This window comes from Ambystoma mexicanum, chromosome 2p, assembly GCF_040938575.1.
Source record: "Ambystoma mexicanum isolate Mex_15411 chromosome 2p, UKY_AmexF1_1, whole genome shotgun sequence".
Taxonomy (NCBI): Eukaryota; Metazoa; Chordata; class Amphibia; order Caudata; family Ambystomatidae; genus Ambystoma; species Ambystoma mexicanum.
Window position 1 is genome coordinate 98,891,211 of NC_090923.1, and position 1,153,433 is coordinate 100,044,643.

General features: G+C 46.7%; 1 protein-coding gene and 2 non-coding genes across 5 annotated transcripts; 2 read left to right on the forward strand and 1 right to left on the reverse strand.

Moving 5' to 3' along the window:
• Window positions 1-86,214: 86,214 nt before the first annotated feature.
• On the reverse strand, window positions 86,215-86,287 carry TRNAF-GAA (transfer RNA phenylalanine (anticodon GAA)). Its single transcript has one exon. It is a non-coding gene; the product is annotated as a tRNA-Phe (tRNA).
• Window positions 86,288-87,183: 896 nt separating this feature from the next.
• TRNAN-GUU (transfer RNA asparagine (anticodon GUU)) lies at window positions 87,184-87,257 on the forward strand. The gene has a single exon. It is a non-coding gene; the product is annotated as a tRNA-Asn (tRNA).
• A 149,856-nt stretch (window positions 87,258-237,113) lies between these two features.
• Window positions 237,114-888,449, forward strand: NCKIPSD (NCK interacting protein with SH3 domain). Of its 3 annotated transcripts, none has more exons than XM_069643331.1 (13): window positions 237,114-237,385; window positions 404,904-405,016; window positions 440,224-440,422; window positions 470,386-470,476; window positions 483,760-484,364; window positions 570,314-570,484; window positions 617,580-617,666; window positions 680,572-680,710; window positions 831,123-831,203; window positions 854,172-854,300; window positions 876,724-876,816; window positions 887,115-887,287; window positions 887,577-888,449. In XM_069643331.1, exons 1-13 carry the CDS (start codon window positions 237,215-237,217, stop codon window positions 887,778-887,780), a joined length of 2,256 nt encoding a protein of 751 aa, XP_069499432.1. In that variant the 5' UTR covers window positions 237,114-237,214; the 3' UTR covers window positions 887,781-888,449. The 3 variants fall into 3 exon arrangements, with proteins under 3 accessions (XP_069499432.1, XP_069499433.1, XP_069499435.1); XM_069643332.1 differs by having other exon boundaries at window positions 404,910-405,016; window positions 887,577-887,924; XM_069643334.1 differs by lacking the exon at window positions 831,123-831,203 and having other exon boundaries at window positions 887,577-887,924.
• The last annotated feature ends 264,984 nt before the right edge of the window (window positions 888,450-1,153,433 follow it).

Consider the following 1,153,433-nt stretch of genomic DNA (forward strand, 5'->3'; position numbering starts at 1 on the left):
CTGAATGTACAGTATGCCTTCCATCTTCCACCAGTAAAGGAAGTCTGGGATATTCAAAGAGGGGAGCAAGAACCCTGCCCTAAACTTCTCTCAGGGAACATAGGGAGAAAAGAACTCAGAGGACCTCCAGCTGCTCGAGAACTGGCACCCAGCCATCACAAAGCATGCCCTGCTACACTCTGCAGCAGTCTTCCTTGATAGGAAGTGCCAGAAGGCCTCTGAAACAAAATAGAAGGACAGGACTGTTGCCTGCAATACACTCCACAGCTGTGAGCCATCTGCCTTAAAGGACGACACAAGCCCATTGAAGAAGCTGGGAAAAGTGCCTCAATGAGCATTTACCAACGTCCGCCTTAAAGGACATTTTCGAGCCAGCCGAGCTCTTCAATCCGCAACTGACGCCAACACTGACTGTTGTCAAGCCGCCGTCGCTTAAAGCCATCCAAGACGTCAGGACCAGTGCTTCAGAACTGCCACTCAGCACTGAGACAATGATTCCTGACCCTGAGCCGCCGTGTAGGCCAGCCTGCAGTCATTCAACCAGCTTTGCTCACTGAACCGTCACACCACCTAATACCCGCAGCTGACTTTACCCTGTCGAGCAACAAGAACAACTACAGCACAAGGTACGTCGTGGTTCTGTTCCCCTGTTCCTTCCTAGAGACATTTTAAGACCCATTGCTTCCTTTGTGCTAAAACCAAGAAACCATAACAAACGCTTGTTGTTCTTAACCATACCGACTACCCTCCTGTCAGTATCCAGAGTGCATCCCTTGGCCTTCTTTGAGACTGTCCTCTGCATTCCTTTACAGGGTGGGTTGTATCTTGTAGTGTTGCTACACTGTTGTGATAAATAAAGTAGATTTTTTTAATACAACCTTTACTGGACACCCATTTCATCATTGGGTAATTATTGTATTTTCACTGTGTTGCAACAAACCAACGATCCACAACCTTTGAGAGATAAGCCTGCCGTTCTGTCCACGTTACCAAAATTGGACAAGGAAGTTTATAATGTGCTTGTTATTGCAACCTGTTTGGATCCATTCTGGTGTACTAGAGGTGCTAAAGAGGCTGATTTAGAAACTGATATTCACCCCTGGACCACTGGTGCCTCGGAAGTTGATTTACCACATATATCGCCAGCGTCGTTCATGTCCTCTCAACACTCCAGCTTTAGAAACATTTTCAGATTTGGTTGCGACATGTCCCAAGGGTACTGAGACCTGTGGGGGCACTAATGAGAGAATACACAGGGCATTTATAATACGTTTATAATGTATTTATTTATTTAAAAAAAACACAGGGAAAGCAATGCATTTGTGGCACAAAAACACGTACAGAATTTACTGCTGATAACAGAATGAAGGACGTGGGTCCTTTACAATAGGGTGAGAGGATGTGACTTGTAGACCAGATCTTGCAGGGGAAGGTGGAAACATAAACCAGGGACGAGGACAGGACAGAATGGCATAGAGACGGGCTGGAGGAGGAAGTGCTGAATTAAGGATGGAGGTGTCATAGAAAAGTGCTGTATAGTTGCCCATAAAGGGTAGAGAGAGAGGTGAAAAGCACAGTTGGGAAGACCATAGTGGAGACTGGCACAGTAGTCAGATCTAGAGATGACTAAGGAGGAGATTCGCTGTTTAGCAGTATTGAAAGGAAGGAGATGACCAATCTTTCTGATATTCATGAGGTTGAGTCTGGCTACAGTGTTAGATTGGGAGATGAAGAGCAAGACGTTGTGTGATGGGTTGAAGATGACGCCAAGGTTACAAGCGGAAGCAGAGTAAGGAAGGTAAACAGGAGAGAAGAGGAGGAGAGGAAGAGATGGCCTGTTTAGTTGTGAAGTAGAGAGCTTCAGTCTTAGTGGAGTTGAGCATGAGCAAGTCAGGTGCCATCCAATATTGGATGGCAGAGAGGCAGTTAGACATTTTTGACAACAGCTCATCGGATACGAAGTGAAAGGAAATGATCCGAGTGTCATCAGCCAAGAGTTGGTAGGAGAAGCCATTAGAGGAGATCTGGGTGCCAAGAGGTGAAGTATAGAGAATGGAGAGCTGTGGACCAAGGATTGACCCTTGGGGAACAGCAACAGTAAGAGGGTGAGTGGGGAGGCAAGGATGTTCCTGTACACCTGAAAGTGTCTAGGGGCAAGGTATGAAGTAAATCTAGCAAGGAATTTACCTCTGATGCCAAGGAGAGATAATGTAGCAAATGGTCGGCAGTATCGAAGGCAGCAGAGAGGTTGAGAAGAATAAGACTAGATGAAAGGTTTGCATGACGTGCAGAAGAGAAGATGCTGCTGACATTGAGGAGAGCTGTCTCAGTAGAATGCCAGGTCAGAAGCCATATTGAAGGGGGTCCCTGAGGTTGTGAGTATCAAGGAAATCAGTGAGTCGATTGAATACTACTCGCTCTCTGATTTTGGAATAGTGTGGTAGAAGGGAGGCAGGGTGGAAGTTGGCAGGACAGTTAGGATTTAGTCCAGCCTTTCCTCACTTATCCCCCAATGGTATATCAGGGCTTGGAGATTATGTGAGCTAAAGATGACAAAAGCGTTCAAACTAACGCTGTAGCAGTAAAAACGCATGCATTAGATACGAAACAAACATGCACTCCACATGAAGAACACGTACAATAGGTAATACATGCATTTAGACATGAAAAATACTATCATAGCATCCATAAGACATGAAGAACATTAACATGACAAATATATAAGGTAAATGCAACATGGACAACACGCAAATATAGCTCACTTACATGGAAACAAGAGTGTAATTGAGCAGCCATCTTCTTAAAGGTGGAAGCCAGAGCATGTTTTGGAACTAGCAACGGCCTCAAGGCTTCCTTGAAAAGCTCAAAAGGCTCAATACACAAAAACGCATATCTGTGCAGAGCTCAGACAGTAGCTGGCAACAAGTGCCAAGGTTAGAAGAAATAAGGGAGGGTGGCGACAGCGGAACGAAGGGACAAGATAACGGTTCCTAAAATGCAAGCAGCAAGCAGCATACTCCTTGATAAATTAAGGTTTCAGAAATACACAAACAGCCTGAGATAGCCAGGTGCAGTAAAACAGCAAGCCAAAAGACTCCATAAAGAATAACCCAAAAGGGTCCTCAGCGCAAGAGAACACACGACACATACGTTAATATTAGCTAAAAACGTAATAAATAGAAGTCATACATGGTTGCTTCACACGTGACAGATACACAGAGAACACTGACCATTCATTAGAAGCGAACATAGATATGGAACCTACGATACTACCGGAAATCACACAGAGACATGAATAGCCGCACAAGACCAAGTACAAATGGCCTTGAATGAGGAATGGTAACTTTTGATTGGAAGAAGAGCAGTCCATGGGCCTCTCTCCCCCGACTCTAAGTATGTTTCATATCTTGATGACCTGTCAAGTGCGCAAGGCGGGTTAGTAAGGAGCCAACCTATCCAAATCCTTGGTGTCACACCGCCCAAGAAACAGTATGCCAACCAACTACTTGTAGAGATGATGTATTTTCACCTTTATCAATGTAGGGGTGGTTCCAGGTGGAGCCATCAGATACACATAACCCAATGAAATGTTTAATCTCCATGGCCTGTATATGTGGCCAAATCCACAAACCTATGCACAGTTCCCATACGTTTTGTGAACTGCTATCATGTTATGACATCATTAATGATGTGTTTTTAATACTTAAGCAATTGCTTTTGATTAACATGTTGAGAGCAGCGAGAAATGCTGTCCTGGCTTTGACTTGATATGAATAAAGCAGGGTTTTGCCGTGCACTTTGTCTACTCAGTCAGTGAGTCTTGTTTGAACTGCGTTTGATACCTCTGGGCCTATCTGGGATTGTAGGGCCTTCTCGACAGTGGTGTAGGTCAGAGTGGTAGTTTGGAGGAGGGAAATTTGCACTTAGTAATAGTTGTAGTAGATGGAGAGAGTGAGGAAGGAGCAGGATTGGACAGGCTGGCCAATCCTGCTGCAGTTTCTACCTCTCCTGTCCCCTCCAAGGCCCTCTGCATTGGCCTGGCTTCTCATTTCAACTCTAAATCCCAGGACATCCTGTCCACCCTCTCGTACTCTCCTCCTCCTCCCTCTATTCTCTCCTCTGGCCCCCCTGTGGCTACTTCTCCCCCCTCTTTCTCTTCCTTTCCTCTTTTCTCCCTTGATGAGGTTTCTAGACAAGTCGATCTATGAAAGTCTTGTCAAAACAGGTTCTCCCCTGTTCTTCCAAAACCATCAAGGACCACATTGACACCCTCGCTCATGCCCTGGCTGACATCTGCAACCACTCCTTCACCACTGGAGCCTTCCCTTCCGCACTGAAGCACTGTCTTGTGCACCCTCTTCTCAAGAAAACCTCAGCCGACCCCTCCTGCCCAGCTAAATATCGCCCACGATCTCCATCACTCTTTCCCTGGGCAAACTCCTGGAAAAGATGGCCATCTCCCAGCTTAATCTTCACACTGAATCTGTTGGTTGTCTCCATGACCATCAGTCTGGCTTCAGAGAAAGAGTGTGCGATGTAGAAGCAAAGCGACATTGAGTCTGAGAAATAGAGGCGCGTTGGGGTAGATGCTGTGACAGAATCACATGTGTGTACGCAAGCGTGATGGCAATGTTCGCCATCGTGCATGCGCAATAATAAAGGGGCGGCCCGTAGCGTTCAGAGCACCTCAGGAACCCGGAACAAGAAGACCTGTGTCTGCCTCTTTCCTAAGGTACAGTAGGGCTGGGCCTAGTAGTCAAAGTGTACGAAAAGAAGTAGGGGAACTATGTTACCTCCTGGCCTGCACCCACTCCCTACAAACCCCATCATCACGGCCCCTCCCACTCAATACACACCACCAAACACTTGCACCTGCTGTTTAAGGGAACGTTCAGTGCAGTGCACTGAAAGTGCAAGTTTCAACTTCTTCCTACACATTTGTTTTAAAACTAAACCATTCCAGAACGGTTTCTTTTTAAAATAAAAGTATAGGAGCTGTAAAAGGTAATTTAAAAAAGTAGAGGAGCACCGCTCCCGACCGCTCCCGCTCACTTCGACCACTGGCTGGGCCTGCTCACGGGGTACCCGGGGGCATAACAACAAATAAGAGATTGTGAGTTTTGAGATATTTTTCTCTTCTTCCTTTTTTGTTCCAACGTCCCTAGTACAGGGAAATTTGGTATTACTCTCATCCTTGCCACACCTGCTAAGGAAGAGGGACGCCCTACGCAGGGCCTGGAGGGACACAGCTTCACCAAGTCCATCTGAGGCCTCAGGAAGTCAGCGTCTCGGCAGACTTGCAGCCTCCACGAGTGTGAGAGGTGCTTCTGCGGTCTGCAGCCATGAGCAACTCTGCAGATGGCACCCAAGGGGCGGATGCACCGCCTCCAGTCAGGATGATGCCCAGACACCAAGGCACACTGGCCCCCATGCCAGAATTTGATATCTCGGGCCCTCCATCGAAATTAGGCCCGAAGTGGCTGTTATGGGTCAAGAAGATGGAAATGTATTTCAGAGCCACAGGGGAGACGGAAGATGATGCCAAGGTGGCGACACTGCTGTATGCTGCAGGTTCTGAAGTACACTGCATCTTTGAGTCGCTGAACACAACGGCTGTCTCATACCAGGTCAAGAAAGATGCCCTCAAGGAACATTTCCTACCCCTTGCCAACCAAGACTTCGATCGTTTCGTGATGTGCAGCGAGAAGCAACATGAGGACGAGTCGCTAGACCATTTCTGTGGGAGACTACGTCACCTGGCCAGCACGTGCCAATGGGACAATGAGGACGGGATGGTCTGAAACCAAGTCATCAAAGGCTGTAGCTCAGGGAAGCTACGGCGACAGGTACTGCGGGAGCCAGAGCTCACACTGACGCAAATCCTCAACATTGGCAGGTCCTATGAATTGGCCGACAGCCGTGCCACCAGGATGGACGCTGCAGTCACGCCGGTGAAGGGAGAAGAGGCCTAGTCCATTGGACAGGCAGCAAATACCGGCCCGCCACTCCCGAGGTGGTGCCAGAAGAAGAATGACACACCACAGCCATGCCCAAAGTGTGTTTATGACCTTCCATACTCCCGTGAATGCCCCGCAAATGGGAGGGTGTGTGGATGATATGGGATGGCAGGCCATTTCGCCAGAACGTACCGGGGTGCAAATCCAGTCGCAATCCTGAGAGGCCCAAGTAGAACTAGCAATGTGGGGCCGTGCAAGCCGAGAAATGTGGCCGTGGTGGAACAGAAGTTCCAGGAGCTGGAAATTGCGGAGGAAGAGGATGAAGAGGTGTTCTTCATATCTTCATATCCAACATTGACTCAAAAACCAAGAAGAGAAGGCAGCCCACGTGCATGGTGGACATTTGTGAGACTCCGACTCCAGTGTAAATCGACACAGGTGCGTCAGTATGTGTGATGGCGACAAGACATTATGAGTCACTGCCAGGAGCACCAGCGCTAGTGGAATTGAAAGCAAAGATCTACTCGTTTGTAGGTGACCATCCACTTCCAATCTAAGGGGTGTTCGTAGTGCCAGTCACTCATGCCAATAAAACTATCAGGGCAAAATTCTTTGTGACTGATGTCTGCCCACACTCGCTCATGAGTTGCGCCGCGTCCGAGGCGCTAGACATTTGCGCTCTCGGTGTACAAAGCGGACCTCAAAGACATTACCAACAAATTTGCAGACATTTTTCAGGGAGTCGGGAAGCTAAAAGGAGTGCCAGTAAAATTGCACATAGATGAGTTGGTGCGCCCAACGGCACTGAAGCACAGACGCATGTCCTTCCATATACGAGCGCAAGTGGAGTAAGAACAACAAAATCTAGTGGACTCGGAAATTATTGAAAAGGTTGACGGCCCTACCCCGTGGGTGTCCCCCATCAGTGTGGCGGCCAAGCCCAAGCAGCCGGGAGCCGTATGCAATTGCAGGGACATGAGGCTAACCAACCTCGCCATCAAAAGAGAATGCCACCTTACGCCAATGCTGGATGATGTGGTAGGTGAGCTACAGGGTGCCAAGGTTTTTTGAAAGCTCGATTTGCGCTCCGGTTATCACCAACTTAAACGGCACCAGGACTCCAGGTATATAACCACATTCACAACCCACAACGGCCTGTACCAGTATAAACCTTTGAGCTTTGGGATATCCTCGGCCGCCAAGGTGTTCCAAAACGTCATCAGGGGGGGGCCTTGCTGGCCTAGAGGGCGTAATCAAACTAAGTGACGACATCTTGGTGTACGGAACACATGGTCTGGCTGGAAAAGGCATTGGATAGAATCTATTGTGGGAGGTTCATCCAAAATCTGGTCTCCCTCTCTGAACCTCTCCGGGCCCTCACGAAGAAGGATACTGCCTGGACCTGGTCAACTGTCGCACAGCTGCCCTTATGGAAGACTAGGCTATGGCTTTCTTTGACACAGAGAAAAAGTCAGAGCTGGTCGTGGATGCCAGGCCAGTGGGGCTTGGAGCCGTGCTGCTCCAACCTGATCTGCACGGACAAATGAAACCCATCGCATATGCCAGCAAGGCACTAACAGACACTGAACAAAGATACTCCCAAATCTAGAGAGAAGTGCTGGCCATACTGTGGGGCTGTAGGCATTTTTGCATTTACATTTTGGGCAAACCCATATATGTCATCACCGACCACAAGCCACTGATCCCCATTCTAACGGGGTTGTCCTCCAAACCGCCACCGAGGATAGAGAGGTGGATGCTCGCCCTCATGGAGTATGGTGTAAAGCTGCAATACAGACCGGGCACACACAACCCGGCGGACTACCTATCCCGCCATCCCAGTTGCAGCGGCTCCCAGGTATCGAAGTCAGAGGGGGGCTGTGAGGAGTACATCCGCCAAGTGTTAGATGTGGCCATGCCAATAGCCCTGACACCGGGTGAACTGGCCGAGGCCTCGCAGGCTGATGAATGCTTCCAACTGGTCCAGAATGCGGTTGACAGCGGGGACTGGTAATCAGCTCTCTCAGATATGTCCCGTAGGAATAAAGACCCTCAGCGCGATCTACAGTTACTGTGGTGCACCCAACATGAGCTGTCAAGGTCAAACGAAGGCCTGCTACTTCGTGGGAGGCAAATTGTCATACCGAGGAAGCTAGTTGAGAGAGTGCTTGAACTAGCCCACAGTGGCCATCAAGGCACCGCAAAGGCCAAGGCAAGACTGAGAACCAAGGTATGGTTCCCGGAACTCCAAGGAAGAGTCGATGAATACATTTTCCAATGCATCTGGTGCCAAGTGGCCGCACCCGTGAATAAAGAGCCGGGCATTGAATCAATGGAACGGAGCGGTAGCCCATGGAGCACGGTGCATGCTGACTTTGGATCCATGGGGAGGGGCATGTACTTTTTAGTACTAATCGACCAGTGATCATGCTATCCAGAGGTGGAGATAGTTGAATCAACATCAATTGACCGGACCATACAAACGATGGAAACGATATTCGCTACCCATGGACTTCCTCAGGTCATATGTTCGGACAACGGACCGCCTTTTCACGGCAGGCAGTTCGAGGTATTCATGAGCGACTGTGGTATCACGCACAGGAAAGTGACTCCAGCCTGGCCAAGAGCAAATGGGGAGGTGAAGTGATTCATGCATACCCTCAATAAGATATTTCAAATCTCCCAGAGCCAACTGGGGGAACTGAAGAGAAACCTATATCAGTTCCTTCGAGAGTATCGATCAACGCCCCATCAGCCTACAGGGGTGGCCCCAGCGGAGGCCCTGTTCAAAAGATGGGGGCTGATACCTGAGACCGAGGGCCGACGACCAGGTGTCATTAATGATCAAAAGACACTGGAAGACCGGCGGGCGCACAATGAGCGAGAGAACGCCAGGCAGCGTTTGAAACCCTCAGACATTGAAGTGGTGGATACTGTCCTAGTGAGGAACCACCACACAGAGGGCAAGCTATCCTTTAACTATGAGCCTACCCCCATGGGGGTAACCCATGTCAACGGGTCCATGGTGATGGCGTCAGACCAACAGGGAACCGTTACAAGAAATTCATGATTTTTCAAGAAGATTGACACCCTAGATCCATGGCAAGAGCCTGCACTCGGTGTTCCTTCGGCTCGAGCGCGCCGAGGGGGCCGATGCTCGAGGAGGACTCGGGAGACCCTGAACCAGGGGGAAGTAGCTCTGACAAGGAACGTGGGGAAGAGCGATACCCCCGCCGTGAGGACTGGAGGTGTCCGGACAGGTTCAAGGACTACATTTTGGACCCAAGTTAAGGAAAACCAGAAGTGGACGGTAATTGCCCACGTTGGGCTGTGATTCAGTTTGGTGTACTATATACCTGTTGTCTATGTCACGTTGACAGCAAGTTAATGGAAAATTGCGTATGTTGTTTTGTAATAGAAAAGGAGCAGGGATGTGACAGAGTCACGTGCGTGTGCACGAGCGTGACGGCAATGTTCGCCATTACGCATGTGCAATAATAAAGGGGTGGCCTGTATCGTTCAGAGCACCCCAGGAACCTGTAAAGAGCAGACCTGTGTCTGCGTCTTTCCTAAGGTACGGGAGGGCTGGGCCTGCTCAGGGGGGAGACCCGGGGGCATAACAACTACCTAACAGATGCAAGTAGGAGAAGAGTTACGGAAGTTAGGGTTGGAGTATGTTTTTTGAATAAAGAGAGTAGTGGAACGATCAGAGGGGTGGTGTCGATTAGAAGAGATGATATGGATGGGAGGAGGGTTGAGAGGTTAGGAGCGGAGGAGAGTGAAGAGGGAAGCAGAAGGGAAAGGAAGCAGTAGCATGAGAAGTGCATGGCGAGGGTGCCGCTGAGAAGAAGCAATTAAGGGAATTTACAGACAAAAAGCAGGACACAGTAAAGCGCTGGGAGATAAAAGACGGGACACACGAAGGGGGCATGGGCAGCAGTGTGGAACAGGAGTGTCGGAATGTATTGGCAGATGTTTTGTGTCCCCACTTTGGGGAACTTTTATAGTGCTGGAAGGTCTCATTTGATTGGTGGATGCTAAAATTACGGGAATACTAGATAATCAGAAGGATTTAACGTCGTTGGCGCTCAGGTTCCCTCTCCCAAATACACACTCAGAAACACTCAAGTTTTCAGGCCCCTGCTCTATGGCGCACGCTTGGTTTTCTTACCCCTCTTTAGAATCCAGACCACAAGCAACACTCACAAGAAACATCTCGCCTTCCCCTGCCGTTCATAACAAACCATTATAACACCCCACATTTCTCCTTGGCCGCCACATTCTCACTGGCCGCCACCCCTTGCTCCACCGCACGCCGCACGCGCACTCTCCCCCGTACAGAACCGTATTTCCAGCCGAGGGATTCCAAGGAACAATGGCGTGTTGTTCTATTTCTTGCTACAGTGTCACTGAGGTGATGCATAATTTCTTGGCGTTGTGCGCTCCCTGCTGATCATATAACGTAGAGGCAGATTTCCCTTCGTAAGTGTTGTAAACATATTTAAAAAATAATGTATTGCTGTTTGTATTTCCATTTTGCCTCCTTTGAAAATAACTAGCAGTGTTGACATATGTACTACACTGTTAATCATTTTTAAAAAGAAATGTTTTTTTTTATTAACTGAAAAACATAACACGCAATTAATTGGCCAGTGGAAAAACCTTTGTATGCACTTTCCTCAAGCAAATAGAAAGCCAGTACGGAAGAAAAGTGTCCCCTTGTATTACAGGCAAAGCAAGGCCATAGTGCAGCACACATAGAAAGGGGTAAGGACAGGTAGCCAGATGACAACATTGCATAAGGAGCGCCTTACTCCTCTCTTGGGCTTTGCTTTCATCTTTAATTCCGTCCATTTCATTCAATTGAAGCGACCCAACACTACAACTCCCCGGAGGCAATTGATGGAGAAGTGAAGGCCCATTACTGAGACCCGCCGTAGTCATCTGACAACCCTAACAGAGGGATGCCGGTTCCTGGATAGGGGGCCATAATACCGGGGGGGGGGGGGGAGGGTGGAGGTGAAGAGGAAGGGTGGAAGAACACAGGTGAAGGCTCATCTCCTAAATTGCATATAGAAAGAAAGCAAAGGTGAAGCACCAGATGAGGTGTGAGAGAGACTACTAAATAGCAGAAGCAGAGCTGAAGGAACGCACCCCGCAGGGAGCAGTGAGAGGCCTCTATCGGGTCCTGCCAAGTTTAGATGTATTCCTGGCAGCTGTGTGAGATTGGCACAGAGCAGAGCTGAAGGAATGTCATTTCATCCTGCTGTAAGAGGTCAGTACCAGGTTGGACCGAGCAAAGCTAAACTGCCAGCCGCCATGAGAAAGGTGCAGAGTGCAGTTGAAAGATCTTCCACTGCAGCGTGCCATGCAGATCAGTGCAGTGACAGAAGAGAGAAGTTGAACAGCTTTCAGAAAATAACTGTAACCTGGTCAAACAAAGAGAAGAAAACTAGTCCCAACTCTGAAAGCCGGTTACCATGAATTTCACCGCAGCCTCCCATGACAGATCAGTGCAGGGCAGAAGCAAACATGGGTGAAACTAGAGTAGAGCAGCTGAAAGAACGTCCACCGCAGCCTACCACGAGAGTTCAGTGCAGGGCAGAGGCAAATCTGGGTGACACTAAAGTAGAGCAGAGCTGAAAGATCTTCCACCACAGCCTGCCATGGCAGATCAGGGCAGAGGCAGGTCTGGGTGACACTAGAGTAGAGCAGAGCTGAAAGAATATCCACCGCAGCCTGCCATGGCAGATCAGTGCAGGGCTGAAGCAAACATGAGTGAAACTAGAGTAGAGCAGAGCTGAAAGAACGTCCACCGCAGACTGCCATAACAGATCAGGGCAGAGGCAGGTCTGGGTGACACTAGAGTAGAGCAGAGCTGAAAGAATATCCATCGCAGTCTGTCATGACAGATCAGTGCAGGGCAGAAGCAAATATGGGTGAAACTAGAGCAGAGCACAGTTGAAAGAACGCCCACATTCCCCTGCCATGGTCTGCTGGATAAAAGGACAAAGGTGCCATGGAACCGCCATCTCTTTTGCTAGTTCCTGCCGCTGGTGGCAGCGATTAACATACCAGGCTACTTCAAACAAGTTCTACATGGGACCTGGCTGCAGAGGTTATCAAAAGAGACAGGAATGCAAAAATATTTCAGATGTAACTGTGTCAACCTGAAGCCAGCTCCCACCCTCAGTATCAATGACAGTGAACTGCCATGTCTGGTCCTGTTGTTTACAGTAGGCCACCCGCTAGGGGACCCCATTCATAAGGTGAGGAAATGTAGTTTTCAGGAGCCCGAGAGTCTAGTCTCACTGCAGCTTCAACAGAGACCTGCCGCTTTAACAGGGACCACACAGTGAGGACCATTAACGGGAGAGACTCTTTGAGCACAACAGGCAGGAGGATGGGTGGAACTTATTCACACAAGGGAATGAGCTCTTTCTGTTGAGAGAAGGGTTCTGCCATTTTAGTTTTGGGGCACACAATATTCCTGTTTTCACCACTTTACCTTTCCTGTTGAAAAGCACTCTGGTTATGACCTCACGCATAAAGGGGATTGTTGGTAAGGACCCCAGGATTGGTCCATTAAGGTAGTCTTAGCCACACCAATTACAGTGCTCCACTTGGCTTTAAAAGTGGCCAAGCCCCTCTTTTGGCAGATCATCTGAAGACTTCACAAGAAGAAAGAAGAACTCAACCTTGGACCCTGGCTGAATGTACAGTATGCCTTCCATCTTCCACGAGTAAAGGAAGTCTGGGATATTCAAAGAGGGGAGCAAGATCCCTGCCCTAAACTTCTCTCAGGGAACATAGGGAGAAAAGAACGCAGAGGCCCTTCCGCTGCTCGAGAACTGGCACCCAGCCATCACACAGCCTGCCCTGCTACGCTCTGCAGCAGTCTTCCTTGATAGGAAGTGCCAGAAGGCCTCTGAAACAAAATAGAAGGACAGGACTGTTGCCTGAAATACACTCCACAGCTGTGAGCCATCTGCCTTAAAGGACGACACAAGCCCATTGAAGAAGCTGGGAAAAGTGCCTCAATGAGCATTTACCAACATCCGCCTTAAAGGACATTTTCGAGCCAGCCGAGTTCTTCAATCCGCAACTGACGCCAACACTGACTGTTGTCAAGCCGCCGTCGCTTAAAGCCATCCAAGACGTCAGGACCAGTGCTTCAGAACTGCCACTCAGCACTGAGACAATGATTCCTGACCCTGAGCCGCCGTGTAGGCCAGCCTGCAGCCATTCAACCAGCTTTGCTCACTGAACCGTCATACCACCGAATACCCGCAGCCGACTTTACCCTGTCGAGCAACAAGAACAACTACAGCACAAGGTACGTCGTGGTTCTGTTCCCCTGTTCCTTCCTAGAGACATTTTAAGACCCATTGATTGCTTCCTTTGTGCTAAAACCAAGAAACCATAACAAACGCTTGTGGTTCTTAACCATACCGACTACCCTCCTGTCAGTATCCAGAGTGCATCCCTTGGCCTTCTTTGAGACTGTCCTCTGCATTCCTTTTCAGGGTGGGTTGTATCTTGTAGTGTTGCTACACTGTTGTGATAAATAAAGTAGATTTTTTTAATACAACCTTTACTGGACACCCATTTCATCATTGGGTAATTATTGTATTTTCACTGTGTTGCAACAAACCAACGATCCACAACCTTTAAGAGATAAACCTGCCGTTCTGTCCACGTAACCAAAATTGGACAAGGAAGTTTATAATGTGCTTGTTATTGCAACCTGTTTGGATCCATTCTGGTGTACTAGAGGTGCTAAAGAGGCTGATTTAGAAACTGATATTCACCCCTGGACCACTGGTGCCTCGGAAGTTGATTTACCACATATATCGCCAGCGTCTTTCATGTCCTCTCAACACTCCAGCTTTAGAAACATTTTCAGATTTGGTTGCGGCATGTCCCAAGGGTACTGAGTCCTGTGGGGGCACTAATGAGAGTACACACAGGGCATTTATAATGCGTTTGTAATGTATTTATTTATTTAAAAAAACACAGGGAAAGCAATGCATTTGTGGCACAAAAACACGTACAGAATTTACTACTGATAACAGAATGAAGGATGTGGGTCCTTTACAATAGGGTGAGAGGATGTGACTTGTAGACCAGATCTTGCAGGGGAAGGTGGAAACATAAACCAGGGACGAGGACAGGACAGAATGGCATAGGGATGGGCTGGAGGAGGAAGTGCTGAATTAAGGATGGAGGTGTCATAGAAATGTGCTGTATAGTTGCCCATAAAGGGTAGAGAGAGAGGTGAAAAGCACAGTTGGGAAGGCCATAGAGGAGACTGCTACAGTAGTCAGATCTAGAGATGACTAAGGAGGAGATTCGCTGTTTAGCAGTATTGAAAGGAAGGAGATGACCAATCTTTCTGATATTGACGACGTTGAGTCTAGCTGCAGTGTTAGATTTGGAGATGAAGAGCAAAACGTTGTGTGATGGGTTGCAAATAACGCCAAGGTTACAAGCAGAGTAAGGAATCAGGAGAAAGGAGGAGGAGAGGAAGAGATGGACTGTTTAGTTGGGAAGTAGAGAGCTTCATTCTTAGTGGAGTTGAGCATGAGCAAGTCAGGCACCATCCAATATTGGATGGCAGAGAGACTGTTAGACATTTTTGACAACAGCTCATCGGATACGAAGTGAAAGGAGATGATCCGAGTGTCATCAGCCAAGAGTTGATGGGAGAAGCCATTAGAGGAGATCTGGGTGCCAAGAGGTGAAGTATAGAGAGTGGGGAGCTGTGGACCAAGGATTGACCCTTGGGGAACAGCAACAGTAAGAGGGTGAGTGGGGAGGAAAGGCTGTTCCTGTACACCTAAAAGTGTCTAGGGGCAAGGTATGAAGTAAATCTAGCAAGGGACTTACCTCTGATGCCAAGGAGAGATAATGAAGAGAATGGTTGACAGTGTCGAAGGCAGCAGAGAGGTTTAGAAGAATAAGAATAGAGGAAAGGTTTGCATGACGTGCAGAAGAGATGAAGTAGCTGACATTCAGGACAGCTTTCTCTATAGAATGCAGAGGTTGAAGGCCAGATTGAAGAGGGTCCCAGAGCTTTTGACTATCAAGGAACTCAGTGAGTTGATTGAATACTACTCACTCTAGGATTTTGGAATAGTGTGGTAGAAGGGAGGCAGGGTGGAAGTTGCCTGGACAGTTAGGATTTAGACCAGGTTTCCAAAGGAGAGGGATGATAGTAGCTGTCTTCTGGATGAGGGAAAAGAGGCATTGTCAAGAGAAGAGTTGAAAAGGGAAGTAAAATGTGCAGCAACACTGAAACACTAGTGTACGAGCGCGATCTAAATACAATATCATTTCATTTAATTTCTCTGGGAGCTCACAATGTACAGAGACAGTGGATAAGTGGGGGCATAGGAAGGGTAAGCTTTGAGGAATAGAGCAAGAATCTCATCAGGGTTGGTGGGTGCAAAGGAAAGTATAATAGCAGGTGATGAGGGTAGGAGTGGTGGTGAAAAGTGAGCAGGCGGAGGGGCTATAAGGTAATTAGTGAGGGTATTGTGAATGTCAGACATTTTAGACACAAACTAGAGAGCAAGGTTATTTGCAGAAAGAGTCGAGGAGGTGGAGGTGAGTTCAGGAGACGAGAGAATTGAGCTGAAAGATTTTTTATGGATGCTCCTAGGTTGGGAAGATTGAGATGAAATGGGAGAGTTATAAGTCAGGTTTGGCTGAGTCAAGAGTAGAGAAATCGTAGTTGAAGATCTGAGGAGTGTCTTGATGTTTGCCAAGTACAAAGCTTTCTCCACATTGTTGTTTTCACTGTGTGATTTGTAATCCAGGGAAATGGAGGGAGGACTTAGGAGTGAGTGTAGTAAGAGGATAGTGGGCGGGTATTGGGGCATGGAGACCAGTGTTAATGTTACTGAAGACTTCTTCAGTGGCTGGAAAGATGTGTTCAGCCTAGGAGAAGAGAGTTGTGTTGGGAGGCAGATAAATACGTGATCCATAGCTTCTGCCCCTCCCCCGCACCAATACCAAAAGTTGAGAGACGTCACTCTCAGAGACAGCCTTTCCTCCCTTATCCCCCAATGGTACATCAGGGCTTGGGGATTATGTGAGCTAAAGATGACAAAAGCGTTCAAACTAACGCTGTAACAGTAAAAAATGCACGCATTAAATACGAAACAAACATGCACTCCAAATGAAGGACACGTACAATAGGTAATACATGCATTTAGACATGAAAAATACGATCACAGCATCCATAAGACATGAAGAACATTAGCATGAAAAATATATAAGGTAAATGCAACATGAATGAAACGCGAATATAGCTCACTAACATGGAAACAAGAGTGTAATTGAGCAGCCATCTTCTTAAAGATGAACGCCACAGCATGTTTTGGAACTAGCAGTGGCCTCAAGGCTTCCTTGAAAAGCTCAAAAGGCTCAATACACAAAAACGCATATCTGTGCAGAGCTCAGACAGTAGCTGGCAACAAGTGCCAAGGTTAGAAGAAATAAGGGAGGGTGGCGACAGCGGAACGAAGGGACAAGATAACGGTTCCTAAAATGCAAGCAGCAAGCAGCATACTCCTTGATAAATTAAGGTTTCAGAAATACACAAACAGCCTGAGATAGCCAGGTGCAGTAAAACAGCAAGCCAAAAGACTCCATAAAGAATAACCCAAAAGGGTCCTCAGCGCAAGAGAACACACGACACATACGTTAATATTAGCTAAAAACGTAATAAATAGACGTCATACACAGTCTTTTCGCATTTGACCGATACATAGAGAATACTGGCCATTCATTAGAAGCGAACGTAGATATAGAACCTACGATACTACCGGAAATCACACATAGACATGAATAGCCGCACAAGACCAAGTACAAATGGCCTTGAATGAGGAATGGTAACTTTTGATTGGAAGAAGAGCAGTCCATGGGCCTCTCTCCCCCCACTCTAAGTATGTTTCACATCTTGATGACCTGTCAAGTGCGCAAGGCGGGTTAGTAAGGAGCCAACCTATCCAAATCCTTGGTGTCACACCGCCCAAGAAACAGTATGCCAACCAACTACTTGTAGAGATGATGTATTTTCACCTTTATCAATGTAGGGGTGGTTCCAGGTGGAGCCATCAGATACTTGTAACCTAATGAAATGTTTAGTCTCCATGGCATCTATATGTGGCCAAATGGTTTATAGTATTTTCAACGAGAAAAATGCATTGAAAAAGAAATCCATCGAAGTAAAAGCACTGAATACAAATGCATCGAAAAGCTTTCTTTTACATTTAAAAGTACATATCCATCGAATATAGGAATGGACAATTTTGGATGGATATGTACTTTTAAATGTAAAAGATAGCATTTTGATGCATTTATTTTTCACGTTAAAACGTTACAAGGAGCTGTCCAGTGCTGAAATCTTTAAAGTATTTCGGCACTGGCCAGCTTCATGTAAAGTTTCAGTGTTTATTATTTTTTTGGGGGAGATTCCCCCCCATTCCACAAGGGCATGCCACCAACCCTAACTCTAACCTAACCCTAAGCCTCACCGTAATCGAAATCCAACTAAATGTATTCAATGAAAGTGCATTTAGTTGGAAATGGCTTTCAATGAATATAATTCGTTGGATATTAATTTGATGAATCTAATTTCGATGGACACTCTGGATACCTGGCCAAATACACAAACCTATCCCCAGGTTTTGTGAACTGCTATCATGTTATGACATCATTAATTATGTGTTTTTATTATTTAAGAAATAGTTTTTGATTAACTTGTTGAGAGCAGCAAGATATGCTGTCCTGGCTTTGACTTGATATGAATAAAGCGGGGTTTTGCCGTGCACTTTGTCGACTCAGTCAGTGAGTCTTGTTTGAACTGAGTTTGATACCTCTGGGCCTATCTGGGATTTTAGGGCCTTCTCAACAGTGGTGTAGGTCAGAGAAGTAGTTTGGAGGAGGGAAACCTGCATTTAGTAATAGTTGTAGTAGATGGAGAGAGTGAGGAAGAAGCAGGAGTGGAGATTGAGGCAAAGACGATAGAGTGATCAGAGGGAAGAGGAGCAGTGGAGATATTAGAGGTGGAGAGTTGAGATTAGATGAAAATAAGGTGTAGGCAGTTTCCATTTCAATGTGTGGGCAGAGAGTGGACAGAAGAGAGTGGTTAAGTAGAAGAGAGTTAAAATCATTGGATTGAACAGCAGAGAGAGAGAAGGGAGATTAAAGTCACCAATGTGAATGAGGTGGTGATCGGGAGGGAGAGAGTCAATTAGTTTGGGAGATGTGGTCGAAGAATTGACCTACTGAACCAGGTGGGCAGTAGATATATGATATGATATATTTTATTTTTATCACGCTCGTACACAAGTGTTTCAGAGCGCGAAATAGAGATAGACCGAGATACTATGTATGCCATAGGGGGCACTGATTGTGGAGATCCTGTATTCGAATGAGGGAGAATTAGTGGGAGATAGTGGAGTAGGAGAGATAGGAAGTTGGGAAGATGAAAACAGTTCTACCCCACCACCCCTGAAGGTGGGTGGGGGAGAGTGAGGGAAGGTGTAGGCACGGTCATGAAAGGCAGCAAGGGCTGCAGAGGGAGAGATCCAGGTGTCCGTATGTATAATGAGGTCAGGAGAAGGAGAATTGAAGCAGTGGTGGGAAAAAGAAGGTTTTACTGCAGACTGTGCACATTTCAAAGAGCAATAGAAAGAGAGTGCGAACTAGCAGCAGAGCGACATTCAGTCTGAGAAATAGAGGCGGTTGGGAGTAGATGCAAGAAGTGGTGTAATGGAAGTTAGTCTTGGAGTAGGTTTTTTGAATAAAGAGAGTAGTGGAACGATCAGAGGGGTGGTGTCGATTAGAAGAGATGATATGGATGGGAGGAGGGTTGAGATGTTAGGAGCGGAGGAGAGTGAAGAGGGAAGCAGAAGGGAAAGGAAGCGGTAGAATGAGAAGTGCATGGCGAGGGTGCCGCTGAGACGAAGCAATTAATGGAACTTACAGACAAAAAGCAGGACACAGTAAAGCGCTGCGAGACAAAACAGGGGGGAGAAGAAAGGGGGTATGGGCAGCAGGGGGAACAGGCATGTCGGAATGTCCTGCATGGCGGGTGTTTTGTGTCCCCACTTTGGGAAACTTTTATAGTGCAGAAAGTCTCATTTGATTGGTGGATGCTAAAATTATGGGAATACTAGAAAATGTGAAATATCTAGCTTCTTTGGCGCTCAGGTTCCCTCTCCCAAATAAACACTCAGAAACACTCTCAATTTTTCAGGCCCCTGCTCCATGGCGCACGCTTGGTTTTCTTACCCCTCTTTAGAATCCAGACCCCAACCAACACTCGCAAAAACGTATCGCCTCCACTTGCAGTTCATAACAAACCACTATACCGCCCCACATTTGTCGTTCCCTGACACCCGCTCACTGACCGCCACCAAAATCTCCCCCCCCCCCCCTCGACCTCTTGCTCCACCGCACGCCCACTCCCTCCAGTAAAGAACCGTATTTCCAGCCGTGGGATTTCAAGGAACAATGGCGTTTTTGTTCTATTTCTTGCTGCAGTGTCACTACGATCGTCCGTCATTTCTTGGTGTTTTGCGCCCCCTGCTGATCATATGATGTATAGGCAAATTTCTCCTCCGTGTTGTAAACATATTTCAGAAATAATGTATTGCTGTCTCTCTGTATTTTCATTTTCCCTCCTTTGAAAATAATTAGCAGTGTTGACATATGTACTACACTTTTAGCCATTTAAAAAGAAACATGTTTTTTTTATTAATTGAAAAACATAACACGCAATTAATTGGCCAATGGAAAAACCTTTGTATGCACTTTTCCCAAGGAAATAGAATGCCAGGAGGGAAGAAAAGTGCCCCCTTGCATTACAGGCAAAGCAAGGCCATAGTGCAGCACACATAGAAAGGGGTAAGGTAGCCAGATGACAACATTGCATAAGGAGCGCCTTACTCCTCTCTTGGGCTTTGATTTTATCTTTAATTCCGTCCATTTCAACTGAAGCGACCCAATACTACAACTCCCAGTAGGCAATTGATGGAGAAGTGAAGGCCCATTACTGAGACATGTTGTCCCGCTTGACATGGAGTCATCTGACAACCCTAGCAGAGAGATGCCGGTTCCTGGATAGGGGGTCATAATACGGGGGGGGGGGGTGGAGGTGAAGAGGAAGGGTGGAAGAACACAGGTGAAGGCTCATCTCCTAAGTTGCATATAGAAAGAAAGCAAAGGTGAAGCACCAGATGAGGTGTGAGAGAGACTACTACAGAGCACAAGCAGAGCTGAAGGAACGTGAGAGGCCTCTATCGGGTCCTGCCAGTGTAGATGTATTCCTGGCAGCTGTGTGAGATTGGCACAGAGCAGAGCTGAAGGAATGTCATTTCATCCTGCTGTAAGAGGTCAGCACCAGGTTGGACCGAGCAAAGCTAAACTGCCAGCCGCCATGAGAAAGGTGCAGAGTGCAGCTGAAAGAACGTCCACCGCAGACTCCCATGACAGATCAGTGCAGGACAGAAGCAAGTCTGGGTGACACTAGAGCAGAGCAGAGCTGAAAGAACGTCCACCGCAGCCTGCCATGACAGATCAGTGCAGGGCAGAAGCAAACATGGGTGACACTAGAGCAGAGCAGAGCTGAAAGAACGTCCACCGCAGCCTGCCATGACAGATCAGTGCAGGACAGAAGCAAGTCTGGGTGACACTAGAGCAGAGCAGAGCTGAAAGAACGTCCACCGCAGCCTGCCATGACAGATCAGTGCAGGGCAGAAGCAAACATGGAGCAGAGCAGAGCAGAGCTGAAAGATCGTTCACCTCGGCCTGTCATGACACATCAGTGCAGTGACAGAAGAGAGAAGTTGAACAGCTTTCAGAAAACAACTGTAGCCTGGTCAAACAAAGAGAAGAAAACTAGTCCCAACTCTGAAAACCGGTTACCATGAATTTTCAGTTCTATCAAAAAATACTGTCATAAACATGCCTCAAAATGTACTCTTGCTATAAGCCATTGGCAAGTGATAATTGGCTTGTAGCGAGTAAGAAACATTGTACTGTGTCAATGTGGAGAACTGAGTGGGCGGGGGGGGGGCGAGTTTTATGGCTGGCAGGTAGCTTGCAACTTAACATTTGTATCCACAGTCATAAATATCGCATTTTTCAAAAGAGTGGTGAGAGGGATACACAGAAAACCCTACCTTTAACATTACCTATGATTAAGGTATAATTTCAGGATTTTATATGGATTTTGCTGGATCCCTTGAAAGATAAAGGAGTGGTTTTCAACCAGGACCGTCATTTCACCAAAATGCCAGGGGTAGCGGAAGTGACATCACATGAACCGTGACCTCTGATGACACCACAGGAAGTCATGTCACTGGACCACACCCCCAAGTGACATCACGGGAAATGGCACACGATCTTTCACCCTTGACAAAATAGGACGGGGCATCACATAGCATTGTTCCTCAGTACACTAAGAAAAATATGCTTTTAATATCACTGTAATATGATGTATAAGTCATAAAAGAATGGATCAGCATTTGTACGTTAATATCAGTGTGTATAGGACCATATTACCAAATTACTTTGAATGTAATCAGAGGTCCAACACAACAGCCTGACTATTGTACATCACTCGAGCTAAACTGTAAACAGACAGAGCATTTAGAAGAGACCTAAAACCCAAAGCGCAGACATCCAGTGCCTGATAAGTGTCTCGCCACAGACTGCAAACAGCAACTGACCAACACAAGTCCAACCAGAAAAACGATGGTATGGAGGGTTGCCTAGAGCTGTGCCAGTGGTTATGAAGGATTTGAAACCTTCCAGCCATCACCTTTCTGTTTTACCTATTTGGTAAGTAACCCACAGTTTTATTTTGTTAGATGGGTGATAGAGGGGAAGGATGTGTTACAGGTCACAGTAATTGCAGGTTTTTATTTTTTATTTTAAAATGTAGACAAAGGCAGTAGCTCCATGACATCACCCCTAGAAAAGGCCAATTTTATTATTTTGTGTGGTCCATAATACCTTGCTTAATGCCAGCCTTCTCCAGTTTCTAAGCACTTGAACAGGAACTGAACCCATGTTGCACTGCATCCTCTTGTTTCAAAGCAAGTGTGTTGCCCCTGAACTTGTCTTCCAAAAATATATTTGTTTTCATTGAGGAAGCAGCAGATGGTTTACTTCTAAGGCGGAGGGCAACTTCATGTGCATTCATTATCTCACCTTGCGTCTATCTACAGTGTGCCTGTGATGTAGGTCTAGCAGATCTGGGTCAGGTCACACTGTGCCCGGGCAGGTTTAGTGGAAGACGCCACTGGGGCACACCCCTCTCTTCACAGTCGCTCACTGGATGTGCAAAGCAGACAACGAGAAACATTGAGAATTGTGTTCATACTGTCTTGTCACTGAGTACTGCAGGCTGCTCTTACCCATTCCCAGCTAAATAGAACATTCGTGCTGCTACAATACTGGGTATGAACTGCTCAGACAGCCCCGCCTCTGAACCCAACTATTCAGGCATGCTTGACTAATGGACTGCCAACCAGTTAGAGATGGCGGCTTCATGGATTTTCCTGCATCCCTGTTATTTCTCCAGCTAATGAGATCTAGATTCCAGGTGAAAAAAAGGTGTGGCACATTTAGCTACATTTACAACTGCCTTTTTCAGGTGCAACACAGATATCTACTCTTGGGACTGCCTCATTGTCCAGTGGCCCAGCGGTTGCAAGGACAGGTCTAGGGGTAGCAGAGAGGGAGCCAGGGGTAGCAGCTGCTAGTGTTAGTGATCCTGGTGAACTGGATATCCCAGCCCCTTTGATGAGTAGCAATTACCCTGGAGATGCATGGGGATTCAGATTTTATTCATACATCAATAACCAAAACGACTCGGGTAGTGTAATGTAAATTATCTAAAACAGGGAGTACAACAAACATCAGCACTCGCTCGATCCTCTTAACAAATCTTTTAAAAAACTGAGGTTATATTAAGAACATTTGTCATCAGTGATGTTTTGATCTGCGTCATTACCAACGTCATCCTCCGTGGTAAACTACAAAAACCTATTGAAGGAAGTGGTGGGCTCTAAGTGAATATAAAGTATACATTCCACGTCAGTATGAGGCAGGGAATGAACGTTATAGGGTACTTAACATTGGGTGGGGCAACTAAGCCATCCCCTCAAAATGGTTAATTACGTGGTCCTCTACAATTGGTTGGCTTCTAACCCCTGTCAGTACTTTTCCACCTACGTCTAGCAGCTTGCAGGCTGAACCTTGAGGTGCTGATGAGCTCATCTTAACACTAGCTTCCCATGCTTCCCATAAATTAGCAAATCAATCCATCATCACCTCAATGGTCTAGTGTCAATTAGGGCTTTGAAGCCTGGCCTTGAGTTTGTACTGTGCTCTGAGAAATTTAAGGAGTGTGGGCACACTCTGCCCTCGTGTGTAAGTGTGACCACCTCATTCGTCCAACTTAATTCTTCCACGTGACTGGAGACCATGGATTCGAGCCATTTGGTGCAATTAAAATACTATTTTCTAATAGTCCTCTGGCGTTCTTTGTTTTGATCAGGAGTTTATGTTCTTTCACATGATTTGTATCCAATGTCAGTTCACTCCAGTTTGATAAGACCTTGGCTTCTTGGCTTGTCCAAATCCTTCTGCTGAGATTCATTTTGTAATTCAATTCTGCTTTTTTAACTGCGACATACTGAAATGAGGCCTTCTTGCTAATATCCAGCACTGCTATAATGCGTAGTGGAAACATCCAGCTTTTACTCGTCCATATGCATATATATATATATATATTGGCGCTTGTCACAATCTATTCACTATAAAGCTAGCCTCATGATTACTTTGTCTGCTTGAGTTTCTCTTGCATCTGTACACGTTTAAACTAACTTAATATCTTCATCTGTTTCTATGGCATAAGCTTCTTCACCTTGATCCCAAGATGTCACTTATCCTTGGTACTTTCTAAATGCCTTATAGAATATCTGCATTCTCCGGACTCTGCATCTCTTCTGTAAATGTCAGCTTGATTCTGTGTGAGGTCACAATTCGTCTTTGCCATTTATCTGCTCTGCTTCTTCAGGAATCTTATTCAAATGGCCATCATGTTTTCTTGTATGCAGGTACAGTTTTCTCAATGGGTACCTTGCCTCCCAGATCTTCTTAGGTATTGGTACTTTCACTGGTACTGCACAGAGTCCATACTCTGCTCTTTGTCTGTTCAACTGCTCTGTATCGCTCATACTCTGGTTTCCAACAGACAGGTAATATGGGTGTGGCGGTTGGAGTAGGGGTACTTGGCTCCTCCTCTACACTCCCCCCTCTGGGCGATTCATCAACCGCTCTCTCCTCATCCTTCCCATCCATGCATCCTCTTCTGAAAAAGAACTTCTTAGGGACCCATATCTTTATGACTGCCTTCAGGCATCCTGCTGATTTGACATGCTCACCTTTGTTCCATGTCATAAAACTACATTGTCCACTTGGACTGCAATAGATCCATCTTCCCACATATTTCTTATGGTTCTTTGGATAGAGGAACTTCGTTCCCTCAGGTGCATGGATACTGGCCTTCACAAAGTCTCTGATTTCTTCATCTGTTAGGTCTCTAGCCTTCCATCCTGATTCGACATCGATCATGATCTTCATCCCTATGGCTTTCTTTGTGTCTTCTTACACTGCAAGATTATTATCTTGATCACACAGAATCCAAACAATATCATCACTATCAGGTCTCCAAGAAACCTGAACAGGTCTGCCATCCATTGTGGAACCCAAGAGAAGAGTGATCCAAACCAGCAATGTCTTCTACTTCGTCTATCATCTGGGCATGTAGCTTCGTCAGCATATCTATGGCCTCTGTCAAGGTTCCATTCTCGTCATCATGAGAAGGTATAAATCTGCAACATGATTCTCCAATTCTTGCACAAACACCTCCATCCATAGCTGTGATCATGTCCAAAACGTATCTGTTCTGGAGAGTCATCAATCTTATGGCTCTCATCTCTTCTCTGATTGCATTGAATCCATGTTTTGTAGTTTTAATTGTCTGCTGCAATTCTCACCTGTTTATCTGTAACCACTTGATGTTTGCGCCAACCTGGATTCTCGGCATTAAAATCAACGTGAACACTGAAGAAGTCTGTCTGAACAGTCTGTGCTCATACGGGATAGAGTCTCTCTCTTCATCCTCTTTATCAGCTCCACAGATCTCTTCTTCCTCAGGTGAGCATCTGCTTTTGGAAAACTGTCCAGATTCAGATCACTCTTTGGAATCACTAATGCTGTAACATGGACATTCACCAGTGTGCAGATTCCTCCCCAGTCTTTAGGTAACTTCATATATGCCTTGGATCCACAAGCCCAATAATGATCCATAATTACTGCTATTCCATGTACCATTACTGTAACGTCAAAGATTCAACCACAGTTCTGATTCTCTCCAACTTTTCTTGTGCCATTATTTCTGAAACACAGCTTTGAACTTTCCAATGGCACTATCTGCAAGGGTCCTCCTCTGTCTTTGACCCAAGTTAGTAGTTTAGCAAGTCTTGGCCATACTGGCTTGTAGCCATTCTGCACTATGTCAATGGCAGGTTTGTAACAACCAATGACGATCCAGGCTCTGCAGATCACCGCTCTTTCTTCCCATCCGTCTGGTGATAGCACTGATCCCCAGATCTGCATCTGTCCTCTGTTCTTCCATCTTCAAATGTCTTCTGCAGATTTTCCTGGACTTTCCAGTTTTTTGTTTACCTCCCATCTGATTCCAGCTCCTTTCACTCCAGGCTTCTCATATCTGATCACATGATTATTAGTATGGGCTCTGTTTCTAGTCTTTGTATCCTTGATATAGTCATCTTCATCTGGATCTGTCCATTCAGTTGTCCATTTCAGGTAGGCATCTTGACCCATTAACTGGCCTCTGGTTTTGCAAAGTGCTACGTGCAAAAGACAATATGCTGTCTGCACATCTATTTCAATAGCAATGAAGATGTTAGACTTCCCCATGCTGTATGGCAAGGGTGCACATATGAAGCATTTCTCCTTTGAAGTCCTTCTTCCAACTTCTTTCATGTGTTGATACCATATGTTATTTCCCAAGTGAGCTGTGCTGTCAAGGTAATTATTTAATTCATAATTATCTTCCTGGGTGCTTCTTTTAGACCTCATTCATTTCATGGGTGCTTCTATGATCCTATCATGAAGTGTACCAGCATAGCCTCTTCCAGCTGGCCTAATTACAGGAGCATCTATTAGTGCTCTCTGTGTAGGAGAAGTTTCAGCATGTTTCATCCTCTCAACATACCATTTAGGCAGGAAAATGTCTCATAAAATCTCCTTGTGTGACTGTCTTTTGGGAATTATCGTTGGGTCATTTAATACAGGACCAGGTGCATTTGCATGTATTACTTGTATGGGCTCACCATCTAACAACCTCTTGTCCTGTCTGTCTTGACAAGCCTGTCTTTTCCGTCCAAAAAGAGTTTCTAGGACACTTTTTCTATGTGAAGGATTACTAATGGCTCTTATCTCAGGCTCAGGCAATTTGTCATCTTTCTTTGGGACAGGAATGACTACATAGCATCTGGGCTGCCTAGTAGTTGTCACGTTTACATTTTCCTTCTGCTCAGGAACATGCACAGGAGTCTTAGCTCCATTTGCACCAATGTAGTAAGATGTGTGTACTGTCAGTAAAAGCAGTATGATTATGAACACAATGCAAGCATAAATAACACAGAGGTATGTTACTTTACAACATCTACTTCGTGGACATTGTGGACGTCTCTCTGCATCCGGCATTATTATATCACTGTTGATGCTACCCATCTTTATTGCCTAAGGAAGGAAAAATTCAAACTTTAATGCTGCAACATTATGTACTGCTTCTGAAATCTGCTATCTCGACTTCAGCACTTTGTCCTAGCTGATCGAGGATAAGGCTTTCAACAATCTCCTTGCATCAGACTTTTATCAGATAAAACACAAGCATCTCTTCAGCAATAAAGAAAACCACTTCACCAACTGTTCTCTAGACATTCATCTCCCAAATGTCTCCTTTTATAATGTTCTCATCTACTTCAACTGTCTAGATAAGTTCAATGACATATATCAGCTCCCAGTCTATGCCTCGAATCTGCTTCAGCCCAGACGACATGATGAATTTCTTTCAACATGAAACAAGAGTCTTTCTTTATCAGCAACCTCTCGATCTGTCCTTCGAAGGAAAGTTTCACACCGACCTCAGAGTTCGCTTGGAATATATGCTCACTTGAATTATAATACCTTCCAAGATCACATTCAAGTGTGCAGGGTTTCTCGGATCCCTCAGAAAGGTGAGCAAATCCATACGTCTTCCAACAAGATGCGGATACTCTTCAATTAGACAAAAGAACACCACACTGACTAGTCTATGAGCGGCATCAATTGATAGGGGCATTTGTGCTCTCCTCACTGTACTCGGGTAACTGCAAAATTTGTTCAGTGATAGCTATAAGCAACCTTCTTATAACTGGGCCATTCTTAGGATCTTGCAAGAAAGCTGGAATGCGAGTAGTTCTCCCCACAATCAAAGGAAATCGATGCAATACAAACTCAAAATAAGCAAGAACGAGCCGAGAAAGGTCATCATTGGGAAACACCATAGGCAAATCCAAACAGGAACTCAGTGTGAAATGAATCAGGGTACTGCACCCTCTTCCAATTGTTGTAACCACGATCAGAATCTGGCATACTTCTCTTCTTATCAAGGCTTAAGCATCCCTCAGTCCAAGGTTTTTAACAAGCTTCTCCATGGCTTAAGAACAATGATTTTTTCCTCAACCCTGTAATGACTGCACAGAGTATTCGAAACAAGCCACAGTCCAATGAACTCTTTCACTTTAATTGACAGCTTCTGCGTCCTTCTTCCTCGTCATAGATCTCATCTGCACATGCTGTGGTTCTTCCCCGATGCTTGTAATTGCTTCCAGTAGGGTTGCGGGCAAAGGGGTTTCTCCTGCAAAGATGTTGACATCGCCTAAGAAAGTCCAAGCACGCCTGCCTTGTACTTTGACAGCAGACGGTGTGACGTTTTCCACAATGAACGGACTGTTAAAGCAGGGTTCGTCCCACTTCTTACTTGTGTGGTTGCGGATTAGGACCGCATCTCCAGGGAAAAGTTGGGGAAGACAAAGTTCTTTAGATTTACTTGAAGCATCTCCTTCTGTGTTCTGTACTGCCCTACACCCTTGTCGCTGCAGGTGGCCTGAAATGACAGAGATATTTGAAGTCATACAATTCAAATAGTAATGCTATTCCATTCCTAGCAAATCTGCAGTTGGCTGTGCATCACTTCTAACTCTGGATGGAGGCATTAGGGTGGTTCTCATTCATCTCCTGTCACTTGTGGGGGGTGAGATGGTTGTCAGAACCCGGTTGGTCCCTTAAAGCATATAATGCCAGTCATATGCAATGCAACCACCCTTTCTTCAAGGTAAGCTTCAATTTGGCTATTCTTTCTTTTAGCAAACCGTTGAGCATCTCACATATCCCATTTCCATGTGGATGATAAGCCAAAGAAAACGTGTGCTTTATACCAAGCAACAAGCTGATCTGTTCAAATGTTTGATTCACAAAATGTGGGCCATTGTCTGACCTCATTACATCACATACTCCCCATCTAGGAAATACTTCCTGCACTAAGAATGTTGCTGCACATGTGGAATCTGGGTGTCTACAGAGACCTGTTTCAATCCACCTTGAAAAGGGGCACACCACTACAATCAGGTATCTATATCCATTACATATTTGTATCATGTCGACATAGTCGATATGCAAATGCTGAAAAGGGCCATTGGGTCTCAGAATAACTCCCCTAACTGTGCGCAGTGTATGCCCAGCCGTACATTTTTGACATATAACAGAATTTACTACATAAAATGCAACATGCTCTAATAGAGTTGGTACAAACCAATCTTCAGCAATAGTTGCAGCGAGATTCTCACTCGTTGTGTGGGCAGGGTGGTGTAGCTATTCCAGCGCCATTCTTGATAAGGCTACAGACATCACCGGTTTACCAGTGCTGTCTTGTCGCCACAATGCTTCAGAGGGGTTTAAAGAACACCCTCTTCGCGTCCACAAATTCTTTTCCTCTTGAGGCGCATCCCCCTGGATCTCTACCAACTGCATTTTTGACAGATTATTATAACTTTCAGATACAGTCATCATAACAACTATTTTTTCATTCACATTAAAAGTCTCAACATTCATCATCTCTTTTTCTGATTTGCTACACGGTTGGCCTCGACATCTGCTGCATGATTTCCACGTGAGATAAAATCTGCCATTTTCGTGTGAGCTGCGCACTTGACGACTGCAATGCTTACTGGGAGTTGTAGTTCCTTAATACGCCTGTCCAATAAGGCGGCGTACTGCACTGGCGTGCCATCCGCTCGGATGTAGCCCATCCCTTTCCATTGTGCTAACCCTGCGTGCACCGTTGATGTCACATAGGCGGAGTCACTTTACACTGTTACTTCTGGTCTGCGTGATCCTCGAGTGCGAGTATCAACGCCAATAATTCTGCAGCCTGTGCTGAATAATGAGACAGCAATCGAGTACTTTTAAGCACTCAAAATTCCCCACTAGCCGTGTGTTTGATCACAGCGGCACCTGTATACCTCTGTCCATCATTTCATCGATCTTTGAAGAACCGTCAATGAAAACAATCTCTCCTCCTGCTAATGCCTTCTCTTTTATTCTAGGGATTTCATCGTAGAACTCTTCATAGTTTGCGCAGTCGTGTACAGACTCTTCTTCTGTCATTGGCGCTGCTACAAACATGGCAGGATTCACTATTTTACATCAGACTATTTTAATCGCTGGATTTGATATAACTACCTCATAGGCAGAAGCCCTTTGAGAAGTCAACGTGCCTTTTGGTTTCTCTAAAATGGCAAATGGTGCTTGCTCAACAAATATTTATTATGCTCAACTGATCTCCGCATAGGGGGAGGGTGTTGGGGCATGGTTAGGGGCGTTCCTGGCATTGGCTACCCTGGATCCGGTTCTACCCCCAGCTGCTGTAGGGTGGACTGTTCTGGTCACTGGCAAAGCCCTTGGGACACGGTGAGAGGCAGTCAAAATGCGGCGGTTGGATTGCGATCCCCCTCGAACTCCTCTTGCCAGAATGAGAGAAGCATGTGTTTCCCCATAAACTCTCACCTGTTGTTTAATAAAGATGAGCTCTCCGTCCTGCTTCTCTTCAGCAGGGGCGCTGTAGATCGACCTAGTTGCTTCACTGGTCCGTATACATGATGGCCCAGATCGGCTGCGACCAATCCCCTTTTTGAGGTAAGTGTTCGTAATAATGATTATTGTTCGTAAGTTGTTGCAATATCTTTTCCAACGGTTCTGTCTCGTAATTCTAATAATGTCTTTCTTTTTCTCAATAGATGTGAAGATGGCCCTGCAGAGTCGCTGTGTTGGGAACGAGCATGCACGGTGCCAGAAGGGTGAAGGAGCTGCCCCACTGGCGGGTAAGTTGGGTTTTTAGGTAAAAACCAAGGTTTAGGTATTGCACAGCCCAGTGTTAAGTGTTCATGCAGTTTCTAACCTTGTGCGTCCTTTTCTCTTTCAGGGATAATCAGGCGTCGACTGGTGGAGAGCGGCGGTCCGTAAACCTGTCAGCGGCTGTTAGATGGAAGATCCCTGAAGATCCTAGACAAGAAGAAGACACCTGCATAGGCGCGCTCGGACAGGTGAGGACAAGACGAGCTGCAGGCGATGGATTTGCAGGAACAGGTAAGGAGAGCACTGCATTGAGAGCGATGGTATGGCTTGATTCAGATGAGATTCATGCGGTGCTGTGAGCGATGGAATGGCTGAATTCAGGTAAGGTGCGCACAGCATTGGGAGCTATGTTATGGCTGAATTCAGATAAGATGCGCGCTGTGCTGTGAGCGATGGTATTGCTGGATTCAGGTAAGATGCGCGCGTTACAGATGAAGTCCAGGCCCAGCGTGCAGAGCTGGAAGCAGGTAAGAGCTGCAGTCGGCAGTGAGCGTTACGCTGCCCAGGGCAGATTAACGCAAAGCCTCTTCATGCGGGTGGGGCTGGCTTAAATAGCCTGGCTCCTGCCACTCCCCTTTAGCCCCGCCTTGTGGCCCCACCTCACCACTCCCATAGTCTCCTGCACATGCTTGTCAATGTCTTCTAATGGCCGTGCCCGGCCTGAGTGCACGTGCCTTGGAATCAAAGTGTGCAGAGCACACTTTCTTATGAGCCTGGCACCAAAGGCGCCAGGACAGGGCCCATTTGGACCCTTTAGAGGATGAACGTGTTGGCCCTAGATTGGTGGCCATGACACTACTCCCAGTGGAGTAACTTTGCTGAAAAAGTTGGGGGGACATGACATCTGAAGAAAAACTGCCCCAGCCAAATGAATGGGGCCAAAATGGTGTGCCATGAAAGTTGGGGGGGGACAAACAGCCCCGTGCCCCCCTAAAATTACGCCCATGAGCACTCCCCCTCAAGGCCCCTCTCACGGGTGTTCCTCCTCCTGGCCCTGGCTTGGTGGGATTGTCTCGATGGAATTGCTTGACTAGTCGTGGCGCATGGACAAACTCGACAGGTTCCCATATACGATCCTCAGGTCCATAACCTTGCCAATCAATCAAGTAGTATAGCTTTGATCGCAATATTTTGGAATCCAGAATGTTTTTGACTTCATACTCGAGTTTACCTTCTATGATTTCTGGCTCAGGTGGTGTTGAAATCCGAGTGTCAGGTTTCATTGGTTTTAGAAGGGATACGTGGAACACCGGATGGATTCGCATGTTGACTGGTAATTCCAATTTCATGGCAACCAGGTTAATGATGGCTTTGATGGGGTAAGGTCCTAGGTATCTTGGACGGAAGGCCCAAGGACCCTTCAATGAATGTTTTTGGACACCAACCAAACTTTATCTCCGACTTGATACTTTGGGCCTCTTTTCTAGGCCTATCCGCAAACCTCTTTTGTTGTTCCTTGACTTGGTTCAAGTTTTCGCTAGCTTCTTTAAGGGACTGAGAGATGGTTTTATGTAAAGAGGTGACTGCTGGCATTTCTAATTCGTCAAGCGGATCGAAGGAGGATGTTCTAGGATGTCGGCCGTTCATCGTGTAGAATGGTGTCTGTCTGGTACTGGTATGGATAGAATTATTGTAAGCAAATTCAGTTAACCAGAGAATGTTTTTCCAAGACCCTTCCATCTGCTGCAACATACATCTCAGGTATTGCTCGTGAGTCTGGTTGGTTCTTTCCGTTTGACCATCGGTTTGGGGGTGATGACTCCTGGATAACCGCATGTCGATTTGAGCTATCTTACAACATCTTTTTCAGAAAGCTAAGACGAATTGCGTTCTGCGGTCAGAAACTAGTACAGATGGAAAACAATGCAGTTTGACAATTTGCTCTAAGAATACTGTGGCTAGAGACTAGCAGCAGTGGGAAGTCCTTTTACTGGAATACAATTTCCCATTTTAGAAAATAGGTCCACTACGACCAAGATTCTGTTAAACCCCTCGCAGGGTGGTAGATCGGTTATGAAGTCCATAGACAGTGTGTGCCACGGTGCCGGTGGTACTGATAATGGACGCAACAGCCCTGCATGACGTGACTTCTGAGATTTGAGTTGGGCACAAACACCGCAAGTTGAAACAAAATGGGTAACATCCTTTCTCCAGGTGGTCCACCAATACTTCTTTTGGATTTTGGCTTGAGTCTTAACAATTCCAGGATGTTCTTCCACTAACGACTAATTGGATATTATTTTGTTTTGTATTTCCTTGTCTTGGATATATAGTCTTCCTTGAAAATAAGTTAAGTTGTCTTTGATGGAATACTGATCTCCCTTACGCAACCAATCTTGTTGGGCTGATTGATCCATTTGGAATTGAAGATCGGTCTTCAGGACTTCCCAGCCGGCTGTTACTGCAATCTGATGTTGAATCCGTTCTTCAGGAATAATAGCCACTGGTTCAGATGGACTGAAGGCATATTTGTCTTCCCAGATGCAAGATAAGGCGTCTGCTTTACCATTACGACTCCAGGTCTGTAAGTTATGACGAAATCGTATTCAGCGAAGAAAAGAGCCCAGCGAAGCTGACGCGATGATTGAGCCTTAGCTGTTTTGTCACACTCACCTGTGTCTCTGCAGGAGCGATGGACGAGCCTCTCTTGACCTCGAGTCTTCACTTCCCCTGTTTCACCCAGAGGATTACCTGTCAAATACAAGGTGTACACTCAGACTTGAATTCACCTGATTCCCCTGGGCCCTTCCCCTCTCTTTACTGTGTGCTCTGATGTCCCCCTATTGATGGGCCCTGAAGACCCTCACGTATGGAAACAAGGCACAATCACCATACACGAAATGATACGACAGACACGAGATTCAATTCCCAGAATCTAGGGTTTATTGCAAAGCAAATAGTCTCTGTCGGCCGACTGGATCTCACGTCTTGCATGTGTGTCACCCAGACCTCGTGAGACGCAAGAGAGAGAGCATTCTACAACAGTGACATATATACAAAAAGACCATCATACTATCAGCTTGTGGCACATCAGAACCGCACATAATGTATCTTCCTGAGCAAGGGTTCGGTGATTGACAATTATGACGAGTATGACACCTTCTAAGACATTTATTTAGCAACAGTTGCAATCTGCGAAGGCGCAGACACTATTCTTTGTTACAGAGAACATAATGCTCTTGTTCAGTGAGCGAACTGTGTTCGTAGGAGAGACACATTGCAGGACATGCTATCTTCTAGTTTCTATTCGTGAGCTAGAGGTCAGCTTGATCTAAAGGGGCCCAGCAAGGGGGGCCGTGAAAGAGAGTATAATTCATGTCTTTAACTGTCTATTTCTACAGTTTCTGCAGTTTCAGCGAGACCAGCTGGCACCTGGCTTGGTGATTAAATGCATCTCTGCTCGCCTTCAAGGACTCGTGAGGGAGGAAAACAATGTATTTCTGTGTGGGCTGGTCTCTCATATGTAACTTGTGGCCTCGCTCTTTGCTGGAGCAGAACAAAATTAAATTCATTTTTTGCAAAGCGTTTGAACAGAAAAGCAAGGGGAAGCAAAATGGTGGATTCTGTTGGTACAAAATGGACGCTCTATGGTTATGCAGACGATTCTGTACTGGCGATGCTGGGCATATGATGCAGTTGGTGTTCGGCCAACAAAATATACCGTCTATGCTATGGTAGGGTATTTTCTAGACTAACAAACCCTCCTCTTGGCTGTAAACCAAAACGCATCAACCATTCATCGCATATTTCTCTGACCATGTATCTAATTCTGAACTATGCATACTACTGTAATCGTCATCATCAATATCAATGGACATAAACTCTTTCATAGTTTGCGTTTCGTTATTTGTATTCGTATCCACTTGGAGAGTTCTTTTCTCTGTTATCATGTGTATACATTCATCACTTATTTCAGAGAAAATAATTGGCAGGCAGTGTATGCAACAACAACATGTCAGGACGATTCCGAGTATCATTGCTAAAATTGCAACAAGTTTCCATCCCCATGAGCGTAGTAACTCCCAAAACCAGGAACTTACATTCAATTCCCAACCACCTGTCGGGGGATGAAGGTCAGTACTCAGAATGTGTAACTTCTTTATTGCCTCAAAAATCATAGGGGAGGAGTCACTTACAAATACGCAGCACGCTGACCCCACGATTTTACAAACACCTCACAATCAGCCAAAACTATATCAAGAGCCGTTCTATTCTGAAGTGTCATTAATCTAATTACCTTCTCTTCTAGGGTCATATTATACAATATATCAGTCGTTCCATTTATCATTTTTTCTAAAATTCTTGACAATCTTCTTATATTATATGAGTTTATTGCTTGGGTCCAATATGGTATAAATGATTTTGCTATATCTCCCGCAATAAATCCCGCTTCATCATCTCGTCGGGGCCTGGATCTAGATAATTTCGATATCTCAGATGTTCGGGAAAGGAATACCCCGGGGAAAAGCATCCCTAAGTAACATGTTCCACCCCAATTTCTAGGTAACCAGGGATAGGCTTTTTCTCCACATATAAAATAAACAGGGTCGCCTACATATATTGGTTCTTCTTCTTTTTCAAGTACCGCAATATTCATGCATCTATCGAATGTCCCAACAGAATAGGAACCTTTTTTCCGTAAGTAAAATGGAACAGTGCAAGGATTGTAATTTATTGTATACGAGGGGGGCACTACATCTTTGTTTCCTACTGGGTTCATGTTAAACGTGATTACAGATGACTTATAAGGCACAAATAGTGTGTCTACTGGTGCTACTACTGGTTTTAATACTCTTGCCCTGTTAAAAATGGAACAGCCTACAGGTTCCAGTGCCACTTTTTAAAATTAATTCATGTTCGTCCTATCTAATTGACCTGTGCCACTCTTATTCCATTTCCCATAGAAGAGTGCACTTAGTGATGCATAGCATGCTTTATTAAGGGGTAATGGCTGTACATACCAACCTATTCCTTTTCCACCATGCTGGGGTAAATGGGTGCAGACACAGCAGTTAATCTTGTTCAAGATTGAGTGACTCATATTCATAATTAATGAAGGGAGAGTATAAGAGAGTGCATGGACTGGGCTGTCTGTGACAGATGCTTTTGTGGCAGGCCAAAGAGAACTCAATGCGTGCACGCTCTCCAAATACCATAATACTGGGATAATGGTACATAGAATACCCAGAAGTGTCATAATCATTAACATTACTTTCTTACAGCAATTCTTTCTAGATCTCTTTATAGTCTCTATATCTATTACATCATCAGCGCTGGTGCAGGAGGGGGCAGAAGCAAGTATGGGCATCGTGCGTGATTCTTCTTCTCCAACAATGTTCGTCGTGAATATTTCTCACTCGCTCGTTGAAACACCAAAATGTTCGAAGACATTAACAAAGTGTTTTAGACCAGTTCCCGGCAGCCTGGATTGCTAAACGTGTGGCAAGATTATCGTGCTTTTCTGCACATTGCTCAAAGAACTCCAGAGCAAACATCAATTACCTTTGTACCATCTGCGCCCCGCTCGTTCGCACGGGTTGATCAACAAATGGATTTTTATTTTGAAGGATAACACTGAGAAGCCGCGTTCCAGAGCTCCCAGATTGGTACAGCCCCCATGCTCCACTTCCCTGGGCCTCCGATTCCCAATTCATCCGTGATGGGAATAGATGCAACAACAAAACGCGAAGATCAGATCAATAATCGATTTTGAGAACGTAGGTTGTACCTTATCGCTCCAGGTACTGTGTGATCAATGAACAGTGCAGATGCACGTTCAGATGCAGGTGTCCTGGTCCATACCCCCACATATCAGGTGCAGACCAACCTGCCCAGGACTTCGACTTCCATGGGGCCTTTAAGGCTCCAAAGGCTCTCTCAGGGGCCTCCTGGACTTGGTCCTGCGCCATTGGCACCAGGCTCATGCTGCCATCACCAACATGGCAAGTTTCAAACTAAGTGAAGCACGTGTGGACCAATCTGAGGCAAGCTGAAGGGACTACTTGCTAGGAAACTAGTTGCTTGGGTGTGGTTGCTGGGACTGCTTTGCCTGGGGACTACTTTCTGAAGGCTATATAAACCACGCCTTTAGTACAGAACATGCTTTGCGTTATTCTGAACTCCTGCAGCGTAACGCTCACCGTGTCTGTTACCTTCAGGCCAGTCTACTACAACGCCAGTCTAGTTTCTTCTCGAGCAACCTGCAAAGGAAGGAAAAGACATCAGGTTAGCCGCGCTGGTCAAGGATTCCACATCGCTATCCAGCGCATCGTTCATACCTACCTGAGAACAGCTCTTTCTGGCGAACCAACGAACCTCCATCTCTCAACCGCTCCCATCTTTCGACCGCCACTCCGGAGTCGTCGCACCTGTCGGATGCAAAAAGAAACATCAGGTTAGCGCATATTGGGGAAAAGCCACTTTGAACAGTCAACTCATTGCAGCGTCATACTCACCTGAAGGCCGCTCCTACTAGCGGTCCCGCTAGTCGTCACCACACGATCCGAGGTACAGCACCTGCAACACAAGAGCAGCAGGTCAGTCGCACAGAAGGGCAATAGCGCATATAAAGACTTATCACAGAACGCTGGTGTGAACTTACCTTTTCTTGGAAAAAAACTGCGCTCTACGTACTTTCGCATCAAAGGGAAACCAACAAGGGAAAGACAACGAAGTGAAACTTGGGCAATTTGAAATCTTTGGCGAACCATATAGATGGTAAAGACTTACCCATTGAATCAACGTTGTCTGAGACTCGACAGGATCAGTGAAGTAACTGGATCCAAGAACTCTACGCACCCTTGCATACTGTTGCAGGACGGAGAGCCTGCCATTCTTAAAACAAAGGTGAGACATAGCAGAGGGGGTTTCAGAAGACCACAGGAGGCGGGTGTGGGCCTTCCACCTAACAGTTGGGTAACGTTTCATTTAACCATTTAGGCACACCTTCGTGACGGCACGGATACAGAGGAGACACGTGAAACCATTTAACATCAGATCTGCCAGTCCCGTTCGGTGGCCCTGTGGTGAGCATAACAGCAGGCTCAGTGGCAGCCTGTGATGCAGCAAGTAATGATGCAGGCTTTATGTCAGCCTGTGGCGATGCAGATTCAGCTGGGCAAAGTTGGGGCGCATTTAGCTCTTTCTCCCTTTTAGCAATCTTCTCAGGCTTTCTCTCAAGCTCAGGCTCAGGCTCAGGCAGAATTTGTGGCAGAGAACTGGCAAGGGTGTCTTTTGAGTCAGAGGCAGCTGTTTCTTTCTGGTCGTCGGTGTCAGACAGTTCTTTCAATGGTGATGGAATTCTTTTTGTGTGGGTGGCGTGGATCCACGCCTTACGACCACCCACACGGACTGCAGTCTGTGTTGCCAGGAGTATCTGTAAGGGCCCTGCCACCTCGGTGCAAGTGATGATTTCCTTTCGAAATTTTTCACCAGGATCCACTTGCCTGGCTGCAGACAATGGCCCGGGCCTGTATAATCGACAGGAAGAGCCTCCTGCACCTGCTGATGAATCAAACGGAGCTTCTGCGTTAAAATGTCACAGTATGTATTCAGCACAGGGTATTCCACTTCACTCAGACGCCTGGGCTGCGGTGCACACCAAACATTAGCAGGTCTCCCCATGAAAATTTCATTAGGGTTGAGTCCAGTGCTTGCTTGCACAGACGTGCGCATGCGCAACAAAGCTAAAGGCAATGCATCTGGCCATTTTAATTTATTCCCTGAACAGATCATACTTATTTTATTCTTTGAAATGCCGTTTTGACGCTCAACACGACTGGCACTCATCGGGTGCCTTGCGGAAAGGAATCGTTTATCAATCTGAAGGCCTGCATAAATCTGTAATATCACGGCGGCTATAAAATGAGGCCCGTTGTCTGACCATATGACCCGTGGCAGGCCAAATCTGGAGAAATACTCTTTTAGCATCACTTTTGCTGTGCTTATTGCTGTGCAGTCTTTGAGCGGGTATGCTTCCACCCATTTACTGAATGCGCAGACCACCAACAAGATGTATTTAAGATTCTGACATCTTTCCATTTCTATGAAATCAAAATGGATTACTTCAAAAGGCATAGAGGGAGGGCCAAAACTACCTATTGGCGTGGCTGTTTGTTTCCCAATATTATGTTGTAGACAGGTCTTACAATTCTGAACTAGTCTCTCAGCATTTTTCTAATGTGTGGGTTCTGCCATACTGTAGCCAGATGCTGAATCATTTTTTTCGCACATATGTGTGTGGGGCTGTGGGTCATGGTGACCATTGCAGTTACGTAGGAGTTGGGCAGCATCCATTTTCTACTCTCTTTGTCCACCCAGCAACCTTCTACGTCTAATTCTGCGGAACCCTCAGCCCACCCTTTTATTTCATCTGACTGTACTATCAACATTTTTGTGTGCAAATCAGTGGCAGTTTGTTTCGCAATTTTGCCTGCAAATGCGTATCCTTTTCCGACGTTAAATGTTATTTTCTTATGCGCCTCGCTTTTCATTATTGCTAGTCGCTTTGGACACGTGAGTGCAGACAACAATCGCGCTATCAAAGGGTCATGTTGAATTTTAGTTCCATGGGATGTTAGAAAACCTCTCTCAGCCCAGAGTCAGCCAAAATTGTGCACCACCCCAAATGCATACTGTCTGTCAGTATATATGTTTACATTCCGATTTTCAGAAATTTCACATGCTCTTGTCAATGCTATTATCTCTGCGGCCTGCGCTGAATTGTATGGAATTCTTTTGCTCTCTACAATACTCTTTAGTGACATGATGGCTTAGGCAGCAGTTGACGTGCCATCAGGTAATTTAAAACAGGAACCATAACAAAACAGTTCTCCGTCTGGCTCTTTCTTTGGGGTGTCTGTTAGATCAATTCTCCGTTTCGTTTCTTGTTCAGTAACCATTAAACAATCATGGAGTGGTCATTCATTCTAACCCGTTCCTTCATTGGGAGGGGACATTAACTATGCAGGATTCAAAGCGCAACATCTCTGAATTTGAATATGTGGTGCAAACAGGACAATTTCATATCTAGTCAATCTAGCTGATGTGAGATGTTGCGTCTACTGTGTGGGGCACCATCAAAGTTAAGGCGTGACCCAAAACCATTCCCTCGGTTTGTTTTACTGACGCGGCAGCCGCAGCGACAGCTTGTACACAACCGAGCAAAGCGCATGCTCCAGGGTCCAGCGCGAAAGAAGAATAACCGCATGGTCTATTTCTTCCGCCTTGTTCCTGGGTCAATACAGCCAGCGCGCAACCGTCATTCTCATGAGCAAACAATTTAAAATCCTTTTCATAATTTGGTGTGCCCAGAACTGGAGCTGAGCACAGAGCAGCTTTGAGCAGATTAAATGCATTCTGACATTTTGTCACTCCATGGTAAAGGCAAGGCAACATCCTTTTTTGTCAATGCCACCATTGGTTTCACAATCATGGCGAAAATAGCTATCCACTGCCTGCAGTACGAAGGCATGCCTATTATGGCTCTGACCCCCTTCGGTGTCTTTGGAATAGCCATACCGGAGATGCTCTCTATCCTTTCTTGTGTCAGTCTTCTTCCCTCTTTTGAAAGTAGGTAGCCCAAATAGGCCAGCTCCTTTCGACAATACTGGAATATTTTCAATGAAGCTTTATGTCCATGCACTGCTAAATGTGTTAATGACATGGCTGTACCCTCTTTGTAAATGTCTTCTGAGTCTGCAGAAATTAACAGGTCATTGATTTACTGCAGTAGTACACAACCCGCTGGTAGTTCTAACATGTCTAGTTGTTCTTTCAATGCTCTGCTATAAATACTTGGGCTCTCAGTGTAACCTTGTTGAAATTGTGTGAATGTGAAAGAACGTCCTCCTATCATGAAGGCAAGTAGACATCTGCTATCTGAATGTACTGGTATGCTAAAAAATGCATTCTTAAGATCTACAAAACTAAAATGTGTTGCAGAGGCTGGAATTATTGTCAAAATGGTGGTGACGTCTGGGACCAACGGGAATTGGGGATCAACTACTTTATTCAACGCACATAAATTAATTATGAAACGATACGGTATCTCATTACCTCCTTTCTTATAAACTGGAAGAATCGGACTATTGCAGGTGCTACCAGTAATCTCTTAAATCGCGTTTATTTTAACCAAATCTGAAACAATGCATTTCAATGCTTTCTCAGCTTCCACTGAAATTCTATACTGGGGGATACGTGGCAATGTTACTCCCTCCTTCAAAACAACTTTCACCAGCTCTATTTTCAAAAAACCAACATCGTTATCATTCATCGCCCATATGCAAGTCGGTACCTTACTTAACTCTGTTGGCAGGGGTTTGGACAAGAATTGGGACACTGGCATTTTCTGTGGTGAGATTGTCAAAAACACTCCATCAGGAGGACAATGAATAACCGCACTTAGTTTTTTCAACAAATTTAAACCCAATAGATTCTCGCCGCAATTTTGTGTCAAAAAGAATGGGCAAGACTCAGTGAATGGACCTAGTGTTATAGGTACAGACTGTGACACCGGAGTAATTACTGGGGTGCCTGCAAACCCTACTGAAACATTCTTTTGCCCTGACAGTGGTATCTCTGGAACCAAGGTATGGTCTATTGAGCACTTCTGTGCACCTGTGTCCACTATAAACGTTTATTCCCAACTTTCATTTCTACGTAGGGTCCTTTCTGATCAACGGCAATAGACACTGGTTCCAACCCCTGTCTTGGGCTGTCCTAGCGGAACAATACATCATCTGATGTAAAGTCACCAGAATAGTATGTATTTGATTGAGTATCAAAAACATTTTCATCTCCTGCACCATTCTGCAGATTTTGATTCTGGTTGTTATTTCCTTGGTTATTCTGATTTTGTGGCATACCAGTGTTTCTATTTTGCCCCTGTGTTCCCGAGCGACCTCTGTTCTGTCTTCTCGAAGCAGTCCCATTTCTATTCTGCAAATGCGGGCAACTGTGCTCGCCAATGTTCCTCTTCTTTACAATACGCACATTGATTTAGTCCAAGTGGACCTCCATGCATGTTGGAATAATTCCCTCTTCCTTGTGCATTTCCTCTTCCCCTATTATTATTCGCTACCTGCTGTAGTAACACTCTTGTTTTTAGATTCACCCTATCCCTCACCTCTTTCTCTTTTTCTGTATTTACTCTGTTTTCATAGTATTGGGCCATGTGTAATACCTCACACTGTGATTTTGCTTTCCACGCACTTTCAGATGTCATTATCAAATTTTGGATTTTCGGTAACAACCTTCTCACATATCTGTCAACAAATAGTCTTTTCCTAGGTTCAGTGCTTAAGTCTTGACCGCTAAAATCTGCAAACACCTCTTCAAATCTATTAAAATAGTCAGTTGCCAACTCATATTTGCCTTTCACGCATGCAGTTAGTGTGTCCCATACAATTCTTCTTTCGGGTACTATAACCTTTAATTTCTGTACTATTCGTGCCGGTAATGCTAACATATTTGACGATGGTTTTTCACTTGCTGATCTTTCTGTATTTTCTTTGATTACATTTTCCAAAGTCTCACCCAAGCTTTCATGATCATCTACATTCCTAATTTGCTTCCATATATCTGCTGGGAGAATTACAGGGAATAATAGGTCAATATCGCTCATATTAAAAATGGACGATTTCAAATAGGATTCAATTTCTTTATAGAATCCCACCGAATTCTTTCTTATATCAGGGATTGTTTGTTTTATATTATTCACCTCTTGTCTAGAAAAAGGGACATGTACATATTGTGCTGTGTGATGTGCTTCTGTTACTTGTGCTGGAGCTCCATGAACACCAGGGATTTCTGTTTTCGGTACAAAAGTGGGAGGGTCTTCTCTCATCAGAAATATCGCACTGGCCCTCTCTCCTTTCTCTCTTTTATTAAGCACTATAGCTAGATCAAGAGCTAGAGCAGTCTTTCCAGTTTCGATAAACACGCTCTCTTATATACTGTCATTAATTCAGGGGGACAGCAGTCATTTCTCTCAACATATTTATCTTCAAATATTCAATCATTACTTGCAATACTTTCATTAGAATCTCTATCATATACAGTTCAAATGTATCATACACCTCCATTATAGGAATACTAGCATCCATAATCCATCTAAGCACTTCTCGCGTACATATTTTAATTTCTTCACTAACAGGTTTTGATGGCGGGTAAAATCGCCACTGTACTTATGTTGCAGACCCTTGTCTCCCTCTTTTTACCTCTTTGTACCGAAACCCAGGAGCAGAAAACATCTCTGAATATAATTCATCAAGTTCATCTTTAAACTCAAATAGCCTGTCCAGGTGCTCTTTCATTTCTGAATCACTTTCCCTCAATCGTGAAAAGGCATTCAAATCCTGCAACTTCTGGGCGGCACCATACCAGTTAATTGCTTCGCCCTTTCCATAAGATACTCTCCCATGCATTCCAACAATACCTGTTTTTTGCTGAGCTTCTTATAATCATACATTGAACCCAGCGTCGATCCCTCATCATTGCCTTCGATGTACATTTTTGCCTACTCTATCAGTTCTTTCTTCCTCTCCCTACTAACCGTACTACGGGTTATTCTAGTGCTCCCTCTCTGGGCAGGCCCCGCCTCTCCAGCGCTGCCTTCTCTGATAGCATCTGATTCAAGTTCAGTTGGTGGAGGGGGAAATGGGATCACGTGTTCAGGATGGGCTGGCGCAGATGGAACAACTGGAAGGAGGGTGGCAACCTGGGCTCCGGCTGAGCAATGGGCACTGATGCAATTGTGTCAATTTTACTTTTAGTGTGTTCTTGCCTTTTTTCATTTAAAATCTTATTGATTAGTTCATCTGATGCATGCAATTCTTGTTGAGGATATATTTTTTCTATGTGTAATTGAAGACAGGAGTCTGCCCTTCTGATATCCTCATCCCATTGTTTTTCTTCCTGTTCTAGCGTTCTGTCTGCATTAGATTTGTGCCTACGCGCATGTTTCTGTCTACTTCTTAAACGGAGGTTAACTTCCTTCCTCCAGTCTCTAATGACATCAAATGTCGCAGGGCATGCTTTCTTGCACAGCAATCCTGATTCCAAATGCTCTTTTCGCGGCATCTCAAAACTACCATCCTTCGGCCATTGCAAATGTTCTACGTGTCTGGTTTGCCTATGCCAAATTTCACAAAACATTATTGCCCCTATTCCATACTTCTCATACATCTCAAACGCTGGCGTTCCTACGGGTGGCGCAGCCTGGCCAGTTTCCAAAGATTGTCTACTGCAGTGGAAAAATACCACTAGACAGGAAGACAATTTCCCAGGCATGTTTGATCTTATTCGTACTGTCGGGGGGAAATTCTGCCGGGGTCGGCCGGGCCGTCCGCAGACCTCCAGGCAGGGAGGCCCCAACTCCTCCCGTGTATATCCCAGATGAGATAGAGTATGAGACACACACAAGGAGCAAGGTGACTCTGCTATTTATTAGACAAAACGGCAGGGATGGGTCAAGGAGCGTACGCGTCCGTCCTGACACACACACAATCGTGGGGCTCGCAGGCCCTTTTTACTGTATTATGACGCGCTACTAGCGTCACTTCAGAAAGTTAACAAAAAACCTATCGCCACTCTTAATTGGTTGCTCGAGTGGTAGGGTTAGTATAGCACATATATAGAGAACAATGTTAGTGGACAAAGGGTAGTCAGGTGATATATCTGGGTCGTCCCTACAATTAGATACATGAGAATTGTTACATGAAGACTCCTGAGGATTGGTTAATATTACTGTCGTCAGTGATAAGAGCCCCATGTTCTGATTGGTGCGCCCGTGAGCCTCCCAACCTGGGACCACCGCCGTTCCCAGCTCTCGGTGTACCTGCAATTTGCAACAATGTTTCATTATGGGTACGTGCAGACAATGTGAGGGTTTATTCATAGCTGGAAGGCTGACCGCTCCCACTGTCGCAGATGTCCATTGCCTTTCAAGTGTATCTGCCTGTGTCTCGTAGCGAGGGATCCAGACGCCTCTTTTCTCCTGGGTTTGGCACCTCGTCAGGTTCGGCTTGGTCACGTGGGGAAGGACCGTGTTTGAGGCAGGATTCTGCACAATTAATATTGCTTTTCCACTGTGTGTCTGGTTTAATTTGCAGGTGTGACCTTAACGTTGGTGCGCGGAGTGCGAGGTTGCAACATCGTGCCTTTGATGCTTTGCTCTTGGAATGTGGGTTTGCAACATTGCGACCTTGGCTGGTTGTTCCACCCGGCTCTTTCTGCAGGATCAGCAACTTGACTCTTGCTTTGTTAATGTCCACGGGAGCTCTTGTTTGAGGCCTACTTGGGCCTGGTGCATAAGTGGTCCGTTTGGTGCATAGGTGCTTTAGGTTATAGTAGCATATAGTTCCATGACCAGTATCGTGTCTTCATTACACTTCTCATGGTGGTAACTGGTTTCAAGAGAAGCGTGAGCAAGCTTTGTAGATGAGTTCATGATGCGTCTTGCGTTTCTGCATTCTGAAAGCCTATGTAAAAATAATAAAGATGCACGTCCGTGAATATGCCTGTCGCCTACGTCATAGCACTGAGTATATTCTTCATGTAGATCGGTGTGGGAATGTCCAGTGTGTATATTTGTACAGATGTGCTTCCCGTTGTCTAGGTCGTCATGGCATCTCTAACGACGTGTAGATTTTAGTCTAGTTGGTCCGTGCCGCAGGTGTCGGCATGGCCAGTGCGGGCTGCTGGACAGGCAGATGGACACATCCGTATGTTCCTGTACCAGGGTATCTGGTCGTCTGGTAACTGGACAAACTCTTCTCGTGGCGGGTGTCTGGGTTGTGACACTTTAGGCCAAGCGCGAGAGGTGAAGGACGGGAGCCTGGTCTTCCATTCTCCCACTTCAGTCCCCCCTCTGGTCGACTTGTCGACCACAAACATATCCTTCTCGTTATCTCCTCTTACTCGCCATATCTTAGTTATTCCTCCTAGATGTCCATAATGGTTCACATGATCTTCGAATGACCAATACATATATTCACAGGTTCCTCCAGGAGTACAGCAGACCCATTTTCCTATGTAGCTCCTGGGGTTTCTTGGGTTCTCGATCTTCACTGATGGTGGGTCTAGATGGTTGGTGATGATTTGGGTGCGCAACTTCTCCCTCTCCTGTATTATCACACCTGTATGTTGGCCGTCATCTGCTGGCATCAAGGGGTGCATTCCCACCATTTCGAGCAACTCGTCAGTGGTACGTGCCTTCCGGGCCTTCCAAAATCTAATTATGATCAGCGTAGCTCCAGCCAAAATAGTACACCCCACTATTATTTTTAGTCCATCTGACAGCCAGGATGGCATCCATGACCATAATAGTGAGAACCAGCTCTTATCCTTGTTTACACCGTTGCTTTCATCCATCATTTTGGAGTGCATCTGGGCCAATTGTGAAACTGCTTCTGTCAGTGTACCATTGTCAGCATCGTTGGCAGGTATGAACGTGCAGCATGATTGTCCTATCTTTGCACAAACTCCTCCTTCCATTGCTGTGAGAAGGTCTAATACATATCTGTTCTGGAGTGCTACCATCCTTATAGCTCGCAGCTCCTCTTTTATTGCGTTGAACCCATTTACTGTAGAATTGATGGTCATCATTAGTTCCCATCTAGTTATTTGGAGCCATTTTGCGTTTGCGTAAGCCTGCAGTCCCGGATGTATTATTGAGGAGAAGAACATTGCTGCTCTGCTGAATAGTCTGTGTTCTGGCGGTATTGAGGTTAGTGCCGTTTCCGACCTTCCCCATAGGTAATTTCCTGTCAGTGGCTCTCCTTGTCTTTTTCTTCTATTTAGGACAGTATCATTGCTGTTGGTCCTGTTCCCTTGCTCCTCCTGAAGTGGCGCAGATCTCTTTTTTCTCTTGTCCCCTTCATCCATTTTGGGAAAGTTCGCCACATTGACATGCTTCTTAGGTACCACTAGTGATGGTACATTGACGTGCACCATTGTGCACACACCATTCCACAGGGGAGGCAGTGTATGGTATGCCTTTTCTCCACAGGCCCAATAATGGTCCATTATTACTGCTGTTCCTGCTCCCCCCTCAGGTAACTCCATCACACTTGCACAATTGGTGTTATATCCTACGTCCACCTCTCCTTTATGCTGGTAGCATACCTTGGGCGCAATCAACGGTAGTATTGTTATTGGGTCTTCATCTGTTTCTACCCACGTGAGCAATGGTACATACTTGATCCACGTCGTCCAACATCGGTGATTGTGTGCCTCGATAGTTGAGATAGTTTCTTTTGTTACCATGTTGCTGCCAATCACTCCTATCTCCCAGCTGTTGTCCAGATACACCTTTCCTGTTATCGTCACCAGCGGCCTCTCCCAGCATCCTTGTTTACCCGGAACTTCAGTGGCGTACCAATCACATGGTAGATACTGCAGTGTTACTTTCTTTGTTTCTCCTTTTGCGGGGCCACTTGTTATGTATCTGAATGCTTCAGCATGTAAACTGCTCTTGTGGTAACTCAAATAGGTCTTGAGGAAGTTGTTTTCATATGGGTATGAGTCTCGTGTTTTCCATGTCATGTGCACTACTGTCCCTTGAAATCTTCCTTTCAATTGGAACAGTGCCAAGTATATTATGCACTGTGCTGTCTTTTCATCTATTTCTGTGGCAACAAATGTTCGTGAAGCACTCATGGCGTATGGTATTAATGAGCAAACGTAGCAGCTGTCCTCAGTTGTCTGCTTACCAATGCGGGTCATGAGTTGGTACCACATGTTGTTTGTGACGTGTGCTGAATCTTGTATATAATTATCAATACCTTTATTGTCTGAGTATGTGTTGCGTTTAACTCTATCTTGCTTGGGTGCAATGTTACTACTATCACCTGACGTAACACCTGTTGCAGCAGGGGACGGGGGTATATTAGGTTTGGGTGCAGCAATAAAATCAATAGCATAGCTGTACTGCCATACAGAGTCAGCCAAGAACCCGGTGATCATCAAAATCCCTATTACTTTTATTACATATGCTAATCTCACCGGCATTTTTGCTCTTACCTTGCTGCAGTCCTGGCAGCGTATTCTTGCGACGTTAAAGTTGCCCGCCTAAAAATTCTCAAAAATGCTTGTTATTAAATGTTAGTTTTTTGTTTCCTTTAAGCTCTCCCTATCAAATAGTCATTCAGTGCCCAGGCGAAGAGCTGTTCCCACGCTACTCTAAGTGATCTGTCTCTTAGGACCGGCAAGTATTGGCGGAGGTGGGGCATGGAATATTCTATGGCCAAGAGGAATGCTGTGTAGTAGACACGTACCCTTCTCTTTTATAGGTATGTTGGCCTTTTTATTTCGTATACAAATTGGTGTGACAATTCTTCTGGGTAGTCATCGTCTGGGAGTACCATCTACGCCTGGGCAGTGAACTTGTTAGTTAGATATTTTCTTAACAATACAATAATATGCAGTTCCTGTATGTGCGAGAGAAAAAAGAGAACATTCACGTGTTTACATGTGTATTTGTGCAAGCAATGTCTTTCAGTTCAGTTATAACTATACTTGGGGGTCAATGGGCGGGGGGTTTGGGCTCAGATGGCGGAAGTATTTTTACTCTTTGAGCGTGTGACCATGGGGTGGGCAGTATGGGGATCACCCCTTTCTTCGTCAGTTATTGTCTCCGGGGAAGCTGGATAGTGACATGGTAAGGGAACAATTGGGTCGTTGTCTGTGGTAGAACTTCCTTCCGCTGTCAGGGATGTTGTTGCTGTTCTTCCAATGGACCTGTGTTTGGCGCTGGGGCGGGTCTGCAGTTTGTAGATCTTTACATCATGTAGGTGATTCCAGGCACGCTTGTCCTTCAGTTTTACTGCTCTTGTTGATACGTCCTCTACCAGATGGGGGCCAGTGAACCTCCTATCGTTCCACTTCCTATTGAAATTGCGGAGTAGCACGTGGTCACCTTTGGCAAGTTTGCACAAGTTCTCCTTTTCCAATTCTGTACTGGCGCCTTCTTCTTGATTGCTGGTAGACCCGCCCCGTGTGCGCTCGAGCTGTTGAGACACAAACACAACACTAGTAATCAAAGAAGACACATATTGATACATTTCATCACCTAACACACTTGCTGAACTTTCGTGGTCAGTGAATGCCCTTGACGTTGGCGTTAGGGGAAGGCGCATTTGACGTCCAGTAACCACCTCATGAGGGGTGAGGTGGTGGTCGGACCCTGGCCTATTCCTTAATTCAAATAGGGCTAATGGAAGGCAATACAACCAGCTTTTCTTTGTTGTTTGTTATATTTTTGCAATTGCCTCCTTCAATAGGCCATTCAGGCGTTCACATACACCATTAGCCTGTGGGTGGTATGCACATGCAAATTTGTGTTTTATGCTCAGCAGGGATGTGATATGCTGGAACATTTCGTTTGCGAAATGCGGGCCATTGTCTGACCTTAAGACCTTGCACACTCCCCACCTGGGGAAGACCTCCCTTACTAGGAATTTGGCTGCTCTAAATGCATCTGGGTGTGAACAGGGCCCTGCTTCAATCCACCTAGAGAATGGGCATACTACTACAATCATATACCTATTACCTTGACATATGTTGATCATATCAACATAGTCAATATGGAGATGCCGAAACGGTCCCTCTGGCCAGGGTATGGTACCTCTTATCACCTTTAGGGTATGACCGGCCGTAAACTGTTGACATGTGAGACAATTGCTGATAAAATTCGACACATGAGAATTTAACTCGGGACAGAACCAATCTTCTCTAATTCGTGCTGCAATTATTTCCTTGCCTGTATGGGCTGGGTGATGTAATTGGCTCAGGGCAGTGTTTAAAAGTGCCAATGGTATTACAACTTTTCCAGTGCCACCCTGGCGCCATAGTGCGTCGGTTGGTGACATTGTACATCCTCTTTTTACCCATATTTCTTTTTCGGCCATTGGTGCAGCCGCTTGTAGCTCCATAATCTGTGTGGCTGGGAGATGGGTGTACCCTTCTCTTATCAACATCTCCCTAGCCATTCCCCTCCCTCTCCCTCTCTGTGAGTCTGTGGGGTTCCATATCTCCCCAAAGTATGCAGCATATTTCGCATGTGCATCTGCTGCTGCATTCCCTTTTGAAACGTGGTCTTCACCATTGGTGTGTGCGGTGCATTTTACTAGGGCTAGTTCTTGGGGGTCGTTTATTACTTCAATTAGTTCAGCCAATAAGAGGGCATGTTGTACTGGAGTGCCATCAGCTCTCCTAAACCCTCTTCTTCTCCATTTTGATAGCCCTGAGTGGACAGTGGATGTAACAGATGCACTGTCGGAATATATGGTTACTCGTTTGTCAAAACTTTCCTTTAATGCCAATATTAGTGCAACCAGTTCCGCGGCTTGAGCAGAGTAATGCTGTGGTAATTGTACACATTTCATAGCCACACACACCGGCGCCTCCATCATTTTTACCACTGCTGCCCCAGTCCTCCGTATCCCATCTCCTTGATCAATAGTTGATGACCCATCAATAAACAAAAGCTCACCTCCCTCTAGTGCGTTTTCTTCAACTTTTCTAGTACATGAGTACATTTCAGTTATTTGGGTGCAGTCATGGGCGTAATCTCCCTCCTCAATTACTTCTGCTAGGAACCTTGCAGGATTAACCGTGCTACATCTAACAATCGCTAGTTCAGCTCTAGACAAAATGATCTCATAACCTGATGCCCTCTGTGTTGTTAGTGTGGACTTGGGTTTATTCAGTATTGCAAATAGTGCATGTTCCACAAACAGTGTAGTTGGACACCCCATGGTTATTGCTGATGCTTTTTCCACTGCAAAAGCAGCTGCAGCGAGACCTTGTTCGCAAGGGAAGTGACCTAACATCACAGGGTCTAAGTGGCCGCTGTAAAATGCTACTGGTTTATAGCCCATGCTAGTTTTTTGGGCCAATACTGCTTTCATCACTGCTGAGTCGCAATGTGAAAATATGAAAAATCGTCGCTCATAGTCTGGGGATGCCAGTACTGGAGCAGTTGATATCGCGTCTTTCAATTCGTCAAAGGCCTCCCTCATTTCCATAGTCCACCCCAACTTTTTCTCCCCTTTGTTAGCTTCTTTTAACGCCTCAAGTAGGGGTCCTATGTATGAGCTGTATTCAAATACCCATGCTCTACAGTAGTTGCACAGCCCCAGAAATTGCTGCAGTTCTCTCACAGTCTGTGGCATTGGAGTGTTTGAAATGGCCTGTGCTCTTTGTGGTGCAATCCTTCTTCCATGTTGGGATATCAGTTGGCCAATGTAAAGTACCTGTTCCTGACAGTATTGTATCTTTTCCATGTCTACCATGTAACCTTTTTCAGCCAATATCGTCAACATTTTTAACGAGTCCTCTCTGCATTTACTTTCGTTTGTACTGCAAATTATTATGTCATCCACATACTGTAACACTGTGCTTTCCACTTCAACGTTACCCAAATCCATCTGTATTACTCTATTGAAAATTGAGGGTGATTCACAATACCCCTGTGGTAGTCTGGTATGTTTCCACTTTGTATTTCGGTAAGTGAAGCTTGTCAAATCTTGTGAGTCTGGGTGTAATGGTATTGAGAAAAAAGCATTTTTAAGGTCAATCACTGTAAATCGTGATGCTTCTGCTGGAATGCCACATAATATCGTGGCCGGGTTTGCTGTTACTGGATACTCTGCTTCTACTATGTTGTTCAAGGGCCTGAGGTCCTGTATGAAGTGCCAAGACCCCCCTTTAGCCTTGCGCACTGGGTACACAGCCGTGTTACATGGTGACTCTGAGGGGACCAATATGCCATTGTTTATAAGGGCCGTTATGGTTTCATATATGCCCTCATCTGCCTCTTTTGACAGTGGGTACTGTTTCACTCTTGGTAGTATGGCACCTTTTTTTAATTTTATCCTTACACCCCCTATACTTTTTATGCATCCCACGTCATAAGGGCTAATAGTCCATAATGATTTGGGCACCCTTGACATATCCTCCTTAAAGAATGGGACTGGGGTGCATGCTGGTGCCTCAAGTGCCATTGCAATTTTCTGTGCTACTTGTTTGTGAGCCACTCTTAGCCATATTTCTACACTCATCATGAACACCATTTCACCTTCCTCCTTTTCTTCTGAGAACAGCTCCTCATCTGACACCTGGGTCAGCCTACATCCTTCTGCTAGTGCTATCACTGCCCTCCATGCTCTCCCTTCTTTATCTTGGGCGTGCACAGCAATATAATCAGCTGTTGCAATAATGCTCTCAATGTCCATTACAAACACCTTTCCTTCTGGTTCATTAACAGGTGTTTCTGGTCGGAACAGATAGGCTGCCGGCCTTCTCCATATTTTCCCTTCTATCCCTGGCATCCATGCAAATGCCATGTCTGTTCCATACTGGAATAGCTCGCCATCTACTGGCTCCGCCCTAATCGCTGTCTGTCCACAGTATGCTTGCATAATTTGTCGTGCTGCGAGCATGTTAATCCCTGGAGTAGAGCAAATTATGCCATCCTCTGTAAAGGAGATCGTCATATTCAACCTGTTCATTATGTCCCTCCCCAGTATATTTACTGGTGAGGCACTATAATACAAAAGTGGAACCGACAGATCATAATCTCCAATAGATAAGGGAACGTTATCAGTAAAGGGAACCAACCCTTTAGCCCCAGAAAATCCTTGGGTGTTCATGGCTTCGCCTGACATTTTAAATTTACCTTCCCTTATGCAAGACCGGGTTGCCCCGGTGTCAACAAGGAATTATAATTTTTTGTCACCTATCGTTACCTCTATGCGTGGCTCCTCCGCACTATTAGGTGTTACTGACAGGATGGGACACACCAAGGCCGTCTGTGGGCTGTCCTATTGGGGGTACAATGATTGGCCATTCCCTGTGTAAGGGTTGTGTCCCAACACCGTCACCCTACCCAATTGCGTTTGTTGTGTTTGGGGTTGTTGTGTTAGCGCTACTTGTTGTTGTGGCTGTTGTTGTGTTATTTGTTGTTGTGGTAGTGAATATGTTTGTGGCTGTTGTTGTGTTAATTGTTGTTGTGGGTCACTTCCTTGTTGTAACGTCTGCTGTTGTTGTATGCCCTGCTGTTCTTGTGAGGTCCTAGGTTGTGCCTGTTCATTCCATGCTGGTGTACCTGGCCTGACCCTACACGTACGTGACATGTGTCCTAATAATCTGCAACTCCAACACACGGGTGGTTCCCTGCTTTGCCATGGGAAGCTCCCTGTGTTATCCTGGTATACTGGTTGCCCTGTGGGGTAGGAATTTCTAAGTCCTCCCACCTGCTGTTGGGTATTATATCCGTATCCTCTCCCTCTCATTAATCCTCCTCTCCCTCTGTTATAACTATAATACCCAGCTCCTTGCATTGGGTACCCTCCTCCCATGTTTGGTGCGTGTAATTGCAGTGGCGGGACTTGTTGTGTTATAGTCTGTGGAGGTGCTATTTGAGCGGGATCTTGTGCCGCCACTACTTGTATGGGGCTTTGGGCCATTGGTGTGGGTGTAGTTATTAGTGCCCCTTCCATTGTATATTTAGTAAGTTTTTTCTGTACTAGTTTAGCCTCTTCTGTTTTCCTGTCTTCTTCCTTTTGTTTCATTTTTCCTTGCCATGTCCTGCAGTGATGTACTATAGTCAGTTGTATTTCTGGCCATGGTTTTGCTTCCATTCCCACTACTTTCTTTAGTTGTTTCTGAACTCCTTCTGGGAGCCCTTGTACTAGTATATGATAAAGTATGGCTGGTGTTTTGTCCCATTGTTCTCTAGTTTCCATGCGCCACTTCTCTTGGATATCCTGGATATAATCAACAGGATCCTCATTCTCACGCATCTTACGGGAAGTAATTGCTCCTATGTCTGATGTGTCTGGGTACTGTACTCTCAGTGCCTGCCATAGCGCATGTCTGCAGTTGGCAAATGGTGCCCCATCATGCGATGTGTTTGTTATTGTTACCCCATGGAATCCCGCTCTCTTCCAAATGTCATCCGCTCTATCCCCTAATATTGATATTAACAGGCCCTTCACGTCTCCTACTGCTAGTTTCTGTCCTGCGGTGTGTTTTTCCATTTCATATATCCACTTACCCACACCTCCACTTAGTGATGGGAGCCTACATTTTATATTTTCTTTATCCGTATGCTTCCAAGGGACGTACTGTGGTCTAACCCCTCCTCTCTCCAACAATGGCATTAAGTTGTGTCTTGTGTCACCCTTTATGTTCCATAATATCGAGTCCTCACACCCCTCCTCTTCTTCCTGTTCCTTTACCTCTTCAATTTCGTCCTTATTACCCCTGCTCCTAACTCCTTCTCCATCCTTTCCTCTCTTTTCGTCATTTCCTGTGTTTAATGTGGGCGTGTTTATTTGTCTGTCTTGCCTGCGACTAGGGAGGTCTCTAAGCCGACATGCATAGGGTGTCAGTTCGCTCATGAATGGCGCAAGCTTTATTTTGTGCAGCGAGCGTGCAGTGGTAGAGCATGTAGGGTGTGATGGGGGAGGGCGTGATGGAGATGGGGATGGTGTGGTTTCATGGGTTTGTCTTTCCACTAGTCCTTTCACTCCCTCCTCACTTCTCTCCAGTTCCTCCCTTCTACTGATCCATGGCGAGTCTATGTTTGTTCGAGTGAGGTATAGCTTATCTAAGCTTTCCCTTTCACTCTTCCTTCCTTCCCTCTCTACTCCCTCTTCCTCCTCACTACAAAAATCATTCATAAATGGTACCCCCCACTCTGCCTTTTTCCCTTTTATTGTTACGGTTTCTAAATCTATTAGGTCTATTTCTCCTTTTCCTTTGTTACCTACTGCTCCCCCTAGTGCTGACATTGTTGCTACTTCTCTACTTCTATATACATCCCCCCATTTTTCACTCTCCCTACTCCTCCCTTCTCTTTCCCCTTCACTTCTCTCCTCCATCTCCCTACTATTTTCCTCCCTTTTCCTTTTCAATTCCTCCATCACTTCGTTGCTCATCTGTTCCAGTATCCTTTCATCCTCTTTCTTCCTTTCCCATTTCACTCTTTCTCTTTCTACTATACTTTCTATTACTTTCCCCTCTTCATATTTCTTAGCTGTCTCTGATAGTACCCTCCTCTTCCATATTTCCATTTCCTTTTCCTTTTCTTCTTCTTCCTTCTTCTTCTCTCTCATCACTACTCTTGATACCCTGTCTGCTGCTGCCTTTACCCTTTCAGCTTCTCTCCTTTGCTCCTCATTTCGTTCCCTTAATTTTTCCAATTCGTTCTTACCTTCTTTCCTTTTCCTCACTCTCTCTCTTTCCTCCCTCTCAAGCTGTTTGATCAATTCATTCTGCTCATCCCTTAGCTTTGCTAATCTTTCCTCCAAACTCTCTTCCCTTTGCCGTAGTAGCTCCTCTCCCCTCATTTCACTCTCTCTTGCACTATCCTCGTCTGTTCTCTTTACTACCTCCCTCTCTTCTCCAGTTAGTGAATCTCGTAATTTTAATAATATTTGTGCAGCTACCCACTCATCATTTCCTATCTCTACAGTCTGTTCTTCTCCAATCCTCCCCTCCCCCACTGGTATCTTCCTATGAGCCACATATGGTGGAGGGCTGTATGCCGGGTTCGAGTATCCTTCAGCCGCCCTTAACTGTCCTTCTATTTCTCCTAATTCTCTTAAAGGGTACAACCCTCCTCCCTCTGTTTTCACTCCCGGTGTTATTGATATCTCGTTGCTTTGTTCCTTTTTTATGTCCTCTGATTTATCAATCTTTTCTCCTCCCTCTCCTCCGTTCCCAGTATTCTTTGTGCCCTTCTTTCTTAATCTCCTTTTCTTCCGGTGTTTCCCCCATAGTGAACATTCCATTTGGTCCTGGTTGGGACCCCTGGAACATCCTCCATAAGTTAAACACCTCCACATGGTTTGCCAACTTCTTCCCCTTGTATGTATTGTGCAGATGGTTTAGCAGTGAATGTTGGGCATATGGATCGAAACTACCATTAGGCGGCCATGGTGTTAACATTTTCTGATCCGTCCCCTGGGTCCACTCTATGCTGTACTTAATTAATTTCTCCCTATGTGGTGGCAGTGTGGTGCATATGTGTTGTAGTGGGGTAGTGAGGGTGTTCCCCCATCCTCCCGACCCTGTCCCGTGTGACATAGTGGCGCTCCACTTGTTACCCTTCCCTTCACTAGCAGTTTACAATATACAACCTTATATTGTTTACCTGGCCCCGCAAGTGTGGGGACTTACGACAATCCTTTGACAGATTATGCAATAAAAATTATTTAAAAAAATAAAATATATATATATGTGTATGATTTTATTTTGTATATTCCTTCCCTTACGGCCCCCTGCGGCCGAAGCGCACGCAGCCCCCTGCGGCTGCGTACCCTTTGCGACGCTCTTATACAGTCGTCCTGTTTCCCCGTCTCCTCCCCCTTTTACACTTGCCGTGGCCGGCGTTCTCCGTGCGCAGCCACGCCTCTCTCCCCTTCTCCTTTTCCCGATCCACTCGTTTATCGTTTATCTCCGTGTCCGCTCCCTTATCATATTTCTCTTCCCCACTACTCTCAAAACCAAAGTTCCTATTAAAGCCCTACTGGTGACGTCACCGATCTCTTCGAGCTACTGGTACATTCTTCATATGTTCTTTAAGTTCAAAATACACTTGTGACCTACCCCCGCTAACCCTACAGCTGTCTTCCTGTCACTCCTGGAACAAGGTAATCAAATCAATAATATAATCGGACTGCGCACGCTGCGTCGCCTCGCGTGTGATACGCCCCTCAACAGGAGGGCTAAACCAGCCAATTATCATCCGTATTGGGCAACTAGGCAACTAGCTACCGCCTACAGGGAAACGTCATCTACCTATCGAGTTTCTTGCTCGAACAATAGGGATCCTCGTCTACTCATTGATCAATAAATGCCAAATCGTAGGAAACCACACACACCCACCCTTACACGTAGTCGCGACTTAGGCCAATCAGTGTCTTACGAGCGGCCGCACGTGATGTTTTCGTGCTCCGCCCCCCTCTTCCGCGTGACGTAGCCAACTGCTCTCGCACTCGTTTCGCTACCATTCATTCCATTGGCAACACTAAATTGTTAGACCTTCGCCGTGCATCTGTACAACACCTCCCTCCTCCCTTATTTACTTCCTCCCCCTCCCTCACAATTTCACATTGCTTGTTGTGCGTGTCATGCTCACCAAGTTCTCTCGATGCAGGGCCGCTCGACTGCGTGCACCCCCTCCAAGCGGCTCGCCACCTCCCCTCGTCTGGACCACGTCTGGACACTCGCCAACCGTGGGCGGGATACTTCTCAACCGGCTCCCGAGGGCCAATATCCGGATTGCGCTGTCCGGTCTTCTCGCAGCTCCGCAATGGTCCTGTAGTCCTCAGAAGGGGGCAACGGCAGAGGGGGCCGCGCCGCCGGGCCTCCTCGCAACGGGAGTGCCTGGAAAAAGTAAAAAATAAAAAGTCGATCTTAAACAGATCTCAGCAGTGCCTCCAACTTGTCGGGGGGAAATTCTGCCGGGGTCGGCCGGGCCGTCCGCAGACCTCCAGGCAGGGAGGCCCCAACTCCTCCCGTGTACATCCCAGATGAGATAGAGTATGAGACACACACAAGGAGCAAGGTGACTCTGCTGTTTATTAGACAAAACGGCAGGGATGGGTCAAGGAGCGTACGCGTCCGTCCTGACACACACACAATCGTGGGGCTCGCAGGCCCTTTTTACTGTATTATGACGCGCTACTAGCGTCACTTCAGAAAGTTAACAAAAAACCTATCGCCACTCTTAATTGGTTGCTCGAGTGGTAGGGTTAGTATAGCACACATATAGAGAACAATGTTAGTGGACAAAGGGTAGTCAGGTGATATATCTGGGTCGTCCCTACAATTAGATACATGAGAATTGTTACATGAAGACTCCTGAGGATTGGTTAATATTACTGTCGTCAGTGATAAGAGCCCCATGTTCTGATTGGTGCGCCCGTGAGCCTCCCAACCTGGGACCACCGCCGTTCCCAGCTCTCGGTGTACCTGCAATTTGCAACAATGTGAGGGTTTATTCATAGCTGGAAGGCTGACCGCTCCCACTGTCGCAGATGTCCATTGCCTTTCAAGTGTATCTGCCTGTGTCTCGTAGCGAGGGATCCAGACGCCTCTTTTCTCCTGGGTTTGGCACCTCGTCAGGTTCGGCTTGGTCACGTGGGGAAGGACCGTGTTTGAGGCAGAATTCTGCACAATTAATATTGCTTTTCCACTGTGTGTCTGGTTTAATTTGCAGGTGTGACCTTAACGTTGGTGCGCGGAGTGCGAGGTTGCAACATCGTGCCTTTGATGCTTTGCTCTTGGAATGTGGGTTTGCAACATTGCGACCTTGGCTGGTTGTTCCACCCGGCTCTTTCTGCAGGATCAGCAACTTGACTCTTGCTTTGTTAATGTCCACGGGAGCTCTTGTTTGAGGCCTACTTGGGCCTGGTGCATAAGTGGTCCGTTTGGTGCATAGGTGCTTTAGGTTATAGTAGCATATAGTTCCATGACCAGTATCGTGTCTTCATTACACTTCTCATGGTGGTAACTGGTTTCAAGAGAAGCGTGAGCAAGCTTTGTAGATGAGTTCATGATGCGTCTTGCGTTTCTGCATTCTGAAAGCCTATGTAAAAATAATAAAGATGCACGTCCGTGAATATGCCTGTCGCCTACGTCATAGCACTGAGTATATTCTTCATGTAGATCGGTGTGGGAATGTCCAGTGTGTATATTTGTACAGATGTGCTTCCCGTTGTCTAGGTCGTCATGGCATCTCTAACGACGTGTAGATTTTAGTCTAGTTGGTCCGTGCCGCAGGTGTCGGCATGGCCAGTGCGGGCTGCTGGACAGGCAGATGGACACATCCGTATGTTCCTGTACCAGGGTATCTGGTCGTCTGGTAACTGGACAAACTCTTCTCGTGGCGGGTGTCTGGGTCGTGACCCTTTAGGCCAAGCGCGAGAGGTGAAGGACGGGAGCCTGGTCTTCCATTCTCCCACTTCAGTACCTTACCCTGGGTGTTTGATCTTGCAAGAGCAACTCTTAACCAATATCAGGGCTGTTTAAGAATCGGGGCACGACTCACCTGATCAATCAGTTCGCCTCTCAAGACGCAATTCGTCCGTATACAGACGCAACCAAGGATTGTCGTGACTGCGTATCTGGCTCAATCTGCCTCGTTTCAGGACCCTCGTCTTCTTGCTCTCTCGACGGCCTCGATTCATTTTTTCAGCCTTCTTCAAATTTCAACGTACACGATGGAGCAAATGGGGGAGGGTCCCTATTCGGGCGCCATTTTTTGACGGGCCCTGAAGACCCTCACGTATGGAAACAAGGCACAATCACCATACACGAACTGATACGCCAGACACGAGGTTCAATTCCCAAAATCTAGGGTTTATTGCAAAGCAAATAGTCTCAGTCGGCGGACTGGATCTCACGTCTCCCATGTGTGTCACCCAGACCTCGTGAGACGCAAGAGAGAGAGCATTCTACAACAGTGACATATATACAAAAAGACCATCATACTATCAGCTTGTGACACATCAAAACCGCCCATAATGTATCTTCCTGAGAAAGGGTTCGGTGATTGACAATTATGACGAGTATGACACCTTCTAAGACATTTATTTAGCAACAGTTGCAATCTGCGAAGGCGCAGACACTATTCTTTGTTTCAGAGAACATAATGCTTTTGTTCAGTGAGCGAACTGTGTTAGTAGGAGAGACACATTCCAGGACATGCTATCTTCTAGTTTCTATTTGTGAGCTAGAGGTCAGCTTGATCTAAAGGGGCCCAACAAGGGGGGCTGTGAAAGAGAGTATATTTCATGTCTTTAACTGTCTATTTCAACAGTTTCTGCAGTTTCAGCGAGACCAGCTGGCACCTAGTTTGGTGATTAAATGCCTCTCTGCTTGCCTTTAAGGACTCGTAAGGGAGGAAAACAATGTATTTCTGTCTGGGCTGGTCTCTCATATGAAACTTGTGGCCTAGCTCTGTGCTGGAGCAGAACGAAATTAAATTCATTTTTTGCAAAGCGCTTGAACAGAAAAGCAAGAGGAAGCAAAATGGTGGATTCTGTTGGTACAAAATAGACTCTCTATGGTTATGCAGACGATTCTGTACTGGCGATGCTGGGCATATGATGCGGTTAGTTTTCGGCCAACATAATATACCGTCTATGCTACAGTAGGGTATTTTCTAGACTAACACTATGGGCTTACCTTTATCTTTAGTAGGGTGTGCACTCATTTCTGCATTCGCAGGGGCGCGATTCACTCATGTGATTGGTGCCAATGTCTTTAGGCTGAGTTCAGATGCCAAACATTGTTTTATTCCTTCACAGCGAGGCCGGGTGTTCAAGGCGCCAGTTTCTTCACTGGCTAGAAAGTCCTTCCCACAAGTGAACGTTGCGCTCAGAATGTGGAGTGTCCAAAATTGTCCTTATTGTCTTTGTTTGCCAGTATTTTTGTGGGTGAGTAGCGCTGCGTGTAGAAGCTAGCTGCTGGTAGGTTTGCGCAGCGCCTTCAATTCGAGGGAGCCTGGTAATGTCTCTACCTTTCCCTTACAGGAGAAATTATGTGGCATTAGCACCTCGAGTCTACGGGAGCCTTGGTGGTTGAGTAAGTATACACGGAGGCTTTTGGTAAGTATGCACCGCAAGCCCAGTGAAATAAGTGTCTGCGTTATGGGGGCGAGCACAACGAATAATGTCTCTTCTTTCTTTTGCAGGGGTTTGTGCGCTCGTACAACTGACCTGGATTGCAGCATCACGGGAAGGTTCAGTGAGTATGCACATCATTACTGATGTGCGCGTGTATTAACGCAGTTCTTCTTTGTTCTTACAGGTGCCGGTGTAGCAGTCCCCTCTTGACTGGAGATAGCTGCGGCGTGGAGTAAGAACAGAGGTTCTTCCAGAGCAGGTAAGCTGAAGCAGAATGATCCGGAGCGGGTAAGCAGAAGTAGGATGATCCGGAGCAGGTAAGCAGAAGCAGGGGGATCCGGAGCAGTTAAGCAGAGGCTGGCTGATCCAGAGCATGGCAAGTGTGTTGCTGATACAGCTCGCAGTAAGCAACACAAAGCACTGGAAGAATCATGAGTATGGTTTATATAGCTAGCCACACCCAAACACTAGAGAGCTCATGAAGCATTATGCACTTCCTGTTTGGCAACAGGAAGTGGTAACCAGGAAGTTACTACAAACACTAGGAAGGAATTAAAGGAGGGATTTGCTATGGGTTCTTTGTGTGCCTATACCAGGCCTGCCAAGCCTCCACCCAGCTTGCCCCAACTACCTGCCCGATACCCATGACACGTTTTCAAATATTGCAGATTACTGTGATCTGTGATAACCGTGATTGTGTGTCTGGCTCCTAGAAGATAGTGTCTCCAGGTTTTGAGGGCTCCTTTAATTGCTAGCAATGGCTTGTCAGTGATTGCATAATTTTTTTCCGGTGCAGAAAATTAACGGAACTAAAATGCTATGCGATGTAATTGTCCCGTCTCAGGATCCCTTTGTGATAGTACTGCCCCCATGGCTATACTGGAGACGTCAGTCTCAACCACATAAGGCAACTCAGGTCGAGGGTGTCTAAGGACAGGTGCTGAGGTGAAGGCCTGTTTTAATTCTTGGAAGGCGTTATCTGCTTCTGAGGACCAGAAGAATTGTTTATTCTTTTTTAGGAGAGAAGTGATAGGATGGACGATCTGTGAGAAGTTGGGGATAAACCGTCTGTAGAGGTTAACAAACCCGAGCACACTTTGTACTCCTTTGGTAGTGGGCGGGGTAGCCCACTGAAGAATGGCATTTACTTTGCATGTGTCCATATGACTTCCTTGTGGAGTATGCATGAAGCCCAAAAACTCAACTTCTGTAACATGGAAAAAGCATTTTTCTAATTTGGCAAACAGCCGATGCTGACGCAGTTTTTCTAGAACTGCCCTTACATGGCCTTAATGATCTTCCTTGGATGCTGAGTAAATCAGAATATCGTCAATGTAAGTTAGGACGCAGACGTCTAATAGTTCATGAAGTACATCGTTCATGAATAACTGAAATGCCGCTGGTGCATTGCATAGTCCAAATGGCCATCACCTGATATTCGAAAAGCCCATACTTAGTTCAGAAGGCTGTCTTCCACTCGTCGCCCTTTTTAACTCTCATGAGGAGATAGACTACCCGTAGGTCTAGTTTCATGTAGATGCGTGCATTCTTCACCTGATCAAGTAATTCGGGGATGAGTGGCAGAGGGTATCTGTTCTTAACAGTGATTTGGTTTAATGCCCTATAATCTATGCATGTTCTGAGGTCCCCCTCCTTCTTGGGCACGAGGAAGAGAGCTGAAGAGGCTGGAGACTGAGACAGGCAGATGAAACCGTTAGCTAGATACTGATCTAGATAAGTCTGTAGATGTTGGTTCTCTTGCTCAGTTAAAGCGTAGATTCGACTGCAAGGTATTTGTGCTCCAGGGACCAGGTTGATCTGGCAGTTGTAAGGCCTGTGTGGTGGTAGAGTATTCGTCTGTTCCTTTTGGAACACGTCCTGATAGTCCAAGTACTCAGGGGGCAAGGCACCAGAGAGTCCCAGGATGGGTTTAGCCTTGACTTTTGGATTCTTTGTGTTGTACTTTGGAGGAAAGGTCAGCACTTGTGTTAGCCAGTCAATCCTGGGCTTATGTGTTTCTAGCCACAGCATTCCTAGGATCATCTGGAACTGGGGTGCCCCTATAAGATCGAAAGAAATGTCTTCTCAATGACCGTCCTGGCACATCAGCTGAACTTTGTCGGTAAGTTGTGTTACTAGGCCAGATGACAACTGGGAGCCATCCACTGCGGTGATGTTTAACGATATTAGTTTCTGCTGAAGAGTAAGGCCTATTCGTACTGCCAGATTCTGATCGATGTAGTTACCCACAGATTCACTGTCAATATATGCTTCCAAAGCATGTACCTTTGATGGTTGCAGGTGGTGGACTACAAGTACCGGAATGACCAGGTGTGAGGCCTGAACAACTTTCTTCATTTCGCTCGACAAGGGCTTGCCGGGCGCTGGAGTTTTCCGAGATCTCATCCTTTTCATCGTTGCTATTATCCGTTGCACCTACTTCTTTCTTGGATGGTTTTATTGGGCAATCCCGAAGAAAATGTCCTGCCTTGCCACAATATAAACAAAGTTGCTGTTGTCTCCTTTTTTCTCTTTCGGCTTTGGATATAGGGGCCCTCAACCCCCAATCTGCATGGGTTCCGTTGGCTCATGAGTCTTCATGTGGTTGTCCCTTGGTCGCATATAAACCGACCTCCCTTCAGTTCTAGTGCGGTCCTTTTTCCGTTCTTGTAACCTATGGTCCAGTTGCCCCCTCACAGTAATGTACTCCGCACACCACTCAGGAGCGTTGACCACTTGGGCGAGTACATCCTTCAACTGCCCACGCAAACCTTGGTAGAATAGTTTGTGCGACGAGGCGGTTAAAGGTGGCAATGTACGTCAGCAGATCTTGACTTCCCTGCCTAAGGGACAATAGTTTGTTATCCAGGGCCTATCCTTGGGTATGTCTAGCAAACAATTTTTCCAATTCCCGTTGGAATTCCCCGCAATTGTGAAGTACAGGGTCATCCTGATTTACTAGTGGTATGGACCAATCCACTGCGGAGCCTCCCAAATACGACAGTACAAAGGCAACTCTGGCACTATCATTAGCGAATGCCCCAGGGCGACACAAAAAGTGAAGACGACACTGGTTCATAAATATTGCATATTTGTTGAGATCACCGGTGAATTGTTTGGGTGGGGCCAAAGGTACTGCACCCGGAAATACCATTTGAACTGGCGGTGATGGCTGTGGCAAGGGGGTTGGTGTGATTCCAGGTAACGGAACTTGCCCTGCGTGACTTTGAAGCACCTGCCATGCCAGATCGTCAGTTCGTTCTCGAGCAACAATAAGATCCCTCCTTAAGACATTAGTCTCTTGTCTGGAGGCATGCACTTCAGCCCGTAGTTACCCCAGTTAAAGGGCCAACTGGTCAGTCTCTGAGGTTTCCATAACGCTAAGGCAGAGGTTCGGAGAGGCTTCGCGTTCTGTTACGCTCACCTGATCTCCGCCGGGGCGTTGGGGCATGGTTGGGGCCCTCCCTGGAGTTGTCTCCCCTGGATCCGGTTCTACCCCCAGCTGCTATAGGGTGGACTGCTCTTGTCGCTGGCAAAGCCCTTGGGAGAAGGTGAGAGGCAGTGAAAATGCGGCGGTTGGATTGCGATCCTCCTCAAACTCCTCTTGCCAGAATGAGAGAAGCATGCATTTCCCCAAAAACTCTCACCTGTTGTTTAGTAAAGATGAGCTCTTTGTCCTGCTTCTCTTCAGCAGGGGCGCTGTAGATAGACCTAGTTGCTTCACTGGTCCGTATATGTGATGGCCCAGACCGGCTGCGACCAATCCCCTTTTTGAGGTAAGTGTTCGTAATAATGATTATGGTTCGTAAGTTTTTGCAATGTCTTTTCCAACAGTTCTGGCTCGTAATTCTAATAATGTCTTTCCTTTTCCCAATAGATGTGAAAATGGCCCCGCAGATTTGCGGTGTTGGGAACGAGCCTGCACGGTGGCAGAATGGTGAAGGAGCGGCCCCACTGGCGGGAAAGTTGGGTTTTTAGGTAAAAACGCAAGGCTTAGGTATTGCGTGGCCAAGCGTAAAGTGTTTATGCAGTTTCTAACCTTATACATTCCTTTTCTCTTGCAGGGATAATCGGGCATCGACTGGTGGAGAGCGGCGGTCTGAAAACCTGTCAGTGGCTGGTAGATGGAAGATCCCTGAAGATCCTGGACTAGAAGAAGACTCCCGCGTAGGTGCGCTCAGACAGGTGAGGACGAGATGAGCTGCAGGTGATGGATTTGCAGGAACACGTAAGGTGCGGGCTGCGTTGAGAGCGATGGTATGGCTGGATTCAGATGAGATGCGCGCAGTGCTGTGAGCAATGGTATGGCTGGATTCAGGTAAGGTGCACGCCGCGTTGGGGTTGATGGTATGGCTGGATTCAGATAAGATGCGCGTTGTGCTGTGAGCGATGGTATGGCTGGATTCAGGAACGGTGTGCGCAGCGCTGTGAGCGATGATATGGCTGGATTCAGGTAAGATGTGCACATTACAGATGAAGTCCAGGCCCAGCGTGCAGAGCTGGAAGCAGGAAAGAGCTGCAGTCGCCGGTGGGCGTTATGCGGCCCAGGGCAGATTAACGCAAAGCCTCTTCATGCGGGTGGGACTGGCTTAAATAGCCTGGCTCCAGTCACTCCCCTTTAGCCCCACCTTGTGGCCCCACCTCACCACTCCAATAGTCTCCTGCAAGTGCCTGCCAATGTCTTCTAATGGCCACGCCCGGCCTGAGTGCACATGACTTGGAATCAAAGTGTGCAGAGCACACTTTCTTATAAGCCTGGCACCAAAGGCCCATATGGCCCCGTTAGAGGATGAAAGTGTTTGCCCTGGGTTGGGGGCCATGACAATAATGTCATGGAACATCCCATCACTATGCTTGCAGCCTTCTCTATGGCGAATGTGGCGGCAGTTTAAGACTGTTCACACGGAAAATGACCTCTCATTACTGGGTCTAAGATTCCACTGTAATATGCAAGGGGCTTGTACCCCAACGTGGTTCTCTGTGTAAGGACTGTTGTCATAAAAGTGCCATCTGTATGCGAGAACAAAAAGAATGTGTCAGCATAATTGGGAATCCCTAAAACTGGAGCTGTACAAATAGCTTTTTTCAATTCGTCAAACCCTTCTTCCATTTCCTGAGTCCACATGATTTTTTCCTGCGTTGCCTGTGCTTTCTTTAGAGCCTGCAATAAAGGCCTTATATATGAGCTGTAGACCAAGACCCATGCCCTGATATAATTACATAATCCCAAAAACCTCTGCATATGTTTTATCGTGTGGGGCTTTAGAGTTTTCAAAATAGCCTCCGCTCATTCAGGGGTAACCTTCTTTCCTTCATGTGAAATCAATTGGCCTATGTACAGCACTTCTTGTTGATAATATTGTAACTTTTCTTTGTCAACTTTATATCCTTTGTCAGCGAGTGTAATCATCGGCTGAACAGAATCGCGTCTGCACTCTTCCTCTGAGGTGCTGCATACTAAAATGTCATCTACATATTTTAACACAACACTTTCTAAATCAATATTGCTTAAGTCTATCTGAAGGACTCTATTGAAAATCGATGGGTACTCACAATACCCTTGTGGTAATCTTGTGCTTATTAACTTAGTCTGTCTGAATGTGAATGACGTCAGATCCTATGAGTCTTTTTGCAATGGGATTGAGAAAAACAAATTTTTTAAGTCAATGACTGTGAAATATTGTGCTCCAACAGGTATATTAGATAGGATTGTAGCCGGGTTAGAAACTAGAGGGAACTCGGCCTCCACAATCTGGTTTATCGGCCTAATATCTTGAATTAGTCTCCAAGAACCCCCTTAGATTTTTTGATAGGGTAAACTGCAGTATTACATGGTGACTCTGACGTCACTAAAATGCCCTGATCCATCATGGCAGAAATCGCCTTAAAAATACCTTGGTGTGCCTCTCGAGGCATGGGATACTGTCGTGCTCGAGGTAAAATTGCTCCTGGTTTCAATTTAATCTTCACTTCTCCAACCCCCTTCAGTAGGCCTACGTCATAGGGGCCGGTAGTCCATAATGAAGCTGGCACTCTCGCCATGTCTTCATCACAATACTCAGGACGCTTTTGTGCTATCATCTTCTGAGGAACTTCTCTTTTAATTGCTCTCACCCAGTAAATGATGTCTAAATGATGTCTATGTTATATATAACTTTGTCATCAGATAGATGATCTCCAAACAGATCTTCATCAGTGACGTCAGTCTGTAACCCTCCCCGATGGCAATTACTACGCACCATTGTCTACCTTCATCATCATTTCCATCAAGCAAAGTCATTTCTCCTCGCACTATGGTTAGCTTGTCCCTCCTCTTCAAGCATAGGTATTCTTGGTCTGAACAAAAATTCATCGGGTGTTCTCATTGCTTTGCTTACTAGGCCTGCTAGCCATGACAACAGAATATGTACTCCATAATGAAAAACCTCTGGTTCTAACGGTATTGCTCTCGCAGCTATTTGTCCTGCAAAAGCCATAATAATTTCACACACATTTAAATAATGCATTCCTGGTGTTGAACACACTATGCCTTCATCAGTAAATGCAATTGTCATATTCAACTTTGTCATTAAATCTCATCCCAATATATTAACAGTTTTTTGCCTTGCATATATCAGTGGCACTTTCATGTCACATTCTCCTATAGAGACTGGTAATTCTTCAGTGAAAGGAACTCTACTTGTAGCTCCTGTGAACCCCTGTGTATTCATGGCATTGCCAGACATTGCACATTTTCCCTCTCGTATACATGAGCGTGTTGCACCAATGTCTACTAAAAATGAAAAACTTTTGCCTCCTATACTGACGTCCACCCTCGGTTCCTCAGAGGATTCGGCATCACGGATAGTATTGAAAACATCAGGTCTCCCAGTGAGCTGTCCTATGGTGGGTACAGTCTCATTCCATTACTCGTAAAAGGATTCCCTCCATTGACAGTGACACCCCCTACTCTAGGAGTTATTAACTGTCCTGTGCTTGTGTTTTGCTGAAGTTGCATAGGTGACTGCTGCAACTGCCCGTGTGGTGGATTAATTGCTACCTACTGTGTCTGCAAGCCTTGCTGTACTCTCAGTGCTTGCTGCTGCATTGTTTGATTCTGAGCAAATCTATCTCCATTTTGCTGCGAATATGCAGGTGGATTTGACACCCCCCTCTTGAAAATTGACCATCTTGCACTATCCCTTGACTTCTACAGTGTCTTGTCATTTTGCATATTTTGATTACCATCCTGCATATTCTGAAACCCACCTTGGTGATTCTGAAATCTTCCCTGGTTATTCTGCCAATTCCCTTGATTACCTTGCCAACCTTGTCCTTGAAATGCTCTTCCCGAGGGAGTAAATCCACTATTAATTTGATTGAACTGCCTTTGATTATTCACCTGCGGCATGTTCACTGTTTGCTGTGAATTTGATCCATCTACACTAGGCATATTTGGACAATTCTTTCTGCACTAACTTAGATACTTCGCCTTTTCTCGCATCGTCTTTTATGTGATTCTTTTCCTGCAGAAATATGCAGTAATGCGCAATGGTCAGCTGAATCTCCGACCACGCTTTGGCTTCCATACCCACTAACTTCTTCAGCTGCTTTTGTACTCGCTCAGGTAGCCTTTGGCATAATATATGATAGAATACTGGTATCAATTTCCCCCAAGTTTCGCGTGTTTCCAAAGCCCACGCCTCCTGAAAATTTGGAATGTAAACAATCAGGTCATCTCCGTCCTGCATCATTTTTTCATCATTATAGCACCCATATCAGACGTGTCTGAATTCCGAGATATGTTGGGCTCTGGGGATATTCAATGCTGCCCGGATGGTGTTGTTTTGTAGAACTTCCATCTTTTTTGTGTTCCATTGATTAGTCCCTAGACATAGCTCACTGCAGTAGTCTAGATTAGATAGAACTAGTGCCCTGGCTATAGACGTGCAATTGGTTGTGCTTAAGAAAGATCTGACTGCAGTGATTAATTTGCCTTCGAGGAGGTTATTGCGTTGATTTGTCTAGATAAGGTTAGGGCAGAATCAATATAGATGCCAAGGATTTTCACGTCCTTAGAGACCCTAATAGAGTTACCATCTATAATGAAGGAGTCAAACTGGGCATCTAATCTGTTGAGTCTGAATTGAGGTCCTAGAAGGAGTAGCTCTGTCTCATCGTCGTTAATTAAGACAGAGCCTGTGTTTCGCCATCCAGGCCTGTATAACAAGGTAGATGTCATTAAGTGCTTTGGAGTCTACATTATGGTCTCCGGTGATAGGAATAAGTATTTGGGTGTCATCTGCATAATTATTGTAGGTGACACCCAAATGGTCGAGGTCATCGAAGATAGGCTTCGTGAACACATTGTCTAGGTTCGGAGACATGCACGAACCATGGGGACTCCACACGTGACTGGTGCAGGCTCGACAGAGGCTGAGGGAGAAAAGACCCTCATTGATCTGTTGTCTAGGAATGACTGGATCCAGGTAGAAGCTTTGTCTGAGAAGTGTGCTGCAGAGGTTAAATGGTTACATAGGACTTTGTGGTTTATCAAGTCGAATGCAGCAGACAAGTCTAGAAGTAAAGGAAGGGCGCGTTTGCATTGTCTTTTAGTTCTTTTATTTGTGTTTTGAGGTCAATCAAGGCCATCTCCGTACTGTGTCTTGGTGTAAAGCCTGATTGCCCGAGGCCGAGGAGGTTGTTTGTTTCTAAATGCTCCTGAATCTGCAGGTGGGCTGCTCTATCCAGGATTTTCAATAGAAAGGGGACCGTGGTGATTGGTCTGTAATTGGTGGGGATATTAGGATCTAGGGACGGTTTCTTGAGTAACGGGAGGACCCAGGCATCTTTTGGGTTGTTAGGGACTGTACTTGTATTGAATGAGGCATTGATTATGGAGGTAATAAAATTAGCCATTTCCTTATCTGCCTCCTTGATGATGGGGGCCGGGCAGATGTCTCCCTGGAATCTTGATGGTTTAAATTTAGAAATGATGTCTTCTACATCTTTGGTAGAAAGTGGAGAGAAGTTGAAAAACTTGCGGATATTCAGAGGTGGAGCTAGAAGGGTCGGTTGTGGTGTGGCAATGGAGAGACTTGTTTTTTTGTAGTCTATTTGGACTTGAAGCATAGTTATTTTATCTAGAAGCGCTTTCTGAATGTTGGAACACCAAGTGATGTCTTTGGTGCAGGTGTCAGGAGGGGCGGTCAGGGATTCTAGTTCTCTGAGTATATTGAAGATTTCTTTGGTACTCGATTGGCTTGGATGACACAGTTGTTGCAAGTGTCCTCTTTTGTCTGTAGGATCTCCTCTTTGTAGTTGAGGGATGCTATAAAAAAAGTTGTCCTTGTTAGATGCTATAGGGAGGCTCTTCCAGAGGGCCTCTGCATTTCTTTTTGTCTTACATAGGGCTCTGATGGGTGGCGTAAACCAAGAGTTTAGATGAACGTGAGGTTTGGCCTTACGCAGTTTTAGCGGAGCAATCGTATTAATGGCCTTGGGAAGGGTCTGGTTGTAGAGGTCCACTAACACAGTGGGGTCTGTGTGCATCTTGGTGGTGGCGCTGATGATGAGTAGTATCAGCGGAAGCAGTTTCTCCATTGTTATGTCCTGATTGTTCCTCATGCATATCAGTGGGTAGAGGTTCTGATTGGCGCGCTGGTTATCATTCTTTATAGTGAATGAGATCAGGTGATGATTTGGCCAGGCGCAAGGCGTGTTGGATAGGATGTTAATGGTACAATTGAGGTCAGCCAGCCAATCTAGAGTCCTACCTTTGTTGTGGATAGGTTCAGAGATACGATGAAGAAAACCAAGTTCTGTTATCATATTAGCGATGTCCAGAGCCTTCGTGTCATTTGTGTCTTGATAACCAAGGTTAAGGTCACCCAATAGGATCATTTGTGATCCTAGCTTGGTGTTAGCGGTGAGGAGGATAGTAATATCTTCTTCAAAGGTGGTGATAGACCCAGGGGACCTGTATATTAAGTGAATGGTGATTGTTTGGGAGGCTGAGATGGGTAGCTTGACGGACAATAATTCTGGTGAAGGTATGGGTTGGCTCTGTATGAGTCTCAGGCCTAAGGAAGTTTTAGAGATGAAGGCGACACCCCCACCTTTGGTTCAGTTAGAGTCTCTATCAAGTCTGATGATGGAGTAATCATTTGGGATGGCAAGAGAGAGCGAGGGCCCTGCTGCAGCATGGAGCCAGGTCTCTGTAATTGCTCGGAAGTCAAGGTCTTGTGCCGTTATGTAGTCATCGATATCTAAGGCATGGGCTGGTAATGATCTGGCGTGGCTCAGTGCACCCTTGATGGCCTTGTCACAACTACATTTAATGTTTGTATATGTGGTATTTTCCCTGGGCGAGGTGCCCTTATTTGCTATGTTCTTGGGGAGGTCTGCTGACTTAGTTTTAGTGGTATGGTCTTTGGTCATGGTGATGGTTTTGGATTTAAATGCTGAGTGGTCTGGCAGGAATCTAGAGCCTAGTCTATCATTTCTGTATTTGAAAGAACAGGGTTGATTAGGTGTAGGTCTTGTGGCAAATTGTTTGATCCTTAGGGCCGGTGTGTTTAGCTAGGTGAAGGCAGGAGGGTAAGAAAGTTGAGGGGGACACTATCCGATGAGGGGAGCCTTCTAGTCATGGCTAGAGAGATGCTGAGGATTCTGGACGCATTGTTTGAATTACTGATACGCCATGATGTGTGATTGCTAGTATCATTAGTGGCCATAGTGGGCTGTAACATACTACTGAGCAATATTGTTATGCAGCAGATTGGGATGTACAAGTGCATGGTTTGGTGCCTGTGGTCGTAAACTAGGGTCAATAGAGAGGTTTGGTCGCTAGGGCAACTTTGCATATATTGGCATTTCAGGAAGGCGTCAGCTGTTTTAAAATGGGGCAGTATTGCAGTCTAACTAAGCATAGAAAATCAAACGTGGCATTTCCGGAAGGCTACTGCTGTTTTAAAATGACACCGTATTGCGGTTTAGCTCAACATAGAGAATCTAGCGTGCTCCTGCATTAATGCTGTGGCTGAATAATAATACAGTTTTAAGCAAATTTACAATTCCAAGAGGCTGCTGCTGTTTAAACTAAATGTTATAGCAATCTAGCTAACCATAGGAGTAATCAGAGTACTCGTACATGAGTACCATGACTGGATTACAGAGGCAGGCTACAGTGTCCAGTGGGTATGCGTTTGGAAGAGTTGTGATATATGTCAGGTAAGCCAAGCAGTAGAAGGTATATCAGAGTCAATGCACAGTACGCTCTCGGCGAGTAGAAAGGTATAAACAATGGCGTGTAGTTTGTTCTGTCGCACATGAGAGCAAGGACCCTCTGTAGCAGGAGGCTGGGGGAGTAGGATCAAATTGAAGCAGCTCCTATAATGGCATGGAGAACGGCGTACAAGTATAAATATACATATTGTATGTGATTGGAGCTAGAATTTGGATGTGAAGAACTTTGGCGATACCTCTTAAAGAGTAGAGGGTACACTGATGAATGGACCTTAAGCTTTGGATATGCTGACTGTCCCAGTAGGGAGTATTGTAAAGTATTGGGGTTAGGTGCACGGAGGCAGGCAGGCATACAGCATTTGCTTAGCCCTGTGATGATGTGTCTCGCAGTGATAAAGTGGGTCGTGAAACGAGCAGAGTGGAGCGTCCCGGGCTCTGTTTTGGCCCGGACAGGCACAGACAGGGATGGTCTTCTGCTTGTGGGCCTTAGGCGTGGGGGGGGCGGCTTCCGCCTACCAGTGACCCTCACAGCCTATAGGCCAAACAGAGAGCAGTTGCTAGGCAACCAAATAAACAAATAGCGCTCGAGGCAGGCGCGGCCATCTTAGGGGAAAAAGTCATGGAGCAGCAGCTCCATATGAGATGTGATGGTAGACCAGGTAGCCTGGCAAGGTGGGATCATGGTTTCTTTCAGCAGTGACTCTCCTGATGTGAGAAGGGTGGTATGAGCGTTGATTTGATCAGCAGATGGTTGTGAGTCAAGCTTGTAGGAAGGATGCAAAGTCTAGCTGCTCTTGCTGTAGACGCCATCGGGAGGAGTGAGAGCGGCTCCTGCAGCTCCAACGGTGTTCTTAGCCAGCCTTGGCTGATGCACTATGGCACAGACAGGAAAGGCCTTCTGCTTGTGGGCCTTAGGTGTGTGGGGGCGGCTACCGCCTACCGGTGACCCTCACAGCCTATAGGCCAAACGGAGAGTGGTTGCTAGGCAACCAAATAAACAAATAGCACTCGATGCAGAGGCAGCCATTTTAGGGGGAATATCACAGAGCAGCAGCTCCACGTGAGGCGTGATGGTGGACCAGGTAGCCTGGCAAGGTGGGATAATGCGTGACAGAGTCAAGAAACTATGTAACAAAATCCCTGATGTACTGCAAATCACCATGGGAGTTACATAAATAAAGCAATACATCCTCAGTGTATAGAAGACGGTCACCCTATGTTTCAGCATTATGGGCAGTGCAATATTCATGAGCGACAATGGACACCCGTACCATGTGCCAAGCCGATTGTCATGGTGGACATCATAATTCGAGTGGAGCATTCTCAAGGCACTGGATTAGCCCCAGTAATTCTTCCCCATATCTATATTATTGTAGCGCTACAAAGAGCTAGCCCCAACCAACCAAATCAAATGCTTTCTCAGTGTCCCAGAAACCTGTCACCACATTTAACCTGGTAATCAGTTTAAATAGCCTGTAATATGCATAACATTTGCCACCAGAGATGCAGCGTGTGTACTGCCATATATCCCATCCCGATCACTGAGGTGCTTTTGAACCTTGAAAGTCTGCTCCGAATGGACATTCGCACACCAGCCTCCTCAGGAATTCTAACTACTTTAATATAGACTACTAGCAAAATGTGCCCGTACTTCACAGGGGTTCTGTAGACCTACATGATAACACTCTCATCAATTGTTGTCAATCACGCAGCAGACATGGAGAATTGGCATGCTGCAGCATAATGGGACCATCTGTGTGCTCTCCCCACCTGTTGCCTCACCCTGGAACAGTGCAGTATGTTGCGGTACATAGCGGTGCAGATGCCTCGGAAACTGTGCATCCTATGGCCTTGAAACATGTTTTTGAGGTCCAGGGCCTTACATTACATAGCATTTATAATGCGCACTATAGACCCGCAGGCATGAAGTCGCGGACAGGTTATACATATAAACAAGAAGGACAACCAGATAGAGGAGTATCTGAGACAGATATGCAAAGACCCTAGATTAGATCTATACTGACTAAGGAAAGATAGAAATTAATCCTTCTCAGGTAAATAAGAGCGTTTTCAAATCTTTCTTACAGGCCTGTAGCGAATTATGACTGTGCATATAATCTGGCAGTTGATTCCAGAGGAAGGGTGCTTTCAGACAGAAAGCTCCATTCTCGGCTTTAGATGTTTTAGATCTTGGTTGCACTAGATAGTTTTGCATGCCAGATCTTAATGCTCTTGTGTTAACCTTGTCCTTGTTGTAGCTCTGCAGATATGGTGGCATCAGTTGTAGTTTGTATTTGAAGGTTTATGACCAGGACCCTAAATGTAATCCTCGATTCTATGGGTAACCAGTGAAGACAGCGCCTGGCCTCTGATACATGATCTTGCCTAGAGAGGACAAGGACAACTCTCACTGCCCAATTCTGTACCACCTGGAGCCTATGCAAGTTTAGCTTACTAACGCCCAGCAAAAGGCTACAACAATAATCAATGTTTGCTCCTATTATTGCCGAGCAATGGTTTCAGCACTTTCCCAGGAAATCAAGGGTCTCAGATGTGATAGTAGTTTAATATAATAAACTGCTGATGAGACAACCGAGGTGACATGTGCCCTCATATTTAGTGTCTAATTGGGTGTCACTCCCAAGATTTTTGTTTTGGGTAGAGGGGATATAATGTCATCGCCTAATTTAAATGATCTATAACATTGATTGAATTTGCGCAGAGCATATGGACTACCCACAATCATAAACTCGGTCCTACTCCAGTTGAGGGCTAGAAAATTGTCCAAAATCCACTTCTCAATTAGAGTGAAGATTCTATTAACTTCCAACTCATCCTGCTCATGGACGCCGGTTAGAGGGACTACTCACTGGGTATCATCTGCATAGTTTGAAAACACAATCTCCTCCTCTTCTAACATAAAGAAGAAGGGAGCCATAAAAAGGGTATATAGACACAGCGATGTGCTGGCCCCCTGCGGAACACCATAGAGTACTGGGACTAGGGTCTGATTGCCCCTTGGCCTTTCGGCCTGTGGCCGGGCCTAAATTGTCCCTGCGGAGTGGGGGCCGGTTTCTGGCCATGCCTGGCCAGTTTGGAAAAATAAATTTGGAGAAAAAAATAAAAGCCTTCTTAGGTTGATAAATAAGTACCAACACAGGTTGGGTGATATTCTATGCATATTGGTTCTATAAAAAAAGCCTAAGCGTAGGTTCTATACAATAACATATTATCGTTTGGCCTTGGACGTCTGCTTGGATTCACAGTAATTTAGTGTACTTAGGAACAATGCTATTTGATGACACATCCTGTTTTGTCAAGGGGTGAAAGGTCATGTTTCATAGCTTCCCAGGATGTCACTTTGGGGTGGGGTCAAATGACATCACTTCTGGTGATGTCATCAGAGGTCAACGGTCATGAGGGGTGGGCCACTTTTTTTGGGTGACCGGGCCTATTTCTTCTCCCAGTCCGACCCTGACTGGGACTGGTGTTGCTTCTGAACAGAGTCTACTGTTTGTATGCTCAAGGAACGAGGCGATCCAGGAGGCCACAGTGTCTGAGAAATTGACCACCTCCCTCAGTCTGGAGCTCAGAATGGTGTGCTCTATTAAATTGAATGCAGCCGATTGGTCTAATGAAATGACAAGAGATAGTACACTCTTTTCCATCGGAGCTAGGAGTTTAGATTTCAGCTCCAAAAGTGATGTTTCTGTGCCAAATTGTTTTCTAAAACCCGACTGATAGGAGTGAAGACTGGGATGTAGGTCCAGGTGCTCAGCAATTTGACTATAAGCAACCCAGTCCAATATTTTGAATAAAAACTGAGCATTTGATATGGGATGATAATTAAGAGTGTTATTTCTAATCAACCCTGGTTTCTTAAGGGTGGGAGTAACCATGGTTTGTTTTACCTCATCCAGCACCTTATCCTCCTTGAAGGAAGCATTTATTCAAATAAAGACTGCCTTGAGAAGGCGAGGGGTACAGGTTTTGATTATCATGGATGAACATGCATCTCCCCTACAATGAGAGGATTTCATCTGTTCGATGATTTTGGTCAGTTAGTCCAATCTCAGTTATTGGGTGAAAATTAAAGAGAGGGACAGTTGGGTCATGAGAATGGACTTTAGTTGGTTCCTTAACAGAGGATATTGGTGACGTCTTATTTTTCCAAGCATGGCCGTCCGAAAGTAATGCATCTTATTTTGGGGTCCGTCTTGAATAAGTTGACACCAGTGTTGGTCGTTTTTTACTAAGAGTTGTCTCGTGTTCTTTTAGTATCTTAAATATTTCCTTAGTATCTGACTTGGCGTTACTGCTGCAATTATTATGGAAGTTTCTTTTAGCTTCGAGAATGGCGTTTTGTAGTCTCTTGCTATGTTCTCATAGGTTTATAGGCGGTCAGGTGTGGATTCGTGTTTCCATGCATAAAATGCTTTAATAAACGCCATTTTTTGTTTTCTAAGTTCTTCTGAAAACCAGGCCTTAGTTTTATTATCCTCTTTATTTAACTTTTTTTTGCCTCAACGGTGCAAGCTTCTCTGATATACTAGATAAATTATTAATTAGTACAGCAGCCATGGCCTGTGACATTTCAGTTGAAAAGTTCAAGGAATTGTTAAGCAGAGGTTCAATGTTTGAAGCCTTAATGCGGTTTAGGTTCTGCGACGTGTAACCATGTTGTTTATTCTTTGTTTTCACTAGGAATGGCACTGTTAATAAAAAGTGCACAAAAAAATGATCAGACCAGGGACAAATACTAGCACTAACCTCGCTACAGGTAGTGTTAAGTACCGCCAACCAGTCGAGAGTATGACCCAAATCATGGGTAGGATTTAGCATGTGCTGTGCAAAGCCAAGATTGCCCAAGGACTGTTGAAGTTCCTTAGCAGACAGGTCAGTGTCAATGACTAGCCATTAAATGAAGTCGCCCAAGATTATTAAATGGGATGCCGGTTTTAACTGGGGTAATAAATGACTACTGAACGCCTCAGCTAAGTTTACCTTAATGGTGGTGGACGATATACTATAAGGACGTTAATGGTGGACTCTGTATACATACCTATTTTTATATGAATTGAGTCAATACCATCGAGAATGAGTCCTGGTGTTTCCCATACTGAGAGAGCTTCCTTCAGAATGAAGGCGACACCCTCTCCTCTTCCTTGCGGTCCGTCCCTACGGATCATAGTGTATCCAGTAGGTATTGCTAAATTGAGCGCAGGGGCAGTGGCACTTGAACCCCAGGTCTCTGTCAGGCACAGAGATCAAGGTTATTAGCCTCAATGTAGTTGGCAATGTCTGTTGCAAATTTGACCAGCGATCGGGTGTTTAGAAGCATGCAGCCCAGCTCTGAAACGGGATTAATCACCTGTGTGTGTGTGGTAAAGTAGGTAAAGTCGTTTTTTTCCCAATCATGAGATTCTAGAGGACCTGGGGTGGAGAAAACATGTTCGGTGTCAATTAGACTGTAATTGGTTAAAATGAGGGTGTTCAGTGAAGGAGCACCAAGAGTGGGAGTAGTGCTTGTTACGGAAGGCGCATTATTGGTCCCTATATTCTTGGTTATCACACATGACTCAGGTGATAACTTGTGCGGTTGTATTGGAAGGGGACAACCAGACAGAGTACCTGGCGAAGTATGGCATGACTCATTATGTAGAAGAGAGTCACCTACCTGCGCATATCTGTCGAACGTAGTATGGATTTAGTTCTCTCAGCATTAATTGCACTAAGTTTTGTTACTGTTGTTGAGATGGTTAAAATGAGTTTTGCCCAGTCCTTCTATGATCACATTGATATTTTGTGCGTTGCGGTGCAAATATCTCGGATATAGTGAGTCCTAGGTTCAATGCCTTGAAGTTCTGTTTCCAGAGTTCCGATACTTGAAATGAGCTCTGTCTGGTCCTTTCTTCGACCACCTTGATGTTTCACCCCTTCCAGGCAACCATCTCATGTGTGCAAGGCCTGAAATCCAGGGAACGGGGCGGGGTGACCACATCTAATGACATCTGGAGGGTCCTAACATGTAACTGTGCAACATTTGGTTCAGATTGGCGGAACGGTTTGGAATTGTATGAGGGAAAAAAACTCATCTGTACAGAAGTGGCTGCTGATTTATTTGAATACAGGGTTGTTAATATTTCCTCCGAATTTGCATGAGCCGCCAAGCTCATTGTGGGGCACAGACCAACCTAGATGGTGCTGGGGGCGTACTTCCCCTAAACCAAAAGTGATTTAAACAATGGTTAGAAAGTCATTCCATATACAGTCTGTAGGATAATGCATGAAAAAAATCCAATAGATGCCTGGTCACCAACAGTACATAACAGCATATTGCAACATGTGTTCATGATGCCTGTGCCAAGGATCTAAGCCAACATTGCCACTGTAAAGTACCCACAACATATGCCAGTAATGACACTGTGAAATACCATTCATCATGTCTGTGCCCACAATATATTCCCTTGCTGCCACAGTAAAGCACTTGTCAATTAAGCTGTGCCCATAATGTATGCCAGCATTGCTGCACCAGATTGCATTGTATCACAAAAGTTAAGGATGCATGCACCCATATTACATATACCAGCATTGACACTTTAAAACACTTTGATGATGACGGTACCCAAAATGTACACCAATATTGCCACTGTAAGAAGACATAATTATGCTGGCTGTATCCAATATATGCTAGCATTGCAACTGTAAGAAAACCTTTTTTCTTGCTGCCCAAAATATATACCAGTCTAGCTTTCGTAAAATACTGTCATGTTTTTTTGTCCCAAAATATGGCAGTATTACTATATTTTGAAACATTGTCATACTGGCTGTGCTAACAATTTTTGTGTACTACCACTATATATGGACACATGCATGCTGCTTTTGCCTGGTTTGCCCACGTAAACCAGAAATGCCCTGACATTTGTTTTCAATGAATTACAACAGGCCCTCCTGCCAAACACATAGCAAGTGAAGGGGCCTGCTGTACACCATGAACTCCTCACATACAAACTTAACTTGTGCACACTCATTCACACTCCCGCATCTGACACAAACACATGATGCTCCTCTCACTCACTCATGGGTGACCTTATTTACCTCCAGCCAAGAGCTGGAAGTCAGTTAGTGTTGTGTGATGTCTAATGACACAAGTTCCGTGTATTGATTTTGTGGATTATTCATGTTGGGTAGAAATTGTGTTTGATGGTGCTTTTATGTATTTTTAATAACATATTGGGATAAAACAAATTGATGAATATATAGCGAGATGTATGTGTGCACCCTGAGTTAGTTTGCAGATCAATGTGCGAATGCAAAACAATAATTCATCAACAAATTGAAATAATATCCTAGTCAATAAACTGATGCATGATTTTATTACCCACGGTGTGAGCACCATATACCGTTGGTAATAATAAGCAGCGCTCAGATGCTTGAGGGTTCATAGCGTTATATATAAATTAGAATTATTATTAATGAGTGGTTCTTTCAGTGCTTGACAAATGCTTTTGTAGTATGTTTTCAAGACGGTCATGACAAGGATTAAATCCCATTGTATGTTACACTCATGCTGAAATGTTCACTGCAGATACTACCATGTACATGACAGAAATCATCCGCTACAATGACCCAATGCTCAAAAAGCCATAGAGTACTGTTTTTAAGGAATCTAATGTCAACAGATTATCTGAGGATTTGAAATGCTTTCGAGAAGTGGACTTGGCATGGTGTCTGTGCCAAGCTGAATGTGTAGCACATTCTACTACTTTGAGTGTTGATGGCACAGAACCTGCAAGCAGGACAGATGATGATGCAATGGTTACAGCCTCCCAAAATGTATGTCGGAGAACAGGTTCTTATATTGAGTGTGTTCCGAGTTGGACTGTTTTCAATGTAACATTGCAAGATGTGCTGAAGCAACTAACTTGCACATGCAGTCTACCGATCATACCAAAACATATTTCAGGAACAGATTCAAAATGTGTTGTGACATGAGATATGTGTCTGAGCCTCCTGTGCAGAATCTAATAATGTCTCAACAGTGTCTTTGTGATAGGTGTATCTTATGGCCCAGCGTACTGGGCATAAGGATGTCATTAGTTTGTGCTATTGGCTCTTTCATTGATGGATCCGGATTTCCCAAATTGTGGAATATCTGGTGGTATACAGACTATTCACCTAAATCATTTAATTGAGAGATTTTTAATTGAGAGCTTTTTCACCGAAAAATGGCAATTGAAAAATGTTGTAATCGAAAAAATCTTTCACATAATTTTCTTTAACCTAAAATATATGTATGTATGTTTGGGTGGGGTAATGGGTTAAATTTTGAAAACAGGGATTTGGGGGGGTCCCCCCAATAAAAAAAAGAAAAACAAATGATGGAGAAATGATGTCATTAGCTTGAAAAGATTAAGGAGCTTGACAACATTTTAGGTCAGTATTACCCAACATTGAAAATGTTTCGGATTATATGGTAATGATGGAATCTTTGTTGCAAGTAATTAGGTTTGTTAGATTTGGTGACTGGAATACACACATTTCATCAGTGGAAGCTGTCATCTAGCATGTCTTTGAATCAAACTTTCGTAATTACTCTGGAATGATGGAATACGATCTTGCAGAAATTGTGTTTTGATTGATTCAGATCATGGAAAATGGGAAGAGTTTGAAAAAGAAAACTGAGTTTTGGAAAAACGAATACTTCATTCTGTGTCCTTGGAACCGATGAAGATCTTGAACACCAAAACAGAGTTTTGAAGGTTACAGAAGATTTAGTTGGTCTGACATAAAGCCCTATAGCACTGGCACATTATTTTGTTACTGTTCCAGTACTTAACCACATATTGAACAGACATTGAGATATCAGGGAATGCATCATCACACAACACAAACATCATTACAACTGTAGAAAATAAGTAAACAGAGATGTTACTGAAATAAACAAATTGCATATACAACATAAACAGATTAGAAATCCCCTTAATTAAGATGCACCTGACCATGTCAACATTGTAGCCAAGACAGTTTTATTTACAGTATTACAAACGGTGTAAATTAGCACCATGACTGTATGGGATCCTATCAAGAAAAACAAACTAAATCTTTCTTCAAGTGCCAAGAAGAAAATAAAAATATAATTGGCTGGTAATGGTACAGAGTTAAGAGCAGACTGATCACTATTTGGCCGACTAGTTCCTATAACTTTATCAAAGTGGGAAGTAGATTGATGTAAGCCTTTACCACCACCACAAAGCAGCAGCTCAAACCACGAACACACAACTCCAACAGTAGCAATCACCAATAATTAAAATTAAAAGATATTATCTGCTGCATTTGTTGATGACATAGTACAGAACCAGTCTTTGAATAAATCTAAAGTATTCAAGCATGCAAGAATCTGACTGAAGCATTCACCAAACAATTCAAAAGAAGCACTGTGTGAAGGCATCACTATGCAGACACAGACAACAGATTCAAGTTTGGTCAATAAACATGTATTAGCTAAACAGGCAGGGTGGGGAAAGGCCTAACTTACTCTATGCTAAGGTGGGATTTCCCTACCTAAAGGAAACTAGGGATAGTCTGTGTCAGGAAGTCCAAAGCAAATGCCTGTCTGTGTCCAAAACATGTGCTTGCCCACACGTCTAACTGTATGCAATGTGTAGGGATGTCATCATCAAAACAACTAGTGTTCAAATAAATGTTCAGAGCTTCTTCTAGCTCTTGGCTTGTAAACAGGTTTCCCTTCCCCAAGTTCAAAATAGTTCACAACGCACAGAGGATCCCTTCCCCAAGAGTTCAAGTGCTTCTGCTTTCCAAAAAAACAGCACAATTCCTTGCAACACTTCCCAGCTCTACCTTTCACCAATTCATCTGGACAGTTCAGTTCTTTGACTTCAGATCACACAAGAGCTTTTTAGTATTCAAACACAAGCTTCTTTGAGGGTGCTTTCAGTGGCTTTTTCATAGAGGGGTGCACTCGACTTAGGCTCATCTGTCGGACCACATGGACCACCCATTACAGCTCACACAATGGACACACCATGCTTGCTTCCTTTTCCACCAACACGTTGCCACTACTTCAGCTTGACAGTGGTGCTTGATTTATTCACTTATCATATCCTCCTGATGTTGTGTCATGGCTTGGGTTGCCACCATGAACTTGTTGCACTCTCTGATATTCTCCTGGATCTTGCCAATGCGTGTTTGCTCATATCATACAGTTCCTTAAATTCTCTTGGCTCTTGCCAATACTTGTTCACCAATGCTTCTCATTTCTCTTGCCAACACTTGTTCACCAATGCTTCTCGTGGCTCTTGCCAACACTTCTTTTCTCATATCATACAGTTCCTTAATTTCTCTTGGCTCTTACCAATACTTGTTCACCAATGCTTCTTGTGGCTCTTGCCAAAACTTGTTTTCTCATATCATTCAATTCCTTAAATTCTCTTGACTCTTGCCAGTACTTCTCTTGACTCTTGCCAGTACTTGTTCACCAATGTTTATCGTGGTTCTTGCCAATACTTGTTTTCTCATATCATACAGTTCCTTAAATTCTCTTGGCTCTTGCCAATGAGTGTTCATCAATACTTAATTTCTTAAATCACACGATTCTATGTATCAGAAAGTTTCACAAACTTGTTTTCACCCAGAACAGTATTTCAAAAGTGCTTATCCTCATTTTCATCTGGATGGATATTCCAAAAAATACTTGCCTTCATTCAAATTGGTATGCCTTACTAGTTTTCTGTGCTCACCTGCCAACCCGGTGACCCCCTTTCTCGTGCAGTGCCACGCTCAGTGTCCCAGTGCCTCTATGTAGCTTTGATTACCCAGCCATGCTTCTCCTGCAGCTCAGGCCTCATACAAACGTTTCTACTGGTCGCACCGGTTCCCTTTCCGTGGTCTGCCACCAGCCTCCAGCGTCCTTCAGCTTTGCTTCCTGCTGCATAATATCGGCATCCTCCAAAGGTTCTTGAGCGCTCCTCTTGCCACTCCACCTTCCCAAAGAGGTCTGCTCTTGCCCAGCAGTCCATCGACCTGCTTCCACAGCTGACTCCATTTTCACAGTACCTCTTGTTTTTAAAGGTCTCGCCAGGACTAGATTGCTCACTGTTGAAACAGGAGTCCTGCATTACTCTTGCTGGCCTCTTCCTTGTCCCCGTATACAACAGATCTCTGTATGTGTGTGTAAGTTAATAAAGTGTGGATGTATTTCTCTAGTTGATATCTTCCTCGTCCCAGTACCATACTGGTATTTCTTCGGAAATGTTTTAGGGAAAAGATAGGGAAAGGATTGACAATAGCCTATAAAGGCTTGAGAGACAGTAGGCTTTTTGTGAAAGGGAAATGTGGGATACCATGTCTCACCCAAGCGTGCCTCATCCCTACACCCCAAGTCTTCTCCACCCAGGTGATCCTCACTTGCATATCCAACCCCAAGGCCTTTCCCTGGCCACCCGAGAGGTGGATACAGCGTAAAAGAAGTAAGGATGCCCTCAGGTTCCTCACAACTGGGAGTATTAAGTAATACTCTTAGTATTTGACACATGCAAAGAAAACTCAATCAAGAGTATGATGATGCAAATGTGGCCTGGACCATGGAGGGCATCAAGAACACACCAACGAGTGTAGAAAATTCAAGGGTTTTTATTAATGTTTCTGGAAAGGGGTCCATCCCTCTCTTTCTTTCTCATCTTTCGTGGGCTTTTTCCTCCTAGGACATACATTCCTGAACACCAAGGTTGGCACTAGAGATTGGTAACATCTAGTATCTAAAATCTGACTTGCTGGTTGTGTTGGTCTAAAGGCAGACACATTCTCTATCGCTTCTCCCTTTGGGAATTCCTAGGTGTATCATACACTGGGGTCACACAAAGGTCACAGTGATTTGTATGAATATGTTAAGTGCCTTCCAATTACCCATGCTGCACTAGCCCTTTCCTTTCATACCCGTGTATTCCCCACCCTGAACATCTAACTGCTTCTTTTACCTTCCTCCTACTGTCTTCCCTGCTAATCCTTCCAACATCTCTTCTCTCTCTGCCACAAACTCCCTCTTCTGTCCCTCTGATGTTCCTCTCTTTATACACTCCTTACCTCCACCCTCATATCTTATTCTCTGCTACTCTCTCTCTTCTACATTCTCCTCTGACTAAACTAATCTTTGACTACTCTCCACTACACTCCCCTCCCTCTACTCCTCACTACTCTCTCCTCCCTTTATTCTCCACTACTCTCTCCTCCCATTACTCTCTGCTACACTCCACCTCCCACTAACTACTCTCTACTAAACTCTACTCCCACTACTCTCTACTACCCTTTCCTCCCACTACTCCTCACTACTCTCTCCTCGCTTGACTCTCCACTACTCTGTCCTCCCACTACTCTCTGCTAATCTCCCGCAAACGAGTCTCATTCTCCAATCCTTCCACTCCGCTACCACATAACGCCACTCTACTCTCCTCCTATTACACTATACTGCAGCCATACTTTCTCCCACAGCCACCTTCCTTTCACTTTCACAGCTGCCCTTCTCAACCAGTCTCAATCATAACCTCCTACGATCTCCCTCAGTTTCACTCACTCCTCTTACATGCACTCTCTCTCCAAAGTACAGCTTTCTCTCCAAAACCACACCTCTTGACGATTTGCCTCCAAGCTCCGCTACACCATCCTTACTCCCCCTTGTCTCTTTTTCCTGCTTCTCCTCCCTTGTGCTCACTCAAACAATGCAGGCTGCACTGGTTGCACTGCCCCCTTTCAAACTTCCCCTGCCCCTTCCATTAGCTCCCCCTGTCAGCTAGTTGCCTGGGCAAACTGTATGGCTTCTGTGAGACAGGTACGGGATGAAGAGAGACACAGACTTGAGGATAACAGTAATGAGGTTCCGGGGTTGATGTAATACCTAAATGGCCCTAACTCTAAAGGGATTGTTCCCTCAACTGTTGTTGCTAAAGGCCGTCAATTTCTGAGAGTCCAAAACCAAAATCTGTATGTGTCTAAACCTATGCTTGCCCTCACTCTTTGACAAAATGTGATAGGAAGTCATCTTAAAGAGAAATAGTGGTTAAACAAAAGGAAATGTAAACCGTTATAGGTCAAAAGTTTGAATGAAAAGGATCGAATGACAAAAGGGTCGAATCAAAAGGACCAAAAACAAAAGAGTCGATTTTTTATTTATTTATTTTTTTACACTTTTTTGGGGGGGTCCACACCCAAGCCCCCTTTTTTGTGCTAAAAACAACTTTTTTTTAAACCACAGCTGGCTTTGGGTAGTCTTACCAATAGGGGGTAGTTCTGCCAGTTCAAAATAGTTCAACTCAAAAAGGTTGCCCTTCAAATTTATCACATACGGCTCTTGCAGTAAGTCAATGGAGTTTACAATGTCTATGGGTCTCTTGGTGTTCCCTTCCACAAGTTTTGACCTTTCCAGGTCCAAACAAAAAGACACAGTTCCTGTTAGGCCCCTCAGGGTTCCCTTCCCCAAATCTAGGCATCTTTTCACAAAGTCCAACAATGTCTTTAATGGGCCTCTTAGAGTTCCCTTCCCCAAGCCTATGGTTCTTTACGAAGTTCAACAAGAAACAAAATATAACACCATTATTTTTAGGCTTCTCAGGGTTCCCTTCCCCTGTCTGTTTCCTTATCATGCCTCTTGCACACTTCTTTCTCTCTTCTGTGTTCTGGTTTCCTCCTTTCGAGTTGTTTGCACCCTTTTCTGGCTTATATATCTCTTTAAATATCTTTGCTCTGGACTTTGCTTTATTTACGCACCACTAGCGTAGTTTCCACTTCTGTATTACTTTCTATCCTTTCATACTTTCCCTCTCATGCATTCCATCCGTGTCACTTTACGAAATCTTCTCTTTCTCCCTTTCCGCACCAGCCAACCGCACGATGCCGAGTTTCTCTCTCTCACTTGTTTGAAACTCACGGGGTAGTGTAGTTCAGGCGAGCGGTCTTTCTTGGATGCTTTGGGTCAAGGTCAGGGTCTCACCACCTGCCCCTTAGACACCTTTGGGACCAGTGCACGGCCCAAGGGAATGAGCACTTCGCTGAACACTGCCATCAGGATACAGGCTGCCTCGCTCCGGCTCCCTGGAGACACGGCTCCATAGCCACGCATCAACCCCTCAGGAACAACGGGCCAGCGTCTCGGCATGCCGTTCTCCGGATTCTCCAGGCTCCACTTCCTGCAGCTCGTCTGGTCGAGTCAGCATCCCCAGCTTACTCTCAGGCCTGTGCAGAACCACACCTTTTATAGCCCTCAGTGGAGTCAGGTGTGAATGAGAAAAGAACTAAGCCATGTTTGCCTGTTCCAGCAATACCACTTAATTGAAGACAGCTGACAAGAATTTGATGGACAACAGCGTCAAAAGCAGTCAACAGCTCCAAAAAGACCAATGCTCTGACACATAAGGCAAAGTTTTGTCGACTGCAACCACAAGGACCATTACAGCATTATGTCTAGGGCGAAAACCCACCAGAGATGGATGAAGGAGAGAATTGACTTCTACAAATTGGTGAAGATGGGAGGTAACAAATGACTCGTGCATTTTACCAGTGGTGGAGTATAGCTTATTTTAAAGCAGCAGGTACAAAACTGGAATGAAACATTGATGGATGAAATGTTGCTTGATATATGAATTGAAATCAGTGTACATAAACAAATTGTGTAAGATATTTTTTGAAAGAAAATGTGTTTGTTATTATACTTTAATGTATGCCTCTTTACCGCGATAAGCCTCATAACGTAGAAAAGGTGTCCGAAATGCATTAATAAATTCTAAGTAAATATCTTAAAAAATAATTGCCGAAACCCGGGATCGAACCAGGGACCTTTAGATCTTCAGTCTAACGCTCTCCCAACTGAGCTATTTCGGCTGCCTGCTCTCACGCACTCTATTCCAATACTTGTAAATTGTTGACGAGTCAGAACTAGTTGATTCAAATTTTGGAGTGTGTTATTATTAGAAATAACTCTTCCCTGTTTCCGCACAGTATTTATAAGAAAAACATGCTCGATGCTCGTTTCGAAATGACTAGTGCTCCTGAATTCTATCTCCAATGCACATTCTAGACGGGCTTACAATTGCACAATCTCCTGCAGGCGCTGAAAAGTAAAAATGAAAGAAGGACAACACTGATAAGACGAAACCCTGCATTAAAGCGCATAAACGCAGACGCCATCTTAAACCCATATCATTGGCAGATTCAGTGAACCGCAATCATATCCCATTGAAGACCCAATATAAATATCTCTCCTTCCGTGCCGTTCCCAGTCCGGATTAGAAAATATCCTCTCTGCAATTGCCGCGTTAACCGAAGAAGGCAAGGTAGTAGCTTGGCCCCAGCCTAAGCGCCGTCCCACCGTGCGCGCTCAGCGATAGATGTGAAGGACACGCGGCGGCCATCTTTAAAGTGCCACAATGAGCCTCTCGCCGCTACAAGTGTGTTATGCGTGTCGTTGAGAAGAAAGAATACATTTAATCCTTCATTGTTTTTATATTTAGATACCATTCCGAATATAAATATACGAATTTATTCATTCGTTTTTGTTGTAGTAATGTAGGTTTGATTTCGTGCGTAACATTAACAGTTCAGGAGATCGTTTTTACATCGTTGTTTGTTTTTACATCGTTCCGGGGTTTTTATAATGCTGTTCATTGGCGTCGTGAGATAAAACCGAACCATTGATCTTTGTAGACAAGTCCCCCATATGTGGAGCTCGTGTTCTTGATGCTTCTGAAATAGTACAGTTAGCGCTCATGAATCTGTCTGTCTCTGTGGCGCAATCGGTTAGCGCGTTCGGCTGTTAACCGAAAGGTTGGTGGTTCAAGCCCACCCAGGGACGAAGATACATTTTTATTTTCAGAACATCAACATCTTCCTATATAGGGTACAATTGTTCAAACATAATACCCTTAAAAGCCTCTTTTTATCTCACGTTCTTTAATTTAAAGAGAATGTTTTGTTATTATGTTTTAATGAGTACAGTTCACCTTTCAATGAAAAAATAAAAATAAGGTGAGAAATAACCACGTTTATCTCTCCATAATAGGGACAGTTTCCATTTGTGCATGTAACAATCATTTTCCTGTGCTCTCTGGGAATATATACGCTGTGGATAACGTTGACATATTCGACTACCGACCCGGTTGTGATGGTGTGGCCATCACAACCCCACCTGCAGGCACACACGCACGCACACAGTACTCACACCAAGAGACACGCCGGAGACGTGTTGCTGCTCTGGTCTCTGGCGCGAACTGCCGGCCGGGACCGTCTTTATTAAATGCATGCATGCGCGAGCCTCGTTATGGGCTGCGCATTCGCAGAACCGCGTATTACTACGCAACATCCCTCCTTTTTCCCCAATGAACATTGCTCAACAGTATAACTTAACAACGTATTCTTCAAACATAACTGTTCCAGCACGACATAGATGACTAGGCAGGGTCCATAATAAAGTCTTGGAACCTCTGCGGCGGCTTACGCCCCGCCTGGCTCGGGTACCTGCGTGCCTCGGCCTGAGGCACCTCTTGTGTCCCTTGAGTCTCGGCCAGTCCATCGGGTCTCGGTGGCGGTTCATCGCTCGGCTCAGGTGCCGGAGGGTCGACTTCGTCCGTTTCGGCAGATCCCACGCGCTTGAAAAACAAGACATTCCTGGTGACAGTTCCACGTGCGTTGGCCGCTGTGATCATCGAGCCCTTCACATGCGTCACCCCCAGGGGCTGGGTTTCGTAGGTTAACGATAACTTTCCTTCTGCTCTTCTGTTTCGCGCCAATACGGTATCCCCCACCGCAATTGGCCTCTCCGAGAGCTTCCTCCTGATCATCTCCTTTTCATTCCGCACCGCCCTCTCCGTTCGCACGTGATCCTTTTCAATCTCCCCCGGCTGGCGGCCTTCCATTTCGGGCAGGAGCCCTCTTGGTACACCCTTAAAGAGTGCTTCGGCAGGGACGAAACCCGGTTGACTGATGGGGGGTCGAGCGATACTCTCGAAGGAAGTCCACTAAGTTGCGTCGGTGGTCTGCGCCTCCATCTGCTGATATGCGGAACACTTTGTTTAGCGTTCGCATGAAGCGCTCTACCTCCCCATTTGCCCTCGGCCAGAGCGGTGTGACTTTCCTATGGCGTATTCCCCTCTCCTCACAGTACTGAGCAAAACGTTGCCCCCGAAATGGTGCCCCATTGTCTGAGCATATCTCCACCGGAAATCCAGGCGTGGCGAACATTTTCTCCAGCGCCATGATGGTGTGGTCACTCGCCGTCGACTCCACCAGTTCAACCTCCGGATAGCGGGACCATTGGTCTGTCACCACTAGAAAGTAGAGCCCTCGGCCGGTGGATCCAAAGTCGGCATGGACCGTCCCCCATGGCTGGTCACTTCTCTCCATGGTTTGGATCGGCGGGGCCCTCTCCACCGGGTGGGCTGCTTGGCAGGGGATGCACCTTCTCACAAACTCCTCCACTCTACTTTCCAGGTCGGGGAACCAGACCTTGAGTCTCAGTCTTGCTTTCATCTTGGCCATCCCTTGGTGCCCATTGTGTGCGAGCTGCAGAACCTTGTCAACCAGTGTTCTTGGGATGACAATCTGGTGACCCCTTAGCAGGAGGCCATCCTCGGCTACCGAGAGCTCATGGCGCGCTTTCCAGAGGACCTGCAGGTCTTTCTGAGCCCCTGCGTTCCTCCGGGAGTTGTCCTGGAGGACCTCTCGCCATTCTCCATTTGCCATAGCAAGCTTGATCCTTGTGAATGTCTCGTCCATGTTGGAGTCTTCGGCGATCTCCTGGCGGGATAGGGCAACGGGCAGCGCCGATTCGACTGCGAGATGTATCGCTTCAACACCCTCAGCCACTTCCACTGTTTTTTTTGGCGTCCCCGCACCTGGATGGCCGAAGGTAGTCTGCCGGGTTGTCAGGGCCTGGTCGATACAGCAGTTTGACCCCGTACTCCATTAACGACAACATTCATCTCTCTATTCTAGGCGGTGGTTTGGATGATGTTCCGGACAAGATCGGGATGAGAGGCTTGTGGTCGGTTACCACCACGACCGGTTTTCCCAAAATATATATCCGGAAGTGCTTGCACCCCCATAGGATGGTCAGAGCTTCCTGCTCTATCTGAGAGTACCGCCTCTCCGTCTCTGTTAGCACTTTGCTGGCATATGCGATGGGCCTCATGGTTCCTTGATTGTCGGCCTGCATGAGGACAGCCCCCAGTCCTACGGGGCTGGCATCGACTACAATTTCGGACGCCCGATCCGGATTGAAGTATGCCATCGTTTCTTGTTCCGATAAGGCATTTCTGATGTTGTCGAAAGCCCTCTGTTCTTTCTCCCCCCAGTTCCAGGCGATGTCGTTTCTGGTTAGCGCTCTCAGGGGTTCCGACAGGGAGGCTAGATCACGGATGAAGCGACCATAATACGTCACCATACCCAGGAAGCTTCTGATTTCAGATGGTGAGGTTGGCCGGGTAGCTTCCCGGATATCCTTCACTTTTTCGGGATCTGGTGATATGCCCCCCGCGTGGAAGACGAACCCGAAAAATTCCAGCCTGTCTCTCAGGAACTCACACTTCTCTTTGTGCAGTGTCGACCCTAGGTCGCGCAGCCTCACCAGTGTGTTTTCCAGGCGCTTTAGGTGTTCAGCCTCGGAACGGGAAAAGACCAGAATGTCATCCGACATGTTTCTCACTCCCTTGAGTCCGGACAGGGCTCCCCTGATGGTATTCTGGAAGACCTCTGCTGTGGAAGAGATACCAAAACTGAGTCTTTTATATTGGTATAACCCATCATGAGTCGTAAACGTCGTGATGTATCTTGACTCGGGGTGGAGCTCTAACTGATGGTACCCGGACCTCAAATCCAGTTTTGAGAACACTTTCGCCCCTTGAAGCTCCCCAATGATGTCGTCCAGGGTGGGTGTTATGTGGCGCTCTCTTTTGATCGCTAGGTTGGGAAGCCTCATGTCCACGCAGATGCGCACTGCACCCGGTTGTTTGGGCTTTGGGGCTACCACAATCGGGGAGACCCATGGGGTGGGGCCCTCTACCTTCTCAATGATGTCCTTGTCTATCAGGGATTGCAGCTCGCGTTCCACCTGTGTCCTCAGATGGAAAGGGACGCGGCAGTGATTGAGAGCCGTTGGTATCACCGACCCATCAATGTGGAGGCGTATTGGGTCAGCCTTTAGTTTCCCTATCCCTCGGAATATCGTTTCAAAACGACTCAACAGATTTTCCAAGTCAGTGTGATAGACTGCAAATGAGAAGTGTACAATGTCCAATGCCTCAGCCGCAGCACAACTCAGAAGGGAATGCGGGTTCACAGCTGTGACAATGAATCTTGCCATTATTTTATTTTGTCCGTGAGTGACTGGGGCCACGAATACTTCTTGGATGGGAAGCGGTGTGTGTCCTCCGAAAGCGTATATCCGTGCTGTGGACTCTGCTAGGCCTGGTGGACCAGGGAGTGCGTTATAGTGTTCCGTTGCCAGCACACAGACGGACGCCCCAGTGTCTATCAAGACCGGTGTGGGTGTTTCCCCAATGTTAACTGTGCACTTGGGTTGTCGTCTCCTGCCTGGGCCTTCAGCTATGCTCGAGATGAAGAAGATTTCGTCTTCCTCCTCCTCCTCCTCGGCGATGTTCAGGTCCTGTACGCCTTGTTCAATGGATGACACACTCCTCACTCTCCGAGTGCCGCCTCTGGCAACCCTTTCGGGCCCCCTCGACACGACGACAGGTGCTGATGCCCTGCACACCCTTGCATAATGTCCTCGGGTGTTACACCGGCCACAGGTTCTCGATTTGGCTGGACAGTCACCCATATGTGGCATGTCGTACCCACAATATTGGCACGAGGGAGCGTTGCTATGCCCCCCAGGCTATCAACTCCTCTTGACGTCCACCTTGACTTTCCTGGGTTAGTGCGGCCAATTGCAAAAGCCTCACCTTCGTTCCTCCCATGCGTGGCTGCATCCATTTTCGCACCCCTCGCGTCAGCCAGCTCATAGGCCTTTCCTGTGTCCAGAATCTGTTGTAGGGTCAAACCCGGTTCAATATCTGCCTCCTCAGTTTACCAGAGCTGCAGCCCTGTAACAACTGGTTCCGAACCATCTCCTCTTCATTTCCCCATCTACAGGAGCTTACTAGAACCCTGAGTCGTGCACAAAATTGATCCAATGACTCTTCCTCTCGTTGTCTTTCTGCACTCATGACAAACCTATCAAAGTCTACATTCGCCATTGGCAGAAAATGATCTCGGAGCGCCTGCTTCACTGCAGCATACGTCGCAACCGGAATGTTCAGAGAGTCATATATCTTTTGCACCTCGGCCCCTGCTGAGTACACAATGATTGCAATTCATTCTTCGTCCTCCGTGATCCCCGAGGCTGTGAAGAACATCTCCAACCTCTTCACCCACAGAAGCCGTTTAGGCCCCAACTTGGAAGGTGGGCCCGTGGTATCAAATTCGGGCATGGGGGCTAGTGTGCTGTTCACCCTGCGAGGGATGGGGGCAGGAGCGCCATCCTGTTCTTCTTCCTCCCCCATTTCCCTGCGTGGTACTCACAGAAATACGTTGAACTGGTTTGAAGACAGGGCCCCGGATCACCCTTGGCGCAATATCTTCTCCAGTGCCAATCTTTTCTTCTTTTTCCTGTTATATTGACAGAATGCCACAACCTTGCGGCTGCACAGGCTGTGGAGGGTCCAAAAATTGACTATTTTCGGTGCAAATTGCAGGTGGCGCACGAGCACCCTCACGGGCCGCAACCACTGCGTTCTGCGCTCAATCCAAGATGGCCGCCGGCCACACGTGTGAGCCTGTGCCGATACGGAGCAGTGTTCTCCTCTCTGGATGCTGCCGGAGCGGAGGACTGCTCCCATCCCATCCTCGTCGCCAGTGTGATGGTGTGGGGCGATGGCAGGCCCCACCTGCAGGCACACACTCACACACACAGTACTCGCACCAAGAGACACGCCGGAGACGTGTTGCTGCTCTGGTCTCCGGCGCGAACTGCCGGCCGGGACCGTCTTTATTAAATGCGCGCATGCGCGGGCCTCGTTATGGGCCGCGCATGCGCAGAACCGCGTATTACTACGCAACATCGGTTACTTACTGGTAATTTTCATTACTCCCAGTCTTACTCTTGCTTGTCAGGTCCTACTTCCATCTCAAGAATACATTCCATCTTTTTACCATTAGTTACATATGCCTACCCCAACCCTCCCCTGAGAGTAGAAAACCTACCTAACGCAGCAAGAAGGGATTTTCACACCGCATCAGGATGGACGAGTAGGGTGTAAGTACTGTGATGAGGCAATGTAGGTGTTGTGGGTGTCCTGCCATTGACATCCGCAGGCACGCACAGTGCTAGTCACATCAGCACACGACAGGCCCAGTGCCTGTGGGCGTTGGGGCCTGCCTGGACATCCGGCAGGCCCCGTGGTGCTATAGTACTCCAGCACCATCGGGTGTGGGGGCACCGCTAGCCATGCCCCTGACAGTGCAGACCTCTGCCACCGTGCTGGTATGAGGGTCCCACAGCATAAGGGCATGCAGGCCTGTGCCTCCACATGTAGGCCTGCAGCCTACATGAAATGAGGCATGGACTCAGGAGCTCCTCTTCTGGAGTCTGCAGCCGTTCTGTTGGGCGTTTCTGCAGAAACTCCTTTTATTAGCTTAGGCCATGACACAGTTATGGCCCGTGTTAAAAGGGCAATACACACGGGGAAAGATACATTCCCTTAAAGGGGCAACACTAGTAGGAGGGTCACCCACCACACTCCTCCTTTTTCATAACAAACAAACAACTATTCCTAAACCTAGACAATCCCCTTCCCCCATCATAGACAACATTACTTGCGCTACTTCCGAACCATAGGAGCAACGACAACTAGAATATGCCACGGCTAAACACACAAAGCTCACATGTCCGTGGACATACTATACATACTAACACCCTATACACATACCTCGCGGATGACATTCGCGATTGGTGAACCGCGATTGTGAAATGTTGGCAGTCCGACCACATGTTTCAAAACCCTCCATTAACCTGGGGTGTGGAAACTACAACCTCTGAATGACGCTGTTGTTAGCTGCTGCCACCATACAGCCCACACCTCCAAACAGCGAGATCACCGCTTCACCTGGCTGTTCTTTACCGAGATCACTTTAAACATATAATTAACATGCAGGCTCACAGCATCAAGACATGTATTTGAGGAGTCCCCGTTGAGCAATTGCAGGACTGCTGGAGACCAGTTCACCTTCCACCAATGTCTGTTCAGGATGTCTATCTCTGCGGGTCCAGGTCTGTCGGTGTTACAGTTCACAAAAACCAGCAAAGCCGCACCTGGGGATACCAGGGGCCACTTCAGCTTAGACCCTTGATGTTATGGTATGCAGCAAGATGCTGACAGCAGGGCCTCTTGGTGATGGCACATGATGTTGACAGGGCGTGGGGTGACAGCATGTTACTCCCCCCTTCTCTTTTGTCACACTCTCACAGGCAGGAGTGCCACTAGTGCAGTGGCATGAGGACACACAAGAACTCTTGCGGTGCTGCAACCCTCACTTGCTCGTTGCACTTCTTGCTGATGGCGGGTGCCAGGGCTGCATGACGTTGGTTGGCCAGACCCAGGTGATGGGGTGTCTGGGCAATTCCTTTTCCTCCCTCAGGCAGGAGCCACTGCTGTTGATGGAGCAGCAGCAATGACAAGTCCTTCTTCAAGGTCGGACAGTTGATTTGGTGACATCCGAGCTCGGGGCTGCCAGGAATAGCACCCAGGGCGACATCTGCCTTGACCATGGATGGAGGCCCGGTTGGGTGACACTCATGGCCAGGTGTTTGGGCCATTTACTGTTCCAGCTTCCCCCTTTTCCTGGGACACCTGCTCGGTGCTCATGCTTGTGGAGGTGGGGTGGCAAACATCACTTCCCATGGATGGTGCATACACACCTCGACATTCCATAACTTATTGTCCCAGGAGCTCAGATCACAGAAGCTCCCCAATTCACTGCACAGCGCCCAGGATCTTCAATCTGCGGCGGGACAGTCTTCGCCTTTCGTCCTGCTCCAGCATGGCTCACCTTACTTTGCACTACTGAAACAGCAACACTCCTTCACTTGGCATGGCATTGTATGCATCTTCTTCCCGCGTTGTTTTCCACTTCGGAGTTGCTGCTTGGTTTTCTGGGGCTGATTAACGTCCACAATTGCGGAGACAGGATGGCAAGTATCACTTTTGCTGGATGGATGCTTGCCCGCATGAGGAAGGATGCACGGATTAGGTTGACCGGGCACTAGCCATCTACCTTTATCTGTTCCACTTTGTATCGTTAGTTATCATGACGAATAGAAGACATCAGGCCATCCTCAGCGCTGTTCATCCCTTCTTCCTTCCTTGAGGCTCACGTAGCAGGGCACACGCTCCTTCCTGTTGAGGCTTTGGTGCTATTCATGCTGCACATGGAGAGCTGCGCAGCACCACCTATCAGCCCTGGTCTAACTCTCTCTCGTGGCCTCTGAGACTCGTCTCCTCCCATAACTGACACTGCTACCGATTATACCTTAGAGGTGCCATCTTCAACCTTTCCATCAAGGGAGTCACGCGCATGCCTCATGAGGAACGCCGTTTGGAATGGTACTGACCACTCTCTGGACTTCACTAAGGGAGGCCTCAATGTAGGGCATTGGGATGTGGTCCTCCCATGAGGGACAGCATTGGGGTCATAAAACTTCCTCTGTCATTCGGCATTCCTTTGCTTGCATGTCTGGATGCCTACTGGTACTTGCAGTGTGTTGGATGCAAACCGTGTGGGAGGCACAATTACTGGAGAGTGCAGAGAGGAGCTTCATTTCAGGGCAGGCCAGATCTTCACTGCACTGTCCATCGTATCCCCATCCGTGCAGCGGGCCACAGCTATCACAGGCCCTGACACAGGGGCACTTCTGTTGTGATGTCGGGTGGCCCGATTGTCAGTGGTGCCCCCATACACCTTTGACTCAATTACGTCGATGCACAACGCCTCCTCCCACCTTGAAGCTCTGAACGCAGAGCAAATTGCATCACTGCCAACTCAGTCCAGGATCATGGGGCACAACGGCTTGAGAGGGACGTACAGGGCCTCTCCGACCTCAGCCCGTCTGAAACAGCTGCTGGCATCCACACCACTGGGCGCTCCGGGCTCAGCTGGTGCGCAGCGGGCTTCCTTCTTCACAGCTCCGGGCTGGACCAGCGCAGCACCACCGTCATCTGGCCACGTGAACATGGCCTTTGCTTGTAGATTGTGTTCCCGTGTTCTGTATGAGAGTCCCCTGCAGTCAGTCGGCTTCTCTCGTTGCCCTTGCAGGCTCACAGGATTCCTGTCCGGCAGCAATGTGTTCATGTTTGAAGCAGATGCTCAATAAGGGCCTACGACTTCAGGGTGCACACCATACGACGCTGAGAATTGGGCAGATGAATTGTGTTGCGGGCACTGTGTGGAGGCACGGAGAAAGGCCCGCCCTCTAGTGCGGTACAAGCACTGCATCGTGTGGGAGCGCAGGACAGGCAGTACATCTTCCCTCTTCAGCAGGCTTCTATTCTCACCGCCGTTGGGCCCCGGGATCTCCTGGCACATTGGGGCCTCTCTTTCAGGGCAGCGGACGCCGCATCATTGATTTGCTGCGGGGAACACACTCCTCTCTTGTGTGGGCAGACTGCGCTACTTCTTAGCATGGACGGATGTTCATATGGGCAGCCCGCACTTCTCCTTAGCATGGCCGGCTGTTCATGTGTGCAGCCTGCACTTCTTCTCTTTTCGATAGCTCCGATCCCGTAGCTTCCTTTCACTTTCCTTGCTCCCGACTGGAGCACTTCACCAGTTTCACCGCCGGCGGCCCTGTCCTGGAGCACCTGGGGTCGCTGGTACAGCAGAGTGCTGGCTGCACCTTTGCCGGAAGCGGGCACCCTCCGTTCTTCACTTTACTGCCTGGGACATCCCTCCCACCCCCGACACGCTTCAGCGTAGAAAGCAGCAGGCACTCGCCTCTGCATCGAAGTCGCGGCTGCGGCTGCTTAATTCTTTGTGATATGGGAGCGCAATCGGGCCCTCCCCTTGCCCTCCTTCATGGCGGCGGTGAAGGGCAGGTGGATGTTTGGTGTTCGTGGGAAAGTGTCGGTGAAGGTGGATGCGGGACGTCTGGAATGGAGGAGGGGGGGGGTGAAGCTGAATCGGTTGAGGATAGGGCATGTGGGGCTGAATGACTGTCTGTTTCGAGTGGAGAAGCGTGAGTCGAGGGACTGTGCGGTATGTGGGGTGCCTGAGACTGTGGGACATTTTTTGCTTAGGTGTGAGAGACATGTTGAAGAGAGAGAATTGATGAGGTTTCGGTTGACTGCGTTAGGTGTGGCTGAGCTGAGTGGGAGGACTTTGCTGGGAGGTGACGGGGTGAGAGGCAGGAGGAGGAGCAGTGTGATGTTGGATTTTGTGAGGCAGACGGGGCGGTGGGAGGAGTTGTGAGTTTGTGATCTAAGTATTGATTGGTGGGTCTGGTGCACATCATCCTTTAGGATGGGGAAGCGCCTGCGTGGGTCCGCTCATGCCTCCGATGAAAGAAAGAAAGAAAGAAAGAAAGAAAGAAAGAAAGAAAGAAAGAAAGAAAGAAAGAAAGAAAGAAAGAAAGAAAGAAAGAAAGAAAGAAAGGGCTCTCTTCGCAGGGGGGGCACTCTCCTTCTTCATTTCAGGCGGCAGGTGCCGCTGTCCAGGCACGAACGACCGAACCAGCACTGCTGCCACAGTTGGTGAAGGCGCTCTCCTTCTTTTCTCACTCCGAACTGGAGCATTTGGTCCTCACTGGGGAGCTCCCACCGCCGGCCGCACAAGCACTCCCTTCAGAGGGGCACGGCCGGGGACCATCGCTGGCAGGGCTAAGTCCTTCTCCAGGACACCCTAGGAGGGCAGCAGACCTCTCTCCCCCCCTGGGAGGTCCCGGTCGTCTTGTGGCTGTGGCCGCTCCAATTACTCTCCCCTCATGGCTGAGGACACCGCAGGGGTGTGCATCTCGAGGGGTGCCACCATGCTCTGATCCTAGCCACATGAACACCCTCATGGATGCGGGCAGGGGCAATGCGGCAATGAGCTGCCACTCCTCCTCCTCCCCCCGCCTCCTTCCCTCTTGTGAAAGAACAGAGAGAACTAAGCCGAAGGGACAGGAGGGGAAGGACACATGCAAGGGTCCTCCTCGTCGCCAATGTTGTGGGTGTCCTGCCATTGACATCTAGCAGGCACCCATAGTGCTAGTCACATCGGCACACGACAGGCCCAGTACCTGTGTGGGTTGGGGCCTGCCCTGGACATCCTGCCGGCCCCATGGTGCTATAAGACTCCAGCACCATCGGGGGTTGGGGCACCGCCAGCCATTCCCCTGACCGTGCGGGACTCTACCACCGTGCTGGCACGAGGGTCCCACGGCATCAGGGCATGCAGGCATGTGCCTCCACGTGTAGGCCTGCAGCCTACATGACATGAGACATGGACTCAGGAGCTCCTCTTCTGGAGTCTGCAGCCGTTCTGTTGGGTGTGTCTGCAGAATCTCCTTTTATTAGCTTGGACCATGACACTCATGGCCCGTGTTAAAAGGGCAATACACAAGGGAGGGATAATTCCCTTAAAGGGGCAACACTCATGGGAGGGTCACACACCACAGTTGGACTAGGAGCAATGAAGATTGCCAGTAAATAACCGGGTCATCACCTCCATGTCCCTCTTCCTCGTCCTAGTACTTACCTGCGAGGCATACCAAAGACTGCTGTGTAAAAATGATCCATAAATTCAACAGAGACCAACCAGAGAGCAATTCCAACACATTATCACCAATTTATTTCCAAACATGACCATGTGTACCTGCACTCAACACTGCCTCCCCGAATGAGGAAGGTACTTGCACGTGCAAATTGAGACGATAGTGTCTGGTGAACATATTCGGGTCAGCCCAGGTCGCCAATTGTTAGGAAGTGTGATAATAACACTTATTCATACTATACGAGTAATTTATATAGTATCTGGTTTATTTGGAGAAGCCCCCATGGAGGCCAACCTTCATCTGTTCAGGCAACTTCGTGTATGGTTCCAACAACATTCTGGAACCATACACGAACATGCCGTCATGGTTACAGAACTAATTAACATCATAGTTTCAGCACGGTGTACTGATGACCATGGTAATAAACATCACAACATCTTCCCTTCTATATTAAACTGAACAAACTAAGTTTAAATTTTAAAATGTTACCACTGACATTTCCTAACTATATATATATCATGTTGACCTAATGCCAATTTAAGAAAAGGATACACTTATAAAGTATTGTATATCTTTTGATGCTCTTGCTTCTTTGTGTTGCTGTAGTTCTAAGTCACAATTTTTTTTTTAATAATATACATAGTCATCATTATAATTCCACGCTCTTTTCCTAACTCTTGAAGATGACTGAACATTCTCTATATTTTTTTTTGTATTTCCTTTTTCTGTCACTTTCTCCTGAGCATATGCTTTGTTCATATATCCCAAGTCATTTAACTTGTCTTTAAACATTTCTCCCTTTGCCAACTTTTCTTCATTAAGTTTTACAACTTCCTCCTCCTTTGCCAAAATAACATCATTACATGACCACCTCTTCCCATCCTCTAGAATTACTGATTTTCCAGAACACTCCATTATTTTCTGAGGATAACGAAATTTCGACTCTCCTTTCATCACTCTTTTGGGTTCTCTTACTCTAACCCAATCTCCTTTTTCAAACTTGCTTTCTTGAACACGTTTCTGTCTGTCGTAATAATTTTTGTATTCTTCTTGTTTTCTTTTTACTCTGTTAACTATTTCTTCCAAATTTATTTCTTTGTTTTTTTTTTTGTTATCCACGCAGGTCTGAATCTGTTTGTAGCTATTCTCCCTCTCATCAAAGTAAAAGGTTCTTCTTCCGTCACTGAATGAGGGGTAACTTTATACGTGTTAAGTGCCTCCTTTAGTGTTTCCTTCCATGGTATGTTGTTGACAATAGCTAATTGAATGATACCTTTTATGAAACGATTCATCCTCTCCACCAATCCGTTCCCCATGGTATGGTATAAAGCTGTTGTATTATGTTTGATGGCCCTTTCTTTAAGAAATTTCTGGATTTCTTGTGACATAAATTGAGCTCCATTGTCAGATATTATTTCTAGAGGCTCCCCTTCTCTGTTAAAAATTTCCTCTAAAAATTTAGTAACTTTCCTCGCTGATATTGATTCTTCAACAACTCCACATTCTACCCATTTAGACGTATAGTCAACCAGTACAATGAAATAGACCTTTTGCGGTCCTAAAGTTTCATATGGTCCTGCTATATCAATAGCCAGTTTTGTCCACACGGTACTTGGAACTTCCACAGGTTGTAATGGTGTGATGTGCGTTGTTTTGCTCTTATCACTTACTGCACATGCTGAGCAATCCCTAACCATAGCTTCCAATTCATCCCACATGTTGGGCCACCAATAAGCTTCTCTTACTCTTCTTTTTGTTAAGTTTCTTCCTACATGGCCCTCATGCGCTAATTTCATAATTTTCTCTCTCATTTTAACTGGAGGTATTATTCGCTCTCCTCGATAAACGCATGTATTATCACATGATAATTCGTCTTTTATCTTTTCCCACGATTTGATATTCTCCTCAGTATCTGTCCATCCATTTTCAATAGCTTTTCTTAGCGATTTTTGTTCAAGATCTTGTTCTCTCGCCTCAATCCAATCTTCTTTTGAAAACCCTGGTTGTATATGTGCTATTATACACTCCATGTTTTGATCATCTGTAAGCTCTCCTTTGTCATCACATTCAATCGTGTCACAGTTACATGGTAGACGAGAAAAGCAATCAGCCACTACATTGGTCTTCCCAGGGGTGTATTTTATATTGATATTGTATTGCATGATAATTAACGTCCACCTCCTTATGCGTGGAGAAGTCATGTGGGGATTCTTTGAATTTAAAACATGTACAAGTGGCTTGTGATCAGTTCTGATTTCAACTGGTATGCCCCAAATGAGACTTTTGAAATGTTCTAGAATCCATTTAACTCCCAAAGCCTACTTCTCAATAGTCGAATAATTCTTCTCAGCTCCTCTCAATGTCCTGGATGCAAAGGCAATGGGAACTACCTCACCATCTTGAATCTGCTCTAATACACCCCCTAAGCCCATGTTGCTTGCATCTACTGATATTCTGGTCTTGGCGCTTGAGTCAAACATTTTTAGTGCAGGTGCTCTGTTTATTAATGACTTCATTGTTTCAAACTCCTTCTTGCATCTTTCAGACCAATGAAATTTCATACCTTTGCACATCAGATTTCTCAATTGTTTTGTTCTATCAGCGTAGTGATCCACAAACTTTGAATAGTACTCTGTTAATCCTAGAAAACTTCGGAGTTGGTCTTTATTTAACGGATCAGGAATCTTGAGGATGGTGTCAACCAATGACTCTTTGGGTTTTATACCATCCGCATTTATGTGATGACCTAAATAAGTTACTTCGTTTTTCTTTATTTTGCATTTTTCAATTTTGAGTGTCATTCCTTTCTGTTGTATAACTTGTAGCACCCCTAGCAATTTAGCATCATGTTCTTTTTCAGACATTGCGGATATCAGGATATCATCCTGAAAATAATGAACCCCTTGAAGACCATCAAACAAATGATGCATTAATCTCTGAAATACTGCAGCCGCAGAAGCCAATCCGAACGGCATCCTTTTGTATCTGAATGCCCCCAATGGTGTTATAAATGATGTTAAATGTCTGGATTCTTCATCTAACACTACCTGGTGATATGCTGACGATAAGTCGAGTGTCGTGAAAAATTTTGCTGGCTTCATCGTGGTCAACATCTCTCCTATATTAGGTAGTGGATGGCGGTCTACCCAGATGTTGGCATTCTGATCTCTCAGGTCAACACACATTCTTATTGATCCGTCTGGTTTTTTAACAATAACTATAGGGGATAACCATTCAGAGCTTTCGATGGGTTCAATGATGTCCTGCATGCTCAATTTATCTAATTCTCTTTTCAATGCTTCTCTAGTGCCAATAGGTATGTTTCTTACTTTATGTACCACAGGATTAGCTCCTCTTTTAAGTATGATCCGATGCTTGAAACCTTTAAGAATTCCAATGTTATCATTGAAGACTTTAGGAAAACTCTTGGCTAAATTCTCCGATGTACTACAGCTGTCTCCATTTATGCACAGAATAGGCACACTCTCGCCTGGATGTATCTGTATCTTCAATGATGCTTGTTCCCACCATCCAACTATTGAAAATCCATTTTCAGCAACATACAATCTGCAGTATGTCTTCCTTCCTTCAAAATTTAAATGTACCCAAACGTACCCAACTATATTAATGGGAGTCTTACCATATCCGGTCGCTTTAATCTTGGTCAATCTCAATTCTTCCATTTTTCTTTTTAGTACATTCACATATGTGTCCACATCCACCATAGTATATGGAGAACCTGTGTCCACCATGACTTGCAGCGCTATCCCATCTATTTCCATTGGCACCCACGGGCCCACACCACACTCATTTGGTGTGAATGCAAGTATCTGTACTTCCTCTTCAAATCTGTCTGTGATGGCTAATAGACTACTGGGACCACCAATTTCCTCTAAAGCTTTTATGCTTGTCATGGCAGCACTCCTTCCTCTACCATATCGATTATTATTTCTCGCATGACGGGCATTAAATCTGCCTCTGCCTCTATTGTTGCGACATACTTTGCCAAAATGACCTATTAGTCCACACTTATAACATTCAGCTGATACAGCAGGACAGTCTTTCTCTGTATTTATGTGTCTAAATCCCCCACATTTGAAACATTTGTTGTTCATTCTGTATGCACTGTCTCTTCCCTGTCTAGATCCAGCATCATTATCAGACCTTACTATTCTTTTGACAATGGCAATCAAATCCTCTTCACTACCATATTGTCCATCGATTGTTTCTCTAACTGACTTTATTTCTGCATTCTCCATCTTGTTCTGAACCTCCTTCATGCATTTCTCGCCAAGTTCTATGGACCTAGCTATTTCAATTGCTTGTTCCAATGTAGGGTTTTTTTGCCTGCCACAAACGCTGTTGTATGCGAGGATCTGCCACATGTAGAACCAGTTGATCTCTCAAGTATTCCTCCGCCACTCCTGTGAAGATACATGTAGCCAACAGACCTCTCAACGCAGCTATGTAAGCATCAATGCTTTCACCCTTATTTTGTTTCCTTGAAAAGAATCTATAACGTTCCAACACAATGTTAGTTTTATTTCCAAAATGTTTGTTTAGTTTAGTTATTGCCACATCATATTTTCTGGCTCCACTTGAGGCTTCACCACCCATAACTACATCTGTGTGATCCAATTCTGGTAAGTTCCTGAAGATGAGTGCCTCTGCACCTATACAGTTAAGCAACGTGGCCTCTTTTAAATCATCATTAAACTTGGCACCTCCTATCGCCCTTAAGTATACTTGAAAGTTGTCTTGCCACTGTTCCCAAGAACACACTGGATCTCCAGGCAGTGCCAAAAATTTCATTGGAGCTGCTATGTTCTGCATCATTCCTTGACACACAACGCTTTGTATACTCGTGTGACTGTCACTGGATGATCCTCTTTTCTTTTTTTTTTCTTTTTTTTTTTATTTCAAGTTGTCTTGCAACTATATCAACTTTCACTCCTTGATATTCAGTGCCATCATGCCAACTTTTATTTCAGTGTTTATGTCTTTGATGCAGTTACATGTAACTCCGGCAATCCCAACGTTCCCAACGTTTGATTTAAACGTGCTTTATATTTATCTCAATTCAATTAGCTGTTGTACTTCGCCGTATCCACTTGGGGCGCATTCACATTACTTAGTATGAACAGCTGGGTGCTGACATTCTCTAACAATACGCACGCACGCACGCAGGCCAGCGTATACTTTATCACTTTCATCCTTGTCATGATACGCACATTGGCGGCCTTTCGCGCAGCCTATGCCGGTGTGCTGAAAATATCGTATCCCTTAAGATGGCGGCACGCACACCACGTACGTAGGTGCTTTCCTCTAGCGTTTTCTTATGTCGGCCTCGCGCAGCGTTCAAATGATGCCAATCTAACGTAAGCACAATATCTTCTTTGTATTTTTTTTTTTTTTTTTTTTTTTTCCGCGATTAGCGCCGCTACTTTCGCCCATTTGCCTTCAATCAAATATAATTTTCCGTGGGTTCTGCTGCCTCACCACTTTTCGATGTAGCTGGTCGAGTCAGCACTCGTTATGCACTGCTTCTGGGGGCTTCCTCCCTGTGGAATCCTCGTCGCCAATTGTTAGGAAGTGTGATAATAACACTTATTCATACTATACGAGTAATTTATATAGTATCTGGTTTATTTGGAGAAGCCCCCATGGAGGCCAACCTTCATCTGTTCAGGCAACTTCGTGTATGGTTCCATCAACATTCTGGAACCATACACGAACATGCCGTCATGGTTACAGAACTAATTAACATCATAGTTTCAGCACGGTGTACTGATGACCATGGTAATAAACATCACAACACCTCCCTGCAGAAGAGAGGAAGAATCGGCACTCCCCGTCCCTCAGCCCAAGATGCTGCCATGCCTCTAGTATAGCATATCTTGAACAGAAGCCGGTAAATAAACCTATGCCCCAGAGTAGGCTAAGGCAATTGCCTGCCCAATCCATCTGCCAATCATAGTTGCCTTTATACCAGCTTTGGACCCCTAAATGTTATGAACGGACTGCCAAAAGGAAGACGTTCTACTCAGGTAAACCAAAACAGACTTTTTAACATCCAATTTGTGCTAACGGTCCTGCTCTAGAGAGGTGGGACTCGAAAAGAAGGACAGAAGCACACTATTCTGCACCTGATATGATAATGATATGATATGGCATTTATAACGCGCCTATACACAAGTGTTTCAAGGCGCGACGAGGCAAGGGAGGGGGAACAAAGGGATTACAGACAACGATCCTACTAGGCCAGGTATCATTCAGATCGAACTTAGATGGAACTTAGATATGACTTTAGGAATGAACCCCATATCACACCTGAGAACCAGGGAATCTGAGAGAACACACAAGAATGTGGAGATACACAACAATACTTCAATTTCCCCCAGCTTTCTAGCAGAGGTTATCATCCTAGGAACATTGTTTCCCATTGTGATGTCCCGCTCCCGGGTCACAGTAGCAGGACACAGTTACCAGGATCACCAGTTTGAAGCAGCCAACTGTGAGCACGCAGTTGGACGGACCATGGGGGGAACTGTGCAGAGGCTGGCTCACCAGGCTGCACGGTTGTGCTGGGGGCACCCATCAGATCTCAGCCTCGGCACTGTGGGCACACAGGCCGGGGCTGACACACAGGCCGTGATCACATGGCAGAACATGCACACAAGAATTACACAAAGACAGGAGTTGCTGCTAACTGGTTTTCCACTGCCGTGCCTCACGTGCCTGCAGTGGCCCCTTTTATTAACATCCATGACGAGGACATGACTCGTTTCAGGCCATGACCAAACACGCCTTCAGTTAAAGGGGCAACACTTTACACCCAAGTGAGAAACTTGATGTCGATCGACTCAACCAGTTCAAATGAAGAGTCCTGTAAAGTTTGCAAAACTAGAGGAAGCTCCCAAGGACGAACCCCAAACACACCATGAGCTTGGATAGGAAACCTTTCAACAGCCGCGATACCAACGGCTCACAGCCAAAACAGAGAACCCATGAAAGCCCAGATTGCCACCTACTGGGCCCTAAGGGATGACACTGCCAGAACCATGTCCCAGCCATCTTGTAGAAACTACAAAATCATGGGCTCATAGCAGTCCACTACCCGCACAGATTTCCTAGTGCACCACTGTGCAAAGTTTTTTCAATGTGCCTCATAGACCATCCGAGTCGGGCACAGGGATGAGGGCATCAACCATCCGGAGCAACTGCCAGGGCGAGTGGGAGAGGATACCTCTAGGAGCACTTTGGCCACATAAGCACTAGCAGAATTATCTCCGACTCTGAGTCCTGAATCTTCAGTAGTACCTTGGGAAGAAGCAGAATCAGAGAAAATGCAAAAGGCCAGTCCAGTGTTAAGGCATCCACTCCCCAAGCCTTTCGGAATTAGAATTGCCTGCCCATGCAGAGAAACTGGAGATATTTCTGATGAGACCACTGAATGGGCACATGAAAGTATGCGTCCCGGAGACCTAGATTCGCCAAACTAGATCCGCCAAAAAGTCCAACTCCTCGATCAACAGAATTATCATCTGAAGACTCTTGAAATACAGGGTCTTGAGGTCCATGACCAGTCTCCATTTGCCATTTGGTTTGGGAACCACAAATAGGACCGAGTAGAAACCCAGAGCCCTCTGCTTCCTGGGAAACTTCACCCCTTTCTTCTCCAATTCCAGGACTCTCTGCGCCATGGCAAGAGCGTACTCTGCCCTCCTGGGAAAAGGAGTCACCAATGCTCACGAGCACGACAGATGCGAGACAACCTCGAATTGATACCCTCACCGATCAATCCTGTTCACCAAAATGTCAGAAGACACCGCCCTCCAAGCATGCCAGAACCAGCTGCACCAGTCCCCAACACACTTTGTGTCAGGACTTCTGTGATGATGCCGAAAGAAAGGATTTGGCAATGACGGAGGTGCAAGAGACGGTAACACAACACAGCAGCTCCCATGGTCACAACTGAAGCACGGAGACCATCACATGTCATATCCGTCAGGAGCTCCACCTCCAACTAAATAGACTGCAGCAGAGGAGCACAATCTGCCACCTCCTCCATGAGCTGTGCCAAATTACAAAACCCCCCAATGCACTCAGCCGTGTCAGAGGCGTATGTCGCAGCCTGAAAGGCCATGTGTGCCCGAGTGCAAGACCTCTTCAACACTGAATCGGCCTTTAGGACCACAGGATCCCAGGTGGCCACCTACTCAGTTGCCATAAAAGAGCAACCCACCAGGCTCAACAGAATAATGAAGGCAAGTCCCTTTTACGCACACTCCAGAGTGAGTACAACCCTCTTGGGAAATAAGCCACGAGGTAGCGTTGCAACAAAAACAAGGTTTAATATTACAGAATACAAATACAATACAATGTTACATTCATACTAACACGCTAAACCTACTACTCCATCACTGTGGCATGCATCTGGGTGGCTCAGTGGTTTGATTCCAGGGGGAAGGGAGGATGAAATACAGTCACGCTGATCCACACATTCTGGGCTTCATTGATATTGCACCTCTCACACTCAATGTCGCCACCCTGGGTTTGATCTATAATTTATCCCTCCCTGTACCTTGTGTTACAATGGATGTGTTTTATGATGGGGGGTGAGACAGTCGTGCATGTTTAGATCTTTTATGGTTACTTGATTTGTGCTAGGACAGGGGGGTCACTTGCTTATCATGGAATGTAGGTTTGTGGGGGTCGAGTCAGTGGTGTGGGGCTGGCTTTGGTCTGGCTGGGTGGAGGTTAGAGGCCTGCTGGCAACTTAGTGGAGATGGATGGGCACCGCACGGAGCCTGGTGCTGTCTCACGCTCTTGCAAGGTGCATTCCTCTGAACGATACTAAATGTTTGCAACAGTGAAGGGACATGGGGGGGAAGTGGACTTCCGTGAGTGCTAGCTGCACGGATTCATTCTGCCTTAACAAGGTTGGGCCTAGTGAAATCTTTCCATGGAGCTCAGCTGGTGCAGCACGGTTATGCAAGCCAGTGCTTTCATCATAAATACAAAATGGCGTTTCTTTCTATGGGTCTCCAAATGCCATGCATCTACTGTTTACACTATATTGTTTTTCGCACCGAGTTTCAGAGTGCAGTTTTCTCCCCCCTTACACACTACACTTTTTCATAGAGCATCCGCCTCACCTGAAAGCGTTTAGTGGGGTGGGATATACTAATTTCTACCCCAACATTCCCCCCATTTGTTACTTCTACAGTAACACATTCTCCTCCCCCATATTAACACTCATTGGCCCGCCTTACTGCTTCCTCCCATGTCGGTGTACCTTTTATTGGCATCCAGGCTCTGCACACATGTCTTAAACTTTCCTCTGCTTGCATGTATTGTTCAGGTGTACAGGTCATGTAAATGCATCCCCCACCCCCAGCCAAATCAACCCCCACTTCTTGGTAATTTTGAGGGTCAGGAGGAGGAACAATGGTTGTGTGGTATAGGGTGTCAACTACTTCTCCAACAGGGATCGGGACCATGTGGTGAACGGGGTGGTCAGTCTGTATTTCTACTTCCTTCATATTACGAGGTACTTTAGTATTACCAATACTAACCATCATCATTGTGCTATTAGTTACTTACTTTGGCACAACACCGGAAACCCAGTTGGCACGTGCAGAAAATCACCAAGATGAACAGGAGGATGGGTACCAACATTTTCACTATTGTTCTAAGCCATGATGGAACCCAGCTAAAGGCCATAGTAATCCAATCTTTTTCTTGAACCCCAGTTTCTTTCTACATCATCACCCCTAGTTCATGTACTGCTGCACTGACGTGTGACAATGTCCAATTTTCAGTGTCTTCAGAAGGTACGAATGTTCAACATGAACTCCCGATCTTTGTGAAGACACCCCCTTCCATGGCTGTCAGGAGATCCAGTATGTAGCGGTTCTGCATTGTCATTAGTCTTAGGGCCCTCAGTTCCACTTTTATGACATTGAATCCCTGTTCGGTGTCATTAGCCAACTGGATCAGCTCCCATCTTACGATCTGTAGCCATTTTGCATTGGCTTGTGTCTGGATGCTATGCACTAGGGATGCAAAATAAGTCTAATGCTGAATTATAGAGCTTGTATTCATCGGGTATTTGTGGAAGCAGTTCATATGAGTCTTTAAATAGGCAATTTGAGGATCTTCTTTGCAGATGGTCATAAGACTCTTTCTCTGGGAGGATGCCCAAGTCTTTTGGTGGCATCATGTGCTGTGCTTCGATTGTCAGGGGCACTGTGGGCGCTTCACCAAGCAGGAGCCCCCCTTTCAGGTGTTCTTCTGGTACCACTAACAGGGCAGAGTGCACTATTGCTAGCAAACGGTAGCCCCTCCAAGAAGGCGGAGGTGCAAGTACACTTGCTGGCCGCAGACCCAGTAATAGTCCATCAGTGCTTCAGTACCTTTTCTGAGGTCTGGGATCAGGATAGTTCTGTTACACCTTTGGTTTGATCCGACAGAGACAATTCCTTCGCTGTAAAAACATAGTTTGTACTTCTTTTCTTGATGTATTTGTACTGGTTTCTCAATGGCTGCAATCCAAGTTAATTTGGTGATGTGTTCCATCCATCTTACTGCACAAGCTTGCTCCACGAGTGCTATAATTAATTTCGGATAACCCTAAAGGTCCTTCAGCTTTGCACGGGGGGGGTTGTTTCTTGCCACTTATTGTTGATATATCTTGCCCCTTCGATCACCAGATGTGGTTCTTTCAAACAATTGAACTGGTTTTACATTTTCGGGGGTCAGGATGGATGAGTTCTAGGTGGATGTTGCGTGCTTGGAAAGTGCCTTTGTTCTTACATAGCGCAAGATGAATTAGCCATTGGGTCTCTATGGGTCCTTCTTGCGGTACTCAGTCCTTGGGTGCCCTAGAGGCATGCAGTATTAAGGAACAGGCGTAGCAACTCCCTTTAGTGGTTCATCTTCCCATTGCACTCATGTCTGAGTACCAACTGTTCGAGTGTTCTGGGTGACAAATATGTTCTACTGCATCTAGGCTTAGACCATGCTATGCATTATATTCATGTTGGCGCGCTTGTCTTTTTGCTCTGTTATTACGTAGCGCATATCTTTTTACTACTTTACTTTTACTGTTTCTGCTGTTCGTTACATTTCCATTACTATTTCCATTACACAAGGAGTTTGTTACATTTGGCAGCATTATTTGGAACATTTTGCTTGTACATATAGTTGTATGGGAGCTGCTACTATTTACAGGGATCACATTATGTACTGGCTCTGCTTTCGTTATATTGCTTGGTTCTGAGATACTGAATGGTGCACTTTCATCCATTCTTTCATTCGGGCGAGGGCTCAGGCTTGATCTAAGTGCTATTATAGTGGAGGACACAGGGCTCAGGGTGGGATCAGTTACATTGCAGAGTACAGGGGTAAATTCAGCGACATTGGACGGTAATTCAGTTGCATTTGAACGAAATTCAGTGATATTGTAATGTTCCTCTAGTGCACTTGGCAGGATACTGATGTTCCAGGTCCCCATGGTCCGCTCCCCCCTTCGTTTAGATGGCCAGCCCAGATAAAAAGACATTCCTCAATAAATCCCTAATAAAAACATCATTATTGCAAATAAAATGGCCATAACATGGAGGCCACACTCATAACTGTACATTCTGATACTACTAATACTACTTCTATCTACATTTGAAGAATATCTCAGTGTCGTCCTCTCCATCGTTATCATACCGGTGGTTTTTGGAAAAAATGGGAAAAGGAGGGAAATCGAGGCAGGAATGGGACGAGGGAGGAAAACGAGGGAGGTTGAGAGAGAGAGAGAGAGAGAGAGAGAGAGATGTTTAATTCCTGTAGCTGCTGCTCTAGCAGCAATGCATGTATTGTTTACTTTGTCACATGCACTTAATATGATCAGCAAGAAGCTACACAAACTGAGGTAGTTGTATTGTTTTGATTCTGGACACTTAGTGTCGAGTCAGGTGGCACACTGTGAACGTCTGAGAAGTGTACCCAATATCTGAGCCCCTTCACCTTTACTGCGAGGGGAGGGGGGAACCTGACCTCTCAGTGCCCATGAACATGAGGTTGTTCCATTTTTGCACAAAGCTTCTGAAATAGACAAGTTGATCCGGTGACAGTGGTTGCACGGCAGTGTTGTCAGTTTGTGGTGCTGTTGATGTTTGTGTGTTTTCTGTGTTTGGTGGAGCCATTTGTTTTGTAATACATTTTATCACTTGGGACAGGTATTGCTTAAATTCTTCCACCAGGATTGCTGCTGCTCTATGGGCATCTGATGCTCTCCTTACCGGCAAAAGAAGTGTCTGCATGGATCTGCCAGTCACTATTTCGTGGGGTGACAGGTAGTGGTCATTACTGGGTTGGGTGCGCAGATGATACAGTGCCAGGGACAAGCAATACACCCAGTTCTTTTTTAGGGTGTTGCATAATTTGGAGAGCCTGCTCTTAAGGAGGCCGGTGATCCTTTCTACCACCCCATTCGCTTGTGGGTGGTAAATCAAACACATACAATGTTTGATTCCTAACAGGACAGTTATTTCCTTGAAGAGTTCATTGAAAAAATGGGACCGTTATCTGATGTCAAGACGTCACACACTTCCCAGTGGGGGAGACCTCTCTAACGAGAAATTATGCAGCACACTTGGCATCTGGGTGGGCACATGGGCCAACCTCAACCCATCTAGAGAACAGACACACCACTACATTCAGATATCGTGCCCCATTGCATCATTCCGCATGTCTGCATAGTCAATGTGCAGTTCACAGAATGGGCCGACAGGCCGGGGCAGAGTTCCTTGCAATGTTCTGAGGGTCATAACTGTACTAAATACTTGGCACGTGGTACATTGGACAACCATTGTTGAGTGGTGTTGCTGTAGACTGGGGATAAACCAATCTTCTTGAATGTCTGCTGCAATGTGTTGTTTAGAGCTATTGGAAGGGTAATGCAACTGCTCAAAAGCTGTGTATAATAACTCTACTGGCATCACTACCTTTCCTGTACTTTCCTGTCCCCAGAAGAGGTCACTGGGTGATTGCTCACACCCACACTTGAACCATAGATACTGTTCTTCTGGGGGTGCTCTACGCTGTAGCTCAATTATCTGTGCAATAGGGAGAGCTGCGTATGCCTCTGTATCTGTTCTGGCGCCTATCGTGGTTACAACATACTCAGCTGATGTGGGCCGAGGGAGGTATGCTGCAGCTTTTGCTGCCGCCTCAGCAGCTGCATTTCCCAGTGAGATGTCATCTGTATTTGGTGTATGTGCTGCACTTTTAACGACCAACACCACAGAGGGTTCTGCGAGGGGGAAATCATTGTATTTCAGCAGGACGGCATGCTGTACTGGTGAGCCATCTTCTCTCCTGAACCCACTCTTTCTCCAGCGTGACAGACCTGCGTATAGCATGGTGGTTACATAGGCAGAGTCTGATTACATGGTAAAATAGCACCCCTTAGATGCCCGCAGTGCTTCTATTGGTGCTACCAGTTCAGCTGCTTGTGCTGAATAATGTGTGGGCAGTCTCCTCATTACAAGTGTTTCATATTCTCCCTCCTCTAGGCGTATCAATGCTGCCCCAACATGTCTTTCGCCTGTCTCTTGATCAATTGATGCTGACCCATGAACCAAGAGGATTTCTCTCTCTTCTAGGGGGCTGTCTTTCGCTTTGGGGGTATCATCATCTTCGCCTTCATAAGATGCACAGTCATGCTGTTGCAAATCTTCGGCGGTGCATGGATGTTTGAGGAACATGGCTGGGTTCACTGTCTTGCATCTTAGAACATGGATGTGGGGGCTTGACAATATTTTCTCATAAACTGATGCTCTGTGTGTGGTGAGTGTGGACTTTGAGTGACCCAAAATCGCGAATAGTGATTTTCCACATCCAATGTTACTGAGCACCCCACCCCATTTCAATTGCAAAGGCTGAGGCTGCAAGAGCCTGTTCGCACTCAAACTGCCCCTACATCACTGAGTCGAGGGTCCCACTGTAATAAGTCAGTGTTTTATGGCCCATTGTGCTCTTCTGGTTAAGCACTGCTGTCATAAGTGTACCATTTGAGTGCGAAATAAAGTAAAACTCCTGTGTGTAATCTGGGGTGGCATGGACGGGTGCTGTCGAAATCACATCTTTTAAGTCGTTGAAACTTGTTATCATCTCTGGCACCCACTCTATTCTGTTGTTCTCTTTTTGTGCATTATTCAGGCCCTATAGGAGCGGCCTTGTGTATGCTGCATAATTTAGAAATCCACGCCCTGCAATAAATGCATAATCCCAAGAATCTTTGCATGTCTTTTACTGTGAGTGGTTTGGGAGTGGCACGTACTGCTGCTGCCCTATTAGGGATGATTATTTTTCCGTCTTTAGAGCCGAGTTGCCCCATGTAGAGAACCTCCAGTTGGCAGTGCTGGAGTTTTGCTTTGTCCATTTTGTACCTTTACTTGCTAACAACTGTAGTAATGCGATAGAGTCCCTTTGACAGCCTTGCTCGATGTCGTTGCAGGCTAGTAGGTCTACATATTGAATTATCATGCTAGATACTTGGATATTCCCTAAGTCTTCGTGTAATATCATGTTAAAAATGCTAGGGCCAGGAGTTCCAAGATGGCTGCCACGTCCTGAAGATGTGTGTGAGGTGCTCTACGTCTCTTCCTTTCCAAAATGAGGTGTGGCCCTATCCCCCCATGCTTGCTGGGCACTGATTTGCAGTGGGTTTGACCCCCCCCTAATGTGACTATACGGCCGGGCTAATTTCTATACTGCTGTGCGGTAAAGCGGGTATCGGCGTGGATCAATGGTGGATCAGCTGAGGCGTGGTGCATCATGACCGGAGGAGGGTGCATGCAGGCAAGTCCGGACCCCTTGGGACTATCGGAATTTGCAGCGCATATAGGTATGGCTAAGGGGAACTGTGGAAGTTGTTATCTCTTGAAGGGCATGAATAAACTCCCATCTACTGCGCAGAGCAGTCTCGTAGAAAAAGCATTGCATCGCGCCTTTCCCCCGCCGGCAGCATAGCAGCTGCTGCCTATTCACCCCGCTTAAGTGACACAGTGCAGGTGGTGTGGGAAGTGCTCTGGACAACATCTCTAAACCTCACTGCAGTCAACATTAGTCAACATTAGAATAAAAAGGAGGGAGCTAATAACAACTCCAACTTGCCTCTCTGCAGCAACCATAAGAACAAAAAGAAGGGACAGAGGCCAATAACAGAGCAACAACAAGGGGGAAAAGTATGTTGTTGCACCGCTGGCAACAAAAAGACACCTATAATACTTGAACTTGGGGACAACCATTAACATTATATGGGCCAGTACTTATTCTTATCTATCAGCGGCACATCCCCGTTTCATTAAAAGCCATAAATTGATTACCTATAGAGGCTCTCCGGCACATAAGATAGCATCGGTCTACAACGCAGACTCACTTGTTTGTGATTCTGGGGGTGACTTTGTGGACCCCCAACTTGCTTCTATATCTAATCCTCCTCTTTTTCAGAACTATGCAACGGCACTCCCCATAGGCGCGTGCAATCTCTTAGCGATAGACTCATCTTATTCTGAGGGGAAAAAAGAAACAAACCCAAAAGGGGTCCACCAGCAGTGCACCAAAAACCCAAATCAAACAGAATCCGCTCAAAAAGCTTTGGCAGACACTGCACTGTGCAACTGACTCATCAGCTGAAGGAGGGTCCCCTCCCCTTAACTAAGAGGTCTGCTCCCCCGAGTCAACAATGGCAGCATCCAAAGAAGACTTTGCCACAAGCTTTCAGCAGTTCCAAGACAAGTCGTCAGCTTCATTTCAATCTCAGTTCACATCATTCACTACGGAAATCAGGCAGACTCTATCAGATTGTGGCAAGGACATAGCTACCCTAGGCGAGCGGACAGATTACAATGAATGACCAATCCAGGAGTTGATCCAGGAATGTAGACATGCTGACATCGCACTAGAGGGGCTTACTAGGGTGACACATAACCTGGAACTGCACTGCAAAGACTTAGAGAATAGGTCTAGATGTTCCAATACCTGGATAGAAAATCTACCAGAATTGGTTTTGAACTTGGGATTGAAAGACCCTGTGCTCCCCATCTTTGCAGACTTGATCTCAGTCGAAGGATCTTCTACAATTATGTTGGATCGCCTACACAGAGCTGGTCCAAAAATGAATGATCCGGGAGCTCGCCCACGTGATATCCTGGAATCTTCATATGCACAGAAGGAGCAGATCTTAAGACAGGCCCAGGAGCAATCTTCAATTACCTATAATGGGACAGAGATTTAACTTTACCAAGATCTCTCTCAGACCACTCTTCAGAAAAGGCGCAGAATGCACTCTGTGGTTAAAGCGTTACAAACATGTGGGATCAGATATAAATGGACCTTTCCCTTTGGACTGCTTTTTCCGCCTGACGGTGGACAACATTGGATTACCACTCGGGAGGCAGGCATGGCTTTGTTACAAATTGAAGAAGAGAACCCGGGCGGCCCATCCACGTCTGTGGTCAACCGTCAGATTCAACAATTCAAGCCCTGGGAATGGTTGTCTTCTTTGCGTCGAGGGACGAAACAAAAAGCTTATCTACAAGAGGACTGGAAGGTTCGCCTCAGGGGACCAACTCCAAAATCATCAGAGTAACGTCCTTTAATATGATAGCTAGCTCAGACAGTAGCAAACATTGTACAATCATTACAACTAGGAGTAAGAGATGGAGCATAACATCTTGGATCTTATCTGTTCAAGTAACAGATGAGGTGCTAGGTTACCCCGCACATGGCCCTGGAAATACAGTTGACTCACGGCTGGGGTCCATTGCCCCGAAATTCATGAGGAACTCTGGTTCACACCAGGGGATTTCTTTTGGGGATTATAGTGGGAAAGTTGGGGTTAGGGGTTATTATGGGTAAGATCCTTCCCTGTAATGTAAATGAATATCAAGTTTCGATTGGCATTAACAGCAATGTGTTAATCTTCTGCAGCTCTTTACCACATCTCATATGCAATGTATAATTCAAGTGCTTGTCAGGGAATGTTAGGGGCCTACATACACCCCAAAAATGTAGGAAGTTGGAGTCTTTCTTGAGGCGGCACCAACCGGATTTGGTGGCGCTTCAAGAAACCCATATATCTAAAACAGACAGGAACAAACTCCGCGTTCGGTACTATCCTACCATAATTCAAGCATTTTCTACTAACAAAAATGTGGGTGTTTTAATCGCAGTCAAGTAAGGCTCTGGTTTCCAGGTACTCCACACACAGAAACACAAGGAGGGTAGATATGTATTCACCATTCTCATGACATCCACCATCAAAATTACGGTAGAGACTATATATGTTCCTAACTCTGGCTGGGATGGCTTTATAAAACAGGTGCTAGGCATTTATGGAAGGTGAATTGGTAATTATGAGGGTCTTTAAATTAACCTGGGACCCCGCTCGGGACAGAAGCAGGCTAACACAGTACGCCTCACTCACTCCTTCATGTAGATTACTAGATATATTCGAAAATCTATTGTTAGTGGATATTCGACTTTTGCTAAAGGGGCAGAAAAAGGGCTACTCCTTTTACTTACATGTTCACAGATCCTTTTCCTGAATTGATTATATCTGGGCCTCTGCCTCATCGTTGGGACACATAATACATATTACGACTCACCCAATCACCTTTTCCGACCAGGTACTAATCACAGTAATACTGGATGCTTAGGGATGCATTTAAGGTCACCATGAGGGGAATTATAATAGCAGCCAAGGCCAAAAGACGTAAACAACAAATGGCCCTCGAAACTAGAGTTAGAGTTATCAGAAATTATGGAACAAATGGTAACAAATAGAGGCCTGGGATTGCAGAAGGCATTCAGCGCTGCGGCTGGCAAATTAAATCTTCACCTCACAAAGAAAGCTGAAAATACTCTTTTATTCCTTAAACAAAGGTATTATATAAGAGCCAATAAAATCAACCGCCTCCTGGCAGCTAAACTTCATCCAAAAATAGCCTAACGGATCATCCAAAAAATAAAATTGCCATCTGGGAAGATGACTTCTGAAACAACCAGTATCTTAACACAATTCCAAGTATTCTACTCTAACTCTACGCCAGACACCTCCAGACAAACTAATTATTTAAAATGAATAGACCTCCCTAAACCTTCACATACAGAAAGTCACATTTTTGAAAATAAGTCACCTGGCCCTGATGGATTTCCAGCCAGGTTTTATAAAGCGTAAAGCAGCATTTTATCTCCCGAACTTACAAGGTTGTTTATTTTCTTTTTATATATAGGGCAAATATCGTCCTTCATGAAAGAAGCTAAAAAAGTGTAATTTCCGAAACCAGGCAAAGACCCAACAAATTGTGGATCTTATCACCCCATTGCACTTATCAATCTGGACGCAAACATTTTTACTAAAGTACTGGCCAGCCGTATAGTAGCTATCTTACCATCATTGATACACAATGACCAGGAAGGCTTTATTAAATCTAGGCAAACATACGACAATGTACGCAGAGTATGTCATATACTGGTGAAGGTAGAGAAACAGATCCCTGCAGTTCTCCTTTTCATAGATGCTGAAAAAGCATTTAACCGCGTGGAGTAGTCTTTTCTTTTTTTAACACTCGAGAAAATGGAATTTGGTCCTAATTACGTAAAATGGGTTAGTTTAGTTTAGTTTAGTTTAGTTTATTATTTATAATGCGCAGTTATACCCAGGGGTATCAGGGCGCAGCATGTACAAGAATATGCGAAACTTGGTTACAAGGTGTAAAAGTACGAGTTGGCGTAGGGCGAATGTACAGAATAGCAGAGAAAGCAAGCAATATATACAATATATACAAGCAATATATACAATATATACACAATAGAGGTGGCATGCATACTAGTACGGATCACATGAGGAAAAACCTTGGCATTTAAATGTCTGGGAGGTCCTTCAGTTTCAGCCAAGAGATGACCTTAGAGCGGAAATTTAGGTAGGGCATGTCTGCTCTAAGGTTAGGGGGCAAAGAGTTCCAGAGTTTGGCTGCTTAGAGGAAACTATCAAAACCCCTCTGCGAGACTAGTAATACATGGTCATTTATCTCCTCCTATTACTTTACCCCCTTTCTCCAATGTTATGCATGCTCCACCTGGAACTGTTGCTAGCCAGAATTCGACAATTGGAGAGTATTTAAGGTGTTAAGTTTGGCAGAACTCAACATAAAATGTTGGCTTACGCCGATGATATGCTGCTTATTGCCACAGATCTGTCAAAAACGATGCCCGAATCTATAAAAGAATTTATGGAATTTGGCACAGTTGCTGGGTTGAAAATTAACGTGCAGAAGTCAGAGATTCTGAATTTGTCTTTACCACCCAGGGATGCTGCTTTATTGCAGTCACAGACATGGCTCGGATGGGCACAAGAGCATATTTCTTTGTTGGGGGTTAAGATCACGTCACCCCTGGCAGTGTTATATGCAGCAAGGTACCCCCTCTCTGTTAAGGGATATAGAATTGCAACTAAAAAAGTGGGATCCGCTCACTATATCATGGTTGGGCCTTATACATTTGGCGAAAATGGTAACTCTCCCTAGGGTACTTTATTTATTATAAACACTGCCCATTAAAGTTCTGTTATCTTTTTTTCACAAAATACATAAGGCCATTTCAACATTTGTGTGGCAACCAAGTCCCCCCGAATCGCACTCCCTACTTTGATGTTACCCTCGGATAAGGATGGAGTGGGGCGTCCAAACCTTTTGATATATTTTCGTGCGGCGCAATTTAGAGTCATAAAAGAATGGTCCCTGAATTTGGCTGAAAAAAGTTGGGCACAAATGGAATTGGCCTTGGGTGGCCCCCGATTAAATGAGGTTCTATGGTTGCCAAGAGTGGATCACCCAACGAACATACACTTGAGTGAAATTCTGCACATGGTAGAAAATACTTGGGATGAGGTCATCAAAAAACATGCAATAACAACTTATCCTTTACCGCTTACCCCTCTCTTCTTTAACCCACAGTTTACCCCTAGGTTGGAACAGAATGCATTTAGGGAATGGAAGAAGGCTGGTTGTGTGAAGCTTTGAGATATGTTTGAAGGTGACATGGTGAAACCATTCCAGGGCCTGCAATGTTTCTCAAATCCCTTTCTCTGCTTCTCTGGACAGCGGGTATTGTTTTACCTGTGGAAGTACCGCCCCTGGTTTACGTGTGATTTTTACAGGAATCACCTCTTTCAACATCCCTACATCGTGTGGGGTTGTTGTCCATAAATGTGTGGGGATATATTGCAAATCAGCCTGGCTGAATGGGGGTGGGGTAGCAACTGCCATTAAGGGGCTCCGCCCCTTCCTGTATTGCACCCTAATTTCACAGGGTATACAAATCTCAAGGATAATTTCCCTATCATTATTGTCAACCTCGAAAAGTTCCTCATTGGACAATTCTCTTAGGGGCACATTGGAATCAATACATAATACAGTGCACCATTGGAACACGCGGGGGTCAGTACCCAGCACTGCAATCCTTTTTGCAGACACTAATAGGCCCTCCAAATCTAATGAAAGGATGGTGCCAGCAACTAGCTCGGGAAGTACTACCGGTCAAAAAATGAAGTCAGTGGGTACTCTTCACTCCTTTCTGGTAATCTGGGGAACAGTTTGTGCAAGTACTTTGATGCCGTAGACAAACATGTCAGGATTGACAGGGATACCTCTCACTGCCGCATCAGTCGCCACTGCATGTATCATCAGCATTGCCCTTAGAGAAAACAAGGCAGGTGTGGCGTAGACAATACCATTGCCTGTAAATTAAATCGTCATGTTCAATTTGCTAAGCAGATCTCTGCTGAGTAAGTTGACAGGAGAACTCTCAGAGTAGGGGGTGAGCTCGTACAACCTTCCCTCCCACTTTGATGTCTATATCTTTGGTGTAAGGAACCGTTAGAACAGCCATAGAGAATCCCTGTGTGTCGAGAGTCTTTCCTAATAGCGAGAAGTCACCTTCGCTGATGCACAATGTCTCTGGTCCTGAGTCCACTACAAAGATGTATTGTTTGTTCCCTATCTCTGTCCTCACCAACGGTTCCTCTTCTGGATTTAGGGTCATTGACAGGACTAGACAAGCAAGTGCCTTCTGTGGGCTGTCCTAGTCAGGATAGGTATCCGTTCCATGGAATAAATAAAAGTTTCCCCCTGCTACTGTAGCGCCTTGAAATATGGGGCCACCGCACCATTAGGTGCAGTGCTGAAAGTGTGTCTGTTCTCTGCTGGCTGTTGGTTAGGGCGGGGCTTTTATGGTTGCCATGCTTGTTATTGGCGTGGTGGATGAAAGGGGCCAGGGATTTGTGGGGGTAACTGCATGTAGGCCTGATGAATTTCTTATGGTATCAACATCATTCAGGGAGTGGGCCCTTGGGGGCTACCTGGATGGGGACAATCCTACCGTTGCTGATTGTAATTGTAATTCCCACCCTGTCTGCTGTGACACTCCCTTGAAAAATGGCCCCACCTCCCGCATGTCCAGCACTGCCCAGGCCCCCCACCTCTGGGTCCTGGACCTCCGTATCGCCCTCCTCTAGGCCCTCTCAAACCACCTCGTTCTCATTCGTGTCCTCCTTGCCACTGGGGTCCCAAAAATTGCTGGTTCTCTCCTCACTGCACCTGTCCTCCTTCAGCCCAAACTGCTGCTATTCTTGCCTGGGTCAGGTTAGAGACGCACCCCTCCTCACCTGTCTGCTCTGGGGGCGGCCCTGATGATACTGCAGACACCTTCACCAGTTTATTTTGAACTAGTTTTGCTTCCTCTGCCTGACGCCTTTGTATAGTTTCCTTTTCTCACTCTTTAGTGGAATATGATATTTTGAATCTCAGACCACCCCTTTGCTTCTACCCCAGCTATCTTGTCAAGTGCCTTCTGCACCTCCTTGGGTAGCTCTCTTTTCACTTTAAAATAAAATAGTGATGTTGATTGGTCAAAGGCACTGCCCGTTTCCACCCTCCACAGCTCTTGAACCCTAGGAATGTACTTTGCAGCCTCTTCCTCATCTCCCATTGTGCACTGCATTATTGATTGTAAGTCTGGGGTGTCTAGGAAAGTGGGTCACAGCGCCTTCCATACTCGCGTCCTAATCTTATTGAGTGATGCCCCATCATTGGCATCGTTACTTAATGTTACTCCCGGGTAACAGCTTTGATCCACACTGTGTCTGCTTGGTCTCCGACTGCTGCTACCAACAAACACCTGATGTCCCCTATTGCTATGGGTACCCCTGCTCTGTTTTTTTTTCCAAATGCATAGATCCATTTCCCTGCCCCCGCTGTGAACTGCAGGAGTGCCTTGAGGTTATTTTGTGTCCATGTGTGCCCAGGGTACAGAGTGCAATCTCCCTGCACCCTTGTGTATCAGGGGCATTTGCAGTTTCATCTTTCCTTTCCCACCCTTAGTTGCACTTCCCTTTTTCCGTGCTAACGCTATTCTGCCAAACCTCTCCCTTAATCTTCAGTCCCACAAACTCTCTAATTTCAGTGTGGCCAGGGGTGCTTTTTCAGCCACTCTCTCTCCTTCTTCTTCCATGTCATCTAAATCACTCCAATATTCCTCGTACCCTCTTCGGGACCCTACAGTCTCACAGCCCAAGATATCTGTTTCCCTGTCCCGCTCTACATGGACAGTTCTTATAGGCGCACTGTCTATTCTAAACAGGAAGTCACCTAACTCCCACTCATCCCCGGGTGGCTATTGGTGTGCCTCTGCGGTGCAAGGCTGGTGTTTCTCCCACCCTGATCATTTCACATACTGCTCATAACCAGGCCAATTCAGTGCGTGTTAGCACCAGCGCAACTTCTAGGTCTCGCGCGCACATCCCAGTGTGGTCAACAACCTCCGGAGGTGAGACATATGGTGGGGGTGGGGCTGTGCTGGGTGTAGCCACCATGGTGCCCGCTGACACAAATGTCAGGTTAGTATACCCTTCTGCTGGGCGCTTAGCTAGTAGGTATATCCCCTTTTTAGTCTCCCCTTTCTTCTCACCCTCCAATGTGCCATCTCCTTATTATTGGCCGGTGTCGCCCCTTCCCCCTTTGAATCCTCTGTTTCTTCAAACATTTTCCAGAGGTTTAATACTTCCCTCCTATTTTGTAATGGTCTCCCCTCATACTTTGCTGTCAGGAAGGTAGACATATGTTCCATTGCACATTTGTGAAAGAATCCTTGCACTGGCCAGGAATGGGATATCCTTTCCCGTTTAGTCTCAGTCACCCATTGGTTTTGGTACCTTTTAATTTTCTCCCAAAATAAGGTCAAGGCCTTACATATATGGCCAAAAGGCATGTCTGTCCCCATAGTTGTGTCTGGTGTGTGTGTTGCATTGAGGCTATGCCTATTCTATTGCGTTCAACACTTTAATCGCAAATACTGTTCTGTGTCATCTTTTAGTACATGTCAGTACTGTCAATGAACTCACAGAAAAATCATTGGTTCACTTTTTCCCCACCGACCATTCCCCAATAGAGCTTCTTCGCACACTCACTACACACTCTCCTGTTGCACTCACACACACATACAGGACTCCAGATAAGGCGAGTACTACGCCTTTTTACACATGAAAATCTTGTAAATACGCCAGCTTTATCATTTTCCTGGGTACATTTACACACAGGTTTAAAGCAGAAGGCAGTCCAACGGTCAGGTTACTTGACAGAAATCAGAACGTTCTTGTGATTTTTATCTACATGGATGGAATTGCAAGCCACATCTGAAGCAGAATGTATTTCTCTGAAGCCTTTCAAAAAAATAAACTGCACACTGATAAAAGGAATGGTTTCTTTCCATTGAGCTTCAGAAGCACAGTGTATGTTTTCCTAGAATTTTAGGATTGTATAATTAATAAGATAGAAAACTAAGTTGCAATTGTTAAAAAAAAGAAATTTCAAGTTTTGCTTTTTTCCAGTGAAAGCAAACCAGTATTGCACAATTGTATTTTTCAGAGTTCAGGTGCTGTGTGCATAACCATGCAGAGGCAGATCATTTTTAAACTTCTAATTTAAGTTACAGTCTAATTATAAAAACAGTGTGTAAAATGATGACTATGCGCAGTCTAGTTTACATCCATTCAACCTTGCAGTCAATGGGGTACATTACTATAAATGGTCAGTGGCAGCAGAGTCTTTGCTCAAGGGTGAGTAATTGACATTACAATGATCACAGGTGTTCTAGCCTCTCCAATCTTCAAGACTACAAATAAAACACCCAAAACCTGACTCTCAAGAAAGTGCAAGCGCTGTCCAAAATCAAACAAATGAAAGCTACACTGGTAATTGAAATAGAAACTCAGCAAAACCTGTCCCTCTGATAATCCAGATAGGTATTTAACTTTATGTAGTGCTTCATAAATGGTTTGTCATACATCTAGGTACTGTGATTATTATACCTCAGTCGATACTCAGTTAACCAACCTCTGAAGGATGTTAGCCAATAAAATAGCTCAGCCGGTTGAGCACTCGTTGCTGCAATATCTGCGTGATCAACTCAGCCTTTCATCCTTTCGAGGTCGATAAAGGAGTACAGACTTTGGTTTGGTGGTAACTGTGATAAATATGTTATATGTACAGTGCTTTGCCAAAAGAGCTATTTAAATAACCATTTGACCACTAGATTAGATATAGAATTTAGCATGGAGTCCTTGCCTCTCTACACTGTTGTATCATAACATTGGCATACCATTAGGCAGTAATAGCTCCAGGAAATTAGGACTTTCATTAAACATCAAAAGACAATTCTGCTATCGAATCTCAAAAACACACAATACAGATTCATGTTTGCTTTACTATATAATTGGCTAGGTTTTTGTGATTTCAACATTTAAATGTATACAGGAGAGATCAAATGGCCAGAAATAATGAAAGGTGTATTCTGTCACAATGCAGAAAGCTGCCGCATAGTAATGATTTCCATACAGTTTTTTCACACGTCGGCTGGATGTCGCATACATTTTACTCTCTTGGGAAGGAGAAAAGTCATTTTTACTCTCTTAAAATCACATTTACTGTCAAAGTTTGAAAATAGACAATAAAATACTCCCACCTCAAAATCTTATCTGGATCACTGCACACATACCAAACACGCCCCTCCTGGGGCTACTTCTTACACTTTAAAGTACACCAACAAAACAAACAAAAAAAAAAGCTAAAACAATAATCACTACTTTTCCCGAGCTCTCTAATTATTCGGAGCTCCTATGTTTTCTCCTTATTTTTCTCCTGCACTAGTTGAGACAGTGCATGTGGTGCCACCTTCCCCCCTCACTGGGGGGGGGGGGGGGGTTTGTGGGGGGTTCCTGTATTCCTTTTTCCTTATCCTTAATAACCTTAAAAAAGTGAGTAAAAATGTGCCAGACAAAATAAACACAATCCGCACATCCGAACACACACTCAATTGTATTCACCGCGTGTTCACCCTATTGATACTGCTCCACATACCCAACCCTACTTTATTATCCCTTGCATGCTATACTCACGTGTTCACGTTCTCCTGAAAGCCTCATTTCACAGGGATCCACAACAGACCTACACCTCTCTTTGGGGCCTTACCCCGCTCCAACGAACAAGCGGGATTCTGCAAAGACGGCACCCACAAGGACACTCAGGGTACGTGTTTTGGAACTGGTCACAGTAGGTGGGCACAGCCCTTTTGGAGTGGCCGCCTGGATACCTCCACAGGCATGGGGGCAATAGAATCACAACGCAGGGGTCACCAAATGAAGGCAAGTTCCTTTTACGCACACTCCAGGGAGAATGCAACCCTCTAGGGAAATAAGCCAGGAGGTAGCTTTGCAAGGATAACAAGGGTTAATTGCATTGCCGCTCTCTGCCCCAACTTTCAGTGCTATGCGGATGACACTCAGCTCATTTTCAGGCTCCCTTCCACCATCTCTTCGGCTTCTCTCATCTCTGACTGTCTGCCCGTTATCCAGGAGTGGTGTGCCGCCAATGATCTCTGCCTTAATGGCAGTAAGACTGGGATTCTCCTCATCGGCACATCTGCTACCTACTTTCCTGTCGTTCTCTGGCCGGCCTCTCTTGGCCCTCTTCCTTCTCCCACCTGTGAGGCTAAAAAACTTGGGGTCATCTTCGACTCTACTCTCTCCTTCTCGCCTCACATCTCTGACATCTCTAAGAAGTCACACTACAAGCTGCACCTCCTCAGAGGTATTCTTCCTTTCCTCTCCTTCCCCCAGAAGCTCACTGTCTCCAGAACTCTGGTTCTCTCTAGGCTGGACTACTGCAACAGCCTGTTTCTAAATCTGCCTGCTTCTACTCTTTGCCCTCTGCAACTCATCCAGAACTGGACTTGTCCTTGGCCTGAAGCCCAGAGATCGTATCTCTCCAGGACTGAAATCTCTCCACTGGCTCCCAGTGGCTCCAAGGACTAAGTTCAAAACCCTGTGGATTGTCCACAAGGCCTTCTGGGACCTGGGGCCTCAATACCTCCAACTCTCTCTTCCTAAATATCTTCCTTCTCGAGCTCTTCGCTCATCTGCCTCCAACTCCAAATCCCTCAGGGTTCAGTCACTTCTCCAAGCAACAAGTTGGTGGTAGATCTCTTTCTTCGGCTGGGCCCTCCCTCTGGAACAGCCTCCCTGCTTCCCTGAAACTTGAGAACTATCTCTGGTTCCGGAAGCACCTCAAGACCTTCCTCTTTGCTTCTGCTTTCTCTCCTCCTCTCCCCTGCTGAATTCCTGACTGAAACTGCACTGGAAACCTGGATAACCTCTGATCTCGGGCCCAGGTCCCCTCCCCCACCAGCTGCACACCTGCACTGCCTCCCTGGCAACACCGGCACTTGGAGGCTGTTTCTGTATCCCTACAGTCCCCACCAGCTCTTGACGCTTGATGTCTGCACTTACCCCTGCACCTGCCACAAGCTGGCCACACTTTTAACTATTGTTTTTATTTATTTTAATTATCTTTTACTGTTGATTCCATGTATTGCACAGCAAACCTCCTCCACCGCACTTTCCCTTTCCCCCCTCCCCTGCACTTGCGCTATCACAATGTCTCCTGGCCTAGTAAGATCATTGTGTCTGTCTTCCCTCTGTTCCCCCACCCCTCCCTCGTCGCGCTTTGAAACACTTGTGTATAGGTGCGTTATAAATGCCATATATCAGATCATTACAGAATACAAATATCAGCAAAGGACTCTGCTGCATGAGAACGTTCTGTTTAGCCTGAGAACAAGCAGAAGCTTAAAAAGCTGTGTGGTGTCATCATATACAGTAAATATTGGTTCCTCTGTTTGGCAAGTCCATATACATGAGCCTGCTCCATAGTGGATGCCAGGCTACTATTGGTTAGTTTCTTCGCTGTCTCTCAGGCTCCATGTGGGTCAGCTGGGCTCATTCTGTTGTCTGGTGAAGTTTTGGTTGCTCGTAAAATACAATGTTACATTCATGCTAACACGCTAAACCTACTACTCCATCATTGTGGCATGCACCTGGGCGGCTCAGGGGTTGGTGCCATGGGGAAGGGAGGAAGAAATACAGTAACGCTGACCCACACATTCTACCCTTAGTTGATACCACACCTCTCGCACTCAAGGTCGCCACCCTGGGCTTGATCTATAATTTATCCCTCCCTGTACCTTGTGTTACAAAGGAGGTGTTTTATGCTGGGGGTGAGACAGTCGCACATGGTTAAATCTTTTATGGTCACTTGATTTGTGCTAGGACAGGGGGGTCACCCGCTTATCATGAAATGTAGGAGTGTGGGGGTCAAGTCACGGGTTTAGGGCTGGCTTTGGGCTGGCTGGGTGGGGGTTAGTGGCTTTCTAGCAGCTTAGTGGAGATGGATCAGCACTGCGCAGAGCCTGATGCTGTCTCACACTCTTGCAAAGTGAATTCCTCTGAACGATACTAAATGTTTGCAACAGTAAAGGGACATGGGGGGGAGTGGACTTCCGTAAGAACTGACGGCGCAGATTCATTCTGCCTTAATGAGGTTGGGGCTAGTGAAATCTTTCCATGGAGCTCAGCTGGTGCAGTGTGGTTATGCAAGCCTGCGCTTTCATCAAAAATACAAAATGGCGTTTCTTTCTATGGGTCTCCTAATGCCATGCATTTACTGTTTGCGCTATATTGTTTTTTGCACTGAGTTTCAGAGTTTTATCCCCTCTTATACACTACACTATCTCATAGGGGATTCGCCCTACCTGAAAGCGCATGGGGGGGAGGGATATACTAATTTCCATCCCAACATTAGCCCTGAAGCACCTGCAGAAGCGCATCCCCGCCCCCTCCTATTTAAGGGATAAAGCTAGGCCATGCAGTGGGAAACCACCACCTTTTCTGGTTTCCACCAGTCTCTAAGGATTTCCTTCCGAATATTGGGAAGCAACGGCATCAGGGGCGTTGCTAGGGGGGGGCTAAGGGGGCTATAGCCCCTGATCTTTTGGTTGTAGTCCCGGATAGAATCTCTGGAGCTAGAGCCAAAAGACTAGCTAGCCCCCAGTCCCAACAGTTCCGACATCAGCTTAGCCCCGGGTCTTTTCCAGACCTAGCAACTCCCCTGAACGGCATTACCACCTGTTAGGAAAGATTCCCCTTAGGTGCAATTTTCCCTCCATTTGTGAACCCCCCAAGCTTTTTGCTTTTGTTTGCTTACCTAACGTGACATTTTCCAGTGGAGCACAGCCTTTAGCTGCACTCTTCTGGGCTGGCCTTTGCTCATTTGTTATGGGGAAACTGACACATCCTTCAGGCTGACAGTACTGGGAAACACTGTTTCCCTTAGTCTTCGACTATGTTGCCATTTCTTGGTAACTTTTGATCTATGGGCCAAGTACCTTACAGAACCGCGGATAGGGGTCCTTTTGTTTTATGGTCCTAGCCATCCTCTAAGGATTTTTGGGTGTTTGTACAAGTGTGCATAGGATGAACTGGATGCAGCAGTATACTTTTAAAGTATATTTACTTTGTTTTTATGGACCATACCACGTTTACCGCGTTAGGCCCAAGATTGCAGTCAGTGTTGAAAATGGCCACACCACAACGTTATTTGTTCTGGCCTTTGGCCATTTTGTCCCTTTGCCTTCCCGCAGGTTGTGAGACCCGGGTATTCCTTATTTGGGCATGCATCCTCCTGTGAAAACCGCATCTTTCGCGGGCTCCTGCATGTCACGTGTGCTAGTGTCCAGGAAGAGGGTTGGGACTGTCTGTCCCAATCCACACTATTGGTGCCAGTATGTCTGCTAGTCATGAAGGACTGGAACTACCGTGGGCCACGATTGGCCCACGCCTGGAATGCATGCAAGAGAGCAGGCCTTTCATTGGCTATCTAAGATTTGAGCATGATCCGAATCTTGGATAAGAGAAGGGGCTCTGCATCCATTCCAGGTCGATCTACTGAGGTTCACACCAAACCTCATAAGGAGCCAAGCATCCTTAACAAGAAAGCAGACTCAAGGAACTGCCAGTGACGTGCTAGGAAGGTTTGGCACCCTGACCCCGTCCTGTCAGACCCCTGTTTCTTCATCGAACAAAGAAGGCCTGCAAGGGCTCTTCACCCTTTGGAGTAGTGAGAACAAATACTCTCGGCTTCTCCTACTTACCTTCGCAAAGAGCCTCAGAGTGTTTCACAGGAATGCTGCAGTCCTAAGTTGAGACTTGAGACTTTGGGAATGGCCATCTTGTGGTCCTGGGCCCTCTCCCGCCAAATCTCGTTGTCCTAGCTACCCGGGTCGCAATATATGAATTTATGAGGATGCACCACTCCACAAGCATTTGCGGCCCCTGTGTCACCCCACTGTGGTGACCATCAATGAAAGTGCCTGAAGTTCGTACCTACCGTTTCTGGAGACGTGCTGCTCCGAACTATCCTTCTTCCTTCGAGGCATGAGAAAAGGCTACTGTCCCGACACAGACGATCTTCCCGTCCCACAGCCGCTGAGAGCTGGAGCATCCTGAAACTGCAGGGCTAACAACTACAGGCGAAGTGGGCTATACTGCCAAAGTTTGGGCAGGACAGTGTCGAGGGTTGGTGAGTACTTTCCTAACTTACCGGTGGCCCCCTGGCAAATCCATCCCTTTTTACATACGAGTGTCCCTCAAAAGATACTCGCCTTGGCTGGGATAGCCTGTGCTCCCCTGCTATTCCAGAACTCCAAAAGGAGCTCTATCCGCAAGGGTAGACCCTCTTCTATGAATAGGAACTTATCTTCATCACCTCAAGCCCCTTCCTGAGCAGCTACAGCCCCCTGAAGAGAACCCGCTTCCCGCTTTACGCACAAACGTGAGTTGTTAACACACAACAGTACATTGAGCGCTAGGCTCCACACTTCGTAGTGCTGGACTACATAAATTAGGGATTGTTGATGAAGGACTGCCTAAACTGATATATGTGCCAGACTAACCCCTTTCTGTTACAGGTTGTGGTTATTCACTCCCCTATCATCAGCCTTAGTCTAATTGCATTATTGTTTATATGTTACATAGTCAAGAAGCGTGTGTGGTAATAGTTTTGTTGATAACTGTGGTATAATCGTGTTTTGTTATAAAGGCCTATAATACATGTATTTCTGATATACATCTGTCTAAGGGTAATTTGTGGAGTTTTGCTGTGTGTGCTCATTGTTGCCTTCCGTTCACTCTCACACCTCCTTAGACTTATTCTTGACCGCCTGCCAAGCTACCGTAGATTGGTCTGGTCTGTCCAGAAGGTTCCACTAAACTAGGAGGGCCTCCTAAACCTCTGCCCACCAGGTCAGAGTTTAGAAATCCATTTTAACACCACCATCATTATATGTTTAAAATGGCGTGGAGGAGGCCGGCATCCAGATGCCACACTAGCCATGGGAGCTGACTGCTGAAACCCCATGTAGTCCGTGTCCTGCACCAACGCCGCAGCCATTGCCTCCTTCTCCAAATACTTCCCCTTAAGACTCTCAGCATCGCCAGGTACCACCTCAAAAGAAGGAGTGGAGGACTCTCCATCCAAAGAAGCAGAAGATAGCACCAGAGCCCTGGACTGCGTGAACTTCTTCCTCACACCAGCCTTCCTTCCGGCAAATGCGGACTAACTGTCGATCTGACTTCGACATCACAGAAACCAGATTAAGTTTGGAGAAAGCATGCCGGACAGTGCCCATAGAGGAAGACAGGGATCTCACTGTGTCGCCCACAGTGTCGACATGCTTCAATTTACACAGCCGTTTGCCTGGAGCCATGACAGCTAGGGACACAACAGGACAGGGGACTCACAGAAGGACTGCAGTCAAACACCAGCAAGACCCCTGGAAGTTAGCAGCAGAAACCCAATGGAACTGCAGCAGGGCAACCTCTGGACATCAGGAGTAGAGGGCCTGCACAGTCAAGCAGGACATGTTAAAATGAATTGTTTTTACTTCTGAGGTGCAGCTTTTTGGGTGCAATAATTGGACACCCAGGTAATAGTTTTAAGCTTAACCCGTAAGGTTAAGAGCCTCTCAAATGTAAGACTACAGAACTACTGGGTCACATACCTATCCTGGAAATCAAATAATCACTAACTACATGAGTAGGATAACCCAATTCATCATTCTATGCTTAGAAATCAATGTATTCAATATCAATCTTCATTTTCATTTATGAGCCCATGCATGATTGTGTTCAGCTCCTAAATTATATCTGTATTCACCTATTTATGAACAAAGCAAACAATTGAAGTACAAACAATACACAAAATTACATTCAGTACATATACTCAAATTTCACAATTACAATTTCTCTGGTTTAACAAAAACGATACAAAATAACATGGAATGAAAAACAATGATAAAAACCAATACTTCTTCACCAATATCTCATTTGTAAGAAGGAAATGTCACAATGTAATCCTTAACAACATATGACACTGTACACATTACTCGGATTATCCTCCAACATGTTTCTGTCTCTGTGCTAAAACTTCTGACATTCTTCATGGAGCAAACATTCTTTGCAATCATGACATTTTTCTCTGAAAGAAAACTTTCTTTTTATAATGCATATTTGTTTAAACCTTCAGGTGTATGTGGCATGGTGTTCTCCATCTCGGGACACTTCTGTGGGAACATGCAGATCCCCAACGTGTGTTGATGAATCTTCAGTATTTTTCTTCAGGTACCCCTTCCTCATGAGTACTTGCTTGTGTTCAATATTTGTAAGGCCTTGGTCTGGGGCGCTTTAAAGATTGTCATCAGATTCTTTACCTGTAGTTGCTCAGGAGCTTTTGCTTTGCCGAAAGGGGAGGATCACACTCCAGACCTGCTCCAGACCCGCTCAACAACGTCGCTCTGGCGCCTAAGCTGCCGAACAAGGTGGTTGCCACTCTGGTTCCTAAGTCCCTGAGTAGCAACCACCTTCGTTCACTTTTGAATTTTAAATGTTTGCTTTATTTATTGGACATTTGTATGACGCCTATACAGCAGACAGTGTTTTGAGTTGCACAAAACAAAAGGGGAGGGGGAACAGGGAGGATAAAAAACAAAAAAAGTCCTACTAGGCCTTGTGACATTCGGATCATGCAAGTGCAGTAAATGAAGTGCAGGGGGTGGTGGAAGGAGTCCTCAGGGCTCAGGCAGGATAAGTGCTAGGGGAAACCATGGAGGGCAAGTGAAGAGATGCGGTCCCTGGACTTGAGGCCAAGGATACGTCTCGCTGTCCTGTTCTGGATTAGTTGAAGAGGGCGGAGGGAGGAAAGAGGTAGACTGAGGAAGAGTCTGTTGCAGTAGTCCAGCCTGGAGAGAACCAGTATTCTGGAGAGAACCAGCACTCTGGAGACATTGAGTTTATGGGGGAATGTGAGGAAAGGGAGAATGACTCTGAGGAGGAAGAGCTGACAGTGGGCCTTCTTGGCAAGGCCCGCGATATGAGATGAGAAGGAGAGAGAGGAGTCGAAGATGACTCACAGGTTTTTTGCCTCACAAGAGGGTGGGGGAGGGGCCCCAATGAGGGTGGCCAGTGATTAGGGGAGAAGGAAGGGGCAGGAGTTCAAATGAGAAGGATCTCGGTCTTATTTGCGTTAAGACAGATATCATTAACAGAACACCATGTTTGAATAGCAGTCAGACAATCGGGAATGAGAGAGGAAGGAGAGGAGCTAGAGGAGGGCATCTTAAAGCAAAGCTGTGTGTCATCCACATAAACACCGGACATGAGGAGAGAAGGTGGAGATCAAGTTAGCGGGAGGGGCCAAGTACATGTTGAAAAGCCACCTGACAAAGATAGAGCCCTGAGCGACACCGCAAGTAGAGAGTGAGGTAGAGGAGAGAAAAGGGCCAAGTTGAACCTGGCAGGGCTGATCCGAAAAAAAAGAGGTCAACCAAGCCATTGCACGGTCCATGATGTCCAGAGTATCGCAGAGACGATTTAAGAGGGTGGGATGATTGACGGTGTCGAAAACAGAGGACAGATCAAGAAGGATGAGAACAGAAGAAGAGCATGACTCGAGATTAGAGAGCAAGTCGTCACAGGTGTTCAGGAGAGCAGTTTCCATGCCTCTGGCTGCTCTGGAGGGATTTGCACAAGGGAGTGCTTGAGAGGTTGTGGGAAGGAGCCAGTGGCAAAAGAGTGATTGCAGAACTCAGCCAAAGAGGAAGCGAGGCAGTAATATTGTCCATGATAGTTCTGGAGATGGAGGGAAGCATCTGTTTGGAGGAGACTTTCATAGAGCAAACAGTCTTGGTTACCTCATCCGGTGCTATGGGTGAGAAGGAGGAGAGAAGGAGGGGTGGAGATAGAGGGGAGATAAACCGCATTCCCAAATGGGAGTGTTTCAGAAGCGAGTAAAATATGTTTAACTGTAAAACATAAATGTTTTTGTTATAAATCTTTATTTTCACCTAGTTATTCATGCTCATTAAAGGGTATATTGTTACCTCTTCAGATCAGGCAGTAATAGTAGTAGAGTCTCTTCCCGTAGCACTGTATACTACTGGTCTAAGCATGTCCATGGAATTGTGTGGGTCAAAGCAGGAGGGCAGGCAGCTGCATGTGGTTCATTTGTTTGTTGGGAGTATTTTTACTCCCTATTTGTGGACAGTGATATTTGCCTACTTTTAGGGTATAAAAGCGCCTGATACACCCCACTGCACAGCTGGGTATGCATTAGGTTCTTGAGGAAGTAAGGCTATGGTGGTTGTCTCGTTGATGGATGGCATTATCCCCGGTGTCGGTGGGGTATTGCAGAACTCTGCCAGTGGTTCAGCCAGGCTCGCAATCTTTTCCTTGATCAGAGTTGATGGGCATGGATCACTTTGTTCAGCTTCTTTGCTACTTCAACCAGTTCCTCTAACATGATTTTGTTAAATTCTGGAAAGTCTGCACGATGGTTCGTGTCATCATTCAAAAAAATGTTTTACCATTTCTTTTTTTTTGATGATATATTGTATTTGACTAATTTTATTTTGAAAGGCAGTTACCAAGATGTTGGCTGTCTCCCCTGATGGCAGTGGCGGCTGGTGAATTTATTGAATTGAGGGGCGTAAACATTTTACTATTAAACTTTGCAAGAGCCGCAACCAGCCAAAGGAGGTTCAGTGGAAGTGGGGTTTTTTCCACCACCCCCGTCCCCGCCCCTCAGAACCTTGTTTGAATAATAGATTGAAATGGTGCATTTTACAGCACACTGTAAAAAAGTTACACAGTTTGGAATTATTTTTTAGTAGCCAGGTCACCAACAGTGCACAAGAGCATTTTTCAATGCCTGTTTCACGATAACTTTACACACAACGTATGCCAGTATTCTGCCAGTGTTAAAACTGATTTTCATGACGGCTGTGCTCAAACATGTCTGGCCAGCATGGACATGTTTGGGCATAGCATGAACATGTATTTTTACACTGGCAGAACACATGCTAGCATCCCCATGTAAGATGTGACCCATCACTGGATGTCATCACTTCTCCTCTAGTGGGAGTCCCTTCCCATGAGGCCAGGGAGGTGAGGCTGCCATCCGATAGTTCCCCTGGGGGTGGTACACAGTGGGAGGTTCTCATGAGGAGAGACTCCCCCTCCTGTGACAGGGACGAACATCTAGGGAAAACATAGTATGACCTCCTCCCAATCACCCCTCCTAACCCTACACATGTTGCACACACCAATACCATACCCAGTCGCCTCATGTACATATGTAGGGCCAGTACCATGTGAGGTACTGAGACGAAGAAGCTGATAGTACTGAGAATCTGGATGACGAGGAGGTGCAGTGCCATGAAGAATGCAGCAAGAACTAAGAGTGAGCATTCTAGTGGTTACCAAACAACTATACAATTAATGACTGAGCGTTGCCACTCAGTTAGCTGGGTACTCTCAATATGCCCTGGAATCCAGTTTCAATCGTTTTTCTTAAATCATAGTCCAATATTATTCAAAGCTAGATTCATTATAGCTAATTAGTGATTCACAAATCAAATTCATAAAAATGCCCAAAAGTCATTTTAATATTCTTTTCTAGAGAGGCGGTAACAATCCAACAATGTGTCCATGGAATGCCAATGCATTTTGCAATCTATTCCATCATCAGGGCTGGACACTATCTTGCCTCAAACCATATAAGCAAAGTTACAAAACGTGTATACATACCAAAATGGCAGTGGTGCAGATGCAACAGTAGAGCCAAAATAAAAAGAAACAAAAAATAAATACATATATGTTTTACGCTCGGCTACGCTCGGTAACTAGGGCCCCGGGGGCATTACCTGGGGTGGCATTGGCCCCCCGTCTCGGGACTTATTGCTACATTAGTGGGACTGAGAGATTCGAAAAACATAGTGCACAGCCATTACCTGGGCAGTTCCTGCAAATATTCACACACGAGGGAGTAAAGATTAAATCAATGTAAATACTATCATTAGTGGCTGTGGAAAGAATGTCCAGCAGAGAGTTCTGACCTGTGCATCCATGTCCAAGTTACCCCAACATAGCTGCCAGGACATGTATCAAAGTAGCCAAGGCCTGCGTGGTGACCCTGGCTTAAGTTACAATGATTCCAGTGCATGCTGGCGATGACGTCATTCATTGGCGTCCCGGGATGTCCCGGTAGAGACACTGGGCCTCATTACGACCTTGGCGGAGGTCCATGGCGCTATTGGCACCATGGACCATGGCGCTAAATTGCCAACTCCGCCATGGGGGTTGGCGGACTTACCGCCCCATTCCGACCTTGGCGGGGCGGTAAGTCCCCAATCCCCATTTACCCTTCCCCATTCCCATTTTTGCCCCATAGGGCATAATGGGAGTGGGGAAGGCGTTAATTACGCCACCGTAAATTACGGTGGCGTAATTAACATCAAGGTCCCTTAGCGCCATGGATTTTTACACCTGCTAAAAGCAGGTGTTAGATCCGCCATGGCGCTAAGGGATCTCGTACTCAGGCGGTAAGGGTCGGCGATGTTTACGCTGGCGTAAACCCCTTACCGCCTGGGTCGTAATGAGGCCCACTGTCATATGTATAGTGACGGTAAGTAAATGTGGTAATGTCCTTACATATAATACTCGCACGCATGCTAGAAGCTGATGTACAAAGTATTGTCTGGTGCTGGATCACAAGGCTTAAAAAAACGCAGCTACATCCAGTGAGCAAAAAATCCAATGGACAGGTACAGTACTGCTGGGCCTGAACAGCCCCGATCGGTCAGTGCAGATAAGTGTAATAGAAAACTTCATAGCCATTAAATAGGAAACCAAAATGCACGTGAATATAAAGGCAGATACTGCTCCTTGTGGCCCAAAATTGGGAATTCTCCAATGGCAGGCCTGATCATTTCAGGCAGGCTGCTGCCCCATTAGTATACGATGGAAAACATGACGTAGACATACATGTAAATTAAGATGTGCAAACAGGAATTGTTGCATATGCCCCCATATTGGGGATTAAAAGATGTGCATATATATATATATATATATATATATTACACGGTTATGGTTAAGTTGCTGTTTCCATAGGAAGAGCACTCTTTGGGCGGCTTATAACTCCGCTCCCCCTGGACGAATGCTCACCAAACTTTGCAAAAAAGTATATGGGCAACTCTAAATATTTATGCAAAGTTTGGTGAGGATTCGTCCAGGGGTGAAAAGCTATAGGGGGGGTCCCAAAACGTCTTTTTTTCCCATAGACTGAATGGGGGAAAAACTTTGCGCATGGCTACAGGCCAAACCCCTGGATGGATTTTCACCAAATTTGCGGCAGGGGCTTGGCCCCGAAAGCGGGCTTTTGTAAATTTGGTGACAATACGTGCAGTACTTTTCTTTAAAACGACCAAAAAGGAGGTTTAAAAAAATGAGTGATATCTATGTCCGCTCCGCGGTCACACTTCCCTGTTCGCTCAGCGGACAAGATACCGATTGGCTAAGGGGCTGCCGTCATGGACGCGGACACGTGACGTGTCTGCCGATTGGCTGCAGTGAGACGTGTTCTGCATCAGATTGTTTGGATGCGCCCGACATCTTAGATCCGCCGACAGCGCAGCGGCGACCAACGGGAACATGCTATTTCATAAACTATTTTGCTGTGTCATAATGCTTGGGGAGGTTCACAGACTAAGAGATGGGTGAAAAACTGTATTTGTTTAGGCGGTAGGTGTTAATGATGTATTGTCTATGCCCGCAATGTTCGAAATGTTTGCACCTGCAGAAAATGAGGAGTTTAATAAGGGTCGTATTTCACACAGTGCTGTGGAAAGGCACCTTGAAACTGTTCTAAGGACACGCGTGATGTTAGCGAACATTGAAATTGATTATATATCGTTATTACATTATTTTTTCCTATGGGTGTGCTGTTTATTAGTACACCGCCTTGGGTATAACATGCTTCGGTGGTTGTGGCAAGGGCCTAGAGTCTTGGGTGCATGGCTGTAGGCCGTAGGCCGACGGCCATACTTCCAAGACTGTAGGCCCTGGCCACAACCACCGCAGCATGTCACACCCATGGCTACACTTGTAGTATTGTTAATGGGTTAGATGGTTGTGGAGAGTGTGCGGCCATGCACCCAACAAAAAAGTTATAACCTCTTAACCTATCAGCCAACATGGGTTTTACATACTATGGTGGTTGTGGGCAAGATAGATATTGGATGTATGGCTGCAGGCTGTATGCCTTACACCCAAGTATGTACACTCTACCCAAAACCACTGCAGCATAATATATTCATACATGACACCCATACAATCGACTATGTATGTGGTTGGTGTGGGCAGGCTGTAGACTCTTGGGTGCATGACTGTAGGCTGTAGGCCATAGGCCATACTTCCAAAGCTTTAGGCCCTGCGCACAACCACTGCAGCATGTCACAGCAATGGGTACACCTGTAGTATTCGCTATCGCTCATATGGTTGTGGGGAGTGTGTAGAGTCTTGGCTGCATGGCCGTAGGCGATGCGCCCAAGAGCAAAGTTTTAAACACTGGAGCTATAAACCACTTCATACCCACACATTGAAATATGTATGGAAATACACCTAAGACTTTAGGCCCTGGCCACAACACTGCAGCATATCACAGCTATAGATACACCCGTAGTATTGACCATCAGTCAGGTGGCTGTGGGGAGGGCCTGCAGTCATGGGTGCATGGCCAAAGACCATGCACATTCATAAGTAGTGTTGTTAAAAGCACAATGGGTATGCTAAGGTGTGGTAGTTGTGGCCCAGATGTACAGTCTTCGGTGCATGGCCAAAGGGCATGCAGCCAAGAACAAAGTTATAAGCACTGCAGATGTAAGCCACTATGGATTTTATATGCTGCATACCCATACATTGAGAAATCTATGGATTTACAGCCAAGTCTGTAACCTGTGGGCACAACTACTGCAGCATATCACAGGTATAGGTACACTCGTACTATGAAACATTACTCAGGTGGTTGTGGGGAGGGCGTATCGTTTTGGGAGCATGGCCTAAGGCCCTGCTCTCTAAACCAACTTTATACGTACTGAAAGTATATGCCACAATGGTTGCGATATGCTTTGGTGGTTCTGGGCACCACCCAGAGGCTTGGGTGCATGGCCAAAGGGCATGCACCCAACACTGAAGTCATAAGCAGTGAGGTTATAAGTGAACATGGCCGTGGTGTGGTGCGGTGGTTGTGTGCATGTTGTAGTGTCTTGGCTGCATGGCTGCAGACCATGCACCGAAAACTAAACTTAGAAGTAGTGAAAATCGAAGCAGCATGGCTTTAATATGGAGTGATGGTTGTGGGTAGGAACTATAGTCTTACTTGCTTGGCTGTAGGGTGTAGGTGGTAGGTTGTTCATCAAAGATGCTAGGCCTGCCTGCAGGCACTGCACCATATTACTGCCATAGAATAGCCATGTACATTCGCATATGTAAGAAATGACTGTCATTATACTTACTCTTTAATTTGTTCAGAATCCATACATGTGTTACATGATTGCAGTACTTGTGGAAAGTAGCCTTTTTTAATTTCTGTGATAAAAGAAAAAAGCATGTTAGTGTTTGCATTTTATAAAGATTTTTTACAAAGTATAATAGACAGTTCAGTTTTTTTTTACCCTCATATTTAGTTCACAAACCAGTGTCCTTGCATTATGCTCAGTTTCTGTGTTTGTTTTTCTAATCCTTGGGTCTGGGAAAAAAAAAATCCACGTCGGATAAAAAAAAACTTAATTTGCTACAAACTATTTGTTTATTTTCTTTGAGTGTTTCCTTGTTCTTTATGCTTAATGTTATGTTTGTTGCCTTGTTGCTGATTTTTAACAACAGCTAGATACCTGTTGGCGTATTCTAACTGTGCATTTAATTTTACGGTTCTGTGGTATTCATTTATCTGTGTCCTTGTTATACAGTCTTGGGCAGTTAGATACCTGATGGCGTATTCTAACTGTTTGTAGTTGTTCACTTCGTTTTTTGGTAATGTAAAAGTACTCATTAGTTATTAAACTTTGGCTTCAAGAAGATTAAATACGCATTTGTAAAATTAGCTGGTAATCTCTGCTTTAGTGTAATGGTGCTATCATTACATTCCACCCATCCACATTTCTTTTTAATGTATGCAGTGTAGTGACCTGCATTGGTTGTGGCTCCTGCATGGTAGATTATACCTACTGTTGTAAAGTTTTCTTTCCAAGTGACACTTGACCGTGTGTGAATCCAGTCAGCTTGCATATGTTTTGGGTACCATCTGCTTTATAGCGTAGCAGCATAAGTATTCTGTACTTACTATGTGTTTTGTATTAGTAAGGTGGAGCGATTGTCTGAATTACACATAGTACATAATCTGCCATGGTTTGCATTCTGTACAAGATGCTGTAATGGAATGGAATCACAATTAGGTATGGATACATACACAAATCGGTCATTTGGGATTTGTTCCTGTATCACATTGCTACAGAGAGTGCATGTATGTTTCCACATGTATGAAATCTGGAAGATTTCATTTATAGATATGCTTTTGTTTTCCAGTACTTGTAGTAAGCACATTAGAAATTCTTGTGGATCTTCTTGTGAGTTCATAGTGAATTTCACTATTCCAGCACAGTAGTCCAATTCTTGTCTTATTCCGTGAACACTGTACGTGTTGTCAGGATTGTTTGTTGCGTTTCTATGAAGGACTAAAATTTGTAAACACAATTGGTCTGTACTGTGTAAGTAAATGTTCTTAACAATTGGTGGCAATTGCAATAGAATATTTATTGCTACATTTGCATAGCAACTTACACCAGTTTCATTTGCAAATTTGAATGGACCAGCTAGTTCTGTATCTGAGTGCTTTTTTCGGAGTTTGTCTTCCTTCTTTGAAGAAGTACCTGGTTTACTTTCCCTAATAGGTTCTTCTTTGCTTGTGGTACTTGAGGAACCTTTACCTTCCTTTGTTTTCTTTGAAGGATTTGCTTTGAGATTCTATTGCATTTCTGTTTCAATTAGTTTTCTTTTACCACGTTTTACTTTTTCTGGAACAGGATATTGTTTGAGATGGGGGCTGTACAGTAAACATAGTCTATTGTATTCTAAAATGCAAGGAATATCAGTGCTCACTTTACTTGCATCAAAGTTGATTAGAAATAGACCGCCAAGTGTCCGTAAGCATGATAGTGCTACGTAGCTCATGCCTTCTTTAAAGACTGTGTTTCCTATATCTATCAATGCTTTGTCTAGGGTAAGACCTTGGGATTTATGAATAGTGACTACTATTGCAAGAGTTAGAGAAAATTGTTCTCTATGTACATACATGTCTTTGAATAGCAGGAATCGAGCAGTTGAGCGCCCTATTCTTTTCACTTCTGAAAGTTTGTCAAAGCGAATATTGACAAACTGAATGTTGATGTCACGTGGGTATTATTGAAAGTCAACAACTGTAGCCAGTGCTCCATTCACTAGCCCTTGCTCTATGTCAAGGTTACGTTTAAGCATTACTCTACAATTTAAGGATTATTGTAATATTTTTTCCATCCCAGCTGTGTTGGAGATTGAATTTTCTAAGCTATTTAGTCTTGGTGTGGCTTGCTCACACATGGGTAGTATCATGCCATGTACGTCTAGTTTGTCTGTGGCACAAATTTCCATTATTGGTTGCATTTCTTTATTTAACATTGTTTCATTGAATTTGAAACAACTTGAAAGAGTTGGCAGTAAGGCCATACAAATGACATTTCTGTGGGCTAATTGTTCCATATCATCAGTAGCACATGCATTATCGCCATAAAGTGCATGAATGTGCCGGTTTCTCAATATTGCTTGTGCTTCTTGAGATAGAACACCAACTCTAATATTTTTTAAGATGTTGGCATAAGTGAGATCTGCAATTGCTGCATGTTTTCTGTTAATTCTCTGTATTGGAAATGTTGCCAAAGGTTGACATTTCCTATGCTGCCAACTGTTTTGCGGCAGAGTTTGTGTCCTAAGGTTTTAAAAATAGGTTCCCCTTTCACTGGTGTCAATTGTAGAAGATCTCCGAAAACGATAATGTGTTTCCCTGCAAAGAGTTCTTCGTTATTACTTTTAAGTACTTCTTGCAATCTGAGATGAATCAAAGCCAACATTAGGTTGGAGACCATGCTCAGTTCATCGATTAGTAGCATTTTCATATGCTTTAATACTCTGTGTAGTTCCATGGCAGCTTCTGCAGAAAGTTTGTAATAGTCTAATTTGTTTTGGTGTTCTACTGGAAGAAGTAATAATCGGTGTAAAGTGACACCGTCTATGTTGTAGGCAGCTATAAGTGTGGGGGCAGTTACAACAGCTGACAATTTGTTGTTTATCAATTGCTTAAGGAACGTGCTGATGATTTTGATTAAGAATGTTTTTCCTGACCCAGCTTCACCACTGATGTACAGTAGTATTGGTTTGTAATTTTGGCAGGTACATTCTTTATTTTCGTGCTGCACACCATGTACTATTTGTTTTGTTACGTCTTCTAAAATGGTGCGCTGATCTTTGTTAAGTTTTGCTTGTTGTACAGTTAAGTCTTCTATATTTTCTTGATAGTGACACATGGTGTTTTCCACTTCTGTCATAGCTAATTCTGCCTCATTTGTTATTAGTGGCTGTCCTAGTGGTTCTTGGCTTCCTGTTACAGAAGGTTGACTACTGTCAGAAGAGTCCTTATCTAGCTGAGCCTGAAGTTCTTCTTCGTGTTGCTGTTCATTGTGTGTTATATCGTGCCTTAGTGTGTTTGCAATTGAGTCTACCTAGTCTGGTCATGTGCTCAGTGATGTCATGCAAGCATCAATTGGAATGTTGATGTATGAGTGTGAGAATGATGTGGTGAGTGTTCTGTAACTGGTCAGTTGGTCCCTCCCTCCCTGGGTGTTGGGTGCCGGTTATCTATTGTCTTATACTTGATGTCTTGTCCTGAAATATGTAATTTAAGAACTGGAAGTAAACTTACTTATAAGCAACTTAAAGCAGCCTGGAGTGTGCTTTTATATTACAATGGCGGCCAGGATCTCTGGAAGAGGAACCCTGATGAAAGGAAAGCTGGAAAGGAAGGTGACTGCAGAGACCTGCTGCGGGGGGTGCAGGAACCAACAAGACCAAGGAAAGAAGAAGACATCACCGCCCCCAAGTAAGCATACCCATTACCCAGGGTGGACAAGGGAGGATGTAGGAGCCCCACTGAAGAAAGCCCTGCAACAGACTGTATCAGCTCAGCAGCCCATGGCTAATTGGGAGTGCTGAGCTAAAGGGGGCGAGAGGGGGGGCTCACAAGGTGCTTAAGGATCTGGAAGAGGTCCCACTGAGAAGGGTCCCCGGAACATTTTGATGGATTTGCAGCCCATTGCCTTGGGAGTGCTGGATCCTGGGCCATAAGAAGTGGAAGGAAATTCCCTGTGGTGAGGGACACCTGCCCACAGTCCGAGGGAGTACTGGGACTGAGCGGTTGTTGCAACTGAAAACAACCCTTGTGCTGGAGCCTGATAGCTGGAGTTAAATGGGCCTAGGATGAACTAATTCACCTCCAAATATTAAGGGAGACGGGTCACCACGGCGAGGGAAGCCGTGCGTTATATGAAGCTCTAGTTATGAGTATTTCGACCGGAGCGCTTCTGAAGGGACTGTGCTCGCACATGGGCGGGCCAAAATTGTTTGTTGGGTTAAAGTCGCTGTGCCGTAACGAAGGTACCTGCAAAACGACCGTTGGAACATTGACCTGTGCAGGAGTACATTCTTCCCCTGGCACATCTTGAGACTAATGACGTATGTCTTGCTGCTGGGGGAGATGGCGAAGCAGTGGAACGTTGCTGTTCCAAGTGTTCCTACCACAGAGTTGCGACGCGCAAGGGAAGGAGCCATGGGAGAGTGTGAACTTTAAAGCAAAGGACCCTGCAAAGTGCACGTAACGTGATGCCGTTATGTGATAAGCGAGGAAGGACTTTGTTGTGGAGTCGGGAAGACAACCGGGAAGTACGTGGCAACGCAGATGCGACGCGAGGAGCAGAGCCATCTGATGCCGTATTCATTGAGAAGGATAATACGTGGAACAAGACGGTAACAAGTGTTTTGGAGGCAGTGAAGGAGCCCCGTGGAACTTGTCCTGGAATGTATTGGCCCACGGAACGCACTCACGCTGTATCAACTATTACAGTAGTGAGTGCGGAATGGTTGCTCCGCCTGTTAGGGGCGTTGCATAGCGGCCCACGATGATTACAGGTTTCGTAGGCATTTCTATTTTTAAAAAGAAGGAGAAATGCTGTTGTGGCAAGTTTAAATTTTGCATAATGGTGCTATGAGGAAAGCAAGTTTAAATGTGCATTATGTTGCTATGAGGAAAATTAATGCTGCACACTCATAAGTTTAAGCATAGTTTCTGTAAGGAATGCACTTTTTGGCGGTATGGGCGAGTAGAGATGCAATGGAATGGAATGTGTTAGGAAATTGATATACTTATGCATTTGCAGGTTAATGGACTTTTTAGACATTATATCGAAATGTGCATAATTAAATACAATGTGATATGTTGTGAAGCCTACTGGGGTGTGAATGAGCTAGCATAACCTATTGAGGATTTTTAGGTTGAAAGTACTGTTTTATAGACTTTTGGACTTTTATGCATTTAGAATAATGCAGGACATAAACAAGCGTAAGCACTATGTAGGAAAGGCTTTGCATTTAGGATTAATGCAAGACATGGACAAACAAAAATACTATGTAGGAAATGTTTTGCATTTAGGATTAATGCAAGACATGGACAAGCAAAAGAACTATGTAGGAAATGTTTGTCGTCTGTAAAGCCTAGAGAAATGTTATTTGTGGTACATGCACTGTACATAAGGTTAACTGTGAATCTGAAACCGGATGGATGTGATATAATGAGTATCTTGTTTTGAGTGATGTGATCTTAGTTCATATTCAAATGACTTTGGGTGCATTATTCTGATTGGTAGGTTAGGAGGTAGTATTTTTATTACCGTCTAGGTGTATTGAAATGGAGGTTGCACTTTTTTTAAATTGACTGTATTGTGGTGGCGCCTCATTTAGATGTCAATTAGTTGGTAATGGACACTTACGTGAAGATGATTAAGTGTTGCTGGGTGGTAGGATCCATAGTAGCTTTGGATTGTGGTATTTTGTATACGGAGGTAGCGCCTTTGTATAAGTTAAGCATGGTGAGTTAGTTCCCCTTTTGGTTATGGGGACACATGAGGTAAATCCTGGGGGTAGCGCCCTTCCAGGTGTAGGAGTGAGTGGTAAGCGGAGAAGTGCACTAAGGTTAGTGGGAGTTGTGGTCTGGTGATTTTAGGAACAGTAGTAGTGCACTGTTTGAAGAAGTTGACTCTTATCTATAATGGACAGGAGGTTTTGTTGGATGACGATGTGGTAGTGGCTCTCTTAGTAATAGCTGTTGTACCGGTTGGGGACGCCCTCTGGTAACCATATTGGCTAAAGGGAAATAGGATGTCCCAGATTAAGAGTTGTCTTATGAGTTGTTTTCTTTGTGTGTTATATGTCAATCCTGGCCACGGTACTTTGAGGTCAGGATCATGGGACTTGTAGTACTGCCATTGAGATGAGCGTTTAGGCCAACCCCATGTTTTGTTGGTGGTCTTGGAGATGGCTGGCCAGCATCTTCAAGTGTTGCAGGATCTGTATACCTTGGTGTGCTTGAGTGGGCTCCATGGCCTAGTCCTTTGATGATCTGTGTATGTTCGTTATGTAGGCATAGTTGGCGATATTTCAACAGTAGTTAGCGGTTGTATGAGTTTTCCTACATGGTATGGTGATTTTGTTGTCTTCTTGGATGTCTAGTATTGCGCCGGGATGACAAGCTGTGTTCCAGGGTGGCAGCCTGGAGGCTCGTCTGTGGCGGGGGCGGGAAGAAGGATATATGTTATTTTGGTGGGCATTTGGTTTGTAGGGTAGTTTTAGCCTTGTGTACGGGCTGGCTGTGTCTAGAGTGAGAGTCTAGAGTCTATCTGTGGCAGGGATAGACTGAAGGTGATTTGTGTTAGTACTGAGAGTGACCTGAATGTGTAGGTGAAGTTTGGAATTGCAAAGCTGTGGGAGTACTCGTGAAGTTGTATTGTGGATGGTGATGTGACTTGCCTGTATGTAAAGTGCTTATTGTTTGTGTATTTGTTTCAGTAAGGAGGGAGATGTGTTATATCGTGCCTTAGTGTGTTTGCAATTGAGTCTGCCTAGTCTGGTCATGTGCTCAGTGATGTCATGCAAGCATCAATTGGAATGTTGATGTATGAGTGTGAGAATGATGTGGTGAGTGTTCTGTAACTGGTCAGTTGGTCCCTCCCTCCCTGGGTGATGGGTGCCGGTGATCTATTGTCTTATACTTGATGTCTTGTCCTGAAATATGTAACTTAAGAACTGGAAGTAAACTTACTTATAAGCAACTTAAAGCAGCCTGGAGTGTGCTTTTATATTACATTGTGCAACATTGTTTTGTACTGCGTAAAGTTCACATCAGTGATATCACTTTCATTTGCTTTGAAAGCATCTTCATAGCAGTCATAGTTATCTAGTATCTCTTCCTCTTTTCTCCATGGTTTAAAAAGTTGAAGCAGAGACATTTAATATAGTTCTTTCTGTTGAGGAGTTTTTAATGACAATTTAACATGATATATTAAGCTTCGTTTGGTAAGTTTCACTAAGCTGCCTTCACAATCTGTGACTCTATGTCTGCCTTTATTTTCATCGGGTTTTATATTATTTTTGTATGCAACGTTTTGAGCTATTTGGTATAGACACATGGTTTCCAAAGTCCTACTCCTGTTCGGATAGTATGTGTCCAGTAAATAGTTTTTTAAAATGTCTTCGCTGTTGGGACCATTTCTGGCAATTGTTTCTATGTCCACATATGATTTCAGAACTCTTTTTCTACATTTAGCAGGACCAAGAATTAACCATACTATGTTGTCTGACTTTCCATACAAAGCAGTACCGGTTAAACGATCTGCCGCTTCATAGGCGCCACATGCTCTATGAGAGAGCATTTTTATGCCTAGACTGTACAATTTCTGAGATAGTGTTTTGTCTGATGATAGGTCATCCCAGAGGTCTTGAAGCTCTGTTTTTTCTGCTTTTGTTAAGTAGGCTGTAACATATTGTGCAGTGGAATTGTCTGCAATGTACTGCACATCTATGTTTGCATTCCATAAGAGGGCAATGATTGCATTGTAATCATTGATGTATTTTGATTCTTCTCTTCTTTTTATTTAATACGTGTTCATAGGTGATTTACGTTTAACACTATGTCGAACTGAAGACATGAAGTTGTTCACTTCACCTGGTTCTGTAACTGGTCTAGGGAAACCAAAGCAGCATTTGGTGTAGAATTTCCCTTTGTTTTTGTATTTGCGATGACAATATTTGCCACATTTGTGTCTTTGAAATTGTAATATCTGCCCAAGCAGGTCACTATGTGTCCATTGTGAAGGGATTTCACAAGTGATATATTTTTGGATGAACTGCAAAACAGTGGCATCAGTGTCGTGACCAAAGTTAGGTGCACCTTTGATCCATAACAGCATGTGAATATGTGGTGCTCCTCTCGCTTGGTATTCTTTTCTCCAAAAGAAGCGTTGCACTTCTCTGAGGGGAGGAACAGTTTTATTGCAAATAAAGTGTAGCATAGCAATGAAACGATGATGGAAATATCTTGACATATTAACTGGATCTAGAGAGCAAAGTTCTCCAGGTGTTAATAAATGTATGTCGGTTTTGTTGTTGTTTGATATGCGTAGGAACTCATGTAAATCTTCCCATGCATATTCTGCACAACTTAGTGTAACAAACCAAGTTGGTGGACAAAGGTTTCTGATCATACAATGTACGTCTCTGTGCCGTCGGAACCAGTATTCTTTTGTACCACGCATGTTTGCAAACAAATTTGTTATATTTGATTGTAAAACCTCAACTTTTTCTTGTACTTTTTGTATTAATTGCGTAGCTGACATATTTTGAAAGTGGGTTCCAGTTTCCAAAATGTGTGCCACTCCGTAACATAGGGTTGCTAGTTCACTTTCAAAGAGTAGGTGGAATATGTATTCTACATTTTGTCTAAACCTGGGATCTTGTGAATACATTCGTAATGAGCGATATTCTGATGCTGTAATTTGAGTGGGTCTATCATCGTATCTTCCACCTTTGCCAGTAGGAAATAGCAGTGGAAAAGCATGTGCTTCTATACATTTTTCCCATATGCTGATTGGTGAACCTTTGGTTTGTCGCATTTGGTAAGTTTCTAGTGCATCATCTATGCTTTCATTGGAATGCAATGGATGAATTGTGTACTGGTCCAAAAGAGTGGATACTACAGCAGGATCCAGAAGTTCGAATTGTCCAGTTTCTGTTGCCTCTTCAATTAATTCAGTTGTTTCCCTTAAGCTTTCTTCAATATTTATTTCCTTGTAGTATTCGTTATTGTCTTTTAGATATTGCAAGGCTTCTCTAACTTTAAGTCCACCAGTTGTTGCCAATTTTTTTTGTCTTTTGTTGGTACACCATTAACCAAGACAATTAAAGAATGCTCTATTGAACGTTCCACTCCTAGAGTGTGTACTTTTTCTAATAGATCTAATGGCAAATAAACTACTTTGCCACAAATGCCTTTCACCAATTCAGAGGGAGGTACTTTTGCTGTTTTTGGATGAAGGCGTATAATTGATTGAAATGGGTTAACTGTTTGAATTATGATGCTCTCATACAAATTGAGTTGTTGCAGGGTTTTTGGTGGTGGGAACAATTCCAAATTATTTGTGATAGCATGTGAAGGAGTTTGGTTGCAACATATTAGTGGTTCATTTATTTGATATTTGTTTCGGCTAAAAGGTAGAGAGCTAATTCAAGAGCTAATTCAAACCATCTTCATTGTCTTCTATTTTGAATGCTACGTCTATATTTTTGTGTTCCTTTCGTAAAACGTTTTGCGGCAACACACACACACATGGTTTGGTATTTCAGCTGATGCACTTTTACATTTTAGTATTTATTTTTTGTATGTGTGTAATTGAAGGTTGCTATGTGCAGAATTGTTGGTACTCTGTTCTACAACTATTGCATTTTGTAAGTGGGTTTCACTTCCCAAATATTTTCTCTGAATACGGTCCATGTCTTCTTGTAGATATTTGGGTGTACCATGCACAAGAGTGTTATTTAAATTGGCTAATTCTGAAGCTGGACTTTTAGCATAGTACATTTTATACACTAGATTTCTTACATTTGCATGATGTATTGCTATCCTTTTGATATCATGGAAGGTGCTTTTGCAAATAGGTCCAGAAATGCAGGCTAATGAATGTCCTTGTAGTCCTGTGTATTTGCGCACTGGACAGATATCTATATTTTGCAGCACTTTAATTTTAAATTTGTCTTTACCTTTCACATACTGATTGAGGAACTGATGTAAAGGTTTGAATAATTTGTTAGGAATGGCACACATTGATGTGCACGGCCATTTGTACGCTGGACGGTCTGGTTCAGTTGAAGCGAGAGGTAATTCTGAGTTTTCAGAGGATACTTTTGTAAGCAGTGTTTCTTGTTCCATGATGCTATGGTTGATTTTTTCATACCCTCGTCCACTGCTATGGATGGCAATTGTGTTTGTTTGATTTTGCTTGTATGCTTCTTCATTAAAATATGGTTCTGTGGTTTTTGTGTGACTCCATTCACCTCCACAAATATGTAAGAAGTTATTTTTGTTCACATTCCGTTTATTGATAGGTTTCCTTTGTAGTTTGGTACTTAGTTTTGTTAGTGGTTTCATCCTATTTAATACTAATAAAAACTGCTTCCTTTTCAGAAGGATTGCACTGTCTGCAAGAGCTTGTAAGATTAATTTTCTACGGTAGGTTTTAAGGGTTGAAGATGATTTTGGTCCTCTTCTTATCAGATTCGGAAGGACTCTATGGCGAAACATTTTGGCTAAAATACTTTTTTTTACTATAGGTTCTTGTCACTATATCAGGATTAATAGTAGCATTGTTAGGAGTACTGGTAGCCGATTTTTTGTGAAGAGTTTTGTCTTTCGTGCCACATTTTGTTGGAGGAGATACATTTTTGGTAGTTGAAGCTTCCTTTGTTTTGCTAAATGACTGTGCTAGCTGTATTGTTCCAACGTTCTCTACAATCTCTGTTACAGATGGATAGTTAGATTGGACACTTTTATTTTTATTGGCTCTACTTCTGCGTTCCTTTCTACGGACTTGCTTGCATTCTTTGGGGTCTGTAGAAAAAAAGAAGGCATGGTTTGGTGTGTTGTACAATGTATGTGTGCTGTGTGCATGCGTGCATGAGTTTGATGGGGAAGCTCTTTGTGGTGGTGTGTGAATGTGCATTGGTCTCTCACAATGATTTGAGGAGGATATTTTTTGCTTTGTATACTACTAAAATGTGCTTCAGATGAGAATACAAAGATGCCTAGTGGTGAGGAGACGCGTTAATAGTAAACGTAATGGCATTAAATTGAAACAGCTATTTCTTTTCTAGTTCTAACATTTTAAGGCGTTTGTATGTTATTTGGGTTCCAAACAGATTGGGATTTGTGAGCCATTCTGCCTGTTAATCTGTGTTTAATAAATAGGAATTTGTTGGTAAAATGGTTCAGAAATCACTATTTGCTTTGGTGCGCAAATTAAATCCATAACACACACACTCTGTTTCAGGAATAGTTAGAATATAAAGGTTGTCCTGTACTTACCTTTTTTTTGCAAATTGACCAGGGTTCTTCAGTTATGTCGTTTGCAATGTAGATGCTGTTGATTTTCAGGACAGTAGTCTTCACTGCGAATGTAAAAAGAAGAAGTTAGTAACTTTGTGTGTTTAAAGCAGTGATGTTACTGTACATGTTCATTTTTCATCTGTCATCGGAGTATTCTCCTTTGATATTTAACACAATGCATGTGTGCATTTCACTTCACTATGTGCTGCCTTTGTATGTTACTTGCAGTATGTTGTTAATGTACAATCGGACATCTTGCACTTAAAGATGGAGCGTTGGTATGTATTGGCTATGCAGATTTAGTGGCATTAATTTGTTTAAATTAAATCACCTGGGTTGTACATGTCCTCTGATTAAAATATGCATGCCTGTACTTTATACGCATGCATGTGCGCATCGATGGAGCTGTACGTAGAAATCTGCGACACTTGTAAAGTACTTTTCGAAGTAGGTGCGTTGCAATGATATGCGACTTGTACTTAGAGTGATCAATAGTACATTTAAGTGCAAAATTTTGATGATGGAGTAAGATGTACGGATGTTCAATCTGATTGGTAGATGGTTGTGTGACTGCTTAGCTGTGTCCAATGAGGGAATGGATTCGTGAGTGATGTGGAAAGGGTAGAAGGACTAGTTAAGAGTTACGCGCTGAACGTACACAACGCTTGTGCGCCGGTAGGGCGTGTCACATACGGGTTTCTACAGCAAATCTAGCATGGAAAGAGAACAGTAGCCATCAGCCAATCAGATGTTCCCATTGCTCTTTTGTGTCGAAAGCCGTGTGCGTATACTGAAGATGGCAGATGTGCAGAGGGTGAAGGTTTTGGTCGTTGGAGATATTTTTGTGCATGGTTTACAACACTATGCCGAAAGTAGGAATGTAGCGCACCATTTCGATGTGAGAGGAGTAGAGGTGGTGTGGAGCGCTGAGACTGATCGCAATGTTGCAGCAATTCTACGAGTTTGCACTGAGATGCGTGTGATGACCACTCCTCATGTGGTGATTTTGCACTACGGTGCTTGTCATTTGGGCTACGTGAGTGCACATACTTTGTTGGACGATTTGGAGCAGTTGGTGCAAGCAGTCATGAACATATTTCCTACTGCGAAATTCATTTTTTCTGGGTTACTCCCTAGAGGAAAATGGGACAACAGTTCTGTTTTCTGTCCTGATCAAGGAATTGGGAGGTGTATCATCAATGGCGGCATGCATGCTTTTCTGTTACGCGCTGATATGTTTTTCTGCAGCCATGAGAACATTGTTCCCAGTAATGCAGCTTATTTTGAAGCAGATGGTGTTGCGTTATCTTCTTTGGGAAATGCCATGTTCTTTTGGAATGTGAGGTTTACTTTGGAGAAGGTTCTGTAATGGTTGTACGAGTATCTTAAGAAGAAAAACTATTTAAAAAAAAATACAAAATAACAGATGTCTGTAAGGCATCTGCCCAAAAAATACAAAAAAAGGCTCTTTTCAGAGCCCACCTTAAAGGGGAAAAGGGGAATAATATTTAAATGTACAGTCCTCACGCTCTGATCCTGTACGTGTCCACGAACATGACAGTAGTTTGCAGGCGGCACCGATTATGGGGTGGAGACGCATGCAAATGAGAATGTGCAAAGCTAGGGATTGGTCACTAAAGTTCAGGGGGTGCGTTTTGTACAGAGACATTTAGTGAGAATGTTTTCCCTGACAGGAGACCTGACAGCCATAGCTCTGTGTCCTCGAAAACAGATTATCTGGATTTTGGTAGACTCATGGATACATTGGTTGAAGGTGCATGCTGAAAGTTGTGGTCTATGTGCAGGTCTTGGATTTCCTAATGTAGAAGTGCACTGGCATGGCGTGCGTGGAATGAGGTGGCTGGACTTGGTACCTCTCTGTGCAACTTTACAGACAGAGCGTCATCCGGACATACTTATTATTCATTGCGGAGGAAACAGTTTAGGCCATGTGTCTGGAATTTCTTTGCAATTTGCAATGAAGGAAGGACTTGCGAAGGTCATGGACATGTTTCCGAATTGCCAAATTGTTTTTTCCCGTATTGCACAAAGACAGATATGGTTGCGTTCCTGTGCATTTGGTCCACAGATGGAGAAAGCAAGGCACAATGTGAATAAGGCTGTTTGTGCCTTTCTAAGAGATGTTGGCATGTCCTCATTCCACAATGAAAACATTTTGTTTTGTAGTTCTTTACTTTTTCGTAGAGATGGAGTCCATCTCACATATGCTGGCAATCAGATTTTTCTTTGCAATGTACAAAATGCTTTGCGATTCTTTTTGACATCATAGTCACCTATTTCACAATCTGTTTTTTCTAACCTACATTTTTTGAGGGATACACACCGCCACCGAAAGGCTCTTTTCAGAGCCACCACTTACTCCCAGCAAAAAGTCAATTGGTTTTGTTATGCTTACCCTGTGTGTACTACGACTGACTGCAGACTTTTTAAAAAATGCGTGGGGGTCTACAACGGTCACTTGATAGTTCTATTCTTTAACTGGGAAAGGCGGCTCTGAAAAGAGCCTTTTTATTAATTTTTGTAATTTTCCAGTTTACTACTTTTGACGACACAAGACACTAGGAAAGGAAGGCAAAGGAAGGGAAGGAAGGGACACCAACCATGGGGATAAGAAGGGGCAGGTGGAGAAAGATATAGGGTGGCCTTTACTTAGGTAGGGAGCAGTTTTTCGGGTGCTGCGTGACCGTAGCCTCAAAAGCACTTTGCAGACTCTCCCCCCTGCAGAGTACTGCGTCACAATACACACACAATATTGTGACCCTCGAAAGGTAAGGGTCAACAGCATTACGAATGGCCTGTGAGGCAGCTGGAGGGATGCGCTCCCCCACAGGAGTGTCTCTTGTGGTGAGAGGATTGGACACGGAGGATGCTGTGGAGGAATTCAATCTACTACGTTCTTCGCATGGCACCACCTTGCGAATGTCTGCACTGTAGAACGAAGTTAGGTGGCGCTTCATGGTTGTCGTACCAAAGCTGTACGCACCAGGTCTCCCGTGACTGAGCATCAACTGGCACCGGTTACACTTGACAAAGTTCGCACATGCTTTCGGTACGTTCCCTAAAACGGAAAACAACCGCCACACCCACGACTCTCGCCGAGTGTTAGTAGTGTGGAGTTCCTCCACCTCATTCTCTTCTTCCTCTTCTTCCTCTATCTCTACATCCTCACCCGTATATCCCTCTGCAGACCCTTTGGGAGGTGGTGGCAGTGGAGGGTTTGGGGGTTGTGCTGAGGCTAATGAAGCAACAGTAACCATGAATGCCATAAGGATTAGTTACCTAATGGTCGCTACAGCAGTAAAGGCAGCACACTTCTAACAGCTATAGCTAGAAGCACTATGAAGATGAGCTGGGGGCGTGGCCATTTATAGTGGTGGAGGGGTGCGCCTTGTGACCATATTGATCACTCAAAAGTGCTGCAAAAATTCTAAACGACGTGTTCTCAGGTAAATCTACTGCATGTGACATGTTAAATAGTGATTTTCTACTGTCAAATATTTTCTTATGTATGTATAACTTCTTTTGCAATGTCGCGGAAGCACACAAACTGCAGAAATTAGTCCACACGTTCATCGTGGGTGCGGTTACATGATGACGTCCTGAACACATCCGCGCAGGAAATGCCTACCCGCTGGACAGCAAATGCAGAGTAACAAACGTGCGCATGCGCGCCAGTGTTCTACGGACAGTGTTTGGGTCCTGAAACTAATTAAAAGTGCGCCACAAGTGAGACGGACAGTTAGGAACAGGCGCGATGTTCGCAGTACTTATGGGTGTACTACGAATGTGCGTACATGATCTGGTGACTGTACGGACAGGTCCAGGGTCCTTAGGACACCTCCATTTTGTTTGACTACGAACAGCAGCCACCGCGCCGGTTCTACGGACGGTTCCATTTTGGCTGCGGACGATACAGACGGTTATAGTATGCTTAGGATACTACCACTTTGCTCTTTTATAGACATTCCCGCCTCCTGCTGTGTTCTAGGAACATGTTTTATCTCGTTTGTGAGTGGTAAGGAGAGGTACAAAGTCTTTAGGACGTCCCATTCTGTTCATTTACACATAACTTGCACAGATGGTGAGTTCTAAGATCAGTTTCATCTTGTGTGGCATTGGTACGGTTAGCTGTATTGGTGTTAGAACATCCATATTCTATTGCTTACGGCTAGTTCGAGCAGGTGCGCTGTTCGTGAACATTTGTTTTTTTTTTTTAAAAAAAGAATCCTCAAACAGTTCAACTACAGTACACATACAAACACGTTCTAAAAACACAAATACACTTCAATCAACAGAAATACCGGGGGAAGCAGAAACTGACACAAATATAGGGGAATTAGGGTTCAACACGGGCTGGTTGTCAGGAGATGATTTGTGAGGGGAAGAAGGAATGGATGTTTCATCACACAGTCTATTTTCTACTTGAAGATTTGGGGATGGTTCAGTGGGAAATGGAGAAGGGGGGCAGGTACAGGTGGGACAGTGATAACGTATTTTCCCTCTCACAAATTCCTCCACAAATTGTCTTAAACTATTAAAATTCTCATTCAGTGTGTCCATTTTCCGTTCTATTCTTTTCAGGCTGTCTTCCGCTGTGTCGTTTGTTGGCCTTTCTTCTTTTTTTTCCTTGTCTGTTAAAAAAAAATATATATATGTTAAATGACCATACAATACTCACCATTAATTTGCATATTCAGAGCACTGTGTACCATTATTATCGCTATCTTCAGACATTTCCCCATGTGGGAAACTCTCCTCGAGCCACTCCAAAGTACTGCACATTTCTGTGTCAAAATGAACAAAACGAAATTCTTTTTTCTGTCCCTCATAGCAAAGAAAGTACACACACATATAAGAAGTTCACTTACTATTTTCTTGTAATTTGTGTTGGTTGTAGTGCGTGCGTCTACTGTTGGTCCTGGCTGCAGAGTTTCTGTGAGGTAATTACGTTGGAGGCATAATTTATTTTGTGGTATAATCCATTTCATTCCACATGGTCATTAAATGCATGTTTTTTGTTTCAGACGTTTAGGTTTCTCTATTTATTTACTAGTATTTATAATGTCTTTGTGTGTCCTTTTTCTAAGTTGCGCATGTTTTGTGTAAGACATTAGTACAATTTCAGATACCCCCTGGCTGTTTGGGTACTGTTCGTCTCGTCCGCACCTGTCTCTAGACAGGCGCTCAATCCGTGCCTTTCAAATCTGAAGAGCAAGGGGGTTCTGTATGTTCATTGTTACACGTTTATAAAGCAGATTATACAATATATCTCCCATGATCACATGATGATAGTGTATATTGAGCAAAAAAACGTTATTAACGCGATGTTATGATTAGGTTCCCCTTCAAAAAACCTGTGAAATAAAACAAAAAAAACTTTCCTTTAACAAAACTTTATAAACGTCACATTATGGCTCCAAGTAAAACTGTAAAACCCCTGAAATTCACCAGTTATGGTAGCCTATGCAACCATAACAGCCTGCACCACTGTGCACTGCTAACACTAACACCCAGGACATCAAAGATGACATCACAAATGTCATTGATGACATCACTGATGACATCACATGTGCATTTTCTTTTCAGACAAGGGGTTGTGAATGTAATTCTGGCCAAAAAGTATCAGGGATTATCGGGACATGTGTAATAAACTACATACTTCATCATGCAATGTATGTTCTAAAAAAAATCCATTGCAGTGTTCTTTGTAGTACAGGAACCTACTCATACAGAAATGTAGGTATTGGCTGCAGCATACACCACAGAGGTGCTATATTTGTACTTTCCGAAGTTGTATAATAAAATGGTGAATGCTTCTGTATCACACTTTTCTGGTCTGACAAACATGTACTAAGTTGCTAATAATGCATCACTTACTACATATTTCTAGTAATACATACAAAACATAAATACACTACAATGCATACAAATATGGGTCTTATATATGGAGAGTAAAGTAAGCATACAAGAGGCAGTATCATTAGCAACTGTGTATAATCTACATGATTGTATTCACGCACAAAAATGATTGCTGTGTATCAGGCCTGCTTCTTCCTCTATATATGTACATCATAAGATGCGATTAAATTCTAAGGAAAGTAGTGTAAGAATATGTGAGAATAGCAATATCTATAAATGTAATACCTTTTGAAAGTTAAGTTTCTGACTGTCAGTAAATAAACCCACCTGGCCTAGATATGGCAGTGAACAAAAATGAAGGAGCTACACATGTGATGTCATCAGTGATGTCATCAATGACATTTGTGATGTCATCTTTGATGTCCTGGGTGTTAGTGTTAGCAGTGCACAGTGGTGCGGACTGTTATGGATGTCTAGGCTACCATAACTGCCGAATTTCAGGTTTTTTTCGGTTTTACTTGGAACCACAATGTGACATTTATAAAGTTTTGTTAAGGGAATTTCACAGGTTTTTAGTAGCGCAATTTAACGATAACGTCCCTTAACAAGGTTTTTTGTGTGAATATATATATATATATATATATATGCAAAATCATGTGGACAAAGTAGCTAATACCTTAGGTGAGGATGACAATCATAACAAGCAATGTCAATTTGGTTCGAGGGAGAGAATAGTATAGGGACCATCGAGCCTACTGTACCTAGTGGGGGTGAATCCAATGTTAGGTGTTAGGATACAGCCATCATTTGTTTCACACTAAAGAATATACATATGTAAACCAGATGCACAAATCTTGGCAATGTTCATTACACAAACCACATACAGTTGATCTCTTTGTTTATTCCGCTAGAGTCCGTGGCATCCAGGCGCTCAAATCAATGGGTTTCCCTTTGGTCCATTCTTCTTGTCATATTCCACCTTACAACTGATTCCACAATTTGAAACTGGATCTGTGAAATGTGGTGCTTCTTTTATGTGCAATGTCTTGCTACTGCTGAATTAAAGTTCTTATTTCTAATGCATGACCGATGCTCATTCCACCTTAAATTAGCCGGACTTCGGGATTGTCCAACATAATAAACCCCACATGGGCATTTTATTGAATAGATAATATTGGCAGTATCGCATGTGGCAAAGTTGTTAATCATTTTCTTTTCATCTGATCGTGGGTGATTAATTGTGTTACCCTTAGTCACAAACCCACAGTTACTGCAGTGCATTCATAGGAAGGTACCCATGGGCATAGTAGCAGGTTTCTTATGGTCAGGTTTAGTCTTTTTATCTTAAAAATTTTGTTTACATCTTTTGCAAAACAATTGCTGCTGCACTTGCATGTTCTGAATTCTCACAAGGCGTAGTAAGTTCGTCCCTTCTACCTTTTCCCACCTCTACTCTTACTGGATTGTGTTTTTTAATGTTCTTCCCACCCTTGTTCCCTCTCTGCACTGTGAGTGCTTTGAAACAGTATTTTCTTATTGTATATGTGCCTAACAGGCAAACAATAAATAAATAAACGAATACAAATAGTAAATACCTGCAATAATACAATACATGATTTAATATACACCCTTGAACTAATACACCAATAAATTTGATCAGTTCCAAATAATTCATTTTGTAGAACAATAAATACAACCTAATGCAATCTTCCTCAAGAATATATCCACCTACAGATCCTTCATAAAATACAAAATGATAACATGACACAAAATCCCAAATAGGACACACAAAACAATGTGTATATACCTTCTTAGGAACCTAATATTTTACATTTGTATTTCATCTTTGATGAATTACTTCAGGATTTTAGGTACCCTGTATGTTTTTTATATGACCCCGTTAACATCTACCCTTGTCCTTGTGTGTTGTCTTCTGATTTCAATCATAAAGTATATTCCCTCATGTTTTGACGTATTTTTCAGGTTGATATTTCATGATATTGTTTAGTCTTTCTTGTACAATTTTGGTTTTAACATGTACAGTAATAGGGTGAACTTTTTATTCTGATCACCATAATGAAAATATTCTTGCACAGTATGTTTGTTGGAATCCTTATACGGTTTCACTCTTTTTTTTACTCTGTCTCGCCCTTAACCTCCCCCCCTTTTTTGCTTTGAAGAGGGTTATGTTACATCTTTAGAGATGCAGATACTTACTTAGCAAGGGTTACTTAGATATGATGCCTCTTGTTTAGGTCTATTATAACCTACGTTTTTTATTGGGACTATCAAGCACATGTGTACCAACTTTTAGCAGTAGAAGGTTTATGAGAAAGGAAATTTGCCTTTAATATCGGGGCATTTTAGGGTTTAAGCACTTTGCACTTTATTGTGGATTAATTAGTTGACTATCCTTCAGCCGTCCATGGATGCACGGTTTTTGTGCCATTTATTTTTTCATAATGAGCAGGGTTATTTTTAAATATTTGACACTTTATGTCATCTTATATATTAGATGATTTTTTAATTGATCTTTGCTTACCTTGGGTATGGTCTTAAGCTTTGAAATATCAGTATATTTAGATATATATGAGTGCATCCATGGACGTAGAGCACTGTGCACATTATAATTGCTGTCGAATTTTCAACTCTTATCCCTTTTATTATTCTCCCTCTTGTTTCCCTTATCCTGGCTGCTATGCACTTTTGCACCTTGTTGGCTGCTAATGCACTATGCACTTTATACTGCCCATATACTGCTACATTTGCCTGAAATGTCCCATTTTTACCCTTGTGCATGTATGATGTAACTTATATGTTTAGGCATTTAGAGACTATAGAATTTATTGGGGCATGCCTATTTGTCAAACAATAAATTATATTTCTGAAACTAACACTGTGGGACTGTGTTGAGGGGATGGCAATATAACTGCGTGTGTGCTAATGTCTAGCGCTATTTTTTATTCTTATTTCCATCTTTATTTTTCTGGCTGGCATTTTCAGACTGGGCTTCTTTTTTATCCATATTAATGTTTATATTGTTTAGAGGCAAGACCCAGTCTGTTTTGCCCCCGTAGAATGTTTACACTGTGGGAGTACCTTATATTTTTTATATTAGGTTCCTTTTATACAGCGGTGACTTCACCAACTGGTTACCTCCCATGGTTATGATTTCCTTTCCTTTTTTCTCACGCCTTATATGCCGTCTCTTCCACAGTCCCTACTCTGTGGACTTTCGTGACACTTGGGGCAGCATTTTTGATTTGAAGATGTTACTCAATATCCAGATTACTATGATGTGTACTCCATTTTGTTGTACATTAATAAATGCGTTGCCTTTGGTACACTACAACATGGCCGCCTTGTGTACAATACATTGTATTGACTTGTGCAATGTGACGCTCTATGCATTGTTACCATAGAGTTTGAATTACGTTTTAAGGAGTCCCTTGTCTGTGTTTTCACTACCTACGTGAACAAGCGGTCGGAGTACCGCGAAACGCGTTATGTTATTTCAGGTTCCTCTTTCCTATACACTTTTGATGAATAAAGAACATTTGGTGCTGCCTGATTTTGCCGTCAAGCCTTTCATTTTGCTGAAGATTGGATTCTCTTTATTCAGCTGCTCTCGGGAGTGCAACCCGCTGGTTTTGCCCTGTTCAGGGTCTCAATTTTCGTTTGAAAAAAAAAAAAAAAATATATATATATATATATATATAAACTAACCCTAACATCATCCACGCTCTCACCTTTCAATTATCAATTATAGAATGAGTAACTAGCACGTTCCTTTATTCAGAAATCCTCTCTGCAGTTTAAGCCACACGGAATGTAATCGAGCTTTCATTCACCATACAAACAATTAAAGGACGACCAGATTTCCAAACAATCATTTTCTTAATTTCTTTTTTTGAAACAAAACCTTCACAAAGCCCGATAGTACCTGTACTTCACACACCCATTTCTCCACCTGTGGTGTTTTCCTTGTTTTCCACAACTTTAGAATTTGTTTTGCCCTCACTACTATCACTTTGTCAATCCATTGACTATATTGTCTCGCAATTCTACACCTTCTTCTAGTAGACAATAAAAGGATTGGCAAAGGCATCCTAGGAAAGATCACTGACAGTACTGTGTCCACTCTATCCAATAAATTCCCCCAAAATTCCTTGGACCTATCACAATCCCATAGCATATGTAGCAGAGTGCCCCCTCCTTACCACATCCCCAACAAACATCACTGTCAATCAATCACAACCCATGCATATGCACTGGAGTCCAGTATAAGCGTCCCATAATTTTGTGATGCATGAGCCGCAAGTTCAGATCCATTTTACTTCTAAAACCTGCTGATTTATCTGCTCTCATTCCCCATCCAAAATCTAACCCCTTAAATCAGCCTCCCATGCCCCCTTTAATTTCACTCATGCTTCAATAACGGTGGGCTCTACAGGCATTACATTTATATATGTGGACATCGTATTTGGCAAATATTTCACACCTTGCCGGTTCATAACATGCCCAATCTCTGTAGTAATAGGTTTTCAAGTTCCCTAAATCTGCCTCTCTCTCTGTTACTTAGCCGTATTTATGTTGCAATTCCTCAAAAGTTATCATTTGCCCATCCTGCATTACATCCCCTATTTCTAGGATTTTTTTTAAAGATCCAGCTTTGCCAGATTAATGTCCTATTTGCAACTTGAAAACCAGGATTGTGCCAAAGAAAGGCTTTGTAATGTAAATACAAGCTCCCATTAAAGTTAGACAACCACAAGACAAGTATTTCTCTAGATACATTAGTGGTGGGTAACTTCTCAACTATATTCAGCATTTTCTCCATTGAGTAAATATTATTTAGTTTAAATGGACAAAATCTATTTCTTTCTATTGACAACCAAATCGGTTCATACAGTGCTTCAAGTAGCACATAATGAGCTGCTTTTTTAACACAAATCCTTTGTAATATTTGTCCAGATGCGGGTAACCAAAACCCCCTTTCTGTACGTAGAAAGAATAAATGTAGGAATTTTCAGCTACTTCTTCTCACCCCACAAAAAATCCTGAAAAACGTGATCAATCATCCTTAGCAATTTTTTTTGAAAATCTCAGAGGCAATGACTGTATGACATAAAGAACATTTGGTAAGAGAGTCATCTTAATCACGTTGATGTTAGCCCAGATACTCAATGTTAGACGCTCCCATTTTCTCACATCTCTTTTTAATGTTTCCATTAACTTATTCAAGTTAAACTCTACAATCTTCTTCAAACCTTTGATCAAATAAATACCTAAATATTTTACATGAGAAGTGGCCATTTACAGTTCCAATCTGCAAAATCCCCTCTTTTACAAGTGACGGAGAGAGGAAACACCTCTGTCTTATCCCAATTTACTTTGTGGACCGAAAGCCTACCCACCTTTTCAAAAGAATTTTTCAGCAGCATACTACCTTCTTCCGGATTCAAGAGACTTACCACCATATCATCTGCATAGGAGAGAATTTTGATATCTTTTGCAGCAAATCCCAGACCTCTAATTCCTTGCTCACTCCGTATATATGCTGCTAATGGGTCTAGTGCAATATTAAATAGAAACAGTGACATAGGGTAGCCCTGTCTCATGCTGCGCCCAAGGATGAAACCATCAGATAAAATATTAGTTACCCATATCTTAGCCCCTGCCGTATTGTGTAAGCATTGGATTGCCTTAAGAAAATTAACCCCAAAACCCATCTTTTGCATAGTGAACTTCAAAAACTCCAATTGACTCTATCAAATGCTTTTTATGCATTCATAAATACCAACACAGTGTCCAAGAGTTCCTCTTGTCGAAGGCTCATCAAAGCAATGATAGTCCTGATGCTATCATATCCAAACCTGCCCCTCATAAATCCAACTTCAGATGCATTAATGATTTCCCTAATACACTTATCCAACCTATTTGCCAATATTTTGGTAAATATTTTAATATCTACATTAAGTAGTGAAATAGGTCTGTAATTCCCACATTTCCTATGATCCCTGCCCTGTTTCGGAATCAAGGTGATCGAGGCCTTGTCTTCCTCCTGTATTAAGATGTTGAACAACTCACCTTGGATCGAAGCCAATATTGTTCCAAATGTGTCATGATGCCTACCCCAGGGTACCCAGACCAAGTCCAGCAACCCTGGAAGCAGGCATCAAGTTATTTTAAGCAAGCCCAACAACCCCTGTTAGGGGCTATTTGGGTGCAGTCTTGGCGCCTATGGCGCCAGGCTCATATGGAGAGTCAGTCCTGGCGCCATAGGCGCCAGGCTCATAGATTAAAACTTACCTGATGCAGACCATAATCCTTGTATTGATTGGTGAGAGAAGAGAATAACCTTCCCGGATTGTGCACAAACCTGTTACCCAAAGAAAAATCTGAACGCAGGCCTGGCCACAGTAACCACAGCAGTCGTTCAACTACCTCCAGAATATCAAGAATTCCAGGATGTCTTCCAAAAAGAACAGGCAAACACCTTAACACCTCACAGATCGTACGATTGTCAAATTGATCTCATACCCGGTGCACAACCCTCTTGTAGCAGGATCTACGCCCTTACGGAACCTGAGAACCTTCACATACGACAATACTTAGACCAGTACCTTGCTAATGGCTTCATTCGCCCATCCAAGTCCCCTGCATCTTCAGCTTTGTTCTTCGTGCCCAAAAAGGAAGGTGACCTCAGAACGTGCATAGACTACCGCGCATTGAACCAGATAACTGTTAAGAACCGATACCCATTGCCTCTGATCCCTGAACTACTAGACCAAGTGAAGGACACTTGCATATACACTAAATTAGATCTCCGGGGGGGCATACCATCTGGTAAAAGAGGGCGACGAATGGAAGACTGCTTTTCGCACTAAGTATGGGTTATTCGAATACTAGGTGATGCCTTCCAATACTTTATGAACGATGTCCTCATTGATGTTTGTGTTCTCGTATATATCGATGATATTCTAGTATACTCCTCTTCAGAATCTGACCATGTGAAGCACGTCCGAGCAGTCCTTGAGAAATTGCGCCAGCACAAACTATATGCAAAACTGGAAAAATGCGTTTTTCATGCCACAGAAGTTGAATTCCTTGGGTTTATCCTGACCCCAAGAGGAGTCCGAATGGACTCAGGAAAGGTGGATGCAATCCTTAAGTGGCCATCACCAAGTTCAGTTAAAGGAGTACAAAGCATGCTCGGCTTTGCCAATTTCTACCGCAGATTCATCCCGGACTTTTCACATGTTGTACATCCCATCACAGCACTCTTGCAAAAAAATAAACGCTTTATGTGGTCTGAAGAATCTGAAAATGCCTTCCAAGAGCTGAAAGCGAAATTCACGTCTGCACCTGTATTAAAGCACCCGCGCCCTGAACTTCCATACATAGTGGAAACTGATGCATCCAGTCTAGTCATGGGAGCTGTCCTGTCTCAAAAGGACCCTGAAACTGGCCAGCTTCACCCAGTAGCATTTTGGTCCAGAAAGTTCTCGGCACCCGAGTTAAACTATGCGGTTACCGACAAGGAGTTATTAGCCATTAAATCCGCCTTCAAGGCTTGGCGGCACTATCTTCTCTGTGCCAGGCATACCATTACTGTGATCATCGATCACCGGAACTTACAGTATTTAAAGAAAGCCAAGGCCCAATCGTCACGCCAACTCCGATGGGCATTGTTCTTTGCCGAGTTCGATTTTGTGATAACCTATCGACCAGGTTGTAAGAATGGTAAAGCAGACGCCTTATCCCGAATAGGGATGGGAGAGGCAGAAGTGAATCCAGAACCAGTACCTATAATTTCCGAACAAAGGATTCTTGGCAAGACTACTCTACAGACATTAGAGGACATTCAAGTAAAGATCCAACAACTCTTTGATCCTACAGCCCTGCAGGACTGGGTAAAGAAAGGCCTGGACTACTCTGTCACCAATGACCTGCCTTATTACCCAGGCGGCTATTTCTGCCACATAAGGAACTACAACAGCTAGTCTTTTCCCGTTATCATGATACCCTAATGGAGGGGCACCCAGGTATTGCAGAAACTGAAGCTAAGATTAAGAGACAATTCTGGTGGCCCACCTGGCGAAAGGATATTAAATCATTTGTGATGTCTTGTGGCATTTGCGCCCAAAACAAAAGTCAAAAGAAAAAACCAGCTGGACTTTTACAACTTTTAGACATTCTGCCTACACCATGGCACACCTTATCGTTAGACTTTATTACTGATCTACCCCCATGCAATGGATTTAACACCATTCTAGTTATTGTGGATCTTTTTTCCAAGATGGCCCACTTTATTCCTTTAAAGGGATTACCTTCAGCTTCAATGCTGGTCAAGGAGTTCCTCGAAAACATTGTTCGCATACACGGATTTCCGTCCGTATTGGTCTCTGACCGGGGGAGTCAATTCATTTCACATTTTTGGAAAAAATGTTGTCAATTGGCGCAAATCGATGTGAGGTTATCGACCAGTCACCACCCCCAAACCGATGGTCAAACGGAGAGGACCAACCAGACTCTTGAACAATACCTGCGTTGTATGTTACATCAGACTGAGAGTAATTGGAAAGACATTCTTTGGATCGCCGAATATGCATACAATAATTCAGTACATTCTGGAACTGGACAAAGCCCCTTTTATACCTTATATGGGCACCATCCTCGAACCTCAGACCTTGACTCACCCCAACACTTAGAAATGCCCGCAGTGGACCATCTGCACGCTACGATTACACAAGCCTTTAAGGAAGCAACTGCACATTTAAAAAAGGCGATAGAAAAATACAAGAAAGATGCTGATCGGCATAGAAGTGATACTCCACAATACCAGATAGGGGACCAAGTATGGTTAGCCACAAAACATATACATCTAAAGGGAACACAGCCCTTTAATCCCAGATATTTGGGACCTTATTCTATTAAGGCCATTATCAACCCGGTGGCTGTCAAGTTGGACTTACCTCCTAATATGCGAATTCACCCCGTCTTTCATGCGTCACTTTTGAAGCCAGTGCAACCAGGGACAAGACTAACCAAGCCACCAGACCCCTTCCTTGTAGACGGGGAACCCGAATTTGAAGTTAAAAACATCCTGGACTCCAAGCTGATAAAGTCAAAACTTTTTTATTTAATCGACTGGAAAGGTTACGGACCACAAGAAATGTCATGGGAACCTAGTGACCACGTTCATGCACCCCGATTGGTGAATAAATTCCACCGAAATTTCCCAGACAAACCGAAACCACAGGGAAGAACGACTTTAGGAGGGGCCTTGGGGGGGGAGTGCTGTCATGATGCCTACCCCCGGGGACCCAGACCAAGTCCAGCAACCCTGGAAGCAGGCATCAAGTTATTTTAAGCAAGCCCAACAACCACTGTTAGGGGCTATTTGGGTGCAGTCCTGGCGCCTATGGTGCCAGGCTCATATGGAGAGTCAGTCCTGGTGCCAGGCTCATAGATTAAAACTTACCTGATGCAGACCATGCTGCAAACTCACCTGATGCAGACCATGCTGCAAGAGCTCCAATCCAAAAGAGGCTTGGAAGGGACTACTTTACCTAGGGACTATTTTTTACTCGGGTGGGGCTGGGGAGGAATACTTACCTGGGACTACTTTGGAGGCTATTTAAACCACGCCCGAAGAGCAGCACACGCTTCGCGTTATTCTGCATCCAGCAGCGTAACGCTCACCGTGCCTGCAAGTCTGCATCCAGTCTTCTGCCACGCCCGCCTCGAGTCTGGAGCTCCTAGAAAAAGGGAGAAAGAAGGAGAAAAGGTTAGAACAAGAGCAATATCTTTGATCTTTACATGAATTCCCGATCCATCGCGCCTTCGAGCTGGAAGAAAGAACTTATTTTACGCGCGTCGCCTCGCCTGCTGCAGCGCCGCGCTGAACTCACCGGCCTTCGCAGCATCTTCACATTCCACCGCATCCTTCTGCATGTTCCCGCCGCACTCTGGCACCTAAGGGGAAGACAAGAACAGCAAGGTGAGCCAAGGGAATACACAGAGGCAATATTAGTTACCCCCCATAGACTTACCTGATTTTACCACCGGGGGTACTATTCCTCTTCACGGGTCGGCGCAGCTTCCACAGCATCCTCGCCAAACCCCGGGCCCTAAAGGGAAACAAAAGGACAGCAAGGTGAAACAAAGGGACAAACAAGGGAAAACCTCCTCACCACAATAGACTTACCTGATTTTACAGCCGGAGGCATTATTCCCCGAGACTTCATACTTTCTCTCAGCGCCTGAATAAGGGAGAAAGCAACAGGTTACATATTGACATTATTTTATTGAACTGTGTTGGATAATACAAATCCTTACCTGAATATTACCGGTTGCCACGAGGAACTCTTCGCTAGGGTCAAGCTGCAACCTGCAAGGAATCGGACAAGAGTTAAAGTCAGGCATTTGAACTCTTACGAACTACATACTTACGGCGTCTTGCCGGGAATCTCAGAGTCAATATTGTTCTGGAACTCACCAATTCCTTCGAACCAGTGGAGCAACTGGTTATCTACGCACCCCTGCGCTCAATGCAGGATGGAGAGCTCATCTTTCCAAACCATCAGGTGAGACTATAAGAGGGTACATCAAAGGTGATCAGTGGGGAGAACAGCGGGAGTGGGCGGGGGTTAACGCTCAACTCCATGGGTGGTTAATTCCCTTCCTCCATTTGCAGAAGAATATTCCTACGGGCCAAGCAAACGGAGCTAGGTGGGCCAGTCCAGTCCGTCATCTCGGCACTACGCGTCACATTGGTGGAGACCGCAGCTGTCCAGTTCAGATCGACGCCCCTGTGGGAGCCAAGTGAGCATAACAAAATGCTTTGTAAAACTCTACAGTCAAGCCATCCAACCCTGGAGATTTCCCAATGTTAAGCTGCTCAATTGCCAACAAGACCTCTTCAACCCCTATTTAAGCATCCAATGCAGCACCATCTTCCAGACAAAATACCGTAATTTAAACAGATTAAATTAATTCCTCTAAATCAGACCTCAGTGGAAATATATCCTCTGAATATAAAGATGCATAAAAAGACTGAAAGCACCTACATACATCCACACTCTTCACCACTAAGCATCCATTTTCATCCTCTATTTCATGGATGTATCACTTTTCAGTCATTCCTTTTAATCTTCTGGCTAACAGTTTGCCACTTTTGTCTGCGCATTTCCAATACTTTTGTCTCATATAAATAAAGGGCTCTCTCTGCCATAAAATCTGTCTTATTAGCTAATATTTAATGTACTCGATTTACCTTCAGGCGGTCTGTGGCTTTCCCAGACCGTGCATATCTCTGCTGTAGATTAGTTAATTCCGCCTCAAGTGATTTCAATTCATCTAGTCGCTTTTTCCTTATATTGGAAGTCCTATTGATCAATTCCCCTCTCACTGTTGCTATAAAACTATGCCACACCATCATTGCATTTGCATAACCCTCATTTTCTTTTTAAAAAAACCTAAATAAACGTTTGCACACCTGTCATCACATCAATATCTTCTAAAATCTCCGCTTTCATGCGCCACCTCACAAATGGAGATCACTCCTCACCCAGATTCAGACAGACATCCATCAATGTGTAATCAGAAATCTCATGCTCCATGATTTCTGTACCTAAAGCTCTGTCAATCAATCTGTCGGATATTAATGTGTAGTCATTCCTAGAATACGAATCATGCAACGGTGAATAAAATGTGTATTCTTTTACAGACAAATGCATCACCCTCCATATATCCACAGGTAAAATCTCTGAAGAAAAGTATTACATTCCTTACACACTCCAAAATTTGTGAACCTGCATTCGCTTATACAATCCATTTTGTGATCTATAACGCAGTTGAAATCTCCTCCCAAAATTATAGTTTGTCCATGGATATCAGGCAAGAACTGAGTGATTACCTCAAAAAAACTCCTTCCCGGCAGACAAGGACCATATACACAGTCTAATGTAAGATTTCTTCCATAATACAGTATGTCTACAAAGATCATCCTACCATCACTATCCATTGTGACTCTATCAATCTTAAAAAGCATGCCTTTTCTTAACAGAATACTGACCACTCTTGATCTTGTTGAAAAACAATTTGACGCTTCACAGGGATATCTTGAACTAGTCAGATACTTTCTGTCCTCATCAGTCAGATGTGTTTCTTACAAAAAAGACCAGATCTGCCTTTGCCCTCCAAATACTAGACATCAATTTTCTCCTTTTCCACAGGCAATTCATACCTTTGACATTCCAAGTTAGAACTCTCAGTTCACTCATTCACACAGATGTCCCAATCCAATAGTCGATAAATCCATAATCATATATCCCTATTATCCGATAGAAGCAAATATACCTAACATATTCTCCTTGGACTACAGGATATATCTGACTGCTGACGATTCCCAAATCATAATTCTGACTCACTGGTTTCACCAAATTCATCATGTAGCGCATTCCATAAACAAAAAACCATAAAACTACCAGACGAAAATTATAATACGCACACAAAATAAAACAGGAATAACACAGAGATATATCATCAACACAGCAGTCTGTTACAATCCACGCTGTATATGTAGAATAAACGCCCCAATATCCTTCTCGGTCTGAGCCATAACCCCACAGTTGCCCGTGCCCCTCCCTAACATATCACAATCAAATGATTTCCCCTATCAACAATAACTACTAATTAATAAACTTACTTCCATGACTAGCCGTCCTCCTCTGTTACGGCTAAGCCCATCTGTACAATTGTTTAGGCTAGTTACAAATACTACTTGAATTTGTATGAGTAACATATCTGTAAGCCTTTTGAAGCCGTAAAATACGAATCAACTATAATTATAACCATACTGTTTTGATACATTTGCTCTTAAATCTATTAAACTCCCCCTCCCAACCCCTATTCCATCTAACTAATGAAGAGTATGTCTTGTACACACCTCAACAGGTGGACTGTAATCCCCCCTCCGCTACACCTTGTGTACATTATGTGGATGAGGGCCTTGGTCCAAAAGCTTGAAATACGCACCCACATCCCCCTGTCCTTCCCCTCAAGGAGTAGTGTCGGACCTAGACCCCAGTTCAGTATTGTTTAGCAAGTATCCACCCCTCCCCCAACTTCCCCTCCTTACACAAATAACATCAGTTCCTCAAAGAAATCATTAATATCACATGTGCTCAAAACATTGCTCACAAAACGTGGAAGAAAACTTCGAGATAATGAAAGCATGAAGATTATATAATTATAGTAAACTAGAAATGCATCTCACTATCACTAGGCCTGTCCACGTATATACAATTGAGCCCAACCTACTAAATAGTTCCACATTGCCACAAGATTGATCCAGACCATATCCAGGCTGTATCATATATTCCTTTGATGTTTAAAATAAAGTAAGTTTTTGTATCATGTAATAATACCAGGGGGATCGGGTATAACGTTGTTCATGGCCCGGTCCAACATCAATCAGTGTTCAGAGCGTTCATTGTTATTGTGTGGGATATAAACTGTGACTGTTGCTAGAGCATTAAGATGGGGATCCTTCACCTCTCCCTGTACCCAAGTACAGAACTCTGAATGGAATGGACGTTGCAGTCAACATTTAAGTGTCTCCAAATGTTTCCTGTGTTAGCTCGGAGAGAAGCGCAGAGTATAGTGCAAGTATACATGCTTTGCTTACCAATGGATCAGCCCTGATCTGCAGACAATGCAGTTATTCAGTGCAGTGAGAAGTGGAAATCCTGCATCATCTGACTTGAGTCCTCTGCTTCAATGCTTTCTAGTCAAGCAAAAGCTTTTTCAAAGTAGATCTCCCACCATCATAATACATGGGCGGCCATTGCCAGCAAGCAAGCATTAACATGAATGAACATTCTGCCATGTTCTCAATGTTCGCCGCATTGCACAGTCTCCGTGCAGAGTTAACAGAACCAACTGAAACTTCAAAAAAACTTCACTATTCGCTCTGACTCCGCAGTTACAGTTCTGCCCATTTCTCATGTCTTACCGCCATGAACCGGTGATCCGTACAGTCTTGGCTGTGAGGAAGACATGGTATCAACAGTAGGACAGACACAAGTGACCACAGTTCAAGGGTGTTTATTGAACTTCAGCAAGGACATGATAAACGCCTATCTAATCCTAAATCAACAGATGGGAGCAAGCTATGACCATCAAATAATAATAACGCAGTCCTAGTGGTGTCTTGTCAAAATAAAAGGGCCTATACTAAAAGAAAAACTATTGACAATCCTTACCTCTAAATACAAATAGTGTGGGGGTAGTATTTATGAAACAGAAAGAAGTGTACACAAAACTGATATGTCAGGATGTTCAGGCCATTGGTCTTCCTTCCCCCATGTTTTCAGCATGGGACAAGTAGTTCACTCGAGCGTAGCACAATCTCTGGCTTCTTGAGCATGAGGATACAGTTGAATCACTAGCAAAAGGTTTGTGGGGATGAGTTAGAGCACTAGGCCAAATAAAGGTGTAGGCTGGCCAGGTTTTTAATATTATTCTTTCCCACTGTTGGATATTATAATGAGAGAGTGGGAGTGTGTCTAATAAGACTATGGCTTTAAAAAAAAAGTCTTGTTGGCCAGTTGGGATGTGATGCTGAGAGAGCAAAACCGCTTTAAGAGTGGATACATGGTCAGAGTCAAGGAGTTCAATGATTTTATTTTCCCCTTCTGGTGGTACAACAATTATTAGCATGGATTCTCAATTTTTATCAATTGAGTCATATCCCACTGCTGTCACCACATATAAGGAAGGCATGGTATCAACAGTAAGACAGACACAAGTGACAACAGTCCAAGGATGTTTATTGAACTTCAACAAGGGTATGATAAATGCCTATCTAATCCTAAATCTACAGATGGGAGCCAGCTACGATCATCAAATAATAATAACGCAGTCTTAGTGGTGTTTTGTCAAAATAAAAGTGCCTCTACTAAAAACAATATTGGCAATCCTTACCTCTAAATATATGTGGGTGTAGTGTTTATGAAAAAGAAAGACGTGTTCACAAAAATGATTGTTAAGATGGATTTCTGAACTCGGACCTGGAGGGGCAGAGGTTTAGAAGGCCAGCCTAGTTTCCTGGAACAGGGTAACCTCTGGATAAGCCAGACCAATCAGGGTAGCGATGGCGGCGGTCAAGACTAAGTCTCAAGAGGGGTGAGGGTGATGGAACGACCTCAATGAGCACACAAAGCAAGGACACTTACAAATGACTCCCGACAGGTGTTATATTAAAAATATAGACACTTTTATTACAAGGCTTTTGTAACTTCGACCATTCAAAGAATCACAATGATAGTAAAGTAAACCAACACATCACAATCAATACAATATATATACAAGACCAAGGGGTCTGAGGATTTAGGAGCACGCAATATGTAGACCACCTAGATGGGGAGGAAAACAGGCAGTTCAAGTAATCATTAGGCCCAGTTCGACATATGAAATACACCTAACTAGGAGGAAGTCTGAGTCTTACGAAGAGAGGAGCCTTATGCTCAAAAGTACCTGCTCGCGCCAGTGCCAATGGACAAAAGAGGGCCTCTTCAAGGATATCAGGCAGTTCAGGAAGGTGAATGAAGCAATGCAGAACAAGTCCCCACTACTCAAGCAAGGCCTCCACTTGTGGGCAGAGGCAGGGTGAGAGTGCGGGATAGAGTCGCTATTTCGCAACAGCGCTAGAAATGAAACGGGCTCCTTCGCGAGGGGCCACCAGTTGGGGTATGGACTACTCACTGGTCCCCGACGCAGGCAGACCCAGACTTCTCCAGTTCAGTTCACGTTGCTGGCAGGTTCAGCTGCAATGATCAGGAGGTCTCGACACTGTGTAGATTCTGTGTAGCAGGATGCAGGGTTGAGGGTGTCCCAAATGCAGTGGACGTGCACAGGTTGTTACCGCAGCAGGGCAACACGGCAACTGCGTTTACTCTGGTCCAGGCGCACTCGTCTCACTTCAGACCTGGGAATGCCAAGTGTACGAAATTCGGTGTGAGGGTGCCGTGGACGCAGAGCAAGCATTAGACCAAGTTTTGAGGGCTTCCCCGAAACGGCGGCGGTAACAGAGCAAAGCATCCTGTGTAAGCTGGTCAGCCCACTGGTTGGCCCAGGGACACTTCCGAAGAGGCTTACTTGCAGGGTTTGATGAAGGTGCCGGGAATAGTTGATCCCACTATTCCAATGGGTCGAAGCGCCTTCGCAGACCTTCTAGGACGATCAGATGCAGAGGGGTCTCGCAGGACGACAGCAGTTCAAGGTGCCAAACCTTCAGCGGGTCACCAGCGGTTCCTCGACTCAGCTTCTTGTTGCAGGATACTTGGCTCCTTATCCCTTGTTCGGTGTGAACTCAGGAGATCGACATGGTAGTGGTGTTTTCAGCCTCCTCCTATCCAAAGTTCCCTTTGCGCCAAAACAGAGAGGACCCAATGGGAGATATGCTCACAAAAACTCACATCATACGTGGACCTATCACGGACCACGGTGGTCCCAGGCATTCAGGACACTCCAGACTCTCTGGCACCCAGGATGTGTATTGGGAACAGACATCCCAGCCCACATCCTGGAGGCACACACAAGGCATGCAGAAGCCCGCGAAAGCTTTGGGGTTTCGCGGGGAAGTGCATGACCAAATAAGGACTGCCCCGGGTCAGCTCGACCTGGGGGAAGTGAAGGGGCAAGACGGTCAGCGGACAGGACAAACCTCGTGGTATGGCCATTTTGGAGCCAGGCCACTTACTCGTGCCAAACGCGGTAAGGGCAGATAACATGGCAAAAAAGGGTTCAAAACACAAAAGAAATAATAGCTGCCACCAGTCCTGTCCGTGACACATTTGCACAGTTCATAATAAGTCCAGCGAGAGTGGCTAGGGCCTTTGGAATGACTAGAGACCCAAGAGCGCGGTAAAGTAAGTTACAGTGCACTCTTGTTTCATGTTGCACAAAAGCTGCAACATGAGGAAAGGACTAAGGGAAACAAAGTCTCCCAGTACTGACTGTCTTAAGGGCATGTCAATTTCCCCATAAGAATTGAGCGAAAGCCCAGAGGAGTGCGGCGGAAGGCTGCTCTTCTCTGGCAAAGTCTAGATCAGGGTGTAAAACAGCAGCAAAATGTTTGGGGGTTGCCACATGGAGGGAAAATTACATACAATTATGAAATCTTTCCTAACAATGATAGGTCAGGATGTTCAGGCCATTGGCCTTCCTTCTCCATGTTTTCAGCATGGGACAAGGCGGTTCACTCGAGCGTAGCACAATCTCTGGCTTCTTGAGCATGAGGACACAGTTAAATCACAAGCAACAGCGCCTTCTGTGTCCAAGTCTCTTTGCCTATCAAAGTCTCTTCATGCAGAGGGCGTGATACGACAAAAGAAAGAAAAGGTTATTTTCCTCTCACAAGTACTCACTTCAGGTGATTCACTATTCACCCCGGATCGCCCTCAGCCGGGCTCAGATCCCTTTAATACAAGGATTGTCACTTTGCATCCCCCTCTTCTGGGCTCAGATCCTCTTTCACACTCTTCATAGAATATTCTTTCTCGGGTGACTCACGGTTCCCACTGGATCCCCCTCAGCCAGGTCAGATCCCCTTCTTAATACAATTAGTCCCCCTCAGCCGGATTGGACCAATTTCATTTAGCATCAACTATAAACTTATATTTGTGTCGCTTGTCACATACATTTCACACACTGTTCTCTTCAGTTTTCTCTATTCAATGTTGCCACTTGCAACCTTAGCTTTAACACAGACCGGTCTGGTATCAGTCTCCCCAATTCACCAGCTGTGCTGACTTTACTGGTGCTGCTTTGTTGTAGGAGCCAAGGACAGTACCACAGTGGCAAACGATCCTCCGATCCTTGGCTATCAACGCGAAAGAGCTGCCGGTACCTCCGACACACACAATACAGGTTTCTTCAGCTTTGATTCTGAGTCTTTTGTTTCTTATTCTCGAAGGCTCATGAGAGTAACAGTCTTTCCCTGAAAGGGTCAAGGGCACTTCCCTCCTTGCAACCCTCTTCGGCCTTGCCGTCTTTTTCCTTGTATCAAACTGCATCTTAGAACTGCAGCCTCCTCGTGTGCTTTGCCTTACTCAGAGTTTGCCTTTGTGCTCCGCTTTTTATCCATGTGGGGAAGTATGATGGAAGTCAGGTGTGTGTAAGGATCAGTAATTGTCTGACCCTGCCTGACCATTGTATTGGAACATGTCTGGCATACGCCTCGGGTGTTAGTCCATTTTCTCTCACAGTGAGCTGTCTGTGAGAAAGGGTTCATGTTGGAAAAAGGGGTGGGGGCTTTGAGTTCCTAAGTATCTTACCTGATAGGATGGGGAAAAGGTGTTACAGGGAAGGGGATACTGTGTCTCACTGCCCAATGTCCCACTTCTACTCCCCAAAGACCCCTCATCTAGGTGATCCTCCCACACTGGTCCACCCCCAGGAACTGGATTCAAAAGCTATGGCCGTGTCCTGGCCACCTGGATGACAGATCCCCGGGGACTACTGGTGAGACACCTTCAGGTTTCTCACAGAGCATATTGCTATCTTCGTTGCCGTCCAATCTTCGTACACCTCAGATGACCCGCAGTCGCAGATGCTTCTTCCTGTTATTATAGTCCTTATGCTCACAACGTTGCGCCATGTCATTACTGGGTCCTTTCCTCAAATCATCTTGTCTTGGCCCGCGCTTTTTATTTTTCAAGTGAAACCCTGAACGTTTTTAATGACTGAAAATGCTGGTTCAATTGGATTTAACTCCTAAATAATGGGGGAGGGGTAAACGAATTTGCACACAACTAATATATAACTACTCACAGATCCTAAAACAAGTTATAATCCCTTCTTGAAGGTAGAATTTAAGGCAAAAGTCGGTCAAAGTGTGTAAGCACAGTTTTTATCTTTTCTTCTTTCCAGTTGTTGTGCACCTCAGTGATGCTGTTGATTCCTCCATTGGTTCATGACTTAAGTCTGCACCACGATGTTCAACAAAAGAGTGTATCTGACTATTCAGAACAACTCTAAAAATTGCAGGATACACCATATAGTACTTAATGTTCTTGCTCCTTCTTTCACCTTGGCCATATTGAATGCTCTTCTTTGCTCCAGCACATCTCTATTCAAATCTCCAAAGATCATTATTTTATGGCCTCCCCAAGCAAGATCACCCAGCTCACAAGCTTTCTTTAAAATCATCTCTCTCACAGAGAATCTCAAAAACCTCACAATGAAGTGCCTCGGTCTCTGTCCAATTACTGGCTTTGGTCCCAAGGATCTACAGGCTCTCTCCATCTCTAATGATTATTTGGGATCCAGATTGAGCAATTTAGGCAGGGCTTTCTCCAGAAAATCCATAGGACAGTCCCTTTCAATGTTTTCTGGAAACTCTGCAATACGAATATTATTCCTCATTGAAAGGTTTTCTTGTTCAGAACATTTAAGAGTTAGCTTCTCATTATTAATTTGCAGGTCTCTTATTTGCTCAGTAGCCATTCTCCTTTTTTCATCATCCATTGAGTTTAAATCAATTACTCTCCACTAAGGTACCTTTGGTAGACAGTTCAATACATTTCTCTTCTGAAGAAAACAGCTTTGCTTTGATCTCTGCAATGTCAGCAGTCACCTTAGTTAAAGGTTTCAGTAGTTTGTCTTCTCGCCTATCACCCTCTGTAATATCTTCCACTCCACCTTTCTGTCTCTTTGCCAGTTGGGATGTTTCAGCCATTGTGAGTGTAGGAGATGAGTATAGGGCACAGGAGCTCAGCTTTCAAGCTGCCTTCTCTGGAGCAGCTGGTTCTAGAATCTGCAGTCAGGTTTAGTCTTCACCATTTGATCTCTTAAATTGGTGCTTCTCTGGAATGGAGTGTTCTACCCTTGAGTCGCAGGTAAGAGTCCTCCAATAGTTCTTGATCACTGACTTAATGTGATTGCTCTGAACGGAAAATGTGTATACATACACCAAAGGTGGAGTTTTTTTTGTTTTTATGCGACTCCGCCAATAGATCCTTTTGTCGTATGCTAGCTAGTTTTTCCATTGCAGCATTGATTTACTCTGGTTTGTAACCTTGGGCAACACATGTATCACCCATTTTAACATTCCTTGGTATATTCTTCTGGGTCACTAACAATACGCCTAACTCGTAACATCTGACTAAATGGAAGATTCCAAATTAAATTTGGCAGGTGAAAACTTCACCTGTGAATCACAGCTGAATTTACATTTATGTTTACGTCATGTTTTCCACCATATACTAATAGAGCAGCAGTCTGCCTGAAATGATCAGGCCTGGCATTGGAGAATTCCCAATTTGGTGCCACAAGGAGCAGAATCTGCCTTCATATTCATGTGCATTTTGGTTTCGTATTTAATGGCTATGAAGTTTTCTATTACACTTATCTGCACTGACCGATGGGGACGGTTCAGGCCGAGCAGTACCTGTCGATTGGATTTTTTGATCAGTGGATGTAGCTGCATTTTGAATCCTTGTGATCCAGCCCCAGACAATACTTTGTACATCAGCTTCTAGCATGCGTGTGAGTATTATATGTAAGGACATTGCCACATTTACTTACCGTCACTATTCATATGACAGTGTCTCTACCCGGGGTTCCTGTTTACACAGGAGCGCGGGATGCCAATGACGTCATTGCGTGCATGCACTGGAATCATTGGGCCTTTATTAGCACCATGGTTGCCACCGGTATTTTACTGATTCCGCCCTAGTGAATGGCGGAATTACTGCCCCATTCCAAGGTTGGCGGGGCGGTAATTCCCCATTCGCCATTGGCCCTTCCCCATTCCCATTTTTGACCCCATAGGGCTCAATGGAAATGGGGAAGGCGGTAGTTACGGTACCGCAAATTGCGGTACTGTAATTACCTCCAAGGTCCCTTTGCGGGTCCAATCCTTAACAGCTGGTAAAACCAGCCGCTAAGGTAGGGACCCGGAAAGGGACCTCTTAATTAGGCGGTAGGAGGTTAACGGCGCCGCCACCTTTTATGGCGCCGTTAACCCCTTGCCGCCTGGGTCCTAATGAGGCCCATTATAACTTAAGCCAGGGTCACCATGTGGGCCTTGGCTACTTTGATACATGTCCTGGCAGCTACGTTGGGGTGACTTGGACATGGATGCACAGGTCAGAACTCTCTGCTGGACGTTCTCTCCATAGCCACTAATGATAGTATTCTTTCAATTTTCCATTGATATAATCTTTATTCCCTCGTGTGTGAATATTTGCAGGAACTGCCCAGGTAATGGCTGTGCACTAGGTTGTTAGTATCTCTCAGTCACCCTAATGGCCTAGATGTAATCACACAGCGTTACTGTTACCATGCTCCCCTGACAGATGCACACATAGGCTGCATATTACAGGTCATGTGTTGTGAGCGCCAGACAGCATATGTTATTAGATCTGCTGTGTTGTTTGATACACTGTTGAACATTGGAGACATGGTTTTTTCAATATATGCGTTTATTTCTGTTTCTTTTTATTTTGGCTCTACTGTTGCATCTGAAGCACTGCCATTTTGGTATGTATACACGTTTTCTAACTTTGCTTATATGGTTTGAGGCAAGATAGTGTCCAGCCCTGATGATGGAATAGATTCCGAAATGCATTGGCATACCATGGACACATTGTTGGATTGTTACCACCTCTCTAGAAAAGAATATTAAAATGACTTTTGGGCATTTTTATGAATTTGATTTGTGAATCACTAATTACCTGTAATGAATCAAGCATTGAATACAATTGAACTATGATTCAAGAGAAACGATTGCAACTGGATTCCAGGGCATATTGAGAGTACCCAGCTAGCTGAGTGGCAACGCTCAGTCATTAATTGTATATATTTATCCTTGTGCCATAGGATTCTTTTTGGGATGCTCCTTCAAATGTATCTGAACTTCAGAAAGATAGTTTCCTTGTGCTTAGCCATCAGGATGACTACTAATTGGTGATGCCCACCTTATTGCATTTTTGTATTCACCAAACAACTAGTGACATGAAAACCAAAGAAGGACTGCAGAATGTGTTGAGCCAGTCCTGGGGCAGCAAGTAAAGAAGCTGTCAGACATTGGAGATTTGTAAGAGTGCGAGCCTGAGAACCACAGAGACACGAGCAAGAAGCTGGAGACTTTCCAGGGAGGTCCATGACCAGTGAGCCCAGGCCTACTGTGGCGACGCAGTGGCAGAACCTACAAGGGGAGCCGGATTGTGCAGTCTTAAAGAAAGCAGAGCGCCAGCATCTGTGGAGCCGCTGAAGCGAAGCAGACGGTTGCAAACAGGGTGCACGAGTACAGCCTCAATCCTGGGAAGAGCCACCGCCGTGCATGAAGGTCCCAGAAGGCAACAGGAAGCATGAGTTGGTTGGCAGGGATAGTGGGACACCTCTGAACCCTCCTCCACAATCACTCTTTAGGTCACCAGGTTGACGGACGTCAGACATTTTTAAAGTGCAGCTTCTCAACGGGTCGTATCATTTTTGAGTATTCGGGACTGTAGAGTCTTCTATAAGGAAGAAGAGGCTTTGCCTATGATCCTGAATGTTGGGGTGCCGCAGGGATGATGTATCTCACCCTGCCTTTACAACATCTTTATGGTGCCCTTCTTTCTTTTTTCTTTCTTCTTTCTCTAACTTCTAGAGCAAAGTGTGGTTACATTTATGAATTACGCTGATGGCACAATGTGTTATTCCAATTAATGGTATACATGATGCTGATGAAGAGCAGTTGAATCAAATGTACTCCCTTATTGAGGGTTGGTTGGTGCAACATGCTGTTGCTCTTACTAGTCGTTGGCACACTAACCTGATAAGGAAATTTGGGCCAGCATATGAGAGTTTTCTAATTCAGGATATGAGAATAATTGCCCAAAAGAAGGTTAAGACACTGTGCATCTTTCATGAACAATATCTAAATATGAAGGCACATGTGGGTAGCCTGGTGTCTTCCTCGGCTTATCATCTTAAACTTCTGGCCCATCTTCACCCGTTTATTTCTCAGGCAAATATTGAGAGCATTGCAGGGCCATTGTGGGGGCCAAAATAGATTATTGCAGTAGCATACTGTATGGCATCAACAAAGCGGAGATTGCAGGTAATACAGAATAGTGCAGTGCGCTTGGTGCTGGGAATTTCCTGGAGAGACCACGTCTCTGAGGCTAGACGTGGCTTGCACTGGCTCCCAGTGGAGGCGAGGTTGCTGTTTGGCCTACTGGTAATTGTACAGAAATGTCGACAGGGTAAGATGCCTGTTTATTTCCAAGTTCTCCTCAAGGAAAAAAGTTATGCAAGAACTCTGAGATCCAGTAATACAGACTAGTTGATAATCCCTAGATGTAGAACGATCAAAGCTACAAAGGGTGCGTTCCAGAATGCAGCCCCTAGAGCATGGAATAGTCTGCCCCTGGAACTCAGGAGTATAAGGTCCACCGAGATGGGAAAAAGAAACTCAAAACGCATTTATTTTCTTAATTGCCTGATTTTATCCCTCTTGGCGTGTGCTTTTTCTAGGATCCTGATTTGTTCTTTGTCTATCTAGTTGTTGCGCCCTCAAGCATATGAGTACATGGATTGCACAATATAAATGTATAAAGTAAAGTAAAGTAGGCCTAAGGCACCGGGGGGCTAGAAAAAGGCTCCACTGTTTCAGGTACCCGAAGCTTCAAGAAATAAGCATCAGAGGGAATCTCCCTCGTCACAGTGGGAGTGAGAAATCCATTATCCACCAGAGAGGGGTCTGGGACATAAAGGTTCAAGAAATAAGCATCAGAGGCAATCTCCCTCGTCAAAATGGGAGTGAGAACCCCATTATCTACCAGAGAGGGGTTTGGGACACGAAGCTTCAAGGAATAAGCATCAGAGGCAATCTCCCTCGTCACAGTGGGAGTGAGAAATCCATTATCCACCAGAGAGGGGTCTGGGACACGAAGCTTCAAGGAATAAGCATCAGAGGCAATCTCCCTCGTCAAAATGGGAGTGAGAAACCCATTATCTACCAGAGAGGGGTCTGGGACACGAAGCTTCAAGGAATAAGCATCAGAGGGAATCTCCCTCGTCACAGTGGGAGTGAGAAATCCATTATCCACCAGAGAGGGGTCTGGGACACGAAGCTTCAAGGAATAAGCATCAGAGGCAATCTCCCTCGTCAAAATGGGAGTGAGAAACCCATTATCTACCAGAGAGGGGTCTGGGACACGAAGCTTCAAGGAATAAGCATCAGAGGGAATCTCCCTCGTCACAGTGGGAGTGAGAAATCCATTATCCACCAAAGAGGGGTCTGGGACATAAAGGTTCAAGAAATAAGCATCAGAGGCAATCTCCCTCGTCAAAATGGGAGTGAGAACCCCATTATCTACCAGAGAGGGGTTTGGGACACGAAGCTTCAAGGAATAAGCATCAGAGGCAATCTCCCTCGTCACAGTGGGAGTGAGAAATCCATTATCCACCAGAGAGGGGTCTGGGACACGAAGCTTCAAGGAATAAGCATCAGAGGCAATCTCCCTCGTCAAAATGGGAGTGAGAAACCCATTATCTACCAGAGAGGGGTCTGGGACACGAAGCTTCAAGGAATAAGCATCAGAGGGAATCTCCCTCGTCACAGTGGGAGTGAGAAATCCATTATCCACCAGAGAGGGGTCTGGGACACGAAGCTTCAAGGAATAAGCATCAGAGGCAATCTCCCTCGTCAAAATGGGAGTGAGAAACCCATTATCTACCAGAGAGGGGTCTGGGACACGAAGCTTCAAGGAATAAGCATCAGAGGGAATCTCCCTCGTCACAGTGGGAGTGAGAAATCCATTATCCACCAGAGAGGGGTCTGGGACACGAAGCTTCAAGGAATAAGCATCAGAGGCAATCTCCCTCGTCAAAATGGGAGTGAGAAACCCATTATCTACCAGAGAGGGGTTTGGGACACGAAGCTTCAAGAAATAAGCATCAGAGGGAATCTCCCACAGCACAGTGGGAGTGAGAACCCCATTAGCCTCCAGAGAGGGGTCTGGGACACGAAGCTTCAAGAAATAAGCATCAGAGGGAATCTCCCACAGCACAGTGGGAGTGAGAACCCCATTAGCCTCCAGAGAGGGGTCTGGGAACCCCATCAAAATAAACAAATGAGAAAGACCCTCTTCTTCGTGGCAGTACTTGGCAGGAGAGTAACCCAAGTCTGTCCAAGCTGAGAGATGGGGAAGCCTGGGTCTGCAATCTTCAAGTGAAAGAACGACCAGGGGAAGGGAATCATTCCACCTGGTGTTGTTGGACTGTGAAACTAAATACAAGAGAAGCAGGGGGAAGGGAGACATTCGCCGTTGGTTTTGTGAACTTTGCTAAAGCAAGTCGAGGAAAGGCCAAGGAAAGGGAGGCATTCCTCCTGGCGTCGTTAGACCCTGAAACCAAAATACCAGTCATTATCCTGGTGACCAAGACCAGGAGAAGGGAGTCATTCCCCTGGTGGTGCTGAACTCTTTGAAGATACCAGGAGAATGCAGTCATTCTCTTGGTTACCATATTGTAAAGACTTTATGATACCGACTGTTAGAAGACAGGACGTGTATCTGCCAAGGAGAAGTGTTTGAACATTTGCCCTTTTGTGTTGAAGGACAGTTTTGAGCCAGGGAAGGGAACTGAAGGAAGTACGGCAACACAGAGATTTGGGGTAAGTCTCTTTATTTAGGAGCCCGCCGGAGCCCCTCCACAGCCAGGCTCACCAAAAACCCATTTCAAAACTCAACCGCCTCCTGTGGTCACGCGGCTCTCGTTCCATGCTGTGACCAGAGAGTGCGCGTGACCGCAGCGAGGCTAACATTCGAGTCTCTACACATCTTCCCCCTTAGGGAAAACAACCAAAACAAAATATACGATGAAGAAATAAGTGAAGAGAAAAACATAACCAATTGTAGCAGAAGCAGAACATAAGAAATACTTGCTAGCATAGAACAGAGTCAATTGCTAAAATACCTGTAATGATATATTACACGCAATTTGTATTTGTGTATCAAGTTTCATAATCTTTCAACCACACAGGCTTTGATCTAGACCTATGCGAACCTTCTTCATTGGTTCTCACGCCTCCTGTGGTCACGCGGCTCTCGTCCCATGCTGTGACCCGAGAGTGCGCGTGACCGCAGTGAGGCTAACATTCGAGTCTCTACAGGAACCATTCCCCTAAGAAGAAGACAACACCCGAAAATGAACTTCGACCCCCAGTCCAGAAGAAGGGAGTTATTATTCTGGACCAAAAAGGCCTGCTTTATCTTTAGTTTAGCATTAAGTGTAAGGGACAGAAGTAGGTTTTTTGACACAGGCAGGTGGGCTATTGATTTACACAGACATTCTGACAAAACCCCTAGTATTTTAGTTGAGGCAGGGAAACCCTCAAAGGAGTATATGCTATCCTTGTTACACTGTCTACACTATGGAACCTACCCAAATGCCAGATTTCAGGTTTGTAGCATGTTGGGAAGTATGCTGAACATTTCGAACAGACACACACACACACATATCCAAGCATTGCAGACCACTTCAAAAAATGAAATATTATAAAAATGTATATTTTATACTTCTTCCATTGTCTACACCATGGAACCTACCTTCAGGTTTGTAGCATGTTGGGCAATAAGCGGAACATTTTGTACAGATACACACACACACAATGTCCCACAGATAGATAGATAGATTGATAGATTGATTCATCCATTGGCTCTTTCCTATTCTTGATTGTGAGGAGCCTTTGTATTGGTTCATGGCCCTGCTGTTGTGGGCCTGAAGCTTCCTGAGGCTGTTGTGACTCCAAATGGAAGTGCCAAGCCTTCCTCTCGGCTGTGCTGCACTCTCCTGCAGCTCTTGGTCAGCTCCAGCAGGGCTGCTGACTGCAATTCTCTAAATGATGTGGCTGTTACTGATAGTATGAACCTTGTGCAAGTCCTTGGGGATATCACCAGCACTTGTTCTTTCCATATAGCCCTGATAATCATGACCCTCCTCGGAAAGCTGGCAAACCCCTGTAAGAGTCCCCCTGTGCACAGAAGACCCTGCAATGAGTACAGCTCCGCCCTCAAGCTATGAGGGTCGGTGTTGTAAGTCTCCGGTGTTACCCGGAGTGCCCGTGAACCCACTCCCGCCCACAGACTCAGGCAGACGCTGATGTGTGCGGTTCGGGCTCCCCTGTCGCTCTGCGGCGTCCAGAAATGCCTCTTTTATTTATAGGGCACGCTGCGGAGTGCAATGTCACTCCACCGCGTGCATGTGCCCTTAAAGGGGCAGGATCACACTCCTCCTTTTTCATAACAACAACAAATGAACAAAGGATTACTAACTACCAGACATATAAGCACACTGCACACAAATGTTCCCAGAGAACCCCTTTAATGACAGCCACCCAGGTACCCCTCACCACTGTCTGTCCCTGGGTGTTAATACCAGTTCAGGACTCCAGAACACAGTCAGTGAGACGGGTTGGTTTCCCTCGCCCAGTCCTCTGGGGGTACCTCCTGCCGGCCCCCTGGATCGGAACGCGCTCACCTGAACACTCTCGACCCGGAGAGCTTGGCAAAAGAGCCGGGCCACCACCCTCATCAGGTACCTCCGTCATGTCCTTGCTCTGCGCCATCTATGCCCTAGACTCGCCCAGCCTCTTGAAGAAACTGGCATTGCGAGTGATGAACGCAGTACCATCAGATGCAGTCAACATCGACCCCTTCACAGCCACCACGTCCATGGGCCCCGGCTCATACGTTAATGACAACTTTCCATGTGGATGCCGGTTCCTTACCAACACCTCATCGCCAGGAGCCAACTGCTGAGGCCTGAGTCCCCTCTGAATGTTCTCCTGCTCTGTTTGTTCCTTCCTTTCCCTTTCCACCTGCTCATTGTCTATAACAGCGGGCTCTCCCCCACCCGTTTCTGGCAAAAGACCCCTTGGACACTGCTGGAACATTGCCTCTGCTGGGGCCACCCCTATAGAGGTATGTGGGGTGGCTCGGTATTCCGGCAGAAACATGTATAGTGCCCTCTGCAAACACTGACCTTGTCCCTGGGCAATGCAGAAAACCTTGTTGAGAGTCCTCATAATCCGTTCTGCCTCACCGTTCGCCCTGGGCCACAGCGGTGTAACCTTCCGGTGGTGCACTCCATACTCCTCCATCAAACCAGCAAAACTTTCGCCTTGAAATGGTGCTCTGCTGTCTGAGCACAGCACCTTGGGCACTCCATGAGTGGCAAAGATTTTCTCGACAGCAACCACCACATTCTCAAATGCCACCGATTCAACAAACTCCACTTCTGGGCACCGGGACCACTCATCCACGATAACCAGGAAGTGCGTGTCCCGGGTCGTAGAGCCAAAATCTGCATGGACCACCTCCCACCGTCTTGTTCCCCACAGCATTGTCGCTATGGTGGGCTCTTTCTGCGCTGGTGATGACACCTCGTACCACAAACATGCTGCCACAAATTCCTTCAACCGCCTCTCCAGATCCGGATACCACACCTTCTGGCACTGGCGGGCTTTCATTTTGGCCGTGCCCTGGTGCCCCTGGTGGGTTAACTCGATGATCTACTGTGTCTTTCCTTGGGGATCACTATCTGGTCCCCTCTGAGTAGTAACCCAGTCTCGGAGAATGTCACCCTCCACAGTTGTTCCAGCGTGACATTGGCTTCTTGAGTTCTCAGGGCCAGAGTGTCCATTATAGCCCTCCACGAACACTGCTGAATAGCAGTCTTGAGAATGAGGAAACATTCATCCTCCACCGAGGCCTGCTCCAATTCGCTCCCACTGGCACCGATTTGGGAGTGACTGCCTCCACCATGAGCCGAACATGCTCGTCTGCTTCTTCTGCACAGCTGTTATGTGGGCCCTCGTCCTCACCCCTCGGGTGTCTGGAGAGGTAATCAGCCGCGCTGTTGCTGCCAGGTTGGTATAGCAGTGGCACCCCATACTCCAGCAAAGCCAGCATCCATCGTTCAATCCTTGCTGGTGGTTTTGTGGATGACCCTGCCAGGATGGGCAACAGGGGCTTCTGGTCCGTGACCACTGCCACCGGCCTCCCCAGGACATACAGCCTGAAGTGTCGACAGAACCATCAGGACCGCCAAAGCCTCTCGCTCAATCTGCAAATATCTTTGTTCTGTATCCAACAAGGCTTTGCTGACATATGCCACTGAACGGACTTCCAGATTAGCGTCCACCTGGGTGCGCACTGCGCCCAGACCAAAAAGGGCTGGCATCCACCATGATCTCTGATTGAAGAGCCGGGTGAAAGAAAGCCATGGTGTCTTCCGCTGTCAGAGCCCCCTTGGTGTCCTCAAATGCAGCCTGCTCTAATGGCTGCCAGGTGGCGTCCTTCTTGGTGAGGTCTGCAATGGCTAAGACCGGGACGCAAGGTTCTTGATTAACATGCCACAATACGTGACCATTCCCAGAAAACTCTGCACCTCTGAGACGTTTTCCGGCGGTTGAGCTTCCATGATGTCCTTCAACTTTCATGGGTCAGGTGAAATGCGCCCTTCTTTAAAGACTAATCCAAAGATTTCAATTGTGGTTTTAAGGAATTCGCATTTGTCCCGGTGCAAGGTTAAGCCCAATGACTGGAGCCGCTCAAAAGTCTTTGCTAGTTTGTTCAAATGCTCAGTCTCTGACTTGGCGAACACCAAAATGTCATCACTAATATTGATTACACCTTCCAGATCAGCGAGGGCCCCACGGATGATGTTTTGGAACACGACAGCTGCGGATGACACCACCAAGCTCAGTCTCTTGTAGCGGTACAAGCCACGATGGGTGGTGAACGTGATAATGTATCTTGACTCAGGGTGCAGCACTACCTGATGGTACCCAGCCCACAAGTCTGGCTTCGAAAAGAAGCGGGCGCCCTGCAACTCAGTGATTATGTCATCAATGGTGGGCGTCAGGTGTCGTTCCCTCTTGATTGCTTTACTTGGGAGCCGCATGCACACACATATTCTGACGTAGTCAAGCTGCTTTGGCTTTCTCACAATGACAATCTGAGAGACCCACGCAGTCGGGCCCTCCACCTTTTCAATGATGTCTAGCTTCACCAAATTGTCCAGCTCCTGGTAAATCAGGTCTTGCAGATGGAATGGTACCCGCCGATGTTTCAGGGCAACCGGTTGGATTGACTCGTCTATATGCAGTCTCACTGGATCACCAGTCATGCGCCCGATCCTTTCGAAACAGGTGGGAGTATTTCTCTAGCAGCATCTGAATGTCCTCCACATACACTGAGTAGGCAAAACTGACGATCCCAGTGCTTCCGCAGCCGCACAGCTCAGCAGTGTCTTACTGCTAACTGTGGTGACATAGAAGCGTGCTCTAATTGCTGAACCACCATGCTTCACATCAGCCACGAAGGCTCTGTCCAGAGGGATTGGCTGTGCCCCTCCAAAAGTGAATTTGCGTGCTTTCGGCATTGTTAGCCTAAGCGGACACTCCATGGCGTCATAGTGCTCCCGCACCATCACGTTCACTGAGGCGCCTGTATCCAACAGCACCGGAACCAAGGACTCATTCACTTGCACTTGGCATCTTGGTTGCCGCCTGGGCTTGGGCCGTAGGACACCCACACTGGATACGAAAAATACATTCTCCTCCTCTTCTTCTTCCGCATCATCCAGCGCGGCACCTACCTCCCCTTGATCCACCTGGGCAACATTGGGCAGGCGTTGCTGGCGAAAGAATCCCGGTCTGACAGGACCCCTCGGGACCACGAGCGGGAGTGGGGCCCTACACATGCGGGCATATTGGTCTGCAATGCCTCAGCGGCCGCATGACTTCCCCACCGCTGGACATTCTGCTGGGTGTGAAAGATCGTATCCACACTTCGTGCAAGAGTCCACTGACCTGGTGCCTCTCTCCCGTTGGTTCCCACTTGGACGCGGCGGCCCTGTGCCAGCCAGGCCACGACCCACTGCACAGATGTCCTCTGCCTTTCCGGGGTGCACCGTTTCCTCCATACGGGATGCCCTCACCTCTGACACCTCCTGACACCGCCCAAGCTCCAAGATGCAAGGCAGAGTGGTGCCAGGTTCCCTCAGTACCTGCCTGCAGAGTTTTCCTGATGCACATCCCTGTATAAGCTGGTTCTGTATCATGGTGTCAGGATTTTCCCAGGCACACGGCACAGCTAGCCGGCGCAACCTTCCATAGAATGTGTCCAACGTCTCGTCATCCTTCTAGCGAGACGAACTCATGACGAAGCGTTCATAATCGGCATTGGCAAGTGGCAGGAAATAGTCATGTAGAGCATCCTTAGCTGCATCATAGGAGTTATTCAGAGGTTGGAGAGACAGAAAAACCTCATGCACAGCCGGCCCAGCAGAGTATAGCAGAGTTGCCAATTTGCTATCATCATTGGTCTCCATGGTGGCCCTAAAGTACATCTCCAGCCTATCAATCCACATCTTCCACCTGGGCCCCCGGCTGGACGGGGCACCAGGGATATCAAACTCGGGCATTGGTTGTAAAGTGCCAGGTGGTCTCATTCCAGGCAGTTGCTGTTGTACTGGAGGCTGAGGGATCGGCGCAGGGGGCTGCAGAGTTACAGCTTGGTCGGGATGCATGGTGGCGAGCGCACAGGCGCCCCACCCAACTTAGATGGGGCCGCAACTCACCACACCCTTCTTTGCAATGTAGATCCTCACTCCCCTTCTTGATGACACCAGGCCTCAGCACACACCACTCCAACAGTTGGCTGTAGCAGATTGGAGCCCCCAAAACGGCCAAAAACAAAGAAAATCTGGGGCCCTTAGGAAGGTACTACAGTCCCAACTGCATAGGATGGTCAGATGTCACAGACAAAACATTAGGGCAGTCAGTGGCTCCATAAATTGAGCTGGGTGGGCCCAGGGAAACAGACAAAGGAACAGCAGGCCTCCCCTAGCTCCTCACCTCAAACTCGATGAAATCTTAAGAAAAGGAACTTCACAGAGCACTTCATGTGCAATATCAGCTGTTCGCTGATGGAGTGTCCAAAAACTGTGCCTGGATGTCACACAGGCGCTCTAAAATAGAGCCGAGAGCAACCTAAGCCCTTCACACAAAATGGCTGCCAAAGCGTGTGGTCTGTCCCCTCTCCGCAGCATTCAGGACGGTGAAAATCAACTCCAGAGAGAGAGAAAAAATCACTGCCTTCACCGCCGTGCCCGAGTGACTAATCCGATCTCTGTCGCCACTGTTGTAAGTCTCCAGTGTTACCTGGAGTGCCGTGAGCCCCCTCCCGCCCACAGACTCAGGCTGACGCTCATGTGTGCGGTTCGGCCTCCCCGGTCGCTCTGCGGCGGCTGGGAATGCCCCTTTTATTTATAGGGCACGCGGCAGAGTGCAATGTCACTCTGCCGCATGCGTTTGCCCTTCAAGGGGCAGCATCACAGTCGGCATTAGTGAGGTTATTAAAGTCAGTTTCTCATTCTCTGGCCGCATGTATTGTATGAGTGGCCGACGGGGTTGGGGAAAACTGCATGGCACCATAGTCTGGGTTTTACTAGGTCTTCAGTTCCTAAACTAGGTCTCACAGATGGGGCTGGAAGCAGGTACTCGGATAGGGTCTCTGCAGAGCCCACCCTGTTCGGCCTCCAGGTAATTCATGGCTCTTGTTATAATGCTCTGGCAGGCATAGAAATCTTTATGGGAGGGGCAAAAGAGGTGCATGATCTGGGCTGCCACCTTGAGCCCCCCCTCCACATGGCTGCCTCATTCAAACAAATAAGAGGCATTTTACACAGAACATTAATAACACATGTTATGTTATGTTATTTGGCATTTATATAGCGCTCTATATATCATTGGTATGACCTCAAAGCGCTAGTGGGTTGAACACTCTCGGGGAGCGTAGTCCAGATCAGTCGAGAGAGTAGGGTATCATAGGGTGCTTGGGTGCACTCAATATGTGAGCAGCTGATGTGATTGCCTGATGGTAGCTGCATCCTAACATTAGGTGTGGTGGTATTGAGAGATCAGTTAAATGTGTGCAGTCTGGTGATTGGTCTCCGAGACTGCTTTCTGGAGGCATTAGGCCTGTGTATGTCATGGCATTCTATAGTGTGTTGCTGCGGTGTGCATCTTCTGCTTAGCTGTTGTTTACAAGCGTGTTTTGATTTGATCAATGATCCTCTAATGCATTCTGGGGTCATTGTAGTGCACACAGTTTATGCCTCCACTATAGCGCAAGTCGTGTTGGGGCTTCACCTTTCTGTGGGCAAATGTCTTGTTGCATGTTCTTTCTCTCCCTTGTCTACATGTGTTGGGTGCTGACCACCTGGTCTAGGAGCTACCATGTACTAGAAGGGTGGGTTGGGTATTTAGGTCACTGTGCTTATATGTGCAGGCCCATAGGGGTTTAATCTGGTCTTTTAGGTTGTCTTGTTCCCTTGTTCTCACCACCCCTCTCTTATTGTATCTTTGGTGCCTATCTGAGATAGTGGGTCCACATAAAAGTATTGGTGTGAGGAGCCTCCTCTAAGACATTTGCTATTTTTATAATATGCTGTGTGTTCTTTAATGTTGTGTATTATGTGGTTATTACCTATTTGACTTGATAGAGAGATATATGTGTCACATATTAAACGCATACATGGTTTAGTATATTGGTGTGTTGTATTTTCTAGTGTGTGGGCTAATTGTACCTTTGTGTCAGCCTGCTACCCCTACCTCAGAGTAAAGCCTTGTCGCCCTGTCAATGTTACTTACCTTTATGAGAGGTTTGGCTTCCCTTTCTTGCCCGGTGTTAGCCTCTTCCCCCTCCCCCAGCCACCGTTAAGGTCAGTGGTTGTAAATCCCTCAACGGCGCGTGGTACAAAAACTGCCTAAATATCAGCCTATGAAGATATAGGATGCTCTGAGTACACAATTTCACTGTTCAGTTGAACATTTCCCAGGAATGTACTTCAGACACTGCTTTTGTGTCTAGTACGAAATAGGTGTCTTCCTTATTAATTATTATATCATTACATTAATTATACAGACTGTTTTGCTTTTATGCAAACATTCATTTAAGGAATATGTGCCAGATGTTATTAGCTCAGACACAAGAAAATATGCCATCACACGTTTCAGCCAACCAGACTTTCTCAAGGCTAGACATATTTGGCCCTTTGCAAACAGAACTATGGTAATATGGTTATAAAACATGCAAAATCTAAACAAATGAATGTCAAACCAAATACCATGCACATTGTGCACCCATGGTATTTGACCAAATTGGCCAATTGTAAATAGAGATTTTTGGTATGGGGGTCTCAAACTGGCCTACGCCAGCCTGAGGGGGGCAATCACCTAAGAATTATGGTGTAAGCTAGTCGTAGAGAGGCTAATGTGTAAGTTAATGTAAGCGTTCTTATATAGCGCCTGTCTGCAATAATTCTGGACTGTGTATGGCTCTGTAACAGAAAGGGTGGGAGGATGTTAGTGGGATAGAGGGCAGGCAGATGCAGAAAGCGTGTGGCGTTGATGAATGCAGTTCGGAAGTACCTATTACCTATGTGTCGAGATGAAGAGAGAGAGAGAGAGTGTGTGTGTCTGTGTGTGTTGAGGGCAGGGTGTGTTTGTGTATACCTGGCGTCATCTGTTAGGGGGAGAGATAAAATCAAGGGGTCTTTCATCTCTGCTTCAGAAAGCCCTACATGTATGTTTCCTTTTGCTCTGCTGGAATTGAAAATATGTATACTGACAGCCAACTTACTGTGAGAGAGAGCCGTCAGAATGATGGGGGCTGGGCTAGGGTTGGAATCATGGCAGACACGTATTAGGCTTGTAAGAAAATGTAAAAACACATAGCCCTAAAATTTCTTCATTTTATAGAGGTGGATTGAAACATGCACAAATCATATAATAAATCTGCCAAACAATATATAAGGGTGTATAGTAACATGTTAAAAAAAGAGTATGGTGGTAGTTTTAGTTTTCCCATCCTAGATAAAACCCTATAATTAGAAGCAGGTAATGGGCACCTAATAAATTCACCTCTGAGTCTTGCAACAGTACAATCAATACTTAAAATCACAAAGAAAATGCATGATGCCATCAACTCCTTGTAGTCACTGTTTCACACAGCAGGCCGTGTTTACAGCTGCCTGTTTGTAATCACTATCATTTGTACCCATTAAGAAAGATGTTGGAAGAGATGAGTGTTACTTAAAAAATTCAGAATTTGACAAAGTGGTAAAAACATCCAGTATTTTTTAGCATGCACCTAAAGTCCACTGATAGGCATGAGAAACATCAATAAATTTGACATGGGAATAACATACCCCCACTCCCTTTAACAATAATTGGCAGGCATCTTTAGCTGATAGCTCGGGGGCTTGACCTAACTTGTGAGGGATTTGTATAGTACCCCTTTGAAGGTAACTCAGGTATCTTCAAGTGCACCCCACCCCCCTCAAATATCAGCCAACTATTGAAGGAGCTTGAATTATTTTCTGAATTCTAAGGGAGTTGTTTTCTTAATGTTTGGACAGTGATATCAACCCCAAACCACTTGCGGTCCTTCATACCCCTCCCCCCCCAACCAACCCCAATGCTGGTCCTCAGAAGGCAAACCAACATACTCACGTGTTAGTGCCCATACATCAACATATGTGCTTTGAGATTCTTATGAAAATGAAAGTCCTCGGCTAATGATTTTGAACACTACCTTTACCCCACAAAATGTACGTCCCATTTAAAAGGCCCACGCTGGACTCCTACCTTTGTGAGATTTGCACCCACAGATTCATCCCACAGCCACAACCCAACTAGTAGCAACTCAGGCACACTGATTCATGCTGGAACTAGCTGCTGGCATCTGGGAGCTTGACCCATAGGATGAGGGCATGTCAAGAGTTCTGCCGCCTCGATTGGCATTGTGCCGGTCGGTGCGTTGAGCGTAAGCATATCGATCTAGGCAGATCTTTCCCGGTCAAATGTGACACCAATACAACAGGGGCTGAAAACGGTCTGCAAGAGGTCCCCCACTGTGGTGTGATCTATACTGTGAAAGCGCAGGTCCCTGGATTACCCTACCATGGAGGCGTGGTTTACAGGGGTGACCAACACCTATGCTATGGAAAGAGTGTTCTCCTGGCAGAATGACTGGGAAAGGAACTTTCAGGGGGTCAGTTCCAGGTTTGGTGATAAGCTGGAGTATTGGTCTCATTGGATCCCGGACAGACGGTGCTTAAGTGATAACTAACGACGGAAGTGAAAATGTATGGATTGAATCTTTCTTTCTGTAAATAATCCTCTGTACTAGCCCTACCTGTTGACACATTCTTCCTTGCAAGCATTGAGTGTAAAATGTGGATGTGTCACATGCTTTGCTGTTTGTTTCAATAATGCAACAAAATAGTAACACACATTCTGAGATGTACTGATGTGTTTATAAACTCGACTCCTTTGTCCTGCTACAGGGCATGTAGACCTTCCCCACGCCCAAATGCTGCTTCCCGCTGTTTTCAGACTGTAGGGTGTTAAAGGCATTGCTTGGGGGGTTGCATAGGGGTACCGTGGGACCCTTGCTCACTGTTCTTAGCGAGGCACAGCTCCACCTCACTGACGAGGCCTAACCAGGCCGAAACACGTGTCTGGGGATGCTTTTAGTACTCTTGTTCAGAAGAGAATTGCTAGGCATTTCGGTGCTGGACTGCCCTTGAGCAGGGCAAAGACTGATATGTAGTGTACATTTCTCTTCTGTGAAAGGGATGGTGAGCTAAAGACTCTGGTTGAGACTCTAACCGAGGATATAGGCCGGTAGAGAGACACTCCCAGGACCCTCCTTGTTTGTGCATATTAAGTAGCTTTGGGTTTTCACCCTAAGTTACTAGGGTAATCCAGATGTGAAACATTTGCTCACTATTCTTAGAGAGGCATAGCTCCACCTCACTGATGTGGTCCAAACAGGCTGAAACACCTTTCTGGGGTTTCTGTTTGTACTCTTGTTCAGAAGAGAATTGCCAAGCATTTCGGTGCTGGACTGCCCTTGGCAAGACAAAGACTGATATGTTGTGGATATCAAAGAGATAGTAAGCTAAAGAATCTGGTTGAGACCCTCCCGGGATATAGGCCGGCAGAATGGCACTCCCAGGACCCCCCTTGTTTTGTGAGGGGGCTAATCACCAAGTCTTTTTGTTGTCACCCTGGATAGAAGCTCAGGGGCTACAACGAAAGGGCTAGCTAGCCCAGAGTACCGACAGTCCCGACTTTAGCGTAGCCCCAGATCTTTTCCAGACCTAGCAAAACCCCTGCGAAGGCATGTGTATTTTACACTTACATATCAAGTACATGATTTACTGTGAATACACAATTGTCATAGCAATAACATTTTTCTTTCCTATATAGTTTGCTAATGTAAAATATTTAAAAAGTATGAATATCGCAGCATATTTTTGGGCCCCGTTACTCTTGCCCCAACCCGAGCAAGTGATCCTTGCTAATCACTTGAAGAGAGAGGGCTACTGCGCGGGGTGCATTTCCAGGTCAACCATAGCTGGTGCAAATAAAACACCTATTATGTGTAGGTGGAGTTGCCTATAGAAATACTGTGTATAGTGGACAGCATGCAGTGGCATGAAGGGTCAATATGATGTAGAGTCACGCGGACACTTCTTTTATTCCCCATAGGACACCGTTTGGCACATGTGGTATTATGGCTTTTAGTAATAGTGCTTGGGTGATACCGCATGTGGTGATGCTTTTGTATGGAGAACATTTCCACCACCTGAAAGAAGGTGGTTGGAAAGAGTTTCCATTATGAAACTCACAGTGTGGCAAAGTATAAAAACACACGCCATTCAGTGATACACCATGTTTTACCAGTACCGCCAATTTCGCCAAACTTGTAATCAGGCCCTATGGGTTTACAACTGAAAGGTTGGTAAAATCTTAGCAGGCATGCAGTATTTCAGAAATAACACACATGTTAAGTTATGTTGATTTATAGCGCGCTCTGCTACCACCCAAGGGCAGCCTCCAGGCGCTCACTTGGCTCTGCAAGTGAGGAGATGATAGGATAAGTTCAGAACCAGGAGGAACTGGCGTCTGTGAGCGCTGTCTTACGTGCAGGTTGGTTGTGCGGCCCTGTGTGTTGGAACCGCAAGGGTCGGATTCAGTGCCTCGGATGTGTGCTAGTGTTGGGTGTGGGGGTCGAATGAGGTATTGGGCGGGGTTGCAGTCCTGCACACTGGTTAGTTGTATCCATAAGGGGGGTTCAGAGTTGCGGACGACTGTGAGGTGTTTGATTGAATTGTGTTGCTGTGCTTTTGTGTACTGTTGGTGGATTTCTGGACTATTTCCATGGGTGCGTTCCCTCTGAGGTTATTTCCAGAGTCTCAGAGAGTTGGTTGAGTGCGAGAATGATAAGAATATTACCAAATGCAGTGGTCTGGAATTAGCACCATTCCCTGCTTTGGAAACTTCAGCCATGTGCAGATTACTTACGGGTAATCTTCGTTACTTCTAAGCATACTCTCGTCCACGTCCTTAATTTAGGAAGCACCTACCTCTGATGCAGGAATGTACCATCCCAAGCTTCTTCATTAGCCAAGCCCCTCTTTCCTCAGGAGGTGTAATACCTCCATCTACCCATCATCCCTCAGTTACTAATCAAGTGGGATCGCCTGACCCTTCTAATTTGATAAGAGAGAAATGAGAGCCGTTAGTACTGTGATAAGGAAGAGTGGGACTAGGAGTAATAAAGATTACCGGTACGTAATCCACTCATTACCTTCACATCCCTCTTCCTCGTCCCACTACTTGACTTATCCAAGCTAATGGGAAGGGGGCTATGACAAACCACACTGAGACTCTATGTCTGCTGCACCCGCAATACTGATTTCATTATTCCATATTGCATTCTAGAATGCGCCCCATTGTGAATGCCTGCCTGGTGCACCCCAATCCAAAAGTAGGTGGTCCTATGATCTTCAGCATTCAGGTCGTATTGTCTGATGAAGTTGATGGAGTTTGACCACGTGGCCAGATCTCTACCAAAGGCACACCTTCTACAATCGCCCACGAGGCTGCACTGCCACCAGTGGATCTACCCTTAATGGACCCTATGGGCCACCGTCCCGCCACACCGTATGCCATAAGAACGAGAGTGCGTATCCATTTGCTGTTTGCCCCCACCAAGCCTTTTCTACCAGCACTCCTAGATCCCAAGGTCAAAACACAATGTCAATAGGAGTTTTGAAAACACCCTGGAGGCTGCCTTCAGGCCCAAACGGCATACCCTGAAGTGAACGTGTTCCCCTTCCTCCATGGACCTGAGGGGCTGCTGCTGTCCTCCTGGTGGGAACATGGCAGTATTTAACCTGTAGATCCGCTGACAGCAGCCAGACCCCTTTCAGAGCCTCTGGGATGATTTTCTGGAGGGTCTCTATTGTGAGCTGCTTACACATGGTGATTCCGTGCTTTCAGTCCATCTCTAGCTTGGACTTTCTGGTGGGCTTCGGTTCCAGAAAGCCTATAGACCTCTCTCCCCCTTTCTGCCTTTGGGACTTTCACTACTGCCTTCTTCGGGAGCTCTGCCATCCTCTTCACTCTGTCTTTTGGAACAGGATTTTTTTTACTGTGCCTGACTCTAGTCGAGGGGTCAGAAACTCATAGCTGTCAACTGACCCGTGGCTCGCGGGTTTGACCCGCAATAAAGCACAAAACCCGCGAGGCTGCAGAGATGTTGGGGAAACCCACGAGCAGGGCAGGCAGAGAAACAAGGTCATCACGTTGGTAAAGATATGGGGGGTCATTATGACCCTACCGGTCCGGAAACAACGGTACTAGGAATCTTGCCAGTACCGTTGTTTCCGGACCGGCATATTACAAGGTCTGCTCGCGGGTGCCTTTGAGCCCGTCAGGTCTGACCTGGCGGGCGGACCAGCACCCGCGAGCAGACCTTCGACGGATGCACCGGCACCATTCATGAATGGTGCCGGTGCATCCGGTCTCCCCATTCCCATTAAGTCCAATGCGACTCAAATGGGAATGGGGAGTAATAATTACCAGCACCCGGCAATGGGGATTTACCGGGTCTGCCGGGTGCTGGTAAATTCATGACTGCGGCTACCGCTTAACTCATAAAGCCCATCATATGCAATGGCTTTACTGAGGTCTGCTTCTGCTGAACAATCACAGAGGTTTGACCGCCGGTGACCTCTTAAAGTTTGCGTAGCACAGAATTTTTAAAAAAGTATAGCTTTGAGGTCTCATCTCCAAAGAAACAAGTGATTTAGATGCCTCGGGGGAAGCAAATACACTTATATGGTTTATATTTCGGGTTTTTTTCATTTATAACGCGCACATAACAGATAAACAGTACAGAGGATCAGATGTAAGAATCATTGATGTGAGCCATAATCTAAATACAAAAGGTGAGGCAGCCTAGAGTGAAAAGGGAGAAAACACCTACGGGTCTATTTAAACAGAAAGGTCTTCAATGCCCCCCGAAATTGAAGCAATGATTTAAGAGACCTTATTCCCAATGGAAGTGAGTTCCATAGTTTCAGACCGAAAACAGCAAAACTTCTGTCTCCCCTTGAGATATGCACAGAACAGGGGATGACCAGAAGATGCCGATCACTGGATCGTAGGCATCTTGGAGCTTGATACGGTTGATTCAGATCTCTTAGATATGCTGGAGCAAGACCATTGATGCCCTTAAAGATGAGACAGGCCACCTTGAATCTGATCCGGTCTTCTACTGCCAGCCAGTGTAAAGCACGCCGCAATGGCGAGACATGTGCAGTTCTGCCTAGGTCAAAGATAGTTCTGACTGCTGCATTCTGAGCTTTTTGAAGTCGTTACATTTGTTTAAGCGGGATGCCGAGCAGCTGGCTGTTACAGTAGTCCAAGTGTGTATTGGCTAAAGCGCCTATCATCACAGTATGATCCTTCCTGGGGATGTACGGTAACACCCGTCGAAGGTTCTTCAAAACATAGTGCACCGCCTGAACCATTACTCCAACTTGGCCTTCGCTGCCCAGATCACGCTGCCAAATGCAGCCTAAGTTCTTGACCTTAGAGACAAATTTCAAATTCGTCCCCAGCAATGTTGGAGTGGGTAGTTTCTTGGCCGCTAATAGAAGATGTTTAGGTTCAAATAAAATCAACTCTGTTTTAGCTGCATTCAATTGGAATTGATTATTGGACAGCCAACTACTCACCTCATCTATATGCACTATTAAACACTGTTAAAAACGGATAAATAAAATGCAAACTGTGTTTCTAATTCTAATACAATCGTCCTTACTGTGGTGGGTTCATGGTGCCTTTTGTTCTTTCAGTGAGGTGGGAGGAGCTAAGCGCATTATGCAAATTTTGGAGTAGGGGCCATAGGAGTGGCAAAACACCAAAGTGACCCTCAAGCCCACTGCGAAAAGTTGGCTGTCATCTATGCAAACTCTGATACCCCACAGCTACAGGGTTCTGAGCCCATGTGTCTGAGGCCAACACTTGCCACTCCTTGGAAAAATACCTCAGCTAGCCACCTTTAGTTTTCAGGACTTCTAACTCTCTGGAGGAGACCAGACTTCCACACATTCTGAGGGTAAACTTATGGGGAGACCAAGTATTCAAACCCCTAATCCTGCGGTATTTGTCACAACATGGGGTAAATAGCTCAAACACACAATGATATGATAGGTTATTTATAACGCGCTTAATACCCTGAGGTTTCTAAATGCGGGCGCGCGGGAATAGCGTGCATGTATATTTTTTATTTGGTTGGCTGAAAATATCAACCTTTCAAATACACATTTCCATTTTTACAATTAAAACAATGTTGACAACAACATAAAAGCAAAAGAGGAACACATATATATATATATGGGCCATCAAAGTTAAAAGCCCCAACATTAGCCCTTCTATAAGAGTTGGAATTTTGAACACAAAAGGGCCACTGAAGGGGAACTTGCCCCATGACCCTGTTGCTTTAATTGGTGCCCACTGAGCAGCCCTTATCTAACAAACCAGTTGTAAATCACAGCTCCAAGGAACACCCTGGAAGTCAAAGGCAGGCTGGCGCACGCCATAAAACCACAGAGGCGCTTCTGTGGGTAAAGCACCACGTGAGAGGTCAAATCCTGACAACCGGAAACAGTTTTTGAAATATGGGCAGTCCGGACTAAATCCGGGTGGATGGCTACTCTAGCTACGAAGCATCACATGAACTCGCATCCTCATCCGCCACTATCGGCAGATAAAATGACTAGCTGTGAACTTCCATCCATGCACGGACCACAGGGCCATTTCTCACAGAAACCTGATGTAATGGAGAAAAGTGTCCACACGATGGCAGTACTGTCGCACATATCCGAAGCAGGACCTCCATATTATTAGATTCGGCTATTAGGTGTTGGTTGCTTGCTACACCTATTAGCCGGAAATATTGCATTAGTGTACAGATAATAATAATAATTGTTCATTTATAAAGCGCTTAATACCAGGAGTGGCTTCTAAGCGCAGGATCAGGATCCAAACCTGTGTTGTGCTGCAGTCTTGCTTCTAAAACAAATGTGTTGCCCCTGAGCTATCCGTCCTCCCCTGAATGGCCATAGGGATTAGATAGGGAGAAATGGCATATGAGGAGGGACACATAGCATGTAGGTGTTGTTTGGTTATTTGCCCACCCATTGACTGGTAATGGCCATGCAAATCCCTATGGCTATTCCCATCCAATTCCTAACACCCCACCACCCCCCCACCCAAAACATTGCCTTATGGGAACTCTTGGAGCGCGCTTTAATCAAGCTTTGCACTAAAAGTGCCTGCCAGAGTTTTTTTCAAATCAGTCTTCTGAGAGTTAATGACTTAATTGGAGTTGTAAAGCCGCTACTAGTGTAATAAAAATGTCTTAACCAGGTCTGCCTTTAGCGACACGATTTTTGAGCACTATGTGTGTCCTTCACTGAGGCCCTGTTAAAAACTGCATTGGCAAAGCCAACAGCATTGGCTTGTGTATATGTATCAGACATTTTCCAGGCACTGCTGGAAACCGAAGATTGTTGGAAACTGATTAACCAGATCCACTCCAATATTTGATAACATGTTCTTAAATTGCTGCAAAATTATGAAATTCGTTTCAAAATTCTTTCATGTTGTCATCTTAATACCCTTTTTACATATAGATTAAACCTTTTGTGTAGGCATTTTTGTATTTTTGTATGTATATGTGCGTATGAGAATGTATATTGATGAATGATTGAATTGCTCACTGCAGAAATGAGTTTGGTTATCCGCAATGTTTTTAAAATGCTGTTCTTTCTGCAACTTAAATGTGTTTTAGAGTGTTGATTTATACATGACTGACTCATTTTTGTAAATTTCGTATCAAATGAAATAAATAATTTTGATGCTTAATATTTGAATACAGTCCTCTGGGTGCTTTTTCAGTTTCCACTGCTATTGTATGCCCAGGTACTCCAACCATTTTGCATGTGCTACCATCAATTTCCAGTTAATACCACTATGGCAGGGCCTGGTAAGTTACTTTCCCATTCCTACACAAAAGCCCAAACTGTTGGCATTACCATACTATTTCAATAGGTACTGTATTGGCATGACAAATTAGACAAATATTGGCAAAGTAAACAAAGGTTAAACATGCATGTTAACGTCTCTTCAGTAGCAATCATTTTGGTTTTCCACTTTTATCTAAGCATCCATATTGCTTTATACACTTTAGACCTCATTACGATTTTGGTGGTAAATCGGCAGTACATCATTTCCTGTTACCTTGGTGATGTAAAGCCCCATTTTTGGAGTCCACAGGACTCCATGGGATTCTTGGTAGATTTGCAATAAGTGGTAATACTGCGTGGTAAATTCACTGATTTTTGGAGGTAAATTGGCAGATTGGCTTTCAAGCCTAGAATTCAGTGGCGTAGTAAAAGCGGCAGTAATTTCGGAATTATTGTCACTTTTTACCACAGCCCTGAATGCGTAATAAGGCAATATGTCTTCTATGATGGCATGTGGGACCATGTCTCATCAGTACGGAGATCCCTCCACTGGTTGATGGTGGAGGATAGAATTAAATTTAAAGAGGCATACTTAGTCTGTAAATGTTTGAGACGGCTTGCACCTGATTATCTTGCTGAAAAGTTTGAGCAATACCATCCCAGTAGGAAGCTCCGTTCGGAAGATACATTTCTGACTTGTGCTCCACGATCTAAATGTGTCGCCAGAGGAGATAGAAGATTCAGAGTTTTTGGACCTAAAATTTGGAACCAACTCCCACTGGAGATCAGAAACTGTGAGACATTGGTCATTTTTAGGAAAAGGTTGAAAACGTTTCTATTTAAATAAATTGAACCCCTGCTCTTCTTCGTGTGCTCATTGTTAGTAGTCACCTGTGCCCGAATACGGTTTTCTCTGTCTGGTGCGCGTAATAAATTCCTCAAAATCAAAATCAAATGGCTAAACACAGTTTGGTGTTCTCTCTTCTCATTCTGGTCCCTTAATTCTGGTTAGGTTATACTCACCATGGCTTACGTACACCTTGAAAAGAAGGTGATGGTGTTTACTTCACAATAATATGAAATATTTACCTTCTGCAGTCACTTTTCTGACAAAAAGGAGAGGTTGTTTGACATTAGTCAAGCTTAGTGCAACTCATCTGTTTTGTGAATCCACAGACGTCGACCTTGGATCCATCGTTTAACCTTGGACTCCACAGCACAAATCTGTTGGAACTCACATGCTGTCCACTGCCACGTCTGAGATGTCCAGATACCCCTGGCCAACTAACAACACAACTTTGCATTCTGGGATTTGTAGTCAATGCTGGAAAGAAATGACCCTGCAAACTCACATCCTGTGTGGGATTATTGGCCAAAGCGGATCGGGGCGAGGTTATAGGGGTCCTGGCAGGCAAGTGCTAAAATACCTCTCTATTTTAAAGAGAGGACTTGAAATGAGCACAAATCATATTTTAAGAAACTGTCAATTTAAATATGTTATGTAATAGCAGTGATAACTAAACCAACACAACACTACTATTAAACATAAATACAGTTACCAATGGCCAAAAGGAATAGTACACAGTAAGGGTCCACAACCTATAAAGAAAGGGAGCATACCATGTAATATCATTTGGCTATAACATGTTGGGCAAAGAGTATGACTGTATCTTTATCTTCCTGATACAGACAAAAAGGCTACAATTCAGAATGCAAAAGCAAAAGAAGTGAAGCTTAATAAAATAGCTTCTTTGTTTTACAACAATACTATCAAGACTGAAAGAAACACAGTAAATGAAAATGCATGATACAGCCCCCTGTGTGTAGTCATTGTTTCACAGCGTGCAGCTTTATGCACTGCTCGCATTTCCACTCATCCTCCATTTGCCCTTCTTAAAAGACACGACAAAGGCTATAGCCACTCCCCTTTAGGTACTCCCCGTTTTGTCTTCGGTCATCTCAGATTAATCACACTTTTATGTGCTTACATGCAAAACATGAGCTGAAACATTACTCTCTGAGGGCTGGGCACATATGATCTCTGTGGCTGTAAGTGGCGTTTCGGGCACAGGATTTTGTTTCCTGGATCAAGGGAACCGGACCTACCTTGGTCCTACATATTTTACAGCAAAGATAAACCCCCAAGAAACACACCACTCAAAATGGTGCTCTCCAGGACTGGACAAGTGTGATGTTTTGGGCTGTGATCCCATGAACTAAATGAAAAAGGAAAGAGTTTTGGCTGGGTGGTGCATTTTTGCGGGGAGGGTGACATTGAAGGCTTAGGACTTGGTGGTAGCGTGGTGTAGCCAGAATGTCATCAAATTGAGGGTCTGCACCGTGTACACATGGGCCTAGGGCAGCGCCTTGAATACATTGAGGGCGCTACATACCTTCAATTGTAGTATTTACTTTTTCTTGCTCCCATGACCAGGCCGAAGTTTGAACTCTAATAGCCCATTACCACTGCATTGTTTATAAGAGATGCGAAATTTTACACCAACTAAATGGCAATGATGCGATCAACTATGTAAGGATGAAAGGCCGAAAGATCGATACAGAATTTCAATATACGCATGTACACTTTCAGAAAGATCTATGGAGTTTTACATATGTGTGAACATGAGCATATGCTAGGAACCCGATCAATTGCCTTCCACACCCAACATTTACGCAGTGTTCTTTCACTGCAATAGCCCTATTTGTTTTTACAGTGAACTATTGGATTCTGAGGGCGTTTCCACCACCAGCGCGTTGAGACTATAATAATGGTAAACGGTGCTATATAAATGACAACTACAATACAATACAATTAGTAGCTAAGTTTGCCCTATAGAAATCCTTTAAATGTATACAGACTGCACACACCAGGAATCTGTCTGCAAAATAACTGCGGTGTGTAAAGGTTGTACAGTTAGTAATCTGACAAACCCAAGCTCACGTTTCTCATACACCTGTGAAACAATACAAATCTTCACACTGCTTTTATGCATATGTGTGCGGAAACACATCACTCAAATCCAGTTATTCAAGTCCTGGCATTGTTAGCACATGTCATTCGGAATTCCTGCATACTTTATTAACATAGAACTACAAGTGCCAGAATGCAATATGATCTGAGCCGAAAAGCTGATACTGGTTGATGCACCAGGCATGGCACAGCTGCCCCATGAGTTGTAAGGTTACATGTGTGCAGTCATTTTGTGACACAGGCATGCAGCTTGTTTTAGAAATTCCACAAGCTTAACATGTTTGCACACAAAACAAGTATCTATGCACCACCATTAGCCATCAGGAGGAACTCTGAACACACATGAGCCATGACCAGAAGGACAGGTGAGCCATGGAGCAAAAAAAGGTGGTCCTTACCCCTCATGCCACCCCCTGTATAGAGCTCTCCCATTCTCCTCGTAATGATATAGGACACCTCTCACAGCATATAAACTACAAACTCTCCTGCGAGTCAATTTGACCTCATTAACTTGTATTTCCCAGTACTTAATTCTGAAATGGCATTACCTCCACGTCCACTCTTCATCGTCCCAGTACTTACCTCTTGAGGCCCCTGCTGCTGACACAGGACCTTCTTCTATTTCTTTTATTTCCTATAACTCCTCCCCTTAACCCACGGCATCCAGTTTCATTGTTCCTGCCTCTGGCATGTTGGACTGTTCCTGGCGCGGGGCTCTGGCGAGCTACATTTGTGGACCCCTGGTGGGGATGTATGGCGCAGCCTTGGTTTCCTCCAGGTGTGCCATGCTCCCGGGCCCCCTGCGGGCTTGGGCCCCGTTTGAGCTGGAAGCCTCTCCAGGTTTTTTGCCTGGCCCAAAGCCGGCTTGGAGGCATCGATGCCCGGGTCCTACAGGGCCCGGGGCTGCAGTAAGAAGATGGGGGCGTCTTGGACCCAAGTATACCCGGGAGGGGGGGGGCTGAGTGGGGAATATTTGCACACCTTTTCCATTCTGGTAGGCCCTGCGGGACTCAGCGTTCCATTTTGTGGAGGCATTATGGCTGTTTAGTGACCCTTACGGGGGCTCCTCCTCCAGAGGGGAGGGGAGGTTTTTGTGATCATGTTTCTTTGTGTCTTGTGGGGAACGTTGAATGTAACAGCCCGTTCCCATGGGGGTGGATTGTTTGTTTCCCCTGTTGGTGGGTTTTCTCCTGGCCTAAAGTTGATGTTTATGAAGGGATTCCGATAGCTCAACAGGTGGCACATGGGTTCCCCAGCTACAACATGCAGGGTTCAGGCCACCTCTCAAGCATGTGAAAGTAAAATGGCTGATTGAGGTGTAAGTAAATATTTTAAACTCAGCTGGTGGCGTGCCTGTTTGTTGTTACTACACACCTTGGGTGAGTGCTCTGCTGCACTAGGGCACCTTGCCATGTCCTTTTCCCTTTCATATGAAGAAGTGACCTCCGTAACGCTGCAGGACCCAGTGGCCTACAGGTGGTATTTGTGCCTTCCGAGGGTGGGTTGGTCCCTCCTCCGGGGGAGGTGGGAGTTTATTGTTGTTGTGTGCTCAGATAGGCCTGTAGTTGAATAACAGCAGAGCAGTGACGGCCCATTGCCGGGGGAATTGGGTGATTGTTTTCTCTGGAGTTTAATGGGCGTACATGTGTTGCTGGCATTTCCGTTTTTGATGTGTTTTGTGCTGCTTGCGCTATGGGACAACGAATTGCTCAGCTCAGGCTCCTTGCCCTTTTTCTTCGTTCTCATCTTCCTCTTCTCATGAGATTCGCAAGAGGTGGAAGAAAATGTCGGCTATATGTTCCTTGTCTGGGAAGGACATGGAAACGAAAGGGGGTGCAATGGTCAAAGTGAGTGGGGACGGTCGGGCGCTGCTGTTCCGCTACTTTGTTTTTCGCAGTTCACAGCTCCTCTACTTTTTGCAACCATTGTTCACCATTCCGGACCTGTTTTTGTGAAATTAGAGCACACTTCTCCTTTTCCCGTCGGATATCTGTTGCAGCTACCCTGATCTCTGTTTTCAACTCGATTTGCTGTCTACCGGCATGGCTACAGCCCTGGAATGCTGTGTTGCACGTTTCTCCCTTCCTTCCTACTGTGTCCCTCTCCTGGGTCACAGTTCCACTCCTTTTTTGGTAATTTACTATCTATGATGTCCTCGCTAGTCTGGGGGGTCGCTCCTCTGGGACCCGGTGGACCGTAGGGTGGATTGCAGCCTGAAGTCGGTTCATACTGGTGCACTTCTGGCCCTCTGGGTGAATATCTATGGCTCCTACACTGCAGAGGATGTGCTCAGTGGTTCAGGAGGTTGAAGGTGGCCATTGACGGTTGCTCTGACTGTGCCCCGCTGCTGGCTGACATGCTGCAGCAGGTTGCCCTTCTGTCCGATGTAGTTTTCGATGGAGTGCGTGGCTCGGCCTTGGTACAGGTGTGTCGGCCCGCAGGCAAGTGCATCTGCGGGATTGAAAAACGGAGGGGTCTCGGTGGGTGGCTGCCCTTTAGCTTCCTTTTGACGGTTCCAAACTTTTTTGTGATTTGCTTTGTTTTGGTGTTTTTCCGATATGGGCCCAGTGGTACTCGGATTCTTGGGTTCAAGACACTGGGGGTTATTACGAGGTAGGGGGTAACCATGCCGCTATTAGCGGCATGGCTACCCCCTTACCGGGTACCGGGGCCGGGTTCCTTGAATGAGGAATTAGTGGGCCATTCCGACCTTGTAGGGCCCGGTAATTCCCTATTCAAGGACCCAGACCCTGAACATCCCCATTCCCATTCAAGCCCCCATAGGGCTCAATGGGAATGGGGAGGGTGCTAACAACGGGCCCGTCAATAACGTGCCTGTTGTTAGCACCCTGGTCTGCTCGCGGGACCCGCTAAGGGCGCCTGGTAAAACCAGGCATCCTTAGCGGGTTCCACTAGCAGACTCGTTATGGGGCGGTAGGGGGTTGACGGCTCTAGCACCTTTAACGGTGCTGTTAACCCCTTACCGCCTCACTCGTAATGACCCCCACTGTCCGGAGGGGTTCTCAGGTGAACCTCCTCTCTCCCCCTGCCCTGGTTTGCATGGTTCGCACTGCTGATCCTCGCTCGCTGCCCAAGTAGTTGGCGATTGCAACGGCTCTGACTGAGTTACTTTTGAAGGCAATTTTTCATGCCTGTTCCTTTTCCGCAGCGGGGTCAGGGATTTTTACTTGCAGGTGTTTCTGGTCCCCGAACCTTCGGGTGTTTTTTCCCCTAATCTTGGACCTCGAGGCTCTGTACTGCTTCGTCCGGAAGGAACGCTTCAAGATGGGTGCTTTGCAGGTCATTCTCCCAATGTTGTGCACATGGGTCTGGTTGTTTTCCCTGGTTCTCTGGGTTGCATGTTACCATGTGTCTCTCCGCCCCTGCCAGATGTAGTTCTTCTGTTTTACAGTGGGATCTCGGCGTTCAGGTCTGAGTGCTCTCGTTTGGGTTGCGCTCGGCCCCCAGGGTGTTCCCCGGGCTGGTGGCTCCCCTGGTGGTGCATCTTAGCCTGATGGGCCTTCAGTTCCCTACATGGACGCCTGTTTGGTCTGGGTGGGCCTGCGGTGGTCGATCCTGATTCCTCGCCCGCTGATTTACCCGGCATTGCGGGACTGGGGGTTTTCTGGTGTACTGGTGTTTGTCTCTTGTGGAGCCTTCTTGGGATCTGGTTTTTGTCAGGGCTCAGATTTGCTCATGGATGGGATGGTTTTGGGGGGCGTGGCCTGCACGCATGGAGTGAAGTCAGCAACCTGCCGTGCTCCTGCCCATGATCCTACAACGGCCGATATAACGGCGTCTGAACTGAGAGAGCTGGGATATAAATCAACGTGATCGCAGAAGAACCCTTTTGCCGCACTCAACCGTGTTGCTGGAAGAAATCGGCACCAGCAACGTAGTGAACGGAGCATCGGAAAAGGCACACCGGTGGCACCCAAGATGGCGGCTTCCAGTGTGGAGGCTGACGGAGTGCCGCGACAGTGAGATGGACTAGAGTGCCGGCGAACTTACTGGATGAGACTGCTGTCTCGGGCCCCTCTGCGAGCAGCCGAAGTGAAGCACGACTAACACCGGCACAAGCGTTGTGGCCTCGGTGCATACACGGCCAACTGAGCGCGAGGGGAGACCCCAGTTGGCGGACGAGCACAGGAGGAAGCGGGGAATCCCAGCGGTGCACTGAAGCAGGGACGGAGCGGACCGCTCGGTGCCCGCTCCTGCTGCGCTGCAGGCAGGAGCGCCGGCACCTGTTAAGAGGATTGCCGTGTCATCTGGTCGGGAGACTGCGAGTGCTGACAACGGATAACTCCTCGCAGCACGATCCCATCGGGTGGAGGCGAGAGGTGAACCCGATTGTAGGAAACAACTAAGGCACATTGGGAATAGTCCCATATACAACGCATCTGGTTGTCTTAACCGGAAGAAGGAACCTTTACACCACAAAGCACCCACAATACGGAGGATTGACAGGACACAATTCTATGCCTGAGACTTGGGGGGTTAAGTGATACGCCACGTGAACCTCTGAACTAGGCGGCTGGGGCCGGACGCGCACCACCATCCAGAAACCAGCTACAGTCTGTTACATGGTGAGTGACTGCTCCTTATTAACCCGAATACCGCCCCTCAGTGCCGACCATCAGAGATCTTACCAGGGCAAGAAACACCACTAGCCAGGCAGGACTGCCAGAGGCGTCTAATGGTTGGGGAGAACGGAATAATCAAATGTTTGCCCAAAGGTAGAGCTCCCACCCCGCCTACCGGAATCATAGTGTGGCACACAGGTACATACGCCCGAAGACTGGAGGCCAAAGACTGCTCATAAAGCCCGGTGGGGTAGATACTGGATCCGCACTAGACTCTAACCTGTAACCATATACCACCCGAACAAGGGCCACCCGCAGCAGACCTCCAGAACTCTGGTTACAAAGCTAAAGCTTATAGCGCAGAGTATAAGTCTGGATCCCCCAAACCGGGCCATCACGCCTCCAAAGAACAGATCAAAAAACTGCGACGATGGATGCCTTCACCACGACCTTGCCAAGGCAGCAACCAATGCAGGAAGTCACTCCCCCGACTGAGACACCAACCCTGGTGGTGGACCCCCGAGACACTCAAATCCTGCAGGCTATTGCGGCCCTACAAACTTCTATGGAAGATAAGATAGGAGAAATTAGGTCAGACATGCAGCTAATGAGGCAAGACGCCCGCAACCTGATGGAAAGGGTGACCAAAACTGAAGCCTCCCTGCAAGAAACCGGTGAGGACACACGTGAACTGAAGGCAAAAGTCCAAGAACTGGAATCAACAGTGGCTAGGCTGGAATCTCGCTCCGAGGACGCGGAAGGACGTGCCCGCCGCAATAATGTTCGAATTCTTGGGATTCCGGAGGACATGGAGGGCCTGAACCCCACTGAGTTCATTGAAACGCTGCTACTTCAGGAAATTGGAGCAGGCAAACTCACCCAAGGGTTCTCTGTGGAACGTGCCCACAGGTCTCTCCAGAAAAGGCTGCCACCTGGTTCATACCCAGGCCCAATAATAGCTAAAATTTTAAACTTCCGAGATAGAGAGGTAATATTGCGGTTCTCAAGAGAAGGCGGACAGATCAAAAGGAACGATTCTCTAATAGTCATATACCCTGATTACACCCCCGCGGTGCAACGAGCGCGGAACTCCTTCATACCAATAAAAGCTAAACTACGGAAACTCAATCTGAAGTATATGTTGCTATACCTAGCCAGACTTCAAATACTGTACAAAGGGAAGGCAATCTTCCTTGAAACTCCAGTGGCTGCAAATATGTGGCTTGAGCACAACAACCTTGCCGATGACACGGAAGAATTCAAGAAAGGAAACAAGCGATAAAGGAACGACTGAAACTGCTCGAGAAAAAGATCACGATACTATGCAATCACGACATTGTCTGCGGAGCCCGAATCAACGCTGTAACGAACAGAAGTCTTAATTGGGCAGGAGCACGAGGGCCCAAGTGCAGGAACGTCAGCGACCCGCCCCACCCAATACAGTGTTGGCCGAATGCCTACACACCACCCGTACCGAAAGGCCTGGAGAGGCCCCGGAGGCTCAGGAGCCCCCGAGCGTTGTGAGTTTGAAACAACTGCTGGGGGCAGTTACTTGTTGTTCCCTTTGGTTAATACATCCTTCGAGATGAAAGTTGAGAAAGTTGGTAAGTCTCCGAACGTTAATATGAGGATAGGGGATGGGAGGGCTGAAATAGCAGACTTGATGGGTTTGAACCTACAGCTAAGGGGACTTTGTGAGGACTCAGCCAAGTTAACAGATGGCCCTTATGAGAGGTGGATTGACCTCAGACCCCCTGTGAAACCACCATGGCTGGTCAATTCAGGATAATGACATGGAATGTGCGCGGCTTGGGCACCTATCTCCGCAGAAATAGAATTAGATCCTACCTGCATAGAAACAAAGTGGATATAGCTCTGCTACAGGAGACACACTGCACTGCCGAATCAGAGGCGAAGCTTAGGGAACACTGGGTGGGACAGGGCTTTGGGGCCTCCTACTCCAGTTTTGCAAGAGGGGTTTACACCTGGATCAACCCCCACGTACCGTTCCGACTCACCAAGATGGAAAAAGACCCAGAAGGCAGTTATGTGGTAATATGGGGGACCTTTGAGCAGATGGAAATATGTATTGTGAACTCGTACTTCCCCAATCACAATATCCCAACGCACTTGAGAGAGCTGAGTACCAAAATGCTACAATATAGGAATGGCTTCTTTATATGGGGGGGTGATTTCAATTGTGTCCACAACCCAGCAAGGGATAGGTCCTGGCCTCCAACAAAGGGGCCCTCCACTCCCACCACGTCCCTGAAAGCTATGACTGATGGACTAGATCTGGCAGATGTCTGGCGGGAACTACACCCAGCGGAAAGAGGTTATTCGTCCTTCTCGTCTCCACATGCCCTTCATACTAGGTTAGATTATTTCTTTGTGGGTAGAGAGCACTTACCTCAGATAGGGGATGCGCAATATCTGGGAAGAACCATTTCAGACCATTCTCCACTCTTAATAGAATGGAATCATATTGGCCCAAAACCTCCCATCCCCATGTGGAGAATGCCGGTGGAAGCCCTGAAAGACCCGGCATTTAAAGAGGAGCTGCATGAGTCCATAGACAATTTCATATCAGAAAATACTGGGAGCGTAGAACACGTCAGTACTCTATGGGATGCCCTAAAAGTAGTAACGCGAGGAGAAGTCATTGCTAAGGCGGGTGGCATCAGGAAACTATTGCGCAGCGAATTAGGCAGGAAGGAACAGGAAATTGTGAAACTGGAAGCTGCCCACATAGACACCCCGAAGAGGGAAGAAGAACTTAGTACACTTAGAGAGAATTGCGCTGAAGCATGGAGCAGATTAGCTAGATTTGACTTTGTCACTAGAACAAACAGAGCACACGCAGAAGCAGACAAACCTGGCCGGTTATTAGCTTGGCTCTGTAAGAAAGAACACCCCAGATACATAACCACCACATTGCGGGATGAATTTGACGAAACTCATAACACTCAACAGGGTGTTAATGATACTTTTACGAGTTTCTACATGCAATTTTACTCTCACAAAGACCGAGTCCCCCAAGACCAAATACTAGAGACTCTCGATGAGATTGGCCTGCCCAAACTAACTCCCACACAATCTGAAACCTTAGACATGGACATCACACCCGAGGACATAACTGAGGCAATTAGATCCCTGGCGACATGTAAAGCCCCGGGCAGCGATGGGCTGCCTCCGGAATTTTACAAGGCATATGAATCCTCCTTAACACGACTATTACACGAAGTCTTCTTGGAATCTTATGAAAGGGGGACCCTACCTGATAGCATGAGGGAAACTCTGGTTGTCCCAATGCTCAAGCTTAATAAACCCGCAGATAGGTGCGACTCTTACCGCCCCCTTGCTATGCTTAATTATGATGTTAAGATACTCACAACAATCCTAGCTAAGAGGCTATCCAGAGTAATTGGAGACATAATACATACGGACCAGAACGGCTTCGTGCCTGGTCGTAACACGACCATGAATCTGCGCAGGCTCCAGCACATAATAGCTCAAACCGACACAAGCAAGGAATGTTATGCACTACTGTCCTTAGACGCCATTAAGGCATTCGATTCTATTTTTTTTTTTTTTTAAACGTATTTTATTGACTTTGGTGGAAAAAAAACGTGCAATACAACGAGAAATCAAACGGTGGTTCAAACAAAGGAGGGGACGGTGCAAGGGGGACAGGGGAGGGAACAAACAAATCAACAACAGTCTTCATGTTACAGCGAACTTACAGTGGATGGATGGGTTAGGGCCTGCGACCCAGAGTTTCAGGATGCAGGGGGGGTCGCATATGAGGGCTGTCCCTCCAGTGCTGGCATCAGGGGATAGTGTCAGTGTGATGCTGCGAGATTTCAGGGGGGTTTGTAGTCGGCGCTGAAGCGTATGTCTCTGAGGAGGGCCTTCCATGATTCCAGGGTGCCGCATTCGGCTTCGCCGCTTGACGCAATTCCTTCTTGCCAGGCCCTGGTTTCTGCTACTGTCCATCTCTCGAGTTCTTTGAGCCATCGTTCATGCCTTGGGCCCGACGGCGTCTTCCAGGCCATTGCAATTGTTCTCTTAGCCAGGATGCATGAGATGTCCATTAGTCTGACAGCATGCTTGGACTTGCTAGGTCTGGGGTAATTCCCCAGGAGGCACTCGCCGGGGGTCCATTTGTACCTCGTCATTCCGGCGTCCATGCAAGTCTGTTTGGCTTTGGACCATAGTGTCATCGCCTTAGTGCAAGTCCAGAACATGTGGATCATGTCCGCTTTATCGTTCCCACACCATGGGCATGCAGGGGAGGATGTCTTATTGAAGGAGGCGACCCTATGAGGGGTCATATATGTCCTGTACAGGACGTTCAGTTGAATCTGACCGAATCTGGTATTCCTGGACACTTTTTTGGGAAATATTAGCGCTCTCTCCCATTCTTTATCCGTGATCGGGGTCCCAAAGTCCGCTTCCCATTTCGCTCTCAGATCTTTGCCTTTAGGGTTAGGTTTGTCGCATAGTCTGCTGTAGAGCCTGGAGACTGGTCTCCAGCCATCCGAGAGGTCATGCATTTCTTGAAGTAGAGGGTCAGGGGAGGGTTCCTCCGGCCAGCCGGTCCACTGTTTCTTGGCAATCTGTTTAAGGCGGTGGTACCAGAGGAACTGGCCCGGGGGTATTCCTTCGGCGGCCTTAAGAGATTCAAAGTCCCTGAATTCCCCTTCCTCGTACATGTCGCCCCATGTGTATATGCCGGCTTCTTCCCACCTCCTTGCCGTGGAGAGGTCTGCATCCGTTCGGCAGGTGTCTGCTAAGATGGGGGTATCCGGAGAATATGGGTGTTGTACTCTCCTGATGTAGCAGGACCTGGCCCATATCTTCCTTCCCAGATCAATCAGTTGTGAGGTGACCAGGGATTGCCGTGTAGGATGCCACAGGGTCTCCTTGGGGATCACATTGTTCGAGGATTGCCTCAGTAGTTCCGTCTCAGCCGAAGATTCGTCTGAGAGCCATTTCGTTATGTGACTCAGCTGGGCGGCCAGGTAGTATAACTGGAGATCCGGCAGCTTTATTCCTCCCTCTTTATGTGGCAGGGAGAGAACAGATAGTGACAGTTTGTGCCTGTGGGGGCCCCAAAGGAAGTCCCTGATGATAGCCTCCAGCTTCTTGAAGAAGGGCGGTCGAACGTAATGGCAAATGTTCACGAAGAAATATAGGAATCGGGGGAGTACGATCATCTTGACTATCGCTGCCCTGCCCACCATGGCCAATGGGAGCTTGGACCAGAATTTTATAGAGCGTCGAAGACTCATGATGGCGACCTCAGTGTTGTGTTTGTGCGTGAGTAGCGGGTTATGGTTTACGTTGATCCCCAGATAACAGAACTCGACCAGTTGCCAACCTATTCCTATCACTGGAAGTTTGCTTTCTGGAATGTTGCGTAGGCCCGCCAGGGGAAAGGCAGAGGACTTTCTTCTGCTGAATCGGATCCCCGAGTACTTCGCGTAATTATCTAGTACCTCCAGTGCTGTCGGTGCGTTGACCTGGGGAGTGCTTAGGTAAAGGAGGACGTCGTCTGCGTATAGAGATATTATGTGGTGTACAGTGCCCACCTTGATACCAGCGTCGAAAAGCTGCTGCCTGAAGTACAATGCAATCGGTTCCAGGCCCAGTATGTACAGCATGGGCGATAGCGGACACCCCTGTCTCGTTCCCCTTTGTATTTCCCAGGCTGCTGATACCGTTCTTCCCGTTTTCACTCTCGCCATTGGGGAATTGTAGAGGACCTCGATCCACCTGATGAAGCCCCCTCCGAAGCCAAATCTTCTCAGGACCTCCCTGATCCATTCCCAGTATATGGAGTCGAAGGCCTTGATAGCATCGAGTGACAACACCGCCAGGTCTTCGTCCCTCTCGTATGTTTCAGCCATTACATGCTGTAGCCTCCTGAGGTTAGCAGTGGTGTTGCGCCCAGGCACAAATCCGTTCTGGTCTTCATGGACGATGGATCCCACCACTCTGGCCAGCTTGCGAGCCAATATGGATGTGAGGATCTTGGCATCGTAGTTTAGCATGGCCAGAGGGCGGTAGGACTCACAATCGGTGGGCGATTTGTGCGGCTTGAGCATAGGGACGATTATGGTTTCTTTCATGGTGTTGGGGAGAATCCCATTCGTGTATGCCTCCTGGTAGACCTTGTGGAGAACTGGGGTGAGGATGGACTCATACGCCTTGTAAAACTCAGGTGGGAGGCCGTCGCTGCCAGGGGCTTTGTTGTTAGAGAGGGACCTGATCGCCCCTTGTACGTCCTCAAGAGTAATCTCCATCTCCAGTTCCTCTCTCTGCTCGAGTGAGATGCGGGGAAGTTCTATCTCCTCAAGTGTGTCTATAATGTCTTCAGTAGGAATTTGCGTCTTGTGAGCATACAGTTCGGTGTAAAATTTGGCAAAGGCTTCATTGATCCCCAGCTGGGTCGTGTGGGATGTCCCATCGGCGTCCCGTATCTCCACTGGGAGGTGTTTGGGGTGTTCCCGCTTGCAGAGCCAGGCCAGTAATCTCCCTGGTTTATCCGATTCTTTGTGGGATCGGGTGGTGTGTGTGGTGAAATCAAATTTCTCTAGTCTTTCCCATGCTTGTTGACATTCTGCGCGGGCTTCCGTCAATTTGTTCTCGGCCTCTGTGGAGTTGTCGTGAGCAGACTCTAGCCGGGAGATCTCAGCTTCTCGTGCTTCAAGCGTTCTCTGCAATTGCCTGCGAGTACCACCGGCTCTCGATATAATTTCACCTCTGGTCACCACCTTCATAGCTTCCCATAATGTGCCCCAAGAGGATACCGACCCCATGTTGATTTCCAGGTAATCTTCCAATTTTTCGGCAAGGTCTTCCCTGAACTCGAGATCTTCAAGTGCTGCAGTCGGCATCCTCCACATGGGGATCGGGGGTCTGGGGCCCCTCAACTGCCATAGCATGGTCAGTGGGGAGTGGTTGGAGATCGTTCGCCCCAGGTACTCTGTAGCTGCAGCATGTCGGGCGAGCTCCTTGTTGATGAACAGGTAGTCAATTCTTGTATGGACTCCGTGAGGGGCTGAGTAGTGGGAGTAAATCCTGTCAGCCGGATGATGTTCCCTCCAGATGTCCACTAGATTGAGCTGCTCCAGAGTTTCCCTCAGGGCACGGGAAGCAAGGTTGGTCGGGTGTGGGGGGGCAGCGATCTGTCCGCGGTTGCGTCAGCAACACAATTGAAGTCCCCTCCCCATATGAAGGTGCGGTCCCGGTGCCGAATCAGCTTTGCAATCATTGTGGCGAGGTACGCCGGTATTCCGTGGTGTGGGAAGTAGGAGTTGACCAAGCAGACTGGGGTCTGTTCCATTGTGCCCCAAATCACTACGTATCTCCCTTCTTTATCTTGTTCCCTCCCCTCCATCTGGAAGGGCACATCCGGGCTTATCCATATTAGCACCCCTCTGGCATATTTGGAATAGGGGGACCCTCTCACAGTCCCAGCCCATCGGTCTGCAATCTTGGACATGGCCTCCGTCGTGAGGTGAGTCTCTTGAAGGAGTGCAATCGATACTTTCTTCCTCTTGAGATAGGATTGTATACGATTGCGTCTGAGGTATGAGCCCATACCCCTCACATTCCATGTCATCACAGTGAACTGTGCCGCCATCGGGTCTGAGTTTCGGATTTAATGCGGGACTCGGTCTCCGGAGTCCGGCTCTGCTTTAGTCCTCCGTAGGTGGGCTGCGGGGGGAACGACACTAAGTTCCAGTCGTCGGGGTCACGTCCCGGACCCATCTCGGTCTTTGTTGGCGAAAGAAGCATGAAGACTGTACAACTAATAAAACTAATAACAGAACTCAAACTGGTGCGCCCAGCGACTACAACATTGTCGTGGTGCTCAGGCGCTCTCGAGCCGTCGGAGCCCATCCGGGAGTCGGGCGCGAGCTGGGTCAGGCGGGTGCCTAGACCGGGTGAATTCTACGCTGGGGGTGGGGCGAGGGCCTGGTGGCGGAGCCGAGCGAGGCCGTTTCCGAGTGAAAAACTGAAGTTGGATTACCTTCTGTGTTCCAGCGTCATGTACAATGATTCTTACTGTTACTTGGGGGTCGCTTGTGGGATCAGGGGGGGTTAGACCTCATTCCGTGAGTTGTCCTTGCCATCCGCCAGGTTATTATCCTCTAGCCACATGTTGGCTGCCTCTGGATTATCAAGGAATACCAGCCGCTCTTTGTAGACGACCCTGAGGCGTGATGGATATAGCAATCTGTATTTTAGGTTCAGTTGTCGGAGCCTAGCTTTTATCGGGACAAATGAATTCTGCTCTCTCTGAACCTTCTGCGTGTAGTCCGGATAGATAGAGATTTTGGAGTCCCCTCTTTCGATGGGGCCCCCCTCCCTGGATCGCCGTGAGATAGTTTCTCTATCCTGAAAGTTCAGTATCTTAGCGATTATAGGTCTGGGGTGCGATCCAGGGGGAGGGTGCCTCTGGAGGGATCTGTGGGCCCTCTCGACTGAGAATCCCTGGGTCAGTTTGCCGGCCCCTATTTCTTGCAGCAGAAGGGTTTCAACGAAGGATGTGGTATTTGCCCCCTCGTTCCCCTCCGGGACACCCAGGATCCTGATGTTGCTCCGTCTGGCCCGACCCTCGGCCTCCTCCGCCTTTTGCTCCAGGAAGGCAACTTTCCTCTTCAGGAGGGCAACTTCTGAATTCATGGCTGTGGTGGCTGTGGATGTTTCCTCCGTCGACTGTTCGACGGTCGCAACCCTCTCCGCTAAGTTGCGAGCGTCTTGGCGGATCAGTTGAATTTCAACTTTGAATTCGTCGATCTTAGAGTCAATGTGCGTTTTTAATGAGGCTATGGCATCAAGTATCTGCGAGTGGTTATCGGCGGCCACCCCCTCGCTCGTCCGGGCGGCTTCAGAGGAGCCGGCCCCGGCCAGAGCGGGGGTCTTCACCTTAGCGGAAACAAAGGAGTCCATGATGGCGGCTCTGGACTTATTCTTGGCGGCCATCTTGAGGTGATGGTTGCGGATGTCCTAGGCCTCAAGGGATAGATCGCTTGCGGAGTTGCTAGTGGGGCCCTCTGCTTAGCCGAATTTCGGGCCGTGAGCTGTGTTTTGCCCCCGTGTCTGGTTGTGCGGCCCGCAGAGGCGAGTTTCAGAAGAGTAAGGGTGGGCGGGAAGCCGCGCGCCTTTTCTTGTGGGGCTGGATTGGTAGAGTGACCCGAGCCGGGCCAGTCCTCTGTCAGACGGGCGGCACCGGGGGGAGTCGTTTTACTTTCTCGTGCTTCCGCGTCTCCCCATCAGGCCTGGAAGTCCGTTGGGGGAGGAATACCCCTCGTAGGCTCCGCTATGCAATGCGAGGCGCCATCTTGGATCCGACTAGAGCGGGAGGGGGAAGAGCCGTTTTGGGGCCGCAGCTGCCTCCGGGGGTCCAACTCGGCGTGCCGAATAGTTATTCAGATGCAGAACCGCTTCCCCCAACCGCACATCCCTCTGCAAGGGCTGGGGCCGCACGTGAGCCGGAGAAAAAGGATCAGGAAACGGCGTCTCGGCCGGAGCTCGGCAGATCAGCTACCGCTCGCCATCGGCGCCAAGCCACGCCCCCAGGCATTCGATTCTATATATTGGGAGTGGCTGGTGGCAGTTTTGGAGGGATTCGGCTTTGGCCAGGGGTTCATTAGGTGGATTAAAATCCTTTATAATAAACCAAGAGCACGGCTAAAATCTGGGAGATATGTGTCGGAGGCCTGGGACATTTGTAGGGGAACTAGGCAAGGCTGCCCTCTCTCACCCATGCTTTATATCTTAGGTCTGGAGCCCATAGCTATTTTGCTTATATATGTCAACAACCCTCTTCTTAATGTGCCAACAATGCTGGAAGTTCTTGACAATTATGCGAAGGTCTCGGGCATACAATTCAGCAAAACCAAGTCCTGCTTGTTTCCGCTAGCGGGACTAAAAGGTAGGTCTGCTGAAGAACTCCCTTCGGTGGGCATGAATTGGCAAACTACTTCATTCCGTTACCTCGGGATCCAGATAATGCACACCCCAGAGCTAATGCATGAACGTAACACGAGGGCGGCACTTCCGGCACTGCGTAAATCCATGTGATTCTGGGCTAAGCTACCTCTATCTATGATGGGCAGGGCCTCTATAGTTAAAATGATTCTTCTTCCTAGATTCTTATATGGGTTCCAAAATGTGCACTTCTACATCACTAAACCCTTCTTTCTATTACTCGATACAATAATCCGGGAATTTTTATGGGGAAGTGGTAGACACCGGGTTGCCCTATCCACATTGGTTCTACCATACAAACAAGGTGGAATTCAACTACCGAATTTAGAGAAATATTACCTCGCTGCTCAGCTGGGCTTTGTAACCAAATGGTTAGCAGATGAGACCACGTCTGAAACTCCCCTGCTACAGGCCATGATCTCTCCGGTAAGACAGAACTGATTTGGGCCCCCCAAAGCCTGCTACGCAATGCACCCTTTCTGGTGACCCTGGGTAGGAAAATATGGCATAGAACCAACTCGGTTATGCAACTAAAGCAGCCATACTCCCCGGAAATGCCATTAATCTCGGGGCAGGATAAGGCTGATACCGATCTGCATAATGTCAGACTCTGGGAAAGGAAAGGGGTATACACTTGGGGTGATCTATATGCTGAGGGAACCTTCCGGGAATTCCCCATGTTACAAGCGGAAGATGGTATTCCCTCTGGCCAATACCTTTGGTACCAGAAGATTCGAAAAATAGCACAAACAAAATGGGTAACCTGGCCAGAGGAACCGGACATGGACCCCTTCATAACAATACTATATAATCTCGGAGAAGGCGGGAGGGCGGTGTCCCAAATATACAGTCACCTAATCGACACTCCTAACCCCCGAAGTGCAGTACTTAGGTCTAAATTCGAAACGGACATGGGACGGGAGGTGTCAGATAAAGAATGGGATAGAGCACTGGCGTTCCCTAGGGAGGTCTCTAGAAACCACGGATTTCGACTGATCCAGATAAATGTATTATACCGCACCTACCTAACCCCAAGCAAATTGGCTATATTCAACAATTCTACGCAACCGAACTGCACCTGGTGCGGGACTGATAATGCAGACCTGATCTACATGCTATGGCACTGCACCAAGACTCAGACCCTCTGGTCAAAAATAAAGCAAATGTGCGAAGAGGCGGGTTATACCAGGTATGAATGGACTCCGCATGAATGCCTTTTGGGTACCTACCCCAGTCTAGCTAAATTCAAGCACTCAGTTAAACTGATGGACTTAGTGTGCATATTGGCAAAAAGAACTATGGCCATGTCATGGAAAAAGCCCACAGGTCCGATCTTCACGGTATGGCATAAAGAACTTGAGAAATGGGAGAACGCCGAGACAAGGGCCTGGGAGGATAGTGTAGCCAGATCTTCCGAAGACTCGAGTATGGCACTAGCTGCATGGAAAGACACCATGGCAAAACTGTTCCACTCTCCAGACGACAAACCCCCTTGAACAACTCGCTGGGACGAATCTCTGGTCCACGCAGCCAACTAAGTTACCTGGAACTAGACCATCACGGCCCAAGATGGCTCCTGAATTGGTTTTGCCCTCCCCCCCCACAACCCAAACATCCACCCTGTCGGTGACGAGTAGAACACTGTTCAAGACGACTCAGGAGACAGTTAATGTTAATTTGTTGTTTGTAGTTACTGTTTAATATGTTGCTGTACGACTATGAAGAAAATGCTCATTTGATACTGACGGATGCACCCGCTGGTGGTGTTGTTTTTGTAACCCTAACTAAATGCCAATAAACAAATTTCAAAATAAATGGATGGGATGGTTTTATCTGTCCTGGGGAGGGTCCAGCGCCTGCTGTCTGTTCTGGGCAGGGTTCTCTGGAGGCGGTGTGTCACGACTCACCTGTTGATCAGGCTTCAGGGGCCCACGGCGTCTTCCATCTTTCTGGTTCCGTGGGCTCGTCTTAATCTGCTTCCTCCAGCGTCTTTACATTACATTATATTTATATAGCGCACTATGGGCCCGTAGGCATGAAGGCGCTAACAGTAGGACAAGACATACAACAGCTAAGGCCACCTGTAAAAAAAAAACATACTTTTCTAAAGCCCGATTTCAATCCAACTCTACCCCAGCAGCAGTTATAAACAGAACAATATTATTATTGGTTATAATATTGGTTATTGGTTCGCGCTCTGAAACACTTGTGTACGAACGCGATATAAATAAAATATAATTTCATTTCATTTCAATAATCAATGCCAACGGTTATCTATACCCAGCAAATAGCACGTGTGATTGTGAGCTCCCCAGTGTGTCATTAACTCATTAACTCATCCACCGTAGGTTTCTTTTCGCAATTTCTTTTTTTTTGGTGTTCCAAAGTCTCAAGGACATAATTTGGTGGGTCGCAACTGTGACCTCTGGTAACCCCTGTGCAATCCCTGGCACTGCCCCTGCGATCCCTGGTGAAGAGCTTGAATTTAAAAAAGAAAAAGATTCTTTTTGAAGTCACTTTGACTTCACAAAGAAATGATTTCCGTTTCAGTTTTCCTTGACGGAAATCATTTCTTTTTTAAGTCAGTCAGAGTGATTTCAAAAAGAAATTATTTCATTTTGAAATCCGACCCCCACTCCCTCAGGACATGGATGGCAGGGATGTAATTTCACCAAAATGCCAGCGGTAGGTGAAATGACATCACATGACCATTGACCCCTGATGACATCACAGGAAGTGATGTCATTTGACCCGCCCTGAAGTGACATCATAGGAAGTGGTGACACACGACCTTTCGCCACTTGACAACACAGGAAGTGGTATCATCTGCTTTCAAATGACACTTTGCACAACACTTCTGCAATAAGAACGCAGATACTTTTCATGAAAAAATGTCAATTATATCTGCACACATAATGACTATCCTCTTGTATGCACCCTCTAGACTACCTCTCTTTACCCACCTACTTGCCAACGAGACATGAGTGGCTAGCAGGGACTTGGCCACTCCTTAATATCCTCATATTGGCTATATTGCACACATTCACACTAGTACCTCCTCCTATTACCCATACCTTGGACTTCAGTCCCCCCACAGGGCATTCAAAGTACAGCACATTATGACCATAAATTAACAATGCTGAAAGGTGCTATACAAATTACACATTACATTACATTATAGAGCATTGTCCCATGTGCAACTATCCGCAACTCCTACAACTGGGCAGGGTTTTGTAGGGAACCACGAGTTTGATGAAATTCCAGGCTGCACCCAACCCATGAGGGCCCACAGAACTACTCCAGTGCTGAGGAGCAAGGTGGGGATGCACACTGATGCAGTAAGCACCGACCGGTTTTGAGCTTATAAATCATTATTTTTTTAAACTTTATTTAACTTGCTTGACTTTACAACAAGGACAGACGAGCAACATTCAGCAGCATATCTTTCAGCAGTGTCACCACGCAGGGTCGGGTACAGATATCATGCACAGTTTACACCACCGGGTATGAGGCAAGGGTCGGGCAACATTTGAATCCTCAGTATCACAGTTCGGAAGGTGAGGGGGAATTAGCACCGTTGTCATTGTCATTAGTCAGTGAGTACAGGTAGGACGTAGAGGAGGCCAAATGTTTATCGGTCTCCTGGCCGACGGCTGTAGAGCAGACCAGCGTTCTTCCATGTCCGAGGCCCAGCTAACAGAGTGTAGCCATTGATTCACAGTGGGGGTTGTCGGGCACAGCCAGAGTACCAGTACACAGGGAAGACTGGCCAGCTTCCTATGGCAACGACGAAGGTGCAGGAAATCATGAAATAAACAAGCCATAGGGCTTGGTTCAACAATACAGTCTACCATCTGTGACACAGCCTCACAAACTCCCATCCAGGAGACATAAACCTTAGGACAGGCCCAGAGCATGTGAATGTATCCTGCATTATCAGTGTTACATATGGGGCACTCAGAGGATCTCTCCCTCGACATGCGGTGAAATCTAACGTGGGTATCTATGTAAGACTTATTGGATTAAGCGGAACCTTGAGATGAAGGATACCTCATGAGTGCGGGCACAGATGGATTCCCAAGTTTTGTCCGTTATGTCGATCACCAGTCCCCTGCTCCAAGCCTCACAGAACCTGTAGGAGCCCAGATAGTTTGGACACCCCTCCGCAAGAGGTGGTAGCATCCATAACCGCAGTCAGGAGTGGATCATCAGGAGGGAGCAAGGGAAATTCCAGCCAGTTGCTCTTGAGCCTCCGATAGAAGGCCAGCATAGTGCAGCCATCTGGAGGTGTGTGCTCTCAAGGATTTGGGCAGATCAGTCCACTCAATGAAGGAACCCGATGCAAAGACATCTCGAAGGAGGCTGAATCCCGCCGTGGACCAGCGACGTGCAGTTGTTTTGTCAAACGGGGGGGGGGGGCGGCAGACAGTTCCAGAGGGGGAAGCCGATCTGTTTCCATAGTCTGCCCCAAGCAGTCATAGTGACCCCAGTAGGTTCAGTAGCTTTCAGTTGTTCGTTCATAGGGGGGAGGACCAGGGAGCGGACGTTGCAGTGCTCTTTCACTCGGCGCTCCGGTTTTACATGTGGGTGAGAGCTGAGAGGGTCAAACCAAAATGTGGCAAAGTGAGCCTGAGCAGCTATCCAGTACCTCTCAATTTTTGGGGCTGTCATCCCTCCTTGGTTATATGGCCTCGCCAGAGTCCCCCATTTCAACCGAACCGCACCGGAGTGCCATATGAAACTGTTAATCACCAAAGTGAGATGTTTGAAGAACGCAGCCCCGGCCAGAGCCGGACATTCAGGTATATGTATAAAAGTTGTGGAAGCACCACCATCTTGAGGAGTGCAACTCAGCCAGCCACCATAATCAGTAATTTGGTCCAGCAACTCAGTTTCCGTTGAAGTGAGGAGAGATAGCCCCGATAGATGCGGTCATACAGCGAGGTCTGATTGTGTGTAACACCCATGCACAGGTATTTAATCTCTAGGGGAGACCAAACAAACTCTAGAAGATTTTGTGGTGCCCTAGTAGCATCTGTCAACAGGAAAAGTTCGGACTTTGAGCAATTAACCTTAAGTCCGGATAGTCTGCCGAAGAGGAGGACATCCTGCAGGATTGGAGCCAGGTTCTCAACAGGGGCACGGACGTAGAGCAGAGCATCATCAGCATAAAGAGAAATGATCCCTGGTGCACAAGCAAGTCTCATGCCTCTGTGGCAGTGCCTCTGGCGAATCATGTCAGCCAGGGGCTCAATAGCCACTGCAAATATCAAAGGTTAAAAGGGGCAGCCTTGTCTAGTACCCCGTGCGATATCAAATTGGGCGGACCAGACCCTGGCCACCGGGAAGCGTATAACAGCTGTACCCACAACCGGAACCGGAGTCCAAAGTTGCATTTCTCCAGAACGGCCCATAGAAACTGCCACAAGACCAAGTCAAAGGCCTTCTGCATATCCAATGTAGCGGCCACTGCGTGAGTCTCTGGGTCTATCCTACCAAGGATGTTAAATAGGGGATGCAGGTTTAACGCCCTAGAGCATCACGGTATGAACCCAGCCTGATCCGGGTGAATGATAAAGGTCATCTACGTGGCCAGTCGGAGGGCCAGCACTTTGGCAAAGATCTTGATATCACTATTTATTAGTGAAAGGGGCCGATAAGAGGCACATTGAGTAGCTGGTTTATTGGGCTTCAACAGCACAGAGATGACTGCTTTGCGTAGCGAGGAGGACATTTCCCAAACGCACATGCCTCTTCCCATATGGCAGACAGATGTGACGTTAGGCGCCCCTTGTAGCATTTATAAAAATCTGTAGTGAGCCTGTCGGATCCGGGGGCCCTCCCCGCTAAGAGGGAGTCAATGGCGCTCCAAATTTCTTCAGTTGGCAAGGGGCAGGCCAGCGCTTCCCTGGCTTCGCTCGATAGTACTGAGAGTAGAAGCTCATCCGGAAACGTTTCCCCATCAGATGGGTGGCACGAGTCGTAATTTGCATACAATGATTCGTAGAAGGGGCAAAACTCCTCGTTGACCTCCTGAGCAGTGTGGACCAAAGTTCCATCCGCCATCTCGATCAAGGGAATATGACGAGTGCCGCTTTTCTTGGCATACCAGTCTGGCCAGTAGTCTGCTGGATCGTTCACCCTCCCCATACTGTCTGGCCGATTGAGAATCATCGAGGAACTTGCACTCCTGATCTGCATAGCCCCTGAAGGCGTCCGGGTCGGATCTTATCTTGCCTAGTGTGGAGTTGGATGGGAATGAAGCGTTTTGTGCTTTAAGTCGGGCAATTAGGCTCTCACTTTCGTGGATGGATCTAAAGATCGCTCTAAGGATCCCTGCCGCCTTAAATATGCCGACACCACAGACATAAGCTTTAAAGGCCTCCTATAGAGTGGCTTGAGAGTCCACCGTTCCAGCATTGATTTCAAAGAGTTCATCGATACTCGATCCGAGCTCGGACTCGAAGACAGGGTCAAGTAGTGCACTCAGATTAAGCTTCCATGAACACGCCGGGCCACCTCCCTCACCCCAGAGCAGCGAGATCATGACTGGAGAAGGGTGTCATACAGAAGCCAGCTGTCAATCCGTGAGTGGGAATCGTGCACAGTAGAGTAGAAGGAAAACTCTTGTGATAGGGGGGGTAGCAGTCTTCATGCGTCGACCACTCCCAGTGAGGCCTGTATCTCGAGAATGATCCTAGCTGCCTTTGATAATTGTCGCGGCCTGATGCCAGACCTGTGTAGGTTGATATCCACTATGGTGTTAAAGTCCCCACCCCAGAGTATAGGAACAAGGGGGAATTGGGACAGCAGTGAGGCGATTTGGGAGTAAAATTCTGGGTCAGCGACATTTGGGCTGTATATGTTCAGAAGAACCATCCCACTGTTCATTAAGATGCTATGTAATGGGACGTATCAACCTAAAGGGTCTATGTGTCACTTTATGGGTGAAACTGAGGGATCTGTGCACTAGAGTCATCACCCCCCAGCTCTGCCTAGAGTAGGCAGTATAGTAACGATGTGATCCCCATGACTTAGCAAACCTGTCACAGCCTCCTGCCAAAGCACGTGGCTCTTGGAGAAACAGAATCCGGGCTTTATGCCTTTGAACATAAATCTATAATTTACGCACCTTGACAGGATTGCCCAACCCCCTAATATTCCAGCTCACGATCACAAGGCACTCATTTGCCATTCAGTCAGTAGATAAATGCAAGTTGTGATCTGATCAAGACCAGAAAAGGGCGAAACTTGGAGTAAACCAGCCGGAGATGACATTTGCTTCGTCCCCCCAATCGCAAGCCAAGCAGTTTTGTAGACTTTAGTCCCATCCCTCCCTCCCTTACCCTCACCCCCCTCCCAATCAGAGGAGTAAATCCCCAACTGTCCTTCAACCAATGACAATAACAATGGCAGCACTGCATGGGGGCTGGGCAACAACCAAGGCCACCTCCGGCACCAATGCGAGATGTAAGAAGCATAATATAGGATACATATCGAAATATCAATCCAACATTATAGGTATTATTCGTATAACTTGAGAGGGTCCCACATTAACTTGCGGGCCAAAGCCCCCTTAGAAAGGATATCAGGGGGGGTGCCCTTATGGCGCAATGAGCTTGTGGTATTCACCCAGGAAAAAGCTCGTCAAGGAATCTGGAGGCCTCTTCCAGGATAGTGTAAAAGTAGACCTTCTCAGCATGCTCGACTCTCAGTTTAGCTGGATATGGCATGGAGTACTTGGCCCCCAACTCCCAAAGGCTCCTCTTAGCAGCCAAGAAGGTTTTACGTTCCTGCTGGATGGCTTCGAAGAAATCAGGATATAGGTGGATCCTGGCAGAGCCCAGCCGCAGCTCACCCATAGTATGGAAGCGCGCAATAGCGCATCTCTATCACAGTAGTTTAGCACTCTGGCTATGATGGGCTGAAGTGGGGCTCCAGGTATAGGCTTCGCGGCTAGGGAACAGTGGACACGCTCAATCGCAAATTGTGGCAAACGCTTGGGGCCGTCTAGTAAAGATAGAAGGATGCGATCCACATAGTCCTCCATGGGCCCATCGGTGTTATCCTCAGGCACTCTGATTAACCGCAGGTTATTGTGCCTTGACCTGGATTCCAAATCCTTGTTCTTCTTGCTGATGGCCTGGACCTGTCTGGACAGCTAAGTCACCTCAGACCTGAGCGCCGCGATATTATCCTCCATTGAGCTCACCCTGGACTCACCTCAGTAACTTGAGTGTCGGTCTTCTCCATCCGGGCTTTAATTAAGCTAATTGTTCCACTCATATCATCCAACTTTGTATGTAGCATTGTGAATCCCTCCTGCATATACTCCATCATCTTCTGAAGTTTGATAGGTTCGCCTGACGTCAAGGGGGAGCATCGGGATCAGGATGAGCCTCAGTGGGCTTTGGTGTTGACTTGGCAAACATGTTTATGGAGCTCTGTTTCTTGCTTGCCCCTTTAGGCATGGCCAGAGATGACACAAGTGGGAAGGTAAGTGGAACGGATGGTTCAACCTCGCAGAGTGTGAAGCAAAGCCAGCAAGCCAGTTGGGCAGCACTGTTCGACGCACGCAAGGATCGGTTTGCACAAGTTGAAAGGAGGGTGCCGTGGACAGGGTATGGTTGCAGGATGCCCTCCTCAAAATATGGTTCCATAGTGTCGCCTCCCCTGGGTCTCATAGGTCCAGACAGTTAAGGGTAGGTACCGGGCTCAGTGAAACACTGTGGGGTCCAGTACAGGGCAACTGCAGGCACCCCAAGACCGTGGGCCGACTGGGGCCTGAGTATGGGAGTGATCAGAGACCCCACACCTGGGGGGTAGGAGACAAAGGTGCACAATTCACAGACTGCAGGCCAAGTACAGGTGTAGGTACATATCTCCCCTCATGTAATAGGATGATGCAAAACCATATTGGACCCACTGCCAGGGGCCTCGGGTGGGGAATCCACTAGGAGGGAGGGGGCCAGAACACCCCAGCGTGCAGGGCGCAGACACCAACGACCCAGGCAGTGCAGCAAGGCAGGAGCTGTGAAAGTGGGGGAAGCCAGCACTGGATCAGCCATCCGACACTGAGCAGATGTCAATGAGTAAGCAAGTCTAAGCCTCACCTTCAGACCCAGGGCCGCCGATGATTCTCATCCAGCGCAAGGTCAGGGAGCGCCGAAGATCCAGGTGGGCCAAGGGGGCTGGGCCAGCACCTGGATAGAGGCCACAGTCCCAGCAGCCCAAAACACTGCCATACACTTGGATTTGCATGTCAGGAGCCGGCCTCGAGGAGGAGTCACTGTAGTATCAGGCTAGTCCGTGGGAAGCGCCTGCAGTGCGGAAGGGCAAGTCTCCTAAAGGCAGAGCAGAGCAGCCGGAATCACTGGCCAATGGCCCCGGCTGCATGCCGCCCAACCCGCAGCTCCGGGGGCACAGGCACCAGCCAGACAGCGCCGGCCGGCCATCAGAGTAAAATAGGCACTGCAGAAATCCCGGACGCGCAGCGGTCGAGTAGGAAGCTGCAGCCCAGCTGCAATCTAATGGGCAGGCAGAGCCCCGTCAGCACCCGCAGCGCGGCCTAAGCTGTGGCCAAAGCGTTGAGGACCCAGTGCACCGAAGTACCTCAGCGGCAGGGGGACCAATGGGCTTTCGGTTTTCTCTCCTGGACCAGCCGGGATATAGAAGCATTCAGGTAGTGGGGTCAGGGTCCGGCACGGCCCAGAGGGCATGCGCCTGAGAAGGCAGTCATGCGGGCCAGTTCTCTGACGCGGCCTGGGAGAGGTGATCTACCGAGGTCAAAGTCGTTCGACGCGTGAAGCGGGCCAGGCCGATGGGGAGAGCCGCCCCGGCACAGCAAGGAGGCCCCTCGGGACGTCAAATCGAGATATGAGGGTGACGATACTTAGTCTCTCTGCCGCTCTGCTTTAATGTTCTGTAGTTTCAGAAATGGGGCAATTCACACAGTGCGAAGCCGACGGCTAGCAGAAGAAGAAACTCACATGGCCATCTTGGTTCGTGCGCAACAGCACCCCCTGCTTATGAATCTTTTTAAAAGGATGAGGGTTCTGTGACTGCTTCCCTCTGTTGAGATGCTGCAGTGAGGTCCAGGATGGTTTGGGACCATTTCTGTCTCCTCTTAAAAGCCTCCCTGGCAGACATTTGCCCTTGCACTTGCTTAGGGACAATGGCAAGGGATATGCCCTCTTTTGAGTGGGGACACAGCACGATTCAAATGAGGGAACTCAGTGAAGAACCCTGCAGATCCCTCAATAAAACCCTGCCTAAAGTCTCATCCGAGGTGGCCAGGGGAGGGCAGATGCTTCCTGCTCCAACCCTGGGGGTGGTGTACTGAAGTAGGAACACCTGGCTGGAGACAAGGCCCAGGGAAGTGGGGAGATTCCGTGGGGTGAGACACAGTACTTTTCCTCTAAATGTACCACTAAGCCAGAAGAGGTTACAGCATATGTTATCTCTCAACCTCCTGTTGTATTTAAGGTGTAAGTACCTAAGGTTGTGACATCTGAACCTATCATACTAAAATAAATAAATATTTTGGTCCCTAAAATCAAATGTCTTCCTCAATACCAAGGAAAAGATACAAGAAATAGCGAAAGTGTTGCCTTCTCTACACCATCTTCATCTAATAAAGTTGAAACCTCCAGCCCCATTGTTACAATTACTATGGGAATTAAATCTACTCTTACAAATACACAAGAAGTAGAAAAAACAAACTTAAAAAAAGTAAATTACATGTCCCATAATCCCATAGGGACTGAGACGAAGAAGAAGCTGAAGAAACATGTAGAAGTGGAGCACAGGCAATGTGGCCTAACAGCCTTTGCAAAGGTCAGGCGATTGACATAAACGGCCTGCGCCTGAAACTAATTGCCGACCTATGAGGCATAAAAGGCTGAAGCAGGAGAGGGAAGAAGGAAGGAGCTGGAGCAGGAGCTGTAAGGCTGGCAGTGGTAGCAGAAGCAGAAGAGCACCAGGCTGGCAGTTCATGAGGAAGTGTGATCACTAAAAGGACAGTGGGATGTCCCAATAATGGGAACATTGCCATATGCATCAGGAGGTAACACCTGCAGCTTGTGAGGACATGCTGGAACATTGAATTCACTAAAGAGGCAAGCAATGCGATCGTGTACGTTAAGACACACACAAGGCTTTAGCAGGGACATGCGATTGCAAAGCAATAATGGTACAAATAGTATATGTGTAATGCGGTAACATGTGCGGATTGCCTGGATCAAGAGGTAACCACAGAAATCGTGCCAGGCACATCAGCTATGAGGCAGTGGCAGCGTGATGCGAATGTATAACATGCAGAACAAATATCAACGTAATCTATGTATAATAAAGAGAGATTTGATAGACATAAGGTCGGTAAAATGGATTTCTTTCAGCATACTGCAACAACCACTAATGAAATGGATTAGAAGTGTAACCAATTAAGTACAAGAATTATTGGAAGCTAACGTGGGACGCAGAAACAAATGTATGTATATTGATTTAGGTGGGATTTTCCCAGTGACATGAAGCAAGCAATAAGAGATCTACCAAACAGGGTGGTAAAAGTTGACTCTAAAATTCAAATTAACAATTACACATGGAAATGCATAATAATAACTAACTATGGAATGGTGACTTGAAATAAGATTCATTAATCACAGAAATGAATATATGCTATTTTACATTTATAAAATGCTATATTTGATTTCTTTACCCTTGAACTCCTCCCTGACACCAAACCTTGATTTCTGTCACTTTTATTATTTTCAGTTTTGCTAAATGGTGACCATAGCGAGATATGTAATATTGCCAAGCTTTGAAAAAGGCACATTGCCGAAACATGTGTTATCCGAAGGGCAACATAAAATGGTGGTGGACACTGATGTGTGTAAAAAACAAAAAATAAACACAGTGAGCCTATAAAATAGTTAGCGCTACATTTAAGAGGTTTAACCCTAACTAGGAAAAAAAAAGTGCCTTGCCTAGTTGTAGAGGTCGAGGTGTCTTGTCTTTAAAATACCTAACCATCCTGAAGTATAAGTTGAAGCAGAAATACCAGAACTGTGGTTGTGTATAACACTTTCAGTGGATGATGCATTGAAGTTGGTTGAAGTGGTGACATACTTTGGAACCAAGGAGTCTGTTCCCACAGTGATAGTAGTAGAAGGGTGATTTTCAAGAGGAAAGCAACAACCCAAGAAGAAGCATCCTGACAATTATGCCAAATACACTGCAGAGGTCATAAACATTGGTAAAGTTGCAGAAGGAGAAGTTGTTCATCTATTCTTTGAACTGTGGCAAAACAATCTTGGAAGGAGGATATCCAGGATTACCATTGGTGCTATTTTCTTGGCTGGAATTGGAAGGGGATCTGAAAGCTGACAAACTGTTACCAGTGGATTTTTGTTTAATGAACCTTTGCTTTGTTTGGAACTTACAAGAACTGGTTCAAGACGTTACTTTTCCTTTTACATTTGGAGAAGGTGACTTTGCACAATCCAGGGACGGGAGTTACCCAGGACAGGTGAAGGTCATCCAGAATACTGGTTATTTGCTGTTCAGTCTTTTATGTTGTTTATATTTCTCTTTGAATGTTTTGTTGTTTAGTGTGAGGGCCAGTTTGTGCATGTTAGGAGTTATTCCCTTAGCCTTTAGACTAGGTACGGGATTCCCTGATAGAGTGGGCTTAGCAAGGATTTATTTGAAACCGTTTCCCTTAAATAAATTGTTTAATTGTGAGAAAGACACAAGCAGTTGTCCGCCTCGCATTACTGACCCCTCACAACTCCCACATCTGGATGCTGATTTCAGTTTTGCAGAAGGGGAGTTTGATCCACTTCTGTAATGGCAAAGGGCAGCCTGTGCAAGACAGACTGCACTGTGTGCCAATTGCAAAGAAGCGACAGCTTTATCAATGTGAGCCCGGTAGTGTTCTGACTCTTCACAGAGTGGATAAAAACAACTAACCACTTGATTCTTCTGATTCATTCTGGGGTCAAAGCATGTAGCGACTGGATGTCTGACCAGCACATCTGATTTCCCATGCGCCCATTAGATGGAACCTCTGCACGGCCCTCAGGATGTTCTTCAGCCTCACCAACACATCATGCAATGCTCCTCCTACACGAGGAAGATGCCATCACACACTTTGCGGTTTTGCACTGCTCGCCAGCTTACCGTTAGAAGCGTACATGATATGTGTGTGGTTCCAAGCTCTTGCTGCAGTGCACAATGTAAAGGCAAGGAACATGACATTAGAACAAAGCATTGTTCTCAGTGTCCATCGATCTTACTTCTCTTTATCTTCTTAGGCATATCTATTATGGCCCACATCATAGACTGGCCTAATCTACTTTCTTCCTTAATTTCAGTGTCCAAAGAAAGGTGGTGTCTAGACATCTTGCCTTGGTGAGGAAAAATGGAATAAGATATTTATGGCACATGCTTTGTGACAGATTAAGAGACCCCCATTGACAAGGCCACATTATTTTTCTGCACGCCACCTCAGAGCCCCAAGCGCAGGACAGGGCGTTGATATGAAAGCTGCAGACTGAACACACCAGATGAACAGAAGCGAAGGTTGTCAACACTGCAGTTGCGTTATACTGAGTCATCTCCCAGACATCCGTCAGGATCTGAGTCATCTTCAAGCAGTGAGAGGAAAAGAGGGTATTATGCCATCGGTAACAGAAAAGCGACAGAATTCAGCCCGACATTGCTCCTATAGCTACAAGGCAGCATCCAAGAGTTTCTCATCGACACTGGTGCCACTGTAAATGTCCTGAGAAAAACATCCCATGCTAACCTAAAGCACACCACTAGATTGCAACCCTCATATATCGACATTAATGCATTCAGAGCACACAAGTCACTTCCTTGCAAAGGAATGTTCGAGTGCGCCTGTTCCTACAAGGACAAGGACGAGAAAGTAAGAATTTATGTAATAAAAGGTGACGGCCCCGGAGAAAGCATACTGAGTTTTAAATTGGCAATCAAGATGGGTCTAGTACACATCATGTACCAAATAATGTCGGCATATACCTCAAATCCCAAAGACATGTGTGTTCAAATGTTCCCATCACTTTTCCAAGGTCTGGGTAAGCTAAAAGTAAAACAAATAAAACTCTGCATTGACGGGCATGTAAAGCCGACAGCTCAGGACTATAGAGGGATTCCTTTGAACATTCAAGTACAGGTGGAACAAGAATTGAAATCCTTCCTTGATCAGGACATTATAGAACATGCGAACGGCCCGACACTATGGGTTTCCTCCATTGTGCCAGTGCGCAAAAGAGAACACAGTGAAAAGATAAGATTATGCATGAACATGAGAATGCCAAATCAAGCGATAGAAAGAGAAAGGCACCTCTCACCCCGCATGACCGATATGATGCACCAGCTGCATGGAGCCAAGGGGCCTCCATACCGCGTTCCAGGTCCAGGTCCCGCGAAAGGGGACTTACTGGGCCATTCCGACCTTGTAGGGCCCGGTAAATCCCAGGACCCGGACCCGGTACTTCCCCATTCCCATTTCAGCCCCCATAGGGCTCAATGGGAATGGGGAGGTGCTAACAACTGGCCCGTTGACAACGGGCCCGTTGTTAGCACCCTCTACTGCTAGTGGGTCCCGCTAAGGACGTCTGGTCAGACCAGACATCCTTAGCGGGTCCCGCTGCAGAACTCAGAATAGGGCAGCCCGTGATGAACAGTGCCGGTCCCGTACCGGCACCGTTCATTACGGGACTGCCAGGGTCATAATGAGGCCCAAGGTGTTTTCAGAAATAGACCTCAACAAAGCCTATGATCAGCTGGACTTGCACCCAGACAGCAGGTATATCACCACATTCACAATGCACGTAGGACTGTTCAGGTACAAGCATTTAAGCTTTGGTGTGTCATCAGCCGCTGACTTTTTTCAAAATGAGATTCGCCAGGTCATCAAGCACATTCCCCAGTGCTTAAACTACACCGAAGACATTTAGATTTTTGGCACCACACCCACGCCTGCGCCCATGATGACACCCTACACAAGGTCTGCATGGCACTACAGCAAGCAAATTTGACCCTAAATCTTAACAGGTGTGAGTTTAGCAAGTCTACATTAAATTTCTTTGGGCATATCTTCTAATGTGATGGCCTACAGCCGGAACCGGCAAAGAAAACAGGTGCTGGTCGATACACCACTCCATCTTCCATCTCAACAGTGCGGTTCTTTTTTTGGGATGGCCAGCTACTTTACGAGGTACATCAGAGACTTTGCATCTGTCAGCATGCAGTTATGCCTCCTCATGGCAAAGGGACAGGAGTTCTTCTAGTACAAGGGATGCGAGGCTGCATTCCAGGTGGTCAAGTCTCGTAACTCTTCGGCTGCCTGCATGTTATACTATGACCAAGAACTGGAGACAGAAGTTACGGTTGACGCTAGTCCCATAGGTCTAGGGGCCATATATGCACAATACAAAAGTGGTTCAAGCTCTCCAAAGCGCATTGTCTTCTACGCTAGCAGGAGTCTCTCCTGCCTGGTGTGGGCCTGTGAACACTATCATCTCTTCTTATATGGAAAGCCCTTTACTATTGTGATGGACCATCAGGCCCTCACCAGCATCTACGGCAAGCCCAACGCCAAGATGCCCCTGCAAATCCCTTGGTGGGGCCTCCATCTACAGAAATACTCTTTCAACATTGTTCACAAGCCCAGTAAGGAGAACAATCCAGCTGATTTCTTATCCGGTTTCCGTTATGGCTAAAGTGGAGGCACAGACGTCTAAGGTAGACCAGTTAGTCAACTATTTAGTGAACAACGCGCTACCCACGGTGCTCACCTTTCAAGAAATCGCACAAGAAACAGAAAATAATGTAGTGCTATTAGCAGTAAAGTAGAAGATTCTCACAGGATGCTGGTGCACCACAGTGAGGGGAGAGGAAGAGTTGGATAAAGATCAGCAAAAGGTGATCCATACCTTTGCACTCATGAAGGATGAGTTGTCCATGTCATTGCAGGGTTTAATCTTGAAAGAAAACGAGATTGTTATTCCACTCTCCCTGCAAGACCACCTAATAGACCTTGAACATGCGGGTCACTGAGGCCTTGTGTCCACCAAGCGACACATGAGAACTAAGGTATGGTTTCCCAGGATGGACTCCAAAATAAAGGCAGCGCTGGAAGACTGCCTGGTGTGCAAGGCTGTGGTGCCGCGCATATTTCCTCAACCACTGAAAATTACACCCATGCTACTAAACGTGTGGGATGAGGTAGCAGTAGACCTGTTTGGGCCTTTAGCCAATGGGAAATATGTGTTGGTGGCCATGGACGAAATGCTCCGCTACCATGTAGTCCACATGGTATCATCCACGAGTATGCACATCAACATCCCTGCTCTTGACAAAACAGACTACGTTATCCCCACCGTGGTAAAGACTGACAACAGGCCTCCGTTCAGTGGACAGGAATTTACCATGTTCACCGAACAGTTGGGATTTCAACACAGAAAAATTACATCAGTATGGTCCCAGGCCGATGGAACTGTAGAACGATTCATGGCCAACATTAAACAAACCATACAAGTCTGCACCATCATCAACGGGTCTTTCATACAAGCCACCTGTGTGTTATTAAGAGACTACCGGAACACCCCAGATAGTTCCACAGGGGTATGACCCATGCAACTCACGTTCAATCGCAAGATTCACACATGTTTGCCTCAGCTGCCAGGCATGGATCCTGAAAATGAAATTACACCACAGGCCTGTGACACAAAAAGTCAGCAAGTGGAAAATGAAAAGTTATGCGAACACGAGACGAGGAGCAAGGAAACATGATATGATATGATATGATGATATGATATGGCATTTATAATGCGCCTATACACAAGTGTTTCAAGGCGCGATGAGGTAAGGGGGGGAACAGAGAGAAGACGAGATAACGATCCTACTAGGCCAGGTGTCATTCAGATAGTGCAAGTGCATGGGAAGGGGGAAAGGGTAAGTGCGGGGGAGGGGACAGTGCAGTAAATGGGATAAAGAGAATAAATAAACAATAAGTAAAAGTATGGCCAGCTGGTGGTAAGTGCAGACATCAGGAGTCAGGTGCTGGTATGTTGACTGTAGGGATTCAGAAAACAGTCCCCAAGTGTGGGGGTTTCCGGGAAGGCAATGCAGGTTTGTGACTGGCAAGGGAGGGGACCTGGGCCCGAGATCAGAGGATGGCCAGGTAACCAGTGCAGTTTCAGTTTCAGCAGGAAAATCAGCAGGGAAGAGGAGGAGAGAAAGCAAAAGCAAAGAGAAAGGTTTTGAGGTGCTTCCGGAACCAGGAATGATTCTCCTCAAATTTCGGGGAGGCACATAGGCTGTTCTAGAGGGAGGCCCCAGCCGAAGAAAGAGATCTCCCACCAACTCGTTGCTTGGAGAAGTGACTGTCCCTGAGGGAGTTGGAGGCGGATGAGCAGAGAGCACGAGAAGGAAGATATTTAGGAAGAGAGAGTTGAAGGTATTGAGCCCCGAGGCCCAAGGACCCAGAAGGCCTTGTGGACAATGCAGAGGGTTTTGAACTTAATCCTCGCAGCCACTGGGAACCAGTGCAGGGATTTCAGTCCTGGAGAGATACGATCCCTGGGCTTGAGGCCAAGGACAAGTCTTGCAGTCCTGTTTTGTCCTGCAGAGGGCAGAGAATAGAAGCAGGCAGATTTAGAAAGAGGTTGTTACAATAGTCCAGCCTAGAGAGAACCAGATCTCTAGAGACAGTGAGCCTCTGGGAGATGGAGAGGAAAGGAAGAATACCTCTGAGGAGGTGCAGCTGGTAGTGTGACCTCTTAGAGACGTCAGAGATATGAGGAGAGAAGGAGAGCGTGGAGTCGAAGATGACCCCAAGGTTTTTAGCCTCACAGGTGGGAGCAGGAAGAGGGCCAAGAGAGGCTGGCCAGAGAGTGACAGGAAAGGAGGGAGCGGTGTGCTAATGAGGAGAACCTCAGTCTTACTGGCATTAAGGCAGAGTTCATTGGTGGCACACCACTCCTGGATGGCGGACAGAGAGTCAGAGATGAGAGAGGGAGAAGAGGTGGCTGAAGGTAGCCTGAAAATTAGCTGAGTGTCGTCCGCATAGCACTGGAAGTTGGGGCAGAGCACAGCAATGCGGTGGGCAAGGAGTGTCAGGTATTGGTTGAACAGCCAGGGAGAGAGGTTAGACCCCTCGGGGACACCATATGTAGAGATAGAGATAGAGGAGAGGAAGGACCCAAGTTGAACTTGGGAGGGTCGATCAGAGAGGAAAGAGGTCTAGCCACGCCAGGGCCTGACCGGTGATACCCAGGTAATCATGGAGATGGCTGAGTAGGATGGCATGGTTGACCGTGTCAAAGGCAAAAGAGAGATCAAGTAAGATGAGGACACAGGGGGTGTTGGAATCAAGGTTGGAGAGCAGGTCCTCACGGATGTTCAGGAGCGCAGTTTCCGTGCTTCTGGCAGCTCTGAAGCCAGACTGATGACCATGGAGACAACCAACAGATTCAGTGTGAAGATTGAGCTGGGAGATGGTCAGTTTTCCAGGAGTTGCCCAGGAAAGGAGTGATGCAGATTGGGCAATAGTTAGCCAGGCAGGACGGGTTGTGCGAGGGTTTCTTAAGAAGAGGGTGCACAAGGGAGTGCTTCAGAGGGGATGGGAAGACACCAGTGGCAAAGGAGTGGTTGCAGAAGTCAGCCAGAGCAGGAGCCAGGGAGTCAATGCAGTCCTTGACGGTTTTGGAGGAACAGGGATGAACCTGTTTTGACGAGACTTTCATAGATTGTACTTGTCTAGAAACCTCATCTGGGGAGAAAAGGGGAAAGTCAGAGAAGGAGGGAGGAGAGATGGCCGAAGAAGGGCCAGAGGAAGAGCAGGGAGTAGTGGGAGGAAGGGTCGAGGAGGGGAATAGAGGATGTCCTGAGTTTTAGATATGAAATAAGAAGCCAGTGCCGTGCAGAGGGCCTGGGAAGTTACAGGAGAGGTAGAGAATGCAGCATGATTGGCCAGTTCCTTGCAGATTTTAAAGAGTTCAGCCGAGTTGTTAGATGCCGCAGAGACGCAGGCTTGGATGTGAGCTCTCTTCTTGGTGAGGACAGAGAGCCGGTAATGCCTTTAGAGCAGGCGGCAGGCCAGTTTGTCAGAGGATGTACCAGAAGCACACCATTTCCTCTCAGCCACCCTGCACTTGCATTTGTGGGAGACAAAGTCGGAGTCGTACCAGGAGTTTCACCTGGCTTTGGGCTTCAGGTGGATCCTCATGACAGGGGCAAGAACATCAAGAGTATCAGATATAGCAGAGTGGAGCATTGAAGAGCTTTGTCAGGGTGTGAGTCAGCCAAAGGAAGAGGGGGGGTGAGAAAGTGGCGGCGAAAGCCTCAACTGACACACGCTTCATTGGTCGGATGACCGAGAAGGTGGGTGGCAGTGCTGGAGTTGGCTTGGCCTGAGGGGTAGAGAGGGTGAGCTGAGAGGAACGGAGAAAGTGATCACTTCAGGAGAGAGGATTGGTGGGAGGGATGGAATGGGGAAGGTCTGAGGTGATCAGAACATCCAAGTGTGCCCTGCAGAGTGAGTCGGGTCAGAGGGGAGAATAGAGAGTGAGAGAGAGTTGCAGAGGTCGCAAAAGAGTCCAGAGGAAGCATCCAGATGGATGTTGAAGTCTCCAAGAAGGAGGAGTTGAGTGGTCGAGACTAGAAGGGAAGAGGAGAGGTCCGCCCATTCAGAGAAGAAGGAGATCTGACCAGGTGGCCGATAGATAGTAGCCAGAGTAAGGGAATGGCTAAGAGAGAGAGAGAGCCTGCAGATGAGGATTTCGAAAGAGGAGAAGGCCTGCCTAGGAATGACAGAGGCAGGAATCCACTCAGGAAAGATCAGGGCTACACCCCCTCCATGGAGATGCATTGCTGGTCTGACAGAGTCAGACGCAGGAAGACATGCCCGCATTTCATCCCAGACCGCTGCGAGTGACAGATGTCAATGCGTCAATGGTCTCAGCGGAGAATGAGATTCACTCCATCACCCGGAATTCATTGTTTTTTTGAAAGGTTGGCCAGTTCTGCACCAACGGGATGTCAGCAGAAGAAGACTTCAGCGACAGCGAACTATCTGATAGTTGCTCTGACTACAAGAAATGGAATGATTAATGCATGTTGTAGTTTATTTAGGGGGGAGATTTAATGTTGTAGTTGTCAGGGGTTCCCGACACCCTTTTTCATGTTTAATTATTGTTGGGCAGGGAGCATGTCATCAGTGTTTCCTGCCAGGGAGTTCAGTTAGACAGCACGTGTGCAATAAATAAGACGTACTTTATACGGCGCCTGCTGCCTTTTTATTACAGTGCCTAGAGGCTGTAAATTCCAGAGGCGGCTGCCTCTGATACATAATAGTAATCCTAAATTTAAAACGAAAAAGGAAAAACTACAAATCCCAGGAATTCGAAGAAAAAAATTGGAGCGAGTCGCTTCCTCGCGCAAGGCTAGTCAACTTCAGAGCTCTGGGAGAGATGAAAAATTAAACGACTGAAGAGGAAAAAAATGCAAAAAAAGGAGATTTGCACATTTATTTTACCTACGATTTCTAAGAATAGAACACAATTCGATTGGGAAAGGGCTATCACATCAATTTGAAGGATCAGAAACTGTCAAAACCCCACTATTTTCCCACGTCATTGTCCTAAACTGTGTATAATCTTCTTGTGCGGAACTTGGTAATGTGCCAGATGTCAACTGACAGCTTCTCGCGTGCTTCTATCTGGTGACAGAAGCACGAGGCGAGAGGAATTCCCGCACTCGCTGTGTTTACGTTCTGACTCGCACGCCTCGACCAACGCCCCCCTCCCGTGACAAATGGCGCGGCCATTGCTTTTTAAAGCGGATGCTTTTTGTGTATCGCAACAATTCACTACACATAGTAAAATAAATTAAAGACGACATTCTTTTTAAGACACTAAGCGCAAATTCGTTTTAGCATGCTTTTTAATATGCGGATTTTCTTAATATGATTTATTTGTAAAAAAAATTGCATGTGCACCACACATGTTGGGAGTGACATTTTATAAATTTTATGAAGCCGCAACGATCATCTTGATTTTGTTCGTGTTTGCAGAGTGCGTTGGATCTATAAGTGGGAGGCCGTAGCTGCTCTCTTTCGGTTTACACCTTTGCAGGTTAGTCCTTTTTTGATGTTGATGATTAGAGAGCCGTATTTCAGATTCAATCCCTGAGGTGGGCGTGGTTTCAACGGAGGCGCGTCACCGTGAGCTCCTGCCATAGGCGCTTGATTTATTTCTCTACGCCTGACATGGCTGCCGCATGGACGCACACCCGCGCGCGGTCTAGTTATTATCTTCTGCTTGCGGGGAAAGCCCAGGAGCGGCGCACGCGCACTGAGATACCCAAGCTGTCAATCAGTGCCTGTGTCAGGCTGTACCCCCTTGCACACGCACCCTGCCGGTGTCCCGTCCGTGCCCCGCCATGTACCGAGCCCTACATGACTTCCGCTCTGCGGAGTCCGGCTCCATGCGCTTTAGCGCCGGTGAAACCTTCCTGATCTTGGAAAGGACTAACGTGCACTGGTGGCTGGCGAGCCGCTGTGCAAGCGGGGAGAGTGGGTACGTGCCCGCGGGCTACTTGGAGAGAGTGCAGGTGAGAGCGCGCGGGGGTGGGGCGAGAGCCTGAGTCCAAGCGGGGGCGTGCACGGGGAGGGCCGCCGAGCCCATTGGTATACGTTGCGGCAGTATACACCACTTTCTGTACTGAAGTATCCAATGGGAGCACAGGGGATGGGACACCTGCAAAGAACGGCGTGACAGGTGCATGCAAGTGGAGATAATGAGTGCTCGGGGGCGGGGCAGCTCGGGTGTGTGCATGCTCACCTCTTTCCTCGGTGGGCCAAAGTATGTGCTTTGGAGACTGAACATCTGGGAGCCATAGTGTGTGCATGCAAGTATACACATAGTGCGTGCATGCAAGTATACACATAGTGCGTGCATATAATTATACACAGGGTTCCCAAGGGTGTTGTACGTGGATGCATGCATTTACCATTCACAGGGAGCCCGAGTGGGTGCATTGAGTCTTACACACCCCTATCAGCAAGATGCCCAGGTGTGTGTCAGTAAAAGGGGCATATTGATATTATGCAGGAAGCCCAGTGCTGTGTTTAGTAAAGGAGGGATCCTTAAAGCTTAATAAATTGTGGCCATGTGCGTGCCAGGGATAAAGAGACCTCAAGGTTCGAAGCTCATTACTGCAAACGTTGCAAGGAGTAAACCAACATGTATTTTAAAAATCTGAACACAAAATAAATATTCCCAGGAATTGATTCGTGAAAAGGGTTTTTGTTAAAACTAACGCAATATAAAAAATATATATCCCCAAGAGACGAAGGCACCTCATTTGTTTCAAATAAATTGAATAAATGTAAGGGTACGTAAATGGAACAAACGACACCGCTGTTTTGGTAATGGCGCTGGATTTGTTTGTTTTTTGTGTCTAGCGCTCCCATGCGCCTATCCTTGGTGCTATATAACTAAATAAATAGAAACTCCACGTCAGTGTGATTGCTGCAGAGCAAACAAAAGCAATCCCTGCTCTTATTCCCAGAATTTCATTGGTCGCTCGTAACTTAAGTCTAAATCTTAAAAACATTTTTTTCAAGTAATCATTAGGAAATCGAAGGAATACTGAGGTATACTCCCAATTTTTTTTCCTTCTGAATATAAGGACAATTTGTTCCCATTTCTATAGTAAAACTGATTTCTGCTGTTCTTCTCAGTTAACTCAACAACTATTCTATACTGCTAATCTACTTTTACTAACCTTCCTACATTTTTACCCTCAGCAGCTTTCCTTGATCCTATTACATCCACTATACTGGATGGCTCTCGAATCGCATGGTGCATGCATGGCCTTTAGCATGCATTCCTCAGTGCAAGCACAAGGATCCAAGGAGTGTGTGTGAATTGAAATGGAACATAACAATCACCACACTCGTTTTCAGGTTTCTTTCCATGGTCTGTACATCTAGCCATACATTTGATTCCACTGTGGAGAAATCTATGTGAAGAAAGTATGCACCGAATGAAAAGGTCCCAGTTTAAAAACAAACATGTGAGCTGCAGCTTGTGCACAGCATCTGAAAAACAGGTGTGAGGAAAAGTGCGACATTAGCAGTCAATCTACAAGAGTATATGTCTGAAGTAATTGATAAATACCTACCAGTAAGTATGCAGTGACTCTTATTAAAATGGGGAAAAAAACAGTCCAATCTCAGATGAAAAGCACAGCACTTAAAATGAAAGAAAGATGAAATTGGGCCTTCATTTTCTGCTAGTGTTCACTTTTGTTTCCTTTACAGGATTGCAAAAACTACAAATATAAAGTCTGACTTTGATAAGTAAATTCAATGTCAAACTAATCTTTTGAAATAATTGCCACTTGGAGAATAGAATCACTTTTCAAGGCTGCATTGGAGAAATAGCAGCTTTTGGCAATAGAAAGCAAAGTGACATTTTTCCAGACTTCCCCCAGCAAGGCATAGGGTTTGCTTTCACAGGAAAGAAATGGAACTCAAGGCTTTGGGAGCTTAACCATAAAACGTTGACTTTGCTTGGATCCTGGTTCATAGAGACCTGCCTAGATAATAAAAACAAAAAACATTTTACAACTAGCATCTGTCTCTGAGCTTGGGTTTTATCCTTAAATATACATTGAATTTGCTCAGAATAATGGTTGTCGCTCATCTAATCTGATCTCACAATCAGTCGGGCTTCTCCTGAAAAAAGGAATTTGACCCTTTTGAGACTTGAGGTCTGCCTCACAAGGGCATCCAAGTCTTGGAATCGCCTAAAGAGACAGGACTGACGCCAATAAAACATCCATGCTAACTGAACTATAAAGAACACTTAACAAGGGCCAAAGGTTCAGAGGTCATAAAAGCCCAAGTCTTGCACTTACAGGATGGAACACCAGAGGTTCTGTTGCTGGGCAGATTAATTGAAGTTGACATATAATATTGCTAAATAAGAAAATAAATGCATAATTTAAATTACATTGGATTCATTTTTCTGTTAACCTTTACTCAAAATGTAATTTTTTTAATGTTCATTTTGAAAGGCCCTATTAGATGGTCCTAAATGGCACCTGTTAGTGATTTATATATTTTGGCGTCCGCGCTGGAGACCACGTTATTTTGAGTTGGGGGAAAAACAATTTGTTTATAAAAGTATCAGAGTGAAAAAGACAGACATTTGTAGCACATGCATCCCATGTTGTGATTAGGTCAGACTAGCATCTGCTTTTTCTGTGTTCGGGCAAACTGATATGATTAGCAACATAATTGCATGTGTGAAATATGCGCTTTCAGAAAGTTACTGTTTTTAATATCAAAATCTCCAATATTCCATGACTTCAAATAGGGGGGGGCACTGTCTTTACAAGTTACTCTCATGAGACTGCCCCTTTCATTAATATCCCTGATGACTACGGAGGGGTTGGGTCTGTTATGTCACTTTTGGAACACTGTTCAATCACATACATTGACTAATTAGATTAGATAAAGGATAACGCACCGCGGTGGTATCTGCTCTATACAAGTGCAAACCCATAGATTCTGAGATGGGACACTCGCTCACTGACTGATGGAGAGAAAAGAGAATTGGTGATAGGAAGGACATGGAATAGATTGCTTTCCTTTTTGGACTATTAGCAGAGCACTGTAAGTGGGGCCTACGTGGAATTAAAAACCCAGGCCTTCTTTAATGGAAGAGGCAGCAGTTGGGTGCTAGTACAGAAAGAGGGCGTCCCGGCTGTGGAGGGAGGCTGGCCCCATCTTGCCGACTGATGCCCACATGTTCCTCAAGGTGGAAAATAATTGAACCAGCCCTTAAGAGGGTGCCCACCTGTCTTTGAGGCAGCCATAGGAAATTCAGGTGCAAGTATAATATAAAGAAGAAATAATCCTGAGAGGAGAGGCACTGTAAAAGGGGGGCGGGTAGATTACACCCTGTCCTTTCATTTGTCAGTACTGTGGTGCAGGGGTATATAAATTGACTGCATTCTAGGGAATAAGTAAATTGTGCTTCTGAATGATAGATTTGATGACATAGTCCCTATGGTGTACATGCTGGGAAATACCTTGACTCCTTTTGTGTGCAATGTACAAACACAGAAGAGCAAAGGACATCTCACTTTGTGCATACCTAGAAAAATAAAGTAATGGAACTAATTCCTGCCTACATCACCAAGCGGAGATCTGTTAGTAGGGCTGAGCCATTCAAGTAAAGGGGGAGCGGAGATCTGTTAGTAGGGCTGGGCCATTCAAGTAAAGGGGGGGTTATTACCAATCTACTATTTTCCTGCTTGCAAGCTGCCCATTGAAAATAAGAAATTTACATTTTTACACATTAATGCAATATAAACATCACCAAATGGAGTTTGGCAAATATATGCTTTCCCTTCCCTTTTGTAAACGATTCACATGCGGGAATATTAAGTAGCATGGCATTTCAAGTGTGTTTTCTAGAATGCTGTTTGAAAGTGACATGTGTACTGAGGAAGGGGAGCGGTATCTATTTTCAATAAAAAGGGGAAGAGGAGAGATTTAGATAGTCTGAGACATTTTGATTTATTTTGGTTTTAATAAATTAAAGCTTTATTCAATTTGTGGTGCACGTGTCTCAGGGTAAACAAGATGTGCGTGTGGTGATGTGTGCATTTACAAACATCTATTCAAGTGAATGTATTATAGAAAAGAGATGCGACCAGTATATTGATCATTTGTATTGTATTACCATTTGACATTGGTTCATTTATTTCTATATTCTTAATAAATAGACCTTTTGTGCAACCCAGAGTGTTTCTTGGCCCGGAAGTGGAGTAAAGCTGTTGGGGAATCAATGTTATTAAATTGGGGGAAGGATCCCAGGTTCATAAAAGTAATTTTATTCAATAAATACAAATTGTGCGTGCCTGGTTTGGGGGAGCTGGAAAATGTCCACGTATTAGATGTCACCCGACTAAAAAATCCTACAACACCTCCCACCCTACTCCAAAATCTGGTAAATGTATTGCCTGTTAGTCTCCTCTATGCCCTCTACACTCCCAAGCACCCCTTCACCTGCCCTTCCTTTTCATTTATTGCACCCAGAAATCAAAACCATTACTAGTCTACAAATTCATATTGACTAAATAAAAATCAAAACAAATCTCAGAGGTAGGCAAAACCCATGCAATCGTGTGATGTTTTTCCAGAGGGTAAATGAGGAATGATACTGTAAACATGCACACACCTATAGATCTTGCAAGCACTGTCCTCTGTTACTAATAAATACACATGCATGGGGTGTGTCATACCTGTGCCTGCACACAAAGCACGCAGCCCAGGTGTATGCAGCCAAAGGGGGTTTCCCCATCACACTATGTATGTAGAAGGGATCAAGATGTGTGCTTTGAAAGGGGCCATACTGAAAACAAACACACACAAGTCCAGATGTGTGCATCTTGGCCTTGCACATCTCTAAAGGGAGGGAGCCCCGGTGTATGCATTGAAAGGTGTACATATCTGATCATGATGTGTGTGAATTCCTTTTATGTGTAAATTCTTTGACTGTAACACATTAAAGTATAAAAGAAAGGTGTACACACCCCTCACCACCTTCACATTCAGAGTTTGTGTGTGCTCAGAATTTAACATATACTTTACTGCACAAAGAGAGATTCCAGGCGTGTGCATCAGGAGGATGAGAAGGGGGGGCACTTGAGCCCAAATGTGTGCAGGTAATGCAGGGATATACGAGGAGTCCAGGTGTATCAAGGGGCAAGGGCACGCGCAACCCTGTACACAGGCATTGTATGTGTGTCCTGGAAAGGGGCAGCAGTAGATCATTGCACACTGGAAGCATACACATCAATATGCCCACAAGCCCCCTGGGTGTGCGCAGGCAAAGAGGGTAAGATTCGGTGAACAGGAGCTAAAAGCAGCTCCTAGGTATTAGGGGTTGACCAGTATGCAGGAGCTACGACTTGAGAGGATTGTGCACACAAATTACACGAGAAGCAAATGTTTCATCCTTTTTTATTTTTAATGAATGTTGTGTGCTGATCCTTTATACACACTGCAAAACATGCAGTGGTATTGTCAAGTAGGTATGTTTCTGCAGCACCAGTTGGCCTGGTGAGTCAAGAGTAGTTACTAGTAACTTATCAGTGTCATGCCATGTATTATCATAATCTAGAAAGTTGTCACTCTAAAGTCCCGAAGTTACCTCATTGACAAACTCGTCATCCCCGGAGGACAATGATTCACCAGAAGCAAAGACGTGCAAACTTGAACTCTGCCGGTGCAAGACTCTGGAACCTCATCCGACTCTCCCTCTTGCTTCTACAGTCCAGGAAGGAGCTCAAAACCCTCCTCTTGAAGGAATGTCTCCTCCCTAACACCTAGGTCCATACATGGTCCCCACCCCCACCCCCTACCTCAGATCGAGTGATCTGATACTCTTTTTACCTGCCTAGTTAGTTGTAGATTAATTGCTGACAATTGTCCTCCTGCCACTGTTGTTAGATCCCCACTTTCTTGTTTCTCTGCTCCCTAACCTTTTTCTTCCACCATAATTGTGAAGTGCTTTGTTGCTTTGCGAGGCTAGGTCGGCTCTCAATAAATACCCTAATAATACCAGCAGGGGCTGAATGGCTATAGCCATGAATTCCAGTTGTGTGCAGGGGAAGGGTCCTATTCATCAGTAGAAGATGGGACTGTCCTACTGGTATACCCAACACTACAGTGACCTCACTTGCGTGTGTGGCAGTATATACGTCCATATGTAGAGTTTCAAGTGTGTGCGGGGGAAGTGGCTATACTGTCTCTCTCATTCTGCGTATGTATGGTGGAATGGGGGCATGCACAGGGAGACTAGGTGTATGCTGGGGAAGTGGCTATATGCATCAATGCGTGGAGCGCACCTGTGTGCAGTGGAATGGAACATATGCATCACTGGACGCAGAACTAGATGCATGCAGGAGAAGGGTATCCTGCTTCTCATTATGGTCATAGCACTGGCGTGTGCAGGGAGTTACGCTGTTTCATTACAGGGATAGTCCCACACTACGGTGATGACCCCTCCTACCAAGTGAGGATACAATATAACAGCTCAACAAAAAGAGGGGACACATACATAATCAATGAGCCAGCGCTCAGATTCCGTGAGGGTTCGTAGCGCTATATAAATGCCAAATTAATGACACAGCATGCTACCCTCAGATATCCAGGGACTATTTGCAACCACTAAGCAAATGTGGGCTGCATATAATAGATAACATATATCCAGTTTTCATAAAATATCATATTTTAATTTGCGTATTCATGGCACAAGTATAAAAACACATTAAATACATAACATATCAATCTACAATGATAGAAATGATTATTCCACCTCACAGAATCAAGTAGGAAAATACTTGAAACAACAAAGTAGCAACTCAATTTCTCTTGCTTCCTACTGTGTCAACATTGCCCATTGTGCAGGGAGTTAAACATCAATTTGCATATGCTTGGAGCCAGAGGAGTCAACAGTGGGGGGGTGGGGCTGAGGGGGCTATAGCCCCGTGTCTTTTGGTTGTAGCCTTGTTTAGAATCTCAGGGGCTACAGGGGCTCAGGGGCTACAACTAAAAGATAAGCTAGCCCCAACTCCTGACCCCTGGATCTTTTCCAGACTTAGCTACAACCCTGTTGGGAGCTCGTGTGTACACTGACAGAGGCATACATAAACACATGTCTGTGCCAGGGAAGGAGCATAAACCTCTATGCGCGGAATCCAGCTGTGTGTAGGGTGATGGTCATAAAAATGTACCCATTATCAAGACTTTTGGAGCAGGTGCCTACCTGCAGTTAGTACATGAGGGATGGTCGGGCCATTAACAGGATCAGTTCCAGCATGAACAGCAGCTTACGTTAACCCCAAGATCTAATTTGCTTGTCACGTTATTGCAACTGTGCTTAGTAATTGGGAAGAAAGTTTCTCTGCTACTCGATAATATATGCATTTATAATTCACAGTGCTAGTATCCTAAATACTTGGTTTCTATGAACAGAGGAAAGTGAGATGAGGATGTATTTCTGAGGAGACTTCTAGAGAATGGACTGCAGAGAGCTACTCTGTTTATAATGTTCAACAGAAAAGAGCAGATGTTTTGCAAAGAGATCTACTGTTCAGTCTTTGCAGATGGAGTAATCTGCAGAGAGTCTGGAAGGTCTGCTAGTATGCGTTTGTGTGCTTTCGGCTATCGATATATAAAAACGCTTTGGTATGTTTCCCTACTTGGCTGATGCAATTTATCAGTGTTGTGTTGCACTCTGTTGTCCAAATGGCAAAGTGCACTTACTTCAACAACAGCTACCAGTTCAACAAACAGAATTGGCATGGTTCTGTGCAGGCACCTTCACCTTCCACTATCGCAATACTCCTTTCCACCCCTGCTTCTCTTCACACAGAGCACAGCGGTTACAGTGGCAATAAACAGTTAATTGCTGGCTCACTGTTTCAGTCTCTAAAGAGCGAAACGCGGTTGGACGAATGCCTCTTCACGAGGTAAAACTGAAAGTAGTTGCAGTTATTCTGCTACTACCAAATCTTATGCCAGCACGAGGAACAGGGTTGACAAGTGCGTGCCTACAAAGACACATGGAGGCCTGTTTAATCGGTGGAACTTAAATGCTGTTCTTATACCGCGCATACCTCTCATTCCATCTGATACGTTTAGCTTTTTCAATGACCATTAATAAGTTACAGGGACCTAAGCTCCCTTCCTGGAAGTGATCAGTGGTAATTCCGATATTTAAGACTGGGGACAGGAGTGACCCTATGGATTACCGACCGATATTTAACTTTAAGATGTGGTAGAACGGCTAGTGTTGTTTAAGTCGTGTAGGTGTTCACGGCCTCTCTACTGGCCTGCTATCTATAAGAGGGTTTGTAAGCGATTGATTGGAGTGTGTTCGATGTTCACTGCCCACTAAGGTCCTGGCAGTGCTGTGCTAGCTGAACAGTGTTTACACTTTTGCAAAGCCTTATTATATGTTGCAGGTTCTGACATGTTTCGTGACAGAATACATTGCTGGCTTGCTGGGTGGTACACGTGACATCACTGGTGAGGGGTTGGAGGAGCTGGGGGGGGGAGTCTCCTGATTCTCAGTGAGTACCGTTCCAAATGGAAGGGTCTGCAGAGATGGGAGTGCTGAGTGAGCCTGGAGCCAGGATATCTCCCTGTTTCTCTCCATCTAGACTGCATGGTTGCTGCATAGGCCGTGTGATGAGTGATGCTGGGCCATGACATCCCCTGCCTGTTCCAGTGCTGGATGGTCGTGCCATCCATGTTTCTATAATGTTGCATGGAATCAATTGGAAGGCTTTACTTGTACTCGGAAACCTTGTGCCAAATGGTCTCCCCTCCATGCACTGGAGTAGCACAGCGAGCTTGTATCTGCGAACCAGCAAGGCAGTCCTTAATGTGGTCCTTGGTGATCTAGTATAGCGCCCTCCTGCCGTTTGCCTTCCCCTTGCTGTAGGTGGCAAACCATGCATTATGAGGGTGGTGAGTTTGAGGGGCGAAATACATGGGGGGGGGGGGCGGGACATTGTGAGTGGTTAGTCCTTCATTTATGTTGTTGGCCATCCCGGTTTTTCTTCTTGAAAATCTGGTCACCCTAGTTCCTGCAATATTACTTATAAACTATACGCACATCGCATGCTTGCCCCCCCAGCCCCCCGAGGAATTTTGCGGCAAGGTCATGGTAGTGGATGGAACAGGGTGCTTTTGTGTACTTTAATGTCTCTTAATTCCTGTTCAATTGATGTTGGTTTTTCTTGTAGTTAGTTCGGGGCAGTGGCAGATTAAAGGCAAAGGGCTCCGTGGGCAAAAATGAAGAGGGCCTCCGGTTGACGGGTCATAGAGGCGGAGCCTAGAGTGGGCAGAGGTGCACACTGATGAACTTTAGGGACAAATGCTAAATTTCAGTTTTGTTTTTTGCAGGTTTGACTCTAGCTAGAGAGAGCTGCGACTCCTTGCCAGGTTTTTTATGTTGATGGTGGTAATATTGAATGATGAAGCCTGAAGCTAATGTTGGCAATTATAGGGTTCAAGGCAATGGGCAGGGACATTACAGGAGGTGATACCGCCGGATAATTCCTGCAGCATGCAGAACAATTTTGTCCATGTCCCCAGTGTTCTTTCTCCACACCCTTGAAATGCCATTAAACGTTACAGACTGAAAAGGAATTCACCAATTTTAATCTCAAAACATACCAGGGGTTACATTTTTTTGGGTGCTGCTTGTGGCACTTGAAAGACCCCTGAACTCCAACCCATCACCTCCATACCTCGTCCAGATCCACAGAACCCTGCTGCAGGGAAGTGAATGGAAATTGAGAGGGAATAAGGGCAGCATAGAGAGGGAGAAGTAGAGCGAGTAACACGAACACTGATGGGACAGCAGAGTGGAGAATGATCGAGAGTAGAAGCGTGAGGGAAGGCAGGAGGTAAGGTGATTGAAGGCAGCCAGGTGAGGGTACAAGGGTGAATGGGTACATAGAATGAACGAGGGCAGGAGAATGGGGCAATAGTTAATGAGGCTCCAAGATTGAGGGGTAATACAGGGTAAAAAGAGTTAGAGAGAGTGGAAATTGAGAAAAGGGGGTTCAGGAGTGTAAGGAGAAAGGAATTATGGAGGTCTAAAGAGTCGAGGGGAAATGAAGAGTGAGGGCAGGAGAAATGGAGAGAAGGTGGTAAGTGAATGAGGCATAGGGAGTGGAGGAGCAGCAATGCAAAGGCAATGTTGTGTGACGTGGCTAAACGAGGGACGGAAAATGGAGTGAAGGAAGGCATGTGAGTATGCGAATAGCAGCAAAATGAGGAAGAGAGCAGGATCTTTATAACAGAGGACCTTTGGGAGAAACAGAGAAATGAAAAAGGGGAGAGGAGGATTAAGGGACTGAGGCAAGAACAGGGGACGACCTAGTGTTCAAAAAGAGCAGGAAAAGTGGGATAGGAAATTGCTAGTAAGGAAATAAGAGCGGGCAATAAGTGCACAGGGGAAAAACGAAGCAGGAGTAAAAGGGGAGCATATTTCTGATGCGAGGTGGGCAGGTGCATGCCATAGCTTCCCACAGTCGCACCTGCAATAGATAATGAACAGGGAAACCATTACAATGAAGCCACTTGCATGAGGTTGCATTGTAATGGGCCAAAAAGATCTACATGGATGACGCAAATCCCCTTTGTGCGAGTTCTCCGTGGTCACTTTACATCAAGTTGGCAGCTGAACAAGCCCAGATGAAATCCAAGGTTGGGCAACGTGTCTCTTTTTGTTTTTTGGAAACCCAAACCTTAAATAATATTTGTGACCTGTCCATTGGAAGATATGCGGTCAAGAGGTGAGGGGTAGTCAGAAGCACAGTGCAACGTGTGACGAGGTGTTGCAGCACTGTAACAGTACAAGTGACTAGTAATTAAGGCTCCAATTACAACCTTACACTTGCACAAGGACATGAATGGACAAATCCTCTACATAGAATGTTGACAATGGTCGTAAAAAGTAGAGGAATGGTAAACGGATCCATGTAAAAGTAGTGGAACGCTGCTCCCGACCGTTCTAACTCACTTAGACCACTGAAGGACAGTCTGGCTTCATGCTGGTACCAACACGTGCTGCTAGTGGTACCATGAGCACGAACGGTCTTTCCTCGTCTTAGTGGGTCACATGCTTGATGTGACAGTAGGTAAGAAGGTAGAGTGTGAGCACAATCTGGGTTTCTGGATTTTGCAGTGCTAAATGAGTTAGTAGAGCGGAATGGTAGAGTATAACGTACCCCTTGATTTTATGGCTGCATTTAGAGCAGCACAATTCTTAAGTCGGCTGCACGGGGAGTGAGGCATGCTCGCCTTGCAGGCGTTGCAATCACCAGGTCAGCTGCACAGAAGGGGACATTGGGGGGTGAAGCAGACTCACCTTGCACACAATGCAATCACCATGTCCGCTTCACAGAAGCAGGGCGGGCAAGCAAGCAACCTGTGCTACTTCACACACACTGCCCATCCCTTCTAAAACACACAGGGTCTGGGGATTGCGCCGTGGGACCCTCGTGGATGGAACGTATTCATTGTATATACTACGGAGTTACTTAAACAGCCAAATGATGCACATTGCCTATTTGGGTTCTGTCTGATTACTGACCTAGCCCCTACTTGGACCACGTTAGAGACTTGGATCATTGCCATTCCGTTGCCCCCCTTCACCTCTTGTGCCCAGTATAGAGTAAATAACAAGGTCCAGAAAATAGTGAATGCCAACTGCCTGACTTCCCTCAGGCACAAAGAACGCAATCCAGTCCTCACCCTCTTTATTCTCTCCATCGAGCGACATTGAAACTCCAGGTCATTCGTCCTGGTCTACTTACTGTTTACACTCATGCCATCCAATGGGCAAATGGGTCAGTTCCTGTGAGGAATTAGACCATCAGCACTGTGGGTGCGCGCTCACCTGTTTCTTTTTTTAATTTTTTTTTATTGTGTATGAAATTGAATGATGGTAGATCAGCCTCCGGAAAATGTGTGGGGCTAATCCACGTGTTTTTCTCAAACGGCAAATTCCATGCTCTATTGGATCCAACACACTCCTTGCCACATGGATAAGATTATTAGTATATACAAAAGAAGGTGTAGACACCGTTGCCTGTATCTACAGGGCTAACAAGACAAAAAACATGTATTACCAAATATACTTCTTAGTACATATATTTATTTAATTGTGACACTCATAAAATGATCACGTTACATAAAATTCATAGTCAAACGCACAATATATAAAACATATAAAAGACTGTACTTGACAAAACACATGAAAATCCCATACTGTGGGTTGATTTTGGTGATTTTTACTTGACTCCGTGTAAAACTCCACACTAGAGTAATTTCTCTTTTCTCCAAATCCTATTAGTATGTTTTCAAATGTTTTTCCAATGCTCACTGCACGACATATACACACAGACCTGTGTACACTGGCTGGACAAAACCTACAGGTGCAGTCCCCCTGTCCTATTTAGTTGGGATATGACAGTCGGGATTAGGCCTTGTCTCTCAGAAGGGGAGGGAAAATACTTCCTCTTGCTGTGGCCCGCCTATTTAACTATCAAAGGCTGAATAGATCTGCCATTTCCTTTTGTGTAAGCACTGCAGAATGGTGGCATCAATTAACATAATTAGCATACTAATGGAGTATACTTCAAGCATGCCCACATGCGGCGTAGCTGTAGAGGTGAACAAAGGAGACTGGGAAACCCAAACAACTTTTGATATGTTCTGTGTCAACCTGAAGCCAGCTCCCGCCTCTCAGTGTCGAGTGAAGGCAAGTCCCTGAACACTCTCTCCAGAGATAATACAGCTCACTTGCGAAGAAAGGCCACCTTGTAAGGATAACAAGTTTTAATATCACATGCAGACGAGAGCAACAGCAAAGAACTCTGCTGCTAAGACCGTTCTGCCAAAGAGCTACAAGCAGAAACCTTTAAAAGGTATACAGCATCATAATGACGCAACAACATACAGTAAATGCCTGTGCTTTGGAAGCACCCTATGCATGTTCCATCTTTACCCATAAGGGATGCTGGTCTATTGGTCCCAGTCCTTCTGTCATCAGGTGGGTGCCGCAGGGCTCATCGTCTCATGTCGAAGGTCAGAAAACAAATTATTTGTACTCTTATCATACAGATATTTTATCACTCCTACTGTGCACTTGGCATGCTTTAAGATGGACTCAAAGGAGGTTCTGAGACACTCAAACCTTAACGCACACATTTCACCCACTCCCCTCCATGCCATCTGGCTCCAAGTTCTCCACCATTGTTTTGAACTATAATTTATCCCTTCCAGCACCGCACAATACAAATCACACAATTGTTGCTTCAACGATGCACCCTGTCCGAACATCTTAGGACTTGTTTCTTTGGGGTTGGTGGTCCAAGGGCACCTGGTGCCATGGAATTCGGAGTTCTTAGGTTTTAGTTGGTTATATGGTCTAGAACTCCTGGTCGCCTGGGGATGAGCTGTGTCATGCTTTGGCCAATGTGAGATAACGTCCACACCAGGTGCCGGTCTGTGATCATGGCCTTGTGGGGCGCATTCCTCTTGAACATCTTTGCAACACTATTCGGACAATGAATAGGCGGTTGTGGTGGTTGGGGATTTCGCAGTGAGGTCCTGTTAAACCTTGAGGTGTCCCTTCTCACCGTTCGCCCTCTGCCTGGCCCATCATAGTACTTTGCATGCGTCTTGTCTTACTCTAAAGTTCCTAGAGGGCTAGCACAGGGCTGCCCCCTTCCCAACACAAGGGTAGTGACCTGTCACATCTGGAACTATGTATTTACAGAATCCATCCCTGAAGGGAGGCCCCATTCAGAAGGTAGTAGTATGTAGTTTGGCGGTGGCCAAAAGTCTGGTCTCGGCACAGCTTCAAGGGAGACCTGCCGCTTTAATCGGGAACCACATAGAGCTCAATTAACCAGAGAGACCCTTTGATCCACAACAGACAGGAAGATGGGTGGATCTTGGTGTTACATGTTTTCACCCTTGTACCTTTTCTTTTGCAAAGCACTCTGGTTACGACCTCACACATACAGGAGATTGTTGGTGGGAACCCAGGATTGGTCCATTAAGGTAGGCTTGGCCTACGCAGATCATTGTGGACCATTTCGCTTTAAAAGAGGGCTAAGCCCCTCTTTTGGGCAGATCATCAGAAGGCTTTGCAAGGAGTAACGAGAAGAACTTGTTTGGACCCTGGCTGAAGTCTGCCTGACAGCTTCTGCCAGTGAAGGAAGGCCGGGATTTCCAAAGAGGGAAGCACGATCCCTCCCCTAAACATCTCCCAGGGAACAGATGGAGATACTGAATCCAGGGGATCCTCCAGCAGCTCCAGAACTGGTACTCGGCCAACACATAGCCTGCCCTGCAAGGCTCTGCAAGCATGTTTCCTAGGTGGGAAGTGCCAGAGAGTGTCTGAACCAAACCAAGGACAAGGCTGTGTCTGCAACGTTCTCCTCAGCTTTGGGCCGTCCACCTTATGGACGACACAATCCAAGTGAAGAAGCTAGGAGGAGTGCATCAACCAGTGTCCTCCTTAAAGGACATTGTCGAGCCCCTCGATCTGCAACCGACTGCACCGCTGATTGAGACGATGCCTGACTCCGAGCCGCCATGTAGGCCAGCCTGCAGCCGTCCGCCCAGCCTCGCTCGCCGAACGGCCTGATCCCGCAGCTATCTCCCATCTTAAACTCTGTGCAGCGGCTGCAAGTGCCCTGAAACAACTTGACCCTGTTGAGCACGAAGAACTTGTACACGCACATGGTAGATTGTGGTTCTGTCCCCCTGATTCTCTGAAGGCCCCTAGTGACATTTTACCACCCATTGCTCCACTTGTGTTTAAACCAAGTATCCTTGAACTATTGAGATTAAAATTACTTTACCAACCACCCTCCTGTCAGTACCCGGAGTGCATCCCTTTTCCTTCTTCAAACTGTCTGTCCTCTGCATTCCTTTACATTCCTGCATTGCTTTACAGGGTGGGTTTTATTTTGTAGTGTGCCAGAGCTGTCTTTTTTTGTGATTTAAAGTAGATATTTTTATACAACCTTGACTGGACAGTGTCTTTTATCATTGGGTAATAATTGTATTTTTGCTGTGTTGCGACTAACCAACGATCCTTAACGTTTCAGAGATATTCCTGCCGTTCCGTCCACATTGCCAAAATTGGACAAGGAGGTTTATAATTTGCTTGTTTTTCCAATGTGTTCGGATCCCTTCTGGTGTACTACAGGTGTGGGGCTGATTAATGGTTTGGCAACAGATATTCATCCCTGGACCACTGGTGCCCCGGAAGTTGGTTTGTCACTTTTCCTCCAGTGGATGCTGTTGGGTACACCTCCATCGTTGGTATCGGATTCTGATATCCGAATCCTGAAATGCTTTATATCCGATTCTGATATGTCCTTCCATGATAGAATGAGTTTTGCCTTCCGATCGACTTGATACAAATGGATATTATATGATTGGTTATTTATAACGTGCTAAATACCCAGAAGCTTGTAAGGGCGGACCCGGGGATCGAACCTGTGTTGCTTCGTGTTTCTTGCTTCCAAGTTGAGCACGTTGCCCCTAAGCTATCCTCCCGAGACAGATCTCATCATGTCATCAGTCGACGATAAACTATGGATTCCGCTCATTCCCAGTCCTTGGTGCACTTTGGCTACTCATTTTAGTGTAGTAGTACTAAAGTTCTTTATTTGGTTTTGCCTGGATGTGTGCAAAGTGCGAGCAAGGCTCTGTGACAGTGGAGCAATAACAGCCTAGAGGAGCCTTATATCGTTCAAGACAGATTATTAAAATGAAGTCGGGGGATAGTAAGTCTGGGTATCCATTTCAGTCCGTGTTATTCAGTGGAGCCCACTGTCGAATGATTCCATCCTCGCTGAGGGCTTCACGGCACTTGAAAATGCAAATGACCTAGTATTAAAAAGAAAAGTGAAGATAGAAAAGACACCCAGGATTTAATGCCTAAATATGAGTGGCAAGAATGAATAAACAAGCAACATGAGTTGTTCAACACATAGCTAATACCGGTCCACAGGACACAGCAGGTGGGCCTGCACCCTGAAGCCTTCAAGGACATCTAGGCCCAATCTGCTGACCTGTTGGCAGTGCTCCCCACTGGTGAATATAGGTGAGGCGTGAAAGATCAAATCTTTCCATGGGCCAGTCTATGTATAGGAAGGAGGGCAGGGAGGGAGGTTGCGGGGAGAAAACGGAGTAGAATCCATCGCTTGGGTCAATGCCAGAAGTCCTTCCAGTGGCCAGTAAATTGAAGTGATCCAATAAAGGGCTTCCTAGCTGGGCATTACCCATGGGGGCCAATATAAGGAACAAAGGTTCATGGAGTGGGCGATACAGGAGACCCACCGAGTGGCCACTTAGGGGGGGGGGTGGGGTCTAGTTTTCTATACAAATGTGGATCCAGTGCAGTAGGACGCTATGGCGAGGCCAAGAGGCGAGTGACGAGAGCAGAACAACATGCTAGGTAAATCCAACCCCACCCAAGTTTCCTTCAGCACAAACTCCCATTCTCCAGATGGCACCACATAAGTGCAGACGGGTAACATTGCCTCTTCTGACCCAAACGTCCCAACAAACTATCGCCCAGTTTCTCTTCATTCCCCCATTATTCAAAATTCCTGGAGTATAATGACCTTGGGCAGCCACTTCAATCTTGCCTCCTTAGTAAATACTCCACCGAGACACCACTCGTGCATATCTTCAACTTTCTTTCTAATGTTCATCACTCCAAACTCTCTACTGTACTCGTCCTTTAGGACCTTTCTGTCGCTTCAACAGTCCTCGCCCCAGACTCTCCGGGACCTTTTGGTTTTGCAAATCTTCTCTTGTCTGAATCACCCCCTTCCTGGAAAATCAATCCTTTAAAATATCTTGGAAGTCGGAAACCTCTGACTCCACCCTTCTCACCTGTCTGCGTCTCCTAAGAATCTGTTCCTGGACCGCTATGCTTCACCATCTTTCACTCTGCCCTAGGAAGACTTCTCTCATCCTTTTGGCTTTCACTATCGCCCTTTTGTTTACTCCTTTCCCTCCTTCAGCCCAGCCATCTTGGAAGAGATCCAGAACTGTCTCACTGCAATTCATTACTGGATGGCTCTACTCTGCCCCATGCTGAACTCCTTGGAAAGTATCCCCTTTCTCCCTGCTTCCAATGACATCCCTTCTCTTCCCTCTCCCCGCTTCTATCCCTTCCCGCCTGAAGTATTTGCTCACTCACTCAAGGCTCGGAATCTTGAGGTCTCTTTGCTATTCACCTTCTACTGCAACAATTCATAACTACCACTGTGTCTGCTGTTCGTATTAACCTCCTCAACATTCAGAAAATGTGTCCTGTTCTTACTAACCACAAAAACGAATCTCCACTCAGAACACTGGACTACTGCTCAAGCCTTCTCTTGGCCTTCCTCTCTACTCCTTCCTCCCTCCAGGCAAAGTCCTTAACTTTGCTTCCCGGACTCTCTACAACCTACCCAGCCCCCCCACCCACTTCTAACCTACCAACAGCATGCTGGTTATTCTCCATGCACATCCGCTCTTTTTTTTCCAAGTTCCTTCTCCTAGCCTACAAAGCTATCAGTGGTCTTTCAACTTAGTACCTCTCTGATTGTATCGGTTCCTCACCATCTCGTTCCATCCGAACATCCACTGCGCTCAACCTTACCAACCCATACCCTTAATATGCCTGATTTCACTACTGCTCTTTCTCCTTACTTGGCCAGCTCCACTGCCAATAACCGCCCAAGTGGCAGAGCAAGGGACGGGGGGGGGGCAAGGGAGGTGGCTGCCGCCGCACAATTATCCGGCACCAAAAGCTGCCTACGCTACTGCAGTTCAACTGTATATCCCTTCAACGCTTGCCTTAAACTTCTTACTTGATGGCGCGCCCCCATTCTCCCTACCTGAGCTCGCTATTGTCTTCAATGAAGATTAATAATGGTATGTTGTATATTTAATTAGTACTCCTTTTTAGTTGGAAGCACCTGTTTCCTTAAGTTAATGTTACGTTTTATAAGCCAAATAATTTCTTGTTTTTTTGTTGTTTTCTCCCTGGTAAATGTCCCACATTGATTTTCAACAAAGGTGTGGTCATGGTTGACAACCTTCTCCACTTAACTCATGTTCTGCGATACAGAGCACCTCTGTTGACAAAACATCGTTCAGTAGTAGAATATATTTCGTACACCCTCATAAACGGGGTCACTACTTGTTCTCTTCTTCATGCTATTGTACAGGCACCCTTCATGTGAACGCTTCCCCCATCTGTAAATGTGTGAGTAAGTCATTTTTTGTTTCGAAATTGACATACCTGCTCTTGAAATAAATACAAACAGTTGGGTGGTGTATTGTCTCCTCTGTGAGTCTGAACCATTCTTTGATGCACAACTGATGTGTACTTGAATGCCCTCCAAGTCCATTGTGCACAGTGCCCTGTTTCACTCCTTATGGATCTCTGTTCCTTTCATCCGGTATCGTTTTTGAAGGCACACCCCTGTACGCTCACACCAGAAAAAGCATAGCCCGGTAGGGCTAGGGGGGAAAAAAGGTCCATGACACTCTTGCAAGGATAAAAATTAATTTCTACAAAAATAGGAATGCATCAGCTAAGAACTGCTGCAGGGTGTTCTGAGGTCCGTTGGCACGTGCAATACATTATAAGCACAAAGAGTTACTAGTGACATCAACGTATATAGCACAATTCTACAACATGGATTGGCGGAGGCCTATAGATGTAGGGCCTGCGCCATATGGGATGCCAGGCCATTGGTCCATCTTCATCTGTCCATTTTTGTTCACGTTGGTGCTGCTGGGCTAGTTATCCGCAGTGAGCTGACATAACAATTAGCTACTCTGACACACAATGTTGTTCTTCCGATTGTAACAATGCACCTGGCAGATGGTGTGACCTCGGTTCTCCCCTGAGCACATTTCACTTGCTTCCAGACAGATCAGCAACCCCCAAGGACCTCCACCTTAGTTTTAGGCTATAATTTTGATAACCCCCCTGCACCTCGCTGCACAAATCGCGTGACCCACTTCTGAAGGCGCGATAGCCTTGCCTTCTGATTTTAGTGATCGATCGGTGTAAATGTTTTGTGGTCTGGTTTTGGACGGCACCATGGCATGCGGGGGGGTCCTGGGATGAACGCATATTTCTCATGTGGGGATTGTTCTGGGCAGGAGGGCCTTGCTATCTGCTCTGTGCGATGGTACTGCCAAGAGGCACTCGGCTCCCTTCTCATGACCTTGCTGGGTGTATTTCCTAGGCACGAGGGCCTGCAACTTTCTGAACAATGGAGGAGGGTTGGACCTGGCCAGGGTGGGGGTGGTGGTCGCGCTCGTGCCAGGGGCCTAATACTAAGGCACAGAATACGATTTGCCGCGCTTGGGCCTAACTTCTAAGATGGCGTTCACACCCTTGTCTATAATATAGTTTATAATGCATGCACTAAGGTGATCGTGCACCCCCCCCTCTGTGCACCACCCTGCTCCCTGGGTGTGCTCAATTAGCGACTAGTTCTTGTTTGGTATCGCCTAGGGGGGGTGGGAAGAACATCTCCATTGTCAAGGTCTCTGTAGCTTCCAGCATGCAAGATTTCATATTTTCAATGTTTTTATGAAGTCCTATTGCAACTGTGAGTTCAGCGTGGTATTTGTGGCAAACGTTTCCCCTTACACTGGAAAAAACACGGAGGAGAAAATCACAACTGCGAGTTTCATGGCATTCAAACTTACTAAAGTGTTTTCCTCTCGACTATCCTGCTCCCCTTGGTCTGCTGACTGATTGCCTTACCATTGACCGGCTCATCTTTGTGTTTTAAGAGTTGCTGTACCTGTGCTTTCTGTTTTTGGTGTCATCCTCTGGGATGGCTGGCCGGCCCGTAGACTCGGTCGCTGGATCTTCTGCTCTGGTTCTCTGTGGTCTCCCCCGAGTGAGACCGCTCAGCTTAGTCCCACCGGCTCCACTCCAGACGTCCCTGGCCACTTTCCCTGGTGGCTATTTGCGTGCTGAGGGGCTACGCTCTCTTTTTGGTCAGGCGGGTCAGATTATTTGCTTACCCGTGCTGCTCCTCAGAGGTCAAGTCTTGGACTTGTGGCTTCAACTCTTTGGCTACACTGGTAGGCCAAAGCCAAAGTTCTCTGGTATCTGCTGATGACGTTCAGGGTGGGGAGGGGTGAATGGTGGAGAGGGGTGCTCTAAGGGTGCTTGGCTTGAAGATGTTTAAAAATGGGCCAGCGTGCAGGATTTTTGGCTGTTGTGTGGTTAGGCAAGATGACATTATGACCGCTCCACACCCTCTGTAAGGTACGTTTACTTCTTGTGGGTGCCATCTGACACGTCTGTGTAGCTGCTAACCTAGTATTTAATTGAATTTGAACTAGTCCTGTCAGGAATCCGCTAAAACCGAATGGTGCGTTTCTGGAGGGGAAATGGGAAGGCGGGGTCAGGGGGCGTCATCCATACGCTCTATCTGTCCATGATTGCCTTCTGATGTTTAGAACGGTTTCTTTCGTGTGTTTTGGGAGTCTGAAATGCGAACTGGCAGTGCTGCATGACACCCGCGTGACCTCATAGTAGGGACCAGATAACTGCTTTTCTGCCTCTAATCTGACTGCTTCCTCAACAGACCTCTTAGCGTTGCTGCAGGGAGACCCGTGTACTGGGGTGTGCAGTAATTCAAAGTGTTGACCAGCAGATTTAATGGAATGCCAAGAAATGCAAGTTGGTGGCCGGTGCTCGTTGCTTTGTGGTCCATTGTATGCAGTGTATGGAAACGTTTCACACCATGACACAGCTTCTGAAGCTGAGGTCTATTTGAAAATGTTTCCTGGCCCGGTTTGGAGTCAAACCTTTAAGGTTCCGCATGCATGCTGCAGACTTTGGGTGGGGGGGGGAGCCAGAAGAGGACTCCACCGGGCCCATAGGCTAGGTGGATTCTGGAAGAGATGGGTTCTAGGGAACGCTAGAACATCTATTGTTGCTGTTATCCCACTATATATACATATATTAACACCTTTTTACCAGACCACAATTGAATAGTGTGGATGACTTGTGTAAGGACATTTTAGAAGGGAATCCCGCCTCTATGTCCTGGTAACTGTTGGATGTATAGAAAATCTTAAATACGATACAATTGTTAGGCTTTTAAGAATGTATTGGGGCGGGACTTTATAATGAATGTAGATGTTATGTATTATGTGCGTGTTTTTATGCATTTTGCATTCTGTTTTATGGGAGGTCTTCGTTTGGATTTGGGATCGACATTGTGTTGTAATGTTGTGCATAATGATATTGTAATCTGTTTCAAGGTTTTCATGTTAAACCGTGGACATACATTTAAAAAGAATATATTCTATGCATGTGTGGACATCGGATATCTACACAGAATTGAAGCCTACTTTGTGAGCCCAGCCTAACGAGTGCCTCAATGGTGCAAGGCGATGTCTAGGCTGGAGTGCGTGCATCCATGAATTCTGCCCAACCTGCTTTGAGACCATAGGGCAGATGGGGTGGGCTGGAGATGGCCCTGCAAATGCCACTGGTGGCCGCCAGCGGGCTAGCTAGCCGAGCAGCCTGCATAAGTATCTGCCTTCAGCCTTTGCAGGGGTTGGCTTGTTTTGGCTTTGGGACAGCGGTCAACTGCAGCAATAGCCTTGCTGGGTCGTCTAGAGTGGGTACTCGAGGGTTCCAAATGGCTGGGGGCTTATTGGCTCCAGCTTCTAGCCCAGAGGAGGTTGCTTAGCTTCCCAAGGGCAGCTACAGGCGCTACATTTGGCTCTTCGGGCCAACGGGTGTCATTCAAACATTCCAATGTGACATGAACTTGATGTTTTGGGGGATTTGTTTAAAGGAGCATTAGAAAAATCTAAAGCCTGATGGATTGTGAATGATGGGCACAAAATAAAAGTTTGAATTTGCGGTGGAAGTAAGATTTGTGTTCTAGCTGCTGGTTCACGGTGGCACCTGCTAACTGGGTGACGCTGGATACCCAGGAATTTGTTTCAGCGCCTACTCATCAAATCTTAATTCTGACCCCCTGGACTCTTTTTCAGGTGCTTCTACGCACCTGGGTGGGCTCGGGCCCAAGCAGAAGATGGTTGAAAACCCGGATATTTGCATCAGGGTGTCTGAAAAAGGTTAGAGACCGAGAGGAACAGAGTACCATTCTACTCTTGGGTAACAGTCAAAAAGGTGACGTGTCCCCCCTTTCCCCCACAGACTGTCCATTGATGCTTTTTCACATCACCAGGGTAGTGAAGGGAACCAGCAAGGTCTTTATGAATACACTGGTGAATGTAAAAGCAGTATCTAGAATGGCCCCATGGATGTTGGACCTCCACCCATTCTCTGGCACCGTCCTGGTGTCCTGGGCAGCACTAGCCGATTTAGCCTGCCTCCTGTCTGCCCAGTACCTTCCTCTGCAATGATGATGGCTTTTGCGTACCTCGATCTTAGTGGGACTCCAGATAACTCCATTACATTTACCACTTATACCGCTGTTCTCTCCACAAAAAACGGCCCAGAATACCTTCAACAGAAACTCAACTGCTACCAACCCAACAGAGACAAGCGCTCATGCACTGCACTCCTCCCTGTGATACGTCCCTCCCTTCAAATCGAATAGAATAGGAGGATCTGCCTTCTGTGTCCAGGCCCCCACTATCTGGTACACACTTCCTCTTAGCATCCGACACATAGAACGTCACATAGCCTTCTGGAGGGCTCTCAAGACATGGATATTCCCTCCCAGCACCCTGGAAAAACCTTGCCCTCTTCTGGTCAGTCAACCACTTTTCTGGTAGGCCGGGAGCAGCAAGAAACTTCAATGTAATCACTGAACGACTGTGAGAATAATAGAATAGTCTCCAGCAGACCACAGGAGAAAATCCATGCCACATCTACGAAACCAAGAGGCCAGCAGGAACATGGGATACGTATCTCACCCCATGCTGAAGGCAAGGCCATCCACCCGTGCACACCTGCGACCGTACACCATTTTCAATGTTACACTGGGAAACCTTTGCCATTAGAACGCAGCTATCCCCCACGACAAGAATTCAGTCTAGCTAGACACACGAGTTCTACAACTCTCGCATACGCGCCTGTTTGACCTCTAAGCACCTATCCACTTGCCAGCACGATATGGGTAGGTATTAGGAATCTGGCCACCCTTACCCGACTTTGCATTGGTTAACGCATGCATTCTAAACTCCTCTGGTCAATTTTCCCACACCTTGGACGACAGTCCAGCGAGGGCGTCCACCTACAGCGTTTTGATGCCACACCAATTGGATAAAGGCGCTGTACAAATCAGAAGTCACATTACTTATCCTGAAAAAAGTGCTGCGCAAAATCAAACATTTGACCAAAGCAGGAGGTGGGTGGTTTGGGAGAGGGGAAGTTCTTCACACCAGTGTGTACAGGATCCACCCACTCATTTTGCGCACAATAGTGTGCCAGTGCAGACATGACCATGAGTTTTTTTTCCATGCCCAAAAAGAAGCGTGAAGCGGTTTTTTAGTAGGTAGAGCTTGCATTCTGTGTTACAAACTGTTGACCTACTATAGAGCGCCAAGAAGTCCTAACGATGACCACTGTGCATTCTACAGAACAACATTCCTGTATTCCCTTGCATGTCCCAGTTGGCTAAACCTCCTTGGCCGCGCTATCTGATTCGTGATTGGACGGTTTCTTGGGTTTGCACGTTTGTTGGTTGAGGAAGCGAGATCGTTTAGTTAAAAAGTGAATGTGACTAAGGACACACGGCACGTTTTTTGTGTGTGTGTGCTTTTTACCCACCCGTTTGCTGCCCATAACTATGCTACTCCCTATAACCATTCCTACCCATCACACCCCATCCCGCTCCGGCTCCTACATCACTCTCCTTTGGCTAGCTTTATACTTTTAAGGGGATGCCCATGTTATTTCTAAGCAGCCTTTTGAAAGGTAATGGTTTGATAGCAGTAAACGAGTTCCCTTTTTATAATGACAATTTCTTAACCATGTGTCTTGCACTTGATTCATGAGCGATGTGTCCTTACTTCTGCCTTAACGACCAGAATTGACAGAGTTTACAGTTTTGGTTCTTGTAAAGGCTGTTGCATCTGCTGGGCACTGGCATAACATGCCCAGATAATAAACCTAATTTCCCACCGGTCCATCTCATGGCATGGTAGTAATAATAATAACTTTGATAGTTTATCCAAACTGCTTTATATAGAACATATGTACATGCATTATTACCCAATTGAAATTGTACTCCCTTTATCGAACTTGGGAAAATGAAGGCCGAGTCTACCCTTGCTGGGATTTGAACCTGCAACCCAAAGATCACAGCAACAAGCACTTAAACGCTGAGCTATCTTACCGGCCGAAGTAGCATCCTATATGGCAACACTGTCAGTTCCACTGAGGAGAAGCTAGCCCAGTCCCGGTTCTAACATGTTTTGTTGTTTGATTCATATTGTAATGCTTCAACATTTTTATCGTTCATGTTTTATGTTGTTCCATGTACAGCGCTTTGGCGTAAGGCACTTTATAAATCAATAAAATACAAACTTTGCATTCTAGGACTTGTGGTCCTGGATTTATAATTGGGAACTCTTGCACTACAAGTCCCAGAATGCAAAGTTAAAACCAGGACTGGACTAGCATCTCCTGAATGGAATGGATAATGTTGGCATGTATGTACCCATTATGGCTGTGCCTGGAAACTGCCTATTGAATTCCTACACAAAAGTCGAAATTCCTGGTTTTACCAACGCTTGTTGTCTATATTTCTTGTGCCACGCACAGACAGCCCCCATATGACTTTTATTGGCTGGTACAGAAGGAAGCGAGGGGCCCCTGGAAGTCTGTGAAACCCAATACGGTGGCAGGGGCTGCATGCCAGGCCTCCTGTGGTTATTTCCATCACTGACCCCAGCAGCTACGGTCTGTTCTATTGCTAGAATCTCACCGAGGCCACAGCTGCAGCCGGTATAGGCTGATTGCCCTAGGGCAGTCACTCTTGTTTACCACAGCATTTACCATGTCTGCCAAATAACCCCTGTGTTGCTAAGCGCACTGTATAAGTATGGGCCTACAAGGCCCAGCATGCAAAGTGTGGTTGGTTTAAAAAACGGCACTGGGTTCTGGTGCGTTTAATGGAATAGGGCCCCTCACTGACCCTCATGTACAGCACTTGTTAATGGCATGTCGAGAAGACATCGTGGTGGTGCGCCACAAGACTTCACTTGCATGATTAGTCCAGCTGGATCCAAGCCGCATGTCTGTCATTCACTTAAACAAGTACATGTTTGTTTTACTTGGTGAGTTACCGCGTCCCCTGGAGTATGCTTCGGCAGCTTTGAATGTGCAGATGACGGGTAGAAGCGCCCCCCCCCCACCCCATGCACATTCAGAGCTGCAGTAGCCCAGCCTGCATCCCCAATGGGTCATGCAAGAGTGGGGAAGCAAAACACCCCTGACCTTGCATGGCCAATTGGACATGTGTGCTGGGGTACGAACTCTCAAAGCGAAAGTTGACATCTCCAGGCGGTCCGTGTAACCGCAGTGTTTCAGCTAAACTGGCTGCTTGATGTCTCTGTACTCAGAAACGGTGGGCGGGGGGGGAGGGGTGCAGCTGGACAGATCGGCTCTCCTTTTGTTTCCAAGTAAACAGTCATCACGCAGCATTAAGCACCTTGGCTTCATGCTGCCGGGTGACTTTACTCAAAAAAAGGAGCAGAGCCCCCCTCCTGTTTATGAATACAGGACATCAGCAGCAGGCAGACCTTTCATTCAAGGAGCCTCTGGTTAAAGCTTTGCACCACAGGCTCCTTAAATGAAAGGGCTGTCTGCTGCTTGGAGCTCGGGGTCGCTGGTGTCACACTTTTCGTGCGCCCAGACCCTTCTTTTGTTTAAAAGGCAGACTAGGCACATCAAAGGTAATCGTGTTTGTGCATCCCAGCATTCCTCGTTTTCTCCAGCATTGGATCTTTCATGAATTCACATGCTTAGAATATTCCCCGTCGTCAGGCTGGGAATCCTCGGTATATTTTATAAAGACGTTTTCCATAGGAAAAAGTTCGACACTTTCGTGTCCTATCTACATCGTTTTGGGCCGCTTATGCCTGCGTCAATAGGGCGTAGTGGTATAAATACCAGTCCCTGTGGCTCCCTCAGATTTCAACCATCTACCAAAGTAGTGGGATTACCTTGAGTATCCGCTATTTTTACAAGGTTGTGTGCATTTCTTCTTCATCTTCTTTCGAAAATGTCTGGAAAGTCATTATTTTGTCCTTGTGCTACATGTGTTTTAAAGGAGATGGACATATGGACTGTATTTACTGTCTTCACCCTCATCATTCGGCGGACACGTGTGAAATCTGTAAAGGCTTCTCACAGAAGACCCTGAAGGATCGAAATGGACGCTTGGTAACGTGGCTCAATGACGGAGCGGTTGCGTACCCACCATCGGCGGTAGGCTCTACTCGTAGCTTGGCCTCGAAATCAAAGTCTCGGTCCCCCCTCCAGTCGCTCTGTATCAGCAGAGCCGCTGGCGAAAAAGCAACGTTTGTCGGAAAAACGTCCCTCGGAACAAGACTCTGCGAGGGACTCTTCACCAAAGAAGGCTTCATCTTCTTCCTCCTTATCAAAAAAGAAGAGAAAAAACTGTTGAAAACCTCCTCAGGAGACCGCCATAGGTCTGAGTCGTCGACGCACAAGTAGAGTTCAAAAAAGGCGGGAATGCCTCAAGGATCTGCGCCACCGCTAACTTCGTCGACGGCAGCCCGGTCGTCGATGCCTTCTTTACCATCGGCACCAGCTCTTCCCATGATCACTTCGTCGAGTCAAACGGTGGCTGTGGAGAAAATGTCATTGACGGTGGCCCCTTTGGTGGGTTGGCAGCCAGAGGTTTTCGATCCGGTCCTGCCTGAGGCCTTGTTACAACAACAAGAAGCAGCCTTCTCCATCTCATCGGTTGAGGATGACCGTGGCCAGGTAGTGCATCCATCAGATCTGGGATTGCAGGCGGTCAATTCGTTGACTATCTCGAGTGAACATAGTATCCCAGTCACCACTCCTTTGCTTGAATCCCCAAGCGGTATGGTCTTTGAAGATGTTATCCACATTGCAGAAGTTGTTGGGGTAGTTTGGACGCACAGTTGCCTCAAGTTAGTGTCCCGGCAATAGTACATGCTATGCAGGCCGGCGGCGAACCAGGTCCAGCTCCTCGATCAACGGCCAGAGTACCTACAACTTTTCCAGTCGGCGAAGATCGTCCTCGCTCACACCCAGAGGAAGGAGAACTACCAGAGTCTGAGTCAGAATGTGAAGGGTCTCTTTCAGATGTATCATCATCCCCCTCAAGGGACACGACATGGGAGTCGGAGGCTGAGATGGAAGCTCCAAAAAGCCCGGCGCAACCATCACCGCCGGATGACATCGGATCCTTCCATGCAATGATGGGGAAAAGCATGTACAGAGTTTGGCCTGGCGCCGGAGGAAGAAAAGGACTGTTTCTTATTTGATCACATGGGCAAGAGAAGAAAGTCGGTGTCTGCGATTTCCCCCTTTTAGACCATGTCTGGCAGGAGGGGTTGAGAACCATGCGTCATCCATTCTCAGAACCGGCGATTAAAGGACGACTAGAAAAGAAATTCAAGGCTCGGGAGTCAACTCCAAAGTGTTTGTCGTCTCAACCTTCACCGGAATCGGTCGTATCTGCAGCTGCGGCCAGGAAGGCAAAGTCGCAGCACAAATGCACGACCCTCCCTGGACAACGAGGCTAGGAGGCAGGATGCTTTTGGCAAAAAAGTGTTGTCGATTGGTGCGACAACAGTAAAAGCGGCCAACTCTCTAGCTATTATGGCTAGGTATGATAGAGAAATGTGGCATCGTCTGGCCCCTATCTTGGACCATCTACCGGAGGAACACAGGAAGTCGGCTATGCTGCTGGTACATGAGGGGGAAGAGTCTTCCAATCACTCGATTAACATCGCTGTCGATCTGGCAGAATCGGGCTTTAAACAAATCAATAACGGAATGGTTTTAAGGAGGCAAGCCTGGCTTAAGTGCACAACCTTTAGACCAGAAGTGCAATACAAGGTGCTGGATATGCCGTGCGAAGGGGAGCAATTGTTTGGAGAGAAAGTAGATGAGGCCTTAAAGGACATGAAAGAAGACTGATACTGCTCGCTCTCTTGGAGCCCTCCAAAGTGGCAGAAATTTTCGTTCCTTTCGTCCCTTCAGAGGAGCATCGGGTAACTCCCGGTTTGGATCGTCTAGAGACCGAGGTTTCAGCAGGCAATCCTACTCTTCTCAAGGCTACAGACAAGCAGTCCAAACAACTCGTAGAGTCAGAGATCATCAGGCCTCAAGAAGAAGTCCACGAAGGACCAGCAGTCGAAGACCCAGCAATGACAAGCTTCAGGACGTCCTGGGAGGCAGAGTGTCGCGTCGACGAGAGGGAGTTTATAACATAAGACCAATGGGTTTCGAGACAACACATCTGGGCCACACTCTACAATTCAAGGACATGCCACCGCCCATTCACCTGTGTTTTCGGCACAGCCCCATCTTCAAGTACTACTACAAGAAGTGGCGCTTATGCTACCGAAGGGGGACTATAGAACTGGTCCCGGTGGCGGAAAGAGGGCAGGGAGTGTACTCCTGTTACTTCGTTGTCAAACCCAACGGCAGGTGGCGACCCATTCTAGATCTGTAAGCTCTCAACAAGACGCTAAAGAATCTGAACTTCAAGATGCTTACACTTCAGGAGGTTATCCGATCTATACAACCAGGGGATTATTTGGCGTCACTAGACCTTCAAGACGCATACTTTCATATACTGATGCATTGACGACACAAAAATGTCTGCAGTTCTTCATCGGACGAACCCACTATCAATTCATGGTCCTCCCATTCGGTCTAAAGTCCTCTCCCAGGACGTTCACAAAATGTTTGGCTCCCGTAGCAGTTTGGCTAAGAAAAGGTCATCATGTTTACCCTTATGTGGACGATTGGTTGGAAAGGGGATTGTCTCCGGTGAGGGCACAGGAAAGTTTGAAGGCCACCATGTACCTTCCGCAGCATTTGGGCTTTGCGATAAACTTCAAAAAGTCCACCTTAACTCCCTCAAGGACATTGGTCTTTCTGGGTGCAGAGTTCCAGATAAATTCCGGATTGGTGAAACCATCCGTGGAAAGAATACTCAAACTAAGGCACAAGGCAATGGAGTGGAAAGTCAACACCAGGGTGTCAGTAAGAAAGTACATGTCCCTGCTGGGGGACATGGCATCATGTATCCCCTTAATAAACAATTGTTGTCTCTTCATGAAACCGATAGAAGAATTCTTGGCGGATCGATGGTCCCAAAGTCGAGGACTATGGTCAGACAAATTGACCATCAACAGCAAGCTCGTGCAAGCACTTCAGTGGTGGAGAATCTCCATGAATCTAACAGAAGGAATGTCCCTACAGGAACCAGAGTTCCAGATGACGGTGGTGACGGTTGCTTCTCTGACTGGATGGGGAGCTCATCTGGATTCCCTGCAAGTTCAAGCCCGGTGGTCATCGGAGGAGTCCACCCTTCACATCAACGTGCTGGAGTCGAGAGCGGTGCGTTGGGCCCTGAAATCCTAAAGGGTTCAGTTGTACGGATACTGACGGACAATACAACAACAATGTTTTACCTGAGAAAACAGGGAGGTACTCGCTCCAGAACTCTGTCGACCAAAGCCCAAGAGATATGGCATTGGGCTCTCGAACAGAAGATGCATATATTGGCATTCCACTTGCTAGGAGTAAAAAATGTACAGGCGGACTCTCTCAGCAGAGCGATGAATCGACTACACGAATGGGAATTGAACGACCAACAGCTAGAGCATGTCTTCAGAGATTGGGGACGTCCTGCCCTGGATCTCTTTGCGACGAGGGAGAACAAGTGCTCACAATACGCAAGCAGGTGGCCACAACACGACTCACTGGGGGAAGCGTTCTTCCTGGGGATGGACAAGTTTCTGTATGCGTTCCCTCCGTTTCCACTCATACGGCGGACTCTGCAATGGAGTCACAGATATCCATGTTGTGTGATCCTGGTGGCCCCGTACTGGGCGAGACAAGCATGGTTCTCCGATCTACTTCTGCTATCGGTAGCGGAACCAGTGAGGTTCCAGAAGATCCCGAACCTTCTATCTCAAGACAAAGGAGCAATTTGGCATCACGACCCGGACGGCCACAGCCTGATGGCCTGGCTCCTGACTTCTCCGGGTTTGGGGCGTTGACAATTCCAGCGGACTGTCGTCACATTTTACAAGCTGCAAGAGCTCCGTCCACGAACGCTTCGTAGGCGTATAAGTGGAGGAGATTCTGCATGTGGTGCAGGGATCAGCCAGGTTAACAACCGCTAAACCTCACGCCAGAGCAGCTTCTGCCATACTTGCTACTCTTAGCTCAAAAGAGTTTTTATCTTTTTCATCGATAAAAGTTCATCTGGCAGCCATTTCGAGATTCACTCGGAAAAGACATTCAATACCATTATTTAGTGACCGGTTAATTAAGCGTTTCCTGAAAGGTTTATGCCGAACTTTACTCCACTGAAAAAAGTTTCCTCCGAACTGAAGTCTTAACCTGGTGTTGGCAGCGCTAACGAAGGCCCCTTTCGAGCCTATGTCATCGTCGTCATTAAAATTCTTATCGTGGAAATTGGCCTTTCTGGAGGCTATTACTTCGGCACAACGAATTTCGGAACTACAAGCGTTAGTTAGTGGTGTTAGCAACTAATCCTCATTTCATACCTAAGGTTCCAACCATGTTCCACAAGCATTCTATGGTACTACCTACATTCTTCCCAACGCCTTCATCTGTCGCGGAGAAAACGTTCCATACATTAGATGTGAAAAGAGCTCTGAAATTTTACCTCCATCGCACTCAAAATCTTAGACACAAGACAACAATTTGTGGCTTATGGCCCTTCGGCAAAAGGAAAAGCGATCTCAAAACAAGGACTGGCCTGCTGGGTATCATCTACGATTGCTTTTTGTCATTCAAAAGCTGGAAAACCGCTGGAAAGGCGTCTAAGAGCCCATTCGACGAGATCCATTCGTCGTCGGCGGCATTGTGGTCCGGAATTCCGCTGGGAGATGTCATGCGGCATCCTGGTCGGTACCAGATACTTTTACCAGACATTATTGCCTCGAGCAACAACATGCAGAGGTTATACAGATGGGACGAGCAGTCCTGCGACACTTGTTTCAATAGGTTAAGCCCTGTAAAGGGGTATATCCTTCTACAAATGTACCTTTTTATTATGTTTGTTTTATGGGTAATGTACTATAACTTGAAGTTCAGCCATGGCAAAGCGCATGTGTGGATATGATATTGGTTTACATGCACACCTCCAACAATGGGGGGGGGGTACTGCTATGCAATCTATTCTAAGCATGTGAATCCATGAAAGAACCAATGCTGTAGAAGGGAATAGTTTCTTACCTGTATCTCCATTTTTCCAGCATTGGTATCTTTCATGGATTCACCTGCACACGCTGGCCTCCCCTGGCATGCAAACCATATATACCCCATACTACTTTGGGGGTTGAAATCTGAGGGAGCCGCGGGGGTGGGGCTATTTATACCACTGTCCTGTTGGCGCAGGTGTAAGCGGCCCAAAACGACGTAGATGGGACAGGAAAGTGTCGAAATTTTTCCTATGGAAAACGTCTTTATAAATATGCCAAGGATTCCCAGCCTGGCGACGGGGAATTCCCAGCCTGACGACGGGGAATATTCTAAGCATGTGAATCCATGAAAGATACCAATGCTGGAGAAATGGAGTTACAGGTTAGAAACTATTCCCTTACCCTCCTCCATCGATTTCTAATCCCACTCAAAGCACTGGTGTTTAGTGTTTACACCGGGATAGTTGGCAGCGCATTGCTCCATCGCCTATTATGGAAGAACTGCCCTTGTTTAACACAACGTGTGAATCTAAAACAGCATTGAGCAACTAAGCCTATGCAGGGGGGTAGGGGAATGTCCAGTCGGGGATGTTTGGGCTTTTATGGACCCTCCATATGTTTTTTGACGTTTATAGTCTTGTGTCCCAACCACCTGACGTTAGAGCTAGTTTTGGCCTTCCTCTCCTTGAAGCTGCATCACATAAATGAGTTGCATAAGTAAATGCACTGCAGGTTATTAGTTTGCCTATCCTAGTTGAGTCATTCTCGGAGCATTGACACTGCCCCCTTCACCCCTTGTGGAGATTACAATGGCGTCTCTGCACAGCACCTCATTCATGGCCTGTTCTTGGTTAGTGTAATCATGTTACACTAGTTATATTGCAATATACACTAGGCTTGACTGCTACTGTAATAATCGGTCCTACAGCTGCGCGCTGACTTTAAAATGCGCCTTTTTAAGTAGCAAAGGCTGTTCCGTCCCACACCTGGCGCGGATCGGGATTGGAAGGGACCTGGCTCTGCATTACCCACGTGCGCAGGCTTCTCTCGCTTCACTTTTGTATGGATGTTGAGGCCACTGTTGCCATCACTACCGCTTTTCTATCCGCCGGCTGTGTTTCCACATATTTTCACTATCTGTACGCTCTAACCCAGGGGTTTAAGTGAGGTAAGAAATTGAGGGTGGGTCCTTATTTGGGAGCGTGGCTTGCAGGATGGGCGTGGCCTAAAGGCAAATATATAAATGCATTTATATATTTGTATGCGTACCTTTACGATGGTTTGTGTACTATGCAAGCCATCCTTTATGAGCATAGAACAAGGCATAAATTAGTTTTCAAAAATTGATTAGCAGAGTTTGCTAGTTAAATGTTTTTTAATTAGCAAACCACCCCATTTGATTAGCAATTTTGTACTAATATTGCTAATGTCACAAGACGTTATTTATACCCAAGACATGAAATGAGCAACAATACAGCAGTTATGCGTACCGCTGAAATAAGACATTATTGAGAGGAGTCAGGCTTTGCCAATTCTTTAAATTTCAGCTAGACCTGCATGTCGGGGTAGCTTAGTTTCGAAAAATGCATTTGACCCAGGGGAACGGAGGACAACAAATATAAAATGCGATTTTCTGTCAAAAGGTGCATGTTACTACAGGCCCACTTTGTGTTTGGAACACTGCTGCCCCCCAGAGGCCAGCCATGCACAGTGAATCTTTTATTTAATATTTACTGCAAAGTAAATGTTAAATAAAAGTTTCAAACTTCTCTTGTAAATGCTACTCGCCCTTCATAAAATCTACACGACAATGCTAGTGGGCGAAAAGACTGCGAGCCATAGATGAGTCTGTAAAATGTTAAGTTAGTTGCATGAATGGACACAAATAAATAGATATGAAAAAAAAAGGCCCTGAAAACAGGCCAGTTGTCTCCCACAGGTGGTGATTATATAATAATAATCATAAGCCTAAAGCAAAGCGAGCTCTGGAGGCCAGCTACAGTGTTTGGCATTACAGTAGATCTCTAGATGTTCAGACTGGATGGAACTACTGGCCACTACTTTGCATAAGCATCTAGTTCGCTTTGTGTTCTCATTATGTAAGCGGCAAGAAAGGGATTGAGCAGAGTAGGATTGCGTAGCAGGCAGAGAACTGGGCAAACTAGGTGGAATATTTTAGTTTGTGGTCATCTCGGTTTCATGGTACCTGGTGTAAATCAACAGGGTGATAATATAGAATGTCCAGGAGTATGGGTTTGCTCATGGGTTGAGCACCAGTTTTGAGATGTATGCAACCTGCAGGCTACAGAACGAGGTTTGTCATCAAAAGCATTTGATAATGTCATCATGTGCATTTTCAAAAGTGTTCACTCGTCAATATGATGCATCTTTCCAACAAAATTAAATATGGTTGACACTATGACATTTAGATACACCCTAAGCATTACTGTAAAGCATGGAGAAGATGCAGTGTTTTACAGTATCAATACTGTAATTATGCATACTTTAATTATGCATTATGTAACAACTTACATTTTAGGAATGGATTTGCATGACTATCTTTTAAGAAAAGTATAAAGTTGACGCATACATCTTTTTGCCAGACAGGATATAGGAAGCTTACTAAAAGTATCATCCCGATTACTTCTGGATTTAAATTATTTGAAAAATAAATTCCTGCCTAGCACTCCCACACATGCCTTTGGCACTCAAGAGTGGAGGAGACGATTACTGCTGCACTTTCTCTCCATTAGCACTTGAAGTGAGCAGAGAAAAGAGGGCGAAGAGAGCACCAATGGTAAGAGAGGAATGCAGGGCGAGCTGTACTTCGAAGAGGGCAACTTAAATGGCTAACTTTGCTACACAAGTGTCCATTTGATTAGCAAACCTACAGAATTGCTTATGCAACTCAGCTTATTTTATGCCTTGTAGAAATATGTTCCATATTTAGAAGGTTAGACTAACCCTATATTTCAAAGCCCCCCCCCCCCCCCTTTTTCACTGGACCTCTCTGCCACCACGGTCTGAAGTCCAGTTTACTCTTTGCCTTCAGAGCGTATTGGATACTCCATTCACCTTGAAACACGTCTCATGTCTTCTGATGTGCTGAAAAATGGGCGTAACATGTCTGTGATTGAGTGTTTGTGAGAGATGTCATTATTTAGCTCACTAGGTTTAGAGGATGACACTATTCAACGCTTGCAGTCATTCATAATAAAGGGCTCTCTGTATGAGTTTGCATGATACAGTTTCGGCTAGAATCTTTGAATAAAGTCTGTTGTGGTTATCTGGTTAAATCTGTCACCAAGCATGTCCCCCCCCCCTCCTCCCTCCCCCCCCCCCCCCCCTCGGCCTGACATAACATTTTGCCTGGCTTGTGCCAGCTGTGTTTGTGCAGTACATTGCTCTTTTCCTACTAAACCTTCGCGCTACAAGTCGCCGTGAGTCCGCTTTATTAGAGCCTAGCCCCCTGAGCCACCCTCTTCTTACAGCCCCCATGCAGCGTCCCTACATTGACCACTTATGATATTCCTCTACCACATAGCCCCCCACCCAGGGGCGTAGCAGAACCTACATTTTGTGCGCAAGGGGCCGGGGTGGGGCGGTGGCTAACTGGTGATGGGAGGGACCACAAAGTGGGTGGGGGAAACTTGGAACCTCTGCCCCCTCCATTCTACCTCGAGGGTTGTCTGGCGTGGGACCCAAGTATCCAATGGGAGAGGCCGTGCCTTACACGCAAGCAAGCAAGCAAGCTCACTCAATTACACATTCGCTCACTCAATTACACATCCGCTCACTCAATTACACATCCGCTCACTCAATTACACATCCCGTTCAGCATACACTCATTCACACAGGCATTACATGCATACATACATTGAGATAACCTTTAACACTGCTAGTTTCAGAAAAGGCTTCCCATCACCTCTCTGCCTAACAAAAAGCAAGCGTGCGCATCAGCCTTTCCCTTTTAGATGCAAAAGAACTTATCATGTTCGTACACATCCGTGGGGAGGGGGCTGATGTCTGTGGGCATTTGGTTTTTGAGTGAAGCCTTTCTTGAAACAAGCAGCATTCAAGTTTTGCTGCGTTTGCGCAAATACATTTTTGTGTTCGAACACAGTAACACTTTAAAGCCACTGGTTTCAGGAAAGGCTTCTCTCTAACAAAACGCAATGTACAGAAGCCCCGTCCCTTAGCTCACATTTCTGGGGGCTGAAGCCCGTTTAACTCAATGGCGTTACACTCCTCCCCCGGCCTAGCCCGTCTCCCTCCCCTCAGTTGATTGGGGGGGGGGTGCTACAGGGGAGAGGCCTATCACCCACCCACCACTCCCTCAGCCGATGGGTGCCTCTTCCAAACCCTCGCTTTCCTCACCTTCCTTCCCGCGCTCCTCTGACCTCACCCAATGGGTGCCTTTCCCAGCCCCCGCCTGGTCTGTGCCCCAGGCTATGGTCCTCCGCGCTCACTTTTTGGAGGGCCCGTGCCCATCCTGTGTAAGTGGGGAGAGAGGAGGGGAGGACGTGCAGCATGTGTCTTTTAGTACCAAAATGCTTAGGAAAGCATGTTTAGCACGTGCCTTGCTCATCGGGCTGTGACGTGCACATTAAGGTGTGAACAATGCTTGCATAATGAGCTCCAAGGACATTGTGTATTTAGGTGACATTGGTATGAATTGTGAAAGGTTTATTTGTATTTCAACTTTAACACATGGAATAAAAACACACTCTTTCCTTCGGATGATACTTTGGATCTTGCCTTCGTAATTATGAAATTTCCGCTTGGTTCCCCTCCCAATTAAAGAGGAGTGCATTTCGCCGCCGTTTGTGTAATTGCCATAGTTCACATTAACTTGAAAAGTAATCGACAGTGACACTTGCAGCACAAGCCTGTCTGGAATGGATGTGAGTAATTGACCTAAAACAACATCACACCTACACTTGTAACAACAAGCGATTTACCACTCGGGTAATTAGAGAAACGGCAATTAGACGCATATATCAAGTGACACATTAAGTCCAGTAATCAAATGCATTCTAATTCTCCGAGTTGCTGTATGCGAAAATAAATGCATTAATAAGCGACATCCATAGCTCTCCTCCCGCTTCAGTAGCCGCGTCAATACGAACCTCGTGATCGGTGCCGAGAGATGGAGCGAAATGTGATCACTTTTCCTGGGAAACTTATTACAAATATGAATTTGTTTGGAATGCAATTGGATAGCCTAGCTCCTGCAAGAATAATCGCAGCGCTAGAAATCTGGCAATAAAGCGTAATAATTGACACTCGAAAGATCCGGAACAGCATGTCCCAACGAGTCTTGCAATGATTGTCCATCTCTGAAATCGCTGTGAAGGGTGAGTGAGGAGTGACTGGGGTAGAGGTGTGGGGGGGACGGGAGTACACATTGCATTGCATTGTATTTTTTTTTCTCCCACTTTGTTGCTTTAATTGAACATACAAAGAACAGAACAGCAACACAATCTCAATATCGTAACATTACATCCAGATTGTAAAAATCATAACGCTACCAAGAATTATACAGTACTATACTTAAATCCATGAAAACAGAAAAACTAATGGCAATCTAGCAATCACAAAGCACTATTTTACAACCAGTTCATAGATCCTTGACACATAGCAAACAAGACAGGACAACAGTGATATGTACAACAGACAACTCCATTTTCGTTTTTATTGTCAGAAAAGCTGTCATTTTACAGGAACCACCCACGTCCTGGTTTCCAAGAGTGGCCATTGAAAGGTGTGCAGGTGATAAGACACCGGAGATAAGATCACCGCCTTGACGCTTAGTCCACGTTGTGGCAAAGTGGTGTAACCTTGCATCCTAAAGCAAAGGATGATTGTGACATAATAATGCGCAGGCCCAACTGAGTGGAAGGATGTTCATGCATTCTGCTTGCAATGCAAGCGCTGCACTGATAACTTGATGGCATAAAGCAGTGCTAGTACTACTTTTTTATACTGAGCCCCGCCCCCCCCCTTGAGTATAGATGTTGTTTCTGCCCCCGTCCACAAGCTATAACTGCTTATATTTCCTATTAAAATAAGTCACCGTAAACCTTTTTTTGAAGAGCCTGACACCCCCCCACTAGACATCCTCTGGGCCCCACAGTTTGAAGATCACTGGCGGTGAGCACGCAGGCATATGGGCCTTTATCGATGATTGGATTGTCCGGATGGTATCACCATAACAGTTAAGGATTTAATTGCCTAATGGGAGCTGGTAGCCTGTCCAAGTGTACAGTTTCCGCTGCAGTTAGGCAGCAGTTTGCTGCTCATCGGCACGGTAACAACGTTACGCTGCCAGCGTAGGAGAGACTGGCAGCAGCTACTCTTGCAACTTAATGTCAAAGTCATCGTCTGAGCAGTGCAGCGCTGTAATTTCATCATGGGGGCTCTTGTAATGACGTTAGCTGGGGCGGCTGCCTGCTTGCCTGTCTCGAACCACACAGGAGCCAGGATTCGGAGATTAGCAGTTAAGCACTTCTAATAAAATCCATATTTTAAATAGCTACTGTCATGGGGATCACCTTTTAGTCAGCTGGCCTTGCTGTGTGTAGCACAAGATGTTGCGCACTATAAGCTTTGTTTCTTGGTGGGTTGGAGTTGTCTGAATGGGGCTATAGGCTCGATATCCAAGTGCTGTTCGTCAAGCCGCAGCACGGCGTAGTTCTGAACAAGGTGGCAAGAATTTAGGTTTTTGCTCATTTTTGCAAATTTGCTTAGAATTGTGTAGCCGTGTGGTGGAGCACAGGTTTCGGGCTTGGTCTTCAAGGCTTTATTTATTTTTTTATCCAGCCCACTTCTCTCTTATTAGGCTGCTAGTAATTTAAGAGTATTTTCCATCCGGTGTCTTCTCTGTAACATTTTTATTATTAACCATGTAAATATAAATGCCAGGATTTTAAAAATGATCTGTAAAGTTGGCACATGAGGCTGATGGTTGAATCAAGACCGCATTCTTGAAATCTATTTTCTTGTCCCCCTTATGTAGCCAGTTTTTTTTTTATATAATAGGGTGAGAGCCCTCTTTTTTTATTTAGGGGGAACTATGTCATGAGGGAATATAATAGTTTAGCGATGCGAGGACACAGGCTACCCCACCGGTCTATCACTTGCTGGTAGTAGATACAACACATATTTAGCAGATCTTTACATATGGTCTGTATACACTAGAGCACCCAAATTGCATGTAACACATTAACAATTTTTATTTTCCATGTGATATTTGTGTGTTTTTTGTAATTTAGCCTCACAGGGCTAATATAATTTTTTTTTCATGTCCATAGTTGTCGGCAATATACAATGCTTTCAGGCATGTTCAAAAACCTCATACAATGGTTATTTGCATTACGTTTTTCAGTGTGGGTTAGTACAAATGGTGACTTAGAATGCGGTCGTGGTGACCCAACATCTGTCTAGTTGACACTAAAATGGTGTTTCTGGCACGTAGTAAGTAGCTGATGTTCTAGTGCCATCTTCAGGACTGTTGAAGTGGATTGAGTAATGTCATTCATGTACCCCAGGAGTGGAACGTCTAAAGGTAAGAAGGTTAAAATTAGAATGTGGGTGTCTCTCTACAGGAACGGGAGTACCCGAGAAGTGTGCTGTAAGAATTCCTACCTGAGCCATTGCTTTCCAGTGTCACAGGTGCGCGGAAGATCGATCGTATTCTTCACTAAGGAGCCATCTGTGCGCCTTGTGTAGTTGGGTCCTATAAGGACAGGGTCTGGTCTTCAGCTAATTTGCTGTAGAGAAAGAGTACAATTAACTCGTGGCGATGTGATCGGCTTCTTTACACATCGGTTCGTGTTATTTATTCATGTACCGCCAGTTTGGTGGTGGTGGTGCAAGTTGACTATACCTCTAATGGCTTTTTCCCAAAAACCGCCTTTGCTGGCAGTAGTGGTGCAAAATTGCCTGGGAACATATTAAGTCCGTGTATGTGCTTGGTGGCTACTTCAATCTATCAGTGTCTATGGTTAAACACTGTGGTGTGCTGCTATCGTATTTCATAGATGCTAGACAGCCTGGTACAAGAAAAGCGATACATGTGGTGCCTGCTCGCCGTCTCTAATATGTACACGGGGTGGAGGGCACTCTAATGCGGCGCTGGAGGCTTACCTTCGTGCATTCGCTACTGCTGCTGTCCGTGTCTGAGGAAGCGGCTGCAGTGACGCCTACTTGTAAAGAGTCTGTTTGTATCTACGCGACCGTAGAACGCGTGCGCCTCCACACGCGAGTAGTGTTACTCGATATACACACAGGCCCGAGGTCATAGTGACTATAGCTCCGCTCTCCTGATGTGTGAAGATGCGTGGAGCATATCTATGCCTTTCAGAATGAGAGGACCTGGTGTGGCTTAATGCGATGTGAGGCACCAGTGTGTCCATCACTGGTCGGATGGATAATTTGGTGTTCACAGCAAGGGCTCAATTACTGTGCATGCGTGACTGGCAGGTTGCAATGCTTGAGCCATTGTTATCATTATCATTCCTACATTATTGATTATGGGCACATCTTTTGACACTTTTCGTCCTTACTGCAGAAGAGACACTCTTCAGTTATTATAGCAGAGTACCACATTGCTTTCCATTGCTTTCATTGCTACATCATAGATTACAGGCACATCTTTCTAAGATATTTAACACCTATTACAGGACATCACCAGTTTCAGTTCTTAATGCAGACTAGTGCATTTTTCAGATACCGTTTGTGTGTTGCTTGAGGGTATTATTTCAGGAAAACAGATTCCACTCAATGGACCCATTTAAACCGTTTTTTACTGTATCTAAACGGTGTATCAATTTTTGCTCTAGTTTTCTCAATTCTAAATCCCCATCTCCCCCCTCTTGCCTTGGCATTGACGGTTTGCTTGACACACCATTTCAGTTCTGCATGCTTGTGTTTCTTTTGGACAAAGTGAGCCACCATTGGTTTGTCCTCTACTGTGTTTTTGAGGCAGGATCTCTGCTTGCAGATCCTTGGTCTAACTTCGCGCTTGCTTTTTTTTATATATATATATATATATATATATATATATATATATATATATATATATATATATATATAGTTGCACGGGCATTTGATCATGTAGATGCTCCACTTGGTCAAGCAATTTGAGAATGTTCTGTACTTCCAGATGGTGCCATTGAGGGATACATCTTTCTGATCTTGTGTGAGGTGGCACACTGAGCACTTTCCACAGCGATAATGTCCCACTACGGGCGAGAGATACCAAAGTGTAGATTGGAGTACTGTTTTGGTTTCTCTTTCGGGTAAGTGTGTACCAGATGGTCTTTAAAATGTCTGCTTCTTTTGAACGCGAAACGTGGCTTCTCTGGTGTAAACGAGTCTGTTTGTAACAAATGCCAGTTCGTCAGGATGGTTTTTCTGAGTACATTGCTGACAGGTGAGAAAGTGGTGGGGCAAGTCATCAGTCAATCTTCTACTCTTGCTCTTTTGGTCGGTCAAGAGCTCTGTTTGTGTTTCTCTCCGCTTTACGCGCTTTTCTGATGATTGCCGATGGGTAACCTCTGCTTTTTAGGCAGTTTTCTAGGTCTTTCCTGTGCCGATCGTACTCCAGTATGCTGGTGCAATTCCTTCTTATTCTTAGGAACTGCCCGAACGGTAGATTTTCCTTCAAAGTTTGTGGGTGAGAGCTAGAGAATTTCAATAATGTGTTCTTATCCATGGGTTTGCGATATAAAGTTGTTGTGATCGTCCCATCAACTGTTTTGAGGATGTTGAGGTCCAGGAATTCCAGGTTGCTGGAGTCGTAGTGCATCGTGCAATTGATGCAACTGTACACGTTGTTGAGCCATAAGTGGAATTATTGCAGTTCAGTGATGCGGCCTCTCCAGATGGTGAAAATGTCGTCGCTGTATCTCACCCATCCTACTAGGTTGTTCTTGTATTGGTTGTTGTCGTTGTCTATGAACTGTTCTTCCAGGTTATCCATGTAAGATTTGCGATATCTGGTGCCAATGTTGATCCCATACTGGTGCCTCTGATTTGCTGATAGAATTGTCCCTGGTGTATAAAGTAGGTCTCTGTTAAGGCCAGGCGGATGCATTCTTGGATAAATGAGGTTGGTGTGGATACATCTGCCAGTTTGTCCAAATATTCTTTCAGTACATGGATCCATGGGGTTTGCGGTATACTTGTGTACAGCGCTTCAACATCAAACGTGACAAGTATGTCCTGTTGCGTTGTGTGGAGGTTGTTCAGATGGTGAATCATGGCTGTTGTGTCCTGAATGAAGGATTTCATTTTTCTGACGCATGGCCGGAGGAAGACCTCTGTATATATGGACAATAGCTCCAGGATTGACCCTATGGCGGAAACTATTGGTCTGCCTGGTGGTTTTAGTGTATTTTTGTGGATTTTGCGGATGCAGTAAAAATCTGGTATGACTGGATGGTCTTTGGTGAGGAAAGCTTTTTCATCCTCGTCGATCCATCCTTATTTATTGGCGTAAAGCATGAGGCTTTTGATTTCTTCTGCAAGACGCTGTGTGGGGTTGGTGTCAAGTTATTTTGTAGAAACGTGTGTCACTTAGTTGTTTTAGGGTTTCTTCTTCATATAGCTCTTTGGCCCACAGGATTATACCACCCCTCCCTTGTCGGCGGGTTTTACTAGGACAAGATCGTTACTTTCAAGGTTCTTCAAGGCTTGCCTTTCTGTCTTTGTTAAATTGTCTCTATAGTGGTGTTTGGTTTTGAAGATGTTGTCCACTTCTCTCAGTATTCTATTCTCAAAGGCTAGGATCTCTGGGCATACCATAGATGTCTTCTCAGTAACATTTTTATCATTAACCATGTAAATAAAAATCCCAGGATTTCAGCAACTTTAGTTGGCACATGAGGCTGATGGTTGAATCAAGACCGCATTCTTGAAATCTATTTTCTTGTGCCCCTTATGTAGCAAGAACATCTGCCCTCACAATTGTGCCATTACTTCGTACTGCTTATATCCTGTTTTTAAGTGCGTTGATGAATGTTGTTTAGTTTCGTTGGATAAAATTGGTTATTTTAAGGATACCCTTTTTAGAAAGTGGACCCAGCCGGATTCTCGTCCTAAAGCACTTGACACACGGATGATGGCGCCTTCTTTTGACTAACCTCACTGGCAAAGCGTAGAGCATGTCGGCCAACGTGGGACAGCACTGCCTTTTGCCAGAAAATGCCAACTGCCCACTTCCCAAATTTGACACTTAGTGAAACTTTTTTGAGAAGGAAGAATTGTGGATGCATAGATTCATTCAACATGCATCTTCATTTATGCACAGAATCACTGCTTTTGATACCTAATGCTAAATATGCTATAGTGTATCGGAAGTGGCCCTTGTGACTGTTCCCTGGTTACTGAACCCTAAGGTGCGGCTTGACAAGTAGCTGACGTTCTGAGAATGCAGAGAGGTTCTTTCCTCTGATTTGTCATCTGGGAGTGTATAGAGAGACCAGGACTGAAAGCAGCTGGGAGAAGTTTTACAGGATTGCTGTGAACCGACTATAACCCAGTCGCAGTCTATGCACTTGTCTATGCTGTTGCGAAGTCTGTGCAGGACAGGGAATAGTACTAACAGAATGGCAGCTGTAAGGTAAAAACATAGGTTGTTGCGTTGGGAATAAGCCCTTTGGTTGCTCGGCATATTATACTGCCCCCCGACATAATGTGCTGGCCCGACCACTTTAAATGGCCAAACAAGCTCTCTGACTTGGCGTTCTGCTTCAAATGAAGCCCCAATTAAAGAATTCCCCCAAAATGGTGGTGATGATGGATCGAGGGCAATGGTCCAGCTTGACAGCATAACGGATCCAAAATCTGATGTGGTAAGTCTGAACTTGGCACACACGGGGGAATACGGTTCCATTGCACTCAAGCCTTTCCATTGGTGTCGTTCCCATCTAACCAGGAGAGATTCCTCCCTGCCCTCCCCCAATCCGGCTGCGAGCCTCACAGGATTTTCAAGATGCTGCGGAGGGCCCCATGAGAAATGGGGCCTTCGAGGATCTTGTCTATGAAGAAGATGCAGCCTTTGTAGAGGTAGTCTTTAAGCGCCCAGATCCTCCTGAGTATGCCATATTGTGGCCCCCTGAGTCCAGTGAACCCCAGCTCAGTGGTCTTCTTTTCACCAGCTCATACCTTGGTACGGCAACACTCTGCTTTTGCTGTGAGGTTAGCGCAAGTCGTTGCCGAGCTGAATACCACACAAGCAAATTATCGAAGGCTTAGTGACTGCCAATACTAACTGCTCCACACCCAAGGCCAGTGAATTCCCAGACGGGGAGGATACACTTCTTCAAGCTGGCTATACTAGGGAATAAACAAGTTAGTGGCCTACTACGGGGCACTATGGAGATGATTGATTCTACTGACACAGGCGTCTCCAAGGTTTCCAAAACAATTCAATCCCAAGTTCCTCCGAATTTAAATCTGGCCAAAGATTCATTTTTATCTTCCTCCCTTGACTCCCAAGTGAGTTAAACCCCCAGGAGAAATGGTACAGCAAATCTTCAGCAACCTGCGCCTTCGTGGGGAATGTACCACATTTTACCTCAAAATCTGGTGATGGCAGCTCTGAATGTGGCAATAAAACCCTTTGTAAAACTGTATGAGACTCTGAATTAATCAATAAAGGATTAAGCTACAAGGTTAGCGATCATCATACCAAACGCATGTTTTTGGAAGCTTTCTCAGGATCAGTACAGTCAAGGTTGAATAAGGAAGCAGAGCTATCCGCTCAATGGCAAGCCAGACATTTTGACCTAGCAAGAGGAGAAGTGGTGGAGAAAACCACCCTTGTGACCTTCATCCTGGAAATATTGAAATGGTGAAGACAATGGAAAGGCTTTAATGATCCAAAAGTGGCAGGAGCCAGTGATCGAGGGGTTCAACTAGTGTTGCCACCATGGCATTGCCTTCAACGGAAATTAGGGTGCCGCTCCTGTGAGGTCTTCCTGGCTCACTGTGATTTTGGTTCATGGCAAGTGATGGCAGACATTTGGGAGGCCTATGTATACAACCAAATAAAACCGGGACCCATTCAAGACTAGCCTTTAATGGTTTGGCCGGACTCAACAGAGTGAGTTATTGAACTTGAAAATAGGGTGGTAGTACCTATGAAACCAGTAAACTACTGTCTTTGGTAATCCAACTATAGGTGCCAAAATCGGTTGGGAAGCAACAAAGAAAAAATCTAAGAACCAGCTTCCACCCCAAAAAAAATAAAGTTCTAACGGTTCCAGAGAATTTTGAGGAAGCTTACGTTCCCGAGACTCCAACGTTCGGGTAGACACTGCTTTGATGGCCCCAAGATAGCATCCATGCCTCAGGTTACATCTCAAGGTGACACAGATATATGCCATGAAATGGATCGGAATACTCTCCTACTGATGAACCTATCCACTTATTCGGATGAAATGATTGAGGATATTGATGATGGGTCTGATTTAACCTTTGAGTTGGACCATAAGCTCTGTCCCAGTGCTAAAATTGGATCTAACGTAAGTGACTCCTGAGATCCTGCTGCTCTTCACCCTGGGTCAAATGTAACTGAGGGGAGTAGGGGTCCAACTTCCAGATGCTTGAACAAAAGAGATAATCACAGATGGAGAAAAAAGAACGAGGTACCACTTCTCCCTCTACCTCCTTAAGCCAGAGTGGAGAGGGTAATAGGAAGCTACCATCGAGTTTGAACATTCCAGTACCATTTCAAGTCTTGATTGAGAGGCTAATTTCGGAGAGAGATGGCCTAATCATGAATAGGAACATTTTTCTAAAATTGCTATATTCACCTAAACTCAGATTAATTTCCCCAGAGGATACCAAGATGGAGGCATTCTTAAACAGAACTCGCCTATGAACATAAGGTTCTTTATCAATAACATGTCATGCATGGGTGGGATGCAGAATAATAATCAGACAGACTCAGGAAGTTGGTGAAACTCTAATCCGACTGTTTGATTATCAATTGTCTAAAACGGGGCATTACAACGGACATCAACGGACGTTCAAGCTCTCAACGAAAATCACATAAAAATACACATAAGTACTGAATATTCGTCATAAGTGATGTCATACTGCGTGGCAAATAAGAGAAACCTACAGGGTGTTGTGGTTGGGTGAAGGGGAACAGGAGAATACTTTCTATATAGGAACGGGTCGTGATTGGGTCTCTACAGTCGGGTGGACAACTTATTCCCACCCCTAGTGCAAGTCTTCTACAACACTTAAGTACACAGAATACTATTGGCTCTTAAACTATAAGGCCCTTTGTTATACAGCCTTTCATAACTGGTTGACATGCACATGCCATGTCTGGAACATTCGGCTGCTTAAATGCATGTAAGCTCCTACCCAGATGCCGGGAGGTGGTCATGACTTTTGCTTCCCACCCAAATAGCCACCAATCTCTAATCGTCCATGCCTTCTGCTAGGCAGACTGTCTTTGAACTTGGCCTTGCAGGAGATTCTCTTCTCTTGGGAATGAAAGGGAGTACAGGCGAACGCTTATCGCAGTTCTGGTCTGCATGCCCAACTCCTATTTCCATCCTTGGCTCACGTGACAGCAGACTGTATTTCGGCCTGTTTTTCAGCATTTAATTGTCTTGAATGAATACATTTGGCACTCATTGTGTTCTTTCTTTGCACCTTAACACAAGATGATTCAACGTCTCGCGGTTCCTGTTCTTCATGGATAGATAACTAGTTCCTGGCTGCTTCATCTTGGACATCAGGCCAAACAGCTTCACCCTTCAAGTCCCCAATCTCCAGCTAATTCTTTGCTGCGACACACATAGCTCTCGATCCTTCTTTCTCCGTGGATTTGAACTTACTAAAATTGTGGCACCGATATCCAGACACTATACAATGGAGGCTTCGCCTGCTGTGTCTTCGCTATGTATAGCTAGCTTCTAAGATTGCTTGATCTACTTGTGTTGCTGCATCTGTACAGTTATTGAACGGCTTGCATTTTTTGCAGTGCTCTTTACACGTGCAATCTTCATTTCTGCGTAAGGATGTTCACTAGATTCCTTTTTTCGTCATCCATTTCTATAAGGTCCATACATCCTCTTCTTCAGCCACTCTTCTTAGTGCGTCATCCTCACTTCTTGTAACGTCATCAGCTTTGCTTTCTTTTGTCTTCGTATTCCTTCAGAAATCTCCTCCAAGTGATTGTTTTTTCTATCTACGGGTGTACATCAGGTATGGCTTTCTTAATGGGTATATTTTCTCGAACACTCTTCGCGGTATGGTCACAACTACTGGTGTCAAACATGGTGCAGTTTCAGTTTTCCAACATTAGGCAGTAAGGGGGCGGGACTTCCTGCAGAGGCATTCGGCTGCTCCTCTACACCTAGACTGGGTGATTGTACATCTACACTCGATATTGGTGAACAATGCCCTATTGGAAGCATCTTCAGACTTTCTACCTCTGGGTTTCGAATTATCTGATAGTACCGATTTCAAGTCACCAGGAATCCGGGAGGCATGTCAGTGAATAACTATAATAAATGAGGGGGGGCCCAAGAATTTACCTCTTCACGATCAAAGTGCGATTCTCAAATACCCTGTGTTTAAAAGTTACCTTTCATCGAGCCACAGGTATAAACAGAATGGTGACGATGAGCCAGGGAAATAGCAGGCCCATAGAGCCTTCTGCTGACTGGTTGTGGTTGGCGGGCTCATTGGCGCAGGCCCAGGGCACATAACTCCCGGAGCTAGAGAAAGACCCCCCCCCACCCCCCCCCCATGTCTGGCCTCATGGAATACTAGAGGCTTTCTGCACCTTTTTGACGAGGATGGTCCAATTATGAAATATAATGCATGCAAGAAACTTGGCTGTCATCCAAGCCCATTTGTGAGGGATTTGAAGTTTGTCTAAATCTGACCTAGACAAGACCTTCAGCCGCCTTATTGACGCTAGTGAAACTGGTGCAAAACCTTAAGATCTTGGCAACAAGGAATCCAAATCCCTTTGTTCAGTTAGTGTTATTACACTGGGAGAGGGTTTCTGACAAAACTTCACGGTTATTGGTCCTGCTGAACCTATATTGGAATCCTGCTGCGATTGGGGACAATGAATTTGTGGAAACGGTCAGGCAACTGATCGAGTGTTGGGTAGAGATGATGAACCTCCATATAGTGATCTGTGTGATCTTCATATAAGGTGTATGGACAAAATGGGGATAAGCCTTCCTAAGTCTTCTCTATCTAAAAAAGCGTGCTTTGGGTGTCGATTTAAAAGAGCGTGACATTTCTATGGTAAACGGTGGCCTGAGAGGTCATATCGTGGCCAGTATTGCATGGTCGTTTGGTTCCCAAAAAGCTCACCTGGATTATTACTTTGTATCTGGTGGTCTTCTCAAATATCTAGAGTCTTCATTAATCCAATGCCGGATAGCGACCACGGTCTCCTATCTCTTGTGCTTTAAGGCTGGGAGGGAGAATGTGATGTTCTCAGGGGAGCCGAAATGCACATAAACCAGGGTGAGAATCCACTTTGAATACTCCCTAGTGTCATGAACTTCAGATCACGCCCCTTTTTGGACCTCCTGGTCCTTGTCTCAACAGGGCTTACATTCCGTACTACTTCCAACATGGCCACCCAGAGGTGAAGCCCTTGCTTGCTCCATGCACTGAACGCGGCGTGATCTATTTATAGACCACGCCTTCCGTGGCTCCGCGCGTCTCAATGCTATTGCAGAGTAGCCTCAGACGTGTGTTCGTAGCTCGCGGTATTGTTTCCTTTGTCCCAGTGCTATTACCCGCTCCTGACCCTTTCACCCTTCCTGATTCTGAGCATTACTAGCCTTTCCCAGACTCCGGATTCCTGAACACCACGCTTCCGGAACTAAACGCAACCTGGAACCAGACGAGCCTCGAACGCTGTTCATGACCAGGAGCGTTCGCAAGAAGGCAGCGATCGAAGACACCGGACCCAGGTGAGAAGGGGGGGAACTCCTTGACAGTTTGAGACGCCACCCGATCGAACCTAAAAATGAGATGGAAGTCGCCGTGCAGGACTTAATGCGACGCATGCAAGAATTATCAACCGAGGTTCAAAATCTTAAGGTGGAAAATGCTGTGCTCAAACAATTGGTCTTATCCTGGAATTCTGCTACAAAGGAGGGTGTCCTGTTGGGCGGTATTGTTGACAAGTATGATGGTTCGGCAAAAACACTTCGCAAATTCCTGGATTCATGCCTGGTCCACTTTACCTTTAAGCCCTATTATTTCTCGACTCCTAGGGCTAAGGTGGGTTTCATCATATCCCACCTTTCCGGCAACGCCTTAACTTGGGCAACACCCCTTGTTAACTCCAGCGATGCCCTCCTAGACGACTATGATGGGTTCATACAGGCCCTTAAAGGCATGCTTGACCGTCCAGAGCAGGTCTATACTGCCCAAGAACACTTGCTGTACTTTCAAGAGGGCTCCCAAGATATGCTCCCTTGTGTGACCAGATTTAAACAATTGGCTAAGGAAGCAGACTGGTCCTCAGAGGCTAGTTTTACCCTGTTCAGGAGAGGCCTGAACGATGAGATCAAGGATGAACTGGCCAGGGTGGCCAGACCAAATTCATTCCAAGCACTAATGGACCTGGCCTTGCAAATAGACTTTTGCATCCAAGAAAGGAAGGCTGAAAGGAAGAAATCCAAGGGAAACCCACCCAAGACGTCCTTTGAGAGCACAGCCAGAACAGACGCAAACCCAAGTCTAGCCCCAGAACCTGAACCCATGCAAATTGGAGCCTTTCGTGGACCCATATCACCTCAAGAAAGATTGAGAAGGATCCATACGGGTTTGTGTATGTATTGTGCTTCAGACAAACATTGGGTCAGGGAATGTCCTTTGGCACCTCCTCGGCGTTCGGGAAACGCCAGCTCCCGATCTTAAATGGAGCAGAGATTCGGGAGAGATGTTTGCTCCACATCAATTCCATCCTTGAACTCTCCTGGACAAAACAGTTTGATGCTGCTGGCCTTCCTGTCACCCTCCAAAGACGAGACCTATCCAGTTATGGCCTTGGTGGACTGCAGAGCTATGGGAATTTTCATTGATCAAGACTGGGTTGTTAGTCATCCGTATGAGACACGAAACCCCATGCAGCCGGTGGAAGGAATTGACGGAAGACACCTCTCTTCAGGACCCATAAGCCTGCAGACTAAAGAGATCCAACTTTCCATAAACCATCATCAAGAGCGGATTACATTCAACATCATTAAGTCAGCCCATTACCCCATGGTTTTGGGAATGCCCTGGTTACAAAAGCACAATCCGTATATCAATTGGACAGCAGGATCATTATTCCTGGGCTCAGTTCTGTATGTCCCACTGTCTATCCCTGGACCCCTCCTCGATAACTTCTAAAGAACCACCAAGAGACCAAGAAACGCCACTCATGGTTTCCAATAACATACAAGTTTCAGAAGCCTATCAGGGATATGCTGATGTATTTTCTATTGCCATAGTCCAAGCCTTACCCCCTCACAGGCCTGAAGACTGTGCCATAGATACGGATTCCTCGGTAATTCCCTTCGGTAGAATGTTCATTGTTTCCGAACCTGAGAAAAAGGCCCTTCTGGAATACCTAGACACTAATCTTGAAAACGGCACCGTAAGTCCCTCAATCTCCAGCGGGTGCTTCGTTGTTCTGAGTTCCCAAGAAGGATACCAAGGAACTCAGACCTTGCCTCGACTATCGAGGCTTAAATCAATGCACCCTCAAAGATCGGTACCCACTGCCCCTGATCTCAGATATCCCGGAAGCTGTGAGAGGAGCCGTGCATCTCAGGGGTGCCTACCATTTGGTCCGTATCCGGGAAGGAGACGAGTGGAAGACCGCCTTTAGAACACCCTTTGGCCACTACGAGTACCTGGTCATAACCCTTTGGACTAGCCAATACCCCAGCAGTATTCCAACGTTTTATGGATAGGGTGTTCTCTGATATGTTGTTTCTCTTCGTCATTGTCTATCTGGACGACATATTGATTTTTTTTCCAAGGATCCTCTGAAGCATGAAGGACATGTTAAGGCAGTTCTTCAAAGACTCCGGGAACATCACCTCTTAGCCAAGCCTGAAAAATGTTAGTGCACAGAGGTAACGTGAAACAATCTGGGATTTATCCTTACTCCAGAGGGGATTGGCATGGACCCTTCAAAAGTAAAGGCCATTCTCGCCTGGCCTACTCCCACATCCGTGAAACAAATCCAATCCTTCCTAGGACTAGCCAATTTCTACCGAAAGTTCATAGACGCCTTTTCCGAGATTGTACAACCTATAGTGGCTCTGCTAAAGAAGGATACCCCATTTGTCTGGTCAACATTACAAGAAACTGCATTGCAGCGTTTGAAGACCGAGAAGCTCCCATTTTGGCTCAATCCGATTCAAGTCGACCCTTTTTAGTGGAAACGGATGTCTCTAATTACGCTATAGGAGCAGTGTTGAAGCAGAAAATGGAGGATGATTTGGAACACCCCGTTGCTTATTTTATTTATTTTTATTTAATATTTATATTGCGCCGGTAGCTCGCGAGCCTCGGGGCACAGAAACAAGGACACGAGAACGGACGGAACAGATAGTGATTAGACAGAGCAGACGGGACATTCACATAGAATTAAGCTAACTGAGGTATATGCCGTGATAGCCGTTTATTTGAAGATATGGGTTTTTTACCTGTTTACGAAAACGCAAGTAGTTGGTTTCCAGTCTAAGGTGGTCTGGTAGGTTGTTCCAAAGGTTGGCTGCAAGGGTTGGAAAGGCTCTACCTAAGCCACTTTTGAGTTTGTGAGGTGACGTAGCAATTTTAACAAGTTGGGATGATCTCAGTGTTCTATTAGGAACGTATGGTTTGATCCTAGTTTTTAAGTAGGTTGGTGCCTTTCCGTAGATGCATCTGTGAACGATGGTTAAGGTTTTGGAATGCACCCTATCTTCGATTTTCAGCCAATGAAGCTCCCTTCTGGAGTTGCTGATTATGTTCTGTTTTAGTTTTGAGCTTGACAATTCTTACCGCGTTGTTCTGTACAATTTGGTAGCTTTGTAGGCATTGCTTGGAGGCACCCAGGATTAGAGCGTTGCCATAGTCCAGGCACGATAAGATGGTGGCTCTTGCTATGGTCGCACAATTTTCCTCGGATATGAAAGGTCTGATGGCTTTTATTAGACGGAGGTGGTAGGCACAGTTTTTTTTGATGAACTGTACTTGGGCGTCCGCATCCAACGATGCTTCTAACAGCATACCTAGGGTTTTAACCTTGCTTAGAACCAGAATGGGGGTATCTTTAATGTGGAATGATGTGTAGGATGAGGGTAGCTTAGCACGAGCAGAGGATGAGCCGAAAATCATGAGTTCTGTTTTTTTTCCGTTTAGGCACATCCAATTGGAGTCCATCCATTGCTCCACGTGGTTGTATATCGTGGTAAGTTGCTCGCTATCTTTCTGATAATTGCCACTTAGTTCGAATACAAGCTGCGTGTCGTCAGCATAGTTAGTGAAATAGGTGTTTATGTGGTCTAGAACAAGGCATAGGTACTTTATGTAAAGATTGAACAGTATCTTTCAAGAACCTTAACTCCGAGTGAAACACACTACTCTGTCCTGGAAAAGGAACTCTTAGCTATTTGCCAAGCCTTCACTGAATGGCGACACCTACTTCTGGGAGCCAGACATCCTGTCCAAGTCCGTACTGATAATCGAAACCTTCAGATTCTACAGTCACTGGAGTGCCGGAACAGTCGTCGGGCACGTTGGGCCTACTTTTTTGCCCAGTATCAGTTCCACATTACTCATGTTCTTGGATCACAGAACCTGATCGCTGACGCCTTGTCTCGCCGTCCTGACTACATGACCACTGAAGATAAGGCATTTCCTAAAATGTTTTCTCCCACGATCTTCGTAGCCCAAGCAGTTGATCTCCTGGAAAAAGTCTGATCGCAAACCCAATCCTCGGAAATATGGAAGGACATTTCAACAAGAAATCACTGGAAATTAAGAGCCAAGGAAGGCTACTTATTCAAGGACAATGCACTACTCATTCCTACACGGAAGTTGCAGCAAAAAATAATAAACTTTTGTCATGACACACTCCATTCCAGGCACTGAGGTATCGTTAACACCCGCCGTCTTATACAGAGACAGTTCTGGTGGCCTAAAATGAAGTCTGACGTACAGCAATACATCCAGGCTTGTATAACCTGTGCCCAAAATAAACATGATCACAAAAGACCGGGGGGTCTTCTTCTGCAGCCCACTCTACCCTCTAAACCATGGGAAATTATCGCTACAGCCTTCATAGTGGAGTTACCACCTTCCCGAGAATATACTACCATCATGGTCACCATAGATTTGTTTACCCATATGGCCCATTTTATGCCACTGATGAAACTACCCTCCTCTTCAGAGCTAGCTGGAATATTTCTGGAACACATATTCCGACTACATGGGCTTCCTTCCAAGATCAGATCTGACCAGGGTCCCCAATACATTTCAAAATTCTGGAAACACCTGTCGGGTACTAGGAATCCAACGTGCCCTCTCTTCATGATATCACCCCAAACCAACGGAGCCACAGAACGTGCAAATCAGACCCTGGAACAATATCTCTGATGTTTTGCCACCAAGGTCCAGGATGACTGGTCTCTCCTGATACCCATTGCGGAATCGCTTACAACAACTCCGAACACTCAGCGCTACCGAACAGCCCTTTTTATTGTAGTCAGGGGGTTCCATCCATCGGTTTTACCCTCGGTTCTTCCTTACCCTACACCAGTACCTACTGTTGACTCCTGGATCAAAACCCTTATCAACATTCACCGGGAGGCTAAAGAACACTTGGAGAAAGCCAGATTACAGACCAAGAGGTATGCGGATTCCAAGAGAAGACCAGGTCCTTCCTATACGGTCGGTGACCGAGTGTGGTTGTCATCAAAACTACTCCTCTCCCCCCCCACCCCCCCCGACACTTGCGACCAAACAAGCTGGCTCCCCGCTACTATGGTCCATTTCCCATCAAGGAGATTATCAATCCCGTCTCATATCGAATCAAGCTACCTGACTCCTGGAAAAGAATTCATCCAGTTTTTCACACATCCCTATTGAAGCCCTACATCCAATCCTCTCGAAAATCCAGTAGACCTCCTCCTCTACTGGTTGACAACCAACTGGAATATGAGGTGTCCCGGATTTGTGACTCGGGTATAAGCAGGGGCATCTTCAATACCTAGTGGAGTGGAACGGATATCCTCCTAGCGAAAGGACCTGGGAACCTGTTTCAAATATCAAGGCTCCTCGGTTGCTCAGAAGATTTCACCTAATACACCCGGGCAAACCTGGAGGAAAAGGCCTTTGGAGGAGGCATGCTGTCATGAACTTCAGATCACGCCCTCTTTGGACCTCCTAGTCCTTGTCGCAACGGGGCTTACATTCCGTACTACTTCCAACATGGCCGTCCAGAGCTGAAGCCCTTGCTCGCTCCCTGCACTGAACGCAGCGTGACCTATTTATAGACCACGCCTTCCGCGGCTCCGCGCGTCTCAATGCTAGTGCAGAGTAGCCTTAGACGTGTGTTCGTAGCTCGTGGTATTGTTTCCTTTGTCCCAATGCTATTACCCGCTCCTGACCCTTTCCCCCTTCCTGATTCCGAGCATTACTAGCCTTTCCCAGACTCCTGGATTCCTGGACTCCACGCTCCCGGAACTAAACGCAACCTGGAACCAGACGAGACTCGAGCAGCGCTGTTCAAGACCAGGAGCGTTCGCAAGAAGGCAGCGATCGAAGACACCGGCAAACTCCGGACCCAGGTGAAAAGGGGGGGGGGACTCCTTGACACCTAGAGAGGTCCACATGATTACTGTAAGTGATTTCAATCCGGCACACACCCAAGTCGATGCCTAGCGTGTAATGCACAACTGAAATCCTTATTTATTTTTGTCTAAAAGATCTTTATTCTAAACAATATACCACTCATATCACACCCCTCTCCTGGGTACCCCCCCCCCCACGCCTACTGGTCACACTGAACAGGAATTGGGCTGGTTTGCAAAGTTAAAATATTTATTTATGTATTTACAATTTAATCACACTGTTTATATGGGTACACAATCAACAATGGGGTGATGTAACAGTGAATAATCTCTTTAATACACAAGGAGTAATAATGAGCAAAACAATTCAACAGAGAAATAATACTTTTTTTGTGTGCAGATCAGATAGCACTGTGGTTAAAGGTTCCCCCGACACACCCCTCAACCCCCCAATAGGCAATGTAAAGAGATAGGAGGGGAGAGCAAGTATTTTGGAATGGCAGAATTAAAACAAAATAACAATCCCGCTTCCCCCAGCAAACACAAGAGAAAACAGAATTGACTGTCAAGCTGTATGAATGGCTTTTAAAGTCATTTTGAGAATGGATTGGGCAAAAACACTAATATGGTCAAAATTGCTGAAATTGCTATCAATTCTTACGGGAGCCGCTTTGGATAGTTGCACACAAACACAAGCAGTGATTTAGTACCAAGAAACCATTTGAAATCTTAAAGTTCAAGACTGGAGCAATCAAAAGCTGTTTAACATGTGTCAGAATTTCCCAAAAACGAAATTCCCGTCAAACTTTTCACTGCGCGATAATCACGATAACAAACTGTTTTTGGTATGCGGTTTTAGATGCGATTTAAAGCTGTGGATGTTAAATTTAGTTTCTAGCACAAAAACTGAGGAAGTTATGGACGTTTATGTGGAGGTCCCTTTTTCGAGATGGGCGCAAGAATGGAAAACGGGAGTGCGCTTTTAAAATGACAAATGGGATTTCTAACACTAGAGGATGACTATGAACAAAACGAATACCCCACAAGAACACAGCCACTTGATTAGAAAGACTTCCTGCCCGAGACTCGCCTTCTTCAGATGCAAAAAGATCAGCGCAAAGATAGTTTTAGCAATACTAATACAGGAGGAAGATAGTTGGGATAGGGTAGAGGGTTTAGACAATTCAAAATACTCCTAACAATACAAGTTCTGAATACAAGATGGGATGGGTTTAAGATGGGGATCAACTAGCCAAGGTACATATGCGAGTGACACAGTTCCATCTATAGATACTCACTAGATGTTTTTAAATGGAACCATCAGGATTCTGATCTGTCAAAATTCTGCTCAGGGAATTGGATCTGATTCTAAGGTATATAGCTTGGCACATCGGATTGGTTCAGCCCTTTTTGGTTCTGATGATGATTATTTCAGCAGGAAAGCAGTACAGCGCAGCCCAGCTGTATTTTGATGCTTCACCTTGGGTTTATGGAGTTCTGGTTCTGGAATTTGAGGACTAGCTGAAAATGGTTCAGTTATGCAATGGGTTTCTGGAGTCTGTGGCAAGGAAGATGGAGAGTTCTGCAACAGGGTGCTCCACCAGCGTCAGGATAGTGGGTGAATCTGTCTGTCCTTTTGAGTGGTGAGCTGTCTTTATTTATGCTATGATAAAGGGGTGTGTGGGCTGGTTTATCCTAAGCTCACCCCTTTGATAGCCGATTGGGTCAGAGTCTCCTCTGTGCCTTGATTGGAGGAGAGAAACAGTGTGTCACTTTATGGTGTGATTTTATGTGGCTGAGGATCTGTCACGATGCCTGTCCCAGACATCCGGAACAGGTCCATCTGTCCAGGGAACAGGCACCCAAGAAGACACAGGAATTCCCAAAACCCCGCCTAGGGGCTATATGGGTTCAGTCCTGGCGCCGTAGGCACCAGGCTCATATTGCCAACTTTAAACTATGCAGGTCATCCGGCAAAGAACTCATGTACAGGCCATGAAAGGATTACTTTCCTTTAGGAACTATTTTGCTGCTTGGGTGTGGTACTGGAACTTCTTACCTGGGAACTACTTTTTGAAGCCATTTAAACCACGCCCGAAGAGCAGCACATGCTTTGCGTTATTCTGCATCTTAGCAGCGTAACGCTCACTGTGTCTGCAGTCCAGCATCCAGTCTACAGCCACACCCGTCTTGTGTCCGGAGCTGATCCTAGAGAAAAGGAAAGAAGAAGAGAAGGTTAGAACAAGGAGATTTCCATGTGGTCGTCATCTTTTCCTGGAGCCGCACCTGTGGATAAAGAGAAAAAGACATTAAAATAAACTGCGTCGCATTACCAGCTGCAGCGCCACGCAATACTCGCCTGTCTTTGGAGCATCTCCACGACCCGGCGCAACACCCGTTGAATCGCCATCCGAAAAACATCATCATCTGAAAAGACAAGAACAAACAAAAGGTGAGCGGGGTTCTGCCAAAGACATTCTTTTACTTACCACAAGATACTTACTCAGAATTTTACCTCTCAAGGCAGCGCTGGTCACAATCCTACGTTGGATACTTTCGGCAAGGCGCCGCACCTGCAAAGAAGATAGAGAACTATTGGTTAATTACATTTGGAACAATATTACTTGCTAGACAGTGCTTGGTACAAACTGCTACCTTCATCTATAGAGGCAAACTCACTCCTTAGATCACACTGCAAGGGAAAAGGTATGAAAGGAGCAAGAGTGAATTAACAGACATTTGAACTCTAAAAGAACTATACATTCGGTTTACACACTTCTTACCTTGGAGTCATTGTTGTCTGGAACTCTGCCAAATACCTTCGGATCAGTGAAGTAACTGAACTTCTACGCGCCCCTGCACTCCACGCAGGATGGAGATTTCATCCTTCCAAACAATAAGGTAAGACTTTATGAAGGGGAATACTGGAAGTTTTCAGAGAAAATAGTGTTAGTGTAACCTCTCTACCACGGGTGGCTAAACCCCTTTACTGCTTTTAGGAAAATATTCTTGCGGGCCAGGCAGACTAAACTGAGTGGGCAAGTGCAGTTGATCATCACTTCGCTACAAGTCACACTGGTGGAGACCTCATCAGTCCAGCTTCATTCGACACCCCTGTGGAAACCAGGTGAGCATAACCGGATCCACCGCTAGCCGCTTGAACACAAAATCTACTTTTGGCACCATACATATTTACACATGTGCAACCTCTATAAGAATCACATATCCAGATTACATATTTTATATAGCAGCTATCCCTCCAAACCCCGTAGCCGTGGGATCTTGGCTCAGCTTTTCACAGAATTTTGCCCATTTCATCCAGAACACAATGTCCAATTTATGAGCAAATTTCTACAAGTGTGCGTTTACCCTGGGCATAAGTGTATAAAGTTTCATACTTCTAGCAGCAATACATTTTGTGTAAAATCACATTTTCTGCCGTTTCTCTCCAGATCATGTCAGAGTTCTGGCACCTTTTCACCCGTGCATCCAGAAATTACATTAACAATGCTGTTAGTTTCATATTTTTCACAATTTTACATGGTAAGTTATCAGTCATTTAAAAAATGTGTCCTTTGTCCTTGTTAAGCAACAAATGGTTGTTTAGCTCCACCCCTTTGATCTCTCCCTAGGACCCAGGAGCCATCCCCCTTTGTTTTCTCCTGGCAGAGGCAATTTATGACTATCTTCGCACTTCGCATTTCCTTAGGAGCAGCTGTTCATTGTTCCTCATGCCTCTGTAGCCAGGTTCTTTCCAAACCCTATATTTACCGCTTAGGTGTGATTTCCTGCTGGAGAGGAAAAGGCCTATGTGAGGAAACCTGTTCTTCCATTTTGGTTGCTTTAGCCAGGCTTAAATTTAAATGTTAATTCTGTTGCATGTTTCCTTAGTTTAAAACAAACTTGTTATTTCAAAATAGCAGCTAGAATTATCATTCTAGGTTTTAAACCATGGGATTAAACAATTACGACATAGGTTACTCTCAGTAACCGGCCTCTTAGATTGCAAACATTTGATTTCAGTTTATATACATGTTTAAAGTTTAATCAGGCAAGCTTCCTAACAGCTGTCATCCCTGCAGCCCTCTGCTGCACAGAGATTTTGACATCCACAGACAAAACACTTTTGCTATGGAAATCCCTTTATGCTTTCAGCTTTTCAGGACCTTGCAAGTTTCAGAATGCTTTCTTAAACTAAGGGAATTGTAGCACCCAGCAAAAATTCTGGATGTTTGAGGGTGTTTTGTACCGGCATTCTGCAGTTTCAGCAACAAAGAAAAAGGGATTTAAAGCAAGCTTCTGTGTTTTCCATAGTAAAACGCTGCTTTTTCCTTCTGTACTCCATTTTCACTTGTGGGGCCCAGTGACACTTTCCACGAATGAGATCTCCGCCACTGACAACCTGTGTGGCAGATTGGGCAGCCATCTTTTTGGGCGTTGCAAAGCGAGATTTCCAGAGGTTTTGACACGCACAAGGGTTTTGCAGCCATTTTGATGTTTCTAACACCACCATAACACAGTGATGGAGCATAGCATGGCAAAAAGTGGGTTAAAACATCCCACATTATGGCTCAGTACAAAAATGATATGGAATCTAGTAATTTAGGGTAGACTATTATTGTGTCTTGTTAAGCTTCCAAATGAAATCTAGTACAGATGGCAAACAAGATTTTAACAGATTGCATTACCCAAACAAAGAAGTGAGAATGGCTAAGAAAACACTAAGAGCCGATCTTCGTAGGATAGAACATTTCCAGTTTGGTGAAAATGTTGCTTTAAAAAGGAAACGCAAGCAGCAAAATTTCCTTCTAGCGCCAAAAGCACAATGCTTCCAAGCGAATGTGGAAATGATGATGAGATTAAGATCTAATAAGAATATACGTGATCTTTGGGTGTTTAACAACAATGCAACGTTCCTGGCCACTGTTATCCCAACAGTTTCAGAGAAGGCATGGATAAGGTTCTTTACGGACCTCTTTGCTGCCACAGACAGAATGGTCCTCTGCACTCCAACTAGAGCAGGCTCACCTTGGTCCTTTGAGTTTGACCGTGAAGATTTAGTGGTTTTAATCAAGAAGCTAAATTCCTCCAGAGCTGCAGGCCTGGGTGGGCTGAACAATATCCTACTGAAACAAAACCCGGAGAATTGGGCTGATTTCTGCTGGGTGCTGTTTAATCAAATCTTACAGGCCAGAGAGATCCCTCCCTCTTGGAGGGCTTCACTGATCATCCCTATTTTTAAGAAGGGCAATCGAGACAACCCTAAATATTATATTATAGGCCCATGGCCCTTCTTGACACCCTTGGGAAGATCTTTGAGTCCATTTTGTTGAGACATCTAAAAAAGTGGGCAACTGACTCTGGGCAATTCGATAAAAGGCACGCCGGATTTGTCCCAGGTCTAGGCAGCAGTCTCAAATTATTTCTTTTGAACAGCTTGAAACTGAGGGAAACTAAGACCAAACCAAGTGTATCTAGCATGTATTAAGCTCGACAAGCCTTCAACAGCATTAGTAGAGAGAGGTTATGGGAGAATTGTCGAATTGGCGGTGCCCGCGGGACTTGGTGAAAGCAATTAAGGCCCTCTATTTGTCCACCACAGTCCAAATAAGGATGTCTCTTAAGGGTACACTTACGAAAGCAATTCAAATATTCAGGGGGTCTGAAACAGAGTTGTCCCTTGGCCCCAGAGCTATTCAATCTGGTGTAAATTCGCCCCCCACCAACCCCCAGAATTAAATAATCAAGTGATTCCCTGGGTGTTGTACACAGATGACGTGGTCCTTATTGACCAAACACTGATAGGGCTACAAAGAAGACTGAAGTACCTAGAATTATACCTAAAGGCAAACAAATTAAATAAACCTGGGAACAATTATGGTACTACCGAGTGCCTATAGGAATAATAAACCCACATTTACCTGGGTGGTGCATTCGGAAAGATTGCTTGTGTGGAATCCATTGTATATCTGGGAGTCCCATTCAACGGTTGTGTGAGTGTGAATCCTTGGGGGGGGGGGGGTCTAAGGTTGAAAACTGTAAGGCTGGCTACCCAAACAAGAAGGATCCATAAAGGATTCGGGACATTGACTTTGGTACCCATAATAACACTGCATGGACTTAAAAGTAGTTCCGATTCTTATATATGTATCAGAATCAGTCCCTCACATTCCCCAAGGATTCTGGTACAAGCTAGAGGGCTTTTTTTGGAGGAGGGTGCTGGATCTTCCGGTTCAATCTTTGCACTCCATAATTAGATGGAGCTCCCTGCGCCTGTATCAAATGTATAGAGGAGAATGTTCTCATCCCATTTTAAATGATAAGAATGAGGGGAGAACATAGGCCTGAATGGCTTCTGGAACCCTGGAAGGGAACCTGTACGGAGTGGCTCTAGACTCGCAATCAAACGGAAGACTTCCTCGTTGCCAATCCCGATAAGGGTCCACTCCACATAAAGCGAATGGACTGGATAGATACTCCAGCACAAAGAAAATCTTACAGACTTACCGCCAAATCTGGAGCATGAGAGGAGATTGTTAAATCAACTGCCCAACTATCTGGTAATATTTGAGTCTCAAATATAAGGCAAATACAGAATAAAGATCCCCACCTGCAGATTTTGTAAGAGGCATGACCTGGTGGAAATCTCTCAGCACCTATTGACAGAGTGTAGTGGTCTGGACATCTGGTGAAGGAAATATGAGCGATGTGGCTAAGCGCACTGCAGGAATGGTGCGATATGTTCATAATAGCAGGAAACTATTCGATTATATTGGTCGCAATGAGATTCACGGAGGAGATTTTAGTTCTTGCGAGTGTAAAATGAAATTGTGGATGTCTAGTTTTGTAAAAGGAGAGGTAATGGGACATTTTATAAATATTGGTTTGTTAAATTGATTTGATGATGGAATGTAATGGATAGATTTTATGAAGGGTTTGAAAAAAATCAACCATATTAATAAAATAACTGTGCTGCTTTTCCAGTCCCTCGCAAGTTGCAATAGTACCATGAATCCCAAATGGCCATAATCTGTAAAATGCCCCTACAATGGAACAGAAACCCTCTCTTAACATTAGCAGGATGTGTCCTGAAGCAGTGGAGAAAGGCGGACTTGCACCGTACGTTACTTGCCAAATCAGAGCAAGACTTCTAGTATTATCGATGACTGATGCCTGCTTGTCCTGATATCTGAAGAATTAAAGACTGGCACCTGGGCTCTGCTGTGCCGCTCTTCTAGCCAACCACCATACTTCATACAATGCTCCTAATGATCAATGCTGGGCCCCTCCCTTCCCCAATTCCCCCTCAATTATTTATGGCTTTAAAAAAAGAAAATCCTTCTTACCGCTTTTCCAAAATCTTCTGCGGTCTTCTCTTAATCAGCAACTTCTAGCCCCTCATGCTCAACAAAGACAGGAGTGGGGGCAGAACTGATGTGCCTAATTCCAGATGAAAAAGATGTACTCTTGCTCCCCCTGCCACCTTCCACCCTCGGGCAAGCCATTGCAGCAAGCTTCAAAGCCAACTGGATTAATGGTATGAATGTAAAAATTGGACAAAAGGACTCTGAAGTCGTATCGGAAATGGACAAAGCAAGACTACGTTTATTTACGGTTTGCAACCATTATAAACTGATGGCATCCTATCGACCCACTGCCCAAACTAATAATCCAACCCGCCTTCAGTTTGCCTTCCCTTGTATCCCCTCACGGTCTTACATCCTTACATTGGTCGTACATCCGTTAATGTATCCCAGCACCCCTTTTTAGCACAATAGAACATATTGTAACAATGTTAGTCCGTCTTCTATGTCTGTCTATCCTCCTTTGACTGTGTGCCTAGTCACTTCAGGTCAGTCGTTCTATTCCGACGATATCCGGTTTCGCCTTACTGAAGTGTGGGGTGGGGGACTGATTCCCCCTGACGCACATCCAGTTGAGAATAGTGCTCCAATGTCCAAGCAGATTTGGTCAGTACAATCCAAGATGCAGGTACAGGGGACCCTCACCCAGTGCCCCGGAGAGGTTCCAAAAGTGTTTGCCCCAACAGTCCTTTAGCGCATGCCCGTTTTAGTAGAAGCTCTGGGGTGCAAGAATTACCAACAGCTTGTCTGTGGGGGTATCCCAATCCTATCCTATCCAATCCAAATAAAAAGGAAAAAAAATAAATGTCTTGGGCACGAACGCAATTGTAATACTGTAGGTATAGAATACGGGTCCCGGACTTCCCCCTTATGGTTTATGTACCCATTATGATCATAGCATTTATGGAAACATTTTACAGTACAAATCGGATTCTCCTATCCCTCGGGGTCCATCAGAGTTCAGTGGTCCGAACCTCCCACCATTTCCTCTTCCTCCTGCAGGGTTTCTTCCCTTTTAATAACCTGGAGCACAAAACCCAGTGCACTCTTGTGTTGGCTAAAATACCAAATCCCTCATCTACAAGTCTTGCCGCCCTTTCACTCTTACCATCCGGGCATTCCATTGGCTTGTACTTGGCCACCTTCCCCCACCGACCAATGCGTCCACAGAAGGCCCCCACATAACTCTGCAATGCAAGGGGGCGGCGCCTGGCCCTGAGAGGGTTGCTTTGCTCCGCGCAATGCAATGTCCCCAGCATCCCGAATGCCAGCGGAAACGCCAGTGGTAGACGGCGCTTCTGGGTATAGGGATGTCGACCCTGGAACGCCCTCATTGCTGACTTTATCTGAGATAAATTGCACAGCCCACGGAAAGACAAAGTCTAGAACCACCTTCTGGTGTTCCTGCCACCAAGTGTTCTTCCTCTCTGGGCCTCTTGTCGGGAGCCCCAGTGGTATCTGGTTTCAGCTGTTACCTACTGCGCCCCACGTGGTCTGACGTTCCGCCTGCTCAGTCGTGGCTGTAGCTGAGAAATGCATCACTTAAACCTCCCGTTTGATGCAGCATGAAGCCCCCAAAGCCTTGGAGGCGCTGCCCACGCTTCTGCACGAGGAGATGTTTCAGTGCCTCTTGGCGGCTTCAGTCTCCATATCCGCATTTTGTGTCTGATCGCAATAGGGTAAATGGGTCCATTGCAGTAGTTAACAGCCACGTTGACATCCGACTTTCCCTGCCAGTGAGTAAAGGTTTTCTTGGCACTAGTTGCACGGAGCAATGGGGGGCCATCGTGAAATCGATAGCCGTGCGGTCAGCGGGATTTATGCACGCTTTAATACTCTGGCTAATTGCTCTGCCCCTAATCAATTGTAAGTGAAATGTAGAATGTCGGAGAAAACCTGATTGCGGATGAGGGGACATAGGCTTGTTTTTGAAGACCTGGCAGTTTTCTATGTGGCAAATGCCGCGCCTCGTTGCTCAGGGAAGTTAGCAACTTGACGCCCCTCACTATTGCTGATTAAAGCTTTTATTTATTTATTTTTGTTCCATGTGTTAAAATCATGGCCGTGGAAAAAAAATATTGCAGCAAAAAGGCTGTAGTTTTGCCGCCGCAATCCATGTAAAGGTCCACCCCCAGACCCATTATATCATTTAAGGGCAGCGGGGGACAACCCTGCTCCCCTTAAATGGTGTAATGGGGTACATCTTTTCCAGGTCAAACCACAGGCACGTTTGTACAGGCAACCTTTTTGTTGCGATTTTGATTGCATATGTTTGCGCTGCATACAAAAGTCACCGCTGCAGACGACATTTTACCAGTGGGGGGAAAAACTGCTCCAATCAAATTAACTTGTGTAGTGCTCAACATTTACTAGTACTCGCATTTGTACTTTTTTTTTTTTTCAAATGTTGGCAAAATCTCTGTGAGCCGAATACATGGTCCTTTAAGTAATAGTCTCCAAAGAAATAAACTTACTGGAAGGTATAGGTGAACAAAGAACATGTTGCACTGAAGCGCCATGGAGCGGGTCATCGCAGCGCCGCAGAGTAGGGCACCAGAGTTTCACGGATCAAGGCGCTGTAGGGTCACGCTGGCTTCTTAATACTTTTTAAGTTTCTGAAGGACAATTGCTAACTCTGATGATGGATAACTTCAGAATACGCATATTATGAATATTATTGATCGATACAAAGGAAACCCTCTAATAAAACCTACAGGGGCGTGTTACTTCAAATGTGGCAACACTAGTAGCAATGTCCTAACCTGCATCGCTACAAATAAGCCTATTCTGTATGATTGGAATCTGTATTCGTTATAACTGAAGGGCAACCCTATTCTGGCAGGGACTGTGGGTAAGCAAATGGTAGCATAACAAAAGGTGTCCTGCCCTATGGTCTTTCAACATTCATTATCTTGCATGGTTATTGATTATACCATCATCCTGGTATTTTAATCTCCGTAACCTTCCTAGATGATCATGGAATGTGAACATGTATGACGAAATACACAACAATTTCAGATCTGTGAAGGGCCCGTTTGACTAAATTTCTTTTTTTCTTGTTCCCATTACATGGTTGTTTAGCATTTCAATAAATGGTGCTTCCGAGTGTTTTCTCATACACAGTACAATTAGTGAAAATCACATTTAAACCTGAACATCTAATTATAGACAAATAGTGTACTTTCATTAAATATATCTGCGAAAAAAGCAATGACTTGACTTTGAAAATCTAAGCAAGTTCTGATACAGGTAGTCATTCAAAACTTCTCATTTTTTGTCAAGAGCATGTCTCGACCAATCCTTGGTCGACGACTCTACGAATAGTATGGAGTGTGGTAGAATGGTGTAGAGTTGTAAATGGTCCTAGACTTTTCGGCTGGTGGTGTGGGTGCCTTCGACTGGACCTTGGATTGGGTGGCTCTGTGGTGAAAGGGGACATCACCTGCAGGCACTAGTAACTGGTGTGCTGCTATCTTATAATATATATATATATATATATATATATATATATATATATATATATATATATATATATATATATATATATATATATTCAAAAAAGACAGTTCTCTGTTACCAGGGATCGTGGTTCTAGAAAGATAAAAAATGGGGGAGGAGAACGTGTATGTTCTCGAGTTGCCAATGACCGTATCATTCACCATGTGTCTTGGGCTGGGCTCTGTTCGGGGGCTGGGGTCTGGTATGGGTACCTTGCTGTAGGGCTGTTTCTTTAATCCACTTCTATTCCTTTGCCGTAGTGTATAGGGCTGGGATCTGTGAGGGACAGTGATATATTCGACTACTGTCATAAATTCTGATAGAATGTGGTCAGTGCAGCGTGTCTATTGGTTGTAAAGGGCTTTACCTGCTGAGTGGTAGAGCAGCGTTGACCATGTGTGTGCCGTTGGTGTTGGGGAACTGACACTGCGTCTAGTCGCCAGGAGGTGTCCCGTGTTATCTGTGGGTACAAACGAATCTGGTTAGTCTGAGGCATGGTTTTGGTGTGCTGGATTGAGGTGGACAGGACTTTGGGGCAGCTTACTTCTATCTGGTGTTGAAGCCTAGTTAGTCGGCGTCATTCTGTATGTCCACTGCTCGTTCAGGAGACTCCGTGTAGCCACGGGGAGTGGGTTTGCGGTGGCAGGCGCATTAGTTCATTAGGGAGCGTGAATAGCGCATGCACATGGGGTTGAAGTGTCCATGGGCTGTGTAACCTTCTCTGGCGAGAGCGCTATCGTTGTCAAGGAAATCCAGCAAGGCTATAGGACTGCTGAATTGGCATATGGCGATCCGTGTGGCAGCTGTACGGCTATGTCCAGTAGTGGAGCGTTTTGGGGCTCAATGGCATGAGGGTGGTACATGTTGCAGGGGGCTATGGGGGATGACTGGATTCATTAAGAACTACAGGGTGGCCCCGTGTAGTGGGCCATGTGTCGGGATTGGCCAAATGTGCAGACGTATGTGGTCGCGCAATTAGCGCCCTAAAAACCTTGGTAAGAGATCATTGAGTCCGGTGGTGGTGGTTTTCATTTTATGGATCCACCATGCTGCCTTACATGTTAGATCATTGCAGGTGGTGGTGCTGTTTCTGACCAGGTCCACTATCCACCATTGCATGCCATCTGGGCTGTGTTGTAGTTCCATGTAATGTGAGACCATCGGGGCAGAATGAGTTTTACATCTAATCCTGGATTGGTGCTCCCCGATTCTTTTGTTCACGTCTCTAGTGGTTTGCCCTACGTATCTCAAACCGCATGAGCATTCTAGAACATATATTGCATTTTTGCTTTTGCAATTTGAAAAGGTTTCAGTGCAGGGGGTAGGGTGGGCACCGTGGTATACACACACTTAATCTAGACGACTGCACCCAGCTTCGAGCATGAACTACTATTTACAAACCTTGCTGAACCTGGAGACTAGGGTCCCTGACCGATGCACGCGGGCAGTCGTCCTGTTGCTGTGACCTTGGGGTGGTGGCTTTTGCGTTTTCACACCATCAAGCTGCAGCCCTCCTTACTTGTGTTTTACTCACTTGCTTGCCTCGTGGGGCTCTGACCCCTTCCCCAGGGCCCTGATGCCTTCCATGGTCTAGCGTTATCTTTGAACTGTGTGCACGAAGTCTATTGGTGGTGGTAGTGCCACAGTTACATTGTCTTCCATACCTGCCTAACCTCCGGATTTTATCCGGAGACTCGGGAATTTGAGCCATTTCTCTGGGTCTCCGGGAAATACCCTGGAATCTCAGGAATTTTGGTGGGGGGACAGCTTTCACTGATTGGTTTTTTTTTTTTTTTTGTTTTGTTATGCTTGCAGGACTTCGCAGCCATGGACTCCCTGCCTGAGTGTGGCTTTGTCTCTGCAGCAATGACTGTAACGTAGCGCCGACACCTTCAGTGGGGTGGCACGGTGGCCCCCATGCTGCTCCCAATAACCCCCCCAGCTCTCATTCCACATTCCGACTCTCACTCGTTCCCAACTACCCTCCTCCCAAAGTAACCCAACCCCCGTCCACCCAAAGGATAGGCAGAGACCAGTAGGATGAGTGGGAGAAAAAATTGCCACAGCAAACTTTATTACACATAAAGTCAGGAGTTAGCTTACAGGTGTTCCGTTCACGCTCAGGATTTTCTACTCTGAGAGCAAGCAACTTTCCCCCCCCGCCCCCTCGTGTCCTTGGGGGACCCGACGCGGGCGCCCAGTCCCTTCCTCAGCAGTCCCTCTCTACCCTTTGGCCATTTCTTTCTTTTGCAATTTTTCTTTTCAATTTCTTTCCCCAACGCTATTTGAGTGCAATTCTTTGTTTCGTGCTTTACCTTCTTCCATTGTTCATTTCCGCTTAGGTTCCTTCTAAAGGATGTGTTCCGGCCTCCTTTCCCCTTCTTGATCCCTTTTCCCTGGGTTCCCTCTTCCCCATTTTCCCGGGTTGGCTTATTAATCCTAGTTCTTTCTCTCCCCAAACGGGTCTTCCTCCAGCCCATCCTGCCAGGGAGCCCCTTTCCCCCTTTCAGCGAAGACCCCGATCAGCCCTGACTCTCCCCGCCGCCTTCGTTGTCCCATCCCCTCCGGCCCCCATTGCGCCCTCCTGATCTAGAGAGCCCCATCCATCACGCGCATACCTATCCCCCAGAGCCCCAACGTCCTTCTCATCCCCCTCCTCTTCCCCTGCCTCACCCCAGGCCCCTAGCCCCCGCACTCCCAGGCCCCCCCCTGGTTTCTTTTGATCTCCTTAAGCTGCCAATCCCAAAGGGCCCCCTTCTCTTGAGCCCCACCTATCATCCCCCAATCTCCCAGGGGCCCCCCTTCCCCTCAGTTACCAACGTACTTGCCGGAGCCCCGTTTACAGTGCCAACTTTTCAATTCACCCCCCCTTGCTGACTTCATTGTTGCTTTGCCATTTTCAATTTCCAAAGATGCACTTCCCATTTCCCCCACCCACTTTTGGAGTTGGAAAGGTCTTCCAAACCCCCCTAACCCTCCCCATTAATGTGGGCCACCCCTGAGTCTAATACTCCTGGGCGCCGTTCTTAATAAACTGATGGCTGTGCAGTTCCCCTTGTGGTATCCGCCAGTACTTTCTAACGGGAACACCAGGTAACATCCGCTGGGCTTGTCTGCAAGAGACCGGTCGCTGCGACCGGTGTCACCGCCACGACTCACAGCGGGCCACCGGCCGCAGTGAGTTCCCCCTCATGCACCTGGTCGCCTTAGTACCCTAGTCCCCAGTTGTCCTAGCCACCCGCTCCTTCTCCACACCATTCATTCCAACCGTAACAGACGCGCTGGCCCTCCGGCAATAACCGGTGGCGTGATGATGCCGAATGAGGTCTTCCCTTGACCGTTCCGTTCCCTTAACGGGGGCCCCCCCCCCAGCCATGGTTAGGGAGGGAGCGTTTCGGACCCTTTAAAGGCCTTCTATCGTTGACCAAGCCCAATCGGAGCCGACTCTTGCCCCCCCCCCCCCCCCCCCGAATGGCCTCCGCCGGCAACTCATATGCAGCCCATTCCTTCCAGGGCATCTTTGAAGTTGTACACCATCACCCTTACCCCCACTTCTGATAAGTGGACTTTGTCATTGGCAAAACAACCCAGAGTTTTCAAACTGATCAAGGCGTGCTTGACCCAACCGAAGCCCCTGCTGATCAGGAATTTTCCTAGTTTCATATTCAATTTCCGCCTGGATTCCTCGATGCCCCCCTGGGAATATGCCCCCCTCCAAGTCTGCCTGGGTATGATCTCCGACCATGCCAATGTCGTGGAAACTGTTTCCAATTTGGGTGAGGCCGGCCCTCATCCCCGCCAGCAGCCCTCTTCACTCCCTGTCCACTAGGTCATTACCCCCCAAGTGTATCACTATTATGTCCGGGCGTCCGTGACGTCGTCTGCAACCATCCAGCACCCACACATCATCCCATCTCATCCCTCCTTTGTATGCCCAGTATACTTGGGTCCGCGCAAAACCCATATGCGTGTCTTGATATTCCTTCTCCGCGCCCCTTGCTGCTCGGGCCACGAATGAGTGGCCGATAACCCACACCGACCTGCGATCTGTGGAGAGATAATGTTCCGGGTTGGTAAATGTCGCGTCCCCATGTCGCCCCTGGCTCCCAAGGCTTCCCCCCCTACCCCCCACGATGCGACCCCACCTATAAACCTTCCGGCCTTATGTAAAGTTTCTACTTGTCGGATTGCCACCTCCCAATCCTCTTTATGCTCTCTTCCCCCAGTCCCTCCTGAAATGCTGTTGTCGCTGCCCCTATTCGAAAAGAGTGAGGCGTGTAGTGCCCGCTGATACCCCTGATGCCGGCGAGAGCCAAAGCCATTACCTTCCTAAATTGAAATTGCGTGAGGGGGGAGCCGTCCTCGTGTATGAACAAGTATCCCTGGCCCCCATTCCTGGCCCCCAAGAATGCCCCCATGGTCATGACCGGGCAGTAATCCACCACCCCCAAACACCCCAGCACCAGGCTCCTTCCGGTGCCCCGCTGGTCGGTTTTAGAACTCCTTATCATCACCCTCAGTGCTCCCTCTGATATGCTTATGTCACCCCTACGTAGAGCCCTGAATTCCCGATCGTGCTTGGAGCGGGTGATCAATTCACTGGGGCGTAAGGCTCCAAAGAAGGCCAAAGTGAAGCAAGCTTTGAAAAGAGCGCACTCATATGGGGAGAAACATACGAAATTGACTCGAGTGAGCATCTGTTTCAACAGTTCGAAATGGATAGGACGTCTATCATCCCTGCTCGGGGGTTCCCCCCTGTCCCAACCCCTCAAGGCTGCTCTTACTAAGAAGCCCTTGGTAGGGTCACTGCCGCCTGCTAGCTGGCTGTGGAAGGCGATGGCGCATAAGTGCCCTGCGACCCAAGATTTGGACTTGCGGTTTTCCCTGGCCCATAGTAAGAACTGTTGCACCTTGACTTCCCCGAGATCATTGTTCCAGTCCCCCGTGACTTTTTAGAAAGGTCTTCCAATCCCTGCTGTACCTCTCCCTTGACCCTCCCGAAAGTGCCCTGTCCGCTAGTGCCCTCATACCCCTTTCCAAACGGGCGCGCGGGTGATGACGTCACCCCACCCCTCCACCCCCTCACCCGGGTGGAGTGATGCCTGGCGCACACCCCCCCCTCGCACCCCCCCTGACCCCTCGACGCCACCGTGCCTTGTGAGGCAATCGTCACTAAGGGTGGGCCCCCGCCGAGGGGCCCTCCTTCGTAGGGCGCGGGAGCCCGTCGCTTCCAGCACATTGGCAAAAAGAATGCAGGTGAAGCAAAATGACGCACGTTTATTTAGCTTCACCTTTCATTCTTTTTTTGCTGACTTTCAATGGAAACGTGCGTTTCTTTTGCTTTCGTTCTTTTTGCTCAGGTTACGGTGGACTCGGCCCCATTGAACCACAGCCATCAGGTTTGCAGGATGGACAACTCGCCACTGCACTACATAACCTAATGAAATACAACTACGGTGAAATGTCCAATTTCCGTACTGCGAAATTCAGGGAAAATCTTTGTAGTGGTTCTTGGAGTTTACATGTGCACATTTTAACGTGTTGATTTTATGGAAGGCGAATGCCTTTTGTCCTATGCAATTTAGGTGGCTGTGAAAAGTCAATTTAATGAAATATGCATATTTTAATTGGAAGTGCACATTTCTGACGTCGCATCACATTACAACAGAGTTTACCTTTTTAACATGTGTGTTGTGACTGTGGGCGGGGCATAAATCTCAGGAATTTTGATTTTCAAATGTAGGCAGGTATGTTGTCTTCCTGCATGAAGGTTGGTTATTGGGGCTTAAAGTGTGCCAGGGCTTGCCAGTGTGGAGCCCCAGCAAGCTTTTGAAGATTGTGTTCGAGACAGGGCCTTGCCGGGGCCCCTGAAATCCCCTGCTCACCCCAGCCCACCAGGCTGGTAGAACGCCAGGCTTTTTTTGTAAAGTCTGAAGCTCTTGCGTGTGCAGAGAGCTTCAGGCTTTAGTAAAAAAAAAAAAAAAAAAAAAAAAAGCCTTGTGTTGCCGGCCTCCCTGCATCTCCAATGAAAGGGGTGTCTGGCGTGGGGGGGGGGGGGGGGGAGGGAATCGGCGACACAATCAAAAGGCATGGCTTTTTTTTTGTTGTTGTAAAGCCTGAAGCCATAGCGAGCAAGCGAGAACTTCGGGCTTTTCAGAAAAAAGCCTAGCTAGGGTGGTCCTCGTGCCCTGTCCAGCCCATCCAATCTTCCTGTCCTGCCCGGGGCATCGTATGCAGGGAAAGCTGAGGCGTAACCAGAGTTGCCTGAAATGTTGCCAGGATTATCGATAACGAAATAATCATACGTTATGCACACTGTGTCACACGGCATTGCCGTGGCAATCTATCAATGTGTAAGTTGATCAATACGTGGTCGATCTCTTAATGACGCGGTCATGTTTATGGGATACATCACTGCCTCTGTTAGATGACTCCCCTCCTCCCCACCGCTCCCCATCTTCCCTACGCCCACGTGATCTAATGCACACACTGAATTTTATTTTACTGTAGTATTATTCTAAGTAGCGTTGGGCACCATTGTTTCTGGCCATGTCTCGCTTCAATCTTCAATGCATGCGTTCGAAACTGCTTCGCATTTTTATTTATAGTTACTAAGCTTTAAAAAAAATATATATATAATTTGCGCTTAATACTGCCCCCTTCTCAGTGCTTGCAGTTTTGCCACCCATGGGAACTGAGGCATGTCAAAATTGGGTTCTTGCCCAGGATCACACAATGTGCTTTCCGAGATAAATCCTCAAGCTTCCTGGGCGGCACAGACAGTTGCCCAGAGTCCCTGGAGCACATCTCCTGCGCCTTCTCTGGTAGCTGCGGACCAGGCGCAGAGGTATCATTTCCTCCCACTCTGGCGTGGAATATTGCTTCAGACTAGGGTTTTCCCACTTTGGGTGACCATTCGCCTTCCCTGCGCCTTCTTGTAAAGTTGCGGAAAGTCTGGCGCTACCAGAACCCTTCCTCTGTTCCATTTGCCTTTTTAGAAGACAAACCGGGTATTTATAGAGCTAAAGCAAAAAAATAGTGGGGGGTGGGAGGGGACCTAGTGGACGGTGTCGCATTTTAATTAGGTCGGAGAAATATGAACATAATTTATAGAGGTGTTATTTATTTATTTTTTTTATTTTTATTTTGCATCCAGCTCATTTTGTAAAGGTAGAGGTATGCGAGTATTATTATTGCAGGGGAAATCTGAAGGACACTAAAGTTGAAAACGTTCAGCGCAACAAAATCCCTTGAAAGTCAGGGGACAAAAACACTCCTGAAATGTGAAGCTCACTGTAATGATGGAGGGATGACCTGCCCTTTGACCTCACTAGAACAGTGGATTACATCTGAAAGTGGGAGATGCAATATTTTAACATAAAAATAAAAGCACTGCTGCACTCTGCAAAACCTTGTTAGGCAACTTCTCATTGGGCAGTACGGCGGAGGACTTTAGAAAAATATTCGAGTAATTTGGCGGGTTCATGTCATGCCATGGCATTGCCCGTTGCTATGCCAACCAGATATTCTCAGATCAGAACCCCCTTACCTATCTCTTCTGTAACAACCTTTTGCCAATTTTGTGGCGCAAGTGCCACGAAAATTTGCCAACACACCAAAATCGGTAGAGGGAATAGAAATGTGTTGTCTTAAGTGCACAGCTCTTCATACTTCAAATTTGCGCCACTTTGAGGCGTCCGATGATGCGCTCGAACTTTGCCGTGGTACCTTTTGTAGGAAAGCCAGGTTTACCAGGGTGTGAACTCAATATTTGCAAAGTAGGAACATCACCATTCACGATATGTCGAAAGGAAGTCTACGCGATTGCATGCAAATGTCAAAAATTCCCCTCCATACCCTTTCAAAGCAGAGATGAACTTAATAGAGGACGTTGAGTAGTTAAGTATAGAAGTTTGAGTAGAGCAGCAGTCTAGAGAAGGACTAGCATAGATGAGGGAACACTTTTCTGAATGCATGTGTTTTTCCTATCGCTACCAGCTGCCTGTTCCAACCAGGAGAAGGTAAGCGCCCACCATGTTAAATCGTGTTGCAACCTTTAATGGTTAATCTGAGTTGTTTGGGGGAGGGATGCCATAAGCTAGCCACCCAGGGGAGTGGAATGCAGAACCCTTGCCCTCAACCGGTTCACCAGTAAGTGAATTGAGTATAGGCAAATTGCAGAACTTGGCTAGTAGCAATGGCCACTCTGTCCATCTGCATGAGAGAAAACCATAGTGTTTGCAGTGATGCAGCCAAACTGGGAGGTGCACGGTGGGCCTTTGCCAGCATCAAGTACTCCGAAGGATGGATTGGTACGTTGGCTGCACAATTATATGCCAGTTTCCCAATATAACAAGTCCTATTTGCTTTGCCCATGTAGTAAATAACGAAATTGAATGAAAATATGGCTGTGCTGGCTACGCCAATATGGGCCAGTGTCCACACCTAACACCATATTGTGCCCTTTCTCAGCCTTTTTGTCGTACTCTCGTTCCCCACCCCAAAGCACATGCGTGTGAATTTGCAATGAGCAGGGAGCTCCTGCTTGTAGCCTAAAAGAGTGGTTAGCCTAGTTGGACACCAACAGCTACCAGGAGCTACTTTTGGCTCCCTAGGCCAACTGAAACCAAATGAACACACCTACATGAATTTAACTCTGTGCGTTTGGCAAAATCTGTAAATAAACATTGTTCACAATGTATGACCTTTAAAGCCTGAGTGGTCATAAATAATAGCCTAAATGATACGGTTGCATCTTATGTGGAAGTTGGATTTGCAGAAAGCTATGAACTAGCTCCTGGTTCCCCAGTGGTCGCTCCTGGTCACTTGTTAATGCTGGATACCAAGGAGCTGCTTTTAACTCCCGCTTACATAATCTAAATTTCGATACCTGCATATGTGCCATAGACCACACATAATTGTACTTCCATTTGCTTTGCCCATATTGTCAGTAATGTCATTATCAGAAAACATGTACATTCCTGGCTGCAACAATATGTGCCAGTATCTCCCACTTAAATACTCCTCTCATGTAGCCGGCAATGCATTGTATGAAAACGTGCTCATGCTAGCTACAGTAATATGCCTTGCACCATCCACCACCACGGAATCATGTGTGCCAGAACCCCCAGGTAACTTCACCCGTATGTTTGCTCTGCCTAGATGGCCAATGTAAGAAACCATGTCCATAATTGCTATGCAAACATGGGACAGTGCCCCCATGCAACACTCATTGTTAATTTGTGGCGACAGTCTAAGGTTAAGGAGAACATTTGCGTACCCCCACACTGTAAGGCACAAGTATATAGTACATTTGTTATCTAACCGGTTCATAGTACTGAGCACAGTGTGGGGTTATGCAATTTCTCTCGTTTATTTGGCCCACCTATCTGGTAATGCCTCTGTCAGAAACTATGACACTGCTGACTTGACTGCACCAATATATGTATACAGTTTCAGCCTTGCCCTAGGCCCCACTCTGCACCGCCACCCTAAAGAGGCTCTATCTCTCATGGCCCTCCAAGTCAGGTGAATTTAATTAAGTGTTGCCTGGCCATCAGTCAGTCACCAAGTCTGTCATATCAGGTGTGTGAAGCCGCTGGGGGTATTTTTTTGTTTTTTTCTTGTTTGCGTCTTGATAAGTGATTTTTTTTAAAAAGGGCTAGCTATAACGTCTTGCAGTAATCAAAATGACACCTTAAACATGTTTTTATTTCTTTTTTAACTCCAATTTGTGAACCAATGCCCCTGGCACCCGCACATTCGCATTATAGTTTGCCCCACTGTTTGGAACCTGTGTGGTACATTCGGCCTTCCAGCGAAACTAGTGGAAATGCCAGGGGACTTCCCTGGTGCAGTGGGTCCTCCCGGGGGACCACAGGGAAACACCAACTGCTTCCTCCTACCTCTGGAGTGTAGACTGGGGGAGTGGCACACATTGACGCGGACATAGTACTCCCTCGCCCGCCTTCCACAATTAGAAACACTATCCTGTTCTCCCAGTACAGTGGCTACCCAAAAAGAAAGTGTGGTGAGCAGTGAGGCTTTCTGCAAAACTGCTACATGCCAACCACCCCTCCACTTTTTTTATTTTTTATTTTGTTTGTTTTAATTTACTTAAGTTACATATTCCTTACCTTTATTAGGGTTAGCTCATACTTTTCAAAAACGAAACTTTGCAAGACCAAGATGTCAATGTTTCCTTTTGAAAAGCAGTGCCTCGGGACCGGTGGTGCCTGGTGTCCTGCTCTCTGCTTAATGGAACAAAACAAAAAACTAATGGGCGGATTGCCACCAAATGAACAAAAGATTCTATTCTTTTGCTTTCTGCCGGTTTCAAAACAAATTTGAGAAACAGACCAATGGCTTCGGGTTTTGAAGTGAGGAAATATTGCATATTTTCTCTAAGGGAAAACTACTGTAAAAAAAAAACCCTGCCCACCGTCTATTTAATGCTTTATGCACCCTTTCAACTGTGGATGAATTTGCTAGAAATATTCCCAATTTTATGATTCTTGGCCAAGAATATTCTGATTTGTAAAAAGTCAAACTTTTTTAGCTTTTTAATTTTTGAGACAGTCAATGGATCAAAATGTTCCCAAGTTGTCGCCCCTTGTTGTCCCCCTATCTTAATAAATGTATATTAAATGGTGTCTGACTCCCCATAGGAATAGCACTTTCTTGGTTGCTTAGAACTTTGGTGATGTCTGACAAACTGCAGAAAACATTACGCCTAAAAAATGGATATTATTAATTGTACTAGGAAAATACGTTTTCTGAGGTACCAAGAAGGGGGCTGGCACGAACATATATAGCATGTGAATCTAAGCAGATACAAGTATCAGAAATACGATTACAGTAAGTAACGTATCCCATGGGACAGAGCTCCAGTCTGTTTATGTGGGCAAAATGTCAGTTTTATTGCGTGTGCATCAAAATGTTTTCTTTGCTGACTCCCAGAGGCTATTTTTGCTGACATTTACAGTTAACCAATACAGGCAGATTTTCACCAACTTGTGCAAGAATTTGGTTTCTGTTACCATTTGCGAACTTTGCTTGGTATGCTGAAAATCAACTTGGCATAAAAAAAATGCCCTGTATGTTTTTTTTAAAAATAAAAATATGACCACAATAGAGTTGGAGATATTTTGTTACGTGGGCCAATCTGCGAACTCCCATCTCACGATGGCGGTATAGATGATATTCACGTTTTCCAGCTCACAATGACGGTACAGATGGTATTTGTGTTTTTGAAACATCTGTTATCTTGTTCCGCAGGCTTTTGCCATGTCTCTGCAGAATCCGCAATGAAAAAAGATGGAATGGCTGCTCTCTGGCACATAGCGGCACATTTATCGGAATTAAGGTACCCGTAGAGGGCTAGATTCGACCTCTCTTCAATGAAAAGAACTGTGTAAAATTGCAATCTGATCTGGAGACTGCAGTTTCGGTTCACAGGACTCATTGCGGATCTGTGGACCAAGCACTTCGATTTGCTGTCAATACTGGCGCTGTCTAGTATGCACACTGCGGTCTCCTGGGTGCCCAGGACATGACCAACGACCATACCTATTGAGCACATTGGCAGGGATTGAAATTAAGATTGGATAAACTGGAGCTAAAAGCAGCTCATGGGTATCCAGTGACCAGGAGCTACCACTGGGGAACGAGGAGATGGGATACGGCAAGCTGCAAATATAACTTCCACATAAGAACCTTCCTTCTCAAGCTCTTCGCACCTCCAACTCCCTTTGGGTCAGTCACTTCTCCAAGCAGCTAGTTGGTGGTAGATCTTTCTTCGGCTGGGACCTCCCTCTGGAACAGCCTCCCCTTTTTGAAACTTGAGGAAAACCATCTCCAGTTCCGAAAGCACCTCACGAACAGAGGGTATCCAGGTGACCAGTGCAGTATCGGACAGGAAATCAGCAGGGGAGAGGAAGATAGAAGGCATGAGATGTGATATCCAACTCCTCCCCATTCCAATCCTGAGACCCTTCCTATAGCATGAGATGTGATATCTCAATGCTTCTAATACCAAACCTGAGAAACTTCCTATAACATGAGATGTGATATCCAACTCCTTCCCATTCCAAACCCGAGACCCTTCCTATAGCATGAGATGTGATAGCCAACTCCTTCCCATTCCAATCCTGAGACCCTTCCTATAGCATGAGATGTGATATCTAACTCCTTCCCATTCCGCCTTCTGCCTCTGTTTTCGGGCCCAGGACCTGGCCCGCCCAGTTGCACACCCGCACTGCCTCCCGGCAACCCTTGCACTTGGGTCTGTATCTCTAACCCTACAGTCCCCCCTTACCGGCGATTTTGGACACCTGCTATCTGCACTTACCCTTGCACCTGCCACCTGCTGGCCGCACTTCTTGTTATTGTTTTGATCCCATGGACAGCACTGCCCCTCCCCTTTCCCCTCTACCCCGCCCCTTCACTTGCCCTATCTTCCTTTCACTTGGCCTAGTAAGATCGTTGTTTCTGTTCCCCCTTCCTTGCCTCGTCACGCCTTGAAACACTTGTGTATTGGCTCGTTACAAATGCCATATCATATGATGCAAACATACCATTGTGCTCATTATTTATGACCCCATCTGCTTTAATTGTCATATAGATTGCTCCTAATGTGTATTTTATATTGTCACAAATGCACAGTGTACAATTCACATAGGGGTGTTCGTTAGGCATTAGTTTGCTGGGGAGCCAAAAGTAGCTGTTGGTGTCAATCGAACCAGGATCTTCTAAGCTACATGTAGGAGCTAAATAGCTACCAGCTCCCCTCAATTTCGCATCAAACTTTGCATTGAGGCTCTTTGAGGTGCCTAGGTCATGACTTAAGTTGGATGAAATGAGGGTCAGATTGTGTTCAGACCATTTTAAGATGGCTGCCGTTCACTGCATACTCTGGGACTTTTTTGCAGAAGGCCATTTTCCTTGCTGGAGCTGAAGTGTTATGCTTGGCCAGGGATTGAAGTCGAGACGGGTGAGTACAGGTATTTGGGGCTGACCAAACTGGTAGTTTTGACTAATAGCGGCACCTGAAGCAGCTCATGGAATCCCAAAATGCCATCTGGATCCATGGCCACGCCAGAGAATGATGCTAACTGGCTTGCAAGATTCTAATGTTTTAATGTGCCAATTGCTGTTCTTGGAGGTTGTTGTCATCAGTTTAAAAGGTGCTAGATTTAACCTCCTTTCTTTTCTCTGTGTGCCCCTTGTTCATACGAATTTATTGTAGTTGGCATTATCAAATAATGTCGATGCCCACTTGTGAAGTGTTACTTGCTTGGAGTCTAAAATCTCCGCTAGTTTCTAGTTCTCCTTGCATTTTTTTTTATATCAACTGAGGGGTTTGTACCTTGTTAGAAATGTAAGTTGATATGACGATTCCATAATTTAGTATTTATTCCGCCAATGAACGTTGGCGCAGTTTTTTTTTTCTTGAATGCTATAGTTTTTTTTTCTTCAAACGGGTATGCGAACATTCCCTACTGACAATTTCACACTGGGCTTTAAATGCATCGAATACATCTTATTTGAACTGTCCTTATGAGTTATACTCTGTGTCCATATTTGTTCGTTTTTTTTTTATTGGTTTTTTTTCTTCCATCAATCTGTCTCAGTCGATTTTAAGGAGAAAAAAAAAACAATTTTGTTGTAATGACTTTTGTACTCTGTGGTGGAGGGTAATATCATTCTATAGTAACTGAGATTGTGTATTGAGCAGCAGCGCTGTCAATCTGTGTAGAACAGAAGGATCAATTCTCCCCGGTAACGGGGGGATGGCAATAGGAGAAACTGGGGGTGAGGAGTTCTTAGAGTTGCGGGGATAGAGGCTTCAACAGATCACCAATGGTCAGTAAGGTATCATTCGTACTATCATCTTCTTTTCAATTTGGTAAGAACAGTGTAGAAATAAACTACTCGATTACATCCACATTTGTTTGTGCAAAGCTAGACCTGCTGAAGCATGCAATTGTTTAGTAGCCCCACTCCCTCCCCCCATTATTTCTTACATTGCTTGTTGTGATTCCAAACTTAAACAAAAAGTCAAAATATAAAATTGTTGGTGAATATATTAATACTGGGAAAACGCAAACGTTCTTTTGTTTGTCTGTTTTTTGATGATTGACTGATTTGTGTGATGGAGTCACAACTGGGCTGATCATAGAGGCAGACATGGAAAATTTGGGTGCTAGGAGAAGCCACCCGCTACATGAAGCAACCCCTGGTAGTGGCAAGTGGGGCTCACTTGGTCCGCTCCTTGCGTGAGCCACTGCTGCTCCCATAATCACCCTATCAGGAAGTCCTTGCGTTACGGCCCATCATCAGATGTATTCCATGGGCAAGTGGGGAGCAGGAACGGGAAAAGCACAGGGACAGAGACTGTGCATATTGGCCTACTGCTGTCCCAGTATCCGGTCTGCAATCCTCCTGACGGAGCGGGACACCTGGTCATACGCAACGTAGGTGAGGAAGCCCTGTAGAGGGGAGTAAACTGGAGCCTGCCAAAAAGTGGACATTTGTGACAATGGGAGAGCAAACTGGACATAGATTCCTTGCTGTACGCCTAACTGTGTTGGCTAGTACAGTTGCCAGTGAGGTAGGGGGACTAGAACACGAGACCGTCCAAGGTGGTGGCTGACCATAGAGACCTACTCCCAGTGAACCGGCAGACCGTCATGAGACCAGGCCCTGCCACTCGGCTTCTTGCCCCATCACCAGGTTTCATGCATTCAAGGGACCTATTGAGGACTCCAGGCCAGTTCCAGGCGCAGACAGCATTGAGGGAGCTGCTGATCACGTGTTTGCATTTCTGTATTTATTTGTAGAACAGGGATGTGAATTTCGAACATAAGTGACTTGCAATAACACGTTTAAAGATGGCGGAGGCATTCCACGAAGGGTGCCAGTATGATGGCACAAAAATTAGATCGAGTGATGGGCCACTTTACGAGGGTGTACAATAAAAGTGTGACCTATACAAGGGACGATACAAACAAGACAAAAATATATACATAAGAAATTGGGTGACTTACAAAGGTAACATTAACCTAATGGGGGCATGTTCAAACTAAAGAGGAGTTCTATTTAAATATACAAAATGACATTATTAAGCAGCATTGGGTGCAGTGGTGTGGTCATGTAGGGAGGATGGGGGAGAGGGCAGTGGGGTGGGTGGGAGCTCCCTCTTAAGATATTAAGTGAAGTTTAAGCCGAGCTTTGAAGAGATCCACAGTTGGACCGGCTTTGATTGTTCTGGGCAGTGGGCTAGAGTGGAAGGGTGCAAGAAGGTAGAAAGATCAGGGAGGGCCTTGGACGGTGAGGGTGAAGTGCACATGTGGATCGCGGGAACGAGATGGCGAGTAAACTGAGATAGAATCAGACGGGTACCGAGGAGCAAGACCATTGGTTAGTGCAGTCGGAGAATGAACTTGAAAAGGGTGGTTGTGCATGGAGGCCAACCAAACCAGCAATGGTGCTAGTGGGTAGAAGTGGGGGGAGGATCTGGGTAGGTTGTAGAGTGTGGATAGTAAAGGTGAGGACTTTGTCTAGAGTAGATGGGAAGGCGAAAAGTGGGCTTGAGCAGTATTCATTTTCCGGAGCACCGTAGTGGAGGTTAGACTTTTTGTAGCGTAGTTGGTAAGAAAAGGACGAATTTTGGGAATTATTTGGTTTTGATTTTTGAATTTATAGAGCGCAAATCCGGGAGGAACCAAGCAAGAACTGCATCTAGGCACAGACGTAAAATTCAAGCTAGCAGGAATGGAGATTAGTAAGGAGTCCACTGAGGAAACTCACTGAAATAAACAAGTTCACACCTTTTTTTTCAGAAATAAAGGCAGGCGATCTTTCGGAGTTGGATAGGCAAATTGCAAGCACAGCAGCCACCGATTGAAAAACGTCTCCCTCCTCTCCGCACAAAATGGGAGAAAAAGGAATGGTTAACAGATTTTGACCAGTCGATCAAAAAGAGCGGGGACTGTGGGGAGACATTTTGGACGCCAGATAGATGGGGACAGCGGCATGAATACACTTGAAAATCTAACGGAGGCTCTTAAAAAGAATCTTCTGCTGGACAGGCAGCTAGTGAAGTCCTGCAGGGCAGCTGGGAGCTATTTAGCGCCTCCTTCTAGCCTAGCAGAGCCTGGTTAGCTTAAAACCAACAGCTACCAGGAGCCATTTTTTGCTCCCAAAGCCAATTGTTGTTTTACAAACCTCCATATGTGACATTAACTCTGAGTATTTGAGAATGCTTATAAAGAAGAAGAATTTGGGTACATCTAGTACACATTTTAAACATATCCTACAAAATGAACAAAACTTTAATGTGTGCATCTCATGTGGTTGTTAGATTTGTGGTACAGTGGGTGTTCGCTCCTAGTTCCCCCAGCAGTAACTCCTGCCTACTGACTGATGCCAGACACTCGGGAGCTGGTTTGGTATTTGCATACTTGATCGAAAAATATTTGACCTTTTTGATTTGACAGAATTTGTTTGATCGTTTTTTCAGTCAAATTAAATATATGGGGAGGGGTCAGGGAATAGGTCAAGGTGGGGGAAGCGGGAGGAAGAGTTGCGGCGGGTCTCTTCCCGCATTTTCAATCAGAATAGCAACCAAAAAAATGGGTAAAATTGACAAGGTCAAATATTTTCGACCAAGTAGACCTAAACCGCTGGTTTTAGCTCCTGCTTGTTGAATCTTTGTATGTGCCACGACCGTTTACACCATGAGCTTTTTATCCATTTGGTCCAAGATCTCATTAGTCTTCATGTCCGCTTTGACATAGCTGCACTATTTCCAAATAATCCAAATCGAGATCCTGCTGGTAGCAACGCTGATGACCATGCACCTAAAGCTTGGTAGCCATGAAGTCTGAAGCACGGGATTTAGACTAACATAAGTCATTAAGTATACACCAGAGAATCCTTGGGCAGTTTCAGTTACAGCGCCATACACATACCCGCGTACAGGTTGATTGGAGTACAGCTCTAAGAGATGTCTGCAGATTTGAGTCTGTAAGTCATTAATCTGTTTCGTCGTTCATCTGCGAACAGACTATCCCCTGCAAGTGTCCCCACTCCTATGCGTCAGCATTAAATTGTTTACATTTGTGTATAGGTTTGTCATCGCATCGTGTTCCATATACACGCACATTTCTATGACTTGATCAAAGCAGTGATAACCATTATACATTTAATACATCATGCAGTCCTAGCCTAGGGCTTCAAAGTCACGCACCTAAGTGGGTAGGGAAACTTGCCGCCCGGCAGGGAGTGTACCATAATTAGGCTTTGACACTGTCCACGGCAGAAGCCAAGAGGCATGTCAATGGGTGCCCACCAGAAGTGTAGAGCAGTTAGGGCCTGAGTGGGCAAAGCCCACCCAAATTCTGTGAAGGCCCACCCAGCAGCCCTGTGTGGGCATTTACAGATGTTGATGACACTGCGGTGGGCCCAACTACATTAGCTTCAGGCCCCACTTGTTAGACAGTGCAGGCTACGCCTCTGCCCGCACAACCGTTTCACTGTGGAACAGGTCCGTTTCTAATTCTGCTAACGGACGTGTTGCAGATCTATATAAACTTTTCTGACTTTAGATTCTCCTAGAACAATGCACCAGTCAAGGTGGTTGCATTCTGCTGGAACAATGCACCAGTGGAGGTGGTGGCATTCTGCTGGAACAATGCACCAGTCAAGCTGGTTGCATTCTGCTGGAACAATGCACCAGTCGAGGTGGTTGCATTCTCCTGGAACAATGCACCAGTCGAGGTGGTTGCATTCTCCTGGAACAATGCACCAGTCGAGGTGGTTGCATTCTCCTGGAACAATGCACCAGTCGAGGTGGTTGCATTCTCCTGGGACAATGCACCAGTCGAGGTGGTTGCATTCTGCTGGAACAGTGCACCAGGGGAGGTGGTTGCATTCTGCTGGAACAGTGCACCAGTGAAGGTGGTTGCATTCTGCTGGAACAGTGCACCAGTGGAGGTGGTTGCATTCTCCTGGAACAGTGCACCAGTCGAGGTGGTTGCATTCTCCTGGAACAGTGCACCAGTCGAGGTGGTTGCATTCTCCTGGAACAGTGCACCAGTCGAGGTGGTTGCATTCCCCTGGAACAGTGCACCAGTGGAGGTGGTTGCATTCTCCTGGAACAATGCACCAGTCGAGGTGGTTGCATTCTCCTGGAACAATGCACCAGTGGAATTGGTTGCATTCTCCTGGAACATCCCACCAGTCGAGGTGGTTGCATTCTCTGAGAACCGTGCACCAGGGGGGGTGGTTGCATTCTCTGAGAACCGTGCACCAGTCGAGGTGGTTGCACACACTTTCGATTTGTATTGGGCCTTGTACTTTTAAAAAATGGCCCCTATGTTATGTTGTATTACACTTTAAATTCTGTTTACCCCCACAACGGAGGTGTGGCTGGAGGGTTTATTTTTTTCACTATTGGTAGAAGCACAATGATGACTGGTGGTGCGGCGAAGGGCTTGATTTCGAAGTTACAGTGGAGTGCGAGTGGGCACAGGTCTTCCCATCCAGGCAATGCACCCTCAAGATGAGGCAGCTGGGAGATTACTGACGTGCAGAACAGGATTGGGGTGTTGGTCGTCCTCCTTATGCTTCTTTCACATTCACTTCCTCCAGTTCTCTCTCATCTTGAAAGTACTCCTCCTGACCACTGACCTATCCCAATCTCTCCAGATCTTCCCGCTGTTATCCTTATCTCCTGAGATGTTGACTTTGAACTTTTCCTCCGTTTTCACTGCCATTTCCAAATGAGCCATACAGTGTGGGAGATCAGCACATGTGTGCCTTATGTGGTGGGTGGGGCGGGGGGGGGGTGCAAAACGTTATAATAAAACCTAAGCCTGAACTGTTTAGAATATTCCTTGTCCCACCTAGTACTGTTCAGTGATCCCAAAATGACCACTGCGATTACCACTCCTCTCCAGCGATTCCTTTTCAGGACCTCCTCTGGTCCGCCTCTCGACACCCCCCCCGCCCCCCCTCTTATCTGGTGTTTCTGAATATGGACTGTGCGATTTGTTTACTTCAGAGAGGCAGTCCGCTCCCTTCATCCACCTTGACCCCTCACCCAATAGTTAACAAAGGTAACGCACTATAGGCATATTGCTTCCTGTTTTTATGGGTTCCCTGTGGCCTCCTTATGCCGGACCTTATGCAGGTCAAATAGCACAGCGAGGAGCGCGCTCGCTTTGACATCTGTGCAGAGCCTGCTGACGCAGGTTCGAATCCCGGCAGGGCCAAACTCAGCCTTTGATCCTTCCGAGGTCGACACACACCGTGGGTAATAATAAGCAGCGCTCAGATACCTGAAGGTTCGTAGCACTATATAAATGCTAAATTATTAAAATTATCTCCAGCGCACTGACGATCCGGGCAGCTTTAAAAAAAAAAAAGTTGTTTGCGGCAGGGTTAGAAATTGGAGGGGTACATGGCTGGTGGGGACAAGATGGTAGTGTTGTTGCCACCTTAAAACATCGGTTACATGTATATATATCTAAAGATTATATAGAGAATGATTATATATTGAAACTTTTAGAACCAAACATTTTAGTGAATGCACCTTTTTCCCTTTTTTGGGGGGGTTCCACCGCAATCCCCCATTTCCGACCCATAAAAACCCACCCAACCGTTTCCCAAACATTTTTAATCCTTTACCCGACCCCTAAATGCATTCACTAAACATTGTTTAGATCTAAAAGAGTCGATATGTTCTTCAATGTGCCATTTTCGATGTAAACACCGCATACCAACGCCTCTTCAGTGCATCGCCGTCACTGCCGTAACCTTGGCTTCTGATGCCAGAGTGCCCGCCGTGATGTTCCGATTGGACAGGGCGAGAGGTGGGAACAAGGCCAGTTAACTTCAGTGATCCAGGCTGTTTCTTGAGGCGTGTGAAGCGAGGAGCTACCCAGGCCGCCCTTTGAGGGCACAAGATGCGCTGTTCCCAGCGCTCTGGGTGGAAAAGCTGTGCTCCACCTTGTGCCTGAAATTTAAAAAAGCATAACACGGGCACAGCGAGACACCGGGTGGCACTGGCACTTACAATCTGGTCTACCATATCTTTTTAGCACCTCGTTGTTATTAGCAGAACCTTTAAAACAAGTGGAAATTTGTGGTTGATGACTACAGATGGAACAGCCAGTGGGAAATGGGCAGTTGGGAGTGACTATTGTTTGTTGCAGGTACTGTAAGAAGTGGAATGATTGAGTGATTTGGGAATGTGGACTGCGCAATGAGCGATATGCTGTGTGAAATGATTACGCATACAGGGGGGGGGGGGCTGAGAGCTTTTTAGATCCTGCTTCTAGGCTAGAAGAGCCTGGTTAGCTTGAACCCAACAGCTGCTAGGAGCTACCTTTTGGCTCCCCCCAGCACAAGTGATGCTGACCAAACGCACACCAATGTGAATGTAACTACGCACTTGGGGAAATATTTAAATAAACCTTAGGATACAGAAAGCATAAGGTCCATGAATAATGGACAGAATTATATATTTGCGTGTTATTTGGAAGTTAGATTTGTGGAACACCATATACTAGTTCCTTGTAGCCCAGTGGTAGCTCCTGGTGGCTGGTTAATGCTGTATACCCAGGAGCTGCTTATCCAACCTTCATTCGATCCCTGCGTATAGGACACCTTATCATGCATGTTTTTCAGTGTCCTGAAATGTTCAAGGTACAGTTGTGAAAACTGGAGGTTATTTAAGGCTTTCATTTCTTTGCATTTTGGTAAATATAGTCTACCATTCAGCATGGGGGAAAGTGGGAAACTAAGTATGATTGCTGCTTTCCCATGTTTCTTTAAAGTTTTATATTGTCAGGTTGGTTTATTACATGTTTTGTAGTTTCCAACTCATCTCTATGAAAGGGAGTATTATTTTAGCGCCTGAAATCCAAATCGCAACATATATTTGCGATAACTCGATCTGATCAGATAGGCTGTTGCCTAAATTGTACACTGAAGGGTTGGGCACTACAATTTTGTTACCTATTGTTAATCTCCTTTACCACTTACAAGACCAATAAGGTCAGACCTTCATGTATATCAGAACATTAGAATCCTCTATATAGATCTTCTCCTTAAGTCACTGGGAATTCTACTCGGTCGCAGCTTAAGAATTGTCACATTTGAGTCGAGTTCATTGCGTCTCCTTCCACTGCTCCCTCCCCCTCCACCCCTTATCACTTTGCTTTTGTTCTTTTATACGTATCAATGTATAAACCTCCAAGTTTTGGCACCGACACATCTATTGGCGGGCTTGGTAAATTCTGTGCATCCCCCAAACAAAGCTAGGCTGTAGAAAGCCTCCACATCAATTGGGCCCCCTTGAGCACCTCTCAAGTCCATCACTCAACCGTACACCCACCATATCTAGCAGCACTATCATCTGGTCTCGCTGCTGCCATCACAGTTGGGTCTTGCTATTAAACGGAGCTTGACATTCCTTGAAATTTCCCCTCAACGAATCGCAGTTAAGAAACCATGCATCCCAGCAACCGCAACCACGATCTCTCCTGCTCCCGATGGATTTCACCCCTTTAAGTTGTTATCTACTGACTAATCCCCTTGTCCTATCACCTTCCCCTTCTGCTCACACCCCCCTCAGGCTCCTCCGCCACACCTCCCAACCTCAGTCTTTCTGATTCAGTCCATGGTCTGGCAGGGCCACCATTCCCAGCCTTTCCGATGAGGTCAGGCACCGTACGGCTACAGTGTTGATGGGCTCGGGATAAATATTGGAAAATCTAAGAAGGCTCAAATCCCTGTTCATTCACTTCACCAAAGTGTTGTGATATTTGCCAAAATTGGTAGCCCCTGGAAGTAATTCAGTTGGCACTGTACATAATTACAGTGTTTTCCTAGACTATAGTACTGGTTCATATATCCCATGTGCATCTGGTTTGGGGGGCAGGGTGGCCAAGCCAATCAAGAAGCTCGGAAGGAGGGCTGTCCCTTACGGTAGTGCCCATGTACCATGTGCCATGTACTAACACCTAGGAGGAGTTTGCCTCTCTGCTTTCACCCACACACCTCCATGGTTCTGTTTGGACCAGTAGTACACGTAGTGGCACTGGAACAAACTTCTCTTATTACTGCCTGATACAAAGTGGTCAAAATTGATCTTTTTTTAATGTGCATGAATAACTAGATTCAAAGGCTGCCTCGTCCCTCACCGGCGCCAGTTCATTTACTGTTCTGGCACTTCCACGGCAATGGCAGCCATGGAAAGGCAGAAGGGACTGCATGTAGTTACTACTCTCTCCATCCATGGTATCCATTTTGTTTTGTCTTTTCTTGGAGAAAGAACTGTGCTGTTTTTACCACTAAACAAAACAGTATTAGCACCCTGGAAAACATGCTGAGGGCCAAATCGCTATATACCCCTCCGTGGGCGGCCATTGCCAGTCAGGTAATGGGACGGGGGCCTACGTTGAGGCCACTGCTGTGCTCGGGCCTGTAACTCTGATCCAGAGCCATTACTTGCACGGCCATGGCCTTCGATGTCTGGCTATATTAGGCTTAAGTGACCCTTCATATATTGCACAGAAGTTTGTCTCATGGCTTCCTTTTTTCAACTTCTTGCAATGTCGTTTCCCATTGTGACCTTGTGTATCAAACTTTGACTTTTTTTTTTTTCTTTTTTTTCTGTGACCTCCTTTCCCAAGATGTCAGGACCTATGGGAACCAGGGCACTCCTATGTCTGGTTGTACAAGGACTCAAAAATCCTAAAACCAGCAATGGAGAAAAATCTAACTGGTTAGAGCCCTATATATATTGGAGCCCTGAAATTCTTTTTTAATTAGTGCTGTGCATTAACCCGGTGAAGTTGGTAAATGTTAGTTGCCCTCATCAAACGAATTCCTTTAAAACCAAAAAAAAGATGTCTGCTCACGTAAAATCAAATAGTTTGCTGATTAGTTTTGGCTACACGGTGGTGCTGCAACCACTAAGCCTGAACTGTGAATTAATGCATTAGAGTACAGCTGGGGAGAGATGGCAAATGAGGAGGGACACACAGCCTGGTGTTTTTGCCATTTACCCACCCATTGACCGGCCATGGCCATGCTAATCCCTATGTCGATTCCCACCCACTTCCTGCCCAGCACACACCCTCCTGGGATCTCTGTTTGAGCCAACTTTATCAAGCCTTCAAATCAAACTTTGCACTCAAGTACCTGCCAGACATTTTTCAGAGAGCTCATTGTTTAAGTGGTGCTGCAAATGTGCTAATAAAAAGTGCTATTGGGAAGTGTCTTAACCATGTCTGCCTTCAGCCACTTGATTTATCAGCACTATGCGTATCCCTCACTGACGTCCTGCTAAAAACGAGCATTAGCAAAGCCTACCGTTTCGGCTTGTGTATAGGGAGCAGGCACTGCTATAATCTGCCCGGGAACTGCACCATTTTCAAGCTGCGACCACCACATGTCCTGTAACCAAGAAACCTTACTGTTGGGCCGCATTCGTTGTAACCCTGAATCAAACCTACTTACATTCTCCTGTAATAGCGCCTCGATGCCTGTGGGCTGTAGTGTGCTCTACAAATCCAAAATAAAGGAATGGCTAGTTGGTACCGTTATGGCAAATTCCTTTCCCATATCTACACAAAAGCCCAAACGGTTGGCATTGCTAGTGCTTGTTTGTTTTCGACGCTGCTATTTCGCGAAGAGGCCAGAGACTGCATGGGGGAGAAAGGTTTATCTGTAGAGGGGTGGTTGGGAATGTGGAAGATGGAACAAGGGGCCAAAAGAGGGAATAAGATGAGGAAGGTGTGAACTTGGCATTGGGGTCTTAAGCCGGTGACGCGGCTGACTTCTCTTTCTTTGACATTTCAGGGGTGGATGGTCAGAGGAGTGTCATCGGGGCACCCAATGTTCCAAACCTATGGCTTGCTTTCAGAATACATGGACCTTCAGTCCAATTGAAGCCAAAACAACCAAAATGCATTCATTTTGCTAAATGACTAGGTGGAAATGTTAAGTTGTCTGGCAACAATGCACTGCATTCTGGGACAATGGGAGAAGGAGGGATTACTTGTGCCAGTTTGGCGTCGGTCTGTTTTTACAATGGTTTATGTTGCCTCATGTGAGACTTATGTAACCCCCTGGCCCGTATTGGCCTGTTTGGGTGGGGGGGGGGTACATGCATGGGGAAGTATATACATAAATATTTCAATAAAGACCGGACACATTAGGAGTTTATTTAAAGCCTTATTAAATGTGTATGTGTTTTACATAGACTGACGTACCTGACTGTACCATGTTCCCCAGCATGGGGGACACATGGAATCTTGAGGAGGCTAAAGGACAATGGGCAGGCCTGTCCTGCCAAGAGACAGAGACATGGTTTTGACTAAAAATAAAAAACGTTGGAAGGGGTCTGTTGAAAGGAGGGAGTGGATGAAGATGAAAACGCCGCTTTCATGTTGCGGGGCGGACCCTGAGCTAGAGCGTTGCCTGGAAGGCAGTGGCCCGCCCGGTGGCCAAACTGGGCGGGCCAGAAGAAGAGAAGGTCCCGGGCTTCGTTTGCATTGCGGCCCAGGTAAAATAACAATCCGGGCCGGTTGTTCGCTGCGACCCGAACTGAAGTGTGGCCTGGTAGCTACAGGCCGCCCGGTGGTCAATGCGGGTGGGCCAGAAGAAAAGGTCCTGGCGCCACGTGTGTGGTGTGGCCCGGGTCAAGAGCATGGCCAGGTGGGTCAGGCAGTGAAGAAATGCAAATACCTGACGGCGCCAGCACCGCCGTGGAGCCTGGGGAAGCGCTGGAGGGCTTTTTGAAGCCCTAGGGCCTGTTATTCAGCATGGACACCGCCATGGAGGAAAGTAATGCAATAAAGGGAAGGGCTCCTTAAGCCCTGAAAGCAACCTCCCTGCCGTCGCCCCCACAGGAGGAAAGGGCTCATCAAGCTCCATCAGTTTATAAGCACCACCATGGCGGAAAAAAAAGGGCTTGCCAAGCCCTCTACACTGAAAGCACCACCACCGAGGAAATGGGTGCTCCAACAGCCCTATGTGGATACAGGGCTCTTAAAGCCCAGTGAAGACAAGTGCTCCGTGGCAGAGCGCGGGGACTGGAGAGTAATTTGGGAAGCGCCGCCGCGTAGGTGCTGCAACTAATCGGTACTGTGCACTATTGAGATGTTTATTGTGACTGACCAGATCGAGGGCTGAAAGCCAGGGCAATCTGCGGCCGTTTATGAAAAAGGGGAGTACATGAAATGTTTGTAAGGAGCTCATGGAAGGGTTGGCATGGGAGTGTGAAGCTCAGGGTATGTTCAATTAGGAACTTGGCTAAAGTTCATATGATGGAGGGCTGTGTTCCATGGTATCTTCTCCCTTGTCTTTAATACAGCGAGTGAATGGGAAACATGAAAGGGGCGCGCTCTCATGGGAAATGGCAGCGGAGAAGTGATTCGGTTTTTAAAGTCGAAGGACACCAAAACTCCCCTCCGGTGCACTGCGCCTTATTTTGACTTTATTTGTAATGCGCTTCCATAAAGCTGGAGGCGTGAGGGCGCAGACAGGACGTACAAAACAGAAAGCCAAGCAAGTGCTAAACTAAGCAAGACATCAGTGTAACGGCAGAACGACTGGGAAGGCGGCCATTTACCGGAACAGAAAGGTCTTGAGCTCTCATTTAAACGGAGGCAAGGATGAATGACCTCTCAATATTGAGGGAAGGGCGTTCCATAAACAGGGGGGAGGTTGCAGCACTAAAAAAAGGCTCCTAACTGGACTCTTATTCGGTAAGAAGAGGTAATTTTGATTACTGGATCTCGGACTTCTGTGGTTAGGATTATCCCTAATGTGATCTTGAAGGTAAGATGGCATAGTCCCCTGCCTGCACTTAAAATGGATGACTAATGACTTAAAGGTGATATGTGCTTCCTCTGGGAGCCAATGTAATGAGCGTCTGGCCTCAGCAACGTGGGCACGATAAGCCAGCCCCGTAACGACTCTTGACTGCGCCATTCTGAGCCACTTGCAGCCTATTAATGATAGCTTTACTAGCTCCTGCAAGAAGACTACAACAGTAGTCTAGTTTGGCCCCTGTTGCACGCGCAATAGCTTCCCCATTAGCTTGTCAGATGTACAGTCGAGGAGTTTTATGTAGTAGATCACTATTGAAACCGTGCACTCCACATATGCTTTCATATTCAGCGCCTGGTCAATGACCCCAAGAATTTTGACCTTGTGTAGGGGAGAGATACTCGCATCTCCTAGGTGGAAAAGCTTCTAGGCCGGATCCATTTTAGCCAGTGTCGATGGAGAACCTACGATCACAAGCTCCATTTTTCCTCTAAGTGATAAGTTATTCTGCATCGTCCAGATTTAAGATCGGGAACTCAGTATATGATACTAATTTATATAGCGCCTATACACATTGTGTTTCAAAGCGCTTCAAGGCAAGGGAGGGAACAAGGAAAAATACAATGACATTCTTACAGGCCATGAACAACAAGAATGTGAAATTAACTATCGTACTCGGTCTGGTGACATTTCATACAGTGCAAAAGCTAGACACAGATAGGAAGGAGATGTGAAAGGGCAGGCGATTTACCGTACTAGGCCTGACGACATTCCTCGTAGAGCCAGAATATCCAAGAGGTGAGGGAGGGAGGGAGGGTGGAGGAGAAAGAAGGGAGAGGAACAAAATGGACAACATTTCGGATAGTGGGGGGGGGCAGAGAACAATTATGGGGGGTGGATGGGGTCCATCTCGTGGATTAAAATCTTTTATTCACAGGTTGCTTAGCAGTTTACCAGAGAAGCTGGTCCGTCCCTGGCTTGGAGTATTTCTTTAATACTGGAGAAACAGGGGTTACATTTAGTTGGAAAAACCTGAGGGTAACAGATTAGGTTCTAGCGCGAGTAGCAGATTAGTTTGTTTCGGCGATTTACTGGGAAAGGGGGGAATATGCACAGGTAGAAAAAAGCATTGACAGAAGCACCTTTTTGGGCTTCTAGTTGGGGTGCATTTGGTGCAGTAGGGTTTCTAAACGAGGGTCGACCCGTGGGTGTGTTTCCAGTCTCTGTTGCGAATTGTGAAACCTTTCAGTAAATACTGTTTGTAAAGCGGCAGGGAAGAGAGCCGAGTAGGAATTCTTAAAGTTAGGAAAGATTATTCCAAATTCCACGAGCTTGGACTGGAAAGGTTTTTTCCTCTCGAGCGCTAAGAAGGTGCAGTTCAGCAAATTGAGATTTCTAGAAGGCATTTAAGGAGAGACACTGGCGGTCCAGTGGTAAACGGGCGCCTGGGGCGGCCATGCGGGCCACCTTTATATGCGATCTTTGCTTGGAAAGGAATGGATGTAATTTCTATAAATTGGTGGCGTGAGAAAGGGGGCGAAAACCACCTATTTTAACTTTTTTTTTTTTTTTAAGTCCCTGCAATAATACCTGTAAACGAGCATTGTGAGGTTTTGCGTGGCCCACGAGCAGAGGGTTACTACCGTGTGTCCTAAATGGAAGTCTGAAAAGAGACGATGGCTTTTTTTTCTGAATAAGTGAATATAGTAGCTCGTGGAACTAATTCGGCTAACATGTTGGTAGTGTGAAGACAGATATTCCATTATTTCTAGAAGGGCGACGGGGGTCGAAAAGATTTAAAAATCGTGATGATTGTGTAGGAAACCTCCTGTCCTGTCCTGTCCTGGGTGCTGATCCCCGTTAGTTCTGTTTGCGCGAAACCAGTTTTGGCCCAACTGACAATTGTGTTCTTATGGTATTTTTTTAAACATTCTGTTTGTTCCTCACCCAACCAAGGTCCTATACTTTTGTGTCAGAAAGCAGGTTGTGCAGTGGTTTAACACGGGGCGCAAGTCGAGGATACACGCGGGTGAACAGCGTCCCCCTTTTTTCAGAGGGCTCCTTGATATGCTAATTTCCGGTGACGTCACATTCAGTTGATATGTTAATGATTCCACACCCACTTTTATTTTTAGGACTTGAAGCTTGGTTCAACGTAAAGCTTAAATAAGTGTTGGGACAGGAATCCCCGGCGGAATGATGCCTTAAAACCGAGAACACGTTTATATTTTTAATGACTGGAAAGGGAGGTTATTGGGTCTTTTTATCCAGTTGAGAGAAATAGGATTTTAAGGATCTCATGGAGCAGCATTAAATGCTTTTGCAGCAGCACAATCTACGAGTGGGACCCTTATTTAAGTAATTGACATATACAGGAAAATGAGTTTTTTTTTTTTTTTTTTTTTTTATTCTTTTTTTCCTTTTGCTAGAGCCAGCGCTGCACACAAATTCAGAGGTCCTTGGAGCACCTTTTACATTTTCAAAAGATGGGAGGTGACGGACCAGAGGCAGCGGGAAGATTAAGAGGCTGGGTTACGCGTGGGGAAACTGGTATATTTTTAGACTTTGTTTTTGTTTTTTGGGAAGCGTGACTCCAACAAGCTTGGCTCTTAACGAGGCTGATCCAGGTGGCGACTCCTCTGAATACCCTCTTCCTTTGAAAGCACTCTCTAGTAATAGTGAGTTGATCAATAAAGATAGTGTTGCTTCTCCTTGGAGTAAAAGCGGTTATAGCCAGAAACCGCTGAAATATATAGAAAGTATAGAAACTCCTGTAGACTGCCCCAATTAGGTTTGTTTTGTGATTTTGATTTTATTTAACACACCTTGCCCTCTGGTGTTGACACGTGTTTCAGCTTCCTTCAGCCTTTTTCGAATCGGGGCATATTCATTATTCCAGTCTTGCTGTTCTTAGTATTGAGTTATTTCATGGGTTAGATCCCATTGTTCCGTATCCTGAACATTAATGACACGCGTAGGTTTGTTACGGCTTCGAGGAAGTGGTGATGGAGGCTGCGCTGCGGATATATGGGGGGGTAGGGTGTACCATGCTCTACATACCCACTGGATGAATGCTTGCTTTTGTGGGTCGTCTGGCATTTGTGTGACTGATTTGTTTGTTGTGAAGGTAGGATTGGCTTTTGATGTAGAGGGATTTGTATACAATGTAGAGTACTTTGAAGGCAATTCTCTAGGGTATGTGGAGCTGGGCATGAGCCGGGGTGATGTGTGAATGCAGGGGTTGAGGGGGCGGGCAAGGGTTCTGTTGAGGAGTCCAGTGAGGAGACCATTGCCACATTCCAGCCTGTCATCAAGGATTGTTGTCTTCACTTGTGTGGGAGGTGTCATTGTAGAGTGCATGTTTTGGTGACATCAGATATGTTAGCAGTGTCCCGTGATTCTAGTGAGGTATGGCGGGTTAGTGATGGCACAGTTGTTTTCAGAGTGTGGTGGTCGAGGGATGGTTTTTTTGAGGGGGAGATTTGGCTCATTTTGAGGGCAGGTGATTGTGACATGCGCGAGATGGCACTTTATGATGTTGAGCCAGGGTGATTTGGGGTGGACAGGTATCACCCAGGAAGTGTGCTGGTTTATTTTTGCTGCGAGGGTGTTGGTTTCCCTATGGGAAGGGTGGAGTGTCTCACATGGGACTGAAGGTTTTTGGGTGGGAGTAGACCTGCAGACGAACCTTGTCTGATTGTGTGTGTTTTTAAGTAACCTTGTCTGATTGTGTGTGTTTTTAAGGAACCTTGTCTGAACGTGTGCGTTTTTAGCGTTGAAGTAGTCCATGAGATAGATGGGGTGGAGGGAGGGTTGTAGAAGGTCTGGGTGGTGGTTTGGTGACTGACTTGATGATGGTTTGTGTGTGCAATTGGTGGACAATTTGAGCTCTTGGGGGGGGGGGGTGTTCAGCTTTGCTTTTTCTTCTTTGTGTTCCTTTTTTTCGAATTACAGATTCATAAAAACATTTTGTTTCTATATTTCAATGATGTGGCAATGTTTGGACAGGATTTGCACTACAGTAGTGCATTCTAGACTTTCCCCCTGGGCACTGCATTGTCTAGAAACTGACCCGTCAGACCTGGACTCTCAACACCCCTTGCGTCCTCATCCTGCTTGATCTCTCTTCTGCCTTTCACAGTCAACCATGCCATCCTGCTCAACTGTCTGTGATAACCTGGGTATCACTGGTTAGGCTCTGGCGTGGCTGACTTCTTTCCTCTCTGACCGTCCCAGGTCCAACTTGGGTCCTTCCTCTCCGCTATCCTTTTCTCTACCTTTGGTGTCTCCCATGAGTCTAATCTCTCCCTCTCCCTCTCTGTCCATCTCCCTCTCCGTCCATCTCCCTCTCCCTCTCCCTCCCTGTCCATCTCCCTCTCCAATACCTGGAAGGCCTTCCGTGGCCTCAATACCTTCAACTCTCTTCCTAAATATCTTCCTCGAGCTCTTTACTCATCCGCCTCCAACTCCCTTAGGGTCAGCCGATTCTCCAACCAATGAGTTGGTGGTAGATCCCTTTCTTCGGCTGGTGCCTCACTCTGGAACAGCCTCCCTGCCTCTCTGAAACTTGAGGAGAACCATCTCTGGTTCCAGAAGCACCTCAGAACCCTTCTTTGCTTCTGCCTTTTCTCCTTTCTTCCTCTGCTGACCTCCTTGCTGTTACATGAACTGCACTGGCTACCTGGACACCCTCTGATCTAGTGCCCAGTTCTCCTCCCCCGCCTGCGTCCCACACCTGCACTGCCTGCCTGGCAAACCCATCACTTGGGACTGTTTCTGTATCCCTACAGTCCCCTTACCAGCCCTTGACACCTGATGTCTGCATTTACCCATGCACTTGCCACCTGCTGGCCGTTACTTACTAATTGTTTTATCCATTCCCATGTACTGCACTGTCCCTGCACCTTTTCCACGCATTTGCATGATCTGAATGACACCTGGCCTAGTAGGATCGTTGTCTGTCCTCCCTTTGTTCCCCTCCCTTGCCTCGTTGTGCCTTGAAACACTTGTGTGTAGACGCGTTATAAATGCCATATATATATCATATCATTTCTAGCTTCCATGTGGATGCAGGAATCCAAACTGTCTTTTTATCGCTGACCTGAGGGGATGATCTGTATAAAATACAACCTTTTTGGTTCTTGCGCTCGCTCTCTTTCACTGTTGCTCTCTACGCTGCCTTCGCCCGTCTTTGTAGCAGACTCATTGTAGGTGTTGACTAGGGCAGCAGAGACTGCAATGAATCAGCCTTACAGTGCAGAGGTATTTAGAATGCGCAAGATGTGAGGAGGGGAGGGATTGGGCCAGAACAAGATAGAGGTGCCCTCTGGACAGTCTTTCCAGACCGCCGTTCCATGGAAGCCTGAGGTTCCCCGGGCTAGAGAGCCTGGCAGTCCACAATAGCTGCTCCTGAGCTGGGGGCAGGGCAGTTTCTAATCCATTTGGTGCCCAGGGCGAACCACTTAATTGCGCCCCCCCCTCCCTCGGCACATGCTTGGCACACTCCCAAACTACACCCTCTGGTTAAGTAACTCCTACCCAACGTCAATAAATCACTGTTCTACAAATGAAACAGGTTTTATTACATTGTGATTGAACTTTGCAGTAATTCATAAGACAAAGCAGAGTACACAAACCGTACATACTAGTCTGTTAAGGGCACGCTCTTTGACTTTGCTGCTGTGAAAGCATTTATTGCTGCTGCTTAATCAATGTGTTCAACAAGTTCACTCTCAATTGAAAGTATTGCAAGGGCTGGTAGCCTTTCTTCGGTTATTGTCGAATGCAAGTGGTCCTTGTGGAATGCAAGTGGTCCTTGTGGAATGCTAGTAAGTCTTTATCGGTTTCAATTTAGCGAAGCTCCTCTCGCCACTGTAATTGGAATGGTTAGTAAGAGCCCCATGGCACCCCCCACATTTTGGAAACGACCGATGTGTTTTTGTACGATGAATGTGCTGCACACTGTTTTGCCCAATGTGGGCCAGCTTGATGAGTTACTTCTCTATGCGGATAATAGTTTCGACCAGTGTTGCTGAGTAAATATTCTTTAAAATGCACAATTAGCATCCCATTTTATTAAAAAGCCACCCCCCCCCCGTTGGGTACTACTCAAACAGGGTCCGAAAAGCAATGATTTGCCACTTACAACTAAAGGACACATTTTCATTGGTGTCTGACTTCATTTTATGGCCAAGTCCGACCCTGCTCAGTACATATATGCACAGGATGATCGTCACATGTACACGGGAGAGAACCATACCAGGCATCTGTGCACCTAAACCAGCAACAGCAATCTTAGTCTGCCCTGCGATCTGAGCTCACTCGGAGGACTGTGCAAGAATCATTAAGACGAGCAATGACTCTAGCTAATGGCGAAAGAGCAGATGATCTGTGGGGAAATCCTGGTTTAAACCAAGGGATTGTCCTGCAACCTCATTCTTAAAACCTGCTGATTTCTGTTCGCCATAAGCAACGTTTTCTTTCACTTGAACCACACCCGGCACAGCTCTGCTCCCCTCTGCCCTCTGAAAGCAGTTGGGTGGCTTCATCGTGTGGGATAGTCTCAATCTTAAAAGGGGTATTTATTTACTTATGCAATGTTTGTCGATACATGTATCTGACAAACATTGCATAAGTAAATAATCCGGGTCCATTTATCTGACAAATATTGGTAAAAATAGATAAACAGGGTCGTGTCTAAGGACTGTAACTTCCTCTGGTGACCCCTTGCACGGGGTCACCACAGAAAGTGCTTTTCCTGCAGAAGTGCCAGCCACAGCCACTCCTCCCTATCTTCATTATGGCAGCAGGCAAATGTCCTGTCGAGGTGGCAGCCGTGGTCATAGCTGTGGCAGGACTGGGGACCTCGGCTGAGCTCTACTTTATGGAGACAGGCCCACTTAAAGCACTGACCCCAACTTTCCTCAGAACCCTTCCGTTATCCCTCCAACCCGCAGACACACACACACCTGCAGAGAGGCAAAGCTGCCTACAGTGCACGCCCACTACCCACACCCCAGTGCACCTCCCCGCCCATCAGAATGCAGTCACGAAAGCATTCAGTGACTAATGGCCCATCATTATCAGTTTCGTGTGCTCCATTCTGATGGGGGGGGGCTGGTCTTAGCTGCAGGGGCATCTGAACAGTTTTTATTGTTGTGCTTATGAGGAAACGAGTGCAATAATAAGCAACCAATTACGCGGACAAAACCCGCGACTAGCGACCTGAAAAAGAAATGCGCGACTTTGGTAAAAAAATGAGCCCAAAGTTTCTTATTATAAGCGGACATGGCAACACTGCTGACCAGCACCCGTCTATGCCCCCAGGGCGTGGTGTGAAATATGCGAGTATGGTGCCCCGGGGCATGCACATAACGTGAGCACATCAGCGGCAGCGCCAGCACCTGCTGCCTCTACTTGAGCGAGCTCGCACATCCCAAGGCAATGGTGCCCGCCCAAGGTCAATGCACCCCAGGGCAATTCGAGCCCACACCAGGGTGCGCAATTGTGCCCCGGGGGCGATAGCGCCCCAGGCAGTTGCCTGCTTCACCCGGCCCAAGAAACGGGCCTGGCTGGGGGGGGGGGGGTCTCTCTGTTACCGATACAAAGTCCAGCGGGGGGTGGGGGTTTCCAGATAAGCAGTGGGATCTTGGTTATCTAGGAGATCACCGAACAGCCCAAGCGTCAGACCAGGTACTGGTCAAAGGAGAATCTGGCTTGTGTTTTTATGGCATTTTTTAATTGGGCCCCAATTATTCAAAATACTCGCTCTAATTTGCAAGATTTACTCCGAAGGGTGTCCTGCTTGAATCACTATCGGATAAACAGTGCTGTGGTCGGTACTCTGCATAAAAACATCAAGCTTTTTGGGAACAAATTGCTATGACACGGTCCCTCATGCAGGCTCCCACCTCCCCCTCCCTCCCTTGCACTTGATTCAATGCCTAAGGAGTTGAGGTGCTGCTCCAACTGAGCTGAGGCTCTGACTTTAGGCCCTGCTCACATCACTGTACTACCCCCTGCCACCCGCATGAAGGAGGGGGTCCAAGAGTACATTTAGCATATTTCAAGCACTGCATGAGGGTGTGCGTACAATGAAGTGTGGCTGCAAAACGTTTAAGGACGAGTACAGAGATTATGTAGAGCCTCTGGTTCTGGGTATTGGTACAGGCTAGCAGCAGACTGAGCCCTCTGTTTTCATTACCCTAATAAATGTTGGGGTTCTTGATGGTGCAAGTTTTACCAGCAATAACCCTCCTAAGGTTTTACACTGGTTGATGCATTCAATTTGCCTTCTGCAACAAAAAAAACTATCCTGTGCTGTTGCAAGTGCAAATACAGGGAGGGACAATGCTCTTTTGATCACAAAAACCCACAATAGTTAAGAGATCAGATTTGACGGGAAGCAGTGAGCTTCTTGCAATGGGTTCAGTTTGAGGAACTTTATCACTAGGTTGTGGAGGGGAGTATATGGAACGGTCGGCGAGGACCATGCGTAAGTGGACATACAGAGTAGGGACCACCAACACTGGGCATTTGTAAGTGCGGGTAGTGGAACTACACTCTGGGAACTCATAGACACTCTCTTCCCTAAAACGTTGTCTGTCGTTATAAGTTGCACACATGTTTATCATGCTCCAGTAGTGTCGCAGCGGCAGTCGATCCACTGGGTATGAAATGTGCTGATGTGGCTGTGGCTGTGAGCGTGTTCAAAGCGAAGGAACCTTTGCTTTGATTGCCATTGATTTCTGGCTTTGCCTTCATCCGTTTCCCGTACAGACTCTATGTCACATGTCAAATACACGGAGCTGTTACCTGAAAGGTTGTGGGTTGGAGCCCACCCCTCAATGGCATATGGGTGCATGTACATTTGCCAAACTATACAAACGTTTATTTGGTTTATAATTGTTAATTTGTAAATTAGCGAGATGGGACACTTTCATTCCCTCCAGGCAGAGACGTGAAAGCTGCGAGTATGGTGACCCGGGGCACGCACGTATACGTGTGATTTAAACAGTTGCAGCTGGGATTCTGCCAGTGGTTGTCCCCTTCTTTCCCCAAAACCAAGAGACTCTGGGAAAGGGCTTCGCGGGGCCCAATTCGGAGACTGTTATGTCTGGGTTTACCTTTGTTTGATTGGTATACATGCCTGAGTCCCTGACAGAATGTTGGTGTGGAATGTTATGAATGCCGTGTGCCTGTGTGTTCTACATTTATCAGTTGGGGCCTGAAACTTAAAGGATAAGGGGGCCGGTGGATGTCTCTCCCTGTTATATACTTGACTTAATTACTCCATTTGTACTTACCTTATGTGTCAATTTAGTAAAGAAGTTAACCTAAGCTGAACGACTCCCTGTACTCATTGAACCCAAGCATTAGACTTAACTGTCCTAACAGAACCATTACGTTTAGTCCCCCAAACATGGGGTAAAAGTGTACAAAAAGAGTGGAACTATGGTCCCTCTCTCAAAGCCTGCTTCCCACTGGCTCCATCCCTGCTCTCTACTCCAATTCAACCGCATCCGTCCCCCACTACACACTGTGTTTTACCTAAATGGAAGACAACGCAGTGAAAGAAAATGCATTTAAATGACCACCATTAGTTTCAAGTCCTTTTTCCACCCAGGGCATGCAGCTTTATGCACCCTCCCCTCGCCCTCGGGGACGACATTTCACCAAAATGCCCAGGGCCACGACCCTTGGCCTGTGATGACATCACAAAACGGGATGTCATTTGACCCCACCCCAAAGTGACATCATGAAAAGCAATGGAACACAGCCTTTTACCGCTTGACAAAACAGCGAGTGGCATCACATAGCATTGTTCCCAAGTACGCTACGAAAAATATGGTTACAATATCACTGTAATGTGATATACATTTCATAGAAGAATGGATCATCATATGTATCGTTAATATCAGTGTGGATAGGCCCATATTACCAAATTACTGTGAATGTAAGCAGACGTCCATGATCAAATGAGAATGATGTGTTATATAGCATTTACGCTTAAGCGCTTTATATATGTTAGGGAGAATTCTCATAAATGTGCCAATTCCCTCTACTTTAGAGCCCTCCAGCTCTTTTGCTAAACTTTGGGACTTTGAACTTTTAATTTCACTGTGTTTTCTGTGTTTGTTTATTTTGGTTATGGAGTCTAGACAACTCCATAGGCATCATCTTTTCATGTGTCACACAGCACCCACAGTGCAGTGACACAGGGAAACCTTTTCAGGCTTTCCCAAGGTTTAAATACCTTCTCTGGGATAAACTACTGTTCCCAGAGTAAGTAAAGTGAAATTGACTTTACTAGTATTTTCAAATTCCTAGACCAGCACACCTGATCTTACAATAGTGCTGGAGGGGGTTACCTAGTGTGCCGGAGGGGGTTACCTAGTGTGCCCTATGTCTAGAAACTCATGTAGCAGTCAAATACTAGCCCTTTCTCTCGAAATGGCTGGTGGCAGTGGTTTTACAACAAACTAACATGATTTGTCCCGACTGCGAACATCAGTAGCGTTTAATCGCGGGAGCCATGTTTTTCAAGATGGCGTCTGAGCCCCCTTTGTTTAAACGGGTCCTGGTCTTTTTTCGCCATTTCTTTTTGGAAAGATCCTTCTAGAGTTTGTATCTGCGTGCCAAACCAGGTTTGGTCCTTTTTGTTTCATTGTCTTTGGTGGGCTTCAGGACTGAAGACTGCCTCTGGAGTCCGAGTGTCTGGGGTGCGCAGGAAGTGAGGGAGGTGCCCGAAATTCCCGGTGCTTAGTCTCCTAGGTGACCCAAATGCACTCTGGCGTGATTGGCTGGCTGACTGTTTGGCAAGGACAGCCACCATGCTGGGTGAGTGGCAGCTTGGCTGGAACGAATGGGAGGAAACTGGATAAAAGGTGAGTCTCTTGGCTTGGAAGACCGAGTCGACCACTGGAACGGAAGAACCGAAGACCAGCTTGAAGAGGACTGCTGCAGCAACTCCTGGACCGTTGGTTTGCTCGGTGAAGCCCTGCTCGGGTCCGAATCGCAAAGTTGATCTCGTCAGACAAGCCCTACTCCTTTGAGTTGGTGGGATCAATCAACTTGACCGTAAGCCACCTGGATACCATTCTCGGAGCTGGTTGTATTTTCCTCAGAGTGCTGCAGGAAACCAAATAACCAGGGAGAGGGACACCAGGTTGTGTGCTTGACTACAGCTACCAGAATTGAAGATTTGCCAAGACTGCTAGCTTTTTGACCAGTCCCTGTGCAGTGCAGGAGTCCCCCCCACGTCCTCCCTCTTGTCCCCACGACTGATGCTCAGGAACAGCGAGACCTGCAGGAACTACCAGGAACAGAAGTCTTCAGCTGCATCTTTTTCTTCATTGTAAGGTGCTGTGAAAACCCGACCGAGACAACTTGCCTCTCACTGCGAAAGTGCTTGGAACTTTGGCAACTTGCAGGCCTAGTCAGCTTGTGACCCAACATATGAATCTTTATTTTACAAACTACTCCTGAGAACTTTGGCAAAGACTTTTCCGTTTAACTTCCAGAACTGCTTTATTTGATACAAGACTTTACCCCATTGAATTTGGCCTAACCTATTGCATTGAATTGACTCTGAAACTATTTGCACTGTCTAAGAGTAACTGTAATCTTCTCTTTATTAACCTATCCCTTAGTTTAAATGCCTCAGAACTGTACAGTGTAAAGTACTGAAGAATATGTATGTGTGATATAGATTGCCTCCTTCTAGTGAATGTTTTATAACTCACTGTGAAACAAATTAATAAGTGGTTTACCAAGAAACCTTGAGTATACGTTTATTTGAATATATGTGATAGTAGACCTCTGTGTAACCTCATTACAGCTCAGATTCCCTCTTGAGATGGGCCTGGCTGCTCAGTTCCGCTACCAAAAACTGTGTAGTACAGACTTATACCAAAGGTTGGTTTTGCTTACACCTGTAGTCATAGTTGTGTTTAGTGGCCCCAACGGGTACTGCATACAAACTCTGCCTAACAATAAAGAACAAATATACATACAATATCACCCAATCTGTGTTGGTACCCATTTATCAACCTCAGAAGGATGAAAGGCTGAGTTGGCCTTGCCGGTATTTGAACCTGCAACCTGCAGATCACGCACACATTGCAGCAGCGAGCACTCCATCCACTAAGCTATCTTACCAGCTATAGCTATCTTATTGGCTATAGTAAAATAAGCAATTGCATGTCTGAATGTTCTCAGTCGGAAAGCAAATTACAATCTGTAGTGAATACCAATAGACTGGTAACTGAGATTTAACAGCAGGCCAGTTCATCTGCAGGTCTGGTGCAAAGTTGGCCACATGTCAAGCCTGCGTGGATCTACTTTTCTGGCTTTAGATGTTGGCAAAATACATAAAATTAAGAGGGTTCATAACGGTCTATTAAAGAATTTTTAGAAGAGCGCACAGAAAGCAGCGCACTCGCACAGTTACCCGTACTCTGGACAATCGTTAGCTCCTACATGCAAACAAACATCCTGAACATCATGCCAGGGAGATAGGAAAGATGGACACATTACAACAAAGCATATTAATAGTGGCACAATGAAATCGAGGGCGACTTTATGTGCTATGGTCCAACATTTCTACACTGTACACAAGCTTTTAGGCACACGTATGCCGTCAAGTGACTGAGGACACCGAGATGGAATGTCTTAACGTTAGAGACAATGGCCGAAAAAAAAACATGCTATAACAGCAACTTGCGAAAAGCAAAATACATCGTCTGGAATGGATGCTTATTCTACTTTAAATGTTTAGTTCCAAACTTTTTTGAAGTTTTTGTCTGCGTTGTGAATTTGAGGTATTTAAGAACAGACTAAATCAGTGACTCACCCCTGAAGTGTGCCTGAAACAAACCTTTAATGAGTCTAGCAATTATTGTATAGAATTCCAGAAAGACAAATTGTTACTTCTCTTTTTTTATTATTTATTTATTTATTTATTTATTTTTGGGGGTCACTACTCAAATTGTTACTTGTGGAACTTCCATTGTTTTTTTTCTTCAGAGGCCTGAACTAGAAAGCCAAACGCTCCAGAAACCAAGTGCCACATGGCGTGGGGGAGTAGCATGGGAGACCACGGGGTTGCATGTGGCTCACCCAAATGATGTTCCTACCCCCCCCTTCTGATCACCCACCGTCCGTAACTAGGTACATGCACAGGACACACCCCCTAGTACCAGTACAGACAGATGTGCATGAAGCAATTTATGCTTCATTGCAGAAGGCAAACGCAGATCACTGCCGAGCGGAGCTTTGTAGTGGCTCAGGAATCGCTGTTATGTCCCAAGCAGTCTATTTAAATAAAAATCGCTATAGAGCATGTGAGATAGCTCAGTAAGATGTGGCACTGGAGCGTAACAGAAGTGCCCTGGTATGAAAAGTAGTGCGATGTCGTACCTTTTAGTTTCCACCAGGGGTGCTGGTAGGTCTGGAAAAGATCCAAGGCTATGCTTATGTTGGGCACAGTCGGGAACCCGAGGCTAGCAGGCCTTTTGGTTGTAGCCACCAAGCTTCTATCAGGGCTACAACCAAAAGACCTGGGGCTATAGCACCTGCCACCCCTAGAAACGCCTGTTGTTTCCACCCACTTCCACCTCTGTCCCTAACTTCTGACTAAAGCAAGAGACCTGCCAACATAAACCTGGTCCTTTGTGACAGGAAAGTAATGGAACATAATGGTTTTGCTGTGTTGGTGGTCGTCTTGCATTGACGTTGGTCATCGATTCGGACCCCACTCCCACACACGTGCCTGTGAATTAGACATATGTGATGTGTTCCAGTAATGTGGATTCATCGACGTTTTTTCAAACCGCATGTTGGGTAACCCTACAGAAATGTTCATTGTCCTATTTCTGTGTTCAGATGGAACAGACCATTTTTATTATTTTATATCCGCATCGAGCAGCAGGCCAATCGGCTTGCAAGAAATGTTGGCTGCAACTACCATTTAAGATCATTGTTCTAAGCTGCTGGCCGGCCACTTCCACCGATCAGGAGTAAGTCCAGGGTACATGCAGGGATACTGCGTTCCCCCCCCCCACTGTTTTTCTTCCATGAGGGACATGTACACCGCCATAATCAGCACATCTAGCGAGTGGCTATACAGAAGGAGCATATAAATATACATAGGGGTGCATTCAGGAGGGAGCCGGCCGAATTCAGATGATCACAGGTACAATGTGCATTGTCATGCAAGTCGGTCCTTGGAGCGTAGCCATATGAGGACGTTTTGTCTGAAGTTGTAATAAGATTGATCTTTTCTGAGGCCAAGTGTGAGTGAGTTCCAGTACTGGGCTGCCTTAACGGGAAAGCTGCTTCCACCTGATATTTTTTTTTTTTTTGGGTCTAAATCTAGGTATTTAAAAGACAGTAGGAGTTGGCAGTTCTAGTAGGACGAGTTGATGTTCTTATTTCCATAAGATAAGGTGGGGCTGCATTATTAAGGTACTTGAAAGTTAGTGAAGCTGTTTTGAGTGAGATTCGATCTATGATTTTTTAGCCAGTGGTGTTATTTTCTCATATTAGATATGTTCTCTAGTGGGAAGGTTCAGGGCCGTTCTCGGGGCATTATTTTGTAATATCTGGATTTTATCCATAATGTATTTTTAGCTCCTAAATCCAGGGCATTGCAGTAATCTAATCTGGAAAGTGTAAGGGCATTAGCGAGGATAATGCAGCTGGCTTGAGTTAAAAAAGCTCTGCATACTGAGTTTGCAGGTGTAGGCCGTTGAGGATGCTAGCAAGTTTACCTGTTTCTTCACTGTTAAGGTAGAGTCTTTACTTCTTTAGCTACTGTAATTGTATTGCCATCAATGTTAAATGCGGAGTAGCTAGGATTTTTTTTTTTTAGGTTAGCGGCAGATTCTCCTCATTCAGACAGAGGCCATGGGTTGCCATCCATGACTGAATGATGAGATATATTTTGTTTACCAAGGCCATATCCGAGACAGAATTGCCCGAAAGGGGAATGAGGATCATAGTGTCATCTGCATAGTTGGTGTAGGTGACACCCAAATAAGGGCATGGTAAAGATATTATACATAGTTGGCGAGACGCAAGAGCCTTGGGGCACACCGCATGCTGTTTTTAATGGGATCCGCTGATGCTGATGTGGAGAAAACTCTCCTAGTTCTATTGTCTAGAAATGACTGGGCCCAGGCTGTAGCCACTCTTGAGAAGTGGGCTGCCGATGCCAAGTGTTCGCACAGGACTGCGTGGTCCACCAGGTCAAAGGCCGCCGACCAGTCAAGGAGGAGCAGCATGGCAGTATTCCCATTGTCATTAAGCTGGTCAGTTTGTGCTTAAGATCTATTAAGGCTGTCTCTGTGCCATGTTGTGGTCTAAAACCAGATTGACGTGGGCCTAGGAGATGATTAGTTTCAAGATGGTGCTTGATTTGTAAATAAGCCACTTTCAGGGTAATTCATAGAATTTCGCAGAAAAGTGTCGCAATCGGCTGGCGCAGAGTGTCCGCGTGCGATTGACTGCGCCAGGCACGTGCGATAAAACCGATTTCCGCGCACTGCGTATTCATGGATTACATGCTCCCAAACCAGCCGTGGCGCAGAGTATCGCAGGGACCCTGCAGCAGCGCCAGTAACGCCCCCAAGAACGCCCTCTCGCAAGGAAAAGCCAGCAAAATCGCTAAATCATCGCAAAGGGCTGCGTTAACTCTGGACCAGTTTACAGGGCAGCCAAACAAGGAACGCAAAGCGGGTAACGTGCATATCAGGGGTACACGTGAAGTCATACACGCGATTAGCCAGGGTACGTGTATTACATGGGTACGCGGGAAGTTTAACACGCAATTGGCCAGGGTACGTGTATTACAGGGGTACGCGGGAAGTTTAACACGCGATTGGCCAGGGTACGTGTATTACAGGGGTACGCGGGAAGTTTAACACGCGATTGGCCAGGGTACGTGTATTACATGGGTACGCGGGAAGTTTAACACGCGATTGGCCAGGGTACGTGTATTACATGGGTACGCGGGAAGTTTAACACGCGATTGGCCAGGGTACGTGTATTACAGGGGTACGCGGGAAGTTTAACACGCGATTGGCCAGGGTACGTGTATTACAGGGGTACGCGGGAAGTTTAACACGCGATTGGCCAGGGTACGTGTATTACAGGGGTACGCGGGAAGTTCAACACGCGATTAGCCAGGGTAAGTGTATTACAGGGGTACGCGTGAAGTCATACACGCGATTAGCCAGGCTACGTGTATTACATGGGTACGCGGGAAGTTTAACACGCGATTGGCCAGGGTACGTGTATTACAGGGGTACGCGGGAAGTTATACACGCGATTAGCCAGGGTACGTGTATTACAGGGGTGCGTGGGAATCATCACACGCGATTAGGCTGGGTGGGTCCTCACAGGTGTTCCCTGTACACCCTCCACGGCCCCTGCAGGCAGTCTACAAAACAGGGGACTACCCTGCACACCTGCTCATGTCCCCCTGCACCCCCACCCCCCCAGCAGTGCAGGGGCAGCCTCCACCAGGCCCCCACTCATGTCTCCCACCACCCCCACCCTCCCGCCACCAGGGGCAGCCTCCACCAGGCCCCCACCCATGTCTCCCACCACCCCCCGCCACCAGGGGCACTCTCCACCAAGCCCCCACCCATGTCTCCCACCACCCCCACCAGTGCAGGGGCACCCTCCACCAGGCCCCCACCCATGTCTCCCAACACCCCCACCCACCAGCACTGTGGGGCACGTGGCCAGCAGGCAGTCAGGCAGCAGCAGATGGCAGGTGGGAGCGTGCTCAGGGCTCTGGGGGGCAGTAATTTCGCCTCCTGGCCAGGAGCGTGGTCTCTCGTGTGTGAACGCGTGGACAGCCTGATAGGTAGTGAAATCCCACACGTCAGCAAAGGCCCTTAGCGCGTAAACCCGTCAACAGCATATGCGCGCCTCTAGTCACCTGCACGTGCAGGAAATTGTTGCGTGACACGTCCCAGTGTCAAAGCGTGTGATTGGTGAAAATGGATGTACACGTAGAAGTGACAAAGCGTGTGATTGGTGAAAATGGATCTACACGCAGGAGTGACAAAGCGTGTGATTGGTGAACGTACACGCCGCGTAAGTGACGCTGTACGTGTGGGCCTGTATATAAGGTACATGTAGAACACCATTTCCTTGTACGTGCTTTTCGTGGAGAGCGAGTGGGTGAAATCTGTACTTCTTGTCGTTTCACACGCGATTTACTTCACGGCGTTTCCAGTTCGTATTCCCTGTTACCCCTGACAGCTTTTTCTCTTTTTTCTCTTTTACTGGTTTACCTGGGCCTGTTCCCTCAAACAGTGTCCCCTTCTACTGTTGTCCTGTCTTCTCAGACAGCGTACACATCTTCTTTTGGCGGGGGTTTAGCCAGCCAAACGCGCTCATTCTTCACGCTCTTTTACCTGGCAGACGGTGAGTCACGCACGTATCCAACTTCTGTGCTTGCCCCGTGTGTTGCCTACCCCTTCAGAGGTCATTCTAGGCTGCGTGTGACACGCATACGTTCATTCTTGTGTTACTGGGTGCCACAGCGTAGTGCAGGTTTTTCTTTCTGCACACGTGGTCTAGGAGGGGTTGCGTGCACGTCATCTCCCTTTTTTGGGCCTCCTGTGCGTTGCGTGACCCGTCATCTTTCCCCAGGGGTTACAATCAGCCGTGCTAGAGCACTAGGGTACAATTACCATCTGGTACCCAACCCCTTTGACCCCCAATTGCCCAGGACAATTGTCTACAGCCACTCCCATACGCACATTAATATCAGTGCCATGGCTGGGAGGCGAGGATTCCGTAAGGGTGGCAAAGGTGGAAGAGCCACAAGTGGTGGCCGTGGTGGATCCGGTAGGGGACGTGGTCGTAACTTGCAGGGTGAGCCTGTCCCCCCATGTGTGGAGGACCAGTCAAGGGCACCCATCATCCCCCCCCCTCCCCCCCTCCCGTTGAGGCTGAAGTGGCTGACACCATCCATGCTCAGCCCTTGTTGGACCAGCCCATTGTGGCACCAGACCTGGCTGACTCCATGGCTGACTTCCAGGTCAGCAGGGCTACGACACGTGCGCTGGTGCACGTTGATGCCATCATGCCACGTGGATCTGGGGCAGCAAGGTCATCTACTGCACCAAGGAGGCAGGGCGGAGTGGCTGCAGGGGCAGCTGCGGCTCCATCCACCCCAGCCCTCACACACCCAGCCAGGACAGTGTCGGTCCTAGTCCATGCTGCTGAGATTCCCCCTGACACCATCACACTCGAGCCAATGCCTGCACCAACTCCCATGCTGAGTGTGCAATCCCACACTCCTGATACAGAGTCCACCAGGGCTCCTGCCCCTAGTGTCCAGAGCGGCGCAGGACACTCAGGATCACCACCACCTTCCAAGCGGAAGAGGAAGAGTGCTCGTCCGGCACAGGCTGATGCCCCAGACACGGCTACACAGTCCGGCCCGTCCAGGAAGCCCAGCTTCACGGATGACGAACTGAATGCACTTGTCGAGTATGTGTCCGGACATGACAACGAGATGGTCATTGTTGCAGGATCCAAGACCACACCTGCACAACGCCAGGCACACTGGCAGACCGTTGCGGACATCGTAAGTGCCCTTGGAATCGTGAGGCGCACAGCCAATGATTGCTATAAGCGCTGGAATGACCTAAAGCGCAGGGCAAAGAGTAAGCTGGCCTCAAGTCATGCCGCAACTCTAGTGACTGGAGGTGGGTCTCCAGTAGTAGACATGGAACTCACTCCACATGAGTCAGTCGCTGGGACCTACGTCACGGAGGAACAGATCCAAGGCGTGGGAGATCTGGCTGATTACGAGGCATTGTCCGGTGAGTGCACATGCATGTGTGTGTCATACATGTGCATGGTGTGTGTGTGAGGGCTTCTGTTTGGGTGCCAGGAGAGAGTGTGTGCGCCTCAGTCGTATGGGTCAGCCATGTGCTTCATGCAATACTTCCTGCGCAGCTGCATTTGGCCATAGCAGTATCCCTTCTGCCAACAGTAGACATCTAGCACAACTGCACGCCAGTTGCCCTTGAAGTGTCACCTTGACACAACAGATTTGCTTATTTTTCACTGTTCAGTCAGTCAGTTTGTTTGCATTCCACCACTTTCACTAGGCATGTCGCTGTCCACTAGTCACATGTCTGACATGGGTATGGTAAAGGGGAGTGACTTTGTTACCTGGATATCATTTGTACACACATGTCCCTGTGCAATTTGACCATTACAGACTGGCAGCTCCAGGTGAAAAATCTGACCTGTTAGAATCAGAAAAGCTATTACATGCGGGAACTGGACTGAATGAATAGGTGCTGCTCTCCTCTCCATCTTCACTCAATAGCAATGGTACATGCCATCTGTGTGATGGCATGTGTGTTTCACCTGCCAATCACAGGCCAATGTGTGATGCCACTGCCAGGCAGCATGCAGAAAATGTGTTCTTCTTCCATCTTGGTGTCATCAGTGTGTGCCGTTTGCCTGCACTTCATACGCAGTGAGGGTGCATGCATGGGAGGGTTTTAGTCATGTGGGACATGTCAATCAAGTACTGGTTCTCTTGCTTCTCAGCCCTCAATGTGTGCCATGGTGCTAATGCCTGTTTCCATTACTTTGTTTTCATGTCTTTGCAGGGGAAGACGCACCTGATACTGCTGGGGTTGTGGAGATGGTGCAGACCCAGGAGGTGTCCCAGGGCCGACCAACCACCAGTGAGGGATGTGGTGTGGTGGTGGGGGAGAACCCACAAGTGCTGCAGGTCGTGCTCTCAAGGGGTGTCTCTGGCTGCACCTCCCCCGAGCTGTACTCAGGTGTTGATTCGGATGAGACCTACGTGCCGTCGCTGGTGAGTGTTCCAGGGAGGGATTCTGTTCTGTCTCACCCACCTGCACCAGGGTCAGTACCCTCCATGGGGATGTCAGTGTTGGCAGCTACGCCTTTGGTGGTTACGGATGCAGGGTCACACTCCGCGACATCTGATCCTGTTCCTGGGCCAGCAGATCAGAGGGGGAATGCAGTCCTGCAGCCTCAGGCAGTGCCGGCACAGCAAGGCGCAGTTCGCCTTGCCCCAGACAGGTGTGGTGCCCGCCGACGTGGTGGCCGTACGCCACCTGGCAATACCGCATGGGAGCAATCCATTTACGGTATGGCTACCCAACAGGCTGCATCATCCGAGATGATGGCTCAGGCCATGGATAGGGTGGCCACTTCCATTGTCCCCCCAGAAAGGCTGATGGAGCGACTAGAGCAGGCAACTGACTCCATCTGCCAGTCACACAGGGAGGACATGTTGGGGTCCAACAGGGACAGGCGGGCGGCACTGGCGACTCTGCAGGAGGCCATCTCCATTGAGTCCCAGGGCCACAGGGAAGCCCTGAGGCAGGAGCTCCTACACCTCAGGACGACTCTTGTTGAGCTTGAGGCTTCAACACACCAAAGGACAGAACAGCAGCTGGAGCGTCTCACCCGTACGCTCTCAGCTGAGATGCAGGCAACGAGGGCGGAGGTCCGGGCATCCCGTGAGTTGTTGCATGGGGACCTCCGCACACTCATCCTCCAGAACCAGACCTACCACACCCGCATGCTTGCAGCCATGGAGGAGCAGACTAGGGCCTTGCGTGGGCTTCCTCCCATAGTGCAACCACCTCCGGATGCAGCTGCACAGGGTGATAATAGCGACAGCAGTGACACTCCCACAATAGGGTAGCCGTGTGGGCCATGAGCCCATGGAGGTGTTTTATTTTCCCAGGATCCACGCAGGTGGGTTCTGGTGTGCATCCTGTCCTCGGACCTCCTGGGTGGCCTCCCCAACCCCCCCGGGCCCATCAATGGCCATTTTTGATTTTTTCTTATTTTTATTTTTATTTTGATTTCTTTTATTCCCAATTTTTTTGGGAGGATCTGTTGGCTCCGATCTGTTGGCTCCGATCTGTTGGCTCCGATCTGTTGGCTTCCGTGGTTCCTGTGGGCATACGCTGCATTGTGGCTGGGCTACATGCAGGCTTGTAATGTATTTGGTTCAGATGCTTGGGTTTGAGTCACACACACCCCTCCTGCTTCCCGTTTCCATGGGCTTGCAAAGGGTGTGCCCAAGTGACAGTGAATTACACAGTGACGTTGGACTCCCATGACCTGTGTGGCCAGTCTGTAGTCAATACTGTGTATACATTCCTAGTGCATATTGCTGTTGTGTTGTACACTGCATGTTGCATTGATGTGTAACTCTTCTTCTGTGTCTACCTCCCAATTTGCAGGTCCCTTCCTCAAGTCCACACAAGGACCTCTAGTCTGGCGATGGGGACCATGTTGGCAGCAGTGCACCTACAACTCTACATGGCGCCAACACTGCACAGTTGGTAGTGGTGGGAGTGCAGGCATTTCCAGGTGGTGAGACTACTAATATGTTACATTTTTGATGTCATGTTAATGGTACTACGTGCTCAAGTATGTTGTTGGTCCGGCATTGCTGTGAGCATTTCAGGTGTTGCAGGTTTCTAATAGTGCCACTGTACATAGTGAGAGTGATGTCATGTTGTGGGGATTACTTTGTTTACCTGCAATTAGCATGACATGGCACGGTGTGTCGTGTGGCAGTGCTGGGGTTGGGTTGGCTGACATGGCACTGTCCTCTTGTTGCATTTTGCAAGTGGGTATTCATTTTAGCTGCTTCAATGTGTAACTTCACAAAACTGCATTGGTGGTGTCTGTGTGGGTAGGGATGCACACATTGTGACACTTCCAGGTGAACAATCTCAGGCTGACATGGAATTCCCGGTTCATTCTCCACACATTCAGGATCAGTGTCAGGTTGAGTCATCATTGATTGTCAGATGGAATGTGCCAGGGCAGTGTGCACTCCACAGGGGTGTGATTTCTATGTGAAGTAATTAGCCACTAGCTGTGTACGGGCTGCCTCCCCCCGTGCCCTTTCCCCTCCCATGCGCAGCGGCTGTGCATGTGGTTGGGGATGTGGGGCCACCACCATGTCCACGGCCAGGCCCCGGCGTGTTGCAACGTTGTGCAGGACACATGCTGCCACTATGATCCTGCACACTACTGGGGGAGCGTATAACAGCTGCCCGCCAGACCGGTCAAGGGAGCGAAAGCGTGACTTCAGCACTCCGAATGTGCGCTCCACTATGCCCCTGGTTGTAATGTGGGCTGTGTTAAATCTTACCTGGGGTGGCGTGGTGGGGTTCCGAATTGGCGTCATCATGTGGGGGCTGAGAGGGTAGGCACTGTCCCCTGTGGAGGTGGGGATTGGTATCATTGGTGAGGTTGTGACTTTGCTCAGTATCCAACATGCATGCATGTGCAGTGGCATACATACTCACCAAGCAGCCATGTATCGCCATGCCGCCCAGCTTCTAGGTCCCGGCTTAGGGTGGACATTCGGTAAATGAAGCTGTCGTGGGTGGAGCCGGGATAGTTGGCATATACTGAGGTGATGATTCCCTTGGCATTACATGCTACCTGCACGTTGATGGAATGCCAGTGCTTGCGGTTCCTATAGATGTGCTCAGATGCCCTGGGGGGACGTAGAGCCACATGGGTGCAGTCGATGGCACCTGGCACTTTGGGGAATCGTGCCACTGCGTAAAAATCCAGGGCGGCAGCATGCCTTTCTGCAGGTGTTCTGGGCAGGTATATGTGCCTGCGGACTGATGGGCGTGCAGTCATGATGTTCAAGACCTGGTGTAGGCAGCGTGACTGGGTGGCCTGTGACACCCCACCCACTATGGCACTTGTCCGCTTAAATGATCCAGTGGCTAAGAAGTGCAGTACATTGAGGACCTTCTCCAGGGGGCTGAGTGCTTGGGAGCACAGGGTGGGTGATGTGAGGTCATCCTCCCACTCAGTCACCAGGTCCAGTATGATGTGTGGTGGAAACCTGTACCTCCCATACACCTGGTCATCAGGCATCCCGAAAAGGCTGGTTCTGGGTGTGAATATTCTGGCCCTGACTATCCTCCTCCTCCTCCTTTGGTAGCCCACTGCCACTGCTGCTAGGAACGGTATGTTCATCCTGGCGTCTGAGCTTGTTATTGTTAAAGTCCGCAATTTATGCTTAGCGCATGTTCTAGGCGAGCGTGTGACCCGCGCAGCCCTGGAATCCAGTTCCCAGTCCAATAGCGTGTGGAAATTCACACGCACCACGGGATACAGCGTGTGACCCGCGCAGCCCTGGAATCCAGTTCCCAGTCCAATAGCGTGTGGAAATTCACACGCACCACGGGATACAGCGTGTGACCCGCGCAGCCCTGGAATCCAGTTCCCAGTCCAATAGCGTGTGGAAATTCACACGCACCACGGGATACAGCGTGTGACCCGCGCAGCCCTGGAATCCTGTTCCCAGTCCAATAGCGTGTGGAAATTCACACGCACCACGGGATACAGGTTCGCAGACGTACTTGCGTGTGTAAGTGGCCGCGCACCCATTAAATACACGTACATAGGCCAATCGCGTGTACGCGCACTTTTGTCCAATTACACGCGATGACACTCTGACGTGCAGTATCTCCACGTGTGCCCCGTCATCACGTCCTGAGTGGGGAACACCCGTGCGGGTCACGTCACAGACGCGCTTACGCGCTGAGGGACTCTGGTCCAATAGAATCGCGTATGCGTGCTGACGCGCTTACGCGCTAAGGGCCTTTCCTCGGATTTCACGCTGACGTGCAGGATTTTCACGTGCCAAATCACTCCGTATCAAGCTGGCCACGCGAAAACACACGGAAGCCCACGCTCCTGCCCAGAAGGCCGAGTTACTGCCCCCCAGTGCCCCGAGCAGCCTCCCACGTGCCATCTGCTGCTGCCTGCCTGCCTGCCGCCACCGTGCCCTGCCATTTGGTGCCTGCACATCAGCCATCTGCAGGGGTCCAGTTGCTGTGTCCACCCCTGCTGGAACTGAAGACTCCCGACTGGTATTACATCGCTCCACAGCCCAGCCCCAGGACCCAGTTGCCCACCCACACCTGCCTCTGGGGTTGCCATGTCGGGCACTTCCACATCTGGCACCAGTGGCAACCCCAGGCCAGAGGGGCAGAGGGGCACCAGCTTCACTGTCACCGAAGTTGGTGTCCTGGTGGAGCATGTCCTGGGGCAGTATGATGCCCTCTTTGGATCGTCCCGCGCCAGCAAGGAAGGACGGCAGAGGATCTGGGCCGACTGTGTGGTTGCCATCAACGCGGAGGGGGTGGCAACCCGCGACGTCCTGAAGATCAAGAAGCGCTGGGAGGACTTGAGGTCCAGGACCCTTGTGAAGGCCCGGCGCCTCGTGGAGGGGGGCCGGGGCCGCATGAGTACCATCCAGATGAGGGTCCTGGAACGCGTACGCCCAGCGCTCCACGCCCAGATCCTTGAGAGGGAGGCCCGTCTGGAGTTGAGCGGTAAGTGTCCATGCATTACTGTGTGAGACAGGGCATGTTGCGGTGTGCTGGTTCTATGATACTTGCCTGTATGTGTGCCATAGCCCATGTATGCATGTATGTGTGCAGGGACATCATGGTAATGCATGTGCGACCAGTGATGTGTGATGCACATGGTTGTTGCATGTGTTGAAATGCCGCATGGGGAGCCCTAATCAGATTATGAACATGAGAGCATGCCAGTTCTGTACCTGAACATGGGTGGGGGTGAGGGATGGGTGCTGATGCCAGGTACATATATGGTAGCCATGTCTGTGTGCCTGACCTGCGTGTCTGTGACTTGTGCATGCCATGGATGCATGACACATGTGTGTGACAATGCAGAGATTCAGTAAAGCAGCAAAATTACCCTTGTATCCGCTGTGTTTGGTCTGTTTGGGGCCAGATGGATGTGACTGAGGTGATGTGTGTGCATGTGATGGGCATGAGCCATGATGCATGTGAATTACATATCATTGAATGTTTCAAGAGTCCATTGGACATGCATGGAAATGTCCATGGCATGCACCATGCCTGTTACTGTGTGTGTTTTGCCTGGACTGGCCCATGTGTTGTGGAGGGACATGATGGAAGTGTACTTTGACAGTGGTGCTCATCTGCTATTGCTTCCTGTCTAGGGGACCATTGTACAGTGCCCTGATGCTTGTGTTCTTTGTCTCCCTCTACGCAGCGGCTAGTGAAGAAGAGGGCGGAGACGGCGCTGTGGAGCAAGGCGGCGGGGATGCCCCCACGGCTGCAGCGGAAGGGGTGGGTGAGCCCCCACAGGGGCCTGCTACGGTGGGAGACGGTGAGGAGCCATCCAGGTTGGTGGTTTGCACAGAGGAGGAGGAGGCCGCCACTGGGGCACACATGGGGCCTGGTGGGGGCATCCCTGCTGGTGCAAGTGGTGCAGTCCAGGGCCAGGGGCAGGAGGCAGCACAGGTCACCGTGGAGGGGCCTGTGCATGTCGCTGTCCCTGACCCTGTGAGTGCACCACCATGCACCAGCAGGGATGCCCCGTCCCAGGCCTGTCCGCAGGTAGAGGGGATGTCCATGTCACCTGACTCCCCTCCACCTGCGGACGTGGGAACCCCTGGCCGTGCGGAGAAGGTCCTGATTGGGGTCGCGTTGCGCACGGCTGCGATTCGTGATGCCGTGCGTGCTTCCCGGGAGGAGCACGCACGTCATCACGAAGTGCACCGTGCCGACGTGGCCCAATTGGGATCGGCCATGTTCGGGGGTTTCCTGCATGTGTTGGCCAATGTGGCGGCCCTCTCCTCCTCTGTGCAGGCTATCCACCAGTCGTTCTCCTTGCCGTCTTCCAGCCCAGATGCCACCAGGGCCCCCTGTGGACCTGCCCCGACCAATGCAGCCAGCTCGGTGGGGATCCCATCCCTGCCACAGTCGGGAGTCAGAGATCCAGCAGGGGTGGACACCAGAGCAACTGGACCCCAGCAGATGGCGGATGTGACGGCATCATCGGGCAGGGCACGTGCACGACGGCGTCGGTGGTTTCCATCAGCCTGGATGCCGTCGTGCTGGCACAGGCAGTTGCGTCGGAGGCAGCAGCAGGCTCAACGTGGGAGGCATCATGGCTCGGGGCCATCAACATCAGGGGTGCAGGCATCGGCCGGAGGGCAGGAGAACCCTGGAATGGGAGTGGCTTCCGTGTGGGAGAGGTTGTGCCAGCGGATAGGTGCGGAGCGGCAGCGGGCAGAGGAGGAATGGCTCACGATGGTCAGGGCGGAGGACTCCATGCGGAGGGCGCTGAGGCGGGCTGAGTGCCTCGAGGGTCTTCGCAGGGAGTTTGAGCTTGACACTGCGTTATCCCTGCGGGACCTCGGGGCCAGGGAACATGCCCGCCTCCAAGCCATTGAGCAGGAGTTCGAGGATGCCCTGGCCCATGACAACAACCAGTGAGCCATCCAAATAGCCCGCTGCCTTTGTATATAGTTGTATAGTTAGGGTTAGGTTTCCTTTGTTTTTTTGAATTTTTTTTGGGTTGCGATTGGACAATGCACCACTTTTTTGTATATAGTTCCCTTTTTAGTTAGTAGTCAGTTAGGTTTAATTTGGTAGGGCTCATGGATCCAGGATTATCTTCTTGATTGGCTTATTTTATTATTTCATAATTTTTTCATGGACATTCATCTTGTTTTGTTTGATTTGCTTTGTGTTTTTTCTTATTTGTTGTTCAATACATATTATTTTTTTAATCTTCAATGTGTCGTATCATCTCATTGCTTTCAGGCATGTCATGTTGGGTGTTTTGTCATTCACTTGCAGCCATTGTGTGTGACAGACATGTGTTAAATTGCATTATTTACATTGGGGGTGTAACATGTAATTGCCTTTGATATGTGGGTGGGTGTGATAGTTGGTTGGGCCTTTTGGCAGGGGAGGATGGGCATTACGGACAAGATTGGGGAATGTTGGGACCCAGGTGCAGGGGGGCATGGATTGGACATGGGTGGGGGCCTGCTGGCAGGTGCCCCACAGTGCTGGGGGGTGGGGGTGGTGGGAGACATGAGTGGGGCCCTGGTGGAGGGTGACCCTGGTGGCTGGGGTTTGGGGGTGGTGGGTGACATGAGTTGGACATGGGTGGGGGCCTGCTGGCAGGTGCCCCACAGTGCTGGGGGGTGGGGGTGGTGGGAGACATGAGTGGGGCCCTGGTGGAGGGTGACCCTGGTGGCTGGGGTTTGGGGGTGGTGGGAGACATGAGTTGGACATGGGTGGGGGCCTGCTGGCAGGTGCCCCACAGTGCTGGGGGGTGGGGGTGGTGGGAGACATGAGTGGGGCCCTGGTGGAGGGTGACCCTGGTGGCTGGGGTTTGGGGGTGGTGGGAGACATGAGTTGGACATGGGTGGGGGCCTGCTGGCAGGTGCCCCACAGTGCTGGGGGGTGGGGGTGGTGGGAGACATGAGTGGGGCCCTGGTGGAGGGTGACCCTGGTGGCTGGGGTTTGGGGGTGGTGGGAGACATGAGTTGGACATGGGTGGGGGCCTGCTGGCAGGTGCCCCACAGTGCTGGGGGGTGGGGGTGGTGGGAGACATGAGTGGGGCCCTGGTGGAGGGTGACCCTGGTGGCTGGGGTTTGGGGGTGGTGGGAGACATGAGTTGGACATGGATGGGGGCCTGCTGGCAGGTGCCCCACAGTGCTGGGGGGTGGGGGTGGTGGGAGACATGAGTGGGGCCCTGGTGGAGGGTGACCCTGGTGGCTGGGGTTTGGGGGTGGTGGGTGACATGAGTTGGACATGGGTGGGGGCCTGCTGGCAGGTGCCCCACAGTGCTGGGGGGTGGGGGTGGTGGGAGACATGAGTGGGGCCCTGGTGGAGGGTGACCCTGGTGGCTGGGGTTTGGGGGTGGTGGGAGACATGAGTTGGACATGGGTGGGGTCCTGCTGGCAGGTGCCCCACAGTGCTGGGGGGTGGGGGTGCAAGGGGACATGTGTTGGTGTTCATTAGTTCAAGGAGACATGTGCCTTTGCTGGGGGGCATGCCCATGTTGGGTGGGCTGCCTGCGGGACATGACCAGGGATGCAGGGTAGTCCCCTGTGGTGTGGGCTGCCTGCAGGGGCCGTGGAGGGTGTACAGGGTACACCTGGGAGGAGCCACACTGTCAAATCACATGTGGAACTTCCCGCGCACCCCTGAAATACACGCGCCCAGGCTATTCGCGTGTGGGACTTCCCGCGCACCCCTGAAATACACGCGCCCAGGCTATTCGCGTGTGGGACTTCCCGCGCACCCCTGAAATACACGCGCCCAGGCTATTCGCGTGTGGAACTTCCCGCGCACCCCTGAAATACACGCGGCCAGGCTATTCGCGTGTGGAACTTCCCGCGCACCCCTCAAATTCACGCGCCCAGGCTATTCGCGTGTGGAACTTCCCGCGCACCCCTGAAATACACGCGCCCAGGCTATTCGCGTGTGGAACTTCCCGCGAACCCCTGTAATACACGTAGCCCGCTCCCCCAGGCCCGATCGCGTGAGGAACTTCCCGCGCACCCCTCAAATTCACGCGCCCAGGCTATTCGCGTGTGGAACTTCCCGCGCACCCCTGAAATACACGCGGCCAGGCTATTCGCGTGTGGAACTTCCCGCGCACCCCTGAAATACACGCGCCCAGGCTATTCGCGTGTGGGACTTCCCGCGCACCCCTGAAATACACGCGCCCAGGCTATTCGCGTGTGGAACTTCCCGCGCACCCCTGAAATACACGCGGCCAGGCTATTCGCGTGTGGAACTTCCCGCGCACCCCTCAAATTCACGCGCCCAGGCTATTCGCGTGTGGAACTTCCCGCGCACCCCTGAAATACACGCGCCCAGGCTATTCGCGTGTGGAACTTCCCGCGAACCCCTGTAATACACGTAGCCCGCTCCCCCAGGCCCGATCGCGTGAGGAACTTCCCGCGCACCCCTCAAATTCACGCGCCCAGGCTATTCGCGTGTGGAACTTCCCGCGCACCCCTGAAATACACGCGGCCAGGCTATTCGCGTGTGGAACTTCCCGCGCACCCCTGAAATACACGCGCCCAGGCTATTCGCGTGAGGAACTTCACGGGAAGCCCTGTAATACACGTAGCCCGCTCCCCCAGGCCCGATCGCGTGAGGAACTTCACGCGAACCCCTGTTATACACGTAGCCCGCTCCCCCAGGCCCTATCGCGTGAGGAACTTCCCGCGCACCCCTCAAATTCACGCGCCCAGGCTATTCGCGTGTGAAACTTCACGCGAACCCCTGAAATATACGTAGCACGCTCCCCCAGGCCCGATCGCGTGTGGAACTTCACGCGAACCCCTGTAATACACGAAGGCCGCTCCCCCAGGCCCGATCGCGTGAGGAACTTCACGCGAACCCCTGTAATACACGTAGCCCGCTCCCCCAGGCCCGATCGCGTGAATAACTTCACGCGAACCCCTGTGATGCACGTACCCTGCAAATCGCGTGTGACACTTCCCGCGCACCCCGGTATACATGCACACGTATTTTTTGTCAGCGGGTGTCCGTGTTTGTGGGTACCCCTTTGCACGTCATTTTTCCTGGAGGGCCACAGTATGGGACATTCATCATGGCAGTATATAGGTGCTATTTGTTGGCGCACCTTTTGGCGCACATTTCTTACAGCCGCAGAGACGCTACCGCCTCCTTTCTTGTGGCGGTCGTGTTTGTGCCTGTGCGCTGGTTTGAGCGTGCGCTTTTTTCCCCTATTCTATTCCATGAATACGTGTTGTAGGCGAGCGTGTGGGCGTTCCGCGCACTTGTGCCCTGTACTTCCCCCGTGACGCCCACGTTTTGGCAAGTTGTTCCCCATTCCGAGTGTTACGCCCGTGTTCCGCCTACTTTTATTGCGTGCGCCGCGCTATGTGCGATTTTCGCTGTGGCCTGTGCGATTTTCGCTGTGACCTGGCGCACGCTGTTAGATGGCCTGTGCGCTAACGTGCGCCGCGCACTTTTTATCGCACATCCGCTGGTTTTCTCGCGCACGGACTTCCATGAATCGACGTGCGCTGCTTTTCGTGCGATTTTCGCACGTTCACTGCGATTTTCGCTATTCCACTGCGATTCGCACGTTTTTGCCCACTTGCGCCGCGCTAATTATTCCATGAATCGGCCTCTTTGTGTATTATCTTGAGGAGGAAGTGTACCGTAGTGATAGGCCTGTAGTTAGTAGGGATAGAGGGGTCAAGAGTTTTTCTTGAGGAGAGGCAGAACCCATGACTCTTTTAGGTTACTTGGTACAGTGTTAGTGGAGAAGGAGGCATTGATTAGTTTGGTGATAAAGGGGTCTAAGTCCCTTGCAAGGTCTTTAATTAGTTGGCTGGGCAACTGTCTCCCTTGCAGTTTGACGGCTTTAGGGATGCAATAGTTGTTTCCATTTCCTGGACGGATACTTTGGTAAATTTGAAGGGAGCAGGGCATGGGATGTTTACAGTGGAGCTAATGGGTAGTGTCTTACTAGAGGGTAGGGTAGCTTTTTTTTCTTGTCAATTGTAAGTTGGAGAGTTATTTTTTTAGCAAGTGCATTCTGAATACTAGTACACCATTGTTTGTCTTTAGGGGTGTTGTCTGGGAGAGGTAATGTGGTTGTTAGGCCAGACACTTACCCACAGAGCCACAGGAAAGTGGGATCCGAGGGCATGTTTTATGCCCCTCATTTGAATTTTTCTTTGCAATGAATACTTCGATCTAGATTATTGGGTTTAAGAGGCGTGAACCTTATATACTTTACCAGTCATGTTCTATTAAACCCTCTCTAAAGTGGCGTTGAATAATTTTTTGAAAGGTCATTTCTCCTTTGCACTTTCTTCTATTAGGAAAGGCCAATTGCAGTTACATTTGCATATTTCACTTGAAGATATGTTCGCTTGCTGTGATGTCACTTCCCATTGTAGTTTAATGAGTCACCCCACTTTTTTATTTTTAAGGTTTAGTGCGCATTCACCGGCTCTCTTCTGTTCAGCCATGCCCCAGATCCCGCTCTCCGTTCCCTTAGTCTGGCCATGCTGCCCCCTCTTTAGCTTTGAGGATGTGAGCCCAAACTCTCCCTCTTGGCCCTAATCATGTCACCTCCGCTCCTCGGAATGCGGCCGCCCACCACACTAGCCACGAAAATGAGGGGCTACGCTCAGAGACCAGCACTGGTGCATAGACGCGTTATTGTTATTGTTATTTTGCATTTATATAGCGCCTTATATACCATTGGTATGGTCTGAAGGCGCTGGTAGGTTGAACGCCCTTGGGAACCGAAGTTCATATCAGTAGAGAGAGTAGAGAGAGTCAAAAAGGTGCGTGTGAGCACCGGGTATGTGTACAGCTCGTGCAGTATCAATGTAATAGCTGCTTTCTAGCGGTAGGTGTGGTGGTTGAGAGGTCAGGAGTATGTGTTCGTTCTGGCAGGATTAATCCAGATCGGATGTGGCTGCGTTAGGCCTGAGGAGAACGCCTCGCTGGGGGGTGTGTAGCCAGCAGTGATTATTTAGAATGATGTGGAGAGAGCGGCGAATGTTGATATGAGAACAGTTATACCGAATGGTGTCATAGTATCTCTGTGTTCTAGTTGAGTGGTGATGTAAGGAGAGAGTAAGCGTGTTGGTGAGATATGATGGGTTTCATGCCCTTTCAGAGACTTCTACTTCACAGGGAGGTTATTGGGGACACTTCTAAATTCAACTTCATAGAGAGGCTATTGGGCACATTTCTAAAATCAACTTTCAGGGAGAGGCTATTGGGCACATTTCTAAATTTAACTTTCACAGAGAGGCTATTGAGCACAATTCTAAATGCAACATTTCACAGCTATTGGGTACACTTCTAAATGCAACTTTCTAAATGTACTTCTAAATTCAACTTTTCACAGAGATGCTATTGGGCACACTTCTATATTCTACTTTTCACAGAGAGGTTATTGGGCACACTTCTAAATTCAACTTTCCACAGAGAAGCTAATTGGGTACACTTCTAAATGCAACTTTCTAAATGTACTTCTAAATTCAACTTTTCACAGAGAAGCTATTGGCTACACTTCTAAATGCAACTTTCTAAATGTACTTCTAAATTCTACTTTTCACAGAGAGGCTCTTGGGCACACTTCTAAATTCAACTTTCCACAGAGAGGCTATTGGGCACACTTCTAAATTCAACTTTCTAAATGTACTTCTAAATTCGACTTTTCACAGAGATGCTATTGGGCACACTTCTATATTCTACTTTTCACAGAGAGGCTATTGGGCACACTTCTATATTCTACTTTTCACAGAGAGGCTATTGGGCACACTTCTAAATTCAACTTTTCACAGAGAGGCTATTGGGCACACTTCAAATTCTACTTTTCACATAGAGGCTATTGGGCACACTTCTAAATTCGACTTTTCACAGAGATGCTGTTGGGCACACTTCTATATTCTACTTTTCACAGAGAGGCTATTGGGCACCCTTCTAAATTCAACTTTCCACAGAGAAGCTATTGGGTACACTTCTAAATGCAACTTTCTAAATGTACTTCTAAATTCAACTTTTCACAGAGAGGCTATTGGGCACCCTTCTAAATTCAACTTTCCACAGAGAAGCTATTGGGTACACTTCTATATTCTACTTTTCACAGAGAGGCTATTGGGCACACTTCTAAATTCAACTTTTCACAGAGAGGTTATTGGGCACACTTCTAAATTCAACTTTTCACAGAGATGCTATTGGGCACCCTTCTAAATTCAACTTTCCACAGAGAAGCTATTGGGTACACTTCTATATTCTACTTTTCACAGAGAGGCTATTGGGCACACTTCTAAATTCAACTTTTCACAGAGAGGCTATTGGGCACACTTCTAAATTCAACTGTTCACAGAGATGCTATTGGGCACACTTCTATATTCTACTTTTCACAGAGAGGCTATTGTGCACACTTCTAAATTCAACTTTTCACAGAGAGGCTATTGGGCACACTTCTAAATTCAACTTTCCACAGAGAAGCTATTGGGTACACTTCTAAATGCAGCTTTCTAAATGTACTTCTAAATTCAACTTTTCACAGAGATGCTATTGGGCACACTTCTAAATTCAACTTTTCACAGAGAGGCTATTGGGCACACTTCTAAATTCAACTTTTCACAGAGATGCTATTGGGCACACTTCTATATTCTACTTTTCACAGAGAGGCTATTGGGCACACTTCTAAATTCAACTTTTCACAGAGAGGCTATTGGGCACACTTCTAAATGCAACATTTCACAGCTATTGGGTACACATCTAAATGCAACTTTCTAAATGTATATCTAAATTCTATTTTTCACAGAGAGGCTATTAGAGATGTCATCTAAGTGCGGCATATGCTTACAATCACCTTACTGCCTAGAAGTGGCGCAGTCTAATCAGTGTGGTTCTCTAGGGCAATGGTGCTGGTTAACATTAGACTGCAGGCTATTGAAAGGTAAGTGAGAGTGGCAGGAGCTTTCTGGAGTAGAGTAATTGCTCTACCCCCCACCCAAGCCAGCACTTACAGTTTTGTCGGTGTCTGGTGGCTTCCTTGGCTTCACCTGCTGACACTTCCTGGAGCCGCCCTTGGCCTTGGGGCCCTTAGCCGCTGGGGCTGCCGGGCAGAGGGCTGCCCTGGGAGGACCAGTGATGAAGGGCTCACGGCCCAATCAGAGCGGCGGTGGGCGGGTTGGGAGGCGGGAGGGGAGCGGGAAGCAGGAAGAGGGTGCGGGGTGGGAGAGGGACGCTCGGAGGGCCTGGGGGCCCAGTTGGCGCCCGGAAATCGGCAGCATGCCCGGATGGGCCTCCTTACCTCGCGTCGGCTGCCTGCAATGAATGCAGGGGCCGGTGCGAGGAGGGTTGCTAGACCCTTACAGCTGGGCTCACGGCCCAATCAGAGCGGCGGTGGGCGGGTTGGGAGGCGGGAGGGGAGCGGGAAGCAGGAAGAGGGTGCGGGGTGGGAGAGGGACGCTCGGAGGGCCTGGGGGCCCAGTTGGCGCCCGGAAATCGGCGGCATGCCCGGATGGGCCTCCTTACCTCGCGTCGGCTGCCTGCAATGAATGCAGGGGCTGGTGCGAGGAGGGTTGCTAGACCCTTACAGCTGGGCTCACGGCCCAATCAGAGCGGCGGTGGGCGGGTTGGGAGGCGGGAGGGGAGCGGGAAGCAGGAAGAGGGTGCGGGGTGGGAGAGGGACGCTCGGAGGGCCTGGGGGCCCAGTTGGCGCCCGGAAATCGGCGGCATGCCCGGATGGGCCTCCTTACCTCGCGTCGGCTGCCTGCAATGAATGCAGGGGCCGGTGCGAGGAGGGTTGCTAGACCCTTACAGCTGGGCTCACGGCCCAATCAGAGCGGCGGTGGGCGGGTTGGGAGGCGGGAGGGGAGCGGGAAGCAGGAAGAGGGTGCGGGGTGGGAGAGGGACGCTCGGAGGGCCTGGGGGCCCAGTTGGCGCCCGGAAATCGGCGGCATGCCCGGATGGGCCTCCTTACCTCGCGTCGGCTGCCTGCAATGAATGCAGGGGCCGGTGCGAGGAGGGTTGCTAGACCCTTACAGCTGGGCTCACGGCCCAATCAGAGCGGCGGTGGGCGGGTTGGGAGGCGGGAGGGGAGCGGGAAGCAGGAAGAGGGTGCGGGGTGGGAGAGGGACGCTCGGAGGGCCTGGGGGCCCAGTTGGCGCCCGGAAATCGGCGGCATGCCCGGATGGGCCTCCTTACCTCGCGTCGGCTGCCTGCAATGAATGCAGGGGCCGGTGCGAGGAGGGTTGCTAGATCCTTACAGCTGGGCTCACGGCCCAATCAGAGCGGCGGTGGGCGGGTTGGGAGGCGGGAGGGGAGCGGGAAGAGGGTGCGGGGTGGGAGAGGGACGCTCGGAGGGCCTGGGGGCCCAGTTGGCGCCCGGAAATCGGCGGCATGCCCGGATGGGCCTCCTTACCTCGCGTCGGCTGCCTGCAATGAATGCAGGGGCCGGTGCGAGGAGGGTTGCTAGACCCTTACAGCTGGGCTCACGGCCCAATCAGAGCGGCGGTGGGCGGGTTGGGAGGCGGGAGGGGAGCGGGAAGCAGGAAGAGGGTGCGGGGTGGGAGAGGGACGCTCGGAGGGCCTGGGGGCCCAGTTGGCGCCCGGAAATCGGCGGCATGCCCGGATGGGCCTCCTTACCTCGCGTCGGCTGCCTGCAATGAATGTCATATATCATATATCGGTATTCCGTCTCTGTGGCTGCCATTTTATGCTTTGCAATGACTGCAGTGTAGCCTGCGTTATGTGGCAGTGGTGGAAATGGAAAAAATGTGGTGGGGGATCCCACAAGACCCGGGTGGGGGAGGATTTGGGGAAGAGGGGGCGTGGTCAAGAGGGGGCGGGGTTGGTAGTGGCCAGCCGATCAGATAAATACTTTAAAAAAAAAAAAGCAAAAAAAGCACCCACAAAGGCAACATTGCCTTTTACCACAGGGCTTTAAGTGGGGGCGGGGCCTGCCGGGGCTCAGCCCCGGCAGGCTCCGAAATTTCAATTTGAGGCGGGGCCCTGTGGGGCCCACTGATCTCCCCTGCCAGCCCCCGGTACACGAAAAGGATTTTTTTCTGAAGCCTCAAGCTCTCGCTCGTGTGCGAAAGCTTCAGGCTCCAGAAAAAAATGCCTTTCAGCCATAATGGTGGCACCGCATCTGCGAGGCATCCCTTTAAGCAGGAGATGCCCGTGGGGCGGTGCCACCATTGTGGAGAGAAACGTGAGGCCGCTGGAAGCTGAGGCCGTTTTCCTGAAGACTGAAACTCTGCGAGTTTCAGTCTTCAGGAAAACGGCCTCAGCTTCCAGCGGCCTCACCCTTTCAGCCTTAATGGTGACGCTGCCCCTCCCCAGCTGCCGAGGGGAAGCGTCACCATTAAGGCTGAATAGGCGAGGCGCTGTCCCTTGCCAGGCAAGCCTATAGAAAGTAAATGCAGAGATCAGCACCCTCTCCCCCATGGGAGAGGGTGTTGATCAATACAAAAGGATGCCTGGAAGGGGTGCCAGTTGCCCATTGAGCCGGGGCTCTTCAGGGGGGCGTGGCCTAACGGGCCCAGCAGGACGCATGCAGTTAGGCCAGGCCCCCTTGTTGAGCCCTGGCTCATTTTGTTGTGCCAAAAAAAGAAAAAAAAAAAAGAAAAAGCGTCCGCGAGGGCAGCATTGCCTTTTATGCGGCTCTGGTACTGATGTGTAAAGCACAATGCTCGCTACATGTACAACTGATTCCTTTCAGTTGTACATGTAGTGAGCATTGTGCATTACACATCAGTGTAATGCCGCGGTAAACGGCAATGCTGCCGTCGCGGACGCTTTTTTTTTTTTCTTTCTTTTTTCCAGTGCGGTTCATGGGCTTGGGCGCTGACTCTGGCCGGATCCCGAGATCCGGCTACACATCTGGTGCCGGATCTCGAATCCGCCGAGAGCCGGCCCAATGACCAGCACTGCTTAGCACCCTACGTGTTTGCCCCGTGTGTTAATATCAACAATCACCCGTTTTATTGGGTATTTGCGGCACAGGGGACAGTGGACAACGGACAACCCCGCCATTACCATCTATTACAGCCCTTGTAAAGTGCGATTGCTGCTTAATTAAATCCCAGAATCCAATATTCAGCCACGCCCATTACCCATCCATTAAGGGGCCGGAATTGGATGGCAGCCGTTGTTGGTTAGTGTCTACTGAGTCTAAAATCTGTGCTTTGCTTTTGTTTGGCTGGACTGCTGCTGACGTTGATGTGGTCATCACTGAACGGGCTCCATGACCATATGTTCCCTGTGATTTTCAGTCGTGCTTTGCTAATTATTTCGAAGGTGTTCCAACAACATCTCAGTGGAGACCTTCCTATTGGTGCTACACGTGATGAAATAAGCCATGGAGTGGCCCTAACGAGGCCAAAGCCAAGGTTTGGCAGTGTCCCTTTAGAATAACTAGCGAAGCCCGGCCAGCCCACCTAATTCCTTATCTTGGCCAAATTCACACACCAATTCTAAGCATGTCTCATGCTCTGCACTGCAGTCGCCGAGGGCGTTCCCACCACAAGCGCGTTGAGACCACACTAATGGGAAAAGGTGCTATATAAATGACGCCTACTAATAAAAACATTTTTTTTTTAAAGGACTTGTCCTCTAACTAACGGGTCCCGTTGAGTTTTCAGAAACTGTACAAAGGATTCATGTCTTGGAAAAAGATGTGCCTAATGTGATTCACCGGCAGTAAAAAATATCTATTAAAATGAAATGTTCAAATAAATACGACATAAAAGTAGGTCAATGCAGGTTTTATGGGTGTTTATAAGTGCCTGCTTCAGGGATATGCTTTCAGACCTCCCGGGTCCCCATGCCATGCATGAGTAAGACACCCAATCCTGCTTTCCCCTTTGGATTCTGCTACCGTTTTTTTGTTTCGTTTGAAATGCATGAAAACTGGGTGGGGGGGGTTTACAGTGTTTATGCTGCAAAGATCTGTGGATAACTTGCAGGCACAGACAACCCCCCCACCACCACCAAAACTGGACTCTGAGCCCTCTCTCACTGTTTCAGCTATAGCACCCCTCCTTCAAACTATTCACCAATTGACTGCCCTCAAAATAAAATAAATGTATTTTCTTGTGGAGGAACGTGTTTCATAACAAAATTAAGCGTTTAATTCTAGTAGCACTCTGCAGTGATTGGTTGGGTGTGTCACGTCGGTTTTTGTGTGTGTTTTAAATGCCTACTGTGGCTGATTGAACCCTTCTTTATACTGCTGTCCTGCTGGTTCAGTCTGCCCCTCCAGCCCTTCCATTGACTGTAGCGCTCACCTGACTCTAGGCACCCGTCTTTGCCTGTCGTTTCCTCAGCTACTGGGTTACACAGGTGAGCGGCTTTAAAAAAAAAAAAAAAACCTGCATGTCCCCTGCCCCTTTCCAGCATGGTTTAGGAGGCCGTCTCTGGTGTGCTAGGAGCCAGGGTGCCAGTAACCCCCTCTTCACTTGGGGTTGTGACTCTCATTTTTGTTTGGCAGGGAAATTCCTACTCTATTTCCTGGCTGTTTTTGATTGGTTCTCCTGGCTGGATTTTCTCAGTTGTTCAGTGTTCCCAGGTGCACTATGCAAGTCCCGGTTCAGAAATGGAAAAGAACACTGGACAGAAAATGTACATCGTGTTATGAAGAGCGTTACTCATGGTTAGGTTTGTGGCATTTCCGGGAGGGCGAAGGCGTTTCTTTTTTACCCACTATTAGTGCAGGTGTTTCTTTTTAACGTTTCTGCCCAACCTTCTGCTGGGCCGGGAGGGTAGCTCATGGGCAGCACATTTGACTTTGAAGCCAGAAAACGCAGAGCAATACCGATTTGACTCCCGGTGCAGCGCTTACAGACGGGTCTCCAGTATTAAGTGTGTTATTAAAAAAAGTATGTACTAATTTTTATGGTCCTCTAAACTTTCCGATTCTTCCTCTCCGTTTCTTTGGACCTGGAGTTGAGCTGCAAAGGCATAGAATTGTAGTTGGTTCTCCTGATAGTGGTTTGCTTCCTTAATTACAACCTGGAGTTGGGACATGCTGGGTTTGATATGATGACGGTTTATTTATAACGCGCTTAGTACCCAGTGTTGCTTCCAATGCGAGCACATTGCCGCTGAGCTATCCTCCCCTTCCGGTTACTAATGGACCACTGGCTTCCCTGGGAATGCATGGAGTTCTAGCGATGAGGACTACCAGTTTGACTCTGATCTTGTGTGCTGGTGCATCTGATGGTGACTGCACGCCTGGCATTGAATTGCTTTGCTAGTATGCGTCACTTACTGATCTATTCATATCTCGGCTTTCTCTGGGAGTGTTGGTACTGTAAGCCTAAAGTCTAAACCCTTTTCTGGCCCTTTTCTATCTCTATACATTTACTTTGTAGTGGTCATTTGAATACGCCTTACTCTTAGCAGCTGGATGGACGGCAATGCTGCGTTCGCTGTTTCTGTGGTAACCTGGGTACTAATCATGACTGAGTAAATGTAATGGTTCACCCTGCTAACCCACCGCCCCCCCCCCTCTTCCCCCCCCCAAACCCATGCACTGGATGATTCTCATGTGGGCCTAAAGTACTTATTTTTAACCTGAAAGATCTGTTAGGTACTGAATAATTTATGCTTGAATACTGTAACAGTTGCTTGATTTATTTGGGCACCTATGTGGACCGACTGACCTTGGCCAGCAGCCCTCCATCCCCTCTGAAGTTGGACTTGACTGATCTGCCTCGCTACTTACCTTTTAGGGCAGTTTGTCGTCTTTTTTGGTTGGGCCTGATGTGCCATCTGGGTAGGAAGGGGGGCGGGGGGGGGGGGGAGTTATACAACCTTCGCCAGAGGCCTGTATTAAAAACGTCCCTTGTACCCGTCCATTGACCACCGTGGCCATGATGGTCCCCATGGCCTTCGCCACCCATTACATGCCCCTGACCATGCAAGCCCCCCCCCCCTTGCATCAGTATGAGCTAGGTCTGTGTTTTTATGGGGATGCCAGTGTTCTTTTAAAACACCCTTCTAACCGGTGATGATTTAATTGCAACTGTAAGCCAGCTCCTGATGTAATAACAATGTCTTAACCAAGTGTGCATTGAGCCGTGTGATTTATGAGCAATATGTTTCTCCTTGGATCTTTTCCGTGAACTAAATTCCTAATTAAAAACAAGTATTGGCAAAGCCAACAGTTTTGTCGCTTGTATAGCCATTAGGTATTTGAAAAGCACTGCCATAATATGTGCAAGTACTGTGAAAACAGATAGTTTCATGAATAGTTTGTTATGGAGGAGGGGCTGGAGGTATTTGTTTGCAGGAGGACCTTTTATAAAAATGAATATAAACAGCCTCTCTCACCGCCCCAGCCAGTGATGTTATTTTGCCATGGGCCCTGGTATTCTTAATATTAGATGGACTTTTTCATATTTTCCATTGGCAATGCTGGTAACTACAGACTCGTTGATGCGCACGAATGACTACAGCTCTCTGACATGCCCGGCGTAAGGGACAGGGTCGGCAACCAGTGCACAGTGATAACTGGTTTGTCCCAGATGGGACAACAAGTTGTTTATAGCCACTGGAGCCCATGGCGGGGGTGGAGGTCCAACGCTCCTCAGCTGAGGCAGTGAGGCTGGAAAACACAATGGCGGGCGGAGAGTGGCTCTCCTTGTCTGCTTGACTGGAGGGTCTCCCCTCGCGCCATGTCCGGTAGTGGACCCTAATGAAGGATTAAACCGTTTATGAATGAGGGCCTTGTTTGGGTGGTCAGAATGAATGAGGCCTAGCTGCAAGGTACAGAGTTTCCCTTGGCGGGTGACCTACAAAGGTAAGGGGCTGGAGGGTGGGTCAGTTCAGTTAGGTGGGGTGCTGTTAGATACTGATTTTCCTTAATCTCCGGCAGTACTAACACCAGTTAACATGTGTTGTCATTTTTTGGCCATTATGGCAGTGCCTGGAAAATAACTGCCGTGCTTGCAACAAAATCCCAAACTGTTGTCTTTGCCGATGCTAGATGTTGTTGTTGCTAGAAATGCCAGGTGCCGCTCCTGGCCCGTGCCAGGCACTGGCTCGGCCCCCCGCAGCGCCGACCCTCTAATCCTGGTGACACGGGGCCTTGTTTACACGGCCTCCTGGCAGCTTCCTGAGCAGCCTGGGCGCTGGGGCTGTCGCTGCTTCTGAAATACAAGGTCACGAGGGGGAACGCAAAGTGAAGGCAGCGGGAAATAACCTCTTCACCCCCCTACCCCCCCCCCCTCCCGAGTTAAGATGTCCTCGACCCTGTAATAAAGACGACTTGCGTTAAAACAAGAAATGGGGGGGGGGGTTGTCGAAGGAAAGGAGACTGCGAGAAATCAATACAGCAATAATGGGAAGGGACAGGAGGCAAAGGGGACTTCAAGGCCTGCCAAGAGGCGAGCAGCCCAGAAGATGGAATTCATAATCCAGGCAGCACATCAGTGCCCCCCCCCCCCATCCCCGCCCACCAACCACCCTGTGGCATGAGAGCTGCCGGGCAGCGCCACTTCCAGCCCGCAGCCCAGGGGGGCACCTTTCGCCTCTTATTTTTCGCCATAATTATGGAGCTCTGATGTCCCTTTCTTTGCAGGCCGCGAGAGATGATTGCGGATTAAAGTTGGGAATTGTATCAGTGGACGGTGCGCTTGTCTTTCTAGGAGGCCTGGCGGAGCACGTGACGTGATGTGAGGGGGTGGGGGGGGGCGAGTTACAGCTGTAAAGCCCAGAACGTCAGCTTGGAGGGCCTGCATTTCTGAATCCAGGAATGGAGGGGGTGGGGGGTGTGTATGTTCTCTGAGAAAAAAAAGTGCAGTTAAATTGACCTTATTTAATGCAACAAAACCGTTGAAATTCAGCGGATGTGGGAAAGTCATGACCAGTTTAGCTCGGCACACCCCCGTTGATGCCCTCCACAATGCCATTTTGTATGTACGTTTTCATTTTATTCCCAGAATTCGCAGTTCGGGAAGGACCTTGACAAACGTTTTGAAAGTTTCTTCCAAAGCCATCCAGCGAGTCAAAAGTTCTTGGCAATAGAATTTTGGGGGAAAATGGCTACTCTTTCAAATCCTGTCTGCTTCTCTGCAGCAATGCACCATGGGAGATATAACTATAATTTTGGGAGGTGGGAACTCCCCCTTCAAATATTTTTAAAAAATGCTTGACGCAGGAACCCCAGACTCCTCCAATTCCCCAACTCTGCCTGGTGTCCTTGTTCTCCCCTCCCCACCTCTAGCCTGATGCGATTTCATCCTTTTTCGTCCTGCTAATAAGCTTTTTTTCTACTTTCCATTTTTGTATTACCCTGATAGTTACTGTGGTAATCGCACGCATCGATTTAAAACGACAAAGTTTCCAGTTCTCTCCCGGAAATTGAGTCAACGCTTCTTGCCCAAGTTGTTTCGTACCTGGTCCAATTCCGTCAAGCAGTTTTGGATGTGCTCTTGAGGAATGAGGACTAGGCGGAAACAGCGTTTAACAAAAAAAAAATGGTTTTACTTTCTTAATTACTTTTTTAATATTTTTTTAATCGATATTTCCCTCAATTTCCTGTCTGGCTGACCCGTGAGTACAATTTCGTTAGCAAAATTACAGCCAAATCCATCATACGAGGCAAAGGTTATGAGCTATTCTTTTTTGTTAGCTACGGAACTCGATACGTAACCATAGTGCATAGAATTCTCTGATGCACACTTCCCAGCACTGTAGCCCCCTGCTAGGATACCACCACCAGCCCACGGTGGTAAACTCTTCTCCACCGCACTGTGAATGCAGCTGTGCTCAGAAGCGCTACCGTCGGAAAATCGCTCTGCATCCATTTCTAAAATGGCTCGATCACCCGGTGATGGGGGTCGCGTTTTCTCCCTGAACCAGACACTGCACAATGGCCCATGGTACAAATCATTAAGGGTACTTGTTTGTCTTTGTGTAGTGCTCGCAACGCCGCCTCACAACACCGGTAAGCGTTTTAATGGTCCATTATTTTCTAACTGCTGAAGGATGATAAACTGAGTAGCTCCTTCCAGGACTAACACCTATGACCTACAGTGGGGGTACGTGACGCGGCAGGAAACTCCTAACCTTGTGTGCCATCTGTCCTGCCAGCTTATAGATCGATGGGAGGACGGTGCTGCAGAAACTGTCCCAGTGGGTACTTTAGTTGGGCTAACAATGCATGATTGTTTTGTCTCTGCTGAGGCAGCCCCAGGCATCTTTGGCGGGGGGGGGGGGGGGGGGGGGAGGAGGTCCGTGCAGTGATTAGTGGTAGGCCAGCCATCACATGCAGGGAGGAAGTCATAAACTAACAGTTGCTACAAGTCAGCTGGGCGAATGCCTGATCGGTTTAATGGCCAGTCCACATCAGCTGACGGCCCACCACAATGCTGAAGTGAGTTTTGGCTATTAGGTGGTGCTGTATGCTTAAACTATTAGCATTATTTCCAGACACTCTTCTGGAAGGTAATGGCTTCAATGCAGCTGTAACACCGCTCATGGTGCAACTAAAATGTCTTAACTGTGCTTCCAGCCAACTGATTCATAACCAATATGTGAACTCTTGCATATGTTCATTGTACAGAATTCCTGGTTAAAACGAGCATGGTCAAAGAGAAGGGTGTTGGCTCTTCTGCCATCTTAAGCCCATGGGCGAACACCATTTGTGTTCCATTATGGCAGTGGCTAGAAAATGCCTGTCCCATGCCTACACAAAAGCCAAAACTGTTGGCTTTGACAGTTCTTGTTGTATTGGCCGGCCTCTCATAGTTGCTCTTGTCAGAGAAGAAGAGAATTCATTGCTTGCCGTGTGCCGGTCCATCTCGCGTATATATGCCGCGAGCTGTGGGCAGTTCAGTCTTGCTTCACTTCTGGTTGTTCATGCCTTGCCAGAACTTTAAAAATGTAATTCGTAAATCGGGGAGTGAACTGCTTTCTTTAAGCCGGTAACACAACTCTCCTCAAAACTGCGTTCGAATCCCAGAAGGGCTCAGGCTCACTCAGCCGTTAGGCAATAAATTGGGGGGGGGAGAGGAGGGGTGCAATCGCAGCTGGCATTCGCTATTGGAAAATGTGTGTTCTTTCCATTGTTTCTGTAGACTGGCAGACGCTTTAGCTTTAAAGATGATGGGGGTACTGCATGGTGAACAAGCTTTCCTTCAAGGTTTCCAAAAAAACTCCAACCCTGTCTGCATCCTCTGAACCTGCAAGGAGCCCAAGAAGCCTTGGGGTGCTCCTCTGTAATTGCATACTCATGAACGTTTGGGCAAATGCAACGCCAAGGCCACAATTCAAAAATCCAAGTTTGGATACCTTTTTATTGGACTAGCTAAACATAATATGGATAGATCATGAAATGCCCTGTGTTATGAATCTGGTGGGGTCTTCACTGATTTCCCAGTGGTGACCTCCTCCCGTGTTGCCAGGGGACGCAGCCTCTAACCGATCCTGACCCTGGGGGCGGCTCTGTGAGGGAGGATCACCTGGGAGGGGACGGCCTTCGGGAAATGTCAAAGCTTTATCTCACGATACACTGTATGCCTCATTGTCCTTTGGAAATAACCCTTCCATATCTAATACCCTCATGGCCTACTGCCATACATTGACTCATCCTCCTGGGAAGAATAGGGAAAACTCTTTCCCCAGATCTGTAGGCCATCCAGCCAACAAGGGTCTGCCTAATGAGCTCACCTTCTCCAGTTCCACTTTTCAATCGTCCAGGACTGATTTTTTTTTCTTTTTTTTTTTCTCTTCATTTGAAACCATTATACATGCGTATCCAAACCAAACCAATCATCAAAAATGGACTTCCTTTCCCAGAATTACTGAAAGACTGAGACGAGGAAGAGGGAAGGGGGAAGTAAGATGTCAAAGTCCAGCAAGCCAACTCCACGGTCTAGTCATTGTAAGTTGCTTCAGCGGACCGGGAAATGCAGAGCAGCTGAGAACCATGAGAGGCATTCTCCTGATGCGAGCAGAGTGAATGGAGAGCCGTTCAAACGCTACAGAAGCGTCCAAGAGAGCAGCAGCGAGGAAGTGGTCTAGCGCCAAGCCGAAGGAATCCATCTGAGTGCTCAGAGGTCTGTGCGGTTGGGCAGGCCGTTGCAGGAAGCCAGAGCGGATGAGACACCAGCATCCTAGATGGAAGAATACCACTAAACCACCATCGCAGAGGAGCACTCCGATTGGTGCAGACGCCATCCAGAGGGTATCGGGAAGCCAAAGGAGAACTGCAACCAGTGAGAACATTGATAATTCGGACACCGGGAGAGGCCACAGAAACCCTGAGAGACATGAGATGCCAATTAGACCACGGGTCCATGAGACAAGGGTTGGGACACTGGACAGATATCTCTGGGTGTAAGAGAGGCAGAAAGGAAAGCAAGAAGGAACCATATATCAAAAGGGAACTATATGAGAGATTGTGTATGAACTATATGAATTGTAACTGATATGAGAATGATGGAGAAATTGTAGATAAAAAGCATTGCAATAAGGGAAGAAATGTACCCCTTTCTTTTGAAGCTACATAACAGAAGTCCTGGCAAGAAAGTATACCGGGCAATTTCAAGTGTGTGAACAAGAAGCTGTGGCAGGGGGTGGAGGGGGTATACCAGGCTATTGTAAGTGTGTGAAAACCATAAATCCTGGCAGGAGAGTATACCAGGTAATTAAAAGGATTGTATTGGTTAGATAGGAGCAACATCATATGTTAGAACGATAAATCAGGTGTCCTGAAAGAAACCAATATTATATAGCCAGCCAGTTTTGTGTGCAAGTGCTGTTGTTGGCCAACAGGCCCAAAGAACTGTTTACAACCTCAAGGACTAAAGAAGAATCCAGGGGAGGGAACCACCTTCTGGATCAAGGGCCGTTCTCCTTGGACATTTTGTTGGAACCATTTATTCTTTGTTAGTTAAAGACTTTCCCTCTTCACCTTAGAATTCAGTTTATAGTGCGAGGGTCAGAATATTTCATAGACATAGAAGACCTGTATCTTTAGTCTGTCTTCTACAAATGGTATGTTATGCTATATAGACTGTTTGTAGAGGGTAACTTGTCACAGCCTCCACTTTCCTCCATAATAAAATTCTTCCTTTTGATCTACTGTGTGCCCTCTTATCGACCTCTGTTGTGCAAGGAGGCCGCTGGATCTCAGTTGCAGGCCCACAACTCCAGAATGGCCATTCAGTATCGCGTGGGCCATTCTGGATCACCGCCACTTTTGGCTGCTATATCTCTGCTGTGCTGCTAAGATACGGTGCTATTGATGAAGGTGTTCGGATGCTTGATGTCACGTGTTTCTTAAAGAATGCATGTCAGATAGCACATCAGGCGAAGCGGTTGCCCCAGATATCTGTGCGCAGCCTGATGTGGCAAGTTCAACTCGGCCCTGCGTCCTTCTGAGGCCCATAAATTGAGTACCACTCTTTGGGATAATGTCTTCTGTTATTTCAGTGCTCTGAGACCTTTCGGTGTGTAGCGCTACATAAGAAATTCTAATGAATGCCTCCATAAACCGTAACGTGTGCATCTTTGGTTTCATGCAAATCTTTGTGCAGAAAAGGGATATTTTAACTAGAGCACAATCCTTGACGCTTTGGTCCCTAACACACAGTCCTTGTGTTTTGTGCTCGTTTAATCTTGTATGCTTGGCAAATAACTGGCCAGTATCCATGCTTCTGCCAATAGGAGTGTGGAGGCTTAGCTGTGCGCCACGCTCTCTGATTTCCCACAAGCCCTCTGGTTAAGAATGAGTCTTTTTCCTGCTCCTGGCCACTGCAGATGTTTGGATGCGACTGGGGTTGAGGGGGTCCCACAAAGGATGCTTGTCCCCAGCCAGCCGTCCAGGGATGGCAAGCGAATCCGCTTCCTCTTCCTTCCTGCTTCGCCGGCCCCCTCTCGCCCCCCGCCTCCCAGATAGTTGATGCAAGCTACTGACCCCGCCAGAGCGGAAACGTCCATGGCTTGTCCGTGCCAGTGGAGAGATCCCCAGAGCAGTCACCTGGTGCAGCTGATACCTCCCCCCCCCCCCCCCCCCCCCCTTGCCGGTCAGACGATTGAGACGCAGTCATAAAATATTCAATATCAATTTTCCCTTTAGATGAAGACCGTAATTTTATTTCGTCCATCTCCTTTATTTTAGGTGTGCATCTTCTGGATGCATTTAATAACATAACATAAATTCCCAAAATGTATGTGCGGATTACATTTTCCTTCTTTGAGGAAGGGTGGTACTCTCCCGCCGCCCTCTCACCCTCTAAACACCCCTACCACTCCGTAACCACCCCTACCTTCATGAGCGAGTGTATTTATTTATTTTTGCATTGCCCCCAACCCGCTGTTTTTTTTGGGTCAAAGTTATCCAGAAAGATGTTATCGTGAGGTGCTGACATTTTTTTTTCTTTTCCTTTTCCAGAAGATATTTTCATAAGATCCTGTAGCGGCTCTGCAGTTCTCCCCCACACTCCCATCTCGGACCCCCACAGCGGCTGCGCCGCCCCATTTGACCCCTTTGCTTGGTCTCAGGAGGTTGGCTTTTAGCCTCCAGCTGCTGTTCGGGGATGCTAGCCGGTCCGATAGCACAGCGAGTAGAGCGCTCGCCTTGACATCCGTGCAAAGCCTGCTGACACACCGTGGGTAATAATAAGCAGCGCTCATATACCCGAGGCTTCGTAGCGCTATATAAATGCTAAATTATTATGTGATGGGCTTGGGGCCCACCGTTTGGTGAAGGATGACTTAATAGAATGTTGATTGACATAACACAATAGACATAACACAATAATAACCCCGCGACCGTTGAAACGACGAGGACGTGTTTACTAGAAGCACGCCTGTTTAATTTAGGTACCCCCTTTTCACCTTATATGCAAATGGAGCCTGGCTCGATAGCGTCAGAATGAGGAAGAGCGAAGCAGACTTTAGCCCAGGGGCCATACACCTCAGGCTTCTGCCTTGTCCTTCTGGGGAACATTGCCACTTTAGAATAGGTGTGCAGTTTACAAGACGGTTGTGGTCATGACAGAGCGCTAGTGCAGGAGACTCGATGTGGACCCATCTTGACCCAGCTTGACCGAATCTGTGCTAGGTTGTCGGCAGCGCTGGTCATTGGGCCGGCACCCGCCAGATCTGAAGTCGGGATCCAGCCAGAGTCAGCCACCCCAAACCCCTGCTCTGCGCTGGGGAGAGGGGCGGGGGGGGGGCGGAAAAGCGCCTGCAAGCTAACTCTAACTTCCTCTGGTGACCTCATGCATATCTGACAAACATTGCATACATAAATACCCATATTAAAACGATCACACACATGCAGCCACCCAACTGCTTTCAGAGGGGAGCGCAGGAGATGTGCCGGGTGGGGTTCAAGTGAAAGAAAATGTTGCTTCTGGCGAACAGAAATCACCCTGTTTTAATAGTACCCAAGGGGAAGTTGTTTTTATTCAAATGGAATGCAAATTGTGCATTTTAAAGAATATTTACTCGGCATCACTGGTCGAAACTATTAACAGCATAGTGAAGTAACTCATCGCCAATACCATGGTTTAAAGTGGAATTGATATAGTTTGGAAAAGAAGCAGCATGAAAGAAACTGCGCCATTTTAAACTATTGTTTTGGACATTTCCTTTGATCAGAGGTCAACTGCCAGCTCCGCCTCCTTAACCTCACCTCCAAACTCTGCCCCCACCCCTGCTCTTGTGTTATTTTCCATTTCCACCACTGGTTGTCGGTGTGTGCTAATGGCAGAAGTGTTGAGGCACATCTGGGGTTTTAGTGTGATAATTTGTGAGCAGCCAGACTGAATGTGTCACAGTCCAAGCTGCCTTCTAGCCCGTGGATTGAGAAGCGCGCCTGCGGCGGAAATGCACAGTGGTGTAGTGTTTCTACATCCCTTAAACTCGGGTGGAGTTTACGATCTGTTAAATATATTGGTTTGCAAGTAGATGGGTGTCCATCTTTCATCTTCCGACCGTTTCTGCCTTTTCACGTTCCTTAGCTGATTGTAAACTCAATGCATCATGCTCGAGTAACAAGAGAAACTCCCATTTGCTGATGGCTCAGAGGCAACGCGCTCGCCTTGGAAGCAAGACCAGGAGCAACACAGGTTCGATCTCTGGCCTTGGAAGCAAGACCAGGAGCAACACAGGTTCGATCTCTGGGTCCGCGCTTAGAAAGCTTTGGGCTTCTTATTAAGCGTATTAAATAATCATATATCAATATTCTGATAGAAGTACTGGCCCCTCTAAAGTTGCCATCCGCTGCTTGCACTGTCGCGATGCAGGATTTATCCTGTTGTGATCTGTATCCAAATACCTCCCTCTCTTCCATGGTTATCCTAATGGCGCTACCGATCACCTGTGGCTGAACACATTGCCTATGCCAGGGTTGTTTTTTACGGTGGGCGGCCTGGGCAGTTGTCCAGGGCGCTTGTATTCGAAGGGCGCAGGATCAGCTAGAGTTTGGAGAATGACTTGCAAGCTTTGTTCCTGTTTGGACATTAAATGAAACGTGGGGAAACCCGATAAAGAGGTGCAGTGGCAAAAGGGCTGTCGGCTATGTTTTTATCATGTCTTATCAGCAGAGCATTTGAAACAGAACGCTGTTAGTGTTTGGACTGGGGCGGACTGAGCAGTCAGTGGGTACTTAATTAACTATTGTTATTGGGATGTCCCTTACAGAGCGCAACGGTTGCAGGATTGAAAATTGTACCCGAAACACTGGCCATGTGCTGAGAACCGGGTGGGACTGGGCCATCAAATTGTCTCGAGCACCAATGGAAAAGTGTCCCGCAGTTACAAATGGCTATTCGTTCCTTTTGTGGCTGTACCAAAGAAGTAGTTTTTTGATAAAAATGTGATTCAAATTGTGCATTTTAAAGAATATTTATTCAGGAACACTGGTCAAAACTATTAGCCACCGTTGAGTAAATCATCAAACTGGCCCACATTGGGCAAGACAGTGGGCCACCTTGATCAAAAAGAAACGGGCGCGCACCGAGAGTTTGCATTTTTGGTTCGGCCATGGGCCTATTACCCTATAGCCCAGTCCGAGCCTGGCTGTGAAACAATGTTTAAAAGCAGATGACTTTTCACATGAATTTTTTATTTTTCCACTGTATCTTCGTTTTAAAACCCCGCAGAAGTGCAGGGATGTCATTTGGGGGTCGCCAGAGGTCGAAAGTGCGACCTCTGAGGTCTCCCTTGCAACCTCTTAAAAAAAAAAAATTTTTTCTTTTATTTTTGTGGCAATGCAATGCAAGCTCCTGGGCTGTGGCCAGCACCATGTGGTTCTTTACTTCTGGAGTGGCTGGCTTTCTTGTTCAGGCCCCTTAAAAAAAGAAGAAAAATCAGAGCAGGAGTGCCACAAGTCTAACACTTTCAGCACTGACCCTAAATAAGAAAGAATAGGAATACCAAATGATGTGTCTTTCTGGAATTCTATACAATAATTGCTAGACTCATTAAAGGTTTATTTCAAGCACACTTGAGAGGGTGAGTCACTGATTTAGTCTGCTCTTAAACGCCTCAACTCAGCCTTTCATCCTTTTGAGGTCAATAAATTAGTACCAACACAGGTTGGGTGATATTGGGTGTATATTTTTTCTATATAATCTGCTTAAGCATAAGTGCTATATAATAACACATCATTATCATTTGGTCATGGACGTCTGCTTGCATTCACACTAATTTGGCAATATGGGCCTATACACACTGATCTTAACGATACATATGGCGATCCATTCTTGTATGAAATGTACATCACATTATAGTGATATCATAACCATATTTTTCGTAGTGTACAATGCTATGTGATTCCACTTCCTGTTTTGTCAACGGGTGAAGGGTCGTGTTCATCGCTTCCGGCGATATCACTTTGGGGTGGGGTCAAATGACATCACTTTCTGTGATGTCATCAGGGATCAAGGGTCGTGGGATGTCATTTCTGCTTCCCCTGGCATTTTGGTGAAATGACGTCCCTGCCGAAGTGTTTTTGTCTTTTGCATTGCATGCTGGTACTTGTAGTCTTCTGTTTCGGATGGGGAAAAAAAAGCTACGGTCACTTTTTTTTTTTTCTTAGCTAGACTTTTTGGCAGGTTGGTATATTATGTGAATTCGGTGCATTTGAAGTACTCTATACATTTGAATACTGTTTTATCCCTTGGAAGCGAAACATTAACAAACATCAGTATCAAATACAGATCGGAAGAGATGTGGTTAAGCTGCTAAATTGCAGACTGGGCGCATATTCTGGCTTTACCAAAGTATGGACCCGGGGCCAATCCTTTACTCTCACTGTGCCTGATCTGCCAAAATGGAGAGACCCTAGAAATGATTCAATTTGCAGTGTCTTTATTGAAAAATACTCCCTATTGGAAGAGACCTGCCTGGGCGGAAGACCCTTCAAATTCCAGGTATTGCTCGTGGGTAGTCAACATTTTTCTTTGATGCAACCTATTCATCAGACAAAGATATTGTTTTTTTATGAACGTGTGAGTCATCCTGACGGTCTCGGCTACGGTTAGAACTGCTGATGCTGAATTAGTTGGATCAATACATTAAAACCTATAATCATTAATGATGCAAGCGACGTGATTGACCCTAGTTCTACTTTCAATCGCAAGCAAAATGCTTTACTGTTGGCTGCGTCTACAATGACCGCTTTGCAGGAGAAAAATATAGGCCAGTGTGCTTTAGACAATGATGACCGTAAATGGATTTGTTTTTTGTGTGTATTTAAAATTCTTGTCTACTTTTATTTTTATGCAAGCGATGTAGCTCAGCGGGTTTAGCGCATACTGCTGCGATCTGTGTGGGGTGTTTGAGTAGCAGACTGGAATCCCGGCGATGCCAACTCCGCTTTCTGTCATTCCGAGCTCGATGAATGAATACCAATTTCGGTTGGGTGATAATTGTATATGAATGTTTGTACAGCGCTTTGTCAAGTGCTATATATCCTGAATTTTTATAGCGCTCACACAGCTCGCGGGCATCGAGGCGCTGTTAGAGGAATGTATTTTTTAGTTGCGTAATTGTTTTTTTGGTTTTTTTTGTTGTTTTATTTGCGTATTTATAACGCTTAAATACCCAGAGGCCTCTAAGTGCAAACCCGGGAATCGAACCTGTGTTGCTTGTGTCGTCTTGCTTCCAAGGCAAACACGTTGCCGCTGAGCTATCCTCCAAAGATAATATAAATACAAAGTTGTCTTTTTCAACTGTATTTGGCAAAGCTCACAGGAGGTGAGCAAGCAAAGGCTTGCTCGGGGTACCTGGGATCCTTCCTTTAAGGCCCACCCCCTCAGCACAGAATGGTTCAAGCTCCCTGTCAACATTCTGTGATAACCTGAAGTGGAAAATAGTCACAAGAGGAGTCTACTTAACATCACTCCAAACTTTGGGGGGGTAGGAGCGAGCAAGGAGCAGGGGTACGGACGTGAAGAGGAGTACAAGGCCGGCAGCTACTAGTGCCAGAAAGACCACCATGCCTCCCAAACTGTAAGCGAGGCAACTGGGCACCCAATCCAGGGCCTCTGCCCACTACCTCTCCTGATCAATAACCCACCCCACTTGGCTCGTCCCCCTGCGGTGTCTGTGGGGAAGCCTTTGTCTGGAAGGCCTTCAGCCATGAATGCTTTCCTGATCTCCAAAGTGTCCGTTTGGTGTTTGAGTCCCTTCTCAAATCAAGACTAGAGGGTAGTGTTCAGAGACCCACAAACTGGATGAGTGGGGGGTCGGGGCATTGGGATTTAGCTCTCCTACTTTCCGAAGTGTCTGGGGTAAGAGGGTATACCCCTCGCGCCACCCTCTTTTCCTGAGTGGAATTGCAAGGGACCCCTAGGGTTTTCTAGAAGTGCTGTCTGCAGGGTTCTAAATTATGGGGAGTTATTTAGCTCTTGGTTCTAGCCTAGAAGATACTGGTTAGCTGTACACCAACAGCTACAGGACTATCTATAAGTAAACCGAAGGACACATCTATACGGAATTTAAAGTGTAAGGAAATATAAATAATAAGCTTGTATCTAATGTGGAAGTTAGATTTGCAGAAAGCAATGTACTAGCTTCTCGCTACCCAGTGGTAGCTCCTGGTCACTGGTTAATGCTGGATACCCAAGGGCTGCGTTTAGCGCCTGCTCATCTAATCTCAATTTCGGTCCCCGTGTCTGCCGCAGATGCCCAGGTAAACCAGCAGAGATACTGAAGCCTTACCAATGCCCAGTTCTGAGAGAACATGGTGCATGATGAGGGTGTGGAGGTGGGGTAAAAGGTTGCAGATGGACCTGTCCACCATTGACCTTTAGCTTGTATTCACTTTTAGCAAGGTGAGAAGCCCTCTCCAGTCAGCCGGAAGCTGGCCATGTCTTGCGTGAACCCATAGGTCCATTCCTCGAAAATGATGGGCTGCGGTTACAGATTCCACAATATGGAACTCCACCAACTCTGCAGAAATGTGTGTAGACGTGAGATGTGTCTGCAGCTTTCCCCTCGACATCTTGGGAATGTAGTGTTTTGTGCTTTTGTTTCCCCCCCTCCCGTGGTGTGGTTATGATGGGTCTGTGTGTCTAGTTGCCTTTGTAGCTATTTATACTAGTTTTTTTTAATGATTTTAAAGAACTGCTAACGTTTCGTTATTAGACACCACTCATTAACAGATCCTCCACCAACCCCACAAACATTCAGGTCTTTGAAGGAAAGATGTGCCTGGGGTCGCTTAGCAGTGATTGCAGTCTGATCGTCATCTTTTTGTGACGTCAGTGCTGTGTATCCAATTGGCTGATCTATCTGGAGTGAATGGAATAGCCACGAATTAGAAATCAGCAAATGATTGGATGTAGGGGGAAGTGGCCCTTTAACACTATCCTCGGCATGAAGAAACCTTGTTTACTATGTCCTTTGGAATGGATAATGGTAGTCACGTGCCCACCCCCCAGAAGGACTGACCGCAAAACCTGTGCCCCGATAGAAGGAAGAGAAAAGCAAGTAGGATCCTGGAAATGAGAAGGGAGAAAGGCGGTTTGCATCTCATTTCCGGGTTTGAAATGGCTGGGAGCTATTTGGCTCGTGTTTCTAGCAAAGAGGAGCCTGGTTTGCTTAAAACCAACAGCTACCAGGAGCTTTTTTTTGGCTCTCCCGACCAACTGGTGCCATGCTAACCAACCAATGTGAAATTAACTTTGAGTGTTTGGGAATGTGTATAAAGAAGTATTGCAACACAAGCATAATGGCTTATACATAATGGGAAAAGCTTGCATTTTAGATTTGTGGCACGCCATTTACTCACTACTGGTTCCCCAGAGGCAGCTGTCCGGCTTCTTCTTGCTGATGGATTGTACACATCAGCAGTGATTATTGGATACCGAGACTTGAGCCTCATAACTCCGTCTTCTCGGGGTGAGTATGTAGTCGCGGGTTAGGATTCTTCTTGGTCTGTGTGGGCTTGTCACAGTAGTGCTGGTGTCACAGGGTCTTCTTGGGGTGAGTGTGTAGTTGCAGGTTAGGATTCTTCTTGGTCTGTGTGGGCTTGTCACAGTAGTGCTGGTGTCACAGGGTCTTCTTGGGCTGAGTGTGTAGTCGCGGGTTAGGATTCTTCATGGTCTGTGTGGGCTTGTCACAGTAGTGCTGGTGTCACAGGGTCTTCTCGGGCTGAGTGTGTAGTCGCGGGTTAGGATTCTTCATGGTCTGTGTGGGCTTGTCACAGTAGTGCTGGTGTCACGGGGTCTTCTCGGGCTGAGTGTGTAGTTGCGGGTTAGGATTCTTCTTGGTCTGTGTGGGCTTGTCACAGTAGGGCTGGTTTCACGGGGTCTTCTCGGGTTGAGGGTATAGTCATGGGCTAGGATTCTTCTTGGTCTGTGCGGGCTTGTCACAGTAGGGCTGGTTTCACGGGGTCTTCTCGGCTGAGTGTGTAGTCTCGGGTTAGGATTCTCCTTGGTCTGTGTGGGCTTGTCACAGTAGGGCTGGTTTCACGGGGTCTTCTCGGGTTGAGGGTATAGTCATGGGTTAGGATTCTTCTTGGTCTGTGCGGGCTTGTCACAGTAGGGCTGGTTTCACGGGGTCTTCTCGGGTTGAGGGTATAGTCATGGGTTAGGATTCTTCTTGGTCTGTGTGGGCTTGTCACAGTAGGGCTGGTTTCACAGGGTCTTCTCGGGTTGAGGGTATAGTCATGGGCTAGGATTCTTCTTGGTCTGTGCGGGCTTGTCACAGTAGGGCTGGTTTCACGGGGTCTTCTCGGGTTGAGGGTATAGTCATGGGTTAGGATTCTTCTTGGTCTGTGCGGGCTTGTCACAGTAGGGCTGGTTTCACGGGGTCTTCTCGGGTTGAGGGTATAGTCATGGGCTAGGATTCTTCTTGGTCTGTGCGGGCTGTCACAGTAGGGCTGGTTTCACGGGGTCTTCTCGGGTTGAGGGTATAGTCATGGGTTAGGATTCTTCTTGGTCTGTGCGGGCTTGTCACAGTAGGGCTGGTTTCACAGGGTCTTCTCGGGTTGAGGGTATAGTCATGGGCTAGGATTCTTCTTGGTCTGTGCGGGCTTGTCACAGTAGGGCTGGTTTCACGGGGTCTTCTCGGGTTGAGGGTATAGTCATGGGTTAGGATTCTTCTTGGTCTGTGCGGGCTTGTCACAGTAGGGCTGGTTTCACATGGTCTTCTCGGGTTGAGGGTATAGTCATGGGCTAGGATTCTTCTTGGTCTGTGCGGGCTTGTCACAGTAGGGCTGGTTTCACGGGGTCTTCTCGGGTTGAGGGTATAGTCATGGGCTAGGATTCTTGGTCTGTGCGGGCTTGTCACAGTAGGGCTGGTTTCACAGGGTCTTCGCCGTGAGCCCAGAGGCAGGTCCTGCCTACCGGGTGATGTTTGACACCCAGGAGCTGGGTTCAGCTCCTGCTCATCAAATCGAACCCTGCATTGGAGGAACTGCCTCAGTACTGCTAACGTGTGATAATATAGCTTCATGTAATTTAGAGGGGGCCTAAATGTCATGGGCTAGTGAACCTTCGCCAGGCTGATGGCCGAAGTCAGGATGACCAGTCCCGAGGGCTCTGCATGTTGACACCGAGTGCTAATAGCAATCTAAGTTTTGGAGTGGTTCTTCGCCAGTAAAACAGTTTAATAGTGAGTTAAATAATGCGACCAAACGTCTGTGAATTACATTGTTTATTTGGTCTAATCCAAGTAACCAGGTTGTTTGTGTGCTAAGCATTTTCATTGTGAACTTTGCAGGCAGCGCTGTTGATGAGATCGTGCGTTGGGCGTGATGTTAGTGATGAAAGGTTGCGGACAGGAAACGTGGAAAAGAGGTTTCATCTGAACTTTCACTTTGGGGCGTTGAATTGGACGCTGCTGGATAAGCTGAAGGTTCATTGGAAGTAAACGCGGCCTCCCAGAGAGGAAGTGCCCTATTTATCCAGCAGGAGAGCGGAAGTCATGACCTGCGTGGCTTCCTGTAGCGTTGCCTGGGGATTTTCGTGTGTTTCCGCCAGGGTGCAACATGGCTGTATAGAAGGGTGGAAAGATATTGAGTTTTTTTGGTACTTGTGGAGCTGATTAATTTTCTGTGTCTGAGCAATGCTTTGCTGGTGTGCTGCTTGAGGCCAAATGCTTGGGATGCCGTCGCTAGCAGTAGTTTTGGACTGCATTCCGAATAGTCAGCGAGGTCATGACCCCTGCTGCATCTTCTAATTTTAATTAAGGCTGCTGGTTTTATGGCATTTATTTTTTGCAACATTTCTGCCTGTATTTATCCACATTTATATTTGCTCTGCTAAAAAGACAAGTTGCCTGTTTATTTATAACGCGCACCAGACCCAAGGGTATTAGGGCGCAGAAAGCATAAAGAGGATTGTTCAGCTTAAGTTACATTGCTGTGCAGTACATTACAATACATTAATAAACAGTGCTAGAAATTATCACACAAATGTACATTGTAATTGAACATAATGCAGGAAGCATCAGACAACAGTTATGTACAGAAGTAGTGAACAGTAGTGTGAACATAGTGTGGTGAGGCGTCTGATGCCATATTGCTTAATCCAGTGGATTAGGTTGGATCTGAAACGTAGGTAGGGCATGTCTTCCCTTAGAGGGTGGGAGTGAATTCCAGTTTTGAGCAGCTTTGACCGGGAAGCTACTGTCGCCCGTCTTCATGGTTTGAATCTAGGCACTCGAAGTAGGTTGGCAGTGGCTGTTCGAGAAGGGCGGTTAGTGGATTGTCTCAAGAATCTAGTAGTGAGGTAATGTGGGGCGGCCAGGTGTAAGCATTTATGAGTCTGGGAGGCTGATTTAAGGAAGATTTTATCTTTGATGTAAAGCCAGTTGTTGGATCTTCTGAAGTCAGGGCTTCTTAGGAATGTTGAGAGCTGCTCTCAGAGAATTATTTTGTAGGATCTGGATCTTATTAGTGATGTATTTATTGCTCCCTACGTAAAGGGCATTACAATAATCCAATTTGGATGATACTAGAGCTCTTGCTAGAGTGATGCAGTTATTGGGTGTAAGGTATGGCGTGGCTGCTCTAATTAGCTTCCAAGTGTAAGCGGTAGCCGAGGCCATGGAATTTACTTTTTTGAAGGTCAGGGTAGAATCTAGGTAGAAACCAAGAGTTTTAAGTTCCTTGAACTACTGTAATGTTGTTGTTGTCTATAATGAAATTAGAATAGAGATGGCCTAATTTGTTGAGATTCGCCGTGGTGCCGACAATGAGGAGTTCAGTTTTGTCATCATTCAGGCATAGGGGCCATGGGATGCCATCCATGCCTGGAAGATGAGGTACACTCTATTTACGAAGGCCAAATCCTTGTTATAATCTCCAGTCAACGGGATGAGGATCTGTGTATCATCTGCATGGTTGGTGTAGGTGATACCCAGGCTATCTAGATCATCAAAAAGGGGCTTTGTAAAGATGTTGTACAAAGTGGGCGAAACGCATGAGCCCTGGGGCACACCGCATGTAATGGGTATAGGGTCCGCAGCTGCTGAGGGTGCGAAGACCCGCATGGTTCTATTATCTAGCAAGGATTGAATCCATCCTATGGCTTCTTGTGAGAAGTGGGTGGCAGAGGCCAGGTGGTGGCAGAGAGTCTTGTGATCAACCAAATCAAACGCCGCTGAGAGGTCGAGCAACAGTAGTAGTGCTGTATTACCATTGTCTCTCGGGGTGTCTCTTTGTGCTTTAAGGTCGTTCAGTGCTGTTTCCGTTCCGTGTTGAGGTCTAAAACCTGACTGACGTACTCCTAGGAGGTGGTTACATTCCAAATATTGTTGGATTTGGAGGTACGCTACCTTATCTAGGATTTTAAGCAGGAACGGTACTGTAGTAATGGGGCGATAGTGGAAATGGACGCGTCAAGAGTTTGTTTTTTTAGGAGTGGGAGGACCCACGACTGTTTCAAATTGTTGGCAATGGTGCCGTTAGAGAATGAGGTATTTATAAGCTTAGTTATGAATGGGGTCCCGGGCGGCATCCTTTATTATTTGTGCTGGGCAGGGGTCACCTTGGCAGTTGGACGGTTTGAGAGTAAGGATCACTTTTTCAAATTCTAAAATGGATACTTCCTTGAAGTTGAAGATGGGTGTTTGCCGTTCAGAAGGGGCAGGAGGTAGGGTGTTCGGGGGCAAAGCTGCAGTGATATTAAGATTAGAGGCGACGAGGAGGGATTTTTTTGTTAGTATTTTTCGCCTGAAGGGTCGTTATTTTATTAGCTAGGGCGCTCAGAATGAGTTTCTGTCCTTGAGGCAGGTGTCGGGGGCTTGGATAGGTGTTTCTATTTCTTTGAGAATTATGAACAGTTCTTTTGTATTGGAATTAGCTTGGGTGATACACAAATTGTACGATTCTTGTTTAGCAAGGATTATTTCTTTTTTGTACAGGGAAGCTAGTTTTGTGAGGATGTTTTTATTAGTATCGGACAGATCAAGTCTCCATATTTGTTCGCATTTACATTTCTCTATTTTGATAGCTTTTAGGTGGGGAGAAGACCATGTATTGACATGTTTTTTCTGTTTGCACTTTCTGATTTTCAAGGGTGCTATGGTGTCTAGAGCAGATGGCATTACTTTATTGCACTCTTCAACCAAGGTAAGGGGTCTGTGTAGGCAGGAAGAGAGTTCAAGGTGGGGAGGATCAGAGGAATGAGTTTGTTGGCTTATGTTCTTCTTATTCCTAGTGGGAATGGCAGGGGCTATGCTGACGGCATGAAGGGGAGCTGTGACTTCAAGGGAGAAGATCAGGTGGTGGTCGGACCAGGGCAATGGTGTTATGGCAGTAAAGGAGGTTTGGCAGTTGTGCTCCGCTATCCAGTCAAGGGTTCTGCCTTTAGTATGTGTAACGCCTGTTACCTTTTGGGTAAATCCTAATCCCTCGATGGAATCGTTGATCTGTATGGCATTAGGATCTGAAGGGTCTTTGTAGCCAAGATTAAAGTCTCCTAAGAGAAGGCTTGATGAGGAATTTTTGTGGTTATCCGATAGGATATTAGTGAGACCTTCTTCGAAGGAACCTAGTGGGCCTGGAGGTCTGTAGATTAGGTGGCTAGATATGGTTTGGGTATTTGAGATGGTTAGTTTGGCACTCAGGCATTCACATGAATCTACATTTAGTGGAAAAGCAAGTCTAAATGCTAGGCTAGTTTTGGCAATTAAGGCTAGGCCACCGCCTCGGGAGGTAGTGCAGTCTATTCTTAGGAGGGCATAGTCCTCTGGAATGGCTAACCTAATCGCGGGGCCGGCTGCTGAATGAAGCCAAGATTCTGTGATGGCGAGGAAGTCCATTTTTTCAGTTGAGATTAAATCGGCTATTTCTGTGGCATGTGCCACCATAGACCGGGCATTTATTAAGGCTCCTCTTATACCGGACAATGTGGTCTGAGTAGGTAGTGGCAAGGTATTATGGTGGTGTCTTGGGTGGGGTGGTGGGGTCTCGAGTGAGTTGGCTATTGAGCTGGACTGGGTGCTGAGTATTGGTAGTTTTATGCGAGGAAGTTTAAGTATTAGGCTGGGGGCCTCTTCGGTTTCTAGAAGAGTTATTAGAGAGGGGGGTGTAGGGATTTGGCTGAGGGTTCGTAAATTTTGGGGAGTCTAGCACGAAGTTTGAGGTTTCTTTGGGAGAGATTACATGGTCCGGTGAGCAGGTCATTAAGGTTGGTAGGATTGTTGGGGGAGAGGGGGTGTCACAGACGCTGAAAAGGGCAGAGTGTGAGGCATATTAAAGTCTATTGTACTATGCAGGTGTAGGATAGTCCTCAGTAGGACAGTGTAAGTAGCTGGCATATACATAATTTATGTGAGGGGAGGCTAGCTGATGGTAAGAGTACCATATAGAGCAGTTAAGGGAATTCAGCAGGAGTGAGCTGGGCAAGAGGTAACTGAAATCAGAATAGGTGCTGGTGATACAATTTAGGGTAAGCATATGATTGGTGACAGTACATCACAGGAGCTATAAGGCTAAGTAAAAATAGGCAAATCTGGCACAATGGTCACAAGAGTCACAGACTAAGAATAGGTCACAGGAGTAGCAGGCTGAGCGTAATATGGGCAATTCTGGCAAAATAGACACAAATCACAGGCTAAGCATGATATGGGCAATGCCGGCTAAATGGACACAATTCACAGGCTGAGCATGATGTGGGCAATGCCGGCTAAATGGACACAAAATTCACAAGCTGAGCATGTGGGCAATGCTAGTAAAGTAGACAGAGGAGTCACAGGCTGAGCATGATATGGGCAGAGCTGGCAAAATGGACACAATTCACAGGCTGAGCATGTGGGCAATTCTGGTGGTCGTAGAGATCGCAGGCAAGTCTTAATTTAAGTATATTAACTACAGTGTGGGCATAGGCGACTAAGATGAGCGCGGGCGCAGCTGACTGGGATCGATAATGCAGGCACGTGTCTCTAGAACATGCATCAGTCAGCTGGGTGAGATCAACAGGGGTGCTATGCAAACAGGATAGATACAACAAGGAGCTAGGTGGTAGTGGACAAGTGGTAGTGCAGATATTGCAGGCAAGTCAGAAAGTGACCGACACATTAAGGCTAGGCTAATCTACAAAGAAGTGCATTACTGTGAGGCTTTTGACTAGGACTTCGATCCCGAGGCGGGTACACGTGAAACAAATTACACATATGGTTAAGTGGCGTTACTGATCGCAATCTGCATGGTAAAAATTTGAACAGATAAAGTCTTGGTCATGACAAACAGTTGAGCGCAGAGTTGTTCTTACCAGATAGCTGGATACTGGAGCCAACAATCAGGAACCAAATGGATGCAGTGCAAAATGTGCAGAGTTCCTGGCCCTGGCCTCTGTCAACTTGGACAGGCACCAGCCCTTGTGGGTGGGTGGGTGGGCCGGCTTGTTGACTGTCGGCAAGGGATTGGCTATAAGCAGAAGCAGGGGAACCACAGGTTTGGCAGAGCAAGTCAGAGTCCACAGCGCTAGTATACTGAAAAATTAGGAAACCACCAAGGCTGCAGGTGACTGAGGAGTGTGGGAGCACTGCCAAATGACACCCACAGTTCAGGAACTAATAACACACAGATAGTTCTCAGTCTCACTGCGCTGAACAGTGCAATAATGATAGGTGTTCCAAGTGATTCGAAGAGGGGGAGGTGAGTAAGTCCAATGAATTTATTGTTGAAATAGCCTGACGCGTGTTTCGAGTCATCAACAACTCTTCATCTGAGGCTACACATAATACACAACATAATGATGAAGAAAATTATACAACACATGATAAACAAATTAAATGAGAATCATCCATTTTGTTAATCCAAAGCAAAAATTAAAAGGACATAAAACCACCAGAGCAACCACAAGTGTAGGTAGATCAAAATGAAACAGTAGTTCCAACATATGTCATAATGTAAAATTAAGGACAACCAAACAAAAATATCAGAAAATGAATATTGGCACAGTACCGTGTTTGGAGAAGGTTCAAATGAATGGAAAATCCATAGGTTTCGGGATGCGTTTGAAATACACGGGGGAAAAAAGAACACAAACAAAGGTGCAGGGAGTTGGTTGTCATGCATCTGTTAATACCTAAAACTCGAGAGAAATCGTCTCTCCCTCAAAAAATTAGGTTTATTACCAGATACAATTCAGATAGTCATAAGATCCACAGAATTTTGGGGAAACATTGGCACCTGCTCCACTTAGATTCTGACATTGCCAACTGGCTTGATCCCTCCGTCAATATCACATCTGGCAAAGGGAAATCGCTTAAAAACAAACTCTGCCCCTCATTTATGTATCCACCCACTCCTAAATCTACGTGGTTAGACTCTGCATGTGCTGCGGGTTTTCACAAATGTGGATTCTGCAGCATGTGCAAGTATACCTTGGAAACTTCACAGGTCTCCTTTGGGGATAGAGGAGACCACATCATTAATTCATTTCTCAACAGCAATTTAAAGTTTGTGGTTTATTGTATAATTTGTACATGCTGATTGCAATATATAGGCAGCACCATCCGGCCTCTTAAGACTCGCATTAGGGAACATCTTGCTACAATTGGTAGCCAGGAATCAAAATACCCACTGGCCAATCATTGGCAAAAACTGCACCAATTAGATAGGAAGGATGACATTTGATTTATGGGTCTTTGCAAAGTGTCATTGTCGCCCAGATGGGGCAATCTCACGTTGAAATTACGCCAGTTAGAAGCGAGACTCATTTGTAAATATCGTACTGTGTTTAGAGGTCTTAATTCAGACCATGAATTTGCAACCTTCTTGTGAAGACCAACTGTTGATCTTCTTTATACCTAATTCAGGTATCGTGTTTCCCCACTTTCTTTTGTGGACATGTGTGTTTCATTCTAAATCAAGTGTTCATTCACAATTTTGTGTGGTCTAGTGTTCTATTTACAACAGTTGTTTTCAAGTTCCTTTATCTCACATGACTCTATAGCAGCGCATTCACAGATGGCAAATGCATATTTTAACCAATTTTACCCTTATTTGGGTTCCCACAAGTTAGTTTTCATGGCTAGCAGTCGCAATCTATAGCGCCTCAACTACTTTCTTTCTTTGGAATCATTTTTCCTTATGTATTCAGTTCAACAGCATCTGGTGCACGTGTCGCAATATCTTTCATCCATATCAAGCTTTGCTTGCGTAATTTGGTTTTGCTTGCCCTTGGGGGCTGCATTGTTGGTAATTATAACAGCCTCCGTTCAGTAATATAACTTACATAATGTTCGGGGATCCTTTCCCCCCGCCCCCATTAACTCTATAAAGTCATATTAGACTCACTATTGCCCTTTCGCGGCATCACGCAACTCCTATTACTACTTGGGGACAATTCTCTTAGTGTTATTCATAATAACTTCACTATTCCAACATGGTGGTATTGTTTTCCCGACCCACGCGACCATATTCTAAATACCCAGTGTATTTAAACAAGTCCTGTTTCTATGTCCATGGCCCGGGCCGATTTTCTTATTCTGTTTAACAGAATTAATTGTACGGGTAAGACGTTTTTTCACGGCACCTTGGCCGCTATGATACTTTCAATTGGTGCATCCGCACGTCCCAATTTAGTTTTGACTAAGTCTTTTCAGCATTTCGCCCACGTTTAATCGCGTGCGCACCTAATGCTTTTGTCCTTTTGGTTTTTCTCTGGTCTTTGGTTAGTTTTAATACCACTATTACAGGTGGCATGACACTTTACTTTTGCTAGCAGTGATGCTGAGTTAATTATTGTCCCTAACAGAGTTCTGCAATCGCGAAGCTGTGAGGTATGAACTTTCTTTATCGCAACTCCCTTCCTTCTCACCTCCATAATTCTATTTCAACAGACTATTCACAAACCTCCTTATATATTTTTTTTTCTTCTTTCTTTCTAGAGTGCGCAACTGGCATTGTCCACGGTATACTCAATGTTTAGGCCCGTCCTTGAAACCCTCGGGTATCTTTTATTCAAGCATCATTTTTCAATTCTGGGTTTCTTGGCTCTTTTTTTGCCTCTTTGACTGTGCTGCTATAGTCATTTCGTGGATGCATGACAACTAGCTCCCTGCATCTTTGTTTGTCGTCTTTTTTTCCCGTGTACTTCACATGCATCCCGAAACCTATGGATTTTCCATTCAATTGAACCTTCTCTAAACATGGCACTGTGCCAATATTCATTTTCTATTATTTTTGTCTGGTTGTCCTTAATTTTACGTTATGACATATGTTGGAACTACTGTTTCTTTTTGATCTACCTACACTTGTGGTTTCCCTGGTGGTTTTATGTCCTTTTAATTTTTGTTCTTAATTAACACAATGGATGATTCTCATTTAATTTGTTTATCATATGTTGTATAATTTGTTCATCATTATGTTGTGTATTATGTGTAGCCTCGGATGAAGAGTCGTTGATGACTCGAAACACGCGTCAGGCTATTTCAACAATAAATTCATTGGACTTACTCACCTCCCCCTCTTCGAATCACTTGGAACACCTATCATTATTGCACTGTTCAGCGCAGTGAGACTGAGAACTGTCTGTGTATTAAGAAGAAGCAGGCAGCCAATCTCGTGCCGAGGCAGGTCCAATGTGTAGATTAGGGTCGGGTTTGCCCAAGAGAAGTGTGGGCAGCCATCTTGAAGCAGCAGCACCTCGTGGGCTTAATGGAGGCTGATGTGATTATCAGCTAATATTAGCGAAGTTATCAAAATGAGCAGGCTGCTCCAGCCTGCAGGTGGGACACTGGCTAATGGTGAATATTACCAGCTGATCCGCCGGTGAAAAGCGTAGTGGGATGTACAGGGTGCAAATATGATGCGGATTGAGCTCTGGGTCCTACCTTGCATCTAGATGGATCCCAGGCCGTCCGTAGGAAGGGGAACTGCCCCAGCAGTTGAGGAAGCTCCGGCTCCTCCAGTGGATTCGACGTAGAGGCAAGTAGTGCTTTTCCGCATTTATTTAAAAAAAAAAAAAAAAGAATGTAGTGCTTCGATGCCTGACATCGGAAGTTTGTAGAGCTGGGTTCTTGCACATCACGTCAAGATCAATTTACAACCTAAAAACAAACTGCTCTTTAAAGGGCCACATAGATACTGTTCATGTGACTCTTAACACTTTTTCAAAGTGAAAGAAATTACTTTTTGTAGTCTCTCCATTGCGTTACTTTGAACAATCATTGGTTTGCAAGGTATAATTGACAAGCTGACCAAGACGCATGTATTCTGCTTTTTTCCGCTTATTACAAATAAATACGGACAGGAAACCGAATGATTTCCATCCTTATTTGTGTAAAAAAATAAAAACGAAACTGGAAAACGGAGCCTTATGTCTAAAGTAGGAGGCATTATCCTAGTTCTTAAATAATTATACAAGAGCGCCCTTCTCTAGAATTAAGGTGTGCAGTGGCGACTATGGGGTGCTTACCCCACTTACCAGCACATTTGAGGTCTTAGGATGGGGGTGCAGTATATGGGAGATCCCATGGTCTTCCCTGCAACACTGCGGGTGTGGGCAGGGGCTACCACATGGACCGTACAGCTGCTACTAGCCCTTGAATAGATCGAAGTGTGGCCACTGGCTTGGAAGCCGATTGACCTTTAAATAGGGACCTGCAATCGTTAGTGCCTGCCCATCTCAAAGCTTACAGAAACAGACCCCCATGACAGCAAGCCTCTGCATGTCTAATGTAATTCGCATATGTAAGAATAGGGAATCCAAGATGGCAGGCGGGCCTTTTAGAAGCCCGGTTCACGTTGAGGAAATTGGCACGGTTAGACCGGAGAAGTCTGATTGGGGTAGGCCAGAGCTGCACAACCTGTTCCGGAACATAACAGAACAGGTATATCTGCAAGACCTTGTTACAAGCCCGAGCTTGGGTGAGGAGGGATTCCTCTGGAAAAATCTACATGGGGAAGAAGGGTCATTTGGGGGAGCTGGTGGGGCTAGGGGGAGCTGGTGGGGCTTGGTGGAGCTGGAAATACAAGGGATAGCGATGCTGTATGAGAAATTGGGGTGGCAAGAGAAGTACGCTTGACAGTATCCAGGTGGTGGAGAAGAGAAGTGATTTTGGAGAATAAGGGGGGGAAGATCAAAGAAGGTGGAATCCATACGTGGAAGTAAGGAGGAAATGTAAGCAGGCAGGAGAGACCGCTGGAAGAAAAGAGGGGAAAGCAATTTTACTGCTACTGACCCCCCAATATCAACTGAGCTCATGATCCTAGGCCATGACTGCTCATGTAAAGGCATAGTCATGCTTATTCCCTGTTAATAAAGAATGCATATCAATGCAGGATTATTGCGAATGTGCACATTTGCCAGAAATCTTAATCTGGAATTGGCTTGGTTGTGGCCGATTTAGAAAAATTGACTAATTCATGTGGCCCGATAGGTGAGCAACAGTTTCGTACTCGCATGTCCAGCTGTCTCTCATTTTGAGAGCAGGAGACCAAATCGAAGCTCTTTAGAAGGAAAGTGCAGCTTGAGCCTTGTGGGCCCGTTACCACTGGTCTCCCAATTAACCCAAGTCCAAGTATTTTCCCCCCAAGGGTGTTTCCAATTTGGAGAAGAGCATTCGGGCTGAGTGACTGCATCTACCCGGTCTGCAGATCTCGGAAATGTAGCCAGGTTGGTGGGAAACCATCAAATGTGCTGCAGTCGCATGGGCAAAAACCCACTCAAAGGTGGTGGTCTCTTGTAGATCCTAACAGTGAGTGGCCGAGTAACAAATGCACCAGGGAATGGAGGCCTTGGTAGCTACTGTGCCATATACCTTTCCCAACCTACCACGCGGGATGGCTCGAACAGCGTGTCTCAGATTGTGGCACTCTTTTTCCTTGGTAGTGCCTCTGGCATCAGAGCCATGCCTTGAGTGCCATCCACAAAGCGCTAACTCTCATTGGCTCTGGGCTTGAAGCTTAGCTTTTTTTTTTTTTTTGGTGAACTAGGTGTAGAATGTTCCGGTGATGAACTGGTGGCCGCCGTCGCAAACGTAGCGAGGATTATGGTATCCAGAGAACCTACAATGGCTGGGGATGTAATACTCTGGGGAGAGGCCCTTTTCGTCCTTTTTATGCGCACATACTTCCTTATTTCAGGATAAGGTGGGACCCGAAAGTGCAGCTTTCTGAGATTTGCCAAAATGCACTGTATTAAATTGAAACACTAAAGTAAAATTGGCACATGTACATCACATTCAAGAAACGTAAACGTGTTTTCATCCTTTTCCTATTGGAAAAGAATGACTGTTCTGGAAAAATAGCCGAATATTTGGTGACCCATAAAGATCCATTCTTGCTAATTTTTACCTTTTTGCTCCAGGTACACACATTTGTCTGATCGTGTAGATCCAGACACTGTGGCAGACCTGTTTCGCACACCTGTCCATCATCCACATTCCCCTGGTCCTTGGCTCCAGAAGATGAAGTCCCACGGTGCTGCTGAAATTGCCCCTCTGGTGTTTGGTACACCGACAGGCCCTGGATTGGAAACTGCTTTGCTGATGATGGCTTTTTTTTTTAAGCAGTTGCTGTTGGTTAGTCTGGCTCGTGCTGTGGTGCACACCCTTAGACCACTGTTTCTTCTTCAGAAGTAATCCGCGTCCTAGACTTTCCATGCCCGCGTGATCCTTCTTGACATCGCCTTCGCTGCAGAGGCAGTTTGCAGACCCCAGGACCTGTTTGTCAATTTCTTTTTAGAAGGATGACTGGGAAAGGGAGGAGCTTAGTATGTGGGCTGGCAACTGACACTGGTTTGGGAATGGCTCCTAGGAGGGCTTTCAATCATTGCAGTGTGATCGGTGTAGTGAATCCAATTTTTGGGTCTGCGCCCAGGGGTGAAACGAGGGACATGTCACAGGGTATCCTCATGCTGCTTTACAAGCAGGAGGGGCAGATACAATACTCGAGTCAATTTATGACCACTAATGTTACTCGTTTGATCCGAGGACTACTACCCAGCATATTTGAGTCCAGTCTAAGATGCTTGTGGAGAGACTGGCTGCAATAACCTACTTGGGTTGCAGGAAGCGCTCTTGCTACAGCATATGGGATGGCCAGAGGCCGCCTAGCCCCGCACCTCTAGCCGGCCAGGGTAGGATGCATCTACATGGGAAATTGATCGGCCATTGATCCGCCTGTAATGAGCTGCTGGATTCCAGGTACCCAGAGGGCAATTTGTGCCGGGCTGCCACACGTGGGTGCCTCTTGCGACCTGCGTTCCTGGGTGGGGAAGTCGAGAATGGCAACGTGGCTTGTCCTTAATTGATTTTTTTAGGGGTGCTCATGCGCCTTGTTCTCAGCTTGCCCGCAGTGCCAGCATCTGAGCTGAAATTCACGTGACACCTCGCATTGTGTGGGTGTTTTTGCAAATGGTCTTGCTTTTATTGTTTCAGCGCAGCGCAAATCTAGTATGCTGGGCCCTTACAGTTCTGTGATTCTTTATTTTTGTTGAAACAACTCAGATATTACTGCAAAAAGAGAAGGTTTTGGCACACTAACATAAGGCACCCTTTGTAACACTGATATGCGCCTCGAGGTGTTTAAGGTGAAGTTGTGTGTTTGTAGAGTTGGTGGTGGGAAAAGGTGAGCAGCTGCGAGTGCTTATTTGCGTTGCATCGATTGTGCTTTCAAAATCCAGCAGGCTTAAAGCGCCATGCACAAAAGCGCCATGCATAGGCCGACGCGCATTGCGTCTAGCCTCAGCCCCAAAACGTGGGGTGGGGGGGGGGGGGGTGGGAGGGGCGGCGACTGCATCCAGAGTGTGAAAAAGTGCTGCAAGTGGGAATGGGTGGCGGGGGGTGGTATCTGTCATGGGATCAGGGAGTGTTGGTGGGTCTGGCAAAGATCCGGGGCTACGCTACAGTTGGCACTATCGGGATTAGTTAGCGGTTTGGTTTTAACCACTGTGCTTCTATCCGGGGCTACAACCAAAATACCCGGGACTGTAGCCCCGCCAGCAACCAGTCTCCCCCTCAAATAATGATGGAAAATGGCGCCACATCAATTAAGTTTAAGAAATCCTGATAACAAGGATAGCCTTCTATTATAACCCTTTTATACCATAGATGGGTATTGGTGTAAATATCCCATGGCTAGTTGTTGTTTTACTAAAAACCTTTAAAAATGGTGAACATGATTCTCTTCTGCTCATTTATTGTGCATTTGTAAGGTGCTTATACATCAAGGAAATTGTGTTTCAAAGCGCCCACAGGGCTACAGGCAGGGGACATGGGAAAGAAAAGCAAATCTAACAATGAAAGATGGAGGCGGACCTACTAGGCCTTGTGAGCATTCAGAACATGCAAGTGCAGAGAGCCAGAAGGTATGAGGGAGTGGGGGTAAGTGCTGGGTGTACCACAAGGGAATTGATAGGGAGTAAGCGGATGCCAAGTGACTAGGTGAGAGTGGTCAGCTGCCAATAAATAAGTGCAGGCCTGTGATGGGATAGGCCAGTGGGTGCCAAGGCAAGTGCAGGGAGCGGGCAGAGGCTGAAGGCAATTGGGTGTGGGAGGCCAGGTCCCAGGAAGACACAAGGGCCCTGGTCACCAATCTCTGCAACTGTGGGGTGTAGCAGAGGAAAGAGGAAGTGAAAATAAAGGTCTTGAGGAGCTTCTGGAAATTGAGGAGATCCGGCTCAAGACGAAGAGTAAGGGTGGAGGCTGTTCCATAGGAGGGAGCCTGTCGAGGAAATTTCTCCAGCATTGGATCTTTCATGGATTCACATGCTGTGTATATTCAGTCGTCAGGCTTTAGTGTCCTATCAACGTCATTTTTGGGTGCTTTAGCCACCACCAATTGGACGTGGGGTATAAATGGCCCGCCCCGTGGCTTCCCTTCAGATTTCCACCATCTCCAAAGTGTTAGGATCACCTCGTGCTCGTTCTGATTCTACATGTGTTGGTGCGTTGTTGTTCTTTCTTTGCTATGTCTTCAGGAAAAGGTTTGTTCCGGCCCTGCGCGACTTGCAGGCTGAAGGTGTATGAGGGGGACGGGCACATGGACTGCCTATATTGCCTTTACTCTCATCACTTCGTCGATTCCTGCGAAATCTGGAAAGGGTTCTCTCAGAAAACGCTTCAGGACCGCAATCGGCGGTTGGTGTGTTGGTTGAATGAGAGCACCTACCCCTCCTCTGAGGTGGGGTCGGTTCGTAGCCTGATTTCTGAGAGACCTGGTCAAGCAGTTCCTTGTCGGTCGGTGTCTGCTGAACCACCAGCTAAGAAGTCTCAGCCTGTCTCTGGCAGGTGTTTACCCGAAGAGGCGCGACCACTCTGCTCCGTACCAAAGGGGCGCTGTTGTCATCAAAGCATGGTCATTCAGACAAGTCCCATGGGTCTGGTGGAAGGCCTGAGAAGTCTGCTTCACTGGTGAAAGACCAGAAGGACTCTTCGAAGCGTTCCTCTTCAGGAGACCATCGTAGGACATCCTCTAATAGAGAATCGTCTAAGCACCGGTCCAGTGGGACCAAGCAGAAGGGATCGCCTGAAAAATCTGCACCGCAGGTGGTGGTTCCAGCTACGTCATCGTCGACGGGATTCCTGTCGTCTATGGTTTTACTGCCAACTATGATGCCTGCCTCCACGATTGTGTCTTCTGCGGTTGACAAAGGCCCGAGTCTCCCGTCAACGACAGACAGCTTGTTGCTGACAGGGGCGTGGCAGCCTTCTGCTTTTGACGCTCTTTTACCTGACATTCTCCTACAACATGAGGCAGTGTCATCGGAGGTGGAGGACGAACGGGAGCCGGTGGTGGGGCTGTTGGGCCTCGGCTTACAGTATGTTGGTCCTTCGACATCGAGGGGGACTGGCCCACCCAGTTACCCGCTGCTGAACCCGCAGGCCATGTTGTCGCGCGAGGTACTGTCTACGCGACCGTCCTTGTTGGGTCAATTGGATTCCAGATTGCCTCCTCTGAATGTGGGGCCTATCATCAACGCTGCAAGTGTTCCTCCGCGTTCTACGTCTGCATCTGAGTTGCCGGCACCTCTGCCGATCAACAAAGAACATCCTCGTTCCCATCCTGAAGAGGGTGAGCTGCTGGACTCTGATTCGGACTGTGTGTCTAGGGACACCATGTCTAATGGCTGTCGTCGCCGTTGAGAGATCCTGCATGGGATTCGGATGTGGAGGTGGAAACGCCTCGTAGTCCAGCACAACCATCTCCGCCTGATGATGTTGGGGCGTTCCACGGCATGATTGAGAAGGCTTCCGTCGAATTCGGTTTGACTCCAGAGGAACGCAAAGAGTGTTTCCTGTTTGACCACATGGGCAAGAGAAGAAAAGCGGTGTTCGCCATTCCTCTCCTAGACCATGTGTGGCAGGAGGGCACACGCACGATGCGCCATCCCTTCTCAGAACCAGCAGTCAAAGGGAGGCTGGAGAAGAAGTTTAAGGCCCCAGACTCTACACCAAAGTGCTTGGTTTTGCAGCCCACCCCTGAGTCGGTGGTGTCGCGGCAGCTAGCCGAAAAGCCAGAACCCAGCACAAACGTGTTACCCCTCCCGATAGTGACGCCAGAAGGCAAGATGCCTTCAGGAAGAAGGTTTTGACTGTGGGAGCGACGACGGTGAAGGCAGCCAATTCGTTGGCGGTCATGGCTCGCTACGATCTCGAGATGTGGCATCGGCTGAACCCTCTGTAGGAACATCTACCTGAGGAACACTATAGGGCTGCTATGCTATTGGTACGCGAAGGTGAGGAGGCATCAAGTCACAGTATTAACATCGCCGTGGATTTGGCAGAATCTGGTTTCAAACAGATTAACAATGGTGTGGTACTACTTCGACAAGCCTGGCTTCAGTGCACAGACTTTCGCCCAGAAGTACATTATAAAGTTCTGGACACGCCCTGTGAGGGGAGCAGTTGTTTGGGGGAAAAACTGATAAGGCCCTCAAGGGTATGAAGGAGGAGTCTGACATGGCAAAATCGTTAGGGGCTTTGCAGAGTGGACGCTCATTTCGCCCTTTTCGTCCCTTCCGTGGAGCGTCGGGGAAAGGCCAGATTTGCTTCCTCCAGAGACCGGAGTTAAGGTCCGTCTACATACTCTTCACAGGGGGTATAGGCGGTCGACGCAAAAGAGCCCAGACTTTCAGGCCTCCAGGAGGAGAGCACAGGCCTCTTCCTCAAAATGTAGACAAACTAAGCGACAGCAATGATTGTCTTCGGGGAAATCTGCTGGGGGGCAGAGTGGCACTACACGTGGACGAATGGAGCAAGATTACATCAGACCACTGGATGTTCGACACGGTACGGTTGAGCCATTCTCTGGAGTTCAAGTGTTCACTGGTTCCCATTCCTCCAGTGTATGCCGTGCAACCTCCTCTTCACATCTTACAGTAGGATGTTGTACTTATGCTACAGAAAGGGGCTATAGAATTGGTTCCAGTGGCCGGGAAAGGCCAGGGGGTTTACTCCCGTTACTTTGTGGTGAAGAAACCCAACGGCAAGTGGCGGCCCATTCTGGACCTTTGGGCGTTGAACAAGACTCTGCAAAGCCTGAAGTTCAAGATGCTCACACTTCAGGAAGTCATTCGGTCGGTGCAGCCGGGCGAGTTTCTGGCCTCGTTGGATTTACAGGACGCATATTTCCACATCCCCATGCGTTGACGACACTGCAAGTTCCTGCGTTTTGTAGTAGGTCAAGATCATTACCTGTTTCGAGTGCTTCCTTTCGGTTTAAAGTCGTTACCCAGAACTTTTACGAAATGTTTGACGCCGGTGGCGGCGTGGCTCCGACGGGAAGGTCATCACGTCTACCCTTACCTGGACGACTGGCTGGTGCGGTGCTCGTCGCCAGGAGAGGCGTGGGCAAGTCTCGACACTACCTTGCAGCTGTTGCAACGGCGAGGCTTCGCCGTCAACTTTGAGAAGTCCTTTCTGTCTCCCTCCAAGGACTTAGTATTTCTGGGTGTAGAATTTCAGACTCAACTGGGCCTGGTGAGGCCCTCAGTCGAGAGAGTTTGGAAACTCCGGCAGAAAGCGGCAGAGTGGAAAATCAGTACAAGAGTGTTGGTCAGGACATACATGTCGCTGCTGGGGGCTATGGCGTCCTGCATTCCGTTGGTGAAAAACGGTCGTCTCTTCATGAGACCGGTGCGGGAGTTCCTTGCCAATCGGTGGGCTCTGAGTCGCGGATTGACAAGGTGGTAATCAACAACGACCTGGTGGAAGCTCTTCGATGGTGGCAGTGCTCGGACAATCTGGTTCGGGGCATGCTGTTGCTGGAACCGGAGTTTCAGGTTACAATTGTGACAGATGCCTCTCAAACAGGGTGGGGGGCGCATCTCGAGGGCTCGCAGGTCCAGAGCCTGTGATCTTGGGTGGAGTCGCGGTTTCACATCAATATGCTACAACTGAGAGCGGTACATTGGGCCCTGAAATCGTTTCAGCCGCACATACGCGGCTTAGTGGTGAGGGTCTTGACGGACAATACCACCATGATGTTTTACCTCCGGTAACAGGGGGGCACGCATGCCAGAGTGCTCTCGAAAGAAGCTCAAGAACCTTGGCATTGGGCCCTGTCGCACGACATCGGCATTGTAGCATTTCACCTGCCGGGAGTGATGACTGTGCAGGTGGACTCGCTCAGCAGGGAGGTAAGCCATCTTCACGAATGGCAACTGAAGGAGCAACGGGTGTCCATAATCTTCCGGAAATGGGGTCATCCTTCGGTGGATCTCTTCGCAATGCGGGAGAACAAGAAGTGCAAGTAGTTTGCCAGCAGATGGGCTCTATAGGGGATGCATTCTCGTTCCTGTGGACGGCCTGGTTCGCTTATGCATTTCCTGTTTCCACTCTTTCGACGGACCCTCCAGTGGATTCGGAGATACCAGTACCGTGTGATTATGGTGGCCCCGTGCTGGGCTAGGCAGCCGCTGTTCTACTTCATCTGTCCGTGGTGGAGCCGGTTCGGTTGCAAGTGACGCCAGATCTTCTGTCTCAGGACAAGGGCGCTGTCTGGCACCATGATGCAGGGTCGTTCAACCTGATCGCTTGGCTCCTGATTTCTCCGATTTGTGGCCTGCTGAACATTTCTGGTGACTGTCGACGCATTTTGGAGGCGGCGAGAGCTCCGTCCACGAATGTCTCCTATGCGTGTAAATGGAAAGGTTTGTGTGTGGTGTAAGGGCCAGCCTGCAGTGGACCCTTTCAACATTTCACCAGAGCAAGTTCTACCCTACTTATTGCATTTGGCAAACAAGGGTTTGGCGTTCTCCTCCATAAAGGTACGCTTGGCAGCATTTTCTAGATTCACTCGGAAGCGGCATGCTATGCCTCTGTTTAGTGATCGTCTCATCAAGCATTTTCTGAAGGGGTTGTTATGAACTTTTCCTCCAATCAAGAAGTTTCCTCCAGGGTGGAGCCTCAATGTGGTTCTGTCAGGTCTGATGAGGCCTCCGTTTGAACCTCTGTCGTCGACGCCCTTGCAGTTTTTGTCTTGGAAAGTGGCGTTTCTGGTGGCCATTACTTCGGCTAGGAGGATATCTGAGTTACAATCTTTGGTTGGGTATCCTCCATACTTGCGGTTCTTCAAGGATAAGATGGGGTTGGCCACTAACCCGCAATTTATTCCAAAAGTGCCAACCACTTTTCATGAACTTTCTTTGATTGTGTTACCATTGTTCTTTGCTTCCGCTTCCACGTATGCTGGATGTGAAAAGAGCATTAACATTTTATCTGAGTCGTACTCAGGAGTTCAGACTTTCTAAACACTTGTTTGCCAGTCCCTTGACGGACGGTCCAAGCCACAATCTCCAAGCAGGGACTGTCTAATTGGGTGTCATCTGCTATGTCATTCTGCCACACTAAGGCTGAAAAGCCTTTGGGGAGAAGTCCTAAGGCACACTCGATGAGAGCTACCGCTTCGTCGGCGGCATTATGGTCAGGGATTCCGCAGGTGGACATTTGCCAGACGGCCTCCTGGTCGGTGCTACATACCTTTTTAACGACATTACTGTCTGGGACAGCAGCATGGTGAGTATGTACAGCTGGGACATGCAGTCCTGCAACACCTGTTTCAGTAAGGAAAGCCCCGCAGCTTCGGGGTGTTTATTTGAATGTTGTCACTGCTGGATTTCTTGTCTCATGTATGTGATTCTATGCTGTTTTGGTTTGCATTTGCACCCCTCCATGCATGATTGATACTGCTATGTAATCTATTCACAGGATGTGAATCCATGAAAGATCTAATGCTGGAGAAGGGAGTAGTACTTACCTCAAACTCCATTTCTCCAGCGTTGGTATCTTTCATGGATTCACATGCGCCCGCCAGCCGCCCCTGTATGCAAACCTGGTTCGGGTTGCCTCTGCTTTGGAGGTTAAAATCTGAAGGGAAGCCGCGGGGGCGGGGCTATTTATACCCTATGTCCTATTGGTGGTGGCTAAAGCACCCAAAAAAGACGTTGATGGGACACTAAAGAGTCAAGTTTTCCATAGGAAAACACGATTTTTAAAAATGACCGAGGTTCCCAGCCTAACGGCGGGGAATATTCACAGCATGTGAATTCATGAAAGATACCACCGCTGGAGAAATGGAGTTACAGGTAAGAAACTACTCCCTTCTTCTGAATTGCTTGCTGAGATTACCGCTGCAGTAATTGATACTTGCCAAACTGGCTTCATCCCCTCTGAATTTAAGACCGCCACAGTGATCCCTCTACCTAAGCAACCTTCACTTGATCCTTTGTCTTCAAACTATAGTCCCATTTCACTTCTTTGTTTCTTATAAAACATCTTGAGTCACTGGTCTCTCCTATGCTTTCATCCTTTATGGAGTCTACAGTGCTTTTCTATCCTGCCCAATCTGGATTTAGGCCAGGCCGTGGGACCGAGAGTTTCCTGGACTCGGTTATGGACGATCTGGCCAGGTTGGTTGTTGCAGGAGGGTAGGTGCCCTGATTCTTTAAGATCTTTCAGCAGCATTTGACACAGTTGATCACCCCATTCTGTTCAATCGCCTGGCCCAAGTCGGAATTTCGGGCCAGGTTCATGCCTGCTTAACCTCCTTCATGGCCAACCGAACTCAGATTCTTTCGCTTCCCCTGTAGCCTATAGAGAACCAGAGCTTCTAGGGGAAGTAAGGAAAGGAAGAATTCCTTTGAGGAGGTGGACTGTGAGGGAGTAAGGAAAGAGGAGTCGAAGATGACTCCAAGGTTTCTGGCTTTAGATGAAGGAGAAGGGGGGGGGGGGGAATGCCCATTTGAGATGGCCAAAGTGAGGCGAAGAAAGATGGAGCAGGAATCCCATTAGGAATGACCTCAGTCTTCCTGGCCTTGATGCTGAGATCGTTCGAAGTACATCAGGACTGGATAGGCATTCGGGAATGATGGCGGAAGTAAGGCGAGGATCGGAGGGAAGTTTGAAGAGTTGTGTGTCATCTGGATAACACTGGACGTTGGGGGAGAAGGTGGAAATGAGGTGTGCAAGCCGAGCGATATCGGTGTTAAAGAGCCAGGAAGAGAGCTTGCAGCCATGGGGTACGCTGCAAGTGGAGGTGGGTGGGGGGAGGAGAAGGAGCCCAGAATAATATGGGACGGACGGTCATTGAGAAAGGCGGTTAGCCAGTCCATTGCCTGCCCTGAGATACCTAGGGTATCATGGAGCAGTTTAATGAGGATGGAGCGGTTGACGTATCAAATGCAGAGGAGATTTCAAGTAGAATGAGAATGGCTAGAAAGTTGAAGTCTAGAGATGCAAGCAGTTCCTCTTGGCTGCTCAGAAGAGCAGGTTCGGTGCCCCTGGTGCTCGGAAATCTGATTGATGGTCGTGTAGGCAACCAACAAGTTAAGTGCGTTTGGTCAGTTTGGGGGGAAGACGAGCTTCTCCAAGAGTTTCCAAACTAAATGGGTGATGGCTATAGGGCGGTAGTTGGCTGGACAAGACTGGTCTGCAGAAGGTTTTTCCAGGAGGGTGGTGCACAAGGGAGTGCTTGAGGGAGGAGGGGAAAGATCCAGTAGCAAAAGAGTGGTTGCAAAAATCAACAAGTGCAGGGGCAAGAGAGCCAATATTGTCCTTGATGGTTCTGGAGGATTGTAACCAAAAAACTGCAAATGTGCAGATCACACCAGTATTCTTGATTTCAAGTGGAGGGACCTAGTCTACATTTATTGAGTTTTTATCTGTGATGGTAAAGATCTGCATTTTCTTCATGCTGTGCATTAGAAGTAATGACTTGCGGATGACCGGCCTGTTTTTATTTGTCAGGTACAGGAGCAAGATGAGGTCCTTCTGTCCATCGACCGAGCTATTGAGGCCATCCACAATGCATCGATGAAAAATGGAGGGAAATACAACCTTGATCAGAGGGACGTCTTACAGTAAGTTCACAGGAGACCTACCTACCTACCTACCTACCTACCTACCTACTTACTAACGGACAGAGGAGACCTATGCCATGGCTGCTTGGGCAGATCAAGACTTCAGAAAGGAGACATTCTAAGATAATTGTGTTATCAAGCTTAATATCCATGCCAGATACCACCGCTTTTAGTGCCGTTATAAGATGGACTGGAGGCAATGCACATCTATCCAAGTCAAGCGCTGAGCTATCTAAGCAGATTGTAGGAGACCTCGTAACCAGTGTTCTGCTTTCTAAAGTCTATAATGAGTTTCCCAGATAATGTTCCGAATGGCTGTAAAACTGACTGTGATGCTGGAAATGCATTGGAGGGACAGGGCCTCCACGTCCCTGTCCTTGTCCTGTAGTCCTTTTTCATTTGTGTTCTGTATTGTTTTCTGCCCAGGAGTCCATGTGGGACTCCTGGCAGTGCAGCCCTTCCTGTTTTTGTTGTACTGAACCATGGGATACCCTTATGGCACCCATGGGTGGGGGTACAACCCCGTGCCCCTAGTGTATGTTTATGGGCTCCTGTGTGTGGCCCACAGAGCAGGGTATGGGCTGGTGGCAGCTCCATGGTGAATTTGACAGGTGCTCTGAGTATCCTCCATTTTGGGATACCCTGGCCGTGCCATTGGAATCTGATGATTCCTGATAGGAAACAAGATGGTCCCTGTGGCCTCTTGCTTTCTATTGCCTGTTACTTTGTTTTCCCAAAGTCCTGGGCAGCCCTAACTCTGTCCCTTATACCCCACAGCCAGTCAGGGGGAAGTTCCATATATGGTGTTGTGAAGTCCATGCCAGACTGGCTGGAGCCTTCCCAGTGACTGTATGTTGTGGGTACACCCTGTGGGTGGGACCTGGGTGAATGGAGTGTGTGACCAATATGCACCTCTTGTTGTGGATGTCTGGTTTCTGGTGTTTGACACAATGACTGAGACAGCCCTGCCCTAAACTGGTATGAATGCAGTGTGTAGTGTTACATGGCTGGGTACTTGTCCCAATACACATTCATTGTTGCGAGTGTCTGAATGCACTGTATGCCTGATTGGCTGACTGACAGCATGAATGCCCTTCCGTATGATTGGCTCCCGAGAGTGACCCAGCAGTGTGGATGAGAGACAGAATAGTATATTTGGAGACCTCTCACCACTGGAAATTGTTCAGAAGCTGAAGCGAAACTGGAGTGAACACTGAAGCTTAACCTTGAAGCCCTGCTGGAAGAGAAGTCTTGCTGCTGCTCTACTTCACCAATCTGAAAGCTACTGTGTAGCGAAGGACTGACCCAGAGAGGACCTGGTTAGGCGCCCTCTTCCCGAGCTACCATCGTGCACTGCTAATCTTTGCCAGTGGTCCCTGGTAGACAGACCTATGACAGGTTGCAGACCGGAGACTGGGACCACAGCGGAATCACGAGAAGCGCCCAGACACCGTCGATGACCGCTTTTCGCCGACCGGAGCCGCCGTGCTCCCTTTGCCTATGTAACCTTTGATCCAAGGACGCTCTCGCCTGCACCGTTGACTGCTTTGTCCCACCGGAGAAAGTCGAGGCCCCCGGTGGGTTTCCCGGCACCTAAAGACCACAGACGCTGACGACTCGATGCCCTTGCTGGGCCACAGTTCTTCACAATCTCTTTGCGGTCCTGAACTATCATCACGAGGTGCCCCACATGCCCCTTCCCTGTAGGACGCCAATGCTCCGTCATCGACGAGCACCGCTAGGAACAAAGCTGCCACCTCACCGTCGTCCAACCCTTTTTCCTCGTGGGATCTCAATGCTCCGTGGCTCCTGCCTTAAAGGGAGCTGCTCAAGAAGGATCCGCCGACGACAAACTCTGCTATTCCAGGTACATTGGGGTTGTAGAACTATTGTAGAAGGAAATAAGACTTCTAGAACAATATATGGACTGGGCCTGTGATATATCTTTACTTTACAGGTTGCCCAGGTGGGGGGTTTGTGGGTGGGGATCTCTACACAGAACTGTGTTTAATGGTAGAGGCAAGTATTCTGCCAAATGTTCTAATCAATTGCTTTCCTCCTATGCCTATGTTGGGGAGAATTCTCTGTAAGGCTAATTTCACAAACCCAGTGAGTCCCCCAGCAGCTTTGCTGGATTTTTGGGGTTTATTTTTTTCTCTCCTGCTAAGAGCGAGATTCTTTTGCTCCCACTCTTAGGCATGATTTGAGGTGTTCCTTTAACTTTCCATGTGTTTTATGGGCTATGGGGTCTTTTACTCCATAGGGTCTCATGTGTTTTTTTTTTTATGTGGGTTACACAGCAACCTCCGTGCCGTAACCCAGGGGTGTCGTAGCGACCCCCCCCAACATAGACTCCATACCCTGGGACTGACTATTGTCTCTCAGGGCATGTAAAGTCACCATTGGCTAGTCCCCAATTATGAACGGAAACCAGTACAAAACATCATATTGTGGACGTACTGGTCGGGGCAATTCGATTGCCCCGGTGTCTGTTGTTCGAGGGGGCACGTCTCCGTCCCCCCTGATCGAGTTTTGGCTGGTGGCAGTGGATACTACTTTCTATATTCGACCGCAAATATATCTCTATGGGATTTTCCCATTGTTCGAGGCTACCAACTTTAATTATTTAATTCTTATAGCCTCAAACATACCGCCGGTTTATTTATTTAATATTAATTCACCGGTTGGTATTTTTTTGCCAGAACTCGATTCTAAAATGGCGTTTGTTCTCTTCTGTGACTCCAACCCAAGTCGAGCCCTTTGTTCCACCTTTTGGCGGGCTTCTCCACAGAAGCCTCCAAAAGTGAGCCACTCTGTCTGGGTTACACAGGGGTGTCAGAGGGGGTTTAGGCACCCTGGACTGAGTTACCTTGGCAACTCAAGTCGCACTCTTGTGTGATTGGCCCAAGTGGTGAGCCGGCTGGCTCACCACTTAGCATGTTTGATTGACAGCTAGGCTGAGTGAATGGGGGTGTGCTGCATAAAAGCAGGGCTTTGGGGACTGGAACTTCGGAAGTCGCCACAGGACCTAAGAATCCGAGGAGGGAGAAGCTGAGCCGACCTTCAACGGCGACACCACCGGTGGAGCCCTGCTGAACCGTCTCACCACTTTTCCCGACGACAGAGGAGATCTCCAGTCCGGAGAGTCTTCTTTCTTGACTGGTGGGGATAACCAGTTTTACCTTCTTTTCACCTTACTGGAGCATCTCGTGGCCGCCTTGCCCGTGCCAAATACCCCGGCAACCGGAATACCACGGTTGACCACTACCGCGAAGAGAAGGGTGGTGCCTTTTAACCTGAGAACTCCGCTGCTGGTTTCTTCCCTGGCAGTGCAACGACCTTCATCTTTCCTCCTCGGCGAGACCTCTTCGTCCTCTGGACGAAACACCGCCTTGCACCTGCTGCCAGGAACAACTGCCCCCGCTGGAGCTTCCTTCACACTTAAGGTACTGTGGCCCGCCTGGCTTCCCTTGCGACAGATCGTTCGGGGTGACAGTAAAGCCTCGACTTTCTAACCTGGGCTGGCCTGGGGCATCCTAGCTAATGTTTCCTGACTTAAATTTCTTCCTTTTTGTGCGAACTATCTACAAAGACTCTTTGGGCATAACCCCCTGGTGAACCTGGACCCCTTCTGCTGCTCTCTCCAAGAGTGGGCCTTGCAATTGACTTCCTTGCTCCCCAGTAGAACTATTCTGCCTTACTGTGGTTCTTTGAAAAAGTATTGAAACTTGTGTGCTTCTTTTACTCTGCCTTTTTCGCTCCCTTTCTTTACAACTTATTAGTGTCATTTTATGTTAAGCGCTCACCTCTGTCTGAAAATAAGTGGTGTTTCTCACTAAGACTTGTCTAATAAGTGAATAGGGTTGTATATATATGATAGTGACTGTGTGTTGAATTTACTTACCTCGTTTTTGCTAGTGTAAACCACAAGTGTGTTTTTAAATGAATAATTATATACTTTTACACCAAAGCTCTGATCAGTGTTTGTTTGTGCTACTGTGTCTCTGTACCTATTGTGTATACTCTGCATACTGCCTGACTCTTCTTGAGGGAAGTCTGACTGCTCAGCCACAGCTACCAAGTGAATCTGTGTGGTACAGACTACTATCAAGTGGGTTTACTGCCAAACACCTGTAGTCTTAAATCTCTTGCAGTGGTCCCTAAGGGAACTGCACAGGTTTCTACCTAACAGTCTATTGTTGGTTGCCTTTATTAAGTGATCTGTGTGACATTTAACCAGAGTATAGTTGATGCACTTTAATGAGACCTGATAATAACTGTAGTACCACTTTAGAAATGTATATTTCGAGGGGATTGGGTCCTCTGACATATTCCATATCTATGACAGTAATCACCACAGCTGTGCTGCTTTGGAAAATCTTTCTGCATCGATGACGTCGCTACGCCGTCCTCGAGGGCCCCCGTCGAGCCAACGTCACCGGATGTTATAAGTAGGACGCACGACGCCCGTAGCCTCAGTTCTGTTTTTTCCGAGAACGTGCTCGCTTCGGAGATCTCGGCGCTCCTCGATTCTACTGAATCCTGTTCTTCCCACCTCCGAGGAAGTCGTCGACACCATCGGTACCCAGGCTGTCGAGACACGCTCGGGGCTCCGCCCTCCAGGCCTGTGTCGACGCCGTTGAAGTTGTCGGCGCCACGCTCCATGCCGATTCCATCGACGCCTTTCGAGGCGGCTTTGTCGAGAATGCCTTGTGGTACAGGGGGAACCCCCCCAGAAAGGCTCTGGCTAAGGCAAAACATGTCTTTGTTCCTTTTTCAGTTCCCTCTTTCCAGCCTCTGGATTATATTTCTGAGGTGGATGAGGGGTCTGAGGAAGGTGAGGTTCCTGCAGGGGTTCCTGATGACATTGTTTCTGGTCATAGTCAACTTGAGGACGTGCCTCAGTCGCTGAACGACGCCAGTGGTCCAGGACACCTCTCCGGAGGTGGAGTTTGGTAGGCCGGAGCCTGGCATGCATGCATGCCGAATCCTCATACCGGCGCCTCATGTCGAGGGTCACGGATTACCTGGAGTGGTCTCTCCACCCCCCACCTCCCCTCCCTGCCCCCCTCTGGGGATTTTCAGCAGGATGACCAGACTGATATCCTGGACCAAGGTCCTCCAACTGACCCGGTGCTGCCATTCCGTAGTGCCTTGTAGAGAAGGGTGGCTGCGGCTTGGACTTCTCCGGAGAGTCTCCCGGCTGTGAGCAAGTCCTTGCCGAAGAAATATCGCCCAGCCGATGGCGACCCCTGCTACTTGACCACGCACCCTACTCCGGAGAGTTTGGTGGTGCAGGCGGCTACGGCCCCAGCAAAGCAGATATCGTACCCTACCATCCCTCCTGATAGAGACGACAAATGTTTTGACGGCTGGGTGCAGAAGGGATTTTCTTCTGGGGGTATGGCGCTTCAGGCGGACAGCTCAGTTTGTGCCTTGTCTCGTTTCACACACACTCTGTGGAACTGTATTTCCTTAGCGGCTGATCCTATTCCCGAAGGGGAGGAACAGGATGGTTTCCTTGTTATTGTGCAGGATGGCAAGGATGACGGGTGTTAATCCGTTCAGTCGGGTCTGGACATGGTTGATTGCGTCAGCCGGTCCATGGCGGCGAGCACTGTAATACGCAGGTTTGCATGGTTGCGGAAGTCGGGTTTTGCTCCTGATGTGCAAGCCCGGCTCCTCAACATGCCCTTTGATGGTGAATATCTTTTTGTCAGCAAGGCTGACGAGTCTTAAGAGGTTGCAGACCTCCAAAGCTGCAGCCAAGTCGTTGGGCGCTGCAGTTCGCCAACCTCCGCCTTTTCGTCCTAGGGGACAGCAATGGAGGGGAGGTTCCTTTCGGTATTACTCGTCCTTTAGTAAATCGAGAGGAGCTGCAAGTCAAAGGGGCAACCATAGAGTGCCAGAGGTGGAAAACGGGGTACTCGAGGTGCCAAGGCCACGCAAGCTGTTTCCTCTCTGCCCTCAGGGACTGCCGCAGCCGCTTCAGCTCAGTCATGAGGCCCATGCTTCTCCTGTTGGGGGAAGGCTGGCACAGCATCTTGTAGAATGGCGTGCCGTTACTTCAGATGTGTGGGTTCTGGAGATCATTGCCCACGGCTACTGTCTTCCTTTCCGGCAGAGGCCTCACAACAATCCACCAGGGAATCTCTCTTTGAAGAGTCTGGATCCGCTCCTTGCGCAGGAAATTCAATCCCTGCTGGAGAAAGGCACCATAGAACTGGTGCCTGTAGCGGAGAGAAACAAGGGATGGTATTCCCCTTATTTTTTGATTCCGAAGAAAGACTGGGGACTGAGACCCATCATGGACTTGCGTGGGTTGAACAAGCTCCTCAGGAAGGACAAGTTCAAGGTGGCTACTCTTTCTCAAGTCCTCTAGGCCCTTCAACCTCAGGACAGGTTGGTATCTCTCAACCTCAAGGACACTTATTTTCATGTGCCGATCCATCCCAAGCACAAGCAGTACCTGAGGTTTGCGGTTGGCGACTCTCACTTTCACTTTCGGGTCCTGCTGTTCGGATTGACCTCCGCCCCAAGGGTTTTCACCAAGCTCATGGTGGTGGTGGCAGCGTATCTCAGGAAAGGTAGATTCACATCTACCCCTACCTGGATGATTGGTTGATCAGGGCGCACTCTCCCGAGCAGGTCCTGAATCATCTGTCTGTCACCTGCCACTCCCTTCACAAGCTGGGCTTCTCCCTCAACTTAAAGAAGTCCCACTTGACGCCAACACAGCGGCTCCAGTACATCGGAGCAGAGCTCGACACGTCCCTGGGGCAGTGTTTCCTCCCCAGGTGAGGGCTCAACACATTCCGCAGATGGTGCACAAGTTTCAGCATGCCCAGAGTCTCCCAGCGTTAGAGTTCTTGAGGTTGCTCGGCCTCATGGCATCCTGGATTCTTCTGGTGCCAGAGGCCAGGTTGCTGATGAGATCTTTGCAATGGGCTCTCAAGCTCCAGTGGTCACAGTCCTCCAGCAGGATGTCGGACTCCGTTCAGGTGCTGCCCTCGGTCGCCCTGGACCTTCTGTGGTGGGCCGTCAAAGGCAATCTGATATGGGGGGGGGGGCTCTGTTTTGGCTACGCTGGCCGGAGGTGACGATCGTGACGGACGCATTCCTCACGGGATGGGGAGCTCATGCCAACGAGCTGACAGTCAGTGGTCGTTGGTCTCCGTCAGAGGCCAGACTCCATATCGATCTGTTGGAGCTGAGGGCCGTCAGGCTAGCCCTGAAGCACTACCTCAACAAAAAGGGGGGGGGCAGGGTCACTTCCTCTGTGCAGGGAGGCGATGCAGCTCTGGTTCTGGGCCATCCAGCAGGACATTTCGATCTCGGCAGTTCATCTGGCTAGAGACGAAAACGAGACGGCGGAGGCTCTGAGCAGGCAGAGCGTGATCTCTCACAAGTGGGAGTTGGTTCAACAGATTCTCCTGGAAATCTTCACCCTTTGGCGCACCCCTCAAGTGGATCTCTTCACCTCCAGTGTCAACCGTAAGTGCGAAAAGGTTCTGCTTGCGTGAATTTCCTCCAAGAGGAGCTTAGGAGACGCGTTTGTAGTGGATTGGTCCTTCCCACTGCTGTACGCGTTTCCTCCAGTCCCTGTCATCCCGCAAGTGCTGTGGAGGCTACGGAGGTTCGGTTCCCAGATGATCCTCGTTGCTCCGGCATGGTCCCGGAGGACGTGGTACCCGGACCTTCTCGACTTGTCCATCTGCCCTCCATGTCGTCTTCCCTACCGAGACGATCTGCTCTCACGGGAGCGGGGGTCGGGTTCTCCATCCATACGTCAGATCCCTCAACCTTCATGCTTGGCTTCTGAAAGGTTGAGGTATAAGGATTGGGACCTCCCTGAAGACGTGATGGAGGTGTTGCTTTCGGCCAGACAGCCAGCAACAAAGTCCTTGTACCGTTGCCGTTGGAGAAAGTTCTGCGACTGGTGCAGGGTTCAGAATGTGGTTCCTTTTCCATGTGACATTTCTGTGGTTGTCTTTTTTGCTTTCTTTAGCCCAAAGGGGCTTGCAAGTGGGTACCGTTAAAGGTTACCTGGCGGCGCTGTCCATATTTAAGCGTTCGTCTGAGGAGTGTTCTTATTTTAAGATTCCTTTAATTTTTCCGTTTCTGAAAGGGCTCCCTAATGTGTTCCCTCCATCACCTTTCCAGGTGCCCAGTTGGGATTTGAACCTTGTTCTCAAGTTTCTAATGGGTGCTGCATTTGAGCCTTTACCTTCTTGTCCTTTGAGACTGTTAACCCTTGCAGAGTGAGTTACAGGCACTTTCAGTTAAGCCACCCTTCACTGTGTTCGTAAGGACAGGGTTGTCCTTCGAGTTCGTCCTTCCTTTCTTCCGAAGATGGTGTCAGAATTTCATTTAAGCCAGAAGGTTATTCTTCCGGCATTTTATCCTCCTCCACATCCTGGTAAGTAAGAGGAGAGGCTCCATAGGCTGGATCCTAGGAGAGCTTTAAGTTTCTACATTTCACGCATGTCCCGGGTCGGAGTGGACGATCAGCTCTTTATTGGTTACGCTGGAAGGCATTTGGGACAAGCTGTGACTAAGCAGACCTTGTCTAGATGGATTATCTTGGCAATTTCTGACCCCCTGGCGGGTAAAGACCCTCCGCTAGGCTTACAGGCCCATTCGACTAGGGGTATGGCTGCCTCGACTGCTCTGCAGAGGGGTGTTCCTATTCGTAACATCTGTGAAGCAGCCACTTTGGCTTGGGTTCATACTTTTGTATGTCACTACTCCCTAGATTCTTCCCATGTGCAGGATCTGGCCTTTGGCAAGACGGTCCTTTACTCTGCAATTTGATTGGACATTCTAAATTTGTATATTCTAAATTCTTTTCCCACCTCCTTACTTTGGTACTGCTTTGGGAGTCTGTCATAGATTACGTCAGAGGACACAATCCCCTCGAAGAACAAGTTACTCTCTTACCTGGTAACGTTCTTTCGATGGGATGGTCCAACGACGTATTCCATATCGCTCCCTCCCTGCTTACCCTGCTACAGAGTTTCTTATGCGATTGCAGCCTAAGTTTCCGCAAGGCTTTCTGTGGTCATACTAGCAGTAGATTGGTGCCACACGTTCTGGGGAAAAAACTACAACTGAGGCTACAGGCGTCGTGCGTCCTAGTTATAACATCCGGTGATGTCGGCTTGACAGGGGCCCTCGAGGACGCCGTATCGACGTCGTCGACGACGCAGGACACAGACACCAAAAGATTTTCTGAAGCAGCACAGCTGTGGTGATTACTGTCATAGATATGGAATACGTCGTCGGACCATCAGATCGAAAGAACGTTACCAGGTAAGAGAGTAACTTGTTCATTTGCCATTGTAGATTCACTGAGCACAAAGTGAGTTATTGTGATAGTGTACATAACCTTGAACATTAATTATGTAAAGACTGTGATTTAACGAATAGTGTGTGGATATTCCTTTGTGGGGGCTTGGGGACTACACTGTACTTAAGAACCAACCTGCATCACCTCCTGAGAAGCTAGGCCTTGATTGCTCGACTACGTTACCAATAATGAGAATCTTGGCTGGGGTCCTCTGTGCCTCTCCTCTGCCATATAGAGAGCAGAAGTCCAGAACCCCCTTCCCCCTCCAGTCCTTTACAGTAAGTGACTCTGGCCATGGTCCCATGCAGAAAGCAAGGGCATCTAACAGACAAGTTCCCCGTACACACAATAGAGCCCGCTGTTAAGGGCTCTACCGTTATTAAAGCTTGCACATGGGGTAATCTGGGCAGCTTCACTTGAGGCTTCTTGTGACACAGCGTGTCCATGTCTCCTAGACCAGAGCCTACTGTGTTTACATCACAAGGAGAAGCATGCAATGCAGTCTTTGAGAGGTTGCAGCCTCCATTCCAAAATCGCTGATTGGTTATGGAGCTGGAAACCATGCGAAGAGCAAAGGAACATGGAATGTAGGTTTCCACCGGTGGCTTGAGACTGCTTTCTACACTTTCTGATTATCTAAAGAGAAAAAAACAGATCAATTCATGTTCAGTGCTGATGGATTAATCTTCGCTGAACCCCAATTACTGGATCCACGAACCTTGTACTGCCTTGCGCTGCGAATACAGGGCTGTCGAAAGCGTGGTCCGTGTTCCATGTCCAGAGAATGCCACGCAGAGGAGTGAAGTGGAGCGCAGTGCAGCTAGGAGGTAAAGGGAGCATGGGTGGGGTGGGGGGGTGGATTTGGTTTTGGGGGCATGTGGCTGACTCCGGCAGGGGGCATGGGTGAATGTCCCCCCTCCACCCTGCCCACCATGAAGTGCAAAGATTAGAGGGGGCATTAGTGGAGGTGGGTGTTGTGGGAGCCGAAACTCCCCATTAGACAACCAAGCAGTGGGTCCATGAGGCAAGAGGTTTTATTGAAAGGGGACTTAGCAGGAGGGACTGCAGGAAATATGTTCCTTGGGTGGGACTCGGTGGGAGGGGTTCTGAAAGTGGAGGGTTTGGGGGGGGACAAAAGTCAGAGCAGCCAAAAACAGAAGAGTATCTAATGTAACTTACTTCTATTTGAGGGTTGCAGGGGGTTGACTTTACAGCCATAAGCAGCTTTCTACCTTTGGATCCATAGAGCAACTTTTCAACCTGACCTGCACAGAATACAAAGATGTATTACAATATGTTGTCTACTGATTCTGTATTTTGTCTGTGTGGCAGTCTGATAATACTTGCATTTTCCTGCTAGAAAGCGAGAATGGTTGCTAATTAGCCATCTAGAGACAGTATTTTCCTGCTAGAAAGCGAGAATGGTTGCTAATTAGCCATCTAGAGACAGTATTTACTTGCTAGAAAGCGAGGATGGTTGATAATTAGCCATCTAGAGACAGTATTTGCTTGCTAGAAAGCGAGAATGGTTGCTAATTAGCCATCTAGAGACAGTATTTGCTTGCTAGAAAATGAGGCTGGGTGCGAATTGGTCATCTAGAGACAGTTCAGATCTGCATATTTCTCCAAGTAAACTCCTCTCCGCTCATTGTGCCCACTTGCATCCAGCTAAAGATTCTTTCTTCGTTCCCTTTCTCCCTGTTCTTTTAGTTTTTTTTTTATCCCCGTCACCCCCCATATCTTTCTACGTAGTTACCTCTTTCTTGTTTATTGGCTCATTTTCTTTGCTCGTCCCTCTTTATTGCATATTAGAATATCTTTCTTCCTGGTCCTTCCTTCCCTTTTTCTTTGTGTCTTTCTCCTTCTCTTCTTTCTGCTTCTTTCATCCTTCATTTCTTCCTAGAACATGGCTCCCTTCCTTCGCAGCTTGTCCCTTTCCTTTCATACTTTTTCACTGCTTGCTTCCTGTCTTTCTCCCTTTCTCCTTTTTTGTATACCTATGCACCCCCAAATCAGTTTTTTTTCTTTGTTTAATTTCAGATAAGTTTAGGTCCATGCATCGCCTTTTTTTAAAAAATCAAATTGTTCGTCTACAAGGTCAGTTGCTGACAAGGTCGTCTTGCACTGTATTTTGAGCCAAACATAATTTTCATTGTGACAAAATGACTACTGCTCTGAAGACATACAGGGATGATTAGTGACTAAAGTGCCTACTCGGCTCTACACTACCACTAAAGCAGCTGTGAGTAAAGGGGAGGTCCAGGCACAAGTGGAATAGTATCCCTTCTTCACCTGACGGCAGAGTAGGCCGAGGGCAGGCTGTACTCTTCAGAAGGGTTGGGAGTGATCACAGAAGCATCCCAAACAGCAATAGTACTGTGAACCACAATAAAAAATGCCCAACCAAGGTTCTTTAAAAATGCAAAACTGTAATGATACTAAAAATACACACAACGAATACACTCCAATAACCTTGGAAGACTTTAGAATAAAGGAGCAATCTAGGGTTTGAAGACTGGGCAGACTGACAAGAATTTCAGTAGCAAATGTTCAATGAAGATGCCCTTTGAAAGGTAGAGAGCCAGGACCTAAGTCAGTAGGGCTCCTTGGGCAGGCCAGGGGGTACCAAATCACTTCAAATACTTTAGTCTTTGTTCTCGGTACTCAACTGATCGTTCTTTCTGAGGCAGTGATTTGGTATTTCGTTACCGAGTTAGTGCACTGGGTCCAACATGTGTTGACGTCCAAGAAGCAATGTCTCATAACATGAAGCAGCTTGGGGACAGGCATGTGATGGTGTATCTCACAAGCAGTTTGAGGCAGTAACCAGGGATGTTCCTTGACTGCTTGGTTTCTGGGAGTTCCAGTTTCGGTCTCCAGTGGCAATGGAAGTCCTTTTATCTGCTCCCCCCACCCCCCCACTCCTCCCAGGAAGCTCTGCAGAGGACATTAGCAGGGCTTCTGTCACCTCAAGTAGTGGGGTCCAGGGTACCAGAACCTCACTTGCAGTTGTCCTTGTCCACACATGTGCCCTTGGGATGGGAAAGGCGCTTTCCTCCTGGATGGGGCCTTCTGTCTCCACCTCTATGGAAGAGGACTTTGAATTGGACTGTATTCCCCCAACTGCGTCCTAGGGACATCATTCTTGTCTTGAAGACCAAAGATGAATCCCTGACTGGAGGTCCACACCCTTCACCATATAGGCAAAATGCTACAGTGGCTTGATCCACAGCAAGCCTCTTCGGGGTCTAATCTTGGCTGCTCTAACAAGAGCCCTTTGTCTGCTGATGTTATACCCAGAGTCCCTTGTCTGCAGCAAGTGGGGAGGTGGCAGAAAGGTTGGCAAACGCAAGATACCGAAACCACTCTTGAACTACACCCCCTTTCTCTCTGTTGTAAGGAAAGGCTTGGTATCTTCAATGAAGACGCACAAATGAGACAAAGCTCAAGGGTGTTTACAAGGCATAAATTAGTTTTCAAAAATTGATTAGCAGAGTTTGCTAATTAAATGTTTCTTGATTAGCAAACAAACCCATTTGATTAGCAATGTTGTACTAATGTTTTTAATGCCACCAGAAGATAATTGTACCCAAGTTATAAAATGAGCAACAATACAACTGTTTGTATACCGCTGAAGTAAGACATTACTGAGAAGTCAGGCCTTGCAAAATCTTTCTCTGAAATGGTGCATGTCACTGCAAACCCACTTTGGTTTGGCACACTGCTGCCACCCAGAGGCCAGCCACGCACAGTGAAACTTGTATTTGACATTTACTGCAAGTAAAGTTTAAATAAGTTTCCAACTGCCCCTGCAAATGGTACTGGCCCTTCTTAAAATCTACTCGACTATGTGAGTGGGCGAAAATACTTTGCGTGCCCTAGATGAGTGTCTGTGAAAAGGTTAACTGAATGAACGTACACATAAATAGATATGATAAAAAGGCTCTTAAAACAGTTTGGCCAGCTCTCTACTGCAGGCGCGAATATATAATGCAATCATAATCATGGAGCAAAGTGAGCTCTGCAGGCCAACTAAAGTGTACAGTTTTGCAGTAGGTCTGTAGATGTACAGACTGGATGAAACTATTGATCGCTACTTTAAGTAAACATCAAGTTGGCTTTGTGTATCCATTGTGTAAAAGACTAAGAGTGGATGGCATAGCAGTCAGTGAACTGGGAAAACTAGGCAGAATATTGTAGTTTGCTGCCATCTCACTTTCAGGTTATCCGATATAAACCAACATGGTAAGATAGGATGTCGTGGAGTATGGGATCAGGTCATTGGTGGAGACAAATTGCAAGCTGTATGTAAGCAGCAGGCCACAGTACTAAGTTTGCCATCAAAGCATTTGCGTCATTTACATTTTCAAAGATGGCCACTCGTCAATATGATGCATCTTCCCCAACAAAATGAAATCTAGTCGACACAGATTTAGATACACTTCACTGTAAAGCATGGAGACAATGTAGTGTTTTACAGTAGCAATACCGTAATTATGCATTATGTAACGTATCACATTTTTAGGAAAGGCATTGAAAGCCTTTTTAAAAAAAAATAACTAGCACATGCTGGTCTTTGGCAGACAGGATACAGTTAGTTTAATAACAGTATTATCCCCATTATTTCTGTTTGCAATTATGTGATCAATAAAATGTGTAGCACTCCCACACAGCCCTTTTTTGCAACACGAGTGACCGGGATGATTTCTGCTGCACTCTCTCACTCCATTAGCCCCTTTGAACTTGCATTCAACAGAGAAAAGTGAGTGGAGACAGCTCTGAAGGCAAGAGAGGAATGTAGGGTGAGCTGTGCTTTCATTGAACAGGGTAACTTAAATAGCTAACTTTGCTACACAAGTGATAATTTAATTAGCAAAACTACAGAAATGCATAGCAACTTGCTCAGCAACACTGCTTATTTTATGCCCTGGTTGATTACATTTTAAAGGGTTGGTTAAATGCCTATCTAAACCTATATCGAAGGATGGGAGCTAGCTACAACCATCAAATAACTCAGTCCTTGTCAAATGTGTCAAAATAAAAGGGTCTATGCTAATAAACCTATTGCCAATCCTTACTTCTAAATAGCAAATGATGTGGGACCGTAGTGTATGCAAAAAAGGAAAAGTATTCAAGAAACAATGTCAGGACAGTTGAGCAATTGGCCTCCCTTCAGCACACTTTCAGCATAGGACAAGACGGCACACTCAAGTCTTGTGCACACGGTGGCTTCCTCGGCGCGAGGGCACAGTTCAATGGTTCAGCTGGTCACGCACCACTCTGTCAAAGTCCTTAAGAAACAAAAAAAGGATTCTCAAAAAGAAATGTCTCGTCTAAGGGATAAGTTCCTCCAACGTATTACAGGTAATCACCTTAGCTGTGCTGCTTCGGAAAATGTTCTGCGTCGATATGCTGTCCTCCAGGGCCTCCGTCGAGCTGACGTCACCAGATGTTATAAGTAGGACGCACGACACCCGTAGCCTCAGTTTCGTTTTTTCCACGAACGTGGTCGCTTCGGAGATCTTGGCATACCTCGGTTCTTCTGTTACTTCTATCGGTTCTTTGAACTTTGTGTTTTGTGAAAAAGATATCATGTCTTCGTCGTCTTCTATCCCGCGGTCGGGATTCAAGAAGTGTCGGGACTGTGGTTCCAAGGTGTCACTTACGGATCTGCACGACGTCTGTCTCTGGTGCCTCAGCGAGGACCATGCCACCAATGACTGTGACGCTTGCCAATCGTTAACGTCGAAGGCCTTGCGGGAGCAGAAGAAGCAGCTGACTGTAGGTAGGGTTTCCAAACCCCGAAAGTCGAAATCCACTGGGCTTTCGACCCACGATTCAAGGGGTGACTCTCCGAGATGTCGGCGTAAGTCTAGGGGGGGTCTCGGTCCCGGAGTGGGTCCCGCCATTCCTCTGCCTCTTTGAGGAACTCGCGGAAGCGCTGTCACCGGTCGCCTTTGCCATCCTCGTCCGAGAACTCCGCCAGACGGCGGGTTGCTTGTCCGAAGAAGCCTTCTTCTCCCGCGGAATGGGATGCATTTCGTACGGAGATTATGGCGTTTTTCCAATCGCAGGGCTCCGTTCTGTCCGCGCCTTCGAAAGAAGCCGGTAGGGAATGTGCTAGGACCACCGTTCGCACACCTTCGGGCTCGGGCGGTCGCTGCGATCAGGTCCCGATCGCTCTAGCCATGCCCGCTGTGCTCCAGGTCCCGGTCCTCGACGCCCTCGAGACCGGCGGAACCTGTGAGGTCTTCTAAGAAGACATCAACGCCATCTGCGCCATTTCGTTGAAGGATTCTCTCGAGGCTCTGCCTCTGAGGAAGTCGCCGGCGCCGAGGCCATTGAAGGACATCAGCGCCACGCTCTACGTCGATTCCGTCAAAGCCCTCAATGCCTTTTGTGGAGGCTTTGCCGGAGGTACCCTGTGCATCGGTGGAAACTCCAAGGAAGTCAGTGAGGCCTGTATTTGAACTTTTTTCTGTGCCTTCATCCAGGGATTTATTGCAGCCTCTGGAATACATCTCTGGGGTGGATGAAGGATCTGATGAAGGTTTGGTTCCTGACTAACTCTTGTCTAGTCATAGCCAGTTGGAAGACCTGTGTCAGTCTTTGCACGATGCCAGTGGTCTGGACACCTCTCCGGAGGTTGAATTTGGTAGGCCTGGCATGCACGTCGAGTCTTCATACCGGCGTCTCATGTCGAGGGTGACAGAGTACTTGGGGTGGTCTGTGCCACCAGTGGATTTTCTGCAGGATGTCCCGACAGATATCCTTGACCAAGGTCCACCCACTGACCAGGTGCTGCTATTTCATATGGCTTTACAAAGAAGGGTGGCAGCGGCTTGGACTGCTCCAGAGTCTCCCGGCAGTGAGCAAGTCGTTGCCGAAAAAATACCAACCAACCAGTAGCGACCCCTGCTACTTGACGATGCACCCCACTCCGGAGAGTTTGGTGGTGCAGGCGGCTATGGCCCCGGCAAAGCAGGCGTCGTACCCTACCATCCCTCCTGATGGGGACGATAAACGTTTTGATGGCTGGGCGAAGAAAGTGTTTTCTTCAGGGGGTATGGCTTTACAGGCAGCCAACTCTGTGTGTGCCTTCTCATATTTCACTCACACTCTGTGGAATTGTCTTTGGCGGCTGAACATATTCCCAAAGGGGAGGAACGGGATGGATTTCTTGGCCTCGTTCGGGATGGCAAGGATGCCATGTGTGAATCCGTTCAGTCGGGTCTGGACATGACAGACTGTGTCAGCCGGTCCATGGCGGCGAGCACCGTGATGCGCAAATTTGCATGGTTGCAGAAGTCGGGGTTTTCTCCTGACGTACAAGCCCGGCTTCTCAACATGGCCTTTGATGGTGTAAAACTTTTGGCATCAAGGCTGACGAGAGCCTTGAGAGATTGTAGACCTCCAAAGCTGCAGCAAAGTCGTTGAGCGCTGCAGTCCGCCAACCTCTGCCTTTTTCTTCCTAGGGGACAGCAATGGAGGGGAGGTTCCTTTCGATACTACTCGTCTTTTGCTAGATCGAGGAGAGCGGCCAGTCAAAGGGGCCAACGTAGGAGTACCAGAGGTGGAAAACCAGGTACTCGAGGTGCCAAAGCCTCTCGGGCAGCTGCCGCTTTGCCCTCAGGCACTGCCGCATCAGCTCAGTCATGAGGCCATGTCCCATGGTTCGCTGGTTGGGGGAAGGCTGGCGCAGCATCTTGTAGAATGGCGTGCCATTACTTCAGATGTGTGGGATCTGGAGATCATAGCCCATGGCTACTGTCGTCTTTTCCGGCAGAGGCCTCACAACAATCCACCAGGGAATCTCTTTGAAGAGTCCGGATCCGCTCCTTGCGCAGGAAATCTAATCCCTGCTGGAGAAAGGCTCCATAGAACTGGTGCCTGTAGCAGAGAGGAACAAGGGATGGTATTCCCCAAATATTTTGATCCCGTAAAAAGATTAGGTATTGAGACCCATCATGGACTTGCGTGGTTTGAACAAGCTCCTCAGGAAGGACAAGTTCAAGATGGTTACTCTCTCAAGTCCCTTCAACTTCAGGACTGGTTGGTGTCTATCAACCTCGAGGACGCTTACTTTCATGTGCCGATTCATCCCTGGCACAAGAAGTACCTTAGGTTCACGGTTGGCGACTCACACTTTCAGTTTCGGGTCCTGCTGTTCAGATTGACCTCCGCCCTGAGGGTCTTCACCACGCACATGGTGGTGGTGGCAGCGTATCTCAGGAAAGGGGATTCACCTCTACCCCTACCTGGACGATTGTTTGATTAGGGCGCGCTCTCACGAGCAAGTCCTGGATCATCTATCAGTCACCTGCCACTCCCTTCACAAGCTGGGCTTCTCCCTCAACTTAAAGAAGTCCCACTTGACACCTACCCAGCAGCTCCAGTACATCGGAGCAGTGCTCGACACATCCCTGGGGCTGTGTTTTCGTCCCCAGGTGAGGGCTCATCACATTCTGCAGATGGTGAACAAGTTTCAACATGCCCAGAGTCTCCCGGTTTTCGAGTTCTTGAGATTGCTCGGCCTCATGGCATCCTGCATTCTCCTGGTACCAGAGGCCAGGCTGCGGATGAGATCTCTGCAGTGGGCTCTCAAGATACAGTGGTCAGTCCTCCGGCAGGGTGTCGGATCCAGCTCAGGTACTGCCCACGGTCGTCCAGGATCTTCTGTGGTGGGCCGTCGAAGGCAATCTGAAGAAGGGGGCTCCATTTTGGCTACCCTGGCCGGAGGTGACTGGTGACGGGCGCTTCCCTCACAGGATGGGGAGCTCATGCCGACGACTTGACCGCCAGCGGTCGTTGGTCTCCCTCGGAGTCTAAACTCCACATCAACCTGTTAGAGCGGAGGGCCATCTGCCGTCCGTGGGGGGGGGGGGGTAGAGTGTCCTGATCATGAAGGACAACACAGTGGCCATGCATTACCTCAACAAAAAAAGGGGGAGGATTGGGGACACTCCCCTTGTACAGAGAGTCAATGCAGTTCTGGTTCTGGGCAATCCAATAGGGAATGTCGCTCCTGGCAGTTAATCTGGCTGGGGAGTACAATGTGGCGACAGACACTCTGAACAGGCAGAGCGCGATCTCTCACGAGGGGGAGTTGGCTCAGGAAGTCCTTCTGGAGATCTTCGTCCTTTGGGGAACCCCACAGGTGGATCTCTTCGCCACCAGTGCCAACCTGAAGTTAGAGAAATTCTGCTCAAGGGAATTTCCTCCGATATGAGCCTTAAGAGACGCGTTCGTAGTGGATTGGTCATTCCCATTTCTGTACGCGTATCCTCCAGTCCCCATCATTCCTCAAATGTTAAGGAGGTTACTACGTTTGGTTCCCACATGATCCTCATTGCTCTGGATTGGGCCAGCAGAGCGTGGTATTCGAACACACCGTCCTCCCTACCGAGAGGATCGACTCTCAGGAGAGGGCGCAAGAGCGAGGGGTGGGTGCAGGCGGGAGGGAGGAGGGCACAGGGTGAGGGCGCAGGGTGAAGTCGCTTTCTCCATACAGACGGGGCACCCAATCTTCATGATTGGTATTTGAAAGGTGAGGTACAAGGGTTGGGACCTCCCGGATGACGTGATGAGGTGTTGCTTTCGGCCAGGAGGTCAGCAATGAAATCTTTGTACCGTTGAGATTTACGACCAGTGCAGAGGACAAAATGTTGGTCCTTTTCAGTGTTCCATTCCAGTGGTTTTGTCTTTCTTGCTTTCTTTGGCCCACAGGGGCCTTCAAGTGGGTACCATTGAAGGGTTACCTGGCAGCGCTGTCTATCTTCAAGCGCTCGTCTGAAGAATGTTCTTACTTTAAGATTCCTTTGAATTCCCAATTTCTTAAAGGACTCACTAATGTGTTCCCACCATCCCCTTTCGAGGTGCTGGTTTGGGATCTGAATTTGGTTTTGAAAGTTTTCATGGGTGCTCCGTTTGAGCCTTCGCACGCCTGTCCTTTTGAGATTACTGTCCTTCAAGACTGTGTTCTTGGTTGTGGTCACTTCCGCACGCAGAGAGTGAATTGCAGGCACTTTCATCTAAGCCGCCCCTTCCTGTGTTCCACAAGGATAGGGTTGTATTGAGGGTACATCTTTCCTTTCTACCTAAGGTTGTATGTGAATTTTATTTGAGCCAGAAAGTGGTTATTCCTTCTTTCTATTCTCCTCCTCATCCTGGTAAGGAAGAGGAGCGACTCCATAGGTTGGACCCTAGGAGAGCTATGAGCTTTTATATTTCTGGGATGTCCAGAGTCCGAGTGGACAATCAACTCTTTGTGCGGTATGCTAGTGACAGATTGGGCTGTTAGAAAACAGACCTTGTCCAGGTGGATTATCCTCACAATTACAGAAGGTTACCTTTTGGCGGGCAAGGACCCCTCACCCCCTGAGGGGTTGCGAGCTCATTCCACTAGGGGCGTGGCTACTTCCACAGCCCTGCAGCGGGGTGTTCCTATTAGGAATATTTGTGATGGAGCCACATGGGATTCTATCCACACCTTTGTTAAATTTTACTCCCTGGATATAATCCATGGTCAAGATATGGCCTTTTGTAAGGCGGTTCTTTATTCTGCCATCTGATTAGGTACTCTAAATTATTTTCCCTTCTCCATTTTTCTGGTACTGCTTCGGGATTCTGTCAAAGATGTGGAATACGTTGGAGGACACAATCCATTCGAAGAAAAAATTACTTACCAACTGGTAATGTTCTTTCGATTGGATGTTCCTCCAACGTATTTCACATCGCCCTCCCAGCCTGCCCGTCTGGAGAATTTCCTATGCGATTGCCCCTTACGTTTACGCAAGTCTATGTGCAGTCAAGCAGGCATCGGATATGTGCATGTCGCACGTTATGAAGGATAAAACAAACTGAGGCTACGGGCGCCGTGCGTCCTATTTATAACATCCAGTGACGTCACCCTCGACGGAGGCCTTCGAGGGACATCGACCCGACGCAAGACTGCCTCTGCCGAACACGTTTCCGAAGTACACCGCTGTGGACATTGCATGTCAAAGATGTGGAATACGTTGGACGAACATCCAATCGAAAGAACATTACCAGTTGGTAAGTAAGTTGTTCATCACAAGGACTCCAGTAATCCGGCACCCTTGTGTGAATGCGCCATTGTCATTTCAGGCCTTTGGCGCACCTGTTCTCAGTGGGTCTACTGGGGAAGGGCTCTTATTCTCTGGAGGATGTTGGGGTTCATCCAGGCCAAACCGTTAATACTCGCCCAGCCTGCTCATGATGGAGTCACCTTACCAAGCCAACAATATGACATCCATTGCTGTGTGGCTGTGTAATCTCAGTAGCCACCTTGTCATAACTAGGCATGGCTTACAATTTGATTTTAATAACTTCCACAAGGCTGCTGTGGTACGCATTTGTATTGTGTACAAGTAGTGCAAATTGTTAATTTGCCACCTCTTCCTATTGGTATTTGTGACCTTTGAAACTGCCCTATTCTCACTGCTGGGCAAATATGGGAGAGATCTGTAGACCTCCACAGCAAGTTACATGGTAGCATTATGGCTTTTGGCATGGGACATTGTGAAATAGTGGTCTGATTAGCAGATTCAAGAATCAGGGTGGTGTTTAGGAAACCTCTGCTTAGAGGCCATTTTGTGCCATGAGTGGATTTCCAAAAATAGTTGTATGCTCGAGCAGATGTTTTAATGTATTGGCTGTTCACGGAGAAGAGTAAAGTTATATACCCCATAGGAGGCAGGGTGGAAGAGTCATCAGCCGGCAGCTCTACTCTTTCCAGTGAATGTGCCACTTCCATGCACATGGCCTGGATTCTTATTCCGTCACTCTTGCAATTTTAGTCTTATCCACCTAGTTGTAAGTAGTAAAGTACTGACCCATCGTTTTAGTGGTTGCAGTCTTGCCAGGTATTCTGGCCATATCAATTTCCTTAACAATAACTCCATGCTTGATTTTTCTTTTTTTTTTTTTTTTTTTTTTTTTTTTTTTTGCAGTCTTCTCATTCGGACTGCCTTGATCTTCCGCTGCCTCTGCAATCTGATGTGCCCGGCCCTTTTTCTTTGTCTCTTTAGCCTTCTTGCTTTGTCTTCAATTAAATTTACAATGATGTACTTGTCTCTTCAACTTCTTTCCTTTTTCTCTTAACCAATCGTAACGCCGTCGCTATGAATGATTGGATTCCACTTCCCCCTCCCCCCATTATCCTGGGGGTGCTATGAAATGGCTTTGCCCATGGTTCACCTAGTCTACAATCCCTGTAAATTACTAAATGAATTGAGGGCAAGATAAGTATATCGAAACTTTTGGAGACAATTGCATGACCAGTGGTTGGTTTTTGGGGACCCTCTAGCTTGTCTGTCACGAGTGTACGTTTTTCTTTGGTTAACTTTTTGTTTTTTGCATAGACATCTGAAACCTTGATGTGATCTGCAATTTATTACCCTAAATATCCCTTCTTTTAACATTCTGCATGGTAACGGGACTGGCAAAATCAAATTAGAATTTTGTCTTTTCCTTCCATTTACAGCAATTGTAGGTCCTTATATTTTAGAATGTCCTGTTGAAGAAAAATCTGGGATGATGGCTCTGTGAGCGAAGTGGTTGCTACAGAGAGGTGTGTGGAAACCTCTGACCTGGATTCGCAACCAGGTGAAAGCAAGCGTCCCCAAAAGGCATTACCTTCCCCACAATGAGAGGCAGTAAAGGACACACCCCAGGAGGGAATGAGTCTACGACCAAGTGCAGGTGAATGTAAAAGGTTTATCTAGTCCAATAGGGCATGCAAAGGACTCTGCAAGCACCGAGAGCGCTCTGTCTGACAATAGCAAAGACAGTCTTATTTATTACAAAACCAAGTCACGAGTCCTACACACTATAGGGGGCACATAGTCTTGGGGATTGGGTGGCGTCGACTAACTATAGGCGCAGCAGTGATGAGCAGCTCCAGGAATTGGTGGACATCAGCGTGGTGCCAACATGGGGCAGAGGGGTCAGCTGGGCTCGTTGGGGTTGGGCTGCCAGGCCAGGCGCGGTCAGTGTCGTTGATAGATGGTTGCCCTAACATTCTGCCCTTGTGGCCACACTCACAACACTCCTCTGTTTAGACAATTCCAGTTGTCCTGTAAATCCTGCAATATGTTACTCTAAGGAATAATAGGATACTGGAGAAACACATGCAATGTAAAGCTTTACCAATACATCTGGGCACTGTTACTTCTGACCTGTTGACCGGGTGTCATAAACCTGGGTGTCTGGTCTAAGGGCATGAGGTGGGCTGCCCTGTCATTCTGGTCTTGTTGGATGTAGTGAAGAATTGCTTTATGATATGTTAGTACAGGGTTGAATATCTGCTCTCCAAGGCCCATTAACTTGGGGTGAGCTGGAGTACTACTGGATCAGTGAAGGTGCACCTTTGTCCCCTTGAGGCGGTGGGGTTTAGGACCAGGTTGTAAATACTTCATTTGGCCGACCATGGCGGCCTCGGATATGGGGGAGGTGAATACTTGAAGCGGGTCCAACGGAATGAGGGGAGGTGAGGCTGTGCTGCCCGTGCACCAGCTAGTCCTGGTGGACCTTGGCGGGAGAAGGAGGAGATGGCCTTGTGTGTGTGAGCAATTCTCTGTGCCTGGGCTGCACACTATGCAGAATGAGGAGACGGTTAATAAAGTTAGTAATATTAGAGTGGTAACACATTTCTAATGTCTATACATTCATGTACTATTTCATATACAACTATGAAAGTTTTGGCAGTGTTTCATTCATCACTGAACATCGGATGACTATATTTTAGCAATTGCACACGGTAGCAGTTGGATAACACATGAGGTAGCATTAGGTTTGGTGGTGTACTCCGGAGCATAGAAGCAGTATGTTCAGAGGTGATGGTACATTTAAATTCTTGTTCATACATTTAAACGTGTCCCACTGTACTACACACACAAATTCTCGGTAATGCTTTTACCGCCTTCCATTGTACTTAGCAGCATTCGTTAGTCAGCACTAGGTGGGCTGTATCAAGCTCTTTCATTGAGTCTTCTAGGGACATGGTATCTTACACGGGCTGAGGACATTTTTACTTTACCAATACTTATGAACTTTTATCCCTTCCCCAACACGGGTGTTTATAATTAATATAGCAACTCTATGAATCGTTAAGCATGGGTGTGTGGTTGACACTTCATTTGGGGAACATCGACAGGGGGGGTCATACGAGGAGGGTATTATATATTTATATATTTTACATGTTAGGGGTTAGATGTGGGGTCGAGGCCTGTTCTATTGGGGTGTTTTTTTTGTTTTCCAGACTTGAACCAGGAGTCGGGTCACTTCGGGGGCAATGATGTACTGCGGAAGGTAAATGATACAGTGTTTGTTCTGATACTTGTTTGTATCTGGTTGCTCGTGAGAACGGACCTTCAGCGGAACTACCATGGAGTGGAGGCGCTGTGGGAGGGCATGGCTCCCTGTGCACAGTGAGTGGGGGGCCAAGCTTCAGTATTCGCAGGCAGTCTGTCTCGTTGGGGTTTAGGTCACTACTATCTTAAAATGGAGTCTTGACACTCCCTAAATGGAGTGCATGGTCTGTTACAGTGCAACTCGATTGGCCCTGTGTCGATCAGCAGCCACCCCATCACCTGTGCACCGGTAACGGGTGGGGGGACCCTGACGAGCCACGAACCTCACGTAGGTGGGGCATGTTGGGGAGGGGGGTCTCATGGGCCTATCCTCCCATACACAGGCCTGGCCAACTCGGCTTTTCATTTTTCTGAGGTCTATATTGAGCACTAACCTCTTTTCCTGTATCTAACAGAGGTGGAGAACCGACATCCATGACCTATGCTGCTGTGCCTTTGAGAAGTGCATGGCTTTTTTAGGCAGTCAATCCAGTATTGATCTCTTTCTCCCCCACCCCTCCATGATCCTTGATGCTGAGTCAAATGATCGTTGTACAGGGGAAGAAGCTATTCAGATCAGCTGGCAGGAGTCTGTGTCCTGCTTTACATTCACGGCCCCAGGACTTTCTGAAACCATGCGCTTCAGGCGGACAAAGACCAGGGGCGTACCGCACATAGCATGCAAGCCTCCCACGCACCTTCCCATCGATGGAGAACCCCCGGGCTTGCTGTCTTGCTCTGGATTCCAGACTCTGGAGCAGCCTTGTTGCATAGGGTAACAAGAGCCTTGTGGTTTTCTAAAAGCGGTTGAGTGGATGTCGGACGCACAGTGAGGGGGGGGGTGACCTGGCAAATACGCTGCGCCCACTTCAGCTGGCGCTACACTAAGTACATCTGATAGGATATGAAGGTGCAGATGGGAGGCTAATCTAACTTGAGCCCATCTTACAAGCCACACTCTGGCTCTCTTAGTGCTGTCCAGCCAACAGCGTTTTTATTCTTTTTGAAAAACTTTAACTAAGTTACATGGACCTTCCAGGTAGCTTCTAATACCCATAGAAATAGGAAAAGGAGTCCTTTTCCACTACCTAATGAGGGCCTCAAACGCCAACATTCTACCATCAGGGACTCACCAATACATCTAGGGACTCCACTAGTTCCAAGACAATGGTTTTTTTAAATGACTTATCTTTGCATTAATTTCAGATCCTTCTAATTGGGAAATAAAGTCCCCTCTCTAGGCAATTGTAACCAAGAGTGGCTCACAGTTAGACTCCTGTCCGGTACCAGTTAAAAGATCATCTGGATGCATTACGCTACTCGTCTGACTGCAGGAACTACGCCAGCTAAATAAGAAGCAAAGTTCAAACGTGGGAGAGTGACCTTTGACCCAGGCACCTCTACAAAGTTTTGACCAACCTCTTTTCACCAGGTAGTGGCCTAAGTGATTGAATGTGCTATGGTCAATAAGTTGCGTACCTTGGTTTAGCCTATTTGTGGGACCCAGTTGGCTCTAGATGATATATGTTTGGTGGTTGTTGGTGGAAAAGCAGCAGTCATCAAACTGTTGGATATATTGACTTCCCTCGAGCCAATCTGACACCAGACTCTCCATTCGATAAGTTTGTTGGAGGCCGGGAGATGTGATATGGCTCCCTTGGTTTTACTCTTTCTCAGACGGGTCCTAGGAAGTTATGATCTTGTTCTTGGTTTCAATTCTTGTTTCACTGCACACAAATCTCAATTTACAAGCGTATAGGTTGTACTGCAACTCACATGATGCTCGGTTTCCCATCAAAGCATCGAGGATTTAGCCACCAAGTTCCACCACTGCTTATTTGCAGTCACTCGATGGATGAGATCCAACTGGCTCAAGTGAAACCTTGGATAAAACAAAAGGTATTGGTTGATGGAGGCCCCCTCAATGACGATTCCCTCTCGCCTCTTTCAGTGGTCTCTGTCACCATTCCTGTGCTATCTATCGGTCAGGAACTCGGGAGTTCTCATCACTATTGATCTCTCCATGGCCCCCTCCCTCCAAAATCGGTTCAGTGGTCAGGAGCTGATTTCATCATATTTTTATTAAACATTCTGCCTTTCATGCAGTGCGTATTCTGTGGCCATGGCCCCTATTGCTTCCTATTTAGGTTAGTGAATCTATTCTCTGTCGGCAGTCCCATATACTTGATCAGACCTGGAGACATTGTGCCGAATGCTGCTGCTTGTCTCTTATCTGATTTATAAATATGCTTTACCACACTCTCCCCTTAGGTTCCTTCACTGGCTCCTAATTGCGTACCAGAACTAGTGCACGTCGCTTTGTTTGGCCCTGCCCCTCCTTTTCAGCAAGCTAAGTCATTACCTTACTTACCCATCCGGTCTCTGCATTCAAGCTTAGCACTTTCTGATGTACACTTAAAACTAATGTGTTTACACTTGCATTCCCTTAATCTGGTTGGTCCCAGGTTGAAATTCTGTAGTTTAGAAGGAATTGTTATGTTACAATGATTTATAGGGCCCATGGACACAACGGCTTCATGGTATCCAGCAGAAATAGCATAACATTTGTCTGATCATCTTCTTCCTTCTAGCCCACGGCCTACAGTCCAGTGAGACCTTCATTTTGTTTGTGCTCTTTTTGGTCACTTGCAATTTTACTGCATGGCATCATATGGCATGAACCTTAATCGCTTATCTTTGGAAAGGGTGTTTGTATGGGCCCATAAATGAACTTTGACTTTCCTAGCCTTTCACCATCTTTCTTTGTGCAGCTGTAGTGCTGCATATGCACCCCTCATTCATTCCCAATGTGTTGATTGAATTCGCAAGCACAACTTGTCATCTACACTTGGCCCTTCCCCTTCCCCCGGTAGCAGTGGTGAAAGATCTAGGTGTAAATATCTGGGCATCCCGATCGATGAAAGATCAGGTTGTGACTGCTTGCCAAACTGGACATTTCAAGCTTTGGGTTCTTCGTAAGATTCTTCCCTACATCCCAGCACAGTTTCAGGCTCCAGTGGTATCCTGTCGAGTTTTGAGTGGTACTAATTATTGCAACTCTTTGTATCTAGCGCAACCTGTATATCTAATCAGTCACCTTCAGCTGCTACAAAATATGGCAGCTAGGTTGGTGTTGCATCCCCCATGTCTTCTCCAGCTACACTGGCTTCCTATTGACAATCGTATCTTATTTCAATCTATATGCTTTGTCCATAGAGCCTTCTATAAAGTGGGAGCCGAATATATCCAGGATAAAGTTTGCCCCTATATTCCCTCTGAAGTCCCCCGCTCTGTCATACCTCACTATATGGTTCCCTTGTGTGAAGCGCTCTTTTGTAGGAGACAGGCTTTCTCGGTGGCTGCAGCAAAGGCCTGGAACTCCCTCCCGTTCCTGCTGCGGGCTACTGAAAGACTGACTGCTGAAGACTCATTTGGTTTAGGTTCCATTTCCTCTCTGTCTGCTCTGGTTAGTGCCTGATGGTCTAGCGCCAAGATGACACCGGGCGAATGCTGCGCTCTAGAAGTATACGTAGCATAACACAGATATCAAAATTTCAAAAACACTGTCCGGAACTTTCCAATCCTTCATCTTTCTCCAGAGAATATCTCAACTTACTGTATCGAAGGCTGAAGAGAGGTCAATATATGCTATATACAGGCTACCTTTCCTGGCCATCCTAATCTTAATTAAATGGGGATCTTCTCTCATTATTTCTTGAGTACCCAAGCCCTGTCAAAATCCAGATTGGTTTATGTCCAATCTATTCGTATAGTCAGACCACATGTTAAATTCCCCTCACATTTATAGAAAACTTTGCTATTAACCTCAAGAAGGGCTATTGGGCGATAGCCGCCTTCTTGAATATTGGAATTTAAGACATTTTCCAAGATTCAGGTATGGTTTTCGTATTAAATATATTTTGGAACAAGGTTAAAAGAAAGCGAGACCATGGATCAATATCTCCCTTAAGTACGTAATTCGATAAGCTGTCTGGGCCCGATCCTGTAGGGTTTGGCCTTTATGATCAAATATTCAATGTCATCAATATCTATCTTTGTCCCATGTTTTCCCATTTGATTGGCAAGGAAAACTCCCTCCCTCATTCGACACACCATACAGATCATATAAATATTTTTCACTGACGTGATCGGAATGGGTTTTGCCCACAATCCTCATTCATAAGCTTCGAAAAAAGTTTCGTCATTGGGACATTTAGCATTATTTCCCCGTCTGCTTGGTAGCCCCTAGCTTTGTAGCCCTTCAGCCAATTTTTATAGGCCTGCTTTGAGGCCTTCATTCTGTGCCAAATCCCTGGTTTATTTTTAAGAGCTCCAAGTTGACGTCTTGAATCCTTTGTTTTTCCTCACCGACTCTATTATCAAAACTGTTTTCTCATACTCCTTCCTGGAAAGCCCTGGGTTTGTTGCATTAAGGAAAAGGATCACTTGCAGCGCGGGTGGATTGGTGAAAACTTTATTAGTAGAAAGCAGTGACCGCACGAACCCAACAGCAACACAAACTTAAAAATGCCAGAGCTACAAAGATCAGAAAGGCATATACACCGGGGATATACTATAACAAAGAGAATTACAAAACTAGTGGAACTACTATCCCAAGAGGGGAGGGCAAACCCAGGTACATTATTTATAAAAGAACTACAGTACTTTGTCCAGAAAGTGACAAGAGCTTACTGACAAGAACGATAGAACACAGACATTGCCATAAGCGACAAACCAGAAGGAAGAGTTGTATTCCTAGTATAATTTAAGTTGGTCAATTATTGGTAGAGTCTGAGTTAGTTTTGGGCGAAGGCCATCTACATTTCGGAATACTGACGACTGACTAGTACCTTATTTATATAAGCAGGTAAACCCGTATAGCAATAAGGGAAACATAGGCCTTATTCTTATTATTTGAATAAAACACACTCGATGTCCTAGTGTCCGCCTGCTTCTTTTGACCCACCACATCACTTAGTTATAGTGTTTCTAAAGAGGGAGGAAAAGTGGGGGCGGAGAATATATCTGCTTCTTCTCTGTGTAGGGGCTTCGTAAATTCTTGCAAGATAGAGATTGAACCGAGCTACTATCGTAGGTCTCCAGATCAAACGATGCCCTGCATTATTTATCAGCATTTCTCTTGTTAACATTTTCCCCTTTATGTGTAGATTCACAGCAAAGGAACTGCCCAATAGGAGGTGATCGCTTTGATTAGTTGCATCTATTTTAAACCCTCAGCAAATGCCCAACATTGACTGTGCGACAAACATGAAGTCAAGTATAGAGGGCACATAAACTTTTTTCCATGTATACTCAGCATTTTCCAATTCAAATTCTAAATTTAGATGGTGATGATCCCAGTCGTGGATAAGATTTGCACCGGTTTGACCAGTGAATATGCAGTTTGTTAGTGTGGAAGTGGGGGGGGATTCATGAATTTGCGGCCATCGCCATTGAGGTACCCTAAATTAATTACGTTCTCGAAATTATCCCTACAACAGCTCTGCAGTAGTCAACCATGTCATTTTTGTACGAGGCCTGTGGGTTCCAATACGCATTTATAATAGAGTGCCTGACCCCCTTTAAACATTTATTTGAGGTTATCCGCAAATCAACTGTTAGAATTCTAGGATGTTATTTTTACATCCTGCCCCAATGTCATTCTTAATGGCTCTAATGGGACCCCTGCAGGGCCCCGCCTTAGCCCCTGCGAGGCGGGTTGTGTATATGCAGTGTATCCCTCTATTGGGGGAGCCTCCTTCACCCAAACCTCCTACAGATGACTATGAAATATTTTTTTTAAATGGTGTCCAACCCCAAAAAGGTGATTGTCTACAGCAGTTCTACAAGGCAATATGATTGTACTGATCCTATGCTTCATATCTAATTCAACCCCCAATGGTCTTGTCGGGTCCTATAAAAGCTGGTTATAATAATACCACCCATGACCAATCTAGAATTAATCTGCAGGAAAACAATATCAGTCCTTCTCGAGTCTATACATTCGATCTGTGCTAAATCACAAAAATATACATTTCTAAGACTCGGAATGTTCTGAAAAAGGTCCAATACATTCCCCTGTTAAGTGCAATGTTGTGATTATCCTGTAGGATGAATTCCAAGTCCAATGTACCTGTCACCCCTTCGTAGGTCCCGACTTTGTGAAACTCTCACTTGCTCAAATATCTTGATGTTGAAACAATTATGGTCTCCGTTGTCCTGGAGCTGTCTTGCTGAATTATGAGTCTCTAGGACCTTATGGCCAAACCTTTCGTTCATGACCTTGGCAGGGTTGTTGCATAGAAATATGGATAATGGAAGTTTCATCCTCCTGAATTGAGAGGTTTTCCAGTTCTTGCACAGAGACAAGAGTATCAGCCCTTGAAGAAAGGGTAATAGTCCCCGCTATTGATGTGTGTATATTTCAATCCTTCTTTCTGTTGTCAGTTTTTAACCTTCCCTTCTTTTTTTTTTATTTTTGTTTCTTTTGGTGGAATGTTCCAAAATGTCATTTAAAAAAAGTCATCCAGATGTGTCTGCGACAAAACAAAATCTAAGAATATTAAAAATATCAAGTCTAATGAAAAAAAGTAGATCAAGAACATTTCTGACAAATCTCAGAAAACAAATGAGCCCAGAACCTACTGACACTCGTCTGGATGGCGGAGGCTTCATCCTCCTGAATTGAGGATTTCCAGCTTTTACAGAAGGACCCGAGTACCACCCTTTTGAAGAAAGGGAGGTATATTCCCCTCCATTGATTTGTTTGTGTATATCCGTATCGGTAGGTTCTGGCCTCCTTATTTGTTTTCTGAGATTAGTCAAACATTTAGTTGACCATCTATTTTTTACTTGATATTTTTAATGTTCTTACATTTTATTTTGTTTTTACCATCCAGGTTAATCTTGAGAGTTGAGGATTCGAGATCGTGACCACTTTTTTTTTTTCCCCCCCCCCGCAGAATGGAGTCGCCATTGTTCGCAGTGCTTATTCTACCACTGAGTGTTTATTGAATTGATGTGTTCCGGGAACCATCTGTTGGCAGGCATTCATCAGCCTCCTGGTAATCTGTATGGGCCAATGGATTGCCACAGCTACTAAGATTACCTTTAAAGCTGGGCTGTGATAATGAAGATGATACATGAGAGCGGAAGCTCCAGCCACCAAACCCCCCAAAAAAAGCCCTTTCTTTCAGTGCAGAATGCTTCTTTTCACCTTCCTGCAGCCGTTGCACGCCTAGATGGCGCCCCCAGGTTTGCGAGGGAATCCACACTCCACCTTTTCTCTTCTGCTAAACATATTATCACGAAGCCCCTGCAGGGTTTCCACATCTGTCTAAAGGAGAGGTTCTGGTGCTGCTTTATTTGTATTTATTTGAAGAATCGGGTTGTCATCTTCGATCAGAATGACTTAAAATAGCAAATGTACATTTGATGGAAGCATCTGCAGCACCTTGAGACCTGCTGAGCTGTGTCTGGAGGGTTGGGGGGGGGGGGTGGAAGAGAGAGAAAGAGAGATCCTATGTTGGCCTGTGGCTGTGTGCCCTATGTGAGAGAAGTTTGAGGCTTGTCGGAGTAGACCTCTGGGGAAAAACACTCCGGGATACTCACCCACTGCCTGGAAAACGCTGTGCATTTCCCACCCAATGATCAAAAGTCCCAACAGGCGGAATCCCTCTGTCGGGTCTACTTTCATTTAACCTTTTAATGGTTCAAAGTAATGTTTGGATTTTCGCTGCTATCAGCAATGGGTGGGTGGGATGGCTGTAGCTAACTCGCACCTGGTAGCACAACCCTTGCCCAGAAAGGAGTGATTTTGCACTATACTGGTATATGCCGGACACACCCAGCAATATTTTTTTATTTGAAATCATGACTTTTGCTAATTGATCCATAGTTTCAGAATTTAGTGCCACGTTGTGTAACCCAAAACCGTAACATACCAGTGAGCCAGACTCAACCCCAGCTATACCTCCTTTCCTGTCACTCTCTTGGCCCTCTTCCTGCTCCCACCTGTGAGGCTAAAAACCTTGGGGTCATCTTCGACTCCACACGTTCCTTCTGTCCTCACATCTGTGACATCTCTAGGAAGTCGCACTACCAGCTGCACCTCCTCAGAGGTATTCTTCTCTTCCTCTCCTTCCCCCGGAAGTTCACTGTCTCCAGAGCTCTGGTTCTCTCTAGGCTGGACTACTGCAACACCCTCTTTCTAAATCTGCCTGTCTCTACTCTCCACCCCTCTGCAACTACTCCAAAAAAGGACTACAAGACTTGTCCTTGGCCTCAATCCCAGGGATCGTATCTCTCCAGGACTGAAATCTCTGCACTGGCTCCCAGTGGCAGGGAGGATTTTGTTCAAAACCCTCTGCATTTTCCACAAGGCCTTCTGGGGCATGGGACCTCAATATCTTCAACTCTCTCTTCCTAAGTATCTTCCTTCTCAAGCTCTTCGCTCATCCGCCTCCAACTCCCTCAAGGTTAGTCGCTTCTCCAAGCAGCGAGTTGGTGGTAGATCTTTCTTCTGCTGGGGCCTCCCTCTGGAACAGCCTCCCTGCCTCTCTGAAACTTGAGGAGAACCACCTCCAAAAGCACCTCAAGACCTTCCTCTTTGCTTCTGCTTTCTCTCCTCCTCTCCACCGCTGATCTCCTGGCTGAATCTGAAATTGCACTGGTTACCTGGCCACCCTCTGATCTCGGGCCCAGTTCCCCTCCCCACGAGTTGCACACCTGCACTGCCCCCTGGCATCCCTTGCACTCGGGGACTGTTTCTGTATACCTACAGCCCTTACTAGCAGTTGACACCTGATGTCTGCACTTACCCTTGTACTGCACTTTTTTGTTGTCTTATTTAATTACTGTTATCCTATGTACTTCACTGCCCCCTCCCCATATCCCCTGCTCTTTTCCCCTTCCCCTCCCCTGCACTTGCGCGATCTCAATATCACCTGGTCTAGTAGGACCGTTCTGTCTTCCCTCTCTTTCCCCTCCCTTGCCTCATCGCGCCTTGAAACACTTAGGCGTGTTATGAATGCCATATCATACCTGACTTTATGGAGTTCCAGCTCCTTTTCTTTCAATGCAGTTGTTTCCTTCACAAGTCGACTAGTAGTGTTGACAAGGTGGCAGCATACAATGATACAATTTATCCAATTCTGTGCCTTGCCCTTATATGTTATATCCATTGAATGTTGCTGATCCGTTTCCTGTCCTAGAACAAGTGAAAACCGCACGCAGGTGAGGGGTCAATCATCGGCCACTTATTTTTGACGGTCTCTTCCAAGGCAGGAGGTCTGTTATTTCGGCTGTTCGCTGGGGTACCACGGGTAATTGGTACCCGCCGGTGGAAATTGATGGAGAAATGCCACTCAGTTCTTTTGTGCAAGCATACGAGTAGAGTTTTCGAGGCCTCATTTGGTAAGCATTGTTTCCTAATCGCACCGACTGAAGGCCTGCATTTGAGGTTTGGCCAAAATAGACTGATGTGCTCTTGGATCAACCCATTGAAGTCTTGCCTACTCGTCCAACCGTTGTCTTCTGCTAGGATTTAGTAGAACAAGGCTTGTGAGTGTTGTAAATAGATGCTTGCTTTTGCAATGACATAATTAAAAGCTACATCACATTTCATTTGGAGGTGGGGTGATGTAGGCCGATTAGCTTCTTAGAAACATATTTGTTCAATGACAAATTATTTTTGTAGCACTTTACGTTCCCCAACTTTTAAGTTTCTTTTATCAACCTACTTTTATTTGTGCTTGCATCATATTACTAAAGAATGTAGCCCTATATTCTATATTCGTTCTGCCCTGTTTCCTGTATACATATGCTGCTTCCAGCGTTTTCTAATGTTTATCGCAAATGGTCATCCCAACCAAAGTTGTTTGATAATGTCAATAGTAATGTGTTGGAGCTTTTCTCACTTAACAGAAACCTTCTTCACTGACCTTGGTTTTGAAGCCTGGGCTAGTAGAAGTGTTCTGAGAGAAACTTTTTTTTGAGTATTACCAAGTCTTTTTCATGCCAAGTTAGCAACACGTTTCTGAAATACTCCACTCACCGGCTTTTGCAACTCTTGACATTTTTGGCAACTAATGCCAACTAAGTTGCTCCTTGGTCTTCTAATGTTCATATCCTCCTTTCAGTTTGGCTTTTGTGGTTGTGACATGTGGGGGGGATATGAGCAGAGGTTCCTAGCGCTTCGTTTGGCAACTAGCTCATGAACTTGCACCCATTCTACTACGCTGTTGGTTTGAGGTCCCCAAGACAGGCCAAGCTGTACATTTTCCAGTAGAATAACCCTCTTTACACGACATTACCTTCACAAGTGACTGCAGTTATCCGTGTATAATCATGTAACCATGCATTTGTTTCATTGTATGACCGCACATCAATTTGATTGATAATACTGCGCTTAATACTTGTGAGATGATACTTTTTTCAAGCGCTCTTTATTTTGGCAGATTATGAAACCTGGACCCATGTATATAAAGTGATTTGCCCTGAATTGCCCATTCTGTTCAAGTGATGATGCTCGAATTAGATGATGTCTTAATTATGGTGTCTGGAAGATTTCCTTGCCTGTGTGTAGTTTTATGGGGTGGATAATAGTTTTTGTTCCCCCCGCCGCCCAACCTTTGTGGCACATCATTTTGTCCCCCCGTTTGGCAAGGGCCCCTTTCCTTTTGATGTCCTGTCCCCCCACCCCGACATTTTCAGCAAAGTTACTCCACTAGTTCCTTAAGTGTTAAACTGACTGTTGCGTGCGAGTCTCCTAGGAAACCTTGCGGATGCTGAATTTCCAAGGGATAGTAGTGCTAACTGAGGCGATAATAGTGTCTGCCAAGAGTTGTACCATGAATACCAGGATAGCCTATGGGCAACGTGCTGGCCTTAGAAGCAAGACTACACAGAGCAACACAGGTTCGATCACCGGGTCTACGCTTAGAAACCTCTGGGTATTAAGCGTGTTATAAATAACCAATTACAATTACCTTTCTATCAACCCATGGTAAGTGACTGAGCGAAACGAGGCCATTACTGAATGACGGGGGCCGTTACGGTACAGCCTGCCTTAGAGCCAAAAGCTATGATCTCTGAGCCGAACAATGATCTGGTGCTAATGGCAGTAAGTGAAGGAAAACTGGTGCTCCGCTAGGTGAATATATGTGAAGCACATGACGCCGGGAGGCTGGGAGAGAGGCATTGAGGAGAAGCTGCAAAATGTCCAGGCGGGGTGGGAGGAAAGCTTGTTAAGGGGCCAAGAGGAGAAGGGATAGTGGGAAAGCTGTGTGTACTGGAAAAAAGATGGCTCAGAGGTCTCCAGCAATGAAGGAATGCAGGGTTGTGCCGGCAAATAATGCCCACGTTCAAAGCATCCTGATTGGCTGCTGCAGGTTGGACATTCTCTACATGGTTTGGATTAACCTTCGCTGATTAATCGTTTCTACGTTTTTAAAATATTATTTTTTTTTTTTATTGTTCTCGATTAGGAAGCTCATCCACCACCGAAAGGAGATCTTGTCTCGGAAGAACCCCTCACCATCAAGTCAGAGGCGCAGTATCACTCCATCCGCAAGTGACCATCATTTGGATTCCCCACGTCAAGCCAATGGCATGTGCCGCACTGGCTATGAACGAAATAATAGCCTGCCAACATCAGAGCTCCAGAATGAGGATGGACCTTATCAGGTATTACCCAGCTGCGCCATTTCATGACTGTAGTAAAATTCCCTGCAACATCCTGGAGCATTTCTTTGGCTAGCGTATAGAACAACCCCCCCACACCCCATAGTTTGGAGGTGTGGGGGGGTCTTGGGGGCTTCATTGGTTCAAATCTTCCACATGCCACAAAGACAAATGCACTTCTCCACTAAGCCTTTTATTATCATTAATATTATGCTATTTATTGAGCAAGGACCTAGCTACGAGGAGCAGCAAACTGCTTTATAGAAGTATACAGCAGTACATATGCATAACCGAGCGCTTTACAGAGTTATACAGCATTATAGATGCATAACTGAGAACTTTTCAGCAGTAACAGAACAGATATACAGCGGGGGGTAGGATACAGAAGGGCACAGATGAGGGGTACAGCTGTACAAAGAGAAGCGGACTGCTTCTAGCGAGTCAGGTGGCGCAGGCGCAATGTGATAGCCTAGGTGTTGAGGAGTAGAGACTCCTTCAAGAGGTGGCTCTTGAGTTATATTCTGAATTTTTTGGTCTGTGGGGGGTTGTCTGATGCTGACAGGGTGGAGGTTCCATAGTCCTGGGGAGTAGGCAGAGAAGGTTTTTTTTTTCTGGTCCTTTCCTTTTTGTACCGGCAGATTTGAAGTCTGCACGTGTCCTGGCTTCTGGTGGTGCACTCTTCGCCGGAGATGCTGAATTTCTCCACGAGGTAACTGGGTGACTTTAACTACCTTGTAGATGATGCAGCAAGATTTTAAGGTGAGTGCAGTGGGAGCCAGTGAAGGTTGATGAGGGCCGGGGTGCTGTGGTCGAATCTGCGTAGGTCTTTGATGAGGTGTGTGGCCGCATGTAGTGCCCTTCTCAGGGGCGCAAGGGGGGGGGCGATGGGAGGCCTTCACAAACATAAACTTCATGTGCCTCATTGTAAATGTTTTTCTTTGCTTTCCAGACTGATCTGGTTTGATAGAGTAGGATTGTGTTTTCTCTTGTAGTTGAGGTTTTTGTTCGTGGCTCTTGTGCAAGTACTTCGCCGCTGCTACTTGTCAACTGTCTTTTAAAAGGCCACACTACTGCCGCCTTTCAGTCAGGCTTCAAGATCGGAGTGGTTCATCCATGTTCCTTCACTGAAGCATACTGTTATGTAGTCCGATACTTGCCATGTTTATATTTTCTCTTATATTTGCCTGCACCATGACTGTTCCCTATGTAACGGTTTATTGAGAAGCCACCCTCAACACGGGGAGTTCTTTCCCATCCCCATTTATGTGGCTGGACAACAAACTGTTTAACAGATTCATTTTTTAGCCCTATCTCAGACACATATCATGCCCCTTGGATCCCTCACCCCTGAGCTAACAATGAGCCGAGAACCAGCCCACTGTAACGGAAATATATTGGTATTTATTTAAATTAAAAGTAATAGAAATTAACACGAAAAAGGTCAAAACACCACTTTAGCCATGCCACAACACAATCAACTTCTCTCAGCATAAACTAATAAGAAAAGTGAGTTAAAAAGAACACCACCACAATTCTTCCCTTTCTGTAAATTTCACTTCACAAAATAATTACTGATCAATAAAGAAGGCACTTGTGTAATAACGCGATTTTCATTTTCCTGCAGGCTTAAAAGGCTAGCAGTAGGATTTCAAGATTGGTTCAAATGCATATGGCATGCTTTTGCCCACACTATTGGATTAAAATAAACACAGGTGATTTAGCGGTTTGTTTTTCAGACCTCACTTGCTTTGCTCTTTGTTAGGAAGTCGGACAGAAAAATTTGAATAATTTGGGGAATTTTGGATTTCAGACCTTCCTTACTGAAAGGCCTATGTTGGGGAAGCTGGATAAAAAGGTTGGATTGACACCCCTCTTGCTTAAAGAAGTCTGGTCAGCTGGACAACAAGGATTACACAAATTATAGGTTATAGTTTTCAGCGCACACTGGGAAGTGAGCTTTGTTAATTTAGAATTTTAACAAAATCCACCCATAGTGTTCTGCCAAATGGGGAATTAATTAAATTAATGCTTTTGTTTACTTAGGCTAAGGATCTACAGTTTTGCCCCCCTCCCCCACCACCTATAAAGGGAAAGGATTCAAGGCAAGCGGACTCCCCCCACCTTTTGGTTTCCCAGGCCTCAGTTCTACTTGCATAGCAAGCCTCTGTTTAAGGTTAAGGAAAGTCAGCGGCATCTCAGGACACTCGGGAAAGATAGGCCAGGGGTCTGGTCACTCCACTCTCAAATATGGCCTTCTGTTCTTCACCAACAGTTATTAATATGTAAGTTATTCAGCATATCCCTAATTTCAATTTCCACCCGCTCATCAACTCTCACATTTGGAACATGTTCAGATCAGCCAGAAACCTAGTTTATCTGCCGTTACAGTGCCCAGTGTCACATGAAGATGAATTTTTTGTATCCCCAAAATCGCCTGGAATTTACATAATAAATGGTACATAGATGAAATCCCGTCGACAGCGACGCCCTTCCAGGCACCCAACACAGGGGTACCTGCCGCCTCCAGCCCTGTTTTCGGGCTGCGAGAATCCACCGAGGGGAGCACTCAGCGACCGCCTCCCGCTCCTCCACTTTCACCTTTGGACAAGCCCCGCCCCTCACCGAGTGAGTCGTCGCTGTCCGTCTTCCGACAGGCTGCGAGGAAACCGACGGGGAAGGTGCCGGGCGTGGAGGAGCCGCTGCAGGACAAGTCTGGCCACCCGCGAAGGTCCCGCTCCTCTTCAGGTAAATCGAGCTTCCTTGTCGCCATGTTTGGGCGAGCTGGCTGTGTTGTAGATCCAAGAACAGGCCGCTCGTCCACTCGATCACAAGTTAGCGGCATATACAAAGTAGGAGAAGTTGTTGTACGGCCACTGCGGGCCATGGATAGTGCCTGTCCCTTAATTTTGTTGGCGGTCTTGCGGGCAAACTCACTGTTTGCCGGGACCGCTGCTTTTTTGTGCAGCGGCTCCCCCGCCCACCTAGAATCACAGTCGGGGCGTTGTCCGCCATTGTATTCGAAGAGTCCGATTTATCGATGCCAGAGAGCTGTTCTTTCTTTCTGCTCGTGAGTGCGAGCTCCTCTGGAGGCCCTCATCTTGGACCACGGTGCTAAACAAAGTAGCGTCCTCGGTGTTCATGGCTGCCATACACTGCCTGAGACTGCTACCCTGCCGCTGCTCTGCGGTGGAATTGAGCTTTTGACTGGCCAGAGCTGGTCAGAGGAAAACACTTAAGACAGACTATGGTCTGTTACTGGACCAAAGAGTAGCTGTAGTCACTGCCTGAGACTGCTACTCTGCCGCTACTCCGTTTTTCCTTTTTCTAAAACCGTTTTTATTTGCACACGCACACGCATGCGCATGCCGTTTTTGTTTTCAATGTTTAAAAATCCTCTTCATGTTACTGGGATATTTTATTCCTCCTTCTTTTGTAAGTTAAAATGCTGTTTATCCATTGGTAATGACGGGTAGGTCCCTTTCCACATGGCTCTTTAATTTTAATTGAAAAACAAATGCCAGGCCGTTTTTGTTTCAGTGTTTAAAATCTTGCTATTCATGTGAAAGGGACTTCTGTTTGTGGCCTTTAAATTCACCCCACACCTTGGGTATTTCTATAAGATTCGGGAAAAAAATCTTAGTTGACAAGCAGTTGCCACTGGTTTTCAACCCCAGAAATACATTAGTAAGAAGGAATGTTTTTTTTCACTTGACCTCCCACTTCTTCCCCAACCTTATCAAGTCTATTGAAGTGCTTCAGATGAGGGTTATGCTCTCTGAACTGGTTGGCAACCCAGCAGCCTAGAATCTGGTGACTTGTATAACTCCACAGGCAAGCCTGCTTAGGAGGATAGACACTGTTCACTCTTTGGTCCCTACCTATCCCCTTCAGAACGGCGGAATCGTTTATCTTTCAAAGGATTCCAGGGTGCTCTGATGACTCCGGTTGTAGTGTTAAAGATTCTACCTTGGCCTCTGCTAGTCTACCATTTCTGGCTGCTTCATTTGAGGGTGCCAAAGGAGTCTCCTTCCCTGGATCTTTCTACCAAGGCCTCTTTCATTTTGCTTAACTACCACATTCCCCCAAACTATATACCACCCAATGTGGTCTGTGTTATCAGCCTTTCTTTGAAATGGCAAGGAGGCCAGGCTCCACACAAGTGTGCAAGGTCCCGGATATGGCACAAAGTCGGCCCGGGTTAGATGTGCTCTTTGCTTTCAATAATAAAAGCCCTAGTCATCGCCTCCATCATTGATGGTGGACTAGTTGTTTTGGATTTTATCTATCTTCGTGCGCGCGCGTGTGTGTGTGCGTGTGCGTGTGCGCGCTTTTTCTTTGGCCTTTGAAGCGTTCATACAAAAACAGTGTCTGCAGTTGGAGGCATGACTGCTATTATGGCCTGGGCCCCTGCTTCAGAGTGAATATGTCATTTTCTTGCATTTGTCCTCATATCCGCACTTGCTTCGTTAGCCACGTTTGTGGGTGCGACATCATGGTATTCCTTAACACCAAGAAGGCTTCTCGACTGCACTGCTTAAGTTATTGCCTGGTTTTCTGCCATGATTTCTTCAGTGACGGCAGTGTCTCAAGTCTCCTAAGTTTTACATTACAAAAACAGCAGACTGTACTTTATCACAAACTCCTCAGCTTGCCTGCTGATGTCTTAACTCTCCACTATAACTCACTTGCATACCAGTAATTATTTTTAACAGATCTGACAAATTGTACAACAGAAGATAGCGTGGTGAAAATCTGTAGAGCAAATGGTGAAGAAATGGTATCAATTATTAACTCTCGCCTGCATAGATCTGCACTCGGCCTGCTCCAGGTGGCTCTCTACCACCTACATTACTCCCATGAGGAATCCTGAACTTGAGTTGGGCAAGAGGGCGGCTTGAGGCTTTTTCTAATGTATGGTGGTACGCTTCTCAATTACCATAGCAATACAGTAACGGGATTAAGCTCTTTGGGTTGTTTGGGGAAAACAATAGTATGTATAGAAATGCAGGATTTGTATTAACTCAAAGCCCCAAAATGTTTAAGGGTGAAACTTGGAGAAAGTAAGTAAAAAATGGTTGTTGGCGTTGCCTAATGCAAGTAAATTGAAGCAACAATGTGAGTCAGTAGATTCCTGTGCAAGTCTGTGGGGGGCTGTAAAAGCAATTAATTTTATTCTAGGTTTCCTTGTGAGTTTACCGGCTTGGCAGAGTTGCGAGGTGACTTGGCCAACCAGAAGCTTAGGGTTTGGCTTGGTGGACAAATTTGCCTTGGGACATTGAAATCTTCCTGAAGTTAGCATCATTTTAGATGCAGATGATTGCACGTGTCATTCAAGCGGTCAACAGACATGGAGTGCCCAACAGAAGTATGTTGTGAAGACGACTGGCTACAGTAAAAACCCACAGAGTGTGAAAATGGTCTCTGGAAGATGAAGCAGGGCACTCTGCCACCAAATCTACAGGATAGTCTGTCCAGTTGGTGGAATGGTTGTTAAAACCTGGAGCTTACGATGAGTTAATGGGTGCTAGTTGCGGTCCGCATCTGTTGGTGCCACAGCCATCCGAGAAGAGAACAAGCTCTTTTGTTTACTACATACTTTGTTTAAATTCTGTTATTGTGACCAAATTTGAGTGCAAAAATAGCAGGACACCTTTTGGAGTGCTGCTGATGTGGTCTTGTTCTGTTCCTTGCCTTGAGTCAATGGCTCTCCACTACAGGGTACAGTCCTGCTGACCTCCACAAAGGGACAACACCCTCCAGTGCCTTCTCCTTGAGGAGACCGAGCAGTTCTGCTAAAAGGGCTTTAAGGTGCGTTTACGCCATGGTGAGCCAGACTCTGGTCTCCCCTGAGGCCTAGAAGGTGCCTCACAATCTCTTCATTATTTTCAGTAGGCTGCCACTCACAACTTCAGCCCAGTACGGGCACTGTAAATTGGTGGCAGGGAAGCAGTTGGTTTCTAAAGGCCTTTTGTGGGTATCAGTCCAAGTGTTTCACAAGTTGAACTACTCGAGTACCGTTTTGATTATAGAGTTGAACTTTTATGATTGTGATGTCTAGCTCTCACACTAGCAGAAAGTGTGTGTGCTGTAGTGGCCGTCCACCTAGTACGAAGCCAGTGTGCATTAGCAGCTCTGGAATTATTTGAGAAGGGTCTCTACAAATCTAAAATACCAAAATGGGAATGGGGGCTTTATCTGTAAAAAATAAAAAAAATAAAAAAAGACCCCCATTGTCACTGTGCTCTATTTGCAGAATGAAAGGCCCACGACAGAAGTGTTGTATCTCAACTGGTGGGACCGTGCCAGCATGTCTGATCACCAAAAACGCAACCTTGTCTCTTTTGAGAGAACCAGTGCTTCTTGTCAGGCTTTTGCAAGACTGCCCAAATGCACAATACACACTAAGGGTTAACTTAGTAATCTTACTGCAAGGTTGACCCAGTTTGGTACTCTTTGATTCACTAATGCTATATGGAGCAGGTTAATTGGGCATATAAGGATCATGTAGCCTGTAAGCATCAGTGTGTGCTGTTGGTCAACAGTATCAGACCAAACCCATTAATGAAAAAGGTATTGTGCATGATCCTTTTAGATTGCATCTTTGCCAGTCCACTAGAAATGTTACAAAGGAACGAAAAAAGATTGATCACTGGCGTGCTTACATTGTTCATCTGAGGCGATCTCCTAAATTGTCTTGGAGGAAACGCAGGGTCACACTGTATCGCTGCTTATTTAGCGGTTTGTAACCTTTGCCTATGCAGATGTTTTAGACAACATCTGACCTAGCAAATGCTGGCTCAAAAAAGGGAGATCACCAGGAGCAAGGAAAGATAGTGGTTCACATAAAGGGAGGTTTTAATTCAACATAACGTAAGAAACATATTTACATGAGTAGGCAAGTGCGCGACAATGTTAGCGTATTGCTACTTGATTCAGCAATACATGAAATAACAGTCACTTGGTTTTACTAATCAACAAAAATGCATACCTCAGTGATTTCTACTATGCACACCTATGCATACCTAACGTGCCACCTGAGGCACTTGCCTAATCATCGAATTCTTTGTGCTTACTCGCCTCTTCTCTGACCTTATCTACTTCCCTTTCCCTTTTATTTCTACTTTCATCTGCCCTTCGAACTTCATCATTCTTTCATGTATCCTTTGCTTTTCTTCTAACCTTTGCTGTTTTTGTCTGTCTTGTTCATAGGCTTCTCTCGGTTTGCGATCGAGCTGCTTTTCTTGCTCTTCACGATATAGTTCTTGCCTCAGCCTATCTTTCCTTTTTATCCTTCGTCCCTTAACTCCTTTCTTCTTCTCTGTGCCTCATCTGACCTCTCTTTAGGTCTCACATCATCACTTCCTTTCCCATCGAGTTTCAATAAGATTTGTCCTCCATTTGTCTTTTGCGAATGCTATCTCATCAGTTCTGACTTTACTTCCTTTCCACTTCTTTTCCCTCTCTCCTTGTCGAGAGATGCACTTGTCTGTGCCTGATCCCTTCCTTCATTATCGCATCATTGCGTCTCCCCTTGCTCCTCGGGACAAGGGATGTGGGATTCTTGTCCTTATCCTTCCCTTGATTTTTGTCACTACTGTATGTAGGTGACTCATAAGCAGGGTTGCTGTACCCTGTGGCTGCTTTAAGCTTCCTTAACGGGTAGAGTCCCTCAGGCTTACTTCCCTCGGTTCCTGTTTCAGGCGGGGCAGGTGTCGCGGTAGGCGTCTCACCCCCCTCCAGTGCATATATTTAGTATCCAAGCTGCTGGAGGCTCTTCCTCCTTTCCTTGTTCTTATATTTTTCACAATTTGAGAACAGCACAGCATTTTCAACTTCTTGCTTGTATATGTGGCATGCAAGTAAGTTGCCACGTGTTGTAAAGACCCATTTTGTGGCCACGGCATAAACATCTTGGGCAGTACCTTTAACCCATTCGGTGCTATGTTTCTTAAGCTTGGGTGCGTGTTTCGGCAGTTGCTCGCATAAGTGTGCTAACGGAGTAATGTCTTCCATGCTTAAATCTGTTTTTAACGATATCTTTATGCAATTTCAACACTCCCATCACTGAGCGAGCCCCAAATACTGCAAGCTCCAATCCAATCTTTTCCCGCCAGAACTTTTGTATCACCAATTTACTTCAAGAACAGTAATTCATGTGCGATTCTCTCTTAACTATAGAATCGCGTAAAACTCTACTTGATGTCAAACAAGGAGACAAAATTCCTTACATGTGACATACAACAGACACTTGACAGACTAGACGGACACCAGCTGGACACAAATATCTCTGCCTTCTAATTTTTACCCCGACATTGGGTTTAAACGAACCCCTTTGACAACGTCTTTAAACGTGGTCATAGCCTAGTCGTTCCCTATTATGCGGGACTCTGAGTTCACATTTCTTCTCACCGCTATATTAAAGCGCAGGAACAAGGCATATCCTCTCTGTCTTCAGGTGTCCGTCCTGGAATCCTCTGTTTTTCTCGGGTGTCTACCCCGGTATCCTCTGTTTTTCTCGGGTGTCCGACCCGGGTTCCTTCCACTTCTCGGGTGTCTGACCTGGTATCCTTTCACTTGAACCACTCCTGTCCTTCACGATTCTCATTTCATTCTGCTTGTTTCGTTTGCCATATTTCCCTGCGTTATGGCTGCCTTTCATTTCCTAGAGGTCATCTGTCTCTATCTCTTATTTGCAAATGTTCATATAAATTCGTGGCCTTCGCCTGAATGTCTAAACTTTTTCATTATTTCTTCACCAGGTCATACAGCTGTCTATATTTTACCATGCCGCCACAATAATAAAATCTTTTAATTTTCACCCAAACAATCTCATTGGCCTTCTGTCGCTTTCATGCCTCAAAATTGTGCTTGTTTCTAATGGGACCCGTCTTACATAAAACATGCTTTCCTTGGTAACCAAAACACTATCATCATGCTTTCACGCTTTGTGATTCAAACCTTTCTTCATCCATCGAAATCCTGTGACACCTGAATCACAACTGATCGTCTCAAAACAAAAAGGGTTTTTCCTATTTAATAAAAAATGTTCTCCACTCTGGCCATCAAGGCCTCAAAAATTGTAAAATACCACCCCTGGTATGACACCATTCAAACTGTCCTACCACTCACGGTGGGGCTCCTGGAAAAAGGCTTTTAGGAGCACCCCAAAAAAAAAACCTTCACTACATTTGTGCTATCTTCGAAATTCCCCCAAAGCAGGTCCCAGATGACCCAGTAACCCCCTTCAATTTCAGGGGGCATTCTAAGTCAAAATAATAGAAAACATGAATGGCAATGGACCATTCAGCTACAGGGCGATGCTGCTCCTGCCCGCATGTTACTTAAAAACCCCCATGTAAAATCACTGCTACTCCTCTCATGACGTTCGTCAATACCTCATTTAATTCCAACACTATTTCTGTAGCTGTGAAACAACCCTTGTGAGCGTTGCCTCCACTCGCCCTGGTTTGTTCATGACATGCCAGATTACATGCTACAATCTGTTTTGTTGCACTTATAATTTGAGTGCTATTGCTTCCTTTTCACTACCACATCTACTAATGCCACAGGCCCTTTCCTTTCCCCGCAATACTTACAAAACCTGCTCATTCATTTCCCGTGTCATTACCAGTGTTAAATTGTATTACTACACTGCCATCCTTGCAGGCATTTTACAAAAATCTTCACAGGCTCTACAAGTGTGGAGTGATGTTGTGTGCAACTCTATGTATTCTTCAAAGGAATATACGTTACTCACGCCATGCGAGCTGCTCACTGGCTACCCGTGGAGGAAAGGTTAATTTTAAAACCACAAATGTATGTCTCACACAGCACCATTATATCTAACTGATCCTGTTACTAGGGTCACTTCAGCCTGACCCAGACAAAGTCACCATGTCACTCACCTACAAGTCCCATTAGCCAAAAGAGCTAATGCCAGAGGGCTAAGCTTCCCTGTCTTGTCCCCAAACCATGGAATGCATTCTCTAGCGAACTTAGTGCAGAACCATCCCTCCTAATTTTTTCATAAAACCCCTCAACCCTGCTTTGGTAACCTTCCCCTAGCGATGTCTATACTCCTCCCCCTGTTGCTAAATTAACCTCTATGCTGTGTTTTACTCAATCTCTACTCTATCCAGTGTGAGCGGAGCATGCAGCTCATTCATTGTAAATACAATATATATTTATCTGTCCTATAACTACAGGCAAAGCCTTCCCATGCAACCCGTTGTGTATGTAATTTTATTGTAATCTGCAAGCCCCTTCTTTGAAATAGCACCACGATGTCTAAGGGCTTCTGTGTGCTCCTTGAATTCTAATACACAAATAATTAAAGGGTTTTTTCACGCATTCAACCCTTTCCTTTCTACTAAGAATCGCTCATTCCTTGCCAGACTACAGTAGGCACCAGAGACGCTTTTATGGGAGGGCAAAAGGGGCTCCTGCCCAGGACCCCCACAAGGCTAACTGATCTAAAGTAAGATTCCATTTTTCACCAGGCTTAAATGGCGCACGCCAGGAGATTTTATTGCATGCTGCTGAGGCTCTAAACCCATTGCCTGTCTGTTGACAAGTACATTCTGCCTTGATCAATTAATCATGTAATGCTTTTGTTTTCACTGTGGAATACATAGTTTGGGTTGCATGATCTCTGTAACATTACTTCCTTCCCGTAGGAATATTGCTGATCACGTGCAATAGCCAAAGTTGAAATCCATATATATCCACGATGGTCCAGAAGTTAGCTCAGTGTGTTAAGCACTCATTGCAGCAATATGTGTTCATATTGAAAGATCAGAAGGGCACATTCCAGTTAGGCTGGCTGAACCGTCCCTCTGTCTGCAGTTTATAAACATACCTGCATATTTACTTGGTTTTGCAGCACGAGGGGTGCAATTAACAGCCCTGTTCCTGCACCAGATAGGGGTTGAAATATGCAAATTCATGACTGTGCAGCCAAAGTGTTCATGCTTGTATCCTGGCTTTTCCAGCAGACGATACAGTGATCCTGGTCAAATCATATAGGATCCCTTGCATTACTGTGCTGTCTTCTGTGAGGTTTGCCTACTTGCATGCTGGTGGCATCGTTTAGCTCATTGCTTGGTATTTCTTCTTGTGTAGGCCATTTGAGTGGCAAAAGCCATTGTTTTGGAACTATTTAAAGCACGAAAGAAGTACATAGATTAAATCTGTTACTTCACATCGAATGGTATGCTGGTACTTCCCTTGATGATGGAGAGAATGAAGCTAGAATCATTCCCGCTTTGTGTAACACCCGTCTGTAATATTTTGGTTTTAAAATTGTCAGGTTTGGAAATGGGATTTGCGTACTTTGCAAGTCAGTTTTATAAAATTTAGATTGTTTTAGTATATGTTAAGAGCTGGAAGAGAAAGTGTTCAAATGCAGGAATTGCAATATTGGCACAAATCCCAGGTTCACCCCTTAAACACTGTGTGATCTTGGGCATCTCATTTAATCTTGTATTGCCTAACATCTCAGAATTGCCAGTCTCTAAACCTTTCAAAACAGTCAGCCATTCAGGGTGATTTTACTTTTCAGGGTCCTTCATTAATACGACAGGCTGCATACCTTCCCGGATGCTATTTGATAAAAATTATCTTGTTTCTATACTAGAAGAGAAGTAACCTCTTCGTAGATTGCTAATGTTGGCTTTCAAATGCTACTTATTTATCATTCTGATTAGAGCAGTAATGGAGAGGGTAGGGGACTCAAAGGGCGTAAACATGCTTATCTTGAATGCTGCAATGCATCATAAGTATGCATCACGGAGAATAAGGCCTCTAGGCAATACTGAATATTCCCATACAGATGCCTCTCATAAGACAGGAGAGAGCGCACAGGCTATCGGTAAACTAATGCATCTCTTTGTTCAACTCATTGGCAGCACGCAAAGAGATGCCTTTCTGTCCACACCCTTTAATCCTTATCAGATAGACTCTAATTCTTCTCTTATCCAATACATTCCTGCACTAGCACCATTTCATCTTCTGCACTTGCACCAACAGATGCCACGGGGCTAATGTGCCCCTACACGTTTAAATGACTACCACTGAAAGGTGTCTATTAAATTCACACCACAGCTGAACTATTTTTCTAAACTCAAGTGCCAGTTAACTTTTTTAGGCACATCTGGACAATCTCTGGGGCTGTCCTACCATGAAAACACATTAATTTTCCTGTTTAAAATAGTACTTTGAAACAATGCTCAGAATGCTTCTCTGCCTTTCACACCTTGTTTCCACATGAAATAAAGCCTGTCTTTTACAGTACTCGTTTGGGTGCGATAAATACAACCTTGCAAGGCGCGATCATTTGTTTTTCTTTCAACTTGGTGCGATCGTTAAGCTTGGCAGAGCTTATTTTACAGAACTGCCAACACACATTCCATTCTTCATAAATCACTGCATTAATTCTCGTGGGCCATAATGCAACCATGTTTCCTTTCTCTTGTCATCCCACTTCCCATTAGTTTGGCTCTGTTTTTTGCTTAAAAACCCATTCAAAAGGACACTTCGCACAGTGCATTCCTGGCCAGAAGCCCTCTCATTTGAGCTCTCGCCTTGCTTAAAAAAAAAAAAAAGAAAAACACAATTGCTATTCGTGTGCCAGTCTGCCCACTTCAATTTGCTCATAGTAACATTGTTTTAAATCTCAGATGGTTCTTAACTATGCACTAACAGTTTTCTCTAATTTTATATTCAACAATGTTTGTACCATTGCATCAAAACTGTAGTCTAAGCACATCACTCTTCTCTCCTTGTCTCGTGTTCCCAAAACATAATTTATTTTTCCCAATCTACAAAACAACCGTGCCTATACTTTTAAAATTCATTTTCTAAAGATGCGTTCAGTTTCAAACACACACAGACTGAAATTCCGCAATACTGCCCTTCTTATCTCCCCTCATCCAATCCTTTTTTACACAGGCACCGTTCTCATTTATCACTGTAAACCCAAAGCGACTTTCTGTTCTTTCAACTCTGCACAGTTTCAGTGCCCACACACAATGAACAGCCCCTTTAAATCACTTATAACTTTGTCATTTGAATGCGAAAAACTATCGTTCTTAGCACGATTCATCAGTTATCTTGTCTACTACGAGGAAATCACAAATTTAACTCCATAGCTGCTGGTTTGAGTTTTTGTGATGGCTTACAGTGCAACAGCTTTTTACTTATCTCAGAATTGTTTGACCCTTTTGAGATGAAATCACCACAAATGTGTGCCTTAAATCATAGCATCTGATCATCTACCTTAATGTCAATTTTTGGCAATTTCAAAACCTTGGCTGGATGCAAATTCTTTTTTTTTTCTTTTTTGATTTAGCTTGAAAATATCATTTTTATATTAGTTCCAATGTTTTTACAGTGCACACACAGTTATGCCATAAAATGAACCACATGAACAGCCATAACATGCAACAATTGGACACATAACATGACATGTGACAAAGTCAGACAAGACTCTGGCCGGCTGCATGCATGTCTGCCCCTCATGAATATTTTACTCTTGTTATTGATTTTTAAATGCTGTTAATGTATTGGTTTATTCCCAAGTCTTCCTCCCCGTGTCCCTGTCTCTATCGGCTAGGGCAGTTGCAGTCTGCCCCATCTTATTTTCTATCTCCTTTACTCCAATTTTATCTTGGGTAGAACAGTATGGATCACCTTAGTCTTGATCGTCCTGTCCTGGCTTTTTTAAGATGCTTAAATCCTAGCAATTTTTCTGTTTCTTCACTCACCTTTCCCACTGTTCGTCTCCCGACCCTCGTGATCACTGCCGCCTTCAGGTTTTTGTCTGGTCAGCTGCCCTTAGGAATGAGAAGGGATACGTTTATAAAACGGGTCCCTTCAGGCCCCGAATGCAGTCTCAATTACACTACCATTGTCTACGGGGAGCTTCAGTCTGCTCAGCCAAAATGGTGAAGGACTCGTGATATTGCCAAAGACTTAGAGTTACTTTGTGTCGACGGCCAATGGGTCTTATTTTAATCAACAATTGATGGTCACAACCATCCTCTGCTACCATGTGTAATCGAGGTCTGAGTGACCTCCGACGGGCCCATGGGATCAGAGCTCGCCATAGAGTACCTTAAGACAAGATAGCTGCACCTTGAGGTGGATGGGGTGCTGGATTCACATACTCCAACACCAATAAATAAGGACAACTCAATGATTCAGCAAAGAGACTGTAAAGGTCATCAAGTTTTATTTCATGAAATGCTGACACAGAGCACAAACCACATCGTGGTCAAGTACAAAGACTCCACCACCCCAAGCTCAAAACGGAACTCCCTTTTTTTAATTCTCATAGCGAGCATCCTGCCCCCACTATCCCTACACAAGTCTAGGCAAACTTATCGTTAAGCATTTGCTCACCGGGCAATCCTTTTTTAAATTGAACTAAACCTTCAAAAATTAAATACATTCTGGCACACATCCTTATTTTTCCCCGATGCTCTGCCCTGAACATGGCTACTGCAGCTGGAACTTTTCGATATGGTTCCAGACACGGCCCAATTAATGTCTGGTTTCTGCCCATTTGTCAAATTTCTGAAGGCGCGGCATCCTTGAATGTTTCAATTTAGAATTACCTAATTCTACACACTCTGGATCATTACTTCATTTCACTTATTTTAGCAACATTTTTAGTTGCATGCATTTCCAGTAAAAGGCATTTGTCAGAGCTCTTATCTGTCTGTGTACAGAAAACCTTAATGTGCGTTCTGTACCTTGTCTACTTACTTAACCATGATAAAGACATTTTCGACCTTATAAACATGACACTTGTTAGAATATTAATATCGCATACCATTATGAACCGTTTTCACATAATTTACTATACTACATCAGTCTATACAGATTTTTCTGCTTAGCTTTAAGTGGGGGTGGGAGCTGCCCCCTACTGCATTCAGTTGTTGGCATCTTATCTACATTTTAGCTCCTCCATTACAGAGGATCGGGTATGAGCTCTGTGCAAAGTGGGCATTGATTTGCAAATATCACTGTCTATTGGTAACTACTGCTGTCCAGACTTGCAGGGATTGACCGCCTAACATTGTGCAAATGAAATCTCCCTGGTAAGGTGCGCGAGGAAACTGCCCAGAGGAGAGAACAGCGAGACTGCATGCTTTAAATGTGTGACCACACCAGCGATGCAAAAGCGGCCGGGATTGGGACTGCCTGGGAGGTGCACCGCGCCCAAGCGATCAGAGCCTGAGACGCCTTGCAGTGAAGGAGGCAGAGAGAACATCTGAGGAGGTGTGCAGGGCATCGGGCACACTGCGTTAGCAGCTGAAGGAATCGTATTGGTGGGGCCTTGGTGATGGGCATGCCGGAGCAGAAGCAAACTTGGCGTAGTGGCAGCAGAGCTGAGAGGAAAGCCAGGAGTTGGGGGCTCACCCCGGGAAGGCAATCTGTGGCCGCCATCTAAGATTGAACTCTAGTTGCAGGAACAGATATTGGGCCCATTGGTGCGGTCTACCACGCCTGCCAGCTACAATATATGCAGGCACATTGGAGACCCCCCTGCAAGGAGAGTGCCTGAAAGTGACCTGGGAGGCCGCTGACTCAACAGGCATCGGGAGGGGTGACCCAGTTGTGCCACTTTTTTTGATAAACAGTGTGTGTGCACTTACTGGGTGAAAAAGCAGCAGGTAGTCAGAGAAAGGTGCATCAGCAGGTGATAAGGAGTAGGAAAGTAGAAGGCGCGTGGAACTCCTGATATAATGATGAAAGGCTCAGCCGCCAAGAAGGGCGGCACAATGGATTGATTCACTAAACCCACCGTAAGAGTCTCCTGCAGTCATATGTGACCTCCAACATGGCGGATCCTACGGTGGACCCTCAGATAGCACCCCCAGTCGATCTACACCAGATGATGGAAACTATGCAACAGAGATTTGCCGCAGTGAACAACGAGCTTGTTAGCATCACGGTCAATGTATCCACAATCCTGGCACAACTAAAGAAAGAGACGCAGCGTATAATAGATGCTGAACAACGCATAACCAGCACAGAAAACACTGTAACATCATTTCAGGCAGAGGTCTCAAGTCTGACCCACGACATGCGACAAGTCAAAGCGAAGTGCAAAGACCTAGAATCAAGGTCCCGCAGAAACAATGTCTGAATCATTGAGGTGCCTGAGGAATGCACCCCGGGGCAATGTAGAGATTGCGGTGGAGAACCTGCTGCGGGAATTGCTGGATAATCCTGGTTGATCCCCACACTTTACGGTTGAAAGAACTCACCGGGCATTGTCTACTATCCTCAACCGATAATTGCTTGCATCGTGAATTACCGGGATAGAGACTTGATACTTCGAGCAGCGCGTGAGAAGAAAGAATTAAGACTTGGCTCCAACACAGTGCATATATACCCGGATTATACAGTGGCAGTGCAACAAGAACAGAAGACTTTCATGGGAGTGCAGAAGTTGCTGAGGGAGCGCAACATGGTTTATGCTATGTTGTTTCCGGCCAGACTCAGAATTCATTATATAATAAGTCCTATTTTTTTTTTTACGGTGCCTGACGAAACTGTTGCATTTGTTGAGGCGCAGATCCCATTACCATACTATGGGCAGGGGACACTACATGAGGGAATGATCTGGAGCTAGCTGAGGGCAGTAGATTCTGTTAAGGTGTGTTGATAGTATCCATGGTTTTGGATTGCCGGGATATAATTATATATATATATCCTTGCGCTTGGTTCTCCAGGTCTGCAACGACAACCCCACTTTGCAAGGTTACAGTTGCCCCACCATGCAAGTGCGTTGCTATTGTTTGTGGTTGTTATTGGGGTGCAGGGGGATCTACATGGCCAAAGTTCCGGGACGGGGGTAGTGGTTTCGAGGTTGGAAATGGGAGCTGTAAAATGCACTTGGTGATTGATTGGTTGGACATAGACGGACGGCTTACCTGGTCCACAGCATACAATGAGCTGAGACGTCAAATGGCACAAGCGGAAAGGGCGGGTCAAGTGATTAAGTTGCTTAGCTGGAATGTCCGAGGGCTGGGGTGTCCTGTGAAAACATGCACAATTATGGCCTATGCCAATAGGCTGCAGGTGAATCGGTTCTTTTTACAAAATACTTGCATGTTGGATCCACGGGCGAAACAGCTGGCTCCGGGGTTGGGAGCTAGCACATTTTAATACCAACTATTCATCCCGTGCCGGGGGGGGGGTCTATGATACTAATACATCGATCCATTGCATTTGTATGTATACATTCTATATTGGATGTGAATGGCCAATCTGTGGCAGTGCATGGCATATTGAGTTGGCAGGAGGTATTATTGCTTAATTTATATGGCCCTAATATTGACGACACAGATTTCTACACTGATCTCTTTTGGCTGTGTGCACAATATCCGCTGGCCTCAATATGTGGTGGGGATTTTAACACCACACTTAATCTTGAATGAGACGGCACATCCACTTCATCCAGGGATCTCTCGAACGCAGCTCAAGCCATGTTGCTACTTGGGGTAATTAAATGTATGGCGTGCATTGAATGGCACCCACAGAGTATACGTACTACTCTTGGTGCACGATATACATTCGCGTAGAGATATATGGTTGCTTACAGGTTGTGGGCTGCTCCATCCTTCCGTGTACTTACTCAGACCATTCCCCCATTTTGTTGAATCTGCAATTGCTAGAGGGCAACAAAACATTCCCGAACTGGAGGTTTAAACCTGCTGCAATGGAGGATCTTGCCTACAGAGTGAATTTACGAGAGCATGTGGCAATGTACTTCGATAAAAACATGGGCTCTGTGCCTTCCTACGCAACTATTTGGCAAGCTTTTAAGACCTTTATAAGGGGATAGCTATTGCAATCGAATGTGTGGTCCTGAAGAGTATAAGGAGGGAATTGGAGCGCCACGAGTCGCCTTGCAAACCTTACAACAAAGATATGCTCAAGCTCCCTTGCGTCACAAGACCTACAAAGAGGCATGAAAAGGGAACTAGACACAGCACACGTTTGAGCTTTCCCAGCACAAGACTACAGTTCTCAGGTATCGGGGCCTTTGGTGGTTAAGTCTTTTCGACAAAGTCTCTTGCCTCCGAGGACCTGAAGGGTTCCAAAAATAATAAACAAATTTCCTTTTCTGCTTGTACTTTGGGTGATGCCGTTTCACCCCTGGATCCCCCTCTTCCAGGCTCAGACCCTTCTCGAATGTTAGCTCCCCTCAGTCGGGTTCAGTTCAGATTTTCAAATCCATTCCACTTATGGCAGTCACAAATCTTAATGTCTTTTTAAACAGTTCGCTGTGGACATCCCTCTATCGGGGGTCACCTTTGTCAACACACGGTTCATTGGGACTCTTTCCATCGGCATCCCTCGGTCGGGTTCACTCCTGCCAACTTCACATTTCCTTCTACCTTCTCATGATGCTGGATTCACTTCCCTTGGGTTTTCATGTGTTTGCCGGTCAAAGTCTTTCAACTGTACAGGTGATTTTCCTAGACCCCTGTATGACCACTTTGACCTTTTCCTTGTGGCTCTCCTAAGGCCTTCTGGTATCGGTAGTTTCAACAAACGTGGGATCAACCAGATTCTCTTGAATGAGCACCCACGTGGTGCCGGATGCTTCTGCAGCTGGTGTTCCCTTAATGTTAACAATTCTTTGAACTTCCCTTATTTTGCCATTTGCAGCTTTCATTCATCACAGTTGGGTTTCTTATCGGTTCTCCCCTCGATTCACCGGCTGTGATGAACCGCTTGGCTTTCCTCATCTCTGGAGTCAATGACTGTACCACAGTAGCAAGTGTCTGTCCCCGGCTTGGTCATCAGCAGAGGTGGGCTCTGTGTACCGTTTACATCTGCTGCAACACACGGCAGCGATTGTTCGCGGTCTTACGTTTCCTTACACAGAGGTTTCACGGATCTGGATCGTAAAGGGCAAGGTCATTTCTCTCGTCACCCCATCTGTTGCCACCTTTCTCCCCCTCTTGAACTGCCGTACTTGCATAGCTCTCATCGTATAGTCTGCCTTGCTCGTAGTGTGCTCACGTGATCCACCTTTTATCCCTGTGGGGAAGGGAAAGGGCTGTCTGGTGTGTGCGATTCTGGTCAATTGCCCGACTTTGCCTGACCTTTGTGTTGGGACATGTCGGGTCCCACCTTGTCCCATACTCAAAACGTGGGGAAGGGAGACCCCCGGCTACCGCATCCTGACATACCATTTGTGAACAATTCTTTCTTTCCTATCAATCCTATCCCACACCATTTTGTATTTAGTTGTAAGGACTGGCAATACGTTTTTCTTAGTATAGGCCCTTTTTATTTGACAAGACGCTTCTTGGACTGCCTTATTATTTGATGGTCATAGCTTGCTCCCACCTTAGATTTAGGTTTAGATTAGGCATTTTTCCAACCCGCATATACAGTTTAATAAACACCCTTGAACTGTGAGCACTTGTGTCTGTCTTTACTGTTGCCACCGTGAGTTACTTACAGGAAGCAGATGGGTCGGGTAAGGTGTTAGCCTGTCTAATTGGCCTTTAGAAAGGGACTATGCATATCCCATGTGTTACGAGACAAGATGGGTCGACAGCACATACGGACGTAGATATCAGTAAGGGCTTTTTTGAATTTTATTTGGCACGCTACACACTTAAGTGCAAGGCCACTATTCCTGAAATTGAAGAGTATTGGAAGGGGATCCTGACGCCCCTGCTGTCTGACGAAGCTAAATCTGCCTGAGAGATACCGATTAGTGTCGCTGAAATAATCAGTTATTAAAAGTCTCCCGAATGGGAAGGCTCCTGGGTCAGATGGTTATAGAACTGAATTTTATAAAGAGTTTGGAGATGTGCTGGCACCCCACCTGCTCCGGATGTGGAAGGAGACGCTCTCAATAGGCATGTTACCCGACACAATACATGAGGCCATAATTATTCTCCTTCTTAAACCAGATGAAGCGGCTACTGAATGCAAATCACATAGACCGCTTTCCTTAATAAAAAGGGTGTATACATTTTTGCAAAAGTGCTGTCTACCAGGCTAGCTCCCTTGATGCCATTTATGGTCCATGAGGAACAAGCAGGATTCATACCTGGACGGTCAACCGGGTTTAACATACAACGCTTTTATGATATACTGGCGCAGGCCCCACGAGATAGTAGTGCAATGGCAGTGTCCTTAAATATGCAAAAGCCCTTTGATATGGTCTCTTGGCCATTTCTGTTCAGGATCCTGACTAATTATGGGCTTGGACTCATGTCGTGGGTGATGCTATTGTACTCTCAAACACATGCGTGTGTGTGCACTAATGGTATGATGGCCTATACATTGTATCTGGGAGTGGCACGAGACAGGGATGTCCCATTTCATCCCTACTGTTTGCGTTAATTATTGAACCTTTAGCCGATATGATTCATAGCACGTTTCGTAAGGCAGGGATGCAACTGAGGGGGGAAGCGGAGATCATCTCTTTATATGTAGATGACATTTTTTTGATGTATGTGAGTGACCCAGTGAGGCACTTGCGACAAATACTAGAAATCGTGATTGACTTTAGCAGATACTCGGGTCTTCAGCTCAACAGCACAATTCCCTTTAACTGAAGCTACAGGCAGACTAGAAGACATGCAGGGATTACAGTGGGCCGCTGAAGACTTCAGGTACCTGGGGATAAGAAACAGACACACACCCCTCCCCCACCACCACCCCTCCCTTGAATTTTGGAGCATACATGGTGAAATTGAGGACTAAGCAGATGTAAACTGCCATTGTCCATTTTGGGCCGCCTAGCACTGATTAAGATGACGATGAGGCTGAGTAGGTGATTCGTGTGGTTGGGTGTTTGCCCATATCACTTGCCCAGGTCTATTGCTGGAACACCTATGGGAAGCCTTCTCAGAAGTCCCTGAATGCTCGACCTCAAAGTGAATACTTACTTAAGATCTCCTATGAAACCTTGACTTTCCTGCCACTGAAACCTATCTCAACCTGCCTACAGCTGGCACCTAGACCGCTAGGGTCCCTCTTAAGGACTGAATTAGTATGGTAACAGTATCTCTGTGAAAGAAGTTTACAAAGTGTCCTTAAGTTATACTTACCTTTTGAGTTGCAGTGTGCCCTCTAAAAATGTATATAAGTTGTTTTACTTACTTTGAATGGTGCACCCCTGTGATAATGCTGTCCAAAAGGAAAACACAATCTCTAACAATACCAGGCAGTACAGCTGTGGGAAGGGTTGAACATTAGAAAGCAGTAATTGCTTGGGTGATGGACAGTATAAACCTCCAATGAAATGCAGCCCTGAATGTGTAGGGACCTTTTTTCTAACCGAATACTGTATCTGGTTGTTGCTAGGAGACGGGGGAAGATGACTCAGAAAACATCTGTTATGAATGGGCGTATTGATGGTTGAGCACGGAGAAGAAGAGTTTTATTAGCTGTTGACGAAAAGATAGTTGCGCCCTCTCGTCTGTTAATATAGTTGAACTTGTACATTAGCTATTGTACATGTGAGTGAACCCGGCGAGGCTTCCCCGTGTGAGCAACGGCGCAGGCAAGCGTTGTTACTACAGACGGCGGCGTGTCTTGCCCGCAACACCGTACGAAGTAGGAGTTGTCAGCTGGGAACCAGCTGGGCTTCCGTGGGGCCAATCGGAGTTTACGTAATGACTCCGAAGAGGAAGTTGCAGCAAAGACAACGGAAGAGCGGCCTTCATGGAGCCAATCACGTGAGTCCAACGAAGGAGACCCGATGAGTGAACTACCGAGGCGCCGCCTCTCTGTAGGAACTGTTCAATATAAACAGTGATGGAAGCGTGTTACCGAAGCCAGAGGAATCACAAACCGAAGCTGTGAATACTTTGCCTACAGCACATAGACTGATTAGTGATGCTAATGGGAAGCAGAGGATATTTATAAAGGAACCTCGAATCAAGGAAAAGAGCGTGGAAAAATGTCTTCCCAATGTAACTTGTTTCAGAGCTATGAACAAACTTATCCTTAAAGACATAGACACAAGATATTCTCTGGTTTATATAGTGGTAGTGTCATACTACAGTAAAGAGCACCTACCCCAGAAAGAAAGTCTAAAGACATTGTGAGGCTAAAACTTCATAAAGACAATACCCAGATAAAAGGATATTCCAAGAGAAAAGACTGTGTTAAGAAGTAAGAAGGGAGAACCTAATAGAAGAAAACCATAAGACTTACCCATAGACTTACCATCCTTGAAGGTTCTTCTAATCGGACTGAAAAAATCGACAGCAACCCGTATCCTTTGATCCTAAAAAAAAAAAAAAAACAACAAAAGAGGAGTTTTAAGTTAATAGTTATGTTGTTGTTGAGAATTTGCCACTGTTTCAGCGTATTTCTCTTATCCCCACCATATAAGCAGTGACACACTCACTTCTGAAAAGTAATGTATTGGTACAGTTTTGTCATTGCCTAACTGAATGAGTGTAAACTTTACCAAAAGGTTTTACCTACCTTGAATAACATTGTATGCGTTTTAAAGTGTACCATATGGTGTTACTTTCCCTGATTTGCATTATACAGAACTAAAACAGTCTAGAAGTTAATACCTGTCTTGTGAGTTGCTTGAAGCCCCTCTTAAAAAGTATATGGTTACTTATCTTTTATAGCTGCTGCTCATCTATACTTGTAACACTGGGTGTGCCTCCCCTGAGTCTGCTTGGAGCATTTCCAAAATAGTCATAAGGTCCATTACTTACCTTGAAATAACGTGGGTCTTAAAGTGTAATTGGATTTTACTTTCCTTGAAATGCTGAGTGCATTCAGAAATAGTTATTGCATGTTAATACTTGTCATTGAGTAGCGTAAGGCTCCTCCAGAAAGTATATGGGTTGTTTTACTAACTTTAAACTGGTTTCTAAAAAGTATTGTGGCAAAGAGTATACTTGTAACAGGGTTGGTTTCTTAACTGAGTGTCTGTGCATGACTGAGAGGGTCTACTACCCTTAAATTACTGACTGTATTCTAAAAGTATATCTAACCTGGTTTTACTCCCCAAGAATAGCTGATTGCATTCTGAATGTGTTATAGGTTTGACTCACCTTGAACAGGAGGTTAGAGAGAGACTGGCTCAAAACCCCCTCGCTTTCTAATCAAACCTCTTCACTTACCACGCACTTTACAACTCTTCTCTTGCAGCGACCAAATCCTCCTACTACTCTAACCGTCTCCAGTCTCAAGCCTCCCAACCTCGTTGGATTTTTCAAACTCTCTCGTCTTCTCTCTCCTCCTACTCCTGATCCCTCTTCCAATTCCACAGTTTCTCCTTCGGACTTTGCCAACTTCTCCTCCAAAATCCTCACCCTCCGGCAAAAAATTAACTCCCTCTCTGACTCCCCCCCTCTCCTCCTCCTCCCTCTTCCGTTATGTCCATCTTCTCACCTGTTTCCCCTTCTGAAGTCTCCTCCCTTCTATCCAAAGCCCTCCCCACATCCGCCCCTCTGACTCTCTCCCCTCCATTCTTATCCCCAAGATCTACCCTCTTCTTATCCCTTACATCACCACTTTCTTTAACTCCTGCCTATCCTCATCAATGTTTCCCTCTGCCTTCAAACATGCAACGATTATTCCTATTCTAAAGAAACCCTCTGCCGATCCACTTCTCACTGCTAACTACAGACCTATCTCTCTTCTACCTTTCCTTTCTAAACTTCTTGAGCGCCTTGCCTACTCTCAACTCTCATCCTTTGTCACTACTTCCTCTCTCCTTCCTCCCTTCCAATCTGGCTTCCGTCCCAAACATTCCACTGAAACTGCTCTCACCTCTATCCTTAACTCCCTCCTCTCTGCTCGACATGCCAAGCAATCCTCTATCCTTATTCTCCTTTATCTCTCCGCAGCTTTTGACACTGTCGATCATCCACTCCTCCTCCATGCTCTTTCCTCCTTCGGGTCTAAAGGCCCTGTTCTAAAATGGCTATCCTCTTACCTCTCCTCCCGTTCCTTCGCAGTTTCATGGGGAGGCCAGACCTCTCCTTCATTCCCTCTTACTTACGGTGTTCCTCAAGGCTCTGTACTTGGTCTTTTCCTCTTCTCTCTTTACACCTCCCTCATTGCCCCTATTATCTCCTCGTTTGGCATATCCCACCATTTCTATGCTGACGATACTCAACTTTTTCTCTCTCCTCCTTCTCAACTGACCTTCACCTTAAGCTCTCCTCTTGCCTCACTGCTATCAAGAACTGGATGTCCTCCCGCTTTCTCTCTCAACACCGATAAAACCAAAGTCCTTTTCTTCCCCTCTAATTCTCTTCCCCCTCCATCCCCTCCCCCTTTCATTCACTTTCCTCCCTCCAATCTTCCTATCTCTCCCCAAACTCGTAACTTAAGCGTTCTCTTTGACTCCTCCCTCACCTTCTCACATCACATTTCACGCACCTGCCGATACCACCTCTACAATGTTCGCAAAATCCGTCCCTCCCTCACTTTCCACGCCTCCAAACTCCTAATCTCCTCTCTCGTCTTTTCCCGCCTCTTCTACTGCTCTTCTTTACTCTTTGGTCTTCCTGCATCTCAACTTGCCCCACTTAAATCCATTTACCACTCTGCTGTTCGTACCCTTTGTCTCCTTACCTCCCGTGACTCCATCTCTTCCTCGCTCTCTTACCTTGGCTGGGTACCTTTCCACTCACAGCATAAATTCTACTTTCTCTGCCTTGTCTTCAAATCCCTACATGGTCTTGCTCCTCCTTATCTCTCCTCCCTTCTCTCCTTCTACTCCCCCTCCCTTCCTTCTGCTGACCATTTCTTTCTCACTGTACCTCCGTCCCCCTGTGCTTCCTCCCGTTTCTGCTCCTTCCAACTCCTTGCGCCTCTGCGCTGGAACTCTCACCCTCTCGCAATCTGCTCTACCACAACCTTCTCCTCATTTCGCACTTCCCTTAAATCCCTCCTCCTCCCTTCTCCTCCTTGAAAACTCCCCCTCTGCCCTCTCTTCTTCCCCTCCCCGATTCCTCTCACCTCTCCTGCTCTCCCTCACTTCCATTTTCCCTCGTCCAATCCCCCCCTAGTTAATTGCTAGTTAAATCCTAGTTAACACCTAGTCCCACTACCCACCTTCCCCTTTAGTTAATTGCTCTTTCCACTGTTTTATTGAATGCTTCATGATGTAATTTTTGCTCCCACTGTTTTTGGTGGTTGTTATCTTGTATTTTGTTGTTCCAATGTACAGCGCCTTGGTGTAAAGCGCTCTATAAATCAATCAATCAAACTGCTGATTTCTATTAAAAAGGTCATGCTTTGGGTTCTATCCCTTAAGTATTGAGCTGGTTTTTATAATTGTTTATGTGGTCTATTATAGTACTTTTTCCCCCAATATTTATCAGGGCCTACTTGTATTTAAATAAAGTATTTATTTTTACAATACATAGTGTTTCCGGGTTTCTTTGGCACGATGTCCATTCATAGACATACATTTTTCTGATGGGATTTTTGCTGATTTTTATTTTCTTTGAAAAAACACATTAATACATAGGGGCTTTCGGGAAGGGTATAAAAGGGTTGAGGGAAGGTCCGGAATAGTTAGATTAATAGAGGGAGGGATGTGGGGGAATACCACCCCCAAAAGAACACACATTTGTGTTTTTTTAAAATTATTTCAGCAAAAAAACCATCAAACATGCATGTTGATAAACGAACATAGAACCATTTCTTTGGACCATATGTATGCTACAATTTCTTTGTACCAAACATCAGCCCTCTCGCCCTCTAAGACAAGCCTGGCTCCTCTGTCTGTGCTATAAAATGTTCTTGGGTGGTACCACCTTATACTACGAGTGGATTTATGTATTTCCTCAGATGTATGGTTTTATGAAGCCCTTAGTTGGACTTTAGAAAAACTGTCCTAACAACCACCCCCTAAGAGCCAATCCAGGGAAAGGAGAACAAGGGGAACGTGGGGGTCCCCAGATTACAACACGCCGTATTTGAAGTCTCTGCCCTAGAGGGAACTACCTCCCAGCAATGCCACGTTGCAGCAGACCACTGTCCTCCAGGCCCAAAACACTGTGGATATTCTTAGAATTACATGCTTTGCATAGGCAGACATCTAGTGGGTGGTGCAGAGTATTTCATTAAAAAAAATAATTGACAGGGCATTTATAATACTACCCCTAGCGTGACGTACACTGTACCACATGGTCCTGCACGCATCAAGGTCCTCGGATTGTTTTTTCCACCATTCAAGTTGGTTGCATTTCGCAGAGTGCTTAGCTGATAGCTAGTGTGATTATTAATATTGACATATATTATTTTATTTAAGTGCTACCGCAACTGACCCGCCTCACTAACACTCGACAGTTTTCGGTGATCGACTACACGTCCATAGACTACTTGCGGATCCAACTCCTAGTGGGCCCCCGTGGCCTACATAGGGCTTCGGCCTTCATTGGGCCTTCGCCCTCACAGTGGGGAGAGTGTGAGGTAGACATAATTCTCATACATTTAAAGAAGAAATATTCATTTTCAGCCCTTTTACACCCATTACCAAGCTGCCTTTATTAATAGTCCTAGAAAATACTCCCTTTAAATTCTGCCCTAAGTGCCGTGGAAGGACACACATTCTGTGCGCAATCATTGTCTTCCACGAGACCATTCTGAGAAACGGTGTGTAGCTTGTAAGCTTTTCCACCCAAAAACTCTAAAGGATTGGCATTATAGCAGCAGTGAATTACTGTGAATTGCTAGATAACGGGGGGCTGGTTAGCAGCTGGAATGCGAACGTGACATTGTAAGGCAGAGGTACCATATAAGATGTGCTGGGTTTCCATCTTTTCCTCATGCCTCAATATACAGGATTTTGGAATCATTGTCACGCAGAAACCCTAGAACTGGTAGCAGGAGGCATTATAGAATTCGGAACTAGACCAGCGCTGGGATCAATTGTTCCTTAAAACTCTCACATCAATTCTGTCCAATGAGATATGGAAGTGTTAGCCTCTTTACTCTGTCGCCCACTACCTCAGGCCAGTGTTTGTGTAGAAAGGGGGCGAGGGGAGTTGGGATGTTGGAGGATCCTATAAAATAGGCTGGGGCATGGGTACGGGAAAGGAGGGGACAACCATGTCTCCCCATCAGTTGCCTCATCCCCCCCCCCTGACTCCCGAAGAACCCTCGTCCAGGTGATCTTACCACACTCGTCCACCATGTGTGGATCCAAGGGCGATGGCCGTGCCGTGGTCACCTGAGGGAGAGCTCCCTGGGGACTAGAAAGTGAGACACCCTTTTGGTTTCTCACACATCTTATACCTTTTCCTTACCTTCCCGTACTCTCATACACACTTCACTCTCCCTCATGTCAGAAACATAACTCTCTCCTCAATGTATGAAGGGCCGTGGGTACATTGCATGTCACACTAGGGATAGTACTACAGACATGCCCTGTAAACGTCCCTTTTAGAAATTCAAAAAACAAGTTTTACAATACTCAGCACCACTAGATGTCGGCCTATGCAAAGCATGTGAATCTAAGCAGAAACCAGCATCAGAATGATTATTACAGGCATGTAATATTTGTCATATATATCAAACACACAACATTGGGATATTAACACATGTTCCAGTTTTCAGAGTTCTCCCCCTTGAATCCCACTCCTTTTTAGATTTCCAGATTTTTCCCTGTTTTCAAATTTGACTATTTGGGAATTGGGGTTGATTTACCTTACCAGATGCATCTTCTGATTTCTTTGGGAGAACTATCGGGGGGGCCCATTCACCTTCAATGCAGGTGGCTTATTTGGAAATCAATCCCTCAAGCACTGACTTGTTGCCCTTCTATAAACTGCTCTGGATCTCTACTCTCCATGTAAAAGTCTGCCTTATGGGTTGAATGAGTCTTTCTGCTCCCCAATCTCCAGTTTGTTTCCCGTCTTAGTATTCTTCAACCAATATTCCATCACTCTCCCTCTGTTGTATTGCTATGCCATCATCTTTCCCTCTAATTCTCTGGGTTGTCAGGTGTGATTTTTCTGCGACCTGTCTAAAAAAATAAAATAAAAATAGAAAATGTAAAAAATAAAAGTGGGAGGGCTGCTGCTCTCTTTTTAAAAACATGGTACATTTTGTTTTTTCCTATATCTGTTCATTACCATGTAGCAGAATAATGAAACATATATTTTCAGGTTCTTCACGCCGGGGCAAACATTTTGAGATATTTATGAATCTTGTTCAATACAATTTGACAATTTTACTAATGTTCACAATTTTCAGCCAATTTGAAACATGACTACACACCTTTATTTTACATAATCTGATGGGTACTTTTCTTATCTTATTTTCTAAACTGTCCACATTTCAGGTCAATCAGATGCTGCATGGCAATGCACCGGTTTTATTTTGTGATTGCACAGTTTATTGTGAGTGTTCCTTTCTTGTGAATTGTTTATTTCTGATTTGCAATTGTTATCCACTGGATGGCAGAGACGATAGATAGCCTAAATATTAACTTTCCATGCTACCACTTTCCAAAGCTGAATTTTCTTTAGCTATGCATGTTCTCAATGACCTTTCACCTTGACTAATCCAAGGCAGATGTCGGGGGCTGGTCATCTGAATGTCATTCACCTTCATTAGACCCCACCTGGCCAAAGCATCATTGGGACCTGATTTATGTGAAATGCCTACTTTGAATTCAAGGCGTCTCTCCATTAGTGAGTGCCTGAAATATATTCAAAGAGCTCATCTTCTTTATACACCTGCATGGCATACAGTGGAAGAGCATTTTGGGGTGAGATAATACCATCTGGTTGACCATTAAATATAATCTTCTAAATGGGCTCAAACTGTACTGTTGACCTTGGTGCTCTTCATGTACCCAATTCTGAATTAGTGGGGTAGGCCATGCTTAGAAATGTAAAGAGACAACGTTTTTCCCGTTCTGTTTCTCAGCAGTTTTGAATTGCACTGTTAATCACCAGATTCAGGCATGTCATTTAAAATTTCTAATGTAAGAACTCAGAATGCATTGCACTTTAACATTGATTCCAATCTTTTTTTAATCATTATGCTACTTTAGGTAAATCACATTTTTCAGTTCTAGAAAATGCATATTGTTATTTCTGTCATGCAATTGTAATTTTCGATTTTCTGCCATGGATCTGTTAGGCTGTGGAAATCGCACATTGATGAAGGAAAATATGTAATATTATTTTTAGGACATGATAATCAGCAAAATACAGTCTGACCAGTGTCCTTTAGATTGTGTAAGCAAGCAAGAGGCAGAAGTCTCTAAATGCCAAGTCTGTGCATATAATTTCCCTTGCTCTGCCAAGAGGGCCCTTCACATTTTGATTAGCCTAAACATGTTCTACAACTCTCCCACTGCCTTGCTGCTGCACGGTTAATAGATGTGTCATTTCATGCTGCCTTGCTGTGGGCTTTGCACTGCTGTTCTCACACATTTATTGATTTGTTTATCCTCTCATTCACTTATCCATCTGTACAAGCTTATTCAGTAATCTATTAATCTATATCACGCATGTATTTGTTCTTTTTATATTTCCCCACAACGTACAACAGTCGAAACCTTTGGCTCTGTCACTGCCAGTTAGTTTTTCAATGAGGCTATTTGTAGCTAGTATGATAGTGTTCCTGGGTGGTTTTCAGAGTGTACGACTGAGTTTTTGGCACCCCAAGCCCCAGCATCTACTACAAGTAATGCCAATTTGTAAATGATCAGCACGTGACTAAGATGAAAGTAATATTACGAAGAAACTCGAGCGGTGGCAGGTGTATGCTTTGCAAAGTGTTTTCATTATGGCAGTCAATCTGTGCAAATTATTGAATATCGAATTTAAAAAAGGGTATGGGGGAGAAGGGGTCTGTGTGGGTAATGTATGTATTGCAGCTCTGTGAGAGTCAAATGTCCTGCGCAGTACTGTTGGCTTTTTCTTCAATAAAAAAAGTAGAACTCATTTTCATATCGGTTTTCTTTTTTTTTTTAGATTCCACCACAGCCACGACGTGCTGCCCCGGTTACGCCACCGCCGCCTGAGAAGCAATACAAGAACACACAGAAGAATGCTGCTCTGAAAGGTGAAGGCAATTAATTTTGTCATTTGTTCTTTGTTCGCCTTTGTTTCTACACAAGCCAGTGGTATTGATGAGAAGGAACAGGGTGCTCGAAGAATATTGGTCTGGTGAAGGAGCCATGTTTTTTCTGACAGATCGGACACTGGTTCCTAGGATACCATGTACAAATTGCAGAACACATTCAATTTGATTAGCACCACAAAATCTTTACTGACCTCTGAGCCAATCAGAATGCTTGGAATGCAGTTAGTAATTGATGCCAGAACTTTAACATGTGTCCTGCACAACGTTGTAACCCGTCGGGGCGTGTCGGTGGACATGGTGGTGCCCCCGCAGCCCCAACCACATGCACGGCCGGAAAAATTATCTCCTGATTTTGACCTCTCCCACAGTCGTTATTAAGGTTATTGGAGTGCAATCGATGGAGCATATTAACTCCACTGGCAGATTGCACTGCAATATCCCTATTGTGTAATTATCAGGCATCTAGTCTACTCTATTTAGTTGCTTTTTTGTTCATCTCTAGGTATACAAAGCATGTGTACTTGGAGGATGGTGAGCTCTGCATCTAATTGAACGCTGAGTTAAGGCAGGAGCGGAATCTGGTGACCTGGGCCATTCTAGATAAAGAATCTATTTTGGGTATTGTGTTTTAGGGTTGCTCTTAATTGTCCAGTTGTAATGTGCTCTAGGCACTTTCATTCGGCCCTGTTTCCAAACCAATTGTTCTGTGTCTTCTGCATATATCCAAAACTCCAGTTGGTACTGTTTTAATAGTTTACACAGTGGGCTGTGTCCAATCATATTGACGTTTTTTGAGTAATTATCAGTTGCTGGAATCATCTATTCCCTTGCGCTTATTCTTACTGGGATATCTCCTTTGACGCTTTGCCTCCCGTGCGTCCCTCTACTTTTTGTGTTCACACAATAAGTCAATGACTTATTAATGCAGTGGGATTTTTTTATTGGTCTAATTTGCAGTACATTCGGTAGGAATTTGTCATAGGCAGGTTATTTGCAAATGGGAACATATTCCAGATCAGTAAGCTTTAACCAGTTAAACTCACTGACTAGAACCATGATGACCTCAACAGGATTTCCTCACCCACTATCTAATACTCAATGCCAAGGTTTCCTTTGTTTCTTGATACTTGCATTTAGGATTTCGCCTGGAAATAGCAGTCGTTGATCCTTTTGAGAGATTCTGGAAAAGGTTTTATACAATCTTCCTCGGAGGAAACAGTATTACAAAAACTGATTTTTCCAATCTGATGATTGGCCAAAATACACACTATGTGAATTGGACATATGGAAGGGTAGATCTTTGTCGTAGACAAGTTATCCGACAGAAGTCACGGTTGTTTAGGTCTGCTCTCCATTGCTTGGATCCCATCGAAAACACCCTCTATGGACGCATGCACATGCTGCCAGGGTCTCAAAGAGCCTCAGAAATCAGGAGTATGGCCTCTAATTAAGAGGGCAACACATCTATTACTGATCTACACAATTAAATTCCACAGCCCCCTTCTAGGTTGATTGTTCTGACCCATTGGCAATTATGGTCCCATTCCCATGAGTCAGCAAAGCATCATTTACAACAGGCCACTCTCCTAGACCCTTGATTACAGGGCTGACCTCTCCTCTTGTATAAGGTTTATTTCTTCTTCTGTCTCCTTTGTATCAAGACAACAGGACTCACCGTAGACTTGCCTCATATCCCTTGAGTTCATCATTAGAGCAGACCTCTCTCATAGGCCTTGACCGCTCCTGCCAGAGCCTGGGAGCTCTTATCTTTGCCAAGATCACAAATAGAAAAACAAAGGCTTGGACCTTCCAAGCTCCTCCCCCCCCCCCCTCACCGCCCAGATTTAGTTGTGATGGTGGTTCTGCTGCATTTGACGTAGTTACCTTCTTAGTCAGAAGACTATTCAATTATTTTCGTTGGCAGCATGTCCACTGGCCCGTTCATATGTTTGAACATGCTACTGGGATAAGCTTTTACCTTGAATTTGGTATGTATCCTTACAGGTGGCTCTTACTGAGGCATGCTGGTACTTGAAGTTTAAGGTCCTTCCTTTGGATGATGGCCCACTTGATGCAGCCAGTGTACCACCATGCCTCTCGTTGGGCGAGGCCTATGGGATCCTGTCTCATCCTCCCTCAGGAAGGCATATCAGGGAGCGATGGGTATAGTCCTGTCCCTAGCCGTCTGCTACCCCCATAGGTAATGGTGTATCTGGTGAACTCACTGACTAGAGTCGCATGATTGCTAACTTTGCTTGTACCCCCAAATAGCTGGTGGTCTCATCTCATGCCAACAATCCCGACTTAATCAAAACCACAGTATTCCCCACCAAACGTATAGCTGTTAGATAATGTCATTCCGGCCAAAGCAATAGTTATCCATCATTGTAATGTACCGTCGTTCATGTAATGTTTAGACTTCATACACTGTCCCAAAAGCTACAGTGCTTAGACGTTATGACCATGGCAGTTAGGTGCTATGACAAGCTCATTTATACCTAGAACAATCTAGGCCAAAATTAGAACTTTATACAATTATGAGAATACAACCTCAACAGTTTGCCTCAAAGCGTATTTTGCTTTTCCAATGCAGGGTTTCTCCTCCCTAACTGGCTACACGTGCACTCCCCACTTAACCTGAGACAGCGTGATCGGTTATCCCTTCCACCTTGTTGGGCCATTGCTGGCTAGTTGCCTGCCCACTCCCCCACCCCCCTCACCAGGTGTTGGCTCCCCCTCCCTTGTATGTCTGCTTCATTTAGCACTTACCTTCCCCTATAATGATAATGTTGTATGCTTTGGTACTTATTCTACAGTTCTCATAATATGGTCTGTTTTCTTCTTGTATACAATTTGTAGTACAGACCCCTCACAAACCCTTCTCCCCTCCCATGAGAGAATGCTCTAATGCCCAGAATGCACATTGTTATGCAACTGCCCCAGAATGGTACCTTTTGTTACCGACTCGGGGACCTGGAAGTAGTTCTGTTATTTCACTCTTTGATCAGAGTGCTATTGTTCTCAGAACCACTTTCCCTACAATTCACAAACTATCCATGGCATGTCCCCCAGCTCTTCGCCACTTGGCTTGGTTGAAGTTCTGCACAGTTCCACTGCATGGTCTCACTGTGACTTCTGTCCAGCTTTGCTTGGCTCAGCTCTGCACTGGTCCCTCACAGAAGCTTGTGGCTAACCTGCGTTCAGCTTTGCCTCTGCCTCCTTGCCGGGTGCAGGCCGCCTTAAATGCCCTTTTATGGTTGTTCCACTGCCATCTTTCTCATATTTTGGTAAAGATTGCCCTCAGGCTTTCATTTAATCGGAAAGTGATCTGCCCTTTACCTATGAACAATTTTCTACGAAAAAGCGAACTGTCTTGGATATGATTGTCCATCTTCTTGTCATTTCCTAGTTATTTTAGACTGAACTTTTACATTGCAATCGCTTTGCTTGGGGTATACTATGGCTGACTCCCTAAACAAAGAAAGTTTGTTTTGTCCGACTTCAGTGTCTGGGTTTAAACCATGCTATTCATCATGGGTCTGTCTGGCACCACCATAAAATGATTTCTGCAAGTGGTTAGAATGCTTAATTGGATTGCTACTTCTATTCAGGGTTGGCCAACCTGTCCCCCTCCAGATGTTTTGTCCTACAACTCCCAGCATCCCTCACTATTCTCTCTGCTGGCTAAGGCTGATGGCAGCGGTAGGCGTAAGCATCTTGGGGTGATGGGTTAGCTAGCCTACTGAAACAGTTTGTATGCCTTACGCCTGCTATGGTGAAGGCACAGTTCCAGCCTTCAGTTTAATAAAACTACCAAACTTCGGCTGTTATTGGGGACACACCTTGCATTCATCTGTGTAGAAAATGCTCCTCGGGCATCACCATCAGGTGCTCAGTCTAAGCCACGCTGAGACGGGGGAAATATGTGCCTTGTCCTGTCTAATTTCTCTGCTAGCTGTTTATGAAGTTAGCATTTTGTACTAATTGGGTATTCCCGTACAAGAATGGCAAACTCTGGAACATAAACTAACACACTCGTAAGGGCTTGTTCCCATTGGCAAAACAAAATTAAAAAGGTTAATGTAAAAATGTCTCATGACTTGTTACGTTTTCAATCGGGACATTACAGAATGAAGTGAGAAAATATATTGGGAGAAATTCGCCAAGATTACCTTGATTTGAAATCGATATCTGCTCATTAGGCAGTAGAAAGTATAACATTTTATTATAGTTACATTAAATGAACTTAAACACACAAGGATTGTCAAATTATTCAGTGTGGCACAAAACATATTAAATGCATTCTTGTATAGTGCACATCAAATCGATAAAATTAAAAAAGGCGAGAAAAGAGAACAAGTAACTATCTAAAAGAAGACCAATGTGATTAAATTAATCACTCATGAATGGGTGAAAGATTAAGAAATCAAATCACGTCATCCTTAATTGCATTCATTCTGTTGTCACAAATAACCTTCTATGCTACTAACAGTAGGGATCAATTCACTGATTGCAGATAAGTCAATGGTTACAAAATGGAATCAATTCATAGGACATCCTATTTAATATAAACTCTAAGGGTGGTAACTAATACAGGTTGATAGTAACCGATTTGAAAACACCCACGCTTCAGTATAAGAAAGGTGGTACACCTTCCTCAGGACTAAGCACACAATAAGAGATCCTCATTTATGAGCGAGAATGTCAAAATGTTGGTAGCCAAAGTTACTCTCAATGGATGAAATTCCATGCATGCCTTTTTAAGGGGCTTTTCAAGGTGAAAAAAAGAGAAAGCCATGGTGAGGATTACTACTTGTTGTTGTTTTAGCTGTGGTTGATGAAGGCTATTCGTTATTCAGTTGATCATCACATGTCAGATACTAATTTTCATTGATCTTAACATTAAAAAAATATACAAACTAGGCTGATGAATGTTTGGCAATTAACAGCAAATTCTCCGTATCCTACTAATGTGAACAGTAGCGGGGTCCCACCTAAAGTCCAATGAACAGATTTTCAAAGTGTCTGTGCCCATATTATTTTATCTTCGGCACATGGCTGTGCATGCAGCCCTACAAGGCAGGGGACTGGACGTTCTGATGAGCTCTAAGACTCCTGCAAATGTATACATTCTTATTTGCTGAAGAGTAAAAATGTACCTTTGAATTTTGCCAGATGCAACATATTGCAGATTTTTATAAGGTGCTACATACAGTTGGAAGATAAAGACCTATGGATGTATTAAGATGGAAATCTTGTCAGGGGAATTAACGATATTGTGAAGGTTTATCACTAATCCTAATAGTTTGAGGCTATTTGTGCATGGAAAAGTAAATCGCTAATATGCCCCGGTTACTGGGTCTTGTAAAGTTATGTTTGTAGCAAAATGTCCACAGCCATACACTGTAATGGAGTATAGACATGGACATTCAATGAAGATAAAAAGCATGCTCACCAACTTAAGCAAAAGGGCTCACTGTAGCCTAATGGCATAGGATGCTTAACTACGTCCGCATGTTCACCTTTCCCATAATGGCCGAAGATATACCTGCATCAGGAAAGTTATTGCCCTTATTTCTCACCTCCTCAGTGAATTTTATATTAGAATGAGGAATATTAGGCCATATAAGCAAGTCAAGTGACGGATGTCATCAATGTACCACTTTCATATTAAAATATGTTTAGAAAATGCTGTTCAAATTGGACATATAGAGAATGGCCAGTCTCGGTGCAAATGCAGCACCCATTGCTGTTTGCTTTATTATTTTTTTTATTACTATATTAATTTTATGTACATCAAAGTATTAGAACAAAAGCATCAACAATAGAACAATCAAATTCATCACATCTCTAGTTTCTTTTATTTGTTGGTAAAACGTGTTCCTGTATTCAAAATAGTTGAAATCTAGTTCTATGGACTGGGGTTCAATGATTAACTCAATTGGTGTCTCTACCAGATTGAGTGCCAATCTCTTGTAAAATGTGTCTAATTTACTCAATAGCCCACTTTGGGGAATGTTGGTCACCATGGACATACACGCCCTGTATACAAGGGTAGGTCATCAAAAATGTGTATTACGTCTCTGAGATAGCGGTTTGTTCTTTGGCTGGGTGTCTGTAGAAAGTTATCAAATTGGCTAAGATTCCACAATGTAACTGCGTCCCGTGACCATAGGTCTGCGGGAGGCTTAATATAATGCTTGTGAATTTTTGCAGAGCATAGAGTTAACATGGGCAGAGGTTATGAGGATTCTTTCAGATAACTGCACCAAAGAAACAAATAAATAATTATTGTTGCTCTGGTACTGTGGCAAATGGACCTCTGACCTGTAGGAGTACAAGGATGAGTAGAGGCTAAAAATGCCCACTCGGCCTTCACAATTGTACAAACCAAGAGCCAACATAATCATAAAGGTAAAACCGGCACAGTCAAGAGATATACCTCCTTTGCCTTTTGTGGTAATGTTGGACAAGTGAAAGGCTGCCCTTTCAAGAGGGGTGTGAATGTGGTTCAGTAGCAACCCAAACAGCAAAGTAGAACAGTCCAAAATGAAGGAATATCCAATCAAGGTTCTGTAAAACTATATACTTTAATTAAATGCACCATGTACCATAATGACTAACTAGAAAACCCTGTAAAACTTCAGCCGTGTAGAAAGAAAACACAGAAGGTATAAAGTGGAATAGAAGCAGCACTCGAGCTAATGAGACGGAGGGAGAAAAGGCAATAAAATACAACCATGTTCAAAGGTTATATTCTTGAGTTTGCAAAAGGTATTACAATTAACTATACAGCCTCTATGGCCGAAGATGGACCGGGAAGGGGCAGATATTAGTTGCTAATATCTTTTGAAAGGTCTTGGTGGTTTGATGGTACTGAACCAGGATTATTGGCATTGCTCAACGGTTCTCTTCGGGATCGCCAATCGTGACCGCCCAACGACAAAAGTGGTGTTGAGTTGGGGGTCCAACGAAAGGTTGCTTCTGTCACCAATCTACCCTAGCTGTACGATCAGGCGGTCTCCAGGTTCGGTTCAATGGTCGAGGATAGACAGCAGTCAAACTAGACCAGGATGCGTAGGCGATTTTGTCGGGCACAGTTTGTGATTCGGGAAGCACCAGGGTCGGGTTGATTGATTTACAGGAGAGACAATGAATAGGCTTGTTTTTACGATGGGGACTCGATGCAAGGCAGCGGTACTTCATTGGATTGAGCTGAGGCAATGATGCGCTTCCGCAATGCGTGGTGCAGTTGCGAACAGAGTTGAGCAGGCAAACAGTTGTTCGGAAAACAAGGAATTACCTTTTTTACCTCGGCAGAACCAGTTAGAGGATGGGCTAAAGGGGGATTATTATGTCTAATTGGATCTGCATTTGTAGCCGATTTTTAGCCTGCCAGTTGGTTCAACTAATATCCCAATTATTTACTTTAGGCTTGCTTCAGGGTCAAGTGGGTATATCTTCAATATATGTTATAATTGCCTGGGAGTGGAACCTTGATCATTGGTTTTGTATGCTTTTTCTAGCTTGTAAGAAATGATTGTGGTCCCCGCTCCTGTAAGATCCTTGTATTATCGGGGGGCAAGGGGAACTTAATGCGCGAATTGGGACAGGTGAGTATGCTTTTTAGTTTTGACCGTAATCATTTTGTGACTTTAAATACACGGTTCTTAACACATCAGTATACATCGGAGCTCAATAGGGAGAATTAGTTATCCTTGGTGTCTAATAGTCATACTCGAAAGCTAATTACAAAGTTACGATTCCGTCAATTGCCTCTGGCATTATTTACTCGAGCATGGAAAACTGATAAAACTACGACCAGTTCTTGTGACACTATAAATCAGTTGAGTCTAATATCCTCATTTTCTTTGTCCTGGGTATGATCTACCACGCTAATGTTTTATATTGCCCTTTTTAAGATTACTGAATTTCAGGCAATGCTGTGTCGGATATTTTTATTTCATCCAATCAATGGAACCAAGGGCCTGTGTTGTTATGGTGGAACTTTTTTTTATATAGATTATGCTTTTTAGTTCATGGACTACATAGAGTGGATTTTAATTTTCCCTATATTTAATATGCATGATTTTTCTGTCTGTAATGTTTTCTGAATTTTAGATTCGAAATAAACAGATGTGTCTAAGTGACTGTAAACAACACGTGCTACTAGAAAGGGTAGCCCTTGTTAGACAGACGCTTGTGTGTGTTTTTATTTTTTTTGTGGTGTATGTCGCACAGATTCTGAGAGGCCTCTGACAAACCAGTCTGCCTGTCTCTTAAAGTGAGTGGACAAGATGCATGCAATCAGGTGATGGATTGAAGGGAGAGCAGAGAATTCCTGAGAACAGCCAGTACAAATCTCGCGCTTGAGCCGTTTTTGTGGGAGGAAGTAGCCAAGATTCAGGAAGGCAGGTGATGCAATACTCCAAGTATACAACATATTAGGACATACCTGCTCCCAAATGAGCCAGAGGCAGCGGGAGATGTACTCCTTGTGGACGTTCCACATCAGCACTTGTGTGCACTAAGGATGCAAGAATTGCATGGGGCCAGTTGACTGGATCATCCAACTCTCGCTCCACAACCGTGGTCACAAGTCACTCTGGAGCACACGCACCTGTGCTAGTACATGCACGTGTATTGTACTAAGACGATGAACATCCACTAAGACCAACATAGAAGGTTGCACTTTGCCTTCTTTACACTCTGGGGCTGAAGCAGGAAGATCTTGTCTATTGAAGATCAGGGAAAAATTACAAATTAATAGTGGGACTAAATAGAAAGTGCGAAGTCTCTGATCGCTGCCTCCACATCTACTGTTAAATCCGACAATAAGGACGATGACATGGATGATAACCTAACTTGCTCCATCCAGACCTGAACATGCATTGCTTCTGTAGCCGGGAGGATAGATCCGGGGCAAATCACTTGTCTTGGAAGTACAAAGCCAAGCAGCATAGTTTTGAAACCCACTCCTGCGCTTAGAGGCTTAAGTACGATATAAGGATCCAATGTCAAGCAGTGATATGGAGGAGAATGCCACCACTGAGGCAAAGGTTGTAGTAGTAATAGAAACTTGCTTCCCACCTGTATACGGTCTCGAAGAAATAGCCTTCATGTCACAGATCATTGCATGGTACCTAAATAGTACTTCACATTGAATATACACAAACCAAAGCTAGCCACCTGTATACACTGGCTGAAACCAGTGTGCCGGGAGGAGGCATGGACCATCTTGGGTGGCATGTCTTTGGTGCCATATGCTGCAGCACCATGGGCAGGCATGGGAAGAATTCAAAATATCTGAAGTGCATCCCTCCCCATGCCATCAGACAGGACCCCTCTGCACACTTAGTTGTTTAAATACTGCGGCTGTGTAATTGCTTAGGAGTGGGAACTCAAGCCCCTACTCCTGATCCAAAGATGCATAGCAGTGATTCGCCCGCGCCCCACCATTGCGTCGGGTCAGTGTTGTGGAAGCACTGTAGCGTGGCGAAGACCATTGATTCCGGTGGCTTATGGCAAAGGTCGATCACCTCTGGGAAGTTCCCACCAGAGGTTTTTCTGTTGCAAGGCAGTACCGGAATTGTATGGCAAGGTCATGGCTACGGTGAGGTGGTGCTTGAGTCAGCAGGCCAAAAAGCCTCTTTACCATGGGCGTGTGGTCCAGTTCTCCGAGCATGGACTACGTGGCTGTACCAGCACACTAGGTGGGCTTTCCTTCCTCCATTACCCATGAGGGTTTCTGGAGTAGTGCAAAGGGTGAGTGGGTGGTTGCATGGTTTATACAGGGTGACACTGCGCACCCTGTGATGTTGTGCTGCACCGTGGCCTTGGGATATACAAGCACCTGCATACTCAAGACCGCTGTACGGGGGTAGTGGTGACAGCCGGGTCTCTAATGGGCTCTTTGTAAGTGGGGGACTGATTTGCCCATTAAAAGCTTTCATACTTTAGGCAAATGTTGTTTCGCATGGCCGCCGTCACCAAGGCCTTTGCCTCCCTGCCCCACTTTCTGCTCATGGCCTTTCATGCTTGGAGGGCCTCCCCTATGGCGGATCAAAGTACTCCCACCCCAAAGTCCACATGGGGTGTATGGAGGGGGGTAGAGGTCTTTGTTCCAGGACTCTTATGCCTAACCTGCACACTCAACAACCTGAGGAACAGGATGAGGCTGTTCCAATGCCACCAGATCCTAGTCTTCCCAGGTATACCTCTACCCTCTCCTGTATGCCCACCAGCACAAACTGGTCCCTTCCCTCCCCCCCGGAGGTTCCTCTGTGAAGTGCGCCTCCCCTACTATGCACACTTGCCATATTGATTGGAGTCAATTGCCTTCTCTACACATGGCCCGCACCCAGACAGGAACTGCCCCCTAGAAACCTCCTCCAGGGTGCTTGCAGCAGCTGTGTCCTCCTCCCTCATGCCATTGCCATCCTGCTCCACCCGAGGCCCTGCGCCTCTGGATATCCTCCACTTAAGGCCTGGCCTCCTTTGCCACCCCAGTGCCTCAGCAGCCCCCACCACCCCCTCCTGACTCTAAAGACGGGCAATGCTTTGTGACCTGTGCACAGGAACCATTTGCAACAAACGGCACACATGCCCCCCCCTCTCCCCTGCTTCCTGTTAATCATGCGAGGAGAAACGCTATATATCAATGCAGGTCATCAGGGAGGCTGGGTGGACTTGCAGCTCACCGCAGGTGCAGGTGATAAAAATCTGCTGCAAGGGCTACTGGTAGATGTAGTCATCTGGTCAGCAGAGAAAACGCTCACTCCCAATCCCACAGTGGAGAAATATATATATAATTTTTTTTTTTTTTTGGCCAGGAATAAGACCGACCACTGGAAACTGGGGGAACCAAAAACACCTGGCGCTACCAGAACCGCACCCAAGGGACCAGTCAAGACGCAGAACTACACTAACAAGAATGACAAACCAACACAACAAAAAGGGGGGGGCGGGGCAAATGCTGCTATCAAACGCACAGTGGCTAACTGGAAAGGGGAACACCTTTTTTGGAGAGGGGGTGGTTTGTGGAAAGGATTTGGGGACAGGAAAAGTTATCTATTCCTTGGCTTTTTAAGGTTTTTTTTCTAGGAAAACGAAGAGAAGAAACCAATTTCCTTTGCTCTTATGTATAGGAGGCAACCTTCCAAAACACTGAACAAACTAAGCAGATACAGGGGCACACAACTGAACAACAAAAGCAGTCCTAGTAAAACCAAACTACACAAAAACAAACCACTAAATCCTAATGCTGTTCAGCACTCCAATCTCTCCAAAAGCACCAAAGGCCCTGCACTGTGAGCCTGCCCTCCGTATACACCTTCCATCGCAGCCTAGTAGAATGTGCAAGGGGGCATGAATTGATCTGGGCCTTTTTAGGCAGTGCACTTTCTTTAGGAGATTTGAGGGCTAGGATAGGCTGAAGGAACTCCACTAGTCAGCCCGAGATTAGATCTGAGGATCTTGGTGGAGCATGAATCTGCACGAGTGACCTTGGAAACCTGCCGTGAGTTCGACCTGGGATTTGACCGCACCAAAAACCCACTGTACACTTGTAGGATGACCTCCATTGCACCAAACAAATTCGAGCAGTTCGCTTTTTCAGATGTTCATTAAGATCTAATCACAGTTAACTAGTTTCAGTGGGAGCACAGCAGCAGATCCACCCAATCCAGCTTTTCCTTTCTTACCTGTATTCCTGGGTAACCTCCTGCATTTCCTCCATCCATGCCTTGTTGGCACATCATGCTGTGGATTGATATATGATAGGTTATTTATATCCTATGATAGGTTATTTATATCGTGCCACTACCCTGAGGCTTCTAAGAGGGACCCAGGGATCGAACCTGTGTTGCTTACAAGGCGAGCACGTTGCCCCTGAGCTATCCTCCCGAGAGGCTAGGTTAGGGCTATATAAAATGAGCAAACGCATCCTCTCCTCTGTATACTCCATGCTGCAGCACATGGGTCTCTCTCCTTCTGCAGCGGATCTGCCTCCCCTCCCATTAACCGTGAATGCGCGCGTCTTGGTGCAAGTCAACAGAGAGCATTTCACCAAAGGCTAATGCTATTGTTTTTGCAGTGCTTGTTTTGTAACGGGTGCATTACTCGGTGCTGACCTTGTGTGAGCAACACTGTATTGCTTGATCAGAATAGTAGTGCAATACTGCATTTTTTAATAGTACTGTAAGAGCAACACTTTACTTAGTAGACCTCATTGAGTATGCATTGCCTTTGTGACTTGGCAGGATCCTTGACCTGATTGGTAATGTGGTCGTTAACCAATGATGTTTTGTGTCTGTATACAAGGACCCGTTCTTGTTCCTCCTGTTGCCGTGGTTTGCTTAGTCAGCAATGGAGAACAGTGCTGGGAATAGCCTGGCCTGTTGGATTGCCACTGACCCTGTATTCGTACTATGTAAATCGCTACAGGCCAACTGTCTTATCATCCTAAGGTTTAAGCTCCAAAAGGCAGGCGGCAGAAGCTTCCCGGTTCTAGCAGCCAAAGCGTGGAATGCCTTCCCTCCTAGCCTCAGAACTGAACCATTCTTCCACAAATTCCGAAAGAGCGTCCAAACCTGGCTCATTATGAATGAAGACTAACCACTCCCACACAATTTCAGTATCTCCTCACAAACCTAGTCTTAAACTCTGCAAAGTATGTCGTCATATCCGCTGCAATTGCAAACCACACTCTGTACAAATGTCTTATGTAAATATTCGCACATGTAACTGTAAATACCTTCTATGTAACTGTAAATACCTTCTATGTAACTGTAAGAAATGTGCCCAGATGCCCCAGGGCTTGGCGCGCTATATAAATAAATACAATATGTGACTTAGATCCTCGACTCATAGGATTGTAAATTTCTTTCAGGTGTGAGGCATAATCACAAGCACTGAACTTCAGAAGCAATTCTTTAGATATGTATATTTTTTTGTCGACCTGTAAACCCAACTGGATTTTTTGCTTCAGTGGACCGACCAGCCATAGCCTTTGTCTAGAGCACAGGACTGCAAACTGCAGCTCTCCAAATGTTTTGGACTACTCCCACAATCCCCCACTGCTTACTATGCTGCCTACAGCTGATGGGAATTGTTGTCCAAAACATCTGGAGAACCCAAGGTTTCAGACCCCTGGCCTAAAGCATGCATAGTTACTTGTTATGGATGTTCATCAGCACCATGTGTTTGCCCTTTCTTTAATAGACTTGGCATACAACAATGTTTTGGTTCTATTTCTCTTTCAGATTGTGCTGAAATCATCACCTCCAGGCCGGTTTCTAAGGCCTCCTCTGTGAGCACCAGTTCCTTGGATACCATGCATACCGGTTCAGCAAACTCCTGCGTTACGACTGCATCGTCTACCCCTAGCAACACCCCACCGCCAGTGCCAAGCCGGAGTGCTCACACTACGATATCCCGCTCACTGGATCCCAGTCTTCCCAACACAGAGACTCTTACCCAGAGTGCTACAGTGAACGCCTCCCTCACCAAGAAGGCTGCTCCGAGGCCCCCTCTTGTGTCAGAGACTCAAAACCTGACTCTTGATAAAACAAACACCAAGCAGGCAGCTCCAATGCCTCCCCCAGGACTAGAAGCCTTTCACTCAATCAACCATGAGAGCAAAAAGAAGACTTCTGTGGACTCCTCGCCATTAAAATCCAAACTCGTAGCGGCGACGGTCCCAAAAACAATGGGCGCCGAACTGATGGAGCTGGTCCGGAAGAACACAAACCTGAGCTATGAGTTGTCTCGTGTTGCCATTGGTGTCGTGGTTGGCCACATTCAAAGCTCTATCCCGGCAACATCTGATATCATGGAGCAGATTCTGGTTTCCCTGGTGGAAAACAAGGTAAGGGAATCGACCAATACATTGAAGACACAAGCAGAAGCCCAGTCCTTCTATTTACTTGTGTGCGTGTATATTTCATTTGCCATAGGCCTCACCAAGAGAGACTGGGCCTCTGCCTCTTAGGTCATCATGCCAAAGCTCCCTCTTTGACCCAGTCATTACCGCAAGATTAACATACTCCTGATTTCTTTATGGATGTCGAACATAATAGTGATTAACATAAAACAGGTCACATGAGGAGTGTTTATTGAAGTGCTGGACTACTCTAATAGAGCAGCTTCTGGTCTACTTTTTGGTATCTTTTAATAAGACAATTTGATTAAAATGATCTTCTTTATGGACCCTGTACTAGGGATGCCATACTTCACCTACAAAGACTATATAGGTGCCCAAAGAAATGTTCATAATTTCTTTTTACATTCATTTTAGACAGATTGCTTCCCTCTCGCAATGCTTTTTGGAAGAGTAAATTGTTACGCTCTTTGTGGTGACAGGTTTCAGGGTGTGATCCCTTCTTCAGATCGAGGGTTCTCTTTTCACCAACCACCTTCATCTGAACGGACAAAATAAAATATTTTATTTGGTCATCCATGGTGATCTGGGGTAAATGATGAATTCTTCCAACTTGAAGTCAGGGGATTGTTGTGTAATCCTAGAGGAGAACCTCCACTTGTGATTAGTAAGAGTGTGAGCTAGCCACATTCTTTTTTATTTTTTTTTGGTTCCCTTTTCTTTTTTTGTATTCACATATTTATCCACATACCTACAATAAAACAAGGCAAACAAAAGGCCCGGTAAACCGAGTACAGATCAAAGCAAATCACACCAGTTCCAAAAACCTCCCCCAGTGTCCCTCATACAGATTCATTTTCTTCTTCTTACATAAAATAACCCTCTCCAGTAGCCACATTCTTGATAGAGGTTACATCCTCTCCCCTGGGCTTGTCATGCACCCGGGATGAGGCCATTACCGTGCATGGCACTTAATTTGAACGGTACTAATCATAAGTTAGTTGTATGCATTCTGACAAATCTATCTAGTTTTCTGCAAGGAGCTGGCCAATCCTGCAGCAGTCTCTACCTCTCCTGTCCCGGCTTCTCATTTCATCTCTAAAACTCAGGACATCCTGTCCTCTTTCTACCTCTCCTCTTCCTCCCTCGACTCCCCTCTCTTCCTCTGGCCATTCTGTGGTGGCCACATCTTCTCCCTCCTTCTCTGCCTTTCCCCTGTTCTCCCCAGACGAGGTTTCTAGACAAGTCTGATCTACGAAAGTCTTGTCAAAACAGGTACGCCCATGTTCCTCTAAAACCATCAAGGACCACATTGACACCTTGTTCCCCGCTCTGGCTGACTTCTGCAACCACTCCTTCGCCACTAGAGTCTCCACTCCCCCCCCCCCCCCCCAACGCACTCCCTTGTGCGCCCTCTTGTTAAGAAACCCTCTGCCAACCCTTCCTGCCCTGCTAACTATCGCCCAATCTGCATCACTCCTTTCCTGGGCAAACTCCTGGAAAAGCTGCCCATCTCCCAGCTTAATCTTCACACTAAATCTGTTGGTTGTTTCCATGACCATCAGTCTGGCTTCAGAGCTGCCAGAAGCACGGAAACTGCTCTCCTGAACATCCGTGAAGACCTGCTGTCCAACCTCGATTCCAACACCCCCTATCATCTTATTTAATCTCTCTTCTGCCTTTCACATGGTCAACCATGTCATCCTGCTCAACCGTCTCTGTGATAACCTTGGTATCACCGATCAGGCCCTGGCTTGGCTGAACTCTTTGGTCCTTCCTCTCCTTTATCTCTATCTCTTCCTGTGGTGTTCCCCAGGGGTCTAACCTCTCTCCCTGGCTTTTCAGCCTCTTTCAAAATCTGCCTGCTTCTACTCTCCGCCCTCTGCAACTCATCCAGAACAGGATTGCGAGACTTGTCCTCTGTCTTAAGCCCAGGGATTGTATCTCTCCAGGACTGAAATCTCTGCACTGGCTCCCAGTGGCTGCAAGGATTAAGTTCAAAACCCTCTGCGTTGTCCACAAGGCCTTCTGGAGCCTGGGGCCTTAAATACCTTCAACTCTCTTCCTAAATATCTTCCTTCTCAAGCGCTTCGCTCATCCAACTCCCTCAGGGTCAGTCGCTTCTCCAAGCAACGAGTTGGTGGTAGATCTTTCTTTGGCTGGGGCCTCCATCTGGAACACCCTCCCTGTCTCCTTGAAACTTGAGGAGATCTATCTCTGGTTCCGGAAGCACCTCAAAATCCCCCTCTTTGCTTCTGCTTTCTCTCCTCCTCTCCCCTGCTGAACTCCTGGCTGCTGCACTGGTCACCTGGCTACCCTCTGATCTCGGAACCAGGTCCCCTCCCTCACCAGTTGCACACCTGCACTGCCTCCCTGGCAACCCCCGCACTTGTGGACTGTTTTCTGTATCCCTACAGTCCCCTCCAAGCACTTGACACCTGATGTCTGCACTTGCCACCAGCTGGCCGCCCGTCGCGCCTTGAAACACTTGTGTATAGGCGCGTTATAAATGTCATATTATATCATATAAAGGTGATAGGACCTGGAACAAGTGGTTGTTTGGAAAGGTGTGGTGGTTCTGGGATCAGTTTCTCTTGGCATTCGAGGGGAGGTTGTTGAAAATGTGTGATTGGCCCAGGGTTGTTTACTACTTTTCAATCAATTTATAACTACGCATGATTGTGGAACTGTAATGTGATTTTACTTTGCTTCTGATTAGGCTCTCGGACCGGTTAAACGGCGAAACCCAAAACGTTGCTTGAGGTAGTCTTTGATCCTGTGCCATGCTGTAAAATGAAAAGATGTAAATGGTTAAAATGAAGTGATAATATATCAAATTGTATAAATTAAAAAAATGGGAAAAGGTGCAAATATTCCATGCAAATTCAAGTGCCAGCCCTATGGAGTATTACCGCCCTATGTAAACAATAAATACATTATCCTTCTTAAATGGGTTTTGATCTACAGCCATCCTACATCCGCCGAAATCCTCTCTGAGAAAGTTGCAGTCTCCATGCATAAATCAACAAACCTCTTGCTTAACAAATTGAGATATAGATGTGACGAGTTACTGGCTCTATCGGATACTGACATAGACGCACTCATGCTGAATCCATTGAAAACTAAGGAAAAATTGCAACGCATGGATTGGATCAGGACTATTGAAAACATGAGGAGCTGTAAATTATCATCATCTCCATTGTTCAATAAATTTAGATCTTTTGTGCCCCAATACCTAAAGAAATTTCCGGATCCGGCAACAAGGATGGACCGCCTAAGGTTAAGATTAAACCTGTTGCTAACTCTGGAAATTCTTCATGTTCTCTATGGGGACATCTATCGAACTGATATCTGTGACGTACTGATATCTGTGACAAATGTAATGCAAATGTAACTCATCATCTTCTGATTGAATGCTCTGGAACTTGGCCTCTTCGAGCATTAAGGTTTCAGCGCTTTGTCCATGACCCTGTTTTTTTATTCTCAAATATGTTTTGGAACAAATTAATTTTAGCTTTCTTCTTTTTCGTATTATTCTTGATCTGCTTGCTTACGTGTTGTCTGTGTAATTTCTATGAGACCTTTTACTAAGAATGGTGTGGAAAGTCATGTTATATTGGCTACTGCATTCCGTTATTCCTGTATTCCGTTGCCCGTGTCCTTCGCAAGATGGATGTACATCCTCTATACCCCACTTTGTGAACACTGGCATTTTTCTGTAGCGCTGTAATCGTCCTTCTGGCTACTGAGGTTGTGATGCAATTGCTTTCTTATCTTCACTGAACATATTCTTGTCTGTTTGGTTTCTAAGCACCAAAAACAGGGTTGCTGGGTCTTGGGGCACGAGAGAACCAAAAACATTTTTGATGGCACTACAAACTTAGCTCCAGTACTTTGTCAGGACTGGTTACCAGCAGCCGTTCCACATCACTGTAACCCCATAATTGTTTAACAGAACTTGGATTGACTGGGGCGTCTCTTGCTTACGTTGCTAGGAGTCCACTGTAAGTATCGGGCATAAGACCCGTTGTACCAGGCCTCTCCATGCTGCATGCAAATTTCATTTGTGAATATTCTTCAAAATCGTTGCTCTGTGTTTTGCTCAAACAGAAAGCCCAGCGTATAGCTTCCCATTGGGACATAAAGCCCTGGCTTCTGATATTATTCACCCCCTTAATGACCCTGTATAGAGATCTGTTTACTAGAGAACGTATATAATTATAGTCACTGTTCAAATGTGACCCACTCCCTATATGTCCCTTTCCTGACATATTGGGCTGAAGGAACAAGTTCCTATTTTGAATGTATGCTATCTATCTCTGGAGACCCTGAATTTTGCTTTGCCCAAACCTTGCCTGGAATTAACATATTTCCTATTGAACAACCACCATCATCCCTTCACTTGGGAGTGTTCTCCTTCCTCTCCCATGGTAACTGACGTTCGGATTGTAATGTAGTTGTTTGTGTCACTCGAACGTACAGACTTCGTAATTATGGACAATCCCATGCTTGTAGGTGCCAGTCGACCTAGACACATGCACATTTTGAGTCTCTAATTCCTTTGCAGGCAACTTGTGCTTTGTGAAAGGTGACCCGCAATGGCATGATCCATGCAAGCCCACTTCTTTTCGGTTTCTCTCTGGAACAATTAAATGATTCTCATTTGGGCTACGTTCAAATAAGTAAGGATGTCCTGCAACATCATCAGATCTCCCGCCCATCATATCTTTAGGACTGTTTGGCGCTTTCGGGGGTCTGCAAACTGCGGCTCTGCAGTTCTTTTGGACTACAGCTCCCAAGTGCCCTCACCATTGAGTTTGCTCGCAAGTGTGGATGGGAATTGTAGTACAAAATCTCCAATGAGCTGAAGTTTGCAGACCCTCTAGTCTAGGGTTTTCCATGTCCATACTCAGACTGGTATTCAATTCTGCATATTATGTACAAGAGGTTTGAGAGCCTGAAGGATGATCTCCTGGCCCGACTTTCCTTTACATGCATTTAAATTAATCAAGTCATGGGATACTAAAAAGGCTCCTTTTGTCCAGGTCATGATGAATGTGAAACTGAGGTTTAAGGTAATGTTTCTTGTAAAATGTTTCCAAATCGGTGCATATGTTGACCCCCCCCCCCCACCAATTACCAGATGCTTTCATTGCCTCATTTGTCCGGTGCCACAGTTTCGACCTCATCTGCCGTCTGCAAAACGAGTCTGGTTCAAAATGTCTGCTTTTGTAGGATTTGTTTTGAGTCCAGTGAACCTCTTTTTAACTTTCCAATTCTCTGAACATATGTGGCTAGGGCGAGCGGTATAGGATTGGCTACGGACATGGCTCCTCATCAAACATACTGACTTTGTGCTCCGTCCTTGCAAAGGGATCACCATACACGAGACGACATTGCTGCCTTATTGCCCCTCTCAAGAGTAAACATCTCTGATCTGGCACCATTTAATAGGACTCTCTCCGCAGGGTTTCTATACCGTTCGACACCGTTCTTAAGAAGCAGTCAATGAATCCCATCTCGCAAAAAACAAAACGGTCCTCTGCCTTGCCCCACCCCCAAGCGAAGGCTGCCTGTGCATCAAGAGATGCCAAGACATTAGGCAACTCTTTTATAGTGTGCATTTGTACTTATTTATTTTTAAAACGGGTGGGCTAACCACCAAATTACAATATTAAGTGATCTTGTATGATCCAAGCTTGGTCAACATCTCATCTAACGAGGAAACCCCTCTATGATATGATTGGTTATTTATAACTCATTTCATACCTAGAGGTTTCTAAGTGCGGACCAGGTTATCAAACCTGGGTTGCCCCGTGTCGTCTTGCTTCCAAGGTGAGAACGTTGCCCCTGAGCTGTCCACCTGAGACTCTAGTCTTGAGGACAAGATTTGTATAAAGTTCTTTGTGATAGTGTTGAGCAGAACCACTATTGCAGAAGTGCTTCCCTAGATAAGAAACTAACATGGTCTTGGATCCGGTGCTAGATTCTGTAATCTTCCCTGTGTTTTTAAAGGAATTGTAGTGTTTTGGTTAGTTGCGGCAATTTATTAAAAGGTTTAGACAGCCCATCTAGTCCTCTGGCATTATTCTTTTAGGAGGGGATATTGCAAGCTTTGCTTCCATAATGTCGGGGGGGGCGGGGGGTGCTCTCTGCTCTATTAATCTGGCGAAGACTGCATCCTTCAAATAAGAAACCGGTCTATTGACCTGCACTCATTTATGTAGACTAATTCTTTTAACTGGGGACCTTTTTTGTCTACGGTCGAACATCCGCATCTCACTCAATGTTATCATTGTGTCCTGAAGGCCCTCAATATGCATCTGTAAGTTGGCTGATTTTGGTAGATTTCTCAGAAAATAGTTGGCGCAACCGCAGTGGCACCATTCCTGCCTTATCTGTTTTATATCCAGCAGCTTGCGTTCGCCCCTCACCGCCCTAATTGGGCACAGCAGAACAGGTGCACCATCTGTTTTGTTCACAGCTTCAAGGTCCCCTTTCTTTTTACTTCTGTAATTAGTCTTGTGACGTCTTTTTCGTTTGTGATGTCGCTCAATGCGGGAAAGGTTTTGGCATGACCCTTTGCTCCCTTTATGTATCTAATTTTTGGCCTCACAAGTGGAATTCTTTTTTTAAATTTGTTTTTAGAGTTTTCATTTTTTTAGAGCTCCGCATTAGGACTTCGTCTTAGAGGATGCAATCTCTGAACTTGGAGAAGCCTCCAGAATGGGACCTGTGTGATATGTCGTAGTAATAGAATTGATTGAGGCCTTTCCACTTCTCTCTTCAAAGAGATGATTCTATATCTGTTGGCAATGTACAGGTAGCGTTCATTTGAAAAAGTAAATGTGCGGGAATGGCCCCGGGTCTCGACCCTATCCAGGTCCTACTGGGAGCCCCAGACGTTGATAGGCGTGAATTTAGGCTCCCAAGGCTAGTAGAAGCAATCTTGAGAGCTGGAAGAGTAGCCCTGGCCCGAAGTTGGAAAGACAAAACCACACCATCAACCACTCGGCCGATGGCGAAACTATGGGACATATTGACATATGTAAAACCTGCGGCGATGGTTAACCATTTGCTGGAATCCTTCCCCATGGAGTAGGGAGACTTTATGCTGAAAGGGGTTGTGGCGGCGCCAGCAGGTGAAGAGCACTCCGAGGTTGGACTAGGTGTCTGAGCTTAAACCTTTCACCTGGAGGACTTGAGGTCAATCCGGGAACTCGATGATTATAACCCACGCCTGAGCCATGGGTGCTGACTGCACCAACCTGCGTATTGGATCTCCTCCTTGTTTGGCTGCTGCATCTCCTGGAGTGGTCCTCTTGTTGCTTCTTGTCCCATGTTAAGTGGGAGGGGGACACCAGGGCGGGCGGGGGGGGGGGGATGGGGCAAGGTGGGGGGTTTTGTACTGTTGACTTGAGATGCTTATGTTTCGCTTTGACCATGCCAATAAACATCAAAGTAAAGAAAATTAGTAAATGTGAAGTCTGAACGACCTTTAAATGTCTACAGCTCTCAATCGGGGCAAGTTGGGTGAATGAAGTGTTTACATTTTTAGATCTCACGCCTGCTTGCTTTGATCTGACCTCAGACCGATCGATGGTGAGGTTCCAAACCAAGTTAAAATCCATTAAATGTTTTCTTACATTGGGGGCGATATAGCAAGGTTATTTTATGGTTTACATAGTTTCTCGATCATGTTCCTTGTTAGGGAGAATTCTCTTATGGCTAATTTCCCAAACCTAGTGAGTCCCCCAGCAGCTTTGCTGGATTTTTGGGTTTTGTTTTTTTCTCCTGCTAAGAGTGAGACTCTTTTACTCCCACTCTTAGGCATGATTTGAGGGATGTCTCTGACTGTGGGGTCTTTTACTCCATAGGGTATCATCTGTCTTCTGTATGTGTGGTACACAGCACCCTCAGTGCAGTACCACAGGGGTGTCACAGTGACCCCCAAACATAGACTCCATACCCCGGGACTGACTACTGTCTCCCAGGGCATGTAAAGTCACCAATGGCTTTACTAGTCCAAAATTGTGAACAGAACCAGTACAAACCATCATATTGTGGAAGTACTGGTAAGGGGTAATTCGATTGCCCCTGGGTCTGTTTTCGAGGGGGCACTGTCCCGTCCCCCCTCGTCGAGTTTCTGGCTGGTGGCAGTGGCTACCACGCGATATATTCCACCGGAATATTCTCTATAGGATTTTCCCATTGATTTTAAATGCACCACTTTTTGGTGCAATGTTAAAGATACCGCCGGTTTATTTATTTAATATTAAATCACCGGTTGGGTCTTTTTGCCAGAACTCCATTCTAAAATGGCGTTTGTGTCCATCTCTGTAACTCTGACCAAGGTCGAGCCCTTTGTTCCACTTTTTGGCGGGCTTCTTCACAGAAGCCCTTCAAATGGTGGCACTCTGTCAGGGTTCCACAGGAAGGGTGGAGGGGGGAATTGGCACCCTGGACTGCGTTGCCTTAGAAACCCAAGTCACACTCTGCTCTGATTGGCCCAGTGATAAGCCGGCCGGCTCACCACTTAGCATGTGTGATTGACAGCTAGGCTGATAAATGGGGGTTTTTCTGCATAAAAGCAGGGCCTTTGGGACTGGAACTTCAGAAGTACCCACAGGACATAAGAATCCGAAGAGGGAAGCTGCTGAGCCATCTGCAACGACGACACCACCGGTGAAGCCCTGTTGCAGCCACCTCACCACTTTCCCAACGACAAGAGAAGATCTTCTGCTGGACGAGTCTTCTTCCCCTGAGCTGGTGGGATCAACCAGTTCGCCCTTTTTCGCCTTCCAAAGACGTCTCTTGGTCGAATCACCCATGCAAAGCACCCCGGCGGCCGTCTAGCCAAGCTTCCCACTTTTGACCGCGAATAAAAGGACCGCACCTTTTAATCGGTAACTCCGCGGCTGGTTTCATCCCTGTGCAGTGCAACGACTCCATGTTTCCTCCTCGACGAGATCTTCTCTTCCCCTGGTCGGAACCACAAACCTCAATCACTGCCAGGAACAACTGCCCCCGCTGGAGCTTCCTTTCTCTTTAAGGTACTGTGTCCTACATGGCCTCCCTTTCTACAGATTGCTAAAGGTGACCCTTAAATCCTTGGCTTCTAAACTGGGTTGGCTCCAGGCCTTCTAACTATATCTTTTGACTCACCCCAACCTCTTTTGAACACTGCAAAGACTTTCAGTGCACTTTAAACCGTGTGATCCTGGGCAATTTTCGCTTTGCTCCATTTAAAGTGGGCCTAGCCTATGAACTTTGGCTCTACAGTATAACCTGCCTTTCTCCCCTTGCTCTGAACTCTTAAAAGTGTTGGGAACTGTTTTATTTCTATGCTCTGCCTTTTTCTCTCCCTTTAACTACATTATCAGAGTGCCATCTTGGTTAAGCGCTCACATCTGTTCTAACAAATGGTAGTGTTTTAACCCTGACTTGTCTGATAACTATTAAGGGAGGTGTGTATACTTTACCTGACTGTGTTTTAACTTGCTTTTGATTGAGAGTGCTAGTATATCCCTTAAAGTGTGTTTTAAATAATTATATACTTTTTTATACAAAGCTCTGGTCAGTGTTTGTTTGCTCTACTGTGTTTTTGCCCTATTGTGTATACTCTACATACTGCCCTACTCTTGTTGAGAGAAGTCTGACTGCTCAGCGACAGCTACCAAGTAAGTCTGGGTGGTGCAGACTGCTTCCAGTTGGGTTTACTTCTGCTCCTGTAGTCTTAATCTTTTTGCAGTCTTCCCCAAGGGAACTGCACAGGATTCTGCCTAACACTCTTGCATCTTGGCAAATCTTCTGTGGCTAATCTGCGTAAAATAGTCTAAATAACCCAAAAATGTATTTGTACTTATTGACTGGGTGTGCGCCGAACTCTGTCTTGATATTCTGATAGAGGCTTGCGTTTCACCCTTCCAAGCCTGAGCTTGCCATTGCCTGCCTTGCCCCTGACCCATTGCCCACTCCTTCCACCTACTTGAACTCCCGCAACAATTCACGTTAGGCTTCCACAATTGGGGCACCATATGCCATCCTTCCTCAGACCACAGCCACCTGTCAGGACAGCGTCTCACTGTCCCCGGATACCTGTGGTTCTCTGATCCTCCCTCAGCCATCTGTCAAGGACTTCTCACTGCCCCCAGATACCTGTGGTTCTCTGATCCTCCCTCAGCACACAGGCATCTGTCAGGACAGCCTCTCACTGTCCCCGGATACCTGTGGTTCTCTGATCCTCCCTCAGCCACCTGTCAAGGACTTCCTCACTGCCCCCAGATACCTGTGGTTCTCTGATCCTCCCTCGGCACAGCCATCTGTCAAGGACAGCCTCTCACTGTCCCCGCATACCTGTGGTTCTCTTATCCTCCCTCAGCACACAGCCACCTGTCAGGACAGCCTCTCACTGTCCCCGGATACCTGTGGTTCTCTGATCCTCCCTCAGCCACCTGTCAAGGACTTCCTCACTGCCCCCAGATACCTGTGGTTCTCTGATCCTCCCTCAGCAAACAGGCACCTGTCAGGACAGCCTCTCACTGTCCCCGGATACCTGTGGTTCTCTGATCCTCCCTCAGCCACCTGTCAAGGACTTCCTCACTGCCCCCAGATACCTGTGGTTCTCTGATCCTCCCTCAGCACATAGGCATCTGTCAGGACAGCCTCTCACTGTCCCCGGATACCTGTGGTTCTCTGATCCTCCCTCAGCCACCTGTCAAGGACTTCCTCACTGCCCCCAGATACCTGTGGTTCTCTGATCCTCCCTCAGCACACAGGCACCTGTCAGGACAGCCTCTCACTGTCCCCGGATACCTGTGGTTCTCTGCAGGTGCTATCGATGCTTAGCTACCTGGGTGTCCAGGGGTGGTGTTGGTAAGGACAGACAGCGCACCCCAAAAAGACCCAGTGACTATAATACTTGGGCACAAAAGGAATCTTCTCACAGTTCCACGTGAAGACCGCCTCCCACCATTAATGTGAATCAGGGATAGTGTGAACACTGAGATAAACAGCTCGCTTTAAAAGCATTGTGCTGGCCTATCAAGAGTTCCAGCAAATGCAGTGGACCCTTGGGTATTGGCAGGCAGTGGGCAGGTTGAGATCATCCGTAGCCAGAGCCAGGCAAGGAGACTGAGAATTAAGACCAGAGGTAGTTGGCAGGAAGCAGGGCCGTGGAGATCAGATGCAAGGATGGCAGAAGGCAAGGCAGTCCTATAGGAAGGGGAAGGGCCAGAGGAAGCGGATTACATGCAAACAAGGGAGCTTCTGGCTCACCAGCATATAAGAGTGGAGACGCAGTGCTCCCTTGGGGAAATGGCATGAAGTATGTTTCAGCACGAAATCGGGATCGCTGTCACATGGCATAGGTGCCATCTAAACCATGTAGCGTTGGGTCGCACACTAGCACTGGGGGGTGGGTTGCTACATGGTGCTAACAGCAGTAATGCTGGGTAAGTGCCATGGCTGGTGGCAATGGACCAGTGCCCTTATTAAATGCCTGAGTGCTATTAACTTGGGTTGCTGAGAGTTACTGCTAAAAACCTGGTTAAAGTGATCAGCATTCGTCAGGATGTTTGTCTCCTGGTGGTGACTGTTGTAGGACGCTTACTTTGCACCCAACCTGAAGAATTATGTTAACACACTTCTGCTCATTCCCAATGTCTCTTGCGATCGACATTACGTTTACCAAACTGTATCATGCATAATTTCCTTCACCCACAATGTCTGTTCGGATGTACCATCTCGGGGACTCCATTTCCTCCCCCTCCTCACTCCCCTCATTTCTTTCTCCCCCTCAACTCTCCCCCTTTCTCTCCCTCCCCCTTTCTCTCCCTCCCCCTTTCTCTCCCTCCTTCCCCTTCTCCTCCTTGGTCTCCCCCTCCTCCTTTGTCTCCCTCGCCCCACCACCTCCTCCCCCCTCTTCCTTGGTTTCCCTCTCCCTATCCTCCCCCTCTTTGGTCATCCTCTCCCCATCCTTCTCCTCCTCCTCTTCTTTGGTCTCCCTCTCCCTCTCCTCCTCCTTCTCCTCCTTGCTCTCCCCTCTTCCCCCCCTTCTCCTCCTTGGTCTCCCCCTCCTCCTGTGTCTCCCTCGCCCCATCCTCCTCCCTCTCCCCATCCTCCTCCTCCTTGCTCTCCCCTCCTCCCCCTTCTCCTCCTTGGTTTTCCCCTCTTCTATCTCGCCAGCCCTCTTCTATATCGCTCACTCTACTTCTCCCCATCCCTCTGTCCCTTTATCTCCCCATCTCACAAATTTTAATGTGACAAAAATGAAGACTGTGGCTTCACTCTTACGAGATATGTTTTGTTCTTTGGTTCTCCTCCCATGTTCCACAAAATGGAGCCTCCGTGGTTTCTCGGTGCTTTCTCTGTGACATTCATATACTATAGCAATAGGGCTCCACTCCCAAATGATATTGTTTTGCCCGCCAAACACCCTGGAGCCAAATTGTAGTTAGTGGCCCTGCCTCCCAGTTCGCTTCTTCCCTGTGGATTTCACCCATTCATCCGAGCTCTGCCGACTCCCTGCGTGTTACTGGCCTTCACCCGGCCCCACTCGAGCATTGCACAGATCTGTTCACTGTGGGAATGGCTTCACTGAGCCGTTCCTCGCCTCCTTTCCTCTGCGCAGCGTTGCCTTTGGAAGGCCAGGTTAAGTTGCGTGACTCCACCTTGTTCAGAATAGGGCCTGTACTCCCTCTCCAGGTGCCGGCCTCTACTTTTTTTATACAGTGCGTTGGCCTTGCTCCCTTAACTATGGACCAGGAACTTCAAATACTCTTGGATAGTCTGCTTTCAAAAACAAATGCACACAGCGCGTTGGCCACCAATGTATTGCCAAATGTATTTGCAGTTACTCCCACTCAGTCCAGTGGAATTACCACAGGATCACCAGTGGATGCATGGTAGTATTAGCCAATTTACTGCGAGCAATAAATCCACACTGTAAATCTGACAATTTGGCACTAAGATGGAAGGTTTGTCTCCAGCTTTAGGTGTTCCCATACATCTCTCCACATTCCCATTGGCGTGAGGCAAGCAGGGCATGAGCTTCTTCTGGGTGATCCCCAAGTTCTTAGAAACTCACAAAAGACTTTGCCCTGGAAGGATGGCCCATTGTCGCACTTCACTGACCTGTATTGGCAAAGATGCCTTCAAGAGTGGGAATACCCACTTCCATGACCGTAGACGGTATGACGCGTTGCAAGTTGAGCACTGTGCCAAAGTCTAAGCTTGGAGCCTGCATTGGGCTTGTGCTCCTTTTGAGGGGATGTGGATGGGGTGATGCCCGTGTGCAGGTAGCAAGAAACGTAGCAACTACTGTTAGAGGTGTGGGAGACGCACCTTTTTCCTCTGCCTGGCCTTGGTATTGCACGCTCATTGATGACCAGCGTGAGCCAGCTACGCTACCTGTGGTGTGAGGTGAGATGGGATTACCATCTGATAATCTGAATATACTTTTTTCAATTTTTTATTTATTTTATTGGTTTGTTTAAACGTTTTAAAAACAGAATTGAGGAACAAACATCTCATTGTCATTTCATTGCCGGTAAGATAGCTCAGCGAGTTGAGCGCTCGCTGCTGCAATCTGAGCGTGATCTGCAGGTCGCAGGTTTGATTCACGGCAAGGCCAACTCAGCCTTTCATCCTTCTGAGGTCTATGAAGGAGTACCAACTTCGGTTGGGTGATATTGTATGTAAATATGTGCTCTGTAAAGCACTTTGGATTAAGGCGCTATATAAATAACACACCATGTCACCAATCCTCAGCTTGTGTGTCTAGTTTCGATTTTCCTTGTTAGCAGTTCTTGACTCACTCCATCATTTGGGGCTGCAGTCTTCACTAATCAACACCACTTTTTGCCAGAAGCTCTTAGGTTTTTCAGGTACATGGTTAGTGCGAAGAGCAGCTTTCTGTTAGTTCCATCAAACATTGATTGCCACCAGTCGTCAGCACTCGCCGTTCTCTGTTTAATGATTACAGAACCTAGGATCCAAGTTCAGTCAGGCGGTGTTGAAAGAAATAAAAAGTGGGTCTTTATTCGGACTTAAAAAAAATGGTAAAAGTAAAATAGCTTCACGCAGAATTATTTTCTGCAATGTCCTTCTTTGTGCTTATGCTGGGTTTCTTCTCTGTTCTTTGCAGGGAATGGGGTAAGGACTTCTGGCAAGACTTCTCCTCCTAGTTCTCATACGCCCACCAGCCTTCAGTAGCTCCGGATGTTCTGTCTGGTTCGATCTGCAACAAAACCAAGAATGAACACACTCTTAACTTCCAGTGTTGTCTTTATATAGCCAGAACTTAACAGGCCAATTAGTGTTCACTTCCTCCTCTAGTCTATATAAACTCCTCCAAGCCCCGCCCCTTTTTCCCTTGATGCATTGCAACTCGTCTTCCCTCTCGACCTCCATCCGCTCCCTGTCCCAGTCTCCTCTGCCCAGGTAAGTGCTTAATTTCTCCCTGGAAGGGACTGTGTGTGTCTCTGTGAGTCCCTTGCTTTTGGGCTGTATTGTTATTGTGTCACAAAGTTGTTCTTTTATATTCTGCGTCTCCGCGGCACTTATGTGGGCTGTTGAACAACCACGTCTTCCCACGCCGCGGCAGCCCAGTCTCCCACGGCTCGCGGGCCTTTGACTGCTGCCGGAGTCGAACGTTGACTGCGCTGCTACTTCGCATGAACATGGCATGATGGCTCGAGTGTGACCGCCCGGAGGTTCCATGTCTTCCTGACGACTGCCAGAGTCGAACGTCGGCATCTCTGCCGTCTCGCATAAACGCGATGTTCCATCTCCTGTGTCCCCGTCTTGGAGCTCCACATTATATTTTCCAGTCCATTTTTCTCCAGGACTAACTGTCTCCTGGCCCCACCATTCCCCAACCATATGGGTCTCTGGGTCTCGGGCCCCTCTGTGGTATAACTGACCCTCTTGACTGTTACATCGGGCTTCTTAGATTTGGGCAGAACCGCGTTAGATCTTTCAAAGTTTCATTCTTCAGAGTGCAGAATTGACATGTTAGATTTATTTTGGTATATTTGGGTCTGAATATTATGCTGTCGAGGCAAGCCAGCAACTCTGCTCTTGCTGTCCATAGCCCGAAGAATATCTGGGACTCTGCTGTACAGTGGCTGGGTTCTCCTAAGAAATTCCACCACTGCGGTTTGTCGTTGTGCCAGGACCACCTACATGTGTTTGTCATGGCATGGACTGGGCGATATCCTGTAAGGGCATAGTTTTGGGAACCATGGCTCTTAACATTTTTACATGTTCTTCTGCTCCTTCATCTATGGCCGAGTCTAAGTGGTGTAGATAGACCTGGAGACTGTGGCATAAAGTCTGCTATGTTATCGGTGCCAGGCTGCAAGTGAAGCAACACTCTGTAGTCTTGGCGCTGTTCACCTCTCGCGCAAGATGGAAGACTGTGGAGCAGAGCTGTGCTTGATCAGCAGAAGAGGCTTGTGGTTAGTAATTACTGTGATCTGGTGCCGATACATGCACAGATGGAAGTGTGAACAGCCCCATAGCACCCCCAGTGCTTCACATTCTATTTGAGTAGCGTTGTGTAATAGGCGTGGGAGCCTTGCTGGCATATGCCACTGGTCACCTGGTACTCGCCTGGTCGCGTTGCATGTGTACAGCTCCTGAGCTTACTGGGCTAGTGTCTACGATGATCTCCGACTGCCTGTTTGGGTGGAGGAGAGCCATAGTCTTGCCTAGTACTGCCCCATGCCTAGTCCTTTCATTGCAGGGCTGCAGTGGCTCTGTCAGTGTGGCTAAATTCTGAATGAAACTACCACAGTAGTTCTGGGTGCTGAGGAAGCGTCGCACCTCAGAAGCTGATGAGGGTGGTGCATCTGTTTTGATAGCCTGTACCTTCTGGGGGTTGGCTGAAATTCCTTGACCATGGACTACGAAAGTGATCGAGTCCCACTTTCGCTGCATGAGATGGAACTTATCTCGATTCAGTGTCATTCTGTGCTGTTGGAAGACTTGCACTGTTTCAGCAGGTGCTCCCATTTTGTTGTTCATTTGAGAATGTCTTTGACATGTATGATGCCGGGAAGTCCCATGTGCTGGAATTTTTATGCAGCTGACGAGACCCCGAAGCTGAGCCTGTTTCATCTCTAGGGGCCCATGTGCGACGCAAACGTGGTCATTTGGTGGGACTGTTCATGAAGCGGCACCGGATGATACCCCGACTTTAGGCCAGTTGTTGAGAATATGCTGGAGCCCTGCAGGTTCTCTAGGATGTTTTCTAGCATTGGTGTAGATGCCTCTTGTCGTCTTGCTCGATTGGGCAGCCTCATATCTAGGCAGATTTGTACTTCGGGCTTTTGGGCCACGACGATTGGGGATAACGACGGTGTAGGGCCGTTCACCATCTCATTTGTTTGCTTTTTCTAGTTTCCAGATATATGCTTTCACTTGGATGCATGTGAAGTGGGATTCTGTGGTGATGCAGGGCCACAGGCTGCACCGTGGGATCTATGTGTAGGCGCACCTCCTGTCCCTTTGAGCGGAGCTCGGTCGGTATGAAGCGGGTGCCCCAATGTCCTCCAGGTAGATGCTTAGAAGAAAGTGGATAATCCCAAGCTCCACTGCCGAGTCACAGTTGAAGAGTGTCTTTGGCTTCTGGAATGATGTAAACCTAGCTGGCACAGAATATTTCCTTCATGGGTGATTTGTATGGAAGATGGCATCTATTGGTAGTGGAGAAGTGAGCCTGTAGGTGAAAATACGCGTCTTGGGTGTAGCCAGACTCAGTGCTGGGTTAAGCAGCGTGAATTGGGCCATCTGCAGAGCCTTCACTGATGGCACTGTGTCTAGGAGTAAGGGTGCAGACAACAGCATCACGGAGCAGCAGGGCTTTCGACGCTTGCCATGGCGGAGACCAAAAAACCTTCCACCAGCATCAAGCTTGGTCTTCTCTGGTGACTGTTGCTACCCAGACTGGCCCGGTCTGTTCACTGGTATGGTTGACCAGATGACCCTGCAGACTTTGACAAATGTTTTAATTTGATGCATCATTCGCAAGTTTTGTCTGCTGAGGGGCAGCTCTGTTTTTGAGGGAGTAGTCGAACTCACGAGTCACACCTGGTTGCCCTCTCGCTGTCGTGTAGCTGGACGAGTTTGTATAGTATGTGTTCCGCCCACCAGCAAGTCCGCTATTGCTTCTTCCATGTGGGAAGCACGTGCCTTCGCTAGGTCGCCAGATGTGCCGATTTACGTTGTCTGTTCTCGCGAGAAGTTTAGTTCTTTCAAACTCTTGTCTGCGCAGCTGCGAAGAGAAGCTGTTCTGGATCATTCTGGGCCCTATCTTGTTTTAATCTACCAGCACACGTGACATGGATAACTGTCGCAGCCTGGCGTGAAACGCATTACGTGATTTGCCTGTGCCTTGAATGGCGTCACAGAAATAGTTTTAAAAATCCTTGTTCACTCGAGGACTGCAATATGACCGAGGCGCTCTGGCTGCTCCTTATGATACCTGCTGGGAGTGTTGTGAAGATGTTATGCACCACTCCTCCCGTGTAAACTACCCTCTTCACATAAGGCCCGACACACCAGCATGAATACTTATCATATATGTTGTAATATACGTCCCAATGCAATATCTGTAACACCAGTATGATATCTTGTAGTATTCATAATGTGTTAACAATCGCTATCATGCCTGTACCATGTAACTAAGTTATTGCAAGTAACAGCGCCTCAATGCCCCTGGGCTGCTTGCGCGCTATATAAATATACATAAATAAATGAAATCTGAGCGTCGGCCTCTTGCTGGCAGCATCCTTCTGGAGCTGCTGAAAAACCTTTCCACTCACTCTACATAAGTGCCACCTTTTTGCTAGGATTGCAAGTACCTCGTGGAGGCAGTGGTGGAAGTGGAAAAAAGGAACTAGTGGCTGCACTCTGGCTGCGTCCAAAAAGGAAGGAGTGGGCTGGTCGGACAGGTGGCTCGAGGAGGGGGGGGGGAGTTTGACCAGGATCACGAATTTAGGCTCAAATTGTTGGATTTCAAGGTGTGTAATAATCTCAATAGAGTTGACTTTGGAAAACGCACATTGCATAATAAAGCCACATGACAATATGTAAATCCTTATAGCAACATGTTAAGCAACATGAATATCATTGTGGCTTTAATTTATCACATCCTGAATGGTAAACTAGAAGTCCCAGAATGCAAGTTAATGCCAACCTGAAAAATCGAGTTAACCCCATTGTACTTTCAGTGATTGAAGAAATGTAATACAAGAAGTTGTGTAATAAACTCAGATATGTAGATTCTTTTTCACAAATTTCCTGCTCGTTGTTATTAATGATGTCGAAAATATTAGATTAGTGACTTAAAGCAACTTGTGTTTTTTTTTTGTGTTTTTTTTGTGACGATATTAGGCATCGATGTAAACACATCTTTTACATGGGCGCTTTGTGTTGCTCGCTTTAGCTATAACAGATTTGCAAGATAAATTGGTACTTTGTGAGCTCTTTCACTTGGAAATGTTCCATCATGCATACAAAAGGCCCTGCCACTGATAAAAGAAATGTTTGCAACCTGAGCACCTTAACGACCTGCAGAGCCACGGACTGTGTGTGTGTGTGCGCACACGTCTTTGCCACGGACTGTGTGTGCGCGCGTCTTTGTGTCTGCCTAGCTGTGTCTTGGGAAACTGGCAGTGCTTGAATGTCCGGCCTGAGCCAATTCTATATTTGGCCCCAGAGAAAGAAAAAGCGCCTTTGAACTGAAGGTACACTCTGCAAAAAGCAAACTAACTAGTGGTACGGCGTACCAATGATTTCAATTACACTTCAATATCTTCATAAAGGTTCGAATTCTGAAACTGGATTTTCATTAAATTAAATGTTTTGTGTGGCCTGTTTTAGAATGGGGGCAGTGCAGGTGGCAATGCTATTGTGCCCCGACTGATTTGGGGGCAGGGGAATGGCCAATGCTTCAGGGTGTATCTCGCACAGTTTAATTGGTCTGGTTGTGGTGCTACTGCTGTGGCCAGCCAACCAATCCACATGTCTGCTGGGGTGCAAGGTCCCTCTGTTGATCGATTTCCATTCAGCTTCTCCGTTGGTAGTAGATTAGTCTTTTTTATTTGTATTGTGGTTATATTGCCCCTCACTGGCAATTTCACCACCATCCTCTGGTGAATCCACTGTGGGGATAATGCCGCGTCGGTCGCATTAGCACACCTGGAGCTGCTAGTCGCTGCTCTTGACATATCGTGAGTAGGCTTGGTCTCTGGAGCGATTGTTGGGGAGTGTATTGTTATTTGTGAACAGTTTGAAGCCATATCCGCCTGAGCCAGAAGAGATTACATTAATGAGGAATAGGCTCAGTGGCGTCAAATCTTATGATTCATATTAATAATGGATCAAAAATTGTACAATAGGTGTTTTAGAATGTTTGATTTTTATTGATATGTTTGTCATTATTGAATGATTTTTTGAATGGATTGTGTATGAATGTGGTGTGGTTGTAGTGTGGTTGGTTGTGGTTTTTAGATGGGAATGTTGTATCAGGTCAGTCCAATGATGAACTGATAGGGTTGAACAATACAAATATAACTTTTGATACTAATGTTGCTGTATGTTTGTATTATTGAAAAATCCGTTTTTTTAGTGATTTGTTTAATAATGTCAATAAAAAATATTTAATTATATTAGAGCGTCCACTGGGTTGAATTCAATTGCTTCATCTCAGGTTCTTGTTCATTGTTGGACGCTGGTGCTTGACAGTAGGTTTATGCACCGACAAATCAGCTTGACCTTTTAGACATGGATAGTACACCAGCACCTGTCATTTGAACGCAATAGTACTCTGACCTTCTATGTTAATCTTGTATATGTTCATTCCAGGCCAGGTCACAGTACATAGATTTCCCTGGTATCCCTTGTTACTCTTGTTTTTTGGTCTCTGGAGCGCCATCTCTGTCGCCAATTGTTGTAGGCCTCGTGTCTGGGACCTATGCAGAAATAATTAGGGGAGACACCAGACGTGATGCCACTCCACACAAACTGCTCAGTTGGAAATGGCACCCTTCCAGAAGGGACGTGGTCCTCTATCAACTCAAAGTGACGAGTCACTGACCGGGGAACTTCCCAGGATTGTTGTGCATGTCCCTTTAAGGAAGTGATGACGGGGCACATCATCATGTGAAGATTATAAAAGGGGCAGTCCATGCCACAAGAGTTGTTATGAGCGCAGGAGCCTGAGACACTAACAGTACCTCTGTGTCTTGTTTGCATAACGGGGAGACAGCACCAGGATGCGGCCACCCCCGGCATAACTAGGGTATCACACATGATCACAATCCCTACAAAACGAGCAATGAAGGTGTGCAGGGGGAGTAATGGACTGAAAATAAAGTCCAAAGAAAGAAACGGGAGTCCAAGCAGTGTCTTGAGGGGAAGGGTGATGTACTAGGAAATGGAAAGGGGAGTGCCAGGTGTACTTTTCTGGTGGTTCATCAGTTCGAGCATGAAGTCAGTGTTGGTGTGTTAAGTTTCATATTAGCACACCGCATCTGTGCAGAAGCCACTCTGGGAGAGAAGAACCCTGGCTTTATCTACTGATCCAACCCCATCTGTCCAGGGCACCTACTCAGCAGCTGGGCTCTAACACCCTGCCCACCAACCTGTTCCACTGTGCTCTATTGTTGCCCACTCACCATCTCCTCCACCTTCTCCAACCCAGCCTCTCTGCTGCCATGGAAATAGAAAAGGTGCCCTTATTTGCAGCTCCTTTTCCATTTTCCTTGGCGGCCATCTTTCTTTGATTTTAACAGTTGCTTGCAAGCGTTGCTTGATGAAAGAAAAACTTTACCATTATGACCCTGCACAGTATGTCACAAAAGGCATTCGGGTTCCACACTTTGCTGCACTGAGTCATTCTGGTTTTATTGCAATTTGATGCTGCTGATTTTACAGTAACATTAAAGATTATTGTAGTAATTGTACACTCTGCGACCTTCTGAAAGATTTTTATTTTCATGTCAAACCTGCTATGACAATTGTTCTTTGCATCCCAGCCTCGTCAACCCTTTGCATGCTGAGCCCAGGTTGAATGGCCTAGTGTTCGGTTAGGGGGAGAGAATGCCCCTCTATCTTGGGTAATATTGTGGTCACAGGCAGCTGCACCAGGAAGGCTTGTGGAGGTTGGGTCTCATGAGAGACCACCACTTCAGAGGGAATATCGCTGCGAAATGTCTCCCGGAGTAATTTGTATAATTGGAGAAGCACTCTTTGTGCGGACGGGATTCACTCGGAAGCGAACGTGCGGTCACCAAGGGAGAATTGGTCTCAAATTAAATTAAGGGACTCTTGCACATCCAGTATTAATTATCTGGCTCTCGTGGTGAAGGTTTCTGAGGGTTAGGCCTTAGAAACTCCCCCTGTTTAAATGCATGTATGTGTAGAGGGAGACAAAATGGCTGCCGCATCAGTCTTCTTACTCACAGAAACCGAGGTGGATGAATTCCTTTCTAAGCAGTCGCCATGCAGCAATTGAGGAAGTCTTCATGATCGAAGCAGTGAGATTTATAATGACACTTGGTGTTCTATATGAGCATTCATGCCAACATTCTGTGACCAAAAATCTGTAGGAATCTTAGTTTCAAAAATATTGAAAAAAATCGGTATTTGTTGCCACTAAATCGGTAGGCGGTAGGACTGCTTAAAAAGCGGTATCCTACCGCCTAAATCAGTAGGGTTGGCAAGTATGTAGCAGGTGCCCGAGAGAGGGCTGCTGTGTTGTGCAGCTACACTGAAGAAATAGCATATTGCACTTGCAGGCGGGTGGAAGTGGAGAGACTCGTGCAGGGTGGGGCTGAAACGTGCAGTTCCCCCCCGGCTCCAGGCGCAAGCTCACACCTGCTAGAACTCATTTGGAGGAGTGGCTCGCCATTGCTTCAGCGGCTCGCCCCAGCATGTAGATGGAGCGCATCTCACGGGTGCCTCTGACAGTCTGGGGAGGTTGCACTGGCGCACTGGTCTGATAACTGCTGCCAGTAAGAACACACCATTATAAAAGCAGCAGCTTGGACACATCCCCACTGAAGAACGTTCCTCAGATTCTGTGTACTTGCGCACCCTGCAACTATGGCTGAACTTTATTTATTTTGTAATCTTTTTTTTTTTTTGCCACTAAATCGGTAGGCGGTAGGACTGCTTAAAAAGCGGTATCCTAAATCGGTAGGGTTGGCAAGTATGTATAAACCAACATCTATATGGGTGTTGTCGATTGGGCTGAAACAGAACGGGACTCCTGCTGCTTTACCAGTAACATGCCACTGAGATGGCCGCGGGGTGCAGGACCCTTGGCTCTAATAGAGGCACCAGTAGGAAAGGTGATGAACATTTTTGATCTTTTCGCCCATTGGGGAATGCACTGTTCCCCACAATACACGCGCCCATTTATGCATATAGTATCTGTTTAATTTCAATCTGTAATTTTTAAATTCTGATCGGAGCGGCGCATGTATCATGTATCGGAAGGATAGATCAGGGGCAACATGCTCGCCTTGGAAGCAAGACACAGAGCACCACAGGTTCGACCCCGGGGCCGCGCTTAAAAACCTCTGGGTATTAAGCGCGTTATAAGTAACCTATCATATCATAGAAGAGGAATTTATTTCGCGCCTCCATGTCGCGCTCAGATTTATTGCTAGTTGGGCCTAGTTCAGTTGCTACTGCCACTGTCTCCGAGCGAAGAAATAATTACGTTTGTTGTATGCTCTGAGGTCGAGTGAGTCTGTATATTATTTGTAATATTCCCCCCGATTTGTTTTGCGTGAAATAACCTCTCTCTTGTTTTTGATTTGCTTGAGACAATATAAATTTAAAAAAGAGAACTGCAGCCATTATGGTCGTAGTCACTGGTTGCGGATTGGACGTTTCCAGGATGTGGGCCTCGGGGCGTGGACCTTGGGTCTCAAAAGGAAGGCCAATAAGCGTAGATTGCTTTCTTTCAATCTGTAACATGGGGCTGGCCCACTACGTGTTCATATTTTTGGCTATTGGCTTAGGTGTCACTGATGGACCAAATTGGATAGGGCTCTCCTTCCGGACTTTGCCTGGATAGTTTTTCCATCTGGGACTTTTTTCAACATTTCAGACATATTTTCCTTGATATGATACTATAGAGATATGCATAACCATACAAGAGACTTGACGGCAATTTAGTTGGGCAAGTAAGTTGCTGTCTTTGGTTTTTTTCATCTGTTCCTTTGGCTGTTTAGCTCCTGTGGGTCCATCAGCCAAGGTGGCCGTAGCGTTCTCGCATTGCATGCGTTCTTTTGTTATTTAACTTATCTTGTGCCTGCAACTCATGGATTTTCAAACAGTGAGTCCTGGAAATGCTATCGTAAGCAGTTTCTGTTGATCTTACATAACCTTGAAAGGTATTGAGAGTTTATGCATCTCTTTTGTTATTGTCTCGTCAGTTGCATATCATTATTTATCCCAGAAAAAAGATGAACTGTGTCTCTGATTTAAAATCAGGTAGTCGTAACCACTATTTCAACTGATGTTTTTTTTACTTATGGTAGTCATTTTTCATGATTTTGTTTTTGCTTATGTCAGAAGTCTTTTATGAAGTTTATCGTTGGGGAGAGTCACATTTGTAGTTGGGCACCACCTATGAACAAAAACAAATGGCCTGGTAGTTCGTGGAAAAAGAGGAGATGGTCGATTTGATGCATTTTGTATAGTGCACTTAACAAACGCAATCATATCCTCCCTCGGTGTCCTTTTTACACATCTGCAGGGAGTACCTCTGATTAGTACCCCTCCCGGAAGTCTTTCAAGGATGGCAACAATCACCATATTGCCACTCTCCACTCTCGCCCACGCTCAGCTGTCAAACACTCTTGACATCTGCCGCTTCTTAGAAAAGGAAAAACGTGACCTCAATGTCCTCGGTCTCACCGAGACATGGGTCACGGCCAGCTCTGTTACAAACTTTGATACTCTCCTCCCTGATGGCTACAAGATTCTCTCGGCGCCCAGATCCAACCGTTCTGGAGGGGGTGTAGCCCTGATCTTCCCGCAGTGGATTCTTGCCTCTGTCATTCCTACGCAGGCCTACTCCTCTTTCGAATGCATTGTCTGCAGGCTTTCAATCTCTCTCCTGGCCTTTCGCTTACTGTGGCTACCATCTATTGGCCACCTGGTCAGATCTCCTCCTTCCTCTCTGAGTGGGCGGACCTCTCCTCCCTCCTGACTTCGACCACTCAACTCCTCCTTCTTGAAGACTTGAACATCCACCTGGATGCTTCCTGTGCTTCCTCTGCACTCTTTTTTCTCTCTCTCTTTCTCTTTCTCTTTCTCTCTCTCTCTCTCGCTCGCTCGCTCGCTCTCTTTCGCTCGCTCTTGCTTCCATCTCACGCTCGCTCTTGCTTCCATCTCACGCTCGCTCTTGCTTCCATCTCACGCTCGCTCTTGCTTCCATCTCACGCTCGCTCTTGCTTCCATCTCACGCTCGCTCTTGCTTCCATCTCACGCTCGCTCTTGCTTCCATCTCACGCTCGCTCTTGCTTCCATCTCACGCTCGCTCTTGCTTCCATCTCACGCTCGCTCTTGCTTCCATCTCACGCTCGCTCTTGCTTCCATCTCACGCTCTCTTGCTTCCATCTCACGCTCTCTTGCTTCCATCTCACGCTCTCTTGCTTCCATCTCACGCGCTCTCTTGCTTCCATCTCACGCGCTCTCTTGCTTCCATCTCACGCGCTCTCTTGCTTCCATCTCACGCGCTCTCTTGCTTCCATCTCACGCGCTCTCTTGCTTCCATCTCACGCGCTCTCTTGCTTCCATCTCACGCGCTCTCTTGCTTCCATCTCACGCGCTCTCTTGCTTCCATCTCACGCGCTCTCTTGCTTCCATCTCACGCGCTCTCTTGCTTCCATCTCACGCGCTCTCTTGCTTCCATCTCACGCGCTCTCTTGCTTCCATCTCACGCGCTCTCTTGCTTCCATCTCACGCTCTCTCTTGCTTCCATCTCACGCTCTCCCTCTTGCTTCCATCTCACGCTCTCCCTCTTGCTTCCATCTCACGCTCTCCCTCTTGCTTCCATCTCACGCTCTCTCTCTCTCTCTCATGCTCCCATCCCAGGCTCTCTCTCTCTCTCATGCTCCCATCCCAGGCTCTCTCTCTCTCATGCTCCCATCCCAGGCTCTCTCTCTCTCTCTCTCTCTCTCTCATGCTCCCATCCCAGGCTCTCTCTCTCTCTCTCTCTCTCTCTCTCATGCTCCCATCCCAGGCTCTCTCTCTCTCTCTCTCCCATCTCACGCTCTCTCTCATGCTCCCATCCCACGCTCTCTCTCTCTTGCTCCCATCTCACGCTCTCTCTCTTGCTCCCATCTCACGCTCTCTCTCTCTTGCTCCCATCTCACGCTCTCTCTCTTGCTCCCATCTCACGCTCTCTCTCTCTTGCTCCCATCTCACGCTCTCTCTCTTGCTCCCATCTCACGCTCTCTCTCTTGCTCCCATCTCACGCTCTCTCTCTTGCTCCCATCTCACGCTCTCTCTCTTGCTCCCATCTCACGCTCTCTCTCTTGCTCCCATCTCACGCTCTCTCTCTCTTGCTCCCATCTCACGCTCTCTCTCTCTTGCTCCCATCTCACGCTCTCTCTCTCTTGCTCCCATCTCACGCTCTCTCTCTTGCTCCCATCTCACGCTCTCTCTCTCTCTTGCTCCCATCTCACGCTCTCTCTCTCTTGCTCCCATCTCACGCTCTCTCTCTCTTGCTCCCATCTCACGCTCTCTCTCTCTTGCTCCCATCTCACGCTCTCTCTCTCTTGCTCCCATCTCACGCTCTCTACCCCTCAGGCCAAGCCAACTCCAGCACTGCCACCTACCTTCTTGGTTATCTGACCGATGAAGCCTGTCAGTTGAGGCTTTCACTGCCATTTTTTCTCCTCCTCCTCCTCCTCTTCCTCCTTGGGCTGACTCACATCCTGACACAGCCCTTTCCATGCTCTTCCCTGCTATCTCTGATACTCTTGATGCTCTTGTCCCTATCGTGAGTATCCGCTTGAAGCCCAAAGCCAAGTGCAACTCCTGGTACGACTCGGACCTCGTCAACCTTAAACACAAGTGCAGGGTGGCTATGATATATTTTATTTATATTGCGTTCATACACAAGTGTTACAGAGCGAAAGGAAATGGCTTGCTTCCTGTGCACCCTCTGACAAACTGGTCTAAACACATATCCAAGCCTGTGTTTCTGCAGCATCCAACTACTTGGTCGAACTCTTTGAAATCTGAAAGGAGCTGGTCAATCCTGCTTCAGTCTCTACCTCTCATGTCCCCTCCCATGCCCTCTGCACGGCCCTGGCTTCTCATTTCCTCTCTAAAACTCAGGACATCCTGTCCCCTCTCTCGTCCTCTTCCCCCCCCTCCTCCCTCTACTCTGTTTTACCGCTCTCCTCCCTCCTTCTCTGCCTTTCCTCTCTTCTCCCCCGAAAAGGTTTCTAAACCAGTCCGATTATATGAAAGTCTCGTCAAAACAGGTTCTCCCCTGTTCTTCCAAAACGATCAAGGACCACATTGACCTTCTTGCTCCTGCCCTGGCTGACGTCTGAAACCACTCCTTCGTCACTAGTGCCTTCGCCTTCCCCTCACCCTGAAGCACTCTCTTGTGCACCCTCTTCTCAAGAAACCTTCAGCCGACCCCCTCCTGCCCGGCTAACTATCGCCTGTCTCCATCACTCCTTTCCTCAGCAAACTCCTGGAAAAGCTGGCTATCTCCCAGCTTAATGTTCATACTGAATCTGTTGGTTGTCTCCATGACCATTAGAGCAGCCAGAAGCACGGAAACTGCTCTCCTGAACATCCGTGAAGACCTGCTCCCTAACCTTGATTCTAATACCCCCTCTGTGCTCATCTGACTCTCTCTCTTCTGCCTTTGACACAGTCAGCAATGCCATCCTGCTCAACCGGCTCCGTGATAACCTGGGAATCACCGATCAGGCCCTGGCCTGACTGAGCTCTTTCCTCTCAGATCGGCCCTACCAGGTCCATCTAGAGTCCTTCCCCCTCCTCGGTCTCTCTACCTGTGGTGTTCCCTAGGGGAGTAACCTTTCTCCCTGACTGTTCAACCAATACCTGGCACCTCTTGCCCACCGCATTGCCACCCTCTGTCCCAACTAATATGATTTTCTCAGTGTAGTTACTGTGTTGGTCCACACAATGAATTTTTCACACCAACCCATGGTGAGCTTGTCATACAAAGGGGCAAAGGCCATGCAATCGCAGTTCCTTTAAGTTAGATATTGAAATCGCTGTGTGGAGGATGAGCCAAATGCCTCTACCAGATGTCCCGCCCCTATTTTACCTATATCTTGGGAACCGGAAATTGCGACATGTTCAACACCCGTAATGATGTGTAGAACATGAAAAGCCTTTGAGACAAGGTATCCATTGATAAAACCTTATCTGATGTTTCCTCTGAGAACTGATGGTCTCCTAGGGAAGATCCCTGAAGACGTGTAAAGATCAGTGAAAGAAGAGAAATTGGGGAAGTCACAAGAGATGAGCATGACGCACTGAGAAGAGTTACCAAATGAGAGGATGATTAGACCTTATAGAAACTGATGACAGAGTAATAAACCAAATAAACTTTCATATGCAGAATTAAGAATGCACGTGTGAAGAGCACTGAAGAAAATGCGAGCCGTTTTTATAACTGTACAGATGCTGTAACGCAAGTAGACTAATCATTAAGGCTGCATACACGTAGTGAATAGACTGCAGGCGGTGCCGCCGTTATATAGAATTTGGTTATTCAGTGTCGGACTTTAGTAAGCCAGGACCCGTGAAGAGAAGGGCTGGAAGTGTGGCACAGCAGAGAAAAACATCTGAAGATCGAGGAAGAATCGAGAAGGCTGTCTGGCCAAGTGTCATGGGTTGGCGCAGCCAAGAACTGGTTATCTATCTTTGAAGATAAAGAGAACGTGAGACGCGAGACATACCCCTGTTAAGGAAAAGACGCTGAGTGCCAAGTTATTTTCATTTAATATTATTAAATACGAAAAAGGAGCTAAATCAGTCTCTTGTCACATGGGGTAGATGGAAATAGAAATTGGGCAAGCAGCACTGAGACTCGGAGATAAGAACGAGCTTGCAGTCCCGTCTATTCTCAGGAGCAGCGATACTTTGCAGGGCCAAGTTCAAAGACAATTCAAATGGCAGAAGGCGTGAGTGATGATGGATGATGAGCTAATTGGGTGGGGGGACATGGTCAAGTCCACCAGTTAACACCCGGGGTATCGATATGCATGCTGCTAGCGAGTCGAATATTCCAGAAGGGTTCAAGCATGCCAACCAATTATAGAGGGCCACGTAACAAGGAGTCCTATAGTTTGAGAGCTAATGATATGTTGGGTATTCAATAAATGTGAAGATGACTTGCACTAGGGGTGGGCATAAGTTGTCCACCTGACTGTAGAGATCCAATCACAATCCAATCCCAATACAAGACTGTTACACCAACCAGCTCAGGGTACCATGCATCAATAAAGCCAAAGCAGGAGGAACTAGCTTCCCTTATCTTGCTCCCAAGTTATGGAATGCGCTCCCTACCGCTCTTAGATCTAAAACGTCTCTCTATGCCTTCCGCAAAAATCTTAAAACGGCCCTCTTCAACTATCTATACGCTTTATATGGATTTTTGCCGCTACTAGCAGTCTATCTATTCCTAGCATGCTCCACCATCTCTGTGTAACTAAGCCATGATCACTGCCTGATGTACCCAAGCCATGATCAGCCACTGTAACAAGCGCCATAATGCCCCCGGGCTGTTGTGCGCTCAACAAATGTGAATAAATAAATCCCGGGGGCGTGGCTAAACGGCCATGCGGTAAGACGCGTTACCAGTGAGCTCTGCTGTGATCCTGACTAAGATCTGTATAAACTGACCAAAATCAGGCCAAACTCGACTGAAAAGGCGTCGAACACCTGTGGACAACTCGTCCTGATCCTGGAACAGAACCGGACCGGGGATCGGGGGGAAACGGCCCAAAGAAGGAGTGGCTCACGAGAGACAAGATGGCGGCCTGCTGAGGGGATCTCTCCAGCGTGGAGGTATGAAGCGAAGCCGTGGTCCCAGCAGGGCGCAGAACAGGAGGCGCGAAAGCGAATCCGGGGCCAGGAAGACCTCCGCAGAAGCCACGGCAGAGATCCGGTCACCCTGAAGGAGAGGAGAGACGACCGAGGTGAAGCGCCGCCGGCCCGCACAGCAGACGGGGAGCCGGGGACGAGAGCCCACTCCGCCTCTGGGACGAGAATAAGGACGCCCGAGGCGAAGAGCTGCCGGCACGCACATGATAAGGTGAGCCAAGACAAGAGCCCGCCCCCCTCCTGCCCCCGCTTCCAGGGAGAAACCGTATCACTGCGACCGCGCACACGGGGCAGGGCATCCCCGCCAAAGACTGAGCAGGTGAGGAGGAGCTGGAGCGTTCTCCACTTCGTCCCTTCGACGGGAGACAATTTACAAAATCAGCGGGCGGTGCGGCCCCAAAGAAGATCGCGGGAGGAGGAGGGCCGAGGAGGGGTGTGAGAGGCGCCCAATACAAGACACGGACATGCCGGAATAATAAGACATATGAGCCCCCAGGGACAAGGAAGAAAGGCAGATGCGAATTGTAGCTCCAGGACCCACCTATAGTGCCCAACAAGCATCGAGGACATAAGCCTGGGGGGAAGTAAAAGAAGAAAACCAGGGGCCCATAAACAGCCGGACACAAACTCTCACGACGGGCCACACACAAGCACGTACGAACAGCATAATACGCACAGTGGCCATGTCCAATAAGAGAACAGAGGGGAAATCCAAACAAAGCAGCATGGACATTTTTACCAAAACATCGGGGGATAAACAGCAGAACCCACCGGACACAGCAATGGCGGGGATGAGCACCCCTCACCAGCCAGACCATGGGAAGGATGGCCACATCCTTGAGGCGATCGCCTCCCTAAAGACATCCTTGGAAAACAAAGTGGACGCCGCTATAGGAGCCCTGAAGGCATCCCTAGAACAGAAACTAGATACAGTCATGTGGACGTTGGCCTCCTTCGCCAGGACGCAAGGAATCTGACAGACAGAGTAACGGCAACAGAGCAGCAGCTGCAACACCACGGACGCCACCGTTGCAAGAACCCAAATGTCGGAAGTGATGCAGAAAGTCAAGATCCTAGAGCGAAGAGTTGAAGATGCGGAAGGTAGGGCAAGGTGGAACAACGTTCGCATAATAGGAGTTCCGGAGGGGGAGGAAGGAAACGACCCCACAGAATTTGTCGAAAACCTGCTCCTCCAGGAGATCGGAGCTGGAACACTGTCCCAAAATTTTGTGGTGGAAAGGGCGCACAGAGCCCTAACTAGGAGACCCCGGACCGGTGCCCCCCCCAGGGCGATGATCGCCAAGATCATGAACTTTAAGGACAGAGAAGATACTAGCATTTTCCAGGGGGGGGAGGAGAGATCAGGGGCTCCTCCAGGGTCACCATTTATCCAGACTATACAGCCACGGTCCAAAAACAAAGAGCACAGTTTGGGCCTACAAAAGAACGCCTCAGAAGAGCGGATATCCGATATATGCTCCTGTTTCCGGCTAAGCTGAAGGTGCTGCACAAGGGCAAGACATCCTTCTTTGAGTCCACAGAAGAGGCTCACGTGTTGGACGCGCAGGGGATCCCCCAGCTGGAGCGGAGAAATGGCAACGACGGGGCAAATCAGCCCCGGTGAAGAGCCCCGCAGGCTGTAAGAAGCAATGACGCCAAGCACCTGAGTCAGGATGAATAGAAATGCGAAGGAGCAATCCACCCTACCCAGTCGCGTCAAGCCGAGAGCAACCTACCCCCGAGAAGAAGCGTAAGTTAGTTCGGATGTCAGTTTCAAGGCATCATGCTGCGGCGAGTCTGCCCCATCCAAAGGAGCAAGACAAGAGAAGTGGCGAGGCCCGCGCAGGAGGAGGGTGGCTGGGTGTTAGTTCTTTAGTTACAGTTCTAGTTTGAGTTATGGACTTGTTTAAATGGCATATGAAAGGCATTGGCAGCAAGGTCGAGGAAAAGAAAAAATATGAAGGGGGAATTTCAGCAACACCAAGAGCAGGCGCAGGAGACAGTGGACAAGCAAGAGGCTATGGGACTATGGAGCCGAATCGAATAATCACACATCGGTCCAGATGAGCTGGTAATCGCGACCTGGAACGTGAGAGGGCTAAACGCATATGTTAAGAGGCTGCGAGTCTATGCTTGGCTGAACAAGGTAAAGATAGCCATGCTTCAGGAGACGCATCTGACACCAGAAAAACAGACTAAGGTGGATCAGAAATGGGGAGGGCAAGTATATAGTGCCACATACTCAAATTATGCACGAGGGGTACTAATATGGATCGCTCCGGGGTCCCATTCCAGCTTATAAAACAAGAGACTGATTCAGAGGGCATGCTGGTGCTGGTACACGGCATGTTGGAGAACAAGGAGGTGTCTAGTTAACACCTATGCCCCAAACCACGACGCAACTGAATTCTTCAGGAAGCTGGCACCCAAGCTAGCCCAATACAGAGAAGCCACGTTTGTCTGGGCTGGAGATTTCAACTGCACCCTGGATCCGCTCCTGGACAGGTCGGACGACAAGCACAAGAAACCAACACCCCCTGCCAGGGATCTGCACGGAGCCCTCGACTGTCTGGAGCTGGAGGACGTCTGGAGACAGGTACATGAAGGGAAAAGAGGGTACACGCACTACAGCGCACCCCATGGAATATTTACACAAATAGACTATATATTCACGGGCATTGAGACACTGCAGGAATTTACAATGATTGACATCAAAGCCCGAACACTTTCAGACCATGCCCGGGTGCTAGCAACATGGGCACATACACACCGGAGAGCCCCGATGCTAACATGGCGGCTCCGGGCAGAGGCTTTGGGAGAGGGTGAGTTTGAGGAACACCTTCTGGAGGTGATCGAAGACTACTTCGAAAATAATGAGGGAAGCGTAGGAAGCAACGCTACACTCTGGGACGCATTCAAAGTGGTGACACGGGGGGCGGCTATTGGCAGGATGGGGGGGACTGAAAGGCGCAGCCATAGAAGAACTCAACAAACTGGAGAGGCAGATATAAACAGAGGAGCGGAGGTGGTGGGGGGAGAGCCTAGGGAACTGATGGAGTTCAGGATGAGATGTATAGAACTGTGTGAGAAACTGGGAAAGCTGAACTATGCGAGATATCTACAACGATTGCACGCAGAAGAGGATAAGCCTGGTAGGCTCCTAGCATGGCTCACCAAGCAAGAGACCAAAAGAGACCCCATAATAGTCATAGAAGACGAAACGGGGAGAGAGGTCGGGGACCAGCAGCATATCAAGCAATCATTTGCCTGCTTTTACAAGCAACTGTACGCCCCTAACCCAGAAATTGACCCAGAGGACATCACAGATGCGTTAGCAGAGATAAGGTTGCCAAAGCTAGCAGAAGAGCAAGCGCAAATACTTGATGCCTCACTCACGGAGGAGGAGATAGAAAGCGTAATCGCTGAACTCCCCACCGGCAAATCCCCAGGCCCAGACGGACTCCCAGGAGAGTTTTATAAAACATACAAGTGTACCATCACCCCGAAACTGTTAGAGACATACCAAGACGCGTATGAAAGCGGACAGTTACCGACTAGCATGTCGGAATCAATAATTGTACCGATCCTTAAACCAGGTAAACCGCCCACGAAATGCGCCTCATACAGGCCGATTTCCCTCATCAACCAGGATGCCAAGATACTCACGACCGTCCTAGCCAACCGCCTGAAGCAAGTAATCCCCGCCTTAATACACTCTGACCAGACGGGTTACGTCCCAGGGAGGAACACGTCGTGGAACCTCCGTAGATTACATCATGTGATAGATAGGACAAACCAGAAACAGGGGGAATGCGCAATAGTGTCCCTGGTTGCCGTTAAGGCATTTGATTCAGTGAATTGGGGGTGGCTACTGAGGGTCCTCGCTCATTTCGGCATTGGTGAAGGGTTTTAGATGGATTAGGCTATTGTACAGGGACCACAGAGCAAGGGTAAAGACTGGGTGTAACATTTCGGGAGAATGGAGAATATACAGGGGAACCAAGCAGGGGTGTCCACTATCACCAATGTTGTATATTCTGGCCCTTGAACCGCTGGCGGTCTTTCTGAGGGCGGAATATGGAGACACAGGCATAGACATAGATGGAGTACTGCATCAAATCTCGTTATATGCAGACATGCTGCTTTTTGTGGGAAATCCGCGTGCCAACCTGCCCTGCCTCCTGGAAGCAATCGGGGCATATACCAGACTCTCCGGCATAGCAATCAACAAAGAAAAATCCCTGATTTCTTTTCCCCTCGCTGGCCTGCAGCGGGTTCCACTGACAGAGCTCCCAGACCTGGGCCTAACCTGGGCACCACGCTCCTTCCGATACCTAGGAATAGAGATACATCATGACACCGCAGACTCTCACCAACATAACACGCAAGCAGCCCTGGAAAGGACACAGAGGTCTTTGAAATTCTGGGGCACACTACCACTGGGAATGATGGGTAGAGCGGCCCTCCTGAAAATGGTGGTACTTCCACGTCTATTGTATTACCTCACGAACATCCCACATAGGATCCCCAAGACCACCTTCATCAAGTTAAATTCAATAGCAGGGCACTTCTTGTGGGCTGGGGGAAGACGCAGAATCGCGCTGAAAACCCTACAGAGAGACTACGAAGAAGGGGGCATTAGGCTGCCGGACTTTGAGAAGTACTACTTAGCAGGGCAGCTCCAGTTCGCAGTCACATGGCTAGGAGAGGATGAGACGATCGACACAATTATCTTACAGCCAACACTAAAAATATACTATCTGAGAGAAATACTATGGCTGGACAACACCCTACTCAAGACCCTGCCACGTCTGCTTGGCCTCGCAGTGGGGTTGTGGAACAGAGCGTGGAAGCTACAGGGGATACAGGACCCCCAGTCGGCACAGATCACTCTCGCGGGACTGGTGAGCACGGACACAAACACATTAGCAATCTACCGAACCGAGTGGGAAAGAAAAGATGTGGCACAAATTGGGGATCTGTGGAAAGAAGGGAGGTGGGCGGACTTCCAAGAAATGGCAGAGGAATATGATCTACATGAAGGCCAATTCATCCTCCATAATAGAATGATCCTCAAAATCAAGAAAAGATGGCCGGAATGGGAGGACCAGGAGGACGCCATAAGGAAGCTAGACACGTTGTATGATATATCTGAGGGAACGCACACAACCTCCAGGTTATATGACCAGATGCTAAAAGCCAGTAACAAGAAAGAGCTTCATATAAGACAGAGCTGGGAAGAGGAACTCCACAGGCCCTTTAGCGACCAGGAATGGAGCAGTGTGTTAAAATATCCAAAGAAAGTGTCCAGGAACGCAAGATTCACACAGGCACAGCTGTACATGACTCACAGGGCGTCCCTCACACCCAAGAGGATGAATAAAATATATGAGGGAGATCAAAATAAGTGCCCCCGATGCTCGGCTGATGAAGCAGACATGCTCCACATGTTCTGGGCCTGCCCAACCATACAAACCTTCTGGGAGGGCATCAGAGCCAGAATAATAGACAGCGGATTCCAGATACAGATGGAGCACCCAGAGAGGTACTTGCTGGGCCTCTTCCCGAGAGGGGGCAGACACGGAACGCATCTAGCAAAGAGGAAAGACTTGATATGTATATTGGCCAAAAGAAGGATAGCAATGGCCTGGAAAATAAAGGAAGGCCCGACCGTAGAGTCATGGTGGTCAGACCTCCGCAAGTGGACTTTGACGGAAACCGCGGTGTGGATAAGAGCAGTGCAAAGAGGGGAAGGAGAAACGGCAGAGAAAATAGCAGCATGGAACTCCCTGGTTCAGGACTTATTTGGCCAGGAGGAGGAGGGTGAAGAAGATGAAGGCCTGGAGGAGGCGCGAGAACAATGATGGATATAAGACAGGCAAGCACGGGCACTTAACCAAATGGACAGTAGAAATGGGGGGGGGTGAACCTGCCCACACAAACAGCCGGCGACAAGATAGCAAGGCTGCCAGAAAGCGCCGAAGAAATGAACCCATTAAAAGAAATTAGTAGAAATGCCAACATGCCAGTTATGTTATGTGTTTGTATGTTGTATTTGTGGTACCTTTTTCCTTTGTTTTCTTTTCTTTCCTTTCTGGAAAAAATAATAAAGATATTTAAATAAATAAATAAATAAATAAATAAATAAATAAATCCCCTGCAGAAAGTATATCTAGGTGTTCCCCCCTTAGTCCTATCAAAATCCCAAGTAGGATGTCTTAGTTTTCCACATAGTATAACATCACGGATGACGAATCTTTGCTATATAATTGTTTTTTTTAATTAAATGCTTTGAGATTATGCTGTGAGACGTCTGATGTCGTTGTACTCCTGTTTTAGACAATTGAGAATAAAACAAACGCTTTTGCCAACTTCCTGAGTCGGTCTTATTATTTGGTGTAACGGTTATTCTGCATCCCCATCCATCTAATGATGCACTACCTAATTTCCAAGGCCAGTAACGGTTTAGCTGTTAAAGATGTTGTTTGTGAGACGTATGTCGATCATCCCAATGATAATCTTACCATGGGACATGTCCTTTAGGGACTTAGTATTGAGAAAATATTCACATGTTTGTTTTCCATCTGTGTTGGATCGAAGTTTACAGAGACGCCACATCCAACTTTGCAAGCATGAAGGTGGCTTCTCATGGTATGCTGTTAATTTTGCCAAAAAAAAGTCCTTGGTGTCTTGGAGAAAAGAGAGGAGAGTAAAGATCAAGGGTAGAAGAGTTTCATCCATATTTATAAACATTTTCCAATGAGGCTGTAATTACGGCCACAATGGGTCTGCCCGGAGGTTTTGTCATGCTTTTGTGAAGCTTGTGGAGAAAATAGATGGTCCGCATAACTATTAACTTGTTGTCGAGGAAACAGCAATCATTGTCTAGGATGCCGATATCAGCCCATTTCTTTTAGGACAATGATATGCTTGGTGCTTATTTGATGGCTCAATCTCTAGGTTCATATAGCACTGAGTATCTGAAAGGTGTTTGTTGGCTTCATGAATGTAATCCGTTTGATTTTGTATAACAATGTTATTGCCTTTATCAAAGGCCTTAATGATGCAATTAGAGACATTTTGCAGTTCCTCCACGGTGGCCCTTTCTTTTGCTGAGAGATTATTTGGCTGACAACGTCTCTAAACTGGCTTTTTTTAGGTCGTGGATGACTAGATCCTGAAAAGCTTAAATATGCCCTAGTTGAAACCGAGGATTACATTTGGATTTGTTCCTTAGTTTGCTTTTGGTGGGCCAATCTGTGTTTTGTTTTTAGAGTATCATGCATGGATTCTGGGGTTATGGTGTCTCCAGCAACGTCCAATTTCAAATGCGCCAGATCCAGTAAGGTACTAGGGTCTTCAATAATTACTTCAGTTTTGGCCAAATGTTTAGAAATGGGTTTAGTCACAGATGGGTTGAGCATGAAGAACTCTTTTTTTTTTTTTTTAATCTGGTCTTGCACATGTACCTGTTGAAGTCGATTGTTTTTGAGCACAGTTGTAGTATACGGTAGGACAGAAATGTAAACCATATTTAAGAACTTTAACTTGTTCTTTAGTCAGTATATGATCAGAGAGGTTTATATATAGGATAGATATAGATGAGAGGTGTTGGATAATGCAGTCAACACAATAGATGTTCCGGCTCCATTTGGGGTCACCTGTTGGCATTCTAGATATGCAAAGATATGTGGATGAAATTTCATCATGCCGAGTTCGGAGTTTAACTTATTGATGTCATCAATTAGATCACCGTATTCATATCTTAATTGGATGAAGGTTCGTCCTGCCAGGTTTGGCAAAAAAGTGTAAAGGTGTTTATCTGAGCCCGGTAAAATGAATCTTCATGAAGTTTTGTCCAATGTCTTCTCCAACCTCTGTTTGGCTGTCTGGGCTTTCCTAGGCTTGATTGTGGGGCTGGACTAAGTCTTTGAGGTTCGGTGGCCATCTTGGGTTTCATCCAGACTGTGATGCAGGGATGAGATGCAGCTCTTCTGGCTTCTACGGCGTGTGTGCTACACATTGGGACCACCTTTTGGCCCCACTGATACTTCCCCTTCTACTAAGAGTTTGGAGGGTAAGAGGGTATGGTGTTCATGAGTCCCAAGGGAGTATCCCGTCTAGTGGGGTTCACAAACTGAGGAAGACTTGTGCACTAAGCAGGACTTGCATGCCTCTCCTGTGAACCTCTCTGCAAACTTGTGTTAAAACATTTTTTTTTAAAAAAATGTTTTGGTTCCAGGCTGCACAAGTGCCGTCTGGAAAATGTTGAGCTGGTCAGGAGGGAGTCCGAAGTGCTGCAGCCGATAACTGACTGTCCTCTGCCCTATCACACTGAGCAACAGAGGGTGCCCGGGGAGTTAATTCCCAGCCAACCCAATGGCGAACTGCTTTTGATACCATCAGTGTCTGGCATGGAACTTCATCCTAGGATAATGGAGGGACAGCTCTCAAATGGTGATCGTTCTTCCATGAACGCCACTTCACCTCCGGCCCTCTTAGCTTATCATGAAGCACGCTGCAGGGTTTAACCTCATCACTGGTCCTAGTCAATATGTACATTAGGCTTTTTTCCTCTTAGAAAACCTTGAAATGCCCTTCTGATTGTATGCCAATTACTCCCAATTAACTGATTTTACTTGGAGCCTAAGCAAAACCACATCAATGTGACAATGCTCCTCTAGAGCAGGGGCCTGCAACCTGAAGCTCTTGATGTTTTGTACTATGACTCCCATGATCCCTTATAATTGACTATACTGGCATGGGCTGATGGGAATTCTAGTCCAAAACCTCTTGCGAGCCAAATGTTGCAGTCCACTGCTTTGGAGAATCCAGGAATTAGACAGTGCACAGTATCCTTTGCCTGAGCAGTTTCAAAACCAGACTTCTCCTTCATGTCACCACAGACATGACGACCTTCTGGAATATCGCGCTAGCTTAAAGCCAAAGTTTTTAAACGAGAGGTCACAGTCGATGGTTAAGCCCTGGGTACTTCTCAGTGGGATAGTGCTAAATTGTGAATCCGGCGAGCTTCAGGTCCAGTTAGCCTCCATTAATTTACACATGATCAGGCAATTTAGCGCCACAAGACTGTTGCCAAAAGGTGGGGATAGTCCAGGCTTTAGAACTTTTTTAATGAGATTGCTGTAACAGCAGGCGTTCTTGATGTGCTGGACATTCAGCAATGTGATCCCAATTTCTCAGAGTAAAGATCAGTCCGGCAGGCAATTAGTCAAGCCCATGATTTACTATTCTCTTCCATGGACCGAGGCTGGGGCATGGTGGGGGATTCCTTCGACCCATAAAGCATTTGGTACTGAAGGGAGGGTGGTGAGCTATCCCCAAATATTCCACCTTTCACCACGGTATTGTACAAAACATTTCGGTTCGGTAAAATCACTTAGATCCGTCCACCACACAGGTGCCTGTGTTTTCAAGGGTCTCCCTTTTTGGACCCTTGACTTTGACCCAAGACTCTAACTACATTAGATCTTTTTGGTCCATCTGGGCACTTCCTTCCGAGTCAGCTGATATTCCTGTGTTCCTTACTTGCTCTCATGCAGCATGAATCTGGTCTTTGTACCCACTGTCCCTGGTGCGAAGGCAGTAAGTAGCTGAATCTTTCCATGTAGCTTGGTACAATACATCTAATCAAACAAAAACACAACCTAACTTCATCCGCCCACTAATTAATCCGCAAAAATCAAGGCAAGCAGATCCACAGCCTCCTAGGGATTGTAGTGCTCCCCAGCGCGCGGCCACTAGCAGCAGCACTGACACCTTCATCGTGGCCCATGTGGTGTCTCCGCACCTTATCCGCCTGAAGGGGTCTTTTCATGCCGCCTGTTCTCCAGACCAAGACCGGCACTAGAGAAGACATCGTGGACACCTCTGACCGACTCTGGACCCGGCTCACAAGTATTCTGGTACATCGAAGGGCACATCCTGGCCGCACTAGCCAGTTCCCAGCAACAACACCGACAGATTGCCTTTTATTGGTATCGGATAATATTATCCCCACCAATAATATCGCCATGTATATATATGGTCGTGAGGTAAGGCCATAGGCAATATTAGTGCAGATAATTTATGGGGCAATGAGGCCTAGGGGTTTGCGGTGTGTGTCCCACTCCATTTTAAAAAGGTTGAGCGGATTGCGTGGATGTCTCCCACAGGTTCCATGGCTTAATATCGCCGCAAAAATATGGCGATATTCTTGCAGGGATATTAACACTTGTAAACCGGGATATAATGGCTTCATAGACTACACTGCCCCCAGGCTGTACCTCAGTTATGAACCTGGAACCTCTTTAAACTTGCTTGTTGTGTATGGGCTATTTACTCTGTCTATGGGGGCGCGGGGGCTATAACACCCAATGCAGCCCTCTGGCTACGTCTATAAAGCTTAAATATTTAGTAACCATGATCATTTCGAATTTTGTCAGCCGTCGTGCTAGATGGGCCTGCCACCTCACACGCCTCTCCCGGCATCACCACTTCAAAGTAGTCTCCCATATGCAGCCAAACCAGGGTGTCTGTTGTCCTCCATTAAACCGCTGTCCTGGGACAACATCGCCATAGCAGTAACTAGGTCTAAGCTGGCACGTGAACCCGCATTGAGGAAGGCATCGGGTATGAGAGCAGTCGTAGGTGAGCGACCCATCCCCTGGGTGGGAGTGTGTGGGCATATGGGTAAGCAAGCTGTTGGATGGATAAAAAGATGGGATTCCATGTCGTATTACCGACTGTAATTACCTCGAAGTAAACTTTTGAAAAAAACCAATCTAATTCCCCCCACAACTTTCCCTATACTAGTTCCCCTATCCTAAGCCCCTCCCCACCCCTTTTTAACCTTTAACCTCCCTCCCCCTTATATAATTCAATGAGTTTTCTTATAGTAAATTACTTCAAATTAATTCCTGTTATTAAAACAACGGGACACGATGCGTGTAATATGTTCCTGTGGTCGGGTATGTAGCTTTCCTTTTTTGAGTTAATATGGTCTATATATTTTATAAAACATTGTAGTATTCTTAGGCTGTATACTGTATATTTTCATGATTTTCTAGCTGAAAGGAAACCGAACTTCTGATGATCATAAAAAGTGTAGCACTCCTCCCTGTGCCTGACACATTCCAACCCGGAGAATCTCAGCGAAGAAGTAACAAGTCCAAAATAACAGAGTGTCAATTAGACATGTGATTTATTCCTCAGCCGTTCCTAGCACCTCATTTTAGGTATGGTGAGGGCGTTAAAATAATTTGCCATTTTAAGTGACACCCTTTTTAAAAATACGGCCTAATTATGAGCTGGGATCACATGTAGTATTTGAGGTTTAATCATTGTTCACGGTAGCAGAGCCTCCTAAAAGGTCAAAAAAATAAATTGTTCCCAGTAGCAGAGCATCCTAAAATGGTCCCCATCTGTGTCTTATTTCTTTACTCTTCCTTCAGGTGCTCTTGCGCAAGGTCAGCTTCTCGTAATATAAAATCTATATTTGAGGAAGTATGTTGTGGAAAAATGTTTTCATTTTCCCAAAGGAGTAAACTTTCTCTGCTCAAACCTCCTATTAGCGGCTAAAGTGGATGTTTTTGCCAATCTGTGGTAACTGATGCCTTTTTCTGTCTGTTGTATGTTACGACTGGATTCTGTGATTTGTGTTGAGGGTATTGTTTCATCCAGATGTAAGCTTAACTTTTACACCCTGCATTCAGTATACCTGTGACAAGATTTTTATGAATCGGCCTTAATGAGCAAAGGGCGGCGAGGCACAGCGCGGGCGCTCAAGTGGCATGCGAAAGGAGGAAGATGAACTAGCAATGGCCTACGTATTCGAGAGTGGATAATGAGCTAATGTATCTCCCGGTGATTAGCGAGTGGGTAGGGATTCGGGCAGGGTGATGAATGACCCGGGCTATGCTAGGCTTGTTTGCTGAAAGATGCTCTTTGGGTTCAATCCGAGACTCCAGTAATGCTCAACAGCACCGTGCAGGATTGAGGGACACCACCTAGGTTCGATCAGTAGTAGTTAAATTTACACTCAACAAAAGCTGCAGGCCGGGGGCTCAATTAAGGCTGATTATGACGAAAGGACTTCTGCTCCACGGGACTACATGAATAGTGGGCAAACCACTAACTCTACCAAAACTAGAACTAAACAAGCAGGGATATCAGTCAGAAAGATGAAACTGGGCACAGTTTGATAGGTATACCTTCATCACCTTGTGGTAGCACAGGCTGAGAGCAGACTAAATCTTCAGGAAGGGTCTGAGCTGATAATGGCAGTGTGAGGAAGGCATTGGATCATAAGCAGACACTGACACAATGGATGCAAGTTTCAAAAACCTCTTACATTTTTTTTATATATAACTCCGAGGTTTGGAAACAGCCTATCTTTAGAATGGGAGTAATCTCGACCATTAAAACAAACAAAATATTCCACGTCAGTCTAGTCAAAATAAAAAGGCCTAAACTTAAAAAAACTAACCTTGCCCTCCTTCTCAAAATGATTAAATGTGTTCAGAAACACAAAAGAAAAATATTGTTTCCAAAAAGAAAACATCAGTATGGCTGCAGCATTAACTCCTTCCCCACGGTGCTTAGTCTCTTAAAAAACAAAGGATAGGTGCATGGCACAATTCTATCAGTCTCGCACACTTTGGCTTGCGGGTACAAATCAACAGTACAATGTTAGGCTTCCATCTTCTGGTAGTTCAATCACTTTATTAAGGATTTGCCCGCCTTGCCATCAATATTCAGTTTGGATTCACTTTCTCAATTTCTGACAGTTCTGCACTGGCTTCTCTTTTCCGGGCTCAAGCATGTCTCATTTTCCATTGTAGGGGTTCCCTTCCCCACCTTTTATCCAAAGTATCGATTCACTGTTGAAGACTTTTGAAACTGCAAGGAGTTCACATAAACCTCTGCATGACCACTTCGACCTCTCTTACAACAATTCTTCAATTCACAATCTTTTCTTGCAGCACCAATGCCTCTTGGTACTTGTAGTTATTAATCTCTAACTTACCGCCTTGGTCTTTTTCCAAGTTCCTATATGTTGCCCTCTTGGCGTAGTCGCTTGTTCATACATTTCACTGTCCTCTATTTCAACTTTTTCTTTATCGCGGTTACTTTCTTTCCTTTGATCTCCGCTGTAATATCATTCAAAACTCATAAAATTTCACAAGACTCTCAAATGTGCGACTTCGCCTTGCAGAACCACTCGGTTACTTTGTTCTCTTCATTCGCGTTTTATCAACACACCCCCAACCTTCAACTTTCAAATGACAATCACTTTCCCTTTAACATCAACCAGACTTGTGTTCCCTTCAATAACTCGTAGGTCGTGTTAAAGGGATTTCTTTAATCTTTTTTGAGCAGCTCAAGGCCATTAGCAATTCCTCCTGGGCGCTCCTCCTCCCCCCAACTCTGCTGTACACCCAGGTGCGTCATGGGTCGCTTACTGGCAACGTGATGCTTTCTTTCCTCCGCTCACTCGTCTTTGCTCTTTGAACGCTCACGGATCCCGAAAGCTTGGAAATCTTGCCTGGCTTTCTCTTGATCCTCTCAACTGTTGATCAGCCTGTTGGCCTTCCAACTTCCACAGCTTGGTCCGCATCAGCCTCATAAGAGCTGTTCCTTCTCGTACCCAGCCTCGCTCAAAGTGTGCTTGTGTGCGCCACCTTTTATCTTCACAGGGAGTGTTAATAAGTGGCAGGTGTACCTTGTAAAGGCTACGTTTCTGACTCTGCCTGGCCTCATTACAGGAACGGGGCCAATGCAAGTCAGGAGAGGTGATCTTTCTAGTCTCATTCCTCATCTTTCTCAGTGCAGTACTGTTAATATAGAGAACAGAGAAATTATGGGAGTTGTAGTGTCCTATAAAATAAGCAGGGATGGGGTAAGATTGGTTGTGGAAAAAGGGGATATCATGCCTCACCAAGGGCTGTTTTTCTCCCACTCCCCAAGGAACCCCTACCCAGGTGATCCTCCTTTGCTTGTCCACCCCCAGGGTTGGGATCCAACCACTGTGGCCTTTCCCTGGCCACCTGAGTTTGTGATTCCAAGGGACAAGGTCGTTTTCACAGCAGCAACTCAAACAACTTGGTAGTATAAGTTTAAAGCATGCCCCATTCAGGTTCTATAAAAATAGTCTTTAAAATTGACCATAACTGCAAACATAGAGAATGCAGACTTTTGTAAAATGGCACTCTGGGTAGGTGCGTAGGGGAGTTCAGGCAATAAAATTGAACAATAATATATTATCAATGTATTTGAAGGGAAAGGAAGAGCAGTGGGCTGAAGTCAGTATGGGCCACACATGGACCCAACGGTACAGGGCCGCTTCACAGCATCAAGATTGGCCTCTGTGTACTTTCTGTGGTTGAGTCAGTGGCGAGACCTAGCGAGTTGCGTTGACCCAGCAGCACGTCTGCATCTAGTTAGTTTCGAGACAGAGCCTTGTGTTGATAGTCGGTGGGTCCCACTGTTTAAGTCGTAAATAGTCGGACCAAAATGATGCATCCACTGGGTCAAGTTGGCACGTGAAACGACTGCTTCCAGTGGGTCAAGTCAGCGGTCGAATCTGGTCGACACTATGTCCTATTGGATGGAGACTGTGCTTGGAATGCATAGTCTGATGCTTCCACAACTGCGATCCGACACTAGTGGCTGTGCTCGTAGCTAGTGTGAGATGGCGTTGAGATGTCTCAGAGGCAGATGAGCAACTCGAAGTTGACAAAAGCAGCACCATGGGTCCTGTCGGCTTGACAGTCAAAGTGGTTCAAAGTCTTGAGGCAGTGAAACCGGCTCAAGCTGCTCTTGGATTTCTGGGTTGCTCAGAATCTCAATGCAGGGGCTCCAGGACAAGGGGCATCCTCATTCCAGTGCAACCAGCAGAGAGGCCTTTGTCCAGCAGGACCCACCCCCCACTATTTTCTGGGATGATCAGGGGTGGGCTTCTTCCTTGGATGGCTTCTGTCTACATCACCCTGGCAGCAGACTTCGTGATGGACTGCATTGCCAACGTAGGCCCTGATGAATTATTAGTGTTCTTCTTAGAATCCAGGTATGAATCCAAGAATGAGGGGGTGCTCCTCTCCTTTTTAAAGGCAAAATACCAGAGAGGATTAATATAAAGAAAGCCTGCTGTGTAAGGTGTCCAATCCAGGTCATTGAATCAAGTTCCCTTTGCTTTATGACATGAAACAGTACCCTGCCTGCTGGAAGTGGAGGGCGCAAGAAAAGGAAGCGGGCGCAAAGCCAAACCAAGATGGCGGGACCTTTCTGCAAGCCCACCTCTCCAGCCTATCTGCTCTAACTCTGTCCCTTTGCCAGGCCGGCAAACTATACACTGGCTCTAGGGGTCACTACCCTGGTGGGAGAATTGCTTTGTCAGTGCAGCCTTTTGAAGCACTCGTTCCTAGGAGAGCTCCTAGGGGAAGTTCCTATCCCCTCGGGGAAGGTGGTACTCTGGCTATTATTTCACATGGTAGCCGTGGAGACAGCCAGGCCAGACACACATGTTCATCAGTCATTTCCAACTGTGCGCTCCTGAAAAGGCTGGCACTAGTGTGATCTCAAATTGCTGTGGCTGTATACTTGTGTGATCTTAATAGTCATAATGCCACAATCGGGCATGACTACTATTTAAATATTTACATGTCACCTTACTAAGGTATACAAATAATATTTTAAACCGATGCCTCACCTATCCATACCCGGTCTCTTTACTCCCACCCCTGCAGCACCTTCCTGGTCACACTTAGCGCTCTGAAGCAGTGATTTGTTGCAGTTGATGAGCTATATAACTCATCCAATTGCCTGGTTATCAGTTTCATCTCAAGTGCTTCTTTGAGCCCCTTGAACACTCTGGGGGAAATTTGAGCCGAGTCTTAACATGATGCATGGAAGTTCTTGAGACTGTGGCAGTGATAAATGATAATTTCAACTCTCCTCCAAAATGACCCAGAGATTCATTGCAGCTCCAGTGAAAAAGCGGCGGCATGGATAGAAATAGATGCGCCCCGCTGGAGCCAGAGGGAGGAGTAGAGGTAGGGATATTATTTTACCCTGGTAGAGGCTTAACCTTCCACCAATTTACAGTATTTTCCTTGAGCAAGCATTGGCCTGTGCCGGTTCATAGCAGTAGAGCTCAGTGCAGGTTTGTGCTTGTTGTGGCGCTCAATTATTCCCTTCTCGGTATACAAAGGTTTCCGAAACTGCGTAAAAGTAGGTGCAAATCACCCGCAAACTACAGTACTGATTGGTAATTAAAAGTTATTGCGTTACTAATATCAGATCTCTGGCAGTCCAGTCCAACTTTAGTGTTGTGGATGTTTCGGTATATTTAAGTGACTGTACCATGCACCTTATTTGATTTAATTTTATACAAATTTTTGAAAAAATATTTGTGTTGTTGCACTGAAGACAAGTGATAAACAAGTGCTACTCCAGTCTTGTCTTTTCTGTTGGCTATCAATATCTGGACTTTTCTGAACTCCTTCAGATCACACAACACGCAGACCATCCCCTATATTCTAATTTGTATTTTTTTTCTTTTCAATCTGCTCCTTCTTTTGGCTCCTTTCTCCCCTCAAGACAGGACCCAGAATGTGACCTTCAGGCTAAGATGTGAATTTAGCTTACTACCCCTCTTAGCCCCGCATCGTGCGTGCTTTTGAAGCGACCTGTACTGCAGAAAACACTGAAATAATTCAACATGGCCTTCCCACTGTAGCGCACTTCATGATACAAGTGAGCCTTTCTGAAGTGGTGGTCTACGGTACATTGGCACATTAGTGTGATGGTTCTGATGGTACTGTGTGGTATACAACAGTAGACTCTCTCTCATCACTCCTCTCTCTTGGACTGACCACTTTCTGCTTACCTCACACCTGAAACTCTGTCCTGAAAATGTCCACCGCAGCACTGCCACCTACCTTCTCGGTCATTAGGCCCATGAAGCGTGTCGGTGGATGCCTTTGCCTCTCATTTCTCTGCTCCTCCTACACCTGCGGCTGACTCATACTCTGACACAGCCCTCTCTAACCTGCATCTTTCTATCTCCAACACTGTGGACATCCTTGCACCTGTCATGAGAATCCGGCTGAAGCCTACCTCCAAGTGCAACTCTTGGTATGACTCCGACCCTACCACCCTAAAATGCAAGTGCCGGGCGGCTGGCTAGTAGCCTTCTGCAAAGGCAATACAGACTCTCTGTCCTGACCAAGAAGAGAGTTAACATCCAAGCCTGCGTCTCTCTGGCCTCTAACAACACGGCCAAACTCTTTAAAATCTGCAAGGATCTGGCCAACCCTTCTACTGTCTCCACCTCTCCTTGTCTCTCCCAGGCCTTCTGTACGGCTCTGGCTTCTCACCTCAGGACATCCTGTCCTCGCTCTCCACTTCCTCTCCCTTTACCTCTCTTGCCCCTCTATGGCCACCTCTCCTCCTCCTTTCTCCTCTTTCTGACAACACCTGATGATGTTTCTAGACTATTCCGTGTCGTCCAAACAGGTGCTCCCCTGCTCCTCCAGAACCATCGAGGACCGCATTGACACCCTGGCTCCAGCCTTGGCCGATCTCTGCAATCACTCTTTTCCCACTGAATCTTTCCCCTTTCTCCTCAAGCACTCCCTTGTGCACCCCCTTCTTAAAAAACCTTTTGCCGATCCTTCCTGTCTGGCAAACTATCGGCCGATCTCTATCACTCCTTTCCTGGGCAAACTCCTGAAAAGCTGCCTATCTCCCAGCTTATTCTCCACACTGAATCTGTTGGGTGTCTCCATGACCATCGGTCTGGTTTCAGAGCAGCCAGAGGCACATAAACTGCTCGCCTGAACATCCGTGAAGACCTTCTCTCCAACCTTGACTGCAGTATCACCCCTGTGTCCTCATCTTACTTGAGCTCTCTTCTGCCTTTGATACGGTCAACCATGCCATCCTGCTCAACCGTCTCCATGATAACCTGGGGTTCACTGGTCAGGCTCTGGCGTGGCTGACCTCTTTCCTCTCTGATCAACCCTCCCAGATTCAACTTGGGTCCTTCCTCTCCTCGATCTCTTCCCCAGGGGTCTAACCTCTCTCCCTGGCTATTGAACCAATACCTGGCACTTCTTGCCCACTGCATTGCTGCGCTCTGCCCCAACTTACAGTGCTATGCGGATGACTCAACTCATTTTCAGGCTACCCTCAACCACCACTTCTCCCTCATCTGACTGTCTGTCCGCCATCCAGGAGTGGTGTGCTGCCAATGATCTCTGCCTTAATGCCAGTAAGACTGAGATTCTCCTCATCGGCACCTCCATTCCCTCCTTTCCTGTCACTCTGGCCCCCTTCCTGCTCCCACCTGTGAGGCTAAAAACCTCAGGGTCATCTTCGACTCCACGCACTCTCTCTCCTCACATCTTGGACGTCTCTAAGAAGTCACACTACCTGCTGCACCTCCTCAGAGGTATTCTTCCTTTCCTCTCCTTCCCCCAGAAGCTCACTGTGCCCAGAGCTCTGGTTCTCTCTGGGCTGGACTATTGCAACACCCACTTTCTAAATCTGCCTGCCTCTACTCTTCGCCCTCTGCAACTTATCCAGAACAGGACTGCAAGACTTGTCCTTGGCCTCAAGCCCAGGGACCATAGCTCTCCAGGACTGAAATCTCTGCACTGGCTCCTAGTGGCTGTGAGGATTAAGTTCAAAACTCTCTGCCTTGTCCACAAGGCCTTCTGGCGCTTCAATATCTTCAACTCTCTCTTCCTAAATATCTTTCTTCTTGAGTTCTTCGCTCATCCGCCGCCAACTCCCTCAGGGTCAGTCGCTACTCCAAGCAACGAGTTGGCGGTAGAGCTCTCACTTCGGCTGGGGCCTCCCTTTGGAACCGCCTCCCTGCCTCCCTGAAACTGGAGTAGAGCCATCTCCGGTTCCGGAAGCGCCTCAAAACCTTTCTCTTTGCTTCTGCTTTTTCGCCTCCTCTCTCTTGCTGAACCTGCACAGGTTACCTGGCCACCCTCTGTTCTCGGGCCCAGGACCCATCCACTGCCAGTCGGACACCTGCACTGCCTTCCTGGCAACCCCCTGCACTCGTGACTGTCTCAGTATCCCTGCAGTCCCACTACCAGCACTTGACACCGGATGTCTGCACTTACCCTCGACTTGCCACCAGCTGATCATACTTTACTTATTGTTATTATTCTTTATCCCATGTACTGCACTTCCGCCCCTCCCTCCCCCTCTCCCTTGCACTTTCCCGCTTCCCCTGCACTTGCGCGATATGAATGACACCCGGCTTAGTAGGATCACTCTGTCTTCCCTCTCTTCCCCCTCCCTTGCCTCGTCGCGCCTTGAAACACTTGTGTATAGGCTCGTTATGAATGTCATATATCATATATCATTGATCGGTGGCTGGTGAAGTGCCTTTAGGGCTGGCATGAGGCCGCCGGTGGCTGACGCTGCTGAGTGCCCAGTGGGCTCAGTGTCTAGTTGCGCTGATAGTTGGATTCACACTTGATTGTTCCATTATTTATTTATTTGCAAAAAGAGCATTGGATTCTCAGAGAATTTGGGGTCACGGGAGCTGCATTGGTTTGCTTTTGCTTCACTATTTCACTCTAAATTGGGAACTATTCCCCTTTTGATTACGTGATAAAGTCTACAAGTGATCCTTGCCCTTAGATGGCACATTTGTAACCATCCGCAGCAGAGCCTACTTTTAGTGCAGGGTTGTCTAACTGCAGGCCTCGATGGCCAGGATCCTGACAGGTTGTCAGGTTATCCCTCATTAATATTCATGCGGAAAAATGTGCATATATTGAGATAAATTTGCATGCAATTCTAATGAATATTAATGAGATTTCCTGAAAATCTGACATGGATCTGGCCCTTGAGGCCCGGAGTTGGACAGCCCTGATTGTGTTGGTATGGAGTTGAGATGTCTTCGTTTTTTCTGGATCTCTACCCTGTGCTTTCTTTTGCCAAAACTTTCTTGGTTTTGGCGCATAGATGAAGGTTGCCACCTAATGGTGCAAAGTGAGTTTTCAGTATGGGGTTTCACAGATGGGAGGTTGCTTGGCTAGCAGAAGCAGGCACGCAGAGCTGCACAGGCTTACATTTGTCTTCCCACTGCACACACATCCGAGGAGATGCCCTGTCCAAGCCATGCCCTCCATGATACAAGTGTATGGGGGGGAGGGAGGGAGGGAGAGGGGGAGAGAGAGAGGGGGGGGAGAGAGAGAGAGGGGGGGAGAGAGAGAGGGGGAAGAGAGAGGGGGGCGGAGAGAGAGGAGGGGGGGGAGAGAGAGGGGGGGGAAATGGAGGGGGGGAGAAATGGAGGGGGGGAGAGGGAGGGGAGAGAGAGGGGGGGTAAAAGGGACTGAGACTCTGTTTCCATGTATTACATTTGATTTCTTCCTGATCCTTTGCAGCTGTAAGGTGTCCCCCTGAGGTTTTGAGAAGACGCACACGGAATGGCAGGTGTTGGTATCCTGGATTTTCATTTTGTCCATGTAATTCAGCCTTAGCATGCTCTAGGTTGCCTTTTCTCATCAGCTTGCTCTAGTTTAGAATGCCCTTGCTCTGATTCTATAAAGCTTTGTTCTAGATTTACATTGAGTTGGACCATTGATGGTTCCTCATCAACTAGCTTAACAATTTCCTGATTGGGCGTATCCTAGAGCAAGTCTGTGTGATGCATACTGTATTATTTTAATGGGGTTTATTAATTGGAGGTTGCAAATGTTAGGGTGGTCAGTAAAGATCATAATGAGAGAGGGGCTCACGTTGCGGTGCCATATTGATGACTGGGGAAATGGTGATGTTGGTGCAATGTTTCAATTTTACAAATATTTATTGTAGGTAATTGTAATTGGTTATTTATAACGTGCTTAACACCCAGATGTTTATAAGCGCAGACCCGGGGATCGAACCTGTGTCGCCACGTCATCTTGCTTCCATGGCGAGCGCGTTGCCCATGAGCTATCCTCCCGAGTTAATGGGAATGGGATATGTTACTTTTAGTGCTACTATTGTTAAGTTGATATATTTTAGAGTGCGCGCGCACATCAAGATAAATGTCAAACTGCTGATGAACTATAAGCAAAGTAGGCATGGTGTGCCACGTAGCGCCTAGAAACTGGGAGCGATGAGGAGCTTCATAAGCGCATGCAAGAAAGATTTGCAATGAAGAAACCACATTAAAAAGGACATGATAACCTTGAACATGCATGCCCTGCGATACATACATGGGGTCTCGAGGGTCATATGTTTGGGACAGTTGAGGTATCTGGGGAATGTACAAATCTGTATGCTGCGAACTCTTAGTTTATTTTATTTTTTTATTTATTGCTGATTTATAATGCGCCTATACATCACAAGGTGTTTCAAGGCGCAGCAACACAAAGGAGTGAGGGGACAGGAATGCAGAAAAACAAACGTTCCTACTAGGCCTTGAGACATTCGGATCCTGCAAGTGTTATAACAAGAAATGGAAGGGAGAGGGGGAGGAGAGGAAGTGCAATACAGGGAGAGCAGAAAAATACAAATGAGGTAGGAGAAACGTACATTAAGTGCAAGTGAGTAGATTGGAGCACAGCGTTGGAATGAACAGTGGGTGCACAACTTTGGGAAAGCCTCACCTCGTACATAAAGTATCACCTCAAGGTTAAGCAATGTAAATCCAGTGGTTGCTGGTAGGTCCAATGCAAACCACAGCAATGCTACTACTATGACAAATTCGGTCTAGCTAGACACATAACCGCTTTGCGCTGAAACACCAGACTTGCCTCAGCATCTCTGCCATTAGAATAGAATAAAGCAACAACCTGCGAGCGTCTCCTGCACTGCCATGACCTCCCTCATCACCTGCCCACGTGCCTGATCTCTTGGGCTGCTTACTGGAGCCTAGCCAGCCCTCCTAAGTCCTAATCTTGGCCAAATGCACACACGCATCTTAAGCCTCTAGTTGGAGCTTTTCCATACCTGAACTTTGGTTCTTGAGGGTGTTCTACAACAAAGCGCTTTGAGGCCATATAAATGGGAAAAGGCACTATGTAAATGTCTACTACAAAACAATACAATAAGTTTGGCTATTCCAACTGTTTTGTTCTTTGTGTAGGCATGGGGAAGGAATTTGCCAGGCACTGCTGCTGTGTTAACTGGCCATCGATGGTAGCAGCTCAAAAAATGGTGCAAGTACCTGGCCATATAATAGCAGCACGTTTTAAATGCCTAATACTTATAAACACGCAAAAGTGTCGGCTTTGCCAATGCTTTTTTTTTTTTTTTGTTTAAACTTGTTTATTTTCGGTTGGCACACAGGAGAGCAAATTAGCATATCAGATCAACACTTTATCACAGCATTAATATACAATTGTTTATCCCCAGACACCCAAGCCCACTTCTTAGTCCCGGCAGTCTTCTGTGGACTGTCTCATTGCCCATAAAGTCCGATTCCTGAACCATTCGCTCCTGTCTCCTCCTACCTCGATTCGCCTTCCTCCCTCCTCTCCCTGCTTACGTCCTCAAATCCTGGATCTGGCTATCCTCCGGGGCCTGCTCCTCCATCGACTGAGTCTGTTCCCTGTCCGCCGCCCGCTGGGCCTGTTGCACTAGGCGTGGTTTGTATGTCAGCGCCGGGAAGCGTAGGTCATAGTCTACCACCGGCGACCAAATGTTTGTGAAACGATGGAGGCGGCCTCTATTTGCTGCCATAATTTTCTCAGCGATGAAGATGTCCCAGATTTTCAACCACCACAACACCGTTAGGGGACCTTCCGGAGTCTTCCGTCCGGGCTATTGTGATTTTAGCGGCCAGGAGTAATTGTGTGATGAGGGCCGCGGAGGCGCCCGATTTCGGGTAGGTGTCTGGGATCGGGGTCCCCAGCAGTAGTGGCTCCGGTTCCAGTGGCAGCGAGATCTGGGTTATGTCTGGGATGATAGCTATGCATTGGGCCCAGAAGACCTTCACCACCGGGCATGACCACCACATGTGTAGATAGGAGCCTAGCGAGCCGAACCGACGCCAGCACTGTGGGTCCAGCGACTGATTGAAGTGGTGTAGTTGAAGCGGTGGGAAATACCATCTCATGAGCAGTTTATGTGCGCATTCTCGGTTGGTGATGCAGAAAGAAGATGAGTGCGTGCGGGACCAGATATCGGTCCAGTCTTGATCCTGGATTGGGTGCCCTAGGTCCTTTTCCCACTGCGCCATATATGTCGCTCTATTTGACAGTAGGTTCACTTGGAGTAATCGATGCAGCGTCGAAATCCGCCCTCGGACTGGAGGGTCTGCCACCGTTAATTCCAAGGCATCCAGGGTCCGGGTGGCCGCCTCTCGCGTCTGGGGGTGTGAGCACCAGTGTCTGATTTGGCAGTATGAAAACCTGTCTGACTTCTCTAGGTTAAACGCACTTTTGCATTGGGCGAATGTCAGCGGCTGGGTTCCTTCAAATAGTTGGCTTAGGGAGCTGAGGCTTCCGGCGATCCAGTTTTTAAAGTTCGAGGGGTGAGATCCCGGCGAGAACGCCGGATTGTGGAAGACTGGGGCTTAGGGGCCCAGGGCTCTCGGGATACCTCTGGATTTGCGGGCCCAATCCCATGCCTTCAACGTTTGCTTGGTTGAGGACAGAATAGCTGGCCACGTCCGGCGCAGCGGGGTTGGCAGGTGTAACAGAAAGCGCAGTGGGAGGGGTAATCGGGATTGCTCTATGTCCATCCATTTGGGGCGCCCTGACGCTATAGTCCAAGCCCGGGTGTGAGCTATCTGCGCCGCCATTTGGTATTTTTGGAGGTCAGGGACCCCTAGGCCTCCCTGGTCTGGAGTACATAGCATGGTCTTCTGTGGAATGCGGGCCTTCTTCCCCCTCCATATGAATCCAAATATCTTCCTCTGAAGTCTCTGTAGTTGGGGGCGAGGGACTATGATGGGAAGAGCTGAGCAGGCGTATAGGAATCGTGGCAACAGATTCATCTTACAGGCCGTGATACGACCTATTAGGGATATTTCCTGCTTGAGCCAGGTGTCTAGGTCTTTTTCCAAGGTTTTCATCAGGGGCGGGAAGTTTATCCGATAGATGTCTCCCGGGTTAGCGGGGATCTGCACCCCGAGGTAGCGGATGGATGTGTCGCTTAGCGGGATCGCGCACTGGGCGCTGAAGGATGCCTTGTCTCTCTGATCTAAGCCTATCCCCAACGCTGTAGATTTCATCAAATTAATGGCAAATCCGGACACCTTCCCGAATCTGTGGATTTCCGCTAGGGCGGCTCTTAAGGATTGAGAGGTGTCTAATGGTTAGCATCACGTCATCAGCGTAGAGCGCGATCTTGTGCTGGGTAGAGCCCACTTGAAGGCCTTTGATTCTGGAGTTGAGGCGGATCCGCTTGGCCAAAGATTCCATAACCAAACAGTAGGGGGGAGAGGGGGCAGCCCTGTCTGGTGCCGCATGTTAGGGAGATCGGGTTAGTTAGCAGGCCGTTCACTCGAAGAAGGGTGGTCGGGGATTGGTAGTTCGCTAAGGTGAGCTTTAAGAAGGTGGGCCCAAAGCCGAACGATTCCAGGGTGAGGCGGAGGAACGACCAGTCCAATTTGCCGAAAGCCTTGGTCACGTTCAAGGCTAGCAGGGCGAGTTTCTTCGAGCCTTGCCTGGCTATCTCGATCAAGTTGAGGACTCTGCGTGTATTATCTGTGGTGGCTCTGTTTAAAATAAATCCCGTCTGGTCTGGGTCTATGATGTCCGGAAGAAGCTTTGCTAATCGATTTGCCAAGACCTTCGAATAAATAATCGCATCCAGGTTTAATAAGGAGATGGGTCGATAAGCTGTTATATCGCTGGGGTCTTTTCCTGGTTTCAGCGCTAACACTGTTATCGACTCTTTCATTGACGGGGTTGTTGATCCGGAAGTGGCGAAGGAGTTGAAGAGTGTCATCATTGGGGTTAGCAGCTGGGGCCGAAAGAGTTTGAAGAATCGGGATGAGAAACCATCCGGGCCCGGGGCTCTAGTTCTTAAGCTATTAACAGCCTCGTCGATCTCCTCACTGGTAATCGGGGCCTCCAACTCTTCTCTACTCGTAGTTGAGAGCTTGGGCAAGGCGGCTTCCCGCAGGTAGGACTGCTGCTCTTCCTGGGGTTTTTGGATAGCTGACATGGTTTCGGTTACGTGAGCCTCTGCAATTCTCAGCTTATCCCGATCTGCGAATTGGACTGCACCCTGGGGGTCTCGGAGGCCTATTATAGTGTTCCTTCTCTTGATTCTTGCCAGTTTTTCCACCAGGAATTTATTTGCTTTGTTTCCTCTGGCGTAGTAGCTCTGCTTCGTTTTGGTTAGTAGCTGGGCTTTCCTCCGCGTAATGGGCCTCTAGTTTCTTCCGGGCCGTCTGCAAGGCTCGGTAGGTTCTCGGGGACCAGTTTTTAGCCTTGCACGCCGTCTCTGCCTCCAGGACCTTGTCTTCTAGGATGCTGCGGACCCGTTGCTTTTGTTTATGGTAGGCTGCTCCCCGGGAGATCAGGACCCCTTTCACCACGGCCTTCATTGCGTCCCATGTAGTCGCCGGGGAGGTATCTTCGTTTTTATTGTCTTCGAAGAACTGTTTGATAGTTTTAGCTACTACGTCTCTCGTGGCCATGTCATTTAGGATCGGGTCATAAAGAGACCATCTGCGTCTTGGGGACGGGTCCGGGTTATAAGCTCTTAGGGTTAGCATTATGGGTGCATGGTCTGAATGGATTCTGGGTCCTACGAGGACATCATCTGTGTATAACAGGATCTGCGGAGATGCCAGCAGGAGGTCGATGCGTGAGTAAGTTCTATGCACATAAGAGTAGCACGAGTAGTCGCGCTCCTCTGGGTGGAGGATCCTCCATGTATCCACCACTTTGAAGGTTCGGAACAAATTAAGCAGAGCAATCGCCAAGCTGAAGTCTCTGCGGGCTGGGGGGTGTGATCTGTCTACTAATGGGTTGGGGACTCCGTTGAAATCTCCCCCGATGATGGTCTGGCCCTCAACAAACGGTAGGAGGGTGCTTACCAGGGCCGAGTAGAATGCTTCCTGTTCTTGATTCGGGGCATATACTGAGATCAACGTATATAGTTGGCCGAGAATTCGGCATTTCACTGCCACGAAGCGGCCATCGGGGTCCCGCTTAGAGTCCAGGGTTTGCGGCTTCAAATCTTTGGCGATTAAGATAGCTGTGCCACCCTTCTTTGCTCCATTCGATGCTAGGAACTGCGTTGGGAATTGCTGATCTCTGAGCCTTGTGAAGTCCGCTGGGATCAGGTGTGTCTCCTGTAGGAAGACAATGGAGGCCTTGTCATTCTGGATGCGTTTTAGAATCGCTTTCCGCTTCTGTGGGGCGTTAAGGCCTCTGACGTTCAACGTTAGGAACCTTAGCTTCTGGATCGGCGGGGGGGCCTCCTGGGTGCCCTCTGGGGTGGGATACTGTTCCTCGTGGGGGGGCTGGGGGTATTCAGTCTTCATTTCGTGACTCAGAGTTAGCTAAGTCCTCCTGCGGCCGGGTTTTCTGTATCCTCCAACGGGAGGGTAGCTTTTTATTTGAGTGGGCCAACCAACGGGTGGGAGAACTCCCGACTGTGTGGGGGGCCGGGGTTTTCTGCGCGGCCACCACCACGGCCAACGGGGCCCAAACTGTTTTCCTCGCCAACGGGGTGGGGATCGAACCATTGAAATCGGCTCGGCTCCAAGGGTGGGTAGGTGACATACTCCTTGGAGAGGGGACTGGGCCGTTCGGGGCCCGCGGCATTGCCATGCTTCGTTTTGGCTCCAGGGTCGATCTTAGCACCATGGGAGCAGACATCTGGATCATTTCATCTTTCGGCGTCTGTGCTTTAGACCAGGGTTGTTGCTGTCTTTGGGGTGATTGATCTGGTTCCCCTGGCGGGAGGTGTGGACTGGGGGAGGGTGAGGTCTCTGGAGAGCTTGGGTGTAAAATAGATTTTGCGTCCTCCAGGTGGCTAATTTTCCGCAGGGTTCCCTGGTACGAGAATTGTAAAGTAGCGGGTAAGAGTCATCGGTAGCGGATCTGCTGGCTCTGGAGGAATAGAGTCAAGGGCTTGAGAGCTCTCCTTTTCTGTATGGTGATCGGGGAGGGATCTTGGAATATCTGCAGGGGGGAGCTCATGAATGACAGTTCATCTTTGGTGCGGCTTATCGCCGAGATGGCCTCTTTGGTAGCGTAAAAGTGGACTCTAGTGATCACATCCGGAGGGCCGTCCGAATCTGCTCCTCGTCTCGGGCGCAATCTGCGAGTTCGGTCCAGGATGAGTTGGGTTTTGTCCATGAGCGGGAGGAGAGCCTGGAAGAAGTTGCCTATATATTCCGGGAGCTCTTTATCTTGAATCGTTGCTGGGACCCCACGGATGCGCAGATTATTTAGTCGAGCCCTGTTTTCTAAGTCCTCTTGCTTGAATGCGAGGATCTCATTACTGGACTGGAGCGCTCGGATCTAGCGTCGCATTTCTATTATTGTTGCATCGTGGTTCTGAGTTAAGTCTTCGACCTCTCCTATCCTCTGTTCCGCTTCCGTGAGTCGTTGGTCCGTCTGTTCTAGTCGTATGGTGAGCTCGGTCATGCAGGACCGGATCTCGGCTTTAATATCCCGCATGAAGGCCATCAAGTCATCTCTGGTGGCGAGATTACCTTGTTCTTCTGGGGGCTTCTGCGGGGTGAGTTTAGGCGGGGGGTCCGGTTTTCTTGTCTTGTCTGTTGCTAGGAGCATGGTGGAAATGTCTGCGGTTTTGGCTGGTTTGGTGAGTCTCGACATTTTGCTGGGGCTGAGACTCTGGGGATCCTCCTCTGGCTGGGAGCATCTGGGGGGTGCTTTGGGGGAGATGATTAGTCTCGGCCGAATCTGCTATCGACAGGGACTCCTGGGAGGGTGAGGGATGAGGCCTCCCCCACTGATGTCTTTCGGGGGAGAGAGAGATTTGCCAGCCATATTTATTGTCAGAGTTGCGGAGGTTATTTCCAGGCATCGCCACTCTTGGATGTTGTGGGAGGGTTGGTTCAGCTTGAGGTAGATGCCTACCTTCCCAGGGGGCTGCAGCTATCCAGGATGATGGGTGTGGCGGGTGGAGTGGGCAGGAGCGCCCCAGGAAATTATGGCGCCAGGAGACGTGGGGGTGCCTTTAGAAGGAGGTCGAGGCGAGATGTTGTGAAGCCAGGGGGGGGGGGGGGGTAGGAGCGATACGTGGCCACTTTCCTCAGCTGGCGAGGTATCTGGTGGGCAGGGGCGCCCCAGGAAGCTGGAAGGAGGCTCTGGATCCGGTGCCGGGGAGACTGGGGGGGGGGCTCCCGGGAGTTTGGCCAGCAGAGAGTAGGGGTCCACCCAAGGAGGGCCAGGGAGGCCGCACCCCAGGGCGGGCAGGTGGGAAGCAGGGCCGGGTCCGGAATCGTGGAGAACGTAGTGTATCCTTCGGTGGAGAGGGGGCAAATGTGAAGTCCCGGGAGGCAGAAGGAGGCCTCAGGCTGCAGACTGGGTCCCCTCGGGGGAGACACTGCCGTCCCACCAGCCCCCGGCGCCGATAGTTACCGGTGAAGGAGGTGGGGGGGCGGATGAAGAGCCCTCGCCCCCGCACCTGGTCCAGAAGCAGGAGGGCTCTGGGGGCTCGGTCGTCCCTCCAGGGAGCCGGGCCGCCGAACGGGCGAGGGTTGGGGAGCTCCAGGCGGGCCTCTCTCCGAGGTGTGTTGGTCGAGTCCGGCAGCCCAGAGAGTCGGCAGACCCGGGGTGGCTCCGCTGGGGCTAAAGATGCTGGCGGGGCCCTCCGGATGAAGGAGGGAGATGACGCCGACCCCAGTCTCCGCTCCAGCGGACCCCGGCGGGGAGCAGGGGGGAGGGGTGGGTGGAGAGGTCCCGGACCCGCGCCCAGGCCTCAGGCAGGAGGGCCCCGGAGTCCGGAGCGGCCGCCTCCCTAGCAGCCCCCGACAGCAAGACTCGCGGCCGGAGCAGAGGGAGGGAGCAGGAGGTACTATGGGCGTCTAGCCACTGGGCGCCGGAGGAGATGAGGGGCCTGGGTCACGGCCGACCTCTTGGCTCGCTGTAGTGAGGCACCCGCGCCAAGTTCCTCAGCCGCGTTTTCGAGGTTCCTGCAGCGTTTCTCTTCAAAATTGGAGCGGTGGGTGCGGGAGTGGTTCCGCCAGCTTCTCCCGCCAGAGGGACAGCAGCAGCGTTGCTGGAGCCGGCTAAATCTTAGTTGAGGCCGCGGGTCCCTACGGAGGCCATTAACGGAGCAGCCTCATCAGTGGCGCTCCAGGCCACGCCCCCCCCAATGCTTGTTTTTAACAGGACTTCCAGGATGGCCATGCACGGTGCTTATACATTGAGTGGCTGAAGGCGGATCCGGTTAAGACCTTTTTAGTACACTACTAGCACATTTACAGCTCAAAAGAAGTCATTAACCACCGGTAGACTGCTTTGAAAAACATTTGACGGCACTTCAAGCACTAACTTTGATGAGGAGGCTTGATAAAGCTAGCTCGGAGATCCAAGGAGGATGTGTTCTGGGAGGGGCAGGCAGTGGGTGGGAATAGCCATAGGCATTAGCATGGCCCATGGGTAGTCAATGGGTGGGTAAATAACCAAACCACACCTACAGGCTTTGTGTCCCTCCTCATATGCCGGTTCTCCCTTGCAGAACCCCAATGCAATAGTTTTGGGTTATAGGTGACGCTGCGCCAACTAATAGCTATATCTCAAATGTAAATCTTCACATCAGATACGGAACTGATGAGCAGCTACACCGACATGGGAGACCGATTGGAATCAACACAGAGTGCACATACTGCATCTAGCATAAGTAGATATGAGATTAGAAGTTACAAGGAAGGTACATTTATACAAACCTTGACTGAAATGGTTTTAAAGTTGCGTTGTCATGAGCGAGCTAAAAAACGAATTACTTTTGGTGTGCGGTATATAATTGGTCACTATTACATATGAAACTACACTATAGTTAAACAATGAGCGAGGCTATTTTGAAGAGCATATCCAGAGAACTAAGTAGCTCTTATGTACTGTCAATTATAAAATATTAGGGACTAGCCATTTTGACAGCTTAAGCACTGTGATTAAGTTAGTTGCCCAGTGCCGATCGGTTTATTTAGGTGGAGAAGCTGAGATTTGAGGCGATTTTGCTATTTCGGCAGTTGCCCACATTCTCCAGCATGGGGTCTGGCATAGATTTACATGCTCATGAATATTCCCCTTCGTCAGGCTCGGAATCGTCTGTTCCGCTTTAAAACTGTATTTTCTAAACCAATCACTGTCCTCTGGGTCATACTGCCCCCAACCAATGAGTTATCTCCCTAAGATCCACCCCTGGTGGCCATCTCCAGATTTTTACCACATGCTTCAGTGTCGGGAGTTCTCTTGGTGCTCTTTTTATTTTGTTTTGTTTTTTTTTTTTTTTTTTTTCTTGTATTCAAAATTTTTGATCCAATGCTTTGAGTTTTGACCTTTTTTTTTTCTTTCTTTTTTTTTTTTTTTTTTTCATCATTCGACAGAAGGTCGACTACCGGCAGCAGGGATGCGTTGTCGGTGAACATCAAGCTTCATCAAGGATCTTCATAGGAAGGCCCAGGCTTGGGCCTACTTCGCACCTTTTTTACCATGACTGAGGAGAAAATATCTCTTCAAACTCTGCGCGAAATGTGGACTAAAATGTTTTCGTGGAGGATCGATGCCACAAATGTCTTTACTGCCTGCATGCAGACAATGATGAGGGGTGCAATGTCTGCCGTGGGCTTTCGAAGAAAACCAAGAAGGACCGCTACAGCAGGTTGTTGGCATGGTTTAAGTGGGATAAGGGTTCTGACCGGGCCTCTGGGCATGATTGGGTTTTGTCCAGGGCCGGCCAGTCCCATGATCAAACTCTAGGTCCTTCTGAGGACACCCCGCCTGCGGGGAGTCCAAAAGAAGGCAAGGCTGCAGAACACGGATCCCACTGTGTTCACAGCTGTTGCGGGTCCTGGCTCTAGATGGGCGAAGTCGCCATCACCAACCTCAACGGTGAGCCTCCCAGTTAGTCACGCACTCGAAGAGGAAATCCTTGACCCCTTTGAAACTATGCGTACAATCAACGGATAGGGCGACGAAGGAAAGGCCCAAGGTGGGCCCTTCTCTACCGCCATTGCATTCAGCCTAGACCACTGTCAACTGCTACCTCGATGACAATGACTGCTGTTACCACGTCGACGGCCCTTCGACTACCTCATCGAAGACCACTATTTCGTCGAAGGGAGGGCAGACCACGAAGACTGTGCTCACGGTCACAGCAGCGGCTACTCCACATTTGTAATTTCCGGCATGGCGGGAGGTTACAGCCATGGCTATGGCAAAGCACCCCGTAAAGGGGCCTGAAGCCCCCCCCTCCAACCCCTGAGAAGACTCAGGAAACAGAAAGCAGTAGAACCCTGACAACCCTGCCCTCACCTGGCCCTGCTCCATCTGCAAGTCCTCCCAAGATCACGCAAGCGCAAGTCAAAGGACCGGGCTACCTCACGATATGACCCCAGATGGGATCCTGCCATGGACATGGGCGTGGATACGGCAGCTACAGACCCTCACAAGGCCGACAACTTTGCTCCAGCGGATGGAGAACCAGCAGGCGTGGATGACTCGCACATGGCCTCTCTGCCGGATGAAGTTGCCTCCTTCCATTTGATGATGTCCAGAACCCTCCGAGGTCTTTCAGTTAGTGTCCGAGGAGACGAGAAAGGAAGGGGTCCTTTACCGAAGACACAAGTCCAGATGGGGGGGGTGGCCTCAGACCACACCATCGCAGTGGACATCACTTTCACCGGTTTCCGTCAGATGGCAAATGGAGTCTCTTCGTCAGCAGGGATGGCTGAAAGCCACCAACTTCAGGCCAGATGTTTAGTTGAAGGTGTTGGACATGCCGTTCGATGGGAAGAATCTGTTTGTCAAGGCGGTCAAAGTGTCTCTTCAACTCATCAAGATGGACACAGACAGCGTGTTCGCTGGGTATCCTGCAGCAACGTTGGTCATCGTCTTTTCGTTCTTCAGGCGAAAAACCTGGAAGGTCCTCCAAAGGCTACACCGCCCCATATCGGCAGCCTTCCCGTTCCACGACGCAGGAGGCATACAGAGGCCGTATGCAGGCACATGGCAGCAGAGGACCGTGCTGGTGCCACCCACAGGGTAGGACCCCAGCGCCTCAGCAGTTCTGGGTGTGGACTCAGAGCCACCACTCGTACACCACAGTGGTTAGGCTGGCTGACAAGGTTCCTCAGCACTTGGATGACCATCACCACTGACATGGGTGCCGAATGCTCTCGGACAGGGGCCCACCCTGGAGTTCCAGTGCAGGTGTCCCTGTATTCCCCCTGTAGTGGCTCAAGAACAACATGTGACACAGCTACTACAGGAGGTCCAAGCTATGTTAAAAAGAGGGAGCTAGAACCTGCCCCCCAGCACCTCCGGGTGTTCCAGGGCGTACTACAGATACTTTTCTGGTCCGAAAGAAGACCGGGGGCTGGAGGCCGATCCTGGACCTGCAACTTCTCAAGTATCTGAAGTCCCAGAAGTTCAGGATAGTCACGTTGCAGCACATGCTCGGATAACTGGAGGGAGGAGACTTCCTGGAATCTCTGGACTTGGAGAACATATACGTCCCCATTCATCAAACACTGCGTTCTTGCGGTACATGGTCCAAGGATGGCACAATCTGTTCAAGGTGCTTCCCTTTGGCCTGAAATCTGCCAGAGGGTCTTCACAAAGAAGCATCGGCACATCTTTGTCTCGAGGGTATCCACGTTTACCCGTACCTGGACGATTGGCTGATCTGCTCCCATGCCCTGGCAAGCTTGTCTAGCGACCCCTGCCGGAACAGAGGGTGGTAGCCATCCTGGGGAAGGGGCACCACCTGTCATCAGCGCAGTCAGCTACGGTATGAGCAGTCAAGTAGCTGTTGGGCATGTCTTCCTGCATCAACCTTGTCCCCCTTTGCAGACTACAGATGAGGCCTTTCCAGGAGTTTATGGATGCAAGATGGCTGCAGGTTTTGGGATCCAGGACGGACAAAATCCCTCTCAATGGGGAGTTCCGACTAGCAATACAGTGGTGGGTCTTGCGCTATCATCTGAGGCTCCCATTGCAAGTCCCTCCTTATCAGGAGACAGTCACCATGGATGCTTCCCTTGAAGGTTGGGGAGCTCATACCAGACTGATGCAGGCCTGAGGCCTCTGGCTGCCAGAAGAAAAGACCCTTCACATCAACGTCCTGGAGCTTTGGGCCGTCTTTTGGGCCCTCAAGTCTTTCCTACCGTCGATGAGGCGCAAGGTGGTGAGTATCTTCACGGACAACACCACTACCATGTTCTTCATCCTGAAGCAGGGCGGGAGGCGCTCTCTGACCCTCTCCAGCGGCGCCCAGTAACTGTGGCACTGGGCCAATAGTCAGGACATGTTTCCAGTCCCCTTTCACCCAGCAGGCATCAAGAACACCATTGCAGACGTGCTCGGCAGAGAACTACCTTCTTGCCACGAGTGGCAACTTCGCCAGGACCAGGTGGATCTTCTAGTTCACAAATGGTGGCAGTCCCAGATCGATCTCTTCACTACAACCGCGAATTACAAATGTCAAACGTTCACCAGTAGGTTCCCACAGACGAGGAGCATGAGGGATGCATTCTCGTTCCTTTGGGAGGGACTGTTCCTATACACATTTCCGCTCCTGCTATATGCCACACTCTGTGTCACTGCAAGATAATACTAGTTGCTTCGGCATGGCCGTGGCAAATCCGTTGTCCAGGCCTGCTAGGTCTGTCGACGGGTCCGTCCATCAAGACACCACAACTGCCGGACCTTCTGTCCTACGAGGGAGGAGCAATTCTGCACCATGACGCAGCGTTGCTGCACTTCAGAGCCTGGCTCCTGCAGCCCTAGAATTTGGACATTGTTTTACCTGCAGAGTGTAAGGACATCCTCGCCAAGACCATGGCCTCTTCAACATTGACTTGCTACATCCATACGTGGAAGCATTTTACTGTGTGGTGTAGGTCTCAGAAGATCACCCTTCTGTGTGTCAGTCCTGCAGCTCCTACCATACCTGCTTTCCTTGGCCAAGGCTAGACTGGCTCATGCCTTTATCAAAGCGCACCTGGCAGCCATATCCCGCTACATTAGACGCCGGGTGGAAGGGTTCCATCCCCAGGTGGCTCTCCGGCTGCATCATGCACTGTCATCGACTGGCTAACGGACCTCTTCCAGGTCAGCTGAGAGCCCATGCCACCAGAGACATTGCAGCAACAACACATGTTTCCCTCTGGTGTGCCCCTGCTCCACATCTGCAGGGCTGCTACGTGGAGGTCCAAGCAAACATTCACGAGATTCTACTGCGTCAACAGATCTTCCCGGGAGGAGTCCCGTGTCACCCAAGCAGTGCTACGCAACCTATTCATTTCAAGCGAGTCTGTTCTACGGATTAAGTGTTTTAAAAAAAAAAAAAAAAGATTTTATTAATTTTATTCAAACCAAACAATACAAACCCAACACGCAGTGCAATTTACAACAGTTCCATTAAACACCTTTTTGTTTTTTTTATTTTGGCCACTGCTCCCCCAGTCCCACCCTCCTTTATGAGCCTATTTGTTCTCCGCATTCAGTGTCTGCCACATGTGGCAAGGTCTCACTTCCCTCGGATTCTGTTGGATCCGATATAGATCCAAACAGTTCTGCTATTAGTAATTTCCATGCCAACAGGGTACCCACTTCTTCCTCCCCGCTCATGCTGCTCGCCTCTTGCCATACCATCGTTTCAGCCTCCGCCCATTTCTGCAACTCCTTCCACCATACCTCCACCCGTGGCTTGTGACACTTCTTCCATCCCATGGCAATCCTCCGTTTTGCGAGCACGTATGCTAAATCTTTCAGTTTCCCAACATGTTTAAATTTCTGTGGTCTGCGGAACCCTCCCAGCAAGCAGGCCCAGGCCGTGTCTATGACAAGCGTGACCCCCCTTCTCTGCCAGTTTTTGTGCCACTTCACCCCAGAAACACTCTATTACCGGGCATGACCAAAACATGTGTGTCATGTCAGCGTTTTCCATGTCGCACTTAGGACATGCCTGTCGCCCAGCGTTTCCAAACTTAGATCTCCTCAGAGGGGTCATGTATGCTCTATGCGTTATATACAGCTGTATTTGTTTTAGTCTGGCATTTCTTACCACCTTCTTGTGATATCCCAGGGCACGTTCTCACATCCCATCTTCCATCGGGGCCCCCACCTCCGCTTCCCAATCCAGTCTCAGATGTGTCAATTCATTTCCAACGTTAGTCATCACCATCTCATACAATCTAGAAATCTCATGCCCTCCTTCTACGGATTAAGTGTTATTGCTTCTGTTGAGTCTTGCCCCCTCCCATGGTTGTGTATATGTACTGCTGTGTAATCGTTGTTCAGGAGCATGTGAATCCATGCTAGACCCCATGCTGGAGAAAATGTAAGTTACTTAGCTGTAACTATTGTTCTCTAGCATGCGTCTGGAGTGGTTCACATGCAAACCCTCCCTCCTCTCCTCCCCCCCCCCCCCGGCTCTTCCTGGTTCATACTGTCACTTTACGTGCTGATCAAATCTGAAGATGGCCACCCGGGGTGGCGCTTCGGGGGACTGTCAGTATGACCCAGAGTACAGTGATTGGTTTAGAGAAGAAATACAGTTTTAAAGTGAAACTATTTTCTTTTACTGAGGATTCCCAGCCTGACTGGAAATATTCATGAGCATGTGAATCTATGCCAGAACCATGCTGGAGAATAATAGTTACAGATAAGTAACTTAAACCTTGTTTCCCACTTAATGTCATACAGCGCTGTGCCGTTATTTGTGAATGTTTGACTGTCATGAGCTAAGAACCGGTTTTGTATGTAGCCCCTGTTTTCTGGCCCTGGTCTGGGTAAAGGTATACACTCCCTCAACCCTGCTCTTCACCTGGGCTGGGCGGCAAGCCACCTGGGGCTTCACTGTTCAGTCCTCTGGGGTGGAGCAGACTTCCCCTCATGTCATCTTCCGGGCTGCACCTGGGGGGGGGGTACAGCCAGACGGCCTTCGCTTTTCTTTTTTCAGCCCATGCAGCACCCTGCACGCTACCTGGCCCCTTGATTCCTGGGCCGATCAAGTCAGGCCCCGGGAGGGCTGAAACCCGACCCAGCACTGGGCCAGCTGAGCTGTCCCTGTGAAGCAGCTCAAGCCACCTGGCTTGCTCTTTGGTTGGGTCTCCTCACATGTGGCCTCTTGCTTCCTTGCTACATCTATGCCCTGTGTATGACCACTCGAGGTAGAAACCCCCTGGTAAGTCTTAATCCTTCTGTTCTTTTCTTCTCTTTCTGTCCCTTCCCAACTGTCTTTCTAACGGTCACTCTTCATCAATCCTCTGAGCAGTTATTTCTTCCTTGCCTAGCCCATTCTTAGGAGTTCTATTCCTTTTTTGTTTTCCTTTTTTTCTTTATTAACATTCCATCTAGCCCCATGGTGGCTGGATGGTTTGTTTGTCTGTCTCTGTCTCTCTCTACCCCCCACCCCCTTAGGGGACCTTTACTAACCAGTACCCTGCAGCACCCTGCACGCTACCTGGCCCCTTGATTCCTGGGCCGATCAAGTCAGGCCCCGGGAGGGCTGAAACCCGACCCAGCACTGGGCCAGCTGAGCTGTCCCTGTGAAGCAGCTCAAGCCACCTGGCTTGCTCTTTGGTTGGGGTCTCCTCACATGTGGCCTCTTGCTTCCTTGCTACATCTATGCCCTGTGTATGACCACTCGAGGTAGAAACCCCCTGGTAAGTCTTAATCCTTCTGTTCTTTTCTTCTCTTTCTGTCCCTTCCCAACTGTCTTTCTAACGGTCACTCTTCATCAATCCTCTGAGCAGTTATTTCTTCCTTGCCTAGCCCATTCTTAGGAGTTCTATTCCTTTTTTGTTTTCCTTTTTTTCTTTATTAACATTCCATCTAGCCCCATGGTGGCTGGATGGTTTGTTTGTCTGTCTCTGTCTCTCTCTACCCCCCCCTGAGGATTGGGGCCTCAGGCTACATATGTACGACTTAAAAAGTGCAGAAATCCATAGATAAAACATTATAAGGTCTGCGGTAGCTGCCCTGTAGTTATGGTGAAGTTGCTCAACCCATAGCAAAAGCAGTTTTTGGGTGGCTTATAACTTTGGCGCTGTTTGACGAATTCTCATCAAACTTTGCAAGAAAAGTATATGTACATACAAATGATTTTCTGAAATTTGTTGTGGTTTTGTCGGGGTGGGGGGGGGCAACGTTATAAGAAGGGGTCCAAAAACGTTTGAAATCCGGATAGACATACATTTACATTTGTTTTGCTCATGCCGACAGCCCAAACTGCTGGACCGATTTGCACCAAACTTGCTCAAGGAGTGGCAGGGTGGCCTGCTTTCGAAAGTGTGCTTTTGCATAGTGTAAATCCGTCCAGTAGATTTTTTTTTTTAAATTGCCAAAAAGTATGTCCACAAAATGAGTGGTACCTGGGTCCGGTCCGCTGACTTATTTTGTTTGGTGTCCACAGATGCCTGCAGACCAACCAATAAACTGCGTGCCATATTTAGATACCACTCACGCACGCTGATTGAAAAACATGAGCTGCGTCAAACCTTTTGAAACTATCACCATATTGGATCCACGAACCACAGTCTTTGTCCGCGGACAGCCCGTTAGAAATAAGCTCTGGAAAACACATTTGGTGGTATGTTTGTGGATGAGAGTGACTGAGAAGGGTGGGGGAGAGGCAAAACATTAAGAAGGAGCCGCTGTGGGGATGTCACGGAGTCCATTGTCGTTTTCATTGTCCCTGATCTACACAACACGGACAGTGTTCCAGGGGCATATCTGAGCTGTGAACACTAACCTCTGTCCGGGGACATAATTTGGACTAGCAGGTGTTCAGTGTCTGTAGTGAGTGTGATTAATATATATGTGTTTGGAATATAAATACATGTGTCAGTTGTTATTGAAGTGTGTGAAGTGGTTATAACATTGCTAAAGAGTATAGTTTTGGCCATGGCCAGTGTTCAGATTCCAGACACTGGCTATGTCCATGATAATTCCTCAATCATTCTGCCTAGATTACTATACTCACAGTAATTGATACTGGCCATGGACACTTAGTTGAATATGGTAAGAAGGCTGCAATCTAAAAACCTGGACACTAGCCATGGCCATAATAAGGTCTGCTCTGTCATTATGGCTACAGTAATATGCCACAGTTATTGATACTGGGCATGTTACTTTGTTGAATAGGGTAAGAAGGTAGCAGTCTGTGCTTGTTTCTCTAAAGAAAAAGTATCATTTGTTATAGAACATACTTTGAAAAATGTAATTAGTTACAGTTGTAGACATATACTTTTTTGACCCTTATAAGTAGTACATTGTATGTACCATGTTTGGTACAATGTTGTCGTATTAACATGTAGTAAGCATTGGAGAAAAGAAAATTGATGGTGGATTGAAAAAACCCAATGTATACTGTTAGTTTCTGCCGTTTACATGGTATGAAACTTTACCTGTTACACAATATGTTTGTGTTTGAAGTAGATACCCATTGGCTTATTTTAACTGTATTTGATTGTAAAAGTACTATTGTACTACTATGGATGTGCTGGCGTGTTTCAAGTGTATTGTAATTAAGGGTATGTTTAAAGTAGTTTCATACCCATGGGCGTATTCTGACTGTGTATTGTAGTCATTAAGACTTTTCAGTGCACTTTGAGTGAATTTGGATTCAAAGGAATATTAAGTAGGCATTTTGTTAGATTTGGTGGTAACCTATGTTTTTGAGTAACGCAAGTGTCGTTCCATTCAAACCAACCACTTCTTTTTTTTCACATATGCAGCCTGAGATGGTTGTGGCACCAGTGTTGTATGTTAAGCCTACTGTTGTGAAGAATTTCTTGCCAAGAGATACTTGGCCATGTGTAAAGCTAGTGAGCGTAGTTATTTTGTGGTATCATCTGCATTGGTCCTCAAAAGCATTAGTATCACATATTGGCCATGTGCATCTATTTGTATGCTGGATCGATTGTCTGAATTGCAAGATGAGCATAATATGTCATGATTTGCATTTTACAGAAGCTGTTGGAATGGATGCACAATTTGGTATGGAACATATACAAATTGTTCATTAGGGATGTGGTTTTGTGAAACATGGTTGCAGAGAGTGCATGTAGGGCTCCACATAGATGAAATGTGGGAGATTTTGTCTATAGGGATGTTCTTTGTTTCTAGTACTTGTAGCAAGTGCATTAGTAATTCTTGTGGATCTTCCTGTGTGTTTATGGTGAATGTAATCATTCCTATCCAGTGGTCCAATTCTAGCCTTAAAGCTGAGACACTGTAGGCGCTGTCAGGATTATTTGTTGCATTTCTTTGAAGGATGAGCATTTGCAAACACAACTGGTCTGATCGGTTTAAGTAAATGTTCTTAACGATTGGTGGCAATTGGAAGAGAAGTTTGATTGCTGTGCAAACTCCAGTTGTGCTGCAGAATTTAATCGGACCAAAGAATGTTGCCTCTATCCTTCTGGGAAGAGGTCTCCTAGCCAGGTCCTCTCTTGGATCAGTTCTTGGGCTCAGCAGCTTTCAGATTGCAAGGAAGGGAACAGCGGTTCACCTTCTTCTGGCTCAGCTTCGATAGTAAGCATCAAGTATCAACTTCAGCTTCTGAACGATTTCTAGCAGTGAGAGGCCCCCAGATACACTGTTGATCTCCCATGTACTCTGCTGGGTCACACTCAGGCAACCAATCACTCAGAAGGGCATTCAGGCGGTCAGTCAGCCAATCAGGCGCACAGTGCATTCAGGCCATTCTTCTCCATCCAGACACTCGCACCACAGAATGTGGATTTGGACAAGCACTCTGCCATTCAGCACTAGACACTGCATTCATGCCAGTTTCGGGCAGGGCTGTCTCAGTCATTGTATCAACCCCCAGATACTAGACGCCCATAACACAGAATGCGTATTCGCCAAACACTCCATTCACCCAGGTCCCACCCCACAGGCGTACCCACAACATAGTCATTGGGAAGGCTCCAGCCAGTCTGGCCTGGACTTCCCCACAACACCATATTTGGAACTTCCACCCAACAGCCAGTCGGGGGGGGGGGGGGGACAGAGTCGGGGCTTCCCAGGACTTTGGGAAAAGTAAGGTAACAGTCGATGAAAGCAAAACGCCACAGGGGCCATCTTGTTTCCTATCAGGAATCCACCGATTCCAATGACAGGGCCTGGGCATCCCAAAATGGAGGACGCTCAGGGCACCTGTCACTTCAGCACGGAGCTTCCACCCGCCCGTACCCTTCTCTGTGGGCCACACACAGGTGCCCAAAAACAAACACTAGGAGTACAGGATCGGACTCTCACCCATGGGTGCCATAAGGGTATCGCAAGGGTCTGTTCACCAAACCAGATACAGGAAGAGCCGCACCGCCAGGAGTCCCTCATGAACTCCTGCGCGGAAAATAAGTCAGAACACATGATAAAAAGTAATAAAGGACAAGGATCTGGAGGTCCTGTCCCTCAAATGCATTTCCAGCATCACAACTAAATACTGCCACAGTAGCCTGTGTCAACCGTCGGGGAAGCTCCCCCTCTAGGTCTTTGGGGACTCTGGCCATCCGTCTGTGCACCTGGGCAGAGACTCACCTTCTGTCCTTATCAGCATATCCTATCAGGGGTCCAGACAACGCAGTGGCAGACTACCTGAGCAGGGTATTTCCTTCAGAGTATTGGGTGTTGCTGGATGTGGCCTTTCGAAGTGTGTGCAGGTTTCTGGTGTCTCCGATTCTGGACCTATTTGTGTCTCCCCTGACTGCCAAAGTTCCTTGTTTCTTCACCAGGATCCCCTCCCCAGATGTATATGGGGTGGATGCCCTGAACTCCCTGTGGCCAGCAGGGCTTCTGTATATGTCCCCTTCTCCTCATCCAGAAGATTCTGCTCCAGATTCGGGATTCTCAATCAGAGGTCATGTTGGTTGCTTCTCTTCTCGTTGGCCCCACAGGTGTTTGTTCCTCATCCTGTTGGACCTAGCGGTTTTCCCCCCCATACGTCCTCTCTCGGGGGTGTAAGGGAAGCATGGTATCAACATTAAGACAGACACAAGAGACCACAGTTTAAGAGTGTTTATTGAACTTCAAAAAGGGTTTGAAAAACACGTATCTAATCCTAAATTTAAAGATGGGAGCAAGCCACGACCATCAAATAAGAACGCAGTTCTAGTGGTGTCTTGTCAAAACAAAAGGGCCTATACTAACAAACCTATTGCCAATCCTTACCTCTAAATACAAATAGTGTGGGAAACAATGTTCTGAAAAGAAAAGTGTTAAAGAAATGATATGTCAGGAAATTCAGGCCATTGGCCTCCCTTCCCCATGTTTTCGGCACGGGACAAGACGGCACACTCGAGTTAAGCACAGCCTCTGTCTTCTCTAGCACGAGGGTGTGGTTCAAACATTAGCATCAGGGTCTTCTGTGCTCGAGTCTCTTTGAATTTCAAAGTCTTTCTTTTCAGAGGGCCCGGGTGATTCACTATTCACCTCGGATCCCCCTCAGCTGGGCTCCAATCCCCTTTAACACAATGCTTATGTATCCAGTTTTTTCGGGTGATTGACAGTTCACCCCGGATCCTCCTCAGCTGGTGTAATGCTCACCTGGTATCCACGGGGACGTCACTCAGCCTGTGACGTCTTACGACCTTGAACCCTTCCCTGGAGGCTATTTGACTGCAGACTGGGCCTGAAACACAGGATTGGTAGAGTTTAACTCCCTATTGTCTGTGTGCTTGAACCCCTTCTTCCCCGGGGTCCAACCCTTCCCTTTGATCCACATCTCACCTTGTTTTCTTGGATAGTGTGCTCTCCGTCCTGCCTTCAGCGCAGGGGCGCGTTGATTGATGTGGGCTCGTTGCTGCCTAGTTACTTCACTGGCAAGAGTCCGACAGGTAAGTATGAGTCTTTTGAACAGTTCTCTAACTTCGTTCCTTTCCTTCCTTAGATGATGGCCGGCGTCTGGGGGTGGCGGCGTGCTGCTGAGATGAGTAGCGCTGAAGAAGAGAGAGCGCGATGCACGATGCACCCCTTTCGTATTTGCATTGAATTGAGTTCTTTTTCTGTGTCTTTTAGGTGCCGCAACGTTTTCAGCGTGGATGCCGGTTATGAAGAACAAATGCGGTGGGTAAGCGCGGTATGCAGCGCCTCTAGATGTTTCTACGCTAACCTAGAGTGTCTTTTCCCTCTTGCAGATGGATGAGAAGTTCCGGAGACAGAGTTCCCCCCCAGAGCGGCTGGGTTTCAGGTAAGCGTTTGAAGCTCGTACAGTATTTAAAAATAAGCGAAGATTTGCAGAATGCTTACTAATGCCTTTTTTCTGTTCTTTTCACTTTTCCTTAGAAAGCGACGTGCAGGGATGGGAATGACACCGCCGAAGATGCCCGCAGAACAAAAGGAGCGATGACTGATGGGCAGAAGCGCCGCAAGGTAAGGCTGTTCCTAACAGTGTACTTGTTCTTGCAGGAGCTGAGCACAGAAGAAAGATGCATGCCTACTGGAGACCAATCCGAACACAGTGAGTGTCACGCTGCAGGTGCAGAAAACGCAAAGCATGTTTCTCAGCCTGGGTGTGGCTTAAATGGTCTCTGGGTATCCTAGGTGCCTCTGGGCTGAACCACACCCAAAAGACTAGACCGCACATGCAGTTCTGGAAACCGAAATATGTCGGGGCATCCATCTTGTCCCCATCAATGCACTACAAGTCCAATCCCCAATGCTATCCTATGGGAGTGAGTGAGTCTGGTGCCACAAGCGCCAAGTCTGACTCCAGGTCGGTCTTTGGAGGGATGGAGAGGCCCTTAAGGGCCATGTAGGTGATCGTGGCCTGGCTCCAGCCTGACATCTTGGAGGACTGGGGACATGAGGGGCAGGAATCATGACAGCCGGGCTCAGATCCGTTTTAACACAATGTTCAATTAGTCCCCCTCTGCCGGGCTCAGACCAATTTAATTAATTTTTAACACAAACCTGCTTTCATCCAAAGCTTTCAATTGATCTCCCTCGTTCGGGCTCGGACCAACGTTCTCTACTTTGTCATCAACTTTCTTTGCAGTATCAACATTGAAGACTTTCGATTGCGCAAAGGATTTTGCTTGACCCGTTGCAGAACCACTTTGATGCACAATTCTTTGACACACTTTCACTTTTGTCAACTCTCGGTTGGAGAGAACTTCGAAATAGCACGCAAGTGGTGCCAGACCACTCTGTCAAAGATATCGGATCTTGGTTTCGACGTTCAGTCACTCATCTGGTGTTCAATTTTACTCGCATTGGTTATCACCTGTGTTTCATACACTGTTTGCTTGCAACTTTGGTTTCTAAACCGACTGGTCTGTATCGGCCTCCCCAACTCACCAGCTGTGTTGATTTCACTGGCGCTGCTTTGTTGTAGGAGCCACGGACATGGCCACGGCAGCAGGCGATTCTCCCCGCCTTGATTATCGGCGTGGGAGGGCCTTGGTTCCTCTGACACACAATGCAGGATTCTTCACCTGGATTTCCTGGTCTTACGCTTTCTATTCTTGAGGTTTCGTGAAAGCAACAGTACTTTGTCGAAAAGATCAAGGGCACTTCCCTCCTTGCGAACAACTTCTGTTTTGCAGTCTTTCTCCTCGTGTTAAACTTCCATCTTGGAACTGCTGCTTCCTTGTGTGCTTTGCCTCACTCAGAGTGTGCGCTCGTGCTCCGCATTTTATCCATGTGGGTAAGGGTAATGGAAGTCAGTCGTGCGTGATGGTCAGTAATTGCCTGACTCTGCCTGACCATTGTATTGGAAATGTCTGGTATACGGCTCGGGTGTCAGTCCGTTTTCTCTCTTAGGAAGCTGAGAAAGTTTTTGTGTTTTGAAGGGGGGCTAGGGAGTTTAAGTGTATCCTACCTGGTAAGATTGGGTACAAGTGTTACAAGGAAGGAGATACTGCATCTCACCTACTGGTGTCCCACTCCCCGAAGACCACTCACCCAGGTGATCCTCCTGCACTGGTCCACCCCCCAGGAACTGGATCCAAAAGCAATAGCTGTGTCCTGTCAACCTGGATGACGGATCCCTGGGGACGAGCGGGTGAGACACCTTCAGGTTTCTCACAGGGTGTCTAGATTTGCTGCTGTGCCTTGGGGTGGTGGGACCAAAGAGCTTGGTCTGGGGGTCTTGGAAACTGAAAGGGCTCGCCTAGTGTGTTTTGGGCCTCTCTGAGGAGATGGTGTCCTCCTTTCAGCCGGACCGGTGTCCTTCCAACGTGATGGCCTACAAGCACTTCATGTCCCAATGCCTGGCTCAAGGCTGTTCATCTACCTTGAGCTCTGAGGCTCCTGTTTCTCCAGTAGGGGTTCAACATGGGTCTCTGTCTCCACCGTGCGTGCTCAGTGGGCTGCCATCTGCTCCTTTGGGGTTCCTGATGTGGGTGCTCAATGCTTGGTGGGGAGGCTTCTTAAGAGTATCCCTTTGGCCAGACCTATCTCTGCTCCTCGGTAGACCCCCCCCCGCCCTTGGGATCGCCCCTTGGTTCTTCAGGCCCTACAATCCTCTCCTTTTGAGCCATTGGAGGAGGTCCATCTTAAAATTCAGACCATTTAGACTGTCTTCCTAGTGGCTATTACTTCGACACGTAGGCTGGGTGAGATTGGTGCCCTCTCCTGCAAGGCGGCCTATCTGGCCATCTCCCCTGATGCCTTGTTCCTTAGGGGGTGACACTATTTCCTTCCTAACATGGCTTCCAAATTTCACATCTCACAGGAGATTGTCCTTCCTTTCTTTTTCCCCCCTCTCTTCCCTTCTTCCCGGTGGAGGTCCGCTGGTCTACTCTGAATGTCAGTAGCGCTGTCCCAGTTTATTTGGAACGTAGTAAGGTCTTCTGTTCCTCCTCCAGCCTGTTTGTCACATTTGGTGGCACACCCCTGGGGGGACAGCGTCAGGTTGCACGATCAGTCGATGGCTGTGGGATGCCATCTCTTTTTAAGCATATTCTTCTATCGGTTCTACCCTCCGGTCTGGGGTGCAGGGTAGGTCCACGTGGGGGATGGCTTCCTCTTCGGCAGAGGCATGCGGGGTTCATATCTAGGACATTTGCCGCGCTGCCACCTAATCTGACCCTTCACATTTATTCATCACTACAGTTTAAACCTCCACCGTACGGAAGCTGGGGGCTTTCCGGGCTGGGGTTCTTGAGTGTGGCAATTCTGTAAATTGCTTATTGTTGCTACTGTCTTGGACTTTGTGCTTCAATAAATTGGTGTTGGTCGGGTTGCATGGCCCAGTTTGGTCGGTGGTGGTGTTGATCTTGGCCCATTGTCTGGAGTTGACATGACTCATACTTGAGTGATGGGATGAGGAAGAGTGGATGTGGCTGCCTGGATCACTTACCGGTAATGTTCATTACTTCTAGTCCTACTCTTCCTAGTCCCAGAAAGTGTCCCGCCTCATCCTCCCCTGTTGTCGAATGGGTCTTTCGGGCAGTGCTATTTACTGTTGTGGCTCGGGGGAGGTGGGCTAATATGCCCAGAGGCTGGAAGAAAATAGAAATAGAAAAGGGGTTCCTGTAGGAGGTGGGTCAGCTCATACTACAGTGCTGGGACGAGGAAGAGTAGGAGTAATGAAGAATACCAGAAAGTAATCCAGACAGTATCCTAAGCTTCAATGGTCCCATCATTAAGCCAATATATCTTAAATTACAAGGACATTGGAAACTTGGCAAGACACATAATCCCTTGCCCAATTCTCCAGCTCGTTCAGGATAATGGTCAACCTCACCACCTGTCTTGGCAAAATTACACATTACACATTTGTGGCACTTGTTAAAACCACTTGCTCTCACTGTTTTGCGTAGTCCATTCCTGTGAGCCAAACTGGATTCCCTCAGCATGCTTGTTCTCAAAAGCCCCATCGTTTATCTGCTGGGATTCTGTTAACACTTGGTCTCAAAGCCTCATCACTCAACAAAATGGGCCACTGCTGGGACAAAATCTTTCTCATAGAGCCAGATTGAAAATTAAATTGAGTGATGCATCCGAAAACACCAGTCTTCTCAACTTTAGGTTTTGTTCTTAACAAATCGGATCTACTTCTGCTACTCGCTTGACCAAATATGCAATATGCCAAGAGATGCGTTATGGTGGCATATAGGACTTGGGAAATTATCTCTGTGCCGCTTCATCTTTCTGGTATTCCCCGCTCACCCATCGTCCTGGAGGAACCCGATTAGTTGAATTAAAGGCCATGTGGCTGATCACATGTCATGTACCTATTGTTTCTGCAGCCTAATAGGGTCTGTGCACCTAGAGCGTCTGTCATGGTGCACTTAAAGGGCAATGTTGAAATCAAAAGCCTGCTAAAACGTAGTGGAATAGATGCTATATTTTTTAGGATAGTATCTTTTATTTGTCATTGAGAGTTTTTCAATTGAACCAGTTACGATGTGTGTATTAAATGTAACCTGGATTTCAGAAGATCAGTGACATTTATTGTACGTGAAAGTGCAAAAGGGGTATTAACGTAGAAAATATTCGAATCAATTGGCTAGGAATTTCTTTTTGTTCACAAGCATAGCAAATAAAGTGAATGCATAGCCAAAAAGCACATTTTACTTGCTAATGCACTTAAATCTGCTACCCATTCTAGTGATGTTAAGAATGTAATGACTTCTCTCACTATTAAGTAGACTTAATTTCCCTTAAATCTCCACCCATCTTGGAGTTAGAGCCGTGGGTCAGCAGGAGGAGGGGTATAGTCTTCATCATTTTGATAGTTGATAAGAAAGAGGGTGGATGGTTGCACCAGTCTTAGGTTGGAATGGACTCTAACAACATGTTATCGGTTTGAGAGGTTTCAGCTAGGACCATGATCTACTGTAATTTCACATTGTGCGTGTTTCTCTTGCATCTTATCTATAGTCCACCTGGCTATGATGAGGTTGAACGCTAGCACAATGACCCACACTTTATAGGCGGTTTTAACTTGCCCACCTTCAAAAGCCCCTACAACAATGAACGGAAATATTGTATTGCAGGTTTTAAAACGGGACAGTATACCAAGACACCTACGCAGCATAAAGTGGGTATTTTAGACTTGATTATCTCTTAAATGTGGTCTGTTTTAGATATCACGCTAGCACTGAAAAGCCTACGCTGGTTACCAGTAAAAATATGCATCAAATTCAAAGCAATGCTTCGCCCACAAAGCCTTGCACAGACAAGAAGCTGAATTCCTCCAAGGCGAGAGTAGCCGGTAACGCCCAAGAAGGGACCGAAGATTCAGCAACGACCTTCAAATAAAGGCAAAACATTATGAAAAAAGGAAATTCAGTGGAACAGCGTTCTCGCGTCTAATTGCTAGCCTCTGGAACACCATGCCCAAAGAAATTGGAACCATAGAAGACCACATCACATTTAGAAAACTACTCAAAACCTGATTATTCAGCAGACAATGACAGCCACAAAGGGACACTGGTAGCAATAATATCACAAATAAACAACCAGAGAGAAGCGAGGTGGGCCAACAACCAAGAACCTGGATTGATACCATCAGTGGCAACCAAAGAGTCACGCCAGAAGCTCCAACAAACCAACCAACTTACTAACCCACTTCCCCTTCATGCTCCTCTGACATAACCAACACCACTACACCAGACCTTGGGCCAGCCACACTACACATAAACAAACCAAGAATTATTTCTATGTTCACACCACCCATCTCTGAGATGTTGTAAGCACACCTCGAGTGAACCACCACAAGAGTCCATAAAATCGTCAACATGCAAGTACACAAGACCCCAGATAGTCTTACAGCAACAGCCTCACGCAACTCTTGATCCCTTATGGACACTAACCAGGGTGCACAACCCACCCCACCCCAATACCACACCACACAACACACTAACACAAACACTAGCAGAGGCACAGAGGCTGACCCATACAGTTACAACGCACAGAGCCTTGCACACCAAATCCCACATTCAAAACACCACTCACAGATGCCAGTTCCTCCTGGTTCTAAACCTATCCTCACTAACCACCCCACCCCACTTTTCGTCCAGAGCCACGCAAGCACCGGGAGGCTCCTTCTGGTCAGTAGCGGTGCGTGGTATAAATCAACATAACATGTTCTTAACTGGACAGGGCAGTATTCCATACATGTTGCTTACAGTCCACCAATAAAGGAATATAGGAAAAACGCTGTCCTTTCAATCGCACAACTGATATATTTCTCCTGAGTTACACCATAAAGTAAATTTGGTGATGTCCACTACTCTTGTTGATTCTCTGCATCACACCATTAGTGACATGTTAATCTACAGATACTGCTGAAGCCGTCTTCTGTAACTGTAAAGTGCGCCACATGAAACTCCATTATGAAAGACTATCCTTGAGCAATAATAAAAGGACTATTTAGGACCTCCAAAATATTTTGAAGGAAATTAGGGCGTGGAATGTTTAGGTCAGACGAAGCCTGGAAATCGAAAGGCTGGAACCACATATCTGAATACAGTAGAATAACGCAAGCCCTCTTTTAAGCAGTACATCATTCTGTAAATCCGTTACCTTGTTTCGCGTTCAAGAATTCGAGTTTTGCTGGATCGTAACCATATGGCATACTAATCTTTGTCAGCAAGTTGGGCTACACAAATATCGTATAGCTTACAAAAGCTAAAGTCCAAGGAGAAATGGTCACCTGCATAATGCCCCAGCTTTTACTGCTGAACAGTGACCTCATGCATGAAGAGAATTGGAAGATGTTCGAATAAGTGTTGAAGTGAAGACCATATATAGTGAGTGGTTCTAGCTTGTAGAAATTGGACAACTGTTGGAAACTTTCACTCTTTCTCTTATTGAAAGTGTACGTTCAACATTCAGCCTTGTAAAAGTGCACCTATCCGAAACGGATACACCATATCGCTTTTATGATCATTGTAAATAAATAACTGTGCCATCTGACACGATTTTGTTTTAGAATAATATTGTGGAGCTACTTCATTTCTTTTATAAACTTTTCATTCAACATTGGTGATATTTGTTTATCTGATTTACAACCTTTTTTCATATTCAGTAAGTATTTTCATATGCAGTAAGTATTGTCTAAAAACAGTAACTTATTGGCTAACATGCATTTGATTATTGATGACTGCATCACCCTATTTGCTCAATTCTACAATATAATTATGCCTTGCTGGAGAACAATGATTACAGGTAACTTAAACCTTCTCTAATAACCACCTCCTGGCATCCAGCATGAAGGTATTCAAATCTATAGAGGATGCTCATGCTGGGGAGCCCCCTGTACAGATACCGCTGATAGTTCCACCAGATTGTTGGTCAACTTACTTTCTATGGTTGGGCAATGATTGGCCAGTGCCTCTCAGAACTGCTTGATGCCAACAGTGGGTATTTTGGATTTCCAGAATACTTGAACGATAGCCTTACCTTACCTTTTGGGTCCCTCCGGGACTCCTATATACTCACTAAAACCGTGGTCTCACCTTAATTTGTGAAGAGGCAGTTAGCACTGTGCCCTCTCTACCCAGTACAAAGTCCACAGAATACCAGAGAAAGTTGCTGCCACTCTTGGCACCAGCAGAGCAGGCACGCAAAAGGTTAGAGTTTTCAGAACACTGCTGCCAACCTTTCTTATGTTTATGGCCATAGAAAGCCAGTAAATAACACAAAGTACATAGACTGTCTATTAGGTGTGGAGGTTTGTTGTTCCTAATTTGTTTACCCTGTTTTTTTTCTGCTACTCTATATCGACAACAAATACATAATTAATAAAAAGATTAAACTAAGTTTGACATTTAATTGAGGCCTAGTACACCTCCAATGCTCCCATCGTGCAATAGTGTGCACGATTAATTGAATAAAGATTTCCTAGAAATCCCAGAATGCATTTCTTCTTCTTTTTTTTTTTAATGTATTTTTATTGTGACCAAGAATTAAATCGGCCAACCGGCCTAAGAAAGAGTCAACCAACACACTTTACATATTGACCAATGCGGTCACATAAAGAACATTTTCTGTTTTTCAACATACAAATAGTCAAAGAAGAAATAAGAGCCCCAGTCCTCCATAGAGCTTTGACAGAGAGGTAAAGGGAGGACTGAGTAAGAATAGCTGTAAAGGAGCAAGTATGAAGGAGAAAAGCAAAGAGGACAAAGCCTGTTTCCCACCCCCACTCTCCTCCCTTTTCCTTCCCAGGCCCATTCGTGAAAAGTCAGTGATCGAGATGCTGAATATGGTGGAATCAGGCGCACATCAAAAATAAGTGGCTGCATCATCAATGGAGAACGTCGGCTTATCATGTGATATGTAGTGGGAGATCAATCTCTTATGTAGGCGTTGGGCGAAATGCTTTACCAAGATGGGCCAGTGCTAATTTCCTGCCACTAGGGTGTATTTTATGGTACGCTCAGTTGCGAGCTTGGCGTGAGCGGGAAGGTCAATACTGTTCGAGAGCTAGTATATTCGTTATGTGGCCTGACTCTCCTTGTAGAATTGGAGGAACGGAAGCCATTGTTGATCTATGTAAGTGTTAGTTTCCTTTACAATGGCTGGAAGGCTTTCCATTTAATACATTTCTTTTGCTTTATTCAGCCAGTCAGCCTTTGTTGGGAGAGAGGGTGCCTTCCATTTGATTGTCACACATACACGGGCTGCTAATAAAAGATGTGTGGGAGGAGCGTGTATCTCTCTCTTAATCTTCCTCCACTCCGAAAAGGACCAGAAGAGGGGCAAGGACCCTTTGAATGCCCTCGATCTCGTGTATCCACCCCAGGATTTCCTTCCAGAGCAGCTGGATCTGGGAGCAAGGGAGCAAGCCCACCATTGATGCCAATAGGTGCAAACCTGTGTGCATCCACGCCAACAATAGGGGCTTATACCGTGGTACATTTTAGCAATACAATGGGGGGGGGTAAGGTGCCATTGTACCAATATTCTACAGTTGTGCATCTTGTATTGCATTGCTACTGAGAATTTCCACACCGCTCTATATATAGTGTCCCACCCCTCCTGGTTATCCACCCACCCCAATTCCTTGTCCCATTTAGCTTTGGTTTTGGGCTCTGGGAGATGTCCTCTCTCTAAAAGTGCTCTGTACATGCTTGATATGACGCCTTTGGAACCTCCTATGTGTTTGTTCAGTATGTTTTCAAATGCTGTCAAGCGGCGCTGTAGATCTTTCGGTTTGCGGTCTGTGAGCACACCCTTTAACTGAAGGTATGGAAGAGGCCCAATGGTTAGTGCTTGAGTTTCCTCCAATTCTTCCTCGGTCAAAAAGGAGCCCTCCCTCCACATTTGTCCTACTCTAACCAAGCCCTGCACATATTGAGGTTGAAAGCGAAGGGGATCTATTATGGCATCTCTGATTGGAGGGGCCCAAATGCAACTAAGCGGAGATGGCCAAGTTGTCACTCCCCTCATGCCAGGGTTTTTTTGTTCCATAGGGACCAAATTGCCGACAAGACAGGATGCTCTCTTGCCCTACGTGGTATAGTTTTTACAGGTGCCCAGAGCCATTCGCCCATAGTTACGAGGATGAAAATGCTATTTTCCAAGGCCACCCACTGCTTGCTCTTCGACTCCCTAATGTGATCAACTAAAACATGAAGCACTGCTGCCACATAATAGGAGGAAATGTCTGGGTAGGCAAGGCCCCCCCCCTTATCTTTAGGTAAGATCAGGGTTTTATAGGCGATACGGGGTCTGCCTTTGTCCCATAAGAATTATAGCAGAGCATTCTTAATCTCTTTCAAAAACATGCACGGGAGGATTGGCAATGACTGAAAAAGAAAAAGGAGTGGTGGTAGGACATTCATTTTAATCGCGGTCAGTTTTCCAGTCCATGACAACTTAAGTTTACTCCAGTTGCCCAGATCTTTTAGAATTGTGGCCCAGAGCGTTTTGTAATTTGCTTGGAACAAGTTTTGAAGGTTCTTAGTTATTATAACTCCTAAATATTTTAGGTTTACTTGTGACATTTTGGAAGCTCCGTGTCTGGGTAGTGGCTGTGAAGGGTGAGCTATGTTCTTTGAGAGGAAGGACAACTGTTTTATGCTAAACCCGTATTCCTTTATTTCAAGCAGCAGTGCTGGTACGGACCGATCTAGGGAGGTGATGTACGCCAATAAATCTGCAAATAACGCAAGCTTGTATTCGGTTCCATATCTGTTGAAACCTTTAATATTGGGATTATGCTCACGCCTTTCTGAGTTTCCCTGCGAGCAGTGTATGGGCTTTGTCCCCCCTTTCAAAGTATTTTTGTTTGACAAATCTAAGGCTGGGCAGGGCCTTGCCCATCCAGATGTCCTTCAGTTCTTGTCTGAGAGCTTTAATTTCTGCTCTTATCTCTAATGAATCCCCCTTTCCATCTATCAGGAGTCGTTCTTTTTTTAGATATTGTTTGAACCGAGTTTCTTCCAACAATTTCAGTCTTCTGACTGAGGCTCGCTGCGCTATTATGAGTCCCCGTGTGTTCACTTTTGCTGCTTCCCAGACCGTGTGCCTAGGGATGTCGCCGGTGTCATTCCTTATGAAAAATTCCCAGAATTCTTCATCTAGACTTTCTCGGAACAGTTTGTCTTTGAACAGTGTGTCATTGCACGTCCATCTGCTCCCTATTGGCCTGTGACCACCCAGACTCAGGTCAACTACGACCATATCATGGTCAGACTAGCCTATTATTTCAATATCTGCGTCACTGATCAGGTGTTCCAGGCTAGAGTCTAATAGCACATAATCAATACGTGTATAAGTTTGGTGGGGGGGTGAGTAGAATGTGTATGCTTTCTTGGTTGGATGCTTGGCACGCCAGGCGTCTACAATGTGGTGCTCCGAGAGTGATTGAAACTGTATGTTAACGGGGGTGGGGGGGGGAACGGGCGCCAAGGCGGAATGACCGCCAGTCTAGGGATAAGGCCATTATTTGGTTAAAATCTCCCCTGCAAATGAGTGGACCCACTCTTTCGCCCTCCAAGACCGGCAATACATTTTTGCTATAGGTTAGTTGCTGTACATATGGGACATATGCCGAGCACAATGGTACTGCAGTAGATTCCAACTCGCCTTGCACAATCAAAAATGGTCCGTTTGGATCTCTACGGACACGTGTAATTCGGAGACCCAAAATGGAGTGATACAATATGCCCACTCCTCCCTTTTCTGGTCCAGAAGCCCATAGTGACCCTTCTATGTTGCCCCCCTTTATATCAAATTCCCTGGAATGTTTATACTTCGTTTCCTGGACAAACAAAATCTCTAGGTTGGTCAGGTGGCATGCCCGCCTCACCATTGATCTTTTCTGCAGTGAGTTTAGCCCTTTTACATTTAATGATCCCACTCTGATCTTTCTACTCTCTATCGATGTCGTTGTTGCGAGTCACTGCTGGAGCCTTAATGTATTTGTTTTGGCAGCCATGCTTTTACGTTATTTAACAGTGCAGTTTCAGATTCCAATGATTCTCCTATGTAGAACGTCCGTATATAATCCACCCCCACCCTCCCCGCTTAGAAATTTGAAAAGTAGAAAGGAAAGAAGAAAAATAGAAAAGGATAGATACTCTCCCTCCATAACATTGGAGACGCCCCAAGTATGAACATAGGGCCACCAACGGGTGCCACCCCACAAAACCTTCTATTCTGCTATTTTACTGTACTGCTATTTATTAGCGAATGCATAATGTCTGCACATATAAGTGCCCAGCCCGGCTATTGTTACTAGGAAATGCTGAGTGTTCTACAATTTTTCATGTCATCAACTTCCCAGTCATGGGGTGTTCAGCCTCTTGAATTTTTTTGCCGCCTCTGGATTTGCTTTTTTGTCGCCACGGATCAGTTGGGGCTCGCTCTGATTGTGACGACGGAGCATCTTGCTCCTCCCTGTCTGAGTCCATCTGCAAGCCCTTCAAAACTCCTTCCGCTTCCTCCCCTGAGGTGACTCTATACTCTTCGTTTTCATGATTAAAGACCAACGCAAACAGGTGGTTCCATCGGTACCTAGTCCCTTTGTCTCGCAACCAAGCTGTAAGGGGTCGACATGCTTTTCTTTTTGCAAGTGTTGCTGCTGACAAGTCTTGGAAAGTTTTAACCCTGGAGTCCTCAAACTCAAAGGTGTCTAGACCCTTGCTTTTTGGAGAATTTCCGTTTTGTGCCTGTAATGGTGGCATCTTGCCAGTACCGATCTCGGGTCCCCTGGTGGACCTCCCGCTCTGTGAATTCTTTCAAATTCCAATGCGGGTGTGAACAGAGTGGGGAGGATAGCGACGATGAGATCTTTGACTCTTCTCTCAAGGGAGGTCGGTGTCTCGCCCGGAGACTCTTTTAGGCCTTGTATCCTTACATTTGCTCTCCATTCTCTATTTTCTAGGTCATTGACCTTTGCCGCCAAGTCCCGATTTTTCTGCTCCAGTTCCTGAAATCGGCCTTCAGTTCTCATTTCAACAATATCTGCTGACTGTTGGTAGTTCTCCAAGGCCTCCACCTTGTCTTCGATCTTGTGTACTTTATCCTGTAGGACGCTGACCGTCGAGGTCATGCTCGTCCTGAATACTCTTATTTCTTCGAAGAGGAGGCGAATATCTGCTTTGGTGGACATCTTGATCTCCTCCCGATATCGGCAGGACTTCCTGGGAGGTGGGGGGCCGCCATTTCTGTATGGTCTCTTCTGTATTTTTGTAACTTTTCCACCGATGAGCTAGCTATGGTGGGCTGCATGCAAAGTCACAGTTCGGGCTGCCCTGGCTTGACAAATATTATGTCTTTGTGTATCACTCAATTTGCAAGAAATCCCTTTACACACTGAGGGGGTTGTATTATAAAGTTAGTTCTCGATTTGTCCACAGAATCTAATGGTGCCAAGCCTGGGTCTTTAGCTGCTGCCTGTTCAATTCCCAACTGGGGGCGGTACAAAGTAAAGAACGCTGTCTTAGGGGTCCTCTTCTTGCCTCCCATTCCAGGTCTGGTGGGGCAAATCCGGTTTTTATAGGGAGGGGGATCCGTCAGCTCGCCCCTGGAGTGTGTGTGTGGGGTACGCCCCTTTCCTCTCAGGGCAGGAGAGGGTGCTTGATCATCAGCTGTACTTTTCTACTGTCGTCCTACGTGGTTCCAGCTTGTCGTAACAGTTTTGCTGGCCTAAAAATCCTAGCGGTAGCAACCCCACTCCAAGTTTAATGTGCTTGGGGATCACCAGAGGGACGGGTAGCAAATAGTGTGTGGAGGGGATGGATGCCAGCCAGACTACAATTACAGGGTGGGCAGCGCCCTTGATTTTTTCAAAGGTCCACAAATGGCACTGCACCACAAGGGGCCCGCAGGCTTACTCCCCCTCTCCTTGCCTTAGCCCATCTCCTGGCGGGCTGAGGGCTGCTCCTTGGGGACACCAATACGGGAAAGGCATCCGTGGGGCTTTTCGGATTTTCTGTGTCGCTTTTACACTTTTTCTCAGGTCCTGCAGGATCGGATCCACCCTCGGCTGTGTTAGAAGAGCCGCTCCTCACAGGGCATCGGTGCTATCAAGAGCCTTGCTTCGCGGCTCTGCATCAGGTGCATAAGCAGTGCCGTCTCGTGACTCGTCGGCTGGAAGGTCCGAAGGGACGCTTCTTTCCGACGCCACCTCCTCACTGCCAGCATGGGGCCTCAGTTTTGAATGGCGGCATGGGGCTCTGCAGGCTGGGGAGGGGTGGAAGCAGGGCTGCCCAATTCACTTTTGGGCCACTTCCTCTGTGGCTGCTGTGCTTTCCGCCCCTCCACGAAGCACAGTTCGGCGGGTGCCTTCTCTGGCTGGGGCCGGGATCACTCGGTTTGGGCTCTAAAGGCGCTGAAGATGCGCCAGCAGGAGTTGCCTGGCTTTCAAACAAGCATCAATTCCATTAAGGGCCTACCCAAGATAAGGCCATGTCCTGCGAATCAATCGCTGGGTCTCTGGTATTGCTTGCGGCTCGATGTGCTTGGCAATCGGCCCCTCCGTGCCTTCCCAGCAGTCACCACTCTCTCACGTCGGAGGCCCCTTTCGCCCACAGCGGGGGGGAGGACGCCGCAGCGCAATACTTTGCCCTGCAAATGAACTTGTTTTCAAGCAAAACTTGGGTCTGGTGGTCTCGACCCCTTCCTCTTCTTCGACGACGAGTTTCAGCAACATACGGGCTGGGTAAGCATACAAAATTTGCTGTCAAGCAGAGGTTTGCGAGGAGCTGGGTTTTCAGGCTTCCATACTGCCTGCGCCTCCTGGTGGTCTCCCCAGAATGCATTTCAAATCCGTGTCCTATGAATAAAAAGTGCATCGTACGCACATGTCTGTGAATGAAAAGGCGTGTTGTAAAACAAAAAGGGTGTGAAAGAGTAAATGTATTTGGAAGTGAATATAGCAAAAGAGACACCAAGATGGGAGAAAAAGGGAAAAGGCATAAAAACTCAAAGGAAAATAGTGTGAGTTTCAGAGCAAACAAGAGAAATGGCCAGAAAAGGTCAAGACAGAGGAAAGGGGGTGAAGCGAGAGAAAGACTGGGGGCGGGCAGTGAAGGAAAGCAAAAGTGAAGAAAGGAAGGCCAATAGGATAAGCGAAAGAATACTGAGGGAGAAAGTTCAATGGAATATCAAAGAGTTGAACAAAGATTGCCGAACTGAAAGGGATGTAGCGGTTCTTTCTACCTGAAAAGAAACTTAAAATATGTGGATTCCAAAGAGTGAGATTGATTTAGTGTAAATAAAAGCTAACCTGACTATGTGACATTTATGGAAATCTTGTTTCTTTTGTAACAGGATCTCAGTATGGAGCTCCCATCCGGGCAAGTCTGCCATGATGAACAGCGCCTAGAGGTGATATTTACAGACCTGGCGCGACATAAAGACGATGCCCAGCAGCGCAGCTGGGCCTTGTATGAAGACGAGAATGTCATCTCCTGTTACCTGGAAGAGCTCCTTCTTATACTGGTGGGTCATGTTCCTTTCTCTGTTACTCCTCCTACCCGTAAGCGCTTCTATTTATACAGGTGGATCACAGCATTCCTTTGTTACCCCTGCCACCTGTAACCGTTCCTTCTCATACAAATGTGCCACCTTGTTCCTGTCTGTTCACGCCTGATACCTGTTAGAGCTCCTTGAATACTCGTGGGTCACCTTCGTTCCTTTCTGTGTTACTCCTGATACCTTTTAAAAGCTCCTTCTCATACTGGAGATTTATGCTTCTCCTTTTTGCATTACTCCAACTACCTGTAATGGCACTCTCATACTGGTGCATTTACTACTTTGTGTTACTCCTGCTTCCTGTAAAATCTCCATTCTCATACTGACGGTTATGCAGTTCCTTACTGTTACTCCTGCTACCTGTAGGAGCACTATTTCATACAAGTGGGTAATATTTGTTTCTGTGTTGCTCCTATTCACATCGTACCATGACGCTTTCCTTTCGGTGTTTCTTCTGCTACCGGAGCTCCTTTTCATTCAAGTTTTTTAGGATGCTGATTTGGGATCTTTAGCCAAAGCGGAGAGCAGTTCTTTTGGCATTCTAAAAGGTTCCTTCCTTATCAAATGCGGTTGCCGCTTTACCTAAGGTTGGAGCTCCGGCTAGCCCTTCAGATGAGGTGCGTATTGGGCCTTTTTACGCACATAAATCTTGTCAATACGGCCCTTTTTAATTCTTCCTTGCGTACCACTTAAACAGGCTATTTATGGCAGCACCCCCTTAAATCATGGCGCTCACTGGTGACCACCTAGCTAGCAGCAGCTTGCAAATCCACTCTTTACTTTAGTAATCGACACAGCTCCTTGAAAGAAGCAACTTCAATGAGTCCTGGTCAGTTTCATTTTTTTATCACTCTGCTCTGTTAATGATTCTATCAAGATAATACTTTGAGTAATGTAAAAGCGAATTTGTTTTGTTCACTTTGTTCAACTGCCTGCAATTTGTAGGCTACAGTATTATTAAAGCATCTTGAATCGTGAACACGCTTTTCACTTTGCTTTAGGACACGGGTAATATTGTGTAAAATGAAAATGTTCTTAAACAAGGGCTGCATTTCTGTTTCATTTGCGTTTTTATAGAGGCAGCGCAGTTGCAGCAGCATGGGCATGTCATACTTTGTTTCCTTTTCATCACAGAAGCACACCAATTGCTTCCTTTCTGACCACCCACCACAAGCAGATATAACTGATACAGGTAGAAGCAGTGCTGTATATATTTTCAGTGGCACAGATTGTACCTGAACCTCTCAACAGGACTGCTATATATTCAGGCAAAGTAGCCTAATTCATCAACGGAGATGCTATACTGTATGCATGTCATGGTACAATGCCAAATATTCAAAGCAGGGCTGATAGCAGTCCTGCTAAGAAATGTGGGCATGATGCAATGTTTCGGGACAGTACCTGAATTCCTTAACTGAGCTGCTGTTAAGAAAGCACGAACATGGGTTGGCATTTTCTGCAGCGAGCTAAAGTACAGAGCAAGAACATTGTCTGAGCTCTTCCCACCAACCTCCGACAGTGTGAGAAGATGGCATTGCTGTCATATACCTCATCCCTTCTACTCAGTCTTGCCCTTTTCAAAACATCTGCTTCTTCCATGTCCGATTACTGAGTCCCACTGGCAAAAAGCTAGCACATTTCAAAGCCTTAGGATAGTACAAACAGGCTTAGAGCTTTTGAAAAGCCGTTTATGTCAGGAAAGCCTCACATAGAACTGCCAGTGACCTAACCTTATGTGCCTTTCAGTGTTAACAGCCTGTTGGGAATGGCAGCTCAGTGGGTCAATAACCCTGCTGCAGAGATTGTGTAACCTGTTAGTTAAAATCCTGTTAATAGGTGAGTTAATGAGTCTGCATCAGAGATATGCATTCAATTGTAACACAGCTGACTTAACTTTCGACTTCTCAAAAGGACTATTAATTGTTCAGTGATTCAGAACGCACACATTTCATCCGGGATGCTCTACTTGTAATGGCTCATAACACACAACTCATCAGGGCTGCTGTACTGTAATGGCTCAGAAGTAGAACACATACCTCCCATGAGGACCACTATATTTGTAATAGCTCAGAACAGACACATCTCACCTGGGCTTCTATACTTGTAATGGCTCAGAACACACACCTCTTCAGGGCTGCTATACCTGTGATGGATCAGAACACACAACTCTTCAGGGCTGTTGTACTTGTAATGGCTCAGAATAGTCAACTCGTCGATGCTGCTATACCTGTGATGGCTCATAACACATTTCTCATATGGGCTCTTGTACTTTTAATGGCATACAGTGTTGGTAAAGCATCTGCATTCAAGCAAGTGCTGCATCTGGTCAGACATACCTCTAACTCTATAATTGCCAGCCTAATGGCCAAAGGAAGGTTTGCACATATTTAAAAAGGGGTTGTATACGAATTGACCGAATCACAATGGTCCGAAGGACAATTGACCTTCTGTACATTTGACCGAATTTAAAAGGTCAATTAGGATAGATATATGCGGGCGAGGGGGTTGAACCCCCCACATATATATATAATCTCCATTCGGACAATTGTTTTCGGTCAATTCGGGTAATCGCTAAAAAGGAGCACCCAATGGTAAAGCTGCACTAGATTTTTTTCTTTTTATAGAAACTACATTTTCAGATTTTTGGATATGTATTGGTGCCATGTTAAAAGACCAACAGAAAAACAAAGGAAGAGCAACTCTGAGCCTAAGCAATATAGAAGAACAAAGGTGTGGCGGGGACGGGGGGGGGGGAACAGGGGTACGGCGAAGGGACAGAGAACATGCTAGACAATCCGAAACAAGAATTCAAGCAACAGGAAGTGAGAACAATGAGCTACATGATGGGGCAGCAAAGAAAGCGAGAAGGGAAACTGAGCTAATAGGACAAACGCACAATAGGAGTGAGGGATAGGAACAGAAAAAAACAAGACATTTGGAGACAGTAAATAAAACGCAGATAAACAGCAGGTGGGGAGTGATGGAAATAGAAAAGCAAGACTATAGAAGGGCAGGCCAATAATGTAAGAGACAGTGCAAGAAAGATAATCAAAAGGAGTAGCAACCACAACCGTGAAAATGAAAAAACTGATATAGCAAGAGTAATGACATGAGAGAGGAAGTGGCGTTATATCAACTGATACAGCGAGATATAGGAGGGGAAAAAGCAACAATAGAATGCAGAGATGGTAGGGGCATAGTGACCGAGAAATGGACTGCAAAATGTGGCATTGCAACACTTTAGGGTGAGAGGCAGAGTGTCAGAGTGAGAGACCGGGGAAACAAAGCAGCAAAGGGAAGGAGAGATGGAGCAAACACATGGAGTGGCTGTCGAGCAGGTAGTGCCAGGCAGCAACAGTAGGACCGAGAGGCAGATTAGTGATCCTGGTAGAGTGAGGGACTTGATTTATGAATCGCCTGATGTAACTAGCTTGCATCTGTAGTAACTCTTAACAGAGGTTGTGCCCAAGTATAATAAAGATGAAGCTGGGTAGTATGCATCTACAAGGCTCTTGTGTAGGGAAAATGTTTTCCACAGGTGCAATACATTATTTAGAACTACTTTGAAATACAGCGGTTTTGTCACTTATGTTTTCGAAAAAGTTTTAATTTTATGCACAAATTGGATAGTTGTCACATGTTGGGGGTAGTCTGACTACGAATGCTGAATTGGTATACAAATGGTGACTCTACCTTACAGCACACATTCTTTCGGCACAACCTTGGATTATGATTTTGTGGATTATGAATTATTAATTAGGTGTAACGATTTTAAAGTGCTTAGAACTGAATTGTGAGCACAGCATGTTTGCTGCTGAATTTAATATAGCCTTTGTAAAAAAAAAAAGGGTAGGATGCTGAATGCTCCATTAATATTGAATCTGGGTAAAAATCAGGTATATGTCAAATAATTTGATAAATTATCTTAATGCTATTATATTGCGAGAGTGGAATTTGAGCTTGTATGAATGGAAGTTGCACACTTTTAATGAGACTTCATTTCCTGGATATCTTGAAGAGATAATTCAGAATTTGAAGCACGTAAGAGCAAATTCTAAGAGGCGTGTGATCAGTAAACATACGCATCATTTGTATTCGCTGGTGGCTGAGCTAAAAAAGTTCTTCTATTAGATCCATTCAGAAAAGTAATCTTGAATTTATAGAGGTGTTTCATAAGATGAACATTGAAATAAGAAATTATAAGCATTGGCCACTTACCCATCGGAGTATTACGTATCGGAATGATGGCGATATAATGTTCAGATTATTATGCCAACGTAATACTTCTGGTTTTTCGCCGCTAGTTAATGGTGTACATAATTGCCACGCCCTGATTTAATTGAATCCTATACCTGAGGCGAAATGAGTCTTTGCTTTGAAACTGGCAATTATTCTCCTATCCTCTGCCATTCCATTAAGACCCCAATGGAACTTGTGACATACGATTTAATGTTGGAAACAATCACGAATGCCAGCTATAGGGCTGAATGGATTAAGTAATCGGGTTTTTAAGGCAGCCCCTGAACCAACGGCTAATATTTTAGTGATACTTTTGATGAGATGTACGATGTTTGGCTTGTTACCAATTTCATGGCTGTCCTCATGTACTCCCTATTCATAAAAAAGGGAACTAAAAGATGATTATGGATCAGAAAATATTTGCTACTGTATTGTCTCACCTACGGTCTTGGGTAGCTGAGAGTGGTAAATTAAAAAATCAGGATCAGGTGGGTTCTTCGTTGGCACCAGAACACATTTATTGGGTTATAATTTAGCTAGCTGGAGGTATCCCCGAAGGTTTTTTGAAACTGCTTGTTTTGCTGCAGGGTAATTCTAATATCCAGGTTAGGCTGGATAACCAAGATTCATTGTCTGGGTGGATTTATACAGATACAGGACTGAGGCAGGTATGCATTCTGTAACCTGTATCTATCAGACATGAAGGAAGATTTCTCCTTGGATTCCATCTTTGCATTTCCTTTAGACTGCTGATTTTAAATATTGTTGGATGGTCTAAGCTGATGACATGTTATTTGATTGTACGCAGAGTGGCCTTCCACGACTGATCTGTGCATTTGCTCTTTATGCTGCAAACGTGTTTTTGTATTGGTTCATAGAAAACTAATTGACAAATTGAAAAGCTCATCATGGTACTTAAATAAGGAGAACTGTCATATTACTTATACACTTATTTACTTAGGTACCTGCATTTCTAATGAAACATTTACATTCTAAAATCTGGAGTACTTAAGGAATAAGGCTGAAGGACTTTGATCACAAATGAGAATGATCTATTAAATATATTGCACGTTTTTAGTCTGGCCACTAGTGTGCTTTTATGATGGTAAAGTGGTACCAAAATTGACTTATGGTACTAACATGATGCAGCCTTGGTTTATGACGAAGTGTGAATTCTATGAAGCTTGTATCTGGAGAAAGGCTTTAACATGACCTAGCTGTGTGCCAATGGCCTTTAGTAGATATGAACTGGGTTTTCTTTCGCTCTCTACAAGAGCTAAGTGGAAATATTTCTTTGATGTAAACATTTTGCACACCACCATCTAACTCATTATATGAAGATATGTTTTTTTTAATAGAGTGGCAAGAATCAACTGTATTACAATATGTTAAAACATGAAGGTTCTGAAGAACTTGGGTTTTACATTTGCTTTACGAGTTGGTAAGATTGGAAGCATTAGAAAATTCCCTATAGGGGGATGATTGGAGCCATACCACTGAGATGATGCATAATTATAGCTCCCTACATCACTTCTATTATGGAAATAAACAGGTGGGCCCTTGTTGGCATATCTCGCCTCTTTCCAAGTAAGAAGGGGGAGGGATATTCATGAGATTTCGTTAAAATATTTTATCTACGTGAGAAGTGTTGGTCAGAAATATGTTATCTAGGGAGATGAGTTTGTGTCGATTATACTGTTTTTTTAATTGGTGTACAGAGACATTGAACGATTGTTACATTTTGTATATAGACCTGATGTTATTGACTGTGATTTGCTAATGATTTTATTTGTTCGGTGGGCATTCCAATCCAGCAACATATTTGCTTTTAAATGTTATGAATTCTATCAAGTTGATTTGGGATAATATTAGAAAACTGAATTGGAAATACATTTTTAGGTATGATTTTTATAATTGAGAATTGTATTGTGATCACTCTGGTAACTTAACTTTGAAATCTGGATTTTTTATTTATATGAAATTTGATATTATACAATATTTTTGTGTAAATATTAGAACGGGTTTTTGTAACCATATACAATAAAAATAAATAAATAAAAAGTTACTCCTGCCACCTGTAAGTGCTCCTTTTCTTACTTGGCTGCATTACCCCTCCTATCTGTAATAGTGCAAGCTCCTTCCTATACTGGATGAGTGTTGTTCATTGCTATGCTACTCCTTCTCATACTAGGCTGTCATGCTTTTTGTCTATGGCACCCCTCCTACCTTTAGGAGCGTGTCATGTACTGGCAGGTTGCACTGTCCATCCCTGTGTTACTTCTGCTACGTGTAAGAGCAGGTATGCTGGCAGGTTACGCTGCTCCTTACTGTGTTACTTCTGCTTCTGCTGTGTTTCATACTGGTGGATTGCACTGTTCAGTATTGTTACTTCTGCTACCTGTAAGTGGTGCTTTCCATACTGGCAATTTACGCGGTGTGCCAGATCAGAAGGAGGAGACAGACTAGAGGTTGCCATTCTTAAAGTGTGTTTATTCCAAATAATAAAAAAAGGCCCGACTTTTCCCGAAGCTATGGTTTCCCTACCTCAGACCTCTCTACGGTGCTAGTCGTCATTTGGGAAGTCCAAATAAAGTCTGTCCTCTGTACAAAACGAAGCTGTACTCACCCTACCACTAATATTAAACTCAAATCCATGCTAATGACTCCCTTCTCCTGGAGTGCTTTTTCAGCAAGTCTGTCAATATAGTATCTTCAGATCCTTCTTGGCCGTGTAGCTTGAGGCTTGAACTCATTCTTCCCCTGAATACCAGTCTTGGTTTTCCTTTCACGTGGGAACTGTATGATATGCCCAATAAAGAGTTTCACTTTTCTCCGGTGTTTGTATTTAACTGGGACGAATATAACGAGCCCAGTAATTATTCTGACTCTGCTTGCTACTTGGTGTTTCACTGGGATGAGCATGATTAGCCCAGAAGTTATTCTTGCTCTGCTTGTCACTTCGTATTGTACTGGGATGAGTGTGATTACGCCATCATTTATGTTCGTTATTGGGACTGTGATGAGTGTGACTATACCAATTGTTATCGCTGTCTCTCTCCCTGGGTCTTCCGCTCTCTTGGTTACCTTGCTTGTAATGGGGCCGCGTCACCAGGTTGGTATTGTCCTTCACTTCTATTCTCTTCTTTTCGGTCAGAACAGTTTGTGCGTTTAGTTCTATGGTCCTACTTTGTTGTGCTTCTATGGCGGTGGTATCAGCGCTGAGCAGAGTTTCCTTCTCAGCCACCGCTTCTAGTTTGCGTGCCCACCCTGGGACTGCCTCCTGATTGACAGACTCTCTCTGGTCTACTCTTATGGCTTGTGCACCTGCTCCTCCAAGCTTGAGAAGTAGCGTTCCTTACAGTTTTCCAGCATCCCTCTCGTGGCTGGTTTAGATCTCCTGGGTTTCTCTCTCTCCTTACATTCTTATGGCGCTGCTCTGGGGACTCACCAGCATCTCAGAAGTCCTGAGTCATATTTGTTAAGACTCACTTTTTTCTTCACGGTACCAGGCAGGTACTTGTCGTAAGATGCTACATCACAGTAGCAACAAACTTTCTTCCTGGTTTCTTTCAGCAGGCTTGATGTTCATGGAGTATTGTGTGTGGTGGAACGGGAGTCTTTATCCCCATGTGTGGAGCCTCTCCCGGTGAGTGGTGAGGTCCCGCTTACCTCTACCCCTACGGAGAGTATCTTGTAGCGGACTCACCTTTTTGGCCTTGCAAGTAAAGGCTCGCCTCTAGGGAGAAGTGACTAGCTGTTACTCCTGCTTGAAAGACCCCTCTTATACTGTTGCTTCTCGTTGTTCTGTTTCTTTCTATATTGCAACTTCTACCTGTAGGAGCGCCTCCATAATGGCGGGTTTTGCTGTTCATCGTTACTCCTACCTGTAAGCGTATCTTCTCATGCTGGTCTATAACATTTTACGTTTCTTACTCCAACCTGCACGGGCGCCACCTCATACTGGTGGAATACCCCATGCATTACTGTTACTCCTGCTACCTTTACGTGCTCCTTCTCATGCTGGCGGGTTATGTTTGTTACTGTTACCCCTTCTGTATCTGTAAGGACTTCCTCTCATTTGAGTTACTCCTGCTACCTGATAGAGCTCTGTTCTAATACTTTTGCTTCACGCTGAGCCTTTGTGGTACTCCTACTCCCTGTAATAGCTCCTCCTATTGGCGGGTTACGTTGTTCATTACGGTCACTCCTGCCACCTGTGCGAGTGTCTTCTCATGCTGGTCTAAGCCACTTTTTTTGTTTGTGTTAGTCCTGATACAGATGAGCTCCTTCTCATGCTGGCGGGTTATGTTTGTTACTGTTACCCCTTCTGTATCTGTAAGGACTTCTTCTCATTTGAGTTACTCCTGCTACCTGATAGAGCTCTGTTCTAATACTTTTGCTTCACGCTGAGCCTTGGTGGTACTCCTACTCCCTGTAATAGCTCCTCCTATTGGTGGGTTACATTGTTCATTATGGTCACTCCTGCCACCTGTACGAGTGTCTTCTCGTGCTGGTCTAAGCCACTTTTTTTGTTTGTGTTAGTCCTGATACAGATGAGTTCCTTCTCGTACTGGCGGGTTACGCTGTTCGTTACTGTTACTTCTTCTAGCTGTAACAGCTCCTTCTCATACTGGTGGGTTGTGCTTCTCCTTTCTGTGGTACTCCAGCTGCCTGTAAGAGCTCCTCATACTGGCTGGTTACTCTGTTCATTACTGTTACTCCTCCTGCTACCTGTAGGAGCTCCTTCTCATACTGGAATATCTAGTGCTACTCCACCCTGTAAGAGTGCATTCTCGTACTGACGGATTACCCTGTTCATTATTGTGTTACTCCTGTTGCCTGTAAAAGATCCTTCTCAGATTTATGCTGTTAATTTTTGTTGCTCCGTCTACCTGTAGGATCACCTGATACTGGCTGGTTACTCCTCCTACCTGTAGGAGCGCCTTCCTATACCAGCACGGCATGCTCTTCCTGCCTGTATCTCCTGCCTGGAAATGCCTTTCTTTAGTGGCTGTTTCTTGATGCAATTATTTGTGCTCGAGGTACCGATGTAGCCTTCCTTTGTGCATGAAAGGCAATCCTAGTGGAAACAATGTGTTGTTAAAGGTGACCTATTTCTAATATGTACTGTGTGCTAGCATAGCCTGGAGGCAGTGGAAGCTGGATATGAATTATAAATAACCTGTGGATAGTACAAAGATAATTAGAATGGGCGAGAGGTGTTGCAGGGCACAGGCAGTGCCTTGCAATAAATCTATATAGTTTGCGAATAAAGCCAGTCATCCCTTTTGCAACACATTTATTTTTTTGTGAGTTTGTCAGATGCTTAAAGGAATGAAGCTGTGACCAGTGAAATGTTTTTCGTTTTTGGCTGCATCTAAAGGCTATGCTTGATCTGCAGAGCCTTTGTGCAATTAGTCTCCCATCTTCCCGCCTCTTCATCGCAAATCCATGCAGAATTACATATTGGTAGCCCCCATCCCCTTTACAACGCACCCCACGAACAATGCTTCAAAGCAGGAGGGCTCCTGTCAGATAAAGGCTCAGCAGCCAAACTGTATTGGGCGGGGAGACCACTGTGGAGTTTGAGCAAGTCGGGCCCGAACTCCTTTTACCATCTGCGACACTTGGTTTTCTGTGACAAAAATGGCGCCGAAGTGGCTGTATTGCCGCATCCCACGCTTTATAAAACCCAGCAAATATATAAATAGTTAAAGGCTTCTACAAAAGATGAGTAGCGGAGGTTGAACAGTGATGACAAATTGATGCAATAATGAATGAATGAGTCCATTGACTCGTTTTGTGTAAAGCCGCGGTGCAGGACTGCTCATTTGGCCCCATTGAGTGTTTAATTTATTTTTTAGAAGTTCCTTATGTCACAGCTAGGATGTAGCACAGGTGGGCCACGTGCACAGTTAAAACATTCCAAGAATTTGGGGAAAGAGATCATGTGTGGCTGACCAAAAATACATGATTCATTTGGAACCACAGAAGCCATTTGGGACGCAAATGTACTTTAATATTATCAAACCTCCTTTCCGGGAGTATGAGAAATACATTTCTTTTATATCAAATATATATCTTTTCCTGGTGGGAATAGTCCGTTTCCTGCTATGTAGCCTGTCTCTGGAACAAGTTACAATACAGATGGCTGCCCCCTCAATCCTACACTTCATGAATAACCTGAACACTACTCTTCAAAGAACATCTCGCTGACCGCTCCACTTCACCCTACCCCTTTAGCCTCCCCTGTTCCTACTACTATCCCTCCCTCTCGGCTTTCCCTACTTGTGTGCCTCCACCTTGTACAGTGCTCCGTTGGTTCCCAGTTAGTTTCCGCTTTATAAATCTTAAACATGCATGTTTTAGTCATTCATGAAACCAGAGACTTAGACCATTTTGATATTCTGGCATTCTTTTGTTTTATGTTTTGACCCCACGGATGAGTAAGTGGGGCACAAAGGCCTCTGTATTTTAGTGTGTCCTTCCATATCGTGTCGGGACTTCAGTGCTCTTGATCCTTGAAAACTAATGTAGTCAAAAGGATGGACTATCAGAAGGTAGGTTGACGGCATCCACTCTCTGCTTGGGCAGAACAGTGTAACTTAGCATTAGTCTCCTGCGAGGAAATGCAAGGACTGGATGAGTTGAGACAATTAACGAGTAACATGCCTCAGCTCACAGCCGGTGGCCCTCTGTACAGTGCAGGATCCCGGTCTTGCCCCCTCTGTCCTCCAGAGTGGTGATTTCATGTGGCAGTTCCTGCATGCAGACTCGCACCAAGTTCCCTGATCGGCCTTGCCGCCCAGGAGAGGATCTCGGTCTTGCATCTACTGATCCTCCAGCGAGACTTGAGCCTCTGCGTCCTAGCTCGTTCCTCTCCTATTTAGTTCTGCAGTTCAGGCTGCACTTGCTCCATCCCACACCCTCCCTCTGGTGTTGCTTTTCTTTCTTCTCAGTACCGGTCCGCTGATTGATCTGCGAAAGGGAAAACTGACTCAATGGGGCATTGGGTTTTCTCCAGTTCCTCAAACTTGAGTTTTTATTTTTTTAAAGAAATCCGCCTTCTACATCTGATTGCATAGCCTTTCTTTCAAATGCTGAAGAAAATGTTGTGCTCCTCCAGAAATCCCAGTCAAGGCCGTCCTCCTGTTTTTTTATTGAATAGGGAAAGTGAAATATGGGGCCCACTGGAGATGCAGTGCCGACTAAAACTCTATTCCCCATCCTGGGATCGTCATTAATATTGATAAACACAGAGTAAGCACTGCCTATGGATAGAATCTTGGAAGATGTAAGTCACATTTACAATTGGGTTTGGGATTTTAAAATTTTTTTCATGCCAATCTTTGTATTGATGTTTTCCAATCCGCTAACAAGCCAGACATCCATGCCACAGAGTATCCAACCATTGCACTTCAATTCCAGTTCAGAGCCACAGAACAACGCATCGAGTGTGCACATTAGTTCAAAAGCATTGTTCCTGCCATGTCCGTCTCCTTTCCTCCATACGTGTGGGGTTATTCCGTCGTTCGGGACGAGACCGGAGCTTTTATAGCACCAAACAAAATTGTTATATATATATTTTTTTTGTATAGCCACAAAAGCATGCTTGGCCACACGTTCCGCCTCCCAAGCCCCGCCTCCGGGCCTCACAGCTCAGTCCTTTTCTGAGATGTCGGGCTGGAAGCTCCAGCACAAGCGGTTGATTTTTCCCGCTCTTTTTCTGCTGTCAACATTCTTTTCACTTGTTTCCGGCTTCGCAGTCTTTTTTTGGCCTGCTTATGCCGGGCCAAAAGAGGTTTGCCTCTTGCACGTCATGTTCTAGATGTTACTAGGCCTGGGATCCGCACATGCTCTGCTTGGAGTGCATGGCTCCGGATCACAGGTGGGACGCGTGTTTCACCTGTGACGCACATTCGGTTTGGCCATCACTTGATGTCTCCAGTGCTGGTAAGAAGTCTTCCGGCGGGTAATGCCGTAGCACATTTGAGAATTTGTCACCGTGATAAAACATAGACCAGTAAGTTACTTCTTTTTCAGGTTACTCCGGGCTGGTGGTACTTTTTCGAAGGCCCCTGGAGGCTGGAAGGTCCAGTCATGCACTAGCAGTACCGGGACACATCTCGACCCCCTAATTTGGATAGCGGACCTTGCTCTGAGGCTCCCCATTCAGGGTTTAAGACTCTTTGGTGGGGGGGTTGGGGAGGCTAATCATACCAGCTGAGGTTCCTTCGAAGAGTGTTAGTCAATACCTGCAAGGCTGGTGTTCTAATCTTCTTTCCCGGCAGTGCCAAGGCGCCCCAGTTAGCTACACGCAGGTCCCTGAGGATCCCTCTTTGAGGGCCAAGTCAAACACCAGTGTCGTCTAGGTACCTTGTGAGAGGGCTAAACACGGCAAGTTACAACCACCAAGAACCAGTCGCTACTCAAAATGGATTCTGCCTCCTCTGGTGTTCCATCTTCTGTGATTTCAACATCTTTGACACCAAAGGAGCGACCCAAGTCCACTACTAGTGCGTCATTGGGGCATGATCCTTCGGGGCCGGTTCCGAGGGCTTTAGGGGGAGAATTATTCCTTTGCTCCCTGAGTGTGTGGTCGGCTCCGACTAAAATATTGCTGTCCCCGACTTCTTTGCCAGTCCCATCTCACCACTCAATTACATGGATCTGTGGTTGCCCAAGCCCACAGAGCAGCCAGTTTCTACTGAGTAATGGGCACGCCCTACTCCAACTCGGAGGCCTACTCCTCGGCAAAGGTTGCATCAATCGGAGGAGGCATTCTTTCAGAGGTTCCAGAAACTGATGCTTTCGGACTCTATGAAGGAGTATTTCAAAAGCATCTTTAGAGAAATTATGCCTACCCCTCCAAGGATCCTGGATTTGCTCCGGTGCAACCCCAACATCCGCCACCACTTCCCAGTGATCCTGCGCCTCATGCAGTTCCTCTGATTTAGGAACTGGTACCTCCGCCAGCACCGGACATCAGTACCCGACCTCATGGAGGAGGGAGAAGAAATCCCACTGTCGGCAACAGCCTTCAATGATAGGCTCATGGACCTTATGGGCTTTCTTGAATTTCCCGCGCCAGAGCCCACCACCACTGGTGGAGGGGGGTGCTGGTGGGGGCATAGTCAATAAAGAGGTCTGGCAGAACGGGGATTGTCCTGAACAAAGACGTTCTAGCAGAGGCGAAGAAAATAGGGAGTAAACCACATTGTCACTCCCACAAATCAAACCTCCATTATAGCTGTTGCAGACTGAGGTGGCGCTATTGGCCTGTCTGCAACAGTCTCTTCCAGTGGTCGCGGCAGCAGTTTTCTTTGCAAAGCCAGTATCTGCAAGTCTCTGCATGGAGGATGGTATCCTTGTGGGCAAGAAGATGTTCACAAACTCTGGTTTGCAGCTCAGGCTAGTGTAGGGTTGGCATGGTATCACAAGTATGACACTGATGCAATGGGTACAATTTGAAAAACCTGTATTGAAGTTTTGGGGTTTGGAAAAACTCCTACTTTTCCATACACCGTATGGTCCGGCGTATAAGACGACTGGGCGTATAAGACGACCCCCAACTTTTCCAGTTAAAATAGACAGTGTTTCAGCACCCGTCCTATAAGACGACACCCGGTGTATAAGATGACCCCCGACTTTTGACAAGATTTTTCCTGTGTTAAAAAGTCGTTTTATGCACCGGAACATATGGTATTTAAGATGGTGGTAGTCTCAACCATCGAATGATAAACAAAACAGTCCTAGTGGAGTCTGTTAAATCAAACTGGCCTATGCTAACAAACCCTAATGCCTTCCCTATCTCTTGTACAAAAAGTGTATAAAGGAGAAATGTATGCAAAGGAAAACAGAGTACAAATTAATAAAGGTGGCTGAATCAGCTCACCTTCCCACGTTAGACCCCAGAGAGTAAGGCGGTCCTTGTAGACATGATGACACGATATTGTTTGGATTCTTAGTTCAATAAACCGTTCCAAAACGTGGATCGTGGCCCGCCTGGCCGTCCATGTTAAAGTCTCTTTCAGACCTTCAAATGATATTTCAACGCACAGTTCACATAGGTCCCCCTCTGTCGGACTCGGACCACTTCAGACACAGTTCACATGGGTCCGCCTCTGTCGGACTCGGACCACTTCAGACACAGTTCACATAGGTCCCCCTCTGTCGGACTCGGACCACTTCAGACACAGTTCACATGGGTCCCCCTCTGTCAGGCTCAGACCTCTTCAGCACAAAGTTCAACAAAACTTACAAAGGGGTTCCTTTCCCCAAGCTTATTTCACTTCGTGTCTCCCTCAGCCGGGCTCGGAACGCATTCGGGTGTCGAAGACTTTCAAATGTGTGTAGCTTTCTTAACAGACTTCAGCAGGATTACTTCCACTAAAAGTTCAAATTCAACTTCCACTCTCCCCTTCTCTAGGAGATAATTTGAGTGGGCTACTTTATTTCGCTGGACCACTCCGTTACTCCGTATCGCTGATTCCACAGCAGATTTTTACTTCAGAGTTCATTCATAGGTCTGCCTTTCCTCGAATCCCACCCACACGCATACAGCTTCAACTTGCGATTAAATGTTGCCGCTTCAAACTTTCTTTAACACCAATCTCTCAGGTCACTTGCCAACTCTCTGGCTCTGTGTTTCTTTTTTGATTTTACGATTTCCACAGTCAAGGCTGGTACCACAGGCTTGGCCTTGCCTCCCCAAATCAGCCGTTCACCCAGGAGGGTCGCTGGCATCCTTGAAACACAGTGCAGTCTTCACTTGCAGTATCAGGCCTTCTCCACATGTCTTTCGCGGCCTGTCGGAGGAAACGACCTGCAGTCCTCCAGACCTTTCTGCGCCCCAATGCATGTGGGTTTTCGGTGCATTACAAACCAATAAATAAATAAAAATAAAGTAGGTAACTCTTAGACCTGCTACACTCATCCCTGGGTCCATCGTTCGGCTCCAGTAGATTTGCCTTCACCCCCGAAAGTCCTGCTCGTACTCTTATTCCGCCTTGCTCAGAGTGTCTCTTTAGGGTTTGCCATATCTGTGAGGAGAGTTAAGAAGTCAAGTGCTTGACTTTTCCTGACACGATTAACAGAAAATGTCCAGTATGATGTATGAGAGTTAGTCTTGTTCCTCTGTCACCCTCTTCCTCAGCCTAGTGTTTGTGTAAAAAGGAGAGTGGGGGGCATTGGGGACCTCTGAGAATCCTACAAAATAGGATTGGGTGGATGAACAAAAAAGGGGGGGGGAATACCGTGTCTCGCCATCGTCTGCCTCACCCCCACTCCTTGAAGTGATGGCTGTGTCCTACAACCTGGATGATATTCCTGAGGACTAGCGGATGAGACACCCTTTGGTTTCTCACACTAGCCAACACCACAGCGCTGCTCGCAGCCACAAATTGGCAGCTTCGGAAAGATTTCAGAGTTTGAGAAGTTCATTCCTCAAGATTGATTGGACGAGTTAAAGAACGGTCTGGCGGACGTTGGAATGGTCACGTAGGATCTCCTCGAGGCGGCTGCGCACCATGTCGGCTGGTGGTGTGGCGTTAGGCACAGATGCGTGCAGGCAGGTGTGGCTGCATGCTACAAAATTCACAAAGGAGGTGCAAGATAAGGTGCTCAGTCTCCCGTTTTTAGGATGTGGACCTATTCCACGGCTCGACAGACAACGATTTGGCTAAAAAGAAAGCCAGTAAAACTGCAAAGTCGTCGGTTTTAACTAAGTCGGCCCCCTCCAAACAAGCGCCTTTGTTCCTGTTGAAGGCACAATCCAGGGCTTTTTCAGTATTCATTGGATTCCAGGGGTGAGGGCGAGCCTTCTCGACAGATCACCCAGTATTCATCGGAAAACAAAAAGCAGCAAACTACTCCCTAGTGGAGGGGGGGGTGGGATGGAGGGTTCTCCCACCAAGCTGCATCATCCAGCTCTTCCAGCCGCTCAGCTGACAAAGCAACTAAAATATGGCCTTGTTCGGTCCCACAGGACTCCGGGGGGGAGGGGCTGGCGCCATCTCCTTCCACTGGAGGCCTGGAGGACCATAACCAAAGACTCATCGGTGCTGTCACCAGAAGGGGGTTTAGGCTCCCTCTACGCACTCCCTTCTCCCCGTCCTCAATTGAATCAGACTGCTTCCCCCTCACTTGAGGCAGAGATTACCAAGCTCCTAGAGAGGAGGGCGATGGAGGGTTCCAGCCCCAGAATTTGGACAGGGGTTCTAGTCCCTTCTGTTAACTGTGCCAAAGTCCAACCAGTCCGACCTGTGCACCATTCTGCACCTTCTATTTTTTTTCCTCCCACTCCAGAATTTCAAGATGCTCACCCCTGCACAGATCGGCCTTGCAGCAGGAGGACTCGATCTGTGCAGTGGATCTACCTGCATGTCCCTATATCGGCCGCCCATTGGTTGTTTTTGAGATTCTCGGTGGGGGAGCACTATTTTCAGTTTAGAGTCCTTCCTTTTGATCTCCACTCAACACCCAGACTAATCACAAAAATGATGGTGCAGTGACCTTCTACCTCCATCTTCAGAGTATTCATGTCTAACCGTACCTGGTAAGTGGGCTCTACCCAGAGAAAGTGAACTCTCATCTTGATTGACTTCTGGACTTACTTTACGACCTAGGTCTTTCAGTCAACTGGAAGAAATCGCCCCTAACCCTGTGTCAACACTTGGTCTTTATCACCTTCCTTTGGGACACTTGGGAGGCCAAGGTCTTCCCGACAGCAGAGAGGGTAGCAACATTCAGGAAATGTGCTCCCTGTGTCTTTTGTCCAGCAGCACCACGGTGTGGTGGTTTCAAAGGCTGTTGGAGCTGATGTCCTCCTGTGTCTAGACAGTCCTGCTAGTTAGGTGGAAAATGGAGACTCGGATGACGCTGAGGCTCTCCTGTTCACAAGGTGTGGACAATCAGTTGCAGTGCATTCACATTCCTCTGGACTTGACTCTGGACCTTCTCTGGTGGTCATATCCCCAGAATATATTGCAGCCTTGTGTCACAAACCATTTGAGCCAATGGTTTCTGCAGATATCCAACTAGTCTTTGAAGACTGCATTCCCGGTGGCCATAACATCACCCACGGGAATACGTGAAATACGGCCCTAGCGGCTGGTGAGCCGTTCGCAATCTTTCATCAAGGCAAGGGAAAGCACCCGTCGTTCCTACCCATGAAAATCTATGAATTTTATATTCACCAGGAGAATATGCTTCCCGATATTTGTTTCTGAACTCAACTTCGGAGTCTAAGAGTTCTTAGATATCTGTAGTTTGGCTCTGTCAACTAATACCCCAAACTAACAATAGTGCGGCACATCCATGCAGAGTGTAATCCACCACAGAAAAACAGCGTTACTCCACATCCATGTAGAGCAGGGGTGCACAACTAGTTTTGCCGGAGGGCTGAATGCACCTTACAAGCGGTCTACAGGGGGCTAGATTGTTAGTGCCGGATATCCAAGAGGGGCATGTGGTGAATTTGACCCCCACAGACATTTTTAGTGAGCATGTGGGGGAACAAACCAGCATTTTGTGGTGTACTTCTTGTCTTTATTGCTATTTGTGCTTTCAATTCTGCATCCGATTTATTAACCAACAGTTTTTCTAGTGCTTATTAACATACTCCACAGCAGTGGTGTTAGTGCAAGTTAACACCAAGCCAGAAGAAACCTGGTTCGGCCCTGGGCTTTAACATGTTATTCATAGTGTGGGAACACAATGTTCCCCATACCCTCAGCAGCAACAACCTAACAGAGAGCTAGGTGTCCTACAGGTGAAAGAGCTGTGCCGATGTGGCTGACGAGTGACCTGCCCACATTAATGACTACGTGAGGAAGCTTTGCCTCTGGATCTTAGAGAATGCAGCTTCCCACCCTTTGCACTTTACAAAATTGCAGTATGGACAGACTGGGAACCCACCAGCAGCATAGAAAACCATCACATTTAACAAACTAAACTAGGAGAAAAGCTTTTAAATTTGCATCCCGCACACACCACCATGAAACACCTCTGCATTCAGAAATACTGCCACAAAAGACTCAAATACCCACTGTCAACATTGCTTTGTCACCGCTTTGTCACCAGACAATGAATTCATGTTCTCTTTCCAATACTTTGTTCTGAAGCAGAATAAAAAGGTGGTGCACAGGCCACGGATACAAAATACAACTGATATTGTTTGTTTTCTATACTGCTTATTACCACGCTTACAGCAGTGGTGTAGGTAAAATTGTCTACTAAACCCAGAAGAAAAACAGTTGTTACCGAGCTTGAATATTTCATCCACAGAGTGAGTGCAGACACTCCCTGTCAAAGCCTTTGGTGAGGCCTGGTGCAAGAGGATTGTTCAGGCCCCAGAGGCAACACGAATAGTGGACGTGAATGCTGTCCCATTGAGTGTGTGTGTGGCGGGCATAGATATGTTGATGATGCCCTCTGGAAGCAGCTGGGCAAAGGTAATACCTTGCTGTTGGCCCATGCCCTTTACAATCAAAAAGAGGTGGAGGGTAAATCGTGAGGACCGATGTTTCTGTAGATGGAAAATAATTATGTAAAATGGTCACTCACAAAAGGTTGCTAACCTCGCCTATGACTGCGATGGCAATTTTAACTAAAATGGAAAGTGTGAGATTGTCAGAGGTCACATCAGATTGTTTTGTCTATGTTTTTATCTTTTTTTGTTTTGTGGTTTCTTGACGTGTTTCTTCACGCCTTTTATGATCTTTCAATAAATCGTAATTTTGATGTATTAGTGACCCATTACCATTTTTTGAATTTAATTACAACTATGGTAACACCCCCTTTGTGTCATTTGCCTTTCCTCGAGCCAAGTTTGTAACAACCGTGTAGCTTTTTGGGAAACCGTGTATGTATGGCTATATTGACGTCCTCATCTAAAGAAGCCCTCTTTACAAAAAGAGAGGACCTGTTGTGCTCACCTTGTGTTCACTGGGTAAATCTGGAGACTGAACACACTGAAAAACTCTTAAACATCATGGCATGGTTGCCAAGCATAGGTCTTTTTTTTCCGCCACCATCTAGGGTCATGAGCCTATCTCGTAAACTCGAGTCGGATGAAATCTGTGCACATTGCTGCGAATGTGAGCTGCAGTATGACATTTCCATCGCAAGACCCACTGCCAGAAGTCGTGCTTATTTAATGCCTGTTCTGGCTTTCTCTAATGTGCTTTATTCACCAAGATACAGCTGGAGAGCAGTGCTAGTCTATATAGGCCAGCTAGACCGGATTCTCCAGAGCTTCTTATGTTTCTGAGGTCTTATGATTTTGTGCAAAAATATTTGGTTGTGATGTCACTGTGACCTAGCGTTTCCTGTATCCAGGTACAATCGTGTTTAATATATAATATTTGGATGTATAGAGCTTCATGTCTGAATCCTCCTGCTTCTACGTGCTGTAGAAATAGGTGTTATTACTTCCAAATATATTAGTACTCAAATGTTCCACATCACGAGGGTGAAGAGCTGATTCGGGAATGCTGAAGAAAGTCAGTCTAGCATATGTCAGGGGTGAGCGTTTAACTCGCCGAGCTATCAGATTGCTGCACAATATGCTGCTTAATCAACTGAGCACTTACAAAGAAACCTGTATTACTATACCTTCCCACTAACCCCTCCAGTCCTTTTTAAAACGTATTGCACTATTATTAGGGTTGCTAGTGGGCCATTACGTATTCCTCCTAAAATCTAACCCCCAGTGCCAAAGCATTACCAAGTGCTGTGCACAGTTAAGGAGAACTAGATGGTAAGATGGCTAAGCCAGTTAGGTGCTCATTTCTGGGGTCTGTGGCTGCTCTGCCTGGTTTGGATGTTAGCAAGGTCTACTCAACCTATTGATCCTTCTGACATCGACACATGCGTATTCATTTCAGTTGCCGGGTAATACTAACTTTGGGAGTGTTTTATGTAAAGTGGTTTGGTGAAAGGGGTATATACAAGTAATTGATTATTCTAATTGCTTAAAAGTCGGCATCAATAAACCCAGGCACAGGCTTGGGGTATTTTCATAGTCTTAAATGTCCTTGAATCCTTGAGAGAAGTGTGAATCTTAGTATATAATGGCATGTCTGAAGCTGAATGAGACTGGGTTATGGATGCATGATCCAATCAGCGTGCTGGAAACAAAAATCCTGATGCCTATCTGCACTGTTGGTTAATGTTACCAACAACTCTAATCCTCCCACCCCCCACAATATAACTCATGGACAGGCCACTGTTCTACTCCAACTAGTGGCCATGGACCACATGAGAAATACCCCGATACTGCATAACGCAGTTGGGGTTGTGGCTAGGGGGAGGTGAGTCAGACAGGAATAAGGGCAAAGGGCATGAAGGTTTGCCACATTTCTTTTGCCGAATGGCAACTTCATGGAATCTTTTTTTCGCTGTATTTGTCATTTTAAGTTGCCACAAACTCGGGAGTTAGGGGGGAGATTACCCGTACCCCTCCCATCCCCATACCAATATATACCTTACCCCAACTTACCATTTGTGGTAAAAACGGTAAAAAATGCGGCAAACACGTTTTCAGCAAAGTTGCCATTCCACAAAAGTGATGTATACCTCAGGAATCAGGCTGTTCCAGCAAGCATCAGAGTCCAGGTGGTAGGGTGTGTTATCTGTGTGCATAGCACAGCTGAGAAAGGGGCACAAGGGGAGCTGCCGCCACGCTTCTTTGCTAGCCAGCCTGCAACCTGCAATGCCGCCCCTGAAGAGTGGTGAGGTGTTAATGGCTGTGGGAATGGACACTAGCCTGGTGGCACCAGCAATCTAACATCTACCGCTAAAGCACAGACACATTCAGATGAGTATTAACAAATGCACTCTAGCGGTAAGGGGGTAATGGAACGCCTGTTACTCCTATGCGCCGCGCCCCTCCACCCCCCTGCCCTCTTGTCTTGATGGTCCTGGGTCAGGGAAGTCATTTCACCAAAATGCCAGGGGTAGCGGAAGTGACATCACACGACCCTTGACCTCTGACATCACAGGAAGTTGTCATTTGACCCCACCCTGAAGTGATATCACAGGAAGCGATGGAACACGACCTTTCTCCCCTTGACAAAACAAAGTTGCATCACATAACATTGTTCTAAGTACACTACGAAAAATATGGTTACGATATCCCTATAATGTGATGTATACATTTCATACAAGAATGATTCACCATATGCATCATTAATATCAGTGTGTATAGGCCCATGTTACCAAATTATTGTGAATGCAAGCAGACGTCCATGGCCAAATGAAAATGATGTGTAATTATATAGCGCTTAAGCGCTTTATATAGAACAAATATACATAAAATATCACCCAACCTGTGTTGGTACTCATTTATCGACTTCAGAAGAATGAAAGGCCGAGTTCAGGTGTTTAATAACATACTGAATCATAACATACTAAATCAGTAACTCACCCCCTGAAGTGTGCCTGCAATAAACCTTTAATGAGTTTAGCAATTGTTGTATAGAATTCCAGAAAGACACATTATTTGTTATTCCTATTATTTTTTTTTTTATTTAGGGTCACTGCAGAAAGTATTAAACTTGTGGAATTTCTTTTTTTTCTTTTTTTTTGAGGCCTGAACAAGAAAGCCAGCTACTCCAGAAGCAAAGAGCCAAATGGTGCTGGCCAAAGGCCAGGAGGTTGCATTTAAAAAAAGCTCAAAGTTTTTACATGTTTTTGAATTTTTTTAGGGGTAGCAAGGGAGGCCTCAGGGGTCGCAGTTGTGACCCCTAAATTACGTCCCTGCCCTGGGTGTGGATGGGGTTTGTGGTGTTCACTGAATTACTGAATCACTCCAGCGAGGGGATGTTAATAATCTTATAAGCCTGATCTGAAAAGACAAATCGCGTAGAAGGCCAAGTAAACTTTGCGAGCACACTAGCAGCGCTGCTGTTGAGAGCAGAGTTTTTTCAAGCAAGTCGACCTAGCGCATTTTACTTACCCTCCTCCCCCATACACCACTCACACCGCTTTGCCAAAAATCAGTTAGTAACCTGGACATTTTGCAGGGGTGATGAGAATCTGCAGGCCGGCCGCGCAAGAGCTCTTTCCCTCTGTAATGGTTCTTCCTCCACTCTGACTATTACTTTGGGTTTACAGACTTGCCAGGACGGTTGCAGCCCCCGGCATATGTCCTTAGTTTAGCCAGTATATATACTGCTCCCATCATCACTGTGGTGGTCTTGCAGCAGATGGCCTTGTCTAAAAGGTGCCTTATTGTTACCCCACCAGGTTTTTGCCAGACCTTCGCCTGTGGAAAGGAAAAGAGGAGGGTTGGTGAAGGAGGTGATGGAGAAGCAGGATGAGACCAGGGGGAAAGTCATTGGGATCATGAGAGATCTGGCTGTGGTAGTAAGGATCTGTGTTTCAGAACTGGGGGTAGTGAACGGTAAGCATGAGAGAAGGTCTCAGGATTCAGAAGCTCTGATTAAAGCAGGGCTTTCCCGGGATGGCAATAGCTGGACTCGATGATGTTTGGTAACAGATGTGGTTATCCTGTGGTTGAGTGATGGACATGACTCATGGTTTGTGGTCGCGGTGGCTAGACACTAAAGGAATTTCACTGGCGACTTGTGAACTTCACCGCCACGGCTTCACAGTAGCATCAGTCTGGTGGCAGAGCAAGCCTTGGTGTAATGGGATATATGATCTCGTGGGCAGTGGACAGTTTGCGGAAGTGTTGCATATGGCCGTATTGATCGAGGCCTGCATGCGTCAATGGAAACTGTCCAGTGCTTCTAGTGTAAACTGTGTCGGCAGAGGCGTAGACAGGGTAGGCCTTGAGCGGGCAAGGCCCACCCAAAGTCTTTATAGGCCCGCTCAGCAGTGCTGTGGGCATTTACAGATCTTCATGTCACTGCGGTGGGCCCAACTACTTTAGCTTCAGGCCCCACTTGTTAGACAATCCTGGCTACGCCAATGTGTGTCGGCAGCGCTTGCTCCATAAATTGTCAAAGAGTAGTGTACCCGAGAGCAGGAGAGTGAGAAGGGAACACACCCCGGTACAAACAGATTGATCAGCTCCAGAGTGGGGAAAGTTGGAGAGCACCCCGTTGTGGAAAGAGCATGAGAACACCCGAGAGTGGGAAAATCATGGGGACACCCCAGGGTGGAGGATTGAGAGTAAGAAAAACCCCGGAGTGGGGATCATGAAATAATGAATCGGAGAGGGGAGGAAAAGTGAAATAATCCCACAGCAGGAAGTGACCGAGAGGCCTGGCTAACCTTCCAACACAATGAAACCTTTCTTCTAGTCGAAAGCCTTTACTAACACATAGGGTCGGGCCAAAAGCCAGCAGCCATTCATGACAAACGCTCGGTTGTTTGTTTTGAGGTTTTCTTTTTGAGGTTGGGTAAAGTAAGCAGGTTAGATCATCATTCCTGACCGAGGACTTTTTTGTTATGGTTTTACAGACATCCTGATGAGCAACCTGTTTGACTTTCTATTCTAGAATAGGGACCAAAGTGATGGATTTAGGGAAAGATTATTTTGGAATTGACAAAAATAAAACCTTTAAACTATGCTTCCTTGTCAGAGTCCTGATTCTGAGCTTCCACGCGTGGCAATCTGTTCTTAAGTTGTCCTAATTTGTAAATAGGTTTTTTAAAATGATGGAATAAAGTTTTATGGGTTGCAGAACTTCTCCCTGGCAGAGTGATAAGCATGGAAGTGTTGACCAGGGCCTCCACCTGGGATTTGATATTTTCCATAGAATGTGGGCCAGAGTGTGGTCTATATGTGCCACGCAGTTAGCATTTTGGACGATGTTTCTATGCGTTATGGGAAAGGGGAAGGTTGGTCCTGGAAAAGTTGGACCAGGTGATTCATTTGATGGTAATGTTAGGAAAATTGTGAAGGCCAGAAAGGATTTCCTCAGTGTTATTTTAATTCAATACAACAGATTTTTGTGGATTTAGTAAATTTTGGGGGCAATGGGAGTGGGCCGGTTTTCCAAGACTGAAGAGATAATTACAACACGGCTTGGCTTAATCGTGGTATTTTAATGGTATGTTTTGACAAAGGACAATGTTAGCTTTATTGTCTGAATGCTTGAAGGCTATCAGCATCTATTACAAGGTGTAGAAGTTTAATTCTCTCAGTAGCAAGCTTCAGTGACATAAGAAAAGGCTTTGTTGGGTACATTATGAAAACAGTAAAATTAGCTTTGTATTATATGAGAAATTCTGATAAATCCTCGCCGCCTCTACCTCTGTGTTTTAATATCCCGTTATTCCATTTCCTCACCTGCAGATGTACATGGACACTAAATATGCAAAGGTTGCCTCTTTAGCATACGGCGCTCACCGCTTATAATGGAAGGTGGCCACTCGGATGGCGCCGTGTATCCAATCTCTGAATTCATTAGCGCACGGTATTACTGCAAAGCGAAGTCACCCCTTAAGGGCAGACGGCAAATCGGAAGCTTAGTGTTATTATTATTTAAAATATTTATATGGCGCCAGTTCATACCGGGATGCCTGGGGTGCTTTACATAAGAATATTGAAGAGTTAATTGCATTGTCCCTTGCTGACACTAACCCTTTCGGGCAGGTTTGCTTTGCAATGAAAAGAATTGAGTGGTTCACCTAAAGGTTTGAGGCAGCGTGAGCTGTTCATGTCATCCTCGGACTGAATCTGTTCCAACAGAATTCCCAGAAGCTCTTGGTCAAAATCTCTGGAGTATTGGAGTTTGGAAAAGGAGAATCTTGCTTACGATTGGCAACATCAGGCCAACTAATGATGCAGTTTGTGAAAAACTGCAATAATAACTCCATCATCGTTGCAGGTCTTGGTGGCCCGCGTGCCCTTTACCTCTAAAGCTGATGTGGTTTGCTTTGGATAAGCATAGTCTTGTCCTGCGAGGCCCTATGTGAAAAGAGGTATTGGAATGCAAAGGTGGTCCTTCAAATGCACAAATCGTGAATGTAGAGTCGTTGATGCAGACTTCCGCTGGCATGAATACCGGATGTCCCTCCCTGGAGGAAGCCAAAATGGTGGTAGACACTTTTCCCGTACGGGTGGATTTTAAAGGTTTGTTTCCTCCCTTAAACCTTAAATAAAGAATCTAACTAGGCCTGGCAGTTTGCTGTCCTGTTACGACGATTTGTACCAGGCATGGCTGTCATTTGCATGTCTTCAGGAGCTCTGGCGGATCAGCGAGAGTTGGTGAGTTTGGTTAGGAAGGAGCGGGTGCAATGTCACGGTTGGCATGCTTTGTGTTGATTTTGCAGACCAGAAGTACCCTGAGCTCTGCGTGTGTGAGAGCTTTCTAGATGTGTTGGACGCCTCAAGGGCTCTGTATCCAGAGATGAATCTTCATGCTTGCAGTGTGGGTATGCTTGGGCCCAGGGGCTTGGTATGTCAGTCAATGTTAGAGGTGTAGGGCTGTGGTTTTCTTAGTCCAGGGAGAGGGTCTTCTTTTTAAACGCCATGTACAAGTGGCTAGTTTGAGCTGTTATCCGGTGATTAAATAGAGAGAATTGTGGGTTTGTGAAAAGTGTAGTGGTTGGTTTTATGGGTATCTGCATCAGTGTAAATTTGTGGCTCCACTGTGTTTAGACTATGGTTGGAGGTATTGGGCTTTTGAGGTTGTAGCATGCAGATGTACCGAGTTCTGTTTTTTTGACATTAAGGAAACGGGTGTTTTCATAGGGTTTAGCTGTTGTAAGAAATCTGAAGGTGTCTCCCTAGCTAGTCACTGGGGGGGCTGCCATCCAGGTGGCCAGGACACGGCCATCTCTTTTGGATCCTGTTCCTGTGGGTGGAACAGAGAGGGAGGATCACCTGAATTGGGAGGGTCTTAAGGGGGGGCAGGGGGGGTAGGAGTGGGACACCAACGGGTGAGATGCGGTAGCCCCCTCCCTTCAACCCCTTTTCCCCATCCTACCATGTAGGACACTCAAAGCCACTGCACTCCTCTCCCCCCCACCCCCCCTTTCCGACAAACACTTTCACGCGACACACCAGAGAACGGACAAACACCAGTGAGTTGAGGGGAGAGCCGATGAGAGCCAGGCTTTGGTGGATGAAAGTCGCAAAATGAACTAAGTTCAAAACAACTGTAAACGTGTTGAGGGGAGCTATCCCGGCACCATGTGGGTGCTAACTTGAGAGACTCTGATCGATGCGAATGAAACTACAAAAACCAGAAGCAAAATCTGTGTACTGTCGAAAGTCTTTGATCTACAACTTGAGAAGGGAAGTGAACCCTGCAAAGAAATGTGAAGTTGGCAAGTGTGATCCCGACCGAGGAATGCTGATGAGAAAGGGAAGTCTAAAGTCCCAGGAAACAGTATATTGACAAACTTGAGCCCGGCCGAGGGATGTCCACTAAGAACTGCTTGAAAAAACATTAGGAAGACCAGGCGATGTGCACTATCCTGCTAGTCGTTTGAGGTTCGAGCCCGACCGAGGGAGAAACCAAGAGACAGTATAAGGCAAAGAGAAGTACTATCCTGCTTGTAACTCTAGAGGTCGGAGACCGGCCGAGGGGGACCCAAGGGTGGAAAGTTACCACCCATAATTCATGGAGAAAAGAACTGTTCTACAATTTGTGGAATACAATTTGTGAAAGTCGGCGCCCAGAAGAGGGGGACCCAACGGGTGAATGGATCAACCAAGAAATACTTGGAGCAGAACTTGGTGTTTGTTGTTTTTCTTGAGAATCCTATCAGGCCCACGGGATCAGGAAATCACACCCCAAAGGCCTTGATATCGATAAGAACTGTTAAAGGATCTAAAACCGGAAGTGGGCGATACAAGGGGTGAAAACCAATCACCCAAGCAACAAGATTCAGCCCCAGAAGAGGGGGGCGGACCCAATCGTAAAGAATTATCCCCCGAAGCAAAAGCAGAAAACAAACTTTCATTTTGTTGAAGGAACTTTTGTTTTGTACTTTGAAAACCTCAGCCCCTCGAAGGCAACAGACTTTCAAGGAAACGGTACTTGGCCATAGAAGGTCCTGATAGCTGCAAGGGATACTGTTGACTTGTGCTGGGAAAGCTTGAGTTTGCTGTTCTCCAAGATCCCACCTTACCCTGTGCTTAAAACGTGGGGAAGGAAGAACCAAGCTACTGTATCCTAACATATTATTTGAGAACACTTCTTTCTTTCCTTGAAAACCATCCCACCACACCCTTTCATGTATTAGCTTTGACGTCTGGCAATAGTTTTCTTTGTATAGGCCCTTTTATTTGGGCACAATGCCACTAGGACTGTCTTATTTTCATTTGATGGTCAACGCTTGCTCCCATCTTAGATTTCGGTTTAGTTTAGGAGTTTTTCCACCCTGCAAACATTGTTCAATAAACACCCTTGAACTTTGATCACGTGTGTCTGTCTTTACTGTTGCCACCTTGAGTCCCTCACATAGTGCTTTGTGCTGTTGTGCTCTATTAGAGTTCCATGCTTTGGGTTGAAGGCAAATGTCCAAGGGCTGGTATGGCCTGCACTTAAGTTTTGTCTGCGTGTGGGAGTTGGTTGATCGAGAAGTGATGTGTATGCTGCTTCAAGGGGATTGGGTCCTCTGACGTATTCCATATCTATGACAGGTAATGTCCACAGTTGTGCTGCTTCAGAAAATCTTTGGCGTCTGCATCCTGCGGCCGACGTCACCCGATGTGATAAGTAGGACACACGACGCCCATAGCCTCAGTTCCGTTTTTTCCGCGAACGTGTTCGCTTCATGAATCTCGGTGCGCCTCGACTCGTTGGAGTTTGCTGTTTTCAATTCTCGGTTCGTTGAACCTGTTCTGTTTGTGTGAAGACCTGTTCGTGGCGATGACTTTCATCTTCAACCCCGCATCTGGGCTTCAAGAACTGCGGGGACTGTGGGTCCAAGATGTCAGTCACGGACTTGCACGACGCCTGCCTCTGGTGCCTCGGGGAGGCCCACGATACGGACGACTGTGTCGCTCACGGCAAAGGCCTTGCGGGATCGCAAGAAGAAGCTGTCGGTAGGCCGGGTGTCTAAGCCCCGGAAGTCGAGGTCTGCGGGGCTTTCGACGGATGACTCGAGGGGTGACTCTCTGCGTCATCGTCGGAAGTCCACTGGGTCTCCTTCCAGGAGTCGGTCTCGCCACTCCTCCGCCTCTTCGAGGCATTCCTGGAAGCGCCGGCATAGGTCGCCTTCCCCGTCCTCTTCCAAGGACTCCGCCCGTCGGCGGGTCGCTTATCCCTCCATGCAAGCGACACCGGAGGAATGGGCTTCCTTCGGGAAGCAGATGCTAGCGATTCTTGCATCGCAGGACACCGGGCCGTCCGCGCCTCCGAGTGGGGTCGGTCGGCACCGGTCGAGAGACACCGCCCACACGCCTTTGGGCTCGGGTGGTCGGCACGGCTCGCGGGAGAGGTCCCGCTCGGACAAGGGTAGCCGTTCTCACCATGCCCGTTCCAGGTCTCGGTCCTCTACGCGCTCGAGACCGCATGATCCTGTGCCGTCTTCGAAGAAGATGTCGACGCCTGTGGCGCCGAGGTCGACGATTTCTCTCGAGGCTCAGCCTCCGAGGGGGTCGCCGTTGGCGCCTAGGTCGTCGAGAGACCCGCTCGGAGCTCCGGCTTCGAGGCCTGTGTCGACCCTACTGATGCTGGCGGTGCTGCAGCTGACGTCAACACCGATTCGCTCGACGCCTTTTCCGTCGACGCCGACTCGTTCGGCGCCCTCGACGCCTTTTGAGGCGGTGGTGTCGGAGGGGCCCTGTGGCACGGGCTTGCCCCTAGAAAGGCTATGGCTAAGGTCAGGCACTGCTTTGGTCCACAGAGGTTTTCCTCTCCCTGCCTGGAGTACATTTCAGAGGGTGATGAAGGCTCTGATGGGGGCTTGGGTTCTGGTTATGGTTCCAGATGACCTTATCTTGGGCCATAGCCAGTTTGATGATCTGCTGCAGTCGCTGCATGATGCCAGTGGACTGGACACCTCTCCGGAGGTGGAGTTTTGTAGGCCAGAGCCTGGCACTCATGCCGATTCTTCATATCGGCGCCTTATATCTCGGGTCACCGAGTACTTGAGTTGGTCAGCTCCCCCAGGGGAGTTCGTTCAGGATGATCTCACGGACATTTTTGATCTCGGTCCCCCCACTGACCCGGTTTTGCCTTTTCATATGGCTCTGCAGAGAAGGGTGGCGGCAGTTTGGACTGCTCCGGAGAGTCTCCCGGCAGTGGGCAAGTCTTTAAGTCTTTGTCACGAAAATACCGTCCAGCCAGTAGCGACCCCTGCTACTTGTCTAGGCACCCCACTCCAGAGAGTTTGGTGGTGCAGGCGGCTACGGCCCCGGCAAAGCAGGCATCGTATCCTACCATCCCTCCGGATAGGGACGACAAATGTTTTGACGACTGGGCGAAGAAAGTGTTTTCTTCTGGGGGTATGGCGCTTCAGGCAGCCAACTCCACATGTGCCTTGTCTCATTTCACACACACTCTGTGGAACTGTGTTGTATTAGTGGCTGAACGTATTCCCGAAGGGGACGAACGGGATGGTTTACTTGCTATGGTTCAGGATGGCAAGGATGCTATGTGTGAGGCCGTTAAGTCGGGTTTGGACTTGGCGGATTGTGTCAGCCGGTCCATGGCGGCGAGCACCGTAATGCGCAGGTTTGCGTGGTTGCGGAAGTCTGGGTTCGCTCCTGATGTGCAGTCCCGGCTCCTCAACATGCCCTTTGACGGTGAACACCTTTTTGGAAGCAAGGCTGACTAGAGCCTTGAGAGGTTGCAGACCTCCAAAGCTGCAGCGAAGTCGTTGGGCGCTGCAGTTCGCCAACCTCCACCTTTTCGTCCTAGGGGACAGCAATGGAGGGGTGGTTCCTTTCGCTATTACTCGTCCTTCAGTAAAGCGAGGGGAGCTAGCAGTCAAAGAGGCCATCGTAGGAGTGCCAGAGGTGGAAATAAAGGTACTTGAGGTGCCTAGGCCGCTCTTGCCTCTTTACCCTCAGGCAACGCCGCAGCCGCTACTACTCAGTCATGAGGCCAGGTCCCATGGTTCGCCGGTTGGGGGAAGGCTGGCGCAGCATCTTGTAGAGTGGCAAGCCATTACTTCGGATGTGTGGGTTCTGGAGATCATAACCCACGGCTACTGTCTTCCTTTTCGGCAGAGGCCTCACGACAATCCACCAGGGAACCTCTTTGAAGTGTCCGGATCCGCTCCTTGCACAGGAAATTAAAGCCCTGCTGGAGAAAGGCGCCATAGAACTGGTGCCTGTAGCGGAGAGGAACAAGGGATGGTATTCCCCTTATTTTTTGATTTCAAAGAAAGACGGGGGTTTGAGACCCATCATGGACTTGCGCGGTTTGAACAAACTCCTCAGGAAGGACAAGTTCAAGATGGTGACTCTTTTTCTCAAGTCCTCCAGGCCCTTCAACTTCAGGACTGGTTGGTGTCTCTCGACCTCAAGGATGCTTACTTCCATGTGCCGATCCATCCCAAGCACAAATACCTGAGGTTCGCGGTTGGCGACTCGCACTTTGTTTCGGGTCCTGCCGTTCGGATTGACCTCCGCCCCGAGGGTTTTCACCAAGCTCATGGTGGTGGTGGCAGCGCGTCTCAGGAAAGGGGGGGATTCACGTCTACCCCTACCTGGATGATTGGTTGATCAGGGGGAGCTCTCCCGAGCAAGTCCTGGATCATCTGTCCGTCACCTGCCACTCCCTTCACAGGCTGGGCTTCTCCCTCAATTTAAAGAAGTCCCATTTGACACCAACACAGCGGCTCCAGTACATTGGCGCAGTGCTCGACCTGTCCCTGGGGCAGTGTTTTCCTCCTCAGGTGAGGGCTCTTCACATTCAGCAGATGGTGCACAAGTTTCAGTTTGCCCAGAATCTCCCAGCGTCCGAGTTCTTGAGACTGCTCGGCCTCATGGCATCCTGCATTATTCTGGTGCCAGAGGCTCGTCTGCGGATGAGATCTTTGCAGTGGGCACTCAAGCTCCAGTGGTCTCAGTCCTCCGGCAGGCTGTCGGACCCTGTTCAGGTGCCGTCCTCGGTAGCCCGGGACATTCTGTGGTGGGCCGTCGAGGGCAATCTGATGAAAGGGGCCCCATTTTGGCTGCCCTGGCCGGAGGTGACGATCGTGACGGACGCATCCCTCACGGGATGGGGAGCTCATGCCAACGAGTTGACAGTCAGCGGTCGTTGGTCTCTGTCGGAGTCCAGACTCCATATCAATCTGTTGGAGCTGAGGGCCGTCAGGCTAGCCCTGAAGGCTTTTCTGCTGACTGTGCGCGGAAAGAGTTTCCCGATTCTAACGGACAACACGGTGGCCATGCAATACCTCAACAACAGGGGGCGGGCAGGGTCACTTCCGCTGTGCAGGGAGGCGATGCAGCTCGAGTTCTGGGCCATCCAGCAGGAAGTTTCGATCTCGGCGGTTCATCTGGCCGGAGACAACAACGAGCCGGCGGACGCTCTGAGCAGGCTGAGCACAATCTCTCACGAGTGGGAGCTGGCTCAGGGCATTCTCCTGGAGATCTTCGCCCTTTTGGGGGACCCCTCAAGTGGATCTCTTCGCCTCCATTGTCAACCAGAAGTGCGAAATGTTTTGCTCGCGGGAATTTCCTCCGAAAGGAGCCTTAGGAGACGCGTTCGTGGTGGAGTGGTCGTTCCCACTGCTGTATGCGTTTCCTCCAGTCCCCGTCATCCCGCAAGTGCTGCGGAGGTTACGGAGGTTCGGTTCCCGGATGATCCTCATTGCTCCAGCATGGGCCCGGAGGACTTGGTACCTGGACCGTCTAGACTTGTCCATCTGCCCTCCAAGTCGTCTTCCCTACCGAGACGATCTGCTCTCACGGGTGGGGGGGTCAGGTTCTCCATCCAGAGGTCAGATCCCTCAATCTTCACGCTTGGCTTCTGAAAGGTTGAGGTATAAGGATTGGGACCTCCCTGAAGACGTGATGGAGGTGTTGCTCTCGGCCAGGCGGCCGGCAACAAAGTCTCTGTACTGTTGCCGTTGGAGAAAGTTCTGCGACTGGTGCAGAGTTCAGAATGTGGATCCTTTTGAATGTGACATTCCCATGGTTTTGTCTTTTTTGCTTTCTTTGGCCCACAGGGGCTTGCAAGTGGGGACCATTAAAGGTTACCTGGCGGCGCTGTCCATATTTAAGCGCTCATCTGAAGAGTGTTCCTATTTTAAGATTCCTTTAATTTTGCAGTTTTTGAAAGGGCTCACTAATGTGTTCCCTCCGTCACCTTTTTTGGTGCCAGCTTGGGATTTGAACCTTGTTCTTAAATTTCTTATGGGTGCTCCGTTTGAGCCTTTACATTCTTGCCCTTTGAGGCTGTGTTTTTGGTTGCGGTTACTTTCGCTCGCAGAGTGAGTGAGTTACAGGCACTTTCAGTTAAGTCACCCTTCACTCTGTTTCACAAGGACAGGGTTGTCCTTAGAGTTCGTCCTTCTTTTCTTCCGAAGGTGGTTTCGTAATTTCATTTGAGCCAGAAGGTTGTTCTTCCGGCGTTCTATCCTCCTCCACTTCCTGGTAAGGGAGAGGAGAGGCTCCATAGGCTTGATCCTCGGAGAGCGTTGAGCTTTTATATTTCGCGCATGTCCCTGGTCAGAGTGGACGATCAACTTTTCATTGGTTACGCTGGAAAGCGTTTGGGACAAGCTGTGACGAAACAGACTTTGTCTCGTTGGATTATTTTAGCTATCTCCGAGTGTTACCGCTTGGCGGGTAAGGACCCTCCGTTTGGCTTGCGGGCCCATTCTACCAGAGGAGTGGCTGTGTCTACTGCTCTGCAGAGGGGAGTTCCTATTCGTCATATCTGTGATGCAGCCACCTGGGCTTCAGTACATACTTTTGTACGTCACTATTCCCTCGATTCCATCAGAGGGCAAGATCTGGCCTTTGGCAAGGCAGTTCTCTATTCCGCAATTTGATTGGGCATGCTAAATTTGTATTCTAAATTCTTTCCCACCTCCTTGCTTGGTACTGCTTTGGGAGTCTGTCATAGATATGGAATACGTCGGAGGACCCGATCCCCTCGAAGAAGTTACTTTCTTAGCTGGTAACGGTCTTTCGATGGGATGGTCCGACGACGTATTCTATATCGCTCCCTCCCTGCCTTCCCCGCTGCAGAATTTCTTTTGCGATTGCAGCTTGCGTTCCGCAAGGCCTTGTGCGTCTGTCTGGCAGAAAACTGGTGGCACAAGTTCTGGGAAAAAACTATAACTGATGGATGGCGTTGTGCATCCTACTTATCACATCGGGTGACGTCGGCCGTCAGAGGAGTTCCTCGGGGACGGCGCATCGACGTCTTCGACGCAGGACGCAGACGCCAAAGATTTTCCGAAGCAGCACGGCTGTGGACATTACCTGTCATAGATATGGAATACGTCGTCGGACCATCCCATCGAAAGAACGTTACCAGGTAAGAAAGTAACTTGTTCTTCTTGGGTGTTGGTGAAATTTCTGTTTAGAAGTCCTTATAATTATTTTAAAGAATGTATTGTCATGTCATGTCATGTGCCAGCTATCCTAGCGCTTGTGGAAACCCTCGTGGTACCTATGCCATTGAACTAGCACACCACGTTTTCCTAGCAACGTGTAGCTGCACTCTAGTTGTTCACTGTCATGGCCGCCGCCGTCCGTTCTTAGCCACTCCGCCCGCTGAGCTCTTCGCGTTGCAACCCTAATCATTTTCTCGTGCCTTTGGGGGACCGACGCTGTGATTTCCTTTGCTGCCGCTCCTACCTGCTCTCTGCGAGTTACTTTTCTCTCGCTTTGATGGCGCCTCACCAGTCTTTCTCTGCTCTAGCTTTCATTTCCATCTCCTGCTTTGTTTTCCCCCTTGACCGCTCTCCCGAGCCCTGTCCTTCTCGGCTCTTTCCCGTTCCATGCATTCTTTTCGGATTTCCGTGACGCGGTTATCTCTGGCCATCGCCTACCTTGTGCTGTATTTCTTTCTCTGCTCACCTTCTCAGTCCTGTTTGCTATCCCTACCAGACCTCTTCTATCCTCCATGTTCCTGTGTTTTCTGTGCTGCTATCCTGCGAGCCTTTCTTTCATCCTTCCTACAGCAGATTCACTGAGCTTTCGGGCTCTTACCTTCCCTTTCGTGCTACACGCCTACCCTTGTTTGCGGATTCTGGGCTCACTACTACTGCCCAGTTCAGCATACCTCTAGCCGTTATTTCACTGGATGAAGAGAATTTGCTTGTTCCTCCGGACATCCATGGGCACCCAACTTTTGGATTCTACACAAGGACGCTATCTGCCAAAGAGGTATTTCTGCCAGCAGGCTTTTTCCTCTTCCTTGGCTTCCTCAGGAAGGGGTCCCGAGCCGTCCTTTCGATTCGGCGGCATAATGGCTTCAATTCGAGGAAGACCATACCTCTACCGAAAAAAGCAGAGCACCCTCGGAAAGAAAGGCAAAAATCTTCCAAGCACTTCCAAGGAATCGGGTGTGGAGGAGGGGAAATGACCTGAAGTAAGCGAGGATCAGGAAGATTCTGACATGTCATGAAGGGCTGTCTTGCTATTCAGCTGTCTATGCAAGGCCATTTAATTGGAGAACCCTGGCAGAGACCCGCAATACCAACGTTGGTTTCTTGATACATTTGGGGGGTCACCACTACTGAAGCTATTATAAGAATAATGCTAATTTCTTGTTTACAAAATCTAGGATTTGTATGCCTTGTCCATGCACATCCTGACCCTTTTAATAAAGGTATTGAACTATACCACGGGATCTGGTGGGCTCTGTTGATCCATCGTTGCACCACTTTCCGATCACCTACAAATTGCTATTATGGCAGAAACCAAATCCTATTCATATTGACATTCCTGGTGAGGGGGGGTGTGGTGGCCTTCCAGCCAATCGGGAGGCTCAGAACAGGGTCTTTACCACATGGTAAAGCACCAGCTCCGCGCCTCCTCAGAGCTGGAGGCTGCAGTCTTCCCCCGCCGGGTCCCAACTGACCTGGGGCATTACCTCCACCATCTGGGTTTATTGCTTAATTGATCATCGTAGATGGGTTGTCTACAGGCAGAGTACGCCAACTATCTAGGTGTCTCCCTCGCCCTAGCGAGGCCTAAAGGCTGTAGCCTTATCTTACACCCTCCCTTTCTAGTGACTTATCGGTGGGGCGGATGGGCTGTCTGGTTGTTCTGTCTCCCTTCTCCCGATGGCTGACTGGACAGCTCCTCCTCGCCCATCTCCTCTCTTCCCTCACATCCCCTTCCTTGCCTCCTTCCCCCTAGCCCCCTCTCTCTCACCCGCCCCCTTGTCGCTCTCTTCCTCTCCCCCATCACCCGCTGGTCTGATCAGTCTCTCCTGCATTTCCTTTCTCCACTTTCAATCTGATCTCCCCCTCCCTATACTCGCTTTCCTGGTCTTTGCCCTCTTATCTCTCCTCACATGTTATCGTCTGGTCTTACTACACTTCCGTTCCACTTTCATGTAGCTACCTGCCAATTCCCCTCTGGTCTTCCCCAAACTCCTCACGCCTGCCTCTCCTCTCCTCTACCCTCCTGCCTCTTACTTCCCTCTCTTTCTTACACACACACCCTCTCACACTTCCTCTCAACATCCCTTTCCCTACTTGCATCCTCTAAATTAGTCTCTCACCCGCTGACTTACAATTCAGTTGATACCACCCTCTCAGACATATACCTTGCCTTTACTCTCTTAAAGCACCCCAACAGTCTACTTCAACTCCTTCTCCACATGCCTACACCGTCCAGCTGATCCTTGGTACACCGCCGCCTCTTCCGACCTCACCCATACACCTCTCATCCTTCATGGATTTTTGTAGCCCTGCCTTTCCTGATCTTTTCCTCGAATCCCCCCGGCTCACATTGCGTCCCTGCATCAGCTGTTCCCCAGACTAATCTCTAGCTGAGCTACACCTTTTGGGGAAGGGTGGGAGGTGTAAGACTTTTCCTGGAAGTCTTTATAAAGCCCACCAGTCCCACTGCCTTTTTCAGGTAGCCTTTCATGTGGAGTTTGTCTCCGCTCCAAGGTGAGTAATCCTTCAAACATGGTTTGGGAAGTATTCCTGGGTTTCTCCTGTTCCACTGAAGTCCCTTTCCAGCCTCAGTTCTTCTGCTGCTGTCCCACTGCTCCCTTGTGGTCCATTTGGGTTTTGTTGGGTGGTTATTTGGCACCTCATTTAGCCTGAGAAGGAGAAACCCCCAGTCCATGCATAGTGTGGTACAGACTACAATCCTCCTGCTTCAGCCTGGGGTTTGTCAGTTGGGCCCTGGAGTCTGTATTGGAGGAATCTGTTACCTTGCTCCTTCTGTCACTCAGTGCTTTACAGAAGAGGGTGGAGAACTACCCACCATCCATGAGCGAGACCCAGATCAAAACCATCTTGGTAAAGCACTCATCCAAGGTGAAAGAAGACTTTTGGTACCTGCCCAGAGCCTGTTCTGTGATAGCTGACCTCTTCCTAAAAAGGGACAATAATCTAACGTCGGCCGTTACAAGGGACTGGTGGAGGAATCTACCCGCAGTCTTATTTTTTAGTTCCCTTTTACCTTTCTTGTAACCAGGGTGCAATAAAATAAGCCATTGTTTCAAGAGCGTGTTGTTAATGCCTTCCCTGCATTTTAAAAACCTTGCAAAGGAAGCAGATGTGTGTTCCCAGTGTTAAAGTCCTCTACATAGCCTTGGTATAACAATGTTCTAGAACCTGGAATCAGAAGTGGGTAAGGAGGCCAGGGTCTACCCTAGAAGCAAACCTGTATCCTCTTCCCATATGCCAACATCCAGCTCAAGAAAGTGGCACAAGCCAACACCCGGCCTGCAGTCCATATGCACGTTGCACAATATAATGCAAATGAGTTTCTTGTAAAAGATGGACATGCTTTTCATCTCGGCTGCCACCACCCAGCTGAGTTGTAGGCTTTCAGACAACGTAGGGTGGCAGTTACTTAGGACAATTACCCCTGTGTCTTTTGCTCTGACTTGAATTATTCTTTTGTTGGATAATGCAGTCCTGTCGACATCCCGACACCCTTTCCCTCCAAGATTAGCATTTTAGCCATTCAAAGTCGGTGCCTGAACCAATTCCTCCAAAGCCAGCGCAGGGTTCCAGGACCACCGAACCTCCACCAAAGGCTCCATTGAATCTGGAATGATGCCGCATTCAGCACCTGGTTCTAAACCCTACTCTCCTCCTAAACCTGATGCACGTAAACTGACATAGGTGACCAGGAAACTAACCTTAGCTTGTTTTGAGGGATCTTCGATATCCAGGAGGATGCTGTGTCTATATCCTGGATTTGTGGAGGTGTGGCTTTGTCCCCAATGCAAACGAGAAGCCTATATGGTCTGCTTTGCCATTCAATAACACCAATCAGATGGTCATTCCGTTTGTATATGCTCTTTAACCGACTGGTTCTTCCCATTTAACCCTAAGACTTAATGCACTGGTTACTTGAAACCTTTCTTGTGTTCTAGAGCCATACCACGTGGTATGGTTTCTTTGACCACGATGGATCGCCGTGGTCAATTTGCTGGAGATGAGTGAAGTGGGCGTCATATTTAAATATCTCGGATGTAAACTCTGGCACCAGCTATTTCACTGACTTATCCAAGCGTTGGACCGGTCAATGGCCCGGGTGTATCCAGCCTGTGCCTCAAGCCCATTCGTAAAATGTAGAGTCGGAAGATTGTATCCATCCAGAAGGCCATTATAAGGAGACGAGTAATGTATTCTTCATTGCCTTTCTGTGTAAGTGTGGAATGTCCTTCCTAACAGGTATATTTGACCCCTATCATGCCAAAGCAGTGACAATCAAAGGGGACTCTCTAAAGCATTTGCAACTTGTGCTTGTGCGCACTGTTTTCTGCTTGTGTGCTAGCTCACCTTTTCCCACCCAAGGGGATTGGATTCAAACTAGCCTTGCTTTTTCTTGAGTTCTTGTTTTTTTTTTTTTGGATCCCTTTGCTGTGCTTCGTGTTTGTATCAGTCTCATCAAGCAGTCCTGAAAGATTTTTGGTCTTGCAACCCAGAAAAGCTGTCTTTGGTGACTGGGCAGTGTCACTGCAACCTCTCCTGCTGTGTTATTGATTCTTCTAATTTTCCATACTAGGCTGCTCTGGTTCTCAGAGTTTTACATTTCACTTAATATGGTGTAGGAGAGTAATCCCATCTTTTTGCAGACCACTGTTGTCCTGCTACTTCTAAACTTGATGATGCTCGCAGAAGAGCATGGCTGAGCAACTCTCAACCAGGGAGGGCCTTGCGATTCCATCTTGGACTTACACTGGCTGCATACACTTGGTGCCTTACACTGGGCCTCTAACATGGATTGGGTCCCTAACCGGAGGAATTCTGCTGGAAGTCTCCAAGTATTCAACAAAGCAGGAATGCCTTTCAAAGTAGGAGCAGGAGACATCCTAGTTCACCAAACTGCCTATTACCATCTCAATGAGGAAACATGCATGAGACCCTTTGACTCACCGTTAAGAGGCTTCAGATTGTCCTTTTGTAACTATTTGAGTCTATGCACCAGGATCTGGACTTGAATGTGATGCATTTTAAGTACCTATAATGTCTTGTCCTGACAGAATTGATTAGCTTTCGTAAAAGTGTACTTGAAAGAATCACAGAAATGTGAGACCTTGCCAGAGTAGTCTATTACCATGTCTAATAATCTCCGGCCCAGTTCAGAAAGGCATTGCGATCGGTTGGCTCCAGTGTCCTGGATCCCTGATGTTACCCGGAATAGGGGGTTGACCACTAAACATCACTGACTGACACTTCTAGAGGGAATGAAATGTGCAGGCAAGACAAAGCTCCTGGGTTGTCCCAGAGTCGGCGGCCAGGACATTCCTAACAATATCTATGCCTGTGTAGCCTCACAAGGCAACCAACCTCTGTGTCCTTGAAGGGTTTCTTCTAAAGCATGTTCCTGGGCTTTCTATGCTGCCTTTTCAAATCGTGCAGACACATGCGGCTTGGGGCCCACCTCTGGCACACAGCACATTTCTGGGCTTTATTCATTCGTATGTGGTGATCAATGTTCTGGAAATCCTTTCACTAGGTACTGTGGGATTGTTCTCCCCTCCACCCTCCTAGTTCCCTCCACAGTACCATGAAGGGGTCTGATCCTTCAGGTTAACCCTCGAAACCTGAGCTCTTGACTGTGGAGGACACAGATGACTGGGTACAACTTGAAAACACAGTGGACGGTCCGGTTGGCAGCACTCTAATGGTTTCTATGTAGGAGTCTGTCCCCTATTGAGACAAAGGGGTTTGGACTCTGATCTTTAAGGGAAACAAGACCGGGGTCTTTTATAATAGTGCAAGTCATCATACTTGTCATCCATCCTATCGGGTTTAAATTCAGCTCATCCTTCAATTTGGCCAGATCGCCAACAAAATTAGAATGTTGTTGGACAAAGTCTTTTGTGTGGGCTCAAACACACTGGCTCAATAGCGTGTCGCCTCCTTCTTCCTCTGCATTCTTGAATGGGGCCAGAGTATAATATGACTCCAGAGGCAGGATATAGTTTTCCATCATCTGCTGTTTGGGTGCGGGTTTCACCTCTTTGACTACAGCACCCAATTCTTTGTCTCTTTTCTTTACCAATCCATCGCTGGACAGTTTGCCAAGTTTTCTTTTCTGTCTGTTATTGGATGGCCCAATTCTCTTGCTTCACAAAGGAATTTCTAACCTCACACTTTGCTAACACAAGCAGATCTCTTGAATGCCAAGGTAATCTTAATCACTTTCATAAACCTCATGGGCACACATCCCACCTTGTCCTACTATATGCAGTCTTGAACAAATCCCCATTTGCACCTGTCACTGGCCATTGGGGGGGGTCCTTATTTAGTGCAAATCTAAAACATTGATTGTAAAGTCATTGTCTGTCCCTAGGCATTATCTTCATTTATGCCCATAGGCACCCTTCTTTCACATGTACAGGGGGTGTTGTGAGTTCTCCGATAGACTGCACATAGCAGGAAAACAGAAGTATAGTTACAAATGCATGATCATTTGCAACATCCTCCATTAATTGACAACTAAAGCTATGAGGCCAGTGCCTTCCATGTGTATTTAGCATTAAGACATTATCCAGGCAGAGATGGGGTGTTTTTCTTTCTACAACCACCAGTGGATAAAAGAAACCCTGGCGAGCTATAGAGCCAGCGGTGGTAGGTCAAGTCTTGAGGTTTCGTCTTCATCACTATTCCCCCTAGACTGTCGACCACCGGCTGCCCTACATGTTGAGTAGCTCCTGGCATTAGAACCACCAAGACTAGTGCCCACCGTATTAGCTTGATCTGGAGCTCCACTGAAGGTACCTCCTGTAGATAAGTGAAGTAGGGGCCTTCAAACTATCCAATCAATAGAAATGATGCCACTGTGGGGTCTTAAATGCACTTTCCTTCGGGTAGTTGAGGAAATTGGCTCCCTAACCTGTACTTATTTTGTTTAAAATGTCCAGAGTCGTAATGCCTTCTCCGTTCAAGGTCCTCCTTTTTTGCCTGATTTCCTCCTTCTATATCTTTAGCAAGATGAGGTTAGCCCACCTGAGATTATAAGGATCAAAGCCTTCCTGTTCTGGGGAGGATCAGAAGCCAGCACTACTTAAATGGGAGGCTGTTTCATGCTTCAGTTTTCTTCTTATAGATCGACAACTTGAGTGGCCCGTTGGCTGTTCAGTGAAGACTTGCCATGAAGCCTTGCCATGAATCGCAGGCCTTTTGATCCAATGTTTGGGAGCTCACTACTGTCTTCATGGATACATTAGTTGGAATGTCGCGTCTTTGTTTGGAGTGTATTGTGAACCTGTAGGAGGCTGCCACTAACCTTTTGGTGTTGGTGAGCCATATTTGGTTGGCCTCACGCCTTCCTGCGTGCAAGGTGGGGGCCCAGGCACAAGTTAAATTTGAGAGCATGGAACTCACCCGTGGAGAGGCCAGGAATTGAAGATGGAAGCACCGGCTATGCTGATTTCCATCTCTCCTCATCTAGAGGGATAACCTTTAGTGCTTAGGCAATGCCAACCACACTGTCAATTTCCCTTCGTTTGCTGGATCCAGTGACCTGTCCCAGTCTGCAGCCTGGAAGGTGAAACATGGCAGATGAGCATTAGATATTTTCACATGCAAAATACTTGGTCGCCAGAGGGTCGGAAGCACCAATGAAAACACAGGGTTAAAGAAACTACTTTTGATATTGAACACCTTCTGCTGGATTAGACTGTTCTTCTATTAAGACAACCCTTTGCACAGATAAAGCAGGCCCCATTCCATCCCTCTGTTGATGGAGACACTGGTTTGGTACATGCACCACCAGAGTTTGCTTTCACTGGTTGATCTGTTAAGAACGGATAGGAGCGCTCTAGCAGGAAAACCTTTGACTAGGTTTTAAGCCTAGTACTCTAATCTCTTCTATTGGGCAGATGATGGCTCTCCCTAACATCTCACCCACACAGCGCTCTTCCACCTTCCCAGCCAGGTAAGGGGACCCGGGGTGCATCCAACACTCTCCCCCTGGCAGCCCCCCCCCTGTCCTGCCAGCACCCGGCTCCTCTTACCTGGCATTTGTTGCCTTGTTTCCCGGACCGCAGCCTACATATCCAGCCAGCTATGGGAATGAAGTGTGGCTCTGCTTGGCACCCTGCTTTTCTTTTCTAGGCTCGCCACATTTGGTGAGATTTTAATTCTCTCAAAAGGGTTGTGCGCTTGCTGCGCCTCATTATGTGAGCCAAAAATAAATTGCATGAGCACCCCAAATTACCAAAGGTCCCAATAGAGCTGTTCCTCTGGTTTTTAAGTCTGGCCCTATACATTACCACCGCTTCTACCTATTATGGTTACAGATGTAGAACGGGTGATTGCTTAATTAGATCCCAGGTCTCAAGGTTTCAAACCCCGCCCTCCAACCCCCCCCCCCCCATGAGGCTAGGGAGGTGAGCCCACTCTGCAATATCCCCACAAGGATTCATACAAAGAAAGAACCACTGTGATTTAAAAGAAGAACTTGACTATACCAAGATGAAAATGATGAATAACGATTGCAGAGGGCTTCAAGAAGTCATGCGAGAGAACGGGAGACGCTAAGCCGGGGAAGGCTCGCTGTGATGTCACAGGTTGGGATCTCTGCAGAGCCTGGGAGTTTCAAACATGCAGTGAAGCCAGAACCAAGGAACTAGACACACTGCCTTTTGACCACAGGAGAGAAGCTAAGCCGGGGAAGGCCCACTTCAGTGTCAACGTTGCGAACAGAGCAGACTAAAAACTCTGGGAAGCCGGGAGTTTTGAACTAGCTGTGAAGTCAGAATATAAGCAGACATGTGGCGTCTTGTCTACAGGGAAGGGAACCGAGCTGGAAGCAGTAGCGTTGCGACACCGATTCAGTGGTGGATTGGGGGGGTCCTGTTTAGCATGTCTATACCCCTGGGCATAGGAAACCGCAAAGCAAACCATATGCAGAGATACCAAGCACTCCTCAGAATGAGAAGCCAAACACATGAGGACCCAAGAGAGAGACTGTTGGCGAGTTGAAGGGGAAACCAGAGCCAAACGGAGACCTGGTGACATTATCCCTGAGGATAATCGGAAAAAAACCGGAACTGGGAAAGCGAACGTCCTAGGGAGGATAATGAAAATCATTATATGAACATTTATACTGGTCCCTGTCAGTATAATGGAAGTATGCCTTTGAGAAGAAGAGAAGTAAATTAACGTCATTACATGGACATTCATACTCGTCCCAGTCCGTATAATGAAAGTATAGCATTGAGAAGAAAATTGAATGCGAAACAAGATGGTGAAAAGACAGTGGTGAAGACAAGAGAAGAAAACTGGAATCATTATGAAACTATTCCTACTAGTCTTAGTAAAGATGCTGAAAAGAGACCGAGTTTGAAGCAAAACACTTTGCAAATAATCAAGACTCAAAATACTTTGAGAAAAGAAAGACAATGAGTCAGAGGTTGGATAACCATTCCCTGAGAGGAGAGACGAACAAAGATTGGAGTTGAACTCTAAAGAGAAAGTAACCAGCCAATGAAAGACCCTTGCAAGAAGAAAATTATCAGTTTAAAACCCTCTACATTGTCCACAAGGCGGGGCCTGGGTCCAAAATACCTTCCACTAACCCTCCCTTTGGAACAGCCTCCCGACCACCTTGAAACATGAGAACTATCTCCGGTTCTGGAAGCACCTCAAGACCTTCTTCGCTTCTGCCTTTGCCCCTCTTCTCCCCTGCTGAACTGTTTCTTTCTCTCTGCACCATGCACCTGGCCACCCTCTGTCCTTCGGGCCCAGGTACCTGCTCACCCTGCCACCCTCCTGCACTGCCTCCAGGCCACAACTGGCACTGGGATCTGTATCTGTACCCATACAGCCCCCATTCTTCTGCACTTATCAGATATACCCTATCTGACTAATCATGCACTTGCTGGCTGCACAACCATTTTTCACTGCACTTATTTAACTTATTATTTATTCTGTTCTCTCCTCTGTTTACTTTCCACGTCTCTGTCATGATGCCTACCCCCGGGGATCCAGACCAGGTCCAGCAACCCCAGAAGCAGGCATCAAGTTATTTTGGGCAACACCAAAAACCCCTGCTAGGGGCTGTTCGGGTGCGGTCCTGGCGCCTATGGCGCCAGGCTCATATGGAGAGTCAGTCCTGGCGCCATAGGTGCCAGGCTCATAGAGTAGAACTTACCTGATGCAGACCATGCTGCAAGAGCTCCAAGCCAAATGAGGCTTGGAGCTTGGAGGTTCTATTTTATCTAGGGACTATTTTTTTACTCGGGCGGGGCTCGGGAGGAATACTTACCTGGGACTACTTTGGAGGCTATTTAAACCACGCCCAAAGAGCAGCCCATGCGTCGTGTTATTCTGCATCCAGCAGCGTAACGCTCACCGTGCCTGCAGTCTGCATCCAGCCTTCTGCCACGCCCGCCTCAAGTTTGGAGCTCCTAGAAAAAGGGAGAAAGAAGGAGAAAAGGTTAGAACAAGAGCAATACCTTTGATCCTTATCTGAATTCCCGATCCATCCCGCCTTCGAGCTGGAAGAAAGAAGTTATTTTATGCGCATCGCCTCGCCTGCTGCAGCGCCTCGCTGAACTCACCGGCCTTTGCAGCATCTTCACATCCCACCGCATCCTCCTGTATGTTCCCGCTGCATTCTGGCAACTAAGGAGTAGACAAGAACAGCAAGGTGAGCCAAGGGAATACACAGAGGAATATTAGCAACCCCCCCATAGACTTACCTGATTTTACCACCGGGGTACTATTCCTCTTCACGGGTCGGCGCAGCTTCCACTGCATCTTCGCCGAACCCCAGCCCCTAAGGGGAAACAAAAGGACAGCAAGGTGAAACAAAGGGACAATCAAGGGGAACCCTCCTCACCACATTAGACTTACCTGATTTTACCGCCAGAGGTAGTATTCCCCGAGACTTCATACTTTCTCTCAGTGCCTGAATAAGGGAGAAAGCAACAGGTTACATATTGACATTATTTTATCGAACTGTGTTGGAAATACAAATCCTTACCAGAACATTACCGGTTGCCACGAGGAACTCTTAGCTAGGGTCAAGCTGCAATCTGCAAGGAATCGGACAAGAGTGAAAGTCAGGCATTTTGAACTCTTACGAACTACATACTTTTCGGAGTCCATATTGTTCTGGAACTCACCAATTCCTTCGAGCCAGTGAAGCAACTGGTTATCAACACGCCCCTGCGCTCAATGCAGGATGGAGAGCTCATCTTTCCAAACCATCAGGTGAAACTATAAGAGGGGACATCAAAGGTGATCCGTGGGGAGAACAGCCGGGGTGTGGGGGGGGGGGATTTACACTCAACTCCACGGGTGGTTAATTCCCTTTCTCCATTTGCAGAAGAATATTCCTACAGGCCAAGCAAACAAAGCTAGGTGGGCCAGTCCAGTCCGTCATCTCGGCCCTACGCGTCAAATTGGTGACCGCAGCTGTCCACTTCAGATCGACGCCTCTGTGGGAGCCAGGTGAGCGTAACATTCTCCCCCTGCCACACACTTTCCCCCTTTTCAATGCACTTGCGAGTTCCTAATGTCACTGGGCCTAGTAAGATCGTTATTTTTGTTCTCCCCTGTTCCCCTCCCTTTGCTTGGTCGCGCTCTGAAACACTTGTGAATGAGCGCGATATAAATAAAATATATCATATCAGTATCAAATAAAGAGAGATACAGAATGGAAAAGGCAGGAAAAGTAACCAAGTGTTAAAAAACTGTGTGACCTAATTAGGTTTCCAGGAAATATTTGACAATTACTTGTATTGTACATGTCACTTATATAGCGCCTTTTACTATTATTATAGTGTCAAAGCGCTGTTGGTGGGAACGCCCTCAGAGGACTGAGTGTTGGAGATCAAGAAATACGATTAGGATGTGTGTGCACATTTGGACAATAAGGCTTAGCATGGTTGGCCAGCCCCGGTAGAGACCAACCCATGCATTTAGGCATGTGGATGGGTGCTCCGATAAGCCGGTAGATTGCGTGAGTGCCAGAGACTCGCTATGTGTTCAGCGTGCCCGAATTCGTCATAGGTGTTCACTGCATTCTGATGTCAGAGGTGTTGAGGCGTAGTCTGGTGTAGGTATGCAGAAAATTGTGAACCGCACAACCACGCTTTGTCATAGTTGTTGCTGTATTCTGATGTGTGCGGATAGCCATGCCTGCAGCCAGTGTCCACCGGGGTGGTGCGTTACACATACCTAGCAGAATTCAGTGGTGATTTGTTGATTGTGCGTCCGCTCCGGAAAATGGCTACTTCATTCGAGTCTGCGATAAAACAGATAGCGACCGCAACAGTCTATGCTCCAACTATTTGCAACAAGGGGAGCACAGGTCATGGCCCACGTCCTCCCATGACAATTCCCGGCAGTGCATCCCATTCTGTCTGATTGCGATGGAGGGGATTCTGTTACACCACTGTGACTCCACCACTGCAAGTGCGATTTGCCTGTTTTCCCCATACATGCAATGTGCAGTGACTCTGTAATCATGTGGCATTACGTATATGAAGGGTTGGTGTTCAGCTAGAGGTGCTTGTGGGAAACCAGGGTACCGATTGGTGTATGATAGTGTGTGTGGTCCGGACCGCTGCGTAAGCGGCCGGTGCCGCCAGGTGCTGAGAGTTGAAGTAGCTTTGCGAAGAGCATGAACACAGAAGAAGGGAGCCTTTCTCCTGTCCTTAGTTGGTATCAATAGTGGCAGTGTCAGTTAGGTTAGTTGGGACAGTGGAGGATTATTTTTAAGACACGTCTCTGATGAGCACCTTAGTTCTGTTATGTATGGAACACCCCGTTGAATAGGGAGGGATGAGAATTTTTTATTCTTTTAATAAAACATACATCTTGAAATGTCGAACACGAGTCCGTGTCCTACACATACCCTAAAAGGTACCTGGAAAATACTGTGTCCTCTCTGATGGAACCCTGTGACTTGCACAATTCTGCTCCCTTCTGGAGCGGCCCTGCACAACGCAGTGGCTGTGCAATGCCGTATTATTTGAGGCTTGCATGTGAGAAGCAGGATCCCTGGTTCTGGCGAGCTCTTCAACTCCACCCGAACCATCTCCAACTAAGTGGAGCAGCATCTTTCCAATGTGGAATAAGCGACTGTGAGGTTGTGACCGGGGTATGGTCCTAGTGGGTGTTGCCCATACCCGAATGATATTGCTTCGGTACTTTTCCCTTGTGATGGATTTGACCTCTTTGTCGTAACAGTTGACCTGTGTGTTATGACCTCAAATTAACTATACTTAATAAAAACTGATTTGATTTATATTCTGCTTTGCCCAAAAATCCCTAAGGGATGTTCCGCTCTACCACACTAACATTTTGCCTTCTTTTCCAGACAGATGCAGATCCGGAGGTTTGCAAGAAAATGTGCAAGAAGAATGAATTTGAACCAGTCCAATCCTTGGTGTCTTATTATCAGATGGTAAGCGACTGCTCCATACCTTTGCCCGCTTCACCCCGCCATAAGCGGTTTGGCTATCTGGGGCCTTCTCTGCCTCTTTTGGCTACCGAGGGGGCCATTTTTGGCAACAATGAGAAGGTTGGTTTTTTCGGTATAACGTTCTTTCATCGCCTGGTGCAATTTTGATTGCCCTCCTCCCCCCCAGTACATTGTACTGAAAAAACGAATCGAAATATATAGGGCGGTTGGAAAAGTGTAAAAAGTGTGTGTGTATATATAAGGTTTGGGGGGGTCGGGAATAGGTAAACAATTGGGGATGGGGGGCTGAGAGAGGAACCCCTCCAAAAATCGTACTCATAAAAAAAAAAAAAAACATTGAAATTGCACCCGTCGATGAAATGACATGGAACCTTTTTTTCCATTAAATAGGCACGCTAGTCTGCTTAGGCTTTTTGTTGATTCATTAAAAGTTTTTTTTTTTCTTTTTTTCTTATGCAAAGTGAACTGCCGTGCTCTGTTTAGAGGCTGGATATATAATCGGGAGGGTGTGAGGCTGCTTCCGGGGGATTTTGCAAAGGCATTCAGTCCAGCGGCTTTTTTTAGTCGACATCAATCAAAAAATTGGAGATGAAATGTGCAAATGGATAACCAATTAGTTGGAAGGCGGGCTTTAGAAAGTATTCATTATTGTTGCAATCTTTTAAGTGGGGTGTACAGAAGTTCAATAGGATGGGGGAGTGACTGGGAAATGGTGAGGGCGGAGGTGCAGTTCATTTAAACTGTAATTGAAATAGCGATGACAGTGAATAGACAATAGTTCCATCTTTGGGGATCGGGGTCAAGCGGGTGTGATACGTTTCTTGCCTACTTGCCTACGAGTGATCTGACCATATAGCCGGATCCGCAGAAATCTCTAGGATCCATTGTAGATCCCTATTTTGATCTGAGCCCTTGCTTGTGTTCCATATGTTATGTTTTACCTACACTCCCTTGGACCTCTAAAATGATTAATTCTTACCATCGGCTTCAAGCGGTAAATCCGCTATGGTTCTCGATGGCCAAATTATAGAGGCTTTTCCGAATGGTGTTTGATTCTGGTAGTGCGTTAAATGCCTGAAAACACCTACCCATTAATTGACCCGCTTTCACTGAAGGCTTACGCTTTCAGGCAATCTTTATAATAAGTGTGGAAGCAAGGGATTCAATCTCTGGTGAAGACCTAGGGATTTAGCAGTCCAGTTAGGAAGGTCGAAATTTTAAGCTTCATCGGAGGCGCAGCCGTGGAGCTTCTCTGACGCAGGCTGACTCTGCCTCCCATACTATAGCCTACATCCCCTGCCTGTACTGCGTTGTATCCCCCATCTCCATAACCTGCAAAATCCTAATTTTAATGATCTATCCTGCTTTCCTTAACCTTATTATTCTACCATTTTAATGTGTCGACTGCTGGTCCGTTATCCCTAGCTTCGCAGCCATTATTGTATGTTCTGCCTATGATGTTCTTCGTGTAATGGAGCACCTGGAGAATGCCCTTGGCTGGTAGCGGTGCATGGTATAAATCCACATAGTGTGTGTGTATGTATATATATAATATATAATTTTTTTTTTTTTTTTTTAATTCCACCATATGTGCTTCCAATCTGTGTGTTCTAGGTAACCTCTTGGCCAGTGCTTTCGTGCCATTGGGCTAGTGTTCAAGCATTAGAAAAAATAATACAGAAATTAATGAGGTTACACAATTAATATAAAAGTACCTGTGCAGTCTTAGGATAAATTTGTGATTGCAAAATACATGAAACAAATTTCTTTTCAATTATTCTGCAAACATTTCTGAAAAGCTACTACCCATGTGCATCTCAGGGTTTTTAGCCTTCTGTCCACATAATGGCAAGGTTTAATATTTGGTGGCCGTGACACCAGTGGCCCCATGGTGCACTCGTCATTTAGATGGAGCATCTTGCACCGTACGCTTTTATGAACTATGAAAGAGTTCATGAGCGAGAGCTTAAGCTGGTGATTACCGTCTTGCAAACTGTATGACTGATTCTTCCTAGGTGATTAGATATGATTTGCTGGTTGCAGATGCTCCTGGTACACAGATTAGAAGCAGAATAGTGCACCAGGAGGACACCAAATCCTTGAAGAAGCACCTTTGTCTTTGGTCATGAGGAGGGCCCACACCTGTAAACCTGTATGACGTTGCACCATTGCATATTCATCTTAGGATATCTTGCAATTGGCAATGGATCTGGGCGGTGTTCTCCAGAGTGGGAGCTCTGATCCAGATTGAAAGGAAACCACTCTAGTGCATCCTCCATTCTCCAAGGGCACAACCTACCCCCTGCTTGCACTGTGCTCTTCCCTGGAACTCTACTCCAGAGAAAAGCTGTTTGGGACTCTAGCTCCTCATTTGTACTCCACCATTAAAACCAGCCTTTTGCAATTTTGTACAGTGGCCCCGTTGGATGGCTACTTGTACACAATATCATCCTCTTACAGAATGGTTAATGTGGAATTGCAGAAAATCCTTACACTGACAGAGAAACTTAAACTTTTTCTTAGGAAGGCACTTGTATATTTGGATGGATTGTTGTTTGATGGGCGATGCACAGCATTCTGTTGCTGAAATTTGACACTAGAGTATCGTACCTGCTGATTATGGTCTTCCAATAAATACCATCGGGAACAGATTCAGAATCGCATGCTCTGCTCCGTGTGTCAAAACCGTTGTGTGCAGCTTTCCGTGACATAAAGGCTGTGTATTAGTTTGCAGATCTAGAGACTTGTCCTTAGCCTCAAGCCCAGGGACCATATCTCTCCAGGACTGCAATCACTACACTGGCTCCCAGTGGCTGCAAGGATTAAGTTCAAAACCCTCTGCATTGTCCATAAGGCCTTCTGGGGCCTTGGGCCAAAATACCTGCAACTCTCTCTTCCTAAATATCTTCCTTCTCGAGCCCTTCGCTCATCCACCTCCAACCATCTCAGGGTCAGCCGCTTTTCCAAGCAACGAGCTGGGGGTAGATCTCTCGCTGCAGCAGGGGCTTCCCTCTGGAACAGCCTTCCTGCCTCCCTGAAACTTGAGGAGAACCATCTCTGGTTCCGGAAGCACCTCAAAACCTTCCTCTTTGCCTCCGCTTTCTCCCCATCTCTCCCCTGCTAAAATCACTGAACCTGCACTGAATCTGCAACTGGGCCACTCACCGATCTCGTGTCCTGGCCCAGCCTCTCTTCCTTGCACTGCCTCCCTGCACTACGGGACTGTCTCTGTATCCTACAGCCCCTTCTCCCGGCACTTACCCTACACTTGCCACCAGCTGGCCCTACTATTTATCTTGTATTCTACTAACCAGGTACTGCACTTCCCCTCTCCCCTTCCCCTGCACTTTTCCCAGTCCCCCTACCCTTGCACTTGCGCGATCTGAATGACACCTGGCCTAGTAGGATCGTTGTCCGTCTCCCCTTGCCCCCCCCTGCCTCGTCGCGCCTTGAAACACTTGTGTATAGGCGCGTTACAAATACCATATCATATCAGATTATAGTGTGAAATATGGAATTCTCACCAGACTTGGGCAGTATATTCTCCGAAGCATGCATCTTACAATGGTACTCCCACTGTGAACTCAATGGCTTCCTACTGAGTGGGTCACACTAAGGATTCTACAACCAAAGGAAGGTAAATCGATGTGTGTCCAATGCCAATACATCCAAGGAACACCGAGACTCTAGAGAGTCTTAAACAAATAACAGACCCTCAGTTCACTAACTGTAAATAAACCAATTTAATACACATCAATATAAAGAAATAATGCACCTCAAATGTTCATACAAAAGTATAAAATTTACAACAGACCATGAGTTCGCATATATGAAAAACCGTAAAAGCATGAAAACAAATATCTCACCACTTCGTATTGTGCCTATAAATGATCTCCTAAACTTCGTTGATACGCTCCTGCCTTCACGTCCCCTCCAAACTCACACCTACAATACCAACATCACTAAACAATCCTTTCCTAAACACACCTATCTTATGGATCAAACAATTTGCCACAAAACCCACATCTAATCAACCTTGCTCACTCCAACACAGAAATGATTGACAAGGCTCTAGATTCCTGCGAGCCCACTCGCCACCTAACCCCAAAACCACCACCATGACCAAAGATCTTACCACAACAACTAATACAGCTGACCTCCCCAAGTTTATAGCGAACAAGGCCACCTCGGCCAGAAAGAATACTTCCCTAACAAAATGCAGTCACAACAAAGCCACCTCACCCATTAAGGGCGCACTCATCAACGCTAGATCCCTACCAGCGCATGCCTTAGATATCGCCGACTACATAACGTCTCAGGATCCTGACATCTCAGCAATCAAAGAGACCTAGCTCCATGCTTTCACCATAAAGAAAGGCAACCAGGGTATCAATCAGAACCTCTACCCACCTTTTATGCACGAGGAACAATCGTGACCTAACATTAGAGAAAACCCATCACCAATGCCACGACCAACGCTCACACAGACCCCACTGTGTTAGTGGAACTCTCCAACCAGACCCTACTCAGTGCATGCCATAAATACAATCGCTAAAATTGCATAAGGCTAAACCTTGTGCGCACTTGAACTCTTGGTTTACGCTGCACCTCAGATCCCTACAACTTCCGTGTAGCATCCCTCAACTACAAAGAAGCGAGCCCACAGTAAAAAAAAGCCAAATTGAGCACCAAAGAACTCTTCAATATACTCAGTTAGAATCCCCCACTGCACCACCCGACACATGTACCAAAGACACCACTTGGTGCACCAACATTCAGAAAGCGCTTCTGGATAAAATAACTATGCTTCAAGGTAAAATGGAATCCAAAAAATGAGTCTTCCTAATGCCATATCCCAGCCTTTTCCATTTGCTCCACACCTGAATAACCACAAACTATTTAACTTCTCTCCACCAAAGATGTAGAGGACATAATCTCTAAATTAAATCCGCCAAGATGCCACGGAGACATCTGCCCTGCCCCATCATCAAAGAGGCAGTCAAGGAATTGGCTCCTTTTATCACCACCATAATTAACGCCTCATTCAATACAAGCATAGTCCCCAACAACTTAAAAGATGCTTGCGTTCTTCCATTACTTAAGAAACCAACCTACGACCCCAATATCCCTACCAATTATAGACCTATCACCACGGTCCCTTCTCTATAGAAAATCCTGGATAGAGCGGCCTACATGCAGATTCAGGAGCATTTAGAAACAAATAACGTACTCGGTGTCATGCAATAAGGCTTTAGACGAAGACACGGTACGGAAACAGCCATGATTGACCTTAAAACACTAATAGAATTAAAAGACAATGGCAAACTCGCTGTCCTCTTACTGCTAGATTTTTTGGCGGCATTCAACTTAGTAAACCACAAAGTCCTATGTAACCACTGAAGCACACTTCTCCGATAGTCATTCCTTAACAGATCAATGAGGGTTTTCTCATTTTCAGACTCTGCCGAGCCTGCACCAGTCACATGCAGAGTCCCCAAAGGTTTATGCATGTCTCCAACCCTATACAATGTGTTCACAAAGTCTCTCTTCGATGACCTTGACTATCTGGGCGTCACATACATTAATTACGCGGATGACACCCCGATACTCATCCCATCACCGGAGACTGCAAAAAGGATTCTAAAGCACTTAATGGCATCTACCTTGTCATACAGGCTTGGATGGATAAGCACGGACTCTGTCTTAAAGACGATAAAACAGAGCTACTTCCCCTAGGATCCCAACATAAACTCAACCAGTTAGATGCAAAGTTTGACGCCTTCAATATAGACGGCAACCCCATCAGGGTCTCCAAGGATGTGAAAAGCCTTGGCATCTATATTGACTCCTCCCTAACCTTAGGCAGACAAATAAATGCAATAGCATCCTCGACGGCCTAGACATGCAAATTAATCACTGCATGTAGGCATTTCTTAACCACAACCAACTGCACGGCTATAACTAGAGCTCTAGTTATATCAAAATTAGACTACTGCAATGCGCTGTATCTAGGGACCTGTCACCAGAACATAAAGATGCAAGTGCTACAAAACAACGCCATCAGGGCAGCGCTGAATATCCCCAGAGCCCAACACATCTCTGAAGCCAGACGGAACTTGAACGGGCTATCTATCAATCAAATAATTGCTTTTAAAGCCCTATCACTTAGGAACCTTGCGCCTAGATAACTGTCCAACAAATTCTCGCGTAACATTTCAGATCGCCCATCCAGATCTGCCCAAGCACCCTGCCGTAAGATCCCTAGGTTTAAGCTACAGATAGCAGGAGGTAGCAGCTTTCCTGTGGTAACTGCTAAATTGTGGAACACACTACCTACATCAAGAATATAACATTCCTACAACTCGTTCAGAAGTAATGTAAAAAACTGGCTCTTGGCTCAAGAGCCCTAGTTTTGGCCTCTCTGCTAGCCCCGGTTTCACATTGCTAACACATAATGTCTGGTCTAATCTGCGTGCTAACTTAGCAAACTATAAGAAACTGTGCAGCTTGTGTGTAACATGTAACCTACCTAATGTAAGAAATGCATGCAGATGCCTCAGAGCTTGGTGCGCTTTACAAACAAATAAAATAAAAATATACTAGTAGCCCAACTTGTACACATTTCTGCTTTATCAGCTCTAATATTCTCGACATTCATCGGGGGCACTTAGAACATCCTAGGTGTAACATATGGTGAATTCTTTTTCTTAGTTAATTCTCTCCCTGGTTTCTTGGAGGGATTCCCTGTTAGGGATAAAAAGACACACATGTCTAAAATTAGACACTTTGCTTCACTTAGTCTTATAATTATACCTATCATATGGACCCTCTCCCCACGGGTTCCATAGTACAGCCATATTAAGTGTACCTTGGCAGGACTCTTAAGTTTCCTCGCTATTTTTGTATGAACATTGGAGGTGTTTCTTTATATTGATGTGTATTGGTTTATTCAGAGTTATCAAACTGAGGGTCTGTTATTTGTTTAAGACTCTTTAGATTCCCGGTGTTCCTTGGATGTATTGCCATTGGACACACATCGATATACCTTCCTTTGGTTATAGAATCCTATTCTCAGAAACGGGTATCTGCCAGAGCCCTCAAATCTCTGAGTGGTCCCTCAACTATCAAGACTGTTGGATGTAGATAATATTTTCACCCAGTGCTATTTCCATATTTGCCAGTCACTGAAAGATTCGGAAGTCATACTTTTGTTTTTTGAAAAAACATTTACATGTTTTTCTGCAGGTAATTTCTGCAAGATGTATTTTTGACATCTGTGAATTATGCGATCAATAGTTCAGTGAGCCCCTGCTTTGCCTGCCTCAGTGGGAAGCTGGTTTTTTCCACTTACAGTTTAAGATGTGGTTAGCAATCTATGAGGCTCAATGAACCTGAAATAGGGTTTGGATCATGGATTCAAATTGCCATTATGTGATTGGAGGAGCTGGGAGCACGGAAGAGGGGTGGAGAAGGAGGGGGGGTGGCTGGGTTGTTTCATGGTAACTTCCTCTGTTGAGGATACTGGACTTAAAGACCCATCATGAGACAGTTGATTATGCAGTATTTTTCAAATGTGTGATCTTCATTAATTTTCATAAACTCTGAAGTACCTCTTAACTACAGATACCTTTTCTACAATAGCAAGTGAAGATTTTTCATGACAAAATACCTATCTAGATTACATTTTTTTAAATTTAAATTCATTGACCCTTGTGATGAATCCCTAGATGTCGTTGCTTCTCCCGTTGGAGCCCCTTCCCATTAGGCCAGGGAGGCGAGGCCCCTACCTGATAGTCCCCCGGGGGGAGAGGGTGGGGGGGGGAGTACTTTGCAGGTGGATCTCATGGGGAGGGAAGCCCACTATGGGATGAGTGATGATTCAGGGAGAACATTGTATCCCCAAAGCCCCCTAACCAGCCTTCCTCAACCCCTACAACTCCATTCATAGTGTCCCTATCTGTTTCCTTAAAACCAGTAAGGTAGGGAATACTGAGACGAGGAAGAGGCCAACAGACTCGCCCGGAATCATCAAGATGGATCTAGGGAAAGACCACTGTTGGGGACATGAACCAGGAAGTTCGGGCATCCACACTGGGTCAACTGTGTTAAAGCCAGCCGATCTCCACGAAGATTGGAGCAACAGCGAGAGGTCAGCCATAAGGAGCAAGGTGTGCCGGACTTGCTTATGAGCACGGCACAGAGGCGCGATGTATGCAGGAGAGAAATGGGGCACGATCGGGAAACGGGGCCATGACGACGCCAAGAAGATACCGGGTCTTGGAGTGTGCCAAGAGACATTGCCATTGACGGGGTCTGAGACCCTAAGAAGCAGCATAATTGCCTGCCCAATGACCAAAGCTGGAAAGCCACCGTAAACCCTAAAAGCCTATGAAGCAGGAAACTGGGTCAGGGACCCCAATTGAAGTATGAAACAAAATGCATCCTTGTGCCATCTTACTCGTGTCAGTACCAGACAGGTTAGTGAACCTGCTATTACATTTATGCGAAAGAGCACCCTGAGAAACCAGAGCACGGTTAGTGGGAAGGGAGACATTGCCCCACCAATGGTCATGTTTTTGAGAAACTTTAGAAAGGTTAGGGGCATAGGGGCATCCCCCTAACACTGTGAAAATACAATTTTTTTTTATTTTATATGCCTTATTGGAGACTCAATCCAAGGAACTTTTTTTGAGACTTTTGGTTTTACCCCTTAAAGAGAGCATGTAATTTGTATTGCACAGTAGTGAACTTTGGCCATCATTCAGAAGAAAGAAACAATTCTTCCAGATTAAGACAACCACCTTTGTTGGTTGTTTGATTATATAGTGTGAGGGTTGGAAATAGGTTTTTTGCCATTTTTTGGTTTAGACTGACATCCCGGCGCATTCCTTAGAATTCGTTGAGGCAGGGAAACCCCTCTTAGAACTAAGGCCAGACAGGGTTTTCTTTTTTTATTTGATCACCAATAAAAGTCTATAGCCTGAAACGTGCCTCCTGTGTGACAGTCTCCTCCTCGCTCCACAAAAGAACACACTGTGATGCATTAAATCTCTACTTCCCTTTAACACACATAAAAAACAAGGAAACTTGTAAATTGTTAAAGAAAATATAATCTCCCGGTAATGTTGCCTGGCCGCTCTATTATCCCTTCATGCATTTTATATTGTGAGTCAGTTAACTATTCCCCTTAGATAAATCTCTGGATACTGACATAAGCGTGTAGGTGCTTTATCATAGCAGACTTTTAATGTACTCCATATTTTATTTCAGTTAAGGTGAAATGGTGATTTTCTTCTCCTGAGCATGCATCCTATCTGTGTTATTTGACCACTGTGTGGTTGGGGAAACACTAGGAGTCGTATGTGCATGCTATTTGCATTGGGTTGCATATATTGTACTTCGCGCTGTCCCCAGCCCACAGTACATGTCGTAACACTGTCATGTTATGAGTTGGGCTGGAATGTGTTGCCCCACACATTAGCTGCTTGCTGTCTCCTTGGCTGTGCAGGAGGTGGGATGCCATGCAATAGTCATCTCTTACCTTTAACCACTTGACTATCTTTATAAGACGTTGTCGGTCTACCGGACTCCCATGCCAGAGATGAGTGTCCAGTGCCTTTCATAGCATGAATCCAGTGAACAACCAGGCAGGGACATGCATGCTTCATAACAATCCATGACCCTGTCAGTGCACTCTGCATGCGTGTCAAAATCTCTTTAAAAAACACCAGGCGAGACAGGTTTCCTGCTCTTCTGACGTCTTCTGCAGCCACCTTGGAAGCCCTGGTTTGTCACATGGAGTGCCCATGGGGATCCCCAGAATTGCTGGCATCTTTGCTAGACATTGTAATCCTCCAAGTTCCCACCACTATCCTGTTTTCTATGAAGTTTTCTTCAGTGGCATGAGAACTCCCCACTTGGAGAGCCCTAATGGTCAGAAATGGTTCTCTTGACATCAAGTGGTACAACATGATTTGCAAACAGCAATTTCATTAGTAGTAACGCAAAAGGCCTGACCACCGAGAACGGCCTGGTCAGAAGCTCCAGGTTTTCATATTCCGGCTCAGGACTGAATAGCAAATAATCCGGATGCAAACACCCCTACTAGCCCGAGAATCAGCAGGACGCAATCAGGAAGATGCTCCCTTATTCTTGCTTTCCACCGAAACCTTCAGAACAGATTGCCCAATTGGTGGCAACATTGTACTTCAGACTAGTGATTGTTTACCTTCTTTGTTGAAGTTACCTACTGATGACCTCCTTACATTAATGAATGCCTCTTCATAAGCATTAGTGAAGAGCTTGCATACCACAGTGACGTTAAAGGCAAAATAACTACCTCCTCCCCTCTTTCCATTGGTTTAAAGAAAATGTACTGTTCTCATGTCTAAAACATGAATGGAACTTCCTTCATTGTTATTATGCGGATTTACACAGCTAAGTATGATACTCCTTTATGGTATACTAAGGACCTTAAGATTGACCATTAAATGTGTTCTGTCTCTCTTGCTTTAATAAAGGCATTGTTTATATTCAATAATTATACCAGGATAGAATACCTATCCCGTGTCACTCTCTAGAAACTAGACATTACCTCGAAGACACCTGCACACTAAATTAATGAATGCTACCCTAATTGAGATTCTTGCTCTTATGTCAAAAACAATTTCCGACTAGCTTCTCTGAAATCCACTTAAATTAAAGCCTCCATTATTTATAAACCTATGGTTCAAAAGAAAATTCCGGACGATAAATCAAAGGCTGAATTGGCCTGGGAAATGCATGGTGATTTTAGCAGATCCACTGAGCTTTTGGAAAATATTTGGTGTATAATTTTCTGCATTTGCATGGCTGCGAATGTCACTCAGTTCATGGGTTTTTACCCTTTAATGGATCTTCAGATTCTGCGCTACATCCTTAGATATCTTAGGTAATTAAACGCTCAAGGGGCATCTTTTAAACACATGATTTTTTTTATTGCATTGTAACTCTGTTTTGGGAAAGAATATGGGAGATTTTCAAATTTCCTGCACCCTTGCCATTATATAACATCTTTATCACCTCCTTGGGTATAACTATCTCGCTCATATAAAATCTCATGCTCATTTGAACTATTTATTGCCCTTTCTGTACACATGATCACTTAGCATTGGAAAGATACACATTGTTTACAAATTGATGAATGGTGGAATTTGGTTTGTTCTACTCACCAAATTGAATCTGGTGCAACAAAGCCAAATAATCAAATTTCAAATTAGATGGGCACCCTTCATTGAATTTCTTAATCATAATCCTCCTACTGATGGTGTAAAGCGTTTTCAACCTAATTCGAATTTTAGTAAACCACCATAAATTGATCATTATTACATTGTCTCCCCTCCCCTTCCTTGTTTCTGTTATTATTTATTTAATGAGTGTGTTAAAATGTATACCATATTTAAGTCTTTAACAGTTTTTAACCTTTCGGTTACTATGTGCATTTGTCAACTGTATTTCTGAATATCTCAGATTAATAAACTAAAATGAAGAGCCTACAATGGACAGTCTTTAAAACTAGCAGAAAATCAAATCCCAAAATCTTGACTCAACAATGGTCCTAAAGTCCCTCCTTGCAAAATGGAAGATGATACCATCAAGTATGTTGCTTAGACAGGTGAATGAAACAAGGAACCAATTACTTGTTGTGCAGCCCTACAAGAAGGGTTTTAATCAGTGTATTAAAGCATCCCCTGGGTAAGATTACTTTGCCGTTCCACAAACCTTAAATGTCAGCCTACTGGAACAAGACATGCTAAAAGGGAGGACACCTTCGGCAGCAACAAAGAAGCACGCCCGCTTTCCCAAAACTATGATTCCAACCATAATTTCCCTATCACAGGGCACCCAGCTAGGTGGAAGTATTTCAGACCCATTTCACTCCTCGCTACCAACATGTGGGTAATGAAGGCAATGTCCCAGATATTGACACCTCACTTGATCTTTACTGGATGTGTGCGTTTCATCTACGAGATGCCATTTCAGTAGCAAGGAATCGGTGAAGGTTTGTCGGATTTATGGGAAAATAGCAGTATAACAGTAAAGTAACAGGGTCTTGTATTTTTGTCCCAAGGCATCCCCTCGGGTTGCATGGCAGCAGTAGCAGGCTTTTAAAAGTATATTCGTCTAGCCAGATATAGACTTCTGACCCATCAAATGAATTTCCTTTCATATGGCACATCAGGATTTCCACTATTACACAAGGCCTTTCAGTAGCCAAGCCTTGCAGGTAAAACTAGCCACCTCCACGTGGTATGCAAAACACCCTTTATTTGGGAGGGTTTGTAGAAGCAGGGTCCGCAAGAGTATATCTCCTGGCTGTACTCTAGACCAACAGGTGAACAATACAGACAGTGTCCATTGCTTCTTGTATCAATGTTCTTTCATTCTCTTTGTTCTTTATCAATGGTTGTTCAGAAGGCCTTTACAAGACTAGCTGCAGGAGTGGTGGCCATAAAAGACAAACCCCAGGGAGGAGCAAGTGTAGTGGAGGCTTTGTTGAACTCTGGGGGTGCAAGAAAAAATACAAATGGACTGCCTTTCCACAAGCTGCTTCCAAGTGAGCTCTGGACGAGCACTTCCCTGGAAGGCGGTGGAAGCATCTATAGGCCATCTGAAGGCGATATAATAAAACAATTCAATAATTGCCTAATTAACATATTGGATGTGAGGGTAGTTCATCTGGCCCATAACACATTTCTTCCACAGGATGAAAACATTAGTGTTGCCACAATTTAGCATTTGCCGACCCTCAGCCTATGGGTCCTGCAGCAAAAGCAAATGTTACCTCTCCCTGAAGGCTCCTTCCTGAACCTGATGGAAATTGTCTTGGGCTTTCTGATTGACTCTGTCTATTGTGACCCCTTCACTATTGAGTGTTGAAAATAACATTTCTTGCCACAATCTGACTTTTCCTGACTTTTCAGAAGACCCTGACTGTCTCCCAAGAGTCGGTGCACCAAAAATGAAATTCCCCCCCAGCAAGACCAATGACCCTTCAACCGCTTTGTGATATGCTGCCATCAAAAGACATCTTAGGCTTTTTGATTGGCTCACAGAGGATTAGGTTTCATGCTCCCTATCCCCTTAATCGGTTTGTCTAGCCTACGCATCCATAATCGCGTGCCAGCAGTTACAATGGGTGACTCCAGTTCTATTAAGGGATTAAGGTAGGAGGAAAGGTATGAAGCGCAACAAATTGAGTGAAGTGTCAGGATGCATCTTCCAAGCCAGTGTCTGGCTAACCTACAAGATTTCACAAGATGTCGTCTGAACTTTGATGAAATGCTCCACCTTGGCCAGACTCAATGAAGACATGGCAGCTCTGTGGTGTTCTCAAGGGAAGTGCATACATAGAAAAGGAGCAGCCTCCTCTCATCCCTTCTGCTTTGCTGCTATTCGGCTCACTGGTAAGTGCCACCACTCTTGTTCTGCCTGTATAGGTGTGTTTCTTGTTGCCTTATTCTTCAGTCACCATGCTCTCCATCCCCCCTGTTCCAAGATTACATTGCAGCAGTGAAATTCAGGTTACGAGCCTTGCATGAGTAACTTCTTTCCCCGATTAAGGACTCTCCGATTACTGCTGTGTTCACTGAGTTTGGCTTACTCAGCCTAGGAATTGTTGTAAAAAGGTTCTTCTTAATGGGATGCAAGATTTCATCAAGAAGCCTATAGCTCACCTGGCTGTCCATCGGTGCCTGGGGTCTTCCCTTTTTTCTACTGTGAGGTAGTGAGAGTAACTCCAAACTTTCTTCCCACCCCACGCCCCCACTCCAGAATCTCACAGCGATAGCAGAATCCTGGAGAAGGCTGTTGTTCAGGCATGACCATCTGGAAAAGGTGAAGAGCCCTAAAGTTTTTTTAATAGAAATTATAAAAGTGATCTACAATCTTGTCTTATTTTTAGGAAGACCTCCAGCTGGTTTTATTTTTTTTTTAAACTTTTTTTTGTTTTTTTACATAACAATAATGCAACATCGTTGCACAGGCTGCAACTAAAGATCTATTCCCGCTTCACCCTCTCGACTCCATCCCCCTAAACCCGACAGCAGCCCAAGTCCACAAATATTGCATACATTTTATGTTCAGCAAATGACGTTAGCGTAATGTCTGTCTTCAGGAGCCGGGATCAGGGGATGAGTTCTGTGATGAAGGTGGGCTCGTGGTGGACATCAGGAATGCAACGTAGGGGGCCCCAGATGTCTGGGGGCCGGGTGTGGAGCAGTAGCAGTTTTATGAAACATGTTTCAACATCCTGACTGTAGGGCACATCTTTTAGCCAGCATTGCAGTTTAGGAGGGGGGGATCCACGTCCCCAAGTCATTACCACCCTCCTTCGCCCTAGAACCAGCAGTAACCCTGCCAGTCTACGTCCGAAGGACGGTAGGTGCCTGGTTAACCCAAGAAGTGCCAGTGTGGGGTCGCGATTTAGTTGAGTTCCGCCAATTGCTGCAATTTTTTCCAGTACTGAGTTCCAGAATTGAGCTATGCTTGGGCATGCCCACGCTAGATGTAGAAAGTCGGCATCTGGAGCTCTGCAGCGTTCGCATGTTGCTGGGGTAGTTGCTCATTGCGCGTGGAGTTTTGCCAGTGTATAGTACGCTTTATGTACGTAATTGAAGTGTATTTGTTTATAGCATGTGTTGAGTGATACCTTTTGGGTTTGAGGCAGGATATAGGACCAGTCCTCGTCTGCTATCGTAGTTTTCAGGGTTTTCTCCCATCTTCTTTTGGCTACTGAGGGTGTAGGCGCTGTCGTTCAGGAGCGACTTGTATATTTCTGAGACTAGTTTACCACTTCCTTGTGATAGTATCACTCCGTGAAGAAGTTGCCATGTGGGTGGCTGTTGAGGAAACGTGGTGAAGTTGGTTTGGAGTGAGTGGCGAAATCGGAAGTATATTAACAGGTCCAGTGCGTTGTTACCGCCTTTGTCTCTGGCTTGCTGTGGAGTGGGAAACGTGTCAACGAAGAGGTCTCCTAGTGATTCTATTTGTAGCTTGTCTGACCATGTCAGATATTTTCTCTCCGTGGTTAAGGGAACACCGGTTATGAATCTTGCTGGGATTAGAAGTGAAAACCTGCTTTGGATGCCACTTTTTTGTGCAATTCTTTTTCCAGACGGCGTATGTAGTATGGACTACATTTAGCGTGGTGTGGGGTATGCTGAGTTTTCCTAAAATTGTCGTCTTGAGGAGGTATGGGGTCACCAGTACTCGTTCGATTTGGATGTGGGATCTGATAAAATCTGTAGCGTACTAGTGCCCAAGGAACTGGGCTTGAAAGGCGCAGTAATAGCGTTCCAGATCTGGGTGTGCGAAACCGCCTTTTGACACGGGCTGGATAAGTGTGGAGTATGCCACTCTCGCCACCTTACCTGCCCATATTAAGTCAAGTATCAGGCTCCGGATTCGGCGGAGAAACTGTTGTGATAGTAGTATGGGGATATTTGCAAAGAGGTATAGGAATTTTGAAGGATCACCATCTTGACCAGAGATACCCGGCCCCAGAGAGTGAGTGGGAGGAGTTTCCATCTATTTATTTTACTTTGTAGTTTTTCCACTGTTGTCCTGTAGTTATCTAGCATAATGAATGTCTTGATGGGCTCTGGATAGGAAGATACCGAGGTATCTGACTTTAGAATGTCACCAGCTGAATCCAAAGTCGTCAGCAAATACTTTGGTCGTCGCAGTTAGGTGGAAATATGATGGATTTGGAGTGATTGATCTTTAGTCCAGAGAAGTTGCCGAATCTGATGACCTCCTGCATGATTGGGTTTAGGTTCACTGCGGGGTTGTGTATGAATAAAGCTATATCGTCTGCGTAGAGGGAAATCATCATCTTGTGGGGTCAGATGGAGAGACCTCTGTTCAAGTAGCGAGCTCTAAGTTTGGATGCCAGGGGTTCCATCACCAGCGCAAAGAACACTGCTGACAAAGGGCAGCCCTGTCTGGTCTCCCTCTGTAGTTTTATTTCTGAGGATCTGGTGTTCCTCGGGACGATGAAGGAGTTTGGGTCATTTTGTATAGAAGGGTTTGAGGAAGTAAGTTACCTAGTCCACTGCGCCGCAGAACCTCGAAGAGAAATTGCCACTCCACTGAATTGAATGCCTTTTCGGCATCTAGTAGGGCTGCTATTGCTTGAGTCTCGGGGTTGAGTGCTTCCATGGCTCCAAACATTCTTCCGATGTCAAATGACGTGTTGCGACTGGGAATAAAGCCGGCTTGATCGGCTAGTGCGAGACCGGGCATCAAGGGGAGTAGTCAACGATTTTGGCGAGTATTCCTTTGTCTAGATTTCTTAAGGATATTGGCCTATAAGAGGCGCAGTCTTCCTGTGGTTTACCTGGTTTATGCAGGAAGATCATGTTTGCCTGACGCAGGGTTTGTGGTAGTGTTCCAGTTTCCAACGCTTCTTCGTACACTTGCAGCAGGAGTGGGTCCAGAAGGTGGGCATGAGCTTTATAAAATTTGCCTATCAGACCGTCGGGCCCAGGAGCTTTGGTGTTGGGGAGGTTTTTAATTGCTTTCAGTATTTCTTCAAGGGTAATCGGGACATTTAGTGGTTCTCTCAGCTCGGCGCTGGTCCAGTATAGTTCAATATTCTCGAGATAATGGTGTAGATCTACTGGGTCTGCGCTGTATTTGGTGCTATACAGTTCTTGATAGACGATGCAGAATGTTTCGACTATTTCTTCCTCTGTGTATACTAGGTCTCCTTGTCTATTTCGGATTCTCTCCACTATGGTGGGTTTCCTCTCAGCTACTATTAATCGTGCCAGGAGGGCTCCGGGATTCTGACTTTCACCATATTGACGGATTTTGTGGCCTCGGGATAGAAACTTTAGTTCGAGGGGATTGGGTCCTCCGACGTATTCCATATCTATGACAGACCACAGCTGTGCTGCTTACCTGTCATAGATATGGAATACGTCATCGGACCATCCCATCGAAAGAGCGTTACCAGGTAAGAAAGTAACTTGCTCTTCTCTTTTCAGCTATTGATCTAAAGTTGTCGAGTACTACCTTGAGGGCCGCAAGGGATCTGAGGTCTTTCGACTCAGTGTATTCGGACTCGGACTCTTTCAGCTTGGCTTCGCTGGAGGCTAGTTCTCTTCTGATTAGCTTTAATATTCCATTCGCTTTCGCCGGGCATACCCCCTAACGTAGCATTTCAGCGTCTCCCAGAGGGTGCCGGCCAATGTGACTGATGCTTGGTTCAGTTCAAGAAAGGAGGTTATTTCTTTGCGCAGTTAATCTGCAAAAACTTTGTCCTGGAAGGATCCGGGTTTGAATCTCCATTGTGGCCGGACTTTCATGCTCTCTGATAGGATGCATTTGAGAGTGACGCTGGAGTGGTCCGAGACGGTCCTTGGTAGAATTTGACATTGTCCCCAATGGAGCTGGCTCTGTGTGGATACCATCAAGTAGTCAAGGCGCGAGTCCGTGTTGTGGAACCATGAATGGAAGGAGTATTCCCGGGCTTCCCAGTGACTGTCTCCAGATGTCGATGAGATTATAGGCCTTGCAGATTTCTTGGATTTGAAGGCTTGCTTTGGTGGTCTGCCGTTTCACCTTGGGATTTCTTTGAGGGATCAATGGGGTGTTTAAGTCGCCTCCCCAGATTATCGTGCCTGACCATGCAGTTTCTAGGTGCGTCATCACCCAATCAAAGTTGTTACCACCATCAGTGTTTGCCCCGTAGGAGTTTACTAGGACGACCTCTTTTCCTTCTATGATTCCCCGTACAATGAGCGCTCTGCCTTCCGAGTCTTTTTATGAGGAGATTAGCCTGAATGTTGCTCTTTTGTTGATCAGGATGGCGACACCTCTAGGGAACAAGGAGTATGAAGAGAATTACCTGTGACATCCCCTGTCACGAGCCCAGCTGTTTTCAGAGCTGGGGAGAAGCTGTGTTTCCTGAATCAGGGCTACGGCTATCTTATGTCTTTGGAGGAATTGAGATATTTTGCATGTCTTAGACGGTCGATTGCCCCCCTGATGTTCCATGTAGCTAGGTTTAACACAGCGTGCCGTAGGTATTTCTCTTACGGATGTGGTCAGTGTCTTTGGTGGATGCGGTTGTTCTAGTGGTCATTCTCTGCCATCTGATTTGTAGTGATAGGCAATTGAATTGATGTGGCCCGAGTCGGTTGGGTGAAAGTGGAGTCGGGTGACAGGTGGTGGATCTACAGCCTGTGCGTTCCTGAAACTGAGTATAAATTCCCTTCTTCGCACGGGCAACCCCAAACTTGCCCGTGACCGATCCTTCCCCCTTAGTCATTTTGGATGCTGTGCTAGGGGCGCAAGTCCCCGTCCAAGAGTGTCTGCTCCCTTTGGTTTAAGTTACATCTCTGGGTTCCCGTGTGAGATTTTGGTATCGGTGAGATGGTTTTAGGTGTGCGGCCCTTCGCCTCAGGGCAGGTTTCTCCTGCCAAGGTCTCGCCTTGGTGATCTTTGGATGTTTTCGGGTTGTCTGCAGCCCAACCCGTCTAGGAAGGAATTTGCCTCTTCAGGTGAATTGAAAAATTGAGTTTCCCATCATGTTGAATTTGCAATTTTGCCGGGTATAGCATGGAGTATGACATTTGATTGTCTTGCAGCCGGATTTGACTCCTGCGAAGGATCTCCTTAGTGTCTGCACTGCAGAGGAGAAGTCCGGGTAAAGTTGAATGAATGTTGTCACCGTCGAATTGGAGGTTTGCCATTTCTCTTGCCAATCGTAGGATCGTGTCCCTATCTTTTAAGTTGAGGAGTTTCGCGATGATTGGGAGTGGGGCCGTGCCTGGGATAGGTCGACCGGTCGGCACTCTGTGGGCCCTTACCACTACAAAGAGCTGTGATAGGGCTGTGGGTCTGAATAGATCCTTGCACACCTTCGCGACGAATTCTTCCATCTTCTCGGGAATCTGCCTTTCTCTTATTCCGACCGACCTGATGTTGTAGCGTGAGCGTCCTTCCAGGTCCTCATTGTTGGCTGTTATGACCTTCATTTGGTTTTCCAGTGCTGTTACTCTGGCGGTGAGTGTCGTAGAGGTCAGAGACCCTTTGTACGACTGTGTCGAGCCTGTCCCTGTTTTTGTCGAGGCAATGTTGTAGCAGGTCTACTTTCTACTTTGGACGACAGTGTGTCGAGTTTGATGTCTAAGTTTCCTATTCCGGCTTTTAGGTCGAGTAGGATCTCCTGGATGTCTACAGGCATGAGCGCTTCATCATCTTGCTCTCCTTCTATGGTCTGGGACTCCATTTGGTAATTTGGTTTTGGGGTCTTGCTCGCTGTGCCGGGTTCGAAGTTCAGTTTCCTTTGGGACTTGTCAGTTCTCCCCATCGTGCTGTGGTTGTAAGCAGACTCGATTTGCGACAGGGCTGGCTGAGATGGGTTTGCGGTTCTGGGCAAAGGCGCATGGTAGTGTGATTGGCCAGACTTTGTCGGAAGCCCGGAGCTCCATTTTCGGATGGCCATAGTCTGTAGCAGGGGTTCATTAGTATGGTTCCTGTGTCAGCAATGTGTTGGTGACCCAAGGGTCGGGGAAGACACTGTGGGAGTTTCCTCCTGTCCTTCACTGCGACTTGGGGCGGTTGTAGGCCAGCCGTATTTAGGCAGGATCTCCCTGTTATCTGTGGAGAGCTGTGGCAGGCTCAGTGTTGGGCTGCTTCTGCTGTGGTTTGTGTTGGTTAGTGTTCAGGATCTGTTTTGCAGAGTAATTTTGCTGGGTTTCTAAGTGCTTATATCGAGTATATTGGGGCAGTAAGGGTGCATGAGAAAGCTCAGGTTCTTGTGATCTGTTTGTCGTTGAGGTCTAGCGTGGGGGCATCTTCCTCTGCCTGCCGTACTTAGATGGTCTGGGGTGGTTCTGGATAGCGGGTCGGTTTGCAGGCTTCTTTTAGGTGTCTACCTGTTGAGGACCGAAGGTTGCGCTGCGATCGAACCCTGGCGCTTCTGTCTGGGTTTCGGTGTTGTAGAAGGTGGGGTTGAATGGTAGGCCGCTCTTGGCGGCTCAGTCGGCAGGGGTTGGTGGGGGGGGTTGAGGCCCGCGTTCCTCTTGTATTACCGCTATAGAGCACCCTCTACATTGCAAGGCGGGTGGTTGACGGTAGGTAGAGTTGCTCAGTGACAGCAGTTGAGGCCAGGGTCTGCGACTATTTAGTTTGGTGTTCTCCGGTCTGCGGGTAATCTGATGGGCATGCAGCTGGGTTCTTTGCTTTTTGTGTTACCTGTGTGTGGAGTGCATTCGGGACCAGGCCTGAGGGCTTGTGGGTCTGGGTTTCCTCTGCAATGTTCAGAAAGTGGTGAGTAGCTTCGGAGGATGAGACGTGTTAGCCACTCTGATTTTGGACCTGGTGTCTGGGGGTGTTTTGGCCTGTCGGCCTGCGCAGGATCTGAGGGCCCGTCTGGTTTCCCTAGGGTTGGTTGGTATTCATGAATTCTAGTTCCTGGGTCGTGGCAGGGCGTGGTGTCATTGATTTTTCCCAGCCGTGTCTCGGCAGGGAAGTGTCTTGTGGGGCCCCAGGGCTTGGTGGCCCCTGGGGTTGGGGGGGGGGTACTGCTGCTCGGTTCCGGCAGTTCGCTGATCACCAGGGCCAGTAGATATGGCAAGTGTACACAGGAGACCCCTGACAGTGATCTTTTTGGTCTAGGAGGGGTCTTTAGAGGTTTCTTCCTCTGGGACTTTGCGTCGCTGTCTAAGCAGAGGGCAGAGGGTAGAGTGGTGACTCGGGGACCTGGCCGCCAGCACACTCACCTGGTATTAAATGTAGCTGCTGCTGGTCGGCTGCGCGCCCTCTCCCGCCTTCGTGACCGGAGACTCGCTGCCACTGTTGGTGTGACATTGCTGCAGGGTCCTCTGTCAGGAGTTTGACGCCTCTCTGCTGTCTTGACCCCACAGCAGGTAGCACGATGCCGATGGGGGTCCGATGGTCCCTGGTGGTTCACCGCAGAGCGCCTGGGTCTGGGTGGGCGGGTCCCCACCGGGCAGTCTGTTTGGGTGGCGTGACTCGACTGTATCTGGTCCCCGTGGCCGTCTCCCACGCCTGCAGCGGGACCAGGTTTTGATGTAGGTTTAGGGTGGATTATTCACCGGGAGATGCGATTGTTCAGGATTGATTTCGGAGCTCTTGTAGCGCTCACATAAGAGCACCCTCTGACCTCCAGCTGATTAAAAATGATTGGAGAGCGTCACCTAGCGTATTAAGCCAATTATACTCAATTGGCTAGTAATTTTTCAGGCTTTTCTCCGTACTACCTGAACCCGTGGTGGATAAGAAAACCACACTTTCATCCTCTTCAGGGGCTCGGAAATGTGCAGCTAGTCTTGCACTAAATTGGCACTGTAAGGCTGGGCGGAGTGTAGGGGTGGTGTGCCCTGCCCCAGCAGCTTCCAGGAGATTGGTATGGTAGCCATGTTTTCCCATGACTCGGAGAACGTGATCACGCTGTGTATCCTTCTCCAATGTATTCGTTTTTATGCAGAAGCATAAACAGTTAGTTGATCACCTCAGCCCTCTCCATGAACATGGCAACTGGAAATCTGGTGGCTCTGCCACAAATCCAGCAAATGTAAATAACACAAATCTTTTTTTTCTTTTTTTTAAACATTTTTTTTAGTATCTTTATTCTGGCGTGCGCTCAATGTGGAATTCTGTGCGATTTTCTTTGTAAACGTGTTGTTTTAGAACTGACTGACTTCATATATAGAGCACAAAAAAAGACTGTGTCTCACTGTCTTGCCCATGCTGGTTTACAGTGGCTATTCACAGGCGTGAACCCACTACTGATCAGCACGGGGGTTTTGACCTGCTCCGTTTCCGACCTGGGCCGATTCACCCCGCCTTATACAACCTGGTTGTTCTGTGCTCCCACAGAATCACCATATCGATGCCAAACTTAGTGTGGACACCCGATCGACATAGCACACAGCAGCCCAGAACTCCTGGACTCAAGTGATCCGACAGCCTCAGCCTCCCAAGTAGATGCGATTACAGGCACGGCAGCATCTTGTCGGACTGGTCAGGCTCTTCCAGGGGTCAAGGCCTAAAAATTAAAGTAGGGGGACTCGTCACCGGAAATTAGCATTTCAAGGTGAAAGATGCACATTTCATTAAATTGGCTTTGCATAACCACCCAAATTGCACAGGACGAATAGTATTTTCCTTTCATAAAATCAACACACACACAAAACCAAGAGAGGATATTTTCTTCTAATAGTGTTTTTGAAAACGTTATAACGTGTGCATGTTTTAAACTCCAAGAACCAATACAAATGTTTTCCCTGGGACTTGCAGTATCGAAATGGGACCTTTCACCTTTTAGTTTCTTTTTTCATCAGGTTATATAGTGCAGAGGGGGGAAGTGGCCAGCCTACAAGCCTGACGACTGCGGTTTGATTCCCGAGGTCGCCTTTAAATCATATATTGAAAGAGGACATTCAGTGTTTCTCATTTTAGCTGGGAGGACTGAGTCCACCCTCTGAATAAACTGGGGCGGACTACGTCCCCCGCGTGTACCCTCGACTCGGGCCCTGGGCTCTTCATAGGACATCTGTAGATGGACATGTTCTCCCTCGTTTGTTCTTATACATGTTCTCTGTATCCATTTCTCAGTCTTTGTATCTGTCTCTCTGCATCTGTATGTATATATTGTGACAGGGTCATGGCCCTGTCGGGGTGTGTGGGGGTTACCATGATCCCTCCTAGAAGTGAAGTGAGTGAGTAGAGCGGTAAAGGAGGAGACGGGAAAAGGAGTAGCGAGGGGAGTGAGTGAGTGAGTGAGTGAGTGAGTGAGTGAAGAAGAAAAGGAGTAGACCAGGCGGAGTAGACTAGAAAGAAAGAGGAGGGAAGGAGAATGAGTAGAGGAAAATGAGGTGGGGAGGAGATGGAGGGAAGGAAAACAGGAGAGACTGAGTAGGAGGAGGTAGAGGCGAGAGAGATGAAAGGAGTAGAAAGCATGAGGGGAGGGGAAGTAGGAGAGAAGTAGGAAGAGCGGAGAGGGAGGGAGGAGAGCAGAAAACGCAAGAGCATAGAAGTGAAGTATCGAGCTTAGTTTATTTCTTACATTGTTGACAAGCTGGGGAATAGGAAAGTCTGGACTAGGTAGGTGGCGGCCCACAGGAAACGAGAGAAGGGCGGCCCTTGGGTCCATCAAGTTTCTGAATCATTTGAATTTTACAAACTAAACCCCTTGAACCATCCTCTAAAGTCTGTGTTTTCTTAGGGCCGTCTGTGACTGTATGCAGTATGTGTCTGGGAGATTTATATAGCGTTAACTTGTATAGAAAGAAATGGAGCACTGTACAATGAAGGGAGTGTAACATAGTGGGGGGGATGGTCTTCTTTCCTCTCTGTGGAGCGTTTGCTATCTCGCTATCGATCTCACCCTCTCGCTTCAGATCTCTGGCTCTCTCTCTGGCTCTTCTCTCGCTCTGACTCTCTCTGGGTCTTCTCTCACTCTGGCTCTCTCTCTCTGACTCTGTCTCGGATTCTCTGTCTCGGATTCTCTCACTCTCTCTCTTGGACCTTTTCCACCCTCCCTGCTTTCCCTCCCTCCCTTCCCTCCCTCCCTGCTTTCCCTCTCTCCTTCCCTGCTTTCCCCCTCTACCCCTCCCGCTTTCCCCCTCTCCCCCTCCCGCTTTCCCCCTCTCCCCCTCCCGCTTTCCCCCTCTCCCCCTCCCGCTTTCCCCCTCTCTCCCTCCCACTTTCCCCCTCTCTCCCTCCCACTTTCCCCCTCTCTCCCTCCCACTTTCCCTCTCTCTCCCTCCCACTTCCCCTCTTTCCTCCTCCTGATCTCCCTCTCTCTCCCCCCTCTTTCCCTCCCTCTCGGTCTCCCTCTCTCTCGGTGTCTCTCTCCCCCCCTCTCGGTCTTCCTCTCTCGGTCTCTCTCGGTCTTCCTCTCTCTCCCTCTCGGTCTCCCTCTCCCCCCCACCCCCCTCTCTCTCTCTCTCCCTCTCTTTCTCTCTCTCCCTCTTTCTCTCTAGCTTTTTCTTTCGCTCGCTTTTTCGCTCGCTCGCCTTTTCTCTGACTGTCTTTAGCTCCCGATCTGTCTCTCCAGCTCTAGACTTTGTGAGGTTCTTGAAAATACTCTTGAGTGTGCGATCATGTTTTTGTGCAACCGTATTGATGTAGATAGGGGCTTCGTTTACACATATGGCACACATGTATGGTGGGTAACCTTCTTTGTAATGCGAATACGTGATTAGAAATTGGCACACGTGCCTTAGCTTATGTTTTGTAGCTGGGTTACCTTTTATGGGCGGACTGGTAAAGGTGCCCAGCTGGTGTTTTTGAACCTCTCAACAGTTTGTACATCTTGTGGTTCTGTTTTTAGACATTGTCACTGTAGAGAAACACTTAAGCCAATGGCTGAGAATGGACTTTGCCACCCTCCTTGAAATGCCCGTTCTCGTGTACACTTTTGGGTCCTATCCTTCAGCTTCGTGCAAAATGACGCACCTAAAGGGGGGAGGGGGGCCTTCATTATACCTACTCTTGTGCCTCCAACTCCATTGCCAAACCGGGTCTTGTAACGACAGTCCGAAGTGGCATTCGTTAATAAAGAGATGTAATTACAAATCTGCTAACGAAACTGTTCCAATTGTTACATCTCATTTAAGCTAATGTTGCATCTAAAATGATGGTAAATTATGGAGCTCTCAGCAAATGATGTATGGGCCCCATTGATCCCATTATGCATTCAGGGAATTGCACCACTGAGATGTTTATAGCATCCTTCAAACGTGGTGTGGTCCAAAAAAATAATAATAATAATAAACACGGACGACATAACTAATAATCCAATCTTCGAAACTGAGTTGACGGCGACTAATTGGCCACAACATTTTCACATTAACAATTACTGCAGTCATAAAAAGCCTCATTAAAATCGTTTTAAGCATAGCGTTAGCAAGAACACCATTAATAGAAGTCCACCAATAAGAGCATTATCTAGAAATAGTATTTCTAATGTTTCATTTAATGTAATAATGCAAATTAAAATAAACTTAATGAAATTATGGCAATTAAAATAAGCGTGTACTATTAACACGTATTTAAACAATAAGCCAGCATAGGCATTGCTATTGTGCCACTTGTATCCAGGCCCACTCACTTAACAGGCATTGCCTTATTCAGTATATTTGGCATGAGGGAGCCTTTGCCAGGCATTTTATATTTTGCTGTCTTTTGCCATCCTGTGCCCAGGTACCACAATCGCTTAACAGGTGCTGCTATGAAATGCTGTGGTAGGAAAATTCTGCGACCAGGCCTGTTTATCATCTCTTGGATATTGCAAAGCTGCCAAAATGGCAAGTTGCGCAAGGTAGACCACGTTAGGCTATATCAAAAGCATAGCTAATCACAATGTAGCCTGTTTTTGCCATCAAAAGTCCATGTATAGCAATAAAATGTCCCGGTGCTCAGAGCGTTGCCATCAAGTAGACCGAGCATTGCCTGGGATTTCCGTGAAATGCCCTGGTAATACTCATTTGTTATGTATTTCACCCGGAGGGATTGAAAAGGATTTGATGAGCAGGGGCAACAAGCAGTCCCTCTGTATCGAGCATCACCCAGTAAGCAGGAGCTGCATCTGGGGCACGAGGTGCTTTCTTCAAAGCTAGTATCCACAGGAGAGGCAAACTTTAGATTTTTTTTTTTTTAATCCAACATGGCCCATTTTGCTTTGTAGGTCTTATGAATCTGTCAACACACATTCCCAAATACATGCAGAGGTAATGGCGCCTCGGTAAGCGTGTATGAAACCAGTTGACCTGGTGAGTCCGAAATAGTTCCTGGTAGATGTTCGCATCCTGCTGTAACTAAGCTCTTGAAGAAACCAAACGGGACCTAATGGCTCCCAGCATTGTGGATTCCTACGCTGAACGTTCATCGCATATGGTACTCTTCTTTTATCGTATTACGCCAGTTTCGGACTCGTAGCTTTAACCATGAGTTTCCCAATGGTGTTATGAACTTCTGTTTCATGTTCATAGCATCTAGTCTGACTGACGACCTCTCATTTCTTCAGTCAGTGGAAGGGCTTAAGGGTAAGGATGGTTATCACTCCGAAAATCAGTGGCAATGGCACAACACGACTGGTTAGCCAAACTCATGGACTGGGACCTATGGCATCTTAAACTATTATGGTGACTCTATTCTACTGTAGCTGATTTTGCTGTATTCTTAAACGAATGTTAACACACCACGGACAACAAATAGCATTACTAACTCTGAGGAACTAAGAATGAGACGCAGACACCAAGACCTCATGGTCATTGAGACTTTTATTAAATAAAAAGGGGTTGGGAAATGCCTCACTGTCCCTTATCTAGGCGGTCTTTCCCTACCTCAACCAAAACTAAGGGTCTGTCAAGTGTCAAGATGCCCAAAGCAAAAATGTCCTGTGTCCGGAATCCTATCCTAGCACTCGCATTCTAAAATTAACTCTAAGGTCTTAAGGGCATTGTGTTTGGCTAAGAAAATACGCAGATGTTCAAGTTCAACAAAAGGTATACCTCCAACAAAAGTTCCTAATGGATGTTCACAGTTCCAGAGGGAATGACTCCCTTCCCTGCGATTCTCTCCACCAAAAAAAAAGTTCAAAGAATAACCATTTTCTTTTATAGCCCAAGAGGATAACTCTGTTGCACTTCACTCCAGGGTAAATGACTCCCTTCCCCAGGCCTTTTTCCACATTCCATACAATTGAAATCTTAAAGGCATGGTCTAGTAAAAATTTTTATTGTCCCAACGGGTCGGCCATGTTTTTTTAAGCCTAAGTGGCTTGATTTTAGAAAACTTTCCTATGGACCTTACCCGAGTTTTCGTCCATTAAACGCATGCGAAAACAAGCACCAGGGAGCCGCCATTTTCTGATAATCCTATCTTTTCCCCGATCGCCCTGGCGGACCTGCTTTTGCGGCACTAAATCAATTCCCCCGCCCCTGAGCCTGACATTATCAAAACATACATATTCCCCGCCTCTCCCCGTGACGTTACTGTGCTGCATAGGCAAACGCGCCCAGTCGTCTTCTGCGCGACTCCACACAGAACCCGGAAACCAACACAGATCAACTCGCAACACAGCGCGCCACAATTCGGAATATGAAACTGTACTTTACAATGAAACAGCAACACGGTACATTTGGTAAAGTACATTTATTTGACATTAAATGTTTAGAGAATATTTAGCAATTGCCATATGAACTCCGGAAGCCATTTATTTTCTTATCTGTATCCGCAATAAATAACTGTCCCGTTTCATCTTGAGTCACGCGGTGTTCCTTTATGGTACACAGGGTGTTCATTTTCGTAAAAAGAATCACTTTGGAAGCGCGGTGAACCGCAAGGCTGTTCCATCAAATAGGCACTAGTCCAGCCTAAAGGTTATGTTGCTTCTAGCCACTAGTACAGCGTAAGGGCATGTGGGCCCTTGGCGATCGTCCCATAATATGGTGATCGTGCTCCAGTTGTTGACACAAAGCTGCAGGTGTCTGCTGAAGAATCCATCCGCCGGTGTCTCAAACAGATGGCAGTGGCAGAAAGGGATCAAATACCTGTTATGAAAACAAAAAAATGATAATTAGTCTCGCTAGCCGAACTTCATTAATATTACTCATTTTATTTATTATGGCCGATCAGAAACTATTTGCTTGCAAGGATAGTTCAATGGAGTATGTTTGTCTATAAAATCAATGCGAAAAGTAACGAGATAAATCGAGGCAAACACACAATGATAAACGACAGTTAGTCTACATGCGTGAGGAATGATATGATATATGATATGGCATTTGTAACGCACCTATACTCGTGTTTCTAGGCGTGATGAGGCAGGTGGGGAACAAGGGCAGACAGACAACGTTCCTACTAGGTCAGGTGTCTTTCTGATCGCGCATGGGGAAGGGCTGTACATGGTTAGTTGAATACAAATTAAATAATAGGGCCAGCTGGTGGCAAGTGCAAGGTAAATGCCGGGAGAAGGGGCTGAAGGATACAGAGAGAGTCCCGTAGTGCAGGTAGGCAGTGCAGGAAAAAGTGGCTGGGCCAAGGACCGAGATCGGTGAGACCAGTGGACCTGCATGCCCATGTGCCCACTACGAACACGTTTTACTTGCTTTTCCTAGCTCTTCATTCATTTATTCATGCATCCATTCATTAAATCTTCATTCCGGTATAAAAGCGTGTAAAGATTTACTTATATTATATTTGAAATTTCCATTGTGTCTCTTCGTAATGCAGTCTGTAAAACGGACCGTGCTCTTGACAACGATTTTTCGTATACTGAACTAAACTGAAACTCTAGTTTCTGAATTTTCTGCCTTATCGTCTCTTACGTTATTGCGCACTCCCTTCAAATGTAGTTCTTTCGGCATGGTCCCTGTCTCAAGGTCAAAAAACAATAGACCCTTATACTTCCAGTGCGACTTGTGGGCCTCATCTGGGCGCTGTCCTTCGCATTCTTCATTTGCAACATCACGTAGTATAGGCATCTATGAGAACTTGAAGTTTAGAACCCGTCTATGTAGTGCGCCTCAATGTGCAAATGGGAACTGGCTTCTCTCCCAAATGCCACTGCCCGCTTGGCTGGCGCGTTCTAAGTGCCCCAATTTTGTCGCCGTTGTCTGCGAGCTTTGCAGCCCAAATTGAGACATTAAATTATTGGCGGAAGGTCAGGGAAAGTATAAAGTACCACAGGAGTTGAGTTAAAAGTGAGATTTATTGTTTGTTTTATTATTTGCAATACGCAAGCCTCCCCTCCGTTAACAGTGCGCAGCATTTACATTTACATGAGATGAGACATGAGAAAAATATATACATACACATATGTGAGGTGAATAGAGAGAATTCAAAGATGACACCCAGCTTGTTCGCCACCCATGATGGTGAAGTTAGGGGTTAGGTTTACACGTACACTGTACAATAACATTTATTTACAAAAAGACAATCGTATTGCAATTATTTGAACCGGGATTTGTACTTCACAATCAGCTGTGCATCGGGTGGGCATGGCACAGTCGCAATGTTTGGTGGCAATGGATCACTGCTCTGTACAGAAACGTCCAAAATTCCATATCTGTGCTTCTCTAACACAGCAACAATAAGGCCTTTCACAAAGTCGAACTGCATTTCATCATAGACTGGTTTGATCACCCATCGCTTACTTCGTTTTGAAAACACCTTAGTGTAGCGAGGCATCCTTACTTTACCCCTAGTCCTAGATTGTTCACGTCCGACATTGCTGTTATGGGCCAAGAACGCTAGTAGAGTGCGATGTTTCAGGCCCCGAAAGCTAAAATGCAAGCGCTTTGGCCTGTACTTTAGGCACATATTGTGGAACACCTCCAAATCTCCTGTGTGACAGAATTCTGTCAGTCCTCTCAAATCTCTTGATAGAGTTTTGTCGAAAACAATCTTCTCAATGGCTTTGTGTGTCGGTGAAGATGGAATCAACCACTTCTTCTTCCGTGCCTCCTCTGGGGACAAAGGGCCATGTTCACATTGGTGGAAATGTTCATTTGCTGTCCAACGGTGAACGTTGGTACAGTGGTGCATCAGTGACCGCCATTTTTCAAGTAGTATTTCCACTGACCCCTCACAAGTTTTTGAGCTCCACCAAAGATGGTTGGTGATAGAATGTGACCACTGCAAAATACTTTCAAAACCTTTTTTTTTTCCTGCAGCCGAGATTTTCTTATTGATAGATTTAGCAAGATGCCATACGTCAAATTGATGTTTAATATGTGGGAACTGCTCTATCATTGTCTTGGCAATTGAAACGTGTCTATCCGTGGCTATGAGGTCGATGTGCATCCCCCTCGATTGTAGATGTTCCACTGATTTTAAAAATCCTAGTTTCTCCATGGCCACTGAGGATGTACATTGTGTTACCTGCACGACCTCCGAACTCACAATTTTCTTACTATCCATGTCCTGAAAGTGGTAGGTGCAGTACTTGGCAGAAAATCCAGGGCTATCGCACTGTCCATCGCCGGCTAGCCTGAATCGTTTGCCTTCGAATGTACTTGCTAGAGACAATTGTTCAATTTTCCAAGCATCACTAATGGCCGGAAACAGATAATCACGTTGGTATGTGTAGTACAGCGCTTTAGAAATGAAATGGAGTCCCACAAACTGAAAGAAAGCCTCTAACTTTCTAAAACTGGAGCCACTAAAAAGTGATGCAGCTGCACACAGTAGATTGCCTGCTGGCATTTTCCCCAGCATTGGTTGTGCAGCCCATGAGAACCTATGATTTAATCTACAGGCGGCATTTATTTTGACGTTACTGCCTTTTATTTGACGAGTCACATTAATCAATGGCTTCCCACATACATTCCCTCTAATGGAACGCACACATTTCAGCATACTTATAATTTCCATCAAACAACTGTCGAATACAATGTATTTGCTCTCTCTCATTAGACTGTCATCCTGCGTCAACGTTGTTTCGGCCTGTGATGTTGTGGAGATTTGAACACATTGGAAAGTAATATCGCTGCTATCAAGTTCTGATGCGTCTATGGATGCTGCGGCTGGTTCATTCTCTCTCATTTCAACATCTGCTACTTCAACATTGATGGGAGAACACAACAATGTCGACATGTTTTTTGGTGGCAAATTTTTGGCGGGTGTAGATTGTGTAAATTGATCTGCAACTACTTCAGAGCTATCTTCAATACATTCAATAACATCTTCTTGTGGTGGTCCGGTCGCACTGTAGCTATGGTCCAATGCAACTTTGCTGTAGTCTCCAAACACAGTTAATTCATGTTCTGGCCATTGGACATGAACATCTCGGGCCTGAACACGCCTCGCCTCAATTAATAGTTCCTCCATAGTGTACATGGTCTGGCAAGCCACATCTCTCATTCGCTTCACTGTCTTTGTGTGTATAGTTCTGACGCCCACGGGTAACTGGAGGAGAGATTGGAAAAGGGATGTTCAGTTTAAACACAAGATGGAGTGTAGTAGAATTGACTGGAAAAAAACATAAAATAGTCCCCACCACAAAAAAACTGTTTGTAACTAACCTTTTTTTTTTTTTTTCTTTGCAACTTTTTTGACTCGACCTTCAACATCTGCACGCTGTAGCTCTGATTCGTTTCCGCATGTCCTCCCTTCCTCTTGCGCTGCAAGGACTATATTTTCTGTATCCGCATAGACAGCACGGAATGAGGCTCCATCGTCTCCCTGAAACATAGTACTTTCATTACTATGTATCAAAATATTGTTAGCATAAAACACACGTGAGGACGAACACACAGGTACATCTTAATAGCCAAATACGATTTAAACATTGTGTGCAACAATCAAAGGACAAGTATTCGACCAGTGATGATCTATTTCGATGGAACTGTCAGTATCCATACCTCTAGCTCTGCATGGACTGCCATGAATGGTTGTATTGGAGAGGAGGCATCCGCATCTCCCTGAAACACAGTACTTGCATTAGTATGCTTTTCAATATTGGAAACACAACACACACTTCGGGTCGACGGCACAGGTACATATAAAGAGATAACCGCAAATGATGCATTGTCCAAAAGAATGAAGGAAAATCCAAATATGATCACATTTCATCGACTTATTTCAACGATTCCTTTACATCTGCATCATCTAAATGAGATGTTTTGATTGTTGTGGAAGCCCCGTCGTCTCCCTGAAACACAGCACTTGCGTTAATAGGGAAGAAAGTATAGCAAATGGAATCACGTTATATGATCACGCATGATGGAGCTGTCATTATCCATACCTCGTGCTGCTGAAGAATATCTATGGATGTTGCAAATGTAGTGCGCACTTCCGAAAGCTGTTGCGCCGATTCGTATACTTGAATGTCAGGCTCTGCATCAAGTGCAGGGGTTGACGCTCCAACTGCCTGAAACATAGTACTTGCATTAGTGAGGATTACAATTGTGAAAACATAATACACACCTGGGGTCGACAGCACAGGTACATATCAACGGCTAACCACGAATGAAACATTGTGTAGAACAATCAAACGACAAGAATTCCAGCTCTGATGATGACGCTCGATGGAGCTGTCAGTATCCATACATCCTGCTGGTGAGGAACATCTAGAAACGTAGATGTGGCGGACGCTTCAGCATCTCCCTGAAAGACAGTACTTGCATTAGTATGGATAACACTAATTATAACTGAAAACACACCAGTGGACGATAAATAAGGTGTATATTAATTGGAAAGCAGTAACCAAACATTCTGTAAAATAATTACACGATAGAATAAAACTATTACTTGACATGCATAAAACAAGTCTGTAGCGGATTAGCCTAGTAAGATTACCTGATACGCGCTAGAAGTGGTTGATAACTGCGACCACGTCAAGGATGTAGAATGTTCTTGCTTCAGATTCAAGGGATAGTCAAGAAGTTGTAAAGGTCAATTAATGATTGATAATGAAATTCCAATATTAAAAATAGCCATGTAAGCCGACAGAATACTTGAAAAATGCTCAATACAGCACAGTTCCCTCTCCCCATATATATACACATTGCGTTTGTGGGTTATGAAATCGAAAAAGAATATATTGATAAATGTCATTATTCAAAAAAGTATACACTCATATCAATATCGAAATTATTACAAGGGCTAGAACACCTACAATATCTATTAATCCATTCGGCTACACACTACCGCAAGGCCTAAAGCTAAATCCGGACACTTGACTCACCGGTGGCGGAATGTGGACCAATAGAGTGGGAATAGCGTTTTCGCGCAATTTCCGTGTCGTTCGCCGTTTATTCTTCTTTGTTACCCAAGAAGTTGTGTACATGTTCAAGGAAAAGTGCCGGCTGCAGATGCGGTATCGATCACCCCTCTTGTCCTCTAAGACTTGTTGGACTCTACTTTCCAGCTCATCCAGTGGATATCCGCAATGTCTGCCCCATTCTCTTATTCGATCAACAGTTTTCGGGAATACATGCATTGTAGTTCCTTCAGATTTCGCATGGGTCTTCGAAGGGCAACCGCTAATCGAACAGGCAGGCATTGTTGATGAATCTGAAAAGTAAATATCGACGTTATTATACAATCTTCAAGAGTAAAGATTTGATACAAAAGTAAATGAATCATACAATGATCAATGTAAGGTTTGTTTTGGTCGCAGGAACTATACCAGTTCATTATGTGCTGCTTAGTATTTGCATAAGTTGTAGAAATGTATAATTGATGTGACTGAAATCTGAACATGTGACTCGTCCCTTGGATGTTCTGTCTTGCACGAGAAGGAAACATGCTAACATTATTGACTGGACCCCCAAAGGATGCAATTCAATCACAATAGTCACAGATGAAAATAAATAGATCTATTGATAGCATAGCAAGGGAAACTGAAGTCAATACCAATGAGACCAATGAAGATAGCACTATTTTGTACTCTACTGGAAAACAGATAGAAATTTAAAAATCTGCGAAATATAACCAGGATACATGGCCTTACCTTGACCAGCAAACAGTTGGGTTCAGCAAGCAGAGCAGTATGTTGCGGGAGAATAGGTGGATGGCCACAGGTAGCGCACTGATGGGTATGCTCGAAGTGGTCGGTCACAGAGTTCACGGATAGCACGACGACAAGCAGATTAGCATAGATCTCAGTGGTTCCCAGGTAGCACGTTCAAGAGTTGACTTGCAAAGCACAAAGATGTTCTCATGAGACATATCGAGTGGTTTTTAAAGTATTAGAAACTGGGGTGTGTTTGTGAATGAATGACGTATGTATGTCGTGGTATTAGGGGGGCGGCCTGCCTCAGGGGAGGCCTGCCTGGAGACACGGGGTCTGAGGAGGCCATGTGACCGATGGCCCCTTGGCGTGGGACACCTTTTGAAGTGTACATGCAGTTTGGCACCTTGGCCTTTCGCGCCCCGGACAGCCCCCCATGCCAGCGCTCATCCCCGGGTGTGAACCGCCTTTGATAGAGGGTGGTGGGATGATGGCCCTGGGGCGTGCAGATAAGGCACAGGAAGACTGCTGAATGGAGACACACTTATGTGGATTGCAGGGGGGCGGCCTGCCTCAGGGGAGGCCTGCCTGGAGACACGGGGTCTGAGGAGGCCATGTGACCGATGGCCCCTTGGCGTGGGACACCTTTTGAAGTGTACATGCAGTTTGGCACCTTGGCCTTTCGCGCCCCGGACAGCCCCCCATGCCAGCACTCATCCCCGGGTGTGAACCGCCTTTGATAGAGGGTGGTGGGATGGATGGCCCTGGGGCGTGCAGATAAGGCACAGGAAGACTGCTAAATGGAGACACACTTATGTGGATTGCAGGGGGGCGGCCTGCCTCAGGGGAAGCCTGCCTGGAGACACGGGGTCTGAGGAGGCCATGTGACCGATGGCCCCTTGGCGTGGGACACCTTTTGAAGTGTACATGCAGTTTGGCACCTTGGCCTTTCGCGCCCTGGACAGCCCCCCATGCCAGCGCTCATCCACCGGCGCGAACCGCCTTTATATCAATATACAGTATATCGTCTTTATATCAATGATAGTATATCGTTGCTTATCAATAACAAATGCCACATACCGGAGATTCTTGTGAGCACAGACCCACACTTGAACCGGTGTATTATAGTGGCCAAGACCCTAGGGCCTGTATAATCCAATGGTAATTGTTAGTATAGATATATGTGTGACTTTTATAGAGACATAACCTACTGAAAGACTTTGAACAAATGTTATTTAGTGCAGGCATTATCGAGAATATGTTATGTTAGCTTAGATAGATAGTGACCACCCTGCACAGGTGTCTGACGTCCATCCTTGAATGGAGACACACTTGATTCATTTAAAAAAATCGAGACAAACGTTGTTAAAATATATGTGGTGTTTTATTTTGTATCTTATTTTCATGACACAAAAATAGAAGACTTTAAAGATTATACAGGTCAGGTTGCAGCACAGCGAGAGAAAATCCCCTGTACTGACCGCTGTCACTCGGGAACGTTTCTCTAATGGCACGAACTGCACAGGCGGGTATTACTCTTCGAACGCGGTGTCCAAGCCTCCCGTGAAGCCACCATGTAAAGGAACGATAGGCCACCAGCCTGTACCACCTGTGAAAAGGAATGAAACAAACTGTTTTTAAATGACCCAGATAAGTTTAATAAACGTTTGTTGTCAATGACGATTCTTGTAACTAATGGCATTTTACACGGACAAATGCTATCTAGACAATGCACACTATTGAATGACTTGCATGCGTTACAATGATATGTAGATGTAATTTTGGATATAGTAGAAGAACATGAAATAGGAGTGGCATGACAAGCAGAGTATACTTACTCGTTACTCGGATTACGAGGACGAACAGTTGCTCGAAGTTCGTGCATAAGCACCATCATTATTCTCAACACGACCCGTGTGAGGCAGGCTGCCCTGAATTCTGGCAGCTCGGTGATGCATTGCGGTTGTGGCTCGCCTTCCGAAATGTAGGCCAGGCATCCCGAGTTTTCTCGGCAGCAGCAGTTCTCGTCCGCAGTTGGCATTAGCTTGCACCGATTGCATGTGCACCAGGTGGAGACGCCGTCCATTCGACTAGGCCCAGGCTCTTCATCTGTTGATTCGTCCTGCCAACTGCCGTCCGAATCCCCATCGTTTTCGCGTGCTTCCCTTTACAGTAGTTCCTCCTCGGTATACTCGGGCTCGTACATGTAGGGCATTATTGTAGCCATTGTGTGTTAAACAAACTAAAATAATTTATAGCGGTGGTACTGATATCTGTTCACACGGGCTACAAGCGGCGAAGGTAGCTGACCAGAGCACTGAAACGAGTCACAGAATACTCAAAGTAACACAGAGAGGAATGGAATCGAAAATCGGCTGCTGTGTGTTGTGAAACGGTCTGTTTATACTTATTGAGGAGAGAGGCGTCCTGCCATTTCCATGGCGACACGTCATTAGCTGAAGCGCAGCGAATGTTGACACGAGACGTGCTTTGGCGTTGGGAAATGGGCGGTACGAGTCTGCTGATGACAGTCTCAGGGGCGGGGGAATTGATTTAGTGCCGCAAAGGCAGGTCCGCCAGGGCGATCGGGGAAAAGATAGGATTATCAGAAAATGGCGGCTCCCTGGTGCTTGTTTTCGCATGCGTTTAATGGACGAAAACTCGGGTAAGGTCCATAGGAAAGTTTTCTAAAATCGAGCCACTTAGGCTTAAAAAAACATGGCCGACCCGTTGGGACAATAAAAATGTTTACTAGACCATGCCTTTAAGGGTATAGGTCTTCCTTAGGAGTCTCCTTCCAAGATAACACAACTTGGGTGCGGGTCCCAGACTTGCAAAACACCTGCTATAATCGCCAGCCAGCTTCTCTTGCACAGTTTTTTTACACAATGTTGATACAGGTCCCAGAATCGCAAAACACCTGGTAGGTTCTCTTTATACAATTCCTTATAGGTGTGAATCACAGATCGGCATTTCGCCTAGATCTTTACCATTCAGCACAAGGGGGCATGGGTCGTCCCCAAGTTGTTTTTATGGCAAGGTACTGTGATGAAGATGACACGGATTCCACTGTGTATTCCCCACTCTTGACAATCGATTAACTTTTCAGAGTCTCTCTGCTTCATTTTCGGCATCCCTTTCTCCCCTCTGGGTTCGCCGGCAACATATGCTTTATCAAGCTCCAATGGTACCCATTTGGGTACTCTCCTCTGTATCCGTTGGACTCGAACAGCTTTCCCCAGTCGGCAGCACAGAGCATTCTTGCTACTTGCATCGGAACAAAGCCCGTCCTGGCTTCCAGTTCCCGCCGCAACTTCCGTCTTCTGGCGCTTCCACAGTCAACTGGCACCACTGCACTACGTGGCCTGTCCAGAGCTTGTCTCGGCACCTCTTCTCCCGCTGGCAGTGCTCTGCAGCCACGGCTCTAGTTTCCCATCTGCCAGGAGTGCTTGCGTCCGCTCCCTCTCTCGTCGCCTCCACTCAACTGCCTTCAAGGTTCACTCCCGGGTAGGGACACCGTCTGCTCTACCCCTCACTCTGCGTCTCTCGACTGGCAAGCCGACGCTTGGAAAACAAAGGTCTCCATCTTTCAGTGGCGATTGATTCAAACTTCCGCCTCCGGACTGGAAAGTTTCTTGGTCCAATCACATTCGTCACAACACTAGACTGCGCATTATGGTTCACGCTCTTTCTCACGGCAGTCCTCTTTCTCGTCTCGGTACATTCTGTTTTAGTGGATGTAAAATATTCTGCAGTCTTTACGTGATGAAGGGGGATTTCACTATATTCCATTAAGGCATGGGGAATGGCGGGGGTATCCCTAAAAGTAAAACGGGATATCATGTCTCATTTGATTTCAGTCCGTCCTTCTGAAGGTCGCCTCCCCTCATGTGGTCCTCCCTCGCATAGCCACCCCCAGGGTCAGGATCAGGCAGGAAAGGAGCGATGACACCATCAGATTCATCACATAACCCACTGAGGTAGCCCTCCTCCCAACCCCCCCTCCTCTTCATTAGCCTCTGACCAGAAGAAACAATGCCATATTTTCATTTCACGTCCACAGCACCACAGTCAGGGGCAGGCTGGCCCTGCACAGTCAGTCTTGGCGGGCAAAGTTCATGGACGCATGGGTCATCTCAGTGGTGTCCTGGGGTTTCCAGCTACCTCTTCATTCTCTCCCTCAGAGTTCCCCTGCCCTCCTCCAGATCGGCACACCATCATTCCTAGTGGGGATTCGCTCCCTTGCAGAGAGCGAAGCGGTAGAGCAGCCCCCCCCAAGCAGGACTTTTACTCCTGCGTCTTCAATATCCAGAAGAACTAGGTGGTTCTGGGAGTAGTGTTGGATCCGTCTTCCCTGATTCTTTACCTACCCTTGCAGAAGTTCAAGATGGTGATGCCAGCACTCATTGCTGAGACACTGTGGGGGGGAGACTGGACGTGTTCCCTGGACCTGGACCTGAAAGATGCGTATCTCTACATTCCTATTATGCAGCATCAAGGGGCCTTCCCCAGGTTCCAGTTCATGGGCCTCCATTTCCAGTACAAGGTTCTGCTCTTTGGGTTAAATTCAGCTCTGCAAGTCTTCACAAGGCTCATGATTGTAGTGGCAGCTCTCCTCAGGTTGGAGGGGCTGCAGGTCTACCCGTATCTCGAACACTGGCTAGTCTGGGGTACTTGGGTATAGCAGATTCGAGACTCAGCAGACAGGCTCATCTCTACCCTATTCTACCTGGGAATACAGACTGGTATTAACACCTTCTGGATGAACTAGCAGCATTTCTTCTGCCGGTCCTTTTATACCAGGCTCCGCATGAGGAGGCTCCAGTTGCATTTCACAGATTCTCGGGATCAGGCATCGTGCCGTCGGGGAGAGGGGGGAGTTGGGAGTTGGGAGGGCTCGGCATCCCACCATCAACATCTGGCCCACAACCTCCGATGGTGGCAACAGGAAGAGAATTCTGGTAGGCAGACCATTCCGTCCGCTCCCATAGAGTACACCAATACCACAGATTCCTCACTCCGTGGGTGGAGAGCCACATTGGGAACGCACTCAGTGCATGGCCTCTTGACCCTGACCGACTGGCAGAATCACGTCAACTGGCTGGAGTTTATGGCTATAAAGTTGGCACTCCGGTCTTTTCTACCGACCCATCAAAGGCAGGTCAGTTTGCATCCAGACAAACATAATCTGCATGTTGTATATTGACCTGGGATATCTGGGATTGGGCTATCAGCCAGGAAGTGTGGCTCTCGGCGGTCCACCTTCAGGAGAGTCCAACCTGCAGGTAGACCGGCTTAGTCGCCTGGCCGCCGATAATTACAAGTGGCTACTGAATGGGAGAGTCCTCCAGGTTCAGCAGATGGGGTCACCCATTCAACAGATGGGGTCACCCAACAACAGACCTGCTCGCGACCGTACACAATCAGACGTGGCAGCAATTCACGTCCTGAGGAGGAAGGGGATGCAACTCTCTAAGGGACGCACTCCAGATACCCTGGGATGGGATGTGGGAATATGCATCCCACCCACACAGTTTGTGCACAAGGTAGTGAGCATGATCAGGAGCTCCAGGAACCTCGGGATCAGCCTTGTGGCGCTGCGCTGGCCGGTGCGGCCCTTGTTCTCAGACCTGCGACAGATGTAATTTCAGCCGGATATGATGCCCCCCCTCAGGAAGGGCCCTCTACTAGCACAGCAGGGAGGCACAGTTCTACACCCCTTTCTGGAGAGGCTATCCCTAGTGGCCTGGTTCCTGAGCAGCTAACACTCCACCAACTTCAGATGTCCAGCGACAATCTGGAGATCATTCACTGTGCCAAGAGTCGGGCTTCGCACAAGCAGTACCAAAGTAAATGGACTAGGTTCTGCTTTTGGGGTAAGGAACAGGGGGTGAACCCACTAGGTCTGGCATCTAGGTAGATACCGGCGGAATGTACCTGGCCGCTATTGGTGCCTACAGGAACCTTGACTCTCTGATACTGTTTTTGGCCAATCCTGTAGTGAAGAAACATCTGATGGGGTTGATCAGGCTCTGCCCTCCGGTCATACACCTGTATCCCGTTTTGGGACCTGAATGTAGTATAAGTGCTATAGTACACAAACCGTTTGAACCCATGTACATGGCAGACATTAAGTTGATTGAGCTGAAGACAGCCCTTCTGGTTGGTCTTGCGTCACCTTGCAGAGTGAGATCCAGGCGTTAGTCGCCTCGGAGCCATACACTAGATTTCACAAATACAAGGTCATATTCCGCACTCGCCACAAGTTTCTTCCGAAGGTGGTATCGTCATTCCAGATCAACGAGCAGATTGTGCTCCCCACATTCTTCCCGGACCCCAAGGAAGATGCATAGAAAACTCTTCACTGCCTGGATGTCAGGGGACTGTTGAAATTCTATCTAGACAGAACGAAAGGCGTCTGCAAGACGGACGCTTTGTTTGTAATATTTGGAGGTTCCAGGCCTGGGCAGCAAGCCTCCAAGCATCCATAGCTTGATGTATGACGGCAATGAGCCTGGGGGCATACATGGTGCAACGGTAAGAGCTAAGGCGACAGCAGTCGCTTTTCAGCGCCATGTTCCCTGGCAGGTGATAAGCAGGACGGCAGCGTGGGCCACTCCTTCAGCTTTTTGCAAGCACTACTCCTTGGATACCAGTGCCAAAGCTGATCCAGCATTTGGCCAAGCGGTCCTGTGCAATCTATTTGCCTAGAGGTCAGGCTCTTCTCCCCAGGGCGTTGTGAGCTGTAATCGGCCATACAGGATGCAGGAAAGGGGACGGGACGTCGGAGTAATTAAATGTTACTCATCGGAGTGACTAGCGTACTCCTAGTCCATAGTCCCCCTTCCTCCATACGTCCCACCATCCATCCCCTAATTATTTCTGTTTATTGCATATGTTTTAAATGAAACCTTTACAATTGGAAATCTAATCATTAAGAAAATAAAGAAAATGCATATGAAAACATAACCCATCATCCAACATATTGACCGTAAAAAATAAACAGAACATATAACAGTCTTATAGAAGGAATAAAAAATACAACTCATTAGAATAACACAAATCAGAAATTAGATGAGGAATACAAATGGTGCATAATAAATACATCATTAATATACCTGCAAGCATGGCTACTGGGAAGAACATCAGGTCCCAATAAAATTCCAGGATTCAAAAAAATAGCTACATATGGTACATCCTCAACCCCACCTAATCTGAGACACGAGAGAAAAAATATGATGTTCATAGACTAAACCTCCAAGTCTATCGATGCAACACTCAATCTGGCCGAACTCATCCAGTTTTCGGTCCATCCCCCTATAATAAGACCCCACGTGCCAGTACATTTAAAGGGGAAATGCCTTTTTCTGGTGGAAAGAAGGTTCTGTTTCCGTTCTTGGCCCTCGCGAGGGACGCCCATGCAGGATGGAGGAAAGGGGACTACGGACTACGAGTACGTTAGTTACTCCGGTGAGTAACATTTAATTTCTCGCTCAGTTCTAATGTGGCCAGATTGTTGTGCTGTGGTGTGCTATGGTATGTCAATGCTACATTAGGCTGTCCCATACAGTTAGGCTTTAGACCCTCTGTCACCTTCCTCTGCACGGAGCATCCCGGACAGGCCCAAACCCCTCCTAGGGCAGAGGGCACGTCAGACCTTCCCATCCGCTTATTCTCAAAGTATAGCATTAGCCCCATATATGGGAGATGACGGTGGCATTTGCAGAAATGCTGCTTATCTATAATACAACACGATTTCCCTGCAAGACTGTATCACAAGGTCACAAATGAGATTGTCATTCCTTGCCAAATGTCTGCAATATCGTGTAATGTAACATCCCCATTGTGCAAGTGCTGTAACATATTAGTGTTTGCCTATGATATGTAACCGGCACTGTAGTGGTGGGCTCCTAGAGAGCTTTGTGTGCGCTGACTGCTGGGACACATGACCTTCTGTATTCTCTGCTTCGCCACTGATAATGACTCTGTATTTTCTATCTAATACAAGAAGCTTGATTTACCGTCTTGTTTGTTTAATATAGCGCAGAACCAAGACACTCCGGTAGCTGGGCACAAGCATTACAAGGATACATAGGAAGCTAATAACAGAGGTACGAAGGTACATGCAATGAATAATAAACAGTTATAAACAGTGATAACATAGATACAACCATAGGTTAGCAGTGACCAAGTGGTCCCAGTGGCAATAGCAAGATACAGGCAGGGGATGCCAGAGGGTATACAATTGGCAATGGTCAGACATAGCAATCCTAAGAGGGCGTTCAAGAATAGGTTGGGCGAGGGGTCAGTTGGGAAGTGAGGCGGTCAGGTTAGGCGCCATTAGTCCGTTGCCAGGTAAGGACTTTCTGTCTGAATCTGGGTTAGGGTTGGTCAGTTCTAAGATCTAGGGGTAGTCTATTCTGCAACCTAAGGCTGATGACGAGAGGAGCCCTTGGGAAGGGGCCCGCTCTTGGCCACCACACTTCGATCACTGATTGGAACCGAGACACGGTTTTGCCAGTGCACCAATTAGTCTTCAGTTTCTGCTGCACCGTTAATGCGAGCCAGACATGGCTGTGCCAAGAGTTCCTTTTTACTGTGCAGAACCCCTTACTATTCAGGTAGTGTTCACACGCAAGTGACGAGGTGGTCTGACTGATCCCTGCAGCCCCCGTGCTATTCCACAATTTAGACCAACACAAATCTCTGAGATACCTCAATCCTGAAGTTATCAGCGGTTTTCAGGTCCCACCTAAATGAAGAACACTTACCATGGCAAAAAGAATCCGAATGCATAATGAGCTTGAGGTGGCGAGGGCGGTTTCAAGGCTGACGAGAGATGCACGTCTTCAATAGCTGATGGTTGTCTGGCGCGTGGACTCTTCAGATTGCCTGTGGTTAAGCATGGTAGTAGTGTTGCTCCCTTTCTACTCTGCAACGTCTATGGAGTTACTGCTTTGCCCTTCGTCACCCACTATCGAGACATGTTTTGCTCCGGAGTAGATGCAGAACCTGTGTATTCCCTTTCTAGTTCACGTGCGCTGACCTGTTCTCCCCAGGCCCTCGTGGGCAATATTGCACAAAAGCAATTCCAGATTTGAACCGCAGAGGTTTTCTGGCCTTGCATTTTTTTTTCTTTCTTCCTTTCTCTGCGGTTAATTCGTAAATGGATTTAGCATCGTCATCGTCACAGGTGCCAATATATAACCATTTACGTTCACATATGACAAGGGGTTCTGTGAGAATTAACAAAGCTGTGATCTAATTTCTGTGATGCCAGTTATTTTTATTATTTATTTTTCAAGTATTCTTTTCCTTTCGCTTTCTTTGTTGCCTCACAGTTGCACTTTGTTGTACAATCTTTCTTAATATTTGGTTTTCATTCTAGTATTTATATTTTTCACAAACTGAGCCAAACCTTGTGTTTGTGTGTATGCATTAAAAACCACCCTTGACGTACAGCCCGTGAGCTTTTATTTACTTTTCACTTTAGTAGCAATGCCGCACTAATGTCAAGAGTCTGCATCCGGACTACCCATCCTGACTGACTGCTTTCATCTTGTGTCGGCATCAGGACTACCCATCCTGACTGACTGCTTTCATCTTGTGTCGGCATCGGGACTACCCATCCTGACTGCTTTCATCCTGTGTCCGCATCGGGACTACCCATCCTGACTGCTTTCATCCTGTGTCCGCATCGGGACTACCTATCCTGACTGCTTTCATCCTGTGTCCGCATCGGGACTACCCATCCTGACTGACTGCTTTCATCTTGTGTCGGCATCAGGACTACCCATCCTGACTGCTTTCATCCTGTGTCCGCATCGGGACTACCCATCCTGACTGCTTTCATCCTGTGTCCGCATCGGGACTACCTATCCTGACTGCTTTCATCCTGTGTCCGCTCAGCAGTGCCCTCCCTCTCGGACCTTTAACCACCCATTGCTGTTTGATCACTGGATCGCTCAGAGCTCTGCCAATGCCCCTTAAGCTAGCATGCACTGTGCCTCAATCCTGATTCACAACACGTTCCCTGCCATTGCAATACTGGGCCCAACACAGAGCCTAGTCATTGCAGCTCAGTCCTAAACGGCAACAATTGTTGCACTGTGGCCCACGCCATATCCGAAGCAGTAACTCCAATCCTGGCCCGATACTCCTACTCCTATGCAGTCTTTGCAATAACTGGAAAACTCTGAGGCATACCTGTGCTGCAACAGCCATTGTTACCCTTGTTATGAAACTGTCATTGCAGCTTAATCCAGCGTTGCAACACCCCTGCTATTTCAGGACTAAGACCAACACACAGCTTATACTAATGCACCTCAGTCCTGACCTGATGCCCCACATGCGATTCCATTACTTCTGCCAAAATCTTCTCAATCTTTTCGCACAGAACCCATTGGTTTTCCCGTAGTGCACCACGAGGTGCTAAAGCGTGGATTGCAGCTCCTACTGGCATTTCATCAATGGGTCCCACACGTCTGTGAACCCTTATGAATCCCACAATGTCATTCTTGGCAAGCAATGTCTAGGAAACAATTGTCCTTCTGTTGACTTGCAGGCAGCATCTACTGCTATTACCTCGCACCCTTTTTCTCTAACCGAGGGGTGCCCTATTATTTTCTTCCATCTTGTTCCCTGCCAGACATCCACAGCAGAGGCCATGCAATGCATTGGTTTAAAGCAGTTCACATGGGCTTCTGGCACCTCTGTTGCCTGGTGACTATTCAGATCAACATGTGCCAGTCTTGGACATACAGTTCTCTCTCTAGGCTGAGCCGATAAGGGATGAGGCTGCCAGGCGGCACTAGTAGTGACTTCTGCCCTCGCAGGCATGCATCCGAATTGACTGAGTGACCATTGCTGGTTCCAATGGCACGAATTGTGTATAGAGGAAGAACCCTGCGATCCCTGTAACTACAGTCCCAGAAGCTAGTTTCACAATGGAAACCAATGGTACTGAATGGAACCAAACTTGGATGTAAAGGGCAGACTACAAGTCCTTCTCCATAGTTGAAAACTTTCAAGAGGGTACAAAAGGATTCACTTTATGATCTTTCTTCGTATTCCTTATGTGAAGAATGCCAGCCCTTCACTATCTAGTGATTTCACTATCTAGTGGTGTCAAGGCACCCCGCAGGGACTAAACTCAAATGTTGGGGAGACTGTGCTTTCAATCCGATTAATTCAACGGCGCTATGCCCTCTACCTCACCCACCTTAAGATGGCTCTTAATGGAGCAATGGCTATGCTTGGAGTTTTGCAAGTCCATAGAACAACTTGAGCGATATCCCCGGGTGCCATGATCGTCCACTTGCGCCTGCTTGGATGCTAGAATGCAGAGGAGTTTCTTATTCTTAAGGTGGCTGTGAAGTAGCTCTGGGCCAGCTGCAGGTGATCTGTGGATTTGTGGCAGCTAGGTAGGGGTTCCCTTGTCTCTGTTCTACATGGTTATTGTTCTTGAAGTGAACTTGTGTGCCACAGTCTACGAGCCAGGAGACGTGCTCTGCAACAACAGTGCCGGTTTAACATTGGGGATCAGGGTTCTGCTCTTCAGCCTTTGTAGCCTTGCCAATTCTTCTCTACAAAAGTTATGAAAGGAAGCTCAGGAAACTCAACTCCTTGTATTGGCACCTGTTAATCATGTCACCGGAGGGCCAACATGCTTAGTCACAATATATCCTAATCTTTAGAAAAGAGAAGACGAGATCTGTGGAATGTCCATCATCGCAATGTGTACAAATTCATACGTGATATTAAAGGGACCAATTCTGAAGTAAGACAACATTTCTGTGTAGATTTCAGTATTTCATATCCCATTTGGGGGAAGGAACCCCGCATTTCCCTCTTTCCCCAAGTGAATATTGTAATTGATTTCTTTGAGTACATCAGGTGCTCACTATTAGGGTCATAAGATCTGCTGCTCATCAAAAGAGAACATGAAGTCTGGTATCTGTGCATTGTAACGGACAGACTTCTTCATAACCCTGAAGACCTTTTACCCACTGCTCCAAGTAAAGCTGGTCTTGGTGAATGGCAACATGACAAGCCAACAACTATCAAATGGAACCTCTGAGCTCACTCATTTTCAACCCCAACATTCCGATACTCAAATACGCAGAAGATACAGTTGTATCTTATGTGTGTGTTCTAGGTCATTGTTATGATGTGCGTGTGTTCTTATTCCGTTGCAGTGCTTGTATACAGGGGTTCTAGTCAGTTGGAGCTTACTGCTGGGATGAGGTAATGCTGCACTCGGCAGGCTCTTAATAAAGACTACAACCTACCTTATAGGCTCCTTCAGTTTCTTCATTGGTGACTAGCGGAGAGCCGTGGTGGTGGTGGCTGGAGCCTGCGGTTGGAGACGTGGTGTCCCTGGAAACGCAACACCTGCTGTTTTCTCTGAGCTGTGCAAGTGCGGCCAGAGCCAGTAGACGTCAAAGCTAGGATCAGCTCCCGGAAAGTTGTGGATCAGCCACAGGCATACACCGCTGATTGGGAGTTGTCACCTTGGTCCGCCCAGTGTGGAATTGCAATTATGACAGCGTCTGGTATCCCACCCCCACCACAGTTCTTATCCGATCCTTGGATTCCCTGATTCGAATGGAGAGATTGAGGAAAATGTTCGACATGCATTTGATAGACTTGAGGGGTCGGGGACATGCAAGTTTTCTCATGCCAGGAAGCAAAGCCAACTGTGCTGTTGCACAATTTGGTACTGAAACGCGCAGGGTGTATGACGGACTACCAGAACCTCTAGAAGGGTGCCAAGGTGAGTTCACCTCAACACTCCAATAACTTCAAGACCACTTTTAGCCCAAGAAAACGATCACATTTGAGAGACTCAAATTCTTTCAAAGAGTTCATTCATGTGATTTTGGGCCAGTGACTAACTCCTTAATAAGAGACCAATTGGTGCGTTGCACTAACAGCACCAGAGTAGAAGGAAAAGTTGCTTGTCAAATATTTGACTATGGACGAGGCAGTGGAAACCACAGAGTAGGGAACAACCGGTACACTATGAGGTACATAAAGCTAGAGAGTCAAGAGGTTTGCACCCTCAAGCCGTCAAGGAACGGAGGCGAAGGTAGTCGAGATGTAAAGTGTTTGAAGTGTGGTAGTGGGAGACTTGTATCGAGCAGTAGGTTTTTGCCCAGTTTGGAATGCCAGGAATGACTTGTGTGTAAGAGGAAAGGACATTGTGCACGTGTGTGCAAACATGGCTTGATCAATGTGGTAGAGCTTATGACCCAACACCCAGAGAAGGAGGTTTTCAGTTCAATCCAGCTGCAGCCTTCTGAAGCACAAAAAGTCTGCCTTCATATACAAGGGGAGAGCAAGTCTCTGTCCAGCCCATCGAGGACGCTGCAGTACAAGAGTGTCTTCGGCACAATCAGCACCGTGGTGAAGACCGAGGGGCCCAAGAGTCTCTACAATGGCCTGGTGGCCGGCCTGCAGCGTCAGATGAGCTTCGCCTCTGTGCGGATCGGACTCTACGATTCCGTCAAGCAACTCTACACCAAGGGCTCTGAATGCTCTGTCTGTGTGGGGAGGGCACCCGATTAGTGGGAACCAGCCTTTTTGCTCAAAGCGCACAGTTTCATGAGTTGGATGACCATTTTACTGGCGCGTTGGCTGTTAATGGGTTACTCGGGTTCTAACATTTGATAGTTAACACATTTTATTGCAAAAAGTGTGTGGAGACTTTGTTCCCCCCTCAAATCCCACCTTTCTATATACCTAACTCCACCTACTTGTGGGGTAATATTCAGATGGACCTCGAACAAATGGGCTTGCGAGCAAATTAAGTGCCGTTACTCATGCCCACAGTATGCATTACATACATTGTTTTAGTGTCCGCCAAGTCCTAGTATTCTGTGGTTTGGCCATAGCCATGGTTTGTTCCTATATTGGCTTACATTCATCTAGGCTGTATGCCCTATTGTGCTCCCTTAGCAATGTCTAGGTTACCAAATGGTTGCTGTCTCCCTTTTTTCTTTGCTGGACATCCGTGGAAAGGAATGCTGGGGACTGATACTTGTGTGGCAGGTTTTCTAGAAAGTTTAACCTATAGCATATCTGTGTCATAACTGCATTCACAAAGTCTGCCCTATAGCTTATCTGTGTCATAATTACAATAAAAAAATCGGCCCCATAGCATTGCATTTGAAAGTTGAATTTAGAAAGTTTAGCCTAGAACATATCTATCATAACTGCATTTAGAAAGTCCTCATAATTTCCACTTAAGTCCACCTAAAAACAATATCTGTGGTGCTGTTACACTCGAAACTCCACCTAAAAGCATACCTGTATCCCAGCATACTTGAAGAAAGACTACCAAACAGCGTAACTGGGCTGTAGTTGCAACTGGATAGTCTGACTAATGGCATATTCTATGGTCTAGCTACATTTCAATCTGCCTAAAGGCATATCTGCAGCCTAGTTTGTAATTAGAACATTAAAACGAAGTATACGTGAATATCATCACCCTGTTTAGTTAAACCTTGAATAATCTCACCGCCCCCCTCCTGCCAGCCCCACCTCCCGTCCCCAAATCATCCCACCCTCCACCACATCGCCTACCCATCCCCTTTCCAAACACCAAGCAAGAGGGGCACGATGGCGAGCCAACCATCCTAAGACCACTGCTCCTCTGAACCCCTCCACCGATCAGCCTACTAAGATCATACCCGCTCCCCTCACTAGCCTCCCAGGCACACCCTGTCCAGCAATCATGCACCCCATGCTTTTCTCATCAACCCCCACCAGCATCCTCCCCGACCACACTCCTTTCCCTCCCTAAAAATTGCACCACTAACCCTAGCAAGAACGGAAGCCTCATCCCTCTCCCCCTCTGACCCCTACCCTCTCGCACACACCAATCGCAACAAAGACACTAAAGTGGAAACGTACCTGGTCCCCCTCAATCTCTCAGCACTCATCCCCCCCGTCTCGACCCACCACCTCACCCCCCATTCACCTCCCTCCCCCCATGCCTCACCCTGCCTGAAACCCCTCTCCCACGGTTTCTCACCGACCACAACTGAAACTCCTAACCCTCGCACCCTGCCTTCAAATCCCGTGCCAAACCCAATCATCCCAACACACGCGTCCATCCACTCCCACCCGAAACCAACCAACTTTTCCGCTCGCCCACTCTTCCCATCGACCATCAACCACCCCACCCCTCTCGCTCTCCAGGTTCCACCCTCCCCCTCACCCCCCATCTCTGCAGCTCCGGCAGTAACCTCTTCTACCGAAGTGAATTGCATCCTGTTTAATGCCCGATCTGTAGCAAAAAACAGACACAGCATCTTTGACCTCCTCGCCTCTGACAAATCAGACCTGGTCTTCATCACCGAAACCTGGTTCTCTGACGACTTTGCCCCTATCGCCAATGAAGGCTTCCCCCCCTAATCCCCCCCCCCCCCAACTACTCCCTCATCCCACTGAACCGTTCCTCTAGAGGAGGAGGAAAAGCATTCGCCTTCAAGTCTCACTTCCACGCCTCAATCATCGACAACCAACCTTCCATTCCTTCCTGCGAATCACTCCTTGTTAAACTATCCCTTTCCCTTCGTTCTCGCACAGCTTCCTAATAATCTACAGACCCCCTGGCTACGATAGACAATTCTCAAACAACCTCTGCCACTCTATTGCCACCCTCCAACTAAACCATCCCAACCTCACCCTTCTAGGAGATTTCAGCATATGGCTCGACATTCCCACCAACCGCATGACTCACACTCTGGTTGACGGCCTAGACGCGATTAACCTCCAACCTCACATAAATGGCCCGACTCACTATAAAGGACACACTCTTGATGCAATCTTCAGCTCCCATAACCGGATATATCTAAACCCTCCACCCCACCCCTATCGGCACTTCATTGTCTCTTTCGCCATTCACTCACCCAATCCGCTTCCCGTACCTGAACCTCTGAATCTAAGCAAATGCTGAAATAATCCTTCCTGACCTAGCTGACGCCCTCCTCCAGCCTCCCCCGCCTACATGCCTACCCAATAATCAACTATCCCCCGACGCCTTTGACTCATGGCTCAACACCTCACTAATGCGGCTCACACCCTCCTGCAAACCATCAGCCCGCCGTGGCCTTTTCCCTAGATGGTTTACACCTGAATTGCAGACCAGTAAACACTTATATAAATGCCTAGAACGCAAATCGCGGAATGACAAAACTCCCCTGAGCAGATCCACCTTGGCCCGGCACCTTCGTCAATACAAGGCCGAAATCCGGAAAGCAAAAAAAAGGCCACTACAACTCTCGAATCGTAAACTGTAAAAACCCCAGCAAAGAACTTCACAAAATCATCACCGAATTCACCAAACCATCATGCACCACCACTGTCCCAACCCCCTCACAATCGCTGTGCGACTCACTCTCTTTCCACTTTTACACCACAGCTCTCGAAAGAACAAATGCTCTAACCAATAAACAAACTAGCTCTCTTACACCCACCAGGCAACCCACCCTCCATACCGGCCAACCCACCGCCTGCAACCACTACCCAACCAACATTCGACTCCTTTAGTCCAATATCAGCTGACCAATTTCTCAAACTTCTCTCTGCCCGCAAACCATCCGGCGCATCTACCTGCGCAGGAAAACACGCAAGAACCATCATAAATGACTCCCTTGCCTCAGGAATTTTTCCAGATGCATTCAAAACGGTTCACGTCAAACCTCTAATAAAAGAAAAACTTCCCTCGACCCACTCGAGCCCAAAAACTACCGCCCCATCTCAAACAAAAGATTCCTTGCCAAACTCATCGACCAAACCGCCTACTCCCAACTAAATGCCTTTTGTCGAAGCCAACAATCACCTAGACCCCGCTCAATCAGGTTTCAGAGCCGATACGGAACCAAAACCACCCTAACCTCATTCTGGGATGACCTTAAAAACACAGCAGATACTGCGGGATGCGCCGCATTAATCCTTGACCTATACGCCGCTTTCGACACAAGCCTTCCTCAAAAATAAGAACCAAATAACCCTACTCTCAAACTATTCCTCCCAAGCCCGACCAGGCGACACAGGAGTTCCACAAGGAGCATGCCCATCAGCCCTCCTGTTCAATCTCTACATGGCCACCCTTCCACGAATAATTCGTTCACACAACATCCTGTACTACAACTACGCTGATGACACTTGACTAATTCTAAAACTCTTCAACTCAAAACCCAACTGCCAACCTGACCTTGCTTCCTGCCTCCTCGACATAGAGCTCTGGATGACCACGAACCACCTCTTGCTAAACCCCTCCAAAACCGAAATCATGGTATGTGGCAACTCCGAACTTCTTCCACACCCACTACCCTGGGCCATCTGCAACTCACCGACTCCCTCTAATTCAGTAAAAAACCTTGGATGCACCCTTGACTCTGACCTAACCCCCTCGCGCCAAGTCAACAGCGTCTCAAAGTCCTGCCACTACAACCTTAAAACTCTTAGATGCATTTTTCCATACCTCTCCTTTCCCAACAGACTCTCCGCGGTCCAATCAATTGTTATATCAAGACTGGACTATGCTAACCCCCTCTACCCTGTGAATCCATGCATACCAACTGACTAAACTACAAAGAGCACAAAACGCCACAGCCAAACTGCTATGACATTCAAAACCGTATGCATTTCTCACCGAGCACCGCATAAAACCGGACCTCAGTATCGTCAAGACAAACAAACCCTATCACCCTGCACGTACTCTAAGATCAAGCTCAGCCGGCCTTCTAGTCATACCAAAAGCAAACTCAGTCAGGTTAGGCGGATTGTCCTTCTCAGCCTTCACCCCCACGCCGAGGAATGCACTCCCACCCCACATCCGACTCACTGAAGACCACCTGTCTTTCCGCAAATTACTGAAAACTTGGCTCTTCCCCTAAAACTGACCCCCGAACTCAAACTAACTCAAACTGGATAACCGCATCGCACTGACTTTGCTATTTATGATCTAGCAAAGATTTTGGCAATGTAGCATCATGATCTGAGCGAGAGATCGAAAACCAATAACCTCTGTTGTTTAGCTAAAAAGGACGAACAAATTAGAATGAGTAATAAAAAAAAAAAAAAAAAATGAGGATGAACGAACAAAGTGAGTGGAGCGGATCAAGTTGGTGAAGTGTATGAAGTGTGCAGGGCGGATGTGTGCATAGGTTGTGATGCGGATGTAGGGTGTGAATGGAGAATAGAGTGGAGCGGATGTAGGATGTTGAGCGGATGTAGGGCGTTGAGCGGATGTAGGGCGTGATGGTGCTGTGCAGATGTAGGGTGTTGAGCAAACTTAGGGTATTGAGCAGATTTAGGGTGCAGTGGTGTTGAGCCGATGTGGGGTGTTGAGCGGATGTAGGATAGGTTGCGGGTGCTTAGCGGGTGTAGAGTGCGGAGCGAGGAGCGGGTGTGGAATGCGGAGCGAGGAGCGGGTGTGGAATGCGGAGCGAGGTGCGGGTGTGGAATGCGGAGCGAGATGCGGGTGTCGGGTGCGGAGCAAACAGGTGATGTATGTGTATGGAACAGGTGAAGTGGGTGGAGGAACAGGTGAAGTGGTTGGAAGGAATGGGTGTAGTAAGGCAACAGGTGAAGTGGATGGTAAAAACGGAGGATGGAGCTGGAAGAACGGGTGATGTTTAAGGACGATACGGGTAAAATATCAGGAAGGAACGGGTGAAGTTTGTGGACAAAAAGGGTCAAATATATTGAATAGAACGATTGAAGTATATGAATGAAAGGGTGAAGTAGATGGATAAAATGAAAAATATGGTTGGAACGGAGGAAGTATGAAGTTGGAACAGGTGAACTGTGATTGGAACGGCTGGACTGGGTGGAACGGCTGAACTATATAGATGGAAAAGGTGAAGTATGGGGATGGAACGGGTGAACTGATGTAGAATGGGTGAAGTGGTAGAACTGATGATGGAAGTGGGTGGAACCGGTGAAGTGGGTGGAACGTGTGAAATGGATGGAAACAGTTAAGTGGACGGAACGTGTGAAGATGACGTATGTGGATGGATGGTGCATGGAGAAAGGATAACGTGGGGTAAAACGAATGAAAGGAGCAGTGCATAAAATGGTTGAAGTGCTTGGAACGGAGTGGAGTGCTTGGAACAGACTGGAATTACTTGGAAAGAAGTGGAGTGCATAGAACAGTCGTGAGTGCACGGAACGGATTGGAGTGCACAGAACGGATTGGAGTGCATTGAAAGGAACGGTTTTCAGTGCTTGACACGGTCGTAATGCATGGAACAGTCAGAGTACATGGAACGGATGGAGTACATGGAACTATTGGAGTGAGCTTGGTCTCGAGCACCTAAGGTAAACCACCATATTCACATCTCCACGCTTACTCTTCTTTACACCACCACTCATATGGAACACAGCGATACTATGACACCATTTGGTATAGCTGTTCTCATACCATCTGCCTCATACTACCCATCACCCTAACTAAACACTGTGGCTACACATCCTCCAGCCTAGACGTTTCTTCTCAGGGCTAACGCATCCAAATCGGTCTGGATAACAACCTGCAGAACGAACACATACTCTTGATATCTCATCCTCCACACCTACAGCTAAGAAGCACCTATCACACAATTGCCACACCAGCTGCACACATAACCGGTGCTCACACGCACCATTTGACTCTCTACTGACCTGAATTTTGGTTCCCAAGGGCGTTCAACCTACCAGCGCCTTGAGACCATACCAATGGTACATAAGGCGCTATATAAATGCAAAGTAACATTATATCATAAGCCTGGCATGTGTTCGAGATCACTGCCATCTCAGGGAACAAGAGGGGCCCAATCAACGTCTTCGTATTGAATGGCAAAATGTTACTGATGAAGGTGGACAGTGGGTCCCCGTGGACATTTGTATCTAGCAAGACCTATGCAGGAGTCCTAAGTATGTCTCGGGGAAATTTGGTGGAGTATGACATTCAACCATATGCTTACGGGGAGGTCGAAATTGACCTACTTGCCAAATTTGCGACATTAATTAAATACAAGGGCAGGAAATGCTCAGCTGAGGTGTATGTAGCTCATAAAGGATCATCACTATTGGGCTAGGATCAACAAGCTGAATAAGGTATCTGTATGCAAGCTGACTTGAGTGAATCGGTGTCAGTGGCAGAGGTAGAAGATAGTGGGCTAACGAAATCCCAGAAGTATTCAGACGAGCTGGGAATACTGAAGGACTTTGAACATTGCATGAAGGTCTAGAATAAAGCAGTCCCAGTCATCCATATGGTGAGAAAAGGGCCTCTTCAGCTGAAGGAGAAGTTGAAAAGCAAGCTAGATTCATTACAAAAGAGAGTGGAGAGCACAGACCGGTTGTCCCATGTCTTTCTGGTGGGCAAAAGTAATGGGAACCTGAGATTATGTGTGAACCTAAAAGATTTCAGTACAAGATCTGGATAGATCGGCACCCGTTCACTATCATTTCAGAAGTGTTAGCGACACTGGGGGAAGCAAAACTGTTTACTGTAATTGATTTCTCAACGGCCTATCACCATGTGCCTTTGGCATCAGTGTCAACATGTCGCATCCTTTCTTACCACGGAGGGGTCATTCGGTTTGTCTTCGGGAGCAGCAGTATTCCAATGTGTTCTGTAAAAGGTTTTGAAAAACGTCCCAAATGTGGTTGTGTTTCAAGATGTGTAATATGCAAATTCAGGGGAAGAGCATGACGAGCAGTTGAGTGGTGCTAAACAGGTTGAGGGAGGCGGGGCTCAGTGTCAAGCGTAATTAGTGGATTGGCATGGAGTGTGTGGAATATTTAGGTGGTTGTTTGACAAAAGGTATTAGTCCGAAGAGAAGTCTTGTTGCATTGATTAGCAAGGCCCCAGAACCCAAGGACAAGGATCAGTTGAGTTATTTTCTGAGATTAGCTTATTTTGAGATTAGCCGATTACTACCACACATTTGTCCCCAATTTTGCAGTGATCTCAACTCCACTTAGATCCTTGTTGAACAAAGGGACGAGATGCAACTGGTCTGAGGAATGTGAGCACGCGTTTGAGAGAATTAAGGCAGACATAGTTAAGGCTCCCTCCCTGGGGAAGTTTTGCGATGAGGATAAATTCTATCCCACAGTGGATGCCAGCATGTTGGGGTTAGGCATATCTTTGATGCAGTGTAATCGTGGCAAGGAAGAACGTGTAGTGGCATTTGCATCTAGACCTCTCAAGGGTGCTGAAAGTAATGGTGGAGAGGGAAGGACTTGCAGTGTATTGGGCCATCCTGCACTTAAAAAATAATGTGCAAGACCAACGCTTTCTTGTGAGAACAGACCCCAAGTCCTAATGTTCTCGAGTGGAGGGTGGAGCAGTGGTTTTCCTAGAATTTCCAGGTGGCTTTTAGGGTTACAATTCTATGACTTCCAGGTGTTACCTCCCTGGCACTAGGAATTATGTAGCAGACTATTTGTCATGTCTTCTAGAGGTCCCAGGATATAAGGAGGACCAGTGCGGAGAAGAGGTGGTGGTAGCTAGTGTAGACCAGGATGTTGCGAGTCCACGCGAGTGGGAGCTGGCGGAAGTTGATCACGTGTTGTAGTGCATTAAAGAGTGGATGGTGGCTGGATGGCCCAGAAAGTGTTCTTGGAGAAGGCCTTTGAAGTTTGGTCCGAAGTGAAAGAGGACCTATCCTTGAGGGATGAGAAAGCAGGCCGAACTTATTCCTCCGGAGAGTCTCAGAGATTTAATGATTTAGCGCATCAGGGGCATTTGGGTGCAGGTGGCACAAAAAGGAGATTACAGCACTTTCTGGTGGCCATTGATGGGTGGATGTTTGTGGAGAGAAAGGTCAGAGTGTGGTGCGTGTTTGGTGAGTAACAAGAGCAGCATAGTTTGTGAAACTCTTCTCATTCCTGTGGTGGTTTTGGTCCAACTGTACAAAAGGTAGCAGTTGATGTGATGGGTCCTAACCAAGGGTTGGGGAAGTGGTCTCAAGTTCATTTTGGTGATGGTAGATTACCATACACAGTTGTTAGAATGAAAACTGGTGTTAGAGGCTACGAAAGTGGAATTGGTCGCATTTGTTGAAGGTGTCTTCTGTTGACCAGGGTTTCCACGGAAATTGTGACTGATAATGGTATTCAGTTTTGCTCTGAGGTCATGAGAAGATTTTTGGTTGCGTATTCAATTAGGCATGTTGGCACGGTGCTCTATCCTAGGACTAATGGGCTAGTAAAACGAATGAATAGTTTAATTAAAGTAGGGATCCAATTGGCTATGTTTGAAGCTGCCATGGCAAGTTGTACTAAAAAGCATGTGTGGTTAGTGTACCAGTCGGTCTGCATTCTGTGACCAAGGCGGCTCCTTTTGTGTCGCTTAAGGGGTGAGAGCTGTGTACCAAGTTAAGTCCCAGGTGGCTTGTTGTTTGATCGTGAGTAGGTCATGAAAGTGATGAGGGGCAGGAGCATTATAGGTGGGTCTTTGACGAAGACAATAAGTCTATAGCATTGGATTGGATTTGAAAGTAGGAGATCTTGTAATATTTCGGAATCCCGGGTTGGGACTGAAATGTAAGTTTTATGGGCCCCAAAATGATTTCTGCCATGAGGAGTGGGGTGGTCATTGTTGGAAGTGGAGAAGTGTGGTCGAAGGGCAGGTTGGCACCTTATCAGGAGGGGGAGGGAGGTGCTTGGTAGAGCCACTAAGGGGGAATCTGGAAACCCTGTAGTCCACAGTGAGTCTGGTACTGGTAGTCTGGGGATGAGTGAGGCGGTAGTTGGGACGAATGGAAGAGCAAAGAGGTGAGTCTACTTGGCTTAAGGATTGAATATGTGAAATGTTAGTGGTGTCATAGAACACTATGCAGTGTGTGGGTTGGTTTTTAATTTTCCCCAGCTTTGTTCAGAATAATTGGTTTCCTTTTTGTTCTTTGTTTGCTTTGTTTTTTCTCTTTTCGTTGCAATTATAAGGGGCAAAATATGTTATGATGTGTGTGTACTTATTCCGTTGTAGTGTTTGTTTGCATTGTGTGGGGGTTCCAGTCGTTCAGAGCTTACTGCGGTGATGGTGCAACGCTGTGCTCCGCAGGCTCTTAATAAAGAATACAACCTACCTGATTGGCTCCTTCAGTTTCTTCATTGTACCTAAACGTGTCAAGAGCCCACAAGGTATCGCTCGTCTTCGCTCAAGCTTTGCAACCATTCAAATGAGGATGGCAAGTACCCCTTAAAGCTTAGCCCCACCATGACCAAATTCTTATTCTTGGGCCACCTCTCCAAGTAGTAAACCACTCAAAGGTGTCTGGATGAAATGCACCTGGACGGATTCAACCCTCACGTCACCCACCCAGCAAAATCTCTAGTGTTTATTGTGGATTGCAATCTATCCTTCCAACAACACATCGCAAAAAATGGTCCGAAGGCTTGGTAGCAGATCTCTCTACTCCGCAAGATCAAGCACTTACTCCTGTCCCATGACATCCGAAAGGTGGAGTAGGTACCAGTCGTCTTGCATCTCAATGGGGGTAATGCCCTCCTTGCAAGGCTCCCAGCTGCTCACCTGTCCAACAGAAAGCAGCCCGCCATGTCGCAGATCACGCACCCACCGGCTCTAGGACATTTGACCTTATTACCCCCACTTTTCACAAATTACATTCACTCTCTATCCCGGCCAGGATCTGGTTCAAAACTGTACCTCATCTACATAGCAACCTCCACCTTGTATGCCTGATGGCCAAACTAAAAATATTGGGTGGCACGCTGTCGTTTCACAGCAAGACTTCCAGCAGACTGAAAATTATACTAGTTTGCATGGAAAAAAACTAGGAAACTGTCCTTCTCATGCTACGCTCTGGTCTTCTGGAACTCTATCCCGGTGGCAATCCGGACTGCGCCAAGACTCCTACTGTGTTGGAGGGAGCTGAAGACCAGGGTCTTCTAAAAAAACACCTTGTTGTGACCTAGATTATGGCTATCTTGTGCACAACTGCATCATTATGTGGTACCGTAATATCCATGATAACTGATTCATTTATTTTCCACATAACCCATATCCCTAGGATGTCAAAGGTCAAGGACAAAGGTCCTATTTATTAAGGCCTTTTGGAAGACACGGCCAGTCCATTGGCATGGCCCTGGTGAACCATGCCCACAATAGATGTGGGACAGCCCAAGCACATCTTGAACCCTCAAGCACCCAGACTTTAAATACATATTTACAACGCAGCAATCTCCACCCCTCTTTCACTCGTTTGCACACCTTCTCATGCTCTACACCAGATTTTACTTTAACGCATCTGTCTCCTTAGATTTCTCACCTTTTTCCAGCTGGTACATCCTACGTAGACTAATGTCCTGCAGTCTCTGGACGGGACTCCATGAATCCTAAACGGATTAGGTTCCTGATGTCCGTGGCTAGATTAAAATGACCATAACATCGACAAGGTTGACTTGCTTTGAGACTACCACAGTGGTGAGCTAGTGCTGTATAAAATACCTAATAAGGGGCCAACCTTTTGGCATTCTGCTAACCTATCATGGAGCTTGGCAAGATAGGAAGCTACTTGGATCTTCTCTTTCTGGTCAGATGAAGGACAGTTGATTCCCTGATCTAGTTAAATGATAAGCCTCAGGAGCCGTGCTCCTGCAGCTTTGGACTTGCATCACTGTGTAGTCTCTCTAATTTACCAGCTGCTTGAAACTCAGTGCATCTTCCAGCATCTCTGAACCTTTCCTGCAGCTTGAGTGCCGCATCATTCCTCGCTCCGCCTTAGCACCTTTACCACAGTTAGGACCTCGCACTGCCTCCAGCATCAGCAGAGCAGAACAAGACGGGCATTGCATTTTGCAAGCTCCCTAGTTTCACTCTCCGTCAGTAGCATGTCATGTCATGTTGCCCAGCTTTGTCCGTCCTTTTCTCCCTCTCATTGCCCCTCTGAGAGCTGCGACTCGGTCTCTTCATGGGCCTCCCTCGGGACTGGTCGGGTCAGCATGAACTTGCACTGAGGCCAGTTGGTATCTTTGCTAAACCACTTATCATTCATTGATTCTTGGATGGGTGCAAACCATCTTAAGTTGAACCCATCCAAGGTGGAAATCTCTCTAGTTTGAGCACCCCAATGTACCTGGTCAGCTCAAGTCTAGTCGATCTAATTAGGCTCATGCCCTTTATCCTCAGACACATTGATAGAGCTAGCGTTATTTTGGAAGCAGGTCGATCTTTATTTGCAGTGGCAGCAGTATTTCAGAACACTGGGACATCTCTTACATGTAACATACCATCCTGATGGTCACGTCACATGCTGGTTATACTAACTCAGTCAGGGTTGCAAATTGCCAGGGGCGGTTTTGAAGCCTAGAAGAGCCTGTTAAGCTTGTCACGATCTGCAACCAAGAGCTACTCCCCCGGCTGACTGGTGCCATAGAAACATTCCTTTATAACATTAGAACTGGGACTGCAACATGTATCTCTCCAGATGGTTTGGACTATGACTCCCATGATCCCTCACCATTGACTAAGCTGGCTAGGACTGGTGAGATTTGTAGTCCAGAACACCCGGAGAGTCAAAGGTTTGCTGACCTTTGTATTAGACAGATTCCCAAACACTTGGAGTTAAAGGACTATTGGAACACATCTAGAAGGCCTTTAAACCTTAATGAGTTAAATCTATAATAGATAAAAGATTATAATTTTCCTGGCGTTTCTCCCGCTTACTGGCTAACCAAGAGCTGCTTTTAGCATCTGCTTCACACATCCTTATTGCGATCCCTGCTGTACCTACATAAACATTCCTAAATATGTTGTCCATCGTGCAGGGTTGTCGAACTCCAGGCACCGAGGGCCAGAATCCTAATGGGTTTTCCTCAATATTTATAAGGAACAATGTTCATACATTTTGAATCATTGTATGCAAATCTATCATGAATATTAATGAGGGGTATCCTGAAAACCCAGCATGGATCTGGCCCATGAGTTGGACCAGGCTCCCCTACTCCAGACTCCCCTACTCCAGACTCTCTGAACTGGTGGCGTGTTGCGGATTGTGTAGAATCCAAGTCACCAGGCTTGGTCCATAAACCCATCAAATCTAGATTTAACTTGTACCAACCAACACGTTTGTTGCGCTTAGAAATCCTCAACCATTTTACTTCTCCCCCAAAATGCGCAGATCACGGCGTGGTGGCTGTGCTTCTTTGTACACTGCAGTGAAATTCTGGAACACTACTACAGAGGGGCTCAGACCCGCAGCAGACTGTATCACACGGAAGAATGTGTTGGGCTGATCTGTACAAGTACGCCGACGCCTTCTTTGGCGTGCTAATTTCCTTACGTTGCTGGTACTTAGATCAAGTTCTTCTCCAACTTGCCCGACGCGCTTTCACATATCAGACCTTCCCAAGCAAAGAGCTGGCACTGACCATCTTCCGGATTGAGTGCTGGGATCGAAATACATGAGAACTGGGAGTTCATTGGCTCCTGTTCGTAGTTTAGAATAGCACAAGGTACTACTCCCCTCAAGTGGTGCCTAACGACTATACATGTGACCTTAAAACCAAATTTAGATTTGCATACATGTGCACCGTAATCCCATTTCGAACTGATTCACTTTCCTTTTTTGAAGCTATGCAAAACTAATCAATATGTTTATATTGACCCTTCCATGTTTCACGCGGTCAGGTTTTGATCCTAGGCATAAGTGTGACTGGATACTAATTAATTCACTGCTTTTACAGCGCATTGTTTTACGAACTACATTAGAAAAGTTTGCCTTTATTTTTACATTAGTAAATTTGGACTGCTGTAGGAAGGTACTGAAAAACATGTTTGTGTTAAAGATGGTTTGACTGCACAACATACCTCATTTCCTTGATCTCCTGAAGCAGCGCCTGCCCACTGCTCCCACCCAGGAGCTACGGTTCCCACCTGAGGAGCCTTTTTATCTGTGAATGTAGTTACAGCCATCTTGACAAACCCCTTCTGTGGACTCCTATTCTTGCTAAATGAAGCTTGACTTAGAAAGCCAACCTGCTAGTAGTGTATGTTAACTCTCTAGTTGTCCACATTCACATTTCTGTTGTCCACATTCACATTTCTGTTGTCCACATTCACATTCACATTTCTGTTATCCAGAAACTTTTTAGTGGTCCACAGTAACCTTTCAGTGGTCCACATTTTTAGTAGTCAATGCAGTTTGGGATGTTTTTCAATGTCTGGGTCATAGTTCTACATCCTTCATTCCCAGGGTAATTTTATGTTTCTGAATCCTCCAGAATATCGCTCCCTTCACACCCCACCTCCCGACCGGATGCGTACAAAGCTGTTGAAATGTTTGTTTCACTATCTCTGAGCACGCTGTGCAAGACAAAGGACCTCATTACAACTTTGCCAGTTTGGAGAAAATGCTGGTAGATCATGCCCCCACCGGCGGATAAATGCCTGAATCACTGGTGCCAGTGATTCAGTAGATGCCATCCTATGGAGTGATGAGAATGGGAACTTACTGGGTCTCCGCCACTTGTAATACGAGAATATCGGACGGCGGAGACAGTAAGTGGAGTTTGCTGGTAGCCCGCTGGAATTACTGACTGAATACCAGCAAACTCCTAATGAGGGCCATAGTGTGAGATTTGTGATGCCTCGAAACGTGGACTTTTCAATATTACTCAGTGGGGGTAAAATCGCCTGGACTAAAACCGGTTTCTTGTTCTCCTGTCCTTCATTGCTGCATCGTACATGTAGATGCTGTTCCAAAGGGGGTGGGGTGGAGTTGGGGTCGGAGGGGCTGAGTGCTTGCTCTTTTCATTAGAGCAAAACGTTCCAAGAAACAGGTCTGTAGTTGTGTAGCCGTCTAAAGTTGCCGTTGACCTCTGAAAGCACAAGGAGGTAGTTGCCAATGTCTCACGCGGTCCTTGGTAACCTGTTCTGATACCAGGCTATACTGTCCACACCCTGATACCATTGCCTGCCTGGTGACTGGTTCTCACAAGCAGGGCATTCAAGGGGCAAAGCTGTCTGAGATCTTCCTGAAGAAGGGACCTCTGTTGTCTGGGAAATTCTATACGCAAAATAAGGTTTGGCTTGATGAGAGATCCTGCACTCTAGGCCACTTGAATTAGGAGTCCTGCAAATGAGGTCCTCCATAGCGACGCCATGACTCTCGTTGCCCTGGCTAGCTCCGCGCTCCGCGCTCTCCTTTACACAGCGGCCAGCCTAGTTCTCAATGAATACATTCTGACCTTGGTCATAAAGACCTGAGGATGTAAGAGGGGGTGGGGAGCAGGGTGGCAAACCTTTCGCAGTCCAGATGTTTCAATGTTCCCCCCTCCTTGCCCACCCTCCCTTCGCACCCCTCTCAACCCCGGGCAGCATGGTGAGTGATCATGGAAGGTGAAAGGCAAAACCTCGGAACTAGAAGACCCGTTTGTGCAATTTGGGCTCCAGCCATTTCATTGGGGCTTAAGGGAATATGCGTCTTTACAGTGTCATTTGTTAGTAAATTAATGAACTGGTAGTTGAACGATCTGGAAGGACTTACTGATCCAGTCGTCCCGCTTCTAAGTGCTTTAATTATTAACCAATGCAATAGTACTCCAATGAATAAAAAGCGACGTTGGCCATTGCCAGGTGAAAACCAGGGTTCTGCAAAATGAGCATTGAGCACTGGACAAGTGCCAAGGTCTGCTGCGTGCGCCTAGCTCACTGAGCCATCTTGCCGACCAGAGCTGAGTAGGCGTCAGGCATGATTGCCGTAATGCTTTTGAAAATAATTCATTGTACGTTTGCTAAGATTTCTGCTACTGAGTACTGAATGATATGGTTGGTTCATAGTTAGGAAGATGGATGCTCACAACCTCCCGCATTTACTTTCCTAGTTGTCCTGATCTTTTTTTTCCCCCCCTGCCACTCCATTTTTTCCACAGACAGGAGTAAACATTGGGCAATCTGTTTCATACCTGTTAGTTATTAATTATTTTGTTGGCTTTGCACTTATATGGACAGTTAATCTATTATTAAATGAATTTGTTTTTGCCCCTTTCTATTTTCAGTTGCGTAATATTGTATTTTAGTTTTATATAGATTTTCTTTCATTGGAATTCAGTTTTTGTGTATCGATCTGTAATGTCAAATTTCGTGAATGCAATTGTACTTGATTTGTTAGTGTGTACGTTGCATGCGGAGTGCGCCTGGGCTGCTTTGTTGGGCCTAATTAACAGAAGCGTTTTATAATGGCAAAACCCCATTGGAAACCATTCTGTGAATCAGGCCCATTGTCTTCCTGGGGCTGAGAGCTGGGCAAGCAGCAGAGGGCGCACTTCCCTTTCCAGCTTTTCTGAATATGGCGTTCAACAGAAGTGCGTTTGCCTTGTGCCGGGGTGTCTTCTCTCAGAGGTGCGTCTAATGGCTGCCGTGTGCTTCTCTGTTGCCAGGAACACAGGGTGCCCCTGCGCCTTCTGCTGCTGAAGTGTTTTGGAGCCATGTGCAACTTGGACGCCTCCATCATCTCCACCCTGGTGAACTCGCTCCTTCCCATGGAGCTGGCCCGGGACATGCAGACCCACACGCAAGGTGAGCGCCTAAAGCGACTGGAGTGAAGGCCCCCAATGTTCCCATGGGCTTAGAGCGTTCGCGACCAACATCCATGAATAATCCTTTGTATTGCTTTGCAGTTTGTGTCTTCCCAAAGTGGACCCCGTTTCTGAAGTGTGCCCCTTCAGTTCATTGTGTTAACTCTGCAGGCTTTCACTGGCTTCAATCTAGTCTTTGGGGGATGTGGGCGATGAGGACTAAGGGCTGGAGGCTCCAGATTAGCCTGAAAGCTGGTGCTGGTTCCATGGATGGCCACTAGGTTTGTGAAGGTAAACAGTGGAAGGACGGGTTCTGGAACCCCGGGCACTTTGCTGTTTGAGGTCTTGAGCAGACATAACTCAAAATACACGTCTCGGGGGGGGGGATAGCGCAGGGGCAACATGCTCTCCTTGGAAGCAAGACGACACGGAGCAGCACAGGTTCTATCCCTGGGTCCGCGCATAGAAAGCTCTGGGTATTAAGCGCGTTATAAATAACCAATCATATCTCGGTTATGGCTGCATTTTTATTTTGGTGGTGTAAACTTTTCTAAGCCTAGCAAGGGAGCCTAATCTAACATAGGAAAACGTGTGGGGGGATTCCCACCCCCAAAACAAATATTTAAAATAAAGTGCTGAAGTAATGCATTTTTACAGCACATGTCTAACAGAAATCCGTCTAAACCTAGAATGTGCAGTTTACTGATGCCTCTTCCCACAATATATGCTAGCTCAGCCACTGTCAAACCGCCACATGACTCCGGTGCCCACAGTAAATGTCTTAATTGCCATTGTAAAATACTTTCATAACGCTGGTGCCCACAGCCCAGTCGATCCACTTCGTTCTCTCCTCTCGCTCCCCACTCCCCCCCCCTCTTTCTCTCCCCTCTCCCTTCTTTCTCCTCTCACATCAGCCCTCACCCATGTACAGTGGCCAGTCGCCAGGAATCAAATTTAGGAGGGGCACAGAGGGGGCCAAAGACCCATGTAGGCGGGGGCACAGACAAAAGTAGGGGGAGAACATGGTCACTGCTCGTCTTAGGTAGGGGGGGCACAAGGGGGGCACATGGATTCACGGGGGGGGGCGGCCCCTCCAGCCCCCCCCCCAGCGACGCCACTGTTAAATCAAGCAAACGCCAAAGACAAAGGTGAGATCAGAGTTGCAACCCCCTCATATGGCCAAAGAACGGAACTCCAAGGATAAACTGGACTTAACGGATCCCCTAACGAACCTTAGCACATATTCGGATGAAGTCATTGATTCACCGACATCATTAGTTGCAGTCAATCAAAAGGCGGAACAAACACAATCACCGAAACAAGACTCCAGCAACTACAGAAGAAAAACATGCGGAAATGCTGCAAGAACGCGACTTCGAAACCCTGGAACAAAAACGAAATCGTCTAACAAAGTGTGCAGCATACCGTGAGAACAAAAAAGAGCACAAGCAAATCCATATCGCAGATAGATGTACGGAGACTATCCAAAGTAAGAACATCAATAAAACAAAATATATCAGAAACAAATCAGAAGAACGCCTTACAAAAAAGAAAACAACAACGGACAGAGAGTCAACAACCACTCTACGAACACAAAACAAAACACAAGAATCTCAAGGAGAAAAAAAACTAACGCTAAAGGTGTACAAAGATGCACCCAAGAAACGAGAACACGAAGTAAGAAAAACTAACAACAATACCAAACATGATCCCAGCTCAGGACATAAACAGAATGATCCACACAAACGAGCATCTCACGCTCCAAACACAAGAAACACAGAAACTGAAGAAAACGATGGGAGATACCCCACAAAATATTCAATTAGAATGACCCAACGAAGTTGCATCAAAGAAGAGACTATTTTAAATCGAAGAACGGTCTTGAAAATACTGCGTCAAATTAAAGATTTACAGAAACTTCACACAGACGACTTGAAAATCGTTGAACCATGGCATACGCAACATGGGGCAGTCACAATACTGCATCTAACGTCCTCAACAATATTCAAAAAAATTCTAAAACATAGAAGAGACATCTGCAATTCTGGTTACCACGTGGAAGACCTCACAGTACCCAGTAACGAAGAACGCATCGAATCAGCTAAAACTAGAGAGACTAACGCCACGGAAAAAAACCCTTAACCACGAAGTACAAGACGCATGCCAAAAAAGATACAGAGGATTATCCTCAGAAAGACCACAAAGTAACAAAGGGACTTGAAACATCAAAGAAATATCAGAGATCACATTACGATAAGAGCAAAAATGAGCACTATAAAACCAAAAATGACTCCGTACACAACAAAACAACGGAGAAAAAAAGATGGTAAAGCCACAACGGACACCAATCATAGATGGTACCACAAAAATAACCTGCACGCAAAGAGTCGGCTCAACACCGATGGCTCAATTCAAGCAAAGCCCAAATACAAGCAGTAAAACAGGAATCTGGGCTTGGTTGCCAAAAGCACTAAACCTACATCGCAAACAATAGCCACTCAAGCGGGCGGAAGCAGTCACATGTAATGAACCCATAGAAGTCATCAATGACATCAAGTTATGTTCATGGAACACGCGAGGTCATATACATCTGACTGCTCCAGGAGGCCCCAATCTTGGAGAATTTCACATAATCTGTCTACAGGAAACTTGGCTTCAGCAAACTCCCACACTAGAAGGATATCAGATCATTCTATCCCCTGCTGCAAGAGGAACCAAAGGACGTCCAACTTCAGGTCTCCTGATAGCCTGCAGAAATGGTTCTGGAGCCTCCATCGTACAAACGATAATTGCAAATCAATCAATTTTGGCAGTAGAGATTGCCTGGCAAGGCAACGAAAATCATAAGACAGATTTACCAAAAATTGTTATAATAAATCTTTACTGGAACCCAGCTGCAATCATCGCAAAAAAATTCATAGACCTTTGTGAAAGGACAATTGATGCAGTAAGAACCGAACATGACATAGAGAACATTTTTATATGTGGAGATCTAAATGTCACCCAAACAACTAGTATGAATGCAACGGAACTACAAAAGGCGTCCGCACACCGTGGCACAATTTGGCGAAAGTTCACTGACTCGCGTGAGCTATACAACTTGGATGACGTGTTCGTGGAAACAGACAGAATAGCAACTTGGAAGCGAGCATCCTCGGCCTCCACAATCAATTACATCTATGTATCCAAATCCATGTTGCACTGCCTACAACTTTTTAAAGTGCGGCACACTCCAACAAGCGACCACAACCTGCTTGAAACCGCATGGAACCTCAAAACCAACAAAAACTGTCAAATGAACATACAAATTGAGGCAAATGCGAAAGGCACCAGAATCAAACTAAGTACTGCTGAAATTCTCAAAATCACAGCAAAATACAAGGCTATCACCACCTCAGCGACATGCCCCAGCATCGACTACCAACCTTTACTGTTGCCGTATATACAAACAACAAAAAGAAAAGGAAACGCAACAAACAGAAATACTAAACACGCATACAATAAAGTTCTAATTGATAAAAGGCGCGAGTATAGAAGAGCTCTTCGAACAGCCTCCAAGCAAATTGCCACAGACAGTACATCAGAGATTCAAAGTATCAAAACAAAATACAAAGCCTGGGTAAGATCATATAGACATAAACTGTACCAAGAGGACGCCGAACAAATAACAAAAGCGCTTAACAACAGTAGGAATTTCTGGTCCTTAATACATAACGTTGAACAATCACAGGATAATCAAATTTTAAACAACATCAGTCAACACACTTGGGAAAGTCACTTCAGCAAAGTCTTCAAATCTGATTTCAATGTAAAACCACAGGCGCAACAACTAAAAGCTGTACAATGGTCGAACCTAGATAGAAAAGAGGATATTATCGACATCATCAAAAAATTGAAAAACTCGCGTGCACCAGGCCCAGATGGCATCAGTAATGCTTAACTAAAAAGTCATCCAAAAGAATGGGCTACCTTGCTAAGCGTCATCTTCAAGCGATGCACTGAAACGAGATCAGTGCCACAATCATGGACCAAAGCAGTCGTGGTACCGATTTATAAAAAAGGCAGCCTCACGGATCCAACGAACTTTCGACCGATCGCCCTACTAGATGTCATGGGGAAAGTATACGCCTCATTACTCTTGACGAGATTTCAAAGATGGGCGGCCTCTGCAGAATGTAATGATGAAATGCAAACAGGGTTCAAGAAACACACAGGTACAACATGCAATATACTAGTGTGCAGTATACTAAAAGCAAAAACCCTAGAAAAGAAGTACCGTCTGTTCGCAGCTTATATTGACTTCTCTCAAGCCTTTGACAGAGTTGAAAGATCCCTCTTGTGGAACAAACTTGAAGCATGGAAATGTCCCCACGCTCTGTTAGAGCCAATTCAAGCATTGCATCATGACACATCCATAAGAGTCAGACTCAGCCGTGAAGGAGACCTATCAGCCGAAATAAAAACCACACGAGGAGTCAAACAGGGTTGTCCACTGGCATCAGCACTCTTTATCACCTATATCGGCGACATTCAAAATATGGGAAGTCAAACACGAGTCTTCCCACCAACACTGGGGAAAACGCAAATCGGACACCTACTTTATGCTGATGACCTAACACTTTTTGACCAGACCCAAATTGGGCTGCAGCGCAAACCTGACGCCCTTCTAATCTACGCCAACAGCAATCATTTGGAAATCAATATCAATAAAACAAAAATCATGATTTGCCAATGTCACCCAAGAAAGGAAAACTTTCAGTGGCATTTGGGCAAGACCAAAATTGAAGTGGTCTCAAACTTTAAATATCTAGGAGTCTACATGGATAGTTCCCTCCATGAAACCACAATGCAGCAGGAACTACATACAAACATGAGTAAACTAGCAGCTCAAGCAAAAAAAATTGACAGCAAATTTGGAAAATTCTCCCTGAAACCAATAATAAACTTCTACAAGATGAAGGTCGTACCCACCATCATTCATGGCATAGAAGCCATGCTGATGATTCCACAGAAAATTTGGTGCAAATTAGAAGCACATTTCTGGCGCAAAGTTCTTAAACTACCAAATTCGACTCCTGGGGTAGCAATAAGACGCAAATTAAGTTTACAATCTCTAGAATGTGCCGCAACTTGCAATGCCATCATGTTATACCGCAAATGCAGAATGGACAGCAAAAACAAAATCTTCAGTATCATTAAACAAGAAATGAACAACAATACTTGTGATATGATAAGCAACTGGCAAAAGCAAAACAAAAAGTATTAGATGCAATCATCTCAGATGAAGACTAACTCATCACAAATCCATGTAAAGTGCTAAAGAAAATAAAAGATATGGACTGGGCCAAAACGATTGACGATACCGCGACATTAAAACTCATTGCTCATTTACCAAGTTTCACTGTAAAAAGAAATGAACTGCAAAACTACATAAAGCAATTTCTAAATAGGCAAGCACAGAACCTAATTCTACGAGCTAGGCTCAACCTGTTCAAAACAAATGAAATAAGATATGTTCGAGGACAAGCACAGTCAAACACCTGCAGATTCTGTTCCAACGACACACAATCTCCAAAGGAGACAATAGGACATTTACTTATGGCATGTACAGCGACTGCAGCACTTAGACAGTGCTATCTGCCAATGATACCGGGTGTCAGCACACTGCCAGAAGAGCAATTGTGGTGGTGCAGACTCATTGGGGGAGATAAAACAATGTGGCAAATAGCAACTGCAAAAATGCTAGAACACATTGACTCGAATCTACTAAATGTTAACAGCGAACAGTAAAGAATAAGCCTCCAAAACAGAAAACACAAAGACATGTTTATTGTAGTTTACTACAAAGTTTCAGTATTGTAAAATCACATTTTGATCAAACAATAATAAAAAAAAAATATATATTAAAGGAGGAACAGTTGTAGATTAACATCCAAATGGCTGTTCTGGGTCATACATGCGTTATGGTAAGCGGGTGGAGGACAGGATATAGTTGCGTCTTCCCCTAGCTGTTGGAATGCCAGCATCCATTTCAGAAGACTCGGAACAGCAATGTAATATAAAGCTTTTATGTTAAAAGGTGAGCCTAATCTTAGGTTGTTCATTAGTCAAATGGTTGGTGTAGAGGTCTGCCGGTACTGTCTTGGCATCGAGGAAGGAAGCAGTTGCGGGGGCTTGGAAAGAGCGGTGTCATGGATGTGGGCATAAGTGTGGATTTACAGATGGGGTGCAGAACATTCTCACTTTGAGCGTGATTTTGCCCCAGTTGTGTGGCAGCACAGGATCGTATCTAGAAGTAGAAGAATATTAGAGCCCAGTGGAAAGGCATAAACCACTCAGGAGACCCGAGACACGGGCAGATGCTGCCTGCATTCTCTGTTGAACGGGGGCGCTTCTACTCTGCCATCTTTTTCTTTTTCCATGCGACCCCCGCCCTCACACCCTCTCGCACCCCGCTAGGTGCCCAGTGTCCACCCCACCCAGTTACCTACTTGCTGGCAGCTCCTCTTGCTGAGTCTTTTCCCCACCCCTTGGTGATGCAAATAGTAAAGGGACAACGTCCCTTTTCTATTTCCACAGTTGGCTGTTTTGTGTTTGTAGTTTGTTTTTAAGGAAAATGGGTACTCACAATGCCAGTTTCCCTTAAAAACGAAAACAAAAAACACTATTTGCACCCCCAGTGGGAGTCCCCGGCGTGCAAATGGTTATCTCCCCCTACTTCTGGGGTGGACAGGGCTTTTAACAGCCCTGGGTATGCCAAAAGTCTGTGGGGCCCGTACTGTCCTTGTCAACCCCAAATGCAGGATTAAACATTCCCAAACGGTGGCCACAATGGTTCTTTTCTTTGGTCTAATATCGGGTGCTTTTGGATAGAGTGTAGTGGATAAAGCTATGGTTGTGATCTGGGTACAAGGCCAGTTTTGTGTGTGAAGCGGGGGTTTGGATTGGAAGACACTGTTTTTCCAGTAGACCGTGTAGGGATGGCGGGTATGTCAAAGTGTGGTATGTTTCCCTTAGCACCCATACCAGCTGCCCTGTGAAGCACAGCTTGCAAAGATATTGTCAGGAGGTGACTATTGTTAAGTTAAGTACCTCTTTTTAAGGACGGGGTGAGAATTTATGGACTTTCTTGGTTGTTGCCTGAACAGGGCTGCCAATGTTGGTTGGGCAGATAATAGGGTGCAATGAAATTGGTGAGTCTGCAAGTAGTCTTCTGTTGTAACTGAGTGACTGGTAGTCTGGCAAACGTACATTTTCTGATTTTTAAGCAAACCTTCTTCTCAATCTCATAACAGCCCGTATGCATATTTTCATGCAGGTTTTGAAATGGTTGGTAGCCGGGCACCTGGCTGTACCCAAAATGAGCCAGATTAGCTCGACAAACAGGACTACCACGAGGCGCTTTGGGCGCCCCATGCCAACTTTTGACATACACGCAGACCTACATGATGTACATTTGTGTGTAGACGATGTATAATGGACCATTAGGGCACGACTAGAAGCCATTTAAAGCATGATCGGATGTATACAATAGACGCAAAGTTATAGTTTGCCTGTAATGTGAAAGTTCGATTTGCAGAGCACCTCTTTCTAGCTCCTCTGACTCTAGAGCCAGCGCCTGCCTGCTTGATAGCCTATACCCAGGAGCTGCTTCTAGCTCCTGATACTCCTCTCTGTCGCTTAGACTTTAGAATAAACAGTTTGGGCCCATCTTTTCAAACTTCCTCAGGCATGGACCTCCTGAAATCCTTCTTGGAGGGGGTCGCGCGCTCACTACATTCGCTCAGATGGTGAATGTGGGGCCTCTGTGAAATAACATTTCCAGAGCCACATTTTTTCGTGTTAAATCTCTGCTTGTTTCTGATAAATGGACTCTGCCTTAGGTAAGTCTGCACATCATTCTCAACACAGCCTGCTTTGTTAAAGGCTATGGCTATCATTTTTATCACCAAAACTAAGGAAAAAGTGATGGTCTGTTAAGAAAAGGGCTGCACACCAAAAACTAACTTCCACTAAAATTTGCAGTGGCGGCCAGCTCTTAACAAATTGTGGCCCAACAGTAGTGTATGGGCCGTACTTTGGATATGTGGCGGTAAAGGTTAACGGGAGGTTTGGCTACAGTAGATTTCATCCAGGGAGCATGTGTTGAATTCTTACGCATATGTATGTGCGGGATGGGTTAGGGTAATAATGAAGGTGGTGGAGATTGGGGAGGCTTGTGAGGGTGCGGGGGTCTTCCCCACACATACATTTGCGATCAAATGTCCTTAAAGAAAAAAAAGCAACCGATTCTCCCACCATGAAATAAATTTGGTGAAATCACACACAACCGCGATAAAGTACACAAGATGGTGATTTCCACAGGGCCCTGTGTCGACAAATGAACAAGTTCAAGCTTATAATCTGTAATTGTTTCTATTTGTTGATATTTTGAAGAGAAATGTTATAAATGTTTCATTATCCAGTTTTCTATTTCTATTTCCGTAGTTTTGGTGTGCATCTATCCTGAGTCCTAGTACAGTCCCCCTTATATAGCAGAAATGACATCCCTAACTTTACAATCTAGGGGAAGTATCCTGCAATAATCCCTGCTGCTGGAATTGGACAGTTACTTTCTCTCTCTCTCTCTCTGCCCCCAGTCAGGATTGGTTTAGGGGTGTGGAGCACCATCTGTCTTTTTCCATTTGTCATCATACTTTGTTCTCCGTATAACTTCTTGGCAAAAGCTAGTTATGTATCACAGCTTCATAATTGTACCAGCAACTGCCATATGAAACATATATTCTATTTTAGCTGATCAAGGGGTATTAGATAAGCCTACCGGCAAATCCATATGATGTAGCATGGCCATGAGTCACATTTCCATTGTTTTCATAAAATGTACAACAGTTATGAATATGTAAATTATCAATCATATTCCTAATCTCATTTTCCACCTTTTCACCCACTTTCATACTTGTAACATGGCCAGATCGGCCAGAAAATGAGTCTGACTGGCCATTCCAGTTCCCAGAGTCACAGGTAGATGCATTTTATACCCTCCAAAACCGCCTGGAAATGACATGAAAAATGGCATAAAAATTAAATTAAACCTCTGTCTGATTGCTTTGCAAAATGCCTAAAAAGGAAATGGCCTTTTAAATTAAATGATAAATGTTTCTGTCAGCAAATGGGATGGCTGTTTCATCCCCCACAGCCAACTGTTCCCCTGGGTCAGCCTGTGACCAGAGATTTTTATGAGTCTCTTTGAAGTTAGTGCAACAAGGATTCACACCTTTTAGTCATGCTTCAGCCAAGGAGGGCCTTCTTTTGAAGTCCCTTCTTTCCTGCCAGCCAGTCTGCAGAATAGGGAATTTTTACACCTTCAGCAGCATCACATTTTATTGCGGGATTATTAAATGGGAGGTGTGACTTCCAGCTGGAGTGGGGCTTTTCATTGTGAAGTTTCTATACCCAGCCAGAACAGGTTTTTCCTGAAGTCTTCAACTGTCACTGGAGTCACCAAACTCCACCACACATTGGCTGGTGTACCTCTTACAAACAAGGTCTGCAACTCGCTTCAAGAACTCCCCACCACCCACTCAAACATCAACCACCATTCCCCAGTGAAACGGCACACCCTCAAGCCTAAACATTCAGCCCCCTGGTACACTCAAGAACTCAACCTCAACTAATGAAATATCAGAAAACAAGAAAGGAATTGGCGAACATCCTGCAGTGCATCGGATCACGCCCTGATCAATTAACTTGCAGGTGACTGATCAACACTGCCAAGACCAACTATTACTAAAACAGCATAGCCAAGGCCAACATTGAAAGTAGAGCCCTCTTCAAAGCCATCAAGCAGTGTATCAACCCTCTGCTCGACCGACCCGTAGCACACTCATTAAAAAAAAAAGAAACTGCCATCAACTTTATTCATCAACAAGATCAACATGATCCGGCAACACTTAGACATCAAGGCCACAACTGACAGCACACCACAACTACCTGGACAACTTTCAAGACACTAACTATGGAAGACCTCACTGCCACCTTAGCATCCCTCAAGGCCACATCGTATGCTGAAACATCCTCCCTGCCTCCGTACTCGAGACCTTTTGGACTAAATCACTCCTCCCTTACCTGAAATTCATCGACTCCCTAACTCAAGAGACATTCCCCTCGACCCTTAAAACCGGACAGATCTCCTGCTTCTTAAGAAGCCAACACTGGACCCTTATGATCTCAGCAACTACCGCCCCATCATCCATCTTCCCATCCTATGCAAGATCCTTGTGAAAGCAGTAGTCGTACAAATCCAACACCTAGAAACCAAAAAATAAAGTTCAGTCCTACCAATCTGACTTCAGGCTTCAGATGCAGCACAGAAATGGCTACCATCAAGGTGATTGATGCCCTTCAAATCCTCGATGATGGCCATCCTTGCCTCCTAGTTATGCTTGGCCTCGCGGCCGCATTTGACACAGTAAACCACCAGGCACTCACCAAGAATCTACATCGCTGCCTGGAGATCAACAAGATGGTCCTCTGCTTGTTCAAATCCTACCTTGCGAACCGCCAACAGTTCGTACAAATGAATTCTTCCAGATCACCAACTCTACCCATCACCCGTGGAGCCCTGCAAGGATCAATCATGTCCCCCGTGATGGAACCAACCAGATCCCTCCTCTCTCCACACAACATCCACATTCACCAATAAGAAGATGACGTGCAGATCTGCCTCAAGATATCCTCCATGGCAGACATCCACGGGCTCAAGGCCTGCCTCACATTGATCCAGTACTGGATGTCCATTGCTTACCTGAAGCTCAACCTCTCCAAGACTGAATTCCTACTGCTGTGTAACAACACCAAACGCCCTCACTTCCAGACCTGGCTCTCTGCTATGAACATGGAGGGATTCACACCCCAGCTGACAACCTGTGCCAAGTTCTTGGGATCAACATCGACAGTTACCTTACGTTCAAACACATAGCAAGGAAGACACAAATGGCCTGGTACCAACTTTCTCTCTTGTGGAAAATCAAGCTCTTCATCCGAGAATACAACTTCAGATCCACTGTCCAAGCTTCTGTCCTCTCTCTCACCTGGATGGTGGCAACGCCTTCTTGGATGGCCTTCCGATGACTACCCTGGTACCCCTGAAATGTGTCCTGCATTCTGCAGCAAGACTCATTAAAGGACTCCATAAATTTGACCACAACTCCCTGACCCTCATCGAACTTCACTGGCTCCCACTGTTGGCACCCATCATCTTCAAATCCTGTTGCATCATCTACAAGGCTATTATCCTGAAGTACCCAAGCTACCTCACTGAGAATCTCAGCATCTCAGGAGGCCTGTGATCCACCAGATGTAAGTAAATGTTCAGACTTGAATTACGACAGTGCAGGAAGGAAAGAAACGCATGGCTGGCCTACTGTCTACGCTCGAAGACTCTGAAACCTACTCCTCCACCCCCCGACCCTGTCAACATCAGACTTGCCCCATCACTTCTACAGTTCAGGCAAGAGCTCAAGAAATGGCTCCTTCCACTCCCCGCCCGACTTGAGGCCAGGTGATCTGCTCCCCACTGTCACCCCCCCTCCCCCATGCTGCCAATTGCCCAACCTCCCTTGTTAGCTCCCGGGTCCTTATTTCTTTTTTTCTTCTCTGCTTCCCCCTCGGTGTTCTTCCCCCTATGATTGTAGAGCACTCCGATGCTTCCCCAAACTAGGTCCGTGCTCAATAAATACCCTTATAATAATAAATGTTTAAGCCATTTATCACTCAGAAAATTGGCAAGGCCATAGGACGATGTCTACCAAGGAATACAAACTCTAAAATCAAAAGTCTAATAATAACACTTAAGAGCCAGGAGTGAGTCTGTGAGCTTTTGGATTCCTACCCTGCCTATGCGTACTACTTTTAGGGGTGGGGAAGTCAAAGAATTCATGTGTAGTCCTGAGTTATATGGCCTGGCTTGGCTCTAAAAGTGCAATGTGAGGCGGCAACAGATGCATACCTTTTTCGTATGCCTCTTTCTCAACCACCAAACTCGAGACCTATACTGGCCATCATTTCTCCTCCACCTCTACAAGAGGCACGATGTCCGACAAGCCCCCTCTCTGCCTCCCACAGCACAAATCCATACCTAATGTCCTGCATCCCTGCCCCATAACAGGACGTCTATACCTAGCATCCCAATTTTGGATGATATGGCAAGGTTAAATTAAGTGACTTGTTCAGGATCACACACTTTATAACTGATACATGTGTGTGCCTGTACACTTCAAGAGCAAAAATAATGTTCTGTTTCATAAAGATGACTTAATTGGACACAGTTGGGCTAAACAGTCCTCTGTTTTGCAATTGTAATTTGACAGCTTCAAAAAGCGTCTGCAGATCCTTCATACCTGGGCAACTATCCCCCTATCGCCATCACCCCTGTTTTGGGCAAACTCATGAAGAAGTTGGTTGACCCTCAACTGACCCATCACACCGAATTGGCTGGCTGCCTCCACAACCAGCAGTCTGGCTCAGAGCATGCAGAGGCACAGAAACCGCTCTCATGAACACTTGAGAAGATCTGCTATTAAACCTGGACTCTTAACTCTCCCTCTGTTCTATCCTTCTCAATCGTTCTTCTGCCTTTGACACTGTCAATCATGCCATCCTCATAAATCGTCTCTGTGAACCCTAGGAACTGGCATGGCTGACCTTCCTTTCAAACCGACCCTCCCAAGTGCAATTATTCCCTTTCCTATCCTCCCCCTCACTCCCTACATGTGGCGTCCCTCACGGCTCTACCCTATCGCCAAGGCTCTTATAAATGAACCTGGCCCACCTAATCTCCTCCTCCTCCCCCTCCTCCTCCTCCTCACGTCTAGTTTTACGCAGACAACACTAGGCTTTCCTTTAAGCTTCCATCCTCTACCGCCTCACCTTCCCCTCTCATTCCTGACTGCCTGATTGCTCTTCAGGTGTGGTGCTCTGCTAACGACCTCTGCCTTAATGCTAGTAAGATGGAGATTCTACTCATTGTGACACCTGCTCCCTGTCCCCGCCCCCCCATCCCCACTCTCTGGCCACCCTCCTTGGGTTCCCTCCCCCAACCCTCTTGTAAAAACGTTGGGATCATCTTTTACTCCTCTCTCCGCACATCACGAACCTTGCCTAGAAGTCGTACTTTCAGCTCCACCTCCTCAGAGGTATTCTCCCTTTCGTCACCTACCCCCAGAAGCTCAATGTCTACAGAGCTCTGGTTCTCTCTAGGCTGGATGACTGCAACAGCCTCTTCCTCAATCTGCCTCCTTCTTCCCTTCGCTTTCTTCAATTTATCCAGAATAGAGCTGCAAGACTTCTCCTTAGCCTCAAGCCCAGTGACTGCACCTCTCCAGTCCTATAGTCTCTACACTTGCTCCCCGTGACACAAGGATCACATTCAAGACCCTTTGCATCATCCACAAGGCTTTCTGGATCCTGGGACCTCTCTACATCCAGATTTCTGTCCCTAAATACCTCCTTACTAGAGTTCTTCAGTCCTCAAGCTCCACCAACTCTCTGCTGGTCAGACGCTTCTCCAAGCAGGGAATGGGAGACGGGGCCCTTTGCTCAGCAGGAGCCTCCCTTTGGAATGGCCTCCCTGTTCCCCTCAGACTTGAGCCGGCTCTTCTCAAAACGTTCCTTTTCTCCTCCTCCTTCCTTCTCCCACTCCCATGCTAATGTCCCTCTGCCGCTGCGACTGTTTCCTGGTCCCTTTTATGAGCCTTACAGGGGCCAGGCCTTCCTTTACCAGTTCCCCCACAACATCCCCCAGCACTTGCCCCTGGGAACCCTTCACTGACTAGCCTGAATCTACCCCTCCTCACCCCCTGCACCCCATCCTTCACACTTTTCCCTTTCAGTCTTTAATATTTGGAATTCGAACATGGAACCGACTTGCCCGGACCCACAAGCGAACTTCGATCAGAGTTCTGCTCGGAGCCTAAAGATGGGAATTCAGGTGCAGTAACAATTTATCATAAATCGGGCTCGACGATGCCTGTGGACTGAACTAAGAAAAGGACTGGATCAGCGTACAATGCAGGATTGGGCCGGGGGGCCTGATATGGAACGGGCGCCAGGAAAGAATAGACATGGATGCAGCACAAACGTGATTATGGCTTTGTGGAAAAGGCTAATGGAATGCAAAGCAGAAGCTGACCGGAGACAGACATCAGGGTGCAGGAAAGGGCCTTGAAAGTATTGGGAGATGCAAAGAGAACAGATGAATGAATGAAGGAGTGATGAATGCAGAGGAACTAAGACAAACTATCATGGAAGAAATCCTTGTGTTCAAGCAATGAGCGTAATCTACCTTGAAGTAGAGCAATCCGGGTCTTCTATTGCCAGAGGTGCTGTTAGTGATCTGTTAGTGATCTGCTTCTTTAAGAGAAATAAAGCTAGAGTGCTGTGTGTATGCAAGGTGCTGTGAGGTGCATTCAAAACTCACTAGCCCGCTTGGTGGTAAATAGGTAGTTCACAGAAACATAGAGATCACAGAAAGAATGCCTCAATAAGCATGGGTAAGAAAAAGGGGAAACAAAATCAAGGTGGGCATGCTAGGAGAAAACAGGACTTCTGAGGATGAGGACATGGGAATAATTCAGGCATCACTAATGCGGGAACTAAGGCAATTAATCAGGGAACTGGAAGGTAAAGTGCAAGGGCATGCCGGGGACTTGAAGAGAAAGCTATTACAGTAAAGAGACTGAATCACACTGACTGACAAGCAAACGTTAATCTCTGAAGCCTAATGTTAGCAAAATAAAACCATAGATGCTCTAGAATTAAGTCTGCAACCTTTGGATCGCCAGATGATATGGACAACTCCCAACAACCATAGTCGGCACAGTCAATGGTAGGAGACTGGATGTTTCCAAAAGTGCAGTGTCCAGGCCTCTGCCTAGATTCAAAAGATATACTGCAAAATCCAGAAGAAACAATGTGCTGCTGTGTGCAGGAAGCTAGAAGACAAAGCGATGCAGAGGGAGCACAGGAAGAGGAACCCGGGGCCACACAAGGAGACTGCAGGGGAAAGAGTGCAGAGTCGCAGACCTGCAGAGAAGTGTAAGTGCACTGAAGCAGGAAGCCATGCATGGGTTCCTACAGGGCTCTGAGCCATCAACTTTGTTTACCATGGATCTTTACTGGATATTATTCACCATTTTGGATTTGTCGTAGACGACGGATGGCACCTGGAAGATTTGCAAGAGTGATGACTAATTGTGGGAAAAGATGGGGAGCTCTCTGCTCTTAGTCAAAGAATGCATGGATATGAATTATTTGAAGAGCCATCCCGACAAAACGGAGATCTTAGTCTTGAATAAGAGCCACAGTCTCTGGAATCCATCTTGTTGCAGAATACTTAAAGTAAAATTGATGCAGTCACCAAATCATGATATTAATTATTCGGAAAATTGAATACCTCTTCCCTCTTTTTCAAGTAAGCTTTAAAGCTAAGGTATCACTATGATTTGTTGGATTAACTTGGAGGTTTGGGGGGGAAAGAGTGGAGAGATATACAATCTCTGAATATTAGTGGTGACACAAAGATATAATCATTAATGGATTTCAAATTTCTACCGAAAGATTTATAGTATGGGGCTTTTCCTCAGAAATGTTTAATTTGTTGTAAGCCCCAAAGGTCCATTAGTTAAGACCATTTCTTTTCCACAAGCTTGTGATGGTAGTTGATGAGAGTTTCTGTTACTTTTGTTAAAATCGGAGCGTAAACGTGTACAGGAAGAATGCCAGCTCGTTAATATTATTCTGAGGTGGTTACAGAATAGGATCTGATTATTTTTGTCATGATTCCAGTACATATTAAGAATCAATGTAGGATCCATTAAAGGGCAACACTTCTTGCGCCAGTTAATGTTCATGGCGTTTATGTTAATATTGCCATTTTGCTCTATGCAATCCTATTGATTGCATACACAAGTAGTCTCCCACAGGGGGGACCTTTACTGCTTTTTTTTTCTTTGTTTTTTTAGCAGATGTCAAGTAAATGGTTTAGCCATCCAGTAATGGTTTATCACTAAGCCACACTTCCTGCAACTTCACAATATCAGAATGCAATTTCTTGAAAGGACTGCTTGAATCAATGAACAAATGCTTAAAGCCTTTACAGTTCCACAATAAGATAGTCAATAAAAGTGGATTAAAGACACTTATTTATTTCATTTGGTAGTACGCCCAAACCCGGGGTTATCACGGCGTAGTTTACAAGAATACTTTTAAACGTATTGGTTGCAGAGAGAACCTGTGATGCTAAATAATTGGCAAATATGATACATGAATACTTTAAGGCTTATTGGTTACAATGAGAATATGGTACTACGCAGCACATGGTGAAACTTAGCAGTATGATACAAAGGTTCCTCACTGATAGCCTGGAGGCTGAACAATGGTGCACTGTATAAACAAGTTCAGTTGGTAGTTCAAATGTATTAAAGAGCCAGGTTTTTAGTAATTTCTTGAATTGTAAGTGGGAAGGCTCATTGCTTATGTTGGGAGGTAGTGAGTTCCAGATTCTGGTACTGCTATTGGGAAACTGGATTTACCTGTTCTGGTGTTCTTGAAACGGGGGGGGGGGGGGGGTTAGGAGGTGGGTGTTGGAATTGGATCAAAGGGTTCTGGTTGCTGCTTTGCGTGAGATACATCGGTTGAGGTAGATGGGGGCATTTAGTGTGATACACTTGTGTATTTGGTGGACTATTCTGCCTTGAATTGGGAGCCAGTGTGCTTCTCTTCTGTATTGCGGGATGTGTTGCCTTTTGGTGATTCCAAGTGCTGCTCTTAATGCTTTTTTCTGCAAGAGTTTCATTTTAGTAATTTTTTTCTTAGTGGTGCCTAGTAGGAGGATGTTGAGGCTCGGTTGTGGTCCCGCTGTCGTGTGTGATAGGGCAGGTGCTATCCATGACCGGGCTTGGTCAACTTCTTTTACAGCACGCATTGTAGAAGTACATTTGTGTTTAACCTAAGAGAACTAACAGGTTATAAGTTAGCATATAGGTCCGCATCTGACCCATAACTATTGACCAGTTGTGGTTCGACATTTAGGTTTGTTTACAAGTCGGGAGAAACTGTGCTTGTAACAAGTCGTAACCCAGTGATAACAATTTAGGGGCCTCTGTTAATTAACTGTTAATACCTGGGCAATTATCGCCCAATTGCGCTACTGGACATCGAGGGAAGGTTTTTGCATCAATCTTACTTAAAGCTTTGGCAAGTTGGAGTATTGGGACAAACCGTCAGCACAATTGGCAGTCAGGCGTGGGTGTGGGGACCCTCATAAACATTCTAAAGGCACAGGCAGAAAGGAGCTCTGAAGTGCACATTTACCTGGCCTTCATAGACCTCTCACAGGCCTTTGACACCATCAGCCGACCTAAACTTTGGCATAAACTAAAAAGTTGGGGTTGTCAATGTTATATCTTTGAGGCAATAGACGCTGAAACATCGCTGCAAATCGGGCTGAACAGAACGGGCCAACTAACAGGGGTGCCCACTGGTGCCCAAATTGTTTAAATGGTTTATTTCGGATCTAGAAACTGCCTTCTCCAACGTGAGATGTTCGTACCACCCTCCGTCCCCCTCCCTCCCCAAGATTGGCTCTGTTACAATACCTCGAATCCTTTATGCTGACGACGTGGTCCTTCTCGACCAGACCCCTGTGGGTCTTCAAAGATAATTGAACGTGCTGCAGAATTACGTTGAGCTGAATGATTTCAAATCAACCCGGCTAAATCTAGGATGTTGACGTTTGGCCCAGGGAAAAAGAGGCAGTTCTCATAATCCAACACCTGGCATCTACAAGAACAGAACATCCTAGAAGTAAAATCCTTAACATATCTTGGGCTATTTCTAAATTCAAATAAAAGAGATGGACCTAGGATTGTGCAACTTCGAGCAAAGGCCTTCATCCTGGCGAGCCAGGGGCGAATGCTATTGAAAAGGTTCTGTGGATTCTCAATGCTGCCTCTAATAGCTTACTATCGGATGAAAGCTGTGCCGCTTCTTACTTCTGGGGCAGAGTCTTCTGTCACATTTGGCAGTGAGAACTGCGCCAGGCTCGAAGGTCTATTTTGGAAGAGGGTGCTCCAACTACCAAAAAGCACTCCCGTCCAATCCATTCAAGAAGGAGCAGGGTTTGACCGCAATGAGCACAATAGTCACATGGAAATCTGTTTATTCAAGAAATGTGCAGACAACGCGCAACAAGGGGGCTTCCTGGCCATGGGAAAACTGTTAAGAGGCACTGAAGAACGGACCCGGCAACAAATTTGCAAAGGAATTATGGAACAACTGGGCGAATCCAAACAAAGCCTAAGGGAGAACACTGACAAAGTTAAAACTGTACATCCAAGATTGGCTAAATACACCGGACGAATGTCTGAAATTCAAACGGTTTGGCAAACCAATCCAAGAACCTAGAAAGTCGAATAGCCAGCCAAATTACCTGAAACAATTCAGCTAGAGACCACAAGCATCACCAGACATGTTTCGGCCTTGTTGGGCGTCCTCAGTCAGGAGTAGCTTGGGTCTCTAGGCCCAGCAGACACAGGACCCACGTCTGGGCATACATGTCCCACCTGGGGTGACTGAGTCCCAACGAGGTAGAAACATTTCTGGGGATACCTTTGGTCTCTTGCAGAAGGGATGTGGCCTAGCAGTTCGGTCTAGACTGCCCCTTTTGAGGTGGAATGAAGCCTCATTTGCATATGGTCTTCCCCCTTATGTTATGGCTTGGCAGGTGAAGAACGATGGTCTGGAGGGTTGCCCAGAGCAATGCCAAAGGTGACTAATCCTAAACCTTCCAGCCATCACCGCTTTTGTTTTGTATAACCTTATATAGATAAAAAAAATAGTAATTCCACCTGCTCAAAGTCAAAGGAATTGAGATATTTGTTTTATTCATTGGGGATTTATAATGCACCTACACACAAGTGTTTCAAGGCGCAAGCGTAGGTTGGAGGGACAATATGCTCGTTCTATTGAAAATTAGGTTTTTCTTGTCAAACTTGCTCCAGGCCTAGTCAAAATAAGTCTGTCTGTTCTAATTTAGTTTTTTTAATTTTCATTTTTTTTTTTTTTTAATTTGATGATGAAAAGAGGTCTTTGGAAAGCAGTTGATTCAAAAGCACTTTGTTTAAAATACGTTTTTCCACTAGCGTTCCAAATTCCTGTTAGCAAGTTTTTGAGCCATAGTCCGAAATATCTGGGAACTGGATGTGATCTCTTTGGGTGAGACCCGAGTAAACTCCGCGCACGCTGCATTAACTGAGCTCCTTGATGTTTGCGGAATCTCCTTTTTGTGTAGCCAGAGGCGAATCTGCTTTATTACTACACATAGTTAATCCTATGTGGCGCCTGTCAACCATGGTATTGTTCAAAAAGTTAATTAACTACATGTTCGTTAATTCAATAGAGGTAAGCCCAGCAGACCAGCATGACAGACTCCAGCAAGCAAAAACACTCCCAGCTCTGCTACAACTGCACTCTGCTTTCAGCACTCTGCGCTTTACTTTGCAACGCTAAAGGGCTGTCAGCCCAGCTAGGAATTGAAGTTGGGACCATTTCTCCTACGCACAATTTAATGATTCGTAGGACCTCCCATCACAATCCCGTTGGAGGCTCAACACTTTACCAAGTTCTCCTCAATTTTACTCCCCACTCCCTCTCAAAGCTTAGATTGAAATGGGAAGTTGATGTTTGCCCACTAGAAGCTGAAGATTGGCGGGAGGCATTGATGTCTTCAGTAGGATTCGCTGTCCGACTCGGTTTAGGCTAGTCCAGTGCCACGCCATGACGACAAACAGTTTGCGATGCCGAACAGCGCGAGGCACATTTTATCATTATTGTATGGTGATGTCCTTTGATACAGAGTTACTGGTGTGAGGTTTTACGTCGCTTCTCACTGATGCTTGACCTGTGGTGCTGAAGTTATCCCTACTGGGTAGCTGGAGTGACGCTGCCTCTTCCTGATAAGAAAAATAGTGCCTGTCCAGTGCTTTACCTAAATGTAATATCGCAATGGCATGGGGACTCCATCTACACCCACACAGTCGACATGGGATGGAGATATCGATGCATGTTTGCTGATGGAGGATCAAGTGTATCGATCCAGGAGCTGCCCCTAAATGTTTTGGAAAATGTGGGATAAGTAGGAGTGCAATGGCTAATTCTATGTGTACCTCTCAGACGGTTTTCGGCTCCTTCAAGGATGACCATTTTCTTTATGGAATAATGCTGCCACTGCTGGATATTTACGTTCATGGTAGTTGAGTTTATAGTAAACCTAAATATTGTATTCTGGGAGGAGTCTTGGAAGCGAGACAACGCATAGCAACACGGGTTTGAATCCTGGTCTCGCGCTTAGAAACTGGTCTTGGGTATTAAGCGCGTTGTAAAACAATTATTATTGCGGCAGGTCCGTAATATATATATTATTTTTTTTCCCTTTTTTTTTTTTCCCCTAAACGATGCTCCTCGGATGTATGGCAGGCAGCACAGTCCACCAGTGTGCATTTTTTGCACAGGGAACTATACTGCCTGCCTCGGAGCAGAGGCGCGTCCCCCATTTATTTTTCTGAATCCAGAACCGTTTGGGCTCCACAACAAAAATAGCATGCAATAATGGGGGGGGGCGCGACGGAAGTCCTCCCCATTATTGTGTTAACAGCATAGGCATCCTCTACTGTCAATCAGCTTGTTCACGCTACATAGACGAGGGGCGGGCTATACAGTCCTCTTTGGTGACGTGGCACATGCTATCGGAGCAAGACAGTCCGCGTTTTTATGTATTTTATTAACATATGTATGCATAGGTTTGTGGATGTAGCTGCTTGTTTTTATGTCTACGTGCATGCAGGAAGTGGTTTGGTCTATTTATGCGCTTGTATGAGGACATGTGTGAAGTGCTCCTAAATGTATCGGCCCGCTCCCAAAGTGGGAGCGGGGCTGCTAAATTTAGGGGTGGGCAGTTGCATGCCCCCAGCTGAATGTGGGGGCAACGCATAATTTTTTTACTGTGCATAAAGCAAACCAGGTAAGTCTTAGTATTACGTGGTTTGACGAATTGAGGGAATTTGGACCTTCTCCCCAAGGGGGAGCTCCTCTTCTCCCCCACCCCCATTTGAGTCTAGGGAGTTGAACCTGCTCTGAAACACCCTCCCTAGGGGTTGTGGCAAGTGGGACCTCCCTGCGAGAGATTCCCCCCAATCCCGTTTAGGGACAAGGACTTCCGTTGCCGTGAGGAACTCCCTGATGAGCCCCAAGTCATGGCCTATATCGACGTATAACTCAAAAGGTTATTACTCCCGTGAAGATAACGTGAATCTATATGGTCAACAAAAAGAATTTGTGGATGTCCCTTTAAATGAGTCTCCAATGGACTGCGCCGAAGTGGCTGCAAAGGGATGAGGGAGCAAAGAACCAACGAGACAGGCCAGCAAGCCAAGAGAGCATGGAAGTTCGAGGGAAGCAAGGGAAATCCCCTGTGTGTAGCAGAACAGAAGACGGCGGGGCTGTTGCCAAACCCGAAGCCTGTATAAGCCAGCTCAGTTCCGACACAGTGTGAGAGACGCTGGGAGCCTGGCGTGTGAAATGGAAGGAAATTCCCACCCAGTGGAATACATAGGTCGGTGGTGGGGTAACCATGAAGCAGATGTGGGCAGCTTACACGCACAACACTGATGCCACCCGTGGGAGTAAGCAACTCCAGACTCAAGTGCCCGCGCCAGTGACGTCAACTGAGAGAGAACTGGGCCTGGAAGATACTGCTTGAAGTTATCCGCAGAGCTATCGGCTATCGGGAGAGAGTCAAAGTCTGGCAGGTACCGACAATCCTGCTCTTTAAGAGAGAAGGTAATAGAAGGAACTGAAATATAGACCAGTCTGCCGAGACGCACAAGTTAAACAAAACTCGGCCCTTTAGGGAGAAAAGGATTGGAAGCAATTTGTTGAACCAGAACTATGCAGGAGATGACGAGAAATAGGCACATCAGAGTGGGAGAGAAATAAAATAGAAAGCTCGTCATACTGGGAAAAGGGGAGTCAGCACATAGCCAGAGGCTAAGAAGGAGACTGTACTAGAGAAAGACATTTGGGGTATCGAGCTGCGGGCAGTGAATTGGAATTTTAAACTAAGCAACCAAGACATAATATAAGTAATATTATATGGAGGGTCATATAATGGAGGGTCTGAAACCCCGCAGGAGAGAAAGAAGGAACCCAAACAAAACTAAAATAATCCCCAAAGAAAAGGCAAGGGAAACTATCAGTCCCTTAAATAAATTACAGGACTTGATCCAGTGGAAAACCAAGACTTTCTGCTCGTAGCTTATTGAGGGGACCGTAGTAATCGAGAGAATCCCTCTGATGAAACACAGCGACCCTCAGTTATACTCGAGGGAGGGTCATATAGCTTAGATATGAACAGTGGACAGACTTGTTTTGGGACATTCACAACGACTGACGAGCACCTTTTAAAATTGGCAGCGGACACCCCATAGTTATAGGGAGAGAGAGGCCTTCCTTTATGCAAAATAAACGATATAGTCAAAATGTCTGTACAGCGTCCATGTCCTCCTTCTGATCCTCCACAGTGGCTAGACTGGCTAACATTCGAGACTGCATGCACTTTCTTACTTGGGTAGATGATGGGCAGTAAAAAATGCCATGCCCCAGTAAGAAAGTGTATGCAGACTGGTGCTACAAATGTCAGCTAGTCTACGTACGTAATAAGACTTGTCATGCTTGCTTTCTCATAGACGCCCAGTAAATAATGCCATGCCCCAGTAAGAAAGTGTATGCAGACTGGTGCTACAAATGTCAGCTAGTCTACGTACGTAATAAGACTTGTCATGCTTGCTTTCTCATAGACGCCCAGTAAATAATGCCATGCCCCAGTAAGAAAGTGTATGCAGACTGGTGCTACAAATGTCAGCTAGTCTACGTACGTAATAAGACTTGTCATGCTTGCTTTCTCATAGACGCCCAGTAAATAATGCCATGCCCCAGTAAGACATAGCTAAGGCTATTGGAACTCTATTTGTTTCCTGTCTGTATTAATGTGTAAAAGCCATATAAAAACATAAACGCATGCTCTTTCATGGTTTGCTGGCCAAGCAAGTGCAGGCTGGCAGCATGGAAAATGCAAAAAGGTTGCAGTTTTCCTTCCTTTGAAGGTAGAGCGTTGCTGGCCTAGCAGATAATATCTTTTGTGACACCTATGTGATTTATGCACTGCCTTTGCAGTGTGCAGCCCTCATGTCCATGGCAGAAATGAAACGTTCCGCACAACAGTGAGTGGCCAATCAGACCTGGGAGGGACTTCCTCCCAACGGGTGATAATTGCCACATCTTGAAACCTCCAACACGTTGCCTGCATAACGTGTACCTTTCCCACCAAAATATTGAAAACCATGAATTGGCAATATTACTAGTAACTCCGCGAGGGTTACCTGTTGGAACTCACTTTGTCACTGTTAAGGACTGCAAGCATTTGCTCTTATAAAACGATTTCTGATAAAGTGTGTATTTAAGTATTGAAAGTAGTAAACATTTGAATCCGGAGCAAAGCTGCTTGTACCCAATGTATTTTTTGCTTGTTTTTCGGTAAACTCATGTTTGATTGTTTTTTTATACAGCTTTGTGTGCCGCTTATTTTGATTTATTAATAGGTTCTTTATAATGCCAGTGGTGTTTCAAGGCTCATCAAGACAAGGGAGGGGGAGGAGGGCGAAAAACAAAAATAACATTCCTACTAGGCAGTGGTCGAAGTGTGCGAAAAGAAGTAGTGGAACTATGTTCCCTGCTGGCCCGCCCTAGCTCTCCACGAACCCCATCGCCACAGCCCCTCCCACGCACAAGACAAACACACCTGCTCTTTATGAGAATGTTCAGTGCATTGCACTGAAGTGCAAGCTTCAACTTCTTCCTACACTTTTATTTTAAAACTAAACCATTCCAGAGCGGTTTCTTTTTAAAATAAAAGTATAGGAACGGTGAAACTTAAAAATGTAAAGTATAGGAACACCGCTCGTCACTCGCGACTGCTTCCGCCCACTTCGACCTCTGCTACTAGGTCTGGAAACATTCGGAACGTGCAAGTACCATAACGAGAAAGAGGGGAGGTGAAGGAAGGTGGAGAGGGACAGGGAAGAAGACGACAAACAACGTTCCTACTAGGTCTGAGACCATTCGAAGCACGCAGGGGCAGTGACCGTGACAGAAAAGAGGGTAGCTGGGAAAGTGAAGAAGGAATGAAAAGCGGAAACGGACCAGCACGTTCCCCCTAGGTTGTGAGACCATTTGGAGCATGCAAGTGCATTGAGTGAAAAAGGGGGGAGGGGAGGTGAAGAGGGATTGAAAGGGAAGGTTTTGTTTTTCTACTTAATACATTTCAGCTAGAAAAACTGATTGTGAGTACACCTCTTATTTAAGCACTCACAAGCAGGAGGCACGGCATAAAAACATAGTTTTATTAGAAAAGTAAATTGTGATGAGTATTACATTTTAAAAGGACTTTTACTGCTTTGTGTTTAAATATTTAAGTACATGTGTAAAAATACAAGCTTCAACTTAATTATTTTACAGAAAATTATGAATGGATGAATACAGAAATAAATTGACAAAAATAATTATTGCTAATTGAAAACGAAAATATAGAAAAAATAAATACATAAAACCAGGATTCTTAATAATAGCTAGACTGGCTTCACCTAAATGCCAGTCTAGCCACTTAATAACACTTACCATGATTGCTTTATCAATGTAAGCGTAATATCGTACTGTTGCATAAAATGGTTAGACTGGCTGCAACAAAATGCCTGGTTAGCCAAGTAATAACACTCATCATGCTTGCTTTGATTACGTTTAATGCACAGTATAGTTAATTAACTGTGCATAAAAGTGTAAAGTAATTATCACAAGGGTTATCACATGGCTAGACTGCCATTTTGGTGCTGCCAGTCTAGCTATAATATCTTACTGTGGCATTATGCCGGTCCGATAGCACAGCAAGTAGAGCGCTCGCTTTGACATCTGTGCAGAGCCTGCTGAGGCAGGTTCGAATCCCGGCGGGGCCAAACTCAGCCGTTGGTCGATAAATGAGTACCACACACCGTGGGTAATAATAAGCAGCGCTCAGATACCTGAGGGTTTATTGCGCTATATAAATGATAAATTATTATTATTATGGCATTTGTTACCGGTCATCCATAATACTGCAAGAATGATAATGCAAGACTATTGTGGCATATTTTGATGCAGCAAGTTTGGCCATCATTTTTTACTCTGGCGTGGCATTTTTTACCTGGGAATCGAGGGTAAAGCAAACATAAATATGGCTACGTGGCTAAACTTGCCTAAATGGAGTCGGTAAGATAGCTCAGCGGGTACAGCGTTCATTGCTGTGATCTCTGTTGCAGGTTTAAATCTTGGTACTGTTGACTCAGCCTTTCATCCTTCCGAGGTCGATAGTGATACAAATTTTGATTACGTAATAATTACTAAGGTATGTAAATATGTTCTATATAAAGCACTTTGGATAAAAGCCCTATATAAATAACAAGTTATGGTATAGCCAGTCTGGATGTACTTTCTTTCTGTGGCATGGCATTTTTTTACTGGCTTTGATTTATTATATGGCAATGATGCCATCTATTGGGGGCAACCTGCATGGACATGCACAGTTCGAAATTGAGGGGCGCTGGGAGCTATCTAGCTTCTAGCTAAATAGAGCCTTGTTTGCGTTAAACCAACAGCTTCCAGGAGCTACCTTTTGGCTCCTATGGCCAAATGGTGCCTTCCAAGTATGTAAATGTGACATTAACTTTGAGTATTTGAGAATGTTAATGAAGACGAAGTAGAGCACATCTAATACACATTTAAACACAATGGGTCATACAAAATGGAGAAAACGTTAAAGGATCATCTCGGGTAGCTCCTTGTTCCCCTCTGGTAGCGCCTGCCTGCAGGGTGTGAGGTCTGACGCCCAGGAGCTGGTTTTAGCTCTGCTCATAGATTCTGAATTTCGAAACCTGACATGTATGCAACAGCCAGTATAAAAATGTTTTTTATACTGCCATATGTTGTAGGCAAAGGCATCAAGAAAATGCATTGGAAAATGCTCCTGTGCACAGTTGATTTATTTTGCATGTGCTACCATGCAAAACAGATTGCAAACTGTGTGGCCTTTCACCCAACTTGCATCATTTTAACCCATTATTTTAAGCCTCTTTTTAAGGCCGAGAACTCTCCAATCCTCCTTATTTGGTTGGTGGTCTCCCGCTACGCTCGGTCGCTCCTGCATATTCCATGGAAACGTTTAGGCACCGGAAGGAGGCAATACTTTGCAAAAATTGAGCACATCGCCCTTCAAAATGATGTAGTGGGAGGGGTTTTCTTCAAGTAAAAAAAAATTAAAGCGCCACGAGAATCCACACTAGTGTTTTAGTCCTGCGTCCTGCTTCTGTTGCAGATGTATCCATTTGAAGATTGCAAGTCATAACTCAGACTGAAACGGGCCGAAAAGCGCGCCTCGTCCCTCATGGCCATGACGCACACTTTAAGGTGCTTATTGAAACGAGCAGCGCCGTTATTTATCACTGCTACCAGATGATGCGAAAATCATAATTTCCAGCCTATGTGCCTTCCGAGACAATAACTCGAGTCTGCGGGTCCACAAGGGAGCGAGCTCATCATGGCTCTCTAGTTGGCATCACTATGGCCATCGCGAAGAGGGCCACGTTGCATGGGAATTGCCTTGATTGGCAGTAGGAAAGGCACTCCAAGCGTGCAGGGAGGATTTTCCACCAAGGGTTATTGGTATTCTAACATGTGTCCCAGATGTGGGACTATTTGTATTTTGATGCATTTAAATTCTAGGCTCACACTAGTGTTACCTATCAATCTCACATCCTCATTTATACAATCCCACCCCATAATTCCAGGCAACGAAATAGACCGTGTGATTTTCAAAAGCAGAAATGTATTCATAAGAATTAACTCCATCTAAAAATCAAATCCAGGGAAAGGGGTGGGGGTGTCTGGATGTGATGTAGCCAGTGATGTCCGGAGGGTCCTAACAGATGACTCTGCAAACTTTGGTGAAACGGTGTGGAATTGTTTAGAGAACATGCACAAACCCACACCTTAATTTGCACTTTTGCTGAAATCCAGGGAAAGTTGTAGGATGTCCGGATGTCATCTAGCCAGTAATGTCCGGATGGTCCAAAAAGGTGGCTGTGCAAAATTTGGTGCAGATTGGTGAAACGGTGTGGAATTATATAGGGAATATACACAAAGCCACAAACCCACACATTTTCACTTTTATGTATATAGATGCGCTTTAATCTAACAGTTTCTTCAATGTTAACATTGAAATGTGTTTAAAACATTTGATTTTCTCCAGTATCTAAAAAGTGTTATCTGACAAAATTACTTAAACAATAACAATTAGAGTACATTTACAATCAATTGGACTCCCCTATGCAGATGTGAAGTAGTGAATGTAAACACTAAGTTCAAGTCATTTAAATTTACACAATGGGCAGGTTGCATTTGTCTCCTGTAGGTTTTAATTTGAATGAATGCTTCCATGGACCTACCTACTCTATTCAAAATAAATGTATATGAAGTCTTCAGAAGAATGAGTGTTATTTTTAACCTGTGTGTGTGCGACTTTGTATACAGCCAAGTATGCAGCTTTAAATTCACCTGCGTGTGTGCACAGTGTACAATCTATTTGTGTGTCTACTTCCAATCTGTGTATGCCTGCACAGCCTCTAATGGACTTGTTTTTTGTTTTTTTTGGGGGGGTTTGGAGATGTACTATTCCCAAGTAACATGTACAATGTTTACAAAAAAAACCTGCCCTTCCACATGAGTTTGCCTGTGCATCCAAAGATCAGGGACTGCAGGAATTTAACACTTCACACAATTCTTATTGAATAGAACTAATTCCCTGTACTTGGTTTTTGTTCCCCATCTAATCTAGGACTTCTTCCCCATGGCTGTGTTAAAGCACAATATCACATTAGGCAGTATTGCTTCATGATGACACTATGGCTCAAAATCATCTCTGCAATAAAATGGCACCAACTTGCATTACATTTTAAATTCCGTTTCTTAATACAAAGTACATTGGGCTTTAACGAAATAACATCTCACATTTTGCTCTGTGCAACTAGAAGAATACTGGGCATTTAAATGCCAGCACCTGTGTTCCTGTGTTCCTGTTCTCAAATTGCATACCGGTTTCCCGGCCCTTTATTTTCCCAGGTTTATCCTGTTGAATCAATATGGACAGTTTGGGGTTTATTTAGCTCTTGAAATGTGGCTTCTTATTTGGTGAATCAGCTGGGGACTCTGTCAGTCTGGGATCATTCCTTCAGAAAACACTTTCTGGGAATCTATCTGGACACCAATTTCCAAGCATAGATTGGTTGTCTTTCTCCTAATGGACTGGTCTTCAATCTGCATGGGGACAGTCCTTCAAATATTATCTCTGCTCTCCCTAGAGAGGTGTGGTTTTCGGAGTCCATGATTCAGGAAGGTTGAGTGCAGAGACAGTCTATTGAGAAAATAAATGTTGTTGTGGCATTATTTTGCATCAGAACATGTGAGATAAATAAAATGATCACATTCTGTACATCTGTGCACACAATTGGAGACTTCAATGATTACGCTTTCATCAAATTTGTAAAAGTTGTTTTTTTCTGTTTTTCCCCTAATCTTCATGTGTGACGATATATTACATATTTTGGTAGATATAACGCCACACTTTATTTTATGTCGATCTGACCTTGCATCATGACACATGGATTATTTGAATAATTGCATATTTTGGTTTTACGTGCATTCATTAGCTTTGTATTCAATGCTGAAAGTAAAGCAATGAATCGGGTGCCCTGTGAGACATAGATGAGCTGGGTAGAAGGAGCTTGTCACATGTTGTTGACCACTCAAGCGCCATACCCACTCCTGTTCCGATGCCCCCTCAAAGCGAAAGACTTGCTGGCATTCCTGCGCCTTCATTCCGGACAGATTTTCCTGGATCCCAGGGATTTGGGATCTGGCAAAAAGTCTCCCTGGTTTCCGAAAAAATACTCGATCCTTTCCTCCAAACAGTATTAGCATGTGTAGTTCCTTAAGAGGAGTTGTGTCAACCCTCAACCCCCAAATCTAGAGCTAGGCCCTCTGGGCTCATTAGCAAACTAGGCTGCTTCTCCATCTTCAACGTGGGAGACCCTACTCAAAAGCACATCGGTGTTAAGGCCAGTTAACTCGTTTAATGTAAAGATGCCTGCTGTGGTCCTAAGGGACGAGTATTCTGACAAGCCCTCCATCCTCCTGGAGTCCAATCTTCTCAAGACAGCGCCTGCATCTTCTCACCACCTGGTTCCTGCAGCACCACCCACCAAGAAGTAGAATCCAGTAGTAGGCAGAAGCCCAGCCCTCATAATGTTTTCAGCAAGTCTTGAGGTAGCTGCTGTTGCAAAGGACACGCAAGTATGTTATTATTTAACTTTACTTGGGTAGAACAGACACTTGGATTTAGGGTTTTGATGGATCAAGAGGAAACTGTAACTCTTTTAATATAAAGTGGGCAGCAATTGCTTAGGCAGGGCTTCAACCGCTGCTCTGAGGCCAAAGCCGAGTACTCAGTTGCCAGGCCCCAGAGATCACCCGCTTTCTGGCGCCATGTTGTTTGCTGTTATCAGCAAATCCCATTTGGGTGCAGAACTCTTGATTTCTGTTGTATATGTAATGTAAGCGGTCTTTTATAGCGTCTGCCGCCACTATTGGCGGCCTTGCTGCACGGCCATATAGAGCCTGGTCCGGTCCACCAACAAGCTTGGTGAATGATGGACTTGGTATTGACATTGTTCCACAAATTCACTGGGATTTGAAGGCTGTTGCGGTCCAGTGAACTCACACCCAGAATCTATATAGCCTCCCTTGTATGGAATGTAAGTGGCGGGTAAGGACTTTGAGACTCAGGCACAGACAGTTGCTATGATTTATATGGGAGAGCACCAATGCCCCTTGTCATGTCCACTTTATAGGGCGGTCAATAGTCTAAAACCTGCAAACAAGAGACCGGCTTTGCAGAAGGCCGCCCCACGCAAGGCCTGGTTTTTTGCCAACATATCCATTTCGAGAAGGGCTCCGTCCCTCCTGCATCTCTGCCCTCCTACTTTGCGGCTCCACCACCATGCTCACCTTTCCCTTTCCTCTCCCAGCCCCACTACTTACCTGAAATTGCTCCGGGCAGCCTCACTTCCATTCCTGCCCCTGATGGTCTCCATCCTGAATTCCCGCCACACTTAACGGCACGCAGCGTGACGCGAGTTCAGTGCATCGGTTTTCCGCGAATGTGGCCATTCCAATAGGACATGTTCAGGACTGGTGGGATATATTTCACCATACGGTGATTCCCTCTATTTGCAGGGTGAAGGAGGGCAATGATGCTAAGAGGTGACCATGTTTTTGATATTGAAATGAACGTAAGGGCAATTGCGGTTGTAGCCGGCCAGGTGAAAGGCCGAGCAGGAGTGATGGGGTAACCTCCGTAGATCTCTGACACGTTGAGTCATACATAAGCTATTGTAAACCATCCAGTTAATCGTTAATTCTATTCTGATTAAGCCTGTAGGCTAGGTAGCGGTGTGTAAACGGCATGTTATTGCAGCCTCCTCATCGTTGGCAGCATGCTACCTAGCCCGCTGGCTACCTAGCCCGCTGGCTACCTAGCATGATAACCCACAGGCTACTTAGCCTACAAGCTTAATCATGATCAAATTAACAATGATTGCACAGAACAAATCAAAGAATATATGAATATAGAATTTGAAAATCTTCATAAACAAAAGGTGGCAAACGTTTCTGACCGTAAAGGAATACCATCAACTTGACCAGGTGCAATAAATGGATATTTAATAAGATTCGGGACCTGACGAAGGCCAGTAAATTTTGTCAGATATTCAAACAATTTGTTTTAGCACAAGTAGGCCAATTGTCATTATCGTTTCGGCATACTTAAATAATGTTGTGGCTAATGGATATTTAGTATCTATTGGAGGGGATGCATTAATATTGAATGTAGAGAATTTGATTTTGTTGACAATCATATGTAGTGAAAAGATCGGAAGGGGTAGAATTTAATCATCTGAAATGTGCAGTCAGTCAAAAAAGGTCTTTCTAAAAAAAAAATGATTTTTCCTTGGGGACTGGGAGTACACCATCATGCCCCCCCCCCCCCAACCCGTGGGTTCATTCCGTGACAAAACCCGAGAAGAAGCCATGGAGGGGCTTTGGCTGTAGATGATCAGGGGAAGGCAGATTGGCATCTTCGAAAATTGCAGCCAAAAAGGGTGGATCATACATGAACACTTGTCCCATTCATAAGAGCTACCCCACCACCCATCAAGCTGCGAGAGCCCCCATTTCAATTGAAAATGACGAAAGACCCTAACACTGGGCTTGCTTGTGCCAACATGCCCACGAAGGAGAAACTTAATAGCACTGTTTGCCTTCTCTCCTGCTTGAGACATCTGTTCCATGTTGTCTGTACTTTGTTAGCGCTTTGAGGCCTGTGGGCGATAGGGCGCTATATAAAAACTATAATATATAGTGTTCCTGTGATTATGTGTTGCTGTTCACTGGCTTCGAATTTTTCATTACTTTTCATGGACAGGATAGTTTACTTTGAACTCGGGCCTTTAAGTGGGCAGTGGCTAGCGGGGCAGTGACACGGCAGTCTCCAAAAATGGTCCTGGAGCCAGCATGCTCCCCTAGTCCCCCACGAGTAGCGCCCGGACCGATTGTAGCCTGTGAGGGCGTGGTAAGGACGAAATGTGTGCTGGGAAGTAGACTGCCTGCTAAAGTAGGGCTGCCAGCACTTGACTCTCAAAGGAGTACTCTCTCCAAATGTGTATGCATAACTCCTAGTTTTCATCACTTTACTGTTAGGGTGCTGTCATATATGAAATAAGCAGGTAGCCCAGTGATCATTGTGCTCAAAGGGTGACGCGCTTTAATCACTACAACAAAATCGATCACTGAAAGGGCAGGGGATAGATCAACATGTACGTTCTTTATCTTCCCAACATTCTCTTCGATTTCATGCAAGGCATCAAGCAGCTCACATTCGTGCTATTTGTCCTCTCCTTTCTCAAAGGGGATCTCCTGGATGATACAGGGCTGGATGAATGCAAGGCATCAAGCGGTTCCCATTCGTGCTATTTGTCCTCTCCTTTCTCAAGAGGATCTCCTGGGTAATATCGGTGTTGGCTAGAGATGTAGGGGATAAGTGAACGCCTGAGCCCAGTCTTTGGCCAGCAAATGCATATTTAAAGTGACACTACTGAATATGTGCATACTATTAGCTCTTCCGTACATGGGATTAATAGCTACAAGTTATCACAGACCGGCTGATTGCAAGGAAGCAGAACCCCCAAATGAGCACATAAGAGCTATTAAGCACACTGGGCCTCGGTCATTTATTTAGAGAATGAAGGTGATTTACACACCGAGTAAATTGCTTATATCCCGAGTCAGAAAAAGGGTTTATTTACAGACAGCAGTTTATTTGGAAACTGAACCGGAGTGGTTGGGGGGGGGGGGGGGGGTCGGAGGGGTATACTTGCCGTAAGCAAGCTGGATGCAAACAAGACCACCTGCATCCATGCGGGGGTGGGAGGGGCAAAGTACATACATGTTTGCCGGGTCTAGTGATGTATTGTGTGTGTGTGTGGCCGGAGTCACCTGCCCCCCCTTTAGGCCATGCCCAGCACACTATGGCCATGCTCCTTTCCAGAGACCCCACTTAGAGCACTGCTTGGACTGTTGGGGGCAGAAGCAGCAGCACTTGGTCCCGGCCGCATTACTTCTATTTGCACAGAGAATTTAATTTCTCTTGGCTTCGTAAGAAATTCATGAGGGCCTGTTTGTAGATGCTTTCCTGCGATTTCATATTACTGGGCCCTGCCGCTACAAATGCCTTGGAAGCTATGAAATTATTTTCAGATCGCATGCATGTTTAATAAACACATATTTGGGGGAATTATCCCATTCGTGAAGCGGCGGAGGAAGAGGGGGAGGTCCTTTCCCAAATGGCTTTGTAATATGCACAGCCATGTCGCCGCAGCACGGTTTATTTTATCCGGGTTAAAACCAAACCAGTCTTTATTCAAAAGGGGCTCCCGACTGCACGGTGCCAGATGGCTGGACTGCCTCACTTGGCGCAGGGACCAGGTGGTGTCGTTTAGTAAAATCCACAACCTGTTTCTTCAGCATTGTTGAATCATGGAAGTCTGTGGACTAATGAAATATTGTCTTGCGCCGCTGTGCAGTCCTGCGATTCCAATTGTAAGGATGACCGGTCAAGCAACATATTCACATTACTATTCTTAAAATGGCTTCATTGGGGACATTGGACAACTTTTTCAATGTTCTCCTTCTTGCTGGTTTTCCGCTGCACCAAAGGTTCAGATTTCCATCTGCAAGATCGGAAAGATTTGCTTAACCGCAAATGCTCAGGAGCTCCTGGCATCCGTGCACCGAGGCCGTTGATGTTCTAGAACGATCTTGCCAAACCCCTCATTTTTTATTTGTTTGCCATTAACTTTTTAAAGTTGAGGTGTATTACCTTTTTTGGGTGGGTGGTGACCATGATGTTTTCCTTATCTTTGTCTTACCATCCTTCGTCAATTTCCAGAGTGGCAGAATGGTGGATCGCAGCATCCGAAGATCCTCAACTCTCGGCCATTCCTCCCTTAAAGCGCCCCCACCCTATTCCTGATATCTGGCACGTGAAATGGCAGGACTGGACCATGAATGGCTTTCCCCCCATCTTCAGCCGTTGGGAGCCATGTACATGGATCTGGCTCGCCTTGGGCCTCTAGACTCCATTCGGGCATCTGGGCTTTGAAAGCAGCGCCCTTCATCTCCGTTAGCCACGCCCTTCATCTCCGTTAGCCACTCACGACCTCTTCAACGTCTCTTCTTTTCCAGCTGCAGCACAGACATGTTCCATTCTTGAGTTTCATACCTATTTTTGCCTTTGCTCTTTACCCTGGAGCACATCCTGATCACTGGTACCTGCTCAGGGATGCCTGTGCCAGGAGGGCATTTGGAGATATAAATGTCTGCAATGATGAGCTTGGAAACACTGACTGTATGATTTAGGTGGTCTAGTCTTGGCTAAGTTATCCCTTGAACATGTCTCGCTCCATGCACCGTTTCAGTTTAGTATCCTAGGCGTGGGTAGCAACGGGCATGGACCAATGCTAAGGCCCTTACACTGCGACATTGTTATAGATAGTAACTTTGGGATGGACCAGGCCAGCCACCTGACATGCGAGGGCCAGTAGAGTAACATGTATAGTGTCCACTATAGGTGGTATATTACTCAGTACCCAATTCAGTGGTCCAATAGGTTTTCTGGAGAAGGGCCCGGATTGTGACATCACTATGATATAATTCTAGGTCAAAACTGGCCTGCGAGCCAGGAGAAGTCGATGTCCACGGATTCCTTCTGTCCTTGTGCTGATCCCTGTTGGTATTGATTGTAATAAACCGCAGTTTGAACTTGCCATTGACTGAGTCATCAGTTTGTCCTGTGAAAGGTGTTTGGCCTTCTGAGAGTCCAGGAACTCCTGATGGCCCTCTGGCATAACTGGGAGTTTGTCCCAACAAAAGGAACTGACTACGCAGGGACAGAGATGAGTCGGTGGCACACCATGCCGTAATGGAAGTCCGCTTTTTGAAAGTAGACCTTCTGGGCAGCGCAGTGATCACATCGATCTGATCAAAGCGGGTCTAAACTGGGAAAACCTTATCACCCGGTCCTCTACACTAATTCAGTCCCGTCAGACTTTTGGATCATGTTCATCTAGCGCCGTATGCGTGAAGTTGTGTTTCCTATAGTGTTGAGAACAAATGCAGGTGCACCCACTGCTTCCCCCTATAGTGAGCCCCTATATTCCTCTCCATAGCAATCAAGACAAGACTTTCAGAAAACACTAAATTGGTTGCCTATTGCCCTTTTAAGAAATGATCTTATAATGAAGTGAACCATGTCTATCTCTCTAGACTCCAAGGCTGATTTCTTTTTTTTCTTGAAGATACAGAAGATTGTCCTGTGTATTTAAGGTTTACGTGCGTGGTGAGAATTTAAGAAAATGTTTATTTTATTAAAGCGCAATACTGTCCTTGATATTGCACAGCCCTTAATTCAACAAGTAGTCCAGTGTACTTGGTCATCTGTGGTGGCAGTGTCTACTAGATTTACGGTATTCATAAGATCTGGCATAATTCTGGCAAGGGATGCTAGTGTTGTGGTTTGCAGTAGTAAGATGAGAGATGTGAAGGGATGCTAGTTTTGTGGTTTGCAGTAGTAGGATGAGAGATGTGAAGGGATGCTAGTTTTGTGGGTTGCAGTAGTAGGATGAGAGATGTGAAGGGATGCTAGTGTTGTGGTTTGCAGTAGTAGGATGAGAGCTGAGAAGGGATGCTAGTGTTGTGGTTTGCAGTAGTAGGATGAGAGATGTGAAGGGATGCTAGTGTTGTGGTTTGCAGTAGTATAATGAGAGATGTGAAGGGATGCTAGTGTTGTGGTTTGCAGTAGTAGGATGAGATCTGAGAAGGGATGCTAGTGTTGTGGTTTGCGGTAGTAGGATGAGAGATGTGAAGGGATGCTAGTGTTGTGGTTTGCAGTAGTAAGATGAGAGATGTGAAGGGATGCTAGTTTTGTGGTTTGCAGTAGTAGGATGAGAGATGTGAAGGGATGCTAGTTTTGTGGGTTGCAGTAGTAGGATGAGAGATGTGAAGGGATGCTAGTGTTGTGGTTTGCAGTAGTAGGATGAGAGCTGAGAAGGGATGCTAGTGTTGTGGTTTGCAGTAGTAGGATGAGAGATGTGAAGGGATGCTAGTGTTGTGGTTTGCAGTAGTATAATGAGAGATGTGAAGGGATGCTAGTGTTGTGGTTTGCAGTAGTAGGATGAGAGCTGAGAAGGGATGCTAGTGTTGTGGTTTGCAGTAGTAGGATGAGAGCTGAGAAGGGATGCTAGTGTTGTGGTTTGCAGTAGTAGGATGAGAGCTGAGAAGGGATGCTAGTGTTGTGGTTTGCGGTAGTAGGATGAGAGATGTGAAGGGATGCTAGTGTTGTGGTTTGCAGTAGTAGGATGAGAACTGAGAAGGGATGCTAGTGTTGTGGTTTGCGGTAGTAGGATGAGAGATGTGAAGGGATGCTAGTGTTGTGGTTTGCGGTAGTAGGGTGAGAGCTGAGAAGGGATGCTAGTGTTGTGGTTTGCGGTAGTAGGGTGAGAGCTGAGAAGGGATGCTAGTGTTGTGGTTTGCGGTAGTAGGGTGAGAGCTGAGAAGGGATGCTAGTGTTGTGGTTTGCAGTAGTAGGATGAGAGCTGAGAAGGGATGCTAGTGTTGTGGTTTGCGGTAGTAGGATGAGAGATGTCTCAGCAAGGCATCGCCCTGGTGTATGGCTCACCAGACCACGAGGTCTCCATATGGTCCACTCCATAGTAGGAAAGATCAGAGACTCCAGATATCCTCCCCAGGTTGCCACAGATGTATTGAATCCATAGTCTAAGAGAGATGGGTGCAATTCAAACTGTGTTTTTTGACAAATTTCGCTAATACTACTAATTTTGTAGGTTACTGCTAACGAAAGCCTACTCCAGTGGTGAATGGGGGCCAAATATGACTCCATACCAAGGTGGCAAATGGTTGGCCAGCATGGCGAGGGCTTAACATTTAAAAATAAGAAATAAATCAAAAAGTGTTAATATCTAGAAGGTAATGGCAGTGCAACAGGTTTCAGTTAGTGTTAAGAGACGACAGTAGGTAAACTTTAAGGTGAGTGCGAGAAAAGAGACAGAGAGGAGGGAAAACGAATGTCAAGAGGGAGAGAAGTCCACCGTCTTGTGTCAAGTAATGGAGAAGAAGGAAAGTGAGAGGGGGCACAAAGTGGTTTGGGAACAAAGAGGAAGATTTTGAAAATGGAGGTGACGAGGAGGAATAGATGGAAATCATTTCTGCGAGATGCGGAGGAGTGAGACCATGAGTCGAAAAGAATGAGCGAGAGTAGGAGTTATCGAGACACCCGAAGGTAGGAGGGATAGAAGACGAATATCCGAATTGAAGGAATGGCGAGGGCTAATATGGGAGGTCGGGGGGGTGGGCAAAAAGGAGAGCTGAACAGTGGTCCAGGCGAGCGAGAGGACAGAGGAAGTGATCAGGAGTGTAGTGGCTGCGATGGAGAGAAGGGTGGGTGCAACGATTATGGATGGAAATGGTGAACCCGAGCTGTGGAAGCGATGTGGTTAGAAAAAGAAACCGTGGAGTCAAAGTAATCCCAGGATTATGTGCAGGGGAAGGTGAATAGGAGAAAAGTGGGAGGGAAAGGAATGCTGGTGGAGAAAAGAATCAGGAGAAGGGGAGTAGGGAGGGAAAATGTTTTTGTGGGTTATGGTGTAGAAAGTGGAAGACATCAATTTTTGGACCGAGGACACTGGAAACTACTATTGCTTGTACAGAGTAGGGGGGAGGGGGGAATTAAAGGAATACCTGTCGTCCGTTGTTGAGGAGCACCATGGGACTTGTCACAGATGTCCCATTCAATGGTCAGAATTATCTGTGATATAGAATGATTCTGTGGCACACCTAGAGGGAAGGAACATGGCTACGTGTGTGCGCTAGAGCCAAGATTGAAATCCTTTGCAGCGGTCCAGGCACCACCCACTTCACCCAGCAGCAGCAAAGAGGGATGGTTCAGGTAACATACATTGTAGTTTCGCTCGGGTCAGAGGGCGCAGGTTTTCTTAACTATTTTGCAGTGTTGCTGGATTTCATCTATGCAAGTTGAAATTAAAGTAGGAATTTGTATCTCGTACATCCCTAGAGCCTCTTGCTTCTCGCCTCATAATTTTGAATATTTGGATTAGGAAGCATAATGTTTACCTCTTAGTTTTAGTATACATTGGAAAACCTTTTCTGGGAAATTCTGCTTATTGCATTGTGGTATCCGTTATCGTTCACAAGATCATGTGTTTTAATCAATACGTGGCTGGTGGCTAGGATTTGCTGCCTTGGTTTCTGCCACCAAATGAATCCTTGTTTCCCTACTGGGTGAATCTTCTCCCCTCCCACTACACAAACTGTAATAGATGGTAGGATCCCTTCCGTGTGGCTTTCGCGTTAAATTGCTGAGATCACTTTAGAAGGAAATCATTTCCGATATGGTATTAAGAGATTCTAAAGAATAACTCGAGGCAAACCCTTTCAGAATTCGTATGTGGAATTTTCTTCACATAAATCTGCGACAGGGGATACTGTCATTGGTTGATGTTTCCAGCCTCCCGGGTGGTATCGACTCTACCTGCAGTTAGATTAGCGAGACAAGAATTAAAGCATAAGAGATTGTTTCTACTTGTTCCGCAATAATTTGACTAGGTCGCTCACGCGGATCCTGTTTGGGCAACGTTGACGCTCATGATTTTGCATGCGCTCAGTGCATTTTCTATATGTTGGTCAACCAGCCATTTAATTCTACTGATTAGTGGGATGAAAGTTTATGGTGGTCAGCTTGAATCCTTGGCATACTCGACATGAGCGCTGCAGTGTTGGAAGGACATCTTTCCGAGCATTTTTCTTGGCAGATTTATTTTTAAATCTGCCAATGTGGTTTACGGGGTGCACAGCAACCCCTTGAGCAGCGCATGCCTCGTAATGCAGCGATGGCTGTGTGGTGGGGGCTGGTCTAGGAATGTTCTCTGTGTAGCCAGTTTGGCCAAATGCCAGTGTGAACAAATTGGTTTGGTTTCTAAACACAAGAGAGGGTGAATGTGCGTTTGTTAGATTACATGGGTTAGAGAGGCACCGTTGGTGTAGACCTCGTATACCGTTGTTCCATTGAAGTGAATTACTTCGTTGTAATTAACTTTGATGCAATTACTTTATGGCAAAGTAATTATTTTGGGCAATATAATTATTATGCTGTTATTTGCGCACAAACCTAGCTGTGGGAAGCAACAGAGCGCTTTACAATCATAAAGGAAAGAATAAGGTTAGGGAGCAGAGATAAAACGGGAGAGGGAGGGCTAGAGTCGGCAATGGATCTACGAGAAACGGTGGGGATCAGAGCACCCCGTCTAGGGTTAGGTGTGGAGTGGAAGGTAGAGCTAAGGAGTACAGGCAGAGCGGGAAGGGTCGGTGGCTGCAAGCGAGATGGCTAGGTGGGGGTGATGCCAGATACTAAAAAATATATGAACAAACTAAAAACACAAAGTATTTGCATCGTAGTGAATTTCCCCCATGTAATTCACTTCTACGTACCAACATACAATCATAGACGTTTGATATTTGTGTAGGTCCCTTGCAAGGGGCAGACTTTAAGTTGGGTTTTAGGCCCTTGACTAGCATGATGCTAGTTTGGCAATCATTTTGTTTCTTTACTCCAGAGATTGGCATGTGTTGTGTTCAGGTCTTTGTGCCTGGCTTTTGGTCATTAGATATCCAATGTAGCGATTTGAAGGCACGTTGTGCCTTGTGGTAATATTTTTATACGGGTTGTGTAAACTGCTGCAGTAGACGAGTCCCTGTGAAGGTGAAGGCTCCTTCAAGTCTTCATCGATGAGTACAATCTGAGGTCCACTTTGGGAATCCCCTTTCCTTGTCTGCACATATGGAATGTGGCTTTCTATATAGCTGTAGAGTCCTCCTTCCCACTCTCTTGAGGGCCATAATTCTGAATCGTTCAAGGTGACCCCATTTTCTGCATCTCGATTCTGCTTTGAATGGACCAGTACTGGTGCCTTATATACTGGACTCTGCTGGTCAGATCCCGCCACCAGTCCTGGTTCAGGAACATTTAAACACTCTGTACCTGTAGTGTTCGGACGTTCATCTAAATCTTTCGAGACCGGCCCGCCTGCATTATGTAAAAATGTCCAAACTTTAATTCTTCGAGGACATTAAATAACTGATTCTGGACTAGAAGCAGAGCATGTAGAAACATCCTAAAAGGTTCCCTGGGGACCTCTGGGTACACACCTGTACCTGTTCCCCAGCATTGTCATCTGTTGCTTTTGCCATGGTATTGACTCAAATGCGACCGGTTTCCCCCAACATATTTCTAGCACTCTCCGGTTTCCAGCTCTGTATTCCCAATGCAATATCGAGCTTTCATAATGTTTTGAATTTTGACAAATTGCTCAATTCCTTCAGTTCAAATGTAGCTTCCCCGACCCCGCTGCTAAAATGGAAATGTTGCGATCAGCGTGTAGCCCGACGGTGAAGATGTTCTCTGGACGCAACGATTACGCAAACGACATATGAGACGGTGCAGTTCTTTCGCAGGGAAGGTTTACCTGGATGCGGTGGCTTCTGGGATGCCCGTCGCTCTCTTTATGAATGCAATTTCCTACTGTCGCCTTTATTTCCAGAGGCGCTCTTTTTTTGTATTCAGCCCTTTGTGTTTTTTCTTTATTCTACATCCTCCCTTTTACTCGTTCACTTTCTGCGTTTATAGTCTATACCGGGGAGGAAGAAGCGGATTTTGTGTGTTAAATTGGATGGATTGGGTTTAGCGAGTGTTTATTATTTGATGCTTTGTGATGTTGCCCTTTTAACGTTGGTAAAAAATATGAAGAATTGTGTAGATTTGTGGTGCAAGAGGATCTTTAACTAGACATGTGGGTGAGCCATATGTTTTTATTTTAACTGCTCCTGGAAGTGCACTTGTAACAGGACAAGAATACTTCTTCAGCATGTGCCCTGATGGTCGGAGGAGGTGATTTCAATAGTGTTGCATCCACATGGCAAAGGCACATTAATTGGATGATGCTTTTGGTGCACCAGGTGACACTGTAGCAAGTCATTCTTCTTCTTGGAATGTGTTCCTGATATAAGAGCGCCTATTTTAATTTCCTTGAGGGTGTTGACACTTGTTACTTGAGCTCAGCGATTTGTCCGTCACGCCGTTTTGTAGCCTTCCGACGTCGGTGGACCGTAATAAGAGTGCCCTTGTATCTTGAAAGAGTTAAGCTGCTTTGGGCTGCTCTGCCCGGATCTGGGCACAGATGCTGGCCCATTGTTATCTGTAATCCTCCCTGCGGATGGATGAGCAGTGAGAGCGCACACTTAATGGGAGATGGTTTAAATCCCGCTGCCCACGTCTCCACGGTTCTCCAATGGCTCCTCCACATGGATCTTGGCACCGTCGGGAGAACAGAACTCTTTTGATGATGATCCTGCTACACAGTGTTTGACTTTCAAATTTTTATCATGTTGACAATTGTCCTCATTTTTGAGTTCAGAAAAAAATGGGCTACGTGTAAGTATGGGCCGAAACTGAAATAAACCTGTAATTCATACATATTTCAGGCATTCACGCTAACGCGCCTAAGGGATGTCTTAATTTGCCGCAGGCTGATAGCCAGTTATGGTATACATCTAATCAACCCCAACGTGGTCAAAGAGCACCTGAAACTGACTTCATATACACAAGTAAGATCCACTAACACAAATATTAGTAAGACCATTAGGTTTATGAATACGAAGACTGATAAATTCCTACATGGTTAATCCATGATTGTTTTCGTTCAGTATTCTCTCCTCCCCTTTGGATGGCATTGTGCGTTGACTGGTGTGTTAGCCGTCCGGCACATGGATCAGCCTCTGTTGCTGAACAGATTGTATTTGTAGGATACCTGCTGGTGTCCCGTTACTAGGTGAAACGTTGGATACCTCTTGATGGTCAGAACCAAATTCTAGGTAATGACTTTTAGACCAGTCTTTATCTATTTATTAATTTACTGAGGCTTTTAGGAGCATGTTGGTATGTTGCCTTAATGGCAACTGGCCCAACAGGATCACCTGATGAAGAGCATAGGAGATGGGCTAACCGAGCTGGCCATGTGAATTTCCCCCTTTCTTGATGATAGGTGATGGGCTAACCGAGCTGGCCATGTGAATTTCCCCCTTTCTTGATGATAGGAGATGGGCTAACCGAGCTGGCCATGTGAATTCCCCCTTTCTTGATGATAGGAGATGGGCTAACCGAGCTGGCCATGTGAATTTCCCCCTTTCTTGATGATAGGAGATGGGCTAACCGAGCTGGCCATGTGAATTTCCCCCTTTCTTGATGATAGGAGATGGGCTAACCGAGCTGGCCATGTGAATTTCCCCCTTTCTTGATGGGGGGGGGGGGTCATGACTTGGGTCCAGTCCAAATGTTTCTTCTGAGTCTGGCCTTTCAGATCGGTGTGGTCCCACAGTGTTGGGTCAAGTCTCTAATTGAATGCATAATCTTCTGCTTTAGGTGGTCTCTGAGTAAAGTGAATTCTTCTGTGGACAGCAGCTTCTTAGGAAAGGGCGTCTGAGGCAAGAAATACAACTCTGTTCATACATCAATAAGGATTTCTAGGAATATGTGACATATGCAATAATGTAGATGCAGTGGTTAAAGAAATCTGGGAAAGAGGGGTTGGAAACTTAAATATGAGGCAATGAAATGGTAATGTTTAGTAGAGGGAGGGTGACTGCGTATGGTATCCATGAGGCCGCAACCATACAGAGGTAGTAATGGGGCGACAGTGTTTGAGGTGCCACCCATGGCTAGCTGGGTGGTAGGGGTGTCATGTATGGGAAGGATTTGAGGGGATGCGACGGAGGGAATGCTAGCAGTGAAGAAATCGGCAGGTGGGGTGGGTGGGCTATCTGGGGGTGAGCGGAATCTCTTGAAAGGGAGAATGCCCCAGCTGGCACAACCCGTAAACATTTGCAGCTCCACAGACTTGTCTGATGACACTTAAGTCAAGAGGAGTAATGGGCAGGTTTCCACAAAACTTGCATGCATCTTCCTTGGCTAAAGTGTGCCATAGATTAAAGCACTATGCATGGTATGCTTCATGTTCCTTAGGGACATCCCTTTGGCAGCTGGACATTGTTACCTTGAAGAAACAACCCTTTAGACATCGTTTTTTTTTTAATTTCTTTTTATTATTTTTTATCCTAGCTGCATTGGGGGAGCGGGTAAGGTCAGAACACCACACACGTTTGCTAAACACTTCTTGCACGTTTAAAGGTGCAAGTTTGCTCCTGCTTGTAGCCTAGAAAAAAGTAGTTTGCTTGATACCAACAGCTACCAGAAGCTTGTGTGCATAGTTTGAAGCATAATGGCTCATATACGATGGGTGAAAGGTCATAGTTTACACCTCTTACCTTAAATGAACTTGTACGGCCACGGGCATCACAGTGCTGAAGCAGTAGTGTAGTCAACAGGCCAGATCCTTACCAAGAAGCGATCAGGCAAAGAGGAAGGTCTTCAAAGACCAACGGAAAGAGAGAAGATCAGCCGTTGGCCGAAGATGGAATGGAAGCGAGTTTCAGAACCTTAAGGAGAAGGCACTTCCGCCCACCGCCCGAGCCATACCCGCGAGACTGAAATAGTGCAGGACTCCTGGGAACGCAGAGGGTGATTAAGAACATAAAGGTGGAACTTGCATTGCAAATACACGGCCCCTTTGCCATAGACGACCAGGAGCACAATGCACATGGATTTAAATTGGACCCTCTGTTCAACAGGATGCCAATGTAGCTGCCGCAGGACAGGAGAGATATGCATACGTAGGGGGTATGAGCCACCAATCTCGCCGCAGCACTTTGCCGCACTTGAGGCGGTGCACCAGGTAGAGGGGCCGGGCCAAATAGAGCGAGTTGCAAAAATCTAGCACACTAAGCACCAGTGCAGCAACCACTGCAGCATGAAACTGCACAGGCAAAAAGCCCAGTACCCTGTGCAGGACTCTAAGCTTGTAGTGTCCAGACAGATGCCACCGGAGCGTCCAGTGACCGAGGAGGAAACCTTTACTCCCAGATTCTAAACCACAGAGTCCGGTGTTGGAAAAGAACCAAGAGAAAGCCAGAAAGAAGAAATCCATACAGAGGAAACATAAGGAGGCCACTACCAGGACCTCATTCTTGTCCCCGTTCAATTTAAGCCAGTTGTAGCCCATCCAGCAGCCCACGTCCTCCAAGCAACTCCAAAGCTGAGACGCCGAATCGGGCTGTGTCATGAGCACTGCTCCCGAAAAGCCAAGCCCATCATCCCCGGAAGCAGGCTCACGACCCTCGTCCCCGGCTCCAGAAAACCCCTATTTGGGGCCCTTTGGACCATGTCCTGGCGCCAGGCTCATAAGGAAACTCAGTCCCGGCGCCAGGGGCGCCGGGCTCATAATTCTTGCAAAGGTGCTTGGGTGGACCTACCTGTAGCAGACCATGCTGCATACTCACCTTTGCAAATGCTGGCAGGATGAAGTCCCCAGCCTTCTGCTGGGAGGAACTCTTCCCTGAACTGGGACTACTTTCTTACCTGGGTGGGGCTGGTGCCACTCCTTAGCTCTGGAACACAGGAACTCTTTTACCTGGGCGAGGCTGAGGAAGAAGACACCCAATCACTCCAACACTATTTAAACCACACCCGATTGGGAAAACGTGCTTCTCGTTATTCTGCATCTGCAGCAGGACGCTCACCGAGTCAGCTCCAGCATTCCAGTGACATCTCCAGCTTCAGCTCAGCAACCTGTGGAAGAAAGACACGAGAACTATACTTAAACGCATTTACTTTTCTTACCTGCTTTTGTGCGCGTATTACGATCTCTTCAACCGCAGCAGCCCGGCACCTGAAAGCAAGAAAAGACATTATTTAAGTGCCATTAAAGACTGCAAGAAAGCCTAACACTTACGTGTTTCCCCACGTGCATCCGCGACTGGGAAAACGCCCGCAAGGTCCCGACACCTGCAAATAAGAAAAGAACATTGTTCGAGGTGCTATAATAAGGTCACAGATCATTATACTCATGTACTTCGCACGTGCAACGGCAACGGACGTACAACGCCCGCAACATCTCAAGACCTGAAAACAGAAAACAAGGGATATTATTGAGGCGTCATTGAAATTCCCATACCTACGTACAACCACACATGTCGCGCTCTCAGTGACCATGCCCTCAGCATCCAGGCACCTGAAAAAGACAATGCAAAGACTTCATTAAAGGTGCCCATCTCTTCAAGACTATAAACTCTTTATACCTACTAGCATCCGCTCGTGCAGTAACGGCGGCATCACCTTTTGGCATCTCAGCACCTGTGCCACTTCTAAGGCCACAAAAGAGTTTGAGGACTTCCAGTGACGTAACTGGAACCCACGCACCCCTGCATAAGTCGCAGGATGGAGAGCCCAGCATTTATACGCCTAAGGTGAGAGCTCACCAGGACATAAGACTTTCGGAAAGTTGGCGATTAGTGAGGAGGAAGTCCAGCCAAACGGTCATTAACCCTTTTTTCTTCGGCCTGCAGAGACCTTACCCTGCAAGCCAGACGGTCAATAAGAGGAAGCCCAGTCCAGAGAGTCATCCGAGCTCTACGCTTCTCAATTGAAGAGACTATACCAGTTCAGCCGGGACCAGCGCCTCCGTGGGAATCAGGTGAGCGTTACAGAACGCGAAGCCCTCCAATAACCTCCTACCCAGGCGCTATGGAAACTTCCAACACTGATCAACTGGCCCAGTTACTAGGGGAATTAAGAGCTGAAGCACATGCTGCCCGCCAGGAAACGAATGCCCTGAGGGAATTGATTATGTCCAAAGAACGAACTGATGACCTCGCCAGACAGTTATTACAAACACAAGCGGGGCAAACCCCTCTAACTAATTCAGGAGGGACCTATACCCCGGCGGCTTCAGCCAATCCTATTCAAATCAATCTGCCCGGAAATGTGCCTTTGGCTCCGCCCGAACGCTTCTCTGGTGACCCCAAGAGGTTTGCGGTGTTCATAAATCAGTGCCGATTGCACTTTCTTTGTAGACCAGCTGCTTTTCCCACTGATCAGACTAAAGTAGCCTTTGTGCTTTCGTATCTTCGCGGCAGCGCCGCTGATTGGTCGATCCCTCTGGTTACACAGGATGACCTGATTCTTCGCAATTTCCAGGCCTTCCAGGCTAATATGTAAAGACTTTTCGCAAGACATTCCCAGGGGCAGGCCCTGGACAACGAACTCCTTTCCCTACGGCAGGGCAATCGGGATCTTCTGTCTTATATTGCGTCATTTAACAGACTAATCGTAGAAACCAGATGGCCCGAGGACAAGAGGATCACGCTTTTCCACAGGGGTTTGCGTGGCGAACTCAAAGACGTCCTATCCCAGGTCGTGAATCCCCCTCAAGATTGTTCAGAGTACATTGATTTAGTGGTCCAATTGGATCACAGACTGCAAAACAGAAAGGCAGACCGCTCCAGGTTCGAAACTCGAGTATTCTCTAAGCCACTAACTCACACCAAAGGAGTTGAAGCCGTAAAACCTATGCAAATAGGGGTCGTAAAGGGTCCCCTAACCCAGAAAGAACGCGACAGGAGACGACAATTGCAGCTCTGTCTCTATTGTGGAAATTCAGGACATTTCCTCCGAGATTGCCCGGTGAAACCTCCGAAGAAGACAGAAGACAGTGGGAGCTTCTGATAAGAATTCCGAAAAGCCCGAGCCGGGAAACAACCTCGCCCGACAAGTGTAGAGGTCCGCTTGCTGAGCGTAAAAACCAGTTCTTTGACCTCGCACTTCATAATGTCAATGGTCCTCATAAATCCAGAACGACCGGATCGTTTGCATGCCATTAAAGCATACATTGATAGCGGAGCGATTGGAAATTATGTAGACCGCGAGATGGCTTCCAGGATGAACCTACCCCTTTGTCCCAAGGTAATTAAAGACGTCATTACCACAGTGGATGGTACGGAAATAGCCTCCGGACCGGTAACCCATACCACCACAGAAGTGACATTATTAGGCCAAGATGGACATCGGGAGGTAATCGTGTTCAATGTGATCAAGGCCCCTCAGTTCCAAATAATTCTGGGGATCCCTTGGTTGGAGAAACACAATCCTCAAATTGATTGGCGAGCAAAGACGATACAGTTCCCAAAGTGTGCACCTACTTGTTATCCTCAACCCAGTATTGGCCTAGCGGTAGCAACATCCGAAGGACCGCAATTGCCTCCAGAGTATCAAGAATTCCAAGATGTCTTTCAGAAGGAACAGGCTAATACCCTGCCTCCCCACAGATCTTAAGACTGTCAAATAGACCTGATACCCGGAGCCACTCCCCCTTGTAGTAGAATTTACGCCCTTTACCGAGCCTGAAAATCTTCATTTGCGACAGTATCTGGACCAGTACCTGGCCAATGGATTTATCCGCCCATCAAAGTCTCCTGCATCCTCGGCTCTGTTCTTCGTACCTAAAAAAGGTGACCTTAGAACCTGTATTGATTATCGTGCCCTGAACCAGATAACGGTAAAGAACAGATACCCCCCTACCTCTGATCCCGGAACTCCTTGACCAAGTTAAGAACGCCTGCATTTATACAAAGCTAGATCTCCACTTGGTACGGATTAAAGAAGGCGATGAATGGAAGACGGCATTTCGCACCAAGTATGGACTATTTGAATACCAAGTGATGCCCTTCGGACTATGCAATGCACCAGCCGCTTTTCAGTATTTTATGAATGATGTCCTCCGAGAACTCATAGATGTTTGCGTAGTCATCTACATAGATGACATCCTTGTGTACTCATCTTCAGAAGCGGATCATCGGAAACATGTTAGAGCCGTCCTTGAAAAACTCTGCCAACATAAGCTTTTTGCTAAGCTCGAAAAATGTGTTTTTCACGTCAGAGGTCGAATTTCTAGGCTTTATTCTGACACCCAAAGGAGTCCACATGGACTAGAGAAAGGTGGACGCTATCAAGTGGCCATCACCTACTTCAGTGAAAGGTGTCCAAAGCATGTTAGGTTAAGCCAACTTTTACCGCAGGTTTATTCCAGAGTTTTCACGAGTGGTGCAGCCCATTACCGCCCTCTTAAGAAAAAACAAACGTTTTGAGTGGTCAACAGAAGCAGAACAGGCCTTTCAAGAGCTAAAAGCCAAGTTCACCTCAGCACCCATACTGAAACACCCATGCCCAGACCTCCCTTACATCGTTGAGACCGACGCCTCCAGCTTAGCAATGGGGGTGGTTCTATCACCAAGAGATCCGGAAACTAACCAATTGCACCCCGTGGCATTCTGGTCTCGCAAGTTCTCGGCGCCTGAAATTAACTACACCATCACAGATAAAGAGCTTTTAGCAATTAAGTCCGCTTTCAAGGCCTGGCGGCACTATCTCCTTGGAGCCAAACACACTGTCACGGTAATCACCGATCATCGAAACCTACAATACCTGAAAACCGCCAAAGCTCAGTCCTCCAGACAGCTTCGCTGGGCACTTTTCTTTGCCGAATTTGACTTTGTAATTGCTTATCGCCCCGGCAACAAAAATGGCAAAGCGGATGCCCTTTCCCGGATTGGAATGGGAGATAATATTGTCAATCCTGAACCTGTGCCAATAATTCCAGAACAGAGAATCCTGGGCCTGATTTCTTCACAATCCATCGAAGATATCGAAGTAAAAGTTAAACAACTTGTGACCCCTTTGGACTTACAAAACTGGCAACTGAAGGGAAATGACTTCATAAAAAAAAAACCTGCCTTATTTTCAGGGACGACTATTCCTACCACATGCCGATTTACAAAAACAGGCAATCTCTTGCTACGATGATTCCTTGATGGAGGGCCACCCAGGCATTGCCAAAACCTCGGAAAAAGTCAAGAGACACTTCTGGTGGCCGTCATGGAGAAAAGACATAAAGGAGTGTTTGATGCCCTGTGGTGTGTGCCCAAAACAAAGGTCAGAAGGAAAGACCAGCGGGTCTCCTGCATCCGCTAGACATCCCGCCACATCCCTGGCATACCCTCTCCATGGACTTCATCACCGATTTACCCTCCTGTTCCGGATACAACACTATTCTAGCAATTGTAGATTTTTTTCTAAAATGGCCCACTTCGTTCCACTAAAGGGCTTACCTTCAGCTTCAGTTCTAGCACGGGAATTCCTTGAAAATATTGTAAGATTGCACGGCTTCCCTTCGGTTTTGATATCAGATAGGGGGAGCCAGTTTATCTCTCACTTTTGGCGAGGTTGCTGTCGTTTAGCTCAAATCGATGTGAGACTTTCAACTAGCCATCATCCCCAGACCGACGGACAAACTGAGAGGACAAACCAAACTCTGGAACAATATTTACGTTGTATGCTACAGCAGTCGGAAAGTAATTGGAAAGATATCCTTTGGATAGCCGAATATTCTTACAACAACTCGATCCAATCAGGAAGCGGAAAAAGTCCCTTTTACATTTTATATGGGATTCATCCTCGAACCTCCAATCTCAACCCGCCCCAAGATCTTGGAATGCCTGCCGTGGATCAACTTCACAATGCTATCACTCAAGCTTTCAAAGAAGCGACAATCCACCTACAACAGGCTAAAGAATGGTACAAAAGGGGAGCAGACCAACACCGAAGAGACGCCCCTCAATACCAGGTTGGAGATCAAGTTTGGTTATCCACCAAACATTTATCACTTAAAGGACCTCACACCTTCAACCCAAAATATCTGGGACCATATCCAATTACAGCCATAATAAACCCAGTGGCTGTCAAATTGGGTTTGCCAAACCACATGAAAATACATCCGGTGTTTCACGTATCTCTACTAAAACCTATGCAACCTGTAACCAGACTGAATAAACCACCTGAATTTGAGGTTAAAAACATCCTGGACTCCAAGATCATCAAGTCAAAATTATACTATATGATCGACTGGAAGGGTTACGGACCTCAAGAACGATCATGGGAACCCTCTGACCACGTCCATGCTCCTCATCTAGTCAGAAAATTCCACAGAACTTTTCCCAATAGGCCAAAACCTCCGGGGAAGACAAGTTTGGGAGGGGCCTTGAGGGGGGGTGCTGTCATGAGCACTGCTCCCGAGAAGCCAAGTCAAGCCCAGCATCCCCGGAAGCAGGCTCATGACCCTCGTCCCCGGCTCCAGCAAACCCCTATTGGGGCCCTTTGGACCATGTCCTGGCGCCTCTGGCGCCAGGCTCATAAGGAACCTCAGTCCCGGCGCCAGGGGCGCCGGGCTCATAATTCTTGCAAAGGTGCTTGGGTGGACCTACCTGTAGCAGACCATGCTGCATACTCACCTTTGCAAATGCTGGCAGGATGAAGTCCCCAGCCTTCTGCTGGGAGGAACTATTCCCTGAACTGGGACTACTTTCTTACCTGGGTGGGGCTGGTGCCACTCCTTGGCTCTGGAACACAGGAACTCTTTTACCTGGGCGAGGCTGAGGAAGAAGACACCCAATCACTCCAGCACTATTTAAACCACACCCGATTGGGAAAACGTGCTTCGCGTTATTCTGCATCTGCAGCAGGACGCTCACCGAGTCAGCTCCAGCATTCCAGTGACATCTCCAGCTTCAGCTCAGCAACCTGTGGAAGAAAGACACGATAACTATACTTACCATCCAGGAATCCAGACTCCGGCAGAACCTGCAAGCAAAAGAAACATAAGGTTAGCAAGTTGCAACACGTTCGCAGCCGCGCTCGCTTACCTGATCCATCTGTGCTTTCACGGATTCTTCGCGGCCTTCTCTTCAGCAGCCTAACGGCACCTGTAAAGACAAAGAACGTTGTTCAGTAGGAATCGGGTGAAGGCGGCCGCATTTACTTTTCTTACCTGCTTTTGTGCGCGTATTACGATCTCTTCAACCGCAGCAGCCCGGCACCTGAAAGCAAGAAAAGACATTATTTAAGTGCCATTAAAGACTGCAAGAAAGCCTAACACTTACGTGTTTCCCCACGTGCATCCGCGACTGGGAAAATGCCCGCAAGGTCCCGACACCTGCAAATAAGAAAAGAACAATGTTAGAGGTGCTATAATAAGGTCACATATCATTATACTCACGTACTTCGCACGTGCAACGGCAACGGACGTACAACGCCCGCAACATCTCAAGACCTGAAAACAGAAAACAAGGGACATTATTGAGGTGTCATCGAAATTCCCATACCTACGTACAACCGCACGTGTCGCGCTCTGTGATCACGCCCTCAGCATCCAGGCACCTGAAAAAGACAATGCAAAGACTTCATTAAAGGTGCCCATCTCTTCAAGACTATAAACTCTTTATACCTACTGGCATCCGCTCGTGCAGTAACGGCGGCATCACCTTTTGGCATCTCAGCACCTGTGCCACTTCTAAGGCCACAAAAGACTTTGAGGACCTCCAGTGACGTAACTGGAACCCACGCACCCCTGCATAAGTCGCAGGATGGAGAGCCCAGCATTTATACGCCTAAGGTGAGAGCTCACCAGGACATAGGACTTTCGGAGAGTTGGCGATTAGTGAGGAGGAAGTCCAGCCAAACGGTCATTAACCCTTTTTTCTTCCGCCTGCAGAAACCTTACCCAGCAAGCCAGACGGTCAATAAGAGGAAGCCCAGTCCAGAGAGTCATCCGAGCTCTACGCTTCTCAATTGAAGAGACTACACCAGTTCAGCCGGGACCAGCGCCTCCGTGGGAATCAGGTGAGCGTTACAGGCTGAGATAGATCAAGCCGCAAAAATAATCTTGGTGTCATCATAGCATAGGAGTCTGTGGGAGTGGATGAGCTCAACCAGAGGCTGGATGTACACATTGAACAAAGTGGGGGACAAGGCTGACCCCTGGGGTACCCCACAGGAAGAACCGACACAGAACGAAAAGCGGGAGAGAGATAGTGCATGGTCACGCAGGAAAGCTTGAAACCAAGATAGTAGCTGTCCATTTATCGCTGCCCAGGCAAGTGTCAAACACACTTAGAATGATGGAGGAGAGTAATCGACACTCTCCCCCGAACCACAGAAGCCAAATGAATTCGACCCTCCCACCGTGGTTGGCACAGGTGCCTGAAGTAGTACACAGGACACCACGTGGCAGCCAATGGGGGGGGGGGAGGAGTTAGGGAGAGGTTGTGGATGGGGTGGGGAAGTTAGAAAAACCGGGAAAAGGGTTAGGGCAAACCTTAGTTGGATAGGTAAGGGGGAAGCACTGGGGAAAAAACCCTCCCTATCTGGTACCTGTTTCGTAATACCTGAACACACTGAAACATAGACCAAGACGCACCTTAATACGTGTGCACATGACTCCAGAACAAACACAGAGAACAAAGCATTCACATTTAGTAGCAAGCGGTATGAACACAGGGCAAGGGGAAATTCCCCATGAATGAAGTACAAAACACATGGCCCGTAGGGCAAGCTTTCTGCAATACATAAACATGTACATTCATGTCTTTGGAGTTTAAACAGGCAAGAGAATGGACTTCGTCTCACACTAGAACTTGTACTCTTGTGACCCCGAGTTAATAGCACTCATAATAGAAATTATGCCCACAGAAGCATTCCGTGAATTCCTCGCATCTTATCAACCAAACCAACTGTAGCAACCGACTCCGACCATCAGTGATTGCCAGGCAAAAGTCCAATGCAAGTGAAAGCATGTACATAATTGAGCCCCCACCCCGCAATGGCATCAGCACTTATCTGATCTCCGAGGGCACAGCGGGACTTCTCGGAGTGTCGGTAGCATGCCGTGATCCGCAGCCGGTCTGCCTGCTCTGGACTGTGCAAGCAAACGCCGGCGGCTTCAGTGGTCCAACAAGCGGAGCTTCGTTGTAGCTTCGTATTCAAATGGACAGAGCTTCGCCCTCCATGACTCCGCAGTGCCCCGCCGACCTGCTCCTCACACCAACCGCACCCAGAACATAAATAAGCCATACCTGATTCACGCGCTGTTGTACTTTTATGCTGCTCGTAATCACTGCAGCTGGCAACCCGCACGTGACATACGCCCGTGGCCTGAACTACAAACCTCCCGTGGCTTGCTGGGAATTGTAGTCTTGCCTCCATAAGTGCCATAGGAGGTTTAGGAGACAAAACATGTTACTCCAGTGCGCTTCCAGCCCTTCTTCCTCACAGCAAGACGGGCAAACGTTACGGAGTGGTCCACAGTGTCGAAAGCAGCCCATACATCTAATAATATCAGTGCACCCACTCCACCCTGTCCAGAGAGACGTTCAAGGTCTTCCACAACAGAGACCAACACGCTCTGTTCCCCGGCCTGTGTGGAAACCCGGGCTGTAAAGGATCAAAGAAACTAGAAGATTCAAGAAATGAACTAAGAGGAGAAAATAGGGATTCCAATAACTTCTTATAGAAATTTGAAGGAAATTAGTGGGACAAGAAGGATCCTGTGAGTTTTTTAGTTATTTATTTGAGGGTTCCCCAATGCATGTTTCAAATGTGGTGGAATGAACCCTGACTGGCGGGAGGGATTAATGGCCTGAGCCTCCCGTGGGGCAATAGTTGGCACGTGGAAGTTCTATTTCCAGCACGTACATAGTAGTAGATACTCGTTGCACAGAGGTAGCGCCTATTTGCACAGTGACGCGGGATACCAAGGAGCTGCCTTTAGCTCAACAAATCTGTATTTCAATTCCTGAAAAGATTCAGAATCATTGCTACAGGGGTTCTTCAGTGACTTTATTCTCTCGCAATACTTTCTGTAAACAAAGTGAATGGTGCATTAAGGCACATCTGCCTGTGGGTAGGTTATATATAAACCACATGCAAGTTCGTGTTTCATCACTTAAGTCCGATTGCATGGGGTTATTTCAAGGCATAATGAAATTGAGTGCAGTTCAGAGAATCCTCTATGCAGTCTCTAACTACACTGCATAAGCATAAAGGACACATGGGGTTGGGGGTAAGAGACTAGACCACTCACAGAGCCTTCCATGTCTTGACAGGGTCTTAACCCCATCCACTGGAATGGGGCCTCTTCTAGACTGGGGCAGAACGCCTACCAGCTGATTTTCTTTGAGAGCTAGTCCTGCCCCAGATGTGGGTGAGGGAGTTGGAAGGACCCCAGTCTCCAAGCCCCTCTGTGCCGTGCTGAATGAGAATGGTGCCCCTGTCGATCACGCCATCCCTTGCCCTTTTGATGCTGGCCCAGAACTACCCTTCCCAGCATGCCTTGCGAAGAGCAGAATGGAGAAATCGGCGGTCCCTGCAATGTTTACAAAGCTCAAGCGCGCAGGGAGCCACACGCCATGGAGGTTACAGCCGGACTCATCGCAGCGCCTGAACACGCTGAGGCAGAGCAAACGCCAACCTGCCGGGGCCCCCAAACCAACTATAGGATACACTGGAAAAGGGGGGCAGGCCGGGGCAAAAGGGGAGCAGCAGGTTCTCCCGCCCGAAAACCCAGCCCCGGGGAACAGTGCAGAGATTGTCCCCTAGGTTCAGGCGAGGTACCGGACAAATTGAGGGGATGGGAGAAGGCTAGAACCAGAATGGAAGACGTCAAAAAGAGGGAGAGGGGTGAATGGGGAGTGTAGAGGAAAGTGGGGAGGCGGAGGAGAGGAGAATGCGAGTGTCCTTGCTCTCCCTCCTGAGGTTGCTTTCTGGGGAGCAGTGGCCCTTTCGGGCGCGCTCCATTGTCTGGATGCATTTTAACTTGTACTGCTCTCTTTGTTTACCTAAGAGCAAGGAAACCAAAGTACTAATACGAAGAGTTACCCAATGTTATGGGGCCCCATTTGGGCTCAGTGTCTTATTGGGTTGCCCCTTGGCCAGCTGGCAACAGCCGACCTGTCTCGCGGTCTTCATCCCTTTCAGAGACTTAATGCTTCGGCATCACATCTGAAATGGACCTGTGGCCTGCTCTCCTTCACATCGGCTGCCCACCCCTTGCATCTTCTCCTCCCCCTGCGCAACCCCCCACCCACCCGGCTTCCTCTTTCATCACTCTGCCCTTCCCCCCTCGCATCCTCTGACCCACCCCCGCACCCTCTGCCCACACCCCCTCGCAAAGCTATCTTGTCCCAACAACCTTTCTTGATCATGTCACTCGCAGCTTCTCGTTTCCCCCATCTCTAGTTAGCCTGCGACTGCTTCCCCTCTGCCTAAATATTATTACCACGGTTGCTGCTTTAGGGGTTACGGTGAGTCGCAGAAGACTCTCGGATCTTGTATATGTTCGGTTAGCAAGACTGGAAGTCGAGGTGAACAGGCTATCCAGGTCCAGCTGACTTGCAGTGCAGTGAGTGACGCAAACCAGGGACTTCTTATAGGGACTGCTCCCCTTGCTACTCTGGCTACTCTACCCGGCTTTCTTAAACCAACCGGGAGCTGTTGATCTGAGTTTCTTCAAGGACCGTCCTCCATAACCTGGGAATTTGTCTATTAGCTATGCCGTTTGTATCCAACATTACTCATTTTGTCAGCCCCTTTCGTTTCCCCTCCAGTAAGGTGCTGCATGAGACATTTCCTTTGTTTTGGCATAACAAGGCCGCAGATTTATTTTTACATATATTTAACCACTGCAAACAGGTATTAAAAATTAGATCCAAAAGGTGTGGCGCCTGCTCCTCGTCCTGCTTCCCCCTTTACCTCCATGTTGATTGCAGGCACAACTCCCCCAAGGCCTTCGAGTCTGAGAAACTGCCTGCCCCTGCAGGTCTTTGCGGACTGGGGGAACGCCGTTTGTTGGGGGGAAGTTGAGCCCCAATTGCTACCGCCAGACACCCCCGCCGTTTAGGCTCCCAGGAAGCGCTGTCTAGAATGGGCGAAGCCCCTTCCGGTTTAGCAATGGCTCATTCGGAGTCTTTGTCTTATCATAGGTTGCCACAACCCGCCACGCTAAAGGTGGGTTACCACTCACCGTGGCTCCCTCCTTTCCTGGCTTATAACTCCAGTAATTTTGTGCAGATATTCCAGAAAAACAAATCCATTCCTTGCTCCGACAAATGCACTCCGTCCTTCAAGTAGTACTCCCTGTTTTTCAGATTGATCAAACCATGTCTGATATGCTGAAAGCCTCTTCCTTTGCAAAACTTAGCCATGGCCCAATTCAACTTCCTTCTTGAATTCTCCACGACTGCCTGACTCTCAGCTCCCCTCCATTCGTGTCTCGAGATGATTTCCGACCACACGATTTCAGTTTCTCCCATTACCGCCGATAGCTCCTGTAAGGAAGACATCATTTCCTTGAGCAAGATCCCCCTCCCCAGACCAGCCAAGTCATTGCCCCCGAGGTGTACCACCAACACATCGGGCCTCCGATGTTCTTTCAGGAGTCTGCGCATGTGCCCCTGTAGCTGTGCCCATTTAATACCCGGCACTCCGTGCCACTGCACCCTGTATTCCCCGGCAGGCAAAACCTCCTGCTTGGCTGTCCAGCTTGCTCTGGCCCTTGACACAAAGGAGTGGCCCACCACCCAGGCGGACCGTCGCCTTCCCTTCTTTGATGCTATTGCGAGGAGATAGGAGGGAGGAACCGTTAGACTTACATTTTTTCAGGCCTGATATACCGCTTAAAACAACCGGACCTCCAGCCCCCAATCTGCTTGATTGCCTCTGCTCCCAGGCCCATCCCTGCCGCCGATGTGGCTGCCCCTATCCTGAAGGAATGCGTCCCATAAACTCCTTTTGAGAACCCTGCCTCCGCCAGCGTCATGTCCAACACCTTTTTAAACTGAAACAGACTTAACGCTGAACCATCGTTATGTACTAGAAAAGGCGCTTCCTCCCCCGTGTGAATTCTCCAACTCAAATACTTTCTTACGCATCCTACTAAACAAACCGGACTGTCCCGGGTACCCCCTAACACAATGCTTCTGCCTTTCCCCGTCTGATCGGTCTTGGATCTCCTCAGAAATATGTATGAACACTCTCCCTGTACCCCTATGTCACCGCTCCTAAGGAAACTTACCCCTTTACCCTTCTTGTTGGCTGGCACCAACTCGCTTACCCTAAAAGCCCCAAAAATGCCAGTGCGAAGGCTGCTGAGAACAATGCATTTTCACAATCGTCCCTACGCACCACCGTTAAGCTCCTGCTCCTTTCGTGCAATTTGCCCACATCTATGGGCCGTCTCTCGTCGGGTTTACTTGTCACCTGTTTGGCCCAACCCCTCATTGGCAAGGCAATGTAATGCTCTTTGGTGGGATCGAGCAGAGCCTGTCCCTGCTCATCCTACAACCTCTTGTCCTCACCCCTTGGCGCTATGTTACTCCACTCAAAGCGACCCCTGCGCCCAATCGATCATAATTCAAGTTACTTGCACACTAAATCAACTCTGGCCATCGTTAGAGTCAACCCCCCCAAAGCTGTGTACTTCACCTGTCGTACAAATCTGAATTTGCAGTGCGACTGTGTACTATACCCATTGTACACCTCACCCCCTCCTTTGTTAAAGAGGCTTTTATACAATCACAATATCCTCACACGTTTAGCGATACAGCTTTTAGCGCATATGCTCTCTTTGACCCTACATCTTTACTCAGCTATGAGCCACTACTCGTGCTGCTTTCTTGTCCCAAGTAGTGGCTAAATTGCCGTTACCTCAATGCACGGGATAGAAACCCCTCAGGCTCCAGTTTAACCTCTCCTGGCACCGTTGTCAAAACTCTCTTTTGTCCCCTAGTAGTTCCCCCCCCCGTTGTGTATACCGCTGTGCACCATCACCGACAGCCACCTGCCCACGCCCCGCTGGCGCATGCCCTTGTGGGTTACCCGCAAGCAGCCCCTACCCTGCACAACCCTTGCCCTTGTTTAAAGCTCCATTAACTGAAGCTGCCTGCTGCCTCATCCTCCTTGCAGTGACCCTGTTGGCGCACCTAAGGAACTTGCTGTTACTTTCATAACTGTTCTGTTGCTCAAACCTTACCCCTAACCGGTTCCAAAAAGTGTCCCACACTTTAAAGCGTCCCCCTGGCGCTAAGCTATTGCCATCCGCCCACATTCCGTTTGTAACTGCACCATGCCGCCAGCCGGCGTAGCCTTGCCGGCCACTGCCTGTTCCCAACCGTACCCATACTAGGCTCAGAAGCGAGGCGCCACAGCACCTACTCTTCCTGCCCACAAAGCCCTATGTGAGTGAAACGCCCCCTTCAACTTTACAAGAGCATGCGTTGCCGACGCCCACGCAATTTATATGTTAATCCATTGCCACACCTTGATCTCTCTCACAATTACACTCTTACCGCAGCCTGCTGACCTGTTCTACCTTGCAGACGATTTACTCCTTCGCCTGAAGCATGAGAGCCCGCCAAACGGTCATACGCCCAACGTGTAACTTGAATACACAGCAATAAATCACCAAAATTACCTCACCATTTGAACTCACAATAGCCTGCAACCGGGCAACAAAATCAAAATTACCGCTATGAACCCTTCTCTTTCCCCATATCCCTGCCACAAACCACCCCATGTGATCGGGCACCCACTTCACTGTTACTGAACAGCACCTTTACACTCTGCATGGTTCCGTCACGAAACAACCCCCCGTAGCCGTCCATACCATCGAAAACACTCCTTTTCCCCCACCAGTGCAGCAAACAATTTCCCTTCAACATAGCTCCACTCAGAGCCAAGCCCATTACTTATCATACCTGCTTATAACACATGTTAAACCATATATGTACCATCTGCCTGGCTACCACCGTAGCCGGGCCACCCCATCCAGCTTAAAAGTGAACACTCCTCTTCGCTGATGCACAGTGCCCGCCACGGGCCACTATAATAATTTTGCATATATAGCGTTACGAACCCTTAGACCTCTGAGACTTGCTTATCCCCGGTGCGTGGTGGCCATTTACCGACTTGGGAGACTGAACGGCTGAGTTTGGCCCTGTCGGAGTTCGCATCAGCAGGCTCTGTACAGATGTCAAAGTGAGCGCTCTACCCGCTGTGCTACCGGACCAGTTGTTGGCCCATACGCCCGGGATATGCATTTGCGGTGATTACAATACTTTTTATTATGTTAAATATTATGTTAATTCTGATAGTATAATATGAATATAAGCGGGCTGTCTCTGTTTTCTACTGTTTTTCCCTAAAAGGAGGCGCGGTACCGAAACAGCCGGTGCGGCTGCTGTTGAGCGCCTGCAGCTTTGCTGTAATCTGCAGCCAACTCCTCACAGCACCTTGTGCTGCACGGGGCAGACTCGGGAGTTGCAATTCTCGAGGCGGGGCGATCGTACACCTCCCTGGATGCCCCTTCACCACTGGAATACACCACCCCGCTCCGTGTCCATTCACTTCTTGGCCTCTCTCTGCTGCGATTAGCGAATGCGCAGAGCTGTCCCCCTTCATTTATGAGTTTCGTTGTGGTCAATCGTGGCTAATGAGGACATTCCTTAATTGGCTGAAAGGTGATTTCCCTCACTATCCTCGTCCTCAGTTGTGACCCAGAAGCCCCTTTCTAAACCACATATCTGGCCATACGATAAACGGGCCCCGCCTCTAAAGCGCACTTCTGTGTTAAATATTGGGCCGTCAGAAGGCAGGCCCTGCCGGGTGGTCTCCCACACCCCCCCCCACGCTGTGCCTCATGTGACTAACCGACTGCTGCATGCCTGTGTCTCTCCTGGTCACACGCAATACTCGAGCTTCTTGCATTCTCACACAATATAACACCCTATACACTCTCTGCACTTTTCGCCCGTGCCTAGGGCTCGAAGATAGAGTGGTGTTCCGTGCCAAGCACCCTAGGGCACTGTGGCACCCAAGTTTCAGCTCGTTCCCCCGCGTACCCCACCGGGGTCAGAACCCTAACCAATGTCGCCTTGCCTTGTGCGTGCCCCTGTGCATACCTGCCGATAACTCAGCATTTCTCCAGCATTGGATCTTTCATGGATTCACATGCTTAGAATATTCCCCGTCGTCAGGCTGGGAATCCCCGGTACATTATATAGACCCTTTCCCGTAGGAAAACTTTTCCGACGCTATGCGTCCTATCCACCTCGTTTTGTATCATGCGTGCCTGCGCCGTCAGGACGCCATGATATAAATACAGGACCCGCCCCCGCGCTCCCTCAGATTTCAACCGTCTTTCAAAGTAGTGGGATCCTCGTGGTTACTGCTAGTCATAATTAGGTTGTATTTTTGCTTCGGCGACGTTCCATTCTGGAAAAAATATGTCCGGAAAAGCTTTATTTCGTCCTTGTGCGACATGTGGACTCAAAAAAGTCTATGAAGGTGATGCCCACATGGATTGTATCTACTGTCTCCACCCGCACCACATGGCGGATACATGTGAGATATGCCAGGGTTTCTCCCAAAAAACCCTTAAAGACCGTAAAAGAAGGTTGTTCGACTGGCTTAACAACGGAGCGGGTGCCTATCCGGCATCAGAAGTTGGCTCCACGGCCTCCAGGAGCAAGTCGGAACCCCCCTCGAAGAAGGTGCGGCCTGTCGAAAAACGCCCTGCGGACAAGCATGCGGAGAAGCATGCTGGGTCTTCCTCATCACACAAAAAGTCCTCCTCCTCATCCTCTAAGACGGAGAGGCAAGCGGCATCAAAATCCTCCTCAGGGGACCGTCCTAGGTCTTCCGTGAGTCGAGACTCTTCAGCAGGGAAGTCGGCAACGAAATCAGCTACGAAGTATAAAGGCTCGGTGCCGGCTACTTGCTCGTCGACCCCTGTGTCGCTGACGATGCCTATAACTATTCAGGCAGCAGCGTTGGGGATTCCTTCATCGACGGTGACTCAATCTATGGCCTGGCAGCCAGAGGTCTGTGACCCGGCCCCCCTGAGGTCCTACTGCAGCCAGACACGGCCTTGTCGGTGTCGTCGGTGGACGGAGAATGTGGCATGGTTATGCAGCCGTCGGACTTGGGCTTACGGCCTTCCAATACGTTGACGATGAGTGCGAGTGGGGGTGTGGCCCCTCTATCCTCGACGTTGCTGACCCCCCAGACGGTTTTGTCTCTGGATGTGCTTAATACACTTCAGAAGCTCCTGCAGCGTCTGGATACGCAGATCCCTCAGCCTGGCACTTCATCGTTGATATTTTCTGCACCTTCCGTCGACGAGCAAGCTCAAGCAACTCGCTCGACGACCAGAAGCCCGTCGGCCTCCCAGGCGGTGAAGGATCGTCCTCGAGCGCAGGAGGAGGGTGAGCTATCGGAGTCCGATTCTATACGAGGTGACTCAGGGTCGGACATTTCCCTGTCACCGTCGAGAGACCCAACATGGAATTCGGATGTAGAGGTAGAGTCTACGAGGAGCCAGGCACAACCATCTCCTCCGGATGATGTGGGAGCCTTCCATGCAATGATGGGAAAAGCGTGTTCCGAGTTCGGATTAATTCCTGAGGAGCAAAAGAAAGACTGTTTTCTTTTTGATCACATGGGTCAAAGGAGGAAATCGGTATTTGCCATCCCAATCCTGGACCACGTGTGGCAAGAAGGCCTCAAGACGATGCGTCATCCGTTCTCGGAACCGGCTATTAAGGGGCGTACTGAGAAAAAGTTTAAAGCTCCGGAGTCCACTCCAAAATGTCTAACATCACAGCCTCTGTCAGACTCTGTGGTATCGGCGGCAGCGGCTAGGAAGGCCAGAGTACAGCAAAAATGTTCAACCCCACCAGAAAGCGAGGCCAGGAGGCAGGAAGCCTTTGGGAAAAAGGTGCTCTCAGTCGGCGCCACGACGGTAAGAGCAGCCAACTCCTTGGCGATTGTATCACGATACGATAGGGAGATGTGGCATAAAATAGCCCCTATCCTAGAACATTTGCCGGAAGATCATCGAAAAGCAGCCATGTTGCTAGTACGAGATGGTGAGGAGGCTTCGAACCACGCAATTAATATTGCGGTGGACCTAGCAGAGGCTGGTTTCAAACAAATCAATCATGGCGTAGTACTGCGTCGACAAGCGTGGCTCAAATGTACTACTTTCAGACCTGAAGTCCAGTACAAAGTCCTAGACATGCCATGCGAAGGAGAACATCTGTTTGGAGACAAGGTAGATGAAGCCTTGAAGGGGATGAAAGAAGACACGGATACCGCTAGGTCTCTCGGCGCCCTCCAGACAGGTAGAAGTTTTCGCTCTTTTCGCCCCTTTAGGGGTGCTTCCGGAAACTCCCCCTTTGGAGCCTCTAGGGACCGTGGTTTTAACAGGCCCTCATACTCCTCACAAGGTTACAGACGTGCATCCCAGTCGGCACGTAGAGGCAGAGATTATCAAGCCTCCAGAAGACGCGGCTCGGGTCCCTTGTCGACGAAGGACAAGCAAACCGGCAACCAATGACGGCCTTCGGAACGTCCTGGGGGGTCGAGTCTCTCATCATATCGACCAATGGAAATGCATCACCACAGATCGATGGGTTCTGGACACGATTCACATGGGTCATGCGCTGCAATTCAAAAACAAGCCTCCAAGTCTTCCGCCAGTGTTTTCGGCCCAGCCCCACCTTCGAGTTCTAAGACAAGAGGTGGCGCTTATGCTGCAAAAAGGAGCGGTAGAACGGGTTCCTGTGGCACAGGAAGGACAAGGGGTTTATTCCCGGTTCTTCGTTGTCAAGAAGCCAAATGGAAAATGGAGACCCATTCTCGACCTGAGGGTACTCAACAAATGGCTAAAGAGCTCAAAATACAAAATGCTAAAGCTCCAGGAGGTTATCAGGTCAGTGCAACCCATGGATTATCCGTCGTCGCTAGACCTTCAGGACGCATATTTTCATATCCCAATACGTCCACGACACAGGAGATATTTAAGGTTCGTCGTCGGGCGAAAGCATTTTCAGTTCAAGGTCCTCCCGTTCGGTCTCAAGTCCTCCCCCAGGACGTTCACCAAGTGTTTGGCCCCTATAGCGGCCCATTTAAGGAAGGACGGTCACCATGTCTATCCCTATCTAGACGACTGGCTGGTCAGAGGTTCGTCCATGGAACAAACACGAAACAGTCTGGGGGCCATGATGTCCCTCTTACAGGAACTGGGCTTCGCGATAAACTTCAGCAAGTCCTCCGTAGAGCCTTCGAGGACCTTGGTCTTTCTAGGAGCGGAGTTTCATACGCACACAAGCCTTGTAAGACCATCCAGCGAAAGGATACAGAAGCTACAAAGCAAGGCGTCGGAATGGAGATGCGGTACCAGGGTGTCGGTGCGCAAATACATGTCCCTGCTAGGGACCATGTCATCCTGCATTCCGTTGATAAACAACTGCCGTCTGTTTATGAGGCCTTGCCAGGAATTTCTAGCGGACCGTTGGGCGCAGAGCCAAGGTCGCTGGTCCGACAGACTGGTCATCGACGAACAACTGGTACAAGCACTCGGTTGGTGGAGAGCTTCTACTCATTTAACGAAAGGAAATGCCTCTGGTGGAACCTGAGTTCCAGAAGACGGTGGTGACGGATGCATCGCTGAGCGGATGGGGAGCTCATCTGGATACGTTACAGGTACAAGGCCGGTGGTCGTTACAAGAGTCCTCCCTGCATATCTACCTGCTAGAACTGAGAGCAGTGCGGTGGGCTCTAAAATCTTTTCTTCCTCAATTGAGAGACTCCGTGGTGCGTGTCATGACGGACAACACGACTACAATGTTTTACCTACGGAAACAAGGAGGAACACGTTCCAGGTCCCTGTCGATGGAGGCACAGAAAATCTGGCATTGGGCTCTGCAACACAACATGCTAATCTTGGCGTTCCACCTGCCAGGCGTGAGAAATGTGGAGGCCGATGCCCTCAGCAGGGAAATGAACGAAGTTCACGAATGGGTGCTGAACGACCAGCAACTACAACATGTATTCAAGAAGTGGGGACATCCTTCCATCGATCTGTTCGCGACGAAGGACAACAGGAAATGCCCGCAGTATGCAAGCAGATGGCCTCAGCAGGGCTCACTGGGGGATGCGTTCTCCTTCCCATGGACGAACAAATTTCTGTACGCATTCCCTCCATTTCCTCTTATCCGGAGGACGTTGCAATGGATCCTCAAGTACCCATGTCGGGTGATTCTGGTGGCCCCGTATTGGGCCAGACAGGTGTGGTTTTCAGACCTGCTGCACATGGCGGCGGCGGAGCCAATGAGGTTCAGGAAGATCCCCAACCTTCTGTCTCGACAGGAGGGTATTGTTTGGCATCACGACCCGGACAGCCTCAAGTTGACGGCCTGGCTCCTGACTTTGCCGAATTTGGTCAGCTAACGATTCCGGAGGAGTGTCGTATTCTGCAAGCGGCAAGAGCACCTTCCACAAACACTTCATACTCGTACAAATGGAGGAGTTTCTGTCAGTGGTGTGGGGATCACCCAGGTTTGGTTCCGCAGTCGATTACGCCGGAACAGCTCCTTCCATACTTGCTGTTCTTAGCTCAAAAGGGCTTATCGGTGTCGTCGATAAAAGTACACCTGGCCGCCATCTCCAGGTTTACACGTCAACGACATTCCGCGCCATTATTCAGCGACCGCCTGATTAAGCACTTCCTTAAGGGTCTGTTTAGGAGTTTCCCTCCCGAGAAGAGATTTCCTCCGGTGTGGAGCCTCAATCTGTTGTTAGCGTCTCTTATGAAACCTCCTTTTGAACCAATGTCATCATCGTCCCTAAAGTTTTTGTCGTGGAAATTGGCCTTCCTGGTGGCCATCACTTCAGCCCGACGTATTTCGGAAATCCAAGCTCTAATGGTAGACCCACCATACTTAAGATTTTTCAAGAACAAGGTGGTCCTTGCCACTAACCCACAGTTCATACCGAAAGCTCCTTCAGTGTTCTATAAACATTCCTCTATTGTCTTACCTACGTTTTTTCCAGAGCCATGCTCGGGAGCGGAGCGCACGTTACACACATTAGACGTGAAAAGGGCTCTCAAGTTTTATCTGCACCGCACGCAACCTTTCAGGAAAACGAGGCAATTGTTCGTGGCCTATGGTTTGGGTGCTAAAGGCAAAGCTATCTCAAAGCAAGGGCTGTCAAGATGGGTATCGTCTACCATTTCGTACTGCCATTCCAAGGCTGGGAAGCCTCTTCTGCGACGCCCAAGAGCTCATTCAACTAGAGCGGCGGCATCGTCGACGGCGCTGTGGTCTGGAGTCCCTCTGGGGGACATCTGCATGGCGGCTACCTGGGCGGCTACACACACTTTTACCCGCCATTACTGCCTGCCACAACAACATGCCGAAGATACTCGGATGGGACAGGCGGTGCTTCGACACCTATTCCAATAAGGTACCAATAAGGTTGAGGGGTTAGATCTTGTTGCAATTATAATTGAATATTGTTCGTTCTCTGTTAACTATTGCTGATGGGTACACGACCATAGGGAACGGGCATTGTGAGGAAAGTATGTGAGTTTCCATGCACGCCTCCTCTTTTCGGGATGGTACTGCTATGTAATCTATTCTAAGCATGTGAATCCATGAAAGATCCAATGCTGGAGAAGGGAATAGTTTCTTACCTGTAACTCCATTTCTCCAGCATTGGTATCTTTCATGGATTCACATGCGCCCGCCTGCCTTCCCTGAGCATGCAAACTGGTTCCCCCACTACTTTGGGGGCCGTAATCTGAGGGAGCGCGGGGGCGGGTCCTGTATTTATATCATGGCATCCTGACGGCGCGGGCACGCATGATACAAAACGAGGTGGATAGGACGCATAGCGTCGAAAAAGTTTTCCTACGGGAAAGGGTCTATATAATGTACCGGGGATTCCCAGCCTGACGACGGGGAATATTCTAAGCATGTGAATCCATGAAAGATACCAATGCTGGAGAAATGGAGTTACAGGTAAGAAACTATTCCCTTCTATCGCGCTACACACCCTCGGGTACCCGAGCGCTGTTTATTATTCCCACGATGTGTTGTGCGTGCTTCTCCCCTCCGCCCTCTTAACGCTGATCTCCCCGTTTGCGCCCAACAGTGGGTAAATTACCCGGTGCCCTGAAAATTGGAGATGCAGGGGATTGAACCCGAGACCTCATACCTGCGATGCTTGTGCTCCACCACTAAGCTACACCCCTTCGGGGTAGCTGAAACTGCAACTACCATAATGCAATTGGGCAAACTGCCCGCCCACCATGTGAAATTCTCAACGATCGCTTCGGTCAAACAAAACTGCCCCGTAACACGTACCTATAGCATTTTACTGGTAGCCCCTGTTACAAGGCGCTCCCACATGTCTCCTTACCGTGACACTTCCCCTTTTAATTACATCATTCCCTCACAGACCTTTTTTAGGGCCGTCAGACCCCTGCCCCCGGGTCGTCTCTTTCGCACCCTGGTGCCTTGCAGCCATGCGGTCGCAACCGCAACCTAGGTCGGGTCCGCGCTGGCGGCCCCCCCATGCCTTGATGTTCTGTTAGGCGGGAATGCCTGCAGCACCTAGGCCTCGCGGCAAAAGCCGGCGCCCTGCACCGCCCTTTGCACCTAACCTCTCCTAGTTCGGTGGAGGAAATGCCTGGGCCTCCCGGCCTCCCGACAAGGGTAGGCGCCTGCCGCCACCCATCAACTCCACGCCTACCTTATCCCGGACTGTAGACTTCCCGAATATACCACTACTCTTCCGGCTTCACCAACGACCGGACTTCTTCTTGGGCTGGATCTTCTGGAACCACTCCCGCCGACCGCTTCCTTCCCAATCAAACGAACCAGGAGCTGGAAGCTAAAGACACTGGAAAGAAAACTAAGTCCTCCACTTTTGGCGGGTGCCCGGCTGCTGGAAAAGCTGCAAGTGCTCCTGGGCCGGGCGCCCGCCGTATTTATGCCCCAAGCCCCGCCTCCTTCCTTTGTTGCCCTTCGCGGGCTTTCCTGGGCTCTTGGCACCCTTTCCTTTGCCGCCCTCTCCCCTGCCCCCATGGGGGGAGGGGCGAGAGAGCGTAAAGGAGGAAGGCCCCTGCCCCGGTTATCGGGGTGCCTCCTCCATTCGCTGTGCTCCCCGTTCGTCACCTTCATATTAAAGATAACAATGGTTTGCACCAACACCCTGTTGATGAGAACATGCCTGGACACCAATATGGCATTGGAAGCTGATGCTCTGAATTGGGAGCCCAGAGAAAGTAGATGTCGCAAAGGGTGGGAAGTTGTGTGAGCCTCGGCCACTGAGACTGGAGCCTCGGCAAGAGTGAAAGACTCTGCGGAGTGCATGGGAGCACAGATGGTGGAGGCGGCAGCGACCAGGACCAAACTGAGAGGGCAGTGGATGTGGCGCTGAACACTGAAAGGTGTTTCCCATGAGGTGGCAGAGGAATGGAGTGTGCACAAGCAGGGGTGAACGTGTAAATGCTGCACACTGTTGCGGTCAGCACATGAGTGCAACTGGCCTATTCTGGAGTGTTGCCCCAAGTGGGCAGGAGTTGCACAGTCTGTTGGTTGCAATTTCAAGAGCACCCCACACCCCCACCCTCCTGGACCATCCGGAGTACACTCCAATCCACCACAGGCATACGCTGTACCCAACATCCCCAACCGCAGACACCATCTACTCAACCCCCCAATCCCAACAATCCCCCCAAACAACTTATCTTAACACTATCCATCCCCAGCACCTACACACTGCACAACCCTGATTACACCTCTTGCTCCCATGTCGCCTTTCCACCCCACCATCACTCTTCCTCTCCGTCCTCTTCGTTTCCCACTTATGCACGCACCCACCTCACCGGACTACTGCCTTTCGCCTCGAGCAGCCCCAACCCACCTTCCATAGCAATACCTTCCCACAGCTACCTTACCCACCGTGCACTCACAATGCCACTTCCTGTCCAGAAAGCTTGCAGCGCCCCACCCCGCAGCCCCCCATCCCGCCCCTCCATGACCTGTTCATCATCCATTCCACTACCCACCTGCTTCACCTACAATCCACACAAGTGTGACCATTCACACGGATATAGGTCAGTCCTGCCACCAACCATTGTACTTCCCAGGCTAGACTCCACACCCCTCCCCCACCTGATCCTTGCCACTGGCGACCCACGCCCACATGATCGAGCCGATCACTGTACCGCCCTCTACTCCACCTATTTGCCCTCAATAACCCAATGCTTCTGCGGCCTCACTTCCCCAGTCCCATCTCTACCTCCATACACTTGCTCTCGTGCCCAGCACACCTTCCCAACTCACTTCCACAGGCATGAGCAGCAGCAGTCCCACGCATCCGGCACAAGTGACGGATTTGTTATGCAGTGTCGCTAGAGTGAAATTTTGGCAACCCCACCCACATGTAAAATCCCACTCTGACACCAGCCCCCCCCCCCCCCAGAAGACGTCACCAAGCCTGGCCGTGACAAACAGTTCTGCTTGCCCAGCACACTACATGCCTGGAAACTAGCAGACTAGGAAAAGCCTTGCACGTTGTTTATTTCTCGTTTATCCCCACACTAGGAGACTGTGGGAGGGTGCAAACCAGACCATGCTCAAAACATAGCAACGCAAGAGACTTGCGGTATCTGGAAGGCATCGCAGAGACTAACAACCCAGAGCCAGCACGCCCAACTCGCCAACCCCTCTGCGGACCTGGGAATGTGGCAATGCAGATCTCTACCGAAACTTCGGTGTGAGTAGCCTGCCCCGGTGGGAGTGAGTAGCCTGACCCGGTGGGAGTGAGTAGCCTGCCACAGGGACCTGCCACAGTGAAAGTAACCTGCCACGGTGAAAGTAACTGCCCCGGGCAGAATCCTTCTTGTCCATGGAGATGGACACGAGGTCCTAGAAGACTTGAAAAGTGAGACCTTTGGTCTCTAGAAATGCCAAATATCATGGCCTAACTGAGCCTCCGTACGTTGTAGGTGAAAAAAGATTTTCCCTGTAGTCAACAGTTGCCCTTCTACAGTCACCTCATGCCTTTAGAGGTGCCACCTTTTGTGTGAAACAAAAAACTGGACTTGAAGCCGTGCCCCCTTTTAGAAGTTGCGCTGTTGGCACACAGCTTGTGTAGATTTGAAAACTGTAATACGGTTTAAATCATCCTCTATTTGATGTAAAGACAGGTCTTATGTAGTTCACTTTAAAGGTGCCAGAGGTAAGTCACAGAATGATTAACTAATTTGCCATAGATCGAACACTTTAGTTAAATGGTGAAATTGGGATTTGAGACCAGCCCAACACTTAGGGATTCGACCTCCTAATGTTCTCATGTCTAGGTGGTAGACATGTGTTCAATATGGGTTTTCAGGAAGGACCCATTTTGAAGAGATTACTTGAGAAATGGTAGGCAGAATCCTGTGCAGTTCCCTTGGGGAACACTGCAAAAAGATTAAGACTACAGGAGTAAGCAGTAAACCCAATTGGTAGCAGTCTGCACCACCCAGATTTACCTGGTACTTCTCTCAAGAAGAGTAGGGCAGTATATAGAGTATACACAATAGGGCTAAAACACAGTAGAACAAACAAACACTGACCAGAGCTTTGTATCAAAAGTATAGAATTATTAATTTAAAACACACTTTAGGCAATACACTAGCACTCTAAATAAAAAGCAAGTTAAAACACAGTCAGGTAAAGTATACACACCTCCCTTAATCACTATTAGACAAGTAAGAATTAAAACACCACGATTTGTTAAACAGATGTGAGCGCATAACCTGATGGCACTCTAATAGTTTGGTTAAAGGGAGAGAAAAAGGCAAAGCATAAAAATAAAACGGGTCCCAACACTTTTAGGAGTTCTCAGCAAGGGAATAAAGGCAGTATACACTGTAGAGCCAAGGTTCATAGGCCAGGCCCACTTTAAATGGAGCAAAGCGAAATGTGCCCAGGATCACACGGTTTAAAAATGCACTAAAAGTCTTTGCAGAATGTTCAAAAGAGGTTGGGGCGATTCAAGAAGGTAAAGTTAGAAGGTCTGGGGCCAACCCAGTTGGCAAGCCAAGGATTTAAGGGTCACCTTGGGCAAACCGAAAAAAGGGAAGCCAGGCAGGACACAGTACCTTAAACAGAGAGGAAGCTCCAGCAGTGGCAGTTGTTCCTGGCAGTGGTTGCAGTTTGTTGTTTCGACCAGGGGAAGAGAGGATCTCGTCTAGAAGGAAACGTGGAGTCATTGCACTGCACAGGGATGAAGCCAGCCACGGAGTTCGTCAATAAAAGAAGCGTCCCTTTTATTCGTGGTCAAAGTGGTGAGGCTTGGCTATCCGGCCGCCGGGGTGCTTGGCACGGGTGATTCAACCAAGAGACGTCTTTGGAAGGCGAAAAGGGCGAACTGGTTGGTCCCACCAGCTCAGAGGAAGAAGACTCGTCCAGCAGAAGATCTTCTCTTGTCGTCGGTAAAGTGGTGAGGTAGTTGCAGCAGGTCTTCACCGGTGGTGTTGTCGTTGCAGATGGCTCAGCTTCTTCCCTCTTTGGATTCTTAGGTCCTGTGGCGACTTCTGAAGTTCCAGTCCCAAAGGCTCTGCTTTTATGCAGAAAAAAACCCCATTCATCAGCCTAGCTGTCAATCACACATGCTAAGTGGTGAGCCGGGCGGCTCACCACTGGGCCAATCAGAGTAGAGTGTGACTTGGGTTGCCGAGGCAACGCCGTCCAGGGTGCTTATTCCCCCCCTCCTCCACTCTTCCTGTGGAACCCAGACAGAGTGCCACCATTTGGAGGGCTTCTGTGGAGAAGCCCGCCAAAAAGTGGAACAAAGGGCTCGACCTTGGTCAGAGTTACAGAGACGGACACAAACGCCATTTTAGAAAAGAGTTCTGGCAAAAAAAACCAACTGTTAATTTCAATATTAAATAAATAAACCGGCGGTATCTTTAACATTACACCAAAAAGTGGTGCGTTTAAAATCAATGGGAAAATCCCATATAGAATATTCCAGTGGAATATTTCGCGTGGTAACCACTGCCACCAGCCAGAAACTCGACAAGGGGGGAGACTGGACAGTGCCCCCTTGAAAACAGACCCAAGGGGCAATATAATTAACCCCTTCCAGTACTTCCACAATATGATGGTTTGTACTGGTTCTGTTCACAATTTAAGTCTAAAACTCAATGGTGACTTTACATGCCCTGGGAGACAGTAGTCAGTCCCAGGGTATGGAGTCTGTTTGGGGGTCACTATGACGCGCCTGTGCTACTGCACTGAGGGTGCTGTGTAACACACGCATAAAAAATAGATGATCCCCTATGGAGTAGAAAGAAAACCCCATAGCCCATAAGCACACAAACAGTCAAAGACATACCTCAAATCATGCCTAAGAGTGGGAGGAAAAGAGTCTCACTCTTAGCAGGAGAGAAAAACAAACCCCAAAAATCCAGCAAAGCTGCTGGGGGACTCACTAGGTTTGGGGAAATTAGCCTTATAAGAAAATTCTCCCTAACAAGAAGTACTTAACAATAAACTAACTTTAGAAATATGCTAGGCAAACGGTAAAGTGGAAGCCTTCCCTCCTTCCCACCCCCCAATCTTGATAGGAAGACTACACGAACTATAATGTAAAGTAATGTCATTGTAAAGTATTACTGTAACGAGGGCTATCATTTGTTATTCATAGAGCGCCTTAAGCCAAAGCGTTTTACAGAGAACATATTTACAAACCTTTAGCATCCAAACCGAAGTTGGTACTCCTTTATCGACCTCGGATGGATGAAAGGCTGAGTTGGCCTTGCCGAGATTCGAAGCTGGGACCTGCAGATCACACACAGATAGCAGCAGCAAGCGCTCAACCCGCTGAGATCTTACCGGCATGGTGTATGTATGACTGACTACGCAGTCTAAGATTTACGCCCCACCCTCTGCATACTACATCGGCAACGCCCCTCACCGCCCTGAATGTGTATGATGGTGAGGGGCAGGGCGTCTGGGTCAAGGGACTAATTCAGCTTTGTAGCTGCGAGAAGCTCAGTCAGATGAATGGTCTTGGCACTATGCCGGGCACAGGTTCCATTGCTGTTCTAAGATCTAAGCTGGATAGCTTTATTCTCCCACACCCACTGAGGCGGCTATGCACACCAGAGGTCTCCCCCTACCCCGCCCCCCCCCCCCCCCGAGACCTAGAGAAAGTCCCCCGGAGGTTGGGTAGACCTGTGTCAAGCTGCTCCTATTTTAACAAGATTTGCATTAACTCACCCCTGTTGCCAGATTAATAGATGACGCGGATCATTTAATTTCTGAAAATGAAATTCGTTTTAAAAGCCAGTGAATCCTTGGTCTAGTTTAGTGGGTTCAGTACCTGCAGTAGAGATCTAGCTACAGGTTTCATGTAAATCACCATAGCGGGCACATAGCCCGGCAAGCCAGCATTCCCCAGGGAGAAAAGGTGTGAGATCCGTTAACCATTTAATGAAACGCACACCAACAACCGATTGGCCTGTTGCAACTTGCAATAAGCACTGCCAATATTGCCCGACCAAATAATTGTATAGGAGCAAGAAAGTGTTTAAAAGCTGGTTTTGGCACGTCCTGCATTAAAGAGTACTCTTCCCAACACCATCAACATGTTGGAGGCAAAGGGCAGTCCTAAAACCTTGGCAGATACTTTCCACCTGAATCGTATTGATTTTCCGAGGACAGGAGAGGACAGGCTGACCTGGCATTTGACTTTCCCCCCTTTCATCCTTGCCTTCCACAGAAACTGGCCTGTTATTAAATCTCACTGTTTTATTTTTCTTGTTACACCTGTTAAGCATATCATACAGTAATATAAGCAGTGATTTAAGTGGAATGTGAATTCGGGGATTCGGTGTGGGCATCTGCAGCATAAGTGCCGAGCCACCCCACCTCCCCCCCCAAAGCTGGCATCCCTTTGTATCAATTATCGCCCTCTGGGAGGGTGATGATTGATGCATCTTTCAGTTGGTGGCCGGCTCCACAAGGAGAGGTCGTTTTTATTTATCTATCTAAGCCTGAAGCTCTCTCGCCTATGTGCCAGAGTTTCAGGCTTTAGAAAAAAGGAGAGAGCTTCAGGCTTTAGAGAAAAGGCCCTTTGGTTCTAGCAGCTAAAGCCTGAAGCTCTCTCGCCTATGTGCCAGAGCTTCAGGCTTTAGAAAAAGGAGAGCTTCAGGCTTTAGAGAAAAGGCCCTTTGGTTCTAGCAGCTAAAGCCTGAAGCTCTCTCGCTTATGTGCCAGAGCTTCAGGCTTTAGAAAAAAGGAGAGAGCTTCAGGCTTTAGAGAAAAGGCCCTTTGGTTCAAGCAGCTGAAGCCTGAAGCTCTCTCGCTTATGTGCCAGAGCTTCAGGCTTTAGAAAAAAGGCCCTTGGCTTCTAGCAACTTAACAGCTGGGACTACCAGCGGGGACTTTAGGGAGCTCTGGCAGTGCCACGTCTCAAACATTTGGGGCTTTGCCCCGGCCCACTTAAAGCCCTGAATATTATAGATGTCTTGCTTGCTTAAACAATAGTGAAGTTTAATATTCCAAATGGAAATGCAGGTCCGCGTGTAGCAGACTTGAAGGTTGATGTCCACCTGGAGACCATGAATGGTGCAACTCTCGGTTGAAATTGATGAGCTACATCGATCTTCTACATTCCAACAAAGCTTTAAGTATTGAGATGCGATCCCCAAAACATATCACACACCTCCCCCCGCCCAGTCTCGACTGTTAATTCAAAAGCAATTTGCATTCTGGCTTAGCTTTTCTCAAATGTGTGTACCGCAAATCCAATCCAAATCTTCTATTCTGCAGATATGGAGTGCCAGTCATAGGACAAATTCACTAAATTATTAGAGAGTAGACTTTGGAAGCGCGAGCTGGCAGTTGGAAAATAGACCTCGATTGTGCTGCCGCGAAGTCCGGTGCTTCGCCAGATGATTCTGTTGCCGCTGTATTTGCTGTTTTTTCAATGATGTCCCACCCTCCACTTTTTTTTTAGCGCGGTTCTATTAGGATTCACTCTAGTATGGATGCTCCGGTTCCATGTCATTTCGCGCACGCCCTTTTTTCCGACGGGTGTTTTGCTGAAAAATGTTCTCATTTTTTAAAATATTTTTGGGGGAGACCCCCACAAGTCCCCCATAATTTTTTTCAAAAATTACATTATTTCCTTTCACCCCCAACCCTTGATATATCCTTTCCCACCCCCCCCCCCCCAATATTTTTAATGGATATTTTCGGCAAAACTCCCGAGCCAAGACACCCCTCGGAAAAACGGGTGTCGGCAAAAGGAGCCAATACCGATGCTCCGATGGGAATCAAACCCTCTATTAGAGCAACATTGATTTACTAGATTTAAAAGATGGTGTATTTAGGCAAATGATAGCCAGAATATGAACCGAAAGAGTCGAATGTTCTGCTCGGTTGTGGTTGGTCCTTGAAACCCAGTGGTATCTGTTACATGTTTCCTTTCTTCCCACTAATCGAACACACCCCCGCCACCCCTACTTCTCAGCTCTACTGAGACCCTACTGCATGGTCAGCCGGTGCTGGAAAAGCACCGGCTGACCATGCAAAGGGGAGCGGAGCACAGCATGTACCCTAATAGTGACATACATCCTTTTTGTATATTCATAGGGAGTTTTTCTGGAATTGTGCCTAGGTTTTTAGTTTTGGCTATCAGGTGGCACTGTAAGCGCTGTTCATGAACTTAAACTATTGTGCAAGTTGAGAGAGGGGCGCACACACAGCACGTTGGTGTTCAGTTATTACATACCTGCCCATAGCCATGCTAGTGCTCACCTACCTGCCTCTCGCCGCCCACAGCACACATCCTCCTGGGATCTCTAGAAGCTAGCTCTGTGCTTGCTGACTAGCGTTTGAAACTAATTGCTTTATTGCAGCTATAAACCAGCTTCTGATGTAATAATCTCTTAAGTTTACCATCAGCCACTTGATATATAAGCAGTATATGGGTCCCTGCAACTGTTCCTTGCACTGCATTCCTGCCAAAAACAAGCATTGGCAAAGCCAACAGTTTGTTCTCTCATGCGTCTTGGGAGGATAGCTCAGGGTAAACGCGCTAGCCTTGTAAGCAAGACGAAACAGAGCAACACAGGTTCGATCCCCGGGTCCGCACTTAGAAACCTCCAGGTATTCAGCGCGTTATAAATAACCAATCATAATCATGTATAGGTATTCGATGGGCATTTGCCAGGCACTGCCATAATAAACCCAGGTGTGTACACCATTAACCAGCTGTTTCCATCTTATGCGTAGTCAAAAGCCTAACCTGTTGGCTTTGCTAATGCTAGTTTAGGTTCTGGAATGGTTCTTGGACAAACATTGACTACAAGGTGGGCAATGCAGGATTGCAGCTGAATCTCTGCAACACGTCCTGCTCTGCTATTGCTCGCGTATAACAAAGCGCGTTTAAAAACTATTTGGAGGTCATGTTCTATGCGCGATGCAGTAAACAGAAGCTGTAAAAGCTTTGCATAAGGATTTTATGCCATTCATTCATGCCACATTTTCAGTTGTTTGCAGGGCAGAGAGGAGGGGCAGAACGTAACTTACCTTTCCGTGCTCCCCCACACCCCCATCTCCACCATGCAAATCCTCCAAAAGCCGGCACGCATGTGCTGCAAATCTCTATGTAGCCTGCTGGCTTTTTGCACCAGCAAAAAGCAGGCAGACTCCTTTGGAATCCATTGTAAACACTGCCTGCCATGCGTAAATGTCAAGCAATGGGTGCTCAATTTGCACAGTGGACTGCAAACGTGGCAGTGTAAAGCACGTACGCCGCTTATTTCCCCTCCCCTTTTGCACTCTGCCATGCAAATGAGACAACTTTGGCGGCGGGCACCTGGCTATGCTTAAGTCAAAACGTAACAGGGCCCCATCGCCCAAGTACAGGGAACTAGAAAATGTTCTTTTTGTCTGAACATTTGTTTACAGTCAAAGTAGGTTCTGAATCTTTACTAGTGAGCAACCCAGTTGGGCTTCCAATGCTCTTTAGTCTCCATTATTTTCTTTATGTAACAAGATTCCACTTGTCATTTCACACATAATGGATGAACTGAAAATGCTTTTATTATGTTTCTTCTTAGGTGGCATGTATTTCTGAATTGTACGTCGTGGCTTTGTCACTGTTTTTACTTGTGTCATTGTATTTAACCTGTTAGCACGCAATGGCATGAATGAAATGGACGGAGTCTACTTAGCGCTGTATCTTTGTGGTTTGCTTAACCTCCACCGTAAGAATAATAAACCATCATTGGCAAAGGAACCAGTTTATGCTTTTGTGTAGGCATGGGATAGTCATTGGCCAGGAACTGCCATATGTCATAATGGAACTACCTGGCCATAAGGTGGCAACAGCTGGAAAGTTGGATCATTACTTGGCCATATGATTGCAGTGCCTGGCACATGCCGGTCCAACCTGTACATAGGCCAAAACGGTTGACTCTGCTAATGCTTGTTTTTAACAGAACATCAGTACAAGAAATGTACAAGGTCACACATTACTTATAAACTATGTTGCAATTAACTCTCAGGTTGCGTAGAAATGACTCTGGCATGCCTTACACAGTACAATGTTTGATGTGGTTGCATGATAGAGCTATCCAAAGTGATTAGAGTGCGTCGTGGGCGGGAAGCGGCCAGTGGTGGCCAGGGAAAGGCTGTCCAAGGAGGATAGCTCAGGGGCAGCGTGTTCGCCTTGGAAGCAAGACGACACGGAGCAACACAGGTGCCATCCCCGGGTCCACGCTTAGAAACCTATGGGTATTAAGCGCGTTATAAATAACCTATCATATCTTAGGGATTAACATGGCAAGGGATAGAGAATAGGCAGGTAAATAACCAAACGCCTACAGGATGTGTGTCCCTCTTCACATTCCATCTCCCTCCTAGCTGTAATCCAATGAAATAGTTTTGACTGAGGAACCACGCAATAGTCACAGCTGAAATGGGCATGGACATGTGAATTTCCTTGTGGAGAAAGTCCCAAAAACGGGAGGGGCGTAGCAGCAAACTCTTGCAAAGAGCAGATGGAGTGTCAGCGGGAGAAGTAACCTGAAACAAGAAAACCGTAAAATGACCCCCGATTCAGAAAACATTGTAGAATAGCCCTGTTCTTGGGGCATGGAGTTGTGCTTCTGTCTTCGTCCCATGAAATACGTTGTCTACCCTGCTATGAATCCTCATTGCAATCTAGGCAAATTCTAGCAAACTGAATATGGCTGAGTTTTATGAATTCATTTTTTAATGTTTTAAACTTTTGGTTCTTTCTTTTTTCTTTCGCTTTCCTCTTAGTGTAAATTCTGTGTGGGCAAGAGTAATGTTAGGTAGTTGGTTACTGCACTTGTTATGTGATTTGATTTGTGATTTTGGTTTGTATATTACTTTTTTCCATTTGTTTTTCTCCAACACAGAAGATTGATTTTTTTTCTTCTTGTAATGTTTTTGTAACCAGATACAAATAAAATAAAAAAATTAAAAAAATATGGCTGAGCTCTTTGCATACTATGTAATGGTCTACTGCTGTACCAAACGTCCATCTGGCTTTTTGCGTTTTTTCGATACCTCTCAGCGAGAAGTCTCCCCTTGTGTTTGCCGGTGCCCTTATTCACTTTGCATTTCTCCCCACCCCCATCTTTCCGTACTGGGAGGCTCTATAGATCAACCCTCTTTTTGCCTGTGGGTTTCCGCTGAGAATTTGAAAGTGGGAGCTTAAGCCAAGCCTCCTCCCCTTCTTTCTCATCCTTGCGCCCGGCCTGGCTGGAGATTTGTTGTCCAGGTGCTGCAGGATTCCTCCCATCCAATCTAAAAAGGTTTCTTCGTAAGATGCCCTGCTTGGTGAAGCAGAGGCCTGCTCTTGCGGAGCGACGCTTCTGATCCTTTGCAGCTCAGTACTGCCTGGTTGCCTTCGCTTGTTGGGTTAAACGGCTTATCCGCCATGTTGCGATCTCTAGTAATGAGGCGACGGGGTTTCCTGAGGCCACGGTGTGGGTTGCGGAATCCATGGCAACGAGAGACTCTCCGGCTCAGAAAGGAGTTTGTAGGATTTAGAATTGCATCGTCTAGGTGTCCTTCTGAGACCGTTCTCCTGCAATGGTTTGTCACGGCCTGGTGTCCCAAAGTCATGGCTCAATGATATCCCTGCACGAGAAGGTAGCCGGCTGGACTAAATTGAGAGCGGTGGAGGTAGTCTGGTCTCAAAGGACTACACTGGTCACGTAAAGTAGAGCCAGTCTTTTCAGAGGATGTGAACTCGTGTTGCTGCGTGAAGGGCACGAGGGGTCATAGACCCATGATCCCATCCAGAAGCCCAGCCCCAGCCCTTACCCGCACAGGGCCAGATTACAGAAACTTTGCACTGGTGCAAGTGCAAAGTTTGTAAGGTATTAGCGGTTTTACGTGATTTCGCCGACCTATTTTTGGTCGCGGTACTTTTCATCGCCGGATTTTACATCGCCAGAAACCCTGTTTTTGTTTTTTTTATTTTTATTTTGGGGGGTTCCCCCCAGACCTCTCCTTACTATTATAATAATACCCCAACCCCAGCAAAACACCCCCCCCAAAATAAAATGTTTAAAAAACAGGGTTTCTGGCGATGTAAAATCTGGCGATGAAAAGTACCAGGACCAAAAATAGGTCGGCGAAATGCGTGTATACCGTATTAGCACTAGGGCAAAGTTAACCCTATTTTGAAAAACACTGGGACACATTAAAAAACCATTGCACCTCGACAAGTGCAGCCTGGCATATTAAAAGCACCAGGGCTAAAATTGCCCTAGTGCTAAAAAGATCCATTTCTGATGCATGTTTTCATCAGGGCAAAGTTTGCCCTGGTGCTAATACCATTCCTTATTAGCACTAGGGCAAACTTTTCCCTGGTAAAAAAAAAAAGGTTGTGAAAATGCATCTTTTTTGCACCAAGGCAATTTTTTCCCGGGTGCTTTTAATATGACAATCTGCACTTGTCAAGGTGCAATGGTTTTTTAATGTGTCCCAGTGTTTTTAAAAACAGGGCAATACCGTACAATCTTTGCACTTGCACCGACCGCTACAACGTTTCTGTAATCTGGCCCCTGATGGTAAAAAGAGTGGCACGATCATGTTTCCGCGCTTGGCACTCTTTAAATTGAATGGTATGCTGAATCGAAAGGGCGTTAGGCGGTGTGCATGCCCTGTAGTCGTGCAGTGCTTTCACACAAAGTACGCTGCAAAGGTCGTGACCCCTGCATGCTACCTGTTCAGTTCCTGCTACTTTCTTACTTGCCGGTGGCAAATAGGTGGCATAGATTTGCCTAATGCTCATGAACCTTGGATTTAGGTGCCAAAGCTAAGTTACTAGAGGTTGGAGGCTATTGTTTGGGGCTCGAGATAGTTTTGAAAAGTGCAGCAGGGCAAGGCTTGGGCATATTAATGGCCTGAGTGATGGATAAGGACACAGTGAGTCTGGCGAGAGTGAGGTGGGCTGTGGCACAGACTGGCATGAGAGAGGGATGATGATGGTGGATCAAGCAGAGTGGTGAAGCTGGCATGCGGGGGGAGGGTTGAACCTGGTTTATAGGGAGAGGGGCGAAGGCTGATCTTTTTGATTTTTAATAGAATTCGATGCGAGTCTAGCTCTTTGTGTCTCTCTCTCTCTCCCTCTTCCTCTATATCAGTCGCTCCCAAAGTGAGGTCTGCTAATCAAACCTCACTTTCATAATGCTCTGTACTTGTGCATTCCTGCCAACAGACTAATGGAACCCAATGTTCCAGCATCCGGGATCCGTCTTTAACCGTGGCCAGCTCTGAACCAATGTGTAATAATTGTGTGTTTCCAGAGCCTGGTGGCAGATGAAGCTCCAACTCTAAGCCATGTCTGCTTTTGACTTCACCGCCTCTGGAAGTCTACAACTGCACTGGCCAAAACCTTTTGGTGTCACACTGTCCGTTGGTTTCTACTGACTCATCTCACAGGGCAGGGCCCTGTGTATAGGACATGGCTTCACCCAAAACCACTAATTGAGAGCCCAGCCCAGTAAACCCCTTTTTTGATCTCTCTGGGAAGACTGGTCCCCTTCACTGGAGTACAGGAAATCTCCCCAGGTGGTTACCTGGGCACCGCTGCTTCTGGGAAGACTGGTCCCCTTCACTGGAGTACATGAAATCTCCCCAGGTGGTTACCTGGGCACCGCTGCTTCTGGGAAGACTGGTCCCCTTCACTGGAGTACAGGAAATCTCCCCAGGTGGTTACCTGGGCACCGCTGCTTCTGGGAAGACTTCTGGGAAGACTGGTCCCCTTCACTGGAGTACAGGAAATCTCCCCAGGTGGTTACCTGGGCACCGCTGCTTCTGGGAAGACTTCTGGGAAGACTGGTCCCCTTCACTGGAGTACATGAAATCTCCCCAGGTGGTTACCTGGGCACCGCTGCTTCTGGGAAGACTGGTCCCCTTCACTGGAGTACAGGAAATCTCCCCAGGTGGTTACCTGGGCACCGCTGCTTCTGGGAAGACTTCTGGGAAGACTGGTCCCCTTCACTGGAGTACAGGAAATCTCCCCAGGTGGTTACCTGGCACCGCTGCTTCTGGGAGACTGGTCCCCTTCACTGGAGTACATGAAATCTCCCCAGGTGGTTACCTGGGCACCGCTGCTTCTGGGAAGACTTCTGGGAAGACTGGTCCCCTTCACTGGAGTACAGGAAATCTCCCCAGGTGGTTACCTGGGCACCGCTGCTTCTGGGAAGACTGGTCCCCTTCACTGGAGTACATGAAATCTCCCCAGGTGGTTACCTGGGCACCGCTGCTTCTGGGAGACTGGTCCCCTTCACTGGAGTACAGGAAATCTCCCCAGGTGGTTACCTGGGCACCGCTGCTTCTGGGAAGACTTCTGGGAAGACTGGTCCCCTTCACTGGAGTACAGGAAATCTCCCCAGGTGGTTACCTGGGCACCGCTGCTTCTGGGAAGACTGGTCCCCTTCACTGGAGTACATGAAATCTCCCCAGGTGGTTACCTGGGCACCGCTGCTTCTGGGAAGACTGGTCCCCTTCACTGGAGTACAGGAAATCTCCCCAGGTGGTTACCTGGGCAGTGCTGCTTCTGGGAGACTGGTCCCCTTCACTGGAGTACAGGAAATCTCCCCAGGTGGTTACCTGGGCACCGCTGCTTCTGGGAAGACTTCTGGGAAGACTGGTCCCCTTCACTGGAGTACAGGAAATCTCCCCAGGTGGTTACCTGGCACCGCTGCTTCTGGGAGACTGGTCCCCTTCACTGGAGTACATGAAATCTCCCCAGGTGGTTACCTGGGCACCGCTGCTTCTGGGAAGACTTCTGGGAAGACTGGTCCCCTTCACTGGAGTACAGGAAATCTCCCCAGGTGGTTACCTGGGCACCGCTGCTTCTGGGAAGACTGGTCCCCTTCACTGGAGTACAGGAAATCTCCCCAGGTGGTTACCTGGCACCGCTGCTTCTGGGAAGACTTCTGGGAAGACTGGTCCCCTTCACTGGAGTACAGGAAATCTCCCCAGGTGGTTACCTGGGCACCGCTGCTTCTGGGAAGACTTCTGGGAAGACTGGTCCCCTTCACTGGAGTACATGAAATCTCCCCAGGTGGTTACCTGGGCACCGCTGCTTCTGGGAAGACTGGTCCCCTTCACTGGAGTACAGGAAATCTCCCCAGGTGGTTACCTGGGCACCGCTGCTTCTGGGAAGACTTCTGGGAAGACTGGTCCCCTTCACTGGAGTACAGGAAATCTCCCCAGGTGGTTACCTGGCACCGCTGCTTCTGGGAGACTGGTCCCCTTCACTGGAGTACATGAAATCTCCCCAGGTGGTTACCTGGGCACCGCTGCTTCTGGGAAGACTTCTGGGAAGACTGGTCCCCTTCACTGGAGTACAGGAAATCTCCCCAGGTGGTTACCTGGGCACCGCTGCTTCTGGGAAGACTGGTCCCCTTCACTGGAGTACAGGAAATCTCCCCAGGTGGTTACCTGGCACCGCTGCTTCTGGGAGACTGGTCCCCTTCACTGGAGTACATGAAATCTCCCCAGGTGGTTACCTGGGCACCGCTGCTTCTGGGAAGACTTCTGGGAAGACTGGTCCCCTTCACTGGAGTACAGGGAGTCTCGCCAGGTGGTTACATGGGCACCGCTGCTTCAAAGGCAAGACCTGTTAAAACAGTGGAGAGCACACAGTGTGATGTGATGAACGGACTCCTCGATGCAGTAGACACAGGAGAGAGGGCAGAGTTAAAGTAGTGTGGCGAGAAGCATTAGTCCACAGAACAGTTTCACGTGTTTTTACTGCAACCACTTTACCTGTTTGTATAACCGTGCAGTTTTCACCGCAGTGGTTTATGGCAATTATTTTATTTACATGGTGGGTTCCCCACGGCAACCCGCCCATCTAACCTAAGACCTTATCCTGTATCCCAACCACCCACCCCATCCCTACCCAAAACACTCAACATATATATATATATATATAATTTTTTTTTTTTTTAAATTGCCGAAAACGCCCGCAGTGATAACTGCACGTTTAAAATGGAAGCGTGCAAAGTGGCCGCGGTGAAAACACGGCATAGACACACACACACACACAGAAGGTGCCACCATCTTGGATTCTCCCAGAGCTCCCACAATTCCTGTTTCACCTTCCTGCGTACAAAGCACTCAGACTAAATCACCAGGCAAGACTCTGAGCGTAGCAGCCAGAATTGGAGCCCTTGCAGAATGCTAGAAGGAGAACAGTCTTGTTGTAGCAGACTGATAATTTGAGGGGGGCGAGTCCGCTCCCTGGGTTCATCTTTGGACAAGTGAAGTAGTATTTCACCTGGAACTTTGTTGGGGGTGGGAGGGTACATTCTGCTCAAAAGTCCATCGATGGGCAGACCGAATTCCAAGAAAGGGGAACTCCCTTTCTCTTTAGCCAGAGTAACTTTGGGGGTCAGGGTGTAGTTTGCTGGCTAGACTGCACGCGGAGACAGCTGGTACCCAGGAACCTGCTCCCTGGATGTGACGGACCCCGCAAGTGCTCCCTAGAAACCTTCCAGGCTGGGAAGCCAAGAACAAGGATCAGTCTTGACCCTGGACAGATTACCCCAGCAACCGGAAGTCACAAGCCAGCTCTGGGAACGGTGTTCCCACCGTGATCCATTTTGGTCCCGCAAGACACGTTTCTTTCCACAGCAGGCACCTGGAGCCGTCTTTGACACTCGCCAGTTTCCAATGCATTCAATGCCAACTGGACCACTGAAGACAATTGTATGAACTTTGCTCTCTTGGCCCAGTGGAAGCCATCGTCTGGCCTTGTTAGACGCAGGCTCGACCTGCAGGAAGCAGTCGTCTCGACAGTCCAAATCCCGCAAGGTTGTTTACTCTTAAACGTGTGGGTTATAGTCTCTTTTTTTTAAAAAAAACATTTTTTTTATATAGTCTGTGTCATGTTGTTCCTATGGGCATACCGCCCGTCCGTCCACCTCGTTAGGTGGGCGGACCGCCGTTGCAGTCCTTCTTCCCGCCACACGGAAGTGACGTGTGGTGTGGGAGGGGATTGAGGGGTTTCGGCAGTTCATGCCTGGCAGTTAATAAAGCAGATTATCTCTACCACGGCTCCTGCGGGATATGTGCCTCTGTCGGTTCGAGGACCGAGCAAAACCTCACATCTGGCGACGAAGGTGTATAATACACCCACCCGTGCCAGGGAGGCCCACAGTCGAGTGGTGTACAGCGCGTCGGCGCACCTCCAACCCAAGGCCCGGGAAGGCACGCAGAGGACCGCGGTCGCGCGGCGCGTCAGCGCTCCTCTGCGCACCTCCAACCCAAGGCCCGGGAAGGCACGCAGAGGACTGCGGTCGCACGGCGCGTCAGCGCTCCTCTCGGGGTAGAGGCCCCGGCGGAGGGACTCACTTCAACGCCGCAGACAAAGCGAGCGCTGGTCCCAGAAGACACGGAGCACAGGAGTGCCCGATTAGCCACGGGGCGGCTCCCAGCACGTGCGCAGCACGCCGACCCAGCCCTGCCCCATCCCCCATCAGGGAACCAGGAAACAGCGGGAAACCCTACAAAGGAGGAAAGTCTGTCACGAATGGCAGCCAGTATCCTATAATTATAGAAGCTTAGATTATTTAATGTTGTTACCACAGTACTTTTGTTGTTTGGATACTCCTGTACTAGTTTGCATCTCTTCTGAAGAGTATCCCCTGTCCTGCATCCATGTAACCACAAGTGGCATCGGCGGCCTGTCCTACCTGTCACCCTGTGCCTGTTTCTTCGGGGTTAGTAGTAGTGTGGGTCCGAGTACGACTTTTTGTCACACTTATTTGCCATTAGGGAGGGATAGTTCACTCTTGGCGAATAAGAAATGATGCGATTTGTCCCCTGTGGCGAATTCACATCTACAAACATGGGAGGCTGGTCCTTGTGTCTGGGGAGTAGCTTAACACCTTGAAAATGTGCTCCTGCTCCAATGGGGTCTTTATATGACCAAACTTTAAAAAGTGTTATGACTAAAAGCTGAAGTTTGAGAAGCTCCTGAAAATAACACACCAGGTGTCTTCATTCATAAACTGGATGCGCTCGTTGCTTGTTTTCACTTCTGCATACTTTAATTGTACACACCATGCTGCACACACACTGATTGTGCACGAATCGTGCTGACTTTGGCAATAGTACACACTTTAAAGGTTCCTGCATGTTTACCAAAAACGGTAATATTGCAGATTGACACCGGTCCTTATAACTGCCCGCTCTGCCCCTAACTGCACCCTAGATTTGCAAACTATTGGAAGGAGACCAGGGTTAAATCCTTGGCCTGGTGGTGTCCTGATTCACCAATGACTTCACCAGCAAGTTTGATGGACTTCGCCCTCCACTGCAGTGTCGCCCATAGAGGCAGATCCGCTGGCACAGGAACAGCACAAACGCATTCAATAGCATGGCTTGCAAGTCAACGCATTGCCTACATTACCTTGGAAAATGTGTTTACCCAACCCTAACAATAGCTTCATCGTGTCTGTATGTAAGAAAGACCCGGTCAATGTCCTAACTTCCCAAAAGACATTATCATATTGGACCTCCTTGGTCAATCCCAAGAATGTTCTTCCAATGGGTAAACCTCAAACATAGGAGCAAGCTGCAGAAGTGCACACAATTGTCTAGTCTTTCCTCAACTTATTAAGCAGTCAAGCCCTTGACCCAGTGTCTATTTGCCAATTAGAAACCTACAATTTGACAATCCAGCCTCTGTCTTGGTCTGACCCCATTGAACGTGAGTAACAAGGGCACATTTCATTCTCATCGGGCAGTCTTACGAGAGTTTGCCATTCCATGTTCCGGGAGTATTTTAGTTAATATGCCTCACTCAAATGATAAAGTTGGGTCCTCCGTATTTACTGGAATCATTTGAGAACATGACTGATAGGGGAGCAAGTGGTACATTCTTGCTCTTTTCTTGTTCAGACAATGTTTTTGAATGGTTTCCTGGTTTGAAATATAAATCGTGATCGCTGCACTATAGTTGAGTATCAAGTTCCATAAGAAACCCGAGAATGTTATTGCTAATCGTTTTTGACTTGCATGACTGATTTGGCTGATATTTTGCAAACAAAATCTTTGTTACAGGCTAAATTTCTGCGCTGTGCCCAGCAAAAACCACCAGACGGAATTGCACCATGTGCGAAACAATTTGGGCATGAAGGGCGTTGACTAAATTTCCATGAGGGGTCTGGGATTATTCCATCCAGCAGTTAAAATATTTGACAGTGAAGGGGGTGCCCCTGTCTCCCAAAATTATGCCCCACAATGCATCAGCAAGATATTTCAGAAATGAAAGCCGCTTTTTTTGCTCATATGCTCGATTCGAGCAATTACAGCAGTAATTATCGAGGTAATGCAAAAACTGAAAGTGGGGGGGAAACCTATTTGGAGGAGGAAAAAAGATGAAATGGCATCAGGCTAGAGGTGGGGAGGGGGAAAAAGGACACCATGTGAAGTTGGGGAATTGTTGTGGTCTTGCAGTCGGAACATCGGGGTAATATCACAGTAATCCAGATTACCGCGGTAATGGTGGCTCTTATTTTACAATAAAGGGACTACATTAATCTACGGTAATAGATTAACATGGTAATTACCATGAGAAGTATTGGGGTACTTAAATCGGAGAAAAAATGAATAAGGGGGACATCTATTGTGATCACATCTACTAGGCAGGGGGAAAATGGGTCTTTGTGTCAGTGGCCCTGGCCAATGGGCCCAAAAGAAACCTATTGGTGGAACATGTACAGTGGTCATGGCCAAACACTCTGGCTAGTGGGCCCCAAGGAATCCTATAGTGGACACTATCCATCCCCGAAGGACATGGCTAGTGGGATCTAAAGAAATCCTATTTGTACAAAATGCACAGTGGCTAATGGCCAGACGTGGCCACTGCCCATGGCCATAGGGCACCAAGGAAAGCTATAAGTGGAACATAAACAGTGTCCACGGCGGGATATGGCTAATGGACCCTAATGAAATCCTATTGATGCAGCATGCTTTGAATAAGCTATGGTATAACAAAACCTTTGAAATTCACTGGGAAAAACCTTACTGAAGGGGCAGTCAAATGCAACAAAAAAACCTTGAAATTCAGCGGATGTGGGAAGTTACGACCATCTTAATTCAGCCCATTCGCGTTGCAAAGCTCATGAGCACATGCATATTAGAAGGGATTCACAGTGACATAAAAAATGGCATTATGGTGGCATGACATTATGGGGACATCAACGGGAATGCATTGAGTTAAGATGGTCATGACTACCTGCACCCGCTGAATTTCAAGGCCTTATTGCATTAAATCTGCACAATTTAACTGCACCTTAACTACGCTTTTCAGTGATTTATTTGTGGGTGTGTATATAAACAGAAAGCCATTTGATGCCTGTATTAGGCTACAACAGCAACTTTATCCTCCTATCCAATTTTTTGATGCCGTCCAAATCATCCTTATGATTCGTGATTAGACACTTCAATATTCTAGTGAGATTTGTGAAAAATGAAATGAGCAGCAAGCCCAGTGCGCATTATGTACTTACTGATTCAAGCATTCTACTCTGTTATCACAAATAAAAATAAAATATTAAGATCTGTGTTAATTTCGAATGTTCCCAAAGTTTTCTTAGATTGTATACAAAGCAGCCAGGGACATTCATCAGTGCTATTTGACCTCTTCTCCTTTCTGCTCTGGGTATTTTGGAAGATTACAATAGGGGTGTACCACACTGTCCATCTTGAAATTATAACCAATCAGAACATTATTTGTAGGCTACTCTACAAGTTGATATAAGCTTTGCTGAGAGTAAGTATAACATTCTTGTTGTGACTGTAATATATGCTCAAGATGATCAATGGAAAAGAGCATTGGTAGTAAAAATAAATAATTTCTTTTGTATAGCTTATTTAGCAGGGAATTCACATCCTTGTGTCTCTCAAAAGGTCCTTTTTTCTGGGGAATATTTGTGCTCTGATATAAAGGCAGTTTTCTGTGCGCACTAAGACAATGTTAAATTTTGCCTGCTGTACCAATAGTTGATGGCTGGAACGTTTAGAACAAATCATAACCACAGGCACAGCTGTCCCACCCCAAAAGGGACGGTCCAGTCCAAACTGCTAGATCACGTTCTTTTATACAAGACTACAAGCATCCCCAGACATGTATTGGCTTTGTTGGATGTCATCAGTAAGGACTAACTTGGGTCTCTAGACCCAGCAGGCACGGGACGCACGTCTGGGCATTCCCGTCCCACTCTGGATGACTAAAGCAAAACCAAAAGTTGACGGCTGGAAGGTTTTGAACAAATCATAACCACGGGCCACTGAATCAGCAATTTTGTTAGTGTGCAATAAAACAAACAAAAAATAGATGGAGACAAACACTTGTAGACGCTGCCGCCTGAGCCTCTGTGGGTGTCTTAACGCCTCCCTCATGCAGACTATCAACACTCAGTGTGATGGTGACATTCCTGCAGAACACACATGATGACAATGTACATCTCCAAATAACAGCACGCTCCATTTCGGGTGATGCCTCTGTCACTCCTGCCCTCATTCCAATTTTAACCATAAACACAGCACCTCCTTATCCTTTCAAGATGTGTTTTTCCTCTGGTTGCACTGGTGTCAGTAATGGCTGAGATGGCTAGAGCCAATGCACAGCTGACAATGGGACCCTCCTTTAAAGAGGCAGAGAAATGGTGATCGAGAGGGGCACTAAATCGGCATATGATACCTGACGGCTGCTATTGAGAGAGCCCCTGTGGTTTGGTCTGGAGTTGTTCAAATAAGTAACAGATGTACAGGATTTACAGGAGATGTGGGAGGTTTGCGTAAAGATGAAGTCTTTGTGTGGGGGCGTATGCCCCACCACAACCCTAAACAACTCGATATGTTCGATTTCTGTGTCTGGTGCCTCCCTCTGGAAAAGCCTCCCTTCCTCCCCTCCTCCCCCCCACTAAACTTGAGGAGAACCATCTCCGGTTCCGGAAGCACCTGAAGACCTTTCTCTTTGCGTCTGCCTTTTCTCCTCCTCCCTTCTGCTGACCTCCTGGCTGAAACCTGAACTACACTGGCTACCTGGACACCCTCTGATCTCGAGCCCAGGTCCCTCCCCTGCCAGCTTCTCTCACCTGCACTGCCCCCACTGCAACTCCCGCACTTGGGGACTGTTTCTGTATCCCTACAGTCTCGCTACCAGCCCCTGACACTGGATGTCCGCACTGACACTTGCTGGCCGCTACTTACTTGCTTGTTAGCTTCTTGTATTGCACTGTTCCACCCCCCTTCCCACACACTTGCGCAATGTGAATGACACCTGGCCTAGTAGGATCGTTGTCTGTCCTCCCTTTGTTCCCCTCCCTTGCCTTGTCGCGCCTTGATGCACCACTGCATAGGCGCGTTATAAATACCATATATCATATCATGTACCCTGTGATAAATCGCAGGTATTCGCCTCTTCTCCCTTAGAGACCACCCTGTGAGGCTTGGGAGATGAGCCTGCTCCTCAAAACCCTCCCTAGGGATCGAGGCAAGTGGAACCTCACCACGAGAGAGAGAGTCCCCCTTTGGGAACAAGGACTTGCGTTACTGTGAGGAACTTCCTGCACCAACAAATGTAATTGCATACATGGGACTACCCAATACGCCACAGAAAGTGGCAGTCTTGTCTTTGGGCCGAAGGCAATGCAAGACGAAACCTAATGGCACCAGAAAAGGAAAATGTCTTTAATGCAAGATGCATTTATAATTGTGCCGAGGAGGAAGAGGAAGGAGGAGGCATTATACTGGTTGGAGAAGGAACTGAAGTTGGTCACAGAGCACGCAACTTCTGGAGAGAGCGACAACACAAGGGCAAACCGCCCAAGAACCGGCTCATGCATAAACGAGAGAAATCTCTTGCATCTACCGAGAGACGAGCAAGCAACCTTGTGGTGGCGTGACCGCAAGCTGGATGCCCCAAGAACAGTTCTGATACCCCCCGTACATGAAGCGAGGGTTGCTTCACACCTGCAGCGATGGTACGAATGAAGAGTCTGACGTAGACCCAAGAAGAAGCCAAGCAACAGAGAGAGCAATCGTCCCAAGCGAGAGCCAAGCCCCCAAACATTAGCCCCTACCAAGTTAGAGGTACCTGTGGGACCGGGATAAACAGGAAGCTTGTGGGATATTGTTATCCCAGTATAAAGAGTTATACAATACACCACAATCTCATTTAAGAAGCGAAAAGCCCAGAAGGGAGGGGCTGAGCACAGACAGTGGTATGAGCAATAAGTGGAGAGATGCCCAAACCAGAGGTGGAAACTCCAGAAGCAAGGGACTGCATCAATAAAGCTGGGGGATAACCAGTAAAGAGACACTCAGTCTGCGAACCGATAATAGAAGCATAGGAAGGGGCAGAGCAACCCCCAATCAAGTGCTCCTGAAGAGAAAAAGGAAAGGTTGCAAATAACTGAGTAGCAAGAAAGGCAGCATATGTTAAATATTTACATATTTATAAAATATGGCTTACATACTACACAAACCATAGTAAGGTACACATACAAATATATAAATGCTTACATGCATTTATATATTTGCGTACCTTACTACAGTTTGTGTACTATATTAGACCACGCCCATCCCACAAGCCACGCCCCCAGAGGAGGGCCCCCCCTCGATTTCTTACCCCACTTATAGCCCTGGTGCAGTGCATATATACTGCACTCACAAAGACACAGTAAGTTTACATTTTTTGCAAATGCATTCCTTCTCGTCAGCTCGGCTCCTGACTCCCGCTCACTCCACTGTTGCTTCAGAAGCCCGCCCTGTACACCCTCCAATCAGGAAACCAAGAGGCAGTGCTAAACGCCTCTCCCTGATTTCTGGTTCCTGGAGGGTGAGGCAGAGCTGCGGGGGACTAGCTCCCCCAGACTCTCAGGCTGCAGTACGCTGGCCAGCAAAGCTGGGCCAGCAAAACTCCCCGCCCTGCATGGCTCACTGGCTATTCCCAGCTTAGTTACTTCCCTTAGTGAGAGGGAATCCTGGTTTCCTCACAACACAGCCGACCCAGGAGCGTTCCCTGGACTGGTTTAGTTTTGCTCGTCCATTATGGGTGGCGGGTAGGCAGCGTGTCAGCCATTATTGACGAGCCAACCCCTGGAAATTAGATTTATTCATACTTTCCGAGAAGGGTCCAGAATGTATTTGTATTGTATTTTTGTATTTTTGTATTTTTATTGTTTTATATAGCGCCTTAATCCAAGGCACTTTACAGTTTTCAACAAGTAACACATAAAACAAGAACAGTAGAAGCAAAACAGTAAACATGAATCAAACCATAAAATCGGCATTTAGAACAATTTGCAAGTAAGAAAAGGGAGCGGAGAGGGGGGACATTGCATGTCCAAACTGTATGGCTCCAGAGGGAGATATTGGCCAGGAAAGGATTTTTGCGAATCCTCGCTTTCTCCTCCATTGAGAAGATCGGACCTGCGACACGCATTCATGATGGAAAAGGCATACAGAGGGGTCATTAATAGGCACAAGAACATATATGCTTCTCCTTGGATGAGGACATGACACCATAGAATGTTGATTCTCTCGAGCTTCCCGCAGTTCTTGTTAGACTTTCCCGAATAGGTCATTTAAGTTCTTTCGCAAGATGGAAACCTTGTAACTACGGTCAAACGATGCATAGAATTGAATAATAGTTGTAAAAACAAAGCTGTCAAAATGCACGCTTGCTCCAATGTAGGGATAACGGGGAACCGCCCATGTTCAATACTACAAATTTTTACGGACACTGTTGAAATTGAATAAAGATTGACCTGCGGGAGAGAAGGGGGCCAGATTATGTTAAAGGGGGTGTTAGTTAAATTTGTTTTTTTTCTGGTATGAGTCGTGCAAGTCTTCCACCGGAACACGATGCAGATCCTAAGTAAAACGATCAGGGATGCGCCATTTTGTCTGTATTTTCCACCCTATTGTGTAGACCTTTCATTGACTGATCTCCTGATCTTGAAGGAGCAAGGGGGTGGGTGGGGGTACATTCTTCTCGGAGTGAAGCGGCCACCAGAGCACAGTCATGGGTTTAGCACCTTGCTCCAACACGCCCATGCGGCCTACTTTCCTAGATGGCGGCCGTTCTTTTGTCGCTTGAGTGAATCGCTTATTTTTTGTCATCATTTCCGGACCCCTTGTTGTTCGTTACTGCTGCTATCAGCGTTTTTTAATCTATGGCAGTTCGAGGGATTCTCTTGTATGGAACGTAATTACTGTAGGTCCCGGAAACCCGCAGAACGGGGGTTGTCGCTAATTGAGATTCGCGGAAGGCCAGAGTTGGCGCTCAGTGAAGCGTCTGTATTCCTTTCTGCCTTTTCGATGCACTTGCAATTTGATATTCTACCTTGGCAGGTCCGGGTATGAGATGCTTGTCAAAGGCTTCTTCCTATAGAGCTGCACTTTTCATGCAGTATTTCCTCCTTTATAAAGTTGCCCCGCCCACTCATGTAAAATGGCCGCCTAGCTTCCTTGCCCGTTTGCTCCTGCCTGCCTGCCTGTGTGGCCTATGCTCGGGTGCAGTAAGGCGTCCATTGCCTATGGCTGTTTTTTTCCTCAAGGTAGCTTCTTCCCTGGGGCAGGGAGTAGTATGTTATTCCTAATCTATACTAATAATATCCATTTCTGATATAGCGCTACACACAGAGTGGTGCTCCATTTATTAACCTTGGAAGGATGAAAGGCTGAGTTTACCCAGCCGGGTTTTAAACCTGCCACAGCAGGCTGCGCCCAGATATCGGAGCGTTCACCCTGCTGTGCCATCCTAAAGGCAGGACAGAGGGAACGGGTTGACCATGAGAGGGGCGGGCTTTGTGCACCGTCTACTAGACTTGGTTACGCAGTGAAGTCGTCTGCTCCTACAGAGGTGCAGCCCCTGGCTCCATTTAATGGCCCAGGGAGTTTCTGGTCCCACAGTGACCGCAGGGTGAATCCAACACTCCATGGGAAAGCTGAGAGGAAGAAAGACTCCTGTCTGTCTGGGGAAGTGGTGAAGTAGGGTGGGGATTAGTGGATGACGCTCTGTCTGGGGAAGTGGTGAAGTAGGATGGGGATAAGGGGCTGACGCTATTTCTGGGGAAGTGGTGAAGTAGGGTGGGGCTAAGTGGATGACGCTCTGTCTGGGGAAGTGGTGCAGTAGGATGGGGATTAGTGGATGACGCTCTGTCTGGGGAAGTGGTGAAGAAGAAGGGGGATTAGTGGATGACGCGGGCTTTGTGCACCGTCTACTAGACTTGGTTACGCAGTGAAGTCGTCTGCTCCAGCCCCTGGCTCCATTTAATGGCCCAGGGAGTTTCTGGTCCCACAGTGACCGCAGGGTGAATCCAACACTCCATGGGAAAGCTGAGAGGAAGAAAGACTCCTGTCTGTCTGGGGAAGTGCTGAAGTAGGAGGGGGATTAGTGGATGACGCTCTGTCTGGGGAAGTGGTGAAGTAGGATGGGGATAAGTGGATGCTGTGTCTGGGCAAGTGGTGAAGTAGGATGAGGATAAGGGGATGACGCTCTGTCTGGGGAAGTGGTGAAGTAGGATGGGGATTAGTGGATGACGCTCTTTCTGGGGAAGTAGTGAAGTAGGATGGGGCTAAGTGGATGACGCTCTGTCTGTGGAAGTGGTGAAGTAGGATGGGGATAAGGGGATGACGCTCTGTCTGGGGAAGTGGTGAAGTAGGAGGGGGATTAGTGGATGACGCGGGCTTTGTGCACCGTCTACTAGACTTGGTTACACAGTGAAGTCGTCTGCTCCTACAGAGGTGCAGCCCCTGGCTCCATTTAATGGCCCAGGGAGTTTCTGGTCCCACAGTGACCGCAGGGTGAATCCAACACTCCATGGGAAAGCTGAGAGGAAGAAAGACTCCTCTCTTTCTGGGGAAGTGGTGACGTAGGGTGGGGATTAGTAGATGACGCTCTGTCTGGGGAAGTGGTGAAGTAGGAGGGGGATTAGTGGATGACGCGGGCTTTGTGCACCGTCTACTAGACTTGGTTACGCAGTGAAGTCGTCTGCTCCTACAGAGGTGCAGCCCCTGGCTCCATTTAATGGCACAGGGAGTTTCTGGTCCCACAGTGACCGCAGGGTGAATCCAACACTCCATGGGAAAGCTGAGAGGAAGAAAGACTCCTGTCTGTGTGGGGAAGTGGTGAAGTAGGGTGGGGATTAGTGGATGACGCTCTGTCTGGGGAAGTGGTGAAGTAGGATGGGGATAAGGGGCTGACGCTATTTCTGGGGAAGTGGTGAAGTAGGGTGGAGATTAGTGGATGACGCTCTGTCTGGGGAAGTAGTGAAGTAGGATGAGGATAAGGGGATGACGCTCTGTCTGGGGAAGTGCTGAAGTAGGATGGGGCTAAGTGGATGACGCTATTTCTGGGGAAGTGGTGAAGTAGGGTGGAGATTAGTGGATGACGCTCTGTCTGGGGAAGTGGTGAAGTAGGATGAGGATAAGGGGATGACGCTCTGTCTGGGGAAGTGCTGAAGTAGGATGGGGCTAAGTGGATGACGCTATTTCTGGGGAAGTGGTGAAGTAGGGTGGAGATTAGTGGATGACGCTCTGTCTGGGGAAGTGGTGAAGTAGGATGAGGATAAGGGGATGACGCTCTGTCTGGGGAAGTGCTGAAGTAGGATGGGGCTAAGTGGATAACGCTATTTCTGGGGAAGTGGTGAAGTAGGGTGGAGATTAGTGGATGACGCTCTGTCTGGGGAAGTGGTGAAGTAGGATGGGGCTAAGTGGATGACGCTCTTTCTGGGGAAGTGGTGAAGTAGGAGGGGGATTAGTGGATGACGCTCTTTCTGGGGAAGTGGTGAAGTAGGATGGGGCTAAGTGGATGACGCTCTGTCTGGGGAAGTGGTGAAGTAGGATGGGGATAAGGGGATGACGCTATTTCTGGGGAAGTGATGACATAGGGTGGAGATTAGTGGATGACGCTCTTTCTGGGGAAGTGGTGAAGTAGGAGGGGGATAAGGGGATGACGCTCTGTCTGGGGAAGTGATGACGTAGGGTGGAGATTAGTGGATGACGCTCTTTCTGGGGAAGTGGTGAAGTAGGATGGGGATTAGTGGATGACGCTCTGTCTGGGGAAGTGGTGAAGTAGGGTGGAGATTAGTGGATGACGCTCTGTCTGGGGAAGTGGTGAAGTAGGATGAGGATAAGGGGATGACGCTCTGTCTGGGGAAGTGCTGAAGTAGGATGGGGCGAAGTGGATAACGCTATTTCTGGGGAAGTGGTGAAGTAGGGTGGAGATTAGTGGATGACGCTCTGTCTGGGGAAGTGGTGAAGTAGGATGGGGCTAAGTGGATGACGCTCTTTCTGGGGAAGTGGTGAAGTAGGAGGGGGATTAGTGGATGATGCTCTTTCTGGGGAAGTGGTGAAGTAGGATGGGGCTAAGTGGATGACGCTATTTCTGGGGAAGTGGTGAAGTAGGGTGGAGATTAGTGGATGACGCTCTGTCTGGGGAAGTGGTGAAGTAGGATGGGGCTAAGTGGATGACGCTCTTTCTGGGGAAGTGGTGAAGTAGGAGGGGGATTAGTGGATGACGCTCTTTCTGGGGAAGTGGTGAAGTAGGATGGGGATAAGGGGATGACGCTATTTCTGGGGAAGTGATGACGTAGGGTGGAGATTAGTGGATGACGCTCTTTCTGGGGAAGTGGTGAAGTAGGAGGGGGATAAGGGGATGACGCTCTGTCTGGGGAAGTGATGACGTAGGGTGGAGATTAGTGGATGACGCTCTTTCTGGGGAAGTGGTGAAGTAGGATGGGGATTAGTGGATGACGCTCTGTCTGGGGAAGTGGTGAAGTAGGGTGGAGATTAGTGGATGACGCTCTTTCTGGGGAAGTGGTGAAGTAGTGTGGGGATAAGGGGATGACGCTGTCTGGGGAAGTGGTGAAGTAGGATGGGGATGACGCTCTGTCTGGGGAAGTGGTGAAGTAGGAGTGGGATTAGTGGATGATGCTCTTTCTGGGGAAGTGGTGAAGTAGGATGGGGATTAGTGGATGACGCTCTTTCTGGGGAAGTGGTGAAGTAGGAGGGGGATTAGTGGATGATGATCTTTCTGGGGAAGTGGTGAAGTAGGATGGGGATTAGTGGATGACGCTCTTTCTGGGGAAGTGGTGAAGTAGGGTGGGGATTAGTGGATGACGCTCTTTCTGGGGAAGTGGTGAAGTAGGATGGGGATAAGGGGATGACGCTGTCTGGGGAAGTGGTGAAGTAGGATGGGGATAAGGGGATGACGCTGTCTGGGGAAGTGGTGAAGTAGGATGGGGATGACGCTCTGGGGAAGTGGTGAAGTAGGATGGGGATAAGGGGATGACGCACTTTCTGGGGAAGTGGTGAAGTAGGAGTGGGATTAGTGGATGACGCTCTTTCTGGGGAAGTGGTGAAGTAGGATGGGGATTAGTGGATGACGCTCTTTCTGGGGAAGTGGTGAAGTAGGAGGGGGATTAGTGGATGATGCTCTTTCTGGGGAAGTGGTGAAGTAGGATGGGGATAAGGGGATGACGCTCTGTCCTGGAAAGTGGTGAAGTAGGGTGGGGATTAGTGGATGACGCTCTTTCTGGGGAAGTGGTGAAGTAGGATGGGGCTAAGTGGATGACGCTCTGTCTGGGGAAGTGGTGAAGTAGGATGGGGATAAGGGGATGACGCTATTTCTGGGGAAGTGATGACGTAGGGTGGAGATTAGTGGATGACGCTCTTTCTGGGGAAGTGGTGAAGTAGGAGGGGGATAAGGGGATGACGCTCTGTCTGGGGAAGTGATGACGTAGGGTGGAGATTAGTGGATGACGCTCTTTCTGGGGAAGTGGTGAAGTAGGATGGGGATTAGTGGATGACGCTCTGTCTGGGGAAGTGGTGAAGTAGGGTGGAGATTAGTGGATGACGCTCTTTCTGGGGAAGTGGTGAAGTAGTGTGGGGATAAGGGGATGACGCTGTCTGGGGAAGTGGTGAAGTAGGATGGGGATGACGCTCTGTCTGGGGAAGTGGTGAAGTAGGATGGGGATAAGGGGATGACGCTCTTTCTGGGGAAGTGGTGAAGTAGGAGTGGGATTAGTGGATGACGCTCTTTCTGGGGAAGTGGTGAAGTAGGATGGGGATTAGTGGATGACGCTCTTTCTGGGGAAGTGGTGAAGTAGGAGGGGGATTAGTGGATGATGCTCTTTCTGGGGAAGTGGTGAAGTAGGATGGGGATTAGTGGATGACGCTCTTTCTGGGGAAGTGGTGAAGTAGGATGGGGATTAGTGGATGACGCTCTTTCTGGGGAAGTGGTGAAGTAGGATGGGGATAAGGGGATGACGCTGTCTGGGGAAGAGGTGAAGTAGGATGGGGATGACGCTCTGTCTGGGGAAGTGGTGAAGTAGGATGGGGATAAGGGGATGACGCACTTTCTGGGGAAATGGTGAAGTAGGAGTGGGATTAGTGGATGACGCTCTTTCTGGGGAAGTGGTGAAGTAGGATGGGGATTAGTGGATGACGCTCTTTCTGGGGAAGTGGTGAAGTAGGAGGGGGATTAGTGGATGATGCTCTTTCTGGGGAAGTGGTGAAGTAGGATGGGGATAAGGGGATGACGCTCTGTCCTGGAAAGTGGTGAAGTAGGGTGGGGATTAGTGGATGACGCTCTTTCAGGGGAAATGGTGAAGTAGGGTGGGGATAAGGGGATGACGCTCTGTCTGGGGAAGTGGTGAAGTAGGATGGGGATTAGTGGATGACGCTCTTTCTGGGGAAGTGGTGAAGTAGGAGGGGGATTAGTGGATGATGCTCTTTCTGGGGAAGTGGTGAAGTAGGATGGGGATAAGGGGATGACGCTCTGTCCTGGAAAGTGGTGAAGTAGGGTGGGGATTAGTGGATGACGCTCTTTCAGGGGAAATGGTGAAGTAGGGTGGGGATAAGGGGATGACGCTCTGTCTGGGGAAGTGGTGAAGTAGGATGGGGATTAGCGGATGACGCTCTTTCTGGGGAAGTGGTGAAGTAGGAGGGGGATAAGGGGATGACGCTCTTTCTGGGGAAGTGGTGAAGTAGGAGGGGGATAAGGGGATGACGCTCTGTCCTGGAAAGTGGTGAAGTAGGGTGGGGATTAGTGGATGACGCTCTTTCAGGGGAAGTGGTGAAGTAGGATGGGGATAAGGGGATGACGCTCTGTCCTGGAAAGTGGTGAAGTAGGATGGGGATTAGCGGATGACGCTCTTTCTGGGGAAGTGGTGAAGTAGGAGGGGGATAAGGGGATGACGCTCTGTCTGGGGAAGTGGTGAAGTAGGATGGGGATAAGGGGATGACGCTCTGTCCTGGAAAGTGGTGAAGTAGGAGGGGGATTAGTGGATGATGCTCTTTCTGGGGAAGTGGTGAAGTAGGATGGGGATTAGTGGATGACGCTCTTTCTGGGGAAGTGGTGAAGTAGGAGGGGGATTAGTGGATGACTCTCTTTCTGGGGAAGTGGTGAAGTAGGATGGGGATAAGGGGATGACGCTCTGTCTGGGGAAGTGGTGAAGTAGGATGGGGATAAGGGGATGACGCTCTTTCTGGGGAAGTGGTGAAGTAGGAGGGGGATTAGTGGATGACTCTCTTTCTGGGGAAGTGGTGAAGTAGGATGGGGATTAGTGGACAACGCTCTTTCTGGGGAAGTGGTGAAGTAGGATGGGGATTAGTGGATGACGCTCTTTCTGGGGAAGTGGTGAAGTAGGATGGGGATAAGGGGATGACGCTCTTTCTGGGGAAGTGGTGAAGTAGGATGGGGATAAGGGGATGACGCTCTGTCCTGGGAAGTGGTGACGTAGGGTGGGGATTAGTGGATGACGCTCTTTCTGGGGAAGTGGTGAAGTAGGAGGGGGATTAGTGGATGACGCGCTGTCTGGGGAAGTGGTGAAGTAGGAGGGGGATTAGTGGATGACGCTCTGTCCTGGAAAGTGGTGAAGTAGGGTGGGGATTAGTGGATGACGCTCTTTCAGGGGAAGTGGTGAAGTAGGATGGGGATAAGGGGATGACGCTCTGTCTGGGGAAGTGGTGAAGTAGGATGGGGATAAGTGGATGCTGTGTCTGGGGAAGTGGTGAAGTAGGATGGGGATAAGTGGATGCTGTGTCTGGGGAAGTGGTGAAGTAGGATGGGGATAAGGGGATGACGCCTATTCAAGATGGAGAGTTCGTTCCTTCACGCCCAGCAAAGACCAGTGGAGTCACAAGGAGCCACCTTTTTGGTTTGAGCTAATCTCCGTATGGTGTGGAGAGACGGCTGGCGTTGCAGAGGCAGGACGTGTGTGCTTTTGTGCCTGGGCTGCATAGTGGTGGCTCCTATCTGGTGCCTTGGCACCACCATTTGGTTTGCGGTCCTCCCTGGATGATGCTTTTGTGCCAAACTGAGGGACCCCAGGAAATTGTTAGAGATCTGGGGTGTGTAGTGCGGCACGGTGCACACAGTCACCGTAACGGGGGCTGTAGGTGGGGCCTAGTAGTGCCGGGACTCTGCACTCCCCTTCTGTGGCAGTGTTGATTTGTTTCCTTCTATGTGGTTACATCGCCAGTTATTCGTTTTTTTGCCGACTTTTATTTCTCTAAAAACCCATTTATTTGTATCTTGGGGGTGAGGGGGGCACTCCAAAACCCCATTCTCCTATTTAGTCCCTATTCCCCCATACCGCCTACCCATTATATCCCCTTACTCACCCACGTTTTTTTATTGCAAAATATTTAACCAGCAACTAATCGAAAAATATACTCGCGATGTAACATCGTCATACCCTTTGTCTATAGAGCCTGCTTCTCCAGGCTCTGCCCGGGGCTTGCTGAACTAAAATGACTCTTTTAGTCATGGCAGTCCTGTTGGGGGTTCATTGGGAACTGAAACGAGCATTGGTGAAGTGGCTGAGGAGAAGGTGAGCAGGCCTCTTACACTGCTGAGAATGGAGCCTGGGAACCATCGCGGGAGGACGGCTCAGGGGCAGCGTGCTCGCCTTGGTAGCAAGACGACAAGGACCAACGCAGCTTCGATCCCCGGGTCCGAGCTTAGAAACCTCTGGGTATTAAGCGCGCTATAAACTGGTCACGCCGTCAGGTCAAGGTATGAATTAACCTAAAGGTTCTAATTTGTAGAGGCTCATGGACCCTTAACTATTTCCTGGAAATGTGTATAGTTGGTTACAATTTCAAATTGTCCATGCGATCTGTCTCAAATTGTCCATGCGATCTGTCTCAAATTGTCCATGCGATCTGTCTCAAATTGTCCATGCGATCTGTCTCAAATTGTCCATGCGATCTGTCTGGACAGCTCCAGTGCAGTCCATGGCTCCACATACTGAGAAGCGCTCCTTTTAATATCACTATAATTCGGGCCCACATTGTCAGTTTCCCACCTCCTGCAATGAGCACATGTTTTCGCCCTACTGTCCCTACCATACTCCAAGCACTATGCAATCGTGGTTTTAAAGAAAGAGTGTGGATCCGATGTATTCCGTGAGGCCTCTTTTACCGCAATCTGGTTTCCCGGACTCAGCCATAATGTTGCGAGGAAAAGATGTTGGGAAAAGAGTTGGGAGGTCTTGGGAGGATAGCTCAGGGGCAATATGCTCGCCTTGGAAGCAAGACAACACGGAGCACCACAGGTTCGATATCCGGGTCGGTGCTTAGAAACCTCTGGGTGTTCAGTGCGTTATAAATACCCTACGATATATCACTCACCATCGACCCTCTGTGCTGGGGACACCCCTGCAAGCCCCTATAAGCCCCTCCCCGCAGCTCCAATCGTTCTTCTCTTGTGCAAGGGACACCACCACACCTCACGGTTCTCATTCTCCTGCACCTCTGCTGCACACCCTTGGATCATGCTTCTCCCAACCCTGCCCCCGCTTGAACGGCAACCAAATCTCTCCCTCTAACAACCCCCCCTCACACACCACACCTCCCCCAAAGCCCTCTCCTTACCTTCCTGGGCCGCTTCTAATCCCAGGGTCTCGGCAGTCATTTGTGCTAACCACAACAGGCCGCCGTTTGGGGGGGGGGGAGAAAGTGGCTCGTCAGGATTTGGCATTGGCCGAATAAACTGCAGAATGAGAATCTCATACGGGATCAGGAATTGGGTCTGACGGCTGTTTATTGTTGGTTGGGGAGATTGGTTTATTCGTATCCATAAGGCGCCCACGGATCCGCTTACATGTGTGGTGTCCCGTGATGGGCAGCCCAAACACGTCCTGGGTTCTTTCAGTGCTGGTCTAATGTGATCCACTCTTTTCAAGCTGAGACACTCTGGCCGTGCCGGTGCTTGGATTCTCTGTAGGTTCCAAGACTCTATTTGAGTTCTTCGATTTAGCCACCAGCATGCAACACCAAAAGTTGCTGTGCTCTCCAGCCATGGCGATCAATGCAAGAGTTTACACAATACTCATTTGCGCGACTTACCTGCATCTGGAAACTCTTCGCGATACAACGCGTCACATCTGTGTGTCTGATCACCAAGCGTTCCCAAGATGGGAGATTTGCAAGGGACGATTATTGCACCAGAAGCAATGATTTTCAGTTGGGATTGTTACAAAAATCAGTTACCCTGGCTTAACCGACTTCACCACTAGTGATATATTGGCAATCCCAGAGGCGGCAGCGGTCCATGTAGCATTGCTCGCAAGCATCCTCCGTCCCAAGGTGCCAGGAGAAATGCAGACCTCCTCTGTGGGGCGGCTTGATACCTCCCACAGCTTTTCTGTGTGGTACGACGTTCTTTCATCATCAGGCATTTCAAAATCTGCAGTTTAAACGTGTTTGACAGTTCATCTAATTTTTTAGTGGGGGTGGGAAAGGGCAGATAAGTGGTTTGGGGGGTTGGGGTATAGGTAAAAATAATAGGAGCAGGAGGGGGGGTTGGGAAGATCCCCCTAACTCCCCTAAGAAAAATGAAATGCCCGACGATGAAATGACATAGAACCATCTACCAAATAATGCCAAGTATTATCCTCCCTTTGCATGTTACTCGGGTTTCTGGTCAACGTGATAGGCTTGCATGGGTTCTGTTGCATTGTGCATGTGAGTGCTCAGTAACCGCTCTTAGAAAGTGGCATGTTCATCTGCAACACTGCCAAGCGTCGTTTCGGTAAAATGTAGAACTCTTATCTAGTCAATATTTATCCTCGACTTCTCCTCTTAGGAGAATAGCTTGGGGGCAACGGCCTTGCTTTGGAAGCAAGACGACACGGAGCACCACAGGTTCGATCCCCGGGTCCACGCTTAGAAACCTCTGGGTATTAAGCACGTTATAAATATTTATCATTATTCATTTTCTATTTGTATTCATGATGCAATGTACAAATATTGTCTTTTATTTCTTCCCAACTCTTCCTCATTTTTTTGTCTAGAAAATTGAGGCTATAGGGAACTTTTTCTTTTTCTGATGAAACTGGTTCTTTCTCTCATCGGCCCTCAGTTGTGTAGTTTATTCCTCCCTGCTTTTGCTATACTTTCTGAATCGTCATTTGCTTCTGCAATTGCCCGCGTACTAATCTGATCATTGATGCAGGATCAGAAGGACCAGCTGTCGGATCTGCTTTTCCGCCTGTCCAATTTCTCGACTTCCTCGACTATCGCAACATTTGGAAAGATTAGCGTTATCTCAACTATCACTTTACCTCGACTCTCATAATAAACGGTGTCCTTTTTTGCCTGGGTGTTGGCTGAGTTATTCCACTGGAATTGCTCTTCTTTCTGAATCTGGTTTTATTTTGGATGCTCGATGTCATAAACAACCTTCTCTGGTGGTGGTCGGTCTTGCAGCTGCTTCTTATTCTGTTGCTCACCCTATGCCACAACACGCTTTCTTCTGTCGGCGCTTCTGATTCTGGGTTATTTTTGTCCTCTTATTTACACCGTCTCTCCTACCAGGATTCCTGCAAAGGTTCATTTCCCTCTTACCGATTACTTTCTTATTCTGTTCAGCAATGCTCTTTATTGGTCCGACCCATGGCTACCATAATTCATTCTTTTGGGTTTCATGTACAGCTTTATGCTGCTGAGAGCCAGATGTGTTTTGTTACTTTGCCTCCTTTTGCATATTCTCATCTTCTGCATCTTTCGGTCTTTCCTTTTGAGTAGTGGATACAGAATCCTTCTATTTTTAAATCCTGCTGAACCTGAAGTATTTCTAATTCCCTTTTTTCTCCTTTTCACCAATTGAACTATCCATTTCTCATTCATTTTATAATCCTGGGTTTATTTGTAATTCTAACTTGTCTTTTCTGAAACAGATTGCATTTGTTGCTCTTTCCTGTCACTTTAACATTGGCAAAATCGAAAATTTACTCATTTTCTTTGCTTCTAAAGGTATTGTCCGAACATTTCGAAAATAAAATGTCGAATGTGCTTTTACTCTGCATTTGGCTGGATCCGAAAATGCCACATTACGTAATACCGAACAAGGAGAGTGGGAGTTGCAGGGTTGTCTGACACTTCCTTTGCATGGTAAATTGGGTTCAGGAATTGGTGGGGATGTAACCCGCATTTATTACCTAGATCGTGGGGGATGATCCAAAAAAAGAAACGGATGAAGCGGCCGTCTATTTGACTGCACGCCTCAATCTTCGGTTTCGGGTTTTTCGTATCCGACATTTTGGGGCGCACAGTAATCACATAGCTCCCTTCTAGCCTCCTGATGTATGTCGGTCTTTCTTAATACGTATTACTTCCTTTATAATCTATTTTACGTTCTGTTAATAATTTGTTTAATCTTAATTATTGCGACACTTTGTCGGCATATCGCTACGCTTCACTGGCTGCCAATTTCTTGTCAATTTCATATATTATGCATTATTATTAAAAACGTCTGTATCTTGCAGGTCATACGTCACTTCCTGTCCCTTTGCGTCCGCTGTGCCGTTCCCAACTGTTTCTGGCAGTTCCTCGTCCACCTTGTGCTTCATCGCCGTTTCGCTCGTTAGTTAATTCCACCAAACTTGTGGGACGCTCTTCCATTAGTTACATTGCTGTTCTGTGGCTAATTTAAAAAAATGCTTAAAGGGGTATTTATTTCCGGTTGCTTGCCCATTGGCATTGTTATGTATCACGGTTTAGTCATTATTTTTGGTCATGCCATCTAAGTGTTTTCTCATTGTATGTACCTTGTCTATAAGTGCTTTGGATAAGGGTGTTATAGCAATGCGTGATCATTCTAATAACATCAAGCAAGCAAGAAACTTCAGCTCTATGTATACAGTCGCCGACAGCCAAATGAACTTTAGATTCAAGCATTGTTTGGAGTTGCAATTTCCTCTTGGGAATGTTGATTTGGCGTATCCAGAGTTGCACGAGGCCAATGTCTTACACGTGGCTTGGATCTGAGCAACCCACATTTAAGCTGAGCCGGATCCACCACCGCTGCTAAGTTCTGGAGATTGAGCAAAACTGTGTGGCCAGGGCAATTGTCCATTGGTAGTCTTGGGTGATCCACTGCTAGCGTACAAGCAGCAAGGAGGCGTGGCGCTCTGGCTGTATATGTAACGCGAATAAAGTCATCTTTATGCATCTCCTTTTCGTGCAGCTAAACTCATTGAAATGAATAAACTATTGGCGCAAAACGCCAATCCCAACATTGTGCAAAATATGATGGCATGTTCAATCGGGAGGAGTAGTTGCAAGGATGCTGCCCTTTGGGACGGACGTGAGCTTGGTGCCTCTACCCCGGTAGCGGGGAGGAGTAAGGCTGTTGAGCGCAAGGGATGGCTTCCCGGGGGCATGTTGGGGAGCCGTTTCGGGTTTTTGCTGATTGGTGGCAGCTTCACATAATTGAGTGTTTATGCTCCACGAGTTCACCACCACAGTGGTCCTCAAGCGCGTAAACCTGGCCCGAGATTTAGACCCATTGCGTCGCTGGCCCAGGGATTTGCCGGATAAGATCTGAACAGAGTGAAGATCGGGCAGGCAGTGTAGTAAGGAAGGAGGGAAGGGAGCTTGAGAATGTGTGTGAATGAGTGAAGGAAGGTGCGAGAATGTGTAGGATACTCGATCTGAGGTTTACCCCTACTTTTTTTGGACGAATTGCATTTTGCCAAACTTTTTTTTTCTTTCTACCGTTTTTGCTGTGGGTTTTTTCTGCAAAAACCGGATGTAACCCCGCTCCATCTCCCTACACCTACCCCCCTCAACCCACCCTTTCTACATACCCAATCCAAACTCGTCACCAATGTGTTTTGGAGACTTTAAAACAATGGCAACATTGCAGCAAACTATAATTCAACGCACCGCTAGGTCGAAAAATGTGTGGGATACCTAGTGTGGGTCCATCTGGGGCTCATAAGCCATAACCTATATTAAAATGTGTATATATGTGGGGGGGTGAAATTATACCAGTTATGTAAAACCTTTTTTCTGTTTTTAAATTTCTCTTATTGTAAGTGGAGCACTTTATGTAAACATAATAGTACATATTTTAATTGTGGCTATTTTCATAATATTGGTCTAAAACATGCTGACGAGTTCCTTTTACACAAATGGACAAACTCAACTTCTACCTTTTTTTTATTTTATAAAAAACAATTGAAAAATTCTACTTATACCTTTTTTATAAAAAATAAAACCAAATGAAAGCTTCCTTGCAGCTGCAAGCATTTCCCTCGCGGTCCTTGCATCTACCTTTGCTCCTGCTGAATTAGCCTACAGCCGAACGCACACGCCACGGTGCCTTGCTTAATTCCATGCAATTTACGCTCTTATTTTTCTGGAATATTATGCAATGCTTCCTGAGAATAGTTTGCCTGTAATACTGCTGGGATGTCATTCAACAGAAGCCCGCCTTTAATTGGACATTGGGGGAGGGGGGTAAGTATCGCCATGGTTTTCCACCTTCCTCGAAATCACCAGGAGTTGGGTTGCTTTCAAAGTTCTAGCATAAGCCTTTTCCCTTACATTTTAGTTTAATAAGATTTTCAAAGTGGAGTGTCGTGAATTGATCATTGCAAATGGCCTCAGACGCAACAATCCTCCTGAAAACGAGTAAAGTTTGTGATGGGGAAGTCATTTATATTTTAGACTTTCAGTTGCACCCCAATTCCCTTGAATTTGGTCAGTGAATCATTTGATACTTCAGAACCGTACCCAACTTTGCTATCCACGGCATCCAATCGCATAGTTCCACTGAAAATGTCAAAAGCGAGGTTATTGCCCAGCTCTCAGCAGAGCTCAAAGAAGCAAAAAGATTAAATGTTTTCATATCAGAAAAACTCTGGCTACATGCCTTGTATGGTGATGCACGAGAGTCGACTTGTGTCTAGCAGAACTGAATTATGTCAAACAGAATGAGCAGACACTGTTTGAGCTTTTTCACAGTTCTTGGGGAACCACAATACAGCCATCTCATCCTCTTCTTAAGGTCTCTGTGAAGGTCTATTAAACCCTTTCTTATACAAGATCAGTAAAATCAAGCAAGGCACATTTCTTTATCCACTTATACCCAGTCTTGATATTTTCTTAGCCAAACAAACCTCCCCTCCACACAAAGCCAATTTGGTCCGTTATCTCCAGAACATATAATCTGAGCATCCAATAAAATCTCAAGGAGACTCTTGCCTGTCTTATGTAACTAAGGCGAGGCATCAATACTCACATCAGGTTGCTTGTCAATATTGACCTCCGCTGGATAGTTGTGATGGCCTCAGCCGGTACTTTTGCCTCACTGACGAACCAGATCCTCAGAAGTGTGGTGGTTCACATGTTGAGGGTGGGGGGCATGTGAGGAAGTCGACCATCTGCATTGTGGGTGTGCGCTTGCCTGGGCTTTTTTTCCATTTTTAAATGGAATGATGGTAGACCAACCTCAGGAAAATGTGTGGGGTTAATCCACACACATTCTCCTATGCTCACACCGTTACAAAAGCATAGACCTGTGTACTCCGGCGTGGACACAGCCTATTAGCGCAGTCCGGACTGTCATATTTAATTTGAATGTGACGGGCAGGAATACACATTTATCTCTCCAGGAAGAGGGGAGGGACACACCACCTGCCATGGACAGCCTGATTAACTGAAAAGGGCTCCATGGAACAGCCCTGCTCTTTTGTTGGGCCCTGCAGCTGGTGGCAAAGATTAACATACCAACAAAAAATACTACAAACCGGCCCCAGTCGGCCTGGCTGCAGTGGTAACAGACAGGAAACCCAACAACCTTTCATATGCCACTGAACCAACCTGAAGCCAGCCCCTGCCCCTCAGTATCAAGGGCAGTGAACTCTCATGTCTGGCAGTGAACTCTACTATCTGCTGTTGATAGTAGGCAATTCCATTTAAAAGGTACTAGAATGTGGTTTGCAGGAGCCAGAGAGTCTGGTCTCGCCGCAGTTTCAAGGGAGACCTGCTGCTTTAATCAGGAACCACAGAGAGGACCATTAAGCAGAGAGACTATTTGATCAACAGACTGAAAGGTGGGATGGATTTAGTATCACAAGGGAGTGTGACCAGAGCTCTTTCTGTTGAGAGAAGGATTCTGCCGTTTTATCTCTGGGGCACACCTTGTTCCTGTTTTCACCACTTTTCCTTTCCTGTTGCAAAGCACTCTGGTTATGACATCACACATACAGGAGATTATTGGTAGGGGCCTCAGGGTTGGTTCATTAAGGTAGACCTAGCCTACCCCAATCACTGTTGCCCACTTGGCTTTAAAAGAGGGGCGAGACCCTCTTTTTTGCTGGATCATCTGAACGCTTCACCAGAGGCAGAAAGAAGAACTCAACCTTGAACTGTTAGTGACAACAGGAAATTGAAGCAATACTCCAACGTTTTCGCTCTTGTATGCCGCAGAGAGTGACGCCCCTGGAGGACGCCATTTTGGCCTTTGGCTCTTAGTGAGGATCCCTCGCATTGCTTGCTCATTTCAAATCTCCTGGGGGTCCCGCTTCACCCAATGAAACCAGACGTGGATCCCTTGCCCTCTGGGCATGGAGCAGGTGTCTGCAACCTTTTGCCTCCACCATATTTTGGACTGCAACCTCCTTAATCCCTCATTGACTATGCGGACTAGGTCTCAAACATCTGGATAGCCAAACGTTGCAGAGTGATATCCTAGATCAGGTCTGCAGGAGAGGCAAAAGTACCACACAAGTCCTGGACAGTGGGCCATAGTCTAAATGGGAATGAGGGGGTGGGTAGGCGCATCAGTCCACGAATTCGTTTTTTAAAAAATTATTTTTTTTAATGTACTTTTTATTTGTTCATTTTCTACTGCAATGTGTGTTGCCTCTTCATGCTGTTACCACTTTGCTTGATTTGTATTATGGGACTGAAATCATGATTTTAAATGGAAGTAAGACTGTGCGTATCATGACGCAAAGACAACTGGACCGCAGAGGCTTCACACACCTGGCATGACAGTATAGGACTAACAGACTGACGTTGGGCTGGACAACATTATGAAACTCATGTGACTTGGGAGGGAGGGGCTCATAAACAATGTCCTGAACGGCTGCATTCAGCCCACGGACCGCATGTTGTGCACAACTGAGAGACCATGCCCTCTGCCACTGCCACTCCAGATGGATGATGTCCAGCCTGGGTCGTTGATGGTACTCTCGCTCTTTGGTTCCGTGCTTTAGCGGGAGGGGTCAGACTGACACATGGATAACAGGGAGCTGGTTTGTGTTATTTGTGCTCTGCTCTTTGGTTCGGTGCCTTAGCGGGAGGCGTGCGACTGACACATGGATAACAGGGAGCTAGACTGTGTTGTTGGTACTCTTGCTCTTTGGTTCAGTGCCTTAGCAGGAGGGGTGAGACTGATGCATGGATAACAGGGAGCTAGACTGTGTTGTTGGTACTCTTACTCTTTGGTTCGGTGCCTTAGCAGGACGGGTGAGACTGATGCATGGATAACAGGGAGCTGTTCTGTGTTGTTGATACTCTTGCTCTTTGGTCCAGTGCCTTAGCAGGGGGGTGAGACTGATGTATGGATAACAGGGAGCTGGACTGTGTTGTTGTTGGTACTCTTGCTCTTTGGTTCGGTGCCTTAGCGGGAGGGGTGAGACTGACACATTGATAACAGGGAGCTGGACTGTGGTGGTGTTGGTACTCTTGCTCTATGTTTCAGTGCCTTAGCAGGAGGGGTGAGATTGACGCATGGATAACAGGGAGCTGGTTTGTTATTTGTGCTCTGCTCTTTGGTTTGGTGCCTTAGCGGGAGGCGTGAGACTGACACATGGATAACAGGGAGCTGGACTGTGTTGTTGTTGGTACTCTTGCTCTATGTTTCAGTGCCTTAGCAGGAGGGGTGAGACTGATGCATGGATAACAGGGAGCTAGACTGTGTTGTTGGTACTCTTGCTCTTTGGTCCAGTGCCTTAGCAGGAGGGGTGAGACTGATGCATGGATAACAGGGAGCTGGACTGAGTTGTTGTTGGTACTCTTGCTCTTTGGTTCGGTGCCTTAGCGGGAGGGGTGAGACTGATGCATGGATAACAGGGAGCTGGACTGTGTTGTTGTTGGTACTCTTGCTCTTTGGTTCGGTGCATTAGCGGGAGGGCTCTGACTGACACATGGATAACAAGGAGCTGGACTGTTTAAATCCTCCTGAGCGCTTTTCAGTATTGAACTTCAAACATTGTGGGCAATATTAAAATTAAAATGTTCAGGGGTGTGCGCGTTATTATGCACAGGTCATAATAAACCTTTTGAATAAACTGTCTAATGGGAAAATGAATGCCTCCCCCCTGGGGTGACCTGCTGTGCAGTTACTCTTTGGAAAGTGCATGCCGAGGGGGCTGGGCCGCAGGGTGAGCGCGCCTTCAGCGGGGTCTAATTTTCTAATAATATGCGCAAATGTTGGTTCACTCCGAGTTTCTCGCCTGCATCGCGCTGGTAGTGATTCGGCGACTGCTCCTAATTTGTTAACGTCGCGCGGTGCGAGCGCTGGCGTCCGTGACGGGGCGGCGACCTTTAAAGGGTGGCGCGGGTTTCGCAGTTTGCGCGCGAGATTAATGTCTCCTCCTGGCTCGTTAATTGTAGACAAATGGTTGTAGAAGTTGGGGGCCTCGGAAGGGGCTTTATTAAAATCAGGACAACAGTTGTGCATATTAAAAAAAAAAAAAGAATCTCAAAGCAAACGATTACATATCGTCCAAAAAGCACTTGATTTCGGGGGGAAATGTAATGGCTGCATTTATTAAATCAACAATTTAAAAACATAGGGGACCCCTTTACCCAGTATGGGAACGGTACCAGTTATCTCCCTGTTCTTGAAGGTCACCGGGGTGCTGGCCAACCATATTGCAGTAGATGGATAGAATGCTTCCTGCCGAATTATTCCTAGTTTTCCTTTCAGTGATAACTGTTTCTCATTCCTAATGACATTTATTTATTTATTCAATTGTTCTAACTCGCCAAATGCCCATAGATCTCAAGGCGCGCAGCGTTCCCAATTAATCAATCGGCCCGGTATGAAAAGGTGTGCCTGTCCAGGATTTGCAGTCCAGCATGCTGGACACAGCTGTCTGGGACGAGATCTTAAGCAGCAGCTGAGCTATCTGGCTGCCACCCCCGTCAATCATTCGGTCCGCTTCATCTATTGGTTGACATGGTTGTATGGGTTTCTTGGGTCCTGTGTGGCTATGAGACCACCTAGCCCTAACTTCAGGTGAGTAACCTAACCTGTAGCTCCAAGATGCAAGCAATAATTGTAGGGTCTGAGACAGTCTCTCCATTGGGTGGACTGTCCACTAAAATCTCCTGTGGTCTTGATATTAATGTTTTTTCACTCTTGATAGGTAGACCACATTTGATGTTTAAACTCTTGGCAGGACAGCAACTGAAAACTATGGCAAGTGTTTCTTAGCCCTGTTGGTGCACGTTGAGTGCACTTGGTATACAGAGAGGACTTGTATACAGAGAGGACTTCTAAGGGTCTTGTTAGGGTGTGTATATGTCTAACATTGTGCATATGTTGTGCCGTCTCCTCCCACATTTCAGACGGGGGGGGGCAACCATTTTTGTCTTTGCATTATAGGCAGAAAGGGTACTGGAGGGAGTGGACACTTGGAGGGTTCAATGCCCCTTCCTGACCACATTCCCAGCACAAAGGAGACTTGGGGTCAGATTACAGAAACTTTGCACACGTGCAAAGTTGCACTGTATTCGCACTAGGGTAAAGTTTGTCCCAGTGCAAAAAACATTGGAGCCATATTAGAAAACCTTTGCACCATGCATGGTATCAGCACTGGTATTTGGGCAGAATACTATTCTTTCAATGCATTTTTGTACCAGGGCAAAGTTTGCCCTAGTGCTAATACGGAAATAAATTGGCACTAGCGCAAACTTTGCCCTGGTGCAAAAATGCATTAAAAGATGCCCAAACAGTGCTGATACCATGTAAAATTGCACTTACATGGTGCAAAGGTTTTATAACATGGTCATGATGTTTTAACACTCGTGCTAATATTGTGCAACTTTGCACTTGCACCGGTGCGACGTTTCTTTACTCTGGCCCCAGCTGTTCAAATCTACTTTGCCTTCGGCTTGGAACCTAGCACAGGGGGCCTCTGCGTTTTGAGAAGCGAGTGCAACCTGGTTGAGTTTTGCTGCAGGGGATGTGGTTGTAGGGGTGCAAGACTAGTAGTTTTATAGGGGTGACCAACAAAAACAGCAAGAAGAGATCTGCATGAAAAGGGGGGCGAGCGGGGGGGGGGGGTTGTGCCATTGCATTTATCGAATTGATGGTCCTGTCCCGTAGAATTCCAGTATTCCTGTAGCGGTAACGTCATGACACGAGCACATGACATATGCTGTGTATGAAAGGAACGTTTATACAAGAGGTCAAGAACGAACCCAAAGGCCAGGACATTGAGCGGTAACTGTGGAAGCTGCATATTATCGGGGCAATCCTTGACTTGTGCTCTTGAGCCCAGGAATATGACATTCGGGTCCTTATCGATGGACAATGGCTGGGGCATCACCAAACCCACATTTAGGCAAATGTACGAGAGTGCAGAATTGGGGGCAGTGGCTTAATTTGAGCTATTCCTGAAAGGGCGACTTTTCAGCCCTTACCTGTAGAGTGACTTTTCCTTCCGGTCATTGGAGGGATGTGGTCCTGCCTCCCTGGACCTCTCCTCGGTGTCCCTCTGGTAGATCACGGCGGCGCCCATGACCTATCGATGAGCGCTTTCAGGGGATGTGCTTCTAAACTAACATAGTCTCTTCTCCTTAAGTACCATTTATTTTATCACAGGAAATATTGTTTTTTTTTACTTTTGTGACATCAATTGCTGTGATGTCCTCGGTGACGAAGGTCATGTTGTAGCACGTCCTGTGATGTCATCGGGTGTGTGATGTCACTGCTGTGGCATTTTGGTGCATTGATTCCCTTCCGTTCCCTCCTCTCGACAGGTTATGCGTCCTGTGATGTCATCGGGTGTGATGTCACTGCTGTTACCCGTGGCATTTTGGTGCATTGATTCCCTTCCGCTCCTTTCTCTTCAGGTTATATGTCCTGTGATGTCATCGGGTGGGTGATGTCACTACTGTTACCCGTGGCATTTTGGTGCATTGATTCCCTTCCGCTCCTTTCTCTTCAGGTTATACGTCCTGTGATGTCATCGGGTGTGTGATGTCACTGCTGTTACCCGTGGCATTTTGGGGCATTGATTCCCTTCCGCTCCCTCCTCTTCAGGTTACACGTCCTGTGATGTCATCGGGTGTGTGATGTCACTGCTGTTACCCGTGGCATTTTGGTGCATTGATTCCCTTCCGCTCCCTCCTCTTCAGGTTATAGGTCCTGTGATGTCATCGGGTGTGTGATGTCACTGCTGTGGCATTTTGGTGCATTGTTTCCCTTCCGCTCCCTCCTTCAGGTTATACGTCCTGTGATGTCATCGGGTGTGTGATGTCACTGCTGTGGCATTTTGGTGCATTGATTCCCTTCCGCTCCCTCCTCTTCAGGTTATAGGTCCTGTGATGTCATCGGGTGGGTGATGTCACTGCTGTTACCCGTGGCATTTTGGTGCATTGATTCCCTTCCGCTCCCTCCTCTTCAGGTTACACGTCCTGTGATGTCATCGGGTGTGTGATGTCACTGCTGTTACCCGTGGCATTTTGGTGCATTGATTCCCTTCCGCTCCCTCCTCTTCAGGTTACACGTCCTGTGATGTCATCGGGTGTGTGATGTCACTGCTGTTACCCGTGGCATTTTGGTGCGTTGATTCCCTTCCGCTCCCTCCTCTTGAGGTTATACGTCCTGTGATGTCATCGGGTTGGTGATGTCACTGCTGTTACCCGTGGCATTTTGGTGCATTGATTCCCTTCCGCTCCCTCCTCTTCAGGTTACACGTCCTGTGATGTCATCAGGTTGGTGATGTCACTGCTGCTACCCATGGCATTTTGGTGCATTGATTCCCTTCCGCTCCCTCCTCTTCAGGTTACACGTCCTGTGATGTCATCGGGTGTGTGATGTCACTGCTGTTACCCGTGGCATTTTGGTGCATTGATTCCCTTCCGCTCCCTCCTCTTCAGGTTATAGGTCCTGTGATGTCATCGGTTGTGTGATGTCACTGCTGTGGCATTTTGGTGCATTGATTCCCTTCCGCTCCCTCCTCTTCAGGTTATACGTCCTGTGATGTCATCGGGTGGGTGATGTCACTGCTATTACCCGTGGCATTTTGGTGCATTGATTCCCTTCCGCTCCCTCCTCTTCAGGTTATAGGTCCTGTGATGTCATCGGGTGGGTGATGTCACTGCTGTTACCCGTGGCATTTTGGTGCATTGATTCCCTTCCGCTCCCTCCTCTTCAGGTTATACGTCCTGTGATGTCATCGGGTGTGTGATGTCACTGCTGTTACCCGTGGCATTTTGGTGCATTGATTCCCTTCCGCTCCCTCCTCTTCAGGTTATAGGTCCTGTGATGTCATCGGGTGTGTGATGTCACTGCTGTGGCATTTTGGTGCATTGATTCCCTTCCGCTCCCTCCTCTTCAGGTTACACGTCCTGTGATGTCATCGGGTGTGTGATGTCACTGCTGTTACCCGTGGCATTTTGGTGCATTGATTCCCTTCCGCTCCCTCCTCTTCAGGTTACACGTCCTGTGATGTCATCGGGTGTGTGATGTCACTGCTGTTACCCGTGGCATTTTGGTGCATTGATTCCCTTCCGCTCCCTCCTCTTCAGGTCCTGTGATGTCATCGGGTGTGTGATGTCACTGCTGTTACCCGTGGCATTTTGGGGCATTGATTCCCTTCCGCTCCCTCCTCTTCAGGTTATAGGTCCTGTGATGTCATCGGGTGTGTGATGTCACTGCTGTTACCCGTGGCATTTTGGGGCATTGATTCCCTTCCGCTCCCTCCTCTTCAGGTTATAGGTCCTGTGATGTCATCGGGTGGGTGATGTTACTGCTGTTACCCGTGGCATTTTGGTGCATTGATTCCCTTCCGCTCCCTCCTCTTCCGGTTATAGGTCCTGTGATGTCATCGGGTGTGTGATGTCACTGCTGTGGCATTTTGGTGCATTGATTCCCTTCCGCTCCCTCCTCTTCAGGTTATAGGTCCTGTGATGTCATCGGGTGTGTGATGTCACTGCTGTGGCATTTTGGTGCATTGATTCCCTTCCGCTACCTCCTCTTCAGGTTATAGGTCCTGTGATGTCATCGGGTGGGTGATGTCACTGCTGTTACCCGTGGCATTTTGGTGCATTGATTCCCTTCCGCTCCCTCCTCTTCAGGTTACACGTCCTGTGATGTCATCGGGTGTGTGATGTCACTGCTGTGGCATTTTGGTGCATTGATTCCCTTCCGCTCCCTCCTCTTCAGGTCCTGTGATGTCATCGGGTGTGTGATGTCACTGCTGTGGCATTTTGGTGCATTGATTCCCTTCTGCTCCCTCCTCTTCAGGTTATAGGTCCTGTGATGTCATCGGTTGTGTGATGTCACTGCTGTGGCATTTTGGTGCATTGATTCCCTTCCGCTCCCTCCTCTTCAGGTTATAGGTCCTGTGATGTCATCGGGTGTGTGATGTCACTGCTGTTACCCGTGGCATTTTGGTGCATTGATTCCCTTCCGCTCCCTCCTCTTCAGGTTACACGTCCTGTGATGTCATCGGGTGTGTGATGTCACTGCTGTGGCATTTTGGTGCATTGATTCCCTTCCGCTCCCTCCTCTTCAGGTCCTGTGATGTCATCGGGTGTGTGATGTCACTGCTGTGGCATTTTGGTGCATTGATTCCCTTCCGCTCCCTCCTCTTCAGGTTATAGGTCCTGTGATGTCATCGGGTGTGTGATGTCACTGCTGTTACCCGTGGCATTTTGGTGCATTGATTCCCTTCCGCTCCCTCCTCTTCAGGTTACACGTCCTGTGATGTCATCGGGTGGGTGATGTCACTGCTGTTACCCGTGGCATTTTGGTGCATTGATTCCCTTCCGCTCCCTCCTCTTCAGGTTACACGTCCTGTGAACGTCATCGGGGGTGTGATGTCACTGCTGTTGCATTTTGGTGCATTGATTCCCTTCCGCTCCCTCCTCTTCAGGTCCTGTGATGTCATCGGGTGTGTGATGTCACTGCTGTGGCATTTTGGTGCATTGATTCCCTTCCGCTCCCTCCTCTTCAGGTTAGAGGTCCTGTGATGTCATCGGGTGTGTGATGTCACTGCTGTGGCATTTTGGTGCATTGATTCCCTTCCGCTCCCTCCTCTTCAGGTTATAGGTCCTGTGATGTCATCGGGTGTGTGATGTCACTGCTGTTACCCGTGGCATTTTGGTGCATTGATTCCCTTCCGCTCCCTCCTCTTCAGATTATAGGTCCTGTGATGTCATCGGGTGTGTGATGTCACTGCTGTGGCATTTTGGTGCATTGATTCCCTTCCGCTCCCTCCTCTTCAGGTTACAAGTCCTGTGATGTCATCGGTTGTGTGATGTCACTGCTGTTACCCGTGGCATTTTGGTGCATTGATTCCCTTCCGCTCCCTCCTCTTCAGGTTACAAGTCCTGTGATGTCATCGGTTGTGTGATGTCACTGCTGTTACCCGTGGCATTTTGGTGCATTGATTCCCTTCCGCTCCCTCCTCTTCAGGTTACACGTCCTGTGATGTCATCGGTTGTGTGATGTCACTGCTGTTACCCGTGGCATTTTGGTGCATTGATTCCCTTCCGCTCCCTCCTCTTCAGGTTACACGTCCTGTGATGTCATCGGGTGTGTGATGTCACTGCTGTTACCCGTGGCATTTTGGTGCATTGATTCCCTTCCGCTCCCTCCTCTTCAGGTTACACGTCCTGTGATGTCATCGGTTGTGTGATGTCACTGCTGTTACCCGTGGCATTTTGGTGCATTGATTCCCTTCCGCTCCCTCCTCTTCAGGTTACACGTCCTGTGATGTCATCGGTTGTGTGATGTCACTGCTGTTACCCGTGGCATTTTGGTGCATTGATTCCCTTCCGCTCCCTCCTCTTCAGGTTACACGTCCTGTGATGTCATCGGTTGTGTGATGTCACTGCTGTTACCCGTGGCATTTTGGTGCATTGATTCCCTTCCGCTCCCTCCTCTTCAGGTTATAGGTCCTGTGATGTCATCGGTTGTGTGATGTCACTGCTGTTACCCGTGGCATTTTGGTGCATTGATTCCCTTCCGCTCCCTCCTCTTCAGGTTATAGGTCCTGTGATGTCATCGGTTGTGTGATGTCACTGCTGTTACCCGTGGCATTTTGGTGCATTGATTCCCTTCCGCTCCCTCTTCAGGTTATAGGTCCTGTGATGTCATCGGTTGTGTGATGTCACTGCTGTTACCCGTGGCATTTTGGTGCATTGATTCCCTTCCGCTCTCTCTTCAGGTTACACGTCCTGTGATGTCATCGGGTGGGTGATGTCACTGCTGTGGCATTTTGGTGCATTGATTCCCTTCCGCTCCCTCCTCTTCAGGTCCTGTGATGTCATCGGGTGGGTGATGTCACTGCTGTGGCATTTTGGTGCATTGATTCCCTTCCGCTCCCTCCTCTTCAGGTCCTGTGATGTCATCGGGTGGGTGATGTCACTGCTGTGGCATTTTGGTGCATTGATTCCCTTCCTCTCCTTTCTCTTCAGGTTATACGTCCTGTGATGTCATCGGGTGGGTGATGTCACTGCTGTGGCATTTTGGTGCATTGATTCCCTTCCGCTCCCTCCTCTTCAGGTTACACGTCCTGTGATGTCATCGGGTGGGTGATGTCACTGCTGTGGCATTTTGGTGCATTGATTCCCTTCCGCTCCCTCCTCTTCAGGTTACACGTCCTGTGATGTCATCGGGTGTGTGATGTCACTGCTGTGGCATTTTGGTGCATTGATTCCCTTCCGCTCCCTCCTCTTCAGGTTACACGTCCTGTGATGTCATCGGGTGTGTGATGTCACTGCTGTGGCATTTTGGTGCATTGATTCCCTGCTTTTAAAGGGATGAAATATGAAAGATGCTCCACGAAGGAGAATAAACGGCGAATGCAGACGATTTATACAAAAAAGGAAACTCACCAAAATTGGGATAAAAAAAAATAGTCGGTGAAATGTGGGTCACCTAAAATAAAGCGTAGTAGCCCCAAACAGTGACCGCAATTCAGAAATTGACGCTCTGGTTCAAAATATGACTCAAAGCTGCCAAGTTTCCCAGTTCCATACATGACACCTCGAGCAAGTCCTGGTTTTGCACTTTGCTTGCCGGGACATGAAGTTTCTTTTTCCCTATTGTGAGTAAGGGCCTACGGGTCCCGGCATGCAGTGGGTGCAACCAGACTGGCTTGAGGTGTCGTGCATGGAACTGGGAAGATGTTTGATTGTATACCGAGTTGCACCCCATCTGGGCCGGAGTCATATCTGCAGCGGGCCACTATAATCTCCCCATGACCACTTCTGCTAAATGCAGATTGGCTGGGGCTCGTTACGTTTGGATTGAAGACCCGGGAGCTGGCGGGTGTCTTCGGCCGAGTTGCACCCTGTCTGGGCCGGTCCGGGCGCGGTCGGCGCCGCGATGCATTCTCCCCCGTCTCTGCTACCTGCTCCGCTATTGCAGTCCATACCCCCAAACCTTACGGTGCTCCTGTGTTGCTGCTTGGCTTCACCTCCTCACATCGTACGGTAAGGCGGTCTTCACACCACTCCTTCCATTACCTTCTCACTCTACTTGGCTGTTTCACCCGTAACCTGTATCTGGTCTATGTCCCCATCAGTCGTGGTTTCTCCCTGCTGTCTCCCCTTGTGGTTGTGTCCTACGCTACGTCCTTGTCGCTCCTGCTGTCCCCCTTCTACCCTCTTCATTTCTCCCCTCTAGGTGCAGCGGGGGGGGCATCCACAGGCTTCCGGGGATGTTACGCTCCTTATCTGCCCTTTCAACTTCCATCTTTCTCTCGACCTATTAAGCTTGACCGTTCTTGCAGTTTGTCCTTTTTCGACTCTTCATGCCTAGGATTCTCTTGCCCCCCCTTTTTACTTCTGCCAACCAGTGCTGTTTTGCACCCTGATGGCCCCCTTACATTTGAGCCGCAAGCACTGCTCTGACTTGTTGCATCTTGTGTTGTGTCTTCATTTTGCCCACCTGCACCCTCCGGTCGAACGTCCTCCTGCCCTGCCCTGTGCTGTACCTACCTGCACCCCCTGGATTGACTTTCTTCGACCCATTTCTGTGTTTTGCATTTACCTGCCTGCCCCCATTGATTGACTTTGAAACCGTGCTGTGTTTTGCATTTACCTACCTGCCCCATTGATTGACTTTGAAACCGTGCTGTGTTTTGCATTTACCTACCTGCACCCATTGATTAACTGAAACCGTGCTGTGTTTTGCATTTAGCTACCTGCCCCCATTGATTGACTTTTAAACTGTGCTGTGTTTTACATTTACCTACCTGCACCCATTGATTGACTTTGAAACTGCTGTGTTTTGCATTTACCTACCTGCCCCCATTGATTGACTTTGAAACCGTGCTGTGTTTTGCATTTACCTACCTGCCCCCATTGATTGACTTTGAAACCGTGCTGTGTTTTGCATTTACCTACCTGCCCCCATTGATTGACTTTGAAACCGTGCTGTGTTTTGCATTTACCTACCTGCCCCCATTGATTGACTTTGAAACCGTGCTGTGTTTTGCATTTACCTACCTGCACCCATTGATTGACTTTGAAACCGTGCTGTGTTTTGCATTTACCTACCTGCACCCATTGATTGACTTTTAAACCGTGCTGTGTTTTGCATTTACCTACCTGCACCCATTGATTGACTTTGAAACCGTGCTGTGTTTTGCATTTACCTACCTGCACCCATTGATTGACTTTGAAACCGTGCTGTGTTTTGCATTTACCTACCTGCCCCCATTGATTGACTTTGAAACCGTGCTGTGTTTTGCATTTACCTACCTGCACCCATTGATTGACTTTGAAACCGTGCTGTGTTTTGCATTTACCTACCTGCACCCATTGATTTTGAAACCGTGCTGTGTTTTGCATTTACCTACCTGCCCCCATTGATTGACTTTGAAACCGTGCTGTTTTTTGCATTTACCTACCTGCCCCCATTGATTGACTTTGAAACCGTGCTGTGTTTTGCATTTACCTACCTGCACCCATTGATTGACTTTTAAACCGTGCTGTGTTTTGCATTTACCTACCTGCACCCATTGATTACTGCCTTATACCTGCTTTGTGATGTAGCCCCCCCCCCCCCTTTCCACAGGATGAGGTTTTTCCATGTTGCATTTGGCCAACCTTGTACCTGAACTTTAAAAAAAATGTCCATTTATTGTGCAACTTTCCTCTTTCCCACCTGCACTTCCCTTACCCCCCTCTCCCTTGTTCATGCCCTTGCACGGCCCGAATTTGCACGTTCCAAAATGTTTCAAGACCTTTTAAGAACGTTTTTCTGTGTTTTGTTTTATACCTTTTCCTCATCCCTTCCCTTCCATCCCCCTGTCTTGATGCGCCTTCAAACACAATTTTGATGCATAGTGCGCATTACAAATACCCGATCAATAAATAAAAATAAATAAGACAAAGAGATGAACTCCAAAACACACAGAGCGCTTACAGGAAAACATAAGTTATACTGATTTCAGTCAAATCACACACCATGTATTCGGGGACTAGATATTAAGACGCACACTCGTCCGAATAAAAAAAGTTCTCTTTTTTTAAACAAATTAAATTGTCACATTTGGGTTTCAAAGGAATGCATAGAGAGTGAGTAAATGAAAGTAGAGAACACAGGTTTCCATTGTGAGCTTGTCAGTCGTTTTAAATAAAGGCAGCTTTCAATATCCTTTATTGAATCCATCAAATTAAGCGTCGTACATCATTGATTTGATGCAGCGTGATTGCCTTACAAATACCACGGGGTTTATTAGGCCCAAAGGTAGAGATCAACCTTTTTTAAAACCCGACATAACACCCTCACAAAAGCAGTCCGACCCTTTAAGTGATGAGATATGAACGAAAAGAAAAGATCGGAGAGAAGGAAGGGGTTTAAAAAAAAAATAGAAGACGGAAGAAAAAACAACTGGGGCGGACTGAGCAAGGTAGCGGGGTCCATGGGTCAGTGCTGATGCAAAGGAACCCCTTTTTTTTAACAATCTCGTCCCCTTGTCCCCCTCAAACCGTCAGCATCCCACTAGCCCCCATTATTGCCAGCACAAAAAAGATCTGTGGTTGTCAGCAAAGCTGGCACAGAGCCAACACTGCTCAACTGCAGTCCGGGTGAGTGCAACCCTCCCTCTGCACCCTGTTCAGACTTTCTTTTGCAGGAATAGGTCAGACATTGCAGCACCCAAACTGAGCGGAAACGCACAACAAAAGTGCTTTAAAGCAAACAAGAAACCGAGGTAAAATTATGCCAGCTATGGCACTGACCGGGCCAGTATGAAAGGTGGGTAAAGGTGGGCACCCATTGCGATAGACAAATGACTGTGGGGAAACCCAGAGTTTATTTGTACTGCCTGATAAGAGCAGTTAGTGCTTCAGTTATTAATTTTCCAGCTTTTGGGAAAAGGGCAAAGATGGTGGCTTTTTGTGGGGGGGGTAAGTCACTGCAGACCTTCCAGAACTCTCTGGTTCCATCGTTGGGATCAATTTCAGCCTCAATAATGGAGGCAGAACACCACACCACAACACAGACCTAGGACGGGATCGGTGACCGTTCACATAAAGCACAGGGTGGCTGCCAGGGAATGGGATCCCTGGAAAGGCTGCACCAGGATTCCTCCTAGTTGTGTGGCGTATTGCCGTTGGGCAAGGGTGTAGGAGCCCTGGCTTTTTTGATTTTTATTAAATTAATAAAATGATGCGGGTAATTTCATCTCTAAGGGGAATCTGCTGTTCAGATTCCCCTTTCATAGTCTCATGCCAAAAGCATAGTGTACCCGTGTCTGCTGCATCAGCACCTGCTCCATCAGTGGCACATAGCAGACTCGGAGGTCACAGGTGCCCATGTGACAGCTGAAATGACAGCCAAGTCTCTGCAGCACAGGGGCATTCAAGATGAGCATCCCTGTTCCAAAACCCTATAATTCGGAGTCTACCCTCCTGGTGGCAGAATCATTTTCAAATATAAGCCATATCTGACTTGGGGTGTAGTGGATGGTATTCACATAAATGTTACAGCCACATCCCATTCATTAAAACAGATTTGTCGGCTCCGGTGAGCCCATGCTCAGCTCTGGTAGGTGATGTGTATTCGGACCAGACAGGTGGAGCGTGACGGGCCAGGAACCTGAATGGCCATACTTTCTCTTTGAAATCTTTGCAAGGGCTGGCAGCACCCTCTGCCAGGGAAAGCCACACAGCAGGAGCGTCACACATAGACCCCTCCCAGCGGTTAGAATCCTGACTCTGCTTGGCCCAACTGCAAAGAGATCCTGGGACCACCCCAAACTGCATCGCTGCAGGCCTCTCCTCCTTCGACCGCACAGAGCAGCTGCGTTCACCCCTACTCTACGCCTACTTGTTGGGTGGGCCCACATGATCCAATGTGCTCGGCCTGAGTCTGATCTATTTGACTCTGGCTTTGGCATCCGTAACCCACTAAGAACAGAACCAGGTACTGTGGACCCTGACCTGCCCCCTCGGTCCAATGATATGATAAGGCAATGATAAGGCAAGGACAGAAAAGCCCACAGATAGACCGAGATAGCTCGACTATTGACAACAAATGGCCATCAAGTGATGGTGGAATTTCATGCACTCTTTTAAATTTTATTTTTATTACATGATCCTGGTAAGCTAATCATACCCCCTTTCATATAGGCTTCATGCTGAAATTATAGTAAGCATGTGCCTTTTTTGTAACCAGTCTCAACATCTACAGCACTCTCTCCAGTGGCACAGAGCAGATTCAAGGTTACATGTGCATTCCTGATCTCTGCTGGCACACAAAGTTCCTGCAGGCATAGGTGGCTTTTTAACTATGCACCTGTGATCGAAATTATATTATTTGTGTAATCTAATCGGACTGGTGGCATGTGAATTTGTAATGTACTCACACGAAATGTGTAGGTGCGGTGTCACCAGAAACCAGTAACCACCCCTCACACTGGGGGATGGAGGGGTTTAGTCCCACATCGAAATAGGCATACCTCGCTCCAACTCTACTTAATGAGCGAGCACTCTCTACTAAATGAGCAAGCGCTGCCCGCTCTAGTCATACTCACATGACATTTTAAGTCCATAGCTGTGTGCCAGCCCTATACCTAAAATGCCTCAATAGGGTTAAACTAGCACACTTGCACCCTCACACCGCCCATAGCTAAAAACACTTCTAACCTGAACTTCTCTAAACATGCTAACCTCACCTATACTCATAACTTTAAACAATTTAACTTAAACGTCTGTTATCTTTTAGTGGCGATTGAGTTCACAGCATACAAGTCCATAGCTGAGCATAGCTCTAACCTAAAATTCCTCGAAGCAGGTTAAACCTAGCACTCTCACATCACTAGCGGCTGTAACCATGCATGTCCCAGTTACTGACTCGCCCAGATCAACATGCATATGTTTCTCTGCTCTCCATCTCAAATAACGCATCACTTACCACTGCCTCTGTAACTGCAAAGCAGACCTAAAACTCGTAGGCATAATCCCGTTGATGGCAAAATGCATACAAAATGCATATCTAACTCTCACTGCAAGATCTCGCTACAATAAAGTTGACCACAGGCCGTGGCCGAGTTACTCTAGACAAAAACTCATATTTCATAACGGTGCCAGCCCCCATTAGACCCCCCACCCCTCTTGTTGTGGGGAGGTAACCTACTTTGGAACCTAACCTACCAACTACCAAAAGACACACTGGTTTTACATTTGGAAACGGGTCACAATTTTTTGGAGCATACAACACAGGGGCCAATACCAGCCCAAAAGCATCATGGTTCACGACCATACTTTCAAAGTGGCCCACAAGCAGGGCAAAGTTCTACTGCTGAATGTGCTCGGTATCCCCTTGCCGCCCATGGCTTCCGCAAGGCACCGGACATACGCTCCAGCTTTGTACTGCACAGAGTACTTCCTCTTCGGGCCACTGAATCTTGCAGGTGAGGAATCTCAAATGTCCCTAAGGGACTCGGTGCCATCGTCCGAGTTTGGCTCGAGTGCGGCCATCGGGAAACCTGCCCACGGTGCAAGCCGCAGCATACTCTCCTCCCTGGCTATGACTGCCCCGAACGCCACCTGTGACAGAAATTGAACAATTAATACATAATGCAGGAATCGTAAGCAAGCATCATTGAACCACTTATACCGCAATATCCACTGAAAATAAGTAAACCATTATACATACTTTTATATAATCTCATCTGATAAAGTTACACGAACTAATAAGCAAACATTATTTACCCACTGACACCTCGAAATCTGCTGAAACAGAAAACGGACTGTCATACTTTTACATATTCACAGCTTGTTAGGTTGCTAGTAACCTCTCCTGTATTAACCGATGTACCCCTCGCAGTCTGCTGAAACAAATTTGATGTATCTAAAGATTTAAACAATTTCCTAGTCAGCATCCCCCGAGGTAGAGGCTGCTAAAAGCTGGTCAAGAAGGGTGATGGAGGGTGGGTATTCAGGCTGAGGAGGGACTGGAAAGAGACCGGGCGCCTTATAAACGGTCCCCAGGGCGCGCCAGAAGCTCACCCTCGGGACTGGCTCCCCCCTCCTGCAGGAGGGCTGGAGAGACCCTGTAGATGGGTGGGGGCGGCCAGAGGGGCGTCCTGCTATTTGGTATGTCCCTCTAGCGCCCCCTGCGGTGGCTTGGACAACCCCTTACGTGACGCTTCACTTTTATAAGTGGCAGATAACTCCTTTGAACATGAGAAGTGCCCAAATAAAAAAAAATGGTCAAAAAAATCAAACTTCCATGCCCGCCGTACCAGTGACACAAATATTTTGTGCCCACTCGATGACTCCAAAAAGCAAACAGTACCTCACTTTGTCTGCCACGGCATCAGGAGTCGCCCTGTTACAAAACTTCCTTTGCTGTGAGCCGCTGGTACCTTTCACAGCCGCAACAATACAATGCAGTAGACACACGCCTGCGTCTCCTTCCTGGATCCTGCGTCATATCGGGGCATGGCGCTTCAACTCCATGAGGTCCTATGTTCTAACCCTGGAAGAATTTGCAGGCATTGCTCTGGCGGTTAACTACTGAAGACTGAGCGCATTGCGTTCCAATAGATCACCTACTGGCCCAGCATGTAACCTGACGTCACCATTAACCACCCACTCACATCAGGGATGGGAGCTCTCCTGGAGTAACTGCTGCAACGGCCACAAAGGCATATGGTTTGCTGGTCCTGCTCCTCACATGCCGGTAATTACCAATGCATTACCTCCTGATGATGCTCGGTGCCACGGGTGACGGGTGTGCCTGTGTCGTCTTACTGGCCCTGTGGCCTCAGCCACACTTCTTCACCCTGTCTTTATACTGCATCCGAAACCCTGGTGCTCGTAACAGAAAGACCTTTCCCCTGACTCTTTCCCCAACTTTGGCAGACAGCGAGGAACACATCCCCTCTGTACAGTCCAAGACCCGGCCAGTTATACTGGGGAACTGTTCCTTGCCAGTCCTCTGTCTATACCCTACCACTTTCTCATTCTGCTGCCTGGGGCTTGCACCCAGGAGGCACAGCTCCCCCTTGTCTTCACCCTGAAGCAGTTACATGGCTAGTGCTCTCCCCTGCTACTTCACCCTGGATGATGGGGCTTACTTGTGGGGTGCAGTGGATCCTCTCCTTCTCTGCAGCCCCCACAGCATACTGGTCACCTACAATTTCTCTTTTTGCACATAGGTTCTTTTCCTGGCCTCGCAGAAAGACCAGCTTGTCACCAGTGTAATAATGTATGTTCCTTGGACACATCGGGTAGGTTCCATCAGTTAACTTTATTCCTGTTCCATTAAGTTGCTATAAGATGAGTCTGAACCACTGGCTCCCATCACCCAGGCTGGAGCTCTCCTACTGACTCTCTGGAACCTTCCACTACAAGCATTCTTCACTCACACAAAACATTCTCTCCGACATGCCAACATTCCCTCTAGCATCACCAAACACCGGCATTCACTCCAAGCACTATATATAACACCTGGTTTGACAGTGTGGCTGCTAGAATCGCATGATTATAAAGACACAGCAGTTTGGAATGACTAGTGTTGGCTCTATGAGCAGGGCTCGGCTAGAAGAGGTCTGATATATATTGTGGTCTGACTTGACTTCTAACACAGCAGATATGTGGGATAACAGCCAGGATGCTGCCTCTTTGTTTGAATGTCATACAGGAAGAGTAACGCCTTCACCCAGGGGATAGGAGCCTCCCCATGAGGCCTACTGGGAATCTGTACTTCAAAGGCAGCACTAATATAAAAGCCACTTTCACACTAGGGTGTTGACCACTTGACCCCCTTTGAAGTCTGCAAGCATGGGCAGGTGGAAGAGTTACAGTAGTTAGAGAAGTGGGCTGTGAGAGAAGGGTCCCACAATCTGTTAAGGCTCTTCCTTTGCCTATCCTCCTCCATTTTGTGCAGGTAAGATTTTCCAGGTGTAATTTCATAAGGCAAATGGCACTTCTAGCAACAGCCTGAATGTGACCCTTTACAGCAGGTTTGTTTTGCACCAATACCGTGTCTTTTTTCCTTTATAAGGAGAAGGTGCACCCCCTCTTTAATTCAGCTTTGGATCATCAAGAAGGGGCGTATACACTTTTGGACCTTCTTTTGGACTACAGTCTGCTGGAGAGTTGAAGACAAATGGCATCCACGTCGGAGGTGAGTTACGTCCTCTAGTCATTCCCACAGAACGGTCTGGGTGGGGGATGACTGCTGGACCAAGGCGCCTCTGCTAGCTGCACTGGAACTGGGCTCCTGTTAACTGGAGGTAAAATAATCAATCCCCTGTAGGTGCCAGCCAGGATCCCTGGACAAGAAGGACCTGCCTTGTCCTGGAGCCCCTGGATTGTGAGTCTTGTTTCAACTTCTTTAGAATCTAAGCCGGATTCCTTCGAGCTGCAACAGGACTCCTAGTTTGCTTTTCGTCTCTGTAAGCAAACTTCTAACAGTTTGCTGTATCATGAGCCATCTAGACGCTGGCTCGACTCTTTGCCATGGACCTTCTCGACCAACCTAACCGCAGGCTCGACCGTTGTGGGAGCAAATCACTTGAGCGCCGACTTAACCTAATGGAAGCTATCGATCATATCATCGCAGATGCTGTTTCAACCCAACAGAAGCCTTTGTCTTGCCGCTGAGTTGATTGCTGCTCGCACCGTTGGGAGACAGTATCGCTGTATGGAACGCTGAACCAACCCTTCTGGAGCCTGCACCATAGAACCGGCTCGATACTGACTGCAAGTGGGACTGCATCAAATCAAAAAGTCTCGACCGCTGCTCAACGGCATCTGAAGCACAAAGAATCCCTGCTCGATTCGGTCGAGCTCTTAAAGGGAAGAATAAGGTACTGTGAAGAAACAGTCCCTCTCCTCCCGCCCACTTACCCTCCCCCTCCTCCAAATGTACACTTTTGGGACCCAGTGAATTTTAAGCTCACCTTCTGTACCTTTCTTTTCTTTATTTTTTTCTTACAGAACATTGACATTGTTGCTGAATCTGATTTCCTGAACCATGCTTAATACAGAATATAGACCTTTGGAAAAGTTGTCAATTACAGGGGCAGTGTTGTCTAGTTGGTTGATTCATTTTTGTTTGTTTGTCTATATTTGTATAGAACTTTGATTGGACATTCCTTTATTTTGGAACCATTGTACGTACGTTGTTGGCGTTGCGCCCGTTATCAGCTCACACCCCTTCCGAGGATATAGCCTGCCCTCGGCCCATCGTTAACAAAATCAGTATAGACATTTGACTTTTCGGCTGCTCCCGTTTTACCTTTGATTGGGGTTACTGCCCGTTTAGTACTAATGTGGGTCTGAGTAGGCAGTTTAGCCATTCTCCAGCATGGGGTCTGGCATGCATTCACATGCTCATGAATATTCACCGTCGTCAGGCCAGGAATCCTCGGTAAAGAAAAAATCAGTATCAGTTTCGTTTCTGATTTGTCTTTCTCAGTAGTAACCAATCACTGGTCTCTGGGTCATACTGCCCCCAGCCAATGACTGCCCTCTCGCTAAGCCCCGCCTCTGGCAGCCATCTTCAGATTTTTACTGCACGCTTAAGTGTTGGGAGTCCTCGTGTTTAGCTCTCGAGCTTTTGCTGCGTTTTTGCGCTTTTTCAAAGGGAATTTCTCATTTTTCGGTCAAATTGGAGCCTCAAGCTCCACCGTTTCTACATCCGATTAACGGAGATCCGTGTCAGATTTTTCCGAGCGGTCTTCTAAGTCCTGTGAGGGCGCCCCGGCGACGGGGGCCCAACAGAAGGCAAAGTACCGCGAGTCCGCGGGCACCGGGAGCGCCGAACAGTCGGGCTCTTCGCTGCCAGGCAGGGCGCGCCTTCCCAGGCACCATCAACCACCAGCCAATGCTCTGGTTCGGGGAAGAGGAAATCTGAGAACCCGGGTAAGCTTCTGGAGAGGCACCGGTCGATCTCTAAGGATTCAGCCGAGGGGGAGCGAGGCGGTGACCCTCCCTCCAAGGTGAAGGCCTCAAGCACGCACATGGTGGTGAAGGCCTTAATTCACCCGGCCAAGGCCTCTATCGAGGAAGTCGTGGCGGCCCTGGCGCAGCCTGTGGAGGCTACACCAGTTGAGGCGACCTCGGGGCCCAGAGTCTCCCTGCCTGCACGGAGGGAAGCCTCTTTCAGACCCATCGAAAAGACCCCCGTGAAGACCCTGGCGGAAAAAGAGGGGGGCGGCCGGTGGCCATTGTGGACACGGACACAGCATCCGAGGAGGAGCTGGTAGAAGTCTTAGAGGGCCTCGACGAGGGCATCGAAGAGGCTCGTCCCCATGGGAGAGACCCCGACGAAGGTGATTACGAAAGTGACGCCGGCACGGACGAGGGTCCTAGTCACCCGTCGCTTCCAGAGCCGCCGGATAACTCGGTGGCCATTTTGTTGGTGGTACAATCCTTATGTTCGGAGAGAAGGACGAGATTGCCCTTACCACTGACGGAGGATCCGGAACCAGGCTCGACGGAGGAGCCGGAGCCACGGCCGGCGGGAAGCCCCCCCCCCGAACAAGAGAAGGCGGATCCATCCAGCCCCGCCTTTTCAGCCCTCACGGCCTGCTCAGCCTTTACCCACGTCCCCCGATGACACGGGAACAGACCCGGCCACGACGGGTACCGACGGCGGTGACGACTGGACGGAGCTCCCATCGCCCCCAGCCCGGGGGTTCCCCGCCCGACGAGATCAGATCTTTCCACGCAATGATCGCCAGGGCATCCAAGCTTTTTCAGCTCTGCCCTGAAGAGAAGGAGGAAGGTTTCCTTTACCAACGGCGCGAGGCCAAGAGGAAGACGGTCCTTGTCATGCCTCTACTGGATGACATCTGGGACGAGGGTCTCACCCTTCTCAAGAACCAGTCTACAACGCTTGCCAAGAGGGATCGGTACAAGAAGTAGTACCGGCTCCCCGACACGGCCCCTTTGTGACTTAGGGCACAACCGACCCTTGACTCAGTCGTCTCAGCGGTGGCCATGAAGAAGGCGGGGGGGGGGCATCGGCCTCGACGTCAACCTCCCCGCCGGACGGCGAAGGAAAGAAGCTGGACGCAATGGGACGACGAGTTATCTCGTCAGCGGCAACAACGATTAAGGCAGCCAACGCCCTCGCGATCGTGGCCCGCTACGACAGGGAGTTATGGTACAAGATTGCCCCCCCTGTTGGACTTCCTACCGGAAGACAAAAGCGCCGAGGCCCTGGAGATCTTGCAAGAAGGCGAAGTGGCGTCGGACCATGCCATTACTGTGGCAACGGACATTGCCGACACAGGTTTCTGCTAGCTAGGCAACATCGTTTGCCTTAGACGACGAGGGTGGCTCAAGGCGACGGTTTTCCGCCAGGACGTACAAGCCAAGGTTTTTGACATGCTGTTCGACGGGAACAACCTGTTTGGGAAAACAGTGGATGAGTCTTTCCAAGCCATCAAGGCGGACACGGAGACAGCTAAGATCCTAGACGTTCTCCGGCAACGAAGGCCGTCCTTTAAGAGCACCGGAGGCAAGCAGGGTGCCTCCAAGGGATTCAGCAGTGGCTCCTCTACGTACCGACAAGCGGCCCGCTCCTCGTTGCAGGAAGCCTATAGAGGACGAGGCAAGTCGAGTGGACCCCGCTGTTGTCGCCAGGGAGGGCAAGGCGGCAAGGCGTCCTCCAAGCAAGATTGAACCGACAGCAGTGTCGGGCCCCCACCGAAGCACCCTGGTGGGAAGCCAGCTGGCGACGTTCGTCAGCGTGTGGGAGTCCAGCTCCACTGACCGTTGGGTGCTGGACGCCCTGGCCCAGGGGCACGCCCTTGAATTTCTAAAAAAGTGCCCCCGCATTCCACCCGTGGCCAGGAAGGAAAATCACGTCCCTCAGCTGCTATTGGAGGTAAGGGCGATGCTCAAAAAAGGTGTCATCGAGCTCGTCCCGAAGAGGCTCCGGGGCTCCGGAGTATACTCAAGGTACTTCCTCGTAAAAAAGAAGACAGGAGGATGGCGCCCCATCCTGGACCTGCGACGACTGAACAAGTACATCAAGGCACAGAAGTTCCGGATGGTCACCCTCCAGCACGTGCTGCGACAGCTGGAGGAGGGCGATTTCCTGTTGTCGTTGGATTTGGAGGATGCGTACTTCCACATCCCCATTCTAAAAGGACACCGAAAGTTCCTCAGATTCGTGGTCCAAGGATGGCACTACCAGTTCAAGGCCCTCCCGTTCAGATTGAAGTCGGCACCCAGGGTGTTCACCAAGTGCCTCGCACCGGTGGCGGCGCGGCTGTGCCTGCAGGGGATCGACATCTACCCCTACCTGGACGACTGGCTCATCTGAGCAAGGACAAGTGAGCTCGCCGTAGATCACACAGTGAAGACCATCCAGCTGCTCACGGACCTGGGATTCTCCATCAACTTTCCCAAAATCCCACCTGGTCCCGTCGCAAGTGGCACTGTTTCTGGGAGCCAAGCTCGACACAGTGGCGCGTCTGGCATCGCCGTCGGAAGAAAGGACGAAGGCCATGCTGGGCAAGGTGCAGCGTCTGCTGGCCACGAACTTTGCCAGGGTGAGGTCCATCAAGTCCCTCCTCGGGATGATGTCCTCCTGCATATATCTTGTGCGCCTGTGCAGGCTTCGGATGCGCCCTCTGCAAGAGTTCCTCGACGCCCGCTGGATCCAAGTGACGGGCAGCTTCGAGGACAGGATCCCGCTCAATGAGACTTTCCGACGAGCGATCCGGTGCGCTCATCTGACGGGTGTCAGACTTTCAGACCCCATCCCACCAGATAATGGTGATGACAGATGCCTCCCTGGAAGGGTGGGGAGCGCACACCGGAGAACTTCACGCGAGAGGCCTTTGGCTCCCGGAGGAGAAGAGGCTCCACATCAACATCCTGGAGCTCCGTGCAGTGTTCTGGGCCCTCGGGTCCTTTCTCCCGTCCCTCAAGGGCAAGGTGGTGAGAATCTTCACCGACAACACCGCCACAATGTTCTACATCCGGAAGCAAGGAGGAACCAGATCCCCAGCCCTCTACAAGGAAGCCTAGGATCTGTGGCGTTGGGCCGTCGCCCAAGGGATGTTTCTGGTGCCCTTTCATCTGGCAGGGATAAAGAACACCATCGCCGACTCAGCAGGGAGCTGCGCTCGTGCCACGAGTGGGAACTACGTCGGGATCGAGTGGATCGACTCTTCCGACGATGGGGAAAACCGCAGATCGACATGTTCGCGACGGCGACGAACTTCAAGTGCCAGAGGTTCCCCAGCAGGTTTCCCCAGCCGAGGAGCATGGGCGATGCTTTCTCGTTCCCCTGGGATGGCCTGTTCCTATATGCGTTCCCTCCGTTGCCATTGCTGCTCCGACTCGTCAACCAGCTCAAGAGGTCCCGGTGCAGGATGATCCTCGTCGCACCGGCGTGGCCGAGGCAGATCTGGTTCCCGGACCTTCTGGACTTGTCAGCGTCCCCACCAGCCAAGCTGCCGACGGACGCGGATCTTCTCTCCAGAGAAGGAGGCGCCATACTTCAGCACGACCCGGAGTCGCTGAACTTGCAGGCCTGGCTCCTGCAGCACTAGAGTTTGGAGGGTACGATATCCCGGCTGACTGCAGAGAGGTCCTTGCAAAGGCCAGGGCGTCCTCAACTCTCAAGTGCTACAGACATAAGTGGAAGAGGTGCTCTGTCTGTTGCCGTGCACCGAAGATTAACACTCCGGATTACGGCCCCTCAAGTGGTGCCGTACCTACTGTCGCTGGCCAAGGCTGGAATGGCTCACGCCTCCATCAAGATACATCTGGCTACGATCTCCAGATACACCAGAACCACAGGACGGGCGTCCTCGTGGTCCCATCGCCTGGTGAAGGAATTTATGAAGGGACTGTTCCGATCGTTCCCGCCGGTGAAGGCCACTGCCCCGGCGTGGGAGCGCAACGTGGTGCTGACCAGGCTCATGGGGGCGCCATTCGAGCCCCTACATTCAGCACCGTTGAAGTTCCTGTCGTGGAAGACTGCGTTTCCTGTGGCCATCACCTCCGCACGATGAGTGGGAGAGATCCAGGCCCTATCCTGCAAGCCTCCATACTTAACTTTTCACGACACGAGGGTGGTGCTGAGGACGCACCCCTCTTTTATGCCCAAAGTGCCGTCGGACTTCCACCTCAATGAGCCCTTGGTGCTACCTGTTTCCTTCCCGTCACCTTCGTCACCGGCCGAGAGGACTTTGCACTCGCTGGATATGGCTAGAGCGCTGAAGTTCTACGTGGAACGCACGAAGAGTTTTCGGAAGACCTCACAGCTATTTTTGAACTTTGGACCTGTGAATCAAGGAAGGCTCTCTCGAAGGCTTCCATTTCCAGATGGCTCTCCGGCTGCATCATGCACTGTCATCGGTTGGCAAACCGACCGTTGCCTGGCCGTCCGAGAGCCCATTCGACCAGAGCTATCACTGCTACCACAGCGTTCTTGTCTGGTGTGCCCCTGCTGGACATCTGCAGGGCTGCTACGTGGAGGTTGACGTACACCTTCACGAGATACTACTGCATTGACCGGGAGTCCAGGGAGGAGTCCAGGGTCGGCCAAGCGGTGCAGCGCAACCTGTTCGCCTAAGGTGAGCCTGATGAGGAGGTAAGAATTGCTTAATGTTGAGTTTTTGATGTAATGCTTAATGTTGAGCCTTTGCCACCTCCCGTTGGTGTTTCATATGTGTACTGCTATGTATTCTTATATTCATGAGCATGTGAATCCATGACAGACCCCATGCTGGAGAAGGAACAAGTTACTTACCTGTAACTATTGTTCTCCAGCATGGGTGTGGCATGGATTCACATGCGAACCCTCCCTCCGACCCCTCTGCAGCTCTTCACTTGGTCATACTGCCACTTTGCGTGCTAACAAATCTGAAGATGGCTGCCAGAGGCGGGGCTTAGGGAGAGGACAGTCATTGGCAGGGGGCAGTATGACCCAGAGACCAGTGATTGGTTACTACTGAGAAAGACAGATCAGAAACGAAACTGATACTGATTTTTTCTTTACCGAGGATTCCCGGCCCGACGACTGGGAATATTCATGAGCATGTGAATCCATGCCAGACACATGCTGGAGAACAACAGTTACAGGTAAGTAACTTGTTCCTTACTCATCCCCGCACTCCTGCAGAGCAGTCGACATTTTGTCACAACTGTTCATTATTGGAAGTGGCACTAGAAACCGATGAACTAGGAAACACTATGCTCGACTCCGTAACTTTCATAGGGAACGGAGAGCTAACATACCAGAAATGAAGTGGGAAGGGAGTAGAGGATGTCAAAAAGTAAATCAGAATGGTTGCTACTTCTAGGAGGAAACTGGAAATCTTGGAAGCGCCACACAGTCTGCATGCAGGCTGACCACACAGTCTGTGAAGACCATGAAACCGCTGCCATACACATATATGCACCCGCTGGAGCAGATCTCCTGCCAGTGTTGACAATGAGCTTGCCACTATAAACTGTTGGGTGGTTTGCTACTAACTTTACAATTTGTGTAATTAACTCTCGCATAATTACAGAGTACACATGGAGACGTCAACCTACAGCAGTGCACAAGCATCAATTGTGAAGTTTGCACTAGTATGGATGGCTATGTATGGATCAAATGCAGTTGCTCTCAGGTAGCCTTTATGACATGCAAACAGTGGCTTGCGTCTTAACTTAGGTTTAAGAGTGAGTTCCTCAGTCAAACCCACTGGTGTGGTTCAAATGTTGCACTGCTCCCTTGCGTGTACATGCCCTGACTTGGTACTACTCCCCTAGCCTGTACTAGTGCTCCATGGTGGCGCTCCTGGAGGTCACCTGCCACTGGGCTCCTTTTCTGCCCCGCCACTACTGCCAAAAATACTACTGAAGGGGTATTGACCGGTAGACTACGTTTAGTACTCACCACGCCGGGGCACCAAACTCTTCCTCCACCACTGCATGCGCTCCATGGGAAGGTAAACCAGATGAGGGCCGGCATGTCCCCTCTGTAGAATTCGAGGCGCCAAATAAAATGTATTTAGACTGCCAGGTCGCATTCAATTGATCAGAAACTATCAAGTCCCTTGGCAAACCGCTCTCAGGACCTCTCTTTAGAGATTAAAAGCTTAATTTTAAATTTAAAACATTTTATTAAGCAACTGGGACACAACACCTCTGCTCTAATTTGGCAAAAAGCAGAAATTCTGCCAGCAAGCTGGCCACACTGGATCAACCTGTTTGATCCTGCTGGGTGGTTCTTCCATTAACAGGGCACACCGCAATCATCTCTACACTGTGTGGCCCTCCCGGAGCAGGTGAGGGGCTCTGCTCAGTCACTGCCTTGGGCCTGCCGCCTGCCTTCACCACCGGTGGCCCCCCAGCTCTATTCTTCACATTGGTTGCTCTGGCAATGCTGCCGGTGACTACTGCAACACGCCTACCCCCAATGAATCTTTACTTGGACTGTCTCGCTTATGCGGCCGCAGGGCGTTCGCTTCACTCGCGCCCCCAGTTCACCCAGCCCAGGACTAGAACTTCACCCGGGATTCCAAACTTAAGTAGCCCAAACCCTGTGATGCACGCCAGCCACTGCCGCCCCTACCTGTACCTGGGCAACCCTGCCAAAACATCCTGTGTGTCTTAACTGTCTGAGCTACCCCACTCCTTCGACTCAGGACTGCCTCTGCCTGCTTCTTAGCCACAGGTGAGTCTGTGTTCAAGGGCACAAGACCGCAAGCATCCTTGGCCAGGCTGCTTTCCCAGGGAAAATGCCAAGTCTTTATACAAAGTATACACACCTACCCACACACACACATACAAAACCTCCCTAAAAACATATTTTAGGTCGTCAACTAACCCTTTGCCAGTGCTGTGAAAGGGTTAATTGTGGGTTATGTTCAGTGTACGGTCCTGAGCAGAGCGTTGGACGAGGAGTACATCCTGAATTTAGTGTCTTTTCAATGAAAATGAGTAAGCAACTAGGAAAAAGTATTAAATGAATTTTAAAATGTCTGTTTTATATCTAAGTCCTGGTCTTTTAGATTGGAGTTGCGTGATTGGACCTTTCCACATCATTTGTGATTATCTATACATAAGACTGATATTGATTTTATTGTCTACACTGTCCAGTTTGATATTTTTTACCGAAATAAATCGTATTGGAATTTCTATTACATTTATATAGCGTGTTCGTGTGGCGTGTTTCACCAATTGCGCTAGTACAGAACGATAAGAGATAGTACAATCAAAATTAGTAAAACATTCCAGATGAAAAAACAGGAAAGCGAGGAATAAGGTTTAATTGTTAGAAAGAGCAGGTAGAAGGTGGCCTTTAAGATTAGACTGAAAATTATGAAGGGAGGAGGAGGAACAAATAGAGGGAAGGAGGCAGTTTGGTGTATCGGGGCAAGAAGAACAAAAGAGCGGAAGCGAGAACGCATGGGGTTTTAGGAACAGAGCAGGAACTGACTCAGAGCGAAAGAGACGAGAAGGAGAATAGAATGAGATAAGTGAAGAACGATAAGGAGGAAACAGGCCATGGATAATATTAAAGACAATCGAAAGTGATAAGAAGATGAGACTCAAAACGAAGAAGAGATATCGAAAGTACAGAAGATGTGATTGTAGCTCGATGAGGTAGAGAACAGAAGACTTCTAAATAGAACAAAGGGGAGGATGTGGAAGTCGGAAGACCGAAAAGAAGAGCTGAACTGTAGTCAATACTAGAAAAGACCAAACATGAAAGAAGACGCTTAGTGACATGAAAAGAAAGATAAGGTTGAGCACGATGAATATTAAAAGACTGAGGGGTCAAAGATTAAACCCAAGTTGTGAGCGGAAGGAGTGAATGAAAGGGATGGAGTCGGAAGAGTGGGGGGAATCTAATTGTTTGGGAAAACAAGATTTCAGTTTTTGAGGGATTTAGATGGAGAAAATGTGGGGACATCCAATTTTGAACCGTGAAGAGACAGAGGCTATAGAATGTAAAGTATCAAAAAAAGAGACGGAAAAGAAAATCTGGGTATCATTGGCATAAAGATGTAAAGAAAGACATAAAGAGGAAATGAGCAGAAAGGCGGGCTGTGTAAAGTGAAAAGAGCAAAGTACCGAGAACCAATCATTGAACAGCATAAAGGAAAAGAGAAGAAATGTGTCTTGTGCACATAATAGAGTAAGAGTGCTGGGAAAGGTGAGTGAGGCCACTTCCCAACCAGAGAAACCAAGAGTGGAAAGGTAGGAAAATAGGAAGACTAATCAACAATATCAAAAGCTGCTGAGAGATCCAAGAAAAGGATAGAGGAGCATTTAGAGTTACGAGCTGTCAGAAGAGCATTAGAAACGTGTAAGAGAGCAGATTCATTTGAGTGATATGATTGAAATTGAAGAGGAGGCAAAAGAGAGTACAGATTGAGATGGGCAGAAACCTTTGAAGAAGCAGCACACTCAAGATGTTTAGATAAGAATGTAAGAAGAGAAATTGGCTGAATGTTAGCAGGGATAGAAGGATCCAGAGACTGTTTCCTCAAGATCGGGAGAATAAGTGCATGCTTGAAAATAGAAGGAAAGCAGGAATTGGAAAAAGAAGAATAAGAGAGGTAAGTTAGGGGAGAAGATGAGGATAGATTTGGGGACAAGAGTAGTACAAGGATGTAAAGGAGGAGACTGACACACAGGTGGCATGTTTGGGGCTATAAATGTATATTTAGAAGGGGGACAGAAATACAACCTCTCCCTATCTCTAAGAGCGGTTTCTCTGCCTCAAACTAAATATTAACAGGGCGTTCAGAATGTCCTGTACAAAATAACTCCACCGTCCTTGTCAAAGCCTACTCTAACCCTTAGACTATAAATGAAGACTGTAATCCAACTGAACGCTATTTTACCAGGTGAGTGACTCCCTTCTCCTGTTACTCTTGACTTACAGATGGCAATATTCTTTTGCTATCAACAAGAGTCTGGGAGAATGGCTCCATTCCCCTGTCGTTATATTGATCCAGCAAAACCCACACTTTCTTTAACAGTAGAATGACTCCCTTCTGGTAGTCTTTGTACTTGGTCTAGTGGGAATGACTCCCTTCCTCTGATCTTTTATCCTCCGGTTATCAAATGGCTTGCTTTGCAACTGAGTAACTTATTAAGATCTGCCACTCTTTCCAGTTTCTGGCAAAACCTCCAGTTTCCCTTCTTAGTCTGCGTCTCTTGATCTGTCACCGAGTTGGCTACTTGCTTTCTCTTTATTCGGGTCCCCATCCCCTCTTTAAACGTCAGTAGATATTGCCTCCCCACGGAGATGAGGAAGATGCCCTCTTCCTAGTTCTTAATTCGGGTCCCAGAACCTTCTCTGGTGGTCAGTGGTTTCTTCCCCCGTCCCCCCAATGAGACGAGGAAGACCTCCTCTTCCTATTTCTTCATTCAGGTCCCAGACACTTTTTTAGTGGTCAGTGGTTTCTCTCTCTCTCCACTGGAGCGAGAAAGAGGGAGGTATGTTGCACTTACAACCCTTGCATTTCTCCCCGCCCTGTGTCTTCACAGCAACTGTGGGGCAGCTACTTTTACCTGCACACATCCCTGTCACGCTTGCCCTCTGGGCCTCCCGTGCTTCGCCTTACTTCCCTCAGGGACAGCGGCCCGCTCCTCTGGAATCTGGCTCTCAGCAACTTTGTGGGATGCTCTGCCCACCAATGGCCTCAGCTTGCCTGCCCTCTGGTCGCTTCAGTGCGTGGGACTGCTCCTGCATGTCCACAGAAGACTCTGCTTGGCTGGCCGCTGGCGTCTTACCCGACTACTTCCTGTTAGGTCTCAGAGACCCGTTCGAATCTCCCACCTACTGCGCTCTTGACTGTTGCAGCCTATCGGGGCTGGGCTCGACCTTGAAGTGAGTCCTCCTTTCCTTTATATATGTCCACTTTGGTCCTACCCTGACAGAACGAACAAGTCGCTTTTCTTTGTCAATGGCACGATCCTCATGCATCCTCGGGGCCACCTTGCACCACTACTTGACAAATGAGCGATCCTCAGGTTTTCCATGATCATCTTCCCAGTACTTTGAAAAGGGTTTCTTAGGATTTTGGTCTTGTGTTTCATAAGGGGTCTTGTGTTGCGGGTGTGCCTATCAGGTCTGCACCGTGCTTGCTCACCCTTGTCCCCAAGAGGGAAGTCCCTCCCAATGAGGTCCTCCTGCATTATACCACCCCTACGAGGACTATCGGTTAGTGGCCTCTACATCCTAGTGTCTTGGAAAGGGGCTCCCCTGAGCTCCCCGGTGGAGGGCACGGGGGAGGGGAGTGTCAACAATGGGTTGATGGTCGTAGTAGAGGGGAGAGAGCAGGTGAAGTAGTAGGGTGAGCACGAGAAAGAGGAGCAAACGTAATAAAATAAGAAAGAGGATAGCGAGTGAATAGCTGGAGTAGCAGGAGAGGAATAGACATGAGAAGAAGCAGAAAGAGAGAACCGAAGAGTAGTTACTTTAGATGTGAAATAGTTTGCAACGTCAGAAGAAAGGGATGAAAAGAGAGAAGGATCCAGAGGTTTGGAAGACGGAATTGAATGGAGAAGCTTAAAAAGGCGACGAGGATGATTGGAAAGAGAAAGAGAAGTAGGATTTTTTGCAGGAAGCAAAGCAAGATCATAAGAAGAGTGTAAATAATTGAGAGCAGAGGATCATCGAAGAATGAACTTTTTCCACTGCTGATGAGATTTAACCAAACGGCAGAGGAGAGAATTAAGAGCTGGGGTAAGCTAGGGTTGGGAAGATTTGCAGGTGGGTGAAAAGGGACGAGCTGGGTAAGAAGTAAAGAGTGGACAATAGTGTTCTGAAGAGGGCTTGGCTGCATCATCAAGTGAAGGTCCAAGGAGGGAAAAGAAGAATGAAGTAGAGAACGAAATCAGATTGACTTAAGAGTGACGATTACGAGTAAAATTGAGTGTAGAGCGAGGGGACTGGGATGGAGAGGGCAGAGAAAGAAGGTAGATAAAACGAATAATAGACACGGTGAGCAGAAACGGAACTAGGAAGGGGAAGCGATGGAAAAATAAGATGACAGGAACCAGATTGGTGGGAAGGTGAAGACATAGGTTGTTAGAATTAATGAGGGATAAGAATGAGTAGAGGTGTTAAGAAGAGGAAGATTCAAATCAGCAAGAGAAATGAAGGATACGAAGAGAAGAAAGAAGATCAAGATTGGCGGTACAATCAGCAGATGGCCCAGGAGGTCGATAAATAGTAAGGAGTGAGACGATTGGCAAAGGATTAGAAAAGGAGGAAAAGGGATACTAAGATAGTAATGGCACAGGGAGTGAGGGGGGAAGGATAGCAGAGTTCAAGAGGAGTTGGAGAATCCTAGTACCATCACCGTGCCCAGAGGAGCGGGAGGGCGGGATAGTATGGGAAAACTATTGGAGAGGAGTAAGCATTGGGCCATTCCGTAGTGTGTGGATCGGTCCCCCAGTCCATGTTTCCTAGGTTGCTACCTGTAGGAGATCCTGCCAAGCGGGCAAAGTCCACGGTTTCTGGCCTGGCAGGACCCACCACACGCGCAGCCATAGATGTAAATGAAGACGCTGCGAATCGCATGCAATTTGCCCAAAGCACGTTTTATTTAATAAGTGAAGGCTACCATGTGAGTTTTTCAGCTCTGATGTGGGGGCTTGGGGGAGGGCGAAGTTCGCCTCCTCAGGGATGCACCTGCATGCAAGGGAAACTGTGGTGCCTGTCAGGGGTCATGGCGTTGCATATATACCTATTGTAAGAAGGTGACTATTTACGGACACTAGTGGACTGGAAGTGAATTTACCATCTTTTCTATATGTGGAGTGTTCATTTTCCTGCAGTTTAATTATAATATGATGGGATTTTATTCATCTAATTTGAATTAATGTATTTTAATTTATTTTTCATCTATTTTCATGCATCAAATTAAACTTGAATGTATTATATTTATTTGAATCAATTTGATTGAATTAAAAATTAATCTGTTTAATATAACATAATTAAATATGTCTCTTACCTACTAATGAAATTAAACTTTTGTACGATTCTTGCTTCACTTCACACATCCTCAGTGAAAACTCCAGGGCTCTGTGAGAAAGTGCACACATCATTTGCTGTGTTTTGGAGACTCTGTGCATATACTGGCTGCCATGTCTACATTTCGGGCCTGTGGGTGTGTATTTCAGTGACTTGTGGGTTTGCTATCAATTTCCATTAAACACCCAAGGTATTTCCTGTTTAGCGGCTGTTGCAGTTGCTCTTGTACTCATGCACGCAGAGAAAGCGGGAGAGATTGTGGTTCCAGGATGTATCGGGCTGGTATTGTGCTTTGTGGGTGCATCAGGTGGGGAATCGTGATTTCTAGGTAATTCCAATGGGGATTGTGGTTTCTGGGTGGGTGCCTCGGATGGGAATTGTGGTTTCTGGATGCCTCAGATGGGGATTGTGATTTTTGGGTGCATCAGATTGTGGTTTTTGAGTGCCACAGGTGGGGGGGGGGGGGGGAGAAGAGTTGTGATTTCTGGGTGTCTCAGGTGGGGGAGGTTGTGATTTCTGGGTGTCTCAGGTGGGGGGTTGTTTTCTGGGTGCATCAGGTGGGGGTGGTGGTTTCTGGGTGCATCAAGTGGGGAATTGTGGTTTCTGGGTGCATCAAGTGGGGGATTGTGGTTTCTGGGTGCATCAGGTGGGGATTGTGGTTTCTGGGTGCATCCAGTGGGGATTGTGGTTTCTGGGTGCAGCTGGTGGGGATTGTGGTTTCTGGGTGCAGCTGGTGGGGATTGTGATGTCTGGGTGCAGCTGGTGGGGATTGTGGTGTCTGGGTGCAGCTGGTGGGGTGGGGGGGTTGTGGTTTCTGGGTGCATCCGGTGGGGATTGTGGTGTCTGGGTGCAGCTGGCGGGAGTGGGGGGGTTGTGGTTTCTGGGTGCATCTGGTGGGGATTGTGGTTTTGCAATGGCTCCAATAGGAACTGTTGATTTCGAACGCATCGCATGAGAAATGGTGGGTCCCGAATGCATCTTAAGGGAAATTTGGCCACAGCCACAGAAATGTGTGCCCCAAAAAGGGACGCAACAATCTATTGTTGCCATCCTACGCCCAAATTCACAACCCATAGCTTGATGTGCTGCCCTGACAGCAATCAGCAAAAGTATGGGACTCCCTTAAAGTCCTCCAATCTCTCCATCCATGCGGGCATTTCAGGGGCAACATGAGCAGTCCACTATGAGGCTTTGTATGTTATAACATAAGTACATGGCACCCTTTAGCAATAGCAGCCACAAGGAAGGTGTACAGGTTGCATTGTAGATTCAAGGCACAGCTGTATGACCGACCTAGCCCAGGCTGGATGCTGAACTGTTACTAAACATCCCAAGGAAGGGGCAGACACCAGACCATGTGTGTTTAGATTTAGGAGTTGAGAATCCACGAGGAAGCTACTTGCCACTAGCGTGGACCAGAGGACACAGATTGGGAGCCATGGGATGGGATGGGTGTATGTGCTCTCGCAGGAATACAGGGCCAGGATAGAAGCTATGAGGAGAGTGCACAGACATATCGTTAATGCAGAGGACAGTCTCGCAGAAGAAGCAAGTGCTCAAACATGGCAGCATCACGAAAGGTGCAACTGCCAGAGTATAGATGGAGGCTGTGCTTATACCAGGACACTGCATGTATCGAACATAGAGGCGATTGGAAGAGAGACGTGCTTTTCAAGTGGTGCTGCCATGAGTGGGGTCCAGAAACCGATTACTTTCTGGTGTCACTATTATTTAGTATGCAGAAACAGTAAACTGAGGGACCTTTAGAACTAAATCACTCAGTGACTGGCCATTTCGAAATATTTAGGAGCAGGCAATCCTGATGGGGTTGGCACTGAATTTAAATAAGTTGCTCAGGATCACACACCTAAGCGGCTGGGATTTGAGCGCAGTTTGCAGTTTTTGCACTGGATGCATTGATTCCCAGTTCATGTTGTACAGGAAGGTGCAATTATTTGCAATTATTTGACGTTCATGAGCTCAAATAACTCTTGTTTTTGAGACCAGACTTGGAAAGTACAAAAATCACCTGACATACATAAAACAAGATGCTTTTTTATTTTTTAAGGATGTTTTTGTAGGGTGAGGAGAAATGACCTGATTGGATGTTGAGGCAAGCATCCCTAATCAATTGGACTATATGTCTAAGATAGCTGGTCTATTTGCGCTTGGAAGACCTTGAGGACAGCCTGTCCACAGTGCCTATCAAGCTTGACTTTTCACACAGAGGAACTGATCACACAGCAAGATCAAAGATAAACTCCATCTGAGCTTAAGGGATGTATGAATGCACCACTTTGATGAGCATATGCCGCAGGGACGGCTATCAATCCGCACAGATTAGAATCCAACTACGACAAATTCGATCTAGCTGGACATGTAACCGTTTCTCCGGCTTACACCAGACTTGCCTCAACACCTCTGCCATTAGAGCACAGCAACAACCTACGATAATATTAAGTCTAGCTGGTCACACCTTGTCTCCCGCACTAGCGTACTGTCATGACCTCCCTCGGCACCCGCCCACATGTCTGACCCCTGTGGTTGCTTACTGGAGTCTAGCCAGCCAACCTAATTCTTAATGGTGTCCAAATACACACGCACTCTAAGCCTTGTCTGAGAATATTCCCATACCTGGACTTTGGTCCCCGGGGGCTTTTCCAGCACAAGCGCGTTGAGGCCATACAAATGGGAAAAGGCACTATATAAATGACGACTACTACTACGATCACCAGACTTGTATTTTTAGGGGCCTATCGACGGTGGTTGACTAAGGGGCAACTGTTTCATACTTCCAAAGGCCGTATGTGTTCACTATTTGCCTAAACTGGTCTTTATGGTACAGGGGCCTAAGCAGGCCAGCTGTCTTCAGACTACTACACAGCTAGCACCCGGAACAGTTGCCTCATAGCCATGAATGTGGGATGGCTCCATCTGGGGTAATCTGGCATTGACTCTCACAAGGGCTGCCCTCTTGAAAGTGTGTGGTGCCTGGAAAGGGCAGGGAAGGGGGCTTTCTGATCACCTCTGCTTTAAATAGAAGGTGGCTGGCAGAGAGACGGGTTGATGGAGAGCTTCAGCACCCCCTGATGGACCCAATTCAATTAACAATTGGGTGCTAGTGGGATCGGCTCTCACCGATCTTCTACTGACATCCCCCATTTCGATATCTGGATTAGTCTTTGGTCTGCACCAGTTCATAATTGATGGACAGTGCATGGAGGTAAAGTGGTGACTGGTGGGGCAAATTAGGGGACGGACACTCCGTAGCACTCAGTAAGCTGATCTGGAGCTATGGTTGAAATGTGCTGCGCAACGAGTAGAACCTATTGGACTCCCGATAGGATGTCTTGCCTGGGCCTAGCCAAGGATGAGCTTTGCTGGAATTGTCAGCAGGGAGAGCACCTGGATCCCTCGGTCCCAGGCATTGTACGGTACTGGATGACGTGGCGCAGAAGTCATCCGGGGACAGGTTTGCGATTTGACTCTTGACGCTGACGCTGGGATGGTCCAGTTTCACTTTTAGAAGGGATGTCAGAATGAGTTGGAGCTCATAGGCTCCGGTTTGTCAGGGAGGTGGTGATTGCCAAAACAGAGTAAATATGACCATATCCTAACCATTGGGATTTTCTAAGCACCTGGTCTCAGCTGCAGAAAATACACCGTAAGATCAATGGTTTTCTGGATGGGTCTGAGATCTGGAGACATTATTCTAGTAAATGAGAAGAACTTAGGCGGAAATGGACGGCTCCCTTGGCCTGGAGGGTGTGCATTCTCCTATTGTTTCTGTCGCCACTCCACTTCCTCTGTGAGCAACCCTTCCGCCTCATATGATGGATTGACATGCTCTCGAAATACCGCCCGCTATCCCTAACCTAAAGAGGATTCCTCTGCCTATCAAACTAAGACTTAAGGAAAACAATCTAATACAAGGAATCTGTCCCTCACACTTATGCATACATGAAACTCATAAAGGTATTATGGCAATACAGATTTAATAAAATAACAGTTCTGCTCAATCATAATGCTTGTACCCACGTATCCTTGTAACCAGGGTCGGATCCCATTCGCTGGGTTTAAAGCAGAAATTTCCAAATCCAAGTTCCAAATAAGAAAGTTCTTTTTTGTAGCCAAACTATGCTCTGAATATAACAGAAAGTTCTTCTTGCTCCAAAAGTCTTTCACTTGGCACCTGGAAAAGCTTCCACTAAATGAAAAGGTCTTTGTCTCCACACTTGTGTTTCAGCATAACTTCTCCTCCTTGGAAAACCAAACGCTTCCACAATTCTTCTTGATAAACGAGAATGTTTCAGACTACCACTAATAATCTGTTTCCTGGTCTACGCTCCTGCTTGGATAAAGACTCCTAGCACTGCTCCAAGTGCTCTGCGGAGATGCTTGTTCCAAACGTTTCTAAATGTTTTTGATTTCCAGCAACTTCATTTGTAAGGATACAATACACATTGGTGCTGTTTGTTGCACTGTTTTGTTTGCCATGTGCAATGTAGGTTATGTTCCTCTCCTCCTTGATACCTTTCACAGCGAGGTCGCCTCTCCTGCCGCTTTACTTCACACCAAGTGACTGTTGACAATGTCTCTTTTATACTTGCCCTCCTTTGGCTTAAGCAATGCGTGTTGGTGTCTGGCTCAAATATTACCTCTTCATTCTATGAATAATGGTTACAATCCATTTGCAATATTGTTCTCTTTACTTTGCCAATGCTGGATATATTCTTTCTGAGGTTGTGCCGCTCTTTACTTTGACAATGCAGGTTCCTCTCTTGGTTTAATATTGCCTACTCCTTGCCTTGGCAATCGTATTTGTAACCTTTCTTTCAAAGTTCGTATGACGCCAACATGACTTTCTTGCATTAGTTTGGTATTCAAAATATGTGTTGGCAGTCAGCGGTCGAATACGGAACATCCCGGGGTTACCTAGCAAAGGCCAACTCACTGGTCTCTCTACGCGTCCGCTTGATCCACTGCCACTTCTGCTTCGTCTGTTGATTTCTGAACGTCTGGCAGCTGCGGTTGTGTTGCCACAGTACGCACATTCAGGAAAGGAGCTGGTCTTGCTCCTCGTACACTCCGGTGCTTGCCAGCCACCAAGATAAGGCACTAAATGAGGAGAGCGTCTGTCTTCCACAGGACAGTTTGTCAAAACACTGCTTCCCGCGCCTCAACCTCTGCACTTCAGGTTTTCAATTCAGGACAGGCATCCACTTCAAACAAAACAGCGGCTCTGGTGTCATCTTTTCTCTGCTTCTGTTGCTGCAACTTTTTTGTTTTAATGGCCTGCACCTGAAGGGGCTTTAAATATTCAAAAATCCCGCTCAGGTGTGGGTCATTAGAACTACTACACTGCATACTGCAGTTCTACACCTCTGAGCCCCTCTTCCCAGTACTTGGGGCATTGTGGGACTTGATGTACCCAATGTTCCAGTTACTTTTTATATCACAAATTTCAAGTCCATCCTTATTTAATTCACTGTTTATTAAATACAGTTTTAGAGAAAGATTTTAGAGGATGAAATGGTTGGTCTTAACTTCATTGCTCAAACCTAGGGTAGAATCATAATTATCAGAAGTCAAGGTATTAATGCTCTGATTCTTAAATATATTATTCCCATGTTGATGATGACGGTTTTTACTTCTACCAAGGTGGGTAGTTTTGAAAAGGGAAGTGTGAGAAACCCAATGGGATGCTCCCACCTACTTACCCGGGATCCTTCATTCAGGTGGCCAGGGAGGGGCCATAGCTTTTGGATCCTGACCCTGGGGTTGGACAAGCGAACAAGGATCTCCTGAGTGGAGGGTCATGGGGGATTGGAAGGAGAATGCCTAAAGGCGAGACATGGTATTCCCCCTTTTCCAATCCCATTCCATCTCCCTCCTCATTTTCAACATGTACTGGGACAAAGAAGTGGCGATCAAGTGCTGTGAGGATTACCCATAGACCTGACGGTAAGGAGCAGAGAGAAGCCTACCACATTACATCACTAGGCTGTCCCACTAATAGTCAGGCTGTTCACCGTAACATTCACACCTGACCCCACTTGACCCTCATGTAGAGTATAAAAGGTGTGGTTCTGCCAGAGCAGATGAGTGATCGGGGGTTGTTGGTTGGAATGTGAAGGTTGTAGCACGAGAAGCCTGGAAAGACCAGAGGAGAGCAGGAAGCCGAGACGCTGACCCTGTGTGGCTGGAGGGTTGTAGCGAGGGAATAGTGTCTCCATGGAGCCGCGAGATGCTAATTATTATCCGTGTCCTGGCCAGTGCTCGTTCCCCTGGGACGAGTGCCAGTGCCATGGGTGTCTGAGGGGCAGGTGGTGAGACCCTGACCTTGGGCTACAGAATCTGACAAAGCTGCTTGCCAGTACCACGCTATCTGGGTGAGTCTCGTAGCAGGAGAGAGAAAAAAACCTAGTGGCGTGCATGTGACTGGAGTGGGAGCAGAAATTTGAAAGTGAAAAACGGTGCGAAAGGGGAAAGCAAGGAAAACGAGGTGCGCAAGCGGCGCAAATATGGGTAAAGACGGAAGAGAGGGCGTGATCGACAGAAAAGGTGCATTTGAAAGTTGAAGAAAAGCAAGGAGAAGGTGCATGCAATCCAAAAGCAGAAGAGGGTGCAAGCGACAACCCGAAGGAGAGAAAAAATGGTACGAGGGTGCACAGCAAAGTGAATAGTTTGCCAGGGGCACAACAAAACAAGATGCACAACAAAGAGCAGGAAGGTGCAGGAGTGCACTGCAAAGTGGAAAGAAAGGGGAAAGTGAAAGAAGACAAAAGAAAAGATACAAAGCATGAGGAGAGGAGTCCCCAGTTCTAGTGGTCACGCAGAGGTGGAGCAATCCCCAGCGTTTTCGAAATTCTGACACTGCCCCATGGAAGGAGCTGTGTGAACTTTTGGTCGAGACCAGAGGGGCCGAAGCTTGGGGAAAGGGAACGCTGAGAGGCCTGAGACAGAACTGGGTCTTTTTGTTTGGCACTGGTAGTAAAGCTTGGGAAGGGACCCCCATGTGACCCAGAGACATTGTGAACTTTATCTGCTGCAAGAGCCCTACGTGGAAGGTACCAAGGGCAACCCTAACTGGCAGAACTACACCTGATGGTAAGGCCACCTGAAACCAGATGTGGTTTACATTTCCTTTTGAGCCACAATTGTTTTCTTTACAAAGATCCCAGAACACATTTTGTCTAAGAGTGACTGCAAGCATAGGGTTTGACACAGACAGGCTTTGGTTTTGGACTTACAGACATCAATGGCCCTTAGGAACATGCGTTGAGGGAACAACCTCTTTAGAGTTGGGGCCAGTTAGGCATTACACCAACCTAACAAAGTTTTTCAATAAAGGTTTTTGAGCTGTTGCTTTTGAGGCCGTCTCTCTTGATACCATGCCTGTCTCACAAAAGCCTCACTCTGACAACAAGCCATTAGATATTCTGTCATCATGGAAATCTCCCCCTCTGCAGAAGAGAAATACTGTGTGTCTCGTAACGGAGCTGTCCTTATCCTTTGGGGGTCTTCTCCTCCCAGGTGATCCACCTGGCTAATACCACCCCCAAGGTTAGGATCAGGTAGCAGCTACTGTCCCCTAGCCACCTGGGAAGAGACTTTAGGCTGGGATTCTGTTTGTACTCGGCAGGATTCATCATACTGCCCACCACGATTCTCTTGGGGAAACGCCACTTCCAACTCTCAAGCCCCACTTGACTTGGCTTCTCTCACTCTCTGCTACGCTTCCCAGCAACTTCGGATTTTGCGGGATGCATGTCCTGCAGTGGCTCAGCCTCCTCCCACGTTCTCAAGGGACATCCCCTGCTTCGACAGACATTCCCCTCGTCCCTTGTCTCTCTCTACCTGACGAGGGCTTGTCTTTTAATCCACTCATCAGTGAATTAGTTTAATTTCCTTTAAAGAGACAGTTTCTTTCTTCTGGATGATAGCATCTGTTGGCTTCTTCTTCAACCCAGTCTTGGTACTTAACATTATTTAATAGGTTTGGCAGTCCCATATGGTCCATCGTGTTTCTTGTTCGAAGGAACTGGAGGCCTTGTCCCCTAAGTGGGTGGGGGAGAGTCGCTCCAGGTGTGGTCCCACTTGCCTCGACCCCTAAGCGGGATGTTGTAGGGCAGGCTCACCTCCCTAGCCTTACAGGGGGGGGGCTCCCCCTTAGGGAGAAGAGACTAATTCCCTCGATTCATCACTGTTAGGGAGAATTCTCATAAATGGCTGATTTCCCTTACCTAATGAGTTCCTCAACAGCTTTGCTGGATTTATAGGGTTTCTTCTTTTCCCTGGTAAGGGTGAGAGCCTTTTTCCCACTCTTGCATATGTGTTTTGCTGTGTGTGTTTTTACCAATTGTGTGATCTTGGGCTCTGGAGCCTCACCTACTCCATGAGCATCATGTTAGTGTTACACAGCACCTTCAGTGCAGTGACGCAGGGTTGTCTTTTAGAATTCCCACTGACTCCATTTTTCTGGGACTGACTACTTTCTCCCAGAAACATGTAAAGTTGCCATTAACTTTATGTAGTCTCTTTAAATCACAGACCCAGTACAATCCATCTTACATGGAGTATTGGAAAGGGTTAATTCTTAACCTTTTTGTCTGTTTCTCTTGGAGCACTGTTTCGCTCCCTTTTCATCAAGACTTGGCTGGTGGCAGTGGTAACAACCCTATTTTTCATACCGCGGTTATCTTATATAACCATGGTATTGTTTTAGGCTATTTTATTAGCCTCGAACATAAACCCGCTTGACCAAATATATATTTTTTCGGCTCCGGCTCGGTTTATTCGACATTTCTTTTTGTTAGTCTTTCTCGTGTTTTACTCTGTGCGCCAGACCAGGTTTGGTCCCTTTGTCCACCGTCTTTTCTCGGGCTTCTGCACAGAAGCCCTCCTTAAGGCGCCTGAAAGTCTGGGTAGGCAGGATGTGAGCGAGGGGTCTTAGGACCCCTGCTATGGGTTCCCTTGGCAACCCAAGTCGCACTCCTGTTTGATTGGCTGGGTGAGTGTCCTTGTCAGGACAGCCACACTGCTGTGTGATTGACAGCCAGGCTGTGTGAATGGGGCGAAAACCGCATAAAAAGCCAGTCTCTGGGACTGGAAAGGCAGTCTCCACTGGAACAAAAGAACCAACGAGGAGCTGATGGAAGAGGACCCCTACAACGACTGAACCGCCCAGTGAAGCGCTGCTGCAGGTCCGAATCTTCAGAATCCGACGACAGAGAAGATCCTCCAGGAAACTTCTTCCGTTGAGCAGGTGGGACTAACCAGTTTGCCCAAACTGCAAGCCAGGACCCCTCCTCTCGTCGAATTCGCTGTACAGAGCTACAGTGGGCCGGATAGCCAGGAAGGTCGGACCCTGCTTAGGTTTTAAGGAGCGCACCTTTTATTTGTTGTTTCAGTCTGCTGCTGATTTCTTCCCTGGGTAGTGCATGACCCTCCGGTCTTCCTACTTCTTGTCAGTCCGACAGTCGCTTCAGGAACCGTGAGCCCGCAGGAACTACCAGGAACGCCTGCCTCAGCTACAGCTTCTTCTCCGTTTTAAGGTACTGTGCAAATCCAGTTCGTTTTGTTCAACCGCGGTGAAAGTGTTTGAAATCTTTCTCCAATCTGAGGGCTTGTCCTTCTCTTTGAACTAACTTTTCTTGCAACCAACCTCGTCTGGAATCCGTGGCACGAGCTTTACCGCAAACTACCCTGAACTGTGTGATCTTGAGCAAAAGACTTTTGACCTATTGACTTTGCCCCTAAGCCTTTTCTACCTGATTATATCACTGTAGTTCCTCTTGCTCAATTGAGCTGAGTACTTACCTATTGGTGTGGTACAATTTCTATTAAGTTTGTCTTTCCCTACCTTTAAATTGCTGGAGTGCCATTTTGCTCCCACTTAATTTTGTGAGCTTAACTTGTCTGCAACTTATTCGGAGTGGTGTATTAAGATTGTGATTTTTGAACTGCTTTATGATAGTGAAATGTTCAGTAACTAAAGAGTAAACAAATGTATATTCTTTTACTTGGAAACCTTGAGTCAGTGTTTGTTTGAATTATAGTAATTGCTGTCCTTTGTGTAACTGTTTGATACTGCTCACTTACTCTTAAGTCTGGCTGCTCAGCCCTCGCTACCATTTTACTGTGTAGTACAGGCTTGTACCAAAGGTGAATTTGTACTGTCACTTGTAGTCTTAATTGTGTGTGGTGTTCCCAAAGGGTACTGCATATAATTCTGCCTAACAATCACACCATGGGCACTCAGTGGGTGAGCAAATAATTAAACACCTTCAAGCTTTGTGTGCCTCCTCTTATGCCATGTACCCCTATCTGTACTCCAATGCAATGGCTTTGGCTTATAGGTGGCTCTGCCCCCTAATAGCGGAAACTAAATGGGGGAGACCTGCAATGCAGATGGCCTTAAAGGAAACCAGTAGTTTGCTTCCAATCTGCCTCTTTACCATTGATTTTTACAAATGCTGATCTTTGAGGTATTTACATGGCCGAAGACTCCACATTAAACTTTAAAATGCTGGTACAGTTTGAAAAATTAAAAGTTAAAACCAGAACCAATATTCGAAGAATATGATACTTAGAAAAATATGGGCCGTTTACATTAGTGAGCGGTTCCTTAGGAGCACCCGCAAGGTGATGTAATGGCAGCACCCAGACAATCTCTGAGTCAGACTTTACGGAATGCTATTGTCTGCGTTCAGAGGCTCCCGATCAGCGGGAGGCCACCACCTTTCCTCCCAGATGAAAGCCTTTGCTCTCCCTGTGCACTCTTTGCTCCCCTCAAGATCCCCCTTCCCAAGCCCGACCCCCTAGCCAAGCGCCACTAACCTGCAAGCGCCTCTCCTAATGCCAGCCGTCAAGGAAAATCCTGCCAGTGTGTTTAAAGCTCCGACAGCAGAGGTAGGGTAGGCATTACCAGTCCGGTAGTGGTGGCAGGGCAATGGTAAGGCCCTCTCTTGGCTTGAGCCTGAAAACCTGCATGCTGGGCCATTACCTGACTGGTAATGGCCTCCCCCACTGGGTTTATTGCTTAAATAGAATGGTTGTGTTTGGAGCATTATTGCTGATTTAAATATTACATGTATGTGATAACGATGGAGAGGAATTGCTCCGGTAATTCTCCTCATTGCCCAAGACCGGCCATAACCAATGAGGTTGTGTTTCCTGCTTTGCTCCATGGCCAGAGTTGCCCTGCATCCTACATGGACGGAACCGTCCTTGGGGCTTTCTCCTTAATGTAACTCTTGCTTTGTTTTTCTTGCAGAACATCAGAAGATGTGCTACTCTGCTCTCGTGCTGGCCATGACCTTCTCAATGGGAGAGCCGCTCCCCTACCACCACTACGGTGAGAATCAAACACTGCACACTTTGGTAGAATATGATTGAGCTACTGGATTAAGAGTTGAACTCGCGACTCTGAAATTACGAATCGCCAACGAGTACATTTCTTAATTTTAAAATGAATGGTTTCTTAATTGCCTCCATCAGAAGTGAAGGCTATCCTTTCCTTCCTCGGCTTCCCCTAATTCCTCCGTACTCATGTTGCTTCTTAAGATCTGGGCGATGGTTCGGCAACCTTCGTCTATGTAGAAGTCTTTGACTAAAGCTCCCATCATCCCTGGCAAGTCTAGTCAATCGTGAGGTCATGGTTGTTCTAGTGCAGCAAAACACCTTGAAAGCCACCGGTTGCAGACGGCTGCTCTTGTTACGAGTAGCAGGGGTTGCTGTTCACCAAATTTGGTTGTTACTGATTTCAAGAGGGAAAAGCCTTGGTTATGAAGACCACCACTGAACCGTTTTATAGATGGCCTTCAGAACAAGCAGACTTTAGAAGATGGTTCAAGGGTTTTTCATTTTGTCGAACTCAATTCAGATTCTTGACAGTATGCCACTGAAATGTGGCACAAGAAAGGGCGCCCCTCTCCCATCGGCTTCCCACCTCCCTAGTCCAGGCTTTCCTAGAGACTGGTACCATCCAGTGTTCCTCTAGGATGGTGAGGGGGGGAGCATATTTTGACAATTCCCCGGGATCTGTATTGCAATGTTGTCGGGTGACTCGCCAAATTCCAGGTTACGCTCACTCTGTGCTATCACACCCTTGCGCTACTTTCCCGAATGATGTTACTCCCTCTACTCTCACTTCCTTACTCTACTCTCTCCACCTCCCCCCCTCTCCACTCCTTCCTTCTGTCCCTCAGACGGTCACTCAATCTCCTAGCTTCACCTGCCCTCTCCATTCTACCCTCCCACCACTCCAATATCTGTAGTAGCCTCTGCTTTCGCTCCCCTCTCCACTTCTCTCTACACTCCACTCTCTGTACCGCCTACTCTCATCTTACACTTTCAGGCACTCCTCCTGCTCACTCGCTTATTTTCCTACTCTCTCTCTGTAACACTACTCGCACCTTCTAACGCCCATTAACACTCTCTGGGACCACTCTTACAACTATCACCTCACCAGCAACAACCTTCACCAGAGTCCTCAACGCTCTGTTCCACCGTCTGTCCTTCTTCTGGTCTCTCGGCCTGCATCCACGATGCCTCAACCGAACACTGCTGCTCCTTCTGTTTCTGGCAAGGTTTTTATAGCGTTTACTTCCTGTGGTGGTCTTCTCCTCCCATTGGTTCATTTGCTCATCTGTTTCCTGGGGCTAATTTCATCTTTCTATTTCCTTGTTGGCCCATGCTCAGCTTTCCATACGTACCAGTAGAGGTTGTTTCTCCGATGTGGGTTCTGGGTCACCAGTGCAGAAGTGTGGTTAGTTTTAGTTTAAATGGATAAATAATTTGTTGTACCATAGCTGTCATTGATCTCATTTGAGAAGCCAGCGTTTGTTTTCTCCAGACCTGCTGCAATGCCTTCTAGTACAGGTAGTCCAACAATGAGAGAAACGTAATTCTGTCTAGAGTGGGCTATGGCATGCATTGGGTGATTGACTGTGGTACATTACGCATGCTACAAGGTACATATGGGGCAGCAGAGACTGGGGCCCTCCCAACTCCCTCACCCCGCCGCCAGGGGATGGACTGTCAAGTGGTAGGCTTCTTGCCCCAGTTTTTGGTGATCCCATGTCCTTTGCACCCACCCACCCCCCTGACACGGTCATGTCCCTGATGTGGAAACATCTGTGCCTGGATTAAGCCATCTCTGGTTTACCTACGTGTTCTCACCGGATTAGGCCCATGCCTCCCTTAGCTCATCCTTAGTTTAGTGACTGAGCTGGATCAAACTGCTAAGATAACCTGTTAATCAACAAGTAATGTGCACTAGCAACTTCTTTTTTAAATTTCCTTTTACTTGTCTGAACCAAAATTCATACGCAGTGAAGGATAAACCCTGCAGTCCTGTAAAAGCAATGATGCTTTAACTGTGTTCCGCTGTTTTATTGGAAGATTGTGAGGCTTCCGCTGATGACGAAACATTTTAATTTTACGCGTTCTCCACAAACTCTGGTGATCCCTTGAATCCAAAATAAATACTCAAGTGGTTTTTAAAATCAAGCATCCAAGCTTTATAGTTCCAAAAATACATTCATAATATCTAGTCTCGCTTCTGCTCCTATCCCATACTTCACAGGTCCATTTAAGCCAATCTTCATCTTGCTGTGAGGAGTCCCCACTCACTACAGAACGCTTCTAGAGGTTCTGTTCCTCCTTTTAGCCTTCTGCCGGGTAGGTGGTTCCTTAGACCCCACAACCATTTCCATGCAAGCATGACCCCAAGATTCCACAAAGCTATTCCACCAAACTCTGTGCTTTCCGTTGGATAGATCGAGTTCTGCGGTTCTACCAAACCCTTTCCCAAGCCTTGAGGTTTATCCTGCAGCCATTCCTTCCTGTTGAGTTCTCCTAAAGTTTTCTTTACTTCCTGTGTTTTTTAGGGTATGTGTGATTATTATTGGGGTAGTTGGTGAGCTCTGACCTAGCTTCATGAAGCAGAGGGGCGCCATGGGGATGTACACAGCAAGAGAGGCAGATGTTAAGGAATTACTACAAGGGAGTGAACAATGGGATGAGGGGAGGGCGGGCATTTTGGCAGCAAAGGATCTACAAACAACCAGGGGAGGAGAAAGGGGGGGCAGCAGATCGCCCAGTCTCGGGTTGGTGAGAAATGGAGGGGGTGTGGACCTAGGTGTTAAGGAGCCATTCCTTGAAGAGGAAGGTCTTGAGCTCTGGTGTTGAGGCATTTCCTGGGCATGGAGGCACAGTCCTAAATGGCCTATCTTCTGGGATCATTTCCGCCTGCATCGGCAGAGTTCCGGTCTGCCGGGATCGTGCACCACCTGCTGTGGTTCAGGAACCCTAAATCCAGCACACGGTCGCAGAATCGACGGGGTTGTATTTAACTGATGCTACTGCCATCCTTGCGGCTAGTTGGTGATGTAAATTCAACCACATGCTCTAGACGTGGTGGGGGGTATATCACAGGCCCTTTGATTTGAAAAGCATTGCATGATGTGTCATCTGACCTTTTGAATCTGATGACATCTCCGGAAGTCATATCAGTAAAGTAGGCAATAATACGATACACACCTGTGCCAAATCTTCCAGAAGTTGATGCATATCTAAAGCGCTCGATTTGACATCTGTGCAGAGCCTGCTAACGCAGGTTCGAATCCCGGCAGGGCCAAACTCAGCCTTTCATCCTTCCAAGGTCGGTAAATGAGCACCACACAGCGTGGGTAATAATAAGCAGCGCTCAAATACCTGCGAGTTCGTAGCGCTATATAAGTGCCAAATTATTATTATTATTAAAACATCACAGGACAGCATTACCCAAGCCCCTGAGCTACTAATATTGTGAGGGCTTGAGACTGCTTATTTATTCAATGTCAGAGATTCCAACACTCGGAGAAAATTCTTCAGATGCGGTCCATTTGATTATTGAATAAAATGTATATAATCCGGGGAAATATGGAAAGTATATACAGTTCAGAAGATGAAATTGGACACGATTTGGTGAAGCCCAGATTATACACGCATACACTTGTGAGTGTTTCACAATTAAACGTGTGGTCTGCTTCATTACAAGGTGCACCGTCTGCGCAGCTAGACGTCCTGGCTTCATTGTGAGGTACAGTCTGCACAGCTCGATGCCCCGGCTTCCTTGTGAGGTACACCCTCTGCACAGCTCGGTGCCCCCACTTCCTTGCAGGGCCATCACGAGGGGGCTACAGGGGAGGCAAACTGCCCCGGGCCTCGCGGCCCTCTCTCCTCAGGAGAAGGCAGCACAGTCTCCCGTGCACTTTATTCACACGGGGCACTGGGCTGTCTGCTCTCTGCCCCTGCAATGATTTTGCTGTTTGTTGCGAAGCCGTTTGGCTCCGCAGCAAACAGCAAAATAATGGGAGACAGCAGGGTTCAGAAGTGAGCTCTGCCCCCTCGCGTCATTCACCTGAAAACGTGGACATGCTGAATGACAAGAGAGGAGTTCTCTCTTGTTAGTCAGTGTGTTCATGTTGTCAGTGTGATCACGCTGACTGATGGGAGAGGAGTTCTCTACTGTCAGGCAGCATGTCTAAATGTCGGCTGCGTGGATGCTTCTGAAGGGTGCATGGAGGTAAGGTAAGTGTTTTTGATTTTAAATTAAATGTGTGTATATGTGTATTTAAATCAAATTAGTATGTATATGTGTATGTATGAATGCCTGTGTGCATGTTGGTGTTTGTGTCAATGCTGTGTTTGGTTTTATGCATGCATGGAGTTGGATGAAAGCATGGGTGAAAGTGTTTTATGTGAATGTGTGTTCAGCCTCGCCCCTAAATCTAGGCGCCCTGGGAGCCACTTCATTAAGGGGTGCGCAATGGTGGAAATGGAAAAAAATTGTTGGGGGGAATCCCACAAGGGCCGGGGTGGGAGCAGCGTTTGGGGGGGGCGGTGCCCAAGGAGGCAGGGTTAAGGGGGCAGAGGTGGCAGTTGACCCCTGATCAGAGGAAATGTCAAAATAATAGTTTAAAACGGCCCGATTTCTTTCATGTTGCTTTTCCAAACTATATATCAATTCCACTTTAAACCACTTCCATGGCGCTGGTGATGAGTTACTTCACTATGCGGCTAATAGTTTTGACCAGTGTTGCTGAGTAAATATTCTTTAAAATGCACAATTTGCTTCCCATTTTATTTAAAAAACTTCCCCTTGAGTAATATTCAAACAATGCCACAGGTCCTGCGCCTCCTTGGACAGCGCTGGGGACCTGGTTCCGCCCTGTTTCCTGATGTAAAACATGGTGGTGGTGTTGTCGGTGAAGATCCTCACCACCTTGCCCTTGAGGGACGGAAGGAAAGACCTGAGGGCCCAAAACACTGCACGGAGCTCCAGGACGTTGATATGCAGGGACTTCTCCGTCGGGAGCCAGAGTCCCTTTGCGTGCAGATTTTCGGTGTGCGCTCCCCACCCTTCCAGGGAGGCATCCGTAGTCAGTCTCCTGGTGGGCTGGGGTCTGGAAGTCCATGCCCGCCGTCAGATGCGCGCGGGTGCCCCACCACCGTATTGCTCGTCGGAAGTTCTCGTCGAGCTTGATCCTTTCCTCGAAGCTGCCCGTCGTCTGGATCCAGCGTGCATCCAGGAATTCTTGCAACGGGCGCATCCGGAGCCTGCACATGGGAATGAGGTAGATGCAGGAAGACATCATCCCGAGGAGGGACTTGATGGACCTCACTTTGACCGCGTCGGCCACCAACATCCGTTGCACCTTGCCCAAGATGGTCCTGGTCCTCTCCTCCGACGGGGAGGCCAGAAGGGACACTGTGTCGAGCCTCGCTCCCAGAAACAGTGCGACTTGCGCGGGCACCAGGTGGGATTTGGCGTAGTTCACGAAGAATCCCAGGTCCGTGAGGAGTTGGACGGTCCTTGCCGTGTGAACCACGGCGAGTTCTCTCGTCTTGGCGCGGATGAGCCAGTCGTCCAGGTAGGGGTAGACGTGGATCCCCTCGCGGCGCAGCTGCGCCGCCACCGGTGCGAGGCACTTGGTGAATACCCTGGGTGCCGACCGTAGTCCGAAGGGGAGGGCTCTGAACTGGTAATGACGCCCTTGCACCACGAACCTGAGGAATTTTCGGTGCCCCTTTAGGATGGGAATGTGGAAGTAGGCATCCTCCAAATCCAACGACGATAGGAAATCCCCTTCCTCCAGCTGGCCCAGGACGTGCTGGAGGGTGACCATCCGGAACTTCTGCGCCTTGATGAACTTGTTCAGACGTCGGAGGTCTAGGATGGGGCGCCATCCTCCCGTCTTCTTCTTCACGAGGAAGTATCTCGAGTAAACTCCGGAGCCCCGAAGCCTCTTTGGGACGATTTCGATGGCGCCCTTCCTGAGCATCGCCTTTACCTCCAGGAGAAGTTGAGGGACGTGAAGTTCTTTCCTGGCCACGGGGGGGACACGCGGGCACCTTCTTTGAAACTCGAGCGCGTGGCCCCGGGCCAGGGCGTCCAGCACCCAACGGTCGGTGGAGATGGACTCCCACACGCTGACGAAGCCCGCCAGCCGGCCTCCCACCGGGGTGCTCCGGTGGGGGCCCGACCCCACAGCCGGTTCAATCCTGCTTGGACGCGGCCTTGCCGCCTTGACCTCCTGGGCGACGACGACTGGGTCCGCTAGACTTGCCTCGTCCTCTGTAGGCCTCTTGCGACGACGAGCGGGCCGCTTGCCGGTAGGAAGCGAAACCGCCGCCGGAACCTCTGGAGGCGCCCTTGCCTCCGCTGCTCCGAAAGGGCGTCCGACGTTGCTGCAGAACTCCGAGGGCCCGGGCCGTCTCAGTATCCGCCTTGATGGCCTGAAGGGAATCGTCCACTGTCTTCCCAAACAGGTTGTTCCCGTCGAAGGGCATGTCCAGGACTCTGGTCTGGACGTCTTGCCGGAAGTCCGTAGCTTTGAGCCATCCACGACGTCGAAGGCAAACGCCGTTGCCCAGCTGGCGGAACCCAGTGTCGGCGATGTCCGTCGCCACGGTGATGGCGTGGTCCGAGGCCACCTCACCTTCCTGCAGGATCTCCAGGGCCTCCGCCCTCTTGTCGTCCGGCAGAAAATCCAGCAGGGGAGCTATCTTGTACCAGAGCTCCCTGTCGTAGCGAGCCACGATAGCCAAGGCGTTGGCCGCTTTAATCGTCGTCGCTGCCGACGAGATGACTCTACGTCCCATAGCATCCAATTTCTTTCCCTCTCCGTCCGGCGGGGAAGTCGATGTGGAGGCCGCACCCCCCCCGCTTTCTTCCTGGCTGCCGCGGAGACGACGGAATCCGGGGTAGGCTGCGCCCGGAGGCACAGGGGGGCCGTGTCCGGGACCCGGTACTTTTTCTCGTACCGGTCTCTTCTAGCTGGCGTCGTGGAAGGGTTCTTGAGGAGGGAAAGGCCCTCATCCCAAATGTCGTCCAACAGAGGCACTGCGAGGACCGTCTTCCTCTTGGCCTCGCGCCGCTGATAAAGGAAGCCTTCCTTTTTCTTCTCCTCAGGGCAGAGTTGGAAAAGCTCGGAAGCCCTGGAGATCATGGAGTGGAAAGATCCGATCTCGTCGGGCGGAGAAGCCCTGGCGGGAGGCGACGACGGAATATCCTCGTCGTATGCCTCGTCGTCCGTACCCGTCGCTGCCGTGTCAGTTCCCGTATCATCCCCTCGGGTGGACGGGGGAGAGGGCTGGACGGGGCGCGACGGTTGAAAAGGAGGTGGTGGATGGATCCTTCTTTTCTTGGTAGGGGGAACACCAGAAGGTCCCGGTTCTGGATCCCCCGACGGGAAAGGTTCCTCCGTCGGTAACGGTAGTCTCGTCCTTATCTCGGAGCATAAGGACTGTATAGCCAACAAAATGGCCGCCGAGTTGTCTTGCGGCGCTGGCAGAGGGGAATCCGACGGGCGAGCATCGGGGTCCATTCCGACGGGCTGGCCTTCTTCCACGCCTAGGCCGTGGCTTAAGACCTCGATCAGCTCCTCTTCTGAGGTTGAGGCCGAATCTACGACGACGCCCTGCCCCCCCTTCTTCTTCCCCACGGAGGGTTTCACGGGGGTCCTATCGATGGGCACAAAAGAAGACTCCCTCCGAGGAGGCAGGGAGATTCTGGGCCCCGAGTTCGCCACCACTGGCGCAGCCTCCACAGGCTGAGCCAGGGCCGCCGCGACCGTTTCGATAGAGGGCTTGGTCGGATGGATCAAGGCCTTCACCACCTTAGGTGCGCTCACCGCCTTATCCTTGAGGGAGGGGGCACTGCCACGCTCCTCCTCTGCCTTAGAGCTCGACCGGGGCCTCTCCAGGAGTTTCGCTGGGTGCTCGGCCTTCCTCTTATCCGACCCAGAGCGTTGGCTCGTGGTCGATGGTGCCGGGGAGGGTGCGCCCTGCCTGGCGCCCGTAGAGCCCGACCGTTCGGCGCTCCCGGTGCCAGCGGACTCGCGGTGCTTAGCCTTATGTTGGGCCCCCGTCACCGGGGCGCCCTCAAAGGTCTTAGAAGACCGCTCGGGTTTCTTCTTCTTCTCGCCAGGCGGGCTCTTACCCTCCAGCCAGTTGGCGAGACGTTGATGGCGGTCCTTCATGGTCCGTTCCGACATGTTGCCGCAAAACGCACAGTCCTTCTCCACGTGCGTCTTGTCCTCATGAAGGCAATAAAGGCAGAAAGAGTGTTCGTCCTCCTTAAAGACGTTCTGCAGCTGGCATCCAGGGCAGACCCTGAACAGCTTTCCGGGCATCGAGCTTCCCTTCTCCTGGGCCATCTCCGAGACCGGGCCTGAGAAGCTTCTGGAGTCCTCCGAAGTGTAGCTCGACGAAATCTTCACCCTTGAGGGGCGCAGACGAATCCGACACGGGTCCCCGTTGATCGGATGTAGGATCGGTGGAGCTTGAGGCTCTTTTGACCGAAAGAATCGAGTTTTTGTGAAAACACGCGAAAAAATAGCACTAACGCTCGAGAGCAATAGCACGAGGATCCCAACACATGAACGTGCGGTAAAAATCTGAAGATGGCTGCCAGAGGCGGTGCTTAGGTAGAGGGCAGTCATTGGCTGTGGTCAGTATGACGCAGAGACCAGTGATTGGTTATTACTACGAAAGACAGATCAGAAACGAAACTGATACTGGTTTTTTCTTTACCGAGGATTCCCAGCCTGACGACGGGGAATATTCATGAGCATGTGAATCCATGCCAGACCCATGCTGGAGAACAACAGTTACAGGTAAGTAACTTGTTCCTTACTTGAACCCCACCTGGCACAACTCCTGCAGCTCCCCTCTGAAAGCAGTTGGGTGGCTGCATCGTGTGTGATCTTTTTAATAAGGGTATTTATTTATGTAATGTGTATCGGATACATGTTTATTTATTTATGCAATGTTTGTCGGATGCAGGTATCCAACAAACTTTGCATAAATAAATAATCCGGGTCCATGTATCCGACAAACATTGCATAAATAAAAACATAAACCGGGTCGTGGCGGAGGACTGTAACTTCCTCTTGTGACCTCTTACATGGGGTCACCAGAGGAAGTTAGTTTGCTCCGGGCATTTTTTTTCCCCTTCTCCCCAGCACAGAGCAGGGATTTGGGGCGGCTAACTCTGGCCGCATCCCAAGATCCGGCTACACATCTTGTGCCGGATCTTGGATCCGGCGAGAGCCGGCCCAATGACCAGCACTGAGGATGGGTTCCTGGCATCAGAGGTGGACCTAGGCTAAAATGTCAAGGGGAGATGGGGGGTGGGGACTAACACTTAAATGTTGGGAGAGGCGCTAACTTGAGAGGGAGGAGCAAACTTACTTGTGTGTGGGCATCTAACATCTTTTCACATTCGAATGAGACTTTTCTGGTGAAGCTTCAATGTTACAAGCAGCTACCTCTCGCCTTCATTTCTGAAACGTCACACATATGAATACACATGCTAACAGTAACATGTTTTATGTTAGTAATTGCAGGTTCGAGGGGATTGGGTCCTCCGACGTATTCCATATCTATGACATGTAATCACCACAGCTGTGCTGCTTCGGAAACTTTTTCGGCGTCTGCGTCCTGCGTCGAGGACGTCGATGCGCCGTCGTCGAGGACCTCCTCCGACGTCATCCGATGTGATAAGTAGGACGCACGACGCCCATAGCCTCAGTTCCGTTTTTTCCGCGAACGTGTTGCTTCGTGTTTCTCGGTTCTAAGCCTCGACTCTTTGGAGTTCTGTTCTTTATGGTTCTTCGAACCTGTTCGTTTGTGAATTTCCTTCGGCGATGTCTTCCACTTCGTCTTCAACCCCCGCGTCCGGGCTTTAAGAAGTGCGGGGAGTGTGGGTCCAAGATGTCGGTGACTGACTCGCACGACGCCTGCCTCTGGTGCCTCGGGGAGGCCCACGACACGGATGACTGTATCGACTGCCAGTCGCTCACGTCCAAAGCCTTACGCGAACGTAAGAAGAAGTTGTCGGTAGGTCGGGTGTCCAAGCCCCGGAAGTCGAAGTCGGCGGGGCTTTCGACGGATGATTCGAGGGGTGACTCTCCGCGTCATCGTCGGAAGTCTCGTCGGTCTTCTTCTAGGAGTGGGTCTCGCCACTCCTCGGCCTCTTCGAGGCATTCTCGGAAGCGCCGTCACCGGTCGCCTTCCAGGTCCTCTTCCGAGGATTCTGCACGGCACGTCGGTTACCCCACCAGCCGTGCGACGCCGGAGGAATGGGCTTCCTTCGGGAAGAAAATGTTGGCGATTCTTGAGTCGCAGGGTACTCAGCCGTCCGCGCCCCCGAGTGGGGTCGGCCGTGTGAGGTCGAGAGACGCCGCTCGCAAGAGTGGTCGGCACGAGTCACGGGAGCGGTCCTGTTCGGACAAGGAGGCTCGTTCTCGCCGTACCCGTTCCAGGTCCCGGTCCTCGACGCGTTCGAGACCGTGTGCTCCTGTGAAGTCTTCGAGGAAGACATCGACGTCTGAGGCGTCGAGGGCGTCGACAGGCTTTCTCGAGGCTCCGGCTCGATGCCATCGACGCCTTTCGTGTCGGAGGTGCCCCGTGTCACGGGTGTACCCCCTAGGAAGGCTCTGGTTAAGAGCAAGCACTCTCGGGTGCCTTTTCGCCACCTGGAATATATTTCGGAGGCGGATGAGGATTCTGATGGCCTGGTTCCTAGTCAGGTACCAGATGAAATTGTCTCGGGCCATAGTCAGTTTGACGATTTGAGGCAGTCACTGCATGATGCCAGTGGACTGGACACTTCTCCGGAGGTGGAATTTTGTAGGCCTGAGCCTGGCTCCCATGCCGATTCCTCGTACCGGCGCCTTATGGCTAGGGTGTCTGAGTATCTGGGATGGTCTGCTCCCCCAGGGTAGTTTGTGCAGGATGATCTGCCGGACATCCTTGATGTTGGTCCCCCAACTGACCCGGTTCTGCCGTTCCATATGGCTTTACAGAGAAGGGTGGCGGCGGCTTGGACTGCTCCGGAGAGTCTCCCGGCGGTGGGCAGATCCTTGTCGCGTAAATACCGTCCAGCCAGTAGCGACCCCTGCTACTTGACCAGGCACCCCACTCCGGAGAGTTTGGTGGTGCAGGCGGCCACGGCCCCGGCAAAGCAGGCGTCGTACCCTACCATCCCTCCTGATAGGGACGACAAACGTTTTGATGGCTGGGCGAAGAAAGTGTTTTCTTCTGGTGGTATGGCGCTTCAGGCGGCCAACTCCATTTGTGCCTTGTCACGTTTCACGCACACTCTGTGGAACTGTGTTGCGTTAGCGGCTGAACATATTCCCGAAGGGGATGAACGGGATGGTTTCCTTGCTATGGTCCAGGATGGTAAGGATGCCATGTGTGAGTCCGTTCAGTCGGGTCTGGACTTGGCTGAATGCGTCAGTAGGTCCATGGCGGCGAGCACCGTGATACGCAGGTTTGCGTGGTTGCGGAAGTCGGGGTTTGCTCCTGATGTGCAGTCCCGGCTCCTCAACATGCCCTTTGATGGTGAACACCTTTTTGGCAGCAAGGCTGACGAGAGCCTTGAGAGGTTGCAGACCTCAAAAGCTGCAGCGAAGTCGTTGGGCGCTGCAGTTCGCCAACCTCCGCCTTTTCGTCCTAGGGGACAGCAGTGGAGGGGTGGTTCCTTTCGCTATTACTCATCCTTCAGTAAAGCGAGAGGAGCTGGCAGTCAAAGAGGCCATCGCAGGGGTACCAGAGGTGGACGACAGGGTACCCGTGGTGCCAAGGCCGCTCGGGCAGTTGCCTCTTTGCCCTCAGGTAACGCCGCAGCCGCTCCCACTCAGTCGTGAGGCCATGTCCCATGGTTCGCCGGTTGGGGGAAGGCTGGCGCAGCATCTTGTAGAGTGGCAAGCCATTACTTCAGATGTGTGGGTTCTGGAGATCATAACCCACGGCTACTGTCTTCCTTTTCGGCACAGGCCTCGCGACAATCCACCGGGGAACCTCTCTTTGCAGAGTCCGGATCCGCTCCTTGCGCAGGAAATTCAAGCCCTGCTGGAGAAAGGCGCCATAGAACTGGTGCCTGTAGCGGAGAGGAACAAGGGATGGTATTCCCCTTATTTTTTGGTTTCGAAGAAAGACGGGGGATTGAGACCCATCATGGACTTGCGCGATTTGAACAAACTCCTCGGGAAGGACAAGTTCAAGATGGTTACTCTCTCTCAAGTCCTCCAGGCCCTTCAGCTTCAGGACTGGTTGGTGTCACTCGACCTCAAGGATGCTTACTTCCATGTGCCGATCCATCCCAAGCACAGGAAGTACCTGAGGTTCGCGGTTGGCGACTCGCACTTTCAGTTTCGGGTCCTGCCGTTCGGATTGACCTCCGCCCCGAGGGTTTTCACCAAGCTCATGGTGGTGGTGGCAGCGCATCTCAGGCAAGGGGGGATTCACGTCTACCCCTACCTGGACGATTGGTTGATCAGGGGGAGCTCTCCCGAGCAAGTCCTGGATCATCTATCGATCACCTGCCACTCCCTTCACAGGCTGGGCTTCTCCCTCAATTTAAAGAAGTCCCATTTGACGCCAACACAGCGGCTCCAGTACATCGGAGCAGTGCTCGACACTTCCCTGGGGCAGTGTTTTCCTCCCCAGGTGAGGGCTCTTCACATTCAGCAGATGGTGCACAAGTTTCAGCATGCCCAGACGCTCCCAGCGTTCGAGTTCTTGAGGTTGCTCGGCCTCATGGCATCCTGCATTCTTCTGGTGCCAGAGGCTCGCCTGCGGATGAGATCTTTGCAGTGGGCACTCAAGACGCAATGGTCGCAGTCCTCCGGCAGGATGTCGGACTCGATTCAGGTGCCGTCCTCGGTCGCCCGGGACCTTCTGTGGTGGGCCGTCGAAGGCAACTTGATGAAGGGGGCTCCGTTTTGGCTTCCCTGGCCGGAGGTGACGATCGTGACGGATGCATCCCTCACGGGATGGGGAGCTCATGCCAACGGGCTGACAGTCAGCGGTCGTTGGTCTCCGTCGGAGTCCAGACTCCATATCAATCTGTTGGAGCTGAGGGCCGTCAGGCTAGCCCTGAAGGCTTTTCTGCCGTCTGTGCGAGGGAAGAATGTCCTGATCCTGACGGACAACACAGTGGCCATGCACTACCTCAACAAAAAGGGGGGGGCAGGGTCACTTCCTCTATGCAGAGAGGCGATGCAGCTCGAGTTCTGGGCCATCCAGCAGGAAGTTTCGATCTCGGCAGTTCATCTGGCCGGAGCCGAAAACGTGACGGCGGACGCTCTGAGCAGGCAGAGCGCGATCTCTCACGAGTGGGAGTTGGCTCAGGAGATTCTCCTGGAGATCTTCGCCCTTTGGGGGACCCCTCAAGTGGATCTCTTCGCCTCCAGTGTCAACCGGAAGTGCGAAAGGTTTTGCTCGCGGGAATTTCCTCCAGAAGGAGCCTTAGGAGACGCGTTCGTGGTGGAGTGGTCATTCCCGCTGCTGTACGCGTTTCCTCCAGTCCCCGTCATCCCGCAAGTGCTGCGGAGGTTACGGAAGTTCGGTTCCCGGATGATCCTCATTGCCCCGGCGTGGGCTCGGAGGACGTGGTACCCGGACCTTCTCGACTTATCCATCTGCCCTCCACGTCGTCTTCCCTACCGAGACGATCTGCTCTCACGGGAGGGGGGTCAGGTTCTCCATCCACAGGTCAGATCCCTCAACCTTCACGCTTGGCTTCTGAAAGGTTGAGGTATAAGGATTGGGACCTCCCTGAGGACGTGATGGAGGTGTTGCTTTCGGCCCGAAGGCCGGCAACAAAGTCTCTGTACCGTTGCCGTTGGCGTAAGTTCTGCGACTGGTGCAGAGTTCAGAATGTGGATCCTTTTGCATGTGACATCCCCATGGTTCTGTCCTTTTTACTTTCTTTGGCCCACAGGGGCTTGCAAGTGGGTACCGTTAAGGGTTACCTGGCGGCGCTGTCCATCTTTAAGCGCTCGTCTGAAGAGTGTTCTTACTTTAAAATCCCTTTGATTTCACAGTTCCTAAAAGGGCTCACTAATGTGTTCCCTCCGTCACCTTTCCTGGTGCCCGGTTGGGATTTAAACCTGGTTCTTAAGTTTCTTATGGGTGCTCCGTTTGAGCCTTTACATTCTTGCCCTTTGAGGCTGTTAACTCTGAAAACTGTGTTTTTAGTTGCGGTTACTTCCGCTCGCAGAGTGAGTGAGTTACAGGCACTTTCAGTTAAGCCTCCCTTCACTGTATTTCACAAGGACAGGGTTGTCCTTAGAGTTCGTCCTTCTTTTCTTCCGAAGGTAGTGACGGAATTTCATTTGGCCCAGAAGGTTGTTCTTCCGGCATTCTATCCTCCTCCGCATCCTGGTAAGGAAGAGGAGAGGCTCCATAGGCTTGATCCTAGGAGAGCTTTAAGCTTTTATGTTTCACGCATGTCCCGGGTCAGAGTGGATGATGAACTCTTTATTGGTTACGCTGGAAAGCGTTTGGGGCAAGCTGTGACGAAACAGACTTTGTCTCGCTGGATTATTTTGGCCATCTCGGAGTGCTACCGTTTGGCGGGTAAGGACCCGCCGGCTGGCTTGCGGGCCCATTCTACCAGGGGTATGGCTGCGTCTACTGCCCTGCAGAGGGGTGTTCCTATTCGTAACATCTGTGATGCAGCCACCTGGGCTTCAGTACATACATTTGTACGTCACTATTCCCTTGATTCCATCCGAGCACAGGATCTGGCCTTTGGCAAGGCGGTCCTTTGCTCTGCTATTTGATTGGCTATTCTACATTTTGATTCTAAATTCTTTCCCTCCTCCTTGCTTTGGTACTGCTTTGGGAGTCTGTCATAGATATGGAATACGTTGGAGGACCCAATCCCCTCGAAGAACAAGTTACTTTCTTACCTGGTAACGTTCTTTCGATGGGATGGTCCGACGACGTATTCCATATCGCTCCCGCCCGGCCTTCCCCGCTGCAGAATTTCTTTTGCGATTGCAGCTTACGTTCCGCAAGGCTTTGTGTCTGACTGGCAGTTGACTTATGTCACACGTTCTGGGGGAAAAAACTACAACTGAGGCTATGGGCGTTGTGCGTCCTACTTATCACATCGGATGACGTCGGACGTCGGAGGAGGTCCTCGACGACGGCGCATCGACGTCATCGACGCAGGACGCAGACGCCGAAAAAGTTTCCGAAGCAGCACAGCTGTGGTGATTACATGTCATAGATATGGAATACGTCGTCGGACCATCCCATCGAAAGAACGTTACCAGGTAAGAAAGTAACTTGTTCGCCTTTGTTAACAGCAAAGCCCAGGCACTGTTTAACATTTGTGTCCTGTTCCGTCTGGCCACGGCTCTGTCGGTCAACCCGGCAGGGACTGGATGACAATTTGGAAAGCGGATAGTGAGTGGGGCCAATAAACCCATTGCACATTCGGTCCCCCCCAAGGGATGGCATCTGGGCCTTTCACCTTTTACAGTTGAAATCGGCCCCCAAGTAGCTGCCCCCATGTTGGCAGTCTTAGACACAGAAGCCTACTGATAATCTGCAGCTTTGAACCTCCTTGCTGCATTATTTTGACTTCATTATTGATTTAAGCACTCCACAGGTGCCTTGGACCATTGTTCTAATCAGTAAGGGGTACCCTAAACTGTTCCAATCAGTAATGGGTGCCCTAAACATCAAAAAGAAATGAGACCCCACCAGCCCTGCTCCCATTTCCATCCCAATTCCCTGAGCCCAACTAGGAAGCTGAATAGCTATTTCACCTTCCCTTTGGCCACTAGTCGTACCTTTCACCCCAATTCAGAGGCTGTTTACTTTCATAGTGCTATGCTAATCTCTGGAGAGGTGGGCCATCTAAAAGCTGAGACCAGACGTTAAGACTGGCTTTATCAAAGTGAGTCTGTTGATATTGCATGGATAGGTTTTTATGCTCTGCATGTTTGATTCTGATGCTGCTCCTTAACGAGTGCTACGGGCCTGTGACACATCGAAAGAGGCCTTCTGCCTCATAGTGGCCAGGGGCTGGCGTTCCCCATGGAGCCAAGTCGAGTCAACAAAGCCCAACATTTCAGGAAGGAGCTAGAGCCCGATCTGCTCAATAGTGTTGCACCACTGCATGGCATTCTTTTTGTTTGGGTTATTTGTGCCACCAATAAGCCAAACCTATTGCTTTAGCGAAGTGGAAATAGACTTTTTTTTTAATGGGGCATCCCTCCTACCTCAGTGAAAGAGGCCAGGCCCAGCGACGGGAGGATTAGGAGAGTGTAGGGCAGGTATTTTAGTCACCCCATGAACATTTGCCTCTTCCACTCAGAGGATTTATCGTCGGCATAGTTAAAAATCTGCACCCCTTTTAATCCTACAAAATGCTCATCAATATTTTCAGTACAGTACAATATTGACAAGGGATATCACAGGGCTCCCATTCAGACCCTCAAGTAGTCTTGTGGGTAAGTGTCTCACTTTGGAACCTAGCGGCCATGGTTTAAATCCCTATCCAACATAGTTTAAAGCACGATCACACCAGAGCATTCTAAAAAAAACATATAGTGCACAGATTTCACAGATTGTGGAGCTGTGTTTCCAATCTGGTGAGTAATGATTTGCCAGATCCTGGGTCTGGAAAGATCCGTCCCAATGATAGCATTGAGTACAGATAGAAAGAAATGCAATATGAGGAGGGACTTGTAGATGTTGTTTAGTTATTTGCCCACCCGTTGACTTCTCATGGCCATGCTAATCCCAATGGCAATTCTCACCCAGTTCCTGCCCTCCCCACCCAAAACACCTCCTCACTGGAACACTTTGAGCTAGCTTTAAACACGCCTCGCCAGCAAACTTTGCCCTGAATGTGCCTGCAAGTGTTTTCTCAAAGGAGTCTTTTGAGAGTTCATGACTTAATTGGAGTTGTAAACACGGAACTGGTGTAATAAAAATGTCTTAATCTGGTCTGCCTCTTACCACTCGATCTAAAAACACCCTGCATGTCTTTCGCTGAAGTCCTGTTAAAAACAAGCATTGGCATAGCCAACAGTTTTGGCTTGTGTATAAGTATTAGGCATTTGCCAGGCACTGCTATTAGTTGCTCAGGTACTCAAACCATTTTGCACTGGCACTATTAATAGGCAGCTAATACCAATACAGAAGTACCTTTCCCATGCCTACACGAATGCCCAAACTGTTAGCATTGCCAATGCTCTTTTTGCTTTACCCTTGATGCACAGTACTATGCATCAAGGTTAAAGCAAACCTACTACTTGGTTAAATTGGCCCACATTGAATGTAGGCCAATCTAGCCAGTAATAACACTTATGGTACACAGTCAGCCTGGATATACTTTCTGTGGCATGGCATTTTTACTGGCTGGGACTCCATACATGGTAACAATCAATGGCATATATTGATGCAGCCTGCATGGACATACATGGGAACAACCAGCATGAATATATTTTTATACTAGCATATCATGCGTGGAAAGGCGACATACATTGTCCTGTGCACGGTTTGTGATTTGCAACTATTGTGATTTTCTATGTGCTTCCATACAAAACCAATTACAAATTGTATGGATTTCTACCCAATTTTGCAAAGAAAGTGCTGTAAGATGCATCATTTATCCCAATGTTTCAAATATTTTCTTGGGAGTGAGAACCCCCCACCTCCCCCCTCAAGGAACCCTTGTTTTGGTTTAGTCTCCCTTACTGTGCTATGTTGATCCTGCCTAATTGGCACAAACTTTTAAGCCTCTCAAGTTCAGAAATGTACCGGCCTCCACTGTACATCATTTGTCACTGTGTATGATGTGTGTTTTAATGCGCACACAGGGGCAGTGTGCTCCTTAATGATATGATATGGCATCTATAACGTGCCTGTACACAAGTGTTTCTAGGCGTGACAAGGCAAGGAGGGGGAAACGAGAGTAGGACAAAACACAGATTTTACTAGGCATTGTGTCATTCAGATCACGCAAGAGCAGTGAAGGAGGGAGGGGAGAAGTGTCGAGGGTGGGGTAGGATGCATAAGTGCAGGAACAAAGCAGAAACTGCAGCCAACAGTTGGCAAGTGTGGGTATTCATAAGTGCAGCCAACAGGTGGAGAATAAGCGCAAGAGAGGGACTGTAGGGTTACAGATAAAGACCACAAGTGCAGGGGAGCCTAGAGGCAGTGCAGGATTGCAACAGGACAGGCAGGGTCCTGGGCCCGAATTCAGAGCTTGACCAGGAGACCAGTGCATGGATCAGGAAGGTGATCAGCAAGGGAGAGGAAGAGAGAAGGCAGAAGCAAAGTGACAGGTCTTGAGTTGCTTCCGGAACCAAACCGGAGATGGTTCTGCTCAAGTTTCAGAGAGGCAGGGAGGCTGTTTTCAGAGGGAGGTCCCAGCCGAAGAAAGAAATCTGCCCTCAACTCTTTGCTTGGAAAAGTGACTGACCCTCAGAGAGTTGGGGGTGGCAGAGTGGAGAGTTCATGCCATCCTATATATATTTATGCAAATGATACTAAAGTTAGTCCGGCATAAAGCTTTCTTCAGTAGAGAAATCAAACTTTGCTGTAGTTGATTTGGAGTTGTATTAATAAATCATATTTGGGATCCTGCACACAAACTCAAACAGATTTCTCGGGTCTCCTGTTTGCAGAGGTGCCACCACTGGCTGAGTGCAAAAAATTGTAAGGGGGCCTCACCAAATGTTTTGCCCCGGCCCTCACCACATCTTCTGACTGCCCTACTTTCTTGTGAGGTACACCCTCTGCACAGAGCTCGATTCCTCTGCTTCCTTGTAAGGTACACAGTCTACACAGATTGATGCCCCTGCTTCCTTGTAAGGTACACAGTCTACACAGATTGATGCCCCTGCTTCCTTGTGAGGTACACCCTCTGCACAGCTTGATGCCCCTGCTTTATTGGGAGGTTCATAGTATGCACAGCTCGACGCCCCTGCTTCCTTGTGAGGTACACCTTCTGCACAGCTCGATGCCCCTGCTTCCTTGTGAGGTACACCTTCTGCACAGCTCGATGCCCCTGCTTCCTTGTGAGGAGCACCTACTGCACAGCTCCATGCCCCTGCTTCCTTGTGAGGTACACCCTCAGCACAGCTCCATGCCCCTGCTTCATTGTGAGGTACACAGTATTCACAGCTTGATTCCCCCACTTCATTGGGAAGTACACCCTCTGCTCGATGCCCCAGGTTCATTGTGAGGTGCACCGTGTACATAGCTCTATGCTACCGCTGCTGCATTGGGAGGTACAGTCTGCACAGTTTAATGCCCCTGCTGCATTGTGGGGTACTCCCTCTCCACAGCTCAATGCCCCGGCTTTATTGGGAGGTACTAGTCTGCACAGCTCGATGCCCCTGCTTCATTTTGAGATGCACTGTCTACACAGCTTGATGCCGCAATTGCATTGGGAGGCACACACTCTGCACAGCTCCATGCCCCTCCTTCATTGTGAGGTACAGTCTGCACAGATCAATGCCCCTGCTTCATTGTGAGGTACACCCTCTGCTCGATGCCCCTGCTTCATTGTGAGGTACACCCTCTGCACAGCTCGATGGCCCTGCTTCATTGGGAGGTAGTCTGCACAGCTCCATGCCCCTGGCTCATTGTGATGTACAGTCTGCACAGCTTGATGCCCCTGCTGCATGGGGAGGTACACCCTCTGCTCGATGTCATTGTGAGGTACAGTCTGCACAACTTGATGACCCTGGTTCATTGTGAGCTGTACCGTCTGCACAGCTCGAAGCCCCTGGTACATTGTGAGGCACACACTCTGCACAGTTCGATGCCCCGGTTCATTGTGAGGTACACAGTCTGCACAGCTCGATGCCCCTGGCTCATTGTGAGGTACTAGTCTGCACAGCTCATAGCTCCTGCTTCATTGGGAGGTAGTCGTCTGCACAGCTAGATACCTATTCTGCATTGTGAGGTTCACAGTCTGCACAGCTCAATGCCCCTGGTTCATTGCGAGTTACACCCTCTGCGCAGCTCGATGACCCATCTTCCTTGTGAGGTACACCCTCTGCGCAGCTTGATGCCCCTGCCTCATTGTGAGGTACACTGTATGCACAGCTCGATGCCCCTACTGCATTGGGTAGTACACCCTCTGCTCGATGCCCCTGGTTCATTGTGAGGCACATAGTCTGCACAGCTCGATGCCCCTGCTTCATTGTGAGGTGCACCCTGTGCGCAGCTCGATGCCCGTGCTTCATTGTGAGGTACACCCTCTGCACAGCTCGATGCCCCTGCTTCATTGAGGGGTACACAGCCTGCACAGCTCGATGCCCCTGCTTTGTGAGGTACACCCTCTGCACAGCTCGATGCCCCAGCTTCCTTGTGAGGTACACCCTCTGCACAGCTCGATGCCCCTGCTTCCTTGTGAGGTACACCCTCTGCACAGCTCTATGCCCCTGCTTCATTGTGAGGTACACCCTCTGTACAGCTCGATGCCCCTGGTTATTTGGGAGGTACACAGTCTGTCCAGTTGCATGCCTCTGGTTCGCCCTCGTACGGTTTGTAATCTTTCTTTATCATCTTGGTCGGCTGAAAAGCAAGCTTTGGTGTATATCTTGTGCCCTCTCCCTCTGGCGCAGCAGCAGGCAGCGTCCCAGATAAATGGCATCTTCATGTGTAGGTGTGCCTGTGGCCAGGGGTCGCAGAGGCGGCTCGAGGATTGGAAGTGGGAGCAGCTGATGCCCCTGGCGACCCCTAATCGACTTCCATGCAATCAGTTTATTTCGCCTGCCAGATTATCTTTGTTTCAGATGGCAGAGCTGGGCAGTGTCCTGTGTGCAACTGGTGGGTGTGTTGATTGGCAATGCATGGCTGCAATGCTACCTGGCAGGCACGGCGTCAAGGCGTTTTAACACTTTCAAATTAAAGTGGCCTCGAGGGGGCCCAAGCAACTGCCTCCATGGTGCAAGTCAGCAGACTTGTAACATGTAACAGAATTTCTCTATATTTGTTCTAGGTCTCAAAATGTGCGCTTTGCAGCACTCTCATTACAAACTTCGTTTCCTGGAGCCCTTCTTCCAGTCCTCTGGTCCCACGAGACATAGAAGTGTTATCACCTCATTTGCTTCTAACACTGGTTTTCACATCAGCCACTTGCTGACAAAGGGTTTACAGCTCATCAGTGGGCATTTGGTGTTTAAGATCCATCCCTGCTGGCTGCCCGTCTCGTGATAACCAGTGGCTATTAACCTTATCTTTTTCGCCATTGTAATGTATGCACCCCAGGGGTACTGAACAGTTTTTTGGGTAAGACTCAATCAAAAGACTTATCCTAAAATGATTACTATCCCTATGTGAAGAACTGAGCTCTCCCTGGGGGACCCAAAGTAACCCTAGACCTGTTGTGTCTATCATTGATAATCAACATTATCGGGATAACCCTTTATTTATTTATTTTATTTATTTACATTTATAAAGCGCTCACACAGCCCGCAGGCATCGAGGCGCTGTTACAGGAATTGTTTGTTTTTTCTTAGTTGCGTAATTGTGTTTTTTTGTCTTAGTTACGTATTTATAATGCGCTTAAACACCCGGAGGTTTCTAAGCGCGGACCCGGGGATCGAACCTGTTGCTGCTTCGTGTCGTCTTGCTTCCAAGACGCGCACGCTGCCGCTGAGCTATCCCAGCGGCAGCGTGCGCGTCTTGGAAGCAAGACGACACGAAGCAGCAACAGGTTCGATCCCCGGGTCCGCGCTTAGAAACCTCCGGGTGTTTAAGCGCATTATAAATACGTAACTAAGACAAAAAAACACAATTACGCAACTAAGAAAAAACAAACAATTCCTGTAACAGCGCCTCGATGCCTGCGGGCTGTGTGAGCGCTTTATAAATGTAACTTTTTAATATATCTTTGTGTAATTTGTTTTGTCATGGGAATGAACGCATGTGGCTATATGCCAATAAGTGAATAGTTTTGAGGACTACTTGCATGGGTGCACGCTTAAGTGTGGGTGGAATAAAGAGAAAATCCCCTCTTAAATGCCAGATGGGTGGGTCCTGCGATACCCCATATTGTGTTATGTACTAATGGTGTATAGATTTGTCTCGGGAGGATAGCTTAGGGGCAACGTGCTCGCCTTGGAAGCAAGCCGACACGGAGCACCACAGGTTTGATCCCCGGGTCCGCGCTTAGAAACCTCTGGGTATTCTGTGCGTTATAAATAACCTATCATATCTCAGGAAGCCTATACCTAGTTGGAAGTCGGCTAAGACCACAAGGTTGAGTCTAGCGCCGGACATCTCTCCCTCTATCCCTGTGAAACAGGCGGCACGGCACCTTTCCCTAGGGTTATTGTGGGTCCCCAGGGAGAGCTCAGGTCTTGACATGGGGACAGGGATGCTTTCAGAAAAAAGTCTTTTGAGTCTTAGCCAAACGGTTCGGTGCTCTTTGTGGTCACCCTTGTGCCTTACAAAATATGCGATGTTGGTGATTAAGAGGTTAATCACATAAGAAACAGTTTCCATGTTTGTATTTGTATTTTATTTATTTGTATAGCGCAAACCAGGCCCTGAGGCTACAGGGCGCATAGACAGACCTACTTTAGGCAGAGATACATAAGGGAATAAGGTTTTTCAGAGTGTCAACAGTGTCGGGATTTTCATGCTGTCCGCTGGTCGTTTGTTTGCACTGCAGGTGTGCCTCAGACTGTTTGTGCTCTAATCAGGGGGTCCGTAACCTGTTGAAATGGGTTTCCACACAGCTTCAGGCTGGCCTGGTCATGGGATGTTTACAGTGGAAGAGTGCGCGAGTGCGTGCGTGCGTTTTGGAAAGGACAATACGCTGTGGTAGGTAGTTCAATCTTCCATGTTTCAGTTGGGGGAGAGAAAGTCGGCCACATTGACTGCAATAGTTATCAATTTCCCGGCTGTAAGGAAGATCGAAGGCCCGTGTGTTCCCAAACATGCCTTGTGTTGAGAATCTGACTTGATGCCCTTTTGTTTCCCCCCTTTCTGGACACAGAGCACCTGAACTCCCAGTTCATCCAGTTCCTGCTGGACGTGATCGAGGACGGCCTGCCTTCCGACACCACGGACCAGCTCCCGGATCTCTTCGCCAACGTGCTGCTGGCCTTCAATCTGCACATGCCAGGTAGGGCCCCCTGGCTCATGTGTCACCTGCCCCCCGCCCGGCTGCTGCCCCAGAGCCGGGGCTGGGGTTGCGACTTTCAGGGGCAGCTTCACCCATGGACAGACGGATTCCGCCCAACTCTGCTCTGTGCCATCGGGGACGCTCTGTCTGTTCTCCGACATCCAGAATAAATGGGGGGGGGGGCACAGAGTGCTGTAACCAAGGAAGGAAACCGCAATAAACAAATTATGTGTCCCCTGGAGGGCTGGGAATTGTATCTGTGCACAGCAGTTGTAAGCCCATTTCTCACGGTGTCTTCCCCGATCCACAAACAGAAGTCCGCGAACTAACGCCAATGAAAGCCTGGGCCTTTAAGGGATTTCTGCATCGTGTTTTTTTTTTTTGTTTTTTTATTTTTTTTTTTTATTGAGAAATTGCTCTGTCTCTTGCTGTCATTGTTCCTCGTGCGCACATAAACGGTGGGCGGTGTGCACATTGTTCTCTTTACTGCCCACTGCACATATATGAAATGGACATTATTAGAGTCCCTGCACTGAACATTTTTTTATCTGTCATATTACCAAAGGCAGCTCGGTTGCTTCTGGGAGCTAGGTCTGCGCTCAATACATACCTTAATATTAATAATAGTGGATACGCCGGCGATCCCATTCCCAGCCTAATGGCCTATGCCACTTAAGATGGGTGCGTGTGCCCTCCATCAGTAAAGCTCTCGGTTACAGGCAGGGACTCTAGTCCACTAATAGCAGGATGAACCTCTTTCACCAAAAATATAACGTTCAGCCCATTCTTTGCCACTGAGAGCAAGTGGCATTGTGGGTGGAGCACCAACTAGTCTATCGCACATATAGATGTTTCTCTTAGGATGTCTGTGCATTTCAGAACTGAGCATGTACACTGTCCTTTTCCTGAGACCCAGGTACAATTCTGCGGGGGGGGGGGGGGGGAAGAAATCATCCCCCCAGCCATTAAACCCTAATGAGGTTCCTGGTGGCTCAACCATTCTGTCCACCCATCCAATTTCTGAACATTTCTGAATCCGTATATATGGGTCATGATTAGACACTTTATTGTTATAGTGCATGTTGTGAAAAATGAAATGGTCACCAGGCCTTGGGTGCATTTTGTACATTGTGACGAAAGGGTTCTATGAGTCAATTCCTGACGTAAAGGTCTGTCATTTTTCTAATGTTCCAAAAATGCTCTTTGACTTCATGCAAAGCAGCCAGGAACCCTCACTTGTGTTATTTATTCCCTTTTCTATTCTCATATTGTTACTTCGAAAGAGCGCAAAAGGAGCGTACCACCTGGTCCAACCTTGAATGAATGAATGAATGAATATGTATAGTTAATCTAGGTTGTGATAATATCATTGGGTCCGTATGTGCAATGTTCTTCTGACTACAATACATACTGTAAACTGGCTCTTTTTTTAAAGTTGGCTAGTGTCAGTACAATTAAATAATGTCCATTTATTTTAATAGCCGCTTTTGCCAAAGAAGACCCTGCGTCCCGCTCAAGATGGTATTTTTCCCCTCTGAGCACGCGGCTGTCTGCTATGGATGAAGCGGCTTTAGGAAACGCAAACTTGTCATTGTGGCTCTTACTCACATAAAAAGTGGCACAAACGTAGATGGAGACAAAGCGACAGCGTGGGCTGTGGGAAGGATGGCAGTCAGGGAAAGGGGGCTAGGTCGAGGTAGGTTCAGGAGCCCTGTACCTGATCAAATGATGTGCTACAGGCTTCAGGAACAGAAAGCATTGCAGACCCTGTCTTGGGGTGTTCTCCCAAATAGAGGCCAGCCGCCAGTGGATGCCGGCACAGAGGCACGATCCATAGAAAGTAATGAGGGCTTTTTTTTTTTTAAGTGTTTTTTTTTTTGCGGTTCATGTCTTTGTATGGGCTGTGAGGATAGGAGGGGTCTCTGAATGAAGTAGAAATGAGCTCCACCTGGCCCCTCCCCAACCTCTTCTGGTGCCTGCATTCTGTTTGTGTTGGCCCATGGAATGAAGGGGCGGATCTGAAGGACAAGTGGGAGGGGCCCTTTTTACGGGATCAGCACAGGCAGAATACATTTTAGAATTATTCGGATTATGGGGCAACGTGTGTTCTTAATTGCCAGTACTAGCATGTTATTTTGTGGCAATGCTGGCATATTTAATGTTTGCATTTGTATAGTGCACGCAAACCCTAAGGCATTAGGTCGCGGGAAAAGAGAAACTGTTACACGTGGCCCGGAGGCGGTGACCACAGTGATGATTACCCGGTAATTAAGGACAAAGCGGACACCACACTAGTACAACTTTAGAAGGGGGGGGGGGCTCACGTGTTGAGTTGAATTATGCAAACAGCCACGTTTCGAGGGCTCTGCAGAAGGCCCAGTAGGATTCCTCTGCTCTTAGCGCTTGTGTGGTTGGGGGGGTGTGGTCCATTGTTTCGCAGCAATGACTGGGAAGCTGGTCCCTCCTGCTTTGGCTTTGAATGTAGGTTGAAACACTCTGTGGGTGTATGTGCTTCTGGTAGGCCTGTTTGACTGAGCTTTGGTGATTTCTTATGCCAGACAATGAGGGATGGAATTGGATATGCACCTATGAGTGATTATGATATGATAGTTTATTTATATAGCGCCTATACACAATGTTTCAAAGCGCATTGTCTTGAATGAGATTCTTTCTCGGATGGGGAGCCAATGTACAGCTTTACGAGTGGCTGAGATGTGCGCGGGTCTTGGGATGTTCAAGGCAGCTTGCAAGGCATTATTCTGGATGGCCTGTAATTTGTTTACATTGTGCGCAGAGGTACCGTCGAAGAGTACATTACAACAGTCCAATTTTGCGCCAACCACTGCAGGAATGATCATTAGGCAACTGTCAGAGGCAAGGAAGGGTCGCACAAGGCTGGTTCTTTGATCAGAGAGGATGCTGGGGGGGACTGGGGCTTTCAGTTGCCTAAGGATAGAGAATAGTTCTCTGGTGTCTAATTTGGCATTGGTTATTCTCATGTTGAAGGTAGTGGCTTTGGCTCTGTTAATAGCTTGTTTTCGTCAGGCAGGCATGAATGTAGTGTGCAGGTAGTGAACGAGGTCACACATGATTACATCAATTGAAAAAACGAATGAAATTTTAGCAGGAAAAAAAAACGAAAACCAAAATAACACATTTCTTTTTCATTGTTTTTGGGGGGCTCCCACCCCAAAAGTCTCCTGGTTTTCTTTAATTTGGTAATACTTTCCCCCACCTCCAAACCCACTATTCCCACTCCCATCCCCATTTTTAGTGTTTTACAAAATTAGTTATTTTGTATTTTTTATTTAAAATTTCATTACCTTCTATTCAATATAATCACTGCATACAAGTGAACGGGCATTGATCAGTGCTAGATTTAGAAAGGGATTCAGGGTAGTGTGGTGACCTACTTCTGTACTAGGTGAGACCTGGCAGATAGAAGCTGAGGAGATTAGTGCTATACTGGTAGGGGTGCGGGCAAAGTCGAGTTTAGAGTTGGCAGCCACAGTTTGGGACTGGAGGTTTCCGAAGAGGAACTAGTGCCAGTCGAAGTCAGTTTGGCAGTATTTAGTGGTTTGCTTTATTATCAGGTGCTGAGCTGGGTGCTGTGGCATAGTTGACGGTGGTGGGCATACTAGCATCACCAGGAGCAGTACTGTCATATCTTGGTTACAACATAATACAATACAGGTAAAGACACTATTAACAAAGAATACATTATTTACAGTGGAAATGTGGTATTAGTACAAGAAGCAATGCAGTATATTTACATGGATTTGCAGGGGTCACATTATTGTGTAAGGAAAGAGGTATTCAGTTTCCTACGAAAAATCGGGAGCGAGTTTTCCGCTCTGTCTGCAGGAAGAGCATTCCAGGTCTTGGCGGCAATGTAGGGGAAGCTTAGGCCACCTGCTTTGGCTTTTTTAATGCGTGGGATGCAGAGTAGGTTGGTGTATTGCGTCCTGGTGGGACGGGCGGAGCAGGATTTGGAGATGGTCTCTGATAGATAGGACGGGGCGGAGAGAGAGAGGCATTTGTGGGTGAGGGTGAGGCTTTTGAGAGTGATTCGTTCTTTAACCGGGAGCCATTGGGCTGCATGCCTGGCATGGGAGATATGCTCTCTTCTTGGGATGCTGAGAGCAGCCCGGAGAGCATTGTTCTGTGTGACTTGGAGTTTGTTTAGGTTTTTTGCTGATGTGCCCGCTAGGAGGGCATTGCAATAGTCCAATTGGCTCCACATTACCATGTGGCATGGCGGTGGGCTTTGCTAGTATAGCATTAATACAAATGGGAATGACATCAGCATGTGGCATGGCAGTGGGCTTACAAAGTGGAGCAGCAGTACAATTGGGAGCAACATTAGCAAGTGGCATGGCAGTGGGCTTTGCTAGTATAGCATTAATACAAATGGGAATGACAGCATGTGGCATGGCAGTGGGCTTACAAAGTGGAGCAGCAGTACGATTGGGAGCAACATCAGCATGTGGCATGGCAGTGGGCTTACAGAGTGGAGCAGCAGTACGATTGGGAGCAACATTAGCAAGTGGCATGGCGGTGGGCTTTGCTAGTATAGCATTAATACAAATGGGAATGACATCAGCATGTGGCATGGCAGTGGGCTTACAAAGTGGAGCAGCAGTACAATTGGGAGCAACATTAGCAAGTGGCATGGCAGTGGGCTTTGCTAGTATAGCATTAATACAAATGGGAATGACATCAGCATGTGGCATGGCAGTGGGCTTACAAAGTGGAGCAGCAGTACAATTGGAAGCAACATCAGCATGTGGCATGGCAGTGGGCTTACAAAGTGGAGCAGCAGTACAATTGGGAGCAACATTAGCAAGTGGCATGGCAGTGGGCTTACAAAGTGGAGTAGCAGTACAATTGGGAGCAACATCAGCATGTGGCATGGCAGTGGGCTTACAAAGTGGAGCAGCAGTACGATTGGGAGCAACATCAGCATGTGGCATGGCAGTGGGCTTACAAAGTGGAGCAGCAGTACGATTGGGAGCAACATCAGCATGTGGCATGGCAGTGGGCTTACAAAGTGGAGCAGCAGTACGATTGGGAGCAACATCAGCATGTGGCATGGCAGTGGGCTTACAAAGTGGAGCAGCAGTACAGTTGGGAGCAACATTAGCAAGTGGCATGGCAGTGGGCTTACAAAGTGGAGTAGCAGTACAATTGGGAGCAACATTAGCAAGTGGCATGGCAGTGGGCATTGCTAGTATAGCATTAATACAAATGGGAATGACATCAGCATGTGGCATGGAAGTGGGCTTACAAAGTGGAGCAGCAGTACAATTGGGAGCAACATCAGCATGTGGCATGGCAGTGGGCTTTGTGACAAACCAGAGGGTGTCTCACCCGTTAGTCCCCAGGGATCTCTGTCTCTCTCGGGTGGTCAGGGTACGGCCATCGCCTTTGGATACAGACCCTGGGGGTGGACCAGTGCGGGAGGATTAACACGGTGAGGGGTATTCTGGGAGTGGGGGTGAGACCGCTGATGGTGAGATGCAGTATTCACCTCTAGTTTGTTTATCCAACCCATCCTATATTTTAGAATGATCAGAGGTCCCAACTCCCCCACCCCATTTCTACATAAACACTGGGCAGAGGAAGAGGGTAACTGAGAGTAACAACATTAACTTTCACACTTCGTACTGGCTATGTCCCACTAACCGGGTCAGGCAAAGTCAGGTACTTTTAAGTGCATACACCTGATACCAATAAATGAATAAAAGGCAGAATCCAAAGACTCCCTATGAGCAAGGCGGAACATGAGAACGAGCAGGGCTTTCGGGACGTAGGTAAACCTATTGGAGCAGAGCGACGGACCAACGGGCGAGAGCAGCGGGTCGGAAAACTCCAGAGTTCCCTACTGAATGTCGTTGCCTGCGACAGGCCGCGAGAGCCACATGGAGAAGGCCAGATCCGGCAAGTGAAAATTGCATTGTTTCAAGGGCGCCAGTGACCCTCTCGGGTGAATGGCAGAGTTGGGGAGGCAAGGTCAAGCCTGTGGAACTAACCTTGACTCGTGAATTGGAAATCGTAAAAAGAAAAGAAGAAACAGACACAGCCGGTGAGTTCGGCAAGCGGCCTGAAAGACCAGAGTGTTAAAGTTTGAAATGGCAGCATTTTATCACAAATGATGGCTGCACGTGTGTGAATGAGACGCGAGGAAGGGCAGACCTGTGAATGAAGTTTGAAAGGCGGCTGCAAGTTCAGCGATACAAAGTAACAGAGTGGTCTGGCGAACGGAAATAGCCCACTCAGTCTCTGTGAAAGGTAAATTGTTTGAAGCGAGAAAGTGAATATACAGCAAAAGTGATTTGGAAATGTTTAACTCCCAAAAAGGGGAAGGTAAAAGTTGAAATATACCTTTTGAGTCAAAGTGGTCCTGCAGTGGTCTGAAAAGTAAGCCACACACATTCGAAAGCCTTTGACATCTGAAAGTGGTCAGAGCCCAACACAGGCAGACACAAAGTGAAGTAACCTTGGAAGGGAGTGGTCTGAGCCTGGCAGATGGGGACCTACGAGAACTGTGTCGTGAAATGTCTGAGCCAGACAGAGGGGGACCTTTTTGAACATTTTGGTTGAAAATAATTTTTGAAAGCCAAGAAAAGAGACTTCAGCGTGGAATGCCAGACCGTCCTCGATCCACATTCCGGAAGTGTTTTTTGTGTTGGAAGCCGAGCCAGTGTGTGTCATCCTGCCCACAGGGACAGTCTTACTCGGTGAGGTCTAACGCGCAGAGGAGAGCTGGTTCAACCACATTTACTCATGTGAACACTGATCTTTGCTTTTGCATACATTTCTCCTTTTTACACTTGCTTGTACAAGAGATGGTTTTGGTAGCATAGGCCATTTTGATTTGACAGACTCCACTAATACAGCGTTATTTATTATTTGATGGTCAACACTACTACCATCTTAGTTATAGAGCAGACTAGGCATTTCTCCAACCATTTCAAGGTTTTACAAATTGTACCCATTGTCAGTGTCAATACCATGCCTCCCTCTACAGCTTGCAAAGTAGAGCAGCAGTATAATTGAGAATATCCAGGATAACCAGTGATAGTGTGACATTTACAGATGGCAGGGCAGCATCATGGGGTGTGCAACATTACCTACAGTAGGTACAGACACCTTACAGGCTACGGCGCATGCATTCATATTAACAGATGAATCAAATGTGCCAGATTTGACGACAGCAGCAGCGTTCTGTATCCTGTGGGAGATATTGGGACTGAGGTCCGATTGTAGTCCTGCAAGTCGATGGCTAAAAGGGGCTAGGGCTGGCTCAGAGTGATTTGTTGCCACTTGGCCGTTTACACATATTCTGACTAACAGTTCCTGAGGCGCATCGATGGAGCACGAGTACTATAGCTTGTCGTGCGTCTTTCTGATGAAGCCGACTTATACGGCTGACGTGGAAATTGGCCTCGGGCCTTAGGAGTACTACCAGGGCTTGGCCGGTGGGGGCAAGCTGGTTGAATATCTTGAATCACTGGGTTAGTCGGGCACATGAGGAGGTATGCGCATGTGGAATAGGGCAGCAGCTGACATGCTTTTGTTTTGTATGGCGGCTTTGAAAGCATTGTTGAACGGCTGGAGGAAGTGGGATGGGGCTGGCAGGAGGATATAGTGTGCCTCAGAGAGGCAGATTTTTTGCACACGCTGGGAGCATGTGCAAAAGGGGGGGGGGCAGCTTATCTGCTTTGGCAGGTAGAACTGTAGCAGCGGGATGAGCCTTACCTTTATTATCAGTTTTCTTCCCATACTGCGGCAACAAGCTCTTTGCCGGGACTGACAGATAGCGGGATCGGCGACCAGGCCAAGGCATTCTTAGATAGAAAGCAGCCTTATATGCCGGCTTTCGGTTGAGTTTCGGCCAGCTGCGCCTCCCAGCTGGGGGCTTCCTCATCATTACATGCAGGGTGCAGTCAATCGGCTGGCAGGCAGACTGGTGCTTGCTGGAACTTCTGTTTCTTTGCAAAAGCGGTGGCAGCCATCTTAGACACCCCAGTCGCATCCATGTGCTTATGGGGCAGTCTTTGTTGCTGGGGATCCGGGTCTCCTGGGGGGCTCCTAATTACAAAATGGTTGGTTCAGCCAACATGGACATGTGTTTTTCATGAACTCACTGGCATTATGGGCAAAGCAATATGAATGTTCTTATGTGGGAATGCTGGCATATATTGACAGCCAGCGTTGACTTGTTTTTTTATGGTAGAAATACTTGTATTATGGGCACAGCCAGCATTTAAAGGCCTCCTTGTAATGGAAGAATACTGGCCTATATTGTGGGGACTTCTTTTTTGTAAACTAAGATCTGTTATGGATGCCCTGTTATGAAGTGCTTATTATTTAGGTTTAGAAGCTTCATTGTGTTGGGTGGTGCTGTGCTGTGCCATAACCGGTTTTAAGCTGTAGAAACCTGATGACGTCATGCTCTGCTGGGATCAATGTCTCCCCCCCCCCCCCCCCCCTACCAAAAACGAAATGAACATTAATGTTATGTTATTTTGCATTTATATAGCGCCTTATATACCATTGGTATGGTCTGAAGGCGCTGGTAGGTTGAACACCCTTGGGAGCCGAAGTTCAGGTCAGTAGAGAGAGTAGAGAGAGTACAAAAAGTGCGTGTGCGCACCAGGTATGTGTGCAGCTGGTGTGGAATTCAAGTGGTAGCTGCTTCTTAGCGGTAGGTGTGGTGGTTGGGAGATCAGGAGTATGTGTTCGCTCTGGCCGGCTTTATCCAGGACGAGTGTGGCTGCGTTAGGCCTGAGGAGAACGCCTGGCTGGGGGCTGTGAAACCAGCAATGTTTACTTAGAGTGATGGGGAGTGAGCGGTAGATGTTGATATGAGAACAGTTATACCGAATTGTGTCATAGTATCTCTGTGTTCTAGTTGAGGGTTGGTGTAAAGGGGAGAGTAAGCGTGGGGTGTGGTATGATGTATGTTGCTTCAGGGGTTCCCTGTATTCCAGAGCCAGTTATGGACGTCACGCAATTCCTGCGGACAGGTCCGTTCTATGCATATTTGTTTGTTTCAGGCGTTCAAGATTGTCCTACACATTCATGTCTGCTCGACATATTCACATACTCTGGTTCACTTTGCGTGCTCAAGCCTATCCTTTATTCTCCAGTGTGCTTCACGCATGCTCTCATGTGTTCAATATGCTCCGTTCGGCATACTCATCCGCTCTACAAATCAATCCGCCCCATGCGTTCATCCGCTCCACACACTCATCTGCTTCGTACATTTATCCGCTCCACAGACTCATCGGCAGCACATATATTCATCCGCTCCATATACACTCATTTGTTCCATACATACTCATCCGTTCTACACATTCGTCCGCTCCCCATACACTCGTTTGCTTCACACATTTGTCCGCTTCGCGCATTCGTCCAGTCCACGCATTCGTCCAGTCCGCACATTCGTCCAGTCCGCACATTCGTCCAGTCCGCACATTCGTCCAGTCCGCACATTCGTCCAGTCCGCACATTCGTCCAGTCCGCACCCTCGTCCAGTCTACACACTCGACTAGTCTACACACTGGTCCAGTCTGCAACACTCGTCGGCACAGCCTAATACTCCGCTTGACAATACTATTCGTCTGCTCTGCGTGTCCATCCGTCCCTCACACTCATACGCTCTATGTATTTGTCCCCTCCACACATTCCTCTGTTCCACACACTCATCCGTACCACACATTCATCCGCTTCATACGCTCGTACGCTCCACATATTCATCCGCATCACATTCATCTGCTCCATACACACATCCGCACCAGACACTCATCTGCTCCATACACGTATCCGCATCACAGACTCACCTTTTCCGCCCAATCATCCGCTCCATCATCTCATCCGCTCCATCATCTCATCCGCTCCACGTACTCATCCGCTCTCCCACGCTCCTCCGCTCTCCCACGCTCCTCCGCTCTCCCACGCTCCTCCGCTCTCCCACGCTCCTCCGCTCTCCCACGCTCCTCCGCTCTCCCACGCTCCTCCGCTCTCCCACGCTCCTCCGCTCTCCCACGCTCCTCCGCTCTCCCACGCTCCTCCGCTCTCCCACGCTCCTCCGCTCTCCCACGCTCACACGGACACCTCCCACGCTCCTCCGCTCTCCCACGCTCCTCCGCTCTCCCACGCTCCTCCGCTCTCCCACGCTCCTCCGCTCTCCCACGCTCACACGGACACCTTCCACGCTCCTCCGCTCTCCCACGCTCACACGGACACCTTCCAGGCTCCTCCGCTCTCCCACGCTCACACGGACACCTTCCAGGCTCACACGGACACTACATTCACACGGTCTCCAGATTCATCCGCGCTCTTCCACGCTCATCCGCGCTCTTCCACGCTCACACGGACACCTTCCACGCTCACCCGGACACTACATTCACATTGTCTCCAGATTCATCCGCGCTCTTCCATGCTCATCCGCGCTCTTCCACGCTCATCTGGCCAAACGTTCATCCATCTATACATTCGTCCATTCAATATAGTTCTACGCCCTCTTGCGTTCTGTTTGCTTCTCTGAATTTGCTTGCTAGTTAACTCTACACGTACTTGTCAACTCAATACGGTCGACTGCTCTACACACCCAACCATTCTACATACCTATTGGCTTTAGTATGTTAATCTATTTCATCCGGTCTCCATACTTATTTGATCTTTCTAGTCGTCTGTTCTTCTACTCATGCACGCTTCCACTTAGTGTATTCATCTGTTCTATACGCTTCATCCATTGTAACTATTTCATTTATGTCATTCACTGTGTTCCCTCCTCATTCATTGTGTCCATTTAATCGGTTCAGATCTCATTAGTTTCTCATTGATTTATTCCTATTATCCGCTTCGAGTTTTGATCTGCTTTACTCGTTTAGGTCTGTTTGTCTTACTAGTTTACATTCAAGTTTATTTAGCTGTTTTCTCGCTTCAGGTAGTTTGATGAGTCAGTGTTATTGTGATCATGCTGGTTTGGAAGCCGGTTGGTCTTAGGGGAAGAGCCAGGTTTTCAGTAGTTTGCGGAAGGACGTTAAGTCCTCAGTTAGGCGGATGTGGGGTGGAAGCGAGTTCCACAGGGTTGGAGCCAGGGCTGAGAATGATGATCCGCCTAACCTGGCAGAGTTTGTCTTAGGAATTACTAGGAGGCCGGCTGAGCTTGATCTTAGGGTGCGAGGAGGATGATAAGGCATTAGTTTGTCTTGAAAATATTGAGGTCCATTTTTATGCAGTGCTCGATGGGAGAGGCATAAGGTTTTGAAAGCCACCCTACTGGCTACTGGAAGCCAGTGCAGTGTCTTAAGGGCTGGGGATACGTGGTCTCTTGGACCGAGCGCAAGTAGCATTTTGGCCGCTGCGTTTTGTGCTCTTTGGAGTTTATTCAGTTGGTAGGCATGGATTCCGAGGTATAGGGGGTTTCCGTAGTCCAGTCTGGATATAACGATTAATTGGACCGCGGAGACTCTGTTGGGAAATGAGAGGTATGGAAAGATGCGCCGAAGGGTTTTAAGGTGGTAGTGGCAGGACTTTGAGACATTGTTGACTTGGCGCGAGAGTGTTAGGTTGGAGTCCAGGGTGCATCCATGATTTTTCACTGAGTTTGAGGGTGTCGGTGAGTTGCCCATGGCTGGTGGCCAGGGTAGTTGGTGCGGAAGAAGATCGGAGTTGCCGCAAACCATGATTTCTGTTTTGAAGGGGTTTAGCAAGAGGTGGCTTTGGGTTATCCAGCGTTCTATGTTAAGGAGGCAGGATGCCAGGTCAGGTCGAGAGTTGGGTTTCGAGTTCAGGAATTTTAGAATTAGTTGATTGTCGTCGGCGTAGTTGTAACATAGGATGTTGTGTGAACGGATTATTGGTGGGAGGGTGATCAGGTAGAGATTGAACAGTCGGCGGATAGACATGCTCCTTGAGGGACTCCTGTGTCGACTGGTCGAGCTTGGGAGGAGAAACTGGAGAGTGTCGTTATTTGGTGCCTGTCTTTGAGGAATGAAGCTATCCATTTGAGAGCGGTTCCACGAATTCCTAGGGAGTGGAGGCGGTCTAGGAGGATTGAGTGGTTGATCGTGTCAAAGGCAGCGGATAGGTCGAGAAGGATTAGTGCGGCACATCCCGCAGAGTCTGCTGTCATTTTAAGGTCGTCCCAGATCGAGGTTAGGGTGGTTTCAGTTCCGTGACGAGTTCTGAAACCTGATTGGGCGGGGTCTAGGAGATTGTTGGCTTCGACAAAGTCATTTAGTTGAGAGTAGGCAGTTCGGTCAATGAGTTTGGCAAGGAATCTGGTGTTTGAGATTGGGCGGTAGTTTTTGGGCTCGAGAGGGTCGAGCAAAGGTTTTTTAATTAGAGGTTTGACGTGTACCGTTTTGAATGCTTCGGGGAAGATACCAGAGGAAAGGGAGGCATTTATGATAGATCTTGCGTGTTCTCCTGCACAGGTGGAAGCAAAGATTTCTTTAAGGGTTGGGGCTCGGCAAGGGTCCAGTGGTGATCCAGATGGTTTGCGGGCAGATAGAAGTTTGAGAAATTGTTCTGGTGATATTGGACTAAAGGATTCGAACGTTGGTTGTGTAGAGGTTGTAGCTGACAGGCAGCCGGTACGGGCGGAGGGTTGTCGGGTGGCTGTAAGAGAGCCAGTTTGGTGTTTAGAGTTTTTGTCCTTTCGATAGCCGTGGTGTAAAAGTGGAGGGAGAGTGAGTCACACAGTGATTGTGACGGGGTCGGGATGGTTGTATTACAAGCTGGATTGGTGAGTTCGGAGATGATTTTGTGGAGTTCTTTGCTTTTAGGTTTCGGGTGTTGTAGTGGGCTTTTTTTGCTTTCCGGATTTCGGCCTTGTACCGGTACAAGTGTCGGGCCAAGGTGGTCCTGCTCTCGTGGGTTTTCTCTTTCTGCCAATTGCGTTCTAGGTATTTGTAATGTCGTTTAGTGGTCTTCAACTCAGGAGTGAACCATCTGGGGAAAGGGCCACGGCGGGTTGATGGTTTGCACGGGGGAGTGAGTCGCATCAGAGATGCGTTGAGCCATGAGTCAAAGGCCTCAGGTGTTAGTTGGTTGTTGGGACGGCAGGTAGGTGGTGGAGACTGGAGGAGTGCCTCGGCTAGATCCGGCTTGATTATTAGTTTTTTCCAGCATTTGCGTAGGTTTGGAGGTTCAGCTGAGAGTACGGGAAGGGGGCCGGGTGAGGGGATGGCGAACGAGAGAATGTAGTGATAGGACCAGATGATAGGGGTGGGGGGTTTTAAATGAATCGGGGTGTTGGCGCTAAAGATGGCATCAAGAGTGTGTCCTTTAAAATGAGTCGGGCCGTTTATGTGGGGTTGGAGATTAATTGCATCTAGACCGTCAACCAGGGCGTGTGTCATCGGGTTGGTGGGGATGTCGAGCCATATGTTGAAGTCTCCAAGAAGGGTGAGGTTGGGATGGTTTATTTGGAGGGTGGCAATAGAGTCGCAAAGGTTGTTTGCGAAATGTCTATCGTAGCCAGGGGGGCCTGTAGATTATTAGGAAGCTGTGTGAGAGCGACGGGGAGAGGGATAGTTTAACGAGGAGGGATTCGTAGGATGGAATGGAGGGTTGGTTGTCCATGATTGCGGAGCGAAAGAGAGATTTGAAGACGAATGCTACACCCCCTCCTCTGGCCGGATGGTTCAGTGGGATGAGGGAGTAGTCAGGGGGAAAGGCTTCATTAGCGATTGGGCTGAAGTCATCAGAGAACCAGGTTTCAGTGATGAAGACTAGGTCTGGTTTGGCAGAAGCAAGGAGGTCGAAGATGCAATGTCTGTTTTTTGCTACAGAACGGGTGTTAAATAGGATACAGTTCACATCGGGAGGGAAGGTTGGTTTTGGTGCTGGAGCGGGATGTGGCGGTGGGGGAGAGAGTGGAGGGAGAGGGGTAAGGTTGGTGCTGTTAGGGGAAAGCGGGCAAGCAGAAAACTTTTCAGGCTTTGGGTGGGGTTGGGTGGCTGTGAGTGATAGAATGATTGGGGTGGAGGATTTGAGGATGGGGAGTGGGCGGTTGGGAGTTTCAGTTGCAGTTGAGGAGAAATCGAGGGAGAGGGGTTTCAGGAAGGGAGAGGCCACTGGGGAAGGAGGGGATTGTGGGAGAGAGGTGGTGGGTCGAGACAGGGGAGGCGAGGAAAGCTGAGAGGTTGAGGGGGACGAGGAACGTTTTCTCTTCAGCAGTTTCTTTGCTGCGACTGGTGTGAGAGAGAGGGTAGGGGGGTTAGAGGGGGAGGGGGAGGCAGCTTCGGTTCTTGCTAGGGCTAGGCGCCCAGTTTTTAGGGAGGGGAAAGGGTGCGGTCGGGGGGAAGGTGGCAGGGGTATGAGGGCAAGGCGAGGGGTGGGTGATTGCAGGGTGGGGTGTTGCAGGTATGATAGTGAGGGGAGCGGGTATGGAAACTGCTGGCGGGTCGGGGCTGGCGTTCGGGGGATGAGTGGTCTTAGGGTGAGTGGTTCTCCATCGAGCCCCCCTGGCTTGGTGCTTGGAGAGGGGAATGGCAGCGGGTGCGGAGGAGGGTGGGGTGATTTGGGAGGAGGGGGGCGGGAGGGAAGGCAGGTTGGAGGGTGCGGGTGGTCCACGGGGGTCGTTTCTGACGGACTCTGGTGGAGTGGGTGCGCTCATGGTATTAGTTTATTAGGTACACTTCTAGGTTCACCTGTACACAGAGATGATGTTCGGTCAGCCTGAAGATTCAATTTGCTTAGAGGGGGTATTTAGATTATTAGTTACCGTTTTAAATTCTACTTTATACAGCTATACTGCTAGTTATACTAATATGATTGAGTATTTTATTTATTTAGTAGATTATTAGTTACCGTTTTAGATTCTACTTTATACAGCTATACTGCTAGTTATATTAATATGATTGAGTAGGGTGCACTTTGAATTCAACTTTCTCAGAGAGGCTATTGGTCACAACTACTAGATGCAATTGGGTACCCTTCTAAAATCAGGTTTTCTCAGATAGGCAATTGTGCGTAGCTCCTAAGTGCGGTTGGGTACCCTTCTAAATTCCACTTTTCTCAGAGAGGTTATTGGGCGCAACTTCTAAATGCAATTGGGTACACTCCTAAATGCAATTGGGTACACTTCCAATTCAAACTTATCCTCAGTGATGCTATTGGTCACAACTTCTAAATGAAATTGGGTACACTTCTAAATGCACCTTTCTCAGAGGGACTATTGGGCGCAACTTCTGCATGCAACTGGGTCCAATTGGGTACAGAGCAATTGGGGGCAATTCCTAACTACAATTGGGTACACTTTTAAATCAGCTTTCTCAAAAAGGCTATTGGGCGGAACTTCAAATGCAATTGGGTACACTTCTAAATGCAGTTTTCTCAAAGAGGCTATTGGGCGCAGTTTTTAAATGCAATTGGGAGGAACTTCTAACTACAATTGGGTACACGTCTAATTCAGCTTTTCAAAGTGGCTATTGGGAGTAATTTCTAAATGCAATTGGGTACATTTCCAAATCAACTTTCTCAGAGAGGCTATTGGGCGCAAATTCTAAATGCAATTGGGTGAAATTTGAATTCAACATTCTCAGAGAGGCTATTGGTCACAGCCTAAGAATGCACTTGGGAGCCACTTCTAAATACAATTGGGTAGACTTCTAAATCAGCTTTCTCAGAGGCTATTGGGCGCAACTTCTAGATGCAATTGGGTACACTTCTAAATGCAATTGGGTACACTTCTAAATTCAGCTTTCTCAGAGAGGGTAATGGGCGCAACTTCTAAATGCAATTGTGTACAATTCTAAATTCAACTTTTTCAGAGAGGCTATTGGGCGCAAACTTCTAAGTGCAATTGGGTACACTTCTAAATGCAATTGGGTACACTTCTAAAATCTGCTTTCTCAGAGAGGCTATTGGGCGCAACTTCTAAATGCAATTGGGTACACTTCTAAATTCAGCTTTCTCAGAGCGGCTATTGGGCGCAACTTCTAAATGCAATTGGGTACACTTCTAAATTCAGCTTTCTCAGAGAGGCTAATGGGCGCAACTTCTAAATGCAATTGGGTACAATTCTAAATTCAACTTTCTCAGAGAGGCTATTTGGTGCAACTTCTAAATGCGATTGTGTACACTTCTAAAATCAGCTTTCTCAGAGAGGCTATTGGGTGCAAACTTCTAAATGCACTTGTGTACACTTCTAAATTCAGCTTTCTCAGAGCGGCTATTGGGCGCAACTTCTAAATGCAATTGGGTACACTTCTAAATTCAGCTTTCTCAGAGAGGCTAATGGGCGCAACTTCTAAATGCAATTGGGTACAATTCTAAATTCAACTTTCTCAGAGAGGCTATTTGGTGCAACTTCTAAATGCGATTGTGTACACTTCTAAAATCAGCTTTCTCAGAGAGGCTATTGGGCGCAACTTCTAAATGCAATTGGGTACAATTCTAAATGCAATTCGGTACACTTATAAATGCAATTGGGTACACCTCTAAATGCTATTGTGTACACTTCTAAAATCAGCTTTCTCAGAGAGGCTATTGGGTGCAAACTTCTAAATGCAATTGGGTACACTTCTAAATGCAATTGGGTACACTTCTAAAATCAACTTTCTCTGGGAGGCTATTGGGCGCAAACTTCTAACTGCAATTGGGTACACTTATAAATGCAATTGGGTATACGTCTGAATTCAACTTCTAAAAGCACTGCAAAATCAACTTTTCACAGAGAGCTACACTTCTAGATTTGCTTCCAGAGAGAGGCTATTACGGATTCCATCTAAGTGTGGCATATGCTAATAATCACACTTCTGGCCAGAGGCGGCGCAGGCTAATCTCTGTGGTTTTCTCGGGCTACTGTACTGTTTTACATTTGACTGCAGGCCATTGAAAGGTAGGTTAGAATGGCAGGAGCTTACTGGAGTAGAGTAATTGCTCTACCCCCACCCAAGCCAGCACTTAGTTTTTTCGGTGTCTGGTGGCTTCCTTGGCTTCCCCTGTGGACATCTGCTGACACTTCCTGGAGCCGCTTCTGTTGAAGCCGCCCTTGGCCTTGGGGCCCTTAGCCGCTGGGGGCTGCTGGGCAGAGGGCTGCCCTGGGAGAAGCAGTGATGAAGGGCGGGATGGGCGGGCCGGGGGGCGGGAGGGCTCAAGTGGACTGGAAGAGGGAGTGGGGAGGGAAGGAGGGAGAAAGCACGGGGCTCAAAGGACGTTCCAACGCCTTCCCAGGGAGGGAAGGTCGCTGTGGTCAGGAAGAGGGATAAGGGAATACTAGGGGCGCGAGGGACCCTGGGCACAAAGTAAAACAAACAAAATGCCCGCGAGATTAGCTTTTAAATGAGCGCAGCTGCGCCACTCACCTCGCTCGCGGTGGAAAGAGCCGAGGGTGGCTGGTGCAGCTGACTAGGTTTGGAAAGGGTTTGCAGGAGAGCCTATCGGGGGTGGGCGGGAAGGTAGGCGGGTTGGAAGGAGGGAAGGTCGCTGTGGTCAGGAAGAGGGATAAGGGAATACTAGGGGCACGGGGGACCCTGGGCACAAAGTAAAACAAACAAAATGCCAGCGAGATTAGCTTTTAAATGAGCGCAGCTGCGCCACTCACCTCGCTTGCAGTGGAAAGAGAATCTACCGGAGTGCTACCTTATGTACACCATCACTTCTTTTGGGGGTGTGGGGGAGAATGATGTCAATTTCCTTTTATATTACCTGGATAGGTCTTTTTGTAGGTGTCCAGACATTTGGTCGAATGAAAACTGGTCGAAAGACATTTGGTCGACGCAATTTGGTCGAAAACCAAATGGTCGAATTTTTTTTTATTTATATATATATATATATATATATATTTTTCGGGTTTTCGTTTTAAAAAAAAAGGGGTTTTTAGAAAAAAAAAAGGGGGCTGGGGGGGAGACACCCCCCCCAAAAAAAGGGGTGAAAATAAAAAAATTCGACCATTTGGTTTTCGACCAAATTGGTTCGACCATTTGTCTGGTCGACCAATTTTTTTCGACCAAATGACTGGTAAGCCTTTTTGTATTATGTTGAGGTTTCTTTAAAATGTTTTACTATAAATGTCTAATTTGTAAGCGCCGTGAAGCGGCCATAAAACAGCAGGTAGCAACGCCCTACTCAAGCAGAAACACCCAAAGGTAGGTGTGGAAATCTAATCTGTTAACTAGGCCGTACACCCCTGTTTTGACATACCATTCTCATGGTGTCGTCTTTTAACAGGACACAGTAACTGCAACCCAGGGTGAAAAGGCTAGTCAAAGGCTGGGTTATGTTAACTTCCATAAGGGCCCAGCCCCAGCATTAAGAGGATTCCTGCCTCACCCACTAATATAAACATTACCTTAAAGGCCCCAGAAGGACTCTGGAACCTCCAGGAATGTTGGACTGGGCTTTTGCTCCCATGGAAGCAGTGGTTGAAATCCCACCCTCCGTTAAATGTTGCCATAGTTCCTTCCAGATTTCCCCTCTATGGAACCTATCCGTCCGGGGCTTAGGGGAGTAAGCAGAGGCATCTGCACGCTGTTTTCTACATGCCTTGGCTCACTGTGACAATGTGGCAGGCACAATAGTCTAGCCATAGACGGGCTTTGTGTCCAGAAGCACAAGACTAGGGATTGGGTAACCATGACTTACATGAGAAACAAAAAGGCTAGGGGGTTTTCTCTTGCTTTTTTTCCACTGAGTTGTGGCAAACTTGGCAAATTGGGATTTCTGACATATAACCCCTCCCAATGATTTTGGGGGGGGCTAGGAAAGTCTGTGGAAGGGCTTTGCCGCCTGTGTTTTCTTGGGCATGGCTTCAACATACCCACACACACCATGCAGCCAGTAAATTCCAGACATGCGCCTGGCGCAGCCCTTTCCAGCTCTCTCTCCTCTTGGCGCTGCACCCCATAGAGTACAGTTGAGTCTCACGATAAATTGAGTCCAATTGTACACCCAACTCCTCTACATTTTCCTTTGCATGCCTTCCCGGGTATCTTATCTACCCGTCGCCCTCATCCAAACTATCTACCCAACTTTGCTCCTGCCTACCACTATTGAATGTTTATCATACTCCTCATTTGCCTCTCCTACAGGCAAAGCGCTTCAACGCCATAGTCTATGGCAGGAGGCTCTATACTAATGCAGGATAACAAAATGTAGATTAGTAAAATCACCAGTTACCATTGCACTGTCACTTGCCGCTTTCTTATGTATCGAACTCTGGGGTGTTCATTATGACACTTTAAGGCTGTTGTGGGTTTTATTGAAGCCCCTCCTGTTGCATGGATAAGTATTAGAAACAAATTCAATGGGAAGAGTGAAAAATGCAGCTCTGAAACCTCTATAATCCCTGTAATGGTGGTTGTGTGCAGACGAACCCCAAAGGTTGATGCTTACGGAGGCCCCTCAAGGATTACTTGTCGATGGCTATGGAAAGCCTATGGGATAGGGAAATATTAAAATCCTTTTATAAAGGTCACTCAGAGCAGGACTCTGACACATAGCTGGCTGAGCAGTGCTTGGTACATGAGCCATAGGATAGCGCTATAAGGATGATCGATAAGCACACCCCAGAAAGCACTTTATTTTCCCTGGCGCGAGATGTGGAATGTTTAAGCTACCTGTACCTAAAACATACCCCAAGATGTTTGGTATCCACAGTACCGCTTTCTGGTTCTGCAACCACTGGGCTTTTAAACTTGGCGGTGACTAGGTTTTATGGCGAAGTGGTAAAAAGTGCACCATGGACAGAGTGCATTAAAGTGCTAAAATGCTGAATGTTGCTGACATTGCTGTAAATTTGACATACGGATACCATGGCATATGCACAGTGTTCTCGTTTATAATCTCATTTAAATTCCCATTGTTTTTAATTGTTCAATTTTTTGATTCAATAAGATAAAGAACAAGTATAAGCGATTCATAAAGTTTTGGCTTTTGTGTAGGCCTGTGGAAAGGCATTTGCAGGCACTGCCTTTATGGTACTAACAAGCCATTAACGATAACGGTTGCAAAATGGTGCGAGTGCCTGGGAATATGATAGCAGCGTTTGGCAAACGCCTCAACACAAATCAAAACCTGTGGATTTGCCGATGCTTGTTTTTTTGCAGGACTTCAGTGAAGGACAGGCCCACTGCTTTTTAATTCAAGTGACTGAAGGCAGACCTGCTTCAGACTTTTGTATTACACCAGTAGCGCGTTTACAGCTGCATTTAAGCCGTTAAATCTTAGAAGACTGGTTTGAAATAACATGGTCCGGCTCTTGGAGTTGATGTCACATCTGGATAAACTAGCTCAAAGAGATCCCAGTAGCATGGGGGTTTGGGCGGAGAGTGCCCAGAAATGGGTGGGATTTGCATGACAATGAGGGGTGGGAGGGTAAATCACAGAAAAAGGAAACTAGAAGCTTTGTGTGCCTCTTCATATGCCACCTCCCCAAGCTGTAATGGTACCATAACTAAAAATGAATAAGGCCCCCACCCACCCTCCACCAGATTCTTTGTGTTCCTTCTGCGACGCAATCCCTGGCAGCCCAATGCAATAACGTACTGAGCTTTGAGGATTTAGGAACACAGCAGTTTACTCCTCCATTAAGCAGTCGTCAATATTTAGTATTTGGACATTGAATGTGTCAAGATGTCAGGAAATGGCATCTCTTTAGACGAGGGTGTGCATCTCCTAGTACATTAGGTATCAGCTAATATTATTCCCACCAATAAAATCGCCATATATATGGTCATCGTGAACGTCCATAGGCGATATTATTAGTGGGGGTAATTTTGGGGGTAAATGGGAGTCCATTTAAAATGATATGAATGTGTTGATATTGCCGTAAAACTACGGCACCATTCTTGTATGGCGATATTTTTGCGGGGATATTAACACAAGGAACAGTCTATTATACCAACTCAGATTATTTTCTCAATCCCTTTAAAACCTGCACGGAAGGGATTTGTGCGTGTGGATCGCTTGAGGAGTGCCACCACAAGGGCGGGGTCAGGCAGCCGGGCAGCTCGGATCAGTGTCTGATCAGTGTCTGACTTGGAATGGAACAGGCAGTGGAATGGGTCCACTGGTTCACTCGCGAGCAGACCCCTCGGTAGAGCAGAGCGACCTCCACCACGCGATCACTTCAGGGCAGATCTCAGAAACGTTAGGTGGGTTGTTCTAGAACCTGTGCGAGCCGGTTTGTTAATTTGTTTAGGATGAAATAGGCAGGTGAGGTTGCTCATTCCCTAGTCATCGCAACCTGGCAGCCTTTTATTCTCCGAAACCATTCAATTTTGTACAGCCCTTTCGCTCTCAAAATGTTTTGTTACAGCGCCCATCAGTCCTAGGCATCATCAGGCCTAAAACATTTGGAGCGCCGCAGGTGTCCAGCAGTGATCCTAAGGTTTCTCAGCAGCTCCGCCTTGGAGTCCAGTGGCTGCCTGCTCATAGGTCACGTGAGCACCCTGCACACGAGATTCTCATATGCTACCTAGACTCAAACAAGTTACTCAGTAAGCCAATTGAAATGCTAAGCTTGTTATCTGTGTCTGGTATACCGTGAGGGGAGTGTAACAGGATGTAGGCGGTGTGGGAAATAAGGACTAGATATTAGGGACGGGGGCATTTGGGGAGATGGAGGGGTAAGACACCTACACCACCAATAAAAACAAAAAACATTTAAATTTCGATCAAGTTTTTCGGGCGAAAATATTCTGCAAAAAAAATTGGCGATCTAAGAACATAGAACACTGTCCATACACTTCTTTGCATAAACTCCTGAGATCCTCTCTTGCACTTAATTCCCTGACATCGGAAAGTCTCTGGAGCATTCTTGCCTCTGGGCTATTGAAGATCTCAGTAGTTTCTGGAAATATTTGCACCCCCATTCACCTCCATGTGGCTTTCCGTGCAAGTTGGTCGCCGTTGCCTAGAGCACCCGCAGTGTGCGCTGTTCCGCCAGCCTTTGTCTCTCTTTCACTTTCTCGCTCTTTCTCATCCCTCCCTCCGACGGAATCCCCCCTCCTCTCCCAGAGCCCCCCCCCCACGTCTCACCATTCACAACTATGGATGCTGTGTTCAGTAGTTGTACAGAAAAAGAATCCTCTATAGCAGGGTGTGTAAGGTAGGAACAGAGTGAGTGATAGTGGTACTCCCTTCTTGCAACCAGGCACATGATCTTAATATCTTTGTTTTTAACCCAAGCAATGAAAGGGTGCTTTACAGCATGGCCATGCCTTTCATCGAAGCCACGCCTGGTTTGCCATGTGTTTTTCTTGCCAGCCTGGATGATGGGTTTCATAGGCTTATGTGGCCCACTTAAAGTCACCCGTTTTACTTTCTCCTTGCAGGCGTTGATGGAGAGCCCGACTAATATTTGTGCACTCTGTCATGTTGGCAACCTGTAGTTGCAGTGGAGTTGGGGGTTCTCCAATGCCTAATGGTAAATATATTTTTTTGTCTTTTCGATCAGTTCCTGAAAACAATGTGATCATGACGACGTTGAGCAAGCGCGCCAACGTCAAGGTCTTCACCGAGAAGGTGCTGCTGCTTCTCAACAGGGCAGGTGAGCAGGTTGTCTGTACGATCAATGTATTCGTTCCGTCCAGCCATTGTGTGCCTAAGTGTGTGTTTCATGGTATGGAACGCCAGTGGGAATATAATCCAGGGGATATGTCGATTTAAAACCCTACTCCTATGAGGTGGTACTAATGAAATGCTGGGGTTTGGCATACAGGGAAATGTTTACAGGAAGGCTTACTACAGATAGCACCACCTCAGAGGAGTAGGGCTACTAATGAAATGCTGGAACTTGGCATACAGGGAAAGGTTTACAGGAAGGCTTCCTACAGATGGTAACCCTACTCCTCTGAGGTGGTGCTAATGAAATGCTGGCACTTGGCACACAGGGAAATGTTTACATGAAGTACAGATAGTGTGGGGCTGGATTAAGTGTGGGGTGCTTAGACCAGTCAATATACATTCTTGTTTTAGCAGGGGGGAGATGATCATGTCTCAGCCTTGTCCAAGCACCTGTTGCCATTGAATAGGCCCTATTGGCTCTGTGGCAATACTCATTGGGGGCTTTGACTTGAGGCCTTTGCCCTTCTTCATTTCACCATTCAGCGCCCACTCCTCTGAGCTATCCAATAAGCCCATTTTATTATGTCCTGTCACAATGGGCAGTGGCCAATTTGTAGGAGTGATCGAACATTCTCCCTCCGTGGAGCACCCGCAAGCCATCCGCTTGTCACACTGTTCATAGTCTGTGGCCATGCATCTCCATTTTGAACCCACATGATCCTGATGCATTTATCAACCAAAAGCCCCACTGGACAAGACCGAATGGCATTCGGCCTTGCACATTGGCCAATTTGGCAAAGGCAGTGCTGTTGGCCCTGACCGGTTTCCCACCGAGCCACTGGTAGTTGCCACCAACGATGGCTTGCAGCCGCAGTGCCTGGCCCGCTTAAGTCTCCCTAAGTGGCCACAGGCAGTAGTCCCGAGACCACTCTAGAAGGGGGGGGGCATTGATTATTAGGCCAGTCCATGAGCCTGATCTGTGTTCTGCGACTCTTTTGAGGCCCGCCGATCTGATTAGTGGCCGGCAGGTAGAGTGGCCAAAGTTGACGCTTCTCAAACCTTAAGGGGAAATGATTCCACTGCTCTGCCTCCTTTACCACATAAGGTGAATATGACCCCTAGAGGACAGGTATGTGCCCCTTTAGGCATTTCTGCTGTGGAGTGTCTGACAAGGCAACCCTGAGTCTGCAGGCCATAACGGAGGTCCCCTTAAAATATTGTTGCATCAAGCTGAATGTCGCTCTTTCAGGACCAATCTGTTTTCCTTTTGCTGGAACTGTCAGACTGGATCCAGGACCACACTTTGCCAAAATAAAGCTTAGGATGTTGATGATATTTTGGTCAACACAGTTCTGTGCAAACAAATTTGTAAAAGGTAGCGGGTCGACCGGGCACCCGCGCCTGGTGAAGGTTTGGAGCCAGTCCCTCCAGCGGTTCGATCTGTAGATGCAAGCCAACTGAGGTCTATGAGGAATGGTATGTTTTGGGCCCTTCATAACTTGTCCCACCCTTCACGCAGCATCCAGAAACATTGCAACGATGTTCAGGCACAAGCCCCTTGTATTTTGGCCGGTCTCTTGGTGACTGTTGTGATACATCGCACAACCCCAACTAACCGCATTTAAGCAGCACAGATAAGGGATAAAAATGACCGGTTGTAAGAATAACATATGCCCAGGTACATTGGCCCCCATAGTGAAAATCCAAAGCTGTCACCCATGAATATACACACAGCAAGTGAACATGTATCTTAAAGTGAAATATCCAAATTAGTTCTATTTACCTTCCCCTTAGGACAAAATAACATTGGCCTTTAAAAAAATTAAAATAACGTAATAACCCACGTGTGTCCTTTGCTGTGCTCTGACGAGCATCCACGATCATGGGAAAATAGCTGCCCCAGTGTCCTGGATTGCAACCTCTCTTGCCACATTCGGGGCAAATACTTATGACTTATCTGCCCTCATCATTTCCCCCTCCTCACCCCCATGTCTGACTTTCAACAATCTGCTTTATACAGATATCTTGAAAGGTACACATACCATAATGTCCCTCAAATATATAAATCCTTATAGAACTGTTAGGCAAAACGTGTACAATTGGGGCATTATGCCCTCGCCACCTGCCATCTTAACTGGGAGACTACAAATACCAGAATGCAATTCAGCAAAAGGCAAAAAAATGTCTCTGAAAGAGCACTAGGAGCATAGATTTTGAAACCATATTGGGAACACACTTGTTGGGGAATTCACAATGTATTAGCAGGTCTTAATCGAGCTAGAGCTATATATATATTTTGTCTCACTATTTTTCTATAACCACGGCTATGAACTACAAATAGCATTGGTTATACCCTCACTTATTGTTTTATAGTCCTTATACGTGTGGTTATCGGGGGGGGGGGGGTGGAATGCATCCCTGCCCTCCTATACCCTCACCAAGTACGTCCCTCCTGTGTACTTGTTCCACCAAACCCCTGATAGCCTCCTCACCTATTCACCCCACAGCACTTGCTCTTTCTGTGATGCAGTTTGACATGAAATGTCAGCTATTCGCGGCATTCTGTCTGATAGTTTACAACCCAAAGCTTTTCTGTAACCTCAGCTGAGTCCCTACACCTCATCCAACTCCCAAATTTAACTTGGTGCCCTGTACATCCGCCTCTCCCCTCTCACACACCTCTACTTTAATAGCATTTCCCTGATTTCCCCCCCACCCACTGGAAATGGCATTTTCTGTTTTTGATCAACCAAGGGTATAGCCGCGGCTATCTCCTGCATTTGAAAAAAAGATGGGTCCCGTTTCATTTATAAAATACCCAGTTTCTTAGCTATATCTAAGGTAAATTGCCATCAATTTTGGAGAAGGGGGACACCCTCTTCTCTATGAAATACTAAAAAAAACTACTGGACGGAATAACCCCAAACTACAAAAGGATCATGAGTCAACGCTGCATGCCCAAATTGTTTCGGATCCAATTTTGTCCAGCGGTTTGGCTGTGAGATCCGGCGAAAAATGGCCTTTTTGTATATGGGAAAATGAATGTGGATTATACCTAAACTTGATTATTTTTGTTTTCTTAATGCCTTCTTTCTTTTTCAAAGAATCTTTCCAAAACATTTCAGGCACATGAGTCAAACGTTATTAGCAATTCATTTTTTTGGTTGTCTATGTAACTTAGTTTTTACCTTAACTATAGGGCGACTCTATAATATAATATTTCTTCTGCTTGTATCTGTTAAGAGTCGCATGCTTTGCATATCTAGTGGATGGCCTTGAGTAATAAGAGTTGTTTACTTCCAAAGTAAAAGTAGCCTCCAACCTGAGATTGTTTAATGTTTGTGTTGTACTCAAAACAGCTTTCATGTGCCACAGGTACAGGAAAGCTTCATTAACACATTAAGTTACAGGGAAGATCCAGTTACCCCCAGGTTTAGAAAACGCACGAGAGGGGTGGGGGGCATTCAGTCCATCTTCGGGCATTCAGAGCTCAGGCATTACTGACACCCTAGGAACGATACACACATCACACTCTGCCAAAGTTCTGAGATGTCATTGATTTACATGCAGACGCCCTACAAACAGGCCTGGTGCTCCATTGACGAGCGCAACCATATGGCGCATAATCAAATCACTTACGCACACTCTATTAGTTTGTAGTTTTCTGTAAACAAACGTAAATTAATTTCATGGTTGTAGCTCAAAACAATGTGCCATCAAGGGTGTTTTAAGTAAGCACGTCACTGACACCATGAAACAAGCATAACTCCTCAACCACATACTGAATTGGGGAGTATGTTGCATACCTTTGTAGCCACTTTTCATTCCCTTGGGTTGGGATGACCCCAAAAGTACTCTGAATGCGCCTTCTAAAAAGCTTTTGCATGATGCGGTAGCGCTGGACGAATAACATATGCCCAGGTACCTTTGCCCCAAGGTATCCAAAGCGGGCACCCATGAATATGCGCACAGTAAGTGAGCATGGATCTTAAAGTGAAATATCCAAATTAGTTCAATTGACCTTTCCATTAGAAGAGTGTGTGCAAGCCAAAATAGCATTGGTCTTTTAAAAAAAAAAAAATAAGTAATGAACGTCAGAAAAATAACCTGAGAGAGGAAATGTTCCAATAAATATGCTGGCAAAGTATAAAAGGTGCTCACCTTTTAAACCCAGCAATCTGTCGTGCAATATTCCTGGGTAAACAAAATTCCAATACGAAAGTGCTTGTGATCTTGTGGGTAAGCGTCTCTACTGGTAACGTGACGATCTGAGTAAAATTCTGGTAGCCAAATACTTGAACAAGCTTGCCAACCCTAAAAAAACAAAACTCTGCAGTTGCATCCGCCCTCCACCCACATGTGTCCTTTAATGTGCTCTGAAAAGCCGTCATGATCAGGGGAAAATAGCTGCCCCAGTGTCCTGGATTGCAACCTCTCTTGCCACATTCAGGGCAAATACTCATGACTTATCTGCCCTCATCATTTCCCCTCCTCACCCCCATGCCTGACTTTCAACAATACTCTGCGTTATAAAGATATCTTGAAAGGTACACATGCCATAGTGTCACTCAAATATATAAATCCTTGAACTATGTTAGGCAAAACGTGTACAATTGTGCCATTATTCCCCTCACCCCCCACCCTACCTTGACTGGGAGACTACAAATGCCAGAATGCAATTCAGCAAAAGGCAAAAACATTGTCTCTCAAAGAGCACTGGGAGCATAGAAGATACCATATTGGCAAAACACGCACACGCACACACACACACACGTACACACACACACACGTTTGCTTTGTACGTGCAAGCTTGTTGGGGAATTCGCAATGTATTAGTAGGCCCTTAACGAGAGATAGCTGCTCTTTTCTTGTGGGTTTCATAGAAGCTTGACCTTTAGAGTGCCATATTTTCGAGGACTGACAGCACGGTTTAAAAAAAAAGCAATGCGATTGCTGTTTTCTTCGTGTGTTATGAGATATTAAAAACTAACAAAACACACAGCATCTGGGAATGTGGCACTGCCAACGTTCTGAGCTGTCATTCATTTACATGCACAGACACCCTACAAGCAAGCCTGGCGCTCCATTGACGAGCACACGCATATGGCAAATACTCGAATCACTTACGCATACTTTGTAGTTTTCTGTGAACAAACGTTGTTAAATGAATTTCATGGTTGTAGCAGAAACAACAAAACAATGTCCCATCAAGGGTGTTTTTGTAACCATATCACTATCACCATGAAACAAGTGTAACTCATCCAGCACATACTGAATTGGGAGCATGTTGCACCACTTTCTAGCCACCTTGCACTCCCTACGGTAGGGACGACCCGAAAAGTACTATGAATACCCCTTCTAAAAAAAAGTTTTTGCAGGATGTGGTAGGGCTGGACACTGCAATATGTCTCTCAGTGGTGGCCCTGTCGTGTGCGGTCAGTACAGGGCAGGAATCGCAAAGGGACAAACGCAGAAGACAAGGACTAGCACCTACCTGGAGCCTTTAAATTGTGATGACAGCGGACCAGGGTATCTTTGGTCTTCTAGTCTGAAGGACGGGCAGAGCTGTGAATCGACAGCACGCGGACTGTAGAGTCTGAGCAATATTCTTCCCTGAAGGGTCAAATCAAAGCAACTGTCCAAAACGTAATCCAAATATGCAACAATCCAGGTTAAACCAAAAAGGGGAGGGTATCCAAATCACAATACAGAGGAGAAATCTAAGGTCCACAATTCAAGACTAATCCAAAGGAAAGAAGTCTGTTGTGGTGCAAGGAACCTTAATATGAGGATACCTGCTACATTAGGAAGGCTAGGCCCAATGGTACAGGCCCTGAACTCTAGACCTGGACATAAATTGCCCCTAGCGAGCAGTCTTGCAGCCTACGGTACATATACCTCACACCACTAGCGTGGACACAGGCAGCAGTCATGGCCAAGCATCCATGCATGATATAATAAGCCTACGGCCAAACGCATCCGGTCTAGTGCCCACATAGCCATCCAGATTGCAACACCTCTACCACTAGCATGCAGCAACCACCACCTGAAAGGAATTTGGTATAGCTGACCTCACACAAACTCTCAACAAAAGCAATCTATCTCGAACCCTCAATAGCACCCATCCATGTGTCTGACCTCTCTTGGGCTGCTTAGTCGAGCCTGCCAACCACCCAAGTCCCAGAACGGCAAGGTTCACACACTTATCTCCTAAACTAACCCCCTAGAATTTTCCAATCACATCGACTACGGTCACCAAGGGCGTTCAACCAAGGAAAACCACATTGTCACACAGGTGGGGAAAAACCGCTATGTAAATAACCATATTCAACACAACACAATATAACCCACTAACCCCAAGCTCAGATTTCTGCATACTTAAATCACACTAAAACCCTCACAACAACTTATCGCACAGCAAAACGCACGAACTTCACCACAACAACAATCAACACAAGTCGCATCAACAGTACACAAGGACTCGTATCGACCCAATATTTACACCCAAGCTCAGCTAACAGTGACAACTGAGCTGAAGCCGCCAACAGGACACCACCTTCTCACTTTCCTATACCCGCTTCACCCCACTAACCCACCCCACCTCCTTATTTGCAGATCCGCCAGAGCGCCTGGGGACCAATTCCATTGGCGGCGGTGCGCTATATAAATACCTGTAACATAACAAACATAAGTCCCCATCTATGCAGGAGCCATTCCACGTTGATCGCCAAGCATTATGTGAGGCGATGAAAGAAAAGGAGCACCCGCTCAAGATGGCCGTTGCGCTCTAATGGAATCAAGGGCTGCGTGGAGCTGCAGTCCATGACGATGTCATAGCCTCCAATGCCACAGGAAACGTGGTGCCAGTCTCCAGGAGCATGGAGGCAAAGAAAGCTGCGGGGTGAGAGATGCACATCAGCCCCCCCCTCACCTCCTCCGCGGGGCACTATGGACATCATCGCTCTATGCACACCCATGCGCCAGAAGGGTACCAGAGGAGCCACTGGCTACTCTGTGGTTCCGGGAAAAGATGTGCCCACCCCCCTCACATTCCAATCAGAGTTACTTTATTTCAGTAATATATATATATATCACATGGCCTGCTGTAGCGGCCATGTAGTTATGGTGAAGTTGCTCATCTCATAGAAAGAGCACTTTTTGGGCAGCTTATAACTTTGCTCCCCCTGGACCAAACCTCACCAAACTTTGCACAAAAAAAATCAGAGTGGGCTATATACTTATTTTGCAAATTTTGGTGTGGATTCGTCCAGGGGGAGTGAAGTTATAAGCCGCCCAGAAAGTGCTCTTCCTATAAACATAACTACACGGCCACTACTATGGGCCATGTAATATATATACTGTTGCTAGCGCCTACTTATTTATTTTTATTTATTTAAATTCTATAGCCCCGATGTGGCCCAGCGGCATATGGGCGCTACACATCAATACACACAGTGCAACACATATCACACAACTTAAATACAATCCCAGTGGGAGGGGACAGAAGGAATACAACAGCAAAGAAAGACAGTTGTTTTTAACTGATTGAGCAGAATCATGAAGTTCTATATGGGTGATGCATAAGTCACATTTTGCATAAACTCAGGAATGACCACAGCCTATGATAATACAATCGCTATTGTACACCGTTCCTTAATCTGCAACCTTTGCAACAGTCTTCGACCTCTAACACAACCGGGGCCCAATTTTTTGTGTAGCCAGGACAAGACCTTATTTCTGAGTCTCTCGCTGGTTTCCCTCATTTCCGGTTTTTCTACGCTGGTAATCACAATGTTCCTGCAATCCAAAGTCCTGGTGAGTTTTGCACTGGTTCAGGTCCTGAATGATCTTGTCTTTAATGTATTGCCAGTTTAGAGCTCGATTAGGATGCTTATTTCCGGTGAATAGTCCTGCCATTTCATCAGCAATCACAACATCCGTGCTCTTCAAAGGGGAATGCAACAGCAACACCTCATTTTAGGCAGGTGACATTGGGGAGGAATGGCTAAATTGACCAAGGCCAGCAATTTCGTCCAACATGTCAGTCCTTCTGACCAACAGCTTCCAACTCGGCTGCTAAATTAATCCCTATGGCATCCCCAGCTGCAACCTTCTTTTTCTCCTTAGTCCCAGTTATTCTATGAAGACGCTGTCTTCTCCGGGCACTCCTTGCCATAACCTCCAACACACTGTTACACATGTCTAGGCATGTAGGAGAAACTCCCACTTTAGCAATATCAGAATGGACACCAGGTCCATTTAATGGACAAGACTTTGTTTTTGAAACGGGCGCTCTCATGGCGGGCATAATGCACACTCTACAATAGTTACAACCACAAGGGCCACAGAGACAGAGGACAGGTAGTCCGTTCTAAACTGGATACACTAGCAAGTCTGAACCAAAAACATTTGGCTTCCAGGGGTTCAGCATCACACAGAGTACTATAATGCCTCTTCCCCTACCTTCCCCAGTGTGTCCGTTGTTACCTTCCCCAAACTCCTTGCTGCCTTCAGGAGACATCCCCTGCCTCTCAGGTGGTTTCTCGCATCGGCGCAAGGAGGTAAGGCACCGAGGCACGGATCCAAAAAGCAGAAACGCCACGGGTCCCCAAGAAGTGGCACACAGCACGGTTAGCCAAGCTGGCCGCTTTCAGGTTAGAGGAAAGAACCTAGAAGCGTGCCGGCGGGCCGTCAAGCCACACTGCAGTAGCCTCAGGAACGTCAGCAGCTGCAGCAGCTTGAGTTTGGAAGGCAGATCAGTGTTATCTCCAGTGTTATGCTCTCCTTCCTCCTTCGCTACCTGCTTGCTTCTACTACTCTTTCGCTGGAACTTCCACCTTCCTGCTCCAGTACTACTTCCTGCCACTACCACCACTTACTACTGTTGCTTCCCCCTCCTCGCACTACCACCCATCTCTACTACCACCTCTAACTCCTACCACTATTTCACTACACTATTCCTACTAAACTCACTCCTTACGCCCACACTCGCACTCTACGGTCCCCTTTCTCCAGCGTGTCCGCACTCCTGTCGCACTTTCCTTCTCTGGGCTCTTGGACGTCCGCCTCCTGTCGTCACCCAACTAATCCACACAAACCTAAATACCCCACCTTCCATCACCCCCCCACCCTAGGACTGGTTACTTACCCTATCCAATCACTTACCTGCCTCCAGGAGGTGTGACACAGGGAGGGAAGGGAAGCTTGTAAGTCCTGCCCCCTCTCTCCCGCAGTCTCACTGCTTTCTGGTTTGGAGCCTGTAAAGACTTCCCGAGACCAATTGAGCTTTCAGGCCTGGCTGGAGGCATTTGTCCATTTCAATCCGGGGTGGTTTAGTGGATTGGTTTAATATGCTGAATCCCAGGTGGTTTAGTTGGTTGTCCTCTTGTGCAGGCTCCATTCCTGGACATCACGTTGACTTGTAGGGTCTCGGTGGCATCTGTTCTGGTGCCCGGTGTTATGCTGCTCGTTAAACTCCTCTGTGCTGCACAGTCTGCTTCGGTGCTTTTCCTGCCTCCAGCGTTACTCCCTGCTCCAATGTTGGCAAACCCGCTGTGGCCTTTTCAGGTAAGTCAGAGAGGGGAGGGAGCCTGCTCACTTGAGCACCCAGGTGGAAGTTGCGGGGTTCGACCTCCCTCCCATGACCCTGTTGCATACAACGTAGTATGCCAAAAGGATGACCGTGTCCTGGTAGTACTGGAGTCGCTATGGTGAATGACGGGTACCAACAGCTACTTTTGTGGCAAAGGTAGGAAATGTGGTTGTCCATGAAAAAGTCGAATGGAGAAATGACTGTTTTGGTGGTGGGGTGTTAAATGTGGGGGCAGATCCCTCCGTTCCCCCCCGCTGCTCCCTCCTACCTTTACTATTACCCTACACCTATATTTTAGTTAAATGTCCCCAAATTCTGAACAAAATCAGTAAAAAGATGCAGTCATTTCTCCATAAATTTTTTTTCAATTTGATCATTTCTACGGATACCAGGAATGTTGGATTTTCTGGTGGTCTTCGAGCTACATGCACTATTGTGCCCCTTCACATTGGCCTGTGTTCATTCTAGGTCCAGTTCATCATTGAAGGCGGAACTTCCATAGAATGACCTGTGGATTAAATTAATTGAATCCGTAGGCTTATTTATCTTTAAATATATGTTCTATTGGTTCTAATATAACAGTAAACCTGAAAGATAATGCAATAAGAAGCAAGCGCCGGGGGCAAACTTTGATCAATTTCCCTATAGCTTTTGTTTTGTTTCCTTCGTCTCTGCTGTTTGGAACCCAGACGATCCCGTCTGCATCTTCAAACACCAGCCTCAGCCGCCGCATTCAGTCCTGAAGTTCTTGCAGGATCTTTTTTCTAGCAAGGACACCGCCAACATTTTCTACCACACCGACATGATGGTGATGATCGACATCATCGTGCGGCAGATCTCGGACCTTTCCCCGGGAGACAAGGTATGCCGGGGTGGGGGAGGCATGGGGAGGTTGAGCTTGGTGGAGATATGAGCCCCATACAGTATATTATCTTGTAAAATAATGTCTTGAGAGTTCCAGGTCATAAAATAATGCCAATTATATTTTACACAAATATAAGGTGATGTCATTGATAATTTTGCCCACAATTCCAAATGGGGCATTCTCATTGCAAGACAAAAACGTCAAAATTGGCAATACACTGCTGTCTTTGATTTCTGTTGTAGTTTGTGAATGACACTAATCTGGATTATTTTCCCCTGATGTGCAGCTGCGGATGGAGTACTTGTCGCTGATGCACGCGATCATCCGGTCTACGGATTACCTCCAGCACAGGCACCGTTACAGTGACCTGCAGAGAACGCTGCAGCGTATTCTTGCTGAGGAGGAGGCCGGGCCGCACTGCCAAATGGACAAAATGATCATCCGTGAAATTCACAAAGAGTTCCCGACTATCTCTGCTGGGACGGGATAAGAGTCGTCGGGCGAGTAGAGACTGTGCTTTAATGCAGGCCTTCCACTTGGAGAAAATAGCCCTGGTTATCAAATGACATTTACTTTTGCTCGGCTTAACCGTTTCATTTGCAGTTTACCAGGATTTACTTCTGTTGGGGGGCGATAAACCTCTTGTTTTGATTCCGACAGTGGTATAACTGTGGGCAGTTCAATGCTCCTTATCACCGGATCCAAAATTGGATTGGTCACTTTCGTCATGGAATCCTGAGTTTGGTCCCTGGTGGGCACGAGCAGTCTTAATGCTGATAGCATGGCCGTTAGACTGGAAGTAGGTAATCGAGGAGAAGAGATTTTATATTTTGTTTACTGGACTAAATATTGGTGTACTTGAAAGCGGACAATTGGATTAATTGCTGCCTAAATCCCATTATCAAGCACTGTTTATCTTCAGGAACCGCTATCATCATGGTCAGAATTTTAGTGTTTAACGAAGCTGCAGAAAGGAAGAATTGAAATTGTTTACAATTATCATGGCTCCTGACACGTCCTCGCCTTATTGGCCTTTGTTCGCGTTCTCTTGTCATGATTACAAATGAGCACCACTTTGCAAATGCTCAAAGGTGTTTTGCAAGAGAATGCCTAATAACGGCTTATTCAAATATATTAAATTGTTAAATAATGTCCACTTATTCTCAACGGGTTGCGTAGTAGAACGGAATGGCTGGTGCCCAGACTTGGGTTATTAAGGATATATGATTAATTTAATGCGATACAAAATACACCAAGAGACTTAAAGGTCCTAGTATTGAAACAATTTTTCTTTGAAGAAAGACGCTGAGAGATATAAAAAAATTAGTCATTCTTATTTAGATTGAATCTGCACTTTCTAAAGCCACTAATGATTTAACAAAAACATTTTCTCTTTAGTGACTAATGTATTAATTTCTTTAACCTGGTTTTTGAGATGTTACAGATGTTAACAGTGCATGATTTCTGGAACTTATCTAAATTCCTCTACAATATTTTTGATACGTGAATGTTTAGGCTTCTGTATGTCAATCCAGCCACTGGTAGCAAGTAGTGTGAATCTGATGCCTTCCCTTGCCCGAGGATTCAGGTGAGTTACAGCGTGTGGGGTATTTCACGCAGTCGAAGTAGGATGCATTCCTCAGTGGACTGAGCTTGGACTCCTGCTACTTTGATTTTCTTATTTAGCAAGCTTGATCGAACCTACTACGCTTCTTACCGTTGATTCACAACTTCGATGCGTCTCTAAGCAGGACTCTGAAACCTTTAAAGTCTGGATAAGAGAAGCCGAGATGGTGCTTGCCAAACTCACTCTTTTGTCGATCTTTATGCCTGGCCTCTGGCATGAGGGGGACACATCAATTTATTTTAGTTTGACGTCTTGGGGTGAGTTGGTAGCCACATCTGCTTTTAAACTCTTTGGACAAGTTGTATTTTGGGGGATTTCACAGGTGTTGGGACCCCAGCTCTTCTCTTGAACAGTTCTTCAAGCCCTTGGGTCTACTTCACATTGGTAGCCACGTTTGTAGGTAGGTACATTTTCCTCGCTTTTTTCACTTTATAATGACCAGATTTCAGAAAGTTCAAGGATGTGAGCATTTACACTATTTTCACGATTGGTGTTGCCCCCATTAGGGATTTCACAATCATGAGTTTCTCAGAATGGTTTTTAATCAGATGATTAGATCGGAATACCCTTTTATTTCACTTTTAGGCGCGTGTAAGTAGCCTTCTGTTCTAAACCGCCTTCTATTCTCAAAAGAACTGCCACTTCTTGTTACACAGTCTTATCCTCGGCCAGGCGCCATAGCCCATTTAGATGGCCAAGGCCTTTGTTCTGACTGTGGTTTCTCAGTTTGCGTACTTTTGTCATTTGGGTCATTTTGGGGTGGTTCTTACAGTTACAAACGTTTGTGTTCAGTGGAACAGCTTTTGGCTGTGTTGTGCCTGGGGCTCTCTACTACCCTATTATCTGCTGTGACCGGGATTAGTCGTATCATGATACGTCATCAGTGATAAAACCCTCTCTCAAACAATAGCTTTCATTGAGTCTGTTTGGTGCCTTCCAATAGAGCAGAAACCCTTCCGTAAACAATTGCATTCTTCGGGTGCGTGTGCCCTAACCCTATAACCCTAATTTCCAGTAGTTAATCTTCCAAAATGGCATATGTGTTTAAATGTCACGATAAACCTATTATCTTCAGAGTTGTAGTCTCTCTAACCGCACATGCAGAAGATCAGTCAGGCTACTGTACTTGCTGTAGTCCTGGTAAGATGTTTCTAGTTGTGTTCTGAACCTGCTTGTTTCCATGGTTCCCTTGAGTTCATGGCATATATGCAGTCATGTGATAGTGATATGGATACCAGGTTCTACACTTCGATCGATCCACTCTGGAACATAATGTTTACAGTGAGCTCAGCAATGCATTCTTCAAAAAATAAATATCTCGCATGCACAGAGCTCCAATTTGTGCTTACATTGATAATGTAGTCAAGACTCCACTTCATCAGTTCACCGTTGCAAGGTCTTTCCTTCGCGTCTTGAGATTTTGTCGAGCACTATACCACTTGCATTGGGCATAAAGCCTAATTCGAAAAATCCATTTATTACTAGCATATTTCAATAAGTGGAATGCTCTAATGGCCAGGGCGGAGCCGACAGACCTCATTAGCACATGGTGTTATGGGGAATGTTCCAAGGGTGGCATTTGAGATGAGGGCAAGTCTTCGAGATCTGGAGAGCCTTGGGCCCTCCCCAGAGATCCTTTATGCAACGCTGTAGTGTTATTTATGCGACAGTGAAGCCCACAACATTTGAGCAGTATGTTAGCATCTCACTGCCCATTTACCTGTGGAATACGCCCACTTATGCATTCTGTAGGGTCTGTTCCACCCCTTACCTAATTCATCATGAAGGGGGAAAAGATCAAAATGTGAGGGTTGGCCCTTAGTTCCTCGTGCAGCTTGGCAAAATAGGGCATGTATGGTAGCATTCTTGAATGTGACTACATAATAGAATTTTCAATATTATGGGAGGAGAACGACCATCGTGCCTCTTAATTTGTCTTTCTTTAGTTGAACAAAAACCCTAGATTTGATAGTGACTGTTAACTTGATTTCGTCAGAGAACTTTGTCTGCTATCATGTATGTTAGCTTTTTACTATTTAGTGTTCAGTTTACAATAATCTGGGCAGTAACTGAAGTCATCAGGTACGTTATACTGTAGATAGTCCTGCACAAATAATGCTATGACACACCTGAAAAATCCTGCCTTTAATCCTCCTTATGCAGCACGCATGGAACTTAAAAACCTGCTCCTATGAAAGGCAGCTACCGGGCTCTGTCGCCAGCTGTGTTCTGGTTGAGGGGGATTTTTTTTTAAATAAACCATTTTGGAAATTGCGGTCTACCGCCTAGAATTGAGAAGATATGTGGTAATGGATAGTTGTCAACTATTTAAGCAGAGATGCTGGGGCCTCTGATATAGGGAACCACTAACGAGTTAACTGTACTGAAGCATGTTATTCTACTTTATTTTTCTGATAACATCAATATAAATAACTTATTAAAAAATACTCTTAGCAGTAAAAGCATGTTTTTAGAGTCGCTTTGTGTTGCAGTAGAAAGGTGGATACTGTAGACTATTAAAGTGCAAGACCTCATTTTGTGCAACACCTTTGTCCCGCATTGGCGAGACTGAAAAGTACAGAAAGAGGAGAGAAGCTATGCAAGAATTCTGGAGGGGTGCAGGCGAGTGTAGGTACAGGGGTGTGTTGCTCGGTGACCACCACGCGTGATCAAGAATACTAGAAACTGAGGTTTTTAAAGGGTCGAGGGCCATCTTCAGAAGTAACATTCATATTTATCACCACCACTACTCACAGCAACATCTTTGTCTCAGATTAATCTTGTGCATTTACATCGAGGAAATTGATTGGCTCAGATGAAGGCCTTTTCACCACTTAAAAGAGGCGCATGGTCCTTCTCTGCGTAGTCCGTCATAATTGCTCAGCATGCGTAAGTCTCTATAGTAAAGCACTGAGGTTCTTCTGACCTGTTCCTTGTGAGTCCACTCCTGTTGGTTAGGAGGCTGTCCTTCTTAACAGAGGCCCACACTTAATTGTTCAAAGCGCATCAAATCTACGTGGACTAATTTGTGTTGGCATGTTTGAGCTTGTTAGAACTCCTATCTTTGAGCTCTTTTCTGATCAAACTTGCTTTGCATTAATGTTTCTGGAAAGTACTATAGAACCATTTCTGCCAGCATACTCGCCCTGGCTTTTGGTTGTCTTTTTAGCAACTTGTACAGATCTATAGCAGCTATGCATGCGTGTTTTAACGCGCCCATCTCCCTGCGAAGGCTCCAAAAGCCCATGCAGTTAATGTCTTCACTTGAGTAGCAACGACACCCAGAGATGTGAGGACTGTCTGTGGGTCTCAACTTCAGTCCCACAAAAGGTTTTATTCAAGCAACCATCCTGTCTGCCCAGGCACACCTCCAACCCATGTTCCCCAAGCGTACACAAGTATTGATAAAGGTGCATATGTTTCAGATGGAAATGTCCTCATTGTTAAAGCCTTGTATAGGTTTAACTAACAGTCTTGCAAAAAGGTTGTCTACATTAATAAATTAAAGTATACTCAAAGCCACATCTGAGTGCTAGCCTGAATAAAACTGAATTTAACCCTCATTTCCTGAGATTTCTTCTTTCCTTTGATTGTGCCTGCCGCTGCTTGGAGAAAAGTGCAAAGATCATTGTGATCGGGACTGCATTTGTTTGGTAGGGGAGACTGCTAAAGTTGGGTCTTGTCATTTTGGCTGATCTGAACCATAACTAATATGCACCATAATTAGTTTGTATTCCGGGGCAACACAGGGGAGGGTGCAGATACACATGGTGGTGACGTTACCATATTGATATAGCAAGCAATCCATCTGGCCAGCCAGACTAGTGCAAAATGATGTAGAATAGCTAAACTGCCCCTGCCAGTGTGCGGCTAGAGAGAGGTTCTAGTGCGGGCAGGGCTATTTATTGCCCCTACTACCCACAAGAGAATGCTCATGGTGCTACATGTTGATCAATTGGCATTTATAAAAATGAACAGTCACTTTATTGTGGTAGACTATATGGAACGATCTCTACCCGTAGCCAACACACCAGTTTGGACGATGACGATTTGTTCACTGGTCGACATGAAGACACTTAGTTGTGGAGGCTGGTTGTCTTCATGGTGTATGTGGTTGGGAATCCGATAGCTGTAGTAGTGAGAGGCCATGACCAGTTGCTGTCTTACGCTTGCCATTGGCTATAAGGCTAGTAATGTTTTTGAATCCTGATAACACCCGCTTTTCAAAGTTTTTATGTTCTGCAACAGGGCCAAGCCACCCCCCAAGGTTTTCCAGCTCTCCCACAGACCTCTACCGCTCTTGTGGGCGAGTGGTTTGTCTGCAACAAATCCCTTCACTCAACATGACTTCCTCATTTCCTCCCCTCTCCTCCCCTGCACAATGTTCTAAAACTGGCAGGGTGATGGAGTTCTATGTTCTTCCTCCGGTTGCCCATCTCTGCTACCTCGTCAAGCGCTCCCACCTCCCTAACCAGTCTATTGGCCTGCCATGTAGTCCAGGGTTCCCTGCCTAAAGACAGGCTCTGCCGGTAGTGCACATCCTTGGGGCAGCGCCTGCAACAGGGGCCTGCTGCTGGACATATTTGCTTGTGCCATTGTTTCCCATAGGTCACTTGGGTGAATGCAGCTGTTTGTGCATGGCATGTCTGATGATGCTTTGCTGCACCCTAGTGCTGCATGGTCGCTAGACGCTTTAGATGAGACAGGATGTTGAGGGCCTGCTACGACTTCCTGTGCCTCCCATTCATGTGGTTCTTTGACCGTTGCCCAAAGAAGCACTTGCCCCCTTCACGTCTGACCTGATTGACCCTCTTCTTACAGCCCTGCACCATGCAGCTAACCTTGGGCTCACCTCCACCAATGGTCTTCCCTGGTCTAAGGGGCAAAATAGCTCTGCGCCCAAGACATAGCAGACTGTACGAGTGGGGGTTGCTGCTCCCTTCGTCGCCCACCTGTGAATGCTTGTCTCCTCCGCCATGACAATAAGAGGTTAATCCCTTTGCTGCTCCTCATCCCCTACAGTAGATCCACCACCTTCTGAGACACCTACTTTAGGCTAGTCTTACACCTGAGGCTCTCCATGGCAATGAGATTGTACATTCAATCATTTGCACGACCACAGAGCTTACTATTTTTTTTGAATGTCCAAGTCCTGCAATTGACGAGCGCAATACTTTGCTGAAAATCCAGGCTACTTGCCATCGCCAGCAAGCCAGAGCCTTTTGCCTGTGAGAGTATTGTCCACTGCTACCTACTGTAGATTCCATGCATTACATATGTCATTTCACTGATATTTGTTGTATGCTGTTTTCAAAGGAACTCCAGTCCCAAACATATACAAAATCATGATCGTGCCAAATGTAGACTCACCAAACAGAGCACAAGAATGAAGTACATTTCTGGATGGAACTTCGCAAAGAATCTGTTGAGTGGACCAAAAAAAACTTGAATGTTCCTCCTTGCAGCTCCGTCTGATCTTCGGGTTGGTTCCACGTGTGAAACAGGGAAAAGTATATCTATATATTGCACCATGCTATTAGATGATATGATATGATTGGCTATTTATAACGCGCTTAATACCCAGAGGTTTCTAAGCACGGACCCGGGGATCGTACCTGTGTTGCTCCGTGTTGTCTTGCTTCCAAGGCGAGCACGTTGCCCCGGAGCTATTCTCCCGATGGTGTTGATAAAGTGAGTGGATCTGCATGGAATGTTGTGCCTCGTGATGGTGTTGATAAAGTGAGTGGATCTGCATGGAATGTTGTGCTCCTTGATGGTGTTGATAAAGTGAGTGGATCTGCATGGAATGTTGTGCCTCGTGATGGTGTTGATAAAGTGAGTGGATCTGCATGGAATGTTGTGCCCCTTGATGGTGTTGATAAAGTGAGTGGATCTGCATGGAATGTTGTGCCCCTTGATGGTGTTGATAAAGTGAGTGTATCTGCATGGAATGTTGTGCCTTGTGATGGTGTTGATAAAGTGAGTGGATCTGCATGGAATGTTGTGCCCCTTGATGGTGTTGATAAAGTGAGTGGATCTGCATGGAATGTTGTGCCTCGTGATGGTGTTGATAAAGTGAGTGGATCTGCATGGAATGTTGTGCTCCTTGATGGTGTTGATAAAGTGAGTGGATCTGCATGGAATGTTGTGCCTCGTGATGGTGTTGATAAAGTGAGTGGATATGCATGGAATGGTGTGCCCCTTGATGGTGTTGATAAAGTGAGTGGATCTGCATGGAATGTTGTGCCCCTTGATGGTGTTGATAAAGTGAGTGGATCTGCATGGAATGATGTGCCTCGTGATGGTGTTGATAAAGTGAGTGGATCTGCATGGAATGTTGTGCCCCTTGATGGTGTTGATAAAGTGAGTGGATCTGCATGGAATGATGTGCCTCGTGATGGTGTTGATAAAGTGAGTGGATCTGCATGGAATGTTGTGCCCCTTGATGGTGTTGATAAAGTGAGTGGATCTGCATGGAATGATGTGCCTCGTGATGGTGTTGATAAAGTGAGTGGATCTGCATGGAATGTTGTGCCTCTTGATGGTGTTGATTTAGTGAGTGGAGTGCCGGGTGAGTACATTGTGTGTTGTAGCAATGATCCATCATTACTTTCCATGGCTTAGCAGTGATATTCAGCTTAAATTCCAGCCAATGCACCTGGGTATCCTGCATCAGAACTTTGAGTCGGGTATTGGAAATCTCCCTCACAGGTTCCTCCTAACCACTAGTTTGACTTGCAGCCTCCCGTGTTTGTGTTTCTAAGTCTTCCGATTCTTCTTTTTCTTGGCGTCTGTTCAAAATAAAAAAAAAGGGGTCTGCCTGTTCTGATTTCAAAATATAAAGATTCGTACCTGATGATGAAAAAACGAAACTAAAAGCCACAAAAGAGACTGTAATGCTCACATCTGCATTTAGAACAATAATGTATACATACCCTGTTTTTTTTTGGGGGGGGGTTTTGGATCTGCTGGGGAAACGGTTACGCTTTGGTTTCGGTGCTCGCGTCCGTCTCATTCTTGAACAGTAGCATTACAATAATTTAAAATTAGATGAATATTGCAACGTGCATTGCAAACGGCACTGTGCTATTCAACATCCATTGTAAAATATCAATAGCAACTTTTGGTAATTAATAAATAATTTGAATTGGACTTTTAATGAACAATATAAATGGTTTCGCATCTCATGGTACTATTCCTGTGATCTTTGCTTCTTGTCGTTGGTTCCATCATCAATTTCTCATTCTGCTTTGAAAACAATTTCACATGTTGGATAAAGACGCAATAGCAAGGCTAGACTATATCCTTTAAAAGTGGCAAACGCAGAGAGCTACAGATTGAAAGTGTACACATTTATGCAACATAAGCTGGTGATTTCAATACAACTTTTGTATCTGTCAACCATGGATTTCTCGTGTTCCACCAGATGAGGAGTAGACTGATTTAAAAATCACAAAGGATAATTGAAGTTTAAAAAATAAATTGATAGATTGATACTTGCAACTGTGAGGTTTATGTGCATTTTGTTTGTTATAATTATAGTGCTAGTGACGTCGAGGTCTCCTGTAGCAGAAGTATTAATAGCACTATCTTGAACTTGTGATATTGTAGCGTTAATACACTACAATGGATATACATATAAAAAAGTAATATATAACCGTTCCCCTACCTTCTGACACTCTATACACTATTCCAACCTTTTTTCAATCACTTTGTCAAAACCGGATCATCAATACTCTTCTCTCAGTATCGCCTTGGTCATCGTCAACCCTATGCTCCTCCGGGCCCACATGGGCCATATCTATCAATTTCTCCAGCATGGGGTCTGGCATGGATTCACATGCTCTTGAATATTCCCAGCATGGCTGGGAATCCACGGTAAAAGAAAAAAAAAAGTTTCAGTTAAAAAGTGTATCTCTCCTTCAAACCAATCAATGTCATAATGCCCCCATCAATGCTGTCCTCTCCCTAAGACCCTCCTCTGGCAGCCATCAGATTTTTACTGCACGCTTCATTGTTGGGAGTCCTCGAGTTTGCTCCAAGTTATTTGTACGTTGTCTCGTGGTTTTCAATGGAAAAGGGTTCGATTTTTGTTTCAAAGGAGCCTGTGTGGTCTTTTCTCCATCTGCCGGCAATGGGGATTTTGAATTTAAGCGCCCCTCAAGGGCGAAGATCGTTGAAGATTCTAGAAGGCCATCGGGCCTGCTTCGCGCCCTCTGACCATGACGAAGGAGGAGGGGGGAGAAGGACCATTTTCAGCATCTGCACCAAATGCTGGCTACTGAACGTGTTTGTGGAGGACAAGGACCTGCAATGCCTCTAGTGCCTGAACCCGGACCACAAGGAGGTGGAGTGCTAAATTTGCCTAGGGTTCTTCAAGAAGACGACGAGGGACAGGCACAGCGTGTCTGAACACCAAGGCCTCAGACCTGGGCTCTAAGCAGGGTCATGCCTCCCCCAGGAGCAGCCGGTTAGAGGAGCATCTTCTAAGTCCTTTGAGGGTGCCTCATCCGTGGGGCCCCAAGATGAGGCCAAGAACCGCAAGTCTGAGTCCACCGGGTTCGCCGCTGAAGCGTGTCCCAAGTTGGATAGGGAGCGATTGATCTCATCGTCCACCTCCATTGTCAGCTGCCAATTGAGCTCCTCCTCAAAAAGGAACTCAACTACCCTGGCTAAACTTTTTAAGGAAACTGAGAAGCCACAGACGGAGGAGAAGCGAGCTGAACAGCCCAAGCGGCACAGGCCAAGACCTCGTTGGTGACTGCGTTGGCGGCTGCTACCACCACGGCAGCTGAGGGCGTTGACCCTACAAAGGTAGCCTCTGCAGCTCATTTGTCCCTACCCCCCAAGGTGCGGCCCTGCTGCAAAGACTTTGATGAAGTCTGCTAGCATGCCAGAAGGGAGTAAACTTGCACATGCCCTGGTTCAAGATGCTCCGGGGGAAGAAAAAGGGGGTGCAAGGAGGCTCTGAAACGGCCCTCCCAGGCCATGGCCCAAGCCATGGAGGTCTCGTACACAGACAACGACCAGGAGTCCTTGCACGAGAATGTTGAAGAGGAGGGCAACTACGGCTCAGAGCCTAGTTTTCCTATTCCACCAGCTCAGCCGAGGGACATTTCCTTGGATATTCTGTCGACCCTGCACACCTTGGTGTCAGAGATCGAGATGAGGATGAGGATGGGGGGAGGGTACCCCAGATCTCCTGTCAGTCTCCGGAAAAGAAGAGGAAGCTTCAATGCCCCCATTTCAACCTCCGCCACCACGTTGGGTACCTACTCCCCCAGCAGACGCAGACACGGTTATGGGGATGGATAGGACCACAACAACGATGGACGATGAGGATATTGTTGCAGCAGATGGCAAATCTCCACATTTGGATGCTCCATATAGGGTGTCCCCACCGGATGTGGTAGGATTGTTCCAATCCATGATCTCAAGAGCCTCCAAGCTGTTGCAGCTAATGCCCGAGGAGACCAAGAATGAGCATTTTTGTACCAGAGGCGCGAGGCCAAGAGAAAGACGTTCATGGCGATACCCCTTCTGGGTGACACTTGGGAAGAGGGCCTGGACCTCATGAAGAACCCTTGTACGGCCCCAGCCAAACTGGATAGGCTGGAGAAGAAATATCGGCTACCAGACTCTGCTCCCAAGTGCCTGCAGTCGCAGCCATCACCAGATTCGGTGGTATCGGCAGCCGCAAGGAGACAGTTGGCCCACCAGTCTTCGGCGTCTTCAGTCCCTCCAGACAGCAAGGGGAAGTGGATGGACGCCATGGGAATGAAGGTGATTTACACCGCAGTGTCCACTATCGAGGCGGCCAACGCACTGGCGATCCTAGCCAGGTATGACAGTGAGTTGTGGTACAAGCTGGGGCGTATTCTGGAGTTCCTCACCGACAAAAAGAAGATTGAGACAATCGCTCTCATCCAGGAAGGGGAGGTAACGTCTGACCACGCCATTGCAGTGGCATTGGACGTCGCCAATGCAGGGTTCTGGCAAATGGTGAACAGTGCCTGCCTTCGTCGCCAAGGCTGGATGAAGGTCACTAATTTTCGCTTGGAGGTCCAAGCAAAGGTGCTGGGCATGCCCTTTGATGGAGATAACCTATGTGGAAAAGTTGTCTACTAGTCCCTCCAGCCCATCAAGGCATATACAGAGATGGCCCGTTCCCTGGGCAGCCTCCAGCAGCACTGCTCTTCTTTTCGCTCATCCAGGGGAAAGTCAAGCAGGTATTCAAAAGGATTCTTCTCATCGTACCATCAACCTTCTGGATCCACAACTCAGGAAGCCTACAGAAGCCGTTCCCAGGCCTATGGTAGCCAAGGACTGCGTCACCCGCAGGGCAGCACACCGGCACCAAAACAAGCCTGAACCGGCAGGGACGTCAGGCCCCCAATCGTGCACCCCAGGGCGAGGCCGGCTGACTAGGTTCGTCAGCGAGTGGAGAAAGTTCACCACTGACAGATGGGTGCTGGACGCTCTTGCCCAAGGGGACACGATGTAGTTTCAACGCAGGTGTCTGTGGATCCCTCCGATTACCTGTCAGGAGCAGCACATCCCTCAGCTCCTGGAAGAGGTACGGTCCATGCTGTGAAAAGGGGCAATAGAGCTAGTTCCCCAACAGCTCTGGTGTCTATTTCGGATACTTTCTGCTCAGCAGGGCCGGTCTTTGCGTCAGGCAGCCCAGGCGGCTGCCTGACGTCAGTCAGGCTTTAGGGGGCGCTGCACCAGCAGTCCACAGTGCCAGTGGTAGAATAAACGTGTAACACGTTTGTTTCCTAACATTATAAAAATGAATGTGACTGTTCATTTTTATAATGTTAGGTAACAAACGTGTTACACGTTTATTCTACCACTGGCACTGCTGCAGGCTGTGGCCTCGGCCAGGGCAGTTTCTAGTCCATTTGGTGCCCATGGTGAAACACTAGGAATGCGCACCCCATCCCATGCGCCACTCCCGCCGCACCCCGTGCACCACTCCCACTGCCCCCTGCGCCACATTACCAAACTACACCGTTAAGGAACTCCTACCCAAAGTCAAACAGTCGTCACACAAGGAATAAATTGCCATTTGCAACGGTGGACCACTTTTTCACTGTTGCCCAAGACAATTGAATACCCCAGTCCCACTTCAGCTGCAGATAATGAGGACTGGGCACACCAAGAGACCATGAATATGGCATAGGATGCAGTATATACAACCAACAAAGAAGACAGGGTGCTGAAGGGGGTTTGGAGGCAATCGAAGCCAAAAGGGCAATGACAAGGAGACACCTGAACCCAATAAACAATCACTTTAACATTCTTTGAATGGGAATCAAGTGTATGCTTTGATACAGTGAAGTCTTGACTGTTGTAAGGATACATGGACCAGGATCATTTATTTATTTATGCAATGTTTGTCAGGTACCTGCATATTTATTTATTTATGCAATGTGTGTCGGATACAGGTATCCGACAAACATTGCATAAATAAATAAACCGGTTCGTGGCTTAAAGAATATTTACTCAGCAACACTGGTCAAAACTATTGTCTGCATAGTGAAGTAACTAATCACCAGTGCCATGGAAGTAGTTTAAAGTGTAATTGATATATAGATTGGAAAAGAAGCGGCATGAAAGAAATAGCTCTGCTTTAAACTATTATTTTGGCCATTTTCTGGGCTTGCAGGGACGCACCATGGGCCCAAACGGGTCTCCGTTTGTACCGTGTCAGGGCCCACGGTGCGTCTCTGCAAGGCAAGCCCACTCCCCACTGCACCTCCCCTCCCATCTCAATGCCAGCACGCAACCATTTAGTGACTAAAGGGCCATTATTAGCAGTTTCCTGCCAGTATTGTGAAGAAAGGGGCTGATCTTAGCTGCAGGGGGACCTAAAGTGTTTTTATTGGTGTGCTTATGCACCCCACCCCAAGTGCCGCGAAAGTGGTCAGAGGGAGCCTCTGACTTCTGTAATGTCACGTAGTACATTTGTACAGGTGTCCAGATGCTTCACAGACAAGATCTCGCCCAATGAATTCCATTGTGGGATTGGATGGTGGGGCGTTTGATCCAATATGGCCCAAGGCACAGGGTTTAAAAGCCTGCCATACCAGGAGATGTTCACCACGGACATCTGCATGCAAGAGGCCTGTGGCGACCAGAGGAGAAGGATCTTCAAAAAAACATTCTGGCAGTTTTCTGGGCCCTTATTCCTCCCGTCTCTGAAAGGCAAGGTGTTGAGGATCTTCAACACCACCACCATGTTTTACATCAGGAAGCAGGGGGGCACTCTATACCAGGCACTCTCCAAGGAAGGGCAGGACTTGTGGTGCTGGATTGTCTGACGGGATGTCCCACCTGGTGGGAGTCAAGAACACCATTGCAGACTCTCTCAGCAGGGAACTGCACTCCTGCTATGAGTGGGAGCTACGTCAGGATCAGGTGGACCACCTATTCATCAAGTGGGGCAAACCCCAGATTGATCAGTTTGCGACAGAAGCAAACTCCATGTGCCAGAAGTTTGCCAGCAGATTCCACCAACCGCGGAGCCTTGGGGACATGTTCTCCTTCCTGTGGGATGGCCTGTTTCTGCACATGTTCCCTCCATTCCCTCTTCTGATACGAGTCATCAACACACTCAGGCAGTGTCAATGCAAGATGATACTCATCGCCCCGGCGTGGCCGAGGCATATTTGGTACACGGACCTGTCAGCCTGTCTGTGTCGCCTCTGGTCAAGCTGCCAGTGGTTCCAGATCTTCTCACCAGAGAAGGAGCAATCCTTCATCACGACCCAGGATCGCTGAAACTGAGAGCTTGGCTCCTGCAGCCCTATTATTTGGAGGGTATGCGTTGCCAGCGGACTGCAGGGATGTCCTCGCCAAGGCCAGGGCGACATCAACATTGAAGTGCTACAGTCACAAGTGGAAGCGTTTCTCTGTGGTGCTGGGCACAGAAGATTACTTCCCCCCCCCCCTCCTGAGATTCACTGCCCCACAGATCCTTCTCTACTGCTATCCATGGCCAAGGCAGGACTGGTGCATGCTTCCATCAAGGTACATCTGGCAGCTATTTCCTGCTACAACCGGAGGATCTTCACTCAGATCCCACCGACTTGTGAAGGAGTTTCTCAAAGGACTTTTCAGATCTTTTCCGCCGGTGAAGGCTCCGGCCCCAGTGTGGTATCTAATGTGGTTCTGACGAGGCTCATGGGGCTCCTTTCGAGCCTTTGCATCAGTCCCTCTCAAATTTCTCTCATGGAAAACGCCTTTCCTTGTGGCCATCACCTCTGCCAGGAGGGTAGGTGAGATCCAGGCCCTATCCTGCAAGCAACCATACATGACTTTCCACAAATCGAGGGTGGTGCTGCGTACGCACCCCTTTTTCATGCCGAAGTTCCCATCAGAATTCCACCTCAACAAGCCTTTGGTGTTACATTGTTTTCATTCCCTGAAACCTTCGCTGGCGGAAAGGGCCTTGCACTTCACAACTGTTGGTGAACTTTGGTCCTGTGAACCGTGGGATGGCTTTGTCCAAGGCTTCCATTTCAAGGTGGCTCTTCACTGCATCACGCACTGTCATCGATTGGCAAACCGACCGCGAATCTGTGTGATTTTTCCGTGGCTCATTTTCCCGCGACAGAAATGTTTGCATGGGAAATGTATGCTATACAAAATATTTGTACATTTCCCATGCGAACATTTCCATTACAAATCACGCAGATTCTAACACACATCCTCATTCACACCCCCAACACACCCCCATAACCCTACTTAACTTTCCTTCAGACGCGCTGTCCCAGAAGCGCCGGTTCCCTTTCACTTCCGTGGGGTCTTTTATTTTTTTTGCTTGGGTGAGCTACAGGGGTTGTCCCCCTGCAACACCCTGCTCACTATACTGTATACTATAGTGAGCGGAGTGTTGCGGGGGACACCCCACGCAGTCGCTGGATTATTTTTTTTTTGCTTGGGGGTGTCACCCGCAACCCCTGCTCACTGTAGTCAGCAGGGTGTTGCGGGGGACACCCTCAGCCCCATATTGACCCCACCGAAACTCCTAAACACATACCACGAAAAGTTTGAACTTTTGGTAGTTGGAACTTTTTGTGGTCTGTGTTTTAGGTCTTTTGGTGGGGTCGGACTTTTAGATTCAGTAATTTCGTCCTATACCCCGACCGCTGCCCGGCCGTCCAAGAGCCCACACCACCAGAGCAATCGATGTGACAATGGCGTTCCTGTCTGGTCTGCCCCTGCTGGACATCTGCAGGGCTGCTACATGGAGGTCCACGCACTCCTTCACAAAGTTCTGCTGCATCGACGGGGATTCCAATCTGTTCGCTTGAGGTGAGCCTGTTCCAGAGGTACGCGATAATTGCTTCTGTTGAGCCTTTCCACCTCCCATGGTTGGTTGTGTAATGTTGTACTGCTATGTATTTGTTATGCCCGAGCATGTGAATCCATGCCAGACCCCATGCTGGAGAAGGAACAAGTTACTTACCTGCCATGGATTCACATGCAAACTCTCCCTCCGTCCCCTCTGCGGCTCTTCTTCGTCATGCTGCTACTTTACATGCTTACCAAATCTGAAGATTGGGGGCAGTATGACCCAGAGGACAGTGATTGGTTTGCAGGAGAAATACATTTGTTAAGTGAAAGTGAAATAGTTTTTTCTTTTATCAAGGATTCCCAGCCTGACGACAGGGAATATTCATGCGCGTTTGAATCCATGCCACACCCATGCTGGAGAACAATAGTTACAGGTAAGTAACTTGTTCCTTCTGCCTCCATGTCGTAGGGGCTACTATCCTCTCCCACCGGTATAGTAGTCCTCCTACCACAAAACTCCTCTCTCACTTCCCAATATGCTCTCCCCTCACCTTTTAACCTCCACCATTCCAACTCCACACTCTGAACGGCCATCATTCAATCTGTCTTCTCCCATGGCAACCTCCCATTCTACCCTGCCTAATGGCAACCTCCCATTCTACCCTGCCTAATGGCAACCTCCCATTCTACCCTGCCTAATGGCAACCTCCCATTCTACCCTGCCTAATGGCAACCTCCCATTCTACCCTGCCTAATGGCAACCTCCCATTCTACCCTGCCTAATGGCAACCTCGCATTCTACCCTGCCTAAAACATCATGCGTCACATGCACCGTTTCCGATATTTCTATTCCTCCCGTTTCTACCTGACCACCCAATCTGGACGAATGGTCTGCCAGTATATTCTCTCGTCCTGCAATTACTTCTATAACAAAAGCATCACTCTGCATCCTTGCGAACCAGCTGGCCACCCGCCTAGACACTTTGGCCTTCATTAGGAGTGAGCCGGTCTGGAAATAAGGTGCCGGTAACAACCTTTTCCAGACTAGGTCTCTCAGAGTCTGCTGGTAGGGGCTGTGAACTACGGAAGGCCTGATCTGCCGGTAGTTCAGACCCCTATCGGCAGATAAATCACTGACGCACCAGCAATGTTACTAACGTTGCTGGTGCTTCAGTGTTGCCATCTGTAATATTCTGGTATTCCGGGGATATCAGGCGGCGGAAATGGTAAGTTAAGGTTGCTGGGTCTACCTCATAATGAGTGCCTTTGTCTAAAACCCTGGGTGTCGAAAACTATATACCATTTATGTTTAGAAGTAAAATGAGCAACAGTATCCCCCGAACCGTGCCAAATAAGCTATTGGCCCTTTTATTATCAGTCCCATTAACATCCACCACCCCTTCTCCTTATGTATATACAGTGGTTTGCTGTCAGTCCAGATTTTGGAGCTTTTTTGCACTTTAATGCTCAAGAGACCCATTATCAGGTGTCTGTCGCCATAAGGTACAACACATTTTGAGAACTGCAATGGCCAGACCCTACAGCTGGTTGGATGGGATGAATTCAAAAAGATACATTTTCAAAACTCCCATATTGAATTGACCTTCACACAATGGGAGTACTGGATGATGACGACCCACTAGCTATAAGCATAATCAGCTATAAGCATAATCAGCGATAAAAATAATCAGCAATTTATAGTCACCAGAAGATCATAGAAACCTAACCAAGGAGACATGGACAGCTTGAGGGACAAGACCTGGCAGCCAGCCAACAAATACCGGTCCACCAATGGGATGGGGAAACTCAAGATGACCCAAGAATGAGCTGAGGTAGAGTAGCGAGTGACTTTTCCAGGCAAGGGAGGCTCGCAACATGAGGTCCTAGGATCAAAATGAATTTGTGGGGCAGCGCTACTATAGTGACCTAGAAACATTCCACGCACCGGATCAAAGGCAAATCCTACGGCACCATCAGCAGCCCATCCTTGTGTCAATACTCCAGCAATTCAACTAAATCTACTGATCTCAGGAATAGGCAAAAATAGGTCCAAAACAAAATAGCTGAGATTGGGGATTAAAATATGCATGTGTACCCTAGTGGCTACCATACTGGTACATAAGGTTTAAAATTAGGTTCAAGTAAATTACAGCTACCACCAGCTAAATACCACAAAAAGAGTCCCGACAAACACCAGGGGATGACTAACAATGGGGTGTGTGTGTGTGTGTGTGTGTGTGTGAAACTGAGCATTAGGTGATATTATTTTACACATATTGCAAGTCCTTGTGTTTGTTCTATATGTATTTTGTTAGAACAAAACTCACTGCGCTAAATCCTCGGATGCGTATAGGCTTCACATTTATCGAGTAGAATTTGAAATAATCGAATAACAAGAACATATCCAAAATCAGAGGCACTGCTAGAGGGTGGGGGAGCTAAGGGTCTGTAGCCCTGTGTCTTCTGGTTGTAGCCCCGGATAGAAACTAGACTACAACCAAAAGGCTATAGCTAGCCCCGAATCCCACCAGTCCCGACATTAGCTTAGTCCTGATCTTTTCCAGACACCTAGCAACACCCTTGTGCAAAATTGTTGCACACACAAAAAAATTATGTTGGAGGCATGTGTCAAAAGAAAGATGGAAGAAATATATACAAATTCCAAGATTAAATACTGAACAACATTACATAGAAAGAATTGACAACACATCCAATGGGCGACATGACAACTGAATCCATGTTCAAATAGAACATTGCTGGATCATGAAAGTTCCAGTGAACACACAGCCAATTACCCATCTTAACTGAGACATAGTATTACCATTGTATTAGTTCCTTGGATACTATGTAAAGGCAAACCAGTGGGAGTATATGTTAAGGGTATTGCTGGCTCTCTAGTTCAGGGGTCTATTTAGTGTGCCGGTGCAAATCCGGTGCGGTGCGGACCACTTGCGTGTGCCAATCAGCACACAAGGGTTATTATGTTTCGGCGGTTGCGTAGTGTGTCCGCCTTCCTCAGAACCAAAGGTTTGAATTGTTTATGCTGACCCATGAGGAAAGAATGGAGAAAGGGAAGAAAAAAAACTCATATTAGGTAGTGCTGAACTCTGCAGTAAAGTTGCTTAAAACACAACACCATTGTAGTGTGGTGGAATTGACCGTCAACCGAAATGGAGTGCTTGAAAGGCCCCCCTGTTGCCCATGTCGCACTCCTAGGTGCGACATGGGCAATCTTAGAACAGCACATCCAAAAAAGGGGTGTAGCGGCTTGGGCCCCCAAAATAAATTAATCGAAACAGAAAATCCAGGTGGGGGGTGGGGGGGGCAGTTTAGGGGAGGAATAGCTACTAACCGAGTAAGTGCCAATGTTTAGAGGCTCTAGCCCCTGACTCGAGGCATCCTCCCAAAAGTATTTTATTCCTTTTTGTCATGCAAAAGAACAGCCAACCATTTATTAATTCCAAACAATTCATCTTCTTTGCCCCATAATCTTACCCACTCGCACCTCCCGCCACTATGAAAAGTACTCTGCATATGTTGAATATATGCATTCACTACAAAGTCTGTGCCTAGGCTTCACTGCATTGTGGTGTTGTTGTGTCACCCATCGCTCAGTGTGTCTGGGACATCCTCGGGTTCCCAATTATATAGAATTGTAATTGTTTATTTATAGAGCGCTTATGCACAGGTGAAGTGCTTCAAAGCGGGACTGGAACAGGGCAATATAGAGTCCTTCTTAGGCCTTGAAATTTCCGAATTATCTTGTAAAAATTACTAGCTAACCTGGCCTGACGGCCTTAGTACAAGTGCAGGTGTAAGGCAAAAAGGAAGGAGCAAAGGGGGAGGAGAGGGAGAACAAACAGTTTTTAAGCTACCGTACTTGGCCAATGACGTTTCAAATAGTGCAAGTTTGTGACCGATGGGGGGAGGGGGGGAATCCAGTGGAAGGGTATGGTGAGTTTAGGACCTATGGGATATCCAAAACAATTGCCAGCAGGAATATTTTCAACTCTGCCAGAACACTATTCGGACTGATCTTATTAAATCCCCTCCCTGCTCCCTTAGCCACGCCCCCTCCCCCACCCCCCTTCTGTGCTTGAGCGCACTACAGGCTCGTGTCTGCACTGTATAGGTGCAGGGCTACATTTGTAAACCCAGTGCCAGGGCCCTTGGCTGTCTCCGGAAGTGTTTTGGGTGATTTTTGGTTCAGGTTTGTGCAGCTATTTGACACGCCAAAACCTTATCACATGTAGCATGTACAATGTGAACAGTAATGATGAGGATTTTAAAAAGATTTTTGATGATATTAAAAAAGATAGTTTGCCTGGCGAATTCACCAAAGCTGTAAGCAAAGGACTGGAGACCATTGACATCCCAATTATTGACCTAACCGGTCTGTGCTGCCAGGGCACACAGGCTCCAGTGCCTCGGGGAACGTTGCTTCTGGTGTCCTCTGTGTGTCGCTATGGCACGTTTGTGAGCAGACCTTAGTTTCTAATGTGACTGGGGAGAGATGCCACTATGCGAGTGAACGCACCAAGCAAGCTTCCAGAACTTCACAATGAATGCAGCGTTTTCAAGCAATTTCTTTGCACTGGATCGGCTAAACGTCTAAAGAATGGAAACTCTTGCACAGGAGAGTTCATACTGTAGCACAATAGCCGGATGCATGTTCTTCCTGCAGAGGAACTGAATGTGTATCTTTCCAAAGCATTCTGATTTGCGCCAGTAGCCGCTGCCTTGCAAGGATGGTCTCAGTTCTATGGGCAGCAGCACTTGCAATGCAAGCAAGACTGCCACCGGTTTCAAAGTAAGTCCCAGGGCTGAGCCCTTGCTTTAATTAATCACCTGGGGGCACTGCTTGGCACCTAGGTGAGCCTTTACTACATGCTCAGGGTCTCTGACCCCACCAGGCTATAGCACCCCAAGCAGTCTTTAAATTCGTACATTTTTTCTTTAATTTCTTTGCCCCTGGACAGTTCAAGGGCAATAGAGCCCTAAAGGAATCTTGCCAATATTTCTCAAAGACTGGGCAGTGCCGCCCTGCAATCGGCTGTCCTTGGTTCGGCTTGCCACCGCTTTTCCTGCACCAGCTCGCCAACTCCCATCCCTAGTTCCCACATTGCTGGTCTTTCTCTACTTTCTGTGATATTTGTGTAGATCCCGCACCCTGGGATTGGTTGCGTCAATATCTTGTTCCCAGTTCCCCGTACTAGGCATGCCGTAAGTAAGGTTCTGCTTCTTCGTCATGTGTTTCCTTCGCCCTTTTTATTCTTGTCTTCTGGAACAGCTTGTTCTCATGCTCATGTTTGTCAATTACATCATTGGACGAGGTCAATTATCTCATAGACCGCTCCTGCCATTTTGGAGTTGGGAAGCACTGTCATGGCCTGCCTAGTCTCTATGGTGGTGTTCCTGTACCTTTCGGATCATGGATTATGTTGGTTTCTCTCGCTTGTGCGATCCACAAGCCTCTGCGGTATGTGAGCTTAGGAGCACTCAAAGGTTTTTGATTCGCTCACCCGTGCTTTCTCCCAGTACGAGCATCCTGCTGCTTTTCCTGTATATTGCCCCAGCCTAATGTGTTGCTGATGACCCCAAACTACTTGTGGTTGTTTCTAAGGGGTGTCTGCACAAGAGAAGATGTTGGGGGGAGGGGGGGGTGTTCATCTTGGGGATCCCCTCTATACCACATCCAGGGGTCTGCATCACAAAGTTGGTGAATTTGCCTAACCCCAAATCCCAGTGGATATCACTTACTGGAGGCCAACCGGGGTCAGGAAAGACTATATTCACGAACACACTTGTGTATGTATCCTAGTATTTCGATCTAAAGGCTACAGTTAAGATTCCTAGACACTTTACATAGCAACAGGAGGAAAATATTTCCTATGCAATGTTTGACCTCAGTGTAAATTGCGGCAGTTTGTTGCTAACAAAAATAAAACTATCAAACAACCCCCAAACCATTTTTACATGCCTATACAAATAGCAGAACACATGAAACACAAGCAGGAGCGTAACGTTTGCGGGTGTAGATTCAGTGTTCAGATTATGAAGGTCGATACACGCTATGGACAAAGACGCTTTGACTGAGGAAACACTTGGCCCAGATGCAGTACTTAATTTGTCCAACAAAAAAAAGTGCTGGGGCTCAAATATTTTCTAACACGCCCATGACGCCTCAGGATGGGCAGCTCCCCGCCCACTATTGACACCACCCACGCCTGCTCCACATGCTGTAAACATATATGGGTTTAAAGTTGCAACTCCCATCAGCTGCTTGTGGTTGACGGATGTACTCACTACGGCGGAAGTGAGATTTACAAACGCCAATCACCATGCACATAAAATAACATACTCGTGCCTTGACTTTAGGCACATTTTAAGTGCGTCTTTAAACACAATCATTATTTACATGTTGCTCTGATTCTAGAGGTGTTTATTATGGGACTGGCAGTTAAAATAATACATTTGCAAAAACATCACATCATAAACAAACTGTGTCTGAGACAATAAGTGCAGAGGCTTGGAAATAAGTGCCAGGGCTGAGCCCTGGCAAACACCCCCACAAATTAAGCACTGCCCAGATAGCCAACAGACGTGCATCGACACACAGGTGACACTTAAAAACGAATACGTCTATGCAGAAAGGATGCATTCTGAGTATATGTGTCCTGCCTATTAAAAAGCACAGCCTGTATTGCATAGCATATGCATAACCCCCCCCCCCCCACCCAACACAAGTATATGCTCAGAATAGATGTAGACACATTGCACACGCCTGTGTTGCAAGTAAGTTTAGGACACGCACACCATACACTTGGAATCCCAGCACTCACACAAAATACCCTGTGAATAAATCACACCCCGAGCTCTCTCGCTAATATAGTGTGGCTTTCTTACTCTGTCACACACGCACACGATACAATAAAGGGGAAACCTGTGGGTTACACAGGTCCTTTTTTAAAAAGAATTAGAAGTTACTGCTAACAACAAAGTTAAGTTACAAACACAAATTGCATAACACTGCAATTTAAACTGCACCTCTCTCTGGCCCGCTACTTCAAAGCACTTGCTTTACATATTCTGTACCTTACATCAATGCTATAGTTCTTGTGAGCCTCCCGAAGGGGTGCCGTGGTACATACAGTACGGGTTATTTTCGCCGAAGTACGCGCATGCGCAAGATAAAGCCGTTTCATTTCCTGGAAGCGAGTGCAGGCAAGCAGGAAGATGGACGACCTGTCTAGAAGCTTCCGTGAGCGGACAGGAAGATTAATATTCACCTGGCAGGGGCAGGAGCCAGAACCAAAGCCACAAGAAAAGCAGTCGGTCTGCTTTTATGATGCATTTCCAGACTGGCACTTAAAATCCATAATGCACCCATTCACCCTAGGTTCCTCCCAAACACCCAGGTCCACGCACCCTCCTCTCCCCTAACCAGGGACTGGAAGTTCCGCGCCCCACCCAGTTTCCTCACCTGCTTCCTCTTAGATCCCTTGCTGCCAAATTGGCTGCCCTACGCCGCCCCCTCCCCTGTTGTTTGCTCCTTGCTCCCTTGTATCTCTGCTCCCCTCGTGGTGTGGCTCACCCTAGGACTTGTAAAGCACTCTGTTGCTTCTCGAGGCGAAGTCCGCACTCAATAAATATCCTAATAGTAATAATAAAAAGATTATTACTCGTGACGTAGACCTCAAAGCTTTGAAAGCAGTGGAATTGTACTTCTTGCATTGGAGATAATGAAAAAGCGAGACGCAGGAGGAGGCGCGTTCGACTACTCAGGCGGCCCCTCATCGCTCCTTCCGTTGCCTGTGTGCTTTATTTTATTTTTTCCCCTAATTCTCATTTTGGAAAATATGCCCTGGTTATAATGAACACAAAAGCAAAGCCAGTGTTTGTACTCCACAGCATTCATCTCTGGAGGCATTTGTGCTGCCAACTAGGATGACCTAGCAAAGCCACAGGCGACCCCTGGTTAAATCTGATCGTTTTCATGCAGGCCATCTGGAAGGGGGTGCCAATAAAGGAATATAAATAACTCCCACTGTTGCACCCAGGGTGTCACACTTCCCCAGGAGAGAGATAGTGGTATGGCCAACATTTTACCCTGGTATGTTTTAGTTAACGTCCCGGGAGGATAGCTCAGCAGCAACGTGCTCGCCTTGGAAACAAGACGACACGAAGCAACACCCGTCCGATCCCCAGGTCCGCGCTTAAAAAACTCTGGGTATTAATGTTAATGGATATTTGTACTGCACACTATCACCACCGGAGTGTTCCCCTGGCGCTCTGGCGGCTCTGAAAGAGGGAGAGTGGCGGGGGTGGTGAGTTAGTGGGAATGAGCTGAAAAAGTGCAAGATAGCAGTGATGTGCTGTTGGCAGCCTCAGCCCGGTGGGTCCGTTGGCTGGGCTAGGGGTGCTTTCTGTTCAGAAGACGTTGTGTGCTGTTGTGCAAGTCTATGTGCGGTTGGTTTTGTTGTTGCAGTGTAGTGGAGTGTGTGCGGTTTGCTGCGTTTAAGGCCTGCGGTTGTGTTTGGTTGGCGTTTGAGAGGTGTATGCAGAGGGATGAAATTGTTAGTGGATTGGTTAGTTGGAATTGCTTTGCTTGCAATTATGTCTGGGTGTGGTGCCTGCTATCATTCACAATTCCATCTAAGTGTGGCACACACTAACATTCACAATTCTATCTAGAAGTGACGCAAGTGAAGTTTGAGAATTCCATCTAAGTGTAGCACATGCATGATAAACACGCAATTAAGAGACCTATTCCTGTAACAGCGCCTCGATGCGCGAGCGCTTTAAAAATGCAAATTAAATTAACATTCCTGTACTTAATTGAATGTCACACCCATGCATTAATTGTTTGCTGCGTTAACTTAAAACCCTTAATATACCAGGACAGAAAACACAAAGGCCCTGACTCATGGATTATTTGTGCCAAAAAAAAACAGGATTTGTGCGCCATTCTGCCCGCAAATCCCTGTTTAACAAAAGGGGATTTGCGGGCAGAACGGCGCACAAATCCTGTTTTTTTTTGGCTCAAATGTTCCATGAATCAGGGCCAATATGTTTCAAGTATGAGCACCAGCTACTTGGGAGGAAGCTATAAGTGGACAACGGTGAAGCTCTACAGGAACTGTGGGGACCTGCAATGGGTGACATTCCAGGCTGAGACCTCTTTGTTGGACAACCATGTCTTAGCCATCAGACTTTAAGGGCCTGAGAAGCCTTTTATAATGGTGAAATCGCATTGGCATACACGGTGTGAATCAGGCACCAGGTCTGTCTGACACTCGATGCAACCTTGCACTTGCGCGATCTGAATGACACCTGGCCTAGTAGGATTGTTGTCTGTCTCCCCTTGTTCCCCCCCCCCGCGCCTCGTCGCGCCTTGAAACACTTGTGTATAGGCGCGTTACAAATGCCATATCATATCAAGCGTATTCGGACACCCGGAGCTGGAGACTTAACAGCAGAATTTGAAAGAGAAGAGTGAGAAACAAGTTTCCATCCATGCTACGTTGTGCCCTTACTCGGATCCGCCAAGAAAGCACCCATGAGCCTTTGATCTAACCTAGAGACCACCAAAGGTCCAGCGATGGTGACCAAGCACCACTGATCTCTCCATTGTCGCTCATGCCGTGCTTCAGGATGCCGCCTGCAAGGGTGAATGCAAGAGCAGTGAAGAGAAATAAGAATTGAGAGACCAAAGAAGTGCAAGGGAGCACTAAGAAGCAGACGAAAAAGAGCTCTATTCAATGAGTCTTGACCGACGAGAGTTAGAGGAGGGAGAAAAGGGGAGCAAGACGTGATTAGAAGAGTAAATAGGGGAGGCAGTTATACTAGAGTAAGTGGGAAAAGGAGCAAAAATAAGGTTGAGAGAAGCGCCTGAAATATGAGTTGCCGTACAGAGAACTGGAGTTAAGTGATCGGAGTCAAAAAGGGAAAGTAAAATGTGCCTTAGACAGAGATTGAAGTTAGCGAGATGTAAGAAAGGGAGAGGTAAGAGGAATGATATTATATGATGATATGAGTCTTTTATAACGCACCTGTACACAAGTCTTTCTTGGCGCGACAAGACAAGGTTGGGAGACATAGGGTGGACAAAACAAATAATCTTACTAGGCCTTGTGTCATTCAGAAAGTGCAAGTGCGCGGCGGAAGGGCGAGAAGTGCCAGGGGGCATAAGGTGGAAGTGCAATCAGGGCAGCATTGCTCGGAGTAAGTGCAGCTGGGGGAACCGGCTCTAGGTAGTGCAAGGAGGCTGGGGATTGCAGGGTTACAGATACAACCCCTAACTATGCGGGGGCCCAGTGGCAGTGCCGGTGCTTACAGGTCGTGAAGGAGCCTGGTGCCATTGGGTTCTGAAGGTAGCCAGGCGATCAGATAGCGCAGCCGACAGGGAGGTCAGCAAGGGAGGGAAAGTGAAGGCAGAATAAAAAGGAATGCCTTGAGCTGCTTCTGGAACCTGAGGTGGTCCTGCTGAAGTTTGAGAGGGGCAGCGGGGCCATTCCAGAGGGAGACCCCTGCAGAGGAAAGAGATCTACCTCCCACTCTCTGCCTGGAGAAGCATAGGAACATCAGGGAGTTGAAGGTAGAAGACAAGTGCTCGGGAAGGAAGATGTTTAAGAAGAGAGAGTTGGATGTAATGCGGGCCCCATACCCAGAAAGCCTTATGGACAATGCAGAGGGTCTTGAACTTGATCCTTGCAGCCACTGGGAGCCAGTGGAGAGATTTCAGTGCTGAAGAGATATGATCCCTGGGCTTGAGGCCAAGGACAAGTCTTGCAGTTCTCTTCTGGATTAGTTGCAGAGGGCGGAGAGTAGAGGAAGGCAGGTTGAGAAAGAGGCTGTTGCAATAGTCCTACCTAGAGGGAACCAGAGCTTTGGAGACATAGAGATTGTGGGGGAAAATGAGAAAAGGAAGAATACCTCTGAGGAGGTGCAGCTGGTAGTGGGACTTCTTAGAGAGGTCTGAGATGTGAGGAGAGGAAAAGAGAGTGAAGTCGAAGATCACGCCCAAGGTTTTTTTTGCCTCACAGGAAGGCGCAGGGAGAGGGCCCAAGGAGGGCGGCCAGAGGGAAAGCGGGAGCAGAACCTCAATGAGGAGGATCTCAGTCTTACTGGCATTGAGGCAGAGATTGTTGAAGGTACGCCATTCCTGAATCGCGTACAGTCAGGATTGAGTGATAGAGGAGGCCGAGGGGAGCCTGAAGGAAAGCGGAGTGTCATCTGCATAGCATTGAAAGTTAGAGGAGAAGGTAGAGACGAGGTGGGCCAAAGGGGCCACGTAGACGTTGAAAAGCCAGGGTGAGAGGTTGGAGTCTTGGGGAACACCACATGTGGAGAGAGTGGTGGAGAGAAAGGACCCCAGTTGGACCTGAGAGGAATGGTCCAGGAGGAAGGAGTCAAGATCATCACAAAAGCCACAAAGAGGTTCTCTATATGGAGTAAGCAATTCCAGTGAGACAGGCTTAGACAAGGAGGAGAAGTGATTTTAAAGAACAACGATTGGGGAAGGTTCGATGGGGATGAGAAGGGACCCAGGAGGAATTCTATAGTATACCAGTGCTTTTGGCTCTATCAGAAGTACAGGGAGAGGGAGCGAAGTAATAAAGGAAGCAGGGATGTTAGATTTACAGGGGGTAATCCAGGTCTTAGTGAGACCAAAAAAGTGAACGTTACGATGGGAAATGAGATCAAGAATGAAATGGGATTTGTTGCAGACCAGCGTTAAGTAGACCGTTCTTGATTAGCGAGGCTGGTGACTGTAAAATCTGGGCATGGCTGAGGTTTAGTGGGTTTGGAGAGAACGGTTAGGAATAGAGGAAAGGAAATGTCTGGGGAGACCATTGTAGGAATAGGAGAGGGCATGCTGTCGAGGATGCAATGATCAACCTAGAATAGAAATGGAGATTAGAAAGAGTGAAGGAGTAACCGGTACATATTCCATCAGAATGTCTGGTGCAACAGCATTCAGAACAAAGATCCTTATTCCATCAGAATGTCTGGTGCAACAGCATTCAGAAGAAAGATCCATATTCCTCCAGAAAATCTGGTTCAACAGCATTCAGAACAAAGATCCTTATTCCTTCAGAAAATCTGCTGCAACAGAATTCAGAACAAAGATCCTTATTCCTTCAGAAAATCTGCTGCAACAGAATTCAGGGGACCACTTGCCTTATTCCATCAGAATATCTGGTGCAATAGCAATCGAGACACAGCGTGACACATTCCATCGAATGTCCGGTGCAACAGCGTTCAGGACACTGATTGCTCACATCCCACCAGAATGTCTTGTGCATAAGCCTTCAGGACACAAGGTGCCATATTCCATCACAATGTATGGTGTAACACTGTTTAGGAAACCGAGGGTTGTATTGCATCAGATTGTCTGGTTTAACAGTGCTCAGGACACAGGGTGTCGTATTCCATCAAAATGTCCGATGCTACAGCATTCAGAACACAAGGTGGCCTATTCCTTCAGAATAACTAGTGCGACAGAACTCATGACAAAGGCTGTTGCATTCCTTCAGAATTACTGGTGCAACAGCGTTCAAGAAACATGGTGTTGCATTCCATCTGAATATCTAGTGCAACAGTGTTTAGCAAACAGGGCGTTGTATTCCGCCAGAATGACCGGTGCAACAGTGGGTCAGGACACAGGGTGTCGTATTCCATCAAAATGTCTGATGCTACAGCATTCAAGCCAAACGGTGGCATATTCCTTCAGAATGACTGGTGCAACAGCGTTCAGGAAACGGGATGTTGCATGCCATCAGAATTTCTGGTGCAACAGTGTTTAGGAAACGGGGTGTTGCATGCCATCAGAATTTCTGGTACAACAGTGTTTAGGAAACGGGGTGTTGTATTGCATCAGAATGTCGATGTAACAGCACTCCAGACACAAGGTGTCCTATTACATCAGAATGACTGGTGCAACTGGACACAGGGTATCGTATTCCACCTGAATGACTGGTGCAACCGGGGATCAGGACACAGGGTTTCGTATTCCATCAGAAGGACATGTGCAACACAGGCTCAAGGCACAGGGCGTCGTCGTATTCCATCAGCATGACAAGTGCTACAGGGGGTCAGGACACAGGGTGTCATATTCAATCAGAATGACCGATGCAACAGTGTTTAGGAGACGGGGTGTTGTATTGCATCAGAATGTTAGTGGAACAGCACTCCGGACGCAACGTGTTGCATTCCAGCAGAATGACTGGTGCAACAGGACACAGGGTACCGTATTCCATCAGAAGGACCTGTGCAACAGGGGATCAGGACACAGGGTGACATATTCCATCAGAATAACCAGTGCAACAGCACCCTGGACACAAGTTGTCGTATTCCAGCAGAATGACTGGTGCAACAGGGGGTGAAGACACGGTGTCGTATTCCATCAGAATGTTGGCTGGAGCATTAAGGACACCGGGTGTCCTATTTCTTTAGAATTAATGTTGCCATCGGATTCATGACACAGGGTGTTGCATTCCACGGGAAGTTCGGGTGTAACATTGTTCGGGCACGAGGTGCCATATTCCATCAGAATGTCTGGTGCAACAATGTTCAGGACACAGATTGCTCACGTGCCACCAGAATGTCTGGTGCATAAGCCTTCAGGACGCAAGATGAGATACTCCATCAGAATATCTGGTGCTAGAGGGGTCAAGGGGAGCAGGCTGATAAATAGGGGGAACCAGAAAAGGCCTGGTTGCAAGTGCAGGCCATCAAGAGGCAGAGGGATTCCGAGCGCCATGTACCTTGTAAATGGAGATATCATTTTTTTCAATAGTTGGCGATCCTGGCTATCGTCTAGGGATCAGCTACGCACAGCATCTCCCACAACACCACACTCATCGCCAAACAACTTCATAAATGGAGTATCACGGAGCTGGGCGATAACTGGAATTGGGAGTGTTCACACTCCAAGAGAAGAAGAAAGAGCAGCCGGACAGGTAGCCGGGGATCCAGGTGAGGGAAGTCGTGGATGACGAAGAAGGAGAGGGTGAGAGCAAGAGAACCCTGCCCGGCAGTGCAAACTGTTGCCCATCAGATCCAGGAAGATTCTAAATGAGTCCAATTTACAGTGGTGGGTGGTGGTGTGAAAGTTGGAGATGTGGGTCAGTGTCATTTCAGTCTAGTACCTCTAGAACCCAGATCAAAGGGCTCTCCAGAGCCCATTGTCCCCCATTGGCTAGTGATCACGTTAACCACTACACACACCAGAATTTAGGAATGGTGCGGTACAAGATTCTAGTTGGATGCGTTCCTGGCTTCTGCCGTCATTAAAGGTGGGTACGAAGGCCGCATTCATATTAACTGTGGCTGGGCAGGATTTCATAACAATGGGTGGGGACAATTCTGAGAGAGCAGAGCGTTGTTGATAATGTTTAAGAATATTCACCATTGATACAGCAGACGCCGCAAACTGAACTGTGCCCACAGTGCTTGATAATCGAATCCTTGCTTCCCAGCGGGAGGACCCAACTACTCTCCTCTAGACCCGCTATTCTTCACTTGAAACCCGTCTTCTCTTTCCAAGATGGCTCCCATGACTTATCCCCTGTCTCTTCGCTTACCACACCAGCTCGCTCGTCTTGTCCTCAGCGCTGATCTCTCTGCACACATTTCCACCTGTCCTTCTGCCATTCATCAGTAGCTGGTGAGTCGATATCTGAGGCGCATCTTCTATCTATCTATCTATCTATCTATCTATCTATCTATCTATCTATCTGCATTTTTCTATAGTGCCAGAACCCATAGGCCTCAGGGCGCTTATAGAGACAGCCTTATAGGGGCAGTTCCTCTAGCCCCCAAACGCCTCTTCATTTTTCCTTCCGCCACCTTTCACCTCCCCCCACCCCCAGGCTCGCAACCTGGAGGTTCTCTTTGAACGGGAACCTAAGCGTCAACGGTTCATCATCTATACATCTGCATTGGTGAAGCTAAACCTGATTAAATAAGGACAATCTCTGCCTCCTGCACTTATCACTCAACCGAATATGTACAAACAACACAGTAGGTTTAAAGACCGAAGGAAAGTCAAATACCTTCCCTAACCGTTAAAGAGATCTACGTACTAGCACAAAAACAACAGTTCCTCGGGAGAACAAATTATCACAGTGCGCATACCAATCGGAAGTAAACAGTCGGTTGGTGGTAAAACAGTGTAGTAGCTGTCCCTCAGGGAAGAACACCGTGTCCCTGATAGGAGTGCCTAGCCCTAGGTAGCGTGTGGTGGAACGCCTGTCTAATAGGGATAGCTTAAGAAAATCTGTCCCTCAGCACTAACACTTAACCAGCACCCTGATTAGCACTCTTGTCCTTAGCCACACTGACTGCTGTGTTAACCTTCAACCTGTTGTGCACCTGACATTTTGATCTGCAACTCCCATGATTTGATTTTGAAGAATTTATAACACACTTGAAACGGATAAACCGTATAATGGCACAGGTGACATCCAAGAGATAAATTACCAGAATTGTTTAGAAATCTTGCATCTCATCCTAAAGGCAAAAACAGTACCCAACGGCCTGAAGATAGCTGAAAATGTATTTGAACAGAAATGTCTTTAGGGCCTTACGGAACTTGAAGAGTGAGTTAAGGGTCCTAATTTCCCCAGGTATACTATTCCAAAGTCAATGGCCAAACACTGCAAATCTTCTGTCCCCTCTTGATACAAATGAGGATGGAGGAATAACCAGCAGGGCTCGGTCCCTTGAGCGTAGACATCTGGCAGGATGATATTGCATAAGCTTATCCTTCAAGTAGTGAAGTGCTAGGTTGTTCAAACACTTAAATACCAGACTTGCTACCTTAAACTTAATGCGATCCTCAACCACTAACCAGTGGAGTAATCGATGTGAAGGAGAGACATGAGAAGTTTTGTTCAGTCCACAGATCAGCCTGACTGCTGCATTCTGGGCCTTCTGAAGTCTATGAAGTTGTTCTTTTGGAATTGGGTGTTACAGTAATCTAAATGGGCATTTGTAAGTGCTCCCACCACCAAAGCATGATCCTCCTCCGGAGTATACGGAAGAGTCTGCCGCAGAAGTCTCAGAGAGTAAAAAATTGCTTTCACCTTAGCTCCAACCTGGCTTTCACAGCCCAAATTATTCTGCCAGATGCAGCCGAGGTTTTTTACTTTAACAGAGAATTTGGTTTCAACTCCCAATAATTTGGGAATTTACTGTTTTTTCATGATAGTGCAAAGACGTTCAGGACCAAACAAGATGAATTCTGTTTTTGCAGCATTCAATTGAAGTTGATTGGAAGCCATCCACTGACTATCATGGCTAGAGCTGATGGGAGTTGTAGGCCAAAACATCTTGTGAGTAGTGGTTGCCTACCTCTACTATACAAATCTCCTTCCTACTCTCCGTCAGCCCACCACCTGCATGTGGGCTCGGTATCTGTGCACCATCACACGCTCTTTATATAGCTCATGATTGTACTGGAAATCCTCCACAGCCTTGCCCCCTTGCCTTCACCTGCTACTCCCCATCTTGCTTCCAAGCCAAACTCAATCTAGAAGACCCCTGCCCATCCTGTGCTGCTTCCCGTTTCCACTCCTCTACCCTCTTCGCTCCACTACACTCCTAACTCCCCCCTCAACAACTGTCTAATCATTTATAAGGATCCTTAAACACTCTTTGCTCTCCCTAGAAGGATTCCCTGACTTATACCAGCCAGCACATTGTTCTAAAGTCCTAACTCGTACCCCCTCTTGTGCATCAGTGTAAATGACTAAACCTGCAATGTTGTTGTGTCCACTGCTCTATGTATATTACGCTGTGCGTATGCCTGGTCCCGGTGGCATGGTCTTTTATTGATGCTCTTCACAATCTGCACTCCCTTTACCACTACTGGGAGGATAGCTCAGGAGCAACATGCTCGTCTTAGAAGCAAGACAACGCGCAGCAACACAGGTACGATCCCCGGGTCCATGCTTAGAAACCTCTGGGTATTAAGCGTGTTATAAATAACCAATTACAATGCCTTGATGTGAAGCACCCTTTTAAGGGCGTACAGGGGGATGCCCTGAACTCTTGCATTGACTCTTATGTGTGCTGCCACTCATCGAAGCATCGCACCTTCTATCAGATCCAATTCAGTAGGACTTGTAATGAGCCGCCATCTTTGCGCAGTCTCTTGAAGCACACATGCAATGGAATCAATGCATCTGATAGTGGTAAAGAAAGAGTGACTTGGAGGCCAGCTAGCAATACTGGCAGCAGGACAGCATGAAGCTTTATGGGAGGAGAAGGGGTGAAAGGTGCTCTATTAGAACCCCTCTAGAGCTGTCACATGAGGCTGGGCTGCTTCAATATTGTTGATCTAATTCAATTCTAAACATTAGAGGCCTCATTACGAATTTGGAGGTGCAGTAAAAAAGTGGTGGTGATTCCCCTGCGGCCATTTTTCGTGTGGCTGTAATGGAATTACTGCCGTTTTTACCGCACTACCAAATTCCAAGTGGAGCATCAGGCTGGAGGTAAAGCCTCCACTTTAAGGCCAAAACATTGATGGAATTACTGCTTGAGGTAATTCCCCTCAAATCTTCATGTAGTCCCATGGACCCCAGAAATGGACATTAACACCACCCTCCCACCACGGTAAACCCGCGGGACCAAGTGGATGGAACGACAATCTATTTCAATGGAAATTCTGCAGATTTACCGCCAAATTACTGCTGAGCTCGTAATGTGGCCCATACATGTTTTTTACATAGCCTATCATTGGCCTACATTTTTTTAAAATTACTATTAGATGGTGTAGAAGTGTCATCTATAATCCAAATCTATCGTATTGCAGCACAGCTAGGGAGAGATGGCATATGAGGATGGGCACAAAGCGTGTTGATGTTGTTTGATTATTTACCCTCCCATTGACATCCTCTTTGGATGTCTTTGAGCAAGCCTTGTCAAGCCTTACCAGGAGAGTCACTTAATTGGATCTGTAAAGGCACTTTAGGTGTAATGAAAATGACTTCACCGGAGCGGCAGTCAGCCAATCGATTTATAAGCTCTACGCGTATCCTTCGCTGAAGTCCTTTTAACCACAAGCATTGACAAAGCCAACAGTTTTGGTTTGTGGATACGTATTCAGCTTTTGACAGCACTGCTATTATATGCCCAGGTACTTGCACCATTTTGCAGCTGCTACCACTGATGGCCAGTTAATACCACTACGGCAGTGCCCGGCACATGCATTTCCCGTGCCTACACAAAAGCCTGAACAGTTGGCTTTGCCAATGCTTGTCTCATCTCACGGTTCGTTGCCTGCAGATATGCTGCTTGTAGTCCCTGTAAAACAGGACGCTTTTTATTCTTTCTGCGAAATTATAGATTTCCTTTCTAGTTTGTCAGTATTCCCCAATTAGTTGCTAGTTACTAAGACTCTTTGATGGCATTAGCGAGCTTTAGAAGAACGCACAGCGCTACAGATATGTTACATAACAGCCACTTTTACTAATTGGGATTATGTGCTTGTTTTTAGGCAGCAAACCTGGCTATTAAGCACCATATTTGTAGGGCGGTGTGTTCTTCTAAAGCTCACTCATGCCATCAAAGATTCTCAGTAACTAACAACTCATTGGGGAATACTGGAAAACTAGAAAACAAATCTATAACTGTGCAGAAAGAATAACAAGTGTACTTCCAGCAAAAACTAGGAGCCAGCAGACACAAAGCCGCCTTCTCCCACAGCTCAACAGATACCACAGTGGTACTGGCAAATCAGAACCACAGGAGGGCGCTCTGCCATTATTACAGCCTGTTCTGAAGGGGGACTTTAAGAAACAAATGAGCATGAAGTATAATTACATAAAGATTTCAGTTTTTGAGTAAAATATGTATTTGCTCACCTAAATATATACCCCCATTTCTAACCGGAATTACTTTTTTACTCTCAAGTTCAACAAATAGTGATCACAGTACCCCCACTTTAGAATGCCATCTGGAGCCCTGAGTACACAAAACCAAATCAAACTCACCCCATGGCGTAGACAAAAATACAGCTTTGACCAGGACAAATTCTCTTGATTGTGAATGTGCCCTTTTGAGCCTCACTGTGGGCCTCATCACGTTACCGCCCACTAGTCCGGCGGTATTACTGCAGAATCGCGGGTTGAGCGGTAAACGTAATTCCCCACTCCCCTTTGTGTTCATTGAACCCAATGGGGATTTTTCAACATAATTACCGCCGGGTAATTGCACTGAAATCAGCAATTGTCTGGCACGTTTACCCCTAGCATGGAGCTGGGGCAAATTCTGCCAGACACGAGATTGGGTGGACCCTAAATGCGGTGGTAATAGCATTACCGCCGAATTTAAGGGCTTTCGCCCAACTCGTGATGAGGCCCTGAGTCTTTTATCGAGTGCAGCCAGGTCCCGAAATCTGCACTCCACAATAGCCATTGGCTAGTGAAAATGGACTCTTGGACAGTAAGAAATAGTGTGCTGTGTGGAGAATTGAGGGGGCGAGTAACATTTTATGTCTTGCTAGTACCTTGCAATTTTTTTTAATGTTGGTTCTTTGCACCAAATAATCAACCTGGAACCACATCAAAATAACCGGTCTCAAGTTCCATATTGATTTCTTCAAGTAAAATCAGGAAGTGTACAAGGGGGACTCGCTGGCTCCCCTTAAAGCAGGCACATCAGGACCTCAAGGAAGACACAAATGCCTCGACACCAACCTTTTCTCCTCTGGAAAATCAAATCAATCACAGAAAACAACTTCAGATCTGCTGTGCACGGACAATGCCCTTCTGACAGGCCTTCCAGCAGCAACCCTGGTACCGCTAAGATGTGCCCTACGCGCTGCAGAACAACTCATCAAGGGACTCGGCAAATTCAACCACATCACCCGACCCTCATTGAAATGCGCTGGATCCCGCTACAAGCACATATTAGCTTCAAATCCTGATGCATCGTCTACATGGCCATCGCCTGAAAGTCCCCAAGCTATATCTCTGAGAACCCCAGCATCTCCTAGGCCGATGATCCACCAGGGTCCAGGATAAATGCAGACTTGAAGTCTGCCAGTGCAGAAAGGAAAGAATTGGCTCCCCCCTAACACGTAGGTCCACACACCATTCCCTTCCTAACCTGAGATTGGGTGATCTGGACCTCATTGCTTGCCCCCCCCTGGCCCCCTCTGGTTGCTTGTAGATCCCTTGCTGACAAGTTGCCCAACCTTCGCCTCCTTGGTTCTTAGCTCCCGCTCCCTTGTATCTCTGATTCTCCCAACGGATTCTTTCCCCTTTGACTTGTAAAATGCTCCACTGGTGCCAAAGCTAGGTCCGTCCTCAGTAAATACCAGAATGATAAGAATAACAAAAAGGATATAACTGCCTCACGGCCTATCGGAGGTTCCAAGTCTATGTGCCACTTGTTTAGGCCAAAGGAAGGACTATGTTTGTTCATTTCAATTTAATTTAGTATCAGGGTTGCGCAACTCCAGGCCTCAGTGACTGGGTTTTCAGGCTATCCTTCATTAATATTCATGAGTTAAAGTTACATATGAATATTTTAAATGCCTGCATTGATGTCTTTGTACATTTTACTGAACAAAGTCGTCTCGTCTGTGTAGTTTTGATCTTGCCTCTACATTGTCAGTGGGGCCTGCATACTCCCTTTTGCGAGCTTGCGTTGACCTGTTGGAGAGATGCGATGACAATTTTGAGGACTGTTGAACTGTCATCGCGGGTTGGGTTCATCATTCTTTCTTTTCTTCTTCCTCTGCTTTTTTTTGTTTTTTTTTATTTTGCCTTCTTTTTCTACCTTCTTGTTCCCTTTTGCTCTTTTTTAATTGTTTCTTTTCTGCAATTTATCATCTTCCTATCTCTTCTGTTCTTTGATGCCTCCTGACTCTTCTTTTGTTTTTATTCATTCCTTTTTTGTCTGTCTTTCTCTTGTACATACGTTTACTTAGATGAGAGCAAGAATTCATGTTGCTGTAGTAAGGACTAGAAAGGGGAGGCGGGCGAGTAAGATTCAATGATTGATTTTGTAATTTCTGGTGAACAGTCAGATGACGCATGGAGATGCAAGCAACACCTAGAAGGCCACAGAAAATATATGTTTGAGAATCCATACATTATTTGAGAGAGTTTACGTTGTATTTCAGAAGAATCTACATAGTAGTCATGTATTTAACATGTCTGTAAATGTTATTTTAGTGGGAGAAGCGTGTATTGTAATAATAAAATAAGACCATGCGCGATAGTGACAGCAGCCAACAAAGATTCCAGCTTCTGCTAAAAAGGTCCTGGATCATCACATTACTCTGCATGACATCATGTGACCACTACAAGGCTAACCATGAATTTAACATGTCCATGGGTGTTCCAAATAGGTAGTTATAATGAGCGGGTGGATCTAACTTTAAATTGAGGAGTACGTTGTGCACTCGTACAAGCTTTATTACTATTTTTATTAAAGAAATTGAATAAGGGAGCAACAATACACTTTCTGTATTGTCATGCAAGCTTTGCCAATCCCATACGTGTGTGCTGTAGTATTGCTCTGAACTATATGGTGTCTGCTTAGGTCAAATTGAAATATGCTCCTAAATTGTATGTGTTGGCCACTAGGTTTTTGAACTGGTATATATGTCCTTAAACCTCTTCTCTTGTTGATTGCCAGTTGTGTTATCTTGTATTTGTATAGCGCCTCCTGACATATTTATTGCATTTGATTATACGCCCAAACCCTGGGGTGTCACGGCGTAGGTTACAAGGTGACAATGATGCTTTCTGGCTACAAGGAAATAGTGTTGGGTCAAGGCATGTGTTATGGTGTTGCGGTGCTGTAGGTAGGATGACCCTCTTGGAGACCATACTCTGAGAAGACTACGGAAGGGAACATAGCAGTAAAGGCAGCAGTAATGGTAGAGAAGAACTGTTCGGACTGACTCAGAACTCTTCAGGAAAGGCGGAGAAGTACAGTGCAGCTATGTTGGAAGATGATTGGTAGATACAGAAGAGGTGCATGTTGTTACGAATTGGAAAGGACTGTGCAGAGCTGGACTGACTTCATCAGGGGACTGGGCTGTAATCTATGGAGTGCAGCACTATGCCTGGAAAAGGTAGCGGGAATAAGATGTGTAAGGAACCCTCGGGCAACTGACTACAGTTTGGGGCTCTGCTATACTCTGCATGCAATGTACATGCATATGGCAGCAGCTGCCAGATATCTGGGCCAAACGTTCGTGGAGCTCCACCACTTGTCAAGGGTGCAGCACTTTAATGGAAGGAAGCCCGGAGAAAGGTGTGTGAACCCTCAGAACAACTGCCTCCAGTTTATGACTCTTCTATGCCGCTCATGCAGTGTGCATGTGCAATAAATAGTATGCAGACACATGCAGTTTAGGGACAATTATAGAAGTCTTACTGTTTATGCATGCATAATTGTAGAAATTGCCAAGTGCAAATGAAGCACATTGCATCAGTGGTAGGCAGGCATGATAGCGTATTTTTGCTACTTATGCATGTTTTGTGGCGGTGTGCAGCAGGTGCGATTGCCAGTTTTCCACCACTGTGTCTTCTGATTGATCACAATTCTGAGAACTCCACCACAGATGATTGCTTATGAACTGTGACCAATTTACTAGTTCTTCACAACCTTTCTTCCCTGTACCTGCAACTGACTTGGACACATGCCAAACGTCGATTTGATGCCTTACCTGTGGGAACTTCTCACACATGACCTTGGCCGCGCTCGCGTCCCTGTCGGTGGCCACCAGTTCGACGTCTAATCCTCTGTCGTGAAGAAGTTCAATCGATTTTACAAAACAATGCTTCTTCATCGCAACAGAGTAAGTACTTGGTGACACGGACCACTGCGAAGCTTGAGATCGTTTTAGTGCGCAGATCCTGTAAATGATGAGTGAAATATTTAGCACTTAATCCAGGGTTGTCACATTGACCATCACCTGTCAAGTAAGACGTTTTCCTATGAGGCCGTTGGCTAGTGCTGCCTGCCCTTGTCACCATGCCTCATCTATTTCAGGGAACATTTATTTTCTCTGGTATCTAAAATAGGAATTCTTTGACATGAACTATAGTCCCGAAAAGGCACAAAAAGACGACCGGTTTGCGATTATCAAACCACTCGACAAACGTGCATGTGAACTTGGCAGATTGCCTGCTTGAACATTTCCAAGGCGTGGTTGAGCGGACCATGTCTCGGGAGGATAGGTCAGGGGTAACGTGCTCACCTTGGAAGCAAGAGGACACAGAGCAACACAGGATCGATCCCCGGATCTGCACTTAGAAACCTCTGGGTATTAAGTGTGCTATAAATAACCTATCATACCATCACAGACTGTAGTGTTCATCTTCACAGGTACCTTGAATTGTCAAATTGGTTGCACTAACATTTTTCTTAAACTGTATCAAGTTGATTTCCACAAGGTGTAACTTAAGTTAATGTGATGCTTTTCAGCTTCTTTAGAATTTCCACCAGACAGGCGTCAAACACAATATATTTAGGTTCCCACAATAGGCTTTTGTTCAGCGATTCAATTTCTTCACGCTGAAGGGTGGCAGTAATTTCTTCTAAACTTGACAAATTGTAATTGGGGTGAAGTTCTTTATTATCCGTGACGCTATTAAAAGTGATGGTTGTGATGCATGGGATGTAATCAGTGATATAGGGAAAATGGCTTTGATGGTGTAGATTGGGAAATAGTCATTTGGCCGCATTACAAGTCTGGCAATAACCCTGCCGGTGCTACCGGTGGGTTGCCAACGCACTTGCAATATTTGCCGGTTCCCGGCTTGCAGGAATCACTGGGGATGACAACCCAGGCAATCCGCGAAATCAGGCGCCAGTACATTGTTAATCCCCTTTCCCATTTGAGTCCTGGACTCAAATGGGAATGGAAACCACGGAAGCGCTGGCACCGTAACTGTGCCAGTGCTTCCATGAATCTCTGCAGGCGGGTGCCGTGCCACCTGCCAGGTCTGATCCTGGCGGGCTGGACGTCACCCGCCTGCAGAGGTGTACTGTGCTTACCGGCACCGTTGTTACCGGACCAGCACAGTTGTAATGAGGCCCATTGGCACTGAATTCCGTTACCTGATCTCACATGAATGGCAGCTAGGTGGATCACATTTCAGAGTAGCAACTGTGTGCCATACCCTTGCTTGCTCGGATTCAGGCCACTGCGACCAGGCATCTTTCATGAGTACATTGCGTGATGGTTTGTGCAATATCCAGTCTTCCCCAGTTGATGTAGTTTGACAGCCTTAATACCTTGTGGTTCATGTGATCTGGGCTTTATTCTTAGCCTTAGTTCCGGTCCGTATTTTTCCTTGGCCACAATCGAAAGGTGGTAAAATTGAGAATTCTAAATGACGCGTGATGCCTTTAAAATTCAATATCTCTGAATAAATGCACTAATGTTACACAGTACTTATATTTAGCAACAATTGCTTAACCAGTAACTCTACAGCGCAAGCACACCGCACAGCAAGCATTTAGAAAGTGGTGATTTAAAAAAAGTTACAGTGCAGTATCTTGCTATTTCCCCCCACCCCCCTCTGCTTTTTTTTTCGAATGACGGGTCTGCACAACTCACCTTCTGCCTCTGGCAGTCTCTGGCTACAAACATTTAAAAAATGTAATTATTATTAATGACCTAGCTGTAGTACATGACTTGATATATTTTCTGCGTCCATCTTTACAAAACAGTTTCGAAAGATGCAGAGTAATTAGATGCAGTTTGCTGATTAGTGCGAAGTGAGCTCCAAGAACTGTTAAAACATGTCAATACATATAGATCCTGGTTTCTGAAACGGCATATGCTCGCTAATGCACAAAGCGACTGTGCGTGGAATACAGGCATGCCCTTTGGTGTATGGTGGGGGAGAAAACATGGGCATCCCAGTCGCCTGTGGGCATGTAATGTATGACAAAAGGGCACGGGGGGCGGGGGAACGGGGTGGGGGTAATACATTCCACTAGGCCTAGACCTGTGAGGACCAATATAATATGGTTACTCTCAATTATTACCCCAGAGACCGAGCACCCCAATGGGTAAAGCATACCTGCACAGCATGCGCAATCTAGAGGGGTGCTGTGTGAGCGCTCATCTTTAGACAAAACATAAAGAGGCAGATTCATGGAATTAATGTGCGCTGAAAATTCTTGCGCAAGCGTGCAAAAGTGTGCGAAAATCGCAGAGAAACCCACGCACAGCGATTCATGGAAGTCCGTGCGCTTGTAAATCCATGGATGTGCGCTAAAATCCTGCGTGGCGCACACATCTTCAAACAGCGTGCGCTACGCGCACAGCGCGAAGCGCACATAGCGAAGCACACACAACAAAAGTAGGTGTAACACGCGGAATGGGGAGCAATGCATGAAAATGTGGGCGTCACAGGGGAAGTACAGGAGGCAAATGCGCGGAACGCCCACACGCGCGCCTACAACACGTATTCATGGAATCGAACGGGGCTAACGTGTGCGCCAAGAAAGACGCGCTAATCCGGAAAAACGTACGCCAGCAGGAAGGGGGCGTACATGGACCCAGGCAGAATAAAAGTGCGCACAAACAAGCTCAGAGGCCAAGATGAATATACCGTTTCTCGCCGCAGTGGTCGTAGGATACCGCAGGAGGAGGAGAGGATAGTCAGGCCCAGAATTTTTACACCCAGAACCAGCCTTTTTGGGATGTATGATGACCAGGTGTATGGGAGGTACAGGTTTCCACCTCACATAATACTCGACATGGTGAGTGAATGGGAGGATAACCTCACATCACCCACCCTGTGCTCCCAAGCACTGAGCCCCTTGGAAAAGGTGCTCAATGTACTGCATTTCTTGGCCACTGGTTCATTTCAGCGGACTACTGCCATAGTGGGGGGGGTCTCACAGGCCACGCAGTCACGCTGCCTGCACCAGGTGTTGGCCATCATGACTGCACGCCCATCAGTCCGCAGGCACATATACCTGCCCAGAACACCTGCAGAAAGGCAGGCTGTCGTCCAGGATTTTTACGGGGTGGCACACTTCCCCAAAGTGCTAGGTGCCATTGATTGCACCCATGTGGCTCTACGTCCTCCCAGGGCAACTGAGTACATCTACAGAAACCGCAAGAACTGGCATTCCATCAACGTGCAGGTAGTATGTGATGCCAAGGGAATCATCACCTCAGTATATGCCAACTATCCAGGGTCCACCCATGACAGTTTCATTTACAGAATGTCAACCCTAAACCGAGACCTAGAAGCTGGGCGGCATGGCGATACATGGATGCTTGGTGAGTATAAATGCCCCTGCACATGCATGCATGTCAGATAATGAGTAATGTCACAACCCCACTAATGATACCCATCAGCACCTCTCCAGGGCACAGTGCCTACCCACTGTGTACCCACATGATGATGCCGATTCGGAACCCCACCACACCACCCGAGGTAAGATACAACACAGCCAATATTGCAACCCGGGGCTTAGTGGAGCGCACATTCGGAGTGCTCAAGTCACGCTTTCCCTCACTTGTCCGCTCTGGTGGGCAGCTGCTATACGCGCGCGCCCCCAGTAGTGTGCAGGATCATAGTGGCAGCATGTGTCCTGCACAACGCTGCAACACGCCGGGGCCTGCCCGTGGACATGGCGGTGCCCCCACATCCCCAACCACAAGCACGGCCGCTGCGCATGGGAGGGGAAAGGGCACGTGGTGAGGCAGCCCGTACGCAGCTGGTGGCTAATTACTTCACTTAAAATCACACCCCTGTGGAGTGCACACACCCCTGGCACATACCAGCTGACAATCAATGATGATGACATAAGGAACAGTCAACTGTCACAACCATACCAGCCTGAGATTGGTCACCTGGAATTGTTACATTGTGTGCATCCCTACCTGCCGAAAGACGACCAATGCTGTGTCACAAAAAAACACACATTTATGCTGCATGAATGACTACCCCCTTGCAAAATACAACATGAAAATAGCGCCATGTCACCCAACCCCTCCCCAGCTCCGCCACCCAACACACCATGGCATGTCATGCAATGTGAAAGCAAACAAAGCAATGCACAAGACCTGCACTGTCCCAAATGGAAACTGCCCACAGACAATATGCTCCCAGTAATCAATAACAAACAGCACACATGAACAAATACATACCACCAACACAATACAGCAACACACCATGAAACATTGCAAAAACATGACAGTAGTAAGTCAAAGTAGTGGTAGTCTTACAACCTGAATAAGCCAGCACATCGACCCCTTCCAACTGTAGAGTGTTGCTGCCACGTCAGTGTACTGCATACAACATGAACTCCGTCTGCAAAGGAGACGGCCTTGTGAGGGCATGAAGAAGGAACCTGCAAATTAGGAGGAAGACATGGATGCACAAGCACATATCAATACACCATGCAGTGTACAATACAACAATACCCACTAGGGATGTACACACAGTATTGACTACAGACTGCCCACACAGCTCATGGGAGCCCAATGTCACTGTGTAAGTCACTGTCACTTGGTCACACCCTTTGCAAGCCCATGGAAACGGGAAGCAGGAGGGGTGTGTGTGTCACGAACCCAAGCATCTAACCCAAACTCGGGACAAGCCTGCATGTGCCCAGCCGGAATACAGTAGAGGCCCACGGGAGCCACACAAGGCAACACATTGTAAAAAATGGGACAGGGTGCACACCAACACCCACCTGCGTGGATATTGCGAAATAAAAAATACCTCCATGGGCTGCACGGCTATGCCGTTGTGGGAGAACTGCTGTCGAAGGCAGCCCACGCAAAGCCTTGGTATGGTCCTCCATGGCAGCAAGCATGCGGGTCTGGAAGGTCTGATTCTGGAGGATTAAAGTGCGGAGATTCCCATGCAGCACGTCACGGGTTGCCTGCACTTCTGCACGCATGGCCTCGCGGGATGCCAGGATCTCCTCACGTGTTGCCTGCAGCTCAGCTGAGAGCGAACGTGTGAGCTGCTCCAGCTACTGTTCTGCCCTAACATTTCGGGAAACCTCAAGTTCAAGCAGACTCTGCCTGAGGTTATAGAGTTCCACCCTCAGGGCTTTCCTGTGGCCCTGTGACTCTATTGATATGGATTCGCACAGAGTCTCCAGTGCCGCCCGTCGATCCCTGTTGGACGCCAACATGTCTTCCCTGTGTGATTGGCAAATGGAGTCTGTTGCCTGCTGTTGTTGCTCCATCTGCCTTTCAGGGGGGATAATGGAAGTGGCCACCCTCTCCATTGCCTGAGCCATCATTTCTACTGATGCTGCCTGTTGGGTTGCCATACCGTACATGGAGTTTTCCCATACAGTATTACCTGGTGGTGCACGGCCACCGCGTCGGCGGGCACCACACCTGTTTGGGGCAAGGCGATCTACACCTTGCTGTGCTGGCACTGCCTGAGGCTGCAGGACTGCATTCCCCCTCTGATCTGCTGGCCCAGGAACAGGATCAGATGCTGTGAAATGTGACCCTGCATCCGTAACCGCCAAAGGCGGACCTGCCAACACTGACTTCCCCATAGAGGGTTCTACCCCTGGTCCAGGTGGGTTGGACAGAACAGAATCCCTGCCAGAAGCACTGACCTGCGACAGCACATAAGTCTCATCATCCGACTCAGCACCTGAATAGAGGTCTGGGGAGGTGCACCCAGAGGCACCTCTCGACAGTATGGTCTGCGGTACCAAAGTGTTTTAACCCACCACCACAACACATCCCCCACTGGTGTCTGGTCGTGGCTGAGAATCCTCCTGGGTCTGCACCATCTCCTGAACCTCACCAGCATCAACTCTGTCGTCACCTGCAAAAACATGAAACACAAGAAATGGAAACAGGCATGAGCACCATAGCACACACATAGGCCTGACAAGACAGAGATCCTGTACATGGTTAACACATGTCCCACATGACTATAACCCTGGCATGCATGCACTGTCAATGATTCTGAAGGGGAGTCAAAAAGGCAGACAATGAGGACACCAAGATGGAAAAGCAACACAATCATAGCATGTCGTGTAGCACTGGCATCACACATCAGCCTGTGAGTGGCATGTCCAATACACATACATGACACATGCCAGCAAACATGTCATGTAGCCTAGCCATGGTAAATAAGACAACTACAGCGATATGTCAGTGAATAAGTACTGTCACACATCCATGTCACATGGACATGATGAGAAGATTAATGCAGAATAGTGTTGCAAAATATGCATGTGCCGCACACTGCAACACATCCAGTGTACAATTAGACAGTGATTGTAGGCAGATGTACACATCAATGGTTGGTCACTTGAACATGACAAGAAACAACTATCATGTTCCACATGCAAACAGGCCCTAAAAATACATTTCAGCAGGCCAATACTCCCTCGCCCTGAATGGTTTAAACATTCACATAACCAGGTAACTAAAGTGGCACAATGTGGGGTGTAAACAATGAAAGAAGCATGTCAGATATGTGGCATTAGGGATGAAAAAGCATATGAAAAATGGGATGATCTAAACAATCAGCCTGAATGAACACAGAAAAAATCAGAACAATGTTGTTGCAATATGATAGTTCAAGTGCAACAGCAGTAATGTGGGGCTAATTGGCTACTGTGGGCAGAAGGGATACTGTCATACCCAAATCAAATGCACGTGAATGTATTGGAGGAGGCACGTGGGTGACCCATTACACTCAGGAGTACACACCCTCACCTGGCACTCAATCAGAACCCATCACCCAAACAACATACACATGGATTACACACACATGCATGGGCACTCACCGGACAATGCCTCGTAATCAGGTAGCTCTCCCACGCCTTGGATCTGTTCCTCTGTGATGAAGGTCCCAGCAACAGACTCATGTTCAGTGAGTTTGTTGTCCTCTGGTGGAGACCCACCGCCAGTCACCAGAGTAGCGGCATGATTCGAGGCCAGCTTGTTCTTTGCTCTGCGTTTCAGGTCATTCCACCGCTTGTAGCAATCATCAGCTGTGCGCCTCACAAACCTAAGGTCACAAGTGCATCAAGTTCGGGGTCATTAAAGCTAGGCTTCCTTGATGTGCCAGACTGTGTAGCCGTGTCTAGGGTCTCCGCCTGTAGTGCCAGAGCACCCTTCTTCCTCTTTTTCAAAGGTGGAGCAGAGCCTGAGTGGCTTGCGCCGCTCTAGACAGTAGGAGCAGAAGTGCAGGTGGACTGGGTACTGGGAGTGTGCGAAGGCACAATGACCATAGGTCTTGGTGCAGGCATTGGCTGAAGTGTGATGTTGGCAGGGGCAACGTCAGTTTGATGGACCAGGACCGACACTGTCCCGGCTGGGAGACTCAGAGCTGGGTGGATAGAGCTGCAGCTGCCCCTGCAGCCTCCCCACCCTGCCTACTTGGGGCAGCAGATGACATCGCTGCCCCAGATCCACGTGGCCTGGTGACACCAACTTGCACCGGCACACGTGGCTTAGACTTGCTGACCTGTAAGCCTGGGAGTCATCCTGTGCCGGGTCAGGTGCCACAATGGTCTGGTCAAACAAGGGCTGAACTGGGATGGTGTCAGCCACGTTTCCCTCAACCATGGGGCTGGGGTCATGGATGTCCCTGATTGGTCCTCCACACATGGGGGCCTAAGGGGAACCCTGTAAATCCTGGCCACGTCCCCTACCGCGCCCACCACGCCCACCTTTTGGAGGTCGGCCACCTTTGCCTCCCTTACCGCTTGGTCGCCTCCCAACCATGGCACTGATGTTGTTGTGCGTATGGTAGTTGCAATAAACAATTGTCCTGGGCAATTGGGGGTGAAAGGGGTAGAATACTAGATGGAATTCGTACACTAGTGCTCTAGCAAGGCTGTCTGTGACCCCTGGGGGAAGATGACGGGTCACGCAACACACAGGCACCCCGAAAACAAAAAGTAACGTGCACGCAACCCTTCGTAGACAACACGTGCGTGTTACACGCAGCCTACAATGACCTCTGAAGGGGTACGCAACACACGGGGCAAGCACAGTTGGTAAATGCGTGCGCGACTCACCGTCTGCCTGGAAAAAGAATGTGAAAAAATTGCGCGTGTGCGCATTGGTAACACCCCCGCCAAAAGAAGAATTGTACGCTGTCTGAGGAGACAGGACAAAAGAAGAAGTGAACGCTGTTTGAGGAAACCGGCCCAAAAAAAAATGAACGCTGTCAGAGGTAACGGGGACTATGAACTTGAAACGCTGTGAAGTAATCACGTATGAACCGACAAGAAGTACAGAATTCACCCACTCGCTCTCCACGAAATGCACGTACAAGGAAATGGGGTCCTACACGTACCTTTTAAAGCGGCCCACACGTACAGCATCACTTACGCGTGTACGGGCTAAGGCCCTTTCCTCCAATTACACGAGCTGACACTCGGACGTGCAATTTTTGGACGTGTACGATGAACGTGCACCCGTGTTGATGGAAACGCCCGTGTGCGTCACGTCACTTACGCGCATAGGCCCTTTCCTTGGATTACACGCATTCACACGCGGACGTGCAGTTTATCACGCGCGCTAAACCACTATGTCCACGTCACGAGGGAAACTCCTGCGCCAGTCATGTCACAGAAGCGCTTACGCGCTAAGGGCCTTTGGTCCAATGAAACTGCATATGTGTGTTGACGCGCAAAGGGCCTTGCCTCGAATTACACGCTGACGTGCAAGATTTTCACATGCCAAATCACTTTGTATCAAGTTGGCTACGCAACAACACACGGAAGACCACGCTCCTGCCCAGAAGGCCAAATTACTGCCCCCCCAGAGCCCTGAGCACAGTCCGACCTGCCATCTGCTACTGCCTGCCTGCTGCCCACGTGCCCTGGTATTTGGTGCCTGCACATCAGCCAGGGTTCCAGTTGCTGTGTCCACCCCTGCTGGAACAGAAGACTCCCGACTGGGATACCATCGCTCCACAGCCCAGCCCCAGGACCCAGTTGCCCACCCACGCCTGCCTCGGGGGTCACCATGTCGGGGCAAACATCATCTGAGACCACTGGCGACCCCCAGCCAGAGAGGCAGAGGGCCACCAGCTTCAGTGTGAAGGAAGTTGGTATCCTGGTGGAGCATGTCCTGGGGCAGTATGATGCCCTCTTCGGAACATCACGCTCCAACAAGGAAGGACGGGAGAGGATCTGGGATGACGTAGTGGTTGACATCAACACGGAGGGGGTGGCAACCCGCGACATCAAGCAAGTCAAGAAGCGCTGGGAGGACTTCAGGTCCAGGACCCTCCACAAGGCCGAGCGCCTCACGAGGGGGGCCGGGTCAGCATGAGTGACATCCAGATCAGGGTCCTGGAACACGTATGCCCAGCGCTCTACGCCCAGATCCTTCAGAGGAAGACCCGTCTGGCGTTGAGCGGTAAGTGGCCAAGCATTGTTGTGTGATACAGGGCATGTTGCAGTGTGCTGGTAGTCTGATACTTGCCTGTATGTGTGGGGTCGTAGGGGTGTGAGGGATGGGTGCTGCTGTCATGTACATGTATGGTGCACATGTGTGTGTGTCTGAGAAGTGTGTCTGTGACTTTGATACGCCATGGATTCATGACACATGTCCGTGATGTGTACATTCACTCATGCAGTGCGGTCACTGTTGTATGCACTGGGTCTATCCAATGTGTCTGTGGTGTACAAGACATGATGCATGACCTTCCAGTGATGTGTGTGCATGGGATCAGTGTGAGCCATGATGCATGTGAGTTTGAAGGCAACATTTGGATTAATAAAGCCCCTTCTACATGGATGCTGATGTTGATTGCAGGCGCCGTGCCTGTTTATGCATGTGTGTTGCGTGCATTCACCCATGTGTTGTGGAGGGACAGGATGGAAGTGACGTTAGACACTGCCACTCATGTGTTATTGTTTCCTGTCTAGGCAAATATTGTACTGGACCCTGATGCTTGTGTTCTATGTCTCCATCTACGCAGCGTCAAGTGAAGAAGAGGGCGGAGACGGCGCTGTGGAGCCAAGCGGCAGGGTGCCTCCACTGGGCGGTGACGCAAGGCCCAGTCACCCTCCCAGGACTTCCAGGACTTGCCATCATCCGGGAGCGAGGGGGCTGGTGCCGCGTCTGCCACTACGGCTGTGGCGGAAGGGCGGGTGAGCCCCTACAGGGGCTTGCAATGGCGGAAGATGGTACGGAGACATCCAGGTTGGTGGTCTCCACAGAGGAGGAGGAGCCCGCTACTGAGCCGCACATGGGGCCTGGTGGGGGTAGTACCACTGGTGCAAGTGGTGCAGTCCAGGGCCAGGGTCAGGAGGCAGCACAGGTCACCACGGAGGGGCCTGTGCATGTCCCCGTCCTTGACCCTGTGACTGCACTACCATGCACCAGCAGGGATGCCCCGTCCCAGGCCCGTCCACAGGTAGGGGAGAGCGCCATGTCATCTACCTCTCCACTACCTGCGGACGAGGGGTCCAATGAACGTATGGGCTCCGTCCTGATTGGTGTCGCGTTGCGCACACGTGACAATCGTGATGATGTGCGTTCTTCCTGGGCGGAGAACGCACGCCATCATGAACAGCAGCGTCACGACGTGGCACTGTTGGGAGGGACCCTGGTTGGTGTGTTCCTACATGTGACGCGCACTCTGGCGGACCTCTCCTCCTCTGTGGAGACTATGCGCCAGTCGTTCTCCCTGCCGTATTCCAGCCCAGATTCCACCAGGGCACCCTGTGGACCTGACCTGACCAAGACAGTCAGCTTGGTGGAGATCCCATCCCTGCCACAGTCGGGAGTCAGTGATCCAGCAGGGGTGGACACCACAACTGGAGACGAGCTGATGGAGGATGTGCAGGCATCATCGGACAGGGCACATGGACAGCAGCAGCAGGAGCAGGCTCTAGGTGGGAGCAATGATGGCTCGGGGCCATCGACATCAAGGGGGCAGGCATCGGCCAGAGTGCAGGAGAACCCTGGAATGGATGTGTCTTCCATGTGGCTGCGGTTGGGCCAATGTATAGGTGCGGAGCGGCGGCGGGCGGAAGCGGCGCGGCTCACCATGGTCAGGGCGGAGTTCTCCATGCGTCGGGCGTTGAGGCGGGCAGAGTGCCTTGAGGCGACTTGCAGGGAGTTGGAACAGGCCATGAGTGCCTCCCTGCAAGACCTCGGGGACAGGACAGAGGCCCGCCTCCAGCAAATAGACATGGAGTTCGATGATGCCCTGGCCGAAAACATCACTGAGTGAACCCCAGGACTTGCCCGTCGCCATTGTAAATAGTTTATAGTGTTAGGTTTCCTTTTTTTTCTTTATTTTGGGGCTTTTGGACTATGCCCCACACTTTTGTAAATAGTTTTTTTGTTAGGTAGGTTATTAGATAGGTTTCGTTTGTTTCGTTGGGCTCATGGACCCTTGGAAATTTGATTGTACATAGTTGGACGTTGGATTGATTTTGATTTTGTACATGGATTAATGGATTTTTCTTTTGGACAACGGATTGTACATAGTTGGACAATGGATTATTTTGAACTTTTTCTTTTGATTTCACCATGGATCAATGGATTTTTTTTTTACGTTTCCTTTGGATTTGCGTTGGTGGAGGGAGAGTTTGGACTGTTTCTTTTGGATTTCTTTGTATTGGTTATACTTTTCATTTACTCTTCTTTTGCACATGCTTTTCATTTCATGTTTGCTATTTTGTTATGCTTTCATTTTATTGATTTATTTTTGTACATAATACATTTTCATATTTTAGTTCCATGTGTGGGATTTGCTCATTGGGTTAATGCATGTGAAAATGTGGGTTTACAAAATCAATTCCAATGAGTGTGTGTGTGTGACGGACATGTGTTGATGTACATAGTTGACTTTTGGTTTGTGTCTTGAGATGGGCATGTCAGTGTGGGTTTGATTGGGAAATCATTGCATCTCAGTAATGGGGTGGCGTGCTGTGGTATTTTGGTATAGAAGTGGGCTATCATTGTGCATCTTTATTTTATGTGGGGGGACATGAATGGGGGCCTCCTGGCAGGTGTCCCTCACTGCTGGGGGGGGTGGGGGTGCTGGGGGACATGGGTGGGGGCCTGCTTGCAGGTGACCCTCACTGCTGGGGGGTGGGAGTACTGGGGACATGAGTGGGGGCCTGCCGGCAGGTGACCCTCACTGCTGGGGGGTGGGGGTGCTGGGGGACATGAGTGGGGTCCTGCTGGCAGGTGCCCCTCACTGCTGGGGTGTGAGGGTGCTGGGGGACATGAGTGGGGGCCTGCTGGCAGGTGCCCCTCACTGCTGGAGGGTGGGGGTGCTGGGGGACATGAGTGGGGGCCTGCTGGCAGGCGCCCCTCACTGCTGGGGGGTGGGGGTGCTGGGGGACATGAGTGGGGGCCTGCTGGCAGGTGCCCCTCACTGCTGGGTGGTGGGGGTGCTGGGGGACATGAGTTGGTGATCACTAGTGCAACGTGACATGTGGCCTGGCTGGGGAAATGGCCATGGTGGACAGGCTGCATGCAGGACATGTCCAGGGGCGCAGGGTAGTCCCCTGTGGTGTGGGCTGCCTGCAGGGACCGTGGAGGGGGTAGAAGGGACACCTGGGAGGACCCGCACTGCCAATTCACGTGTAGGACTCCCCGCGCACCACTCTGGATACACGTAACCCGCTCTGACAGCAAATTTGGTTGTGAAAGTTCCCGCGCACCCCAGTAACACACGTACCCCGCTCGCACAGGGCCAATCGCATGTGAAAGTACCCGCGCACCCCAGTAACACACATACCCCGCTCGCACAGGGCCTATCGCGTGTGAAAGTACCCATGCACCCCAGTAACACACGTACCCTGCTCACATAGGGCCAATCGTGTGTGAAAGTTCCCGCGCACCCCAGTATCACACGTATCCCGCTAGCACAGGGACAATTGCGTGTGAAAGTTCACACGCACCCCAGTAACACGCGTACCCCGCTCGCACAGTGCCAATCGTGTGTGAAAGTACCCGCATACCCCAGTAACACACGTACCCCGCTCGCACAGGGCCAATCGCGTGGGAAACTCGCCGGGGTGTACATGTATTCGGAGTGGTGCGCGGGGAGTTTTACTGGTTCGGGGCCTGTGCGCTATGTACTGGTTTTGTGCACTGTGCATGGCGCAAGGGGAGGGGTTTGGGAGCGTACCTGGCGCTGCTGCAGGGTCGCTGCGCCACTCTGCACCACGGCTGGTTTTGGAGGCTAAAATCCATGAATACACTGTGCGCGGAAATGGATTTTAGCGCACACGGCTGGCGCAGAAAGTCGCATGCGCACACTGAGCGCCACTTGTGCGCTGAATTCTATGAATTACCCTGTAAATGGGGTCTAGTGGAAAATACACAGTTACAAGTGACATGAACGAAAGCGATGGGTATCACGTTCCACTGCTGGACCATTAGTGACATTGATCCTCTGAATAGTAGGGCAAAAAAAAAAGGTCCTTCCCAAAAAGCAATAGTAAGTGGCATACCTGCACAAGCTGTAATGTGTAGGATGGAGCTGAGGAAGTGTCGGCCGTCCCCGTCTCCTCCTACGGTCAAGCAATAGAATGGGTGTGGGAGCCTAACGTTTCAGTAAATAAATAAATTGAAGGATGGTGAACTGAACTGGATGGTACCATGGGTCATTGATTGAAACAGGACGTTGTCAGGGGAGTGGAAGACCAACCCCTCCTCCCCCCTGCTAAGGAGGTGAGAGGTGAAGTGCTCCCAGATGAAGCGGTTTATGCCGATCATACAGGCACACTTTACCACAAAAACGTCACTTCCGTGCATGGAAATAGAGAATGGACCATTGAGTGTAATTAATGTGGTCATTGTTTTGGTGGGAGGCGGGATAAGTGTGGCGTAAATCCTAGTTGTGGTGTTCTCGAATTTTCCCTGGTCAACTGACCAGTGATCTACAAAGGTAAAATGGTATGATGGGGGGTGAAGTCAGTTAGGAGGATTAAGGTTAGAAGTAGGAGTCTGTGTTTGCCCAATAAAAAAATCGCCTGTTTACCATCACCGAAATTGATGTGAGGGCCTGGTTTCTCCGACATGGGCCAAGAGCAAAAGGACCCGTAATGACACAAGCAAACGTGACGATGCGATACATTCCACTTCGACCAAATGCTACACAGACAGATATTAGTGACATGCCTGCTCGCAACTTTAACACACTCAAACAATTCACATGAATGCACAAAGCATCATGACTGGCATACATGTATTGAGTGCATTGTGCTGGAAGGTATTGAAACAGCACTGGATGAAACCATCTTTTCCTGTGGCCAAAAAATGTAATGTGCCATGTGTTAAAATCAGAGGTAAGACATGAGGAACTGGGAAGGGGCAATACATTGCCCTCAGCTGAGACACTACACAGACGGTGGAATTGTTTGTTTGAGTAATAAGACACTAAACTGTTCCTCGTAATGCACAAAGTAACGGTGAGTAGCATGCCTGCACCATGTGTCGGATGGTGCGATGCAAGCATTGGCCACCCTGGTCTCCTCCTGTGGACAAGAAAGTAAACGAGCCAAGAGCAAAAGGCACTGTCATGACCTAAGCAAATGTGATGGGACAAATGCTACACCGAGGGATACTATGCCATGCCTGCTTGCAATGGTAACACACTCAAACCATTCACACTAATGCACAAAGCAACCGTGGCTGGCATATTTCAGTTGATTGCAATGTTTTGAGGCCGAAACATGTCTGGGGATGCTTGTGGTTTCGTGCAGAAGGGATGTGGCCACGCAGTTTGGGCTGGACTGTCCCTTTTGGGGTGGAACCAAGCCTGATTTGCATATGGTCTTTTCCCTTTTGTAATGACTTGGCAGTTGATGAACAATGGGCTGGTTTTGCAGAAGAAATGTCTATTCCTGTTCTGTATTCCTCCATTTCACTCTGTGGCCACCATCCGCTAAGGAAGTCTATAGAACATCGTCAGCTCATGAATTGACCCATCTGAGCTTATTTGTTTCAGTTAGTCTAATAAAAGAACTTGGGTTTACTTTGTAAAAGTACCAGGAATAACATCAACCTCTTAAGCGAACTGCACGTGGTATAAGCTTTGTCTAGAAACAAATCCTTCCCAAGACATGCAAGAGACATCACGTCTTCCACATGGATACATTTGCCCAGAGTAGGTCGATGTAACTGCAGAAAACATCAAAATGGAAAAACAAATCCCCGACTTAACTGATCAAACTGAAAGCAAGCCCGCAGGACGCGCCACAGCATCGCGGTGCTTCTCATGCTGGGCACGGACAGCGACACTTCGAGGGCGCGTGTCTGCAGCTACATCGACGGATTCACTATCCTATGCAAATGTCGCCTGTTATTTTAATTTGTGTTTCGCTGCTGCGTATTTGGCACAGGCGCCAAAGCGCAAGTGCCGAAGCGTCCCTGTACTGTTGAACTCTGTCAGCCTCATTGCATAAATATATTCAGTCAAGGTGGCTATTATTGTAGCAAGTCGTCAATGGCACTTCGCTGGATTGGCACTCTAGTGGTCTACTGCAGCCAATCAGATTGTGCAAAATGTGGGCTGTAGCTGACAGTACAAGCCTATGGTCCAAAGGTACTTTAACTCGCCTCCCTTCGGATATTAGCTCCCTATACACTTTATTTTTTAAGTAATAAATGCACAACACTTAGCTGTCACCAGCCATTTTCCTGCTACCAAGCGGTTCCCAGCTGCACCTCCCTCTCAGTGGTCACCATGAAAATAGAAAAGGCACTCTTTCTTGCTTTTTTCATAGGTGCCATCTTTTTGTGATCAAGTTCCCAAAAAACAAAGTGCCATAAATGGCTTCTAATGATGCAATGGCCGTCAAGGTGGGTCCTACTGGTCGGGACCACTAAAGCCAGCACACATAACCTGGGCTGCTGGTCATTACCGGTTGTTACAACCTTCCATTGAGATAATTCCTGCAAAATTGGTATACTAGTTTTTCATTTATTTCGTTTTCTGCTGCGAGTCCCATGAGATCATCACAAGGAACCCGGTATGGGCATCCTCTCCTGTGGGCAGGGAAAGGCAGCCGCTACCCAAATCCTGCCCCGGGCGGTGGTTTTTATGTGGGAGGATCATGGAGCAAGAGACTCATGCTGGTGGACAGTGGGGGATCTCCTTGTCTCACAATTTCCCTAAACATCCTGAATTGACAATGGCTTATTGTAAAATGGAACAACTTAATATTACACACTCTTCTATGGACGTCAGTTCCCATAATGCTAAAAGTACTGGGACAAAGAGGAGACGCTCAGAGACAATGGGTACTCAGAATTGTGACTATTCAAAGGTGCGGTCTAGTTGTTGCCAAAGGAAGCACCGTAGTGGGATATCTAAAACCCAAGATGAGACCCAGGTGTGTTATGAAGGTGAAGAAGAGCAAGAAGGCCAAGGAGCAGTTAATGGTCCTGTGGAGCACAAAGCTGAGGAAGCTGCCATCATCTGAGGTGCCAAGGCAGCCACAGAGAGAAGCCTGCTTGCAGGAGCCATTCCGAGAGGTGAAAACAAGCAGAAATGCAGAGTAAGTACAGCAGAAGGCAGTGTACTAAAGAGAAGCCCAGCTGAGAAGAGACAGGCTTTCTGAGTAATGTGTGGCAGACGGGTACAGCCAGGGAAGATCAATAAAGCTGTCAGCATTCGCAGAGACCATCGCGCAACTTTCCCGAGGCTCGCAGAAGCGAGAAAGAAAGCTGACTGAATGCAGAAACACTGCTGCGAAGCCTGAAAGCCAGTGGAAGCCACCACAGCGAACCGTTGAATTGACTTATATTGAATGCTGTCCCCGGGCGCTCCATGCACGAAGGATAATAATATCCTTAATTTTGAACACCAAACTATTTACAAATTAAAGCAGAACTTATTTAATGAATATCAATTAGCTAATGAAAACAAAGTTAAGTGGCAAAGATGAAGATTCCTTCAGAAGGGACTACAAGAGGGAAAAGTTGATAAAAAAATAACACTACCCACAGGCAATAGATAGACAGTCAAGACTATGGGCAAACTACCAATGGGGAAAGCCTCTAACCCATACTACACACAGACACAAGGCTATAAGAAGTCCATATTAAGACAACCACTGGGAAAAGCTCACAACTAGCACTACCATCTGCCAAGAAGTTATGAGAAAACCCTAAGAATTCAATTAAGCATAAATCCCCATTTGAGAGAGATACTTTTGGGAAAGTGTACATCTCATCCAGCCAACATTAAAGAGATTTTTTGACCATGCTGAAAGATTGGTGTGGAGAATATTGGAATCAATATAACCATCAAGTTTGAAGTTAGTAGTAGGAATTTACTTCCTGGCAGGGTATTACACCAGGAAAGGGCTTCTAGTAATTGTTCCTGGCAGGCGAGTGGACCGGGAAAGAAGATGATGGTTTGATATCTTTGTGACAGAAAGATATATGAAAAGAACTATTGTTAAATGAAGAGAATCCATGTACTTTATTATTTAACAAGCAGTAGAATTACTGAGGCAGGTTGCTTTTTGCTATCCTAACAAAAGTTCTATTTCAAGAAGTATTGAGAACGATTGATGTGCTATCTTGACAAGAAGTACTTTCTTTTGAAGAAAGTGTTACATGATAACAGAACAATTGCATTTAGTTTATGGAACCTGTGTCTTGGGGAAAAAGTCAATCATCTTTGCAAGAGGGCTATTGTGGAAGACATTGATTTGTTTTTGAACTATCAAGTTAGTCTGGTGAAAAAGACTTGTTTCTCCTAGAGTCGACGAACACTGAGGTTGGAAAAGACATTTCTATTTTGCTTGAACAGAATTTTGCTGAAACAGAACTATTATTTATGTTTCCCGAATTTCTCCAGGGGAATGGAATAACTGGTCACAAGGAGTACTTTAACGAACATTTGAGTTTGATTCACTAAACATTTTTATGTTGAACCCAAAATCAGCCTATTTTCATTGTATAATTTGATTGTATGTATTAGTGTGAGGACCAGAGATATTTTGAACACAAAGCCATCTTTCTTTAGTCTTAGTTTGTCAGGCAGGTACCTCTCTGCTAGGTCAGGGAAAGTTGGGCATTAATCAGACACCTTTTTACTTTTGAATAAAGGACAAAGATTGAGAAAACTTTACCTTTTCGTGTGTCTTGCATTTTTGAACCCTCACACTGCATTTGCAGACAAATTTGACTTATTTGTTTTCTGCATTTGTGTTAAGATTGTGCAGAAATTCTGCCTTATTTGAGTCGGTCACTTCATAGCAGCCTCAAAACCTTTCTTTGTTGTTGAGTGGTTTTTGCCATATTCAGCCATTGCAAAAGTGGTCCAGCCATATGAAAATCAGTCAAGTACTGCCATCAATATCAGAGATGCCCACAATCTGATGGTCAGAAAAGAAACATGGCTGAGGTTGCTTTTGTTTCCATGCAGAGGGGACCTGGTCTAGAAGTTCGGGCTGGGCTGCTACCATTGGTGGCAGTACTTGACTGATTTGCATATGGCTGGCCCCCTTCTGCAATGGCGCAGACGGGCTAAAAGATGGTGGTCTGGAATGTTGCCCAGAGATATGCCAGTGGTTCAGATTCATTAAAAATCTTCCCACCTTCACTTTTGTGGTTATAGACTGTTATTTCCGGCACTATTCAAGTTTTCTATTTGTTCATTTTGGAAGGGCAAGCTCTCTACCATACTAGCATTTCTTAATAACTTGTTTTTATTTTATTTTTATTTGTAGGTGCTAGGCCATCGAGAGTTTTGGAGTCGGGAGTTTGGGGAGAATGTTTGTAGGTTGTAATATTTGAAAACCATTATATCATACACCAGCGAGTGACTGACCACACATGATGTTGATAGATTATGGGGCGGGGGGGGGGATTGTGTGACCTCCCAGATCGCATCCTCACCACATGCAATGATTTAATTTCAAAGGTACTTTTTATGCACCAGTTCTCCTTTGTAATGTAATATGGCACTTGCATTGTACCAACTCCCATTAGTATGGCCTTAAAGCGCTGATGGTTGAACACCCTTGAAGGACCGAAGTTCCCAGTACGAGAGATTGGTCATAGGAATTTGGAATACATGTGTGCATTTTAACCCATACAAAGGTAGGTAGGGGTGGCTAGGTCTCTGCTAGCGATCCACGTAGAGCTGGCTTGTGGATGGGTTCTGTGAAGGTTGTCGGGAGAGTATGCAAGTCCAGGCGACTGATTATGTGTCCTTGTAAAGAAGAGACGGTTCTCATTTATAGCCGTTCAAGGTTTTTCTGGGCTTTATCTCTTAACAGCTCAAAGAAACGGTTGCCATGATCACCCAACTCAATGGAACTCATTTGATCAATTTCCAAAAGGTGTAAGCCTGAGTGGATCTGTCACGATTGGAAGGCGTGTTCTTAAGGTTGCATATAGATTTCTGAAACGGATACATTGACGCATGGAGCTATCCTATTAGCATTCACCTCATTAAGCTTACCTTAAGACTCTGAGCTGTTGGCATTTTAGTCCACTGCCAACATGACCCTGTGTTTGATGTAGAGAAATAGGCAACATCAAAAATAATTATCCACTTCGATTAAAGCCTGTTTTGCCAGCTAAAAATGCATGATCCACATCAAGTAGAAGATGCGAGGAAGACAGCGTTCAGTTCTCACCCATTTTTACTACTGCAATATGGTTTCAGGCGGGGCAATGCTGCAATTGCCTTTCAACATTTGACTAATGATATATTTCAAGATATGTTGAATGTGTTTGTCGATGCCTATCTGTGTGAGATATGGATTTATTCAGAATCCCTGGAAAACCATGTTTTCCTTTTTCACAACGTTCCTCAGCCCTTGTGGGTACTGTAAGGAAGGCATGGTATCAAAGCAAGACAGACACATGTGATCACAGTTCAAGGGTGTTTAGTAAACTGAAAAATGGGTGAGATAAACGCCTAATCTAAACCTAAATCTAAGATGGGAGCAAGCTACGACCATCAAATAATAATTATACAGTCCAAGTGGAGTCTAGTCAAATAGAAAGGGCCTATACTAAAACTATCTATTGCTAATCCTTACTGCTATGCTACAAAATAGTGTGGGATAATGTTAACAAGAAAAGAAAGAAATGTTCACAAAATGATTAGTCAGGATGTTAAGGCCAGGCTCTCCCTTTCCTTCATTTTTAGCACAGGACAAGGCGGGACTATTGAGCACAGCATACTCCTGGGCTTCTCCAGCACAAGTTTACAGTTGCTTTTCTCTATATCGGGGCCTTTTGTGCTCAAGTCTCTTCTCATGCAATGTCTCTTGCTTCAGAGGGCCTGATATTCCAAAAACAACAAAACAAACAGTTTGGTAACCTTCACGTCGGGTGATTACTCTTCAACCTAGGATACCCCTCAGCCAGGCTCCGATCCTTCTTTCAGCGTTAGCCTCTCAAAGCACTTGCCAATTTAAACAGAGGCTTCTGAAAGGTGATCACGTCTCGCTGGGTCACTGCTATTCTATGGCAAGTGCGTGCTTCACAATATCACAGTTCGCACAGCATTCCCCTCAGCAGGGCGCAAATGCCAGTTTCACAATTCCCTGAGTCGGGTTCACACTTTTAAAATCTTATCAGAAAGCGGGAGTTCCCTTCCCCTAGCGTTCCCTTGGCAACCCTCCAGCCCCCAGTCAGGCTTTCCCTTAAGCCCCCAATCCGACTCTTTCTAAAGCCACAGTCTGGTTTTCTCTAAAGCCCCCAGTCAGGCTTCTCAGAGTTCATTCATCACAATGTTTTAGGGTGTGTTAGAGTTCACCCCAATTCGTAGGCATCCCTCAGTCAGGTTCACATTTACCTCCGCAACGTGTGAAAGACTTTTGACTGTACAAGGGGTTTGGTTTGACCCTTGTATGACCCCCTTGACACCTCACGCCGGCCTCCCCTAAGGCCTCTTGGTACTTGTTGTTTCTCCTGGTTCGGGAGAGAGGGCACCAGCAAGAGTCCTTTGAATGAGCGCCCACATGGCGCCGGACCACTCTATCTCTGGTGCCAATTTCTCTCTCAAAAAGTTCACAAGGTCTCCCTCTACTGGCTTGGACCCCTCCCACAAAGTTCACAGGGGTCTCCTTCTGCCGGGCTCAGACCCTTCTTACAAAGTTCACAAGACTCTCCCTCTGCTGGGCTCGGACCCCTCTCACAAAGTTCACCATCTTCAAAAGTATGTTTTTGGTCTCCCAGTCCCATAATTTAGCTCCCACTTCACAGCTCCCAAATCGGCATTCAATGTTTTGGGAGCTGTAGGAGCCTCAAAAGGGATGTTTCAATGAGGTCAGGGTCTTACCTCCTGCCCCTCATGTACCTGGGTTTGCCTGTCTGGCCCCAGGGGAGAGGTTCTGTTATAGGTACCACAAGGCAGCCCCAGCTGCCCCTGGTCTTGCCTTCTGGATGCACAGCTCCCTCCTCCACACTGCAGTCTCCTCTCCAATAGCAGGGCCAACGTTTGGGCGGTCTTCCAGGGCTTCTGCAGCTCACTAGGTCTTTCTCCTTCTCTCCGGCACCTTCCAGCAAACCTGACTCGCTCAAAGTTTGCTTTCCTGCTCCGCCGTTTATGCTGCCTGGGAGAGATATGTCCAAGGAACTCTACAGTTTGGTAATTGAACTTGCATTTCTTCACTTTTGAATAGAGGTTGTGTACTGTGAGAACTTCAATGTGTCTCACCCGTTAGTCCCCGGGGATCTGTCATCCAGGTGGCCAGGACACGGCCATCGCAGTTGGATTCAGTTCCTGGGGGTGGACCAGTGCGGGAGGATCTCCTGGACGGGGAGTACTCGGGGAGTGGAAGTGGGACACCGATGGGTGGGATGCGTTATCCCCCATCTTAGAACAACTTTTCCCCATCCTCCTGCGTAGGATACTCAAGCACTCTACCCCCTCACCCCTTTTCCAACAAACATTTTCACGTACCACAAAAGACAATGGACAAGGGTAAAGCAAAGTCAGGCAATTGACCAGAATCATAGACATTTGACAGCCCTTTCCCTTCCCCACAGGGACAAAAAGGTGGAGCACAAGAGCACAATACAAGCAAGGCATACCTCATGATGAGAGAGCTAACTCAGCACGGCAGTTCAAGCGGAGGAGAAAGACGGCGCGAATCGAGAGTATGACAAGCAGGGATGTCATTTCACCAAAATGCCTGGGGTAGCGGAAGTGACATCACATGGCCTTGGTCCTCTGGTGACATCACCGAAAGTGATGTCATTTGACCCTTCCCTGCCCAACGTGGCATCACAGGAAGTGATGGAACACAATCTTTTACCCCTTGACAAAACAGGAAGTGACATCACATAGCATTGTTCCTAAGTATACTATGAAAATTATGGTTACGATATCACTAAAATGTGATATACATTTCAAACAAGAATGGATCACCTTATGTATCATTAATATCATTGTGTATATGCCCATATTACCAAATTACTGTGAATGCAAGCAGGTGTCTATGTCCAAATGATAATGATGTGTTATTATATAGCACTTACACTTAAGCGCTTTATATGGAACAAATATACATACAGTATCACCCAACCTGTGTTGTTACTTATTTCTCGACCTCAGAAGGATGAAAGGCTGAGTTCAGGTGTTTAAGAACTGACTAAATCAGAGACTCACCACCTGAAGAGTGCCTGAAATAAACCTTTAATGATTCTAGCAATTATTACATAGAATTCCAGAAAGACAAATTATGTGTTATTCCTATTCTTTCTTATTTAGGGTCACTGCTCAAAGTATTACTTGTGGATCCCCGTGTTTCTTTAAGAAGCCTGCACAAGAAAGCCAGCCACTCCAAAAACAAAGAGCTACATATTTTTTTGGCTAGCAAAGGAGACCACAGGGGTAGCAACGGAGACCTCAGGGGTCGCAACTGTGACCCACAAATGACATCCCTGATGACAAGGAGAAAGGTAACCTTGCCCTTTCCGAGCCAGGCCCATGAAACCTCCACGGAAGGAATCGTAAGACTGCGAACAATAGGCAGCGTGTGTTGCAGTAGATGTCAATGGTGCACGCGGCCCTCCTTCACTGATAACCAAGTCAGGGGGAGACACTTGCCACTGTGGTACTGACCTTGACTCCAGAATGGTTCATCACAGCCGGTGAGTCGAGGTGAGAGCTGATAAGAAACCGAACTGTGTTGAACAAAAGTATCAAACGGCTAATTGGAGAAAGTACAAAGAACTATTAATACGAGAGGGGAAAACCAGCTGCAGAGGAGCCCGGCACCATGTGGGTTGAAACTATCATGACCAGAAGGCCTTGAGAATGGCGCAAGAAAGAGGTCAAAGTGCTCATAAAGGAGTTTAGTAAAGTCCTGTGTATAGTCAAAAGTCAGAGGTGAAGAATTATCACATGAAGTACAGTCAGGAAGACACTTTTGTGTATTGTTTTGAACCCATCAGACCCTCGGAAGCAAGAAACGTAACTACCAAAGGTTCCTATATTGCAAATAACTTTTTGGTGGATTTGAGCCCAGAAGATGGGGATGCAGGGGTGAAATGGCATCACCCAATGTGCAAGCAGAAAGGAACTATTGTTTATTATTTTTGAAATACATCAGGTCCTCGGAGGCAAGAGACTTTTTTGTAGAAAAGAGACTTAACCACCGAAGGCTCTGATAGCTGAGAGTGGAACTGTTGGCTCGTGCTGGGAAAGCTTGAGCGCGTGCCGTGCGCAGGAGTCCCACCTTGTCCCGTGCTCAAAACCCGGGGAAGAGAGACCCCGACTACCACATCCTGACTTATCAATTGTGAACACTTCTTTCTTGTGAACCATATCCCACACTCTTTGTTTGTATTTAGAGTAAGGGTTGTCAATAGGTTTTTCTTAGTATAGGCCCTTTTATTTTGACAAGACGCCACTAGGACTGCCTTATTATTATTTGATGGTTGTAGCTTGCTCACATCTTAGATTTAGGTTTAAATTAGGTGTTTTTCCAACCCACATATACAGTTTAAGAAACACCCTTGATCTGTGATCACTTGTGTCTGTCTTTACTGTTGCCACCATTAGTTCCTTACATCTCCCCCTTCTTAGGTTGGGGGTCTATTTCTTCTAGTCTCAAGGGGCTCTCCTGCCCCACATTTGCGCAAACCCCTCTTTTGGGTCCAGGAAACTTATCTCCCACTTACTGGGGCACAACCTTCTTCTGGGCTCAAGCGGCTTCCCTGATATGGTGCTCTCAGCATCCTTAGCTAACTCCTTTCCTCTGTGTGCAGCCCAAAAAACACTGGTACTCTTTCAGGACTGCCACACTACAACTCTGATGGTGGGAGCCATTGAGCCCGGCAGGTCTGACCTGCTGGGCGTAACCCCACCCACCCAAATAGTTGTCACGGAAGCACCAGCACTGTTAGCAACGGTGCCAGTGCTTCTGTGTCCCCATTCCCATGGAAACCTATGGTACTCCATGGGGATGGGGACTTACACTTGGCACCGGGATCTCAGGCAGCAGAAACGGCAGTACGAGTCCGGCGGCAACCCGCTGGTAGCACCGGTGGGTTGCCACCTGACTTGTAATGAGGCCCACTGTCTGTCAATCTTAGCCTCCGTTTTAATGTCCTCACTATCCTCCAAATGGCTAAAGCAATTTGTTTTAATTGATTGGATATTTGGTTCCAGGCAAGGGGTAGGATGTCTTTGTAAGGCTTGCCGCCACGTTGAGGTTCTTTCAGTTTGTTTCCAGTGCAATAGCTGGTGTTTGTCTGCTGCCCTGCTCCTCCATTGCCGTATGCCTGTCTCCCCACACAGTTGTCCATTTAGTGGGTTTCTGGTGTTTAAAAGGCCATCATAAGGTAGATGAAAACCTCTAGTAAAGTTCACAGCTGTGCAAAACGTTTTTCCCGTGGGAAGGAAATACTGCAACTACAGGGGAGCGAGAAAAGTGTTCTCCTTCACAAGCACTGCTGCTAGGTGGTGGGTTGGCATGAGTTAGGGTCTTTGGAGAAAGGGACATGTGTGCACCAGGGTGAGTGCCTCAGGGGCAACGTGCTTGTCTTGGAAGCTAGACCACACTGAGCAGCATGGGTTCGATACCCGGTTCCGTGCTTAGATCCTGAATTCCAGCATGAAGGGTGATATAAAAAAAATAAGAAAATCCCAATTATATGTTCAGTTATGAGTATAATAATACAATGTTAGGTGATAAGGTACACTCCAGTTACCACAATGCTCAATGTGGTTGATCAGAATAGAGAAAAACAGAAGGTGTGTTCCTCAGAACTGGTTGCACTCAAGCAGCCTGCGCTATGATCATTAAATGAAATGTTTCATGGCAGTTAAGAGCAAGGATACACAATTATTATGTATTGCTAATCATGACCACATCTTCTTGTTGACCATCCATATTTCAAAGCGGCAGATGAGTTTTTGCCATTGCATTTCAGTTCCCACAGTCATTTACCAGTGCAGACTATAATATTTGTGTGAGGGGGACTGGTAACAAACATATAAACATTTAGAAAAGTAAACCGTCCATGGTCAAACAAATAAATTCGTAGTAAAACCAGGCATTGCATGATAAAGCGTGTATGTACATATGTAAACTCTCACCTGTTGTGCTTGTGATGAAATGGCAAAAGACAACAGAAAAATATCTGGCCTTGCACATTTTTAAAAATCCCACTTGGCCTGCAGGACGAGTTCCTTAGTTTACCTACTCGACCTAAGAGAAATGCACTCTCCTCAAGGTGACTGGTGACAAAATTATTTACCAGTTCTTTTTGTAAAATGGTGCAAGTCGCAATAAGAACACTTCATTTTTGGTGCAATGCTGCAATGCATGCACAGTGAAACTTGCATTTGCCGTTTACTGCAAAGTGTGTTCACAGTATGCATTTCTGATATCCCCATACTTGCCAGCAAGGTTGAGTATCATGCAAATGGTCCTCGCCCTTCTTAAAAATTACTCGCCAATGCTAGTGGGCTAATAGATTTTGCAAACCCTGATATTTCAAATCATAAGTGACCGCACAGCTTAAACACACAGACAAAGCTAAAAATAACCAAAACGTTTTGAGCAATGGTAACTCAAAACGGAAATAACTATAATGTGGGCAATAGTTAGATATTATATATTTTATCCATTATAATGTACATCACACTGACTCACAAATAGTAATAGTTTGCAGCGCAGCAACTTTAATTAGGAAAATAATCAGCTTTAAAAGGCTGTGACCGTTGTGTTAAAAATTTGCTAGCAAAAAGCTAGCATGCACATATTGCATAACGATGTCATCACGCAAGCATGCACGATGATGTCATAAAAGACGAGCTGAGCGAACACTGAACGCAGGAATAATGAAGAAATAAACAATAAAAAAAGAAACAAAAAGTCACACATCCTGTTATGGAAATGTTCTAAAAATAAAAACTATTCAAAGACAAAATGGATAAAAGGTAGACAATGGGAAATATACACATGGTTATTTGTAGTATACGATTCTCATTGTATACAATATAAAATTCTGACAACATACATGTTAAGTTCAAATGCGTTTGGAATAAACTCTTCCTCAGTGAACCAAATCCCTCTTCTGAGGTCATGGGGCTTTCCTCTTCATCACTGGAGGACAGCCCTCCCCTTGACTTAAGGGGCGCCTCTGCTCTGGGGCTCATTAGCTTCCTCAGCAAATTCCTTTCCTCAGCGCCTGCCCCAAAAGACACTGTCTCTGGATCTTACCCTCAGTTTTAATGTCCTCACCATACTCCTATGGGCTGAGGAACATATTTGAATTTGTTGGATAATTGGTTTTGTGGTCCAGGGCAGGGGTGGGAAGTTTTTAAAAGGCTTTCCTCCACGTTGGATTTCTTTCAGTTTGTTTCCAGACCAATAGCTGGAGTTTGTCTGCTGCTCTGCTCCTCCCTTGCCTCCGGCTGTCTCTCTGCACAGAAGTTCATTTTTGTGGATTTTGTAGCTTTCTTGTGTGTAATAGGACATCATAAAGTATGGGAAAACCTCCAGTAAAGTACCCACATGTGCAAAATTGTTTTACCTTTGGGAACAATCTCTGTGACTCACTAGCTACCACTCTGGTCAACCATCCTTCACTCACTCTACTGGGGGACTTCAATATCTGGTTTGATGTACCCAACAATTCCATAACCCAATGCCTGGTTGACAGCTTACAGTCACTCAACCTCTCCCGGCATACCACAGGTCCCACCTACACCGGAGGCCACACCCTTGATGCAATCTTCCGATCTTCTGACCTCGTCTCGGTGTCCATCCTCAAACCCCTCATCTGGACAGACCACTCATCCCTACCTTCCCTTACCTCACCTAGCCCAACAGGCTGGCTTCCATCATGTCCATCATCTTTCTCAGAGTGGAGTATGCAAACTCCATGTACCTGAGTGCACCGAGCTGCCAACTTAAACTCCAATACGCATCTGCTAGACTCCTCCTTGCAGTGGGATGAAGGGATAACCTCTCGCCTGGTGTCTGCACTCTCTACTTTTGTACGGAGGGCCAAGCTCAAAACACTGCATCACCCACCAAGCCGTCCACAAGGCAGGCCTGATATACCTCTAAGAGAAGATTATGCCCTACCGCCCCACATGCACCCTAAGGTCAAGCACGGCCCTCCGCCAAGTTTGGAGGGTCAGCCTACTCTATCCTGGCATCAACTCTGTGAAATTCAGTGCCTCCCCATATTCAACACAACCAGAGCTACAAGGCCTTTTCCCAAATCCGTGAAAGGGACCACCTCAGGCCACAAATTCATCTACCAAGAGGCATATTTCAGACAGAATCGGCACTAACTCGAACACAGCAACAGTAAGGCCACGGAAGCCGGCTAATAAATTACTTCACCTCGGAAAAGCAGAAACAGTCAGGGCATGGACGTCGGCCTATAGACCAGAGGGGTTCCGACCTAGGCAGCAGAAATACAGAAGTAACTATGCTTGGCTGGACTCTCCAGAGAATCATGCGATAACCCAGGAAGTCCCCAGCCTCCCACCTTAAACTTCCACCAGGGACCTGGAAAATGGGTCCTCTGAGTCCTACTGCAGAGACTTTATAAAAGGACCACCCGACTAACCTAACACAACGTACCCTCACCGGCCACATTATCTCTCTCGGAAATCCACCACCAGGACAGACACGGCTGGTGCATTGAGCTCCAAAAGCAACCCAGGAACAGGGGCCTCCTACCGGTAACCACAGACACTCATTCCTACTAATATGTGAATTCTCCACTTTACATCTACAAACAGAATGCAGCTACACCACTCTATCAATTCGGCCCAGCAGCACACATCCCTACATTGCTCCTAGAACACCTTAACAGCCTGGTAGAACACAGCTATACCCCATGAGAAATCGGTCTAGCGGAAGACATAATCTCTTAAACAGGCACCACGGCAGCCAGAATGAAGGCTCGGAGACCACTGTCCTTGCTGCGCACAATACACTGATCTCTCACATCCACTGTACCACACCTAGCATTCGAATGCAGCCAACCCCGTGCAAACCACTGTGGCTTCACACATACCAAGTGCACCCAAGCACTATATGCTACACTACTTTTTCCACTGACTGGGACCACGGGCCTCAAGGGCATTCCACTCACAGGGGTTTGAGATCATACCAATGGTACATAAGCAGTGGTCGAAGTGAGCGGGAGCGGTCGGGAGCGGTGCTCCTATACTTTTTTAAATTCCCTTTTACAGCTCCTATACTTTTATTTTAAAACTAAACCGTTCAGGAATGGTTTTCTTTTAAAATAAAAGTGTAGTAAGAAGTTGAAACCTTCACTTTCAGTGCACTGCACTAAACGTTCCCTTAAGCATCAAGTGCAAGTGTTTTGGGGGGTTTATTGTGTGTGGGAGGAGTTGTGGCAATAGAGTTTGTGGGGAGCAGGGATAGGCCAGCAGGGAACATAGCTCCACTACTTCTTTTCATACACTTCGACCACTGTACATAAGGCTCTATCCAAATGCACCATAACATAACAAGGGGGAAGGTAGCACGCTGCAGGGTAGGGTAGAACGGCATTCTCCTTCGCAAGCACTGCTGCTGGGTGGGGGTTTGGCTTAAATTGGGGTTCTCCCTTGCATGAGCTGCACCTGTTGTGTATGGGGTATCTTTGAATGTGTTGGTGGCTTCCCACAGTCTATCCGCTATGGGTTTTGGAGCTCTAAACATGATGCATTCTGGGAAATGCAGCCTCGAATACTCTGTTTCTTTGGGACCTTGTAGTTCGTAACTAGTTGTTCTCGGAGGAGTTCTGGAATATGCGAGGGATGGTCTGCTTAACATCCTGGTTCTGATTTAGAGAGACTCTCGTGTAGGGTCTTGGGGGCGGATCATGTGGGCTTAGTCTGCCAGGACCCTCCCCCTTCTTGTGCATTGTCTATTCACCTTGCGCGGGGTACTGCCTAGAATTTTTAACTGGTGGGTTTAGCGTGATCATGCCGGGCTCACTCGCCAGGCATATAAGGGGCAGGACCCGATGTTAGCCCTGCGATTTTGTCACAACACATGAAAAACTAGAGCCATAAGAGAAGGGCCTTCATCCTTGAATATAAAAGGACTCCAGCAGTTTCTTTGGCTTCGCCCACTATTACCAATGTTTAATTTCCCTCTCATCTTTGTAGTAACAACCTCGATTTACCTCCTACAGAAACGGGGTGCTTTTCATCGGTCAGCAGAAGCTAAGAAGACTTATCGGGATCTTAAATCTGTAATCAGTAGATCCATGATTCAATTATGCAAACAGTGGCCCCAAGGGCTAAACATTAACAGTAAGTAGTCCCAAAAAGTTACCACTCAAAAGAAGGAATATCGTCTACATATTCAATTCTCACACTAGAGTGGTAGATTCTTTAAAAAAGATGGAATTATTAAATTAATTTCATTAATCATTTCATGAATTTACACTGAACTGAACTACCTAATAATGGTTTCTGGTCATTGCATCAAATTCCTTGCATCTAAATGTATTTGCATCACATTTTTTCCATCTAAAAAAATGAGTCAAATGCATTTGTTTTTTCTAATAATGAATCTAGTCTTATTCTACTTTGGATCTTCATTTACCAGGGGCATTGGGTATGTGGATGATCTGCTGGGGGGCACCAAGAAAATCATACTTTGGCACCCCGGTCACTTGTAAGCACTGTTTGGTTTTTCATAATATGAATGTATTTAATTTCATGCAACTTGAATTGGCAGGAGCTTTTCTAAAGGATGGGAAGAGGGGGCAAACCCTAAAAACAGAATTGGATGTCATAATGGCTGAATTGTTAAAAGGCATGTCTTGGTCTGTAGCACCAGAGCCTGCAGTTGGTATGAAGGAGGGTGAACTGTACAGTGATTGTTTTTGTATGTGAGAGGTTTACTTATGTTCTGGTTGGCCTCTAATGCGGTCCTGGCAAGATCTGGATGAGAGGGTGAAAAATAGGACTTGGGGGTCCATGTTTGGTTGCGTGCATTGCCCCCTAGCCTGCATTGCCCCCAACCCCTCATTATTCCCCACTTCTGAATAAATGACTGGGGAAAAGGGAGATCCATAGGAGACTGACATTGGAAACGTTGAGTCAATAGGTCTGTCGTGGGGCTGTGCATTATTTACTTATTTACAGGGACTTGCACACTGGACTCTCAGATTAAAATTGTGATGCTCCGCTGACTAAGCTACGCGGGATTCATCTTGAGGAACTGATGGTTGTGGTGTTGAAACCCTTTTTCATATGATGTTTTTTTCCACTACTCCTTATTTCTGCACCAATGTAAAAAAAATAACTTTGGAGGAAGTTGAATCCGAGACAAAGCTTTCTTCCTTGCAGACCGTTGTTTTACAATTACCGTATTTGCTGCAATTTTTGGCACGGCTGTTTTCACCGTGGTGTTTCCACCCAAGCTGTTTTTTTTTTTAAACTAACATACGTGTTGTGTGTTAGTGTAGGAGTTTTGGTCGTGGGGGTCTGACGTGGTAGCCACATAAACAATGTTTTTAAATCACAAAAACCAGTGAAAACAGCTGCGACAAAAATTGCCACAATGAAAACACGTGAATCCGTTGTTTCAACTAACCAAAAATTCCAAGGCTTTACACGAGGAAATGTTCCAGTTACATATTCCACAAACAACATGAGAGATAGTTCGTCTAGGCCATTGATATACTCCTTCACTGGCTACCATGTTTTCCAGGTGCGAGAAGCGGCTCGGATAGCTTACATTTAGATGGTTTGATGGCCAAACTGGGACTCGAGGGGGCCTGCCTTTCCGGTGCCACTTTCCAAGGACAGGTCAGGCGGATGTATTGTGTGTGCGATATGGAACGTTCTGCTGATTGGCCGAACACCCAGTTACCTATATTATGTTTTGTCCAGCTCGATTGGACAACAAACAAGGGCACTAGGTAGTCAGATGTTTCCGCCAAGATTAGAGCTACAGATATGTTCTCCATTTCCCGTTTCCTACCGCTTTGTCTGGTCCTTTTCTGTAACCCAAAAATGTGATGGGTCGAAGGTTTTGAATAAAGCTGAACCACTGACACTGGGGCAACCTTCCACACCACCGTTTTTTAGCTAGTCTGCTCCATTACAAAAGGGATCCTGCCACACGCTAATCCGTCAGATACTGCTACCAGTGGGAGCAGCCCGGCCCAAACTGCAAGGCCAGGTCCCCTCTGCAAGGAACCCCAAACAACCCCAGACATGGTTTTTTCTGACCATCAGATTGTGGGCATTCGTGATTCTGATGGCAACAGTACCATGCCCACTCAGAACTGGAAGCCAGCAGTACTCTGGATGATATTCCAGCCGCCCTTGTTACTCGACGATACATTCAAACCTTCTTCCATCAGAAAAAGAACCTGCTTCCTCTCCCATATCAATTCCCAGATAAGGCTTACTTGACAGATGGGGAGAGCTGGGATGGATCCTTTTTCGACCCTGTCTGAGAGTTCTGGCAGAATATTCATGTAGAGCTATTACTGCTGGCAGGCTGGAGTATGAGTGCTTCAATTAGCAGTGTTAGCATATCTTGTGATTATGAAAACTATCCCATGGAATAGATCCCAGATTCCTAAATATTTTGATCTGCAGGATGAAGCTTGCCTCCAGGCGTGTTGCTAGGTCTGGAAAAATTCTGGGTCTACGCTAATGTGGGGACTGATGGGACTCAGGGCTAGGTAGGCTTTTGGTTGTAACCCCTGAGATTCTATCCGGGGCTACAACCAAAAGCCCGGGGATATAGCCCCCTAAACCCCCCCTCGCAACACCTCTGCTGCCTCAAATAGTATATATCCTCTTGGATTTAATGAATTTATCAATTACATTGCAATCGGATAAACCTACAGGGCTCACGGTGGTATCACCCCGTAATAACGCCACAAAAAAATGCAGAGGCCGGACATGCTTAATTTTTAACTGCGCCTTTCTACACAATTATATGTGGTAAGGTGGGTAATACATAATGTATGGGATATGCTGTGGTGGTCTACCCCTGTAGAGGGAGTCGGAATCCTGGGACCACCCCCCTCAAGACCGAAGGCCAGAAAAACACTGCAACCACCCATTCTATTTCGGATGTATCCCAAATGCACCAATGATTGACAAACATACTGAGAGGTACTCTCTCAGGCAGACATACAGACCAGCTGTGGTACAGATTTACCACGCATATATGAAGAGCCGCATGCCATGGTCAGAGACAGCTTCATGGACAGCCCGGCCTAAGCACCAAGAAGCCATGTTGCTGACATAATTAGCGACACCACGACGGTGCAGCGTTAGACATGAAGCACACGTGCAATCCGCGGCACAAACACGCACTCAAATACATTAAGATCACAAGCATGCAGTTCTATAGAAGACAGATACATATACATACGGTCATTGCTTTTATTATTTTGTCATTAGACAAACGCAGTAGCGCAGAACCAGCAAGGCACAAGAGATCCTGATCGAGCTTGCTGATGCTTAAAAGCCAATATTATTATTATTATTAATAGTCACATGGACATATAGGAGTGTATATGGAACGTGATTTAACCACGTATAGCTAACCCATAGAGAATTTAGTATTACATGGACAATGTAGAAACCGCATTATAAGGTTAAGGAAAATTACAGCAGGCCTCATATTATTGACCGGAGACGAGCTGAGCTGATTCAGGCTTCACAGGGAGCCAGATGTGTGAGACAAGGCCCACAGCCAAGGACAAGAGATACAAAGACATTCCAATCCCGAGACGACAAAGGGACCTGCTCAGTGGTCAAAGTGTACGAAAATAAGAAGTGGATCTATGTTCCCTGCTGGCCTGTACCCACTCCCCTCAAACCCCAATACCACGCCCAAAAAAAAAAAAAACACCTGTGCCTGCTGTTTAAGGGAACGTTCAGTGTAGTGCACAGAAAGTGCAAGTTTCATCTTCTTCCTACACTGTTATCTTAAAATGAAACCATTCCGGAACGGTTTCTTTTTCAAATAAAAGTACAGCAACAGTAAAACTTAATTTTTAAAAGTAGAGGAGCACCGCTCCCAACAGCTCCCGCTCACTTCGACCACTGTACCAGCTGCAGAAAAATTGAATAAATCCTCATAATTTAGAGATGCAGAGCTCAATTTCGTGGTCTTCAAACACGTGGTACAGCTGAAGCAAACAATGGACAGTGATCGGGGGTGGGAAAGGGGAGCCGATTTCAGGCGCCCAGATGCAGGCTGTGACAAATGTGCAACACAGTGTTGCGAGGAGCGGGACATGGTCTCGTAGGCAAAGGAGGTGCACAGAAGTTACAATTCAGACACGTCATTCACATCACCTTGAAGAGGTGCACAGTGAGCTGAGAACCACCTTGGGTCCCAGGCCTGAGAACGTCAGTTCTAGCCAATCACAGTTTAACACTCTAGGAGTGGGTAACAACGGGCAAGAACCAGCGGTAAGTCCGCTACTCTGCAACAATGTAGTAAGTTAGATTTTGGGGGAGGGACAGGCTAGCCACCTGACATGTAAGAGCCAGTAGAATAATATATGTACCCATATAGGTGATTAGACTCCTGACGGCCATGCCACAAAGCAATAGGTTTTTGGAGAGTGGCCCAAGTAATGACAGAGTAGTGACATGTTTTCTAGACAAAACTGGCTGGCGCGCCATTCACTGTGTGACATGCTGCAATTTTTCTGAGTTCTTGTATCGATCCCTGTTCGATTTGGCTGTAATAAACCGCAGTTTGAACTTGCTGTTGACTGAGTCCTCTGTTAATACTGGGGGAGGGAGTTAGGCCCTCCAAGTCCGCTGACTTCCAGCATCGCTCTGGCATACCTGGGAGTCTGTCGCTAACACCCCACGTATAATTGGTTGGCAATGTACGAAAAGAAAAAGCAATTTCGGTACTTCCAGCTTTTGTATTTTTTTCCGACACAATCACATAAATCCCTCCTGGCCACATCGGTGTCCACAATGTTTTCTGACCTGATGGCTTTTTTTTGCCATGGACGATGTTTCTATGATCAGGGCTTACATTTCCCCATTGTTAAGGAAAATACTGACTATTCATCAATGTTATTTTTGTCATTGGTTGTGATGACTAAGGCTTGTTTTAGTCCGCTGTCTTCACAAGCATTTTTCCTGAAGCGCTTTTTAAAAGATTTTTCTAACTTTTGCTAACAGTTTGTAAAGCCTCGCTGAGCAGCGTCATCAGACGGGAAAGCAGTGCTGTTTGACTGGACAAGAAGTAGTCAAGGGAGTAGAGAAGCAGCTCCCATGTGTCCACTTCTTTGTAAGCTCTGGGTGGAGGGAGCACTTGGCCACCACCACTTTGGAGAACTTAATATTGCCAGATACAACTGCCACGATGGATGGATGTACCGATCATCCTTAATGCACTATGAAGAACATTGCACTACCCAAAATCATGGAAAGGGAATGCAGAGACACACCACCCTTCCATACACAGTGGCTTGCAAGATGGTGAAAGATTGCCATGACCGCCCATCTTGTTCCAGTGGACCTGCCCGAGAAGCATTGAAAAAGACCCCTGTTGGGTCGAAAAACGTGTCGGCACAATTGGCTACTAAAAGCACTTATAATTTAACTTCTATGCAAGACTCGGCTCTAATTGAAGATACGAGTCCGGACTCATCCAGTTCCAGTGCGTGGTTTGAGTTCAGTTCCCCCGCCCAACCCAATTTGTACTCCAATTAAGATGTCAGAGACCTATCTTTTCGGGAACCACTCGCCTGCAAAGTGAAAAAATCTTTAGAACTTTGAGACTGGATAGACACAATTGCCAGTGTAAGATCTATTAATCCTCCGAACCCATTTTTGAAGATAGAAAAAAAGATGGGTTCTCTACCTCAATATCTACAAAGGTTTCCAGACAAAATAGTAAGAAGCCATTTTCTGAGACTCAGATTAAATGTGGCACGTACTGGGGAAATATTGGCAAGAAGAATCAGGCAAGAAAGCTCTGCGAACAATGTGTACCTCCTGGCAAGCAAACAACAAGATACTTATTGATGGAGGGTGAAGGCACTTGGGAAGCCAGACTGTTGCTTTTTAGAAGATTTGTGGACAAGGAGGAGAGCCTTGTTTCTGAGTTTTTTTGGGACAGAATGATTGCTGCTCAAGAGATTATGTTAACATCAACAATAGTTCAAGTCTTGAAAATAAGTTCCATCATAATTTAAAAGAAAACTCTAGTACTTTGAAAGTACTATCAGAGTCCCTTGTTCCTTGAGAGACCTTTGGTTGTTTTTCTTGTTTTTCTTTTTTTGGCTTATCTTTTAATGCAGTTTGCTTCGTTATTGTTCATATTTTTGTATTTTTTTTGTATAAACCAAAACAAATAAATAAAAATAAAAAAAAAAGATGCTGCAATGGTGCAGGTTATTTATTGGCTGCCATCTTGGTTTCAGCTAATATTCATGTTTCCTTCAAAGAGGAGTCATGTGTTTTGGTGACCATTGGAAGGCAAAACTCTGTTGGAATTCACTTTGCCAAAGAAAAGGGGGAGGATAGGAGTGGCTGGAGAGCCTGGGAACATCCCAAATGCCTGACAATGTCTGTACTCTGGCTGCAACCTCTTTACCTGTTAGTCTCCTGCAAGTGCATTGTCGTACGTATGTGGATCAAGCATTAAACTTGGATTCTTTTGTAATAAGCAGAAACCAGGTATGTAGTTGGAAGCTGTGAGAAACGACTGTATTGGGCTGAAGTAGCACTGCTCTATGAGACAAAACTACATTCTGGAGCAAAAGACTTGCGGTTGGGCTAATTTGCATACCCACTATGCCTCGCTGCTGTGGCTCTGAACTGGAGGTGAACTTTCAATGATGGTTGCTAGGTGGTGGTGTGGGATGTGGGGCCGACTTTCGAATGTTTGAATTAGAAGCCTGGTGTCTCATTCAATGTTTGGTTGCGGTCTTTAGAATGTGTCTCGCTTATGTCACTTCCTGTCTGTGGTGTTCTTGCAGCAGCACCTCTGACACTGTTACAAGGATGCTTGATGGATTGTGTGGGATCAGATAAAAGAGGATTTAAACTGAGCATTAACAGGTTAGAAGTGTCTGACTTAAGTGGCAATGTAGTTATTTGACTAACATAAAGGTAGTACATTAAGAAACATGGAATAGGTAGAGTTGTCCATTGCTGATGTGTTACGGTGAGGTATGATTGTCTACCAGACTTGAAAGTGGTGGGTGTGAGTGAAGAAATTGTCATTTTGGGAGGGAAGTCGATTTGTATTAGTGATTTTTTTCTCTTTCTCTTTGTATCAGTCCCAGCCCTCAAAGAGTGTACTTTGAAGAGGTTGTAGGAGACTACTGTGGAGCCAAAGTACAGCCTCACCCTGAGTCCATCACTATATGGACAAACTAACACATATCTGTATAACTGTGGCATGGTGTATAACACCTTCTTGACCCCAAACTGCAAGTAGAGTTTTTGGGGGTAAAAGAGACATCATAGACTTAGGATCATTGTCCATGCCTGCCTGCATTGATATTTGTAACCTAGGAAGTTGTTGCTATGTTCCCAATAATTAAAAACTGTGACATTAGATGCGTGTAATGTGCAAAAAAGCTCAGTAGGTGAACTAAAATGCACAATAATAAATAAATAAATAATTGACTTTCACATTTCTGGTGCTCTCAGATGGCAATTCTCTGGAAATCTAGGGGGGCTGGTAGACCACTAACACACACAGCCCCACGAGGAGCCTAGTCAACAATGGCAAGCTGGCCCACTAATGTGCACGATACGTGGGTTTTCTGTAAATGTGTGACGATGGCCTAGTCAGTAGCCCCTCCATTTTGCCTTCACAGTGTAACGCGCCAGCACAAAGCACATGCCGGCCGAATACAAACCCATTCCTCTCCCTCCACCAGCGGTACCAAGCTACTGTATAAAGTGCCAAAAGCAATGCTTTCATCCTCCCATTGTAAAGCGCTCTGCCGCTCTTGAGTAGGTTGGCGCTATAAGGAATACAATTAAGATAAAATAATAAAACATTGGGCAGACTTAATTTTTTGGGCCATTTGACCCAACTACTCGAACCTGTAGCCCTAGCATAAACTTAGCTGCTCCCAAGGTATGTTTCTAGGGCTCTCGATGTAAGTTCAGCAGCAGGGCAGCTAAGTGGAGTTGATCGCCGGCTGCATGGCAGTAATACATCTGTCGCACACCTGAGCGCCCGGCAGCGCGTAGACATAAGCGGGGCCCCAGTATTCATGGTACACCTGGTACCTTTGTAAAGAGGAATCAATCGTTCATGGGTGGAATATGCCATGCCGGGACCTTGCCCATGTACATGACCTCCTCGCAATGTTCTACGGCGCGCTAAGGATGCATAGGATAAACAGCCAGACTTCACACGGCCTGCATGAATATTTCATCAGGCGCGTCGCTTGGAGTACGAAACAGGGGCTGGTAATGACACCATTTCAGATCTTGAAATCAATTCTGTTGCAGAAAGTTTCCAATTAGCGCCAATGCGTCACCAGCCTACAGACTGTGAATGTCTGTGCAAAGGTGTTGGGTAATTGGTTGGTCAATTGCTACCCGGTAGGAGGGAAGGGAAGGACTACATGCGTCTCTACCAGGCTCCTGTTCTAGGTCAACTGGAAGCAGTCTTGAAAATGTATCTCATTGTCATTTTCAAAACATAGCAAACTTTTAATCAGCGTGAACAATAAACGGCTCATGTCAATTTCTCCCTCCCCTTCCGACCCATCCCTTCCCCCTCCCACGTGCATTGCAGTAAACACAGACTGTATCAATGTCACATCAACCACACATGTACATACAATAGCAATGCTTTCCCATGGTAGGTTAAGGACCATATTTGCTGAAGAAAGGAAGCCACACACCCTCTATGTCCATACGTGCCTCATCCAACAAGTGCGTCAAATACTCCATATTATATATGGTCCTTGCTTTCTGTACCCATTCCTTTTCAGTGGGTATGAACCCCCCCCCTCACCCCAACTGGTAGAATTCTGACCACAAGACACATAGGTCATCTGGTTGCAAGCACTTAGACTACGAGTAGATGAAAAAGTTATTATTTTGATCACTCATATATATATATATATATATGTTTGCTTTGCACCAAAATGAACACCGTGTATTTAAATTCTCAGGAGACGAGCAGTGCTGCTCGGGTGGAGATCCAGCTCATCTCCGAAAAGAAGTCGAGATGGCGTTATTGCCTCGTCGTCCTGCGGACCGGCGCAATTTTCTGCGATCGAAATGTGAAGCGGACCATATTGCATCTGGTCTCCAGCTGCTTCCGTGCTGTTCCCGGAATTGATCTGCGCATTTTGCGCCCCGCACTCCAGTGATGGCGGTAGTTACTTATGTATTGCATCTGTATTCGCCACTTATAAAGATGTCTGCAGGTGTTTTAAAGGCAATCACACAGAAGATTGTTTCTCGCTGTTGTTTAGTCCGCCGAGCAGTGAAAGTGCTCCATCAGGACTAAACAAAAAGAAAAAAAAGAAAAAAAAGACTGCGCTCTACCATACAAGCGATTTCCTAAGCTGAATAAAGGAAATACATTTGAAATGTGGTCATAAAAAGAACCGCGATTTGCGATGAAATGCTGCATTGTGACTGATAAACCGTGCAATTCATAATTATAACCACAAAAAAGAAGGGTGAAAGGTTTTGAATAAATCTGAACCTCTGGCACTGCTCTGGGCAACTCTCTACATCACTGTTTTTTCGCCCGACAGTGCCTTTGCAAAATGGGTCCAGCCATATGCACAAATCAGTCAGGTACAGCCACCCATTGCAGCAGCCCAAACTGCTAAACCAGATCTCCTCTGCATGGAAACACAAGCAACCACAGACATGTTTTGGCCTTGTTAGGCCTCATCAGTGAGGTGCAGCTTGGTTCCCGATGGCGCAGTGAGCAGGGGACCCATGTCTGGACACACCCTCTTTTCGTAAACCCACATGTGCACTTCCTGCTTTGCGAAAGTGACAGCTCTAGAAAAAGTCTGCTTCTGAACAATATAGGGTGTCAGTCACTCCATGAGTCAAGGTTGGAATCTACATTGAAATAGCTCAGCGGACTAAGTGCCCATTGCATTGATCTGTGCGTGTAACCTGCAGGTTGCTGGTAAAGATTGAATTGTGGTGCACATGCAAGGAGCAGAGTGGGGAGGCTGAGGGGGTGTGGCTGTGTGGTACCTGGACAATGGGACAAGCTTGGATACACGACAGTGGAATGCAGCAAGCATTGAAGCAATCACCTCCACGTCGGGTGGGTTTACATGGTCAGTGACAGCCCGAGAGACCGAGTCTAGATGGTGAGGGCTGTGGGCCATTACCAGCCATGTGCGCCACCGATTGCTGTTTTCATGGGAGAATCAGGTTCCACGCGTATTGTGCGAACCCAATCTCCCATGAAAACAAAAAACAAGATGGCCCCTCCATGGTAAATATAAAAGAGATCTTGGGCCTCATTACGAGTCCCGCGGTAACTGAGGCGGTAAAACCGCCTGGTTACCGCCGGACGCGTATTACCATTCCGCCTCCGTGATTCCCGGAATTACCGGGGCATTACAACCCCGGTTTTCTGGGAATCACGGAGGTGGAATGGTGTTAATCCCCTTCCCATTGAGTCCTATGGGACTCGATGGGAATGGGGATCATGGAAACACCGGCAGCATCTCGTAATGCTGCCGGTGTTTCCTCGTCCGCCTGCAGGCAGGCGGTGTTAAACCCGCCAGGTCAGACCTGGCGGGAACATCACCTCCCGCCTGCAGGAGTCGGGATCAGGCGGTACGGAAACAACGGTGGCGGCGGGTTTACCGCCACCATTATTTCCGGACCGTCTGAGTTGTAATGAGGCCCCTTGTCTCTTTTCCATTTCCAAGGCTCACGCCGAGGAAGGGAGGGAGCGCTGGGACCAGAGAAAAAAGCTCTGGCCTAGTAGGTAAGTGGAGAGGGAGGAAGGTATGGGGAAGGGTGTGGAGGGGGAGAGGGACGGTTTTGGGAAGCAACGCCACACAATCAATATGGCGTTAGCCAGGGAAGGGCCTCGGGAGGCTAGAAAATGCAGCCAATCCAAAGTATGTTCTTGCCTGCATTTCCAATCACCTGATTGGCTGAGCACCGTTTCCCGGGGGCGAATAGCGAATAATACCCTGGAGGTACGGTTGGCGAAGTAATGGGGACCCACCGGGAAAACATAAGCTGTTGGGGAGACGTGCCAGCTACTTGCTTCTGGCCACGACGAGTGAATTAGTGAAACAGACAGAGAGTACAGATACATAAATGACCCCACTAAAAATGGACTCAGAGAGAGCAGCGAGCAGCAAAAGGGCAACTCTTGTACCACATTTGTCCACTGAGGCTATGGGCAACATCTAGATCACTAGGGTCATTCTTGGAAATTGACAAAATGTACTGGGAGACCCCTCTCCTCCTTGGAGCAGAGACGGCTGGTAAAAGAGCGGACGGGGCAGTGGGGCGTGGCCAGGCCTTATCACCAACACGATATATCTTCATGGTACCTAAGCCTGGAGACCAAAGAGCATTTTGGTAATATTAGAATAAGCACAATTTTAAACTTGAACCATATTTGTGGTAAAAACCAAAACATGGAAGTTGGACTCTTCTCTTTTCAGTGATCACAAAACCCACCCTACCAAAAAAAGTCTGTAAATTGCAAAACACATATAGCAAATTTGGTTTCAGTCTTCCTTCCTGTGCGAGCTATTCTGTGTCTGGGAGTTTCCTGGGCTAGTTCCTGGAACTCGGGACAGTAGCGTACGGTGCAAGACAAACTGCGGATCAAGCTCCACCGGTTTCCTAGACTATCCAGGATCCTCTAGCAGGTCCATACATTCCACACACAAAGAGATCGCAAAGCGGCCTGAGGGACACAGGGACATGCCCATGTCACTTTAACTATCTTCCAGAGAATTCCAGCTTGCCACCTCCCACACGACCAAGGATTGGCTATCACCTATCTAAAGTGCAAAATGTTATCATAATCAACATACTCTTGCTTGGTTACCATAAAAGCTAGTCTCTGTTCCCCTCTAGAACAATGCATAAGTAACCTTGCATTCACTCTTTTGCTTATCCAAAAGGTTATTTGTATAATTAACAAATGAGATATACACAACAAAATGCATTGAATTTTGTTTGAATTTTTTTTTTGCTTCCACTATATTTCTCTTTGTTAATGTCTATACTGGAGGAATTATAATCCAACCACACTTTGTTAAAAGATTGAAGAATCAGCACAATTGTTTTATGTTTTTTCCTTTGGCTTGAATATTAGGAACCACCTGCTTCTTTAAGAATGGTTTTCATGAGAATCGTACTTGCTTGTTAAACCTTGGATTGTTTTCCATTTCTTATTTTTTAACCCATGTTTAGTTTTGATATGGGTCTAATTGTTTTAAATATTGTCTCCACTCCTTGTTTATATCAAACGCCAATGATCTATTCTTGTATATCTAAGTTACTTCCTTATAACACATGTAAATAAATACATGACATTTGAACTAAGGGGTTCATAACAGTTTTTTGTTTAATTCGAATATATACTGTTATTTCCCCAAAATGTGAGCTGAGTTTCCTACTTTCACATGCTGGGAAGATGGTGATTATTTGCGACACCACTACAATACTCTGTAAATAACAGAACATTCTATTACTTAAGAATGGTTTAATCATTTCGGCGGCTACCACCTCTCTAGTTATACATACCTACCACACCCTGCCCAGGAAACCCAAAAATGTTTGAGTGGACCCAGAATGTGGAGCAGAATAGAGGGCGCAAGATTTGGGGCTCCCTCCGCTCACCTGCACCGGAGCGTGTTCTGTTATTGAGTGGTCATCTGCAGCAAACGCTGCACCTGTGCCTCTCCCGGCCATGCTAGCATGCCACAATCACTCCGGAGAAAAGCCAGGGGAGGGAAGGGATGGGATAGCATGATCCTGTTAGTGATCTCCACGGCTCGATCTGTCCCCCACAATCACCTGCCAATGTCTGCTGAGGACCTGCACTCACCGGACGGGTACAGGGAAGTAGCAACCCTCAACGCACCTCCAGCCGCCCTGCCTTCCAAGGACCAGCTGCAAGAAATGCTGGGACGCCCATCAAGGACCTGGGTTGGCAACAGCATTGAGCATTCGCTGAACAGGGACCATTCATGATAAAACAAACTCCAGCACCTTGCAAAATGCTTAGGGTGGCGAGTACTGTGTTCTGTGCGGCCATATTAGATTGACACCAGCCATGCTCCCTTCCCACCCCACTAAGCCCCCCACTGCACAATGATGGGCCTTATTATAAGTATGGCATGCAGGAGAAAAGTGTCAGTAACAGAATTACCGCCACTTTTTCCGCACCGCCATACTATGAGTTTGGCCCTGGTTTGGGCATAATGCTGGAGGTAAATCCTCCCACTTTCTGCAGAATAATCCGCAAAATCGGTGGCATTACCACAGAAGTAATTCCACCGGCACTAATTCTGCAGAAATCCCCAATGGAGTCCAATTGACTCCAAATTAGTGGGGACTAACACTGCCACCACCATTTGTAATCCAGCGGGAAATTGGCCAGACCAAGTGGCCGTGACAGTAATTCTGTTGGCTGGTATTCCGGCAGATTTACGGTCAGAATACTACCAACTCATAATGAGGCCCTACCGCCTACTCCCTTATGTAAAATATGTACACAATGTTAAATAGATACATTTTGAATCACTCCACCGCTCTCTAGAAAGTTTAGCGCTCTAAAGGTAGCAGCATGCACATACAATGGGTGGATTTTATTTACGTGTTGCAGTTGTTATCTATCAATCTATGTACATAGAATGCTAAGGTATGTTTCCGTACTCAGCTGATGCAATTTATTAGCAATTTATCAATGTATTTGCTGTCCAAATGGCAAACTGCACCTCTGTGTGCCCTTCCAATTCAACAGCAGATATAATTTTAACAAAGACATTTATCAGTGTTAGGTTGCCCTCTGCTGTTCAAATGGCAAAGTGCACCCCGTTGTGCCTGTCCACTTCAACAATAGCTATAATTTTAACAAACAGAATGAGCATGGTTCTACACTGTCACCTTCACCTTCCACTATCGCAATCATTCGGAATAATTTCAAGTTGCTTCTTTCCACCCCCCTTCTTTTCAAACAGGGCTTTTGGTTCCAGTGTCAATGAACAGTTAATTACCAGCTCAACGTTTCGGTCTCTAAAGAGTGAAAAGCTGCAGGACGAATGCATCTTCACGAGCCAAAGCTGAAAGTAGGTGCTGTAATTATGCTACTACGTAATCTTATGCCATCACAGGGGGCACTGCAGTGGAACATGGTTGAGAATTATGCGTCTCCAAAGATACGTCCTAGAGGCCTTTGTAACCGATGGATTAAATTTAGATACTGTTCTTATACCGCATTTACCGCTCATTCCATCTGATACAAATATGCCTTTCAAATTAAAAAGACAACAGTTTCCTATACGTTTAGCCTTTTCAATAAGTCACATGGACCTGGAAGCGATCGGTAGTAATGCCGATATTTGAGAAGGCGGTCAGAAGTTACCCTGGGAAATACCGACCGATATTGACCTTTAAGATATGCTAGAACTGCCATTTTTACTCCGGAAACAGCTTCTTTTTTATTTATTTTGCTTCTCTAGCACTTTACACCAAAGTGCTTTATAAACGTAATGAATTGGCACATATGATGGGATGACAAAATTCACAAGGAAAAAGAAGAGATAGATCAAGAACAAATGAGAACCATGAAAGATGAAATCCATATGATGCCCCAGACCACAGATCAGGATGAAAATACAGTTTTAAAATGAAAATGCAGGATAACTTTTTTATTTTTTATTTTTATTGCACTATTTAGTTTGAACAAACTTTAATTACAATTTTGGTTAATTATCAAACTCCAACACTCCAAATTTTATCAATCATCGTGCTTAAAGTTCAGTTTATCCAATCGGCACAAAAGCTAAAATCTTTTAACAAAGTCTTGTCAGGAAAATCCACATCGGCGCATGTCAGTATAACATTATTACTTGAAAGCATCCAAAGCCACCAATCGTCTATATTTCCATTTAAAGGGGCATATTTCCCCAGATAAAAGGATCTTATGGCAGTTAATGGAGCACATTTGGTAATCAAATGTTTTAACCACTCAACTGACATGTTGCAACATCTGCATTGATTGTCGCTAGTTTCCTTGTCATGTTTGATCCACAGCATCTCTTTGTTTTTGTAGGCGTTTAGCCGCAGCCTTAAAAACGGATTCCGATGTGGTCTTGAAGGAAATTTTGAGAGGTATTTTGGTAAACAGTCGAGACTATTGGCTGATGTTCCTGTGTATAGTGAGGTCGCCAAACTCGACCGCAGGTCGTTGTTTTGTATCCAATTCCATATTCTTTGTTTTTTCTTTGCTATTTGAGGAGTAAGCGTCACTGTTTCCCATTTTATTCCAGCACACTCCAAAATTTGCTGTACTTTTGTTGCCCTTGTCAGTAAAATACCAAAGTGTGGATTCGATTTTGATGATACTAGGATCTGATAGGCGGGTGCAGAGTCGCTTAGATGCATTTTCCTTAGGGGCGCGATTGATCTCCATAAAACAGTCCCATACATGGAGTCTAAACCAAGTTCATGTCTTATAGCAATGGTTGACACATTTGATGGTAGTCTAAGAACTTGCCTCCAAAAATGTCCTTCTAGTGAAGACCATAGATGATGGCTTAGGTTCCACTCTGCTTCCGTGCCAAATGTGATTGATGGAATAACCTTTTGAACTGTATACCTAAGTAGCGAAATGCTGATATTTGATTGATTATGTAACCCGCAACCCGCCACTTATAAACTCTTGTCTCTTTTTTTCTTCATTCCCCCTCCAGACATGATCTTGGTCTTGCCTACATTTATTTCGAGATAATTTTCACTCAAGTATTGGTACAATTTTGATAATAATCTTTGTAGGCCAATCTAGGTGGAATCGACCAGTACAATATCTGCATATATTGCCCAACTGATCGAATGCCCGTTTATTTTGGGAGGGAAACAGTGTACTTCACCTAGGGCAGCCGGAACATCTGAGATAAACAGCTTGAAAAGAAGCGCAGCCAGGGGACACCCCTGTTTCACCCCCTTTTTGTCTGTATTTCATCAGTTAGATCGCCTCTTTCATTTATCCGTACGCGGAAGCTTGTATGCTCATGAAGTGCCATCAAAGGATGCAATGATGAAGGGCATGACCAAGCAATCAACGTAGTCCACACTTTTCCTCGATTTATGGTGTCAAAGGCTTGCTTCATGTCTATAAAAGCCATTAAAAGTTTTTGGTTCTTCTTAATGGCTTCTAATTTTAGAAGATTTAGTATGAACAAATTTACTTCCGTTCCCACACCTTTGGTAAAGCCAGACTGCCGGCAGTCCAAAGAGGGTAATTCATAGAAACCAGCGCACAAGTGGCGCACAGTGTGCGCGTGCGGCAGTCTGCGCTAGCCGCGTGTGCCAAAAGCCATTTCAGCGCACAGCGTATTCATGGATTTCAACATCCATAACCAGCCGTGGTGCAGCAACCCTGCAGCAGCGCCAGTTACGTCCCCAACCCCGCCCCGTGTGCCATGAACTGCGCACAAATCCAGTACATGGCGCAAAGCCCAGTGGACCACCATACAGCCCCCCAGCCATGAAAACACACGTAAAACTCCCCGCGCACGCCCCAGAATACATGTACCCCGCTTGCGCTAGGCCAATAGCGTGTAAAACTTCCCACACACACCCCAGAATACACGTACCCCGCTTGCGCAAGGCCAATAGCGTGTAAAACTCCCCACGCACGCCCCAGAATACACGTACCCCGCTCGCACTAGGCCAATAGCGTATAAAACTCCCCACGCATGCCCCAGAATACACGCACCCCGCTTGCGCAAGGCCAATAGCGTGTAAAACTCCCCACGCATGCCCCACAATACACGTACCCCGCTCGCGCCAGCGAAATCGTGTGTAAAACGTGGGAAAAGTCCCCCCTGTGGAGTGGGCTGCCTGCGGGGCACGCACAGTGTGGATGGGCTGCCTGCGGGGTGTGCCCATGGGTGAAGGGCTGCCTGCGGGGCATGCCCAGGGGTGAAGGGCTGCCTGCTGGGTATGGGGAGGGTGGATGGGCTACTTGCGGGGTATGGGAGGGTGGATGTGGTGCCTGCGGGGCATGCCCAGGGTGGATGGGCTGCCTGCGGGGCATGCCCAGGGGTGAAGGGCTGCCTGCGGGGCATGCCCAGGGGGGGAGGGTGGATGGGCTGCCTGCGGGGCATGCCCAGGGTGGATGGGCTGCCTGCGGGGCATGCCCAGGGGTGAAGGGCTGCCTGCGGGGTATGGGGAGGGTGGATGGGCTGCCTGTGCGTTTTCTGTGGGTGAGCGTATAGTTTCACACGCGATAGGCCTTCGGCGAGCAGGTTACGTGTATTACTGGGGTGCGTGTGTAGTTTCACACGCGATAGGCCTTGGCTGAGCGGGGTACGTGTATTTCGGGGGTGCGCATGCAGTTTTACACGTGTTTTCCCTAGCGCGAGCGGGGTACGTGTATTTCGGGGGTGCGCATGCAGTTTTACACACGTTTTCCCGAGCGTGAGCGGGGTACGTGTATTTCAGGGGTGCGCGTGCAGTTTTACACGCGTTTTGGCAGTGTGGGCCCTCCCTGGTGTGTCCCTACCCCCCACCCCAGGCCCTGCGGGCAACCCACACCACAGGGAAGCACCCTACACCCCTGGGCATGCTCCGCAGGCAGCCCGCATGGCACCATGCACCTGGTAGCCTTGCCTCATGTTCCCCCACCTCCACCCCCTGTGACGGGTACCTGCCAGCAGGCCCCGATACGTGGCTCACCAAACACCATGTTCTCCCAAAACAGACCCATGGGCCTAATGCCTACACAAGTCCCTCCTGCCCCCCAGTCCAAGCACGCAAGCATCCACTGCCCCCACTCACAGATTACACATCCAGGACTCAAAAGAACTACCATTGGCATGCATGATTGTACAACAGAGCCACAAAGTGCCAACACATGACAGAGGCAATGCTCATTGAGCAATGCACAAAACCAATGACAGTACACAACAACAATTAATAAGAAATATCATGGGTATTAAAATAGGTAAATAAGAAACACAAAGGAAAATCAAACTAGCAAATGAAGAAAAGACGAAATCAAAAAATGTAGATGAATCCAATGTAAACCAAAAAAACACAAGAGGACAAAATGGAAGTGGTCCATTTCAAGAGTCCCAATAAAGTACTTCAAGGAAAAAATAAATACCATTGATCCATGGTGATGACAGAATTCCAAAAGTATGTCCAAGTCTTGATTTATATACACAGAAAGTTTGAAGTGTCCGTAATGGCCAAACAAAAGGAAACCTACCAAAAACACCTATAAAAACAACTATGTACATGAAGTGGAGCAAAGTCCATGAACTCCAAATGAATGATAAACAAAGGAAACCTAACACTAATGAACTATATACAATGGCGGCGGGCAAGTCCTACGGCTCACTAGTTGATTTCCCGGGCCAGGGCATCATCGAACTCGTGTTCAACGTCCTGGAGGCGGACCTGTTCCCTGGCCCCGAGGTCTCGCAGGCATAACGCCATGTGCACCTCCAACTCCCTGTGAATTCCCTCGAGGCACTCAGCCCGCCTCTGCGCCCTGCGCATGGAGTTCTCCATCCTGACCATTGTGAGCCGTGCCTCCTCCGCCCGCCACTGCTCCGCACCTATCCACTGGCCCAACCGCTGCTACACGGAAGACACTCCCATTACAGGGTCCTCCTGCCCTCCGGCCGATGCCTGCCCCTCTGATGTAGAATGGCCCCAAGCCATGATGCCTCCCACGTTGAGCCTGCCGCTGCCTCTGACGCAACTGCCTCTGCCAGCACGACGGCATCCAGGCTGATGGAATCCACCGGCGCCGTCGTGCACGTGCCCTGCCCGATGATGCCGGCACATCCTCCATCTGCTGGGGTACAGTTGCTGGGGTGTCCACCCCTGCTGGACCTCCGACTCCCAACTGTGGCAGGGATGGGATCTCCACCGAGCTAGCTGCGTTGGTCAGGGGAGGTCCACAGGGGGCCCTGGTGGCATCTGGGCCGGAAGACGGCATGGAGAACGACTGGCGCATAGTCTCCACAGAGGAGGAGAGGGCCGCCTGAGTTGCCGACACATGTACAAAACCCCTGACCATGGCCCCTCCCAACTGGGCCATGTTTGCACGCAGCTCTTCGTGATGACGTGTGTGCTCCCCCCAGGAAGCACGTACGTCATCACGAATGTCACGCCAGCGCAACGCGACACCAATCAGGACGGTCTCCATACGGTCAGAGGTCCCCTCGTCCGCAGTTAGAGGAATGTCAGATGACATGGACCTCCCCCTACCTGCGAACAGACCTGGGATGGGGCATCCCTGCTGGTGCATAGTGGTGCCGTCACACTGTCAGGGACAGTGACATGCACAGGCCCCTCCACAGCGACCTGTGCTGCCTCCTGCCCCTGGACTGCACCACTTGCACCAGTGGTACCACCCCCACCAGGCCCCATGTGCGGCTCATTAGCGGCCTCCTCCTCCTCTGTGGAAACCACCAACCTGGATGGCTCCACACCATCTTCCGCTGTTGCAAGCCCCTGTGGGGGCTCACCCACCCCTTCCGCTGCAGCTATAGTGGCAGATGCGGCACCAGTCCCCTCGCTCCCGGACGATGGTAATTCCTGGGAGGTGGCTGGGCCTTGCATCGTCGGCCGGTGGAGGTATACCGCCGCTTTGCTCCACAGCACCGTCTCCGCCCTCTTCTTCATTTGCCGCTGTGTAGAGGGAGACATAGAACACAAGCATCAGGGTACTGTACAATAGTCCCCTAGACATGAAGCAATAGCAGATGTATGGCACTGTCAAACGTCACTTCCATCATGTCCCTCCACAACACATGGCTCAGTGCAGGCAACACACATGCAGAAACAGGCATGGCGCATGCAAAGAACAGGTACTCTTGAAACATACAATAGTGTTTGAAACTCACATGCATCATGGGTCATGCCTATCACATGCACACACTTCACCGTAGTTTCATCCATCTCTCGTACACCCCAGACACAGTGGATACAAGGATGACTTGACTAGGCTGCATCAGTGAATCTGAACATTGTCACGGACATGTGTCATGCATCCATGGCGTTTACAAGTCACACACACGCAAGTCGGACACACAGACATGTACACCATACATGTCCATGACAGCAGCACCCATCTCTCACACCCCATCCATGTCCAATTACAGAGACAGGCATGCATTCATGTGTGCATTCCGCATGCTGCTCCGCATGTTGCATTGTAACACATGCACATCCATGTGGTTCACGCATGACTGGTCTCACATGCAGCACCATGATGTCCCTGCACACACACATCCATACATGGCCTATGTCACACATACAGGCAAGTAGCTGAATACCAGCACACTGCAACATGCCCTGTTTCACACAGCAATGCATGGCCACTTACCGCTCGACTCCAGACGGGCCTGCATTCTGAGGATCTGGTGGCGAAGCACTAGGCGAATGCGCTCCAGGACCCTCATCTGCTGGTTGGTAAGCTGGCCCTGGCGCCCCACTGCATCCTCTGCCTCTAAGAGGTGCCGCGCCTTCTTTAGGGTCCTGGACTTGTAGTCCTCCCAGCGCTTCTGGGCATGTTTCAAGTCGTGGGGTGCCACCTCCTTCACCTTGATGGCACTCACTATGTCCGTCCAGATCCTCCTCCGTCCTTCCTTGTCGGCGCACAATGGTGTGAAGAGGGCATCATACTGCCCTAGGACTCGCTCCACCAGGATGCCAACTTCTTCAGAAGTGAAGCTGGCAGCCCTCTGCCTCTCTGGCTGGGGGTTGCCACTGGTGCCGGAAGGTGTTGTGTCGGACATGGCAACCCCCGAGGCAGGTGTGGGTGGGCAACTGGGTTCTGGGGTTGTGCTGTGGAGTGATGGAACACCAGTCAGGAGTCTTCTGTTCCAGCAGGGGTGGTCACTGCAAGTGGACCCCTGCAGATGGCAGATGTGCAGGCACCAAATGGCAGGGCACGGTGGCAGCAGGCAGGCATCAGCAGATGGCTTGTGGGAGGCTGCTTGGGGCTCTGGGCGGCAGGAAAATGGCCTTCTGGGCAGGAGCGTGGTCCTCTGTGTGTTGTCGCATGGCCAGCTTGATACGGAGTGACTTGGCACGTGAAAAAAGTGCACGTCAGTGGCACGGGTTGAGGGACCCACGTGGGTTTCCATCGCTCTGTACGTGCTTTCCGTGGAAAGCGGCGCATGTGTTTTCCAGGCATTGGGGTTCACACGCGATTACTTCACAGTGGGTGGGTGTTGGCTCCGTGTTATTCTTCTACACGCAAGGCAGACGGTAAGTCGCACACGCTATTTTTCCCTCTGCGGGTATCCCTGTTTGTCGTGTACCCCTTTTCTTCCGGCCATACTAGCCTGCGTGTTGATCGCGTACGTATTTCTGGGGTTCCTGGCTGCCACAGCGTACTGCGTGTGTTTTTTTACATGCACGTGGGCTACAGGGGTCGCTTATCTGTTTTTTTGATTTTATGGGATGCCTGTGGGGTGCGTGAGACGTCAATCTCCTAGGGGGCCACAGAATGGGACATTCATGTAGCTGTATATACATGTTTGTTGTTTGCGCACACTTTTGTAATGCGCAGGGACGTTACCGCCTGCCTTCGTGTGGCGGTCGTGTTTAGGCCTATGCGTGTATTTTGCCATGCGCGGGTTTCCTGTTTTCAATTCCATGAATACGTGTTGTTCGTGTGCGTGTGGGCGTTCCGTGTATTTCCCTGCAGCACTTCCCCAGTTACGCCTTCTTTTTCACGCATTGTTCCCTATTCTGCACGTTACGCCCGTGTTCCGCCCACTTTTTGGAGTGTGCGCTAAAGTTGTGCGCTTTTGCTGTGCGCATCGCGCACGGCGTTCAGGATGTTGCAATGACGTGTGTGCCCGTGTGCGCCACGCACGGGTTGGGCGCACATCCCGAGGAAAACATGTGCAGGGACTTCCTTGAATCGCATGCTGTTTTTTCACGCTTGTGCCAGGTTGCGCCAAGATTTTCGGCGCACGTTTGTTCCATGAATCGGCCCCAAAATGTGGGCATTGCGTGCCCATGAAGTCAACTCCTGCTAAAGAAAGATTGCAAAAATCTTTCTGATTGTATCAAGAAGGGCAATCGGCCGATAGTTGGCAGGGTCATCACGACTGCCCTTCTTGAATATCGGAACTATTATGGCTGTTCGCCTCAAACAAGGAAACAACCTAGATGTTGCAATTTGACTGAACAGCTCTTTGATAAATTTTGCCCATAGCTCCTTTTTTGCCTTCAGCATCACAGTTGATAGTCCATCAGGGCCTGCTGCCCGTGAGTTCTTCAGCCGTTTAATAGCAAGTATAATGTCTTCGGTAGATTAATTGACATCCCAATTGACGGGCGTAGGCAGGACCAGAATGAACAAAGCTGTGGTGTCAACATGAAACACCTTACAAAAGTGTTGGTGCCAAAGCAATCCAGAGATTCCATTTAAGAGCTTAGCTGTTTGATGTAGTGACCCAGTATTTATTATTCCCGATATTTCTCTCGAGTTGTGGCACATGATCAGTTTTAGCATTAGTTCGGCACGTTCTTGATTTCTGATTATTGTAAAGGATTTTAACCAATTTCGATATGTTGACTTGCACTTCTTAACGGCATCTCTACAGTTTGATCCCAGGTTCTTTTTTAATTGTCGAATATCCTTATGTATTGCTTTCTTTTGAGCACCTACTGCAGCACTAAAAACATACCTCTTTGCATATGGTCTGTTCCTCAATTCTGACACTTCCGTTTTGAACAGTGATAACAACGGTCCGTAGTTGATTTTACTAGTTGGAGACAGGCATCCAGCCAACAGATTTTGTCTTAACACGGTTATCTGAAAAGCTTTTATTTTTAATCTGTTGGACCCTTGGTTAATCTCCACCGGCACTGTGTATTTCTTACCAGAGACTGCGGAGGACAGCAGCCATGTTAGTTCTAGTACACAGTGATCACTGCACGATGTTTCATGCATTGTCAGCTGCTCTATTTTCAGCCACAATGATCCTGAGATCCAAATGTTTTGAAACTTGCATTTCGATGTCAGGTGTAGTTTGGCGGTATGTCTCCTCTGACATTGCCGTTCAGCATCTCACAGTTGCGTGCATTCAATGCCGCTTTCAAATGGTAACCATTTCGAGTATTTATCTCTATACCAGAATGATCATGATCTATGTAGCCATCAAACCAAGAAAAATTCAAATCCCCACAGAGTGTTACTGCGAGATCTGAGAATTTTAGTAGGCAGGCATCAATCAAGGTAGTGATTGAAAGGATAAATCGCAATGTTGTAATCATTTTAGGGTTCCAGTTTGTGTTAATTAATAAAAGATGTTTTGTTACCTCCATGTGGGTGTTTGTTTGCCGCAACACTGTTTCTTGAACAAAAAGGTTTGGATTGTGGGACTGTACAATTTCCCAACCCTTTGCGTTAGTCACAATTGTTAGGAGACCAGAATATGGTCGTCCAAACTTGTTTTTCTTTGCTGGGTTGATCAAAACTGTATAACCATCACGGGAGGGCGCCTCCCAAAGCCATGTTTCCTGGAGGCATACTACAAAATTGTTTTCCAAAGAGAGTGGAAAGTCCTGAAACAAATGAATAAAGCCTCATGTGTTCAAGGAGATGAATGCACAAGATACCTCATTTAGAGACTGCAATGGTTAGGCATTCTGGAATCTTCCATGATTGACGACATGTGTATCTGACTTAAGTTCAGAACGACGAAGGTCATCATGTAACACAGTTCCCTTTGTTCTAAACAATTTCTTCAGGACATCTCGTTGATTTTCATTCTCTGAGCCATTTGCATGTAAGGACATAGTACTGTTTTCAGCAGAGTTTAAATGTGCTTTTTCCACGAAAAGATCAAAGCCATAGGACAGTAGCTCGTCGTTTGCTGCCATGAGCATGTTTTCAACGGCCTGAGACTTAATGTGTAGGAATATTTGATCTGAACAATCCTCAGTAATGTATTACACAATCACAATGTCCTTAGACTTGATTGTACGCAGGGAAGGAATATTGTGAAGAAGCTGCATCACATTACTTCTGTTTAAATTGACTTAATTTCCATCCGGAAAAATATTTCCAATTCTGATTTTCCAAGGCCCTCATTTTGTTTGTCTGCACTGGCAGATTTCGTGGTTTATGCTGTGCTTGTTTTTTCCATTGAGCTGTTGTCATTTTTGGATTTAGATTCTTTGAATCTTGTTTCTGCAAAACAATTATTTGGGATGGAGCATGGTGGTGACTGGAGTTTTTTGTAGGACTGACGTTCTTCAACGCGGTAGACCGTCTTGCTCCTATTTCTGGTTTTCAAGATTTCCCAGTTTGCTATCATTTCATTGTGGGGCCTGTGCCGAGGTTCGACCCCTATGACTCTTGGCAGTCACTTCAATATGCTCGGATGTCCTGTTTTCGTCAGTCTCAATGAAATAAGTGGAACGATCACACAAATCGATCGAGTTGTCTGCTGAGCTGACCGAGCAATCCTCTGATTCAATACGTGCCTGTTTATTTGGGTTACTTGTATGGTTCTGCAAGGTCTGTACGACTGCGTTAGTACTTGTTGCGCCTGAAGCTATGTTTTGTGGCCGACCAGCTGTTCGTTTTCCTGGGTGGAGAGTAAATAACTCTAGTCTTTGTGGAGTTGATAAGTTCCTTACAAAATGTTTGGTCTTAGCTGGATTTGTTTTTGGCTTGGTCTTTGTAGTATTGCTTTTATTTGCAGTTGTCCTCGCAGTGTGTGACGTTCTAGATGGTAACTCATTGTTAGGTAAAGTTTTTTCTGTCCCAGTGAAAATTCTGAAGGTGTTTAGCTGTATTTTGGGTGGAATTTCGAGAGGCTGTGAACTGTTTTGATCAATTGGAACCACCTTAGGCAACAGGGCTCACATAGGATCAACGATTTGCAATTTACTTGATGCAGTGCCAGACTTATCAGTGGTCATGGCAGTATCTTCTTCATTGTTCTAAGCCAATTGCGTGATGACTTTATGATTTTCAGCCATCGTTGGCACACCTAACGCAACCGGCGACGTTCTTGGGGTCGCATTCACCACCTGTGACCTATGGTCATCAAGATGGTGAAACCACTTCATGCATTCAAGTATGGCATCCATTAGTGCAGCCTTGTCGACATGATCCCCCATAGTGAGATCTCCCAATCGATGTTGCCGTTGGAGGGAAAGGTCAGCTTCACGTTCTAATCTCTGTTGAAGCAAATCGTTTGCGTGTTCAATGTTTGCCATTTTAACATTTAGGCTCGTCAATTGTGAACATTGATCTTTCATAGAATAGCTCAGCGTTTCATATAGTTTCACAAACGGAATGAGCGGCAAGGATGTTGCTGCCAGGACATTATTATGGATTTGTATCCCGGCTGCTCCTGATAGATTGGCTTTGTTAGTATATTCCATTCCAATGTCTTGATCTTGCGTGGAATTCAAAAACGCTTGACAGCTTTTTTCTGAAGTCGCTGTTTTGAACTGAGTATTTTGTTTTGTGCAAACTGTCTCCTGAACCAGGGGCAGGTTTATATTCATTTTGTCCTTCTGTAGCTCAGCTACATTTTTTAGTGTTACAGCAGATTTCAAATGAGGCGTGCTTGTTCGTTCAATAGGCATTGAATGTAAGGGTAGCTGAAAGTCACTTCCTGGTTCTTCGCATGTGGAGGTGTTTTTCCCCATACTTACAGTTTTTTCCATTGACGAACTGGCAAAACTATCAGCCTGTTTGTGATGTGCTGATAATCAGCTGGTAGTCGTGCTATCAAGCAAGATTCATGACCAGCAAAGTCAAAATCCGGTCCGAAGTCAGCGCAAATAGTAATGTTTTGCATTCTTTTTGAAGCGTTCCTTACCTGTTCTAGTGGATATCCTGAAGAGAAGCGGCTTTCGGCCACTGGCATTCAATTATGACATAATGATGGAGTGTCTCTACACCTTGGCTCACCACGTAAATTATCTGTGCTCTGGATTCCCACTATTGCTGTCGCTTTCACATAGTTACTATCGCTCCTGACATGTGACAGTCCCTTGTGCTGTACAGTTAGCAAGGAAACATCAGAATCACAGTTCGTGAGCGCGTTACTTGAGTCAGCAGAGACCGTCGAAATCCCTCTGTTTGGTCTGTTCTCTTGCAACTGAATTTTAATGCCATCCACTATATGAGATACCGCCTGGGCTGGCAATGACGCTACACCGCCACTCAGACCTTGTCCTCCTGCATCTTGCCAGTGGCTCCGTCGTGATCTGTTGTTTCCCATCGTTCTCCAGGGGTGGAACAAATGTGAAGACACTGCAATCAGAGAGGCCTTGTGGTATTTGTACTTCTAGAAGTTCGATGTCCGTTACATCAAACGGTGACTGAAAATACATGGTCTCGATCTCGACGGTATCAGCTTTACTGGCAATTTGCAATGTTTGCCTGTTAAGTTCAGCGAGTAACAAGGCTTCAGAAGGAGTGTTGACAGTATTTTCATTGATTGTGGTTGCTGTGCTCGCATCCTTTACTGTTCGTATAGGGTCGACCTTAGAGTTTTCCCGCGACGGTAAACCAGCATTGAGGTCAAAACCATGCAGCTTTTCCAGCGCCAGTGAAGATAAACAAGGCGCACACCCATTTGGGGTAGAAAACAGGGAAGTCGCTCCACAGCAAGATTAAAGTTGCTTACCTCGTGCATGCTTTCCATCAGGGAAGATGAACTCTTGTTGAACTGTCGGCGCGTGTGAAGGGTTTTGAGTCTCGTCTGCGGACCAGACGCTGCCATTATAGTTAGGTTCTTTGCTTCCTTTCTCCTCGCTACGTGGCAGATTGGGGCAGACTGGGATTCACCACGGGACTCTGCGCGGCGCTGTGCGCACGTTTACACCTTTTAAGGTGGAGTCTCTGACTCGAGTCTCAGTGTTAAAGGGCCAGTATAACCATCTGGGAAAATAGCAAAAACGTTGCTGCAGCTCCTCTCAGTGCAAGTTTCTGGGGCAGACTGGAACTCACCACAGGACTTTTTTTTTTTACGTGCTGGACTGCCCATGTGGGCGGGACAAAGACTGATATGCAAATGGTAATTCCCTTCTGTGAAAGATACAGTGAGCTAAAGTGTGGCTGCGGACTCTCGGGTGGGTACCTTCCCAAAGAACAGGTCATTTAGCCGTGTTCGTTCTGGCAGAGGGGCGCCTCTGGACTGCTGTTTCATTTTTGATACTTGTTGACAAGGTTACATGCTTCTGGGTTTGCAACCGGAAGGGTATTTGTTCCAGTTTCACTTATTGGTCAAGTCCATTAAGTTTAAGTTATAAGTTAAGCTGTGACAATGGATTTGTTAGGCTGGATGTTCATACCTGTACTATATCTGTTTTATGTTTTTGTTTTGCCTTATGGGGTCAGCGGTGGTTCCTGCCTATCTCCCCAATATTTTTTACAATCCATTTGGCTTTGTAGTCTGGGATGGGTGGTGTTGGGGACTGTGGGAGTGTCGGGTGTCTTCTTCTGAATCAATTTGCCTCGTAAATGCTTACACTGGCAGACACCATGGTTCTGAGTACTTACAAAGTTAGGGCATAAGGGACCTCAAGCACAAGGGCTGAACAATTAACCAGGATCACACAATTGGGTCGGCTGAGGAAGCTGTGACTATGAATGACTCTGGTCGCTGGTTCACATTAACCACATAGCACCTAGCCATCAACGTCCCGCCCAGATGTTTTTCAATACAACTCCCATGATCCCTCACCATTGACTATGCTGGGAATGACTGATGGGAGCTGTAGTCCAAAACGTCTTTCGGGCCCAAAGCTGCTGACTCCAGCACAAGACCATGGGCCTGATTCATGGATTATTTGCGCCAAAAAACGGGATTTGTGCGCCATTCTGCACGCAAATCCCATTCATGGATTATTTGCGCCAAAAAAAAGGGATTTGTGCGCCATTCTGCCCGCAAATCCCTGTTAGTTAAACAGGGATTTGCGGGCAGAATGGCGCACAAATCCCGTTTTTTTGGCGCAAATAATCCATGAATCAGGGGCCGTATCTCTTCCTCAGGTCCTGCTTCTGCTAATTTCACAGAAATAAGTAATTTGACACTTCCCTTTAGAGAGTGGAGTTTCCGGGAAATGCTGGTCATTGAAAATATATATAATTATAAGTATAGTTTAAATGCATATAAACTTTATTCCCGGATAGGACAATGCCTCTCCACTGCTCTATGCAGCGGTAATGATGAGCCCTGAAATATTCATGCATATTCACGAGATTGGGTCTAAAAGCTGCATTCTAGAATGGCTTGAGCGAAATGAAATGTACAGTGCTGCATTAGTGGAGTAGGATAGAAATTAAACGTGACCAGCCGTGGCCTAATTGGCTGATAGCAGCTTAGCACATAATAGAAATCAATAAGTCAATTACCAGCGATAAGGCGCAGCGCGCGCTTGCCCCTGCAGGGAAAAGAATCTCTCGCGGTGCTTTGGCTAATTGTCTGTAATTATGTTTTTAGTAAGGCGCCTCTTTTGAAAAATGGGCACCATTATTTGTTATTCTTTCAGAAAGCCCCGGCATTTGTGCGAGACGCGCTCAATTCTCGTGAACCCACACACTTCCGCCCACGCGCACAGTGCATTCAACACACGCACACGACTGGACGTGTATCCCTTGTACACAGCGGTGTCAGAATCAGTCCACTTTTATTTATAACGCGCCTGCCGCTCACACTTATTCATAGGTAATAGGGAAGGTGCAGGAGCCGCACAGCAAAAATAGGATTTATAGGATAGTGAAGAAAATAAAATACCGTACTAAAAATGACGGGGAAAGAAATTCTGTAAATGTGCTCGAGTCGAATTGGAGTTGTCCCGCTGTAATTGTAATTGGGTATTTATAACGCGTTTAATACCCTAAGGTATTACCCAAAGCGCGGTCCGGGGATCGAACATGTGTTGCTCTGTGTCTTGTTTCCAAGGGGAGCTTGTTGCCCCTGAGCTATCCTCCAGAGACCGTCGAGCATATGGAACATGTTCACTGTACTTCAGGTACAGACTCGAAGTGATATTTAATTCACAAAACTGCTTTTGTTATTAATCAAGAAATACATATATTCTTATAGCCTATGTGTATTCTACAAGGTTGTCCATTCCCTGCTCCTTCTCTCATTCTTTTATCTCCTAAAATTCTGCCAGGCTCCCAGTTTTGGGTAAGGGTTTACCGGTACCGGTAAGGGTACCAGTGCCGGAAAACCCTTATCGCCTTACTACGAGGTTTTACCAGCCGTTAAGGACGGGACCCGCAAAAGGACTGCAATTTGCGGTACCGTAATTACCGCCTTCCCCATTCCCATTGAGCCCTATGGGGGCAAAAATGGGAATGGGGAATTACCACCCCCACACACCTTGGAATAGGGCGGTAATTCCGCCATTCACCATGGCCGACTCAGTAAAATACTGGCGGCAACCTTGCCACCAATAGCACCATGGTTACCGCTGTCTGTGTAATGAGGCCCATTATCTCTTAAATGAAAAGAAGGACGCCATGGCCATTTTATCCTCACATTCGTATGCTAAGGCTGCCTAAATGAGCAAATATGGTTCATGGTGGCGAACACTTTAATGTGAAGGTCAGTGTTGAGAAAAATTAAGTGAGCAGCAAGCCCATTGTGCATGATGTAGTTAGGGATTCCAGCATGCAACCCTTTTATCTCAATATCTTTGTCAAATTTGAGGATCTGTGGTCATTTTTATTTTCCCAAAAGGCTCTTCAATTGTATGCACGTCTGCCAGGAATCCTAATTGATGCTATTTGTTCCCCTTTCTCGTCGGTGCATTTCAAAAGAGTACAATAAAAGTGTATCAGAGTGGCCCTCTTTGCAATGATAAGCGAAACAGGAGATGGGAAAACCTCTACTTCGCTGACAAAGAGGAAGTAACAACAATAATAAACGTAAAGTGTGTCAGCGGAAAAAAACAAGTTATGGAGGAACCCGTCTATGGAACTAGGAGGGGGGCACCCAAATTCAGAACCACAGATCAAACCATACCAAGAGCAAAGAAATTTAGAAACCATAAATGTTTTATTTGTATTTCATTATATGTTTAAAATATACATATTGAATCATGTTTCGAGCTCATTATCTGAATAATACCGTTTAATTAGAAAATTGAAAAACACAGTACTTTTCTAAAAACACGACTGATAATTCAGTCAACGCTAACTTGATGTAGCCAAGCAGTCTGAACGTCATGTCGGTTGAAGGGGATCATCCAGCTGGCGGTCAGAGGCTACGGCCACATTTAACAATATAAGAACCGCCGTGGCTTACTAGACAAAATAATGTTGGTTACTTCTGAAGTTAAGACCAACAGAAAAAAGAAGGGGTGCCGTACGTCTTTGCAATGATGACTTTCTGTCAGAAAATAATGTATCATTATTCTAGTTTTTGAAAATGTGCTTTGCTCAGCAACATTTTTATTTTGACTACATTATATATATACAGGAAGTGATCATTAGATAGTAATTTTGTACAATTTTCAAAGAGCCAGTTTACAATGTTAGTTCAATTGAATACATTCCTCTTGTTTAATAGCTTCTTGTCTCTCAAAATGTCCATCTTACTTGGAAAGTGTGAAGAGTGGCATTCAGTTTGAAACCAAAGGTCTGTTTCGTCTTTGAGTGCCAAGGCAATGTTTAAATTCGGATGCTGGCCACCGATTGGGTGATAGCGCTACTGAACCCATTCACATCGCTCCCTCCTCGAAGACACAATGGGATTCTCTGGAACTGTCCTAAAATGGTTTGCATCCTGCTTATACGGTAGGCTCCAGGTCGTACAGATGGGCTCATTCAGATCCAACCTACTCCCACTCATGTGTGGGGTCCCCCAAGATTCCATTCTCTCCCCAATCATCTTCAATCTGTACATGGCTGGAACCCTTGGGCGCTCTCTTAAATAACCTCACATAGCCATCCATGAGCATACTGATGACACTCATCTGTACCTCAAGGTCGGTGGCCCCCAGCACAATGCTCGCCTCCATGAATGCCTGGCTACTACCCAAACCTGCATGTCCAATGCTTACCTCAAACTGTACTAGATCAAGAACAAATTTGTCTTCATTGGTCTGCCCATCAAATAACAACTCGTACAACAATGGCTGGATGACATTTGCCTGGAAGGATTCCCCCCTCTGCTGTCCATCTCAGCCTGTTCTTCTCATTGTTAATATTAGCCTTTACTTCCAAAAGCACATAGCTAAAATGGCACAAACGGCATGGCAACAGATCCACACAATCCACAAAATCAAACCCTTCATTGCCCTGACCGACTTCTGTACGTTGGTACAAGCCCTCGTTATCCCACACATTAACGTGGGAAATCGCCTCATTTCTGGGCTTACAGCAGCACACCCGGCTCCCCCTCAAAGCAGCACATCACGCTACAGCCCGCTTCATTACAGGTGCACACAAATTCGACCGTATCTCTCCAACACTGCGCACCCTTCACTGGCTCCCCCTGCCTGCCAGGATCCTATACAAAATGGCATGTATCACCTACACTAAGCAGTCTCAAACGGCACACCAACATATGTGTTGGCTATACTCCAAACCTCTGGAGGCTCTCGCACCTCACGTAGCAAAACTATCAAATGGTTGTTGCCAAGGCTCGCCCACAAAGAGACTCACAAGATGTCCTTCTCCTGCCATGCGCTACCATCTGGAAGTCAACCCAGGTAGAGGATCGTAAGATCCCTACCATCCTCCAGTTTAGCAAAACACTAAAAACATGGCTCTTTCAACAATACCTGCCAGACGCATACAAATTCCTCTCTCCCTCCACCAAACAGTACTGCGTTACTGTATACAATGTCAAGCCCAATACTGGCACAATCCTGTTGTAAAGTGCTCCACTGCTTTTGAACAAGGCTCATGCGATACACAATAAAATAAATAAGCAGTAAAACAAAGTACGTGTGGCGGTTTGCAAAAGCACAACAATTTAACGAAACAATAGAAAATAACAAACACAATTGAAGACCCTGAATCACGGTCCTCTGTTACCTTATAACTCCTGCAAGAACCTACCCATTTTCCCCACACTGCACCCTCTAAACTCAATACGGCATCAGTGGGATGGCGACATTCCTGCAGGACACACGCAATGACAATGAATGTCTACAAATACTAGCCCGGTCCCCACCTCGGTGGATACCTCTGTCAGTGCTTTTCTCATTTCTACTTTTTACCATGAAAAACACATCTTACATGACCCCCCTTTAAGATATCTGTGTTTTCTCTCTGGTCGAGCTGATGTCACCAAAGTCTGGGGTTGCACCAGCAAATGAGCACCTGACTATGCGACTCTCGCCCACAGAGAGACAGAAGCATAGAGTCAGACGCAGAGAGAGAAATAATTAGATCAGAGCATGATATGCTGTTACAGCTAGTTTAAGGTAATATCACAGCATGATGCACTGAAAGTTAATAAGTACCATGGTTGCCTTAATTGTGTCTACCTTGTCATGCTGTTTGTTTATTATGGTCTTATCTGTGTCCCGACTAACGGGGCATACAACTATGGAATTTGGTGTTTTCATACATGTATAAATGTTTTTCTTGTTTTAATTGTTGTATATACAAAGCCACTCTGCTGAATGTATATTAAATACATAAATAAATAATTAATCTGTGCTTTGATGGATATTTGTATCCGAATAAAGTTATTTGATGATGATAAAACTGTGTTAGGCAACACTTGTTAAATACTTAAAAATAGGACAGTCAAGAACTAAAGTTGAGCATGTTCATTTAGATTAATTTTCAGATGGTCTGGAAATCTTTTCTCTTCGTCTCTGTGGCCGATTTGGGCTTTTGTGTTTCATGTCTTTGTGAAATCTTTCGGCATATCTCTAGGCACTTGGCCTTTAAATTCCACCATGCAATTTTTCTCTCCTGAGACTATAGGGTGACCAGACGTCCTGGTTTTACTGCGACTGTCTCGGGATTGGGGCCTGGGTCTGCCCCATCCTGAGAGTTTTTAAATTTAAAGGAAGACTTTCTGAAAGGGAGCTCATAATTTGACAGAGTGGTAAAACATGCAGCACTCGGGAATACGGCAAGGGAGGGTGACAATTTAATTGACATCGATTGTAAACTAAATACACATTATAATGATTTCACAGTTTTGCCATAACTGAAAGCTCTCTAACCACAAACCTTCCAGATACCAGCAGGATGCATTAACTGATTCTGCCACAGAGACCAGTTGGGAAAAAATAAACAGTAAGGACTGCAATATCAATCAGATCAAAAAGAACTTTTTTTGATTGACGTTATCCACATTCGCAATCACACCCGCACTATTACATGCGGGAGCAGTGCTGGAAATACTGTGGGATCCCAGGGATTGGGGGCAGGTTAATGGGGCGGTCGTTGGGAAGTGCTGTTAGCGGTGTGGGTGATAGTCCTCCTTTTATGTTGTTGACCATCCCCGTTTTTCGTCTTCAAAATCTGGCCATACTACTGAGACACCTTCCCAAGAGCTGTAGAAACTTTACCTGCAAGAGCCAACTTTTTAACAGTCTGCATTCTCAGTCACTTTCTCAATATTAGCTCCAAGACTTTACTTGTAGCATTTGTATCTCATTTTAAATTTCACAACCACTCTAGGAAATACTCCTACAAGTTCCAGCATGCAGTGCTTATTTAAATCTGTTCCTCATTTGCTCGGGAAATTTCTCCTACAAGCTCTGTTAAGAGGCACTTTTCTCTTACAGGTCTGCAACCTGCGGTCCTCCAGATGTTTTGGACTACAATCCCCCGCCATAGACTAGGCAGGCAAGGCCTTTTGGCAATTGGGGTGCAAAACATGTGGAGGTTGCAGGTGGGCGGATCCAGCGCTTTTGTCTCAATCACAGTGGCTATGTGTGGTGACAGAGTCTCGCAGCCATTTCGTGAGACTCCAGCCAGCATGCGCGCAAGGACGAAAATGGCGTGCACGTGATTCAGAGCACAGAGAGCGGAGAACCAACAGCACTCCTGTGCTCCTCCTAACAAGAGGGCCAAAGTGGCTCATAAACGGTAAATGTACTGCCAAGTTTCAAAGATTTGCTCTATAAAATATGGTTGTGGGAGATTTCGCAGAACTTTCTGGTTAAGGTGCATTGTCACACATATATATATGTGGGGGAGACCCCCTGCAGCTCCCCCCCCTTGAATCCTCTACCTTAATTATTCCACTAAACCCCACCTTACATATAAACGCGGCAAAATGCATTGCCAAAAACGTGACAATCTCCTGCGACCAAATGTTGAGCGCAGTAATCTACCATTCCCTTCAAAGAAGCCATTGGGCGAATTGTCGAGCGGTTCTCTAACAAAGAAAACACTATACTGCACAGAATAACTTTTTACAGCAGGAAACAAGAAACATCGGAATCGCTGGACAATTATGTCACCAGGTTGAGAGAATTGGCTGCTTTGTGTAATTTTGGCAATAATACGGACAGTATGATTTGCAATATGCTTGTTGTTCACCCCAAGTCGAGGAAGGTGCAAGATAAGTTTATTGTAGAGAAAGAGTTGGTGCTCGACAAGGCAATTCAGATTGCCAGAGCGGTGGAAGAAATGGCGGGAAGTCCACAAGCCTCGGAGGTGCATGCCATCAGGTACAGGGGAAGCCAGGAGGGGCCAAGAAGCAAGGGCAGAGATGAAAGCGGGGGTAAAAGGGAACCCTTGAAGTGCCACAGGTGCGCCAGTACACAACATCTGGTGAATGATAAGGATTGTCCATCTAGGAACAAGGAATGCTCAAACTATAGGTGGTTCAGCCACATAGCTATTGCCTGCGAGTGGCGCAAGAAGAAAATCACGTCGATCGACGTGAGCAGTGATGCAGGAGGTAATGAGTCCTCGTAGGAAGACAGGCTGCCCATCATCATGGTCAATAGCTCTATCACGAGGAGGGAGAAGCTGCACTATATAACTAAAATAGATGGAAATGAAACCAGAGTGAAGGGAGACTCCGGGTCAGACCTCACGATTCTACCGATCCGCAACTCTAAAGAAATGGTGGGCAAAGTAAAGTGAAGGTCAAGAAAACAAAGCATAGACCCACAGTGTTTGGAGGGACCTCGGTCCACCTGTTCAGGTACATCAATGGCATAGTTGAGTTCAAAGGCAGGAGGACAGACACAAGGGTGTACTTCTCAGAAGGTCTGGCTGTGTTAGTGTGGGATGACCAGGCGAAATTGGACATCAAACTCAATCCCAAGGATCAAGTACTCTCAATAGGAGTTGGATGAGCGTCTTTGTCAAGGAATGAGTTTCCAAGATTATTCTCTGATGAACCAGGAAAAATAAAAGATGATGTACACAAAATCAGGCTACGACAGAACGCGGTACCAGTCAAACATAAAGTGAGACCAGTGCCTGTTACAGCAAGATAGGCGTTAAAAACGCAGTTAGATTAGATGGTTAAAGAGGACGCCATAGAGACAGTGGAGTCATTGGAATGGCTGAGCCTGGTGGTACTAATCAAGAAACAGATCTCGAATGACTTAAGAGTGTGCATTGACTTAAGCAGTTTGAACTTGGAGGTGATAATGGATAGCTATCCCCTGCCCAGTATCAACAAGCTCATACTCATGATGGAGGCAAGATTCTTTTCCAAGCTGGACATGCGGGACACATATCATCAGATAGGTCTACACAAAGAATCAAGGCCTTTGACAGCATACATCACTCCGTTTTTTCTCTTTCCAGTTCACATGAATACCATTCGGATTGTTCTCAGCTGCGTCAGCATTCCAAAGAATGATGGACTTGCTGTTGCGCAACATTGGTAACGTGTCATATTTCCAAGATGATATGCTCATATAGGCGAAAGATGCTGAAACACACGGCGTCGTGTTGAGGAAAGTACTCCACAAGTTGCAAGATGCCAGGGTGAGGCTGAGGTATGAAAAATGCGTAATCAAAGCGAAATAAATTGAGTACCTGGGGTACAGAATATCTAGAGAAGGAATCGGCCCAAGAAGAATTTACTGCAGGCCATAGTGAGAGCCCTTGCACCAATAAACAAAGAAGAACTGACATCTTTCTTAGGGCTGGCTGAATATTATGCCAATTTTGAGCAGCGGTTTTCAGAAGTGACAGTGCCTCCCAGAGAACTTCTATAGGAAGGAGCTGAATGTGTGGGGCGACAAGAATAGAGGAATGCTTTTGAGGAGGTGAAAAAGAAAATAATTGTGCACCTTGTCTACGACCATTTAATCCTTTGTGGAAGCGCATATGGGTTGGGGCAACACTGACGCAGAAGAAATGTGAAATGGAACAGAAAGGTGACATTTGCATCCAAGTCACTGTCAGATGCTGAGAAGAATTACTCTACAGTTGAAAAAGAAATGTTGCCATGCTCCTGGGAGGTTGAATATTTCAGGACCTATGTGTGGGGTACACATTGTATCTCATCACTAAAAGGTTAGTGTGTGGTAGCATCGATAGGCAACTTCAGCAGTAACATGTACATGGAGAAAGTCATTGGACGGAAGAGTTGGCAAAAGATGCCACCATAAAGAGGGTATCAGAATGGGTCAGGAGTCAGGAAAGGATGGCCTACTGAGAGATCCATTTCAAAGGGGTTGAGACCATACTGGAATATAGCCGCCAAAATATATGAATCGGATGGGTTATTTTTCTGACGCAATCAGGTCCTTCCCCAGATGGGCTGAGGAAAATAATTCTGTTCAGAGCTCATGCAGGTCACCTAGGGTATAACATGACATGTCATCGAGTGAGAGATGCATACTGGTGGCTGGGCATGGTTCATGATATTCGAGTGATGATGGAAAGATGTCATAGTTGCTTGAATAGTGACAAGAGACTAAAAGTAAGACAAGCACCACGAATTCAGACAGAAATACCACATAGCGTGTGGCACAAATTGGGACTAGATTTCATCCGACCATTAGAAGCCATGTTGCTCGATCATCGAAATGGAGTACTCATGATAGACTTTTTATCCAAATGGGAAGAAGCAGAGTTCGTAATGAACAACACCACAGCAAGTTATAGAGGTACTCACGGCATTGTTCTAATGAGAGCGCCTACCCAAAGAAGTATTAACGGACAATGGCGTCCTACTAGTATTGCGTGAAATGGAGAAGGTTATGCAGGATAACAATATCAAGCAGATATAAGAATCTCTGTACCACCCCAGGCCATTGGGCTGGTTGAAAGAACCAATAGATTCATCAAAGGGACTCTATAATTGGGCAAGGCCTCTGGCATTTACCCTCACAAGACGGTAAAGGATGCTATTGCGGCTCACCATCTCACTCCAAATGGTACCACCAATGTTCACATGCTATGAAGAAGAAGAGCAGATGGTGTGAATATGGCGGACACATTGTGGAGAATAAAAAGAAGAAAACCAATCATGAAAAGATGAAGTGGTGGACGCAGGGCAGCTCAGCGAACAGAAGTACAGGAAGGGGACTTAGTCAAGATTCAGCAACCCTTTATGGACCAAAACATAGGTTCAAGATACAGCAAACCCATTTGAGTCACAGAAAAAGGAACCAATCATGTTTGCATTCAAGATGGGAAAGATGGAACTTGGAGAGTGCTGGCATGTTTCAAAGAAGATCCAGTGAGTCCAGAGAATCTAGTGAGAAGGTACTGACATCTCGAGATGAAAATCGTTTAGTTGTAAGGGACAACAGTTGATATGACAATGTGTTAGATCTTAACAATGCGAATGAAGAGAATTGAGTCAGCATGGGAGGGGAGAGAGAGCTGCACGGTGAATGGAACATATAGAAGACAAGAGATAGTAATGAAGAAAGAACAAATCCAAGAGTATCCAACATTGTGAACTATGAAGGAAGCCCACATCGTGAGAGACGGCATCCAGCGAGGTATGAGGACTTTGTAATGGAGTGGGACCAAGCTGCTCAAGGAAAGGAGGTATGTGATGACAGAGTGTCGCAAGAGGCGAGGAGCCTCCTTGAGAGATTCTAGCGCACATGCGTGCGAGGACTAAAACGGCACATGATCGACTCAGATCGCAGAGTGTGGCGAAGCAACAGCACTCTGGCGCTCCTCCTAACAAAAGGGCCAAAGTGACTCATAAACTTCAACGTTTCAAAGACTTGCAAGAGACCTTGGGGACAGTGAAGGAACAGTCCATTGTAAATAGTTCTGTGCACTTGAAGAATAAACAAGTTTCCAGACCATACAATCTGCAGTCTCTTTAAATATACAATACTATGCCATACAAACTGGGGCTATAAATTGCATTGCAGAATACTGCCCCTTTTCCTAAATCGCCTTCACTGCCAATCGCTGTACAATTGGCCTCATGCTCTCTAGGCCTCCAGGCAAAATGGTGGGACACTCCATTCGATCACTACTGTACTGTGCTGTCAATCGTGAGCCCTTCCCTACGCCCTTTGGACAGTGCACTGGTTCTTCCACTCTGCACACAGTGTGTCATCGGTGAGTGTGTCTGTGGCTCTACTCCTTTCTCACCTCCTCTTCTCTTCCTCAGCTTCTGCGGGGATTCCTCTCGTCTTCCCACTTGTTTTGCAAAGTTCAGCTGCTACTGAATTCAAGGATGTTCCCCTAACCCCACTCTCCATCTTTCTCGCTGGTGCCCTGTAGGGTCTCTTTCCTCCAGTCTCTACACCCCCATCCTCACTGCTGGTGATAGGCTCTGTCTGTGACTGTCCTCATCCAGCATCTCTATCCAGTTACGCTCTGCTCCTCTCACTCTATCTTGTAGCTATCGACTACCTTTTGACTTTTGTTTCTCCCAATGTGTCTCAGCTTATCTAACATGATCATAGAGAGGGAAAACAGACTGCTGCCACTCAGATGGTTGAAAAGGCACGCAGGCCACTTCACCAGACATGAGACCATGAATGCGCTAATCACAGACAGGTAAATTCTCCTGGGGTTTTATAAATAATATATGAATCAGAAAGATATACAGGCCATACTTGGGCACTTATGTACTCTGCAAGGGTACCTTTAGGTGGCATTCTCCAAGATAATGAGCCACAATGGTTTGCAGATACCTATGGGTGAAGAAATTGCATAGATTTTGAAATTAAATTGAGTAGAAGAGGCCTGTATGGCAGCCAATGGTTGAATTAGCATTCTGCCTCTTCATGTCTTCGGTTGTGGCACTTGACACCTAAGGAATTAGTCTTCAGACAGAACTTTCTCGGGCAGAATGTTGGGAATATCCTTTTCACTACTTTAGTTCTTCGTCTAACGACAATCTAAAGTTTTGACCGTGGCCATCTTGGTTGCTTTTCTTTTTTGATTTACCGAGGTGAGGTATCCCGATATTTGCATTTCCTAATGGCCAGAGATGAGCGTCTGGCCACAGCATCTGAAGAAAATGATCTGTGATTCATCCCCGACCCTCAGCCTGAAGGGGTACTGTTCTGAAGCATGTTGCCAGCCAGACTTGGGTCTTAATGGGCACCACCCAAACTAGTATTCCTGCAGAAATGGTGTTCGCAGTTTGAAACAGACCTTCTATGATTCTTAAAACTGCATGACACAGGTGCCTTAAGGGTGCCGCTAGCAGGCTGCAAGGCTAGAGCCCCAAACTACACCTCGCTGATGATGCCCACTGAGGCCGTAACATGTCTGGGGGTTGCTTGTGGTTTAGTGTAGAACGAATGTGACTAAACAGTTCGGGCTGGAGTGCCCCTTGTGGAGTGGGTTCCATGTGTTAAAATCGCTGCAAAAATTGCCATTTACACGAAAAATTGCGGCAAAAAGGCAGTGGTTTTTCCGTCGCAATACATGTAAAGGATGCAGGGGAAACCCCTGCATCGCCCAGACCCATTATACCATTTAAAGGGAGTGGGGGACACCCCTGCGACCCCCACCCCCCTCAAATGGTATACTGGGGTTCACCTATACCAGGTCAAACCAAGGCATTTTTGCCGCAAATTTTTGTAAAGGGGACATTTCTGCCACGATTTTATTACTGCCTGATTTGCATATGGTCTTTCCCCTTTTGTAATGGCTTGACAAGTGTAGAACGATGGTCTGGAGGTTATCCCAGGGCGATCCAGAAGTTCAGATTTATTCAAAACCTTCCAGCCATCACTGCTTTTGTTTTCCATCTTCCCTTGGAATCCTGAGAGCGCATTCTCATTGGACAATCTGCAGGTTGTAAGAGCAGGTATAGTCCACGGATTGTTTTGAATGCTATCGTAGACCGTTTCCTGCCCTAACCCAAACCAGGAGATGGGCTACACCCTGAGTTCTTAGATGACTAATGGACACCGACACCAGAGTGCATTTTATAGGGATCCCAACAGGTACCCCTCTTTATTTATAAAACCAGGTGAGTCTTGCTCAGCAATCCTCTTACCCACACTCAGATACCACCTGCATGGAGTGTGACTCCACAAGATGGCCTTTGTAGATGGTCCCATCTCATTAAGCTGCCCCAGGCAAACCGACACACTATCCTGCCACCTCATGCCACGATACCTGCCCTATACCCCCTTTTACCTATTCAAATCATTACATATATATATATATATCATCCTTCCCCTACTTAACCTTTAAACTTACATTACATTTCCCTTCTATATAACCCTCATGCTACTTTTCTCTACTTAACATGCTACTTAACACGTAGTAGATAAATATATACATATAACTACACATACATATATATTTATATAGGACATATAGCACACATAAAACACTATGTCACAATGGGCCGGCTGCTGCAGTCAGTCACCCCCTTCACAGTACCTTCATGGGTCTTTCCTGGTCGCTTGCTAGCTAGCTGCATGGCTGGGTGGGGGCCTATCCTCATGATAACCAATGTGGGCCTGGCCCCTCCTCTTTCTTCAGGGTAGCCCCGTTAACCACATGTGGCCCCCCTTCCCACCGTCACCACCACTCCCCGTGGTCTCTGTTTACTTCAGGGTGGATCCGTTGGGGTGGGCGCCAACCCACGATCACCACCGTGCCCACGGCACTTATCTATCTTCTGGGTGGGCCCGATTGGCTGGGGGACCCACTCGTGCTCACGGCCACGCCCTCAGCATTTTCAAACTTTTGTCGGTTGGCCCCATTAGCGTACGCCTCCACTACAACTTCAGGCGCCGTCCTCTGAGCCCTGGCAACGTGGACATCGCCACGTTCAATGCAGTGCGCCACGGCCAGTTGGGGCTTCATGCCAGGGGGTGGGCCGTTGGTCTTCATCCAGGATTTCTCTCACCCGGGATTCCCTACAAAGCAGTCCGGGACTTCCTTCCTCCTCCTCTTGACCAGTGCTGGCTGGCGAGGCCAGACTGGGACTTTGGTTCACCGCTCCGCCCTCAGAGAGCGGACTTCCCCGCTCTTCACCTTACGGGTCGAGCCCGACATACACGTCCTGGAAGAACTTTTGTGAAGTGCGCGGCTCTCTGGCTGTTGCTGCACATGGGCCTTTACCTCGGTCTCAGGGGCTCATAACTCACTGTACAGCCCTCGGGCTAGGTCCACAATGCATAATGAGCACCCAGGGTGGGTGCAGCAGCTAATCCGGTTTCTCCAGACCCAGGCTGAATCTAATTATCAAAGGTAGAACCAAGCTGACCATGACAAATACCCGCCCTGCACACCCCCACCCCTGCTCCCTCCCTTGGGCACCCACTCTCCTTTCGGTTTTCGATGCCAAACCACGCCTCGTACAGAGTCCTGTGTTGCCATGAAAATGAAAGAGGAGCTCTGCTTGAAGCATCACCTTCCCTATCCATGGCGGTCATCTTCTGTCAGATTTTGTTTGAGAAAACGGGTTGTGTCAAGCACACAACCCACTTTCCAAAAGAAATGCATTGTTATCAGCAACCTTCTTTATAAACCCGGGGTGCTAATAGCAATATTCACCCTCCTGTGAGCTTCACAAGCCAGTGACAGCGGCGAGGCCTGGCGTTATCAGTCTATGAAGCCCACTGAGGGGTGATACTTGCTTTATTATAACATTTGAAATGTTCACCTAGTGTTCTCATTGGATAATCTGCGGGCTATGTGAGCCATTAGTACCCAGCCAACCAGGGAGCTGGGAACACAGACTGAATCCTTTGGTACAAGCCCACGTTCCGAGCTCCCCCATGGCTGTGCACCCCTCAACCTGTGCTGTTCTTGCTCCCTCACACCACCCCCATACCACCTTTAGCAGAAATTCTCCTCTACTCCATCCTGCGACGCCCCGTCGGGAACATGAGTCCGTCTTCAGTATGGCTAATAGAATGGTTCATATGAACCACAGATTGTTCAGAACACTACATTCCAATGCTTCCGGCAGCACAGCGTGTACCAGCAGCCAACTCCTTGCAACCATCCGAGCAGATGTATGCCCTGAATGTGCCTAGGCAGTCACAGAGTATTGTCTGCGGGAATAATAACGTATATACACTTCACACTCGTAAGAGTGACACAGATTATAGTAGCTTAAAAGACCCCACACTTGCGATGCACCAAGTGTTATAGGGCCATAAAACTCAAGTAATGCCCTTGCTACAATCAGACATTCAACTCGGTCTTCAGTCCCTCTAACACCAAATATGGCTTTCAGACTGGGTATATTAAGTTTAATTGGCACCAGGTTGTGGGCGCAAGCCAATCAGGTTCCTCGGATGACAGACTAAATACCACAATCCAAGCACACATTCTGAACAACCTAAAGGATGCTCTCCCACCCCGCCATCTTCCCCCACCTTCTCCTCCGGTCTCCGGTACCTTGCCTTCCCTCCCCCATCCCACTTGCCTGAATCCTTCCACGGCTGCACCCCCGCTGCTGCCGCTCTATGTTCCAGCCGGCCTACCGTTCCATCTCCACAGCGGCCATCTTTGATAAACATTTTGTTTGAATGATTGGTACGCCGCGAGTGCGTCCTGTTCGTTCAAATGGAATTGCATTGCTGTTAGCACAGCGGGTTTTCGGATTGAAACCCAATCTGACCTGGTAACGGCTCTGTGGCCCATCGTTAAGGCTCCAGGCCGTTACCACCCGATCCAGCCTGGTTTTTATTGCTTAATTATAATATTGAAATGTTGGCAGGCCATTGTGAACAATGGGTCTGCAGAAGCCATTAACCACTGTTTCAAAGCTTGATATTTCTCTTCCAACATCCAACATCTCATTGCTCAGTGTGACTCTTGGCTAAAAGTCCAACAGGACAATGCTCAGTGCAAAGTTCTGTGTACCTTCTCATACGGGTTTCTTTTGTTTTGACATTTTTAAGCTGTTTCTGTGATGTATCCATGTTACAATGGCAATACAGCCCTGTGGGAGAGGGCTGTAACAGCAGGGCTGGACTGGGAACTAAAAGAGGCCCTGGAAATAATTACTGGGGACCAAAAGAGGCCCTGGAAATAAAGTTCAAAGTGGCCCCACATGACACATTTTCAGCAAGCCCAATGCTTTTCCTATGAGAAAATTAGGAAATACCACAGAAAAGAGGCCCAAGGTGCAGAGGCCCACCGGGAAATCTCCAGAGTTCCCTAAAGGCCAGTCCACCCCTGTGTAACAGCTGTTATCACTTGCCCCTTACATGCACCCTCAGCTTCACTGTGTGCTTCTACTCCCCAGGGATCTTCTGTTCAGGTGGCCAGGGAAGTGCCATTGCTGTTGGATCCCGACCCTGGGGGTGAACTACCGAGGCATGATCACCTGGGCGAAGGGCCGTTGGGGATTGGAGAAAGGAAACAAAGAATGAAAAAAACAATCAGTAGGAAACTCAGATCAAATAACTAGTCATTGCTAGAAATTCTGCGTCATAAATGCACCAGAGCAGTTTTAGCGTCCTCGCCCCTACCCTGTGGAACTCTCTACCACTCAGAATTAAAAATGAGGAAACTATTTCAGGGTTAAAAAAAGCACTGAAAACTTGGTTGTTCAACCAATATTGATATCCTATGCTATCCTGCCATGACCTACCTAACACAGGCATTGACTGTATATGAAATGTGTATGTCCTCCTTCGGAACCATTTTGCATATTAAATTTGTAAGTACACTGTATTTTAGAGATGTCTGAATAAATGCTATTCTCTCTGTTTGTTGTGACAAGAAACTTGATAAGCTGTCTGAAACCTCGCCGTGATACCCAAGGGTCTGGGCTTGTAACAAATGTAATAAATAAATAAATACATAAATAAATAAATAAAGATATGGTGTCCTCCCTTCACTAACACTGACCTATCTAGCTTATCCCTGTAATCTCACATCAAGTACTGAGATGAGGAAGAGGCAACTAAGAGTAATGCACACTTCCTTTTGGAAATACCACTATAGTACTGGGATGAAGAAGAGGGTGTCTGAACACTACAGAGCTGAAAGTCAGGCATGTCCCAGTAATTGGTCTAGTTGGAATCAGGCAAAACAGGCAAGAGAAGCACACCTGAACACCCTTGATGGGATACAGGTGTATAGAAGGGTAGGGAAGGAGAAGACAGCAGCAGAAGGAAAGAAGAAGCAGAGCAGCCCAGACAGACCGTTGGGAACTGGAGGAGAGTGGAACGCGAGAACACTGGAAAGTTGCAGAGCAGGGCTCTTTGCACAAGCGTGGCAAGGGAGCCGGTGAGGTCGAAGGAATGAAGCTGTATCCAGTGTCGGCCCTTCCCGTTTGGTTCTGCAAGTGCTCGTTCCCCTGGGTGGAGGATCCGGCCAGGTGTGCCTGAGGAGCAAGTGGTGAGACTCTGACCTCAGTTTGTGAACCGCTGTGAGAGAGGAGGAGCCGCAGCATGAAGCAAAGCAAACAGTGAGTTTCTGTGTTTAAGGAAGCCTGGTGTGCGAGCTAGAGGTAAAGAAGATACATTGTGGCAGAGTGGACACGTGTTGCCAATAAACTTGTAAGTGCTTCTGAACTGTATGAACAATCGAATGCTATGCTAACGAGGCAGTGCAGTAATATTGTGTATCAGAGTGATCGCATATAGAAGATTGCAAGATTTTGAAAGCCTTTTGAGTAACAGAGAAAGGCTGACACATTGCTAAACAAATATCTTGAACAGGATATCAGAGTGGTCAGGTGCAGGCAATAGGCTCGGTTTCGAAAGACTCTGGACACCTGAGGATGAAAAACAAGTATTTAAAGCACTATGAGTGTAGAGAAAGGGACTTGTTGGCAGGAATATCTTTATTCTATAGTCGCAGGATTGGGATTCGAGCCTGTGTTGTGCCACGTTGTCTTGTGTCCAAGACAAACGTGTTGCCCCTCAGCTATCCTTCCTCCCCTTTACAGAGAGGACCCTAAAATGGGTGGGTTATGGGAGAGAGGCTTCGAGCGTCAGGCTTAAGAGATACCATTCCATTACCAAGACCCCAACCATGTGAAAATTCCTGGGAGGTCAAGCGAATATAGTGCTTTGAAGCAGTCATATTTCTCAGAATGGGCCCTCAGATGAAAAATGACTTGTTTGGTAACTGCTGCTTAACTCAGTCAGAGTAGGGCTGGAGCGAAGTCCGTTGTGGGCCATTGCATTGTTGCATCAAATAGTATTGGCAGCTATGGCACAAACTCAACTTCATTCAATGGGTGCAGACAGCAGCAATGGGGCGCCCCATGTAATCTGCAGCTGCGTCTGTCTGCATCCACAAGGTTTCAACAGGCGCTGTCACAAAATGATCTGCGAGTGATATTATCAGGTCCTCCAAACTAACAATACCAGGATGGATTCTTAAAAACCAGTGATAGAAGTGTACCAAAAAAGTAGTGGAACTTTGACTTCTATGTGGGACAGAGTAGGAAGGAAAGAAGCAATATGCAACACATTTTTCAAGGGTTGCAGTCGTGCTGGTTGACAGCCAATTGAGTTGAAACAGATTTCAGTTTAGCTGTAACTGATATCCGGTGGAAAAGTGGCTGAAGTGTGCTTTAGCTTCATAAAAAGAGTTCCGTAATGGTGAAAAAGGTTGCAAAAAGTAGGGGAGCTGTTAACAGTAAAAAATAAAGTAGGGGACACACACTCCTGACCATTCCCGTTCACTTCGACCACTGTTAAAAACATATCCAAAGGGCAAACTGCCTTGATCATAAGCAAGGAACACACAAATAAGGACCACATTTCTGGGATTTAGACGGACAACCTGGAGCGGATCCACAAAAGTAAACTGCAAATTGTATGGGAGGAAGGGTCTATCAGGCCCCCTCCCTTCTGACCCGCGTGCAGATCATGTTCGTCCAACGGCCATCCATGCGCATGTGGCCAGGGATGTGGGATGGTCCCAGGACGACCCAATGGATGCAAAACTCAGCCAGAAGGCTGATCCCAGACTCCATTTTGGACCACACTCCGATTCCATTTTGTACATGGTAAAACAGGCTTCATGAGCAAAAGCCGCCTGCAGGGCTGCAGCTCTCTCCTCGAGAATGTGCACAGTGGGCCAGTTACTTCCCTCACCCTCCTCCCCTCTGTGTCCCTGCATCGTGCCTGTTCTCACGGGAGACTAGGTGAGAACAAGTTACAAGACAAACACTGTATCTTTCACCTTCCGCAGTTCATTGCACACCTATGAATGACAGGGCAAAAGCTTGGGTTTGAAAAAAACAATCTTCTCCACAAACATGACCCGTCCCCTTGCAGAGCCTACATTAATGACATATGCTGTGGATAATCCCCCAACCTCGCTGGGTAGTTATCACTGCATTTTGGGGGACGCTCACTTTCAAGATCTAAGGGAAGCAAACCTACGGGGAAACAGTAAACAGCCCAGAGAAGTGTCCAGAAAAGAGCTGTTATAGAGGACCCACAGCACCCTCCTGTTTAACTCAAAGGGTGGCAGGGAGAAGTGCCCCTCTTGCCAGTGAAAGAGCCAGGCACAAAGGGAGGACTCCACATCTTCAAAACAGTACAGGGAGATGCAAGTGAAGGGAATGTTTTCCCTGCAGCCGCAACCCCAGTAAAAACAGGCCAACACCCACATTTAAATCAAAGGAAGAAACACCCACACAGGACATAATATAGGTGAGCTGTTATACCAAACTCCCAGTCTAGGAAAATAATTGTATAGCACAAACCTTCAGAGAATAGAGGACAATCAGAAAGGACCCCAATAAGGGGATGTCTTGCAGCCAGACGGTTGAGCAAAGATAGTAGCACCATCACAAAAGCTAGCAGTTCCACAAAGCAAAGAAATCCAAAATGGCAAGTGATCTATTTACAAACTTCTATTCCAGGCTCAAGGCTACAAAGCGCTTCCATGCCCAATGGCTGTGTTCCAGCGCGTTACAAATAAATAAATAGAAACAAAAGCATCCTTGCCTCTAAATATGCTCAGGCAGGAAAAGGCAGAGAAAGGAAAGGCTGAGGCCCTGGCCAATCAAAAGGAGCTACAAGTTAGGAGAGTGGCCTAGGTACTAACCCGGGGAGAAGACGAGCCAGGACAGTAGCCTGGGGAGTAACCCAGCAGGAGTGCCCACTGATCAAATGGTTTGGAAATCAACCAACAGGAGAGAGAAGCCAAGCCAAAGGAACATGTTGGGCAATAGTCGAAGGGAGAACACAATAACCTTGTTGGGACTATTGTATAGTGTTACAGACACTTTAAAACCACAGGGAAACTGAGAACCATTCTAGACAAACACACGAACTTAAGTTAGAATTCATTTTTTGTATGTGTCATTTCTAATAACTTATCACAGCCACTGGAAAGTCTGATCAAGTCCTCTAGTCTTTCAGGATTGTGCATTGGAGTAGCATGGAGGGATAGGTAAACCGGAAGAACGGTCCCACACCTTGATTTCTGTTGGGACTCTCTTCCTTTTCGTATCTCCTCCATTTCTTGTAGACAAGGTACACTGGGTGTGATGTCATAAGGAAAATGGCACGTGTTACAACCACCTGGTTGTTGAGCAACTTACAGTAGGCTTGACGAAGAGGAGCAGCCCCCCAATCTGTGATTCCTCTCAGGCCTTCCATAAGGACTTCCACAAGGACAAAGAGAAATCATGTGGACCACCTTGTCCTGTGGCCCCTTGATTGAGACTCCCAGCACCCACAGAAGCAAGGAAGTGACCCTGCCTCTCCCAGTATCTCTGAACTGTCTCAACCATGGTTGGGCACCTTCAACATCATCCGACCTGCTGCAAGGGAACCACTGGACCTATCTTTGAGTTCGACGCTCGAGGGCCTTCTCATCTTCCAGTTTTCATGATTCTGACAGTCTACCGTCTCCACATCTGTGACTTCTAGTGTCTTTATGACTTTTTCACACGCACTTAGATGTGCTCGTCTTTAACAATGAGTAGGAAACTGCATTCAGTTCTCCTATTCTTTATTCACTAACAGGAGTCCACTGCGACTTTGATTGATGTGATGTATCCCATTGTTACCCCTGTATCCACTTCTATCCCACAGGTAAGCCGTGTCCATTATTTTTGTATGAGACACCTGGTGATTCTATCACATGCACAAACAAGGTTTGCTCAGCACACCCCTTACTGAATTTCCTTTCACCTTTCCACAGCACCTCCTGAACATCCCGGTCATACAGTTTCCCGTCCTGATGAAGGCCGCGTCAAACATGAGGCATATTCAGCCCCTATAGATGGCCGAAACAGCTTGGTGTAGATGAACTTTCTAACCAGTGTTACAAATGCTTCAACACTGTTTTGTACACAAATCCATTCTGTATTTTTGTTTCAACTGTTTATTTTCTGACCCCTGTTCCTATATATCGACAGTTGAGATCTGCACTCATTCATTCATTGTATAAGTAATTTCTGACTTGATGTTTGTTGTCCTGTAAAAATCTGTATGACTTTACTCTGTACCTTCTGATGTTTAACTTTGTACCAAAAGCAACATACAAATAGATGTTGCTAAATATAAAAACTAGTATCTGATATATCCAGGTGCAACACACACATTTTTTTCTGTGTATACGGTGGTTGAATAGTAAGGGAGTGCACCAGTTTTCACCGACCCATGTATCTTTGTTTTTCAAGAAGCCCTCCAAGGCAGAATAGGGTTTTTTTTCCAGGAGCCCTGATTTCTAAGTCCATTCCATCCATCCTATCCATTGCGTCCATTTCATTCTATCCATCCAATCCATTGCGTCTATTCCATTCATTCTGTCCATCCATCCTATCCATTGTGTCCATTCCAATCCATCCATCCATTCCGTCCATCCATTCTGTCCATTCAGTGCATCAATTTTATCCATCCATTCCATCCATCCATTCCATCCATCCATTCCATTCCATCCATCCATTCCGACCATTCATTCTGTCCATTACGTGCATCAATTTTGTCCATTCATGATTGATTGATTGATTGTTTATTTATATAGCGCCTATACACAATGTGTTTCAAAGCGCTTCAAGGAGGGATGGAACTTGGAAAATACAGTTACATTCAGTTAAAGTCCTTGAAACAATACAGAATGTGAAAAATCACTATCGTACTAGGCCTGTCGACATTTCTGATAGTGCAAGTGCATAGAACAAGTAAGGCAAGAGAGAAGGGAAAGAAAAGGAGAACAAAGCAAGCAGTAACATTACTATGTCTGACGACAATTGATGCAGTGCAGGTGGTATACAAGAGGAGGGGTGGGAGGGGGACACGGGTGGGATAAGAGAGGGGAGAAGGAGGTGCACAAGGCACGCTACTGTGCAAATTTGTCAAAGACAAATTACAGAGCAGGGATGTGGGGAGGAGGGGGAAAACAAGCAGGGGAGGAGGGGAGACAACCAGCTGCTATCAAAAGTCCAGGGAACAGATGATAAGAGTAAGCGCTAAGAGGGGGAAGGCTAAGAGGAGGGAGAAGTGGGAAGGAGGATGGTAGAAGAGGAGGGAGTTATGGAGGGGGCAACAGACACTCACGGGGGGTATGGGGCACACAGACACTCAAGGGGGGCCATGGATGCACACAGACACTAACGGGTGGCATGGGGGCACACAGACACTCACGGGGGGGCATAGGGGCACACAGACACTCACGGGAGGGGCATGGGGGCACACAGACACTCACAGGGGGAATGAGGGCACACAGACACTCACAGGGGGCATGGGGGCATACAGACACTCACGGGGGGCATGGGGGCACACAGACACTCACGGGGGGAATGGGGGCACACAGACACTCACGGGGGGGCATGGGGCATACAGACACTCACGGGGGGGAATGGGGGCACACAGACACTCACGGGGGGTATGGGGGCACACAGACACTCACGGGGGGATTGGGGGCACATTGACACTAACGGGGGGCAAGGGGGCACACAGACACTCACGGGGGGCATGGGGGCACACAGACACGGGGGCATGGGGGCACACAGGCACTCACGGGGGGGCATGGGGACACACAGACACTCACGGGGGGCATGGGGGCACAACAGACACTCACGGGAGGGGAATGGGGGCACACAGACACTCAGGGGGGGGGGGCATGCCATCCATCCATCCATTCCGTCCATCCATTCCATCCATCCATTCTTTACGTTCCACCCATTTCGTCCGTACCACTTGATGAATGTAATGTTCGTAGACTTCAAGGCAACATGTGATCAGTGAGTAGATCTTTATTATGGGAATAACTCTGAAAACTCGGCTTCCCTGAAAGTCTATCGGAGATACTGAAAGCTTTCCATGGTGACCCCAAGGCCCAGGTGCTCTTCAATGCCGAGCTGTCTTTATCGACTTTAATACCAATAGGCAGGGGGGGGGGATAAGCCAGGCTGTGTACTGGCCCCCCCTGCTTTTGAACCTATTTACCAAAGAAGCAGAGAGAAGTGAAGCATTGGGAGGGGCAGGGTCTCCAGCCTACTGTACCAGATGATCTTGACCTTTAAGACCGCACATTCACAGGGATGAGGCGGATGTTGGCTAAACTAAGAGCATATGCCGATGAAAATCAATTGTTAATCCATTTCGAAAAACCGAAGTTAATGTTAGTGATAAGAAAGAAGATAAACAGATTAAAAATGACAATTTCGACGGAGAATATAGAGTATTTTAATATGTACCTATATTTAGGACTTGGGATGAGTGCTCGAGCTGATTACTCAAATATAATCACGGTAAAAATCAACTAAAGCCTGACAGTTTATATTCATGTTTTAAAAGTTTGCTACCAACACTGCGGGGTGTACGGGGTATACAATAGAGGGCATGTTTGCGCTAATTAAACAATCTTTTTGCCCAGCGATACTGTACGGCTTAGAGGCACTAACCATGATAGAACTCTCATGGTTGAAGAGACTGGAAGCCTTCTTTTGGCATTCCATATTAAGGGCCAGATTCATAGAATCCAGCCCAGAGGCAATTGCACAGCACGCATATTCATGGATTTCACGAGGCACCAGTAGGCACCAGTAGCGGTGGCGCAATGAGCATCAAGCAATGCCAGTAACGCCCCCAACACACACCCGTGCGCAGGAAAAAGCCAGTGAACTGCCTAATAGGGTGCAAGGCCCCGCGCCATCCGTGGGCCAGCACACAGGCCCACATCGTTATTGCATTCAAAATCTGCGCACACCCCGGTCGCACCAGCAAAATTGTGTGGAAAGACCTGCGTGTACCCCATCCGCACCCCAGTGTAACTGCGTACCCCGGTTGCACCACCAAATCGCGTGGAAATTCCAGCGCGTACCCCATCCGCACCCCAGCGCAAGCGCGCACCCCGATTGCACTAGCCAAATCGCATGGAAAGGCCCGCGCGTACCCCTTCCGCACCCCAGCATAATCGTGTACCCCGTTCGCACCAGCCAAATCAGGTGGAAAGGCCAGCGTGTAACCCATCCGCACCCCAGCGCAAACGCGTACCCCGGTCGCACTAGCCAAATCGCGTGGAAAGGTCTGCACGTACCCCATCCGCACCCCAGCGTAATCACGTACCCCGGTCGCACCAGCTAAATTGCGTGGAAAGGCCCGCGCGTGCAGCCATCAGCCACGAACACAACACACCACATGGGTCCCCCATCACTCGTGACCATACCCCGCAGGCAGCCCACACCACATGGGCCCCCCAACACCCATGACCATACCCTGCAGGCAGCCCACACCACATGGGACCCCCCAACAACCATGACCATACCGGCAGGCAGCCCGCACCACATGAGTCCCCCCATCACCCGTGACCATACCCTGCAGACAGCCCACACCACTTGAGACCCCCTAACACCTGTGACCATACCCCACAGGCAGCCCGCACCACATGAGCTCCCCCTATCACCTGTGGCCATACCCCGTAGGCAGTCCACACCACATGGGACCTCCCAACATCTGTGACTAAACCCTGCAGGCAGCCCACACCACATGGGCCCCCCCATCACCTGTGACCATACCCCACAGGCAGCCTGTTAGGGAGAATTCTCCTTTCATGGCTAATTTCCCTTTCCTATAGAGTCCCACAGCAGCTTTGCTGGTTTTGAAGGGTTTGTTTCTTTTTACCTGCTAAGAGTGAGACTCTTTTTCCCACTCTTAGGCATTTTTGCTATGTGTGTTCTAGGCTATTTTTGTGTTTAATGCCTATGGGGTCTTTTCTCTTACCCTTAGGAACCATCTTTATGCACATGTGTCACACAGCACCCTCCGTGCAGTGGCACAGGGGTGTCATAGCGACCCCCAAACATAGACTCCATACCCTGGGGCTGACTACTGTCTCCCAGGGCATGTAAAGTCCCCATTGACTTTACTAGTCGATTTTTATGAACTTAACCAGTACACCCCATCTTAATATGGAAGTACTGGAAGGGGTTAATAATTTTTCCCCTATGTTCATTTTCGAGAGGGTACCTTAAGGTCCCCCTCTACAAAGTTTCTGGCTGGTGGCAGTGGTTACTACCTTTTTATATGCGAATATTTCTCTATGGGATTTTCCCATTGTTCGAGGCTACCACTTTAACTGACAGCCTCTAACATACCGCCGGTTTATTTTTTTAATTAACTTTACTCCGGTAGGTTTTATTTGCCAGAACTTCGATAAAACTTCTTTCTCGAGTCTTACTCCATTTTCCTAACCCAGGTCGGGGATCCTTTGTTCGTCCTTCTGGCAGGCTTCTGCCAAGAAGCACTCCTTTCACGCCACTGAGTCTGGGTGGGTCTGTTGTTTGGGAGGGGGAGTAGAACCCCCAGACGGAGTTGCCACAGCAACTCATATCGCACTCTAACCTGATAGGCTGGAGGGTCTCCCGCCAAGAGGACCACTCCACTGTGTGAGTGACAGCTAGGCTGTATGAATGGGTCTCTTCGGCATAAAAGCAGGGTCCTGAGGACTGGAAAAGCAAGACGTCGCCACTGGAACTACGGAACCGAAGGGAAGAGAAGCCAGAGACATCTTCAGCATCTACACCACCGGTGAAGCCCTGCCGGATCGTCTCACCACTTTTCTTCCACACGACGAGAGGAGCTCTTCAGCGAAGGAGCCTCCTTCCCTTGAGCTGGTGAGGTCAACCAGTTCACCCATCGGATCCTCGGACCTGCCTTGGTCGACTCGACAGTGCCCCGCACTTGGAGACCGGATAGCCAGGAAGCTATCGACCCGGACCGCGATTAAAAGGAGCGTATCTTTTAAACTTCGTTTGGCAGCACCGCGGCTGGTTTCATCCCTGGGCAGTGCAGCGACTCGAACCTTCCTCCACGACGAGAGCCTCTCTTCCTCTGTTGGACCTCTCGACCCGCAGGAACTACCAGGAACAACCGCCACTGCAGGAGCACTTCTCCACGTTTAAGGTACATTGTTCCAACAGGCCGCCATTTCTCCGTGGTAGCCCTAAAGGTGTTTTAAATCCTTTAACTACTTGTGGGGTCGGCCGCCCTCTCTCTTAACATTGTCTTTCGCTTTGCATCTACCCCTTCTAAAGTTTTCTACTAAAGACTCGACTGCAGCTTCAAGAACATTTTTGATCCTAAACTCTTGGTGCTGTACCATTGACTCTGGCTCAGGCCTATTGACTCTGGCTGATTTGTTAGATCTGCTCTCACTAGATTAGTTTTCAATGAGAAATGTGTTGATGCACCAAAATCTTCTAAACCCCTCTTCCTTCCTACTGTTTTAACCTGTGGAGTGTCATTTTGCTCAGTTTTCATTCACTTACCTTTTGGTTAAAGTGTTACTGTGCATTACTTGTTCACAAAACTTCAGGGAAGTGTTGCTAGGGGGTGTCTGAAGATATTTCGGTTTAACTTGTACTTTCCCTCCCTTTCGTTGAATTGTTAGACTGCCATTTGTAGTTGGTTTTCACTGTGCCGTTTTGCTCAGTTTTCACTCCACCGCAAACTTGTCTACAATTGAATTGGGAGTTGTATATGCTTTTCTTTTGACTAAACCTAACTTACTTTATTAACTGTGATCTATGTTATTGACTTAGAAGTGTATAAAATAAATATATATTCTCTTTTTAATACAAAACCTTTGTCAGTGTTTCCTTGCTCCATAGTACTGTACTACCTATTGTGTCAACCCTGAATACTGCTCATCTCCCTCTTGAGATAAGTCTGACTACTCAGCCACAGCTACCAACTAAATCTTTGTGGTACAGACTGATACCAAAGGGGATTTATTGCTCTCACCTGTAGTCCTAATCTGGGGTAGTGCTCCCTAAGGGAACTGCCCTGGATTCTGCCTAACACAGCCCACACCACATGGGCCCCCATGTGCAAGCCCCCGATTGGAATCCTGTACATCCTCACGGATGGAGTCTGCCCGCCTCGTGACACCAGCTAGCACAGGTTCCACCCTGTATCAAATGGCGACATCCGCAGGCATTGGTGTTTCCGTCTGGGTGCAAACATTCGCCACCTGTGGATGGGTCCAGCCTGGGCATGCCCGCAGGTGCATACTGGTGCAGTCGCAGTACCAGGGACAGGATTAGGCACAGGCCCCTCCATGGTGACCTGCACTGCCTCCAGCCCCTGACCCTGGACTGCACCAGTCACACCTACGTCATCACCTCCTCCGGGCCGCATGGGCTGGGCTGATGTGGCCTCCTCCTCCTCTCCCTCCCCCGCCAACCTGGATACCTCCCCCATGTCTTTCACAGTGTCTTGGCCCGGTGTGGGCTCACGTGTCCCTCCCACTGCTGAGGAGTCCTCCACCACCTTCACCCTCTTGGATGTACCCTCAGCAGCTGCGGCTGTTGATTTGGACGCGGCACCAGTATCCTCGCTCCCGGAAGATGACAGCACCTGGGAGGCAGACTGGGCCTTGCGGCTACGCCTGGTGGAGGCATCCCAGCTCCACAGCGCCTTCACTGCCCTCTTCTCCCATCGTGGCTGTGGATAGGGAAACATAGAACACAGACATCAGGGTACTAAACATATGTGTGTTTGTCACACTGCTATTGTACATCAGTGTCACGGTCAGAGGTCACAAACATCATCACTGTCCACTACACACAGGGAAGTTCTATTCAAACACATGCACAATCATGTCTCTCATTCACAACAGACATTCACATCCTTGGACAAGGCACTGGCAGCACCTCCGAATTGTGCCTCCAGCTCACACGCATCATGGGTCATACACGTCGCATTCACACACATCACCTGACAGTCATGAGGCAGGCTATGGAGTTATCACGTCACGGTGAACTCAAGGGCAAATTGGCAGTTTGAGGCAATCACAAGTCATTGGGATACCATGCAGCTACCGTTTTTGGATTTGATCATTGCACAGAAACAAGGCTGTATATTTACATCTCTAAATAGAAAGGAGACCGATCGCAATAGTTTACTTGAGTATTCCAGCCAACATCCGCATTCCCAAAAGGATAATTTAACCTATGGGCAATTCCGCCGGCTTCGACGCAATTGTACGAATTTGATCATCTACGAACAACATGCTGACATCTTGGGGACCAGACTTCTGGAGAGGGGGTACCCTCGCAAACCTACTAAGAGATCGGCAAAAAGGGCTCGTTGGACACCTAGAGAACATCTTTTAAGTCCAAGGGAGAAAAAAACGGACACAGATCGATTGGTATGATTGACACAACTTTTTCACCACAAACTGTGCAGATTAAAAAATTCATCAAGAAACACTGGAACTTAGTTACCAGTACAGAATGTACCAGTGGCATACCCTTGTTTGTGTTGAAACGATCCAAGAATTTGCCTGATCATTTAGTCCAATCAAGGCTGCAAACTGTTGGGACCAATTTCTCACAGAATAGCCTTGGAGCTGCTTGGAGTCATGACAAAGAACAATTATGGGCCATTACCCATGCAGTAAGTGTAGTGTCTGTCACCTAACCTCAAAAAAAGGTTCAGACATGGCACATTTAATTGGCAACTTTGAAAATTTACAAGTTGTCTATACAGTAATCTCATTTCTGCCATACGATGCCCCTGTGACCTACTTTACGTGAGTATGACAACAAGGAAAGTTTCGGTCCAGATCAGTTCGCACATGTCACGTATTCGCACGAAATGTCTTGCTGCCCCCATGGTCCAACATTTTGTGACAGAAAATCACACTGAAGAAGACCTACACTCTGTGATAATAGACCAACCAGCTCCTGATAGCAGTTAATATTCGATGCAATATAGATTGATTAAGTTAGAGCAAAAATGGATCTACAGACTGAGAACTCATGAAATTGGACTAAATGAGGACATTCAATGGCCTTTATTTACTGCAACGTTAGTGGGATCTGTGTCTCTCTATTTTCTATCCGTGGATTTGGGATGGTTGCTCCCACTCGATATATCAGATATGCAATTAATTATAAGAACCAGTACAGTGGGTTTTACCACTTTCTCACCCAAGTGGGCACTACAGATTCTGGCACCCTCCTTCGGTCACAAGCGTCCACGGTAGGTGTTGACTAAGGGAACATTTCCATCCGGTTCTGTGGCTGATGTAAAGGTGTATTTGTGTATTCATTATTTAGTCCTTTGTGTTACACTTGCCTTTAACAAATTTCAGCAGGAGGACACGTGATATAGATGCGGTTGGGATGGTGGCAATGGCTCCTTCCTTTGAACGTGCAACGTGATTGCGTAGGAAGGTGTGGATTGGGAACCCGGCTAAATGGTGAACACCCGTCCTCCACTTAAACTATAGCAAGTGGCGTTCCAGCGGGAAAACAGCAGTTGAATGCAGCACAGTTAACAGGATCCTGAGAGGTAAGTGCCTGTTACGCTACCCTGGGTCAGGGGCTGCAATTTCCCATCACCGAAGAATTTGCGCTCCTTTGTATCCTGGATTGTAGCGAACAGAGGTACAAAATTGCTTTCCGCTACCCGTTAGCCATGTCCCCAATGCAGCACAGTTAACAGGATCCTGAGAGGTAAGTGCCTGTTACGCTACCCTGGGTCAGGGGCTGAAATTTCCCATGACTGAAGGAATTTGCGCTCCTTTGTGTCCTGGATTGTAGCGAACAGAGGTACAAAATTGCTTTCCGCTACCCGTTAGCCATGTCCCCAACCGAGAACCAGGGCAACCGTGCGGGTGGGCCTCCCCGGGAGCCAGAAACCGGTTCACTGACCCCCTGTGAGACTTGCGGCTGTGGCCGTTCGTGGCCAGCAGGGATAGGCTTATTAACTGTGGCTGCTGCCAGGTCACATTGAGATGTGTTGAGGCTTGGAATTATACATATTCTGAAGGCTTTCCCTTCTCTTCCTTTTCCTCTCTCCTGTGTGTTCCCAAATAGTTCACAGTGGACAGATTAACATAGAGGTACTACTCGGCCACTACATCGGGGCGAGCAATTTGGCCACCTTCTCGTCTCTCCCTCCGTTGGTCTCCCGTTGGGTGAGGTGTTTTCACCTTGAAGTAGACAAGGCATCTCTTTAAGGTAACAACAGGAAAATCCATCAACTTGTAAACATCGCTTTGCAATTCAATAAAATAGATGATTGTAGGAAACTATACATCAATAGTGTAGGGTATGCACAATGCTTTTACATCGCATATGAATGTTTACTTTGTAGATGGAATAGAGTACCAAACTGATGAAGTATTAACAGTCGTGAGGTCGCGGTTTGGGAAATGGTACAGAAACCTTTCTCAATGAATGGTGATGCACGTCAATGGGTAAGACATATTCAATTGATAACCCTGAATACCTTGCAGCATGCATGTTTATTCAGGGCAATTTCGAAGTTGCAATGTTACAAACACACATTGGTGTCTGTGACCAATGGTTGATGCAGAGAGTTGGTCCCTGTTATCAAGAGGCGCACAATTTGGGGTGGGGTTGCCTGGGTTTTTGGTGTCAGCAATGGTTAGCCACACTATCCTTCCGTAAATCATAAAGAAAGGATGGGCCTCAATACGAGTTTGGAGGTAGCCATGCCCAAACTCGGGTCTCGGGTCCGGGTTCCCTGAATGGGGAAATACCGGGCCATTCCGACCTTGGAGGGCCCGGTATTTCCCCCATTCAGGGAACCCGGACCATCCCCATTCCCATTCGAGCCCCCATAGGGCTCAATGGGAATGGGGAGGATGCAAACAACGGGCCTGTTAATAACAGGCCGGTTGTTTGCATCCTGGTCTTCTCGCCGGACCCGCTAAGGATGCCTGATTTTACCAGGCGTCCTTACCGGGTCCCGCGAGGAGACCCCGTAATAGGGTGGCAGGGGGTTAACGGCTCCGGCACCTTTACCGGTGCTGTTAACCGCTTACCGCCCACCTCGTAATGAAGCCCATAGTGTCTCTTTTATGTCAGCACTGGGAAACTGATTCAGTCTAGATGATCCTCAAAGATGTCTAGGGGCATTGATGAGATAAAGCACACTGCTATGTTTTTAAATAATGATCTATGTCCAAATGGAGGATGTTGTAAAGAATGACTGAAAAATGTTGTTTTGATCTTTCTCCCTCCCTCTCTTTCCATCCGGCTTTTTCAGTAATACATCTGACTTATAGAAGTTTTGGAATTTGCAAGCTGGAAGAATTTACATGTTAATCATTGGACAAGATTCAACACACATCAACTTGAATTGTTGTTAACAAATTGTATTTTCAAGAGTACATGAGGTGCACTAGATGGAAATTGTACAACTGTCTAGATGCCCGAAACTCGAGTAGACATGACCTTAGATCCCACTCCACCAGGATGTAACCTTATTAACGCCTTTGGCCATGAGAGGCGCTCAGCTGCTGATGCAATGTAGCGTTGGTATGATCTGTGGTGCCGAGCCAAAATAAGATGGGCGCCAACTACGTCTCTACTCTGGTGACTGAAGGTGGGTCACCAGAAGAGGACAATAAACTCACTCCACACGAGGAGATCATAATGGCTATGATTCATGTGGAGCAGATCCAAGGCGTGGGAGACCTGCCAATCTATGAGGCAATGACTGGTAAGTAGTGATGCGTGCGTGTCAAGGTCATGTGTGTGTTGCTTTGATGAAGTGTTTTGGTTGTCTGGCAGTTTTGGCTGCATTTACATGACTGCAATGGGTGAACCATATCATGGTGGACTGACACATGCTCGTTGACCTGCAGACTGCATACACACAAGGTGCTGCACACCGTGATGAACCACATCACCACACCTGCTCACTCCTTCCATGTCACTCTGTCTAGGCTCTCTTGGCCCTCTCCCTGCTCCAACCTGTGATAGCGGATAGCCTGTGACAATCTTGCTCTCCACGCTGGCCTTCTCTCCACACATCTCAGATGGGTCACCCTGCCAGCTGCACCTCCTAAGGGGGATTCCTCCTTTCCTCTGATTCCCCCAGTAGCTCAGTGACTCTAGAGGACTGGTCATACTTATGGTGGTGTACTGCAACGGCCTATACCTAATTTCTGTGCCTCTACTCTCTTCCATCTGCAAGTAATCCTGACCTGGACAGTGGTGAGTGTCCTTCGTCTTGGTGCCATGTATTGTGCCTCCCTAGGACTGTGATGATGGCACTGGCTCCCAGTGGCTACGACTGTTCATTGTCAATCGCTCTGTATTGTCTACAGGGCCTTATGGCTCCTGGTGCCGCAGTTTCTTCAACTCCATCTTCCCAATTTGTTTATTTCTCATGGTATTTGATCATCCCTTTCCTAGTCCCTCAGGGTCAGTTACTTCTCAGAGCAATTAGTTGGTGGTTAATGTCTATCTTCGGCTGGGCCTCCCTCTGCTATAGCCTCCCTGCCTCATTGGCACTGGAGGTGAACGTTCTCTGGGTCTTTGGGCTCTTATGATCCTTCCTTATGATCCTTCCTCATTTGTTATGCTTTCTCTACCTCCTCTCCCCTGATGGAGTTCTGGATGACTGAGAGAATGCACTAGTCACCTGCCCACACTATGATCTCCAGCACGGGCCTCTGAGCCACCAGTTGTACTCATGCACTTACACCCTGCCATACTCCACACTTGGTGGCCGTTAAGTGGGCGTTAAGTGTATCCCTACAGCCCTCCAGCAGCTATTGACAGCTGATGTCTGCACTTCCACTTCCACCAGCACACTGCATTTTCATTGATGATTAGTTGTATTTACTTGGTATGCCATTCCCATGTACTGCACTGCCCACTCCCACTTCCAACCCCAGGTCTCACCTTCACCATGCCTATTCACTCGCGTGATGTCAATGTGAGTGGGCCTCATGGGATGGGTGTGTCTGGCTTCACTCCATTCCACCAACGTTGCATCGTTGCACTGTGTGACACCTGTGTGTATTGAGTTTGTGATATACATGTCATGTCACATCCATTGTACATGGCTCTGGGACAGTAGTCAGCTAATCACATCTAATGCAGTATTACATATCAGGCATGGCTATAGTACGTGGCATTTGTGTTTTTGCATCTGTGATGTTGGTAGATGAACTATGCCAGTCAGGTGCTCATGTGTGTTGTAGGTGCTATGCACCATGCACTACAGGTTGTATTTAGGACTTCCACACAGGTCCATGACTGCTTTCATTCTAGCCTTCACTTGCATTGACACTGCGTGGGTGCGGGAGTTTGTGACATGGCAGGTTGATGTGTTACATGACGACATTGTGATGCCTATGTGTGTGGTCTATGGTATTTACGTGGCTCTTCATTTTCTTTCTGTCCATGTGCAGGTGATGAGGCACTAGATGCAGAGGAGGAGGTGGATGAGGAACAGGATGGTATGCCATGACCAACCACCAGTGGAGGATGTGGTGTGGTAGCCCACTGGTGCTACAGGCCATGCTGGCCCAGACTCAGTCTGAGTCTGCCTGCGAGGAAGCCTTAGGCTCTGTTGGTGAATCAGATATGGATACCTCTGTGGTGTCGCAGGTGAGTGCATCGACTGTAGGTGCTGGTGCATCTCAAACATCTGGATGGGGGAAGACCCCTCACAGGGCCAGTCAGTGTTGTGACGTCCGTCTCTGGTGGTTATGGTTGAAGGGTCACGCTCCACAGTATTGACTTCTGGTCCTGGGGCAGCAGATCAAGGGAGGGATGCAGTCCTGCAGCCACAGACGGCGTCATCACATCAAGGGCCAGGTACCCTCGGCCTAGGCAGGCGTGGGGTCCGCCAACGCGGTGGCCGTGTGTTAGCTGGCGATATTGAGTGGGAGCAGTCCATGTATGCTGTTGCACAACAACAGGCTGATTCACATAAGATGTTGGCTCAGGGCATGGATAGGGTGGCCAATTCCATGATACCCCCAGCAAGACAGGTGGAGCACCAGCAGCAGGTATTGCCATCCACATTCCGCTCACACAGGCTAGACATGGTGGCCAGCAACAGGAGCCGACGGGTGGAACTGAGGGCTCTGTGTGTATCCTTGGCTGCAGAGGGTCGGGCCAACAGGGAAGCTCTGAGGTCAGAGTATAGGTCCCTCAGGACTATACTGGCTGCACTCGAGGCATCCAGCAGTAGACTGTCAGAACAGCATATGCAACTGATGACTCGTAAGACAGGTGGAGCACCAGCAGCAGGCATTGCGATCCACATGCCGCTCACACAGGCTAGACATGGTGGCCAGCAACAGGAGCCGACGGGCGGAACTGAGGGCTCTGCATGTATCCTTGGCTGCAGAGGGTCGGGCCAACAGGGAAGCCCTGATGTCAGAGTATAGGTCCCTCAGGACTACACTGGCTGCACTCGAGGCATCCAGCAGTAGACTGTCCAAACAGCAGATGCAACTGATGACTCGTACCATCACGGAGGAACTGCGTGCATCCCATGAGGTGTTGTATGGAGACCTCCAGGCCATCATGTTGCAGATGTAAGCATCTCACTCTTGCATGGCCACTGCGATGGAGGACCAGACCACGGCTATGCGTGGTTATCCTCCCTTTCCACTACCACATTCTGATGCAGCACCAGAGGATGGTGACAGCAGCAACGGGTCTCACACTCCATCATAGCCGTGCAGCCCATTAACCCATGGAGAGTTCTTTTTTGACATCCACACATGTGGTTGTTGATCTGCCCCCTGCACCTCTGCCCTCCTGGGTGCCCCCCCGGTTCCCTATGGGCATTTTAGTTTCTTTACATTTGTTTTTTGTCTACTGTGCATTTATGTGACAGTGGGCCTCATTACGCGGTAAGGGATTACCAGCACCGGTCAGGACACCGTGCTGGTAATCCCTTACTGCCCTACTAGGAGGTCCCTTAGCGGGTCCCTTCCCTAACGCCTGGTTTTACCCTATGGGGGCTCAAATTGGAATGGGGTATGGTTCCCAGAATGGGGACTTACCGGGTCCTCCAAGGTCAGAATGACCTGGTAAATCCCTATTCCGGGAACACAGACCCAGAATGCAGTAAGGGGGTAGCCATGGCGCTAGTAGCGCCATGGCTACCGCCTACCGTGTAATGAGGCCCAGTGTGTTGCTTTGTGTGGTAGCCGAGGGCATCCACTGTAGGTTCCACCTGGTCCCATAGAGGCTTGTCTCGTGTTGGTGTTTGTGCTTTGGGTCCAAGCACATATGCAACTCCTGCTTCCCCTTTCCATGGGCTTGCTAGGAGTGCAGCGTGTGAAAGTAATTTACACAGTGTCATTGGGTTTCCATTCTATCTGTGGGCAGTCTCAAGACCGACCTATGAATACACCCCTAGTGGGATTCATGATTGTTTGTCCAGTGCAATGGTTGCCATCTTTTTATGTTTGTTCATTGGGATGCATCCTTTGTTCATGTTCCATCTTCATGTATTGCCTTGACTGCCTCCATTGTTTTTAGCCTTCATGCTGTATTCCCTTCCCTGGCCCCCTTTGGTTTGCAGTGACACAAGAATTTAGAAGGGTTGAATTTAGAAGGGTGGCATGTGCAAGTCATGACACATCGAGGCACATGCGCATTTGGGTATGGTCATGGTCAGACAGATTAACTCTTGGGTCCTGTGTTTCTGGTTTGTTGTACTGGCCAATTGATGTTCCTGTGTACATGATTATGTTGATGAGTGAGTTATTTCTGGACTTTTTAGGTTGATCGCTGCATGCTTTGTGACAGTAGTATTATGTGTTGGCCATTTATTTCTCTGTTTAGACATTGCATGCCATGGCATGGTGTGTCAAGCAGGTGACATGGAGTGTGGGAGGGTTTAAGTGACATACCGGCATTTCTGGCATACTCCATCTTCCATGTGTTCCTTTTTTGCACACCAGATTGAGATACTTTTAGTACTAAGGGATGCACAAAATGTAGCACTTCTGAGGACAAATTCTCACGGTGTTAAGGTTGGGACAGATGATTGCCCCTTTGTCATCATCGATTGTGACCTGGAATGTGCCAGGGCTGTGGGCACTCCGCAGGGGTTGGATTTTAGGTGAAAAATTGTGCCACAAGCTGGGTACGGGCAGCCTCGCCACGTGCCCTTTTCCCTCGCATGCGCTTCTGCCGTACATGTGATTGGGGATGTGGGGGAACCCCCATGTCCACCAGTACGCCATGCTGTTTTGCAACGTTGTTCAGGACACATGCTGCCTCAATGATCCTGCACACTGCTAGTGGCGCATATAGTAGCTCACCACCAGAGTGGTCAAGGGAGCGGAAGCGTGACTTTAGCACTCTGAATGTGCTTTCCACTATGGCCCTAGTTGCAATATGGGCTGCATTGCATCTTGCCTGGGGTGGTGTGGTGGGGTTCCGTATTGGTGTCATCATTTAGGTGCTCAGAGGGTAGGCACTGTCCCCTGTGGAGGTGACATGGGTTGTCAGTGGTGTGGTTTTGTCTGTGTGAGACCTGCATGCATTTGCAGGGCCATTTGTACTCACCAATGAGCCATGTGTTGTCATGCCTCCCAGGTTCCACGGCCCGCTGTAGGGGTGACATTCTGAATATGAAACTATCAAGGTGAACCCTGGATAGTTGCCATATACAGAGGTGATGATTCCCTTAGCATCACATACAACCTGCACGTTGATGGAATGCCAGTGCTTGCGATTGCGATAGAGTGCTCTGTGGCCTTAGGTGGACGTATAGCGACATGGGTGCAATTGATGGCACCAAGCACTTTCGGGAAGTGCGCAACCCTGTAAAAGTCCTGGACCACGGCCTGCCTTTCTGCGGGTGTTCTCGGTATGTATATGTGCCTGCGGACTGAGGGGCGCGCAGTCATGATTGCCAACACCTGGTGTAGGCAGCGTGACTGCGTGGCCTGTGAAATTCCCCCTACAATGGCAATTGTCCGCTGAAATGACCCAGTGGCCAGAAAATGCAGTACATTGAGCACCTTTTCCAAGGGGCTCAGTGCTTGGGAGCACAGAGTGGGTGATGTGAGGTCATCTTCCCACTCCGTGATCAGGTCTAATATGATATGGGGTGGAATCCTATACCTGCCATAGACCTGGTCATCAGGCATCCCAAAAAGGCTGGTCCTAGGTAGAAAAATGTATACCCTGGCTATTCTCCTCCTGCAGTGTCCCGCGATCACTGCTGCGAAAAATGGGACATTCATCGTAGCTGTATATGCACGTTTGTGTTTGCACGCTCTTTTTATGCATTGTTTTTGATGCGCGGTGACGCTTACGCCTGTTATCACTTGGCGGACATGTTTACGGATTAGCGTGTCTTTTTCCGCACGCAGGAGAGCAATATTCAATTCCATAAATATGTGTTGTTAGCCCGCATGTGGGCGTTGCAAGTATTTTACTGTGGTACTTCCCACGTAATGCCCACATTTACACTTGTTGTTCCCCATTCCACGCGTTCTGCCCCCTTTTTAGGTAACTGCGCTAGATGTTATGCACCTTCGCTGGGCGTCTCGCACAAGGCGTTTGTGGTGTCGCAGTGACGTGTTGAACCCACGCCGATTCAGCACAAGTCTCTGGTAAGCCACGCGCTATGTGTTCCATGAATCAACAAATGGGCGCTTGCCCGCGGTTTGCACGCTTGCGCCTGTTTTTCAGCGCTACTTTATTCTATGAATCGGGCCCTAAAGCTAGCACCCTCAACGCATGGTGGAATATCTGTGGTTATAACTGGAGTTATTTGAAATCTGAATCATCGTCTGCTTGCACACTCCTATCTAGAACAGGAATTAATTACAATTCTGTCCCTGTCTTTAGAAGCAGTAATATTTTAAATTTGACTACGGGTCTTTTCAATCGGATATACTTGGTCTCCCATCGTGGCATCAGAGAAAAGGACCAGCTAGTAAAGAAATCATTTTATAATTAGATCGAGCACCTGGACTGGAATAATATTTACTCCCACCTGAGCAAGCTAAAGGGATATAAATATCTGTCTAATGTAGTCCATAAATACATGAGACTACAGAAATATCTAATCCAGGGCCCTAACCCAGCAGTGCGTAGGCTCATTTCACTGCTTTGTACTAACCACTTACCGGTATTGAGGGTCTATGGCTCTCAACTGAGTCAACCTGAAGATGCTAGATTTTGGCGCATTTGCAGGCTCCAGCAGCAGAGGGAGACTGTGAAACAGGTGTTCACAGAATGCATGAAACTGGGACCTCTGTATACGTATAACTTGGGAGATTATGTGAATGATTTTAAGAATATCAAATCGAACACCTTTTGGATATTCTGCCTTAATAAGGACTCCCCTTCTCTTAGTTTAGTACTATATCGGATCTGGCTGCATATCAGTAAGCTGTGGAAGTGTGTCAGTAATTTGACCTCCGCATTATATGTGTCCTCTGCGTGTGTTTGTGTGCATTTACTCTTTACTCATGTACTATTTTCACCATATAGCATCCAAAGCAATTGGCTACGTCAGTGCCTGTAAAGGTTGCTGGGCATGGGCTGATCTGTACCCTTTTGTAAGGGAAGCTTGTGCCAGGTTGTTTCAGTGCTGCACCTGTATCGGTTTATAGGTGAAAACATGCTAACCTTTCCCATTCTGTACCTGCACTAGCGTGGGTATTACCCAAATTGCCCTTTCACAATTGCCCTTTTGCACAATTGACCTAATTATAGTGGTCCTAATTGACCTTCTGCACAATTGACCTTTATATTATTTTAGTTATTTTATATATGTATTGGGTTGGTTTTGGATTATAAATATAAATATTATAAGGGGATTGGGTGGGTGTTGCAGGGGATTTTGGATTGGGTGGGAGTTGCATGGGGTTCCCCCCGCATATATGTCCTAATTGACCTTCTAAATTAGGTCAATTAGTATACAACCCTAGCGTGATAGAAGCTTGCACTGATCCCGTTGGTGATATACGCATACCCAATTATGAGAGAAGTTTGCACAGGTGCAGCAGACATGTTCCCTGCCTTTGCTGTACTTGTACATATTTGTATGAGAAACTTGCACTGGCTCAGCACCCGGTACCAGTATGGGTTTGCAAGGTATTGGCCCTGCCCCTGCCCATGTTCTACCCGTTTGCAAGGTAAGCATTCACTGGCCCTTTACATCCGTTTATCTGGTTCCGAGGGGAACTTGCACTGACCCAGCCTGTGCTTTACATGTACGCATTTGTGAGGGGAACTTGGCCTGGACATACCCATGCTGTCTAGTGTCTATCTACCCATTTGTTAGGGAAATGTGCATTAGTCTTTCCCATTCTGTACCTGTACCCGTTTGTGAGGGGCACTTGCATTGAACAGGCCCATTGAACAGGCCCAAGCTCCACTATGATATGATATGGCATTTATAAGGCGCCTATACACAAGTGTTTCAAGGCGCAATGAGGCAAGGTAGGGGGCACAGACAGGGGGCACAGAGGGAAGACAGACAGCGATCCTACTAGGCCAGGTGTCATTCAGATCGCAAAAGTGCATGGGAAGGGGAAAGGGTGAGAGTGCAGGGGGGAGGGGGAAGTGACAGTGCAGTACATGGGATAAAAGAATAAATAACAATAAGTAGAAGTACGGCCGACAGGTGGCAAGTGCAAGGGTAAGTGCAGACAACAGGTGTCAAGTGCTGGTAGTGGGACTGTATGGAAACAGAAAACAGTCCTCAAGTGCAGGAGTTGCCAGGAAGGCAGTGCAGGTGTGCGACTGGCGGGGGAGGGGACCTGGGCCCGAGATCAGAGGGTGTCCAGGCAACCAGTGCAGATTTGGTTTCAGCCAGGAAGTCAGTAGGGGAGAGGAGGAGAAAAGGCAGAAGCAAAGAGAAAGGTTTTGAGGTGCTTCCGGAACCGGAGATGATTCTCCTCAAGTTTCAGGGAGGCAGGGACGCTGTTCCAGTGGGAGGCCCCAGCCGAAGAAAGAGAGTCCTACCACCAACTTGTTGCTTGGATAAGCGACTGACCCTGAGGGAGTTGGAGGCGGATGAGCGAAGAGCTCGAGAAGGAAGATATTTAGGAAGATAGAGTTGAAGGTATTGGGGCCCCAGAAGGCCTTGTGGACAATGCAGAGGGTTTTGAACTTAATCCTTCCAGCCACTGGGAGCCAGTGCAGAGATTTCAGTCCTGGAGAGATACGATCCCTGGGCTTGAGGCCAAGGGCAGGTCTCACAGTCCTGTTCTGGATGAGTTGCAGAGGGCGGAGAGTAGAAGCAGGCTGATTTAGAAAGAGGCTGTTGCAATATTTTAGTCTAGAGAGAACCAGAGCTCTGGAGACAGTGAGCTTCTGGGGGAAGGACAGGAAAGGAAGAATACCTCTGAGGAGGTGCAGCTGGTAGTGTGACTTCTTAGAAATTTCAGAGATGTGAGGAGAGAAGGAAACTGTGGCGTCGGAGATGACCCCAAGGTTTTTAGCCTCACAGGTGGGAGCAGGAAGAAGGCCAAAGGAGGCCGGCCAGAGAGTGACAGGAAAGGAGGGAGCGGGTGTGCCGATGAGGAGAATCTCGGTCTAACTGGCATTATGGCAGAGATCATTGGTGGCCCACCACTCCTGGATGGCGGACAGTCAGAGGGAGGGTGAAGAGGTGGCTGAGGGTAGCCTGAAAATGAGCTGGGTGTCATCTGCATAGCACTGGAAGTTGGGGCAGAGCGCGGAAATGTGGTGGGCAAGAAGTGTCAGGTATTGGTTGAACAGCCAGGGAGAGAGATTAGACCCCTGGGGAACACCACAGGTAGAGATAGAGATAGAGGAGCAGAAGGACCCAAGTTGAACCTGGGAGGGTGGATAAGAGAGGAAAGAAGTCAGCCACACCAGTGCCTGATCAGTGATTCCCAGGTTATCACGTTGATGGTTGGGCAGGATGGCATGGTTGACTGTGTCAAAGGCAGAAGAAAGATCAAGTAAGATGAGGACACAGGGGGTGTTGGAATCAAGGTTGGAGAGCAGGTCTTTACGGATGTTCAGCAGAGCAGTTTCTGTGCTTCTGGCCGCTCTGAAGCCAGACTGATGAATATGAAGACCGCCAACAGATTCTGTGTGGAGATTGAGCTGGGAGATGGCCAGCTTTTCCAAGAGTTTGCCCAGGAAAGGAGTGATGGAGATTGGGTGATAGTTAGCTGGGCAGGATGGGTCGGCAGAGGGTTTCTTAAGAAGAGGGTGCACAAGGGTGTGTTTCAAGGGGGAAGGGAAGACTCCAGTGGCGATGGTTGCAGACGTCAGCCAGGGCAGGAGCCAGGGAGTCATTGTGGTCCTTAATGTTTTTGGAGGAACAGGGATGGACCTGTTTTGAAACTTTGTCTGGGGAGAACAGGGTAAAGGCAGAGAAGGAGGGAGGCGAGGTGGCCGAAGAAGGGCCAGAGGAAGAGCAGGGAGTAGAGGGACGAAGGGGAGAGGAGGAGAGAGAGAGGACAGGATGTCCTAAATTTCATAGATGAAATGAGAAGCCAGTGCTATGCAGAGGGCCGGGGCAGGGACAGGAAAGTTAGAGACTGTAGCAGGATTGGCCAGTTCTTTGCAGATCTTAAAGAGTTCAGCCGAGTTGTTAGATGCCGCAGAGACGCAGGCTTGGATGTGAGCTCTCTTCTTGTTGAGTACAGAGAGCCAGTATTGTCTTTGGAGCAGGCAGCAGGCCAGTTTGTCAGAGGATATACACTATATTGTGAAGGCATTTCCCCCTGCACATGCTGAATCGTTTGTGAGTGAAGGTTGCTCTCATTGTACCCATACTGTATATGCTTGAGAGGAAAGCTTGCACTAGCCCTGTCCCTGCTTTATGCATACAGCTTGCACCAGCCCTGTCCTTGCTTTATGCATACAGCTTGCACTAGCCCAGTCCCTGCTTTATGCATACAGCTTGCACTAGCCCTGTCCCTGCTTTATGCATGCTTGTTTTTTCGGGAAGCTTTCAGTAGCCCTGCACATACAGCACTCGTTGGTGATGAAAGCTTCCGCTGGCCCTACCGCTGATGGATTTTGAGGGAAGCTTGCTCTAGGCCCCGTCCATGGAATACATGCTGGAGCAAAGCTTATGCTGGCCCTGCCTACGCTGTGCCTCTCTCTATGACCCTGTGAGGGAAGCTTGCTCTAGGCCCAGTCCATGGAATTCATGCTTGAGCAAAGCTTGTGCTGGCCCAGCCTACGCTGAGCCTCTCTCTGTGACTCTGTAACTCTGTGTGTGACTCTGTGAGGGAAGCCTGTGTTCTAGGTGCCCATGAATTCACTGTATATGTTGAATTCGGGAGGGAACTCGTACTTTTAGGGGTTTTGCAGAGCTGGTCCGCTTGCGGTAACTGTTTATTGTGTGTTAGTAGCTTGCAGTATTGTTGTCCATGTTGTTCCTGTCCAGTGTGTGATGAAAGCTTTCAATGCTGTCTGATCTGTGTGCTGCATTTGTCCTTTGTATTGTGATCACCTGCTCTGATTTGATCCATATTGTACCTTTCCCGGTGTGTCTGGGAAGTGCCTGCTTGTGCAGCAAATGCCTGCTTGTCCAGAAAGTGCCTGCTTGTGCAGCCTGTGCTTCTCTCTGTGTCTGAATAAAGATTCACTGCTTCTACCAGTGCTGTACCTGTTTAAAGAGTTAAGGGAACACTATTAATGACTTTACAGAACAAACTGAGTTGTACTGGTGGGGGTCGTTGTGTGGCAGTTTGTGGGAAATGTTACAGTTTGAAGAACATTGAGCCAGTGAAATTGGTTAAACCTCCAAACTGCACAGAATATTGACGACCCTCCTATCTCGGCTCCACTGAATTCACATCCTTGGACCTCGTTCTTGCAAAATCTTTGCCTTTTCGGCTGGTGGCCAGGTCAGCGGGCAGGGCCACTGCCACATTTTCATATGGTGGCCAGGTCAGCGCCACTGCAACATTTTCATATGGTGTATAACACAACAGATGTCCACAACCTCAAGCATACCACTAAGAGCAATTACCTATTTCGGGTTCACTTGATAAGGATATTCTATACTGGTGACAAGATCCAAGAAACCACCAGGGGAACCAAGTGATGACCATTACTTGGTAAGAAACCACTTTCAATACCAGTGGAAGTACTAAAAAGGTTACTGAAAGGTAAAACATTTACTTACAGAACTATATATATTCTTATAGGTGACAAGGGAAGACATCGAGGATGAAATAGGGCCAAAAGGCGATTCATTTTGATCTTCTAAGGCTGAGACCACCATGAAGGTCTAAGCATTAAAGGTCCACATAAAGGGTTACCGAACAGATTGAGATAACCACAGTGGATTGAAAACTAAACAGGTACATTTGGGATACCTAGATAACACTCTTGTGACTTTTAAACACCCATAATTGAGTTATTAATAATGGAACAACTGTGGAGATTAGTTGAGTAGTATTTTATACTTTTATATGTTCCTGATTTTTACAGGGAAAAATTATTTTAGCTCACCAGAAGAGGCCAATTTAGGAAACACAGGTAATTATGAGATAGAGAAAAGTGACAGATAAAAGTAATTATGAAATGTAAACTAAAGACAAGAGGGATAATACTCTGATTACCTATTTGCTATAGATGGGACACCTGAACCCAAGGAACAGAATAGACAACTCCTGAAGAAGGGAAAAACATCCCGAAACACATAGAGACACAAATCTAATATTGGATATTCAATAAGAAACTACTCCACCATGAATTTGCATTATAGAATCATTATTCAAACATGAGGAGAAATATATAACTATCTGATATTGAAGATTTGTATTTGTCTGTTCAATTGTGTAAAATTGGAAAAATACAGAAGTTGATGTTTAACATCAAATGTATAATTGTTGATTGAGAAGGTACACTGAAGTACAATTTCTATTCACTAAAAATTGATTTAAAAAAACATAATACATGTGCAATTTACATTATTTCTTTGAGATATGAATTGAACTTATAAAACACATAACATTTCATTGTCTTTACAATTGCCACTGGGTGTGCAGGGGACGGGAGAGATCCACAAGGTTGTGGGCATCTGTTGTGTTATAGTCTAGTAATACAACCCAGTGTCAGGGTTGTTGTTCTCCCCGGCACCCCATTACCTAACTATTAATGAGCTTCAATTTTGAAAGTTTTCGATCGAAATAGGAGTTCACTAGGACTACCAATACCGAGATTTCACATTTTCATATGGTGGCCAGGTCAGCGGGCAGGGCCACTGCCACATTTTCATATGGTGCCCAGCTCAGCAAGCAGGGCCACTGCCACATTTTCATATGGTGCCCAGCTCAGCAAGCAGGGCCACTGCCACATTTTCATATGGTGGCCAGGTCAATTTTCATATCCACGCTGACATATGCCAATTGGCAGAAATCAGCGTTGGTCATAGAGCCTTTGCGAGGCGATTACCTGCACACAGATTACCTGCACGGCATATTGTGGTTTGGGTAGCGTATCATCTGCTCAGTGTTCACAGAGGCATCCCGACTTTTAGCCGCCTCCCTGATCTCTGAGAGGCCAAAAGAATTCCATCCACGTGGCCATAAATACGCAGCCGAGTTACAGTGATGGCAGTATGCAGTGCTTTAAGTGGGATTAGAAATCGAGGGTGGGGGTTCTCGTTAAGGGGTGTGGCCTAAGTACTAGCGTACTTAGGCCACACAGGCCAACAAGGGGCCCCCCTCACCTAAGGGGGGAGGCTGGTAAAAAGAAGTAGAGCTGGGGCGCACTGCCATTATTACCTTTGATGCACCCAGACCCTCCTTTTAAACAAAAGAAGGGGCTGGGCACACCAAAGGTGTGACACCAGTGTGCCCCAGCTCACACGCAGCATGCAGCCCTTTCATTCAAGGAGCCGCGTGGCAGCTAACGCTTCAACCACGGGCTCCTTGAATGAAAGGTCTGCGTGCTGCTGATGGCTCTGTACTCTGAAACAGGAGGAGGGTTGGACTGCCCAGCTCTCCTTTTGTTTCTGAGTAAATAGTCATCACCCAGCGTGAAGATTTTTTTTTCAAGCCTTCCCCCTTCCTAGTTTGCTCCAGCAAGACCTGCTTGTTTCCAAACAAAAAGGTTTAGTTAACAAACAGTGCGGGCACCTGCACGGGTTCGGGCATGATATCGGGGGCTCTTATCAACTATAAGGGAGGATATCTCAGGGGCAACGTGTCTGTCTTGGAAGAAGGGCAACAAAGGTTGGAATCCTGGTCCGGCGCTTAGTGACTGGTCTCCGATATTAAGGCATTATAAAAGATTAATTGTACAATGCTCTTGGAGGATGTGTTACGGCTATATCACCATTCGGCCGTGATTCGCCATTTGGCCTTTCTGTGGATCCTTCTGCTCCTTCTCTTGTACTGATCGGGTTATGAAGGGACAAAAAGCTTCACTTAACTTCACTCTGTTCCGACTTTTCAGTACAATTTCTAACTAGAGACTCAAGACATTCGAAGATTTGTTGAATAGTTTCCCCTGACTCCGGAGTCAGGTAAAAATCCCAATCCTGTTTCGTTGAGCATATAGTACTAATCTTCTCCATCCTCGGGAAGTTATTTCCGGCATATAAAGACTTGCATTTTCATTCCTTAAGCCATCGATGAAACACGTGCCACATTGTGGTGTGAGGAGTGACATTTCCTGGGTGGCCATGAGTCTTGCATTGTTTATAAGTTCCTTCTGTATAGACTGCTTGGTCTGGGTTTGCTAGGTATCTATAGCCATCATTGCTTTTTTCATTAGAAAGATTGACATAGCACCACTGGTTTGAATTCTATATTGGACCATAGTCAAGCGCCGATTGTTGGAAGGTCAACATTTATGGGCCTGAGGATTGCATTCGACTCAGTTAATGTCTCAAAAATGTGCCATTTTAAATACATTAAGAATTTCCGAGAGTCATTAAAGGATCATTGCCCCCAACCTTAAATTGGTGTCATTTGGCCTCTGTTTGTGGCACTACCAAGTTGGAATTGCATGGAAAGAGATGCAGGGGTTGTCAATTGCTGCACATCTGGCCATTCTGAGTGCTGCAAAATGTTGTTAGGATAATGTAATCTTGCGATGCTATATTGTTTTTTCCAAACCTTTTTGATTCTACTTTTTTTATATTTTTTGTCGACGTCCTGTATAAAATTGTAATTGCGTATTGGGATGAAATCTGACTGTATTCATCCGTGATTCAGGATCTTTGAGTCATGCAGAGCACTGTTGGAATACTTACAAAAGAACAAGCTACAAGTACAACTAGAAAAGTGTGAGTTTCAGGAGGAGGGTTTACAGTATTTAGGATTCATACTCTCTTCTGGCAGGCTGTCTATGGATCTTCAGAGGTGATGGCAGGTTTGGACCGGCCGCCTCCAATGTCGGTTAAAGAAGCCCAGTGTTCTGGAGGGTGTCAAGCCATAATTTATTGCACTGGTATCCAGTGATGTTCACCACTTACATGTTTGCAGTGCAGAATAGTCATGCAGAAGAAATTCACCTACAGTGTATTATTCAAAGAAAGTTACAGATAGTAAGATTGGGAAAAGGGGATCATGTTTTGTAGGAGTGGGTGGGGTTTAGGGTTTATGAAGGTGCTATAAGAGGGTTCCCCTCTCATTTTGCTGCTGTTCTATATTTAAAAACGGTGAAAAAATAAAAATGAAACGTTTGGGTATGGAGAAATCAGTAGTAACGCATATAGAACCGTTGCAGTGTGCTTCTGAAAGGGATGAAAGAGATGAATAGGCCTTTTATGCACTCATCCTCTCTGGCCCCTTGCTGCCTTCTCTGCCTGTTTGTAGACCGTTTATTATTCAAAAATATGCCTTTGACATGGCCACTGGTTTCTGGGATGAGAATGTTAATAAGGTGACCCTATTATTGGCTTGCCTTGAACTCTTAGATCCTATTAGAGAAAGTCTTCAGTTATTGAACATAAAATGTTCTTTATGAAGGAGGTTTGCTCCAAATGTATGCATTCATTTTTGGGGTCTCCATCTTATTTTGAGATTTGAGCCGATGAAAGGCATTAGTTGGTTTTGCAACGGTGAAGTGTCAGACCAGTTGGCTAGCATAATAGCCTCTTATATCCTCATTTATTTTAGTATGATGTTATTTTAGCATGTGTCAGGTCCCAGCAATGTAAATGCAAATGCCCTGAAATGGGTGGTAAGAAAGTTCTGTCTCAAGAACAGATTGTTAGTTTAGCTCGATTTTGTTATTCAATCCTTTCTGGGATAAGCAAAGCCTTGAGTCCTGACCCGGAAGTTCTTTGTCTTTTGCACAATACTGTATGGTACGCTTTGTTAATGCTCTATTTATAGATAACATGCCTCAGTTTTGAATGTGTGCCTTGATTCTGGTTGGGTTGGGGTCTAAGTTGGGTTGGGGTTGCAAGCATTGCTTCTCCTGTCACGGCTCGACCCTCTGGAACTTAATCCCGGCAGAGCTCAAAATGCTCACTCCATCCTCCAGTTTCGCTAAGCAGAAAAACAGAGAAAGATCCTTCCCTCTAGCTAGCCAACAGTACTGCATTACGGGCATAGGAGACCTACAACCAATGTCTCCTCCATTGGCACTTTTATCTTGTGTTTCATGAACCTAATCATTTGGGACACTCCACTTACGAACAAGTTGTCTGTTCAATGCATAAGTGGATGGTTTACATTTTACGGCATCTGTAAATGTGTTACATTTGTTTTCCAACATAACCATGTGTTTGTTCACTACAATGGTCATCATGTACTGTCTTGTATATGTATAAACTTAAATACTTTGCAAAAGATAAAGCAGCAGCAAACTAATAATAAAAAGCTGACATTTTCATATAAGTAAGAGATATGTGTTCACCAGCAGCAAATGTGTTGTTTCCTACAATGGTTGCCCTAGTTTTATGGGCACCCATAAGGGTCTTAAAATCAGTTTGCACTTGAATTACTGTTTTTATTCCTTTGATTCATAGAGGGTAGGGCAACCCCCTTGTTATAGCTTACTGTATAATGCGGCATGCCCAACGCTGGCACCCACCTCTTGTAAAGCACTCTGTTCTGCTCATGCCAGTTGTGTGCTATAAGCAATGCAATAAAACAATAAATTAATCAATTCTGCTCTGGCTCGACTTAGAGGTGTAAAGTCAACTTTGGAAGTGGTCTTCTGGTCTTTCAGTGCCCAACTCTATCAGTGGATGTTTGCATAGCTTTTGGTGTTGAACTTGCCCCCCTGTAAGCCTCTTCTCAGGCTAATTGTCAGAAAGAGAGGATGAGCCAGAATGCGGAGCCGTGTCAATGTTCCAGAGAGTAATAAGAAGACTGAAGCTACCTACTGTGAATTTTGCTAATACCAGCATAGTACATTCCATGACACAGGCATCACATTAATTGTGTTTTGAGCACTGAGGACTTCCTGGTGTGGGTCCTTTTCAACGTGAGGTTCCTACTTCTTAATCTGGTTTACGATGGCGGAGAATTGACTTGCACTAAAAGAGACAGTCAGTAAAGACTAGTTCTGATGAGTCGATAAATCCAGCCACCAGATATTCTATGGCGGAAGGTTTGCTTGTCCTCATGGTTTCGCTCTACACGTTTTTTGTCAGCTGCTTTGGTTCCTCGGTTCATTGGGCACTGAGTGGTGGACACCTCGTATAAAGAAATGAGAACAAGAGCGATAAGTGTCTGAACTGTAAATACCTACTCAATATTTCCAAAGGTTCAATCTCAATCTTTTAACTTAATTTCTCTTTCATATCGGTGTACAGAAATTCATACTTAATTACTACATATGGTATGCACATTGATAAATGCAATTGAAAATGAGGATCAAATATAATTAAGAAACGCGTTAGTGTAAAACATGAAGTGCTAAATGTTCGTTACATATTAACATGATCTTGAAATTCCATAATATTCTTGTTATTTATCACATTGGTTGAGACTTCTTAATTTCTGCCTAATATCCCGCCAACACGTTTCTCGACCAGGGGCTCTTGGACATTCACCAAGATGGTGAGTTAATAGTTTGGACAGTTTGTAGTAATTGGATTTTTGATTGGAGCAAATTAGGAGATTGTGTCAATTTCCAAATGTTTGTCTATGGTCCTTTCCTTTCTCCTGGATTACTGCAATCAAAGATGGGCAGAACGAGAGCTAAATTAGAATGGTTATGTATAGTGATCTCATTAGCACACCAGGCGGGGCAGAGCCAGCCAATCAGGTGGCTAGGAACGCAGGCTTGAATCGCCGGTAGAAGCCTGCATTCCAAGCTGCCTGACGGCCGACTCTCCCCACCGGCATCTTTCTCCCACCCTACTTCCCCCTTTGTCTTTCTTTATTAGCACCCTGGACCTCTCCCACTTACCTTATTTCAGCTGCGGCGGCGAGGGCCGCCACACCTTCCTCTCAGCTGCCATGGAAAGCCCTGGCATTTTAAGCCCCACTTTCCCATTCTATGGCGGGCATGTTGGTAAAAGATTTTCCTTCCTACAACGGGGTGCGGGCGGCAACCTGCTGTAGGAAGGAATATCCTTTTTGTTTAGCACCCCATGTTGCCGCTTTGGTTACCCGCGGGGCTAATCATCGTATGTGCCCGTTACACGGGCAACACCAGGGGGTAACAGCCCTAGGCCTTTGCTCTGACCATTAACTGGGGCCGTGGAACATTACCACAGTGTTCCCTGTGGAATAGGGACATAACACCACATTCTTCACTTTAATGTATGTGTCGTAATTAGCACCTCTATTTATAGTCATCTTACCATGAGTATGGTCAGAAATGGTGACAGTCCAAGGTCATGGCAGATAATACTGCATCTCAGTCGTCTTTCCTTGTTTCCAGATAATATCGATTGTGGAAAGATGGAATTGTCTCTGTTATGAGCTTCTAAGGTAATATACAGTAGTGTTGAGATCAAGTAATTATAACAAGAAAAAATGTTTTTGGAAAGAATTAGTTGATCAGTCTTACCACTTAGAAGTACTTGTAGATCAGTCGTGTATATGTCGGAGTCAGTGACGGATTGAGTAAGGTTCTCCCATATGTATAGCATGGGGTTAATTGAGAATATATGTAGTATTTATACTGTACTAAAACCAATGCACCAAAGAACTATGAAAGATGCTTAGCATGTACATCTTTTACTTATCAGAAACAGAATCCATTTTCTTGGACATTCACCAACCTGCCAAATATTGGGAAAAAACCACGTGTAAGCAATCTTTGCAGCAGATCACATTAGCTACTGCCAAAAGACATTGATATATTCTGTCAACCTTGATCTTCGGCCAACACAGGCCTCATGGCATCATATAAGGAAAAAAGAGAAAAATATCTTCAGGAACTCTTTGCACCCAGGGGAAGAACTGAGAATGCATTCAGAAACAACAAAACTAGCACTGAAACATGAAGACAAAAACGTGTACATCTTAAAAGCCTTGCTAAAAGAGAAAGCAGCCAATATTGTGAAGCAGTCAATATGAAAAACTGTTTGGAACAAGATAAAATCCCAAGAGGGCTTAGAATACCAGCTATGCCTGACCTTACTAATAAAGAAGATCCTGAAATTGCAGACAGATGGGAATAAAAGCACATAGGATGTTCTAAAGTCATGATTGAATGATTGATAGCCCATACATACTAAGGACACCACAGAACAGGGACACAGATATGTACACTTAAGACATAAATAGCAGAAATGAATGCACAAGAAACATTATTATGCCACAATGGAGGACATTTCTGAAAAACACCAAGATGAGATTAAGCTCAGAAAATCGTATTCTTTTTCAGAGATGGTAGCGGCTATAGAGATGACCTTGTTTACATGTTTCAGCCCAAATATAATGACACCAAAGGTTAAGGCTTCAGGGATAATGAACCTACATCAGCAACGGGTAGTTTGGTTGTTGAAACTGATCAGGGGACTAGGACACTCACAACAGGGATAGGAGACTCAGCCGAAGGGACATCAGCAGATATTGAGCCAATCAGGACCAAGGGAAATCATAAAAAGAAAATACTTTAACAAATCTAAGAGAACACATGGCAAGAGAGGAGGTCCAAACAGATTCAGAAGAAATAGAAGAAACACCAAGAATCAAAACAAGATCATTAATGAGGAAGGAACATCGGGGAGGCGGGAATAGAGTCTTTGTCTTGAATCTCTCGAACAGCGACTTATTTAAGCCAGGAAGGGATGTACTCAATAAAGGCTTGCCCTTAGCCTCTGACACTAGAAATAATTATACTAACATTCCGATTGATACCTACAAATGTATTACGAAACTTAAACTCAAAAAATGCTTTTCGAAAATACGAACAAAGAATAATACAATGAAAAAATCATCAGTGAACATCAGTCGTCTTACTACACAGGACATTTACAACACGCAACTCTAACTCTCCCTCAATGAAGTAGATATCTCGGATTCTGGAAGACTCTGAGTTTGATTAATTAAATGTGACACTTTGACTATGTGCGAGGAATCTGAGGGCGCCCTCACTTCTTTCTCCAATATATCCTCCTCCTAGGTGGCCAGGAAAAGGCAGTCACTATCAGATCCTGACCCTGCGGTTGGAAAGGCGAGGGAGGATCATCTGGCTGGAGGAGACTTGGGGAGTGGGGATGAGGCACCGTTATGTGAGACATGGCATCCCACATTTCCCTTTCCCCATGAGTCCAATGTTCCCCAAGCCTTTTTTGGCTGCTTTCGATCCCTTCCCTACCTTTCCTGTAAATCGTTCCCTAAAACACACCAGTTATATACTGGAATGAGGAAGAGATCAGCTAGAAACAGGTAGCCTTTTTTTATTGATACACACACACACACAAATGCCAGCTAGGTAATGGGACGAGGAGGAGGCAGCCAGGAGTACACAGAACTCCCCAAACAGAAATGAGCTGCCTAGTGTTTTTCTGACCAATCAGCCTGGTGGGAGGTTTGAAAACCAGAAGATGGAAGAACATGAAGGCAGCTGTGGAAGCAGGTATCAGGACTGCTGTGCAAGAGCAGACCTCTACAGGAAGGTAGAGTGTCAGACAGAGTGCTCAAGGAACCAAAGAAGATGCAGAGTATATGCAGCGGGAAGCACGGCTAAAGGAAGCTGGAGGCTGGTGGCAGAGTTCGGAAGCGGAACCGCCATGAGCAGGAGAAGCTGCCGAGTAGGGCCCGAACTGTGAGAGACGCATCATTGGTGGGAGCAGAGCCATGGAGAGCCGCTACAGAGTTGAAGCAAGGAGCTGCATGAGAGAGCGAGAGAGAGAGAGAGTTTATGACAGCCGAAAGCCTTGCTGGAGCGCCGTTAGCACCGACCAGTGAGTCTGCCTAGAGAAGGGGACACCGGGACAGCAGGCGAGCATGTAAGACTGATAAGCAAGTTATTGAATATCGATCTAAATGAAAGCAAGCATTTTGATGAAAACAAGTATCTTGAATACCGATTTAAATGAAAGCAAACGGTTTGATGAAAACAAGTATCTTGAATACCGATTTAAATGAAAGCAAACACTTTGATGAAAACAAGTACATTGACTACCGAGTTACATTAAAGCCAGTACTTTGAACTTTGAATACCGATTTGAATGAAAGCAAGCCCAGTGAATACTGTTATGAATGAAAGTTGTTTTGTGGAATCACACTAGTTAAAGGAACTCTGCAAACATTGGCAAGAGCCACCAGGAAATAATTGCAAACGGTGTATAAAGGAACTGAGCAGCTTGAGAGCACAAACATTTGGCAAAAGCCATAAAGGATCTGTGTAACTTTAGAGTACAAGCATTGGCAAGAGCCATGAGAGTATGCGAAAGTGCAAAAAGCACTGGTAAAGCATTTTAAGGATGTGGAAAGAGTGTAAGTCAAGACACCACGGTAGACATCACACAGTGGCAATGTGCCTATGAAGAAGGAGCAAGCAATGTGTGTCAATTGCGTGACCTGTAATGAGTGGACCATGTGGTCCAACAACTGTGCCTAGGCCGAGTACACCCCTCAATGGAAAAGCCACTTACAGTACTACAAAGAAGCTTGTGATTGATGCTAAAAGGAAACCCTGTGTGATTTGAAAGTAAAGAGTTGAATACTATGACATTGGTGAAAGATAATAAAGACAGAAGTGCTGGGAAGGACCCCAAGAAGTTGTGTTGCGTTGAAACTGTTGAAAGATTTGAAAGCGTGGGGAAGGGAACCCCTTTTTCAATGGTGAACTATTTGAACCTTGGGGAAGGGAATCCATTTGACAAAGAACTGGATGAAGCTTCGAACCTTTATGTTAACACATCATTTTGAGGCTTACGTCCCTACACATTGTATACAAATATATGTGAGGGAAGTATAGGTGTTGGACGCAGACAGACATTTGCTTTGGACATCCTGACACAATCCTGACACAGACTATCTTTCGTTTTATTGAGCTTAGGACAGGATAGCCCTTTTCCAGTCTTCTTTTTTTAAATACATGTGTGTAGCCCAAACTTTCAGTGTATTATCTGGGTCTCATTCATGATGCCTTCACATATGCCAGAACTTAAGAGAAAATCAAAATATACTCCTCATGTGTCCAATGACAATGTAATTGACTTCTTTCACAGTGGCATACATACGTGTAAACATTGATAGGATAAATAAAATGAGATACCAAGATAACCTAACTTCCTTTGAAAGAAGTGCACTTAATGACTTAACGCATGACACACGCATTATTATCAAAGACGCTGATAAGAGCAGTAACATTGTGATTATGAATAAAAAGGACTATATACATCAGGGAATTGCCCACCTGGAAACACCAGGGCGTTATAACATAACTGATTATAACCAAAGAAACATAGTCATTGACAAGAGTAAAATGCTAATCACTAAATGGTAAAGAAACTGGACTTATTAAAGGCATCCTGTAGACATTGACCACTATAAGTGTATATTGTTGCAAATTTCCCATATTAATGTTTGGCTGTAATATTTACAAAGTGTTCAAACTATGAATTATTGTGTCCATATGCTACATTGATGAGTATCCCGTGGACAATCCATAAGTGGAAAACATTGCAAATTGCTCAGATTAATGTTTGCCTCAGTATGTCCTCTAAGAAATGAGCAAATACCTTGAAAATAATGTATTGCCTCTGATATGTGTTATATTCACAAAATGTTCAAACATGAAATCAATGTGTCCGTATGTTAGATTCATAAGTACTCTGTGTACACTAATACTTACAAATGGATTACGTTGCACAATCCTCCTATTCATACTAGGTACAGTATGATTTCCTTGTATTTGACAATAATAAGCTGTATATAAAGATCCCCTTTAATATCCATTCAAGATATCTGGAGCTTACATATTGATGATTCTTGGAGATGTGATGTTTGTAATCTCCAAATGTTGATGAATAGTAATATTTTTCACCTGGTAGTTCATACAAATGGGCTTAACAAACCATTCAATTCGTCACATCATGAACAATCACACTTGGTATATCTTATAGATTGTATAAACTATTACACATATGGATATCTATGGAAATGTATAGGCTATCACATCTAGAGAAAGGTTCTCTACACCATAATGTATTCACTATATTATCAATTGGTGATAATGTAACTGTCATTACCGGAGAATAACATTTGTGCGATTGAGATAAATAAGAAAAATTGAAAAACTCCCTCTCGGATTGCTTGAGCCACATGTACAACAACGCCAGTATGCCTATGAAAATATGACACACTACGTCACCTAATGACATCATGCAGTGATGTCATATACCCCTATATACACACCCCCTTGAAAAAGACTCATTGTCGAAACATGTGTTTGCAGGATATTAGGCCGTATTTGAGAGCATAGTCTCAACCAATGTGATAAAGAACAAGAATATTCTGAAATGTAAAGATCATCTTCTATATGTAATGAGAATTTAGCACTTCATGTTTTACACTAATGCGTTGTAGGGACATCTAATACAAAGTAAAGATGCAGAGCAAGGCGCCATGTTCAAAACAAACGTATAAGATGCAGCCTGTGCACAGCATTTGAAAAACACATGTGCAATATTTTCAAGACCCCACACATCAAAATATAGTAACAGGGCCCGAGATAAACATCTCAAGTCCAAGAAAATATGCTGCAACTCTTATTAAAACGGAAAACTGCCGTGTTGTTGGTGAAAATGTAAAATCTATGGGCACAGAAAAATATAACTTTAAAAAATGTCAATTAAGAGAAACCAACCTGAATCAAGCGTCAGCTATAGGTTTGAATCGTACAGCTGGCATGCTGTTCAATTCACCACCCCAGTAAAATAAATAGCAGAACTGATCTGCCTTGCACTATCAAGGAGTTGGAATTAATTTGATACTCAGCAATGGGGATTATAACTGGCCTGCATCTAAGATAGGCCAAAATAGAAATTAATTCTAAGGCAGCATTTTAATGGGCTGCATCAGTGTATGGTGGGCTTAAAATAATGAACCACTTTGGGGGGATGCTTACCTTAAATGGTCGTCTTTGCAGCGACATTCCAGGCAGCCTAACTTTCTCCTCTGCACTGGGTAGCCCCACCATTGATTATTTCTCTGTCCCAGTAGAATTTTGGGGTGAACTGATGGGGTTTAAAGTGGTGGATAATGTATGCAGTGACCACTTTCCTATTGGACATTGGACTGGGCTATAGAGATGCTTCCCCTGGGACGGTTTATTTGCGGGACGTTTTTCTGCCTGCCACCGGATGCAGGCTCAGGTGGAACAATGACAGGAGAGAGGAACTATTGATAAAGGCTGTCCAATCGAGTCCACACGAATTAGAGATTTTGTTGGCGAGGACTACGGAACAGAATTCTATTCTAAAGGAGTTTTGGGTGTTACTGCACAATCTGTCATCAGTGTTTACCCGGGTAGCTGGCAAAAGAAGGGGACCACCAAGGATGGGCTGGTTTGACCATAATTGTACCAGAGCCAAATCTCATTTACTCTGTGTTGAAAAATCCTCTAGCCTCCAAACACTATCATTTGTGCAAGGTCCCTTTTTAAGAAGGTCCTGGCCAGGAGCAAAAGGGACATTGAAGATGAGGCATGGGACACGTGGGCCAGAGCTTCCCACTATAATGATGTAAAACGTTTTGGGAAAATTGTGAATCAAGGCACGTTCTATAAACTAAATCAGAAGGTCCCAGTCTCCAATGTATCAGATATGGCCTGGTTGGCCCACTTCTCATCTCTATATAGTATACACTGAGGTAAAGTGAACTGCAGCCCCGCTACTCTGGGAAGCATAGGGAACTTTGGTGGATGGGGGTATTGCTGCAAGGATTGTTTTTACGGTGGTGGAAATAACTAAAACAATCGGCTGTGCGTGCTGCAACCGTGCACATGGACCTGACAATGTTCCGGCTGATTTGTTTGTTATGGCTCCGGAAATGTGGCCACTGGTTCTGACTCAGGGGTTCAATTCTATTTGTGTGTGGGGGGTCTGGGGGTACAGCCATCCTGGTTCTGCGTGACTATCCAGCCAATATACAAAAAGGGACAGCGGGATGCTCCTACCTCATATAGTCCCATATCATTGTTAGACTCTCCCTTTAAAATCTTTGGCTGTGCCATTCTCGCAAGATTGGAGGTGTGGGTTGTGGGAAGTGGGATCCTCTCATTGGTTCAATTGGGATTCAGGCTGGGCCTGGGTACGGCTGAGCAGTCTCTTAATCTCTATTTGGTGATTGCTTATTTCATCTATATAAGGGAGGAGCCAATTTATTTGGCATTCATGGGTCTGAGCACAGATTTTGACAAGGTCAATAAAGCCAGGTTGTGGCCTGTGCTCGGATCCATGAACTGCCCTCCAGCTCTGGTGGCCTAGTGCAAATGATGCACAGCGAGGCACGCAATCCTGAATGCATCTCTACTAATTATCTGCGAGCCGCGAATTGCCAGACACGAATACGATAGTAATCTGCAGAAAGCAAAAAGCTCATGAATGGCGGGTTGCTAACTAGCTGATTGTGCGCATTCCTGCAAGATTCGAGCGCAGGCATTTACACTCCAGGACGTGCGCGTAATGAACCGTGGATACCCCGGATGTGATCCGTGCAGAGAGGAACCAGAGCAGCTAGACCCCAGAAGGAAGCGGAACCCAGATCCCAACACGAACGGTGAGAACCATCAGGGGCTAATCAGCCGTTAGCATTTCGAGAAGGCAATATGTTGGTTTTAAAAGATGTACTGTTTGGCCAATACTGGGTAGGGAAGTGGGTAAACCTTACTTCGGAGAGACCTACGCCCCTGTAAAGCAACACAGACATGCTGCCTGCTAAACGCCCGTGGCGACAATTGCTAAACTCTTTACGTAATAGCGGGTACGTCGGAGATGACGTTTTCTCTTCCCTTACAGAGATCCGTCCGGTTTTTAACAAAACCGGGAGCAGCAGTACGGGCAGTAGTAAGACCAGAGGGAATTCGCCTCAGCTCCCGAAAAGGGTCACGGCACACTCAGCAAAGCCGCGTAATTTTCCACCCTGATCGGGCAGGAAAGGAGATAGATCTGATAGCGTAGGTCACCTATAACATGAGAACAATACGAATCAGCTCCTCTAACATATGTAGTGATCCATAGGAGTTAACCAATTCATAACTAGATGTTTGGATTTATCCCCCTAGTGACTCACAGTTTTTACTAAAGTCGGATAAGAGAAACACGAGAACCCATGAAAAAAAGAAAATAGAAAAAGACGTTTTTAGACAGCTTTCTGAAAAAGAGTTTCTTCTGACTGGGTAAGCCGATACCAGGCTAGCTATACTAACATTATAGGAAAACTCGCGAATGTGTCGCTAATGGGTTCTTCTTGTGTCTCTCCATAGTTCTCTCCCTCAATCTCTCAAGCTAACAGGGACTTCCTTCCCTGGGAGATTCGAGACAGCTTTTTTCCACTCTCTGATCACCGACACACAACGTAGAGATCCTGCGCATATGAAGCAGTCAGTATCCACTGGACCACACAGTGAGTGAACCTGAACCTTGTGTCTTAGCCCATGGGCGAGAATAATAGAAGCTTAGACACCGCTGAGGAGAGACATCTCATTAGCCTTGCGACCTTACCACTAGGCCTAGGAATAGGAGGAAGTGTACCTGATGTAGGAATATTTTACTTTACTGTATAAATGATGTGATTAGACTCTGAGTCAAGATTTCTGTTATTAATCAACATTTGTCATAGAATTGAGCAGCGTGAGTAGGATATTGACACTCCTTTTTTATGTTTATTGCTCCTTGATAGGTGGAGATTTTCTTCCGGGTCGTTCGACCTAAAGGGGAATAAAACCCTGGGGAGTCAGAATACTACTGCAACTCCTACAAAAATTCTGTAAAGGAAATGTTCTTGATTGAAAAATCTCTTTGTTTTTAAATATTGAGCTATACTGTTATGTGTTGCATGCCCCACTAACCCCTCACACAAGCCCCTGAAGAATTTCCCGGTATTTGATACGAGACACCAAGCGCAGAAAGAAACATGTCAGGCACATTTTGTGGCTGTGGAATGAAATTATGAAAGTGAATGAAGAATGAATAAATGGAACATGATTGAGTGAGTTGTGTTTAATGAGGTATGGCCCAGTGGGATTATTAGCACAGCACAAGACACTTTAACGGACAAGTATCCAAACTAACATGCTTACCTGTTGAAGAGGGTTAACACATGCAGACACAATAGTGTACGTGTCTTCCTTATCTTTTTGATAGACGACGGAACAGGTCCTTGAACATTGTGAGTTTTTAACTTCTTGTATGTACTTGATAAATAAAATATGTGTATTTTTCTATAAACTTGCTGTCATGCAACGTTTTTTCCAGTACCATAAGTGAACATGGTTTTGTAAAGAAATCCACCTAGACAAGGTAGCAATTCTAAATCACAAGCTCTGTGTTTCAATTTGTCAAGGGTTGATTAATTTAGCTTAAGGGGATGCTTGTGGTTGATATCCCTTAATGTCCTTTTGTTTGATCATGTTCTAGTACGGTCACTGACCGTGAGATATAACCGTTGCTTAAACGATTAAGTCTAATCACACAGTATAATATGGAAGGTTGAATAGACCTTGACCTAAACCTAGCGTGAATAAGATCACCCAATATTCGGGCGGAAGCTCTAATTCTTCTTCTACACTTAGGAATACGATAATTAGTTAGGCTAATACGCCTAACCGGGTACGACACAAGATGACGAAGAACAAGACAGGATCGAGTTAGAAATCGACGACATGATTGTACACAACATAACGGAGTGGGCTCATATGCTCCCGGCATCAGTATGGATCGACCGCAGTAGAGTACTGAGATAGTCCCACGGTGTATAAAATATTTTTAAAAAACAATAACAATAATAACAATAAAACAATGGCACTGGATAAGTGCATAAGCAATGATGACAAATACGTCACAGAACTGCTAGAAAAAGCCTCCTTTTTAGGAGGCTCGGCGGAGGCCACCACCAACATCACTAATTGGGATGACTTAAGTAATATGAAAAAATCATTGATAAGAACTGAGCTACATGGTTCGATCTTGCTCGAATACTTGACGAAAGGGACGCTACACCAAGGTCTGCTGGTAAGAAATGAGCCAAGGCTTTTTCTGGATAACCCTAAATTCATACTACATGGAGTTACGTTGCAAACTAGTGTGGTCGGGACTGGTTGATTTTAATCATCGACACAGCAACAGAGATGACAGAAAAGATATTGATTGACCTTAAAAAACTCGAGGAGGAAATACAAAAAGCAGTACCCTTAGAGCTCTATAAAAAAAGACTGGATGACCTGCTGATCGAAATGAACATCTTTAAGGAAGACACTCTGCGAGAACGAGTGAGAAGAATGAACAAAGACCTGACTAACTATAGTCATGAGAAAGTCTTCCCCTATACACAAGAAAACTACTTCACTCAAGAAACGCTTGATGGCACCTCTGCCTAGGGCGGACAGGGAAGAAAAAAAGTGTCCTTTAGGAATACCTCCTTCAGCTCGAGCGACGGAAGCTCGTTCGGAGACACCACAACATTCCGTGGCAGATCTAACCGATGGAACACTAGGAGAGGAAACAACTCCCGAGGCCGGAGAGGCAATAGAGGAAGGGGTAACCAAGGAGGCAGACCAAACGACCAGCAACATTTTTTAGAGAAGGGTCGGAGGCCTGGGACTTAGAGCCCCGGGTCACTTGAAGCATGCAAGCCTTGTGGTAAATCTCTCTGATTACCAACCTACCGAGCTAGAAATGCATGTTTTAGAAAAAGGGATGGGTTTTGTGCCCACTAATTTACACAGTTCCTTTACTTTCCAGCAGGAATTTAATCAGTTTATGAGGAAATTCTACCTACATCAATACTTCGAGGATAAAATTCATGAGCAAGAGACCTCGGATTCGGGTCTCTGCAACAAATCCACGTTCTGTGTACCACTAGCAGCCCAGAGGCACTTGTTTTTCAGGGAAGGGTACTCAAAGAGGTGAAACTACAAGAACAACAGGAAAAAGGAAAAAATATTTACCATAATACCAGCGGCGATGAAACCCTAGCACTTAAACAATTATCGAGCAACCAGGCTATTGTGATACGCAAGGCAGACAAAGGAGGTGTGACATGATCTTGAACCATGCAGATTATGTATGGGAATGTAACCGACAACTGCTCGATTTGACCTGCTACCAACCACTCACGGAAGACCCCACTTTAAGCATACTGAGGATGGTTACCCTCAAAGTCATGAAAGCTAAGGAAAGAGGTTGGATCAGCCAGAAAGAATGTGATTTCCTTATTAAAGATAAACCTCAGATTCCACAATTTTACATTCTCCCAAAAATACACAAGGCCATGGTTAATCCACCAGGGAGACCAATAGTCTCAGGGGTAAACTCTGTTTTGGAGCCCTTATCGCGTTTCGCGGACAAATTTCTTCAACCTATGGTGAAGAAAATGGCCTCTTTTTTATTAGATACCACCCAGATTATTTCGGAAGTGGAAGGTTTGAACTTTGACCCAACAACCGAGATCTCGGTAGGCCTCGTTCCAAGAGCTAATGGGGCATGCCCAATGCAGTAAATGTACATGTTGCTCTTTTACATTTAGGAGCACAGAGGTTGACATCGGTCTAACAACACCGTGGCGACAAAATAACTTTACCAACTGCAACACTAATATGGTTGAGTTTGCAGTGTGGTGCCCGTGTAAAAAAATCTATTTGGGCAAAACAGACAGGAAGATTAAAATCCGAAATGGCGAGCATTGAAGCTGCATTCGAAACAAAACCCATAATGCCCCATTAGTAGAGCACTGGATCGAACAGCAACACTCTGTGGATGACCTAAGCTGGACCATCCTATATAAACAAAGGCCAGGTTTGGACAGCAATAAGGACAAAAGGAAACTGCTGTTAAAGGAACAACAACAAATTTTTCTCACCAACAGTATGGCTACAGGACTCAATGAAAAAATCGAATGGTGGGTGCAATAACGGAAGACATTCTAGATGCAGGAAACCAATGGTCCCGGAATTGCTACACTTTACGACCACTCCTTACCCTCGTAGCAGATGCTTAATGGCCCAGTGCGAATGATGCAGAGCGAGGCACGCGATCCTGAAGTTGCATCTCTACTGATTATCTGCGTGCTGCGAAATGCCAGACACGAATACGATAGTAATCTGCCGAAAGCAAAAAGCTCATGATTGGCGGGTTGCCAACTAGCTGATTGTGCTCATGCGCGAGATTGGAACGCAGGCATTTAAACTCCAGGACGTGCGCGTAATGAACCGTGGATACCCCGGAAGTGATCCGTGCAGAGAGGAACCAGAGCAGCTAGACCCCAGAAGGAAGCAGAACCCAGATCCCAACACGAACGGTGAGAACCATGAGGGGCTAATCAGCCGTTAGCGTTTCGAGAAGGCAATACGTTTGTTTTAAAAGATGTACTGTTTGGCCAATACTGGGTAGGGAAGTGGGTAAACCTTACTTCGGAGAGACCTACGCCCCTGTAAAGCAACACAGACATGCTGCCTCCTGGACGCCCGTGGTGACAATTGGTAGACTCTTTACATAATAGCGGGTACGCCGGAAATGACGTTTTCTCTTCCCTAACAAAACTGGGAGCAGCAGTACGGGCAGTAATAGGACCAGAGGGAATTCGCCTCAGCTCCCGAAAAGGGTCACGGCACACTCAGCAAAGCCGCGTAATTTTCCACCCTGATCGGGCAGGAAAGGAGATAAATCTGATAGCGTAGGTCACCTATAACATGAGAACAATACGAATCAGCTCCTCTAACATATGTAGTGATCCATAGGAGTTAACCAATTCATAACTGGATGTTTGGATTTTTATCCCCCTAGTGTCTCACAGGTTTTACTAAGGTCGGATAAGAGAAACACGGGAACCCATGAAAAAAAGAAAATAGAAAAAGACGTTTTTAGACAGCTTTCCGAAAAAGAGTTTCTTCCGACTGGGTAAGCCGATAAGAGGCTAGCTATACTAACATCATAGGAAAACTCACGAATGTGTCGCTAATGGGTTTTTCTTGTGTCTCTCCATATTTCTCTCCCTCAATCTCTCAAGCTAACAGGGACTTCCTTCACTGTGAGATTCGAGACGGCTTTTTTCCACTTTCTGATCACCGACACACAACATAGAGATCCTGCGCCACACAGTAAGTGAACCTGAACCTTGTGTCTTAGCCCATGGGCGAGAATAATAGAAGCTTAGACACCGCTGAGGAGAGACATCTCATTAGCCTTGCGACCTTACCACTAGACCTAGGAACAGGAGGAAGTGTACCTGATGTAGGAATATTTTACTTTACTGTATAAATGATGTGATTAGACTCTGAGTCAAGATTTCTGTTATTAATCAACAGTTGTCATAGAATTGAGCAGCGTGAGTAGGATATTTTATGTTTATTGCTCCTTGGTAGGTGGAGATTTTCTTCCGGGTCGTTCGACCTAAAGGGGAATAAAACCCCAGGGAGTCAGAATACTACTGAAACTCCTACAAGAATTCTGTAAAGGGAATGTTCTTGATTGAAAAATCTCCTTGTTTTTAAATATTGAGCTATACTGTTATGTGTTGCATGTCCCACTAATCCCTCACACAAGCCCCTGAAGAATTTCCTGGTATTTGATACGAGACACCAAGCGCAGAAAGAAACATGTCAGGCACATTTTGTGGTTGTGGAATGAAATTATGAAAGTGAATGAAGAATGAATGAATGGAACGTGATTGAGTGAGTTGTGTTTAATGAGGTATGGCCCAGTGGGATTATTAGCACAGCACAAGACACTTTAACGGACAAGTATCCAAACTAACATACTTACCTGTTGAAGAGGGTTAACACATGCAGACACAATAGTGTACGTGTCTTCCTTATCTTTTTGGTAGAAGACGGAACCGGTCCTTGAACATTGTGAGTTTTTAACTTTTTGTATGTACTTGACAAATAAAATATGTGTATTTTTCTATAAACTTGCTGTCATGCAACGTTTTTTCCAGTACCATAAGTGAACATGGTTTTGTAAAGAAATCCACATAGACAAGGTAGCAATTCTAAATCACAAGCTTTGTGTTTCAATTTGTCAGGGGTCGATCCCTTTAGCTTAAGGGGATGCTTGTGGTTGATATCCCTTAATCTCCTTTTGTTTGATCGAGTCCCTTGGAACAACTGCACGATTCAACACAGGCCTTTGTTAGGAGTGGTGCTAATGAGAGAAGTACGGTTCATTTAAAGTGGAAGCAGGGGTGCACCAGGGCTGTGTCCTGCCCCACCGCTTCTCTTCTGTTTGTATATTAACGGTTTGTATGATCACTGTTCCCAGGATGGGTGGCCGGCTTTTGCTGGTCTTGGTGTATGCGGATGACACCGTGTTAACGACATGTACCCAGATAGCTCTACAGAGGCTTATTTCCATCTATGCTTGTTTCCTGGTCAGCTTGAATTTGGTGGTCAATGCCTTGATGGCCTGCCATAGAGGGCGGTGCACTGTGTAATTTAAGGTAATGCATTGCTGGAGTACTGTGATCCATAGAGTTGATCATTTCAACTATCTAGGGGTCAGGTTCTCTTCCAATTTTTACCCGAACCCACATGTAACCAAACAGGCAGCCCAGTTTAAGCAGGCAATGGGAGGTTTCATCAGGTCAAGGATCATGTTTAAAGCTAAACCAATTGACCTGTTGCTGAAATTGTATAATGGCAAAGCGACCTCTGTCGCTAGATTTGGGATGGAGCTGTGGGGAAACTCGAATGTTAATTCCATCCAAGTAGTAGAGAACTATTTCTTCAAACGAATTCTAGGCCTGCAGTCCTCTGCCCCCCACTTTGGTGTACATTTAGAACTGGGCTGTAAATTAACTGGGGATGTGATTTCCCTACAGCCAGTTTTTTACTGGCTTAAATTTTGGGGCAACGAAAAAGAAGTCCTTACCCCTGAGCTGATTAACTTCATGATTGCCAAGGACATTGGTGGAAAGGTTCCGTGGTTGAGTGACATTAAGAAACAAATTACACATATTTGTATCCACTTCCAATGGTATATCCTGAGGTGAGATAAGAATGCTGACTAACCATTTTTATGATCATGTAGGGTCAATGAGAGAGAGCTTTGAGTTGTTGAAACCCAAGAACAGAGGGTTAATGACTATCATGTCTTCTGGTATACATGAGTATTTACTGTGGGCTGAGTCACTAGCGGAGCGAGTCATAATAACAAGGGCGAGGTTTGATCGTGTTTTGATATGGGCGGTGGTGGCAGCCAGTGGTGGCAGCATGCACAGGGGATGCTGCCAATCAGTCTTGTCCTTTGTGCGATGCCCCATAAAGAGTTCTCGCCTATTTGATTTTTTTTTTTGCCCGGCTTCTGGCCGAGTGAGAGGTTCTCTGTTATGTCCTTTGCAGCGCGAACTTGATTTTACTCAAAACCGACCTGCCCTGATTATGGGCTGACTCTCCCCGTTTCCGATGGTCGCTACTAACCTATCTAATATCAGCACTTTATATTAGAAAGCGTTTACTCAGGAATATGTCATGAAATGTGGTTTTGAATGGTTTTTATACATATTATGATATGGTGTTTGATATTCCTTTTAAATATATGTTATCTTATTTCATCTCTGTCATCTGTATTGCTATGCATTTTATTCTATTTTATTTGTACTGTTTTTATGGAAGGTTTTGTACATGTCCGAATATGAAATTATGATGATGAATGAATAACTAATGAGGGTTTAGCTTGACCAGTGGATTCTGAGGCGAATGATAATATACTGTGGGGTGGGAATATTTACATTGATTGTGCATCACAAAAAGTTAGGTAACATTTTAGAAGTGTATGTGTTTCTGGAAAATATATATTTCATAGACTAGGTCCCTTGCTGTGTCTACAGTGAGATCCCCTCACTCTGTGTGAAGACGTCTAGTACAAAATAATTCTCGAGGAGTTGATGGACATCTCACTGTGTGCGTACCTAGAAAAAGAATATAACTGAAGCAATTCATGGGTATACCATCATGTATAATATTGGTATTAAAGCTATGTTTTTCAGACAAAAGGGAGAGGGTGATCATTTGCTACCCATTCTCTCGCTGTTTAAAGTTCCCCATTGAAAGTGAGAGATGTATGTCATTACACAGTAATTAAATAGAAACATCACTGACGGGAGGATAGCCTTCATACATGTTGAACATACATTGCCTTTTCTACAAGCCATTTACATACATAAAGTTCCAGTGGTTTGTGACAATTGAGTTTTTAAAATGCTGTTGAAATTCTGACATGTCTATTGAGGATGGGGCGATATTTTTAATAAAGGGGAAGTAGAGAGGATTGGATAGGCCTGGATACCTTTAACTAGTTTGTTGTTGATCACAAATGAAAGATTCCTCCTGGACTCTCATGCATTTAATCCATGGTGCATGCGCGCTCAGGGTAAATTAAATGCATATATACCTATGGTGCTGTGTGTGCCACAACAGTCTCTAGTGCTATAACTTTAGCATTTGAAACTCAGGTGACTAGTGAGGTGATTATTTCCTATTATTGGCCTTTCATGATAAAACAATTTGTTTATATTTAAACTGATTCAATTATTTCTATGTTGTTAATAAATAGACCTTCTGTGCAACCCTGTGTGTTTCTTGTGCCGAAAGGGGAGAGAAGCTGTCAGGAATCAATGCTATTAAATTGGGGTCCCAGATTCCTAAAACAAACTTTATTAAATAAAAGACAATTGCGTGCATGGTTTTGGGTGGGTGGAACTTTCCTCTGAATTAGTTGTCACCCGATTAAAGCACCCTACAAAACTGGAGGTCCCAACGAGATCTGATTTTTGGGAAAACTGGCTTCCTTGCAGCATAGACCTTTTTAACTTAAATTGTGCAGAACCCACAAATGTGCGCGGAAGCTTTGTGTTGCAGTGAATTATATAGTATGGGTACCGCCACCTACTCTAAGGAAAGGGAAATACTGAGTAGAGATTGTTACACAGGTAATTATTAAGGTTTGAATTGGCGTTGTAAGTGATAGAGTGACAGTGGTAAAATAGGAGTAAGAAAAGTTTGCATTTCTCTTTGGTAAGAGTTGTTCAAGGCAGGTTGATACATTCTAAACAGAGGGATGTCTGGCATAGCAGTACCCGTGGCAAAGGCACATATTCTTTCAAAGTTATATTTGAAAGAAGATTGGACAGGCACAGATATTGACATTTGGAAGTCAGAGATGTTAGATAGAATTGCCTCAGTGGGCGTGGACAAATGGGATGAATGAGAACCACTAAATGAGTCCATACAGAGCTTGTTTATGACTTCCACTGTGAAACAAGATAATTTCAAACCAATCTGCCTCTCCGCACTCTAGTATTTTCACCTCCAATCTGTGGAGGGCAGGTTAGCAGATAGGGATGTTAAGATTAAACAGTGCCAAGAAACAGGCAGGAAAAATCTGAAGAGCTGATGAGTGCAAAGCAATTGTGTAGCGACCAACTGCAAGACATTGGGCATCATTATATGTTTGCCAGTCCGGAAACAAGGGTGCCGGTAAGTTCACCAACAACCCATGTTTCTGGACCTGCAAACTACAAGTCTGCCTGCTATAGCTGCTGTGCCCGACGGGTCTAACTCTGCCGGGCGCAGCGGCAATGACTTGTCACGGGAGCACCGGCACCATTGTTAGTGGTGCCGGTGCTCCCGTGCCCCCACTCCTATAGAGTCCTATATGACTCTATGGGAATGGGGATTAACAAATGTACTGGCGTCTGATTTCCCGGCCGCCGGACTTGTAGTAGCCCAGTGGCATCAGGAAGTCAGGCACGCCGGTAAATTATTACGGGTCTGCCGGCAACCCGCTGGTAGCACCGGCAGGGTTACCGCCGGACCCGTGATGAGGCCCATTGTGCGGCTGCAAGAAACACTGAAAGTAAGTCAGGTATTGCAACTGCACAATGTCATGGATGAAATGCATGCCAAAATTACTACGGCTTGTGATGAACTGTAGTACCACATGACACAGATTTTGAGTCTCCAGGACACTTATGATCAGTGTATGGAGGTCAAAAATAAAATACAGGGAAAGTATAATGACCAATCTATGCATGATAATGCATGCACTGTTAGAAAACAGTGTGCCACTGAAACTACACATAACAGAGTTAAAAAAAAGAAAATAATACATTCAATCTCAAAGAGGTTGAGTCCCAAAACTAACTTGATCAAATTAATCATAATTTAAGTGTTACAAAAAGACAGAGATATCAGCTCACACAAGCGCGTGATGCTCTCATGAGAAGCAACAACTGATACAAAAACTAGCACAGGCACATGAAAATGAAGGCCTGAGTCAAATCTCTTTCCAAGACTTAGCCAATGTGAAAGATGCAAATATGCATTTACAGGACTGATTGGAACAAACAGAGACTGGCCTGAAACAGGCAGTTCAACTAAAAGTACTTTGAAAAAGAAATGCTGCTCTAGCAAGAGAAAGGTCCAGAGTGGTCTAGTGTAATTAAAAATGTCCAGCGTGAGAATGAATAGGAAGGACTTGGTAACTTCCCATAACAAAACAGTGGAAGCTAATCAGGCTATTATATGTATTGTGAGAGAGAAATTAGCCCAGTGTAAGCAGAAAATGATTGTGGAAATGGATATGAATCACACCAAGAGGCATCATAAGGCATTTTAAAAGGGCCAACCATTACCCAGCAGACAACCATCAGAGGCAAGTTATTGGGACAGAGAGGATCAGTCCTTTTGCCACATGCCTCATTCCACCCACCTAACACCTCCTATAGGCAGGCTGAGAGGCGTCTAACATCCCCTCTCCCAAATGTTTCTGATCAGGAAGGAAAGCATTCCTTATCTGGCCTAGATGATTTCTCGCCTTTACAAGTGAGATGGGGGTAGGGTTCCCCATTCAACATGTCACGAGGGGACAGGAGCAGAAATGAAGATGAACCTGAGCCTGAAGTAAAATGTCATGAAGGATTGGAACTGCAGAAAATGATCCTGCAGAGAAAGCATCTATCCCATCTATCCTCAGCCTAGAAAGGGCATTTTAAAAGTCTCTTCCCATCCCGGAGACTCGAGGATACTTTTACACCCTGTTTACTGGGGGATGATTTTCTTCAGAGGCTGTCCCTGCTGATTGATTTCATGAACCAGATTCTCTGGACACAAACCAACCGTTCCATCAAGATGAAGAGAAGTACCAACTATGTCAGCCTGAATGGTGCTTGTCACTTGACGAACGACCCCAATAAAATACATTTAAAAAAATAAAATGTTTTATTAGTTTATAGTAAACTTTTAAAAAGAAGAAAAAGCCATATCATCATACTAGGTCAATCGCATGCACTCATTGATATGGTAAGAGTTTAAACATCGTCGCGCATCCTGCTGCATATATTGTACCACTTGTTAGATTTAATGTTCTTCATATTTTTTTCCAAGAGTAAGTTGTTCATTTTGTCCAGAAAGTTCATTAGAGCATACGACAATGTACCCTTTGAGTTCGCAAACTTCACCCACCAAGCTTGGCCAGAGCGATGAGCTCTCAGTTGTGAACCTTCCAAGATGTTTTGTTCGCAACATACTGAGCCCTGGCCAATATAGAGTTAGGTGCTTTAGGGTTTCGTTACCTCTTTTGCAAAACCGACAACTTTGATTCAAATCATCTTCTCTGTGTCTCAACTTTACACTCTCTTATGTGTCAAATAAGTTCAGCCGAAACTTCATATATGTGGTTCTATTATTCATACTTGGAGATTTCTCCAGGTAATGCGGTAAGGTATTCTGGCCTTTAACTTCTTTAAACGCGTCTTTCATCAGCCTGTATTGGTTCTACCTATCGACTGTGGTTGCCCAGTCTTGCTCCCACCATTTATTTATTTTTTTTACCAAGTTTGGATTGGCTTTCAGTGTGTCACAGTTGGTGTTTAATTCTGCCAGTTGGTGTTTGCATACGAGATCCATTTACTCGGGGCGGACTCTACACTGCCCTTTCCTAGGTTGGTGAGAATATCAAACTGTGGAGCTTGATTCTCAACAATGATCTTCCCGTACGTGGATAACATGTTCCACGCCACTCTCGCGTTAATTGACACCAAGCCTAGTTCGTATCGAAGGCAGGTTATTGGTAGTTCTCTTCAGAATTTTAGGATTTTGCTCCAGTACATGTTCTCCAGCTGTGACCATAATGTAAAAGATGATCCAAATGCGCAGTCGGCGCCATATATAAGGGTGGGCACCACCTTTTAGTTGTAGTGTGCCAGCACCCCTTTTAGGGACAATTTCCCGTATTTCATGTTGATAATTGAGCCTTTGTTGTTTGCATTTTTGTTTTGTGTTTTCTGTCCAAGGACCATCGTTGAGGTTACTGTTGACCCAGATGCTTAGGTATTTTATTTTATTCACACAGTTCCGGGGTTCAATGTTCAACTTCTATAAACCCCTTTTTTTGATGATATTGTGTTCCCAGCGAGGTTTTGCAAGATAAGAATTTCGGACTTGGCTGGGTTTATTTTAAGGTCATTAGCAGAGACATATTTTTCCAGAGTGGTCAATTTCCTTTTTAGCCCAATTGGGGTCAAATCCAACAGGATGCATCGAAAAAATGCATTTTTACAAAAAAAATTTAATGGTGGGGTTTTAATGGGGAGGTCCCCACATCCCGTTTTTTAACCCCTTAACACTCATTTTAGTTAAAAAAAAACTTTACCTACAAAAAATGAATTTTTTCGATGCATTTTAAAAAAAACTTTTGTCATTTGAAAATATGTTTTCGACAAAATGACTGGATACCCTCTGGCCCCCAACGGGCTGACGGGCTAGCAAATCAGATACTTAAACAGCAACCAGAATATTGGACTGAATTCTGCTTTCTGCTGTTCGAATCAAGATTACAAAACAGCAAGATACCGGCATCATGGAGGAGCGCAATCGTGGTCCCAATATTCAAAAAAGGACTACGTGCTGAACCAAAGAACTATCGCTCGATTGCGCTCCTCGCTGTAATAGGTAAAATCTTCACCACACAGCTCCAGTATCATCTGCTTAAATGGATTCAAGCTTCAGGCAGATATGACCTGCGACAATCTGAGTTTGTGAAAGGTGTGTGCTGCGGCATGAATTTAACAAAAATAAATCTGCTAAAGATGGAGGTGATTCGCCAGAAAAAAATAAATCTATCTGACATTCATTGACTTATCGCACACTTTTGACAGTGTCAATCGCGAAATTCTGTGTAGCAAATTAGACAAATGGCAATGTCCAGCTAGCCTGCTTTGTCCTATCAAAGACCTACACGCTGAAACAGAAATATAGATAAGACTTGACAGTGCCGGAACCTTGACCGCACCAATTAAGACCGAAAGAGTAGTAAAACAAGGTTGTTCTCTTGCGGCAACACTATTCTGTTTGTTTCTTTCAGACATTGGTGAAACACTAGTGGCTGTAAATTCATTTTCCCCAAAAATTAATGGACATGAGATTGGTTGGCTGCTTTATAAGGATGACATAGCCATTTGAAGCTATGGCATTTGAAAATATCACTATAAACCGGCCTGGAGCTCTCAACGAACTGATTCTCTTGATGTTTTCGTAATGTCCTCTTTTTCAATTTTGATCACCCACTGGATCAGTTCTGATAGGTTTACATCCGGTATTTCTCCTTTCACAAACATGGCTGTCTAGTGTTCAATCCATTTTTTTCTCAAACCATGTTGTTGATTACTGCCGATTGTGGCGCTGTTAATTCATTTAGGAGGTTCCAGAATGCACTTGTGTTTCTGTTCGTAAGGGTTTATGGTCATAAAACCGAAATTAGAAATCACGAAAAAAAAAAATCACAAAAAAAAGGCAGAAAAAAAAAATATCGAATTTTTTTTATGATTTATTTTTTCGAAATGGGGGGGTCCTCGCCAACCCCCCTTTTTTCTATTTTTTTTATTTTAACCCTTTTTTTTACTTACCTGACCCAAAAAATACATACATATAAAAAAATAATAAATTCGATATTTTTTTTTCGGCCTTCTTTTTAGATTTTTGTTATTCGGGATTTTTTTTCGGCCTTTTGACTGACCACCGTTCATAAGTGTAGACATCGTTATCTCAGCATCACGCTGTTGGAGGATGGTCTTGTGGTTAATTAGCTAGTTTTTATAGCTTTGCTTTGCTTTCTTGATACTGGGAACTCGCTGACATGTTGGCTCCTGCTTACAGGTTCTAATTAGTTTGCGTAGTTCTTTTTTCTTTCGGGCCAGTTCGAGGTCCCAGACATGATGTTTTTTAAAGTTGGCTTTACCGCTGTGTACTTGGAAATTTGGCCTATGTGGATAATCCGTTGATAGAATGCTCAACTGAAAAGGAACATATGGCAGAAATGGGACAGGTTCTTACCCAGTTGCAAAAAGCTGGTGCGAAATTATCTTTCCAGAAAGCACAATGGGGCAAAGCCAAAGTGAACTGTCTGAGACACGAAAATTACAACTGAGGGTCTTAATCCCCAGCGAAAGTAGGTTGAGGCCTTACTCAAATTAACGAACCCCACAACTCTGCATGAGTCGTAAAGCCTCCTTGGACTGACTAATTATAGTCATAAATTCATTGAGGGTTATGCAGAGATCCCTGAAACTTTGCTCCACTTATTGAAGCCCGGGGTAAAGTGGCAGTGGGGTGAAGCACAATCCGAGGCAGTAAAGCAATTGAAAAGAAGCCTGTTACAAGCACCTTGTTTGGCTTATCCCATCAAGAATAAGGAGTTTTTGTTAGAGACAGGTTTCTCAGATTCCTGCATCATGGCAGTGTTATACCAAAAACATGACTAAATCCATAAGATAATCTCCTAAGCAAACAAAACATTATCCTCCGTAGACGAAAAATTCAAGGATTATGAGAAAACACTTCTGATAACAGTGTGGGTGTTAAAAACAAAAAAGCGACCGCCCGTGTATTCAGAGGCAGCACATCACAGTAGGGATCGCATACCAGCCATTGAAATATCAACAAAGTGATAGAATACAGGCTGTGAAGGTATCTAATTTAAGAATCACTTCTTGGAATGTGTCAATGCAGGTCTTTCCTGAAGAGAGTCCCAGTACAAAATACCATGACTGGGGCACCCAGTACCTCGCATGCACACAATTAATTTGTGCCTGTGAGGCGCGGGGGGCCTCAGTGGGCGGCATGGCAGTTTTTCCTTGGAATATATGCCCAATAAAAAATGCCATGACTATACCGTGGGACCCCAGCTCCTGACACGCATCTTCCCCTTGGGCCCCCCAATCACACATAATCGCATTAATCATTAAGCAGGCATGGCATTTTTTTTTACTGTGCATGGTTAATAAAGAAAGCATGATAAGTGTAATTATGTAGCCAGACTTGCATTTTAATGCAGCTAGTCTTGCCACTTCTTATTGTTGTATGACATTTTATATTGTGCAGCTTCGATAATGCAAGCATGATCAGTGGTATTATTCTTTCTGTTGGATAACATTTTGTATTGGGCATCATTGATAAAGCAAGCATGATAAGTGTTAATAGGTAGCTAGACTGGCATTTCAATGCAGCCAGTGTAGCCATTTCTTTTTGTGGTATGGCATTTTGTATTGGGCATTTTTGGTAAAGCAAGCATGATAAGTGTTATTACGGAGCAAGCCTGGCATGTTTTATGCAACCAGTCTAGCCATTTCTTACTGAGGCATGACATTTTGTATTGGGCATCTTTGATAAGCAAGCAGGATCAGTGGTATTATTCTTACTATGGCATGACATTTTGTATTGGGCATCTTTGATAAGCAAGCAGGATCAGTGGTATTATTCTTACTATGGCATGACATTTTGTATTAGGCATCTTTGGTAAAACAAGCATAAGTATTATTATGTAGCTAGACTCGCATTCCAATGCAGCCAGTCTAGTCATTTCTTATTGTGGTATGACATTTTGTATTGGGCATCTTTAATAAAGCAAGCAGGATCAGTGATATTATTCTTACCCCTATTAGGCATCTTTTGTATTAGGCATCTTTGGTAAAAAAAAAAAAAAAAAACAAGTATAAGTGTTATTATGTAGCTAGACTGGCTTTCCAATGCAGCATAATTGTGAAGTCAGCATGGAAATGTATGGGCCCAGCCAGTGTGATGATGTTTTATACTGGAACATATTGTGGAAAAGGCATCATGAAAATGTGTTGGAGAAATGCTCCTGTGCGCTGTTGGTGACTTGCATGTTTTTTTTGGAGTTACACTACAAAATCCAATTGCAAACTGTTTGTTTTTTTAACCCATTTTTTCTAAAAAGTGTGCTCTAAAATGCATATTTTCACCCACTATTTAAAATAATTCTAGGGCGGAGAGCCCCGCCAGGTCCCTTTGAGTGGTGCGGGCTCCCTCGCTATGCTCCCTCGCTCTGGTGACAAATATTTATGCACCTCCAGTTCGAAAATTCACCAGCCGTCACTGATTTGGGGAAGATTAAAGAGCTTGTTACCAACAATAAAACCCAAGTTACTAACTGTGTTGGTGAGTAAGGTGACAGGTGCCACATCAGGAGGCCAGATCTAGGGGTCCCCAGATGGCCAAGGGGCCACCTGAACCATGGTAAGAAAGGCACCAGTTCGGAAGGTCAGATCTCCAGAATGCTAAGGGGCAACCTCCAACCATTACCAGTGCTATGGAGTTCAGTGTCAGCCAGTTCTGCGCCACCAAATGATGGATGGCACGCATGCCAGAGGAAAACTGGGAAGATTCACTGAGGCCCTGATCCAGATGGAGAACGACGTGGGTGTCGTCAGCCTGAGAGTAAATATAAAACCCTAGCTCATGAATCGGATGGGCATGGGGCAGAGCTAAACATTAAGAAGCATTGGCAATGCCAATAGTTTTGGCATGTACTGCTGTTCTTTGAATTTTGCATTTATAGGCACCAGGATGCAAGGAGGAGCGTGTAATATTTCAAAGGAGGATGCGAAAAGGGTTGCAGGTGTGCAATACAATGAAAAGGGGAATAGAGCAACGAAGGAAGCCATTGATAGAGGGTGCAATCGATGATGAGTAAGAGGAAATGTGAGCAAGAAAAGGTGAGAGTGAGAGAGTAAGCAATAAGCGAGAGTGTGAGAGGGGATATTGGGTAGGTTGGGGTTGGCTGGGTGTAGGAATAAAGGGTGTAGAGGGGGTGGGGCTAGAGAGAGGGGGGTAGGGTGCGTGGCGGGTCAAAGAGTGATGGGTAGGGTTGAGTAGAGAAAGAGGGGGTAGGGTGGGTGGTGGTAGAGAGGAGGGTAGGGTTGGTATTGAGAGACGGAAGTGGTGGGCGGTGGGCAGAGAGGGTCAGGGTAGGGTGGATGGGGTAAAACGGTTGGTAGGCTGGGTGGGTTGGGGTAGAGAGAGTTGGTAGGCTGGGTGGGTTGGGGTAGAGAGAGTTGGTAGGCTGGGTGGGTTGGGAGTAGAGAGTGTGGAGGTGAAGAGAGTGGCTGTAGGGTGGGTAGATTGCGATGAAAGAGAGTGGGAGCTCAGAGAGTGGGCGTAGTGTAGGTGAGGGGTCAGGGTGGGTGGCGGTAGGGTGGGTGAGTGGGGGTAGTTTGGTTGGGGCTAGAAGAAGTGGGGGTAGAGTGGGGGTAGGGTATGTTGGGATTGATTCCTTCTCTAGATGTGCGTACTGCCGCGCCAAAAACGTGGTTGTTCGGACAGTATTGCTAATTGCATTTGCAGTCTTTAACATGCCACCTTGCCCTGGTGAACACGTGCTCTAACAACTCTGTCAGGTCATCCAAACATTCACCTGGTCGCCACAAAGCCATGTGCCAAATCAGCAGCAACCTGCATTGTGTGCATCCCCTCTATATAACGAATTATCAACATATACAGTTCCTGGGCTCTTTCTCAATCAAGAAAAACTATGACACCCGCTGCCCACTGCCTAACAACAAAGCACATCAAACCCTGGTCCGGCTCTGCATAAGCCAGTGCTCGGACAGCTCACCTTAGCCCGGGAGCAGATAATACAAAAGCGACCTACGTGCATCCCACAAATAACCACCAAGCACAGAATTCCCTTGCTGCGCGCCACATGGCCCCATGTGGACCCTTGCGTCCGGGTGACAAAGTGAACTCAAAGGAAAGTGGGTGGTGGGGGAGGGCGGATGCTCCATTTACGAGATATCTAAGTACCATCAGCAAGAAATGTTTGCTCGGGAAACAAAGAACCCAGGAGCTCCTAGGTGGTCTACCCTCCCTGCCCTAACCGGGACCGGGACCAACCCTCTTCGCTTTCACCATGCAGGGAAGAACGTTCCGTTACATGGCTCAATACACCAGTTGAACAACAAATGAGTAACTGAGACTGAGGCAGCGAATCAAAATGGCAACCTGAATCCTCATACAATCTTTGCCTTTACGGAAGCAACTTCCTTATCCTTTCAGGAAACAGACAAAAGAAACCTCCACAAACACTTCATCCTCCAGTCTCTCATCCATTCAACCAGCCCTGTCCCTTCTTAATTTCGTAGTGGGATTGTGCTGTTTTTCTCACAGCCATACGGCTGTATGCGAACAAAGCAACCCTCATCTATAAATGGTAAACTGATCGTACCAACACTACAGGCCTAAGTGGTGGCAGCGCCCAGGGCCGAAAAATAAATATTGGGCGCCCTCTGACAAACCCGCCACCGGCATATATTTGCAACATTAGAAAAACAAAATCAGAGCCGGTAGCTGCCACCGCCGGCTATGAATTAGTTTCACTAACGTTGCAAATATGTGCAGGTGGGGGGTTAATAGCATTAATCTGCTGCCGGCACATATTTGCTACATTAGTAAAATAAAGTCGGCCTTGGCATCTGGAACCCCAAGCCGATGATGACATTACATGTGTTGCACTAACGTTGCAAATATGTGCAGGCGGTGTGTTAACAACATGAATCCACTGCTGCCACAGATTTCAAACGTTAGCAAAACAAAACACTAAACCAATCCCCTAAAAGTCACTAGATGTACGTTTTCAGAGTCATATTAAACCAAAATGTAACTACTACACTACCTTGTTTATTTTTATTAAAAAATACTGTGAAGTGAAATATAAAATTGAAAGCTGTAGTAAATATATTTTAAAGCATCAATCAAGTCAAATAACTTTAAAAGAACATTAACAGATGGTGGACGCCATTTTGGATGTGAAAAAGGCTGTCAAATTCACCACACAATCCAAATTCATCCAAAGAGTGTAATGCATGATTCTGGTCTCACTCCTTGCTACTCGCCGCACTCCAGAATAGCGCAGCCATTTTGTATGCCATTGCCGCCTCCACCCTAATTACCTCCAGGTCGGAGTTGAGCCTACCTCTCTCTGTGTAGTTCTGAGAGGGCGGCTTCTGAAATTAGCCACCCTTCCTTTGGAGATCACGAGATAGCGGCAAAATGGGAACTTCCAGTTCCTGACTTCTGGTCATTAGCGAGGCCACAATCGCCATTAATTTCTCTATTGCGCCCTAGCCTAGGGGCAGGCTAGGGGTATATCCTACCCCTGGCACACTCTCTGCGGATCCATGTTGAATGTTCTATCCAGTAGCTGATGTTCCTCACTGGCTCTTTTTCTCTGCCTTCATCCCACTCTCTCTGGCAGCCGCTCCAATACCCTGAAGAGGTCATTCATAACAGGGCTCTCCTGAAACAGCAGCTGAAAGTGGTACAGCCGCGTCCCTGAGCTGTTCACTTTCAGTGGAAGACATGGACACACTTGCTCTGAGCAATCAGAGCTTGACATCTTCCAGCGGTGATGAAAGTGCTCATTACTTCCCCTGTCTCACCCAGAGAAGCCCTCAGCTCCTGGCATCTCACTCGATTCTGAGAGGAAAAACGGTGCGGAAAAAGGCCGCCAATTCTCACCTTGCTGGAGTGTTAACTATCTCTCATAAAGTGCCCAAAAACACTGGTGTGGCAGAAAAAGCATCTGCTTTTTTAAACGGATGCTGCTGCTGCCTCATATCATCCTAAGAACTTTCCACAATCATTAAACATTGTTTGGGGAAGTGATTCCTTCACCCCCACCCCCTCACGCCTGCAACCACGATGCCTAAGGGCTGCTGTGCACTCTATAAATGCTAATAAATAAATGCAATTCCTGACCCTAGACCAGTAGCGTAGCAGCTTTTCTGCCAGGGGAGACGGCTAATAGTGCGCAAGAAGGAGGCTGGGGGGTGCACTGGACATGAGGGGTATACAGGTGCGGCAGCAGCCCCCCCGCTCGTCCCTGGCTCTGCCAATGTTCTAGACCAAAGACAAAATGGCCACGCGGAGCAGCATTCATGCTTCTTATGAGCCTAACCCTCTATAATGGAAGGCCAGAGCTAGGGAAGCCAAGGGATATTGGTGGTATTTAGTGAGAACGACGAGGGTGGGAAATGTATTGCCACTAACTAACCATACTAAAATCTCACCCCTCTAAATACGCCGTCTCAAACTCTGAACTAAACACAAGCATACCTCTACAGCAACACAAACCACACACACTTCACAACACCACAACAACGAAGCAAGCCAGCCATGATCTCACCCCACACCACATGGCGACTACCAACCGAAAAACACACTTACGCTCAGTGAACGGTTCTCCGAACTGAAGCTGCCAACAGCACATCACAGCTCTCTTCCTCTTTTCCACGGTCAGTCCTACTACCAAACTTCCTCTACCCCCCTTGCAGTACAGATCTGCCAGGGCGCCAAGAGACCACACAGGTGGCAACAGTGTGCGGTACAAGAACCGTTAACATAACATAAAATCTTGGCTCTGCTGAGGCCCAATTTCAGGCAGGGGATGAGTGGTGGATAGAAATGAAGGAGTCCAAGGATCTCTTTTCTGACACCAACCATCCGCGCCTCTGCTTCCCATCCGATCAAGATAAGCATGCGAACTCCCTTGTAATAGTCACTAGATGTACTTTTTCAGAGCCATATTAAACCAAAATGTAACTACTACACTACCTTGTTTATTTTTATTAAAAAATACTGTGAAGTGAAATATAAAATTGAAAGCTGTAGTAAATATATTTTAAAGCATCAATCAAGTCAAATAACTTTTAAAGAATATTAAAAGATGGTGGACGCCATTTTGGATGTGAAAAAGGCAGGCAAATTCACCACACAATCCAAATTCATCCAAAGAGTGCAAAAAGAGGTGTGGTTGGAGGGAAAATGGGTGGGAATGGGAGGAAATCACATACATTTTGCTTAGCAATGGGTGTTAAATGGGTGGGACACATAGCCAAATGACCAAGATCCATCGTCACATGTCACCTGCATTGAAAATCATTACAAACCTATGCTCAAAACCCGTATTTCAAGCTCTTGTGTTAAAGCTCTTATTTAAATGACAATAGTTTCGGCTTTAAATGTAGCGCTTTTAACGCCACTTAATAGCCAAAACTTAAAAGGAGAACAGGAAAAAGAGGAGCACAGAGGGTTTGTCCAATTCCAATGTTTATTTGCCCACCTTGAAGCCAACTTGTCAAATTCTGATACTGATTATTTAGTTTTTCAGTCTTCTGCTCAACCCTAATATCTATTGCCAAACCCTAATGCATATTGCTCAACTCTCAGGCTTATTGCCCAACCCTTAGGCTGATTGCCTAACCCTAATGCCTATTGCCCAACCCTGATGCTTATTGCCCAACTTTAATGCTGATTGCCAAACGTTGATGCTTATTGCCAATCCCTGATGCTTATTGCCCAACCCTGATGCCCATTGCCTATTTCCCAACCCTGATGCGTATTGCCCAAACTTGATGCTTATTGTGAATGGAGGATTGCACAGGGGCAAGGTGCTGGTCTTGGACGCAAGACCACATAGAGCAACAGAGGTTCGAATCCTGGATCCAATCTTAGAAACTGAACACTGGTATGGTATTAGGCATGTATAAAAAAGACAATTAAATGAATAAATGAATTGCCCAACTTTGATGTTTATTGCCCTACCCTGATGCTTATTGCTTAACCCTGATGCTTATTGCTAAGCCCTAATGCTTATTGCCCATCACTGATATGTATTGCCCACCTTGAAGCCTTCTTGTCAAATTCCAATACCCATCATTTAGTTTTGCAGTCTTCTGCTCAACCCTAATGACTATTGCCCAATTATGATACCTATTGCCCACCTCTGATACCTATTGCCCACCTTTGATGCCTATTGCCCACCTCTGATGCCTATTGCCTAACCATAATGCCTATTGCCTAACCCTGATGCTTATTGCCCACCTCTGATGCCTATTGCACAACTCTGGTGCCTATTGCACCAACCCTCATGCATATTGACCACCTCTAATGCTTATTGCCCGACCCTGATGTGTATTGTCCAAACCTGATACGTATAGCTCAACTCTAATGCCTATTGCACAACCCTGATGGTTATTGATCAACAATGACATCTATTGCCCAACTCTGGTGCCTATTGCCCAACTCTGATGCCTATTGCCCAATCCTGATGCCTATTGCCCAATCCTAATGCCTATTGCCCAACACTGATGCATATTGCCCAACTCTGATACTTATTGCTCATCTGGATGCCTTCTTATAAAATTCTAATACCCATCATTTAGTTTCGCAGTCTTCTGCTCAGCCCTAACATCTATTGCTCAACCCTAATGCCTAATGCCCAACTCTGATACCTATTGCCCACCTCTGATGCCTATTGCCTAACACTATTGCCTGTTGCCCAACCCTAACGCCTTTTGCCTAACCCTGATGCTTATTACTCAACTCTGATGCTTATTGCACAACCCTGATGCCTATTGCACCAACCCTCATGCATATTGACCACTTCTAATGCGTATAGCCCGACCCTGATGCTTATTGTCCAACCCTGATACGTATTGCTCAACCCTAATGCCTATTGCCAAACTCTGATGCTTATTGCCCAACTCTGATGTGTATTGCCCATCTCTGATGCCTATTGCCCAATCCTGATGCCTATTGCCCAACACTGATGTGTATTGCCCAACTCTGATACTTATTGCCCTCCTTGAAGCCTTCTTGTCAAATTCTAATACCCATCATTTAGTTTTGCAGTCTTCTGCTCAACTCTAATATCTATTGCCCAAATCGGATACCTATTGCCCACCTCTGATGCCTATTGCCCACCTCTGATGCCTATTGCCCAACACTAATGCATGTTGCCCAACCCTAATGCCTATTGCCTAACCCTGATGCGTATTGCCCAACTCGGATGCTTATTGCACAACCCTAATGCCTAGTGCACAACCCTGATGGTTATTGCTGAACACTGATGGTTATTGCCCAACTCTGATGCTTATTGCCCACCTTTTTTGCTTATTGCCCATCACTGATGCGTATTGCCCACCTTGAAGCCTTCCGGTCAAATTCCAATACCCATCATTTAGTTTTGCAGTCTTCTGCTCAACCCTAATGACTATTGCCCACCTCTGATACCTATTGCCCACCTCTGATACCTATTGTCCACCTTTGATGCCTATTGCCCACCTCTGATGCCTATTGCCTAACCATAATGCCTATTGCCTAACCCTGATGCTTATTGCCCACCTCTGATGCTTATTGCACAACCCTGATGCCTATTGCACCAACCCTCATGCATATTGACCACCTCTAATGCTTATTGCCCGACCCTGATGTGTATTGTCCAAACCTGATACGTATAGCTTAACTCTAATGCCTATTGCACAACCCTGATGGTTATTGGTCAACACTGACATCTATCGCCCAACTCTGGTGCCTATTGCCCAACTCTGATGCCTATTGCCCATCTCTGATGCCTATTGCCCAATCCTGATGCCTATTGCCGAATCCTAATGTCTATTGCCCAACACTGATGCATATTGCCCAACTCTGATACTTATTGCTCACCTTTAAGCCTTCCTATCAAATTCTAATACCCATCATTTAGTTTTGCAGTCTTCTGCTCAACCCTAATATCTATTGCTCAACCCTAGTGCCTAATGCCCAACTCTGATACCTATTGCCCACCTCTGATGCCTATTGCCTAACACTATTGCCTTTTGCCCAACCCTAACACGTTTTGCCTAACCCTGATGCTTATTGCTCAACTCTGATGCTTATTGCACAACCCTGATGCCTATTGCACCAACCCTCATGCATATTGACCACCTCTAATGCTTATTGCCCGACCCTGATGCTTATTGTCCAACCCTGATACGTATTGCTCAACCCTAATGCCTATTGCACAACCCTGATGGTTATTGCTCAACACTGATGCCTATTGCCCAACGCTGATGCCTATTGCCAAACTCTGATGCTTATTGCCCAACTCTGATGCGTATTGCCCATCTCTGATGCCTATTGCCCAATCCTGATGCCTATTGACCAACACTGATGCGTATTGCCCAACTCTGATACTTATTGCCCTCCTTGAAGCCTTCTTGTCAAATTCTAATACCCATCATTTAGTTTTGCAGTCTTCTGCTCAACTCTAATATCTATTGCTCAACATGAATGCCTATTGCCAACTCGGATACCTATTGCCCACCTCTGATGCCTATTGCCCAAAACTATTGCCAGTTGCCCAACCCTAACGCCTATTGCCTAACCCTGATGCTTATTGCTCAACTCTGATGCTTATTGCACAACCCTGATGCCTATTGCACCAACCCTCATGCATATTGACCATCTCTAATGCTTATTGCCCGACCCTGATGCTTATTGTCCAACCCTTATACGTTTTGGTCAACCGTAATGCCTATTGCACAACCCTGATGGTTATTGCTCAACACTGATGCCTATTGCCCAACTCTGATGCGTATTGCCCATCTCTGATGCCTATTGCCCAATCCTGATGCCTATTGACCAACACTGATGCGTATTGCCCAACTCTGATACTTATTGCCCTCCTTGAAGCCTTCTTGTCAAATTCTAATACCCATCATTTAGTTTTGCAGTCTTCTGCTCAACTCTAATATCTATTGCTCAACATGAATGCCTATTGCCAACTCGGATATCTATTGCCCAACTCTGATGCCTATTGCCCAACACTAATGCATGTTGCCCAACACTAATGCCTATTGCCTAACCCTGATGTGTATTGCCCAACTCGAATGCTTATTGCACAACCCTAATGCCTAGTGCACAACACTGATGGTTATTGCTGAACACTGATGGTTATTGCCCAACTCTGATGCTTATTGCCCAACTTTTTTGCTTATTGCCCATCACTGATGCGTATTGCCCACCTTGAAGCCTTCTTGTCAAATTCCAATACCCACCATTTAGTTTTGCAGTCTTCTGCTCAACCCTAATGACTATTGCCCAATTCTGATACCTATTGCCCACCTCTGATACCTATTGCCCAACTTTGATGCCTATTGCCCACCTCTGATGCCTATTGCCTAACCCTGATGCTTATTGCCCACCTCTGATGCTTATTGCACAACCCTGATGCCTATTGCACCAACCCTCATGCATATTGACCACCTCTAATGCTTATTGCCCGACCCTGATGTGTATTGTCCAAACCTGATACGTCTAGCTCAATTCTAATGCCTATTGCACAACCCTGATGGTTATTGGTCAACACTGACATCTATTGTCCAACTCTGGTGCCTATTGCCCAACTCTGATGCCTATTGCCAATCTCTGATGCCTATTGCCCAATCCTGATGCCTATTGCCGAATCCTAATGCCTATTGCCCAACACTGATGCATATTGCCCAACTCTGATACTTATTGTTCACCTTGAAGCCTTCTTATCAAATTCTAATACCCATCATTTAGTTTTGCAGTCTTCTGCTCAACCCTAATATCTATTGCTCAACCCTAATGCCTAATGCCCAACTCTGATACCTATTGCCCACCTCTGATGCCTATTGCCCAAAACTATTGCCAGTTGCCCAACCCTAACGCCTATTGCCTAACCCTGATGCTTATTGCTCAACTCTGATGCTTATTGCACAACCCTGATGCCTATTGCACCAACCCTCATGCATATTGACCATCTCTAATGCTTATTGCCCGACCCTGATGCTTATTGTCCAACCCTTATACGTTTTGGTCAACCGTAATGCCTATTGCACAACCCTGATGGTTATTGCTCAACACTGATGCCTATTGCCCAACGCTGATGCCTATTGCCAAACTCTGATGCTTATTGCCCAACTCTGATGCCTATTGCCCAACACTGACGCGTATTGCCCAACTCTGATACTTATTGCCCTCCTTGAAGCCTTCTTGTCAAATTCTAATACCCATCATTTAGTTTTGCAGTCTTCTGCTCAACTCTATTATCTATTGCTCAACATTAATGCCTATTGCCCAACTCGGATACCTATTGCCCACCTCTGATGCCTATTGCCCAACACTAATGCCTATTGCCTAACCCTGATGCGTATTGCCCAACTCGGATGCTTATTGCACAACCCTAATGCCTATTGCACAACCCTGATGGTTATTGCTGAACACTGATGTTTATTGCCCAACTCTGAGGCTTATTTCCCAACTTTTTTGCTTATTGCCCATCTCTGATGCCTATTGCCCAATCCTAATGCCTATTACCCAACCCTAATGCCTATTGTCCAACCCGGATGCTTAGTGCAAAATCCTGATGCTTATTGCCCAACATGGATGCTTATTGCCCAACTCTGATGCTTATTGCTGATTCTAACATGTATACCCTGATTCCAATGGTGTGATTGTTCATTGCCCAACACAGATAATATTGCCTCATTCTGTTGTCATTGGGTAAACCTGCATTTCATTACAAGTCTTCCGCTTCATGGTGTGAAGCCTGCGCCATCCGTGCATGCTTCTGGTCTCACTCCTTGTTACTCGCCGCACTCCAGAATAGCGCAGCCATTTTGTATGCCATTGCCGCCTCCACCCTAATTACCTCCAGGTCGGAGTTGAGCCTACCTCTTTCTGTGTAGTTCTGAGAGGGAGGCTTCTGAAATTAACCACCCTTCCTTTGGAGATCACGAAATAGCGGCAAAATGGTAACTTCCAGTTCCTGACTTCTGGCCATTAGCGAGGCCACAATCGCCATTCATTTCTCTATTGCGCCCTAGCCCAGGGGCAGGCTAGTGGTATACCCTACCTCTGGCACACTCTCTGCGGATCCATGTTGAATGTTCTATCCAGTTGCTGATGTTCCCCAGTCCTCTTTTTCTCTGCCTTCATCCCACACTCTTTGGCAGCCGCTCCAATACCCGGAAGAGGTCATTCATAACAGGGCTCTCCTGAAACAGCAGCTGAAAGTGGTACAGCCGCTTTCCTGAGCTGTTCACTTTCAGTGGAGGACATGGACACACTTGCTCTGAGCAATCAGAGCTTGACATCTTCCAGCGGGGATGAAAGTGCTTATTACTTCCCCTGTCTCACCCAGAGAAGCCCTCAGCTCCTGGCATCTCACTCGATTCTGAGAGCAAAAACGGTGCGGAAAAAGGCCGCCAATTCTCACCTTGCTGGAGTGTTAACTATCTCTCATAAAGTGCCCAAAAACACTGGTGTGGCAGAAAAAGCATCTGCTTTTTTAAACGGATGCTGCTGCTGCCTCATATCATCCTAAGAACTTTCCACAATCATTAAACATTGTTTGGGGAAGTGATTCCTTCACTCCACCCCCTCACGCCTGGAACCACGATGCCTAAGGGCTGCTGTGCACTCTATAAATGCTAATAAATAAATGCAATTCCCGACCCTAGACCAGTAGCGTAGCAGCTTTTCTGCTGGGGGAGGCGGCTAATAGTGCGCAAGGAAGAGGCTGGGGGTGCACTGGACATGAGGGGTATACAGGTGCGGCAGCAGCCCCCCCGCTCGTCCCTGGCTCTGCCAATGTTCTAGACCAAAGACAAAATGGCCACGCGGAGCAGCATTCATGGTTCTTATGAGCCTAACCCTCTATAATGGAAGGCCAGAGCTAGGGAAGCCAAGGGATATTGGTGGTATTTAGTGAGAACGACGAGGGTGGGAAATGTATTGCCACTAACTAACCATACTAAAATCTCACCCCTCTAAATACGCCGTCTCAAACTCTGAACTAAACACAAGCATACCTCTACAGCAACACAAACCACACACACTTCACAACACCACAACAACGAAGCAAGCCAGCCATGATCTCACCCCACACCACATGGCGACTACCAACCGAAAAACACACCTACGCTCAGTGAACGGTTCTCCGAACTGAAGCTGCCAACAGCACATCACAGCTCTCTTCCTCTTTTCCACGGTCAGTCCTACTACCAAACTTCCTCTACCCCCCTTGCATTACAGATCTGCCAGAGCGCCAAGAGACCACACAGGTGGCAACAGTGTGCGGTACAAGAACCGTTAACATAACATAAAATCTTGGCTCTGCTGAGGCCCAATTTCAGGCAGGGGATGAATGGTGGATAGAAATTAAGGAGTCCAAGGATCTCTTTTCTGACACCAACCATCCGCGCCTCTGCTTCCCATCCGATCAAGATAAGAATGCGAACTCCCTTATAATAGTCACTAGATGTACATTTTCAGAGCCATATTAAACCAAAATGTAACTACTACACTACCTTGTTTATTTTTATTAAAAAATACTGTGAAGTGAAATATAAAATTGAAAGCTGTAGTAAATATATTTTAAAGCATCAATCAAGTCAAATAACTTTTAAAGAACATTAAAAGATGGTGGACGCCATTTTGGATGTCAAAAAGGCAGGCAAATTCACCACACAATCCAAATTCATCCAAAGAGTGCAAAAAGAGGTGTGGTTGGAGGGAAAATGGGTGGGAATGGGAGGAAATCACATAGATTTTGCTTAGCAATGGGTGTTAAATGGGTGGGACACATAGCCAAATGACCAAGAACCATCGTCACATGTCACCTGCATTGAAAATCATTACAAACCTATGCTCAAAACCCGTATTTCAAGCCCTTATGTTAAAGCTCTTATTTTAATGACAATAGTTTCGGCTTTAAATGTACCATTTTTAACGCCACTTAGTAACCAAAACTAAAAAGGAGAACAGGAAAAAGAGGAGCCCAGAGGGTTTGTCCAATTCCAATGTTTATTTGCCCACCTTGAAGCCAACTTGTCAAATTCTGATACTGATTATTTAGTTTTTCAGTCTTCTGCTCAACCCTAATATCTATTGCCCAACCCTAATGCATATTGCTCAACTCTCAGGCTTATTGCCCAACCCTCAGGCTGATTGCCTAACCCTAATGCCTATTGCCCAACCCTGATGCTTATTGCCCAACTTTAATGCTGATTGCCAAACTTTGATGCTTATTGCCAATCCCTGATGTTTATTCCCCAACCCTGATGCCCATTGCCTATTTCCCAACCCTGATGCGTATTGCCCAAACTTGATGCTTATTGTGAATGGAGGATTGCACAGGGGCAAGGTGCTGGTCTTGGACGCAAGACCACATAGAGCAACAGAGGTTTGAATCCTGGATACAATCTTAGAAACTGAACACTGGTATGGTATTAGGCATGTATAAAAAAACAATTAAATGAATAAATTAATTGCCCAACTTTGATGTTTATTGCCCTACCCTGATGCTTATTGCTTAACCCTGATGCTTATTGCTAAACCCTAATGCTTATTGCCCATCACTGATACGTATTGCCCACCTTGAAGCCTTCTTGTCAAATTCCAATACCCATCATTTAGTTTTGCAGTTTTCTGCTCAACCCTAATGACTATTGCCCAATTCTGATACCTATTGCCCACCTCTGATGCCTATTGCCCAACACTAATGCATGTTGCCCAACCCTAATGCCTATTGCCTAACCCTGATGCGTATTGCCCAACTCGGATGTTTATTGCACAACCCTAATGCCTAGTGCACAACCCTGATGGTTATTGCTGAACACTGATGGTTATTGCCCAACTCTGATGCTTATTGCCCAACTTCTTTGCTTATTGCCCATCACTGATATGTATTGCCCACCTTGAAGCCTTCTTGTCAAATTCCAATACCCATCATTTAGTTTTGCAGTCTTCTGCTCAACCCTAATGACTATTGCCCAATTCTGATACCTATTGCCCACCTCTGATACCTATTGCCCACCTTTGATGCCTATTGCCCACCTCTAATGCCTATTGCCTAACCATAATGCCTATTGCCTAACCCTGATGCTTATTGCCCACCTCTGATGCCTATTGCACAACTCTGGTGCCTATTGCACCAACCCTCATGCATATTGACCACCTCTAATGCTTATTGCCCGACCCTGATGTGTATTGTCCAAACCTGATACGTATAGCTCAACTCTAATGCCTATTGCACAACCCTGATGGTTATTGGTCAACACTGACATCTATTGCCCAACTCTGGTGCCTATTGCCCATCTCTGATGCTTATTGCCCATCTCTGATGCCTATTGCCCAATCCTGATGCCTATTGCCCAATCCTAATGCCTATTGCCCAACACTGATGCATATTGCCCAACTCTGATACTTATTGCTCATCTGGAAGCCTTCTTATCAAATTCTAATACCCATCATTTACTTTTGCAGTCTTCTGCTCAACCCTAATATCTATTGCTCAACCCTAATGCCTAATGCCCAACTCTGATACCTATTGCCCACCTATGATGCCTATTGCCTAACACTATTGCCTTTTGCCCAACCCTAACGCCTTTTGCCTAACCCTGATGCTTATTGCTCAACTCTGATGCTTATTGCACAACCCTGATGCCTATTGCACCAACCCTCATGCATATTGACCACCTCTAATGCTTATTGCCCGACCCTGATGCTTATTGTCCAACCCTGATACGTATTGCTCAACCCTAATGCCTATTGCACAACCCTGATGGTTATTGCTCAACACTGATGCCTATTGCCCAACGCTGATGCCTATTGCCAAACTCTGATGCTTATTGCCCAACTCTGATGCGTATTGCCCATCTCTGATGCCTATTGCCCAATCCTGATGCCTATTGACCAACACTGATGCGTATTGCCCAACTCTGATACTTATTGCCCTCCTTGAAGCCTTCTTGTCAAATTCTAATACCCATCATTTAGTTTTGCAGTCTTCTCCTCAACTCTAATATCTGTTGCTCAACATTAATGCCTATTGCCCAACTCGGATACCTATTGCCCACCTCTGATGCCTATTGCCCAACACTAATGCATGTTGCCCAACCCTAATGCCTATTGCCTAGCCCTGATGCGTATTGCCCAACTCGGATGCTTATTGCACAACCCTAATGCCTAGTGCACAACCCTGATGGTTATTGCTGAACACTGATGGTTATTGCCCAACTCTGATGCTTATTGCCCGACTTTTTGCTTATTGCCCATCACTGATGCGTATTGCCCACCTTGAAGCCTTCTTGTCAAATTCCAATACCCATCATTTAGTTTTGCAGTCTTCTGCTCAACCCTAATATCTATTGCTCAACCCTAATGCCTAATGCCCAACTCTGATACCTATTGCCCACCTCTGATGCCTATTGCCTAACACTATTGCCTGTTGACCAACCCTAACACCAATTGCCTATCCCTGATGCTTATTGTTCAACTCTGATGCTTATTGCACAACCCTGATGCCTATTGCACCAACCCTCATGCATATTGACCACCTCTAATGCTTATTGCCCGACCCTGATGCTTATTGTCCAACCCTGATACGTATTGCTCAACCCTAATGCCTATTGCACAACCCTGATTGTTATTGGTCAACACTGATGCGTATTGCCCAACTCTGATACTTATTGCCCTCCTTGAAGCCTTCTTGTCAAATTCTAATACCCATCATTTAGTTTTGCAGTCTTCTGCTCAACTCTAATATCTATTGCTCAACATTAATGCCTATTGCCCACCTCTGATGCCTATTGCCCAACACTAATGCATGCTGCCCAACCCTAATGCCTATTGCCTAACCCTGATGCGTATTGCCCAACTCGGATGCTTATTGCACAACCCTAATGCCTAGTGCACAACCCTGATGGTTATTGCTGAACACTGATGGTTATTGCCCAACTCTGATGCTTATTGCCCAACTTTTTTGCTTATTGCCCATCACTGATGCGTATTGCCCACCTTGAAGCCTTCTTGTCAAATTCCAATACCCATCATTTAGTTTTGCAGTCTTCTGCTCAACCCTAATGACTATTGCCCAATTCTGATACCTATTGCCCACCTCTGATACCTATTGCCCACCTTTGATGCCTATTGCCCACCTCTGATGCCTATTGCACAACTCTGGTGCCTATTGCACCAACCCTCATGCATATTGACCACCTCTAATGCTTATTGCCCGACCCTGATGTGTATTGTCCAAACCTGATACGTATAGCTCAACTCTAATGCCTATTGCACAACCCTGATGGTTATTGGTCAACACTGACATCTATTGCCCAACTCTGGTGCCTATTGCCCAACTCTGATGCCTATTGCCCATCTCTGATGCCTATTGCCCAATCCTGATGCCTATTGCCGAATCCTAATGCCTATTGCCCAACACTGATGCATATTTCCCAACTCTGATACTTATTGCTCACCTTGAAGCCTTCTTATCAAATTCTAATACCCATCATTTAGTTTTGCAGTCTTCTGCTCAACCCTAATATCTATTGCTCAACCCTTATGCCTAATGCCCAACTCTGATACCTATTGCCCACCTCTGATGCCTATTGCCCAACACTATTGCCTGTTGCCCAACCCTAACGCCTATTGCCTAACCCTGATGCGTATTGCTCAACTCCGATGCTTATTGCACAACCCTGATGCCTATTGCACCAACCCCCATGCATATTGACCACCTCTAATGCTTATTGCCCGACCCTGATGCTTATGGTCCAACCCTGATACGTATTGCTCAACCCTAATGCCTATTGCACAACCCTGATGGTTATTGCTCAACACTGATGCCTATTGCCCAACGCTGATGCCTATTGCCAAACTCTGATGCTTATTGCCCAACTCTGATGCGTATTGCCCATCTCTGATGCCTATTGCCCAATCCTGATGCCTATTGACCAACACTGATGCGTATTGCCCAACTCTGATACTTATTGCCCTCCTTGAAGCCTTCTTGTCAAATTCTAATACCCATCATTTAGTTTTGCAGTCTTCTGCTCAACTCTAATATCTATTGCTCAACATGAATGCCTATTGCCAACTCGGATATCTATTGCCCAACTCTGATGCCTATTGCCCAACACTAATGCATGTTGCCCAACACTAATGCCTATTGCCTAACCCTGATGTGTATTGCCCAACTCGAATGATGCTTATTGCACAACCCTAATGCCTAGTGCACAACCCTGATGGTTATTGCTGAACACTGATGGTTATTGCCTAACTCTGATGCTTATTGCCCAACTTTTTTGCTTATTGCCCATCACTGATGCGTATTGCCCACCTTGAAGCCTTCTTGTCAAATTCCAATACCCACCATTTAGTTTTGCAGTCTTCTGCTCAACCCTAATGACTATTGCCCAATTCTGATACCTATTGCCCACCTCTGATACCTATTGCCCAACTTTGATGCCTATTGCCCACCTCTGATGCCTATTGCCTAACCATAATGCCTATTGCCTAACCCTGATGCTTATTGCCCACCTCTGATGCTTATTGCACAACCCTGATGCCTATTGCACCAACCCTCATGCATATTGACCACCTCTAATGCTTATTGCCCGACCCTGATGTGTATTGTCCAAACCTGATACGTCTAGCTCAACTCTAATGCCTATTGCACAACCCTGATGGTTATTGGTCAACACTGACATCTATTGTCCAACTCTGGTGCCTATTGCCCAACTCTGATGCCTATTGCCAATCTCTGATGCCTATTGCCCAATCCTGATGCCTATTGCCGAATCCTAATGCCTATTGCCCAACACTGATGCATATTGCCCAACTCTGATACTTATTGTTCACCTTGAAGCCTTCTTATCAAATTCTAATACCCATCATTTAGTTTTGCAGTCTTCTGCTCAACCCTAATATCTATTGCTCAACCCTAATGCCTTATGCCCAACTCTGATACCTATTGCCCACCTCTGATGCCTATTGCCCAAAACTATTGCCAGTTGCCCAACCCTAACGCCTATTGCCTAACCCTGATGCTTATTGCTCAACTCTGATGCTTATTGCACAACCCTGATGCCTATTGCACCAACCCTCATGCATATTGACCATCTCTAATGCTTATTGCCCGACCCTGATGCTTATTGTCCAAACCTTATACGTTTTGTTCAACCGTAATGCCTATTGCACAACCCTGATGGTTATTGCTCAACACTGATGCCTATTGCCCAACGCTGATGCCTATTGCCAAACTCTGATGCTTATTGCCCAACTCTGATGCCTATTGCCCAACACTGACGCGTATTGCCCAACTCTGATACTTATTGCCCTCCTTGAAGCCTTCTTGTCAAATTCTAATACCCATCATTTAGTTTTGCAGTCTTCTGCTCAACTCTATTATCTATTGCTCAACATTAATGCCTATTGCCCAACTCGGATACCTATTGCCCACCTCTGATGCCTATTGCCCAACACTAATGCCTATTGCCTAACCCTGATGCGTATTGCCCAACTCGGATGCTTATTGCACAACCCTAATGCCTATTGCACAACCCTGATGGTTATTGCTGAACACTGATGTTTATTGCCCAACTCTGAGGCTTATTTCCCAACTTTTTTGCTTATTGCCCATCTCTGATGCCTATTGCCCAATCCTAATGCCTATTACCCAACCCTAATTCCTATTGTCCAACCCGGATGCTTAGTGCAAAATCCTGATGCTTATTGCCCAACATGGATGCTTATTGCCCAACTCTGATGCTTATTGCTGATTCTAACATGTATACCCTGATTCCAATGGTGTGATTGTTCATTGCCCAACACAGATAATATTGCCTCATTCTGTTGTCATTGGGTAAACCTGCATTTCATTACAAGTCTTCCGCTTCATGGTGTGAAGCCTGCGCCATCCGTGCATGCTTCTGGTCTCACTCCTTGTTACTCGCCGCACTCCAGAATAGCGCAGCCATTTTGTATGCCATTGCCGCCTCCACCCTAATTACCTCCAGGTCGGAGTTGAGCCTACCTCTTTCTGTGTAGTTCTGAGAGGGAGGCTTCTGAAATTAACCACCCTTCCTTTGGAGATCACGAAATAGCTGCAAAATGGGAACTTCCAGTTCCTGACTTCTGGTCATTAGGGAGGCCACAATCGCCATTAATTTCTCTATTGCGCCCTAGCCTAGGGGCAGGCTAGGGGTATATCCTACCCCTGGCAAACTCTCTGCGGATCCATGTTGAATGTTCTATCCAGTTGCTGATGTTCCCCAGTCCTCTTTTTCTCTGCCTTCATCCCACACTCTTTGGCAGCCGCTCCAATACCCGGAAGAGGTCATTCATAACAGGGCTCTCCTGAAACAGCAGCTGAAAGTGGTACAGCCGCTTTCCTGAGCTGTTCACTTTCAGTGGAGGACATGGACACACTTGCTCTGAGCAATCATAGCTTGACATCTTCCAGCGGGGATGAAAGTGCTCATTACTTCCCCTGTCTCACCCAGAGAAGCCCTCAGCTCCTGGCATCTCACTCGATTCTGAGAGCAAAAACGGTGCGGAAAAAGGCCGCCAATTCTCACCTTGCTGGAGTGTTAACTATCTCTCATAAAGTGCCCAAAAACACTGGTGTGGCAGAAAAAGCATCTGCTTTTTTAAACGGATGCTGCTGCTGCCTCATATCATCCTAAGAACTTTCCACAATCATTAAACATTGTTTGGGGAAGTGATTCCTTCACCCCCACCCCCTCACGCCTGCAACCACGATGCCTAAGGGCTGCTGTGCACTCTATAAATGCTAATAAATAAATGCAATTCCCGACCCTAGACCAGTAGCGTAGCAGCTTTTCTGCTGGGGGAGGCGGCTAATAGTGCGCAAGGAAGAGGCTGGGGGTGCACTGGACATGAGGGGTATACAGGTGCGGCAGCAGCCCCCCCGCTCGTCCCTGGCTCTGCCAATGTTCTAGACCAAAGACAAAATGGCCACGTGGAGCAGCATTGATGGTTCTTATGAGCCTAACCCTCTATAATGGAAGGCCAGAGCTAGGGAAGCCAAGGGATATTGGTGGTATTTAATGAGAACATCGAGGGTGGGAAATGTATTGCCACTAACTAACCATACTAAAAACTCACCCCTCTGAATACGCCGTCTCAAACTCTGAACTAAACACAAGCATACCTCTACAGCAACACAAACCACACACACTTCACAACACCACAACAACGAAGCAAGCCAGCCATGATCTCACCCCACACCACATGGCAACTACCAACCGAAAAACACACCTACGCTCAGTGAACGGTTCTCCGAACTGAAGCTGCCAACAGCACATCACAGCTCTCTTCCTCTTTTCCACGGTCAGTCCTACTACCAAACTTCCTCTACCCCCCTTGCATTACAGATCTGCCAGAGCGCCAAGAGACCACACAGGTGGCAACAGTGTGCGGTACAACAACCGTTAACATAACATAAAATCTTGGCTCTGCTGAGGCCCAATTTCAGGCAGGGGATGAATGGTGGATAGAAATTAAGGAGTCCAAGGATCTCTTTTCTGACACCAACCATCCGCGCCTCTGCTTCCCATCCGATCAAGATAAGCATGCGAACTCCCTTATAATAGTCACTAGATGTACATTCTCAGAGCCATATTAAACCAAAATGTAACTACTACACTACCTTGTTTATTTTTATTAAAAAATACTGTGAAGTGAAATATAAAATTGAAAGCTGTAGTAAATATATTTTAAAGCATCAATCAAGTCAAATAACTTTTAAAGAACATTAAAAGATGGTGGACGCCATTTTGGATGTCAAAAAGGCAGGCAAATTCACCACACAATCCAAATTCATCCAAAGAGTGCAAAAAGAGGTGTGGTTGGAGGGAAAATGGGTGGGAATGGGAGGAAATCACATAGATTTTGCTTAGCAATGGGTGTTAAATGGGTGGGACACATAGCCAAATGACCAAGAACCATCGTCACATGTCACCTGCATTGAAAATCATTACAAACCTATGCTCAAAACCCGTATTTCAAGCCCTTATGTTAAAGCTCTTATTTTAATGACAATAGTTTCGGCTTTAAATGTACCATGTTTAACGCCACTTAGTAACCAAAACTAAAAAGGAGAACAGGAAAAAGAGGAGCCCAGAGGGTTTGTCCAATTCCAATGTTTATTTGCCCACCTTGAAGCCAACTTGTCAAATTCTGATACTGATTATTTAGTTTTTCAGTCTTCTGCTCAACCCTAATATCTATTGCCCAACCCTAATGCATATTGCTCAACTCTCAGGCTTATTGCCCAACCCTCAGGCTGATTGCCTAACCCTAATGCCTATTGCCCAACCCTGATGCTTATTGCCCAACTTTAATGCTGATTGCCAAACTTTGATGCTTATTGCCAATCCCTGATGTTTATTCCCCAACCCTGATGCCCATTGCCTATTTCCCAACCCTGATGCGTATTGCCCAAACTTGATGCTTATTGTGAATGGAGGATTGCACAGGGGCAAGGTGCTGGTCTTGGACGCAAGACCACATAGAGCAACAGAGGTTTGAATCCTGGATCCAATCTTAGAAACTGAACACTGGTATGGTATTAGGCATGTATAAAAAAACAATTAAATGAATAAATTAATTGCCCAACTTTTATGTTTATTGCCCTACCCTGATGCTTATTGCTTAACCCTGATGCTTATTGCTAAACCCTAATGCTTATTGCCCATCACTGATACGTATTGCCCACCTTGAAGCCTTCTTGTCAAATTCCAATACCCATCATTTAGTTTTGCAGTTTTCTGCTCAACCCTAATGACTATTGCCCAATTCTGATACCTATTGCCCACCTCTAATACCTATTGCCCACCTTTGATGCCTATTGCCCACCTCTGATGCCTATTGCCTAACCATAATGCCTATTGCCTAACCCTGATGCTTATTGCCCACCTCTGATGCTTATTGCCCGACCCTGATGTGTATTGTCCAAACCTGATACGTATAGCTCAACTCTAATGCCTATTGCACAACCCTGATGGTTATTGGTCAACACTGACATCTATTGCCCAACTCTGGAGCCTATTGCCCAACTCTGATGCCTCTTGCCCATCTCTGATGCCTATTGCCCAATCCTGATGCCTATTGCCCAATCCTAATGCCTATTGCCCAACACTAATGCATATTGCCCAACTCTGATACTTATTGCTCATCTGGAAGCCTTCTTATCAAATTCTAATACCCATCATTTAGTTTTGCAGTCTTCTGCTCAACCCTAATATCTATTGCTCAACCCTAATGCCTAATGCCCAACTATGATACCTATTGCCTACCTCTGATGCCTATTGCCTAACACTATTGCCTGTTGCCCAACCCTAACGCCTTTTGCCTAACCCTGATGCTTATTGCTCAACTCTGATGCTTATTGCACAACCCTGATGCCTATTGCACCAACCCTCATGCATATTGACCACCTCTAATGCTTATTGCCCGACCCTGATGCTTATTGTCCAACCCTGATACGTATTGCTCAACCCTAATGCCTATTGCACAACCCTGATGGTTATTGCTCAACACTGATGCCTATTGCCCAACGCTGATGCCTATTGCCAAACTCTGATGCTTATTGCCCAACTCTGATGCGTATTGCCCATCTCTGATGCCTATTGCCCAATCCTGATGCCTATTGCCCAACACTGATGCGTATTGCCCAACTCTGATACTTATTGCCCTCCTTGAAGCCTTCTTGTCAAATTCTAATACCCATCATTTAGTTTTGCAGTCTTCTGCTCAACTCTAATATCTATTGCTCAACATTAATGCCTATTGCCCAACTCGGATACCTATTGCCCACCTCTGATGCCTATTGCCCAACACTAATGCATGTTGCCCAACCCTAATGCCTATTGCCTAACCCTGATGCGTATTGCCCAACTCGGATGTTTATTGCACAACCCTAATGCCTAGTGCACAACCCTGATGGTTATTGCTGAACACTGATGGTTATTGCCCAACTCTGATGCTTATTGCCCAACTTCTTTGCTTATTGCCCATCACTGATATGTATTGCCCACCTTGAAGCCTTCTTGTCAAATTCCAATACCCATCATTTAGTTTTGCAGTCTTCTGCTCAACCCTAATGACTATTGCCCAATTCTGATACCTATTGCCCACCTCTGATACCTATTGCCCACCTTTGATGCCTATTGCCCACCTCTGATGCCTATTGCCTAACCATAATGCCTATTGCCTAACCCTGATGCTTATTGCCCACCTCTGATGCCTATTGCACAACTCTGGTGCCTATTGCACCAACCCTCATGCATATTGACCACCTCTAATGCTTATTGCCCGACCCTGATGTGTATTGTCCAAACCTGATACGTATAGCTCAACTCTAATGCCTATTGCACAACCCTGATGGTTATTGGTCAACACTGACATCTATTGCCCAACTCTGGTGCCTATTGCCCATCTCTGATGCCTATTGCCCATCTCTGATGCCTATTGCCCAATCCTGATGCCTATTGCCCAATCCTAATGCCTATTGCCCGACACTGATGCATATTGCCCAACTCTGATACTTATTGCTCATCTGGAAGCCTTCTTATCAAATTCTAATACCCATCATTTACTTTTGCAGTCTTCTGCTCAACCCTAATATCTATTGCTCAACCCTAATGCCTAATGCCCAACTCTGATACCTATTGCCCACCTATGATGCCTATTGCCTAACACTATTGCCTTTTGCCCAACCCTAACGCCTTTTGCCTAACCCTGATGCTTATTGCTCAACTCTGATGCTTATTGCACAACCCTGATGCCTATTGCACCAACCCTCATGCATATTGACCACCTCTAATGCTTATTGCCCGACCCTGATGCTTATTGTCCAACCCTGATACGTATTGCTCAACCCTAATGCCTATTGCACAACCCTGATGGTTATTGCTCAACACTGATGCCTATTGCCCAACGCTGATGCCTATTGCCAAACTCTGATGCTTATTGCCCAACTCTGATGCGTATTGCCCATCTCTGATGCCTATTGCCCAATCCTGATGCCTATTGACCAACACTGATGCGTATTGCCCAACTCTGATACTTATTGCCCTCCTTGAAGCCTTCTTGTCAAATTCTAATACCCATCATTTAGTTTTGCAGTCTTCTCCTCAACTCTAATATCTGTTGCTCAACATTAATGCCTATTGCCCAACTCGGATACCTATTGCCCACCTCTGATGCCTATTGCCCAACACTAATGCATGTTGCCCAACCCTAATGCCTATTGCCTAGCCCTGATGCGTATTGCCCAACTCGGATGCTTATTGCACAACCCTAATGCCTAGTGCACAACCCTGATGGTTATTGCTGAACACTGATGGTTATTGCCCAACTCTGATGCTTATTGCCCAACTTTTTGCTTATTGCCCATCACTGATGCGTATTGCCCACCTTGAAGCCTTCTTGTCAAATTCCAATACCCATCATTTAGTTTTGCAGTCTTCTGCTCAACCCTAATATCTATTGCTCAACCCTAATGCCTAATGCCCAACTCTGATACCTATTGCCCACCTCTGATGCCTATTGCCTAACACTATTGCCTGTTGACCAACCCTAACACCAATTGCCTATCCCTGATGCTTATTGTTCAACTCTGATGCTTATTGCACAACCCTGATGCCTATTGCACCAACCCTCATGCATATTGACCACCTCTAATGCTTATTGCCCGACCCTGATGCTTATTGTCCAACCCTGATACGTATTGCTCAACCCTAATGCCTATTGCACAACCCTGATGGTTATTGGTCAACACTGATGCGTATTGCCCAACTCTGATACTTATTGCCCTCCTTGAAGCCTTCTTGTCAAATTCTAATACCCATCATTTAGTTTTGCAGTCTTCTGCTCAACTCTAATATCTATTGCTCAACATTAATGCCTATTGCCCACCTCTGATGCCTATTGCCCAACACTAATGCATGTTGCCCAACCCTAATGCCTATTGCCTAACCCTGATGCGTATTGCCCAACTCGGATGCTTATTGCACAACCCTAATGCCTAGTGCACAACCCTGATGGTTATTGCTGAACACTGATGGTTATTGCCCAACTCTGATGCTTATTGCCCAACTTTTTTGCTTATTGCCCATCACTGATGCGTATTGCCCACCTTGAAGCCTTCTTGTCAAATTCCAATACCCATCATTTAGTTTTGCAGTCTTCTGCTCAACCCTAATGACTATTGCCCAATTCTGATACCTATTGCCCACCTCTGATACCTATTGCCCACCTTTGATGCCTATTGCCCACCTCTGATGCCTATTGCACAACTCTGGTGCCTATTGCACCAACCCTCATGCATATTGACCACCTCTAATGCTTATTGCCCGACCCTGATGTGTATTGTCCAAACCTGATACGTATAGCTCAACTCTAATGCCTATTGCACAACCCTGATGGTTATTGGTCAACACTGACATCTATTGCCCAACTCTGGTGCCTATTGCCCAACTCTGATGCCTATTGCCCATCTCTGATGCCTATTGCCCAATCCTGATGCCTATTGCCGAATCCTAATGCCTATTGCACAACACTGATGCATATTTCCCAACTCTGATACTTATTGCTCACCTTGAAGCCTTCTTATCAAATTCTAATACCCATCATTTAGTTTTGCAGTCTTCTGCTCAACCCTAATATCTATTGCTCAACCCTTATGCCTAATGCCCAACTCTGATACCTATTGCCCAACACTATTGCCTGTTGCCCAACCCTAACGCTTATTGCCTAACCCTGATGCTTATTGCTCAACTCTGATGCTTATTGCAAAACCCTGATGCCTATTGCACCAACCCTCATGCATATTGACCACCTCTAATGCTTATTGCCCGACCCTGATGCTTATTGTCCAACCCTTATACGTATTGCTCAACCCTAATGCCTATTGCACAACCCTAATGGTTATTGCTCAACACTGATGCCTATTGCCCAACGCTGATGCCTATTGCCAAACTCTGATGCTTATTGCCCAACTCTGATGCCTATTGCCCAACACTGATGTGTATTGCCCAACTCTGATGCTTATTGCCCTCCTTGAAGCCTTCTTGTCAAATTCTAATACCCATCATTTAGTTTTGCAGTCTTCTGCTCAACTCTAATATCTATTGCTCAACATTAATGCCTATTGCCCAACTCGGATACCTATTGCCCACCTCTGATGCCTACTGCCCAACACTAATGCCTGTTGCCCAACCCTAATGCCTATTGCCTAACCCTGATGCGTATTGCCCAACTCGGATGCTTATTGCACAACCCTAATGCCTATTGCACAACCCTGATGGTTATTGCTGAACACTGATGGTTTTTGCCAAACTCTGAGGCTTACTGCCCAACTTTTTTGCTTATTGCCCATCTCTGATGCCTATTGCCCAATCCTAATGCCTATTACCCAACCCTAATGCCTATTGTCCAACCCGGATGCTTAGTGCAAAATCCTGATGCTTATTGCCCAACATGGATGCTTATTGCCCAACTCTGATGCTTATTGCTGATTCTAACATGTATACCCTTATTCCAATGGTGTGATTGTTCATTGCCCAACACAGATAATATTGCCCCATTCTGTTGTCATTGGGTAAACCTGCATTTCATTACAAGTCTTCCGCTTCATGGTGTGAACCCTGCGCCATCCCTGCATGCTTCTGGTCTCACTCCTTGTTACTCGCCGCACTCCAGAATAGCGCAGCCATTTTGTATGCCATTGCCGCCTCCACCCTAATTACCTCCAGGTCGGAGTTGAGCCTACCTCTCTCTGTGCAGTTCTGAGAGGGCGGCTTCTGAAATTAGCCACCCTTCCTTTGGAGATCACGAGGTAGCGGCAAAATGGGAACTTCCAGTTCCTGACTTCTGGCCATTAGCGAGGCCACAATCGCCATTCATTTCTCTATTGCGCCCTAGCCCAGGGGCAGGCTAGTGGTATACCCTACCTCTGGCACACTCTCTGCGGATCCATGTTGAATGTTCTATCCAGTTGCTGATGTTCCCCAGTCCTCTTTTTCTCTGCCTTCATCCCACACTCTTTGGCAGCCGCTCCAATACCCGGAAGAGGTCATTCATAACAGGGCTCTCCTGAAACAGCAGCTGAAAGTGGTACAGCCGCGTCCCTGAGCTGTTCACTTTCAGTGGAAGACATGGACACACTTGCTCTGAGCAATCAGAGCTTGACATCTTCCAGCGGGGATGAAAGTGCTCATTACTTCCCCTGTCTCACCCAGAGAAGCCCTCAGCTCCTGGCATCTCACTCGATTCTGAGAGGAAAAACGGTGCGGAAAAAGGCCGCCAATTCTCACCTTGCTGGAGTGTTAACTATCTCTCATAAAGTGCCCAAAAGCACTGGTGTGGCAGAAAAAGCATCTGCTTTTTTAAACGGATGCTGCTGCTGCCTCATATCATCCTAAGAACTTTCCACAATCATTAAACATTGTTTGGGGAAGTGATTCCTTCACTCCACCCCCTCACGCCTGGAACCACGATGCCTAAGGGCTGCTGTGCACTCTATAAATGCTAATAAATAAATGCAATTCCCGACCCTAGACCAGTTGCGTAGCAGCTTTTCTGCCGGGGGAGACGGCTAATAGTGCGCAAGGAAGAGGCTGGGGGGTGCACTGGACATGAGGGGTATACAGGGGCAGCAGCAGCCCCCCCCCCTCCTCCCTGGCTCTGCCACTGCTCTAGACCACAAACAAAATGGCCACGCACAGCAGCATTGATGGGTCTTATGAGCCTGACCCTCTATAATGGAAGGCCAGAGCTAGGGAAGCCAAGGGATATGGGTGGTATTTCATCAGAGCGTTGGGGTGGGAAATGTATTACCACTAACTAACTGTACTAAAAACTCACCCCTCTTCATACCCCTTCTCAAACTCTGAACTAAACACAACCATACTTCTACTGCAACAGAAACTGCACGCACTTCACTATACCATGACAACAAAGCAAGCCAGACATGATCTCGCCCAACACCACATGGCGACTACCTACCGCAAGACACACCTACGCTTAGTGAATGGTTTCTCTGAACTAAAGCTGCCAACAGCACATCGCAGCTCGCATGCTCTTTTCCTGCTCAGTCCTACTACCAAACCCCCTCCACCCCCCTTGCATTCCAGATCCGCCAGAGCGCCAAGAGACCACGCAGGTGGCAACAGTGTGCGGTACAAGAACCTTCAACATAACTTCTTGGCTCTTTTTTCAAGCAAAGCATTTAAAGTGGGAGCGATTTACTAGTGATGGCCCATTTAAGAGACCATTGTTTTAGACAAGACGTTCTTAACGGTTCTGTTTTAAGAACTGCAAAGGGGTATTTTTATTTTGAAAACACACACAAACACCAGTTAGCTGCCTAAATCTACACCCCCCTCCGGACAATACAAATATATCACACAAAACAGTTTAAAACTATCTGCCTTATTTTCACCTGTTCATATTCAACACAACAAAAAGCATTTATTTTAGGTAGACTTTAACATTTTCCTTACATTATCTATGAAGCATGCCTTTGTCAAACATTGAAATACAAAAAGGTAACCTTTTCACAAATTACCTCTTGTTATCAGTCTTCAAGTCTTGAAAGTAAATTTTCAAAATCCACAGCCCATTGTTCTGTAGAGGAGGTCCCTAACATAGCCTGCACTCCAGTCGCCCATTTTGAAGTACCAGGAACATTCACACCGAAATATGTGACGTATGATGAGCAGATAAACCAGCAGAGAGCCGCAGTAGGGCTCTGCCCAGTGCCTATCAGAAGAACAATGCCTATTGAAGTACCAATAACCAGACAACCATGGGCAGTTAGGTACCCATTGAGAAAACGCTACCAGCAGATGAAACAAAATGAAGATTGCTTAAGTGTTGTACAGGAAGAAACCAAAAAGTCCTTAATGGAAGACGAATGGTGACGTCACGAGGGTCTGGACTAATGCACCCATAGACAATATGATGACTCAAGGATGACACAAAGAGACGAGACACCATGAATAAAGATATTGTGAAACTAAAAGAAGAGAACATTGACAAAAGGCAAAGAAGCTGAAACTGTAAGCAGGATGAAGATATTCAACCAGCTAACGCCTGTATATATGCTTGTAACTGCAAGAAAGCTAAGAAAACAGTGCAGGTTGCTATACTTAGTAGACGAATAGAGTGGCAAGCAACATTGTACGCAATCTACCTCAAAATGAAGCATGTTATACAAGTGTGAGTCCACTTTGCATGAAAAGCAGAACCAACCCAGGTTATTATAGGCCAAACGCAAGAAGTTTCATATTTTAGTAACACGAGGAAAAAGGCTGAATCGAAACTCAGCAGAGGCAGCTTGTGCCGGGGAAGACAGGGTCATATCAATAGAAGCTATGAACAATAGCTACTTTTAAATGAAGCTAAGAACAGAATATCCTGCCAATGAAGGATCGAGATAAGAAGGTGAAGGCAGGTGGCAGGGTGAAACGAAAATCAAATGCACAAATTGAAAGAAACTGGGTAAATCCATGGTGTGCTAGCACGTGACCAGCCGAGCGAGAAGAGGCACAGTTTCACATCTACGCTTGGCATCCGCCCAGTCAGAGATATCAGAACTTTTTCGAGACAAGAAGATGCAGGTTCAAGGCCAACCACAGTGAACTAATTGACACATAGCCCATGAAGTGATGATTGATTGAAGGAAGGCAGGGTGAATTGGGGGACACCCTGCACCTGGTAGACCGTTCTGCGAGCTGATAAGCAAAATGGAGATTTATGCATGGGGTTGATGCCAACCCAATCACAATGGACCAAATAATCTAGGGTCCTATAGTTAGTAGAACCAATGAGATGTCATACTTTTAGTGACATCTACAGTAGTTCACACAATCCCCTCACTCTGTTATCATATACAGATAGCACCTATATTAAAGTTACCTTTTCCTAACCAATAGAATTGCATGTTAACTTTTCAGTGTTACACGTCAGATTAAACGTGTTTTTAGTATAAAAATTATGTTTTGTATGAAGTTCCAGGGAGTTGGAGTGAGATGGTCTATAGCATCACTGTTGATTTCCATGTTTCCCCGTTTTTTGTACTTGTCATTAAACGGACTCCCCTTTGACAAACCACTGAGTTGTCAGTATTGATTGGTGTTGGAGTAAGAAAACCTGCACCCCCATCCATCTCAAGGTGCAGCTATCTCATCTTAAAGTACTGCAATGCAAACCCCAACTCTATGGGCCAGCCGAGGGTCTCTCCAGTACATTTGGTAGCAGAGGATGGTTTATCGACCATCGATTATTGATTAAAACAAGACATCTATTGACCCTCGACAGAAAGTTACTCTAGGTCTTCGGCAATATCACGAGTCCTTTGCCATTTGGCTGAGTAGACCGTGAAACTCCCCGTAGACAATGGTAGCGTAAGCAAGAAACCTCACTCAGGGCCTGAATAGACCCGTTTCCCACACTTCCCTTCCCATTCCTATGGGCAGCTGATCGGGCGAAAAGCTGAAGAAGGCGGTAACAAAGGCGATGATCTGAGGGTCCAGAGAGGAACTATGCGAATGGTGAGTGAAGAAAAAATTGAGTGCTTTGGAAAATAGTGCATGCCTTAGAACAAGTAAAGGGAAAAGGTAACGGAGGGAGGAGGGAAAACAAAATATAGTTAGAAGTAGAGAAGACTGTATATATAAGGGGATAACGACACGAGAATAATTAAATAAATAGAGGTTACCGGGGTAAACACCCAAGAAGGGAGAGGTTACCTGGACGGACACCCGAGAAGTGAGAGGATTCACCTTATTCCTATGCTTTAAACATAGCAGCTAGAAGAAACGTATACTCAGAGTCCCACATAATGGGGAACGATTAGGCTGCCACAATGTTTAAAGACGTTGTGACAGGGGTACGTTTACACTCCATGAAGGGGTAAAGATTAGAGGCAGAGACTGTGTCCAGCTGGTGTCCGTCTAGTCTGTCAAGCGTCTGTCTTATATGCTTTGTTGTGACGTCATATGTAAGAAAATAAATTAAGAAAACATATTTTCATTTTTTGTGATTTAATATCCGAGATAGAATAGCACATGAATTGATGTTTTTTTAACAAATCGGTAATATAATATTTTAGTGGAAAATTTGGATTGGAGCTTGCAGTGTTTGGTGCTCGCTCATATTGTTACAAGCTGTTTAAACCACACGAAAGCATTGACAAGTGTTATTTAAAAGGAAAGGGTACAGATTTAAGCATGGAAGACAAAACTCCATTAGCACACTTATGCAAGCAATTGCCAAAACACACACCCAAGCTAAAGAAATATAGCAACGGGTGGGTTAAAGGTACTGCCCACAAGATGTTTATGCCGTGGCCACAAAATGGGTCTTTATCTAAAGCCATCTTACAACATATGATGACATATTTGCACGCCATGTATACAGGCAGGAAGTTAGAAAACCGCCTTGCTGTTCTCGAGTTGTGGAAAATGTACGAACAGGTAAAGAAGCAAGAGCCACCAACAGATTGGATACTTAATGTATGCACAGAGGGGGGTGAGACGCCAACCTCCGCCACCTGCCCCGCCCGGAATGAAAATTGAAGGAAGTAAGGATGAGGGATTATACCCGTTGAGGGAACTTAAAGCAGCCATGGGGTACAGCAACCCTGCATATGAGTCACCTACACATAGTAGTGATGAAAATCAAGGGAAGGATAAGGACAAGAATATTACCTCTGCAGTCCCAAGGGACAAGGAGAGACGTGATGACGAAAGGAAAGATCAAGCACAGACAAGTGCATCTCTCAAAAAGGAGACAGAAGGGAAAAGATGGAAAGGGAGCGAAGACAGAACTGATGAGATAGAATTTGCGAAAGACGAATGGATGGGAGGACACATTTTATTGAAATTCGATGGTAAAGGCATTGATGAGGCAATACAAAAGGAGAGGTTAGATGAGACACAGAGAAAGGGGAAAGAAAAGGAGTTAAGAGACAAAATGATAAGAAGGAAAGACAGACAAAGGCGAGAACAGCTATATCACGAAGAGTAAGAAAAACAGCTCGACCGCAACCCATTAGCAGCCTACAATCCAGAAAGACAGAAACAGCAAAGGTTAGAAGAAGAGCAAAGGATACGTGAGAAAAGAATAAGGAGACGAAGAGTTGAGGAAATATGAATGGCAGATGAATGTAGAAATGAAAAGAGAAAGGAAGAAGATAGGGTCACAAAAGAGGCGAGGAAGCACAAAGAATTTGATGCCGATATCGAATGTAAGCGAAGACAGAGAGCATGTGATCTTGAATATTTGGAGAGGGAAGTTAAAAAACCCAATCCAGTTGTAGACTGGGACGACAATGAAGAATTCTTTCCTGCATACGATTCAGTACCAGGTACGTCTAGGGCAAATATTGGAGATGACTTCGACACCATAAGCGTCAGAGAAACGATCAATAAAATATATGATTAAATGGGGCTAGAACAAAGAGAGGGGGAGGACGAGTGCCTGGAGAGCACTCAGCTGTACAACACTGAGGATGTCTCCCGAAGTAGTGGAAATAGAGACTTGTCGCTGGAGAGGCTAGAAATAAGTAGGAACAAAGAGGATACTAGAAGTCTCACTAGTTGGGGACAGACAATGTCTGACTCCAAAAGGGAGGAGTGCAAGGAGAAAGAGGAAAAGGGAGGAAGCGAGAGATGACTCCCAAGGGAAAAAGTGTTACAATGGTCAGACACCAGTGAGTCTGCATTAAGGGCATCAGAGTCAGCCACACAGTCTGACCGACATGAAGGAGTATCTCATGGTCAGAGGGGGTGTCTTCACAGCCCCATGTAGAAGACTAAGGACATTGCCAGGTAGACGGCGTTGCGGGAATAGTACCCCTGCAATAGACAGGAGAACAATGAGAGAAGAAAAGAAGGCTATGCATTCAAATTTCCGCTACTCGAGAAGGGGGGAGTAAGACCACAATATATTCCATGGCCACACATGGATTGAGAAAACTTGAAAAACAAGCTTCCAATGCTGACATCGGGAGCCAGAAAGTGGATACATGAGTTAGAAAAAATGACAGGAGGAAACATGTTAGCTATAGGGGACATTAAGGGCCTCCTAATCACCATACTTGGTGAGAGAGCAGACAATGTGTGGGCACGAGCAGGCTACCCTGGCTTAACCACAATTAATACTGCACATGAATGAGCACCATTTAACAATTGTAGAGCTGCAGTATGGAAAGTGCTACAAGTACTTTACCCAGATACTTCCGATATGGGAGCTGTAATGACTCAAACAATGAAAGATTCTGAAGATCCGTTAATTTATATGCAGAATTTCCAAGACGCGTGGGTGCTCGAAACGCATGAAACATGGATGAACGCAATACCTGTGTTTTACCATATATTGTGCCAAGGCTTGCCAGAACCAGTGCAGAAACAACTCAAGAAATTGCTAGGAGTTGAGACTAAACCTTGGGCTGAAATACAGTTGACTATTACACATTATTGTAGACTGCTGCAGGAAATGAATCTCAAAAAGGAAGCAACTCGAAAGGGTGAGGAAGTGAAATTGGTGCAGAAGAAACTATCAAAGTATGCTCTTGAAGGAGCCATGCTAACTAGCACAGCTGAATCAAGCATTCAGCAGGTGGCTAGTCCACAACAAAATAATCAGGGTAACGTAGGGTTTTACCCACAGGGAAGAGGATTTAGGGGAAGAGGATAGCAGAGCAATCAGGGAGGTTTCCAAAATAATCAAGGAGGCTTCCAAAACATGCAAAATGGAACTCCGGATATGTCGAATGGGCAAGTAATCTGACCACCGCCAGTATGTTGGCTATGTGGAATGACATGGCACTTGGCGCGCACATGCGGAAATCAAGGCATAATACAGCTCACACGGTGCAACAGCAAGTGCCAGGAGCGCAACAAGAAGTGCAACCTCAGAGCATGGGCAGTTTTCCACAAAGACAAACCCAACAGGCACTGTTGCAAGTGTCGCACACGACGAGCACAGGGCAGACCCAGAACACTGGAAGGGGAAGTAACAATGGGAATGTGGAGAATCCACAAGTGCACAGTGGGCCAAACTTGTATATGAACTAGGACAGCTCACTGGGAACCCTGATGTGCTCCATCCTATCAGTGACACTAGACCCTCACAGGGAACCTAGGGTGGATGTTGTTATAGGGGGTAAAGAATGCTCATTCCTAGTGGACATGGGCGCAACACGCTCGTGCATACATGAAGGCAAGTTTTCCTTGTCCGGCGAGCCCATAGATACTCAGAGTTTTACAGGAGCTCACAGTCGAGTTCCCTTTACAAATGCACACCCAGTCTCCATAGGAGAGTATGAAATGAATGCACCTTTATTGTATTCACGTCAGACCCCAGTAAACATTTTGGGTTGAGACCTAATGACAAAGTTGAACATGACAATTTTGTTCACGGAGGAGGGCATAGTATGCTCCACTCCAGAAATGCACTACTCAAATGTATGTAAAATGATTAGAGCATACTCAGGACACATAGCCATGAGGGCCATACCATTAGAGCCAGAAAATGTTGCATATGGAATGCGTGTGCTTATGGCGGGATTGCCAGGCGTTGCAGACAAAATTATGAGAACCCCTGATGAGTTCTTATTCAGACCAAGAATACTGATGCATGAGGAGGAGGGACAAGTATTTCCCATGATGATACATGCAGCTGCAGTGCAAGGGAAAGTGGTATTGGTTGACTGTTACGACAATGAAGGCAGACAATGGTGTGCGATTATCACCATCGAAGAAGGATATCGAGTGACTGACGTCCCCGATGATGATCTGTTTGAAGAACAAGCAGAAAAGGGAGAGACAATGGTAGAGGTAAACCTCACCTTTCTGGTAAAGATGATTAAAAGAGGGGTACCTCAGAAAATGATGTTGCCACTAAAACGTCCTGAATATTTTGATGATGATACAGCTAAAGTGCCTGTCTCAGAGTGGACTACCGGACCCTATGACATGGGTCTCTTGAAGGCGGTTGGAGAAGTAAGGATTAAATTAAAAACAGGAGCAATTCTACCAAAGGCACGACAATATCCCATGTCCCGAGAGGCAGATGAAAGGATTTCTAAGACAATTTCTGCCATGATGGACAAGGGCATTTTAATGACGTCAGAGTCGTCATGCAATACCGCGGTTTATCCGATCAAAAAATCAAAGGGAGGGTCTTCGTGTTTAATTCAGGATTTACGCCCAATAAATGATATTGTTGAGGCTGAGTTCCCTTTAGTCCCTAACGCGGCTACAATTCTATGTAATAAACCTGTTGAGGCAAAATATTTTACGGTGATTGACTTGAAAAATGCATTTTTTCTCAATCCCGTTGCACCGTGACTCACAAGATCTGATGTCATTCACGTTCAGACAAATGCGTCTGAAAAGCACGAGTCTGCCACAGGGATACTGTGAATCTCCGTCTATTTTCAACAGAGCCCAGCAGATGGATTTGAACAATATTGCACTAGAAAGTGTTGTCTTGCAATATGTGGATGACATCATAATTTGCAGCACCACCGAAGAGCAATGCAGGCACGATTCTGTTCAGCTATTGACTATACTGGCTGAGGAAGGAGATAAGGTTGACAAGGAAAAGTTACAATATTGTCAACAGGAAGTGCTGTACATAGGCCAGCTGATCTCACATGAAGGAAAGAAAGTGACCCCAGAAAGGGCTGAAGCCATGTTGAACACGGCTAAGCCACACACGAGAAAGCAAATGCAGAGCTTCCTAGGCCTGTACAACTACGTTAGGGCATGGGTTTTTGATTACAGCTCTTATACTAAGCCTTTACTTCAGGCCCTAAAGAAGGCCCAAGTGACAAAAGAAAAGATTGAATGGTCTGAAGCCATGGAGAAAGGGTTTGCTGAACTCAAGAGAGCGATTCCTGCGGCTCTAGTTCTTGGAATTCCCAATTATGCAGAGGAATTTTACCTGTTTTCACACACAGATGGCAGCGTTATGATGGCAGTGCTCGCTCAAAGAACCTCCTTGGGTACAAGCCCCTAGCATACTACAGTGGGACTCTAGACCCAGTAATGAGAGGCCACTTCCCATGCGAACAAAGTTTAGCTGCCTCAGCGTTCGCCATAGAGAAGGCTACAACCATTGTGATGGGATGCTCCATGACGTTGTACGTCGAGCACTCATTATTTGCCATTCTAGAGAAACCAAAGGGCACATTGACATCTCAGAGAGCTTCTGCTTATGAAGTGATCATATCAAACCCATCGATTAAAATAGTCGGATGTAAAATAGTAAACCCAGCTATGTTCATCGCAGAGCCAGTCATTGAGGGAGAGCCGATACATGACTGCGCGAATTATGAAGAATTCTATGATGAAATTCCCAGGGTGAAAGAAAATGCCTTGGCAGGAGGAGAGATTGTCTTTATTGACGGGTCTTCGAGGATCGAACAAAGCAATGGATAAAGATACACCGGCGTTGCTGTGATAAAGCACACAGCAAATGGAGAGTTCAAAGTGCTTCTTAGTGCACAAATACCATCTCATTATTCAGCACAGGCTGCAGAATTATTGCCGTTGATACTCGCCATTGAGAATCACGCAGACCAGGAAGTAACGGTGTACAGTGACCTTGCCTATGTGACGTCAACAGTGTACGTAGGCATAGCGCGCTGGAAAAGGAGGGGCTACCTCCGAGTGGACGGCACGCCAGTGCAGCACGCAGCCTTATTGGACAGGCTGATTAAGGCACTACAGCTCCCAGTGGGCATAGCGGTCGTGAAATGCGCCTCCCACACGAAAGGGACATATTTTATCTCACACGGAAATCAAGCAGCAGACACGGAAGCCAAACGTATGGCATCCAAAGTGAGACGGTTATGGCAGTAGAATCTATCCATAACAATGGACTAATGATGCTTACACTAACCACACCTGAAGGTTACAACAATCTGGGGCAAACACAGTTAATGGAACTCCAAGGGGAGGCACCACAGGAATAGAAAACCTGTGGAAACGTCGAGGGTGTTCTTTGAACCCCTCTGACAGCTTGTGGCGACAAGACAGCACTGGTAAACCAGTAATGCTTGTAGCCCTATTGAAAATAGCACTGGAGCAGTTACATCACCCGGCGCATATGACAAAAGAGAATCTAGCAACAACGCTCGCGGAAGACTGGTTCATACCGAATTTAGCTGAGCATGTTGCATTCTTTATGGTGAACTGCATAATCTGCCAGCAATTCTCTGCTGGGCACATACTAAAGGTTATGAGAGGAGTCATCCCCAGGCCTTTTCAGCATTTGCATGTTGATTATGTCAACATGATTCAAGTATGTAATGGGTACAGGTACTTAATTGTTGTGGTGTGTCCATTCTCTAGATAGATAGAGGCAGGTCCATGTACACACCCAAGCTCTACCTGTGCGGCCACATTTTTAGTGAGGGAAGTGTTCCCCAGGTGGAGGGTGTGCAAAGTCATGAGATCAGATAATGGCCCTCATTATGTTAATGGAGTGTTCGAGCACTGCTGCTTGGTATAAAGCACAAGTTCTCGTCGGCGTATCATCCACAAGGTAATGGAATCTGTGAGAAGCTCAGCGGCTTGTTGAAGGAGAGAATAGCCACATTGAGGCTTACTCTAAAGAGGGGATGGTTGCACTGCCTTCCACTGCCACTGTATGCTCTTCAGAACCAACCTGGCTCCGACCATCATCTTACGCCACACGAGATAGCAACAGGAAGAAGAATGAGAACCCACCTAACACTCCGAAATAGAGCTAGATGTGATGCCCAGTCAACAGAAGATGTTTTAGGATCTGAAATGCAAAACTATCTGAACTGTATGACATCTTTCATTACTGTAATTTCAGACCAGCTGCAGCAACGACGAAAGGGTGCAGCACAGCACATAACACAGAAGGAGACACTACACCAGACTCAGTTCCAGGTCTACGTGTTCCACTCGTCTTCCCTGGAGACGACGTCTTGGTGTGGAACCATACAAGGAAAAGGTGGGACGAGCCAAGATTCAACTGTCCTTTTATCATAGAGGACTGGACTCCGTCCGCTGTGAAGCTACAGGGCAGGAGAGCTTGGATTGTTCTCGGTGATATCAAACCTTACATTGGAGAAGGCCCCCTGCCTGCACCCCAATGAGAGGAATCGACGAGCAATGGGGAAAAACCACAGAATGTGCAGACGAGATCCATGACGAGGAAGGACGACGCATGACCAGCTAGACAAAGACAACACATTTTTTGCAAAAGGTTGTGGCTTCTTTTGGACATTCCTCTAAGCAAAAAAGGGGATAAGGACATAAAAATTGACACTCTGTGCATCCTAGTTGCAGGGTGAAGAAGAAAATTAAACGTGTAAGCCACAAACATAGTCTGTTGACTCTGAACTTTGGACTGAGGCACGCTGTAGCCTTAATTAGAAAGAATATGCCACATTTTGATCGAGGACACATAAATTGGAAGAGGATACAGTACCCTGATTCCTTCCACACCAAGACCCTACTTGGAATCACTTATGGTGTCCCACAGTAGAGATATCACAAAAGACGTGGTCACCTATTTCAACCTAGTGCTAAGATCATACCCATCATTGGTAGGAAGGCCCACAAGTGTCACAGACTTTCTTCAAGATCCTGAAAATGAATAAATAATAAGACAACTGCTTACTGTTATTGCCGAACAATTTATTATACTCCCTGAGTACAGTGAGAAAGAATCAAATGTTCCCGACACAGGGGAAAATAAATGAGTTTATCATCACGGTGTTCCTCCGCATAATTGAAGACTGTCCAACCATTGTCGGAAGGACGACAGACACCTGTACATTTCTTCGAGACCCCGCAAACACTGAACATTTAAACCATCTTTTAGATAAAACCATAGTTCTGGTCGCACTCCACGCAAATGTACAGTGCAGACATTGTTTACATCAAGGAAAAAACACATGATCCTGAATCTCAACTAAGACTGGACAGATGTCCCTATCACTAGAGGACAGCAGGTTGGCACATAATGTTCTGTTCCGCCAAGTTACTGACTTTCCAGAGCTAGTGGGGAGACCAATCGATGTTGACTTCCTCACATTCATCAGGGATCAGTTAATATTGCACAAATGGGAACGCTACTGCATGGAATCATGCCACACTGAAGTATTACTTAATTTGATTTCTTTTCAATAGTCTAGCAAAAGAACTGTATCCTGAGATAAAAGACAATTGTCACTTGCAAGAAAGGGAAGAGGAACACCTTTTGAGCACCAGACACTCATAAACTCAGAACTTGAAAGACGATATTAGATAAGGAAATACCAACATCAACATTTGGCTAATGATTAAGATGGGGGTCCAGAGAAGCAACCTGGTACTCCCACAAGAAGAGAGGCATCCCGGCTTCTCTGGAAGAAAATGTTGCCGCCTGACATACAAGACTATCATGTACCTATGTATAATATTCATCATTATTTTACTGTCATTAACAATTAGAACTGTATCCTATATTGGTGCACAAAGCGTTTCAATTTCAGTGCACCCACCTGATGATGTGCGCATGAAACCCACAAAAGCACCCAGACCTTATATAGTCATTCCAGTCCCTAGAAGATCTGATGGTGGAGTGAATGAACTTGAAATTGATGTAATTAGCAATGATACACACACACTTGTGGTAACGAATAAGCAGAAAAGCCAGAGACAGGGTTGGCAAGAGGTGAATGAAGTAAAATCACTGACAACTACACACACACAAACACTGAATGTTCACGAAACAGGTGAAGCATCAATGACTGCAGAACCACAAACCAAAGCAGCAGAAAGGAAGAGACTGCCTGCCATAAGAAATGTCACAGAAGCTGTCATGAGAAAACGAGAAGAGTTGAAAGAAAAGTTAACAGAAGCAGTCATATCAGAAACTCTTGAGAAAAGAAGGGCCAACTTAGAAAAACTCTTCGCAAGGATGAAAATGTTAGTAGACTTACTATTCCCATACATAGCCAGAGCGAGGAAACTACAAGAGGAAATGAAGAACAAAAGAGCAGAAACTGTGTTGCCAAGCATACATGTTCTAACACAAGGGACAAGTACCAGGTCCACAGTGCAGCCATATACCGGACCAGTGCCAGGCTGGTGGGTATGGGCACTTGCATCCAGCCGGAAAAAATGCATAAAGAAAAGGAAAGAGCTGCCAGACTCCTGTCCACTCAAATGGCGCAGATGAGAAGGCCTACATCATGGACCAGGATACCTGAGAACCCTATGCCAGTGTGTAAGGAGAGGGGCTGGTAGCCTTGACTACCAGGAAGGAGTGATGCGGGCTGGAAACGGACAGTCTGGCTGCTGCCTCATTTGCCAGCCTCAAAGCTCATTTGGGCAGAGAAGGGAGGCTCCCTCCATTGTGCTAATGAGGGACAACGAGCCCCTGCTTGGGGACATCCCCTCATACGTGTTCTATTCAGGAATGGAAACGCCCTTCCAATAGCCAGCTGAGGATAGGCCGGTGCCATGTGCAGGAAAAGAGCGGGGGAGTACTGCAGGCGACCACTGGAAACCATCACTGGGGCTGCTTGGGCAATGTTAACACTCTTGGTTAGATACAGGATTTCTTACTAAGGTGTGAGTGAATGTCCCAACCGTACCGGAATTTCGAGGATTCAGGCTTGCCTGAAAGGTGAATTTTTGGTACTGCAGATTTTTGGGTTTGCTTGTTTGTGATACTCAACCAATTGTTTACCTCTAATTTTCACATTTCTCAAGTGTCACAGTTCCATGTTATGTTATATTGCATTTGTATAGCCTCTATTGCCATAGTTCCTGGCGTAAAAGTGCTTTTGCCTGTCAGTGAGGCAAGGGGAGGAGTATGATAGAAGAACATTCAGTATTATGCTCGAGAAAGCAATCTAATCTCGTTTTTCCCCCCACAGAATTCAATTCTGGAATTTGTAATCCTAACTTTATGGAAAAGGCAAAACCACAATTTCCAGAATTCCAAGAAACAAACAGCACTGGATGGATTTGTCTGGCATGGAACTAGGAACCCGAGAGCTCTGAATTTGTATGTCACTTGTGCAGGTCATAAATGGTGAACATAGTAAAACATCCATACCACGCCATCCATTTTTTACTCTTTATATTCTGGCAGTTGTAGTTTTATTTTTTTTGCATTATATGTACAGGGGTACAAGTCGCAGAATGCAACTGTCCTGGTGTGTTACACCCGCTAAACATGGTCTACTTGAGATTTATGCATAAGTGTGGTGTATCACCTGTTGTCCACTACCAAGGCCATGATCAGATTTAATTGTAAATAGGAATTTGCTCACAACCCAGTTTTCACATTGTGGTATGGCTGAGCAAAGATATACTGGAGACTCAAGTCAGGAGACCACAGGAAACTATTTAAATATAGGGGTTGAATAAGCACCTATAAGTTCCAATGATTCTTAATCCAGTGTACAAGGTTAACTAAAGTAAAATGAGATTTCCTCCCAGGTGTCTAATACCTATAAGTATTTTGTGTTCAATATAAAGTTCCGTAAACTTAAGCTTTTATATCCTTGTCTCACCCTGAAACACCGTATTCTATGAAACAAGTCTCCCAAATGTGTACAACGAGAAGTTCCAACACCTAATCTTTGGAAGTCCTACGCCTCCAGATTACCGTAAACAAAAAACCACATGTGTCCAAAAGCAAAGGTCATAACTTACTCTTCAAGGTCCAGCCGTAGTCTAATACAGCAACACATAAGGAATCAAAAAGGTCCTTCCAGCAGGTACTAACAGGCGCTGATCTATCTCAGGCCTCTCTGCTTTCACCTGGTCCTCTTCTAGGATTCTAGCATTCTGGTTCCAGAAGGTGTTAGGCACAGTCCTTGCCTTCTATCAAAATTTAAAACAGACTCTTCCTGGACCTTGTATTTTTCAGATTCACAGCAGATCCCACCTGGACTTGGGGTTCATAACAGTTCCTTCCTGGACCTAGCCCTTCACAGGATTCCCAACCGGTCCACCTTGGACCTTGGCTTCCTAAGGATAAACAGCAGGTCCCTTCTGGACCTTGCCATTCTCAAGATTCACAGCAGTTCCCTCCTGGGCCTTGCCATTCTCAGGATTCCCAACAGGCCCACACTGGACCTTGGCTTCATAGGGATAAACAACAGGTCCCTTCTGGACCTTGCCATTCTTAAGATTTACAACAGTTACCTCTCGGACCATGCCATTCTCAGGATTCTCAACAGGTCCACCCTGGGCCTTGGCTTTCACAGAATTCACAACAGGGCCCTTCCGGACTTTGGCTTTCTCAGAGTCACAACAGCCCCTGCCCCCTGGACTTTGGATTCACAACAGTTCCCACCTGGACCTTGGCTTCCTAAGGATAAACAACAGATCCTTTCTGGACCTTGGTGTTCTCAGAGTCACACCGGGTCCCCCCTGGACCATGGCTTACTAAGGATAAACAACAGGCCATACCTGGACCTTGTATTTCTCTGATTCACAACAGTACCCTCCTGGACCTTGACATTCTCGGGATTCTCAACAGGTTCATTCTGGACCTTGGCTTCCTAAGGATAAACAACAGGTCCTCCTGGACCTTGGCCTTCACAGAATTCACAAAAGATCCCTTCTGGACCTTGGCTTTTAGAGAATTCACAACTGGTCTCTTCTGGACCATGGCTTTCTCAGATTCACAACAGGTCCCACCTGGAGTTGGAATTCACAACAGTTCCCTCCTGGACCATGTCATTCTCAGGATTCTCAATAGATCCCACGTGGACCTTGGCTTCCTAAAGATAAACAACAGATCTTGTCTGGACATGGCTTTCTCAGAGTCACAACAGGTCCCTTCTTGCCTTGGCTTTCTCAGATTCACAACAGGTTCCACCAGGACTTGGTATTCACAACAGTTCCCTCCTGGGCCTTGCCATTCTCAAGATTCTCAGCAGGTCCACTCTGGACCTTGGCTTTCACAGAATTGACAACAAGTCCCTTTTGAACCGTGGCTTCCTAAGGATTAACAATAGGCCAAAAAGAGCAGTGGAACAATAATACAGTCGGGAAAAGATCAGAGAGGATATCAATAATTTTGTGGCCTGAAAAGTAAGAAAATGACAAGCTTTATGTATGCTGTCTAGATGAAAGGGCGGGCGCGCAAGTACAGGGAGATATGGTGAGTGAAGGACAATGCAGTGTCGGGGTGATTTCCCGGGGGCCGGCAGAGCCGTCCGCGGATTTACGGGGCTGGGGAGGCCCCAACTCCTCCTCCCACGTCCCAAAAGGAATATGAGGCACACACAAGAACAAGGTAGTTACTGCTCTTTATTATAGTAACGGCAGGGATTATTCTCAGCCCGTATGCATCCGGAGAGACTCTCAGCATTCGTGGGGCTCGCAGGCCCTTTTTACTGTAGTATGACGCGCTACTTGCGTCACCTGGGAAAACTGTCCCAAAACCTAACGCCACTTTGGGTTGGCTCCCCGAGTGGTAGGGTCAGTATAGTTACCTATAGAAGAAAGGATTACTGGATAAGGACAGGTCAGGTGGTACACTTGGGTAGTCCCTAACAGTTGCTCCACCAAATTGGTTACAAGGGGACACTTGGTGATTGGCTAGCTAAAATGGCGTCAGTGATGAGCCCCTCGTATTCTGATTGGTTCACCCGTGAGCGCCCAAGCCTGGGACTATCTCTGTTCCCAGCTCGCGGTGTACCAGGTGCTGGCAACAATGTGCAACTATGTGTTAGTGGTGGACAATGGACAGGTCTGGCTAGTGGCTGATGTGCATGTCTTTCCCATCGTTGTATGTGTCCAACTTGTCACTCCATTGTTGCAGATCGTGTCTTAGACGTGGGACCCCGGCGACTTTCTGTCTCGCGAGCTTGGCATCTTGTCAGCTTGGCCTGGTCACGTGTGGAGAGACTGTGGCTGGAGCAGAATTATGAGCATTTGATTTGTATTTCGGCTCTGAGGAGCATTCGGCGTTGGCAGGTATAACCTTGGCGTGGGGACCGTAGCATGTGAATGGCAACATTGCGGCCTTGGCTGTGAGCTCTCGTTGGGGCTCGTTCTGCGTGATCATTGCTTTGCATTTTCGTCCGAGAGGATTTTCGTCTGAGCGGCTCTTGCCTGGAGACTCTTGCTTTGTGGCCTACCTAGGCCTAGTTTCTGGGTGGCGGTACATAATTCATAATATGGGGGTTGTGAGGGGCGACAGAGCATCACAAGCAGCAGTAGATATATAGGGTGACGTCTTCACAGGGATAGGTAGCGAGAAAGCATCTGCGAGCATATATACACAATCTCTTCAGGCGTCTTGCGTTTCTGCGGTGCTGTAGGAGGCCTATGTGAAAAATAACAACGATGTGTGTCTGTGGGTGTATCGGTCCTCTGTGTCATAGCACTGAGTATGTTCTTCATGGGGTTTGGTGTGTGAGTGACCAGTGTGCATGGTGGCACGTGTGTTCTTGTCTGTTGGCTATGTCGTCATGGCATCTCTAACGATGATGGCGTTTGTGGCAGTATCCTAATCGAGTTGATCCATGGGACTGACGTCAGCGGTTCCCGGACGTGGTAATGGGCAGTTTCCCGGGCGTGTGGGCCGAGGAGACAGGGGACCTGTCTGTCTGGTGATGAAGTGAAGGGGTCAAACTCCTCTTGTGGGGGGTGCTTGGGTCTTGATGTCCTGGGCCATGGTTTGGATGAGAATGGGGGGAGGGTATTTTCCCACTTCAGTCCCCCCTCTGGTCGACTTGTCGACCACAAAATTATCCATTCTCTTATCTCCGCGTACTCTCCATACTTTCGTTATTCCCGCCAGGTGTCCGTACTGGCTCACGTTATCTTCAAATGACCAGTACATGTATACGCATCCCCCGCCAGGCTTGCAGTAGACCCACTTTCCAATATAATTCTTCAGGTTCCTTGGGGTCTCTACCTTCACTGATGGTGGATATAAGTCTGCTTCCATTATCTGCTGGCGTAACCATTCTCGTTCCTTTATGATGATGTCTGTGTGTTTGCATCTTCAGCTGGCATTAGGGTGTGCATACCGATCATTTCCATTATTTCATCAGTAGTGCGCGCAGACCTTACTTTCCATAACCTCATTCCCAACAGGGCAGCCATTCCCAATGTTATGCATCCTGCTATAATTTTAAGACCATCTGACAGCCACGATGGCATCTATGACCACAAGTAGGAAAACCAGCTACCATCTTTCTTCACTCCCTTTGCTTCTTGTTCCATCTTGGCGTGCATCTTGGCAAGTTGTGATACTGCCTCAGAAAGCGTGCCATTGTCTGCGTCGTTGGCCGTTATGAATGTGCAACACGAGCTACCAAATTTCGCACAAACTCCTCCTTCCATTGCTGTTAGGAGATCCAGCACATATCTGTTCTGGAGTGCCACCATTCGTACTGCCCTCAGTTCTTCCTTTATTGTGTTGAATCCGTTGACGGTGGAGTTGATTGTCATCATTAGTTCCCATCTGGTAATCTGGAGCCATTTTGCATTTGCATATGCCTGCATCCCTGGATGTATTATGGAGGAGAATAACATTGCTGCTCTGCTGAATAGTCTGTGTTCTGGTGGGATGTCACTAAGAGCCGTTTCAGATCTTCCCTACAGGTAGTTCCCCGTCAGTGGTTCTCCTTGCCTCTTTACTCTCGACAGGCTTGCCGTGTTGTTCCTTTCCCTTCCTCCTCCTATCTTCACTGACCTTTTCTTCCTTTTGTTCCCTTCGTCCATCTTAGGGAAGTTCCCCAGGTTGACATGTTTCTGCGGTACTGCCAGGGAGGGTACGTTGATGTGTACCATAGTGCATATTCCATTCCATGATGGTGGCAAGCTGTGGTATGCTTTTTCTCCGCAGGCCCAATAGTGGTCCATCAGAACTGCTGTACCGGCACCAGCCTCAGCTATCATTATTGTTCTTTTGCAGTTGCTGCTTCTTCCAACATCGACATTCCCATCGTGTTCATAACATAGTGTAGGTGCAGTTAGTGGAAGTATTGTTATTTGTTCCTCGTCCTTCTCTAGCCATGTTACTAGTGCTGCGCTCCTTGTCCATCCATTGTAACATTTATTGTTCTTTTCATTTACTGTTACTAGTGATGCCTTTGTCAATGTTACCATATTGCTTCTCACAACCCCATCTTCCCATCCTTCTTTCGTGTATACCTTTCCATATATTTATATCAGTGGTCTTTCCCAGCACCCTGGCATCCCAGGAACTTCTCTTGCGCGCCATTCTCAAGGTAGGTAGTTCAATGTTACTTCCTTTGTTTCTCCTTTATCAGGTCCATCCGTCACATATTGGAGCCCTTGTGTATGCTGCCAGTAGTTGTCGTAAATGGGTAGTGTTTTGATGAAGTTATTTTCATACGGGTACGTGTCCCTTGATTTCCATCTCAGCGTTGCTAGTCTCCCTTGGAATCGTCCTCTTGTTTGGAACAGGGCCAGGTATAGCAGACACTCCACTGATGTTGCAGGTACCTCAGTCGCCACAAATGTTCTGGATGCGCTCATGGCATATGGGATCAATGAGCACACATAGCAGTTGTCCTTAGTTGTCCCCTTACCAATTTTGGACATATGTTATTTGAGACGTGTGCGGACTCTGTAAGGTATGTGTCTACCCCATTGTTATCAATAGAAGCACTACTTTTATCCCTCTTCCTGTTCCCTCTTGGCATATTTATACCACCTGACACCGTACCTGTTGCAGCCGTGGTGGGGGGTCTGTTAGTAGAGGGTGATGCCATAACATAGGAAGCATAGTGTGCCTGCCAGACAGTGGCAGCAAGTAGACCAGTGATGACAAATATTGCTGTCATCTTTATTAGAATTGCTAATATCACTGGCATAGTTCTCTTTGCTGCGGTCCTGCAGCTTCTTTTTGATGATATAGATGCCCGCCTGAAAATTTCTCAAAATATGCGTTATTTTGTTAGTGTTTTTTCAAGCTCTCCCTATCATATAAGTGTTCAAAGCACAGGCAAAAATCTGTTCCCACGCTTTCCTTAGCGTCCTATCCCTTAAGGCTGGTAAGTGCTCGTGGAGATGTGGGAAGGATTGCTCTATTATCAAAATGAACGTGTTGTAATACACACATAATCTTCTTTTCTTTAAGTATTTTGGTCTTTTTATAACATACACAAATTGTTGTGACAATGCTTCTGGGGTATTGTCCTCCGTGGGTAGCATTTACCTCTGGGCACTGACGTATGCGTTAGTAACTTAAATTCGCTTCTTTCTATGTGTAACAGTACTGTGCGGTACCTGCATGTGCGAGACAAAAAGGAGAAGAGAACATGCATGTTTCTACACAGTGTGGTGTAGATTCGCGTATTATTGGACAATTTCTTTATTAGGGATTGGCTGGGGTGGTGTTTGCTTTAGTCTGGGATTTCATGACATTGGGGTGGGGTATGGGTGATTGCTCACGTATGTCTTTAGGGGGGTTTAGTGTCTGGGCTGTGTCGCTGTTGTCGTTGGTTGTCGTTGCTGGTGTGTTGGCCCTTCTGTCGATGCAAGGGGGGGTCTGTGCTTTGTAGGGCTTGATGTCATGCAGGTGGGACCAGACGTTCTTGTCCCTCAGCTTCACAGCTCTCGGAGCTGTTTTTTCCACTTGGTGGGGCCCAGTGACCGGAGGCTGTTCCACCGGCGGTTAAAATTCCTCAAAAGAAGGTTGTCCCCCTCTTTTACTGTCCACTGTGTGGCTTGTTCCTGTTCTTCGTTTGCTTTTTCTTCTTGTTGGGTGTTCTCCGACCCTCCCCGCATTCGTTCAATCTGTTGAGAGATAAAGGCGACACTGGTAACCAAGGAAGAGACGTATTCGTACATTTCTTCACCAAAAACATGTTGTGAGGCATGGCAATCTGTTATAGCTCTTGATGGTGGTGTGAGTGGAAGGTGCATTTGGCGTCTGGTCACCACCTCGTGGGGTGTGAGGTGGTGGTCCAACCCTGGCCTATTCCTTCATTGAAACAGAGCCATTGGGAGGCAGTAAAGCCAACTCTTTTTGGTTGTTTGCTGAATCTTTGCTATCTCTTCTTTTAGGAGACTGTTGAGGCGTTCACAGATGCCGTTTGCTTGTGGGTGGTATGAGCATGCAAACTTATGCTTTATACCAAGGAGGGCAGTTACATGTTGGAACATTTCATTGGCAAAGTGTGGGCCGTTGTCAGACTGCAACACTTCGCATACCCCCCACCTCGGGAACACCTCCCTTACCAGGAACTTCGCTGCTCTGAAGGCGTCTGCATGGGAGCATGGACCGGCCTCGATCCACCTTGAAAATGGGCATACTTGACATACATTGATCATGTCAACGTAGTCAATATGTAAGTGCAGAAAGGGCCCTTCTGGCCGGGGTATAGTACCTTTGATCACTTGCACCGTGTGACCGGCCATGAATTGTTGACAAATGAGACAATTGCTAATAAAGTTTGCAATGTGTGAATTTAGCTCCGGACAGAACCACGCCTCTTTTATTTGTGCTGCAATCACCTCTTTTCCTGTGTGTGCGGGGTGGTGTAGTTGTGCCAAAGCTGTTTTCAATAAGGCTAGGGGCATCACTATGTTTCCTGTATTATTCTGTTGCCATAATGCGTCTGTGGGAGACATGGTGCATCCTCTTTTGACCCATTGTTCTTTTTCTGCCATAGGTGCTGCTGCATGTAATTCCATTATTTGAGTTTCAGGGATGTGTGTGTACCCATCCTTCATCAACATCTGTCTTGCCCCCGCCCCCCCCTTATCTTTTTGTTTTTCTGGGAGGTTCCAAATCTTGTGAAAATACGCAGCATAGTTAGCATGTGCGTCTGCTGTTTTGTTGCCCTTTGAAATTGGATCATCCCCGTTTGTATGGGCCTGACACTTTACCAGGGCTATTTCTCTAGGGTCTTCAATTAGTTCAGCAAGTAGTAGAGCATGCTGCACCTGGGTGCTGTCTGCTCTTCTGAACCCTCTTTGTTGCCACTTAATTAACACTGAGTGCACTGTTGATGTGACATATGCACTGTCAGAATATATTGTTACTCTTTTGTCATAGCTTTCCTTTAGTGCCAAAATCAGGGCCACTAGCTCTGCTGCTTGTGCTGAATAGTATTGTGGTAACTGTACGCGCTTTACTAGGGCATACGTCCAATTGTCTCTCAGTCGTACCACTCCTGCACCTGTTCTTCTTACCCCATCACTCTGATCAATTGTTGAGGACCCATCAATGTACATTACCTCTCCCCCTCTAGGGCATTTTCCTCAACTTTCCTTGTGCTTGAGTACATTTCAATGGCCTGTGTGCAATCATGGGCATAGGTGCCATCTTCTACTACCTCTGCTATAAATCTTGCTGGATTTACATTACTGCACCTCACAATTTTCAATTCTGGACTGGATAAAATAATTTCATAGCCTGTTGCCATCTGAGTGGTCAATGTGGATTTGGGTTTATTTAATATTGCAAAGAGAGCTTGTTCCACGTACAGTGTGGTGGGGCACCCCATTGTTATTGATGATGATTTTTCTACGACAAATATTGCTGCTGCTAGGCTCTGTTCGCATGGGAAGTGACCCATCATTACAGGGTCTAGAGGGCCACTGTAAAATGCTACTGGTTTGTGTCCCATGCTAGTTTTTTGTGTCAGTACCACTTTCATTACTGCTGAGTCACAATGTGAACATATGTAGAATGGCTCTTCATAGTTTGGTGTTGCTAGTGCTGGTGCAGTGGAGATGGCATGTTTTAGTTCACTGAAAGCCTCTGTCATTTCCTTTGTCTATCTGAACTTCTTTTCCCCCCTCTGTGCTTCTCTGAGGGCCTCAAGCAGTGGTCCTATGTATTTGCTGTAGTCGAAAACCCATGTCCTGCAGTAGTTGCATAGACCCAAAAACTGCTGCAATTCTCTTTCTGTCTCTTTATGGCCTGTGCTCTTTGTGGTGCAATGTTTCTCCCTTTTTGTGAAATCAGTTGGCCTATGTACAGTACCTGTTCTTGGCAGTATTGCAATTTCTCCTGGTCTACCTTGTACCCTTTCCCAGCTAGTACTGTGAGCATCTTTACAGAGTCTTTTCTGCACTTTTCCTCTGTGGTGCTGCAGATGATGATGTCATCTACATATTGCAGCACCGTGCTTTCCATTTCAATGTTACTCAAATCCATTTGTATCACTCTGTTAAAGGTGGATGGTGATTCGCAGTACCCCTGTGGTAGCCTTGTGTGTTTCCATTTTGTGTTGCGGTATGAGAAGCCGGTCAGGTCTTGTGTAGTCAGGGTGTAGGAGTATTGAGAGAAATGCATTTTTTAGGTCAATTACAGTGAACCGTGATGCCTCTGCTGGTATCCCACATAGTATAGTGGCTGGGTTAGCTGCTATAGGGTATTCTGCTTCTACAATGTGGTTGAGGGGTCATAGATCTTGGATGAAACACCAGGACCCACCCTTTGCTTTGCGCACAGGGTACACAGCAGTGTTGCATGGGGACTCTGATGGTACTAGTATACCTCTATTAGGCTGTTATTGTTACATATATTCCCTCATCTGCTTCCTTTGATAGTGGGTATTGCTTTACTCTTGGCAGCATTGCACCTTTTTTCAATTTTATTTTTACTCCTCCAATGCTTTCTATGCATCCTACGTCGTATGGACTGGTGGTCCATAGAGATGCTGGTACTGCTGCTAGGTCATCCTCGTAAAATGGCACTGTTGTAGTGGCAGGTGCCTCTAGTGCCATTGCCATCTTTTGTGCTACTTATTTGTATGTCACTCTCAACCAAATGTTAACGCTCATCTCAAACACCATCTCCCCCTCTCCATTATCGTCAGAGAACAGCTACCTACTGATACCCGTGTTAGTCGGCATCCCTCAGCTAGTGCTATTACTGCTCTACATGCTTTCCCTTCCCTGTCCTGGGCATGCACTGCAATGTAGTCTGCTGTTGCCACAATACTCTCAATGCTCACTGGCATCATGGCCCATTCCTTTTCACAGGCTGGTATTTCGGGTCTGAAAAGGTAAGCTGTTCGTCTCCTCCAAATTTTTCCTTCAATTCCTGGTAGCCATGCTATTGCCATGTCTGTTCCATATTGGAAGATGTCTCCATCTACTGGTTCTGCTCTGGCCACTGTTTTGCCACAATAGGCCTGCAGTATTTGTTGTGCAGTGAGCATGTTAATGCCAGTTGTGGAGCAAATTATCCCCTTCTCAGTAAAGGAGATGGTCATATTCAGTCTCCTCACAATGTCTCTCCCTAGTATGTTTACTGGTGATTGCTTTGAATACAGCAGTGGGAGAGACATATCTTGATCTCCTATAGATTAGAATATGTTATCAGTGAAGGGAACCAACCCTCTAGCCCCAGAGAATCCTTGAGTGTTCATAGCCCCACCTGACAAGTTAAAATTTCCCTCCCTTATGTAAGATCTAGTTGCCCCTGTGTCAACTAGGAAGGAAACATTTTTGTCACCTATCGCCACCTGTATGTGTGGTTCCTCCACAGGGTTAGGTGTTACTGATAGGATGGGACACATCAAGGACACCTGTGGGCTGTCCTATTGTGGGTAGAGTGACTGTCCACTCCCTGTGTAAGGGTTGTGATCCAATATTGTCACCCTCCCCAGCTGTGTGTGTTTTACAGGTGTGTCAGTCGTTGATATTGCATTGTCCTGTATTTGTGTGAGCTGCTGCGCTGTTTGAACCTGTTGTTGTTGTGTTGCAATTGCCTGCTGTTATGGTTGGTGTTATGTCGGTTGCTGTGGTGGTGTGTATGTTTGTATTTGTAGCTGTGGTTGCTGTTGTATTTGCTGTGCCTGTTGTTGTGGTGGTTGTTGTATCTGTGGTTGTTTTATCTACCCCTGAAGTTGCGGCTGGGGCTGTTGCAGTGGTGCTTGTGGTGTAGTAGTGGTTGCTGTGGTTCTTGCTGTTGTTGGTAAAATTGTTGTTCCCCAATAGGCCCTTGCTGTCCTTGCTCTCCCCAACCTGCTTGTCCCAGCCTCATTCTGCATGTGTGTGACATGTGTCCCACCACTCCACATATCCAGCATATTGGTGGTTCCCGGGCTTGCCATGGGTATCCCTCTGTGTTATCTGAGTACCCCTGCTGTCCAGATTGGTTGTAACCTCGGAACCCTCCCCCTTGTTGTTGTGCATTTGTGCCAAATCCTCTCCCTCTCATTTGTCCACCCCTCCCTCTGTAGTTGTTTGAGTATTCATTCCCCATTTGCATATAACCTCCTCCCGCGTGTGCTGTGTATGGTGGAGGCATCTGTTGTGTCATAATTTGTGCTTGCTGTAACGGTGCTATCTGTTGTTGTGTTGCGTCTTGTGTTATAGTGGCTTATGTGGGCATGGGTGCTGTTATCAGTGCCCCTTCCATGGCATATTTAGATTCTTAGTTTCTTTTGGACCAATTTCGCTTCCTCTGTCTTTCTATATTCCTCCTTTTGTTTCATCTTTTCTTGCCACCTCCTGCAGTAGTGCACTATTGTCAGTTGTATTTCTGGCCATGCCTTTGCTTCCATTCCCACTATTTTCTTCAACTGCCTTTGTACTTCTTCTAGGAGCCTTATTTAGTATGTGGTAGAATATTGCTAGTGTCTTGTCCCACGGTTCCCACGTTTCTAGGCGCCGCTGATCCTGGATCTCCTGGATGTAATCAACAGAGTCCTCATTCTCACGCATCTTGCGAGATGTTATTGCTCCAATGTCTGAGGTGACTGGGTACTGGACCCTCAGGGCCTGCCATAGAGCGTGCCTGCAGTTAGCAATGGCGCTCCATCATGTGACGTGTTGTTTATTGCTACACCTGGGAAACCCGCTCTCCTCCAGATGTCGTCTGCAGCATCACCCAGTATTGAAATTAGTAACCCCTTTACATCACCCACTGCTAACATTTGACCCTCAGTGTGTTTTTCCATTTCATATATCCATTTCTCAGTTCCTCCACTCAAAGATGGAAGTCTGCATTTAATATTTTCTTTATCTGCATGTTTCCATGGGACATATTGTGGCCTTGATCCCCCCCCTCTCCAGTAGTGGCATTAAATTGTACTAGCTTACTTCTCCTGGCGCTCGCCTGTGTGGGGACATGGTGGTGTATTCATCATCTTCTATGCTAGTCTAAGCTGTCAATATTACGGTATTTTGCACTATCACTTCCCATGCTCTTCCTTCCTCTCCCGTTACCCTCCTGTCCCATCATGGGTGTGTCTGCTCTCTCTTCCTGCCTGCGTCCTGGGATGTCCCTAAGTCTGTTGACATATGGGGTGTGTACAGGTGTTGGTGTTAATGGTTGTGGTGTTTTTCTGTTCACTTTTCTCCTTCTCATTTCCTCTGTGTGTTATTCCCACCGTGTCTCGCATGCCCATGGTGACTCGCAGTTAGTGCGCGTTATGTATAGTTTATCTAAACTTTCTCTATTTCCATCTCTTCTATCTTCGCACGACCCTTCTTCTTCCTCGCTGCAAAATCCATCTTGAAATGTCGATCCCCACTCTGTGCATTCCCCCCCACTGTCACTGTCCTTAAATCTATTAGGTCTATGTCTGTGTACTCACCTCATTTGGCCACAGCCCCCTGTGTTGATGTTGTCGCAACCTCCTTATCCTGGCGGGTGTACTTTTTCGCTCCATGCTCCACTCTCCTCTCTCCCCGTTCCTCATTTTTCTTCTGTACTACCTCGCCGCCTATTTCCGCCCGTTTCCTGCAAAGTTCTTCCATTACTTCTTTGCTCACCTTTGCCAGTATCCTCTCCTCTTCTTCCTTTCTCCCCCATACTCCCCCTTCCCTTTTTAATATGCTCTCTATTACCTTTCCCTCTTCATATTTCCATGCACTTTCTGATATAATCTTCTTTTTCCACAGTACCATTTCCATGTCATTTTCTTCCCGCTCTTCCTCCTTCCTTCTCATCTCCCGTTGCTCCATGCGTGCCACTCTTTCAGCTATTGCCCGTATGCCCGCTTCTTCCTTCTTCCTTTCTTCTGCCTGTTCCTTCATCCTCGCCTTCTCTTCCTTATTTGCTTTCCTCATCTCCTTTCTTTCCCGTGTTTCCTGCTCGAACTGCCTAATCAGTGCGCCATTTACACGTCCCCTGCCCCTTCCTTTTTCACCCTTGCCTCTGCTGCCGCAAATTATCCTTCTGCCTCCTCCTCACTTTCTTCAGTACTGGGTAGGATTTTGTGTGTCGTACCCCCGCCCCCTCTTCTCACCTTCTCCTCTTTTACCTCCTTCTCTTCCCTTGCCCCCTTCTCCTCTTTTACCCTGTGTACTGCGAACATTCCCGGCGCTCCCGGTGTACCTCCCTGGAACATTTTCCAAAGATCAAAAATGGTTTGCTAACTTTTTCCCTTTGTAGGTATTATGTAGGTAGTGTTCGGTAAACGTGTCGAAACTGCCGTTGGGCGTCCACTGTACCCTTATTTTGTTGTCTGTTCCTTGTGTCCATTTAATGCTGTACTTTATAATTTTCTCTTTATGCGGTGGCAATGTCGTGCATATGTGTTGGAGTGGTGTAGTTGAAGCGCTTGCTCTGAGCCTCAACCCTGCTCCTGCCCCCGACCCGTAGTATGTTGCCATGTTACAATTTTACCTTTCTCAATGACAACCTTTTACCTGGCTCCGTACGATTTGGACTTCCGACTGTCTGCTGAAAAGAAAGGCAATTTCAATGTTAAAATGCTTGCTCTTGCTCTCCTTCCTTCCCGATGATACAACTATGGCCCCCTTCGGCCATGGTGCACGAAGCCCCCTGCGGCTTGGTGCCCTGTGTGGCGTGCCTCTGAGCCACTTTCCGTTGCCACCTGTACTTGGCACACCTTCAAATTAGCTCTTCCTCCTCCCCGTCCTCACTGCCTGCTCAGTCCCCTCCCTCTTCTTGGCAACCTCCTTGTCGAGCACGGCCGGCGTTCTCCGTGCGTGGCCACCTCTCCCCCTCACCTCTTCCCTGTCGAGCGTGGCCGGCGTTCCCCGTGCACGGTCGCCTCTCCCCCTTCGCCTCTAACCTTTTGTACTTCCTGCTCTCGACCACCCTTGGATGAACACGAGATGGTCGTTGGGTCCTATGCAAGCCCTATGGGTGACTGTTAGGAGGTGGTTACATTTACTTCATTGAGTTTACAATCACATCAATTCAGCTGCTGCCATGTAACCTAGTTACCAAGGAACCACATTCTAGCAGCAGAGAGAGAGAGGATTGAGAGCAGGAGGACAGCTGGATGAACTAAAGAAATAAAGCCTCTCTTTAAAGACAAGCATCGGCGTGATGCGTGGTCATTTACATATTAACATTGGCGAAGAGGATTGGGCCAAGGAGAAAAGGCCCCCAGCAGCAGCAACACTGCAGCAATATTGATTACAGTTTGGATGCAAATGGACGGAGTGTTACACTAGATGTGTTGTGTAATAGCAGGCGAGAAACACGGCCATCCTCCTGGAGCGGAGTAAACCAGCAAAGCGCATTTTGGAGCGGAGCACCAAGAAAGAAGTCAGTGCCTGGCAGTGGAGAGAACCATAAAAGCATACTGGAGCTGAGCACGAATATTGAGGAGGTTGGATGACCTGTGGATCACAAATTGGATCACCTGTGGATTACGGAGGAGGCTGACCTGTGGATCACAAATTGCAACTACCACAGACAGCGCTGACAATATCAGCACAGGTTACACCTGAAATCACACCTTATAAAATTTAAGTACAAGTAAGTGACAGTGTGGCTGTGTAAGGTTTCCTACCTGGGGGTGACATTAATTAATTCACAACATGGCAAACATCCCAGCCCCAATTTTCTTCCTGCCTACACCAGGTGAGCCCAGAGTGCGTTGGATAGACTGGAAAGAGGGTTTTCAAAAATATGCACTGGCAGCATTTGGACCCAATTTCTCCAATGAGCGCAAAGAGGCGCTCCTATTTCACTGTTTAGGTGCCGCAGGATAGGAAGTGGTCAAAAAACTACCAGAACCTCCAGACATTCCTGATGGGGGTCCATATGAGAAAACATTAGCAAAATTAGACAAACACTACTGTGTTGAAGAAAATATAATTCTTGAAAGGTACAAATTTGCCACGAGAACTCAAAAAACTGGAGAGAGTATTGAGGAATTTGTAACTGCTCTTAGAGGTTTAGCCATCAAATGTAGATTTGACCATTGTCGAGATGAGCATGTCAGGGACCAACTCATGATTAAGTGTTCTAATGATAACATCAGGAAGGAGTTATGGAAGGAAAGAAATCCTTCTCTTGATAGAGCAATTGAGATAGCGAAAATGATAGAACACACAGACAAATGTATACAAATGCTTCAAGTGGATAATACATCTCAAGATAAGCCCAAAACTGATGACAATGAAGCTGCCATACATAAGGTTTCGAGAGTGATGCAGAGAGGTGCGGCAACTGCGCGTCGCACTTGGCAAATGGGTAGGAGACCTGAGGGTCGCCAAGGTCCCTTTACCAGAGCATGGGGACAAGGATCATCTACCAGAGGGTCGCCCAGTGAGAATGTTACATTCAGGGGTGGCAGGGACTCTGGTTATCCTAGAGGTGCATCAATTAGGAGGTGTTTCAGATGTGGGAGTCTATATCACAAAGCATCTGACAAAGAATGTTATGCATCAAACATTATATGTAATGAATGTGGGGTCAGAGGACACATGGCTAGATGCTGTAGGAATTTTTATACCGCCCCAAGTCAAATACATGAAGTCAATGCAGATCAAGAATTTATATCAATTGATGATGCTGGTAGAGAAGTTATATTTTCAGTCAATGCTATTGATGGGAAGGTCAAGAAAAAGAAACCAAATGCAACTGTGTTAGTTGGAGGGGTGCCAGTATCAATGCTCATGGACAGTGGAGCAGATTATACTTTGATAAGTGTGCAAGTGTGGAAGGAGAAATTTGGATGTTGTACATTGTGGGAGAATGTAGTCAGAGCAAATGCTTATGGAGATGTGCCCATAGAAATTTTAGGGTGCTTTGAAGCTGAGCTCCAATTCAAAGACAGGAAGGCGTTAGGGACTATCCATGTAGCCAACAGAGGTGGAGAGCTGTTGTCCTGGAGCGATCAGGCAGAGCTCAAGATAAGACTTGAAGCAAGCCACCCAGAACAGGTTTTGACTGCTGAAGGTGGAAAATAAGGTGGAAAATCGGTCTCGAGCATTGTTATGGAAGGGGCCAGAGGGCATATGAGTGGCACTAAGTTAGGGTGCTTGAAGGGATTTGTGCACAAAATTCGTTTGAAAAGGGATGCCATTCCCAAAGTTGCCAAATTACGGACCATTCCCTTGTCCCTGAGAAAAGATGTAGAGAGTGAATTGAATAAAATGGAAAGTGAAGGGGTGATAGAGAGAATTGATTCCTCAGAGTGGGTTAGTCCTATAGTAATAGTGAGAAAGAGCAGTGGATCTCTGCGGATATGCATAGACCTTAGACACCTGAATAAAAATGTAGTGGCTGACAAATTTCCTTTACCCAGAATAGATGATTTATTGGCAGGGGTGTCTGATTCCAAAGTATTTTCTCTTATTGACCTCAAATCTGCATATCACCAAGTAGAATTACACCCTGATTCGAGAGATCTCACAGCTTTCATTACCCCTATTGGCCTTTTCAGATGTATAAGAATGCCATTTGGATTGATTTCAGCAGCTAGTGTATTTCAGAACGTCATGTACAGATTACTGGGAGGAGAGAGAGGTGTCATGTGTTACCAGGATGATGTGCTAGTATGTGGGAAAAATGAAGCAGAACATGATAAAAGGTTAGAGAGAGTGTTGAACATATTCAAAGAGGCTGGCCTTACAGTATCGTTAGAGAAATGCATATTCAAAACTGACAAAGTTGAATATCTAGGTCATGAAATTACAGGTGAAGGGATCAAACCCAAAGAAAAGGCCATAGAAGCTATTCGCAAGATGGAAGCACCAAAATCCAAAGCAGATATACTATCTTTTCTAGGTCTGGTTGAATTTTATGGCAAGTTTGTTAGAGGGTTGGCAAATTTGTCAAGGAACATGAGGATGTTGACTCGTAAAGGTGTTACGTTCAAGTGGAATGAATCTTGTGAGGAAGAGTTTGGTAAGATTAAAGATGCTATAGTCAATGCACCCATCTTGAAAACGTTTGAAGAAAGTAGACATTCATTACTATTTGTGGATGCAAGTGACTATGGTATTGGGGCAGTCCTAATGCAGGAAGATCAGGAGGGCTTACACACCATAGCATTTCCCTCTAGATCTCTCAAAGGACCTGAGAACAGATATTCAGTGGTAGAAAAGGAAGCATTGGCTTGTGTCTGGGGAGTGGAAAAGTTCAAAAGATATTTGTGGGGCAGAGAATTCACAGTATGTACAGACCATAAACCCCTAATAGGAATATTTACCAAAGGTGGTCTGGAGGGAGTCTCCAGACGCATCATGAAGTGGGTGACATCCCTACAAGGCCTGCAATATGATATGCTTCACATTAGTGGTGAAACCAACGTAGTTGCTGATGCCTTATCCAGATCAGTAGTGAGAGAAACAGTGTCTGAGGAGTCTCCTCTGACTCGTGAGAAAGGTGTTGAAATATTTCAGGTTCATGAGTCAGTAAAGAAAGAGGAGTGGGACAATGCATGTTCAGAGGATGAATTGTACCAGAGAGTTTTAACATTGGTGACGCAGAACAGAATAAGAAACTATATTGGTGATTTAGGCGGGTTTGCCAAAGTTAAGGAAGAACTCTGGATTGATAAAGGATACTTACATAGAGGACATCAGATGGTTGTACCTATTAAAATGAGAAAATTAATAATTGAGCTAGCTCATGTTGGGCATTTGGGACTGCCTAGAACCAAAGGCTTGGTTAGAGCAGAATTTTGGTGGCCTAATCTTGACAAAGACACTGAAGAAGTGGTCAACAATTGTTGTGATTGCATTGAAGGTAATAAGGGTCTCAGGATTCAAAAAGTACCCATGACTGTTAGAAAGCCATCCACAGTTCCATGGGATGTGGTTGCTTTAGACTTACTAGGGCCTTTCAATATCAAGGGTGGGAGAGACACCTATGTACTGGTTGTCATAGATTTATTATCCAAGTGGCCCGAAATATTTACACTAAGAGACATATCCAGCAGTAGCATCATTAAATGTTTGGAGCAATTATTTTGGAGAGAGGGATTCCCCAGAAAGTGTTTATCAGATAATGGGACCCAATTGGTTTCCAAGGAATTTAGAGAGTTCTTGAGTAACCATGGAATAGAACAAGTAACCACTTCATTATATCATCCCCAGACCAATGGGTGTGTAGAACGCTTCAACCGCACTCTCATGGATGCAATTAGAATTGCGGTAGCAACAGGAGGTGACTGGATCAGGACCATAATGGAGAGAACATTCCAATATAGACTAGCACCACACAGTGTTACGGGTGTATCCCCATTTGAACTATTAAGAGGGAGGAAACCTAACTCACACATGTGTCCAGGCTGGATGGGAAGGTCAAAATTCGTAGGAATAGATCTGGAGGGAGTGAGAGAGAAGATATTTGAATCTGGGGTCAGATCCAAGGAGCAATATGACAGGAAGAATGCTTGTAGAGAATTCAGTCTTGAGGAAGGTGATTGGATCAAGATCAAACTTCCCACCAAGGTGCGCAAAGGTGCATCCATATTTTCACAGCCCAAACAAGTTGTTAAAGATTTGGGATCTTCGGTGCTTGTTAAAGGGGGTGGGGTCTGGAACAAGGAGAGGATAGCAATTTGCAAAAAGGTAAACAACAACTTGTAACTGCACTGCAAGGCATTTAAAGCAATTTAATTATTTCTTCATATAGCGGTGTATCAGATACTATGTAAATAATGAACTACTTATGTTCAATGAAATCTATTATCTAGTTTAGGCAAATACTTATATTTTGGTAAAAGGAAGGGAGGTGTTAGGAGGTGGTTACATTTACTTCATTGAGTTTACAATCACATCAATTCAGCTGCTGCCATGTAACCTAGTTACCAAGGAACCTTTGTTGTTATGATTAAGCAAAGGTTCCACATTCTAGCAGCAGAGAGAGAGAGGATTGAGAGCAGGAGGACAGCTACAGCTGGGGGCCTTTCTCTTGGATGAACTAAAGAAATAAAGCCTCTCTGTAAAGACAAGCATCAGCGTGAAGCGTGGTCATTTACATATTAACAGTGACGTCACCAACCTCTACAAGATATTACAAGTACGTACAATTTCAGAACCAATGAACTTGCGCTATCCTTGACACTTTCATTCCCCGTTAACCCCACAGCTGTCTTCCCACTACGTCTGGAGTGGAGTAATCAACAATCAATGACTTATTATAATCGGACAGCGCACGCTGCGCTGCCTCGCCTGTGATACACCCCCTCTCCAGAGGAGCTTAACCAGACAATTATCTTCCCGCACTCGGGAACAATCTAGCTACCTCCTGCGAGAAAAAATCATCTTCCCACCGAGCTAAAATGCTCAACTAGTAGGGATCCGCATCTACTCATTGATCTACAACGTCAATTCATAGGAAAGCCACACCGCCCTCATACAAGTGTCTGCGATCTAGACCAATCCGCTCAATTTGACTGTCACATGTGGGCGCTCAAAGCCCCGAGCCTCGTGCCTGTCCCACTACACCTTACACATCTACTGCTGTCTATTAACCGAAATCAGTTTCCACACACTGTAACAACCATCCACCACCCTCGTTACAATTCCTCCCCCCTCCCGCACAACATTACATTGCTGGTTGGGTGTGCCATACTCGCATCAAGACCTCGTAATCTGGGGGCCGTTCGACCACAGGCACCCCGCCAAAAGCAGCTCGCCACCTCCCCTCGTCTAGACCACGACTGGACACTCACCAACCGCAGGCGGGACACTTCTCAAGTCGGCTCCCGACGGCCAATGTCCGGATTGCGCTGTCTGGTCATCTCGCAGTTCTGCGATGGTCCTGTAGTCCACAAAAGGGGGCAACGGCAGAGGGGGCCGCGCTGCCGGGTTACTTCGTCGCAAGAGGCCTTGTAGTGGCTGCCCTTAGGTTAGGTAGACCTTAAACAGATCTCAGCAGTGCCTCTAACTTGTCGGGGTGATTTCCCAGGGGCCGGCAGAGCTGTCCGTGGACCTCCGGGGCTGGGGAGGCCCCAGCTCCTCCCGCGTCCCAAAAGGAGTATGAGGCACACACAAGAGAAAGGTAGTTACTGCTGCTTATTATAGTAACAGCAGGGATTATTCTCAGCCCGTATGCATCCGGAGAGACTCTCAGCATTCATGGGGCTTGCAGGCCCCTTTTACTGTAGTATGACGCACTACTTGCGTCACCTGGGAAAACTGTCCCAAAACCTAACGCCACTTTGGGTTGGCTCAACGAGTGGTAGGGTCAGTATAGTTACCTATAGAAGTATTATTGGATAAGGACAGGTCAGGTGGTACATTTGGGTTGTCCCTAACAGTTGCTACACCAAATTGGTTACAAGGGGACACTTGGTGATTGGCTAGCTAAAATGGCGTCACTGATGAGCTCCTCGTATTCTGATTGGTTCACACGCGAGCCCCCAAGCCTGGAACCATCGCTGTTCCCAGCTCGCGGTGTACCTGCTGCTGGCAACAATGTGCAACTATGTGTTAGTGGTGGACAATGGACAGGTCTGGCTAGTGGTTGATGTGCATGTCTTTCCCATTGCTGTATGTGTCCAACTTGTCACTTCGTTGTTGCAGATCGTGTCTCAGACGTGGGACCCCGGCGACTTTCTGTCTCGTGAGCTTGACATCTTGTCAGCTCGGCTTGGTCACATGTGGAGAGACCATGGCTGGAGCAGAATTATGAGCATTTGATTTGTATTTCGGCTCTGAGGAGCATTCGGCGTTGGCAGGTGTAACTTTGGCGCGGGGAGCGCAGCATGTGAATGGCAACATTGCAGCTTGGGCTGTGAGCTCTCGTTGGGGCTCGTTCTGCGTGGTCAGCGCTTTGCATTTTCGTCTGAGAGGATTTTAATCTGAGCGGCTCCTGCCTGGAGACTCTTGCTTTGCGGCCTACGTTGGCCTAGTTTCTAGGTGGCGGTACATAATCCATAATATGGGGGTCATGAGGGGCGACAGAGAGTCACAAGCAGCAGTAGATATATAGGGTGACGTCTTCACAGGGATAGGTAGCGATAAAGCATATGCAAGCATATATACACGAGCTCTTCAGGCGTCTTGCGTTTCTGCTGTGCTGTTGGAGGCCTATGTAAAAAATAACAACAATGAATGTCTGTGGGTGCATCGGTCCTCTGTGTCATAGCACTGAGTATGTTCTTCATGTGGGTTGGTGTGTGAGTTACCAGTGTGCATGGTGGCACGTGTGTTCTTGTCAGTTGGCTATGTCATCATGGCATCTCTAACGATGATGTCGTGTGTGGCTGTTGTCTAATGGAGTTGGTCCATGGGACTGACGTCGGCGGTTCCCGGACGTGGTAGTGGGCAGGCTCCCCGGGCATGTGGGCCGCGGACACAGGGGACCTGTCCGTCTGGTGATGAAGTGAAGGGGTCGAACTCCTCTCGCGGGGGGTGCTTGGGTCTTGATGTCCTGGGCCATGGTTTGGATGGGAATGGGGGGAGGGTGTTTTCCCATTTTCCCACTTCAGCAGAATCAAAGTGAAACCCCAAATTACGAGCAGTAGAGGAAATCAAAACCTGGGATGGGGGAAATGAAACAAAAGGGGGAGATATCGGAGGAGGAAGAGTGTTAGCAGGAAAGAAGAGAACCTCAGGTTTTGTAGCGTTGAGTGTAAGATAGTGAGCCGACATCCAAGATTTAATAGCTAATAGATAGGAGGGCAGTCTGTAATGAATATCAGAAGAGAAAGAAGAAAAGGACAGAAAGAGCTGAGTATCGCGAGCATAGAAGTGATGTGAAAGACCATAGGAGGAGATAACAGCAGCAAGAGGGGAAGGGTAAAGGGAAAATATAAAAGGACCCAGAACAGACACTTGTGGGACACCATGGACCAGCGAGACAGTGTCCGATGTTTTACCAGCCCAAGTAACGGAAAAAGATCTTTGAGACAGGTATGACTGGAACCAGGAAATGACAGAACCAGAAAAACCAAAGGAAGCAAGAGAAGCCAGTAGAATAGAGTGATCATCAGTGTCAAAAGCAGCTGACAGATCCAACAGAATAAGAAGAGATGAATGTTTGGAATAGTGTTCAGTGAGCAAAGAGTTCAGAACAGAAAGAAGAGCAGTTTCGGTGGGGTGGTAGGGTGAAAGCCTGACTGAAAACATGGAAGAATTAAAGACGAAAGTAGAAAATTGAGAATACACCAACCGTTGGAGTAGTTTAGAAAGAATAAGGTAATAGAGAAATAGGGCAACACTTGGAAGCAAGCGAGGGGTCGGCGGAAGGTTTCTTTAGAAATGGAATAATAGAAGAGTGTTTAAAAGATGAAGGTAAGTTGATGTCAAAAGACAGATGTTAAGAAAGGAAGTAAGATAGGAGACAAGGGATGGGTAGACTTGAGGGATATGGGCTGATGGGGTAGGATCAGTGGGGGAAGCAGTTGGATGAGCTTTAGCCAGTAGGAGAGAAGTCTCACTATTGGTGATGGGTACAAAGCAGGAGATAGAAACAGAGGGAGCTGGAACAGAAGAGACAGGCTATGTTGGAGAGGCTGAGGTTTCAATGTCAGAGCGGAGAGAAGCCACCTTCAAAGAAAAGAATTGAGCCACGTCAGACTCTGACAGAGTGGAGTTAAGCAAATAGGAGAGGATGGAGAAAGTAACCGTGAGAGGATTTGAAAAAGACGCTTAGGGTGAGTTGACTGTGTATGTAAGAGGTCGGAGAAGTAGGAGCGTTCAGCAGAAGATAAGCAGTCATCATAGAGGGCATGATCGGAGAAATATGAGGAGTAGTCAGCAGTAGACTTGGATTTAAGAATGTCTATCAAGGCGGCAAAGAAAGCGGTGCATGGAGCGAAGATGTGGAGAGATCTGTGGCTGGAAAAGTTTATGAGTAGGATAGAAGGGAGAACTAGGAAAAGTGGAGCAGATGCGTTTTTGGTCATGTAACATCCTTTCTGGGACCCCACCCGAGTCAGTCATTACCCTGAAAATCCCCTGGTGTGAGAAATGGGGTCAAAAGCCAATGCGAACCTCTTTCACACATAGTTTTGGCACATCATTTACCGCTCAGAGAGATTGTAAAATAGCCCCCTAATTCTGTCTCATTGTTAGGGAAGATTTTCTGTCTCAGGAGCCCCAATTTTTTGCAGATAAGGCACAATGGGCCTCATTACGACCCAGGCGGTAAGGGGTTTACGGCAGCGTTAACAGCGCCGACCCTTACCGCCCGAGTACGAGGTCCCTTAGCGCCATGGCGCTTTTAACACCTGCTTTTAGCAGGTGTTAAAATCCATGGCGCTAAGGGACCATGGAGTTAATTACGCCACCGTAATTTACGGTGGCGTAATTAACGCCTTCCCCACTCCCATTATGCCCTATGGGGCAAAAATGGGAATGGGGAAGGGTAAATGGGGATTGGGGACTTACCGCCGCGCCAAGGTCGGAATGGGGCAGTAAGTCCGCCAACCACCATGGCGTAAACATAGTTTACGCCATGGTGGTAAAGTCACGGCCCAGGTGGTAACTTACCGCCTGGGTCGTAATGAGGCCCCATGAGATTAAATAATTTGCCCAGGATCACACACTGCTTATGTGGTGTGTTCAGGATTTGGGCCCAGTCGGATATTTATGCACTTGGTCACATATCTTCCCTTCTGTAGTTAATATATATGTTAAGTTTTGGTTCTGAAAAGATTAAATTATAGTTTTTAGCAATGCACACAAATTAGATAAAACATTAATCTGACATTGCATATATTGTTTTAGAAACATGTGTTGTATATAGCTTTAGTTTACCCATCCTGACTCACACTAAAAGCCTACAAAAGTGTGTTTTTTTAAACTATACTTACAGTGAAAGAAATTTTAATGCTTTGTTCAACCTCTGGGGAGCAGCTGTTCTTCCCTGCACTTTGACATTTCACAGGGAAAAGTGTGAATGCCAAGCTGGGAAGCCCTTGGGAGGAACTATGGGACGTTTGGCAACATTCACCACTGCTACACTCCTCAAACGTGAAAAGGTTCCCGCCCTCAATTCGGCCAAAAATAAGAAGTGCAGGTACTGAGGACCAAACAGACGCTCTGAAGTGGGGACCATAACTGAGGACTCCTGAGAACTGTAGTTCTTTTTACTCATCTGATGGTGGCCTGGGTGTTTTTAACAAAAATCAGTTTTCAATTAACCATTATTTTTCAGGTTTTCATACACTGTGAAAAAACAAGAATTATTACATGAAACTCTGTGTTTACATTGATTTCTCACTGCATTGTCATTATACAGGCTACTGTCTCAACATGTTTCAGTTCACAAATGGCAAAGAATCCAGAACATTCATCAGGAGATTAAACCCAGTTCTTGTAAAAGGCATGCAGATTGCGCTTAAGTGCTTATGGGGTATTCAGCGAGCGATTTCTAAGTGTCCTTCACCTATCAGATCAAAACAAAAGCAAAAAACTAGAGTGGGCTACTGTTCCTCAATTTTCTAGTTTAACTCTATCTATGGGTTTTACATTTAGATTTACCTACAGGATCATTGATTTTCAACAATTGATGAGAGTGTTATCATGTCTGTCTACAGAACCCGTGCAGAGTACGGGTACTTTTTGCTAGTTGTATATAAGAATGCAATGCTGCATAAGAAAGAAAATAAAATTATATAGCAAACAGCTTTGAGAGTGTACAGCAATGAGAAGGTCATTTGACACACGTCATGATACCCCTTGTACAGTCAGAAACCTGCAAATAAAGAGCATTTTCCAAGTCCTTCACTGTGATAGTAAAAGTCGAAGAAGCCATTTCAGCCCTGTCGCCTGAGTGGCCGTTACTGGAAGTTAATCTGCAGTACAGAGCCAAATAGGCATAGAATTGCATGTAAGTTGGCCCAAATGCAAGCCTTTAGCTCCCGACAATTGTCTTTGTCATATAGTGCAGTGCAATGTTATACATATTTTCAGCAACTCAAGACAAACAGTTCTCAAAGCTGTAGACAACTGAATTCCCGATTTCCCGTTATTAGGGATCATCATTGTTGATAATTCTGACAGACATTTGGTTGCAGCTTTGGCGCCTGTGTTGTAAATGCCAGCAAAGTGGGGTGGATTTAAAAAGGCGTGAAAATACCCTTGCACCTGAAATGTTAAAGAAGAACAAGCCATTTGAGCCATGGCACAAGTGCCACAGTGTCACCAAGTAACCATCACTGCAAGTTCCCCTCCAGTTTTGAGAAACATAAGCAAAGCATTGTGGGTATGCAAATTAGACCAAATGCAAGCCATTTTGCTTCACAAGATTGCCTTTGTCTTACAGGGCAGTGCTATTTTATGCATAGTTACATTAACACAAGATAGACAGTTCTCAAGGCTGCAGACAGCTGCATAGCGGTTTCACCCTGAGTATAGTCTGGCAGCCGTGTGGTTGGTGCAGTGGGGCATGTTTAGCCAAGTGTGGGCAAAATAAGAAGGGAAAACAAACATGAGTGTGAGTGTGAATTCCAGTCATTAGAAAGGTGCTGAGGACAACCACCCACACTACTGCAGAGGCTTTAAAGACAGCCATCAATTCTATTAGGGTCTAGAGGGGTAGTTCCATCAACTGGACCTACCCTTGTCTCCATTTTGATGCTTCAGATCAAGGGGTGTCAAAGCATCTTGCTGAAGAAAAAAAAGTGAGATTACATTAAAGGCTCACAAAAAGGAACTAACATATTTACTACTTTCCAGTATGCCATTTTCTGGGCTCCGTTCATTATCTTATCTGGTGGGGCATTTCAGGTATCCTGTAGCAGTGAGGTGCGGTGTACGACGCTGGTGATAGCAAGATCACTGCAGGGTATACTGAGAGTGAGTCTCCATATCACGCTTCAACCTTTTCCCTTTTTGCTGAGAACGACTTGATTTATGGGCCGCCTCGTAAAGAATTGGTATTGGTTTCCAGCGGAGACCTTCTAGAAGATGGTAGAGTGTCTGAGTCTCCTCTTTGCAACTTATTCGAAGTTATCAGGTTGAGGCTTTGAAGAAAACGACATCGAAACTATGTACCGCATTTTGGTGATGAGAGTAGACCTTGGCAGGAAACCGCAGATACAACCGGTGATTAGAACCCTTTAAAGAAGTGGTATTAAAATATTAAATATGAAAATATTTTCATACCGAGCCCCTTTGAGTAGAAGTATTGTTGCTGAGATCCCCCCACTTAGGGGCTGGCCCCACTAAGGGGACCAAAGAATGTACAGGGGGGGCCCAGGATGAACAATATAAACAGAATTTCTACTGCTTACATTGTCTATGAAAAGCAGTGACCTTATTTCTTTTTTATCTTAAAGACAGTCTATCTCAATCCCTTTTTAAAGAATCTGGGTGGGGCCACCTCTGGACATCCTTTGCGCCCAACTACTGGGGCCAGCCCCCCAGTTTGAAGACCCCTGCTTTAAAGCATCATGTTGGAGGTACATTCTCTGATCCCCTCAATACTTCCATGGAAAATTCTTTAAAGACGCAAATGACACCTCCTTTTTCTTTATTTCTCTTTCAAGTCATCATTTAATGTTAAAAATATAGGCAACACAATGTTTTATTTCTAGGTCTTAATCCTTTGGAGGGTTTGGAGATCAAGGTTCATTGTGCAGGTTCAATGATATATTGCTTTGTAGTTGATATCGGTAGTTCTTCTCTAACCAACTCTTACAGGAATCTGACCAGCTCTGTAACTTCCATTTGTTCCGGCAGCCCCACCACTCGAACATCATTCCTCCTCGAATGATTATGTTGACTTTCAGCTCTCCCATTTAAGCACTTAATTGCTTTCATTTCCAGGTCAAGTTTGAGAGATAATGTGTCATAGTTATCTTCGACACCACTTATGGGTGTTTCGTTTTCAGTAATTTGTTCAGATTGTTATTTTGCAGGTCCGTTATGTTCTTTAATTTCCTTCCCTTCATGATCTGCTTTAATGTAGTGTTGGATTCCTGCATGCATTGATTAATGACTTTCATTTCATTCGATAAGGCCTGGAGTTGCACACCTTCATCCAATGCTACATGGCATCTTATCGATCTGTCCAATGTCCCTCCAGCCCCTGATGCGCTCCTGCTAGTTACGCTACCTGAATCTGATACTAAGGTATTTTTTGGCATTTTAAAACCAGAAAAGACAACAGACTGATTTTGAAACTTGTGGGGTGTAATCAAAGGCCTCAAGCCAACAGAACTAAAAAGCCCACTGGAAACATAACATGCCAGCCTTCATAAAAAAATGGCATAGCCTTCACACTGAAAAACAGGACTATTAAGGCAGTCTGTTGGGTTTCTGCAAGTAGCACAGGGAAGGGCCATCTGAAGAAGGCCTAACTGTCATTGGAAAAGCAAAAGCAGCATTTAAATTCACAGTGGCAGAAGAAATTCAAAGGTCCCTTTCACATGAAAAACAAGATTTTCAAACACTGACACCAAAAACGGTTTTTCATGTCTATTCATTGTTTAAAGCACGATATGAGAAAACATTTCTCCTCAAGAAGCTGGAGGCTATCATCAGGGACTTCCTATGGGGCCCCCACAGGCACAAACTGTCACTATCTGTTCTCTCCCTGCCACACAAAGAGGGTGGAATAAAGCTGCCGGATCTCCAGTTATACTACCTGGCCGCCCAGCTGAGTCACATAACGAAATGGCTCTCAGACGAATCTTCGGCTGAGACGGAACTCCTGAGGCAATCCTCGAACAATGTGATCCCTAAGGAGACCCTGTGGCATCCTACACGGCAGTCCCTGGTCACCTCACAACTGATTGACCTAGGAAGGAAGATATGGGCTAGGTCCTGCTACATCAGGAGAGTACAACACCCATATTCCCTGTATAACCCCATCTTAGCAGACACCTGCCGAACGGATGCAGACCTCTCTACGGCAAGGAGGTGGGAAGAAGCCGGCATATACACATGGGGCGACATGTACGAGGAAGGGGAATTCAGGGACTTTGAATCTCTTAAGGCCGCCGAAGGAATACCCCTGGGCCAGTTCCTCTGGTACCACCGCCTTAAACAGACTGCCAAGAAACGGTGGACCGGCTGGCCGGAGGAACCCTCCCCTGACCCTCTACTTCAAGAAATGCATGACCTCTCGGATGGCTGGAGACCAGTCTCCAGACTCTACAGCAGACTATGCGACAAACCTAACCCTAAAGGCAAAGAACTGAGAGCGAAATGGGAAGCGGATCTTGGGACCCCGATCACGGATAAAGAATGGGTGAGAGCGCTAATATTTCCCAAAAAAGTGTCCAGGAATACCAGATTCGGTCAGATTCAACTGAACGTCCTGTACAGGACATACATGACCCCTCATAGGGTCGCCTCCTTCAATAAGACATCCTCCCCTGCATGCCCATGGTGTGGGAACGATAAAGCGGACATGATCCATATGTTCTGGACTTGCACTAAGGCGATGACACTATGGTCCAAAGCCAAACAGACTTGCATGGACGCCGGAATGACGAGGTACAAATGGACCCCCGGCGAGTGCCTCCTGGGGAATTACCCCAGACCTAGCAAGTCCAAGCATGCTGTCAGACTAATGGACATCTTATGCATCCTGGCTAAGAGAACAATTGCAATGGCCTGGAAGACGCTGTCGGGCCCCAGGCATGAACGATGGCTCAAAGAACTCGAGAGATGGACAGTAGCTGTAACCAGGGCCTGGCAAGAAGGAATCACGTCAAGCGGCGAAGCCGAATGCGGCACCCTGGAATCATGGAAGGCCCTCCTCAGAGACATACGCTTCAGCGCCGACTACAAACCCCCCTGAAATCTCGCAGCATCACACTGACACTATCCCCTGATGCCAGCACTGGAGGGACAGCCCTCATATGCGACCCCCCCTGCATCCTGAAACTCTGGGTCGCAGGCCCTAACCCATCCATCCACTGTAAATTCGCTGTAACATGAAGACTGTTGTTGATTTGTTTGTTCCCTCCCCCTCCCCTGTCCCCCTTGCACCCTCCCCTCCTTTGTTTGAATCACCGTTTGATTTTTCGTTGTATTGCACGTTTATTTTCCACCAAAATCAATAAAATACTTTAAAAAAAAAAAAAAAATGAGAAAACATTTCTCCTGCCAACATAAAGTTGGCACGGAAGAGCCTTAGTGTGTGTTGATAAAAAGTAATGTATATTATGCTTCACATGCAAAATACAGGCAAACGTCTGAAAAGAAAATCCCACTTTGTTGCCATGAAGATTTCATTTAGGCCCAAGGCAGACCCTTTTCACTTGTTGGTGGGCAGACTTCACAAAGAACTCCCCCACGGGAAGCCTGGTTTGTGCATCCCAACCATTTACTACTGCAATAAAATGGGTCTTGCCTGAGGGGTGTTGGAAAGCAAACTTTCTTTAGACTTGTTGACTCTGCAAGACAATTTCCCTTGGCTGGTGCATGTCCAGAATGTAAGGGAAGAAGGGTTGTAAAAACAGGGGTTGCAATCAAGACTGAACTCTGAATTCGAGCAACCAACTTCAAAGAGACTCATAAAAAAAACTCTGGTCATAGGCTGGCCCATAGAGGCAAATGGCCTAAGGACAGTGGGGCTCCAATTTGCAGATCTCAAAGATTTGCTATTAATGTAAAAAGACTATTATCATTTGGGCCTTTTTTTCAGCAACCATAAGTTGTACTTTCTTGATGGACATCCTTTTTTAGGTAATTTCCAGGTGAGTTTGGTGATATGAAATTCATCCACCTGCAACTCGGCGAACTGTAATGACCATTGAAAATGGGTTTCTGGCTAATCTTAAAATGTTCCAAAATTGAGAGTGGGCGAACGGGTGGAGGGTGGAATTAGGAATATGGATAATAAATTGCATGTTCCTTACAATTATGCTTTTTATAAAAATGGCAGAAAATTGCCACCTGGCCATGCAAAATGCTGCAGACCTGGCTATCGTCTTATTTAATTCCCAATGAGTAGCTGAATCAGAAAATATGTATATTATGGCAGTTATTAGTAAAATGATGAAGTGTTGCTAGATAACTAGTTTTTGCCAAATATGTGACATGACAATAAATGGGGATTGCAAATGGAAGCTGTCATATGTCTGCTTCAGATTCGAAACCAATCCTTAGAGAGGGATTGGATTTGGGAGGAGAGAGAAGGGTAAATGTCCAATCCTATTTGGGAGAACTCTTGCAGAGTACTCCCCAAAAGTGGACATTTGACAGTGTCATCGCTGCTACATTAAGCGGATGCACTGTGAGAAAGGGCTACAGCTGCTGTAATGTACCATCTGGGAGAGCTGCTAAAAATTACCATCACACAGAGCTGCTGAAATTTACCATCACACAGCTGCAATCAAACACCAAAGGAGATTGCATCTGGGTGGCGCTGTCCATTACAGGGAAGGCCTAAAAAGCTGGCTGGGGCCTATGGTGGAGAGCTGGAGGCCAATTTTGAGAGTGGAGTGATCAGATTACCTATCCTTCCAGAGGGTCCTGACATGCACTGGCTTTCCTTACTTAAAACAAAGGTTTTCGATGTTAGTAGACTTGAACACCTTGCAACTCAAATGTGGGGGAATCTGCTGGCCTTAAATCCTTTCCCTTTATTCTGGGCGAGGGGAGGGGTACAGTGTAGATCCTTAGCCTATTTAACTGAAAATATTAATTTAATTAATTCCCCGTGGCAAAACACCACAGGGTAATTTGTGTTAAAATTCGAAATTAATAAAGCTCATTCCCGGTGTGTGCTGAAGTCTATAGTCTTTAATGTAATTGGGTAATCCTTTTTCGCCTGTTAGCCCTGACTTCTTTTAGGAAAAGGGGACATTTGTTACTAAACCAAAGCTAATAAAATCCTCCCCTTTTTACCATCAAGCTTCCGCAATACAGGCCTTTAAGTGGAAGGGGGTCTGAAATCCAAAACTCTCAAATCATCCCAAGTGTTGCTAGCCAGTGTCCCCAACATAGGTCTTTAAGTGGAGGGGGGTCTGAATCCAAAATTCTCAAATCATCCCAATTTTTACCATCCAGCTTCCCCAACACATGCCTTTAAGTGGAAGGGGGTCTGAGATCCAAAATTCCTAAATCATTCCAATTTCTCTGTCCGACTTCCCCAACACAGACCAACATGGAAGGTGGGGGGGTGGTTGCTAAATCACCCTGTGTTTATTTCCCGCTAGCCTATTAAGCACGCAGGAAAACCAAAATTTTACATAATCGCAAATGTAAAGTGATGTTATTCAGGGACCAGTGTAAATGATCATTTATTTTGAAATTCGTATCAATTCAAATTTTATGTTTTAATTTCTCCAATCGAAATTGTGTGAATTGTTTATGCAGAGAGAAGTTTATTGTGTTGTGCCACGGATAAAGTGGTGTGTGATATTCTAGTGAGATTTTCTATTACCTATCATCCAAATAAATACAAATGTATTTCCTGTACACTGGCCTGGTTCTTGGCTCATTGGTAGCTCAGGGACAGGGATCCCAGTGGTAATACATGAATTGGAGATAGGGCTGAATAAAGAACTGACATTAACCGTTTATTGGGAGACACTTAGCCTGCAGAGGGAAGGAACTCCCTATGTTGAGGGTGGCCTCTCAATAAACTGTTACAAGGTTTTGGTGGCACAGACCAAATGGCGATTTAGAACAGTTTTAGTGGCCTAGAGCCAATGTAGGTGTAGAAAGATTTATGCAGACTAAACAAAACATTTGGGATTGCGTAAAGCCAAGAAAGGAGCATGACCTGGCCACGACAGCACTTATTAAGGCAATGCTGCAACCCGCCACACTCATCTTCAGTAGTGGCCTCTTGCAAGGCTTGAATGAGAGAAAGATAAGAGACACAATAGCCAGCCCCCCATCTAGGCATCTCCCACAGATTAGTAATGAACATATGCAACAATTTTTCAAGTGTGGGATAGGGACCTGGTGAAAAACAGACAACCAACCCATATACTGGATCTATATTTGAGCCCTGGATAATAACAGAAATTAAAGTATCTGTAGTGACCATCTACCAAGGAATGCAACCACAGCCATTTCAAACAGTGTCACTGAACTATGGAGTTGGATCTAGCGGTCCAGCCTGAACAGAGCAGTGATGGTGGCATAAAGAAACTGGAACTCCAGACGCTGCATCCGAGAGTCCTTCCTCACCAATTTCAAGATTTTACAATATACAAATAAGGTGGGATGTGGAGAGAATCCTTAATATTACTGTACGGATAGCATGGTGCTCATACAACTCTGAGCGCAATTTAGAGGCCATCGTAAAATTAGAAAAGTGTTGTTCCATCGAGGACAAAACACTTTTCCTAAAAGCACCATTTACTGTCAAAATGGGAATGTGACGTACTGACATGAAAACCTTCCGTCTTGCATGACCATCAGTAATTCAGGGCTGACACTGTCAGGGGATTCTTCTTGAAAAGACCTGCTTGCACCCGTGAGGTGTCATTTACAGCTGTGGGAACAAGGCTTTCCTGTAGTATAGCATATAAGATGTGCATTTCCCGGATGGCGGCACCACTATTTTGATTTTCTGAAGGCTCAATGAGGCTTTGGTAAGTCAGAAAAGTGGCAGACTCTTTAAGAAATGCTTGCAGTGACACAGGTGCACACGCGGCCTCCACTTTGATAGATTCTGTCATCTTTTGCAACTGGAAAGCACAGCACCTCCCATCCAATCCTTTCACCCCCTTAAAATAGTGGTGCTGGAAACCAGCGGGTGCAAGGGGAGGAATGTTGGTTTTCCACACTACTTTTCCACACTGATCAGAACCGGCCCTATGTTTTAGGTGTTCATAAAGTGTTGGCACTTGTTTGTGTGGGTGGGATGTTATGCTTAAGCGTTGCATAAGGATGCAGTTTTCAACGCCAGACAATGCTCTTAAAGATGGCTGCCCCTAAAATGTGTGGGTCACATGGTTGAGCATGCAACCCGGAGCGGCTGCTTTTATTTGGCACTCAGCGCACTCCACCTAAGAACGAGGGTGGGAGGACACAGGTAGCCCCAGCACCCTTCAATAGGTTGGAGCGAGAGAATTCCCTTCTCTCTCCAGTTTCACAATGACAGGCAATACCAGACCTCATTTGGAAGGAACTCCCCATTATCCAGAAATTATTTGTATCCACATACTCAGGATATTCAGAGGACTAGTAAAGATAGATTTCCTGAAACAGGCCTTTGTCTTGCCGTTGGATGCTACTAGCAACCTAAGGAAAACTGCCCTACAGGACCAGTCATAGGCATGGTCCGTCTGTGCTGTCGCCCAGGTCTTCACGCTCATTGGGGCCCCACAGCCACATCCTGCATTGTGTATACCAAGTAATACAGAATGCATTTTAGAGGGGCAGGGCTGCTTCCAGGCACAATCCTCTTTTTCTGCCTGTTCGAGAGGCCACTCTTGCCCCGCCTCCCCCAGCCGTGATGCTCTGATGACCCAACCCCCAGCAGCACAACAGAAGATACTCAGTACGTCCCACAAATACTTTGCTACTGTGCACTCTCTTTGTTTTGCCAGATCATTGAAAGTGAAAGATGTTTATACGTGATGGTTCTTTTAAGTAACCATTGTTTTTAAGAAGAAGCTCCTTGTCGTTATCAAAAGAGGCATTTTTGATCTGAAAGCACACACAAAGCGACAGATAGCTGCAGAAACCTATGCCTTCTTCCGAGACAATGAAAATACAACACAAGAAAGTGTTAAACTATCACAATTACTTTCCTGTGTTCTTCTTTGAGACACCAAAGAGAGAGAATTTTTCTTGTAGAATGTCACATCTTCCTCACTACATATATGTCAAAAATTAAAAACAACCAGATTACCTTTTTGCACATTACATTTTGTTATGACTTCTTAAGTCTTGCATGTACATATGTGAAACCCACAGGCCATTGTTTTCCTTCACTGAATCACTCAATTGCATTCTGGTATTTGTAGTCTTACCTTCAGGGTGGGGAAAATGAATCTACAACGGAATTCTTTTTTCTTACCACTTCTGTTAAGATTTATGTATTTGTCTAAGTATTTTATTACAATTCATCTTTCTAAAACAGAGTATCGTTGAAAGCCAAACATGGGGTGACGGGCAGAAAGGAGGGGTGGGTGACACATGATGATTTGCCAGGGATGTGGGAAGAGAGTTTGCAGATCTGGAGAGTGGAGAGGTTGTTTTTGTTGGTCCTAGCCCTTTGTTGCTTCAATCGCCTTAGAAAGGCAATTCTGCACAAGAGGCACTTTATCGTGTCACCCAGGCCCGAGCCCTGCCCTGGACATCGCTGGAACCTGTGGTCACAGCAGGAGACATTGTATGAACCTCAAATGCTATCTAACCAAAACCAGACAAATCGCTCCAGCAGAACATTTTTGCCGCTTCTGTTCAGACACTCAAAAATCTGAAACACTGTTCCACCTACTAATGGAATTCAACGATCTCTCAGAACAAAGATCTTGATTCGGCAGGTATGATAAGATCAGAGAGCAATTAATAGAGACAGAAGAAAGATGGATGGAGATGCTCAACGGCAAATCGCAAAAACTGATCTTGACAATATGCCAATTTTTACAAGAAATTCTAAGTCTTGGCAAACCGTAATGAGTTAAAAACAAACATTGGAAACCTGGAGACAAATGAAAAGTTTAAAAATTAAACTATAATATTTTTTAAAAAAAGAAAATGCATACACCCTTCTTGAAACTGATGAAATGACAATAGTTTACTTCAGTTAGCAAACCCAAGTCTCATATTATGCTCTACATTCCAAAGTCACTTGGTGTTGCCAAACAAAAGTTAAGCAAACAATATTCCTACCAACTACAGCTGGGAAGAATTTTTCAAGTAAGTTCAAATCCCTGTTTTGCAACTTAAACAAAGATTGTGCTCCCAAGCAAGTGTGTTTTTTCCTCACTGTGCCCCACCCGCCCACATTATAAGTCCCTTCATCTCACATTGCCCAGTACTGCAAAGCCTCTCCCATGATACTGCTCAAAAGGCTGCAGCACCAGGGCCATCATGCCTTACAATGGAGAGCCATAAACATGGCTTCCCCCCCCCCTATCCAGGCTAAGATTTGTACTATGGAGGGAGCTGTTTCCAGTCACCTGCAAGAGAAAGAAAGTGCGAAAAAATACAAGTACCAGAATCCTTAGAGATTTTTTGTCAATTAACAGGCAACACCTGAAAAGGAAATGAAGACACGCCTGAAAAGGTAAAGAAATATAGCCTCCCTGAAGATTGATGGAGTCATGAAAACATTTGTTTGGAGGAGAAGTCAATGCAGGAAAACTTGACTGGCAACAGAGTGCGCACTTTGTCACTAATTCTTAACCAACGTATTTTAACGTGACCATGGGCCTCATTCCGAGTATGGAGGTAATCATGGCGCTATTAGCGCCATGACTACCTCCCATACCGGTACCGAGTCCGCCCTGGTTCAATGGGGACTTACCAGTCTATTCCGACATTTGCGGGACCGGTAAATCCCCATTGAAAAAGCCATTCCCCATTCCCATTTGAGCTCCCATAGAGCTCAATGGGAAGGCGCTAATAATGGTACCGCAAATTGCGGCACCGTTATTGGCTCTGATTTCCCTTAGCGGGTCCCGTCCTTAACGCCTGGTTCAGGCTTTAAGGAAGGGACCCGCTAAGGGAACTCGTAGTAGGGCGCAAAGGGATTACCGGCACCGATGTCCTTAACGGTGCCCGGTATCCCTTTGCGCCCAACTCGTAATGAGGCCCCATGTCTGGAAATACTGTTGGACGTCACAAATATATTTGTTTCTTGGCTTACTCCCTGCAAATTATTTAGCTGTATCTTCAAATAATCCTCTCTGATATTAAAGTATGATTCTGGGATGTCATGTCACATCATATTCAAATTAGGGGCCCCTACACAATGGCTAGCCAGAGCACTGTAAATTCTAGGGTTGGTCTTGCTGTCATATAGGGGAGTCCAGAGCATATAAAGCTCTACTCTAGGGTTCCTCGTTATACAGGACAAAGCCTTGTCCCTCTCTGGTCTCCCAGGGTATATAGGACAAGGAACGGAGTCTCCCCCAATGCTCGTCTTGCAAGTCCCAACCCCCAGATCTGTTCCTGAACAAAGCTCTCAGCCACTGAGCAGCCCACGCTTGTAATGACCAGCATGCAAAGCTACATGTAGAGGCAGCCAAAGCTTTATATTGTACACTGAAGCTGACAAATTGGTTTTGGTATATTTGTCATGCAATTCACAGCATGTTTTGGTTAGGGTGAGTATAGTGACTAATGGAAAGAGCAGATGCCAACTTCCATTACTCACTGAAAAGGGTCTCTTACTGAATCCCTATCACAGACATGTTTCACATATACAAGTATGGCCATTCTTTGTTCCCAGAATGCTCTTTTCTTGTATGCAAATTACCAGGCTCGGGTTTCACGAAGAGATACTGATTTGCGCGACATAGACAGAAGACAGACCACTCGAGCCTGCCCCCTCTGCCCCGCAGCGGGAGAGGGTGCCCAAATATTTACCATTTTCAGCACTGCTCCCACACTTTCTTTCCTAGCGCCCCGTGTGAGACACTATATGACGTTTAGCGCACTACAAATCCCTGTAAATAACCAATAAATAAATAAATAAATAAATAACCGGAAGTAGCATGGCAGTAATGTGTGACAGCAACTCCTTGCCTAAACCCCGGACGCTCCCCTTCACCCTTTCAGCAGAGTCCTGGAGGAAGTGGGGGAGGGGAAACCTCTGGTGCTGCTGACTCAGCGGCGCCCTGACATTGACATTCGGCACCGACTTCAAATGTCCATTAAAATGAATTAGGCTGAAGATTTAGGCTTGGGAGGGCCACATCTGGAAACTGGCCATTATCTGAATGCAATCAGGGTGAAGTGAGGGTCAGGGAGCTCTCGAGGGACACTCATGCAGTTACACTCACTCTTGGTTAAATGAAAGGAATATTTGCCTGCTGTCACCCTCGAAAATATTCCCCCAGACCAATGTATGTTATGTTATCTTGCATTTGTATAGGGCTTCCTGTCATAGTTTATGGCACTGAAGCGCTTTTGCCTGTCAGTGAGGCAAAGGAGGAGTATGATAGAACATTGAGAATGGTGGGGGAGAGTAAAGTCAGGGAGGTAGTTGGGATGAGAGCGAGAGATAGCTATGATGCTCAGGAAGGCATAAGTACAAAGGGTGGAGGCGCTATGAGTACAATGGGACCGAGTGTATTATAAGACTGAACTGCATTCTATGGGGCGCAGCGCCAAGAGGAGACAATAAAGAAGAGGAGGTGTTCGCTGCGCCAGGGGGTATGTCTGGTATTTACTTACTGCATGGTGAGCCGGGGCATGTTGAAGCCATGCCCAAGAAAACACAGACAGCAAAGCCCTACTACATACTGCCCTGGGCTGCAAACAAGATTAGGGACTGGATGCATGTCAGAAACCGAATTTGGCAAGTTTGCAAAAGCTCTGTGAAAAACGTGCAAAAAAACACACATATTGTGGTTTCCTCCTTTTTGTCATGGTTACAAAATGCCCTAGGTTTGTGCTGTCAAGGCAAAGTTAATACTGGACCAGCATTTCTGTGTCAGATTCTGAGAACCACTGCTACATCTTTGATTTGAGTCCAGATGTGTTTAAGGTTACGTGCAAGCTATAGCATGCACGCCAAGATTCCCCTTTGCATTATGGGACTTCTAGTCAGCGCCAGCTGAAAACGGGCATGGGCTTGTGGGGCACATGTCATAATGAAGTATGGGGGACCCGTTGCTTACAACTTGGAAAAACAGTCCGATGGACCTGTGGGGTGCATGATATGATAAGGCATGTATTGCCTAATTATTCATTGCAAATTATTACCTAATGCATATGATATGATATGGTATTTATAACACGCCTATACACAAGTGTTTCAAGGCGCAATGAGGCAAGGGAGGGGGACAGAGGGAGGACACAGACAACACTCTTACTAAGCCAAGTGGCATTGAGATCGCAAAATGTCATATAATTAAGATAAAGGAATGCAAGGATGGGGTTAATAGTTACAGATTGTCAAAGGTCAGACAGGCAATGGGGAGCTGAAACACTAACAGCCTTATTGTATTATCTTAAATTGCATTCAGGGGCCACTTACATTCGAATGGTCCCTTGAATGCATTTTTTTATTTTTTATTTCTTTATTGCAATATAGTTTAAATAAAACCTTTCACAAATAAACAAACACACAATTAGACAAACTGCATATTACAGAGTTATCACAGCTAGATTGAACATTTACAGTACACATACGACTAATACACCACAAAACATTAAGTGCACATTTCATCAAAGACACCAGATAAAAGCGTTCAGATATGTATACAAACCTCATAAACATTTCTCAAAACTAAGAGCTGCCTAAAACTCCTAAAGAAACCAAATATGTCAACACCATTTAGGAACCAGATAAACTTAGCACCATTTTAGAGAGAGCAGGAATATCATCTAATTTCTCGCAAATTTCTCTTATAAAACCTGCTAGGGTGATTGACAGAGAAAGATAAATATATATATTTTTTTTAAATAAAACTTTATTTGTTTTTAGTCAAGAAGACCTTTACAAATAATTCATAATTCAATTCATAAATAGATCACAATAAAAAAGAAAATAAACATAAAACAACAGAAACAACATATATAACTTATTATACATTATCCACAAAATAGATTTCTCAAAAACCAAAGTACACCCGTACAAAGCTATACCCACACATATGGATAGTTAAATGACTCTTTCAATTTCGCTCTCAATAATCTTTGCCAGCTTTGTTGTTTTGATTATAGAAGCATTAGTGGATCCCCACATGATTTTATCCAAATCCATTCTCTAGCTAAGATCGTATTTGCTTGTAGAAAAGAATTCATTACTTTACAACAATTGTTTTAAAAGTAAATGCAGTAGATAAAAAGGTGTTTTAAAGTCTCCTGTGCAAAATTGCAAAATCGACATAAATCATTATTATGGTCCGATGCATGTTTATGCCAGTGTTTTTTTAATTTCTGTATCAATACATGTAGGAGATTTCGACAGTTCTTCAATAGTCAAGAGTACAAGGTCCAATGAACACTTGTTTAGAATTTGGTCCCATTTTTTGATAAACGGTTTACTTTCACTGCACAGGGTTGGGCATAAATAGACCCTTAGTCCTCGGGGTCTGCGATTTATAGTGCTCTACTAGGGTTGTCGCGTGTAGTTTTTGTGAAATTTCACGTCAAATGAGTTTCTCCAACTGAAAAACTAGCCTCTCTGGATTGGCTCACACATTGCAATGATTTCTCTGTGTCTTTTATAAGGGACAAAATGTGTTTAGCTTCCGACGCATCAAAAGCTAATGTGGTGGCGCGTTTATCGGTTATGTCATGAATTTGTGAAAAAGACATATTATTAGAGTGGTTAGGAAAATGGGTGCTACCTTCGATTTGTGCCACACTAATGAATAGTGAAAAAATAGCAAGACGGAAGGGGGTGGAAGGTGCACGCTCATAGATTTATGAAAGCAAATTCAAAATCAAAATTAACAACGGTCACAATTAATGAAAAGGTTAATCTTTTCCAACAACGACAACATACGTTCTTTAAAATGAATCATAGAAGGTGGATTATTGCTCACTAACATTCTGTTTAGCCCCATGTATAATGAGTTTTTGGGTGGAAACATTATTTTTGCAAAATTCAATAGTAAACGCCAGTTGTATCTAGCGGATAACGAGTTGAGGCCCAATTCGTGTCTGACAATAGCATTTGGCGTAGATGGTGGTAAACCTAAGGTGTATTTCCAAATATGACCTTGCGGTTGATCCAATAGGGGACCCAAGTCGTGTAAGAATAGCTCCACTCCATACAACATGATTCTTTCAACTTTTTTCAGGTAAAATTCTTGGAGTGGATTTAGCAAAAATGTACACATTTTCCGTAGCAAGATCTTCATTTGACATGTTAAGGGCAATGTTTTAACTATTAATAGTTCTTTCATTCTTTTATAAGATGTGTTATTTGTTAGAATGAGCCCTAAGTAAGGTAAAGGTAAAATTGCGATGGGAGAGGCACCGATTTTCCATGCTGTACTTTTTTCTTGTTAGCAAAAATGATGAAATTGGATTTTTGTGGGTTGACGGAAAGATGGTTAATCTTACAATATTGCACAATGCTTTCTAGTTTCATTTGAAGTCCAGCTTGCATACGATCGAAAAGCAGAATATCATCTGCGTATGCTAGCCAGGACAAAGAAACAGCTACAATACGAATTGCAAATGATTTATCCGTGTTCCATATCTCTTCAATATCAGCTAAATAGAGATTGAAAAGAATGGCTGCAAGATTGCATCCTTTTTTTACCCCTGTGAAACATGGAATGGCCTGCGTTAAGGAACCTGCTCGATCGATTCTTACTTTGAAATTTGTTTTAAAATGCAACATTTCTATTAGTGTAATAAGATATTGAGGCAAATTAGCTTTACACAATTTTTCCAACAGTTTGCCTCTTATCACACAATCGAAGGCTGCTTTTAAGTCAAGAGAAGGAACAAAAATAGGACTGTTGGTAGGGCAGGTGGCATGTGCAATAATGTGTGCAAGAATACACGCATTAAGAGGGGTCCCCATCCCTTTACGAAACTCAACTTGTGATGGGCATAAAGAGTCATTAATACGGGAGAAACTTTCTAGCTCTTGTAGAATCAGAGAGGCAAATATTTTTGCTGCAACATCAATAATCGCGACAGGTCTATAGTTGTTGGGATCTACAATTGAACCTTTTTTGTGAAGTGGAGTTATAATTGATGTAAGCCAAGAATTTGGGATCTTTTTAGATCGAAATATTTCTCAAAACGTGATATGAAAAATAGAAGACCAGAATAGTGGATCATCCTTGATTAAACAAGGGGGAAGCCCATCAGGACCGGTACATTTGGAACCCTTTCATTTATGAATTGCGCTGAGTATATCAGTCTTTCCCCATGGACAGCAATTAGGAATTAGGTGGCACTCAGGCGGTTGTTTAAAAGATCTAAAATTGCCAGGAAGGGCATATTTCGAGAGAAAGAAAGAAGTCCAGGTTGTGCTGTCAATGCCTGAGTCAAATTCACATGTTGTTACTTTACCTATTACTTTATCTAGTGTTCCAGATGTCTTTAGTTTTGCGGTTACATAATAGGTTAACTATTCTTTGATTTTGTTGTATTTTATTTGCCACACGAGTCTCCTTTAATGCCCTTTTATAATTGAATATAATTTATTTTTAATAATATATATTCAGAATTGACAATGCTCAACATGGACTTCCTTGCCGCACGAAGTTCAGCATTTTTCTTTCTTTTCATTGCTGCCACCACCGTACAATAATCTCCTCCCTCATTTTTGCCAGAATCATTCCCAACCATTAGCTGTGAAGTATTCACCAAATGTGAGGCAATCATCTCTAAATTCCACTTTAGTATTATTGCGTTGTCCATGCGATTTCCCCCATTGCATCTATTTACTAGAGTCGTGAATTTCCTACACGTAGCTGAAGACCATTTGATTGAACAACGTGGTCTATCACATTGAATTAACGCCAGCTGGGATACAGGAGGACACATTGTAAAGTATTTTAGAATAGACGATGTGATCATGACGTGATCCCCAAGACGGTCTTAATGGGATTGACTTTAGTTAGTCTACCTGAAAGCCACTTAGAGGAAAACATATGATCAATCCATGATTTTGCAATACCTCGTTTCCATGTAAACTTACTATGAGTATCTGCGAGAGCTACTAAGTAAATATTCCAGGCTTTGAGAAACGTACTCCCTTTTTGTAATGAGGCTTGGAAATAAGGAGAGCTGGTACCTATACTGATAACATTGGTCCCAAATGATGCATTGAAGTCACCTCCAATGAGGATTTCAGCAGATGGTGCTTTAATGAAAGCCTCATTGAGAGCATCACCCAAGATTTCACAAGCTTTTTCAATAGGATTTTGGCAGGGGTTCCAATATAATGAAATCAAAAATAGGTTTTCATTCAATCTCACATCAAAAGTAATATCCATCAGAATGAAAAGGTCAGATTCATATACATTGTTGATAGTAAAGTTTAGCCTAGTATCAATCAAAATCACCAGCCCACCTGTGGGTCTACCTTCAAGACCTTTATTCGCATGATGTGAACATGCAAAAAAGCCATCCAGTTCTACACTCTTTACAGCCATCGTCTCCTGTACCAGTAAAATGTTGGGGAGGGACTCTGTTTTTACCCTTTCTCTCCATTTTAGCAAGTTAAGGAGGCCACAGCAATTCCATGACACGATAGTAAGGTCATGAATTTATGACGTAGCCGTAGGCTTATTAGTGTTAACAACTGTTTTGAACAAGGGTTCGAGCCATTTGAGCCCATTTAGAGCACTTGTAAGGGCGGAGAGTTGTTTCATCATATTTTTGTTGGAACCATTTTGTCCAAGTTTAGAATCAGTGGAATCAGTACTCAATTTCAGTGGGGGAGATTGAAATTCCAAAAAGTCCATCGCTATTTTTATTTGAGAAAAACTGACCATTTCCAGTCCAAGGATCAACAGATCCCTCTGATGATCCCAGATCAATTTCGCAATTATGGGTGATAGCATTTTAGACAACATTCTGTTATTGTTCTCATTCGGATGTCTGATCCATTCAATGTCGTTTGTCACCAAACTTCTAAGTGATGGAATCTTATAGAGCGCATTCATTAGGAACGATTGATTAATGCGTACCGTACCGTTGATCTTAACGTCGCTCTTCCATCCAATTATGTTTTTCATTTCGCTAGGTATATTTTGAAAATGCAGGAGAGTTTGGTTAGATGCATCTTCAGAGGGTATCCCTAGTTAGTTATTTATTTATTTATTTATTTATTTATTTATTTATAATATGTTCACAGCCACAAGTGGCTTTACATATACAAACATAAATTTAAAACACATAATCACACATTCTATAATTATTAAAATTTACATACAAAAATATCCTCTGATAAGTCCTTTAAAATTAATTAAATTGATTCATAAAATTTCATCATATGGTACATCAGATTCATGTCGTTCCCTTGCATCAGTCTTTTCCAAATAATTTCAATATCCTCAGTTAGATGGGAATTCTTATAACGTAAAAGATACTTTTCACAAAGGTTTGCAAGACTATCACACAAACATAACAAATGTTTGGCAGTTGCAATTTCATCTGTACCACATAGTCTACAAAACCTTGTGTTTCTCTCATACCCCAATTTAGCGCCTAGGATCTCCATAGTGTCACAGCGCTTACATTTAACCATAAAATACTGTCTCACAGTGGCTGCAGTGGGGAAAGCATACAAATATTTTGGTTTCGCAGATACTAAAGACCAACGTTCTAAAAATAACCCACTTGTAGATTTTGTGGCCAAGGTAATCATGTCACACTCTTTTGCATGGCTGTATATTACTCCTTGTAATAGTTTTTTAATCTTAGCTTGTTTTAGAAGTAACCAGCTCTTTTCATTATCAGTCGCCCATTTCACATATACCATATGTAATCTACTTAAAGTTTTAAACTGTTTTTTATAACCACCCATAATAAAATTATTCAACAATTCAGCCACAAAGGTGCTAATGGATAACATACTTAATTTTGCATATAACATTGCAGATTTATATTCCAATATATCCTTTGCTAATCTAAAATCAGCTTCTAATAAAATATATTCACATGATATTGCACTAGGTAATCTAAACAACATTTTTAAAATGTTTCCTTCCACTTTACACATTTCATTTGCAAATTTACCTCCCCATATCTCGGCTCCATATAGTAGACAAGATATTATTTTACTGGCATATAATAGTAAGATGGTATTTACTGATATTCCCCCTTGTTTCCCAATGAATTTGCTAATTGCACCAGTGTTTATTAAACATAAAAGTTTAGTTGCCTTCCAATGATGATTCCAGAGCAGCTTGGAGTCTATTATGGCTCCCAAATACCGATAGCATTCAACGTTTTCAAGCATCTCTGCATTCACCATCCACTTAAAGTTGTTGGACCAGGTTTGTTTCGTTTTACCCAGGAAGGCCATTACCTTAGTTTTTGCGATGTTGATCTTTAATCCATTCTTTTCAGAGAATGACATCAGACAATTTAGCCTTGTTTGTAACCCTGCCGGTGTATAGTCTAGCAGGACCAAATCATCAGCGTATCCTAGCCATGGGAGATTGATCATGCCCACCTTCACTGGATTAACCATTCTTGTATCTACCGCATTCATACAATCGGCTAGGTAAAGATTAAACAATGTCGCTGCTAACCTACAACCTTGTTTACTCCACAACTTGTGGGGGTTGATTTGGAGAGCCGTCCTTCGCCATCTAAACGTACTCTAACAGAGGTGTCAGAGTAGAGTAGTTGTATCATAAACAGTAGCCCTTCTGGTATCCCCCACAACTTCAATTTGTTCCATAGTTTTTCTCTTATCACTGTATCAAATGCAGCAGAAACGTCTATAAATACCACATATACTGGTAACCTACGGACATTCCAAGAGTATTCTACTGCTGATACTAGGTTGATTATATTGTGGGTAGTGGAGGATTTCACTCGAAAACCTGCTTGATAAATCGGTAAGATCTTATTCCTCTCAATCCAGATATTTAGATCATCAAGTAATAATTTTGTAAATATTTTTGCCGGGATGTCCAGCATCGCCAACATACGAACATTTTTAGGGTCTTTCCATTCACCCTTTTTGTATATCGGCAGTATTACACTTTCATACCACGTTTTTGGGATCACCCCATTTATACCAATCCATCTAAACAGGAGATTAAGTACTTTTGCCCATACTTCTGGTGCTAAATGTAAGAGAGCATTTCACATCCCATCGGGGCCGGTTGCTCTTGGGGAGTGCAATTTCACAATCATATTAGCCAGAGATGATTCAGAAAAGTTGCCCACCCATATTACCTGACTTGTCATCAACCCATCTTTTTTAGTCTCATCAGATCCCAAGGTGTTTTTTACATGCGTGATCCACTCTTTTTCTGCCACGCTATTAATTGGGAGATTACGTTTTTTTACATCATTTATTACTCTCCACATCCCTTGCTGGTTATTACTTCTCGCTTGTGCAGCAATATTTAACCATGTTTCACATACTTTAATTTTTTTGTGGTAATGCATCCACTTCCTATGTTGTTTTTTTAACCATTTAATTTGTATGCAGGCATCACTACTCTTGACTTCAGCAATTCGCTTGATAGCTTTTCTCAACACCTTTTTAGCTTTATTAATTGCTGGATCATAGGAATTGTGTTTGCCGTGTGTAAGATTCCATTTTTCACCATTGCTGGAATACTTAAGTTTTTGGGAGACAGCTTCTTTGATTTTACTTATGACTTCTTCATATTTCCAAATAAAGTCACTATGGATAGCAATGTGTCTACCATCTATCATCTCCCACCACTTTTGTAGCTCATTAACGGCTACTGCATTCACTTTTTCTAGTTTAGTTGGATTCCAGGGAATCCGATTAGCGGCATTATTTACTTTTATGCTCCCAGCCACATGATATTCTGCCTCCTTATTCGTGTATTCCAACATTACAATAAGTGGAAAATTGTCACTTTCTTCTCAGCTTCCTATCGCCATATCGATAATGAAGCTATTGGCCTTTTCATTAACAATAATGTAGTCAATTGTAGATAGACTACCCCATCCTACTCTTGTTACCCCTCGTTTAGCATCACCTTTAGTATTACCATTTAGCATAGTCAACTGTTGGCTAAGTATCAGCTTACACCATGCATCACCGTTTTCATTGCAGACTCCCATTACAATGGGGCCAGAACGCTTATTCTCACACATTGGGTCTTCAGGTAAGATTATCTTGGCGTTAAAATCGCCTGCAATTATAATGGGAAGCACAGCATTTTTTTCTATTATAATTTTTGTTAGCATCTCTACATTCTCTTTATTATTAGTACCATTCGGGGGGTTATAAATATTTATGAGTAGAAAACTCAGAAATCGGGGGTGATTAGTTGCTACAATCACTCCCAGGATCATCTCATTGGACCAGCTAGATTTGACACCGGTCCATGGATGTTTGGTAGCAGTTAATAGTCCACCTTTTGGGCGGCCTCTCGGACCTTTGGATGCCAAACTTTGAATAGAACACCACCCGTCTATTTCACATGTTTCAAATAGCCATGTCTCTTGCAGTGTGACTAAACAAAAGTTATCTAGATTATCGAGGAGCCCATCTTTTTTCTCATAGTGGAAATTCCCCCTAGTGTTCCATGAGATCATCATATTGATCTCATCAGGAACTTTGTTCCAATCTAGATTTAAACTCTATTGGTAGCCATTGCCAGTAACCAACCGTATCTGAATCACTGTTAGTCACACCATGGTCTTTTAGGTTGCCGTCCTTTCCAGTGTGGATGATATTACTAGCAGAGATTTGTTTCACTGGGACCTTTACACATTTTGACAATTTAAGTGGATTCATTTCTGTTGGGCTCTCATTCATTTTTACAATTCTTGAATTCTCACTTCTTTTCACTTCTATTGCTATCCTCTGATATTTCACTTTATGCATAGAAGTTTCTGTGCAGGTGTAACCTAATCTAGTAAAGTACTCTCGATGACTCAGTTTAAATTCAAATGTAGTAGCTTCTAAGCACCACCCATTGGTGGTGACTAATTTTGGAGTTACTAGTTGGTCCACAATTTTAAAGTCACTTGATTTTACAGTCCGCAACGGGACTACCAATGCACAGAGTTCAACAATTTGCTGTCTATTTAATCTCTCTATTGGTCCAGATTTATCAATTGCCTGAAACTGCAGTGCCTTAACAGAATTCAGTGGGTCTCTCTTGTAGGTAGGTTCATACACTTTATCATTACTATAATTACCAAAGTGTATGGCCCTACCAGCCTTTTTCCCCTCCACATAGCCTTCCTGAGGGGATTCTGGTTCCGGACAGGTGACTGGACATTGATCATGCTCATTACTTTCTTCTAAGAAAAGAGTTTTAATAGCTTTTAATACCTTGGTTGAGATGTCTTTATTATGATTCATCTTTTTTACCTTCTTTTCTTTTTTCTTTAATGGGACTACCCACTCATCTAGTGTCGGGACTACTAATTTAGTGTGTTTTGGAATCTTAGGCACTTTACTTGACCCTTTTTTCTCAATGTGACTGTCATTTCCAATCTTGTCCACTGGAGCGTGGATTGTTACTATGTGTTTGCTTGAGAAGTTAGGTTCTTTGGTGATGTGAAGCGGTTTGGATCTCACAGCTTCCAAGATATCTTCTCTTGCGCCTGTAGATGTGCATTTTTCAACATTAACAGGCATGACTTCGTCTCTCACACTGCATCCATTTGCGATCACTCTCTCACAAGCCTCATGTGGCAATGGTCTTTGTATTTTTTTCGATTTTCTTTGTTTCATTAGCTTTTTCCATTTTCTCAACTTTTTCTTATACCAACATACCATTGCATTGGAGTCAATGGAATACCCCACAGCCTGGGGATACTGATCGTTGAGTGACTTGGCCATATTGGCTTCCAGATCAGAACCACCCAGGGCATCTAACTTTGATGTCATTTTGGTATTGGTACCTACTTCTCTAAATGTTGTACACTCTTTGGTGGAGCTTGTATGCAGTAAGACAGTGTGACTATCTAACTTGCGTTCTATCATGTCACATCTTTCTACAATCTCAGTTACCACCCGTTCAAGTGCTTCCCAAAGTTATTCATTTTTTAGTGGACTGAAGCTCTCATTTTCTTCTGAAAGTCTACTATTTATAGAGATCATACTGGTGAGTTAGGAACAAACGCTTTTGTGTTTGTCACCTTAACTGAAGTGACAGCATACGTTATTATGCCAGAGATAGGATCAACAATAACTCCTCACCCAGGTTACTCAATTGGTCAACATTACAGCTACAATCCTCCTTAGATTCGCCGTCATTATATCTGGCTTCTTTTACTGTTTCATGCGTCATGGAATCTAGTGCATGCCAGTTAATTAAATTACTAGGATTAGGCATTTTGGGCCGATGCACCTCTGTACTACTCCATATGGCCATATCAGAACAAGTATTACAAGAATCTGTTATGCTCATTCTCTTATGGGCATTCATTTCATCTCTGCCATTTTGGGTTTCTAACAGCTCTGAGAATAATTTAGCGCCGATACATGGCAGTCTATTGGAAAGATCATCCACCAGTTCGGCACTTATTTCTGATCTTACACTTTCTGTTAGCTTAGTATTACTCGACTTTGTGGACTCAACTCTATCAAAGAAAATCGTCATTTTAGCTAGCTTTGCTTCAGGTAACAAACCATATTTGCTAATGATCTTCCTTTTGCAAGCACGGTTAGGTCGCTGGATCATATCTGTTAATTTTTTTACTTCAATGTCTATACTACTATTCTATCTTAAATTCATCATCAATTGGAGTTTATATGAATATCAACCAGACAAATACTAAATAACAAATCCAAATCCACTCACCGTAAGCAGTATTTCACTAGAGCACCTCCTTACAGCTATATTCTGCCCAACGTTATTAAAAATCATACAAACTTTGTATTTCTCCCCACATGTATAACTATTTTATTATTCTTATTGCCCTGCAGCATAAAACCCTGCACTATACACCTAAAACCCTGCACTATGCACCTCGCGCCACGCACCACGAACAGCAAACAGCACACTTCCGTGCACTTACTGGTGCGCGCGCGTGGTGCGCTGCATGCTGGGATTATCACCCAACGCAGGGGAAGTAGAGGGGAGGGGCCACCTGGAGCGGGCCAACCCGTGATTCTAAAAAGATTAAAAGAAAAATGAAACTACAGTTAGGGTCATACGTATGCACGCTGGGCGTATCTGGTCTAGCAAAAGTCAGGGAAGTAAAAAAGGTGGTAGGCATATCCACTCTGACACGAGTCTAGGTAATTACAAAGGGGGTGGGCGTATCCACACTGACACGAGTCTTGGTAATTACAAAGGGGTTGGGTGTATCCGATCTAGTATAAGTCCGGGGAAAACAAGAAGGAATCAACGTCTATATTTACTGCAGAGTCAGGCAGTGTCCGGGTGTAACTGCATGAGACTTCCTCCAGGCTCTCGCGGCTCGCGAGCAGAATCCTCGTATGTTGTAGTGACTGTTGAAAAGGTCCAGGATCCAGTTAAAGTCAATTACAGCAAACAGCACACTTCTGTGCACTTACAGGTGCGCGCATGTGGTGCGCTGCATGCTGGGATTATCACCCACCGCAGGGGAAGTAGAGGGGAGGGGCCACCTGGAGCGGGCAATCCGTGATTTGCAGAGTCAGGCAGGGTCCGGGTGTAACTGCATGAGACTTCCTCCAGGCACTCGCAGCTCGCAAGCAGAATCCTCGTATGTTGTAGTGACTGTTGAAAAGGTCCAGGATCCAGTTAAAGTCAATTACAGCAAACAGCACACTTCCGTGCACTTACTGGTGCGCGCATCTCTAGTTGATTTTCATCCTCAGCGGCCTCTTTTTTTACTTCTAATACACTCCCACATGATTGATGTTGAGATTTTGGTTGTTCAACCTTTTCTTGATGGTTATTTGCATTTTGTGCGTTCTCCAAGGGTCCATTATCTTCAATAGGGGCTGAGGACATTGGAGGATTCAGGGTTTGAACATGATCATTCGTACGCTGGTTATGTTCTATCAGCTGACCTTGCTTTATGTGGATGTCTATACAGGCCCCTTCATCTTTAGGGATTGATTCCAGTAATAGAACTATTTTTTCAATCACTTCCTTAGAGGGCTCAGCATTTGGCCGTTTTTCCTCTTGCCTCCATGGAATTGACGTCTCTCTTATTTATTATAATTTTTAATAACGTGCCATCTCTCCCAATGGACTCAGATCACACATGGAACGAACAAAGCAAAATGACACGAACCACAGACTATGGGGGCAGAAAGTGACTTTGGATTCAGGGTGCGTTGAAAAGGAAGGTTTTTAGCCTTTTTTTGAACTCACTCGTGTTTTGGATTTTTTTGAGTTCAGGAGGCATGTCTCCCCGTACTTGGCCAGGCGTAATCTGGGCTGTGTAAGTCTGGCCTGGTCCTGTGATCTAAGGGAGCGCGAGGGTAGATATGGCTTCAGACGCTCTGTGAGGAAGATAGGCGCTGCCTGGGTCAGGCACATGTGTGTTAGGGTCAGGATCTTATGAGACACACGTTGTCTCACAGGCAGCCAATGGAGCACTCTTCTTGTCTCAAAGACGTGGTGTCGTCTAGGAATGCCCAGGGCTGCTCTTACCGCCCCGTTTTGGGTCACTTGAAGAGCGGAGAGATTCGACTGGGTGGCGCCGGCCAATAGACTGTTAAAATAGTCAAGCCGTGAATTGACTAGGGATGAGGCAGTAAAGACATATTTTCCTGTGAAAGAAAGGGGCAAATGTGGCAGAGGAGTTTGTTAATGAGCCCGAATGATGCGCAGGTCTTAGTGACGTGCTGCCTCATGGTGAGTTCCGCCTCCAAAGGTATCACCCAGTGTTTTGACACTCAAGGCGACCGGTATTGTGGTGTTGGTGATGGAGAAGTTGGCATACTCTGGGGCATGTTTCTTTAGCATTGGCTGGACGCAGTGAGAAGGATCTCAGTTTTCTCTGCATTAATGGCCATCGAATTCGCTGCCATCCAAGAATAGGAATTTTAGGATGACTGGAGTGTCGTCTGCATAGTTCATATACAGGACACCCAGGTCATCAAGGATTTAGTCTCGGGAGGATAGCTCAGGGGCAACGTGCTCGCCTTGCAAACAAGACGATTAGGCACAACACAGGTTCGATCCCTAGGGCCGCATTTAGAAACCTCTGGGTATTAAGCGTGTTATAAATAACATATCATGTCATAGCCAGAACTGGAAGGATATAGATGTTGAACAAAGTGGGAGAGAGAGAGGAGCCCTGGGGTACCCCACAGTAAGTAATGTGCGTGTGGAACAGGCATCGTCTATGGCAACCCTGGCGGTACAGGGGCCCAGAAAGGAGGCCACCCACTGCGTTGCTGCGCTGCAGCATCCAACGAGCGATTGGAACCTGGTCGCCAGCAATTCATGGCCGACCAGGTCGAAAGCGGCGAACGGTCCAGCAACATAAGAAGGGCTGAATGGCCTTGATCGATGATAGAGGAGAGATTTGATATAAGGTCAAGCATGGCAGTTTCCATAATTGTGCGTAAACACATGTGGAATAAATGTAAGAACTAAAATCAAATAAACGTCTCGAGAGTAGTGCTTACATAATCTGGATAAAGTTTTAAGCCGCTCAACCTCTTCAGTTTTTCAATGAGATCCCAAATTTTCCTCTTTTTCTTAATAAGGCACAAGTCTGAGTCCTGGGGGACTGCCGCTTCAACTAAAACAAATTCACATTCACCCATAAAATCCAACACTACTTTCTCAGAACCGGCTCGAAACGAGTCCCCTAATTTGCTTGCACTTATAAATATACCACCAGGATGTAAGGCCCAATTCAAAACGAATAGCTGCGATAGGCGCCGAGCGGGGTAGGTTCGAGACTGCGCGCCATATTTTCCCTTCCTAATCACGAGGGGCAAGAATTCAAGGCTGTATAGCATGGCAGGCAAAAACTTCAACTGATACACTTCTATCACTGGCAACAATGAGCGATAGCACCATTTCCTCTGTATCAGCCTCATTTGAAGAGTGAATTGCTCTTTTTTCACATTTGTCTTATCCCTCATGGACTGAATATTTTTCTTGTTGGAATAAAAGTGCCCGAGATACACAAAAAAATCAATCACTTCAATGTTCTCCCCATTAATATACCATTTAAATCTCCTTGATGCTCTTTTGGCATTATAACACAAAATGCAGGAGTTTACTGGGTTAATTAATACACTATTATCCCTAACATATGACTCTACACTCTCCAATCTTTTCAAGCCGATTGGAGTCACATCCGGTAAGACTAAGTCGTCAGCATAAGCTAACCCACTGACTTCAATTTCCCAAATTCTCGGAGGAAAATAAGAGGGATGTCAAACGATAAGTCAGAGATATACAGGTTAAACAGGGCAGGGGCAAGCACACAGCCCTGCCTTAGACCGGTGTTCACCACTAACTCCCTAGAAAGTCATCCTTCCAAATTCAACCTAACCCTGAGTTTATTGTGGGGGGACGTAATATGAGCATATTCAACAGTCCCGTGGGAATTCCCCAATTAGCCAGTTTTTGACAAAGCTTTCCTCTGTCCACTCTCTCAAAAGCAGAGGACATTTCCAGGCTTGCTAAAAAGAGAGATGTCTTATCAGCAAGCCTGGACCTCGTCTGAAGCAGAGAGAGGTGACAAGACCATGGATGGACGTACCCAATCCCCTTGTGAACCCTGTCTGGATCGTGCTTAAACACCCAAAGTCCTCCATCCACTGCAGTAAATCTTTTAAATCAGGGAAATCGGTCTATAATTAGATGGAGAGACTCAATTAAAAATAGGGACTACTGTAGAGACCACTCAGGATTCCAGGATAACTAAAGACCTAGCGATCTGAAAAAACATAGCACCAAGTATCTCACCTTCCATCCACTACACTCATTATCTTCTATTCACTTCTCTAATTACCTTCCATCCACTACTATCATTCCCTTCCATCCACTACTCTCATTTCCTTCCATCCACTACTGCCTTCACCTTCCATCTACTACGCTCTTCACCTTACAGCCACTACTCTCTTCACCTTCCATCCACTACTCTCTTCACCTTACAGCCACTACTCTCTTCATCTTCCATCCACTACTCTCTTCACCTTCCTTCCACTACTCTCATTACCTTCCATCCACTACTCTCATTACCTTCCATCCACTTCTCTAATTACCTTCCATCCACTACTATCATTACCTTCCATCCACTACTCTCATTACCTTCCACTCACTACTCTCATTACCTTCCATCCAATACTCTCTTTGCCTTCCCTCCACTACTCTCATTACCTTCCATCCACTGACCCCTTCCCCGCAAGAGAAACTGGCTTTGCTACAGCATGAAACATTTTAACTGTTCACTGCAGACCCTTGAAGAAGATCCTGAACGTTTGATCCCAATTAATCATCCCCTAAGAATACAAGTTATGCACCTTTTATTCAACAACTTTGCATTAACTGAGCTGGAAAAAACAGTGCAAACCCAGAGCAAAAGAGAAGCAAGACAAGTGGTGGGGGAACATGAATCTGCCAATCTTGCCATCTGCTCTCCCCTTTCTAATTCATGCACTCCCCCCTTCAACTTTCATGCTGAGTCACCTTGCATCCCCCTTTCCATCGTTCCCATTTACCGCCCCTCCCAGGTACCCCCACCATGTCTTTGTGGCCTGGCTGGGGAGAATTGAGGATTATTTCATTTTCATGTTTTTGCATTGATACAGCGCTACGAACCCTCAGGCATCTGAGCGCTGCTTATTATTAACCACAGTGTCTAGTGCTAATTTATCGACCTCGGAAGGGTGAAAGGCTGAGTTTGGCCCTGCTTTGATTGCAACCTGTGTCGGCAGGATCTGCACAGAGCGTGCTCTATTGCTGTGCTATCTGACCGGCATTATGCTTCCTCTTCTCTGCGAGGAAGGAGCAAAAAGGACCACAGCCCTTATTCCATCTCAGCTTCTGCACACTCCTCTAATCTTTCCCTGAACACTGTGGCTGTTCCCAGGACGCCACAGAGGAGAGGATTTGGGCCGCAGACATCTCGTGGTGAAAGACGGCTCCCCACTCCCGAATACTGAGCATTGAATAGGATTGTTGTGCCTCATAAAATCTCATTTTGAACCACATTTTACATTGACTTTAGGGTTTGAAGCGGCGCTAGTATGATGGGGAGAGTGCCAGGGTCCAATGGAAACAACAATTGGAAATGTAACCAATATCCTCATGGCGACATACGTGTTTGGAAACAACATCTGCTATTTGTATGGTCATTATGAAGGGCCACAGTTATTTAGTCTATTGAACTTTGAGTGAGGTTTTTTTGCACTAATCTACATGAACTGAATCACTTCTAGGGGCACCGAACTTTGGCAGGCAAGCTACAGTCAGATTAAATGATTTTCATAGAATCACATACTTTGGTGAAGAGGTCAAGGCGAACTGTGACCCTAGTCTGAAATGTAGGTACTTGATCAGGTATCTTCCCAGCTCAAGTTGGTACAAATATGTGTTAATGTTTGGAAGGTGCACAAGTCATATAATAAACAAACCTGACAATGTATAGATAATTCTATAAATATATTGATCTAAATGTGACTGGGGTTATTTTGTTTGACCGATGATGGGAGCAAGCTAGGTGTATCCTGCTGGAAAGGATCATGTGTGAGGGCCAGTGATGTGTGCCGATCATGTTGTGGGATTCTGATCGCTTCATGGACAGCGTGCCAGTTTAGCAGCAAAAGACGCTGGACCCTTGATAGGAGCAAGCCGGGTGTATCCTGCTGGAAAGGATCATGTGTGAGGGCCAGTGATGTGTGCCGATCATGTTGTGGGATTCTGATCGCTTCATGGACAGCGTGCCAGTTTAGCAGCAAAAGACGCTGGACCCTTGATAGGAGCAAGCTGGGTGTAGCCTGCTGGAAAGGATCATGTGTGAGGGCCAGTGATGTGTGACGATTGGGGTGTGGCATTCTGATCGCTCCACTGTCAGCGTGCCAGTTTAGCGGCAAAAGACCCTGGACCCTTGATAGGAGCAAGCTGGGTGTACCCTGCTGGAAAGGAACACATGTGAGGGCTAGAAATGTGCGCCGATCGTGGCGTGGCATTCTGGCCCCTCAGCCTACAGCATGTCAGTTTAGCAGAAAAGGACACTGGACCTTTCATAGGAGCACGATCTGTGTATCCTGCTGGAAAGGATCATGTGTGAGGGCCAGTGATGTGTGCCGATCATGTTGTGGGATTCTGATCGCTTCATGGACAGCGTGCCAGTTTAGCAGCAAAAGACGCTGGACCCTTGATAGGAGCAAGCTGGGTGTAGCCTGCTGGAAAGGATCATGTGTGAGGGCCAATGATGTGTGACGATTGGGGCGTGGCATTCTGATCGTTCCACTGACAGCGTGCCAGTTTAGCAGCAAAAGACGCTGGACCTTTGATAGGAGCAAGCTGGGTGTATCCTGCTGGAAAGGAACACATGTGAGGGCTATATATGTGCGCCGATCGTGGCGTGGCATTCTGGCCCCTCAACCTACAGCATGCCAGTTTAGCAGAAAAGGACACTGGACCTTTCATAGGAGCATGATCTGTGTATCCTGCTGGAAAGGATCATGGGTGAGGGCCAGTGATGTGTGCCGATCATGTCGTGGTATTCTGATCGCTTCACGGACAGCGTGCCTGTTTAGCAGCAAAAGATGCTGGACCCTTGATAGGTGCAAGCCGGGTGTATCCTGCTGGAAAGGATCATGTGAGGGCCAGTGATGTGTGCTGATCGTGGCATGTGCTGATCGTGGCGTGGGATTCTTATCGC

Bases quoted from the DNA above. Each gene is read 5' to 3' on its own strand.
- NCKIPSD (XM_069643331.1), top strand. From the start codon at position 237,215: ATGTACCGAGCCCTACATGACTTCCGCTCTGCGGAGTCCGGCTCCATG. The intron at 405,017-440,223 runs GTAAGTTCACAG...GTTCTCGATTAG, and splicing joins GATCAGAGGGACGTCTTACA to GAAGCTCATCCACCACCGAA. The intron at 831,204-854,171 runs GTGAGAATCAAA...TTCTGGACACAG, and splicing joins GCTCCCCTACCACCACTACG to AGCACCTGAACTCCCAGTTC.